The sequence below is a fragment of the Symphalangus syndactylus genome, chromosome 12, assembly GCF_028878055.3.
Source record: "Symphalangus syndactylus isolate Jambi chromosome 12, NHGRI_mSymSyn1-v2.1_pri, whole genome shotgun sequence".
Taxonomy (NCBI): domain Eukaryota; kingdom Metazoa; phylum Chordata; class Mammalia; order Primates; family Hylobatidae; genus Symphalangus; species Symphalangus syndactylus.
Genome location: NC_072441.2, coordinates 75,175,004 through 76,328,436, shown reverse-complemented (window position 1 = coordinate 76,328,436; position 1,153,433 = coordinate 75,175,004). Strand labels below are relative to the sequence as shown.

The window sequence follows — 1,153,433 nt, the reverse complement described above, 5'->3', positions numbered from 1 at the left end:
TAGTAACCACATATAAATAAATGTCTTAAAACTCCTCTGTTAGCTAATTAAGAAATATTATTGTAATAGATATTAGAAAATATTTTAATAAATTGAGTGGATTTCACATGCTAAGGAAATAATCTTACTTGCATTTGATAGTTCAATTACATACATATATACCTATAGGTAGTTTAAAATATTTCTTATAACCTTATATACTTTTAAAAAGCATTGATTTTGTTTGCACTATCTGGTCTATAGAGTACACATACCAAACATGATTATAGCTCTTCTGCTATAAACTTCAAATGTCTAATTAATACAAAAATCTAGCATGAGAAGAGTTCTTTGCAATTTTTTTTTTTTTACCAAATAGAATATAGGAAAGATAGCTGCAAATATAACTGACACACTTATCTGTGAGTATGGTGGTAGACTTTTTATTTTTATTTTTATTTTTTTTGAGAGAGGGTCTCACTTTGTCACCCAAGATGGAGTGCAGTCATGTGATCAGAGCTCACTGAAGCCTTCACATACTGTGCTCAAGCGATTCTCCCACCTCAGCCTCCTTAATAGCAGGGACTGCAGGTGCATGACACCATACTAATTTTTGTAAAGATGAGGTTTCACCATGTTGCCCTGGCTGATCTCCAACTCCTGGACTCAAGAGATCTGGCCACCTTGGCCTCCAAAAGTGTTGGGATTATAGTTTTGAGGCACCACAATCAGCCCAGCCTTAAAAAAGGCTGACTAGAGATCTTTATCTATGTGTATCTATATCTATATATAAAATAAACATATGTGTTTATTATATAAAAATATATATTATTAATATTATATAAAATTATTTTTTCCAGGTAGAAATATATAAAGAAGGTGCATGTAGAGCCTGGGTCATTGTGTAATGAAGCTCAAGGCTTCTGGAGAAACACCCCTTGCATCTTTTTTCTGGGCTAGAATCCGAGAAGGGAAAGCAGCAGATGCACTGGTTCCCAGGTTCTTGGCATCCTACAGAGAGAAACATGTTTGAGCTAGGGTAGCGTTAAACACCCTTGTTCTTACTCTCCTGTTTTGTGTAGTGAGCAGAGACTAGCTTCTTGAGAACAGACTGTGACAGTCAAGGCTGTCTATTATTTTGTGCAGCATTAATTGAGAAATTCTAGCACCGGAAGAACTCTGGGCCATTTGAGGGTAGGTGCAGGGGAGGAAAGGGAAGTTTGCATCCCTCCTGCTGTGGAGAGAATCCGTGGGAAGCACAGACCTTGTCCTAACTGAAGGCAGACCCCCTTGCTAACCAGCTTCTCATCAGCCAACCCTGGATGAGTTTCCATGTCTATTTACTAAATAATCCTTATTGCTTTTCTTCATATGGGCAAAGTATGGTTTACAGGGAATATTGTTCCCTTGAACACCCATCGTGCAAACCCCTTCCTGTTGTGGGAAAACAGGCTTCCATATGTGTCTTATTGGGAAACACATAGGCAATTTCTCTGTTTTTACTGCATCTATTTCATGGATATGGGAACTGAATAGTGCCCACCGAAGGCTCACCTCATGTTGGAAATAGATCTGAGAGCATGGAAGGACAGAATTCTTTCTTTGTTCCTGGGCAGTGGTGGTTGAAGGATCATTTTGTGGCAGCTACAGTGGCAATGATGGAGGCAGAATGGAAGGCTCAGTACCAAGACAAGGAGAGACTTGGCCTCACAATGGCAGCATTGCAGGGGTGCATGCTACAGAGCATTTGTTCACATGGTTTTGGGCATTGTCTCTAACTACATTGCCTCCCCAATAGGTTGACCCATTCTAAATAACTCCTTTTCTCTTTAAAAAAGCAAACTTCGTACATTAATTTTGTACATTAATTTTGTATCCTGAGACTTTGCTGAAGTTGCTAATCAGCTTAAGGAGATTTTGGCCTGAGACAATGGGGTTTTCTAGATATACAATCATGTCATCTGCAAACAGGGACAATTTGACTTCCTCTTTTCCTAATTGAATACCCTTTATTTCCTTCTCCTGCCTGATTGCTCTGGCCAGAAATTCCAGCACTATGTTGAATAGGAGCGGTGAGAGAGGGCATCCCTGTCTTGTGCCAGTTTTCAGAGGGAATGCTTCCAGTATTTGCCCATTCAGTATGATATTGGCTGTGGGTTTGTTGTAGATAGCTCTTATTATTTAGAGATACGTCCCATCAATACCTAATTTATTGAGAGTTTTTAGCATGAAGAGCTGTTGAATTTTCTCAAAGGCCTTTTCTGCATCTATTGAGATAATCATGTGGTTTTTGTCTTTGGTTCTGTTTATATGCTGGATTACATTTATTGATTTGCGTATGTTGAACCAGCCTTGCATCCCAGGGATGAAGCCCACTTGATCATGGTGGATAAGCTTTTTGATGTGCTGCTGGATTCGGTTTGCCAGTATTTTATTGAGGATTTTTGCATCAATGTTCATCAAGGATATTGGTCTGAAATTCTCTTTTTTGGTTATGTCTCTGCCAGGTTTTGGTATCAGGACGATGCTGGCTTCGTAAAATGTGTTAGGGAGGATTCCCTCTTTTTCTATCGATTGGAATAGTTTCAGAAGGAATGGTACAAGCATTCTTGTACACCAATAACAGACAAACAGAGAGCCAAATCATGAGTGAACTCCCATTCACAATTGCTTCAAAGAGAATCAAATACCTAGGAATCCAACTTACAAGGGATGTGAAGGACCTCTTCAAGGAGAACTACAAACCACTGCTCAATGAAATAAAAGAGGATACAAACAAATGGAAGAACATTCCATGCTCATGGGTTGGAAGAATCAATATCGTGAAAATGGCCATACTGCCCAAGGTAATTTATAGATTCAATGCCATCCCCATCAAGCTACCAATGACTTTCTTCACAGAATTGGAAAAAACTACTTTAAAGTTCATATGGAACCAAAAAAGAGCCTGCATCACCAAGTCAATCCTAAGCCAAAAGAACAAAGCTGGAGGCATCACGCTACCTGACTTTAAACTGTACTACAAGGCTACAGTAACCAAAACAGCATGGTACTGGTACCACAACAGAGACATAGATCAATGGAACAGAACAGAGCCCTCAGAAATGATGCCGCATAGCTACAACTATCTGATCTTTGACAAACCTGACAAAAACAAGAAATGGGGAAAGGATTCCCTATTTAATAAATGGTGCTGGGAAAACTGGCTAGCCATATGTAGAAAGCTGAAACTGGATCCCTTCCTTACACCTTATACAAAAATTAATTCAAGATGGATTAAAGACTTATATGTTAGACCTAAAACCATTAAAATCCTACAAGAAAACCTAGGCAATACCATTCAGGACATAGGCGTGGGCAAGGACTTCATGTCTAAAACACCAAAAGCAATGGCAACAAAAGCCAAAATCGAGAAATGGGATCTCATTAAACTAAAGAGCTTCTGCACAGCAAAAGAAACTATCATCAGAGTGAACAGGCAACCTACACAATGGGAGAAAATTTTTGCAACCTACTCATCTGACAAAGGGCTAATATCCAGAATCTACAATGAACTCAAACAAATTTACAAGAAAAAAACAAACAACCCCATCAAAAAGTGGGCAGAGGACATGAACAGACACTTCTCAAAAGAAGACATTTATGCAGCCAAAAAACACATGAAGAAATGCTCCTCATCACTGGCCATCAGAGAAATGCAAATCAAAACCACAGTGAGATACCATCTCACACCAGTTAGAATGGCCATCATTAAAAAATCAGGAAACAACAGGTGCTGGAGAGGATGTGGAGAAATAGGAACACTTTTACACTGTTGGTGGGACTGTAAACTAGTTCAACCATTGTGGAAGTCAGTGTGGCGATTCCTCAGGGATCTAGAACTAGAAATACCATTTGACCCAGCCATCCCATTACTGGGTATATACCCAAAGGACTATAAATCATGCTGCTATAAAGACACATGCACACGTATGTTTATTGCGGCACTATTCACAATAGCAAAGAGTTGGAACCAACCCAAATGTCCAACAACGATAGACTGGATTAAGAAAATGTGGCAGATATACACCATGGAATACTATGCAGCCATAAAAAATGATGAGTTCGTGTCCTTTGTAGGGACATGGATGAAACTGGAAAACATCATTCTCAGTAAACTATCGCAAGGACAAGAAACCAAACACTGCATGTTCTCACTCATAGGTGGGAATTGAACAATGAGAACTCATGGACACAGGAAGGGGAACATCACGCTCCGGGGACTGTTGTGGGGTGGGGGGAGGGGGGAGGGACAGCATTAGGAGATACACCTAATGCTAAATGACGAGTTAATGGGTGCAGGAAATCAACATGGCACATGGATACATATGTAACAAACCTGCACATTGTGCACATGTACCCTAAAACCCTAAAGTATAATAAAAAAAAAAAAAAGCAAACTTCATTTGTATTAGTTGCAATTGTAAATGACATCAATTGGCCAGTTATCATTCAAATTCTCTGTTACTTAATCCTGCCTTTTCCTAACGTACGCAACTTTCCCCTAAAAAATTGGACACTTTGTTGCTTACTCATTGTCTTTACACATTTTAAAATGTTTCTTTATGCCCCCAATCCCTAACTACATTTTCAATGTTTTGCAAGTGGGGTCCATGTGTTCTTGATTTACATGAAGCTCAAAATAATGGTTATAGTAACTATTACTTCATAATTAAGCAAAAAGCTCTTATTGAAAAATGACAGAGCTATTCATAGAGATGACAACATGGAGAGATATTTCCTGAGATCACAAAGTTATGGTATGGCAGAACTAGAAAGTTGAGTAGAGATTCTGTGTTCCCAATCATCATTTCTACCACCAGCTTTCTATTTTGATGTTAATAATGTTCTTATGTGGGAAACCCTACATATTTGCCAATGTTTTGTTTATAGACAAAGAAATATAAAGAGCTTCAAGAACACTCTAATCTTTGAAAAATAAAATATCTATAATTGGCCATATGAAATAATTGGTACTTGACATATACTGAGATCGTTTTATTTTGTGCTAGACAAATGAAGTCATAAAACAGAATGTGATTTAAATATGAATAGTGCTTGCGTGTCTGTGTGTGTGTGTGTCTATAGATGCATATTAGGCCGCTGAAAAGTTTTATTATTCTTTCCAGGAGAGAGACTGCCAACTTTTGAAACTAATTAGAAAAAGTATATTGCTTCTTCATATTTTTATTAAGGCAAAGAGAGTCTAGTAAAAAATAATTCAACTTATCGTGGAAATGCTATAAATTGCTGTGAAGTGAGTTGCTGCCTATGGCTTGTCAAAGCAAATATATTGTACAAATCTTAGGGGAGAATTAGTGCTTATGCATTAAAGTCAAATCATCTTGCAGCACACTGAGTAAAAGGATAGATTTTTAAAATAATTTCAAAGTCATGAAAAGAGCAAATATGCTCAATAAAGATCCTAGAAACCCTCAATGACCAATTCCCCTTTTATATAGTTTGGTATCTGAATTAGAATCCCAGAATCTACAAATTCCTCTCGGTGTGGGTGCTGCATTTTCAGGATTTTATAACACTGCCACCACCAAGCTCTCTTTTGATATTGACTTTAAGGAGATAATTTACGGGAAACCAGAGAGCTTAAACCAAAGTAGATATCTATATAGACAGATAGATACATCTCCATATCATTGACAGGATACCTTCTGGCCGAGTGTGAGTACAACGTATGGGTGTGCTTGGAAAGAACATTTGTTCCATCTAAATGGCAGATCAAGATTATTCATTCTCATCTGCTGCAATGGCTCAATGTGTTAAGGAGAGGAGCGAGACAGCAAGAACTGCATTCGTTCAGTCATACAGACCAAAAGGAGGAATGACGCCCAGCCCTCTAAACTGACCCAGAACCCAGCTCATGTCTCAACTGCTACCTCTACTACTTAGAAAGAAGTAACTCTGCCAAAGCAAGGTTCTGGGCAAATATATTTTTATTGGTCATATACAAATAGATGAAGATGGACTTGGATGCTAAGAAAAATAATACTATACAAAATCAAGAGTAGACAGTCGCCCCTAGACTTAAATTAAGAGTGTGTACACTAGATAATTTATTCCAATGTGTCAGGCAAAAACTTGAACAAACCTTTTGACCTCTTCCATAAAATTCAGGGAAGCATGTCCTCCACAAAACAGAATCAAAATATAAATAAAAGACTGGCTTAAGATGAAAGGAAATCTTATAAATGAAAAGAAGTCAGATGAGAGGCACTAAACTGAGAATGAAAAGAAACTGAGTGGACAAAATAATTACGAGAAGACGAACCTTCAAATCAGAAAGAGGGAAAAAAGCTTATTTGATAATATGTGAACTCAAAAGAGAATGAACAAATGTGAAAATTCCAAGAGTACAGAAAAGTAGCATAACTAAATTAAGAGCATGAGAAAATGTATACAATTTTGAGTAATAAGAACATAAATCAAAAGTTAGAATTGTATGTTATATTTTAGTAGAGCAACACTGAAGAAGAATGAAAACAAGAAATAATATGACTAAATATGAACATATGGAGAACAGAATAATATTTTTAAAATTTTTAGTTTCTAAGTTTATCTGAAATTTTAATTTTGGTTTCTTATGTAATATCACAATTATTAGGAAGGTATTAGCTAATAACAGTATTTTCAGTGATATTTTAAGTATTTGTCCTAGAAAAATTTCTATTTTTAAAAAATTTATATTTAAAAATACATTAAATGTGCATATACATCAATCATATGTATCGATTTCTTTTTTTTTTAAATTGCAAATGAAATTTGTATTTTTGTGTTCCTGGAATACAATAAACTTGAATGGATTGTAACACATTATTCATGCTATAATTCAATGTATTTGAATACTTTAAGAATGTTACATTTATAGTTAACAGATATTGACCTATTTTCTTTCATATAATCATGCTGTGAGACAATCTAAGAATAATTAAAACTTTAAATTCATGTATTCCTACTTTTTTCTCGTTATCTAACTGTAATATATTTTAATTACAGATGGAGGAAGAGACAGATGTTAGATAAATAGGTATATAATAGATAGATCATCCAAAATTATTATTCTGATGGATTTATGTAGTCAGTATTTACCTCTATTTTTCTACATGTTTATCCTTCCAATTTAGTTCAATACTTCTTGCACCTTTGATGTCATATATATAAATAGGAAATAACACAAGGTGGCCGGGATGTAGAGAGAGCCACAGGACTTGTGAATAAAATCCACAGGCAAGGATGTGGCGATTCCTTTTGCAGTATTGGAGGGAATGCCAAACGCTATGTTTGCTGTGGAAAAGAGTATGGTAGTTCCTCAAAAAATCAAAATGGTATTGCCATATGATTCAGCAGTGCCACGTCTCAGGATAGCAAAAGAATTGAAAGCGGAGTCTTGAAAAAATATTTGCACATCCATGTTTGCAGTAGCATTATTGGTAATAGCTAAAACGTAGAAGCAATTGAAGTGTCCAACAACAGATGAATGGATAAGCAAAATATGATATAAACATACAATGGAATATTATTCAGCCTTAAACATGAAAGAAATATTCTGACATATGTTGCAACTTGGATAAAACTTGAGGATATTATGCTAAGTGAAATAAGTTATTCAGTGAAGGACAAATACAGTATAATTCCATTTGTATAAGGGACTTAAAGTGGACAGAATCATAGAGATAGTACAATGATGGTTGCCAGAAGCTGGGGGGAGGAAGAAATGGGGAAATATTGTTTAATGGGTATAGAGTTTCAGTTTTACAAGATGAAACGAGTTATGGAGATGGATGGTAGGGATGGCTGCACAATTTTATGACTATGTTTAGTACCACTGAACTGTACACTTAAAATGGTTAACAGAGTAAATTTTATGTTATGTGTATTTTACCACAATAAAAAAATAAAATACCTTAGGAACATTTTCATGAAAGCGTCCACATAAAATTCATTTTAATGCATGTGTTTATGCATAGCTTTCTATTTTTCTCTTTTCTATTTATATTCCAAATTAGAATATAATGCTAATCAAACATAGTGGCTGTGTTTCTTGCTTCCTCTAGTCTGCAGGTAGCATTCAAATGTAATAAACTACTTATTAATGTACAGCTATTTATTTTCTGCCTTATACCAAGCTTGTGGGATTCTCTTAAATACAAACTTTTTATACTTGCACCTGTGCAATACCCATTAGCATCGCCTTCCTAAATCAGGGGAAATTGAGCCTCTGTAAGGTGGAGTAACTTACTAAGATACAAAACTCAGCATTAAAGTCTATATACTTCAATATCCTGCCCTCTTTTCATTTGTTTTTACTGCCTTTTATGTATGTGTTAGATGTTCAATAAATTCTCTTTTTTAAACTGAATTTAAGCTGTGGAGCAGTGTTTTGTTGAACAATAAATATGATATAAGACACTCTTCCTACCTTTCATTTATGATCCAGTTCATGAAAAAGAGAAATTCTTTCATTGTGCTAGAAGCTTAAAATAATGAAAATGCCACTTTCTACATTAAACAGAAACTGAAGGGAATCAAAGTGAATTGCATGAGACATAGAAAACAAGTGGGAAAGAAATCTAGTATAATTTGCCCTTTGTGTACCTTTATTATTTAGAGTTTAAGTAAATGTTTCCCCCAAATATCTTCCCATCTTAATTCATGCCTATAAAGTGGACATTTATGTCTCACCTTGTCAAGAAGGGCAAATTCTAACATAAACATTTCCCAAAAATGCTTCCTGCTAAAACGTAAGCTCAGTCTGTCTAGAAATTAAACTCATTTCATAAAGATTAATTGGTAGCTAATATTTGCATGCTGTTCTCTGAACTTGAGTGAAAGCTGTCCATCAGGCATACAGGGAATGACGGAAAAGGTGACAACAGAAGATGAATGCTATGTCACTAACCTTCAAAGATGACCTTCCTTTTCTTTTAAATTCTTGATATCTTAAGACTTAATTAAATCGTCTCTCTTTGCCCTTGATTCAACATTGTGCTATACCAAAACTCATGTAAAACAATGATCTAATGTAATAAAAATGGCATTTTTATTTCATGTAGATGCAAGCTAACTGGCATTTTTACAATCAACATATTTCCTTTGTCAATTTTTCATTCTGTATTGGAAGTAATTGATAGGTATTTCTGAAGGGATGAAGGTGTTTTTGTGTTCATTGTGATCCGAACTTTTTTTAGACCTAGTGGTGTTTTTAAAACAATTTGTGCCAGCTGACCAAGGACCATTGTGGCAGAAAGCAGCAGACTTGCATAAGATGTCACCTCCTTATAAGTTGGCTTTGAAAACTAGGGGCTTACTCTATAGTCTTATGAATCAAAGACATTGATAGATATAGAATAAGATTACAATCATATTTTCCTTTTGACAGTCACATTATAAAGCATGATGTATTGCAATTAATCTCAATTAGCTGATCACAATTAAAATTAATAATGTTTATTATTGCTGATAAACAATCATGGCTCTCCTGTTCTGAAATGTGCAAGTAATTCTTGTAATTTTAATACCAATTTGCATATTATTACTAACTGATTTAATCTCACTGGATTTGGTTCATGGATCCAATTTATTAAAATATTGATAATGGGATAATTATTTGTCTCCCCATTTCATTTACACTGAAAGCCACAATTCTTACAATGGTCAGCAAGCCCATCATTATCTGCTCCATGTTAACAGCCAAAATTCTTTTATATCTTCACCGTTGATCTTATTAGTGGTCCTGGCCACCTCACTGTCCTCTGGACATGCCAACATACTGCTGTCTTATGACCAAGACTCTAGTTAATTTCTTGGCTTGGAAAGATAGCCCTCCGTATATCCATTGACCAGTTCATTCAACTTCCTCAAGTCTTTACTGAAACCTCCCATTCTCAATGAGACCTATTCAGTATTTCAAACTGCATCCCAGCTGCAACATTCCAAAACCCCTTACTCTTCTGTATATTTTTGAAAGGATTTATTGAGATATAATTTACATAGTGTAGAGTGCACACATTAATGTGTACAAGTCAATGGCCTTTAGTATATGCACAGGTAAGTGGAGCCATCATCACAATGAATTTTAGAGCATTTTCATCACTTCAAAAAGAAACCCCACCTTCTTTAGCTGTTAACCTCCTATGCACTCATCCCCTACTCAATCCTAAGCAACTACAAATCTGTTTTCTGTCTCTATAGATTTTCCTATTCTATTTTCATCTAAATAGAATCATACAATAGGTGGCCTTTTGTGCCTGGCTTCTTTCAGTTGGCATAATGCTATCAAGGTTCATGTACGTACTGGTACTTTATTTCTTTTTATAACTGTATAACATTCAATTTCATGGATATAACATTTTGTTTATCCAATAATATTTTTATTGACATTTGAGTTGTGTTCAGCCTTTGGCTATTTTAAATACTGCTGCTAAAAATACTTGTGTACAATTTGGGTTTGTACGCCTCTTTCCAATAATCTGAGTGTATACCTAGGAATAAATTTCTAGGTCATATGACAATTCTATGTTTAATATATTTAGAAGCCATCAAACTATTTTCCAAAGTGGCCAGGTCTAGCCATAGAGTATATACTGTGGTTTTGATTTGTAGTTGCCTGATGAGTGATGCTATTGAGTATCTTTTTATGGGATTATTGACCATTCGTGTATCTTCTTGGGAAACATATCTATTCCTATCATTTATCAGTTTTGAGTTGGGATATTTGTTACTGAGTTAAAACAATTTTTCTACATTCAAGATGCATATATATACAGACATATAGATATGTGTTTTTCAAATATCATCTCACAACTTTTGAGCTGCCTTTTGACTTGCTTGGTTGGCCTTTGAAACAACAATATCTTTAATTTTTAAGAAATTTTAAATATCTAATTTTTATTTTGTTTCTCATGTTTTTGGTGTTACAGCTATTTCTTTGCTAGATCCAAAATCCGGAAGATTTTCCCATATGCTTTATTCTAGCTCTTGCATGTACGTCTTTAATTCCTTTGAGTTAATATTTTTGTATGCTTTGGGGTAAGGGTTCAAATTTATTATTTTGCAACTGGTGATCCACGTGTACGTTGTTGACCCAGTTTGTTCAAAGAATGTCTCTTCCTCATTGAATTGCACATGACACCACTGTAAGAATCCATTGACTATAGATACATAGTTTTATATATGGACTCTCAATTCTCTTCCATCAATCTATGTATTTTTCCTTCATCATTATTGTGTTGTCTTGATTATTGATGCTTTGCAGTAAGGTTTGGAGCACGGGGGTGTGAATTATCCTAATATGTTTTCTTTTTTCAAGGTTATTTTGGCTATTTTGAGTCCCTTATCATTCCATGTTTATTTTAGGATCAGCTTGTCAGTTTCTAGACAGAAGTCTGTTGGGATACTTGCAGGGATTTCATCAAATCTGTAGTTCAAATTGTAAAGTACTACAATATTAAATCTTCCAATTCGTGACTGTAAGATGTTTGCCAATTATTTAAATCTTCTTTAAACAATAATTTTTAATTTTCAGAATATAATATTGTATCACATTTTCCAAATTAATTATTATTTTTTTGATGCTATTGTAAATTGAAGTGTTTTCTTAATTTCATTTTGGGGTTTTCATTGTAGATGTGTGCAATTGATTTTTGTATATTTATCTTGTATGCTGTAATATTGCTGAAATAATTTACTAGTTCTATCGTTCAGTGGATTCCTTAAAATTTTCTATATACAAGAATGTTATTTGCAAATAAAGTTTTATTTCTTCCTGTTCAATATGGGTGACTCTTATTTCTTTACTTGCCGATTTACCCTGCATAAAATCTTTAGTACAATGTTGACTAGAAGAGGTAAAAGTATATATCTTATTCTTATCTCCGACCATAGCAGGAAAGTATCCTTTCTTTCACCATTAAGTTTAATGTTTGCTGTTGGCTTTTCACAGGTGCCATGTATCTGGTGTAGAAAGTTCTCTATTCCTGGTTCATTGAGTTTTTATTTTTATTTTTAATCATTAAAGCATTTGGATTTTGTTAAATGTCTTTTCTGAATCTATCGAGAAGATCATGCAATTCTTGTTTCTTATTCTGTGGATAAGGTATATTACCTTAATGGATTTTGGGCTGTTAAACCAACCTGGGATTACTAGTATAAATTTCACTTTGTCATAGCGTTTAATTCTTTTATATGTTGCTAGATTTGATTTGTTAGTATTTTTTAAGAAATTTTGCTTTTATACTTTTAGTAGTTTTATTTTTCTATGTTATTTGGACTAATTTGTGTATCAAGGTAACACTGGCCCCACAGAATAAATTGGGAAGTGAATATTTCTCTTTTTAAAAAGAGCTAGTCAAGAATTAATATCAATTATTCAATACCAACAAATATTATTAATATTATAAATTATTAATTTTTCTAATTTTTATTTTCTTCCTTCTGCTTGCTTTAGGTTTAGTTTGCTATTTTTTCCAGTGCCTTAATGTGGAAAGTGATCTTATCTCATCCTTTCATTTGTCTTTTCATTTTCTAAAGAGTGTCTTTTTAGCATCAGGTGAGCTCCCCAGGTTGGTAGTACTCCATGTTTATTGCTGTACAACAATGACAGGTAATATGTCCTGAAAACAATGGAAACTTAATATTCAAAATCCTCCTAGATTCCACCTTATATGATATGTCTCTTCCATTGATTGGTCCTAATTTCTACCCTTTCTCTATTATAAACCAATAACATTCAATGAGTTCTGTGAGTCTTTCTAGTAAATTCTTGAAACTGAGGGTGTTCTGGGGAAATCCCTGAACTGGCAGTTGGTGTCAGAAGTGAGAATAGTCTTTTTTTTAAGAAGCTAGAATAGTCTTTATTGGCAAAACTATTATATAGAGATCAGTTTTATTTATGAACACAGGTACAAAAATTCTAAATAAAATATTAACAAATGCAATGCTTCTGAATATTAGAAGAATGTTATACTATGATCAAATGGATTTATTCTGAGAATTAGAGACATTTCAACATAAGAAAGATTATCAACAGAACTCTTCACATTTACTAAAGAGAAAAATACCATATGATAAAATTAAATGTGTATTTTATGAAATTCAGAAGAATTTCCAACAAAATAAGTCCTTCAGCAATATGTAATATAATAATGCTTTTAAGATAATTATGAATGTTATATATACATGTATAATATAGATTAATTTATTATTTATTGTTTTATTTATTCATATTGCAACCAACAAATGTCATACTGAGTAGTGAATGCTAAAGCCATTTCCATTGCAATTAGGAACATGGGAGAGATGTCTGCTGTCATTCTTGTCATTTAGATCGGGGTGTCCAATCTTTTGGCTTCCCTAGGCCACATTGGAAGAAGAGGAATTGTCCTGGGCCACACATAAAATACTTCTGTCTCTTCTTTTGCAGGATTTAAGCTGACTGTTTCATATTCTTGACATTACTTTACTCATTATTCAATAATTATTTATTGAGAATAGTCTTATATGGCCTCTTCCTTTGAACTTTACAGCTGGACCCAAACTCTGCACAATTTGGGCCAGAAGTCTCATGTTGACTTTGCAGCCTAAAGTATCTTGTACTTTGTCTAACACTCAACAAATTTGCTTTCATTAAATACTGTATTTGTTACCCCGAAATTACCATCATGATTTTTTTCTCCAAATAACTAACATTGGGAGAAATAGCCAGCTGAATCTGTAACTCAACAGAAACAAGTGATCCATATACCATATAAATGGCCATTTCATTTTGCCTCCTTCCCCCAAATCTTAGCAACCTCAACCATTGCCATGAGCCACTGTAGGCCTACCGGCTACAAAAAAACAAGTATCTTTTAAAAAACACTTCATACTCCCATTTGATAAATTTCCCAGCAAAGAGATGCATACTTTAACTCTATGTAAGTGGCTCACCTTCACGAATTCTGGAGATATTATCAATGTAGTGTGAGAAAATCATCCCAGCGATGCCAGCACATTCTCCTTCCCATGATCTGCTTAGTTTGCAAACATATTCAGGACATGGGTGAGAGACTTGTATTTCACAGTACAACAATTTTATGGAGGGCACTGAAACTTAGATTGAACATTTTAGTACAGTCACACATTACTGAATGATAGGGATATGCTCTAAGAGATGCATCCATAGGAAATTTCATCATTTTGCAAACATCAGAGAGAATATTACAAACACCTAGATTGTACAGCCTACCACGCCTAGGTTGTATGGTATAGCCTCTCTCTCCTAGGCTACAAATCTATGTACTACATTACTGTACTGAATACTGCAGGCAATAAGAACACAGTGGTAAGAGTTTATGTATCTAAACATACTTAAACATAGAAAAGTATGTAAAAATACATATTATAATCTCATGGGACCACTTTTGTATATGTAATCCATCTTTCACTGAAATGTTATTATGCATGACATGAATCTATGACAAAAATAAAATAATAAATTGTAAAAAATGTACACATGTATCAAACATATTAATATTATAAAAATAAAAATATTTATTCAGTGTAATAATTTATAATGATCACAAAATGTTGACAGCTTATATTTTAGTAGAGTTTCAAATGCCTAGTTTAATTACTATTTATTTCTTTGTGTATTTTAAACATGTATATAATAAATATTTTTCAGGTTCAACAATATATATCAATCCTACTGGCTCTTATATATATTTGTTAAAATCAATTAGTAAATTCATATATATATATATATACACATGTGTATCAGTGAGTGTGTGTGCATGTATGTGTGTGTAAATGTAATTGTACGTGTGAGTAAATGTAATTGGATGCATCCTAATATTTACCCTTACCTAGGAGATTTCCAAGATTCGTTTATGATCTTTAGATGATGTGCATTTAAAGATTTACCAAATAAAACTGTGATCGTGGAAAATATCAAGATGTTATTAAATTCATCTTGTGCACATAATTGTTTCTTTAAATTTATGCTTCTTGCAAAACTTGCAGTAATGCTCATGCACAAAATAATTTTCTAAATAAAAAATAAAAACATTTTCTCAGTCATTAATTCTTAATAATTTCTCCCCAATAATTAATGTGAATTAATTCTTAAATCTTAATTATAGAATAATGTTGCCCTTCAGAGTTCTGAATTTTTTGCATGTTGTATACATTTCACTAACTAGAACAACTTCTGAAATATTGGCATTAATTAATGTCACTCAGCAATTATTGATTTCAAAGAAATTAAATACCTTTCATATTCTGAATCACAAGAGTACTTTGGCATCTAATTTAATCAAGTTCTTTGTATTAACATCTACACTTTAATTACTTAACAAACATTTCTCTGTGTGAGAAAGATTGAGCAGGTTATTGTGCTTCTTTAAGATGCAAATTTGCTTAATCTCGAGATAGGCAATTTTCCCTATAAGGGACAAAGAGAAAAATGAATGAGCAATAGAGATGTGACAGGCATGGAAAAAGACAATACATTTATAAAACAAATAGGGCCACAGATGACAATAATAGGGATCAAATCTTGAGATACTGACTCAGTTTATAACTGCACTGTATAATAGAGCAAATCATTTGTTAATTTTTTTACAAATGGAATTTAATTAAGATGAATACAGTGTTTTAAACAAGGCAGGTCGTCTTAAAATAAAATACTGGAATAAAGTGATAAAACCAATGTAAAAATCATAAACATTTTATAAAGAACTTTTTGTCATGTAATTTAATATTTTTGTTTATTTAAAATCACCCAAATTGAAATAATTATATCTTAATTAACAAATAATCATCAGAAGTTAACTAATTTTTACTTTATAATACTAGGTTTAAAAATTATTAGCTATATTTTTAATCATCTATGCTTATATATAAAATAGACATAGGATATATATTTACATGTTCACAATATTATATTGTAATTGTTCCTATGGATGTGGTTTTTCAATAGAATTAATAGGTACTTTTTTTTTTTTTTTTTTTTTGAGACGGAGTCTCGCTCTGTTGCCCAGGCGGGAGTGCAGTGGCGCAATCTCGGCTCACTGCAAGCTCCGCCTCTGGGGTTCACGCCATTCTCCTGCCTCAGCCTCTCCGAGTAGCTGGGACTACAGGCGCCCGCCACCACGCCCGGCTAATTTTTTTTTTTGTATTTTTAGTAGAGACGGGGTTTCACTGTGGTCTCGATCTCCTGACCTCGTGATCCGCTCGCCTCGGCCTCCCAAAGTGCTGGGATTACAAGCGTGAGCCACCGTGCCCGGCCAATAGGTACTTTTAAATATTTTCAATTTCAATGATACATATGTTTGATTTTTCTTTGACAAAGCATACATATATTGATAGACAATAATAAGAAAATCTTCTAAAGACATTAAAGGAACATGAAAAGGTAATTAAATACTCACTAATTTGTAATGTTTTATGTAACTGGAACACAACGGAAATTGCTTTTATATAATACTCAAACGAGACTAAAAACATATTAACTAGCTGAGTAAGTCTTCAAATTGATAATCTGAACTAGATAAGAGGAGAAAGTTCAGGCACTAAAATATTTGAAATTCTACAAAATATTTATATAAACTATTATTTAACATTTTCTGTTTGTAGAGTGCTATACAGTAATCAATATAAATGGCATCTCAAGTCTTTCTGTAGCTTTGACCACATTTACCTCCTAATTTTAATTATTAATATGTTGGAGCAGTGCATACAACTAGATTCCGATCTTCCTTTTTAATGAGTAAAAATATGTCCTTTGAGACAGCATTATAGAAGAGAACCTTGTATAAATTCAATGCCAAGAGAAAATATTATCTTGATTCTGAAGTCTTGTTCTTTTATACTGCAATGTAATTAATAATAAGAAGAAAAGCAGGACATAGATGTGGAGTCTATTTTTATCAAAAATTGTCTATAGATTTTTATGATAAAATTTAAAAATCTACTATATTTAGTTAGTTACAAAAAAACTTGGTTGTGGGAACATATTTGGTCAATTATACACCCCTACCAAATGATGACAAGAAAAAAAGTTAGGTATCAACTTTCTTCTCTGAAGATGGCCTGAGATGGGTTAATTTGAAAGAACGCTTCCAAACCTGAGTTGACCCCTGAGAACAGCATAATCCACTGCTGTCTCCTACATTCAGTTTCTCAATATGTGCTCTTTTAATTTTGGGGGGAGGGAAGCCAGTCCTTTAAACTGATCTTCAACATGATGGCAGAGCCAAGGAGTGTGGACAGGTGGCATGGTGTCTGACTTTGTTCCAGCAGCTACTTGGGCTTTCTCTGGGTCTTCTGTGCCCTAGGGATAGCACCACTATTGAAAACATGTCTTTGTTACATTATGCCAGGAATTCCCAACAGATTATACTTGAAACTGGTGAAATAAATAAAAATAAACCAAGAGGTGTTTGTTTCTGTTTCCTCCTTTCTGCAGCCCTTCTTGATCATCTAATGTTTTTAAATACATCGTCGATCACCAAAAGGAGTATAAGGGGTAAATTGATTTGTAGCAGACGTATTAATAGCCCAGCCCCTATTCCTTATCTGTAACTGCTGGGAAGAAAACCACTCAGAACCCAGCAGCAGTGTTCTGGAACCATTCAGAACCCAGCAGTAGTGTTCTGAAATTCTATGTGAGCGACAAACATTCAGAACTTTTTAGCAGTATTCTAGAAACCTATGTGGGGGCCAAACACTCAGAACACAGGCACTGTGTTCTGGAATCTGATCTGAGGAACAAACATTCCAACACTCGTAGAATTTTTTTGGAATCCTATGTGAGGGACAAACACTCAGAAACCAACAGCAGTGCTCAGGAATCCTTTGTGAGGGACAAACATACAGAACCCAGCAGCACTGTTTGGGAATCCTATGTGAGGGACAAACACTTAGAACCCAGAAGCAGTGTTCTGGAATTCTATGTGAATGACAAACACTAAGAACCCAGCAGCAGTGTTCTGGAATCCCATGTGAGGGAAAACAATCAGGGCCCAGCAGCAGTTTTCTGGAATCCTATGTGAGTGACAAATACTCAGAATCCAGCAGCAGTGCTCTAGAATCCTTTGTGAGGGACAAACATTGAGACCCTCGAAGCAGTGTTCTGGAATCCTATGTTAGGGACAAACACTGAGAACCCGCCAGCAATGTTCTGGAATGCTATGTGAGGGAAAAACACTCAGAACCCAGCAGCAGTGTTCTGGAATCCTATCTGATGGACAAACATTCAGATACTCATAGCAGTGTTCTTTAATTATATGTGATGGAAAAACACTCAGAACCCAGGAGCAGTGTTCTGGAATCCTATGTGAAGGACAAACCCTTAGAACCCAGCAGCAGTGTTCTAGAATCTTTGTGGGGGACAAACACTCAGAACCCAGCAGGAGTGTTCTATAATCCTTTGTGAGGCACAAATATTCAGACCCTCTCAGCACTGTTCTGGAATCATTTGTGAGGGACAAACCCTCTGAACACAGCAGCAGTGTTTTGGAATCCCATGTGAGAGACAAACACTTGGAACTCAGCAGCAGTGTTCTGGAATCCTCTGTGAGGGACAAAAACTCAGAACCCTGCAGTAGTGCTGTGGAATCCTAAGTGAGGGAAAAACACTCAGAACCCAAGAGCAGTGTTCTGGAATCCTACGTGAGGGACAAACACTCAGAGCCCATCCACTGTGCTCTAGAATCCTATCTGAGGGACAGACATTCAGACACTCATAGAAGTGTTCTGGAATCCTATGTGAGGGACAAACTCTCAGAAACCAGCAGCAGTGCTCTGGAATCCTTTGTGAGGGACAAACAAACAGAAACCAGTAGCAGTGTAGTGGAATCCTTTTGAAGGAAAAACATTCAGACCCTCTTAGGAGTGTTCTAGAATTCTATGTGAGGTACAAACCCTCAGAACCCAGCAGCAGTGTTCTGGAATCCCACGTGAGAGACAAACACTAAGAACCCAGCAGCAGTGTTCTGGAATCCCATGTGAGGGAAAACACTGAGAACACAGCAGCAGTGTTCTGGAATCCTATGTGAGTGACAAATACTCAGAATCCAGCAGCAGTGCTCTAGAATCCTTTGTGAGGGACAAACACTAAGAACCCAGAAGCAGTGTTCTGGAATCCTTTGTGATGGACAAACATTCAGACACTCATAGCAGTGTTTTTTAATCATATTAGAGGGACAAACACTCAGAACCCAGCAATAATGTTCTGGAATCCTATGTGAGAGACAAACACTCAGAACCCGGCAGCAGTGTTCTGGAATGCTATGTGAGGGACAAACCCTCAGAATCCAGCTGCAGTGTTCTAGAAGCTTTGTAGGGGACACTCAGACTCCAGCAAGACTGCTACTGTTGTCTGAGATTTTGTCCCTCACATAGGGTGCAGAACACTTCTACGAGTGTCTGAATATTCGTCCCTCAGATAGGATTCCAGAACACAGTAGCTGGCATCTGAGTGTTTGTCTCTCACATAGGATTCCAGAACATAGCTACTGTATTCTGAGTGTTTGTCCCTCACTTAGGATTCCAGAACACGGCTATGAGGGTCTTAATGTTTGCACATCACAAAGGATTCCAGAACACTGCTGCTGGGTTCTGAGTGTTTGTCCCTCACTTAGGATTGCAGATCACTGCTTCAAGGGTCTCAATGTTTTTCCCTCACAAAGGATTCTAGGAAACTGCTACTGGGTTCTGAGTATTATCACTCACTTAGGATTCCAGAACAGTGCTGCTGGATTCTGAGTATTTGTCCCTCACATGGGATTCCAGAAAACTGCTGCTGGTTTCTCAATGTTTTCCCTGAGATGGGATTCCAAAACACAGCTGCTGGTTTCTGAGTGGGTCACTCACATAGGATCGAAGAACACTGCTATGAGGGTGTTACAGTTTTCCCACCACAAAGGATTCCGGAACACTGCTACTGGGTTCTGAGTGTTTGTCCCTCATATGGGATTCCAGAACACTGCTGATGGATTCTGAGGGTTTGTCCCTCATATGGGATTCCAGAACACTGCTACGAGGTTCTGAATGTTTGTCCCTCAAAAAGGATTCCAGAGCACTGCTGCTGGTTTCTGAGGGTTTGTCTCTCACATAGGATTCCAGAACACTTCTATGAGCATCTGTATGTTTGTCTCTCAGATAGAATTCCAGAACACAGTGGCTGTGTCCTGAGTGTTTGTCCCTCACATAGGATTCCAGAACACTGCTACGAGGGTGTGAATGTTTTTCCCTAACAGAGGATTCTAGAGTACTGCTGCTGGCTTCTGAGGGTTTGTCATTCACATAGGATTCCAGAAAACTACTGATGGGTTCTGAGTGTTTGTCCCTCACATGGGATTCGGGAACACTGCTGCTGGGTTCTGAGAGTTTGTCCCTCACATAGGATTCCAGAACGCTGCTGCTGGGTTCTGAGTTTTTGCCCCTCACATAGGATTCCAGAAGACTTCTACTGTGTTGTGACTTTTTGTCCCTCACTTAGGGTCCAGACCACTTCTAGGAGTGTCTGAATGTTTGTCTCTCAGATAGGATTCCAGAACACAGTGGCTGGGATCTGAGTGTTTGTCCCTCCCACATGACTCCAGAACACTGCTACGAGTGTCTGAATGTTTGTCCATCACAAAAGATCCCAGAACACTGCTGCTGGGTTCTGAGTGTTTGTCCCTCACATTTGATTCCAGAACACTGCTTCGAGGATCTAAATATTTGTCCCTCACAAAGGATTCTAGAGCATTGCTGCAGGCCTCTGAGTGTTTGCCATTCACATAGGATTCTAGAAAACTACTGCTGGGTTCTGAGTGTTTTCCCTGACATGGGATTCCAGTACCCTGCTGCTGGGTTCTGAGTGTGTCACTCACATAGGGTTCCAGAACACTGCTGCTGGGTTCTGAGTGTTTGTCCGTCACATACGATTCCAGAACACTGCTACGAGGTTCTGAATGTTTGTCCCTCACATGGGATTCCAAAACACTGCTGCTGGGCTCTGAATGTTTATCCCTCACAAAGGAGTCCTGAGCACTGCTGCTGGTTTCTGAGTGTCCCTCACATAGGATTCCAGAAATCTTCTACAAGTGTCTAAATGTTTGTCCCTCAGATAGGATTACAGAACAAAGTGGCTGGGTTCTGAGTGTTTGTCCCCCACATAGGATTAAAGAATACTGCTAGAAATTTCTGAATGTTTGTCACTCACATAGAATTTCAGAATACTGCTACTGGGTTCTGATGGTTTCTCCCTCACACAGGAGTCCAGAATACTGTTACGAGGGTCTGAATGTTTTTCCCTCACAAAGGATTCCAGAACACTGCTGCTGGGTTTTATTTGTTTGTCCCTCAAAAAGGTTTCCAGAGCACCGCTGCTGGTTTCTGAGTGTTTGTCCCTCACATAGGATTCCAGAACACTTCTTCGAGTGTCTGAATGTTTCTCCCTCGATAGGATTCCAGTACACAGTGGCTGGGTTCTGAGTGTTTGTCCCTCACATACGGTTCCAGAGCACTGCTGCTGAGTCCTGTTTGTCCCTCACACAGGATTCCAGAACACTGCTGCTAGATTCTCAGGGTTTGTCCCTCACTTAGGATTCCAGAACGTTGCTGCTGGGTTCTGAGTGTTGTCCCACACATAGGACTCCAAACACTGCTGTTGGGTTCTGAGTGCTTGTCCCTCACATAGCATTCCAGAACACTGCTACAGTGGTCTTTGTGCTTGTTCCTCACCTTGCATTCCAGAAAACTTCTATGAGGGTATGAATGTTTGCCTATCACAAAGGATTCTAGAACGCTGCTGCTGGATCCTCAGTGTTTGTCCCTCACATAGGATTGTAGAACACTGCTTCAAGGGTCTGAATGTTTGTCCCTTAGATAGGATTCCAGAAACACAGTGGCTAGGTTCTGAGTGTTTTCCCCCACATAGGATTGCACAGCACTGCTACGAAGTTCTAAATGTTTGTCTCTCACATAGGATTCCAGAAAACTACAACTGGGTTCTGAGTGTTTGTCCCTCACATGGGATTCCAGAACACTGCTGCTGGGTTCTGAGAGTTTGTCCCTCACAAAGGATACAGAACACTGCTGCTAGGTTCTGAATGTTGTCCTTCACATTGGATTCCAGTACACTGCTCCTGGGTTCTGAGAGTTTGTCCCACACACAGGATTCTGGAAGACACTACTGTGTTCTGAGTGTTTGTCCCTCACATAGGATACAGAACACTTCTATGAATGTCTGAATGTTTATCCCTCAGATAGGATTCCAGAACACACTGGTTGGGTTCTGAGTGTTTGTCCCTCACATAAGATTCAAGAACACTACTTCGAGGGTCTGAATGTTTGTCCCTCACAAAGGTTTTGGAACACTGCTTCAGGGTTCTGAATGTTTGTCACTCACATAGTTTTCCAGAACAGTTCTGCTGGATTTTGAGAGTTTGTCCTTCACATGGGACTCCAGAACACTGCCGCTGCGTATTGAGTGTTTGTCCCTCAAATAGGATTCCAGAACACTGCTACGAGTTTCTGAATGGTTGTCCTACACAAACGATTCCAGAACACTGCAGCTGGGATAGGACTGTCTGTCCTTCACATATGATTCCAGAACGCCACTACAAGGTTCCGAATGTTTCTCCCTCACAAAGGATTCTAGAACACTGCTGCTTGATTCTGAGTGTTTGTCCTTCACATAGGATTCCGGAACACTGCTGCTGCATTCTGAGAGTTTCTCACTCACAAGGGTTCCAGAAAACTTTCGCTGGGTTCTGAGGGTTAGTCCCTCACATAGGATTCCAAAACACTGCTGATTGCTATGAGTGTTTGTCCCTCACATAGGATTCCAAAACACTGCTGCTGGGTTCTGCATTTTTGTCCCTCACAAGGGATTCCTGAGCACTGCTGCTGGTTTCTGAGTGTTTGTCCCTCACATGTGATTCCAGAACACTTCTACGAGTTTCTGAAAGTTTGTCCCTCAGACAGGTTTCCAGAACACAGTGGCTGGATTCTGAGTGTTTGTCCTTCACATGGGATTCCAGAATAATGCTGGTGGGTCTGAGTGTTTGTCCCTCACATACGATTCCAGAACACTGCTGCTGGTTACTGAGTGTTGCCCCTCACATACGATTCCAGAATGCTGCTGCAGGGTTCTGAGTGTTTTTCCCTCACATATAATTCCAGGACACTGCTGCTGCATTCTGTGTGATTGCCCCTCACATAGAATTCGAGAACACAGCTACGAAGTTCTGAATGTTTGTTGCTCTCATAGGATTCCAGAACACTTCTGGGTTCTGAGTGTTTGTCCCTCACATAGGATTCCAGAACACTGCTAGGACGGTGTGAATATTTATCCCTCAAAAAGGATTCCAGAACACTGCTGCTGGGTTCTGAGTGTTTGTCCTTCACATAGGATTCCAGAACACTGCTGCTGGGTTCTGAGTGTTTGTCCCTCACATAGGATACCAGAACACAGCTATGACGGTCTTAATGTTTGTCACTCAAGTGATTCCAGAACGCTGCTCCTGCGTTCTGAGTGTTTTTCTCTCACATAGGTTTCCATAACACTCCTGCTGGATTCTGAGTGTTTGTCCCTCACACAGGATTCCAGTACACTGCTGCTGCTTTCTGGATGTTTGTCCGTCAAATAGGATTGTAGAACACTGCTTCGAGTATCTGAATGTTTGTCCCTCACATAGGATTCCAGAACACTGCTTCGAGTGTCTGAATGGTTGTCCCGCAGGATGGATTCTAGAACACTGTTGCTGCGTTCTGTGTGTTTGTCACTCACATAGGATTCCAGCACACTGCTACGATGTTCTGAATGTTATTCCCTCACAAAGGATTCCAGCACATTGCTGCTTGGTTCTGTTTGTTTGTCCCTCTCAAAGGATTCCAGAGCATTGCTGCTGGTTTCTGAGTGTTTTTCCTCACATAGGATTCCAGAATGCTTCTATAGCTGTCTGAATGTTTGTCCCTCAGATAGGATTCCACAACACAGTGGTTCGCTTCTGAGAGTTTGTCCCTCACATTGGATTCTGGAACACTGCTGTTGGGTTCTGAGTGTTTGTCCCTCACTTAGGATTCCAGAACACTGCTGCTGAGTTCTGAGTGTTTGTCCCTCACATAGGATTCCAGAACACGGCTACTACGTTCTGAATGTTTCTCCATCACAAAAGATTAGAGAACACTGCTTCGAGGGACTAAATGTTTGTTTCTCACAACGGATTCTAGAGCACTCCTGCAGGACTCTGAGTGTTTGTCACTCACATAGGATTCCATAAAACTGCGGCTGTGTTCTGAGTGCTTGTCCCTCACATGGGATTCCAAACACTGCTCCTGGGTTCTGAGATTTTGTAACTCACCTAGGATTACAGAACAGTGCTGCTGGGTTCTGAGTGTTTGTCTGTCACATAGGATTCCAGAACACTGCTGCTAGTTTCTGAGTGTTTGTCCCTCACATATGATTCCAGATCACTGTTAGGAGTTTCTGAATGTTTGTCACTCACATAGGATTCCAGAACACTGCTGTTGGGTTCTGTATGTTTGTCCCTCACAAAGGACATGAGAGCAATGCTCCTGGTTTCTGAGTGTTTGTTCCTCACACAGGATTGCAGAACACTTCTAGGAGTGTCTGAATGTTTGTCCCTCAGATAGAATTCCAGAACACAGTGGCTGGCTTCTGTGTGTTTGTCCCCTACATAGGATGCCAGAACACTGCCACGAAGTTCTGAATCTTTGTCGCTTACATAGGATTTCATAACACTGCTGATTAGCTCTGAAGTTTTGTCCGTCACGTAGGATTCAGGAACACTGCTGCTGGTTTCTGAGTGTCTGCCCCTCACATAGGATTCCATAACATTGTTACGAGGGTCTGAATATTTTTCCCTCAAAGGATTCCAAAACAGTGCTGCTGGGTTCTGTTTGTTTGTCTCTCACAAAGGATTCCAGAGCACTGCTGCTGGTTCCTGAGTTTTTGTCCTTCACATAGTATTCCAGAACACTTCTATGAGTTTCTGAATGTTTGTCCCTCAGATAGGGTTGCAGAACACACTGGGTAGGTTCTGAGTGTTTGTCCCTCACATAGTATTCCAGAACACTGTTGCTGGGTTCTGAGTGTTTGTCCCTCACATAGGATTCCAGTACACTAATGATGGGTTCCCAGGGTTTGTACCTCACAGAGGATTCCAGAACACTGCTGCTGGGTTCAGAGTGTTTGTCCTTCACATAGGATTCCAGAACACGGCAATGAGGTTCTGAATGTTTGTCCATCCCAAAGGATTCCAGAACACTTCTACTGGTTTCTGTTTGTCCCTCACGTAGTATTTCAGAACACTTCTGCTGGGTTCTGGGTGTTTGTCCTACATGTAGGATTCCAGAACTCTTCTGCTGGGTTCTGAGTGTTTCTCCCTCACCTAGGATTCCAGAACACTGCTGCTGGGTTCTGAGTGTTGTTCCCACTCCTAGAATTCCAGAACACTGTTGCTGGGTTCCGAGTGTGCGTTCCTCACATAAGATTGCAGAAGAATGCTTCGACTGTTTGAATGTTTGTCCCTCACAAGGATTCTAGAACACTGCTACTGGGTTCTGAATGTTTGTCTCTCACATAGCATTCCGGAACACTGCTGCTGGGAACTGAGTGTTTGTCCCTCACATACGATTCTAGAACAATTCTTTGAGGGTCTGAAGGTTTGTCCTTCACAAAGGATTCCAGAACAATGCTACAAAGTTCTGAATGTTTGTCCCTCACAATGGATTCTTGAACATTGATGCGGGGTTCTGAGTGTTTGTCCCTTACAAAAGATTCTAGAACACTTCTGCAGGGTTCTGAGTGTTTGTCCCTCCCGTACGATTCCTGAACACTGCTGCTAGCTTAAGAGTGTTTGTCCCTCACATGTGATTACAGAACACTGCTACGAGGTTCTGAATGTTTGTCCCTCACAAAGGATTCTAGAACATTGCTGCCAGGTTCTGTATCTTTGTACCTCACATAGGTTTCTAGAACACTGCTGCTGGCTTCTGAGGGCTTTTCCCTCACATAGGATTCCAGAACACTGCTACGGGGGGTTGAATGTTTGTCCCTCAGATAGGATTCCAGAACACAGTGGCTGGGTTCTGAGTGTTGGTCCCTCACATAGGATTTCAGAACACAGCTATGAGGTTCTGAATGTTTGTCACTCACATAGGAATCCAGAACACTGCTGCTGGGTTCTGAGTGTTTGTCCCTCACATAGGATTCCAGAACATTGCTACGAGGGCCTGAATGTTTTTTTCCGTCACAAAAGATTCCAGAACATTGCTCTTGGGTTCTGTTTTTTTGTCCCTCACAAAGGATTCCAGAGCACTGCTGCTGGTTTCTGAGTGTTAGTCCCTCACATACGACTCCAGAACACTGCTGCTATGTTCTGAGGATTTGTCCTTCACATAGAATTCCAGAACATTGCTACGAGTGTCTTAATATTTGTCCCTCACATAGCATTCCAGAACAGTGCTACAAGGTTCTCAATGTTTGTCCGTCACATAGGAATTCAGAAAATTACTGCTGGGTTCAGAGTGTTTGTCCCTCACATCTGATTCTAGAACACTGCAGCTAGGTTCTTAGGGTTTGTCCCTCACGTTGAATTCCAGAACACTGCTGCTGGGTTCTGAGGGTTTGTCCCTCACAAAGGACTCCAGAACACTGCAGCTGGGTTCTGAGTTTTTGTCCCTCATATAGGATTCCAGAGCACTGCTACTGTTTTCTGAGTGTTTGTCCTTCACATAGGATTCCAAAACACTGCTACGAGGGTCTGAATGTTTGTCCCTCACATAGGACATTCACACCCCTGAAGCAGTGTTTTGGAATCCCATGTGAGGGACATACACTCAGAATCCAGCAGCATTGTTCTGGAATCCTATGTGAGGGACAAACAGAGGGACAAACACTCAGAACCCAGCTGCAGTGTTCTGGAATCCTACGTGAGAGACAAAGACTCAGAACCCAGCAGCAGTATTCTAGAATCCATTATGAGGGACAAACATTCAGACCCTTGAAGCAGTGTTCTAGAATCCCATGTGAGGGACAAACACTCAGATCCCAGCTTCACTGTTCTGGAATGCATTGTGATGGACAACCATTCAGACTCTCCTAGCTGTGTTCTGGAATCCTATGTGAGTGACAAGCAGTCAGAAACCTGCAGCAATGTCCTAGAATCCTTTATGAGGGACAAACATCCAGACCCTTGAAGCCCTTTCTGGAATCCTATGTGAGGGACAAACCCTCAGAACTCAGCGGCAGTGTTCTAGAATCCTCTGGGAGGGACAAACTCTCAGAACCCAGCAGCAATTTTCTGAAATCCTATGTGAGAGGCAAACACTCAGAGCCCATTTTCATTGTTCTCGATTCCTGACAAACACTCAGAGTCCTGCAGGAGTGCTCTAGAATCTGTTGTGAGAAACAAACATTTAGTCCCTCGAAGCAGTGTTCTCTAATCTTTTGTGATGGAGAAACATTCAGAACGTAGTAGCCGTGTTCTGGAATCCTATGTGAGGGACAAACACTCAGAACTCAGCAGCAGTGTTCTGGAATCCTAAGTGAGGGACAAACACTCAGAACCCAACAGCAGTGTTCCAGAATCCAATGTGAGGTACAAACTCTCAGAAGCGAACCACTGTTCTGGAATCCTATCTGAGGGACAAACATTCAGACAGCTATGAGAGGGACAAATAGCTGTCCAGGGACACTGCTGCTGGGTTCTGTGTGTTTGTCACTCATGTAGGATTCCAGAACACTGCTACAAGGGACTGAATGTTTGTCCTTCACAAAGGATTCCAGAACACTGAAGTTGAGTTCTGAGTGTTTGTCCCTCACATGGGATTCCAGAACACTGCTCCAAGGGACTGAAAGTTTTTCTCTCACAGACTATACCAGATTACTGCTGCTGTGTTCTGAGGATTTGTCCCCAACATAGGATTCTAGAACACTGCTTCAAGGGTCTGAATGTTTGTCCCTCACTAACAATTCTAGGACATTGCTGCTGGGTTCTGTTTGTCATTCACATAGGATTCCAGAACACAGCTATGAGGGTCTGAATATTTTTCCATCATAAAGGATTCCAGAACACTGCTCCTGTGTTCTCAGTGTTTTTCCCTCACATAGGATTTCAGAACTCTTCTTCGAGTGTCTGAATTTTGTCCCTAACAATGGATTTTAGAACATTGCTACTGGGTTCTGAGTGTTTGTCACTCACACAGGATTACAGAACACTGCTGCTTCATTCTGAGTGTCTGTCCCTCACATGAGATTACAGAACACTGCTGCTGGGTTCTGAGTGTTTCTCCTCACATAGGATTCCAGAACCCTGCTGCTGTGTTCTGCGAGTTTGTCCCTCACAAGTGATTCCAGAACTCTGCTTCGAGTGTCTGAAGGTTTGTCCCTCACAAAGGATTGTAGAACACTTCTGTTGGATTCCGAGTGTTTCTCCCTCACATAGGATTCAAGAACACTGCAACTGGGTTCTAAGTGTTTGTCACTCCCATAGGATTCCAGAACATGGCTTCTGGTTTATGAGTGTTTGTCCCTCACAAGGGATTCGAAAACACTGCGGCTGAGCTCAGAATGTTTGTCTCTCACATACAATTCAAGAACACTGCTACGAGTTTCTGAAGGTTTGTGCCTCAAAAAGGATTCTAGAACACTGCTGCTGGGTTCTAAGTGTTTGTCCTTCACATAGGATTCCAGAACTCTACAGCTGGTTTCTGAGAGTTTGTCTCTCACCTAGGATTCTAGAACACTGCTAAGAGTTCCTGAATTTTACTCCCTCACAAACGGTTCCAGAACACAGCTGCTGGGTTCAGAGTGTTTGTCCCTCACATCGTATTCCAGAATACTGCTACTGTTTTCTGATTGTTTGTCCTTCACAGAGGATTCCAGAACACTGCTACGAGGATCTGAATATTTGTCCCTCACATAGGATTCCAGAACACTGCTGCTGGTTTTTGAGTGATTTTCCCTGACTTTGGATTCCAGAACTCTGATTCTGGGCTCTGAGGGTTTGTCCCTCACATAGGATTCCATAACACTGCTGGTAGGTTCTGAGTGCTTGTCCTTCACATTTAATTGCAGAACACTGCTGCTGGGTTCAGAAGGTTTGATCCTCACTTAGGATTCCAGAACATTGTTAGGAGGGTCTGAATGCTTGACCCTCACAAAGGATTCCAGAACACTGCTGCTGTGTTCTGAGCCTTTTCCATCACATTGGTTTCCAGAACACTGCTACTAGGGATGAAAGTTTGTCTCTCACAAAGGATTGCAGAACTGTGCTGCTGATTTCTGAGGGTTTACCCCTCACATAAGATTCCAGAACACTGCTGCTGGGTTCTGAGTGTTTTTCCCTCACATTGGATTCCGGAACACTCTTGCTCTTGCTGGGTTGTGAGTGTTTGTCCCTCACATAGGATTCCAGAAGACTGCTGCTGGGATCTGAGGGCTTGTCCCTGTCATTGAGTTCCAAAACACTGCTGCTGTGCTCTCAGGGTTTGTCTCCCACATAGAATCCTAGAATTCTGCTGTTGGTTTCTGAGGGTTCCTCCATACCTTCAGATTCTGGAACACTGCTACAGGGGTCTGAATGTTTGTCCCTCACAAAGGATTCCAGAGTGCCGCTTGTGGGTTCTGAAAGTTTGTCTCTCACATAGGATTGCAGAACAAAGCTGCTGTGTTCTGAGTATTTGTCCCAAACATAGGATTCCAGAACTCTGCTCAGAGTGTCTGAATGTATTTTCCTCACCAAGGATTCCAGAACACTGCTGCTGGTTTCTGAATGTTTGTCCCTCAGGTGTGATTCTGGAACACTGCTATGAGGGTCTGAATGTTTGTCCCTCAGAACGATTCCAGAACACAGCTTTTGAGTTCTGAGTGTTTGTCCCACACAGAGGATTAAAGAACACTGCTGCTGGGTTCTGAGTGTTTGTTCCTCATATAGGATTCCAGAACACTGCTACGAGGATCTGAATATTTCTTGCTCAGAAAGCTGTCCATATCACTGCTATTGGTGTCTGAATGCTTGTCCCTCACATAGGATTCCAGAGAACTGCTACTGGGTTCTGAGTGTTTGTCCTACACGTAGGATTACAGAACACTGCTCTGAGAGTCTGAATGTTTGTGCCTCACATAGGATTCCAGAACACTGCTGCTGGTTTTTGAGTATTTGTCTCTCATATAGGATTCCAGAACACTTCTGCTGGGTTCTGAGAGTTAGCCCCTCACATACGATTCCAGAACACTGCTGCTGGGTTCTGAGTGTTTGTCTGTCCCTCACATAGGATTCCAGAGCACTGCTATGAGGGTCTGAATGTTTCTCCCTCACATAGGATTCCAGAACACTGCTGCTGGGTTGTGAGTGTTTGTCACTCACATAAGATTCCAGAACACTTCTGCTGGATTCTGTGTGTTTGTCCACCATGTTGGATACAAGAACACTACTGCTGGGTTTTCAGTGTTTGTCCCTTACATAGAATTCCAAAACACTGCTGCAGGGTCCTGAGTGTTTGTCCCTCACATAGGAAACCAGAACACTGTTGCTGGGTTCTGAGTGTTTGCCTTCAAGTAGGATTCCAGAACACTGCTGCTAGGTTCTGAGCGTTTGTCTCACACGTAGAATTCCAGAACACTGCTGCTGGGTTCTGAGGGTTGTAACTCACTGAATTCCAGAACACTGCTCTGAGATTCTGAATGTTTGTCAGTCACAGAACATTGCAGAAGAGTGCTATGAGGGTCTCAATGTTGTCCATCACATAGGATTCCAGAACACTGCTGCAGGGTTCTGAGTCTTTGTCCCTCACATAGGATTCTGGAAAAATGCTCCAAGGGTCTGAATGTTTGTCCCTCACAAAGGATTCCAGAACACTGGTGCTGGGTTCTGAGTGTTTGTCCCTTACATAGGATTCCAGAACACTACAGCTGGTTTCTGAGTGTTTGTCTCTCACCTAGGATTCCCGAACAGTGCTATGACAGTCTGAATGTTAGTACCTCACAAAGGATTCCAGAACACTCTTGCTGGGTTCAGAGTGTTTGTCCCTCACATAGGATTCCAGAAAACTGCTACTGTTTTCAGAGTATTTGTCATTTACATAAGATTGCAGAACACTGCTATGAGGGTCTGAATATTTGTTCTCACATAGGTTTACACAACACTGCTGTTGCATTCTGAGTGACTGTCCCTCACATAGAATTCCAGAACACTGCTGCTGGGTTCTGAGAATTTGTCCCTTACGTAGGATTCCAGAACACTGCTGGTGGTTACTGAGTGTATGTCCCTCATATAGAAATCCAGAACCCTGCTGCTGGGTTCTGAGTTTTTGTCTCTCACTTAGGTTTCTGGAAAACTGATTTGAGGGTCTGAATCTTTGCCCTCAGATAGGATTCCAGAACACTGCCACTGGGCTGTGTTTTTTTGTTCTTCATATAGGATTATGTAACACTGCTGCTTGGTTCTGAGTTTTTGTCCTTCACATATAAATCCAGAACACTGCTGCTTGGTTCAGAGGGTTTCTCCCTCACCCAGGATTCCAGAGCATTGCTAAGAGGGTCTGAATAAGGATTCCAGAACACTGCTGCTGGGTTCTGAGTGTCCCTCAGATAGTATTCCAGAACACTGCTAAAAGGAATGAAAGTTTGTCTCTCACAGAGGATTGCAGAACACTGATGCTTGGTTCTGAGGGTTTATCAGGCTCATAGTATTCCAGAACACTGCTATGAGGGTCTGAATATTTTTCCCTCACATAGAATTCCAGAACAGTGCTATGAGGTTCTGAATGCTTGTCTGTCACATAGGATTCCAAAACACTGCTGCAGTGTTCTGAGTGTTGGTCCCTCACATAGGATTCGAGAACACTGCTACTGGGTTCTGAGTGTTAGTCCCTCACATTGGATGCCAGAGCACTGCTGCTGATTTCTTAGTGTTTGACTCTTACTTAGGATACAAGAACACTGCTGCTCGGTTCTGAGTGTTTGTCCCTCACAGAGGATTCCAGACTTCTGCTGCTGGGTTCTGAATGTTTGTCCCTCACATAGGACTCCAGAACACTTCTACAAGGGTATGAAAGTTTTTCTCTCACAAAAGATTGCAGAAAAATGCTCCTGGATTGTGAGTGTTTGTCCCTCACATAAGATTCCAGAACACTGCTGCTTGTTTTTGAGTATTTGTCCCTCACATTGTATTCCAGGACATTGCTTCTGGATTCTGAGTGTTTGTCCCTCACTTAGGATTCCAGAAAACTGCTGCTGTGTTCTGAGAGTTTGTCCCTGTCATTGAGTTCCAGAACACTGTGGCTGGGTTCTGAGCGTTTTTCCCTCACATAGGATTGCAGAATACTGCTACTAGGTTCTGATTGTTTGACTCTCATAAAGAATTGTGGAACTCTGCTGCCTGGTTCTGAGGGATTCTCCACAACATGGGATTCCAGAACACTGCTGCAAGGTTCTAAATGTTTGTCCCTCACAAAGGATTCCAGAGCACTGCTTGTCTGTTCTGAGTATTTGTCCCTCACATAGGATTACAGAACACTGCTGCTGGGTTCTGAGTGATTTCCCAAACATAGGATTCCAGAAAACTTCTCAGAGGTTCTGAAAGTTGTTCCTCACCAAGGATTCCAGAACACTGTTACTGGGTTCTGAATGTTTGTCCCTCAAACGGATTCCAGAACACTGTTTTTGAGTTCTGAGTGTTTGTCCCTCACAAAGTATTCCAGAACACTGCTGCTGGGTTCTGAGCGTCTGTCCTTCGCATAGGATTCCAGAACACTGCTACAAAGGTCTGAATGTTTGTCCCTTAGAAAGCACTCCATATCAATGCTATGAGTGTGGGAATGCTTGTCCCTCACATAGGATTCCAGAGCACTGCTGCAGGGTTCTGAGCGTTTTTCCCTCACATAGCATACCAAAACACTGCTCTGAGTGTCTGAAGGTTTGTCCATCACAAAGGATTTCAGAACACTGCTGCTGGGTTCTGAGGGTTTGTCCCTCACAAAGAATTCCCAAACACTACTGGTAGGTTCTTGGTATTTGTCCCTCACATAGGATTCCAGAACACTGCTCCTGGATTCTGAATGTTTTTCCCTCACTTAAGATTCCAGAACACCTCTACAAGGGTCTGAATGTTTGTCCCTCACATTGGATTCCAGAACACTGCTGCTGGGTTGTGAGTGTTTGTCTCTCACTTAGGATTCCAGAACACTTCTGCTGGGTTCTCTGTGTTTGTCAATCATGTAGGATACAAGAACACTGCTGCTGGGTTTTTAGATTTTGTCCCTCACATATGATTCCATAACACTGCTGCTAAGTTCTGAGTGCTTGTCCTTCAGATATAATTCCAGAACACTGCTGCTGTGTTCAGAGGGATTGTCCCTCACATAGTATTCCAGAACACTGCTAGGAGGGTCTCAATGCTTGCCCCTCACAAAGGATTCTGGAACACTGCTGCTGGGTTCTGAGTGTTTGTCCTTCACATAGAATTCCAGAACACTGCTGCTGGGTTCTGAGGGTTTGTACCTCATGTAGGATTCCAGATCACTTCTTCTGGGTACTGAGTGTATGTCCCTCATATAGGATTCCAGAACACTGCTGCTGGGTTCTGTGTGTTTGTCCCTCACCTAGGTTTCCAGAACACTGATTCGAGGGTCTGAATCTTTGCCCTCAGATAGGATTTCAGAACACTGCTGCGGGATTCTGAGGGTTTGTCCCTCACATAGGATTTCATAACACTGCTGCTAGGTTCTGAGTGCTTGTCCTTCAGATATAATTCCAGAACATTGCTGCTGTGTTCAGAGAGATTGTCCCTCACATAGTATTCCAGAACATTGCTAGGAGGGTCTCAATGCTTGCCTCTCACAAAGGATTCTGGAACACTGCTGCTGGGTTCTGAGTGTTTGTCCCTCAGATAGGATTCCAGAACACTGCTACAAGGGATGAAAGTTTGTCTCCCACAAAGGATTGCAGTACACTGCTGCTTGGTTCTGAGTGTTTGTCACACACATAAGATTCCAGAAAAGTGCTATGTGGGTCTGAATATTTTTCCTTAACATAGAATTTCAGAAAAGTTCTATGAGGTTCTGAATGCTTGTACCTCACATAGGATTCCAGAACACTGCTACAGGGTTCTGAGTGTTTATCCCTCACTTAGGATACCAGAAAACTGCTGCTGGGTTATGAGAGTTTTTCCCACACAGAGGATTCCAGACCACTGATGCTGGGTTCTGAGTGTTCATCCCTCGCATAAGATTCCAGAAGACTGCTGCTGGTCTCTGAGTGTTTGTCCCTCATATAGGGTTCCAGAACACTGCCACTAGGTTCTGAGGGTTTGTCCCTCATGTAGAATTCCAGAACACAGCTGCTGCATTCTGAGTGTTTGTCCCTCACATAGGATTCCAGAATACTGCTAGGATCTGAGGGTTTGTCCCTCACATAGAATTTCAGAACACTGCTGCTGGGTTCTGTGTATTTGTCCCTCAGATAGGATTCCAGAACCCTGCTGCTTGGTTCTGAGTGTTTGTCCCTCAGATAGGATTCCAGAACACGGCTATGAGGGCCTGAAACTTTGACCCTCACATAGTATTCCAGATCACAGTGGCTTGGTTCTGGGTATTTGTCCCTCATATAGGATTCAAGAACAGTGCTACGAATTTTTGAATGTTTGTGGCTCGCAGAGGATTCCAGAATACTGCTGCTGGGTTCTGAGTGTTTCTCCCTCACATAGGATTCCAGAACATTGCTAGGAGGGTCTGAATATTTTTCCCTCACAAAGGATTCCTGAGCACTGCTGCTGGGTTGTGTTTGTTTGTCCCTCACAAAGGATTCCAGATCACTGCTGCTGGTTTCTGAGATTTTTTCCCTCACATATGGTCCAGAACACTTCTACAAGGGTCTGAATATTTGTACCTCACAAAGGAGTCTAGAATACTGCTGCAGGGTTCTGAATATTTGTCACTCACATAGGATTCCAGAACACTGCTACAGTTTTCTGAGGGTTTGTTCATCACATAGGATTCCAGAACAAAGCTATGAGTGTCTGAATGTTTGTCCCTCACATGGGACTCCAGAAAACTGTTGCTGGCTTCTGAGTGATTGTCCCTGACATAGGATTTCAGAACATTGCTGCAGGTTTCTGTGTGTTAGTCCCTCACATAGAAATCCAGAACACTGCTGCTGGGTTCTGAATGTTTGTCCCTCACTTGGGATTCCTGAACACTGCTATGAGGGTCTGAATGTTTTCCCTCACAAAGGATTTCAGAACAAAGCTTCTGTATTCCGTTTGTTTGTCCCTCATGAAGGTTTCCAGAGCAATGATGTTGGTTTCTGAGTATTTTTCCCTCGCATATGATGCCAGAACACTTCTACGAGTGTCAGAATGTTTTTCCCTCAGATAGGATCCCAGAACACACTGCCAACGTTCTGAGTGTTTCTCCACCACATAGGATTCCAGAACACTGCTACGAAGCTCTGAAAGTTTGTCCCTCACATAGGATTTCAGAACACACCTGCTGGGTTCTGAGGGTTTGTCACTCACATAGGATTACAGAACACTGCTGCTGGCTTCAGAATATTTGTCACCCACATAGTATCCCAGAACACTGCTGCTGGGTTCTGCTTGTTTTTCCCTCACAAACATTTCCAGAGCTCCGCTGCTGATTTCTGAGTGTTTTTCCGCACGTAGGATTCCAGAACACATCAACAAGAGTCTGAATATTGGTCCTTCAGGTAGGATTCCAGAACACAGTGACTGAGTTCTGAGAGTTTGACGCTCACATAGGATTTCAGAATATTGTAGCTGGGTTCTGAGTGTTTGTACCTCACATAGGTTTCCAGAAAACTGCTGCTTTGTTCTTAGTGTTTCTCCCTCACATAGGATTCCAGAACACTGCTGCTGGGTTCTGAGTGTTTGTTCCTCACATAGGTTTCCAGAAAACTTGTGCTTGGTTCTTAGTGTTTCTCCCTCACATAGGATTTCAGAAAACTGCTGCTGAAGTCTGTTTTTCCCTGACATAGGATTCCAGAACACTGCTACGATGGTCTGAATATTTTGTCCATTACAAGGGATTCCAGAACACTGTTGCTGAGCTCTGAGTGTTTCTCCCTCACATAGGATTCCAGAACACTGTTTCGAGGGTCTCAATGTTTGTCCCTCACAAAGGATTCTAGAGCACTGCTGCTGGGTTCTGAGTGTTCGTCACTCACATAGGTTTCCAGAAAACTGCTGCTTGGTTCTTAGTGTTTCTCCCTCACATAGGATTCCAGAAAACTGCTACTGAGATGTGTTTTTCCCTGACATAGGATTCCAGAACACTGCTATGATGGTCTGAATGTTTGTCCATTACAAGGGACTGAGTGTCCATTACAAGGGTTCTGAGTGTTCATCACTCACATAGGATTCCAGAAAACTGCTACTGTGTTCTGAGTGTTTGTCGCTCACATGGGATTCAGAACACTGCTGCTGGGTTCTGAGTGTGTGTCACTCACATAGGATTCCAGAACTCTGCTGCTGTGTTCTGTTTGTCACTACATAGGATTCCAGAACACTGCTGCTGGGTTCTGAGTGTTTGTCCCTCAGATGCGATTCCAGAACACTGCTAGGAGGTTCTGAATGTTTTTCCCTCACATACAATTCCAAAGCACTGCTGCTGGTTTCTGTATGTTTGTCCATCACAAAGGATTCCTGAGCACTGCTGCCAGTTTCTGAGTGTTTGTCCCACACATAGGGTACCAGGACACTTCTATGAGTGTCTGAATGTTTGTCTCTCAGATCAGATTTCAGAACACAGTGGCTGGGTTCTGAGTGTTTTTCTGTCACATAGGATTCAAGAAGCCTGCCACGAAGTTCTGAATGTTTGTCTCTTACCTAAGATTTCACAACAATGCTGCTGGGTTCTGAGGGTTTGTCCCTCACCTTGGATTACAGAACACTGCTGCTGGCTTCTGAGTGTTTGTCACTCACATTGGATTCCAAAAAACTGCTGCTGGGTTCTGAGGGTTTGTCCTTCACAAGGGATTCCAGAACAGTGCTGCTGGGTTCTGATTGTTTGTCACTCACATTGCATTCCAGAACACTGCTGGGTTCTGAGTGTTTGTCCCTCACATAGGATTCCGGAACACTGCTGCTGGTTTCTGAGTCTTTGTCACTCACATAGGATTCCAGAACAATGCTGCTGGGTTCTGAGTGTTTGTCACTCATATAAGATTCCAGAACACTTCTGCTGGATTCTGTGTGTTTGTCCATCATGTAGAATACAAGAACACTGCTGCTGGGTTTTCAGTGTTTGTCCCTTACATATAATTCCAGAACACTGCTGCAGGGTACTGAGTGTTTATCTCTCACATAGGAAACCAGAACACTGTTGCTGTGTTCTGAGAGTTTGTCACACACATGGGATTCCAGGACACCACTGCTGGTTTCTCAGTGTTTGCTCCTTACATAGGATTCCGGAACACTGCTTCCAGGTTCTCAATGTTTGTCTGTCACAAAGGATTCTAGAGTATTGTTGCTGGCTTCCGAGTATTTGTCACTCACATAGGATTCCTGAATACTTCTGCTTAGTTCTAAGTGTTTGTCCCCCACATGGATTCCAGGACACTGTTGCTCATTTCTGAGTGGGTGTCACTCACATTGGTTTCCAGAACACTGCTGCTGGGTTCTGAATGTTTGTCACTACATAGGATTCCAGAACACTGCTGCTGGGTTCTGAGTGTTTGTCCCTCAGATACAATTCCAGAACACTGCTAGAAGATTTAGAATGTTCATCCCTCACATAGGATTCCAAAGCACTGCTGCTGGGTTCTGTATGTTTGTCCCTACAAAGGATTCATGAGCACTGCTGCTGGTTTCTGAGTGTTTGTCCCTCACATAGAATTCCAGAACATTTCTACGAATATCTGAATATTTGTCTCTCAGATAGGATTCCAGAACACAGTCCCTGGTTTCTGAGTGTTTGTCCGACACAGGATTCCAGAACAATTCTATGAAGTTCTGAACATTTGTCGTTCACATAGGATTTCAGAACGCTGCTGCTGGATTCTGAGGGCTTGTCCCTCACGTACGATTACAGAACACTGCTGCTTGCTTTTGATTGTTTGTCACTCAGATAGGATTCCAGAAAACTGCTGCTGTGTTCTGAGTGTTTGTCTCTCACATGGGATTCCAGAACACTGCTGCTGGGTTCTGAGTGTTTGTCAGTCACATAGGATTGCAGAACACTGCTGCTGGGTTCTTCTTGTATGTCGCTTACATAGGATTCTGGAACACTGCTGCTCGGTTCTGCTTGTTTGTCCCTCACAAAGGTTTTCAGAGCATGGCTGCTGATTTCTGAGTGTTTGTCCCTCACATAGGTTTCCAGAACACTTCTGCAAGTGTCTGGATATTTGTCCCTCAGATAGGATTCCAGAGCACTGCTACAATGATCTGAATATTTGTCCCTCAGATAGGATTGCATAACACAATGGTTGGGTTCTGAGTGTTTGTCCCTCACATAGGAGTCTGGAACACACCTACTGGGTTTTGAGTGTTTGTCCTTCACGTAGGATTACAGGACATTGCTACGATGGTCTGAATGATTTTCTCTGCCAAGGATTCCAGAACACTGCTGCTGGGTTCTCTTTGTTGTCCCTCACAAATGTTTCCAGAGCACTGCTGCTGGTATCTGAGTGTTTGTCCCTCACATAGGGTTACAGAACACTTTTAGGAGTGTCTGAAAGTTTCTCCCTCAGATACGATTCCAGAACACAGTGGCTGGGATCCGTTTGTCCCGCACATAGGATTCCAGTACACTGCTGATTGGTTCTGAATGCCCCTCACACAGGATTCCAGATCTCTGCTTCTGGGTTCTGAGTGTTTGTACCTCACATAGGAATCCAGAACACTGCTGCTGGGTTCTGAGTGTTTGTCCCTCACATAGGATTCCAGAGCAATGCTACAAGGGTCTGTATGTTTTTCCCTCACATAGGATTCCAGAACACTGTTAGCAGCATGTGAATGTTTTTCCCTCTGAAAGGAGTCCAGAACACTGCTGCTGCATTCTGAGTGTTTGTGCCTCATACAGGATTCCAGAACACTGCTATAAGGGACTGAATGTTTTTCCTTCACATAGTAGTCCAGAACACTGCTACAAGGGTCTGAAAGATTTTCCCTCACAAAGGACTGTAGAACACTGCTACTGTGTTCTGTTTGTTTGTCCCTCACAAAGGATTCCAAAGCACTGTTGCAGATTTCTTAGGGTTTGTCACACACATAGGATTCCAGAGCACTTCTATGAGGTTCTGAATGTCTGCCCTCAGATAGTATCCCAGTACATAGTGGCTAGATTCTGAGTGTTTACCCCTAACATAGGATTCCAAAACACTGCTACGAGTTTCTGAATATTTTTCCCTCACAAAGGATTCTATAACACTGCTGCTGGATTTTGAGTGTTTGTCCCACACAAAGGATTCTAGACCTCTGCTGCTGGGTTCTGAGTGTTTGTCCCTCACATAGGATTCCAGAAGACTTCTGCTGGGTTTTGAGTGTTTGTCCCTCACTTAGGACTCCAGATCACTGCTGCTGGGTTCTGAGTGTTTGTCCCTGACATAGAATTCCAGAACACTGATACGAGGGTCTGAATGTGTATCCCTCACACAGGTTTCAAGAACACTGCTACTGGGTTCTGAGTGCTTGTCCCTCATATTGGATTTCAGAACAATGCTACAAGGGTCAGAATGTTTTTCTCTAACTTAGGATTCCAGAACACTGTTACAAGGGTGTGAATGTTTTTCCCTTCCAAAGGATTCCAGAACACTGCTGCTGGATTCTGAGTGTTTGTCCCTCAAATAGGATTCCAGAACACTGTGGCTGGGTTCTAAGTGTTTGTCCTCCACATAAGATTCCAGAAAATTGCTATGAGGGTCTCAATATTTATCCCTCATAAAGAGTTCCACAACACTGCTACTGGGTTCTGAGTGCTTCTCCATCATATTGGATTCCAGAACAGTGCTATGAAGTTCTGAATGTTTGTCCCTCACAAAGGATTCTAGAACAATGCTGCTGCTTCGTGTGTGTTTGTCACTCACATAGGATTCCAGAACACTGCTGCTGGATTCTGAGTGTTTGTCCCACACATTGAATTCCAGAAAGCTGCTACCAGGGTCTCAACGTTTAACCCACACAAACGGTTCCAGAACACTGCTACAGGGTTCTGAGTCTGTTTCTCTCTTATTGGATTCCAGAACAATGCTTCGACCATCTGAATGTTTTTCCCTCACATGGGATTCCAGAACACTGTTGCAAGGGTGTGAATGTTTTTCCCTTCCAAAGGATTCCAGAACACTGCTGCTGGATTCTGAGTGTTTGTCCCTCAAATAGGATTCCAGAATACTGCTGCTGGGTTCTAAGTGTTTGTCCTTCACATAAGATTCCAGAAAATTGCTATGAGGGTCTCAATATTTATCCCTCATAAAGAGTTCCACAACACTGCTACTGGGTTCTGAGTGCTTCTCCATCATATTGGATTCCAGAACAGTGCTATGAAGTTCTGAATGTTTGTCCCTCACAAAGGATTCTAGAACAATGCTGCTGCTTCGTGTGTGTTTGTCACTCACATAGGATTCCAGAACACTGCTGCTGGATTCTGAGTGTTTGTCCCACACATTGAATTCCAGAAAGCTGCTACCAGGGTCTCAACGTTTAACCCACACAAACGGTTCCAGAACACTGCTACAGGGTTCTGAGTCTGTTTCTCTCTTATTGGATTCCAGAACAATGCTTCGACCATCTGAATGTTTTTCCCTCACATGGGATTCCAGAACACTGTTACGAGGGTGTGAATGTTTTTCCTCCCGAAGGATTCCAGAATAGTGCTGCTGGGTTCTGAGTGTTTGTCCCTCATATAGGATTCCAGAACACTGCAACAAGAGTCTGAATGTTTTTCTCTTACATAAGATTCCAGAACACTGCTACGAGGGTCTGAATGTTTATCACTCACAAAGGGTTCAAGAACACAGCTACTGGATTCTGAGTGTTTGTCCCTCATATATGATTCCAGAACATGGCTACGAGGGACTGAATGCTTTTCCCTCACGTAGGACTCCAGAACACTGCTACGAGTGTCTGAATATTTTTCCCTCACAATGGATTGTAGAACACTGCTACTGTGTTCTGCTTGTTTGTCCCTCAAAGAGGATTCCAGAGCACTGCTGCAGATTTCTTAGTGTTTGTCCCTCGAGTAGATTCAATAACACTTCTACAAAGTTCTGAATGTCTGCCCTCAGATAGTATTCCAGTTAACAGGGGCTGGATTCTGAGTGTTTGTCCCTCACATAAGATTCCAGAACACTGCTACGAAGTTCTGAAAGTTTGTCCCTCACAAAGGATTTGAGAACACTGCTCCTGGGTTCTGAGTGTCCCTCACATAGCATTCCAGAACACTGCTACCGGGATGTGAATGTTTATACCTCACAAAGTTCCCAGAACACTGTTAGTGGGTTCTGAGTGTTTGTCCCTCACTTTGGATTCCAGAACAATGCTACGAGTGTCTGAATGTTTTTCCCTCAGATAGGATTCCAGAACACTGTTATGAGTGTGGAAATGTTTTTCCCTCCCAAAGGATTCTGAGTGTTTGTCCCTCATATAGGATTCCAGAACACTGCTACGAGGGACTGAATGTTTTTCCCTCACATACTACTCCAGAACACTGCTAAGAGGGTCTGAATGATTTTTTCTCACAAAGGATTGTAGAACAGTGCTATACTGTGTTCTGATTGTTTGTCCCTCTCAAAGGATTCCTGAGCACTGCTGCAGAATTCTTAGTGTTTGTCCCTCACATAGGATTCCAGAACAATTCTACAAGGTTCTGAATGTCTACCCTCAGATAGTATTCCCGTACATAGTGGCTGGATTCTGAGTGTTTGCCTCTCATATTGGATTCCAAAACACTGCTACGAGATTCTGAATGTTCGTCCCTCACAAAGGATTCTAGAACACTGCTGCTGGGTTCTGAGCGTTTGTCCCACAAAAGGGATTCTAAATCTTTGCTGCTGGGTTCTGAGTGTTTGTCCCTCATTTAGGATTCCAGAACACTTCTGTTGGGTTCTGAGTGTTTGTCCCGCATTTAGGACTCCAGAACACTGCTGCTGGGTTCTGAGTGTTTGTCCCTCACATAGAATTCCAGAACACTGCTACAAGGATCTGAATGTTTATCCCTCACAAAGGGCTCAAGAACACTGCTACTGGGTTCTGAGTGTCTGTCCTTCATATTGGATTCCAGAACAATGCTACGAGGGTCTTAAAGTTTTTAACTCACATAAGATTCCAGAACACTGTTATGAGGGCGTGAATGTTTTTCCTTCCCAAAGGATTCCTGAACACTGCTGCTGGGTTCTGAGTGTTTGTCCCTCAAATAGGATTCCAGAACACTTCTGCTGGGTTCTGATGTTTGTTCCTCACATAAGATTCCAGAACACTGCTATAAGGGTCTCAATATTTATCCCTCATAAAGAGTTCCATAGCACTGCTACTGAGTTCTGAGTGTTTGTCCGTCATATTGGATTCGAGAACACTGCTATGAGGTTCTGAATGTTTGTCCCTCACTAAGGATTCTAGAGCACTGCTGCTGGTTTCTGAGTGTTTGTCTCACACAAAGGATTCTAGAACACTCCTGCTGTCTTGTGAGTGTTTGTTGCTCACATAGGATTCCAGAAGACTGCTGCTGGTTTCTGAGTGTTTGTCCCTCACATAGGGTTCCAGAAAACTGCTAGGAGGGTCTCAATGTTTATCCATCGCAAAGGGTTCCAGAACACTGCTACAGGGTTCTGAGTGTGTTTCCCTCTTATTGGATTACAGAACAATGCAGCGAGGGCCTGAATGTTTTTACCTCACATAGTATTCCAGAACACTGTTACGATGGTGTGAATGTTTTTTTCTTCCAAAGGATTCCAGAACACTTCTGCTGGGTTCTGAGTGTTTGTCCCTCATGTAGGACTCCAAAACATTGCTACGAGGGTCTGGAATGTTTTTATCCCACATAGGATTCGAGAATACTGCTATGAGGGTCTGAACGTTTTTCCCTCACAAAGGAATGTAGAACATTGCTACAGGGTCCTGTTTGTTTGTCCCTCACAAAGGATTCCAGAGCACTGCTACAAGGTTCTGAATGTCCATCACAAAGGATTCTGGAACACTGATGCTGGATTCTGAGTGTTTGTCCCTCATAAAAGAACCTAGTACACTGATGCTCAGTTCTGAGTGTTTGTCCCTCATATAGGATTCCAGAACACTGCTACTAGGGTCTGAATATTTATCCTTCACAAATGTTTCCAGAACACTGCTATTCGTTTCTGAGTGTTTGTCCCTCATATTGGATTCCAGAACAATGCTACGAGGTTGTGAATGTTTTTCCCTCACATAGGATTCCAAAACACTCCTACGAGGGTGTGAATGTTTTTCCCTCACACAGAATTCCAGAGCACTGCCGCTGAATTCTGCATGTTTGTCCCTCATATAGGATTCCAGAACACTGCTACGAGGGTACGAATGATTTTCCCTCACAAAAGATTGTTGAACACTGCTACTGGGTTCTGTTTGTCCCTCAAAAAGTCCCAGAGGACTGCTGCAGATTTCTTAGTGTTTCTCCCTCACATAAGATTTCAGAACACTTCCACAAGGTTCTGTAAATTTGCCTTCAGATAGGATTCCTGTATGCAGTTGCTGGATTCTGAGTGTTTGTCCCTCAAATAGGTTTCCAGAACACTGCTATGAGGTTCTGAATGTTTGCCCCTCACAAAGAATTGTGAAACACTGTGTCTGGGTTCTGAGTGTTTGTCCCTCACAAAGGACTCTAGAACACTGTTGCTGGTTTCTGAGAGTTTGTCCCTCACGTAGAATTCCAGAACACTGCTGCAGGGTTATGAGTGTTTGTCCCTCATCTAGGATTCCAGAACACAGCTGCTGGGTTCCGAGTGATTGTCCCTCACATAGGATTCCAGAACACTGCTGCTGGGTTCTGAGTGTTTGTCCCTCATATAGGATTGCAGAACACTGCTACGAAGGTCTGAATCTCTATCTGTCACAAAGGTTTCCAGAACCCTGCTACTGGGTTCTGAGTGCTTGTCCCTGATATTGAATTCCAGAACAATGCTAAAAGGGTCTGAATGTTTTTCCCTCACATAAGATTCCAGAACAGTTAGGTGGATGTGAATGGTTTTCCCTCCCAAAGGAACCCAGAATACTGCTGCTGGTTTCTGTGTTTTTCTCCCTCATTTAGGATTCCAGAACACTTCTATGAGGGTCTGTATCTTTTTCCCTCACATATGATTCCAAAACACTGCTACAAGGGTATAATGTTTTTCCCTCACAAAGGATTGTAGAACACTGCTACTGGATTCTGGTTTTTTGTCCCTCACAAAGGAATCCAGAACACTGCTGCAGTTCTCTTAGTGTTTATCCCTCACAAAGGATTCCAGAATACTTCTACAATGTTCTGAATGTTTGCCCTCGGATAGGATTCCAGTACACAGTGGCTTGTTTCTGTGTGTTTGTCCCTCACATAGGATTTGAGAACACGGCTATGAGGTTCTGAATGTTTCTCCCTCAGAAAGGATTCTAGAACACTGCTGCTGGGTTCTGAGTATTTCTCCCTCAAAAAGGATTCTAGAACATTGCTCCTGGGTTATGAGTGTTTGTCCCTCACATACGTTTCCAGAACACTGCTGCTGGGTTCTGAGTATTTGTCCCTCACACGGACTTCCAGAACCCTGCAATGAAGTTCGGAACGTTGGTCGCTCACATAGGATTCTAGAACACTGCTGCTGGGTTCTTAGTGTTTGTCCATCACATAGGATTCCAGAATACTGCTATGAGCATCTGAATGTTTATCCCTCACAAAGGGTTCCAGAACGCTGCTACTCAGTTGAGAGTGATTGTCCCTCATATTGGATTCCAGAAAAATGCTAGGAGGGTCTGAATGTTTTCCCTTCACATAGGATTCCAGAGCATTGTTATGAGGGTGTGAATCTTTTTCTGTCCCAAATACTTCCAGAAAACTTCTGCTGTGTTCTAAGTGTTTCTCCCTCAAATAAAATTACAAAACACTGCTACAAGGGGCTGAAATTTTTTCCCTCACAAAGGATTTCGGAGCACTGCTACGATTGTCTGAATGGTTTTCCCTCACAAAGGATTTTAGAACACTGCTACTGGATTCGGTTTCTTTGTACCTCACCAAAGATTCCAGAGCACTGCTGTGGATCTCTTAGGGTATGTCTCTCACATATGATTCCAGAACACTTCTACGAGGTTGTGAATGTTTGCCCTTGGATAGGATTCCAGTACACAGTGGCTGGATTCTGAGTGTTTGTCCCTCACATAGGATTCCAGAACACTGCTACAAGGTTCTGAATGTCTGCCCTCACTAAGAATTGTAGAACACTGTGGCTGGGTTCTCAGTGTTTGTCCCTCACAAAGGATTCTAGAATACTGCTGCTGTGTTCTGGGTGTTTGTCCCTCACATAGGATTCCAGAACAATGCTGCTGGGTTCTGAGTGATTGTCCCTCACATAGGATTGCAGAACACTGCTACAAAGGTCTGAATGTCTATCCCTCACAAAGGTTTCCAGAACCCTGCTACTGGGTTCTGAGTGCTTGTCCCTCATATTGGATTCCAGAACAATGCTACAAGGGTCTGAATGTTTTTCCCCCACATAGGATTCCAGAACACTGTTGCATGGATGTGACTGGTTTTCCTTCCCAAAGGATTCCAGAACATTGCTGCTGGTTTCTGTGTTTTTGTCCCTCTTATAGGATTCCAGAACACTGCTACGAGGGGCTGAAACCTTTTCCCTCATATAGGGTTTCAGAACACTGCTACGAGGTTTTGAATATTTTTCCCTCACAAGGGCTTGTATAATACTGCTACTGGGCTCTGTTTGTCCTTCAAAAAAGATTCCAGAGCAGTGCTGTAGATTTCTTAGTGTTTGTCCCTCACATATGATTCCAGAACACATCTACCAGGTTCTGAATGTTTGCCCTCAGATAGGATTCCAGTACACAGTGGCTGGATTCATATTGCTTGTCCCTCACATAGGTTTTCAGAACACTTCTATGAGTTTCTGAATTTTTTTCCCTCATAAAAGATTGTAGAACACTGCTACTGGGTTCTGAGTCTTTGTCCCTCACATAGGATTCCAGAACACTGCTGCTGGGTTCTGAGTGTTTGTCCCTCACTTAGGATTCCAAAACACTTCTGCTGGGTTCTGAGTGTTTCTCCTTCAGTTAGAATTGCAGAAAACTACAACAAAATTCTGAAAGTTTGTCACTCACATTGGATTCCAGAACACTGCTGCTGGGTTCTGAGTGTTTGTCCCTCATATTGGATTCCAGAACAATGCTACCAGGGTCTGAATGTTCTTCTCTCACATACGATTCCAGAACACTGTTACAAGGGTGTGAAAGTTTCTCCCTCCCAAAGGATTAAAGAACACTCCTGCTGGCTTCTGACTGTTTGTCCCTCATATAGGATTCCAGAACACTGCTACGAGGGTCTGAATGTTTTTCCCTCACAAAAGATTTTAGAACACTGCTACTGGGTTCTGTTTGTCCCTCCCAAAGGATTCCAGAACACTGCTTCTGGGTTCTGAGTGTTTGTCCCTCATATAGGATTCCGGAACACTGCTACGAGGGTCTGAAAGTTTTTCCCTCACATAGTGTGCTGGAACACTCCTATGACGGTTTGAATGTTTATCCCTCACAAAAGATTGTAGAACACTGCAACTGGGTTCTGTTTGTTTGTCCCTCACAAAGGATTCCAGAGCACTGCTGCATATTTCTTAGCGAGTGTCCCACACAGAGGATTCCAGAATACTTCTACGAGATTCTGAATGTTTGCCCTCAGATAAGATTCCAGTACACAGTGCATGGATTCTTAGTGTTTGACCCTCACATAGGATTCAAGAACACTGCTACCAGTTTCTGAATGTTTGTCCCTCACAAAGGATTCTAGAACATTGTTGCTGGGTTCTGACTCTCTGTACCTCACATAAGAGTCCAGAACACTGCTATGAATTTCTGAAAATTTGTGGCTCAAATAGGATTCTAGAACACTGCTACTGGGTTCTGAGTGTTTCTCCCTCACATAGGATTCCAGATCACTGCTGCTGGGTTCAGAGTGTTGGTCCCTCATATAGGATTCCAAAACACTGCTACGAGGTTCTGAATGTTTATCCCTCACAAAGGGTTACAGAACACCTCTACTGGGTTCTGAGTATTTGTCTCTCACAAAGGATTCCATAGCACTGCTGCAGATTTCTTAGTGTTTGTCCCTCACAAAGAATTACACAACAATTCTACGAGGTTCTGAATGTTTGCTCTCAGATAGGATTCCAGAGCACTGCTGCTGGGTTCTCAGTGTTTGTCCCTCAGTTAGGATTCTGGAACACAGCAGCTGGTTTCTGAGTGTTTGTCCCACACATAGAATTCCAGAACACTGTTACGAATTTCTAAAAGTTTGTCACTCACATAAGATTCCATAACACTGCTGCTGTGTTCTGAGTGTTTTTCCCTCAAAAAGGATTCCAGAGCACTGCTATGAGGGCCTGAATGTTTGCCCTCAAATAGGATTTCAGTATACAGTGGCAGGATTCTGAATGTTGGACCCTCACATAGGATTCCAGAACACTGCTATGAAGTTCTGAATGTTTGTCCTTCACACTGGATTCTGGAACACTGCTGCCAGGTTCTGAGTGTTTGTCCCTGACAAAGGAATCTAGAACACTGCTGTTCAGCTCTGAGTGTTTGTCCCTCCTATAGGATTCCATAACACTGCTACGTGGGTACGAATGGTTTTCCTTCACAAAGGATTGTTGAACACTGCTAATGGCTTCTGTTTGTTTGTCCCTCAAAAAGGTCCCAGAGCACTGCTGGAGATTTCTTAGTGTTTGTCCCTCAAATAAGATTCCAGAACACTTCTACAAGGTTCTGAAAATTTGTCTTCAGATAAGATTCCTGTAAGCAGATGGTGGATTCTGAGTGTTTGTCCCTCACATAGGATTCCAGAACACTGCTGCAAGGTTCTGAATGTTTGTTCCTCACAAAGCATTGTAGAACACTGCGGCTGGGTTCTGAGTGTTTGTCCCTCAAAAAGGATTCTAGAACACTGTTGCTGGTTTCTGAGAGTTTGTCCCCCAAATAGGATTCCAGAACACTGCTACTTGGTTGTGAGTGTTTTTCCCTAATCTAGGATTCCAGAACACATCTGCTGGGTTCTGAGTGTTTGTCTCTCATATAGGATTGCAGAACACTGCTACGAAGGTCTGAATGTCTATCCCTTACAAAGGTTTCCAGAACCCTGCTACTGGGTTCTGAGTGCTTGTCCCCCATATTGGATTCCATAACAATGTTACAAGGTTCTGAATGTTTTTCCATCACATAGTATTCCAGAACACTGTTACGTGGATGTGAATGGTTTTCCCTCCCAAAGGATTCCAGAACAATGCTGCTGATTTATGTATTTTTGTCCCTCATTTAGGATTTCAGAACACTGCTATGAAGGGCTATATATTTTTCCCTTACATATGATTCCATAACACTGCTACAAGTGTCTGAATGTTTTTCCCTCACAAAGGATTGTAGAACACTACTACTGGGTTCTGTTTGTTTGTCCCTCACAAAGGAATCCAGAGCACTGCTTTAGATCTTAGTGTTTATCCCTCACAAAGGATTCCAGAATGCTTCTATGAGGTTCTGAATGTTTGCCTTCAGGTAGGATTCCAGTACACAGTGGCTTGTTTCTGAGTGTTTGTCCCTCACCTAGGATTCCAGAACACTGCTACAAGGTTATGAATATTTGTCCCTTGCAAAGGATTCTAGAACACTGCTGCAGGGTTCTGAGTATACGTCCCTCACATAGGATTCCAGAACACGGCTGCTGGGTTCTTAGTTTTTGTCCCTCACATGGACTTCCAGAACACTGCTACGAAGTTCTGAAAGTTGGTCACTCACAAAGGATTCCAGAACACTGCTGCTGGTTTTGGTGGGGTTTTTTTCCCACATACAGGATTCCAGAACACTGTTTACAAGGGGCTGAATATTTTTCTCTCACATAGGGTTCAAGAGAACTGCTATGAGGTTTTGAAAGTTTTTACCTTACAAGGACTTGTAGAACACTGCTACTGGGTTCTGTCTGTCCCTCAAAAAGGATTCCAGAGCACTGCTGCAGATTTCTTAGTGTTTGTCCCTCACATATGATTCCAGAACACATCTACATGGTTCTGAATGTTTGCCCTCAGATAGGATTCCAGTACACAGTGGATGGATTCAGATTGTTTGTCTGTCACATAGGATTTCAGAACACTTCTACGAGTTTCTGAATGTTTGTACCTCACAAAGGATTCTAGAACCCTGCTGCTGGTTTCTGAGATTTTGTCCCTCACATAGGTTTCCAGAACACTGCTGCTGGGTTCTGAGTATCTGTCCCTCACATAGGATTCCAGAACACGGCTGCTGGGTTCTTAGTTTTTGTCCCTCACATGGACTTCCAGGACACTGCTACGAAGTTCTGAAAGTTGGTTGCTTACATAGGATTCTAGAACACTGCTGCTGGGTTCTTAGTGTTTATCCTTCACATAGGATTCCAGACCATTGCTGCTGGGTTCTGACTGTCCGTCACATAAGATTCCAGAATAATGCTACGAGCATCTTAATGTTTATCTCTCACAAAAATTTCCAGAACACTGCTACTGGGTTCAGAGTGATTGTCCCTCATATTGGATTCCAGAACAATGTTATGAGGGTCTGAATGTTTTTCTTCACATAGGATTCCAGAGCACTGTTACGAAGGTGTGAATCTTTTTCCATCCCAAATGATTACAGAACACTTCTGCTGTGTTCTAACTGTTTCTCCCTCATATAAGATTCCAAAACACTGCTACAAGGGGCTGAATGTTTTTGCCTCACATAGGACTTCAGAGCACTGCTACGACTGTCTGAATGTTTTTCCCTCACAAAGGACTTTAGAACACTGCTACTGGATTCGGTTTCTTTGTACCTCACCAAAGATTCCAGAGCACTGCTGCGGTTCTCTTAGTGTATGTCCCTCACTGATGATTCCAGAACACTTCTACTAGGTTCTGAATGTTTGTCCCTCATAAAGGATTCTAAAACACTGCTACTGGGTTCTGAGTGTTCATCCCTCACATAGGATTCCTGAACACTGCTGCTGGGTTCTGAGTGTTTGTCCCTCACTTGGGATTCCAGAACACTTTTGCTGGGCTCTGAGTGTTTCTCCTTCAGATAGGATTCTAGAAAAATACAACGAAATTCTGAAAGTTTGTCACTTACATAGGATTCCAGAACACTGCTGCTGGGTTCTGACTGTTTGTCCTTCATATTGGATTCCAGAACACTGCCACGAGGATATGAAGCATTTTATCTCACATAGGATTCTGGAACACTGTTATGAGGGTGTAAATTTTGTCCCTCTCAAAGGATTGAAGAACACTGCTACTGGGTTCTGAGTGTTTGTCCCTCATAGAAAATTCCAGAACACTACTATGAGGGTCTGAAAGTTTTTCCCTCACATAGTGTGCTGGAACACTCCTACGAAGGTTTGAATGTTTTTCCCTCACAAAAGATTGCAGAACACTGCAAGTGGGTTCTGTTCTTTGTCCCTCACAAAGAATTCCAGAGCACTGCTGCATATTTCTTAGTGATTGTCCAACACAGAGGATTCCAGAACACTTCTACGAGGTTCTGAATGTTTGACCTCAGATAAGATTCCAGTACACAGTGTATGGATTCTTAGTGTTTGACCCTCACATAGGATTCCAAAACACTGCTACAAAGTTCTGAATGTTTTTCCCTCACAAAGGATTCTAGAATGCTGCTGCAGGGTTCTGAGTGTTTGTCCCTCACAAAGGATTCTAGAACATTGCTGCTGGGTTCTGAGTGATTTTCCCTCACATAAGAGTCCTGAACACTGCTATGAAATTCTGAAAGTTTGATGCTCAAATAGGATTCCAGAACACTGCTGCTGGAATCTGAGTGTTTGTCCCTCAGATAGGTTTCCAGAACACTGCTGCTGGGTTCTGAGTGTTGATCACTCATATAGGATTCCAAAACACTGCTACAAGGTTCTGAATGTTTATCCCTCACAAAGGGATACAGAATACTTCTAATGGATTCTGAGTGTTTGTCTCTCAAAAAGGATTCCAGAGCACTGCTGCAGATTTCTTAGTGTTTGTCCCTTACAAAGAATTACATAACAATTCTACGAGATTCTAGATGTTTGCCCTCAGATAGGATTCCAGTACACAGTGGCTGGATTCTGAGCGTTTCTCCCTCACATAGGATTCCAGTAGATGCTACAAGTTTCTGAATGTTTGTCCCTCACAAAGGATTCTAGAACACTACTGCAGGGTTCTTAGTGTTTGTCCCTCACATAGGATTGCAGAACACTGCAGCTGGGTTCTGAGTGTTTGTCCCTCAGGATTCCAGAACACTGCTGCTGGTTTCTGAGTTTTTGTCCCACACATAGAATTCCAGAACACTGTTACGAATTTTTGAAAGTTTGTCCCTCACATAGGATTCCATAACACTGCTGCTGTGTTCTGAGTGTGGGACCCTCACATGTGATTCCAGAACACTGCTACGAGGTTCTGAATGTTTCTCCCTCACAAAGGATTCTAGAACACTGCTGCTGTGTTGTATGTGTTTGTCCCTCACATAGGATTCCTGAACACTGCTGCTGAGTTCCAAGCGTTTGTCCCTCACATAGAAATCCAGAACAATGCTAGGAATTTCTGAAAGTTTGTTGCTCACATATGACTCCAGAACACTGCTTCTTGGTTTTGGGTTTTTGTCCCTCACATAGGATTCTGGAACATTTCTGCTGGTTTCTGAGTGTTGGGCCTAACAAAAGATTCCTGAACGCTGCTCCTGGGTTCTCAGTGTTTGTCCTTCACATAGGATTCCAGAACACTGCTGCTGGGTTCTGAGTATTTGTCCCTCACATAGGATTCCAGAACATTGCTACGAGGGTCTGAAAGTTTATACCCCACAAAGTGTTCCAGAACACTGATACTGGATACTGAGAGTTCGTCCCTCATACTGGATTCCAGAACAATGCTACAAGGGTCTGAATGTGTTTCCCTTACATAGGATTCCAGAACACTTCTACGATGTTCTGAATATTTGACCTCAGAGAGGATTCCTGTACACAGTGGCTGGATTCTGAGTGTTTGTCCCTCACATGGGATTCCAGAACCCTGCTACGATTTTCACAATATTTGTCCCTCACAAACGGTTGTAAAACACTGCTGCTGGGTTCTGAGTGTTTGTCCCTCACATAGGATTCCAGAACACTGCTGGTGGGTTCTGAGTGTTTCTCCCTCACTTAGGATTCCAGAGCAATGCTGCTGGGTTCTGAGTGTTTGTCCCTCACATAGAATTCCAGAACACTGCTGCGAAGTTCTGAACGTTGGTCGCTCACATAGGATTCCAGAACAATGCTGCTGGGTACTGACTGTTTGTCCCTCTGTTAGGATTCCGTAACACTGCTGCTGGTTTCTGAGTATTTTTCTATCACATAGAATTCCAGAACACTGCTACGAAGTTCTGAAAGTTTTTCGCTCACATAGGATTCCAGAACACTGTTACTGGTTTCTGAGTGTTTGTCACAGACATAGAATTACAGAACACCGCTACGTATTTCTGGAAGTTTGTTGCTCACATAGGATTCCATAAAACTGCTGCTGTGTTCTGAGTGTTTGTCCCTGACAAAGGATTCCAGAACATTGCTATGAGGGTCTGAATATTTGCCTTCAAATAGGATTTCAGTACACAGTGGCTGGATTCTTTGTGTTGGACTCTCACATAGCATTCCAGAACATTGCTAGGAGGTTCTGAATGATTGTCCATCACAAAAGATTCTAGAACATTGCTGCTGGGTTCTGAGTGTTTGTCACTCACAAAGGAATCTAGAACACTGCTGCTTGATTCTGAGTGTTTGTCCCTCACATAGGATTCCAGAACACTGCTGTGAGGGTCTGAAGGTTTATCCTTCAAAAAGTTTCCAGAACACTGCTACGGGGTTCTGAGTGTTTGTCACTCAGATTGAATTCCAGAACAATGCTATGAAGGTGTGAATGTTTTTCCCTCACATTGGATTCCAAAACACTGTTACGAGGTTGTGAATTTTTTCCCTCCCAGTGGATTCCAGAACACTGCTGCTGGGTTCTGCCTGTTTGTCCCTCATATAGGATTCCAGATCACTGCTACGAGGTTCTGAATGATTTTTCCCTCACAAAGGATTGTTGAACACTGCTACTGGGTTCTGTTTGTTTGTCCCTAAAAAAGGGTCCCAGAACACTGCTGCAGATTTCTTAGTGTATGTTCCATCACATAAGATTCCAGAACACTTCTACAACGTTCTGAAAGCTTGCCCTCAGATAGGATTCCTGTACACAGTTGCTGGATTCTGAGTGTTTGTCCATCACATAGGATTCCAAAACACTGCTACGAGTTTCTGAACTTTTGTCCATCACAAAGCATTGTAGAACACTGCGGCTGGGTCCTGAGTGTTTGTCCCTCCCAAAGGATTCTAGAACACTGCTGTTTTCTGAGTGTTTGTCCCTCTCATAGGATTCCATAACACTGTTGCTGGGTTACGAGTGTTTGTCCCTCACATGGAATTCCAGAACACTGCTACGAAGTGCTGAAGGTTGGTCGCTCATATAGGATTCTAGAACACTGCTGCTGAGTTCTTAGTGTTTGTCTCTCACATAGGATTCCAGAACATTGCGGCTGCATTCCGTTTGTCAATTACATAGCATTCCAGAATACTGCTATGAGCGTCTGAATGTTTATCCCTCACAAAGGGTTCCAGAACACTGTTACTGTCTTCGGATTGATTGTGCCTCATATTGGATTCCAGAACAGTGCTACGAGGGTCTGAATGTTTTTCCCTCACATAGGATTCCAGAACACTGTTACGAGGGTGTGAATCTTTTTCCCTCCCAAATGACTCCAGAACACTTCTGCTGTGTTATGAGTGTTTCTCCCTCATATAAGATTCCAGAACACTGCTATGAGGGTCTGAATGTTTTTCCCTCACATAGGATTCTGGATCACTGCTACGAGTGTCTGAATGTTTTTCCCTCACAAAGAATTGTAGAACACTGCTACTGGGTTCGGTTTCTTTGTCCCTCACCAAAGATTCCAGAGTACTGCTGCAGATCGCTTAGAGTATGTCACTCACATATGATTCCAGAACACTTCTACAAGGTTCTGAATGTTTGCCCTTGGATAGGATTCCTGTACACAGTGGCTGGATTCTGAATGTCTGTCTCTCACATAGGATTCCAGAACACTGCTGCTGGGTTCTGTGTGTTTGTGCCTCACATAGGATTCCTGAACACTGCCGCAGGGTTCTGAGTGTTTGTCCCTCACACAGAATTCCATAACACCACTAGGAATTTCTGAAAGTTTGTCGCTCACACAGGATTCCAAAACACTGCTTCTGGGTTTGGGATGTTTGTCCGTCACATAGGATTCCAGAACACTTATGCTGGGTTCTGAGTGTTGTGCCTAACATAGGATCCCAGAACACTGCTGCTGGGTTCTGATTGTTTGTTTCTCACATAGGATTCCAGAAAACAGCTCCTGGGTTCTGAGTATTTGTCCCTCACATAGGATTCCAGAACACTGCTACGAGGGTCTGAATGTTTATCCCTCACAAAGCATTCCAGAACAGTGCTACTGGATACTGAGTGTTTGTCCCTCATACAGGACTCCAGAACAGTGCTACAAGGGTCTGAAAGTTTTTCCCTTACATAGGATTCCAGAACACTCTGACGAGGGTTTGAATGTTTTCCCCTTGCAAAGGATTCCAGCACACTGATGCTGGATTATGAGTGTTTGTCCCTCATATAGAATTCCATAACACTGCTACGAGGTTTTGAATGTTTTTTTTTCCCCAGAAAGGATTCCAGAATACTGCTACTCAGTTCTTTTTGTTTGTCCCACACAATGGAATCCAGAACACTGCTACGAGGGTCTGAATGTTTTTCCCTCACAAAGGATTCGGGAACACAACTACTGGGTTCTGACTGTTTGTCCCTCACATAGTATTCCAGAACACTGCCAGGAGTGTCCAAATGTTTTTCCTTCACAAAGGATTCCGAGAGCACTGCTGCTGCATTCTTAGTGTTTGTCTCTCACATAGGATTCCAGAACACTTCTACGAGGTTCTGAACATTTTACCTCAGATAGGATTCCAGTACACAGTAGCTGGATCTGAGTGTTTGTCCCTCACATAGGATTCCAGAACACTGCTTCGATATTCACAATGTTTGTCCCTCACAAATGATTCTAGAAAACTGCTTCTGTTTCCTGAGTGTTTTTCCCTCACAAAGGATTCTAGAACACAGCTGCCGGGTTCTGAGCATTTGTCCCTCACATAGAATTCCAGAACACTGCTACGAAGTTCTGAAAGTTGATCTAGCACTTAGGGTTACAGAACAATGATGCTGAGTTCTGAGTGTTTGTCCCTCACAGTGGATTCCAGAACACTGCTATGAGGGTCTGTATGTTTATCCCTCACAAAGCATTCCACAACACTGCTACTGGGTTCTGAGTGTTTGTCCCTCATATTGGATTGCAGAACAATGCTACAAGGGTCTGAATGTTTTTCCCTCACATACGATTCCAGAATACTGTTGCGAGGGTGTGAAATTTTTTCCCTCAAAAGGATTCCAGAACACTGCTGCTGGGTTCTGAGTGTTTGTCTCTCATATAGGATTCCAGAACACTGCTACGAGGGTCTGAAAGTTTTTCCTTCACATAGGATAGCAGAACACTGCTATGAAGGTCTCAATATATTTCCCTCACAAAGGATTATAGAACACTGCTACTGGCTTCTGTTTGTTTGTGCCTCACAAAGGATTCCACAGCACTGCTGCAGGTTTCTTAGCATTTGTACCTCAAATAGGATTCCAGAACACTTCTACAAGGTTGTGAATGTTTGCCATCAGATAGGACTCCAATACACTGTGGATGTATTCTGAGTGTTTGCCCCTCTTATAAGATTCCAGAACTCTGCTACGAGGTTCTGAAAGTTTGTCCCTCACAAAGGATTCTAGAACACTGCTGCTGGGTTCTTAGTGTTTGTCCCTCACAAAGGATTCTAAAACACTGCTGCTGGGTTCTGTGTGTTTGTCCCTCCCATAAAATTCCAGAACACTGTTATGAAGTTGTGAAAGTTTGTCGCTCACATAGGATTCCGGAACACTGCTTCTGGGTTCTAAGTGTCTGTCCGTCACATAGGATTCCAGAACACTTCTGCAGGGTTCTCAGTGTTTGTCCCTTACGTAGGATTCCAGAACACTACTGCTGAGTTCTGAGTGTTTGTCCCTCACATAGGATTCCAGAACACTGCTGTTGGGTTCTGAATGTTTGTCCCTCACATAGCATCCAGAACACTGCTACGAGGGTCTCAATGTTTATCCCTTACATAGGATTCCAGAACACTGCTGGTCGGTTCTGAGTGTTTGTCCCTCATATTGAATTCCAGAACAATGCTACGAGTGTCTGAGTCTTTTTCCCTAACATAGGATTCCAGAACACTGTTACAAGGGTGTGAATCTTTTTCCCTCCCAAAGGAATCCAGAACACTGCTGCTGGCTTCTGAGGGTTTGTCCCTCATGTAGTATTCCATAACACTGCTATGAGGGTCTGAATGTTTTTCCCTCAGAAAGGATTCTAGAGCACTGCTACTGGGTTATGTTTGTTTGTCCCTCACAAAGGATTTTGGAACACTGCTATGAGGATCCAAATGTTTTTCCCTGACAAGGTATTCAAGAGCACTGCCACTGGGTTCTGTGTGTCTGTCCCTTACATAGGATTTCAGAACACTGCTACAAGGGTCAGAGTGTTTTTCAATCAAAAAGTATTTCAGAACACTAGTGCTGGGTTCTGAGTGTTTGTCCCTTACATAGGATTGTGGAACACTGCAGCAAGGGTCTGAACATTCCTCCCTCACATAGGACTCCAGAACACTGCTTGGGGTTTCTGAATATTTTTCCCTCACAGAGGATTCCAGAGCACTGCTGCTGGTTGTATTTATTTGTCCCTCACAAAGGATTCCAGAACACTTCTACGACGTTCTGAATGTGTGTCCCTCACAAAGGATTCTAGAATACTGCTGCTGGGTGCTGAGTGTTTGTCCCTCACAAAGGGTTACAGAACAATTCTTCTAGTGCCCGAACGTTTGTCTCTAAGAGAGGATTCCAGAACACAGTGGCTGGGTTCTGAGTATTTGTCCCTCACATAAGATTCCAGAGGATTTCTACGAGTCTCTATATGTGTGTCCCTCAGATAGGATTCCAGAACACAGTGGCTGGGCTCTGAATGTGGCTCACAAAGGATTCCAGAACACTGCTGCTGGGTTTTGAGTGTTTGTCCCTCACATAGGATTCCAGAACACTGCCTTTGGGTTCTGAGTGTTTTCGCCTCACATAGGATGCCAGAACAAGACTGCTGTTTCTGAGTGTTTGTCTCACTCAGAGGCTTCCAGAACGCTGCTGCTGGATTCTGAGGGTTTGTCCCTCACATAGTATTTCAGAACACTGCTATGAGGGTCTGAATATTTCTTCATTAAAAAGGATTCCAGAACACGGCTGCTGGGTTCTGAGTGTTTGTTCCTCACATAGGATTCCAGAACACTGCTGCGAGGTTCTGAATATTTGTCCCTCACAAAGGATTCCATAACACTACTGCTGGCTTCTGAGTGCTTGTCCCTCACATAGAATTCCAGAACACTGCTGCTGGATTCTGTTTGTTTGCCCCTCACAAAGGATTCCAGAACACTGCTGCTCGTTTCTGTGTGTTTGTCCCTCACATAGGATTCCAGAACACTTCCTAGAGAGTCTGAATGTTTTTCCCTCCGATAGGATTCTGGAACAAAGTGGCTGGGTCCTGAGTGTTTGTCACTCACAAAGGGTTCCAGAACACTGCTGCAGGGTTTTGAGTGTTTGTCTCTCACAAAGGATTGCAGAACCCTTTTGCTATGTTCTGAATGTTTGTCCCTCACATAGGATTCTAGAACAATGATGCTGGGTTCTTCGTGTTTGTACCTCGCATAGGATACCAGAACACTGCAATGACAGTCTGAAGGTTTGTCCATCATAAAGGATTCTAGAACACTGCTGCTGGGTTCTGAGTGTCTGTCCCACACTAAGGATTCAAGAACACTGCTGCTGGGATCTGAACGTTTGTCCCTCCCATAGGATTCCTGAAACCTGCTGCTGAGTTCTGAGTCTTTGACTCTTACATGGGATGCAGACCACTGCTGCTGGGTTCATAGTGTCTGTCTCTCACATACGATTCCAGAACACTGCTATGAGGTTCTGAATGTTTGTCCCTCACAAAGGATTGCAGAACATTGCTGCTGGTTTCTGGGTGTTTCTCTCTCATAAAGGATTACAGAACACTCCTACTATTGTCTGAATGTTTGTCCCTCAGATAGGATTCTAGAACACAGTGGATGGGTTCTGAGTGTTTGTCCCTCACATAAAAATCCAAAGGACTTCAACTAGTGTCTGAATGTTTGTCCTTCAGATTGGATTCCAGAACACAGTGGCTGGATTCTGAGTGTTTGTCCCTCACATAATGTTCCAAAACACTGCTGTTTTGTTCTGAGTGTTTCTCCCTCACATAGGATTCCAGAACAAGAATGCTAGGTCTGAGTATCTGACCCTCACAGAGGACTCCAGAACACTGCTGCTGGATTCTGAGTGTTTGTCCCTCCCATAGTATTTCAGAACACTGCTATGAGTGTCTGAATGTTTCTCCATTGAAAAGGATACCACAACACGGTTGCTGGGTTCTGAGTGTTAGTCCCTCACCTAGGATTTCAGAACACTGCTATGAGGTTTTGAATGTTTGTCCCTCCCACATTATTACAGAACACTGCGGCTGGGTTCTGAGGGTTTGTCCCTCACATAGGATTCCTGAACACTGCTACGAGTTTCTGAATGATTTTCCCTCAGATAGGATTCCAGAAAAAAGTGGCTGGTTTCTGAGTGTTTGTCACTCACAAAGGGTTCCAGAACACTGCTGCTGGGTTTTGAGTGTTTGTCTCTCACATAGGATTCCGGACCCCTTTGTTGGGTTCTGAGTGTTTGTTCCTCACATAGGATTCTAGAACACTGATGCAGGGTTCTGGGTGTTTGTCCCTCACATGGGATACCAGAACACTGCTACAACGATCCGAATGTATGTCCATCACCAAGGATTCTAGAACACTGCTGCTGGGTTCTCGGTGTTTGTCCCTCACAAAGGATTCTAGAACACTGCTGCTGGATTCTGAGTGTTTGTCCCCCACATAGGATTCCAGAATTCTGCTACTGGGTTCTGAGTATGTGTCCCTCACATAGGTTTCCAGAACAGTGCTGCTAGGTTCTGTGTGTTTGTCCCTCACAGATGATTTGAGAACACTGCTACTGGGATCTGAATGTTTGTCCCTCACATAGGATTCCTGAACACTGCTGATGGGTTCTGAGTGTTTGTCCCTCGCAAGGGATTACAGACCACTTCAGCTGGGTTCACAGTGTTTGTCCCTCACATTGGATTCCAGAACACTGCTACGAAGTTCTGAATGTTTGTCCCTCACAAAGGATTCCAGAACATTGCTGCTGGCTTCTGAGTGATTGTCCCACACAAAGGAATACAGAACACTTCTACGAGTTTCTGAATGTTTGTCACTCAGATAGGATTCCAGAACACAGTGGCTGGGTTCTGCGTGTTTTTCCCTCACATAGGGTTCCAGAAGAATTCAACAAGTGTCTGAATATTTGTCCGTCAGATTGGATTCCAGAACCCAGTGGCTGGGTTCTGAGTGATTGTCCCTCAAATAGGATTCCAGAACACTACTGGTGGGTCTGAGTGGTTGTCCCTCACAGAGGATTCCAGAACACTGCAGCTGGATTCTGAGTGTTTGTACCTCACATAGGATTTCAGAACATTGTTATGAGTGTCTGAATATTTCTCTATTACAAAGGATTCCAGAACACTGCTTCTGGGTTCTGAGTGTTTTTCCCTCACCTAGGATTCCAGAACACTGCTACGAGTTTCTCAAAGTTTGTCCCTCTCAAAGGATTGCAGAACACTGCTGCTGGGTTCTGACTGATTGTCCCACACATAGGATTCCACAACGCTGCTGCTGGGTGATGTTTGTTTGTCCCTCATGAAGGATTTCAGAGCACTGCTGTTGGTTTCTGTGTGTTTGTCCTTCACATAGGTTTGCAGAACACTTCTATGAATGTCTGAAAATTTTTCCCCCAGATAAGATTCCAGAAACAAGTGGCTGGGTTTTGAGTGTCACTCACAAAGGATTCCAGAACACTGCTGCTGGGTTTTGAGTGTTTGTCCCTCACATAGGATTCCAGAACCCTGTTTCTGGGTTCTCAGTGTTTGTCCCTCACAGAGGATTCTAGAACACTGCTGGGTTCTTAGTGTTTGTCCCTCACATAAGATACCAGAACAAATCTACGAGGACAAAGGATTCTAGAACACTGCTACTGGGTTCTGAGTGTTTGTCTCTCACATGGAATTCCAGAAACCTGATGCTGGGTTCTGAGTGTTTGTCCCTCACATAGGATTTCAGAACACTGTTGCTGGGTTCTCAGTGTTTGTCCCACACATAGGATTCCAGAACACTGCTATGAGGATCTGAATGTTTGTCCCTCACAAAGGATTCCAGAACATTACTGCTGGGTTCTGACTGATTTTCTCTCACATAGGATTAAAGAACACTGCTGCTGGGTTCTGAGATTTTGTACTTCACATGGGATTACAAAATACCACTGCTGGGTACAGAGTGTTTGTGCCTCACATACGATTCCAGAACAATGCTATGAGGTTCTTAATGTTTGTCCCTAACAAAAGACTCTAGAACACTGCTGCTGGGTTCTGAGTCTTTGTCCCTCACAAAGGATTCTAGAACACTGCTGCTGGGTTCTGAGTGTTTGTCCCTCACATAGGATTCCAGAACACTGCCACTGGGTTCTGAGTGTTTGTTCCTCACATAGGATTCCAGAACACTACTGCTGGGTTCTGAGTGTTTGTCCATCACAGAGGATTCCAGAATACTGCTGCTGGTTTCTGAGTCTTTGTCCCTCGTATAGGATTCCAGAACAATGCTTCGAGGGTCTGAATGTTTGTCTCTCCCATAGGATTCCAGAACACTGCTCTTGGGTTCTGAATGTTTGTCCCTCACATAGGATTCCAGAACAATGTTGCTGGTTCTGAGGGTTTTTCCTTCACAGAGGATTCCAGAACACTACTGCTGGGTTCTGTGTGTTTGTTCGTCACTTAGGATTCCATAACACTGGTTCGAGGTTATGAATGTTTGTCCCTCACAAAGGTTTCTAGGACACTGCTCCAGGGTTCTGAGTATTTGTCACTCACATAAGATTTCAGAAAACTGCTACAAGGGTCTTAATTTTTGTCCCTCAAAAAGGATTCTAGAACAGTGTTGCTGGGTTGTGATTGTCAGTCTCTCACATAGGATTCCAGGACACTGCTGCTGGGTTCTGAGTGTTTGTCCCAGACATAGGATTACATACCACTGCTGTTGAGTTCATAGTGTTCGTCCCTCACCTAGGATTCCAGAACACTGCTACGAGGTTCTGAAAGTTTGTCCCTAAAAAAGGATTCCAGAACACTACTGCTGGGTTCTGAGTGTTTGTCCCTCAGAAAGGATTTCTGAACACTTCTACGAATGTCTGAATGTTTGTAACTCAGAGACGATTCTGGAACACAGTGATTGGGTTCTGAGTGTTTGTCCCCCACATAGGATTTCAGAAGGCTTCTATGATTGTCTGAATGTTTCTCATTCAGATAGGATTCCATAACACAGTGGCTGGATTCTGAGTGTTTGTCCCTCACATAGGATTCCAGAACACTATTGCTTGGTCTGATTGTTTGTCTCTCACAGAGGATTCCAGAACACTTCTGCTGGATTCTGAGTGTTTGTCCATCACACAGGATTTCAGAACAATTCTATGAGGGTCTGAATGTTTCTTCATTACAACGGATTGCAGAACACTACTTCTGGTTTCTGAGTGTTTGTCCCTCATGAAGGATTCCAGAACACTTCTAGGAGGTTCTGAATGTTTGTCCCACTCAAAGGATCCCAGAACACTGCTGCTGGATCCTGAGTGTTTGTCTCTCCCATAGGATTCAAGAACACTACTACAAGGTTCTGAAAGTTTATACCTCACAAAGGATTCCAGAGCACTGCTGATTGTTTCTGTGTGTTTTCCCCTCAAATAGGATTCTAGAACACTTCTACGAGTGTCTGAATGTTTGTCCTCAGATTGGACTCTATAACAAAGTGGCTGGGTTCTGAGTGTCTGTCATTCACAAAGGATTCCAGAATACCGCTGCTGGGTTTTGAGTGTTTGTCCCTCAGATAGTATTCTAGTACACTGATGCTGGGTTCTTAGTGTTTGTCACTCACATAGGATACCAGAACACTGCTATGACATTGTGAATATTTGTCCATCACAAAGGATTCTAGAACACTGCTGCTGGGTTCTGAGTGTTTGTCCCTCCATAGGATTCCAGAAACCTGCTGCTGGGTTCTGGGATTTTGGCCTTCACATAACATTCCAGAACACTGTTGCTGGATTGAGAGTGTTTGTCCCTCACATACAATTCCACAACACTGCCACGACGTTCTTAATGTTTGTCCCTCACAAAGGATTCTAGAACACTGCTGCTGGGTTCTGAGTGTTTGTCCCTCACGTTGGATTCCAGAACACTGCTCTTGGGTTCTGAGTGTTTTTCCCTCACATAGGATTCTGGTACACTGCTCCTGGGTTCTGAGTGTTTGTCCCTCACAGAAGATTCCAGAACACTGCTGCTGTGTTCTGAGTGTTTGTCACTGACATAGGATTCCAGAACACTGCTATAAGGTTCTGAATGTTTGTCCATCAGATAAGATTTCAGAACACAGTGTCTGGGTTCTGAGTCTTTGTCCCTCAGATGGGAATCCAGAACACTGCTGCTGGATTCTGAGTGTTTGTCTCTCACAGAGGATTCCAGAACACTACTGCTGGGTCTGAGTGTTTGTCCCATACATAGGATTTCAGAACACTGCTATGAGGGTCTGAATGTTTCTCCATTACAAAGGATTCCAGAGCACTGCTGCTGGGTACTGAATGCTTGTCCCTCACACTGGATTCCAGAACACTGTTGCTGAGTTCCGTTTGTTTGTCCCTCACAAAGGATTCCAGAGCAATGCTGCTGGTTTCTGGGTGTTTTCCCCCACATAGGATTCCAGAATACTTCTACGAGTGTCTGCATGTGTGTCCCTCAGATAGGATTCCAGAAAAACGTGGCTGGGTTCTGAGTGTTTGTCACTCAGAAAGGATACTAGAACACTGCTGCTGGATTTTGAGTGTTTGTCCCTCACATAGGATTCCAGAATCCTGTTTTCTGGGTTCTGATTATTCGTGCCTCACATAGGATTCCAGAACATTGTTGATGGATTCCGAGTGTTTGTCTCTCACGTAGGATACCAGCACACTGCTAAGACGGTCTGAATGTTTGCCTTTCACAAAGGATTCTAGAAAAATCTGCTGGTTTCTGAGTGTTTGTCCCTAACATAGGATTCCAGAACACTGCTTCGAGGGTCTGAATGCTTTTCCCTCACTAAGGATTCTAGGACAGTGGTGCTGGGTTCTGTTTGTCACTCAGACAGGATTCCAGAACACTGCTACGAGGTTCTGAATATTTGTCCCTCACAAAGGATTCCAAAACACTGAAGATGGGTTCTGAGTGTTTGTCCGTCACATGGGATTGCAGGACACTGCTTCGAAGGTCTGAATTTTTGTCTCTCACAAAGGATTCTAGAAAAATGCTGCTGGGCTCTGAGTGTTTGTCTCCCACATAGGATTCCAAAACACTGCTGCTGGGTTCTCAGTGTTTGTCCCTCATATAGGACTCCATACCACAGTTGCTGGGTTCATAGTGTTTATCCCTCACCAAGGATTCCAGAACACTGCTATGAATTTCTGAGTGTTTGTCCCTCACAAAGGATTACAGAACACTTTTACGGGTAACTGAATGTTTGTCCCACAGGTAGGATTCCAGAAAAATGTTGCTGGCTTCTGAATGTTTCCCCCTCACAAAGGATTCCAGAACACAGCTGCTGGGTTCTGAGTTATTTTCCCTCACATAGGATACCAGAACACTGCTGTTGTCTTCCGTTTGTTTTCCCTCACAAACGATTCCAGATCACTGCTGCTGGTGCCTGCGTGTTTGTCCCTCACACAGGATTCCAGAACACTTCGAGGATTGTCTGAATGTTTGTCCCTCAGATAAGATTCCAGACAAAGTGGCTGGGTTCTGACTGTTGGTCACTCAGAAAGGAATCCAGAACACTGCTGCAGATTTTTGAGTGTTTGTCCCTCACATAGGATTCCAGAACCGTGTTGCTGGTTTCTGAGTGTTTGTCCCTCACATATGATTCAAGAACACTGCTGCTGGGTTCTTAGTGTCCCTCACATAGGATTCCAGAACACTGCTTTGAAGTTCTTAATGTTTGGCCCTCACAAAGGATTCTAGAATACTGCATCTGGGTTCTGAGTGATTGTTCCTCAAATAGGAATCGAGAACAATGAAAATGGGCTCTGAGTGTTTGCCCCTCACATAGGATTTCAGAAAATTGCTGCTGGGTTCTGAGAGTTTGTCCCTCCCAGAGGATTCTAGAACACTGCCGCTGGGTTCTGAGGGTTTGTCCCTCACGTAGGATTCCAGAAAGGGCTTCAAGGGTCTGGATGTTTGTCCCTCATAAAGGATTCTAGGACATTGCTGCAGGTTTCTGACTGCTTGTCACTCACATAGGATTCCAGAACACAGCTAGGAGAGTCTGAATGGTTGTCCATCACAATGCATTCCAGAACAGTGAAGCTGGGATCTGAGTGTTTGTCCCTCACATGGGATTCCAGAACACTACTTCAAGGGTCTGAATGTTTGTCCCTCATAATGGATTCTAGAATACTGCTGCTGGGTTCTGAGTCTTTGTCTCTCACGTAGGATTCCAGAACACTGCAGCTGGGTTCTGAGTGTTTGTCCCTCTGTTTGTCCCTCACATAGGATTCCAGAACAATGCTGCTGGATTCTGAGTGTATGTCCCTCACATGGGATTCCAAAACACTGCTTCAGGGGTGTGAATGTATGTCCCTCATAAAGGATTCTAGGACACTGCTGCTGGGTTCTGTGTGTTTGTCACTCATGTAGGATTCCAGAACACTGCTACAAGGGACTGAATGTTTGTCCTTCACAAAGGATTCCAGAACACTGAAGTTGAGTTCTGAGTGTTTGTCCCTCACATGGGATTCCAGAACACTGCTCCAAGGGTCTGAAAGTTTTTCTCTCACAGACTATACCAGATTACTGCTGCTGTGTTCTGAGGATTTGTCCCCAACATAGGATTCTAGAACACTGCTTCGAGGGTCTGAATGTTTGTCCCTCACTAACAATTCTAGGACATTGCTGCTGGGTTCTGTTTGTCATTCACATAGGATTCCAGAACACAGCTATGAGGTTCTGAATGTTTGTTCATCACAAAGGATTCCAGAACATTGAAGCTGTGTTCTGAGTGTTTTCCCTCCCATGGGATTCCAGAACACTTCTTCGAAGGTCTGAATTTTTGTCCCTGACAAAGGATTCTAGAACAATGCTGCTCGGCTCTGAGTGTTTGTCTCCCACATAGGATTCCAAAACACTACTGCTGGGTTCATATTTTTTATCCCTCACATAGGATTCCAGAGCAATGCCAGGAGGTTCTGAGTGTTTGTCCCTGTCCCTCACAAAGCATTTCAGATCACTTCTACGGGTGACTGAACGTTTGTCCCTCAGATAGGATTCCAGAAAAATGTTGCTGGATTCTGAATGTTTCTCTTTTATTTATTTATTTTTTATTTTTATTATTATACTTTAAGTTTTAGGGTACACGTGCACAATGTGCAGGATTTTTACATATGTATCCATGCGCATGTTGATTTCCTGCACCCATTAACTCGTCCTTTAGCATTAGGTATATCTTCTAATGCTGTCCCTCCCCCCGCCCCCAACCCCACAACAGTCCCCGGAGTGTGATGTTCCCCTTCCAGTGTCCATGAGTTCTCATTGTTCAATTCCCACCTATGAGTGAGAACATGCGGTGTTTGGTTTTGAGGGTTTGTCCCTCACATAGGATTCCAGAAAGGGCTTCAAGAGTTTGTCCCTCCCAGAGGATTCTAGAACACTGCCACTGGATTCTGAGTGTTTGCCCCTCACATAGGATTTCAGAAAATTGCGGCTGGGTTCTGAGAGTTTGTCCCTCCCGGAGGATTCTAGAACACTGTTGTTTCCTGATTTTTTAATGATGGCCATTCTAACTGGTGTGAGATGGTATCTCACTGTGGTTTTGATTTGCATTTCTCTGATGGCCAGTGATGATGAGCATTTCTTCATGTGTTTTTTGGCTGCATAAACGTCTTCTTTTGAGAAGTGTCTGTTCATGTCCTTTGCCCAATTATTGATAGGGCTGTTTGTTTTTTTCTGGTAAATTTGTTTGAGTTCATTGTAGATTCTGGATATCAGCCCTTTGTCAGATGAGCAGATTGCAAAATTTTCTCCCATTATGTAGGTGGCCTGTTCACTCTCATAGTAGTTTCTTTTGCTGTGCAGAAGCTCTTTAGTTTAATTAGATCCCATTTGTCAATTTTGGCTTTTGTTGCCATTGCTTTTGCTGTTTTAGACAAGAAGTACTTGCCCACGCCTATGTCCTGAATGGTATTGCCTAGGTTTTTTGTAGGATTTTAATGGTTTTAGGTCTAACATTTAAGTCTTTAATCCATCTTGAACAAATTTTTGTATAAGGTGTAAGGGAGGGATCCAGTTTCAGCTTTCTACCTATGGCTAGCCAGTTTTCCCAGCACCATTTATTAAATAGGGAATCATTTCCCCATTTCTTGTTTTTGTCAGGTTTGTCAAAGATCAAATAGTGGTAGACATGCAGAATCATTTCTGAGGGCTCTGTTCTGTTCCATTGATCTATGTCTCTGTTGTGGTACCAGTACCATGCTGTTTTGGTTACTGTAGCCTTGTAGTATAGTTTGAAGTCAGGTAGCGTGATGCCTCCAGCTTTGTTCTTTTGGCTTAGGATTGACTTGGCGATGTGGGCTCTTTTTTGGTTCCATATGAACTTTAAAGTAGTTGTTTCCAACTCTGTGAAGAAAGTCATTGGTAGCTTGATGGGGATGGCATTGAATCCATAAATTACCTTGGGCAGTATGGCCATTTTCACGATATTGATTCTTCCAACCCGTGAGCATGGAATATTCTTCCGTTTGTTTGTATCCTCTTTTATTTCCCTGAGCAGTGGTTTGCAGTTCTCCTTGAAGAGGTCCTTCACATCCCTTGTAAGTTGGATTCCTAGGTATTTTATTCCCTTTTAAGCAATTGTGAATGGGTGTTCACTCATGATTTGTCTCTCTGTTGGTCTGTGATTGGTGTACAAGAATGCTTGTGATTTTTGTACATTGATTTTGTATCCTGAGACTTTGCTGAAGTTGCTAATCAGCTTAAGGAGATTTTGGGCTGAGACAATGGGGTTTTCTAGATATACAATCATGTCATCTGCAAACAGGGACAATTTGACTTCCTCTTTTCCTAATTGAATACCCTTTATTTCCTTCTCCTTCCTGATTGCCCTGGCCAGAACTTCCATCACTATGTTGAATAGGAGTGGTGAGAGAGGGCATCCCTGTCTTGTGCCAGTTTTCAAAGGGAATGCTTCCAGTTTTTGCCCATTCAGTATGATATTACCTGTGGTTTTGTCATAGATAGCTCTTATTATTTTGAGATACGTCCCATCAATAAATAATTTATTGAGAGTTTTTAGCATGAAGCATTGTTGAATTTTGTCAAAGGCCTTTTCTGCATCTATTGAGATAATCATGTGGTTTTTGTCTTTGGTTCTGTTTATGTGCTGAATTACATTTATTGATTTGCGTATGTTGAACCAGCCTTGCATCCCAAAGATGAAGCCCACTTGATCATGGTGGATAAGCTTTTTGATGTGCTGCTGGATTCGGTTTGCCAGTATTTTATTGAGGATTTTTGCATCAATGTTCATCAAGGATATTGGTCTGAAATTCTCTTTTTTGGTTATGTCTCTGCCAGGCTTTGGTATCAGGATGACGCTGGCCTCATAAAATGTGTTAGGGAGGATTCCCTCTTTTTCTATCGATTGGAATAGTTTCAGAAGGAATGGTACCAGTTCCTCGGTGTACCTCTGGTAGAATTCGGCTGTGAATCCATCAGGTCCTGGACTCTCTTTGGTTGGTAAGCTATTGATTATTGCCACAATTTCAGAGCCTGTTATTGGTTTTTTCAGAGATTCAACTTGTTCGTGGTTTAGTCTTGGGAGGGTGTATTTGTCGAGGAATTTATCCATTTCCTCTAGATTTTCTAGTTTATTTGCATAGAGGTGTTTGTAGTATTCTCTGATGGTAGATTGTATTTCTGTGGGATCGGTGGTGATATTCCCTTTTTCATTTTTTATTGCTTCTATTTGATTCTTCTCTCTTTTCTTCTTTATTAGTCTTGCTAGCGGTCTATCAATTTTGTTGATCTTTTCAAAAAACCAGCTCCTGGATTCAATAATTTTTTGAAGGGTTTTTTGTGTCTCTATTTCCTTCAGTTCTGCTCTGATTTTAGTTATTTCTAGCCTTCTGCTAGCTTTTGAATGTGTTTGCTCTTGCTTTTCTAGTTCTTTTAATTGTGATGTTAGGGTGTCAATTTTGGATCTTTCCTGCGTTCTCTTGTGGGCATTTAGTATATAAATTTCCCTCTACACACTGCTTTGAATGTGTCCCAGACATTCTGGTATGTTGTGTCTTTCTTCTCATTGGTTTCAAAGAACATCTTTATTTCTGCCTTCATTTCATTATGTATCCAATAGCCATTCAAGAGCAGATTGTTCAGTTTCCATGTAGTTGAGCAGTTTTGAGTGAGTTTCTTAATCCTGAGTTCTAGTTTGATTGCACTGTGGTCTGAGAGACAGTTTGTTATAATTTCTCTTCTTTTACATTTGCTGAGGAGAGCTTTACTTCCAACTATGTGGTCAATTTTGGAATAGGTGTGGTGTGGTGCTGAAAAACATGTATATTCTGTTGATTTGGGGTGGAGAGTTCTGTAGATGTCTATTAGGTCCACTTTGTGCAGAGCTGAGTTCAATTCCTGGATATCCTTGTTAACTGTCTGCCTCCTCAATCTCTCTAATGTTGACAGTGGGGTGTTAAAATCTCCCATTATTATTGTGTGGGAGTTTAAGTCCCTTTATAGGTCACTCAGGACTTGCTTTAAGTATCTGGGTGCTCCTGTGTTGGGTGCATATATATTTAGGATAGTTAGCTTTTCTTGTTGAATTGATCCCTTTACCATTATGTAATGGCCTTCTTTGTCTCCTTTGATCTTTGTTGGTTTAAAGTCTATTTTATCAGAGACTAGGATTGCAACCCCTGTCTTTTTTTGTTTTCCATTTGCTTGATAGATCTTCCTCCATCCCTTTATTTTGAGTCTATATGTGTCTCTGCACATGAGATGGGTTTCCTGAATACAGCACACTGATGGGTCCTGACTCCTTATCCAGTTTGCCAGTCTGTGTCTTTTAATAGGAGCATTTAGCCCATTTACATTTAACATTAATATTGTTATGTGTGAATCCGATCCTGTCATTATGATGTTAATTGGTTATTTTGCTCATTAGTTGGTTATTTTCCTCGTTAGTTGATACAGTTTCTTCCTAGCCTCGATGGTCTTTACAATTTGACATGTTTTTGCAGTGGCTGGTACCGGTTGTTCCTTTCCATGATTAGTGCTTCCTTCAGGAGCTCTTTTAGGGCAGGCCTGGTGGTGACAAAATCACTCAGTATTTGCTTGTCTGTAAAGCATTTTATTTCTCCTTCACTTATGAAGCTTAGTTTGGCTGGATAGGAAATTCTGGGTTGAAAATTCTTTTCTTTAAGAATGTTGAATATCGGCCCCCACTCTCTTCTGGCTTGTAGAGTTTCTGCTGAGAGATCAGCTGTTAGTCTGATGGGCTTCCCTTTGTGGGTAACCCGATCTTTCTCTCTGGCTGCCCTTAACATTTTTTCCTTCATTTCAACTTTGGTGAATCTGACAATTATGTGTCTTGGAGTTGCTCTTCTTGAAGAGTATCTTTGTGGCATTCTCTGTATTTCCTGAATCTGAATGTTGGCCTGCCTTGCTAGATTGGGGAAGTCCTCCTGGATAATATCTTGCAGAGTGTTTTCCAACTTGGTTCCATTCTCCCCATCATTTTCAGGTACACCAATCAGACGTAGGTTTGGTCTTTTCACATAGTCCCAAATTTCTTGGAGGCTTTGTTCATTTCTTTGTATTCTTTTTTCTCTAAACTTCCCTTCTCGCTTCATTTCATTCGTTTCATCTTCCATCAACGATACCCTTTCTTCCAGTTGATCGCATCTGCTACTGAGGCTTCTGCAATCTTCACGTAGTTCTCGAAACTTGGCTTTCAGCTCCATCAGCTCCTTTAAGCCCTTCTCTCCATTGGTTATTCTAGTTATCCATTCTTCTAACTTTTTTCAAAGTTTTAACTTCTTTGCTATTGTTTTGAATTTCCTCCCGTAGCTCAGAGTAGTTTGATCATCTGCAGCCTTCTTCTCTCAACTCGTCAAAGTCATCCTCCATCCAGCTTTGTTCCATTGCTTGTGAGGAGCTGCATTCCTTTGGAGGAGGAGAGGTGCTCTGCTTTTTAGCGTTTCCAGTTTTTCTGCTTTGTGTTTTCCCCATCTTTGTGGTTTTATCTACTTTTGGTCTTTGATGATGGTGATGTACGGACGGGTTTTTGGTGTGGATGTCCTTTCTGTTTGTTAGTTTTCCTTCTACCAGACAGGACCCTCAGCTGCAGGTCTGTTGGAGTTTACTAGAGGTCCACTCCAGACCCTGTTTGACTGGGTGTCAGCAGCGGTGGCTGCAGAACAGCGGATTTTCATGAGACCACAAATTCAGCTGTCTGATAGTTCCTCTGGAAGTTTTGTCTCAGAGGAGTACCTGGCCAAGTGAGGTGTCAGTCTGTCCCTACTGGGGGGGGATGCCTCCCAGTTAGGCTGCTCAGGGGTGAGGGACCCACTTCAGGAGGCAGTCTGTCCATTCTCAGATCTCCAGCTGTGTGCTGGGAGAACCACTATTCTCTTCAAAGCTGTCAGTCAGACAGGGACATTTAAGTCTGTGGAGGTTCCTGCTGACATTTTGTTTGTCTGTGCCCTGCCCCCAGAGGTGGAGCCTACAGAGGTGGGCAGACCTCCTTGAGTTGTGGTGGGCTCCACCCAGTTCTAGCTTCCTGGCTGCTTTGTTTACCTAAGCAAGCCTGGGCAATGGTGGGTGCCCCTCCCCCAGCCTCACTGCTGCCTTGCAGCTTGATCTCAGACTGCTGTGCTAGCAATCAGCGAGACTCCGTGGGCATAGGGCCCTCCAAGCCAAGTGCGGGACACAATCTCCTAGTGTGCCATTTTCCAGGCCCATTGGAAAAGCACAGTATTAGGGTGGGACTGACACGTTATTCCAGGTGCCGTCTGTTACCCCTTTCTTTGACTAGGAAAGGGAATTCCCTGACCCCTTGCGCTTCCCGAGTGAGGCAATGCCTCACCCTGCTTCGGCTCACACACAGTGCACTTCGCTGACTGTCCTGCACCCACTGTTTGGCACTCCCTAGTGAGATGAAACCGGTACCCAGAAATGCAGAAATCACCCATCTTCTGTGTCACTCAGGCTCGGAGCTGTAGACCGGAGCTGTTCCTATTCGGCCATCTTGGCTCCACCTCGAATGTTTCTCACTCACAAAGGATTCCAGAACACTGTTGCTGGGTTCTGAGTTATTGTCCCTCATATAGGATATCAGAACACTGCTCCTGGATTCTGTTTGTTTGTCCCTCACAAAAGATTCCAGAGCACTGCTGCTGTTTTCTGCATGTTTGTCCCTCACATAGGATCCCAGAACACTTTGAGGATTGTCTGAATGTTTGTCCCTCAGATAGGATTCCAGAACACATTGGCTGCATTCTGAGTGTTCGTCCCTCACATTGGATTCCAGAACTCTGTTTGCTGGGCTCTGATTGTTTGTGCCTGACATAGGATTCTAGAACATTGATGATGGGTTCCAAGTGTTTGTCCCTCTCATAGGATACCAGAACACTGCTACGACTCTCTGAATACTTGTCTTTCACAAAGGATTCTAGTACAATCCTGCTAGTTTCTGAGTGTTTGTGCCTCACATAGGATTCCAGCATCCTGCTGCTATTTTCTGAGTTTTTGTCCTTCACATAGGATTCCAGAACACTGCTGCTGGTTTCTGAGTGTTTGTCCCTCATATGGGATTCCAAAACACTACTGCTGAGTTCAGAGTCTTTGTCCCTCATGTACAATTCCAGAGTATTGCTATGAGGTTCTTAATGTTTGTCCCTCACAAAGTATTCTAGAACACTACTGCTGGGTTCTTAGTGTTTGTCACTCACATGGGATTCCAAAACACTGCGGCTGGGTTCAGAATGTTTGTCCCTCACATACGACACCAGAACACTGCTACAAGTTTCTTAATGTTTGTCCCTCACAAAGAATTCTAGAACACTGCTCCTGGGTTCTGAGTGTATGTCCCTCACAAAGGTTTCTAGACCACTGTTGCTGGGTTCTGAGTGTTTTTCCCTCACATAGGATTCTAGAAAAATGCTCCTGGGTTCTGAGTGTGTGTCCCTCAGTGGGATTCCAGAACACTGCTTTGAGGGTGTGAATGTTTATCCCTCATAAAGGATTCTAGGACACTGCTGCTGGGTTCTGAGTGTTTGTCACTCACATAGGATTCCAGAACACTGCTACGAGGGACTGAATGTTTGTCCATCACAGAGGATTCCAGAACACTGAAGTTGGGTTCTCAGAGTTTGTCCCTCACATGAGAATCCAGAACACTACTCCGAGCATCCAAATGTTTGTCCGTCACAGAGGATTCCAGAATACTGCTGCTGGGGTCTGAGTATTTGTCCCTAATACAGGATTCCAGAACACTGCTTCGAGGGTCTGAATGTTTGTCCCTCACTATGTATTCTAGGACACTGCAGCTGGGTTCTGTTTGTCATTCACATTGGATTCCAGGACACTGCTATGAGGTTCTGAATGTATATCACAAAGCGTTCCAGAACACTGAAGTTGAGTTCTGAGTGCTTGTCCCTCACTTAGGATTCCAGATGACTGCTGCTAGGTTTATAGTGTTTGCACCTCACATAGGATTCCAGAACACTGATACGAAGTTCTGAATATCTGTCCTTCATAAGTAATTCCAGAACACTGCTGCTGGATTCTGAGTGTTTGTCCCTTACACAGGATTTCAGAACACTGCTACGAGGGTCTGAATGTTTCTCCATTACAAAGGACTCCAGAACACGGCTGCTGGGTACTGAGCGTTTGTCCCTCACATAGGATTCCAGAACACTTCTTCGAGGGTCTGAATGTTTGTCCCTTACAAAGGATTCTAGGACACTGCTGCTGGGTTCTGAGTGTTTGTCGTTCAAATAGGATTCCAGAACACTTCTACAGGATTCTGAATGTTTGTCCCTCACTAAGGATTCCAGAACACTGAACCTGAGTTCTCAGTGTTTGTCCCTCATATGGGATTCCAGAACTCTGCTTCGAAGGTCTGAATGTTTGTCTCTCACAAAGGATTCTAGAACAAATGCGGCTGGGCTCTTTGTGTTTCTCTCCCACATAGGATTTCAGAACACTGCTGTTGGGCTCTGAGTGTTTGTCCCTCACATGGGATTCCAGGCCACTGTTGCTGGGTTCATAGTGTTTGTCCCTCACATAGGATTCCAGAACACTGCTATGAGGTTCTGAGTGTTTGTTCCTCACAAAGGATTATAGGACACTTCTACGAGTTTCTGAATGTTTGTCCCTCAGATACGATTCCAGTACACATTGTCCGTGTTCTCAGTTGTTGTCCCTCACATAGGTTTCTAGAAGACTTCTAAGAGTGTCTGAATGTTTTTCCCTCAGATAGTGTTCCAGAACACAGCGGCTGGGTTCTGAGTGTTTGTCCCTCACTTAGTATTCCAGAACACTGCTGTTGGGTTTCCAGTGTTTGTTCCTCACATGGGATTCCTGAACACTACTGCTGGGTCTGAGTGTTTGCCCTGCATGGAGTATTTCAGAACACTACTGCTGGATTTTGAGTGTTTGTCCCTCACATAGCATTTCAGAACACTGCTGTGAGGTGCTGAATGTTTCTCCATTACATAGAATTCCAGAACACTGCTGCTGGGTTCTGAGTGTTTGTCCTTCACTTGGGATTCCAGAACACTGCTACAAGATTCTGAATATTTGTCCCTCTCTAATGATTCCAGAAGACTGCTGCTGGGTTCTGAGTGTTTGTCCCTCACATAGGATTCCAGAACACTGGTCCTGGTTTCTGAGTGTCTGTCCATCACATAGGATTCCAGAACACTTCTATGGGTTTCTGAATGTTTGTCCCTCAGATAGGATTCCAGAAAAAAGTTGCTGGGTTCTGAATGTTTGTCACTCACAAAGGATTCCAGAACACTGCTGCTGGGTTTTGAGTGCTTGTCCCTCACATAGGTTTGCAGAGCCCTGTTGATGGTTTCTCTGTGTTTGCCCCTCACATAGGACACCAGAACACTGCTAGGACGGTCTGAATACTTGTCAGTCACAAAAGATTCTAGAACACTGCTGCTGGCTTCTGAGTTTGTCCCTCACATAGGACTCCAGAACCTTGCTGCTGTATTCTGAGTGTTTGTCCCTCACATAGGATTCCAGAAAACTGCTGCCAGGATCTGAGTGTTTGTCCCTCACATAGGATTCCAGAAAACTGCTGCCAGGATCTGAGTGTTTGTCCATCACATAGGATTCCAGAACACTTCTACGAGTGTCAGAATGTTTGTCCCTCAGATAGGATTTGAGAACAAAGTGGCTGGGCTCTGAATGTTTGTCACTCACAAAGGATTCCAGAGCACTGCAGCTGAGTTTTGAGTTCTTTCCCTCACATAGGATTCCAGAACCCTGTTGATGGTTTCTGAGTGTTTGTCCCTCACATAGGATACCGGAACACTGCTAGGATGGTCTGAATGTTTGTCTATTACAAATGATTCTAGAACACTGTTTCTGGATTCTGAGTGTTTCAAACTCACATAGGATTCCAGAACACTGCTGCGAGGTTCTGAATGTTTGTCCCTCACAAAGAAGTCTAGAGCACTGGTCCTGGTTTCTGAGTGTTTGTCCGTCACATAGGATTCCAGAACACTTCTATGAGTGTCTGAATGTTTGTCCCTCAGATAGGATTCGAGAACAAAGTGGCTGGGTTCTGAATATTTGTCACTCACAGAGGACTCCAGAGCACTGCAGCTGGGTTTTTAGTGCTTGCCCTCACATAGGATTCCAGAACCCTGTTGATGGTTTCTAAGTGGTTGTCCCTCACATAGGATACCAGAACACCACTAGGATGGTCTGAATATTTGTCCATCACAAAGGATTCTAGAACACTGCTGCTGGATTGTGAGTGTTTCAACCTCACATAGGATTCCAGAATTCTGCTGCTGTGTTCTCAGTGTTTGTCCCGCATATAGGATTCCAGAAAACTGCTGCAGGGTACTGAGTGTTTGTCCCTCACATGGGATTCCAAAACGCCGCTACTGGGTTCAGAGTGTGTCCCTCATATGTGATTCCAGAACACTGCTACATTGTTCTTAATGTATGTCCCACACAGAGGAGTCTAGAAAACTTCTATTGGTTGTGAGAGTTTGTTCCTCACAAAAGATTCTAGAACACTGCAGCTGGGATCTGAGGGTTTGTCCCTCATATAGGATTACAGAACACTGTTACTGGGTTCTGAGTGTTTGTCCCTCACACAGCATTCCAGAACTCTGCTGCTGGGTTCTGAGTGTTTGTCCATCACAGAGGATTCCAGAACACTGCTTTTGGGTTCTGAGTGTTTGTCCCTCACAGAGGATTCCAGATCACTGCTGCTAGATTCTTAGTGTTTGACCCTCACATATAATTTCAGAACACTGCTAAAATGTCTGAATGTTTCTCCATTACAAAGGATTCCAGAATACTGCTGCTGGGTTCTGAGTGTTTGTCCCTCACGTACGATTCCAGAACACTGCTACGTGATTCTTAATGTATGTCCCACAGAAAGGATTCTAGAACAGTGCCACAAGATTCTATATGTTTGTCCCTCTCAAATGATTCCAGAACACTGCTGCTAGGATCTGAGAGTATGTCCCTCGCATAGGATTCCAGAACACTGCTGCGAGGTTCTGAATGTTTGTCCCTCACAAAGGATTCCAGAGTACTGGTCCTGGTTTCTGAGTGTCCGTCACATAGGATTCCAGAACACTTCTAGGAGTGTCTGAATGTTTCTCCCTCAGATAGGATTCCAGAAAAAAGTTGCTGCCTTCTGAATGTTTGTCACTCACAAAGGATTCCAGAGCACTGCTGCTGGGTTTTGAGTGCTTGCTCTCACATAGGATTTCAGAACCCTGTTGATGGTTTCTGAGTGTTTGTCCCTCACATACGATACGAGGACACTGCTAGGACGGTCTGAATATTTGTCCATCACAAAGGATTCTAGAACACTCCTGCTGGATTCTGAGTGTTTCAACCTCGCATAGGATTCCAGACCCCTGCTGCTGTGTTCTGAGTGTTTGTCCCTCACATAGGATTCCATAAAACTTCTGCAGGGTACGGAGTGTTTGTCCTTCACATGGGATTCCAAAACACGGCTTCTGAGTTCAGAGTGTGTGTCCCTCATATACAATTTGTGAACACTGCTACGTGGTTCTTAATGTATGTCCCACACAAAGGATTCTAGAAAACTTCTGCTGGGTTCTGAGTGTTTTTTCCTCACAAAGGATCCCAGAACACTGCTACTGGGATCTGAGGATTTGTCCTTCATATAGGATTCCAGAACACTGTTACTGGGTCCTGAGTGTTTGTCCCTCACATAGGATTCCAGAACTCTGCTGCTGCATTCTGAGTGTCCCTCACAGAGGATTCCAGAACACTCCTGTTGGGTTCTGAGTGATTGTCCCTCACATAGGATTCCAGACCACTTCTACGAGTGTCTGAATGTTTGTCCTCAGATAGGATTCCAGAATATTGGCTGGGTTCCGAATTTCTGTCACTCACAAAGGATTCCTGAACACAGCTGCTGTGTTTTGATTGTTTGTTCCTCACATAGGATTCCAGAACCCTGTTGCTGGGTTCGGAGTGTTTGTCCCTCCCATAGGATTACAGAACACTGCTGCTGGGCTCTGTTTGTTTGTCTCTCACAAAGGATTCCAGAGCACTGCTGCCAGTTTCTGAGTGTTTGTCCCTCACCTAGGATTCCAGAACACTGCTGCTGGGTTCTGTTTTTTTGTCCCTCACAAAGAATTCCAGAGCACTGCTGCTGGTTTCTGAGTGTTTGTCCCTCACGTAGGATTCCATAAGACTTCTATGAGTGTCTGAATATTTGTCCCTCAGATAGGATTCGAGAACAAAGTGGCTGGGTTCTGAGTGTTTGTCACTCACACAGGATTCCAGAACACTGCTGCTTTGTTGTGAGTGTTTGTCCCTTAAGTGGGATTCCAAAACACTGCTACTGTTTTCAGAGTGCTTGTCTCTCACATAAGTTTCCAGAACACTGCTATGAGGTTCTTAATATTTGTCCCTCACAAAGGATTCTAGTACACTCCTGCTGTGTTCTGAGTGTTTGTCCCTCACAAAGGATTCTAGAACAGTGCTTCTGGGTTTTGAGTGTTTGTCCCTCACACAGGATTCTAGAACACTGACGCTGGGTTGTGAGTGTTTGTCCCTTACAAGGGATTCTAGAATACTGCTGCTGGGTTCTGAGTGTTTGGACTCAAATAGGATTCCAGAATACTGCTACTGTGTTCTGGGTGTTTGTCCCTCACAGTGGATTCCAAAACATAACTGCTGGTTTCTGAGTGTTTGTCCCTCACAGAGGATTACAGAATACTGCTGCTTCATTCTGAGTATTTGTTCCTCACATAGGATTCCATAACAATGATTCGAGGGTCTGAATGTTTGTCCCTCACAAAGGATTCCAGTACACTGCTGCTGGTTTCTGAGTGTTTCTCACTCACATAGGATTCTAGAACACTGCTGCCAGTTTCTGAGTGTTTGTCCCTCACATGGTATTCAAGAACAACAATGCTGGGTTCATAGTGTTTGTCCTTCACATTGGATTCCAGAACACTTCTACGAGGTTCTGAATGTTTGTCCCTCAAAAAGGATTCCAGAACACTGCTGCTGTGTTCTGAGTGTTTGTCCCTCACAAAGGATTACAGAACACTTCTATGAGTGTCTGAGTGTTCGTCAGATGGGATTGCAGAACACAGTTTCTGGGTTCTGAGAGTTTCTCCCTCACAAAGGATTGCAGAACACATCTACGAGTGTCAAAATGTTTGTCTACATTTAGGATTCCAGAACACGTTGATTCCATTCTGAGTGTTTTTACCTCACATAGGATTCCAGAAGACTTCTAATAGTGTCTGAATGTTTCTCCCTCAGATTGGATTCCAGAACACAGTGGCTGGGTTCTGAGTGTTTGTCCCTCACATAGGCTTCCAGAACACTGCTCTTGGGTTCTCAGTGTTTTTCCCTCACCTAGGATTCCAGAACACTACTGCTGGGTCTGAGTGTTTGTCCCTTACAGAGGATTCCAGAGCACTGCTGCTGGATTCTGAGTGCTAATCCCTTATGTAGGATTTCAGAACCCCGCTACGAGGGTCTGAACATTTCTCCATTACAAAGGATCCAGAACACTGCTGCTGGGTTCTGAGTGTTTGTCCCTCACATAGAATTCCAGAACACTGCTATGAGATTCTAAGGACACTGTTGCTGGGATCTGAATGTTTGTCACTCACCTAGGGTTCCAGGACACTGCTACGAGATTCTGAATGTTTGTCCCACAGAAAGGATTCCAGAGCACTCCTACTGGTTTTGGAGTGTTTGTCCCTCACATAGGATTCCAGAACATTACACGAGTGTCTGAATGTTTGTCCTTCAGATAGGATTACAGAACAAATTTGCTGGGTTCTGAATGTTGGTCAATCACAAAGGATTCCAGAATACTGCTGCTGGGTTTTTAATGTTTGTCCCTCACATAGAATTCCAGAACCCTGTTGCTGGGATCTGAGTGTTTGTCCCTCTCATAGGACTCTAGAAAACTGATTCTGGGATCTGAGTGTTTGTCCCTCACATAGGATTCCAGAACTCTGATGCTGGGTTCTGAGTGTTTGTCCCTCACATAGAATTCCAGAACACTGCTGCAGTTTTCTGAATGTTCGTCACTCACTGAGGATTACAGAACACAGCGGCTGGTTTATGAGTGTTTGTCCCTCACCTAGGGTTCCAGAACACTGCTTCAAGGGTCTGAATGTTTGTCCCTCACATAGGATTCCAGAACACTGCTGCTGTGTTCTGAATGTTGTCCCTCACAAAGGATTCCAGAACACTGCTGCTGGGTTCCGAGTGATTGTCCCACACCTAGGATTCCACAGCACTGCTGCTGGGTTGGGTTTGTTTGTCCCTCACAAAAGATTCCAGAGCACTGCTGCTGGATTATTAGTGTTTGACCCTCACATAGGTTTCCAGAACACTTCTACGAGTTTCTGAATGTTTGTCCCTCAGATAGGATTCCAGAACAATCTGACTGGGATGTGACTGTTTGTCACTCACAAAGGATTCCAGAACAATGCTGTTGGGTTTTGAGTGATTGTCCCTCAGTAAGTTTTTCTGAAACTTGTTGCTGGGTTCTGATTGTCTCTCACATAGGATTCTAGAAAACTGATGCTGGGTTCTAAGTGTTTGTTCCTAACATAGGAAACCAAAACACTGCTATGACGATCTGAATATTTGTCCATCACAAAGGATTCTACAACACTGCTGCTGGGTTCTGAGTGTTTGTCCCTCACATAAGATTCCAGAACACTGTTATCAGCTTCTTAATGTTTATCCCTAACATAAGATTCCAGAACACTGCTGCTTGGCTCTGAGGATTGTCCATCACTTAGGATTACAGAACAATGCTAATGGGTTCTGAGTGTTTGTCCCTCACACAGGATTCCGGAACTCTGCTACGAGGTTCTGAATGCTTGTCCCTAACAAAGAATTCCAGAGCACTGCTGCTGGGTTCTGAGTGTTTGTCCCACACATGGGATTCCATAGCACTGCTGCTGGGTTCTGAGTGTTTGTCCCACACATGGGATTGCAGACCACTGCTACTGGGTCCATAGTGTTTGTCCCTCACATAGGGTTCCAGAGTACTGCTACAAGGTTCTGAATGTTTGTCTCTTACAAAGGATTCCAGAACAATGCTGCTAGGTTCTGAGTGTTTGTCCCTCCCAAATATAGAACACTTCTAGGCGTGTCTGAATGTTTGTCCCTCAGATAGGATGCCAGAACACAGTGGCTGGGTTCTGAGAGTTTGTCCCTCAGATAGGATTCCAGAAGACTTCTACAAGTGTCTGAAATTTTGTCTCTCAGATAAGATTCCAGAATCCAGTGGCTGGGTTCTGAGTGTTTTTCCCTCACGTAGGATTCCAGAAGACTTCTATGAGTTTCTGAATGTTTGTACCTCAGATCGGATTCCAGAACACAGGGGCTGAGTTCTGAGTGTTTGTCTCTCACATAGGATTCCAGAACACTGCTGTTGGGTTCTGAATGTTTGTCCCTCACGTAGGGTTCAGAACACTACTGCTGGGTATAAGTGTTTGTCCCTCACAGAGGATTCCACAACATTGCTGCTTGGTTTTGAGTGTTTGTCCCTCACACAGGATTCCAGAACCTGTTGCTGGGTTCTGAGTGTTTGTCTGCCAAATAGGATACCAGAACACTACTGTTGGGTTCTGAATGTTTGTCCCTCACATAGGATTCCAGAACACGACTGCTGGGTCTGAGTGTTTGTCCCTCAGAGAGGATTCCAGAGCACTGCTGCTGGTTTCTGAGCCTGTTCCTCACATAGGAATTCAGAACACTGCTACAAGGGTCTGAATGTTTCTTCATTAAAAAGTATTCCAGAACGTGGTTCCTGGGTTCTGAGTGTTAGTCCTTCATATAGGATTCCAGAACACTGTTACGATGTTCTGAATGTTTGTCCCTCCCAATGGATTCCAGAACACTGCTGCTGGGTTCTGAGTGTTTGTCCCTCATAAAGGATTGCAGAACACTTCGAGGAGTGTCTGAATGTTTGTCCCTCAGATAGGATTCCAGGAAAAAGTGGCTGGGTTCTGAGTGTTTGCCACTCACACAGGATTCCAGAACATTACTGCTGGGTTTTGAGTGTTTGTACCTCACAGAGGATTCCACAACTCTGTTGCTGGTTTCTGAGTGTTTGTCCCTCACAAAAGATTCTAGAACACTGATACTGGGTTCTGAGTGTTTGTCCCTCACATAGGAAAACAGAACACTGCTATGACGGTCTGAATGTTTGTCCATCACAAAGGATTCTAGAACACTGCTGCTGGGTTCTGAGTCTTTTTGTCCCACATGTGGGATTTCAGAACCCTGCTGCGGATTTCTGAGTGTTTGTCCCTCACATAGGAATCCAGAATATTGCTGATGGGTTCTGAGTGTTTGTGCCTCACATAGGATTCCAGAAACCTTCTACGAGTGTCTGAATGTTTCTCCCTCAGATAGGATTCCAGAACAAAATGGCTGGGTTCTGAATGTTTGTCATTCACAAAGGATTCCGGAACAATGCTGCTGGGTTTTGTGTGTTTGCCTCACATATAGGAATCCAGAACCCTGTTGCTGAGTTCTGAGTGTTTGTCCCTCACATAGTATTCTGGAACAATGATGCTGCATTCTGAGTGTTTGTCCCCTCACGTAGTGTACCAGAACACTGCTATGATGGTCTTAACGTTTGTCCATAACAAAGGTTTCTAGAACACTGCTTCTGGTTTCTGAGAGTTTGTACCTCACAAAGGATTCTAGAACACTGCTGCTGTGTTCTGAGTGTCCCTCACAGAGGATTCCAGAACACTGCTCCTGGGCTCTGAGGGTTAGTCCCTCACAGAGGATTCCAGAACACTGCTGTTGGGTTCTGAGTGTTTGTCCCTCACACGGGATTCCAGACCACTGCTACTAGGTTCATAGTGTTTGTCCCTCACATAGGATTCCAGAACTCTGCTACGAGTTTCTGAATGTTTGTCCTCACAAAGAATTCCAGAACTCTGCTGCTGGGTTCTTAGTGTTAGTCCCTCACACTGGAATCCAGAGCACTTCTACGAGTGTCTGAATGTTTGTCCCTCAGATAGGATTCCAAAACAAAGTGTCTGGGTTCTGAATGTTTGTCACTCACAAAGGATTTCAGAACCCTACTGCGTGGTCTCAGTGTTTGTCCCTCACAGAGGATTCAAGAACACTGCTTTTGGATTCTGAGTGTTTCTCCCTCACATAGGATTTCAGAACACTGCTACGAGTTTCTGAATATTGTTCCTCGCAAAGCCTTCCAGAACACTGCTACTGGGTTCTGAGTGTTTATCCCTCACATAGGATTCCAGAACACTTCTACGAATGTCTGAATGTTTGTCCCTCAGATAGGATTCCAAAACAAAGTGGCTGGGTTCTGAATGTTTGTCACTCACAAAGGATTTTAGAACACTACTGATTGGTCTCAGTGTTTGTCCCTCACAGAGGATTCCAGAACACTACTTTTGGAATCTGAGTGTTTCTCCCTCACACAGGATTTCAGAACACTGCTACGAGTTTCTGAATATTGTTCCTCATAAAGCCTTCCAGAACACTGCTACTGGGTTCTGAGTGTTTCTCCCTCACATAGGATTCCACAACACTGCTATGAGCTTCTTAATGTTTGTCCCTCTGAAAGGATTCCAGAACGCTGCTACTGGGTTCTGAGAGATTATCTGTCACATAGGATTATGGAACACTGCTACTGGATTCTGTTTGTGTGTCATTCAGAAAGGATTGCAGAGCACTGCTGCTGGTTTCTTAGTTTTTGTCCCTCACATAGGATTCCAGAACCCTTCTATGAGAATCTGAATGTTTGTCTCTCAAATAGATTCCAGAACAAAGTGGGTGGTTTCTGAGTGCTTCTCACTCACAAGGGATTCCAGAACACTGCTGCTGGGTTTTGAGTGTTTGTCCCTCACATAGGATTCCAGAATCCTGTGGCTGGGTTGTGAGTGTTTTTCTGTCACATAGGATTCAAGAACACTGATGCTTGGTTCTGAGAGTTTGTCCCTCACACAGGATACCAGAACACTGCTACGACAGTCTGAATGTTTGCCAGTGACAAAGGATACTAGAACACTGCTGCTGGGTTCTCAGTGTTTGTCCCACACTTGGGATTCCAAAACACTGCTGCTGGGTTCAGAGTGTCTGTCCTTCACATAGGATTCCAGAAACCTGCTCCTGGGTTCAGAGTGTCTATCCCTCACCTAGGATTCCAGAAACCTGCTGCTGGGTTCTGAGTGTTTGTCCCTCACCTAGGATTCCAGAACACTGCTGCTGGGTTCTGAGGGTTTGTCCTTCACATGTGACTCCAAAACACTGCTGCTCGGTTCAGCGTGTTTTTCCCCCACATACGATTCCAAACCACCGCTGCTCGGTTCAGCGTGTTTTTCCCCCACATACGATTCCAGAACACTGCTTCAAGGGTCTGAATGTTTTTCCCTCACAAAGGATTCTAGAACAATGCTGCTGGGTTTTGAGTGTTTGTCTCCTCCATAGGATTCCAGAACACTGCTTCTGGGTTCTGAGTGTTTGTACCTCACATGGGATTCCAGACCACTAATGCGGGTTTCAAAGTGTTTGTCCCTCACATAGGATTCCAGAACACTGCTACAAGGTTCTGAATGTTTGTCCCTCACAAAGGATTCCAGAACACAGCTGTTCAGTTCTGAGTGTTTGTCCCTCACAAAGGATTACAGAACACTTCTACGAGTGTCTGAATGTTTGTCCCGCAGATAGGATTCCAGAACACAGTGGCTATGTTCTCAGTGTTTGTCCCTCACAAAGGATTTCAGAAAACTTCTTTGAGTGTCTGAATGTTTGTCCCGCAGATAGGATTCCAGAACACAGTGGTTGAGATCTGAGTGTTTGTCTCTCACATAGGATTCTAGAACACTTCTACTGAGTCTGAGTGTTTGTCCCTCACAGAGGATTCCAGAACACTGATGCTGTATTCTGAGTGTTTGCCTTCACATAGGATTTCAGAACACTACTATGAGGGTGTTCTCCATTAAAAAGGATTCCAGAACACAGCTGCTGGATTCTGAGTGTTTGTCCCTCACATAGGATTCTAGAACACTGCTACGAGGTTCTGAATGTTTGTCCCTCCCAAAGGATTCCATAACACTGCTGCTGGTTTCTGAGTGCTTGTCCCTCACATATTATTAAAGAACACTGTTACGAGATTCTGAATGTTTGACCCTCACAAAGGATTCAATAACACTGCTGCTGCGTTTTGAGTGTTTGTTCCTCACATAGGTTAACAGAACCCTGTTGCTGGGTTCTGTGTGTTGGTCCCACACATAGGATTCCAGTACTCTGATGCTGGGCTCTTAGTGTTTGTCCTTCACATAAGACAGCAGAACACTGTTATGACGTTGCGAAGGTTTGTCTGTCACAAAGGATTCTAGAACACTGCTGCCAGGTTCTGAATGTTTGTCCCTCACATAGGATTCCAGAACCCTGCTGCTGGTTTCTGAGTGTTTGTCCCTCACATGGGATTCTAAAACACTGCTGCTGGGTTCAGAGTGTTTGTCCCTCACATACGATTCCAGAACTCTGCTACGATGTTGTTAATATTTGTCCCTTACAAAGGATTCTAGAACACTGCTGCTGTGTTCTGAGTGTTTGTCCCTCACAAAGGATTCTATTACACTGCTGCCGGGTTCTGAGTGTTTGTCCCTCACATAGGATTCAAGAACACGGCTTGTGTTTCTGTTTTTTAGTCCCTCACAAAGGATTCCAGAGCACTGCTGCTGGTTTCTGAGTGTTTCTCCCTCAGATAGGATTCCAGAACACTGCTATGAGATTCTGAATGTGTGTCCCTCACAAAGGATTTTAGAACAGTGATGCTGGGTTCTGAGTGTTTGCCCCTCACATAGGATACAAGAACACTGCTACAACTGTCTGAATGTTTGTCCATCTCAAAGGATTCTAGAACACTGCTGCTGGGTTTTGAGTGTTTGTCTCTCACAAAGGATTCCTGAACACTGCTGCTGGGTTCTAATTGTTTCTCCCTCACGTAGGATTTCAGAACACTGCTGCTGGGTTCAGAGTGTTTGTCCCTTACATACGATTCGAGAACACTGTTATGAGGTTCTTAAAGTTTGTCCCTCACAAAGGATTCTAGAACACTGATACTTGGTTCTGAGTGTTTGTCCCTCACAAAGGATTCTATAACACTGCTGATGGGTTCTGAGTGTTTGTCCCTCAAATAGGATTACAGAACACTGCTACTGGGCTCTGAGTGTCCCTCACATACGATTCCAGAACTCTTCTGCTGGGTTCTGAGGTTTGTCCCTCACAGAGGATTCGTGAACATTGCTGCAGGTTTCTGAGTGTTTGTCCCTCACATAGGATTCCAGAACATTGCTTCGAGGGTCTGAATGTTTGTCCCTCACAAAGGATTCTAGGACACTGCTGCATGGTTCTGAGTGTTTGTCACTCACATAGGATTCCAGAACAATGCTATGAGTGTCTGAATGTGTTTCCATCACAAAGGATTCTAGAACACTGAAGCTGGGTTCTGAGTTTTTCTCCCTCACATGGGAATCCAGAACACTGCTTCGTGGGTCTGAATGTTTGTCCCTCACAAAGGATTCTAGAACACTGTTGCTGGGTTCTGAGTGTTTGTCTCTCACATAGGATTCCAGAACATTGCTGCTGGGTTCTGAGTGTTTGACCCTCACTTGGGATTCCAGACCAATGCTTCTGGGTTCATAGTGTTTTTTCCTCACGTAGGATTCCAGAACACTGTTAAGAGGTTATGAATGTTTGTTCCTCACAAGGGATTCCAGGACACTAATGCTGGATTCTGTATGTTTCTCCCTCACAAAAGATTACAGAACACTTCTACGACTGTTTGAATGCTTGTCCGTCAGATAGGAATCCAGAACACAGTGGCTGCATTCATAGTCTTTGCACCTCACTTAAGATTTCACAACACTGCTATGAAGTTCATAATGTATGTCCCTCACAAAGGATTCTAGAACACTGCTACAGGTTTCTGAGTGTCTGTCCCTCACAAAGGATTCTAGAACGCAGCTACTGGGTTCTGAATGTTTGTCCCTCACATAGGACTCCAGAACTCTGCTGCTGGGTTTTGAGTGTTTGTTCCTCACATAGGATTGCAGAACTCTGTTGCTAGTTTCTGAGAATTTGTCCTTCACATAGGGTTCTAGAACACTGATGCTGGATTCTGAGTGTTTGTCCCTCACTTACGTTTCCAGACCACTGCTATGAGGTTCTTAATATGGGTCCCAAAAAGGGATTCTGGAACACTGCTGAAGGGTTCTGAGTGTCTGTCCCTTACAAAGGATTCTAGAACACTTCTACTGGGTTCTGAGTGTTTGTCCCTCACATAGGATTCTAGAACACTGCTATGAGGGTCTGAATGTTTGTCCATCACAAAGGATTCCAGAACACTGAAGCTGGGTTCTGAGTGTTTGTCCCTCACATGAGATTCCAGAACAATGCTTGGAGGGGCTAAATGTTTGTCCTTCACAAAGGATTCTAGAACACTGCTGCTGGGTTCTGAGTGTTTGTCTCTCACATAGGATTCCAAAACACTGCTCCTGGCTTCTGAGTGTTTGTCCCTCGCATGGGACTGCAGACCACTGCTGGTGGGTTCATAGTGTTTGCCCCTCACATAGGAATCCATAACACTGCTATGAGGTTCTTAATGTTTTTCCCTTACAAAGGATTCTAGAACAAAGTTGCTGGGTTCTGAGTGTTTGTACCTCACATAAGATTCCAGAACACTGCTGCTGGGTTTTTAGTGTTTGTCCCTCACATAGGATTCCAGAACGCTGTTGCTGAGCTCTGAGTGTTTGTCCCTCATATAATGTTCTAGAACACTGATGCTGGGTTCTGAGTGTTTGTCCCTAACATAGGATACAAGAATACTGCTACGATGGTCTGAATGTTTGTCCATCACAAAGGATACTAGGACACTGCTGCTGGGTTCTGTTTTTCCCTCACGTGGATTCCAGAACCCTGCTGCTGGGTTCTGAGTATTTGTCCCTCTCACAGGATTCCAGAACACTGTTGCTGGGCTCCGTGTGTTTGTCCCTCACATGGTATTCAAAAACTCTGCAGCTGGGTTCTGAGTGTCTGTCCCGCAAATGAGATTCCAGACCACTGCTGCTGGGTTCATAGTATCTCTCACACTGGATTCAGGTACACTGCTGCTGGGTTGTGGGTGTTTGTCCTTCACATGGCATTCCAGACCACTGCTGCTGGGTTCACTGTGTTTGCCTCTCACACAGGATTCCAGAACACTGCTATGAGGTTCTTAATGTTTGTACCAACAAAAGATTCTAGAACACTGCTGCTGGGTTCTGAGTGTCTGTACCTCTCAAAGGATTCTAGAACACTGCTGTTGGATTCTGACTCTTTGTCCCTCACATAGGATTACAAAATACTGTTACAGCATTCTGAGTGTTTGTCCCTCACAAAGGCTTCCAGAATGCTGCTGCTGGGCTCTGAATGCCTGTCCCTCACATAGGATTCCAGAACACTACTGCTGGGTTCTGAGTGTTTGTCACTCAAGTGGGATTCCAGACCAGTGCTGCTGGATTCACAGTGTTTGTCAATCACATAGGACTCCACAACATTGCTACGAGATTCAGAATATTTGACCCTCACAAAGGAATCCTGAACACTGCTGCTGGATACTGAGTGTCCCGCACAAAGGGTTACAAAACACTTCTACATGTGTCTGAATGTTTGTCGCTCAGACAGGATTCCAGAACACAGTGGCTGGGTTCTGATTGTTTTCCCATCATATAGGATTCCAGAAGACTTTTACAATTGTCTGAATGTTTGTCCCTCAGATAGGATTCCAGAACACAGTGGCTGGTTCTGAGGGTTTGTCCTTCACATAGAACTCGAGAAAGCTGCTGTTGGGTTCTGAGTGTTTGTCCCTCATGTAGGATTCCAGAACCCTGCTAAGAGGTTCTGAATATTTGTCCCCAACAAAGGATTCCAGAACACTGCTGCTGGGTTCTGACTGTTTGTCCCTCACATAGGATTCCAGAACATTAATTGTGGTTTTGTTTTTTTGTCCCTCATAATGGTTTCCAGAACACTTCTACGAGTGTCTCAGTGTTTGTCCCTCAGATAGGATTCAAGAACAAAGTGGTTAGGTTCTGAGTGTTTGCCCCTCAGTTAGGATTCAAGAACAAAGTGGTTAGGTTCTGAGTGTTTGCCCCTCAGTTAGGATTCCTGAGCAAAGTGGCTTCGTTCTGCGTGTCACTCAGAAAGGATTCCAGAACACTGCTGCTGGTTTCTGTGCATTTGTCCCTCACATGGGATTCGAGAACACTGCTTCAAGGGTCTGATTGTTCATCCCTCACAAGGATTCTAGGACACTGCTGCTGGGTTCTGAGTGTTTATCACACACATAGGATTCCAGAACACTGCTACGAGGGTCTGAATGTTTGTCTGTCACAAAGGATTCCAGATCACTGAAGCTGGGTTCTGAGTGTCTGTCCCTCACATGGGATTCCAGAACACTGCTTCAATGGTCTGAATGTTTGTTCCTCACCAAGGATTCTAGGACACTGCAGCTGGTTTCTGAGTGTTTGTTACTCACATTGGATTCCAGAACACTGCTATGAGTGTCTGAATGTTTGTCCATCAGAAAGGATTCCAGAACACTGAAGCTGGGCTGTGAATGTTTGTCCCTCACATGGGATTCCATACTACTGCTGCTGGGTTCATTGTGTTTGACCTCACATAGGATTCCAGAACACTGCTATGAAGTTCTGAATGTTTGTCCCACACAAGGGATTGCAGAATACTACTGCTGGGTTCTGAGTGTTTGTCCATCACATATGATCACAGAACACTTCAAAGAATGTCTGAATGTTTGATCCACAGGATTTCAGAACAAAGTGGCTGGGTTCTGAGTGTTTGTCACTCACAAAGGATTCCAGAACACTGCTGCTGGGTTTTGAGTGTTTGTCCCTCACATAGGGTTCTAGAACAGTGATGCTGGGTTCAGAGTGTTTGTCCTTTACACAGGATACCAGAACACTGCTACGATGGTCTGAATGTTTGTTCATCAGAAGGGATTCTAAAACACTGCTGCTGGGTTCTGAGTGTTTGCCGCAAACATAGGTTTCCAGAAACATGCTGCTGGCTTCTGAGTGTTTGTCCCCCACATAGGATTCCAGAACATTGCTGCTGGGTTCTGAGTGTTTGTCACTCACATGGGATTCCAAAACAATGCTGCTGGATTCAGAGTGTTTGTCCCTCACATAAGATTCCAGAGCACTGTTACGAGGTTTTTAATGTTTGTCTCTCACAGAGGATTATAGGGAAGTGGAGCCAAGATGGCCAAATAGGAAGAGCTCCAGTCTACAGCACCCAGCATGAGCAATGCAGAAAACGGGTGATTTCTGCATTTCCATCTGAGGTACCGGATTCATCTCACTAAGGATTGCCAAACACTTGGTGCAGGACAGGCGGTGCAAAGCACCATGAGTGAGCTGCAGCAGGGTGAGGCATTGCCTCACTCGGGAAGCACAAGGCATCAGGGAGTTCCCTTTCCTAGACAAAGAAAGGGGTAACAGACGGAACCTGGAAAATTGGGTCACTCCCACCCTAATATTGTGCTTTTCCGACGGGCTTGGAAAAGGGCACACCAGGAGATTGTGTCCTGCACCTGGATCAGCGTGTCCTACGCCCACAGAGTCTCACCTATTGCTAGCATAGCAGTCTGAGATCAAACTGCAAGGCGGCAGCAAGGCTGGGAGAGGGGCGCCTGCCATTGCCCAGGCTTGCTTAAATAAAGCAGCCAGGAAGCTCGAACTGGGTGGAGCCCACCACAGCTCAAGGAGGCCTGCCTGCCTCTGTAGGCTCCATCTCTGAGGGCAGGGCACAGACAAACAAAAAGACAGCAGGAACGTCTGCAGACTTAAATGTCCCTGTCTGACAGCTTTGAAGAGAGTAGTGGTTCTCCCAGCATGCAGCTGGAGATCTGAGAATGGGCAGACTGCCTCTTAAAGTGGGTCCCTGACCCCTGAGCAGCCTAAATGGGAGGCACCCCCCAGTAGGGACAGATTGACACCTAACTTGGCTGGGTAATCCTCTGAGACAAAATTTCCAGAGGAATGATCAGACAGCTGAATTTGTGGTCTCACAATAATCTGCTGTTCTGCAGCCACCACTACCGACACCCAGCCAAACAGGGTCTCGAGTGGACCTCTAGCAAACTCCAACTGTCCTGCAGCTGAGGGTCCTGTCTGGTAGAAGGAAAACTAACAAATAGAAAGGACACACGACCAAAAACCCATCTGTACATCACCATCATCAAGGAACAAAAGTAGAAAAACCTACAAAGATGGGGAGAAAACAGAGCAAAAAAAAACTGGAAACTCTAAAAAGAAGAGCACCTCTCCTCCTCCAAAGGAACGCAGTTCCTCACCAGCAGTGGAACAAAGCTGGATGGAGAATGACTTTGACAAGTTGAGAGAAGAAGGCTTCAGACAATCAAACTACCCTGAGCTACGGGAGGAAATTCAAACCAATGGCAAAGAAGTTAAAAACTTTGAAAAAAAACAGATGAATGTATAACTAAAATAACCAATGCAGAGAAGGGCTTAAAGGAGCTGATGGAGCTGAAAGCCAAGTTTCAAGAACTATGTGAAGATTGCAGAAGCCTCAGTAGCCAATGCGATCAACTGGAAGAAAGTGTATCAGTGATGGAAAATGAAATGAATCAAATGAAGTGAGAAGGGAAGTTTAGAGAAAAAAGAATAAAAAGAAACAAACAAAGCCTCCAAGAAATATGGGACTATGTGAAAAGAAAAAACCTACTTCTGATTGGTGTACCTGAAAGTGACGGGGAGAAGGGAACCAGGTTGGAAAACACTCTGCAAAATATTATACGGGAGAACTTCCCCAATCTAGCAAGGCAGGCCAACATTCAGATACAGGAAATACAGAGAACGCCACAAAGATACTCCTTGAGAAGAGCAACTCCAAGACACGTAATTGTCAGATTCACCAAAGTTGAAATGAAGGAAAAAAAGTTAAGGGTGGCCAGAGAGATAGGTCGGGTTACCCACAAAGGGAAGCCCATCAGACTAACAGCTGATCTCTTGGCAGAAACTCTACAAGCCAGAAGAGAGTGGGGGCCGATATTCAACATTCTTTTTTTTTTTTTTTTTTTTTTTTTTTTATACTTTAGGGTTTTAGGATACATGTGCACAATGTGCAGGTTTGTTACATATGTATCCATGTGCCATGTTGATTTCCTGCACCCATTAACTCGTCATTTAGCATTAGGTGTATCTCCTTATGCTGCCCTCCCCCGTCCCCCCACCCCAAAACAGTCCCCGGAGCGTGATGTTCCCCTTCCTGTGTCCATGAGTCCTCATTGTTCAATTCCCACCTATGAGTGAGAACATGCGGTGTTTGGTTTTTTGTCCTTGCGACAGTTTACTGAGAATGATGTTTTCCAGTTTCATCCATGTCCCTACAAAGGACACGAACTCATCATTTTTTATGGCTGCATAGTATTCCATGGTGTATATGTGCCACATTTTCTTAATCCAGTCTATCGTTGTTGGACATTTGGGTTGGTACCAACTCTTTGCTATTGTGAATAGTGCCGCAATAAACATACGTGTCCATGTGTCTTTAGAGCAGCATGATTTATAGTCCTTTGGGTATATACCCAGTAATGGGATGGCTGGGTCAAATGGTATTTCTAGTTCTAGATCCCTGAGGAATTGCCACACTGACTTCCACAATGGTTGAACTAGTTTACAGTCCCACCAACAGTGTAAAAGTGTTCCTATTTCTCCACATCCTCTCCAGCACCTGTTGTTTCCTGATTTTTTAATGATGGCCATTCTAACTGGTGTGAGATGGTATCTCACTGTGGTTTTGATTTGCATTTCTCTGATGGCCAGTGATGAGGAGCATTTCTTCATGTGTTTTTTGGCTGCATAAATGTCTTCTTTTGAGAAGTGTCTGTTCATGTCCTCTGCCCACTTTTTGATGGGGTTGTTTGTTTTTTTCTTGTAAATTTGTTTGAGTTCATTGTAGATTCTGGATATTAGCCCTTTGTCAGATGAGTAGGTTGCAAAAATTTTCTCCCATTGTGTAGGTTGCCTGTTCACTCTGATGATAGTTTCTTTTGCTGTGCAGAAGCTCTTTAGTTTAATGAGATCCCATTTGTCGATTTTGGCTTTTGTTGCCATTGCTTTTGGTGTTTTAGACATGAAGTCCTTGCCCACGCCTATGTCCTGAATGGTATTGCCTAGGTTTTCTTGTAGGATTTTAATGGTTTTAGGTCTAACATATAAGTCTTTAATCCATCTTGAATTAATTTTTGTATAAGGTGTAAGGAAGGGATCCAGTTGCAGCTTTCTACCTATGGCTAGCCAGTGTTCCCAGCACCATTTATTAAATAGGGAAGCCTTTCCCCATTTCTTGTTTTTGTCAGGTTTGTCAAAGATCAGATAGTTGTAGATATGCGGCATCATTTCTGAGGGCTCTGTTCTGTTCCATTGATCTATGTCTCTGTTGTGGTACCAGTACCATGCTGTTTTGGTTACTGTAGCCTTGTAGTATAGTTTAAAGTCAAGTAGCATGATGCCTCCAGCTTTGTTCTTTTGGCTTAGGATTGACTTGGTGATGCGGGCTCTTTTTTGGTTCCATATGAACTTTAAAGTAGTTTTTTCCAATTCTGTGAAGAAAGTCTTTGGTAGCTTGGTGGGGATGGCATTGAATCTATAAATTACCTTGGGCAGTATGGCCATTTTCACGATATTGATTCTTCCAACCCATGAGCATGGAATGTTCTTCCATTTGTTTGTATCCTCTTTTATTTCATTGAGCAGTGGTTTGTAGTTCTCCTTGAAGAGGTCCTTCACATCCCTTGTAAGTTGGATTCCTAGGTATTTGATTCTCTTTGAAGCAATTGTGAATGGGAGTTCACTCATGATTTGGCTCTCTGTTTGTCTGTTATTGGTGTACAAGAATGCTTGTGATTTTTGTACATTGATTTTGTATCCTGAGATTTTGCTGAAGTTGCTAATCAGCTTAAGGAGATTTTGGGCTGAGACAATGGGGTTTTCTAGATACACAATCATGTCATCTGCAAACAGGGACAATTTGACTTCCTCTTTTCCTAATTGAATACCCTTTATTTCCTTCTCCTGCCTGATTGCTCTGGCCAGAACTTCCAGCACTATGTTGAATAGGAGCGGTGACAGAGGGCATCCCTGTCTTGTGCCAGTTTTCAAAGGGAATGCTTCCAGTTTTTGCCCATTCAGTATGATATTGGCTGTGGGTTTGTTGTAGATAGCTCTTATTATTTTGAGATACATCCCATCAATACCTAATTTATTGAGAGTTTTTAGCATGAAGGTTGTTGAATTTTGTCAAAGGCCTTTTCTGCATCTATTGAGATAATCATGTGGTTTTTGTCTTTGGTTCTGTTTACATGCTGGATTACATTTATTGATTTGCATATGTTGAACCAGCCTTGCATCCCAGGGATGAAGCCCACTTGATCATGGTGGATAAGCTTTTTGATGTGCTGCTGGATTCGGTTTGCCAGTATTTTATTGAGGATTTTTGCATCAAAGTTCATCAAGGATATTGGTCTGAAATTCTCTTTTTTGGTTATGTCTCTGCCAGATTTTGGTATCAGGACGATGCTGGCTTCATAAAATGTGTTAGGGAGCATTCCCTCTTTTTCTATCGATTGGAATAGTTTCAGAAGGAATGGTACCAGTTCCTCCTTGTACCTCTGGTAGAATTCAGCTGTGAATCCATCAGGTCCTGGACTCTTTTTGGTTGGTAAGCTATTGATTATTGCCACAATTTCAGAACCTGTTATTGGTCTATTCAGAGATTCAACTTCTTCCTGGTTTAGTCTTGGGAGGGTGTATTTGTCGAGGAATTTATCCATTTCTTCTAGATGTTCTAGTTTATTTGCAAAGAGGTGTTTGTAGTATTCTTTGATGGTAGATTGTATTTCTGTGGGATCGGTGGTGATATCCCCTTTTTCGTTTTTTATTGCATCTATTTGATTCTTCTCTCTTTTCTTCTTTATTAGTCTTGCTAGCGGTCCATCAATTTTGTTGATCTTTTCAAAAAACCAGCTCCTGGATTCATTAATTTTTTGAAGGGTTTTTTGTGTCTCTATTTCCTTCAGTTCTGCTCTGATTTTAGTTATTTCTAGCCTTCTGCTAGCTTCTGAATGTGTTTGCTCTTGCTTTTCTAGTTCTTTTAATTGTGATGTTAGGGTGTCAATTTTGGATCTTTCCTGCTTTCTCTTGTGGGCATTTAGTGCTATAAATTTCCCTCTACACACTGCTTTGAACGTGTCCCAGAGATTCTGGTATGTTGTGTCTTTGTTCTCATTGGTTTCAAAGAACATCTTTATTTCTGCCTTCATTTCATTATGTACCCAATAGTCATTCAGGAGCAGGTTGTTCAGTTTCCATGTAGTTGAGCGGTTTTGACTGAGTTTCTTAATCCTGAGTTCTAGTTTGATTGCACTGTGGTCTGAGAGACAGTTTGTTATAATTTCTGTTCTTTTACATTTGCTGAGAAGAGCTTTACTTCCAACTATGTGGTCAATTTTGGAATAGGTGTGGTGTGGTGCTGAAAAAAATGTATATTCTGTTGATTTGGGGTGGAGAGTTCTGTAGATGTCTATTAGGTCCACTTTATGTAGAGCTGAGTTCTATTCCTGGATATCCTTGTTAACTTTCTGTCTCGTTGATCTGTCTAATGTTGACAGTGGGGTGTTAAAATCTCCCATTATTATTGTGTGGGAGTTTAAGTCCCTTTGTAGGTCACTGAGGACTTGCTTTATGAATCTGGGTGCTCCTGTGTTGGGTGCATATGTATTTAGGATAGTTAGCTCTTCTTGTTGAATTGATCCCTTTTCCATAATGTAATGGCCTTCTTTGTGTCTTTTGATCTTTGTTGGTTTAAAGTCTATTTTATCAGAGACTAGGATTGCAACCCCTGCCTTTTTTTGTTTTCCAGTTGCTTGATAGATCTTCCTCCATCCCTTTATTTTGAGTCTATGTGTGTCTCTGCACGTGAGATGGGTTTCCTGAATACAGCACACTGATGGGTCCTGACTCCTTATCCAGTTTGCCAGTCTGTGTCTTTTGATTGGAGCATTTAGCCCATTTACATTTAACGTGAATATTGTTATGTGTGAATCTGATCCTGTCATTATGATGTTAGTTGGTTATTTTGCTCGTTAGTTGCTATAGTTTCTTCCTAGCCTCGATGGTCTTTACAATTTGGCATGTTTTTGCAGGGGCTGGTACCGGTTGTTCCTTTCCATGTTTAGTGCTTCCTTCAGGAGCTCTTTTAGGGCAGGCCTGGTGGTGACAAAATCACTCAGCGTTTGCTTGTCTGTAAAGTATTTTATTTCTCCTTCACTTATGAAGCTTAGTTTGGCTGGATAGTAAATTCTGGGTTGAAAATTCTTTTCTTTAAGAATATTGAATATCGGCCCCCACTCCCTTCTGGCTTCTAGAGTTTCTGCTGAGAGATCAGCTGTTAGTCTGATGGGCTTCCCTTTGTGGGTAACCCGACCTTTCTCTCTGGCTGCCCTTAACATTTTTTCCTTCATTTCAACTTTGGTGAATCTGACAATTATGTGTCTTGGAGGTGCTCTTCTCGAGGAGTATCTTTGTGGCGTTCTCTGTATTTCCTGAATCTGAATGCTGGCCTGCCTTGCTAGATTGGGGAAGTTCTCCTGGATAATATCTTGCAGAGTGTTTTCCAACTTGGTTCCATTCTCCCCATCATTTTCAGGTACACCAATCAGACGTAGGTTTGGTCTTTTCAGATAGTCCCAAATTTCTTGGAGGCTTTGTTCATTTCTTTTTATTCTTTTTTCTCTAAACTTCCCTTCTCTCTTCATTTCATTCATTTCATCTTCTATCAGCAATACCCTTTCTTCCAGTTGATCGCATCTGCTACTGAGGCTTCTGCATTCTTCGCGTAGTTCTCGAAACTTGGCTTTCAGCTCCATCATCTCCTTTAAGCACTTCTCTCCATTGGTTATTCTAGTTATCCATTCTTCTAATTTTTTTTCAAAGTTTTTAACTTCTTTGCTATTGTTTTGAATTTCCTCTCGTAGCTCAGAGTAGTTTGATCGTCTGAAGCCTTCTTCTCTCAACTCATCAAAGTCATCCTCCATCCAGCTTTGTTCCATTGCTGGTGAGGAACTGCGTTCCTTAGGAGGAGGAGAGGTGCTCTGTTTTTTAGAATTTCCAGTTTTTTGGTCTGTTTTTTCCCCATCTTTGTGGCTTTGTCTACTTTTTGTCTTCGATGATGATGATGTACAGATTGGTTTTTGGTGTGGATGTCCTTTCTGTTTGTTAATTTTCCTTCTACCAGACAAGACCTTCAGCTGCAGGTCTGTTGGAGTTTACTAGAGGTCCACTCCAGACCCTGTTTGGCTGGGTGTCAGCACTGGTGGCTGCAGAACAGCGGATTTTCGTGAGACCACAAATTCAGCTGTCTGATAGTTCCTCTGAAAGTTTTGTCTCAGAGGAGTACCCGGTTGAATGAGGTGTCAGTCTGTCCCTACTGGGGGGGTGCCTCCCAGTTAGGCTGCTCAGGGGTGAGGGACCCACATTAGGAGGCAGTCTGTCCGTTCTCAGATCTCCAGCTGCGTGCTGGGAGAACCACTACTCTCTTCAAAGCTGTCAGTCAGACAGGGACATTTAAGGCTGTGGAGGTTCTCGCTGAGTTTTTGGTTGTCTGTGCCCTGCCCCCAGAGGTGGAGCCTACAGAGGCAGGCAGGCCTCCTTGAGCTGTGGTGGGCTCCACCCAGTTCGAGCTTCCTGGCTGCTTTGTTTACCTAAGCAAGCCTGGTCAATGGCGGGCGCCCCTCCCCCAGCCTCGTTGCCGCCTTGCAGCGTGATCTCAGACTGCTGTGCTAGCAATCAGCAAGACTCTGTGGGCATAGGGCCCTCCGAGCCAGGTGTGGGACACAATCTCCCAGTGTGCCGTTTTCCAGGCCCATTGGAAAAGCGCAGTATTAGGACGGGACTGACCCGATATTCCAGGTGCCGTCTGTTTCCCCTTTCTTTGACTAGGAAAGGGAACTCCCTGACCCCTTGCGCTTCCCGAGTGAGGCAATGCCTCGCCCTGCTTCGGCTCGCGCACAGTGCGCTTCACCGACTGTCCTGAACCCACTGTTAGGCACTCCCTAGTGAGATGAAACCGGTACCTCAAGCAGAAATGCAGAAATCACCCGTCTTCTCTGTCGCTGGGGCTGGGAGCTGGAGCTCAACATTCTTAAAGAAAAGAATTCTCAACCGAGAATTTCATATCCAACCAAACTAAGCTTCATAACTGAAGGAGAAATAAAATATTTTACAGACAAGCAAATGCTGCATGGTTTTGTCACCACCAGGCCTACCCTAAAAGAGCTCCTGAAGGAAGCACTAAGCATGGAAAGGATCAACTGGTACCAGCCACTGCAAAAACATGCCAAATTGTAAAGACCATCAAGGCGAGGAAGAAACTGCATCAACTAATGAGCAAAATAACCAATTAACATCATAATGACAGGATCAGATTCACAGATAACAATAATAACTTTAAATGTAAATGGGATAAATGCTCCAATAAAAAGACACAGACTGACAAATTGGATAAGGAGTCAAGACCCATCAGTGTGCTGTATCCAGGAATCCCATCTCATTTGCAGAGACACACATAGACTCAAAATAAAGGGATGGAGAAAGATTTACCAAGCAAATGGAAAACAAAAAAAGGCAAGGGTTGCAATCCTAGTCTCTGATAAAATAGACTTTAAACCAACAAAGATCAAAAGAGACCAAGAAGGCCATTACATGATGGTAAAGGGATCAATTCTAAAGAAAGAGCTAACAATCCTAAATATATATGCACCCAACACAGGAGCACCCAGATTCTTAAAGCAAGTCCTGAGTGACCTACAAAGAGACTTATACTCCCACACAATAAAAATGGGAGATTTTAACACCCCACTGCCAACATTAGACAGATCAAGGAGGCAGACAGTCAACAAGGATACTCAGGAATTGAACTCAGCTCTGCACCAAGCAGACCTAATAGACATCCACAGAACTCTCCATCCCAAATTAAGAGAATATACATTTTTTTCAGCACCACACCTCACCTATTCCAAAATTGACCACATAGTTGGAAGTAAAGCTCTCCTCAGCAAATGTAAAAGAACAGAAATTATAACAAACTGTCTCTCAGAACACAGTGCAATCAAACTAGAACTCAGGATTAAAACACTCACTCAAAACCGCTCAACTACATGGAAACTGAACAACCTGCTCCTGAATGACTACTGGGTACATAACGAAATGAAGGCAGAAATAAAGATGTTCTTTGAAACCAACAAGAACAAAGACACAACATACCAGAATGTCTGGGACACATTCAAAGCAGTGTGTAGTGGGAAATTTATAGCACTAAATGCCCACAAGAGAAAGCAGGAAAGATCCAAAATTGACACACTAACATCACAATTAAAGGAATTAGAAAAGCAAGGGCAAACACATTCAAAAGCTAGCAGAAGGCTAGAAATAACTAAAATCAGAGCAGAACTGAAGGAAATAGAGACACAAAAAACCCTTCAAAAAGTTAATGAATCCAGGAACTGGTTTTCTTAAAAGATCAACAAAATTGATAGACCACTAGGAAGACTAATAAAGAAAAAAGAGAGAAGAATCAAATAGATGCAATAAGAAATGGTAAAGGGGATATCACCACCGATCCCACAGAAATACAATCTACCATCAGAGAATACTACAAACACCTCTATGCAAATAAACTAGAAAATATAGAAGAAATGGATAAATTCCTCGACAAATACACCCTCCCAAGACTAAACCAGGAAGAAGTTGATTCTCTGAATAGATCAATAACAGGTTCTGAAATTGTGGCAATAATCAATAGCTTACCAACCAAAAGAGTCCAGGACCTGATGGATTCACAGCCAAATTCTACCAGAAGTACAAAGAGGAACTGGTACCATTCCTTCTGAAAATATTCCAATTGATAGAAAAAGAGGGAATCCTCCCTAACACATTTCATGAGGCCAGCATCATCCTGATACAAAAGCCTGGCAAAGACACAAACAAAAAAGAGAATTTCAGACCAATATCCTTGATGAACATTGATGCAAATATCCTCAAGAAAATACTGGCAAACCGAATCCAGTAGCACATCAAAAAGCTTATCCACCATGATCAAGTGGGCTTCATCCCTGGGATGTAATTCTGGTTCAACATACGCAAATCAATAAATATAATCCAGCATATAAACAGAATGAAAGACAAAAACCACATGATTATCTCAATAGATGCAGAAAAGGCCTTTGATAAAATTCAACAATGCTTCATGCTAAAAACTCTTAAAAAATTAGGTATTGATGGGACATATCTCACAATAATAAGAGCTATCTCTGACAAACCCACAGCCAATACCATATTGAATGGGCAAAACCTGGAAGCATTCCCTTTGAAAACTGGCACAAGACAGGGATGTCCTCTCTCACCACTCCTATTCAACATAGTCCTGGAAGTTCTGGCCAGGGCAATCAGGCAGGAGAAGGAAATAAAGGGTATTGAATTAGGAAAAGAGAAAGTCAAATTGTCCCTGTTTGCAGATGATATGATTGTATATCTAGAAAACCTCATTGTCTCAGCCCAAAATCTCCTTAACCTGATTAGCAACTTCAGCAAAGTCTCAAGATACAAAATCAATGTACAAATATCACAAGCATACTTGTACACCAATCACAGACAGAGAGCCAAATCATGAGTGAACTCCCATTCACAATTGCTTCAAAGAGAATAAAATACCTAGGAATCCAACTGACAAGGGATGTGAAGGACCTCTTCAAGGAGAACTACAAACCACTGCTCAATGAAATAAAAGAGGATACAAACAAATGGAAGAACATTCCATGCTCAGGTGTTCCAATAATCAATATCGTGAAAATGGCCATACTGCCCAAGGTAATTTATAGATTCAATGCCGTCCCCGTCGAGCTACCAATGGCTTTCTTCACATAATTGGGAAAAACTACTCTAAAGTTCACATGGAACCAAAAAAGAGCCCTTATCGCCCAGTCAATTCTAAGCCAAAAGAACAAAGCTAGAGGCATCATGCTACCTGACTTCAAGCTATACTACAAGGCTACAGTAGCCAAAACAACATGGTACTGGTACCACAACAGAGACATAGATCAATGGAACAGAACAGGGCCCTCAGAAATAACGCTGCATGTCTACAACTATCTGATATGTGGCAAACCTCACAAAAACAGGAAATGGGATAAGGATTCCCTATTTAATAAATGGTGCTGGGAAAACAGGCTAGCCATATATAGAAAGCTGAAACTGGATCCCTTCCTTACACCTTATACAAAAATTAATTCAAGATGGATTAAGTACTTACATGTTAGCTGTAAAATCATAAAAACCCTAGAAAAAAACCTAGGCAATACCATTCAGGACATAGACATGGGCAAGGACTTTATGTCTAAAACACAAAAAGCAAGGGCAACAAAAGCCAAAATTGACAAATGGGATCTAACTGAACTAAGGAGCTTCTGCACAGCAAAAGAAACTACCATCAGAGTGAAGAGACAACCTACAGAATGGGAGAACATTTTTGGAACCTACTCATCTGACAAAGGGCTAATATCCAGAATCTACAATGAACTCAAACAAATTTACAAGAAAAAAGCAAACAACCCCATCAAAAAGTGGGCGAAGGACATGAACAGGCACCTCTCAAAAGAAGACATTTATGGAGCCAAAAAACACATGAAAAAAACGCTCATCATCACTGGCCATCAGAGAAATGTAAATCAAAACCACAATGAGATACCATCTCATGCCAGTTAGAATGACCATCATTAAAAAGTCAGGAAACAACAGGTGCTGGAGAGAACAGATGTGGAGAAATAGGAACACTTTTACACTGTTGGTGGGACTGTAAACTAGTTGAATCATTGTGGAAGTCAGTGTGGCGATTCCTCAGGGATCTCGAACTAGAAATACCATTTGACCCAGCCATCCTATTACTGGGTATATACCCAAAGGACTATAAATCATGCTGCTATAAAGACACATGCACACGTATGTTTATTGTGGCACTATTCACAATAGCAAAGAGTTGGAACCAACCCAAATGTCCAAAAAAGATAGACTTGATTAAGAAAATGTGGCTCATATACACCATGGTACACTATGCAGCCATAAAAAATGATGAGTTCATGTCCTTTGTAGGGACATGGATGAAACTGGAAATCATCATTCTCAGTAAACTAACGCAAGGACAAAAAACCAAACACCGCATGTTCTCACTCATAGGTGGGAATTGAACAATGAGAACACATGGACACAGGAAGCGGAACATCACACTCCGGGGATGACTGTAGGTTGGGCGGAGGGGGGAGGGACAGCATTAGGAGATATACCTAATGCTAAATGACGAGTTAATGGGTGCAGCGAAACAACATGGCACATGGATACATATGTAACAAACCTGCACTTTGTGCACATGTACCCTAGAACTTAAAGTATAATAATAAAAAATAATAATAATTTGACACACACACACAAAAAAGACAAGCAAAAAGAAAGGCCAAAGTCATACATTGGAAAAGGAGGACATAAATATGTCCTTTTTGACAGATAGCATGATGTCTTTGTAGAAAAAGTTAAAGAATTTACTCATGTACATATATTACACACATGTACACACAAGAATACCTAGATCTTGGAAGGCTATGAAAATATTATGCTGAGTTAAAGAAACCAAAGAATGCAAACTATGTTCTTCCATTAACATGACATTATAGAAAAGAAACAAACAACAGATTGGTGTTTGCCAAGAATTAGGATTAGGGGAAATGTGTACCTACAAAGAGGTAACACAAAGGATTTTTGAGGTATTATGGCATCCGGTATCTAGATTTTGATAATGGTATTCATTACATGACTCTATACATGAGCCACAACTCATAATACTGTGCACTAAAATTTTACTGTATCTAATGAATAATAATTTTTAATTGAAGAGGTAATGAATGAAAAAAATGATGTGAGAGTCATTAATGCTAAGCACAGGAAAGAAGATTAAATAGACACATAATAGAAATCACTGACTAAAAAAGTAAGGAAACAAAATAAAAACGAAAAGCAGTAATTTAAGAAAATGTTGCACAAACATATGTGTATATATTGACATAAATATATATATATTTTTAAATTATATATTGAGAAAGCAACATGGTATAATACAATTTCTGGGAAAATAAACCTCAGCTTACTAGAAAAACCACCAAAACATAGTCTAGTAAAATGACTAAATTTTCAGTAAAAATTAATATAAAAAACCATTTGGATACCTAGAAAATGAAAGCATGTAATTTATAACAAAAATAAAATTAGAATACTATTAGTATTTGTTTACAATATTATGTAATTAAAAAATGAATGGCATATTAACTCATGATAAAACAAAGTGAGTCAGTGATACTGTATCCAATAAAACTCTCAAGTATAAAGGGTACTATATGCTATCAACATTAAGAAACAAGGAGAATATTGTTCCAGTGGGCATGTTTTAAGGAAATCTCCAGAAGAATGATCTATGGACAACGAAAATACCTAGAGAGAAATTGACATAAGATTGGGTTGTGAGCAAAAAATATATAGTTATCTGTAGAATTAAGAGTAATTATAGGCTAAGGGGGAGACCATAATTCTAATGACCATATGTTCTGAAAATATAGAAAAAGTGAAAACATTAGAAGAAAATGAAGAGAGAATTAAAAGTGCATACACAAAACTAGTTTTAGTGTGTTTTGTAATAATATTGGTGGTAGTATTAATATTATTTTTGAGTCTATGTGTTCATAATATGCCCTAAATCAAATGAATAATTCCAGCATTGTTTAATTATATCATCTCTCTGTTTTTGAAAATCATGATGTTTTTCAAGGAAGAATTCTTCTTGTGTGGAATAATAGAGACATGAATATAATTTAAAATTTTAAAATAAAAGTTCTGTAGTCTGAAATGTAAAAAAAAAGGATTGTAGAACACTGCTGCTGGGTTCTTAGTGTTTTTCCCTCACAAAGGATTCTAGAGCACTGCTACTGGGTTCTGGGTGTTTGTCCCTCACAAAGGATTCCAGAACACTGCTGCTGGGGTCTGAGTGTTTGTCTATGACAGAGGATTCCAGAACATTGCTGCTGGGTTCTGATTTTTTGTCCCTCACATAAGATTCCAGAACACTGCTTCGATGGTCTGAACGTTTGTCCGTCACAAAGGATTCGAGGACACTGCTGCTGGGTCCTGGGGGTTTGTCACTCATATAGTATTCAAGAACACTGCTACGAGGGTCTGAATATTTGTCCAACACATAGGATTCCAGAACACTGAAGATGCGTTCTGAGTGTTTTTCCCTGACATGGGATTCCAGAATACATCTTGCATGTTCTGAATGTTTGTCCCTCACCAAGTATTCTAGAAAACTGCTATTGGGTTCTGGGTGTTTGTCTCTCACAGAGGATTCCAGAACACTGCTGCTGGATTCTGAGTGTTTCTCTCTCACATGGGATTCGAGAACACTGCTTCGAAGGTCTGAATCTTTGTCCCACACAAAGGATTCTAGGACCCTGTGCTGGGTTCTGAGTGTTTGTCACTCGCATAGGATTCCAGAACACTGCTACAAGGGTCTGAATGTTTGTCTGTCACAAAAGACTACAGAACACTGAAGCTGGGTTCTGAGTGTCTGTCCCTCACATGGGATTCGAGAACACTGAAGCTGGGTTCTGAGTGTCTGTCCGTCACATGGGATTCCAGAACACTGCTTCAAAGGTCTGAATGTTTGCTCCTCACAAAGGATTCTAGGACACTGCTGCTGGTTTCTGAGTGTTTGTCACTCACATAGGATTCCAGAACACTGCTACGAGTGTCTGAATGTTTGTCCATCAGATAGCATTCCAGAATACTGAAGAATTGTTGAGAGTGTTTGTTCCTCACATGAGATTCCAGACCACTGCTACTGGGTTTATTGTGTTTGTCCGTCACATAGGATTCTAGAACACTGCTACGAGGTTCTGAATGTTTGTCCCTCAAAAAGGATTCCAGAACACTGCTGCTGGGTTCTGAGTGTGCCCCTCACAAAGGATTACAGAACACTTCAAAGAGTGTCTGAATGTTTTCCTCTCAGATAGGATTCCAGAATGCAGTCGCTGGGTTCTGAGTGTTTGTACCTCACATAGGATTCCAGAACACATCTCCTGGGTCTGAGTGTTTGTCCCTCACATAGGATTCCAGAACACTGCTGCTGGTTTCTGAGTGTTTGTTTCTCCCATAGGATCACAGAACACTTCGATGAGTGTCTGAATGTTTGTCCCTCATAAAGGATTCCAGAACACTGCTGCTGGGTTCTAATTTTTTGCCCCTCACATAGGATTCCAGAACACTGCTTCGAAGGTCTGAATATTTGTTCCTCACAAAGGATTCTAGGACACTGCTGCTGGTTTCTGAGTGTTTGTCACTCACATAGGATTCCAGAACACTGCTACGAGTGTCTGAATGTTTGTCCATCAGATAGCATTCCAGAATACTGAAGATTTGTTGTGAGTGTTTGTTCCTCACATGAGATTCCAGACCACTGCTGCTGGGTTTATTGTGTTTGTCTGTCACATAGGATTCTAGAACACTGCTTCAATGGTCTGAATGTTTATCCCTCACAAAGGATTCTAGGACACTGTTGCTGGGTTCTGAGTGTTTGTCACTCACATAGGATTCCAGAACACTGCTTCCAGGGTCTAAATATTTGTCCATCACAAAGGATTCCAGAACACTGAAGCTGCATTCTCAGTGTTTCTCCCTGACATGGGATTCCAGAACACATCTTGGAGGTTCTGAATGTATGTCCCACAGAAAGGATTATGAAACACTACTGCTGGGTCCTGGGTGTTTGTCTCTCACATTGGATTACAGAACTCTGCTCCTGGGTTCTGAGTGTTTGTCCCTCACAAAGGATTCCAGAGTACTGCTGCTGGTTTCTGAGTGTTTGTTCCTCAGATAAGATTCCAGAACACTTCTACAAGTGTCCGAATTTTTCTCCTCAGATAGGATTCCAGAACAAAGTTCTGAGTGTTTTTCACTCAGACAGGATTACAGAACACTTCTACGAGTCTTTGAATGTCTGTCCCTCAGATAGAATACCAGAACACAGTGGCTGGGTTCTCAGTGTTTCTCTCTCACATAAGATTCCAAAACACTGCTGTTGGGTTCTGAGTGTTTGTCCCTCACATAGGATTCCAAAACACTGCTATGAGGTACTGAATGTTTGTCCATCTCAGAGGATTCCCGTACCCTGCTGCTGGGTTCTGAGTGTTTGACCCTCACAAAGGATGGCAGAACACTGTTGCTGGGTTCTGGTTGTTTGTCCCTCACATGAGATTCCAAAACACTGCTGCTGGCTTCAGAGTGTTTGCCCCTCACATAGGATTCCAGAACACTGCTAAGAGGTTCTTAATGTTTGTCCCTCACAAAAGATTCTAGAACACTGCTGCTGGGTTATGAGTGATTGTCCCTCACAAACGATTCTCAAACACTGCTGCTGGGTTCTGAGCGTTTGTCCCTCACATAGAATTGCAGAACACTGCTTTGAGGGTGTGAATGCTTATCCCTCACAAAGTAGTGGATATTTGGAGTGCTTTGAGGCCTATTGTGGAAAAAAATATCTTCACATAAACACTAGAAAGAAGCATTCTCAGAAACTACTGTGTGATGTCTGCATTCATCTCACAGAGTTGAACCTTTGTTTTGATTAAGCAGCATTGAAACACTCTTTTTGTAGAATCTGCAAGTGGATATTTCTAGCACTTTGAGGTCAATTATGCAAAAGGAAATACCTACACATAAAAACTAGACAGAAGCATTCTGAGAAACTTCTTTGTGATGTGTGCATTTATCTCACAGATTTGAAACTTGGTTTTGATGGAGCAGTTTTGAAACACTCTTTTTGTAGAATCTGCAAGTGGATATATGGAGCGCTTCACTGCCTATACTGGACAATGAAATATCTTCACATAAAAACCAGACAGAAGCATTCTGAGAAACCTCTTTTTGATGTGTGCATTCATCTTACAGAGTTGAACCTTTCCTTTGATGGAGCAGTTTTGAAACACCCTTTTTGTAGAATCTGCAACTGGATATTTTGAATGCTTTGAGGCCTATTGTGGAAAAGGAAATATCTTCACATAAAAACTAGACAGAAGCATTCTGAGAAACGTCTTTGTGATTTGTGCATTCATCTAACAGAGATGAACATTCCTTTTTATGGAGCAGTTTTGAAACACTCTTTTGTAATATCTGCAAGTTGACATCTGGAGTGCTTTGAGGCATTTTGTGGAAAAGAAAATATCTTCACATAAAAACTAGACAGAAGCATTCTGAGAAACAACTTTGTGATGTGCGCATTCATCTCACAGAAGTGAACCTTTCTTTTGTTGGAGCAGTTTTGAAATACTCTTTTTGTCATATCTCCAAGTGGGTAATTGGAGTGCTTTGAGGCCTATTGTGGACAGGGAAATATCTTCACATAAAAGCAAGACAGAAACATTCTGGGGAATTTCTCTCTGATATGTGCATTCATCTCATGGAGTTGAACCTTTCTTTTGATGGAGCAGTTTTGAAACTATCTTTTTGTAGAATCTGCAAGTGGATATTTGGAATGCTTTATGGCCAGTAGTGGAAAAGGGAATATCTTCATTTAAAAACTAGACAGAAGAATTCTTGGAAACTTCTCTGTGATGTGTGCATTCATCTCACAGAGTTGAACTTTTCTTTTGATGGAGCAGTTTTGAAACACTCTTTTTGTAGAATCAGCAAGTGGATATTTGGAGTGCTTTGAGGCCTACTGTGGAACAGGTAATATCAGCAAGTGGATAATTGGAGTGCGTTACTGTCTATAGTGGAAAAGGGAATATCTTCACATAAAAACTAAACAGAAGCATTCTGAGAAACTGGTTTGTGATGTGTGCATTCAACTTGTAGAGGTGAACCTTTCTTTTGATGGAGCAGTTTTGAAATACTCTTTCTGTAGTATGTGCAAGTGAGTATTTGGAGCACTTTGAGGCCTATTGAGTAAAGGGAAATATCTTCACATAAACCTAGACAGAAGAATTCTGAGAAACTTCTTTGTGATGTGTGCATTTATCTCGGGGATTTGAAACTTTCTTTTGATTGACCGCTTTTGGAACACTTTTTGTAGACTCTGCAATTGGATATTTGGAGTGCTTTCCTGCCTTTAGTGGAAAAGGAGATATCTTCACATAAAAAATAGGCACAAGCATTCTGAGAAACATCTTTGTGATGTGTGCATTCATCTCACAGAGTTGAACCATTCTTTTGATTCAACAGTTTTCAAACACGCTTTTTGTAGAATCTGCAAGTGGATATTTGGAGCACTTTGAGATCTATTGTGGAAAAAGAAATATCTTCACATAAAAATTAGACAGAAGCATTCTGATAAACTTTTTTATGATGGGTGTATTCACATCACAGATTTGAAACATTCTTAGGATTGGGCAGTTTTGAAACAGTCTTTTTCTAGAATCTGCAAGAGGATATTTGGAGTGCTTTACTGCCTATCATGGAAAAGGCAATTTCCTCATTTAAAAACTAGACAGAAGCATTCTCAGAAATTTCTTGTGATGTGTTCATTCATCTCACAGTGTTGAAACTTTCTTTTGATGGAGAGGTTTTGAAACACTCTTGTTGTAGAATCTGCAAGTGGATATTGCAGCAATTTACAGCCTATAATGGAATATTAAATAACTTCATTTAAAAGCTAGATGGAAGCATTCTGAAAAACTTCTTTGTGATGTGTGCATTCATCTCACAGTGTTGAACCTTTCTTTTGATGGAGAAGTTTTGAAACACTCTTTTTGTAGAATCTGCAAGTGGATATTTGGAGTGCTTTGAGGACTATTGTGGAAAAAGAAAATCTTCACATAAAAACAAGACAGAAGGATTCTGAGAAACTTCCTTGTGATGTGTGCATTCGTCTCACAGAATTGAACCTTTCTTTTGATTGAGCGGTTTTGAAACACTCTTTTTGTAGAATCTGCAACTGGAAATTTGGAGTGCTTTGAGGCCTACTGTGGAAAAGGAAATAACTTCACATAAAAACTAGACAGAAGCATTCTGAGAAACTACTTTTTAATGTGTGCATTCACCACACAGAGTTGAAGCTTTCTTTTTATTGAGCAGTTTTGACACACTCTTTTTGTAGAATCTGCAATTGGATATTTGGAGCGCTTTACTACCTATAGTGGAAAAGGAAATATCTTAACATAAAAACCAGATAGAAGCATTCAGAGAAACTTCTTTGTGATGAGTGCATACACCTCACTGTGTTGAACCTTTCTTTTGATGGAGTAGTTTCAAAATATTCTTTTTTTAGAATCTACACATGGATACTTGGAGCGTTTTGAGGCCTATTGTGGAAAAGGAAATCTCTTCACATAAAAACTAGACAGAAGCATGCTGAGAAACTTCTTTGTGGTGTTTGCATTCAGCTTTCCGAGTTGAACCTTTCTTTTGATTGAGCAGTTTTGAAACACTCTTTTTGAAGTGTCCGCAAGTGGATATTTGCAGCGCTTTGAGGACTATTGTGGAAAAGGATATATCTTCATATTAAAACTACACAGAAGCATTCTTAGAAATTTGTTTGTTATGCATGCATTCATCTCACAGAGTTGAACATTTCTTTGGAAGGAGCAATTTTGAAAAGCTTTCTTTGTAGTATCTGCAAATGGATATTTGGAGTGCTTTGATGCCTATTGTGGAAAAGGAAATATCTTCACATAAAAACTGGACCGAAGCATTCTGAGAAACTACTTTGTGATGTTTGCATTCATCTCACAGAGTTGAACCTTTCTTTTGATTGAGTAGTTTTGAAACATTCTTTTTGTAGAATCTACAGTTGGATATTTGGAGTGCTTTGAGCCCTATTGGGGAAATGGAAATATCTTCACATAAAACCAGACAGAAGAATTCTGAGAAACTTCTTTGTGATCTGTGCATTCATCTCAAAGAGTTGAACATTTCTTTTTATTGAGCAGTTTTGAAACACTCTTGTTGTAGAATCTGCAATTGGATATTTGGAATGCTTTACTGCCTATAGTGGAAAAGGAAATATCTTCACATAAAAACTAGACAGAAACATTTTGAGACACTTCTTTTTGATTTGTGCATTCATCTTACAGAGTTGAACCTTTCTTTTGATTAAGCAGTTTTGAAGCACTCTTTTTGTAGAATCTGCCACGGGATATTTGGTGTGCTTTGAAGCCTATTGTGGAAAAGGTAATATCTTCACATAAAAACTAGACAGAAGCATTCTGTGAAAGTTCTTTGTGATGTGTGCACTCATCTCACAGAGTTGAAGCTTTGCTTTGATTGAGGAGCTTTGAATCACTCTTTTTGTAAAATCTGCAGTTGGATATTTGGAGCGCTTTGAGTACTATTGTTGATAAGGAAATATCTACACATAGAAACTAGACAGAAGAATTTTGAGAAACTTCTTTGGGATCTGTGCATTCATCTTCACAGAGTTAAACCTCTCTTTGGATTGAGTAATTTGGAAATACTCTTTTTGTTGAATCTGCAAGTGGATATTTGGAGCCCTTTGAGGCCTATTGTGGAAAAGGAAATATCTTCACATGAAACCTAGACAGAAGCAATCTGAGAAGCTTCTTTGTGATGTGTGCATTCATCTCACAGAATTGAACTTACTTTGAGCAGTTTTGAAACCCTCTGTTTGTAGATTCTGCAAGTGGATATTTGGAGCACTTTATTGTGTATAGTGGAAAAGGAATTATCTTCACATAAAAACGAGACTGAAGCATTCTGAGAAACTTCCTTCTGATGTGTGCATTCATCTCACAGAGTCGAAGCATTCTTTTGATTGAGCAGTTTTGAAACTCTCCTTTTGTATAATCTGCAGGTGTATATTTGGAGCGCTTTGAAGCCTGTTGTTGAAAAGGAAATATCTTTACATAAAAACTAGGCAGAAGCATACTGAGAAACTACTTTGTGATGTGTGCATTCATCTCACAGAGTTGAACTTTTCTTTTGATTGAGCAGTTTTGAAACCCTCTTTTTGTAGAATATGAAAGTGGATATTTGGAGCACTGTGAGACCTATTGTGGAAAAAGAAATATCTTCATTTAAAAACAAGACCAAAGCATTGTGAGAAACTTCTTTGTCAGGTGTGCATTCATCTAACAGAGTTGAACCTTTTGATTGAACAGTTTTGAAAGAGTCTTTTTGTAGAATCTGCATTTGGAAATTTGGAGCAATTACTGCCTATGGTGGAAAGGGAAATATCTTCACAAAAAGACTAGACAGAAGCATTCTGAGAAATTTCATTGTGATGTGTGCATTCATCTCACTGAGTTGAGCTTTTTTTTGGTTGAGCAGTTTTTAAGCACTTTTTTTGTAGAATCTGCAATTAGATATTTGAAGTGCTTTGAGGCCTATTGTGTAAAAAGAAATATCTTCACATAAAAACTAGACAGAAGCATTCTGAGAAACTTCTTTGTGACATGGGCATTCATCTCACAGAGTTGAAACTTTCTTTTGATTGACCAGTTTTGAAACATCTTTTTTGAAGAATCTGCAATTAGATATTTGGAGCACTTTACTGCATATATTGGAAAAGGAAATATCTTCACATAAAAACCAGACAGAAGAATTCTGAGAAATTTCTTTTTGATGTGTGCATTCATCTTACAGTGTTTAACCTCTCTTTGCATTTAGCAGTTTGGAAACACTCTTTTTATGGGATCTGCAAGTGGACATTTGGAGTGCATTGAGGCCTATTGTGGAAAAGGAAATATCCTCACATAAAAACTACACAGAAGCAAACTGGGAAAATTCTTTGTGATGCGTGCATTCATCTCACAATCCTGAATCTTTCTTTTAATTGAGCAGTTTTGAAACACTCTTTTTGTAGAATCTGCAAGTGGATATTTGGAGCATTTTAATGCCTATTTTGCAAAAGGAAACATTTTCACATAAAAACTAGACAGAAGCATTCTGAGAAACTTCATTCTGATGTGTGCATTCATCTCACAGAGTCGAAGCTTTCTTCTGATTGAGCCGTTTTGAAACACTCTTTTTGTAGAATCTGCAAGTGGATATTTGGAGCACGTTGAGGCCAGTTGTGGAAAAGAAAATATCTTCATTTTAAAACTACACAGAAGCATTCTGAGAAACTACTTTGTGATGTGTGCTTTCATCTCATAGACTTGAACCTTTCTTTTGATTGAGCAGTTTTGAAACCCCCTTTTTGTAGAATCTGCAATTGGATATTTGGAGCACTTTGAGGCCTATTGTGGCAAAAGAAATATCTTCACATAAAAACTAGACTGAAGCATTCTGAGAAACTTCTTTGTGATGTGTGCATTCACCTCACAGAGTTGAATCTTTCTTTTGATTGAGAAGTTTTGAAACACTCCTTTTGAAGCATCTGTAACTGCATATTTTGAGTACTTTATTACCTCTAGTGGAAAACCTAATATCTTCACATAAAAACTAGACAGAAGCATTCTGAGAAACATTTTTGTGACGTGTGCGTTCATCTCACATGGTTGAACATTTCTTTTTATTGAGCAGTTTTGAAACACTCCTTTTGAAGAATCTGCAATATTTGGAGCACTTTACTGCCTATAGTGGGAAAGGAAATATCTTCAGAAAACAAATAGTCAGAAGCATTCTGAGAAAGTTCTTTGTGGTGTATGCATTCATCTCCCTGACTTAAAATTTCCTCTTATTGAGCAGGTTTGAAATACTATTTTTGTAGAATATGCAAGTGTATTTTTGGAGTGCTTTGAGGCCTCTTGTGGAAAAGGAAATATCTTCACATAAAAATTAGGTGGAAGCATTCTGAGAAACTTCTTTGTGATGTGTGCATTCATCTCATATTGTTGAACCTTTGTTTGGATTTGGCAGTTTTGAAACACTCTTTTTGTCTAATCTGCAATTGAATATTTGGAGCGTTTTACTGCCTGTAGTGGAAAAGGAAATATCTTCACGTAAAAACTGGATTGAAGCATTCTGATAAACTTCTTTTTGATGTGTGCATTCATATCACAGTGTTGAACCTTTCTTTTGTTTGAGGAGGTTTGAATCACTCTTTTTCTAGAATATGCAAGTTGATATTTGGAGCACTTTCAGGCCTGTTGTGGAAAAGGAAATATCTTCCCTTAAAAACTAGACAGAAGCATTCTGAGAAACTCTTTGTGTTGTGTGCATTCATCTCGCACAGTTGAATCTTTTCTATGATTGAGCAGTTTAGAGACACACTTTTTGTAGGATCTGCAATTGGATATTTGGAGCGCTTGACTGCCTATAGTGGAAAAGGAAATAAATTCACATAAAAACAAGAAAAAAGCATTCTGACAAACTTCTTTATGATGAGTGCATTTATCTCACAGAGTTGAAGCTTTCTTTTGATTGAGCAGTTTTGAAACACTCTTTTTGTAGAATCTGCAAGTTGATATTTGGAGAAATTTGAGGCCTATTGTGGAAAAGGAAATATCTTCACATTAAAACAAGACAGAAGCATTCTGAGAAACTTCTCTGTGATGTGTGCATTCATCACAGAGAGTTGAACCTTTCTTTAGATTGAACAGTTTTGAAACACTCTTTTTGTATAATCTGCAATTGGATATTTGGAGTGCTTTATTGCGTATAGTGGAAAAGGAAATATCTTCACATAAAAACTGGACAAAAGCATTCTGAGAAACTTCTTTGTGATATGTGCATTCATCTCACAGTGTTGAATGATTCCTTTGATTGAGCAGTTTTGAAACCTTCTTTTGATAGAATCTACAAGTGGATATTTGCAGCACTTTGCTGGCTATAGTGTGAAAGGGGATATCGTCACATAAAAAGTAGACAGAAACATTCTGAGAAACCACTTTGTGATGTGTGAATTTGTCTCACAGAGTTGAAGCTTTCTTTTGATTGAGCAGTTTTGAAACACTCTTTTTGTAGAATCTGCAACTGGAAATTTGGAGCGCTTTGGTGCCTATTGTGGAAAAGAAAATATCTTCACATAAAAACTAGACAGAAGCATTCTGAGAAACTTCTTTGTGATGTGTGCATTCATCTCATGGATTTGAAACTTTCTTTTGATTGAGCAGTTTTGACACACTCTATTTGTAGAATCTGCAAGTGGATATTTGGAGCGGTTTGGGGAATATATTGGAAAAGGGAATATCTTCTAATAAAAAGTTGACAGAAGCATTCAGAGAAACTTCTTTGTGATGTGTGCATTCAAATTACAGACATGAAGCTTTCTTTTGATCCAGGAGTTTGGAAACAGTCGTTTTGTAGTATCTACAAATGGATATTTGGAGTGCTTTGAGGCCTATGGTGGAAAAGGAAATATCTTCACATGAAACTAGGCAGAAGCATTCTGAGAAAGTTCTTTGAGATGTGTGCATCCTCTCACAGAGTTGATACCTTCTTTTGATTGAGCAGTTTTGAAACATTATTTTTGTAGAATCTGCAAGTGGGCATTTCAAGTGCTTTGAGGCCTATCATGGAAAAGGAAATATCTTCACATAAAAACAAGACAAAAGCATTCTGAGAAATCTCTTTGTGATGTGTGCATTCATTTCACAGATTTGAAGCTTTCTTTTGATTGAGCACCTTTGAAACACTCTTTTTGTAGAAATTGCAAGTGGATATTTGCAGTGCTCTGAGGCCTATAGCGGAAAAGGAAATATCTTCACAAAATAATACAAGCATTCTGAGAAACTTCTTCTTATTTTTATTATTATTATTATACTTTAAGTATTAGGGTACATGTGCACAATGAGCAGGTTTTTACATATGTATCCATGTGCCATGTTGGTGTGCTGCACCCACTAACTTGTCATTAACATTAGGTATATCTCCAAATGCTCTCCCTCCCCCCTGCTCCCACCTCACAACAGTTCCCGGAGTGTGATGTTCCCCTTCCTATGTCCATGTGTTCTCATTTTTCAATTCCCAACTATAAGTGAGAACATGCAGTGTTTCATTTTTTGTCCTTGTGATAGTTTACTCAGAATGATGGTTTCCAGTTTCATCCATGTCCCTACAAAGACATGAACTCATCATTTTTTATGGCTGCATAGTATTCCATGGTGTATATGTGCCACATTTTCTAAATCCAGTCTATCTTTGTTGGACATTTGGGTTGGTTACAAGTCTTTGTTATTGTGAACAGTGCCACAATAAACATATGTGTGCATGTGTCTTTATAGCAGCATGATTTATAGTCCTTTGGGTACATACCCAGTAACGGGATGGCTGGGTCAAATGGTACTTATTGTTCTAGATCCCTGAGGAATCACCAAACTGATTTCCACAATAGTTGAACTAGTTTACAGTCCAACCAACAGTGTAAAAGTGTTCCTATTTCTCCACATCCTCTCCAGCACCTGTTGTTTCCTGACTTTTTAATGATCACTATTCTAACTGGTGTGTGATAGTATCTCATAGTGGCTTTGATTTGCATTTCTCTGATTGCCAGTGATGATAAGCCTTTCTTCATGTGTTTTTTGGCTGCATAAATGTCTTTTGAGAACTATCTGTTCATGTCCCTCACCCACTTTTGGATGGGATTGTTAGTTTTTTTCTTGTTAATGTGTTTGTGTTCATTGTAGAATCTGGATATTAGCCCTTTGTCAGATGAGTAGGTTGAGAAAATTTTCTCGTATTTTCTAGGTTGCCTGTTCACTCTGATGGTAATTTCTTTTGCTGTGCAGAAGCTCTTTAGTTTAATTAGGTCTCATTTGTCAATTTTGGCTTTTGTTGCCATTGCTTTTGGTGTTTCAGATATGAAGTCCTTGCCCATGCCTATGTCCTAAATGGTATTGCCTAGGTTTTCTTCTAGGGTTTTTATGGTTTTCGGTATAACATGTAAGTCTTTAATCCATCTTGAATTAATTTTTGTATAAGGTATAAAGAAGGGATCCAGTTTCAGAATTCTATGTATGGCTAGCCAGTTTTCCCAGCACCGTTTATTAAATAGGGAATCTTTTTCCCATTGCTTGTTTTTGTCAGGTTTGTCAACGATCAGATAGTTGTAGATATGCAGCATTATTTCTGAGGGCTCTGTTCTGTTCCATTGATCTGTGTCTCTGTTGTGGTACCAGTACCATGCTGTTTTTGTTACTGTAGCCTTGTAGTATAATTTGAAGTCAGGTAGTGCGATGCCTCCAGCTTTGTTCTTTTGGCTTAGGATTGACTTGGCGATGCAGGCTCTTTTTTGGTTCCATATGAACTTTAAAGTAGTTTTTTTCCAATTCTGTGAAGAAAGTCATTGGTAGCTTGACGGGGATGGCATTGAATCTATAAATTACCTTGGGCAGTATGGCCATTTTCACGATATTGATTCTTCCAACCCATGAGCATGGAATGTTCTTCCGTTTGTTTGTATCCTCTTTTATTTCATTGAGCAGTGGTTTGCAGTTCTCCTTGAAGAGGTTCTTCACGTCCCGTGTAAGTTGGATTCCTAGGTATATTATTCTCTTTGAGGTAATTGTGAATGGGAGTTCACTCATGATTTGGCTCTCTGTTTGTCTGTGATTGGTGTACAAGAATGCTTGTGATTTTTGTTCATTGATTTTGTATGCTGAGACTTTGCTGAAGTTGCTTATCAGCTTAAGGAGATTTTGGGCTGAGACAATGGAGTTTTCTTGATATACAATCATGTCATCTGCAAACAGGGACAATTTGACTTCCTCTTTTCCTAACTGAATACCCTTTATTTCCTTCTCCTGCCTGATTTCCCTGGCCAGAACTTCCAGCACTATGTTGAATAGGAGTGGTGAGAGAGGGTATCCCTGTCTTGTGCCAGTTTTCAAAGGGAATGCTTCCAGTTTTTGCCCATTCAGTATGATATTGGTTGTGGGTTTGTCATAGATAGCTCTTATTATTTTGAGATACATCACATCAATATCCAATTTATTGAGAGTTTTTAGCATGAAGGTTGTTGAATTTTGTCAAAGGCCTTTTCTGCATCTATTGAGATAATCATCTAGTGATTGTCTTTGGTTCTGTTTATATGCTGGATTACATTTACTGATTTTCATATGTTGAAACAGCCTTTCATCCCAGGGATGAAGCCCACTTGATCATGGTGGATAAGCTTTTTTATGTGCTGCTGTATTCCGTTTGCCAGTATTATGTTGAGGATTTTTGCATCAATGTTCATCAAGGATATTGTTCTGAAATTCTTTTTTGGTTGTGTCTCTGCCAGGCTTTGTTATCAGGATGATGCTGGCTTCATAAAATGTTAGGGAGGATTCCCTCTTTTTCTGTTGATTGGAATAGTTTCAGAAGGAATGATACCAGTTCCTCCTTTTACCTCTGGTAGAATTCAGCTGTGATTCCACCAGGTCCTGGACTCTTTTTGATTGGTAAGCTATTGATTATTGCAACAATTTCAGAGCCTGTTATTGGTCTATTCAGAGATTCAACTTCTTCCTGGTTTAGTCTTGGGAAAGTGCACTTGTCGTGGAATTTATCCATTTCTTCTAGATTTTCTTGTTTATTTGCATAGAGGTGTTTGTAGTATTCTCTGATGGTAGATTGTATTTCTGTGGGATTGGTGGTGACATCTCCTTTATCATTTTTTATTGCATCTATTTGATTCTTCTCTCTTTTCTTCTTTATTAGTCTTTCTAGTGGTCTATCAATTTTGTTGATCTTTTCTAAAAACCAGCTCCTAGATTCATTAATTTTTTGAAGAATTTTTTGTGTCTCTATTTTCTTCAGTTCTGTTCTGATGTTAGTTATTTCTTGCCTTCTGCTAGCTTTCGAATGTGTTTGTTCTTGCTTTTCTAGTTCTTTTAATTGTGATGTTAGGGTGTCAATTTTTTATCTTTCCTGCTTTCTCTTGTGGGCATTTAGTGGTATAAATTTCCCTCTACACACTGCTTTGAATGTGTCCCAGAGATTCTTGTATGTTGTGTCTTTGTTCTCACTGGTCTCAAAGAACATCTTTATTTCTGCCTTCATTTCCTTATGTACCGAGTAGTCATTCAGGTGCAGGTTGTTCAGTTTCCATGTAGTTGAGCAGTTTTGAATGAGTTTCTTAATCCTGAGTTCTAGTTTGATTGCACTGTTATCTGAGAGACAGTTTGTTATAATTTCTGTTCTTTTACATTTGCTGAGGAAAGTTTTACTTCCAACTATATGGTCAATTTTGGAATAGGTGTGGTGTGGTTCTGAAAAAAAATGTAAAGACCATCGAGGCTAGGAAGAAACTGCATCAACTAATGCACAAAAAAACCAGCTAACCTCATAATGACTGGATCAAATTCACACATAACTATATTACCTTTAAATGTAAATGGGCTAAATGCTCAAATTAAAAGACACAGATGGGAAAATTGGATAAGGAGTCAAGACCCATAAGTGTGCTGTATTCAAGAAACCCATCTCACGTGCAGAAACACACAAAGACTCAAAATAAAGGGATGGAGGTATATTTACCAAGAAAATGTAAAACAAAAAAAAGCAGAAGTTGCAATCCTAGTCCCTGATAAAATAGACTTTAAACAAACAATGATCAAAAGGGACAAAGAAGGCCATTACATAATGGTAAAGGGATCAATTCAACAAGAAGAGCTAACTAACCTAAATATATATGCTCCCAATACAGGAGCACCCAGATTCATAAAGCAAGCCCTGAGTGACCTACTAAGAGACTTAGACTCCTACACATTAATAATGGGAGATTTTAACACCCCACTCTCAATATTAGACACATCAACGAGACAGAAAGTTAACAAGGATACACAGAAATTGAACTCAACTTCGCACCAAGTGGACCCAATAGACATCTACAGAACTCTCCACCCCAAATCAACAGAAACTTCTATTTAATGTGAGCATTCAACTCACAGACATTACTCTATTCATTGAGCAGTTTGGAAACTGTCTATCTTGGTGTTGGCAAATGGATATTTGGAACACTTTGAGGCCGATAGTGGAAAAGGAAATATCGTCACATAAAAACTACACAGAAGCATTTTGAGAAACTGCTTTGTGATGTGTGCATTCATTGCACAGAGTTGAAGCTTTCTTTTCATTGAGCACTTTTGAAAAACTCTTTTTGTAGAATCTCAAGATGGATATTTAGAGCATTTTCTGGCCTATAACTGAAAAGGATGTATCTTCACATAAAAATTAGACAGAAGCATTCTGAGAAACTTCTTTGTGATGTGTGCATTCAACTCACAGAATCGAAAATTTGTATTTATTGAGCAGTTTGGAAACAGTCTTTTTGTAGTGTTTGCAAATTTATATTTGGAGCAATTTGAGGGCAATAGTGGAAAAGGAAATATCCTCATATAAAAACTAGACAGAAGCATTTTGTAAAACTTCTTTGTGATGTGTGCATTCATCTCACAAAGTTGAAGACTTCTTTTGATTGAACACTTTTGAAACACTCTTTTCATAGAATCTGCAAGTGGATAATTGGAGCACTTTGTGGCCAATAGTGGAAAAGGATATATCTTCACATAAAAACTGGACAGAAGCATTCTGAAAAACTTTTTTTGTGATGTGTACATTCATCTCACGGAGTTGAACCTTTCTTTTGACTGACCAGTTTTGACACACTCTTTATGTAGAAATTGCAAGGGGATGTTTGGAGCACTTTGGGGACTATACTGGAAAAGAAAATAACTTCACATAAAAGCTAGACAGCAGGATTCTGTGAAACTTCTACCTGATGTGTGCATTCAACTCACAGACATGAAGTTTTGTTTTGATTGAGCAGTTTAGAAACAGTCTTTTTGTAGTATCTGCAAATGGATGTTTGGTTCACTTTGAGGATGTTAGTGCAAAAGAGAATATCCTCACATAACAACTAGACAGAAGCATTCTGAGAAACTTCTTTGTGATATGAGCATTCATCTCATGGAGTTAAAACTTTGCTTTGACTGAGCAGTTTTGAAACACTCTTTTTGTAGAATCTGCAAGTGGATATTTGGAGTGCTTTGTGGCCTATACTGGAAAAGGAAATATCTTCACATAAAAAGTAGACAGAAGGACTCTGAGAACTTCTTTGGGATGTGTGCATTCATCTCACCGAGTTTAACATTTCTTTTGATTCAGCAGTTTTGAAACACTCTTTTGTAGGATCTGCAACTGGATAGTTGGAGCACTTTGAAGCCTATGGTGGAAAACGAAATATCTTCACATAAAATCTAGACAGAATCACTCTGAGAAACTACTTTGTGATTGTGATGTGTGCATTCATCTCACAGTGTTGAAGCTTTGTTTTGATTGAGAAGTTTTGAAAAACTCTTTTTGTAGAATCTGCCAGTGGATATTTGGAGGTCTTTGTGGCCTATACTGGAAAAGGAAACACCTTCACATAAAACCTAGACAGAAGCATTCTGAGAAACTTCTTTGTGATGTGTGCATTCATCTCCCAGAGTTGTGCCTTTCTTTTGATTGAGCAGTTTTCAAACAATCTTTTGGTAGAATCTGCAAGTGGATATTTGGAGCGCTTTGAGGCCTATGGTGGAAAAGGTAATATCTACACATAAAAACTAGAGGGAAGCATTCAGAGAAACTTCTTTGTGATATGTGCGTTCATCTCAAAGAGCTGAAGTTTTCTTTTGTTTAAGCAGTTTTGAAACATTCTTTTTGTAGAATATGCAAGTGATAAAGTGGACATTTGGAGCGCTTTGAGTCCTATAGAAGAAAAGGAAATGTTTTCACATAAAAACTAGACAGAAGCATTCTGAGAAACATTTCTGTGATATGTACATTCATCTCACACAGTTGAATCTTTCTTTTGATTGAGCATTTTTGAAACACACTTTTTGTAGAAATTGCAAGTGGATATTTGGAGTGCTTTGAGGCCTACAGTGGAAAAGGAAATATCTTCACATAAAAACTAGCCAGTAGCATTCTGAGAAACTTCTTTTTGATGTATGCATTCAACTCAAAGACCTGAACCTTTCTATTGATTTAGCAGTTTGAAAGCAGTCTTTTTGTAGTATCTGCAAATAGATATCTGGAGCGCTTTGAGGCCTATAGTGGAAAAGGAAATATCTTCAAATAAAAACAAGACAGAAACATTCTGAGAAAGTTCTTTGTGATGTGTGCATTCATCTTACAGAGTTGAAGCTTTCTTTTGTTTGTGCAGTTTGAAACACTCTTTTTGTAGAATATGAAAGTGGATATTTGGAGTGCTTTGCGGCCTATACTGGAAAAGGAAACACTTTCACATAAAACTATACAGAAGCATTCTGTGAGACTTCCTTGTGATGTGTGCATTCAACTCACAGACATGATTCTTTCTTTTAATTTAGCAGTTTGGAATTAGTCTTTTTGTAGTATCTGCAAATGTGTATTTAGAGCTCTTTGTGGCCTATGGTTGAGAAGGACATATCCTGACATATAAACTAGACAGAATCATTCTAAGAAACTTCTTTGTGATGTATGCATTCATCTCACAGAGTTGAACATTGTTGTGATAGTACTGTTTTGAAACACTCTTTTTGTATAATCCACAAGTGGATATTTGGAGCTCTTTGCAGCCTAACATGGAAAACGAAATATCTTTATATAAAAACAAGACAGAAACATTCTGAGAAACTTCTTTGTGATGTGTACTTTCATCTCACACAGTTTAACCTTTCTTTTGACTCAACAGTTTTGAAACACCCCTTTTGAAGAATCTGCAATTGGATATTTGGAACGCTTTGTGGCCTATAGTGGAAAAGGATATGTCTTCACATAAAAACTAGACAGAAGCATTCTGAGAAACTTCTTTGTGATGTTTACATTCATCTCAGAGAGTTGAACCTTTCTTTTGATAGAGCAGTTTTGAAACACTCCTCTTGTAGAAATTGCAAGGGGATTTTTAGGGTGCTTTGAGGCCTGTAGTGGAAAAGGAAATAACTTCACATAATAGCTAGACAGAAGAACTCTGTGAAACTTCTTTGTGATGAGTGCATTCAACTCACCGACATAAAGCTTTGTTTTGATTGAGCAGTTTGGAAACAGTCTTTTTGTAGTTTCTGCAAATGGATATTTGGAGCGATTGGAGGCCTATAGTGGAACAGAAAATATCCTCACACAAAAACTAGACAGAAGCATTATGAGAAACTTCTTTGTGGTAGGTGCATTCATCACACGGTGTTAAAACTTTGTTTTGATTGAGCAGTTTTGAAACACCCTTTTTGTATAATCTGCAGGTGGATATTTGGAGCACTTTGCAGCCTATACTGGAAAAGGAAATGTTTTCACATAAAAACTAGACAGAAGCATTCTGAGAACTTCTTTGTGATTTGTGCATTCATCTCAGAGAGTTCAAAATTTCTTTTGATTGAACAATATTGAAACACTCTTTTTGTGGTATCTGCAGGTAGATATTTGGAGTGCTTTGAGGCCTATGGTGGAAAATGAAATATCTTCACATAAAATCTAGACAAAAGCATTCTGAGAAACTTCTTTATGATGTGTGCATTCATCTCACAGAGTTGAAACTTTGTTTTTATTGAGAGGTTTTGAAACCCTCTTTTTGTAGAATCTGCCAGTGAATATTTGGAGGTCTTAGTGGCCTATACTGGAGAAGGAAGTACCTTCACATAAAAACTAGACAGAAGCATTCTGAGAAACTCCTTTGTGATGTGGGCATTCAACTCACAGAGTTCAAACTTTCTTTTGATTGAGCAGTTTTGAAACAAGTAGAATCTGCAAGTGGATATTTGGAGTGCTTTTAGGCCTATGGTAGAAAAGGTAATATCCTCACATAGAAACTAGACAGAAGCATTCAGAGAAACTTCTTTGTGATGTGTGCATTCATCTCAAAGAGTTGAAGCTTTTTTTGTTTGAGGAGTTTTGAATCATTCTCTTTTTAGAATATGCAACAGGATAAAGTGGATATTTGGAGTGCTTTGGGTACTATAGAGAAAAGGAAATATTTTCACATACAAACTAGACAGAAGCATTCTGAGAAACTTTTCTGTGATATGTGCATTCATCTCACAGAGTTGAAGTTTTCTTTTGATTGAGCAGTTTTGAAGCATACTTTTTGTAGATGTTGCAAGTGCATTCTTGGAGCGCTTTGAGGCCTATAATGGAAAAGGAAGTATCTTCACATAAAAACTAGGCAGAAGCATTCTGAGAAAGTTCTTTTTGATGTATGCATTCAACTCACAGACACGAACCTTTCTATTGATTGAGTAGTTTGGATCAGTCTTTTTGTAGTGTTTGCAAATGGATATTTGGAGTGCTTTGAGGCCAATAGTGGAAAAGGAAATATCCTCACATAAAAACAAGACAGAAGCAGTTTGAGAAAGTTCTTTATAATGTGGAATTCATCTGACAGAGTTGAAGCTTTCTTTTGTTTGAGAACTTTGAAACAGTCTTTTTGTAGAATATGAAAGTGGATATTTGGAGCGCTTTGTGGCCTACAGTGGAAAAGGAAATATCCTCACATAAAAAATGACAGAAGCATTCTGAGAAACATCTTTCTGAAGTGTGCATTAATCTCATGGAATTTATATTTGTTTTGATTGAGGAGTTTTGAAACACCCTTTTTGTTGAATCTGAAAGTGGATATTTGGAGTGCTTTACAGCCTATACTGGGAAACACATTATCATAAAAACTAGACAGAACCATTCTAAGAAACTTCTTTGTGATTTGTGCATTCAACTCATAGATATGAACCTTTCTTTTGACTGAGCAGTTCGGAAACAGTCTTTTTGTAGTATCTGCAAATGGATATTTGGAGCGCTTTGTGGCCTATAATGGAAAAGGAAATATCCTCACATAAAAATTGACAGAAGCATTTTGAGAAACTTCTTTGTGAAGTGTGCATTCATCTCACAGAGTTTAAACTTTGTTTTGATTGAGCAGTTTTGAAACACTCTTTTTGTAGAATCTGCAAGTGGATATTTGGAGCGCTTTCAGCCTATACTGGAAAAGGAAACACCTTCACATAAAAATTAGACAGAAGCATTTTGAGAAACTTCTTTGTGATGTGTGCATTCAACTCACAGATATGATCCTTTATTTTGATTCAGCAGTTTGGAAATAGTCTTTTTGTAGTATCTGCAAATGGATATTTGGAGCGCTTTGAGGCCTGTGGTGGAAAAGGACATATTCTCACATAAAAACTAGAAAGAGGCATTCTGAGAAACTTCTTTGTGATGTGTGCATTCACCTCACAGAGTTGAACATTGTTGGGATAGAACAGTTTTGAAACATTCTTTTTGTATAATATGGAAGTGGATATTTGGAGCTCTTTGCAGCCTAACCTGGAAAAGGAAATATATTCATATAAAAACAAGGCAGAAGCATTCTGAAAACTTCTTTGTTATGTGTGCATTCATCTCACAGAGTTGAAACTTTGTTTTGATTGAGCAGTTTTGAAACACTCTTTTTGTTGAATCTGCAAGAGGATATTTGGAACTTTTGCGGCCTATAGTGGAAAAGAAAACATCCTCACATAAAAACTAGACAGAATCACTCTGAGAAACTTCTTTGTTTTGTGTGAATTCAAGTCACAGACATCAAACTTTCTTTTGATTGAGCAGTTTGGAAACAGTCTGTTTGTCATATCTGCAAGTGGATACTTGGAGTGAATTGAGGTCTATTGTGGAAAAGGAAATATCTTCACATAAAAACTAGACAGTGGCATTCTGAGAAACTTTTTTGTGAGTTTTGCATTCAACTCACAGACATGAATATGTCCTTCAATTGAGCAGTTTTGGAAAAGTCATTTTGTAGTATGTGCAAATGGATATTTAGAGTGTTTTGAGGCCTATAGTGGAAAAGAAAATATCCTCACATAAAAACTGGACAGAGGCATTCTGAGGAACTTCTTTGTGATGTGGGCATTCACCTCACAGAGTTGAACCTTTCTTTTGTTTGAGCAGTGTTGAAACACTCTTTTTGTGGAATCTGCAAGTGGATATTTGGAGCCCTTTGTGGCCTATAGTGGAAAAGGAAATATCATCGCATAAAAACTAGTCAGAAACATTCTGAGAAACTTCTTTGTGATGTGTAAATACATCTCACAGACTTGAACCTTTCTTTTGATTGAGCAGTTTTGCAAGACTCTTTTTGTAGAATCTGTAAGTGGATATTTATAGTGCTTTGAGACGTATGGTGCAAAAGAAAATATCTTCACACAAAATCTTGACAAGCATTCTGAGAAACTTCTTTGTGATGTGTGCATTCATCTCATAGAGTTGAAACTTTCTTTTGATGGAGCAGTTTTGAAACACTCTTTTTTTAGGATCTGCAGGTGGATTTTTGGAGTGCTTTGAGGCCCACAGTGCAAAAGGAAATATTTTCAAAGGAAAACCATACAGAACCATTCTGAGAAAATTTTTAATATGTGCATTCAACTCACATACGTGAAACTTTCTTTTGATTTAGCAGTTTAGAAATAGTCTTTTTGCAGTATCTGCAAATGCGTATTTGGAGTGCGGTCAGTTCTATAGTGGCAAAGGAAATATTCTCACATAAAAACTAGACAGAAGCATTCTGAGAAACATCTTTGTGATGTGTGCATTCATCTCAAAGAGTTCAACTTTTCTTTTGAGCAGTTTTGAAACACACTTTTTGTAGAATCTGCAAGAGGATATTTGGAGTGCTCTGTGCTGTATTGTGGAAAAGGAAATATCCTCACATAAAAACTAGACAGAAGCATTCTAAGAAACTTCTTTGTGATGTGTGCATTCATCTCACAGAGTTGAAACTTTCTTTTCATTGAGCAGTTTTGAAACAGTCTTTTAGTAGAATCTGCAAGTGGATATTTGGAGTGCTTTGAGGCTATGGTGGAAAAGGAAATATCTTCACATAAATAACAGATAGAAGCATTCTGAAAAACTTCTCTGTGATGTGTGCATTCAACTCACATACATGAAGCTTTCTTTTGATTGAGCAGTCTGGTAACCACCTTTTGTAGTATCTGCAAATGGATATTTGGAGGGCTTCGGGTTGTATCATGGGAAAACAAATATCTTCACATAAATAATAGACAGAAGCATTCTGAGACAGTGCTTTGTGATGTGTTCATCCTCTCACAGTGTTGAACATTTGTATTGACTGAGCAGTTTTGACACACTCTTTTTGTAGAATCTGCATGTGGATATTTGGAGCACTTTGCAGCCCTAGAAGACAAGGCAATATCTTCACATAAAAACTAGACAGAAGGATTCTGAGAAACTTCTTTGTGTTGTGTGCATTCATCTCACAGAGTTGGAGCTTTCTTCTGATTGAGCACCTTTGAAACACTCTTTTTGTAGAAATTGCAAGTGGATATTTGGAGTGCTTTGAGGCCTATAGTGGAAAAGGAAATATCTTCACAAAATAATAGACAGAAGCATTCTGAGGAACTTCTTTTTGATGTGTGCATTCCACTCGCAAACATGACTCTTTCTATTCACTGAGCAGTTTGGAAACTGTCTTTTTTTGGTGTCAGTAAATGATATTTGGAACACTTTTAAGTCGATAGTGGAAAAGGAAATATCCTCACATAAAAACTAGACAGGAACATACTGAGAAACTTCTTTGTGATGTGTGCATTCATCTCACAGAGTTGAAGCTTTGTTTTCATTGAGCACTTTTGAAAAACTCTTTTTGTAGAATCTGCAAGTGGATATTTGGAGCGCTTTTTGGCCTATAATGGAAAAGGATATATCGTCACATAAAAACTAGACAGAAGGATTCTGAAAAACTTCTTTGTGATGCGTGCATTCAACTCACAGACATGAAACTTTGTATTTATTGAACAGTTTGGGAAGAGTCTTTTTGTAGTGTCTCCAAATGGATATTTGGGGCAATTTGATGCTGATAGTGGAAAAGGAAATCCCCTCATATAAAAACTAGACAGAAGCATTCTGAGAAACTTCTTTGTGATGTGTGCATTCATCTCACAGAGTTGAAGCCTTCTTTTGTTGGAACAGTTTTGAAGCACTCTTTGTAGAATCTGCAAGTGGATAATTGGAGCACTTTCCAGCCTATAGTGGAAAAGGATATATCTGCACAAAAAAACTATACACAGAAGCATTCTGAGAAACTTCTTTGTGATGTGCATATTCATCTCACAGAGTTGAACCTTTCTTCTGATGCAGCAGTTTTGAAACACTCTCTTTGTAGAAATTTCAAGGGGATGTTTGGAGCATTTTGAGGCCTATGGTGAAAAAGGAAGTAACTTCACATAAAAGCTAGACAGAAGCATTCTGTGAAACTTCTACCTGATGTGTGCATTCATCACACAGACATGAAGTTTTGTTTTGATTGAGCAGTTTAGAAACAGTCTTTTTGTAGTATCTGCAAATGGATGTTTGGATCACTTTGAGGACGTTGGTGCAAAAGGAAATATCCTCACACAACAACCAGACAGAAGCATTCTGAGAAACTTCTTTGTGATGTGTACATTCATCTCACAGTATTAAAACTTTGCTTTGATTGAGCAGTTTTGAAACACTCTTTCTGTATAATCTACAAGTGGATATTTGAAGCGCGTTGTGGCCTATACTGGAAAAGGAAATAACATAAAAACTAGACAGAAGCATTCTGAGAACGTCTTTGGGATGTGTTCATTGATCAGACAGAGATGAACATTTCTTTTGATTGAGCAGTTTGGAAACACTCCTTTTGTGGGATCTGCAACTGGATATTTGGAGTGCTTTGAGGTCTATGGTGGAAAAGGAAATATCTTCACATAAAATCTAAACAGAAGCATTCTGAGAAACTTCTTTGTGATGTGTGCATTCATCTCACAGAGTTGAAACTTTGTTTTGATTGAGAAATTTTGAAACACTATTTTTGTGGAATCTGCCAGTGGATATTTGGAGGTCTTTGCAGCCTATACTGGAAAAGGAAATACCTTCACATAAAAACTAGACAGAAGCATTGTGAGAAACTTCTTTGTGATGTTTGCATTCATGTCACAGATTTGAACCTTTCTTTTGATTGAGCAGTTTTGAAACTCTTTTGGTAGAATCTGCAAGCGGATATTTGGAGCGCTTTGAGCCCTATGGTGGAAAAGGTAATATCCTCATATAAAAACTAGAGAGAAGCATTCAAAGAAACTTTTTTGTGATGTGTGTATTCATCTCAAAGAGTTGAAGCTTTCTTTTGTTTAAGCAGTTTTAAAACATTCTTATTGTAGAATATGCAACTGAATAAAATGAATATTTGGAGCGCTTTGTTCTTATAGAGGAAAAGGAAATATTTTCACATAAAAACTAGACAGAAGCATTCTGAGAAACTTTTCTGTGATGTGTGCATTCATATCACAGAGTTGAAGCTTTCTTTTGATTGGGCTGTATTGAAACACTTTTTGTAGAAATTGCAAGTAGATATTTGGAGTGCTTTGAGGCCTATAGTGGAAAAGGAAACATCTTCACATTAAAACTAGATAGAAACATTCAGAGAAACTTCTTTTTGATGTGTGCATTCAACTCACAGACCTGAACCTTTCTATTGATTTAGCAGTTTGGAAACAGTCTATTTGTAGTGTTTGCAAATGAATATTTGGAGCACTTTGTTGCCGAGAGTGGAAAAGGAAATATCCTCACATAAAAACCAGATGGAAGAAATCTGAGAAAGTCCTTTGTGATGTGTGCATTCATGTGACAGAGTTGAAGCTTTCTTTTGTTTGAGCACTTTGAAACACTCTTTTTGTAGAATATGAAAGTGGATAATTGGAGCGCTTTGTGGCCTATCCTAGAAAAGGAAACACCTTCACATAAAAACTAGACAGGAACATTCTAAGAAACTTCTTTGTGATGTTTGCATTCAACTCACAGACATGATCCTTTCTTTTGATTTAGCAGTTTGGAAATAGTCTTTTTGTAATATCTGCAAATGTATATTTGGAGTCCTTTGTGGTCTATGGTTGAAAAGGACATATCCTCACATAAAAACTATAGAGAAGAATTCTGAGAAACTTTTTGTGATGTATGCATTCATCTCAGAGAGTTGAACATTGTTGTGATAGAGCAGTTTTGAAACACTCTTTTTGTATAATCTGCAAGTGGATATTTGGAGCTCTTTGCAGCCTAACCTGGAAAAGGAAATATCTTTATATAAAGACAAGACAGAAACATTCTGAGAAACTACTTTGTGATGTGTGCCTTCATCTCACAGAGTTTAACCTTTTTTTTGAATCAACAGTTTTGAAACACTCTGTTTGAATAATCTGCAATTGGATATTTGGAACACTTTGTGGGCTATAGTGGAAAAGGATATATCTTCACAAAAAATTAGACAGAAGCATTCTGAGAAACTTTTTTGTGATGTGTACATTCATCTCACAGAGTTGAATCTTTCTTTTGATTGAGCAGTTTTGAAACACTCTTCTTGTGTAAATTGCAAGGGGATGTTTGGAGCGCTTTGAGGCCTATAGTGGAAAAGAAAATAACTTCACATAAAAGCTAGACAAAAGCATTCTGTGAAACTTCTTTGTGATGAGTGCATTCACACTCACAGATATGAAGCTTTGTTTTGATTGAGCAGTTTGGAAACAGTCTTATTGTAGTATCGGCAAATGGATATTTGGAGGGCTTTGAGTCTTACAGTGGAAAAGGAAATATCCTCACAACTTCTTTGTGATGTGTGCATTCATTGCACAGTGTTAGAACTTTGTTTTGATTGAGCAGTTTTGAAACACTCTTTTTGTTGAATCTGCAAGTGGATATTTGCAGCACTTTGTGGCCTATAATGGAAAAGGAAATATCTTCACATAAAAACTAGACAGAAGCATTCTGAGAACTTCTTTGTGATGTGTGCATTCATCTCAGAGGGGTGAACATTTCTTTTGATTGAACAATTTTGAAACACTCTTTTTGTAGTATCTGCAACTAGATATTTGGTGTGCTTTGTGGCCTATGGTAGAAAATGAAATATCTTCACATAAAATCTAGACAGAAGCATTCTGAGAAACTTCTTTGTGATGTGTGCATTCGTCTCACAGAGTTGAAACTTGTTTTGATTGAGAAGTTTTGAAACACTGTTTTTGAATAATCTGCCAGTGGATATTTGGAGGTCTTTGTGGCCTATACTGGAAAAGGAAGTACCTTCGCATGAAAACTAGACAGAAGGATTCTGAGAAACTCCTTTGTGATGTGTGCATTCATTTCACAGAGTTGAATCTTTCTTTTGATTGAGCAGTTTTGAAACACTGTTTTGGTAGAATCTGCAAGTGGATATTTGGAGTGCTTTGAGGCCTATGGTGGAAAAGGTATTATATTCACATAGAAACAAGAGAGAAGCATTCAGAGAAACTTCTTTGTGATGTGTGTATTCATCTCAAAGAGTTGAAGCTTTTTGAGTTTGAGCAGTTTTGAATCATTCCTTTTGTAGAATATGCAAGTGGATAAAGTGGATATTTGCAGCGCTTTGAATCCTATAGAGAAAAGGAAATGTTTTCACATAAAAACTATACAGAAGCATTCTGAGAAACTTTTCTGTGATCTGTACATTCATCTCATGGAGTTGAAGTTTTTTTTGATTGAGCAGTTATGAAATATTCTTTTTGTAGATGTTGCAAGTGGATACTTGGAGCACATTGAGGCCTATAGTGGAAAAGGAAATATCTTCACATAAAAACCGGACAGATGCATTCTGAGAAAGTCCTTTTTGATGTATGTATTCAACTCACAGACAAGAACCTTTCTTTTGATTGAGCAGTTTGGAAACAGTCTTTTTGTAGTATCTTCAAATGGATATTTGGAGCACTTTGAGGCCTATAATGGAAAAGGAAATATCCTCACATAGAAATTGACATAAGTATTTTGAGAAACGTCTTTGTGAAGTGTGCATTCATCTCAAAGAATTTACACTTTGTTTTGATTGAGCAGTTTTGAAACACTCTTTTTTTAGAATCTGCAAGTAGATATTCAGAGCACTTAGCGGCCTACACTGGAAAAGGAAACACTTTCACATAAAAACTAGAAAGAAGCATTTTGAAAAACTTCTTTGTGATGTGTGCATTCAACTCGCAGATATGATCCATTCTTTTGATTTAGCAGTTTGGATATAGTCTTTTTGTAGTATCTGCAAATGGATATTTGGAGTGCTTTGAGGCCTATAGTGGGAAAGGACATATCTTCACATAAAAATTAGACAGAAGCATTCTGAGAAACTTCTTTGTGATGTATGCATTCATCTCACAGAGTTGAACATTGTTGTGATAGAGCAGTTTCGAAACACACTTTTTGTATAATCTGGAAGTGGCTATTTGGAGCTCTTTGCAGCCTAACCTGGAAAAGGAAATATCTTCATATAAAAACAAGATAGAAGCATTTGAGAAACTTCTTTGTCATGTGTGCATTCATCTCACAGAGTTGAAACGTTATTTGGATTGAGCAGTTTTGAAACACTCTTTTTGTTGAATATGCAAGAAGATGTTTTGAGCTTTTGTGGCCTATAATGGAAAATAAAACATCCTCACATAAAAACTTGACGGAATCACTCTGAGAAACTTCTTTGTTTTGTGTGAATTCAAGTCACACACATGAATCTTTCTTTTCATTGAGCAGTTTGGAAGCAGTCTTTTTGTAGTATCTGCAAATGGATACTTGGAGTGAATTGAGGCCTATTGTGGAAAAGGAAATATCTTCACATAAAAACTAGACAGAAGCATTCTGAGAAACTTCTTTGTGATTTGTGCATTCAACTCACAGACATGAACAATTCTTTTGATTGAGCAGTTTTGGAAAAGTCATTTTGTAGTATGTGCAAATCAATATTTGGAGCACTTTGAGGCCTACAGTGGAAAAGAATATATCCTCACATAAAAAGTAGACAGAGGCATTCCGGGGAACTTCTTTGTGATGTGTGCATTCACCTCACAGAGTTGAACCTTTCTTTTGTTTCAGCAGTTTTGAAATACCCTTTTGGAAGAATCTGCAAGTGGATATTTGGAGTGCTTTGTGGCCTATGGTGGAAAAGGTATTATATTCACATAGAAACTAGAGAGAAGCATTCAGAAAAACTTCTTTGTGATGTGGAATTCATCTCAAAAAGTTGAAGTTTTTTTTGTTTGAGCAGTTCTGAATCATTCTTTTTTTTTTATATATACTTTAGGTTTTAGGGTACATGTGCACAATGTGCAGGTTTGTTACATATCTATCCATGTGCCATGTTGATTTCCTGCACCCATTAACTCGTCATTTAGCATTAGGTATATCTCCTAATGCTGTCCCTCCCCCCTCCCCCCACCACACAACAGTCCCTGGAATGTGATGTTCCCCTTCCTGTGTCCATGAGTTCTCATTGTTCAATTCCCACCTATGAGTGAGAACATGCGGTGTTCGGTTTTTTGTCCTTGCGATAGTTTACTGAGAATGATGTTTTCCAGTTTCATCCATGTCCCTAAAAAGGACACGAACTCATCATTTTTTATGGCTGCATAGTATTCCATGGTGTATATGTGCCACATTTTCTTAATCCAGTCTAACGTTGTTGGACATTTGGGTTGGTTCCAACTCTTTGCTATTGTGAATAGTGCCGCAATAAACATACGTGTCCATGTGTCTTTATAGCAGCATGATTTATAGACCTTTGGGTATGTACCCAGTAATGGGATGGCTGGGTCAAATGGTATTTCTAGTTCTAGATCCCTGAGGAATCGCCACAGTGACTTCCACAATGGTTGAACTAGTTTACAGTCCCACCAACAGTGTAAAAATGTTCCTATTTCTCCACATCCTCTCCAGCACCTGTTGTTTTCCTGTTTTTTTAATGATGGCCATTCCAACTGGTGTCAGATGGTATCTCACTGTGGTTTTGATTTGCGCTTCTCTGATGGCCAGTGATCATGAGCATTTCTTCATGAGTTTTTTGGCTGCATAAATGTCTTCTTTTGAGAAGTGTCTTTTCCTGTCCTTTGCCCACTTTTTGATGGGGTTGTTTGTTTTTTTCTTGTAAATTTGTTTGAGTTCATTGTAGATTCTGGATATTAGCCCTTTGTCAGATGAGTAGGTTGCAAAAATTTTCTCCCATTCTGTAGGTTGCCTGATCACTCTGATGGTAGTTTCTTTTGCTGTGCAGAAGCTCTTTAGTTTAATGAGATCCCATTTGTCAAGTTTGGCTTTTGTTGCCATTGCTTTTGGTATTTTAGACATGAAGTCCTTGCCCATGCCTATGGCCTGAATGGTATTGCCTAGGTTTTCTTCTATGATTTTAATGGTTTTAGGTCTAACATTTAAGTCTTTAATCCATCTTGAATTAATTTTTGTATAAGGTGTAAGGAAGGGATCCAGTTTCAGCTTTCTACATAGGGCTAGCCATTTTTCCCAGCACCATTTATTAAATCGGGAATCCTTTCCCCATTTCTTGTTTTTGTCAGGTTTGTCAAAGATCAGATACTTGTAGATATGCGGCATCATTTCTGAGGGCTCTGTTCTGTTCCATTGATCTATATCTCTGTTGTGGTACCAGTACCATGCTGTTTTGGTTACTGTAGCATTGTAGTATAGTTTGATGTTAGGTAGCGTGATGCCTCCAGCTTTGTTCTTTTGGCTTAGGATTGACTTGGCAATGCGGGCTCTTTTTCAGTTCCATATGAACTTTAAAGTAGTTTTTCCAATTCTGTGAAGAAAGTCTTTGGTAGCTTGATGGGAATGGCATTGAATCTATAAATTACCTTGGGCAGTATGGCCATTTTCACGATATTGATTCTTCCAACCCATGAGCATGGAATGTTCTTCCATTTGTTTGTATCCTCTTTTATTTCATTGAGCAGTGGTTTGTAGTTCTCCTTGAAGAGGTCCTTCACATCCCTTGTAAGTTGGATTCCTAGGTATTTTATTCTCTTTGAAGCAATTGTGAATGGGAGTTCACTCATAATTTGGCTCTCTGTTGGTCTGTGATTGGTGTACAAGAATGCTTGTGATTTTTGTACATTGATTTTGTATCCTGAGACTTTGCTGAAGTTGCTAATCAGCATAAGGAGATTTTGGGCTGAGACAATGGGATTTTCTAGATATACAATCATGTCATCTGCAAACAGGGACAATTTGACTTCCTCTTTTCCTAATTGAATACCCTTTATTTCCTTCTCCTGCCTGATTGCTCTGGCCAGAACTTCCAGCACTATGTTGAATAGGAGTGGTGAGAGAGGGCATACCTGTCTTGTGCCAGTTTTCAGAGGGAATGCTTCCAGTTTTTGCCCATTCAGTATGATATTGGCTGTGGGTTTGTCATAGATAGCTCTTATTATTTTGAGATACGTCCCATCAATACCTAATTTATTGAGAGTTTTTAGCATGAAGGGTGGTTGAATTTTGTCAAAGGCCTTTTCTGCATCTATTGAAATAATCATGTGGTTTTTGTCTTTTGTTGTGTTTATGTGCTGGATTACATTTATTGATTTGCATATGTTGAACCAGCCTTGCATCCCAGGGATGAAGCCCACTTGATCATGGTGTATAAGCTTTTTGATGTGCTGCTTGATTCAGTTTGCCAGTATTTTATTGAGGATTTTTGCATCAATGTTCATCAAGGATATTGGTCTCAAATTCTCTTTTTTGGTTGGGTCTCTGCCTGGCTTTGGTATCAGGACGATGCTGGCTTCATAAAATGTGTTAGGGAGGATTCCCTCTTTTTCTATCGATTGGAATAGTTTCAGAAGGAATGGTACCAGTTCCTCCTTGTACCTCTGGTAGAATTCAGCTGTGAATCCATCAGGTCCTGGACTCGTTTTGGTTGGTAAGCTATTGATTATTGCCACAATTTCAGAACCTGTTATTGGTCTATTCAGAGATTCTACTTCTTCCTGATTTAGTCTTGGGAGTGTGTATTTGGCGAGGAATTTAGCCATTTCTTCTAGGTTTTCTAGTTTATTTGCATAGAGGTGTTTGTAGTATTCTCTGATGGTAGATTGTATTTCTGTGGGATCAGTGGTGATATCCCCTTTTTCATTTTTTATTGCATCTATTTGATTCTTCTCTCTTTTCTTCTTTATTAGACTTGCTAGCGGTCTATCAATTTTGTTGATCTTCTAAAAAAACCAGCTCATGGATTCATTAATTTTTTGAAGGGTTTTTTGTGTCTCCATTTCCTTCAGTTCTGCTCTGATTTTAGTTATTTCTAGCCTTCTGCTAGCTTTTGAATGTGTTTGCTCTTGCTTTTCTAGTTCTTTTAATTGTGATGTTAGTGTGTCAATTTCGGATCTTTCCTGCTTTCTCTTGTGGGCATTTAGTGCTATAAATTTCCCTCTACACACTGCTTTGAATGTGTCCCAGAGATTCTGGTATGTTGTGTCTTTGTTCTCTTTGGTTTCAAAGAACATCTTTATTTCTGCCTTCATTTCATTATGTACCCAATAGTCATTCAGGAGCAGGTTGTTCAGTTTCCATGTAGTTGATCAGTTTTGATTGAGTTTCTTAATCCTGAATTCTAGTTTGATTGCACTGTGGTCTGAGAGACAGTTTGTTATAATTTCTGTTCTTTTACATTTGCTGAGGAGAGCTTTACTTCCAACTATGTGGTCAATTTTGGAATAGGTGTGGTGTGGTGCTGAAAAGAATGTATATTCTGTTGATTTGAGGTGGAGAGTTCTGTAGATGTCTATTAGGTCCACTTTGTTTAGAGCTGAGTTCAATTCCTGGATATCCTTGTTAACTTTCTGTCTCGATGATCTGTCTAATGTTGACAGTGGGGTGTTAAAATCTCCCATTATTATTGTGTGGGAGTTTAAGTCCCTTTGTAGGTCACTGAGGACTTGCTTTATGAATCTTGGTGCTCCTGTGTTGGGTGCATATATATATAGGATAGTTAGCTCTTCTTGTTGAATTGATCCCTTTACCATTATGTAATGGCCTTCTTTGTCTCTTTTGATCTTTGTTGGTTTAACGTCTATTTTATCAGAGACTAAGATTGCAACCCCTGCCTTTTTTTGTTTTCCAGTTGCTTGATAGATCTTCCTCCATCCCTTTATTTTGAGTCTATGTGTGTCTCTGCACGTGAGATGGGTTTCCTGAATACAGCACACTGATGGGTCCTGACTCCTTATCCAGTTTGCCAGTCTGTGTCTTTTAATAGGAGCATTTAGCCCATTTACATTTAACGTGAATATTGTTATGTGTGAATCTGATCCTGTCATTATGATGTTAGTTGGTTATTTTGCTCATTAGTTGATGCAGTTTCTTCCTAGCCTTGATGGTCTTTACAATTTGGCATGTTTTTGCAGGGGCTGGTACCGGTTGTTCCTTTCCATGTTTAGTGCTTCCTTCAGGAGCTCTTTTAGGGCAAGCCTGGTGGTGACAAAATCACTCAGCATTTGCTTGTCTGTAAAGTATTTTATTTCTCCTTCACTTATGAAGCTTAGTTTGGCTGGATAGGAAACTCTGGGTTGAAAATTCTTTTCTTTAAGAATGTTGAATATCGGCCCCCATTCTCTTCTGGCTTCTAGAGTTTCTGCTGAGAGATCAGCTGTTAGTCTGATGGGCTTCCCTTTGTGGGTAACCCGACCTTTCTCTCTGGCTGCCCTCAACATTTTTTCCTTCATTTCAACTTTGGTGAATCTGACAATTATGTGTCTTGAAGTTGCTCTTCTCGAGGAGTATCTTTGTGGCGTTCTCTGTATTTCCTGAATCTGAATGTTGGCCTGCCTTGCTAGATTGGGGAAGTTCTCCTGGATAATATCTTGCAGAGTGTTTTCCAACTTGGTTCCATTCTCCCCGTCATTTTCAGGTACACCAATCAGACGTAGGTTTGGTCGTTTCACGTAGTCCCAAATTTCTTGGAGGCTTTGTTCATTTCTTTTTATTCTTTTTTCTCTAGACTTCCCTTCTTGCTTCATTTCATTCATTTCATCTTCCATCAGTGATACCCTTTATTCCAGTTGATCGCATCTGCTACTGAGGCTTCTGCAATCTTCATGTAGTTCTCAAAACTTGGCTTTCAGCTCCATCGTCTCCTTTAAGCCCTTCTCTCCATTGGTTATTCTAGTTAGCCATTCTTCTAATTTTTTTTCAAAGTTTTTAACTTCTTTGCTATTGTTTTGAATTTCCTCCCATAGCTCAGAGTAGTTTGATCGTCTGAAGCCTTCTTCTCTCAACTCGTCAAAGTCATCCTCCATCCAGCTTTGTTCCGTTGCTGGTGAGGAACTGCGTTCCTTTGGAGGAGGAGAGGTGCTCTGCTTTTTAGAGTTTCCACTTTTTCTGCTCTGTTTTTTCCCCATCTTTGTGGTTTTATCTACTTTTTGTCTTTGATGATGGTGATGTACAGATGGGTTTTTGGTGTGGTTGTCCTTTCTGTTTGTTAGTTTTCCTTCTACCAGACAGGACCCTTAGCTGCAGGTCTGTTGGAGTTTACTAGAGGTCCACTCCAGACCCTCTTTGGCTGGGTTTCAGCCGTGGTGGCTGCAGAACAGCGGATTTTCGTGAGACCACAAATTCAGCTGTCTGATAGTTCCTCTGGAAGTTTTGTCTCAGAGAAGTACCCACCCCAGTGAGGTGTCAGTCTTTCCCTACTTGGGGGGTGCCTCCCAGTTAGGCCGCTCAGGGGTGAGGGACCCCCCACTTGAGGAGGCAGTCTGTCCATTCTCAGATCTCCAGCTGCGTGCTGGGAGAACCACTACTCTCTTCAAAGCTGTCAGACAGGGACACTGAAGTCTGCAGAGGTTCCTGCTGACTTTTTGTTTGTCTGTGCCCTGCCCCAAGAGGTGGAGCCTACAGAGGCAGACAGGCCTCCTTGAGCTGTGGTGGTCTCCACCCAGTTCAAGCTTCCTGGCTGCTTTGTTTACCTAAGCAAGCCTGGGTAATGGCAGGCGCCCCTCCCCCAGCCTCGCTGCCGCCTTGCAGCTTTATCTCAGACTGCTCTGCTAGCAATCAGCGAGACTCCGTGGGCATAGGACCCTCCGAGCCATTTGCAGGACACAATCTCCTAGTGTGCCGTTTTCCAGGCCCGTTGGGAAAGCGCAGTATGAGGGTGGGACTGACCCGATTTTCCAGGTGCCGTCTGTTTCCCCTTTCTTTGACTAGGAAAGGGAACTCCCTGACCCCTTGCGCTTCCCGAGTGAGGCAGTGCCTCGCCCTGCTTTGGCTTGCGCACAGTGCGCTTCACCGACTGTCCTGCATCCACTGTTTGGCACTCCCTAGTGAGATGAAACAGGTACCTCAAGCAGAAATGCAGAAATCACCAGTCTTCTGTGTCACTTGGGCTGGGAGCTGGAGACTGGAGCTGTTCCTATTCGGCCATCTTGGCTCCCCTGAATCATTCTTTTTGTAGAATATGCAAGTGGATAAAGTGGATATTTGGAGCGCTTTGAGTCCTATAGAGAAGAGGAAATATTTTCACATACAAACTAGACAGAAGCATTCTGAGAAACTTTTCTGTGATCTGTGCATTCATCTCACAGAGTTGAAGTTCTCTTTTGATTGAGCAGTTCTGAAACACTCTTTTTGTAGATATTGCAAGTGGATACTTGGAGGGCTTTGAAGCCTATAGTGGAAAACGAAATATCTTCACATAAAAACTAGACAGAAGCATTCTGAGAAAGTTCTTTTTGATGTATGCATTCAACTCACAGACATGAATTTTATATTGATTGAGCAGTTTGGATCAGTCTTTTTGGAATGTTTGCCAATGAATATTTGGTGCGCTTTGAGGCTGAGAGTGGAAAAGGACATATCCTCACATAAAAACAAGACAGAAGAATTTTGAGAAAGTTCTTTGTGTCGTGTGCATTCATCTGACACAGTTGAAGCTTTCTTTTGTTTGAGCACTTTGAAACAATCTTTTCATAGAATATGAAAGTGGATATGTGGAGCGCTTTGTGGCCTAGAGTGGAAAAAGAAATATCCTCACTTAAAAAATGACAGAAGCATTCTGAGAAACATCTTTGTGAAGTGTGCATTCATCTCACAGGGTTTATATTTGTTTTGTTTGAGGAGTTTTGAAACACCCTTTTTGTTGAATCTGAAAGTGGATATTTGGAGCACTTTGTGACCTATACTAGGAAAAGAAACACATTCCCATAAAAACTAGACAGAAGCATTCTGAGCAACTTCTTTGTGATGTGTGCATTCAATTCACAGACATGAACCTTTCTTTTGATTGAGCAGTTTGGAAACAGTCTTTTTGTAATATCTTCAAATGGATATTTGGAGTGCTTTGAGGCCTATAGTGGAAAAGAAAACATTCTCACATAAAAACCAGACAAAGGTATTCTGAGGAACTACTTTTTGATATGTGCATTCATCTCACAGAGTTGAACTTTTGTTTCAGCAGTTCTGAAACACTCTTTTTGTGGAATCTGCAACTCGATATTTGGAGCCCTTTGAGGACTACAGTGGAAAAGGAAATATCTTCACATAAAAACTAGGCAGAAGCATTCTGAGAAACTTCTTTGGGATGTGTGAATTCATCTCACAGATTTGAACCTTTCTTTTGAGTGAGAAGTTTTGCAAGACTCTTTTTGTAGAATCTTCAAGTGGATATTTATATTGCTTTGAGGTGTATGGTGCAAAAGGAAATATCTTCACATAAAAACTAGACAGAAGCATTCTGAGAAACTTCTTTGGGATGTGTGCATTGATCTCACAGAGTTGAATCTTTCTTTTGATTGAGCAGTTTTGAGACACTCTTTTTTTAGTAACTGCAAGAGGGTATTTGGAGTGCTTTGAGTCCCATTGTGCAAAAGGAAATATCTTCAAAGAAAAGCCATACAGAAGCATTCTGAGAAAATTTGTGATGCATGCATTCAACTCATATACATGAACTTTGTTTTGATTGAACAGTTTAGAGGTAGTGTTTTTGTAGTATCTGCAAATGGTATTTGCAGTGCTTTGAGTCCTATAGTGGAAAAGGAAATATCCTCACACAAAAACTAGACAGAAGATCGAATTAAACTAAAGAGCTTCTGCACAACAAAAGAAACTACCATCAGAGTGAACAAGCAACCTACAGAATGGGAGAAAATTTTTGCAACCTACTCATCTGACAAAGGGTTAATATCCAGAATCTACAATGAACTCAAACAAATTTCCAAGAAAAAAACAAACAACCCCATCAAAAAGTGGGCAAAGGACATGAACAGACACTTCTCAAAAGAAGACATTTATGCAGCCAAAAAACACATGAAGAAATGCTCATCATCACTGGCCATCAGAGAAATGCAAATCAAAACCACAGTGAGATACCATCTCACACCAGTTAGAATGGCCATCATTAAAAAATCAGGAAACAACAGGTGCTGGAGAGGATGTGGAGAAATAGGAACACTTTTACACTGTTGGTGGGACTGTAAACTATTTCAACCATTGTGGAAGTCAGTGTGGTGATTCCTCAGGGATCTAGAACTAGAAATACCATTTGACCCAGCCATACCATTACTGGGTATATACCCAAAGGACTATAAATCATGCTGCTATAAAGACACATGCACACATATGTTTATTGCGGCATGATTCACAATAGCAAAGAGTTGGAACCAACACAAATGTCCAACAAGGATAGACTGGATTAAGAAAATGTGGCTCATATACACCATGGAATACTATGCAGCCATAAAAAATGATGAGTTCATGTCCTTTGTAGGGACATAGATAAAACTGGAAACCATAATTCTCAGTAAACTATCACAAAGACAAAAAAACAAACATTGCATGTTCTCACTCATAGGTGGGAATTGAACGATGAGAACTCATGGATACAGGAAGGGGAACATCACACTCCGGGGACTGTTGTGGGGTGTAGGGAGTGGGGAGGGACAGCATTAGGAAATATACCTAATGCTAAATGACGAGTTAATAGGTGCGGCAAACAACATGGCACATGGATACATATGTAACAAACCTGCACACTGTGCACATGTACCATAAAACCTAAAGTATAACAATAAAAAAAAAAAACTAGACAGAAGAATTCTGAGAAACTTCTTTGCAATGTGTGCATTCATCTCACAGAGTTGAACCTTTCTTTTTAATGAGCAGTGTTGAAACAATCTTTTTGTAGAAATTGCAAGTGGATATTTTGGGTGCTTTGAAGCCTATAGTGGAAAACGAAATATCTTCACATAAAAAATGGACAGAAGATTTCTTTGAAACTTCTTTGTGATGAGTGCATTCAACTCACAGACATGAACCTTTCTTTTGATTGAGCAGCTTGGAAAAAGTCATTTTGTAGTATCTGCAAACGGATATTTGGAGTGCTTTGAGGCTTATAGTGGAAAAGGAAATATCCTCACATGAAAACTAGACAGAAGCATTCTGAGAAACTTCCTTGTGATCTTTGCATTCATCTCACAGAGTTAAGTCTTTCCTTTGTTTGAGCAGTTTTGAAACACTTTTTTGTAGAATCTGCAAGTGGATATTTGGAGCACTTTGAGGCCTATAGTGGAAAAGAAAATATCTTCACATAAAAACTAGACAGAAACATCATGAGAAACTTCACTCTGATGTGTGCATTCATCTCACAGATTTGAAACTTTGTTTTGATTGTGCAAGTTTGAAACTCTTTTTGTAGAATCTGCAAGTGGATATTTGGAGCGCTTTCAGGCCTACTGTGGATAAGGAAATATCTTCATATAAAAACTAAACAGAAGACTTCTGAGAAAGTTCTTTGTGATGTGTGCATTCACCTTAGAGACATGAACATTTATTTTGTTAGAGCAGTTTGAAAACAGTCATTTTGTAGTATCTGCAAATGTATATTTCTGGTGCTTTGAAGCCTGTAGTGGGAAAGAGAACATCTGCAAAGAAAAACTACCAAGAAGCATTCTGAGAAACTTCTTTGTGATGTATGCATTTATCTCACAGAGTTGAACATTTCTTTTTATTGAGCAGTTTTGAGACATTCTTTTTGTGGAATCTCTAAGTGGATATTTGGTGTGCTTTGAGAGCTATGGTGGAAAAGGAAATACCTTCACATAAAAACCAGACAGAAGCATTCTGAGAAACTTCATTGTGATGTGTGCATTCATCTGATGAAGTTTAACCATTGTTTTGATTGAGCGCTTTTGAAACACTCTTCTAGTGGAATCTGCAAGTGGATATTTTGATCCCTTTGAGGGTTATGGTGGAAAAGGAAATATCTCCCCATAGAAACTAGACAGAAGCATTCTGAGAAACTTCATTGTGATGTGTGCATTCATCTGCAAAGTTTTACCTTTGTTTTGATTGAGCAGTTTTGAAAAACTCTTTTTGTTGAATCTGCAAGTGGATATTTGAAGTGCTTTGTGGCCTAGGCTAGAAAAGGAAATATCTTCACATAATAACTAGATAGAAGCATTTTGAGAAACTTCTTTGTGATGTGTGCATTCATCTCACACAGTTGAAACTTTCTTTTGATTGAGAAGTTTTGAAACACTCTTTTTGTAGAATCTGCAATTGGATATTTGGAACACTTTACTGCATATAGTGGAAAAGGATATATCTTCATATAAAAACTAGACTGAAGCATTCTGAGAAACTTGTTTGTGATGTGTGCATTCAACTAACAGACTTGAACCTTTCTTTTGATTGAGCAGTTTGGAAACAGTCTTTTTGTAGAATCTGCAAGTCGATATTTTTAGTGCTTTGAGACCTATGGTGCAAAAGGAAATATCTTCACATAAGAACTAGATAGAAACATTCTGGGAAACTTCTTTGTGATGTGTGCATTCATCTCACAGAAGTGAAACTTATTTTTGATTGAGCAGCTTTGAAACAATTTTTTTGTAGGATCTGCAAGTGGATATTTGCAGCACTTTGAGGCCAATATTGCAAAAGGAAGTATCTTCACAAAAAACTAGAAAGAAGCATTCTGAAAAAATTTGTGATGTGTGCATTCAACTCACAGACATGGACCTTTTTTTTGTTAAGCAGTTTGGAAATAGTCTTTTTGTAGTATCTGCAAATGGATATTTGGAGCTCTATGAGTCCTTTAGTGGAAAAGGAAATATCCTCATATAAAAACTAGACAAAAGCATTCTGAGAAACTTCTTTGTGATACGTGCATTCATCTCACAGAGTTGAAGCTTTCTTTCGATTGAGCAGTTTTGAATCACTCTTTTTGTAGAAACTGTAAGTGTATATTTTGAGTGCTTTGAAGCCTATAGTGGAAAAGGAAATATCTTCATAAAAACTAGACAGAAGAATTCTGAGAAACTTCTTTGTGATGAGTGCCTTCAAATCACAGACATGAACCTTTCTTTTGATTGAGCAGTTTGGAAAGAGTCACTTTGTAGTATCTGCCAATGGATATTAGGAGCGCTTGGAGGCCTACAGTGGAAAGGAAAATATCCTCACATAAAAACTAGACAGAAGCATTCTGAAAAACTTCCTTGAGATCTTTGAATTCATCTTACAGAGTTGTACCTTTCTTTTGATTGTGCAGTTTTGAAACACTCCTTTTGTAGAATCTGCAAGTGGACATTCGGAGCACTTTGAGGCCTATGGTGGAAAAGGAAATATCTTCACATAAAAACCAGACAGAAGCATTCTGAGAAACTTCCTTGTGATCTCTGAATTCATCTCTCAGAGTTGAAACTTTCTTCTGATTGAGCAGTTTGGAAACTGTCTTTTTATAGTATCTGCAAATGGATACTTGGAGGGCTTTATGGCCTATAGTGGAAGAGGAAATATCCTCACATAAAAACTAGATGGAAGCATTCAGAGAAACTCCTTTGTGATATATGCATTCACCTCACAGAGTTAAAGGTTTGTTTTCATAGGGTAGTTTTGAAACACTCATTTTGTAGAATCTGCAAATGGATATTTGGGGGTCTTTGCAGCCTATACTGTGAAAGGAAATATCATCACATAAAAACTAGACAGAAGCATTCTGAGAAACTTCTTTGTGATGTGTGCATTCACCTCACAGAGTTGAAACTTTCATTTGATTGAACACTTTTGAAACACTATTTTTGCAGTATCTGCAAGTGCATATTTGGAGTGCTTTGAGGCCTACAGTGGAAAAGGAAATATCTTCACATAAAAACTAGACAGAAGCATTCTGAGAAACTTCTTTCTGATGTGTACATTGAACTCACAGAAATAAACCTTTATTTTGACTGAACAGTGTGGAAACTGTCTTTTTGCAGTATCTGCAAATGGATATTTGGAGCGCTTTGAGGCCTATAGTGGAAGAGGAAATATTCTCACATAAAAACTAGACAGAAGCATTCTGAGAAACTTCTTTGTGATGTGTGCATACATCTCATGGAGTTGAACATTTGTTTTGATTGAGCAGTTTTGAAACACTATCTTTGTGGAATCTGCAAGTGGCTATTTGGAGCTCTTTGTGGCCTCTACTAGAAAAAGAAATATCTTCACATAAAAACTAGAGAGAAGCATTCTGAGAAACTACTTTGTGATCTGTATATTCAGCTCACAGACATAAACATTTCTTTTGATTGAGCACTTTTGAAACAGTCATTTTGTAGTGTCTGCAAATGGATATTTGGAGAGCTTTGAGGCCTATAGAGGAAAAGGAAATCTCCTAGAATGAAAACTAGATAGAAGCTTTCTGAGAAACTTCTTTGTGATGTGTGCATTCATTTCACAGAGTTGAAACTTTGTTTTCATTGAGCAATTTTGAAACACTCTTTTTGTAGAATCTGCAAGTGGATATTTTGTGTGCTTTGAGGTCTATGGTGGAAAGGTAAATATCTTTCCATAAAAAGTAGACAGAAGCATTCTGAAAAACTTCTTTGTTATCTTTGCATTCATCTCACAGAGTTAAACCTTTCTTTTGATTGAGCATTTTTGAAGCATTCATTTTGTAGTATCAGCAAGTGGATATTTGGAGCACTCTGAGGCCTATAGTGGAAAAGGAAGTATCTTCACATAAAAACTAGACAGAAAAATTCTGAGAAACTTCTTTGTGATGTAGGCATTAACCTCAGAGACATGAACCTTTCTTTTGATTGAGCGCTTTGAAACATTTTTTTTGTAGTACCTGCAAATGGATATTTGGCACGCTTTGAGGCCTATAGTAGAAGAGGAACTATCCTCACGTTAAAACTAGACAGAAGCATTCTGAGAAACTTCTTTGTGATGTGTGCATTCATCTCACAGAGTAGAACGTTTGTTTTCATAGGGTAGTTTTGAAACACTCATCTTGTAGAATCTGCAAGTGGATATTTCAAGATCTTTGCAGCCTATACTGGAGAAGGAAATATCATCACATAAAAACTAGACAGAAGCATTTTGAGAAACTTCTTTGTGATGTGTGCATGCATCTCAGAGGGTAAAACCTTTATTTGATTGAACAGTTTTGAAACTCTGTTTTTGTATAATATGCAAGTGGGTATTTAGAGTACTATGAGGCCTATAGGGCAAAAGAATATATCTTCACATAAAAACTAGATGGAAGCATTCTGAGAAACTTCTTTGTGATGTGGGCATTCATCTCATAGAGTTGAAACTTTCTTTTGGTTGAGCAGTTTTGAAACACTATTTTTGTAGTATCTGCAAGTGGATATTTGGTATGCTTTGAGTCCTATAGTGGAAAAGGAAATATCTTCACATAAAAACTAGACAGAAGCATTCTTAGAAACTTCTCTGTGATGTGTGATTGAACACACAGAAATAAACCTTTCTTTTGACTGAGTAGTTTGGAAACTGTCTTTTTGTAGTATCTGCAAATGGATATTTGGAGTGCTTTGAGGCCTATAGTGGAAGGGGAAATATCCTCACATAAAAAGTAGACAGAAGTATTCTGAGAAACTTCTTTGTGATGTGTGCATTCATCTCACTGAATTGAACCTTAGTTTTGATAGAGTAGTTTTGAAACACTATTTTTGTGGAATCTGCTAGTGGATATTTGGAGCTCTTTGTGGCCTATCCTAGAAAAAGTAATATCTTCACATAAAAACTAGACAGAAGGATTCTGAGAAACTTCTTTGTGATGTGTACATTCAGCTCACAGATATGAACATTCCTTTTGATTGAGCACTTTGGAAACCATCATTTTGTAGTATCTACAAATGGATACTTAGAGCTCTTTGAGGCCTATAGCAGAAAAGGAAATCTCCTAGCATGAAAACTAGATAGAAGCATTCTGAGAAACTTCTTTGTGATGTGTGAATTCATTTCACAGAATTGAACCTTTGTTTTCATTGAGCACTTTTCAAATACTCTTTCTGTAGAATCTGCAAGTGGATATTTGGAGCCCTTTGAGGTCTATGGTGGAAAAGGAAATATCCTCACATAAAAACTACACAGAAGCACTCTGAGAAACTTCTTTGTGATGTGTGCATTCATCTCTCAGAGTTAAAGCTTTCTTTTGATTTAGCAGTTTTGAGGCATTCTTTTTGGAGAATCTGCAAGTGGATATTTTGAGCACTTTGAGGCCTATAGTGGAGAACGAAATAACTTCATATAGAAACTAGACAGAAGCATTCTGAGAATCTTCTTTGTGATGTGTTCATTCAACTCAGAGACATGAACCTTTCTTTTGATTGAGCAGTTGGAAACAGTCTTTTTGTAGTATCTGCAAAGGGATATTTGGAGTGATAAGTGGCCTATAGTAGAAAAGGAATTATCCTTACATAAAAACTAGAGAGAAGGATTCTGAGAAACTAATTTGTGGTGTGTGATTTCAACTCACATACATGAACATTTCTTTTGATTGCGCAGTCTGGAAACAGTCATTTTGTATTATCTGCAAATGGATATTTGGAGTGCTTTGAGGCCTATAGTGGAAAAGTAAATATCCTCACATAAAAACTAGACAGAAGCATTCTGAGAAACTTCTTTGTAATGTGTGAATTCTTCTCACAGAGTTGAACTTTTGTTTTGATTGAGCAATTTTGAAACACTCTTTTTGTTGAATCTCCAAGTGGATATTTGAAGCACTTTGCAGCCTATGCCAGAAAAGGAAATATCTTCACATGAAAACTAGACAGCAGCATTCTGAGAAACTTCGTTGTGTTGTGTGCAGTTATCTCATAGATATGAACCCTTCTTTTGATTGAGCAGTTTGGAAACAGTCTTTTTGGAGTATCTGCAAACGGATATCTGGAGCGCTTTGAGGCCTATAGTGGAAAAGGAAATCTTCACACATAAAAACAAGATAGAAGCATTCTGAGAAACTTCTTTGTGATTTCTGCATTTATCTCACTGGGTTGAACATTTCCTTTGATTGGCCGGTTTTGCAACACTCTTTTTGTAGAATATGCAAGTGGATATTAGAAGCACTTTGTGGCCTGTAGTGGAAAAGGGAATATCTAAACATAAAAACTAGACAGAAGCATTCTGAGAAATGTCATTGTGATGTACGCATTCATCTCACAGGGTTGAAACTTTCTTTTGAGCAGTTTTGAAACACTATTTTTGTATTATCTTCAGGTGGATATTTGGAGAGCATTGAGGCCTATAGTGGAAAAGGAAATATCTTCAGATAAAAACTAGACAGAAGCTTTCTGAGAAACTACTTTGTGATGTGTGTATTCATTTCACAGAGTTGAACCTTTCTTTTGATTGAGCAGTTTTGAAACACTCTTTTTGTAGAATCTGCAAGTGGACATTTCAAGCGCTTTGAGGCCTGTGGTGCAAAAGGAAATATCTCCACATAAAAACCAGACAGAAGCATTCTGAGAAATGTCATTGTGATGTGTGCATTCATCTCACAGAGTTGAAACTTTCTTTTGGTTGAGCAGTTTTGAAACACTATTTTCGTATTATCTTCAAGGGGATATTTGGAGAGCATTGAGGCTTATAGTGGAAAAGGAAATATCTTCACATAAAAACTAGATAGAAGCATTCTGAGAAACTTCTTTTTGATGTGTGCATTGAACTCACAGAAATAAAATTTTCTTTTGACTGAGCAGTTTGGAAACAGTCTTCTTGTAGTATCTGCAAATGGATATTTGGAGTGCATTGAGGCCTATAGTGGAAAAGGAAATATCTTCACATAAAAACTAGACAGAAGTATTCTGAGAAACTTCTTTTTGATGTGTGCATTGAACTCACAGAAATAAACCTTGCTTTTGACTGAGCAGTTTGGAAACAGTCTTTTTGTAGTATCTGCAAATGGGTATTTGGAGCTCTTTGAGGCCTATAGTGAAGGAGGAAATATCCTCACATAAAAACTAGACAGAAGCATTCTGAGAAACTTCTTTGTGATGTGTGCATTCGTCTCACAGAGTTGAACGTTTGTTTTCATAAAGTAGTTTTGAAACACTCATTTTGTAGAATCTGCAAGTGGATATTTGGAGGTCTTTGCGGCCTATACTGGGAAAGGAAATATCATCACATAAAAACTAGACAGAAGCATTCTGAGAAACTACTTTGTGATGTGTGCATTCATCTCAGAGGGTAGAACCTTTCTTTTGATTAACTGGTTTTGAAACACTCTTTTCGTATTATCTTCAAGGGGATATTTGGAGAGCATTGAGGCCTATAGTGGAAAAGGAAATATCTTCACATAAAAACTAGACAGAAGCATTCTGAGAAACTTCTTTGTGATGTGTGCATTCACCTCACAGAGTTGAAAGTTTCTTTTGACTGAGCAGTTTTGAAACTGTCTTTTTGTAGTATCTGCAAATGGATATTTGGAGCATTTTGAGTCCTATAGTGGAAGTGGAAATATCCTCACATAAAAACTAGACAGAAGCTTTCTGAGAAACTTCTTTTTGATGTGTGCATTCATCTCACAGAGTTGAAACTTTGTTTAGATACACTAGTTTTGAAACACTATTTTTGTGGAATCTGCAAGGGGATATTTGGAACTCTTTGGGCCCTATACTGGAAAAAGTAATATCTTCACATAAAAACTACACAGAAGCATTCTGAGAAACTTCTTTGTGATGTGTGCATTCATCTCACAGAGATGAACCTTTCTTTTGATTAAGCAGTTTTGAAACACACTTTTTGTAGGATCTGCAACTGGATATTTGGTGTACTTTGAGGCCTACTGTGGAAAAGGAAATACCTTCACATTAAAACTAGACAGAAACATTCTGAGAAACTTCTTTTTTTGTTGTTTATATGATCTCTAAATATCTCCCTACAGGATACTTATTAATTACAAGCAGAAAACTAGTAATTTTACAGGGGAGAAACCCAGCAGAAACTAGCAAATTTATCAGTGCTTCTAAAGTGACTGATTGATAGCATGTGCTTCCTGATATGATTCATTGAGAACTTGGCCACACTGCTGTGGTATTCCTGCCAAAGTACATAATCAGATCTAATCATGAGGGAACACTGAGCAAACTCAAAGAGGGACATTCTTGAAAGTAACTGGCCTATATTATTCAAATACTGTTCCAGGTTAAAGGGATTAAAGGAGTCTAAAAAGATAGATCTTGTTTATATATATATATATATATATATATATATTTTGAGACAGGGTCTCACTTTGTCACCCAGGCTGGAGTGCAGTGGCATGATCTCTGCTCACTGCAACCTCCACCTCCAGAGTTCAAATGATTCTCTTGCCTCAGCCTCCCAAATAGGTGGTATTACAGGAGCATGCCACCATGCCTGACTAATTTTTTGCATTTTTGTTAGAGACAGTGTTTTGGCATGTTGGCCAGGCTGGTCTCAAACTCCTGGCCTCAAGTGATTTGGCCACCCCATCCTCCCAAAGTGCTGGGATTACAGGTGTGAGCCACTGTGCCCAGTTTGTTTTTATTTTTGTTATAAAGGATATTACACTTTTTGTAGAATCTGCAATTGGATACTTGGAACACTTTGAGGCCCATTTTGGAAAAGGAAATATCTTCACAGAAAAAATAGACAGAAGAATTCTGAGAAACTTCTTTGTGATATGTGCCGTCATCTCACAGAGTTGAACGTTTCTTTTCATTGAGCAATCTGAAAACAGTATATATTTTAATATCTGCAAAGGAACATATTAAGTGCTTTGAGGCTTACAGTGGAAAAGGAAATACCTTCACATACAAATTAGACAGAAGCACTTAGAAACTACTTTGAGAAGTGTGCATTCATCTCACAGTGTTGGACCTTTCTTTTTATTGAGCAGTTTTGAAACACTCTTCTTGTAGAATCTGCAAGTGGATATTTGGAGCACATTCAGGCCTATGGTGGAAATGGAAATAACTTCTCATAAAAACTAGACAGAAGCATTCTGTGAAATACCTTTGTGATGTGTGCATTCATCTCAAAGAGTAGAAACTTTCTTTAGATTGAGCAGTTTGGCAACAATCTTTTTGTAGAATCTGCAAATAGATATTTGGAGCGCTTTGAGGCCTATAGTGGAAAATGAAATATCTTCACTTAAAAACCAGACAGAAGCATTCTGAGAAACTTCTTTGTGTTGTGTGCATTCAGCTCACACAATTGAACATTTCTTTTGATACAGCAGTTTTGAAACACTCTTTTTCTACAGTCTGCAAGTGGATATTTGCAGCACTTTGAGGGCTACAGTGAAATGGAAATATCTTCCCATAAAAACTAGACAGTAGCATTGTGAGAAACTTCTTTGTGATATGTGTATTCATCTCACAGAGTTGAAACTTTCTTTTGATTCTGCAGTTTTGAGACACTCTTTTCATAGAATCTGCAAGTTGATATTTGGAGCGTTTTGAGGTCCATTGTGGAAAAGGAAATAACTTCAAATAAAAACCAGACAGAAGCATTCTGAGAAACTTCTTTGTGATATGTGCATTCATCTCACAGAGTTGAAACTTTCTTTTGATTGAAATGTTTTGAGACACTCTTTTTGTAGAATCTGTAAGTGGATATTTGGAGCACATTGAGGACTATGGTGGAAAAGAAAACATGTCATAAAAACCAGACAGAAGCATTCTCAGAAACTTTTTGTGATGTGTGCACTCATCTTGCAGAGTTGAGCCTTGCCTTCCTTTTTGTTAAGCAGTTTCAAAACTGTCTTTTTGTATTATCTGCAAATGGACATATGCAGTGCCATGAGGCCTATAATGGAAAAGGAAATATCATCACATAAAAACTAGATAGAAGCATTCTTAGAAACTTCTTTATGATGTCTGTATTCAATTCACAGATTTGAACCATTCTTTTGATTGAGCAGTTTTGAAATACTCCTTTTGCAGAATCTGCAAGTGGGCATTTGGAGTCCTTTGAGGCCTATGGTGGAAAAGGAAATATCTTCATATAAAAACTAGACAGAAACATTCAGAAAAACTTCTTTGTGATGTGTGCATTCATCTCACAAGGTTGAACCTTTCTTTTGATTGAGCAGTGTGGAAATACTCATTTGTAGAATCTGCAAGTGGATAAACGAACTGGTTTGAGGCCTACGGCGGTAAAGGAAATATCTTCACATAAAAACTAGACAGAAGCATTCTGAGAAACTTCTTTGTGATGCGTGCATTCATCTCACAGATTTGAAACTTTCTTTTCATTGAGCAGTTTGGAAACAGTCTTTTTGTACTGTCTCAAAATGAACATATTCAGCCCTTTAGGCCTATAGTGGAAAAAGAAATATCTTCACATAAAAACTAGACAGAAGCATTCTGAGAAACTTCTTTGTGATGTGTGCATTCATCTCACAGGATTGAACCTTTGTTTTGATTGAGCAGTTTTGAAACAATCTCTTTGCAGAATCTGAAGTGGACAATTGGAGTGCTTTGAGGCCTATGGTGGAAAAGGAAATATCTTCACATGAAAACTCGACAGAAGCATTCAGAGAAAATTGTTTGTGACATGTGCATTCATCTCACAGGGTGGAATATTTCTTTTCATTGAGCAATTTGGAAGTACTCTTTTTGAAGAATCTGCAATAGGATATACGGAGTGGCTTGAGGCCTATGTTGGAAAAGGAAATAATTTCACATAAGAACTAGGCAGAAGCATTCTGAAAAACTTCCTTGTGATGTGTGCATTCATCTCATGGAGTTGAAAATTTCTTTTGATTGAGCAGTTTTTAAAAGTTCTTTTTGTAGAATCTGCAAGTGGATATTTGGAGTGCTCTGTGGCCCATGGTGGAAGATAAAATATCTTCACATAAAAACTAGAGAGAAGAATTTTGAGAAACTTCTTTGGGATGCATGCATTCATGTCAAAGACTTGCACCTTTCTTTTGATTGAGCAGTTTTGAAACACTGTTTTTGTAGAATCTGCAAGTGGATATTTAGAGAGATTTCAGACCTATTTTGGAAAAGGAAATATTCTCACATACAAACTGGACAGAAGCATTCTGAAAAACTTTTTTGCGATGTGTGCATTCATCTCATGGAGTTTAACCTTTCTTTTTATTGAGTAGTTTTGAAACTCTCTTTTTGTAGAATCTGCAAGTGGATATTTGGAGCACTTTCAGCCCGATGTTGGAAAAGGAAATATCTTCACATAAAAACTAGACAGAAGCATTCTGAGAAACTTCTTTGTGAAGTGTGCATTCATCTCACAGAGTTGAACTTTTCATTGAGCAGTTTGGAAACGGTCTTTTGTACTGTCTGAAAACGAACATATTCAGCCCTTTAGGCCTATAGTGGAAAAGGAAATATCTTCACATAAAAACTAGACAGAAGCATTCTGAGAAACTTCTTTCTGATGTGTGCATTCATCTCACAGGATTGAACCTCTGCTTTGAACAGTTTTGAAAGACTCTTTTTGCAGAATCTGAAGTGGACAATTGGAGCTCTTTGAGCCCTATGGTGGAAAAGGAAATATCCTCACATAAAAACTAGACAGAAGCAATCTGAGAAATTTCTTTGTGATGTGTGCATTCATCTCACAGATTACAAGCTTTCCAGTGATTGAGCACTTTGGAAACAGTCTTTTTGTAGTATTTGTAAGTGGGTATTTGAAGTGCCTTGAGGCCTATCTTGGAGAAGGAAATATCTTCATATAAATACTACACAGAAGCAATCTGAGAAGTTTCTTTGTGATGTGTGCATTCGTCTCACAGAGATGAAATTTTCGTTTGATTGAGCAGTTTTGAAACACTCTTTTCATAGAATATGCAAATTGATATTTGAAGCACTTTGAGATCCATTGTGGAAAAGGAAATAACTTCAAATAAAAACTAGACAGAAGCATTCTGAGAAACTTCTTTGTGATGTGTGCACTGATCTCACACAGTTGAATCTTTTTTTTGATTGAGCAATTTTGAAACACTCTTTTTGCAGTATCTGAAAGGGGATATTTGCAGTGCTTTGTGGCCTATGGTGGAGAAGGAAATATCTTCACAAAAAAACTAGATAGAAGCATTCTGAAAAACTACTTTCTGAAGTGTGCATTCATCTCAGTGTTGAACCTTTCTTTTGATTCAGTAGTTTTGAAAAACTCTTTTTGTAGAATCTGTATGTGGATATTTGTAGCACTTTGAGGCCTATGGTGGAAAAGGAAATAACTTCTCATAAAAACTAGACATAAGCATTCTGAGAAATTTCTTTGTGACTTGTGCATTCACCTCAAAGAGTTGAACATTTCTTTTGAGTGAGCAGTTTAGCAACACTATTTTTGTAGAATCTGCAAAGGGATAACTGAGGTGCTTTGAGGCCTGTACTGGAAAAAGAAGTATCTTCACATAAAAACTAGACAGATGCATTCTGAGAAACATCTTTGTGATGTGTGCATTCATCTCACAGAGCTGAACCTTTCTTTAGATTGAGCAGTTTTGAAAAACCCTTTTTGCGGAATCTACAAGTAGACATGTGGAGCAATTTGGGGCCTATGGTGGAAAAGGAAATATCTTCACATAAAAACTAGACAGAACCATTCTGAGAAGCTTCTTTCTGATGTGTGCATTCATCTCACAGAGTTGAACCATTGTTTTGGTTGAGTAGTTTGGAAAAACTCTTTTTGTAGAATCTGCAAGTGGATATATGGAACAGTTTGAGGCCTATGGTGGAAAAGGATATAACTTCACGTAAAAACTAGACAGAAGCATTCTGAGAAACTTCTTTTTGATGTGAGCATACTTCTCCCAGAGGCAAACCTTTCCTGTGATAGAGCACTTGGGAAGCAGTCTTTTTGTAGTTTCTGCAAGTGGATATTTGGAGGACTTTGAGGCCTATTTTGGAGAAAGGAATATCTTCAAATAAAAACTAGATAGAAACATTCTGAGAAACTTCTTTGTGATGTGTGCATTCATCTAACAGCATTGAACGTTTCTTTTGATTGGGCAGTTTTGAAACACTCTTTTTGTAGGATCGGCAAGTGGATATTTGCAGCAGTTTGACACCTATGGTAGAAAAAGAAATATCTTCACACAAAAACTAGACAGAAGCATTCTCAGAAACTTCCTTGTGATGTGTGCATTCATCTCACAAATTTGAACCTTTCTTTTCATTGAGCAGTTTGGAAAGAGTCTTTTTGTACTGTCTGCAAATGGATATATGGAGGGCTTTGGGTCCTATAGTGGAAAAGGAAATATCTTCAAATAAAAACTAGACTGAAGCATTCTGAGAAAGTTCTTTGTGATGTTTGCATTCATCTCACAGAGTTGAACCTTTCTTTTGATAGAGCAGTTTTGAAACACCCTTTTGGTACAATCTGCCAGTGGATATTTGGAGCGGTTTAAGGCCTATGGTGGAAAAGGAAATATCTTCACACAAAAACTAGACAGAAGCATTCTGAGAAACTTCTTCATGTTTGATGCATTCACCTCACAGAGTTGAGCCTTTCTTTTGATTGAGCAGTTTTGAAAGACTCTTTTTGTAGAATCTACAATTGGATATTTGGAGAGCTTTTAGGCTTATGGTGGAAAAGGAAATATCTTCACATAAAAACTAGACAACAGCATTCTGAGAAACTTCTTTGTGATGTTTGCATTCATCTCACTGAATAGAACCTTTCCAGTTATAGAGCAGTTTGTAAACAGTCTTTTTATAGTATCTGCAAGTGGGTATTTGGAGTGCTTTGAGGCCTTTTTTGGAGAAGGAAATATCTTCACATAAAAACTACACAGAAGCAATCTGAGAAGCTTCTTTGTGATGGGTGCATTCGTGTCACAGAGTTGAAACTCCCTTTTCATTGAGCAGTTTTGAAACACTCTTCATAGAATCTGCAAGTTGAAATTTGGAGTGCTTTGAGGCCCATAGTGGAAAAGCAAATAACTTCAAACATAAACTAGAAAGAAGCATTCTGAGAAACTTCTTTGTGATATGTGCATTTATCTCACAGAGCTGAAACTTCCTTTTGATTAATCAGTTTTGAAACACTCTTTTTGTAGAATCTGTAAGTGGATATTTGCAGTGCTTTGAGGACTATGGTGGAAAAGAAAACATCTTCACATAAAAACTAGACAGAAGCATTCTCAGAAACTTTTTCTGATGTGTGCTCACATCTTGAAGAGTTAAGCCTTTCTTTTTGTTCAGCAGTTTCAAAACATTCTTTTTGAACTATCTGCAAATGGATATATGCAGCGCTTTGAAGCCTATATTGGTAAAGGAAATATCTTCACATAAAAACTAGACAGAAGCATTCTGAGACACTTCTTTGTCATGTGTGCATTCTTCTTGAACAGTTGAATCTTTCTTTTGTTTGAGAAGTTTTGAAACAATCTTTTTGCAGAATCTGCAAGGGGATATTTGGAGCACTTTGAGGCCTATGGTGGAAAAGGAATATTTTCACCTAAATCTAGACAGAAGCACTCTGAGAAACTACTTTGTGAAGTGTGCATTCTTCTCACAGTGTTCAACCTTTCTTTTGATTTAGTAGTTTTAAAATAATCTTTTTGTAGAATCTGCATGTGGATAATTGTAGCGTTTTGAGGCCTATGGTAAAAAGGAAATAACTTTTCATAAAAACTAGACAGAATCACCCTGAGAAACTTATCTGTGAAGTGTGCATTCACCTCAAAGAGTTGAATATTTTTTGGATTGAGCAGTTTGGCAACACTACTTTTATAGAATCTGCAAATGGATATTTTGAGAGCTTTGAGGCCTTTAGTGGAAAAAGAAACATCTTCACATAAAAACTAGACAGAAGGATTCTGAGAAACATCTTTGTGATGTGTGCATTCAACTCACACAGTTGAACATTTCTTTTGATGGAGCAGTTTTGAAAAAATCTTTTTCTAGATTCTGCAAGTGGGTATTTGGAGCACTTAGAGGGCTATGGTGAAATGGAAATAACTTCCCATAAAAACTAGACAGCAGTATTGTGAGAAACTTCTTTGTGATGTGTGCATTCATCTCACAGAGTTGAACATTTCTTTTCATTGAGTAGCTTGGATACAGTCTTTTTGTACTACCTGCAAATGAACATATTCAGTGCTTTGAGGCCTATAGTGGAAAAAGAAATATCTTCACATAAAAACTAGACAGAAGCATTCTGAGAAACTTCTTTGTGATGTGTACATTCATCTCACAGAGATGAATCTCTTTATTGAGCGGTTTTGAAAAATGCTTTTTGCAGAATCTGCAAGTAGATATATGGAGCGATTTGAGGCCTACGGTGGAAAAGGATATAACTTCACATAAAAACTAGATAGAAGCATTCTGAGAAAATTTTTGTGATGTGAGCATTCTTCTCCCAGAGACTAATCTTTTCTGTGATATAGCTCTTGGAAAACAGTCTTTTTGTAGTTTCTGCAAGTGGATATTTGGAGAACTTTGAGGCCTATTTTGGAGAAGGAAATATCTTCACATAAAATCTAGACAGAAAGATTCTGAGAAACTTCTTTGTGATGTGTGCATTCAGCTAACAGCATTGAACTTTTCTTTTGATTGACCATATATGAAACACTCTTTTTGTAGGATCTGCAAGTGGATATTTGGAGTGCTTTGATGTCTATGGTAGAAAAGGAAATATCTTCACACAAAAACTAGACAGAAGCATTCTGAGAAACTTCTTTCTGATGTGTGCATTCATTGCACAGCGTTGAACCTTTCATTTTATTGAGCAGTTTGGAAACAGTTTATTTGTACTATCTGCAAAAGGATATATGCAGCACTTTGACACCTATAGTGGAAAAGGAAATATCTTCATATAAAAACTAGACAGAAGCATTCAGAGAAACCACTTTGTGACATGTGCGTTCATCTCAAAGAGGTAAACGTTCCTTTTGTTTGAGCAGTTTTGAAATACTCTTTTTGTAGAATCTCCAAGTGGATCTTTGGAACACATGGAAGCCAATTTTGGAAGAGGAAATACCTTCACATAAAAACTAGATTGAAGCATTCTGAGTAACTTCTTTGTGATGTGTGCATTCATCTCACAGAGTCGAACCTTTCTTTTGATTGAGCGTTTTGAAACACTCCTTTTGTAGAATTTCCAAGTGAATATTTGGAGCACTTTGAGGCCTAGGTTGGAAAATGAAGTATCTTCACATAAAAACTAGACTGAAGCATTGTCAGAAACTACCTTGTGGTGTGTGCATTCATTTCACATATTTGAACCTTTCTTTTCATTGAGCAGTTTGGAAACAGTCTTTTTATACTGTCTGAAATTGAACATATTCAGCCCTTTAGGCCTACAGTGGAAAAGGAAATATCTTCACATAAAAACTAGACTGAAGCATTCTGAGAAACTTCTTTGTGATGTGTGCATTCATCTCACAGGATTGAACCTTTCTTTTGATTGAGCAGTTTTGAAACACTCATTTTGCAGAATCTGAAGTGGACAATTAGAGCACTTTGAGGCCTATGGTGGAAAAGGAAATATCTTCACATGAAAACTCGACAGAAGCACTCAGAGAAAATTGTTTGTGATGTGTGCATTTATCTCACAGAGTTGAACATTTCTTTTCATTGAGCAATTTGAAAACACTCTTTTTGTAGAATCCGCAATTGGAAATATGGAGCGATTTGGGACCTATGATGGAAATGGAAATAACTTCACATAAAAACTAGGCAGAATCATTCTGAAAAACTTCTTTGTGATGTGTGTATTCATTTCACAGAGTTGAAACTTCCTTTTGATTGAGAAGTTTTTAAAAGTTCTTTTTGTAGAATCTGCAAGTGGATATTTGGAGTGCCTTGTGGCCCATGGTGGAAGATGAAATATCTTCACATAAAAACTAGAGAGAAGCATTCTGAGAAACTTCTTTGTGTTGCCTGCACTCATGTCAAAGAGCTACACCTTTCTTTTGATTGAGCAGTTTTCACAAACTCTTTTTGTAGAATATGCAAGTGGATATTTTGAGAGCTTTTAGGGCTGTTGTGGAAAAGGAAATATCTTCACATAAAACCTACACAGAAGCATTCTGAGAAACTTTTTTCTGATGTGTGCATGCATCTCACAGAGTTTAAACTTTCTTTGATTGAGCAGTATTGAAACATTCTTTTTGTAGAATCTGCAACTAGACATTTGGAGTGCTTTGGGCCCAATGTTGGAAAAGGAAATATCTTCACATAAAAACTAGACAGAAGCATTCTGAGAAACTTCTTTGTGATGTGTGCATTCATCTTACAGCGTTGAATCATTCTTTTGATTTGACCAGTTTGGAAACAGTCTTTTTGTACTATCTGCTAATGGATATATGGAGCGCTTTGGGGCATATAGTGGAAAAGAAAATATCTTCAAATAAAAACTAGACAGAAGCATTCTGAGAAAATACTTTGTGATGTGTACATTCAACTCACAGAGTTGAAACTTTCCTTTGATTGAGAAGTTTTGAAACACTCTTTTTGTAGAATCTGCCAGTGGATATTTGGAGCACTTGAAGTCCTATGGTGGAAAAGGAAATATCTTCACATAAAAACTAGACAGAAGTATTCTGAGAAACTTCTTTGTGATGTGTGCATTCATCTCACAGAGTTGAATCTTTCTTTTGATTAAGCAGTGTGGAAAGACTCTTTTTGCAGAATCTGCAAGGGGATATTTGGAGCATTTTGAAGCCTATGGTGGACAAGGAAATATCTTCACATAAAAAGTAGACTGAAGCATTCTGAGAAACTACTTTGTGAAGTGTGCTTTCATCTCACAGTCTTGAATCTTTCTTTTGATTCAACAGTTTTGAAACACTCTTTTTGTAAAAGCTGCAAGTGGATATTTGGAGCACTTTGAGGCCTATGGTGGAAATGGAAATAACTTCTCATAAAAACTAGACAGAAGCATTCTGTGAAATATCTTTGTGACATATGCATTCACCTCAAGGAGTTGAATCTTTCTTTTGATTGAGCAGTTTGGCAACACTCTTTTTCAAGAATCTGCAAATGGATATTTGGAGCGCTTGGAGGCCTATAGTGGAAAATTAAATATCTTCACATAAAAACTAAACAGAAGCATTCTGAGAAACTTCTTTGTGTTGTGTGCATTCAGGTCACACAGTTGAACATTTCATTTGATAGAGCAGTTTTGAAACATTCTTTTTCTAGGGTCTCCAAGTGGATATTTGGAGCACTTTGAGGGCTATGGTGAAATGGAAATATCTTCCCATAAAAACTGGACAGCAGCATTGTGAGAAACCTCTTTGTGATGTGTGTATTCATCTGACAGAGTTGAGCCATTCTTTTCATTGAGCAGTTTGGAAACAGTCTTTTGGTACTATCTGCAAATGAACATATTCAGTGTTCTGAGGCCTACAGTGGAAAAGGAAATATCTTCACATAAAAACTAGACAAAAGCATTCTGAGAAACTTCTTTGTGATGTGTGCATTCATCTCACAGAGCTGAAACTTTCTTTTGATTGAGCAGTTTTCAAAATCCCATTTTGCAGAATCTGCAAGTGAACATTTGGAGCTATTTGATGCCTAAGGTGGAAAAGGAAATATTTTCACATAAAAACTAGGCAGAAGCATTCTGAGAAACTACTTTGTGATGTGTGCATTCATCTCACATGGTTGAACCTTTCTTTTGATTGAGCAGTTTGGAAATACTCTTTTTGTATAATCTGCAAGTGGATACATGGAGCGGTTTGAGGTCTATGGTGGAAAGGGAAATAACTTCACATAAAAACTAGACAGAAGCATTCTGAGAAACTCCTTTGTGATGTGTGCATTCATCTCACACATTAGAACCTTTCCAGTGATAGAGCAATTTGGAAACAGTCTTTTTGTAGTATTTGTAAGTGGGTATTTGAAGCGCTTTGAGGTCTATTTTGGAGAAGGGAATATCTTCACATAAAAACTACACAGAAGCGATCTGAGAAGCTTCTTGGTGATGTGTGAATTTGTCTCACAGAGTTGAAACTTTCTTTTGATTTAGCAGTTTTGAAACACTCTTCATAGAATCTGCAAGTTGATATTTGGAGTGCTTTGAGGCCCATTGTGGAAAAGGAAATAACTTCAAATAAAAAAACAGACAGAAGCATGCTGAGAAACTTCTTTGTGATATGTGCATTCATCTCACAGAGTTGAAAATTTCTTTTGATTGACCAGTTTTGAAACACTCTTTTTGTAGAATCTGTAAGTGGATATTTGGAGTGCTTTGAGGACTATGGTGGAAAAGGAAACATCTTCACATAAAAAGTAGACAGAAGCATTCTCAGAAACATTTTGTGATGTGTGCATTCATCTCACTGAGTTGAGCCTTTCTTTTCATTGAGCAGTTTCAAAACAGTCTTTTTGTACTATCTGCAATTGGACATATGCAGCGCTTTCAAGCCTATACTGGAAAAGGAAATAGCTTCACATAAAAACTAGACAGAAGCATTCTTAGAAACTTCTTTGTGATGTGTGCATTCATCTCACACAGTTGAATCTTTCTTTTGATTGAGGAGTTTTGAAACACTCTTTTTGCAATATCTGCAAGGGGATATTTTGAGAGCTTTGAGGCCTATGGTGGACAATGAAATATCTTCACATAAAAACTGGATAGAAGCATTCTGAGAAACTACTTTTTGAAGTGCGCATTCATCTCACAGTGTTGAACCTTTCTTTTGATTCAGCAGTTTTGAAACACTCTGTAGAATCTGCATGTGGATATTTGTAGCACTTTGAGGCCTATGCTGAAAAGGAAATAACTTCTCATAAAAAATAGACAGAAGCATTCTGAGAATCTTCTTTGTGACGTCTGCATTCAGCTCACATAGTTGAAAGGTTTTTTTGTTAGAACAGTCTTGAAACACTCTTTTTCTAGAATCTGCAAGTGGATATTTGGAGTGCTTTAAGGCCTATTGTGGAAAGAGAAATATCTTCACACAAAAACTAGATGGAAGCATTTTAAGAAACTCCTTTGTGATGTGTGCATTCACCTCACAGAACTGAGCCTTTCTTTTGATTGAGCAGTTTTGAAACACTCTTTGTAGAGTCTACAATTGGATATTTGGAGCACTTTTAGGCCTATGGTGGAAAAGGAAATATCTTCAAATAAAAACTAGACAGAAGTATTCTGAGAAACTTCTTTGTGATGTGTGCATTCATCTCACAGAACTGAATCTTTCTTTTGATTCAGCAGTTTTGAAAGACTCTTTTTGCAGAATCTGCAAGGGAATATTTGGAGCACTTTGAGGCCTATGGTGGATAAGGAAATATCTTCACATAAAAAATAGACTGAAGCATTCTGAGAAACTACTTTGTGAAATGTGCTTTCATCTCACTGTGTTGAACCTTTCTTTGGATTCAGCAGTCTTGAAACACTCTTTTTGTAAAATCTGCAAGTGGATACTTGGAGCACTTTCAGGCCTATGGTGGAAATGGAAATAACTTCTCATAAAAACTAGACAGAAGCATTCTGTGAAATATCTTTGTGATGTTTGCATTCACCTCAAAAGGTTGAAACTTTCTTTTGATTGAGCAGTTTGGCAACATTTTTTTTGTAGAATTTGCAAATGGATATTTGGAGTGCTTTGAGACCTATAGTGGAAAATGAAATATCTTCACATAAAAACTAGAAAAGCATTCTGAGAAACATCTTTGTGTTGTGTGCATTCATCTTACAAAGTTGAACATTTTTTTTGATAGAGCAGTTTTGAAACACTATTTTTCTAGAATCTGCAAGTGGATATTTGGAGCACTTTGAGGGCTACAGTGAAATGGAAATATCTTCCCATAAAAACTAGACAGCAGCATTGTGAGAAACTTCTTTATAATGTGTGTATTCATCTCACAGAGTTGAATCTTTCTTTTCATTGAGCAGTTTGGAAACAGTCTTTTTGTACTCTCTGCAAATGAACATATTTGGCTCTCTGAGGCCTATAGTGGAAAAGGAAATATCTTCACATAAAAACTAGACAGAGGCATTCTGAGAAACTTCTTTGTGATGTGTGGATTCATCTCACAGAGCTGATCCTTTCTTTTGATTGAGCAGTTTTCAAAAACCATTTTTGCAAAATCTGCAAGTGGACAGGTGGAGAGATTTGAGGCCTATGGTGGAAAAGGAAATATCTTCACATAAAAACTAGACAGAAGCATTCTGAGAAACTCCTTTGTGATGCATGCATTCGTCTCACAGAGTTGAACCATTCTTTTGATTGAGCAGCTTGGAAAAACTCTTTTTGTAGAATCTGCAAGTGGACATATAGAGTGGTCTGAGGACTATGGTGGAAAAGGTTATAACTTAACATAAAAACTAGACAGAAGCATTCTGAGAAACTTCTTTGTAATGAGAGCATTCTCCTAGATACGAATCTTTCCTGTGTTAGAGCACTTGGGAACAGTCTTTTTGTAGTCTGCAAGTGGATATTTGGAGTACTTTGAGGCTTATTTTGGAGAAGGAAATATCTTCACGTAAAAACTAGACAGAAACATTCTGAGAAACTTCTTTTTGATGTGTGCATTCATCTAACAGCATTGAAACTTTCTTTTGATAGACCAGATTTGAAACACTATTCTTGTAGGATCTGCAAGTGGATATTTGGAGCACTTTGACACCTATGGTAGAAAAGGAAATATCTTCAAACAAAAAGTAGACAGAAGGATTCTGAGAAACTTCTTTGTGATGTGTGCATTCATCGCACAGTGTTGAACCTTTCATTTCATTGAGCAGTTTGGAAACAGTCTTTTTGTACTATTGGCAAAAGGATATATGCAGCACTTTGATGCCTATAGTGGAAAAGGAAATATCTTCACATAAAAACTAGATATAAGCATTCTGAGAATCTTCTTTGTGACATGAGCTTTCATCTCAAAGAATAAACTTTCCTTTTGTTTGAGCAGTTTTGAAATTCTTTTTATAGAATATGCAAGTGGATATTTGGAGTGCTTGGAAGCCTATTTTGGAAAAGGAAATACCTTCACATAAAAACTAGACAGAAGGATTCTGAGTAACTTCTTTGTGACACGTGCATTCATCTCACACAGTAGGACCTTTCTTTTTATTGAGCAGTTTTGAAACATTCTTTTTGTAGAATCTCCAAGTGGATATTTGGAGCACTTTGAGGCCTATATTGGAGAAGGAAATATCTTCACATAAAAACTAGAGAGAAGCATTCTCAGAAACTTCTTTGTGATGTTGCATTCATCTCACAGATTTGAACCTTTCTTTTCATTGAGCAGTTTGGAAACAGTCTTTTTGTACTGTCTGAAAATGAACATATTCAGCCCTTTAGACCTACAGTGGAAAAGGAAATACCTACACATAAAAACTAGTCAGAAGAATTCTGAGAAACTTCTTTGTGATGTGTGCATTCATCTCACAGGATTGAACCTTTCTTTTGATTGTGCAGTTTTGAAAGTCTCTCATGGCAGAATCTGAAGTGGACCATTGGAGCACTTTGAGGCCTATAGTGGAAAAGGAAATATCTTCACATGAAAACTCCACAGAAGCATTCAGGGAAAATTTTTTGTGATGTTTGCATTTATCTCACAGAGTTTAACATTTCTTTTCATTGAGCAATTTGGAAACACTCTTTTTGTAGAATCTGCAATTGGATATATGGAGCGGTTTGAGGCCTATGGTGGAAAAGGAAAAAGCTTCACATAAAAACTAGGCAGAAGCATTCTGAAAAACTTCTTTGTGATGTGTGCATTCATCTCACAGAGTTGAATCTTTCTTTTGATTAAGCAGTGTGGAAAGACTCTTTTTGCAGAATCTGCAAGGGGATATTTGGAGCATTTTGAAGCCTATGGTGGACAAGGAAATATCTTCACATAAAAAGTAGACTGAAGCATTCTGAGAAACTACTTTGTGAAGTGTGCTTTCATCTCACAGTCTTGAATCTTTCTTTTGATTCAACAGTTTTGAAACACTCTTTTTGTAAAAGCTGCAAGTGGATATTTGGAGCACTTTGAGGCCTATGGTGGAAATGGAAATAACTTCTCATAAAAACTAGACAGAAGCATTCTGTGAAATATCTTTGTGACATATGCATTCACCTCAAGGAGTTGAATCTTTCTTTTGATTGAGCAGTTTGGCAACACTCTTTTTCAAGAATCTGCAAATGGATATTTGGAGCGCTTGGAGGCCTATAGTGGAAAATTAAATATCTTCACATAAAAACTAAACAGAAGCATTCTGAGAAACTTCTTTGTGTTGTGTGCATTCAGGTCACACAGTTGAACATTTCATTTGATAGAGCAGTTTTGAAACATTCTTTTTCTAGGGTCTCCAAGTGGATATTTGGAGCACTTTGAGGGCTATGGTGAAATGGAAATATCTTCCCATAAAAACTGGACAGCAGCATTGTGAGAAACCTCTTTGTGATGTGTGTATTCATCTGACAGAGTTGAGCCATTCTTTTCATTGAGCAGTTTGGAAACAGTCTTTTGGTACTATCTGCAAATGAACATATTCAGTGTTCTGAGGCCTACAGTGGAAAAGGAAATATCTTCACATAAAAACTAGACAAAAGCATTCTGAGAAACTTCTTTGTGATGTGTGCATTCATCTCACAGAGCTGAAACTTTCTTTTGATTGAGCAGTTTTCAAAATCCCATTTTGCAGAATCTGCAAGTGAACATTTGGAGCTATTTGATGCCTAAGGTGGAAAAGGAAATATTTTCACATAAAAACTAGGCAGAAGCATTCTGAGAAACTACTTTGTGATGTGTGCATTCATCTCACATGGTTGAACCTTTCTTTTGATTGAGCAGTTTGGAAATACTCTTTTTGTATAATCTGCAAGTGGATACATGGAGCGGTTTGAGGTCTATGGTGGAAAGGGAAATAACTTCACATAAAAACTAGACAGAAGCATTCTGAGAAACTCCTTTGTGATGTGTGCATTCATCTCACACATTAGAACCTTTCCAGTGATAGAGCAATTTGGAAACAGTCTTTTTGTAGTATTTGTAAGTGGGTATTTGAAGCGCTTTGAGGTCTATTTTGGAGAAGGGAATATCTTCACATAAAAACTACACAGAAGCGATCTGAGAAGCTTCTTGGTGATGTGTGAATTTGTCTCACAGAGTTGAAACTTTCTTTTGATTTAGCAGTTTTGAAACACTCTTCATAGAATCTGCAAGTTGATATTTGGAGTGCTTTGAGGCCCATTGTGGAAAAGGAAATAACTTCAAATAAAAAAACAGACAGAAGCATGCTGAGAAACTTCTTTGTGATATGTGCATTCATCTCACAGAGTTGAAAATTTCTTTTGATTGACCAGTTTTGAAACACTCTTTTTGTAGAATCTGTAAGTGGATATTTGGAGTGCTTTGAGGACTATGGTGGAAAAGGAAACATCTTCACATAAAAAGTAGACAGAAGCATTCTCAGAAACATTTTGTGATGTGTGCATTCATCTCACTGAGTTGAGCCTTTCTTTTCATTGAGCAGTTTCAAAACAGTCTTTTTGTACTATCTGCAATTGGACATATGCAGCGCTTTCAAGCCTATACTGGAAAAGGAAATAGCTTCACATAAAAACTAGACAGAAGCATTCTTAGAAACTTCTTTGTGATGTGTGCATTCATCTCACACAGTTGAATCTTTCTTTTGATTGAGGAGTTTTGAAACACTCTTTTTGCAATATCTGCAAGGGGATATTTTGAGAGCTTTGAGGCCTATGGTGGACAATGAAATATCTTCACATAAAAACTGGATAGAAGCATTCTGAGAAACTACTTTTTGAAGTGCGCATTCATCTCACAGTGTTGAACCTTTCTTTTGATTCAGCAGTTTTGAAACACTCTGTAGAATCTGCATGTGGATATTTGTAGCACTTTGAGGCCTATGCTGAAAAGGAAATAACTTCTCATAAAAAATAGACAGAAGCATTCTGAGAATCTTCTTTGTGACGTCTGCATTCAGCTCACATAGTTGAAAGGTTTTTTTGTTAGAACAGTCTTGAAACACTCTTTTTCTAGAATCTGCAAGTGGATATTTGGAGTGCTTTAAGGCCTATTGTGGAAAGAGAAATATCTTCACACAAAAACTAGATGGAAGCATTTTAAGAAACTCCTTTGTGATGTGTGCATTCACCTCACAGAACTGAGCCTTTCTTTTGATTGAGCAGTTTTGAAACACTCTTTGTAGAGTCTACAATTGGATATTTGGAGCACTTTTAGGCCTATGGTGGAAAAGGAAATATCTTCAAATAAAAACTAGACAGAAGTATTCTGAGAAACTTCTTTGTGATGTGTGCATTCATCTCACAGAACTGAATCTTTCTTTTGATTCAGCAGTTTTGAAAGACTCTTTTTGCAGAATCTGCAAGGGAATATTTGGAGCACTTTGAGGCCTATGGTGGATAAGGAAATATCTTCACATAAAAAATAGACTGAAGCATTCTGAGAAACTACTTTGTGAAATGTGCTTTCATCTCACTGTGTTGAACCTTTCTTTGGATTCAGCAGTCTTGAAACACTCTTTTTGTAAAATCTGCAAGTGGATACTTGGAGCACTTTCAGGCCTATGGTGGAAATGGAAATAACTTCTCATAAAAACTAGACAGAAGCATTCTGTGAAATATCTTTGTGATGTTTGCATTCACCTCAAAAGGTTGAAACTTTCTTTTGATTGAGCAGTTTGGCAACATTTTTTTTGTAGAATTTGCAAATGGATATTTGGAGTGCTTTGAGACCTATAGTGGAAAATGAAATATCTTCACATAAAAACTAGAAAAGCATTCTGAGAAACATCTTTGTGTTGTGTGCATTCATCTTACAAAGTTGAACATTTTTTTTGATAGAGCAGTTTTGAAACACTATTTTTCTAGAATCTGCAAGTGGATATTTGGAGCACTTTGAGGGCTACAGTGAAATGGAAATATCTTCCCATAAAAACTAGACAGCAGCATTGTGAGAAACTTCTTTATAATGTGTGTATTCATCTCACAGAGTTGAATCTTTCTTTTCATTGAGCAGTTTGGAAACAGTCTTTTTGTACTCTCTGCAAATGAACATATTTGGCTCTCTGAGGCCTATAGTGGAAAAGGAAATATCTTCACATAAAAACTAGACAGAGGCATTCTGAGAAACTTCTTTGTGATGTGTGGATTCATCTCACAGAGCTGATCCTTTCTTTTGATTGAGCAGTTTTCAAAAACCATTTTTGCAAAATCTGCAAGTGGACAGGTGGAGAGATTTGAGGCCTATGGTGGAAAAGGAAATATCTTCACATAAAAACTAGACAGAAGCATTCTGAGAAACTCCTTTGTGATGCATGCATTCGTCTCACAGAGTTGAACCATTCTTTTGATTGAGCAGCTTGGAAAAACTCTTTTTGTAGAATCTGCAAGTGGACATATAGAGTGGTCTGAGGACTATGGTGGAAAAGGTTATAACTTAACATAAAAACTAGACAGAAGCATTCTGAGAAACTTCTTTGTAATGAGAGCATTCTCCTAGATACGAATCTTTCCTGTGTTAGAGCACTTGGGAACAGTCTTTTTGTAGTCTGCAAGTGGATATTTGGAGTACTTTGAGGCTTATTTTGGAGAAGGAAATATCTTCACGTAAAAACTAGACAGAAACATTCTGAGAAACTTCTTTTTGATGTGTGCATTCATCTAACAGCATTGAAACTTTCTTTTGATAGACCAGATTTGAAACACTATTCTTGTAGGATCTGCAAGTGGATATTTGGAGCACTTTGACACCTATGGTAGAAAAGGAAATATCTTCAAACAAAAAGTAGACAGAAGGATTCTGAGAAACTTCTTTGTGATGTGTGCATTCATCGCACAGTGTTGAACCTTTCATTTCATTGAGCAGTTTGGAAACAGTCTTTTTGTACTATTGGCAAAAGGATATATGCAGCACTTTGATGCCTATAGTGGAAAAGGAAATATCTTCACATAAAAACTAGATATAAGCATTCTGAGAATCTTCTTTGTGACATGAGCTTTCATCTCAAAGAATAAACTTTCCTTTTGTTTGAGCAGTTTTGAAATTCTTTTTATAGAATATGCAAGTGGATATTTGGAGTGCTTGGAAGCCTATTTTGGAAAAGGAAATACCTTCACATAAAAACTAGACAGAAGGATTCTGAGTAACTTCTTTGTGACACGTGCATTCATCTCACACAGTAGGACCTTTCTTTTTATTGAGCAGTTTTGAAACATTCTTTTTGTAGAATCTCCAAGTGGATATTTGGAGCACTTTGAGGCCTATATTGGAGAAGGAAATATCTTCACATAAAAACTAGAGAGAAGCATTCTCAGAAACTTCTTTGTGATGTTGCATTCATCTCACAGATTTGAACCTTTCTTTTCATTGAGCAGTTTGGAAACAGTCTTTTTGTACTGTCTGAAAATGAACATATTCAGCCCTTTAGACCTACAGTGGAAAAGGAAATACCTACACATAAAAACTAGTCAGAAGAATTCTGAGAAACTTCTTTGTGATGTGTGCATTCATCTCACAGGATTGAACCTTTCTTTTGATTGTGCAGTTTTGAAAGTCTCTCATGGCAGAATCTGAAGTGGACCATTGGAGCACTTTGAGGCCTATAGTGGAAAAGGAAATATCTTCACATGAAAACTCCACAGAAGCATTCAGGGAAAATTTTTTGTGATGTTTGCATTTATCTCACAGAGTTTAACATTTCTTTTCATTGAGCAATTTGGAAACACTCTTTTTGTAGAATCTGCAATTGGATATATGGAGCGGTTTGAGGCCTATGGTGGAAAAGGAAAAAGCTTCACATAAAAACTAGGCAGAAGCATTCTGAAAAACTTCTTTGTGATGTGTGCATTCATCTCATGGAGTTGAAATTTTCTTTTGATTGAGTAGTTTTTAAAAATTCTTTTCGTAGAATCTGCAAGTGGATATTTGGAGCACTTTGTGGCCCATGGTGGAAGATGAAATATCTTCACATAAAAACTAGAGAGAAGCACTCTGAGAAACTTCTTTGGTATGCATGTATTCATGTCAAAGAGTTGCACCTTTCTTTTCATTGAACAGCTTTCAAGCACTGTTTTTGTAGAAACTGCAAGTAGATATTTTGAGAGCTTTCAGGCCTACTTTGGAAAAGGAAATATCTTCACATAAAATCTAGACAGAAGCATTCTGAGAAACTTTTCTCTGATGTGTGCGTTCATCTCACAGAGTTTAAGCTTTCCTTTGATTGTGCAGTTTTGAAATACTCTTTTCATAGAATCTGCAAGTGGATATTTTGAGCACTTTGAGGCCTATGGTGGATAAGGAAATAACTTCACATAAAAATTAGACAGAAGTATTCTGAGAAACTTCCTTGTGATGTGTGCCTTCATCTCACACAGTTGAACATTTCTTTTGATGGAGCAGTTTTGAAACACTCTTTTTCTAGAATCTGCAAGTTGATATTTGGAGCGTTTTGAGGCCTATGGTGAAATGGATATATCTTCCCATAAAAACTAGACGGCAGCATTGTGAGAAACTTCTTTGTTATGTGTGAATTCATCTCACATATTTGAATATTTCTTTTGATAGAGCAGTTTTTAAACACTCTTTTTCTAGAATCTGTAAGTGGATATTTGGAGAGCTTTGTAGGCTCTGGTGAAATGGAAATATCTTCCCATAAAAACTAGACAGCAGTATTGTGAGAAATTTCTTTATGATGTGTGCATGCATCTCACAGAGTTGAACCATTCTTTTCATTGAGCAGTTTGGAAACAGTCTTTTTGTACTATCTGCAAATGAACATATTCACTGCTTTGAGGCCTACAGTGCAAAAGGAAATATCTTCACTTAAAAACTAGACAGAAGCATTCTGAGAAACTTCTTGGTGATGTGTGCATTAATCTCACAGAGTTGAATCTTTCTTTTGATTGAGCAGTTTGGAAACACTCTTTTTGAGAAATCTACAAGTGGATATGTGGTGTAGTTTGAGGTCGATGGTGGAAAATGAAATAACTTCACATAAAAACTAGACAGAAGCAATCTGAGAAACTTCTTTGTGATGTGTGCATTCATCTCACACAGTTGAACAATTCTTTTGATTGAGCAGTTTTGAAACACTCTTTTTGAAGAATCTGCAAGTGGATATTTGGAGTGCTTTGAATCCTATGCTTTAAAAGGAAATAACTTCACATAAAATCTAGGCAGAAGCATTCTGAGGAACTTCTTTCTGATGTGTGCATTCATCTCACAGAGTTGAATCTTTCTTTTGATTCAGCAGTTCTGAAATACTCCTTTTGTAGAATCTGCAAGTGGATATTTGGAGAGCTTTGAAGCCTATGGTGAAAAGGAAATATCTTCACATAAAAACTAGACAAAAGCATTCTGAGAAAATTCTTTTTAATGGGTGCATTCATCCCACATATTTGAACTTTCCTTTGAGAGAGCACTTTGGAAACAGTCTTTTTGTAGTATCTGCAAGTGGATATTTGAAGCGCTTTGAAGCCTAATTTGGAGAATGAAATATCTTCACATAAAAACAAGACAGAAGCATTCTGAGAAACTTCTTTGTGACGTGTGCATTTGTCTCAAAGTGTTGAACATTTCTTTTGATTGAGTAGTTTTGAAACACTCTTTTTGTAGTATCTGCAAGTGGATATTTGGAGTGCTTTGAATCCTATGGTGGAAAAGGAAATATCTTCACATAAAAACTAGACAGAAGCTTTCTCTGAAACGTTTTGTGATGTATGCATTTATCTCACAGAGTTGAACTTTCCTTTTCATTGAGCAGTTTGGAAACAATATTTTTTTACTATCTGCAAGTGAAAATATTCAGCACTTTGAGGCCTATAGTGGAAAAGGAAATATCTTCACATGAAAACTAGACAGAAGCATTCTGAGAAACTTCATTGTGATATGTGCATTCATCTCACAGAGTTGAAACTGTCTTTGGATTGAGCAGTTTTGGAACACTCTTTTTCCAGAATCTGCAAGTGGACTTTTGGCACAATTTGAGGCCTACTGTGGAAAAGGAAATATCTTTACTTAAAAACTAGACAGAAGCATTCAGAGAAACTTCTTTCTGCTGTGTGCATTCATCTCACAGAGTAGCACCTTTGTTTTCATTGAGCATTTGGCAAACAGTCTTTTTGTAGGATCTGCAAGTGGATATATGCAGTGGTTTGCAGCCTATGGTGGAAAAGGAAATAAGTACATGTATAAAGTAGACAGAAGCATTCTGTGAAACTTTTTTGTGATGTGTGCATTCATCTTACAGAGTTGAAACTTTCTTTTGATTGAGCAGTTTTGAAACTCACTTTTTATAGAAACTGCAGGAGGATATTTAGAGTGCTTTGAGGCCAATAGTGGAAAAGGAAACAACTTCAAATAGAAACAAGAAATAAGCATTCCAGGCCAGGCGCGGTGGTTCACACTTGTAATCCCAGCACTTTGGGAGGCCAAGGCAGGTAGATCACAAGGTCAGGAGATCGAGACCACAGTGAAACCCCGTCTCTACTAAAAATATAAAAAATTAGCCAGGCGTGGTGGCGGGCGCCTGTAGTCCCAGCTACTCGGAGAGGCTGAGGCAGGAGAATGGCGTGAACCCAGGAGGCGGAGCTTGCAGTGAGCCGAGATTGCACCACTGATCTCCAGCCTGGGTGACAGAGCAAGACTCTGTCTCAAAAAAAAAAAAAAAAGAAAAAAGAAATAAGCATTCTGAGAAACTTCTTTGTGATGTGTGCATTCATCTCAAAGAGTTGAACCTTTCATTCGATTGAGCAGGTTGGAAATGCTCTTTGTAGAATTCGCAGATGGACATTTTCATCGATTAGAGGCCTATAGTGGAAAAGGATATATCTTCACATAAAAACTAAACAGAAATATTCTGAGAAACTTCTTTGTGATGTGTGCATTCATCTAACCCAGTTGAGCATTTCTTTTGATTGAGCAGTTTGGAAACAATCTTTTTGTAGAATCTGCAGATGGATATTCTGATTGTTTTGAAGCCTATAGTGCAAAAGGATATATCTCCACACCAAAACTAGACAGAAGCATTCTGTGAAACTTCTTTCTGATGTGTGCATTCATCTCACCCAGTTGAACATTTCTTTTAATTGAGCAATGTGGAAACCCTCTTTTTCTAGATCTGCAAGAGAATATTTGGAGCACTTTGAGGCTAGGTTGAAATGGAAATATCTTCCCGTAAGAACTAGACAAAAGCATTGAGAGAAACTTGTCATGTGTGCATTCATCTCACAGAGTTGAACCTTTCTTTTCATTGAGCAGTTGTGAAACACTGTTTTTGTAGAATCTGCAAGTGGATATTTGGTGTGCTTTGAGTCCAATGGTGGAAAATGAAATATGTTCAGATAATAACCAGACAGAAGCATTCTGAGAAACTGCTTTGTGATGTGTGCATTCATCTCAAGAGTTGAAACTTTCTTTTGTTTGAGCAGCTTGGAAACACTCTTTTTGTAGAATCTGCAAATGGATATTTAGAGTGCTTTGAGGCCCACAGTGGAAAAGGAAATATCTTTACATATACACTAGACAGAAGCATACTGAGAAACTTCTTTTTGATGTGTGTGTTCATCTCCCAGATTGGAATCTTTGTTTTGATTGACCAGTTTTGAAACACTTTTTTTGTAGAATCTGCATGTGTATATTTGGAGCGATTTGCGTCCTATTTTGGAAAAGGGTATATCTTCACATAAAAACTAGACAGAAAAATTCTGAGAAACTTCTCTGTGATCTGTGCATTCATCTATTTCAGCCATTCATTTGTTGTTTTTTTTTAGTGAAATGTTTTTATTTTTTATTACTTTTTTTTTTATTTTATTATTATACTTCAGGTTTTAGGGTACATGTGCACAATGTGCAGGTTTGTTACTTATGTATCCATGTGCCATGTTGGTTTGCTGCACCCATTAACTCGTCATTTAGCATTAGGTATATATCTTAATGCTGTCCCTCCCCCCTCCCCCCACCCCACAACAGTCCCTGGAGTGTTTTGTTCCCCTTCCTGTGTCCATGAGTTCTCATTGTTCAATTCTCACCTATGAATGAGAAAATGCAGTGTTTGGTTTTTGTCCTTGTGATAGTTTACTGAGAATGATGGTTTCCAGTTTCATCTATGTCCCTACAAAGGACATGAACTCATCATTTTTTATGGCTGCATAGTATTACATGGTGTATATGTGCCACATTTTCTTTTTTTATTATTATTACACTTTAGGTTTTAGGGTACATGTGCACAATGTGCAGGTTTGTTACATATGTATCCATGTGCCATCTTGTTTTGCTGCACCCATTAACTCGTCATTTAGCATTAGGTATATCTCCTAATGCTGTCCCTCCCCCCTCCCCTCACCCCACAACAGTCCCCTGAGTGTGATGTTCCCCTTCCTGTGTCCATGAGTTCTCATTATTCAATTCCCACCTATGAGTGAGAACATGTGGTGTTTGGTTTTTTGTCCTTGTGACAGTTTACTGAGAATGATGTTTTCCAGTTTCATCCATGTCCCTATAAAGGACATGAACTCATCATTTTTTATGGCTGCATAGTATTCCATGGTGTATATGTGCCACATTTTCTTAATCCAGTCTATCATTGTTGGACATTTGGGTTGGTTCCAAGTCTTTGTTATTGTGAATAGTGCCACAATAAACATATGTGTGCATGTCTTTATAGCAGCAGGATTTATAGTCCTTTGGGTATATACCCAGTAATGGTATGGCTGGGTCAAATGGTATTTCTAGTTCTAGATCCCTGAGGAATCGCCACACTGACTTCCACAATGGTTAAACTAGTTTACAATCCTACCAACAGTGTAAAAGTGTTCCTATTTCTTCACATCCTCTCCAGACCAAAATCTCAACCTTTGCTGTCAATCAAAAGAAAGGTTGACAGCCCACAATCTCAACCTTTCTTTTGATTGACAGGTTTTGAAACACTCTTTCTGTAGAATCAGCAAGGGGATATTTGAGCACTTTGAGGCCTATGATGGAAAAGGAAATATCTACACACAAAAACTAGTCAGAAGCATTCTGAGAAACTTCTTTGTGTTGTGTGCATTCATCTCAGAGATTTGAAACTTTCTTTTCATTGACCAGGTTTTAAACAATCTTTTTGTATTATCTGCAAAGGGATATATGCCACTCTTTGAGGCCTATAGCAGAAAAGGGAATATCTTCACATGAAACAAGACAGATGCACTCTGAGAAACTACTTTATGATGTGTGCATTCATCTCACTGAGTTGAATATTTCATTTGATTTAGCAGTCTTGAAACACTTTTTTTTGTAGATTCTCCAAGTGGATATTTGGAGTGCTTTGAGGCCTATTGTGGAAAAGGAAATAACTTCTAACAAAAACAAGACCAAAACATTCTGAGAAACTTCTATGTGATTTGTGCATTCATCTCACACAGTTGAACACTTCTTTTGATTTAGCAGTTTTGAAACATTCTTTTTGAGAATCTACAAGTGAATATTTGGAGAGCTTAGAGGCCTGAGGTGGAAAAGGAAATATCTTCACATAAAAACGATATGAAAGCTTTCTGACATACTTCTTTGTGATGCGTGCATTCATCTCACAGAGTTAAATCTTTTTCTTGATTTAGCAGTTTTCAACCACTCTTTTGTAGAATCTGCAAGTGGATATTTGGAGCACTTTGAGGCCTATGGTGGAAAAGGAAATATCTTCACATAGAAACTAGACAGAAGCATTCTGAGAAACTTCTTTGTGATATGTGCATTCATCTCACGGAGTTCAAACTTTCTATTGATTGAGCAGTTTGGAAACACTTTTTTACAGAATCTGCAAGTGGATATTTGGAGCACTTTGAGGCCTATGGTGGAAACGGAAATATCTTCATTTAAAAACTAGACAGAAGCGTTCTGAGAAACTCATTTGTGTTGTGTGTATTCACCACTCGGACTTGAACATTTCTTTTGATTGAGCAGCTGTGAAACTCTCTTTTTGAAGTATCTGCAAGGGGATATTTGGAGCTCTTTGAGGCCTATGTTGGAAAAGAAAATAAGTTCATATAAAAACTTGACAGAAGCATTCTGTGAAACCTCTTTGTGATGTGTACGCTCATCTCACAGAGGTGAATCCATGTTTTGATTGAGCAGGTTAGGAAAACTCATTTGTAGAATCTGCAAGTGGATATTTGGAGTGCTTTGAGGCCTATGGCGTAAAAGCAAATAACTTCACATAAAAACTAGACAGAAGCATTCTGAGAAACTTCTTTGGGATGTGTGCTTTCATCTCACAGAGTTGAACCTTTCTTTTGATTGAGCAGTTTTGAAACACACTTTTTGTAGAATCTGCAAGTGGATATTTGGAGCACTTTGAGGCCTATTGAGGAAAAGGAAATATCTTCATATAAAAACTAGACAGAAGCATTCTGTGAAACTTCTTTGTGGTGTGTGCATTCATCTCACACAGTTGAACCTTTCTTTTGATTGAGCAGTTTTGAAACACTCTTTTTGAAGAATCTGCAAGTGGATATTTGGAGCACTTTGAGGCCTATTGAGGAAAAGGAAATATCTTCATGTAAAAACTAGACAGAAGCATTCTGTGAAACTTCTTTGTGGTGTGTGCATTCATCTCACACAGTTGAACCTTTCTTTTGATTGAGCAGTTTTGAAACACTCTTTTTGAAGAATCTGCAAGTGGATATTTGGAGCGCCTTGAGGCTTATGGTGAAAAAGGAAATATCTTCACATAAAGACTAGATAGAACCCTTTCAAGAAACTTCTGTGTAATGTGTGCATTCATCTCACAGAGTTGAAACTTCCTTTTGATTGAGCAGTTTTGGAAACTGTCTTTTTGTACTATCTGCAAATGCATAAATGGAGCACTTTGAGGCCTATAGTGGAAAAGGAAATATCTTCACATAAAAACTAGACAGAAGCATTCTGAGCAATTTCTTTGTGATGTGTGCATTCATCTCACAGAATTGAACCCTTCTTTTGATTGAGCCATTTCAAAACAGTCTTTTTATAGAATCTGCACATGGATATTTGGAGCGCTTTGAGGCCTATGGTGGAAAAGGAAATATCTTCACATAAAAACTGGACACAAGCAATCTGAGAAACTTCTTTGTGATGTGTGCATTCATCTCACAGAGTTGCAAATTTCTTTGATTGAGGAGCTTAGAAACACCCTTTTTGTAGATTCTGGAATTGGATATTTGGAATGACTTGAGGCCTATTTTGGAAAAGGAAATATTTTCACATAAAAACTAGACAGAAACACTCTGAGAAATTTCTTTATGATGAGTGCATTGATCTCACAGTGTTCAACCTTTCTTTTGATTGACCAGTATGGAAAAACTCTTTCTGTAGAAGCTGCAAGTGTATATTTGGAGCGCCTTGACTCCTATGGTGGAAAGGGAAATATCTTCACGTTAAAAATTAGAAAGAGGCATTCCGAGAAACCTCTTTGTGCTGTGTGCATTCATCTCAAAGAGTTGAAACTTTCTTTTGCTTGACAGTTTGGAAACAGTTTTTTTGTACTCTCCACAAATGCATATATGGAGCACTTTGAGGCTTATAGTGGAAAAGGAAATATCTTCAAATAAAAACTAGACAGAAGCATTCTGAGAAACTTCTTTCTGATATGTTCATTCATCTCACAGAGTTGAAACTTTCTTTTGATTAAGCAGTTTTGAAACACTCTTTTGTAGAATCTGCAAGTGGATACCTGGAGCGCTTTGAGGCCAAGAGTGGAGAAGGAATATAAAACATAAAAACTAGACAGAAGCATTCTTAGAAATTCTTTGTGATGTGTATATTCATCTCAGAGAGTTGAAACTTTCTTTTGATTCAACAGTTTTGAAACATTCTTTTTGTAGAATCTGAAAGTAGGTATTTGGAGTGCTTACAGGCCTGTGATGGAAAAGGAAATATCTACACATGGAAACTAGACAGAAGCATTCTGAGAAACTTCTTTGTGATCTGTGCATTCATCTCACAGAGTTAAACCATTCTTTTCATTGAGCACTTTTTGATACAGTCTTTTTGTACTATCTGCACATGGATATATGGAGTGCTTTGAGGCCTATAGTGGAAAAGGAAGTATTGTCACATAAAAACTAGACAGAAACATTTGGAGAAACTCGTTTATGATGTGTGTATACACTTCACAGAGTTGAGCCTTTCTTTTCATTGAGCATTTTTGAAGCAGTCTTTTTGTATTATCTGCAAGTGTATATTTGGAGCACTTTGAGGCCAATGGTGAAATAGGAATTACTTCCACATAAAAAGAAGACAGAAGCATTATGAAAAACTTATTTCTGATGTGTGCATTTATCTCATAGAGTTGAATTTTTCTTTTGATTCCACAGTTTTTGAACACCCTTTTTGTAGAATCTGGAAGTGGATATTTGTAGCACTTTGAGTCCTGTGGTGGAAAAGGCAATAACTTCACATAAAATCTAGACGGAATCATTATGCGCAACTTCTTTGTGATGTGTGCATTCATCTCACAGAGTTGAAGATTTCTTTTGATTGAACAGTTTGGAAACATGCTTTTTGTAGAATCTGCAAATGGATATTTGGAGGGCTTTGAGGTCTATGGTGGAAAAGGAAGTATCGTCACATAAAAACTAGACAGAAACATTTGGAGAAACTCGTTTATGATGTGTGTATACACTTCACAGAGTTGAGCCTTTCTTTTCATTGAGCATTTTTGAAGCAGTCTTTTTGTATTATCTGCAAGTGTATATTTGGAGCACTTTGAGGCCAATGGTGAAATAGGAATTACTTCCACATAAAAAGAAGACAGAAGCATTATGAAAAACTTATTTCTGATGTGTGCATTTATCTCATAGAGTTGAATTTTTCTTTTGATTCCACAGTTTTTGAACACCCTTTTTGTAGAATCTGGAAGTGGATATTTGTAGCACTTTGAGTCCTGTGGTGGAAAAGGCAATAACTTCACATAAAAACTAGACAGAATCATTATGCGCAACTTCTTTGTGATGTGTGCATTCATCTCACAGAGTTGAAGATTTCTTTTGATTGAACAGTTTGGAAACATGCTTTTTGTAGAATGTGCAAATGGATATTTGGAGGGCTTTGTGGTCTATGGTGGAAAAGGAAATGTCTTCACATAAAAACTAGACAGAAGCATTCTGAGAAACTTCTTTGTGACATGTGCATTCATCTCAGAGAGTTGAAACATTCTTTGATTGAGCATCTTGGAAGCACACTTTTTGTAGAGTCTGGAAGTGGATATGTGGAGTGCCTTGAGGTCTATTTTGGAAAAGGAAATATCTTCACATAAAAACTAGACAGGAGCACTCTGATAAACTACTTTGTTATGTGTGCATTCATCTCACAGAGTTGAAACTTTTTTTGCTTGACCAGTTTGGAAACACTCTTTTCGTAAAATCTGCAAGTGGATAGTTGGAGCTCTTTGAGGCCTATGGTGGAAAAGGAAATAACTTCACATAAAAATTAGACAGAAGCATTCTGAGAAACTTCTTCATGCTGTGTGCATTCATCTCACAGAGTTTAAAATTTCTGATTGATTGACAGTTTGGAAACAGTCTTTTCGTACTCTCTGCAAATGCATAAATGGAGCACTTTGAGGTATATAGTGGAAAAGGAAATATCTTCACATAAAAACTAGACAGAAGCATTCTGAGAAACTTCTTTGTGATGTGTGCATTCTTCTCACAGAGTTGAAGCTTTCTTTTGATTAAGCAGTTTTGAAAAACTCTTTTTCTAGAATCTGCAAGTGGATATTTAGAGCACTTTGAGGTCTATGGTGGAAAAGGAAATAACTTCACATAAAAACTAGACCAAAGCATTCTGAGAAACTTCTTTGTGATATCTGCATTCAACTCACTGAGTTGAAAGTTTCTTTTGATTGCAAAGATTGGAAACACTGTTTTTGTAGAATCTGCAAATGGATATTTGGAGCGCTCTGGGACCTGTGGTGGAAAAGGAAATTTCTTCACATAAAAAGCAGACAGAAGCATCCTGAGAAACTTCTTTGTGATGTGTGCATTGACCTCACGGAGATGAACGTTCTTTTGATTTATCAGTTTGTAAACACACTGTTTGTAGTGTCTGCAAGTGGATATTTGGAGTGCTTTGAGGTCTATGGTGGGAAAGGAAATAACTTCACATTAAAACTAGACAGAAGCGTTCTGAGAAAGCACTTTATGATGTGTGCATTAATCTCCCAGAGGTGAACCTTTCTTTTGATTGAGCAGTTTTTAAAAACTCTTTTTGTAGAATCTGTAAGTGAATATTTGGGGGGCTTTGAGGCCTACAGTAGAAAAGAAAATATCTTCACATAAAAACTAGACAGAAGCATTCTGAGAAACTTCTTCAAGATGTGTACATTCATTTCACAGAGTTGAACTTTTGTTTTAATAGAGCAGTTTTGAAACACTCTTTTTATAGAATCTGCAAGTGGATATTTGGAGCACTTTGAGGCCTATCGTTAAAAAGGAAATATCTTCAAATAAAAACTAGACAGATTCATTTTGAGAAACTACTTTGTGATGTTTGCATTCATCTCACAGAGTTGAACCTTTCTTTTTATTGAGCAATTTGCAAACACTGTTTTTGTATAATCTGCAAGTGGGTATTTTGAGTGCTTTGAAGCCTATGGTGGAAAAGGAAATATCTTCACACAAAAACTAGACAGAAGCATTCTGTGAAACTTCTTCATGACGTGTGCATGCATCTCACAGATTTGAGCCTTTCTTTTGATTGAGCAGTTTTGAAACACTCCTTTTGTAGAATATGCAATTCCATATTTGGAGCGCTTTGTGGCCTATTGTGGAAAAAGAAATATCTTCACATAAAAAGTAGACAGACGCATTCTGAGAAACTTCTTTGTGATGTGTGCATTTATCTCACAGAGCTGAACCTTTCTTCTGATTGAGCAGTTTGGAAACAGCCTTTTTGTGGAATCTGAAAATGGATGTTTGGAGCACTTTGAAGCCTATGGTTAAAAAGGAAATATCTTCACATAAAAACTAGACAGAAGCATTCTGAGAAACTTCTTTGTGGTGTGTGCATTCATCTCAAAGACTTGAATCTTCTTTTGATTCAGCAACCTTGAAACCCTCTTTCTGTACAATCTGCAAGTGGATATTTGGAGCACTTTGAGGCCTATGGTGAAATAGGCAATATCTTCAACCTAAAAACTAGATGGAAGCATTCTGAGAAACTTATTTGTGATGTGTGCATTCATCTCAGAGAGTTGAATCTCTTTTGATTGAGCAGTTTGGAAACAGTCATTTTGTAGAATCTTCAGAGGGATATTTTAAAGTCAATTGATGCCTATGTGGAAATAGGGACTATCTTCACATAAAAACTATACAGAAACTTTTTGAGAAACTTCTTTGTGATATGTTCTTTCATATCACAGAGTTGAAAATTAATTTTGATTGAGCAGTTTAGAACCAGTCTTTTTGTAGAATCTGCAAATGGACATTTGGAGTGCTTTGAGGCCTACAGTGAAAAAGTAAATATCTTCACAGAAAATCTAGACAGAATCATTCTGAGAAACTTATTTGAGTTGTCAGCATTCACCTCAGAGAGTTGAACCTTTCTTTTGATTCAGCAGTTTGGAAATGGTCTTCTTTTAGAATCTGCAAGTGGATAATTGGAGCTCTTTGAGGCCTATGGTGAAAAAGGAAATATCTTCACATAAAAACTAGACAGAAGCATGCTGAGAAACTTCTCTGTGATGTTTGCATTCATCTCACAGCGTTGAAGATTTATTTTGATTGAGCAGTTTGGAAACAGTCGTTTTGTGATATCTACAAATGTATATTTGGAGCACTTTGAGGACTATGGTGAAAAAGGAAATATCTTCACATGAAAACTAGACAGAAGCATTCTGAGAAACTTCCTTGTGTTCTGTGCATTCACCTCTCAAACTTGAACCTTTCCTTTGATTGAGAAGTTTGGAAACATTCTTTATGTAGAGTCTGAAAATGGATATTTGGAGTGCTTTGAATGCCTATGGTGAAAAACAAATATCTTCTCATAAAAATCACACAGAAGCATTCTGAGAAACTTCTTTTTGATGTGTCCATTCACATCTCAGGGTTGAACTTTTCTTTTGATTGAGCAGTTTTGAAACAGTGTTTTCGTTGAAACTGCAAGTGGATATTTGGATGCTTACAGGTCTATGGTGAGAAAGGAAACATCTTCACATAATAACTAGACAGAATCTTTGTGAGAAAGTTATTTGTGATGTCTGCATTCATCTCTCAGGATTGAATACTTCTTTTGATTGAGCAGTTTGGAAACAGTCTTTTTGTAGAATCTGCAAAGGGATATTTGTGAGTGGTTTGAGGCCTGTAGTGAAAAAGGAAATATCTTCATATAAAAGCTAGACAGAAAGTTTTTGAGAAATATTTTTGTGATGTTTCCATTCATCTCACAGTGTTGAACCTTTCTTGTGATTGAGAAGTTTGGAAACAGTCTTTTTATAGCACCTGGAGATGGATTTTTGAGCGCTTTGAGGCCTGTGGTGAATAAGTAAATATCTTCATATAAAAACTAGACAGAAGCATTCTCAGAAAGTTACTTGTGATATGTGCATTCACCCTGCAGAGTTCAGCTTTTATTTTCATTGAGCAGTTTAGGAACAGTATTTTTGTAGAATCTGCAGAGGGATATTTTTGAGCCATTTGAGCTCTATGGTGGAAAAGAAATATCTACACATAAAAGCTAGACCAAAGGATTCTGAGAAACTTCTTTGTGATGTTTGCATTCATCCCACAGAGTTGAAGCTTTCCTTTGGTTGAGCAGTTTGGAAACTGTCTTTTTGTGGAATCAGCAGAGGGATATTTGTGAGCCATTTGAGGCCTATGGTGGAAAAGAAATATCTTCACATAAAAACTAGACAGAAGCATTCTGAGAAACTTTTTTGTGATTATTGCATTCATCTCACAGTGTTGAACCTTTCTTTTCATTGAGCAGTTTGGAAACAGTTTTTTGTAGAGTCTGCAAGGGGCTATTTCTGAGCAGTTTGAGGTCTATGGTGAAAATGAAATATATTCACATAAAAACTAGACCGATGCATTCTGAGAAACTCTTTTGTGATGTGTGCATTCATCTCACAGAGTTGAACATTTCTTTTGATTGAGCAGTTTTGAAACAGTCTTTTTGTTGAATCTACCAAGGGATATTTGTGAGATCTTTAGCCTTATGGTGAAATAGGAAATATCTTCACATAAAAACTAGACAGAAAGTTTCTGAGAAACTTCTTTTCATGTGTGCTTTCAACTCCTAGAGTTGAATCTTTCTTTTGATTGAGCAGTTTGGAAACTGTCTTCTTGTACAATCTGCAAATGTATATTTGTGTAGGGACCAGCCCCACAGGGTCGGTGTGTCTCTCCCCGTGTGCGACGATGAGAGAGTGTAGAAATAAAGACACAAGAGAAGAGGTAAAAGAAAAGGCAGCTGGGCCCAGGGGAACACTATCACCAATGTACAGAGACTGGTAGTGGCCCCGAATGTCTGACTGTGCTGTTATTTATTGGATACAAAGCAAAAGGGGCAGGGTAAAGAGTGTGAGTCGTCTCCCTTGATAGGTAAGGTCATGTGGGTCACATGTCCACTGGACAGGGGGCCCTTCCCTGCCTGGCAGCTGAGGCAGACAGAGATAGGAGAAAAAGAGAAAGAAAGCTTATGCCATTATTTCTACATATCAGAGACTATTAGTACTCTCACTAATTTACTACTGCTATCTAGAAGGCAGAGCCAGGTGTACAGGACGGAACATGAAGGTAGACTAGGAGCATGACCACTGAAGCACATCATCACAGGGAGATGGTTAGACCTCCAAATAACTGTGGGCAAGCCTGACTGATGTCAGGCCCTCCACAAGAGGTGGAGGAGCAGAGTCTTCTCTAAACTCCCCCAGGGAAAAGGAGACTCCCTTTCCCAGTCTGCTAAGTAGCAGGTGTTGTTCCTTGACAGTTTTTGCTACTGCTAGACCATGGTCCACCTGGCAGTGGGCGTCTTCCGAGACGCTGGCATCACCACTAGACCAAGGAGCCCTCTGGTGGCCCTGTCCAGGCATAACAGAAGGCTCACACTCTTGTCTTCTGGTCACAACTCACTAAGTCCCCTCAGCTCCTATCTCTGTATGGCCTAGTTTTTCATAGATTATGATTACAGAGCGGAGATTATTATAAAATTGGAATAAAGAGTAATTGCTACAAACTAATGATTAATGATATCCATATATAATCGTATCTAAGATCTATATCTGGTATAACTATTCTTGTTTTATATTTTATTATACTGGAACAGCTCCTGCCCTTGGTCTCTTGCCTCAGCGCCTGGGTGGCTTGCTGCCCACATATTTGGAACACTTCCAGGCCTATGGTGAAAAAGGAAATATCTTCAAATAAAAACTAGACAAAAACATTCTGAGAAACTTCTCTGTGATGTGTGAATTCATCTCCCAGAGTTGAAACATTCTTTTCATTGAGCAGTTTGGTAACAGTCTTTTTGTAGAATCTGGGAAGGAATATTTGTGAGCCCATTGAGACTTATAGTGAAATAGGAAATATCTTCACATAATAACTAGACAGAAGCTTTGTAAGAAAGTTTTTTGTGATGTGTGCATTTATCTCATGGAGTTGAATATTTCTTTTGATTTAGCATTTTGGAAACAGTCATTTCTTAGAATCTACAAAGGGATATTTGTGAGCAGTTTGAGGTCTATGGTGAAAAAGGAAGTATCTTCAAATAAAAACTAGACAAATGCTTGTGAGAAACTTCTTTGTGATGTTTGCATTCATCTCACAGAGTTGAACCTTTCTTTTCATTGAGCAGTTTGGAAACAGTCTTTTTGTGCAATCTGCAAGGGGATATTTCTGAGCAGTTTGAGAACTATGGTGAAAAAGAAATATCTTCATATAAAAACAAGACAGAACCATTCTGAGAAACTCCTTTGTGATGTGTGTATTCATCTCAGTGTTGAACCTTCCTTTTGAATGAGCAGTTCAGAAAAAGTCTTTTTGTAGAATCTGCACAGGGATATTTGTAAGCAGTTTGAGGCCTACAGTGAAAGAGGAAATATCTCCACATGAAAAGTACATGGAAGCTTTCTGAGAAGCTTCCTTGTGATGTGTGTTTTCACTTCACAGATTTGAAACTTTCTTTTGTTTGAGCAGTTTGGAAACAGTCTTTTTGTAGGATCTGCAAATGGATATTTAGGGCACTTTGTGTCATATGGTGAAAAAGGGAATATCTTCACATAAAAACTAGACAGAAGCATTCTGAGAAACTTCTTTGTGATGTGTGCATTCATTTCACAGAGTTGAAATTTTTTGTGATTGAGCAGTTTGCAAACAGTCTTTTTGTAGAATCTGCAAGGGGATATTTCTGAGCAGTTTGAGGCCTATGGTGAAAAAGGAAATATCTTCAAATACAAACTAGACAGAGAATTTTGAGAAACTTCTTTTTGGTGTGTGCATTCATGTCACAGACTTGAAAGTTTGTTTTGATTGAGCAGTTTGGAAAACAGTCTTTTTGTAGTATCTGCAAGGGATATTTGATAGCAGTTTGAGGCCTGTGGTGAGATAGGAAATAACTTCACGTAAAAACTAGAAAGAAGCTTTCTGAGAAACTTCTTTGTAATTTGTGCTTTCATCTCACAGAGTTGAACCTTTCTTTTGATTGAGCAGTTTGGAAACAGTCTTTTTGTAGAACCTGCAAATGGATATTTGGAATGTTTTGAGGCCTACGGTGAGAAAGGAATTATTTTCACATAATAAATAGATAGAAGCTTTGTGAGAAAGTTTTTTGTGATGTGTGCATTCATCTCACAGAGTTGAACTTTTCTTTTGATTGAGCAGTTTGGAAACAGTGTTTTTGTAGAATCTGCAGAGGGATATTTGTGGCCCTTTGAGTCCTATGGTGAAAAAGGAAATATCTTCAGATAAAAACTAAACAGAAGCCTTCTGAGGAGCTTCTTTGTGATGTTTGCTTTCATGTCACATAGTTGAACATTTCTTTTGATTGAGCAGTTTGAAAACAGTCTTTCTGTAGAATCTGCAAGTGGATATTTGGAGTGCTTTTAGACCTATGGTAGAAAGGGAAATATCTGCAAATAAAAACTAGACAGAAGATTGCTGAGAAAATTGTTTGTGATGTGGGCTTTCATCTCACAAAGTTTAGCCTTTCTTTTCATTGAGCAGTTTGGAAATACTGTTTTTGTAGAATCTACAAGCATATACTTCTGAGGGGTTTGAGTCCTATTGAAAAAGAAATATCTTCACATAAAAACCAGACAGAGGCATTCTGACAAACTACTTATTGATGTGTGCATTCATCTCACATCATTTAACAATTCTTTTGATTGAGCAGTTTGGAAACAGTCTTTTTGTAGAATTTGCCAAGGGATATTAATGAGCCCTTTTGGCTTATGGTGAAATAGGAAATACCTTCACATAAAAACTAGACAGAAGATTTCTGAGAAACTTCTTTGTAATGTGTGCTTTCATCTCACAGAATTGAAACGTCCTTTTGACTGAGCAGTTTGGAAACAGTATTTTTGTAGAATCTGCAAATGGGTAATTTGAGCGCTTTGAGGCCTATGGTGAAAAAGAAAATATCTTCAAATAAAAACTAGTCAGAAACTTTCTGAGAAACTGCTTTGTGATGTGTGCATTCATGTCACAGGGTTGAACTTTTCTTTTTATTCAGCAGTTTGGAAACAGTATTTTTGTAGAATCTGCAGAGGGATATTTCTGAGCAGTTTGAGGCCTATGGTGAAAAAGGAAATATCTTCCCAAAAAAACTAGATAGAAGCATTCTGAGAAACTTCTTTATAATGTGTGCCTTCATCTCACAGTGTTGAACATCTCTTTTCATTGAGCAGTTTGGAAACAGTCGTTTTGTAGAATCTGCAAAGGGATATTTTTCAGCGGTTTAAGCCCATGGTGAAATAGGAAATATCTTCACATAAAAACTAGACAGAAGCTTTCTAAGAACCTTCTTTGTTATGTGTTCTTTCGTCTCACAGAATTGAACTTTTCTTTTAATTGAGTAGTTCGGAAACTGTCTTTTTTTTTTTTTTATGAGACAGAGTCTTGCTCTGTCACCCAGGCTGGAGTGCAGTGGCGTGATCTCGGCTCACTGAAAGCTCTGCCTCCCGGGTACACGCCATTCTCCTGCCTCAGCCTCTCCAAGTAGCTGGGACTACAGGCGCCCGCCACCACGCCCGGCTAATTTTTTGTATTTTTTTTTTAGTAGAGACGGGGTTTCACCGTGATCTCGATCTCCTGACCTCGTGATCCGCCTGCCTCGGCCTCCCAAAGTGCTGGGATTACAAGCGTGAGCCACCGCACCCGGCCTGGAAACTGTCTTTTTGTAGAATCTGCAAATGGATATTTGGAACGCTTTGTGGCCTATGGTGAAAAACTGAATATCTTCACATAAAAACTAGACAGAAGCATTGTGAGAAACTTCTTTGTTGTGTGTGCATTCCTCTCACAGAGTTGAAAATTTCTTTTGATTGATCAGATTGGAGACAGTCTTTTTCTAGTATCTGTAGTGTGATATTTTTGAGCAGTTTGAGGCATAAGGTGAAAGGGAAATATCTTCACATAAAAGCTACAACAAAGCATTCTCAGAAACTTCTTTGTGATGTGAGCATTCACCTCACCTAGTTAAAACTTCCTTTTGATTGAGGAGTTTGTAATCCATCTTTTTGTAGATTCTGCAGAGGGATATTTGTGAGCAGTTTGAGGACTATGGTGGAAGAGGAAATATCTTCACATAAAAACTAGACAGAAGCATTCTGAGAAACTTTGTGATATGTGCATTCATCTCACAGAGTTGAAACTTTCTATTCATTAGCAGTTTGGAAACAGTCTTTTTGTAGAATCTGCTAAGGGATATTTGTGAGCCCATTGATTCCTATGGTGAAATACAAGTAACTTCACATAAAAAGTAGACGGAAGCTTTCTGAGAAACTTCTTTGTAATGTTTGCTTTCATCTCACCAAGTTGAAATTTTCTTTTGATTGAGCAGTTTGCAAACAGTCTTTTCATAGAATTTTCAAGTGGATATTTGGAGCACATTGAGGCTTATGGTGAAAAAGGAAATATCTTCATATAAAAACTAGATAGAAGCATTCTGAGAAACTTCTTGTGATGTGTGCATTCATCTCACAGATTTGAGTGTTGCTTTTGATTGAGCATTTTTGAAAGAGTTTGTTTTTGTAGAATCGCCAAAGAGATATTTGTGAGCCCTTTGAGGCCTATGGTGAAATAGGAAATATCTTCACATAAAAACTAGACAGGAGATTTCAGAGAAACTTCTTTGTGATGTGAGCATTTGTCATATGGAGATGAACTTTTCTTTTGATTGAGCAGATTTGAAACAGCCTTTTGGAGAATCTGCAAATGGACATTTGGAGCACTTTGAGGCCTATGGTGAGAAATGAAATATCTTCACATAATAACTAGACAGTAGCTTTGTGAGAAAACTTTTTGCAATATCTGCATTCATCTCACAGAGTTGAACATGACTTTTGATTGGGCAGTTTGGAAACAGTCTTTTTGTAGAATCTGCAGAGGGATATTTATGAGCAGTTTTAGGCCTATGGTGAAAAAGGAAATATCTTCACATAAAAACTAGACAGAAACTTTTTGAGAAACTTCTTTTTGATGGGTGCATTCAAATCCCAGAGTTAAACCTTCCTTTGATTGAGCTATGTAAAAGAACAGAAATTATAACAAACTGTCTCTCAGACCACAGTGCAATCAAACTAGAACTCAGGATTAAGAAACTCACTCAAAAATGCTGAACTACATGGAAACTTAACAACCTACTCCTGAATGACTACTGGGTACATAATGAAAGGAAGGCAGAAATAAAGATGTTCTTTGAAACCAATGAGAACAAAGACACAACATACCAGAATCTCTGGGACACATTCAAAGCAGTGTGTAGAGGGAAATTTACAGCACTAAATGCCCACAAGAGAAAGCAGGAAAGATCTAAAATTGACACCCTAACATCACAATTAAAAGAACTAGAGAAGCAAGAGCAAACACATTCAAAAGCTAGCAGAAGGCTAGAAATAACTAAGATCAGAGCAGAACTGAAGGAAATAGAGACACAAAAATCCCTTCAAAAAATTAATGAATCCAGGACCGGGTTTTTTGAAAAGATCAACAAAACTGATAGACTCCTAGCAAGACTAATAAAGAAGAAAAAAGAAAAGAATCAAATACATGCAATAAAAAATGATAAAGGGGATATCACCACTGATCCCACAGAAATACCCACTACCATCAGAGAATACTATAAACATCTCTATGCAAAGAAACTAGAAAATGTAGAAGAAATGGATAAATTCCTTGACACATACACCCTCCCAAGACTAAACCAGGAAGAAGTTGAATCTCTGAATAGGCCAATAACAGGCTCTGAAATTGAGGCAATAATTAATAGCTTACCAACCAAAAAAAGTCCAGGACAAGATGGATTCACAGCCGAATTCTACCAGAGCTACAAGGAGGAGCTGGTACCATTCCTTCTGAAACTATTCCAATCAACAGAAAAAGAGGGAATCCTCCCTAACTCATTTTATGAGGCCAGCATCATCCTGATACCAAAGCCTGGCAGAGACAAAACAAAAAAAGAGAATTTTAGACCAATATCCCTGATGAACATCGATGCAAAAATCCTCAATAAAATACTGGCAAACCAAATCCAGCAGCACATCAAAAAGCTTATACACCATGATCAAGTGGGCTTCATCCCTGGGATGCAAGGCTGGTTCAACATATGAAAATCAATAAATGTAATCCAGCATATAAACAGAACTAAAGACAAAAATCACATGATTATCTCAATAGATGCAGAAAAGGCCTTTGAAAAAATTCAACAACTCTTCATGCTTAAAACTCTCAATAAATTAGGTATTGTTAGGTATTGATGGGACATATCTCAAAATAATAAGAGCTATCTATGACAAACCCATAGCCAATATCATACTGAATGGGCAAAAACTGGAAGCATTCCCTTTGAAAATTGGCACAAGACAGGGATGCCCTCTCTCACCACTCCTATTCAACATAGTGTTGGAAGTTCTGGCCAGGGCAGTCAGGCAGGAGAAGGAAATAAAGGGTATTCAATTAGGAAAAGAGGAACTCAAATTGTCCCTGTTTGCAGATGACATGATTGTATATTTAGAAAACCCCATCATCTCAGCCCAAAATCTCCTTAAGCTGATAAGCAACTTCAGCAAAATCTCAGGATACAAAATCAATGTGCAAAAATCACAAGCATCCTTATACACTAATAACAGACAAACGGAGAGCCAAATCAGGAGTGAATTCCCATTCAAAATTGCTTCAAAGACAAGACAATACATAGGAATCCAACTTACAAGGGACGTGAAGCACCTCTTCAAGGAGAACTACAAACCACTGCTCAATGAAATAAAAGAGGATACAAACAAACGGAAGAACATTCTATGCTCATGGGTAGGAAGAATCAATATCGTGAAAATGGCCCTCCTGCCCATGATAATTTATAGATTAAATGCCATCCCATCAAGCTACCAATGACTTTCTTCACAGAATTGGAAAAAACTAGTTTAAAGTTCATATTTAACCAAAAAAGAGCCCGCATTGCCAAGTCAATCCTAAGCCAAAAGAGCAAAGCTGGAGGCATCACACTACCTGACTTCAAGCTATACTACAAGGCTACAATAACCAAAACAGCATGGTACTGGTACCAAAACAGACAGATAGATCAATGGAACAGAACAGAGCTCTCAGAAATAATGCCGCATACATACAACCATCTGATCTTTGACAAATCTGACAAAAACAAGAAATGGGGAAAAGATTCCCTATTTTATACATGGTGCTGGGAAAACTGGCTAGCCATATGTAGAAAGCTGAAATTGGATCCCGTCCTTACACCTTATACAAAAATTAATTCGAGATGGATGAAAGACTTACATGTTAGACCTAAAACCATAAAAACCCTAGAAGAAAACCTAGGCAATACCATTCAGGACATAGGCATGGGCAAGGTCTTCATGTCTATAACACCAAAAGCAATGGCAACAAAAGCTAAAATTGTCAAATGGGATCTAATTAACTAAAGAGATTATGCACAGCGAAAGAAACTACCATCAGAGTCAACAGGCAACCTACAGAATGGGAGAAAATTTTTGCAATCTACTCATCTGACAAAGGGCTAACATCCGGAATCTACAAAGAACTCAAACAAATTTACAAGAAAAAAACAACCCCATCAAAAAGTGGGTGGAGGATATTAACAGACACTTCTCAAAAGAAGACATTTATGCAGCCAACAGACACATGAAAAATGCTCATCATCACTGGCCATCACAGAAATGCAAATCAAAACCACAATGAGATACCATCTCACACCAGTTAGAATGGCCATCATTAAAAAGTCAGGAAACAACAGGTGCTGGAGAGGATGTGGAGAAATAGGAACACTTTTACACTGTTGGTGGGACTGCAAACTAGTTCAACCATTGTGGAAGTCAGTGTGGCAATTCCTCAGGGATCTAGAACTAGAAATACCATTTGACCCAGCCATCCCATTACTGGGTATATACCCAAAGGATTATAAATCATGCTGCTATAAAGACACATGCACATGTATGTTTATTGCAGCACTATTCACAATAGCAAAAGACTTGGAACCAACCCAAATGTCCAACAACGATAGACTGGATTAAGAAAATGTGGCACATATACACCATGGAATACTATGCAGCCATAAAAAATGATGAGTTCATGTCCTTTGTAGGGACATGGATGAAGCTGGAAACCATCATTCTCAGCAAACTATCACAAGGACAGAAAACCAAACACTGCATGTTCTCACTCATCAGTGGGAATTGAACAATGAGAACACATGGGCACAGGAAGGGGAACATCACACACCGGGGCCTGTTGTGAGTTGGGGGGAGGGGGGAGGGATAGCATTAGGAGATATACGTATATTTAAACAATGAGTTAATGGGTGCAGCACACCAACGTGGCACATGTATACATATGCAACTAACGTGCACGTTGTGCACATGTAACCTAAAACTTAAAGTATAATAAATAATGGAAAAATATTTTCATTTAAATGATAAGAAAATATAATATATTAAAATTTATAGGATTCCACTAAAACATTCCTTAGAGGGAAATTTATGACATTAAATGAATATGTGTTCTTGATGAGTATTGATGCAAAAATCCTCCACAAAATGTTGGTGAACCAAATCCAGCAGCACATAATAAAGCTCATATACCACAACCAACTCAGCTTTATCCCTAGGATGCAAGGTTGGTTCAACATACCCAAATCAATAAATGTGATTCATCACATAGAGATAACTAAAGACAGAAACCACATTTTAATCCCAATAGATGCAGAAAAGGCTTTCCATAAAATTCAACACCTCTTCAAAAAAAAAGAAAGAAAGAATTAGTGAACTCAAAGATAAGAAAACAACAGACTTGAACAATGCTACAGGCCAAATTTACCTCACAGATCTGTAATAAACATTTCTCTCACTAGTGGCAGAATATGCATTCTTCTCAAGTAAACAGGGAATATTCTTCAGGATATGTCGCATATTAGGTCACAAAACAAGTTTTAATAAAACGGTTGAAATTAAACCAAGTATCTTTTCTGAGCACCATGAAATTAAACTACATACTATAAACGGTAATAAAATAAATGAGACACACACAAAAAATGAAGTTATCCAACGCTCATGAGTTGGAAGAATTAATAGTGTTAACTTGTCTATACTACCCAAAGTGTTCAACAAATTCAATGTAATCCCCATCAAAATTCCAGCTGAATTAATTATATTTATTTACTGAAGTTAAAACAGAAATATAGATCAATGGAACAGAATAAACAGCCCAGAAATAAAATCATGCATATACAACCAACCAATCTTCAAAAAAGGTGCCAAGAGTACACAATGGGGTAAAACAGTCTCTTCCACAAATAGTGTTAGGAAAACAAGATACTCACCTGCAGAAGAATAAATTGGACTCTCATCTCACACCATATATAAAAATCACTTCAAAATAAAGACTTAAATGTAAGACCCCAGACTGTAAAACTCTTAGTACACATAGGGGGAAAAATTCTGGATGTTTGTCTTGACAATGATTTCCTGTATATGAAAAAAGTCCAGGCAATAACAATAAAAATGAACAAGTGAAACTCCTTTAGACTAAATAGCTTCTGTATAGCAAAAGAACCAATCAACAGAGTGAAAAGGCAGCCTATAGAATGGGTTAAAATATTTGAAAACCACATATCCAATAATGGGTTAATCTCCAAATATATAAGGAACTTCTACAACTCATTATCAAAAAATAATTTTTAATGGGCAAAGGATTTGAATAGACATTTCTCCAAAGATGACATACAAAGGGCCAAAAAATATATTTAAAAAGCATTCAAACTAGGCTCAGTGGCTCACACCTATAATCCAACACTTGGGAAAGCTGAGGTGAGAGGATCACTTGAGCCCACGAGTTCAAGACCAGTCTGGGCAACATAGTGAGACCCTATCTCCACAAAATACTTAAAAATTAGCCAAGCATGGTGGTACATGCCTGTAGTCCCAGTTACCCAGGAGGCTGAGGCAGCAGGATCACTCGAGTCCAGGAGATTGAGGCTGCAGCAAGCTGTGTTTGCACCACTATACTCCAGCTGGCTGGCACAGTGAGACCCTGTCTCAAAAAAAAAAATTCAACATCACTAGTCATCAGGGAAATGTCAATCACCTCACACCTTTAGGATGACTCTTAATAAACAAGTGCTGTTGAGGATGTGGAAAAGTTTGAACTCTTATACACTGTTGATGGGAATAGTTGATGCAGCCACTGTGGAAAGCAATATGGAGGTTCCTCACAAAAGTAAAAATAGAACAACTATATGATCCAGCAATCCCACTTCTGAGTGTATCCAATAGAATTGAAATCAGGAACTCAAAGGAATTTCTGCATTCTTATGTTCACTGCAGCATTATTAGCAACACCCAAGATTTCAAAACAATCTAAATGTCCCTCGATAGATGAATGGATAAAGAAAATGTGATATATACATACAATGAAATACTATTTAGCTCTTTAAAAAATTCTACCATTTGTAAGAACATGGATAAACCTGAATGATATTGTGCTAAGTGAGTTAGCCAGAACAAATGCTGTATGATGCCATTTATCTGAGCTATCTAACGTTAAGTCAGTCTCACAGAATGTAAAATGGTGGTCACTAGGAGCTGGGGGAAGGGTAAATGGGAGGTTGTTGATCAAAGGGTATAAAGTTTCACTTCTGTAGACAAATAAGGTGAGACTGTCTCTACAAAATATTGTAAAAATTAGCCAGATGTGGTGGCATGCACCTGTGGTCCAAACTACTCAGGAGGCTGAAGTGGGAGAATTGCTTGAGCCCGGGAGATTGAGCCTGCAGTGAGTTGTGTTCACTCCACTGCACTCCAGCCTGGGCAATAGAGCAAGACCCTGTCTCAAAAAAAAAAAAAGAGAGATCTGTTGTACAACATTGTGCTTATACATTTGTTAAGAAGGTAAATCTCAAGTTCAGCATTTCTGCCACAATAAAAAAATAACTAAAAATTAAAAACTAACTTTGGTTTCTCTTTAGATAAACATACTTATGTTTATGTTTTAAATTACCATATTTTATATTTAGGCTAAAGGTTTTTGTTTGCGCCAATTCAGGAGACTTCAGAACATAAAGCAGAATTAGAGTATCATTTGATGATTGTTTTCAGAATCTCAAAAGTTTTAGAAGCATAACATTTTTTCACTGCACAGAATGTTAATGCTTTCAGCACTACATGCCTCAGCAAAGCACACAGGCTGGCTCATGGTACTATCAGACAGGTGTCTCTCTCACTCAGAAACATGTGCTGCTGAATGTTATCTTTAGGCACAAACTGTCTCCTGCCACTGCAAATCATTGTGAACCTTGATTAAACACTCTTATCTCCTGCACCACATTTTAGCTACTATAATGGCTCCAGAAAATCTATTCACAGAAAGAAATATATGAGTAAATGTATTTATTATAGGGAGGTGACATGAATATGAATATTTACTCTGGTGTTCTGTGTGTACAGATATTTTTTAGTAAGTGTGAAAGGTTTTGATTCAGACTTGAAAATGTACTTATTTCCAAAATAAAATAACCTTTTTTTTCCCACTATAAAGCGGCTATTGTAGCTATGGCTAGATACAATGAGAGATTTAATATATATAATTTCTTTCTCTTATGTAGCTACAGCAACACAAAACAAAGATTCTTCTCAAATGATCTTTATCAAGTTTATACATAAATATTGTCAATCATTCAATAATGAAAGGACATTTTGAAACCTGTATTGTCATTTAAATAGAAATAAGAAAGACTTTTTTTTTTTCCTTGCAAGGACTATCTGGTAAGACATCTGAGCACATGGGCTTGTAACTGACTCTGTACTTTGCTTTTATGCCTGCCAATAGTTTGAGCTGATAGTTTAGGTTGATTTTCTACCTAAACCAAAAGTAAAAAGTCCATATTCTTTTCTAATACTAATCATTGAATGCTTAGACTAATGAATTGATTCAAACATTTTAAAATATTTTGTTCTGAAAAAATTACAGATTAATAGAAAGTTGCAAAGATATTACAGAGAGGTCTCATTTTCACCTAATTCAGTTTCTCCCCATGCTTATATCTTAAGTAATTATAGTACAATATCAAAAGAAGGAAATTGACATTGGTTATAATGTATATGTATTAGTTCTATGTCTTTTATCACATTTGCAGATTCACACAACCACCAAGATACAAAACTAACCCACTCCCACAAAGATCTCCCTATTATTACCTCTTTATAGTTACATCTACTCCCACTTTCCTGCCCCACCCCCCAGCATTCCTAACCCATGGTAACCACTAATTTGTTTTCCATCTCAGTAATTTTGTCCTTTCAAGGACATCATATCAATGGACTCAGATCTTTTGACATGGGCTTCTTTTTCACTTAGGATAAAGTCCTTGAAATCCATCCAAATTGTTGCATGTATCAACAATTCATTCCTCTTTATTATGGAGCAATATTCCACGATATGGATGTACCACAGTTTGTTTAAATATCCTCCTACTTTAAGATATTTTGTTTACTTATAGCTTTAAGCTTTTATAACTAAAGCCGTTATGAACAATCATGTACAATTCTTTGTATGGACCTAAGTTTTCACTCCTCTGAGATAAATGCCCAGTAATGAGATTTATTGGCCATATAAGTATATGTGTATTCCTTTAAGAAACTGCTGCAGCTGGGCGCAGTGGCTTATGCCTGTAATCTCAGTACTTTGGGAGGCCAAGGCGGGTGGATCACCTGAGAGCAGGAGTTCGAGACCAGCCTGGCCAACATGGTGAACTCCATCTCTACTAAAAATACAAAAATTAGTTGGGCATGGTGGCGGGTGCCTGTAATCCCCGCTACTACGGAGGCTGAGGTAGCAGAATCTCTTGAACCAGGGAAGCGGAGGTTGCAATGAGCCGAGATCACGCCACTGTACTTCAGCCTGGGTGAAAAAGCAAGACTCCGCCTCAAAAATAAATTAAGAAAAAAAAAGAAAAAGAAAAAGAAACTGCTGCACTACTTTTCAGATTGTCTGTACATTTCCTCAAACAATGTATGAGAGAGATAATTTCTGTGTATGCTTACCAACATTTGGTATTGTCAGTAGTTTTAAGCTATTCTTATATGTATGCAGTGATATTGATTGTGGTCTTCATTTGCAGTTTTTAATCGCTAGTGATGAACATCTTTGCATGTGCTTATTTGCCATCTATATATCCTCTTTGGCCTGTTCATGTCTCTTGCTCATTTTCTAGCTAGAATTTTTGTTTTGTTGTTATTGTTGAGTTTTGAGAGTTCTTTAAATATTCTAAATGAATCATCTGTAAGATATACGGTTCCCAAAAATTTTCTCCCAGTGTGTAGATTGTCTTTTCATCCTCTTAACAAGGTCCTTCAGAGTAGAAGTTTTAAATTTTGATGAAGTGTAATTTACCAATTTTATTTTTATGGCTTTTTTGATGTCAAGCATTCTTTATCAAGCCCTAGATCTTAAAGATTTTATTTTTCTTCTGAAAGCTTTATAGGATTTTTTATCCTACCACTTTTTAAATTATATTTTTAAAAACGATAAAACTTGCCATGGTTAAGATGAACTATTTTTAAGTGTACTGTTTAGTAATGTTAAGTATATTTGCATTGTTGTGAAACAGATCTCCAGAACATTTTCTTGCAGAACTTAAACTCTATACCCATTAACCAATTACTCTTCTTCCCTCCCCCATCCCCTAGTAACCATTATTCTACTTTATAGTTCTATAATTTTGATGACTTTAGATACCTCATATAAGTGGAACCATACAGATTTTTTTGTGACTGGCTTATTTCACCAAGCATAGTGTCCTTCAGGTTCATCTATGTTGTAGCATGTGACAGGATTCCCTCCACTTTAAAGACTGAATAATGTTCCGTTGTATGAATATACCACATTTTGCTTATCCACTCATCTGTCAATGATATTTGGACATTTGCATTGCTTCCACCTCTTGGCTTTGTGAGAAGTGCTTCTATAAACATGGGTGAAACAGGTTTATAGTTTGCTTTATTATTAAATCTATAATCCAGTGTGAGATGATTTTTGGCTCATGTGTGAGATTTAAGGTGAGGGTCATCTTTCTGGATATACAATTTTTCCAGCAACATTTGTTGAAAAGACTCTTTGGCAATGCTTGCGTGGAAATATTTCTGGTTTCTTTTTCTATTTCATTGATCTGTTTTTCTATCCTTCAGCTAGTACCACACAGTCTTGATTAAGGTAGTTACATAATAACTCTTAAAATAAGATGAAGTGATTTCTCCAACTTCATTTCTATTTTTCAAAAATTGTTTCAGCTCTTCTATTTCCTTTTCCTTTCCTAATAAATTTTAAAATAACTTTAGTTTTGTCTTTAAAAATTCTTGCTAAGATTTTTATAATAATTGTATAAAATATGTGTATTACCTTGGGAAGAAATGACATTTTTACTCTGTTGAGTGTTCCAATCCATGAACACTGGATGTCTGTTTATTTAAACCTTCTTTCTTTCATCACTGTTTTGTAATTTATATCACAGTAGTCCTGTACATATTTTGTTAGATTTCTACCTAAGTACTTCAGTTTTTTAAAAAGATTATACGTAGTATTGTATTCTTAATTTTAGTTTCCACAGGGCCATTGCTTTCATGTAGGAATACAATTAATTTTATATGTTTTACTTGGAACTTTTGGCATCACTGAACTCATCAGTTCTAGAAGTATTTTTAGAGGTCCCCTATTTTTTATGTAGACCATTGTGGCATCTGCAAGTAGGAACAGCTTTATATTTTCCTTTCTAATTGATGTCTTTTATTTCCTTTTCTTACCTTATTGAGCTTCCTAGAACTTCCTGTAATATGTTGACTAGCAGTGGGACTGGGAAACACCACTGCATTGTTCTCATCTTAAGAGGAAAGCATTCTACTTTCACCACTAAGTAAGATGTTACTATAAGAATTTTTGTAAATTTTCTTCATCAAGTTGAGGGTGTTTCTTTTCCTTATTTTCTGGGCTTTTATCATAAATGAGTGTCAAATTTTGTCAAATGCTTATTTTGCCTCAATTGATATGACAGTGTGATTTATCTCCTTTACATTGGTAATATGGTGAATTACAATAATTGTTTTGAAATATTGGACCAATTTTACATCTCTAGGATGAACTCCAAATGGGCATTATGTATAGCTCTGTTTATATATTGCTGAATGCTATTTTCTAATAATTCATAAAGGATTTTTGCTCTATATTCATGAGAGATATTAGTTTATATTTTCTTCATTTTGTACTTTTATTTGGGTATAAAAGTATATTGGTTTTATAAAATGATTTGGAAAATGTTCCCCCCTCTTTCATTTTCTGGAAGAAATTGTGCAGATCTTGTGTTATTTCTTTTTTAAATATTTAAGGGTATTCTCCTGTGAACCGATCTGGACTCAGATATTTCTTTTTTATTAGTTTTTAAATGATGAATTTAATTTCCTTAATAGTTGTAGAGTTATGCAATTATCTTTTGCATACTGAATAATCCTTGGTAGTTTATGTGGTAGTTGTATAGCCCATTTCATCTAAATTGTCAAATTTATGTGTGTAGAGTTGTTCATACTATTTCTTTATTATCCTTTTGATATCTATACGGTCTATAATTATATTGCCTGATTCATTTCTGGTATTGGTAATTTGTCTCTCTTTCTCTGTCTCTCTTTTTTTGCTCTGTCAGTTTTGTTGGAGCTTTGCCAATTTTGTCGTTATTTCCAAAGAACCATCTTTTTGTTTCATTGATTTTCCCTGCTGTTTGTGTATTTAATTTCATTGACTTCTGCTCTTATGTTCATAATTCTCTTCCTTTAGCTTGCTTTGGATTTTTGTTCTTCATTTTCTAGTTTCTTGATGTGGGAGCTTAGGTGGATTTGAGACTCTTTCTCTTTTTTAACATAAGAATTTAACACTATAAATGTCAGCATTGCTTTAGCTGCATGCTCAAATTTTTGATGTGTTAAATTTTCATTTTCTTTCTGTCCCATTTACTTTTAAAATTTCCCCTAAGACTTCCTCCTTGACTCAAGAGTTATTTACAGGTGTGTCTTTTAACATCCAAGTGTGGATATATTTCTGCTATCTCTATTACTAATGTATAGTTTGATTCCATTTTTATCAGAAAACATACTCTATGATTTCAATCCTTTTATATTTTCTGGTGTTAAAGTCCAGGATATAGTCTATCTTGTGTGTATTCTATATGAATGTGTGTATTCTGCTGTTTTCAGTATTCTAAACATATAAATCAGATGATGTTCATTGATGGTGTTGTTTTATATACTTGCTCTGTTCCTGTCTAGTTGTTCTAACAGTTGTTGAAAGAGGCTTGTTGATGTCTCCAAACATAATTGTAAATGTGTCTATTTATTATTTCAGTTTCTATCAGTTTTTGCTGATGGTCTACCACATATTTTGCAACTCTATTATTTAGTCTATATTTTCTTGGTGGGTTCTTTTATTATTATGTAATGTCCCTTTTTGTTCCTGGTAATTTTCTTTGCTCTGACATCCATTTTATCAGATATCAATATAGTCACTCTTGCTTGCTTTTGATTAATGCTTATATGGCAAATACATTTCCATCCTTTTACATTCAACCTACCTATATTGTTCCATTTGAATTGACTTTCTCGTAGGCAGCATATAGTGGGGTTTTTTTTTTATCCACTCTACCAATCTCTGTTTTATTGGTATAAGAAGCCTATTTAGATTTAGGGTAATTATTAATTTATTAGAACCTAAGTCCACCATTACTTTTATTTTCCATTTCTTGTGTTTTTCCTTACTGTTTTCCCTTCATTCCTGTGAGTTACTAGAACTTTTTTTAGAATTCCATTTTGATTTATCCATAGTAATTTCATTATATTTCTTTTATAGCTTTCTTAGTGGTTGTTCTAGGTATTATATAACTGATTATGTAACTTTAAATATAATTTGTTACAATTTATTGATATTAAAATTTTACCAATTTGAGTGAAGTTTAAAAATCTTACCTACCTTTATGTCCCCTTATCTTGCTCCTTTATAAGTATCTTCAATATGTCCTTTACATTTACATTACATTGAGAACCAGATCAGTGTTGTAACTTTTAATAGTTAAAAATTATAGAGAAAAATCAAGAAGGGAAGAATGTCTATTATATTTGATGCTTCTACTCCCTTAAGAAAGTGTTATTTCTCCCTTCCTGATGTTCTCCAAATCCTTCTTTTATGATTCCCTGCCTCTTTGAAGAAACTTCTTTAACCATTCTCTTTTTTTTTTTTATTTTTTTTTTTATTTTTTTTTTTTATTTTTTTTTTATTATACTTTAGGGTTTTAGGGTACATGTGCACAATGTGCAGGTTTGTTACATATGTATCCATGTGCCATGTTGATTTCCTGCACCCATTAACTCGTCATTTAGCATTAGGTGTATCTCCATTCTCTTAAGGTAGGTCTGCCAGTTTCTTAGTTGTTTTCATTAAGGATATCCTGATTTCTATTTCGTTATTCAGAGATTCTTTCATCAGATATAGAACTTTGGACTGCCTACTCTACTTTTCTAGGAGCATTTGGAAAATGTGTTATTTCTTTTGTCTTCCATAGTTTCTGATGTGAAATCCACTGTCATTCATTTGCTTTTCCCCAGTAGGTGAGGTATTGTTTCTCTATCTCTGCTTTTAAGGTTCTCCGTCTTTAGTTTTCATAATTTTGATTATGATGTGTTTTGACCTGGATTTCATTCAGTTTATTCTGTTTGGGGTTTGCTCAGTTTCTTCAATGTGTAGGTTAATGGCACTTGTTAAAGTTGGGGAACTTTTCAATCGTTATTACTTTGAATATCTTTTCAGCCCAACATTTATCCTCTCCTTCTGCAATACCAATAATACAAATGGTATATCATTTGTTACAAATCTCACAGGGCCAGAGGCTCTGTGCATTTTGCATTTTTTTCCAGTCTATATTACCTCTGTTATTCAGAATGGATAATCTTTATTTTATTTATTTCTTACATCATCTATTTATTTTCTGTCGCTTTCTATTTGCTGAGGTTATTTTTCATTTTTTCCTAGCTGCTCATGATGCATTTTGGTGATGGCTGCTTTAAATAATTGTTAGATAATTCTAACATTTGATTCATTTTGGTTTTGGCATCTATTGTTTTTTTTCTTAATCAAGTTGAGAATTTCATGACTCTTGGTATGTTTTTTATTGAAACCTAATATTTTAGATATTATGAGATTCTAGATCTTATCTAAATCTGTTTAGTAGACCTCCTCTGACACCACATTACTGGGGAAAGAGATACTCACTTCACCTTATTACTGTCAGGTAGAGCTAGAAATCTAAATTCCTCATTCTGCCTCCGTTAAAAATCCAGGGTAAGAGGGGTACCTTGTTCCTCCACATCCAGAGTGGGAGTTCAGGCTTCTTAATAGGAATGAAGGGAGTTCCTTATCACCAGTTCAGGTGACAGTCTTGGCTCCCAGCTCCCTACTTGGGGAGGCTTTGCTGCTGGAGGTGGAGGTGGGGCCACAGTAGCTGTGTAAGTCAGAATCCTTTACTATTTGTTTTATAAGACCTAATGTTGTTAGCTGTACTTACCAGGAGGAGTGGGGGAAAGCATATCTACTCGATCTTTCCAGAAGTTGATCTCCCAATAATTGTTTTCTAATGCAGTCACCAAAAAAACGCAATTACTCACTTCCTTTAAACTGGCCTCACATGCTTTAGAACACAAACACTTATTTATCGGTCATTAATCATTTTGGCATATAATTATTTCAAATAATAGTCAAATAAAATACACAGTGAAATATTGTACATTCCCCCTAATATTTTTTCCCCTTAACTGTTAGAAACATTAAAATGCCCTACTTGGAATATTGATTCTCTTTTGTAGTAGTAGACATTTTCATAGAATATAAATTTTGAAATATTTTGCAGGCATTTGTGCTGAATCAACCTAAACTAACATGGCAAAATTAAAAAAAGAAAAATTTTACCCAGAACAGCGGGAGTCTGGCAATATGGCCAAATAGGAAGAGCTTTGGTCTGCAGCTCCCAATGAGATCTATGCAGAAGGTGGGTGATTTCTGCATTTCCAACTGAGTTACATGGTTCATCTCATTGGGACTGGTTGGACTGTGGGTGTAGCCCAAGGAGGGTGAGGTGAAGCAGGGTGGGGCATCACCTCACCTGGGAAGTGCAAGGTGTCGGGGAACCCCCTCTCCTAGCCAAGAGAAGCCATTAAGGACTGTACCGAGCACTCTGGCCCAGATACTGCGCAATTCCCACAGTCTTCACAACACGCATACCAGGAGATTCCCTCTAGTGCCTACACCACCAGGGCCCCGGGTTTCCAGCACAAAACTGGGTGGCCCTTTGGGCAGACACCGAGCTAGCCACAGGAGTTTATTTCTCATACCCCAGTGGCACCTGGAAAGTCAGCAAGACAGAATCATTCACTCTGCTGGCAAGGGGGCTGAAGCCAGGGAGCCAAGTGCTCTGGCTGGGTGAGTCCCACCTCCACGGAGCCCAGCAAGCTAAGATCCACTGGCTTGAAAGTCTCGCAGCCAGCACAACACAAGAGTCTGAGCTCGACCTGGGACACTCGAGCTTGGTGGGGAGAGGGGCATCCACCACTGCTGAGGCTTCAGTAGGCAGTTTTCCCTCACAGTGTAAACAAAGCCACCAGGAAAACTAGGTGGAGCCCACCGCATCTCATCAAGGCCTCTGAGGCCAGACTGCATCCTCTACATTCTCTCTCTGAAAAAAGGCAGCAGTCCCAGTCAGCGACTTATAGATAGAACCCCCACCTCCCTGGGAAGAGCAACTCTGGGAAGGGGCGGTTGTAGGCACAGCTTCAGCTGACTTAAATGTCCCTGTCTGGTAGCTCTGAAGAGAGCAGCAGATCTACCAACAAAGTGTTCAACCTCTGATAAGGGACAGACTGCTTCCTGATTGGGAGACACTTCCCAGTAGGGGCCGACAGACACCTCATACAGGAGAGCTCTGGCTGGCATCTAGTGGGTGCCCCTCTGGGACAAAGCTTCCAGAGGAAGGAACAGTTAGCAATCTTTGCTTTCCTGCAGCCTCCACCAGTGATACCCAGGCAAACAGGGTCTGGAGTGGACCTTGAGCAAACTCCAGCAGAACTGCCGCAGAGGGGCCTGACTGTTAGAAGGAAAACTAACAAACAGAAAGGAATAGTATTAACATCAACAAAAAGGACATCCACTCAGAGATACCATCCGAAGGTCACTGACTTCAAAGACCAAAGGTAGATAAATCTGGAAAGGACAAAAAGGCTGAGTATTACAAAAATCTGAACGCCTCTTCTCCTTCAAACGATAACAACTCCTCACCAGCAAAGGAACAAAACTGGATGAAGAATGAGTTTGACGAATTAATAGAAGTAGGCTTCAGAAGGTGAGTAATAACAAACTCCTCCGAGCTAAAGGAGAATGTTCTAACCCAATGCAAGGAAGCTAAGAACCTTGAAAAAAGGTTAGATGAATTGTTAACTAAAATAAACAGTTTAGAGAAGAACATAAATGACCTGACAGAGATGAAAAACACAGCATGAGAACTTTGTGGAGCATACACAAGTATCAATAGCCAAATCAATCAAGTGAAAGAAAGGATAACAGAAATTGAAGATCAATTCAATGAAATAAAGTGAGAAGACAAGATTAAACACACTGAAACGAACAAAGCCTCCAAGAAATATGGGACTATGTGAAAAGACCAAATCTACATTTGATTGTTGTACCTGAAAGTGATGGGGAGAATGGAACCAAGTTAGAAAATACTCTTCAGGATATTATCCAGGAGAACGTCCCCAACCTAGCAAGACAGGTCAACATTAAAATTCAGGAAATACAGAGAACACCACAAAGATAATCCTCGAGAAGAGCAGCCCCAAGACACATAATTGTCAGATTTACCAAGGTTGAAATGAAGGAAAAAATATTAAGGCCAGCAGAGACAAAGGTTGGGTTACCCCCAAAGGGAAGCCCATCACACTAACAGTGGATCTCTCAGCAAAAACCCTACAAGCGAGAAGAGAGTGGGGGCCAATATTCAACATTCTTAAAGGAAAGAATTTTCAACCCAGAATTTCATATCCAGCCAAACTAAGCTTCATAAGCGAAGGAGAAATAAAATCCTTTACAGACAAGCAAATCCTGAGAGATTTTGTGACCACCAGGCCTGCCTTACAAGACCTCCTGAAGGAAGCACCAAACATGGAAAGGAACAACTGATACCAGCCACTGGAAAAACATACCAAATTGCAAAAACCACCAATGCTATGAAGAAACTGCATCAACTGACAGGCAAAATAACCAGCTAGCATCATAATGGCAGGATCAAATTCACACATAAAAATATTAATCTTAAATGTAAATGGGTTAAATGCCCCAATTAAAAGACACAGACTGACAAACCGGATAAAGAGTCAAAACCCATTGGTGTGCTGTATTCAGGAGAGACATCTCACATGCAGAGACACACACAGGCTCAAAATCAAGGGATGGAGGAATATTTACAAGCAAATGGAAAGCAAAAAAAAAAAAAAAGCAGGGGTTGCAATCCTAGTCTTGATAAAACAGAGTTTAAACCAACAAAGATCAAAAGAGACAAAGAAGGACACTACATAATGGTAAAGGGATCAATGCAACAAGAAAAGCTAACTATCCTAAATATATATGCACCCTATACAGGGAAACTCGGATTCATAAAGCAAGTTCTTAGAGACCTACGAAGAGACTTACACTCCCACACAATAATAGTGGGAGACTTTAACACCCCACTGTCAATATTAGATCAATGAGACAGAAAATTAACAAGGATATCCAGGACTTGAACCAAGCTCTGGACCAAGCTGACCTAATAGATATCTACAAAGCTCTCCACCCAAATCAACAGAATATGCATTCTTCTCAGCACTACATCGCAAGTATTCTAAAACTGACCACATAATTGGAAGTTAAACAATCCTCAGCAAATGCAAAAGAACGGAAATCATAACAAACAGTCTCTCAGACCACAGTGCAACCAAACTAGAACTCAGGATGAAGAAACTCACTCAAAAGTCCACAATTAATGGAAACTGTACAACCTACTCCTGAAAGACTACTGGGTAAATAACAAAATGAAGACAGAAATAAATACGTTCTTTGAAACCACTGAGAACAAAGACACAACGTACCAGAATCTCTGGGACACATTTAAAGCAGTGTGGAGAGGGAAATTTATAGCACTAAATGCCCACTAGAGAAAGCAGGAAAGATCTGAAATTGACACCCTAACATCACAATGAAAAGAACTAGAGAACCAAGAGCAAACAAATTCAAAAGCTAGCAGAAGACAAGAAATAACCAAGATCAGATTAGAACTCAAGGAGAGACACGAAAAACCCTTCAAAAAAATCAATGAATCCAGGAGTTGGTTTTTTGAAAAGATCAACAAAATTGATAGACCACTAGCAAGACTAATAAAGAAGAAAAGAGAGAAGAAACAAATAGATGCAATAGAAAATGATAAAGGGGATACCACCACCAATCCCAAAGAAATACAAGCTACCATCAGAGCATACTATACACACCTCTATGCAAATAAAGCAGAAAATCTAGAAGAAATGGATAAATTCTTGGACACATACATGCCCTCCCAAGTCTAAACCAGGAAGAAGTTGAATCCCCGAATAGACCAATGACAAGTTCTGAAATTGAGGCAACAATTAATAACCTACCAACCAAAAAAGCCCAGGACCAGACAGATTCAAAGCCAAATTCTACCAGAGGTACAAAGAGGAACTGGTACCATTCCTTCTGAAACTATTCCAAACAATAGAAAAGAAGGAATCCTCCCTAACTCATTTTATGAGGCCAGCATAATCCTGATACCAAAACCTGGCAGAGACAAAACAAAAAAGAAAGTTTCAGGCCAATATCCCCGATGAACATCTATGAGAAAATGCTTGATAAAATACTGACAAACCAAATACAGCAGCACATCAAAAAGCTTATCCACCACCATCAAGTCAGCTTCATCCCTGGGATGCAAGGCTGGTTCAACATACACAAATCAATAAACATAATCCATCACATAAACAGAATCAATGACAAAAACCACATGATTATCTCAATAGATGCAGAAAAGGTCTTCAAAAAAATTCAACACCTCTTCATGCTAAAAACTCTCAATAAACTAGGTATTGATGGAACATATCTCCAAATAATAAGAGCTTTCTATGACAAACCCACAGCCAATATCATACTGAATGGGCAAAAACTGGAAGCATTCCCTTTGAAAACTGGCACAAGAAAAGAATGCCCTCTCTCACCACTCCTATTCAACACAGTATTGGAAGATCTGGCCAGGGCAATCAGGCAAGAGAAAGAAAAAAAGGGTATTCAATTAGGAAAAGAGGAAGTCAAATTGACTCTGTTTGCAGATTACATGATTGTATACTTAGAAAGCCCCATTGTCTCAGCCCAAAATCTCCTTAAGCTGATAAGCAACTTCAGCTAAGGCTGAGGATACAAAATCAATGTGCAAAAATCACAAGCATTCTTGTACACCAATCACAGACAAACCGAGAGCCAAATCATGAGTGAACTCCCATTCACAACTGCTACAAAGGGAATGAAATACCTAGGAATCCAACTTACAAGGGATATGAAGGACCTCTTCAAGGAGAACTACAAACCACTGCTCAAGGAAATAAGAGAGGACACAAACAAATGGAAAAACATTCCATGTTCATGGATAGGAAGAATCAATATCATGAAAATGGCCATACTGCCCAAAGTAATTTATAGATTAAATGCTGTCCCCATCAAGCTACCATTGACTTTCTCACAGAATTGGAATAAACTACTTTAAATTTCATATGGAATCAAAAAAGAGCCCACATAGCCAAGCCAATCCTAAGCAAAAACAACAAAGCTGGAGGCATCATGCTACTTGACTTCAAACTATACTACAAGGCTACAGTAACCAAAACAGCATGGTACTGGTACCAAAACAGAGAGATAGACCAATAGAACAAAACAGAGGCCTCAGAAATAATGCGACGTATCTACAATCATCTGATCTTTGACAAACCTGACAAAAACAAGAAATGGGGAAAGGATTCCCTATTTTATAACTGGTGTTGGGAAAACTGTCTAGCCATATGCAGAAAGCTGAAACTGGATCCCTTCCTTACACCTTACACAAAAATTAATTCAAGCTGGATTAAAGACTTATATGTTAGACCTAAAATCATAAAAGCCATAGAAGAAAACCTAGGCAATACCATTCAGGACATAGGCATAGGCAAAGATTTCATGACTAAAACACCAAAAGCAATGGGAACAAAAGCCAAAATTGACAAATGGGATCTAATTAAACTAAAGAGCTTCTGCACAGCAAAAGAAACTATCATCAGAGTGAACAGGCAACTTACAGAACGGGAGAAAATTTTTGCAATCTATCTATCTGGCAAAGGGCTAATATCCAGAATCCACAAAGAATTTCAACAAGTTTACAAGAAAAAAAACAACCCCATCAAAAAGTGGGCAAAGGATATGAACAGACACTTCTGAAAAGAAGACATTTGTGCAGCCAACAGACACATGAAAAAATTCTCATCATCACTGGCCATCAGAGAAATGCAAATAAAAACCACAATGAGATACCACCTCACGCCAGTTAGAATGGTGATCATTCAAAAGTCAGGGAACAACAGATTCTGGAGAGGATGTGGAGAAATAGGAATGCTTTTACACTGTTGGGGGAGTGTAAATTAGTTGTAGAAGACAGTGTGGTGATTCCTCAAGGATCTAGAACTAGAAATACCATTTGACCCAGCAGTCCCATTACTGGTATATACCCAAAGGATTATAAATCATTCTACTATAAAGACACATGCACACGGATGTTTATTGTGACACTGTTCAAAATAACAAAGACTTAGAACCAACCCAAATGCCCAATGATAGACTGGATAAAGAAAATGTGGCATATATACACCATAGAATACTATACAGCCATGAAAATGGATGAGTTTATATCCTTTGCAGGGGCATGGATGACACTGGAAACCATCATTCTCAGCAAACTATCACAAGAACAGAAAACCAAACACCGGCATGTTTTCACCCATAAGTGGGAACTGAACAATGAGAACATACAGACACAGGGAGGGGAATATCACACACCAGGGCCTGTTGTGGGGTGGGAGCTAGGGGATGGATAGCATTAGGAGAAATACCCAACGTATATGATAGGTTGATGGGTGCAGCAAACCACCATGGCATGTATACACCTATGCAACAAACCTGCACGTTCTGCACATGTACCCCAGAACTTAAAATATAGTGAAAAAAATTTAACCAGAACAACAAGAAAATTTGTTCTCTGCATCATTTTGACTTAAAATATGTATTTTTATAAAGTTCATTACTGTCTTTTAAATTGTTCAAATATATTTTGGGACACTTTGAAAATTCCTTTCTGAAAGACTTCTGGTTTGATGTGTTAAACTAGAGTCCCAGCTCTAGGTGCACTTTTTCACTGGGCTTGAGAGGGACATATTGTTCAACATGATTTAAATTGCTTGTGAGTATACACAAAGAAAAAAATAGTGTTTTCTGTTTAGTGCCTTTATATTCTCTTTTAAACCACTATTAAAAATAAAAAGCATGACAATGTTTTCCAATACTTAAATTTTTAATTCACAAAGTACTATTTTATTCAATTTAATTGCCTATTAGATGTATCTTTTGAGTTACATGCAACAGAAAATGTTTTTTAAACATTCCTATATAGACATTTTCTGTGCTATTTACACAGTACAGAAAGCCCTCAATGAGAATTTAGGCACATATGCTTACAAAGGAAAACATTATAATTATTAGAAAGTATGTCAAAATCAATCCATGGTCCTTGATTTAAATAAAACTAAAGATTATGATCATATTTCTTTCTTTAAAAGTACAAAGACAGTTAATAAAATGCTATAGTTATAAACACATGCTATGATTTTGCAGCATTATAGTATTAAGTTACATATGTAATAAATCTAACATTGTGCTACATTATTTTCTAAAGTAAATTAAAAACTAAATAGCAAAATCAGTTTTTATAAACAAAGTTTTTGAACATAATAAGCCAACACATAAAAATAATATACATAGTTGTTGCAGGTTAATCATGTGATTAAAAGTAATTTTGACAATGTTATTCATGAATTATTTTTACTGACTTCATAAGCAAATTTGATTGTAAAAGCACAATCATGCATTCATGATTCACTGAGAATCACACAGACATTATTATTATGACACATGAATCAGAAGATATGCAAGTCCAAAGAATTATCCAGTGCATTCCATAGGCCAGCAAAAACATGACTTTCTTTGCCAGCTTCTCTTACAATCTGTGAATCATACTTTGGAATGCCAATAAATCTCAACCTATTAGATGCTTTTGGAAATTAATAAAAATTTAAGCTTTCTAAACTGTCTCATTATAGGCAGTTTATAGTGAGACTCACCTGACATTTACTTAAAATGGCTATTTCCCTATGTTTACTAAAAATGGATATTTCTCTGAAAGTTGATTTTTGTTTATCATTTACTTGTTGCAGATGCTACTGCTGTGTCTATGGCAGACTGTCCATAATGTACTTAAATTCTCTCTGCAGGCTAAATGTACGACCAGAGAGTATTTTCTGCCTGTTGTCCTGGGGAAATCATAAATAGCACATTCTTTCACTTTCAGTGGTTGGATGATAAATTTTATGGCCACCCTCCCAATTTATAAGTAAAATTACAAAAAAAAAAAAAAGAAAGAAAGAGTGCTAAGGCAAATAAATGTGTCTTGGTTCCCCAGTACCACTATATGGATACAAGAGTGGCAAAGCGTGGGTTCCATAAAAATTCTATGGAATTTATGATATAACTGTCCAGGTGTAAGGAATAAAATTGATATTAAAAAGTACAGATTATAGATAATAGCCTCATTTTCTAAGAAGCATGTAATTTGCAGGCCAAAGCTGTTCAACATAGTGGTTAATCCTAGGTTCTTCAGGAGAACTCTGTGAATGTGAATCTCAGCTCTAAATACTTACAGGCAGGTTGACTTTAGGCAGCTTACCTAATCTCTGTAAGCTGGAGTTTCCTCATCTATAAAAAAGTAGATATTAACTGTTTTTATAGCATAGGACCATTGCATGGATTAAATGAACAAAACATGTCAAAGCATTTTGCACAGTGCCAATCATATGCCGTGCACTCCATGTCAGTTATTATTACCCTTAGTGAAGCAGAATTCAATTGGTAAACAGGGCATGTAACTGACCTTCTGGATACAGTGCAGATACATTCCTAAGTATCATTTGAAAGAAGGGGCCATAGTTCCATTTTCTTTTTCGCAATACTAGAATAGGATAAATTCATGGTTAATTAATAAAAATCAAAAGAGACATTACATAAATCTGTATAACTTAAGACTCTAAAATAATTGAGTCATCCTTCTATTTTTCATTCATTCAGTATTTATTCAGAATATAGTACAAGTAGGTCACTTTGCCTTTAATTAATACTGCAACCCATACTTGAACTTATTTCCACCTATAGATGAACAATACTAATGAGGAATAAGTCCCCAATCTTTGCATAAATTTGTTCGATTAGACAAAATGAAAGAAATGCTTTCAGTGATCAAAATGAAACTATGAAACTGTGAAAATAATTATACCTTTTAAGACTAAATTTTGAATTGGATCTGAGATATTCTGAAGTATATTGGCAGGGGAAAGTGGAATGAAGTTAGTGGAGTGAACACAAACATCAACTCTCTACAGTACAGTATGATGTAAAGGAATACAATTGCTAAATTTCGGAGGGAACAGATACAGGGTCTTCCTCTGTCTCCCAGGCTGAAGTGCAGTGGCAATCATAGCTCAGTGAAGCATCAAACTCCTGGGCTCAAGTAATCCCCCCACCTCAGCCACCCAAGTAGCTGGAGCTACAGGCAAGTAACATGCCTGGCTAATTTCTTTTTTATTTTTTGTAGAGACAGGGTCTTACTATGTTGCCCAGGCTGGTCTCAGGTTCCTATCCTCATGTGATCCATCCTCCTGGGCCTCCCAAAGTTCTGAAATTATAGGTGTGAGCCACCATGCCTGGCCTAAAATTCTTTACATTTAAAAATCAATTCATTATCTTATTAGAATAAAGGATAAAAATAAGGTTTGCATTTGTACTGTCCATGAAACATGAAGAACAAGGGAAATTTAAATAAGTTGAAAGCAACATAATCTGTGTAATAGTTTAGTAATAGTTTAGGAATTAGAATTCGTTTTGCTCACAAGACACTAATTCATTATTACAGAAAATATGACTGGACCTTTATACTATTCTATGTGTTCTTCAAAGTAAAAGAAGCAAATACTGAAGTTATAAAAGCTTGTTTTTCTTTATTAGAACACTTTTTCAATTCTGATTTGTCACAATTTAGATTGTTGTTCTAAGAATAAGTAGAAATTTACAAAATTTAGTTTTTATTTATACATTCATCCATTCAATACACATTTCAAGACATCTGTATTGCACCCTTTCAGTGGTAGTTACAGGACAAAGAAAGAAAATAATCCAAGAAAGAAACCAACAAATGTATAGTTATAACACAGAGTAATATACACAAATAAATGTGGAGTTACTTAAGTGTGTAAGATGGTACATGCTCTACTAGGTATGGGGGCTTCTCTAAGACACAAGATCAGATTAAAGTCTTGAAAGATAATCTGGGGTTAGTCAAGCAGGTGGAAGTGTGAAGAGCACTTTCTGAGCGGAATCTCCATGTGCCAAGTCTAGTTCAAGAGACTGGATAGAGATTAGCAATTTGGAGAATGCAATATTAAGAAATGGCAAAGGTGAGCTTACAGAGATTCCAAAGTTGCATAGTGAGGTTTGTGGTTGAGAAAGTGGACTCAGGCAGCCAGGCAAAAGAGGGATTAATAGAAAAGGAGACTGAGGTAGGAAAATCAAGTCATTAGCTGTTGCAGCTGGTGTGGGCAGAGTTGGGGAGGCAATGGGGTGGATTCATGACCTATTAAAAAGATCAAAGGAGCAGGGATTCATGACCCATAAGTATTAATTAATACAGAAGAAGAAAATATCAGAATGAGTTCTAGATCAGGGCCTGAGGAGCTAGATGTTGGGATAATAACAAAAAGACTGCAAAAGGAGAAGATTTACACTTTGGCAAAAAATGTATATGAAAGTATCTGGGAATTTTATGCCATCATTAAATCTACTTATTATGCTGAAAATCTTTGTTAGCTGGAAAGACTAAGAGAATTCCCCAAGGTGCCTAATATATAAACTTGGAGTAGTTTCCTACTTCAGCTTTCATGTGGCTTATTATTTGCAGTTAATTTATAGTTGGTCAGTATTAGTTAATCCATTTATCATCTCTATAAGATTGGTTAATGGAAGCAGATTAAAATCCAACAGTGGTAATTTTCTAGAAGTCCTCTAGACAGACTACAAAAAGCCAAAACTCAACTTTAATTTTTGAGTACTTTTCCTATTTAAGGTTACTGAAATAAATTGTCTTTGCTAGAAAAAAATAAACAGTATGGCCAATTAAAAATTCAATTTACTATAGAAATATTTCTGATTAGTTTACCTTTGGGAAGCAATGCTTCTTGCTTGAAAATTATATCAGCCTCAATGGTTAGTGGTGGTAAAATGGAAGAATGCATACTACAGATGGGCTACACATTTGTTTCCTTGTGTTCTATATTCCCAGTCACAAATATACTGCTTGGAATTGTATTTAGTCAAACAGCAGATTTGGCTAACATTTCCCTGAACTCAAATAGTTTAGATTAATTAAGCTAACTGATTGGTTATCTACCATTATATTGATATCACCCAAGTAATGTTGTCAAAATAATAATTAATTAAACTAAAATAAATGCATGGCCCTGAGACCAGAATAAAATGAAAACCAAGAATAAAACAAAGTTTGCAATTACTGGGATGTATTCAAGTTCAGTAAACTTATATGTGTAGTTAAGATGCTTTACAACAAAATATTGCATTTTATTATAGCAACAAAGTATTGAGCAGCTTCCAAGTCACTACCTTATGTGTATTATTCATACTAATAATACTGGTAAACATTGGCGATATAATTTTCACTACCAAAATTTTATTATATTTTTCTTAGCCAATACATGGAGCAAATTTTTATGAAGTATTTCTTTTCAAATCATTGAATTCCTCCTCCCCAACCTTTAAATCCTCTAGTCGCCAAGAATCTTGGGTTCCACACCACCACTCTTTCCTTCTGTTCTTAAAGTTGTTGCCCTGTGAGCAGTGGGACACTGCACCCACCAGCTCCAAGGACACATCATGGTCATTTACGTTATCTAGTATCCTGTGGCATGATTTTAGTATTTCATTCAAGCACTGACAACTTTTCATGTTGATTCAGATTTTATAAGATTTGATTACAGTGAGTTTATAAAATATTTCAGTTATATATGCAATAGAAACAAAGTGTCCTATTTTTGAAGGTAAGTCTAAGGCATTCACAGCAATAAAAAAGAAGTACTTTAGTACTTCTGGACTTCAGTCAAGGGAATTATTATTGTAAAGCACTAATAATGCAGGTTTAGATATTTAACCAGCCATAGATACCAGGAAGCCAGGTGTTAAATCAAAGACACCAGGAAACCATGAGCCACAAAAGCATCAGTGTAGCAGTGTTTTAAGTATTACAACTATACGGACCTGCACCCTAAAACATAAACAATGGTGTACCTTATGAAGTTCAAAACCCTACTTAAAGACTAAGAAGCACTTTAGCCTGGTGGGGAAAGCAGTTGTTATGAGTGGAATAAAGACTGGAAAATTTGCTTTTGTAGTGCAGAGCTTTAGAGCAAGCACAGTTTTATTTATTTGCCTTAAACCAATATTTCTGGATAAAAGGTATGTTTCTCCTGTGGAGATTGTAGAATAACTATCATTAGCAATGGCAGAAAGTATTCATTTCAGCTTAGTAAAGACATATTTTTTCACTGTCACAGAAAGATGACCTTCACATAAAAATTGTTCCATATACTTCCATAGATACTAATAGTAAGCATGATTTTTTTTAAAAAATAGCTTTCTAAGACAAATGACAAAGGCTTTCTTTTTCATGAATTCTTTGGTTATAAATAGGTTTTGAGTGATTTTTGTTCTATGAAGTATTAAGTGATTCTGCTGACATCTGTTCTATGTGTCCTTTGAAGACCAGAATATAATTAATTTTATTCTGGTCTAACGTATTTATTCTGATTTACATTGCTTTTATATAACATAATTACAGAATGAAAATATACCTTTAGATCTGAGATAGCATATATCATTGATGAAGTTCCTGCTGAGCATGTTGCATAAGCTTTTCATCCTTTTAAAACTAAAAACTCAGAGGCTTTTAATAGTAAGGATAAACAAAGCTGAAATACGAACTCTGTATATCTTCCAATGATTCTCGACGTGATGTTTTGTATTCACTGGCCCAGAGACTCCTGAGTTAAATAAAGCATAATCAAATATAATTAGTATGTTCTGGTTATTTTATAGTTACTATCACTTTAGCAAAGCAAAAAATACTGGGAAGTGAGGGATCCAATCTACTGCCAAAACAAAGAGCTCCGACTCTAATGTTGATGAACTAAAAATTTTGAATCTAATCAGCAAAGAAAGTTAGCTTATATGCATAAGTTTACACCCCCAAATATATGGGAATATATGAAACTAAAATAACAGAAAATCCAGAAAATTTGAGAGGAAAACAAATAAAGCTACATGAAAAATTGTAAAAGAAACTAGTCTGTGGTGATAAAATAAAATATGTAGCCAGTGCAAAAGATTTACTTCTAGATTGGTTGCTATGTGTTCTCTGGTGAAAAAGGAAAGTATTTATTTTTGTATAACTATACTGTATATTTTCCCCTATAATAGTGTAAACAAGCATAATTGAGCACATCATAAATGACCAGATCTTTTATGGAACTAAAAAAAAGTAACTGATTAATAGATAGCCTATGTATATTGAATTTTATCTTTTATTTGGAATACCATTCAGAAGTAACTTACATTTTTTCTATGCCTGGGGACATTATTTTCTATACCATTACTATCATCTGATTTCCTGTACAGAAAACAATAAAGAAAATTATTAAATGCTTATATTATATGAATTTAAGTCAGTACATCACTGATATGGCTATCAGGTTAAAATGTAAAATGTCAATACAGATAGAATGCTTTCTTCCTAAAAATGTTTTACTTACAATGTTGAATTTATTTTTATGGCATTGCTTCAAGAGGAGCTGTTACCACAAATGATAGTGACAAAGCCTTGTTGATTTTATGCACAGGGAGAATTGCTTCTCCCCAAGCACGAGTGAGGACTTGGGCGTAAAGACCATAACTTATGTGTGGTTTCGGAAACATGCAAGCTAATAGCCAATTAGGAGGTCAGCCAACATGTGTGATATTGGTGCTATACATTTGTATGCATATTACACTGAAATAGAGTTTAAAAGTGGTTCTTTTTCCACCTAAAGTTTATCAGAGCAGGACTACAAATGTGGGCCTCAGATTCTAAAGACTGATGAAAACTAAATAAGCAGTATGCATAATGAATACCTTGCTCTTCAAGGTCTTGGGGGCAGGCTTCAATTATCACATCATAATGCATATCATAAGACAGTGTTTCTTATAATTAACTGATAATATTTTCTGAAAAAAAGAAATCCCACCTGAGTGCTTCTTTTTCTTTTGTGTGTACTCTTCAAAAGCAGAATAATGACCACTAAGAAAACACCTCAGCAACTATTGCAACAAGTAGTTTGAGGGGCACCAAAAAGCTCATTGTTCTGAATGAGTTCAAGTGCCCTTGATATTTGTATACAATCTAAAGACAGTGAAATAACCTAAAGAAAAACTAAACACCTTCAGTGATCCTTATGGTGCTGTACAAGATGAGCAAAATGATGTACATTAACCCAATTTTCAGAAAAATAATTCATCTTTTACACTATAGATTGAATCCATTTTACATTGTTCAGAAGTGATGGTCCATTCCACACTTTTCTGGCACCATCCTTTCAGAGTGTGTTTTAAATCAGAAAGCAACTTCCAAATGTGAGCTCAGAGGAATGGTTAGAGACAGTGGGAGGCAGAGCTCGGAGAATAGAGGAATCTGAGCAAGGTTCTGTTTTCAAATATGTCAATGACTGTCACGTTTGTTATATGATGCTAAGAACAAGAAAAAAGCCAATACATGGAAATATAGGAAAGATTAAAAGTTCAAATCAACATAAATAAGATGTCTACGTTCTCCAGAAAGAGAAGGGATTCCCTTGGGAGAGATACAATTCCCTTCCAACTATGGGAGTCTATGATTCTAAGACAACACTGCTTTTCTCTATCTGCTGTTATAGGATTTCTGATGTAGTTATTTTGTGCCCTTAACTTGGAAGCTCATATCATATTGGTTTATTTTACCAGCCTATGTGAACGGAGTGAACATGATTATTTGAATAATGTCTACAAACATCTAAATGACAACTGTCTGCTCCACTCCTGCTCTCCGTGCCTATAACACTCACTCTATAGAGCTCCTGTTGGCTGATAAACTCCAAGTGCCATTTTGTGTTAGTTATACTTGTTCAGGCCTTCCACTTCTCAGGTTTCTTGCAGCAACTTTAATCTAGCCTCATTTTCCTGGCCCCCAGCCCTTGGCTCTATTGCTCAGGCTTTAATCCCAGTCTTAGACACCTCTGTCACTAGCCTGCATACTCAGTTCTCTGGCTTGGAGGAATTTGGAACTCGCATCTTTGCCAAACTAAATTACATCCCTGGTGATTTTATTTCCAGACCTCCTCATGCTTAACTCTAAACAAAGGCTGTGTAAGAGAACTTGTGGCACAATTTGTGTTCTCTGAATAATAATAACTAATAGAATTCTAGGCCAGTGATTTTCAACAGACAGAGGATCAAAACCATTTGTAGATGTTTTCAAGAAATACAGATGCCACAGCCCCAACCCAAGAAGTTCTGATCGAGGAGATTCAGCAAGGTCTGAGCAACTGTATTTTTAAAGAGACTCTTAAGTGATCAAAAATTTCCAGGCTTGAGAATTATTGCTTTAAAAAAAAATATTAAATACTTCCTGATGGTTACTGCACACCTTCTGTGCACCATAACCTATGCTATGCATTTACACATATATAATATTCATTCCATCCAACAACCTCATATGGTGAGTACTATTATTAAATCCATTTTGTAGAGAAGAAAGCTGAAGTACAGAGAAGTGCAGGTAGTAAGTGATGAAGAAGAACTCTCACGCAGGCAGGCAGACTTGGAATGCCACTTTCCACCACCACGTGGACATATACAGAAAATACTCCTGTGCCTTTTTTCCCCCAACTGCAAACATTTCATTCAATTTTATATTTCCCTGTATTTTACTCAAGTGAAAATTAATCTGTAAAAAATAATACTTACAGCTGTTCAATGTGCTCAAATTCTTTCCCCTCATCTGGGTAACAAAAGAAGAATTTGACTATGAAGTTGGTTTGTCATTTTTATGGAACATATATGCTCAATTAAACCTCCTTCCTAAGTAAGAAACTACTATGCTGTTTCTCCTGTTTAGAATGAAGGAGAGACATGCTACCTTAAACACCTACACCTCCTTTATCTGCACTACAGCCCTTATCTGCATTTCTGATCAAACATAGTTTAGTGGCCTGATATTTTCAAAAACATGACTGCTTAGTTTGTCATTATTTAAATCATTAAAAATTTAGTATAAAATCAGGAAAGAATACAGGATGTAAGGTCAATTTTCTCGAGGATTACTACCTTATCAACCTGTAACCCATCAGGCACAGGCTGCAAAAATAGGAAATAACAGGATGGTCTCTCTTTAATGGGAACTCTGGAATGGTTAATAAACTATTTTTTAAAATGATAATCTAAGTGAAAGAAAAATAGTTTCTTTGAGACTTTTTATATTAAGCTACCATAGATTTTCCTAATATTCCAGTGCCAGAATACATATCACCTAATTGGTACTTAGGTACCAGTAGCACCAAAAAAAAGGGGGAGGGGGGCAGGGAAGAGAAAGAAAAAAGGCATTTTTAATACTAAGTTTTTTCAGGAATTAAAACAGGAAGACCATTGATATGTTTCCAGCTCACTGTCACCATTGTTGTAAACCTAAATACTGCTCCAAATAAGGAAATGAAGATTCTCCCCCAAAATCCTAAAGTCATTGCAATGTATCAAATCATAATCCATATCATAAGTAAATGATACTCATGATTAACTGATAATACGTTCTAAAAAAGAAAAAAAAAGAAATCCCACCTGAGAGCTTCTTTTTCTTTTGTGTGTACTTTTCACAAAGCAGAATGGTGGCCACTAAAAGAACCACCTCAGCCACTATTGCAAGAAATGGTTTGAGGGGCACCAAATAGCTCAGCACCACAAGCTCAATGTGTTCTTCACTCTCGCCTAATTGGAATAGTGCATGGCACCAGTAAGATCCCCCATCTTCCTCCAAAAGTTGTGTTATCTTCAGCTTTGTTTCATTAGCATATCTTCCATTGATCACATATTTATTCATTTGAACACCAACAGGAACCTAATATGAGGAGACATTAAAATCCATTCCTATCATAGTACATAAAAGATACATGATATAGTTTTTCAGTGAAAGCTATAAGATAATGCCAACAACATTGCTTACTAGAGAAAGGCATATTAAAATTTGTGAGAGGTTATCTATAACAGACTTAAGTCTTATCAGAGTTTGATCTCCCAGGGAGCAAACAAAGAAAAAATGTATACATTGCTATAAGGATTTAGCACTGAATGTTTAAAACTGCAAAGAAGGAAATAGGTCATCATGGCTAAATATTATAGAAGAATTAAAAAACAGAAAAATCTCAGTCATCTGAGTCTCACATTCCTGTCCTTGCCTAGTGCTTTAGTCAAAGTACTTTTTCCTTCACAAGCACAGGCACATATTCAAACAACTACCACCCTGGAAGCTACTATTTCTGATCATTTCTATAAAGGAAAATCGCTCACTCAGACAATGTGATTTCCCCAGGCTAGAAATGAAGATGAAACTTTCAGGCCTTTGGAGCTGATGTAGATAGAATGGAGGGGACCCTCTGTGAGCCTAGGATCCGAAGTGAACTGCACACCTTCTGTCTTTTCATATCTGAATTTCTTTCTCTCTCAGATAAGCTGGCTTCTAATGCTGGGTTTTCCACAGCCTCACAAGGTGCCACACTAAGCTATTTGGGGCTGTTTTATTTAATCTATTTAAATTAAATTTTATTCCCAAGCCATTTGATGCTCTCCCTGCTTGATCACTCAACTGCACTGTGCAATAAATGCTAATCTGCATACAAATATTCTCAGAGCTTATCCAAGGAAGAACTATCTGTGAGTATATTATTTGTGCAAAAAAAAAAAAATTACAGCAACCTGGCACCATGTGCACAACACTGCCTGGAATGTTTGGTACCAATCGGTCAGAGCTAATCAATCAAAGTACCATATTTTTAATAAGTACCCAGCTGATTCTGATGCACATGGCTGGTCTACATTTTGAAAAGGCATTTGTGCTCAAGTTTTGACCTGTGCCTGTTCCCCAAACTTTTCTCACACCCTAATACGACTCATACTTAGAGTCAAATTAAGAGGATAATGACTAGTATAGCAAAGGACAAAAGCACCAGTATGCCTAAAATGACATTTTCAACATCTGATATAATTAGATGAAGCCTAATGTTTTTCACATATTGTTGTACCACATACACATCAATAAATAAAGCAGTGTATTTCACATACCACAGTTGACATTTGTTTTTACAAAATTATACTTTTTAAAAAAAATTACATATACACAATGATTGCCTTTCCTCATCATCCATCAGAAGACAAGCAAGAGTAGGAATGGCTTCAGTCTGCAACTATGGGATTTGGTTGGAACTGTTTCATTGAAAAACTAAACCTGTTAGCACAGAATAAGTCACACTCCCTTTTGAGTTATCTGTCATCCTTCACTAGTCTATAATACCACTAATTTTGTCTAAGAAGGAATTTAATATTTCATTGTAACATCTACACTGTCTCACATGTTCCTTCTACAATTATAACTTGCCTTTAACGGGACTTTAATTGTAATGCTTATTAGTGCCAGGGCAAAGGAAGTGTGTCTCCTAAAGGACAATGTCCTAAATTTTCCTGCCATTAGAGGCTATTTGGGGAGAAGAAAGGAAACCAGGAATTCTTCATAAAATACTCATGTTTTTCTTAATATCAGCTCTTTGAATAGTGATTTCTCTTTGTAAAGAAGCAATTAAAAGTATTTGGCTTCTCTCCGGTAGTTTGAAAAGGCCAATGACACTTACTGATAGAAACTAAGATGTAAGATTAAGTTACAAAATTTTCATTATTTTCTCAAATAGTGCCATTATTTTGCATTCTATCACAGATGTTTCAGGAGACAGAAGCCCAAAAAGCATTTTTTCTAGTTACTTTCATGGAATGATTTTTAAAAAGAATATTTTATTTTTTTATTTTTTAATTTTTTTAATTTTTATTATTATACTTAAGTTTTAGGGTACATGTGCACAATGTGCAGGTTTGTTACATATGTATCCATGTGCCATGTTGGTGTGCTGCACCCATTAACTCATCATTTAGCATTAGGTATATCTCCTAATGCTGTCCCTCCCCACTCCCCACACCCCACAACAGTCCCTGGAGTGTGATGTTCCCCTTCCTGTGTCCATGAGTTCTCATTGTTCAATTCCCACCTATGAGTGAGAACATGCAGTGTTTGGTTTTTTGACCTTGCAATAGTTTACTGAGAATGATGGTTTCCAGTTTCATCCATGTCCCTACAAAGGACATGAACTCATCATTTTTTATGGCTGCATAGTATCCCATGGTGTATATGTGCCACATTTTCTTAATCCAGTCTATCGTTGTTGGACATTTGGGTTGGTTCCAAGTCTTTGCTATTGTGAATAGTGCTGCAATAAACATACGTGTGCATGTGTCTTTATAGCAGCATGATTTATAGTCCTTTGGGTATATACCCAGTAATGGGATGGCTGGGTCAAATGGTATTTCTAGTTCTAGATCCCTGAGGAATCGCCACACTGACTTCCACAATGGTTGAACTAGTTTACAGTCCAACCAACAGGGTAAAAGTATTCCTATTTCTCCACATCCTCTCCAGCACCTGTTGTTTCCTGACTTTTTAATGATGGCCATTCTAACTGGTGTGAGATGCTATCTCATTGTGGTTTTGATTTGCATTTCTCTGAAGGCCAGTGATGAGCATTTTTTCATGTGTTTTTTGGCTGCATAAATGTCTTCTTTTGAGAAGTGTATGTTCATGTCCTTCACCCACTTTTTGATGGGGTTGTTTTTTACTTGTAAAGTTGTTTGAGTTCATTGCAGATTCTGGATATTAGCCCTTTGTCAGATAAGTAGGTTGCGAAAATTTTCTCCCATTTTGTAGGTTGCCTGTTCACTCTGATGGTAGTTTTTCTTTTGCTGTGCAGAAGCACTTTAGTTTAATTAGATACCATTTGTCAATTTTGGCTTTTGTTGCCATTGCTTTTGGTGTTTTAGACATGAAGTCCTTGCCCATGCCTATGTCCTGAATGGTATTGCCTAGGTTTTCTTCTAGTGTTTTTATGGTTTTAGGTCTATCATGTAAGTCTTTAATCCATCTTGAAGTAATTTTTGTATAAGGTTTAAGGAAGGGATGCAGTTTCAGCTTTCTACATATGGCTAGCCAGTTTTCCCAGCACCATTATTAAATAGGGAATCCTTTCCCCATTTCTTGTTTTTGTCAGGTTTGTCAAAGATCAGATAGTTGTAGATGTGTGGCATTATTTCTGAGGGCTCTGTTCTGTTCCACTGGTCTATCTCTGTTGTGGTACAAGTACCACGCTGTTTTGGTTACTGTAGCCTTGTAGTATAGTTTGAAGTCAGGTAGTGTGAAGCCTCCAGCTTTGTTCTTTTGGCTTAGGATTGACTTGGAGATGCGGGCTCTTTTTTGGTTCCGTATGAACTTTACAGTAGTTTTTTCCAATTCTGTGAAGAAAGTCATTGGTAGCTTGATGGAGATTGCATTGAATCTATAAATTACCTTAGGCATTATGGTCATTTTCACAATATTGATTCTTCCTACCCATGAGCATGGAAGGTTCTTCCACTTGTTTGTATCCTCTTTTATTTCATTGAGCAGTGGTTTGTAGTTCTCCTTGAAGAGGTCCTTCGCATCCCTTGTAAGTTGGATTCCTAGGTATTTTATTCTCTTGGAAGATATTGTGAATGGGAGTTCACTCATGATTTGGCTCTCTGGTTGTCTATGGTTGGTGTACAAGAATGCTTGTGATTTCTGTACATTGATTTGGTATCTTGAGACTTTGCTGAAGTTGCTTATCAGCTTAAGGAGATTTTGGGCTGAGACGATGGGGTTTTCTAGATATACAATCATGTCATCTGCAAACAGGGACAATTTGACTTCCTCTTTTCCTAATTGAATACCCTTTATTTCCTTCTCCTGCCTGATTGCCCTGGCCAGAACTTCCAGCACTATGTTGAACAGGAGTGGTGAGAGAGTGCATCCCTGTCTTGTGCCAGTTTTCAAAGGGAATGCTTCCAGTTTTTGCCCATTCAGTATGATATTCGCTGTGTGTTTGTCATAGATAGGTCTTATTATTTCGAGATATCTCCCATCAATACCTAATTTATTCAGAGTTTTTAGCATGAAGGGTTGTTGAATTTTGTCAAAGGCCTTTTCTGCATCTATTGAGATAATCATGTGGTTTTTGTCTTTGGTTCTGTTTATATGCTGGATTACATTTATTGATTTGCGTATGTTGAACCAGACTTGGTTGATCAGGGATGAAGCCCACTTGATCATGCTGGATAAGCTTTTTGATGTGCTGCTGGATTCGGTTTGCCAGTATTTTATTGAGGATTTTTGCATCAATGCTCATCAAGGATATTGGTCTGAAATTCTCTTTTTTGGTTGTGTCTCTGCCAGGCTTTGGTATCAGGATGATGCTGGCCTCATAAAATGTGTTAGGGAGGATTTCCTCTTTTTCTATCAATTGAAATAATTTCAGAAGGTATGGTACCAGTTCCTCCTTGTACCTCTGGTAGAATTCGGCTGTGAATCCATCAGGTCCTGGACTCTTTTTGGTTGGTAAACTATTGATTTTTGCCACAATTTCAGAGCCTGTTATTGGTCTATTCAGAGATTCAACTTCGTCCTGGTTTAGTCTTGGGAGGGTGTATGTGTCAAGGAATTTATCCATTTCTTCTGGATTTTCTAATTTATTTGCATAGAGGTGTTTGTAGTATTCTCTGATGGTAGATTGTATTTCTGTGGGATTGGTGGTGATATCCCCTTTATCATTTTTTATTGCATCTATTTGATTCTTCTCTCTTTTCTTCTTTATTAGTCTTGCTAGCAGTCTATCAATTTTGTTGACCTTTTCAAAAAACCAGTTCCTGGATTCGTTAATTTTTTGAAGAGTTTTTTATGTCTCTATTTCCTTCAGTTCTTCTCTGATTTTAGTTATTTCTTGCCTTCTGCTAGCTTTTGAATGTGTTTGCTCTTGCTTTTCTAGTTCTTTTAATTGTGATGTTAGGGTGTCAATTTTGGAGCTTTCCTACTTTCTCTTGTGGGCATTTAGTGCTATAAATTTCCCTCTACACACTGCTTTGAATGTGTCCCAGAGATTCTGGTATGTTGTGTCTTTGTTCTCATTGGTTTCAAAGAACATCTTTGTTTCTGCCTTCATTTCGTTATGTACCCAGTAGTCATGCAGGAGCAGGTTGTTCAATTTCCATGTAGTTGAGCGGTTTTGAGTGAGTTTCTTGATCCTAAGTTCTAGTTTGACTGCACTGTGGTCTGAGAGATAGTTTGTTATAATTTCTGTTCTTTTACATTTGCTGAGGAGAGCTTTACTTTCAACTATGTGGTCAATTTTGGAATAGGTGTGGTGTGGTGCTGAAAAAAATGTATATTCTGTTTATTTGGGGTAGAGAGTTCTGTAGATGTCTATTAGGTCCGCTTGGTGCAGAGCTGAGTTCAATTCCTGTGTATCCTTGTTAATTTTCTGTCTCGTTGATCTGTCTAATGTTGACAGTGGGGTGTTAAACCCTCTTATTATTATTGTGTGGGAGTTTAAGTCTCTTTGTAGGTCACTCAGGACTTGCTTTATGTATCTGGGTGCTCCTGTGTTGGGTGCATATATATTTAGGATAGTTAGCTCTTCCTGTTGAATTGATCCCTTTACCATTATGTAATGGCCTTCTTTGCCTCTTTTGATCTTTGTTGGTTTAAAGTCTATTTTATCAGAGACTAGGATTGCAACCCCTGCATTTTTTTATTTTCCATTTGCTTGGTAGATCTTCCTCCATCCCTTTATTTTGAGTCTATGTGTGTCTCTGCACATGAGATGGGTTTCCTGAATACAGCACACTGATGGGTCTTGACTCCTTATCCAGTTTGCCAGTCTGTGTCTTTTAATTGGAGCATTTAGCCCATTTACATTTAAAGTTAATATTGTTATGTGTGAATCTGATCCTGTCATTATGTTAGTTGGTTATTTTGCTCGTTAGTTGATGCAGTTTCTTCCTAGCCTTGATGGTCTTTACAATTTGGCATGGTTTTGCAGGGGCTGGTACCGGTTGTTCCTTTCCATGTTTAGTGCTTCCTTCAGGAGCTCTTTTAGGGCAGGCCTGGTGGTGACAACATCACTCAGCATTTGCTTGTCTGTAAAGTATTTTATTTCTCCTTCACTTATGAAGCTTAGTTTGGCTGGATATGAGATTCTGGGTTGAAAATTCTTTTAAGAATGTTGAATATCGGCCCCCACTCTCTTCTGGCTTGTAGAGTTTCTGCCGAGAGATCAGCTGTTAGTCTGATGGGCTTCCCTTTGTGGGTAACCCGACCTTTCTCTCTGGCTGCCCTTAAAATTTTTTCCTTCATTTCAACTTTGGTGAATCTGACAATTATGTGTCTTGGAGTTGCTCTTCTCAAGGAGTATCTTTGTGGCATTCTCTGTATTTCTTGAATCTGAATGTTGGCCTCCCTTGCTAGATTGGGGAAGTTCTCCTGGATAATATCTTTTTTTTTTTTTTTTTTTTTAGACGGAGTCTCGCTCTGTCGCCCAGGCTGGATGCAGTGGCACGATCTCGGCTCACTGCAAGCCCCGCCTCCCGGGTTCACGCCATTCTCCTGCCTCAGCCTCTCCGAGTAGCTGGGACTACAGGCGCCCGCCACCACGCCCGGCTAATTTTTTCTATTTTTAGTAGAGACAGGGTTTCACCGTGGTCTCGATCTCCTGACCTCATGATTCGCCCACCTCGGCCTCCCAAAGTGCTGGGATTACAAGCGTGAGCCACTGCACCCGGCCCCTGGATAATATCTTGCAGAGTGTTTTCCAACTTGGTTCCATTCTCCCCGTCACTTTCAGGTACACCATTCAGACGTAGGTTTGGTCTTTTCACATAGTCCTATATTTCTTGGAGGCTTTGTTCATTTCTTTTTATTCTTTTTTCTCTAAACTTCCCTTCTCTCTTCATTTCATTCATTTCATCTTCCATCGCTGATACCCTTTCTTCCAGTTGATCGCATTGGCTACTGAGGCTTCTGCAATCTTCATGTAGTTCTCAAAACTTGGCTTTCAGCTCCATCAGCTCCTTTAAGCCCTTCTTTGCATTGGTTATCTTAGTTATACATTCATCTATTTTTTTTCAAAGTTTTTAACTTCTTTGCCATTGGTTTGAATTTCCTCCCGTAGCTCGGAATAGCTTGATCGTCTGAAGCCTTCTTCTCTCAACTCGTCAAAGTCATTGTCTGTCCAGCTTTGTTCCATTCCTGGTGAGGAACTGGGTTCCTTTGGAGGAGGAGAGGTGCTCTGCTTTTTAGAATTTCCAGTTTTTCTGCTCTGTTTTTTTCCCCATCTTTGTGGTTTTATCTACTTTTGGTCTTTGATGATGGTGATGTACAGATGTGTTTTTGGTGTGGGTGTCCTTTCTGATTGTTATTTTTCCTTCTACCAGACAGGACCCTCAGCTGCAGGTCTGTTGGAGTTTGCTAGAGGTCCACTCCAGACCCTGTTTTGCTGGGTGTCCGCAGCGGTGGCTGCAGAACAGCGGATTTTCGTGGACTGCAAATTCAGCTGTCTGATTGTTCCTCTGGACATTTTGTCTCAGAGGAGTACCTGGCTGAGTGAGGTGTCAGTCTGTCCCTACTGGGGGATGCCTCCCAGTTAGGCTGCTTGGGGGTCAGGGACCCACTTTAGGAGGCAGTCTGCCCGTTCTCAGATATCCAGCTGCGTGCTGGGAGAACCACTACTCTCTTCAAGGCTGTGAGATAGGGACATTTAAGACTGCAGAGGTTACTGCTGACTTTTTGTTTGTCTGTGCCCTTCCCCCAGAGGTGGAGCCTACAGAGGCAGGCAGGCCTCCTTGAGCTGTGGTGGGCTCCACCCAGTTCAAGCTTCCTGGCTGCTTTGTTTACCTAAGCAAGCCTGGGCAATGGCGGGTGCCCCTCCCCCAGCCTCACTGCTGCCTTGAAGTTTGATCTGAGACTGCTGTGCTAGCAATCAGTGAGACTCCGTGGGCATAGGACCCTCCGAGCCAGGTGCAGGACACAATCTCCTGGTGTGCCGTTTTCCAAGCCCGTTGGAAAAGCGCAGTATTAGCGTGGGAGTGACCCAATTTTCCAGGTGCCGTCTGTTACCCCTTTCTTTGACTAGGGAAGGGAACTCCCTGACCCCTTGCGCTTCCCTAGTGAGGCAATGCCTCACCCTGCTTCTGCTTGCGCACGGTGCGCTGCACCGACTGTCCTGCACCCACTGTTTGGCACTCCCTTGTGAGATGAACCCGGTACCTCAGATGGAAATGCAGAAATCAGCTGTCTTCTGTGTCACTCACGCTAGGAGCTGTATACTGGAGCTGTTCCTATTCGGCCATCTTGGCTCCACTCCCTCAAGAATATTTTCTAATGGGGTTATTTCTAAACTAGGCAACTATACACAAAATGTAATTTCTTTTCAAAGAATGTAATTAAATTTATACCTAAAAAACAAAGTACCAGCTAATGAAACATTAAGAGTATCTTCATATGTATAATGTAAACATGCCAAAAACCATCAAATAACAACTCCGTTTGTCACTGCTCTTTCTTTATGAACATAAGCTAAACAACAAGATAACAAAAGTATAAATCATCTTAGGAATGCTGAGTCTGTTACAATCTTGTTTTTTAGTAAATAAATGTTGTTTTGTTGTTGTTTTCTTCAGATCAAGGAACAATCTTACCTTTACACTCCCATTACTACTGTACTAGGTCCAATTTAAAGGAAAACAATTTTGAGATTTACATTTCAAAACAGTAGAATCCCCTATGTAAGAGATCAATGGCTTGTTTTTCCCATGAAGTTCAGGGACTGAGAATAAAATAGAGAAATGTATGTTACCGAAAGAGTTTAGGTAAAGGAGATGTATTAAATGTGCAGATATTGTCCCCTTTTATTTTTTCATTACATTATTTTACATATTTTCAGTTATATATAAATGAAACTAATTTATAGTAGTTAGGGTGTAGTTAGTAGTAATAATAATAGTAGATAGATTCAATATAATTGTCTCCAATGTATAGAAATGGAAGGTCTTCTATTATTGAGCCTAACAACAAAAGTATTGTTCCTTTTTGGATAAGTTACATGTTTTGGGTAAGAAAGAGGCTTCATGTTTTCAAACCCCTGTTCTTTCTTCCCACCTACTAAGCTACCTTAGAGTAATTATTTTCTTCAAAGCTTTAACCTCAGGTAGCATTTGAGTGAGAAGATAAAATTTCCAGGATAGGAAATCTTTAGTTGATACTAATTTATGAAAAGTCAGCAAAGAGTTAGAGAAAGTGGGAACAAGGAACAAGGGAAAATTAGCAGAAAGAGAATAGCATAAGAAAGAAAATAAGATTTAAAAATGCTTTCATGTGGTTTTGTAAAAAATATATATATATACTAATATCCATTATGATAAATTTCCTAGTCAAGGAAGTTTGAAGTAGATTCCGTTAGAAACAGAATACAAATGAGCACTGAATTTAGAAAAAAAAATAAGTTTTAAGGATGTAAATAACTTGGTAAAGAATATTAAAAGATAAGAGCATAAACAGTACAATGAAAAGCCTACATGGTACAATCAGTTCCTTCTGATTGACCTTGAAGGATGTATTATAGAAGGTACACTTACACTGAAGATGTAGACTCATCAACTCAGATTATTTTGTTAATTTTTTTCTTTTATTTTTTTGAATTTTAGCAGGTTTTTTGCTTCATTTGGTTTTGTGTGTCTGTGTGTGCGCACATGCGTGTGTTTGTGTGTTTACTTTTTTCATTTATATGTTTAGTTTGCCAGTAGGGAAAGAATGGATGAAATCATGTCAACTAAAGACCTGCAGATAAGCAGAGATTGGAGCTTGGCTAAAATAGGGAATCTTTGCTGAAGCCACAAGGTTTCCTACAACCTGAGAGGAAGAGCAGCCACACTTCCTGAGTTCCATCTGAAGAGGCACAAGATGCATTAGTGCATTACTAGGGCAATGACCTCTACAGCCCTGTTAGGCTCACCTTAAAACAAACGCAGCTTTGGAGTGCAGGCTTTGCATTAGACACTAAGTAGTTAAGGACACAGTTTCTGCTTTCCCAGGTTGTTTATCTCCCAGATATCCTATTTCTCAATCTCTACATGTTTCTTTCTGGCAATTGAGTCATGCTTTAGCAGGAAAATATGTGTTGAAATAGGTTCAAAATACCAAAATTTACCCACAGGCTAAGAATAAAATGTGGAAGAAAGGTAATTCTTGGGGAAAAACTTGGCAGAATATACACTGCTTTTCAGTATTCTTCGAAGAGCCACCTGCTTGGGAAGCATACTGGAAGCTGCAAGGGGCTTTTCAAGAAAGTTGAGTATTCTACGAGATTTGACGAGGAACACATGACTATGTTATTAAACCATCCCAACTAAATATTAAGATCAGGCTGTAAATTGCAGGTAGCTGACAATGACTGAGTGACAACATGGAAAAGCTGAAACCAAAATTCTGTTTTCTTGCCATCTCTTCAGTTTTCTTGATTATCCCCTAGACTAATGACTAAAACACCATAAACCATGCTTTTGTTCTGCTATATATGGCTAATAACAGCAGTGTGGATTTAAATTATAAAATGCACTATGTTCAGGGAACATGATATTTGTTTGAACTATTCTGGGGTTCGAGGCCACAGCTTATATTTGGAAATATTTATTAATATAAGGACAGTGAGACAGTATTCTAATGTGCCCTGTTGACCTTTTAAGACTTTGCATAAAGTAGGATGCATAAGAGTGCTAGGGTTGGAATAAACCAGGTTTGAAGGTGGTGAAATTGCTGATTCAGGCTAGTTTCTAGGAAGATGGGGTTTGGATATACCCAGTGAAAGTAACAGCTCTCTGGAGTTGTAAAATTGGAGACTATATTTGTATATTCATGAACTAGAACAAATTGGCCTAAATGTCATACTGGTTCAAAGACTTTTAGGTATCACCAAATTAGGAAAAAAGATTACTCCATGTAGTAAAAGAATGCTAACTATACTTCAACACTGGGATCCAGGGCTGAAGTCCCAGCTGATTCTATTATGCTACCTTTCCATACTTTGAATTTTTAGATACTTCCAGGGGAAGACAGATAGTTGAGCTATGACAAGCTTCACTATATTTGCTAGTATCAAAATCTCATCATGACTTCCAAAAAGTTCTTGTTCTTTACCAATTAAATTTCTTCATACTTTCTACTAAGAGATTTTAACATTGATAAATATTATGGAAGCTTTCAGCAACCACTCAGAATATTTGATCCACTACTGAGAAACACTATAGACCATCACTCGTCTTTCTCTTTCTCGGGTGGCAAGAGAAAGAGAAATACATAATCGGCTATATATATATATATATATATACATATATATAATCGGCTATATATTAGCAGTCACAAACTTCCAGTGTACATTTCTGCTGTCTCCTCTGTCCTGGCATCAACAGTGAAACACATAAAGTCAGCAGGTTTTTGTGCATTGAACTAATCAGTAATCTTGAGGGCTTTTTACAACCTTGTAGTAGTAAATCAACCAGCACCCATAAAGACAGCAGCAGGGACTTTGCTGATGAATTGTTCTGAAGACTCAGGCTCATGCACTACAGGTGGCTCCTGTAGTCAATGGCAGAAAAATTTATCTTTGGCTCAATTTAAAATAGAGAATAAAACAGGCTTTTCATCTACATGCAGTTGTAAGTATTCTAAGAAAAGATAATTATTCTTCTTAGGAAAAACCATTAAGTAAACCATACGGAGAAATAATATAATAGGACATTTATAAAAATATAGACCATTTTATAAGCCTTTCAGACCTATTAAATAACTATAATATGAATAATGTACAGAGGTCTTTAAATACTACTCAAGTAAAATTATTTCTCTAAGCAATATTCAATTTAGATGAATTATAGAGAATTTTTATTTTACCAAGGAAGATTTGAAAGGACCCAACTTATTAATTTTATAAATATCTTCAAGATATAATACATACTTAAAAGTTACGTTAATGTTAAATGGGCATTAAAAACAAATTAGCTAACCTAAACTGCTTCAAGACAACTAGAAAAGAAAAAAAAGGAAATATTCAGTGATTCTTTGCTTTCCTTAAAGCCTTGATTTAAATCCTAGGCCTTGGGTCAATGCTGCTGACACCAGCCAAAATCAGCTTAGTTATCTCAAAACACCTGGAGAATCAAGAGGCCTCCCGTGTGAATACTTGCAATTCAGTGTATTGGTATGTTGAAAAGTAAAACGTTTGTTAATCTTCACATTAGACACAAGAATGATCACTTCCACATAATAATTTAAGTAATTATCAAAACTAATGAGAAAAATGTGTTATCCTCAATATTGAAAGCAGGTATTACTAGTACATATTTCCAGAGCACAATGTCTTAGAAAAAAAAATGAAAACAGTGTTTAAAGTTGAATATCTTGGGAGCACTTTAAGTCACAAGATTCTGTGAGCATTTCCTCAGAATTTGTGGACCTTCTTTACATATTTTTTTAAAAACTCAATAAAACATGTTCACTGAAATTTTGTGTGTTTAATATTTTTTGCTCATTGGGAAGAAAAAGAAAGAAAGGGAGGAAAAAAGGAAGGAAGGAGGAAGAAAGGGAAGGAAGGAAACGAATTCAAAAGGTGGGAGGGAAGAAAGGACAGAAAAAAGGAAAGGAAAAGAGAGATTAAGGAAAGAGGAGGGGAAGGGCAGATGGGGCAGGGGAGAGAAAAGTGAAATGCAGAAGGAAAAGGAAAAGGAAAGGAAATGTATATGGTGTTATCTAGTCCTTCACTAAGTTAAAGGCAAACGGAGGGGAAAAAGTTAAGAAAGAATATACATGACAAAAATAATCAAAGAATGATACTGTTTCTGCTTTTGGAGAGACCAAGATATATAAATACAAGAATTTATTATATTCACCACATTGGAACAATTACAAAGCCATAAAAATAAAATGACTGTGAGTGCAGAAGGGATGCAATGAGGGACACAGGAGTGAACCATTAGATCATGGCAATGGTGAAGCAAGCCATTCTGCTATTGATGGAGCCTTGAGAATAGCATCCACATTCTGTCACAGCAGACAGTCAGGCTTTATGAGTTTTATGAAAAGTTACAACAATTTTCATGTTTCCTGGGAAATTAGTGCAAAGCAGAGTCCAACGTATTGCATTTCCCAAATACCAGAATGATATTATGGTTCACTAATCACCACAAAATACTGGGTTTTTCCTGATAATTATCTAACTCAAACAACTAGTCTTTAATATGAGATTGAGACCTCCTTGAGTTTTGGTTTAATGATGGTAACAGTAAAATATTTTAATTTGTTTCCAAGGAAAAGAAATGTGGACGATATTCTGGGGCTTGTATATATCTTTAAACTTCCTTACTTGGTGAAATAAAAAGTAGGCAACCCTTTGTGCATCTCCATATTATTTTTAAGTTTTATGGATCCTAAAATCCCATGTCCTGGAGCTATGGATGTAGAACATCAACCCACACTCTCAGAGGCTGGGACCACAAAAACTTAGAAATGTGGAGGACTATTATAAAAGCTATGAATTTAGAGAGATAAATAAAGAAATTCAGGCGACTGATATAATTCACTAATAATGTGGTAGGCTGGCCTTTTGAACTAAAACCTGTGCTTTAAATTGAGGAATAGAAGCAGGAAGGAAGTGGACTTGGGGGCTAAAGACCATTTTCAAGGCTGCCTCTTGTGGCTCTGGAAAGCATATGACTTTTTTTTTTTTTTTTTTTTTTTTTTGAGACGGAGTCTCGCTCTGTCGCCCAGGCTGGAGTGCAGTGGCGCGATCTCGGCTCACTGCAAGCTCTGCCTCCCGGGTTCATGCCATTCTCCTGCCTCAGCCTCTCCAAGTAGCTGGGACTACAGGTGCCCGCCACCACACCCGGCTAATTTTTTTTTTTTGTATTTTTAGTAGAGACGGGGTTTCACCGTGGTCTCGATCTCCTGACCTCGTGATCCGCCCGCCTCGGCCTCCCAAAGTGCTAGGATTACAAGCGTGAGCCACCACGCCCGGCCAAGCATATGACTTTCTTTCAGCTACATTATGTTTATTATTGTAAAAATAATTTAAAAATTACAAGATTGAGAAATCTAAGAACATAATGCTGAAGTTATTTAACTATTCCTCAAGTTATTAATATTGACCTTTGAAATTAAGTGTTCCCTTTCGTTCTTTTCCCTCTTGAAAGAAACAAGAATAACTTCCCATTTGTTTGCTATTAATGATGGTGAACATAAAGATAATTCAAGTTATTAATATAGGCTTAGTTCTCAAAACCTTCTTAATGAAAATGAAAAGACTTAGCCATTAATCAAAATTTAAAAAGAGAAATAATTCTGTAAATATGCAAATTAGAATATTAGCATAACATTCAAGTGGCTGCAGAGGAAAGAATGCTCAGTCAGCAAAAGTATTTAGAATTAAGCTACTTTTGGTGAGCAAGGTAGGTTAAAATTTGTATACTCACCTGTACTGGGTATACAAGGTGCTTCTTGTTGCACTGACAAGATAATTATTCTCAAGTTGTTCACTATCTTTTTTTCAAGTCATATTTACTGCATTCAAATCCCCAGATGTTGTGAACTGGCATGTGAGATTTAATTAGAAGGTCTTACTAAAGTGATATTTTCTTCTACTGGCATACTAGAATGTTCTATTAGCACAAAAGAGGACAAAATGTGAAAGTTATATTCAGAGGAATCTAATATATAAAACCTTTTAAATTATTAACAGTAGTGTTTTATTGACAATTTCTCAATGTAACATTCATTTGAAGAATTATTCCTCTATCAACATAGTTGGTTCCCTTTCTCATTCCCTTTTATGTGCACACCTAAAGAAAAGTTTTGATCCAACATTAACACAATTAAAAAAAAACCTAAAGCTGTGCTAATTATCTCCTTAAGCTCTGTACTGAGCAGAATATAGGGTAGAGAGTACCCTATAACATGTGCCATATGCTCTGACAGTGTAAAAACAGCACAACTGTAAATACAAACACATACTCATGGGTGAGAATGGAATACCTGTTTCAGTAATTTTGAGTAATCATGTTGTTGGTAGTTATTATGAGAATGTTTTGTGTGTAACATGGATTTGAGTGATGTGTTATATTCTAACCATTCCTAGTCTTCTTCAGGACCTGTAGGGACTGGATATAGACATAGGTACAGGACAGATCATTTAAATAAGCATCCAGTAGTTCTGAATTTTAACTGAATTTCAGTATCAGTATGAATTCATGAGGTGTTTATCTTTTTTTGACTTTCAAAATAGATATTTATTTTAGATTGATTGATTGATTATCATAAGAACACTTAACATTAGACCTTCCCTCTTAGCAAATTTTTTAAACTTGTACCTAAAAAGTAGTCTGAAGGGTTCTCAATTTCTCTTCCCATCTACAGGTGGGAAGAGAAGGAGCTAACCCTTAGAGAAGCTTTAGGGAAGTTGAGGTGTTTATCTTGAAAACAATACACACACACACCACACACACACAGAGACACACACACACACTGAAGGGGTCCAGAATATGCCAGGATAGCACACAAATTCTTTTGAGTAGAAGGCATTTGAGTTCCTAAAATAGCTACTCTGACTAAAAGCAGAGCCTTTCAAAGGAACTCCAAAAAACCTCCATTGTCATAAATCCCCTCCCTGGGTGCAATAGGGAGAATGGATTCTTATCACTGAAGATGAGAAATCTTCACACCACACCTAAACAGACACTGTCACAAAACTATCATATCTTCCACCTGTTTTCTAAAGGGCTCATTTATCTTTCCTAAAACTCATTTCGTTTTTCCATGAGCGGCCTTTCTCTTCCTCTCCTTACCCTACTAAGATAGCATATAAGCCCCCACTTTTAACTGCCCCTTTGAGCTACATGTTTTTCTAACTTTTGTCCATATGTGATTAAATGCGCTTTTTGTTTTGCTAATCTGTCTTTTGTCAGTTTAATTCATTGAGCCTGAAATTGTCAAGAATTGTAGAGAAAAGGTTCCTCCCTGACAGTTTGGCAAGGAATATGGAATGGTTAGGACTCCCCACTCTTCCACTCCAACCCCACTTCCAAAGCCTGAGATTTCAGTACCTCTGACCCAGCAGGTAAGTACAAGCTTTTTTTGCTTGCAGTCTGAAAAGTTTTGCCTATTTTATTTCATTAATTTCTTGGTATTTTATGGCATAATTAACATGTGAGTATTATTTTTGAAAACCATGTATCTTTTTATCTCTGTTCTTTTTTAAAAAAAACAGATTTTCTTTCCTGGACTTTCATTCTTCCACATGAACTTCTTTTTTTTTTATTATACTTTAAATTTTAGGGTACATGTGCACAACGTGCAGGTTTGTGCAAGGGTGCACTAGAGCAAGAGCAGTAAGAGCCTCTACTTGTCTTTTCTTTCTTCAGTTTAACTCTGAGGTTCCCAACCACTAACTCTCCAACAATACACACACACACACACACACACACACTTAGGGAAAACACAGAAAAGTTAACTTTAATTTTGAACAGTGGCAAATAAAGAAAAAATATTAAGCACGTACCTTGTTTGTCCTACACTAACTGTATCACTGGCTAACCAAACAGTAGAGAAAGTAAACGTTCTCTTTATAGAAAAATTCCAGCAAATGAATAAAAAAGAAATCATACAAATATACCATAATGATGCTGCAACCCCTAGTGAATCATGGATCTAGGCATTTTGCATCAACTGCTGCAATAATTTCAAAAACAAAATTATGTCTCTCTTGAGGAAGAATACCCCACTACCTAGGATATAGTCTTGTCAAAAAAAGGTGCTGGAGGAGGTTCTTGAAACTGGTTAAGTCTCTGGATCCAATTCCCAGTTTACAGGAATCCATATGGATTATGGAAGAACACATTAACCTACATTTCATGAAAGTAATCGACAAAATCCAGATTCTGGGAAAATTCTACAAAATAAATGATCTGGTTTTTTCTTTTTCTTTCTTTCTTTTTTTTTTTTTTTTTTTTTTTTTTGAGATGAAGTTTCATTCTTGTTGCCCAGGCTGGAGTGCAATGGTGCTGTCACAGCTCACTGCAACCTCCTCCTCCCGGATTGAAGAGATTCTCCTGCCTCAGCCTCCCAAGTAGCTGGGATTACAGGCACCTGCCACCATGCCTGGCTAATTTTTTTGTATTTTAGCAGAGATGGGGTTTCACCATGTTGGCCAGGCTAGTCTCAAACTCCTGACCTCAGGTGATCTGCCTGCCTCGGCCTCCCAAAGTGCTGAGATTACAGGCATGAGCCACTGCACCTGGCCTGGTTTTTTCAACAGATAAATTTTAAAAGGGAGAGAGATGTCTTTGTATTGGATGTCAGGTGCTATGTTTGGGGCACCTGAAGATTATAAGATACTCAAAATATATCATTAAAAGAAAAGCAAAACTGAACTGTAATATTTAGGGATGCCTACCTGGGTAATAAAACAATATAGAAAAGCAAGAAAGTGACTGCATAAAAATCAGAATAGTGGTAATTACTCTTAAGGGGAAGAGAAGGAGTTGTGTTTGGAAGATGGTAGTGCATCATATAAACAAATTTCTCAAGCTCTTCTCATTCTCAATAATGGTATAGTATGATTAAATGTAGAATGCAGAGCCAAAATATAGAAAGAAAAATAATACAACTCAAATAAAATGGTCAGGTGCAGTGGTTCATGCCTGTAATCCCAGTAATTTGGGAGGCTGAGGTGTGTGGGATCGCTTGAGCACAGGCGTTCTAGACCAGCCTGGGCAACATGATGAGACCTCATCTCTACAAAAAAAAAAAATGAAAAAATTAGCCAGGCTTGGTAGTGCATGCCTGTGGTCCCGTCTAGTCGTAGGCAGAGGGCGGAGGATCTCTTGAGCCCGAGAGTTGAGGCTGCAGTGAGCTAAGGTGGCACCACTGCACTCCAGGCAGGGTGATAAAGCAGGGCCCTATCTCAGGAAAAAAAAAAAAAATTCTATCACTTTCAATTACATTTGAAACTTTAAGAAATGCTTCCATAAGCAAGGACCAGATGCAAGGTTTGCCAATAGTGAAGTACAGCTCGTGCAAAGTGCTTTGTGAGCACATGCTTGAAATAACTGCTTGTATAATTGCAAAATTGCTGAATTGAATTTAATGCTGAAAAAGAAAAATAACATTTGATGTCTCTAGAGTACATATATTGCCAGAGACTACCTTATTCCTTGCAGTTCCCTTTACTGTGCTCTATTTCACTATCCTAGCATATTTTAAACATTTTGCTAGCCACACCAAATTATTCCAACTACCTTTTAAATGTTGGTGCCCATCAGGATTTTACTCTCTGGTCTCTTTACTTCTCAATGTGGCACACCTTTGTTGGATTCAGCTATTAACTCTAATGCTCTTTACTTGCAAAATTAGAAACTCCACTGAATTCTTTTTTTTATTTTACAGCTCCAGGTGTCTACGGACCATCTAAATCTGGATATCCCATGGGAACTTAAAACTCAAAATATCCAAGAGAGATCCATTAATATTCCCTTGCGCTGACCTGTAACACTGAATCACATGCAGTAGTGTTTAGTTGATTCTACCGCTAAAATGTCAAAAAAATTTGCCCAGTTTTATCCAACCCTCCTATTATTGGCCTTCATTATCTTTCACCAAGACCAGGCAAATTACCTAATTTCTCTTGGCCAGCTTCTCTTGCTCCAACCAAAGCAAAACTCTAATTGTTTAACTGCCTTGATTCTATACCTTGCATTTGCAAATCAAAGTATCTTTGTATTAGACATCAGTTTCCTTATTTGTAAGGTGGGACAATAATATTTCATGAGATTGTAAAAAGTTCTATCATAAGAAATGCCAACAGTAATATAATATAGCAATTAATAAATTCCTACTTACTTCTCACCATTATCTCACTGGGGAATATTATAAAAACTATCATATATGGTGCTAAGGGTTATATGTTGATTGAATCATTTAATCTTCACAACAGCTTTATGAAGTAAGTATCAGTGTTACAATTCCAACTTTAGAGATGAGGCAAAGAGAGGCTGACTATCTTGTCTAAGATCACACATCAAGACAAAGGCAACACTGAATCTCAGATTTAGGTATGCCTGAATCCAGATTGTGATAACCAAGAGAATATACCAACTCTCAAACATATTAAATTCTCATTACAATGGAATTAACTTCATCACCTTCAAACGGTTGAACCAAGATTTTAAATAAAAGAAAATATTAATAGAAGATTAAAGAAATGTACGGTGTAGCTATATACCAATGTGAGTGTGACGATAAATGAACAGTGCAATCAAAATATTTTAAAAATACACACTTTCAACTAAACATAGTTTTACATAACTTAAAATGCAACACAGTTTTTCTTAATGGTAGGCCATCCTCCAAGCCCTAATCATTGTCTCACTGTTTCCTATAATACTTTGCAGGTGTTTCTGCAGTTTGCTGTGCTTCTGCAGTTTGCTTTCCTTCCTGTCAAGAAATCACAGCATCAAAAACATGCAAAAAGCTCTACCTTTTTACATATTTTGTGGTTAGCCAACAAACTAATGTGAGCTCAGTCAACAATGTTTCAACTTCCTTAATACTGCACAACTGCAATGCATTTTTGCTGCTTTAGAGTGCTGCAAAAACATATATGACATCTGTATTTCTAAAGTGATAACAATTTGTTGTTTCTGAAACATATATTTAAGACTGTTCTTAAAACCATATAGTAATTTATACCTGTCTAAATAATTTCTTATTTTCATAGATAACATTTTTAAAGTATATGGGCCTTTCAGCAATTTGCAGTCTTCAGAGAAATGACATTTAGATTTTCTTGGGTCTATTCAGGACCCAATCTTGTAAACATTTCGCCAGAAATAAAAGTCTGCTTTGTTCTTTATTAAGAAAAAGAAAATATGGAAGAAGCCAATTAAAATTTATTGGATAGGATAGTGTTTCCAAACATGCTTTAAAGACAGAAACGCTTACTAAAAACAGTTAAGTGAACTGTGACATATATGACGGATTAAGTGGGACAACTCTGATACAAGCCAAGAAAGAAAATACAGAGCCCTATTAGCCTGACTTTCCATTATTCATAATGAGGTAGGAGGTGGAATGTGACTCTGGACCAGATTGAAGACTGACAGAAACAAGGAAGAGGTAACGAAAGCTCCCCTCCATAAGACACACCAACCAGCAACATGACAGTTTACCATTGCCATGGCTACACCCAGAAGTTACCATCCCTTTCCATGGCAATGATCCAGAAGTTACCTTCTGTTTTCTAGAAATTTCTGAATAGCCTGCCCCTTAATTTGCACATAATTAAAAGTAGTATAAACATGGCTGCAGAACTGCCCCTGAGCTGCTACTCTTGACACCCTGTGCAGGGGGTACCCCTGCTCTGAAGGAGAAGTCACAGAGCTGTAACACCCCTGCCTCAATAAAGCTGATTTTTCTACCACCAGCTCGCTCTTGAATTCTTTCCTGAGCCAACCTTCTCTGGCTAAACCCCACTGTTGGGATTCACCTGCCCTGTAACAATTTCACCATAAAAGTCAGTGAAGCTTCATGATGCAACCCAAAATGTCTATTAAACATCCAGAATCCTTACAGAAACAGAAGGCCATACTAACATGAGGCCAACACCCCTATATAAAAATGATACAATGGATCTTATTTTTATCATTAATGTTGTGTGTCTTAAACATATGGGGTTAACTTATGAATAAGAATTCTCAAAGTTTACATCCAAAATTTATAAAACATAATACTATTCCCTTGACTCTTGTAATTTCACTTCTCTCTCAAATAAGTCTTATATTGATTGAATAATCATGATAGTTTATTAAGTGATCCCATCACCAAGTTATTACATGCCATCTGATTAGTGCCACACCAATGTGATACAGCCTAAAACACATGTGCTTCCTGAATCCCATAAACTTAAAATGTGATATCACCAATGTGCACAGAGAAACCTGAAATTATATAAACCCAACTTGAGTAAAATGTAGTACATATACACTTTGATACACTTTTTTATATGTATATAAAATTTCCAAGTAATCCCTGGAGACTCCCTTAAGACCTATGAACTATGTGGCTGGTGTTATATAAGCCGAGCCTATTTTCAAACTTTTAGAATTTTTTTTACACAGACATCCTCAAAAGAAAGAGAAATACCAGAAAACATGAATGGCTTCTACACAAATGAAGCCAGGTTTTCCAAAATAATTCATCAAAGATTTGGCAATATTTCGGAAAATGTGTTAAAATTATTTAAGTGGAGATGCTAGTTGAATTTCACTAAACAAAGCTTCTATCAGTCACTGTTTTCCTCCACTTCAATTAGCAACAAATTAAGGCATGTAATGGTTATTTCTCTACTTTCTAAACTGATCTAACATCATTTCAAAGAAAAACAAAAACAATTCTATTTGAATTCCAGAATTGCATGTCTCTTGTTTCAACAATGTAGTATTTGAGACAATAACATTGGGTAATAATCTAATAATGAAATATATTTTTCTACAACATAGAGAACAACACTGCAACTATTGTTTATATCAGTTACAGGAAAACTATAGTAAATGGTTACATTGTTTTAGTAACCAAATACATTTGTTTCCACTGTTTCCAAATAATTAACATGAAGTTAATCCAACACTATAGTGGGGAACACTGATCATATTTTTGGACAACCAGAATCCGAACACCCTTCCCACCCGTGTAAGGTTTGGTGATAGGCAAAGTATTCACTCACTGTGAAAACCTAAGAACAGATATTTCTTCTCTCTGCCCAGCTGAGCACCAGGGTTTGGCCACGTTAATTATAACCTTCTACTCATGGCTTTAAAGTTAGAGGGAGGGAGTTAGGGACCTAGGCAGAACTGAAAATTAATCACAATAGCAATGGCAAGTGTCTAGCAGTGATTGTGCCTCATTATTCTTTCACTCACTCATTTAACACTTATTTACTGGACACCTACCACATGCTTTTCATTTATCCACTCGTTCAACAATTTTACTAAAAATACATTACGTGCCTTTATTCTAGACCCTAGTATCAAGAGTCCAGTGCCCGCAGAAATATCTTAAGCAGACTCTTCCAGTAATCCTTGCTTTCTCTCATCCTGAGGTCCTTGGCATTGCCAGAACTTGATTTCCAGTTTTCTCATCAATTCTGCTAGCCAAAATCTTTTATTCCTCAAATTATTTCCTGCTTAACTGGCTATAGATTGTTTCTGGGCTTGAGATCATTAACCTAATCCATATACACCTATCAAGATTTACACTAGATACTTCATCTATGCACTCCTTCCATTTGATTAAAATTACATAGCACTGATGTCACTTGGCAGCTCACAAATATCTAGAACATATGATAATATTTGGTCCCCAGAATAAATTCTGCAAAGTGGTAATCATAGTACCAGTTCAGTACATCTGAAAGACAATACCTGAGGTTACACAGGGGACAAGATCCAGGCTGAGGTAGCAGTCCAGGACTCAGATCAGCCAGTCCCTGGCCCTGTATGCTCCCCTCCATGGCAAGTCCTGCCCTTTTGTTCTTGTAGCTATAACTCACACTTTAGTATTTTTTCCATCTCTTCTACATTTACAAATGAAAATCATCTCAAGCCATAACAACTTGCCTCCGATCTTTATATCTAATGTCTGCCTTCTCTACCCCGATAAAAAGCTTTCATTTATTTTGAACCATTTTGCACATATCCACTTCAATATAATGGAAGAAAGGAACAGCAAATGGCAATGTCATATCATTTGATTCCCCAGTACACGAACCATTTAAATTTTGAAATGGATTATTCTAATGGATTTCAAAATTATTTTAGTACCAGAATTGTTTCAGAAATAAATCAGAGGAAAACTTAAATAGAACCCCCACCTACACCACCTACACACACACACACACACACACACACACAGATAACTGTATAAAACTGATAAAACATGTTGCTACAATTAGTGAAGACTGGAGAGGGCGTGGAAAGCATTCAAGATTGGCCTCTTCATCCCTTCATCTTCTTTCCCCATCATGGTTACGTCGCATGGAACAAAGGATTTAAAAGTGACACATGCACACGTATGTTCACTGCAGCACTATTCACAACAGGAAAGACATAGAATTAACCCAAATGCCCATCAATGATAGACTGGATAAAGAAAATGTGGTGCATATACACCATGGAATTCTATGCAGCCACAAAAAGGAACAAGATCAAGTTCTTTGCAAGGACATGGACAAAGCTGGAAGCCTTTTTCCTCAGCAAACTAACACAGGAACAGAAAACCAAATACCGCATGTACCCACGTATAAGTGGGAGGTGAACAATAAGAACACATGGACACAGGGAGGGGAGCAACAGACATTGGGGCCTGTCGAGGGAGGGCAGGGGGTGCAGAGCATTAGGGAAAAGAGCTAATGCATGCTGGGCTTACTGCCTAGGTGATGGATTGATAGGTACAGCAAACCACCATGGCACACGTTTACCTATGTAACAAACCTGCACATCCTGCACATGTACCCCAGAATTTAAAAAATAAAATACAATAAAAGTAATTGGATTTCATCAAAGGAGAGGTAAACACAAACCTCAGTACACACCAGATCAAGATAAGGGCTCATAACTACCTAATGTAAACTGAAAAGCATGGCCTGCTACCTTGGTAATGAATTTCTCCAAACTGCAGGTGTTTACACCCTGATGCCAGTCCTTGATATTGAGTCTTAACAATGGTTTATGTCTCATGGTATCAACTTCTAAGGTGCTAGCCATGCAGACACTCAGGGAGGCAGTACATACATTTTGTACACACCCCACGTGACTGACGGTCTCAGGTCACATGCCTCCTTTGCAGAAAGGGCTCCTCTAACCTTACAACACTGCTAACAACCGACTATCTCTATCACACTTCCTTTATATACTTCCTAGCATTTGGCACTGTCTGGTTTTGCCTTTCATATTAATTTGTTTATTTACTTATTCATTGCCTTTCCCACTGAAACATATACTGTATGACATGGGGGAAGGAGGGCAGAAAGGGAAGTCTGCCACATTCACCACTGTAAACCAGGCTTTCAATAAATTTTTGTTGAAATGGTTGTAGCTCCTGGAATATAGTACTTAAAACATGAATCACTTCTTTAGACAGATAAGGCACCTTGTCTTAGACTGAGAGTTCAAGCATATTAAAATTCTGCCTCATGATTTACATGAGGAATTCTAGGTGGAAAGTACTTTACGGGATATGCAAGAAATGCATAAGTTCTTGTCTCACACAGTTGACTCATCGATTGGCCAAAACAAATTTGTTTAGTACTTTTATATGCTATATGTGATACAGAAGGGATTTAAAAATTACTAATCTAGCAGGGAACATATAACTCAAACATACAGAACTACAATTAAGTTTAACTACAAGAGATACTCTAAATCAAATGAGATCTAAATCACAGATGGCAATACAATAGTATAAAAACATTAACTTTCCCCAAAATAAATCTACAAAGTCAGTGAAATTCCAAAAGTACTATAATACTTTCCCCAAAATAAATCTACCAAGTCAGAATCAGTCAAATTCCAAAAGTACTTTTTACAGAACCCAATTTTAAGAAGTGCAACCATCAAAAAGTGGGCAAAGGATATGAACAGACACTTCTCAAAAGAAGACATTTATGCAGCCAAATGACACATGAAAAAATGCTCATCATCACTGGCCATCAGAGAAATGTAAATCAAAACCACAACGAGATACCATCTCACATCAGTTAGAATGGCGATAATTAAAAAGTCAGGAAACAACAGGTGCTGGAGAAGATGTGGAGAAATAGGAACACTTTTACACTGTTGGTGGGACTGTAAACTAGTTCAACCATTGTGGATGTCAGTGTGGCAATTCCTCAGGGATCTAGAACTAGAAATACCATTTGATCCAGCCATCCCATTACTGGGTATATACCCAAAGGATTATAAATCATGCTGCTGTAAAGACACATGCACACGTATGTTTACTGCGGCACTATTCACAATAGCAAAGACTTGGAACCAACTCAAATGTCCAACAATGATACACTGGATTAAGAAAATGTGGCACATATACACCATGGGATACTATGCAGCCATAAAAAAGGATGAGTTCATGTCCTTTGTAGGGACATGGATGAAGCTGGAAACCATCATTCTCAGCAAACTATTTCAAGGACAAAAAACCAAACACCACATGTTCTCACTCATAGGTGGGAATTGAACAATGAGAACACATGGACACAGGAAGGGGAACATCACACACCCAGGCCTGTTGTGGGGTGGGGGGAGGGGGGAGGGACAGCATTAGGAGATATACCTAATGTTAAATGACGAGTTAATAGGTGCAGCACACCAACATGGCACATGTATACATATGTAACAAACCTGCACGTTGTGCACATGTACCCTAAAACTTAAAGTATAATAAAAAAAAGTGCATGTGAAAGAATGAAAGTCCAAGAAAGAAAATGTTTTTCTAAAAAGAACAGAGATAAAAAGATATGTTTTTAAAAATAATACTAACATGTTAATTATGCCATAAAATACCAAGAAATTAATGAAATAAAATAGGCAGAACTTTTCAGACTGCAAGCAAAAATCTATTAGTGGATCAGGAAATCAATTTAATAGTTATCACCAGATTTGTTTTTTTAATAGAATGGAGTAAAAGAGAAATTATCAGAGTATAACAAGCCTATTAGGTGTAGGTGTAGGTGTTATTCGATGAATATTTTGTTTCATATGTGTGTGAACATGCAGTTGGTGCATCAGGTTACAAAGTAAAATGTACTTCTTACTTTGGGAAGTAGTTTAATAACTTCGTAAAACAATGCAACAATAGAGAAACAGAACAGAGTTTGGGAACTGAAAATATGATTAGAGGGCTATTTCAAAGCTATCAGGAAAAGGAGAACGATTCAGTTAAGAGCATTGAGACGCTGGCTAACTGTTGTACAAAATCATAACCATAAAATTAGTTCCTTCTCACATACAAAACATAAAACTATATCAAAAATGGGTTAAAAAGTGAAAGGTGGAAAAGTACGCGAATAATACGAGGAAACATATAATGAAATTTCTTCACAATTAAAAAACACCACATAAAAGTTTAAAGTGGGAAAAAATATTAGCAACTTCTATAAAAAATAAAAATTCAGTATCCAAAATTTCTGCCTACCTCATTTAAATTAATTCAAAAAATAAAATATAAGCCTAGTATGTGGGTCAGGGGAAGGGGCCAACTGTCAAGATGTTTTGAAGGCCAATCTGGAAGTATATATTAAAATAAAGATGTGCATAATTTCTAACTGAGCAATTCTACTTTGTAGTATTTATCATAGAGAAACACTCACAATTATGCCCAGAGAGATATATGTAGGGTGTCCCTTGCTACATGGTTTATAACAAAAAATATATTAGCCAACTAGGGTCCATTAGGAAAAAAATGTCTAAGTAAGCTGGTGTATTTATACCGTTCATACAAGTTAAAAAAAAAAAAACAAGCTAGATTCATATGCAATATGACTAGATCTCCAAAAGCTAATGTTGAATGACAAAAATCAATTTTCAGAACAATATGTATGGACTAATACCACTAAAACTAAAGAATACAAACAATACTACATAGTTTTTATGGATGCACACATACGTACATACACACACACACACACACACAGCATGGGAAAAACCACATTGAACAGAGTATACCACTGGAAAAGAGGAGAGAGAAGAGAGAGAGAAATGGTGGGTAATTTGGGGTGGAGCCAAGATGGCCGAATAGGAACAGCTCCGGTCTCCAGCTCCCAGCCCCAGCGACATAGAAGACGGGTGATTTCTGCATTTCTGCTTGAGGTACCGGTTTCATCTCACTAGGGAGTGCCTAACAGTGGGTTCAGGACAGTTGGTGAAGCGCACTGTGCGCGAGCCGAAGCAGGGCGAGGCATTGCCTCACTCGGGAAGCGCAAGGGGTCAGGGAGTTCCCTTTCCTAGTCAAAGAAAGGGGAAACAGACGGCACCTGGAATATGGGGTCAGTCCCGTCCTAATACTGCGCTTTTCCAACGGGCCTGGAAAACGGCACACTAGGAGATTGTGTCCCGCACCTGGCTCGGAGGGTCCTATGCCCACAGAGTCTTGCTGATTGCTAGCACAGCAGTCTGAGATCACGCTGCAAGGCGGCAACGAGGCTGGGGGAGGGGCGCCCACCATTGCCCAGGCTTGCTTAGGTAAACAAAGCAACCAGGAAGCTCGAACTGGGTGGAGCCCACCACAGCTCAAGGAGGCCTGCCTGCCTCTGTAGGCTCCACCTCTGGGGGCAGGGCACAGACAACCAAAAACTCAGCGAGAACCTCCACAGCCTTAAATGTCCCTGTCTGACTGACAGCTTTGAAGAGAGTAGTGGTTCTCCCAGCACGCAGCTGGAGATCTGAGAATGGACAGACTGCCTCCTAAAGTGGGTCCCTCACCCCTGAGCAGCCTAACTGGGAGGCACCCCCCCAGTAGGGACAGACTGACACCTCATTCAACCGGGTACTCCTCTGAGACAAAACTTTCAGAGGAACTATCAGACAGCTGAATTTGTGGTCTCATGAAAATCCGCTGTTCTGCAGCCACCGGTGCTGACACCCAGCCAAACAGGGACTGGAGTGGACCTCTAGTAAACTCCAACAGACCTGCAGCTGAGGGTCTTGTCTGGTAGAAGGAAAATTAACAAACAGAAAGGACATCCACACCAAAAACCCATCTGTACATCACCATCATCGAAGACAAAAAGTAGACAAAACCACAAAGATGGGGAAAAAACAGACCAAAAAAACTGGAAACTCTAAAAAACAGAGCACCTCTCCTCCTCCAAAGGAACGCAGTTCCTCACCAGCAACAGAACAAAGCTGGATGCAGGATGACTTTGATGAGATGAGAGAAGAAGGCTTCAGACGATCAAACTACTCTGAGCTACGAGAGGAAATTCAAAACAATAGCAAAGAAGTTAAAAACTTTGAAAAAAAATTAGAAGAATGGATAACTAGAATAACCAATGGAGAGAAGGGCTTAAAGGAGATGATGGAGCTGAAAGCCAAGTTTCGAGAACTACGCGAAGATTGCAGAAGCCTCAGTAGCAGATGCGATCAACTGGAAGAAAGGGTATCGCTGATAGAAGATGAAATGAATGAAATGAAGAGAGAAGGGAAGTTTAGAGAAAAAAGAATAAAAAGAAATGAACAAAGCCTCCAAGAAATTTGGGACTATGTGAAAAGACCAAACCTACGTCTGATTGGTGTACCTGAAAATGATGGGGAGAATGGAACCAAGTTGGAAAACACTCTGCAAGATATTATCCAGGAGAACTTCCCCAATCTAGCAAGGCAGGACAGCATTCAGATTCAGGAAATACAGAGAACGCCACAAAGATACTCCTCGAGAAGGGCAACTCCAAGACACATAATTGTCAGATTCACCAAAGTTGAAATGAAGGAAAAAATGTTAAGGGCAGCCAGAGAGAAAGGTCGGGTTACCCACAAAGGGAAGCCCATCAGACTAACAGCTGATCTCTCAGCAGAAACTCTACAAGCCAGAAGAGAGTGGGGGCCGATATTCAACATTCTTAAAGAAAAGAATTTTCAACCCAGAATTTCCTATCCCGCCAAACTAAGCTTCATAAGTGAAGGAGAAATACTTTACAGACAAGCAAACGCTGAGTGATTTTGTCACCACCAGGCCTGCCCTAAAAGAGCTCCTGAAGGAAGCACTAAACATGGAAAGGAACAACCGGTACCAGCCCCTGCAAAAACATGCCAAATTGTAAAGACCATCGAGGCTAGGAAGAAACTGCATCAACTAACGAGCAAAATAACCAACTAACATCATAATGACAGGATCAGATTCACACATAACAATATTCACGTTAAATGTAAATGGGCTAAATGCTCCAACCAAAAGACACAGACTGGCAAACTGGATAAGGAGTAAGGACCCATCAGTGTGCTGTATTCAGGAAACCCAACTCACGTGCAGAGACACACATAGACTCAAAATAAAGGGATGGAGGAAGATCTATCAAGCAACTGGAAAACAAAAAAAGGCAGGGGTTGCAATCCTAGTCTCTGATAAAATAGACTTTAAACCAACAAAGATCAAAAGAGACAAAGAAGGCCATTACATAATGGTAAAGGGATCAATTCAACAAGAAGAGCTAACTATCCTAAATATATATGCACCCAACACAGGAGCACCCAGATTCATAAAGCAAGTCCTCAGTGACCTACAAAGGGACTTAAACTCCCACACAATAATAATGGGAGATTTTAACACCCCACTGTCAGCATTAGACAGATCAACGAGACAGAAAGTTAACAAGGATATCCAGGAATTGAACTCAGCTCTACATAAAGTGGACCTAATAGACATCTACAGAACTCTCCACCCCAAATCAACAGAATATACATTTTTTTCAGCACCACACCACACCTTTTCCAAAATTGACCACATAGTTGGAAGTAAAGCTCTTCTCAGCAAATGTAAAAGAACAGACATTATAACAAACTGTCTCTCAGACCACAGTGCAATCAAACTAGAACTCAGGATTAAGAAACTCAGTCAAAACCGCTCAACTACATGGAAACTGAACAACCTGCTCCTGAATGACTATTGGGTACATAATGAAATGAAGGCAGAAATAAAGATGTTCTTTGAAACCAACGAGAACAAAGACAAAACATACCAGAATCTCTGGGACACGTTCAAAGCAGTGTGTAGAGGGAAATTTATAGCACTAAATGCCCACAAGAGAAAGCAGGAAAGATCCGAAATTGACACCCTAACATCACAATTAAAAGAACTAGAAAAGCAAGAGCAAACACATTCAAAAACTAGCAGAAGGCTAGAAATAACTAAAATCAGAGCAGAACTGAAGGAAATAGAGACACAAAAAACCCTTCAAAAAATTAATGAATCCAGGAGCTGGTTTTTTGAAACGATCAACAAAATTGATGGACCGCTAGCAAGACTAATAAAGAAGAAAAGAGAGAAGAATCAAATAGATGCAATAAAAAACGAAAAAGGGGATATCACCACCGATCCCACAGAAATACAATCTACCATCAGAGAATACTACAAACACCTCTATGCAACTAAACTAGAAAATCTAGAAGAAATGGATAAATTCCTCGACAAATACACCCTCCCAAGACTAAACCAGGAAGAAGATGAATCTCTGAATAGACCAATAACAGGTTCTGAAATTGTGGCAATAATCAATAGCTTACCAACCAAAAAGAGTCCAGGACCTGATGGATTCACAGCTGAATTCTACCAGAGGTACAAGAAGGAACTGGTACCATTCCTTCTGAAACTATTCCAATCGATAGAAAAAGAGGGAATCCTCCCTAACACATTTTACGAAGCCAGCATCGTCCTGATACCAAAACCTGGCAGAGACATAACCAAAAAAGAGAATTTCAGACCAATATCCTTGATGAACATTGATGCAAAAATCCTCAATAAAATACTGGCAAACCGAATCCAGCAGCACATCAAAAAGCTTACCCACCATGATCAAGTGGGCTTCATCCCTGGGATGCAAGGCTGGTTCAACATATGCAAATCAATAAATGTAATCCAGCATATAAACAGAACCAAAGACAAAAACCACATGATTATTTCAATAGATGCAGAAAAGGCGTTTGACAAAATTCAACAACCCTTCATGCTAAAAACTCTCAATAAATTAGGTATTGATGGGACGTATCTCAAAATAATAAGAGCTATCTACACCAAACCCACAGCCAATATCATACTGAATGGGCAAAAACTGGAAGCATTCCCTCTGAAAACTGGCACAAGACAGGAATGCCCTCTCTCACCGCTCCTATTCAACATAGTGCTGGAAGTTCTGGCCAGAGCAATCAGGCAGGAGAAGGAAATAAAGGGTATTCAATTAGGAAAAGAGGAAGTCAAATTGTCCCTGTTTGCAGATGACATGATTGTATATCTAGAAAACCCCATTGTCTCAGCCCAAAATCTCCTTAAGCTGATTAGCAACTTCAGCAAAGTCTCAGGATACAAAATTAATGTACAAAAATCACAAGCATTCTTGTACACCAATAACAAACAAACAGAGAGCCAAATCATGAGTGAACTCCCATTCACAATTGCTTCAAAGAGAATAAAATACCTAGGAATCCAACTTACAAGGGATGTGAAGGACCTCTGCAAGGAGAACTACAAACCACTGCTCAATGAAATAAAAGAGGATACAAACAAATGGAAGAACATTCCATGCTCATGGGTTGGAAGAATCAATATCGTGAAAATGGCCATACTGCCCAAGGTAATTTATAGATTCAATGCCATCCCCATCAAGCTACCAATGACTTTCTTCACAGAATTGGAAAAAACTACTTTAAAGTTCATATGGAAACAAAAAAGAGCCCCCATCGCCAAGTCAACCCTAAGCCAAAAGAACAAAGCTGGAGGCATCACGCTACCTGACTTTAAACTATACTACAAGGCTACAGTAACCAAAACAGCATGGTACTGGTACCACAACAGAGACATAGATCAATGGAACAGAACAGAGCCCTCAGAAATGATGCCGCATATCTACAACTATCTGATCTTTGACAAACCTGACAAAAACAAGAAATGGGGAAAGGATTCCCTATTTAATAAATGGTGCTGGGAAAACTGGCTAGCCATATGTAGAAAGCTGCAACTGGATCCCTTCCTTACACCTTATACAAAAATTAATTCAAGATGGATTAAAGACTTATAAGTTAGACCTAAAACCATTAAAATCCTACAAGAAAACCTAGGCAATACCATTCAGGACATAGGCGTGGGCAAGGACTTCATGTCTAAAACACCAAAAGCAATGGCAACAAAAGCCAAAATCGACAAGTGGGATCTCATTAAACTAAAGAGCTTCTGCACAGCAAAAGAAACTACCATCAGAGTGAACAGGCAACCTACACAATGGGAGAAAATTTTTGCAACCTACTCATCTGACAAAGGGCTAATATCCAGAATCTACAATGAACTCAAACAAATTTACAAGAAAAAAACAAACAACCCCATCAAAAAGTGGGCAGAGGACATGAACAGACACTTCTCAAAAGAAGACATTTATGCAGCCAAAAAACACATGAAGAAATGCTCCTCATCACTGGCCATCAGAGAAATGCAAATCAAAACCACAGTGAGATACCATCTCACACCAGTTAGAATGGCCATCATTAAAAAATCAGGAAACAACAGGTGCTGGAGAGGATGTGGAGAAATAGGAACACTTTTACACTGTTGGTGGGACTGTAAACTAGTTCAACCATTGTGGAAGTCAGTGTGGCTACTCCTCAGGGATCTAGAACTAGAAATACCATTTGACCCAGCCATCCCATTACTGGGTATATACCCAAAGGACTATAAATCATGCTGCTATAAAGACACATGCACACGTATGTTTATTGCGGCACTATTCACAATAGCAAAGACTTGGAACCAACCCAAATGTCCAACAACGATAGACTGGATTAAGAAAATGTGGCAGATATACACCATGGAATACTATGCAGCCATAAAAAATGATGAGTTCATGTCCTTTGTAGGGACATGGATGAAACTGGAAAACATCATTCTCAGTAAACTATCTCAAGGACAAAAAACCAAACACCGCATGTTCTCACTCATAGGTGGGAATTGAACAATGAGAACTCATGGACACAGGAAGGGGAACATCACGCTCCGGGGACTGTTGTGGGGTGGGGGGAGGGGGGAGGGACAGCATTAGGAGATACATCTAATGCTAAATGATGAGTTAATGGGTGCAGGAAATCAACATGGCACATGGATACATATGTAACAAACCTGCACATTGTGCACATGTACCCTAAAACCCTTAAGTATAATAAAAAAAATAATAATAAAATTAAAAAAAAAAAAAAAAGAAAGAAATGGTGGGTAATTCAATGAGACTTGAACCTCATCAGTCAAGTTTTTTATTTCACCTCCTGAAGTTCTATTTGGATATTTTTCAATCCTGCTTTGTCTTTTTAAAAAACAGTATAATATTCATTCTCATGTTTTTAATATTTGTTTTATTTCTCTACCTAGTATTTCTATAATCTGAAGCTCTGGAATGTCTAATCCTACTGCTCCTTAGCTCTGTTAGGGACTGTGTGTTTGTTTTTCATATTTTTGTTTTGTGACATGTTGAGACATGTAACAGCAGGGATTATGTCACCAGAATGGACAATGCATTCTTCCACAGAGGGTTTTTCATTGCTTTCCTGTGGAAGTACTACCTGCCAGGGTCATTTTTGTGTTATTTCTCAGCTCGGAGGATCCTGTACAGTATAATGCAGGTAATGTAAATTTGCAATTTAAACTTTGTTGAGGGCAGGTCCACATCTTTAAATAATAAGAGAAATCTTTGGGGGTTTGGAGGTTTTCTTTAAAAAATTATTTTTATTCATATTATTTTTAATTGGCAGGTAACACTGGGAATCTTTTGGTTTAAATGCCTAACAAAACTGTAAAAGAAAGAAGCCAACTTGTCATCTTGTGCTGTCAGCTGATTTTCTTCCCTAAATCAACTGTTTCCCTACATTTACAGCCCAGGAAGGATAGTTTTCTGCAGGTTTTCAGTTCCAACTCTCCTCCTTGCATGAACTCAAGGCCTTCTTTCTTATATTTTTGTAGCTGTTAAAACTCAAATATCTTGGCAACAAACACAGGAAACCTAACACAATATCAGTTAATGGGTTTCATGCCCTGATCACCAATTTTGATCAGTAGAAACTTCTTTACTTTTGTGTACATAGCTATATATTTAAAAGAATGTTTACTGTATTTTAGATATTCGTAGGTGTGGCAGGAGGGTTTTCAGATTTTCTAATTTACTCTAATGCTGAAACTAATGTTTTAATATTTTCAAAACGGAACTTATTTTTACTTACAGAATTAAAAATTAACAAAAAGACAGTAAATACATATCAGAGAAGCAGGAACATATGTGCTTCTCCGATACGTGCTTTATTGAAGATGGGATCTTGGCTCCATTCTTAAAGAGAGGAAGGATCTAAACACCAGTAGGAGGGAGGGAAGAGACAGGTCCCACTTACAGAGTATGAGGTCCTGTGCCTGTGATTCAGCACCATCATCTAACTTTATGGTGAAATTCTTTACTAAACGTTAATCACAAGATTATTAAATCATGTGTATTCCCACGATAAGGGGATGGGAAACATGTGCAGGACTCTCATTTTTAATGTATAGAACAGTGGGGATAATTTTCAAATGGGGAAAATTTTGTCCCCCAAGGAATGTTTGACAATATCTAGAGACATATCCAGCTGTCATAACTTAGCAGGTGTTACTCACATCTAGTGGATAATGGCTAGGAATGCTGTTAAACAACCTACAATTCTGCAAACAACCTCCTACAACCAAGAATCATCCAGCCCCAAACATGAATACCTTTGTTAATAAACACAAAAACAAAAACAAAAAAAACCTGATATACAACAAAAGTTGATCACAGCCACTACCACTTGTGGTGCTATGGGTAGATCTCTCTTCCATCTTCGCTTTCTCTGACTCTCTATGAATGTTAGGTCTCAATTTTTTTCTCTGTACATCAACAGTCTACATACCAAGTTTCATGAGTGCCTCTGAAAAATGTCATAACATTTGCAGCATTGGAGTCATGCTAGAATCTCTTCTGCAATAAAGTATTTTCACTTCTTTTCTTCTTCTCAATCTTCTCAATCACCTGCCCCTAGAATCTCAGTGGTCCTAACCTAGACCTCTTGCTGGCTGAGATTTAGACAATGTGGTTGTTTTTCCTTATCTTGACTAATCTTCCCGAATCTTACATTGTGCCTTAATTTGCACATCTGCACCTCTAATGTCTGCTTATATTATCTCCTTGGTTCACAAGGACCTTGTGGGACAGCTGCTCACATCTCAACTTGTAAATAAGATGTGCCATTGGGTCAACACAGGAGAGCTGATTCCAATATTAACAAGTTGGTCAAGGAAACTGTCAGCTGTTTATTTTTATTTCAGTCTCTTCTGTTAAACTATAACACACTGATTGAGAAACCAAACACTAATATGCAGAGAGGAGAAAAAAATAAAAATATATTGTGGTAATACAAACAATACAATGAATTCCAAATACTATGGACATTGGAAAATTAAGTACAGGGATATAAAAATAGTCCATTATCAAAAGATCTGTTTTAAAACCCCTGACAGCAGAAAAAATACTTTTAGTTTCAGTCAAGTCAATTACTTTCACAAATTTACGATTAAGCAAGTGCGATTTCTTTTTTTCTGTGGGGCAGGTGAGATGGACTCTTGACCTGTCACCCAGGCTGGAGTGCAGTGGCACAATCTCGGCTCACTGCAACCTCCAACTCCCAGGTTCAAGCGATTCTCCTGCCTCAGCCTCCCAGGTAGAAGGGAATGCAGGTGCCCACCACCACACTTGGTTAATTTTTGTATTTTTGGTAGAGATGGGGTTTCACTATGTTGGCCAGGCTGGTCTCAAACTCCTGGTCTCAGGTGATCCGCCTGCTTCGGCCTCCCAAAGTGCTGGGATTGCAGGCAGCAAATGCAATTTCTAAAACAATAGCTTTATTGCTAAATAAACCTAGAAATAGCAATAAACCTAGAAAACAGCTTTATTTTCCTAGTTTACTACATCATTTCAAAACTAATGTCATTCTTCTTAAAATAAATATAATTGATTTAGTAATGCTGTTAAAAGAAACAAGTAACTGGGCATTATGCCCAGAAAGAAAGGCTGCAAAGCATAATGGTTAATAGCACAGACTGGGCACCAAGCTGCCTGCATTTAAAACCATAAGCTCCAACTCAGGAACTGTGATCCTGGTCAGTTCACTTCGTCTCTTTGTGCCTCTCTTTCCTCACCTGCAAATTACAAATAGTAACAGTACCCACCTCATTGAGCTGTTATAAGAATTAAGTAATTTAGAAATACAAACGTGGTACATAGTCAACATCATGAGTTTGTTAAGTAAATAATTAGCAATGTTTTAAAAATATTAAATAAATAAGCTTTTATGAATCAAAGGCCATGTTTTCATTCTCCCAATCCATATGTTTTCTAGTCTCAAGAATCTTTGGAGAAATATGATGTCAAGAGCCAGACCAAAATCTTTCTGGTCCAAAATTTACAATCAACATATTGTATTTGAATCTCTCTACAAGACACATTTTATCCTAATAGACAGATTAACTTCAACAATGGCCAGAGGGACAGAGAAAATAATAAGTAACAACATAGAAATGTTATAAGTATTGTTTATATACAACAGTGAATAATGATAAAATCAATATTGATACATATCAATGTTATGAAAATATGAAAATGCTCCATTTACAAATAGCAGGTTAAAAATATTAACAGCAGTAAGAAGAAAGTCTATGGTTCACAAGGTAAAAATTGATAATCAGGAATTGGAGTTATCCTGTCATATTCAACTAAATTAGAGTCCAGAGACACAGTAAAAAAGAAAAAAAAAAAAAAAACACTTGGGACACAAAGCACCTGCCCGGGGCTAATACTGCAAGCCAGCTGCTGAAATGACCTGGTATAACTTTAAGATCAGTTTTACCTAGCAGCTTCTGAAACAAACCTCCATGACTCTAAGACTAATTCACCCACCACCATCACTCACTAGTCAGAGCTTGTCAGCTCCCAAAAACTTTACTAGTGCTAATGAGTTTTCTTCCAAAACAATATATAACATTTTTCTCTAATAAAACCTCTAAGCTTCTCCTTGTTTTTCAGTCATACTGAAGACCATTCCACTCTCTGTGTATGCCCTGAACTCTAATTCTGTTCTACCAAATAAAACATTTTGTTTAGAGATTCATCTCGATATTTTTATTTTACATTGACACTAAAAATTATAAATATATCTTCAAATTTAAATTCTGTAGTTCAGTAAAGGTAGTTTCTAAGACCAAACTTTTCGATGGGAAGGAACTAGAGCAACAACATACATGGAAATGTAACCATTCAATGCCCAACTCTGAGATCTAATGTTTCTAAATTAATGTCAAATCTTTTCTTTTGTCAAAAACAAATCCAAAGTTAAATGAAGACATTACTATTATCATTATTATTTGACAGAGTCTCACTCTGTCCCCCAGGCTGGAGTGCAGTGGCTCACTTGAAACTCCTGGGTTCAAGCGATTCTCCCGCCTCAGCCTCCCAAGTAGCTGGGACTACAGGTGTCCACCACCATGCCCAGCTAATTTTTGTATTTGTAGTAGAGACAGAGTTTTGCCATGTTGGCCAGGCTGGTCTTGAACTCCTGACCTCAAGTGATCCACCCACCTTGGCCTCTCAAAGTGCTGGGATTACAGTGGTGAGCCACCCTGCCCAGACTGAAGATATTATTTTTAAAAAGACTACTGCAATAGAGAAAAAGCTCCAAACTTAAGATCTGCAAGGATCCCAAAAGTAAACACAAAACGCTATTTTTTAATATGGAGAGGGATAAGCAGTAAAGCAGGAACTTTCTTAGGGAAACTGGGCAAATGAAAGAGTGTACACAGACAGCATGATCGGGCTGCAGTCAGCCAATTCTCAAGATGTTCTTCATTTTAATGCTTGCTCAGACTTAGGGCAAGCCACGTTTCAGGGGTCTGTAAGGAAGAAAAAAGACAGACTAAAGTTTAATCAAGCCAAGGCAGAGGTAAGTAATGGATAATGGCAAACAATTAGTCTCTTTATAACAGTGGGAATACAGCTTTAAATAGCACTATTTAGAATAAAAGAATAGGAGTTAAACCCTCCAAACAGGTTAAGTAAATAACCAGCCTGATAACAATTAAAAAGTCCATTTTTTGCCCCTGCCCTGAGCATTGACTGTTTCGTTTCCAGGCCCCAGCTGTACTGGTTGAGTAAGTGGTGCCCTGCTGCCAACATTGCCAGGCTGGTTAAAGAATGTGCAAATTGCTTTCTCACAAGAGTCTCTTAAAGAAATATTTCATCTTAACAGAGGCAACCAACAACTAGAACTTGCAAAAAGTAAAAGAACATAAGAAAGTTATAATAATTATTTTTTACAAGAATGAACTCCATACATTGGAATGGGGACATTTGGGAACAAACAAAAGCTGCACAAAGTCACAAAAATGCTCCCCCAAAAAGCTCAATGCAAACTTTCCATTGTTATCAGATTGGGAAACACACAGCTGCACACACACACACACACACACACTTTCTATTCATATTAAACAGAAATAGAGAAACAGTTCATAAGACTAGAGGACAGTTAAACACTAGATGTGTATTTGGAAAAACCTAACTATTGATTTAATAATAGGTTTGTGATGTTTTAAATTCTAATTATAAAATTTTAATATTGTTCCTAAAACAGATTAATGACTCTTAGGAATTTAAAAGACTAAGATTACTTTGGAAACATGGAATCCAAAACTGTGAAAGAAAAAGCAGAGAAAGCAGGGCTGGGTTTAATTTTGGAGTTCCTTGCTTGCTTCTCCTTAGCACAGTGACTCATTTGATATCACCTTTAATTTCTCTGGCTAAAGGTTTTCCAACAGATATACAAATTCTCTTCTTGACCTAGAGTTATGTAATGGATGTACCACCAGGAATTAATGAAAACATAAGAGTACCTGCAAATCAAAATTGATTCTCCCTTTTCTCAGGTATCCATTTTCTGGGGAGCCATTCTTAGCCTTAGCAAGTCTGGAATATTTTCCTCCTTTGTGCCCCCCTAGTGAAACGTCCTCACCACATTAGATTCCAAGCACACTAGTGGTATGTTTTCCCACCGGGCCAGGATCAGGAATTACCACTTCACAAAGCAAAAAGCAGTAGCTTTGTTTAAGAAAAATTGCTTAAACCATTTTTTTGGAATTGCATTATTTGAAACATGATACATTTACCAGTCAGTGATACGTTATGACTCTCCAAGGAAAAGTTATTTGCCATCATTTCTTCTTTGAGAGGTGGACTTGTAAGAGGCGAATCTATAAGAGAAAGAACACGTGATTACACACTCTTACTAAGAGTAAATGACTATCTAAAAACTACTTTGAAACAGCTAAAAAACTGTTGTGAACTATTAATGAAAAACTGCTTTCAGGAAGCTCAAAGTCTTATATACTTCAAAGACATTTAGAGATATATTAGGCTATTAAATGTGAAAAATATTCTGATTTTTTCTTCTTTTTTAACCTAAAAATCCCTACTGACTTACATCAGATGGCTTTTTTTAAATAACACCTTCCATTTTTATTCTACTACTATAGTTTCTTTACAAAACATACATAAACTGAATATGCCAAGGAATTAGATGAGAGAGCCAGAAAACGGAAAGACATGAAGAGGCAGAGAGAGAAGATCAAAGAAGAGCGACAGGCAGACCTTAATAAAGGGAATTAAAAAAACAAAATAGATAGCACTGGGCACCAGGGAACAGAGAAGATAAAATGGCTGACGGGAAACTTTGGGTTGCTATTTGTTTTCTAGCTGCGGTTACCAAGAGGCATGCCCTCTATCACCTGACCTTCAATTTCCTCTGCCTCTGTCACTTCTCTCTCCTTTTGAAAACTTTCATTAAAGAAACAAGGTTTCTATTTCCACCTCTCTCACTCTCCTCCAAGTTATTTTATTTATTTATTTATTTATTTATTTATTTTTTTCAGACCGAGTCTCCCTCTGTTGCCCAGGCTGGAGTGCAGTAGCATGGTCTCGGATCTCTGCAACCTCCGCCTCCCCGGTTCAAGTGATTCTCCTGCCTCAGCCTCCTGAGTAGCTGGGATTACAGGCTCCAGCCACCACGCCCAGCTAATTTTTGTATTTTTAGTAGAGATGGGGTTTCACCATGTCGGCCAGGATGGTGTCAATCTCTTAACCTCGTGATCTGCCCGCCTCGGCCTCCCAAAGTACTGGGATTACAGGCGTAAGCCACTGTGCCCGGCCAACGACAAGGCCTACTGTTCTTTTTATTTTAGAGTACCAAATCTTACCTTCCAGGAAACTACTCAAATATATCAAAAAAGTCAGAGAAGGGGGAAAAAAGGCTTATTATTGGAAATTTGGCTGCATTATTAAATTAAATCCCATTCAACTTAAATGAAACCTGAGCCATTTTTACTACACTTCTTAAAAATAATCTGCTCAAGAGAATTTCAGACCAATATATTTGATGAACATTGATGCAAAAATCCTCAGTAAAATACTGGCAAACCAAATCCAGCAGCACATCAAAAAGCTTATACACCATGATCAAGTGGGCTTCATCTCTGGGATGCAAGGCTGGTTCAACATACGCAAATCAATAAATGTAATCCAGCATATAAACAGAACCAAAGACAAAAACCACATGATTACCTCAATAGATGCAGAAAAGGTCTTTGATAAAATTCAACAACCTTCATACTAAAAATTCTCAATAAATTAGGTATTGATGGGACGTATCTCAAAATAATAAGAGCTATCTATGACAAACCCACAGCCAATATCATACTGAATGGGCAAAAACTGGAAGAATTCCTTTTGAAAACTGGCACAAGACAGGGATGCCCTCTTTCACCACTCCTATTCAACATAGTGCTGGAAGTTCTGGCCAGGGCAATCAGGAAGGAGAAGGAAATAAAGGGTATTCAATTAGGAAAAGAGGAAGTCAAATTGTCCCTGTTTGCAGATGACATGATTGTATATCTAGAAAACCCCATTGTCTCAGCCCAAAATCTCCTCAAGCTGATTAGCAACTTCAGCAAAGTCTCAGGATACAAAATCAATGTACAAAAATCACAAGCATTCTTGTACACCAATCACAGACAAACAGAGAGCCAAATCATGAGGGAACTCCCATTCACAATTGCTTCAAAGAGAATAAAATACCTAGGAATCCAACTTACAAGGGATGTGAAGGACCTCTTCAAGGAGAACTACAAACCACTGCTCAATGAAATAAAAGAGGATACAAACAAATGGAAGAACATTCCATGCTCATGGGTTGGAAGAATCAATATCGTGAAAATGGCCATACTGCCCAAGGTAATTTATAGATTCAATGCCATCCCCATCAAGCTACCAATGACTTTCTTCACAGAATTGGAAAAAACTACTTTAAAGTTCATATGGAACCAAAAAAGAGCCCGCCTCGCCAAGTCAATCCTAAGCCAAAAGAACAAAGCTGGAGGCATCACGCTACCTGACTTCAAACTATACTACAAGGCTACAGTAACCAAAACAGCATGGAACTGGTACCACAACAGAGACATAGATCAATGGAACAGAACAGAGCCCTCAGAAATAATGCCGCATATCTACAACTATCTGATCTTTGACAAACCTGACAAAAACAAGAAATGGGGAAAGGATTCCCTATTTAATAATGGTGCTGGGAAAACTGGCTAGCCATATGTAGAAAGCTGAAACTGGATCCCTTCCTTACACCTTATACAAAAATTAATTCAAGATGGATTAAAGACTTACCTGTTAGACCTAAAACCATAAAAACCCTAGAAGAAAATCTAGGCGATACCATTCAGGACATAGGCATGGGCAAGGACTTCATGTCTAAAACACCAAAAGCAATGGCAACAAAAGCCAAAATTGACAAATGGGATCTAATTAAACTAAAGTGCTTCTGCACAGCAAAAGAAACTACCATCAGAGTGCACAGGCAATCTACAAAATGGGAGAAAATTTTTGCAACCTACTCATCTGACAAAGGGCTAATAACAGAATCTACAATGAATTCAAACAAATTTACAAGAAAAAACAAACAACCCCATCAAAAAGTGGGAGAAAGACATGAACAGATACTTCTCAAAAGAAGACATTTATGCAGCCAAAAAACATATGAAAAAATGCTCATCATCACTGGCCATCAGAGAAATGCAAATCAAAACCACAATGAGATAGCATCTCACACCAGTTAGAATGGCCATCATTAAAAAGTCAGGAAACAACAGGTGCTGGAGAGGATGTGGAGAAATAGGAACACTTTTACACTGTTGGTGGGACTGTAAACTAGTTCAACCATTGTGGAAGTCAGTGTGGCAATTCCTCAGGGATCTAGAACTAGAAATACCATTTGACCCAGCCATCTCATTACTGGGTATATACTCAAAGGACTATAAATCATGCTGCTATAAAGACACATGCACGCGTATGTTTACTGCGGCACTATTCACAATAGCAAAGACTTGGAACCAACCCAAATGTCCAACAATGATAGACTGGTTTAAGAAAATGTGGCACATATACACCATGGAATACTATGCAGCCATAAAAAATGATGAGTTCATGTCCTTTGTGGGGACATGGATGAAACTGGAAACCATCATTCTCAGTAAACTTGCAAGGACAATAAACCAAACACTGCATGTTCTCACTCATAGGTGGGAATTGAACAATGAGAACTCTTGGACACAGGAAGGGGAACATCACACTCCGGGGACTGTTGCGGGGTGGGGGGAGTGGGGAGGGACAGCATTAGGAGATATACCTAATGCTAAATGATGAGTTAATGGGTGCAGCAAACCAACATGGCACATGGATACATATGTAAGAAACCTGCACATTGTGCACATGTACCCTAAAACCTAAAGTATAATAATAAAAAAAGAAAAAAATAGAATACACAAAATATGTTATTTAGTAATTAACATTCATCATTCAAGTAGAAACTAGCATTCTGCAGTTTTGTTCAGCTATAACTGGAAAGTGCTGAAATTTCAAGTATAATTATAACCATCAGTGGTATAGATACAGCAAAATGTATTTTTAGTCAAAAGAATACAAAAGCGATGATAAACATAACCAAAAAATGCTTTAAAAAAATAATAATAATAATCTGCTCAGAAAGTTATTTCTAGTACAAGATTAGATTTCCAGTTCTTTCATTTTCTTATATGTGTGAAAAATGTTATCAAAGTTAGTGATCTCTTTTGTTACTTTAGCTTTAGAACATTGCTTTTACAATATTGCCTAATAAAATAATGTACCTAGCAGAACCTAACTCTCCAATAGGCTGTGTTCCAAAGGTTTAACCACTTCTAAAACAGCTTTGGAAGTTTAATGCACTTTCTAAACCTCCAGGGCACATGTATACCTATGTAACAAACCTGCACATTCTGCACATGTATCTCAGAACTTATAATTTTTTAAAAAAGAAAAAAAGTGGCTGAGCATGGTGGCTCACACCTGTAATCCTAGCACTTTGGGAGGCCAAGGCAGGTGGGTCATGAGGTCAGGAGATGGAGACCACGGTGAAACCCTGTCTCTACTAAAAATACAAAAAAATTAGTTGGGCGGGGTGGCAGGGGCCTGTAGTCCCAGCTACTCAGGAGGCCGAGGCAGTAGAATGGTGTGAAGCTGGGAGGCAGAGCTTGCAGTGAGCCAAGATCACGCCACTGCACTCCAGCCTGGACCATAGAGCAAGACTCCATCTCAAAAAAAAAAAAAACTCCTTAAATAACATATTAAATCAGACTACCCTCTCACAATGATTATATAGGAAAATATGTCCTGAGTTTCTCACTGGGCTATCAAGTATACAAAACCTTTCCTCCAGTCACATCTAGTATTCATTCATTCATTCATTCACTCATTCATTCATATTCATACCCATATTCTCCCATTCTCCCTCTTCTCCCATCACCTTCCTTCTCTGTCTTTTCCCCCTTTTCTCTCTTCCTCTTCCCTCCCACCCTCCCCAATCTTCTCTTTCTTTCTCTCTCTCTCTCACACACACACATACACACACAAACACACATATACACACTGCTTAAATGAAAGGCTCCCATAAATGTTATTTTCCTAATGAAAATTCCTTGTTTCTATTCTTGTGGCTAGCATACTTAGAGGTTAAAGACAAAATATTTCAGAAAGATCAAGGCAGATGCTATTCACTTATGGACAGGAAGCCAGGCAGGGGTAGATGAGAAGGAAACAGCTATTCTACTATATCATCTTTTCTGTGAAGCCTGCAAAATGTAAGCTTTGATATCTTTGCTTTCCTCCCCAGGGATACCCCACTGTACAGCAGAATACAATCTTAAGGGTTTTTATTACACTCTTTATTCCTGAAACAAGCCCATAACCTTTTTGAGATTTCCAGCATCATTTATTATTATGGTTCACAGTATCAGTAACAATAAGAGTGGCATAAAATAAAGAAAAAATGCTTTCTGTCATTCTTATTCCTATTCCACTTAAGTAAGTGAATATACACAGTATCTGATGCACACTTTGTACTGATGGGGAATATGAAGCTGGGCAAACTTGGTCCTTAAGGGGTTATATGGATCATAATAGTAGGGGTTTGGGCCCACAATTTGAAACTGAGAGTCATTAAAATTTCGAGCAGCCCCCATTAATGCATAGTATTGACTATAACTAGCCAGTATATTTTATGCAAATTGGCACATGAGCTAGAGTGTGAAGCCTGAGCCTGGAGGTGGAAGGAGGGTGAAGATAATTCCAGGAAGATGAGCTCCAATGCTGGGGCTATTCTCCCTTACCGATCACTAGGACTTGTCATGGATGGGCTCAACAGCGACCTGTGTCAGAACAAGGAGAGAAAATGAGTCTAAGTTTGGCTTTGGCAGAATCTAAGCTGATGACAGTTGAAGGATAGGAAAGGAAGGAAACACCAAGTTTCCAGAGGTAGGGAAGTCTGGGTATTTCCAGAATATACTAGTTGTTGAGGCCATTTCCAATTGCTGGCTCACATATTAAAAATACAATCAGACATCCATAAACCAAACACCACCAGTACCTTAACTTCATATTCCCTTTAAGGCATTAATCTTGATCAAGCTTCAGGTTCCACTGAAAAAGCCCAAAGTGCAAAAGAACACGTATAACTGCTGTGTGGCTTTTGCCTTCGGAAAAGTCCCTTAAAGAGGCAATATACAGAAATGCCTTAAGTGGAAAAGCAGGACAGCCTACAGAAGGTATTAGGACAGTAAAAGAAGTTCTTTGTTTAAGCAAGTTATTTTTTAACCAAAAAAAAGTGAGAATGTAAACCTTATTGCTTTTAGTTGAAGGACAGCTGGCAGGAGGCTGATTCAGCTAACATTGGGGTTTAAAGGAAATTGGCAGGAGAATCAGGCAGATGTGGTTTGAATGCTTCCCTAAAAGGATTAGGCTGAGTCACAAAAAGAAGTATAAAATGGAGAGGAAGGAATTTGGGGTCTTAATCCAAATTCTGTCACTGACTGTTACTTAGGGTTTCCAAACACCATACGCCCAGCTCAGTGCTTTGAAAATATGTCTTCACTGTAAACCTCATCTGATAGGGAAAAAAATGAGGACCAGAAAAGTTGTATAAATATAAGTGATGATGCCAAGATCACAACATGCATTTCTCAAGTTATCAAACTCACCCTTTCTTAATCATTGCTGGAAAATTTCCATATAGCATTCTTTTACAGGTAGAGACAAAAATATCAACATGAAAGAGTAACATCAAATAGTTGCTCAAGAGATTAAAAGACTTTTTTCTCTCTTTGCAGGGCAGATGAGGCATGAGACTACTGCAACAAAGAATTGAGTAACATCTTAATTTTCACCTGTTATAATTTTCTGTGAAATAGAAAAATGACCTTTACTTAAATGTTTTTCACATATTATATTTTAAAATATGTGTTGCTAGAAGGGCTTATAATTTATTCTATTAACACTTTCAAGGGAAATAAACATGCTATAATTCTACTTAAAGGTATTAAGGTAACCTTTTCACATATTTCATTATGAGTGCTTCATTTAATTGAAGTAAGTTGGGAAGAAAAATAAGTAACACTAGAAAACTGCATTGGGTCTTAAGATTTGTTTTTTTTAAATCAGGAAATAAATGCAACTACATCTCTGATTAAGAATAAACATTCTCAGGCTGGGCACGGTGCCTCATGCTTGTAATCCCAGCACTTTGGGAGGCCGAGGCGGGCGGATCACGAGGTCAGGAGATCGAGACCATGGTGAAACCCCGTCTCTACTAAAAATACAAAAAAAAATTAGCCGGGCGTGGTGGCGGGCGCCTGTAGTCCCAGCTACTCGGAGAGGCTGAGGCAGGAGAATGGCGTGAACCCGGGAGGCGGAGCTTGCAGTGAGCCGAGATTGTGCCACTGCACTCCAGCCTGGGCGACAGAGCAAGACTCCGTCTCAAAAAAAAAAAAAGAATAAACATTCTCTCCAAAGCCCCCAAAATCCCTTTATTATATGTTAAAATCTTGGAAGGGTCTGAACTTCATTAAGAAAAAAGTGTAAGAAGCAACTACTATTAAAATAAATATTATTCTTTATATTTCTCATCTCTATACTGATTGATATCAACATGCAGTACTTAATAAATCTTAATTTTAACATTCTGATATACAGCATTATAAATGTGCAACCTAATTACAGAAACACTGATAGGAATGAATATTATATATTATTCATAAAATAGAGATTTGGAAATAAGAACATATTTCTTCATAGAAGCAATGTTATATATAACCATGTGATCCCATGCCAAATTGTAAAGGCCACTTAAGCCATGATATGGTTAAACTTTATCTTTACTAAGTAAAATACTGATTATACACAACACATGGAGAATTATGGGTTTTAGGAACAGAGTAGCCTTATCCCCTGTCCATAATGCAGCAGAAAGAGGAAAAAGGAAATAAGTCATCTCTGAGTCCTGGAAATTATACTCCAGAGAGATTCATCCAATAAAGAAGAAAAACAAGGGAAAAAAAAAAGCTTGTCAAAAAATTATAGTTATCGGGGCCAGGTGCAGTGGCTCACGCTTCTAATGTCAGCACTTTGGGAGGCTGAGGCGGGCAGATCATGAGGTCAGGAGTTCGAGACCAGCCTGGCCAGCATGGTGAAACCCCGTCTCTACTAAAAATACAAAAAATTAGCCAGGCATGGTGGCATGCGCCTGTGGCCCCAGCTACTTGGGAGGCTGAGACAGGAGAATTGCTTGAACTCAGCAGTCGGAGGTTGCAGTGAGCTGAGATCGCATCACTGCACTCCAGCCTGGATGACAGAGTGAGACTCCATCTCCAAAAAAAAAAAAAAAAAAAAAAAATTATAGTAATCCTGATGGGGACATTTATAAGTCAGACTTTCTAAGTCAGGGACAGATAATACTCCACATAGACAACTCTTGAGCTCTTGATATTTTCTGCATAGTATGAAAGCTATTGGACAAGAAGCCTTTACAGGCAAGGTTTTCTTTTTAAGGCTTACTGAGAAGTACAATGTACACTTTTACCAGTCTTGTAAAACTATTTTAAAAACCAGATGGTATAGGAATGGAAATAAATTGATCTTTTTAAAAATATATAATTTTGGCAATAATATACATTTCAAAGGGCAACATAAAAATTCTGTTTCAAATGACCTCTACATGGGTCACTAAGATACTTTAACAGTAACTTATGCCAAATAAAAACTTACTAAAAAATAAAACCCCAAAAGTTAATAACTAAGATTTCTATTCTTTCTAAACACTATAGATTTGTTAAATGTTTCCATTGTTAGTCTATTCGATAAGAGTTGGGATTTTATTCAGTGGCTCTCAACTGAGGGTAGTTTTGCCCCACAGGAGACATTTGGCAATGTCTGAAAGCATTTTGCTTGTCACAGTTGGGGGATGATCACATTTATTTAGTAGGTTATATAAGTTTCCATAACAAATTACCACAAATTAGGTGTCATAATAAAAGACTACAAATTTGGTGGCAAAAATAGCAGAAGTGTATTCTTTCACAGTTCTGGAGGCCAGGAGTCTGAAATCAAGGTGTTGGCAGGGCCTTCCTCCTCTGAACTCTCGGGTGAAGAATCCTTCCTTGCCTCTGCCTAGCATCTGGCAGTTGCTGGCAACCTTGGCATTCCTTGGCTGGTGGTAGCTGCATTAGTCCAACACCTGCCTCTGTCTTCACATGATCATCTTCCCTCTGTATATGTCTCTGTCCCTATGTTCAAATCTCCCTCCCTTTTTTCTTTTATAAAGACCACAGTCATTAGGTTTAGGGCTTACTCTAATTTAGTATGACCTTATTTTAGTTCATTACATCTGCAAAGACCCTACTCCCAAGTAAAGTCACTTTCACAGGTACCAAAGATTAGGCATTAAACATATCTTTTTGGGGGGTACAATTCACCCACCACATATGTAGAGGCCAGGGATACTGCTAAACATTTTAGGATAACAGCTTGCCATGAAAAAGAATTATCCAGCGGAAAATGCCAATAGTACCAAAGTTGAAAACCTTGATTTTGAACAGATACATCGGCAACCCTGATTCTTCAATGTGATGATTCTTAATAATCTTCCAATGGCCCTGTGGCCCTGAATTCCTGTTCTGCCTAGTTTAGGTGCAGACATTTTTAAAGTGTGAACATTTTTTGCCACCCTTCCCTCCCAAGAACACCCTCCTGCCAGGGGCCTATTTTGAGGACTTTTTATGAAGAAAAACCACATGCTGGATGGATGCTGAAATGCAAACCAGGAAAACAGTTATAGCTATTAGCTATCTCATTGCTTTTGGCTAAGTTACAAAAGCACTTTGGGCTTCAAGATCAATCACACAAGGTATCTAAATTCCCTTTCAAGTTCTCAGAAGTATATAATTGTAAGGCTATTAAAAGCTTGTGGTTTGGGATTAGGGACACATTAGTACAATAACCTCAATAACTTCAAAAATACCAGGAAAATGCTATTTTCAAAGAATAACAACTCTATAAAGGTAACATTCATTATTTCTATTCTAACATTATTTGAGATATTCTATGTTTAAATAGCAGCAATTTTTATTAGGAGTAGAGTTTATTTTTAGCAAAGTGTTGTGAGGTTTGTTCTCCTACATCAGCATGTATGTGATAAGTGGTTAATTTGTAACGTTCACCTTATATTGTACAATATGTGAGACCAGCTGTACAAAGTTAATGTCAAAAGATTACACTTTAGAACAAATAGCTTCAACACATGTGATTTGTTTCTGTTGGAGGGCATATACACCTTTGGAAAATGATACATAAGAACCTTAACAGATTTCTCAACTTTTGTTTTAGTTTAATGCCTATGTAAACTGACGCTTTCTCAGGTAAACTAATTCTTTTTGTTTCTTTTCAAACAATCTCAAAGTAGCAGAAATATTTCAAGAACAGAACATTTTCTCCTCTGAACCATGTGAGAATAAGTTCCTGACCTGATGCTTCATGCCCCACTAAAACATTACCATCTATTTCCTACAAAGGACATTCCCCATACCATCCCAATACAGCCATTAAAATCAAGAAATGAATGTATACGAAGCACCATCTCATCCCCATACCCCATCTAAGTTTCAAAAAAAAAGTCCCTATAATGCACTTGGCAGCAAAACGTTCCAGCTCAGAATCACCCATTGCCATTGGCTGTCACTTCTCTCTAACGTGGCTTCACTCTGGAACTGCGACAGTCTCTTCTGACCTTTCCATAACCCTGACACTTTTTAAAATTCCAAGACAGTTCTACTGTAATATGATTATATTTGAGGTAGGCACCTTTGGCAGGAACATCATAGAATTGATGCTGTGCTCTTCTCACCAGATCGTCTCAGATGACACACCATTTTTTTGGTCTTTGATCATTTGATCAAAGTGCTGTCTGCCAAGCTTCTCCACTATAAAGTTACTCTTTTTCCCTTGATATTAATAAGCATATTCTGAAGAGTTACTTTGAATCTTTAGTACTTTGTACCCCATCAAAGTTTTCATTGATTCATTTTTTAATTTGCATCAGTTGGTACTCATGAATCCCCATATTATTAAATGGGTTACAATCCACTAATATTATTTATTTTGAAGCTCAATTTTGTCCCGGATTTTTCCAGTGGGAACCCCTTCATGTTGGCTCTTGTATCTTTTAGACATGACTCATTATCCTTTGAGCACTCCATTGCTTTCTGGCACAAGATGTTCTAGGCTTATCTGCTACTTTCCCACACTAGCCCTGAAATCAGCCATTTCTCCAAGAAGGCTTGGTTACTATTAGTAAAGAATGGTATTTAGAATCCAAGATCTGGGTGCTAAGTATATTCATCACTATTGGAAATCACTGCTAAGAATACAGGTGCACACATTCGTATACACATACAACTTATAATGTATATCATATACATTTATGTATATGATATGCATGATATGTATTCATCATAATATATTTACACATATTACTTGTTTAAATCTATATACCTATATAGACATAGGTAAAGAGATAGGGATTTAATGTCATGGATTCCCATGGATACTACCAACTGCAATCCAACACCACAGGATTCATTCTACTTTTTCTCTGTCTTTATTTCATTCTTCTCTAGTGAAAAACCTAGATCCTATTATCTTTCCTAGATTTAATTATTTGATCAGCCACCCTGTATATTGCTAAACTCTCATTGCCACTGCCACACCTGTCCCCACAGAGTTGTCTCCTTACCCACTCAGGCTCCAACCTCCAACGCTGGTCTGACCCTCCTACATGCTTTCCTCCACATCTTGCTTGGGATCAAACATCACCCATCTGCTGCTCCTGCACAAAAGCCTTGTTAACTTTCTCAACTCTGGGACCCTGTGTCAAACTGCCCACTGCAGGAGCACTCATTCACTGTGCTCAGGCCCTAACACTCCACACCAGGCTGCTCTCTTGCCTGGATGCCATCCATCCTTACCAGGGTCAGCCTCAGATATCCTGATCTGGGCCCCTTGGGCTCCAACCACTTAGTGAGGATGTCTCCTTGCTCTTCCCCAACAAATAACAACAGGATCTATCGAGGGAAAGATGAGAGGGAGGAGGGAAGGGAATGAGGGTGACAGAAGATGAGGAAGAGTCAGTTGCCCTAATTCTTAACAAATGTTTTAAACATATAATTTTTGTGATGATAAATTTAGGGTAAAAATGTTCATGCATCACAAACATCATTATTAAAGGTAGGCTTAGGCTGGGCACAGTAGCTCTCGCCTATAATCCCAACACTTTAGGAGGCCAAGGCAGGAAGATCGCTTGAGCCTAGGAGTTCAAGGCCAGCCTAGGCAACGTAGTGAAACCCCATCTCTACAAAAAATACAAAAATTAGCCGGGTGTGGTTGCATAGGCCTGTAGTCCCAGCCATGTGGGAGGCTGAAGTGGGAGGATCCCTTGAGTCCAGAAGGTCAAGGCTGTAGTGAGCCATGAGTGTGCCTCAGTACTCCAGCCTGAATGACAGAGTGAGACCCTGTCTCAAAAATTAAATGAATGAATGAATGAATGAATGAATGAATAAATAAATAAATAAATAAATAAATGAAGGTAGGCTTATGGTTAATCTGTTCCCTTTGAACAGATTTTGGTCTTTGATCATTTGATCAAAGTGCTGTCTGCCAAGCTTCTCCACCATAAAGTTACTCTTTTTCCCTTGATATTAATAAGCACATTCTGAAGGGTTACTTTGAATCTTTAATACTTTGTATCCCATAAAACTTTTCATTGACTCCTTTTTTAATTTACATCAGTTGGTACTCATGAATTCCCATATTATTAAATGAGTTGCAGTCCACTAATATTATTAATTATTTGATGCTCAATTTGTCCCAGATTTGTCCAGTGGGAACCCCTTTAAATATCCTTAAAGGTAAAAAGTGCTAGCATGTTCTACTGAGATATAGGCTAACAATGTCAGACATATGTGGGTGCTTGAATAATATTTGCTTCAAAATATTTATTACTAGAAAGCTGCTGTGTTTGGGGTGAGGGGTTAGTAGGGAATGGGGTTCATAAAGGGAATGCAAAAGCCACGTCCTCTGGAAGTTAAAAGGATCATTTAAAATGATTCTACTGCAAACATTTTTCAAAAGATAAACATGACCCATTTCTCTAATTTGTGCCATGTAATACTAATAATAACGATATTTAAATATTCCCACTGATGTATCCTTTACAAAGATATATTACACGTCTTATTTAATCAAAAAACCTTAGAAGAGTTCCTGTACCTAATTTTATTCCAGGACTCAAACTGTGTCAGCATGTCATTCAGTGCAAATCAGACATTAGGTGTGTAGGCTATGCTGTCAGTAGTTCTGAACTTTCACAGACATTTCCAATTAGCTCAGAGAGACAACTGGATATTGTGTTTAAGCACTGTATTTAAGAAAACAGGCACTGGATGGACCAATGCCAAATTTCCTGCTCTGCCGCTTAACTATGTGTACTTGGGCAATTACTTAACCTAAGCCCCAATTTCTTCATCTTGAGCCCAGAAGGTCAAGGCTGCAGTGAGCCGTGAATGTGCCTCTGCCCTCCAGCCTGAGCGAAAGAGTGAGAATCCCCCAGGAATGCAGAGGTTCTCAGAACTGCAATACTCTGAGATGAATTTTGAAAGGTGAATCAGGGATAGAAGAATTGGGGATATTCAGAAGGGAGAAAAATGTCCTGGAAAACTCTATTTTTTTTCAGCTGGAACTAAAATAATGCTAACTCATAGGGCTATACATTTATAACTATTCTTATTATTAAAATTTGACTCAAAGACTCAGGTTAACAGAAAACCTATGTCCAAGTGTGTAGGTCTATACATCTAGGTAAAAAATATCCAGTAAACCTCACAATATCCTTTGGCAAACAGAAAACTGAATTTTGCAGAGATCAATATCGAATCTAGAAAACAAGCTGAGAGTGCCTGACAATTTTTAATTCTGGCTGAAATTTGATGCTAACTTCATAACTTTTGTCTTGTACATTGTTCCACAATTTTAGCTTAAGTGGAGCTAAAAGGACAGAACTTATACCATATACATAGAGGGACATCCCCTCCCCCATTCATCTTATTGATTTACACCTTCATTTATTCCACTTTCATTTGATTCCTACCTTTTTTTTTTCTCTTTTAGAGATCTTCTCTGCATATCAACTTAACCCTGATGCCTGCGGAATAAGTATTTACCTAACAGTGCACTCTCTAGGCCATATCATTTTAAAGCTGTGGTTTTCAAACAGCTCAAAATCACATTTAAAGCTACATAGGCAGCTGATAAAACTTCTTAATGCCCACACTGAATCCCAAGCCAAATGAACCAGAGTTTTGTAGGGAAAGATCCAGGTATCAGGATTTTTCTTTTTTTTATTGCTCTTTATTTTATTTTTTTTATTATACTTTAGGTTTTAGGGTACATGTGCACAATGTGCAGGTTTGTTACATATATATCCATGTGCCATGTTGTTTTGCTGCACCCATTAACTTGTCATTTAGCATTAGGCATATCTTCTAATGCTGTCCCTCCCGCCTCCCCCCATCCCACAACAGTCCCTGGAGTGTGATGTTCCCCTTCCTGTGTCCATGAGTTCTCATTGTTCAATTCCAACCTATGAGTGAGAACATGCAGTGTTTGGTTTTTTGTCCTTGCGATTGTTTACTGAGAATGATGATTTCCAGTTTCATCCATGTCCCTACAAAGGACATGAACTCACTGGTTTTTAGGGCTGCATAGTATTCCACGGTGTATATGTGCCACATTTTCTTAATCTAGTCTATCGTTGTTGGACATTTGGGTTGGTTCCAACTCTTCGCTATTGTGAATAGTGCCACAATAAACATACGCGTGCATGTGTCTTTATAGCAGCATGATTTATAGTCCTTTGGGTATATATCCAGTAATGGGATGGCTGGGTCAAATGGTATTTCTAGTTCTAGATCCCTGAGGAATCGCCACACTGACTTCCACAATGGTTGAACTAGTTTACAGTCCCACCAACAGTGTAAAAGTGTTCCTATTTCTCCACATCCTCTCCAGCACCTGTTGTTTCCTGACTTTTTAATGATGGCCATTCTAACTGGTGTGAGATGCTATCTCATTGTGGTTTTGATTTACATTTCTCTGATGACCAGTGATGATGAGCATTTTTTCATGTGTTTTTTGGCTGCATAAATGTCTTCTTTTGAGAAGTGTCTGTTCATATCCTTTGCCCACTTTTTGATGGGGTTGTTTGTTTTTTCTTGTAAATTAGTTTGAATTCATTGTAGATTCTGGATATTAGCCCTTTGTCAGATAAGTAGGTTGCGAAAATTTTCTCCCATTTTGTAGGTTGCCTGTTCACTCTGATGGTAGCTTCTTTTGCTGTGCAGAAGCACTTTAGTTTAATTAGATCCCATTTGTCAATTTTGGCTTTTGTTGCCATTGCTTTTGGTGTTTTAGACATGAAGTCCTTGTCCATGCCTATGTCCTGAATGGTAATGCTTAGGTTTTCTTCTAGGGTTTTTATGGTTTTAGGTCTAACATGCAAGTCTTCAATCCATCTTGAATTAATTTTTATATAAGGTGTAAGGAAGGGATCCAGTTTCAGCTTTCTACATATGGCTAGCCAGCTTTCCCAGCACCATTTATTAAATAGGGAATCCTTTCCCCATTGCTTTTGTCAGGTTTGTCAAAGATCAGATAGTTGTAGATATGCAGCATTATTTCTGAGGGCTCTCTTCTGTTCCATTGATCTATATCTCTGTTGTGGTACAAGTACCACGCTGTTTTGGTTACTCTAGCCTTGTAGGATAGTTTGAAGTCAGGTAGCGTGATGCATCCGGCTTTGTTCTTTTGGCTTAAGATTGACTTGGCAATGCAGGCTCTTTTTTGGTTCCATATGAACTTTAAAGTAGTTTTTTCCAATTCTGTGAAGAAAGTCATTGGTAAGCTTGATGGTGATGGCATTGAATCTATAAATTACCTTAGGCAGTATGGCCATTTTCACAATATTGATTCTTCCTACCCATGAGCATCGAATGTTCTTCCATTTGTTTGTATCCTCTTTTATTTCATTGAGCAGTGGTTTGTAGTTCTCCTTGAAGAGGTCCTTCACATCCCTTGTAAGTTGGATTCCTAGGTATTTTATTCTCTTTGAAGCAATTGTGAATAGGAGTTCAGACATGATTTGGCTCTCTGTTTGTCTGTGATTGGTGTATAAGAATGCTTGTGATTTTTGTACATTGATTTTGTATCCTGAGACGTTTCTGAAGTTGCTTATCAGCTTAAGGCGATTCTGGGCTGAGACAATGGGGTTTCCCAGATCATGTCATCTGCAAACAGGCAGAATTTGACTTCTTCTTTTCCTAATTGAATTCCCTGTATTTCCTTCTCCTACCTCATTGCCCTGACCAGAACTTCCAACACTATGTTGAATACGAGTGGTGAGGGAGGGAATCCATGTCTTGTGCCAGTTTTCAAAGGGAATGCTTCCAGTTTCTGCCCATTCAGTATATTGGCTGTGGGTTTGTCATAGATAGCTCTTATTATTTTGAGATACGCCCCATCAATACCTAATTTATTGAGAGTTTCTAGCATGAAATGTTGTTGAATTTTGTCAAAGGTCTTTTCTGCATCTATTGAGATAATCATGTGGTTTTTTCCTTTGGTTCTGTTTATATGCTAGATTACATTTATTGATTTGCGTATGTTGAACCAGCCTTGCATCCCAGGGATGAAGCCCACTTGATCATGGTGGATAAGCTTTTTGATGTGCTGCTGGATTTGGTTTGCCAGTATTTTATTGAGGATTGTTGCATCAATGTTCATCAAAGATATTGGTCTAAAATTCTCTTTTTTGGTTGTGTCTCTGCCTGGCTTTTGTATCAGGATGATGCTGACCTCATAAAATGAGTTAGGGAGGATTCCCTCTTTTTCTATTGATTGGAATAGTTTCAGAAGCAATGGTACCAGTTCCTCCCTGTACCTCTGGTAGAATTTGGCTGTGAATCCATCTGGTCCTGGACTCTTTTTGGTTGCTAAGCTATTGATTATTGCCACAACTTCAGAGCCTGTTATTGGTCTATTCAGAGATTCAACTTCTTCCTGGTTTAGTCTTGGGAGAGTGCATGTGTCAAGGAATTTATCCATTTCTTCTCGATTTTCTAGTTTATTTGCATAGAGGTGTTTGTAGGATTCTCTGATGGTAGTTTGTATTTCTGTGGGATCGGTGGTGATATCCCCTTTATCATTTTTTATTGCATCTATTTGATTCTTCTCTCTTTTCTTCTTTATTAGTCTTGCTAGTGGTATATCAATTTTATTGATCCTTTCAAAAAAATCAGCTCCTGGATTCATTAATTTTTTGAAGCATTTTTTTGTGTCTCTATTTCCTTCAAGTCTGCTCTGATTTTAGTTTTTGTAGCCTTCTGCTAGCTTTTGAATGTGTTTGCTCTTGCTTTTCTAGTTCTTTTAATTGTGATGTTAGGGTGTCAATTTTGGATCTTTCCTGCTTTCTCTTGTGGGCATTTAGTGCTATAAATTTCCCTCTACACACTGCTTTGAATGTGTCCCAGAGATTCTGGTATGTTGTGTCTTTGTTCTCATTGGTTTCAAAGAACATCTTTATTTCTGCCTTCATTTCATTATGTACCCAGTAGTCATACAGGAGCAGGTTGTTCAGTTTCCATGTAGTTGAGTGGTTTTGAGTGAGTTTCTTAATCCTGAGTTCTAGTTTGATTGCACTGTGGTCTGAGAGACAGTTTGTTATAATTTCTGTTCTTTTACATTTGCTGAGGTGTGCTTTACTTCCAACTATGTGGTCAATTTTGGAATAGGTGTGGTTTGGTGCTGAAAAAAATGTATATTCTGTTGATTTGGGGTGGAGAGTTCTGTAGATGTCTATTAGGTCCACTTGGTGCAGAGCTGAGTTCAATTCCTGGGTATCCTTGTTAACTTTCTGTCTCGTTGATCTGTCTAATACTGACAGTGGGGTGTTAAAGTCTCCCATTATTAGTGTGGGAGTCTAAGTCTCTTTGTATGTCACTCAGGACTTGCTTTATGAATCTGGGTGCTCCTGTATTGGGTGCATATATATTTAGGATGGTTAGCTCTTCTTGTTGAATTATCCCTTTGCCATTATGTAATGGCCTTCTTTGTCTCTTTTGATCTTTGATGGTTTAAGGTCTGTTTTATCAGAAACTAGGATTGTAACCCCTGCCTATTTTTGTTTTCCATTTGTTTGGTAGATCTTCCTCCATCCTTTTATTTTGAGCCTGTGTGTGTCTCTGCACGTGAGATGGGTTTCCTGAATACAACACAGTGATGGGTCTTGACTCTTTATCCAATTTGCCAGTCTGTGTCTTTTAAATGGAGCATTTAGCCCATTTACATTTAACGTTAATATTGTTATGTGTGAATCTGATCCTGTCATTATGATGTTAGTTGGTTATTTTGCTCGTTAATTGATGCAGTTTCTTCCTAGCTTTGATGGTCTTTACAATTTGGCATGATTTTGCAGGGGCTGGTAACAGTTGTTCCTTTCCATGTTTAGTGCTTCCTTCAGGAGCTCTTTTAGGGCAGGTCTGGTGGTGGCAAAATCTCTCAACATTTGCTTGTCTGTAAAGTATTTTATTTCTCCTTCACTTATGAAGCTTAGTTTGGCTCAATATGAAATTCTGGGTTGAAAATTCTTTTCTTTAAGAATGTTGAATATTGGCCCCCACTCTCTTCTGGGTTGTATAGTTTCTGCCGAGAGATCTGCTGTTAGTCTGATGGCCTTCCCTTTGTGGGTAACCCGACCTTTCTCTCTGGCCGCCCTTAACATTTTTTCCTTCATTTCAACTTTGGTGAATCTGACAATTATGTGTCTTGGATTTGCTCTTCTCAAGGAGTATCTTTGTGGAGTTCTCTGTGTTTCTTGAATCTGAATGTTGGCCTTCCTTGCTAGATTGGGGAAGTTCTCCTGGATAATATCCTGCAGAGTGTTATCCAACTTGGTTCCATTCTCCCCGTCACTTTCAGGTACACCAATCAGATGTAGATTTGGTCTTTTCACATAGTCCCATATTTCTTGGAGGCTTTGTTTGTTTCTTTTTATTCTTTTTTCTCTAAACTTCCCTTCTCACTTCATTTCATTCATTTCATCTTCCATCACTGATACCCTTTCTTCCAGTTGATCGCATTGGCTCCTGAGGCTTCTGCATTCTTCATGTAGTTCTCCAGCCTTGGCTTTCTGCTCCATCAGCTCCTTTAAGCACTTCTCTGTATTGGTTATTCTAGTTATACATTCGTCTAAATTTTTTTCAAAGGTTTTAACTTCTTTGCCTTTGGTTTGAATTTCCTCCTGTAGCTCGGTATACTTTGATCGACTGAAGCCTTCTTCTCTCAACTCGTCAAAGTCATTCTCTGTCCAGCTTTGTTTTGTTGCTGGTGAGGAACTGCGTTCCTTTGGAGGAGGAGAGGCACTCTGATTTTTAGAGTTTCCAGTTTTTCTGCTCTGTTTTTTCCCCATCTTTGTGATTTTATCTACTTTTGGTCTTTGATGATGGTGATGTACAGATGGGTTTTTGATGTAGATGTCCTTTCTGTTTGTTAGTTTTCCTTCTAACATACAAGACCCTCAGCTGCAGGTCTGTTGGAGTTTGCTAGAGGTCCACCCCAGACCCTCTTTGCCTGGGTATCAGCAGCAGTGGCTGCAGAACAGCGGATTTTTGTGAACCGGGAATGCTGCTGTTTGATCGTTCCTCTGGTAGTTTTGTCTCAGAGGAGTACCCGGCCGTGTGAGTTGTCAGTCTTCCCCTATGGGGGGTGCCTCCCAGTTAAGCTGCTCGGGGGTCAGGGGTCAGGGACCCACTTGCGGCAGTCTGTCCATTCTCAGATCTCCAGCTGCGTGCTAGGAGAACCGCTGCTCTCTTCAAAGCTGTCAGACAGGGACATTTAAGTCTGCAGAGGTTACTGCTGTCTTTTTGTTTATCTGTGCCCTGCCCCCAGAGGTGGAGCCTACAGAGGCAGACAGGCCTCCTTGAGCTGTGGTGGGCTCCACCCAGTTCGAGCTTCCTGGCTGCTTTCTTTACCTAAGCAAGCCTGGGCAATGGTGGGCGCCCCTCCACCAGACTCACTGCCACCTTGCAGTTCGATCTCAGACTGCTGTGCTAGCAATCAGCGAGACTCTGTGGGCATAGAACCCTCCGAGCCAGGTGCGGGGTATAATCTCCTGGTGTGCTGTTTTTTAAGCCCATCAGAAAAGCGCAGTATTAGGGTGGGAGTGACCCAATTTTCCAGGTGCCATCTATCACCCCTTTGTTTGACTAGGAAAGGGAACTCCCTGACCCCTTGCGCCTCCCGAGTGAGGCAATGCCTCGCCCTGCTTCGGCTCACGTACAGTGCACTGCACCCACTGTCCTGTGCCCACTGTCTGGCACTCCCTAGTGAGCTGAACCCAGTACCTCAGATGGAAATGCAGAAATCACCCATCTTCTGCATCACTCATGCTGGGAGCTGTAGACCGGAGCTGTTCCTATTCGGCTATCTTGGCTCCACCTCTCGTATCAGGATTTTTCAAGCTCTCTGGTGATTCTGACATACAGTCAAGTAGAGAATCAAAGTTCTACAATGAATCCAGAATGCACTGGTTCTCAGAACTGCAATACTCTGAGGTGAACCAGGGATAGAAGAATTGGAGATACCCAGAAGGGGGAAAAATGAACTGGGCAATTCTGTTTCTTTTTCTTTTCTTTTTTTTTTTTTTTGAGACAGTTTTGTGCTGTCACCCAGGCTAGATCTTACTGGTACCATCACCATCATAGCTCACTGCAGCCTCAAACTTTGGGCTGAAGCAATCTTTCTGCCTTGGCATCCCAAGCACCTGGGACTACAGGTGTACATCACCACAAGCGCACTTTTAAATTTTTTTTTTTAATAAAGAAGGGACCTTGCTATGTTGCCAGGGTGGTCTTGAACTCCTGGATTCCAGCCATCCTCCCACCTCAGCACACCAAAGTGCTGGGATTACAGGCCTGGACAATTCTTTATAAGTAGTATTACAGAAAAGAGATGTGGCACAAGGAAATTTAGAACTGAAGCAACCCAAGATGTTCTATCCAAGTTGTTAACAACTAGACCTTTTAAAAGGCATTTATAAAAATTAATAGTCTTACCTTTTGATTATCCTTCTTTCTCTATGGTGTGTTACAAAAATTCCACATATTACAAGCCCATGAAAATAAATTCCCATGAGAATTTGAAAACTTTTTGCAGAACAATGTCCCAATTTTAGTTACTGGTGGCCAACATTTACCAGCTTGAGAGGTGGTGTTTTATTACCCTTACTGGCTGCTAACATTTATGACACAGAAACTTGCAATAGGTTGGATGGAATCCTTTCAGTATGAAAAGTAATTATAAACAGGTGAAGGTAAAATGGCAACTTTCATGTTGGCTTTGGTAATGTTTTGCACATAATCCCTCTGTCAAAGTGTCTTAATAAAACAACAAGCAAAAATCACACACACACACACACACACACACACACATATTTTGTTTTCAAAGACCACGGTATAAAATGAAGATACACACACGTTATCCTTTAAGTTGTGGATCTTTGGTTGGCTAGTTGGTTATGATGTTTTTTCCCCCACTCAGCTCTAAAAAAATATCCTCGGCAAGGTGAGGTGGCTCACGCCCGTAATCCTAGCACTTTGCAAGGCTGAAGCAGGCGGATCACCTGAGGTTTGGAGTTGGAGACCAGACTGACCAATGTGGAGAAACCCGGTCTCTACTAAAAATATAAAATTAGCCAGGCGTGGTGGCGCATGCCTGTAATCCCAGCTATTCTGGAGGCTGAGAGAAGAATCGCTTGAACCCGGGAAGAGGAGGTTCTGGTGAGCCAAGATCACGCCATTGCACTCCAGCCTGGGCAACAAGAGCAAAACTCTGTCTCAAAAAGAAAAAATAAAAAAAAATCCTCAAAGCCATCCCACCTGCCAAGAGGAGGGAAAGAGCTGATACTCCAGCCTTACTCTCGAATCAAGAAAAGGGGGTAGGCCTTGGGGAAATGTGGCTTTCAAAATTCATGCCACATTTGCACAAGCCAAATCGCTATCTGGTCCCTGCATCCACCCACACACCCCACTGCCGTCTTCCTAGGAAAAACCAGACTCTGCCCTGTTACCTACTCGCCCAACTCTCGGGGCGCTGTTTGTTCAAGACTCGCCTCAAAGAGCGCAGGAGCACCAGCCACACCAGTTCCAGGATTCAGCTTAGGTGACACAAATGTAGCCAATGGGAGGCCGCCGACGACTCTCGCCACCCGCCCTCACCAGCATCCCCGCGCCTCTCCCAGCCACCCCTGCCCGGCGCGCCGGCGATGCCCTCCGCCCGCGGGGACCCGAGCCTCGAGCGCCCTCCGCCCTCCTTACCCTGGCCCCTGTACCCATCACACCTGGGGCACTGCCGTCCGCAGAGCTTGGGCGCGCGGCGGCGAGAAGGCACTGGAGGAGGAAGAGCAGCCGGGGCGTAGGCGCCCTCTCCCCCAGCAGGCCAGGGAGGGCGCGCAGGGCGCCAGAGGGTCCGCCTCGGTCCTCGTGGAGACTGCTCCCTCAGCTCGCCGCCGCGGGTGTCCGCGGTCCCTGCGCACACTCGCAGGTGGCCCGGCGCCCGCAGCCAGTGCCGCGGGCAGGACGCTGAAGAAAAGGAGGCATGGGAGGGGCCTGGCCGCCTTGCCCTACTCCCCCGAGACGCTGTTATCGCGCTCGGCCTCCCATCAGTTATGCAGCCCTCAGCCGGCTGCCGGCGTTCCCGGATGTGCGGTGCTACTCCCGGCTGCAGCCTCTCCGGCCTCCGCCCTCTCGGCTCTAGCAGGTCGGGAGAGAGCTTGGGCAGGTGATGTCTAGCCCATCTCGTGGGGAGAGGTTGAAACTCTCCCTGCAAGACTGGCCTTCGCACTTCATCTGAGGCAGGTTTCACTAATTTGTGTTGATGGGACAGATGAGAGACACTTTTCTCCTCCCCGACCCGGGACATCTTTGGGTTTTATTATGAGGGAGACTTATTTTTGCGCAGGTGTAAGGTTTTATCCAGCTGCCAACTTGTACTAATCTTTCTTTGCTTTGCCTACCAATCACACACACTCTCTCTTCTAGCCTCTGAAGGCTTAACTGATTTTCTAAGGATGAAGGTTTCTGAGTCCCAAGGCTTCATACCATATCTGATTTTACTTTATTTTTGTTTGTTAAGCCTAACAGCTTCTGAGGAGCCACGTAGAGCTCAAGAAGCAAAAGCTACTGAGAGTAGATGCTATGTAAACTGCACAAGACGTTGACCTTTGTTAAATCTGAACACTAAGATAATGCTCTTACCCACAAGGCTGTAGCTTGGAATATTCAGTGCTCTGAACCAAATTAAATAAATTAGTGCTTTATCCGGGAGGGGAGGAGAAATCTATGTTGTAACATTGAAACACATTGATCTGATTTCTCTCCAGTATGTTATAACGCATTAAAAGATATTTTAAATATTTTTCAAGAGCTTTGTTTCCTCTCCCTTTATTTTTTGAAGTTCAACTTTCACATTCGTAAATTCAAAATATATCAGCGTTAAAAAGAAAAGGATTGGAAATAACATGAGACAAATTTTGAAAATTGAACTATTTAACAAAACCTATGCTTATTCCAGGCAGGAATGGTTAATTTGTAATTGGCACGTATTACTAAAACATGTCCGTTTTTGTTTTAGTATTATATGTGCAAAACTTTGGAAACAATGTAGATTCTTCAAATTGGCAGTGAGAGAATATGAATAATACAATTCATTCAACAATATTATCTACCAGGTGCCAGTCATTGTGTTCAAAAGAGGCTAGATAGGCACACATGCACAAATGCACGCATGCACACATGTACACACACACACACACACACAAATTAGACAACTGTTTATCTGTGAATAACAAATCTCATAAAAGCCTCTTCTCAGAAAATTATGGTCACAATGATTAAAATCTTTTGAATGAAACTTTAAAAGACGCCTTCAAGGACTAAATTTTATACACTGTTGACCCTCTGAGGGCATTGACTGGGCATGCTAAACCCAAATTGCCTAATCAATGGCTGCTACATCACGCCTCTTTCTTTCTACTCTGCATCTGGTCTCAGGACTAACTGCACACATTTCCCTATAATTAGGTAGAGTGTCAACAATAAGCACTTCTCACCTCAAACTAAACTCTGACTGACTTTTCCCAGTTAGTCTCACAAAATCCTTAGACACAAATTCACCCTTCTTCAAATGAGCTGAACTTACTTAAACATTTTTTCAGTTGAATTAGCCTATTTATGACCAGAGAAACTTACTTGCCCAAGTTGATGCTGATCCCCACTGTTGCTTTCGCTGTTAGAACAAAAAAGTTGAGAAAGAAATATAATTCTCATTTTGCTAAGCATTTTGAAAGTCTTTTCATCATTGTTCCTGTTCTATATTTGAATATTTGATATTTCCAGCCTTATGCACATTCCACTTTTTCAAATGCTCCATATCCTTTAAAACCAGCTTATCACCTGCCTTCCCTATATAACTTTTTCTGACCTTTCTGGTCCAAATTGACCTTTTCTTCCTTGGTGAAATAAATATTGCAACAAGCAGTTTGATACTCTCATCATCATGAAGTGTATAAAGGGGCAATAAGGGTCCTTTGTTTTCTCCCCTTGAGTTGGGTGAGCTCTGTGACTCCCCTAACCTACTGAATATTGCTGAAGAGATATTGTGTGGGCTGGCCAGGTGTGGTGGCTCGCGCCTGTAATTCCAGCACTTTGGGAAGCTGAGTCAGGCAGATGACAAGGTCAGGAGCTCGAGACCAGCCTGGCCAATATGGTGAAACCCCATCTGTACTAAAAATGCAAAAAAAAACCTAACTGGGCATGGTGGCACATGCCTGTAATCCCAGCTACATGGGAAGCTAAGACGGGAGAATTGCTTGAACCCAGGAGGCAGAGCTTGTGGTAAGCCAAGATCACGCCACTGCACTCCAGCCAGGGCAACAGAGCAAGACTCTGTCTCAAAAAAAAAAAAAAAGAGAGAGAGAGAGAGAGAGATTGTGTGGGCTTACTGTTCCAGACCACAAGAGCTTCCACTTCCTTTCTCCTGGAGACCTTGCTCATAGAAGACAGCTGCCTGGTGAAAAGTACTACGATATTATCCTGAGACTGCCACACTGTGAGAAACCCAAACACCATGGAAGACCCCATAAAAATAAAGTCAGGTCAAGTAAAAAAGGAATATGCAGGTTATCATACATACAAAAGAAGAGTTCACAAACCGAGAGACTTCAAATCAAAAGTAATAAGAAACTTGACATGAGAGTTACAGTGCAGCATATAAAGCATCAGTGAGGAAGTGCGTTGACCTCTATTGTGACTGGCTATTAAAAACTTATATTCCTTTTTGGGCAAGTAGAGCTGTATAAGCTTATTTGTCTGTAACAAATTGGTTCAATTTCGTCATACTAACAAGAAAGGAAAGCTGAACTTTTGTTAATGGTTAGAAATTGCATTTCAGGGAAATCAGGATAGCTTAAATTTTGGTTATGTGGCTATGAGTGGTTAACCTAAGGCTATACTGTGGCCTCCATTTTGATTATACTTTAACAAATCCCCCATACAGAACCTTAAATCATTGTTGATTGTTTCCTTTGCTGTGCAGAGGCTTTTTAGCCTGATTCAATCCCATTTGTCTATTCTTTCTCGGTTGCCTGTGTTTTAGAGTCTTACACAAAATATCATTGCCCAGACTAATGTCCTGGAACACTTCCCCAAAGTTTTCATCTAATTGTTTCATAGTCATAGTTCCAGGTCTTAGATTTAAACCTTTAATCCATTTTAATTTTATTTTTGTGTATGGTGAAATATAGGTGTCTAGTTTCATCCTTCTACATGTAATTACCCAGTTTTTCCAGCATCATTTATTACACAGACTCTCCTTTTCCCATTGTATGCTCTTGGTGCTGTTGTTGAAGAGGAGTTGGCTGTCAATGCATCAGTTTATATCTGGGTTCTCTATTCTGTTTCATTGGTCTATGTGTCTGTTTTCTTGCCAGTTCTAGGGTAATTTGGTTACTATAGCTTTTTTTTTTTATTGTTTAATTTTTGTTTTAAGTTCCAGGGTACGTGTGCAGAATATGCAGGTTTCTTACGTAGGTAAATGTGTGCCATGGTGGTTTGCTTCACAGATCATCCCATTACCTAGGTATTAAGCCCAGCATGCATTAGCTATTCTTCCTGATTCTCTCCCTCCTGCAACACCCCACCCCCAACAGGCCTAGTATGTGTCCATGTGGTCCCGTCATTCAGCTCATTCAGGTGAGAATATGTGGTGTTTGGTTTTCTGTCCCTGCGTTGGTTTGCTGAGGATAACAGCTTCCAGCTCCATCTATGTCCCTACAAAGGATATGGCCTTGTTCCTTTTTATGGCTGCATAGTATTCCATGGTGTATATGTGCAACATTTTTTTTATCCAGTCTACCATTGATGGGCATTTGGATAGATTCCATGTCTTTACTATTGTGAACAGTTGGTTATTATATCTTCGCAGTAAATTTTGAAGTCAGGTAATGTGATGCCTCCAGCTTTTTATTTTCTTTTTTTGGTCAGAATTACTTTGGGCCCTCAGGGTCTTTGTGATTTCATATAAATTTTAACATTTGCCCTATTTCTGTGAAGAATGGCATTGGTCTTTTAATAAGGATTGCATTAAATCTGTAAATTGCTTTGGATAGTATTGTTATTTTAGCAGTATTAATTCTTCTAATCCATGACATGGAATATCCTTATTTAAATGTTTTATTAAATTACTTTAATCAGTTTTTTATACTTATATTTGTATAGACCTATCAGTGTTGGTGCATAGATGTATATAATGGTTATATTTTCTTGCTGAATTGACCACTTAATCATTATGTAGTAACCTTCTTTATCCCTTTTTACAATCTTTGATTTGTAGTCTATTTCCGCTAATATAAGTATAGTTACTCCCACTCTTTTTTAGTTTCCAGTTGCATGCAATAACTTTTTTCACCCCTTCACTTTCAGTCTATCTATATGTTTAGAGGCAAAGTGGGTTTCTTATAAGCAGCATGTAGTTAGGTATTGTTTCTTTATCCAATCAGCCACCTTATGCCTTTTAGTTGGAGAATTGAGTCCATGTAAATCCAGTGTTGTTATTGATAAGTAGGGAATTGCTACTGCCATTATGTTGCTTGTTTTCTGGTATTTTGAAACTTCTCTCTTCCTTTCTTCTTTTCTGACTCTCTTCTTTTGTGGTTATTTTCTTATTTATTTATTTATTTATTTATTGTGACGGAGTCTCGCTCTGTCGCCCAGGCAGGAGTGCAGTGGTGCAATCTCGGCTCACTGCAAGCTCCGCCTCCGAGGTTCACACCATTCTCCTGCCTCAGCCTCCTGAGTAGCTGGGACTACAGGTGCCCACCATCACACCTGGCTAATATTTATTTATTTTTTTTAGTAGATACAGAGTTTCACTGTGTTAGCCAGGATGGTCTCGATCTCCTGACCTCGTGATCCACCTGCCTCGGCCTCCCAAAGTGCTGGGATTACAGGTGTGAGCCACCACGCCCAGCCGGTTAAGTGATTTTCTATGGTAGTATGTTTTAATTTGCTGCTTTTTAATTTTTGTGAATCTATTACAGGTTTTTGCATTATGGTTACTATGAGGTTTACAAAAAACATCTTGTAGATATAACAAGTTATTTTAAAGAGACGACAATTTATCTTAGATCACAAAGAATAGAAACAAACACAGAAAAAACAAAACTTCCACATTTTAACTTTATTTCTCTCTCATTTTGAATTTTAATTGATTTTACATACTTTTATATTACCGATCTCTTAACAGGCTTCTGTAGCTGTAGGCTTTTGTCCATGTTTACAGAATGCTGATTGGTGCATTTACAATCCTCTAGCTAGACAGAAAAGTTCTCCAAGTTCCCACCTGACCCAGAAGCCCAGCTGGCTTCACCTCTCAAATTTATTCATGAACATAATTTTATTATTATTATACTTTAAGTTTTAGGGTACATGTGCACAATGTGCAGGTTTGTTACATGTGTATCCATGTGCCATGTTGGCGTGCTGCACCCATTAACTCGTCATTTAGCATTAGGTATATCTCCTAATGCTGTCCCTCCCCCCTCCCCCCACCCCACAACAGTCCCCAGAGTGTGATGTTCCCCTTCCCGTGTCCATGTGTTCTCATTGTTCAATTCCCACCTATGAGTGAGAACATTCAGTGTTTGGTTTTTAATTTTACCAATATATTTTATACCTTAATTTTTTGGCACATTAATGGTTTTTTCTTTAAGAATGAAGAACTCCCTTTAGCATTTCTTGTAAGATTAGTCAGGTAGTAGTGAATTCTCTGAGGTATCCTTTGCTGGGAAAACATTTTATATCATCTTCACAATAAGTTTGCTAGATACGCTATTCTTGAATGACAATTTTGTTTTTTAACTTTTATTTTAGATTTGAGGATACATGTGAAATTCTTGTCATGGGAGTTTGTTGTACAGATTATTTCATCACTCAGGTATGAAGCCTAGTACCCAGTAGTTATTTTTTCTGCTCCTTTCCCTCCTCCCACCCTCCACACTCCAATAGTCCCCAGTGTCTGTTGTTATCTTCTTTGTGTTCATGAGTTCTCATCATTTAGCTCCAACTTATAAGTGAGAATATGCAGTATTTTGTTTTCTGTTCCTGTGTTAGTTTACCAGGAATAATAGCTTCCAGCTCCATCCATGTTCCCACAAAAGACATGATCTCATTGTTTTTTATGGCTGCATAGTATCCCATGGTATATATGTAGCACAATTTCTTTATTCAGTCTGTCACTGATGGGCATTTAGGTTGATTTCATGTCTTTGCTATCACGAATAATGTTGCAGTGAACATTTGTGTACATATATCTTTATGGCAGAACTATTTATATTCCCCCGGGTATGTACCCAGTAATGTGATTGGTAGGTCTAATTGTAGTTCTGCTTTAGCTCTTTAAGGAATCACCATACTGCTTTTCACAATGGTTGAACTAATTTATGCTCCCACAACAGTATATAAGTGTTCCCTTTGCTCTTCAACCTCACCAGCATCTGTTATTGACTTTTTAGTAATAGCCATTCTGACTGGTGTAAGATGGTATCTCATTGTGATTTTGATTTGCATTTTTCTAATGATCAGTGATATTGAGCTTTTTTTCATATGCTTCTTGGCCACATGTATGCCTTCTTTTGAGAAGTGTTTTTTCATGCTCTTGGCCCACTTTTGAATGGGATTGTTTTTCTCTTGTAAGCTTGTTTAAGTTTGCTATAGATGCTGGATATTAGACCTTTGTCAGATATACAGTTTGCAAAATTTTTCTCCCATTCTGTAGGTTGTCTGTTTACTCTGTTGATAGTTTCTTCGGCTATGCAGAAGCTCTTTAGTTGAATTTGATCCCATTTGTCAATTTTTGGTGTTGTTGCAATTGCTTTCAGTGTCTTCATCATGAAATCTTTACCCATTCCTATGTCCAGGATGATGTGGTCTAAGTTATCTTCCAGGATATTTACAGTTTTGGGTTTTACATTTGTCTTTAATCCATCTTGAGTTGATATTTGTATGTGGTATAAGGAAGGGATCTTCTCATATGACTAGTGAGTTATCCCAGCATCATTTATTGAATAGGGAGTCTTTTTCCCATTTTTTTATTATTTTGAACTTTATTGGTTTTATACATGTCTTATGGAATGAATTGTTAGACTCACATAACATTGTGTTTTTTTTTTCCTCTGTGCATATTGCATTTTTCTAAACTTTATTTTAAGTTCAAGGGTACATGTGCAGGATATGCAGGTTTGTTACATAGGTAAACCTGTCATGGGGGTTTATTACACAGATTATTTGATCACCTTAGGTATTAAGTCTAGTATCCACTAGTTATTTTCCCTGATCCTCTTTCTCCTGCCACCTTCTACCCTCCAATAGGCCCCAGTGTGTGTTTTTCTCCTCTGTGTATCATGTGTTCTCATCATTTAGTTACACTTATAAGTGAGACCATGCTGTATTTGGTTTTCCGTTCCTGCTTTAGTTTGATAAGGATAATGGCCTCCAGCTCCATCCATGTTCCCACAAAAGGCATGATCTTATCCCTTTTTATGGATGCACAGTATTCCATGGTGTGTATGTACCACATTTTACTTATCCAGTCTGTAGTTGATGGTCTTTGCTACTACGAATGTCTTTGCTATTGTGAATAGTGCTGCAATGAACATACACATGCATGTGTCTTTATAATAGAATGATTTCTATTTCTATGAGTATATACCCAGTAATGGGATTGTGTGGTCAAATGGTATTTCTTTTTTTTTTTTTTTTTTTTTTTTTTTTGAGACCAAGTCTCGCTGTCGCCCAGGCTGGAGTGCAGTGGCGCAATCTCGGCTCACTGCAAGCTCCGCCTCCCGGGTTCCCGCCATTCTCCTGCCTCAGCCTCTCCGAGTAGCTGGGACCACAGGCGCCCGCCACCACGCCTGGCTAATTTTTTGTATTTTTAGTAGAGACGGGGTTTCACCGTGGTCTTGATCTCCTGACCTCGTGATCCGCCCGCCTCGGCCTCCCAAAGTGCTGGGATTACAAGCGTGAGCCACCACGCCCGGCCGGTCAAATGGTATTTCTATCTTTAGGTCTTTAAGGAATTGCCACACTGTCTTCCACAATGGTTAAACTAATTTACACTCTCACCAAAAGTGTAAAAGTGTTCCTTTTTCTCCATAACCTCACCAGCATCTGTTATTTTTTTGACTTGTTAATAATGGCCATTTTAACTGGTGTGAGATGATATCTCACTGTGATTTTGATTTGCATTTCTCTAATAATCAGTGATGTTGAGCTTTTTTTCATATGTTTGTTCTCCACATAAATGTCTTCTTTTGAAGTGTCTGTTCATGTCCTTTGCTCACTTTTTAATGAGGTTTTTCTTTTTCTTGTAAACTTGTTTAAGTTTCTTATAGATGCTGGATATTAGACCTTTGTCAGATGCATAATTTACAAAAATTTTCTCCCATTCTGTAGGTTTTCTGTTTATTCTGTTGATAGTTTATTTTGCTATGCAGGAGATATTTAGTTTAATTAGGTCTTATTTGTCAATTTTTGTTTTTGTTGCAATTGCCTTTTGTGCCTTCTTCATGAAATTTTTGCCTGCGCCTATGTCCTGAATGTTATTGCCTAGGTTGTTTTCCGAGGTTTTTATAGATTTGGTTTTTACATTTAAGTATTTACTCCGTCTTGAGTTAATTTTTGTATATGGTGTAAAGAAGGGGCCCAGTTTTAATTTTCTGCATATGGCTAGCCAGTTATTGAATAGGGAATCTTTCCCCATTGCTTGCTTTCATCAGGTTTGTCAAAGATCAGATAGTTGTAGGTGTGCAGCTTTATTTCTGAGTTCACTGTTCTGTTCCACTAGTCTGTGTGCCTGTTCTTATACCAGTACCATGCTATTTTGGTTACTGTGTCCCTGTAGTATAAAGTCAGGTAGTGTGATGCCTCCTGCTTTGTTTTTGTTTGTTTGTTTATTTGTTTTTTGTTTTTCTTACAATTGTCTTGGCTATTCAGGTTCTTTTTTGGTTCCATACGAATTTTAAAATAGTTTTCTCTAATTCTGTGAAGAATGTCAATGGTAGTTTAATGGGAATAGTAGATTCTTCATGATATTGATTCTTCGTATCCATGAACATGGAATGTTTTTCCATTTGTTCATGTCATCTCAGATTTATATGAGCAGTGGTTTGTGATTCTCCTTGTAGAAATCTTTCACCTGCCTTATTAGCTGTATTCCTAGGTATTTTATTCTTTTTGTGGCAATTGTGAATGGAATTTCATTCATGATTTGGCTCTTGCCTTGACTGTTTTTGGTGTATAGTAATGCTAGTGATTTTTGCACATTGATTTTGGATCCTGTGATTTTACTGATGTTGTTTTTCACCTTCAGAAGCCTTTGGGCTGAGATAATGGAGTTTTCAAGATATAGGATCATGTCATCCACAGTGAGAGATAGTTTGACTTCCCCTCTTCCTATTTGAATGCCATTTATTTCTTTCTCTTGCCTAATTGCCCTGACCAGGAATTCCAATGCTATGTTGAATAGGAGTGGTGAGAGAGGACATCTTTGTTTTGTGCCAGTTTTCAAGGGGAATGCTTCCAGCTTTTTCCAATTCAGCATGATGCCTGCTGTAGATTTGTCATAGATGGCTCTCATCATTTTGAGGTATGTTCCTTCAATACCTAGTTTATTGGGGGTTCTTTACATGAAGGAATGTTGAATTTTATCAAGTCTTTTCTGCATCTATTGTGACAATCATGTGGTTGTTTGTCTTTAGTTTTGTTTATGTGATTAATCACACTTATTGATTTGCATATGTTGAAACAACCTAGCATCCCAGGGCCTGCTTGATTGTGGTGGGTAAGCTTTTTGATGTGCTGCTGCTGGATTTGGTTTTCAAGTATTTTGCTGAGGATTTTTGCATCAATGTATATCAAGAATATTGGCCTGAAGTTTTCTTTTTTGTTGTATCTCTGCCAGATTTTGATATCAGGATCATTCTGGCCTCATAGAATGAGTTAAGGAGGAGTCCCTTCATTTCAAATTTTTGGAATAGTTTCAGGAGGCCCATTGCTTGTTTTTGTCAGCTTTTTCAAAGGTCAGATAGTCATAGGTTTGCTGCCTTTTTTCTGGGCTCTATATTCTGTTCCATTGGTCTATGTGACTGTTTTTATACCAGTACCATGGTGAAGGAGTTTTCTGTCTGAGACTATGGGGTTTCCTAGATTTCGAATCATGTCATCTACAAACAGAGATATTTAGACTTTCTCTCTTTCCATTTGGATGCCCTTTATTTCTTTCTCTTGCCTGACTGATCTGGCCAGGACTTCCAATGATATGTTGAATAGGAGTGGTAAGAGAGAGTATTCTTTTCCTGTGCCAATATTCAAAAGGAATTCTTCCAGGTTTTGACCATTCAGTATGATGTTGGCTGTGGATTTGTCATAAATGGCTCTTATTATTTTGAAGTATGTTCCTTGCACACTTAGTTTATTGAGTTTTTACACGAAGGGGTGTTGAATTTTATTGAAAGCCTCTTCCACCTCTATTGAGATGAGCATGTGGCTTTTGTCTTTAGTTTTGTTTATGTGATTAATCACATTTATTGATTTGCGTACATTGAACCAACCTTGCATCCCAGGTATGAAGCCTATTTGAACATGATGAAATAGCTTTTTGATGTGCTGCTGGATTTGGTTTGCAAGAGTTTTTGTTTTTTGTTTTTTTGGGATTTTTGTATAGAGACTCATCAAGGATATTATTGGCCTGAGGTTTTCTTTTTTTGTTGTGTCTGTGCCTGGTTTGGGTGTCAGGATGATGCTTCATAGGATGAGTTGGGGAGGACTCCCTCCTCCTTAATTTTTGGAGTAGTTTCAGTAGAAATGGTACCAGTTCTTTGTTCATCTGGAAAAATTCAGCTGTGAATTCATCTGGTGCTGGGCTTTTTTGGTTGGCAGGCTATTTATTACTGATCCAATTTTGGATCTTGTTATTGGTCTGTTCAGGAATATTGTCTATTCCTGGTTCTACCTTGGGAGGGTGTATGTGTCCAGGAATTTATTCTTTTCTAGGTTTTCTAGTTTGTGTACATAGTGTTTTTCGTAGTTTCTGATATCTATTTTTATTTCTGTGGGGTCAGTGGTAACATCCCCATCATCATTTCTAATTTTGTTTATTTGGATCTTCTCTCTTTTCTTCTTTATCAATCTAGCTAGTGGCCAGTCTGTCATAACTTTTTCAAAAAACCAACTCCTGGATTCATTGATCTTTTGAATGGTCTTTCATGTCTCTATTTCCTTCAATTCAGCTCTGATTTTGGTTATTTCTTGCTTTCTGCTGAATTTGGGGTTGATTTGTTTTTGTTTCTTTGGTTCTTTCAGTTGTGATGTTAGATTATTAATTTAAGATTTTTCCGCCTTTTAGATGTGGACACCTGGTGCTATGAAATTCCCTTTTAACACTGCCTTAGCTGTGTCCCAGGGATACTGGTATGTTGTATCTTTGTTCTCACTTGTTTAGAAGGACTTCTTGTTTTTGCTTTAATTTAATTATTTACCCAAAAGTGATTTAATTATTTATCCAAAATTAATTTCCATGTAATTGCATGGTTTTGAGCAATTTTCTTAGTCTTAACTTCTATTTTTATTGCACTGTTGTCCAAGAGTGTGTTTGGGATGGTTTTGGTTCTTTTTCATTTGTGAAAGATTGCTTCATGTCCAATTATGTGGTCAGTTTTAGAGTATAAGCCATCTGGTGATGAAATGAATGTATATTCTGTTGTTTTGGGGTAGAAAGTTCTGTAGAGATCTATCAGGTCCATTTGGTCCAATGTTGAGTTCAGGTCCTCAATATCTTTGTTAATTTTCTGCCTCAGTGATCTATCTAATGCTCTCAGTGGAGTGGTGAAGTCTCCCACTATTATTATGTGGGAATCTACACCTTTTTTTAGGTCTCTGAGAACTTGCCTAATGAATCTGGTTGCTCCTGTGTTGGGTGCATATATATTTAGGGTATTTAACTCTTCTTGTTGAATTGAATTATTTACTATTATGTAATGCCCTTCTTTGTCTTTTTTTTTTAGTTATTTACATTTTTAATGTAATTTTAAAGTCCTGGATCCCAAAAAGTCTTGGCTTGAATTTGCTTTTCTTTATAAAAAACAATTTTATTTCCCATCTTAAATTCTATATTTTCTTCATCTAAATTGATACCACAATCTATTCCAGTTTTGACAATTGAAATGTCATCTTTATGGTGTTTCAGTGAGGTTAATGATCCCCTCCAAATTACATGTCCATTACGGGCTAATTTAAATTTTTGTTTCTAACTGTCCCTTTTGGACTCTGCAGCAATCCACAGGAATTTTTTCTTCCCTTCTGTTATAAAGAAGGTAGCTAGTATAGACGCTTCAAATACTGGGTGCTCTTCCACAGCACAGGGTAATCTGCTGCTCACTTCCTCTTGCAAATCTCCAACAAGACGGTAAATTATTTTGTGAAGTTTAAGTTTTACTCCTTTTCTGCAGTTGACTGTTGGATAACATTGCCTGTAGTCACGTTAAAGCCACATATAACACCATCAAATCTTTCGGCAAGGTTAACATCATTTGCACTTATATCACCCACTCCAAAATGTACTAATTCTAGTTCACACTCATGTGATGCATCATAGGTATCTATAATGTTCAAAATGGCCTCAACAGATCATCAATATCACTTTTAATAATCACTGGGAAGTACATTTGAATCTCTTTCCATTTTCTCTTTTGGCTTTAAGGACGTTTGTTCTTTTATTTCTAAATACTTTAGAAATGATATCTCCTTCCACTGCACATTGCCATACTTCTCATGGGCTTTCTAATGTGCTTCTTGGTGTTCCTTTGACTTTTCTTCTATTATTTTCAGATCCTCTTGACTTTTCTCCTGTTCTTGTTCATACTCCCTCCAGCTAAGTGCCCTTAGCTCAGATTCTACTTCAAGAATTTCATCTCCTGCAGAAGGAAGGTCTCTCCAGCCTATAACTCCCTCTGCCATGCTGGGATAGGGCTTACCGATTGTTTTTCCATTTTCATTAAACATTAAGTGTACTTTTGCCCAACTTTTTCCAGCAACCAGAACAGAATCTTCTCTTAAACTTCCTCTTTGAATTATAGCTGTAGTAACAGGACCTCTTCCTTTGTGACTCTACTACTGTTCCTTACACTGGAACAGTGGGGCTCTGCTTTCAATTCTAACATTTTTTGCAGTTGTTCTTCTGTCAAAGCCATCAGATTATCGCCTGCAAGTGCAGAGACAGGCAGTGTTTGAACATCACCTCCATAATCTTCACACACCACATCATAAGCCAGTAGCTCTGTTTTCACTTCCTCAGGATCAGCCTCAGCTTTGTCACATTTATTTACGGCAAGGACAATAGGAACTTGAGCATCCTTGGCATACTGAATAGATTCTACACCCCATTATCTGCAGCTACAACCAAGATGACAATGTCAGTGACTTGAGCCCCTCTGCTCTCATTGCTGAGAAAGTAGCATGTCCTGGAGTATCAAGAAAAGTTATCTTTTCCCCAAAGGCAGAGACACAAGAAAGGCACCAATGTTCTGAGTGGTGCCTCCAGCTTCCATTGCTGCCACTTGAGTTTTTCTTTTTTCTTTTTGTTTCTTTTTATTATACTTTAAGTTCTAGGGTACATGTACACAATGTGCAGGTTTGTTACATATGTATACATGTGCCATGTTGGTTTGCTGCACCCATTAACTCGTCATTTATGTTAGGTATTTCTCCTAATGCTATCCTTCCCCTATCCCTCCACCCGACAACAGGCCCCAGTGTGTGATATTCCCTGCCCTGTGTCCAAGTGTTCTCATTGTTCAATTCCCACCTATGAGTGAGAATATGCGGTTTTGGTTTTCTGTCCTTACAATGGTTTGCTCAGAATTATGGTTTCCAGCTTCATCCATGACCCTACAAAGGACATGAACTCATCCTTTTTTGTGGCTGCATAGTACTCCATGGTGTATATGTGCCACATTTTCTCAATCCGGTCTATTATTGATGGACATTTGGGTTGGTTCCAAGTCTTTGCTATTGTCAATAGTGCTGCAATAAACATACGTGTGCATGTGTCTTTATAGTCGCATGATTTATAATCTTTTGGGTACATACCCAGTAATGGGATGGCTAGGTCAAATGATATTTCTAGTTGTAGATCCTTGAGGAATCACCACACTGTCTTCCACAATGGTTGAACTAGTTTACACTGCCACTGACAGTGTAAAAGTGTTCCTATTTCTCCACATCCTCTCCAGCACCTGTTGTTTCCTAACTTTTTAATGATCACCATTCTAAATGGTGTGAAAGGTGTCTCATTGTGATTTTGATTTGCATTTCTCTATGACCAGTTATGATGAGCATTTTTTCAGGTGCCTGTTGGCTGCATAAATGTCTTCTTTTGAAAAGTGTATGTTCATATCTTTTGCCCACTTTTTGATGGGGTTGTTTGTTTTTTTCTTGTAAATTTGTTTAAGTTCTTTGTAGATTCTGGATGTTAGCCCTTTGTCAGATGAGTAGATTGCAAAAATTTTCTCCTATTCTGTAGGTTGCCTGTTCACTCTGATGGTAGTTTCTTTTGTTGTGCAGAAGCTCTTTAGTTTAATGAGATCCCATTTGTCAATTTTGGCTTTTATTGCCATTGCTTTTGGTGTTTTAGACATGAAGTCTTTGCCCATGCCTATTTCCTGAATGGTAATGCTTAGGTTTTCTTCTAGGGTTTTTATGGTTTTAGGTCTAACATGTAAGTCTTTAATCCATCTTGAATTAATTTTTATATAAGGTGTAAGGAAGGTATCCAGTTTCAGCTTTCTACATATGGCTAGCCAGTTTTCCCAGCACCATTTATTAAATAGGGAATCCTTTCCCCATTGCTTGTTTTCATCAGGTTTGTCAAAGATCAGATGGTTGTAGATGTGTGGTGTTATTTCTGAGGCCTCTGTTCTGTTCCATTGGTCTATATCTCTGTTTCAATACAGTACCATGCTGTTTTGGTTGCTGTAGCCTTGTAGGATGGTTTGAAGTCAGGTAGCGTGATGCCTCCAGCTTTGTTCTTTTGGCTTAGGATTGACTTCACAATGTGGCTCTTTTTTGGTTTCATATGAACTTTAAAGTTTTTTTCAGTTCTGTGAAGAAAGTCATTGGTAGCTTGATGGGGATGGCATTGAATCTACAAATTACCTTTGGCAGTATGGCCATTTTCACGATATTGATTCTTCCAACCCATGAGCAAGGAATGTTCTTCCATTTGTTTGTATCCTCTTTTATTTCATTGAGCAGTGGTTTGTAGTTCTCCTTGAAGAGGTCCTTCACATCCCTCGTAAGTTGGATTCCTAGGTATTTCATTCTCTTTGTAGCAATTGTGAATGGGACTTCACTCATGATTTGGCTCTCTGTTTGTCTGTTATTGGTGTATAAGAATGCTTGTGATTTTTGTACATTGATTTTGTATCCTGAGACTTTGCTGAATTTGCTTATCAGCTTAAGGAGATTTTGGGCTGAGATGACTGGGTTTTCTAAATATACAATCATGTCATCTGCAAACAGGGACAATTTGACTTCCTCTTTTCCTAATTGAACGCCCTTTATTTCTTTCTCTTGCTTGATTGCCCTGGCCAGAACTCCCAACACTATGTTGAATAGGAGTGGTGAGAGAGGGTATCCCTGTCTTGTGCCAGTTTTCAAAGGGAATGCTTCCAGTTTTTGCCCATTCAGTATGATATTGGCTGTGAGTTTGTCACAAATAGCTCTTTTTATTTTGACAGATACTTCCCACCAATACCTAGTTTACTGAGAGTTTTTAGTATGAAGGACTGTTGAATTTTGTTGAAGGCCTTTTCTGCATCCATTGAGCTAATCACGTGGTTTTTGTCTTTGGTTCTATGTGTGTGATGGATTACATTTATTGATTTGTGCATGTTGAACTAGACTTGCATCTCAGGGATGAAGCCAACTTGATCTTGGTGGATAAGCTTTTTGATGTGTTGCTGGATTTGGTTTGCCAGTATTTCATTGAGGATTTTTGCATCGACGTTCATCAAGGATATTGATCTAAAATTCTCTTTTTTGTTTGTGTCTCTGCCAGGCTTGGGTATGAGGATAATGCTGGCCTCATAAAATGAGTTAGGGAGGATTCCCTCTTTTTCTATTGATTGGAAGTTACTGGTTCCTTGTTTTGTTCATTTGAGGAGAACATGGTTTCCTGTTTGCTATTGCTTTTTGTGGATGTATGTCTGTGTCTTTGCACTGAAGGATTGGTTATGTATTCCAGTCTTCCTTGTCTGACTTGTTTAGGATTTTACTGGATATATTTGCTTAGAGGTTCTTTATTGCCAGGTCATTGCCTCCTTTTCAGTTCTAGATGGCACCTTAATCCCAGGTTCACCTCAGCTCTAATAAACAGTCAGAGTGCTGCCCTTTGCTAATGAGAGAGGTCCAAAAGGGGATGTACCAGCAATGTAGGAAGGCTAGTTAGGGGATCATGCCCAGGGGACATGTGGGACAAATTTCTGACAGTGCTGTGCTGCTGAATAACCAATCTGATTTGGCATTTTCTTTGGCTGAGTGACACAGCAGAGTTTCCAGGACTGGGGATGGTAAACATTGCTAAGCTCCTTTTGAAAAGTCTGCCCGCCAATATTTCACCAGGGCTTGAATCATTTTATCAACTCCATGGTAAGTAAAAGAATGAAAAGCTCAGAAGAATGGGAACTTTGGGGATCCAGAAAGTACTAAACGGCTATCTGGGTGCCCCCAGAACCTCTCAAGGATTTCACATCCTGTATTAATCCAATCTTTTTTCTGTTTCTAAGACATATTTTTACCATTCTTGTAAGTTCTGAATTTTTTTATGTCCTTTGGATGGATTTCACTCAAGGTGCATAGTTTATTAGTTGAGACAGTTTTGAAGTTTTTTTTGTTTTATGTTTGTTTGTTTTTTTGGTGGCAGCTTTAGCATGAAAATCAGCCACAGAATTTCTCTGATATTCAGGGTCTCTTTTATAAGTAGGAGTTTTAATTTTTATGATAGCTACTTATGATGGCATCAATAATGCAGAGATTAGCAACCTAAGACCCATTTTTACAGGCATATCATTTGACGTTAAGGATCCTCTCTGGTTCTACAACATACTAAAATCACGGACTACTGCAAAAGCATACCTGACATCAGTCTAGATATTTACAATCTTACCTTTTGCTCTTTTACAATCTCAAGTGGGGGCAAATAATTCTGCAGATTAGGCTGAATTAAATTGCAGATCTCCTTTTTATCATAGTTCATGTTGAATATTAACAGCATGCCCAGCTTAGTATTTTCCTTCAAAATTTTTGGCATAGGAACCATCAGCATAGAGCAACAGTTCTGGATTGGTGAATAGAATTTCTTGTAAATCCAATCTTGGAATCAAATTTTGAGAAATCAGTTTAACACAATTACACGTCTCACTTTTGTTGGGTAAAGGTAAGATGGTAGCAGAGTTTAAAGAAAGAATTGCAGCAAAGAATATGCAGATTTGAAGGTGATAGGAGGAGAATCACATAAAATGTTATCCCGCTGGCTGAGAAATGCTGGGTACATTCAGGATTTAGCAAGGTTTCTACAGCATGAGAAAGGTGTAGGTATGTTATTGCTTTGAACAAGTTCTGAGAAAGATTGTATAATTTGGCACCTGCAACTACTGCCTTTAAACAATTTGGATATGCTGTAGCAACCAGACATAACTGTACACCATGCTAGTCTATGGGCCTATTTTTTCCTACAAGTTTTTGAGTGAGGGTCCCTAAAGTCTGATTGTTTCATTCATGAATAAACAATGTGAATGGTTTAGAATAATTGGAGAGTCATAACACAGGAGGATTTTGCAAAACCTGTTTTAGTTCAGTAAGGGCCTCCTACTATTTTGCTTTCCAAAGAAAAGGGTCCTGATTGCTATTTTTAGTTAGTTCATGGAGTGGAGAAGCCAGTGTTGTGACCTGGTCTATCACGAAAGTCTGAGGAATCCTCTGAGTTGCCTTTTAGTCACAGGTCTAGAATAATTTTGAATAATATTTATTTTTTCTGGAGACACAAAGATTACTTTTGCAGAGAAGTCATGACCTAGATAATGTGCCACTTCTTGTGAGAATTGAAGCTTATCTCAAGAGGCCTTATGGCCCTTATAAGCTGGTTGTTATGATATATATATTTGGTCAATTTGTACATCCTCTTTATATGAAGAACAAAGAAGCAAATTACCTACATATTGAATCAATGTAGAATGTCTGGGAAACTGCAGTGTTCAAATCTTGATAGAAAATTTGTGAGAAATATGAAGGAGCCTTTAATCTTTAAGGTGTTACTGTCAAAGTACGTTGTTGATTTTTCCAAGTGAAAACAAACAAATACTAACACTCTTTTTGTCTAATGGAATGCTAAAATATATATACAAATTGTAAGTCTACTACTGTGAACCACTCAGATTCAGTTGATTCCTTTGACAACAAAGTGTTTGGATTTGGTATCCCTGGGAATCTTTTTTTTTTTTTTTTTGAAACAGTCTCACTCCGTCACCCAGGCTGGAGTGCAGTGGCACCATCTCGGCTCAATGCAAGCTCCGCCTCCTGGGTTCATCCCATTCTCCTGCCTCAGCCTCCCGAGTAGCTGGGGACTACAGGTGCCCACCACCATGCCCAGCTAATTTTCTTTTTGTATTTTTAGTAGAGACGGGGTTTCACTGTGTTAGCCAGGATGGTCTCGATCTCCTGACCTCGTGATCCACCTGCCTTGGCTTCCCAAAGTGCTGGGATTACAGGCGTGAGCCATAGCACCTGGCCGGGAATCTTGATATATAATTTTATTTGTAGCTCTAAGGCCCTGTACAAATCTCCATCCCTGTCTGTGGGATTTCTTGACAGGTAAGATAAGAAGGTCACAAGGACTAGTACATGAAATAATTACTCCTTGTTTTATTAGGTCCTCTACTCTTAAAGTGAGTCCCTGCATTGCTTCCGGTTTCAGAGGGTATTGGGGTAACTTACAAAGCAGTTTAGGCCAGCCGCGATGGCTCACGCCTCTAATCCCAGCACTTTGGGAGGCCAAGGTGGGAAGATCACCTGAGGTCAGGAGTTTGAGACCAGCCTGGCCAATATGGTGAAACCCCATCTCTACTAAAAGTACAAAAATTAGCTGGGCATGGTGGTGTATACCTGTAATCCCAGCTACCCAGAAGGCTGAGGCAGGAAAATCACTTGAACTCGGGAGGCGGAGGTTGCAGTGAGCTGAGATCACACCACTGCATTCCAGCCTGGGCAACAGAGTGAGACTTCGTCTCAAAAAAGAAAAAAAGAAAAAGAAAAGAAAGCAATTTAAAAGGGTCAATCACAATTTTAACGGATCCGATGTATTTGATCTTTCCCACATCTGTAGAGTAGAAGCCCATAGAGTATCAGGAATTTCAGAAAGATGTATGTCTATACATTTATGGAACTTAATAGTTTCTATGGATAGTCAATTTGGGCCTGGAGAACCCACAATGTTTTATTGTCTGATAAATCTTAGATTCCTAGGGTCATTTCTCCAGAGGATAATTTTATTGAGCCTCCTATTTAGGAAAACAGATCTTTATCTAGGAGATTCAGAGGAGCAATATCACATAAAAGGAAGGCATGATTCTCAGAAAAGGGGCCAAGGGTGACAGTTGAGAATTCTGTTAAAGGAACCCTTTGAACTTGATTTGAAACTCCTGCCATTGAGATAACTTTTATTATCTTGAGAAAGTTCTTGATATATCATGGTGGACTCTAAAGCAGAAAGAGTTGTTCTGGTGTCACAGTACAAATTTCTTCATTTAAGTTTGGTTTCTCCTCATTGATTTAAAGGAATTATTGGAAGTAGCTTACTGAGCAATTCCTTGGAACCCTATCAACATTAAGAGTAGTTAAAAGGATGTGGAGGTTGTTCCAATTTCCCCTTATTTAGCAACGGGCAATCTCTTTGCCAATGCCCCTTGTGCTTCCAGTAACCCTAAGCATGTTTATCAATGGAGGCAAAATTGGGAATAAGATTTTTTAAAGATAGGCCAAATTCCCTGCAACTGTACTAATTCTAGAGTCAGTGGTTTGTTTACCTGATGGATTCTTTTTTTTATCTAATACCCCTTCAACATGCCCTACTAGATGTTGCAGTTCTGTGAGAATTACCTCTCATTTTAGTTTAGATTTCTTCAGTAAGTCACTTATTTCTGTATGCAATCCAGGAACGAAATGGGCTGGTATAGCCATTTTATCGTCCTGGCCTTTAAAGCCAGTATTATGTGAAAACTGTCTACAGATGGGCATGATAGTCTGCAGCAGATATATTTTTTTATAAGGTTAGATTATGATCCAGCCTATTCTCATTGGAAGTGCTTCAGGAATAGCGTCTAACTGTTGTTGGCCCACTTTTCTGTCCATCCGCATTTCTTATTTAAAAGCATGCTCATTCCCTTTGAAAACTGGCACAAGACAGGGATGCCCTCTCTCACCACTCTTATTCAACATAGTGATGTAAGTTCTGGCCAGAGCAATCAGGTAGGAGAAGGAAATAAAGGGTATTCAATTAGGAAAAGAGAAAGTCAAATTGTCCCTGTTTGCAGATGACATGATTTTATATCTAGAAAACCCCATCGTCTCAGCCCAAAATCTCCTTAAGCTGATTAGCAACTTCAGCAAAGTCTCAGGATACAAAATCAACGGACAAAATTCACAAGCATTCATGTACACCAATCATAGACAAACAGAGAGCCAAATCATGAGTGAACTCCCATTCACAATTGCTTCAAAGAGAATAAAAAACCTAGGAATCCAACTTACAAGGGATGTGAAGGACCTCTTGAAGGAGAACTACACACCACTGCTCAATGAAATAAAAGAGGATACAAACAAATGGAAGAACATTCCATGCGCATGGGTTGGAAGAATCAATATCATGAAAATGGCCATACTGCCCAAGGAAATTTATAGATTCAATGCCATCCCCATCAAGCTACCAATGACTTTCTTCACAGAATTGGAAAAACTACTTTAAAGTTCATATGGAACCAAAAAAGAGCCCGCATCGCCAAGTCAATCCTAAGCCAAAAGAACAAAGCTGGAGGCATCACGCTACCTGACTTCAAACTATCCTACAAGGCTACAGTAACCAAAACAGCATGGTACTGGTACCACAACAGAGACATAGATCAATGGAACAGAACAGAGCCCTCAGAATTGATGCCGCATATCTACAACTATCTGATCTTTGACAAACCTGACAAAAACAAGAATTGGGGAAAGGATTCCCTATTTAATAAATGGTGCTGGGAAAACTGGCTAGCCATATGTAGAAAGCTGAAACTGGATCCCTTCCTTACACCTTATACAAAAATTAATTCAAGATGGATTAAAGACTTAAATGTTAGACCTAAAACCATTAAAATCCTACAAGAAAACCTAGGCAATACCATTCAGGACATAGGCGGGGGCAAGGACTTCATGTCTAAAACACCAAAAGCAATGGCAACAAAAGCCAAAATTGACAAATGGGATCTCATTAAACTAAAGAGCTTCTGCACAGCAAAAGAAACTACCATCAGAGTGAACAGGCAACCTACAGAATGGGAGAAAATTTTTGCAACCTACTCATCTGACAAAGGGCTAATATCCAGAATCTACAATGAACTCTATCAAATTTGCAAGAAAAAAACAAACAACCCCATCAAAAAGTGGGCAAAGGACATGAACAGACACTTCTCAAAAGAAGACATTTCTGCAGCCAAAAAACACATGAAGAAATGCTCCTCATCACTGGCCATCAGAGAAATGCAAATCAAAACCACAGTGAGATACCATCTCACACCAGTTAGAATGGCCATCATTAAAAAATCAGGAAACAACAGGTGCTGGAGAGGATGTGGAGAAATAGGAACACTTTTACACTGTTGGTGGGACTGTAAACTAGTTCAACCATTGTGGAAGTCAGTGTGGCGATTCCTCAGGGATCTAGAACTAGAAATACCATTTGACCCAGCCATCCCATTACTGGGTATATACCCAAAGGACTATAAATCATGCTGCTATAAAGACACATGCACACGTATGTTTATTGCGGCACTATTCACAATAGCAAAGAGTTGGAACCAACCCAAATGTCCAACAATGATAGACTGGATTAAGAAAATGTGGCACATATACACCATGGAATGCTATGCAGCCATAAAAAATGATGAGTTCATGTCCTTTGTAGGGACATGGATGAAACTGGAAACCATCATTCTGAGTAAACTATCGCAAGGACAAAAAACCAAACACCGCATGTTCTCACTCATAGGTGGGAATTGAACAATGAGAACTCATGGACACAGGAAGGGGAACATCACACTCCGGGGACTGTTGTGGGGTGGAGGGAGGGGGGAGGGACAGCATTAGGAGATATACCTAATGCTAAATGACGAGTTAATGAGTGCAGGAAATCAACATGGCACATGGATACATATGTAACAAACCTGCACATTGTGCACATGTACCCTAAAACCTAAAGTATAATAATAAAAAAATAAAAAAATCCTGACAGTAAAAGATTGCATTGCAACTATGAAAAGAACTGTGACGAGGACATGCAGGGGAAAAAAAGGAGATCAGATATTAAAACATCATAGGATAAATGAAATAGACATTTCAGAAAATAAAGTTGAGGAAATCTCACCGAAATTAGAACAGAAAGGCAAAGAAATGGCTATGAGAACAGAAAAAAAGCAGTATCAATGGGTTAGTCCAGGAGGCCCAACATCCAAATAACAGAAATTCCAGAAAGATAAAGAAAATGAAGGGACAAAAATCAACAATGAATAACTCAAAAATTCACTAAACTGAAGGCAATTCAAAATGAGGCCTTCTGCAAGGTTCTCAGCAAAATGGATAAAAATTGACCCATGGCAAAGCACATCACTGTGAAATTTCAGAACTCTGTGGAGAAGAAGAAAGTCACACAGGTTTTATAGAAAGGGGAAGGAATATGGAATGGTCAGAAATTGAAATGGCTTCAGTTTCCTTAATGGAAAAGAAACACCTCCAACATTCTGAAAGAAAATGTTTCCAACCTAGGCCCTATTAAAATGTCAGTTAAATATGAGGATAGAATGAAAACATATTAAAATATAAACTGTCTCAAAAAAAATTCCTCTGAATCTTTTTTCTCAGCAAGCTCCTGGGGAATGTATTCCCCAAACCTGAGAGAGTAAATCAAATTAAAGAGAAAGATATGGGAATAGGAATCATCTTATGTTGAAGAGAGATGCCAGGATGATAAATAGGCTTCAGAAAATAGGGCACATTCAGCTCACATTGGAGCCATGTGACTTGCTGAGGGCTCCCCTGTGCATGCCTCTGCCTTTGTCCCTTGAACCTGACCTCATGATTCACTAGGACAAAACAAGGCAAAACATCAGATAAGAGGATGGGGCCAGAAGCAACAGATCCAAGCCAGAAGAGAGGCAGAGGGAATTCAAAGCATAACAGAAAAGGAAAGTCCTAGAATGACAGCTCCATTTCTGGCCTAGAATGCAATGAGTCCAGACCCTCAGAAAGGGGCTTTCCAAGAGACTGTTTCCAAGAAAATAATTGAAATGTCTGTTTAGCTGATGTGATTGACCTTATTGAAAAGTGTACTTAAAGGCTATTGAATGATTGGGGGTGTGCAGAGGAAATAGCAATAGAAGCACACAGTAAGAAAAATCATGAAGATAAATAAAAGGGGGGAACAAAAATATTCATAATACACTAAAATTGTCAGCTGTGAAAAATAGTTCCATAGGCCAAATACTGTAAACATTGAATATTGACTTAACAATGGAGCATAAGGTCAAGTGGAATATATTTTATAATACAAGGAAATAATTCAGCATTAACAAATATATTCATGCAATTTGCTATTTTTATTTTTTTTTTTTTTATTTTTTTTTTTTTTTTTTTGAGACGGAGTCTTGCTCTGTCACCCAGGCTGGAGTGCAGTGGCGCAATCTCGGCTCACTGCAAGCTCCGCCTCCCGGGTTCACGCCATTCTCCTGCCTCAGCCTCTCCGAGTAGCTGGGACTACAGGCGCCCACCACCACGCCCGGCTAATTTTTTTGTGTGTTTTTTAGTAGAGACGGGGTTTCACCGTGGTCTCGATCTCCTGATCTCGTGATCCGCCCGCCTCGGCCTCCCAAAGTGCTGGGATTACAAGCGTGAGCCACCACGCCCGGCCGCAATTTGCTATTTTATATTAATGGAGAAAATGTCTAATTATCTCCATATATGCTGGAAATGTATTTGATAAAAATTTAACATCCACTTTTTATTAAGGTTACAACGAAAACTATTCAGTTAGCTAAAAATAAAAGGAAAGCTCTGTCATATTATTATAGTATCGATCAACAACAAAAACATATTTAAGGGTAAAATACAAGAGAAATTCCAATGAAAGTAAGAAACAAAGTGAATCATACCGTTACTATTCAATATATTTTAAAGGGTATGAAATATTTTTGTTAATTTCTTTTTTCTGCTCAACATGTAAACCTTGATCCTATGATCTGGAAAATTTCCCACAAATAGAAGAACTCTGATCTGTGGAAAAAACACACTTTTCACAATTTCCCTTGCCACTTTGGCATGTGCATATGACCTGGGTTTAGCCAGTCAGATATTCAAACACAACCTTGAATTGGAAATAGTGCAATGGAGCAAGGACAGAAGAGAAGCCACTATGGCTTCCCAAGGAACAAAAAGGCAGTATTGTGGTGCTGGGAATGCCAACTGTTCAATTGCAATAGCAGTAATATGTTCACCAGATGGATTCATTTTGCATTTGGTTCTGACTGCTTAGTGTGCTTGTTTTCCAAATGTGGTTCCATAGTTTTCCTTTGAACTACTTTTCATGTTTTGTCAAAATTAACCAGAGTCTGACTTATACTATTGTTTAAAATCAAGTACTATGATCATTACATGGAAGTCCTGACAAATAAGAACTTAAATAAGATATTAGAGAGAAACAAAAATCTTCATTAATTGCAACTTATGTGATTTCCTACATAGAAAAGCCTGGAATATCAGTAGAAAAACTATTGGAATAAATGAAATAATTTAAGAAAGTGGCCAGTTATAAGATAAATTTACATCTCTTTAACTTACAGAAATAAATGACAAATACTTATTTTAAAATTCCTCTAACAAAGACAAAATAAGGGTATACTTATGAATTTATTTAACTAAAGTTGTGAAGGAAAGGTTAAAATTTTCTAAGATCCAATAAAATGGAAAGATATTACAAGATGGAAAGTATTCAACATTACAAGATGCCAAATATCCCCAAGTAAATCTTTAAATTTAATACAATTTCTATTTAAATTCCAAAAGAATTTTATTATAAAAATTGGTTTTAAAATATCTGTAAAATGTAAATCAAGACAATAACCAGGGAATTTTTGAAGAACACTGAAGGAGAATTTGTCCTACTAGATATCATAATATACTACATAGTTATAATAACTTCAACCATGTGATATAAGTACAGGAAAAGGCAAATAGTCTAATGAAAGAGAATAGAGAGAAAAAGAAGGCACATATACACGTAAGAATTTGGCATATAGCAAATATAATATTTCAAAACAGTTAAAAAGAGTTAGATTATCCATTAAGTGGCTGTTTATTTAAAAATCTATCTAGTTTGATAAATAAATTTAGATGTTTGTCTTATACATTTATCAGACAATAAATTCTAATTCATTAGAGTTCTAAGGATAAAACTACAACATTGTTCAAATGCTATAGAAGAATTTTAAAGTTATGTTTGGGATAGAAAAGCCTTCAGAGGCATAAAATTTAAGAATACAGAGGCCTGGCACAGTGGCTCATGCCTGTAATCCCAGCACTTTGGGAGGCTGAGGCATGTGGATCACCTGAGGTCAGGAGTTCAAGAACAGTCTGGCCAACATGGTGAAACCCTGTCTCTACTAAAAACACAAAAATATATGGGTGTGTTGGTGGGCACCTGCAATCCCAGCTGCTCAGGAGGCTGAGGCAAGAGAGTTGCTTGAACCCAGGAGGCAGAGGTTGCAGCGAGTGGAGATCACACCATTGCACTCTAGCCTGGGTGACAGAGTGAGACTCCGTCTCTAAATAAATAAATACAGAAAAAGACTAAATTTTTCATTACACAAAATTTAAAAGAAAGTTTATACATGATGAAAGATGCCACAAAGTAACAACAAAATGCAGATTAGGAGAAAATATGTGCAATGTATCACTTATAAGGGGTTAATCAGCACAAAATATAAAACACCCACTTGAAAAAAAAAAACGTGGGATGGGGTGCGGTTGGAACAATACATAAATGAATTAAGGTTAGTCTTAAAAATTTGGATAATTAAGTAGTCTATTGCAATTTCATAGCTCTCTTTGCTAGGTTCCAAACACCACAAATCTAATTTTATAACTACCATAATGAGCTCCTGTGTGAACCAGAAATAAAAGGACAAATAGACCCATCAGCAAAATCACTGGCACAAAGACACCCAAAAAGTGACCCGTAAGTTCATTTGGATGATCGGGACCATAGAAGAGCCAGGTGCAGAGCAAATGCTGTGGGACTCAGTATCTTCCAGATCTTTGAGGGGATGAATTATATTTTCCATCTGTTTGTGGCTCGGCAGGACTCCATAGCCAAGAAAAAAGAGTTCTATTGTATTGTCCTGGTGATGCTTTGAAAAGCATTTCGGAAATGCTGAGTCCTTTCCTGGAGAAACAAGTCAACAGCATAAGTTTGGGGTAGGCCGGGGGAATGGTAATGAGGGTGAATGAGTTGGCCTCAAAAGCCCTAAGAGAATCTGGAGAAGTTTGTCACAATGGGGGGGTCAAGAAACACAGTCAAACAAAAACACCTGCAGCAACATCTAGAACATGTCACCGAGCTCTCTACCATTGAGGGATCCTCTCCAGGATATCAATCAACTGGGCTGAGACAGCTCTGTTATCTGCAGGACCTAGTGCAAAATGTAAACGTGGGGCCCCTTATTCAAAAAGCATTAAAAAATTTCCACTAAACTATCAAGCTGTTACCTTTCTCCCATAGTCTCCACGTTGTTTTGTCATGTCTCTTTTATTTGCTATTTAATGTCATTCTAAGTAAAGAAAAAAATTTTGATTATTACAAAGAATTTTATCATTCATCTTTGTATTGTGTAATACAAGATTTAGATGCCAATATAAGAGCATTTAATTTATATGTATAATTACTGAAATTATATAATTTATATTTCATAGTTCATACATGCATGTGTATTTCGCTCTTACCAAATTAAGAAGAAATTTTGCACCAAAGCAGTGGAACAGTTTTTATTTTACTTCTCGATACATGCACATTCTACAAACACTCTCTACCTTTTGCTACAGGCAAGTAAGGAAAGACTGAAAGGAAAAGGAAATATGGGCTGTCCTGTTTTTCCCTTTCCTTCTGTGTCATCATTTTTTATGTAAGTGCTTGGCCAATATAAGAACGTAACTTAAGTAAGAAAGGGTGTGATAGGCTTCTTTGGTTATTCAGATGTCATCAAAGGCCACCGCTTTCTTTCTGCATTTGAAGCAAGGTTGTGTTCAAAGGAATGCACTGGCTCTAAAAACTGTCAGTGTCCTGTTCATCGCCCTCCTCTTATTCAGCCCCATATATAAAATGCTTACCTTTTATTTACTGTAAGTCTTACTGAATTCCAAGCCTACTGGTCCACTGAAATTCTGTGCATATGGCGCATTGCAAAGGCAATCTGCAAGTGGAGTGTCAAGGAAGCACAGTGTACAGTGCCCTGAATGTATCTCCTCTGCTCATGTGCATGTTCCATTATCCCATTAAACTCTGCTTAGAAAGTACAGTTTAAAGAAAAAGCTGTTAAGAATGTTCAGATAATAACAGCAGAGTTAAACCAGACTCAGCAACTTTCTGAACATAGGGCTCTGTGTAACTGCACTGGTCAAATGCTCATCAGGCCCACTCTGATTTGCAGGATGAAGTCTGAAGACTGAAGTTTCTCCACACCCTGCATGTCAAAGTGCCTTGTACCACTTGACATATCAAGGCTGCAGCCCAGGTCCGAGAGGGCATGGCTTCTTTGTCACAGCACCTTTTCCATATCTTAGAAGGCCTGGAGGAGCAGAGTGGTGACCACCTTCTTGATGTCTGAAATCTTTCACCTCCACCCCCCACCAGGCTGGTTCTCAAGCCACACATGAGGATAACATTCATTCCTGCCTTAGTTCTGTCTTTAGAGGGGCTTCTTGTGCCCACCTTGTTCTGTTCTCAGAAATTAGTCCTTCCTTCTATTCCTAAGACTTCCATAAACAATACAACATTTTTAATAGGAAAAACCAAGAAAGGGAAAAGGAAAGGATAAAAACAGTAATCTCCTGGAAGAAAAATTAATATGGTTAATAAATAAAAAATAAATAAATGGATGGATAAATAGTGATGTGTATCACTAGTGATAAGGGATATATAAATTAAACACCATTTGTCACTGATTTGTTAAATGTTAAAAAGATTGACAATAAACCAGTCTTTAAATTAATGCATAATTTATGATATTTGGATTCCTACATTGAAGACATGAATGTTTTTTCCTTTACTATAAAGACATTCACTTTAGAATAACAAACTTTAAACCAAAAGTCCAGGCTTTTTAGAGTCTGGAAATATAATTGACCACATTCCCGTGGTCAAATTAAAATACATCTTATTGCCCAAAAAAAAAAGAATGCAAATTCAACCCCCTGGTATGTTTCCAGACTCCCACACAATGCCATGCTGTTAAAGCATTCACAGCTGATGCTTTGCAAAATTAAAATTGTGTATTTCATGAGTGAAATTCTTTTGTTTTTGTTGCTTTCAATTTTGTTTTGTTTTTGCTCTTAAGCATAAGCATGACTGGAAAGCACCAGTTACCATCTCAAGGAGTTTTCCAGGTACAGAAGTAGCAAAAGGTGATTAACTATTGAAGTCAAGTTGATACTTATTGGCTATAATTTTTTAAAAGACATATCTTACCACATTGAAGGCATGTTTTACTATAGCAAAAGCACTCTCTAAAAAATATATGACAAACTAACAAAAAATAGCAAAAGTCCGAAAGTTTGCTGAGTAGAACCAAGACATCATATGAAAGAATTTTAAAAATTGGGATCTTGGAGAAAATAGCAGACAATACTAATAAACAAAACTCATCTGCTCCATTGAGCATTAGTAGTAATGATTTTTTTAAATAAATAAAATCCTATATATTTGGTTTTTGACAAACCCTTTACAATTTAGATTCATGTAACATGACGAGAACACTTTTTTCCAACTTATTAGAATACCTTTTTTCTGTATTTTTTAAAGGAAACCATTCTGATATAACCTTTAATTTTACTATCCACCAATTTTCAGAGACCTGATTTTAGGAACAAATGTATCTGACATTGGCAATAGTTTAGAGAAAGGAATGCCTTCATATTTCATATTGTTTTTTTTTCAAGTTTTACCATGAGGGTTTCGAATTCCTGACCTCCAGTCATCCACCCACTTCAGCATCCCAAAATGCTGGGATTACAGGCATGAGCCACCACCACACCTGGCCAGGAATGCATTCATATTCTATTAGAGTAAGTTCACATTGTTTTCACTTTTGTTAGAGGGTAAAATGGAAAAAACTATCAAAATATAAAATATGCCAAATCTCTGACCCAGCAATCCATATCTACTGTTTAAAAATTGTTACAGTATATATTCATCCATTTTCATGCTGCTGATAAAGACATACCCGAGACTGGGAAGAACAAGAGGTTTAATGGACTTAACAGTTCTACGTGAGTGGGAAGGTCTCACAATCATGGCAGAAGGCAAGAAAGAGCAAGTCAACATCTTACATGGATGGTGACAGGCAAAGAAAGAGCTTGTGCAGAGAAACTCCTGTTTTTAAAGCCATCAGATCTCATGAGATTCATTCACTATCACGAGAACAGTTCAGGAAAGACCCACCCCCATAATTCAATCACCTACCACCAGGTTCCTCCCATGACACGTGGGAATTGCAGGAGTTACAATTCAAGATGGGATTTGGGTGGGGACACAGCCAAACCATGTCACACTAGTTTACAAAGGTTTATACAATGTTTATTGCAGTATCACATAACAGTTGACATCACAAACTCTGATGCCTGATTATCTTTGCATAATTCCAGTACCAGTTTAATATTTCTGTAATTTAGGACACATTATTTAAACTCTCTGCTTCAATTTCCTCATTGGGAACATATGGGAATAACAACCATTCCTAACTCATGAACGTGTTGAGATTAGATGAGATTAGACTATTAGAGCTGTGCCTGACCCATAGTAAGTTCTTAGTAAATATCATCTGGCTTGTGTTTAGAGAATTAGTTACATGAATGACTGTATTATAACTACAGAATTCTAGGCAGTCTTTAAAAAGATGATTCCATTGCTATGTATGCTATAAAAGAATATCCATTATAACTTGCTGAATAAAGAAAAAATATGACATGCATATGAGTATTTTGCATATAAATTGTGTGTGTGTGTGTGTGTGTGTGTGTCTAGAAAAATTTCTAAGTAGCTAAAACCATATCTGTCAGTGCCACTTCCACAGTTGCACTGGGAATAGAGATAGAGTAGGAAAGGCTGTTGGTTTTATTATAAAGTACTGTATGGTTTGAATTTTTATAAAATTTAAATAAAGCCAATAAAATAAGATAAAAAATCTTTTCCAGCATACCCTGACCAATCCTGTCTGTCTTATCCTATGTAATACTAAAGCCTATCTGATATTCATTTGAAATCTTTTTCATTACCTCTCTTTCTTGACTCATGCTATAGATGCAGGCATCAGCACTTTCAAATAATGTAAAATGGTACATCATATTATTACACAAGTATTGTTCTTGTCCCCACTTCTTGGTCTGAAATATTTCACTTAAATGATACTATGATGTATATGTTACTCTTAGTTTCAGCTGAGTATAAATAAATAAAATGCTATACCTATTCCAGCCCAACCACCATAAACATTTCATAAAAAAACAAACAAACAAAAACTAACCAAATTGTCAGCCAAGAAACATGGATTTAAATCTGGTCCTGTAAATAGAAAAAAGCAATGCTTTCCATCCTGATGTAGCCAAGACACATGACAAACAATGGAGGCCATGGTGAAGAAAAATTACAATTACAGATTTAAGTTTATTCTCACTCTGTCATGACACTTTGCTTATGATTATTGCTACATATTGTAAAAGTGCAAGCACTGGTATAAGAAAATAACAATGACTACCTTTCAAATGTGCGTACTACCTTTCGGATGATTAAAAAAATAAGGTAAAAAACAGATAGCATATCTTCAGATGAAAATATTGACAGATTACATTTATTTATTCAGTCATTTATTCAGCAAGTACTTATTGGGCACCAACGATATTCCAGGTACCATTCTAGGTTCAGGGGACAAAGTAATGCACTGAAGAAAGGTCCTACCCTGATGGAAGGGAGAGAGTGACAACAAATTGAAATATAATGTCTCTCAAACTAATAAAAACCCATACACAACATTTAATCTTCACAAGCTCATAAGTTTGGTGCTCTCATCATTGTCATTTTTCTGATTTTACAAGTGGAAAAAATAAGGAATAGAAAGGTTGTCACTTACTGGAGGGCATATAAGCAGTAATATAAATAGTTTGTGAAAGAAATAATATTCAAACCCCAGAATTTGATGCCAGATCCTGAGGTCTTGATATTCCTGTTCAAAATCACATCACAAAGTTGTTCAGGGGACTAAATGAGATAATTTATGTTGAGCCATTTTTTAAATTGTATTTTAAAGAAATATTGACATCATCATCACCATCAGCTATGGTATTTTTGTCTGGGCAAATTGCAAACTCCAAGGTTGGCACTGGAAAACAGCATCAGCTGTGCTAAATTTTTCTTAGGAATTTAGTGAAAGTCCTTTGGTATAAAACAGCCAAGAAAGCCTGTGTGTGATTCAAAGGTCCAAAAAATTCACTACATCATACAGAGGAGGTACAGAGAGGCATAAGTGTTCAGGGGCTGCAATGAAGCCCAAAAACTTAGCATGAAGATTATTTGAGACCACAGCAAGAATAATTCCACCTGATGCCATACCTTGTAGAAAGCTGCTTTTTAAAATGTTAATATAATAACAGTAAAACTAAATCTCTTCATACTTCTATAAAGATATGACCAAGAGAAATCTCTCTAAAAGAAAGAACTAGAAACTGAACTATAATCTAGCTATAAAATCACACCTCCCACATACAAATTATTTATTTCTCAGATACTGCAGCTTCTCTCACCATTGAGTCAAAGTGTAAATATCAATGAAGAATGGCTTTAACATTCAACATACATGTATTGTGAATCCTGAAGGAGAATTATTATGAAAGATGGTAATTATCAAATTGAGAATGGAAGATGGAAAAGATGCTAAACTGGGCCAACTGCGTTAATAATTAAAAGGTTATTTTTATACAGCAATGATATATTTACCACAGGAAAAACAAACAGTGGATGATAATTGTCTTAGTGAGAGTTTTATGAGAGAAGCAAATCCACTATAAGCGATATAGAGTAAGGGATTTATTTCAAATTTAGAACTTATGCAACTGTGGCAGTGGTCAGACTGTCTATATAAGGCCTTACTTGGCCTGAAATTAGCAGAGTTAGTGGTTGAAAACAACATTTCCTCCAGGAATCTCTTTCTGAGGTCCAGAATGCATTAGGTCTCTATAAAATTAGGACTTATGTTTGTCTGCTGGTAAGAGAAAATGGAAATAAATAATAACGGCTTTAAAAATTCAGGTTACTTCTTTTACATAAAGAGGTTCAGAGGTAGGAAGACCTACTCCCCATTGTCAATAGGATCCAAAACCGTCTTTCTACACCATCCTGGCACATGATTTTCATACTCAGATTTACCTCAGGTCACTATGTGGCTGCTAGAGATCTTGGCATCACGGTCATGCTAGAGGTCACAAAAAAATAGGATAGTTAGAGGAGAAAAATGGTGGTGGTGGTAGTGGGCTGTGATCTCTAATTTGTGTCAGGTCTCATTAATCAGTTTTCATGGATGTCCCACGCATCACATCTTCTTGCATCTCATAGATCAGAATATCATCACCTAGCTGCAAGGGAAGAAGGTAAATTTAGTCCTTATTCCAGGTAGCAATGTGCCTAATAATAATAATAATTTAAGAATCATTATGGATTCAAGTAATAAAGATGAAAATGTGAACATATTAAATATTAAATTAACTACTAAAGACTTACTTTGTATTTTTTAGATAAAAATACATCCAAATGCAAATTCTATTTTTTTTCTTGCACTCTAAACAACATTCTAGAACATGCCCTGAAATACACACAAATCACTTTGGAAGCCACTGATTTAGAGAATGGAAAAACATTATTTGAAAGTGACAGATGATGACTAATAGTTCACATGTGTTGATTCCCAAGAGATGCATTCTTTCATCCAGCATTTATTAATATAGATTATTTGGAACATTAATATTTAAAAGATTATAATGCATATATAATAAACATGCATTGAATTTCTATATTTATTAGATACAATTCAGAAGATTTCAGAGAAAGATATTAAAGTTACTCATGTATAGAGTTAAATACGTCGCTGAACGATTCATGTCATATATTTGAGAGTGAGCACTAAAACACACAGACACTTTGGGTATACACACTGGCACACATACACAAACATATGCATACATACATACATTTACTTATTCAACTTTTTCTCTAAAACTGAAAATGAATGCATTTTGAAAGGCTAATTTAAATTTCTCTCAGGTTGGCAGAACTAAAATTTATCTTTTGCTTATGATTACTATATATGCCATCTATAAATTTTTTACAGAATCTTTATTTTTAGTAAATAAAACATTCTTTAAAGAATGTTTAATGTTTAATTCTTAATGGAAAAAAGGAAAAAAGTGAGTCTTTAACAAGACAATAAAACTTTAGAAACAATAAAACTGTAGAATTAAACAATAAAACTTTAGAAACTGTAAAAAATGTGATACTAAAAGTTAAACATTTTTACTTTAAAATATTACCAGAAATAGCTCCATAAATAAATAGCAAAAAAATTCTTAATTAGAGCTTATCTCATTTTAGAAGTTAAAGTATTTTGCAACTTCTAGAGTAATTTCAAATAACTGATTTTACCCATTGATGGCCTTACACTACTTATGTTTCCTATTTAAACAATCATTTATCTTTGAAGTGGCGTAGTTTGAAATGTGATATTACTCCTTGGGGAAATGCTAGACTTCTGCCTTTCAGTTTCACTTCTCTAAACAACTCAAGTTTATACATGGGAAGATAGGCAACATATTTTATATATAAAGGAAGAGAAAGAGAAAGGCAGAAGAGAAGATAGACTCTTGATAATCTGTTACTAAATAAGCTCTGTAGTTGAATTTGCTTTATTCCATAATTTACACTATTCTATTCACTTTCTACACAATTTCATGAGCATTAGTACCTGACTGGTTTAGCCTCTCTGCACTCACGATTATTGTTTATTTGACAGAAACAGTCACATTTTTCTCTGAAGTTTAAATTTCCCAAGGTTGCAAACACAGCCTGGTTCTTACACTGTGGAGGTGTGTGTGTGTATGTGTGTGTGTGTGTGCTCAAGCATGTGTGTGTCATATATGCAATTACTGATTATTCCCTATTAGGTAGGCTCTGCACTTTATGTATCTACTACTAAATTTAAGGGAAGTAAATACAAAACTATTGTATCAAAATTATAATATTTAACTTTCAATATTACATATATCCATCAAATAGCTATACTGCTACATTCTGCATTGTATATAAATGTATTTGGAATACAAAATGGAATTTTCCCTATATTCCCATCTAATGGGGAATTTCATCAACATTATATTAAAATAATCGCATACTATTGCACATCAGGTTTTAGGATTATTTGTGGTTATCTATTTTCTACCTTTTACTGGACAAAGTATAATTAGTCTCTAAAATGCTTTATTGTACTTTGTCTATTTTCCTCAATCCCATTTTGTCTGCGGAAAAGAATATTCAGAAAATTTCAAAGAACAGAACAGTAATGCCCTCACGGCATGGAAAGCACATGAGATTGCCCTAAAATACACAAATTCATTTCAAGTCATAGACAAATGCACATACATACGTGTGTATGTATATGTTCATATATATAATTTCAAATTCATGTATATGACAAAATTTTCAATTTAATAAATATGTATACACAAAAAATGAAATTAGAAATATTAGAAATATTTGACTAAAAGTCCAGATTCCTCACAAAATAACACAATTCAGTGTGTATCACTCTTTAAAATATGAAACAATGTATACAAATTCAAAATTATCAGAACTTTTCTGCATATGAATCCATTAGTGGTACTAAAATAGCAACATAACCCTTTCAAATAACAGTGGCTATTCCATCTGAACTCTAACCTTCTCAGGCTAAGATCAAAACCTGAGCTTAATTCAACCCCTTTCTTAAATCAAACTATGTGCCCAAACAAGGCAGAGCAAAAATACACAGTAGTTTGAAAACTACATATTAGTGAAGCACCCATATTAGTTGATTTTTAAAGATATTTTACTAGAAAATAATGTTAAACCACTGAAAATAAAGGCATCTCAAAATATAACCACTGGAGCTAGGTATAATTTTAACATTATAACCAACTGTAGTAATTTGGTTTAAAAATCAAGACTCAGAGTATATAATGTTCTTCTTAAACACTTCTACATTGTATTCAAGTCAGTATTGACTTTGAAAATTTTTGTGACTTCAGATTTTGTATACTTGTTTTTCTTAGGCTTTTCCTGTCTTCTACCTTTTGTTATGGAATAATTCAGAGCAATAGTCCAGGTTATTCTTGATGTGAGAAATAGTGACAAATAGCATATAGTCTAAAAGATGACCGTATCTGTGAAGATAAGCAGCCAGCAGCATTTTATCCTGGTGTTGGAACAGAGGAGAGGGTGTGAGAATATGGAAATTAGCTTCCAATTTCGAGCCACCTCTATTGCCTTTGAAGAGATCCTTTTCCTCATTACTACCCCATACCTACCCAGTTTTCACAATTTTCTTTTTTTTAAGAGCAACCCTTGTTGATACATTTCTCTCATGTATACTATTGTATTTATAAGCTTATGATCTGATTAACACAGAAAATAAATGGATCAACAGCAAAATAATTGATAAACTCTTGGTGCCTCCACATTGTTTTAATTGCAGACAAAGATATTAAGAAACTATAAAATTATAACATCAACATCTTTTCAAAAACAGCAGTTTGCTGAACACCCACCAAGTCAGAATATTTACTGGTATTTGATTTACAGGTGAAACAGAGGACAGCAGTAAAATGTGATCCAGACCAGGACAGATGTTTGTTGGTGCAATCCCAACTGTAGGTGTCACTAATATTCAAGTAGTAGATTAGTAGCTTATACTAGACTCACAGATAGTATTTTTTATAGTTTTGGGCATGTTCATTTGACCATCAATTCATTACCATGTCCTCTAGTTGACAGTTCTCCAACTTGTTGCCTATCAAAATAAATTTTTGAGATGTCTTACACGCACAGTTGTAAGTACAGTCTAATTCAGATCTACTTAATCAGAATCTTTGGGAAGAAAATGTAAAATTTTTCCCTCCTTCCTTCCCTTCATCCCTTTTTCCTTCCATCTCCTTTCCCCAGTTTTTCTCCCTCCCTCCAGGCATATTATATGACCAAAAAAATTAATACTAGATGAAAGAGAGAAATAAAGAAATAATGAAAATAAATAAATCAGTATTAAGAATCTTCACTTAATAGAACAAAAGTAAACATTCAAATACTTTTTAAATGAAAAATATGACTTATCCAGCTGATATAAAAGTTGTACCAAACTGTTCAAAACCAGATATAATACCAGAGAAGATAACTCCATGTTTTTGTTTTTGCTTTTTTGAGACAAGGTCTTACTCTGTTGCCCACGCTGGAGTACAGTGGTGTGATCACAACTCATTGCAGCCTCGACCTCCAGGGCTTGAGTGATCCTCCTGCCTCAGCCTCCTAAGTAGCTGGCACTACAGGCACACACCACCATGCCTGCCTATTTTTTTCTATTTTTTGTAGAGACAGAGGTTTGCCGTGTTGCCCACGTTGGTCTCAAACTCCTGGACTCAAGCGATCCTGCCTCACCCTTCCAAATTGCTGAGATTACAGGTGTGAGCCCCCACAACTGGCCAACGATAGCATTTTAGGCCTTTTAAAATAAGTATGTATTTCAAGGGTGAGAAGTTCCCACTATCATATTTCTATGGCATGTTATTGAAACTTCTGAAGGTCCAATATGATTGGTTTAGTTGCCTACCTATATACATCTATAATATGAATTTCTTAAAGGAAATTTAATAGTACTGAGTTTGTCTCTAATTTGGCCCAATTTATCCTTCTCTTTCCTTGATTCCACTGCCTAACACACCTTTTCCCATCTGTATTTGTCAGGGTTCTCCAGAGGAACAGAACCAATAGGATATATGTATATATAAAAGGCAGTTTATTAGGAAGAATTGGCTCACATGATTACAAAGTGAAATCCCACAATAGGCATTCTGCAAGCTGAAGAAGAGAGAAGTTGGTAGTGGTTCAGTCCAAGTCCAAAAGCCTCAAAACCAGGAATCCAACAGTGCAGCCTTCAGTCTGTGGCAGAAAGCCTGAGAGCCCTGGGGAAGCTGCTGGTACAAGTTTCAGAGTCCAAAGACCAAAGAAACTGGAGTATGATGTCCAAGGGCAGGAAGAGCAGAAGCAAGCAACCAGCATGGAAAGAAAAAAGAGAGTTGCCTGCCTTGTCCTAGCTGGCCGGCAGCCAATTAGATGGTGCCCACCCACATTTAGTGTGAGTCTTCCTCTCCCAGTCCACTGACTGAAATGTCAGTCTCTTCTGGAAACACAGACACACAGAGAAACAATACTTTACCAGCCATCTAGGCACCCCTCAATCCAATCAATTTGGCACCTAATATTAACCATCATGCTATCTTACTCATCTCTTAAATTCCTTTTTTCCTTCTAAATTAAGCTTGTACATTCAGTAAATAATTACTGAATGCCTATTTAGTGCCAAAAGTTGTGATTCCATAGAAAATACAAAATGGAATTAAGCTTTGTCTCTTCATCAAGGATATTACTGTCCTGCTGTTGGGAATGATAGGTAAATAAATAATTACAGAAAGGTATAACGAAGATGTGCCTGGAAGCAATCCCCAATGAATATCAAGGGACAACTGTATATCATTACTATTTAGGCTTTAATGTGTCTACTTGGCTGTGTTGAACTACATTTTCCAGCATTCCCTTAATTGTATGTTAGGGTGGACCACAAGGGAGACATTTGACAGATCTGAAGAGCAGATAGGAAGCAACAACTTTTGTTGTTAACACCTGTTGTTGCTGATCTTTGAAATGCAGCTAAAGCAGTATTGGGAGGAAAGTTTACAGTGCTAAAATCCTACATCAAGAAGTTAGAAAGATCTCAAATTAACAATTTAACAGTGTAGTTAGAGGAACTAGAAAGAAAAGAATAAGCCAACCCCAAAGCTAGCAAAAGAAAAAAAATTAACTAAAGTCAGAGCACTGAATGAAATTGAGATGCAAAAACTTATACAAAAGATTAATGAAACCAAAAGTCTGTTCTTTGATAGATGAAACAAGATTGATAGACCACTAGCTAGATTAACAAGAAAGAAGATCCAAATAAGCACAATCAGAAATGACAAAGATGGCATTACAGCTGATCCCACAGAAATACAAAAGATCCTCAGAGACTATCATGAACACCTCTGAGCACACAAATTAGAAAACCTAGAGGAAATGGATAAATTCCTGGACACACATAACCACCCAAGATTGAACCAGGAAGAAAGTGAAAACTTGAACAGACCAATAACCAGTTCCAAAATTGAATCAGTAATTTAAAAAAAACCTACCAAACGAAAAAAAAGACCTGGATCAGATAGACCCACAGATGAATTCTACCAGACATACAAAGAACTGGTACCAATTCTACTGAAACTACTCCAAAAAATCAAGGAGGAGGTACACCTCCCTAACTTATTCTATGAAGCCAGCATCATTCTGATACCAGAATCTGGCAGACACACAACAACAACAAAAAAGAAAACTTCATGCCAATATCACTGATGAACACAGATGCAAAAATCCTCAACAAAGTACTGCAAACCATGTTCAGCAGCACATCAAAAAGTTAATTTATCACAATCAAGTAGGCTTTATCCCTGGGATGCAGGATCGGTTTAACATATGCAAATCAATAAATGTGATTCACTCCATAAACGGAATTAAAATATAAAACCATATGATCATCTCAACAAATGCAAAAAAAAGCTTTTGATAAACTCCAACATCTTTGTATGATTAAAAACCCTCAACAAATTAGGCATCAAAGGAACATACCTCAAAATAATAAGAGCCATCTATGATGAACCCACAGCCAACATCAGACAGAATGGGCAAAAGCTGAACCATTCTCTTTGAGAAATGGAATAAGACAAAGATGTCCACTCTCACCACTCCAATTGAACATAGTACTGGAAGTCCTAGCCAAAGCAATCAGTAAACGGAAATAAAAGAAATACCCTTCTTGATATCAGCGATGGCTAATAATTTATGGCTAAGTCCTCAAAGGCAATTGCAACTAAAACAAAAATTGATTTGTGGAACCTAATTAAGGTAAAACACTTCTGCACAGCAAGAGAAACTGTAAGTAAGTAAACAGACAACCTGCAGAATGAAAGAATATACTTGCAATCTATGCATCCAACAAAAGCGTAATATCCAGAATATATAATAAACTTAAAGAAATCAACAAGTAAAAGACGAATAACCCCATTAAAAATTGGAAAAAGGACATAAACAGATATTTCTCAAAAGACAACATACAAGCAGCCAACAAACATATGAAAAAATGCTAATCAACTCATTATCAGAGAAATACAAGTCAAAACCATAATGAGATACCATCTCACACCTGTCCAAAAGGCTTTCATTGAAAAGTCAAAAAATAACTGATGTTAGTGAGGTTGCAGAGAAAAGGGGACACTCAGACACTGTTGGTGAAGATATAAATTAGTCCAGCCACTATGCATTACAGAGAGTAGTTTGAATACTTCTCAAAGACCTAAGAGTTTAACTATCATTTGATGCAGCAATTTCATTACTAGGTATATACCCAAAGAAAAATAAATTATTCTATCAAAGGACACATTCACCTGTATGTTCTTTGCAGCACTATTTACAATAACAAAAACATGGAATCAACCCAGGTGCCTATCAACAGCAGTTTGGTAAAGAAAATGTGTACATATACACCATGGAATACTATGCAGCCATAAGAAATGAAATCATGTCATTTGCTGCAGCATGGTTGCAACTGGAGGCCATTATTTTAAGCAAACCAATGCAGAAACAGAAAACTAAATACTGCATGTTCTAACTTATAAGCAGGGCTAGACATTGAATAAATGCTGACATAAAGACGGGAAAAACAGATACTGAGGACTACTAGAATGGGGAGGGGGGAGGGAGTAAGAGCTAAAAAACTACCCATTGGATACTCTGTCCATTACCTAGGTGAAGGGTTCAGTCATACCCCAAAACTCAGTGTCATGTAATACACGTTTTTAATAAACTTGTACAGGTATTCCCTGATGCTAATATAAAAGTTGAAAAAGAAAAAACCATTAAAAAAATAGGATGCCATATTTGCATATAACCTACACACATTCTCCCATATACTTTAAATCATCTCTAGATTACTTACAATATCTAATGCATTGCAAATGCTACATAAATAGTTCACTATACTGTTGTATTATTTAGAAAATCATGACAAATGAAAGAAGTCTGTATATGTTCAATACTGATGCAACCACTCATTTTTTAAAAAATACTTTTGATCAATGGTTGATGAAATCCATGGATGCAGAACCCATGGGTAAAAGAACTGACTGTGTTGTTCACCTACCAGGCTACTTTAGAAGAAAGTATACTACCTGTTTTCTCACATTTAATAATGTCACTGTATTTGACAGACAATATCTACATTCAATGCTGGGTATTGCGTTTTAAGAAGGTCTTGGAGGAAATGAAATGTGATCTGAGGGTGCATTCATAATAGTCATATGAGGAAGATTCTGGTGGCCCTTGAGATTTTTGAAAAGTTCACAGGTGGAAGATGTAATAGGCTTATTTGGCTTACTGCAGAGAATCAACAGTTAAAATGCCAATGAAAGGTAATTTTTTTTCTTTCATTTAAAGTCTAAAAACTCATCTTAAATGCAAGCTCTACACAAACAGGGAATAGTGTATTGGTGTGTGTGTGTGTGTGGTGTGTATTTTTAAAATTTCCAATGCTCAGTACATATCCACATATGTTAAAGTTATCAAAAATGCTTGTTGGATTAATCACTTAATTGATGGACAACTGAGACAGTTTCCTTGAAAAAAATAAAATTGAAGTAGTTAACTGTGAAATGGGCTATCCATATATTCCATAACTCCATTTTGTTACAGCATAAGGGTGCCATCTCTTTATAAGCATATATTCTTGCAAAAAGGATGACGAGAAAATTTTAAAACATAAGCAATCTCCATAAAAGATTCAGAATATCTCAGATCTTTGAGAATTTACATTTTAATAAAATCATGAAAATAGCACAATGGATAAAAATATTTTATTATTTCTCAGGCAATCTGAATGTGTCAAATTGTAAAACTAGATGGAGGGTAAAAAATTATTTTAATTTTATTTTGTAGTAATGTTTATTATTCCTGAATGATATAATTGACCAAAATATGATTTCATTTCTCATTTACTTTTATTGGCTTAGTAGTAACTCATTCTACATCAAAGACAAAAACATTGAGGATACAAAATAGTGGCTACTTAGGAATGTTTTTGGTTTCACATTTAGGTACCTAGAATCTTTTGAGCAACCCACTTGTATGCATATATGCAACTAATGTTTGCATCACAGGACACCTGCACCCCTAGCAGCAACATATGAATGCAGTTACAATACCAATCAATTCCCCTAAAACAGAACATCCTGCCTTTTACTCATAATCCAAGGTCCCTTCTGCCCAATACCCCAAATATGAAGTATTTTTATTGCAGTACATGAGATGATTTTCTATTCAAAATACTTCCTCAACAGTAATAGATTTTCAAAATAAATTAGTAGCATTCCATGTATTTGTAAGCATAACAATATGAATTTAATGTTGTATATAAAAACAAAATTATCCTTCTATAACTTTCTGTATCCCTCATTTCAAACTGTTGTATCTTTCTTAGTTTTTTGAAATTTGGTTGCAGAAAATTGAGTTAGTTATACTCTGAAGAGTATCATCAGCACATTCAAGACCCTTTGCTGGTTGATATTAACTTTTCCCTTTCATCCCTGATCCCTGTACCCATCACTTTTCTCACCTCTTAGATTCATTTACAGCAAGTCCTTGAACAACATCATTTAATTCAATGTCACTTTGTAATAACCGTAGTGAGAAAACAAATGGATTCCCACACGAGACCACTGTCCGTGCAGAATTTGCATGTTCTCTCCATGTTTGCATGGATTTTCTCCAGATATTCCAGTTTCCTCCCATGTCCCAAAGATGTGCATGTTCAGTTAATTGGTATGTCGAAATTGTTCCAGGATGAGCTGGTGTGGGTGTGTATGTGAGTGTGCCCTGTGATAGAATAGCATCCTGTCCAGGGTTGGATCCTGCCACGATAGACTCTGGCCACCCATGCCCTGAATTGGAATATGCAAGTTAGAAAACAAATGAACAAATGAATGAATGAATACAAATTATTTTAAAATAAAAATTAGTAAACTATACAATAATCCTACAAATGCTCGACAATAAACAATGAGGTACAAAAGCCCTCATGGAGCCATATTTGTGATTGTTTTTGAGCTGCATAGTGGTAGGACATCCTGATTAAAACTTCACTTTGCAACATTTATTCTTTGATTTAACCCATGACCGCTATGACTGCTGTAACTCACTGATTCACCAAAAATTAAGTAAATAATTACTTTACTTGTTTCTATTCATCTTTCTTATACGTATGTATAGCTCACATTTATTTCAATGTTTAATATAAGAAGTGTTTGGGGCCTTTATTTAGAAATTTGGTGATGCTTTTGTGTCCAGAAATATGCCAGAAATAGCAACTTAACTCCTGTTTAGATCAATTAGCTTATGGTAAAATTGGTTCCAATATTCATCATTTTGCCTAAAGTCACAGTTTCCAAGAAGTTACCGACAACAGTGAAGACTTACTGGATATCCCTGCAAATTATATTGAATTTTGGGAATGTCGGTGTTTTAAACTTTTTCCTTTGCCCTCTTCTTCCCCTCTGGATTTTCTGTCTTTTCCATGTTGATTTTCATGAATTCTTTCCCTAATCTAGATGTCAATCTAGAATATTTATTTATTTTATACATTGTAAATATCTTTTCTGAATTAGTCAACAGCTGTTTAACTTTGTCTCTATTTCTTCATTAAAATAAACCTTTAACTGTAATGTGATCAAATCCATAATTTCTTTTTTTCTCCCTCCTTCCTCCCTCCCTCCCTCCCTCCCTCCCTCTCCCTCCCTCCCTTCCTTCCTTCCTTCCTTCTTTCCTTTATAGTTCATCCTCCTAGGGTCATAATCAACATGATTTTCCACTACCTCCAGGTAACACTTATATTCTCATGATTTTTTCTTTCTTAATAATTCTACTTTTCACTAATTTAATGTGTGGCATATGGCCTTAACTTATATTTTTTCAATATTCCAATGCTATCTACCAATCTGTGTTTCCCCGAATCATTTATAGTTCAACTTTATTATAAGTCAAATTAACACATGTGTTTATAGCTGCATGTTTGTGTCTATTTCTGAGCTCTCTGTTATACCATCTTTCTTTCTATCTGTGGTGAATACCACACTGGTTTCATTATTATTATTATTATCATGACTTTGTACTTATATTATGTCTAGCAAGATGTGTCCCCATTCCTTGCTTTTCTTTCTTTCTTTCTTTCTTTCTTTCTTTCTTTCTTTCTTTCTTTCTTTCTTTCTTTTTTTTTTTTTTTTTTGATAGAGTCTCACTCTGTTACCCAGGGCAGAGTGCAACGGTGTGATCTCGACTCACTGCAACCTCCCCCTCGTAGGTTCAAGCAATTCTCCTGCCTCAGCCTCCCAAGTAGCTGGGATTACAGGTGCGTGCCACTATGCCCAGATAATTTTTGTATTTTTAGTAGAGACGGGGTTTCACCATGTTAGTCAGGCTGGTCTCGAACTCCTGACCTCAGGTGATCTACCCGCCTCAGCCTCCCAAAGTGCTGGGATTACAGGCGTGAGCCACCACGCCTGGCTGCTTTTCTTTAAATAAAAGTAACTAAACTATTCATAGACCTTTATTCTTCCATATATATTTTTGAATACAGTGGCTAATCTCTTAAAAAAAAAAAGTCTGAATTTTGTCTGAAAATAAGATGGCATCTTCTTGAAAATTGTGGCCATGAGTATTTTAGATCTTTATCTGTGTGGTCCATTAATTCTGCTGACTAGGTTTTAGTTTGTTGCCTTTCTTTTATAACACTGGAACAATCTCTGGTCTCCTCAGGGGCAGGAGTTATAATCCAGGCCCTAGCTTGTACACAACTGATGAGGTTACAAATAGAGCAGGATACAGAGGGCCTCTGGTTTAACAATCAAGACTTAACCATTCTGGTTTAATTTTCTCCCTCCTCCCAACACTGCCATGTGGCTGGCTGACAGGCTGGGGTCTCTGCTCTCCCTACACCGAGCGTCTTCCAGTGCCTACCAGAAGTGCTCCTTTCTGATATTAGCTCTTCAGTGTTTGGCTAATGCAGCTACTGTCTCATTCTGAGTTCAGCTTCTTCTTAACATTGTTAATAATGATACCATCACAGGTCCTGTTTATTAGTTCAGATTGTCCATAAAACTTAATAGTGCTGGTAGTTTGCAGCATCAATAAAATACATTTTCAGAATTCTGTTTCCCAAGGTGTGTATATGAGACTGCTTGCAAAATTCCTGGCTTGCCACACAATGCAGTAAAAGCAAGCTAGGAAATTTATCATGCTAGAAGAAACTACTTGCTTCCTCTCACAGGTTAGAGGATGATTGTACACACTTTGTAATAAAATATGACACACAAAAAAGAGATTGTCATCCATGGGAAGAAGTAAGAATTAAGTGTGCAGGCTGGGGATTTACTTACTTCACACCCTTGCACTAATTATTTAACCTCAGTTTCCTCGTCTACAAAATGGAGATACTGATAGTACCTATCTATAGGATGGCTGTAAAATTAAATATGTGAGTGTGTGTGTGTGTGTGTGTATTCATCAATTTAATTAATATTATACACAATACAATTTCTACAACTGTGCTTGGCACATAGTAGGCACCTCATAAATGTTAACTACTGTTATTATTACAGTTGTCTTCAGAGGTTCCAGGGGCTTGAAAATTCAGATTCCTGAAATCCACTATTATTATGTATTCTTTCCTCCTATTTTCTGCCCTCTAGTGGTAATTTCAAATATGATTTCTGTGCTTGATTTTATTTGGAATTCTTGTTAAATAAAGACCCACTTTTTTCCTTTTTACCTATTAAGTGCAAGTTATTTTAAGTTCAGTCTTGTATATGCAGGACTGCCAACAATTTGTAACCGTTTCTCATGGAGTTGGTAAAGGATAGTTTGAATCTCATAAAAGAAACTTTCTTTTAATGCCTATTTGTATTCATTTCTCTAAAACACCTCCATTCTAAAACAATCCCTTTCTCTAGAAACCAGAGCTCTTCTTTCACCTGACCTTACCTATGAGATTCCACCTCATTTTAAGTCCTGTAAAACTAATCAGGTATTTTTACGTTAAAGATATTACTTTCTGAAAAGTAAACATTTATCTCCAAAAATAACAATGTTCCAAAAATGGAATGTTAGCATCCATAGCTATTGAAAACTTTAATCAAATAACAATAACAATCCTTACTTAAGCTATTCATTGCCTCAGAAAATATGCTACGTCCTTCCATTTCTTTAACACAGCCTCTTTCCCAATATACTTATACTTACTCTGAATTTAGAGATAAAGAGGAATATTCTTAACTGCTTTATAGTGAAGACAGATATTGTCAATTAGTGTAAACAGCAACTGCCAACCCCCCTCCCCATTCCCCTTTTCTCCCAGTCTCAGAATATAAATAATAGCAAAGACTTAACTGGCATTCTGAAGAGCAGATTTGTGGTGCTTTTACAACATATATTTTTATACAGAATTTTAAAACATCATCTTGGAAAAAAAATATCATCTTGGGACATATAGCTTTATCAAATAGATATATAATGAATACAGTTTTACTAAACTGTAAGAAATTAACTGAGTTATCAGGACTTGAAGTTTACATTTATACTTCAGGAAATTGAGTCAGAAAGAACTGAAGAAGGACTATACTGAGTAATAAGCTATAAGATTTAGTGAGGGGATCAAGTATTCAAATATGATTTTGAACTACTTAATGTATCTACATATCATTTTATTCTTGATCAGGATAGGATCATAAATATGAGAGGAGGAAAGAACCCCCAAGCTGTGTAAGTCTGTTCGGTTTGACTGATAACATTCATTTCATGCTCCCTAAACCTTTCTCTAAGCAGTCTTCCCTTGAGCTTAGTGTAGAAAGATGCTTATTATAAATAAAATTTTATTACCTTCCCCTTCTGAGTTAGTGAAATGATGAAGACATGTTCTCCCAATGTCAGAAATGTAAGATGTAAGTTGCAATCACTATCTTAGAATCAGAAAGCTAAGAGTGGAATAAAGGGAAAGCCTACCTACACTCTTCAGAAAGGAGATGCTGGAGACACCCTAGGCATACACAACAATGACTTTTCAGGAATATACCTAAACCTGATACATAAGCAGCTATTATTGAGCAACAGCACCGGTATTAGAAATTAATATCTTGGTACCAATTCATATTAACTGTTTTAAATCCAAAATGCTTTATGCATAATCAATATAAGCTAATATAACTGTGCTAAATTTCTATTACTTATTAAGATTTATTTGAGACACTTAATTTCCTTTAATTCCATTGAATGGAAGAGCTAGCAAAAGCAAAAAAAAGAGGAAGAGATTTTGAGATTTTACAAGAATTCAAAGAAGGAAATGGAAGAAACAAAAAAGAAAGGGAAAAAGCAAGTGGCCTAATCTTCTCAAAATAATAAAGCTAAAAGAAAATGTAAAAATTAATGCATTCGAACACATTTTATTGGTACCTTTTATAAGTAAGGTAATGTGCTAAGTCCCAGAGATAAAATAAGCAAAAAGATACTATTGGTAAAAAAAAGGCAGCATGGTAGAGCACCCAATTATAAATTAAATAGTATGTAAGTACTGCATTGGGGTCATAAATAGGATTCTTCAGGGTGGAGCCAAGATGGCCCAATAGGAACAGCTCCGGTCTACAGCTCCCAGCCTGAGTGACACAGAAGACGGGTGATTTCTGCATTTCCGTTTGAGGTACCAGGCTCATCGCACTAGGGAGTGCCAAACAGTGGGTGCAGGACAGTGGGTGTGGCACACTGTGTGCAAGCCAAAGCAGGATGAGGCATTGCCTCACTCGGGAAGCACAAGGGGTCAGGGAGTTCCCTTTCCTAGTCAAAGAAAGGGGTAACAGACGGCACCCGGAAAATCGGGTCAGTCTCACCCTAATACTGCACTTTTCCAACGGGCTTGGAAAACGGCACACCAGGAGATTGTGTCCCGCACCTGGCTTGGAGGGTCCTATGCCAACGGAGTCTGGCTGATTCCTAGCACAGCAGTCTGAGATCAAACCGCAAGGTGGCAGCTAGGCTGGGGGAGGGGTGCCCGCCATTGCCCAGGCTTGCTTAGGTAAACAAAGCAGCCAGGAAGCTTGAACTCGGTGGAGCCCACCACAGCTCAAGGAGGCCTGCCGGCCTCTGTAGGCTCCACCTCTGGGGGCAGGGCACAGACAAACAAAAATTCAGCAGGAACCTCTGCAGACTTCAATGTCCCTGTCTGACTAACAGCTTTGAAGAGAGTAGTGGTTCTCCCAGCACACAGCTGGAGATCTGAGAACGGACAGACTGCCTCTTAAAGTGGGTTCCTGACCCCTGAGCAGCCTAACTGGGAGGCACCCCCCAGTAGGGACAGACAGACACCTCATTCGGCCTGGCACTCCTCTGAGACAAAACTTCCAGAGGAACTATCAGACAGCTGAATTTGTGGTCTCATGAAAATCCATTGTTCTGCAGGCACCGCTGCTGACACTCAGCAAAACAGGGTCTGGAGTGGACCTCTAGTAAACTCCAACAGACCTGCAGCTGAGGGTCCTATCTGGTAGAAGGAAAACTAACAAACAGAAAGGACATCCACACCAAAAACCCATCTGTACACCACCATCATCAAAGACCAAAAGTAGATAAAACCACAAAGATGGGGAAAAAACAGAGCAGAAAAACTGGAAACTCTAAAAAGCAGAGCACCTCTCCTCCTCCAAAGGAACACAGTTCCTCACCAGCAACGGAACAAAGCTGGATGGAGAATGACTTTGACGACTTGAGAGAAGAAGGCTTCAGATGATCAAACTACTCTGAGCTACAGGAGGAAATTCAAAACAATAGCAAAGAAGTTAAAAACTTTGAAAAAAAATTAGACGAATGGATAACTAGAATAACCAATGAAGAGAAGGGCTTAAAGGAGCTGATGGAGCTGAAAGCCAAGTTTCACGAACTACGCGAAGATAGCAAAAGTCTTGGGAGCCGATGCAATCAACTGGAAGAAAGGGTATCAGTGATGGAAGATGAAATGAATGAAATGAAGTGAGAAGGGAAGTGTAGAGAAAAAAGAATAAAAAGAAATGAACAAAGCCTCCAAGAAATTTGGGACTAAGTAAAAAGAACAAATCAACGTCTCATTGGTGTACCTGAAAATGATGGGGAGAATGAAACCAAGCTGGAAAACACTCTGCAAGATATTATCCAAGAGAACTTCCCCAATCTACCAAGGCAGACCAACATTCAGATTCAGGAAATACAGAGAATGGCACAAAGATACTCCTTGAGAAGAGCAAGTCCAAGACACATAATTGTCAGATTCACCAAAGTTCAAATGAAGGAAAAAATGTTAAGAGTGGCCAGAGAGAAAGGTCGGGTTACCCACAAAGGGAAGCCCATCAGACTAATAGCTGATCTCCCGGCAGAAACTCTACAAGCCAGAAGAGAGTGGGGGCCGATATTCAACATTCTTAAAGAAAAGAATTTTCAAACCAGAATTTTATATCCAGCCAAACTAAGCTTCATAAGTGAAGGAGAAATAAAATACTTTACAGACAAGCAAATGCTGATTGATTTTGTCACCACCAGGCCTTCCCTAAAAGAGCTCCTGAATGAAGCACTAAACATGGAAAAGAACAACCGGTACCAGCCACTGCAAAAACATGCCAAATTGTAAAGACCATCGAGGCTAGGAAGAAACTGCATTAACTAACGAGCAAAATAACCAACTAACATCATAATGACAGGATCAAATTCACACATAACAATATTAACTTTAAATGTAAATGGGCTAAATTCTCCAATTAAAAGACACAGACTGGCAAGTTGGATAAGGAGGCAAGACCCATCAGAGTGCTGTATTCGGGAAACCCATCTCATGTGCAGGGACACACAAAGACTTAAAATAAAGGGATGGAGGAATATCTACCCAGCAAATGGAAAACAAAAAAAAGGCAGGGGTTGCAATCCCAGTCTCTGATAAAATAGACTTTAAACCAATAAAGATCAAAAGAGACAAAGAAGGCCATTACATAATGGTAAAGGGATCAATTCAACAAGAAGACCTAACTATCCTAAAGATATATGCACCCAACACAGGAGCACCCAGATTCATAAAGCAAGTCCTGAGTGGCCTACAAAGGGACTTAAACTCCCACACAATAATAATGAGAGATTTTAACACCCCACTGTCAACATTAGACAGATCAACGAGACAGAAAGTTAACAAGGATATCCAGGAATTGAACTCAGCTCTGCACAAAGTGGACCTAATAGACATCTACAGAACTCTCCACCCCAAATCAACAGAATATACATTTTTTTCAGCACCACACCACACCTATTCCAAAACTGACCACATAGTTGGAAGTAAAGCTCTCCTCAGCAAATGTAAAAGAACAGAAATTATAACAAACTGTCTCTCAGACCGCAATGCAATCAAACTAGAACTCAGGATTAAGAAACTCACTCAAGGGGGTGGAGCCAAGATGGCCGAATAGGAACAGCTCCGGTCTCCAGCTCCCAGCCCCAGCGACACAGAAGACGGGTGATTTCTGCACTTCTGCTTGAGGTACCGGTTTCATCTCACTAGGGAGTGCCTAACAGTGGGTTCAGGACAGTCGGTGAAGCGCACTGTGCACGAGCCGAAGCAGGGCGAGGCATTGCCTCACTCGGGAAGCGCAAGGGGTCAGGGAGTTCCCTTTCCTAGTCAAAGAAAGGGGAAACAGACGGCACCTGGAATATCGGGTCAGTCCCGTCCTAATACTGCGCTTTTCCAACGGGCCTGGAAAACGGCTCACTAGGAGATTGTGTCCCGCACCTGGCTCGGAGGGTCCTATGCCCACAGAGTCTTGCTGATTGCTAGCACAGCAGTCTGAGATCACGCAGCAAGGCGGCAACGAGGCTGGGGGAGGGGCGCCCGCCATTGCCCAGGCTTACTTAGGTAAACAAAGCAGCTAGGAAGCTCGAACTGGGTGGAGCCCACCACAGCTCCAGGAGGCCTGCCTGCCTCTGTAGGCTCCACCTCTGGGGGCAGGGCACAGACAACCAAAAACTCAGCGAGAAACTCCACAACCTTAAATGTCCCTGTCTGACTGACAGCTTTGAAGAGAGTAGTGGTTCTCCCAGCACGCAGCTGGAGATCTGAGAACGGACAGACTGCCTCCTAAAGTGGGTCCCTCACACCTGAGCAGCCTAACTGGGAGGCAACTCCCCAGTAGGGACAGACTGACACCTCATTCAACCGGGTACTCCTCTGAGACAAAACTTTCAGAGGAACTATCAGACAGCTGAATTTGTGGTCTCACGAAAATCCGCTGTTCTGCAGCCACCGGTGCTGACACCCAGCCAAACAGCGTCTGGAGTGGACCTCTAGTAAACTCCAACAGACCTGCAGCTGAAGGTCTTGTCTGGTAGAAGGAAAATTAACAAACAGAAAGGACATCCACACCAAAAACCCATCTGTACATCACCATCATCGAAGACAAAAAGTAGACAAAACCACAAAGATGGGGAAAAAACAGAGCAAAAAAACTGGAAACTCTAAAAAACAGAGCACCTCTCCTCCTCCAAAGGAACGCAGTTCCTCACCAGCAACGGAACAAAGCTGGATGGAGGATGACTTTGATGAGTTGAGAGAAGAAGGCTTCAGACGATCAAACTACTCTGAGCTACGAGAGGAAATTCAAAACAATAGCAAAGAAGTTAAAAACTTTGAAAAAAGATTAGAAGAATGGATAACTAGAATAACCAATGGAGAGAAGGGCTTAAAGGAGATGATGGAGCTGAAAGCCAAGTTTCGAGAACTACGTGAAGAATGCAGAAGCCTCAGTAGCAGATGCGATCAACTGGAAGAAAGGGTATCGCTGATGGAAGATGAAATGAATGAAATGAAGAGAGAAGGGAAGTTTAGAGAAAAAAGAATAAAAAGAAATGAACAAAGCCTCCAAGAAATTTGGGACTATGTGAAAAGACCAAACCTACGTCTGATTGGTGTACCTGAAAATGATGGGGAGAATGGAACCAAGTTGGAAAACACTCTGCAAGATATTATCCAGGAGAACTTCCCCAATCTAGCAAGGCAGGCCAGCATTCAGATTCAGGAAATACAGAGAACGCCACAAAGATACTCCTCGAGAAGGGCAACTCCAAGACACATAATTGTCAGATTCACCAAAGTTGAAATGAAGGAAAAAATGTTAAGGGCAGCCAGAGAGAAAGGTCGGGTTACCCACAAAGGGAAGCCCATCAGACTAACAGCTGATCTCTCAGCAGAAACTCTAGAAGCCAGAAAAGAGTGGGGGCCGATATTCAACATTCTTAAAGAAAAGAATTTTCAACCCAGAATTTTCTATGCTGCCAAACTAAGCTTCATAAGTGAAGGAGAAATAAAATACTTTACAGACAAGCAAAGGCTGAGTGATTTTGTCACCACCAGGCCTGCCCTAAAAGAGCTCCTGAAGGAAGCACTAAACATGGAAAGGAATAACCGGTACCAGCCCCTGCAAAAACATGCCAAATTGTAAAGACCATCGAGGCTAGGAAGAAACTATAGCAACTAACGAGCAAAATAACCAACTAACATCATAATGACGGGATCAGATTCACACATAACAATATTCACGTTAAATGTAAATGGGCTAAATGCTCCAATCAAAAGACACAGACTGGCAAACTGGATAAGGAGTCAGGACCCATCAGTGTGCTGTATTCAGGAAACCCATCTCACGTGCAGAGACACACATAGACTCAAAATAAAGGGATGGAGGAAGATCTATCAAGCAACTGGAAAACAAAAAAAGGCAGGGGTTGCAATCCTAGTCTCTGATAAAATAGACTTTAAACCAACAAAGATCAAAAGAGACAAAGAAGGCCATTACATAATGGTAAAGGGATCAATTCATCAAGAAGAGCTAACTATCCTAAATATATATGCACCCAACACAGGAGCACCCAGATTCATAAAGCAAGTCCTCAGTGACCTACAAAGGGACTTAAACTCCCACACAATAATAATGGGAGATTTTAACACCCCACTGTCAGCATTAGACAGATCAACGAGACAGAAAGTTAACAAGGATATCCAGGAATTGAACTCAGCTCTACATAAAGTGGACCTAATAGACATCTACAGAACACTCCACCCCAAATCAACAGAATATACATTTTTTTAGCACCACACCACACCTATTCCAAAATTGACCACATAGTTGGAAGTAAAGCTCTTCTCAGCAAATGTAAAAGAACAGAGATTATAACAAACTGTCTCTCAGACCACAGTGCAATCAAACTAGACCTCAGGATTAAGAAACTCAGTCAAAACCGCTCAACTACATGGAAACTGAACAACCTGCTCCTGAATGACTATTGGGTACATAATGAAATGAAGGCAGAAATAAAGATGTTCTTTGAAACCAACGAGAACAAAGACACAACATACCAGAATCTCTGGGACACGTTCAAAGCAGTGTGTAGAGGGAAATTTATAGCACTAAATGCCCACAAGAGAAAGCAGGAAAGATCCAAAATTGACACCCTAGCATCACAATTAAAAGAACTAGAAAAGCAAGAGCAAACACATTCAAAAGCTAGCAGAAGGCTAGAAATAACTAAAATCAGAGCAGAACTGAAGGAAATAGAGACACAAAAAACCCTTCAAAAAATTAATGAATCCAGGAGCTGGTTTTTTGAAAAGATCAACAAAATTGATGGACCGCTAGCAAGACTAATAAAGAAGAAAAGAGAGAAGAATCAAATAGATGCAATAAAAAACGAAAAAGGGGATATCACCACCGATCCCACAGAAATACAATCTACCATCAGAGAATACTATAAACACCTCTATGCAAATAAACTAGAAAATCTAGAAGAAATGGATAAATTCCTCGACAAATACACCCTCCCAAGACTAAACCAGGAAGAAGTTGAATCTCTGAATAGACCAATAACAGGTTCTGAAATTGTGGCAATAATCAATAGCTTACCAACCAAAAAGAGTCCAGGACCTGATGGATTCACAGCTGAATTCTACCAGAGGTACAAGGAGGAACTGGTACCATTCCTTCTGAAACTATTCCAATCGATAGAAAAAGAGGGAATCCTCCCTAACACATTTTACGAAGCCAGCATCGTCCTGATACCAAAACCTGGCAGAGACATAACCAAAAAAGAGAATTTCAGACCAATATCCTTGATGAACATTGATGCAAAAATCCTCAATAAAATACTGGCAAACCGAATCCAGCAGCACATCAAAAAGCTTATCCACCATGATCAAGTGGGCTTCATCCCTGGGATGCAAGGCTCGTTCAAAATACGCAAATCAATAAATGTAATCCAGCATATAAACAGAACCAAAGACAAAAACCACATGATTATCTCAATAGATGCAGAAAAGGCCTTTGACAAAATTCAACAACCCTTCATGCTAAAAACTCTCAATAAATTAGGTATTGATGGGACGTATCTCAAAATAATAAGAGCTATCTACTACAAACCCACAGCCAATATCATACTGAATCGGCAAAAACTGGAAGCATTCCCTCTGAAAACTGGCACAAGACAGGGATGCCCTCTCTCACCGCTCCTATTCAACATAGTGCTGGAAGTTCTGGCCAGAGCAATCAGGCAGGAGAAGGAAATAAAGGGTATTCAATTAGGAAAAGAGGAAGTCAAATTGTCCCTGTTTGCAGATGACATGATTGTATATCTAGAAAACCCCATTGTCTCAGCCCAAAATCTCCTTAAGCTGATTAGTAACTTCAGCAAAGTCTCAGGATACAAAATTAATGTACAAAAATCACAAGCATTCTTGTACACCAATAACAGACAAACAGATAGCCAAATCTTGAGTGAACTCCCATTCACAATTGCTTCAAAGAGAATAAAACACCTAGGAATCCAACTTACAAGGGATGTGAAGGACCTCTTCAAGGAGAGCTACAAACCACTGCTCAATGAAATAAAAGAGGATACAAACAAATGGAAGAACATTCCATGCTCATGGGTTGGAAGAATCAATATCGTGAAAATGGCCATACTGCCCAAGGTAATTTATAGATTCAATGCCATCCCCATCAAGCTACCAATGACTTTCTTCACAGAATTGGAAAAAACTACTTTAAAGTTCATATGGAACCAAAAAAGAGCCCGCCTCACCAAGTCAATCCTAAGCCAAAAGAACAAAGCTGGAGGCATCACGCTACCTGACTTCAAACTATACTACAAGGCTACAGTAACCAAAACAGCATGGTACTGGTACCACAACAGAGACATAGATCAATGGAACAGAACAGAGCCCTCAGAAATGATGCCGCATATCTACAACTATCTGATCTTTGACAAACCTGACAAAAACAAGAAATGGGGAAAGGCTTCCCTATTTAATAAATCGTGCTGGGAAAACTGGCTAGCCATAGGTAGAAAGCTGCAACTGGATCCCTTCCTTACACCTTATACAAAAATTAATTCAAGATGGATTAAAGACTTATATGTTAGACCTAAAACCATTAAAATCCTACAAGAAAACCTAGGCAATACCATTCAGGACACAGGCGTGGGCAAGGACTTCATGTCTAAAACACCAAAAGCAATGGCAACAAAAGCCAAAATCGACAAATGGGATCTCATTAAACTAAAGAGCTTCTGCACAGCAAAAGAAACTATCATCCGAGTGAACAGGCAACCTACACAATGGGAGAAAATTTTTGCAACCTACTCATCTGACAAAGGGCTAATATCCAGAGTCTACAATGAACTCAAACAAATTTACAAGAAAAAAACAAACAACCCCATCAAAAAGTGGGCAGAGGACATGAACAGACACTTCTCAAAAGAAGAGTTTTATGCAGCCAAAAAACACATGAAGAAATGCTCCTCATCACTGGCCATCAGAGAAATGCAAATCAAAACCACAGTGAGATACCATCTCACACCAGTTAGAATGGCCATCATTAAAAAATCAGGAAACAACAGGTGCTGGAGAGGATGTGGAGAAATAGGAACACTTTTACACTGTTGGTGGGACTGTAAACTAGTTCAACCATTGTGGAAGTCAGTGTGGCGATTCCTCAGGGATCTAGAACTAGAAATACCATTTGACCCAGCCATCCCATTACTGGGTATATACCCAAAGGACTATAAATCATGCTGCTATAAAGACACATGCACACGTATGTTTATTGCGGCACTATTCACAATAGCAAAGAGTTGGAACCAACCCAAATGTCCAACAACGATAGACTGGATTAAGAAAATGTGGCACATATACACCATGGAATACTATGCAGCCATAAAAAATGATGAGTTCGTGTCCTTTGTAGGGACATGGATGAAACTGGAAAACATCATTCTCAGTAAACTATCGCAAGGACAAAAAACCAAACACCGCATGTTCTCACTCATAGGTGGGAATTGAACAATGAGAACTCATGGACACAGGAAGGGGAACATCACGCTCCGGGGACTGTTGTGGGGTGGGGGGAAGGGGGAGGGACAGCATTAGGAGATACACCTAATGCTAAATGACGAGTTAATGGGTGCAGGAAATCAACATGGCACATGGATACATATGTAACAATCCTGCACATTGTGCACATGTACCCTAAAACCCTAAAGTATAATAAAAAAAAAATAAAAAAATAAAGAATCAAAATAGGGCAAAAAAAAAAAAAAATGATAGACTATGCAAAAAAAAAAAAAAAAAAAAAAAGAAAAGAAAAGAAAAGCAACCTCTGGTTTAACCTAATCAGCATCAACGTTGGAACTCCAGACAGTTTCTTTAAGAATATTGCCAGGAGCCAATGAGGGTGGTAGATGGAATTGATTTAGAAAATTAACCATGAGGCTTCTTACTCACACCTCTCACTAGAACTAAGGGTGCAAGGGACTTTTCATATGTGTATGTGTGTGTGTGTATACATATGTGTATATATGGGGCTGTATATGCATAGCTATCTCATAGTTATTTTAAATCTGCATATGAAATAATCTATTATGCATTCAGTAATATAAAAAACAAGCTCTTTAGGTAAAATAGGATGCAATATCATCACAATAAGGTTTTATCCTATGAGAATTTACAGTCTTTTAATGTCAAGTTTTACTAATAAAAATGGGTAAATAATTGTTAAAAAAAAAAATAAAAAAAGAAACTCACTCAAAACCACTCAACTACATGTAAACTGAACAACCTGCTACTGAATGACTACTGGGTACATAACGAAATAAAGGCAGAAATAAAGACGTCCTTTGAAACCAACAAGAAAAAAGACACAACATACAAGAATCTTTGGGACACATTCAAAGCAGTGTGTAGAGGGAAATTTATAGCACTAAATGCTCACAAGAGAAATCAGGAAAGGTCCAAAATTGACACCCTAACATCAGAATGAAAAGAACTAGAAAAGCAAGAGCAAACACATTCAAAAGCTAGCAGAAGTCTAGAAATAACTAAAATCCGAGCAGAAGTGAAGGAAATAGAGACACAAAAACCCTTCAAAAAATCAACGAATCCAGGAGCTGGTTTTTTGAAAAGATCAACAAAATTGATAGAATGCTAGCAAGACTAATAAAGAAGAAAAGAGAGAAGAATCAAATAGATGCAATAAAAAACGAAAAAGGGGATATCACCACCGATCCCACAGAAATACAATCTGCCATCAGAGAATACTACAAACACCTCTATGCAAACAAACTAGAAAATCTAGAAGAAATGGATAAATTCCTTGACAAATACACCCTCCCAAGACTAAACCAGGAAGACGTTGAATCTCTGAATAGACTAATAACAGGCTCTGAAATTGTGGCAATAATCAATAGCTTACCAACCAAAAAGAGTCCAGGGCCTGATGGATTCACAGCTGAATTCTACCAGAGGTACAAGGAGGAATTGGTACCATTCCTTCTGAAACTATTGCAATCAATGGAAAAAGAGGGAATCCTCCCTAACACATTTTATGAGGTCAGCATCATCCTGATACCAAAGCGTGGCAGAGACACAACCAAAATAGAATTTCAGACCAATATCCTTGATGAAAATTGTTGCAAAAATCCTTGATAAAATACTGGCAAACCGAATCCAGCAGCACATTAAAAAGCTTATACACCATAATCAAGTGGGCTTCATCCCTGGGATGCAAGGCTGGTTCAACATATGCAAATCAATAAAAGTAATCCAGCATATAAACAGAAACAAAGGCAAAAACCACATGATTATCTCAATTGATGCAGAAAAGGCCTTTGACACAATTCAACAACCCTTCATGCTAAAAACTCTCAATAAATTAGGTATTGATGGGACATATCTCAAAATAATAAGAGCTATCTATGACAAAACCACAGCCAATATCATACTGAATGGGCAAAAACTGGAAGCATTCCCTTTGAAAACTGGCACAAGACAGGGATGCCCTCTCACCACTTCTTTTCAATATAGTGTTGGAAGTTCTGGCCAGGGCAATCCGGCAGGAGAAGGAAATAAAGGGTATTCAATTAGGAAAAGAGGAAGTCAAATTGTCCCTGTTTGCAGATGACATGATTGTATATCTAGAAAACCCCATCGTCTCAGCCCAAAATCTCCTTAAGCTGATTAGCACCTTCAGCAAAGTTTCAGGATACAAAACCAATGTACAAAAATCACAAGCATTCTTGTACACCAATCACAGACAAACAGAGAGCCAAATCATCAGTGAACTCCCATTCACAATTGCTTCAAAGAGAATAAAATACCTAGGAATCCAACTTACAAGGGATGTGAAGGACCTCTTCAAGGAGAACTACAAACCACTGCTCAATGAAATAAAAGAGGATACAAACAAATGGAAGAACATTCCACGCTCATGGGTTGGAAGAATCAATATCATGAAAATGGTCATACTGCCCAAGGTAATTTATAGATTCAATGCCATCCCCATCAAGCTACCAATGACTTTCTTCACAGAATTGGAAAAAAACTAATGTAAAGTTCATATGGGACCAAAAAAGAGACCCCATCGCCAAGTCAATCCTAAGCCAAAAGAACAAAGCTGGAGGCATCATGCTACCTGACTTCAAACTATACTACAAGCCTACAGTAACCAAAACAGCATGGTACTGGTACCACAACAGAGACATAGATCAATGGAACAGAACAGAGCCCTCAGTTCTGTTTTGACAAACCTGACAAAAACAAGAAATGGGGAAAGGATTCCCTATTTAATAAATGGTGCTGGGAAAACTGGCTAGCCATATGTAGAAAGCTGAAACTGGATCCCTTCCTTACAACTTACACAAAAATTAATTCAAGATGGATTAAAGACTTACATGTTAGACCTAAAACCATAAAAGCCCTAGAAGAAAACCTAGGCAGTACCATTCAGGACATAGGCATGGGCAGGGACTTCATGTCTAAAACACCAAAAGCAATGGCAACAAAAGCCAAAATTGACAAATGGGATCTAATTAAACTAAAGAGCTTCTGCACAGCAAAAGAAACTACCATCAGAGTGAACAGGCAACGTAAAAAATGGTACAAAATTTTCACAACCTACTCATCTGACAAAGGGCTAATATCCAGAATTTACAATGAACTCAAACAAATTTACAAGAAAAAAACAAACAACTCCTTCAAAAAGTGGGCGAAGGACATGAACAGACACTTCTCAAAAGAAGACATTTATGTAGCCAAAAAACACATGAAAAAATGCTCATCATCACTGGCCATCAGAGAAATGCAAATCCAAACCACAATGAGATACCATCTCACACCAGTTAGAATGGCCATCATTAAAAAGTCAGGAAACAGCAGGTGCTGGGGAGGATGTAGAGAAATAGGAACACTTTTACACTGTTGGTGGGACTGTAAACTAGTTCAACCATTGTGGAGGTCAGTGTGGCAATTCCTCAGGGATCTAGAACTAGAAATACCATTTGACCCAGCCATCCCATTACTGGGTATATACCCAAAGGACTATAAATCATGCTGCTATAAAGACACATGTACACGTATGCTTATTGCAGCACTATTCACAATAGCAAAGACTTGGAACCAATCCAAATGTCCAACAACAATAGACTGGATTAAGAAAATGTGGCACATATACACCATGGGATACTATGCAGCCATAAAAAAAAGAAAAAAAAGGATGAGTTCATATCCTTTGTAGGGACATGGATGAAACCGGAAAACATCATTCTCAGTAAACTATCACAAGGACAAAAAACCAAACACCGCATGTTCTCACTCACAGGTGGGAATTGAACAATGAGAACTCATGGACACAGGAAGGGGAACATCACACTCCAGGGACAGTTGTGGGGTGGCGGAAGGGGGGAAGGACAGCATTAGGAGATATACCTAATGCTAAATCATGAGTTAATGGGTGCAGCAAACCAACATGGCACATGGATACATATGTAACAAACCTGCACATTGTGCACCTGTACCCTGAAACCTAAAGTATAATAATTAAAAAAATAAAAATGAATAAATAAAATAAAATTCAGTACCTGTAAACAACAAAACAAAAAGGATTCTTCAAATAACTTGCCTTGTGGAGTCAGTTAAAATTTACCAGTGGTAATAATATCTGAGGTGAGTGCTGGAGAATAAGTGAGAGACAGATAAAGAGTAGTGAAAAGAGTGTTTTAGTTAGAGGGAAATATGTGCAAATGCTGGAAGTAAGAAAAAGAATGCACAAACAAAAGTGAATGAGGAGGTTGAAGCAGCTAAAGGTAATTCAGTGTAGTTGGAGATTAGAGTTGTAGGGGCAGAGAAGAAAGTGATGGAGAAATCCAAGAATAAGGATGAAATTTGGGGGCAGAGAAGAAAGTGATGGAGAAATCCAAGAATAAGGATGAAATCTGGGGGCAGAGAAGAAAGTGATGGAGAAATCCAAGAATAAGGATGAAATCTGGGGCCAGATATTAAAAGATCCTCTAAGGTCTATTGCAGAGTTTCTACCTTATCACACAGAGATGGGATGGGGTAATACACAGGGGGTTTAAATATTAGTTAACATGTCCATGTGTGTGCATGTGCATGTGTGTGTAAAATGGATTGGAATAAACAAGACAGGAGAGAAAAGAAATGAATGTGTTCAAGTTATTTAGGAGAAGGAATATAAACAAATTGGGAATTACTTAGCATAAAGTATAAGGGAAAGAAAGGGAGAAGCTATTCATTTGGGGCATGGGCAGATGAGTGAGTGGTGCATCCCTGCCCCTAAAATACAACACACAAAGAGAAGGACAGCTGGTTCGTTGGGAAAATGGGACAGATGTGTTTGGTGATTAAACATCCACTCCACCTTAACTTACAGATGAGGAAACTGTGGTCTTTTTTTTAATTGAAAAAATTTTAGAAGTACCATGCTAAGATGCTAATACTTACAAGGCTTTGGCCTATTAATTTACAGGAAGTCAGGAGATAAAGTATAAATCCTGTCTTGTAATGCAAATCTGCCTGACAGACCTTGCTAAATTCTTCTTTTTTACACACTACTTTGCCATTTATTCATCCATACACATGTGTTGATCTTTTGTTCTGGGCTGGCAGCATTTTAAGTGCTGGAGATATAGGGGAAGCAAAACCAAAGACAGTCTTGTTTTATGAAGCCCATGTTCAGTCCAATGTCCTAAAGCAAAACTGTAGAATGAAAGTACAAAAGACATGGGGGAGCTGTATAAATCAAAGATTCAGTGCCGTAGAGCTATGAAGCAAAATAATAGTAATAATAATACTGCAATCTGTCTTTTCCCTCAGAAAGTGAGCCTTTGCTTCAGATTTTATAATAACCAAAAGACAAAAATAATGCCCCTGGGAAGGCAACACCTGAGCTCACCACTGGATATATATTAAACTGTACAATGCAGTGTGATAGAAATTTTATATTTTAACATTTCTAGTGAGTGAGTTGCTTTTTTGAAAAATCTCAATTCAAATGTATACACTATGCACACATTTCCAAAGTTATCTTCTGGGAGAGTTGAAGGATATACAGTATATACTCGTAGCTTGATACACTCATCATGACTAAATGTTTGTTTTTCGGCTTTGTGAAGAAGTGCCCTAACGTATTTTTTCCTCTCAACTTTAAATAACATACAATATTGTGATTCATGAATATATCCAATTTTCTGGTAAGTGTTTTAGGGTCTCATATATGTCCTTCTTAGAGTGTAGCTCACTTGTAAGGCTTAAAATCATGAGATTTTTATGTCTTTTTTTTTTTTGCTTTGTTTTTGTTTTTGTCTTTCTTTGTGGGAGATTTAAAAGTGGGTTACATATTTTAAAGACCCTGACAAGAAGTATCCTAAGGGACCCCACTGTATCAAGTATTAGAGTTCTCCAGAGAAACAGAACACATAGCATATGTGTAGTGTGTGTGTGTATACACACACATATATATTATAATATTGTATATTATTATCGTATATTCTATTTTATATATTCTTGTTGTACATATATTTTATATAAGCACATTTATTATAAGGAATTGATTCACACAATTATGGAGACTCACAAGTCCCAAGATCTGCAGGGTGAGCCAGCAAACTGGACACCCCAGAGAGCTAATGGTGTAGTAGTGGTGTGACTCCAAAGGCAAACTGGAGACTGAGGAGAGTCAGTGTTATAGATCAGTCTAAAGTGTGGTAAGGTTGAGACTCAAGAAGGGTCAATATTTCAGTTCAAGTTGAAGTAAAAAAAAAAATGCCAATGTCACAGTTCAAAGAGTTAGGCAGGAGGAATCTTCTGTAATCAGGGGAGAGTCAGTCTTATTCTATTCAAGCCTTCAGCTGATTGAAGGAGGCTCAGACACATTAAGGAGGACAATCTGCTTTACTCAGTCTACCATTTCAAAAGTTAATCTAATCCCCAAAGACACATTCACAGAAACAAGCAGAATAATGTTTCACCAAATATCTGGGAACCCTGTGGCCCAGTCAAGTTGACACATAAACTCAACCATCACCGTGACATCATTTCCTTTGGCTTCTCAAGCTAATAAAAATGCCATAAACATTAAAAGAAAAGAGAAAGAGTTGGCACAAAAACCAACCCACTGACAAATATTTACTGCATATTTTCTGTGTGATCACTGGGACTGCCTTCCAGGGTCTGGTAAACTGGCTATAAATCTACTCCATGCAATAGGACATTAAGGTAGGAGGAGATGTTTCACTGGACAGTTGGGTAGGATTTAAAGAGGAAGAAGTAAGCAGATAAAATAAACAAGAATAAAAGTAAGGATAAACATGACATCTTAGGGAGTTTATTTTACCTGGACAGAGAATGCCCATAGAACAGTGATGAGCAGTAAAGATAGATAGATGTGTGGTAGTCAATTTATAAAAAGGCTTGAAGTAAGTAGTGTACAACTTTATTTATATAATGCTTTGCACTTTAAAAATTGCTTTGACATACATCGCCTTCTTTATCCTTTTAAAAATTTTGTGAGGTAAATAATATCATTATTAATTTTATTTAAAAAAATTTACTATCATTTGTAGAGACAGGGTCTCACTATGTTGCCCAGGCTGCTCTCAAACTCCTGGGCTCAAGTGATGCTCCCACCTTGGCTTCCCAAAGTGCTGGGATTACAGGCATGAGCTACCATTCCCAGTCCATTATTAATTTCATAGTGGAGAAGGCTTAATATTGTGCAGGTGTTGAAACTATCATCTGATTCCTACTTCAGGCCCTTTTCCCATTGAAGTTGTAATGGGGAACTATTACAGTTCTTGAGCAAGGGGTGCCAGTATAAAAATAGTGTTATAGAAGATTTGAACATGGTTTATAAGTTGCATTGAACAATGAGACCTAGGAAGCCAAGAGGGCAGCAGTAATGCCTTGTACTTTTCTGAGCATTAAGCATTACCATGGAATAAAGGAAAAAAAGAAAATTGGCATACGTGAAGTCATGTTTAAAGGAATAAATAATAAGCTTTAAAGTGTGAGATCTATTAAAATGCATGTAGTAAGATACAGAATACAGGCATTGAGACAAGAGGAGATAGATACCCACTTCAAAAACTTTAAAAGATATATTTTATCTATATTTAAGTTTGCATTCAGCTTAGTTTTAAAGCTAACCAAAATGTTCAATTTCATTTTCCTCTTACATAGTCTAACATAGTCTTGTGGAATCCCCCACAGTTCAGGGGAAATAACTCTCAGAAGAGTTTATTCTCGTATATTTATATCATTTCATGGAACAAGCAATAGATTCAAACAATTTCAATAAAAGGAAGGGTATTTGTTTCTATCTTAGTTTGTGCTGCTATAACAAAATGCCTGAAACTGGACAATTTGTAAACAACAGAAATTTGCTTCTCACAGTTCTTAGGTTGGGAAGCTCAAGATCAAGGGGCCAGTAGGATCAGTGTCTGGTAAGTGCTGCTCTCTACTCCCCAGATGACGCCTTCAACACTGTATCCTCTGGAGGGGATGAATATTGTGTCCTCACATGGAGAAAGGGATGGAAAAGGGGAGGCATCTCTTTGAAGGTGTTTGTGGAAGGGTACTAATCTCATTTATGAAGGCAAAGCCCTCAGAACCTACTCACCTCCCAAAGGTCTCATCTTTTCATACCATTACCCTGGCAGTTAAGTTCCAACATATGAATTTTGGAGGGAAACATACATTCAAACCATAGAGCAATTACTATGTCCAAAGCACTCCTCTTTTTCTTCTATACCCCCCTTTTCTTCTTTTATTTTTAATTTTTGTGGGAACATAGGAAGTGTATATATTTTGATACAGGTATGAAATGTAAAATAAGCACATCATGGAGAAGGGAGTACCCACCCCCTCAAGCATGTATCCTTTGGGTTACAAACAATCCAATTACACTCTTTTATTTTAAAAGGTACAATTAAGTTATTATTGACTATAGTCACCCTGTTGTGCTATCAAATAGTAGGTCTTATTCATTCTTTCTATTTTTTTGCACCCATTAATCATCCCCCCACCCCTGAGCCCTCCACTACCATTCCCAGCCTCTGATAACCAGCCTTCTAGTTTATGTGTCCATGCATTCAATTGTTTTAGTTTTTAGATACCACAAATAAGTGAGAACATGTGATGTTTGTCTTTCTGTGCCTGGCTTATTTCACTTAACATAATGATCTCCAGTTCTATCATGTTGTCACAAATGATCAGATTTCATTTTTTATGGCTGAATAGTACTCCACTGTGTATTTGTACCACACTTTCTTTATCCATTCATCTGCTGATGGACACTTAGTTTGGTTCCCCATCTTGGCCGTTGTAAATAGTGCTGCAACAAACAGGAGCACAGATAGCTCTTCGATATAGTGATGGTCTTTCTTTTGGATATAAACCCAGCAGAGGGATTGCTGGATTGTATGGTAGCTCTATTTTTAGTTTTTTGAGAAACTTCCAAAATCTTCTCCATAGTGGTTTAATAATTTACTTTCCCACCAGTTGTGTACGACTGTTCCTTTTTTTCCACATCCTTGTCAGCATTTGTTATTGCCTGTCTTTTCTAAGCCATTTTAAGTGAGGTGAGATGATACTTCATTGTAGTTTTTATTTGAATTTCTCTGATGATTAATGATGTTCAGCACCTCATCATATGCCTATTTACATATAATTGCTTGCTATTTGTATGTCTTCTTTTGAAAAATGTCTAATCAAATCTGTTGCTTTTTTTTCTTCTTCTTTTGAGATGGAGTTTTGCTCTTGTTGCCCAGGCTGGAGTGCAATGGCACAGTCTCGGCTCAGTGCAACCTCCGCCTCCTGGGTTCAATCAATTCTCCTGCCTCAGCCTCCCGAGTAGCTGGGATTACAGGCATGTGCCACAATGCCTGGCTAATTTTGTATTTTTAGTAGAGACAGGATTTCTCTATGTTGGTCAAGCTGGTCTCAAACTCCCAACATCAGGTGATCTGCCCACCTAGGCCTCCGAAAGTGCTGGGATTACAGGCATGAGCCACCATGCCTAGCCATCTGTTGCTTATTTTTTAAGCAGATTATTAAGTCTTTTCTTATAGAGTTGTTAGGGATACTTACATATTCTGGTTATTAATCTCTTATCAGATGGATAGTTTGCCAATATTTTTTCCCATTCTGTGGGTTGTTCTTCAGTTTGCTGATTGTATCCTTTGCTGTGCAGAAGCTTTTCAACTTGATGTGATCTCATTTGTCCATTTTGACTTCGATTGCCTGTGCTGTGGGATATTACTCAAGATATTTTGCCCAAACCAATGTCCTAGAGAGTTTCCCCAAAGTTTTCTCATAGTAGTTCATAGCTTTAGGTCTTCGATTTAAATCTTTAACCCACTTTTATTTGATTTTTGTATGTGGCAAGAGATAGGATCTAGCTTCATTCTTCAGCATACGGATATCTAGTGTTCCCAGTACAATTTACTGAAGAGACTGTCTTTTCCTCAATTTATATTCTTGGCACCTTTGTCAAAAACGAGTTCACTATAGGTGTGTGGATTTGTTTCTGGGTTCTCTATTCTGTTCCATTGGTGTATGTGTCTGTTTTTATGCCAATACCATACTGTTTTGGTTACTATAGCTCTGTAGTATAATTTGAAGTCAGATAATGTAATTCCTTCAGTTTTATTCTTTTTGCTTAGGATAGCTTTAGCTACTCTGGGTCATTTTTGATTCCATATAAATTTTAAAATAGTTTTTTTCTATTTCTGTGAAGAATGTCATTGGTATTGTGACACGGACTGCATTGAATCTGTAGATTGCTTTGGGTAGTATGGCCATTTTAGCAATATTAATTCTTCCAATTCATGAACATAAAATACCTTTCCATTTTTTGATGCCCCCTTTAATTTCTTTCATTAGTGTATTATAGTTTTCATTGCAGAGATCTTTTATTTCTTCGGTTAATTCCTTGGTATTTAATTTTATGTGTGGCTATTATAAATGGGATAACTTTTTAATTTCTTTTGCAGACTGTTCACTGATGGCATATAGAAATGCCACTGATTTTTGTATGTTGACTTTGCACCCTGCAACTTTACTAAATTTATTCATCATATTTAAAAGTTTATTAGTGGAGTCTTTAGGTTTTTCCAGCTATAAGATCATATCATCTGCAAACAAGAATAATTTGACTTCTTCTGTTCCAATTTAGATGCCCATTATTTCTTTCTCTTGCCTGATTGCTCTAGCTAGGACTTCCAGTACTATGTTGAATAAGAGTGGTGAGATTGGGCATCCTTAATGTGTTCCAGATCTTAGAGGAAAGGTTTTCAGTTTTTCTATATTGAATATGATACTAGCTGTGGGTCTGTCACATACGGTTTTTATTATGTTGTGTACATTCCTCTTATGTCCAGTTTTTTGAGGGTTTCTTTTTTTATCACTTCCTCCTCTTCCACCTCTACTACCCTAAGACAGAAAGACCAGCTCCTCCTCCTCCTCCTCTGCCTGCTCAACATGAAGACAACAATGATGAAGACCTTTAGGATGATCCACCTCCACTTAATGAATGGGTCATATATTTTCTCTTCCTTATAATTTTCTTGATTATAATTTCTTTTCTGTAGCTTAGTTTATTGTAAGAATACAGTATATAATACACATAGCATGCAAAATATGTCTTAAATGTAACATATGTTATCAGTAAGCCTGGTCAACAATAGGTTATTAGTAGTTTGAGGGGAGTCAAAAGTTGTATGTGGATTTTTCACTGTGTGGGAGGCCAGCTCCCCTAATCCTACGTTGTTCAAGGGGCAACAATATTCTTTCTCACTGGCACTTTACTTTCCATAAATTTAAATCCCAAAAGTAGAACTGCAAGTTCAAAAGGATTTTTCAAAAAATAATTATTGTCAGATTACAGAAAGTTTCCAATTTACATTCTCACTACCAATGTACAATGTTGACTTCCCTGAATCCTTATCAGCAATGAATTTTTAAATATACTATAAGGGATGAAAAAATATTTTTTAAATTTGAAATTCCCTGATCACTAACGAAGTTAAGCATCAATATTATTCCTTTAATATGCAAATGCTGAAAACACATTTAACTATAATAGATATCAAAAATCTGTAAATCAGGCCAGGTGTGGTAGGCACTCACCTGTAGTCCCAGCCACTGGGAGACTTGAGTCCAGGAGTTCAAACTGTAGTATGCAATGATCAAGCCTGTGAATAGCCACTGCCCTCCAGCGTGGACAACATAGCAAGACCCCATCTCTTAAGAAAAAAAGAGTCTATAAGACAAAGGTCCTCATAAATTAAGAGAAGCCAAGACAGTCACTGTGCCTGCAGACTATTTTAAATTTTTTTTATTATACTTTAAGTTCTAGGGTACATGTGCACAATGTGCAGGTTTGTTACCTATGTATACATGTGCCATGTTGGTGTGCTGCACCCATTAACTCATCATTTACATTAGGTATATCTCCTAATGCTATCCCTCCCCCAGCCCCCCATCCCACAACAGGCCCCACAGTGTGATATTCCCCTTCCTGTGTCCATGTGTTCTCATTGTTCAATTCCCACCGATGAGCGAGAACATGTGGTGTTTGGTTTTTTGTCCTTGTGATAGTTTGCTGAGAATGATGGTTTCCAGTTTCATCCATGTCACTACAAAGGACATGAACTCATCATTTTTTATGGCTGCATAGTATTCCATGTTGTATATGTGCCACATTTTCTTAATCCAGTCTATCATTGATGGACATTTCGGTTGGTTCCAAGTCTTTGCTATTGTGAATAGTGCTGCAATACGCATACGTGTACATGTGTCTTTATAGCAGCATGATTTATAATCCTTTGGTTATATACCCAGTAATGGGATGGCTAGGTCAAATGGTATTTCTAGTTCTAGATCCTTGAGGAATCACCACACTGTCTTCCACAATGGTTGAACCAGTTTACAGTCCCACCAACAGTGTAAAAGTGTTCCTATTTCTCCACATCCTCTCCAGCACCTGTTGTTTCCTGACTTTTTAATGATGGCCAATATAACTGGTGTGAGATGGTATCTCATTGTGGTTTTGATTTGCATTTCTCTGATGGCCAGTGATGATGAGCATTTTTTCATGTGTCTGTTGGCTGAATAAATGTCTTCTTTTGAGAAGTGTCTGTTCATATCCTTCGCCCACTTGTTGATGGGGTTTTTTTTTTCTTGTAAATTTGTTTGAGTTCATTGTAGGTTCTGGATATTAGCCCTTTGTCAGATGAGTAGATTGCAAAAATTTTCTCCCATTCTGTAGGTTGCCTGTTCACTCTGATGGTAGTTTCTTTTGCTGTGTAGAAGCTCTTTAGTTTAATTAGATCCCATTTGTCAATTTTGGCTTTTGTTGCCATTGCTTTTGGTGTTTTAGACATGAAGTCCTTGCCATGTCTGTGTCCTGAACATTATTGCCTAGGCTTTCTTCTAGGGTTTTTATGGTTTTAGGTCTAACATTTAAGTCTTTAATCCATCTTGAATTAATTTTTGTATAAGGTGTAAGAAAGGGATCCAGTTTCAGCTTTCTACATATGGCTAGCCAGTTTTCCCAGCACCATTTATTAAATAGGAAATCCTTTCCCCATTTCTTGTTTTTGTCAGGTTTTTCAAAGATCAGATGGTTGTAGATGTGTGGTGTTATTTCTGAGGGCTCTGTTCTGTTCCATTGGTCTATATCTCTGTTTTGGTACCAGTACCATGCTGTTTTGGTTACTGTACCCTTGTAGTCTAGTTTGAAGTCAGGTAGCATGATGCCTCCAGCTTTGTTCTTTTTGCTTAGGATTGACTTGGTGATGCGGGCTCTTTTTTGTTTCCATATGAACTTCAAAGTAGTTTTTTTCCAATTCTGTAAAGAAAGTCATTGGTAGCTTGATGGGGATGGCATTGAATCTACAAATTACCTTGGGCAGTATGGCCATTTTCACGATACTGATTCTTCCTATCCCTGAGCATGGAATGTTCTTCCATTTGTTTGTGCCCTCTTTTATTTCCTTGAGCAGTGGTTTATAGTTCTCCTTGAAGAGGTCCTAAACGGCCCTTGTAAGTTGGGTTCCTAGGTATTATTTCAAATATTATTGTAAAACAATGAGATATTGAATCGTACATTGGAGCAAACTCTTCTTCCCTCTTAAATCCTTTCAGCACAGAGACAGTCAACTGACTGTCTGGGTGCTACCTGACCATTATTGGAGTCTCTTTCATCTGCCTGAGTCTGTGCAACAATATGAAATTATAATTTTACTATGCACCTAAGCTTTCCTCAATATATTGAATTATTACAGAATTTGATGAGTCAAATTTTGTAAATCCATTTACCTTTTTCCACTACTCTAGGCCTCATATACTACCTGGCCTAAGGGTTAAAGGTCCACCATTGAATAAGCCAAACTTGTTAATTTGGGGGTAAAGCATGTCAAGAAATCTGGCCTTAATGTCCAATGAACTTATGTCATATTAAGTAGCTGGATAGAAACATGCATTCCAAAGTGGATACTATTTATCAGGCTCGGTGCTCTATTCTTGACAGTAAATCTCAGAATAGGGTGGATGCTTTAATTTTGTATTAAATAGTATTAGGTGTAATATCAAAACCACTAAGGGAACACTAATGATGTGAATAGGAACATTAGCTGTGGAGCTGGGAATTTTATATAGAAATCCTATCTCTTTCAATTGCCTGTTTAGTGGGCAAGTGTTTCAGTTCCTATTATATCTAAATTGGAGAAAATCACCCCACCTACTTCTTCAGGTGTTATAATTATGAGAGATAACATCTTTTTAAGTGTTTAACACAATTCCTCACACATAGAAAGCAATAATAAACATTGGCTAGCATTGTAAGGATGAATTATTGTCTTCTAATGTGTTTTCATACATTTTCTCCCTGGGATCTTGAATGAAACATGTGGATCTAGAACAAGAACAAAATGATGTTACCTTAATGATCTCTATGTATTTACACTCAAGGTGTCTTAAAATATTTTACTGGCCAAAAAAAGACACCTCCTGTTCTAATTGGGCATTGTCCTTTTCTTTAAACTACGCAGACAAACAATATTATAAAGTGAGAACATCAGCATAAAAAACATAAACATAAATCTTAATAGTGAGTTCATGAAAATTCTTACTGATGAAATGGCAATGTCACAGACTGAATGTTTATGTCCCCCCAAATTTGTATATTGAAATCCTAACCCCCAAGGTACTCATGTTAGGAGGTAGAGCCTTGGGCAGGTGATTAGGTCATGAGGACAAGATTCTCATGAATCAGATTTGTGCCCTTATAAAAGAGATCCCAGAGAGCTCATTGGCTCCTTCCAAAGTATGGGTATATAGCAGGAAGTTGCCATCTATGAGCCAGAAGGGTGGACCCCACCCCAGATGCTGAATCTGCCTTGATATTGAACTTCCTAGCCTGCACAACTGCAAGAAATTTCTGTTGTTTATAAGTCACTCAGCTTATGGTATTTTGTTACAGCAGCCTACACAGACTAAGATGAGTAGCATTTTGAGGATTGAAATTTCTTCATAAATGAATAGAGTATGCCCTGTTAAACCATATTCTCAGCTAACCCCATTTACTCACTGTTCCTCTTTATTTTAGTTTCACATTTTTGCTATTTATCTCTGTAATTTTATTCATTCTTCACAATTTGCCATTCTTATACTTTGAATCATGTTATCAGTTTATAATACCTCCATCAAATGTTAGTCTGCATTTGTTTATCCTTGGCTGATTCAAAACACTTGGCATAATTTCCTTTAAATCGTCTTCCTCCCACCTCACAACACTGTATTATTTTCAATTAATTTCCAATAAACTCTTAATTGTCCATGCTCTGTCTGAGTTGGCAGAGTTAATCCCTGTTTAAGCTAATAGGTTCAACTTCTTCAACAAACAAATCTTTCATGAACGCTGCTGACAAGCCAGAGTATTAATTAAATCTAGTTTCATTGCTTCTCACTTTCCTTGATCTTTCTCTCTTGTTCTTTGGGAAATAGTCACAGAGATCTGGTGCTAATAAATACTATAAAAACTAGGGAATACAGTCTAAAGAAGCAGAATATTCTCTTTAAAGTTGATGTGGTGATTTTGTGCACCAAGCATTGGCTCAAAAGCCTGAAAATTAGGCAGCAATACTTCCTAAGCTCATCTTCAACCATAAGGCAGAAAAGCCAAACATATCTGAAAATATAATATCACTGGTACCTTATACCAGCACTAACAATAAGAAAACCCTGGAAAGTGGCTCGAGTACAATATTTTTCTACTGGAATTAATTTTTCAAAATGGAAAGGACTTCATTGTTACTTTTATTACAAAATTAGTACATTTGTTATTAAAAATAAGTACAAAAATCTCTAAAAGAAAAAGGGAAAAATTACCAGAAGTTCCACATTCCAGATATCATCACTGTTAGCATTTACATATACAAATATCCAAACACTTTTCTTATCAATACAATTAATTTTTAAATTTGACCATTATGCAATGTACACATGCACTAAAACATCACACTGTACCCCATAAACATGTGCAATTATTATGTCAACTAAAAACAAAATAAAAGCATTTTACAAAAAATCATGTTATTTTTAATAACTTGTTTTTCTAATTATATACATCATAAAATAAATGTCATGTAAGGACATTTATTTTATGATAATAACTAATTTATTCGTTTAAACAGCAAAGTACATTTCATTCTACAGATATATTATATAGTATTTACTCCGATCTCTGGATGAGAATTTATGTTGCCTGTAAATATTGTATCACAAACATTATAAGAATAATCTCTGTAAAGGTTTTTTTCCTGTATTATTATTTGGGTAGAAAAATTACTAGAAATAGAATAACTGGGTCAAAGATTAAAGACAATTTAAATTTCAATATATAGAATCAAATTATTCTCCAAAATATTGTACTCCACAGTATTTGAATTTTGATTTTTTTCTCCATTTTCACTACTGCCAATAACTTTAATCTTCTTTGATCAATGAGACAAAAAAGACAAATAATGCAATATCATACAAGGGAGATTAATAGGTAGAAAAAGAAATGCAAATGGCCAGGAGTAACAGAAGATATTCAACATCAATCCAATCAAATTAATAAGTCTTTAAAATACAATAGCAGTCAATGTTAGTAAGAGTGTAGGTATTAGACATTCTCATAGGAATATAAACTAGGGCCATGTTTTAGGATCATATTAGGTCACAGCAATTAAAAAATGTTAAATTCATATGCTCTATAGCAACTTCTCAGGTTGGAATTTATCACATGGAGAACTTTGTAAAATACATAAACCAAGATACGTTATTAACATTATTGGTAGCCTATTGTTTAAATAAAAAATATATTTACACAATACAGTTGTTAAAAGTAATAATATCTTGAAGGTAAATTATTAAACAAAAATAGAAAGTCTAGGCCAGGTGAGACTTTATCTCATGCTTGTAATCCCAACACTTTTGGAGACTGAGGTGAGAGGATTGCTTGAGCCCAGGAGTTTGAGACCAACCTGGGCAACACAGTAAGACCTCATCTCTAGAAATAAAAAAAATACATAGCCTAGCTCTGAACATCCTTTTGTGTAATACTAAAAGATAAAATTTTATTTTCTAACTTGTTTAAGATCTATATTCTATATGGGGGATGTATATTAAGGCCATTTTTAAAAAGATACTCCAGAAATTGTCAACAGTGATTATCTTAAGGAGAGATTCTAGATGTCTGGGGGTAAGAGACTAGAGGAAGGAGAATTTTATATTTAATTTTTACCTTTATTTAATTTTTTGATTTTCTTACAGGGTGCATGAAATATATTTTTATGTCAGCATGTTTTATCAGATAAATAAAATTATGAGCTATTTCTGTTTTCTCTCATTTGTTTTATGTTTAAATAAAGGAAATGTCTTTTTAAAATTTGATAATCTTGAGTCCATGATTATTATGAAAGCCCTCTGTTATCTTTTTACTTCCTTTCACGATGACTACTTATGGTGTAGAATCATTAATTTCTCAAGACAAATGTCTTAGAAAGTAGATACAAAAAATGGTATACACTTTTTGATTCAAGCTAATTTCATGTTATGAACAAAATTACGTAATGTCATTTCTAAGACCTTCCTGTGATCTATCAATCCACTAGGTTAAATAGCATAAATCATTTTCAAAACAAATCCTTTTGCAGTCAGCAAAATGAAGCTATTATATGAATAAGTTTTTCCACTTGGCCTATTTTTCTGCCCATGGTTATTAATCAGTCTCTGAATACATTTACCACTTTACATCCCCTTTCAGGCACTACTCTAGGTGGCCAAGCATATCACATTATGTAAATAAAATAAAACAAAATCTTTTCCCATTGAGCAAATGGATATACTTCACCTCTAATGCTTCCAGTCTTTCTCAGATCATTCAAAAAGCATGATATGGTTTCCATAAAAGGACATTCATCCCATAAGACTAACTGGAATTTCTTTAAGTAAAATTTTACTCCAGCTAATCTTTACCAAATAGCTGAATTAATTCAAGTTGACACCCTGTTATCATCTACCAGTTCTTCCAGTCCTTTTGCTTGATTGTTTTTTCATTTTGCCTTTTCTTCTCTTCTAAAGTGGGAGTATGGAGATTGACCCTTCTGAAACAGCTGTGTCACATCATGATCCTTGAGGATACCAGCTCTTAACTGGTTGCACATCAAAATCACTGTTTCCTTTTACCAATACTCTAGACACACTCAAGCAGAGATTCTGGATTCTGATTTAATTGACACAGAGTAGGGCCTGTGCATTTTTAAAACTCCCCACATGATTCTATTGTGCCTCATCTATCCTAGCCCTTAAGAAGGACCAAACATTTCTTCTATCTTAATTATTATTCTCTTAAACTTAGTCCAATTCCTTACAACTGATAGATTTCTATATACTCATCTGCCTTGAGTGAGGACAATTGATATGGTTTGGCCCTGTGTCCACACCCAATCTCATCTTGTAGCTCCCATAATTCCCACATGTTGTGGGAGGGGCCCAGTGGGAGATAATAGAATCATGAGGATGGGTCTTTCCTGTGCTGTTCTTGTGTTAGTGAGTAAGTCTCATGAGATCTGATCACTTTTAAAATGGGAGTTTCCCTGAACAAGCTCTCTCTTTGCCTGCTGCCATACATGTAAGATGTGACTTGCTCCTCTTTGTCCTCCACCATGATTGTGAGGCCTCCCCACCCATGTGGAACTGTAAGTCCATTAAATCTCTTTCTTTTGTAAATTGCCCAGCCTCAGGTATGTCTTTATCAGCAGCATGAAAACAGATGAATACAACAATACTGTAACAAATCTACTCACATCTGTACTCTTTATAGGAATTGCAGTGCTACAACATTAGTGGCTCTTAATTCTAAGAGCATTAAAAAATATTAATGCTTGTCTCACCCCTAAAGTCTAGGGTGTGACCTGAGCATTAGGTTATTCAAAACTTTTCTCAGGTAATAGATATGTGCAGCCAAGGTTGAGAACTACTCTATAGGGCCAAGATATGTAAGAAAATTCAAGTCCTTTAGCTGGGCATGGTGGCACGCACCTGTAGCCCCAGGTACTCTGGAAGCTGAGGTGGGAGGATTGCTTGAGCCCAGGAGAGAGAGGCTGCATTAAGCTATGATCACATCACTGTACTCTAGCCTGGGTGACAAAGTGAGATCATGTCAAAAAAAAAAGAAAGGAGAAAGAAAGGAAGAAGAGGAAAGAACGAAGGAAGGAAGGAAAGAAGGAAGGAAGGAAGGAAGGAAGGAAGGAAGGAAGGAAGGAAGGAAGGAAAGGAGGGAGGGAAAGAAAAAGAAAGAAAGAAGGAAATAAAAAGAGAAAGAAAGAAAAAGAAAGAAAGAGAAAGAAAGAAAGAGAAAGAAAAAAAGAAGAGAAAAAGAGAAAGAAGAAGAAAGAAAGAAAAGAAAAAAGGAAGGAAAGGAAGAAAGAAAAAAGAAAGAAAGGAAAAGAAAAAGAAAAAAGAAAGAAAGAACGAAAGAAAGAAGAAAGAAAAAGAAAAAGAAAAAGGAAGAAAGAAAGAAAGAAAGAAAGAAAGAAAGAAAGAAAGAGAAAGAAAGAAAGAAGGAAAGAAGGAAAAGAAAAGAGAAAATTCAAGTCCTGCCTTGTGAAATGCAGTATTGCATTTTCCCAAAGGGATCCCAAGGGAAACTTAACTACAAGATAAAGACAGACAAAAGGACATAAATTACAACTACTCTAGGTGCACATATTATTTTGTTTCTGAAATTGGTTTTAAAATATCTATGTCAGAGTTCATTTCTAGAACTTTATCTCTAGAAAACATTTTCACTTCTCAATACAGGAAAATGGAGATTGGAAAAATGAGGTTGGAAAATGATTTCCATGCTTACCTCTCAGCTTCTTTTTTCAACTTCCCTTTTTTCATCTCCATATCTTCACTGATACCTAGGAATCTCTGTTACATCACAGTCTTCAAGAGCTTTGCTCGCAGCGAATTAGTTAAGACATTAGCTTTCAAAAGTATATGATATTCTCTCACATGCATGTGTCTACTTTTAATAGGGCAAGCTATGTAAAGATTTTAAAACTCATTCCAGAAATTCCACATCTACTCTACCTATTTATGAGAACAGTCATGTCTCTAGACCAAGATAGAAATTCATAGTTAGGAAATAAATCCCTGTAGGGTTTTTCCACAGTCCCAATATGTCCCCTACTGTCCTGATTTTGGCAACAAAAATTTCCCATCCAGAAAAATCCTTCATTCCTGAGTAAGTTGAAAGATGGGTCACCCTATTTCTATCTGTGTCTCTTTCTTTCATAATTGGCTCATAATTATAGCAGTCACAATTTTGAAAAATTTTATTTTACTGAATTACTCATTGCTGTTTTCTCATTTTTTAAATAATAAACACTTATTAAGAAACATTGGAAATATACCGAAAATAGTAAACAATAAAACAGAAACCATTGGCAGAAATAGTCATTATTAAAATCTTAATATACTCCCTTCCAGTGTTGTTTCTGTTAATGCAAATTAAAAAATCAGAGATTCGCCTTTGTGAACCAGATCTCTTTTTACCTTTAGATATTGTTTGACAAATATATAGTTCAATCATCTATCCAAACTTCTCTTTTACAGACTCCATGCCAATTAACCTTCTCCTATGAAACTATTATTTCTTCACTTAGGATAAATATGGTTATTGACACACAAGCTTTCTTAGTTACATTGCAAACCAGTTGTGCGTCCCTAAATTTATACCAGTTGGATTTAGAATGATCATTACTAAAGAGGCTTAGTCTTATCTCTTGCAATTTGCTTCTTCCTTCTTAAATTCAATTCTTGTAATGTAACTATAATTTGGGGGCATCTTTTTGCCTCATATTCAAATTCTTTTTCAAACTGAGGTACATTTCTATATTTCTGTATTTGTATATTGCATATAATAGTATAGAAAACAATAATGAGATTATAGTGTACATAAAAGTTTTGAAGTATAATTAAATATTTAATATATAAATATATTAAATATGTATAAAATATCTGACTAGTAATAAGATAATAATGTATCTACCTCCGAGTTTTAAAACTAGGACTTTGAAATACCAGCAAAGGCCACCTGCTTTGACCAGCATTTCTTTTCTCTGCCTGCTTTAATCATGTCTTGGGTCCTGACAAATTTGCCCCCAGATCTCTCCCAAATCACTCTCCAACTCTGTTCTATGTTTCAGGAAAATAACATTTATTTCCCAGTCTCCTTTGCCCTCCAGTTTCCCAGGAAGCTATCCAGTGAGAGATGCCATAAAAGCCTGCATCTTCTCTGTAGGACTACTTCCCACCAGATAGCCCCTCCATCCATGGACCCAATTCCCATTAGCTCTAGCAACCTGCCTGAAGTCCTGGCCTCTTGGTTCTGATAATAACACCTTCTCCCATTATCCTTCTAGTTCTAGGGGCAGTACTCGTTTCTTGCTGTTGAGCTGCTGACTCACCAACCCTGGTTTGGCATCCATCACTTGTGTAATCAATCACCTGTATTAAATCACCTCTGCTTGAAAGACTAAGAATAGTTTCTGATTTATAAGCAAACACTGAAAGCTCTTCTATTTCTTGTTTGCTAAACAAGGTTTGTCAAAGTTAAATATTTTATTTTATTGAATTCAATTTTGCCTCTCCTACAATGATGATTTGCTTTTCCTCCTTTAACTTGTTTTTTTTTTTTTTTTTTATTATACTTTAGGGTTATAGGGGACATGTGCACAATGTGCAGGTTTGTTACATATGTATCCATGTGCCACGTTGATTTCCTGCACCCATTAACTCGTCATCCAGCATTAGGTAGATCTCCTAATGCTGTCCCTCACCCCTCCCCCAACCCCACAACAGTCCCCAGAGTGTGATGTTCCCCTTCCTGTGTCCATGAGTTCTCATTTTCAATTCCCACCTGTGAGTGAGAACATGTGGTGTTTGGTTTGTTGTCCTTGTGATAGTTTACTGAGAATGATGTTTTCCAGTTTCATCCATGTCCCTACAAAGGATATGAACTCATCCATTTTTTTCTTTTTTTATGGCTGCATAGTATTCCATGGTGTATATGTGCCACATTTTCTTAATCCAGTCTATCGTTGTTGGACATTTGGGTTGGTTCCAACTCTTTGCTATTGTGAATAGTGCCGCAATAAACATACGTGTGCATGTGTCTTTATAGCAGCATGATTTATAGTCCTTTGGGTATATACCCAGTAATGCGATGGCTGGGTCAAATGGTATTTCTAGTTCTAGATCCCTGAGGAATCGCCACACTGACTTCCACAATGGTTGAACTAGTTTACAGTCCCACCAACAGTGTAAAAGTGTTCCTATTTCTCCACATCCTCTCCAGCACCTGTTGTTTCCTGATTTTTTAATGATGGCCATTCTAACTGGTGTGAGATGGTATCTCACTGTGGTTTTGATTTGCATTTCTCTGATGGCCAGTGATGATGAGCATTTCTTCATGTGTTTTTTGGCTGCATAAATGTCTTCTTTTGAGAAGTGTCTGTTCATGTCCTTTGCCCACTTTTTGATGGGGTTGTTTGTTTTTTTCTTGTAAATTTGTTTGAGTTCATTGTGGATTCTGGATATTAGCCCTTTGTCAGATGAGTAGGTTGCAAAAATTTTCTCCCATTCTGTAGGTTGCCTGTTCACTCTGATGGTAGTTTCTTTTGCTGTGCAGAAGCTCTTTAGTTTAATGAGATCCCATTTGTCAATTTTGGCTTTTGTTGCCATTGCTTTTGGTGTTTTAGACATGAAGTCCTTGCCCAAGCCTATGTCCTGAATGGTATTGCCTACGTTTTCTTGTAGGATTTTAATGGTTTTAGGTCTAACATTTAAGTCTTTAATCCATCTTGAATTAATTTTTGTATAAGGTGTAAGGACAGGATCCAGTTTCAGCTTTCTACATATGGCTAGCCAGTTTTCCCAGCACCATTTATTAAACAGGGAATCCTTTCCCCATTTCTTGTTTTTGTCAGGTTTGTCAAAGATCAGATAGTTGTAGATATGCGGCATCATTTCTGAGGGCTCTGTTATGTTCCATTGATCTATGTCTCTGTTGTGGTACCAGTACCATGCTGTTTTGGTTACTGTAGCCTTGTAGTACAGTTTGAAGTCAGGTAGGGTGATGCCTCCAGCTTTGTTCTTTTGGCTTAGGATTGACTTGGTGGTGCGGGCTCTTTTTTGGTTCCATATGAACTTTAAAGTAGTTTTTTCCAATTCTGTGAAGAAAGTCATTGGTAGCTTGATGGGGATGGCATTGAATCTATAAATTACCTTGGGCAGTATGGCCATTTTCACGATATTGATTCTTCCTACCCATGCGCATGGAATGTTCTTCCATTTGTTTGTATCCTCTTTTATTTCATTGAGCAGTGGTTTGTAGTTCTCCTTGAAGAGATCCTTTACATCCCTTGTAAGTTGGATTCCCAGGTATTTTACTCTCTTTGAAGCAATTGTGAATGGGAGTTCACTCATGATTTGGCTCTCTGTTTGTCTGTCATTGGTGTACAGGAATGCTTGTGATTTTTGTACATTGATTTTGTATCCTGAGACTTTGCTGAAGTTGCTAATCAGCTTAAGGAGATTTTGGGCTGAGACAGTGGGGTTTTCTAGATATACAATCCTGTCATTTGCAGACAGGGACAATTTGACTTCCTCTTTTCCTAATTGAATACCCTTTATTTCCTTCTCCTGCTTGATTGCTCTGGCCAGAACTTCCAGCACTATGTTGAATAGGAGCGGTGAGAGAGGGCAGTTTGAAAACTTGTGCCAGTTTTCAGAGGGAATGCTTCCAGTTTTTGCCCATTCAGTATGATATTGGCTGTGGGTTTGTCATAGGTAGCTCTTATTATTTTGAGATACGTCCCATCAATACCTAATTTATTGAGAGTTTTTAGCATGAAGCGTTGTTGAATTTTGTCAAAGGCCTTTTCTGCATCTGTTGAGATAATCACGTGGTTTTTGTCTTTGGTTCTGTTTATATGCTGGATTACATTTATTGATTTGCGTATGTTGAACCAGCCTTGCATCCCAGGGATGAAGCCCACTTGATCATCGTGGATAAGCTTTTTGATATGCTGCTGGATTCGGTTTGCCAGTATTTTATGGAGGATTTTTGCATCAATGTTCATCAAGGATATTGGTCTGAAATTCTCTTTTTTGGTTATGTCTCTGACAGGCTTTGGTATCAGGACGATGCTGGCTTCATAAAATGTGTTAGGGAGGATTCCCTCTTTTTCTATCGATTGGAATAGTTTCAGAAGGAATGGTACCAGTTCCTCCTTGTACCTCTGGTAGAATTCGGCTGTTAATCCATCAGGTCCTGGACTCTTTTTGGTTGGTAATCTATTGATTATTGCCACAATTTCAGAACCTGTTATTGGTCTATTCAGAGATTCAACTTCTTCCTGATTTAGTCTTGGGAGGGTGTATTTGTCGAGGAATTTATCCATTTCTTCTAGATTTTCTAGTTTATTTGCATAGAGTTGTTTGCAGTATTCTCTGATGGTAGATTGTATTTCTGTGGGATCGGTGGTGATATCCCCTCTTTCATTTTTTATTGCATCTATTTGATTCTTCTCTCTTTTCTTCTTTATTAGTCTTGCTAGCGGTCCATCAATTTTGTTGATCGTTTCAAAAAACCAGCTCCTGGATTCATTAATTTTTTGAAGGGTTTTTTGTGTCTCTATTTCCTTCAGTTCTGCTCTGATTTTGGTTTTTTCTTGCCTTCTGCTAGCTTTTGAATGTGTTTGCTCTTGCTTTTCTAGTTCTTTTAATTGTGATGTTAGGGTGTCAATTTTGGATCTTTCCTGCTTTCTCTTGTGGGCATTTAGTGCTATAAATTTCCCTCTACACACTGCTTTGAACGTGTCCCAGAGATTCTGGTATGTTGTGTCTTTGTTCTCGTTGGTTTCAAAGAACATCTTTATTTCTGCCTTCATTTCATTATGTACCCAATAGTCATTCAGGAGCAGGTTGCTCAGTTTCCATGTAGTTGAGCAGTTTTGAGTGAGTTTCTTAATCCTGAGTTCTAGTTTGATTGCACTGTGGTCTGAGAGACAGTTTGTTATAATTTCTGTTCTTTTACATTGGCTGAGGAGAGCTTTACTTCCAACTATGTGGTCAATTTTGGAATAGGTGTGGTGTGGTGCTGAAAAAAATGTATATTCTGTTGATTTGGGGTGGAGAGTTCTGTAGATGTCTATTAGGTCCACTTTGTGTAGAGCTGAGTTCAATTCCTGGATATCCTTGTTAACTTTCTGTCTCGTTGATCTGTCTAGTGTTGACAGTGGGGTGTTAAAATCTCCCATTATTATTGTGTGGGAGTTTAAGTCCCTTTGTAAGTCACTGAGGACTTGCTTTATGAATCTGGGTGCTCCTGTGTTGGGTGCATATACATTTAGGATAGTTATCTCTTCTTGTTGAATTGATCCCTTCACCAATATGTAATGGCCTTCTTTGTCTCTTTTGATCTTTGTTGGTTTAAAGTCTATTTTATCAGAGACTAGGATTGCAACCCCTGCCTTTTTTTGTTTTCCATTTGCTTGATAGATCTTCCTCCATCCCTTTATTTTGAGTCTATGTGTGTCTCTGCACGTGAGATGGGTTTCCTCAATACAGCACACTGATGGTTCCTGAATCCTTATCCAGTTTGCCAGTCTGTGTCTTTTAATTGGAGCATTTAGCCCATTTACATTTAATGTTAATATTGTTATTTGTGAATCTGATCCTGTCATTATGATGTTAGTTGGTTATTTTGCAGTTTCTTCCTAGCCTCGATGGTCTTTACAATTTGGCATGTTTTTGCAGTGGCTGGTACCGGTTGTTCCTTTCCATGTTTAGTGCTTCCTTCAGGAGCTCTTTTAGGGCAGGCCTGGTGGTGACAAAATCACTCAGCGTTTGCTTTTCTGTAACGTATTTTATTTCTCCTTCACTTATGAAGCTTAGTTTGGTGGGATAGGAAATTCTGGGTTGAAAATTCTTTTCTTTAAGAATGTTGAATATCGGCCCCCACTCTCTTCTGGCTTGTAGAGTTTCTGCCGAGAGATCAGCTGTTAGTCTGATGGGCTTCCCTTTGTGGGTAACCCGACCTTTCTCTCTGGCTGCCCTTAACATTATTTCCTTCATTTCAACTTTGGTGAATCTGACAATTATGTGTCTTGGAGTTGCTCTTCTCAAGGAGTATCTTTGTGGCGTTCTCTGTATTTCTTGAATCTGAATGTTGGTCTGCCTTGCTAGATTGGGGAAGTTCTCCTGGATAATATCTTGCAGAGTGTTTTCCAACTTGGTTCCATTCTCCCCATCATTTTCAGGTACACCAATCAGACGTAGGTTTGGTCTTTTCACATAGTCCCAAATTTCTTGGAGGCTTTGTTTATTTCTTTTTTTTCTTTTTTCTCTAGACTTCCCTTCTCGCTTCATTTCATTCATTTCATCTTCCATCAGCGATACCCTTTCTTCCAGTTGATCGCATCTGCTACTGAGGCTTCTGCAATCTTCGCGTAGTTCTCGAAACTTGGCTTTCAGCTCCATCAGCTCCTTTAAGCCCTTCTCTCCATTGGTTATTCTAGTTATCCATTCTCCTAATTTTTTTTCAAAGTTTTTAACTTCTTTGCTGTTGTTTTCAATTTCCTCCCGTTGCTCAGAGTAGTTTGATCGTCTGAAGCCTTCTTCTCTCAGCTCATCAAAGTCATCCTACATCCAGCTTTGTTCCATTGCTGTTGAGGTACTTTGTTCCTTTGGAGGAGGAGAGATGCTCTGCTTTTTAGCGTTTCCAGCTTTTCTGCTCTGCTTTTTCCCCATCTTTGTGGTTTTATCTACTTTTGGTCTTTGATGATGGTGATGTACAGATGGGTTTTTGGTATGGATGTCCTTTCTGTTTGTTAGTTTTCCTTCTACCAGACAGGACCCTCAGCTGCAGGTCTGTTGGAGTTTACTAGAGGTCCACTCCAGACCCTGTTTGCCTGGGTGTCAGCAGCGGTGGCTGCAGAACAGTGGATTTTCGTGAGACCACAATTTCAGCTGTCTGATAGTTCCTCTGGAAGTTTTGTCTCAGAGGAGTACCCAGCCGAGTGAGGTGTCAGTCTGTCCCTACTGGGGGGGTGCCTCCCAGTTAGGCTGCTCGGGGGTGAGGGACCTACTTTAGGAGGCAGTCTGTCCGTTCTCAGATCTCCAGCTGCATGCTGGGAGAACCACTACTCTCTTCAAAGCTGTCAGTCAGACAGGGACATTTAATTCTGAGGAGGTTCCTGCTGACTTTTTGTTTGTCTGTGCCCTGCCCCCAGAGGTGGAGCCTACAGAGGCAGGCAGGCCTCCTTGAGCTGTGGAGGGGTCCACCCAGTTCGAGAGTCCTGGCTGCTTTGTTTACCTAAGCAAGCCTGGGCAATTGTGGGCACCCCTCCCCCAGCCTCGCTGCTGCCTTGCAGCTTGATCTCAGACTGCTGTGCTAGCAATCAGCGAGACTCCATGGGCATAGGACCCTCCGAGCCACGTGTGGGACACAGTCTCCTAGTGTGCCGTTTTCCAGGCCATTTGGAAAAGCACAGTATTGAGCTGGGACTGACCGGATATTCCAGGTGCCGTCTGTTACCCCTTTCTTTGACTAGGAAAGGGAACTTCCTGACCCCTTGTGCTTCCCGAGTGAGGCAATGCCTCGCCCTGCTTCGGCTTGTGCACAGTACACTGCACCGACTGTCCTGCACCCACTGTTTGGCATTCCCTAGTGAGATGAAACCGGTACCTCAAGCAGAAATGCAGAAATCACCCGTCTTCTGTGTCACTCAGCCTGGGAGCTGGAGACAGGAGCTGTTCCTGTTCGGCCATCTTGGCTCCACCCCTCCCTTTAACTTGTTAATGTGATGAATTATACATAGATTTTTTTCTATTGTTAGAAATACTTGCATTCATGGAATAAACACAATTTTCATACTATATCATCTTTTTTATAGAGTTGTGAGCTTAATTTGCTAACTTTTAATTTAAAATGTTTGCCATTAGGTTCATGAGGAAAGTTGGCATCTAATTTTCCTGTCTTACACATTTTTCGTATAACATTGGTATCAAGGTTGTATAGGCCTCATAAAATGAACTAACAAATGGACCTTTTTTTATGCTGGAGTTGTTTTTATAAAATGGAAATAATCCATTTCTTGAAAAATATTTGATAGAATTCACCAGTAAAAATGTCTGGGCCTGATGGTTCTCTTCTTCTAAGAAGAATTTGGAACTTATAATTAAAGCTCCTTTAATGTATTAGAGAACTTTCCAGGTTTCCTTGAACATTAATAAATTCCAGTGATGAAAAGCACTCAGATATCAAATATAACCTTTCCCCAATTCAATTTTTCTTTTGCAGATCTAATTAAGTACTCTAATTTTTCAATCTCTCACATATCCATTTTCCTTTCCTCCTCTGTACTGTCTTCAGCATAATTTTTTTAGTCTAACTTCCAACTCACTTATTTTCTTTTTGGTTCTATCCAATATTGTGTTTAACCTGTCCATTTAGTTTTTAATTTTCGTTATATTTTTTATTTCTAAAAGATCTCTTAAATTCAGTTTCAATCTGTTTAATATAAGATACATACACTGTCTCAATTTATATTCCTGGCACACCTCATTGATTTTTTAAACATATTAAACATAGCTTTTATAGTTATATAATCATTCTAATATCTGAAATCTTTATGGGCATAATTCTGTTTCTGCACATGATGTTTATTTCCTCATGAGTTTTGTAAGAGTCTTACTTTTTTCTCAATTTGGATGAAATTTTACCTGTGGCCATTCTTTGAGACATGGGGTGAATGTGGGTTTCTCCAAAGACATTTTGCCTTGGTCTTGTGTTTGGAGGTAATACCAACATGGGATAACCATAAAATAGATTATCAGTTTGATGTGTGCGGTTCTTTTTAATTATACTTACAGTGAAAATTTAAACTACAGATTCATGTGAAGATGGCCTTGTAATTTTTGTCTAAATAGCACCGAGTTTGAGGCAGGAAAATTTCCTGGTTGTCTCCCACTGAGGAACAGGTTTTTATCTAGTTTATCCTTTCACTGAAATTATAGTCCTTTGTATCTCTGGCTTTCAGCAGTTTTCTCCTGTAAGACTGTTATACTGGGCAGGCACTAGGTTTTGTCTCACACTGTCCCATATCCCAGGTGGTCATAAAAATTGAAGCTCAGGGTAATAGGGCCGGGACTGTCCTTATGGAAGCCTCTGGTTTGGGGGTCTGCATACCTCTCTGGATTTATGTATTCTCCTTATGCTTGGCCTATGTGGTTCACCTTAATTTCTATTCAAGTCAATAATATACTTTTGAAAAATGACATGTACATTTTATCTGGTATTTGTAGATTTTATATAGCAGGATAGTGATTCAGCAAATCTAGTCTACCACAATGCTAGGAATAGACTTCCCCTAATTTTTGAAAACATTATATCAAATCATGTTTATTGCCATTAATAGTCTTATAAATGTGATTTTAAGTAACTGCATTTTGTTATAGCTCGTTGTGTTTGTATATTTAACTAATTCACCCTACCTCATGTTTTTTGGAAGTGAAGGTTGTACTCAACCCACTGTATTAAGTAATACTACAGTAAACATCAATCCATATATGCATTAATAATGATTTCCAAGAAAGTAGTGACACATGGTCATAATCATCTTTGAGGCTGATGGTACGTATTTTCAAATTGCCTCCCAGAAATAATGATACTAATTTGTGCTCTAATCAGCCGAATATGAAAGTGTCATCTTTCTGTTCTCCAATCAGTACAGAACAACTACCACTGTTTTTATACCTACAAATCTGGCAAAGATGTGAGAAGGCATTTTATTGTTTCAATTTGTATTTCTTTGGTGTCCAATGTACTAAATTACTCTTTTCCTATTTATCATCCATTTCAAACAAAATGTAAACCATTTTTAAATGTTTTTATATTAATGCAAATCATAAATCACTACTTTATTCAATTTCCTAAGCAAAATTATATGTTTTCCTATTTATATATTTTATATTACATCATTCTGCCTTACATTTATATCCTAAAAACTGTCAGAATTATATAATAATTATGAACAGTTGATTATAAATAATGTCTTTATTAGGATATTTCTCCATAAATCTAAATTTCATCAATCTTTATTTAAATATCTCTACACAATTTCCTCTTGTATTATATTAATAATTGCAGATACGCTTCTTTTTGCTATTTCTATTAATTCTTTCCTATTCCAATTGTCTGTTAGTCTCCCATTTTCTCCCATAAAATGAATAAAAATTTTACTATCAGATTCTGTGATACATTACTTCTTATTCCCAGCCTTCAACATTTTAAGAATTCAGATTGACCTTTCCTGCCATTCTTATTTCAAGTTATCGGCATTTCAATACTTGGGAAATCTCATCAACTGTTTAACAGTGCATATCTTACTGGCTCATTATTTATTTCAGTTTAATCTTTCTTATTTTCATTCAACTTTTTTCTCAGTAATACAACTTTTTCAAGCTATGCATTTCTCCAAATAGCAGCCATAACCCTTATATGCCCTCTTTCAATGACAACAACAAAAGTGTGCTAGGCTTCTTGGAAGAGAATAATTATACCAATTTAAGAAGGAGAAAATTGATGTACTGATAAACAAATGGGCATCTTAAGATCATGTTTCTCACAAGTAAGGCAGTTCCAGAAATTCCTGGGACCCTAATGGGTTTTATTCTAAATAGGTTAAACATATCACTTAAAAGATTGTTTTCTACAGTTCTCTAATATTGCTTACAATTGTCCACATTTCCGTGTTTATAAACTTGTCCCCTTTTTTTTATGGAGTTTTGCTGTTGTTGCCCAGGCTGGAGCCAGGCTGGAGTACAATTGCGTGATCTTGGCTCACTGCAACCTCCACCTCCCAGGTTCAAGCAATTCTTCTACCTCAGCCTTCTGAGTAGCTGGGATTACAGGTGCGTGCCACTACACCTGGCTAATTTTTTGTATTTTAGTAGAAACAGGGTTTCACCATTTTGGCCAGGCTGGTCTCGAACTCCTGACCTCAGGTGATCCACCAGCCTTGGCCTCCCAAAGTGCTAGGATTACAGGCGTGAGCCACTGCGCCCGGCCTTATACTTGCCCACTTTTTAATTCTAAGACCTTGCTACTCAGTGAGGGATCCTGGGACTAATACCATCAGCTTGACTTGAGGGCCTGTTTGAAAGCAGACTCAGAATCTGCAATTTATCAGGATCCCCAGGTAATTTGTATGTGCAGTCTAGTTTGGTAGATCTGCTCTGGCAGACTGGAAGACTCTTCTATCTGCCTCATGTAAGATGCAAGTGACATTATTAGGTAATCAAGCGAAAGATCACATTTTTTCAATAAGAAAGAGACACTGACGATTATTTTGAGTGGCAAAACAGGTTATTCAGTCCCAGTTTAAAATGGAAATGACAGAGACCAAGATCAACAGTTTTAATTTGAGATGTGCCTGCGATGCAATTACATTTGCTGAATGAAACTGCTTCAGTAATTAGATGCAGGTTTCTTCTCTCTTCTTTCTGAGATGTAGAGAGGACACAGTAGACGCATGGAACTTAAAGAACTAGATGCCAGCTAACAAAACATGCTATCCAGACTCTTTCATTTCACCATATTGCTTTCTTGAAAACATAGGACAGTGCCAGTTTAGCACTGAAAAAAATCAGTTCTCCTAATTCTAAAAAGAGGAGACAGCCAGGCATGGTGGGTCACTAAAAATACAAAAAATTAGCTGGGCATGGTGGTGCATGCCTGTAATCCCAGCTACTTGGGAGGCTGACGCAAAAGAATCACTTAAACCCGGGTGGTGAAGGTTGCAGTGTGCTGAGATAGTGCCATTGCACTCCCGCCTGGGCAACAAGAGTGAAACTCCGTCTCAAGAAAAAAAAAAGAGAGAGAGAGAGAGAGACAAACTGTAATTTTATTTCAGAAGTTTTATAGGGTACTATTTCCAATTCTTTTTTTCTTACTCCATTAAAGTGTAATTAGCAGTATGTGAAAATTTCCACTTTATCCTCAATCAGTAGCCTCTCCTTCCAATTAGCATATTTTTTTCTATTAACTTTGTAAAGTGGAATTCTTGTTTTACACATACCCCTGGAAAGTATACTTAAACTGTGAGACCCTGGGATTTTATATTTCCAAATAGAAGACACCATTCTCTTGTATCACAAAATGTACTTAAGATGGTTTGGATTATATTTAAATATTCTTGAATGAAATAGACTTAGTGACTGAAGCCAATTATTATATTTTTCCACACCAAAATAAATGCAATAGGAAAAGATGACAGTTCTATCTAGTATTCTTGCTTCAATATTGCACAAATTAGAAACATACATATTCTGTTATGTTATGGGGTCTAGGGCTTTGGGAGGACAAGGCTTCAGGCAGCCATAAGTGAGATCTTTTCTCAATAATAATAATAAAAGTAAAAAGAAATATATTTAATCAATATATGCACACACATGGGTTTATCATGACACACATGACATGTGTGTACAGTGAAAAAAAAAGAGTAAATCTAGAAACCTGTATTGCCTCAATAGCTTGCTAAGTACTTCAATATGCATGTTTATTTCAACAATTTTGTGTTAAGCTTCAGTGGTAAATAAGCAGAGTACACTGACCATAATGAATACTTCTTTTGATGAGGGTTATCACTACACAATTAAAATATGATATAGTTGGCTGGGCACATTGGCTCACACCTATAATCCCAGCACTTTGGGAGGCCGAGGCAGGTGGATCACCTGAGGACGGGAGTTCGATACCAGCCTGACCAACATGGAGAAACCCCATCTCTATTAAAAATACAAAATTAACCAGGCGTGGTGGTACATGCCTGTAATCCTAGCTACTCAGGACGCCGAGGCAGGAGAATCACTTGAACCCGGGAGGCAGAGGTTGTGGTGAGCCGAGATAGCACCATTGCACTCCAGCCTGGGCAACAAGAGCAAAACTCCGTCTCAAAAAAACAATAATAATAAATATATATATATTATATATATAAAAAATAACATATATATGATATAGTTTAGAGTTAAATACTGACTGCTCTTGGGAACTTTGAGGTATTCTGAGGGATATAAATAACACGAAGAGAACAGCACATTGGCTTGTGGCAGGTTAGAGTCTGCTACCTGTGTGAATACTTGCTTTTCATGAACTATGAGGATCCCCTTAGCTTTTGAACCACTTCTACTTGTGTTTAAATTTATCCTTTAATTTTGAGGTTTGACAGGCTCTGCCCTTCTGTTATGCTTGAGTCTGGCTTTTCCTACTCTGACTCACTTTGATTCTTGACCTCTGAATCTTATTCCTATTTTACAATAAACACACATGGCACATATGCCAATGAGTAGAGTGGAAGAGGGAAAAATTTCCAAGGAACCATGTTTAATTTTGTTCCTTTCACAAACCAGACACCATAACAGAAATTTTAGGAATATGTGCATGTTCAGTAGCCTTCAATGCAATTACACTGGTTATTACAAAGTGTTGGATAATCAATATTTTTTAAAGATTCACTAGTCCCTTCTCATAATTTTAGAACTTTGGGAAGTAATAATACAAATGTATTTTTAGCTGTGTCCTTTAATCTTTTACTGTTTCCTCTATGTGTGGTGTTTGGTTTGTGTGTGTGTGATAATTATTATAAAGATCAGAGGCTAACAGAGGTGTTTATCACGAACTTTTAAATTTTTTTATTTTTATTTTTTATTTCTTTTAAGAGACAGAGTCTCACGGTGTCACCCAGGCTGGATGCAGTGGCACCAGCTCAGCTCACTGCAACCTCCATCTTCAGGGTTCAAGCAATTCTGCTGCCTCAGCCTCCCAAGTAGCCGGGACTACAGGAGGGCACCACCATGCCCCACTAATTTTTGTATTTTTGGTAGAGATGGGGTTTCACCATATTGACCAGGCTGGTCTTGAACTCCTGACCTCATGATCCGCCCGCCTCAGCTTCCCTAAGTCTGGGATTACAGGCGTGAGCCACCACACCCGGCTGCATGACCTTTTAACTTGTCTCATACACTCAACCTACTCAAGATATACCTTCCAAAGTGAAAAATTATGGCACTTTGCAGCCCTGACCACTAATTGAGAACTTTGATGCTTTGGATTTTGGAGACCTCATTTTATCACCTGGTCCTTTTACTTTATGACTTGTCATCCTGCCACCTTTTGATGGGATTGAGATCAAGATAATAATTCCCAACTGGTCAGGAATATTGTGCCCCTTTGTTTTTATATCCAGATGCAATAGAGCCTCTGACACACCACTACTATTGTTCTTAGGATTTGGAACAAAATGCTTCTTTCTTTGACAAAATAAATGTTTTCTTTAAAGAACTCTTGATTGATCCTGGACCATTGTAGAAACTGAAGCCCTACCGATGCAAAAAAATATGACAATATGAGCTGCTTATCATGAAATAAGTGTTTTCCAATTAACTATCCTGCTTCATCAGCAGGTAGGAATAATAGAATCAATACCTATGTCTTCATGGGAAGTTCTCTATGGCCAGTAGATTAGTGAGGGAAAAATTGAGCCTGATTTACGGAAGTCACTGTACAACATCACAGCAACAGCCAAAAGTAGATTACTTAGGCATTATAACCTACTTGAATGCAATTTTAAAAGAAATTCAGCCTATGTAATTGGTTGTCCATGATGTCTAGAAGGAGAGATATTATTGATTTATACATGGCAGCTAATAATTTGTCTAGATAATTAGGGACTTGGGGCCAGGCTTGGTGGCTCACATCTGTAATCCCAGAACTTTGGGAGGACAAGACAGGTGGGTTGTCTGAGGTCAAGAGTTCAAAACCAGCCTGGCTAACATGGTGAAACTCCATCTTTACTAAAAATACAAAAATTAGCCAGGTGTGGTGGTGTGTGCCTGTAATCCTAGCTACTCAGGAGGCTGAGGCAGGAGAATCTCTTGAATCCAGGAGGCAGAAGTTGCAGTGAGCCAAGATTGCACCACTGCACTCCAGCCTGGGCAACAAAGCGAAACTCCATCTCAAAAAAAAAAAAAAAAAAAAGATAATTAGGGACTTGGAAGGACAAAGAATGAAGGATTGGTGGCAATGAGTTTTGGGGAAAAAATATATAGATGAACCACAGAAAATGAGCCACAGTGTAAGAATACTTGTGCTTAATATGAATGCTCACCAAACTATCATCAGGAAGGTTATCAAATAGATATGAAGGTATGAAGCAACCTCTTTCACCAGGCAATACATTGCTTGCTCAGAAGGCTAATAAACAGCAACATCGGTGGTAGCAGTAGAGAATACACATAGGTTTAGCAACATGTTTTACTTTACCACTCTCCCTTACCAAAGCCTATTTAGCTGTCAAGACTATTAGGTGTCCAACACACAAGCAACAAGGACCAAGGCTAAGCACACAATAACATATCCTGGGAGAATAAACCAGTCACCTTTTGTCAGACTTGTTGATTTTATTGGAGCTCCTCTATGATAAAGGCAACAAGGAATTTTGTAAATGGAATCTACCTTTATCCTTGAATTACATTTGCTTTACCTGACCTCATGTTTCTCTGATCACCACTCTCCATGGGTACATTGAATGCCTTATATATACTGCCATAATATCCTGTTCTACATCCTTCTATTAAAAGAACTTTTTGTATAACAAATGAGTAGATATTCATTGGACTCACCTGTTCCACCGTTTATTCTATCACTAACCAAAATTATTGTTATTATAGAATGGTGAATGTTTTATTAAAGACTCAATCACAGTGCCAGCTGGAGACAATGGCTTATAAGGTTGTACTCATGCTAGAGGATGTGGTGGTGTATCCTCTGAATTAGTAACTAAGTATAAGCTTGTCTGGTGTCTCCCATATAAAAAATACAACAATCTTTGATCTTTGTTATGAATGTTGAAGTGACTCCTTTTGTCATTACATCTAATGATCCACTCCAAATACTGTCTCTTGTCTCTGAGATTCTAGGTTTTTGCAGAATTAGTACCCAAGGGAAGAGTCTTAGCAGTATTCCATTTTACGATCTATTCTTCGTTAGAGGATGAGAGACTTCTATCTGGCCTTTTAGGTTGCCTGAGACCTTTAGACAGTCAAACATTTAAAATGCGGGTACACTGTTGCATGGGGTAGTAAATCTTGACCTTAAAACTGGTATTTGTAAGAAAAACAGAAAGAATTCAAGGATCCCCTTTGATGGCTCCTAATTCTATACAGTCCTGTAAATATTCATGAAGACTAGCCAGGCGTGGTAGTGCACACCTGTAATCCCAGCTACTCCAGAGGCTGAGGAAGAGAGTCACTTGAACCTGGGAGGCAGAGGTTGCAGTAAGCTGAGATCATGCCACTTCACTCCAGCCTGGGTGACAGAGGAAGACTCTGTCTCAAAAAAAAAAAAAAAGAAAAGAAAGAAACAAAAAAATTAACGAAGACTAATTGCCAAATCTTGGAAGCAACAAAGATGTCCTTCAATAGGTGACTACATAAGCAAACTGTGGTATATTCATACAGTGGAATATTATTCAGTGCTAAAAGGAAAAAACTATCAAGCCACAAAAAGATATAGAAAAAACAAATACATTTTGCTAAGTGAAAGAAGCCAGTCTGAAAAGGGTACATACTGTGATTTCAACTATACGACATTCTGGAAAAGGCCAAACTATAAAGACAGTAAAAAGATCCGTGGTTGTCTTTGCAGACGCTGCCATCACTGGGAGCCCTGTACTATCAGCCATGGTCAACTCCATCATGTTTTTTGACATCACCATCGATGGCAAGCCCTTGGGCCACGTCTCCATCAAACTGTTTGCAGACAAGATTCCAAAGACAGCAGAAAAATTTCATGCTCTGAGCACTGGAGAGAAAGGATTTTGTTATAAGGGTTCCTGCTTTCACAGAATTATTCCAGGGTTGATGTGTCAGGGTGGTGACTTCACAAGCCATAATGGCACTGGTGGCAAGTCCATCTATGGGGAGAAATTTGATGATGAGAACCCGATCCTAAAGCATACAGGTTCTGGTATCTTGTCCATGGCAAATGCTGGACCCAACACAAATCGTTCCCAGTTTTTCATCTGCACTGCCAAGACTGAGTGGTTGGATGGCAAGCATGTGGCCTTTGGCAAGGTGAAAGAACGCATGAATATTGTGGAAGCCATGGAGCACTTTGGGTACAGGAATAGCAAGACCAGCAAGAAGATCACCATTGCTGACTGTGGACAATTCTAATGAGTTTGACTTGTGTTTTATTTTAACCACCAGACCCATTCCTTCTGTAGCTCAGGAGAGCACCCCTCCACCACATTTGCTTGCAATATCCTAGAATCTTTGTGCTCTTGCTGCAGTTCCCTTTGGGTTCCATGTTTTCCTTGTTCCCTTCCATGCCTAGCTGGATTGCAGAGTTGAGTTAAGTTTATGATTATGAAATAAAAACTAAGTAACAACAACAACAACAACAACAAATCAATGGTTGCCAGGGGTTTGGGGATGGGTAGGGAGATAAATAGTTCTGAAACAGGTGATTTTTAGGAGATTGAAAATACTTTGGTAATAATGTAATGATGGGTACATGACATTATGCATTTTGCAAAACTCATAGACCTGTACCACACAAAGAGTGAACCCTAATGTAAACTGGGGGTGGGATAAAGGTGAGAGTATGTGAGAACTCTGTACTTTCTGCTCTATCTTTCCATAAAGCTAAAACTGCTCAAAAAATAAAGTCTATTATTTTTTTAAATGAAAGAAATTAACAATGACCATGGCACGCTCACACAAATAGATTATTGAGGACATTTCTCTGTTAGGAATGAATATTTGGTCATCTCACAAGGCAAAACCCTGACTAGCAGAGCTGTTAGCTGAGGGCACATGGCCATAGATGCCAACAGTGACCTGGTGGCCACTTGCAGAAAGGAGAGCCTTGACATCCAAACACATTGTTTCTCTTGTGCTGTCTTGTGCATACTTATGTATCTTAACAAGTTTCCTTTTTTCCTCTCTGTTTATCCCTCTTTTTAAAACAGGGCTTATTGAGGGTGATTAACTTAATTTTTAAATGATATATGGCAGAATGTCAAGAGAGTATAGTGAAGAACTTCGTAGAGGAATGGACATAACCCAGAATTCTTAGACTCAAGAGTACATGCTGTGGTTGAGAAATTTTTATTGTTTCATTGTTCAAGAGATTGTAGGTACCTGTTCAATTATTAGAGAAACAGTTGCACTCTGTTAGAAGGAAGCTTGGGTCTTTTGTATTTACTTTCAAAAGGGAAAGTTTATATTGATATTGAGCAAGTTAAAGAATGAATATTTATTATCTGATGTTTGTTTCTGTGTTTGAGGAATTCCTCAGCCTATCAGTTTTGACGAAAACAAGAAACCACCTCCTGCTTTAGAAGCTAAAATGCCAAATGCTTGCTTTCTCAGCCTCCTTTGCAGCTAGCGTACAAGCATATGACTTAGGTTTTGCCAATCTGTTTGCCAGTGCTGAATTTCGACTTCAGAATTAATAAAAAAAGAAGCAGATTCAATTATGCTTTCTCTTGTTTCTGGTGGAGGCCATGTAGCAGCTGCAACAATATCTGCTGCAAAGCGAACAAGTGGGAGTGGTGCTGGTGGCTTTGCAGTTAGCCTAGGATTGAGCCATTGCTGCAATTGTTGCTTTCTGCAGCTTCAGTGTTACTTCTTACTGGTGGTGACAGTGGTTTCCTCCCTGGATGAGTTCTACAGCATGGTTTGGGGTACATTTCCTGGCTGCCTAGCTTTGATCTGGCTTTCTAGCCTTCTCAACAGTTCTACAAGTTCCCCACTATTTCTGTGATAAACATATTTATTGCTAATGTCAGCCATAATTGGCTTCTGTGGTTTATATTTTTTAAAATTCCAAGATATACAAATGTAACAGATAGCTCAACAAACATATGTCTTTTTAAATTAAGATATATTCTGTGTCACATGAAGTACAATGGACAAAATGCAACAAATTGAATTGAGCTAAAGACCAAAGATATATTAAGCCTGGCTGGTCTTAAAAATGTAACTGGATACAGCCAGGCATGGTGGCTCACGCCTATAATCCCAGCACTTTGGGATCCTGAGGTGGGCAGATCACCTGAAGTCAGGAGTTTGAGACCAGCCTGGCCAGCATGGTGAAACCCCATCTCTACTAAAAATACAAAAATTAGCTGGATGTGGTGGTATGCCCCTGTAATCCCAGCTACTCGGGAGGATGAGGCAGGAGAATCACTTGAACCTGGGAGGTAGAGGTTGCAGTGAGCCGAGATCAGGCCAATGCACTCCAGCCTTGGCAACAGAGCGAGACTTTGTTTCAAAATAAAAAAATAAAAATAAAAAATAAAAATTAACTGGATAAACCTCAGGTTCTTGAATAAGCAGAAAATAATTTAGGTAAAAACCAAATAATAAACTAACATTCTAAAAGGTTTAGGATTTGGAGGCCCAAATGTCTTAGCTGAAAGTGTTCATTCTAACCTCACAGGAAAACTGAAATATGAAAATATATAGAAAAATCTTAGGCAGTATTTTTCAATTTTAAGAAACAACTATTTACAGGTTTTTCAATAGGCATTACATTAAAAATGAAATATTTAGTTAATAAATATGAAAACTGTGGATATAATCAACACATTTATTTTACTTCTTGAAGCGTTAACATGTGCTGTTTCAAATATCAACAGTGTACATGTGAGAAAAAGCATTTTACATAGATTTTCCGCAACAGAAAACAGCATCTCATTAGACATCCCAAGTTTTTTCATTTGGAACACATGCCCATTCCCCAGTATACTAAGGGTAATAATAATTTAAAGAGTTTAATTGCTTTTTACTACTAGAAAACTAACTTTATGTTTGGCACAAATTTCTGAAATGATATTCCACGGCAAAGAATAATACCTATATATGGCCAGAATTACTTTTTTTCTATAACATTAAGATAATACTGGTCAGCCTGAGCACCAAAGTGAGACCTCATCTCTACAAAAAATAAATAAATTAGACAGGTGTGGTGGTGATGAGGGTCTGTAGTCCCAGATACTCAAGAGGCTGAGGTGGGAGGATCCCTTGAGCCTAGGTCGTGGTTGCAGTGAACTACGATCGCACCACTGCACTCCAGCCTGGATAACAGAGCAAGATCCTGTCTCAAAAAAAAAAAAAAAAAAAAAGATAATATTGGTATAATTCAGGGTTTTTGCCTCAATCCCCATGCTTCTTCATTTGACCCTCCCTGACTCCCTGATGAATTTTAGTTTGAATTTTTGCTCTAGTCCAGAAGTTAATGTAAAAGATCTTAATAAAATTTCCACCTGCCTAGATATTACTTATTTGTTACACTTTAGTCCATGGTTTCTATTGTCATTTACATTAACCCAAAAATATGACCTGCTGAATTTCTGCTGTCATGAATTGACTAACATATTTTGGGCCTAAAACCTTTACACTTAGAATCTTTTTGTTTGGTATTTGAAAATAATGTATGTCCTCCATTTATTGGTCAAAAGCACTGCCTATTTATTTCTATGCTTAATTAGAGAGACTTTCTAATAGTTATGTAATATTATTTATGTTCATTCATTTGTTGAATATAGTAAGGTTAATTGCTATGATGTTTTTATGTCATTAATATAATAAAAATATGTCAACTTTTCTCTTCCAATGAGTCTTTGGGTTATTAATTTTTAACCCAGGTATCAAGCTTGTAAAATGTTTAATGGCTTGTAATAATGTCTAACACATAGTATCCACTGAGTTCTGATAACTACAGTTTATCAAATTATCTTTTTTTATACCATTCTCCAAATGCAATGCTATTTGGTTTTATTTTTATTTTTTAAAAATGTGCTGCCTGTTTTGAGTCTCTAAAAGTGTGAAATGCTCAGTATTTTCCAAATGTATTTGAACATGGAGTGTTATATTTACTAAAAAGTTAACAAGCAAGTATTCCCCTAAACACTAGCAAATACTACTAGTACAGACGAATTATGATCTAACATTATAGTACATTTTAATTTATTAGGTTAATTTTGGTCACAAACAACAAAAAGCAAAATTCAAACTGGCTTATATAATAAAGAGATTTTGAACAATAGTATAGGCTCAAGATAGTTTAATGCAGAAGTTTAATAATGACACAAAATAAATGCTTCTTGTACTCCCTGTTTCTTCACTCTACCTTAAGTGGTATAGATTGAACATTTGTATTCCCCCAAAATTTGTATGTTTAAATCTAATCCCTAGTGTGGTGATATTTGGCAGTGACTCTTCGGGGGGTGATTAGGTCATGAAGACAGAGCCCTCATGAATGGGATGAGTGCCCTTATAAAAAAGATCTTAGAGAACTTCCTTGCCCCTTCCACCATGTGAGGACACAGCAAAAAGACAGCTGTCTGTGAACCAGGAAACAAGTCCTCACTAGACCCTGCATCTGTTGACACCTTGATCTTGGACTTCCTGGCCTCTAGAACTGTAAGAAATAAATTTATGTTGTTCATAAACCATCCAGACTGTGATATTCTGGTATAGCAACCTGAAGGGACTAAGACAGTAGGTCTCAGTTTTATTCCATGGCTTAAAATATCATGTCATGAGTAGACAGCTTCCAATCCTAGTACCTCATGCTTCCTCTGCTGCATTTGGAAAGAAGGCATTTCCCCCTTCAATCATGGAATGAAAAAGTTGTACTTCATTCTGATTTGATTAGCAGAAGGCATATGCTCCTTCATGCACCAATTACAATGACCAAGAATTGGGCATGGGACTCATGTCACTTAAACATTGTGAAGCTGAGAAATTCATTATTTGGTTAGGAGTGTGTGAGAGCAGGGAACACTGAATGCTTGAGATACCACTACGATGTCCACTACATGTATTTCCATTTCAGTAAACATTTCCATTAAGATAATGCTAGAACAAAATCAGAGGAGTAGATCTTGGTGTCCCCAACTTTTGTTGATCTAACAAAGTGAAGTTGCTTCAACTGGACACTTCTGAACCACATTTATGCCTGTATGTTCAGTCCAAATTTATTATAACGAATTTTCAGGTCCATATGTTTAGGATATTTCATTTGTTTGGTTATGCATTATATGTACACATGTTTTTAACATACACACACCTCTACATATATTTTGGAGGCCTTTACACAAAAGTGTTTTCCCTAAAAGGAGAAGAGAAAAGTTGTATGCAGAAGTAGAAAAAAAATTCATTTGCATTTATAGTATTTGTATCTAAATATTTTATATTACAGATGTATTAATATTTTCATAATTTTAAACACTACTTTAAAACAGGGAGATGGTTTACCTTCAAAAAATTTGGCTCTCAACTCAAAGTTATCAAAGTATATCGTAGATGTAGTTTGCTTGTCAGGCTTCTACATGAAAATTTAAAAGGCTCCTGCGTTTCAGAATGAGCCTAAAATATGCAATTGCACTCATCCACTATGTCTACATTGCCAACCAAATACTGACAGAGAGAGCTACAGAGTGCCACAGAGAGCTGGCAGCTCCTCTGTTTGCATCAGCTTCTACTTGCTTCTTCATCTTTCCTCTACGTCTGACACATTTCATGTTACTGTTTTTAAATGTTCCCTTAGCTACAGAGCTAATGTGCTTATATCCGTAAGGGGTCTCATGTGAACCTCTAAATAATTAAAGATTCATTAGCTCCCTGGAGGGCCACCGTGATTTCCAAAACAAGTCACAATACCTAAAGATCTAATTGTACAATTTCCCTCAGAAATAGCCTTGAGGAAGAAGTCACATCACTCAACAATGAGTATTATAATTATTCACAGCAGTTTTCATGGTACTATATAACATCCAATTTATAGAATTAAAGGTAATGTAATTCGAAAGAAAAATAGCTGGTTTTAAGGAACGAATGGCCATGTCAACTATTAGAGGCATCTTTGAATTGGAGCCTCTATGTTTGGGTTTCACCAGGTTTATATTTTTAATTAATATCCTATTCAGCTTGCTGTAATTTCCATTGAGGTTTTCTAGAACAACACAAGTCAGAAATTGATCTTTAATTATAAGCTAAGAGCAAACTGCCAAAGAACTGACAGAAATTTTGAAGAAAGAGGTCTATCAGGACTAACCATTTTAAGAGGATAAAGACTAATCAGACACACACACATATGGACAAAAAGAGGGAGAGAGAGAACAAAAATCCTATGAAATACATTTAAAAAAATTAATTTTTTTAAGAAGAAGCATTTGATCTGCCAAAGAGAAGAGTTAGCAGTTTGGAGATCTGACATTGTTAATCTCAGGGCAAGAAAATAACAAAATAAGACACCAAAGAATTACCTAAACTGTGGAAGCTGAAGCTTTCAGAGTTCTCACAGAGAAATGAGATACTAAAGTACCAAGTTTAAGAGGTGTAATATATTAATGTTTAATTTATATCTCAAATACTTAAAAACTATGTTTCATTGTTATACATATTTATTTTATTATAAAGATAATGAATGCAGTAGGGTTAGATTTAAATAACTCATTGGGTTTAAAATGAGAAATGAAAGTCTGGCTTTTTACTACCTACAGTCTTATCGCCAAAGTTAGGTATTGTCAATAATTTCTTGTCCATTCTTGTATGTGTTATGGTTTCTTTCTTAGAAAGAAATATGCTATACTAGTATACATACTATTTATTCATGAACCTTGAATTTATCATGTAATCATATGTCTTAGTGGTCTTTTCATAATAGATGTCTCTCTTTCCCATGCTGTCAGTGGTGACTGCATGAGGCATTGTACAGATGTACCAATAATTACTTACTCTGTGTCACACTGATGGTTATTCAGATTGTTTTCACCTTGCCCTTGCAGACAACACTGCAATGAACATCCTTATGCATATATTATTCCAAATACATCATAGTGATGGCTGTGTGAGAGAAATATACATTGTTGATTTTATTTATTTTTATTTTTTATAATTTCAACTTTTGATTTTAGATACAGTGGGTACATGTGCAGGTTTGTTACATGGGTATGTTGTGTAATGCTGAGGTTTGCTGTGTGATTGATCCGATCACCCAGGTACTAGGCATAGTAGTTGTTTTTCAACCTTTACCCCCTCCCTCCTTCTACCCTCGAGTAGTCCCCAGTTTCTATTGTTCCCATCTTTGTGTCCATGTGTACTCAATGTTTAGCTCCTGCTTATAAGTGAGAATATGTGGTATTTGGTTTTCTATTCCTGTGTTAATTCGCTTAGCATAATGGCATCTAGTTGCATCCATATTGCTGTAAAGGACATGATTTTATTCTTTTTTATGGCTGCAAAGTATTCCATGGCATATATGTACCATATTTTCTTTATCCAATCCACCATTGATGGGCACCTAGGTTGATTAGATGTCTTAGCGATTGTGAATTACACTGCTGATTTCAATAGAAACCACTAATTTTTATGCCAAAAAAATCATCAATGTGCACGTGTTCCAAGGCTGTGTGAGCATAGCCCTTTTTCTTGGGATGTCAACAACACTGGGTTTCATCAAAATATAATTTTTGCCAATTTATTAGTTAAAAAATCCTAACTGAATGCTATTTGGATTTGAACTACCACTGGTGCTGAGCATCTTTTTACATATTCACTGGCAATTTATTTATCTTTCTCTGCTGTTTATCTTTTTCGGTGTAATAATTTTCCCTATCTTCTACCCTTTTAAATATTAAGTTTTCACTGTTTTCTTAATAATTTTTAAGTTTAAAAAGTGACATTTTGGCCGGGCGCAGTGGCTCATGCCTGTAATCCCAACACTTTGGGAGGCCAAGGTGGGCGGATCACAAGGTCAGGGGATCGAGACTATCCTGCCCAACATGGTGAAACCCCGTCTCTACTAAAAATACAAAAATTGGCTGGGGTGGTGGCACGTGCCTGTAATCCCAGCTACTAGGGAGGCTGAGGCAGAAGAATCACTTGAACCAGGGAGTTGGAGGTTGTAATGAGCTGACATCATGCCACTGTGCTCCAGCCTGGCAACAGGGCGAGACTCCATCTCAAAAAAAAAAAAAAAAAAAAGTGACCATTTTATCTGCTGCATATAATTCTAATGATATTTCTCAATTCATTTATCTTTTAACAATTATTATATATAATGCCTTGCTATTTAGAAAGATTTTTAAAAGTATTTTACATAAACAAATTTTTATTCTTTGCCATTAATACTTGTAGGTTTGGAATTTTCAGGACCTCCTCAAAGGCCACCTACAGGAAATGCTCTTCAAAGACATTTCACCTTTTCCCCACTTGATTATGGAGCAAAGACTAACACTGGCAATGCTTTGAAGTACTTGAGTCAAATGGGTCTCTCACGTGGTCATTACTATACTCACTCTCAGGCTCCAGTGCAAGTTGTTTCCTTAGGCCAACTACTCTTGCTTTCCTTTAATAGACCTATTCCTCCTGGGCTGTCTGAAACTAACATTTCATTGTAAATAAAGTCCTGCAAATCCTTGGTATCTCAAAGAACCCTCCTTCCATTTAGTTTTAGGAGAACTCTCCTCCTAAAACTCTATTCTTCTCCCTGGAGTCCAGATCCCCATTCCTTGCAACAAATGAACCCTTGATTTGAGCACTGAAGGGAGATAATTGGAAGTTTGAATTTGTGTTCCAGGTTTTCCCTGCCAATATATGCAGCATCTTTAAAACTAATCGGGCTGAGGCGGGAGAACTGCTTGAACCCAGGAGGAGGTTGCAGTGAGCCAAAATTGCACCATTGAACTCCAGCCTGGGTGACAGAGCAAGGCTCCTTCTCAAAAAAAACAGCAAAAAGAAACTAATTAGGTTCAAGAAGTTCGAATGAATTCAACTTAGACAAGCTCTTAAGCAGACATGTTGGAAGTTCCAAAAAAGACAGTTTGGGAAAATATTTTTATTAAAAAAAAAAAGACTGTCCTCCACTTCCTCACTCTTTCTTCCCACTTATTTTCACTCCACTGCTACAGTTTGGTGTCAACTCTTATCACTCTACTGAAACTGCTGCAGCCGAGGTTACTAGTTATTTAATTAACAAAAGCAATAGATTTTGTTTTTTTACATTGTCATTATACTGCACTATTTTGTGACATTTAAACTATTGACAATGTCTTTCTTGAAAATGTGTCCTTTTTGTTTTTTTCAAAACACAACTTTCTCCTTGATGTCCTCCTATTTCTCTCATTATTTCACCTTTACATTCTCTGCTGACACCTTTCACCTTACCAAACCTTAATTAAATGTGTGTGCTTCCCAGTGTCCCATTCTTGGCTGTCTTCCCTTCCCTCTTTACTGATCATTATTGTATTCTGTGATCTCACCAATTCTCTTGGCTTTAACAATAACCAGATGACTCCAGAAAACTATTCAAAATTCCGGACCTGTGATGACTTTGCACCCAGATATGTACCAACAACTCAACCTCAGTTATCTCTAATATTATCTCATTAAGTGCCCTCTAACTACAGAATGACTCCTCCTTCTGGGTTTCCTCTGCCTGAATGGCACCACCATTCAGTGGCCCACGACAAATTTGGACCTCATTTGGAACTTCTCCCTTTCACTCATGTTTCATTTTCTCTTGGCTAAAGAGTTTAATTAGATTCTTCATTTTTAACTTTTCTCTAGCCTATCTTCAATTTTATAGTGGACAGTTATGTATACCCTATATCCCAGGAGAGAAGGAATATCTTCTTCTATGCCCCTACTATGAACTAGCATATCCTTTGAGTCCTTTCTTTGTATGAAGCACTGGGGAAATTTAATCAACTTCATAATCACTTGTAATCCTCATAGCGATTTTATGAGATAAGTTCTATTTATTATCCCTATCTTAAGGATGAGGAAACTGTGGTTTAAAGAGCTTAAGTAATTTGGGCAAATCATAAAAGAAGTAGTGAAGACAGAATTCAAATCTAGGCAACCTGAAATCTGAGCCTGAGCACTTTGCCTCCCTAATAACTCTGAGAGTTATATTACAAAGTTGACAACATTTAGCAACCCTCATTCCCCTCCCCACCCCCATCTCTTTCCAAGAAATCTGCTGTGAGGTAGAGAATGTGTTGATTTCCTCTGCAGTTTTTAATGCATAGCGTAGGGCTTAGAAAGGAGAAAATGATGAAAAATATTTACTAAAGTAATTGTTTTTCTTTGATAGTTGTTATAACCATCTAATTGTGAGTGCTTAACAATTACTATAAAGGAGAATGGAAATCACAGATCTTTTCACAGAATTCTTTTTTTTTTTTTTTGAGACAGAGTCTAGCTCTGTCACCCAGGCTGGAGTGCAGTTGTGCGATCTCAGCTCACTGCAACCTCCACCTCCTGGGTTTAATCACTTGCCTTGGCCTTCTGAGTAGCTGAGATTACAGGCGTGCACCACCATGCCGGGCTAATTTTTGTATTTTTGGTAGAGATGGGGTTTCACATTGACTAGGCTTGTCTCAAACTCCTGACCTCCAGTGATCCACCCATCTCAGACTCCCAAAGTGCTGGGATTACAGGCTTGAGCCACCGCACTAGGCCTTTCTCAGAGAATTTATAGTTTACTTGGAAATGTAAACTATATATACTTAAACTGAGGGATATTTACAAAAGAGCTTTCTACTTAACCCCCAAGAAGCTGTATTAATAACAAAGCAAATCAAGCTTGTTCACAGGCAACTGAATGGAATGAATGGTTTTGATTGGCCTTGCAAGTTATATTTCTAACAAGAGAAAATTCAATGTAAGCCTCAGATTTGGAAACAAGATATTACAGAGAGGAAAATTTAGGATTAAGGTCAGATTTGGTGCAACTATGCCAGATACAGAAAAGGCAAATTTTCAGCTCAATCCCCAGCTAAGTACAAGTTCAGTGGTGAAGGCATGAGAAAATGAGCCATTATAAGAAGTCTGAAATAAGTTTATGATTCCACCTCAATATGGGCATGCAATATATTCTAACATTTAATCCTTGGAAAAAATGATGACATCACACTGAAATCTTGACTCATAAGAGAACTTTTTTATACTGTTCCCTAAGTTAGTTTACTTCTACTTCATTCTTGTGTTAAGGGTAGGCTCAATTCTTACTCATTCAAAAACGATATCACCTGAATCTTTTCTTTAAGTCTTGTTTTCTCTGCAGTGAGAAAATTAATCAAGGGGTTAAAATGTATATTAAATTATATATGTATTATATATAAAAGTTATATAATATAGATCAGGGAAGAATATATTGCATATGTTATAGGCTTAACTGTGTCCTTTCCCCAAATTAATATGCTGTACCCTGCCCCCTGCCATCCCAGTATATCAGAAGGTGGCTATATTTGGTGATAGAGACTTTTAAGAGGTAACTAATGTAAAATGAGGTCACACGTGTGGGTCCTAATCCAATATCACTCGTGTCCTTATTTGAAGAGGAAATGTAGGTACAGACATACATGTGCACAGAAAAAAGACCACGAGAAGACAAGATGAGAAAATGACTATCTAAAAGCCAAGGAGAGAAATTTCAGAATAAAATTAACACATCTTATGCCCTGACCTCACACTTCTAGCCTCCAGAACTGTGAGAAAATAAATTTCTGTTGTTTAACTCATCCAGTCTGCAGTAATTATTATAACAACCCTAGCAAAGTAATATAGGAAGTGTATATATATATATATATATATATATATATACACACACACATATATATACACATATTTGTGTGTGTGTATATACATATATATATATATATGATAGAGTAGATAGTTAGAGACATATACAGTCATCACTTCAGTATTAGTGGGGTATTGGATTCAGGAGCCCTGCATATACCGAAGTCTGCACATACTCAGGTCCCACAGTCAACCTTGAAGGGCTCGCATATGAAAAGTTGGCCCTCCACATATGTGGGTTTCATGTCCCACAAATACTATATTTTCAATCTGTATTTGGCTGAAAAAATCTACCTACAAGTGGACTCACACTGTTTAAACCTGTGTTATTCAAAGGTCAACTGTTGACATATAGATACATAAATATCTCATACGTATAGAGCAAGCGGGAGAAAAAAATCACAAATCTCTCTTCCTTCCTGCTCTTTTTGGATTGTGAACTCTTCTCTCATAAGTACAAAAAGTAATGTTAACAAAGTAAAAAGAATTGGAAATAGTAGTGTTTTTGACCACTAGTGTTTTCTAATTTTAGAAAAAAAATTACTGAAATGTAACTTTTTATTTATATTGAGATGTTTGACTCATACTCCAATCATACAGAAATAATAGATAAAATATGAAAAAGACTTATTTTTACATACATAGCTGGATTAAAATATTAGAAATAATTTTCTTCCCTCAGAGGATCCCCTATTTAATAAATGGTGCTGGGAAAACTGGCTAGCCCTATGTAGAAATCTGAAACTGGATCCCTTCCTTACACCATATACAAAAATTAACTCAAGATGTATTAAAGACTTAAATGTAAGACCTAACACCATAAAAACCCCAGAAGAAAACCTAGGCAATACCATTCAAGACATAGGCATGGGCAAATACTTCATGACTAGAAAACCAAAAGCAATGGCAACAAAAGCTAAAATAGACAAATGAGATCTAATTAAACTAAGAGCTTCTGCACAGCAAAGGAAACTCTCATCAGAGTGAACAAGCAACCTACAAAACAGGAGAAAATTTTTGCAATATGCCCATCTGACAAAGGGCTAATATCCAGAATCTACAAAGAACTTAAACAAATTTACAAGAAAAAAACAACCCCATCAAAAAGTGTGCAAAGAATATGAACAGACACTTCTCAAAAGAAGACATTTATGGAGCCAACAGACACATAAAAAAATGCTCATCATCACTGGTCATCAGAGAAATGCAAGTCAAAACCACAATGAGATGCCATCGCATGCCAGTTAGAATGATGATCATTAAAAAGCCAGGAAACAACAGATACTGGAGAGGATGTGGAGAAATAGGAATGCTTTTACACTGTTGGTGGAACTGTAAACTAGTTCAACCATTGTGGAAGACAGTGTGGCAATTCCTCAAGGATCTAGAACTAGAAATACCATTTGACCCAGCGATCCCATTACTGGGTATATACCCGAAGGATTATAAATCATGCTACTATAAAGATGTATACGTGCAGACATATGTTCATTGTGGTGCTATTCACAATAGCAAAGACTTGGAACCAACCCAAGTGTCCATCAATAATAGACTGGATTAAAAAAATGGCACATATGAGCCATGGAACACAATGAAGCCATAAAAAAGGATAAGTTCATGTCCTTTGCAGGGACATGGATGAAGCTGGAAACCATCATTCTCAGCAAACTATCACAAGGACAGAAAACCAAACACCACGTGTTCTCACTCACAGGTGGGAGTTGAACAATGAGAATGCATGGACACAGGGTGGGGAATATCACACACTGAGGCCTGTCAGGGCGTGGGGGGCTGGGGGACAGATAGCATTAGGAGAAATGCCTAATGTAAATGACAAGTTGATGGGTACAGCAAACCAACATGGCACATGTATACCTATGTAACAAACCTACACGTGGTGCACATGTACCCTAGAATTTAAGATTAAAAAAAAAAATATTTTCTTCCCTCATGAGGTACAAAGCCAAGCATTACACTGGGGCCATGATAGTCCAGGTTGCTGAAAGATTTAGATCTAAAGACTGAAAATTGGGATATATATTGAAAGAGAGAGAGAGAACAAATGGTAACCTAAATTTAATAAAATAATAATAGACAAATTAGGGTAACAGGCATATGAGTATTTTTGTTCTAACAATTCTTTTATTTTCAAACTTATCTATAATCTTAAATTTATTTCACAATAAAAAGGATTTTAAGTTAAAAAAAGAAGGTTTTCCTGTAGTAACATTTTCACAACTAGGGCCTTTAAGACTGAGGAAATACTCCAAGCTCTGAGCAAACTCAATAAGTATAAATCCATATGTAGACATACCACAGTAAAATGCAAGACACTAAAGACTAATACAATATTTTTGAATGAACCAGAGATGGAAGGCAGATTACCTGCAAAGGAAGGACAATTACTTTATCACTGACTTCTCTTCTGCAACAATGAGAACAGACAATACAGGAATAACATCTCCCAAGCTGTGAGGGAGAATAACAGATGACATGAAATTCTACGACCAAATACAGCATAATTCAATGGGCAGCAGTTAACAGAATTAAGCTGTTTCCGGACATCTATGGAGAGATTTAACTCAAAGATGTCACTGTAAATTTGATTGTTGAGATGTAGTAATGGATACTTGGTAAGGTTACTGAATTAGTTAAACGATCTTCAAAGCTTAGGTCATGTATCTTCATTAAACACACGGTGCTTTGCATTTACTAAAGAAGGGCTTCTGCTTTCTTTCCAAATAAATCATTGCGGCCTTACCACCCCAAGTGTAAAAACCTCCTTTATTTCTATTCTTGGTCTCTAGTCCCTGCTTATGTGTATGCATAAATGCATGACACTGTGCTTCTCTTTTAGTTATTTATTTCTAGAGATCATGTCTTTGAAAATCATTATATTCCCAGCAACTATTTAGAGTGGTACTAACTTAACTTGGTTTATGGTGTCAACTGCATAGCAGTTATTTGATTGGCCCATTCCTTTATAAAATATTTTATGCTTAGATGATGAACTCTACCTAAATTCAGCCAGGAGAATGTTTTCCTTGGCAATCTCTGGGAGATTACAAATGTTACTTTTTTTTTTTTTTTTTTTTTGAGATGGAGTCTCTCTCTGTCCCCTAGGCTGGAGTCCAGTGGCACCATCTCGGCTCACTGTAAGCTCCACCTCCCGGGTTTACACCATTCTCCTGCCTCAGCCTCCCGAGTAGCTGGAACTACAGGCGCCCACCACCATGCCCGGCTGATTTTTGTGTATTTTAGTAGAGACAGGGTTTCACCGTGTTAGCCAGGATGGTCTCGATCTCCTGACCTCATGATCCGCCCGCCTCAGGCTCCCAAAGTGCTGGGATTACAGGCATGAGCCACCACGCCCAGCCTACAAATGTTACTATTAAGTCCTCCTTCTGCTAAGAAATAAACCAAAATAAAATTATTCACAAATATAACTGTTTTGCCCATGCTTTCAGATGATATGTAAGGTAGCCCACAGAAGGTAAATAATATTCAGGGGAAATAAATTATTACTTAAGAGTGGGTGCTGAGAAAAAGAAATGTGTGAAGTGTGAGGAAGGAAGTATGTGAGAAAAGCTAGGGCACAGTTGTGTCTTATATTTTTGTTAAAATATGCCTGTTAAGACTTCCTGATTGGGTAATGGGAATGATACAGTAAAATACTCTTCCTCAGAGTGTCTGACACCATTGTGATAACTTACTACATAAAAGTACAAGTTACATTATATAAAAAGACAGAATGGCCTGGCTCAGTGGCTCACGCCTATAATCCCAGCACTTTGGGAGGCCGAGGCAGGTGGATCATCTGAGATCAGAAGTTCGGGACCAGCCTGGCCAAAACGATGAAACCCTGTCTCTACTAAAAATACAAAAAATTAGCCAGGTGTGGTGGCAGGTGCCTGTAATCCCAGCTACTCAAGAGGCAGAGGCAGGAGAATCACTTGAACCTGGGAGATAGAGGTTGCAGTGAACTGGGATCATGCCACTGCACTCCAGCCTGGGCAACAAAAGTAGAAACTCTGTCTCAAAAAAAAAAAAAAAAAGACAGAATGACTACAAGAAACTGAGGTTTCTAGTTGAGGGTTACACAGTGTGGATCTAAAAGTAGCAGGGAAAGGAAAAGGATTTGGGCCTAGAATGTGGGGAAATTCTAGATGCTGCAGAAAGCCTTCTGGTGTCTTTCTAGAATGGCTGGATTTTGGTTAAGACAAAGAAGAAGTAACTTTTCATGGAGAACAGTAGCATACAGGAGTGTGGATGGTTTGATCATTTAAGGCAGGGTTGTGAGGCTTGATGGAATATGTTGATAACAAAGATTCTTTGCTTGGCCAACTTTATTCAGGCTTCTAAATCTTCAGCTAGGCTAAACTGTGCACTTCCTTGCAAAATCCAGCTTTAGCAAAGAACACTGCCAAGTTTACCAAAGAACCCCTCATTCTCAATATCTGATCAGGTTCTTCATTCTTCACCATTCTGCAGGTGATGTCTGATCACCCTGGCCAGTCTTCAGCAATAATTCTTTTAGGTAGGTTTAACCAGAATCTCCCTTACTCCTGATGTTTCCTCTTAGTGATTTTCCATTCACTGACCCTGGCGTTGCTCCTGGGCTATAAATTCCCACTTGCCCATGCTGTATTCAGAGTTAAGCCCATCTCTCTCCCCAGCTGCAAGACTGTGTTGCAGTGGTTCCTATATCTATGGTGATGGTCCTGAATAAAGTCTTCTTTACTGTGCATTTAAAGTATCACTGAATAACTTTTTCTTTAACAATTATGGTGTCGAAACTCAAATAGGACAGATTCATCACTGGATCCTGGGCCTCTCACTCAGGACCCTAAATGCATGCCTTTGAAGCCTTTGTTGTCATTTCTTTTTTTTTTTTTTTTTTTTTTTTTTTTTTTTTTTTTTTTTGAGACGGAGTCTCGCTCTGTCGCCCAGGCTGGAGTGCAGTGGCGCAATCTCGGCTCACTGCAAGCTCCGCCTCCCGGGTTCACGCCATTCTCCTGCCTCAGCCTCTCCGAGTAGCTGGGACTACAGGCGCCCGCCACCACGCCCGGCTAATTTTTTTGTGTTTTTAGTAGAGACGGGGTTTCACCGTGGTCTTGATCTCCTGACCTCGTGATCCGCCCGCCTCGGCCTCCCAAAGTGCTGGGATTACAAGCGTGAGCCACCGCGCCCGGCCTTTGTTGTCATTTCTGACTGATTAGGGATCCATTGGTGAATCAGATTCCTGAGCCATTGCTCCAGACAAAAGCCCTTTGATGGCTAAGGACAGATTTTGAATCTTAAAGGATGAGTATTCTCTCTGAAGCTGGGGTAGAGTCCCAGGCTTCTTTTGAAAGGAATCCTCTGGGCAGGAAGGTCTTCGTGTGGGCTTCTTTTTCTGAGTGGGCTATTCTCTGAGTCCCTAGACTAGAAGTCTCTTCTTTCTGGCTCTCTTTTTCTGAGTGAGGGGTTATTCCCTGATTCCGTGGGCTACAAATTGTTCTTCCTGCCTCTCTATAAAACCTCTCTGCTCTTTCTCTTCTCTCTATTGGATCCTGCTTCTCCCATGGGAACTCTGTCACCTGAAACCCCTCTTCTCAAGTCTGTGCTGACTATTTCTCTGTCCACTCTTGCCAGACCCATTTCTGCTGAACCTCAGGACCCCTATCCTACCCTCTTTGAGGGGGCTCTCAAGGGACTCAGAGGTCCCTCAAAAACAAGCACCTGGGTCTGATAATAGGAGAAAAAAAGAAACTATTTGGAAATTGGGAAAGTAAAAAAAAAAAAAACTTAAAAAACCTCCTCCACAAATATTGGTAAAAAGCTTTAGCCTTTGTTAGGTAGGTCAACTCAACTTATCCCTTTTTCATCAGAAACACAATTTGGATAACAATACAAAGTGGAGATAAACCATTGAGTTTGTATTTTTGTATTACTCTGTTTTACTGCCTCATGGTTAAAAACTCTTTTTTTTTTTTTTTTTTTTTTTTTTTGAGACAGAGTCTCACTTCGTTGCTCAGGCTGGAGTGCAGCGGGGCAATCTCGGCTCACTGCAACCTCCACCTCCTGGGTTCAAGTGTTTCTTGTGCCTTGGCTGGGCACCACCACGCCCCATGCCCAGCTAATTTTTATATTTTTAGTAGAGACAGGGTTATGCCATGTTGGCCAGGCTGGTCTCGAACTCCTGACCTCCGGTGATCCACCCGCCTCAGCCTCCCAAAGTGTTGGGATTACAGGTATGAGCCACTGCACCTGGACTGGTTAAAATTTTTTAAATGAAAAGTCATAAGATCTGGTTACATCAGTCTATATGTTTGTGTATGTGTACATGTGTGTATCTATGTTATTATGTTATGTATATGTGATATTTTTCTACCTCCAACGTTATTACCAAACTAAAATACCCAAATTGGCTAGAGATAAATGAGCACTCAAACAAATCAGAATGTATAAAATTTTCGGAAAAGTAGAAACTGACCCAATTTTTTTTTAAGTTCACATAATCTGGGATATTCCTAAGCAAATAAAAGCTAGTTTAAAAAATATTGGTAAAATAAAAATAAAAACATTTTCAGAATTGTCAGCATACACTTATTTTACCTGACTTTGCTGATTAGACAAGTTTGTGTTGTTACTGTTAGATGTTTAAGGCCATAAAACCATAAATTCAACCTAAGAACAGACTATATAGTAAGAGTAAATTGCTTAATTGTCTGGTGTATGTCTCTTGCAAAAGTAAATAAGAAAAGATGTCTAGAAGGATTGTGAAAATCTTATCTTGTGAGGGGGTGGAGCCAAGATGGCCGAATAGGAACAGCTCCAGTCTGCAGCTCCCAGCCTGAGCGACATAGAAGACGGGTGATTTCTGCATTTCCGTTTGAGGTACTGGTTTCATCTCACTAGGGAGTGCCAAACAGTGGGTGCAGGATAGTCAGTGAAGCGCACTGTGCATGTGCTGAAGAAGGGCGAGGCATTGCCTCACTTGGGAAGTGCAAGGGGTCAGGGAGTTCCCTTTCCTAGTTGAAGAAAGGGGTAACAGACGGCACCTGGAATATTGGGTCAGTCCCACCCTAATACTGCGCTTTTCCAACGGGCCTGGAAACGGCACACTAGGAGATTGTGTCTCGCACCTGGCTCAGAGGGTCCTATGCCCACGGAGTCTCGCTGATTGCTAGCGCAGCAGTCTGAGATCAAGCTGCAAGGCAGCAGCGAGGCTGGGGGAGGGGTGCCCGCCATTGCCCAGGCTTGCTTAGGTAAACAAAGCAGCCAGGAAGCTGAACTGGGTGGAGCCCACCACAGCTCAAGGAAGCCTGCCTGCCTCTGTAGGCTCCACCTCTGGGGGCAGGGCACAAACAAAAATTCAGCAGGAACCTATGCAGACTTAAATGTCCCTGTCTGACTGACAGCTTTGAAGAGAGTAGTGGTTCCCCCAGCACGCAGCTAGAGATCTGAAAATGGACAGACTGCCTCTTAAAGTGGGTTCCTGAACCCCGAGCAGCCTAACTGAGAGGCACCCCCCAGTAGGGACAGACTGACACCTCACTCAGCCGGGTACTGCTCTGAGACAAAACTTCCAGAGGAACTATCAGACAGCTGAATTTGTGGTCTCATGAAAATCCACTGTTCTGCAGCCACCGCTGCTGACACCCAGCCAAACAGGGTCTGGAGTGCACCTCTAGTAAACTCCAACAGACCTGCAGCTGAGGGTCCTGTCTGGTAGAAGGAAAACTAACAAACAGAAAGGACATCCACACCAAAAACCCACCTGTACATCACCATCATCAAAGACCAAAAGTAGATAAAACCACAAAGATGGGGAAAAAACAGAGCAGAAAGACTGGAAACTCTAAAAAGCAGAGCACCTCTCCTCCTCCAAAGGAACCCAGTTCCTCACCAGCAATGGAACAAAGTTGGATGGAGGATGACTTTGACGAGTTGAGAGAAGAAGGATTCAGACTATCAAACTACTCTGAGCTATGGGAGGAAATTCAAAACAATAGCAAAGAAGTTAAAAACTTTGAAAAAAAAATTAGAAGAATGGATAACTAGAATAACCAATGGAGAGAAGGGCTTAAAGGAGCTGATGGAGCTGAAAGCCAAGTTTTGGGAACTACACGGAGATTGCAGAAGCCTCAGTAGCAGATGCAATCAACTGGAAGAAAGGGTATTACTGATGGAAGATGAAATGAATGAAATGAAGCGAGAAGGGAAGTTTAGAGAAAAAAGAATAAAAAGAAATGAACAAAGCCTCCAAGAAATTTGGGACTACGTGAAAAGACCAAACCTACGTCTGATTGGTGTACCTGAAAATGACGGGGAGAATGGAACCAAGTTGGAAAACACTCTGCAAGATATTATCCAGGAGAACTTCCCCAATCTAGCAAGGCAGGCCAACATTCAGATTCAGGAAATATAGAGAATGCCACAAAGATACTCCTCGGGAAGAGCAACTCCAAGACACATGATTGGCAGATTCACCAAAGTTGAAATGAAGGAAAAAATGTTAAGGGCAGCCAGAGAGAAAGTCGGGTTACCTACAAAGGGAAGCCCATCAGACTAACAGCTGATCTCTCGGCAGAAACTCTACAAGCCAGAAGAGAGTGGGGGCCGATATTCAACATTCTTAAAGAAAAGAATTTTCAACCCAGAAATTCATATGCAGCCAAACGAAGCTTCATAAGTGAAGGAGAAATAAAATACTTTACAAACAAGCAAACGCTGAGGGATTTTGTCACCACCAGGCCTGCCCTAAAAGAGCTCCTGAAGGAAGCACTAAACATGGAAAGGAACAACCGGTACCAGCCACTGCAAAAACATGCCAAATTGTAAAGACCATTGAGGCTAGGATGAAACTGCATCAACTAACCAGCAAAATAACCAATTAAAATCATAATGACAGGATCAGATTCACACATAACAATATTAACGTTAACTGTAAATGGGCTAAATGCTCCAATTAAAAGACTGGCAAACTGGATAAGGAGTCAGGACCCATCAGTGTGCTATACTCAGGAAACCCATCTCACGTACAGAGACACACATAGACTCAAAATAAAGGGATGGAGGAAGATCTATCAAGCAAATGGAAAACAAAAAAAGGCAGGGGTTGCAATCCTAGTCTCTGATAAAACAGACTAAACCAACAAAGATCAAAAGAGACAAAGAAGGCGATTACATAATGGTAAAGAGATCAATTCAACAAGAAGAGCTAACCATCCTAAATATATATGCACCCAACACAGGAGCACCCAGATTCATAAAGCAAGTCCTGAGTGACCTACAAAGGGACTTAAACTCCCACACAATAATAATGGGAGATTTTAACACCCTACTGTCAGCATTAGACAGATCAACGAGACAGAAAGTTAACAAGGATATCCAGGAATTGAACTCAGCTCTGCAGAAAGTGGACCTAATAGACATCTACAGAACTCTCCACCCCAAATCAATAGAATATACATTTTTTTCAGCACCACACCACACCTATTCCAAAACTGACCACATAGTTGGAAGTAAAGCTCTCCTCAGCAAATATAAAAGAAAAGACATTATAACAAACTGTCTCTCAGACCACAGTGCAATCAAACTAGAACTCAGGATTAAGAAACTCACTCAAAACCGCTCAACTACATGGAAACTGAACAAGCTGCTCCTGAATGACTATTGGGTACATAATGAAATGAAGGCAGAAATAAAGATGTTCTTTGAAACCAACAAGAACAAAAACACAACATACCAGAATCTCTGGGACACATTGAAAGCAGTGTGTAGAGGGAAATTTATAGCACTAAATGCCCACAAGAGAAAGCAGGAAAGATCCAAAATTGACATTCTAACATCACAATTAACAAAACTAGAAAAGCAAGAGCAAACACATTCAAAAGCTAGCAGAAGGCTAGAAATAACTAAAATCAGAGCAGAACTGAAGGAAATGGAGACACAAAAAACCCTTCAAAACATTAATGAATCCAGGAGCTGGTTTTTTGAAAAGATCAACAAAATTGATAGACCGCTAGGAAGACTAATAAAGAAGAAAAGAGAGAAGAATCAAATAGATGCAATAAAAAATGAAAAAGGGGATATCACCACCGATCCCACAGAAATACAATCTACCATCAGAGAATACTACAAACACCTCTACTCAAATAAACTAGAAAATCTAGAAGAAATGGATAAATTCCTCGACAAATACACCCTTCCAAGACTAAACCAGGAAGAAGTTGAATCTCTGAATAAACCAATAACAGGTTCTGAAATTGTGGCAATAATCAATAGCTTACCAACCAAAGAGAGTCCAGGACCTGATGGATTCACAGCCGAATTCTACCAGAGGTACAAGAAGGAACTGGTACCATTCCTTCTGAAACTATTCCAATCAATAGAAAAAGAGGGAATCCTCCCTAACACATTTTATGAAGCCAGCATCATCCTGATACCAAAGCCTGGCAGAGACATAACCAAAAAAGAGAATTTCAGACCAATATCCTTGATGAACATTGATGCAAAAATCCTCAATAAAATACTGGCAAACCGAATCCAGCAGCACATCAAAAAGCTTATCCACCATGATCAAGTGGGCTTCATCGCTGGGATGCAAGGCTGGTTCAACATACGCCAATCAATAAACGTAATCCAGCATATAAACAGAACCAATGACAAAAATCACATGATTATCTCAATAGATGCAGAAAAGGCCTTTGACAAAATTCAACAACGCTTCATGCTAAAAACTCTCAATAAATTAGGTAATGATGGGACATATCTCAAAATAATAAGAGCTATCTATGACAAACCCACAGCCAATATCATACTGAATGGGCAAAAACTGGAAGCATTCCCTTTGAAAACTGGCACAAGACAGGGATGCCCTCTCTCACTGCTCCTATTCAACATAGTGCTGGAAGTTCTGGCCAGAGCAATCAGGCAGGAGAAGGAAATAAAGGGTATTCAATTAGGAAAAGAGGAAGTCAAATTGTCCCTGTTTGCAGATGACATGATTGTATATCTAGAAAACCCCATCGTCTCAGCCCAAAATCTCCTTAAGCTGATTAGCAACTTCAGCAAAGTCTCAGGATACAAAATCAATGTACAAAAATCACAAGCATTCTTGTACACCAATCACAGACAAACAGAGAGCCAAATCATGAGTGAACTCCCATTCACAATTGCTTCAAAGAGAATAAAATACCTAGGAATCCAACTTACAAGGGATGTGAAGGACCTCTTCAAGGAGAACTACAAACCACTGCTCAACGAAATAAAAGAGGATACAAACAAATGGAAGAACATTCCATGCTCATGGGTTGGAAGAATCAATATCATGAAAATGGCCATACTGCCCAAGGTAATTTATAGATTCAATGCCATCCCCATCAAGCTACCAATGACTTTCTTCACAGAATTGGAAAAAACTACTGTAAAGTTCATATGGAACCAAAAAAGAGCCCGCACCGCCAAGTCAATCCTAAGCCAAAAGAACAAAGCTGGAGGCATCACGCTACCTGACTTCAAACTATACTACAAGGCTACAGTAACCAAAACAGCATGGTACTGGTACCACAACAGAGACATAGATCAATGGAACAGAACAGAGCCCTGAGAAATGATGCCGCATATCTACAACTATCTGATCTTTGACAAACCTGATAAAAAGAAGAAATGGGGAAAGGATTCCCTGTTTAATAAATGGTGCTGGGAAAACTGGCTAGCCATATGTAGAAAGCTGAAACTGGATCCCTTCCTTACACCTTATACAAAAATTAATTCAAGATGGATAAAAGACTTAAATATTAGACCTACAACCATTAAAATCCTACAAGAAAACCTAGGCAATACCATTCAGGACATAGGCTTGGGCAAGGACTTCATGTCTAAAACACCAAAAGCAATGGCAACAAAAGCCAAAATTGACAAATGGGATCTAATTAAACTAAACAGCTTCTGCACAGCAAAAGAAACTACCATCAGAGTGAACAGGCAACCTACAGAATGGGAGAAAATTTTTGCAACCTACTCATCTGACAAAGGGCTAATATCCAGAATCTACAATGAACTCTAACAAATTTGCAAGAAAAAAACAAACAACCCCATCAAAAAGTGGGCAAAGGATATGAACAGACACTTCTCAAAAGAAGACATTTATGCAGCCAAAAAACACATGAAGAAATGCTCATCATCACTGGCCATCAGAGAAATGCAAATCAAAACCACAGTGAGATACCATCTCACACCAGTTAGAATGGCCATCATTAAAAAATCAGGAAACAACAGGTGCTGGAGAGGATGTGGAGAAATAGGAACACTTTTACACTGTTGGTGGGACTGTAAACTAGTTCAACCATTGTGGCAGTCAGTGTGGCGATTCCTCAGGGATCTTGAACTAGAAATACCATTTGACCCAGCCATCCCATTACTGGGTATATACCCAAAGGACTATAAATCATGCTGCTATAAAGACACATGTACACGTATGCTTATTGCGGCACTATTCACAATAGCAAAGACTTGGAACCAACCCAAATGTCCAACAACGATAGACTGGATTAAGAAAATGTGGCACATATACACCATTCAATACTATGCAGCCGTAAAAAATCATGAGTTCTTGTCCTTTGTAGGGACATGGATGAAACTGGAAAACATCATTCTCAGTAAACTATCGCAAGGACAAAAAAACAAACACTGCTTGTTCTCACTCATAGGTGGGAATTGAACAATGAAAACTCATGGACTCAGGAAGGGGAACATCACACTCTGGGGACTGTTGTGTGGTGGGGGGAGGGGGGAGGGACAGCATTAGGAGATATACCTAATGCTAAATGAGGAGTTAATGGGTGCAGGAAATCAACATGGAACATGGATACATATGTAACAGACCTGCACATTGTGCACATGTACCCTCAAACCTAAAGTATAATAACAAAAAATAAAAAAAATTAAAAAAAGAGGTCTTGAATAACCAAAAAAAAAAAAAGAAAAAGAAAATCTTGTATGGTCTAAGCTGACTGAGATTAGATAGATTTATTTACAAGGTTTTATTAAAACTTAGTTTTAGTAATACATTGATTCAAAAGTAGAATTTGATCTTCTCCATTAAAATGGCAAAGTTTTCTTGGAATGTTGGTCTGAGAATGTAAAGGGTATTTTTTCCCTTTTAAGTAACTGGCCTCAGAAACAGAGACTCTGTTTCATCAAGATAATTTCTTGAGTTTCATGTTGTTTTATTAGGTTTTTGGTTACTTAAGAAAAGTGAGTCTTCTCAATATTAAAGGAGCTAAGTTCTTGTTCACAACTATGTAATCTGAATTTGCCTTTAAAAATCTTTTAATGGAGCTTTTATTAAATAGATAACTATGGTCATATTTAATTGTTTTAAATGTTTTAAACTTTTTGACATTTTTGACAATCTTCCCAAAATCACATTCTAAATTAAGTCTTTTTCACCTCAAATTAACTTAGGATTCTCCATATTGGACCCTCAGAAAGCCACAAAGAATTTTTTTTGTATGAAAGAGAGATTAAACTAATTAGATTTATGTTAAATTATATGTGCAGCATTCAAATAATAAGTGATGCTAAGCCATCTTTAAGTTATATTTATGGATATATTATTGGGATAAGTGTACAAAAATTATATGAGATTCCTAGAAATCTAGTATGTTATCAGTCATAATTTTGGTTATTGTGTTAAAATGCTGTATGCCATGCTAACCAAATTTTCTTATAAACTGCATCGTTGTAATGAACTCTATTAGATTTTTTAACCATGGACATTTTAAGTCCTTGTCATCTGTAGACAGTTATTGTTTTAATTTAATTGTTCTCTAAAAGCATTTGAAATTAGCTACAGTCCAAAATGTCTTCTTCTTCAAGAAGATTTATGGAAAATACTCTTATGAGTTTTCTGGAATACAGGTTTCTGAACAACTTTAGCATCATACCATTAGACTGGTAAGAATTTCCAGAACTCTAATAAAACTGATGGGTTCATGTAACTACTAACCCAAGATCAAGCAAAACAAGATTTAATTACATGGTACTGAATGAACTGATGAGAATAATTTTTAAAATGACTTTTTGTTTGAAACATTGCTAATTCTTTATATGTTTTGTTTTCCAGATTTGAGAAAACTTTTTTTTTAAGCTATCTCTAGCTTACACCAATTCAGTAAAGAATACTTTTGTGCAAACTGGAAACATTTACTTTTTCTCCCTAACTTATCCCTCGAGAGTTTGGAAGCTATTTATGAATATTCTTATTTTTATGGCAATGTATTTATTTGCACAAGTTTAATAAGAATCTGTTGTCTTTGTAACAGGACAAACTGGAAGCACAGGTTATATCACCAAGGCTTTGACTGAAACATCATGTTTTCAGATATGACCAGAAGGCTTTATGGGACTAAGGTGGGCTTTATGGAACCAATAAGGTACCATCTTGGAAAAACTGGCTCTAGGGTTCCCAGACTTACAGGTAAGTAAAGAATGTCACTTCTTGGCAGGTCTGGAAACCCTGGGATATTTTAGGGACCTCAAGAAGAGGGAAATTTATCTAAATCTATAAATGTAACAGGTGCAGACTAATGACAAGTTTTGGGCTTGTATCCCAGCCTCAAGTGGCTTTTAAAAGTTTAATCTGACTGGAGACAGTGACTCACGCCTGTAATCCCAGCACTTTGGGAGGCCAAGCCAGGTGGATGACGAGGTCAGGAGTTCAAGACCAGCCTGACCAATATGGTGAAAACCCCACCTCTACTAAAAATACAAAAAATGACCCAGGCGTAGTGGCAAGTGCCTATAATCCCAGCTACTCGGGAGGCTGAGCAGAAGAATCGCTTGAACCCAGGAGGTGGAGGTTGCAGTGAGCCAAGATCGCACCACTGCGCTCCAGCCTGAGAGATAGAGGGAGACTCCATCGAAAAAAACAAAAACAAATACAAGTTTAATCTGAGATTTCTTATCTGACAAATGCAACCTTTAAAAGAACCTAAATGGTCAATCACTACTCTTACTGCACTTGTGTACATAACCAGTACAAGTTTAATGAAATTAAACTTATTTAGCAAACAAATCAATCTGACTTTGATTATCTTTGACAGAAATGAGAGTGAATATAGAGAGAAAAGTTATGCTTCAGGAGAAAACTGCAGTGCACCCAATATTAGATTCTAGCTCTGTTTGTTTGTTTGTTTTTCTCTGAGGTTTTATTATCTACCTGCAATCTGCAATAGATCTTCAATTTTTCTAGTTTACTATAATATTTAGCTACAACACTCCAAATTAATATTTCATTTTTTTCCTGCTATTCTGGCTTGGAAGCACTAAAATTATAAAGTTTTCTTTTCTTGAAGTCCTTCAAACTGAAACTGGATGACTTGACATAAGCTTCAGAAAAATTACCACAACAGCTTGTGCGTGGCCCATCTTTATGCCATTCAAACTGCAAACTAATCCAATGCCTCTTCTCACTTCAACTGAAGATACTACAAGCCCAGCATCTAGAAATCTTATTGATCAGCTGCCCTCTGGGCTCAGAAACTGTCTTTATAGTTCGTTCCAACTATTAATCTTTTTAAATTTTATTTTTATAGAAACTAAACTTCCCACATTAAAGGCCTGATAGCTCACACTATCCAGGAAATATCCTCTGCTACCGAGTCCCAACAGATGATTCAACTGGTCCTTAATGAATAAAAGGTGATCAAACAAGAAAAGAGACTTATATTGTTTGAAGGAAAGATGAATGTCTCTTCTTTCCTTAAACAAGAAGTAGTACTAACAAAGATTCCTTGCTTGGCCAAACTTCAGTCAGGTGTCTATCTTCCTTGCAAAATTCAACTTTAACAAAGAAGCTTTCTGAGTCAGTTTAGCAAGAACCCCCCATCTCCAATATCTGATCATCCTCCATATCTGATCAGGCTTCTCATCCTTCATCATACCCCAGGTGATGTCTGATGACCCAGGCCTATCTTCAGCAAGAATCCTATTAGGTTGGTTTAGCCAGAATCTCCCTCTTGTTCCTGATTCTCTTGGTAATTTTCTACCCATTGACCCCTACACTGCTCCTTGATTATAAATTCCCACTTGCCCATGCCGTATTTGGAGTTGAGCCCAATATCTCTCTTCAATGCAAGACGCCATTGCCATGGTCCCTATACATATGGCAATGGTCCTGAATAAAGTTTTCTTTAATGTCTTAGTCTGTTATGTGTTGCTATAAAGAAATACATGATGCTGAGTAACTTATAAATAAAAGAGGTTTATTTTGCTTACAGTTCTGCAGGCTGCACAGGAAGCATGGCCCAAGCATCTGCTTCTGGTGAAAGCCTCATGTACTGCTGCACTCATGGTGGAAGGTGAGGGGGAGCTGGAGTGTGCAGAGATCACATGGTGAAAGAGGAATCAAGAAAGAGAAAGAGGGGGAGGGGCCAGGTTCCTTTTAACAACCTGCTATTGTGGGAACTAATAGAGTGAGAACTCACTCTCCATCTCTGTCCAGAGAGCACATAATTCTATTCATGAGGGATCTACCCCCATGACTCAAACATCTCTCATTGGGGCCCACTTCCAACATTAGGGATCAAATTTCAACATGAGGTTTGGAGGGGACGAACATCCAAACTACAGCACTTACCATGCTTTTTTTTTTTTTTGAAACAGTCTTGCTTTGTTGCCCAAGCTGGAGTGGAGTGGCGTAATCTCAGCTCACTGCAACCTCTGTCTCCTGGGTTCAAGCAATTCTCCTGACTCAGCCTCCTGAGTAGCTGAGATTACAAGCACCCACCACCAAGCCCAGCCAATTTTTGCATTTTTAGTAGAGAAGGGGTTTCACCATGTTGGCCAGGCTGGTCTCAAACTCCTGACCTTAGGCAATCTGCCTGCCTTGGCCTCCAAAGTGTTGGGATTACAGGTGTAAGCACCGTGCCCGGCCTGCACTTACCACACTTTAACAAGTATCATTTGATAATAGTTTCTTTAATATTGACTGCACATTCTCTAAAATAGTTAATACCAGTAGTCCCATAGTCTTTAGCCAGGGAAACAGCAGGCTAGCGGATGGAAGGTTATCCTTTCTAGAAGAGGAAAGCTAAATACAGTCTTCTAAAAACTAGTGCAGAAAAGTAATTACGAGGGGATAATATGCCCATTAATTTATTAAACATATATTTCTGTTTACCTCTGTATATTGCTACTAATTTATTTTACTTTTTATTCTCTTTTTCTCATGCAATGCTTTCATGTACTTTCTAGACCACTTTGTGCTCATTGCCTCTGGGGAGGGATGTGACAAGATAAAAGAGAGAAAAAAATGTTTTCTGGCTGTAGTTTCTAAAGTTCTACGTCCTGAGGAAATAAAGAGCATTCTAGATTTATGGTATTTAGAAGCAGAGTAGATTTTCACTTCATCTTCCTATTATAAAAAAAATTAACAAAACAAACCCAAATTCAAAATCCTCTGGGATCAAAATGAAGAAGAGAGAGGGAAGATATTCAAAGTGGAAAGAAATTTAAGACCTAGAAAGAGAGTGCCACTTTTAAAGAGTCACTCTGATAGGAATGAGGAACAGTGCATCAAAGACCCACAGCAAGAGGTATTGCTGGGGGCCCAAGAGAGCTGAGCCTGATCAGCACTCTCACTGTTTTCTTGCATAAGCAGAGTATGTTGCCTAACCCCAGGGGTGGTGCTCACTAAACTTCCCCTCTGTGACCTGTGCAGATTTACCCTGTGCAGAACCACAGGCAGCATTGTGCCTGGGGATCACAAGTGATCCCTGTCTGTGCCCATAGGGGTGGAAAATGACATCCCTAAAATGATACTGGATAAAAGGGTGTGTGTGTGGTGAGCGGGGAGGTGGGGGCAGGTTTTTAAAGAAGAGAAAATCCTGCCCTCGAACCCTGGTAAAACATACCCTATGATTTACAGACTTTTTCTCCAACATCAGATAAATAATATCTAAATATGCCCCTCAAAATAGAATTTTACAGAAGTTTATTTTAAATATATTTTATTTTATTTTATTAAAAATAGAGTAAAAGTAGAATAAATACTGTATTTCTTGAAGTATAACTTTTTTTTTTTTTTTTGAGACAGAGTCTCACTCTGTCACCCAGGCTGGAGTGCAATGGCACGATCTCGGCTCACTGCAACCTCTGCCTCCCGGGTTAAAGCAGTTCTCCCACCTCAGCCTCCCAAGTAGCTGGGACTACAGGCATGCACCATCACGCCTGGCTAATTTTTGTATTTTTAGTAGAGACGGGGTTTCTCCACATTGGCCGGACTGCTCCCGAACTCCTGACCTCAAGTGATCCGCCTGTCTTGGCCTCCCAAAGTGCTGAGATTACAGGCATGAGTCACAGCACCTGGCCAAAGTATAACAATATTAACTCTCTCTTTCTTGGTCATTGTTTTGAGTTTTGAAATTCCCAGCATGAAAAAATAGGTGATAATTTTAAAGTCTATAATTTGGAAATCAGGCTAAATTTGTTCTTTTTAAAATAAACTAAAATGTTAAAAATTATGCCAGTAATCTATGTTATTATTGAAATATTACAAATAAGAAAAAAGGAAATAAAAATATTTCTAATACTATTATCCCAAGATAATCACTCTTAACATTTTGGTATAATTTCTAGACAAACTATACATTCAGATTTCAAGAATTTGACTTTACAAAAGTTTGTTTGCAGATTCCACCTTCAGCTTACAAGGCACGAGCTGAGCATGACAAAAGGCACCACCATGAAAGCTTGAAGGCATCTTCGCAGGTGTAAAGTTGGCGATTTTTGTACAAGGGTCTTCTTTCCCAGAAAAAGTTGTCTAATTATAGCAGCAAGTTTTCAGTGAACTCTTTGCATCATTTTTATTGATTTCTTTTGGTTAGCAATTACCACAATAATGCTGAGTAACAAATCTACTCTAAACTCAGTGACTTAAAATCAACAATCATTTCTTCTCATTCATGTGTCAGTGCCTGATCGAGGCTGGAATAAGATGGACTTGTCTCTAAGTTGCAAGTTGAATCCAGGTCTGCCCTGCATGTCTGTCAGTTTTCTGGAAACAACCAGATTCCTAAATTATGTTTGTTTGTTTGTTTTTTCATAGCAATAGCAGAAGTACAAGAAAGCAAGTCCAATCATATGAGCACACTTCAACCTTTTGCTTGTTTCATACCTGCAAACAGCCTATTTATCAAAACAAGTCAATGAGTAAGCTCAAAGGTAAGGGGCAGCAATGTACACTCCACCCGGCACAAAGTCAAAGATGGTCTCACATCCAACAGCAATAAGAAGTACACCTCTCCTATGCAGATTAGTGGGAAAGAGGACTTTTGAAGAATAATATAATCTATTCTATTTCAATACAAATATTATTGTAAGTTTGTTTTGTTGTTTTGTAAATTCTTTTTTTTTTTTTGAAATGGAGTTTCACTTTGTTGCTTAGGCTGGGGTGCAATGGTGCAATCTCGGCTGACTGCAACGTTTGCCTCCTGGGTTCAAGCGATTCTCTCACCTCAAGCTCCCAAGTAGCTGGGATTACAGGCACATGCCACCATGCCCAGCTAATTTTTGTATTTTTGTAGAGATGGGGTTTCACCATGTTGGCCAGGCTGTTCTTAAATTCCTGACTTCATGTGATCCGCCTGCCTCGGCCTCCCAAACTGCTGGGATTACAGGTGTGGGCCACGGCACCCAGCCTGTTTTGTAAATTCTTTAAGTATTTTTATTTGCACAAATTTGCCCTATGACAATTTCTTTCATGGATCACTCACTTTCAGAAGAAGGGAGAAGAAAAATACATTTTTAATGGGTTTAAATTCACCAGGTTTTCCTGCAAATGTTTTTCCATGGTAGTAACTAGTGATAGAAATATTCATTCTAATTCCTGGTTCCATTACATTTTTTTGTTAGTAACCTATAAGAAGTTTAAACAGATAGAGAAATCATTTTAAACACAGATTCCCCATGTGGGGCAGTCAAAAGGCCAAAGACTCCAAGAGAAGAGAGCCAGATTCAAGGCAACTGAGATTAGCAACTGGGGAAAGAGAAGGCACTTTAACTGCTGTAATGTCAAGTAAGAAGTTTTCAGGAGCTCGTATACTGATATCACTTCAGGCTTTCATAAAAGCAAAACTCTAAATGACTTTGAAAAGAGTGCTCCAATGCAGTTCCTCAATTCATCCAACTTGCATATGCTGCTGTTACCATCTCAACAATCCTGGGAAGAACACTGCTCCTTTTGCGAACAGGAGAGGCACATCCTGCTCAAAAGCATTATAACTTTCTTTCTTTCTTTCTCTTTCTCTCCTTGCTTCTTTTATTTTCTTTTTCCTTTCCTTTCCTTTCTTTTCTTTTTCTTTCTCTTTCTTTCTTTTTTTCTTTTTCTTTCTTGTCTTCTCTCTCTCTCTTTCTCCTTCCTTCTTTCCTTCTTCCCTCCCTCCCTCCCTGGACTGACTTGACTTTCTTTCTTTCTCTCTTTCTTTTCTTTCTTTCTCTTTCATTTTCTTTCTGTCTTTCTCTTTCTTTTCCTTCCTTCTTTCCTTCCTTCCCTCCCTCCCTGGACTTACTTTACTTTCTTTCTCCTTCCCTTCCCTCCCTTCCTTCCTTCCATCCTTCCTTCCTATTTTTCTTTCTTTTCTTTCCTTCCCTCCCTCCCTCCCTTCCTTCCTCCTTTCCTTCCTCCCTTCTCTCTTTCCTGAATAAACTTTTCTCTCTATATATTCATAGATGTGGAAGCAATGTGCAAACCTATTTAGTTCATGCCTCTGGTATTAAGCAGGACCACACCTAAAATAACCTAGACAGAAAAGAAAAAATATGGCTAGTGCTGCCAACCTTTTTGTTGGAAGCTTGCTAATGTCAACATTATGGAGGCTGGTGTGCCAGGTGGTATGAGGAAATAGACTTGTATTATATAAATTATATGAGCTACTGGCACAGATTTAAAGTGGTCCTGCTGTTGTGGCCACACCTGGCCCTGATGGAATCAAGCTTGGATTGGGCCTGGCATAGTTCTAGGGTAAACTGTAGGATAAGATTGATCTGCTAGGACAGGTAATAACTTCCCTAGAACTGCAAGCATTTAATATAAAGTGACTATTTATGCCACCTTCTGCCAAGTTTGCCATGCGAAACTATTGTTGAAGAATGCTAGCCAGCAGATATTGATCAAGTCATGTCATGCCTTCCCTTTCAAAATCTTTCAGTGGCTAAGAAATTCGGATTACTGTGCTTAATTTTTTCTTTTCTTTTGAGACGGAGTCTCGCTCTGTCGCGCAGGCTGGAGTGCAGAGGCGCGATCTCAGTTCACTGCAACTTCTGCCTCCTAGGTTCAAGTGATTCTCCTGCCTCAGGCTCCTGAGTAGCTGGGACTACAGGTGCACCACCATGCCCAGCTAATTTTTGTATTTTAAGTAGAGACGGGTTTTCGCCATGTTAGCCAGGCTTGTCTCTTACTCCTGACCTCAGGTGATCCACCCACCTCGGCCTCCCAAAGTGCTAGGATTATAGGGGTGAGCCACTGCGCCCAACCTGTGCTTAACACCATTCCTTCATGATTTGATTTCCAGGTACCTTTATAGCCTCATCTATAGCAATATTCCTGTCCCCTTCATGCTTTTATATGGTGGCATGGCAAATATTTAATGGCCAGCTCTCTGGCAACAGAAGAGAAGATTTGCTTTGTACTGGTTCCAATTTCTGTGGTGTAAATACTCCCACCGTGGATGATATCCACCTACCAATGTGAAATCCCTGAGTGTGAAGTTGGGAAGAGAAGCGCACAAGTCTTCTTGCAAGTTTATGTGAGCCAGCTCCAGTGCACCACTGTCTCTATGCCTCCCCACTACCTAGAATGTTCTTTACTTTCTCCACACCTACTCTTCCTTCCATACTCAGCAACTCTGATACACCCAAACCTCCATCCCCAATTCAATCTGAGTTCTACACCTCTTGTCTGTGTTCTATTTTGCACCTTGGAAGGTTTTGATCTTTCTTTCTTTTAACAAGTACATATTGGGTGCTCTCTGTGTTTCACACATTAGCTTACGTCTGGGAGAAACACTGTTAAAGTGAGCAGATTACTCAGGCTTCAAGCACATTTGCTTAGCCTCTTACAAAGGCAGACAAACAGTAAATGTGGTAAAAACTATAACTGGGCTAAGAACAGAGGACGGGCACTGACATGGAGCATAGCTTGCAACTATAATTATTGCACTGAGAGAGTAAAATTAGAAGAAATCCAAACTGTGAGGAATAAAATCATCCTTTTTTTTTAAATATGATTCACCCTCAAAAACATGAGTGGCTATGCCAGATCCAGCCTAGGGAAATGCAGTGAATTGGTGTAGCAAAGGACTTTTTATCAGACTAGCAGTAGACCAATGAGAGACATTGCCTTCACCTTTCCCACACGCTGCCACTCAACACAGGAATAGGTACTTGACTTGGGCTCAGCAAATCTTACTACCTCATCCACTTGGCAACAGTGCTTGTCCCAAAGATAGGCCCTTGATGCAAAGTGGGTAGCGAATGGTATCATTTTTATCCTGAGATTAATATTTAGAGTATGGAGAAAAAAAAGTTTACTAAACTGGAATGTCACAGATTTGGGATTACCAAAGGACAATTTTCTCTGTTACTTAAAAGAAACTGCCGGCCAGGCAGGGTGGCTCATGCCTGTAATCCCAGCACTTTGGGAGGCCGAGGCGGGTGGATCACAAGATCAAGAGATTGAGATCATCCTGGCCAACACAGTGAAATCCCGTCTCTACTAACAATACTAAAATTAGCTGGGCATGGTGGCACCTGCCTGTACTCCCAGCTACTCGGGAGGCTGAGGCAGGAGAATCTCTTGAAACCGGGAGGCAGAGGTTCAACCGAGATTGCGCCACTGCACTCCAGCCTGGTGACAGAGCAAGACTCCATCTCAAAAAAAAAAGAAAGAAAAAAGAAAAGAAAAGAAACTGCCAAACAGAAATGGAAAAGAGAAAGTTCTGCTTGAGTTCCCTGTTGAATTCCCTGAGTCCCTGGGTCCTCCAGCTCTTGCTTTGGCTGCTAGGCCATCCAAGCATGCTTTACCAGTCAAGAAACTGTATCTTTGTCTTTGTTGGTTTGAGTTACAGTTCTGTCATGCAACCAAACGTTTTCTGACAAATACAGTGACCCTGGATGAGGCCTCAAGCAGGCAAGACTGGATTGTGACTGCCAATAAGAAAATGTACCTCCTGGGAAGCACTTGTTCTGCCATTCCTTCAAGCTTCTCTCTCTGCCTTAAATCTGTCTGCATTCCCAGATGACACCAAGCCCATGGGGCTTACAAATAGAAATAAGAGGAAGTCCCTATGCAGGGACTTACCATTTACTTGAAACAAATGAATCCAAAAAACGTGATAGAAAACTACCAGCTAAACTGGGGAAACAAAGGAGGAATTAGTTAATTGTATAGAAAGGTGAGGAGAGAATAAAAGTGGCTCCTTAATAATAATTAATTCTTTTTATTTATTTATTTTTTTTTTGAGACGGAGTCTCGCTCTGTCACCCAGGCTGGAGTGCAGTGGTGCAATCTCGGCTCACTGCAAGCTCTGCCTCCAGGGTTCACGCCATTCTCTTGCTTCAGCCTCCCGAATAGCTGGGACTACAGGCGCCGCCACCACACCCGGCTAATTTTTTGTATCTTTAGTAGAGACGGGGTTTCACCGTGTTAGCCAGGATGGTCTCGATCTCCTGACCTTGTGATCTGCCTGCCTTGGCCTCCCAAAGTGCTGGGCTTACAGGCATGAGCCACCACGCCCAGCCAATAATAATTAATTTTTATTAAGCAACTTAGATATTTCTTTTTGCCTGTGTTTACCTCATTTAATTCTCTTCTACAACTATAAAGAGATAGAAGCTTATGTTCTCATTCTTCAGATGAGAAAACAGATTTTATGTAGTAAGAAATTGTGTAACTTGCCCAAGTTCACATATCTAGGAGTTGCAGTCCGTTTTACTCCAGTAAAAGTCGGAAGTTGAGTCTCTTTTACTCCAAATCCCAGTCTCCAGAAGCCTTTCTTGAGATAAGTGTTAAAATTGTTTGACAATTAATATTACAAAGAAAAAAATATGTAAGTTTTATCTGAATTTTAAAAATATATTTTTGAAATTACATGGAATCCTTTTCCTAAGTAAGCACTGCAAAAATCAACCAACCAACTAAACAAACTCAAATGTTTAGTCAATTAAAACTTTGTGGGGCCAGGCACAGAGGCTCACACCTATAATCCCAGCCCTTTGAGAAGCAAAGGCAGGAGGATCACTTGAGCCTAGGAGTTCGAGAACAACCTGGGCAACATAGTTGGACCCTGTCTATACAAAAAAATTTTTAAACTGGGAGTGGTGGCCTGTGCCTGTAGCTCTTTGGGAGGCTGAGGTGGGAAGACCCTGTCTCAAAAAACAAAAACAAAAACGACGTTTTGAAATGTCATAGTAGGCATATTACAGGCTTAAAATTATTAAGAGAGAAATTTATTTAACTTTATTTAATCTATTTTCCTCCAAACTTACTTGGACCTAGATCCGTTTTGGGAGAAAACCTCATTACATAATGAAATTAATATCCTATAAAACACTCTTGGGGAAATGCTTCTCTTTTGTAAAGAAAACATGAAACTTTGAAAGTGAGTGCAAATTAAAATCAATCAATCAGTGCATGTATACTGTGTGCCTCCAACCTACTAAGCGTTGTTCTATGGGCTATTTAGGGGCAGTGAAAACAAAGAAGAAGTAGCAGGCAGAATTCAAGTCTCAAGAAATTTTAAAACCACAGCAATAAAAGACAATAATTAAGACCCCCTCTTGTGCATTACAGACACTCCTCAACTTATGATAGGGTCATGTCCCAGTAAACTCATCATAAGTTGAAAATATCAAAAGGAGAAAATGTATTTAATATACAAATGTACTGAGCATCATTGTTTAGCCTTGCCTACCTTAAATGTGCCCAGAATACTTCCATTTGCCTATAGTTGGGCAAAATCATCTAACACAAAGCCTATTTTATAATTAAGTGTTGAATATATCATGCAATTTTTGAATACTGTACTAAAAATGAAAACAGAATGATTGCATGGGCACTTGAAGTAAGGTTTCCACTGAATGTGTATTGCTTTCACACCACGGTAAAGTTATAAAATCTAAAGTTGAGCTATCATAAGTTGGGGACCATTCGTGTGTTAAGATAGTCTCTATGGTAACCACTTCCATGGTTACAAAGATCAATAAAAACAGTTCCTACATTCAAGGAACTTATAGTCTAGAAATGGGGAGTTCAAGGATGAGGGAAGATTAGTGAGTTGGAAAAATCAAGACAGATTTTTTTGAAGGTAGCATTTGGTCTGGAGTTGTCTTAAAATTTTTTTTCTTTTCATTCTTTTCTTTTCTTTTTCTTCCTTTTTTTTAATTTTTTTTTTGAGACGGAGTCTCCCTCTGTCACCCAGCCTGGAGTGCAATGGCGTGATCTCGGTTCACTGCAAACTCCATCTCCCGGGTTCAAGTGACTCTCCTGCCTCAGCCTTCCAAGTAACTGGGACTACAGGGGCACACCACCACGCCCAGCTAATTTTTGTATTTTCAGTAAAGACAGGGTTTCGTCATGTTGACCAGGCTTGTCTCGAACTCCTGAACTCAGGTGATTTGCCCGCCTTGGCCTCCCAAAGTGTATTTTTTTATCTTCTAACAAATAAAAATTTAAGGCTTTTGTGTAAGTAAAGAGTATCTATAACAGAAAATGAATTGCTATCTAGAATATATAAAAACTTCCTACATATAAATAATACAAACAAAAAAACAATTAAAAAATAGAGGAAATGACAGGCAATCATACAGAGACTATACAAACTGTCAATAAACACTTGAAAAAATGCTCAATATCACTAATAATCAGGGAACTACAGATAAAAACAAGATGAATACTTCACATGTAGCTGGTTAGGAAAAAAATTAAAGATGAGTGGTATATACTGTTGGGAATGTTGCAGGGAATTAGGTATTCTCAAAAACAGTGGAATATAAAATGATAAAGTAAATTTGAGAGCAATTTGCATGTATCTATCAAATTTTTAAGCCAGTTCCCTGTGATCCAGTCAATTCACTTCCCAAAGAAACTGCTGAAACTGTGCATAAAGTTGTGCATTTGTTGTAAATTGTTTTAATCACAAAACATTTTGCAAAACCATCATGACTGCAGAAGTATGGTTAACACTTATTGTAGTGCATTCATTCAATATCATTCTCTGCAGTGGCTAAACAGAATGAGCTAGATCTCTTTCCATGACAAAGAAAGAAAGTTCTTCAAGACAAGCACAAAAATTAAGTTGTGGCCAGGTGCGGTGGCTCATGCCTGTAATCCCAGCACTTTGGGAGGCCAAGTAGGGTGGATCATGACTTCAGGAGGTGGAGATCATCCTGGCAAACATGGTGAAACCCCATCTCTACTAAAATACAAAAAATTAGCTGGGTGTGGTGGTGCACACCTGTAGTACCAGCTACTCAGGAGGCTGAGGCAAGGGAATTGCTTGAACCCGTGAGGTGGAGGTTGCAGTGAGCTGAGATTGTGCCACTGCACTCCAGCCTGGCGACACAGCAAAACGCCATCTCAAAAAAAAAAAAAAAATTAAGTTGTAAAACAATATATGTTATATAGTTCCATTAAATTATTACTATTCTTTGAGACAGAGTCACTGTGTCACCCAGACTGGAATGCAGTGGCCCGATCTTGGCTTCGCCTCCTGGGTTCAAGCAATTCTTATGTCCCAGCCTCCTGAGTAGCTGGGACTACAGGTATATGCCACCACACCCAGCTAATTTTTGTATTTTTAGTAGAAACAAGGTTTCGCCACATTACCCAGGCTGGTCTCACACTCCTGACCTCAAGCAATCCACCCACCTTGGCCTCCCAAAGTGCTGGGATTACAGGCATGAGCTACCATGCCCAGCCTAAATTAAAATTTATATGTATAAATCTGTCAACCTATGTACATCTGTGTGAAGATATGAGAATGCAGTAACGCAAGACATTCCTACACAATTATTCACACTAGTTACCTCTGGGATGAAGAGTGGAATTAGGGGTCAGGATAGGTAAGAATTTTCACATTTTACTTTATGTACTAATATATGTCTTAAATCATTTGCGCTGAGAATATATTCATATAGTATTTACGTACTTTCTAAGAAAAAGAAAAAGAGGTATTCAAAAGAAGGAATTAATATGAGTGAGTACAAGCTAAGAATGAGTTTGCTTGCATGGCACAGTGAGGCATCTCATCTAATTATTGGCTAGAATGCTTCTAGGTAGAAAGAGGAATTAAAATTTTATAGGAAAAATGGATCTATATTAAAGTGAAATTTGGAACTAGAAAGAAGAGTTAAGGTTTCATGCTGTAGCTTTAGTATTACTTAGGTTAGTTAAGATGCTAGAAAGGGCCATAAAACCTCAACATCACCCCTGTGCTGTCACATTTGACCTTAGTAACCTAATGGGGGTATGGTAAGAACCAAAGTGTGACAAATTCCACAATACATCACCTAAAGTTCTCCTTCAGCTTGTCAAGTTTATTCAAAGTTGACTTTGGTTTCTCACAGTAGACCTATCAGAAGAGGTCAGAAAAGTAGGATTAGTTTCCAAAGGCAGCTTTTTTTTTTTTCTTTTTTAAGAAACAGGGCCTCACTCTGTCATCTCAACTAGAGTGCAGTGGTGTAGTTACAGTACACTGCAGCATCAAACTCCTGTGCTCAAGGGATCCTCCCAAGTAGCTAGAGCTACAGGTATTCATCCACACGCCCAGCTAATTTTTATTTTATTTTTTGTAGAGACAGGGGTCTTGCAATATTGCCAAGGCTGGTTTTGAACTACTGACCTCAAGCAACTCTCCCACCTCAACCTCCCAAGGTGCTGGGATTACAGGCATGAGCCGCCACGCCAGCCAAGCAGCTTTATAAGGAAAGAATTGCACAAGTCTATCTACTTAGAAGAAGGTAGTTGGGTCCTTAGCAGGCATTTTAAATTTTATGGATTTCTTTCCATTACAGAACCACCACAAGGAGAAGCTATACCAATCTAACAATTAGAAAGAACTTTTCAGATCATCTTCCTTCCAGTGGCTCTCCATTTTTCTCAGATGGAATCCCACTTTCTCACCCTTGTTTAAGGGCCCTTTGTGGTGTTTTCTCACAGCAATGCCTCGGCCCCTACCTTGTCCCTCCTTCACTGATTCTGCCACAAAAGCAAACTGTCCCAGTGCTGTTTCCACATCCCAGCAAGGATAGTAGGCATTCCCATGGGCATTTACCACTGATGACACTATCATGCATTTGGCAAAGAAGTCTGTTCCCCTCTTTGCTAATCCTGTCTCCTATCCTCTTCTTAATAACCATGGAATAGCAGAGGCCAGGCTTTGACTTTTCTTAAGACTGTACTAATGGCTGGGTCATTTGGGAAAGGAAGTTGAATGCAAGAAAGGGAAATATAATTGCCACTAGCAGAGGCTATTTTGAGAGTCCATAGGCTTCAGCCCTCCTCAAAATCCATCACAGGGCTTCTTGTTGGCTTCACTCCTGGCCTGCAGCCATTGGCGGGGCGGTTTACTTCCTAGTGTGGCTTCTGTACATATTTATTCCTTTAAGTTCAATTCAATTGCTGAAAGGTTTGGAGAGAGAAAAGTTTCTTGTAGTCCATGTCTCACCTTAGATGAATTAACCCCTTTGTGCCTGTTTCCTCTTTTGCAAAATGAGAAAAATAACAGCTAGTATATACAGTTATTGTGAATATTAAATGAGTTACTATATGTAAAGCTTTTAGAACAGTTTCTACCAGTTCTGGATAAATGTTAATGAATTCTGGATAAGTTCTGGATAATTATTAATAATAAGTTCTGGATAAAAGTTATTAATACCCACATCACATTACTGAACTTAATGCCACATGTCCATTACCTTACACTTCTGCAGTTGGGCCTTTTGGCATAGGCAAAACATTTATATTTTTTGCTAATAAAATACATCTGTTGGCTTAGAATCATTATTCTAAACTGGTGGAATTTTTTCAGTAGAGTCTATCATCCAACATGTAGATTATTAGCTTCAATTTAGTTAGGGATACCACCTGAGTTCTCCCTCACTGTAAATATTGGTTTTATTGATTTAACAAATTGCTGAAGGGCCTCTTACGTGCCATGTTCCTGAATGCATGTGTATGTTGTATGCTCATGAGTGTTTAAGGAGGGATAGAACTGTTTCATCTCAAAGGTGCATACAGTTTTTGATAAGGGAAGTATGTTGAGCACACGTAATATAAACATTTAAATATTTGGAGATGGGGCACGGTAAAGAAAGGATCCCGGATGTGGGCTGAGTTACTTTGAGCAAATTGCTCCATAAGGATCTAGCCTGGAAGATCCTTGGAAGGACCTAGGTTGGTATAGTTTTTAATTACAGAAATTTATCTTGCAGAAATACATACTAGATAGAAAGGTTAGTTTTTATTTTTTAATCTTACTCCTTCAAATGTAAAAATATTTATTAAATACATCACACCTTAAAGGCATGAACAGGGTGAGGTTAGCTTTGTTTAACCAAAACAGGGCAGCCTGTGACGCTTAAAAAAAATCAAATACAGGACAAGTCACAAGAAGCCTATTTTAAGGAGTGAGTAGTAAACTAACAGCTGATCCAGACAAAAAAATATTTGGTAGCTTTAAAACTATTTCACATTTATTTGTAGTAAGGGTTCTACTTGGAAGATGCAAGCCTTGTGGCTAGATAACTATAAAATAAATTCTTGTGAGTTAATAGACTTTCAGCCTTTCAGAGAAGTTAGAGCACATAATGGAAGAAGAAATACTCATGATTCTCAGTGGTGATGTGGAAGAGAAGAAAGCATTTCTGGCAGCCAAAGGGCCTACACAAAGCAACATATCCAGGAAGGACTAAGGGCTTGACCCTGTCCTATCCTAAACAGGAAGCATTTCAGGAGAGGACTGAGCAGGAGATATAGCCTGTTGTGACTGTGGCTTTACTACATCAAAGGCTGCAGTGGATCTCGATAATGCAGAAGAATGTTTCCTTTTATAACTCATAGTGAGTATGACTGGACAACGAAACTATTTTGTAATTTCTTTCCTGAAAGATAAAGCAATTAGAACATAGAATCTTTCATTGATTCTACAGAATCTTAAGACTCCTTCAGAGATGGCAGTCATTCCTACCGTGCTGAACATCATGTTGTCACGGTCAGACTCAGAACTAAATTGATTAAGGGTCTGAAACAGTTTGGCAACTCTTGGGCACTTATGCTGATAAGAAAGCTAATGAGACAGGGTAATGAAAAGAGGCTGCAAGAAATGACCATTCATACATTCAGCCAACATTTAGGCCACCCTCCTGTATTCCAGGCACTGTACATGGCACTGAGAATGCAAAGCAAAACGAGTTATGGTCTACTGGCGGAAGCCTTCTCAGTGGAGAAAAGATCAACAAGAAAAGTGCCTGCTGGAGACCTCTCCTAGGGCATAAACCACTATAGAGGTGGCGCAGCTACGTCAGCCTGAGGTGTCCTTAGGCAGAACAGAAAGTGAGAATCAGAGCAGTATCTCATTTCTGAACACCTGGATTGTAACTTTCCCTTGACTGACTGTCAAAGGAAGTGGCTTTAAAAAGCAAGCCAAATAGGTTTCCATCTTTTAGGAAGACCCTGGAACGTGCCAGTTGATTCTGACAATTTCTCATGAACAGAAACACCTAGGAAGGGAGAACTGGTGAGACTTCTCAAGAGGAGGAAGTCCCTCAAAAGGGGCTGTGTTTCGTAAACGGCGCCCCAAAAGAGCTGAACTACTTCGATCTGGAGGAAAAAGACTCAGGCACTGAGGGAAGGGGAGGGTGCACGTCTGGAGTAATTTCAAGGCTTTTTCCGTGTTATCTGATGTGGCAACAAGTAAAGATTTGTTTGTTTTATTATTTTTTTAATTTTTAAAGATTTTCTTTTCCCCCCTTTTCCCCCTCCCAGCCACTCCGGTTTGTGTTTGCCACAAGACTCATAATTCCTTTAGAAAGTGGAGTCGAATTCATAAAAGTGATGGAGGGAGGGGCGCGGAGAGGGAAGGCTGGGAGCCCCAGGGAGTCTTCACTACCTACACTGCCGCCAGCTCCAGGCGCCAGTGGAGGTCGGGGTGGGGAGACGCGACTCCTGCCCGAGATGGCTGATACTCTGCGAGCCCCGGCGGCCCGCGGCCGGGCCAGGTGACTAGGCGGCTGGCGCGGAGGGTCTTCGGTGGGCGGGCGGCGCTGCAGCGGTCTGGGCACGGCTGCCGCCGCCCGCGGGCGCGAGTGTGCGCGGGTGTGGAAGGCCGGAGTGCGGGCCGTGAGGAGTGTGCGCGCGTGAGCCGGAGCGGGGCTCGCCCCTCGCCGGCGCCCGCCGCCCAGCCGGTGATAGCTCTCCCGCCGTCCCCGGCACCCTCGGCCCCCCACGGCCGTTGGTCCGGGCAGGGGAGGGAGAAAGTGAGACTCGATGTCATCACCAATCCATTGTCAGAAGGAGAGGAAATTGGAATCCAGCAGCGGCGAGCAGCAGCTGGGCGGTCACATCTGGAAATGCAAAGCCGACCTCCCCCTCCTCCTCCTCCTCCACCTCCTCTTCTCTCACCCAGGATCACTTCCGAAACCACTTGGCCTTCAGCCCCTGCCTCGGCCAGAGGTTTCATTTTTAACTGAATATTTACGAAAGTTGGAAGCGTCCGAGGGGGGTGGGGTGGGGTGGAAATAGCGGCTACTTCTTTTCCAGGGATTTATTTAATGGGGATGGGTTCAAGGCAAGAACGAATTCAGAAGGATATCGACGTCGTAATCTAGAAGTCCAGAGCTGAGAAGGACTGCCTGTTTGCAGGTGACTTCCTGCTTTTCCAGAACCTCGGACCCAGCGCCCCCTTCCCAGTTTTCTGACCGCGACGTGTGTGGCTGGGGGTGGGGTGGAGGGTTGCACGTCCCCATTCTGGGGTTCATTTGGCAACAGCTGCTGCAACGAACGCGGGAGCCAAAGGGGGGAGGGGGCGCCAGCCTCGCCCCTTCCCCTCCCCCCACCCCCAAGTCTGGGGCAGCCACCAGCTTTGAGGGCAGAACCCGCTTGGCCCGAGCGGAGGTCTAGGCGAAGGGGCAGTGCGTGGTATTTCCAGCCCCGCCTAGTGCCCGAAGCCTCCAAGCACGCCTCCTGGGTTCCAGCAGCGGCGGCAGAGCGGGGTTGGTTGGACCCGCCGGGTTTGCGTAATGGGCTGAGCGGCGGCGGCCGGGAATGGAGCCCGCTGCGCTGAGCTCGTAAGCTGCGCCCGGCGCCGAGGACCCCCGGGGGGCAGCGCTCGGCCCATCTCCGGCCCCTTCGGCTACCTCTAGTCCCCTGCGACTGGCAAAGAGAAGGGATTCCTCCGGTTCCCAAGGCACCCAGCGCCCCTGCCTCGGGGTCGCCTTTCGTCCATTTTGCTCCCCCGGCAGAGAGATCGGATTTTGCTTTCGCTGCCGCGAGCCCAGCAAGGGCTGCTTCCGGCCTCCCCGACCGGGAAATTCCCGCCGTTGCCATGGCACCCGGCACTTGTTGAGGGGGGCGGCCTCCAGCTGCACCCAGACGGGGGCGCGCCGCATCCCCTCGGACTCTGCGCAGAGGGACCTTGCTGCCCTCCAGCCCTCGCCTCCCGTCCGGCCAGGCCTCCCCTGACTCCACCAAATGGAGGGCCCAAGTCCTGATCGGGGTTTAAACAAATCCACTCCAGGGGTAGCTTTTTTTTTTTTTTTTTTTTTTGAGACGGAGTCTCGCTTTTTCACCCAGGCTGGAGTGCAGTGGCTCAATCTCGGCTCACTGCAAGCTCTGCCTCCTGGGTTCACGCCATTCTCCTGCCTCAGCCTCTCCGAGTAGCTGGGACTACAGGCGCCCGCCACCACGCCCGGCTAATTTTTTGTATTTTTAGTAGAGACGGGGTTTCACCGTGGTCTCGATCTCCTGACCTCGTGATCCGCCCGCCTCGGCCTCCCAAAGTGCTGGGATTACAAGCGTGAGCCACCGCGCCCGGCCCAGGGGTAGCTTTTGACAGGACTTTCTGTTTCAGATTTCAGATACTCAGACTCCACCTTTACTTTTACCTACGTTGGCGGCCCCAGAAGGTATTTATGTGTGTAGAGTTGCTTCATTTCCTGTTCACACTCTTGTGTTTCCTTTGTTCTCAGCGTGTTCCGTGTTCGGGTATTTTGGTTGCTTGTTTGATTATTGTGGCTTTTCTTTACCTACAACCCAAGCCTGACGTCCCTCGGTTTTAAATAGCAGGGGGAGGGGAATCAATGTTTTATTCAGGTGTTTCGAAGACCACGCCACAGGCAATGAGCAGAACTCTTCTTGTTGAAACTGTTCTGCTACAGTACTAGATTGCTCTCAGGCGATTTGGGGTTGATACAGGCAAGCCGGTGCAAAACTGGAATACTGGATATGAAGTGAAATGTATAAAAGACATAAAATGTCACAAAATAGTTTGATCACAAGTGTTGATTTTCCTGGTGAGTTGGGGCTGCGTGTTTCCATGTTTTCTGAAGGTTCACGTAAACATGCAGCCTGCCAATTCTCTATACTTTTTTTTTTTCAATGAGTGGTATTTCGGTTTTCACATTTAGTTGTAATAAAGAAATTGGAGACTTACATGTAGCTGGAGTGGATGACTTCTTTCTTTTGGGGTAAGAATGAGAGATGTACGTTTCGTTAGAAAATTGTGAACAACTTGAAACAAATCCAAATCCAATTTTGAATTTAAGAAGTAGAGTTAAAATGAAAGGTAGCCATTCAAATACTATGCCTTGCTGCCTTCACTTATTAAGTTAGGATTTTCTTCCTTTTAGCCCTTTAGGGATACAGTAGTTTAAAAGAGCAGTAGCCACATATGAGAAGTATCAGATTTAGCTTAGAGGGAATTCCTTAGACGAGCCCTGCTGTTAAGACTTGACATTCAATGTTGTTTGATCACATTCCAAAATATATCTTAGCTAATGGCAACATTTATAAACATATAAATTGCAAAAGAAGCTTTCTTGTGTACATACATTTTTAAAAGCTTGAAATTGATGTGAACTTTTAAAAACACGTAGGATCTGTATTACATTCTACATCTCGAAACAAATTTAATTAAAGTGAATATCATTCCAGTATATATGCCTAAGGCCCAGAATTGGCACATTGATTTACTAGTTGAAAATATAACAGTATTCACCAAACTTCAATGTATGCTTTTTGGAGAGAACGAAATTACAGTATTTCTTAATTTACTGTAATGTCATCTTTGTAATTATGAATTAATAATTCAATAAGAGGAGACTTGGTTGATTAATGCTGGTCCTACACATTACATCTAAAGGATCCTCGTATATGACTAATATCCTCTTGGATTATTTTAACAGTGAAAATATACAAAGTGGCCCATTAAAAACAGAGTTGACTTTTCACCATTGCTGTTTTTCTGGTGAGACATGTGGACAGGAAGGACAGGTGGGCTTTTCAACTAACTAGCTTTCTGATTTTTAATAAGATACCTCAGCTCTTTCGGCCTCAGTTTACTTATCTGTACAATCAAAGGGTAAGTCATATGCTTAATCACTAAGATCTGTTAGATACTGCAGTTAAGATTCTTTATCAGCAAATTATTGAACTCTAGTGTTAACAGCTAGAGGTGGAAAAGGGAGCAAGGCCAGGTGTTGGGATAAATAATTAACTAATCGAGGTAACATCAGTTTTCACCATAGGAACAAGTAACATGGTTGCTCTTAAAGTAAGAGATGTTTCCTATTTTATGTAATTTTATTAACGGATAGTGTTTTCTTTTGTCACTGCTTTAAATGTACCTGGATGTTTCTCAGCCATTTGGCTAAGATCGAACACAAGTAATACCTGGGCCTTTTATATCTAATATAATGTAGACCAGCCTGTTAAAAGAGAAAGACAATTGGTTAAACTGTTGATGTGTTGCTTTGTCTTCTCAAAAGCTTGTTCTATAATACAATATGTAAAAAGTTGTTACAGTGTAGTAACTGTAGATAATCCCCTTATGATTTGTACCTAATGGCGAAGACCTTTTATTTTCTGAAAATAACGTATTTGTTTTCATTACCGACATTAGAAACCAATATTTATTAATCTATTTCTCATCCTGACATTTCAGTCAGACTCTTAAAATAATCTTGCTGTGTTTTGATTTAATATGCTTATCAATTTAAAATATTGAATTAATAGTGTCATTTTAGGTGAACTAGACTTCATTGAAGGAGGTGGGAGCCTTATGGAGAGAGAGTATATGATTATCTCTATTTGTATTTAATTACCATTTCATCTAACCATTCAGAACATATTTCAAGAATAATTTTAATTCAAGTTGTAGATAAAACTTACTATAACATTTTCTTTTTGACGCTTTCCAAGAATGAGATACACGGTATTTTAAAGACAAAGACTGGGCCAGGCGCCGTGGCTCATGCTTGTAATCCCAGCACTTTGGGAGGCCGAGGCGGGCGGATCACGAGGTCAGGAGATCGAGACCACGGTGAAACCCCATCTCTACTAAAAATACAAAAAATTAGCCGGGCGTGGTGGCGGGCGCCTGTAGTCCCAGCTACTTGGAGAGGCTGAGGCAGGAGAATGGCGTGAACCTGGGAGGCGGAGCTTGCAGTGAGCCAAGATTGAGCCACTGCACTCCAGCCTGGGCGACAGAGCGAGACTCCGCCTCAAAAAAAAAAAAAAAAAAAAGACAAAGATTGATCTTACATGTTACTATTAAAAAAAAAAAAAATTTTGTTCTACATTTATACTTTTAATTTTTCTGTGGATAATAAGAAATGCCAAGAGGCTATTGTGTCCATGATAGCAAGTGGTCTAATAAATTGTCCTTTTATTTGGTGGTCCTCAGAGTGGCAGTGAACATCTTGCTATTCTGCCTTGTGGACTTGAGGTGGAAAGGTTCATGGAATTATATCTTTGCTTTTGGATGTGCAAACTGAGGCTCAGAGAGTTTAAGACACTAATAACCAAATAATTACACCTTGTTTCTTTAAACTGTAACTCTTAAGTATGTCTCTACATAATTTTTTGATAGTAAAGTGTCTGCATGCTCAAAAAGCTTGAAAACACTAATGGAGAAGAAGGAGGTCTCGGGAGTGTGACGGAACAGGTTTACATGGCAGCTTCATCATTTAATTGGTGAAAGTGACTATTTGGTTATTAGTAGCATTTACATATGCTTGAAAACTTCTGCTATATATACAGTAAAATTAATTTATTCTAACAATGATCTTGATAATACCCCTGATTCCCAGACTCCTTGGAATAGCTCCACAGCTATCAGTGGTTCTGCCACAGGTTCAGAGCCTTCCCAGTACTGCCTTCTTATTTGAGGGGTGTGCTAAGAACTATAAAGCAGAGGCTTCAATTGTACACAATTTGGAAGTTTGGGCAAAAGTCATTTCTTCCCTATACTTTGTCATGCTTATCTCCTGTCTCTTTCTGTTTTACTGATTAGCAATAAACTCCTTAAAACCCAAAGATTTGGGCTTCTGTTCCTTTCACTTGCAGTCAGACATGGAGTTAGTGGTAGAAGAAACAGAAGGGGTAACCTGCATGGTGACAGCTACTGAAGGGATGGATAGGAAAGCAGGCTGAGTCCCTGGGGCCAGTGGTTACCAAAGCCAAGGAGAGAGCAAGGGGAGCCCAGTGGGCCTGGCCATGGACTGCTCTGGAATTCCGAGTGTGAACTTTCAGCCAGGAATGTATTGTGAAAATATTACTGTGAGGTTTCAAAAGTACACAAATAAGAATTGTTTTTTGTAAAAAAAAAAAAAAGTAGGAAAAGAAATATGCCAAAAAGAAGAAAGTAAAAAATACATGACTTCTGTCTTCTGTTAACATATTAAAATTTATTCTTTTAGATTTTTATGGGTCTGTATACATATAAAATATATATGCATCCCCAAATTCTATTATACTCTTTTGAGACCTCACTTTTTTTCACTCAAGAATATAACATTAATTTCTTTCCTTTAGAAAAGATGTGAGACTAAAGAATGTTTATTAAGTTGAGAGTTTCCCAGTCAAGGAGTATGACTCTGTATAATAATAAATCTAATGTTTTATTAGAAATTATAATATTAGAAATTTAATATTTGGCAGGATGTGAGTTGCCTGCATATGTACACCCTTCATTATATGACTAGACACTCTTTTGTGTGGTCATGGATATATTGGCATCTTTTGAAATGTATCCTTTTTGTTTCAGGAGCTTCTGTCTAGATGAATAGCAAGTGTGACACTGATAATAGTAATCGAATATTCCTCAGCACAGGCTCCTTCCTCTTTCTCCTGGGCCTTTGCACATGCTGCCTGGAAAACTCACCCACAACCTACTTTCCATCCTCTCCTTCGGCTCATCCCTGCTTAGCCCTCTTTGTTGAGATATTTGCTAAGCCAGATTCTCTGAGAAGCCTTTCCTGGCATCTTCATCTGTATGATTCCACTAGGTGTTTCTAAAACCATGTTGTTACAGTGTGTTGTAATCGCCCATTTATGTCTGTTTGACTGTGATCCTCTTGGAGATGGGGATTCTCTCCTATGCATTGCGGTTTCCCCAGCCCCTAGCACACTGTCTAGCCCAGTATTCCTTCTCGGTAAGTAGGTGTTGAATGACTTAACAAAATGAATGCTGAAAGACCTGGCAGACAAGAAGGAATTTCTTAGCCTATATGACCAGATGTGGAGAAGATACTCAAACCCTTCAGGGTCCCCAATCTGGTGATGTCACTTGCAGTGGAATTTCATATGAATCCAGTGTGACAGAAGTTGCCTAGTCAAGTTATAAGTCCTCTTCTCTGGGTCACATGTTCAAATACTTTTAGGGGACAGATAATGCAATATTTAAGATACTAGGTAGTGATGAGGACTGTGGCACACTGGAGAGTTTGGACTCCAAGAGTAATTAATTCAGTTGAAAAAGTCAACAGCACTCTTGATCAAGCAAACTTTCTAGGGGCCCTAATCCACCTGGGCCTGCAGTATGTAATTCCATAACTCATGGGATGCCATCAAGAGAGACAATGTACTTGATTGCTAAAGGGCCTTTGTTTTCTCTGAGTTCCCCAGGAAGGAGAAATGTATGTGTGTGCAGGGGTGAGGAGGGGGAGGGTGAAGAAGCAATACTATCCACTTAAAAAGGTTTGTCAATTTTCATTATGAAAGAAGATCAAACGTGCCCACTCCAGAAATCTTGACATATACAGTTATTTTGAAGCCATTCAGTGTTCTTCAAGATGTCACGATGAAAAGAATGATGATTTTTTAAATAAAAAATTAACATGTTTCTCTTGGCAATGGGGCTTTCTCACCATACTTTTATGTTACATCACTTATTGTATCTTCAAAATACTGATTTTTTAAAAGTGTGTTCCTTGGAGCCCTGGGAACCTGCCTCAAGAGCTGGGGTAGCTGTGGGGAGGGAGTATGAAGGGAGCTGAATGAGTTAGTGAGAATCTGGGTCTTCATATCTTTTTTTAAATTGCAGCTGCTTTTTTCTGTTCTGTATAACAACTCTTTTTGAAAACAGTTTCATTGTTGAGTTTTAAAACCACTGACCTAAAATAACCACCAATTTAACATAAGTATAACTTTATTGAGTTTTTTTGTATTAAAAAATTAAACTCCATTTTTTTCATGGATTAAGGTGATCCTACTAGTGATATTTATTAAGCATTTTCTCTGCTGTTCTTTTTGCTTGCCTTGCTTTATCCCGTGTTTCCAAAAAACATAAATAGGTATTTTGTCAGCTATTTTACGTTTTATAGCAGGAAAAACAGAGGCTTGGGTGATTTAAGTAAGTTACAGTTAGTAAGAGCCATAGGATACATTTCAGTGTAAGTCAATGTTTATGTAAGGCTTAAGGGACATTGGTTGAATTGGCATGACTAGAATAGTTGGGAATGTTTGGGAATGGGGAGAGATTGCTGATGGGATGTCTGCCGGGGCAATACTGAAAATCTACTGGTTGGCAAAGGTAGTGCCTGAGCCCAGTGCTAACTGTAATAGTTGGAAAATTATGTACATTGGCTGTGGAATCCTTATGCAAATATTTGGCCAATCCACCTAAATTTCTCTCTACAGCATTTTTAAAAAGACATATAGCTGAGATTTTATCAATCCTAAAAATATTTTGTATTTCTCTGCCCAGATTTGCATTTGGGTAGATTATGCTGTAGAAGATATATCTTGCTTTAAGATAGCTGCCACTGATTAGTTTCTTTTAGTCTATTTTAATCAACTTATTGCCTTGTAATCTTTCCTTTTTCATTCTCTAAATTTCTGAAATTCCATCTTTCATGTTCCCCAGGAAAGACTAGTAAGACATGTTTTTATTAGTAAGACTTATTATCCTCATTTCACTATGACATAATTTGGGCTTTCTGTTCCAAGTTATCCTACTTGAATGCTGGACACTTCCACCTGAATATTTGTCATTTTCACCTCAACCCATCACATCAAAACAATCCCTTATTACCTCTTTAAAAGAAGCTTCTCTCTCCAGCCTTTTGCTAGTCAGTATCACATCTTTTGAGCCAGGTATGGGGATTACAGTTTCAGATTTCACCTCAAGTCTTCCTCTTCTGGTTCCTGAAGCTCCAGCAACCTCTACTCTGAAACATTGTTGGCTTCTTCATCCCATCCCATGTCAACATTTAGCCCATGCCCTGTTGGCTTTGACTTAGATCAATCACCTTAACCCAGTGTCTTAAAATTCTTGATTTTGAGTTTCTTATCCATCCAGTTTATTTACACCTGAACTCTTTAAGCATGAAATTAATCATTCAGCTGTTCAGAAGCCTTCAAATATGACCACAGCCTTTTCCATATAGACCTAAAACTTACATTCTTGGCCTTTGAGAGCTGCCTTCCCTATCCACTGATATATGTTTCTCATGCTTCCTAACACCTACATGCTTCTGTTTGCTTAGTGACCACCCCCCACTCACTCATCAGCAGTTTGTACTAGTTTAGTGTAAAGCTGTGTAAAGTTTATTGATTGATAACGTCTGTGCCGAGATCATGGTTTTTATCATAAAGAGCAGTTCATTGTATTTTTTCCTTGCCCATGAATGGTATCTCTGTTCATTAGAATACATAATATTTTATGCATAGGAGGATAGAGTGAGAATATGAGTAGAACAAAGTAAGAATGAGAGGAGTGGATAGTGAAATTTGAGGATAGGATGAGAATGTAAATAGATTTATGTCCATCCATTACAAGATTAATAACCACAGTGATAAAAGTCTTGAATATTATTTATTTGCATATGAGTGATATTTCAGTTTGTGGCTGATACCCTCTTGGTATTAAATGGAAGATGACAAATCATTCAATATTAATTTTAGAGGGAGACATCTATTGAAACCTTTGTGCAGTCAGGTCAAGTTTCTGTGTACAAAAATTAGCAGAGAGGTTGCTGCTGGTTGACTTCCCCTAGGATGGTGTCTTTCTGAACATTTTGAAATGTAGATTGAAAAGGTGGATTTGTCAACTAACTCTGAAGTGCTGTAGTTATTTGTGTTTCATCATTGTTTTATTGTTTATTTTATTTTTGAGATGGAGTTTTCGCTCTTGTTGCCCAGGCTGGAGTGCAGTGGCGTGATCTTGGCTCATTGCAACCTCTGTCCCCCGGGTTCAAGCGATTCTCCCGTCTCAGTCTCTCAAGTAACTGGGATTACAGGCACACACCACCACGGCCAGCTAATTTTTTTGTATTTTTAGTCGAGACGGGAATTCACCATATTGGCCAGGTTGGTCTCGAACTCACCATATTGGCCTCAGGTGATCCGCCCGCCTTGGCCTCCCAAAGTGTTGGGATTATGGAGAAGAGACTCGTAGATATTGACTGGGAGACCTAAGCTGAATGCTAAAATCTGCTCCATGGATACAAGCTAATGCAGTCATCATTTCTCATTAAAATGCCCCACAGCTAGATATGCAGGAAAAAAAAAAAAAAAGAAAGAAAGTTAGTCCTCCAGCTGAAAAGCGGTCATTACTTTATTATCACCACAGAATTTGAAATGATTTCTGTAGTTAACAATCAGATTTTATTTTTAGTTAACTGAGACAAAGTTTGAATAATTCACTGTGAGCCAAATTCTTTCTTGATTCTTCTTTTTGGAGCAATCCATCTTTATGGGAAAACCAGCCTAGAATGGTGATTTCAGTTTCAGTTAGGTGATTTCAGTGAGAATTGTATTTGACTCAGAAATGATGAGACTGGGGCCAAGAAAAATTTTAAACTTATTTTTTTTGTAATCATATTACTAGTTTGATTTCATATGAACTTCCTTTGTTGACTTTCTGTGCCATTAATTTAAAATTTCCAGTATCCTCAATATTTGATGTCTTATATGTACAGATTCCTTTCCAGCTGTAAGTCATCAGCAAGTAGAAAATTTAGTATGGCAATAGTTTTCATAAGAGATTTTTTAAAACAGAAAAACGTTGACATTGCCAGCCTCTGGGTTGCATTTTGGGATATGCTACATTTCAAAGGTATCTTTTAAATCTGAAGGCAAAGACTTTTTCAACATCTGAATATTCTGATTTATAGAAATTAAAAAAAAATCCCTGTACATTACACAGGCATATACATTTGAATCAGGAAAGTATAAAATTAGCTGATTATTTTTATTCAGTAAAAGTGCCTTGGCACAGAACTAAAATTGATAACTTATGGTTTTAGCATGTAGATAAGTACATGAGAGTAAATCACATTTTTATATGAATAGAAATATCAACTTTGTTCATATATAGATTATAAAACTATACTAAACAAAAAGTAATTTTTTACTATTACAAAAATTATTAAGAACCATTACAAAAATTCTCTGCTTACTAATTTTCAGTCACCATAGAAATACAATATTTAATAATGCTGCTGCACTACTTACATAAAACATATTAAGAATTGGTGTCAGATTGCCGGGTGGAGCCAAGATGGCTGAATAGGAACAGCTCCAGTCTCCAGCTCCCAGCCCCAGCGACACAGAAGACGGATGATTTCTGCATTTCTGCTTGAGGTACCGGTTTCATCTCACTAGGGAGTGCCTAACAGTGGGTACAGGACAGTCGGCGAAGTGCACTGTGCGCCAGCCGAAGCAGGGCGAGGCATTGCCTCACTCGGGAAGCGCAAGGGGTCAGGGAGTTCCCTTTCCTAGTCAAAGAAAGGGGAAACAGATGGCACCTGGAATATGGGGTCAGTCCCATCCTAATACTGCGCTTTTCCAACGGGCCTGGAAAACGGCACACTAGGAGATTGTGTCCCGCATGAGGCTCGGAGGGTCCTATGCCCACGGAGTCTCTCTGATTGCTAGCACAGCAGTCTGAGATCAAGCTGCAAGGCGGCAGCGAGGCTGGGGGAGGGGCGCCCGCCATTGCCCAGGCTTGCTTAGGTAAACAAAGCAGCCAGGAAGCTTGAACTGGGTGGAGCCCACCACAGCTCAAGGAGGCCTGCCTGCCTCTGTAGGCTCCACCTCTGGGGGCAGGGCACAGACAAACAAAAACTCAGCAAGAACATCCACAGACTTAAATGTCCCTGTCTGCCTGACAGCTTTGAAGAGAGTAGCCCAGCACGCAGCTGGAGATCTGAGAACGGACAGACTGCCTCCTAAAGTGGGTCCCCCCCCCGAGCAGCCTAACTGGGAGGCACCCCCCAGTAGGGACAGACTGACACCTCATTCAGCCGGGTACTCCTCTGAGACAAAACTTTCAGAGGAACTATCAGACAGCTGAATTTGTGGTCTCACGAAAATCCGCTGTTCTGCAGCCACCACTGCTGACACCCAGCCAAACAGGGTCTGGAGTGGACCTCTAGTAAACTCCAGCAGACCTGCAGCTGAGGGTCCTGTCTGGTAGAAGGAAAACTAACAAACAGAAAGGACATCCACACCAAAAACCCATCTGTACATCACCATCATCAAAGACAAAAAGTAGATAAAACCACAAAGATGGGGAAAAAACAGAGCACAAAAACTGGAAACTCTAAAAAACAGAGTACCTCTCCTCCTCCAAAGGAACGCAGTTCCTCACCAGCAACGGAACAAAGCTGGATGGAGGATGACTTTGACGAGTTGAGAGAAGAAGGCTTCAGACGATCAAACTACTCTGAGCTACGGGAGGAAATTCAAAACAATAGCAAAGAAGTTAAAAACTTTGAAAAAAAATTAGAAGAATGGATAACTAGAATAACCAATGGAGAGAAGGGCTTAAAGGAGCTGATGGAGCTGAAAGCCAAGTTTCGAGAACTACGTGAAGGTTGCAGAAGCCTCAGTAGCAGATGCGATCAACTGGAAGAAAGGGTATCGCTGATGGAAGATGAAATGAATGAAATGAAGAGAGAAGGGAAGTTTAGAGAAAAAAGAATAAAAAGAAATGAACAAAGCCTCCAAGAAATTTGGGACTATGTGAAAAGACCAAACCTACGTCTGATTGGTGTACCTGAAAATGATGGGGAGAATGGAACCAAGTTGGAAAACACTCTGCAAGATATTATCCAGGAGAACTTCCCCAATCTAGCAAAGCAGGCCAGCATTCAGATTCAGGAAATACAGAGAACGCCACAAAGATACTCCTCGAGAAGAGCAACTCCAAGACACATAATTGTCAGATTCACCAAAGTTGAAATGAAGGAAATAATGTTAAGGGCAGCCAGAGAGAAAGGTCGGGTTACCCACAAAGGGAAGCCCATCAGACTAACAGCTGATCTCTCAGCAGAAACTCTACAAGCCAGAAGAGAGTGGGGGCCGATATTCAACATTCTTAAAGAAAAGAATTTTCAACCCAGAATTTCCTATCCCGCCAAACTAAGCTTCATAAGTGAAGGAGAAATAAAATACTTTACAGACAAGCAAACGCTGAGTGATTTTGTCACCACCAGGCCTACCCTAAAAGAGCTCCTGAAGGAAGCACTAAACATGGAAAGGAACAACCGGTACCAGCCCCTGCAAAAACACGCCAAATTGTAAAGAGCATCGAGGCTAGGAAGAAACTATAGCAACTAATGAGCAAAATAACCAACTAACATCATAATGACAGGATCAGATTCACACATAACAATATTAACGTTTAATGTAAATGGGCTAAATGCTCCAATCAAAAGACACAGACTGGCAAACTGGATAAGGAGTCAGGACCCATCAGTGTGCTGTATTCAGGAAACCCATCTCACGTGCAGAGACACACATAGACTCAAAATAAAGGGATGGAGGAAGATCTATCAAGCAACTGGAAAACAAAAAAAGGCAGGGGTTGCAATCCTAGTCTCTGATAAAATAGACTTTAAACCAACAAAGATCAAAAGAGACAAAGAAGGCCATTACATAATGGTAAAGGGATCAATTCAACAAGAAGAGCTAACTATCCTAAATGTATATGCACCCAACACAGGAGCACCCAGATTCATAAAGCAAGTCCTCAGTGACCTACAAAGGGACTTAAACTCCCACACAATAATAATGGGAGATTTTAACACCCCACTGTCAACATTAGACAGATCAACGAGAAAGAAAGTTAACAAGGATATCCAGGAATTGAACTCAGCTCTACATAAAGTGGACCTAATAGACATCTACGGAACACTCCACCCCAAGTCAACAGAATATACATTTTTTTCAGCACCACACCACACCTATTCCAAAATTGACCACATAGTTGGAAGTAAAGCTCTCCTCAGCAAATGTAAAAGAACAGAAATTATAACAAACTGTCTCTCAGACCACAATGCAATCAAACTAGAACTCAGGATTAAGAAACTCACTCAAAACTGCTCAACTACATGGAAACTGAACAAGCTGCTCCTGAATGACTATTGGGTACATAATGAAATGAAGGCAGAAATAAAGATGTTCTTTGAAACCAACGAGAACAAAGACACAACATACCAGAATCTCTGGGACACGTTCAAAGCAGTGTGTAGAGGGAAATTTATAGCACTAAATGCCCACAAGAGAAAGCAGGAAAGATCCAAAATTGACACCCTAGCATCACAATTAAAAGAACTAGAAAAGCAAGAGCAAACACATTCAAAAGCTAGCAGAAGGCTAGAAATAACTAAAATCAGAGCAGAACTGAAGGAAATAGAGACATAAAAAACCCTTCAAAAAATTAATGAATCCAGGAGCTGGTTTTTTTGAAAAGATCAACAAAATTGATGGACCGCTAGCAAGACTAATAAAGAAGAAAAGAGAGAAGAATCAAATAGATGCAATAAAAAACGAAAAAGGGGATATCACCACCGATCCCACAGAAATACAATCTACCATCAGAGAATACTACAAACACCTCTATGCAAATAAACTAGAAAATCTAGAAGAAATGGATAAATTCCTCGACAAATACACCCTCCCAAGACTAAACCAGGAACAAGTTGAATCTCTGAATAGACCAATAACAGTTTCCGAAATTGTGGCAACAATCAATAGCTTACCAACCAAAAAGAGTCCAGGACCTGATGGATTCACAGCTGAATTCTACCAGAGGTACAAGGAGGAACTGGTACCATTCCTTCTGAAACTATTCCAATCGATAGAAAAAGAGGGAATCCTCCCTAACACATTTTACGAAGCCAGCATCGTCCTGATACCAAAGCCTGGCAGAGACATAACCAAAAAAGAGAATTTCAGACCAATATCCTTGATGAACATTGATGCAAAAATCCTCAATAAAATACTGGCAAACCGAATCCAGCAGCACATCAAAAAGCTTATCCACCATAATCAAGTGGGCTTCATCCCTGGGATGCAAGGCTGGTTCAACATACGCAAATCAATAAATATAATCCAGCATATAAACAGAACCAAAGACAAAAACCACATGATTATCTCAATAGATGCAGAAAAGGCCTTTGACAAAATTCAACAACCCTTCATGCTAAAAACTCTCAATAAATTAGGTATTGATGGGACGTATCTCAAAATAATAAGAGCTATCTATGACAAACCCACAGCCAATATCATACTGAATGGGCAAAAACTGGAAGCATTCCCTCTGAAAACTGGCACAAGACAGGGATGCCCTCTCTCACCGCTCCTATTCAACATAGTGCTGGAAGTTCTGGTCAGAGCAATCAGGCAGGAGAAGGAAATAAGGGGTATTCAATTAGGAAAAGAGGAAGTCAAATTGTCCCTGTTTGCAGATGACATGATTGTATATCTAGAAAAGCCCATTGTCTCAGCCCAAAACCTCCTTAAGCTGATTAGCAACTTCAGCAAAGTCTCAGGATACAAAATTAATGTACAAAAATCACAAGCATTCTTGTACACCAATAACAGACAAACAGAGAGCCAAATCATGAGTGAACTCCCATTCACAATTGCTTCAAAGAGAATAAAATATCTAGGAATCCAACTTACAAGGGATGTGAAGGACCTCTTCAAGGAGAACTACAAACCACTGCTCAATGAAATAAAAGAGGATACAAACAAATGGAAGAACATTCCATGCTCATGGGTTGGAAGAATCAATACCGTGAAAATGGCCATACTGCCCAAGGTAATTTATAGATTCAATGCCATCCCCATCAAGCTACCAATGACTTTCTTCACAGAATTGGAAAAAACTACTTTAAAGTTCATATGGAACCAAAAAAGAGCCCCCATCGCCAAGTCAATCCTAAGCCAAAAGAACAAAGCAGGAGGCATCACGCTACCTGACTTTAAACTATACTACAAGGCTACAGTAACCAAAACAGCATGGTACTGGTACCACAACAGAGACATAGATCAATGGAACAGAACAGAGCCCTCAGAAATGATGCCGCATATCTACAACTATCTGATCTTTGACAAACCTGACAAAAACAAGAAATGGGGAAAGGATTCCCTATTTAATAAATGGTGCTGGGAAAACTGGCTAGCCATATGTAGAAAGCTGAAACTGGATCCCGTCCTTACACCTTATACAAAAATTAATTCAAGATGGATTAAAGACTTATATTTTAGACCTAAAACCATTAAAATCCTACAAGAAAACCTAGGCAATACCATTCCGGACATAGGCGTGGGCAAGGACTTCATGTCTAAAACACCAAAAGCAATGGCAACAAAATCCAAAATTGACAAATGGGATCTCATTAAACTAAAGAGCAGATGACATGATTGTTAAACTAAAGAGCTTCTGCACAGCAAAAGAAACTGCCATCAGAGTGAACAGGCAACCTACAGAATGGGAGAAAATTTTTGCAACCTACTCATCTGACAAAGGGCTAATATCCAGAATCTACAATGAACTCAAACAAATTTACAAGAAAAAAACAAACAACCCCATCAAAAAGTGGGCAAAGGACATGAACAGACACTTCTCAAAAGAAGACATTTATGCAGCCAAAAAACACATGAAGAAATGCTCATCATCACTGGCCATCAGAGAAATGCAAATCAAAACCACAGTGAGATACCATCTCACACCAGTTAGAATGGCCATCATTAAAAAATCAGGAAACAACAGGTGCTGGAGAGGATGTGGAGAAATAGGAACACTTTTACACTGTTGGTGGGACTGTAAACTAGTTCAACCATTGTGGAAGTCAGTGTGGCGATTCCTCAGGGATCTCGAACTAGAAATACCATTTGACCCAGCCATCCCATTACTGGGTATATACCCAAACGACTATAAATCATGCTGCTATAAAGACACATGCACACGTATGTTTATTGCGGCACTATTCACAATAGCAAAGAGTTGGAACCAACCCAAATGTCCAACAACAATAGACTGGATTAAGAAAATGTGGCACATATACACCATGGAATACTATGCAGCCATAAAAAATGATGAGTTCGTATCCTTTGTAGGGACATGGATGAAACTGGAAAACATCATTCTCAGTAAACTCTCACAAGGACAAAAAACCAAACACCGCATGTTCTCACTCATAGGTGGGAATTGAACAATGAGAACTCATGGACACAGGAAGGGGAACATCACACTCCAGGGACTGTTGTGGGGTGAGGGGAGGGGGGAGGGACAGCATTAGGAGATACACTTAATGCTAAATGACGAGTTAATGGGTGCAGGAAATCAACATGGCACATGGATACATATGTAACAAACCTGCACATTGTGCACATGTACCCTAAAACCCTAAAGTATAATAAAAAAATAAAATAAAATAAAATAAAATAAAAAAGAATTGGTGTTATATTTCTGTGTTTGAATATTGAGCTTAAACATAAAACATGTTTGAAATGTGTTTGTGTGTGTCTCTCACACACACACATAACATGTACATACCTGAAACTCATACTATAATTGCAACACATCTTAAGCTTTTCCTTTTAAACATACCAAGATAACATTTTAAAATGAAGAAAATAATATCTATGTCTCTCTTCATACTATCTTTCTATGTATATACAATTGTTATAAACATATCTTCGTATTTGATATATATAGGTACATATATATGGATAGATAAATATAGATAGAGAGAAATGGAGATTAGAGATCTATTTTTGCCATAAATCACACTTGTTAACATAAACCATCTGATTAAACTGATATTTTGTGGCCCAAGACCTGAGACGTGCAAAACTACTCTTACCAAGTAGAATTTTCTAAAAGCTGAGAGCTCATTCTCCAGGAACTGGCCAAGGACCAGTCCTAAAGGCAGACCTTTCTTGGAAATGTACAGAGTCTGAGCAAACAAGGTCTGCTGAGTTAACCCTTTCCTATACATATGCAGACGGTGTTCAGCACAGGGCCTGACAGAAGGCAGTGTTTGTTATTATTATTCATAGCATTAGCCCCAATTCTTGTTGTGAGCAACATGAACAAGGAGACTGAGGGGAAAAAAAATGCCCTTTTGTAGGGTGACCACCCTAACTGATTTGAAAGTCTACAATTTTTTAGTTTAAAATGGTATTTATTTGTAACATGTACTATTATTGAATAACAATTTCTAATAAAAAAAACTACACTAGTTTTCTGCCTATGGAGAAGCCACCTTTTTATTCCTTTACTTTCTTAATAAACTTGCCTTCACTTAAAAAAAAATCTACCCTACATATACACAAAAGTTAAAAAGCAGCAATAGTGTACATTGATCAATATAAATGCATGCAGTTTTTCTTTTCTTCAGTGTACAAAGTCCAAGTCTAATAAACCTTTATAATTTTTAGAGTCTAGCGATTCTCCAGACTCCATACTTTTCGTTATTATCAGATGCCAGCGTTAATTGCTTTTCTTTTCTCCTGTTTTGGGTTCCTGATCTTCACCTGTGTCTTTAAAACAGATTATTTTCTTTAGATTTGAAAGGTTGGGTTTTTGTCTTCATTTCTTATTTGTTTAGCCTTGTATTTCCCTTTCTTTAGTTGAATTGTGTTATTGAAAACTAAATAATTTCTCTGTGAAGTCAAAAATCCTGTTTCAGGGTGAGCTCTAGAGCCTTCCTCTTGGGCCATATCCTTAGAAAGCCTGTGTGTATTCTGATATATTTGGCAATTTCTACTGGCTTTTCTCGTATTGTCTGACCCCTGTTTATTTCAGTGGTGCATCCTGGTTTTACCCAACAGGTAAGTGGTGACTCCAATGCAGGTGATGCAGAGGTGACACTAGAATGAAGTGAAATACTCTGTTGAGGGCTAAGTTCATGTTTTTGCTGACAGTGGCAGATAAATGTCATGGCTTCCCCCTGCATAGTGCTTAGGAAGTTTCTTTTGATATGTGTTTTAGAGAAAACATAAAACTTGTAATCAGGAAAATGCAATAATGGAAGAAATGCTTACTTGAGTAACTAAGGTGAGTTAGGCAAAGAAGATACAAATACTTCCCATTTCCTGCTTCTAAATTACAGTCAAACTGTCCTAAGCAAATCTCTCATTGTCTCCATGTAAAAGATATAAAGAAGCCGTTAGAAAAAGGTGGCTGGAACAACTTTATACATACAGCCTGAATGAACTGCCTCATGATTTATGTGTTTGAGGAAAGTGTCTGTTTGATAATTTAAATTAAGTTTAAACTGTCATAAATGGAAAGCTGTACAGATTCTGTAGGAGAGGATACTGGGGTACCAGATACTCATTGCTAGGCTGTCCACTCTGCGTTCTTCAATACTCTAGATCGGTGCCCTTTATTCGTTTTTTTTTTCACAACCTCCTCCCCTTTGCTCACGTTCTTTACAAGCTTCCAGGATTTTTTTATTTTATTTTATTTCTTTCCACAATGACTCTCATGGCTGTTGCTATAGTTGCTATAAAAGGCAAGGTGGAGAACAGATGGGTGAATGAGCACAGAGGTCATTTGTAAACCGTTTGTGGTTAGTGCTCCTCTGTTTACTGTCTATCTGTCTCTCTCAGTGTCTCTGGGTGTGTGTCTGTTTACAACATAAAATATATGCACACCAATCTCCAATTTTTCTAGAGTAACTATTAACACCATTAAAATCTGGAGGAAATCTATCTTTTAAAGGAAATACCAATTAGCAAATGAAAGAGTTGATTCCCCCCAACTCTCATTCCCCAAAGCTTGCTTAAGTGTATGGTTTGTACACATTCCATAAATAAAAACATTGCTGTCTCATAACTATGCTTCACTTTCATAAGCCTTCCAAATATTAGTAACTTAGCCTTCTCCTTTTTAAGGGTTAGTCTGTAAGTGATACTGGAAGCCATGTGGTAAGAAAGAGGACAGAAGTATAAAATCAGACTCAGAAAGTAAAATCTGGCATATTTGGCATAGATCCATTCAGCTTTGTATACTTTGTTAGGACCCGAGGGCATGCCTGATTTTCATAAAATCGGTGCACTGTTACTAAAACAAACAGGTGAAAATCATTTTTGTTACCCTACTTGACAAGGCATCTGACTACCTTAAGTGTGTTAGAAATTTTGCAAGTGGTTAAAATTTTACGCTTATGAATTCAAAAGATAGATTTTAGTTATCTTAAAAACTAATTTATGTAGATATTTTCCCTAATAATGTAGCACAAATGGGTTTTATTTACAACTAAAAAGAGTATTTATTACCATGGATATAACTAGAAGACTCACACAAATATATGTAATTCCATTAGAAAATATTTTTCTTAAAATTTGAAATGATAAGAACTTAATGAATCTTAAATATCTCTTGTTTTATTTTGAAAAATTGTTTTCATAAGATACAATTGAGCAATTGAGATTTGTTCTCCCAGTATCTGAAGATTTTTTGGTCTTGTTTTATTTTTTGGCCCTAAAATTAGGTGAATTCAACTTTGGGTCTTTTTCATCCATTCGGAAAGGTTCCTTGGGTCACTGATCTGAGGCATTCTTGATGTGGTTAGGACTTCTAAGCATTATTTTTTTTTAGATCCTGTTTATTTAAAATGAAAAGGATTAGCATGAGGGATGGTAACATTCCTTTTTGATATCTGTAGCAGCAAGTTTTCTTATGATTCATTATTATTCTTCTTACAGCTTTAAATCACCTAGGAACTTCATATAAAATTTAATTCCATTTTCAACTAGTTGTGGAGCATTTGATCCAAAATAAAATGAAAGTCCTCTCTGAAGTTGTAGAGGAGACTCAAGAATCGGCCGGGCGCGGTGGCTCACGCTTGTAATCCCAGCACTTTGGGAGGCCGAGGTGGGCGGATCACAAGGTCAGGAGATCAAGACCACGGTGAAACCCCGTCTCTACTAAAAATACAAAAAAATTAGCCGGGCGTGGTGGCGGGCGCCTGTAGTCCCAGCTACTCGGAGAGGCTGAGGCAGGAGAATGGCGTGAACCTGGGAGGCGGAGCTTGCAGTGAGCCGAGATCGCGCCACTGCACTCCAGCCTGGGTGACAGAGCGAGACTCCGTCTCAAAAAAAAAAAAAAAAAAAGAATCAGAACAGGGTTTCTTCCAACCTGAAGTTCTTTAAGCTATGAGTTGAAGGACTAGGTAAAAAAGCAAATATCATTTAGTGTGATCATTAATGCACATGAGTCATTATTCCATGTGGTTGCTGTCGACTGGTCAGGGGAATTTCAAGCCCTAATCTCTACTTTGTCCTGTCTCCCTACACCCCGTTCTACTTTTTCAGCTTGTTGCTTGTAATATGTGAATGGAAATAAAATAATCAAGCTTGTTAGAATTGTGTTCATAATGACACAAAAGACCTGAGAGAATGTAAGAACGTATAGAACACCCAAAATCAGATATATTTTTGGTTGGTTTTAAACCTTTTTGTTTGTTTCGTTTTCTTCTGTGCTTAATGTATAGTTACTATTATTTCCTATCCTTTGACTTACAGGTTTGGCTACAATGCCATGTGAATATTGCACATGGGACCATTTGTCATACTGGCAGATGGCAATACATAGATGGATAGAATTTTGCTGTTTGATCAAAGCTGTGCCATTGGAAACTTGTTTTCCCAAGTATGGGTACATTCTCCACTTTTCCTGAGCGGAGAAACCTAGATCTGAGCAAAAAGCATGAATCAATACACCTTGGGAGGCAGGGTGTCAAATATTTGATGCCATTTCCTTTGCTTGTAAATTGTTCATTTCATTTGAATATAAATTAAAAAGGACTTCTACCAAGAACATGAAACTAACATTTTGCCAAGCTAAATTTTAATGAATTTATTTGGACTTTTTTATAATCACTTAATATTTTCAGTTCATGTGTTAATATTAACTCTACTTATTGGAGAGAAAGAAATGGTATTCAATATGATAACTACCTTGTTACTGCAGAAATGCAGAAGTTTGGCATTTTAAGTATCAAATATTTTAAGTCAAAAAAATATTACCAGTGTCCCACAGCACAGAGAGAGAATATATGCTTGCTTGTGTCCCTTTAATCTTTCCCCTGTAAAATTAAGCCTAGGGGCCTTACACTATTTTAAATTTTCAAAATTAGATCGTGTAAATGTTGTGTCAGATTTCCAATTCATAAGTAGTATCCTTATGAATACTGAATAGTGAAGATAGGGTACATTTATATCGTACTGATTGCTTAGCTGTGGACCAGAGGTGAACAGAGAATGAATGGTATTTTCACAGGTTAGTAAACTGCTTTTCTATGATCTCTTATATACAAGTGTGATTAACGTTTTTTTCCCCCTTCCTGAACTAATATAGGAACATATGGTCTAATAAGTGTGAGTTCATTTGGGGAGGGCAGGATAGAATGCTTGAAATTAGGACTGACCCAAAAAATACATTGGTCTCAGTAGTTGTGGATTAGGAGGAGGAAGGGCTGAAAAGGAACCTTAAAAGCATTAGAATGGTAGAGTACAGATTAGCAGCAACACTCAGGGCTCCATCATGAAGAGAGTGAGTTGAGTTCCCATGGTTAATGCAGCAGGGGCTCTAATTGAAAGCCCTCTACCTAGGAAATGATTTAAATCCTTTTATCCTAGCTGGATTGTGAACGTTTTATTTACTTTGAGGAAGTTGTTTAACCCTTTTTGTAGATTCCATCAATATTTAAAGTAATGTAAATACATTTTCCCTTTGGCTATTTTACAAGGACATTGAAGATTAATTAAATTTAAAAGAAAGTAGTGCAGTTAACTCCCAGGAGACAGAGGGAGATGTTTATCATTTTTCTCATCATTCATTCCTTATTCATTCATTTTACAAATGTTCGTTGAATAGTAATTATAATGAAGACACTATACCAGCTTCCTGAATTGGGAATACAAAGATGAAGGATGAGAGTGACTTCTGCCCTCATTATGTTATGTGTTCATGTTTTCTTTTTAAAATTCTTATTATAATATGAGTAATTGTGCAGGAATTTAATATTGCTGGTCTCAGCAATAGTTGATCTTAACATCTCACTGACACATATTTTCACTGTGTATATTTTTCCTTTCTAAATTTAGAACTCTTTATCTTCTACTGTAAGAGATATACAACATACTTTTGTTTTTTTCTATATTGTAATCAGTGCAGTTTTTTTAACCAAGAATAAACACAAGTTCTAATAGCAAACAGAAATAAACTCCCTACACATTACCTTCTCCATTAAAATATGTTTTATGCCGCATGCAGAATTTTAATATTATACAGTTATTTGTGAAAATATAACTAAGTACAAATTTTAAGAAAGAAAGCCTCTAATATTCATATCTTAGCACTAAAGAAGCATATATTATTCTGCAGATTGAATTAAAATGTTAGTTACCAAGATATGAACTTAGACATTTTCAGTAAGCATTTATAGGCTATTCTGGTAGAAAACTGTACACAATTTCCCATGAGGCTGGTGAAGGTTTCTTAGCTTAAGTGACTTTTTAGCTGGTTCTTGGATTTTATTAAATAATATTTGAATGAACAGTTTTGACTAACAGCCTGAAAATATTAATCTTTCCTTTCAGTCTGAGCAAGTGAAAGTAGATAAATTCATATCATATGTCTGATTCTCTTTGGGTTTGAAAAAGAAATAAAGACTCTACTTCCAAATTAGCATAGAAAAGAGGAGAATTTCTCTTTATTTATTTCTCAGTTTGGGTCTGTGCTTTTGAAAAAGGAAAATAATGGTCCTGAAATCAGTAGGCTTTGTCTTTGCCAAAAAATGTGGACATGTTGATCTTAGGGGGGCTGATTATATAAAACAATAGAAATGTAGTCTTAGATGAAAATCTGTAAAGATGTAAGAATGCTGAACTAACATGAAAATCAGGGGCTGAAAAAATGCTGGATTGAGAATAATGTGATAATGAAGGTTTTATATATATTCATATATATAAAATATATTCATATATTCTCTTCAACATACATAATGTCATAAAAAGGATAAAATGGCTAAGTCTAGTCTTGACAGAGCACCAGCTTAAATCACATGAGCCTATCAGAGAACTTATGACAATATCTAGGGCTAAACTGATGTTACTGGTGAACCAGTATCTGGAATGATTTCCGTAACTCACTTAACTTGCATATTTATACTGTGGACTTTAAAAAATAATTATCAGGATGGCTACTCTGAAGCCAGGAGCTTAGGAAGTGTCACAGATGGTATATATTTGTATTCCTGCCTCATGTCCCTTTCCCTGAAGTGGCGTGTAGGGTATGAGGGATTACAGTGTATTTGTAGGTGGTGTGCCTGAAAGGCTATCAGGGGACTTCTGGTTCTGCTTTAGTTGTGTTTTGTGAAGACAGTCAAGTGATTTAAGGTCTCTTGCTTCAGCCGTCCCACTTAGAAAACAGTTGCTTGAGACTACCTCACTGTAAGCTCCTTTTTTTTTCTTCTAAGAAGTGCAGATTTTATGATATTCCTGATCATTCTCTTTGCACTTAGTTTTAAAATGTTATTTGCGGTTGATTAGAGAGTGGTGGTAAGTAAGCCAGGATTTCTGGAATGCCAGGGCACTGTCCCCATGTGTGGAAAACTGCACAAGAGCTTGTGTGTGTTGACATTCCCACATGTCAGGATGCCTTCATTTGCTAATGACAGAATACCCAACTCAGTCTGGATTAAATAACAGGAGATTTTCTTGCTTATTTAACTCTAGATTCAGTGGTAAATGGGTTTCTGGGTTGATTGGTTTGGGGCCTAACAATGTCTTCAAGGACTTAGTTTCTCTTCAACAGTCAGCTTTTGCCTTCCTGTGAGCTAGCATTGTTTCCCATGGGATTGCAAGGCAACTGTATACAACTCCTGCAGTTCTTCCCTTTCCATATCCAGAGAGGGGACATCCTTTCAGAAGCTGATTATTTTAGGTGTAAATTCCATGTCTCATCCCTAGAGTCAGGGGTAAACTTAGCGATTCCCAAATGAACTATCCTGAGGAAGATACAATATAGTATTGAATAGCAGGAACATTTTTTATTTTATTTTTTTAGAGATAGGGTCTCTTTCTGTAGCCCAAGCTGGGGTACTGTCTTAGTCTGTTTTCACGCTGCTAATAAAGACATACCCATGACTGGACAATTTACAAAAGAAAGAGGTTTGATTGGACTTACAGTTCCATGTGGCTGGGGAAACCTCATAATCATGGCAGAAGGCAAGGAGGAGCAAGTCACGTCTTACATGGATGGCAGCAGGCAAAGAGAGCTTGTGCAGCAAAACTCCCCTCTTGAGACTTACTGTCACAAGAACAGCATAGGAAAGACCTTCCCCATGATTCAATTACTTCCCACTGGGTCCCTGTCACAACACATGAAAATTCAAGATGAGATTTGGGTAGGGACACACCCAAACCATTCTGCCCTGGGCCCCTCCCAAATCTCATGTCCTCACATTTCAAAACCAATCGTATCTTCCCAACAATCCCCCAAAGTCTTAACTCATTTCAGCATTAACTCGAAAGTCCAGTCCAAAGTCTCATCCATGACATGGAAAGTCCCTTCCACCTGTGAGCCTGTAAAATCAAAAGCAAGTTAGTTACTTCCTAGATGCATTGCGGGTACAGACATTGAATAAATACAGTCATTCCAAATGGGAGACATTGGCCAAAACAAAGGGGCTACAGGCCCCCTGCAAGTCCAAAATCCAGCAGGACAGTTAAATCTTAAAGCTCCAAAATGATCTCCTTTGACTTCATGTCTCACATCCAGGTTACACTGATGCAAGAGGTGGGTTCCCATGGTCTTGGGCAGCTCCATCCCTGTGACTTTGCAGGGTGTAGCCCCACTCCTGGCTGCATTCACAGGCTGGTGTTTAGTGTCTGCAGCTTTTCCAGGCACATGGTGCAAGCTGTCAGTGGATCTACCATTCTGAGGTCTGGAGGACAGTGGCCCACTTCTCACAACTCCACTAGGTGGTGCCCCAGTAAGGACTCTGTGTGGGGGCTCTGACCCCACATTTCCCTTCCGCACTGCCCTAGCAGAGGTTCTCCATGAGGGCCCTGCCCCCTACAGCATACTTCTGCCTGGGCATCCAGGTATTTCCATACATCCTCTAAAATCTAGACAGAGGTTTCCAAACCTCAGTTCTTGACTTCTGTGCACCTGCAGGCTCAACACTAGATGGAAGCTGCCAAGGCTTGGAGCTTCCACCCTCTGAAGCAACAGCCTGAGCTATACCTTGGGTCCTTTTAGTCGGGGCTAGAGTGGCTGAGATGCAGGGCATGGAGTCCCTAGGCTGCACACAGCATGGAGACCCTGGGCCTGGACCATGAAACCATTTTTTCCTAGGCTTCTGGGCCTGTGATGGGAGGGGCTGCCATGAAGACCTTTGACATGCCCTGGAGACATTTTCCCCATTATCTTGGGGATTAACATTCGGCTTCTAGTTACTTATGCAAATTTCTGTAGCCAGCTTGAATTTCTCCTCAGAAAATGGGTTTTTCTTTTCTATCACATTGTCAGGCAGCAAATTTTCTGAACTTTTACGCTCTGCTTCCCTTATAAAACTGAATGCCTTTAACAGTACCCAAGTCACATCTTGAATGCTTTGCTTTTTAGAAATTCTTCCACCAGACACCCTAAATCATCTCTCTCAAGTTTAAAGTTCCACAGATTTTTAGGGCAGGGGCAAAATGCTGCCAGTCTCTTTGCTAAAACATAACAAGAGTCACCTTCACTCTAGTCCCCAACAAGTTTCTCATCTCCATCTCAGACCACCTTAGCCTGGACTTTATTGTCCATATTGCTATCAGGTTTTTGGTCAAAGCCATTCAACAAGTCTCTAGGAAGTCCCAAACTTTCCCACATTTTTCTATCTTTTTCTGAGCCTTCCAAACCCTTCCAGCCTCTGCCTGTTAACCACTTTCAAAGTCGCTTCCACATTTTTGGGTATCTTTTCAGCAGCCGCCACTCTACTGGTACCAATTTACTTTAGTAGTCTGTTTTCACACTATTGATAAAGACCATCTCAGACTCAGCAATTTACAAAAGAAAGAGGTTTAATTGAACTTACAGTTTCACGTGGTTAGGGAAGCCTCACAGTCATGGCGGAAGGCAAGGAGGAGCAAGTCATGTCTTAGGTAGATGGCAGTAGGCAAAGAGGCTTGTGCAGGAAAACTCCCCCATATAATAACTATCATATCTCTTGAGAGTTACTCACTGTCACAAAAGCAGCACCAGAAAGAACTGCCCCCATGATTCAGTTACCTCCCACAGGGTCCCTCTCACAGCATGTGGAAATTCAAGATGAGATTTGGATAGGGACACAGCCAAACCATATCAAGTACAATCTTGTCTCATTGTAGCCTCCACCTCCTGGGCTCAAATGATCATCCCACCTCAACCTCCCAGGTAGCTGGGACTATAGGTGTGTGCCACCACACTGGCTGTGTTTTAATTTATGTAGCGGTGATGTCTTGCTGTGTTGCCCAGGCTTGTCTGGAAGTCCTAGGCTCAAGGGATCCTCCTGCCTTGGCTTCCCAAAGCTCTGGATTACAGGTGTGAGCCACTGTACCTGGCTAGCAGGAAAATTTCTCAGAAATAGATATTGATGCAATAACCACAAAGCCCACCAAAGAGAGTTTTTCCATTTCCATTTTATAACTTATTTTTTTCCTTGACCTTGGAAAACTAGGGAACACTTGGACTTAAGTAAGTAAATGTACTTTACTGTATAAGAATACTTCACTCTGACACATGGCATCTGCAACACACAAGTCAGCTCAGACTTCAGTAACTGCTATTAGTATTTCTATCATGAACCTCACAGATCCCTGGTGAGCAGGCATTGCATAAGAAGAAACTTCACAAGAGATAGAGATTCACTGGGAAATATACCAGAATATGTCATAATGAATAACTTCCTTCCAATGCATATGGTGGGGATAATGATATGTAAATATTTTAATTTTTTGGACAATATTCTACAATTCATTTAGAACTTATATGGTATTGATGTAGATTTCAAACTCACATATATGACTTAAAGGATATGCTAATGTGATAGAAATTCAAAGTCAGATAATTCTCATCTTTATATAGGAAGTAATTATGAAAGTTCTCAATTAAAGTTAATATAAGACCTAGAAAGTAAGTCTAGCTTGACTGTTGAAGTATTACAGTATTTAAATTCTTTACTGAAAGAATATCCGCCACTTACCTATGATGAGTGGTTATATATATTTTGTACCTTTTATTATATAGCCTTGTCAGTTTAGAAAATTAAGAACATTATGATGTATTATTGGTTGAGTGGTAGCCCAAACTACTCAGACAAGAAAATGATGGTTTGAGTGCACTTGATCTTGGACAGATAGTATCACTGAGAACTGCATCCTTGTTTGTGCCAGAAAATGGGCTGGCGTTTGAGAAGATGCCCCCTATGAATGATATTTTCATAAGTTATTTAGGGCAATTTTCCTACAAACTTGCCGGTTTAATTCGGAACCGAACAGTGGAATTCCAAAGCACAGATCGAGAGGAACCCAATCTGCTTCTGTTGTGGCACCAGAGGTTTGCTTTGTTGCTGAATCTATAGTTGCTTCCTCAATGACCATTTCAAATGACTTTGTATTCCCATTTACATCTGAGCCAGAAGCTAAATCAGGTTCTCCTCTCTCATCAGAAGCATCACTGAGTTTTCTATTTGCAAGTTGGCCGGAAGCATTCAACATGGTGACATATCCGCAGAGATGCTGTAAGTCCACTCTGTTCCTTAGTATCTGCAATGATTTATGAACACCCATATTGGCACAAGTGAACTCTCCTTGTAGTTCTGTTTCAGCAAATGGAATGGGACATGGACAGTTTCTCCTATCCCATGCAGACCATGCCCCTGAATTAAAACTGCAGAATGTGTTAAAGCATCATTCAACATCGTGAGCACATTTGAGGTAGGAACTACTCCAGGATCATGACCCCAAGATGTTATTAGCAATTGATCATAACTCTGAAATATTTCTGGCAGTTTTCGAGGTCTTATACCTTTGGACAATAAAAGGGATGGTGGTCCTTGTCCAGTGATATGATAAATGTACAGTTTAAACCAGACAGAGCTGACTTGTGGGATAGCTGGTCCAATATGCTGAGGGGTGCAGCTGCTGACAGGCCGGATTTCATTGGTGAGGGGAGCCATGGAAACAAGCAGCGTGTAATTTTTGTTTAGAACTCTGCTGCAAGTTGCAGGGTCCAGACCAAGAAGGCTTTCACAGCATAAGAGATCCAGAGGAAAACCACAATTGGGTTGGTCTGGCTGTGCAGTTTGCGCAACTAGATCTTTGTTATGATGCAGAAACAGTATTGTGTTTCTCAGAGTAAGTGCATGATCAAAATATCTCTGTGCTTCTCCTTCACCAGTGCCCTGAACTGGTGAAAGATATCCCATCATTAAGAAGACAGTAAGAGTGGAGTCAAACAGGAATGCGATGCGTTTCGTGTGTCCCGTAGACAGACTCAGGCTGCTTACACTGGCGGTGTCAGCTGGATCTTCTTGACTATTTGTATCAGTGTCAGTTGCTGATGAAGCTTCTTGTACAGGACTCCTACTTTCCCCTCCATCCCATGACAAGAGCATCTTCTGTGGATCTAAGGTACTCTTTAATCTGTTTATGGATGGAACATTCTTCCATGATGAATGAAGTTGAACCAAATTTATTACTTGTCCCTTCTTATGGGCAAAGCCCAATAGGCAATACATTGAAACAGCATTCTTAACCAGGGATAAGTCAATCTCAAGGACATTTGCAAGCTCTGCCACATTTGTGTGCTCATCTATTGAAACAAATTAGAGTAGAGTTTCAAAATAATCACCTTGCACGCGATTCATTACAAAACCTTCAGAAGGTGGAACTGCTATATGACTATCATCAGATATTGATACATCCAGATAAATAAATCCTTTGTTATACAAACTAAACTATGTACTACATTGTAATCTAGTGATCCAGAGAGTTGAGGGCCTGAATCGATAGATCTTATCAATAGCACATTTCTCAGGCAAAGTGCATATCTTGATGTCATCTTCTGTGATATATCCAGCCTGCACCACCCACCACGCCTCTATGGCAATTTCCACTGGCTTTATTGGTAAAAGATCACGGGCTGTTTTCCTTCTGGAGAATTTTTTTGATGATCTACACTGATTGATAAGATCAATATACTGGTTTCTTCCTATGCCAAGAAGCCTTAGACAGTCAGCAGCAGTAAAATTGGGCAATGAATCATAACTTTTCTCACTGTTCATAATATCCTCCATAATCCCAGTATAATATGAAAATGGTGTTATCCTCAAGCCCTTCACCATAATATCCGATAGATGGTAGGGGTACAGCATGAGATGATCTCGGCTGTACTTTAGCGGTTCCTCATAGTATCTGCGTCCATCTTTCTTGACATGTTTAACTAAGTTATTTCTGTATCCTAACTGATTGCAGATATTGTACAGGACAACCTGCTTTTCATATTGTCTCTGTGAATTTCCAAGACGACTGGGATTTCCCTCCTCCTCTGCCACCCTGAACAGCAAGACCAATACTTCCTGTGTTTCCTCCTCTTCAGCCTACTTGTGAAGACAAGGATGAAGACCTCCATGATGAGCCATCTCCACTTAATGACTGCCTCACGTTGGCTGGCAACTTGTTCCAGGGGTAGTTATGCTGGATGTGGAACTCCACGTCTATGTTCATGATGCCGCGGTCAGGGCCGGCGGCGGGGGCCGCGACCGCGACCCACACTACGCCTCCCGCCTACCCGCCATAGCCCGTCAACAGAGCGCCGCAGGAGGCCTGGAGCCTCACGATGCAGAAGGCCCAGGCTGCCTCTTGGCCTGGGCTCCTGACAGTTGAGTGCGGCCCGGGCCAACCCAGCACTAGAGCAGCAGCGATGGGAGGCTGGGTCGCCTGAGCAGCTCGGAAGGCCCTTTTTAACTTTAGACCTTCTGTTTGATGAAGAGACACATAGGTTATCAACTTAGGCGAGGTTCAAAAGGCCCTTCACTCATATGGAAATGAAACGTAACCTCCTCCCACAAGGAAAAGGATTAACTCCCCCATTGAACTGGGAGACTTAGTCTTACTAAAAACTTAGAAGAATCCCCCAACAATCAATTACAACCAAAATGGAAAGGGCCCCTATCAGGCATTATTAAGCACCACCACTGCTGTTAAACTCCAAAGGTAATTTTTTTTTTTTTTTTTTTTAGACGAAGTCTTACTGTATCGCCCAGGCTGGAGTGCAATGGCTAGATCTCGGCCCACTGCAACCTCCACCTTCTGGGTTCAAGCAATCCTCCTGCCTCAGCCTCCTGAGTAGCTGGGATTACAGACACGTGCCTCCATGCTTGACAAATTTTTTTTTTTTTTTTGTATTTTTAGTAGAGACAAGGTTTCACCACGTTGGCCAGGCTGGTCTCGAACTCCTGACCTCGTGAAATGCCTGCCTCAGTCTCCCAAAGTGCTGGGATTACAGGTATGAGCCACTGCCCAGCCTGAAAGATTTTTCTTTTTTTTTTTTTTTTGAGACGGAGTCTCACTGTGTCCCCAGGCTGGAGTGCAGTGGCACGATCTCAACTCACTGCAAGCTCCGCCTCCCAGGTTCACGCCATTCTCCTGCCTCAGCCTCCTGAGTAGCTGGGACTACAGGCACCCGCCACCATGGCCGGCTAATTTTTTTTGTGTATTTTTAGTAGAGACGGGGTATCACCATGTTAGCCAGGATGGTCTCGATCTCCTGATCTCATGATCCGCCAGCCTCCGCCTCCCAAAGTATTAGGATTACAGGCGTGAGCCACCGCCCCCGGCCCTCGAAGATTATGATTCCTCACAGATGTCAGAGGAAGATGCTGTGACCTATACTTGCAAACTCCCAGAAGACTTAAAGCTATTGTTTTACAAATGCACAGATAACTATTAATAACATGATGCTGTGGGTGAGCATTAAAGTTTTTCTCTTACTCCTAATTATAATGTTTTCTCTGTTACCGCTTTGCCCTGCTGATGGAATTCAATAAAGGAATCTCTACCAGCAGACACTTGGTTTTTACCCTTCCTAGGATCTTTAACAGATATCTTGTTATTACTAATCTTCGCTCCTTGCTTGTTTAACCTCCTTGTAAAGTTTGTGTCTTCTAGATTATAATAATTCCATGTAAAGATGATGCTAGCACAAGGCTTTCAACCCATTCCCTCTTCTGACCCAGAAAATAAGGACATCCTGCCTTTCGGCATTTTAGAACAGGTGTCCAGAGATTTTACTTCTCCAATGCTAGGCAGGGTCTATGCCCATAACATCAGCAGGAATCAGTTACAGAAGATGAACCTCCACCCTTCTGCAAGCCCCTTAAGATTAAGGAGGAGTATATAATCTCTGATGGGGAAATGAGGTAGCAGACCAGAAGGACTTATTTTCCACTCACAAGCCCATTGAACAGAGCAGGATCTGGTCAAAATGGCGCAGTGAAGAAGCCTGCTGAAACCAGCAGATGATGATGAGTGTGACCTCTAGTTGCCCTCACTGCTTATAAGCATAAAGACACTACCACTGGAACCATGGCCAGTTTACAAATGTCATGGCAACACACCTTGGCAATGGCCTGGAAGTTACTTTATATGGTTCTGGAAACTCCCTGCCCCTTTTCCAGAAAGTTCTGAATAACCTATCTCTTAATTTGCATGCAATTAAAAGTGGGTCTAAATACAACTAGCTAGCAGCCCACAGGCACCAACTCTGGGCACACTGCCTATGGGTTAGCCCTGCTCTGCAAGAAGCAGCACCAGTTCAATAAAAGTTACTTTCTCTCACCAGCGGCTTATCCTTGAATTCTTTCCTTGGCAAAGCCAAGGAAACTACACTCTCAGAGAAATTTCCCAGGCTACAAACCAGTTTTGGGGCTTGCCTCCCCTGCATCACTATCATTGTTTTCTTGGATTTCCCAGGAATGTACATGTGTGAGACTGCTGCCCTGCTTATAGATCTGGTTCCCTGCAAGGAAACAGGAGTATCTTGCCTGTGGCTTCCAGAGTTGGAGATACATGTAGTTTCACTACTGAGTGCTAACATTTAATTTTGGAATCAAGTGATGCATTCAGACTGGTTGCTATCATTCTGTGGTATACATGTAGTGAACACATTTGTGACTGAGTTTCCTGCTTTTAGCTGGAGCAAGAAAGTTTTATAATTGTGAGTTGTACAAAAAAATTATAGGCAACTGAATGTGTGTAAAATAAACTTCATTGTCAGAGGTTTCTAAACGCTCATCCTTCAAGGAAAACGGACATATGCTGAAGAGCTGATAAACAGTCTACAGCAGTGTTATTCTAACTTAATCTTCATTCCAAGTCCTTGCCATTTTCCTCTAGCTGCTGTTGACTCGTTATATATAGGTTTGGGGGGAAGGGATTATATATGGATCTAGGCATCACTGTCTCTTGGGCAGTTATCACATTTGCAGGTGGAAGGGATGTGATTTCTACAGTCAAACTATCCATTTGGAATACAAATCTGGAGTGGCTGTAAAATTTGCTTCTCGGAGATGGAGCTTTCAGATTTGGACTTTCAATTGTTCTGTTGTTTTAGTTTTTCTCATCAACTGGGGAACTGTTTGTGACTAAGCTTTGTTAAAAGTAGAGAAGAGCTTTTCATAGTTCCAACATTAGTTGTTACCTGAAACAAACAAACACACACACACACATACAATGAAACAATCATCTTTGGTGAGGTCTTGCTGATACCTGAGGCTGGAGTGAGAGCTAAGTGGTGATACAGGCCAGGTGCAAACTGAGTGCAGCTAAGTGGATAATCTCTGGTAGTGAACTACAGTCTAGAAGAAGATAATAATAGATGGAAAAGAAAATCTCTTGAAATGAGCTAGCAGGCCTGTGGTGTAGGACACAGGACCCCAGCCACCTTATGATTCTAAAAACCTTGCTCAAAGCCACTGCAGATGAGTTTGCTAGTTCTCTACCACCTCCTCAGCATCAATTGACTTTCCATAATACTCCTCTGGAGAGAAATAAAGGTCTTTCACGCCTCCCAGAAAGGGATTTGCTTAGCCTCAAATGTGTACATTCAGAAATAGCTTGTCATAAGAAAGAGAGGATAGTTTGCAGAGAAATAACCCTCCTAAGTCCACATCCTATTCCTTTTAAATAAGAGAGTGGTGCCAAGGGAAGAGCCCTAGAATGTCAAAGCCAACAGGGTGCTCAGATACCACCCAAGTACAGTTCCATCTTTGGCCATAAGGAGACAATGGTGTCAAGAGGCTAAGGCCATATGATCTGTAGGTGAAAAACCTGGGATGAGAATCGAGGCCTCAAACCTTTTCCACTACATCACAGATTTAGGAGCAGTTAGAGGGAAGGCTTCAATCTGGAGAACAGTAACAGGCTCTAGAGATTATTGGGTCATGGTGGCTGGGACAGAAATAAGGATTCATAGAAAGATGTTTATAGTCAATGTTCTTTTACAGTAAATGTTCTTTTGGCATTTTGCTTGATAAAAAGGCTGAGCAGAAGTGAAAAAATTTTTTTCTTTTTTTCTTTCTTTTTCTTTTCCTTTTTTTTTTTTTTTTTTTTTTTGAGACAGTTTCGCTCTTGTTGCCCAGGCTGGAGTGCAATGGTGCAATCTTGGCTCACCACAACCTCCACCCCCAGGGTTCAAGCAATTCTCCTTCCTCAGCCTCCCAAGTAGCTGTGATTACAGGCAGGCAGCACCACACCCAGCCAATTTTTTTTTTTTTTTTTTTGTATTTTTAGTAGAGATGGGGTTCCTCCATGTTGGTCAGGCTGGTCTCAAACTCCCGACCTCAAGTGATCCTCCCAAAGTGCTGGGATTACAGGCTCAAGCCACCAAGTGTGGCCAAAAGTAAAAATTTTCTAATTGCAGTTCTGAACAACTTATGGGTTGTGAAATCAATATAGTGGACTGCTTACTACTACAGGCTTTATTTAGATACTAGGAAGGTTGGATTACACACAGTAAAAGATTTTTTTAAAACTGATCACAAAGAATTGTATATTTCTCACTGCATCTTGTGGTCAGAAAAGTTTGAGAAACTGCTCTACATAGGCAAATTATAGGTTCAATCTATCCATCTACCTCTTTTTCTCTTTTTTCCATGCTACGCAAACAAAACCATGGAGAGAGGAAGGCAAATTCCATCAATGGGTGGTGTTAAGCCTTTTCTATGAGGTAGCTGCACATTTGGGACACTTCTATGCTGGCGACTTGAGATTCTAGTAGATAGATGGTCCTTTTCAGCTCTAGCCACATGTGAAAATTACTTGGGAGCTTTTTAAGACTACTAGTGGCTTCCACCCACCTGGAAGCATTTAAATCAGAATCTCTATGTGTAGAGTCCAGGCACTTGTGTTAGTTAAAACCTCACCAGGCTTTATAATATGACAGAATGGTTTAAAGTTACAACCAATTTCCCACCATTCTCTTTGTTTCTCTTTCACCAGAGGCTTCTTTCCCATGAGAAAGTAAAGATTTTAGTCTCTCTTTTCACAGTCTGAAGTAAATCACTATCTTTCTCAATTGGATTTCCAAGGCAAAGATTTCTTTCCATTTATCTATCTGGAGTTTTACAAAGTTGGCCTCTGGATTCCCTTTTCCCAAAACTAATTCACCACAAAGGCACCCCTCAAGTCAAGGAGCTGGACTTTCATACACTTGCACCTGTCAATCATGGGTAAATACTTTGCAGGCAGGGTTGCTGGGTGCTGTGGGATTGACATAAACTCCCAGGTATTGCCAGCTCTGAGCCTCAGGCAAGCTTGTGACTAAGTGACTCCAGTAGTCTGAGGACAGTCCTTACTCAGAAGGGTCTTTGGAAGCAAAAGCAAACATAGGCATGTGAGGGTAAAAAAAAAAAAAAAAAAAAAAATCCCATGTGATCTTGGCTTATACCTAACAGAACTTCTGCAAGAATGGATATTAAGGTGGGTACTGTACACAGCAGAGCTTAGTAAATACCAAGTCTGGAGTTTAAGGGATAGGCTGAAGAGATTTTGCAGGTTTGTAAACATTTTTGCCAATGTGAACATACTTTTGTTTGCATTTGGTTTTTCTCCTCAGTGGTAAGAGCTACGCACAATAAGGTAGCTAGGATATTATAATTTCAATCAACAAATTTGTATTTTGACAAGGACCAAGATGAACTATGACGATTTCAATTTTTTAGTTCTTTATTTTCATCACCTTGAAAATTAGGACTTTTGCTCCTTTTTTGGCTTATGGCGCCTTTTTGGTTTTCACACTTTCTCAAAGACCAGTAAGTTAGAATCTAAATTATGATTGCATATTCTATCAGTACCCTAGGGGAAAGTTGATTTAATCTTGACAAAATGTATTCAATTAAAATAATTGTTCTCTTAAATCTTTTCTTTCTTTTTTTTTTTTTTTTGAGATAGAGTCTTGCTATGTCACTCAGGCTAGGGTGCAGTGGCGCAATCTCGGGTCACTGCAACCTCCGCCTCCCGGGTTGAAATGATTCTCCTGCCTCAGCCTCCTGAGTAGCTGGGACTACAGGCGCATGCCACCATGCCCAGCTAATTTTTGTGTTTTTAGTAGAGACAGGGTTTCACCATGTTGCTCTCTTAAATCTTTTCACCTTGTAAGTTTGTCCTTTTCTCCAATTTGCAATAGTGGAATGTGGCTTGCACTGAAATACTATATTTCTCAGAGCTACTTATTCCTGGAGGCTGGCAGTCTGGAGTCCTGGAGGCAGTGTGTCTAGAAAGCAGCCCTCTGTAAGTTGAGAATAACCATGAGAATTGTGGGTTATAAGGTTTTGAGCAGCTCTGGCTTCCCCATCCTCTTTTGTTTCTACAGTGGAGTGTGACAAGAGAAGGGACCCATCTGAGAGTGACTTCATATTGTGGCCTTTCACCACTTACCTCTGGAAATTTGATTCCGGTAAGTCGGGGGAGTCTCCGGTATTCTCTGAGAACTCTGTTTTCATTATACAGCTGGACAACAGAATCTATGATGTGCCTGTAAAGATTAGAGGTGCATCCTGTTCCAGGAAATAATTAAAGTTTAGGCAAATTATACAGGTTTGCTTAAGAGAATGCTTTCTGCACATTTCATGTTCTTCCTCTCTATCTTAGCCTAGGGAGAAAACCGTGGGGACTCAGGGCTGGAACTTTAGTGTGATGGAGCAGAAGCTTAATTTTCACATGATTCTCAACAAACTCCAGCACATCACATGTATTATCATGTCCAATGGCTGCAATATGAAGGAGGCTTTTCCAAAATAATTGCTGCTTTGGTATGGGAAGGGACCTGGTTATGGTTCTTCTGGCCCAGCACAATGTTATGAAATGATGGACTCTGTGTGAGAGCAATCTAAGAGGAGGGGGGTTGGAGAGAACCACCTTGGGGTGGTAGAATGAAGAGTAACCAAGACATAAGGGAAGCTGATGAGGATGGCAGCAGAGGAGACTCTCATTCTGCTACATGAGGTGCTCAGAAACCTATGTTCTACTGAATGCCAATCACATAAGAAGCAGAGAGACAGCAGGCAGTGTACAGCAGCAGACAGAAGACAGAAGACAGCCTAGGAATCACAAGAATGATTTTAGAGGTAGATACCTCTAAGATGGAGGCAAATCTTTAAGCCTATTTATTTACCTATAAATAGGAATGATAGTAGCTCCCCTACCTCTCTAGCTGGGATATTTGTAATGAGTAAGTGAAGTAAAGTATATCAAAGTGCCTGAAATCTGTAAAACTCTGCCCCAGTCACATGCCTTTAGAAAAATACGTATTGCCAGAAGCAGACCAACTTGGGCCTCTCCTACCATTTTCTTTGTCAAAGCTGCTGAGATGACATTCCAGCTTTTCTTGCAGGCAGTTGTTGATGAAAAGGGTTTCCTTCAGGTGCTACCGCTGGCTCTGGATCTCATCTTCTGCAGCCATTCCACCAGGACATGGAATGAGATGGGAAATGAAGAACGCCAATCACTAAAGGGGTATTCAGGGGCCTCTCATCAAGATCTCTGCCCTTCACCATTCTTTTCCCAACTTCATCTTCTCATCAGGGAACATAAGGCAACTTTCTTTAAGAGCTTTTAAGATTTCAAACAAAGCATGGCCAAGTGCTAAGCAAACTCCACAGGGATGCCTCCCACATGGAGATATGGGAAGTATAAGGCAGGTTGACAGGAAGTGGAAAAACACTGAAGGTCTCTGAATAGGGCTTTTCTAGCACTAGGAAAGGTATGACCACCTCCTTGAGATGACTTGTAGGTACTAGGGAATATCTTCCTCTCTACAAAATATCTCCCCTGAGCATCTTTTTTTGTTGTTGTTTTTTGAGAGTCTCATTTTATCACTCAAGCTGGAGTGCAGAGGCACCATCTTAGCTCACTGCAACCTTCATCTCCCAGGTTCAAAGGATTCTCATGCCTCAGCCTCCCAAGTGGCTGAGACTACAGGCAGGCACCACTATGCTTGGCTAATTTTTGTATTTTTAGTAGAGACGGGGTTTCAGCATGTTGGCCGGGCTGGTCTCAAACTCCTGACCTCAAGTGATCCACCCACCTAGGCCTCCCAAAGGGCTGGGATTATAGATGTGAGCCACCGTGCCCAGCCCTGAAAATCTTTAACAGATGGTAAAGACCTTCTTCTGCACCTTATTGTGAAATTGGAAAGAGAAATAAGGATGCCTTTGTCAGAAGGTGGTATGAGTAATAAAAGCCACATACTTACACCCATCACTGACAAAATGACAAGCCAATATGGTTTATATGACTATGAAAGCTCAATGAGTGAATTAATATAATCTCTTTCTATTGCATAGAAGAGTATATAAAGCATATAGTCCCCTAACAATCCAAACTTTTGCCCCCAAAGCAAAGTCAAACATTCAAGTAAGGGAGAGGAGATATAGGTCAAGGTTTTAATCTATACACACACCAGTGAGGTTACCAACCCAAAGGGCTCTTATATAACTAAAGAAGCTCCAATGGCTAGCATGGAGTTATTCTGGGAAGAGGGCATGCTGGTGGCATTGCTGTTAGATTCAGCCTTTTCTCCAGCAGATAGCCTCATTGTTTATTTAGATTGAATTACAACACTGAGACTAAACTAACAGACATCTTAAAAATACCTTGGTGCTGCACAAAGATTGAGAACCCTGGCTATTTACCAAAGGGTTGCCAAGATCAAAATCTTGTCTTTACAGAAATCCCCTGATATTCTAGTAGTCAGATGGAACCTTATGGGAAAGCAAGCACCTGAGGGGAGATGGAGACTGGAGTTTGAAACCCAGGAACCAGTATAATTGTACCACCAAACATATGGACAAGCCTGCCAACGTTCTTGGATTGGCTAGAACAGCTTGGGAAAACAGTTCAGGAACTATAATTATCAAGAATATTTCAGGAAGGCTGGGTGTGGTGGCTCACGTCTGTAATCCCAGCACTTTGGGAGGCAGGGGTGAGTGAATTGCTTGAGCTCAGGAGTTTGAGGCCAGCCTGGGCAACAAGGCAAGACCCTGTCTCTACCAAAAAGGCAAAAAAATAGCCGGTAGTAGTGGCATGCACCTGTGGTCTCAGCCACTCAGGAGGCTGAGGTGGGAGGGTCATTTGACCCTGGGTTGTAGGTCGTAGTGAGCCAAGATCATGCCACTGCACTCTAGCCTGGGTGAGTGAACAAGAGACCTTGTCTCAAAAAATATATATTTCAGGAAAGATAAGGTGTCCCATTTTAAAGAAGGAGATCTGTTAAATGGATTTGTACATGTGCAACAGCAGTGGCAGAGAGTCTGCCATAATCTCTTCACTCTCTCCATTCTGGCCTGCTTTGAGTATACAGGCTTGCAGATGCCAGTCGGGGCCAGAGGGACTGAGGTGAGGACAGGAACAGAGCAAATCACCTGACCCTCCAGGGACCTGTACTTGAGACTTGATCCCAGAGCTGTGTTCAGCCTAATCACTTTTTTAAAGTGAATGTTTAGGGCCTGCCTGCAGAGAATAACATCTCTCAGTTTAGACAGTGGTGGTGAGCATGTAGAATGTAGGAGCTACTGAGAGATTGATGGAGCTTTATTTTTCTTATCAAAGGAGCACTTACTGCTATATCCAGAGCAGAGGGGTCTTCCTGTGCATCAAAGATGAAGGCATTGCTGCTGGGAAGCTGGTGGGAGTCATGGCGGCTGGAATGGGTCAAATACTGTTCATCTAGTGAGTCCTCCAGGACTTCATCCATTTCTTCCTCCTGGACGCCCTCCTGAGCCTGGTGGAGTAGGCAAGACAAGGGATTAAACCAAGGCAGCCTGGAACCACAGCTTCATAGCTAGTTCTGATCTGAAGCTGATGGAAGAGGCACCAAAACCAAAGGGACGATCACATCAAAGAGGACATATACAATCCACTTTTGACTGGTAGTAGAGTGTGCCTAGAGTTAGTATAGAAGTGAAAACAGCAAGTGATCAGTGCATTGACCTCATAACACACAGATAAGGCAGCAGACTCAACAACTACTCTAAAATACACTCAGGGCACACAGGACACACAGAGACCCATACTATTGGCTTCAAAATGCTGTGTTCAAATTTTATTTAATATGATGTGGAGTGGTCCATTGAATATTGGCTCTTGAGACAACAGAACCTCCCAGGACTTCTGCAGACTTTAGACCCCTAGCTCTAAATACTTGGTATGGTTTCAATTTAGTTTTCAAGGTAAACTTCTGGGTATAAAATATCTGCCAACATAATTTAGGACAACTGTAAAGAAACCAGATAGGCATCTCACTTTGGTTTGTAACCCTATAGGTTTTAAAAATACAGAAACCAGGGATCCCTGGTAAGTTTACTTTTCGGTAAGACTGACTAGTTAACTAAGTGTGAGAAATTACTAGGAACTAGGAACCAATACAAGAACTGCAAAAAGAACAGAGAACCATTTTTAAATGGACACAATTATGTAATCAGTCAACAGAAAAAGGAACAATCAACAGTTTCTGCTTTTTCTAGATCTGGGACCTTTAAGCTCTTGAGTCCTTGCTTCTGAGATCCTCTCTAGATTTGGTCAGTCCATTATCAGCCTCTTCATCATTTAGAGTTACCTGGGAGCCAGTGGCATTTTCCTGTCTTCATTTTTCTTACCATTGTGATTTTCAACAAACCAAAATTAGAAAGAGCTAGTCAGAAATTAAGCAGGTCCCATTTCACACATTGCACACATGGGGCCTATATGATCAGGGACATAACCCTTTATTTACATGTGTGTTCAGAATGCTCTGTGAGAATTATTGCAGGAGGCCTCAGGTTGTGTCTTTAGAGAAGTGACCTGGCAGGCTTGCCTGAGCCCACTGGACAGGGTGTTCCTGATGTGGTGAATCATCACCATGACATCAGCTGCCTGAAGCAGAGCAAAAAGTTTAAAATGTCTTTTGTTCCCCAGCTCAAAGAATACTTGCCTGGCTGCCCTTTGGACTTCTCCAGTTGTAACTTTCCTTCCTGCCACAGGCTGTTTGCCAGACCATAAGTGTTTGTCCCATAGCTACTCACACACAGAACCTGCTCCAGTCTCTGAGAGGAAAAATAGCCCTGTCCTACCTCTACTCCAAAACCAGAGGACTGCCCAGGTGCCTTCAAGTCTGTGCCTGTTGTGCTTCCTCAGATGTTCTTGGGGGGAATTCTTTTTTTTTCTTCTCAGTTTGTTAGTGAGAATTGGGGGTGATTCTATGAAAAATATTCCAGTATAAATCAACTTTTCTAACACCAGCTTCTACCATATACACAGCCTGAACTAACCCCAAAAGATTTGGACAGTTTATTGGGACCTGAAAATAAATAAATAAATAACCCTGAAAGAGAAATACACTCATGAACATTAAGATACTACTTCAACTGATCTGTACAGCAGCCGTGGAATTATGATTTGACCCACTTTACAAATGAGGAAACAGAAATTCAAGAAGGATCAATGACTTGCACAAAGTTAGTAAATACAGTGCTGAGACTAGAGCCTGGGTAATTCTGATTCTTAGTCCATGGATCTTCCCATTCTAACAAGCTGCCTTCTATCATACTGTTCTTTCTGACCACAAAGATGGAATGGAGACTTCTTCTTCTGGCCAAGTTGGAGTAATAGGGACCAGATTTGTCCTCCACCTTAAACAACTAAGAAACTGGAAAAAGTATTTTAAACTCTAGCTTCAACATTGGATATAGTGCAGTACAGTACAGTGATCCCTGAGAGAGAGAAAATAAAAGAGGTGAGCCCTATGATTGCTCCAGTTTGTTGCCTGAGATTGTCAACTGCAGAACAGGGAGGGAGGACCCAGACAGAGAGTGGTAGTAAGTTTGAAGAAGTCAGGGTGGCTAGACATCACAGGACAGACTAGAGAATAGGTTGCTGCACAGACAGAATGCCTTGGATATCTGTCTTCAATCTTCAGCTAAGTACTGATTAGTACATGTATTTGAGGAAATTATGCAAAGCAGGGCAAAGAACTTCCCAAAAGGAATAATCTCTGTAGCTCACACAGAGCTTTCAACACTTGGTATTTCCATCAGCTAGTGTGAAAATCTGTTTTAATAGAGGGAGCATTGATTAGACCAGGAGTCCCCAATCCCCAGCACTGGTCCATGGCCTGTTAGGAATGGGACCATACAGCAGGAGGTGAGCAGCCAGCGAGAAAGCATTACCGCCTGAGCTCAGCCTTCTGTCAGATCAGCGATGGCATGAGATTAGCATTGGAACACAAACCCTATTGTGAACTGTACATGCCAGGGATCTAGGTTGCACGCTCTTTATGAGACTCTAACTAGTGCCTGATGATCTGAGGTGGAACAGTTTCATACTGAAACCACCCAATTCCCAACCCTTACCACCCCACCCCCACCTTATCTGTGGAAAAATTGTATTTCATGCAACCAGTCCCTGGTGCCGAATCTGTGGGAGATCACTGGCTTAGAATCTTCAAAAGAGTATTGCCCCCGATGTAAACTATGGACTTTGTGTGATAATGACACGTCAATGTAAGTTCATCAACTGTAACAAATATGCCATTCTGGAGAGAGATGTTGATAGTCTAGGAGGCTGTGCATGTGTGGAGGCAGGGGGTATATGGGAACTTTTTGTACTTCTTGCTCAATTTTGCTGTGACTCTGAAATGACTCTGAAAAGTAGGGTCTATTTTCTTAAAAGTCATTTTGCCTCCACAGTGGGAAAAAATATAGCAGTTGACTAATAGCTGCTCTAATCCTGCCTAAAAAAAATTAAAAAGCCAGCTTGGAAAGATGAAAATTGTTTTTAAGTAACTTTATTGTATACCAAAACAAAGCTAAAAGAATTTTAACACAAAATGCAAAAAAACCCAGCACTCAATAAGTTACAATTCACAATGTCTAACCCTAAATCAAATAATGTTAGGAATGCAGAGAGAAAACTATAATCCATGATAAGAAAATCAATCTACTCAAACTGACTTAGAAAGGACACACCAGGTGAGAATTAAAAAACAATAAAAAGGACACAGATGACAGAATCTGTAGACAAGTACATTGAAACAAATATAACTATATTCCTTGTATTAAAGAAGCTAGGCTTGTGTGGTGGCTCATGCTTGTAATCCCAGCACTTTGCAAGGCCAAGGTGGGTGGGTCACCTGAGGTCAGGAGTTTGAGATCAGCCTGGCCAATGTGGTGAAACCACATCTTTCTGAAAAATATGAAAAGTAGCTGGGTGTGGAGGCACGTGCCTGTAATTCCAGCTATTCAGGAGGCTGAGGCACAGGAATCACTTGAATCCAGGAAGTGAAGGTTGCAGTGAGCTGAAATCTCACCACTGCACTTCAGCCTGGGCAACAGAGTGAGACTCTGTCTCAAAAAATAGAATAAAATAAAGAAGCTACAGGAAAATATGAAATGATGAGGAGTTACATAGAAGACATTAAAAAAAGACATAAATTTATATGAAAAATAAAGTCTGAGATGAAAATACACTGGATAGGATTAACAGCAGATTAGATGCTGTTAAAGAAAGATTAGTCAATTCCAAGACATGGAAATAGAAAGAAACAAAGAGAGAAAAAAAGATACAACAACAATGAACAGACCATTAGTCAGCTGTGGTAAAATTTCAAAGCAGCTAATACAAATATAACTGGAGTCTTTGAAGGAGAGGATAGAGAGAAAGAATAGAATATACATTATATATATTTGATATGTATATGCCAAATATATTGTATATGCCATAGATAAGACTATATATGTCATTATTATTCAAATTTGATGAGAACTATAAACATGCAGATGCAAGAAACTAAATAAAGTAGAACTATATGTAAAAGATAAAACTATACAAGGTCTTATCTTAATCAAACTGCTTCAAACCAGTGATAAATAGAAAATCTCAAAAGCGGCCAGAGAAAAAAGACATATTATGTACAGAGGAACAAAAATAAGAATTATGACAGACTTCTTGTTGGAAACAATGTAAGCCAGAAGACAGTGGAATATCACTTTTCAAACACTTTTTTAAAACAAAAACTGTCAACTAGAATCCTACATCCAGTGAAAACATCTTCCAGAAATGAAGGTGAGTTCTTATGCTCATCAAGATGAAGTAATCCACTGTACTCTCTCTTACTGATTGAAACTAAGAACTCTCAGGCCTGGCACAGTGGCTCATATCTGTAATCCCAGCACTTTGGGAGGCCAAAGCAGGTGGATCACTTGAGCTCAGTAGTTCAAGACCAGCCTGGACAACATGGAGAAACCCTGTCTCTACAAAAAATACAAAAATTAACCAGGTGTGATGGCAAACACCTGTAGTCCCAGCTACTTGGGAGGCTGAGGTGGGAGGATTGTTTGAGCCCAGGAGGCACAGATTGCAGTCAGCCAAGATTGTGTCACTGCACTCCAGCTTGGGTAAGAGAGCAAGACTCTGTCTCAAAATAAAAAACAAAACTCAGAACTCTTGAAAGAATATGAAAAGTGATTACCTGAGTGCTCTAAAGAGAAAACAGTAGAATGCAGATTAAGGACTATAGTCAAAACTAAAACAAAATCTACAATGGAGATAACTTTGCATTTTTTTCTCCCCACTTTTGGGCACTTGGGAGGAGCTAAGGGTCTTCAGAGCCTGTAGCCAACTTACCTGTGGCAAGTTCTCTGACAAGGATCTCTGTCAGCTGGCTTCCTTTGCTCACAGAATCTCTGTCTCTGGTAGTAGGCAATGCCAGTGTTCCTGAGAAGGCCCTCAAAAGACTTAATTATGTTCTTCACATGCTGGGTGAAAAGGTAGCAGACATCTCTCCCTTCCTGTATCTTCTGTCATAAGTGGGTCAGTTCTTCAGCCTGAGCCTGAATTCAGGGATCATGTATCCTAACATGGGAAAGAAGAGTAAAATGTGTGAGGGAATGTAGTGAATAATAGGTTATAGAAGTTTAAGAGGAGAGATTTCTTAGAATCCCTGTAAGGAACTCCCAAGTTGAATTCTTTTTTTTCTTTTTTTTGAGACAGGGTCTCACTCTGTCGCCCAAGCTGGCATGCAGTGACGTGATCTCAGCTCACTGCAACCTCCGTGTCCACCTCCGCCTCCCAGGTTCAAGCAATTCTCTTGCCTCAGCCTTCCAAGTAGCTGGGACTACAGGTGCCCACCACTATGCCAGGATAATCTATATATTTTTGTAAAGATAGGATTTTGCCATGTTGGCCATGCTAGTCTTGAACTCCTGACTTCAAATAATTCGTGCACCTTGGTGTCCCAAAGTGCTGGGATTACAGGCATGAGCCACCGCACCTGGCCCGAGATGAATTCTTGTACAAGTTGTGTGACTTGCCTGTGGCAGAAGGAATGAAGAAACAGCCTTGGGTTTGTCTTTTATTTTAATAACTTTGCTTTAAAAATATGCCCCTTTGGTTCCCCACTTTAGCCCAAGTACATTTTCATACAATATACATCAACATTATGTAGTAACTGGCAGGAAAAAAAAAAAAGCCAGGTTTAAAAGTGTTGGGTAGGTATCTCTGGTATTCATTGAAAGTTAAAAAGAAAAATCAGTGAAAAGGTCAAGAAGGGCAGTATTCTTTTTAATGACATGAAGATAGACTATAATCAGTAAGAAGGCAGTTAAAACTAAAGTACTGGATGGGCGCAGTGGCTCACACCTGTAATCCCAGCACTTTGGGAGGCCAAGGCAGGCGGATCACCTTAGATCAGGAGTTTTGAGACCAGCCTGGCCAACATGGCGAAACCCCATCCCTACTAAAAATACAAAAATTGGCTGGCGTGGTGGTGTGCACCTGTACTCTCAGCTCCTTGGTAGGCTGACCTAGGAGGATCACTTGAACCTGGGAGGTGGAGGTTGCAGTGAGCTGAGATCACACCACTGCACTCCAGCCTGGGCAACAGGGTAAGACTCCATCTCAAAAAAAAAAAGTAAAGTTCTGAGTAGTAATTTCATTACTGTATGTGGGATTTCATTGTTTTCTAATTATTGTTTAAATATTTCTCATGGTGGTATGGTTTGGCTCTGTGTCCCTACCCAAACTTCATGTTGAATTGTAATCCCCAATGTTGGGGGAGGGACCTGCAGGAAAGTGACTGGATCACGGGGGCGGATTTCCCCCTTCCTGTTCTCGTGATAGTGAGTGAGTTCTCATGAGGTCTGGTTGTTTGAAAGTGCAGCACCTCCCTCTTTGCTCTCTATCTCTCTCCTGTTCTGGCCATGTGAAGACCATGCCTGCTTCCCCTTCGACTTCTGAAATGATTGTAAGTTTCCTGAGGCCTGCCCAGAAGTAGAAGCCTATACAGATCACAGAACCATGAGCCATTTAAACCTCTTTTCTTTATAAATCACCCACTCTCAGATACATGTTTATAGCAGTGTCAGAATGGACTAATACACGTTGGGTTCCAATGTAGAGTGTGAGCTCTGTGAGTCTAAAGATAGTGCCACCTATTACCCAACTTAGAGCACCCGGTAGTGTGTACACATACAAGTAGTTATTCAGTTAATGTTTAGAACCATGTAATCCCAGAGCTGGACTAAACATTTACCATCATCTACCCCATCTAATGCTTGAATTTTCTCCCTGCTATTCTTCTAAGTAGTTATCTGCAGGTCCTCTTTCAAACTCTATTCCTTGGAGTTACTAGAAAGTGTCAGGGGAAGTAAAGACACATAATGGGGAGAAACAGGGGCTCCAGACCTATCCCCCCCTTCAATCAAATATCTCTGGTTTGGTGAGTTTTATACATTTGAGCTTCTATGATTTCATTTCAACAAACGATTAAAAGAAGTTTTGAATGCTACAGTCTACCTTATGTCTGAAACCCTCTAAGGATAGTCAATGCTGGTCCTGAGTGAGTTAATAATTCATTTTCCACATAATAGCTGCTCAGTCGTCTCTCTACCCAATAGCCCTACCAGTTAATACTCCACCTAGTATAATACTTTTTTTAAAAGTTTGGAGGAGAAACATTCCTATCATGAAAGGCACTTTGGAAAGCTTGAAAATATCTCTTATAGTAAACGTTAATGACAATCACCACATCTATAAATGGGAACAAATATAATAATTACAGAAAATAGTTGTTCAGAGTTTTATATGTGTTAGAGATGGTTCTAATTACTTGCAATTGTGCATTTAATCTTCATAACCCTCTAAGGTAGATACTGTCAGTATTTCCATTTTATAAATGAGGTAGCCTAGGTTAATGCCACACAGAAAAGTGAAGTAAATTTGACCAAGGACACACAAATAGAAGCCACATTGCTAGTATTCCATCGCAGGCAGCTGTCTCTATTTTACTAATATGATATTTAATGGAAAATCCTAGAGACCTAACTAGACCATAGGCTCATTGTGTCGTAGTCTAGTTCTGTGCCTGCCTCATACATTTCTGCCCTTGTCCTTGCACAAGTTTGCTCTTGGTTTTACCAGCCTGGACTGCCCCACTTCAAACAGTATTTATACACTTCCCACAGAGGTACCTCCTTACCGGAGCCTTGCAGCTGGCCTTGGCAATTCGGCCAGCTCCCTCTCCTGCAACTGCACCTCTTCCTCCAGCACAGATTCTGTAAGGTCTTTGCACTCTTCACACTCTAAGAAAAGACAGACATGCCTGCATGATGGAAAGCTGGCTGTGCTGCTGTGGTCACTGCCTGCAGGGCAGGAGGCAGGGTCTATCTCAAGGATAAAAGTATCCCCAGTACCAGGCTTTACACTGGGGTTTCCATATCTTTATTCCTCAGTCTCTCAACTACTTACTCCCTGTTTTAGAGATGAGGAAAGAAAAGCCCACAGGCCAATAAAGTCACTTGACAAGATGATTCAACTGGAATGAGGCAGTCAGAATTCACATCCCCTGGGGTCTGACTCCATATCTTTTTCTTCTTTCTTTTTTTTTTTGAGATGGAATCTCACTTTTTTCCCCAGGCTGGAGGGCAGTGGCACAATCTCGGCTCACTGCACCTCTGACTACTGGGTTATTCTCCCGCTTCAGCCTCCCAAGTAGCTGAGATTACAAGTGTGCCCCACCACACCCTGCTAGTTTTTGTATTTTCAGTAGAGACAGGGCTTCACCATATTGGCCAGGCTGCTCTCGAACTCCTGACCTCAAATGATCCGCCCACCCTGGCTTCCCAAAGTGCTGGCATTACAGTAAGTGAACCACTGTACCAGGCCATGACTTCAAATCTTAAGGCCAATTTCCCAAGCCTTACAGCCTCTTAAGTAAAACATGAACATAAGGGCATGAAATAATGACTTCCTGTGTGTTTAGGAAGATACTAAGAACTGTAGGACTGATGGTTCTCCTGTTTCAAGAGTTTCAATAATCCCAAAATATTTCAAAGATTTAAGCATTTATCTATATACAGCTGTGTAAAACTGTATATAGAGGAGAAAGATCCAAATGATATATGCCCAAAAGCTAATAGGTGGTGTTTTAAAGGGAGAACCAACACATAGTGTTTGTCATGGTACTGTTGCAGTAGGTTTTTAAGAATTATCATCATATGATCATCACCACTATCCAAAGAGGTAGTTACTACTCTATTACCATTACAGATGAGAAAACTGAGGCACAGTGAGGATAAGTTAGATTTGAACCCAGGAAATTTGGCCCTAGGGTATATGCTCTTTAATCACTGCACAATAATACCTTTATACTAAGGTCTTAGGTAATATCTTTCTTATTCTGTGGCTTGAGAAATTTTTTCCGACAATTATAATGAATGAAGTTTTTTTTTTTTAAACTAGTTTTTCCACACACCAAAGCTCATCTTTTCACTTCTTTAATAAGTGGGCTTTTGGCTTTACTTTTCTATGACAGTAAGTTAGACAGCAACTTTTAGCCACCCCCCAACACACACACAATGATTTATTTTAAAATAATTGTAGAAATTGGAAAGCAAACTCAATTTCAGTGTGAACCAGAATCCTCTTCTAATATCCCTGTTCCTCTCATGCCGTTGTTCCCACGATTCCTTGTCATTACAGCTTCCCCCTTCCCCGACTGTTAGTAACAGGTTTGGGATTTTACAGTGGATTTAAAAATGTGAGAGCTAACTGTGGAGAGGAAGGGGCCAGCCACTAACCTGGCCGGGCCTTCTATTGAGAACGGCGGTCTGTTCCACTTGGCCTTGTTCCCATTTTAGCCGTATGTCTCATAGCTCTGATCCTGGATGTCCACCTGCAGTTGCTTGCTGTCCGTAAACTTGATACTCAGAGAGAGACAGAAAGGGTGTTACAAAGTCTCTGATTCTTCTGGAAATACCCTCAATCTAACCAGCACGTGAGGAATGGCTTATCTGAACTTATGTGGAAGAGAATCTTGATCCAGGTATCATAAAGACTTTTTTCCATGTCTGCTCTTGAAGTTTGCATCTCCACATATCTGTTACTCAGTTGAGAATAGCTAGTTTTAAGTTCCTTCAAGGCAGATAGGGTATACTATTACTTCCCTCACCCCTGGTGCTGTTGGCACAGTGCTTTGCAAATGGGTGCTCTTAAAAAAGTTCAAATTGAATCCTGAGATGTTTTAACCAACAGTGATGTTACATGTTTGTAGAATCTGATATTCATTGCTGAGAGGGGAAAGACAGTTTCATGCTTAAACCAAGGTTTTAGTCTCTATTCCTCACTACACTCACCCTGCAAATTTTACACCTTTGTGCCTCAGTTTTTCTGTCCTTGGCAAATTGAGAGTAAAATGCCCACTTCTACCTCTCTGGGAGTGTAGTTAGGATAAAATTAATTTTGATGGAGAATAAAGTCTGCAGTGTTTCATTTCACAGAGGAAAGATGGACAATCATTCATCACTTTGGTGACCATGCCCCTATGGGACCTACTGTATTTCTGCAGGTGATTGGCCAGGGAGTAGGCAGTAGCTTTGGATGTCAGGAATTTCTCTGTGAGGTCTCAGAAATTCTGTTTGCACTTTTCCAGTTCAGAGCACAAGTACTGATTGGTTTCCAGGATGCTCATTTCTGCCCTTGGACCAAAACAAGTGGTGGGAGATACTGCCATGCTGAAGCTTGTGGAGGAAGTAGGATCAGAACCTAGGGAGAATAAACCGAAACAAATAATAAATTAAAAACGAATGAATTATGATAATGGTTGCACTACTTGGGTAAATTACTAAAAATTATTGAACTGTACAATTATAATGGGTAAATTTTATAGTATGTAAATTATACCTCAATAAAGTTTCTTTACATTAAACAAAGGATTTAAACAAGTCAAAAGAAAGCAGATCTGATTAATAACTTACTTTTGGGATAAACTTTGTCAGCATCCCACAACTCTGAGGATCCTTAGCCACAAAAACAAGGCACAGGCTGCCTAAGCTTAGAGTCTAAGGTACTGTCTGTGGTTCAGGCTCTGATAGGAATGCCAGAAGTAAGACCCAGTGCCAGGTAACAGTCTGGAGTCACAATAACAGAATTAGAAGGTGGGGATGTCATGGCATGTTACGATCTCTGCCTTCCAGGTGTCTAGGCCATGTGGAAACACAAGGTCTCTTCTGAAGGTCACCACCAATGGAGACCACTGCCTCAGCAGTCATTCTCAGTATTTGTATACCCTTGTGACAATACCACAGGCCTATCTCTTTCTAAAATTTAACCATATTTTCATTGTTTATTATTGCAAATGCATAGAAAACATCAAGGAATACATATTTCCCCAAGTTCTATCATTGTCTTAAGGACTGTCATGAAGTCATTTTCTTTCTAATGAAAAATTTAACACTTTTAGATAGTCTTGGTGTTCTTTGGTTCTCCAGTTTTCCACATCATTTATATTATAAGAAAAAAATCCTGAATATTCTGCTCAGTGTGTGAATAATTGATTTATATGGATTTAGAGGCCAGGTGCAGTGGTTCACACCTGTAATCCCACAACTTTGGGAGACCAAGGTGGTTGGATCACTTGAGCTCAGGAGTTTGAGACCAACCTGGGCAGCATGGCAAAACCCTGCCTCTACAAAAAATTTTTTAAAATTAGCCGGGCATAAGGCCAGGCACGGTGGCTCATGCCTGTAATCCCAACACTTTGGGAGGCCGAGGCAGGTGGATCATGAGGTCAGGAGATCAAGACCATCCTGGCTAACATGGTGAAACCTCGTCTCTACTAAAAATACAAAAAATTAGCCGGGTGTGGTGGCAGGGGCCTGTAGTCCCAGCTTCTTGGGAGGCTGAGGCAGGAGAATGGCGTGAACTCAGGAGGCGGAGCTTGCAGTGAGCCGTGATCATGCCACTGCATTCCAGCCTTGGCGACAGAGCAAGCCTCCTTCTCAAAAAGAAAAAAAAAAAGAAAGAGGAAAAAAAAAAAAAAGAAAAGAAAGGTTTTGACTACCTGAGGGGCTTTATTTATATAACAAGGCCACCTTTGCTAGCCAAACTAAACTAAAAAAGCAGTGGTTGTCACCTCAAACCCCAGGCTGCAGTTCAATAGCTAAGGTTCTGCTCCCTTTTTTACCATGACAACTTGGGTTCGGTTCCTAAATCAATTTCTTTCCAGTTTGATATTTGTGTTACTTTTGAACATTTTTTTTTCCAGGGAGCTTTCTTAGCAGGATCTTTGTTGGCTTTCACCCCAGCTGTTACAGAACAGCTTGACTGATTTCAAAATCCAGAAGGTCAGAGGGTATCCTGGGAAGATGGTGGAATGAGAAGCACCTGGAATCTAGGCAACAACTGCACGGGCAGGATCTGTCTGAACTCTGGAGCCTACTGAAGGCTTGCAACTTCCGGAGGGAGGCCCAGATGGTAAATTGTAGGTAATTTCAGTCAATTTCAGTCCTTAGCACAACAGCAGCTACCCAACACTACCCCCAAGGCAGTCAGCTTATGTTCCTACAGTAAGCTGCACACATCTTTCAGGATCCAGAATGGGCAAAAAGGATGCTGTCTCCAAATATTGGGGGTCTGGGCCGGGTGCAGTGACTCATGCCTGTAATCCTAGCACTTTGGGAGACCGAGGTGGGTGGATTACTTGAGGTCAGGAGTTCAAGACCCGCCTGGGCAACATGGTAAAACTCTGTCTCTACTAAAATTAGCCAGGTGTGGTGGCAGGCACCTATAATCCCAGCTACTCAGGAGGCTGGGGCACAAGAATCACTTGACCCAGGAGGCAGAGGGTGCAGTGAGCTGAGATCATGCCACTGCACTCCAGCCTAGGCGACAGAGCAAGACTCCATCTCAAAACACACACACACACACACACACAAACACACACACACACACACACACACACACACACACACACACACATTGGGGCTCTATTCTCTAATGGCTGATTGCAGCACAGAGAAAAAGAGGCTGGCAGCTACTGCTGTACCTTCCCCCATTGTAGCAAGCTCCTCACCCTAAGCTGAAGCAACTTTCAGAAAGTTTAAAGGGATGGTACCCTTTTTTCACTCTCCCTCAATTTTTCTCTTTTTCCCCTTTTGGGAGCCAGACATTAAAGGATAAAATATTCAAGAATAACTGCATATATAGGTAAAATTAGGGAGTGACCACACACCCAGGGAAAGGTTCAGGCTCAGAAAACATCTGTGAAGACCACAAGTTTATACCTCAGGCTGATCCTTGGCATAGAGACAACCTACGATAATCAAAAAACAAAACAATAACAGAAAAACAGCAAACCCTGAGGAAGGAGGAGAATCTAATTTCTAGAGTTAACCACACTAGTAGATTCAAATGTCCAGTTTTCAACAACAAAAATAAAAATAAATAAAAATAAAAAATGAACCAACAGAAACTCTTACTGAAAAATGCCTGATAGTCAAGTTAAGATTCGGTCACGGGGGAAAAAAATGAAAAGAAAAATAATAGGCCGGGCGCGGTGGCTCACGCTTGTAATCCCAGCACGTTGGGAGGCCGAGGCGGGCGGATCACGAGGTCAGGAGATCGAGACCACGGTGAAACCCCGTCTCTACTAAAAATACAAAAAAATTAGCCGGGCGTGTTGGCGGGCGCCTGTAGTCCCAGCTACTTGGAGAGGCTGAGGCAGGAGAATGGCGTGAACTCGGGAGGCGGAGCTTGCAGTGAGCCGAGATTGCGCCACTGCACTCCAGCCTGGGCGACAGAGCGAGACTCCGTCTCAAAAAAAAAAAAAAAAAAAAAAAGAAAAATAATAAATAATTAAAGGGAGAGAGAGAAAAAAAACAACCTGCTGGATGTGCTACTTGACAGGTTTGAAACAGCTGTCTTAAAGGTGCCCAAAGAACTAAAGGAAGATGTAGCATAAGACAAGAAAATGATGCATGAACAAAATGAAAATATAAATAAAGGATAGAAAATCAAAAAAGAGAGAAAAAAAGTGCTGGATCAGAAAAGTAAAATAAGTGAAATAAAAAATTAACTAGAGGGATTCAAAGTCAAATTTGAAGACAGCTGAGCAGGCAGAAGAAACAATCAGTGAACCTGAAGATAAGGCAATGGAAATCATCCAGTTTGAGGAACAGAAATAAAAAAAGATTGAAGAAAAGTGAACAGAGCCTAAATGACCATCAAGTGGGCCAACATATGCATCATGGAATTCCTTTTTTGTTGTTGTTATTTTGGGGGTGGGAGGTGGGGGGATGGAGTTTCACTCTTCCTGCCCAGACTGGAATGCAATGGTGTGATCTGGGCTCACCGCAACCTCTGCCTCCTGGGTTCAAGCAATTCTCCCACCTCAGCCTCCCGAGTAGCTGGGATTGCAGGCATGTACCACCATGCCTGGCTAATTTTGTATTTTTAGTAGAGACGGGGTTTCTCCATGTTGGTCAGGCTGGTCTCAAACTCCTGACCTCAGGTGATCCTCCCACCTCTGCCTCCCAAAATGCTGAGATTACAGGAGTGAGCCACTGCACCCAGCCTTGCATTGTGGAATTTCTAAAGAAGAAGGAGAGAAGGGTAAGAGAGAATATTTGAAGAAATAATGGCTGAGAACTTCCCAAATTTGATGAAAGACATGAATACAAACACAGTAGCCAGACAAACTCCAAGTAAGATAAACTTAAAGAGACCTACACCAAAACACATTATAATCAAACTTTCAAAAGTCAAAAACAGAATCTTTAAATTGGTAAGAGAAAAGCAACTGATCAGATGTAAGAAATATTTAATAAGATTATCAACAGATTTCTCATCAGAAACTTTGGAGGCTGGAAGGACAGGAAATCAAAAGCTGCCAATGGCCAGGAGCGGTGGCTCACATCTATAATCCCAACACTTTTGGAGGCCAAGGCGGGCAGATCACTTGAGGTCAGGAGCTCAAGACCAGCCTGGCCAACATGGCAAAACCCTGTCTTTACTAAAAATACAAAAATTAGCCAGGCATAGTGGTGGGTGACTGTAATCCTAGCTACTTCAGAAACTGAGGTGGGAGAATCACTTGAACCTGGGAGGCAGAGGTTGCAGTGAGCCAAGATCACACCACTGCACTCCAGCCTGGGTGATAGACTCTGTCTTAATAAACAAACAAATGAACAAAAAAAGCTGCCCATGAATGGGAAAAGGATCAATAAATGGGTATTCCAAAAAGTCAAAAGTCACACAAATATCAAGCCAAAATAAACTGGTTTCCTGACTGGAAATTGAACCCAGGCTATGGCAGCAAAAGCACAGAACTTTAAGCACTGAACTGCAAGGTAGAGCAGACTTTATTGTGAATCCCAGAAGGGATCTGGAGCAGGCAGTTTGAGCTTATGAAGAATTTTAACTTTGTTTTGGATCAAATTTTGCTCTTTAATTTAGTCAAGAGAAATTTTTTCCCTACACAACACAGATAATATTATCAAGAGAATTTTTAAGGGTAGCTATGACACTAGTATGTGCCTTTCTTTTAATTTGATCTTCGTATCAACTGTTTCAAATAAGAGATCTCTAAATTTTTTTTTAATTCAGGTGTCTAATTTAAGGGATCCATCTTCAGGCCATTGGCAACTAGAATATCCAATGGTGTAATTATTCCAATAGCAATTCAACCAAATAGCCTCTTTGTGGAAAGCCCAGGATGTCATTTTCCAGGTTAACTTCCTGGGAAGGGCACAGAAGAGGCAATCCCAAAGATTCCCCTCCAAGAAAAAAGTTCAATGCAAGGAGTAGGCCACAGATGGTTAAGGATGATGTTTGCCTCCAGTAACCCACAAATTTTGGGGGGCTTCTAGTCACAGACCTGTGAATCTGTGATACGAGGTAGGCCCTCTTGGGATTGAGCTTTTCTAGGACTAATCAGGCAACAAGAGTTGAGATGGCAAAAGCCTCGAAGGGATGGGACTTCTTAAGATAAACCCCAAGAGCCTGACATAGTTAGAACAAAAAGTGTACTCGGGTTCCCAGCCATTTTCAGACAGGCCACATAATATGACCTGAAAATTACCACCTCTTACCCGAGAGCAGAAACCAAGAGAAAGTGCTCCCACTTGGTGACAAGTCAAGCTCTCAAGGACATAAAATAAGTTGAGAAGGAACCTCAGCCAGTACCGCCTTTTATGACAGAATAACACATAGAGACAAAGACCAAGGAACAGACAATTTCTGGGAAGAAAGTGATTAAACAATATGAATTAGTACCACAAAGTACAAAAAAAGCACACCAGAGTCACTACACCCAAGACTAGTCACAGAAATCCTTTTCTCCCTTAATCAAGATTTTGGAGAGGGAAAAGAAACAGTGATTTTTACTGTCCACTTGATCAGATTCCACACAGAGAGGGAGGCTGGGAGCCTGGCTGGTAAAAAAATTCTTACCCTTATGACAGCTGATCAGATCCTGGGTTCTTCACTGCAGCTTCCAGAAGAGCAGAGCTTTGCTATCCTGCTTACAGCTCCATAACTGTAGGGGCCAATGGAAACCCTCCCTCTTAACCCTCTGAAGTTTCACTCAAAAATCAACTCACAAAAGGCAGATTAATTGGAGAAAAGGCATAAAATGTACAAACATGTACATGGGGAGGGCCACAGAGTGATTACCCTACCCTACCCACAATGGGATGCAGAGGCTTATATATGATCTCGAGGTAACAGAATGAATGAGGGCTCAAAGCATGGCCAAAACCAGGTACCATCAGAGTCATAGGTATATCCATTTATTGTGGACAAGACACGTTATGGGAGGGAGAGAAGAGGAGGCTTGGCTAGCAAAGGTGGTCTTAATATGTAAATGAAACCTTACAGGTAGCAGCTCTCAGAGAGAATAAAACCTAAAATTTCTGTCAGACCTTTACAGGTGTCAGACTCTCAGTTAATCTTTCCTAGATCTGGGCAAGGAAAGACTTGGCTGCATCAATGCAGATTCCCTGCAGATGCAAATCTCCCCAACAAAAGACAATTTTGCAGGGCTACTTCTACAGCTGGCTTTCTGAACAGACATCTCAAAATGTGTCAAAGAAATGTATTTTGGGGTGAAATATTTTTAATTCCTTCACATCTACACCCTGATGCACCTGCCGTTTCAACGCACCATTGTTGGTGGCAACTCCATTCTTCCCTACACTCAAGCCAAAAAACAGAATCTCCTTGAGGCTAGTCTTTTTCTCACAGTACACATACAATTTGTCAGAAAAATTACGTTTCCTGTTTGGGTTAATTACAGACTTTAATCTGCCCAATCTGTTTCTTTCTTGGTCTCTGAATTTTGGCAAAGGAGTCTCTGGTCTCCGGATACAGGAGGGATCGATTCTACTGACGCGTCTCAAAACCGTCAGACATTTAAGAGCCTTAATCTCGAGGACGGAGTTTGGGCCGCCCTTGACCCTTTTCTTTGGGCCTAGGCGACAAAATCAGCCTGGCCAAGCCTGTCTTCAAGGCCCAGGGGCAGGGCCAGGTCCTCCCGATGCTTCTTGAAGCTTCTCCCGCGGGTCGGCAGCCACCCTCCCCTTCTCTGTGACCTGCAGAGAAGTTTCAGGGGTCATTTATTCAATTTCCTAGGAGCCCGCGAGGCGCAGGTGCGCGGTGACTCTGTGGTTCCCACCGCACCCGCCCCACCTCCTTGGTCCTCTCGCTGTCTCCGGCGGGCAGTAAAGTGCCCAGTGAACTTGGGCTCCGAAGACACCCAGCCAGGGAGGGACCGTTAGGGAAGGGCACCGGCCCCCTAGGTCCTTCTCAGTAGGGATCCAAAAAAGGTCTTGAAGAAATAGAACGGGAGAGTTGGAAGTAGATCAAAGGGAAAGAAAGAAATCTTAGGAGATTTCCTATCTGAAGGCACCATGAAGAGAAAGTCCGCCTCCTCTGGGTCGGGTCCTGACGTCGCTGGTGAACCGAGTTCCGATCTCCATTGGAGACCAAATCAGTTGACTTTGGCTGGACTCCTAGTGAAGAAGCCATGCTTTGTCCTCCCTTGTTTAGCTCTTGATCCTGAAGCACTTGATTGTCTCTGCCGGGCTTTCCATGGATTCCAGGGATGCAACTGAGAAGTTTGTTTTTAATGCACTTACTTGAAGTAAGAATATTTGAAAGTATTTTTGCAAAAACAAAGGTTTCCTTTTGCACTGAAGACATTCAGATGTGAGGAAAATCACTCAGCTGGGGAAAGCAAGTGCTGTTGAGAATGTCTCACAAACACAAATTACACATCAGCAGGTAGGTTTGACCCTCAGGTTGGGCACATTTTAATGCACTGTTGGTGGAACTTAAGATGAATCTAGGACATTCATGATTAATATTTTTAGTTTTTTAGTAAAATTTAATATTTAAAATTTAAATACACATTCTGAAAATTATTTAACCAGCACAAGAAACTGGCTTTATGCCATTCTTACAAACACAGGAAAGAAAGATGATATTATAATGACAGTGCTTCATAAATGGCAACATTCTTAAAGTACCTAGAGAAAAAAAGTTAACCTAGAATTCTATGCAAAAATAAAATTTCAGAACTGTGAGTGAAATAAGGACATTGAAAAACATGCAAAAGCTAAAAGAATTCACCAACTGATGCTACAAGAAATCTTGAGAGTCCTCCAGGCAGAGGCAAAAGGATACCAGATAAAAATGTGGACCTATACAAAGAAATGAATATTGGAAATGGCATTTAGAAAGCATGTACTACACGTTTTCTTATAATTTAAATCTTTTAAAAAATATTTGACATAATAAATAAAAGTAATAATAATGAATCACAAAGATTATAATGCATAAAGTAAAATTACATAACACTAGGATAAAGGCCAGAAAGGGAGATATAATGACACTTGAAAGCAGACTGTGATAAATTAAGGATGTATCCCAGAAACCCTAAAACAGCCAATGAAACAAGAAAAGCGTTATAGCTAATAAAGCAACAAAGGAAAGAAAAAGGAATGAAATAAAAGCTATGTAAACACTATGCTGGAACAACTGCTCTCCAGGCCTCCACCCTATGTAAATATACCAGTGGCCAATGAGAAGTGTACAAGAATGGTAACTGCAGCATTATTCGTAATCATAAAATAGTAGAACCAACGTAATTTTAAAGATATATGAAAAGAGTTTTATTTAATTAACAAACAGACAATTGAACAAACAATGGAAGCAAGTCGTTTACCAAAAGGAACACAGAGGGTCATGATGATGCTACTCCTCCAAGGATTTCAGGGTTCCCAGACGCCTAGTTTCTGTCTAGTTCTGGAAGATGTTATTCTTAGGGAGCAATAGGTACTCGAGTTTGGGGCTCTTTCAGGTTCTCTCTCCATTTCCCCATTCTGCTACAATAAATAAACAAACAAAAACAATTCTCACTTCCAGAAGATCCCGCCTGTGCGTCTGCACGAGCCTTTCAGGAGGTCTGGATGTCTGGTTCACGACTCCCCGGCTTCTTTCCCTGCTTTTGCATTTCCCTTCCTCCGCTCCCGCCCTACGGCCCCACGAACCGACCCCCGCCCAGCTGAGCCCCCGCAGCTCCATAGCGCAGAAGGTGCACCGGAGGCCCTGCCACTTGCCCGCCCCGGCGGGGTGCCGAGAAATCAACGCTTTGTAAAAAGAAATTCCGCATGGAAAAAAATCTCTTGATTTCCACTCTCAGGGCTCTTTAAAGGACTAAAAGCTCAAGGAGACGAGGGATTCATTCGACAAGTCCTAGTCGTGCGCCCTAGTGAGTGCCAGACCCTGCTCCCCGCGAGGGGACCCGCGAGCGAACCTCACCACCATCCCTCCCCTGATGGAGCCCCCGTGTGGAAGACAGGATCCGAAGATGGCAGCAGAAGCTCAGCAGCAGCCCGAAAGCGACTGCATACACGCAGGGTGGATACAGGCTCCTTCACTGGGTGAAGGCGGCACAAAGAACGGGAAGAATCATCCCGGGAGCCCACCGGGCGTTCAGCTTCCTTTGGGATCCCAGGCGGCTCGGGCTGGGTCGCCGACCGGGGAGTTTCTGGGGACTTCTGAAGCAACACAGGGGCAGGGTGGGCGAAGGCCATTCGGCTCTCCTCTGGCTCCAGAATCTCCTAAGGCGCAGGTGTCCAACGTGACCGGCGCAGCTCACGGCTCTAATCTCTCTGGTTTTCCAAGGTCGTCCTGCCGGGCGGGCGCTGAGAATAGAAGGGACAGAGGAAGTTTAGTGGGTGTGCCCTTCCTATATTGCCTAGTAGAGCCGATAGTGCTTGTCTCTGTGGCGCAATCGGTTAGCGCGTTCGGCTGTTAACCGAAAGGTTGGTGGTTCGAGCCCACCCAGGGACGCTTACTGCAGCTTTTAAAGCATTCGCGCATTGTCAATCACTAGACAAATGGAGAAGATTTTATCTTCCCGGAGTACCAAACCACTAGTTTATGACTGATCCATGTCAAGGGCCAGCCCTAAGCCACTAATTTATGACTGATCCATGTCAATGTCCAGCCCACCTCCCCGATCAGATTCTTAACCGGGTATCTCCTGAAATGGCGGGTTCACACCTGTGTAACTCAGGATCCTGAAACAGAGACCTAACAACCCACTTTTGGTGTGATAAAATTCTAATTCAGTCCGTTATACGCTTAAACGAGTAATTTACATGCCTCAATTTTTTCATATTTTAGTAATAGGAGTCCACTAGTATCACCAGGATGTGCCTGGATTTACTGATTGGTCTATCAATAATTTGACCAGTGGAATCATTCATCATCATAGTGATCCTCTCCATTATTTTTGAAAACAGTATTTTTCCTCACTTTGTGCATGATTTATTTAACCCTTTTCAAAATGTTTTTGTTAGCCAGGCGTGGTGGCATGCACCTGTAATCCCAGCTACTCGGGAGGCTGAGGCAGGAGAATCATTTGAACTTGGGAGGTGGAGGCTGCAGTGAGCTGAGATCGCTACACTCCAGCCTGAGCAACAGAGTGTGACTCCATCTCAAAAAAAAAAAAAACAAAGAAAGAAAAAATGTTTTTGGGATGAAGTTGGTTTCATGGTTTTAGGATTACAAAGAATGCTGAAGTCACGATTCTTGTACACATATATTTGGTCATTGTGGAAATGTCTACACCGCAGATATTTGTATAGTGTAGAGAACTGGGGGCTGGACGTGGTGGCTCAAGCCTGTAATTCCAGCACTTTGGGAGGCTGAGGTGGGTGAATCACCTGAGGTTAGGAGTTCAAGACCAGCCTGACCAACATGGAGAAACCCCGTCCTTACTAAAAATACAAAATTAGCTGGGTGTGGTGGCACATGCCTGTAATCCCAGCTACTCAGGAGGCTGGGGCAGGAGAATCAGTTGAACCCGGGAGGCAGAGGTTGCAGTGAGCTGAAATTGTGCCAACAAGATCAAAACTCTGTCTCAAAAAAAAAAAAAAAAGAACTGGATGCGCCACTGCTACATTATATTGTTTATATAATGCTTCTAATTTGAGTACATTCTACAAATGTGTCTTTCACGGTAGCAGTAACAAATAATATTCCAGTATCAATATTTACAGGAGGAAAAATGTGCAGAAGTGCAATTGAGCTTTGTGCCTCTCCATGGGGCCCATGTTCATAAAATGGTGGCATTAGTACATTCTCTGTAGTCTGGCCAGAATCATTCCTAGGTCGATGATCTCTTATCAGGTGGGAATGCAGCTTGCTTGCTTTGTCAAAACCACAAAAAGGAGGGAAAGTATCAGGCTGTTGCTTGATAACAGTAGTGAAGCAAGTCTACAAAGAGTTGGTTTGTTAACGCTTAGGAAAAAAAATCCTAATTCTTACCAGATGGCAAGAGCCATGCAGTTCCAGGCTCTTGGTGTCCCAGACAAAGAATGAACATGACACACACAAAGCAGCAAAGCAAAGCAAAAGTTTATTAAGCACAGTAACATTCTTGGAGTGGGGAGAGTGGGCTGACCTCTGGGAGATGAGATCAGTATTAGTTTGAAGTACTTTGGGTCTTTTTATGTGTGGTTTTTTTTCTTCTCTTCCCAAGGATGCCTAATCTTTAGCTAGTGTTTGCCTTTAGATTGATAGGTGGGTTGCCTAGTTACTTTAGCCTTTGTGTGCTTGCACGTTGCCTCCATCCCATAATTTTAAGTACATGCATGATATGTAGTCCATATGCATGAGTTTTAATGAGCTGATTATCATATGGAGTCATGTTAAGGATACTTTTTTTCTTGAATGCAGATGTCTATCTCTGAGGAGCTGCCCCTTTACTGCTTTGGATCTTGCCAGCAATGGGGTCCTTGCTTGCATTTTTTTTTTTTTTTTTTTTTGAGACTTAGTCTCTCTGTTGCCCAGTCTGGAGTGTAGTGGTACAATCTCAGCTCACTGCAACCTCCACCTCCTGGGTTAAGCGATGCTCCTGTCTCAGCCTCCTGAGTAGCCTGGAGTACAGGAGTGCACCACCACGCCCAGCTAATTTTTTGTATTTTTAGTAGAGACCAGTTTCGCCATGTTGGCCAGACTGATCTCAGACTCCTGACCTCAGGCGATCCGCCTGCCTTGGCCTCCCAAAATGCTGGGATTACAGGCGTGAGCCACTGTGCCTGGCCTTGCTTGCTTTTTTTAATCTTACTTTTTGTTTTGGCTGCTCAACTTCTGCCTTTTATCTTGCTTCTTGCTCTCCTGCCCCATCACCTTGCTTCTGTTTCTGCCTCTACTCATTCTGCATTTTTTTTTTTTTTTTTTTTTTTTTTTGAGACGGAGTCTTGCTCTGTCACTCAGGCTGGAGTGCAGTGGCACGATCTAGGCTCACTGCAAGCTCTTCCTCCCGGGTTCACGCCATTCTCCTGCCTCAGCCTCCCCAGTAGCTGGGACTACAGGCACCCGCCACCGCGCCAGGCTAATTTTTTGTATTTTTAGTAGAGACGGGGTTTCACCGTGTTAGCCAGGATGGTCTCTATCTCCTGACCTCGTGATCCGCCCGCCTCAGCCTCCCAAAGTGTTGGCGTCAGCCACCGCGTCCGGACACTCATTCAGCCTTTTATCCAACTTCCAATTCCCTCTGCTGTTCTCCTGCCTCATAATGGCAGTTAGTGAGGGAGGGTTTTTAAGGGGGCATGTCCGACCTCCTATCCTGTCACAGCCAGAAACAGCTTTCAAGGTTTCTCTGTGGTCCTGTCAGCCAAGAGGGAGTCCGTTCAGTTGGTTATAGGGCCTAGGGCTTATTTTCATTTCTCGATCCTGACAAGGGAAGGCTGGATTAATGCAGATTCTCTGCAGGTGTAAATTTCCCCTACAAAAGACAGTTTTGCAGAGTTACTTCTGTTTGGTGGCTCTCTGACAGCCATCTTAAAATATGCCAAAGAAATACATTCTGGGGTAAAATATTTTTATTTTCTTCATCTAGCTACAGCTTCACCATGCTGACAGCCTCCAGTCCAAGCATACCTGAAGCCTTTCTTTTCAAAAATCTTTCCCACCCTTCTGACTGCCTTCAAGTCTCTGCCAAAACACAAGTAACAGTGGCTGACTCCCTGCTATAGCAAGCTCAGAATAAATAGCCTTTGCTTTTTTTTCATTTGGTTGGTCTTCGTTTATTTGCAGAAGCTTCAACATAGAGTTGACAAGGACTCCATCTTTGACCAAACCCTAGTCAGTTTCCTCTGAGCCCTTTTCTCTATTAGTTCTTGGCCTGCCAAGTCCAGTTTTAGAAAAGAATACTGTTGAGCCTAGTTTAGCAGGAGTCCTCCCAACCACCTTTGATAGCTAATCAAGTTCCTCTTAGTAATTTTCCATCCACTGACTTTCTTGTCTTGCCGATTGGCTATAAATCTTCAACTCTTCTTGCTGTATTTGGAGTTGAGCTCAGTTCTCTGCTGGTCTCTCTTGCCTACTGTAGTACATACAATAAAACCTGTCTGATATTTTTAACAAGTGTCCTGTGTAGTCCCTCAGAAACTACCTTTGCAAAATTATGACAATCAGAGAAATCTGACATGGCTGACTCCATCTTGGTTCTAGCCTCACAGGCTAGCTGTGTTTGCTCATTCCTGTGCAATTTCTCCCAAGCTATCTTTGGGAAAAATTGAGTTTATAGTTGAAATCAGGGGTCCCCAAACCCCAGGGCCACAAGACAGGTACTGGTCCATGGCCTATTAGGAACCCAGCCAAACAGCAGGTGGTGAGCTGCAGGCTTTGGAGCATTACCACCTGAGCTCCGCCTCTTGTCAGATCAGCATCAGCATTAGATGCTCATAGGAGCTTGGACCCTATTGGGAACTGTGCGTGTGAGGGATCTAGATTGTGCACTCCTTATTAGACTCTAACTAATGCCTGATGACCTGAGGTGGAATGGTTTCATCCAGAAACTATCCACCACCCCCTTCCATGGAAAAATTGTCTTCCATGAAACCAGTCCCTGGTGCCAAAAACACTGGGGACAGCCAAAAAGGTTGGTTAAAATGATAACCTTCCCCAAAACTAAATTACCCCTGTAAAACTAATGAAAGGCCACCAAGTTAGGATGATGAAAGGGGCCTGAATTCTACTAAGATGTATGCCTCGTTAAATAATTACCAGCCATTATTCCAGAGGTCACAAGATTTGCAGCTTCCCCAATTACTTCTGTGAAGAACATCACTATTGTAGAACCTAAGATTGGCCTCTTGAGATGTCTTTTCAGGCTTTTGCATTTCTGATTACTGGATGGCATCATTTGGCCCGAAAATCAACCAGTCCCTTAGCCCCCACCCAGCAGCTGGCTCAGTGCAGGAGGGCCATTTTCCACACCCCTGTGATTTCATCCCCAACAGTCAGCACCGCCCAAGCCCTAGCCCCCTCCCCACCAAACTATCTTTGAAAACCCTTTACCTCCAAGCCTTCAGTGAGATCGATTTGAGTAATAACTCTGTCCCCCACGTGTCGTGGCTGGCCTGTGTCAATTAAACTCTTTACTGCAATGCCATGGTCTCCATGAATTGATTTTGTGTGTACAATGGGTAGGAAGAACCCATCAGGTGGTTACATCTGCAGGATGGTGCCAGTTCTTTCCACAAAGGCTGCTCAGATACCCAGAAAGTATTTCTCCACTACTATCTGAACAATGTGTCTCCCGGTCAGTCTCCAGGGATTGGGGCCTGGATCAAGTATTTCACATTCAGCAGTTATTACTACACTGTCACCTACTCCCTCATCTTCAATATTTTGCCATGTCTTCCAGTGGCCTAACTGGCCACGATGCCACAGAATCTTTACTTTGTGGTCTCCAAAGGAGAACTCTCCATTCAATGTTTTGTGATTGGAGCAATGGAATAGAATCTGATACTGGTGGGCTGGGGAAGGTCCCCGGACACTGGTGGGATCTCAACCCCAGCTGTGGTGTCCAGGCTCTTGACACCATCTCAAGAACCAAGTCAAGAATGAGTGAGCAAATAGTGAAAGAAGAGATGTATTGCAAAGCAAAAAGTACACACTTAAGAAAGGGGAGTTCGGGCATACCCGAGAGAGAACAGTGGGTTCTGGGGTTTCATCTCGACGGGTTTCTTTAACGAAGGAGTGGAATATTCATGAAAATTCCTGGGTAAAGGTGGAGATTTCTCGGAACTGTGGTGCCATCCATTTTTACATCAAATATTGGTCTCAGACCTGTCATGGCACTGGTGAGTGTGTGATTTAGTATGTCAATGATCATATAATGAGGGCCTAGGTAAAACCTGCGTCAAATCCAGCACCACACTGGGTCCAGTCAGTCTTAGCCAGCTTGGTCCACAACCTGGTTTTTCAGCATCTTATCAGCCCATAGCTTCAAGTCATGTAAATCTGCTGCCTAGAATTTGTTATCCTGTGACCACCCTGTATTATTCCTGTCTCAAATCTACTTGTAAATATTCAAATGGTCTTTGACTTGGGAATTCCAACTTTGCTTACTTCACAGTGTTTCCTGCATTATAATCCAATATAAGAAAAGATGATCCAGACATTTGTTAAACATCTCAAATAAGATGTATCCCAGGTATTTGTGTCAAATTTGGATTATTCTGGTTTTGACTTTGCAGAATATAAAAAGCTAACATGAGGTAAGCACTAAGGTCTGGAGATGGCTGTGCAAGAGATGAAAAAGTCCAACACCACATTTGAGAATGTCCAATCATCTCTTCTGGGGCAGCAGATTTTTCTACAATACTGAATTTGGAAAAAAAAAAAAACAACATCAAAAAAAAAAAAAAACTATGAGATTCATTAAACTGGACAACTGTTTTTATAACATTACCAGTGATAAAATCAGTAAGGAAGGCTGGTTTGCAGTCATCTGAGAAGCCTCTTTACTTTCATAAATATGGTTTCTCTCTGACATTGAACGGCTTCCAAGTTCAAGCAGAATGCTACATCACAAGGATAAGCATGTGAAGAAAACCGGTTTCTTTTGTAGTCCTAAACGTTCTAGTCTGCAAATTAAAAGCCATTATTTGAAGAAGAGTGCCCAGGCTCCAGCTGGCCACCAAAAGCTTGCTCAGCAAGGCAAGCTAAGGACCAGCTTCTTTGGGCGAGAACAGATGCCGGGCGGGAGGGGAAAAAGGGAGGGCAGACGTCACTTCCTCTTGCTGGCTCAGGCAGCGGGATGGTCGGCTGAGTGGCAGAAAGGCAGATGGGGACTGGGAAAGGCACTGTCGGTGACATCACCGATAGGGCGAATTCTATGTAGATGAGGCAGCGCAGGGGCTGCTGCTTCCCCACCTGCTGCTTCTCCAGGAAGGAGTTCCCCTGCCGTGGGAGAGGGTTCAGGACAGCTGGTCAGACCTGAGAGTCCCAGCTGTGTGTCAGGGCTAGTAGGGCTCGGGGGTGCGCGGGGCAAGTGACCGTGCGTGTAAAGGGCGAGGCGTGTGAAGCTGTGGCGGGGCGGAGGCGTACAAGCTCATACTTACCTGGCAGGGGAGATACCACGATCACGAGAGTGGTTTTCCCAGGGCGAGGCTTATTCATTGTACTCCGGGTGTGCTGACCCCTGCGATTCTTCAAATGTGGGAAACTTGACTGCATAATTTGTGGTAGTGGGGGACTGCGTTCGCGCTTTTCCCAGACTTTTGTGGTTCAAAAAGTGGGTTATCCCGTAAGGATTTCTTAGTTCTTATTTTGGCTTGTGTTTTAGTCTTAAGTGTTATTCTTACAGTCGAAGGCTGGGGAATAGAAGTAACATGTCTTCTCTGCTCGCGGGAGAGAAACTAAGAAGCGTCAGCCTTTACACAAGCTTAACTAGCGCGAAGGCCTCACAGCTCCTCCATTTCTACCCTGGGCTGCTTTTTGCAGAGATTTGTCCATGGTCTCCAGTCTCTCGGGTTCTCAGGGTCTGTGAAAATCTTCGTGTTTTTCCCCAGCCCCCAGTCACATTTCACACAGCCTCTGCTTCTAACCGCAGCCACTTCAGGAGTTTGTAGGATTTCTGTGCTAGCGGGGAATGTGTTCTCACCTCATAGAGCCAGGTACAAACTACTCAGACGGGCGCTGTTCTTTGGGATGAAAGCAGGGCCTTTGGGGCTTTTAGTGTCCCCGTTGGGTTGTAGACGTTAACACGCTTACTTTGTGTAGCGGAACGGCTTTCCCGGCGCCCAGGTGCCCCAACGCAATTCATCGAGGCCCGCAGATCAGAACTGCAATCTCACCTGTCTTGGCTGAAATTTGCTGCGATCCTCCCTGAAATATAAGGCGGCCGAGGAGCCGGGTCCAGTTTCCCTACTATCTCCTGCCGTTTACATATCTAGTCTTTCTTCAGAGTTTATTTAAATGACAGCTTCTTGTTTGATGTCTCGCTTCCATATCCTACATCCATTGCCAGGCAACTTTCTAGACAGCGCCCCGACCCATCCTTCCCACCCCCAAGCAGCCCTTTCCTATTTCTGGCGCCAGTGTCCTCCCCGGTCCCTCTTTCTTCAGGTCCTCGCTTATCACCTTCATGGACAGAAAATACTTAGCTCTCTCTCAACCTGCAGTTTGCACCTGACATGCGTCAGTACCCTGGCAAATTCCTTAATACCCCTGCTGAAATGGCACTCTCAATTCATCTCTTTTTAACTCCCAGAAGTATCTAATTGGTTTTGTCCCTGCATTGCATGAATACTAGTATTCCACTACAAAAGAAAACCCCAGGCCTAGCGATGGCGGATCTGGGCGTTGTGCCAGCATCTCCCAGGGTATGTTCTCTGACCTCACCTACTTCTGATCAACTGAGGTCAGGAGTTTGAGACCAGCCTGACCAACATGGCGAAACTCCGTCTGTACTAAAAATACAAAAAAAAAAAAAAAAAAAAAAAAAAAAGCAAAAAAGCTGGACGTGGTGGTGTGTGTCTGTAATCCTAACTACTGGGGAGGCTGAAGCAGGAGAATCGCTTGAACCCAGGAGGCGGAGGTTGCAGTGATCCGAGATCATGCCATTGCACCTCAGCCTGGGTGACATAGCGAGACTCTGTCTCAAAACAAAACAACACAACAACAACAACAAAAATCTAGTCCATCTGAGACATATTATTGGAGACAGTAGAATCCTGCATCCAACAGGCACTTGGTGCAGATCTGAACCCACGGAGTTATTGGCTCATGTTCCGTCTGTTTTATTAAGTATTATGAGCAGAAATTGAGCTCTTTGGCTTTTACCCACTAACTATGGCTATAGGACAGGTCTCTCTCTCTCTCTCTCTCTGTCTCTCTCTCTCTCATTATTGCATCATTATTTTTTGCCTTCAGTGTGGGATTTTGGTTTTGATGTTATGAAGTGAATTTCTATGGACAATTTCTGTTGGGTGGTGTTGACAATCCTGTCCCTGTTTAGTAATACATGACAGCTAATCTGCTCTGTGAGTCTTTTTTTATTGTCTATTTATTGTCCTGAGAATAATGGTATTTCCTGATATTTGAGACTGCAGCAATGATAAGTTGTTCATATCTTGTCTTTCCAATGTTTGGTAAAAATTTTATGGGCCCAATAGTTGTCAATATCTTCAAGAGTGGCATCCCTGTTACAAGAGTGATCTTACTACTCAATGTCCCCCCTCCCACCCAACTTTGTTCCATAGGAGCTCTTGGCTTTAATAAATTTACTATACCTAAAAGACATCTTAGTACAGGAAGAAAACTAAATCTGTAGTATGTAAGGAGCAGTTTTCTTTGATTGGTGTATTCAGGTTTCTAACCAGCTGAAAAATTCAAATACATATCCTTTAAGGATTAAGTTTAAACCACACTACAGAAAGGAGAGAAAATGTTTATATGATCACATATAAGCAATGGAATCAGCAATACGAGCACTTTTCACAACTATACAAATCAAATTTAATAATCTCCAGAACATTAAGGAAGTTCAGTCCTTAATGAAAATGAATGAAAAGAAATTATTCACACACTGTTAGATGCCCTGGAAAGAGAATGTCTTGCTGGACTCAAAAGAGTATCACAACATTCCTCAGATTATCAGCAATGAAGGCCCTCTGAGGATCTAATGATGTTAATATTTTCAGTTTATTTCCTTCACTGATAAACATTGTTAATAGATACCATTGCCTCTGTTTTCACCTTAAGTGATGTTACTTAGCAAAATTTGTTTCTTTAGAATGCCCCCTAGTTTGGTGGAAGGAATTTTCCTGCTTTATAAATATAGGATATTTTCTCATGAAACAAATTGGCATACTCTTTTAGTGAAGTGAATAGACAAATTAGGTCTCTAAAATTTTAAAGGAGTCACCGCCCCAATTATCTTAGGAACAATAAGAATCACTTATATAAAATTAAGAAAATTAAGCCAGGTATGGTGGCTAATATCTGCAATCCCAAGACTTTAGGAGGCTGACGAGGGAGGATCAATTGAGGTTAGGAGTTAAAGACCAGCCTGGGCAACACAGTGAAACCCCTGTCTCTACAAATTTTTAAGTATTAGCTAATTTTTTTAAGTTGGCCAGGCATGATAATGCATGACTGTAATCTCAGCTACTAGAGAGACTGAGGCAGGCTGCAATAAACTATGATTGCACCACTGCCCTCCAGCCTGGGTGACAGAGTAAGACTCCCAACACACACAAAAGAAAAAGAAAATTAAGAATTTGTTGAAAATTGTTTTACTACAATGCTAGGCTGCATGTCTTGTGCCTGTACTCCCAGCAACTCAACAGGCTGAGGCGGAAGGATTGCTTTAGGTCAGCAGTTGGAGACCAGCCTGGGCAACAGGGCAAGACCCCATCTCTAAAATAATGCAAGGCAAGCTGAACCAGGAGGATTGCCTGAGCCCAGAGGTTCCAAGTTGGTCTGCTATGATTGCCCCACTGCACTCTAGACTGGATAACAGAGCAAGACACTGTACCTTATTTTTTATTTTATTTTATTTTTTTACTACTTATGCTTATTTGTTTATTTATTTTTGAGACAGAGTCTTGCTCTGTAGCCCAGGCTAGAGTGCAGTGGTGCAATCTCAGCTCACTGCAAGCTCCGCCTCCCAGGTTGAAGCTATTTCCCTGCCTCAGCCTCCAGAGTAGCTGGGATTACAGTCGTATGCCACCATGCCCAGCTAATTTTTATAGTTTTAGTAGAGACAGGGTTTCACCATGTTTACCAGGCTGGTCTCAAACTCCTGACCTCAAGTTGTGCACCTGTCTTGGCCTCCCAAAGTGCTGGGATTACAGGTCTGAGCCACCTTGCCCAGCCTACTTGTGCTTGAAATGTGAGGTTTCATTAGGGAAAAATTTTCTTGTTGAATTTCTAACATGAAAAAACAATAGATTTAGCTGTAGATTAAATTAATGGTCTTGATAGTTTGGTACAATAAAATAAATGAAATGAAGTTGATAGAGAGGAATCTTTGATGCTTTTGAACAATTTAAATAATGTAAATAAGTAATATATAAAGACATGAAAAAGTTAATTACATTATTATTTTTTAAATTTATTTTATTTTATTTTTGAGACTTCCTCACTCTGTTGCCTAGGCTGAAGTGCAGTGGTGCAGTCTCAGCTCACTGCAACCTCTGCCTCCCGGGTTCAAGTGATTCTCCTGCCTCAGCCTCCTGAGTAGCTGGGATTACAGGCACACACCACCATACCTGGCTAATTTTTTATTTTTAGTAGACACGCGGTTTCACCATGTTGGTCAGGCTGGTCTCGAACTCCTGACCTCGTGATCTGCCCGCTACGGCTTCCCAAAGTGCTGGGATTACAGGCGTGAGCCACCGCACCCAGCCGATTCCATTATTTTTTAAAAATCAGTGTGGCTCTTTTGACAAATTAGAATGGTTTAATGATCTTGGTTAGGCTGGGCACAGTGGCTCACGCCTGTAATCCCGGCACTTTGGGAGCACAAGGTCAGGAGTTCGAGACCAGCCTGGCCCACATGGTGAAACCTGTCTCTACTAAAAATACAAAAATTAGCCAGGCATGGTTGTGGGCTCCTGTAATCCCAGCTACTCAGAAGGCTGAGGCAGGAGAATTGCTTGAACCCGGGAGGCAGAAGTTGCAGTGAGCCAAGATTGTGCCACTGCACTCCAGCCTGGGCAACAGAGTGAGACTCTGTCTCAAAAAAAAAAAAAAAAGTATAAAAAATTAAAATAATGTGTTCAAGTAAATAAAATATATAACAATGAAAAGGAGGCCTAGCATGACTAACTGCATTTTGCTCCTAACCCTTCCTACCCTGTGGTGATATCTTTCAGGCTAACTGCTTTTTCTTATTTCTGCATATAGGCCCCTCCCAAGATATCTATGGGAGGGATTTAGCTTACAGTTTAACTTTAAAGCACAGATGATCGTAATCCCTTCCCCAAACTGACTCCTGAGAAGATAAAGAGGTTGTATGCACAAGTAACAGTGTTATGCTGAAGATTTATAAGAGCATTGTGACCTGACAAAGGACAAAGAATTTTCACCATCCCTTTTGGCTGTCACTGCAGCCCATAAGTCTGTCATTGTCAAACCTCTTCACCTCAACCACCTCCTTCTTCCTCCCTTCCCTAATGTACAAGGAACCTGAAAATCGTATTAATTTAAGATGGTTCTTTAGGATATTAGTTCACTGTCTGTTCAGTTTGGTGGCTTTCTGGAATAAAGTCACCTTTCCTGCCCCTACACCTTGTCCCTGGACTTACTGGCTGTCATGCAGCAAGCGGTGAGTTCAGTGAGCCGAGATCACACCACTGCACTCCAGTCTGGGTGACATAGTGAGACCCTGCCTCAAAAAAAAAAGAGAAATTTGGTTTTACATCCAGACAAATTAAATGGGAGACTTACTTCCAATGAGACCTAGAAATTCCTAAATTTCTAAAAGAACTGAGAAAATTGCCTCCAGTGAGGAAGTAAGCTGAAGGAGGTAAACTGACATGTTTTCTGAATTGAGAAATATCGAGGAGGCTTTGTCTCTTTCGCCTCCAACTGCTCCTCCTCCTCCTGCCCCTGCACCTGCATAGTCTCCCTTACCTGAGCCCTCCGGTCCTGCCTTGCCTCTTCTTCCATCACCATCACCTGAGGAAAGTCCCCAGGGCTCTGGTCCCTTCCCTGAAACTTCTGTTCTGACAGCCCCTTTAAAGGTAAAACCCACACCCACAGGAAGAGGGGACCCTACCATTGTGTATACCACTTCACCAAGATATATATATATATTCTTCTTCAGAGCTTCTTCTTCAGAGATATATATATATATATATATATATATTTCTGAAGAAACCCAACATTGGGTGAGTTGCCTCAAAATTTTCACTAGGCATGACCACTGCTCTATTTTAGATAGAGATTCTGTGGGGCAAAACCTGAGAATTATCTGCCTGGCTATCAAGAAGATAGCTCTTTGCATTTTTGTGGGGAGAACACTTTGCTTCAAGGGACTATTTCCTCCCAGGATTACAAATCTTTCTGTAACCTCAGGAAACATTGCTGATGAAAATCAGGCATGGTGGCTCTGGCTTGTAATCCCAGTGACTTGGCGGCTGAGGCAGGAGGATCTCTTAAGCCCAGGAGTTCGAGGCTGCAGTGAGCTGTGATGGCACCACTGCACTCCAGCCTGGGCCACAGAGCCAGACACTGTCTCTGAAAGAAAAAGAAAAAGAAACATTGCTGATGAAACTGCAGCCACTTTTGCAGCTCAATAAAAAGCTATTTATTCACTGACTAAGGTTGTACTAGATAATCACATCACTTTAGATGATATATTTAGCTGAGCAGGAAGATGTATGTGTGGTGGCAAATACCTTTGTTGCATATACATAAATGTTTCCCATGCAGTAGAACCTTCTCTAGCAAAAATCAGAAAAGAAGCCACCTGGCTACAAGAAATCGCTAAAGAAGAAACGGGATTTGATGTTTTCCCTGATGTTTTCAGTTGGCTGCCTAATGGAATAGGTTCCCTTACTGTTCCAGGATACAGATTCTCTTTGTGATTAGCATTCTTGTATGCATTATGTTTCTACTACTCAAATTATTAATGTGATGTATTTCTCATTGTTTTTACTTCTTTTGAGAAACTAAATTCATGGTACTCTGAAGAGAAGACTAGAGATGATTCAACAAGTGACAGCAACTATAGAATTGGCCAAGATCTCTCTCTCTCTCTCTCTCTCCATTCTCTGATGCCACACCAACTCAGCTTTTGGGCGCTGTTAAAAATTCTTCAGTGAGAGGGCTCCTTTCCTCCCCTGCCCCCAGTGTGGGACAGGACTATCTGGGAATGAGCCTTTCTGGCAAGGAGGGACACAACTTTTGATCGAGAATGCTTTCAAGAAAGACTTTTTATCTAAAGGGAGAATGAGGAAAGAAGAGAACTTTTTTTTTTTTTTTTGAGACAGAGTCTCACTCTGTTGCCCAGGCTGGAGTGCAATGGCACAATCTCGGCTCACTGCAACCTCTGCCTCCTGGGTTCAAGCGATTCTCCTGCCTCAGCCTCCCAAGTAGCTGGCATTATAGGTGCCCACCACTACACCCGGCTAATTTTTTTGTATTTTTAGTAGAGATGGGGTTTCACCATGTTAGTCAGGCAGGTCTCTAACTGACCTCAGGTTATCCACCTGCCTCAGCCTCCCAAAGTGCTGGGATTACAGGCGTGAGCCACTGTGCCCAGCAAAGAAGAGAACTTTTATGAGGAGTGTGAGCCTTTTCAAATTCTCAGGCCCAGAGAGGCATTACATTGAGACAGCAACCACATTCCACTTCCTTTTTGTACAATACTGTATTTGAAAAACAAAAAAACCAAACCTACAAGATTCATGAAATTGGACAACTTTCTTTATAACACTACTACTGGTAAAACCAGTAAGGATGGCTGGTTTGCCTCTCTAGTTTCATAGATATGATTTCTCCCTGATACTGAAGGGCTTCCAATTTTAAACAGAATGCTACTTCACAAAGATAACCAGGTTTGAAAGGAACTGGCTTTCTTTGTAATCCTAAATATTCTAGTCTGCGAATTAAAAGCGTTTATTTGACGACAGGCACACAGGCTTCCAGCTGGCCACCAGAAGGGTCCTCCGCAGGGCACAGGTTAAGTAGTCACTTCTTTGGGAGAGACTAGATGCGGGGTCTTGGTGCACCTCCCCAAAGGACAAGGCAGGAGGGAAAGGAGGGACAGGCAGATGTCACTTCCCCTGCCGGCTCTGGCAGCATGTTTGTCGGCTTGAGTGGCGGAGGGTGGGATGGAAGAACAGAAGGGGACTGGGAAAGGCACTGTCGGTGACATCACCTATAGGGTGTTTCTGTGTAGATGAAGCAGTGCAGGGCTGCTGCTTCACCACAGAGGATTTCCTGTGCTGTAGGAGCAAGTCCAGGACTGCTGACTGGATGTGAAAGTCCCAGCTGTGTGTTAGGGCTAGGAGGGCTTGGGGTGGTTGGGGATTGGCAGGGGTGGTTCGCAGGGCAAATGACCGTGCGTGTAAAGGGTGAGGCGTATGGAGCTGTGGTGGGGCAGAGGTATGTGGACTGCCACTTATCTGGCGGGGGAAATCCTATGGTTACCAAAGTGACTCGTCCTAAGGTTGAGGCTCATCCATTGCACTCCAGATGTGCTGTTCTCTTGTTGTTTCCCCTAATGTGTGAAGCTCAGCTGCATAACTGAGCTTCACAGTACTTGACTGACTCCAAGGCCAGCAATAGATAGAGCCCTAGCAGATCCTTGGTAACACTGTCTGAAAAGCCAGAGCCCCAAGGAATGAGTTCCAGAGACTCTCTCTACACAGTCCACCCCTAGCACAGATAAGGATAAGAGGAAAAAACAACAAATGCCTTTACTACCTTCTCTTTCCCCCTTACCATTTCTGGCTTTATAAGTTCCCGATTTCCCTTCAGTGCAGCTGAAAGGTCACCAGCTATGCTTGCATTGCAAGACCTGTCAGTTTGATTAACTGCCTTCTTTTTGCTTCTGTAAGTCCTCTAGCCTGCCCAGCGAGTTTTGCACCAGCAAATTCCCGTGACGCAATTCAAACTAGCCAACCCCCTTTCAGAAGAGTGTATAAAAGTCATACCCTGGCCGGGTGCGGTGGCTTATGCCTGTAATCCCAGCACTTTGGGAGGCCGAGGCGGGCAGATCACGAGGTCAGGAGATCGGGACCATCCTGGCTAACACGGTGAAACCCTGTCTCTACTAAAAATACAAAAAAATTAGCTGGGTGTGGTGGTGGGCAACTGTAGTCCCAGCTACTCTGGAGGCTGAGGCAGGAGAATGGTGTGAACCTGGGAGGTGGAGCATGCACTGAGCCGAGATCGCGCCACTGCACTCCAACCTGGGTGACAGAGCGAGACTTCACCAAAAAAAAAAAAAAAAAAAAAAAAAAAGTCAAGCCCTGTCTTTGTTCCAGGCTCAGACTTTGGATGTTAATCTGCTGGGACTGAGTGGACTCAAAATCTTCCTGTTCCACCCATTGGTCTCTCTGGTCTCCTGATTCCCACAACTGTAGTGGGGGACTGTGTTCTCGCTTTCACTGGTCTTTCATGGTATGAATAATAGCATTTTTTTTCGCCTATAGTCGCAGGCTCGGTCTCAGTGATTGTGTGGTGTGGTCAGCTGTTTTTGTTTTTGTGAGACCTTGTTTTCTTGTTTACTGTCCTGGGACAGATGTCCATAGTCACTTGTTTCCTCGGGAGGCAAATTTCAGTCTCTGTGGTGAGGTCTCTCATGTTAGCTGTGGTGGAACTTGGCAGGAGGAGCTCAGGGATCTAGGCTTCCCTGCTTTGTAGATTGCTCAATGGTTCCCAAGGCCCACTGGCTTTTAACACCACTTGAAAACCTCAGTGTTTTTCTGCTGTCCCCAGAATCACCTCTTATACAGTCTCTTTTTTTCGTTTATTTGTCTTTTTCTCTGAGACGGAGTCTCATTGTATCTGGTGGGATCTTGGTTCAAGCAATCCTCCCACCTCAGCCTCTGGAGTAGCATAGGCATGAGCCACCACAGCCAGCTAATTTCTGTTCTTGTTTTTGTTGTTTTTGTTGTTATTGTTTTGTGTTTTTAAGAGTTGAAGTTTCACCACATTGCCCAGGTTGGTCTCCAACTCCTGGACTCAAGTGACCCTCCCTGCCCCGGCCTTCTAAACTGCTGAGATTATAGGTGTGAACCATCACACCTGGACAGCCCCTACTTTTCACCATAGCATTCATGGGAGTTTGTAGGATTTCTGTGCTGGGGGGAACGTGTACTCAGCTCATAGAGCCAAGTAGAAATTTTACTTGGAACTGGTGCCGTTGGTTTGCAGACGTAACACGCTTGCTCTTTGTATGAGAAGGGCTTTACTGGTGCCTTGGTGCCCCTGCACAGGGCATCCAGGCCTGCAGGTCAGAATGGCAGTCTCACCTCTGTGTTTGTGTAATATGCAGCAATTCTCCCTGGAATATAAGATGAGAGGTCTTGTGAGGTTCCTACAAGTAAGAAGACAAATTTCCCTGCAGTTCATATTGACAAAATTCAAAATTGATAATAACAGCCCAATCTCTTAGATGACAAGTGTCCTTTACATTGACAGACTAGAACTGCCCTGCTTGCCTCAGCTCCCCTGTGCAGGTGCAGCCCTTGCTTCCCTCTGCACAGGTCATTTACTCCCTGCTTTCTCCAAAAAAGGGAGACAGTGGTTCTGCAGGACCACAGTGCTCAAGGCCTTCCAGGGCGAAAAATCTCAGAATGAGTTGCCCTGTCCTTCCTGTACCTCACAACTGACCTAGAAATGTCCTTTGGGGGAAATGGTCGCTGGAGCTGGGGCCTGAGTACTAGACCAGGTTGCCCCACAGGAGAGGAAGCACTCAGGGTTAAAGGGGGCCAAGCACCAAGACCTCAACGTCCTCAATCTCCAAAAGGACTCAGAGAGATACAGAAACTGAGACAGGGTTCCTTTTTTAAGGAAAGAGACTTTCGAGGAAGACCCCAGGGCTCTGAACCAAAATCCAGATTTTTCCTCATCTGCAGCTTAATTCCACCTTAGTTGGTGCAGCTTCATCCTTCCCCTAATGCTCAGGACAAAAAACAGTTCTTCTATAGGCTGGTCATTCTCTGGCCCCATACATCCTATTGGTCAGAAAATTATGTTTTTTCTTTGGTTAACTGCTGACTTTGGTCTGCACAATCTTTTTCTTTCTTGGTCTGAAAACCACCCAATAGTCTCCTATGTAGCTTTTTTGGATAAACGTAGAAATGGACCCTTCTGGTCTTACAGCTTGAAACTTAATATTTGTTTTATCTGAGTTTCTTCCTCAGGAAACAACCTTCAGACCTCTCACAAAAGCTATCAAGGAACTGAAATTCATCCAGACAATGAGATGCTGGGACCCCTCATTCATCATGATTGCTTCCTTGTTCCTCCCTAGTTCCTGTTTTCTTACACATTGTTACATTTCTTCCCTCCCATCTAAACCTCTAGTTTTGATTGGCAGGGAGATGGATTTGAGACTGAGTTCTCATCTCCCCCACTGCAGCACCCTATTAAAGCCCCTTTCTTCGCAATAATCATCTCAGTGATTGGCTTTCTGTGCAGCAAGCAGCAGGAATCCCAGATCTCTGAATGTTGGCAAAGGAGTCTCCTGATAAAGGCAGGATGGATTCTACTGACTGACATCAAAATGATCAGACATTTGAAAGCCTTAATCTCGGGGTCAGTGTTTGGGCCACCCTTGCACTTTTTCTTTGGGCCTACCCATCAAAATCAGCCTAACCAGGCCTGTCTTCAAGGCCCAGGGGTAGGGCCAGATCCTCCTGATGCTTCTTGATGCTTCTCCCACCGAGTCAGCAGCAACTCTTTCCCTGCAACCTGCAGAGAAGCTTCAGGGGGTGTTTATTCAATTTGCTAGGAGCCCACGAGGCACAGGTACACAGTGACTCTGTGGTTCCCATTGCACCTGCTGCCCTCCTTGGTCCTCTTGCTGTCTCCTGCAGGTGGTAACATTCTGTGTGAGCTTGAGCACTGAAGACACCCAGGCAGGGAGGGTAGAGAAGGGCACGAGCCCTTTATGTCCTGCACATTAGGGATCCCAAAAAGGTCTTGAAGAAACAGAAAGGGAGTGTTGGGAGTAGATCAAAGGGAAAGAAAGAAATCCTAGGAGATTTCCCATGTGAAGGCACCGAGTTCCGGTTTCCATTAGAGACCAAAGCAGATAACTTTGCCCTGACTCCTAGTGAGGAAGCCACCCTTTGTCCTCTCCTGTTTAGCGCTATGATCCTGTAGCACTTGATTGTCTCTCCTGGGCTTTCTGTGGATTCCAGGGATGCAACTGAGATGTTTGTTTTTAATGCACTTGTACTTGAAGTAAGAGTATTTTAGGCCAGGCGCGGTGGCTCATGCCTGTAATCCCAACACTTTGGGAGGCCATGGTGGGCAGATTACTTGAGGTCAGGAGTTCGAGACCAGCCTGGCCAACATGGTGAAACTCCGTCTCCACTAAAAATACCAAAATTAGCCGGGTGTGTTGGCACTGGCCTGTAGTCCCAGCTACTCGTGAGGCTGAGGCAGGAGAATCCTGTGAACATGGGAAGTGGAAGTTGCAGTGAGCTGATCTCAAAAAAAAAAAAAAGTATTCTAGAATCTTTTGGCAAAGGAAATGATTTCTGACAGGTTTTGCACTTAAGACATTCAGGTGTGAGGAAAACATGGAAACCACTATGCTAGGGAAAGCAAATGCTGTTGAGAATGTCTCACAAACACAAATTACACATCAGTAAGTAGGTTTGACCCTCAGGTCGGGCACATTTTACTTTAAGTGCACTGTTGGTGGAACTTAAGATGAATCTAGGACATTCACAATGTATGTATGTGTGTGTGTGTGTGTGTGTGTGTGTGTGTGTGTGTATATATGAGAGACAGTATCTTGCTATCTTGCCCACACTGGTCTCCAACTCTGGGCCTCAAGTGATCTTCCTGTGTCCGCCTCCCAATGTGCCGGGACTACAGGCATTAACCACTTCATCCAGCCCATTTTAATGTTTTTAATTTAAATACACATTCCAAAAATTGTATAACAATTACAGGAAGCCCACTTTATGCCAGTTTTACAAAAACAAAGTGGCAATATCCTAAAGTACTGAAAGAAATAAAGTTTTCCTAGAATTCTATGCCAAAATGAAAAATTTTTCCAGAATGTGACTGAAATGAGGACATTTAAAGACATACAAAAAATGAAAGAATTCAGCAACCCACACTACAAGGAATGCAAAAGGAGTCCTCCAGGCCTAAGGATAAGACAGAAATCTGGATCTACGCAAAGAAACGGAGACTACTGGAAATCAGTATGTACATAGTTAAATATATAGGGTCTTATTATATAAATCTTTTAAAATAATTTGACCGATTAAACAAAAGCAATAATAATGGATTGTGGGGTTTATAACATGTCTAAAATCAAATTACATGGCAACACTAGCATAACAGCCAGAAGGGGAGGTAGAATGTCACTAGATGGCACTGATAAAGATGTATTCTGGAAACTCGAAAGCCATCAATGAAAATGCAAAAGCAGGGAAAGAAGCTAGGGAGCCGTGGACCAGACGAAAGAAAGAGTTACAGCTAATAAGCCAAGAAAGGAAAGAAAATGGAATGATATAAAAACCATGTAAACACTATGCTGGAGCAACAGCTCTCCAGGCCTCTACACTGTAGAAATACACCAGTGGCCAATGAGAAGTGTACAAGAATGACGACTGCAGCATTGTTTGTAATAATAAAATAATAGAGCCAATGTACTTTCAAAGATATAAGAAAAGGGTTTTATTTATTTAACAAACGCAATCATACAAACAAAGGAAGTAAGTCCTTTGCCAAAAGGAACACAGAGAGTCATGATGATGCTATTCCTCCAGGGATTTCAGGGCTCCCAGATGCCTAGTTTTCTGTCTAGTTCTTCTGGAAGATGTTATTCTTGGGGAGTTATAGGTCCTCGCTTTTGGAGCTATTCCATGTTCTCTCTCAATTTTCCCCTCAGTTTCTCCACATTCTGCTTCAACAACAACAAAAAACAATTCTCACCTCCAGAAGATCCAGCCTGTGCCTCTGCACGAGCCTTTCAGGAGGTCTGGATGTCTGGTCCACCGCTCCCCGGCTTCTTTCCCTGCTTTTGCTTTTCCCTTCCCCGCTCCTGCCCTTCTGCTTCAGGACCCGACCACAGCCCAGCTGAGCCCCCGCGGTTCCACCGCGGCAGAAGGTGCACTGGAGGCCCTGCCTCTTGCCTGCCCCGGGGGATGCCGAGAAATCAACGTGAATAAACTCTTTGAAAAAAGAACTTCCCCATGGAAAAATCTCATGATTTCTATTCTTGGGGTTCTTCAAGCGACTAAAAGCTAAAGGCGACGATGGCCCCCAGGAGGTCGAGGCTGCAGTGAGCCCTGTTTGCACCACTGCACTCCAGCCTGGGCAACCAAGTGAGACCCTATCTCAAGAAAACAAAATAAAACCTCCCCATGGAAAAATATTTCATGATTTCCATTTTCAGGGCCCTTCAAAGGACTAAAAGCTAAAGGGGCGATGGATTAATTCAACAAGTCCTAGTCGTGTGCCCTGGTGAGTGCCAGACCCTGCTCCCCGCGAGGGGACCCACGAGCGACCCTCACCACGATCCCTGCTCTGGTGGAGCCCCCGTGCGGGATACAGGATCCGAAGATGGCAGCGGAAGTTCCGCAGCGGCCTCGAAAGTGACGGGGCAGAGTGGGTACAGGCTCCCTCACTGGGTGAAGGCTGAGCAAAGAACGGGAAGAGCCATCCCTGGAGCCCACTGGGCGTTCAGCTTCCCTTGGGCCCCCAGGCGGTTCAGGTCCGGGTCGGGGCCGGGGCGTTTCCGGGGGCTTCTAAAGCAGGCTAGGGGCAAGGTCGTCCTGGTTCCAGAATCTCCCAACCTGCGGGTATCCAAGGAGACCAACACGATTCACCGCTGTAATCTCTCCGATTTTCCAAGGCCTTGCACAGTCCTACGCCTGGTGGGCTCTGAGGATGGGAGGGTTGGGGAGTGTTTGGTGAGTGCACCCTTCCTATAGCGCCCAGAAGAAGGTACATTACGTGTCTCTGTGGCACAATCGGTTAGCGCGTTCGGCTGTTAATCTAAAGATTGGTGGCTAGAACCCACTGAGGGACTGAGGGACAGCTGCTACAGCTTTTTTTTTTTTTTTTTTTTTTTTTTTTTTTTTAAGACAAGAGTCTTGCTCTGTCGCTAGGCTGGAGAGCAGTAGCGATCTCGGTTCACTGCAACCTCCACCTCCCGGATTCAGGCGATTCCCCTGCCTCAGCCTCCGGAGTAGCTGGGACTACAGGCGCGCACCACCCTGCCCGGCTAATATTTTGTCTTTTAGTAGAGAGGGAGGTTTCACCTTGTTGGCCAGGATGGTCTCGATCAGCTGACCTCGTGATCCGCCCGCCTTGGCCTCCCAAAGTGCTGGGATTACAGGTGTGAGCCACCGCGCCCAGCCGCCTGCTCCGGCTTTTAAAGCATTCGTGCATTATTGATCACTAGATAAACGGGAGATTATATCTTCCCAGAGTCCTAAGACACTAGAGTTGTGTCTCTGTGGCACAATCAGTTGTTGCATCCGAAAGGCCTAGCTAACTTTTGTATTTTTGTAGAGAACGGGTTTCATTATGTTGCCCAGGCTGGTCCCCAAACTCCTGGGCTCAGGCACCTCCGAGGTCTCCCAAAGTGCTAGGATTATGGGCATGAGCCACTACAGAGGGCCTTATATAATGCTTCTAATTTCAGCACATTTAGCAAACTTATCTTCTTTGGGAAAGGTACCATATCATATTCCAATTTATTTCTCAACTCTAATAATGTCCCTTTCTTCATTTACTTGCTGACACAACAAATTTTCTCCCCCCCTCCCTTTTTTTGAGACTACCTGTCACTCTGTCACCCAGGATGGAATGCAGTGGCCTGATCTCAGCTCACTGCAAACTCACCGCCCCGTCCCTGCCACCCCGGCTCTAGTGATCCTCCAGAATAGCTGGAACTACAGATGTGCACCATCAAATCCTACTTTTTTTTTCTTTTTTTTTTTAGAGATAGGGTCTTACTATGTTGCCCAGGTTGGCCCCAGGAGCCCTAACTTCTGGGCTCAGGAGATTGGCCTGCCTCGGCCTTCCCAGAGTGCTGGGATTTCAGGTGTAAACCACCGCACCTGGCTTAACAAACTTTCTATACATGTGCCCATAATATTCTTTTCTTTCTTTTTTCTTTTTTTTTTTTTTTTTGAGACACAGTCTTGCTCTGTCGCCCAGGCTGCAGTGCATTGGAGTGATCTCAGCTTACAAGCCTGCACCATCACACCCGGCTAATTTTTGTATTTTTAGTAGAGATAAGGTTTCATCATGTTGGCCAGGCTGGTCTCAAACTCCTCACCAGCCTCCCAACATGCTGGTATTACAGTCATGAGCCACCACGCCTGGCCATGTGCCAATGATATTCTAATAAGGGGACAAGTGCCTTCCTGGCTTAAGTAATGGGGAGGTACAACAGGAGGACGTGGTGGACATTACACACAGATATTCAGTTGCATAGGATGGACAGCTAAACTTCTAAGACATTTTATTTTATTTTTTGAGGTAGCGTCTTGTTCTGTTGTCCAGGCTGCAGTGCAGTGGCATGATCATAGTTCACTGTAGCCTCAGCCTCCTGGGCTCAAGTGATCCTCCTGCCTCAGTCTCCCAAAGTGCTGGGATTACCAGCCTGAACCACTGCACCTGGCTGAGATATTTTAAAGCCCTCCAACATCTGTAATTGTTTCTTTTTTATTTTATTATATATGAGATAAAATATATACGTATTTTTATTATAATTATATGAAAATAATACACAATTATATATTACGTATAATATGTATATATTTGATTATATATTTTATTATATAGATTTATTAATATATATATGTATGTAGTTTTTAGAGATGAGGTCTCACTATGTTGCCCAGGCTGGACTCAAACTCCTGAGCTCAAGTGATACTCCCATCTTGGCCTCCCAGAGTACTGGGGTTATATGCATGAGCCACCGTGCCTGGCCCTGTTTCTTTTTCAAATTTAATTTATTTATTTTGAGACAGTCTTACTCTGTCACCCAGGCTGGAGTGCAGTGGTGTAATCGTGGCTCACTGCAGCCTCAACCTCCTCGGGCTCAGGTGATCCTCCCACCTCAGCCTCCTGAGTAGCTGGGACTACTAGTGTGCACCACCATGCCTGGCTAAATTTTGTATTTTTTGTACAGAGTTTCATCATGTTGCCCAGGCTGCCCTCCAACTCATGAGCTCAAGTAATCTGCCTACCTCAGCCTCCCAAAGTGTTGGTTTTATAGGCATGAGCCACTGTGCCCAGGCTGTAATTGTTTCCTGTGGTGACCAAGTCACATTGGTCCAGAGAAGACAGGTCACAGTGACCTCTTTGACAGCCTTCTGCCAAGTCACTTATCCAAAGGGAGCAAAATCACAATGGTCCCAGATAGTTTTTTCTCCTCCTCTTTTCTCTTTTCTTTATGAATCTTGATTTTACTTTTATTTGATGAAAACCATCTAATGCCAGTTTAGCATCTATATTAATGGAGAATGAGCATGCAGATAAGTGTCTCTATATTATTTCTTGACTGATTTTTTTCAGAGGCTATGTCCATAAAAATTAGCCCATCCGAGACCCATCATTGGAGCCAGCAGAATCCTGCAGGCCCCCTGGTGCAGACCTAGAACCTTAGAGCTATTGGCTCTTGTTCCCTCAGTTCTCCTGTGTTCATGAGCAAAAATTGATCTCTTTTGCTTTTATATACTAAGCATGGTAATTGGACAAGTCCTTCCTCTATCTCCCTCTCTCTCTTTGTCTCTCTCTCTCATTTTTGCATCATTGTTTTCTGCCATCAGTGGCATCAGTGTGGGTTTCTGGTTTTGATGTTATGAAGTGAATTTCTGGGGACAATCTCTGTTGGGTGGTGTTTGACAAGGATCCAGTCCCTATTTGATGATACATGACAGCTAATCTAGTCTGTGAGTCTTTCTTGATTGTCTATTCATTGTCCTGAGGATAATGGTATTTCTTGATATTTGAGACGGCAGCAATCAGAAGTTGCTCATATCTTGTCTTTCCAATGTTTGCTAACAATTTTTTGGGCCCAATAGCTGTCAATATCTGCAAGAGTGGCATCTATATTATAAGGATGATCTTACTACTCAATGCCCCCCTCCCACCTAACTTCATTCCATAGGAGCTCTTGGCTTTAGCAAATTACTATACCTAAAAGAAATCTTAGTACATAAAGAAAACTAAGTCTGTGGCAGGTAAGGGGCAGTTTTCTTTGATTCATATACTCAGGTTTCTACTAGCTAAAAAACTCTAACCAGCTGAAATACATGTCCTTTAAGGATTAAGTTTAAATCACACTACAGAAAGGAGAAAAGAGATTTATATGATCAAAAATAAGCAATGGAATCAGCAATATAAGCACTTCTCACAACTATACGAATCAAAACTTTTTTTTGCTTAAGACAGAGTGGCGCTCTGTCACCAAGGCTGGAGTGCAGTGGCACGATCTTGGCTCACTGCAGCTTTGGCCTCCCGGGTTCAAGTAATTCTTGTGCGTCAGCCTCCTGAGTAGCTGGGATTACAGACATGTGACATCACGCTTGGCTAATTTTTGTATTTTTAGTAGAGATGGGGTTTCACCATGTTGGCCAGACTGGTCTCAAACTCCTGAACTCAAGTGCTCTGCGCACCTTGGCCTCCCAAAGTGCTAGGATTACATGGGTAAGCCACTGTGCCTGGTCACAAATCAAATTTAATAATCTCCAGAACATCAAGGAAGTTCAGCTCTTAATGAAAACAGATGAAAAGAAATGATTTACTCACTTTTATATGCTCTGGAAAGAGAATGCCCTGCCAGACTCAAAAGGGTATCTCAGAATCACTCAGATTTTCAGCAGTGAGGGTTTTCCAAGGATCTAATGGTGTTCATTTTTTCAGTTTGTTTCCCACACTGAGAAGCATTGTTAATAGATACCATTGCATCTGTTTTCACCTTAAATGATGTTACATAAGGCAATTATTTGCTTTTGAATGCCCCCTAGTTTGGTGGAAAGAATTTTTTCTGATTTATAAATAAATTTTCTTATGAAACCAATTGGCACACTCTTCCAGTGGAGTGAACAGATAAATTAAGTCTCTAAAACTTTAAAGAGATTACTGCCCCAATTATCTTAAGGACAGTAATAATTACATATAGAAAATTAAAATGTGAATATTAAGCAGGGTGTGGTGCTCACACCTGTAATCTTAGCACTTTAGGCAGCTGAGGAGGGAAGAAGGATTGAAGCCAGGAGTTCGATACCAGCCTGGGCAACATGGTGAGACGCCTGTCTCTACAAGTTTAAAAAAATGAGTTAATTAAAGAAAAACTAGCCAGCACAGTGGCTCACATCTGTAGTCCCAGATGCTTGGGTGGCTAAGGCAGGAGGATCACTTGAGCCCAGGAGATCCAGGCTGCAGTGAACTATCATTGTACCACCGCACTACTGCCTGGGTGACAGAGTAAGACCTCAACTCAAAATAAAATAAAGAATAAGAATAATTTATTGACTTTTTTTTTTTTGCAATGCCAGGCTGGTTGACTCACACCTGTAATCCCAGCAAATCAGGAGGCTGAGGTGGGAGGATTGCTTTAGGTAAGGAGTTGGAGACCAGCCTGGGCAACATGGCAAGATGCCATGTCTAAAATGTTAAAAGTCAGGCTGAGCTGGGAGGACTGCCTGAGCCCAGAAGTTCCAGGTTGGTCAGCTGTGGTTGCACCAGTGCACTCTCGCCTGGATGACAGCAAGACCCTGTCTCTTCCTTTTTTTTTTTTTTTTTTAATACTTATGCTTTAAATGTGATGTTTCATTAGGGAAAAATTTTCTTGCTGAATGTGTAACATGAAAAAATAATAGATTCAGCTGTAGATTAAATTAATGGTTTTGGCTGGGCATGGTGGCTCACACCTGTAATCCCAGCACTTTGGGAGGCTGAGGCCGATGGATCATCTGAGGTCAGGAGTTCAAGACCAGCCTGGCCAACATGGTGAAACCCCGTCTCTACTAAAATACAAAAATTAGCCAGGCAAGGTGGCTGGCGCGATCCCAGCTACTCGGGAAGCTGAGGCATGAGGATCGCTTGATCCCTGGAGGTGGAGGTTGCAGTGAACAGAGATCATGACACTTCACTTTAGCGTGGGTGGCACAGTAAGTGAGAGTGTGTCTCCAAAAAAAAGAAAGAAAGAAAGAAAAGAACGTTTTCATGTGAGGAAATTGGGTGCTTTCAAATTAGCATGCCTAGAGCTAGGCATTAAAATGAGACAGCAACCACATCCTACTTCCCTGCTTTTTAAAATTTTTAAAGTTTTTTTAAAAATAATTTATTGTATTGAGATGGAATCTCACTCTGTTACCCAGGCTGGAGTGCAGTGGCAGGATTTTGGCCCACTGCAACCTCCTCCAGTCAGGTTCAAGTGATTCTCCTGCCACAGCCTCCTGAGTTGCTGGGACTAAAGGCATGAACCACCATGCCTGTCTATTGGTTTTTTTTTTTTTTTTTTTTGTATATTTAGTAGAGACGGGGCTTCATCATGTTGGCCAGGCTGGTCTCAAACTCCTAACCTCAGGTGATCCGCCTACCTCGGCCTCCCACAGTGTTAGAATTACAGGTGTGAGCCACTGCCACTGGCCACTTCCCCACTTTTGAGCTATGTATTCATCCACTGAAACTGCTTGCTATTGCCACAGTTAGCTACAAAGTAACCTAATCATGTGCACTGGACACCATCTCTCACTCCCTGTAGCTGAACAATGTATAGCTAATCCCTAATCAATGTTATTTCTGTAAACCACTGGGAGTTCCTGACAAGCGACTTTCTACCAGCCAACTCCTTGTCTCCCTTTTTGGTCTTTACAAACCTGCTTTTAACAAAGGCCAAACAGAACCCATATCCGAGATTGCTTGGCTCTGAACCTTCCAGGCAACTATCCTGACATTGGCTCAAATAAACTCTTTAAATCATATTTTGTGCTTAAGCCCCTTCCTTCTAGGTCGACGTTTTTGGCCCTGGGAGCAGGATTCAGAGCAACTCATCTCTGACCATCTGATTGTCCTCTCAAAGGCCTCCAAGGTGGCTACATAGTAGTAAGAATTTGATTGGTGAGATCAGTTTGCAGTCCAGGAAGAGACAGTCTCTGGTGTGTGTCTTTGAAGAGGTGCTTTCTCTTCAGAGAGAGAGAGAGAGAGAGAGGGCAGGTTGGTTTTTGTGCCTCACAGGGTGTGTATCACACAATGGAGTTATACATATTCAGCAGGTTTGGGTAAAGTCCATTTCCAAGGGGTATTGAGCTCATGTGCAATGGGTAAACATATATGTAACATGTACCCCATCTTCACATTGGGAAGGGATTTTAGCGTTAAAATAAGGCAGAAATTGGCTTTTTATGTTAAAACGTGAACTACTGGACACGAAGTCGGTTTGTGTGCAGTCCCTGTAACATGGCTGAAACTGGCTTGAGGTCTGCAGTTGCTTATCAGGAGAGAATGGAAGGGCACTCCTCTGTCCCATCAGAGGTCTAGTGATCTGGGTTGTAAATCCAGTTGAGAAGGGCTGGGAAGATTTTGACAATTTGCTTGCTAGCTCCTATTGTTGAGGAGTTTAGCAAGAGTGTGGTTTTTCCTGTAGTCATAGGAATTCAGGAAGTTGCCATGCCAGATGAGCCCTGAACCCTTGACCTGTAGCTAACTTTTGTTTTCTTAACCTTACAGTCTGTCTTAGCCTATAAGGGGGCATGTATTTTCATCTCTCAGATCACACCACATTCCTCCTGGACTGGGTGCCTGGCCAGCTCTGAAGCCCTTGAGTTCTGACTCTGAGAGAAACAGTTGGGCAGTAGTAAGTGGGGAATCCTCCCGAAATCTGGACCTTCTCACTCTTTGGTTGAAGGCCTGGATTTTGCTTGAGTGTCCTTTCCAGCTCTCCCTTTCTAGAATGGAGGTTTTCTGTCTTTGCCCTGTGGGTAAGAGATTTGAGTTTCAGGGGGAAATAATTGCCTTTTCCACCTCTGCGTCAGGACAGAAGGTTTGGGTCACAGTCAGGCAAAGAGCTCCCCAGAGAGCTTCTGCCTTTTCTGCCTCTGTTCCTCAGCAGAAAGATCTGGGTCAAGATATTGGCAGGTAGGCACTGGTGGTTTCGTTTTATGTAGCATGTTGTTTTGAACTTTCGGACTTAGCTTTTCATTTGTGACTAGTTCCTGTTCTTAACTGGAGAGTGCATGCGGAAGTGAATTCCCTTGCCCTGAAGAAAAGAAGTGATCTCCTCTCACTGATCCATTCAGGTGCTCCAAGTGATCGCGGATGTTGCAGAGGTGTCAGGGTCATTACTCACCATGTGAAGGTGGCCCCATAGGTCACTCCCCATCAGAAGAACATCTTTATGAACCCCCTTTCCTGCTCTTCTGGGAGGGTATATGTGGGATGGGTCCCCCATAGCACATGAACTCTGTGGCCACATGGTGGTTAGAAACAGTGGGAACCACTGAGACAGCAATACACAACTCTGGTGTTATCTGTAGGAGTGACTTCATAAGCACCACACTGTGACCCAAAACACATCGCAGGCCTTGGTCATCTGAAAAGCTCCTGAATTATGGGAAATCCATCTTCAAAATTTAGCTCACTGTGAAGAAACAAACGCCTTTAGAAACACCAGCTGGGTTTATGTATAACACTTATGAAGCATCCTCTTGTAAATATCCAAGAAACTGGACCCACCTAACCAGGAAAACTCATAAGCAGAATGAAGAAAATGGAGATCTTTTGAAATGCTTAAAATAATTTATTAGTGTGCACAATTGGAAAAAGTTGGTTTTAGAACCAAATTAAATGGGAGACTTACTTCCAATGATATCTAGATATTTCTAAAAGAACTGAGAAAATTGCCTCCAGTGAGGAAGTAAGCTGAAGGAGGTAAACTGACATGTTTTCTGAATTGAGAAATATCGAGGAGGCTTTGTCTCTTTCGCCTCCAACTGCTCCTCCTCCTCCTGCCCCTGCACCTGCATAGTCTCCCTTACCTGAGCCCTCCGGTCCTGCCTTGCCTCTTCTTCCATCACCATCACCTGAGGAAAGTCCCCAGGGCTCTGGCCCCTTCCCTGAAACTTCTGTTCTGACAGCCCCTTTCAAGGTAAAACCCACAGGAAGAGGGGAGCCTACCATTCTGTATACTGCTTCACCAAAATGTGAATTAAGAATATCATAAAAGACTTCCCTGGGCCGGGCATGGTGGCTCATGCCTGTAATCCCAGCAGTTTGGGAGGACTAGGTGGGTGGATCATGAGGTCAGGAGTTCAAGACTAGCCTGGACAACATGGTGAAACCCCATCTATACTAAAAATACAAACATTAGCCAGGCATGGTGGCACATGAATGTAGTCCCAGCTACTCAGGATGCTGACACAGGAGAATCACTTGAACTTGGGAAGTGGAGATTGCAGTGAGCCGAGATTGCACCATTGCACTCCAGTCTGGGTGACAGAGCAAGACTCTGTATCAAAAAAAAAAGAAGAAGAAAAAAAAAAGACTTCCCTGATTGAAATTTAAATAAATTTTCCCCTTCTAATTCTAAAGCAGCCTCCAGGATCCTATAGTGTTTGGGAGGAAATTTGACTTAATTGTCCAAACTTATGAGCCTGGACATTCTTTTTTTTTTTTTTTTGGCCCTCAATCAAGTTTTATTATTATTATTATTATTATTATTATACTTTAGATTTTAGGGTACATGTGCACAATGTGCAGGTTTGTTACATATGTATCCATGTGCCATGTTGGTTTGCTGCACCCATTAACTCGTCATTTAGAATTAGGTATATCTCCTAATGCTGTCCCTTCCCCCTCCCCCCAACCCACAACAGTCCCTGGAGTGTGATGTTCCCCTTCCTGTGTCCACGAGTTCTCATTGTTCAATTCCCACCTATGAGTGAGAACATGCGGTGTTTGGTTTTTTGTCCTTGCAATAGTTTACTGAGAATGATGCTTTCCAGTTTCATCCATGTCCCTACAAAGGACACGAACTCATCATTTTTTATGGCTGCATAGTATTTCATGGTGTATATGTGCCACGTTTTCTTAATCCAGTCTATCGTTGTTGGACATTTGGGTTGGTTCCAACTCTTTGCTATTGTGAATAGTGCCGCAATAAACATACGTGTGCATGCGTCTTTATAGCAGCATGATTTATAGTCGTTTGGGTATATACCCAGTAATGGGATGGCTGGGTCAAATGGTATTTCTAGTTCTAGATCCCTGAGGAATCACCACACTGACTTCTACAATGGTTGAACTAGTTTACAGTCCCACCAAGAGTGTGAAGGTGTTCCTACTTCTCCACATCCTCTCCAGCACCTGTTTCCTGACTTTTTAATGATGGCCATTCTAATTGGTGTGAGATGGTATCTCATTGTGGTTTTGATTTGCATTTCTCTGATGGCCAGTGATGATGAGCATTTTTGCATGTGTTTTTTGGCTGCATAAATGTCTTCTTTTGAGAAGTGTCTGTTCATGTCCTTTGCCCACTTTTTGATGGGGTTGTTTGTTTTTTTCTTGTAAATTTGTTTGAGTTCATTGTAGATTCTGGATATTAGCCCTTTGTCAGATGAGTAGGTTGTGAACATTTTCTCCCATTCTGTAGGTTGCCTGTTCACTCTGATGATAGTTTCTTTTGCTGTGCAGAAGCTTTTTAGTTTAATTAGATCCCATTTGTCAATTTTGGCTTTTGTTGCCATTGCTTTTGGTGTTTTAGACATGAAGTCCTTGCCCACACCTATGTCCTGAATGGTATCACCTAGGCTTTCTTCTAGGGTTTTTACGGTTTTAGGCCTAACAGGTAAGTCTTTAATCCATCTTGAATTAATTTTTGTATAAGGTATAAGGAAGGGATCCAGTTTCAGCTTTCTACATATGGCTAGCCAGTTTTCCCAGCACCATTTATTAAACAGGGAATCTTTCCCCATTGCTTGTTTTTGTCAGGTTTGTCAAAGATCAGATAGTTGTAGATATGCGGCATTATTTCTGAGGGTTCTGTTCTGTTCCATTGATCTATGTCTCTGCTGTGGTACCAGTACCATGCTGTTTTAGTTACTGTAGCCTTGTAGTATAGTTTGAAGTCAGGTAGCGTGATGTCTCCAGCTTTGTTCTTTTGGCTTACGATTGACTTGGTGATGCGGGCTGTTTTTTGGTTCCATATGAACTTTAAAGTACTTTTTTCCAATTCTGTGAAGAAAGTCATTGGTAGCTTGATGGGGATGGCATTGAATCTATATATTACCTTGGGCAGTATGGCCATTTTCACAATATTGATTCTTCCAACCCATGAGCGTGGAATGTTCTTCCATTTGTTTGTATCCTCTTTTATTTCATTGAGCAGTGGTTTGTAGTTCTCCTTGAAGAGGTCCTTCACATCCCTTGTAAGTTGGATTCCTAGGTATTTTATTCTCTTTGAATCAATCGTGAATGGGAGTTCACTCATGATTTGGCTCTTGGTTTGTCTGTGATTGGTGTACAAGAATGCTTGTGATTTTTGTACATTGATTTTGTATCCTGAGACTTTGCTGAAGTTGCTAATCAGCTTAAGGAGGTTTTGGGCTGAGATGATGGAGTTTTCTAGATATACAATCATGTCATCTGCAAACAGGGACAATTTGACTTCCTCTTTTCCTAATTGAATACCCTTTATTTCCTTCTCCTGCCTGATTGCCCTGGCCAGAACTTCCAGCACTATTCTGAATAGGAGTGGTGAGAGAGGGCATCCCTGTCTTGTGCCAGTTTTCAAAGGGAATGCTTCCAGTTTTTGCCCATTCAGTATGATATTGGCTGTGGGTTTGTCATAGATAGCTCTTATTATTTTGAGATACGTCCCATCAATACCTAATTTATTGAGAGTTTTTAGCATGAAGCGTTGTTGAATTTTGTCAAAGACCTTTTCTGCATCTGTTGAGATAATCATGTGGTTTTTGTCTTTGGTTCTGTTTATATGCTGGATTACATTTATTGATTTGCATATGTTGAACCAGCCTTGCATCCCAGGAATGAAGCCCACTTGATCATGGTGTATAAGCTTTTTGATGTGCTGCTGGATTCGGTTTGCCAGTATTTTATTGAGGATTTTTGAATCAATGTTCATCAAGGATATTGGTCTGAAATTCTCTTTTTTGGTTATGTCTCTGCCAGGCTTTGGTGTCAGGATGATCCTGGCCTCATAAAATGTGTTAGGGAGGATTCCCTCTTTTTCTCTCAATTGGAGTAGTTTCAGAAGGAATGGTACCAGTTCCTCCTTGTACCTCTGGTAGAATTCGGCTGTGAATCCATCAGGTCCTGGACTCTCTTTGGTTGGTAAGCTATTGATTATTGCCACAATTTCAGAGCCTGTTTTTGGTCTATTCAGAGATTCAACTTGTTCCTAGTTTAGTCTTGGGAGGGTGTATTTGTCAAGGAATTTATCCATTTCTTCTAGATTTTCTAGTTTATTTGTGTAGAGGTGTTTGTAGTATTCTCTGATGGTAGATTGTATTTCTGTGGGATCGGTGGTGATATCCCCTTTTTCATTTTTTATTGCATCTATTTGATTCTTCTCTCTTTTCTTCTTTATTAGTCTTGCTAGCGGTCTATCAATTTTGTTGATCTTTTCAAAAAACCAGTTCCTGGACTCATTGATTTTTTGAAGGGTTTTTTCTGTCTCTATTTCCTTCAGTTCTACTCAGATTTTAGTTATTTCTAGCCTTCTGCTAGCTTCTGAATGTTTTTGCTCTTGCTTTTCTAGTTCTTTTAATTGTGATGTTAGGGTGCCAATTTTGGATCTTTCCTGCTTTCTCTTGTGGGCACTTAGTGCTACATATTTCCCTCTACACACTGCTTTGAATGTGTCCCAGAGATTCTGGTATGTTGTGCCTTTGTTCTCGTTGGTTTCAAAGAACATCTTTATTTCTGCCTTCATTTCATTATGTACCCAGTAGTCATTCAGGAACAGGTTGTTGAGTTTCCATGTAGTTGAGCGGTTTTGAGTGAGTTTCTTAATCCTGAGTTCTAGTTTGATTGCACTGTGGTCTGAGAGACAGTTTGTTATAATTTCTGTTCTTTTACATTGGCTAAGGAGAGCTTTACTTCCAACTATGTGGTCAATTTTGGAATAGGTGTGGTGTGGTGCTGAAAAAAATGTATATTCTGTTGATTTGGGGTGGAGAGTTCTGTAGATGTCTATTAGGTCCACTTTTGTGCAGAGCTGAGTTCAATTCCTGGATATCCTTGTTAACTTTCTGTCTCGTTGATCTGTCTAATGTTGACAGTGGGGTGTTAAAATCTCCCATTATTATTGTGTGGGAGTTCAAGTCCCTTTGTAGGTTACTCAGGACTTGCTTTATGAATCTGGGTGCTCCTGTGTTGGGTGCATATATATTTAGGATAGTTAGCTCTTCTTGTTGAATTGATCCCTTTACCATTATGTAATGGCCTTCTTTGTCTCTTTTGATCTTTGTTGGTTTAAAGTCTATTTTATCAGAGACTAGGATTGCAACCCCTGCCTTTTTCTGTTTTCCATTTGCTTGATAGATCTTCCTCCATCCCTTTATCATGAATCTATATGTGTCTCTGCACATGAGATGCGTTTCCTGAATACAGCACACTGATGGGTCTTGAGTCCTTATCCAGTTTGCCAGTCTGTGTCTTTTAATTGGAGCATTTAGCCCATTTACATTTAAAGTTATTATTGTTATGTGTGAATTTGATCCTGTCATTATGATGTTAGTTGGTTATTTTGCTCGTTAGTTGATGCAGTTTTTTCCTAGCCTTGATGGTCTTTACAATTTGTCATGTTTTTGCAGTGGCTGGTACTGGTTGTTCCTTTCCATGTTTAGTGCTTCCTTCAGGAGCTCTTTTAGGGCAGGCCTGGTGGTGACAAAATCACTCAGCATTTGCTTGTCTGTAAAGTATTTTATTTCTCCTTCACTTATGAAGCTTAGTTTGGCTGGATAGGAAATTCTGGGTTGAAAATTCTTTTCTTTAAGAATGTTGAATATCGGCCCCCACTCTCTTCTGGCTTGTAGAGTTTCTGCCGAGAGATCAGCTGTTAGTCTGATGGGCTTCCCTTTGTGGGGGAAACCCGACCTTTCTCTCTGGCTGCCTTTAACATTTTTTCCTTCATTTCAACTTTGGTGAATCTGACAATTATGTGTCTTGGAGTTGCTCTTCTCGAGGAGTATCTTTGTGGCATTCTCTGTATTTCCTGAATCTGAATGCTAGCCTGCCTTGCTAGATTGGGGAAGTTCTCCTGGATAATATCCTGCAGAGTGTTATCCAACTTGGTTCCATTCTCCCCATCATTTTCAGGTACACCAATCAGACGTAGGTTTGGTCTTTTCACATAGTCCCAAATTTCTTGGAGGCTTTGTTTCTTTTTATTCTTTTTTCTCTAAACTTCCCTTCTCACTTCATTTCATTCATTTCATCTTCCATCACTGATACCCTTTCTTCCAGTTGATCGCATCGGCTACCAAGGCTTCTGCAATCTTCACATAGTTCTTGAAACTTGGCTTTCAGCTCCATCAGCTCCTTTAAGCCCTTCTCTACATTCGTTATTCTAGTTATCCATTTGTCTAATTTGTTTTCAAAGTTTTTAACTTCTTTGGTATTGTTTTGAATTTCCTCCCGTAGTAGCTTGGAGTAGTTTGATTGTCTGAAGCCTTCTTCTCTCAACTCATCAATGTCATTCTCCATCCAGCTTTGTTCCATTGCTGGTGAGGAACTGTGTTCCTTTGGAGGAACTGCTTTTTAGAGTTTCCAGTTTTTCTGCTCTGTTTTTTCCCCGTCTTTGTGGTTTTATCTACTTTTGGTCTTTGATGATGGTGATGTACAGATGGGTTTTTGGTGTGAATGTCCTTTCTGTTTGTTAGTTTTCCTTCTACCAGACAGGACCCTCAGCTGCAGGTCTGTTGGAGTTTGCTAGAGGTCCACTCCAGACCCTGTTTGGCCGAGTGTCAGCAGTGGTGGCTGCAGAACAGTGGATTTTCTTGAGACCACAAATTCAGCTGTCTGATAGTTCCTCTGGAAGTTTTGTCTCAGAGGAGTACCTGGCCGAGTGAGGTGTCAGTCTGTCCCTACTGGGGGGTGCCTCCCAGTTAGGCTGCTCGGGGGTCAGGGACCCACTTTAAGAGGCAGTCTGTCCGTTCTCAGATCTCCAGCTGCATGCTGGGAGAACCACTACTCTCTTCAAAGCTGTCAGACAGGGACATTGAAGTCTGCAGAGGTTCCTGCTGAATTTTTGTTTGTCTGTGCCCTGCCCCCAGAGTTGGAGCCTACAGAGGCAGGCAGGCCTCCTTGAGCTGTGGTGGGCTCCACCCAGTTCGAGCTTCCTGGCTGCTTTGTTTACCTAAGCAAGCCTGGGTAATGGCCGGCGCCCCTCCCCCAGCCTCGCTGCCGCTTTGCAGTTTGATCTCAGACCTCTGTGCTAGCAATCAGTGAGATTCCGTGGGCATAGGACCTTCTGAGCCAGGTGTGGGACACAATCTCCTGGTGTGCCATTTTCCAAGCCCATTGGAAAAGCGCAGTATTAGGGTGGGACTGACCCAATTTTCCAGGTGCCGTCTGTTACCCCTTTCTTTGACTCGGAAAGGGAACTCCCTGACCCCTTACACTTCACGAGTGAGGCAATGCCTTGCCCTGCTTCAGCTCGTGCACATTGTGCTGCAGCAACTTTCCTGCACCCACTGTTTGGCACTCCCTAGTGAGATGAACCCGGTACCTCCAATGGAAATGCAGAAATCACCCGTCTTCTGTGCTGCTCACGCTGGGAGCTGTAGACCGGAGCTGTTCCTATTCAGCCATCTTGGCTCCACACCGAGCCTGGACATTCTGGTCTTTATCAATTAATTCACCTGCTGGTGTAAGAAAGCAGGGCCACTAAATGGTTGAAAAGGGCAAATTGGAATAATCCTTTAGAGGATTCTTAAAAACAGACTGAAGCAGAAAATGAAAGGGTCTGCATTTTGGCCAAATCCCTCCATGTTGCCATTACCCAGGTCGTTCCTAAAAATGTAGATTGGAGAATTCAGCAATTCACTTAAAAGGCCAAGCAAATCTGTCATTGATATTTTAAATGGTTGAAATTTGTTTATTGATTTATTGCAACAGGTTCTCACTCTGTCACCCAGGCTAGAGTGCAATGGCTCCATCATGGCCCACCACAACCTCAATCACTCAGCTCTAGCAATCCTCCCACCTCAGCCTCCTGGGTAGCTGAGGTGCATGCCACAATGCCTAGCTAATTCTTTGACTTTTTCTAGAGAGGAGGTCTCGCTGTGTTTTCCAGGCTGGACCTGAATGAACTCCTGGGCTCAATCAATCCTCTCATCTCAGCCTAACATTTACACTGGCAGCAGAGAAGCATTTGGAGTAGGTGATGATTTTGGAATGCTTTAGAAGCAACATAGGTTTCTGATTTCATCAGGTCAAGCCATTAAAAATGACCAATAAGTCTCTGACCTCTTAGAAGCACTTTGAAAACCTGAATCTTTGGCCATCATCAAAATTCCTGGTCATTCAAAATCAGATATTCCGGAGAGCAAGTACAACCATTTTGCTGATGCTGCAGCTAAGAATGCAGCTCTGAAGGTGACATCAGACACAGAGCTTCTTGAAATGACCTTGCTGACTTATGACCCATTGAAGACTTCATAAGAAGTACAAGTGGGCTGAACATGGTGGCTCATGCCTGTAATCCCAGCACTTTGGGAGGCTGAGGTGGGCAGACCACCTGAGGTCATGAGTTTGAGACCAGCCTGGCCAACATGGTGAAAGCCTGTCTCTACTAAAAATACAAAAATTAGCTGGCAGGGTGACACATGCCTATAATCCCTGCTACTTGGAAGGTAGAGGCATGAGAATCACTTGAACCTGGAAGGCAGAGGTAGCAGTGAACAGAGATTGCACCACTGCACTACAGCCTGGGTGACAGAGTGAGACTCTGGCTCAAAAAAAAAAAAAAGAAGAAGAAGCATAAGTGGGAGCTCCCAAGCAGGAGAGGGATCTCTGGAAGGATAAAGGAAGCAGGTTTCTTCCAGAAACAGGCTTACAGTGTGGGCCCAATGATACACTGATCCACCCCTTAGGCTTCAATTACCCTTTTTACATTACTTCATAAGCTGACTCATTGGAATTCAGACAAAATGTTAGCATGGGGAAAGCAATGGTATTGAAAATCATTGCCTATGATTGCAGAAAAGGTTTATTTTTGCTATACCGTCTGTCCCAAACATAACCCTGGAAAACCCCTTCATGGGTCACAGGAATATTTTACCTTTAGACCCTTCAAGACATGGCAGTTAGACTTTATCCAGCTGTCTCAATCTCAGGGTCACAGATACCTTCTGGTGCTAATTTGTATGTGCTCACTGGGGTGAGCATTTCCATGTCGATGAGCCACAGCCCAAGTAGTGGGTAGATTGTGATTAGAAAAGGTAATTCCTCATGGGAAGTGCCATCTGAACTCCATAGCAATCAAGGAACACACTGTTCGGTCAGGTAATTGGATCCACTTGTAATGTTTTTTCTATGTCCCACCATTTCCATTGTGCCTATCATCCCTAATCCTCTGGGCTGATGGAATGCACTAATGATACAATAAAAACCCAATTGGCAAAGCTAACAGAAGTGTTTAGCCTTTCTTGGCCAAGGATCTCCCACTAGTTCTGGAAAATGTCCACACTGTCTCTCTTTAAAATAGTAACAGGAAGACCCATGCAGTGGTTAGATGAAGGCGCTTATGAATCTGTGCTTCTTAAAGGTGACATTCTCCATTACTGCTAAGATCTCACAAAACTTACTAAGAGCTCTACATTAACACAGGATTCCTTTCATAATGAATTCCTGGGAGATGAAAATATCAAAAATCTTGGCCTATAACCTGGAGATGTTGTTGTTTACTAGAAACAACATCAAATAAAATATTCCCCCCAAGACTGTTGGAAGGGATCACATCAGGTATAATTATTATTTTGTACATTTTTTTGAGATGGGATCCCATTCTATTCCCCAAGCCAGAATGCAGTGGCACAATCATGACTCACTGTAGCCTTGAACTCCTGGGCTAAAGCCATCCTTCTGCCTCAACCTTCCAAATAGTTGGGACCACAGGCATGGGCCACTGCACCTGACTCACAACAGGTATTACTGACCAAAAGGTAACTCAATCTTCCTGACAGAGATGGCAGGTAGCTGACATGAGGTGAAAGGATGACTTGAGCTCAGGAGTTCAATCCTGCAGTGAACCCTGATGATGCCACTGCACTCCAGCCTGGGCAACAGAGTAAGACCCTGTCTCCAAAAATAAATATATAAGCTGGATGTGGTGGTATGTGCCTGTAGTCCCAGCTGCTTAGGAGGCTGAGCCATTGAGCCTTGGAGGTCAAGAAGTCAAGGCTGTACTGAGCTGTGATCTTGCCACTGAACTCCAGCCTGGGAGACGGAGTGAGTCCCTGTCTCAAAAAGTAATTATAATACAAATAAAAAGTACAAAACAAACCAAACAAAAAATTGTCACTTCACTCTGAAATGACAGTGGTAAGCACCATCATGCTATTGGAAAGTTAAAAGAAAAACACACCCTCCTGCTATCAGGATCCAACCTACCCTCTTGCTGTAAATTTCTGACCCACGATTTTAATGCCCAAAAGCTAATGTACTCAAATTATAGCGCGCTTACCTGTTCTGCACCTGCGTTTATTTTTGTCTCTTGAAAAGATCACCATCCATGGCACTATAAATGTCTTAGGGCATGGAATGATGAAGTGCAATGTCATTATTGTTATGTATTTCTCATCGTTTTACTTCTGAGAAAACTAATTGCGTGGTATTCTGAAGACTAGAGATGATTCAACAAGTGACAGAAGCTGCAGACTTAACTGAGGCCTCTCTGTCTCTCTCTCTCTCTCTTTTTTTTTTTTTTTTTTTTTGCCACTCTATGATGCCCTTTTTGTTTTCCCTTTTTTTTTTTTTTTCCTGAGACCGAGTCTCACTCTGTCACCCAGGCTGGAGTGCAGTGGTGTGATCTTAGCTCAGTGCAGCCTCGAACTCCCAGGCTCAAGCAATCCTCCCACCTCAGCCTCCTGAGTAGCTGGGACTAAGGTGTGTGTCACTACAACTGGCTAATTTGTGTATTTTTTGTGGAGATGGGGTTTCGCCATATTGCCCAGGCTGGTCTCAAACTCCTCGACTCAAGCAATCCACCCACCTTGGCCTCCTGAAGTTCTGGGATTACAGGTGTGAGTCACCGTGTCTGATCGTAATGCCCTTTAAATTGGACTTTTGGGCATTCTTAAAAATTCCTCAGTGAGGTGGCTCGTTTCTCCCCTGTCCCCTTCCTGGGACAGGACTATCTGGGAACGAGCCTTTCTGGCAAAGAGGGATAAATTGACTGAGCTTTTGATCATCAATGTTTTCAAGAAGAAAGATTTAAAAAAAAATTTTTATCTGAGGAATGTGAGCCCTTTTAAATGATCAGGCCCAGAGAGACGTTAAATTGAGAGAGCAACCCCTTTCTGTTCCTTCATTTTGAGCTATGTATTCATCTGTCAAAACTGCTTGCTATCACCTCAAGTTGCTGTAAATTATCCTAATAATGCCACACCAAACACTATACCCCATACCCTATAACTTAGCAACATATAGCCAATCACCAATCAATGCTATTTCTGAAAACCAATGAGAATTCCTGACAGGCACCTTTCTATCAGCCCACTGTCTGTCCCTGCTTTTGACCTTTAAAAACCTGCTTGTGACAAAGGCCAAAGGGAGCTCAGATCCAAGGTTCCTTGGGTGTGAGTCTTCCAGGCGGCTGTCTTCATGTTGGCTCAAGTAAACTCTATATTATATTTTGTACTTCAGCCTCTTTCTTTTGGGTCAACATGTTCAGTAACAGTCAAATGAATAAACAAGTTAATGTATATTCATACAAAGTAAGACACACAGAAACAAATAACCATATGAATAAGGTGAAAAATTCATAGACATAAGACTGAGTGAAAGAAGTCAAACCTATGCCTCTGCTTCTGAAACTGCCTTTGCAAAAATTGTAACTGGGACAATTATCACAGTGAAAGAGTTCTGATCTGATTCCATCTTGTTTGTAACGTCCAAGCTGTCCTTGTTCATTCCTGGGCTCAGACGGAAACAACATTGGGAGGAACTTAGTTTACGGTTTAGCTGTGAAACAAAGATGATAATATCCCCCTTCCTGCCTGGGGACTAGACTGCCTTTGCAGGACTAACAGATTAGCCACAAGATTAGAAATTATGGTTTAGGAGTCATGTAGCCTCTGGCTGCAAGATTCTAAACCTCCCCAAATTGTTTCTGGAGATCACATCCTTATTGGAAAACCTAAGATCAGGGCTTGAGATATTTTGCCGACCTTGCACTCAATGGATCAGCTGGCACCAGCTAGACTGATAACCTGGCTCATCTGGTCTTGTGGCCCCCAGGCAGGAACTGACCCAGAAGACGACGACAGCTTCAACTCCCTGTGATTTCATCTCCGACCTGACCAATCAGACCTCCCAACTCACTGGCCCCCATCTACCAAATTATCCTTAAAAACTGGTCCCGGAATGCTTGAGGAGACTGATTTGAGTAAAAATAAAAGTCTGGTCTCCCACACAGCCAGCTGTGTTTAAATAACTCTTTATTGCAATTCCCCTGTGTTGAAAAATTGGCTCTGTCTAGGCAGCAGGCAAGGTGAACCTGTTGGGCAGTAACACTTCCCCTGCAAAAACCCACTACACACTGTATGACTCAGTTTATATGAAAGTAAAGAGCAGGAAAAACTTGCCTGACAGATTTGCAGAGACGGAGGTGGAAACCATTAATAAGTCTGCGGAGTATTGTCAGATTTTGGTGTTGTAGTCTACATGTTAAAAGTAATCAGTTAAACACCTGAAATAAAATTTCCCCAAAATATTGTTGCCAAATTTGGATGACTTCTTTTCTGTCTTTGCAGCATATAAAGTGTTAACATGAGGTAAGAGCTAAGGTCTAGAGAAGGCAGTGAAGAGATGACAAAACGACTCCAGCACCGTGCCTGAGTGTCCAGTGTGCTCTACTGTGACAGCACATTTTTGTACATTGCTGTATTTGAAAAAAACCCTGCAAGATTCATGAAACTGGACAACCATCTTTATAACACTCCTAGTGTTAAAACAAGTAAGGATGGCTGGTTTGCAATCATCTGAGCAGCCTCTCTAGTTTCATAGATACGGTTTCTCTCTGATATTGAACGACTTCCAGTGTCAAGCGGAATGCCACATCACAAGGATAACCGTATGTGAAAAGTACCAGTTTTCTTTGTAATCCTAAACTTTCTAGCTTGCGCATTAAAAGCCATTATTTGAAGAAGAGCGCACAGGCTCCAGCTGGCCGCCAAAGGGGTCCTTGGCATCACAGGCTAAGCAACTACTTCTTTGGGAAGGACCAGGGGCGGGGAAGGCAGGGAAAGGAGATAGAGGCAGGCGTCACTTCCTCCGCCGGCTCCCGCAGCGGGTTGGTAGCTGGGTGGCGGAGGTTGGGGCGCAAGAGCAGACGGGGACCGGGAAAGACGCTGTTGGTGACATCACGGATACGGCGATTCCTATGTAGATGAGACAGCTCAGGGGCTGCTGCTTCCCACGAAGGATTTCTCCTGCTTTGGGAACAAGTCCAGGACCGCCGGTTGGACGTGAGAGTCCCAGCTGTGTGTCAGGGCTAGGAGGGCTCGGGGTGGCATGGGCGGCGGCGGGGGGAGGGGTGCGCGGGGCAAGTGACCGTGTCTGTAAAGGTTGAGGCGTATGGACCTGTTGCAGGACGGAGGTGTGTGAACTCATATTTACCTGGCAGGCGAGATACTATGATCGCGAAGGTGGTTTTCCCAGGGCGAGGCTTATCCATCACACTCCGGGTGTGTTGATCCCTGCGATTTCCCCAAATGTGGGAAACTCGACTGCATAATTTGTGGTAGTGGGGGACTGCGTTCGCGCTTTCCCTTGAATTTTGCAGTGCAAAAGCAGGTTGTATTCAAAGGTCTACTTTCCGCTTTTATTGGTGTATAATTTTCGTGGTGTCGTGTTATTCTTACAGCCGGATGGCAGGGAAACAGGAAGTAACTTATTTCTCTGGCAGAGATACGTCGTTCCTGCCGGAGAGATAAGCGTCAGGCGTTACGTTCCTGTTTAACACAAGCTCAGTAGCGCGAAGTCCGCATAGCTCCTTCCTTTCAACATGAGCTTGCTTTTTTCAGAGATTTGTCCATGGTCTCCAGTCTCTTGGGGTCTCACGTTCTGTAAAAATCTTCGTGTTTTTCCCTAGCCCCCAGTCACCTTTCACACAGCCTCTGCTTCTAACCGCAGCCCCCCACAGGAGTTTGCAGGATTTCTGTGATAGCAGGGAATGTGTTCTCACCTCATAGAGCCAGGTACAAACTACGCAGACGGGCGCTGCTCTTTGGGAAGAAAGCAGAGCCTTTGGGGCTCTTAGTGTCCCCGTTGGGTTGTAGACATAACACGCTTACTTTGTGGAGGGGAACGGGTCTTCCGGCGCCCAGGTGCCCTAAGGCAATTCATCCCGAGACCCGCAGGTCAGAACCGCAGTCTCACCTGTCTTGGCGAAAATGCGCTGCAATCCTCCCTGAAATATAAGGCGGGAAATTTTATGAGCAGCCGGGTCCACTATCTCCTGCCGTTTACATATCTAGTCTTTCTTCAGACTTCATTTAATTGACAGCTTCTTGTTTGATGTCTCTCTTCCACATCCTACATCCATTGCCAGACAACTTTCTAAATAGCACCCCGACCCATCCTTCCCACCCCTAAGCCGCCTCTTTCTATCTCTGGGGCCAGTGTCCTCCCTGTCCCTCTTTCTTCAGGCCCCCGCTTATCACCTTCATGGACAGAAAATACTTAGCTCTCTCTCAACCTGCGTTTTGCACCTGACACGCATCAGTACTCTGGCAAATTCGGACGTTTCCTTAATACCCCTTCTCAAATGGCACTGTAAATTCATCTCTTTTTAACTCCCAGAAGTATCTAATTGGTTTTGTCCCTGCACTACATGAGCACGAGAATTCCACTACGGAAGAAAACCTCAGGCCTAGTGATGGCGGTTCTGGGCATTTTGCCAGCTTCTCCCAGGGTGTGTTTTCTGACCCCACCCACTTCTGATCTGTAATGTCTTGGTCAATAGAAACTACCTGGCCCAAACGGAAAAGGCAAGGAGGACCACGGCAGGAAGGCCTATGGCGTCCCCTGGTGGCTACACTTGGGACGGCACTCATAGATCCGCATGTCCCTAGAAGCCTCTGCCATCCCGACCGGGGTGTGGTGCAGAAACCCGCGGCTCCAAAGAAAACCGGCTAGAACGCACAGGACGCCCAACCAGTGTTCAGGACACTGCGAGTGGAAGCCGTACGTCCTACGGACTGAGCTAGCTTGATGAATATGAGCCGTTTACTTCTAACCCCAGCAGCGGACATTGCCTAATATAAAATACATTAACCAAGACCGAAAACAACTTGCATTACGTTACCGATGAGCAAACGGGTTTTTAGAATGTTTAAGAAATGTCCCTTGTTTCGGGACCGTCATCACTAACGTATGCTTGGGATTCCTGATCGAGGAGTTTCTGAGCAAAAGCAGCCCACCAATCCAGTGGCTGAGAACGGCTTGGATATTGGCTTCCAGGCGCATCAGAAATACCGAGGTTCTGACAAAGACTTGAGCTTCTGTCTGCCTTTGGGAAGGCCTTCCTCCAGTCCTGGCGCTGCCACTTGCCTTCTGTTTGACCTTGGGCCAGGTCCTTCAATTTGCTAGGCTTCAAGTTGGAAAGTGTTACGGGAAAATAATAATATGAAGTACTTCTTAGAGTTATTGCACAGATTACAGGAGATAGTCTAATAGTACAGCTAGCATCGTGTGTGGCTTACATTAAGGATTTGCTGACAGGAAACAATATCCCAGATAAAGTTTCTTCCCCTTAATTATGAAATACAATAAAGAAAATTGTGTAGACCTCTGCTTCAGGCCTCAACTTTTTTCAAAAAACATTTGAATGAATTTTGCACTTGTGAAGGTGACATCCTTTTACAAAATAAGTTAATACTAAATAATGACAAATGGAATTTACAAAACACATATTCACAAAAAGAACTTGTTCTTAGCAGCTTTGTTTACAATAGTCCCGAAACTAGAAACGGTTCATATGCATCAAGAGGTGAATGGACCTATTGTGATATATTCATCCAATGGAAGATGGGACAAATTATGGAAGCATGAGATAGCACGGGTGAATCTCAAAAACCTCACGCTGAGTGATGTAAAGAGTGCATCCTGTGTGGTGCCATCAAGCTGAATTTCTAGAACAGGTGAAACTAACCTGTATAGTGACAGAAACTACATCATTGATTGCTGGGTTCAGGGAGTCGAGGTGACTGACTATAAAGGGCACAAAAGGACCTTTTGGAGTAATAGACATGTCATCAAATTTGAAATGGATGCATTGTACCATATTCAACCAATGCCTTAATCAATTTGATTGTGAAAAGTAATAAGAAAACCACTGCAGGCTGCAGGCTGAGCGCGGTGGCTCATGCCTGTAATCCTAGCACTCTGGGAGGCTGAGGCAGGTGGATCACCTGAGGTCAGAAGTTTGAGACCAGCGGGCCAACATGGTGAAACCTCATCTCTACTAAAAATACCAAAAAAAATTTAGCTAGCTGTGGTGGTGGGCACCTGTAATCCCAGCTACGTGGGAGGCTGAGGCAGGAGGATCTCTTGAACCTGGGAGGTGGAGGTTGCAGTGAGCTGAGCTGGCGCCACTACACTCCAGTCTGGGTGACAGAGTGAGTGATGCCACGCTAAAAAAAAAAAAAAAAAAGAAGAAAAGAAAAAGACCGGGCACAGCGGCTCACACCTGTAATCCCAGCACTTTGGGAGGCCGAGGCAGATGGATCACGAGGGCAAGAGATCGAGACCATCCTGGCCAACATAGTGAAACCCCATCTCTACTAATAATATAAAAATTAGCTGGGTGTGGTGGTGCGCACCTGTAGTCCCAGCTACTTGGGAGGCTGAGGCAGGAGAATCGCTTGAACCTGGGAGGCAGAGGTCGCAGTGAGCCAAGATCACCCCACTGCACTCCAGCCTGGGCGACAGAGCAAGACTCCGTCTCAAAAAAAAAAAAAAAAAAAAAAACCACTGCAAATCATAATGCCTTCTACTTAATTTAATGTAAGTTTAGCTTTAGAAGATTCCTTTAGAAAAGTGTCTCTCTAAATGTGATTGAGAGTTCAGGAATTCCTTCATTTGTGTTACTGTCTCTATTTCCAGTTAAATTTATGCGCTATTAAATGGAATATTTGTAAAATAAAAATACAGTCTAACCTCAATTTTACAAAAGCATACATATAGGATATATATATAATATATAACTCCCATATATATATATATATATATATATATATATCTTTCTATATATATATAGAGAGAGAGAGAGCTTTCTTTATTGTTCTATTTTTTCTTTTGTGGATGCGTGGGGCGGGGGGGACAGTCTAGCTAAAATATACATTCTTCTCTCTGTAGATATACCAGAAGAACATGACTCGATGAGTGTTGCCCTAATGTTAACAAAAGTTATTTTGAACTTAAGGTGATCAGAAATTTTATGTATCTGTACTTTTTCAGTATTGGTGGTATGGTCTGTGCTAAGCATGTATAATTTTTTTTTTAAAAATGAGAGTAACTTTAAAATTGTTTGGAAGAAAAATATGTACATATGTGAAGAGTACTTAATTCCAGGTGATGCCAATATGGATGACTAGTTATCTTCTTCTTTCTGTGTCTTTCATATTTTTAAATGGAAAAACTCAACGACCTGGAAGTGAAAGAACAGATTAGATATGGAAGGGGTGTGGGGCAGGTGAGAGGAAAATGTAAAGGGAAGGGCAAACCCAGTTCTGGCAGGACCGTGTTTAAGTTGAAGGTTTCTAGGGAGCAGTTGTTGGGATAAGAAGGAAATGGGGGAGGCAGGAGAATCACAAAAATATTTAGGACAGTGTATTTCCTGTCTTATCATTCCTCCTCCTTTTGTGTTTCTTCAAAAGAAATACACAGACTTACATTTCTTTTCAAGCATGCTTACAATTTGTGTTTCTCTTTTATTAGTGTAACTGCCCACTAGGTTCATCTTGCTGGTTGCCCAGAAAAGCCAATGGAGCTGAGAACAGCAGGCTTTCTACAACAGAGAAAGAATTTAATAAATGCAGAGGCAGCTGAGGGACCAGGACAGGGGTTAATTATTACTCAAACCTGCCTCCCCACAAATTCAGAGACTAGAGTTTTTTTTGTTTTGTTTTGATTTGTTTTGTTTTGTTTTGTTTTGGATAGTTTGACAGGCAGGGGGCTAGGAAATGGGCAAAGCTGATTGGTTGGGTTGGGGATGAAATCAAGTGTCAGAGCTTGTTTACTGCACTGAGCCAGTCCGTGGGTGAGGGCCACAGGACCAGATGAGCCAGTTTACAGGTCTGGGTGTGCCAGCTAGTCCATCCTAAGGCAGGGTCTGAAAAATACCTTGAACACCATGTCAAATCTTAGGTTTGACACTAATACTGTTATATAAAGGCACAGTTGGGGAGCTTAGGAATCACGTGGCTTCTGGCTGCACGGCTCCTGAGCCATAATTTCCAATCTTGTACCTGCTTTGTTAGCTTTGCTAAGGAGGTCTGATCCCCAAGAAAGGAAGGGGTTTGTCTCAGGAATGGGCAATCATCTCTGTTTCAGACTTAGACTTGGAACTAAACTCCTCTCATAGTTAGTCTGGCCTATGCCCAGGAATGGACAAAGGCAGCTCAGAGGTTAGAAGCAAGATGCAGTCAGTTAGGTCAGATTTCTTTCACAGTCATAGTTTTCCTATGTCAGGTTTTTCTCACTGTCATAATTTTTGCAAGGGTCGTTTTGTTAGGAGCAGTAGAAACGCAGTGGTTCTGAGAATGTCTTCTGGAGCCAGGCTGCCTTCACTTCAAATTCCCTCTTTCAGATCCTCCTTTGCTGGCTGAGTGACCCTGGGCAGGTCACTTAACGTCTTTGTGCATCTCAGTTTTCTCATATGGAAGATGAAGTTGATGGTGTGACCTCTGCCTGACGTAAGGACTAAATGAGTAAACATACACACACTCATCAACTGTGCATGACATGTGGCACTTTGTGATTCAGACACAGTTGATGATGTGCATATGTTACTCATGTGCATATTAGCTCTTGTATTTTGCCTGCAACACTGCACAAAGAGCAGATGTGATGAAAACCGGTTGTATGGAAGTTACAGCAGTGATACTTTCCAGTGGCCGTGCACCCTCCCAGGGACACTGCAGTAATCCTCTTACCAGCAGTAACCTCCTGGGCTGGGAGATCCCAGGAAGGCCCCTCAATCTCCAGCAGGTTTGACCCTCAAAGAGCTTCAGGGAATGAGCTAGAGAAGTATTTCTATCTGGGGGGAACAGGGAGTTTATTAGCTCATCTGTTCAGCTCATCCAAAGGGGAATAATGATTCAATTTCTTGCTTCAAATCTGCCTCAATAAAATTTTTATAGTTTTACAGTGGAAGACATTTGTACATGTAGGGGAGGAAATATGACTTATTCTCACCCAGCCTACATTCACTGCTGAGACCCTTACAGCAAAACACAGACTAACAAGAGAAGAGCAGATGTATTTATTTAACGTAAATTTTACATGACAGGAACGCCTTCCAAAGAAAATGAAGGCCCATGGAAACAGCTAAACCTCAGTTTTGTTTGTTTGCTTGTTTGTTTGTTTGTTTGTTAACAGTAGTTTTGTTGAAGAATAGATAGTCATGGAGAAGTATGATAAGACAATAGAAGTATGATCTAACAGTAACAAACTGGGGAAAATGTAGCCAGGCCTCTGTGTTCAGGCTCTTCTCTGTGTCCCTGTGTCTTCACACTCCAGGATGCACCTTTCCTTTGGGTACAGAGAGGGCACCTCTCACTTAAGAGTCTTACAATCGACTTCAGGGAAGAAGGGCAGGGGGAGGGTGACAGTGACCTTCCTGCTTCTGCTGTTCACTCAAATTCCTTTAGCATAAAATATTCAATACCCCCAGATGTTGTATTTTGGAGTAGCATGTCCTGAATCCCATCATGCACATGCAACAAAATCCAGAATCTTTGAAGAGTGATGACTACAAAATATTTAAATTCAAAATACAAATGATGGCCAAGTGGGGTGGCTCATGCCTGTAATCTCAGCAGGGAGGTTCAGGGAGGCCCAGGCAGGCGGATGACTTGAGTTCTGAAGTTCAAGAGCTGCCTGGCCAAAATGGTGAAACCCCGTCTCTACTAAAAATACAAAAATTAGCGCAGCACGTGGTGCACACCTGTTGTTCCAGCTACTTTCAGGGGGTGGGGAATGGGTGGGCTGAGGATCAACTGAAACGATATCATATTTACAAATGATTTTTTTTTCCTATAAGGCTAGTCAAGTGAAGCAGTGGAGGTGGAGAAAGAAGAAAGAAACCTGGTTGTGATCAATTCTTTGTAAACAGGAATGATTTTTTTATGCACTATATTCTGTTATCAAAGTTACATATGCTGCAAAGCTGGTGGTGAACAGCAGTGCCCTGGTCCCTTCCTACACTTATCTGTAGCGATAACAATTTTTAATGAATGCAGCCAACCTCCACATAAATATTGTTACTCTTTGACTGTCCAATTTTCCATCCTAGGCCCTGTAGTCCAGCCTGCAAGGGGAAACGGAGTTTGTGTTTCTTTACCTGCCAGTCCACTCCAAGGAGCCAAGAAGGCGTCCTCTCACCCCCTCTCCCCCAGCTCGTCCTCCAAACTGAGCCCCTCAAAGACTGCGGTGTTTTTCAGTCCTTCGTAACCGCTCTCAACCCCAAAATATGAAAATCAGAGCGATGGTCCCGAGCGCCTGGAGTGACATCTTAGTTCGCTCCCAAGACCCATCAGGAACCTCATCCTGAGTGCTCTGAAGAGCAGGAGAAAACATGTTTAACTCTGGTAGCGTCCTAAGGCGTCTTCTCCTGGGGGCAGGGTCCTGACGGGACAAGGGGGAGCCCCACCTTCAGAGACTCGCCCTTCAGAGCTGCTCAGGCTCCTCTTCCCCGTGGTCCTGCGGGAGCTCGGCCGGGACGGCCCGCGCTCCCAGCCCGCGCGGATCTCTGTTTCCGGCTGAGATCTTGGGAGGAAAGAATGAAATTTCCCGGAGTCAGGTTCCAAAGCTTAGTGAAACAGCTTTTTGGGCCCGCAATAGAGAAGTAGGAGCTAGAAATTCGGCATACAAATCTGAATATGAAGAACAGAATAAATTAACATTCGGGATTGGATGGACCACGTGAATAAAGCAGTGCTACTCCCAAGTTAGGTCCCCAGCCGTCGATCCTAAACTGAGACACAATCTCCAATGACTGAGCTAACCCCATCAGAATTTCTCACGCCACCGTTTACTTACCAAAATGACAATGGGTGCCATTACGAGATTTCCCTGTTGAAAGGAATCTCGGGGTCTAGGATTGCGGGGCGGCAGCCTTTTTAGTGGAGGAGACCTCTCACCCCGAGGCCCAGGGCCGCCCTGAGAGGGGGTGAGGACTTGCTGGGTCGCTGGGTCCCTGGCGGGGGTGTCCGGGCTTCCGATTGCTGGGTGCCAGGAGGCTGGCCCTGAAAGGGAACTCTCCAGGCTCCGTGACCGCGACTGGATGATTCCGCGATTTCCCTGTGGTCCGGGCCACTGCGAGAACCCTGTTTCTGGGACCCCGAACACCGAAGAGGGGACGAGGAGCGCGGGGTACATCGTGAGGCTCAGACAGCGGGAGCAGAAGGGACACGGAGGCCCGCAGCGCAGAGCTTCTGAACGTCTGCGGAATCCCCATTCCAGTTAGGGAGTAAAACACGGAATTGCCGTCCTAATTAAACAGAAAGGTTCCACCGAGACTCGAACTCGGATCGGTGGATTCAGAGTCCAGAGTGCTCACCATTACACCATGGAACCTCACAATGCAAATTTGCTGGAGGCTCTGAATTCCTAATAAGTAGCAATAGTTCCCACCCACCCATGTCAAGGCATTTCTTTTATCCCACAAGCAACACTCGAGGAAGGTGGATCTGCAGGAAGGGGCCATCCTCCTTGCTTTCTCTCTGCCCTCTCCTTTGATCGACTTCTATCATGCCATTTGCACCTCGGAAAATGAGGCAAAAATCCACTGTGAGTTTAGGGCCAGAGAAGAGCCCCTGAAGCCTCGGTCATAGAGTTTCCTGTGCCGCAGTGAAATTTCTTCCTTTCTTCGTTTCTTCCTCTTTTCTTTTCTTCTGTTTTCTTTTCTTTCTTTCTCTTTCTCTCTCTTTCTTTCTTTCTTTCTTTCTTTCTTTCTTTCTCTCTCTCTCTGTCTTCCCTCCCTCCCTCCCTTCCTTCCTCTTTCTCTCTCCGTCCCTTCTTCTTTCTTTCTTTCTTTCTTTCTTTCTTTCTTTCTTTCTTTCTTTCTTCTTTCTTTCTTTCTTCGCATTGAGACAGAGTCTCCTTCTGTTGCTCAGGCTGGAGTGCAGTGCAGTGGCAGTGGGCGATCTCCCCTCACTGCAACCTCAATCTGCTTGGTTCAAGTGATTGTAATACCCACTAGCTGGGATTACAAGTGTGGGCCACCATGCCTGGTTAAATTTTGTATATTTAGTAGAGATGAGGTTTTGCCATGTTGGCTAGGCTGGTCTTGAACTCTTGACCTCAAGTGATTTGCCTGCCTTGGCCTCCCAAAGTGCTGGGATTACAGGTGTGAGCCGCTGCGCCCAGACCAGAGATGAAATTTCTGCAAAATTTCTGTTATTTTCTTTATGCTTTCCCTCTTTTCTGTTTGCCCAAGGAGGCCAGATGATTGTCAAAACAGGACATGGGACTTCCTGGGCACCTTGCCTCTTTCCTCCCTGTAGTCTATAACAGAAGAAAGCAATCAAATGAGATTGGGAAGCAGGGAATCCTTCATTGTCTTGTTCATATAATTCTATGTTTGTTTGGTTCGTTGGTTTTAACAAAATTTTCTCACCAGAAATGGAAAGTTTTTGGATTTAAAATAAATGCAATCAGCCATGTTTTATATTTCTATAAAACACTCAAACCAGGCCATACTCACCTGCTATGACTCAAAATCAACCATATACTGTCGAGGTCAGAAGGCAGGGCCCTGACATTTAAGCACAGTGTGTTTTCTCAGAATTGGTCAAGTTGAGGCCATTCCAATTTCTCAATACCTCATGACCCATTAATTGAGGTCTTTAAAAGTGTACATGTATTGTTACTGAAAGCCCAGGAGTTTGGTCTAGGCCCTGCTGATCAGCTCACAGAAAGCCAATCATTCAGACGTTGAGTATTGCCAAGGAAGAAGGCTTTAATTGGGTGCTGCAGGTGAGGAGATGGGAGATCAGTCTCAAATCAATCTCCCTGATCAACTAAAGTGAGGGGTTTATGTAGCAAGGAAGAAACATAACTGTGGATGGGAAAAGAGGAACTAGGGAGGGGTGAGGAAGCACTCATGATGAGTGAGGGGTCTGACATCTCATTGTCTGGATGCTGTGATCTGCTGAGTTTCAGGTCTATGATGCTTTTTGAGAGGCTGAGAGTCCTTTCCTGAGGAATGAACTCAGATAAAACAAATGTAAGTTTCAAGCTTTAAGACTAGAAGGGTCCATTTCTTCATCTATCCAAAAACACTGTCTGTGGGACTATTGCATCGATTTCAGTTCCCACTTTCTATTTGTCAGTTCCTCAATCACGGGGAATCTGGTCATGCATCTTTCTGGCTTTGTCAGGTGGAGAAGGGGAATCCTGAGCAGCTCCACACCATGGGTGACCACATGGCCACCCAGGAAACAAACGTTCATCTAATACTGTAATTTCTCCTGAAACACAATCTTCCTCTCTCCAGTTCCCCATTTCCACTAAAGACAAAACACAGCAGGACGAACCTACCTGCAAAAGAAGCCTCAGTCTCATATATTTGGCCTGATTACCCAAACAAAGTGCAGCAAGAATCCTTGTTCATATAGGCTCTCCTAAAAGGGCTTTGCTGGAACATTTCACAATGCCATTTCAGGCAAAGCCCTGGAAAATTACCAATTCCTCCACCTGTGTCAGGTCATAAAAGAAAACAGAATGTTACTGAACTTATGCAAACAAACACATTGTCATGAGTTAAGAATATTCAGTTTACAAATTCTGGAGAAATTCAGCAGAGAGAGAAAAACACGCCTCAAATTCTGTTTAGAAGACTGTTCTACTCAATTGTTGCAGGCTATAAATAGCTCAAAAGGAAAAAAGTTCTCCAGACTCTGAAGAATAAACAATGTTTCAAACAAACAAACAAAGGCCATAAAAACTTATTTCAGTCCTCCGTTAGTTTATTCCATGCAATCATCTCCTGCTCTGCTTCATAATGTGCTAGCAATCTCTATGAACACATCAGGCTTTCTATTAGTGCCCTGGAAATTTTCTCTTTAGTTCAATGGCACGATCTCCAAAATCATCGAAACTTGCACCCAAGAGTCCTTTTCATGGACTTCCCCAAAAAACCAAGGCCTGGACTGTAACTGATCGTAAGTCACCTTTTGAGAGGAATCAAAGCAAAACAACAATTGTGGATGACATAAGCCTTAAGACAGCCATAGTTATAGACACAGTTGACAAGGGAATTCTGTTGCTTCTGTGGCACACAACAATTTAACATAATAATCATAATTATTACTGACAGCATAGCAGAACTCTAGGAATCTCATACAATCCTGGAACACACATTAACAACACATCTGTGTCAATAGAAGCCAAAGGAAGTGAAACACCACCTCAGATTTGACAATACTGCATGCATATTCTACATAATAAATAAGCATAAGAAGTCTAATATATCTCTCTTGAACTTCAAGAACCTAATATCCAAAAAGTTAATTTGAGGTCCAAAGGGCTGAATTTAGAAATTTTACTCTTAGAAAGTTTGCCAGATATCAAAGTTTTGAGACACTTGATATCACAAAATAAGATCACAGGTCACCTTAGAATAGTCAATTATTTAGCCAAAAGGTAAACAAAAATATTTTATCTATTATTAATATTACACAAACATTTTGATCAAAAGAGAAAACTAAATTTTAGCTTTGTATGGTGTATTAAAATGTTAAAGATAATTTTAATAAAACCTTATACAGAAATTTAATTATAATCAGTTTGACCATAAGGTAAGAGTTTCAAAAGCCTTTCATGACCTTTTATACTTTTCTATGAAAAAGCAGATGAATGCTCTAGAAAACCCTGTTATTCTGATACACAGGCCCGGTTGCTGGCCTTGCATCAGTGTGCTTCTGAGTGTAATGTCTAATTTCTAGAAAATCTCTGAATTTGAGAGGCCAGGGTGGGTGGATCACTTGAACTTAGGAGTTTGAGACTAGCCTAGGCAATACGGTGAAACATTGTGTCTACCAAAAATGCAAAAAAAAAAAAAGAAAGAAAGAAAGAAAAGAGGAAGGAAGGAAAGAAAAGAAAAGAAAAGAAAAAAAGAGAAAGATAAGAAAGTCTCTGAACTAGACTTATCCCTCAAACTCTGGCCTTACAATTCTTATGTGCCCACCTCTTCTGTCCAGAGGAAGAGGGGGCATGAGGTGGAAAAGGGGGCAGGTGGGATTGTTGGGCTTAGAGGGATTAAATGGTTTCAATTTCTGGTTCCCTTTCTCATGAAAGCAGTTCATTTTGATTGTCATTTTCCCCAGGTTGAAGATGAGGCATTGAATGGTGTCAATATTCAAGATTTAGCAGGAGTAGTTGCCTTCTTCAGACCCAGGAGTCAAAGCCCTGTAAGCTAATGGTACAAGGATTAGTTAATAGGACATTTGTACTGCAGAAAGTTCTATTTCTCTCTAACATGTCACCAATAAAAACACTGTGATTTGGTGTCCAGTAGTTACTGCCTGAAGCACTTCAAACCACTGTATTAAAGTGGTTAGGATATTCCTTGAATGTAACTAGTTGCCAGCATTCTAATGACAGAACTGTGATTGAAAGCATCAAAAATGTGATAGAAACTATGCCAAACTTTTCAAAGTAAGACAATTAAATTTTCTCTCCATCATTTAACAAAATGTTAAGTGCAAATATGAGTTTTGGAAATTCAGTATGAGGATAAATAACCTTCTTTTATTTAAATACTATACAACAAAACAAAAACAAAGTGAGAATAAACACACAGTCATTTGTTTTCAGCTATTTTATTTATTTATTTATTTTGAAACAGAATCTCCCTCTGTCACCCAGCTTAGGGTACAGTTGCAGGATCTCAGCTGACTGCAGCCTCCACCTTGTTCAAGGTCCCGTGTTCAAGGGATTCTCCTGCCTCAGCCTCCTGAGTAACTGGAATTACAGGTGTGCACCACCACGCCAAGCTGATTTTTGTGTTTTTAGTAAAGACAGGGTTTCATCATGTTGGCCAGGCTTCTGGCCTTGAACTCCTGGCCTTCATGATCTGCCCACCTTGGCCTCTCAAAGTGCTGGGATTATAGGAATGAGCCAGAACACTCGGCTTTCTTTTCAGCTATTTTAAAAGAGCATAATCACATATTTCCAACATTGGTTTCTAGATACAGTACTGATTACTGATTAGGTTGCTTTCACCATTAAAATCTTCAAACCAGTGCAACAATTGTACATGTTTTGTTTTCAAGTACACACATGAAGGCCCAACAGTGATACAAGGCTTGGAATCAAAAATCACTAGAAATTCTCACAACCTGTTTTTATTACCACTTCATCCAAGTGAATGTCACTTAATTTTAATAATGGTAAACACAACTAAAGGAGGTTGAGAGAAATCCAATCAATATAATATCCTTAAGGACAAGGCCAATCTTTCCTAAACGTGGAAATTTTGCACCCACATCACAGTTTTTCCTCATTAAACGAAAGGGTCTGCAACCAACTCAAATGATTGATTGATTACTGATTGCATTGAATGTGTACCAAACCTCAGGCCATGGGTGCCTGAGTTCTAGTGTTCCTGTGACATCCCCTGGGGGTGGAACCCTACCTTTCCATGATGGGAAGTCTTGGACAAAAGCAAGTCTCCTCCCCTTGTCCAGTATAGACAGCTTTTGTGTCTAACCCTACCTTAGCAGTTGGCCTATCCCTGGAGCCAAGGGTTGGACAAGTTCCTAGCTCCAACATCAGTGGTAGACGCCTTTTGTTTTATGTGAGAGAAGCAGCCAGGTTTTGTGCCTGTGCTCTGGTGGTGGTCGATCATGCAATCATGACTTTTATGCCTACACCACTGTGGAAAGCTTGAGAAATTATCTTTCCCTGCTAAATGTGTCTTATCAGCACTAAGGATGTGGGAGGAAAGACCCAGCAAATGGGCAAAAACATGCTATGTGTCTGGGACTCTCAGAGATTCTAAGCTGTCACAATAGTTCACACTTGGCCTTTAAGAAATGATGAAAACTTCAGTGATTTTTCTCCAGTGAATATTTATGGCTGCCATCTTTTCCTTCCATTATCTGTTAAAGATGAACTGCTTCATGTGTTTGTCCTTCTATAGGGGGGTTTCTCATGCTTTGGACTTCAGCTGACTCAGGGGCCTTGCAACTTCAGCTCTCTGGTGGGATCAAAACACATATGATTTTGCAGACCATACAGCTTTTTCTTGTCATTAGAGTTGGAACAACTGTCTCTTGCAGCTTTCTACATCTTAAACAACTGTTGAACCACATGTCTGTTTTTTAAAATCCTTATCTTTTCCTCTATTTCTGGACTAATTTCCTTTCAGGATACTACACAAATTCTTTAAGCCGATGACTTCTTTTGAGGCTATGAGGAAGACACGGTGAGCACCTTGACGATCCCTGCAAATGAGCCTATTCATTAGGTGCTCACGGGAAACGTGGGCCCAGACCAGTACTGAAACACACAACTGTCACCCATAGCTCTAGTTGAATTTTTGTCAGGAGGCTCTTTCTTCTCAATCAGCATACTAGTCTTAGAACAAGTTTGAGATTGGGACTATCTTAAAATAGGCTTCCTAAGAAGCTACTAAGATTTACTGGGACTCCAGTTTCTCATCAAATGTGAGCCAGTAAAGACAACATTCTTCAGCCAGAAGAAGACAACAGTAAATGGATACACCACATTTTTCATCAATCTGAGAACAATTATCTCAATGAATATTTAAATTAGTAATTGAAATACTTGTTTCCTCAAGTGAGTGATGCTGAAAATTGGAAAGGTTGCCTTCGTTGTCTAAATGATTGTCAGCTCAGATTGAATTTGAGTGTTCACAAGGTGCAGCCTCCAGCAGAAAAGATTCTAAGAACTGGATGTGGGTAGAGGATGCAATTTTGGAACTTGGTATCTTTCCCACCTTCTTTTCCTTCTTCCCATTTTGACTAGTCTTATAATGCTAGGCCCAGGCATCAATATACATACAACTAAAAACAGCAACATCAGTGCAAAAGATATAATATTTATACAATGAAATTAGATGGTGCCTATTTCTACAGTTACTTTAACTTCACATCATGTAGCCCAATAAGGTGAATGCTATCCACCTACCAAGGGTATTAGTCAGCTCAGGCTGCCATAGAAAGATACCAAAGGTTGGGTGGTTTAACAACAGACTTTTATTTTCTCAATGTTCTGGAGGCCAAAAGTCCAAGATCGATGTGCTTGCAGAGTTGGTTTCTGAGGAGGCCTCTCTTCCTGGCTTGCAGAAGGCCACTTTCTTGCTTTGTGCTCCCATAGCTTTTCCTCTGTGCCTGTGTGGAGAAAGAGAGAGATTCTTTGATGCCCTTCCTCTTCTTATATGGACACCATTCGGACCAGATTAGGACCCCACTTGTATGGCCTAATTAACCTTAATTACCTCCTTAAAGACTCTATCTCTAAATACAGTCAAGTTGGGGGTTAAGCTTTCAACATATGAATTCAGGGGAAAACAATTCATTTTATAAAATCAAGTAATAGTGACGATCCTATGATTCTTTTTTTTTTTTTGAGATGGAGTTTAGTTCTTGTTGCCCAGGCTGGAGTGCAGTGGTGCAATCTAGGCTCACTGCAACCTCTGCCTCCCAGATTCAAGCAATATTCCTGCCTCAGCCTCTCGAGTAGCAGGAATTACAGGCATGCACCACCATGCCTGGCTAATTTTGTATTTTTAGTAGAGACGGGGTTTCTCCATGTTGGTTAGGCTGGTCTCGAACCCCAACCTCAAGTGATCCACCCACCTCAGCCTCCCAAAGACCTGGGATTACAGGCATGAGCCACCACGCTCAGCGATCCTAGGATTCTTTGCCTATTAAATTCTATGACATTTGCCTGGTTGTGGGGCCAGGAAGAAGTTGTTAGCAAGGCTGCTATTATTGCTAATTCTATGATTAGGAAAGCACACCTGAGCTGAAGTGCCTGGCTTATGGGAAAGAATGCAGGTCAAACAGGTATGAAATAAAAATAGGGGGAAATGGTAGCAAACAATAGGAGTGCTCTTACATGAGTCATGTATCCAGGAAGGATTAAAATTGTGCAATTTCATGGAAATCCTATTGTCTTTATCAGGAGAATGACTTTAAAACTTTTATAAACTGAGGGGAAAGGATGGTGTGGATTAAGGAGCACACCTGATGCTCAGCGTAATGTGAATTCTTGACTAAACAGTTATAGGGTGTGAAGAAAACATCAGTAGTCAAAGAAAACTCAAAGATTTTTGGACTGAGCCTATGGAAGGATACAGTTTCCATCCACAGAGGTGAGAAAATAGCAGGTGTGGCAGGGTGTAGGAGGAAAAATAGAGATCAGGTCAGGACCCCAAAACCTTGCTTGAGTTTTCCAATCTCCCTGTCCCCATTTCTACATCCCCTTGAGATTTTTGTGAGGCTGAATGCAGAGTTGCTTGGCCACTTCTCCACCTGGGCACTAGTCCTCTCATCCTCCTGACAGCATCTTCCATGGCCCTGGCTCTGATGACCATCTCCCAACAAGATGTCATCCTGCAAAGGTGATCTGAGCCATAGCTGGAGCAGGGCCATCCACTTCTTGACTTGTGTGCTTTAGTGGGCCCCAGAAGTACTTCACTGTTTCTCAGAGTAGTAGGTCTTTTGTATGGAACTCTTCTGAGGAAAACAGGGAGGAAACAGCCTGAGGGGTGGAAAGGGAGGGCTGTACCAGGGATCCTAGGAAAGCTGAGCCTAGGCTGTCAATGCAAAGAACATTTCCCACCTGAGAAGTTCTACTCAGTTGCTATTGTTCGTTTAGAATCTCATCAATGAAAATGGTATAGAAATTTGTTTTCTTCCTGGTTATATGTGCACCTACATAATATCCTTAATTTGGCCTCTTGGCTCACAAGCCTACAATACTTCCTATCTCCCTGGCCCTTTACAGAAAAAGTGAACTCTACAGACAGCAATGCCCAGGCTTTACAGAAAAAGACACCCAGGAATCTCTTTTACTAATTTTCATTTGTTGGACATTTTTCTGGCCACCAATAGGGTAAATTCCCTTTCTTGGCTTGTAATGATTAGTCTCTGGTTGGTTGTCATTTGCAATGACACAATATATACTGGGACCTCAAAGCAGAAAAACCATAGAAGAAAACCTAGGAAATATCATTCTCAGCATCAGCCGTGGCAAAGAATTTATGGCCAAGTCCACAAAAGCAATTGTACCAAAAACAAAAATTCACAAGTAAGACCTAATTCAATGAAAGAGCTTTTGCACAGCAAAAGAAACCATCAACAGACTCAACAGACCACCTACAGAATGGGAGAAAATATTCACAAACTGTGAATCTGACAAAGGTCTAATGTCCAAAATCTATAAGGAACTTTAAAAAAAATCAACAAGAAAAAAAATCCCATTAAAAAGTGGGCAAAAAGACATGAACAGACACTTCATAAAAGAAGACATCCAAGCAGCCAGCAAACACAGGAATAAATGTTCATCATCACTAATAATCAGAGAAATGCAAATCAAAGCTACAATGAGACACCATCTCACATCACTCAGAATGGCCATTATTAAAAAGTCAAAAACCAACAGATGCTAATAAGGCTGTGGAGAGAAAGCTTATAAACCCTTGGAGTGAATGGAATTAGTTCAGTCACTGTGGAAAGCAGTTTGGAGATTTCTCAAAGAACCTATAACAGAGCTGCTATTCAACCAGGAATCTCATTACTGGGTATATACCCAAAGGAATGTAAATCATTAAAAGAAAAAGACACATGCACTTCTATGATTATCACCAGGCTATTCACAATAGTGAAGACATGGAATCAAACTAGGTGCCCATCAGTGGTGGATTAAATAAAGAAAATGTGGTACATACATAAGATGGAATACTATACACCCATAAAAGGGAATGAAATCATGTCTTTTGCAATAACATATATAGAGGAGGAGGCCATAATCTGGAGGAAACTAATGCAGAATCAGAAAATGAAATACCGAATGTTCTCACTTAGGAGCGGGACCCAAATATTGAGCCCACATGGACATAAACATGGGAACCATAGACACTGTGGACTACCATGAGGTAGGGAGGGAGGGTGGGAGAGTGGGTTGAAAAACTAGCTATTGGGTACTATGCGAACTACCTGGGTCCAATATATCCATGTAACAATCCTACACATGTACACTTGGTACATAAAACTGAAATTTTAACAAGAACAAAATTATATTACACTAAAAGAATTACTGCGCAAAAAGTAATAATGGATTTTTAAAAAAATATATTACAAATAAAGATCTAAAATCAATAATCCAAACTTACACTTTAGGAAACTCAAAGAAAACAAGAGCAAATCAAGTCCAAAGTGAGTGGAAGACAAGAAACAATAAACACTAGAGCAGGAATCAAGGAAATTGAAAACCAGAAATCAATAGAAAAAAGTCAACAAAACCTAAAAAGTGTTCTTTGAAAGGACCAATAAAATTGATAAACCTTTAGCTGGTGAACCAAGGAACAATGAGAAAAGATGCAAATTACTAATATGAAAAAGGAAACAATGGCCCTCACTACAGATCTCGTGGACATTAATAGGATAGTAGAGGACTATTATGCACAAGTCTCTGCTCACAAATTTGATAATTCGATGAATTGGACCAAGGCCTTTAAAGATAAAGTTGACCAAAACTCATACAAGGAGAAATAGACAACCTAGATAGGTCTCTATTTATTAATGAAATTGAAGTAACAATTAATAACCTTCCAGAACAAAGCACCAGGTCTAGATGATTTCACAACCAAACACTTAAGGAAGAAACTATATCAATTCTCTCTAGAAAACAGAAGCCAAGGGAACACATCTTAACTCTGGTCTAGGAGGCAAGCTTCACCCTAGTAGCAAAACCAGACAAGTGATTTTGAACCAGGAGGTTGAACTAGTCTGGAATGCTGACCAGATCCTGAAACTCAACCCTGGAAGAACTGTAGAAGCGGGAAGAAAACATGGCTTACGGGAACTGTAAAAATTGGTAAACCTCCTGCAGAGACCAAGGCAGTTTTGAACTGGTGTGTGTGGAAGGTTGATGTTCACCGATAGCAGAGAGAACAAGACGGAGAAAAGTATTTTCGGTTCTGCTCTTGCGTCTCTCTCCATGGCTCTGGGCCAACTGTGCTTCTTACCCCTTCGTGAAAGAGATTTTCAGCTGCTTTTAATCCGCCAATGCAGCAGCTGTGATGTGACATCGGGGACCCATATAAGCTTCGCTGAGGAAAATAGTAGATGAAAACAGGAGTGAAACCGGATAACTGCTGGGCTTTCCTCGTCAGAGTGTCCTCCCCAGGCCTCCAGAGCTAATGGTTGCCATGTCCTTCCCACCAGGCTGCTTAAAGAGAAGCATTAAAAAGAATCCCATGGACAGAAGATTTGCCTGATGGAGTGTAAAACAAACAGGAGTGATAGAAATGAGTTTTGGGGATATGCTGCTCTCCACTCGGGACCAATCCTTCATTTTGCCGAGACCACTAAAGACTGGGCCTTCCTTGACAGGAAGGTCCGAGGCCCCTCCCGCAGCTCCCCTCATCTGCACGCGGGTTCCTCCTCACACGCCTCCCCTTTCCCTGAATCCCAGTTCCCCATCACTGCATGTGTCCGCCCAACGCCACAGCTTCTCTCATTTCAGGAATGTCATTGCTTGAGCCGCACTCCATCACGAGATGTGTCCCAATGGTCTATCCAAGGTCCAGGCAGAGAATCAGTGACCAAGTGACTCTTTGTACTGCAGGGATCCAACAGCAGAGACGAAAAAAGTAGCGCCGGTTTTAGGGCCAAATATGCAGAAACGCAGAGACCAACCAGACCCACTGGCTGCTTCAAAGACAGTTTCTGCTTAGGTAAATTCCGCTACAGGGCCGGGCTCACGCCTGTAATCCCAGCACTTTGGGAGGCCGAGGCTGATAGATCATGTGAGGTCAGTAGTTCAAGATCAGCCTAGCCAACATGGTGAAACCCCGTCTCTACTGAAAATACAAAAATTAGCAGGAAATGGTGGCATGTGCCTGTAATCCCAGCTACTTGGGAGGCTGAGGCATGAGAATCACTTGAGCCTGGAAGGTGGAGGTTGCAGTGAACCAGGATCGTGCAACTGCACTCCAATCTGGGCGACAGACCGAGACTCTGTCTCAAACAAACAAACAAAAATAAATGAATAAAAGAAAAATAAATTCTGCTACGGAAAGAACCCAAGGACTGTACAGTGGTTCCCCACACCCCCCGCTCCCTTTTTTTTTCTTTATTAGCGTGGCACAGTAAGTAAATTTAAAAACCACAGGGCACAAAGACAGGACGCTGCATTTGCCGGAAAGAGAATCCAGGACTCCCTGGTGGGAGGCGAGAATTCTACCACTGAACCTACAGTGCCTCCTGACCCCGAGCTCTGCAGCCTTGGAAACAGTTAAGACACAAACTTTGGGAAAGGAGTCAAGATTTTCACCGTGTTCTCTTTGGAAGATGTGACGAACAAAAAAGACACCCAGAACAAAGGCTCAAAGTGGAGATTTGCATCAGGCAACACCACAAAGTTATGGCTTCACATTAAAAGAGTTGACTTGAAAAAGCCTTATTCTGAGTAGGCTCTGTGCAACTGCATAACAAACCTCTGTAGGAAAACATCAGAAATTCACCCAGCTTTTTGTCTCTGGTCCTGTATCCAGTGTGAGCCTGTGGAAAGTTCTTGCCTCGCTTGTTGATGTCTTCTCTTTGCCTCCCCATTGCTTGGTGCCTCCCAAACCCTTTCCTCCCAACCTTGACACAAAAATCGGTACTTTCCTCAAAAAAAGGCCGTCAGAACCCAGGAACTCGAGTTTGAAAAGCTGAACTCTTGGGACTGTGCCTTGGATACTCCAGGAGACCATGGTGATAGTTGAACTTCCTCTTCCTACACCTCTTTCGAGTTCCTGGAAAATGCCAGGGATCAGATCCTGCTTTTAACTTCTTATGCTTTACAGAGACCTAAACAAGAGGGAAGAAATGGACATTTCACTCCCAGATTTCTTCCCTTCACCTGCCCTGGTCGGCCACCCAAGGAGGCCACTTCAGGGAAAAACAGTTTCATTTGATTCTAGGTAGATGCTAGGATATTACTCCTCTAGTTAACATAAAGTGTTCTTTTGCTGTTTACTTTTGTCGGATATTCATGTTTTCACTCTCATTTTTTGTTTGGTGGTACAAACAAAAGAGTGATACAAATGAGCATGGTACAGATTTGCACTGCTCTTTTTTTTGTTGTTGCTTGTTTTCTTGACTTTAAAAAGCTTTTTATTTCCAACTTTTACTTTAAGTTCAGGGGTGCACGTGCAGGATGTGCAGGTTTGTCTCATAGGTAAACGTGTGCCATGGTGGTTTGCTGCACAGATCTTCCCATCACCCAGATACTAAGCCCAGCATCCATTAGCTACTCTTCCTGATGCTCTCCCTCCCAACCCCCACCCTCCAACAGGCTCCAGTGTGTGTTGTCCTCACCCTCAACCCCATGTATCCATGCGTTCTCATATTTCAGCTCCCAGTTATAAGTGAGAACACACAGTGTTTGGTTTTCTGTTTCTGCGTTAGCTTGCTAAAGATAATGTGCACTGCTTTTGACCCGGTGCGGTGGTTCACATCTGTAATCTCAGCACTTTGGGAGGTCGAGGCAGGTGGGTCACAAGTTTGAGACCAGCCTGGCCACCTATGAAACCCAGTGTCTACTAAAAATAAAAAAATTAGCTGGGCGTGGTGGCGCTGACCTATAGTCCCAGCTACTCGGGAGCCTGAGGCAGAAGAATCCCTTGAACCCAGGAGGTAGAGGTTGTAGTGAGCCGAGATCAAGCCACTGCACTCCAGCCTGGTAACAGAGTGAGATTCCATCTCAAAATAATAATAATAAAATAATAATAATAATGTGCACTGCTTCGAATATTTAACCCTTTTCTGCCATTAAACAATTAGAGCCAGCATTTCCTTTTCTATCCAATATGAGATACTTAAATCCATTATAATTAGCAGTAATTAGCGTTATGTTGGAGATGATGGGCATAGTTAGTCTCATTCCCGCCACCTCATTTTTTGATTTCTGCGTTTTTGCTTTGTTTATAAAATCTCTTCCTGCCTTTCTTAACTAGACTGTACTGTTTGGGTAAATTTTTTGTTTTCCTGTAGTGTTTTTGAAATTCCATATCCCTGATAAGTCAATATATTCTGTTAGATCTCAGGTGCACAGGAAGAAGGTAATCATGTACCTTAGCTCAGGGCACATTACGGTGGCTGCTCTCAGCAAGGCCCTTTCTGTCTTTCCTTCTTTTCTCTGTTCATCCCACTCCCGTTCCCCTCTCCACTTCCGGACACATGTTCTGAGAAGTTTAGTATATGCTCTTTTGTCCCACACTTTCTCTGCATATTTTAATAAAGGGATGTCTTTGGAGAATATACTTTTTTCTTTGGGGGTTAGGGGTGTTAAAACAACTTTAAAGTGTGAATTGGTTTCTGAAAACCCATTCCATCCTCTTTACTCCATTCTGTGTACTATCTTCTCAACTTTTGTATTCTAATACAAAAGTTTGTGTATAAGCCAGGCATGATGGCTCACACCTGTAATCCCAGCACTTTGGTAGGCTGAAGCAGGCAGATCATGAGGTCAGGAGTTCGAGACCAGCCTGGCCAACATGGTGAAACCCCGTCTTTACTAAAAATACAAAAATTAGCCGAGCATGGTGGTGCACTTCTGTAATCCCAAGTACTCAGGAGGCTGAGGCAGGAGAATTGCTTGAACCAGGGAGGCGGAGGTTGTAGTGAGTGGAAATCCTGCAATTGCACTCCAGCCTGGGTGACAAAGGGAGACTCTGTCCCAAAAAAAAAAAAAAAAAAAAAGAAGACAGAGAGAGAATACAATAGTGCCACCATTCTAAAATACTGTGAGATAGTTTCTAATACACTTAAAAATACACCTACTTCATGACCCAGCCATTCCATTACTAGGTTTATACTCAACAGAAATGAAGGCACAGGTCCATAAAAAGGCCCATAGTAGAATATTTGTAAACACCTTATTCACAATAGCCAAAACTAGAAATATCCCAAGTGTCCATCAACTGTAATATACTCACATGTTGGAATAACACTCATCAATAACACCAAAGAGCTCAGATACACGTCATAAAATGGAAGCATCTCATACCATTGTTGCATAAAAAAAAAAAAACAGGTAAAATCAGTATAGTCCTTTACGTGATTTCTACAAGAAGCAAGAGTAAATCACTCAGCTAGAAATCAGAATGGTGATTGCCTAAATGGAGATGGGGTGAGGATTGACTGGAAAGGGGCTCTAACGACTTCTTGGTCTGTTGGAAATGTACCATAATTTGACCTAGGTGATGGTTTCTTTTGTCAAAATGCACTGGGCTACACACTTAAGATTGGTGCACTTTGGTCTCTGTGGATTATACTTCAGTCATTTACTGATAGCAAAATAAACAAATAAATAAATGAAAACAAAATTAAAAATTGGGGTTGGAGAAAGTCATGAACTTTAGATTTTATTGTATTCTTTAGGTTTTACTTAAAATACCCAGTTGGAGTGCGACCTCTCATCTTCTCTTGTTCATTTCTGATTTGGCCTGAAAAAGGCCCCACGGATTTTTGAAATATCTGAGCCAGAAAAATGGGTACGGCCACATCATGTCAACAGTAAAAGATTCCAATAAGTCTGACTGAGAGGGGGCACCTCACCTTTTGGGTGTTGTACTTGCTCAGAGAGGAGGCAAAAGTCTTTCAAGATAACCAGACCCCTAGGCGTGCAGGGTAGGGGTTCCTTCTATTCTCGACACTACAGAGAGTTCAGAAGTCACAGGAAAGTTGTGACCTCTCTAGCCGCAGGTCAACGGGGCAGCCTAGGCTGAGACTGGAGGCGAAAGGGAAAGAAGAGCACTACACCCTAGAATGGACATTGCCATGTTTCGGATTCGAGCCCAGGCTGCTTCGGCCATAGCCTAGAGTACAAACCACAATACGATCACTGCAAGCCACAAGAGCTGAAGCGCGCCTCGCTCCTTCTTTAAACTAAATGCAGGGCTGCTTCCGTTTTGGAGACCCAAGGGTCCGCGTAGACTTCATTCTTTCTTGGTGTCTCTCCGTTTTTATTCCCTTTCTTCCCCATTCTGCTACAATAAAAAAAAAAAAACACTTCTAATCTCTCCCTGTGCAGTCCTTACCGCTGCACAAAGCTACTCAGAAGTTTCCCTGGTCCACGCCTCTACTGACTTCCTTGCCTTCCTCCTCGCAATTCCCTGTTGGATTCACCCCTTGCCCGGCTCCGGCCTCTTGCCCCGGATACGCACCCAAAAACAACGCAGCTGAGCCCCCACAGCTCCCTGGCTCAGAGTGGCAAGAGAGGCCACGGGAGGCCTCGCCCCTTGCGCGCCCCACAGGATGTGGAGAAATCAATCGGAATAAATGCTTTTTGGCACATACACACCATGGAATACTATGCAGCCATAAAAAATGATGAGTTCATGTCCTTTGTAGCAACATGGATGAAACTGGAAACCATCATTCTCAGCAAACTATCGCAAGGACAAAAAACCAAACACCGCATGTTCTCACTCATAGGTAGGAATTGAACATTGAGAACACATGGACACAGGAAGGGGAACATCACACTCTGGGGACTGTTTGGGGTGGGGGGAGGGGGAGGGACAGCATTAGGAGATATACCTAATGCTAAATGACGAGTTAATGGGTGCAGCACACCAACTTGGCACATGTATACATATGTAACAAACCTGCACATTGTGCACATGTACCCTAAAACTTAAAGTATAATAATAATAAAATTTAAAAAAAATGTCTGAAACCCCTGATCTGGCTTGAAGATATGTGATATATATGAGATATATTTATTTATTAATAACTTTTGCATTCCCATTGTACTATTCACAGTTTCTGGTGTATACTTTGTGTTCGTAAAACATTTGTTGAATAAATGACTAACTTATGCAAAAAAAAAAAAAAAAAAAAAGAACTTACTTCCCCTTCGTGATGAGCCTCGGCAGCATGTCGAAATCCTGTCTCTACAAAAATGCAAAAATTAGCCGGGTGCGCGCCTGTCATCTCAGCTACTTGGGGGCTGAAGCAAGAAGATCACTTGGCCCCGGGAGGTTGAGGCTGCAGTGAGACTTGTTTGCACCACTGCACTACAGCCTGGACGAACAAGTGAGACCCTGTGGCAAAACAAAACAAAACTTCCCCATAGAAAAATAGTTCATGATGGCCAGGCGCGGTGGCTCACGCTTGTAATCCCAGAACTTTGGGAGGCTGAGGCGGGTGGATCACGAGGTCAGGAGATCGAGACCACGGTGAAACTCCGTCTCTACTAAAAATACAAAAAAAAAAAAAATTAGCCGGGCGTGGTGGCGGGCGCCTGTAGTCCCAGCTACTCGGAGAGGCTGAGGCAGGAGAATAGCGTGAACCCGGGAGGCGGAGCTTGCAGTGAGCCGAGATTGCGCCACTGCACTCCAGCCTGGGCGACAGAGCGAGACTCTGTCTCAAAAAAAAAAAAAAGAAAAAAAAAGAAAAATAGTTCATGATTTGATTTTTGTTGTTTCTGTTGATATACAATCAACTCTAGCCTAATCAGGAGACACACATGTCCTCTTCCCCACCTTCTTAGGTCTGAGGCTTGGCAAGGCCCATGGTGCCTTGTACCTGTCAATCTCAGGAATCCCAGAGACCTTAGACAGGAACTCACTTTTAGTGTGATAAAAATGTTCTTTGCTCCCATGGAAGGCTTGGGGGAGTAAAGTGCCTCGAGTTTTTCATGTTTAATGATAGGAAACCTATTACAGTAGTATCCTATCCTCAGGATGTGCCTGGGTTTACTGATTGCTCTATCAATAATATTACCAGTGGAATCAGTCATCATCATGGTGATTCTCACCATTGTTTGTGAAAACAGCATTTCTTCCTGTGTTTGTGCATGATTTAACCCTTTTCAAGATGTTTTTGAAATGAGGTGGGTTTCATGACTTTAGGATTACAAATGATCCTGCAATCTCCACTATTCTTGTACACATATCTTTGGACACTCCTGCAGATATTTCTATACTGTAGAGAACAGGATGTGCCAGTTTTACATTACAGCATTTACTTAATGCTTCGAATTTGAGTACCTTCTGCAAATTTATCTTCCATGGGAGCAGTAGCAAATCATACTCCAATGTGTTTCCCAATTCCATCAATGTCCCTTTTGTCATTTGCTTGCTGGCACAACAAACTTTCTACACATCGATGTATGATATTCCACTGAGAGGAGAGGCATCCTCCTGGCTTAACTGAGGCGATGTACAACCGAAGGACATGGTGGACATTACACACAGATACTCTGTGGCATAGGATGAGCTGCTAAACTTCTAGGATGTTTTAAAGTCCTCCAACATCTGTAATTGTTTTCTGTGGTGACCAAGTCACGTGGGTCTGGAGAAGATGGGCCACAGTGACCTCTTTGACAGCTTTCTGTCAAGTTGCTTATCCAAGGGGAGCAAAATCACAAAGGTCCCAGATGATATTTTTTCCTCTCCCCTTTCCCCTTTTCTTCATAAATCTTGGTTTTGCTTTTATTTGACCAAACCAATCTGATGCCCGTTCTCCCTCCTATACAATGGTAAATTAACATGCAAATAGCTATCCCTTTATTATTCTTTGATAGATTTCTGCAGCGGCTATGTCCATAAAAATTAGCCCATTTGAGATACATCATTGGAGCCAATAGAACCCTGCACCCAAGAGGCACCTTGTGCAGACCTGGACCCTGAGGGCTATTGGCTCATGTTCCTTCTGTTCTTCTATCGAATATCATGAGTAGAAACTGAGCTCTTTGGCTTTTACTCACCACTATGGCTATAGTACATTTTCTGTCTCTCATCTCTCTTATTTTTGTGTCATGATTTTCTGCCATCAGTGGCATCAGTGTGGGTTCCTGGTTTTGATGTTATGCAGTGAACTTCTGGGATCATTTTATGACTATATAACAGTCGGTATTAAATTCTTCTGTTGATGAAGATTTGTGTTGTTCCCAGTTTTTCCTTAGTATAAAAAGGAGGTTAATAAGAACATTTTTGGTAGAAGCCTTGTTGGATGTATTGTTCATTTAATGGGGATAATCAATAAAAGTCACTGTGCTTCCTTTTCAGATAGGCTTAACTCAATGAGAAACTACCAATTATTAGAAAAGCTATTGTGCTAAACTGCAGTCCAGCTAACATCACACAGCAATATCATACATACTCTGTATGAGGAAGCAGGAGAGGCAACAACTTTCAAAATCGGTTTTTCTATGTTTCCTTTCATTTTCTTGTGAACCCTTAATGGCATCTTTGAAGGTGGCTGTGGTCACACCAAATGTCACCACCAGCCTATTGAAATCCCACTGCAGAGCCATGGAGTGATACACCAGGGCAGCCCAGCCAAGTCTCAGGCTCATAAACACCAGGCAGGAATAGATGTCTATGAAATGAGAAGGGTCAGATGATTCCTCCCTCTTCCACCATGTCTGTTCCTCTCTTTGCAGCTGCCATGTCACTAAAAACAATTGCTTGCACTTATTTTGTCAAAGATAAAGTCAGACATTAGTCAAAGCTGTGAAAACAGATGTTATTCAGTAACTACTGACCAAAGTGGAAGGGGCTGAGCTCCACAGCATTTGTGCAGAGGTGATGGCATTCTAATCAGAGAGTGAGGCAGGGGATGGGGCAGGGGGCATGGCACAAGTAAAACATTACAAAAGATTGGTCATTGTAAGCTTCTGCCTCATCAGGACAGCTGTTTCTGCCAGCTGGCAATATTAGACGTTAGGATTCTAACCTCCCACAGAGACCAGAAGACAGTGATCCAGTCCTTCCTGAGGACTACACCTAAAAGGAATGGCTTTCAAATCCTGTGGAAAGACACCCTGGAGTCCCTAGGAAATACACACATATCTCAAAGGGATGGAGGACGGATTCCCTTCTTAGTAAGTGCTATAAAAGCCGGGTGTGGTGGCTCATGCCTGTAGTCCCAGCACTTTGGGAGGCTGAGGCAGGTGGATCACGAGATCAGGAGATCGAGACCATCCTGGCTAACACAGTGAAACCCCGTCTCTACTAAAAATACAAAAAAATTATCCGGGCAAGATGGCGGGCACCTGTAGTCCCAGCTACTCGGGAGGCTGAGGCAGGAGAATGGCGTGAACCCCCGGGGGGCAGAGCCTGCAGTGAGCTGAGATCGCACCACTGCACTCCAGCCTGGGCGACAGCGAGACTGTCTCAAAAAAAAAAAGTAAAAATAAAAATAAAGTAAGTGCTATAAGAAAGAACCTACCATCAGCAGCAGGTATTGGCTAGAACTAAAGTAAGTTCCCCTGGCAGCCTTGAGCTTTCTTAGGCAGGCATTGCCATGGGAGCCTAGGGTCATCCACGGGATATGGTCTTATGCTATTAGAAGCCATGATAGAGTCTGATCATCTCTTAGCACAGAGGTTTAAACTGAATCTGTGTGTGCTGAGTTTGGTGGTTCTCACTTTCCATCCCCCCATTCCATGGTCAGGATTTTACTGGACTCTGATAGATGGGCAAGGCCACAGGCCATTTTCAGTGATGTTCAAGCAGCCTAGGCATATCTATTGAGATCTGAATGAAAATAAAGGAAACCATGAGATTGAGAGTGGGCCCCACACTAGGTATGCATCATCAATATACAGGAGATAAACGAAAATATTTCTAGGCTTTGTCAAAATGGAAAGTGACTTATGGAGCCAGGATGAAATTCAAACTTACATTAGCAAAGTATACAGCTTATTGATATTATGAATAAGAAAGCCATGGCAAAATGACAATCCACAAGTGGCAATGGTAGGTACAGGTAGGGAGAGACTCCATAAGGTCAAAATTATCCTCACAATAAATGAAACTCCTATGTGTTGCTACAGTAAGGGAACGGAAGCCAATGTTATGCTCGATTATATTAATTGTAATGGGATAAACAGGCAGGACCTGATGCTACATTTGTTAGTCACTTCTATTGAGAGTATTTGTGAAGGTTAATTTTTGTGTCAATTTGACTGGGCCAGGGAGTGCTCAGATATTTGGTTAGACATGATTTCTCACTGTGTCTCTGAGGGTGTTTTTGGAAGAGATTGACATTTGAATCAGTAAACTGAGTGAAGTAGATTGCCCTCCTAGGTGTGAGTGGGCCTCATCCAACCGGTGGATGGCTTGAATAGGATGAAAGGTTAAGAAAGAAGTTTTTCTGCTCCACTGTCTTTGAGCTGGGACATCAGTCTTCTGCCTTAAGCCTTGGACCTGGTCTTGAACTATATTTGACTCTCCTAGGTCTACAGCTTACTCAGAGTAGAACTTGGGCTTCTCTGCTTCTGTGTGTGTGTGTGTGTGTGCACACGTGAGTGTATGTGTGTGTGTGTATCCTGCTCATTTTCTTTCTCTGGAGAACTAAGACTAATATAGTATTATATGCCAGTTGACAGTTTTTGTCTTTATTCTTTTGAAAGGTGTAAAATAAATAAGTAAAACAAAACCCTGGAGGGTTCTCAAAGAAGAACAGTAAGGATTACTAGAAGTTTTAAACTTTTAGGAAAAGCCCTAAGAACAGCTTTTATTAAAACTGTCTTCAAGAAAATAAAGGGTGTTGGGAAAAATACTGTTGCCTTGATGTTTTTAAGCAAAGGCATGATCAGTCAAGGAGAAATAGACTTAGATTTTTTTGAGTTAATTTTTACATTTTAATAATTGACATACAAACCTAGGAACTCAGAGAGAAAAAGAGAGGTCCCTTGTACCCTTTACTCAGTTTCCTCCAATGGTAACATCTTGGTAATATTTCCAAAATGGTAATATTTGCAAATATTCCAAATGTATTGCAAATGTCACAGTAGCAGGAGATTGACATTGATACAAGCAAGGTACAGAACATTTCCATCAACACCGGGATTCATTATGTTGCCTTTTTATAGCCATGACCCTGTCTCTTCAGTGCTGCTCTTCCTTCCCTCCTTAACCCCTGGCAACTACTAATCTAATGCCCGTTAGTATAATTTATTCTTTTCAAGAATATTGTGTAAATGGAATCCTACATGTCACCTTGGGGATTACCCTTTGTCCACTCAGCATAATTCTGTGGAGACATCCAGGTTATTGTGGGTATCAAAGTTTGTTGTTTTTTAAAAAAATTATTGAGGACTCTTCAATGCTATGGATATATATCACAGTTTGTTTAACCATTCACCTCATGAAAGTCATCTATACATTTTTTCCCCAGTTTTGGCTATTAAAAACAAGGCTGCTATAACCTTTAAGTACATGGATTTTGTGTGAACATAAGATTCTATTCCTCTGTGATAAATGCAGAGAATGCAATTCCTAGGTGGTATGGTAGTTGCACATATAATTTAAAAAGTAAAAACTATACAGATATTCTCCAGAGGCGGGCTGTAACCTTTTACATTTCCACCAGCAATGTATGAGTGATCCAGCTTTCTCTGAATCCTTGACAGCACTTGATGCGGTCATGCTTTTCTTTTGGCCATTCTGATAGGTATGTAGCAATTTCTTATTGTGATTTTAATCTGTATATTAGTAGTTGCTACTAATATTCTGATTTCAACATATGAATTGGGGGGAGGCTGGGCACAATGCATCTCATAACAATGTGTATTCTGATGTGGTTGGGTGTTCTAAAATTGTCAATTTAAGCCCCGCTGGTTGATCATGTTGTTGGGTTCTTCTATATTCTTGTTGATTTTCTGTCTGGTTGTTGTATAAACTGTTAAGAAAGGGGGACGTTGAAGCATATAGCTATATTTGTGGATTTGTCTAGTTCTCTGTTCAGTATTTTCAGTTGTTGTTGCATAGATATTTATGACTTTTCTCAGGGGAGGAGTTGGTGGATTGGTTGTTTCCTCATTATGTCATGTCCCTCTCTGTCTCTGATTAGTTTCTTTGTTCTGAAATATACTATATCTGGCATTAATATAGCCAATCTTGCTTTCCTTTGTCTAAGGTTTGCATGATATATCTTTTCCCATCCTTTTGATTTCAACTTGCCTGTATGATCATATTTGAAGGTAGTCTCTTTGTAGCCAGGATGTAGTTGGGTCATGTCCATTAACCTACTCTGCCAATCTCTGTCTTGTAATTGGTGTACTTAGGCCATTGATATTTAATGTGATGATTGATATGGTAGGGCTTAAGTCTGCCATTATATTTTTCCTTTTGTGTTTGTTCTCTCTGGTGTCGTTTTCTGGATATGCTTTCTTTTTCTTACCTTCCTGTGGTGACTTGAACATCTTTGAGTATGGTGTTTTGCCTTACCCATAGTGTTTTTGAGTATATCTGTTTGCATAGCCCTCTTGGTTTTCCCAGATATTCATATGTCTGTGCATCTATGTCTTACCACACAGTATACTGGTGTCATTGTTGTACCAGTTTGAGTGAATGATAGACGAGTTACCTCCCTTACAGGTCTCTTTACCCTCCCAGTTTATAATCGTTTCAAACATTTTTTTTATAGAGAGTTAGAATCACATCGAATGATGCTATGATTTTTTTCTGAAGCCATCAATCATAGTTTAGAAAACTCAAGAGAAGAAGGCCTATTTTGCTTACTTTTATTTTTTTAATTTTCTTTCTGATGTCCCAAGCTTCCTTCTTTAATCATTTCCTTTCTGTCTAGAGAACTCTCTTTAGCCTTTCATTTAAGGTAGAACTGCTGGTCAGAGATTCCCGTAGCTTTTCTTAATCTGAAACTGTTTTGATCTTCCCCTTAATACCTGAAAGATGTGTCCACTGGAGAGAGGAGTCTGGGCTGACAACTGTTTTCTTTCATGGTTTGAAAAGCATTGTGCAACTTCTTTCTGCCTCCATGGTTTCTGATGAGAACATCACCAGAATTGTTTTTCGTTTCTAGGTAAGGGGTCACCTTTCTCTGTAGCTTTCAAGATATGTTCTTTGTCTTTCATTTCCTAAATTTTATTTTTTCACGTGTCTTGCCATAGACCTCTTTGGGTATTTTTTTTTTTTTTTTGGAACTTTTTTTTTTTTTTTTATTATACTTTAGGGTTTTAGGGTACATGTGCACAATGTGCAGGTTTGTTACATATGTATCCATGTGCCACGTTGATTTCCCGCACCCATTAATTCGTCATTTAGCATTAGGTGTATCTCCTAATGCTGTCCCTCCCCCTTCCCCCCACCCCACAACAGTCCCCGGAGCGTGATGTTCCCCTTCCTGTGTCCATGAGTTCTCATTGTTCAATTCCCACCTATGAGTGAGAACATGCGGTGTTTGGTTTTTTGTCCTTGCGATAGTTTACTGAGAATGATGTTTTCCAGTTTCATCCATGTCCCTAGAAAGGACACGAACTCATCATTTTTTATGGCCCCATAGTATTCCATGGTGTATATGTGCCACATTTTCTTAATCCAGTCTATCGTTGTTGGACCTTTGGGTTGGTTCCAACTCTTTGCTATTGTGAATAGTGCCGCAATAAACATACGTGTGCATGTGTCTTTATAGCAGCATGATTTATAGTCCTTTGGGTATATACCCAGTAATGGGATGGCTGGGTCAAATGGTATTTCTAGTTCTAGATCCCTGAGGAATCGCCACACTGACTTCCACAATGGTTGAACTAGTTTACAGTCCCACCAACAGTGTAAAAGTGTTCCTATTTCTCCACATCTTCTCCAGCACCTGTTGTTTCCTGATTTTTTAATGATGGCCATTCTAACTGGTGTGAGATGGTATCTCACTGTGGTTTTGATTTGCATTTCTCTGATGGCCAGTGATGAGGAGCATGTCTTCATGTGTTTTTTGGCTGCGTAAATGTCTTCTTTTGAGAAGTGTCTGTTCATGTCCTCTGCCCACTTTTTGATGGGGTTGTTTGTTTTTTTCTTGTAAATTTCTTTGAGTTCATTGTAGATTCTGGATATTAGCCCTTTGTCAGATGAGTAGGTTGCAAAAATTTTCTCCCATTCTGTAGGTTGCCTGTTCACTCTGATGATAGTTTCTTTTGCTGTGCAGAAGCTCTTTAGTTTAATGAGATCCCATTTGTCGATTTTGGCTTTTGTTGCCATTGCTTTTGGTGTTTTAGACATGAAGTCCCTTCCCACGCCTATGTCCTGAATGGTATTGCCTAGGTTTTCTTGTAGGATTTTAATGGTTTTAGGTCTAACATATAAGTCTTTAATCCACCTTCAATTAATTTTTGTATAAGGTGTAAGGAAGGGATCCAGTTGCAGCTTTCTACATATGGCTAGCCAGTTTTCCCAGCACCATTTATTAAATAGGGAATCCTTTCCCCATTTCTTGTTTTTGTCAGGTTTGTCAAAGATCAGATAGTTGTAGATATGCGGCATCATTTCTGAGGGCTCTGTTCTGTTCCATTGATCTATGTCTCTGTTGTGGTACCAGTACCATGCTGTTTTGGTTACTGTAGCCTTGTAGTATAGTTTAAAGTCAGGTAGCGTGATGCCTCCAGCTTTGTTCTTTTGGCTTAGGATTGACTTGGCGATGCGGGCTCTTTTTTGGTTCCATATGAACTTTAAAGTAGTTTTTTCCAATTCTGTGAAGAAAGTCATTGGTAGCTTGATGGGGATGGCATTGAATCTATAAATTACCTTGGGCAGTATGGCCATTTTCACGATATTGATTCTTCCAACCCATGAGCATGGAATGTTCTTCCATTTGTTTGTATCCTCTTTTATTTCATTGAGCAGTGGTTTGTAGTTCTCCTTGAAGAGGTCCTTCACATCCCACGTAAGTTGGATTCCTAGGTATTTTATTCTCTTTGAAGCAATTGTGAATGGGAGTTCACTCATGATTTGGCTCTCTGTTTGTCTGTTATTGGTGTACAAGAATGCTTGTGATTTTTGTACATTAATTTTGTATCCTGAGACTTTGCTGAAGTTGCTAATCAGCTTAAGGAGATTTTGGGCTGAGACAATGGGGTTTTCTAGATATACAATCATGTCATCTGCAAACAAGGACAATTTGACTTCCTCTTTTCCTAATTGAATACCCTTTATTTCCTTCTCCTGCCTGATTGCTCTGGCCAGAACTTCCAGCACTATGTTGAATAGTAGCGGTGAGAGAGGGCATCCCTGTCTTGTGCCAGTTTTCAGAGGGAATGCTTCCAGTTTTTGCCCATTCAGTATGATATTGGCTGTGGGTTTGGTGTAGATAGCTCTTATTATTTTGAGATACGTCCCATCAATACCTAATTTATTGAGAGTTTTTAGCATGAAGGGTTGTTGAATTTTGTCAAAGGTCTTTTCTGCATCTATTGAGATAATCATGTGGTTTTTGTCTTTGGTTCTGTTTATATGCTGGATTACATTTATTGATTTGCGTATGTGGAACCAGCCTAGCATCCCAGGGATGAAGCCCACTTGATCATGGTGGATAAGCTTTTTGATGTGCTGCTGGATTCGGTTTGCCAGTATTTTATTGAGGATTTTTGCATCAATGTTTCAAGGATATTGGTCTGAAATTCTCTTTTTTGGTTATGTCTCTGCCAGGTTTTGGTATCAGGACGATGCTGGCTTCATAAAATGTGTTAGGGAGGATTCCCTCTTTTTCTATTGATTGGAATAGTTTCAGAAGGAATGGTACCAGTTCCTCCTTGTACCTCTGGTAGAATTCAGCTGTGAATCCATCAGGTCCTGGACTCTTTTTGGTTGGTAAGCTATTGATTATTGCCACAATTTCAGAACCTGTTATTGGTCTATTCAGAGATTCAACTTCTTCCTGGTTTAGTCTTGGGAGGGTGTATTTGTCGAGGAATTTATCCATTTCTTCCAGATTTTCTAGTTTATTTGCATAGAGGTGTTTGTAGTATTCTCTGATGGTAGATTGTATTTCTGTGGGATCGGTGGTGATATCCCCTTTTTCGTTTTTTATTGCATCTATTTGATTCTTCTCTCTTTTCTTCTTTATTAGTCTTGCCAGCGGTCCATCAATTTTGTTGATCTTTTCAAAAAACCAGCTCCTGGATTCATTAATTTTTTGAAGGGTTTTTTGTGTCTCTATTTCCTTCAGTTCTGCTCTGATTTTAGTTATTTCTAGCCTTCTGCTAGCTTTTGAATGTGTTTGCTCTTGCTTTTGTAGTTCTTTTAATTGTGATGTTAGGGTGTCAATTTTGGATCTTTCCTGCTTTCTCTTGTGGGCATTTAGTGCTATAAATTTTCCTCTATACACTGCTTTGAACGTGTCCCAGAGACTCTGGTATGTTGTGTCTTTGTTCTCGTTGGTTTCAAAGAACATCTTTATTTCTGCCTTCATTTCATTATGTACCCAATAGTCATTCAGGAGCAGGTTGTTCAGTTTCCATGTAGTTGAGCGGTTTTGACTGAGTTTCTTAATCCTGAGTTCTAGTTTGATTGCACTGTGGTCTGAGAGACAGTTTGTTATAATCTCTGTTCTTTTACATTTGCTGAGAAGAGCTTTACTTCCAACTATGTGGTCAATTTTGGAATAGGTGTGGTGTGGTGCTGAAAAAAATGTATATTCTGTTGATTTGGGGTGGAGAGTTCTGTAGATGTCTATTAGGTCCACTTTATGTAGAGCTGAGTTCAATTCCTGGATATCCTTGTTAACTTTCTGTCTCGTTGATCTGTCTAATGCTGACAGTGGGGTGTTAAAATCTCCCATTATTATTGTGTGGGAGTTTAAGTCCCTTTGTAGGTCACTGAGGACTTGCTTTATGAATCTGGGTGCTCCTGTGTTGGGTGCATATATATTTAGGATAGTTAGCTCTTCTTGTTGAATTGATCCCTTTACCATTATGTAATGGCCTTCTTTGTCTCTTTTGATCTTTGTTGGTTTAAAGTCTATTTTATCAGAGACTAGGATTGCAACCCCTGCCTTTTTTTGTTTTCCAGTTGCTTGATAGATCTTCCTCCATCCCTTTATTTTGAGTCTATGTGTGTCTCTGCACGTGAGATGGGTTTCCTGAATACAGCACACTGATGGGTCCTGACTCCTTATCCAGTTTGCCAGTCTATGTCTTTTGATTGGAGCATTTAGCCCATTTACATTTAACGTGAATATTGTTATGTGTGAATCTGATCCTGTCATTATGATGTTAGTTGGTTATTTTGCTCGTTAGTTGCTCTAGTTTCTTCCTAGCCTCGATGGTCTTTACAATTTGGCATGTTTTTGCAGGGGCTGGTACCGGTTGTTCCTTTCCATGTTTAGTGCTTCCTTCAGGAGCTCTTTTAGGGCAGGCCTGGTGGTGACAAAATCACTCAGCGTTTGCTTGTCTGTAAAGTATTTTATTTCTCCTTCACTTATGAAGCTTAGTTTGGCGGGATAGGAAATTCTGGGTTGAAAATTCTTTCCTTTAAGAATGTTGAATATCGGCCCCCACTCTCTTCTGGCTTGTAGAGTTTCTGCCGAGAGATCAGCTGTTAGTCTGACGGGCTTCCCTTTGTGGGTAACCTGACCTTTCTCTCTGGCTGACCTTAACATTTTTTCCTTCATTTCAACTTTGGTGAATCTGACAATTATGTGTCTTGGAGTTGCCCTTCTCGAGGAGTACCTTTGTGGCGTTCTCTGTATTTCCTGAATCTGAATGCTGGCCTGCCTTGCTAGATTGGGGAAGTTCTCCTGGGTAATATCTTGCAGAGTGTTTTCCAACTTGGTTCCATTCTCCCCATCATTTTCAGGTACACCAATCAGACGTAGGTTTGGTCTTTTCACATAGTCCCAAATTTCTTGGAGGCTTTGTTCATCTCTTTTTATTCTTTTTTCTCTAAACTTCCCTTCTCTCTTCATTTCATTCATTTCATCTTCTATCAGCGATATCCTTTCTTCCAGTTGATCGCATCTGCTACTGAGGCTTCTGCATTCTTCGCGTAGTTCTCGAAACTTGGCTTTCAGCTCCATCATCTCCTTTAAGCCCTTCTCTCCATTGGTTATTCTAGTTATCCATTCTTCTAATTTTTTTTCAAAGTTTTTAACTTCTTTGCTATTGTTTTGAATTTCCTCTCGTAGCTCAGAGTAGTTTGATCGTCTGAAGCCTTCTTCTCTCAACTCATCAAAGTCATCCTCCATCCAGCTTTGTTCCGTTGCTGGTGAGGAACTGCGTTCCTTAGGAGGAGGAGAGGTGCTCTGGTTTTTAGAGTTTCCAGTTTTTTTGGTCTGTTTTTTCCCCATCTTTGTGGTTTTGTCTACTTTTTGTCTTCGATGATGGTGATGTACAGATGGGTTTTTGGTGTGGATGTCCTTTCTGTTTGTTAATTTTCCTTCTACCAGACAAGACCCTCAGCTGCAGGTCTGTTGGAGTTTACTAGAGGTCCACTCCAGACCCTGTTTGGCTGGGTGTCAGCAGCGGTGGCTGCAGAACAGCGGATTTTCGTGAGACCACAAATTCAGCTGTCTGATAGTTCCTCTGAAAGTTTTGTCTCAGAGGAGTACCCGGTTGAATGAGGTGTCAGTCTGTCCCTACTGGGGGGGTGCCTCCCAGTTAGGCTGCTCAGGGGTGAGGGACCCACTTTAGGAGGCAGTCTGTCCGTTCTCAGATCTCCAGCTGCGTGCTGGGAGAACCACTACTCTCTTCAAAGCTGTCAGTCAGACAGGGACATTTAAGGCTGTGGAGGTTCTCGCTGAGTTTTTGGTTGTCTGTGCCCTGCCCCCAGAGGTGGAGCCTACAGAGGCAGGCAGGCCTCCTTGAGCTGTGGTGGGCTCCACCCAGTTCGAGCTTCCTGGCTGCTTTGTTTACCTAAGCAAGCCTGGGCAATGGCGGGCGCCCCTCCCCCAGCCTCGTTGCCGCCTTGCAGCGTGATCTCAGACTGCTGTGCTAGCAATCAGCAAGACTCTGTGGGCATAGGACCCTCCGAGCCAGGTGCGGGACACAATCTCCTAGTGTGCCGTTTTCCAGGCCCGTTGGAAAAGCGCAGTATTAGGACGGGACTGACCCGATATTCCAGGTGCTGTCTGTTTCCCCTTTCTTTGACTAGGAAAGGGAACTCCCTGACCCCTTGCGCTTCCCGAGTGAGGCAATGCCTCGCCCTGCTTCGGCTCGCGCACAGTGCGCTTCACCGACTGTCCTGAACCCACTGTTAGGCACTCCCTAGTGAGATGAAACCGGTACCTCAAGCAGAAATGCAGAAATCACCCGTCTTCTGTGTCGCTGGAGCTGGGAGCTGGAGACCAGAGCTGTTCCTATTCGGCCATCTTGGCTCCACCCCAGAACTTTTTCGACCTCTTTGGGTTTTATCCTATTTGGAGTTCTCACAGCTTCTTGAACCTGTAGGTTTCTGTCTTTTGCCAACTCTGGGAAACTTTTAGCCATTTACTTCTTTATGTTTTCAGCCTTGTCCTCTTCCTCTTCCCCTTCCAGACATAGATAACAACATGAAAGTGAGACCTTTCGAGGCAGTTTCACAGGTCCGTGAGGTTCTGTTCACTTTCTCACCTAGTCTATTTTTTCCTTGTTAAGATTGCGTAACTTCTGTTTTTTCATGTGCAGTGGATGGACTTCTTTGCTCTGCACCATCCATTCGGCTGTCGAGCCTATGTGCTGGACTTTTTATTTTGGTTGTTGTATTTTACCACTTCTAATACTTCCATTTGTTCCTCCTTTAAGTCTTGTATTTATTTGCCAGGGCTTTCTATTTGTCCATTTGTTTCAAATGTGCTCATAATTACTAAATCATTTTCATCAGGCTTGCTAGCTTTAAAATCTTTGTCAGACAATCCCAACACCTCTTTCATCTTATTGCCAGTGTGTATTTGCTGTCTATTTTCATTCAGAATAAGATTTTCCTGGTTCTTGGTGTAATGAATGATTTTCAATTGAAATTTGGACTTTTGGGTATTACGTTATCAGACTCTCGATTTTATTGAAACCTTCTATTTTAACTACCTTTTTTCTGAGTCTGCTTCTGCAGGGGAAGGGGAGTGCTGCCATCTCATTGTAGCCAGGTGTGTGTAAAAATCCAAGTTTCTCACCTGACCTACCTACCTCTGTTGACACCCTGAGTGGAGGGCCTAAAGCAAGGAAAGAGCGCAGGGATGAGGCCCCTTGACTTGAGTGAAGGGCGGGCAGAGAGGGTCCTGCGGCTCCTGGAAGGACCACAAAAGTCGGTACCCTCTAAAAGCCAAGAGCCCTGAAGGCCTGGCGCCAGGGATAAGGCCCCGAGGCGGGGTCCACAGCCCTGGAGGGGCGGGGTCCACACTAATGCGCGCCCGGGACTCCAGCGCTCAATACCCGCCAGGTGCTGCAGCTTCTGGGAGCCGGGGAGTGTCAGTCGGGCGAATCCCGCACAGGGGCGCTTAGTTCTGGAACTGGATACCCCGCGGAAAGAATCGGAATCCCATAGCCCGGTTATGGGTCTCCAGGGTCTTCATTTCCGGAACAGAAGGGGAACGCTCAGCCTGGGCCTATTGCGATCTGCAGTCTTCTTGCCTGAGGGATCGCAGGTGCTTCCTGGGGCCTTTTGCCAGCAATTTGCTGGGGGCTCGGAAGTGTGGAGATGCCGTCGAATATCATCCGTCAGAGGCAGCAATACGCAGTTGCCCAAAGCGGCGCCTAAGATTTTCGTGGATGTGTCCTCAAGGGGCGGTGCTCGGGTCGTTTAGCTAGAGTAGGGTTAGCAGGTTCGCCTCACACACGAAAGGTGGCTTTCATAATGACCTTTTCTTTTTCTTTTTTTTAAGGGAGGGGAGGGGAGCTGAGGGGTGGAATGGGGGAACCTAGATGCATCTTTGATCACAAGAAGCACGGGAGGAGTTCCATTACTACCTGAAACCCGGCTGAGCACTAGGAAGCAGTCCTGGTTTGCCCGCCATAAGTTGGATCGGAGACGAGGGCGCCTGATGAGGTGGACTTCATGTTAGCTTTAGATCCAGAAATTTCCAGTCTTCTCATCTATCGCAGAAATCTTCTTTCTGAAGATTTCAAGCTGACAGCTACAATGTCTCCGAAACCAAGGAGGTCTTTCCTGTGAAGCCCACTTGGCTTCCTCCCGCCCCGAGGACAGTTGCAGAACCGGTGGAACTGCGTGGCAGAACAAAAGAAAACGAACCTAAATCTGCACCTGGAGCTCGAGCCAAAGACCCCTCGATTCAGAGTTTCATGCTCTACTAACTGAGGTAGTTGGGGGCGAAAGGGGACCCCTTCACATATCTTTATTGGTAGAGCCCTTGAGCCAGTTCAGAGATGAGGAACCAGAAGGACTTGGCTCATCACTCACTGAAAGCCAAGTCTGCGCTTTGGTGGCAAGGAAACTGAGGCTCCGAAAGGGAGCTAGTGCCTGGCTCTGCCTCACACCTTGCTTCAGCTAGGCTAAAATGGAACGCCGCTCAGTTTCCTTGTGACCTGTCCTCAATACAGCCCAAAGCAGTGGCCAGGCTGGCAGAAGAGAGTGGTGTTGAGCAGCTGGGCACTAACTTCTTGGAGCCCTGCAGTCCTGCAGCCCGCTTGGGTCACAGAGAGCCACTTTCAGTTGGGCTCTCCTCCTCTTAGAAAGTTAATCTTTACCTTCTCTTTCTTTTTCTGACAAGGAGATCATGGCATCTGCCAGCTTCCCTGGTGGTCTAGTGGCTAGGATTCCCGGCTTTCATCGCTACGGCCTGGGTTCAACTCACTGTCAGGGAACATGTTTTGCAACATCCCCAAATTGTTTGCGAAGATTTGATAGAGAAACACACAGGTGATGATTAAAATACAGACATATGTTCCCAGCAGCAATATTTGTAACAATAAATGTTCATCAGTTGGGATATGTTATATGTTGCAATCCCTCCATACCCTAAAAGGATATGCAAGTATTTCAAAGATGGATGTAGATAATGATAATAGCCGTGATGAGGCCACCGATGATGATAGTAATACTGGCTAATGCTCTTGGAGCATTTACTATGCATCAGGGCGTGGGTTCAATGTTTTACCGCCGTGCCTTATTTAAACTTGGAACAACCCATTCGGAAACGCATTCCTATTGAGTCCATTTTACAACGTGGAAATGGAGGCACAGAAAACCTGAGAGACTTCAGAGTCACACCGCCATGGAATAAGGCTATCTGCTCACGTCTATGGCTTCATGGACAGAAGAGTCCAAGGTTCTCTTGTTCTTCTGCTAGGGATTGTCATCTTCTCAGAGATGTGCAGCCTGAAGAATCAGTGAAGGCAGGTGCGATGAGGAGGGAGGGAGAGAAAGGAGGTATGGATTGGGTTTGCGGTAGGTAGGTTCTGGAGCTCCAGAACTGAGCTTTTGCCTAAAATGCACTTTTTGTGAACAACATTTATTTGTCTAACAAACCCTTAAGCCTTCAGGCAGGATTTTCATCATCTAACTTGAAGCAGATGGGCAACAAAGGCCCCATATATCTCGACATGGAAGAATGAAGGTCAGAAAAGAGTAGTTACAAGGTTAACTACGCCTCTGAGTGGAACAGGATGAGTAGTCTTTAGTTTTTTGCCGATGACTGCCCTGATTGCTCCACAAAGAGGCATGTGGCGCCTGGAAATCTGAGGACATCTGCCTCAGACACCTGTCTATTATTAAATGCCCCCATCCCCAGGCTGCACATCCTCACTTCTTTGTGCTATTGCACAGGTTCTAGATGCCTGAGGGCGTGGTGACACAGAGGCCAGAAGTCATGTTGTTGGGCACATTTCCAAGTTGACACCAGGCTGTGTGAGTGAGGGCAAGATGCAGGAATGCCAGATCCAGGACATTCTCCCCGGCCCACACCGCCCCCTGTGCTTTCCCTATCGGAAGCGGCCCACTGCACATGATCACCGTAGCCTCTTGGTCTGAAGTCACCCACTTCCCCACTCTTCGCTATGCACTATGCGTTATTTGTCATGCTCAACACTTTTGTTCCCTGTGCTCGAATGGGGAAACGCTCATGGGGAGGACACGAGCCGGTTGTGTTCCCACTGCCCAGTCCCTACTTGATGCCTCCAGATGTGGGCTTGGTGGGGCAGGACTTGCTCACCATGCAGCTACTCACCTAGAGCAAGGCTTCACACCTCATAAGCACCCAACATATGCTCGGTGAATGAAGGCATTCCAATGCAGGTTTCTGAGAGACATCAAGAATTCTACTGGACTTCCCACTTTTAGTCCTTTGAATGATTCAGGTAATGGGAAGATAGAAAAAGCTTTTCAAACCTGGGTGTTCTTTGTAAGGTTTATTCCAAGTCTAGAAGGCACCTTCCGGAATGAGCTCCCCTCTCTGTAAAGGGACACCCCCTCAGCCTGTGGAACTCTGTAGACAGAGAGGAAGGTGAACGCTGAACATTGAAGAAGAGGAGAAGAAAGTGGTTAATACTGGGGGCAGCCTAGGGTATGAGAGACAGACAGACACAGGCACACAGACACAGATGGAGAGTTTGGAAAGGCAGGGCTGGGTCAAGGAGGAGTCGGGAAGCAAAAGGACCTATGTGTCCAAGAGCCAGATTTAGGGTGTAAAAGTAGGAGTTCAGTTTTGCTGAAGAAAGTCAACAAAAGAACCAAGGCAAAGGGAGCCAATAACTCCAAGGATCCAGGTCTGCATAAGAAGCATGGTCAGGTGCAGTATCCTATGGCTCCAGAGATTTGTCTCCAGTGAGATGAGTTTTACAGAAAGTCAAAACAAAACAAACACTGTCAAGAAGGAATAACACAGAGGTAGTTATTAGCATGCTAATTCACCCTTGTCTAGGAGGGAGAACAGTCCATAGATCGTTTGCATTCAACAAAAGCAGAATGCAATTCATAAAGAAAAGAGAAGAGGGACAAATTTCTAGAAGGAGCCATTCTTTCCCCTCCTATTTGATAAGCCTCTTGACAGGAAGCAGTTCAGGGTCCCTCCAGCCAGTTTTCTCTGGACTTAAGTGGATCACCAGAGAAAACAATTACAATTATTGGAAGACTTTCTAAACATCTTGGAGGTTTAGTTGTGGAACAGGTGCCAGAGAGTATCTCTGGGCAGTGTCCACCACGTCTTTCTGCTGCGCCTCCTGCTTAGGTAAGTCAGGCAGGGCACCACCCCCTCACTGGTACATCAGACTGATGCATGGAAACTTTGCTGTGCTGGCAAGAGTACGAAGGAAAAGGCTTTCTCACTGAGTTGGAAAAATATATTGGAAGATAAATTGGCACACCTCCTATTGAAGTCAAACTAAGAACACGTAAAGAGACGCCTTTGGCTCCCGGTAAATTTCGAGTAACAGATGCCCGATTTACTCTCCTGCCTGAAATCTGCTCACTGCTCCTCTCCACAAACAAACAGGAGCCTGTAATCCCAGCAGTTTGGGAGGCTGAGGTGGGCTGATCCCTTGAGCTCAGGAGTTTCAGACCAGACTGGGCAACATGACGAAACCTCATCTCTACCAAAAAAATTCAAATAATTAACCAGACATGGTGGTGTGTGCCTGTGGTCCCAGCTACTCAGGAGGTTGCAGTGGGAGGATCGTTTGAGTCTGGGAGGCAGAGATTGCAGTGAGCCAAGATTACACCACCGCCGAAGTCCAGCTTGGGCTACAGGGTGAGGCCCTGTCTCAAAGAAGGAAGGAAGGAAGGAAGGAGGGAACATAGGAAGGAAGGAAGGGAGGGGTCCAGGTGTGGTGGCTCACGACTGTAATCCCAGCACTTTGGGAGTCTGAGTCGGGTGGATCACAAAGTCAGGAGATGAAGACGATCCTGGCTAACATGGTGAAACCCTGTCTCTACTCAAAACACAAAAAACTAGCTGTGTGTCGTGACACATGCCTGTGGTCCCAGCTACTTGGGAGGCTGAGGCAGGAGAATCACTTGAACCTGGGAGGCAGAGGTTGCAGTGAGCCAATATCATGCCAAAACCACAATATCAGAGACGATAAATTTGCTGGATGGGATTAACAGCAGATCAGACATCGCAGAAGAAATAAATGATCAGGGAACATGGAACCATGAATAATTGAAAATATGCAAAATGAAACTCACAAACGAAAGAGGTTTTTTTTTTAAATGAAAAGATTATCAGTGAACTGTAGGGCAGACTTAAGAGGTCTAACTTATGAGTAATGGAAGTCCCTGAGAAGGAGCAGGGAGGAAAGGAAACATTTATTTCTTTCTTTTTTATTTTTATTAGGAATGGGGTCTCAGTATGTTGCCCAGGCTGGTCTTGAATTTCAGGCCTCACTCATCACCTCCCGACTTGGCCTCCGGAAGGTGTAAACCACTGTGCCCAGCCAATTTTTGAAGAAACAATAGCTGAAAAGTCCCCAATCGTAACAAAAATTATAAATCCAGTGACCCAAGGAGCTGAGGATACCAAAGCACAAAAAAACATGAAGAAAACCACTCCTAGATACCTCATAATAACATTGCTCAAATCTGGCCAGAAGAAAAAGACATTGTACATACACAGGAACAAAGATGAGGATTGCATCAGCTTCCTTTCTGCTCTTGCCGGCCTCTACCGGGAGCAGCAATGCATGCGAGCAGAGAGAGAAGCAACATCTTTAAGGTACTGAGGGCAGGGCAAGTTAGCCTAGAATACTATGCCAGAAAAAACAAATTCCCAAAAGCGGAAGTAAAATAAGGACATTTAGAGATGTACAAAAGCTGACCGAATTCACTACCAGCTGACTCACACTACAAGAAACGTCAAAGGAGTCCTCCAGGCAGAAGGAATCCAATACCAGATGAAAATCCAGATCTCCACGAGGAAATGAAGAACACCAGAAATGGGTAACTATCCTAGGTATCTTTTTAATTTTGTAAATTTCTTTTGTAAAAATTTGGCCATTTAAACAAAAGCAATAACAATGGGTTGTGGGGTTTATAACATGTGTAAAAGCAAAGTGCATGTCAGCAATAACATCAAGGCCAGAAGGCAAGGTATAATATCACTTGAAGGTTCACTGTGATAAGTTAAAAAGGTTTGCTATAAGCCCTAACGCAATTACTAAAATAACAAGAGTTATATCTAATAAGCAAACAGAGGAGAGAGAACGGAATGATATAAAAACCATGTGAACACTACGATAGAGTAATTGCCCTTCATATGGTAATTGCACCTCTATCCTATAGAAATACTTACACCAGTGCCTGAAAATGCCCGTACAAGAATGACTAGAGCATTATATGTAATAGTAAAATCACAGAACCAATTTAACCTCAAAAGCATATGGAAAGGGCTAAATGAATGAAAGTTAAAGAGAAAGAGAGAGAGACAGAGAGAGAGAGAGAGAGAGCCAGGAGCGGTAGTTCACGCTGTAATCCCAGCACTTTGGGAGGCTGAGTGGGCGGATCACAAGGTCGAGAGATCCAGACCACCCTGGCCAACATGGTGAAACCCCGTCTTTACTAAAAATACAAAAATTAGCTGGGCATGGTGGCGCGTGCCTAGAAGCCCAGCTACTCCGGAGGCTGAGGCAGGAGAATTGCTTGAACAAGAGAGTCTGAGGTTGCAGTGAGCCGAGATCGCGCCACTGCACTCCAGCCTGGCAACAGAGCGAGAGTCCGTCTCAAAAGACAGAGAGAGAGAGAGAGAGAGACAGAGAGAGAGAGAGAGAGAAAGAGATATCCCAGAATCCTAGCAGACCTTGATTTACGTCCTCATGTCCTACGCGAGACGCTGAGGAGAGGAGGGTAAAGTTGGTCTCTCTCTGCCTTTCCATGAGAACATGTGCTGGATAGAAGAAAGTTGCCAGCGGTTTAAGCATTTTTAAAATGCAAGAGACATTCCGTAGAATGGGCTCGAACCACCCACCTCCAGACTTGGAAGCAAGCACAGCACCTGACTGCGACACAGGAACAGCTGACTCTCGCTCTGCTATCATCACACAGAGCAAGGGCCCATTCAACGTTAGGCGGTGCCACCGCCTTTTGTAGAACAATTGTGCAGGATCCAAAGCCTCGGATCTTACCGACAGGCGCATCTTACCGGCTACGGTTGAAACCAGTGCATTGGGTGATTCTGAAGTTGGAAGGGCAGCGGAATGGCCTTCGCCCCGTCCTGACCCTCGCAGGCGTCAGACCCAGCATCCTAGGAAACGCCCGGGTCCGCGACCCTGGGCCTGAGCCGCGTGGGTCCCAAGGGAAGCAAGCAGAACGCCCCGTGGGCTCTAGTGATGGCTCTTCCAGTTCTTGGCTCCGCCTTCACCTGACTCGCTATGCTGCTTGCGCTCCCCTTGCTCACCTCTGCTTCAGTGGGTCCAGTGGGAGAGAGGAAGGGTGAAAAGCAGAAATACAGAGAGGCCGGAGAGAAGCAGAGGAGGTGAGGACGAGGACAGAGAGACCTACCGAGAGATGGTGGTGCAGGGAGGCCCAGGCTGCAGTGGAGGAGATGAGAATTGTTCTCATCAGGTATGAGGATTGGGAGGAAGGGAGGGAAAAGCAGAGCCGGCATGAAAGAAAGAAAAGGGCGAGTCCTCTGTGGCTGTCTGGGAACAAATCCGCCTAATAATCGAAATCTATTGACGTCAAAATTACTAGAGCAAGCTCAGGTATCGCCGCTTGGCCTGTGGCTCGCCGTGATGGTATAGTGGTTAGTACTCTGTGTTGTGGCCGCAGCAACCTCTGTTCCAAACCGAGTCACGGCAATGTCAGTTCGCCAGGGCCTCCAGTTTTTCGCTTTTGCTCTTCGCAACCGGGCGCCTCAGGGGAAGAAAAAGAGAGCTCACAGCTCACTAACCTGGGGAGGAGTCCAAGGGAAACCCCTGGACATGCACCGTCCTGTCTCTGAGCCTCACAGAGCAAATAACCCAGTCAGCCCTGTTGGTGGTGGCTTACAAGAAGGCAATGGTGTGCTCAGAACCTGTTTTCCAGTCACTGGGACTGTTACACACGAAACGACAACAAGCTTTTAATGACTTTAAATTCCAAACTCTTTGTTGTGTCCTACAATGGCTTGTCTCCGTGACCGTCGCCAAGTTTGTATGCCAACAGCAAAGTGTGGGGAAAGGCAATCTGGTGCCAGGGGTCTTTCCACCTCCACTCTGCCGGGTAGGAATGGACCTTGGGCCTGGAGCACTTCCTTCCCAAGAGATAAGGAGTCCTCACAGCCTGTGCTGGACTCACCTCCTTGTGTGGGAGTATCTTTCCCCGGATCAGACTTAGTGTGTACCCCTTTGTTCCACTTAAATATGTGCATCAACTGGCACCTGGCCAGCTGCTGTATCTGCCCCCCGCTGAGGGGAGGGGGCGGGGGCGGGGCCCTTTCTTCGGCTTCTCAAGCGGCTGTGTGTGCAGGCCAAACGGAGGGACCTGCTGGCCATGGGGGACCAATGCCCACGACTGAAGCGGAGCCCACACCCCGCTCTGTCTCCTCTATCTGTGAATAATGTGTTGTTTTCCTGTCCGGTGCTTGACTGCGTTGTATTTTCCTTGGCGACTCTAATACCAAGAGGCTGGGGCCAGAAGTGTTCAGACTTCTACTCCTGCTGATAAGAAACAGATTCCACTAGCTGGACAAGATGAATGAAGACTCTTCCTATGTGCGTCTTTTTGTGGACACGTGCATTCATTTCCCTTGGGGAATACCAAGTACTGGAATTGTTCAGTCGTAGGGTAGGTGTAATATTAACTTTATTAGAAACGGCCAGATGGTTTCTTCCAGAATGGTTTCTCACCAGCAAGGAGAGTTCCACTGGCTGAACATCCTTGACAGCATATGGTGTTTACTGTCTTTTAAATACACCTGTTCTGGTGGATGTAAAACAGTACCACATCGTGGCTTCAATTTATGTTTCCTTTAATGAGTAATGCTGTTGAGCATATTTACTGATGCCTTTTCACCATTTAGCAATCCTTCTTTGGGAAGAGAGGCTATGAAGCATTTTCCCTAATTCTGTTGGCTTGGCTTTTTATTACCGATTTCTAAAAGGTACTCTCTATATTGAAGATTTAAGTTATGTTTTTTCAGGTAAACACAGTGCAATTATCTTCTCCCAGTCTGTGGCTCACCTTCTCCATTTTCATGGTGATTCTTGATGAGCAGAAGTCGATAACTTTGGTGAAATTCTACTTTGCTTTATTTTTTTCCTGTTACCTCTTAAGGCAGAAATGTGTTCTGCTACATTCTCTTCCAATAACTTTAGGGTTTCTTTTTAATTTCTAAATCTATGGCATATCAAATTCATCTCCTGACACAGCAAGCTTAGCATCTGCTAATGTCCTGATCGCCAGAAAACTTCTCTATACTGTAAATACACTGGCAAGAGGTACTTCTTTGCTCTTCGACAGCTACAGGCCCTGTGCTTCCCTCCATTTCTTCCCTACTCCTCTCTCCCTCCATCTCCACCTCTGTCCTTCTCTCTCTCCTCTGGTGCAGCTGAGAATCCCAGAGATACCTGAAACAGAGAAGTGGACAGGTCCAGTCTAATCTATGTCCAAGAACCCAGGTTCTGTGTTGGAAATCTGTCAGCCCTTGCCTGACTTTGGTTAAGTATCTTAAATTTTATGTGCCTCAACATTTTTCTATGGAAGTTTGAGCCACTTTGCAAACTCTGTCTTACACTGCTGTTGTCAGACGTGCCTGGATTTAGTGACTATTGAGTCAATAACGTAATCATTAGAATTATAAAAATCATTGTCATTGTCCTCTGCCTTATTTGTGAGCAATCACTCTCCAGATTGTTTTCACTTTACCTTTGCTTCTAGAAATTCCCGCAGATGGAATCACGGTGCATCTACTCTGTTCTACATGCTTCTTTCTCTCTGCATAATGTCTCTGGCTCTATCCATTGCTGAGTGTAGCAAAAGTTCATTCCTCTTTCATTGCTGAGTAGTATTTCATTGCAAAGAAACAGCACAGTTTGTTTGCCATTCCCGCCCCACCCCCACCCTGATAATGAGCGTCTGGATATTGGCTATTCTGAATAAACCAGTACTGGGTATTCTGAATAAGCCTGCTTTGAACTTTCTTCCCACAAGAGATTTTGAGGGCATCTGTTCTTGTGTCTCCAGGGGAATACCTAGGTGCAGAATTGCAGATACCAAAGAGTGAGATATGTGCAAGTTCATAAAAACTGACAAAACTTGTCCCAAAGTAGTTGTGACATTTTACATTTCCACCAATGACGTGTGAGAGTTGTGGTTGTTCTTCATCTTCTCCAAGATTGGGTGTTTCCTCTCCTTATAAATTTAGCCATGCTACTGGGAGTTATAGTGGTGTCTCAATGTGGTTTTAATTTCCATTTTCCTGGTGGCTAAACATATTGTATGTGCTTTATTGACCACGTGTGTACCTTTTATTCTTATGTATCTGTTCAAGTCTTTTACCCGTCTAGCATACTTGGGTTGATTGTTTTCTGTTTTTTGTTTTTGTTGTTGTTGTTTTCATTACCAGGTAAGAAGATCTCACCATACATTATAGTTACAGGGTTTGGGGGTCAGATAGGTTTTGTGACTATTTTCTCCCTGTCTGAGGCTGACTCATTTCTTCACTTTCTTTGTGGCGTCTTTTGATGAGAAAATATGGCTAATATTGATGAAGTCTAATTTATCAAGTCTTTCCTTTATACATTTGTTTTTCTGTGCCCTGTTTAGTAAATCTCTGTCTACAAAGTATCCTCGAAATGCTTTATATCCTTGGCTTTTAAGTTTTGGTCTATAATGTGCCTCAAGTTACTTTCAAGTGTAGTGTGAGGGAGAAATAACCTTGCTCATCTCCCCCTTCTTCTTTATGAAAGTCAATTAATTGAAACTATTTCCTTTGCCCCATTGAACTGCTTTTATTGAAAACCTGTGACCGGTCATGGTGGCTCATGCCTGTAATCCCAGCATTGTGAGAGACTGAGGCCAGTGGATCACCTGAGCCCAGGAGTTGGAGACCAGTCTGGACAACATGGCGAAACCTCACATCTACTAAAATGCACCTGTAGTATGAGCTACCTGGGAGGCTGAGGCAGGAGGATCACATTAGCGTGGGAAGCAGAGTTGGCAGTGAGCTGAGATCGGGCCACTGTACTCCAGCCTGGATGACAGAGCAAGACCCCGTCTCAGAAAACAAAAAGAAATTAACAAACAAAAAACCTATGAACCTTATAGCTGTGGGTCAGTTTCAGGTCTCCGAAGTCAGTCTGTTGATGTGTTTGTGTCTCCCAATGCCACTTACACACTGCCTTGTTTATAACAGCTTAGAGTGAGTCTGAAACTCAGGTTGTGCAAGTCCTCTGGTTGTTCTTTTTCACACAGCGTAATAAGCTTTGAAATAGGTCATAACTCATGTAACCATCACATAGATCCAGATATGCTGTCACTTCAACCCTCTCATTTTAGTGTGGGACACAAGTCCTCACTCATCTATGCTGATTGCCCCCTTGGGGCCAAGGATCCTTGTTATGGGAAGCAAGGGACCCCAAACAGAGGGACTGGCTGGAGCTGCAGCAGAGGAACATAAATTGTGAAGATTTCATCTTAATATGGACATTCATCAGTTCTCAAATAATACTTTTATAATTTCTTATGCCTGTCTTTACTTTAATCTCTTAATCCTGTTATCTTCATAAGCTGAGGATGTACGTCACATCAGGACCACTGTGATAATTGTGTTAATTGTACAAATTGATTGTAAAACGTGTGTGTTTGAACAGTATGAAATCAGTGCACCTTGAAAAAGAACAGAATAATAGCAATTTTTATGGAACAAGGGAAGACAACCATAAGGTCTGACTGCCTGTGGGGTCGGGCAAAAAGAGCCATAATTTTCTTCTTGCAGAAGGCCTATAAATGGATGTACAAGTAGGAAACTTATTGCTAAATTATTTTCCTAGCAAGGAATATTAATATTAATACCCTGAGGAAAGAAGGCATCCCTGGGGGGAGGTCTGTGAATGGCCACTCTGGGAATGTCTGTCTTGTGCAATTGAGATAAGGACTGAGATAAGCCCTGGTCTCCTGCAGAACCCTCAGGCTTACTTGGACTGGGAAAACTCAGCCCTGGTAAATTTGTGGTCAGATGGGTTCTCTGCTCTGAAACCCTTTTTTCTATTTTTTAAGATATTTATCAAGACAATACGTGTGCCGCTGAACATAGACCCTTATCAGTGGTTCTGCTTTTGCCCTTTGCCCTGTGATCTTTGTTAGACCCTTATCAGTGGTTCTGCTTTTGCCCCTTGCCCTGTTCCCTCAGAAGCATGTGATCTTTGTTAGACCCTTATCAGTGGTTCTGCTTTTTGCTCTTTGAAGCATGTGATCTTTGTGCCTATTTTCTGTTCTTACACCCCCTCCCCTTTTGAAACCCTTAACAAAAACTTGCTGGTCTGACTCAGGTGGGCATCGTGGTCCTACCAATATGTGATGTCACCCCTGGTGGCCCAGCTGTAAAATTCCTCTCTTTGTACTGTCTCTTTGTATTTCTCAGCCAGCTGACACTTATGGAAAATAGAAAGAACCTACATTTAAATATTGGGGGTGGGTTCTCCCAATAGATCTTCTCTTCTACCCTCTGGAGAGAATAAATTTTCAGTTGTCTGCAGGGAGGATGAACACACAAAAAGTCCACGACACTCAGCACAGAGTCTAGATGTTAGTGATGGGGTTGATTGGCCTCATGTTTCAGGCCTTCCAAAATCTTAGGAAAAGTTTTCTTTATTTCTAACTGTGAAATGTACAAAGTTTTGGGTCACTAATAATTTCTTCTTCTAGAAAGATCACAGGAGACCTAATGTTTGTGTCCCCCCAAAATGCCTTGGTTGAAACCCTAACCTTCTCCCACCCACCCCAGGAAATGTGTTAAAATTATTAGAAGGGGCCTTAGGGAGGTAATTAGATCCAGAGAGTGGAGTCCTCCTGAGTCGAGTTAATGCCCCTATAAAAGGGACACTAGAGAGCTCTTTCCCCCTCTTTCAGCCACCTGAAAATACAGTGGGAAGATGGCAGTCTACGACCAGGAAGAGGTTCCTCACCATAACCCTACCATGCTGGCACCTTGATCTTAGACTTGCAAACTCCAGAACTGTGAGAAATGTCTGTTTTGAATGAGCCATGCAATTTATGGTACATTGTTATAGAAGCTCAAACTAAGACAGAAATGGAGTCCCATGGAGGGTGTCTAATTTTTGATGCTGGTCATTGCATTCTTTGAGTGGGATGTTGCAAATTAGAAACTGAGGGAGAGCTGACCTTTCCTGCATATGGAAGAAGAGTGTGGAGGAGCAGAGATACAGAATGGGGAAGAACAAGCTGGAACCAGAAAACTTATTTCAGAGTCTGGCACTTGAATGTCTGATTTTGGAGAAAGAGAAGACACTGGTAGGTGTATCCAGAGAAGAAGACCTTCAGTGGAAACAGCAGATATTTAAAAGCCATTTGATTACATCTTTCACTTGTTTGTATATAGTCCCTCTTTTCCCATCTTTGTAAGTGTGGCACAGGTGAACTGGATGTGTTTGTTCAATGTGTTTTTGGAATGCACGTGTAAATAAAAATGACTGTGTCATACTTCAAATATTCATCCCAGAAACTCCTAGAGTTCTCTTAGGTTCCGCCAACTGTGCATTGAAAGTACAACCGGCCCATCGTGGGGATTAATTTTCACTGCACATTTCTAGGAAGAGGGAGGAGGAGGAGGGGGAATGTGACAGTCTCAACAACAGTTGCTATACTCTTATGGAAGTGGTTTTCCTATGTGCTTCTCAACAGATCGGCCCTTTCTTCAAATAAGAGCAGTTGGAACAACAAAAGCTGTTTAGTTGTACCCTTGGAATCCACGGAAATCCTGGGTAGGGAGGCTCCAGTACCACCAACTGGAGAGACTGCAGATGCCTAGTAGCTGGTACTGGCCATTGTGTAGGATTTGTCCACTTTGACAAATTGAAGACGGGGACTTGACTCACCTTTGCCAGCCACGGGAGGACCTCCAAACGGGGTTAGGTCGACTTCATGGTAACTTTAGATCTTGAAACCTCACAGGATTTTTCTTCTCTTCCCTTTGATCTCTCTTCCTCTTACTCAACAGAACCGTACTCGCCGCCTTTCTTTCCCGTCAGAAAGGGATCCCTTGCGGACAGGACCGAAGTGAGTAGCTGGTTTCCCCTACGTGTCCTTTCAGCCCTGGGTGTCTCGGGAGCTCAGGCTGACCGGAGACCTAATTACCGGCGAGTAGGACCAGCAGGAGCCTGGAGAGGCGTGCTCACCGAGGTGGAGGTTTGGCGCCGGGGGTCCAGAACAGCGGTCAAACCCTCTTCTTCCCCACGCACCGCCCATCTGCCCCCCCTCCCCATGCCGAAGGAAGTGGCCCCTAAGGCTTCTCTGCAGACCCAACCAAAACAGGCCTGAAGCTCCAGGAGGGCGAGAGGATCCTCTTGGAGCGAAACCAGCCTTCTGCCTCGCTGGCCCTGGTCAACACACTGGGAAGAGGCCGATTTGGTTGACAGAATGGAAGAAAAGACCTAAAGGTAGAATCTCATGATGTCGAGATGTTAAAACCCTCCAATTTTAAGGTCCAACTGTGCAGCGGAGCGAGGGGGTCTCGAGCTGGATCAAACCCTGAGCCTTCATCTGGAGAGTCCTCTGCACAAGCTCAGAGGACAGGACTATGCCCACCAATGGTTCCCAATAGGCGGCAACATCACCCTCATACTACTCCCCCATCCCCGCTGGGACACTAGGCCAGACTAGGGGAAGCCCGGAGGAAGAATGTTAACCCCTGGCATCTATCTAGTCAGGGGAGGCGACGGATGCTGCTAAACACCTTACAATCCACCAGAGGGCCTCTCCCCCACCCCGAAGTGGCCATTCCGCGGAGGTGGAGAAATTCGCGTGTAGATCAATGCCCATGCACTTGGCCGACGGGAAATCACGAATTGGCGACCAATTGGATCTTGGATCTGAGGAAAAAACTCCAGCGTCAGAGGGAACTCTAGGAGTTTTGCCCGGAGCATAAGGAAGGGTAGCGTTGCTGTCGCCTAAGATGGGAAAATGGCAGGTGTCGCAGGTTGCAGGGGAAGGTCAGAGAGCAGCTGAGGGCCCCGGAGCCTCGCTGGAAAGAGTTTTCCATCCAGCCCGTCTCGGTTTCCGCATCCGTGTGAGTCCTTTATAACGTCGGGGATGCCAAGGTCTGAGTCCTTTAAGATATTCGGGGTGCCCTGGTCTCACCCCTGGAGCCTCCTCGCTCCTAACTGCTCCTGGCTACCCCGTGCGCGGCTCTGGCCCCGGCGACCCGCGACTGTTTCTCCACGCGCTGCCGCTTCGCAAAGGCACATCTCTAGGTCAGTGGTCAGGTGCAGCCAGGACGCTGCAACTCACTCCAGGACTCGGGACTCGTGGCCAGGGTGGGCCTCGCCGAGTGCTGGGTGCGTCGCCTGCGGGCTCCTCTTTTGGAGAAAGGAGGGAAGGAAAGGCCTTGTGAGACGACTCGAGTAGCGACCAACAACCCCCACAAGGCCCAAGTCCTCCCTCCCAGCGCACAGGGAAACAGTCACTTATATGGCAAGAAGGTTGAGAAAGACCCTCCCGTGCCCCCGTGCTGGTCTAGTGGCTATAATTCAGCTCTTTCACCACTGCATCCCGGGTTCGATTATCGGTCAGGGAATTGTTTTGCACTGACTGCCCACCCGCAGGAATCTTTCTTTACTCCGCTGTCAGCCGGCCTGCTCCAACGGCCAGAGGCAGAACAGTCTTACTGAGAGGTGCAAACCCTGGTGAAGGAGGGCAAGTCCTGGTGGACGGCCTCTCATGACACACCCTCTTATTTATCTCCGTGTCATCCTCAGAAGGGGCTTCAGAGAGAGACTGAGTGTCTCGCTTAGGTGTTCACCGCCGTGCAGAGATGCCAGCCTTCGTGGAGCTGCACCCAAGAAGCCCACCGTCTTTGCCGTCTCCGCCGTCCCAGAGGCGCCAATTGGGCTGAGCTGCAAATAACTAAGAGAGGCCAAGTCAAGTCGTGGCGTTTGTGCGTGCCACACGTTGCCAGCTGACACAGGCGGTCAGCTGAGCATCCTCACCTCCGTTCGCAGCTAGGGTTCTTCTTAGGCCTTCGGAAGAGGCGACAGGAGGCGATGTCCGCGAGGTTGGGATGGTGGTGAGCGGCGTGTGAGGTCCTCCAGGACCGCCCATTTCTTGACTGGGTGGTACGGGGGGAGATGTTTGCTTATCCATCAAAGACAGCAGGTGGAGTAGACACAAATGGAAAACTGTGGCCGGTGTCCTAAGCAGAAGGCAGGTGTAAAAATCACTAGGACATCAAAGGGATGGTACCACAGTCAAATCCCGCAATGTCTGTCTACACTCTACCAAGGAATTTCGCACACTCCCGCTTTTCCATTCAGTACTCCCAAGAAGGGTTGGGACGAACCCCGTGTCCACTGTAAGCTCAGTGGGGAGCCGGAGCGAGGGAGGTGAAGTGCACAGACTGGGCAGAGGCGGTGGGTAGAAGCGCGCGGGTGAGGGGGCGCGGTGGCTACGGGGCCGGATCCGCTGCTGAAACGACGCGTGGGTTGCCCTGTGGGTGACTGTCGGTGGACTCTTTGGCGGAGAGTGGTTTGGAAGAATGGCAACGGGCGAGCAAAGGGGAAGGTGGTGACCCTGAGTGTGCGGCTACGGGAGAGGATGCTGTGCTGCCCCTTCTCTCCTCTTACCTGGAGGGAGACAGACCGTGGTCAGGAAGGGGGTTCTCCCCGGATGAGGCTAGTCCACCGCACTCCGGCTGCGCTGACCCCTGCGATTTCCCCACATGCAGGGCCCTAGTCTGAGGGGGTGTTCGTGCTACCCGGGGGGCTTCGCGCAAGCTCCTGACATGCCTTGGCTCACCGCCTACGCGGATATCGCCGCCAGAGACCCTTCGCCGCCCTCCTAGGGATCTTGAGGTCCTTCTTTGTTGTTCTCACCGAAGCTCACGAACAGACAGATGTGAGCTCTCTGTGTTTTACACGCTGAATTTGGCTATTGGCAAAAAAAGCCTGACCCAGAGCTTGGGTCTCCTCCGGGCCTGCACACGACTTCCCGACTCCTGCCTGCTAGCGCGGCTGGCGGGCAGGCAGCCTCCACCCAGCGTGGAACCGCGGGAGCCGCTGCCCCCGCAGGCTGGCGGTCAGACACTAGCAGGAAAAGGGACATAAGGCGTCCGTGGTGGGAAAGCATGGGAGACATCGGTTTCCCACCGGGTGAGAAGGTCTCCCTACAGTCTTTGGAGACAAGATGGATGCAGGCACCCCTTCCAAGACCAAGGCGGCTGCTCCTGAGGCCTGGCTCCGCCCGGAGGCTCCTGCGTCCCGAGTGCCCTCTGCCTACCTGCGGTAGCAAGAGCTGCTTTACAAATCTCAGCCGGCTTCCTCTTCCGCCTCTCTCTCCTCTTCCTCCCCAGCCGTCCTTGGGACAGCAAGGCCCCCAGCCCATGGGAAAGACTTAGCCTCCTCTCCAGCACTTGCAGAGGGAGTTGGATGCACTTCTCCTAACCCCAGGAAGACAGAGACCCTAAGGCGGGAGGGGACCCCTTCCCTTGCCAAGGAGAGGGTAAGGAAGGGAGTCAAGGATATAATTTTCTTCAGCAAATAGTATAAGGGGAAATCTGAGGACGCTAAGAGTTTTTAAAACCTTTGCCCCATCACATAAGTAATCTATGATTTTCCGTTACACAAATCAGCACTCCTACTCCTCCCTCCTTCCTCACCCCCAATCCTGATTCCTGTTTACAAAGAATGCTCAAAAACACAGAATTATGTATAACAGTTCCCAGTTTACCCAGGAAATTCTGAGATTACAAAGAGACTTTACAAATAAACAAGTGAAGAGAAGAACCTTGGTGGTTCCAACCTAGTATGGCCATGGCTTTATACTCAAAATATAGAAAGACAATCTCAGAATAAGGAAACTTTTGGAATTGAATAAATCAAGTTTATCATTAGAACGCAGAGAAAAAACCTCTCCAAATGTTGCTCATCTTCTGTTTTAAACTACAGTTAGACTGGGGAGCGGGAGAGCAAGGGAATCCACCGAAGATTTTTGGATGAAAATTAACCACACCTTGTCTACCATAGTCACACCCCGATGCCCCTCAGATCGGAATCCTTTGGAAGGAGGGTCCAAGAGATATAAAGCAAAACCAGAAAAAAAGCAAAACTCGCAAATTCTGTAGTTCGTTTTCTCCCAAGGTTAAGTAACTCGGGTGTTTGGGCATAGCTCTGCGTGAGACTGTCTCCGCTGACGCCCTCATCTCTACGGGGATAACTCCCACAGGCTTCCCTTTTCCTTGGGCCGCTGTAGCCTCTCCGACCAACCACTGAAGAGTCTCCCCGGACCCCACAGCTTCTCTCCTTCCCGGACCTTCTTGATTCTCGCTCCATAGTGACACGTGGCCTAACGTAGCGGAAAGCCCAGCACGCGAATCCGTCTGATGGTCTTTGGGTTACCGAGGGGTTTGCCCGGAGACTAGATGAAAGTAGCAAAGGTTTTAATTCCAAGTATTCAAAACTGCAGCAACCCACCGGAAACACTCCCCACTTTCAAGGACAGGCTTCCAGCACAGAAACTGTAAATTCCGGGATTAGTTCGAGCACACAGAATGCTCCAGAGGTGGCACGCCCCTCAGGTTAGCTTCCAGCCGCCACAACCAAGGTCTATAAATGCAGTACAGCCTGTGTAATATAATAACTTTGTTGGGTAGACACGTAGTAGCCCTTCCTGCCTGAAGGGTAAGAGGCCTGCATGGCCGGGAGTCAGACCCGAGTCTCCCGCGTGGGAGACAAAAATTCTGCTGCTTCACTACCAATCCCCTACCGGGAGCAGTTTCACCAGATCTAATTTTGAAGAGTCTCTGGAAGAACTTTGAAGCGGAGGTTCTAAAAAAGGTTTGCATAGGACATTCATCCAGGCCTTTGTCTCTGGTCCCAGATCTGGAAAAAACTTCTTGAAATTTCACTTCCTCACTGATGATGTAATCTTTTTGCCAACCCCTGCCTTGGTGCTTTCCAAACTCTTTCCTCCCAACCTTGAGACAAACCGGCTTTCAAAGACCCAGGAGCTGGAGATTTAGGGGTGTGTCCAGATTACTCCAGAAGATTTGTGGGATGATCGAGCTTCTCTTCATCTACACCTCTTTTGAGTCATTTGAAAAAGCCAATTATCTTGTTTCTAAACTCATGTTTTTAAGAAACCTACAGAAGTGGGAGTGAGTGAAAGTTCACTGCAATATTTCTTTTTTTAACCACACTCTTTGGCCACTCCAGGAAGCTATGTCGAGTGGCACAGTCATCCCAGGGACCCAGAGCTTTTCTCCTCAGATGCGTCTTTGGAGTCTCCAGTAAAGTCCAATAATCAAAATGACTGTCATCCAAACTTTTGTGTCTTACAGAGATCTACACAAGAGAGAAAGTGAAAATTTCACTCCAAAATTTCTTCCCTTGGCAAACAGTGGAAGGTTTAGGGCAAGCCTTTGCTTCAAGTGCCTGTTGCTTTGTTAGCTCTGTTTTCCAAAAATATCTGTGTAAGCCTATTATAGAACTTTCCCACCTCCATCCTCCCTGCTCCCTCATGCCTGCCCATAGCACTAGAGATTCTCTTTTTAAAAAAAAAACAAAACAAAAACAAACAAACAAACAAAAAACATGAGAGGTTATACCACATGGAGCATTGATGGTTCAGTAATAGAACTGTCAACTCCCAAGCTGGAGACCCTGGTTCAACTCATAGGGTGAATGCATCTCATGTCTGAATCTCCTCTTGCTCCCTTCTTTCTTCCCTCCCTCCCAAGCTTACATATCTTTGTTACCGGCCGGTGTTGCAAAGTCCCAGGTTCTTGGTATCTCGAACAAAGAATTGGACATGACACACAAACACACACGTAGCAAAGCAGCAAAAGACTTATTAAGCAAAGTAACACTCTCAGAGACGGGAGAACGGGCTAACTTCTGCAAAATTAGATCAGCGTCAGTTTGGTGAACTTTAGGCTTTGGGTCTTTTTATATGTTTTTTTTATTTTTTTTTCTCCTCTTCCTGGGGCTGCCTAATCTCTACCCAGCATGTGCCTTCTGATTGATAGGTGGGTTGCTTAGTTATTTGGCCCCTGTGTGCTTCCGGGTCACCTCCATCCCATAATTTTAAGTACACCCATGATATGCAGTCCATATGCATTAGCTTTAATGAGCTGATTATCACACAAGGTCATTTTAAGGCTGCTTTTTCTCTCTCATACCCATGTCTATCTCTGAGGAGCTGCCCCTTACTGGTTTGCTCTGGATCCTGCCAGCCATAAGCTTTTCCTCACTACTCCATCTCACTTTTGTTTTCGCTGCTCAACTTCTGCTTATCTTGCTTCTTGTTCACCCAACTGTTTTTTTTTTTAATACTTTAAGTTATAGGGTACATGTTCACAACGTGCAGGTTTGTTACATATGTATACATGTGCCATGTTTGTGTGCTGCACCCATTAACTCATCATTTACATTAGGTATATCTCCTCATGCTATCCCTCCCCCCTCCCCCCACCCCATGACAGGCCGCGGTGTGTGATGTTCCCCTTCCTGTGTCCAAGTGTTCTCATAGTTCAATTCCCACCTGTGAGTGAGAACATGTGGTGTTTGGTTTTTTGTCCTTGCAATAGTTTGCTGAGAATGATGGTTTCAAGCTTCATTCATGTCCCTACAAAGGACATGAACTCATCCTTTTTTATGGCTGCATAGTATTCCATGGTGTATATGTGCCACATTTTCTTAATCCAGTCTATCACTGATGGACATTTCAGTTGGTTCCAAGTCTTTGATATTGTGAATAGTGCCACAATAAACATACGTGTACATGTGTCTTTATAGCAGCATGATTTATAATCCTTTGGGTATATACCCAGTAATGGGATGGCTGGGTCAAATGGTATTTCTAGTTCTAGATCCTTGAGGAATTGCCACACTGTCTTCCACAATGGTTGAACTAGTTTACAGTCCCACCAACAGTGTAAAAGTGTTCCTATTTCTCCACATCCTCTCCAGCACCTGTTGTTTCCTGACTTTTTAATGATTGCCATTCTAACTGGTGTGAGATGATACCTCGTTGTGGTTTGATTTGCATTTCTCTGATGGCCAGTGATGATGAGCATTTTTTCATGTGTCTGTTGCCTGCATAAATGTCTTCTTTTGAGAAGTGTCTGTTCATATACTTTGCCCACTTTTTAATGGGGTTGTTTGTTTTTTTCTTGTAAGTTTGTTGAGTTCTTTGTAGATTCTGGATATTAGCCCTTTGTCAGATGAGTAGATTGCAAAAATTTTCTCCCAATTTGTAGGTTGCCTGTTCACTGTGATGATAGTTTCTTTTGCTGTGCAGAAGCTCTTTAGTTTAATTAGATCTCATTTGTCAATTTCAGCTTTTGTTGCCATTGCTTTTGGTGTTTTAGACATGAAGTCCTTGTCCATGCCTATGTCCTGAATGGTATTGCCTAGGCTTTCTTCTAGGCTCACCCACCTCTTTATCCTGCTTCTGCTTTCTGCTCCTACTCAGTTCGCCCTTCATCCAACTTCCAGTTCCCTCTGCTGTTCTCCTGCCTTGCCTTGACTCCTCGTTGCTTTGTCTGTTGCACACCGAATTTACTGCAAATAAAACTCTCTCTGAGGAGGATGCTGCTGAGCACTGCACCATGCATCCTCCATCTTCTACTGTACCTGTGGAGTTCCACGGTATGAGCAGTAGAGCAGCCGGAGCTGGAGCAGAGGTGGTGTTGGGTGAAACTCACAGTGAAATTTCACTTATGCAAATGCTGAAGCACTTGTGAGAGGTTAGAATTAGCTCTTTCTTTGGAATGAGCTATTTCAGTGAGATGTTAAAGTGTAAGCTCTTTCACCAAATAAATTGATGTGCTCAGGGTGAGTGAAAGAAAGAGGTAAATCAGGATTAGTGCTGCAGAGTCAGAGCTAATGACATAAGCTTTTCTCCTCAGGCCTATTCATTTGAGATACATCTCAGGCACTTAAGCACAGCAATGCTAAGTTGGTGCCAATTATATACCTACACACATAGAAATATATAGAAAGCATATAATATAAATATTACATATGTAAATATAAATTGTACCAATAAAATCAACACCAAGCTTGTTTTTAATCGTTCACTCAAAATACATTGAACAGCTACTGTGCAGTGTTGGGACTGGTTAGAAACCTAAGACAAAATACTGGGCGTGATAGTGTGTGCCTGTAGTCTCAGCTACTCAAGATGCCTAGGCAGCAGGATGGCTTGAATTCAAGAGTCCAAGTGCAGCCTGGGCAACATAGTGAGATTCAGTCTTTTTTTTTTTTTTTTTCTGAGACGTAGTCTCACTCTGTGGCCCAGGCTGGAGTGCAGTGGCACAATCTTGCCTCACTGCAACCTCCACCTCCTGGGTTCAAGTGATTGTCCTGCCTCGTCCTCCAGACTAACTAGGATTACAGACATGCGCCACCACACTCTGCTGATTTTGTATTTTTAGTAGAGATAGGGTTTCCCCATGTTGGCCAGGCTGGTCTCAAGCTCCTGACCTCAAGTGATCCACCCACCTTGGCCTCCCAAAGTGCTGGGATTACAGGCGTGAGCCACCATGCCCAGCCAAGAACCAGTCTTTAAAATAATGACATAAAATAAACACATAAACCTCAAACAAACAAAAAACAAACTGATTTCAATCATTCTGAAGCTCTTGATCTAGTAGATGAGTTATATATATATATATCTACTAAAAATATGACAATTTTGGAGAAGCACTGTAGGGTCTAATGTTTAATAGCTTCTGGCATTTGATGGTTTTCAAAGCTCTTCCCCCATTTTCCAGGGGTTGTAAATTAAGGCAAGTTATTTAGTATTTACTAAATTTGGGCTTCTTCATATGCAAGGGGGTTATGATAATAATACCTACCTTGTGAGGACAGTATGAGGACTAAACAAAATTGTGTATTTACAGCTTTGGCTTGTACCCATACACACTGAGTGCTCAACTAGGTGTTAGCTACTAAATTTTAAATTTTAAATTTTAAATTATTTTTATAGTTTTTAAGGTAACATTTACATTCATTGAAATGTTAACTGAATTTTTTTTGATAAATGAATACACTTATGTAATTCATACCCCTATCAAGACAGACCATTTTTAGCAGCCAGAAATTTCTCCTGTGTACCTTCCCAGTGAATCTCCTGCTAGAAGGAACTGCTGTTACGATTTTTTCACCACAGATTAATTTTGCCTTTTCTGGAATTTCAAATAAATGGGATGGTATGCACTCTTTTGTGTCATTTATTTATCACCACATACTTTAAAATAAAAAGGTCCAATTGGGGATGTAGTAAAAGCCTCCTTCCCACCAGTAGCCACCAGTCAAGATTCTTTCTCTCTCTCTCTCTTTTTTTTTTTTTTGACAGGATCTTGCTCTGTCATCCAGGCTGGAGTGCAGTGGCATGATCATGGCTCACTGCAGCCTCTCAACCTCCTGGGCTCAAGCAATCCTCCCACCTCAGCCTCCCAAATAGCTGGGACTACAGGTGCCCACCAAGCCCAGCTAATTTTGCTTGCATTTTGTGTAGAGACAGGGACTCACCAAGTTGCCCAGGCTAGTGTCAAACTCCTGAGCTCAAATGATCTGTCAGCCTTGGCCTCCCAAAGTGCTTGGATTATAGGCATGAGCCACTGTGCCTGGCTCAGTCTTCCTCTCTTGAAGCAACCAATGTTATTAGTTTTATGTGGACCATCCCAGGGCTATCACTATTAATTCAGGTGTTTATACAAGGCTCTCTGAGAACTCAGTTTTACAGATTACCCAAAGAATCCCTGCAACAACCCAGCCTAAAATGATATAAAATCAGTTTTAATATAACTGAAGTTTTTAGATTCTGACTCCAAATATCAGATTGTGACATTTTACCTTTCTCTGACTTTATGCCAAATTTACTTCAACTTCTAACATCTATCGTTCTCATTTAGGAACAAATATGTATTTCACAAATGTGGAAATACAACCATGAATCAAACAAAACCAAATCCTGGACTTACGGAGCTGATGGTAAAACATTCCCCAACATAACCACTCGATTACAGTTTTATGCCACGTGATAGGAGTAAGGGACCACCGTAGAAGGTCAGAAGTTGCCTCTCAGAGGTGGAGACTACAGCTGTTGTCAGGATGATGAGGGTTGGAAGAATCTTCAGGCACAGAGCAAAGCATGAGCAAAAGCTCTGTGGAGTCGAGGAAGCTGGGTAAATAGGGAATAAAAGAGGTCAGTTTGGCTGGAGCAGAGAGAAAAGAATGGAATTGGTCTGACCTGTGAGAAGAGATGGAGAGGTGGGCAAGGCGCCTGGCCATTCAGGGCTTGGCTAGTTAGGAGGTTTTGTCTAACAGAGTGGGAAGATGTTTAAGTGGTTTGGGCTGGGAAGTGACAGGGTTCACATTACATTTTGAAGAAACCACTCTGCCTGTTGGTGTGTTGAGATTAGAGACGCGATAAAGGGGACATGGGTAAACCACAAGGAGACTAGGTCAGTAGTCTCTCCACCCCCACTCCTCAGATGAAGGTAGCCTAGACTAGGGTGGTGATGGAGGAGATAAAAGAGGAAAGATTCAAGGAAAATTTGGAAGGTAAAAACCAGTAGGATTTGCTGTTGGATGGAATATAGGAGGGGAAAGGTAGATTATCAGGGATGTATCTTAGTTTTCTTATAGAAGATGGATTCAACTGCAATGAAATTGTTAATTGAAATTGATTTTAAATAATGGCACGAGCTAAAGTTATACAAACATTGGCCTTAGATAAAATTTCAAGTTTTCAAAGTTTTTAGCTGGGTGGACGGCATGGCTTTACTCCCTATGTCTTGGTATTTCCTAATCTTGTTGAAAAAACAAGTTTTTCTTTTTCTCAAAGGCTTATTTAAGTGGAAGCCCATCTGCGAAATGTGTTATAAATTTAAATTAGAAAATACAAGTGCCTTTTTTTCTTGTAAATTTGTTTGAGTTCATTGTAGATTCTGGATATTAGCCCTTTCTCAGATGAGTAGGTTGCAAAAATTTTCTCCCATTGTGTAGGTTGCCTGTTCACTCTGATGATAGTTTCTTTTGCTGTGCAGAAGCTCTTTAAATTTACAAGAAAAAAACAAACAACCCCATCAAAAAGTGGGCAGAGGACATGAACAGACACTTCTCAAAAGAAGACATTTATGCAGCCAAAAAACACATGAAGAAATGCTCATCATCACTGGCCATCAGAGAAATGCAAATCAAAACCACAGTGAGATACCATCTCACACCAGTTAGAATGGCCATCATTAAAAAATCAGGAAACAACAGGTGCTGGAGAGGATGTGGAGAAATAGGAACACTTTTACACTGTTGGTGGGACTGTAAACTAGTTCAACCATTGTGGAAGTCAGTGTGGCGATTCCTCAGGGATCTAGAACTAGAAATACCATTTGACCCAGCCATCCCATTACTGGGTATATACCCAAAGGACTATAAATCATGCTGCTATAAAGACACATGCACACGTATGTTTATTGCGGCACTATTCACAATAGCAAAGAGTTGGAACCAACCCAAATGTCCAACAACGATAGACTGGATTAAGAAAATGTGGCACATATACACCATGGAATACTATGCAGCCATAAAAAATGATGAGTTCGTGTCCTTTCTAGGGACATGGATGAAACTGGAAAACATCATTCTCAGTAAACTATCGCAAGGACAAAAAACCAAACACCGCATGTTCTCATTCATAGGTGGGAATTGAACAATGAGAACTCATGGACACAGGAAGGGGAACATCACACTCCGGGGACTGTTGTGGGGTGGGGGGAGGGGGGAGGGACAGCATTAGGAGATACACCTAATGCTAAATGACGAGTTAATGGGTGCAGGAAATCAACATGGCACATGGATACATATGTAACAAACCTGCACATTGTGCACATGTACCCTAAAACCCTAAAGTATAATAAAAATAAACAAATAAAAAAAAAAAGAAAAAAAAAAAAGAAAATACAAGTGCCATCGACACGTTGGTTACCGTTTTTGCGAGTGACCTAAGGCTACCTCTCAGGGGAGCTGAGGGCTGCCTTCTGAAGCCTGCGAGTCTGCCGCCCGGAAGTCAGACTATGGGGCGGTGCGGAAGCGCGAAGCCTGGAGTCCTAAAGGCCGGGTCGCTCCCGGCTCCCGAGGGGGTGTGTCTCCCGCCTCTTTAACCTGGCAGGGGCGGTTCAAGTGGCCCGGGAAATCAGCAAATTGCAGGATCAAGGGCTGGTGCTTTGAAAAAGAGGCGGAGGGGAGAGAGGAATTTCCCCGTCCCCGCTGCACTCCCTCCTCCATTACTCGTTTTCTCGGCCCCTACGGTCCCTAACCAGCTCCAACCCGTTGTGTGGTAGAGGCGGCTGGGTCCTTTTGAGGTCCCTGCTACGCCTGCGCTGGGAGGCGGTAGAGACGGCCGCGGTGCTGGGGGTGGGTAGGTGAGGGTCGCGAAGCTGCCTGAGCTTCTGAGTGAGCCTGGTGCTTTTGGGAACACCGGACGGGCGACGTGCGGCGCCAGGAGCGAGGCCGAGGCTCGGCGGCCCCGCTGCCGCCTGGATGGGAAGTTAAGGTGTACTGCGAAGTCCACCCAGCCTTCCGAGGTGAGGGCGCCGCGCAAGGCCATGCGGGCGGCGAGTCTGGTGCCCGCGGGCGCACAGCTGAGCTGAGGCGCGGCGTGCGGGGGCCCCCGCAAGTTTTGCCGCGCTAGTGGGGCGGATGCGCCGGGCCCTGTCGCCCCCCGCCCCCCTCCCCGGGGCCTACTTTCCCTACGCTAGATTCCTCGCCTGCAGCTGCGGTCCGCACCCCTCCTCTCGTGAGCGCTGGGGAAGAAACTCGCTGGCAGGTGTTCTGTGGCATCCCAGGGGGTGGAGGGTCGGAGCAGCTTCGGGAGCACGTCCTTGGAAGTCCTGTGGAGCACGCTGACCCCGCACCCCACCTGCGAGGCGGTTCCTTCTGGGAACCTGAGGGGCAAGAGCGCTCGCGCCCCTGACTTGCAAAGTTGGGGTCTTTATTGGCCTTCGGGATTCCGCTCCTGGCGGTGTCTCCAGGCTGGTGATGGGCAAGCCAGGTGTGCCAGGTCCAGCATGCACATGAGGAGCGTTTGTAGCCATCACTGAATCACCTCATGACTAGCGGAGCGAGCCTCAAATTCACCTCAGGATTTCTGGTAGGTTGGACTGTGGTGTTGATGTTTGCAGTCCAAAGAGTTGCTGTGATTTTCCTGTGTCTGCCTTTCTTTCCTTGAGGCTTCTTAGATCATCTTATTTGACGTCCTTTTACCCAAGAGTTAACCAAGACTTTTGGAATGGTTTCCTGGCTTTCCTCCTACCTTTTGCTGGTGGAGCTGCTTTCCAAAAGAATCACTTTAAGAGGCCGACGCGGGCGGATCATGAGGTCAGGAGATTGAGACCATCCTGCATAACACAGTGAAACCCCGTCTCTACTAAAAATACAAAAAATTAGCTGGGCGTGGTGGCGGGCGCCTGTAGTCCCAGCTACTCGGGAGGCTGAGGCAGGAGAATCGCTTGAGCCCGGGAGGCGGAGGTTGCAGTGAATGGAGATATCTTGTCACTGCGCTCCAGCTTCTTGTCACTGCACTCCAGCCTGGGTGACAGAGCGAAACTCCCTCTAAAAAAAAAAAAAAAAAAAAAAAAAAAAAAAAAAAAAAAAAAAAAGGCCTTTTCTTTTCTTGTAGTGGTATCTTTTCTTTGACTTACGGTGTTGTTCATCCTTTCTTTGCCGAAAGAATGAATCCCACTGCTTCACGAAGTTAAAGAAAACTGATGTGCTGGTAGTTTTTAATCTTTGTTCTGAGGTGATATGCATTAATAACTTTCTTTTTGTTTTTAAATTTAATTAATAAAATTTCCCCAATGAACCAAAAGCTCTTTTTTTTCTATTGTAAAATGCTAGCTTTAAGATTTCTGAGAACTTTGTGTCAAAGAAATCTTCGAAAAGTTACTGAAGTATGCAGAGGAAGTTCACAATTTTAAATGTGCGGGTGATCTGGGCGCGGTAGATCACACCTGTAATTCCAGCATTTCGGGAAGCCAAGGTGGGTCGATGACTTGAGCCCAGGAGTTCCAGACCAGCCTGGGCAATGTGGCAAAATGTCATCTCTACTAAATATACAAAAATTCACTGCGTGGTCAACAGAGCCCGGGAGGTTGAGATTGCAGTGAGCGGTGATCATGCCAGTGCACTGTGGCCTGGATGGCAGAGTGCGACCCTGTCTCAAAAAAAAAAAAAGAAAATACAGGTAATGAGTTTTTACTAAATGAACCACCACAGATTAAATAATAGAACATTACTATATTGGGGTATATATGTAGGAGTGGCGTTGTTGGTTTTAGAGCCATATGAATGACAAAACTTTAGTATTACATATTGCCGAACATTTTCCCAAAGTGTTTTTACCAATTAGCAGGGAATATTCCAGTTACCCCACATCCTTGCTGATGCTTGTCAGTTAAAAATTATTTTGTTATTCTAGTAGAGATGCAGCAATGTATCAATGTGGGTTCAACTTCCATTTTCCTGGTATTGAGTTTGAGTATCTTTTATTGCCATTTATATGTCCTCTTTTATGAAGTGACTGTTAAATCTTTTTATTCAGTTTTCATTGATATGATTTTCTGTTGATTTGCAATACTTTATTCTGGATATGCATCCTTTCTAGGATATATATGAATTGCATTTCTCTTTTTTCAATCTGCAGCTTGCGTTTTCACTCTTTTAATGGTGTTTTTTCATGAATGGAGATTCTCTAAATTTTTTTTCTTTTTGAGACAAGATCTCTGTTGCCCAGACTGGAGTGCAGTGGTACAATCACAGCTCAGTGCAACCTCGACCTCCCAAGGCTCAGGTGATCCTCCTGCCTCAGGCCCTAAGTAGCTGGGACCTACAGGAGACCACCACCATGCTTAGCTGTTTTTTTGTATTTTTAGTAGTCATGGGGTTTTGCCATGTTGCATAGGCTGGTCTGGAATTCCTGGGTCAAGTGATACCGCTGGCTCGGCCTCCCAAAGTGTTGAGATTACAGGCATGAGCCACTGCACCTGGCTGGAGTTTCTTAATTTTAATGAAATTATACTTTATCAATCTTTTCCTTTATGGTTACTGCTTTTTGTGTCCTGTTTAAGAAATCAATGCCTAACCTAAGAGTATGAACACATTTTTCTGTGTTAACCTTAATGAAATATACTCATCAATCCTTTCTTTTATGGTTACTGCTTATTGTGTCCTGTTTAAGAAATCAATGCCTGGCCGGGTCACCAGGAAAAGCGTCAGGGTGGGAGCAGACTGCCTGCTACATTGGGCTGAATGGGTTGTCAGTATGTATTACTGATAATATTAAAGGCCTTTTCAAATGATATCATTAGGACAGTTCTTTTGCTTTAAAAAAATGTTATAATTGCTGGGTGTGGTGGCTCACACCTGTAATCCCAGCACTTTGGGAGGCCTAGGCAGGTGGAGCACGAGGTCAGGAGTATGAAACCAGCCTGGCCAACACGGTGAAACCCTATTTCTACTAAAAATACAATAATTAGCTGGGTGTGGTGGTGGGCGCCTGTAATCCCAGCTACTCAAGAGGCTGAGGCAGGAGAATTGCTTGAACCCGGGAGGCAGAGTTTGCAGTGAGCCAAGATTGCACTACTGCACTCTAGCCTGGTTGACAGAGCAAGACTCTGTCTTGTACAAAAAAAAAAAAAAGAAAGAAAAAAGAAATTAATGCCTAGCCTAAGAATATGAACACATATTTCTGTATTAACCTTACAGCAATTTTATTTTAGTTTTTGCATTTTTTTTTCAGACAGGGTCTTACTCTGTTGCCCAGGCTGGAGTGTGTTGGCATAATCTCAGCTCACTGCAACCTCCACCTCCTGGCTAAAGCAATCCGCCCACCTCAGCCTCCTGAGTAGCTGTGACTATAGGCGTGTGCTACCATGCCTGGCTAATTTTTGTATTTTTTGTAGAGATGGGGATTCAACATGTTTCCCAGGTTGGTCTTGAACTCTTGGGCTCCAGTAGTCTGCTTGCTTCAGCCTCCCAGAGTGCTGGGATTACAGGCATGCACCACCATGCCCGGCTAATTTTTTATTTTTTGTAGACATGGTCTTCCTATGGTGCCCAGACTAGATTCAAACTCCTGGGCTCAGTTGATTCTTCCACCCTGGCATCCCAAAGTGTTGGGATTATAGGTGTGAGCCATCACATCTGGCCATTTTAGTTTTAATAATTTTTATATTTTTCTAATTTAAAACAGGTACTAAGATCTCTTACAGCTATTATTTGTAAATATAGTATTCATTGTTGTTATGATTATTTTGTATGTGTTCAATCTCATTTTCAACATAAGCTCCTGGAAATTAGAGATTTTGTGTCTTTTATTCACCACTGTATTCTCAGTACTTGACCTTACCTGGCATGAAACAGATATTGAATAAATATTTGTTAAATGAATGAATGAATAACATACTAATACCATATTCAACAATCTCCAAATATCACAGTTTTCACCATCTAACTAATAAAATAGCTTGTATAGAGCAGAGTCACAGTCAACCTGCCAAAAAAGGAAATGTCAATGAAAAATAAACCTTTGTATGGGTAGCTGCTAAGATTTTGGGGCTTTTGTTACTGTAGCATAACCTAGCGAAAGCTCAGTGAGACAGTGTATAGAATATATGTGTACAGATAGACCAGATAGACCAATAGATGAGATTCCAAACATAGTTCAATAAGCATTAACTAACTACACCCACACTCTGTTAATTCCCTAACAGAAATAATCAAATTCTTGTTCAATAAGATCTGCCTCAAATATTCCTTACTATGTGAAAACTTCTGTGGCTACTCAAGTATTTAGTCAGGACTCTTTATTTTTTCCCCCCAGGCTTGAGTGCAGTGGTGTCATCATAGCTCAATAACCTCTAACTCAAGCCTCAAGGAACCCTCCTGCCTCAGCCTCCCAAGTAGCTGAGACTACAAGTGTGTGCCACCATGCTCCGCTACTTTTTCATTTTTTATTTTCAGAGACAGGGTCTTACTATGTTGCCCATGCTGGTCAGGACTTTGTTTGTTTGTTTGTTGGTTTGTTTTGTTTTTTGAGACGGAGTCTTGCTCTGTTGCCCAGGCTGGAGTGCAGTGGCGCGATCTTGGCTCACTGCAACCTCCACCTCCCGGGTTCATGCCATTCTCCTGCCTCAGCCTCCCAAGTAGCTGGGACTACAGGTGTCTGCCAACACGCCCAGCTAATTTTTTGTATTTTTAGTAGAGATGGGGTTTCACCTTTTTAGGTCTCAATCTCCTGATTTCATGATCTTCCCGTCTTGGCTTCCCAAAGTGCTGGGATTACAGATGGTCAGGACTGTTGATTACATATGACAGAAACCCAACCAACTCTACTTCCCACCACCTTTCAACCTGCTCCTCCCTGGGTCTTCCCAGTCTCTATAAATGGCAGCTCCATCCTTCAAGTTGCCCAAGCCCCAAATCTCAGTGTTAACCTTGATTCCTTTCTTTTATTTCATAGGCATTCTTTTTTTTTTTTATTATACTTTAGGTTTTAGGGTACATGTGCACAATGTGCAGGTTTGTTACATATGTAGTCATGTGCCATGTTGATTTCCTGCACCCATTAACTCATCATTTAGCATTAGGTATATTTCCTAATGCTGTCCCTCCCCCCTCCCCCCACAACAGTCCCCGGAGTGTGATGTTCCCCTTCCTGTGTCCATGAGTTCTCATTGTTCAATTCCCACCTATGAGTGAGAATAAGCAGTGTTTGGTTTTTTGTCTTTGTGATAGTTTACTGAGAATGATGTTTTCCAGTTTCATCCATGTCCCTACAAAGGACACGAACTCATCATTTTTTATGGCTGCATAGTATTCCGTGGTGTATATGTGCCACATTTTCTTAATCCAGTCTATCGTTGTTGGACATTTGGGTTGGTTCCAACTCTTTGCTATTGTGAATAGTGCCGCAATAAACATACATGTGCATGTGTCTTTATAGCAGCATGATTTATAGTCCTTTGGGTATATACCCAGTAATGGGATGGCTGGGTCAAATGGTATTTCTAGTTCTAGATCCCTGAGGATTCGCCACGCTGACTTCCACAATGGTTGAACTAGTTTACAGTCCCACCAACAGTGTAAAAGTGTTCCTATTTCTCCACATCCTCTCCAGCACCTGTTGTTTCCGATTTTTTAATGATGGCCATTCTAACTGGTGTGAGATGGTATCTCACTGTGGTTTTGATTTGCATTTCTCTGATGGCCAGTGATGATGAGCATTTCTTCATGTGTTTTTTGGCTGCATAAATGTCTTCTTTTGAGAAGTGTCTGTTCATGTCCTTTGCCCACTTTTTGATGGGGTTGTTTGTTTTTTTCTTGTAATTTTGTTTGAGTTCATTGTAGATTCTGGATATTAGCCCTTTGTCAGATGAGTAGGTTGCAAAAATTTTCTCCCATTCTGTAGGTTGCCTGTTCACTCTGATGGTAGTTTCTTTTGCTGTGCAGAAGCTCTTTAGTTTAATTAGATCCCATTTGTCAATTTTGGCTTTTGTTGCCATTGCTTTTGGTGTTTTAGACATGAAGTCCTTGCCCACGCCTATGTCCTGAATGGTATTGCCTAGGTTTTCTTGTAGGATTTTAATGGTTTTAGGTCTAACATTTAAGTCTTTAATCCATCTTGAATTAATTTTTGTATAAGGTGTAAGGAAGGGATCCAGTTGCAGCTTTCTACATATGGCTAGCCAGTTTTCCCAGCACCATTTATTAAATAGGGAATCCTTTCCCCATTTCTTGTTTTTGTCAGGTTTGTCAAAGATCAGATAGTTGTAGATATGTGGCATCATTTCTGAGGGCTCTGTTCTGTTCCATTGATCTATGTCTCTGTTGTGGTACCAGTACCATGCTGTTTTGGTTACTGTGGCCTTGTAGTATAATTTGAAGTCAGGTAGCGTGATGCCTCCAGCTTTGTTCTTTTGGCTTAGGGTTGACTTGGTGATGCGGGCTCTTTTTTGGTTCCATATGAACTTTAAAGTAGTTTTTTCCAATTCTGTGAAGAAAGTCATTGGTAGCTTGATGGGGATGGCATTGAATCTATAAATTACCTTGGGTAGTATGGCCATTTTCACAATATTGATTCTTCCAACCCAATATTTCATAGGCATTCTGAAGGAAATCCTATTTAGACCCAGGCAAAGGTTCCTGGTGACCCAGGCTCTCACCAGCCAATTGTCCCTTACTGTCCTCCTGAGGGTATCTGGAGCTTCAGTGCTGTGTGCTCTTAGCCTCCATGCTTGGGGTGCCACCGACTCCCCCTGTCCAGGGCTTCCAGTGGACTCTCCGAGGCACTGATGTAGAAACTTCCCCATTTGGTGCACCAAGAGCAGCCTCACACGATGTGGGCTGACATGAAGAGCTGCCAGATCCAACAGGTCAAAAACCCTGAGGCATTGCCAGCTCGATGGAGTCAGAGAGTCCTTTTTCTATTATGACTCAGATGTGAAGGGAAGATGCCAAAGGCCCTAAACATTGCAGGGCCTTGCCTGGCATGAAACAGATATTAAATAAATATTCGTTAAATGAATGAACAAATATTCACAGCGTGTGCCACCCTCAACCTGCAGTGCTGTGATCAGGTGGAAATGATTTTACTTCAGGATAGGACAGTGTTTTCTCCGGGACTTTTTCTTAGTAGCTAAATCTGCATCCCTCTCCTCTCTGTTCCCCTCTCACCCCCCATTCTCTGCCGCCATTTCTCTGTGTTTCCACCCTGCTGTCCCCTTTCACCTGCTTTCTTCTCTTCAGCTTTTGTGGCTCAGCCCCTCCCTGTCCGCGCATGTCCCCCAGACTAAGGCCTCTGCACTGTCCTGGGTGAGGAGATGTGTGTAGTTTTAGGCAGTGCCCTCTAGATGTGTCCAGGATTGGGAAACATGGCTCAGTTGCCAGTATAATGGGTTAAAAGAGTGGCCACTTTTGAAGGCCTTTCCCATCTCCAATTCCAGAATCCTGTAGGACTTAGAATTTATGGGCCACAGTGGAATTCTTGGTTCCCCAGAACCTTGTGGTGGATGCCTTCTTTCACTGAGCATTCATGGGGTGACTATTAGGTACCAGGCCCTGCTCTAGGCTAGAGGCCCCATAATGAGTAAATCTCAGGTCACTAACCCATGGAACCCACCACTGCAGGCATTGAGAGGGGGAGAAAGAAAGGAGCATGGCCTGTTAGTGTCCTTATGTGGTCTCCCACCAGGTCCTGGGGGAGTGGGAGCCAGTGCAAGGAGAGAAGTCCAGTGAGAATGGCAAATGGATGACCTCAGACCCAGGGGCTGAGGCCCCCATCTGCACCCAGGTAGCTTCTGGAGTAGACAAGGAGCAGCAGGGAAGGTCATGGCCTGGTGTTCTGGGGTCCATTGTCTCATCTCATTCTTGTGGGCACCAGAACTTATCCAAAGATAAGACTCAGTGTCTCTGACAACAGTGGGCCAGAGATAGCATGTGTTTCAGAGGAGGAAGAAGGGGTTGTACCCCATGGAAACAGTATATGGTTTTACAGTAGTGCGCCTCTCTCTAATAACTAGTTAGTGTGTTCGTGTTAATGGAAAACATTGTTGGTGTAGGTTCCCCTGGATGCTCTCATCTTAATGTAAATTTGTTCATTTCCTTCCTTCTGTCCTTCCTTCCTTCCTTCCCTACTTCTCTCCAACTCTGTCTCTCTCTTTATTCTTTCCCTCCCTCCTGCTCACCCGTGCTCTCTCCCTCCCTTCCTTCTTCCTTTCCTCCCTCCCTCCCTTCTTTCCTTTCTTCCTTTCTTCTTTTCTTTTTCTTTCTCTCTTTCTCATGCTCTCTCTTTTTCTTTACTTTTGTTCTACTTTTTTGAATAGACCACACTGTACTGAAACCTACATTATTTACCAAAATCTCTGGAGCTGCTCCTGTCTTGCAGGCAGGGAGCTTGTCCTGTAGCCCTTAGCTCCTCCCAGCCCCCTCCTTTGATTTGTGGGTGCCACTGGGGCAGCTGCTGAGTCTCAGTGGTTCCTAGTCTTCACCAAGTTCTGCCCACTCAGATGGTTTGTACCTGTCCTTACCAGAAGCCTGCACTGTCTAGATTGCTGAGGCTGCTTCTACCTAATTGATCTGCTAGCTGTATTCCAGGGGCACCCCAGGGTTAGAGGTAAATGGCACAGGCATTGAAATCTCCAACTGCTCTGACTCCAGGTTGGTGCACTTCAATGCCAAGTACTAACCACATAATAACAGGATGCCACCAAACCTTGATATGGGGCTGCTGCATCCTATTTAAAAAAATTAATAGACATTATTTTTTAGAACAATTCTAGGCTCACAGAAAAATGGAGTGGATAGTACAGGGAGTTCTCCTAGGCTCCCCTGTCCTCCAGCACACAATTTCCCCTATTAGTATGTTGTATTAGTGTGGTCCATTCATTACAATTGATGAACCACTATTGATACATCATTATCAACTAAAGTCCATAGTTTACATTAGAGTTCATTCTTTGAGTTTCACAGATTATGGGTTCTGGCAATTACATAATGTCCTAAATCCCCAATACAGCATCATGCAAAATAGTGTCGCTCCTGAAAATTCCCTGTGCTTCACCATTTCATGCCTCCTCCTCGCCTCCACCCCTGACAACCACTCATCATTTTACTATTTCTATCTTTTTGACTTTCCAAGAATGTCCTAGAGTTGGAATTGTACAGTATGTAGGTTTCCAGACTGGCTTCTTTCTAGAATTATGTACTTTAAGTTCCTCCATGTCTTTTCATGTCTTGATAGCTTGTTTTTTAAAATCACTGAATCAGATTTCATTGTATGGCTACAACACAGTTTATTCATTCACTTGGTGAAAGACATCTTGGGTTCTTCCAAGTTTTGGCAATTATGAATAAAATTGCTCTAAGTACTTATGTGCAGGATTTTGAGGGAACATAAGTTTTCCAAAGTGACTGTACCCTTTTGGTTTCCACTAGCTATGGAGAGTTCTGGTTGCTCCTCATCTTTGACAGCATTTGATGTGTTCACCTTTTTGCATTTTAGCCATTATAATAGCTTTACAGTGATGTCTCATTGTTGTTGTAATGTGCAATTCCCTCACAGCAAATGATTTTGAGCATCTTTTTCATATGCTTATTTGCCATCTGTATATCTTATTAATGAGGTGTTCAAATCTTTCACCTATTTTTTTTTTTTTTTTTTGCTTTGTGTTTTTTAGTTCTCAGAATCCTTCATATATTTTGGACAGCAGTTTTTCCATCAGATTATTTCGTAAATATTTTCTGCCAGTCTGTGACTTGTTTTTTCCATTCTCTTAATGGTGTCTTTTGCAGAGCAGAAGTTTTTAATTTTAATAAGGCTCAACTTAATTTTTTTTCAATAGTAGATTTTGCTTTTGATTTTGTGTCTAAGAAGCCATCATTGAACCCAAGATCCCTGAGATTTTCTCCTATGTTATCTCCTAGGATTCTTGTGGTTTTGCACTTTACATTTACATGTAAGATTTATTTGATAAAGGGTATAACATGCATACCGGGATTTATTTATATATATATATATATTGCATGTGGTTGTCCAGCTGTTCCAGCACCACTAGTTGGAAAGGCTATCTTTGCAGTTTTAAATTGTCTCTAAACCTTCATGGAAGATCAGTGGACTGTATGTAGGCCTGTCTCTGGGCTCTGTATTCTTTTCCATGGATCTATTTGTGTGTGTGTTCTCTTTTCACACTATTTGGGCTACTGTAGCTTAATGTATGTCCTGAAGTTGGTAGTGCCAAACCTCAGGGAGTTTTTCTGAACTTCATCATGAGAACCTGGTTGAGATCTTTGTAGTAAAACTCGGAAATGTGTGAGATTCCCTCTTAGTCTGGTTTTCAAGGAGTTTTTAATGCTCTAGCCAGGCCACTCTCAGCTTCTAGTAATCTGTCAATACCATTTAAGTGCTCCTCCCACTTGCTGTCCCCAGTAGCTTCTCTTCCCTGTGAGCTGTGACTCCTTGTGTGTTAGCCTGTGTTTCTCATTTTTCAGGTGGCAGTTTTCCCTGTGACCTCAATTCTCTGGTCCACCCTAAAAGGGTTGACTTTCAGTTCGTTCAGCTTTTTTTTCTAGCTGTGAGGACAAGTGGTGACTGCCTAGCTCTTTCCATGTTGAAATAGAAACCCAAAAGTTCATTTAAAGAATTACTTGTTATACAATGAGAACTCATGGACACAGGAAGGGGAACATCACACTCCGGGGACTGTTGTGGGGTGGGGGGAGGGGGGAGGGACCGCATTAGGAGATATACCTAATGCTAAATGATGAGTTAATGGGTGCAGCAAACCAACATGGCACATGGATACATATGTAACAAACCTGCACATTGTGCACATGTACCCTAAAACCTAAAGTATAATAATAAAAAATAAATAAATAAATAAAAGAATTACTTGTTATAAAAGTCACCCATTGTCAATGTACAACTCAATGATGTACGTTGATTTATCGAATTGTGCAGCCATCAGCAGAGTTCTACTTCAGCACATTTTGTCGCTTCCCAAATTCCCTTGAACCTCTTTTTAGTCATTTCCTAACCCCTGGTCCCCATGACTGGGTCTGAATAGAATAAATATTTGGAAAGCAGACTTCATTGTATTTACATTTTCATGTATTTGGGACTTTATATAGTGGACTATTGTGTTCATTTTGTGACAAGTAGAGAAGAAATTGAATTCTAGGGATGGTTTTTGGAGGAACATAATAGTAGTCCTGTTTATGGCTCTCCTTGAATTGGTTCATCTGTGCTTGTGACTGGTATTTCCTACCAAACCTTGTCTGGTGAGCACAAGAAAAGGAATTTTTTAAAATCTGCCATTAAAATCGAGATGATACATTTTCACATAATAATGTGTGGAGTTAAGTAATGAACCATCTTTATTTTTTATTTATTCATTTATTTATTTTGAGATGGAGTTTTTGTTCTGTTCCTTGGGATGGAATGCAATGGTGCAATCTCAGCTCACTGCAACCTCCACCTAATAGGTTCAAGTGATTCTCGTGCCTCAGCCTCCTGAGTAGCTGGGATTACAGGCACCTGCCACCATGCCTGGGTAACTTTTGTATTTTTAGTAGAGACAAGGTCTCTCCAATTGGCCAGGTTGGTCTCTAACTCTAGACCTCAAGTAATTCACTTGCCTTGGCCTCCCAAAGTGCTAGGATTACAGACATGAGCCATGGCCCGAACTGAACCATTTTTATACTTTCAGAAATGTGATTGATAACAGTAAAGCTACACTCTTCATGTGCCTGAAATACCCCTCATTTTCTTCTTCAGGTGGCAAGGGCTCTGGAACAGCCACATAAAGGTGAGGGCAATATTTCTACTGTAGTTCTTTCATTAATTGATTGATTGGTTGATTTTTTCTCTTAGAGGGGTTAGCATCCATGTGTCTGAAATTGAAATTCAAGAGGAGAGACAGGCACCTGTACTAGTTTTCTCTTGCTGCCTATTATCACATTACCATAAACCAGTGGTTTGAAACCACAGAAGTCTGGAATGAAGTGGCCGGGTTCTCTGATCACAGTCATGTGAGGCTGAAATCCAGGAATGGGCTGGCTGTGTTTTTTCCTAGAGCTCAAGCTATTTTTCCAAGTTCACTTCAGAAACTGAAAGACTTCCTATTCTTGTTTCTGGGGGACTGAGGGACCTTTGTCTTTGCTGACTGTCAGCCGGGAGACACTCTGACTCCAGAGGCCACCTGCTTTCCTCCTTACCTGTCTTTTCCATCATCAACCAATAACAATTCATGGAGCCCTTCTCAAGCTCCTACCTTCTCTGACTTCATCTTCTCCAACCAGCCACACAAAGCTCTGTCATTTATGGAGTGATGTGATTAGATCCAGTTCTTGCAGGTAACCTCACCATCTTAAAGTCATATAACTGGCATATAACAACATAACCACAGGAATGGTATCTCATCACCTTAACAGGCTTTAGAGACAAGGGTGTGGCATGTTTGGGGACCATTTCAGAAATTCCATCTACCACAGTCAGACACATTGCCCCATCTGCAAAATGCATTCACCCTCTCCCCTAAGGTTTCCAAATTTCATATCATTAAAGCATTAGTTCAACATGAAAAATGTCATGTAGACCACATCAGATCAAAAGTTTAAAATCCCATCTAAAACATCTGCACCAGGTGTGGATGAGGCTTCTGAGGGTGTCCATTAAGTACAGATCCTTGACATAATTCCCTTACCTCTGACAACCTGTGAAACTGAACAAACAGCTTATCTGCCCCGATATGAAATGACGGGACAGACATAGAATAACAACTACAGTGATGCTAGTTCAAAGTGAGGGAACATGGAGGGGATAAAGAAGTCACTGACCCAAAATAGTTTGGAAATGGAGCTGGGCAAAATCCAGCAGGAGTTTCTTAATTAGGATCCACAGCCTGGGACCGACCTGCCGTCCTGTGAGTCTTTGCCTCTGGGCTCTCTGCTCTACATTTCTTGAAACCATTATTATTTATCATTTTTCTCGCAGTCTTTTGTGTATGGCTCCTACTACACTCAAAATGTTTTTGAGATTCATCCATGTTGTTTTGTGCGTCAACAGTTTGTTCCTTTAGCCATTCCATGGAATGAATGTGTCACAGTTTATTGATCCATTCTTGTATTGACAGATACTTGAATGTTTCCAGTTTTTCCTATTATGAATAAAACTGTTATGAACATTCTTGTATAAATCATTTTCTGGACATATGTTTTAATTTCTCCTGGATAAATGCTTAAGAATTACTGAGTCATAGAATAGGTAGTGGTTTAGTTCTGTAAGAATATGCCAGACATTTTTTCCCAAAGTGTTTATACTATTGTACATTCCAACCATTAATGTATGAAGGTGAGAAAGCTTTTACTACTTCCAAAGAGGCCTCCCTATATACATGTAATTTTTTCTAACTAGAGACAGGCTGATGACTTTAGGGACATGAGCATGGGATACAGGACACCTGTCATCACCACCACCATGAAGTTGGGATTTGGGAAGGAGGATAATTATATAAGAAATCCTGTGACCAGCATGAGCTTCTGTCAGGCCACACAGGGCACTCAAGTGAACAAGGCATAGGGGGCCCTGGGGTCATGGTAAGAAAGTGTCTCATTGGTAAAACCTTTTTCCTTGGGGAGGTAAATAAATTCTTTGCTCCTTTTTGGTAGCCGTTGAAGATAAGGATGGTCAAAAAAATATCATATCTGCAGAAACTCAGATCTTGGAAAGATTTACTAGTTGGGAATCCAATGTCAATGCCAACAAGCAGCCACCAGTTGGGATCAAATGTGAACCTATGGATCAAGGTGCATACACAAACACAGAGAGCTTTTTGAAAGATGCTACCAGTAGTTTTTCCAGGGCAGAGATGGGTCCTTTATTTTTCTCTCTAATCTAGCCCATATGCTTAGCTAAGAAGTTTACTTCGTATCACTTTAAATGATGATGTCCCTTGTTCAACAATTTTCTAAACATTCTTTAGATAAGAATTTTATGGGCATTCTTTATTGCATTAGGCTTAAATTTAATGCATCTTAAGGTTTTATTGCAAAGTGTTGCCTTGTTTCCTTTTTAAGATGATACAATTTATAACGTGCAAGTTTGCTGTCTGTCCCCTCCCTTTATGTAAACACAAAATGAGCAAACATGTGGCCAAGAAACAGATGGTCATAGAATTGGTTCAGTGGTTGTGAGTACAGCAACCCAAGAGTGTCTTGTCTGAAATACCACCAGGAATGCCTGGACACAGTAGACAAAGGTTGTTTAACTGGACTCCTTAGGATACATGCTTCCAAAAACAAAGTTGCTGAAAAGAAACCAGAATCACAGAATATCAGAGCCAGAGGAACACTTGGAGGAAATTCAGTACCTCCTCCTTTCCAACCTACAGGGGAGATAGTGGAACAGAAGCAGGGATGGGCCTGCCTGCTGTGCCCACAACTCATTGGAGATTGTTGTGGTGAAGAATTTCATTTATGATGAAGGAGAAATAAACCCCCATCAGCTTAAATTCAGGCAGGTTTATTGAAAAGGTGAAGAAGCATCTTGCAGAAGCAAAGTATGGCCGAGGCTTGTGGGCTCTGGCTGGAAAAATGAGCAGCCGACGGTGGCTGATGCTGCCCCTGACTCTAGGGCTGTGTGGTCTCTTGTTCCCTGAGAGCATCTCCTGTATTCTCTTGCATCTTCCCTCAGCCTGGCAGTCTCTGTATACTCTTCAACACACAGTTGAGTGTGGCTGTACCAGCCCCAATGCCACCTGGCACTTTAGGTCAAATTAGAAAGGCAAGAAATAAACGGGCCCTTTATAATACAGCTGTTGGAACAACAGTTGAAAATATAATATCTTGACTCCTGGTTGAGTGCTTTATGCTGAACTTTCTTTTCTGAATATGAGCATAGACTTTGGGATATTAGTGTCACCTAGCATTATTAGCTAGTATTCTCCTTTTGTTTCCCCATAACATCCCCTCGTCCTTCCCACAGATCCACTTTCCACTCATTTCCATCCTGTCTTATGCCACTCAGGGCTTGTCCTTTCTAAAATGCATCCCTGGCTCCCCTGCATGCACACTTCTAGTTAGGTTTAGCAATGGGGGGCACCTGATGGAGCCTGGAAGTGAGGGGAAGGTGAGGTCCGTATTTCTTTCCTCTCCCTCCCTGCTCTGGCACTGAGTATCTGGCAATAGCTGCATCTGTCTATTACTTCAGTGACCACTCTTCCACAGCCCCAATTCTCAGTGGGTCCCATAGCATTATTTACCTTTGTTCCTTTAGCTCTCATCAAGGAAGATCCAGAGACACTCTCCTCACCAAGACCTTAAGAAATGCACAGGTGAGGGGAACAGCGGTGTGTGTGTAAAGGTCCTGTGGCACCTTTCCTCTGCAGGCTGGAGGTCATGGCGGGAGATGCTGCATGGATTTGCCCTCCCTGCTGTCAGTGAGAACAGTAGGGTTCTGGAAGACTAGAGGACAGGCCGTGGGACTCGGCAGTCTAGAAACAAGGTGGGAGGGATTTCCTTGAGAGGCAGGGACATGGTGGTTACTAATCATCGTGAGGTGTCTAGGAATGTAATGGATGGGAAATCTACTAAGAAATCAACTTATGTAATAATTAGAAAAGCTCTAGTTCTGAGGACAGAGATCTGATGGAGTCACCATAGTGGGAATTTATGACCTGGCATCCAGTTCAGATACCTTGAGCTTCTTGACTGAGGGGAGATTGGATCCCTTGAGGAACAGTGAAGCCTTCAATGCTGCCACAAGTGTATGCTGTAAATCTTCCTCCAGGCCTTCCCCAGAAGGACCTGAAGCCACTTGTGTAAGTGACCAATGAAAGGGAAATACTCAGAGCTTCTGTGGCTTGTAGGATTTTGGCTCTGAAGAATGCTAGCCTAAGGGCACCTGTGGTGGCCATGAAGATGCACTACTTGCATCTCCAGCTGCAGGAAACCTAATGAATCAACAGCCCCAGCTGCTACACTCTGAATCGAGGGCTTGATGACATTTCCCCCAGATCAGTACTAGCCCATGAGGAGGAAAGCCTCATATCAAGTCCTCCCAACGGAACACCCATGATGACTCATGAGGATGTCGAAGCTGTTTTCCTGTGGCAACTGTGACTTTCTTCAAAGTCTGCTTTGTTCATGCATATTAGCTGATTTATATAAAATAAGAGAATAAATGCCTACACTCCCATGAGTCTTTTACTGATAAACTCTATTTCTGAGGACAGAAGCTTGATGGAGTCAGTATAGTGGGAATTTATAACCTTGCATCCAGTTCAGAGACTTGGGGCTTCTTGACTGAGGGGAGATTGGGTCCCTTTGGGGAAGAAAGAAGCCTGCAATGTTATCACAAGTGTATCCTGTAAATCTTCCTCTGGCCTTCCCAGAGGGACCTGATATATGACTCACGATATGGTGACCCCAAATTCACAATGTTCTCTTCTACTCTCAAGAATGCAATATCTTATTCCTCTGGATTCACATAGTTCCAATATTTGTGTATAGCTGTGCACCTTAATAGAACATAACTAATTAAATGAAGAATGGTAGACCCAATTCAACCATACAGGCATCAACCATATCAGCATACAGGCATCCCTCTCCCACCATTTCATTCTTGTCCCCACTCCAAAGTCTTCTCCATTTTACTTGTATTAATTTTCTATTGCTGCATACTAAATTACTGCAAGCTTTAGAGGCTTAAAATAACAATGATTTACTTTCTTGCATTGTCCGCAGATCAGGAGTTCAGGCCTGGATTAGTTGGGTCTTCTTCTCCGGGCCTCAAAGGCTGTAATTAGGCTAGGCTTCTTTCTGAAGGTTCTGGGGAAGAACTTCCTCTCAAGTTTCCTCAGGTTGTCAGCTGAGTTCAGTTCCTTGTGACTGTAGGACTGAGATCTCTGTTTTCTTCCTGGCTGTCAGCCAGGGGCCTCTCACTGCTCCTAGAGACCTCCCATGTTCCCAGTGCATGCTTCCTCCAGCAAGCAGAGAGAATTGCCCTGCATGGAAACCCTCCTGCATTTCACATCTGTCCAGGAAGACCTCAATCCCTCCAAAGAACTCACCTTCATTAGGTCAAGCTCATAAGATAATCTGTATCTTAGATTTGACTGATTTGGGATCTCGATTACATCTGCTGACTTGTTTTTGCCATAAATTGTAACACAATCACAGGAGTGATATCACTGACTTTGTCTACACTCAAGAAGAAGTGATTATATAAAAGCAAAGATCACTGGGGGTCATCTTAGGATTCTGTCTACCATAATATTCTAAAGCCACAGTAATTAAAAGAGTATAACAGATTTCTGCTTGTGTCTGTTAGAATAAATCATATCAGACTAATCCTGCCTCCATAAACAACCATAAAATTGTTTTCAGACGGTGGACAACTGACAGTACAACAGGAGACTTAAGGGGGAAACCCCATGATTTCCTAGTTCTTTGGGGAGAATTTCTCAGCAGCTGCACAGTGGGCTAGAGTCCTCTCAGGGCAGGGCAGCCCCACTGAGCTGAGAAGGCAGAGATCAGAGTTCAAGGCCACTGAAGAAATTGCAATCTGCAGGGCAGGGCACCAATAGGAGACAGCTGTTCAGAGGGGCAGCTCTCGAAGTCCATGTGGGGTTCCATGTGCATACTTATCAAGGACTAGTCTGTACCTGCACAAGGAAAAGACTAACAGGTTTAACATAGGAGTGGCTGCTATAAAATTGGGTTTGGACCAGAGGTACTTGTGGTGGAGGAGGGTTGGGTAATGGATGATGGAGCTCCTGCCATCTAGGGTGGGAAGAACTCATGCACACCTCATTAGCACCCAGGTATCCAACTGAGACACTAGAAAGGTTGTGCTTTAGGAATAAGTGTCATACTTTACAATAAGGCCTATTCTAGACCAGCCCTAGTAAAGCCTAAAACCAAACCCTGTCAAAATCCACAAAGCAGTGGATTGGTGACTGAGTCCTGCCAAATTAGAGGGTCTTGGGAAATGCTGTCGGCTTTCCGTGAATCCACTGTAATAAAACATAAACCAAGTCCACGTAAGTCCAACGTGATCAGACAGTAATTTTACTGCCCACTAGAACAAAATTAATTCACACAATCAGTGACAGAAGTTAGCCAAGTCGACATTTAAGCAAAATACACCTAAGAACAGCTAACAAATAACTCTTCTCAAACTCACATAGAACATTCACCAAGATAGACCACATATGGTGAGCCATACTTAGTATTTTCTGTCCTTTCTCTTTGACTCGTGTATACTGTGCTCAAACTCTTAAAATTACACTTTAATTATATACTTTAATGATTATACACTTTATTTCATCTCAATTGCATGTAAGTTATATTTCAATATATTTGTTAAAAGTTTATAATTAAAAAAACTCTCCTAGCTTGACTCAAGAAATCTTTTTTATATTTAAAAAATATAATTTTATATATTATCAGGGCAAAAGAGAAAAACTGTATGATTACCTTGTCATACACAGTAAAAGCATTTGGCAAAATTGAAAGCTTTTTCCATGATTTATAAAAACAAACCCTAGAAAACTCTCTGCATGATAAGAACAGAAGGCAACACTTCCAACCCCATTAAGGGCAGATTTGAAAAACCCACAGGTAACATTATATTAAATGGCATAAGATTGAATGCTTTTCTATTAAATCAGAGAAAAAAGTAGAATATCTGTTGTTACTCTTTCAATTCAGCATTATACTAGAGATCTAAATCAATGCAATAAAGTAAGAAAGATAAATAAAAGTATTGAAAAGATTGAAAAGAAAGAATTGAAGCGGTCTTTATTCACAGATAATGTCTGTGTATGTTAACAATCCTAGAAATCTACAAAAATCTACCAAAACTAATTAGTGAGTTTGGTAGTGTCGCAGGATATAAGCTCAATGTAAGTAGTCTTTTGTATTTTTGTATATTAGCAATGAGCATTTGGAAAATGAAATAAAAATACAATTTCATTTAAAGTAACATCTCAACACATGTTGTGCTTATAAATAAATTCAACAGGCTGGGTGCGGTGGCTCACACCTGTATTCTCAGCACTTTGGGAGGCCAAGATGGGCAGATCATGAGGTCAGGAGATTGAGACCATCATGCCTTACACAGTGAAACCCCGTCTCTACTAAAAATACAAAAAATTAGCTGGGCATGTTGGCATGTGCCTGTAGTCCCAGCTACTTGGGAGGCTGAGGCAGGAGGATCACTTGAACCTGGGAGGCAGAGGTTACAGTGAGCCAAGATCGCATCACTGCACCCCAGCCTGGGTAACAGAGTGAGATTCTGTCTCAAAAAAAAAAAAAAGTCAACAAAGTTTATGTAAGGCCAGTACACCAAAAACTACAAAAAATTGCTTTGAGAAACTATGAAAGAACTAAATTAGTGGTGAGATAAACCTTGTCATGGATCAGAAGAGTTGTTATGTTTAAAAAGTCAGTTCTTCATAAATTGATCTCCAGATCCAATGCAATTCTAGTAAAAATTCCAACCGGCATTTTGGTAGAAATTTACAAGCTGATTCTACCGTTTATATGGTAATGTCAATGATCAAGAATAATCAAAGAGCAATATTATAAAAGAATAATGGTGAACGAATTCACTACCTATTTCCAGAATTACCCTACAGCTATGAAAATCAAGATGATGTGTTTTGTTGAAAAGAAAAATAGAATATATATCAGTGGAAGAGAAGACAGTATCCAGAAATAGATACTCACATATATGTCTAATTAATGGTTCCTAGGACAGATATATATGTATATACACACACACCCACCCGCACACACTCACACATATATATATATATTCACCTTTTTGAAGATTATCTGTCATTCTCCAAATAGGGAACATTAAGAGAACATAAAAAGAAGCCACAATATAGGAGATATCATATTTATCTCCAACAAAGGGTTTTTTAGAGTGTGTATATATATATATATACTATATGTATATTACACATATATACTATATATATACTACACATATATACTATATATACTATACATATATGCTATATATATATTGCAGTCCGATAAGATAAACAGCACGATGAAACAATTTCTCAAAAGACTTGAATAGATACATGAATGGTCAATTAGCATAGGAAAAGATGCTCTACTGTTTAGTCGTCAGGGAGATCAACCAATACAACAATGAGATACCAGTACATATCCATGAGAATAGCTAAAATTATAAGGGCTAAAAATAGCACATGTTGGTGAGGATATAAAGCACTTGGAAGTCTTGTACTTGTAGGAATGAAAAATGGTACAACTCTGAAAATCTAACAGTTTCTTAAAGGTTAAACATATACCAATCAGATGGACAGTCATTCCATTCCTGGGAATTTACACACTGTGTCTGCACAATGATCTGTATGTGTGTTTCCAGACCAAACTCAGGGGCGGGCTGCTATCAGCAGCATCTCGTTACTGTCCCAGTAACGAGATGCTGATGAACTGGGGAGAAAGAGAGTTTTTACTTCTGCAACCGGTTACAGAGAAAAGGCCTGGAAATTATCACCAGAGCAACTCAAAATTACAAAGTTTTCCTGATCGTATGTACCTTCTAAGCTGTATGTGTATGTGGAAGTGTGCATTCATTTAACACATAAGTGATTAATTTCTTTTAATCTATAACTAAGGTCTGAGTCCTGAAGACCTTCCTCTGGAGCCTCAGTAAATTCACTTAATCTAAATGGGTCTAGGTGCTGGGGACCCTAATCTTGTCTCCTGCTAAATCACAGAGGGTTGGGGAGTTCCTTCAGACCTCCAATAAACTTGTTTCTGGAGGTCTGGGGAGTTTCTTCAGGCCCCCAATAAAACTTATTTAATAAATACTAAATGACTCCTGTTAAGAATGCCTTCATTATTTTGTCATGCTTTAAGGTCCAGGAAAAGCCTAAGCAAAACTCTTGGTGGGCTTTTGTTACAATCAGCCTTTTTTTTTTTTTTTTTTTTAGCAATTCTTTTTTTTATTTTTATTTTTTTATTTATTTTTATTTTTTTATTATACTTTAGGGTTTTAGGGTACATGTGCACAATGTGCAGGTTTGTTACATATGTATCCATGTGCCATGTTGATTTCCTGCACCCATTAACTAGACATTTAGCATTAGGTGTATCTCCTAATGCTGTCCCTCCCCCCTCCCCCCACCCCACAACAGTCCCCGGAGTGTGATGTTCCCCTTCCTGTGTCCATGAGTTCTCATTGTTCAATTCCCACCTATGAGTGAGAACATGCGGTGTTTGGTTTTTTGTCCTTGCAATAGTTTACTGAGAATGATGTTTTCCAGTTTCATCCATGTCCCTAGAAAGGACACGAACTCATCATTTTTTATGGCCCCATAGTATTCCATGGTGTATATGTGCCACATTTTCTTAATCCAGTCTATCGTTGTTGGACCTTTGGGTTGGTTCCAACTCTTTGCTATTGTGAATAGTGCTGCAATAAACATACGTGTGCATGTGTCTTTATAGCAGCATGATTTATAGTCCTTTGGGTATATACCCAGTAATGGGATGGCTGGGTCAAATGGTATTTCTAGTTCTAGATCCCTGAGGAATCGCCACACTGACTTCCACAATGGTTGAACTAGTTTACAGTCCCACCAACAGTGTAAAAGTGTTCCTATTTCTCCACATCCTCTCCAGCACCTGTTGTTTCCTGACTTTTTAATGATGGCCATTCTAACTGGTGTGAGATGGTATCTCACTGTGGTTTTGATTTGCATTTCTCTGATGGCCAGTGATGACGAGCATTTCTTCATGTGTTTTTTGGCTGCATAAATGTCTTCTTCTGAGAACTGTCTGTTCATGTCCTCTGCCCACTTTTTGATGGGGTTGTTTGTTTTTTTCTTGTAAATTTGTTTGAGTTCATTGTAGATTCTGGATATTAGCCCTTTGTCAGATGAGTAAGTTGCAAAAATTTTCTCCCATTCTGTAGGTTGCCTGTTCACTCGGATGATAGTTTCTTTTGCTGTGCAGAAGCTCTTTAGTTTAATGAGATCCCATTTGTCGATTTTGGCTTTTGTTGCCATTGCTTTTGGTGTTTTAGATATGAAGTACTTGCCCATGCCTATGTCCTGAATGGTATTGCCTAGGTTTTCTTGTAGGATTTTAATGGTTTTAGGTCTAACATATAAGTCTTTAATCCATCTTGAATTAATTTTTGTATAAGGTGTAAGGAAGGGATCCAGTTGCAGCTTTCTACATATGGCTAGCCAGTTTTCCCAGCACCATTTATTAAATAGGGAATCCTTTCCCCATTTCTTGTTTTTGTCAGGTTTGTCAAAGATCAGATAGTTGTAGCTATGCGGCATCATTTCTGAGGGCTCTGTTCTGTTCCATTGATCTATGTCTCTGTTGTGGTACCAGTACCATGCTGTTTTGGCTACTGTAGCCTTGTAGTATAGTTTAAAGTCAGGTAGCGTGATGCCTCCAGCTTTGTTCTTTTGGCTTAGGATTGACTTGGCGATGCAGGCTCTTTTTTGGTTCCATATGAACTTTAAAGTAGTTGTTTCCAATTCTGTGAAGAAAGTCATTGGTAGCTTGATGGGGATGGCATTGAATCTATAAATTACCTTGGGCAGTATGGCCATTTTCACGATATTGATTCTTCCAACCCATGAGCATGGAATGTTCTTCCATTTGTTTGTATCCTCTTTTATTTCATTGAGCAGTGGTTTGTAGTTCTCCTTGAAGAGGTCCTTCACATCCCTTGTAAGTTGGATTCCTAGGTATTTTATTCTCTTTGAAGCAATTGTGAATGGGAGTTCACTCATGATTTGGCTCTCGGTTTGTCTGTGATTGGTGTACAAGAATGCTTGTGATTTTTGTACATTAATTTTGTATCCTGAGACTTTGCTGAAGTTGCTAATCAGCTTAAGGAGATTTTGGGCTGAGACAATGGGGTTTTCTAGATATACAATCATATCATCTGCAAACAGGGACAATTTGACTTCCTCTTTTCCTAATTGAATACCCTTTATTTCCTTCTCCTGCCTGATTGCTCTGGCCAGAAATTCCAGCACTATGTTGAATAGGAGCGGTGAGAGAGGGCATCCCTGCCTTGTGCCAGTTTTCAGAGGAAATGCTTCTAGTTTTTGCCCATTCAGTATGATATTGGCTGTGGGTTTGTCGTAGATAGCTCTTATTATTTTGAGATATGTCCCATCAATACCTAATTTATTGAGAGTTTTTAGCATGAAGGGTTGTTGAATTTTGTCAAAGGCCTTTTCTGCATCTATTGAGATAATCATGTGGTTTTTGTCTTTGGTTCTGTTTATATGCTGGATTACATTTATTGATTTGCGTATGTTGAACCAGCCTTGCATCCCAGGGGTGAAGCCCACTTGATCATGGTGGATAAGCTTTTTGATGTGCTGCTGGATTCGGTTTGCCAGTATTTTATTGAGGATTTTTGCATCAATGTTCATCAAGGATATTGGTCTGAAATTCTCTTTTTTGGTTATGTCTCTGCCAGGTTTTGGTATCAGGACGATGCTGGCTTCGTAAAATGTGTTAGGGAGGATTCCCTCTTTTTCTATCGATTGGAATAGTTTCAGAAGGAATGGTACCAGTTCCTCCTTGTACCTCCGGTAGAATTCAGCTGTGAATCCATCAGGTCCTGGACTCTTTTTGGTTGGTAAGCTATTGATAATTGCCGCAATTTCAGAACCTGTTATTGGTCTATTCAGAGATTCAACTTCTTCCTGGTTTAGTCTTGGGAGGGTGTATTTGTCGAGGAATTTATCCATTTCTTCTAGATTTTCTAGTTTATTTGCATAGAGGTGTTTGTAGTTTTCTCTGATGGTAGATTGTATTTCTGTGGGATCGGTGGTGATATCCCCTTTTTCGTTTTTCATTGCGTCTATTTGATCCTTCTCTCTTTTCTTCTTTATTAGTCTTGCTAGCGGTCCATCAATTTTGTTGATCTTTTCAAAAAACCAGCTCCTGGATTCATTAATTTTTTGAAGGGTTTTTTGTGTCTCTATTTCCTTCAGTTCTGCTCTGATTTTTGTTATTTCTAGCCTTCTGCTAGCTTCTGAATGTGTTTGCTCTTGCTTTTCTAGTTCTTTTAATTGTGATGTTAGGGTGTCAATTTTGGATCTTTCCTGCTTTCTCTTGTGGGCATTTAGTGCTATAAATTTCCCTCTACACACTGCTTTGAACGTGTCCCACAGATTCTGGTATGTTGTGTCTTTGTTCTCTTTGGTTTCAAAGAACATCTTTATTTCTGCCTTCATTTCATTATGTACCCAATAGTCATTCAGGAGCAGGTTGTTCAGTTTCCATGTAGTTGAGCGGTTTTGAGTGAGTTTCTTAATCCTGAGTTCTAGTTTGATTGCACTGTGATCTGAGAGACAGTTTGTTATAATTTCTGTTCTTTTACATTTGCTGAGGAGAGCTTTACTTCCAACTATGTGGTCAATTTTGGAATAGGTGTGGTGTGGTGCTGAAAAAAATGTATATTCTGTTGACTTGGGGTGGAGAGTTCTGTAGATGTCTATTAGGTCCACTTTATGTAGAGCTGAGTTCAATTCCTGGATATCCTTGTTAACTTTCTGTCTCGTTGATCTGTCTAATGCTGACAGTGGGGTGTTAAAATCTCCCATTATTATTGTATGGGAGTTTAAGTCCCTTTGTAGGTCACTGAGGACTTGCTTTATGAATCTGGGTGCTCCTGTGTTGCGTGCATATATATTTAGGATAGTTAGCTCTTCTTGTTGAATTGATCCCTTTACCATTATGTAGTGGCCTTCTTTGTCTCTTTTGATCTTTGTTGGTTTAAAGTCTATTTTATCAGAGACTAGGATTGCAACCCCTGCCTTTTTTTGTTTTCCAGTTGCTTGATAGATCTTCCTCCATCCCTTTATTTTGAGTCTATGTGTGTCTCTGCACGTGAGATGGGTTTCCTGAATACAGCACACTGATGGGTCCTGACTCCTTATCCAGTTTGCCAGTCTGTGTCTTTTGATGGGAGCATTTATCCCATTTACATTTAACGTTAATATTGTTATATGTGAATCTGATCCTGTCACTATGATGTTAGTTGGTTATTTTGCTCATTAGATGCTATGGTTTCTTCCTAGCCTTGATGGTCTTTACAGTTTGGCGTGTTTTTGCAGTGGCTGGTACCGGTTGTTCCTTTCCATGTTTAGTGCTTCCTTCAGGAGCTCTTTTAGGGCAGGCCTGGCAGTGACAAAATTACTCAGCGTTTGCTTGTCTGTAAAGTATTTTATTTCTCCTTCACTTATGAAGCTTAGTTTGGTGGGATAGGAAATTCTGGGTTGAAAATTCTTTTCTTTAAGAATGTTGAATATCGGCCCCCACTCTCTTCTGGCTTGTAGAGTTTCTGCTGAGAGATCAGCTGTTAGTCTGATGGGCTTCCCTTTGTGGGTAACCCGACCTTTCTCTCTGGCTGCCCTTAACATTTTTTCCTTCATTTCAACTTTGGTGAATCTGACAATTATGTGTCTTGGAGTTGCCTTTCTCGAGGAGTATCTTTGTGGCGTTCTCTGTATTTCCTGAATCTGAATGCTGGCCTGCCTTGCTAGATTGGGGAAGTTCTCCTGGATAATATCTTGCAGAGTGTTTTCCAACTTGGTTCTGTTCTCCCCATCATTTTCAGGTACACCAATCAGACGTAGGTTTGGTCTTTTCACATAGTCCCAAATTTCTTGGAGGCTTTGTTCATTTCTTTTTATTCTTTTTTCTCTAAACTTCCCTTCTCACTTCATTTCATTCATTTCATCTTCCATCAGCGATACCCTTTCTTCCAGTTGATCGCATCTGCTACTGAAGCTTCTGCAATCTTGGCGTAGTTCTCGAAACTTGGCTTTCAGCTCCATCAGCTCCTTGAAGCCCTTCTCTCCATTGGTTATTCTAGTTATCCATTCTTCTAATTTTTTTTCAAAGTTTTTAACTTCTTTGCTATTGTTTTGAATTTCCTCTTGTAGCTCAGAGTAGTTTGATCGTCTGAAGCCTTCTTCTCTCAACTCACCAAAGTCATCCTCCATCCAGCTTTGTTCCGTTGCTGGTGAGGAACTGCGTTCCTTTGGAGGAGGAGAGGTGCTCTGTTTTTTAGAGTTTCCAGTTTTTTTGGTCTGTTTTTTCCCCATCTTTGTGGTTTTATCTACTTCTTGTCTTTGGTGATGGTGATGTAGAAATGGATTTTCGGTGTGGATGTCCTTTCTGTTTGTTAGTTTTCCTTCTACCAGACAGGACCCTCAGCTGCAGGTCTGTTGGCGTTTACTAGAGGTCCACTCCAGACCCTGTTTGGCTGGGTGTCAGCAGCGGTGGCTGCAGAACAGTGGATTTTCGTGAGACCACAAATTCAGCTGTCTGATAGTTCCTCTGAAAGTTTTGTCTCAGAGGAGTACCCAGTTGAATGAGGTGTCAGTCTGTCCCTACTGGGGGGGTGCCTCCCAGTTAGGCTGCTTAGGGGTGAGGGACCCACTTTAGGAGCCAGTCCAGTCTGTCCGTTCTCAGATCTCCAGCTGCGTGCTGGGAGAACCACTACTCTCTTCAAAGCTGTCAGTCAGACAGGGACATTTAAGTCTGTGGAGGTTCTTGCTGGGTTTTTGTTTGTCTGTGTCCTGCCCCCAGAGGTGGAGCCTACAGAGGCAGGCAGGCCTCCTTGAGCTGTGGTGGGCTCCACCCAGTTCGAGCTTCCTGGCTGCTTTGTTTACCTAAGCAAGCCTGGGCAATGGCGGGTGCCCCTCCCCCAGCGTCGCTGCCGCCTTGCAGCTTGATCTCAGACTGCTGTGCTAGCAATCAGCGAGACTCCGTGGGCTTAGGACCCTCCGAGCCAGGTGCGGGACACAATCTCCTAGTGTGCTGTTTTCCAGGCCCGTTGGAAAAGCGCAGTGTTAGGATGGGAGTGACCCGATATTCCAGGTGCCGTCTGTTTCCCCTTTCTTTGACTAGGAAAGGGAACTCCCTGACCCCTTGCGCTTCCCGAGTGAGGCAATGCCTCGCCCTGCTTCGGCTCGCGCACAGTGCGCTTCACCGACTGTCCTGCACCCACTGTTAGGCACTCCCTAGTGAGATGAAACCGGTACCTCAAGCAGAAATGCAGAAATCACCAGTCTTCTGTGTCGCTGGGGCTGGGAGCTGGAGACCGGAACTGTTCCTATTCCGCCATCTTGGCTCCACCCCCACAATCAGCCTTTATATAAGGGCACTGGCTTTTTTTTTTTTCCTCTTAATATTTAACTGAACCAGTCAGTTGGTACTGAAACAGCTGTTAGGAAGGCCTGTGTTAGTGAGACCTGGCCTGCCACATATGGATGCTCATGATAGTTTCTTCATGATAGCCCAAACATGGAATGATAGAAATGTCCAATAACAAGCGAAAGTACAAACAAACATGGTATAGCCACACAAAGGAATACTACTCAGCAATTACAAAGCATTAACTGTTGATGCAAATACTCATATGGATGGATTTTAAAGTTACATTGATGCATGAAAGAAGGCAGACACAAAAGAACACAGGTATAATTTCATTTATAGAAAATGGTTAAAAATGCAAATGGACCTGAAGTGACAATGGCTCCTTGGGGCGGAGGGTTGAAAGACTGATGAACTGCAAAGGGGTACAAGAGACTTTGGAGCATAGAGAAATTCCTCTATCTTGGTTGTGGCAGTAGTTCCATTAGTGTATACATTTTTAAACGTGCATTGAATTACACATTTTAAAATGGTGCAATCTGTTGTACCTAAATTAAACCTTTATAAAGTTGATTTCATCATCTTAATTTCTCCATACTAGCAATTAGCAGCTAGAAAATGAAATTCAATACAACATAATAGAGATTAATTGCCAGAATCATTACATGCTTAAGAACACATGCAATGAAGCAGGTACAAGGCCCCTAAAAGCAATTGATGAGAAAAATTAAAGAAGACTAAATAGAGAAACAGAGATCATATTCATTCATTGGAAGACTCAATTTTGTTAGCATATTACATCAACACAATTCTGATTAATATTTCTAGTAGGAGATTTTAGAGAAATTTAAAAGCTAATTACAAAATTTATTTGAAAATCAAAGAACCTAGAATAGTCGTCAGTCTTGAAGAAGCAATAAGTTGGAGGACTTACTCTGCTAGATTTCAAACCTGATTTTAAAGCTACAGTAATTTTTAAATGGTAGTACTGGTGTAAGTATTCATAAATATACCAAAGTAAAAGATTACAGATTCAAAGAATATGCCCACATATTTAGAGTTATTTTTTTTCGTAGAATATTTTCTATTCATAAAAAAAAGTTTTCCAACCACACACAGGAGGGGTATAGGTAGGGGAAAGTGTCTGTCCATCTATCCCTGGCCCCCAGCCCATGTTGTTTTAGCAGCAATAAAGTGTGTGGGGTAATGGCCCTCGAAATTAAAATGGTGTGTGTATGAGAAGGAAAGGGGGGCAAAGCTGTGGGGATTGGTGGAGGGGAAGGAACCAAGGAGTTCAGTACTGGGAACGCTGAAGGTGGGAGGCCATTTCATAACATTGCTTGTTGATGAAACTGTCGTGGACACCTTCTTTGCCCATCAGCAGGCCTAGCGTCTTGGCAGTCACGGTGACAGTGACATTGAAGGTGGGGGCTCCACCGATGCTCTACGTATGAAGATCCACGGTCAATTCCCCATCCTGCAGCAGTGAGTCTGAGACCACAGTGTATTTCTGGCCCCCCAGCGTCAGCCCATTCGTGAAAAAGCTTGACCAATCTTTGCCAACCAGGACACCAACAGCAGCTGGGGTGATGTTGATGAAGGTTTTCCCTGGGCGGATGGCCCAGTTGGAGGGCGACTCCTTTTTGCCCATGATGGCCACGTCCTAACAGGTCCTGTCCGCCACGAGGCAGTAGATGGAGACATCCACCTGGCTGTTGCGCTGCTGTGTGGGCTCCTCTGGTCGCTGCTGCTGGGGCTGCCTGGGCTGGCAGGCGGGGGAGGCGGAGAGCTCGGAGCAGGCGCTGCCCTCCTCACCACCACTCTGCTAGCTATGCAGCAGCCCTCGCACTGCCATTTTAAAATATATATATATATATATATATATATATATATATATATATATATATTCATTTATTTATTATACTTTAAGTTCTAGGGTACATGTGCACAACGTGCAGGTTTGTTACATAGGTATACATTTGCCATGTTAGTTTGCTGCACCCATTAATTCATCATTTACATTATGCATTTCTCCTAATGCTATCCGTCCCCCAGCCCCCCATCCCACGACAGGCCCTGGTATGTGATGTTCCCCGCTGTGTCCCAGTGTTCTCATTTTTCAGTTCCCACCCATGAGTGAGAACATGCTCACACCACCACTTCTAAGTGTTTTAAAAACAAAGGCACCAATGCCCATCATTGGGGAAATGAAAGACTTTTAAGTAAAATGATTTTGAGTGAAATAATATTTGTTGTTTTAAAAAGTTAATATTAACAACTACGCTCCATCATACATTGAAATTAACTTAAGATGTGAAAGTTAAAATTAGAAGCCTTGTAAAGGAAAAATAGGAAATAGTTTCATGAACTTGACATAGGAAAATATTTCTAAGACTACATGCTGTAACATTCACCACAATAAGAAATCAAGCAAATTGCACTTCATTTTTAAAAAGCTTCTGCTTATTACGTTGTTGATTAACAACTTAAAAGCTATCTGTAGACCAGGAATAGTTATTTGCAATATAATATGGCAAAAATATGTGTATATAAATGGACTTATTGAAAATATATAAAGAACTCCTACAGATTACAAAGAAAATGACAAACACCCCAGTATATCAATGAACATAAACATTTGAGAAGATATTTTACATAAGAAGATATCTAAATGAACATTAGGCATGAGAAAACCAAAATAAGGTATCACTACACACTTGTAGAACGGCTATATTTAAAAGACTGAAAATATTAAGTGTGGGGGAATGTAGAGCAACTGGAAATGGCCTACATCTTTCATAGAAATGTAAAATAATACAATTACTTTGCAAAACTCTGTGTCCATTTTCTACCCATTCACCAAGCATTCTATCCCTAGCTATAGATACCCTGGAAAATAAGTATGTATCTTCACAGAAATAATTGTATGAGAATATTCATTGTTACTTATGCACAGTAGCCAACAAGTAAACCTGTCTCCCATCAGAAAAATGGGTATCAAATTGTGTGATAATCATACAATCAATAGGATATTACTTGGCCAAAACAAAATGAAACAAGAGAAAAACACAATCAAACAAATTAGTGGCATATATACCCACCTGAGTAAAGAGAAGTCAAAACCAGAGAACATACTAAATGATTCCATTTTTTTATTTTTTTGAGATGGACTCTCACTCTGTCCCCCAGGCTGGAGTGCAGTGGCACGATCTCAGCTCCGCCTCCCGCGTTCAAGACATTTTTCCTGCCTCAGCCTCCCAAGTAGCTGGGATTAAGGCACCTGCCACCATGCCTGGCTAATTTTTGTATTTTCAGTAGAGACAGGGTTTGCCAAGTTGGCCGGGCTGGTCTTGAACTCCTGACCTCAGGTGATCTGCCCGCCTCAGCCTCACAGTCTTGGGATTACAGGTGTGAGCCACCAGGCCCAGCCAAAATAATTCCATTTTTATGAAGCACGTGAATAAGCAAAATTAATCTATTGTGGCTGCTATAGTTTAAATAGTGGTCCCCTCCAAATCACATGTTTAAATGTGGTCCCCAGTGTTGGAGGTGGGGGTTAATGGGAGGTGTTTGGGTCATGGGAGTGGATCCCTCATGAACAGATTAATCCCCACCCTGGGAGAAGGTAGTGAGTGAATTCTCACTCTCTTAATTCCTGTAGGAGCTGGTTATTAAACAGTGCCTCTCTCCTTTACTCACTCTCTCTTGCTTCCTCTCTCACCATATGATCTCTGCGCACACTGGTTCCTTTTCACCTGTGCAAGTGGAAGCAGCCTCAGGCCCTCATTAGGAGCAGATGCGGGTGCCATGCTTCTTGTGCAGCCTGTAGAACTATGAGCAAAATGCACCTCTTTTCTTTATAAATTACCCAGCCTCTGGTATTCCTTTCCAGCAACACAAAGGGACTAAGGCAGTGGCAACATTCAGAATATTCTCTTCATTTGGTGGATGAGTACTGACTGGCAAGGACCACATCGGAAATTTGTGGCATGGGGGAAAATGTCCTCTGTCTTTAACTGGGTGTTATTATACAATGTATAGTTATATTAAAATGTATTAAGCTGTACCTCTAGGTTTTTTGCAGTATACTCTATGCAAATTATACCTCAGTGAAGAACTGTTAGCATACAACAAAGAGAGAGAAAACAAACACTCAAAAATGTGAAAATTGACAGAAAATAGGTAAGAAATATTTAGCATATAAATAAGAAGGATCCTTTAGAAGAAATCAAAAGAAATGGAATAGAACAAAGACAAAAAAGTATAATAAAAAAGAGTTTAAATTTCAAAGTTTGAAATGATATTAAAGTGGCACACAGTTTTCTTGGGAAAATCAAGCGAGAACCACAAACTCTGAGACTAATTCCAGCAAAAGTATGTAAATCAGTTTGATCTAATGGTGCACAGTTAGCTTTGAAGGCCAAAAGGAACTGGTTTCTAATTCTTACTCCTCTCTTCACTAGTTTTGTTACCTAGGGAAATTTTGCAATCTTTCTGAGTTTGTTTTCTCATCAGGAGCAGGATAATACCTAAGTAACAGGAGAGTTCATAGATTTAAATATGATCGCATGGTAGTGGACATGAACCATAATTAGTTTTTAAGAATATATCTACACTGAGCTCTCCTTTATCCACGTTAAAATTGTAGACAAACAACAATTGATGAAGAATAGACAAAATATTCTAACATAAATATTCTTCCTTTGTTTCTAGAAAGAAGTCACACATACAGTAAAAATAGAGAGGACTTAGTTCATATTGAACAATCTTCCCCAAAACCTGAAACAGCTCTACTTTCTAACACCAGAGATGTCTTGAATGAGTCCAACCCCTGCAGTCCCCTCTGTCTGGAATAGATGGAGGAAGTTTGCTCCAACCTTAGAACAGCATGGGCTGGCAAGCTTTCTCAGAGAGCCTCTCGAGTTTAACTCTAAAGACCCTGAGGAATATGTGCAACTGGGTCGGGTTAAGGCTAAGCTGAATGACATGGCCAGGGCTCTCACCAGCGCCAAAATCAGTGGAAGGATATCAGCCTCCAGAGCTCTGTTACAGGCCATGGGATGCTCCATGGTGGGGTGGTGAGCATATGAATAACAATCAGCAGAAATATCGGTAATGGACAGGAGGCATAAATAAACAATGTCCACCCTCCACTAAAACCCAGGAAAGTTCTCATTTAAAAAACGATGTCTTGAAGAAAACATAGGTACAAATCTTTGTGACTTTGGATTAGACATTTTTTAAGCAGGCACAAACAACCCAAAAATAGATAAATGGGCTTCATTAAAATAAAAAACTTACATGCTTCAAAGGACGCTGTCAAGGAAGTGAAAAGATAATCCACATAATGGGAGAACTATTTCCAAATTATGTATTTGACAAAGGTCTAGTACCTAGAGTATATAAGAAATTCATATAACTGAGCAATACATGACAAAAACCAAATTTAACAATGGGAAAAAAGCTGTGAGTAGAGGTTTCCCTAAAGCAAACACACAAATGGCCAAGAAGCACACGCAAAGATGTTCAATGTTTTTTATTAGGAAAATGTAATTTTAAACCAAAATGAGATACCACTTCACACGCACTAGTATGACTTAAGATAAAAATAAGGATAACACATGTTTGGAAAGTTATGGAGAATATGGAATTCTTATATATTACTATTGGAAATGTGAAATGGCATAGCTACTGAAGTTGGTAAACAGTGTGTGAGTTCCTCAAAAAGTTAAACATATAAAAAAAAGTTAAACATAAAGTGACATGATGCAGCAGTTGCACTCCTAGGTTAATAACAAAGAAAAGAAAAACAGGTATTCACTCAAAAACATGAACAAAGGTGTTCATAGCAGCATTATTCATGATACTCAAAAAGTGGAAACATCTTAAACCACTATCAGTTGATGAATAAACAAAATGTGGTATAATCATACGGTGGAATATTATTTGGCCATAAAAAAGTTGAAGTACTGATGCAGGTTAAAAAGGATGAAACTTGAGAACAATATGCTGAGAAGCAGGTGCAAAATGCCACACTTTGTTATTCCATATAGAGGAAGTGCCCAGAACAATTACATGTATATATACAGAAAGTAGATTAGTGGTTGTCAGAGAGCGCAAGAAGGGGGGTATTGGAGAGTGACTGCCCATAAATACAGGCATGCTTTTTCGCATTACGAAAATATTCTGGAATTAGGTAGTGGTGATGGTTGTGAAACTTTTGGAATATGGTAAATATGGTACGCTTAAAAATGGTGAATTTTGGGATATATGAATTATACTGTAGAAATAATAACAACAGTAATAAAGCAATGTGTCTTTCCACATCTTCATGTCTTGTATTTTCATTAAAAAAAGTATTTCAGGGCCAGGCTCAGTGGCTCACTCCTGGATTCCCAGCACTTTTGGAGGCCTAGGTGGGAGGATCACTTGAGGCCAGAAGTTCAAAACCAGCCTGAGCAACATAGCAAGACCTTGTCTCCATGAAAAATAAAAAATTAGCCAGAAATGATGATATGTGCCTAGAGTTCCAACTACTTGGAAAGCTGAGGCAGGGGGATTGCTTGAGCCCAGGAGTTCAAGGTTGCAGTGATCTATAATCACCACTGCACTCCAGCCTGGGTGACAGAACAAGACCCTGTCTCAAAAAAAAAAGCATCTCACTTTAATAGTAAGTGGCCAGAATATGATGCTGGCAGCATGTTGTGAGGAAACGTATTAGATGAAAGAAGTTAAATTCCAGTTTTCCTTTTTTCAGGAATGAGATATAGGGGAGAGAAACATGTACTTGGAAAGAATTGACCCAGCTGAATTGGAAAATGTGGGAAGGGGATGGGGTAGAGGCTGCTCCACCTGAGATCTGGCTCCAGGACTTACAACAAGGGGAACTTGGGCAAGTTACAGACTCTCTGAGCCACAGTTTCTTCATCAGCAAAACAGAAAGAATCATCCCATAAACTGTAAGGTCAATGCTAGCAGTGGGTCCCCAAATTGACTACACACCTGAGTCATGTTAACAAACACATTCCAGGCCCCACCTGAGCCCTCTGAATCAGAATCCCTGCAAGAAGGACAATGAACTTGTATTTACACTGACTTTTCCAGCTGTTTCTTACCTGATCAACTTGGGGGTAGGACCCGTTGAGCTGCATCACATCATTCCAAAGCAAAAACAAAACAGCAGAACAAGAATTTTTTAATACAGTCTCTAAAGCAGCGGAGAAACTGTTGTGGGAACCTAGAAGTAAAGGAGATCTGGCTTGCTGGGCTCCATTTAAACTTTGAGTACAGCAGAGACACAAGCTCTTCGGGACACATGACTGAGGCAGTGACAGTCCAACTTTGGAAGAGTGGAAGCCCTAGTTTCACATTCAAGCATGCTCTGAGTAGAAATTAAGTTTACCTCTTTTTGCACAGCAATATGGCCAATCTTTCCTAAGCTGCTCAGCTTACAAGAAAAGGAATCATACTGCTAAGAATTCAAAGTTCAGCAGTCATGGGTAAGTAAGGAAGTCTTATAAATCTTATAAATCTAGCCACCTAACAAATAACCCGAAACTTAGCAAGTTCTTTCACTTTCAGGACAGTTGTGTTCACTAGATCAGAGGCATTGAGACGTGAAGAACAGACCCCTAAAAAGGGAAAGTGTTCCTTTCAGTTTGAGGACATCACTGGAACATTAGGGAAGTGAGAACACAGCTGCCCGCTCTACGGTATGGGTTGCCTTTGTGTCTGGAATGTGTCTGACGTCCTGATCCCTATGCCCATTTCAGGGAGCCTTGGGAGGAGCCCGAATTACTGATGGAATTGGACAGTGCATGGAGATGTCTCAGCAGGACGAGGGTAAGTACAGAGGCAAGTCCAGGTCATACTAAGAGAAAAAGAGTGGCGCTGATGGGGACAGACAAAGATAAAACCAAAAGTTTGTGCTTCATTTTCAAAAACTCAAACTAATAACAAACTTGGCCTTAGGATAAATAATAAGTATTTTTCTATTTACATGATAATTTAATCTCAAAACAGAAATCGGAAAAATATTAAGTCCAAGGCATGAAACCTAAACCATTGCTCATATTTATTCTTTCTAAATAGAGCAAAGTATAAAATCTTCTCCACAAAATATACATTGTGGTTATAAAAAGGCAAAAGTTTTAGTGAGAATCATTGATATTCTATAGAGGAGTGAATTAAACACAGCTAAGGGAAGACCTACGTCTCATACTTCTCTTGTATATTCCAAAGTTCCAGGGAAATTCCAGGTGATAGAGGTTATTTCCCATACTGTTAAACCAAGGTTGCAGACACTTCTGAATTTTTGTCCCAGTACTCTAGGAGGGCACACCTCTGTCCTGGAAAATAATATAGGAATGAATACTCTTTCCTTTACTCATTCTGGTCATTCTTCCAGCATGACAAAAACCAAAAAATGGAAATATGGCCAAATACATGATTTGCTATCCCTCTTGTTCAGGTTTCTTACCTGTTACTTATGTATTACCTTAAGGATTACCTTAAGGATTATGATGAAGATACAATGTCCAAATATGAGCACAGTTTTGAGCAAAATGCCTTGCATGAATTGGTCAGTGAATAATTACTAAATAATTATGTGAATATTTAATGGATTATATGGATCCTATGAAGAATTACTGAATAATTATTGTGGTTGCTTTTATTGGCAGTGCTGAAAACTCATCCCTGTGTGACCTCATGTAAGCCATGTAACTTTGTGAACCTGCAGTTTTATCATTTGTAAGATGAAGAAACTTGACAGATTTTCATTCTGACACAGAATGTCAGGTCTCCTAGACCCCAGAAAATATATTGACTTAAAGTCTTTGATACATCTCAAAGCGGTGTCCTTACCGTGTCATTGGAGGATGGTGTGGGCTGCAGAGAGGGATGCTTTCAAGTGGGATTGACCAGTCCTCCTTCCTTCATTTCCACATAGAATTCTGGGCAGGGATGAAAGCTGAGACAGTGAGGAGGTGGTTCAGAGGATCACTCTTTCCTACTCATTCCTCTCACCTCAAACTCACCTTCTAATGCACAGCAAAACTGAGGATCACCAACCAACCCTGACCATAACCTTGATCTTGCCATGTTCTGTTAGTGGAGTAAAACCAAAAATCAATGGTGTTAGTCCAACTCAACAAAATATATATCAAACCATATTCCATAAGAACTGCTCGTGGCCCTGTTCTTTTCAGTACATGGGAAAACAAAATGGGAACAACCAAATGGCATCAGGTTTACAAAAATTCCCAAGATAGATGGTCACACCTGTTTTCAGGAGATCCCTATATAAATGATTTTGATCACTTGATACCTTGAAAAGAGCTCTTGTGGCACTAGAGTGACATCTATAAGTGACAAGTATAAAATGCAGTGCTCAGTGACATTAAAAAACAAATCAACCCACATAGAGGAAGAGCTTTGGACGTAGGGATGTCAAACTGGTCTAGAATGTAATGAAAAGCCAAGATGGTGCCCCAGTAAGAAAAAAAGAAGTCAACATAACCATGGGATGCAGCAAGAAGAATACTGAGACAGGAAAGAAAACATTTTTAAAAAATGAATTATTCTTTCACTTTCTAGTGGATACAGAAAAAAACTACAGAAGACCCAGAGGACACCAGGACAGGCTGAATGTTTGACACCTTAGACTTGTGGAAAAGCCTTAAGATCTGTTTTAACTTAGAGCAGTTGGGGTGACTTCATGACTACCATTAAGAAAATCTAACCTGCTGGGAAACTGTTTCTCCCTTGATGATTTTGTACAGACAAGAGATAAACAGTGAGGAATATGCTTAGATGTATTGGGAAAGAGAGGGGTCTGTGGCATTGTCACAAGGGTACATGAATACTGAGAGTGAATGCTGAAGGAATGATCCCCATTGGTGGTGACCCTCAGGTGAGACCAGGGTGCCTGAGTTTCAGCAAAGCCTGGGCAACTGCAATGCAGGGCTCCTAAGATTCCATGACACCACCACCTTCTAATTCTGTTATTGCAACCGCAGACCGTTACCTGGCATGCTGGCCACAATGTACCTCACTCTTGTCAGAGTCTGAGCTACTGGCAGTGCCTTCAGCTCTGAGCTCAGGCACCTTGAACCTTGTTTTTGTGGTGAAGAGTCCTAAAGTGCTGTGGGGAGTGATCACGTTTTTCTCAACAGTGAGTTAAGAATTTCAGTTATTGACGTCCCTCAGTCCTGATTGATTTCACCACTTTTTAACCCACAATGTGTTTGGGTTTCTTCTCCCCAGTCCCTGGCTCTGCCTCTTCTGCCACAAATGTCAGCATGGTGGTATCTGCTGGCCCTTGGTCCAGTGAGAAGGCAGAAATGAACATTCTAGAAATCAATGAGAAATTGCGCCTCCAGCTGGCAGAGAACAAGCAGCAGTTCAGAAACATCAAAGAGAAATTTCTTGTAACTCAAGTGGCCTACTCCCTGGCCAACGGCAGAACAAATACCGTAAGTTCTATAGGCTCACCATCACAAAAGTGATGAATGATGTCCTGTCTTCTCTTTGAGAAACTAAATGCTCTCTCCATCAAAAATAATTTCACCCTTCCTGTACTTCTAAGAAAACAGAAATGGGTATTTTAACATTTTGTTAAAGTTGGAAGACAGAAGTACCAAAGTATTTAGCAACTTTCCATGTTTGCAGTCAGGTAGGGGTGGGACTAGAGTTAAAATCCCAGTTATTGATTTCTGACACAGGCACAGAATGACCTGTTTTCTCCAAGAGGCTCAATCATATTTTCAAGAATCATCTCTGTACCATATCAGATCCTGCAGACAAATAACATCTAGTATGCTGTTCTAAATGTCTGGGACTAATGAACTATTATTCAGTTCAAGCTTCTGTTGAGGCCCAATAGACAAAGCTCTGTTCTAGTGACCCTGAGGGAAACTTGGTGATAGTACCCAGTACCCACTCTGAGGGGCTTCAAGAGGAGTCTGCTCCTAATAGAACCTGTGGTATCTATAAATGACAGCATCAAGAGCGGGGAGTAGGGGCCATGCATGGTGGCTGACTCCTGTAATCCCAGCACTTTGGGAGGCTGACTTGGGCAGATCATGAGGTCAGGAGTTTGAGAACAGCCTGGGCAAGATGTAGAAACCCTGTCTCTACTACGAATTCAAAAATTAGCTGGGTGTGGTGGCAGGCGCCTATAATCCCAGCTACTTGGGAGGCTGAGGCAGGAGAATCCTTTGAACCCAGGAGGCAGAGGTTGCAGTGAGCCAAGATTGCTCCATTGCACTCCAGCCTGGGCGACAGGGCAAGACTCATAAAAATAAAATAAAAAAATTTTAAACATTTAAAAATAAAAAAAAAAAGCAGAGAGTACCCTGGTGAGAGTGAACAGGATCTTGTTCCTGAAGAGGAAGAAAGATCGCACCCAAGATTGTGTGGAAGTAGAAGTGCAGTGTGCAGAGCAGGGACCCTGGGCCTGTCTCCTGTGCTCCTTCCAAGTTGCTTCTCTTGCCTGTCCCTCAGTCTGTCCCTCAGTTTTCTCATCTGTTCACAGGATATGACAATAATACCTACCTCTGTGAATTGCTGCAATGAATTGCATGAGCTATTTCTTGTCAATCTCCTAGAACATTTATTGGCACAGAGTAAACACTATCTATTAGTTCTTCATTCTACTGTTTCTAAATTAACACAAACTTTATTACCATTTGGGCATATTTCCTTCATGGCCTTATAGTCTTATGCCTCATACTTTATGCTTCAGATATGAATCTTAAAATCATATCTGAAGATATTATTTAAAAATCAAAGATTTTAAAAATCTTTGACATATTTGTCCTTGAAATTCCCAGTAAAAGGGAAACCATCAGTCCCATAGCCCTGGGGACCTTCCTGACTGTACAAGAAATCACTAGTTCATGCTCCAGTGCAGTGTTTTAGAAGAGAGGCTGCAAGGCTTGGGAAAGCGGCCCCACATTCAGAGTCACACCTCTCGGGCTGTGAGTTCTGACTCCACTTCATTGTGATTGAATCATCTTGTCAACTTCCTTGATGTGCCCTTGAGTTTCTCTTTCTTCATCTCTAAATTTTGGAGGATGAGATGCCATAAAGTTGGGAGACTGAAGAGTAAAGATGTGGAACTCCCTGTTATAGCCTGGTACCGGGGACAGTTTTGTCCTGAGACGGACCTGGCTCCTGCCCTGTAGGCAGTGACCACAGCAGCATGTGCAGCCTTCCACTGAGGCAGGCATATCTGTCTTTTCTCAGAGTATGAAGAGTGCAAAGACCTCATAAAATCTATGCTGAGGGATGAGCTGCAGTTCCAGGAGGAGAAGCTCGCAGAGCAGCTCAAGCAAGCTGAGGAGCTCAGGTGAGGGGAACACGTGGGGGCAGGCAGGGGGGCAGGTGTGTAAATCTCTGAAGGGCAGCAGCTCGGTGGGGAGATGTAAGAGCTAAGCTGGGCCAGGGGAAGGGCAGGAATTGCCATGGCAGACTCGCGACACACAAATATTTATCAAACAGAGAGCAAGGATAATAATAAGTTATGGGTTGCAGTTGCTTCTCAGAGCCTTGTTTTCTCTCTTTCAAACAAGTAATTGTTGAGGTGAAATTTGCATAACACAAAATTAACCAAAGGAGTGGGAACAACCCAGCAGCATTCAGTATACTCAAAAGGGTGTGCCATCACCACCCCACTTACCCTTAGTCAGAATCGCCTTCTGACTGACTGCGGCTTCTCATTCTTTCACTCAATCAATGTTGCCTTCTTGACCCTGTCATTGTTTTCTTCTTTCATTTTTTTCAAATCACCCCATCTGCACCTGGCCTCATTTCTGTACATGGCTTTGTATCTAGTCACTGCAAGGTACACTATGTGTATTTTCACATGGAGATGTCCATGTCCAGAGTGAGGAACTGAAAGGATGCCTTTTTGAAATGGAATTAGGAAGACACCTGCTTTTCTTTGCAGAAGAGAAAGATGAATGGGACATCATGGAGGATCTTACAGGAGCCGTCTCTGATATACAGGAAGCCTGTAAACCATTTTCTATTCTTTCTCTTGGCCACAGACATTTCTTTAAACATGTGCTTACCTTCTGCTTCGAGGTCTCCTTGAGGACATTGTCTCAGAAATCTCTGTCACAATATTAGAACTGATCACTCATCCCTTTCCACTGTTAAATTTTCTCTACTAACTCACCTTAGGTGATATAAAGTCCCGGTCCACTCTCAGGAACAAGAGCTGAGCCAGTTAAGGGAGAAGTTACAGGAAGGGAGAGATGCCTCCCACTCATTGAATCAGCATCTCCAGGCCCTCCTCACTCCGGATGAGCCGGACAAGTCCCGGGGGCAGGACCCCGAAGAACAGCTGGCTGAGGGGTATAGGCTGGCACAGCACCTTGTCCAAAAGCTCAGCCAAGGTAAGGTGGCCATAGGCCCTGATGACCAAAAACCCCAGGCTTATGAGAGACTCCAGACCTCCATACTTTCACAATGACAGTTGTATCAGTGGTTTTTTTTCCACTAAACATATGTGGCCATGACATGACCAAGACTTCTTGGGTAAGAACAGAGAGGCAAACCCATGGGGTTGGAGGTCACAGTATTGCAAGTGTCCCTCCTTCCTTGATGGAAGGTGGTCCTTGGAGCAAGTGGCAGCATCTATCTAGTTTTAAAGACAGGAAGGAGGCTGTGACAGGAGGGCGCTTGTTAGAGTGAAAAGAACTCTGGACTAAGAATGAAAGTTCCCAGGCTGTCTCTTTGGCAATATTCTTTTTTTTTTTTTTTTGGATGTAACATAGTTTATTTATACATTTACCTACTGAAGGCCATCTTGGTTGCTTCCAAGCTTTGACTGTTAAGAATAAATAATGCTGTGACAAACATCTATGAGAAAACACCTTTTGTGTGGACATAAGTGTTCAAATTTTTGAGTAAATACCAAAGAATATGATTTCTAGATTGTATGATTAGGGTATGCTTAGTTTTGTAAGAAACTGCCAAAGCATATTCCAGAATGGCTGTACCATTTTGCATTCCCACCAGCAATGAATACAGTTCCTGTTGTTCCACATCTTTTAGCACTTGGTATTGTCAGTGTTTTGAGTTTTGGCAATTTTAATGGTATTAATTTTTTTTTTCCTTTTTTTATTTTATTTTTATTTTTATTATACTTTAGGTTTTAGGGTACATGTGCACAATGTGCAGGTTTGTTACGTATGTATCCATGTGCCATGTTGATTTCCTGCACCCATTAACTCGTCATTTAGCATTAGGTATATCTCCTAATGCTGTCCCTTCCCCCTCCCCCAACGCCACAGCAGTCCCCAGAGTGTGATGTTCCCCTTCCTGTGTCCATGAGTTCTCATTGTTCAATTCCCACCTATGAGTGAGAACATGCAGTGTTTGGTTTTTTGTCCTTGGGATAGTTTACTGAGAATGGTGTTTTCCAATTTCATCCATGTACCTACAAAGGACACGAACTCATCATTTTTTATGGCTGCATAGTATTCCATGGTGTATATGTGCCACATTTTCTTAATCCAGTCTATCGTTGTTGGACATTTGGGTTGTTTACAACTCTTTGCTATTGTGAATAGTGCTGCAATAAACATACATGTGCATGTGTCTTTATAGCAGCATGATTTATAATCCTTTGGGTATATACCCAGTAATGGGATGGCTGGGTCAAATGGTATTTCTAGTTCTAGATCCCTGAGGAATCGCCACACTGACTTCCACAATGGTTGAACTAGTTTACAGTCCCACCAACAGTGTAAAAGTGTTCCTATTTCTCCACATCCTCTCCAGCACCTGTTGTTTCCTGATTTTTTAATGATGGCCATTCTAACTGGTGTGAGATGGTATCTCACTGTGGTTTTGATTTGCATTTCTCTGATGGCCAGTGATGATGAGCATTTCTTCATGTGTTTTTTGGCTGCATAAATGTCTTCTTTTGAGAAGTGTCTGTTCATGTCCTTTGCCCACTTTTTGATGGGGTTGTTTGTTTTTTTCTTGTAAATTTGTTTGAATTCATTGTAGATTCTAGATGTTAGCCCTTTGTCAGATGAGTAGGTTGCAAAAATTTTCTCCCATTCTGTAGGTTGCCTGTTCACTCTGATGGTAGTTTCTTTTGCTGTGCAGAATCTCTTTAGTTTAATTAGATCCCATTTGTCAATTTTGGCTTTTGTTGCCATTGCTTTTGGTGTTTTAGACATGAAGTCCCTTCCCACGCCTATGTCCTGAATGGTATTGCCTAGGTGTTCTTCTAGGATTTTAATGGTTTTAGGTCTAACATTTAAGTCTTTAATCCACCTTCAATTAATTTTTGTATAAGGTGTAAGGAAGGGATCCGGTTTCAGCTTTCTACATAGGGCTAGCCAGTTTTCCCAGCACCATTTATTAAATAGGGAATCCTTTCCCCATTTCTTGTTTTTGTCAGGTTTGTCAACGATCAGATAGTTGTAGATATGCGGCATCATTTCTGAGGGCTCTGTTCTGTTCCATTGATCTATGTCTCTGTTGTGGTACCATTACCATGCTATTTTGGTTACTGTAGCCTTGTCGTATAGTTTGAAGTCAGGTAGTGTGATGCCTCCAGCTTTGTTCTTTTGGCTTAGGATTGACTTGGCGATGGGGGCTCTTTTTTGGTTCCATATGAACTTTAAAGTAGTTTTTTCCAATTCTGTGAAGAAAGTCATTGGTAGCTTACTGGGGATGGCACTGAATTTATAAATTACCTTGGGCGGTATGGCCATTTTCACGATATTGATTCTTCCAACCCATGAGCATGGAATGTTCTTCCATTTGTTTGTATCCTCTTTTATTTCATTGAGAAGTGGTTTGTAGTTCTCCTTGAAGAGGTCCTTCACATCCCTTGTAAGTTGGATTCCTAGGTATTTTATTCTCTTTGAAGCAATTGTGAATGGGAGTTCACTCATGATTTGGCTCTCTGTTTGTCTGTGATTGGTGTACAAGAATGCTTCTGATTTTTGTTCATTGATTTTGTATCCTGAGACTTTGCTGAAGTTGCTAATCAGCTTAAGGAGATTTTGGGCTGAGACAATGGGGTTTTCTATATATACAATCATGTCATCTGCAAACAGGGACAATTTGACTTCCTCTTTTCCTAATTGAATACCCTTTATTTCCTTCTCCTGCCTGATTGCTCTGGCCAGAACTTCCAGCACTATGTTGAATAGGAGCAGTGAGAGAGGGCATCCCTGTCTTGTGCCAGTTTTCAGAGGGAATGCTTCCAGTTTTTGCCCATTCGGCATGATATTGGCTGTGGGTTTGTCATAGATAGCTCTTATTATTTTGAGATACGTCCCATCAATACCTAATTTATTGAGAGTTTTTAGCATGAAGGGTTGTTGAATTTTGTCAAAGGCCTTTTCTGCATCTATTGAGATAATCATGTGGTTTTTGTCTTTGGTTCTGTTTATATGCTGGATTACATTTATTGATTTGCATATGTTGAACCAGCCTTGCATCCCAGGGATGAAGCCCACTTGATTATCATGGATAAGCTTTTTGATGTGCTGCTGGATTCGGTTTGCCAGTATTTTATTGAGGATTTTTGCATCAATGTTCATCAAGGATATTGGTCTGAAATTCTCTTTTTTGTTTATGTCTCTGCCAGGCTTTGGTATCAGGACGATGCTGGCTTCATAAAATGTGTTAGGGAGGGTTTCTTCTTTTTCTATCAATTGGAATAGTTTCAAAAGGAATGGTACCAGTTCCTCCTTGTACCTCTGGTAGAATTAGGCTGTGAATCCATCAGGTCCTGGACTTTTTTTGGTTGGTAAGCTATTGATTATTGCCACAATTTCAGAACCTGTTATTGGTCTATTCAGAGATTCAACTTCTTCCTGGTTTAGTCTTGGGAGGGTGTATTTGTCGAGGAATTTAACCATTTCTTCTAGATTTTCTAGTTTATTTGTGTAGAGGTGTTTGTAGTATTCTCTGATGGTAGATTGTATTTCTGTGGGATTGGTGGTGATATCCCCTTTATCATTTTTTATTGCATCTATTTCATTCTTCTCTCTTTTCTTCTTTATTAGTCCTGCTAGTGGTGTGTCGATTTTGTTGATCTTTACAAAAAACCACCTCCTGGATTCATTAATTTTTTGAAGAGTTTTTTGTGTCTCTATTTCCTTCAGTTCTGCTCTGATTTTAGTTATTTCTAGCCTTCTGCTAGCTTTTGAATGTGTTTGCTCTTGCTTTTCTAGTTATTTTAATTGTGATGTTAGGGTGTCAGTTTTGGATCTTTTCTGCTTTCTCTTGTGGGCATTTAGTGCTATAAATTTCCCTCTACACACTGCTTTGAACGTGTCCCAGAGATTCTGGTATGTTGTGTCTTTGTTCTCGTTGGTTTCAAAGAACATCCTTATTTCTGCCTTCATTTCATTATGTACCCAATAGTCATTCATGAGCAGGTTGTTCAGTTTCCATGTAGTTGAGCAGTTTTGCGTGAGTTTCTTAATCCTGAGTTCTAGTTTGATTGCACTGTGTTCTGAGAGACTGTTTGTTATAATTTCTGTTCTTTTACATTTGCTGAGGAGAGCTTTACTTCCAACTATGTGGTCAATTTTGGAATAGGTGTGGTGTGGTGCTGAAAAAAATGTATATTCTGTTGATTTGGGATGGAGCGTTCTGTAGATGTCTATTAGGTCCATTTTGTGCAGAGCTGAGTTCAATTCCTGGATATCCTTGTTAACTTTCTGTCTTGTTGATCTGTCTAATGTTGACAGTGGGGTGTTAAAATCTCCCATTATTATTGCGTGGGAGTTTAAGTCCCTTTGTAGGTCACTCAGGACTTGCTTAATGAATCTGGGTGCTCCTGTGTTGGGTGCATATATACTTAGGATAGTTAGCTCTTCTTGTTGAATTGATCCCTTTACCATTATGTAATGGCCTTCTTTGTCTCTTTTGATCTTTGTTGGTTTAAAGTCTATTTTATCCACCACTAGGATTGCAACCCCTGCCTTTTTTTGTTTTCCATTTACTTGATAGATCTTCCTCCATCCCTTTATTTTGAGTCTATGTGTGTCTCTGCACGTGAGATGGGTTTCCTGAATACAGCACACTGATGGGTCCTGACTCCTTATCCAGTTTGCCAGTCTGTGTCTTTTAATTGGAGCACTTAGCCCATTTACACTTAGCATTAATATTGTTATGTGTGAATCTGATCCTGTCATTGTGATGTTAGTTGGTTATTTTGCTCGTTAGTTGATGCGGTTTCTTCCTAGCCTCGATGGTCTTTACAATTTGGCATGTTTTTGCAGTGGCTGCTACTGGTTGTTCCTTTTCATGTTTAGTGCTTCCTTCAGGAGCTCTTTTAGGGCTGGCCTGGTGGTGACAAAATCACTCAGCGTTTGCTTGTCTGTAAAGTATTTTATTTCTCTTTCACTTATGAAGCTTAGTTTGGCTGGATATGAAATTCTGGTTTGAAAATTCTTTTCTTTAAGAATGTTGAATATGGGCCCCCACTCTTTTCTGGCTTGTAGAGTTTCTGCCGAGGGATCTGCTGTTAGTCTGATGGGCTTCCCTTTGTGAGTAACCCGACCTTTCTCTCTGGCTGCCCTTAACATTTTTTCCTTCATTTCAACTTTGGTGAATCTGACAATTATGTGTCTTGGAGTTGCTCTTCTCAAGGAGTATCTTTGTGGTGTTCTGTGTATTTGCTGAATCTGAATGTTGGCCTGCCTTGTTAGATTGGTGAATATCTTGCAGAGTGTTTTCCAACTTGGTTCCATTCTCCCCGTCATTTTCAGGTACACCAATCAGACGTAAGTTTGGTCTTTTCACATAGTCCCAAATTTCTTGGAGGCTTTGTTCATTTCTTTTTATTCTTTTTTCTCTAAATTTCCCTTCTCAATTCATTTCATTCATTTCATCTTCCGTCAGCGATACCCTTTCTTCTGGTTGATCGCATCTGCTACTGAGGCTTCTGCAATCTTCATGTAGTTCTTGAAACTTGGCTTTCAGCTCCATCAGCTCCTTTAAGCCCTTCTCTCCATTGGTTATTCTAGTTATCCATTCTCCTAATTTTTTTTCAAAGTTTTTAACTTCTTTGCTATTGTTTTGAATTTATTCCCGTAGCTCAGAGTAGTTTGATCGTCTGAAGCCTTCTTCTCTCAACTCGTCAAAGTCATCCTCCATCCAGCTTTGTTCCATTGCTGGTGAGGAACTGCTTTCCTTTGGAGGAGGAGAGGTGCTCTGCTTTTTAGAGTTTCCAGTTTTTCTGCTCTGTTTTTTCCCCATCTTTGTGGTTTTATCTACTTTTTGTCTTTGATGATGGTGATGTACAGATGGGTTTTTGGTGTGGATGTCCTTTCTGTTTGTTAGTTTTCCTTCTACCAGACAGGACGCTCAGTTGCAGGTATGTTGGAGTTTACTAGAGTTCCACTCCAGACCCTGTTTGGCTGGGTGTCAGCAGCGGTGGCTGCAGAACAGCGGATTTTCATGAGACCACAAATTCAGCTGTCTGATAGTTCCTCTGGAAGTTTTGTCTCAGAGGAGTACCTGGCCGAGTGAGGTGTCAGTCTGTCCCTACTGGGGGGGTGCCTCCCAGTTAGGCTGCTCAGTGGTGAGGGACCCACTTTAGGAGACAGTCTGTCCATTCTCAGATCTCCAGCTGCATAATGGGAGAACAATTACTCTCTTCAAAGCTCAAACAGAAGTGCATAAATCACCTGTCTTCTGTGTCGCTCAGGCTGGGAGCTTTAGACCAGAGCTGTTCCTATTCGGCCATCTTGGCTCCACCCCAATGGTATTAATTTAATATCATTAAATGGTACTTAGTGGGTATTCGCATCTTATTGTTTCCTAGTTGCATTTGACTTTCTGTCCTCTAATTGGAAAGTGTCTGTTATCTTTGGCAATATTCTTAATAACTGTCAGTGAGTGAGTGATTTATCCTGCCTGAGTTTCTCTCTCTCTCCATCTGCAAAGGCAGGAAAATTGTCTTTTGCAAGGGTCTGAAGCATCCAAATGTGGGAACACTTACGACTGCTTTCCAAAATGAGATGAAGCCCCTTGCCATGTGGTGTTGGAGAAGGCACTTGATGTGGGGGCTTTTGGTGATAGGAAGTGCTTCAGACTGGAGCACTCCCCATGGAAAGAATGTCCCTGATAACACAGCAGAAGCCACATGGAGGGCCTGTGAAGTCTCCTGATGAATCTCTATTCATCAGGAGTTTGTGAATGAATCTCTATTCATCGGGACTGTGGGATAAGTTTGTCCTCTCCTAAGAGAAAGAATTAGGTTCGTAATGCGAACTGTGACAGGACACCAAGCCTCTGCCTGGGACTCACATCTGTGGTCGGATGTGGGAGACAGTTGCCAAAGTCCAGAGAGAGGCTGCACAAGCCTCCAGTGATATGGGGAGCAAAAGGTCTTTTCAATATTTGGCCATATCTTGATGGTGGCTCCCCAGATCAGAAATGCATTGCCTGATGGATCAGGAAACCATGCCAGGGCATTTTATTAAAGACAAAACATGAGCGCTTTCAGTTGAATAGTGACCCATGCCTAGATGTTCATGTCTCTGTGTACATTGGGCTGACTGTCCTTGCAGAGTGTGAAGTGGGAAATATCTGAACGAACACTTCTGTATTTACAGAAAATGACGAAGATGAGGATGAAGATGTTAAAGTTGAGGAGGCTGAGAAAGTACAAGAATTATGTGCCCCCAGGTAACACTGAATAATCAGGAGCCAGTAATTTGTGGTAACATGAAAATATCTAGGAGGCACACCATCTCTGGCATCTACAGTGGGAAAAAAGCCTGCATTCCCTTGGCCACAGTATGTGAAATTCAACCCAGCTTAGACACAGGATGTGGCAGCTGTCATGATTCTCTATGTGTGATGAGTGTCATGTCTGTGCTTTACAGGCATAGCTGAGTCTTCATCCTCCTCAGCTCCTATCTGGTCAGTGCAATGAGCACCAGTTGCTTTCTTCCTCTCTGGCTCCCATGGCAGCCATGCTCTGTTGCAGAGAGAAGAGGATTGCATGTTCCCTCTTAAAGGGAACCTCCTGTTTGCTTTCTGGGACCACTCTCTTAATGCCTCCTGTAAAAACCAGCTAGAATCCCCTGGGGTCCAATCCCTCTGTGTTTAATCTTCTGTCATCTCTATCCCACCTGGCTCATCAGGGAGGTGCAGAAGGCTGAAGAAAGGGAAGTCCCTGAGGACTCACTGGAGGAATGTGTCATCACTTGTTCAAATAGCCACAGCCCTTGTGACTCCAACCAACCTCATAGGAACACCAAAATCACTTTTGAGGAAGATAAAGTCGACCCAACTCTCATTGACTCATACTGTCATGATGAATGGGACGATGCTATACACATTCTCCCAGGTAGCCTCTATTTTCCTTGTGTCTCATACCTCTGTCTAGGCTGAGGAAGATAAACTCTGAAGACAGGCTCTATACACACAAATTGGTTTGAATAAAAAACTATGATTGGATTCTAAACACAGATATCAGGGAGATTTGTGTCCTTCTCAGCTCATGTCATGCCTTTGTCTGCCAGTCCCCAGTATCAAGTTACTGGACCCCAAGCAAGTGTGACAATCTCATAGTCACCTGAGTGCAGGAGGTGCAGGAAGTATCTCTCAGGCCTCCTAGCTTTGATTGAGTATCTCTTGTCACCTGTGATTAAGTCATCTGTCCCTAAACAATGTCCATGGAGTTTCTATGCCTTTTTAAGGAAGCTGGAAGCTTTTCCTGTGTATTTGGAAATGTTGTTCCCCAGGCTTCACTGCTCTCAGCTTTAATCTTGATCTCCTTTAAGTCAGCTTACTTAGCTACTTAGCTGCACAGTTCCCTTGAAATCAGGATGGAAACTTTCTTCTTTACTTTGCTGATATATTTCCAAAAAGCAAGGCTGGACCCTTGTTCTCCACCCCATCAATGCGATGGCTGATCCAATGTTTATTTGTAGCGTCATAGATTCCGTTTTTTTTTTTTTTTCAATGGAGTCTTGCTCTGTCACCCAGGCTGGAGTGCAGTGGCACCATCTTGGCTTGGTGCAACCTCTGCCTCCCAGACTCAAGTGATTCTCCTGCCTCAGCCTCTGAGTAGATGGGACCACAGGTGCACAACACCACATCTGGCTAATTTTTGTATTTTTAGTAGAGATGGGTTTTCCCCATATTGGCCAGGCTGATCTTGAACTCCTGACCTCAAATGATTCACCTGCCTTGGCCTCCCAAATCACAGATTCTTTTTAAAACAAGAGCTATTAGAATTTTCGTGTCAGTCGAGTTTCATGTATAGATGCCTCTAAACATTTAATGTCCATGTTACCTGGGGATATAAGTCAGTATTGCGGCAACACTCCTAGAAAATTGCTTGACCAATTTTTGGAGATTTTCTGGGGAAAAATTTTGTTTAACTTTGCATAGACTCAGGCAGGGAATGTGGATTATGGTCTATCCATAGAGGGAGATTTTGGCCTGTGGGTCTGGAAAGCAGGGTCATCTACTTCTCATCAGACTTAATCTAGGGCACCCTAGAATATTCCTGTCAGAACTCATTTTCTTGCACTGAGAATAGTTATGTCCTTGTGTTATGACTAGACACTGATTTGGTCATATGTGAAGTGTGAATTGCTTAATGTGACCTGCTTTTCTGAATTTATTTACAGAAAATGAAAGCAATGATGAAGAAGAGAAGGAAAAAGGCCATTGTCTCCCAGGTAATGCTGTGGAATTGTGGGCTGTTAATTCAATAGTGACAACAGGAGATTGTAGATTTAGGGAAGAATGGGAATTGATGAATAGAACTATTTCTTCTGTTCACACAGCTACAAATTGTCCTTATTAACAATGTAGTGCGTTATTTGTGGCACTTGGGTTGGTTTTAATGTCGTTGTCCTGTCAAGATAGGAACTTGCAATCAGATGAGCCAGGTGAACTAGCCAAACAGCGATTTCTTGTTGATCTTTTCACAAAACCAGCTCCTGGATTCATTGATATTTTTGAAGGGGTTTTTGTGTCTCTGTCTCCTGCAGTTCTGCTCTGATCTTAGTTATTTCTTGTCTTCTGCTAGCTTTTGAATTTGTTTGCTCTTGTTTCTCTAGTTCTTTTAATTGTGATGTTAGTGTGTCAATTTTAGATCTTTCCTGCTTTCTTTTGTGGGTATTTAGTGTGATAAATTTCTCTCTACACACTGCTTTAAATGTGTCCCAGAGATTCTGGTACATTGTGTCTTTCTTCTTATTGGTTTCAAAGAACATCTTTCTTTCTGCCTTCATTTCGTTATTTACCCAGTAGTCATTCAGGAGCAGGTTGTTCAGTTTCCATGTAGTTGTGTGGTTTTGAGTGAGTTTCTTAATCCTGAGTTCTAATTTGATTGCACTGTGGTCTGAGAGATAGTTTGTTTCTGTCTTTTATATTTGCTAAGGAGTGCTTTACTTCCAACTATGTGGTCAATTTTGGAATAAGTGTGATGTGGTGCTGAGAAGGATGTATATTCTATTGATTTGGGGTGGAGAGTTCTGTAGGTGTCTATTAGATCTGCTTGGTGCAGAGCTGAGTTCAAGTCCTGGATATCCTTGTTAAGCTTCTGTCTCATTGATCTGTCTAATATTGACAGTGGGGTGTTAAAGTAGCCCATTATGATTGTGTGGGGGTCTAAGTCTCTTTTTAGGTCACTAAGAACTTGCTTTATTAATCTAGGTGCTCCAGTATTGGGTGCATATATATTTAGGATAGTTAGCTCTTCTTGTTGACTTGATCTCTTTACGATTATATAATGGCCTTCTTTGTCTCTCTTGATCTTTGTTGGTTTAAAGTCTGTTTTATCAGAGACTAGGATTGCAATCCCTGCTTTTTTTTTTTTTTTTTTTTTTCTCTCTATTTGCCTGGTAGATCTTCCTCCATCCCTTTATTTTGAACCTTTGTGTGTCCTTGTACGTGATATGGGTCTCCTGAATACAGCACACTGCTCGGTCTTGACCTTTATCCAATTTGCCAGTCTGTGTGTTTTTAATTGGGGCATTTAGCCTATTTACATTTCAGATTAATATTGTTATGTGTGAATTTGATCCTGTTATTATGATGTTAGCTGGTTATTTCGCCTGTTAGTTGATGCACTTTCTTCCTAGCATTGATGGTCTTTACAATTTGGCATGTTTTTTCAGTGGCTGTTAACAGTTGTTCCTTTCCATGTGTAGTGCTCCCTTCAGGAGCTCTTTAAGGCAGGCCTGGTGGTGACAAAATCTCTCAGCATTTGCTTGTCTGTAAAGGATTTTATTTCTCCTTCACTTATGAAGCTTCGTTTGGCTGGATATGAAATTCTGGGTTGAAAATTCTTTTCTTTAAGAATGTTGAATATTGGCCCCCACTCTCTTCTGGCTTGTAGGGTTTCTGCTGAGAGATCTGCCATTAGTCTGATGGGCTTTCCTTGTGGATAACCTGACCTCTCTCTCTGGCTGCCCTTAACATTTTTTCCTTTGTTTCAACTTTGGTGAATCTGACAATCATGTGTCTTGGAGTTGCTTTTCTCGAGGAGTATCTTTGTGGTGTTCTCTGTATTTCCTGAATTTGAATGTTGATCTGCCTTGCTAGGTTTGGGAAGTTCTCCTGGATAATATCCTGAAGAGTGTTTTCCAGGTTGATTCCATTCTCCCTGTCACTCTCAGGTACAACAATCAAACGTAGATTTGGCCTTTTCACATAGTCCCATATTTCTTGGAGGCTTTGTTCATTTTTTTTACTCTTTTTTCTCTAAACTTCTCTTCTCACTTCATTAGATTAACTTGATTTTCAATCAGTGATGCCCTTTCTTCCACTTCATCGAATTGGCTACTGAAGCTTGTGCATGTGTCACGTTTTTCTCATGCCATGGTTTTCAGCTCCATCAGGTCATTTAAGGTCTTCTCTCACTGTTTATTCTAGTTAGCCATTCATCTCATCTTTTTTCAAGGTTTTTAGCTTCCTTGCGATGGGTTCACACATCCTCCTTTAGCTCAGAGAAGTTTGTTATTACTGACTTTCTGAAGCCTACTTCTGTCAACTCGCCAAATTCATTCTCCATCCTACTTTATTCCATTGCTGGCAAGGAGCTGCGATCCTTTGGAGGAGAAGGGGTGCTCTGGTTTTTAGAATTTTCAGATTTTCTCCTCTGGTTTCTCCCCATCTTTGTCATTTTATCTACCTTTGGTCTTTGACGATGGTGACCTGCAGATGGGGTTTTGGTGTGGATGTTCTTTTTGTTGATGTTGATACTATTCCTTTCTGTTTGTTAGTTTTCCTTCTAACAGTCAGGTCCCTCAGCTGCAGGTCTGTTGGAGTTTGCTGGAAGTTCACTCCAGACCTTCAAACAGGGATTTCTTGGTGTTGCCTGTTCTCTCCCATGTGTTTCAATCCAGGGAGAGATGTATATATGCTTTCTGACCATTTTTTGTTTGTATGTTTGCTAGTATCTGTGCAAGAAAAGAAATGGAAAAAATAAACATAATATATAAAAATATTGGAAAAATGGGACCCTTAATACAAAAGATCTGTGTCTGCACTGCTTCAAGAACTCTATTCACTTGAATGCTGCATGTAAAATTCAACCCAATTTATGCAACGTAGTTGAAGCCCCGTGTTAGTTCTCTGTGCTGCAAGTCATGATGGTAGTTTACAGGGACAGTCTGAGTGCCCTGCCTTGGCTCATCTGTGGCAAATGTACTGAGCACATGCTGCCCATTTTTGCCCTCTCCCCAGAGCAGTCACCCTCCACCCTGCATTTAGAAGGATAGTTTTATTTCTCTTGAAGGAAAAATGCCTTTGGTTTCTGTGGACACTCCATTCTCTCTCCCATCAGAACATCTGGGATGTTTTGTTGTCTAATCTCTGTTGGTTAAAACTTCTGTCATCCCTGTCCTGCCTGGCTCATCAGGAATCTGCAGGAGTCTGAAGAGGAGGAAGACCCTCAGGAGTCCTGGGATGAAGGTTATTCAACTGTCTCAATTCCTCCTGACATGTTGGCCTCGTACCAGTCTTAGAGGAGCACCTTTCACTCATTAGAGGAACAGCAAGTTGGCTTGGCTCTTGACATCGGCAGTAAGTACTCCATTGTGAAGGTACAGTAAGTACTCCAGTTCATGTCCCAGGTAGACCCCATAATCTTTGGGCCTTGCACCCCTGGTTGGGCTGAGAGTTGCCATCACTGTGGGCTGAACCTATATATCAATGTAAATTTCAATCACTCTGGAGTCGAGTCTGAAGCACAGGCATGGGGTGGGTCAGTGAGCTTTGCTCTCTTCCTAGTTGCAGGCCATGCCTGTGCCAACCTGAACCAACTGTCAGGACATTGAACTCAAGGCAGGTGTGGCAAACTCACACCAAGCTCTGCAGCACATGCCTAGGAGTTGTCTGTCAGATCAGCTCATCTGAATTACATGTCTCTTGCCAGCTACAAAGTTCCTTAGGAGTTTTGTTCCTAAAACATGTCTGTGTGGCTCTTTACCTGCCCAAGGCCAATGTCACCCTTGTCTACCTGTCAGTGGAAGATGTGACCCACGTTTCACTGAATTTATCCCCATTTTCTGTGTCTTCTAAGTTGGCTTGATTTAGCTCATCTGTCCATCATCTTGCTAGTATGTTTTCTAGGTAAGTGGCTAACTTTACACCCACAAAAGCCATAATAGCTGATGCTTCTGTGTAGAACCAAGTCTCATTTTGACTCAAGAGCTGGTACATTGCACCCCTCCATCAAATCTCAGTGTCCTCAATCTCATAAACTATCAAATCCTGGGTATTTGATGACAGAAGACTGAATATTGCAGTATCTCTCCTACAAGGTGTTAAAACTACTTGCCTACAATCTATTGGGAAAAACATTGCTCATCTGCGTACACAAACCTAGGACAGAGTACATTGGGAAGATAACATTCCAAAACAGGGGAATTTTGCCCAAGGCTCTTGAAATGAACCAAGTCAGTTCTCTCAAGTCTTGACCTCAGGCCTCCTGGTATACTTCTCTCAAAGTCTTCTGTTCTCACACTGAGAAGACTGATGTCCCTGTGCTAGAATTGGACAGAGGAACGTTTCTGTGTGCAATGAAGAACTGCTTAAGGTAAGAGGCCCCATCTGAATTTATTTTCAGGACATCGATGTGATCAAGTGAAAAAGGAGGACCAAGAGGCATCAGATCCCAGGTGAGTCTGAGAAATTGTGGACAGTTAATTTGATGTTGACACCGGGAGACGCCAAGTCCAAGAAAAACAATACATGCTGAAAATAATGATTTCATCTTGTCAGAGAAATCTGAATTATGCCTACTAACATTGCTTTTGGTTCTCATTACAATAAATGTTTAGCTTTCCATTTCTTCCTACCATTATCATTTACTAACCTAGTGAATGTTGACCATACCTCAAAAGCTGTATTCTCATGGTGACTGCAGGGAAACTTGAGCATATTTTGTGCAAAGTTATTAAGCCCAGTCTTTTCATAATCACTGTTTGCTGTGTGTCCTGAGGGCAAAAACACAGAGTGTCCTTTGATTCCCTCATCAGTGTGTCACCTGGCCAATTCACTGAACTCACTATCTCCCTCTGTGTGTGTGTGTGTGTGTGTGTGTGTGTCTTTCTCTTTTATCCTTTTATACCTGACCCTGGTTGATCCCAATATAAAGGCAATAATTTGTTACCTTATTAATGGATCTGTTCTTTTTCTTTTAAAACACTTCCTTATTTTACCCATGAAATCTAGCTCTGGCTGTGTGGTTTCTGATTTCCACTGGCTTATTCTTTACTTTTTCCTACATTTCCAGGCTCAGCAGGGAGCTGCTGGACAAGAAAGAGCCTGAAGTCTTGCAGGACTCAATGGATAGATATTATTCGACTCCTTCAGTTATCTTGAACTGTCTGACTCATGCCAACCCTATAGAAGTCCCTTTTACTCATTGGAGGAACAGCACCTTGGCTTGGCTCTTGACATGGACAGTGAGTACCATACTATGAAGGTGATAAGACTCTACCTGGTCTTCCAGATAAAGGTGATATTCCTGTTCCAAGTGGCCCTTATTGGCCCAAGAGATGTCATTGCCACAGGCAGGACCTATGGGCACATATAGGTTGTAATGAAACTGTAGTTTCAGTTGGAAGCCCAGACATGAAATGGGTCAGTGAGCATGGCTCTATTCCTAGTCTCCAGCCATGCCTGTGGCAACCTGAGCCCACTGTCAGCACCTTGAACCCAGGCAGATGTAAAAAATCCACAGAACTATGATTTGGACTCAAGGGTTTGTAGATTTTCTCCTTCATTCTAATTTCAGTGCCTTGCAACCATGAACGAGCTGGGCATTTGATGAGACAGGGTTGAATACTGCAGTTTTCCTCCTAGAAATCATCAGGGGCATTTTCTTTGAATTGATGGGAACAATAAGGCATAACTGTTTGCACAAACTTGCGATAAATGATTTTGGGATAACGAACTACCAGATTAGGTGTATTTCACCCTTGGTTCTGAGATGCAAACCAAAGAATCTCTATCATGATGAGCTTTCAGGCCTCCTGAAGTATGTCTCTCCCATTATCCTGTTCTCATGCAGAGGAGCCTGAGGTCCCTGTGTGGGGATTAGACAGTGGACAGTTATGGGTGTAGGAGAATTGGCTTATTTTTTCTGTCCCTGTCTAATTTTTTAATTTTATTATTATTATACTTTAAGTTTTAGGGTACATGTGCACAATATGCAGGTTTGTTACATATGTATACATGTGCCATGTTGGTGTGCTGCACCCATTAACTCGTCATTTAGCATTAGGTGTATCTCCTAATGCTATCCCTCCCCCCTCCCCCCAACCCACAACAGTCCCCGGTGTGTGATGTTCCTCTTCCTGTGTCCACATGTTCTCATTGTTCAATTCCCACCTATGAATGAGAACATGCAGTGTTTGGTTTTTCATCCTTGCGATAGTTTGCTGAGAATGATGGTTTCCAGATTCATCCATGTCCCTACAAAGGACATTAGCTCATCCTTTTTTATGGCTGCATAGTATTCCATGGTGTATATGTGCCACATTTTCTTAATCCAGTCTACCGTTGTTGGACATTTAGGTTGGTTCCAAGTCTTTGCCATTGTGAATAGTGCCACTATAAACATATGTGTGCATGTGTCTTTATAGCAGCATGATTTACAATCATTTGGGTGTATACTCAGCAATGGGATGGCTGGGTCAAATGGTATTTCTAGTTCTAGATCCCTGAGGATTCGCCACACTGACTTCCACAATGGTTGAACTAGTTTACAGTCCCACCAACAGTGTAAAAGTGTTCCTATTTCTCTACATCCTCTCCAGAACCTGTTGTTTCCTGACTTTTCAATGATGGCCATTCTAACTGGTGTGAGATGGTATCTCATTGTGGTTATGATTTGCATTTCTCTGATGGCCAGTGATGATGAGCATTTTTTCATGTGTTTTTTGGCTGCATAAATGTCTTCTTTTGAGAAGTGTCTGTTCATATCCTTTGCCCACTTCTTGATGGGGTTGTTTGTTTTTTTCTTGTAAATTTGTTTGAGTTCATTGTAGATTCTAGATATTAGCCGTTTGTCAGATAAGTAGATTGCAAAATTTTTCTCACATTCTGTAGGTTGCCTGTTCACTCTGATGGTAGTTTCTTTTCCTGTGCAGAAGATCTTGAGTTTAATTAGATCCCATTTGTCTATTTTGGCTTTTGCTGCCATTGCTTTTTGTGTTTTAGACATGAAGTCCTTGCCCATGCCTATGCCCTGAATGGTATTGCTTAGGTTTTCTTCTAAGGTTTTTATGGTTTTAGGTCTAACATGTAAGTCTTTAATCCATCTTGAATTAATTTTTGTATAGGGTGTAAGGAAGGGGTCAAGTTTCAGCTTTCTACTTATGGCTAGCCAGTTTTCCCAGCACCATTTATTAAATAGGGAATCTTTTCCCCATTGCTTGTTTTTGTAAGGTTTGTCAAAGATCAGATGGTTGTAGATATGTGGCATTATTTCTGAGGGCTCTGTTCTGTTCCATTGGTCTATATCTCTGTTTTGGTACCAGTATCATGCTGTTTTGGTTACTGTAGCCTTGTAGGATAGTTTGAAGTCAGGTAGTGTGATGCCTCCAGCTTTGTTCTTTTGGCTTAGGATTGACATTGCGATGCGGGCTCTTTTTTGGTTCCATATGAACTTTAAAGTAGTTTTTTCCAATTCTGTGAAGAAAGTCATTGGTAGCTTGATGGGGTTGGCATTGAATCTATAAATTACCTTGGGCAGTATGGCCATTTTCACGATATTGATTCTTCCAACCCATGAGCATCGGATGTTCTTCCATTTGTTTGTATCCTCTTTTATTTCATTGAGAAGTGGTTTGTAGTTCTCCTTGAAGAGGTCCTTCACATCCCTTGTAAGTTGGATTCCTAGGTATTTTATTCTCTTTGAAGCAATTGTGAATGGGAGTTCACTCATGATTTGGCTCTCTGTTTGTCTGTTATTGGTATATAAGAATGCTTGTGATTTTTGTACGTTGATTTTGTATCCTGAGACTTTGCTGAAGTTGCTTATCAGCTTGAGGAGATTTTGGGCTGAGACGATGGGGTTTTCTAGATATACAATCATGTCATCTGCACACAGGGACAATTTGACTTCCTCTTTTCCTAATCGAATACCCTTTATTTCCTTATCCTGCGTCATTGCCCTGGCCAGAACTTCCAACACTATGTTGAATAGGAGTGGTGAGACAGGGCATCCATGTCTTGTGCCAATTTTCAAAGGGAATGCTTCCAGTTTTTGCCCATTCAGTATGATACTGGCTGTTGGTTTGTCATAGATAGCTCTTATTATTTTGAGATATGTCCCATCGATACCTAATTTATTGAGAGTTTTCAGCATGAAGCATTGTTGAATTTTGCCAAAGGCCTTTTCTGCATCTACTGAGATAATCATGTGGTTTTTGTCTTTGATTCTGTTCATATGCTGGATTACATTTATTGATCTGCATATGTTGAACCAGCCTTGCATCCCAGGGATGAAGCCCACTTGATGGATAAGCTTTTTGATGTGCTGCTGGATTCGGTTTGCCAGTATTTTATTGAGGATATTTGCATCGATGTTCCTCAAGGATATTGGTCTAAAATTCTCTTTTTTGTTTATTTCTCTGCCCGGCTTTGTTATCAGGATGATGCTGGCCTCATAAAATGAGTTAGGGAGGATTCCCTCTTTTTCTATTGATTGGAATAGTTTCAGAAGGAATGGTACCAGCTCCTCTTTGTATCTCTGGTAGAATTCGGCTGTGAATCCATCTGGTGCTGGACTTTTTTTGGTTGGTAAGCTATTTATTATTGCCTCAATTTCAGAGCCTGTTATTGGTCTATTCAAAGATTCAACTTCTTCCTGGTTTAGTCCTGTTAGGATGTATGTGTCGAGGAATTTATCCATTTCTTCTAGATTTTCTAGTTTATTTGTGTAGAGGTGTTTACAGTATTCTCTGATGGTAGTTTGTATTTCTGTGGGATCAGTGGTCATATCTCCTTTATCATTTTTTATTATGTCTATTTGATTCTTCTCTCTTTTTTTCTTTATTAGTCTTGCTAGCAGTCTATCAATTTTGTTGACCTTTTCAAAAAACCGGCTCCTGGATTCATTAATTTTTTGAAGGGTTTTCTGTGTCTCTATTTCCTTCAGTTCTGCTCTGATCTTAGTTATTTCTTGCCTTCTGCTAGCTTTTGAATGTGTTTGCCCTTGCTTTTCTAGCTCTTTTAATTGTGATGTTAGGGTGTCAATTTTAGATCTTTCCTGCTTTCTCTTGTGGGCATTTAGTGCTGTAAATTTCCCTCTACACACTGCTCTGAATGTGTCCCAGAGATTCTGGTATATTGTGTCTTTGTTCTCATTGGTTTCAAAGAACATCTTTATTTCTGCCTTCATTTCATTATGTACCCAGTAGTCATTCAGGAGCAGGTTGTTCAGTTTCCATGTAGTTGAGCGGTTTTGAGTGAGTTTCTTAATCCTGAGTCCTAGTTTGATTGCACTGTGGTCTGAGAGACAGTTTGTTATAATTTCTGTTCTTTTACATTTGCTGAGGAGTGCTTTACTTCCAACTATGTGGTCAATTTTGGAATAGGTGTGGTGTGATTCTGAGAAGAATGTATATTCTGTTAACTTGGGGTGGAGAGTTCTGTAGATGTCTATTAGGTCTGCTTGGTGCAGAGCTGAATTCAATTCCTGGGTATCCTTCTTAGCTTTCTGACTCGTTGATCTGTCTAATGTTGACAGTAGGGTGTTAAGGTCTCCCATTATTATTGTGTGGGCATCTAAGTCTCTTTGTAAGTCACTAAGGACTTGCTTTATATATCTGGGTGCTCCTGTATTGGGTGCATATATATTTAGGATGGTTAGCTCTTCTTGTTGAATTGATCTCTTTACCATTATGTAATGGCCTTCTTTGTCTCTTTTGATCTTTGTTGGTTTAAAGTCTATTTTATCAGAGACGAGGATTGCAACCCCTGCCTTTTTTTGTTTTCTATTTGCTTGGTAGATCTTCCTCCATCCCTTTATTTTGAGCCTATGTGTGTCTCTGCATGTGAGATGGGTTTCCTGAATACAGCACACTGATAGGTCTTGAATCCTTATCCAATTTGCCAGTCTGTGTCTTTTAATTGGAGCATTTAGCCCATTTACATTTAAAGTTAATATTGTTATGTGTGAATTTGATCCTGTCATTATGATGTTAGTTGGTTATTTTGCTCGTTAGTTGATGCAGTTTCTTCCTAGCCTCGAAGGTCTTTACCATTTGGCATGTTTTTGAAGTGGTTGGTACCAGTTGTTCCTTTCCATGTTTAGTGCTTCCTTCAGGAGCTCTTTTAGGGCTGGCCTGGTGGTGACAAAATCTCTCAGCATTTGCTTGTCTGTAAAGTATTTTATTTCTCCTTCACTTATGAAGCTTAGTTTGGCTGGATATGAAATTCTGGGTTGAAAATTCTTTTCTTTAAGAATGTTGAATATTGGTCCCCACTCTCTTCTGGCTCGTAGAGTTTCTGCTGAGAGATCAGCTGTTAGTCTGATGGGCTTCCCTTTGTGGTTAACCTGACATTTCTCTCTGGCTGCCCTTAACATTTTTTCCTTCATTTCAACTTTGGTGAACCTGACAATTATGTGTCTTGGAGTTGCTCTTCTTGAGGAGTATCTTTGTGGCGTTCTCTGTATTTCCTGAATCTGAATGTTGGCCTGCCTTGCTAGGTTTGCGAAGTTCTCCTGGATAATATCCTGCAGAGAATTTTCCAATTTGGTTCCATTCTCCCCATCACTTTCAGGTACACCAATCAGATGTAGATTTGGTCTTTTCACTAAGTCCCATATTTCTTGGAGGTTTGTTCATTTGTTTTTATTCTTTTTTCTCTAAACTTCTCTTCTCACTTCATTTCATTCGTTTCATCTTCCATTGCTGACACCCTTTCTTCCAGTTGATTGCATTGGCTACTGAGGCTTCTGCATTCGTCACGTAGCTCTTGTGCCTTGGTTTTCAGCTCCATCAGATCCTTTAAGGACTTCTCTGCATTGGTTATTCTAGGTATCCATTCGTCTAATTTTTTTTCAAAGCTTTTAACTTCTTTGCCATTGGTTTGAATTTCCTCCTGTAGCTCAGAGAAGTTTGATTGTCTGAAACCTTCTTCTCTCAACTCGTCAAGGTCATTCTCCATCCAGCTTTGTTCTGTTGCTGGTGAGGAGCTGCATTCCTTTGGAGGAGGAGAGGCACTCTGATTTTTAGAGTTTCCAGTTTTTCTGCTCTGTTTTTTTCCCATCTTTGTGGTTTTATCTACCTTTGGTCTTTGATGATGGTGACGTACAGATGGGTTTTTGGTGTGAATGTTCTTTCTGTTTGTTAGTTTTTCTTCTAACAGACAGGACCCTAAGCTCCAGGTCTGTTGGAGTTTGCTAGATTTCCACTCCAGACCCTGTTTGCCTGGGTATCAGCAGTGATGGCTGCAGAACAGTGGATTTTGGTGAACCACAAATGCTGCTGCCTGATCGTTCCTCTGGAAGGTTTGTCTCAGAGGAGTACCTGGCCATGTGAAGTGTCAGTCCGTCCCTACTGGGGGATGCCTCCCTGTTAGGCTTCTTGGGGGTCAGGGACCCACTTGAGGAGGCAGTCTGCCCATTCTCAGATCTCAAGCTGCATGCTGGGAGAATGTCTACTCTCTTCAAAACTGTCAGAAAGGGACATTTAAGTCTGCAGAGGTTACTGATGTATTTTTGTTTCTCTGTGCCCTGCCCCCAGAGGTGGAGCCTACAGAGGCAAGCAGGCTTCCTTGAGCTGTGGTGGGCTCCACCCAGTTCAAGCTTCCGGGCCACTTTGTTTACATAATCAAACAACTAACTCAGCAATGGCGGGTGCCCCTCCCCCAGGCTTGCTGCTGCCTTGCAGTTTGATCTCAGACTGCTGTGCTAGCAATGAGTGAGACTCTGTGGGCATAGGACCCTCTGAGCCAGGTGCAGGATATAATCTCCTGGTGCGCCATTTTTTAAGCCAGTTGGAAAAGCGCAGTATTAGGATGGGAGTGACCCGATTTTCCAGGTGCTGTCTGTCACCCCTTTCTTTGACTAGGAAAGGGAATTCCCTGACCCCTTGTGCTTCCCAGGTGAGGTGATGCCTCGCCCATCTTCTGCTCATGCATGGTGCGCTGCACCCACTCTCCTGCAGCTGCTGTCTGGCACTTCCCAGTGAGATGAACCCGGTAACTCAGTTGGAAATGCAGAAATCATCCGTCTTCTTCATTGCTCATGCTGGGAGCTGTAGACTAGAGCTGTTCCTATTTGGCTATCTTGGCTCCTCCCAGCGTCCTTGTCTCAATTTATTGCAGGAATTAAAAAGGACCAAGAAGAGGAAGAAGAGGAAGAAGACCAAGGCCCACCATGCCCTAGGTAACTTTGAGCAATTGTGAACAGCTACTTCTGTGTTGACACCTGGAGACTGTTGGTTCAGGGAAAGCAGAGTGGGCCAGCAATATAGTTTACATATTTCAACCAAGCCTGAATTATTCCTACTAACATTGCTGTTTGTTTTCATTGCAGTAGATATTTAGATTTCCATTTCTTCCTCCCCTTATCATTTACTAACCTTCTGTAGGTAGACCAGGCTTCAGAAGTTGTATTCTCATGGTGACTGCATGGAATCTTGAGCACATTTTATGGAAAATTATTGAGCACAGTCTTTTCATGATCACTGTATGCTGTGTGTCCTGACGGCACTAACTCAGAGTGTCCTGTTACTCCCTCATCAGTGTGTCACCTGGACAATTCACTGAGCTCTCTCTCTCTCTGTCTCTCTGTCTGTCTTTCTCCTTCATTCTTTTCCATTTGGCCCTGTTCTGCCCCAATATGAAGGCAATAATTTCTTACCTCATTAATGGATCTATCCTTTTCTTTTTTAACCACTTCCTTATGCTACTCATGAAATATAGTTGGGGCTCTGTTGTGTCTGATTTCCCCTGGTTTATTCTTTACTTTTTCTACTTTTCCAGGCTCAGCAGGGAGCTGCTGGAGGTAGTAGAGCCTGAAGTCTTGCAGGACTCACTGAATAGATGTTATTCAACTCCTTCCAGTTATCTTGAACTGCCTGACTCATGCCAGCCCTATGGAAGTTCCCTTTACTCATTGGAGGAACAACACTTTGGCTTTTCTCTTGACATGGATGGTGAGTATCTTTCTATGAAGGTGATAAGGATCCACTGAGTCTTCCTTGTAGAGATCATATTCCTGCTCCAAGTGGCCATTACTGAGCTGAGAGATGTCATTGCTGCAGTGAGGACCTATAGGCACATAGGTTGAATGAAACCCTGGTTCTACCTGGAAGCCCAGACATGGGATGGGTCAGTGAGCATGGCTCTCTTCCTAGTCTCAGGCCATGCCTGTGGCACTCTGATTCTACTCTCAAGACATTGGACCTGGGCAGATGTGACAAATTCAGAGAACTATGATTTTGACTCAAGGATTTGTAGATTTCCTTTTTCACTCTAATTTCAGTGTCTAAAATCCTCACAACCATGAACAACCTGGGTATTTGATGAGACAGGGCTGAATATTGCAGTTTTTCTCCTAGAAATCATTTGAGGGCATTTGCTTTAAATTGGTTGGAAAAATATGGCATAATCGTTTGCACAAACTGGGGACAAATGATATTGGGATAGTCATCCACCAGAATAGCGACATTTTACCCTTAGTATTTGGGACAAAAACCAAGGAATCTCTATCATGAGCAGCCTTCAGGCCTCCTGAAATATATCTCTCACAGTGTCCTATTCTTATGTTGAAGAGCCTGAGGTCCCTGTGTGAGGAATAGACAGTGGATTGTTATGTGTGTAGGGGAATCAGCTTAATGTGTCTGTCCATGTATGAATTTAACTCAGAAATTGGAAAGTACCAAGAAGAGGAAGAAGATCAAAACCCACCGTGCCCCAGGTAACTTTCAGCAATTGTGGACGCTTAATTTTGTGTTAACACCTGGAGACGACAGATCCAGGGAAAACAGAGTGTGTTCGATTTCATGTTTTCAACGAAGGCTGAATTACTCCCACTGCCATTGCTGTTGGTTTTCATTGTAGTAGACATTTAGGTTTCCATTTTTTCCTCCCCTTATCATTTGCCAATGTACCATAGGTTGACCATACCTCAAAAGCTGTACTCTCATGGTGACTGCATCGAATTTTGAGCGCGTTTTATGGAAAACTAAAGAGCTCACTCTTTTGCTGTGTGTCATGAGGGCACTAACTCAGAGTGTCCTTTTACTCCCTTATCAGTGTGTCACCTGGCCAATTCACTAGCTCACTTTCTCTCTCTCTCTCTCTGTCTCTCTCTCTCTCTCTGTCTTTCTCTTTCATTGTTTTCTACCTGGCACTGTTCTATCCCAACATAGAGGCAATAATTTTTTACCTCATTAATGGATCTATACTTTTTCTTTTTTAACCACTTCTTTATATTACCCCTGAAATCTAGTTGGGGCTCTGTGGTGTCTGATTTTCCCTGGCTGCTTCTTTAGTTTTTGTCTCCCTTTCCAGGCTCAATGGCGTGCTGATGGATGTGGAAGAGCCTGAAGTCTTGCAGGGCTCACTGGATAGATGTTATTCGACTCCTCCAACTTACTTTGAACTACCTGACTCATTCCAGCACTACAGAAATGCCTTTTACTCATTTAAGGAACAGCACGTCAGCTTGGCCCTTGACGTGGACAATAGGTTTTTTACTTTGACGGTGATAAGGCTCCACCTAGTCTTCCAGATGGGAGTCATATTCCCACACTAGGCAGTCCTTACTAAACTGATTGATATCATTGCTGCAGGCAGGACCTATATGCACATGTAGGTTTGAATGAAACTGTAGTTCCATTTGGAAGCGCAGGCATAGGATGGGTCAGTGGGCATGGCTCTATTCCTATTCTTAGACCATGCCAGTGGCAACTTGTGCTCAGTCTGAAGACATTGGACCCAAGTTAGGTGTGACACCTTCACATAACTATGCGGCACATGCCCAAAGTGATCTGTCAGACATTCTAATTTGAACCACATATCTCTGGGTAGCTACAAAGTTCCTCAGGGATTTCATTTTGCAGGCATGTCTCTGACCTTCAATACCTGCTCAAGGTCAGTGTCATCTTTGTGTTTAGCTCATCCGAAGGTGTTACCCTAGTTTCAGTGAACCTAACCCCATTCTTTGTATCTTCAGTATTGGTTTGTTTTAGCTGATCCCTCTGTAACACAGGAGGGATCCTTGGCTGAGGATTGTATTTCAGAGCCACTGACTACTCTTGACAATTTTTAATCCACTAGGCTCCTTTGGTGAGGGAAGCTACAGTTCTTCAGCCTCCCATTGATATCAGTACTTAGGAAGACCACAGCTAGATGGACAAACAACATTGAGAGGCCTTAGCCCTGCTCCTCTCAATTCCATCCTGTAGAGAACAGGAGTCCGGAGCCGCTGGCAGGAGACAGCATGTCACCTGGGACTCTGCCCTTGCAGAATATGAACAATGCCATGTTCTTGCAGAAAATGCTTAGCCTGAGTTTCATAGGACGTAATCACTAGACAACCACAGAATGTAGAACACTGAGCAGGACAACTGACCTCTCTCCTTCACACAGCCCATGCCACCACGAATCACACAACAATAAGGAGAAGAGATATTTTGGGTTCAAAAAAAGTAAAAAGATAATGTAACTACATTTCTTTAGTCATTTTGAACCCCAAATATTTCCTCATCTTTTTGTTGTTGTCATTGATCGTGGTGACATGGACTTGTTTGTAGAGGACGGGTCAGCTGTCTGGCTCAATGATCTACATTCTGAAGTTGTCTGAAAATGTCTTCTTGATTAAATTCAGCCTAAATGTTTTGCCGGGAACACTGCAGAGTCAATGATGTGAGTTTCCAACCTCAGCCCAGCTGCAGGCAGAGAAGGTCTAGTTTGTCCATCACCATTATCATGACATCAGGACTGGTTACTTGGTTAAGGAGGGGTCTAGGAGATCTGTCCCTTTTAGAGACATCTTACTTATAATGAAGTATTTGGGAAAGTGGTTTTTAAAAGTATAAACGTCCTGTATTCTAATGATCATCCTCTAAACATTGTATCATTTATTAATCATCCTTCCCTGTGTCTATTATTATATTCCTATCTCTACACTGGAAATTTTCTGTCTCAATTTTTACTATTCCTTTGTTGTTGCTAGTGTCTGTTTGTTGAAAAAAAAAATTCTCTGCCTGAGTTTTAACTTTTGTCCAAAGTTAACTTTAATTTATACAATTAAAAACTGTTGCCTATCACTCTGGGCTGTTGGGTTGTTTTTTACATTCAGTGTTATAATCTTTGATTATGCTGATTGTTTTTCATGGGTACTGATGCGAATTAATTAAAACATTTTCATTTCCCTGTTTATTTTCTGATCTCTTCCACATTTTAGGCTATGTTTACCATATGTAGCAGAATGTTTTTGCTACATTTCTTGGTTCTACTTATTTGTATTCTTCGTGAGTGTGAGTGTGTGTGTGTCTGTGTGTGTGTTTGTCTGTGTGTGACTTTGGCATTTAGGAAGGGTTGTAAAGCTCACGTTTAATATTGCACTAAAAATGTTTCTGTTAGTTTTCCTCCCTTTGAACTAGACACACTTCAAATATTTGGTTTATACATTTTAAATTATAACTTTCAGCATCAAATATTTCCATACGACAATTACGTCATGTGTTTTCTTTTTCCTACCACTTCTCATAATAGTATTTGAACCTAAACATACACCAGTGACATTCTATGATTGTCATCTTGCCCCCACCATGGTTTTTGGTTTAGATCCACAATGAAGTATATTAATACTCATGAGCTATTCAAAAGTGAATGTCACAGTCATCACTTGCTGAGTGGTACTCATCCTTAACAGACTTCTCATGAGGGAATCAGGTCTCGCTGAGTTTAGCATGTTTAATAATCTTTTCTCAAGGTCTTGATACATGGATGGCATTACTGGATATAAGGTCCTTGCCCAAAATGATTTTTCTTGAGTTTTTAGGAGATATTGTCTTCCTTGGGGGACATACATGGTGCATGTTCTCATTGTGGGATTCTATTTCGTTCTACCAGGACCTCTAATTTCTGCCAGTTACTTCATTCATTTGTTTTCTTCCCCACGAGTCTCCAGAGGATGCTTCCATGGTCCACGCCTCCCCATCTCCAAGCAATTCTGTGTTTCCACGATTGGCACCTCTGGTCCTCTGCACGGTGAAGCCCCTTCCTTTCAATTCCCCAGTAGCCAGTGCTCTAATCCACCAGGTCTCAGGCATGATCTGTGTTTCTCCACACTCGCTTTCTGAGGAGAGTTTTACCTGTGTTCTATCATGAACAGGCCCTCCCTGCTGTCCCGGCCTCTATTTGCATAGCGTTTCCTGCTCCCTCTGCTGTCGTGTGGCTCCCAGACCCGGCTAACTAAAATCACATGAGGGCCACAGTGTTCCCTAGCCCTGGTGTGTAGGGGCAGGATTATGGGTGGGATTTTTGACTCTCTAAGTTAACCCCTAGGGCTTTGAAGTGTATGTTGAGAAATTCAGCTGTTATCATCCTAGGTGGACTTGTTCTCTCCTATCCTCCTACTTCAAATGCAGAACTTCAATCATGTACAAAAGAAGACTGAATCATGTAATAGAACACACCCTTATTCATTGGCTGGTTTCACCAATCGTCTCATGGCTGAACTTTTAAAAATACAATCTTAGCCACATACCTATGAAATGTATGTGTGTGTGTGTGTGTGTGTATGAATTTGCTTCTGAGAGTATGGAGGCTGAAATTCCAAAGATGGAAGGAAAGCTGGATACCCAGGAAAGAATTTGTTTTCCATTAGGCCTCTTAATTCTCTCCTGGCCTTTGATTGTGTGAGTCGCATCCCCATTAAGGAGGGCAATCTGCTTCACTTACTCTGCCCATCCCAATGTTAATTGTATCCGAAACACTCTCTGGAACACAACCAGAATCATGTTTGGCCAAATGTCCTGGCACCGTGGTGCTCGGTCCCAGTGACAAGTACAAGTAACTATCACACATGCCCTTTGTCGTATTTGTGATTTCCACTGTTTTTCTCCCAATCTGCAGCTTATATTTGTTCTCTTCATAGTGTCTTGTGTTGCACAAAACTTTTAATTTTTATAAAGTTGAAGTTATCAATGTTTTCTTTAATGGTTTGTGTTTATTGATAACAAAGAACACTTTGCCTAACTCTATGTTCTGAAGATTTTGTCTTATATTTTCTGCTATACTTTTTCTAGTTTTATAGTTTATATTTAGTTTCATAATCCATTTTGACTTAGTTTTTGAGTTAGTATTGAGGTTCAGGTGAATTTTTTTCCTTTGGGGATATGCATGTCTGGTTGCTTCTACACAATTTGTTGACAAGAGAATGCCTTCTCCACTGAATCATATTTGGACGTTTGTCAATCCATTAGGTGGTTGAGACTGGTGAGAGGACTGTCCTGGTGTTTGGACAGAGAGACAGAGCATGAAGTAAAGTGGTTCTTATGGGAAAAATTAAGGAAGACACATTTTTCTATGAAGCATAGGAAAGTCCCAAGCACAATTGAGGTGCCCTCTACCAGCATGTTGTAGCACACTCATCTCTGCTCTCTCTACCTGTCCTGTTGCAAAAGCTTCGGTGTGCATACACACTGAGGTCGAGTGGTGTCTTTGGGCACTTTTGAGCATTGACACCAAAGCTCCAGCATCAAATCTTAGAATATCAAGCAGCCAGGTGAATCACCTGAGGTCAGGAGTTCACAACAAGCCTGTCTAGCATGGTGAAACCCCATCTTTACTAAATGCAAAAAAAATAGCCAGGCACGGTGGCTAATGCCTGTAATCTGAGCTACTTGGGAGGCTGAAACAGGAGAATCACTTGTGTACCTGGGAGGCAGAGTTTGCAGTGAGCTGAGATCACACCATTGCACTCCAGCCTGGGCAACGAGAGTGAAACTCCACCTTCCCCCTCCAAAAAAAATAAATAAAAGTAAAAGAATATCAAGGAGCCAAAGAAGCAGGAAAACATAACACATAATGAAGAATCTAATAATCTAGTTGAAATTGACACACATGTTGGAAATAGAAGAAAAGGACATTACAGCAGTTAGTATAACCGTATTTTAATTAAATGGAGAGGTTGAAGATTTTTAAAATATCAAATTCTGTAGATAAAAACTATGATTCACAGTCTGAAATGGAAGAAGGCACTGGATTAAACATTGCAGAAGAGAAGATTATTGAGCTAGAAGGAATAGAAGTTGAAACTAACATAAATGAAACACACAGTAACAAATGACTTGAAAACATAAAAAGATCATCAGCATAAAAACATTAAACATCCTAGTATAAGGCTAAATGGAATCCTTGAAGGGTGTGTAGTGGAGAAGAGAAACAAAGATATTTAAAACATACTGGATGAAAGATTTAGAAGCTCCATGGAAACCATAAACTTCAAATATTACAGAAATATGATTATTCTAAGAAAAAGAAACATGAAGAAAACTTCACCAAGGAACACCTTAATCAAATCCATCAAAACCAGTGATGAAAAGGAAATCCTAAAAGGAATAAAAGGGGAAAGAACACGTTACATACACAGCACTAAATATAAGGATGGCATAAGATTTCTCATTGGAAACTTGACAAACAAGAAGTTTGCAATAAAGTACTTAAAAAAAGAAAAACTGTAGTCTACAATTCTACACTTGGCCAAATTATCTTTCAAAAATAAACATAAAATATTTTTGAACAGAAAATTAAATGATCTCAATTTGCAGATGGTGTGATCCTACATATAGAAAATCCCAAATAACCCATACAAAGGCAAACACAAACACACACACACACACACACTACTAGAGATAAGTGAATTCAGCAAACTTTCAGCAAAAAATCAGTTGTTTTAGCAATGAACAATTTGAGAAGAAAATTGACACAATTATTTCATTTATAATAGCACTTGTAAGAATAATATGCCTGGGAATAAATTTTTTCAAGGAGGTGCAGTATTTGTACACAGACAACTATAGAACATTGCTCATGGAGATAAAGGAAGACCTAAATAAATGGAGAGGCATCTTGAGTCCATGGGTTGGAAGTTGTAACATGGTTAAAATAAAAATACAACTTGAAGCAATCCACAGATTCAATACAATCCTTTCAAAAAGTGGCCTTTTTTACAGCAATGCCTAAGAAGAACTTCATATTCATAAAAAATAGCAAGTGTCCCCCCAAAACAGAAGCAATCTGAAATGTAAGAAGGAACATTCTCTATTCCAAAGGTCTTTAACTGCTCTCAGCAATACTTGGTAGTCTTCAATATATAGACTTTCACATCTTTTTTTTTTTCTTCTTTTGTTTCTAGATGCAATCTCACTCACTGAGGCTGGAGTACAGTGGCACGAACACAGCTCACTGTAGCATGGAATTCTCAGGCCTATGACATCCTAGGGCCTCATCCACTGAGTTCCTGGGACTACAGGCTCACACCACCACACTGGGATAATTTTTCTGATTTTCAATAGAGATGAGTTCTCACTATGTTGCCTAGGCTAGTTTCAAGATTTTGAGCTCAAGTGACCGTCCTGCCACAGCCTTCCAAAGTGCTGGGATTTGAAGCTGAGCTTGGCTGGCTTTCAACATCTTTTCTATGTAGCTTATATTTCTTGATGCTATTGTGAGCCTGGCTGGCTTTCACATCTTTGCTATGTAGTTTATAGTTCTTGATGCTATTGTAAATGTTTATTAAAGGAATCGTTTAAAAATTTTGTATTAAAATTATATATTTAAGGAATTACATATATATATTTAAGGAACACAACCTGAGGACTACATATACATAAACATATACATATACATATACATATACATATACATATACATATACATATACATATACATATACATATACATATACATAATGAACTAATGCCTACTAGGTGAGGGGCTGCCTTGTGAGCAAACCCAAGTTCCCTGACTCACGGATCCTTTGTGTAGAAGGATGGAGGGATAAGCAAGGTGGGCACACAGCAGGTTCTGTCTTTGGTGTGGGCACTTGCCCACTTGGGTCTCTGGCAATCCTGACCAGGCTTCACGATGGGTGAGGTGAGCTAGGAATGGGAAAGTGGATGACATCAGATCCAGAGACTGCAGTTGTCACCTGGGGACCTGGCGTGTGTATGGAGGAGTCTCCCACTGATTTGGCCCTGGGTCAATGCCCAAACATACACAAGGACAGGACTCTCAGCCTCAATGTTTTAGCAGCCCCCAGTCTTCTAAAGAGGGTTTGTGGTGGGGAAGAATGTTCAACAAAACAGAAGAGTTATGGATACTCTAGCTTGGCAACAGAGAATACTTCCTTGTGTTACTAAATGGCAATATTTGACAATTATGGATGACACAATTGAGCAACAGCTTTCACTGTTTAACAAGCAGTGTCTCTGGAACACTAGGTTAGTGCTGTTGGATGTTGACTGAAAAGTCAATGGTTTGAGCCCATCCAGTCACATTAATGTTTCTAGCTGACGTGACCTTCCATCTGAAGAGTCTCTTCCTTGGACCAAATATATCTTAAAGTTTCTCTTCTTTTTGTCTCTTGTCTATTTTCCAAGGTGCCTCTTTGTTGCTTGGGGCAAAAAAAGTCCATTTTTAATCCACACCCAACAAACATCTACCCTTATTTATCCTGGTTTTTAGGGTTTTGAGTTTGTTTGTTTGTTTGTTTTCTCAGCTTCTCATATTTGGAATACTGGAAATTCCTAAAGTGGAAAATGACAGAACCTGAATCACAACTATGGTGAAGCCACAGGCTTTGGGTGAAAAACCTAATCTGCCAGCGTTTGAAGTTAAACACATTAATTTTCTGTGCCTCCATTTCTATTTGTCCAATAGGCTAAATCAGAACACTTATGTTGTCCAGAGTTTAAATGAACAGTGCGGGAAAAGAGTGGAGACAATGCCTGTCATGTAGTAATTGGTCAACGTGCATGAGCTCCTATCAGCGTCATGGCCACCAGCATTTCCATCAGGCTTTTATCTTTGAAATGTCCTTCTTGATATGAATGGATCATTCTTCAAAAATTCTCTAACCAATGGCCATGAAATTGCTCCAATATGTATTATTACAAATACAATTGCAGGGACCATACTGACACATGTATCTGTCATGCATCGCTTGTCTATTTCTCCGTAGATACCTGGAGATGGAACTGTCAAACCGAAGTATTTATACATTTCTGATTTTGCTAATTTCTGTCTAAATTACTGTGAAAAGAAGATATAACAAGTCATACTTTTAACATTTTATGAGAATTCTTTTTTTCTCCATCTTCTGGCCAAAACTGGGAAGTATTTGTCTACCATTTCCTCTGAACTTACTTTTGCCAACATTTCTGTAGTCATACAGTGAGATCACATTGTATGCATGACATCAAACTCAAATCCTTAAATGAAAAGAGGGATTAACATGACCGTATAAAAATTTATATTCAAAATACAAAGAATGCAAATATATATGTGTATATAAATACATATATACACACATACCTATATGAGAAATAAATTTTTTTATTTGGATACTTTATCAAAGTTATATATACTTAAAAATTTGTTTAGTAAAACAGCAGTCCCCTTGTGTACTCCCAGAATTTCATCACATAGAAGCAATTATTTAGTTATTTATCTCCTTATGTCTAAATAGATACTGTTACTTTTTGATTTTCAAGTTTAGGCACTACCTCTCCTTCACATACTTGCTCATCACCACCCCCAAACATCCCTCTCACCACCTTACCCTCTAACATGTTTGTGTCCTAGTTTGCTGGGTCAATTAATACATTGTTATGATTTGTATATTTTATTCAGAGTTCAGTCACATTGGATATACATAGTATACATAGCAGGAATCAAAGGCCAGTATCTTCAGGGACTCTCTCTCAAGTGGATAAGCTTCAGAGATTCTTGTAATCTTTGGCCACCCTCCTCATCTTTTTCCTATTCCAGGTAAGTACTGGATCTGATGGGCCCCGCTCAAGTCAGGCACTCTCTTCTTGAGCAAGGGAGAGCGGAACATCTTCATGTGTAGTACCAGGAAGACACTGTCCAAAGAGGGACAGGTAGCTCTAAGACAGAAAAGTCAATCTGGGATATGGGTAGGCAAAAAGAGGACAGGAAAAAAAAAAAAAAACGTGTCTGTTCTGTGAGGGCAGCATGCAGTAGAGGGTGGATTCAGAGTGGGAGGGGAGAGTTTTGAGAGATATGGGCCATGGATATCCCTCTGTGGTCTGGAGCCATACAAAACTGTTGGGGTCTCTCAGGGGCAGGGAGCTGAGGAGAATCCGCCCTCCCCAACCTGGAAGTCTGGTGAGGGGACTGTCCTGCTCACCAGACAGAAATGGGGTCTGGGCCAGTGCAGTTCTGGTGGGAAAGAAAGAACAGGACATCTCCTTAAGGTAAGGTCCTGAGTCGGGTCTTGGTAGGGAGGGAGGTTACCTTGCCCACTAGCAGCTGAAGATGGTTGGCCAGATGAAGGCACTGAAATCTATGTCCTATAAACTTGTAGTTCTAGTAAAAGAATGACTGCAGTAAAGGGTCTTTAGGAAAAGGAGGTGGAAGACCTGATTTTGGTTGGGGGCTCCAAGAAGAACGTCTGCCTTGCTGTGCAGAAGCCTGCCGCACAACCTCCCTGGTCCCCTTGCTCAGTCTCCTGGCCAGATCCCCAGAGTCCCTGCCCTGTGAACCCTGGAAGTGCACAGTCAGCTCGGCCAAGGCATCTCCAGCCAGGACTCATCCCTGGGCATTTCTGTGGCCTTGGGTTCCCTGGCCTCCTCCAGGCCCTGTCTTGCAGGCAATCATCCTGCAAGGGAAGGGGGAAAGGAGGCTACTTGACAGTTAACTCTGAGCGGCTTCGCAAGGTCCTGACTTAACTCCTAGTCAATTGCAAACATACATACCCCCATCTCATCCCCCAAACAATGAAAAGAAACTTTGCCAGGACTCATGCCAGACAAATAGAGTGGGACCATTCCGTAGAGCCAAGTTCTTAAGACATCAATAAGAGATGGAAACCACCTGCTGGAAGGTGTCACAGTGGGAATCTTGGGGACAGGGTGCAGTCACTGAACTGTCAGGGTGAATCCTGGCTCCTGGCCCTCACACACCGTTTCTCCCCCTCTCATTCTCTCCTCCCTTCTGTCTGCTTTTTCCCCTCCCTCCCCTGCATCCCTCAGGTACCTTCTGTAGGCCCTCTCCCCTCTTCAGAAGCTCCAAAGTGAGCTATCAAAACACATGGTAACCTTGGACATTTCCAAAACTGGAGAGATTTGGCCACATCATTTTTACGAGCTGGGAAGGTCCTCTAGAGCTCTTGCCTAAATTTTTCTGTTGATGAGAAAAGAACAAAAGAGTTTCCACTTGATCAGGTCCTAAGGCAACTTCTCCTTGGAGCAGAGTATGGACAGGAAGAAGGGGGTTGCCCAGGGCCCTGGACTTGCCCTTTCCAGCTGCTCGCCTCCTCTCCCCTTCACAGTGGGAGAGCTGGCCAGGAATCAGGAACCTCTGTTCTCCACAGATGCTGGGATTCCAGGCTCAAATCTAAATATTGTCTGATTTAGGAGGCTAAGGGAGGCAATTCCCTAGAGAGAGGTGTCAGGAGTTCAGACAAGAGCAGCATCTAATTGCCATCCACAGAGACCCCAAGGACAGGAATCCACTGGTAGCTGGTTGGAGGGGATCCCATGAGAACAAAATGAAACGTGTGCATTAGTACTGGACCCAAGATCAGGAGATTAAAAACTGCACCATCCTATGGGATGAAAGAATTAGGGAATCCTGAAAGTAAAGTCTTTCATGTAGATAATTTATTCCAAAGAGACACAGGGCAATGGCCCAATGACATGAGTAAAAGAAAACTCGGGGTCTAGGATTGAGGGGAGGCAGCCTTTTTAGTGGAGGAGACCTCTAACATGGAGCCCAGAATCACCCTGGGAGGGGAGGGGTCTTGCTGGGTCACTGGGTCCAAGACTCCAGTTGCATATAGCCAGTGGCCTTGAGGGTCCATGACCATGATTAGGGCAATTTCCCCCATTCTGCTTAAGGAGCAATAGAGAGGAACATCACTGGAATTATACAGAAAGGTCCCACTGAGACTTGAACTCTGATCACTGTATTCAGAGTCCAAAGCCCTCACCATTACACCATGGAACCTCATAATAGCTCATAACTGGAGGTAACTAAGTTCATACTTAGCAGCCATAGTTCCCACACACCTGTGTTAAGGCATTTCTTCTGCTCCCTCAAGCAACACCAAGGAAGGTGGACCTGCGAGAGAGGAGTCGTCCTCTTTCTTTATCTCTGCCTTCTCTTTGATCAACTTTTATCATTTCATTTGCACCTCAGAAAATGAGGCAAAATCCAGTTTGGGCTTAGGGCCAGAGAAGAGCCCTTGAGGCCTCCCTCATGGAAAACATACTCTCTCAGTTTACCAGAGTTTCCTGTACCAAGGGGAAATTTCTGCAAACAGTAGTGTTATATTCTTTTTGCCTTCCCTCTTTTCCCTTTGCCCAGGGAGGCCAGATGTTTGTGAGAACAGGACTTGGGACTTTCTGGGTGCCTTTCCCCCTTCCTCCATGTAATAAATAATGGCTGACACCAAGCAAGTGGGATTGGGAGGCAGGGAATCTTTCATTTTCTTCTTCATATATTCTATGCCTTTATTTAGTTGGTTTTGGCAAGGTTTTCTCACCAGAAATGGAGAATTGTTGGATTTAAAATAAAAAGTAATCAGCCATGTTTAACATTTCTATAAAACACTCAAACCAGGCCATACTCCCCTGCGGTGCCTCAAAGTCAACCATATACTGTCAAGGTCAGGAAGCAGGGCCCTGACACTTAAGCACAGTGTGTTTTCTCAGAATTGGCCGAGTTTGATGCCATTCCAATTTCTCAATATACCACAACCCATTAATTGCGGTTTTTAAAAGGGTACATGTATTTTTACTAAAACCCCAGGGGTTCAGTGTAGGTCCTGTTGCTCAGCACACAGAAAGCCAATCATTGAGACATTGAGTATTGCTGAGGAAGAAGGCTTTAATCAGGTGCTGCAGCTGAGGAGATAGGAGATTAGTCTCAAATCTATCTCCTTGACCCCTAAAGTGAAGGGTTTATACAGCAGGGAAGAAACATAACTGTGTGTGGGAAAAGAGGAACTAGGGAGTGGTGAGGAAGCACTCATGATGAGCAAGGGGTCTGGCATATCATTGCCTAGAGGCTGTGATAGGCTGAGTTTCAGGTCTATGATGCTTTCTGAGAGGCCTGAGAGTCCTTCCCTGAGGAAGGAACTCAGATAAAACAAATATAAGTTTGTTTTAATGAATGTCTTGAACTCAGGAGTTTGAAACCAGCCTGGGCAATATGGTGAAAGCCTGTCTCTACCAAAAATACAAAAAAAAAAAAAAAAAAAAAAAAAAAGAGGGTTGTTTCCAAGATGGCCAAATAGGAAGAGCTCCAGTCTACAGCTTCCAGTGAGAGTGATGCAGAAGACGGGTGATTTCTGCATTTCCAACTGAGGTATCTAGTTCATCTCATCAGGACTGTTTGGACCATGGGTGCAGCCCATGGAGGACAAGCCAAAGCAGAGTGGGGTGTTGCCTCACCTGGGAAGCGCAAGGGGTTGGGGGATTTCTTTTTCCTAGCCAAAGGAAACCATGAGTGACTGTACCCAGAGAAGCAGTACATTCCTTCCCAAATACTGCTCTTTTTCCACTGTCTTCACAACTGACAGACCAGGAGATTCCTTCCCATGCCTGGCTCAGTGGGTCCCACTCCCATGGAGCCTTGCCTACTGCTTGCACAGCAGTCTGAGATCAACCTGATACACTGGAGCATGGCAGGCAGAGGGGGTTCTGCCACTTCTGAGGCTTGAGTAGGTGGTTCTATGGTCACAGTGTAAACAAAGTGGTAGGCAAGCTCGAACTGGGTGGAGCCCACCACAGTTCAACAAGGCCTACTGCCTCTCAAGATTCCACCTCTGGGGGCAAATCATATCTGAATAAAAGGCAGCAGACAGCTTCTACAGACTTAAATGTCCCTGCCTGACAGCTCTGAAGACAGCAGTGGTTATCCCAGCATGGCATTCAAGCTCTGATAACAGACAGACAGCTTCCTCAAGGGGGTCCCTGAGCACCAGATAGCCTGACTGGGAGACACCTCCCAGTAGGGGCCAACAGACACCTCACACAGGCGGGTGCCCCTCTGGGATGAAGCTTCCAGAGGAAGGATCAGGCAGCAACATTTGCAATTCTGCAGCCTCTGCTGGTGATGCCCGGGCAAACAGGGTCTGGAGTGGACCTCCAGCAAACTCCAAAAGACCTGCTGCTGAGGGGCCTGCCTGTTAGGAGGAAAATTAACCAATAGAAAGGAATAGCATCAACGTCAACAAAAAGGACATCCACAACAAAACCCCATCCATATGTCACCAACATCAAAGACCAAAGTAGTAGATAAAACCACAAAGATGGGGAGAAACCAGAACAGAAAGGCTGAAAATTCTAAAAACCAGAATGCCTCTTCTCCTCCAAAGGAACACAAATCCTCACCAGCAAGGGAACAAAACTGGATGGAGAATGAGTTTGACAAGGTGACAGAAGTAGGCTTCAGAAGGTTGGTAATAACAAACATTTCTGGGCTAAAGGAGCACATTCTAACCTATTACAAGGAAGCTGAAAACCTTGAAAAAAGGTTAGATGACTGGCTAACTGGAATAAACAGTGTAGAGAAGAGCTTAAATGACTTGAAGGAGCTGAAAACCACAGTACAAGAACCTCATGAAGCATACACAAGTTTCAATAGCCAATTCAATCAAGCAGAATAAAGGATATCAGTGATTGAAGATCAAATTAATGAAATAAAGCAAGAAGACAAGATTTGAGAAAAAAGAGTACAAAGAAATGAACAAAGCCTCCAAGAAATATGGGACTATGTGAAAAGACCAAATCTACATTTGATTGGTGTATCTGAAAGTGATGGGGAGAATGGAACCAAGTTAGAAAACACTCTTCAGGATATTATTCGGGAGAACTTCCCCAACCCAGCAAGGCAGGCCAACATTCAAATTCAGGAAATACAGAGAACACCACAAAGATACTCCTCAAGAAGAGCAACCCCAAGACACATAATTGTCAGATCCACCAAGGTTGAAATGCAAAAAAAATGTTAAGGGCAGCCAGAGAGAAAGGTCAGGTTACCCACAAAGGGAAGCCCATCAGACTAACAGCAGATCTCTCAGCAGAAACCTTACAAGCCAGAAGAGAGTGGGGGCCAATATTCAACACTCTTAAAGAAAAGAATTTTCAACCCAGAATTTCATATCCAGCCAAATGAAGCTTCATAAGTGAAGGAGAAATAAAATCCTTTACAGACAAGCAAATGCTGAGACATTTTGTCACCACCAGGCCTGCCTTACAAGAGCTCCTGAAGGAAGCACTAAACATGGAAAGGAACAACAGGTAGAAGCCACTGCAAAAATATGCCAAATTGTAAAGACCATCTATGCTATGAAGAAATTGCATCAGCTAATGGGCGAAATAACCAGCTAGCATCATAATGACAGGATCAAATTCACACATAACAATATTAACCTGAAATGTAAATGGGCTAAGTGCTCCAATTAAAAGACACAGACCGGCAAATTGGATAGAGTCAAGACCCATCAGTGTGCTGTATTCGGGAAACCCATCTCATGTGCAAAGACACACATAGGCTCAAAATAAAGGGATGGAGGAAGATCTACCAAGCAAATAGAGAGCAAAAAAAAAAAGCAGGGGTTGCAATCCTGGTATCTGATAAAATAGACTTTAAAAAACAAAAATCAAAAGAGACAAAGAAGGCCATTACATAATGGTAAAGGGATCAATTCAACAAGTAGAGCTAACTATCCTAAATATACATGCATCCAATACATGAGCACCCAGACTCATAAAGCAAGTTCCCTACTGTCAATGTTAGACAGATCAATGAGACAGAAGCTTCACAAGGATATCCAGGACTTGAACTCAGCTTTGGACCAAGTGGACCTAATAGACATCTACAGAACTCTCCACCCCAAATCAACAGAATATATATTCTTCTCAGCACCACATCACACTTATTCTAAAATTTACCAAATAATTGGAAGTAAAATACTCCTCAGTGAATGTAAAAGAATAGAAATCACAACAGTCTGTCTCTCAGACCACAGTGCAATCAAATTAGAACTCAGGATTAAGAAACTCACTCAAAACCGCTCAACTACATGGAAACTGAACAACCTGCTCCTGAATGACTACTGGGTAAATAGCGAAATGAAGGGAGAAATAAAGATGTACTTTGGAACCAATGAGAACAAAGACACAACATACCAGAATATCTGGGACACATTTGAAGCAGTGTGTGGAGGGAAATTTATAGCACTAAACACCCTCAAGAGAAAGCAGGAAATATCTGAAATCAGCACACTAACATCACAATTAAAAGAACTAGAGAAGCAAGACCAAACACATTTAAAGCTAGCAGAAAACAAGAAATATCTAAGATCAGAGAAGAACTGAAGGAGAGAGAGACACAAAAAAACCTTCAAAAATTCAATGAATCCAGGAGCTGGTTTTTTGAAAAGATCAACAAAATAGACCGCTAGCAAGATTCATAAAGAAGAAAAAGAGAGAAGAATCAAACAGACACAATAAAAAATGAAAAAGGAGATATCACAACTGATGCCACAGAAATACAAACTACCATCAGAGAATACTATAAACACCTCTACACAAATAAACTAGAAAACCTAGGAGAAATTGAAAAATTCCTGGACTCATACACCCTCTCAAGACTAAACCAGGAAGAACTCGAATCCTGGAATAGACCAATAACAGGTCCTGAAATTGAGGCAATAATTAATAGCCTAACAAGCAAAAACATTCCAGGACCAGACAGATTCACAGCCAAATTCTACGAGAGGTACAAAGAGGAGCTGGAACCATTCCTTCTGAAACTATTCCAATCAATTGAAAAGGAGGGAATCCTCCCTAACTCATTTTGTAAGGCCAGCATCATCCTGATACCAAAGCCTGGCAGAGACAAAACAAAAAAAGATAATTTTAGGCCAATATCCCTAATGAACGTCAATGTGAAAATCCTTAATAAAATACTGGCAAACTGAATCCAGCAGCACATCAAAAAGTTTATCCACCATGATCAAGTGGGCTTCATCCCTGGGATGCAAAGCTGGTTCAACATACAGAAATCAATAAATGTAATCCATCACATAAACAGAACCAATGACAAAAACCACGATTATCTCAAATGATGCAGAAAAGGCCTTCGACAAAATTCAACAGCCTTTCATGCTAAAAACTCTCAATAAACTAGGTATTGATTGAATATATCTCAAAATAATAAGAGCTATTTATAACAAATCCACAGCCAATATCATACTGAATGGTCAAAAACTGGATGCATTCCCTTTGAAAACCAGCACAAGACAATGATGCCCTCTCTCCCTACTCCTATTCGACATAGTCTTGGAAGTTCTGGCCAGGCCAATCAAGCAAGAGAAAGAAATAAAGGGTATTCAGTTAGGAAATGAGGAAGTCAAAGTGTCTCTGTTTGCAGATGACATGATCGCATATTTAGAAAACCCCATCATCTCAGCCCAAAATCTCCTTAAGCTGATAAGCAAATTCAGCAAAATCTCAGGATACAAAATCAATGTGCAAAAATTACAAGCATTCCTATACACCAAGAACAGACAAACAGAGAGCCAAATCATGAGTGAACTCCCATTCACAATTACTACAAAGAGAATAAAATATCTAGGAATCCAACCTACAAAGGATGTGAAGGACTTCTTCAAGGAGAACTACAAACCACTGCTCAATGAAATAAAAGAGGATACAAACAAATGGAAGAACATTCCATGCTCATGGATAGGAAGAATCAATATCATGAAAATGGCCATACTGCACAAGGTAATTTATAGATTCAATGTTATCCCCATCAAGCTACCACTGACTTTCTTTACAGAATTGGAAAAAAACTTTACAGTTCATATGGAGCCAAAAAAGAGCCCACATAGCCAAGACAATCTAAGCAAAAAGAACAAAGCTGGCAGCATCATGCTACCTGACTTCAAACTATACTACAAGCCTACCATAACCAAAACAGCATGGTACTGGTACCAAAACAGAGATATAGACCAATGGAACAGAACAGAGGCCTCGGAAATAATACCACACATCTACAACCATCTGATCTTTGACAAACTTGACAAAAACAAGCAATGAGAAACCATTCCCTATTTAATGAATGGTGCTGGAGAAACTGGCTAGCCATCTGTAGAAAGCTGAAACTGGATACCTTCTTTACACCTTACCCAAAAATTAACTGAAGATGGATTAAAGACTTAAATGTAAGATGTAACACCATAAAAACCCTAGAAGAAAACCTAGGCAATACCATTCAGGACATAGGCATGGGCAAAGACTTCATGATTAAAACACCAAAAGCAATGGCAACAAAAGCCAAAAGAGACAAATGGGATCCAATTAAACTAAAGAGCTTCTGCACAGCAAAAGAAACTATCATCAGAGTGGACAGGCCACCTACAGAATGGGCGAAAATTTTTGCAATCTACTCATCTGACAAAGGGCTAATATCCAGAATCTACAAAGAACTTACACAAATTTACAAGAAGAAAACAACCCCATCAAAAAGTAGGCAAAGGATATGAACAGACACTTCTCAAAGGAAGACATTTATGCACCCAATGACATATGAAGAAATGCTCATCATCACTGGTCATCAGAGAAATGCAAATCAAAACCACAATGAGATGCCACTCATGCCAGTTAGAATGATGATCATTAAAAAGTCAGGAAACAACACGTGCTGGAGAGGATGTGGAGAAATAGGAATGCTTTTACACTGTTGGTGGGAGTATAAATTAGTTCAACCATTGTGGAAGACAGTGTGGTGATTCCTCAGGGGCCTAGAACTAGAAATACCATTTGACCCAGCAATCCCATTACTGGGTATATACCCAAAAGATTATAAATCATGCTACTATAAAGACACATGCACACGTATGTTCATTGTGGCACTATTCACAATAGCAAAGACTTGGAACCAACCCAAATGTCCATCAATAATAGACTAGATAAAGAAAATGTGGCACATATACACCAAGGAATACTATGCAGCCATAAAAAAGGATGAGTTCATGTCCTTTGCAGTGACATGGATGAAGCTGGAAACCATCATTCTCAGCAAAATATCACAAGAACAGAAAACCAAACTCCACATGTTCTCACTGTTGAGTGTGAGTTGACCAATGAGGACACATGGACACAGGGAGGGGAACATCACACACTGGGGCCTGTTGTCAGGTGGGGGGCTGGGGAAGGGATAGCATTAGCAGAAATACCTAATGTAAATGATGAGTTGATGCATGCAGCAAACCAACATGGCACATGTATACCTATATATCAAACCTGCACATTGTGCACATGTACCCTAGAACTTAAAGTATTAAAAAAAAAGATTATTTCTTTGAATAAGGGTTCTACTCTTTGCTCCTTCTCAACCCTCTGTTTAAGGCCAATGAACCTTTGATTTTCTCTTTTGAGGCCCTCTTCTAGATCTCTTAAGCATTCTGTGTTCCTTCTCATTCGTCTTTTCTTTTTTCTCCTCTGACTGTATTTTCAAATAGCTTCTTTGCATGCTCACTAATTCTTTCTTCTGCTTGATCAATTCTACTGAGACCCACCAATGCATTTTCCAGCTCCAGGATTTGTTTGATTTTTTTCTATTACTTCAGTAGCCTCGTTAAATTTCTGATATATTTCTGAATTGTTTCTCTGTGTTTTCTTGACGTTCATTGAGCTTTCTCAAAATAGCTATTCTGAATTCCCTAAGAGGTTACACATCTCCATATCTCCAGGGTTGGTCACTGGATGCCTTACTTTGTCCATTTGTTGAGGTCATATTGACTTAAATGTTATTGATACTGTCAATGTTTGTCAATATCTGGGCATTGAAGAATACGGTATTTATTCTGACCTTTGCAGTCAGGTCTTGTTTGTACCTATCACTCAGAGGACCTTCCAGGAATTCAAAGTGGGCTGACAAATTCCTTAAGCCAGTAATTACTGCAGCCATTTTTGTACTACAGGGCACCCTTGGCCCAGGTACACTGCAATTCTAATAGATTCCTAGGTCCCTAGCCCCGTGGACTTGGGGAAGATCACGGATTGTTCTCTGCATTCCCAGGTAAAGCCCCTAGCTTACTTCCCTTTCTTTCCCCCAACCAAAAGGAATCTCTCTTCAGGCAGCACTGCCTGGAGTGTGGGGAGGGGTGATACAGGCATTCCCCATAGCTGCTGCAGCTGCTTCCATCATACTGGCTCACACCTCAAGTCCAGGGCCTTCCAGACCTATGCAGCATCAGGGCTTGCCCAAGGACTGCGGTCACTGCAGCCTGCCTGCCACTGAAATTTATTTGAAGCCCGAGAAATTTCCAGTGATAAAGCCAGGCAGAACTTTGGTGGGTTCTTCCTGCTGGGGCATCTGATTCCCTTGTGGCCCAGGGTGGGTCTAAATGCTTCTTCTGTGGGCACCAGCCTGGAATCAAGTGCTGTGGGGTTCTGTCCAGTGCTGTGTGTCACTATGGCAAGACTGGTACTAAGTTTCAATATAAAGTCCCACACTTTCCTCTTTGTCCCCAAGCCATTAGATTCTCTTTCGGAGATGCATTTCCTGTGGTTGGGGCAGAGGTGTCATAGGCAATGCAAGACTGTCCTTCCTCCCTTCTTCAATGCACCTTTTCTTGTTATCATGTTAAAAGCAGGTGCTATGATCTTTCACCTGGTTAGCCCTCGTGAAAGTGTTTTCTTGCATAGATAGTTGTTCAATTTGATGTTCCTTCAGGGAGACCATTGCTGGAGAATTTTTTTTTTTTTTTTAAGGGTTAGCAAAATATTACATTTAATGGTGATATAAAATTTTTACTTTTCTATTACCAGCACAGTATTACCCTTGTTAACTCTTTCTAAATGCCAAACTTCACAAAAATACTTCCCTCTATCATGGCTTCTTGCAGAAGACAATTATTGTGACTTGGGACACCTTAGAAGTAGTGGGATATTCCAAAGAGTTTGAATATGTTCAAATGGTGAGTCAATGACAACATTCTTTCAGCCAGAAATAACTATTGGGTGAATATCCAAAACATTACCAAGCATTCTCCTTTGTAAAAAAGTCAATAGTCATATCTACCTTGCCTACCTCAAGTGCACAGAATAGATAGGAAGAAACAAAGTAATAATGAATTAAATGTGCTTTGAAAGGTTAAAAGTGCTATATGAGTAAAGGGGTGATAATAATAATGGTGATGATTACTATTACTATTTTTACTATTATTACAGTACACAAAAGTGAGGGGGAACCTACTTCACTGGATTCCTGTAACTTCAGGCAAAGCCACAGGAACATATCGCTCTGCGAATTCCTCATCTTGAAAATGGAGACAATGTATATATAAACAATTCTGCAATAGACTATGACTTGTATTTCCTGGACAACAGTGTTGTTCTGACTGAAAAATAAAAAACATTTATAGGCACTGTGAGTGGATAATACTCAGACAAAAGAGGGATCCTCCATTACCATTTCACATAGTGTATGCTGACCTCATATCCTGCTCCCAACATCATCCCTTATCCCCAATATCCAATAGGATGTCATATCTGCTAACAAGGTAACACTTATAGGACTGGCCCTGGCTATTTTGTAAAGGGATTTCACAAGTCACCATTATCTCCAGAATTATTGCCAATCCTACTACCTCCAAAGAAGTTGTCCCTCCTTTGACATCCCTGTTTCAACTTCTCCCAAGGTTCATTTTCCTCAACATGTACAGTTGAGGTAGAAGTAATGCCATAAAATTTCAAAACTTTAAAGCATTGTTTAAAAATTGAGTTTAATTCCGTCTTTTCTAAATGAGGAAATTGAAGTGAAAGCAGGTTAGGGTCATAGAACTCAGTCCCATGCTCACACTCATTGTTTCACAATCATCCCTCAGCCTGGCCTAGGATTGTCATTACCTATATATGTAAAAACCTGCAAAATCTGACTCACTTATAAGGCCAAAGAAGAATCATGGATCAGACTAATGCCCACTAGTAAGTGCTGAGTTTAGCTCCAGTATGGCTGGTTTATTTCATGTTGGACAGCTAAGATTGTACATATAAACTTCAGATCATTTTTAACTTCTTATTCTAAAATAATTTTGGACTTACAGAAAAGGTGCAAAAACAGTCCAGAAAGTTCACATATACTCTTTACCTAGCTTCCACCACAGTACTCTATCATAATTAAACTAGGCAAGATAACAACACAGACTCATGATTAACATATTAATAAACTTCACATCATATGTCCTGACAAGTTTCTCATTACTCATGATGCATCACAAAGTGATTCTCCAGAGGCAACTGAAGAATAGCAAGTATAATTTTGGCAAATGAGTGATGATAAATTTCATTTCGTTCATCTAGGGAATGGTCATAAGTGAAAAACAAACCCAGGCACTACTTCAGTAGAGGTGAAACTGATGAAAATGCAAAGTGAGAGCTCCACTTTATTGAACCATGAGATTTGGACTTCTCTATAATGATCTAAAATAATTGAGAAAGATTCAACAAAATAACTGACTAATATCAAGAATGTCCAGGCAATGAAAGACAAAGACTAAAGTACCATCATGGACTGGAAGAGACCAAAGAGATACAACAACTATTACAAAAGGGGACTTGGATTAGAACAGATCAGGGACATTCGTGCAAGAAACCTGATGAAATTCCAATAAGGTCTGCAGTTCAGTTAATAGTATTAAGCCAATGTAATTTTCTGGTTTTGATAGTTTTATGAAGGTTATACAAGCTGGAGAATTCTATTCCACCATATTACTCCACCTTCTATCTGTTTATTTTTTAAATGTTTCTAGTAAATAACTGTGAAGTGATAGCTTTATTTTAATCTTGGGGATCAAAAGCATGTAGCTAAGGACTTTTCCCAAGGAATATTTTAAAGCTTTTATATCATTGTTTATGGAATGACATACTTTTTGATTCCAGGTTCTTGAATATAGTTTTAGTTTTGATTCAATGTTCTAGAACACTGTTTTTTTAAACTGTGATCTGCAGCCCACATGTAATGGAATCACATGGGATGCTTATATTTAAAAAATGCAGATTCTAGGGCTCACACCAACTAAATCTCCTGGGATTGGAGACCAGGAGGTAGTTCCTATAATCTCCACAGCTGCTTCTCAGGCACACCAAGTTTAAGAACCATTCTTTCATATTTTCAGACTGGGGATTCTTACAAAATGACAAAGAAAGAAAACCTTAATCTTCTAAAGTTAGAGTTCAAGCATTAGACTATGCGCTTCTTAAATACAGTTTGCCTTTCCCATTTTCTCTTTCCAGTTCTTTATACTGTCAAGGGATTGTTGCAGAAATGGGAAACAAAGCAGTGAAAGAAAAACTATTTATTTCTTTATACACATTTTACTTTAATAATCACCAAAAAGACTCCTTTTCTCTCACCCGCCCTGTACACCAGTTATGCTGGACTTCAATATATGGTGATAGCAACATATATAAATCTATATCATACATTTATACACACAAACACATTCTATCAGCACTGTGAAGACACAGACTAGGCTTTATTATGGCTAGGGGCCTCTCCCGTGCCACTTAGAAATGAGCACAGGTTTGCTCTATGCAACAATGTCAACAGAATTGGTCTGGCCATCAGTCCCCAATTTCCCCAAGGTAAGACAGTATGACAAAATGGGATAGCATATTTGAAGTGAGGTCAGTCCAATTTGGATATCATAGAAGAAAAGAAATAGGATGTGCTAGGTTAAGCCTGAGATGGTATCTGGGAAGTCACCACATTCATGATGTGAACTCGAAGAACACAGGTGCTACAGTGCAGACCAAAGCCCAGCCTGACTTGACCCAACAGGGTCACAGATGGGGATCTGTGAGTAGTGCTCACTGAGCCCCCACCAGAAGTGTCTGGCAGGGCACCGCTGCTCAGCAGTGTGCTTTTAGAACCTGCCAGAGTAGCTCCAGCATTGGGACCACGTGCCCCATTCATTGGAATCAGGGTCCTATATCCACTGAGTTTTCCATCTCAGGACAGCTGATGAGGCAAGAAATGTGCTGTTGCTAGTTCCCAAGCTACTGGGGCTGTTGAGAAGCAATATCACAAAACCTTCTATGCAAACTACGCATCTTTTGCTTAGTGCTGGGCCAAGTGGACCTTGGCTAACGGTATTCCATAGCTGTCAGAAAGGCTTTCTGCCTTTCTCCCAGCTCCACCAGGATACATCTCTGACTCCCTCTTCTGGACCCTCCAGTGGACTTGGAGGAATGAGGCCCACATGTTCCTCAGCAGCTAGGTAGCTGCACAAAAGGTGGACAGGCCCAGGTTTCCTGCTGTTTTAAGGACTTCTGGCGGCTGCGCTTCTTGCATGGTTCCTGGAAGGCAAGGGTCACAAGGCTGGAGCACACAGCAGAGCCCTTAGGGATTTCACCTGCAGACAAAAACAAAACAAACCAAATCAGTGTATATTGCCAGGCCCTACTGATGGCTACCTGAAGCTGGAGTGAGAGCTACAGCCAAAGCCAGGAGCATAGTGAGACCCAGTTAAGACGATGAGCTAAGAACACGCACTGCAGTCTGGAGAAGCAATAGGTGCCTGAGGTTAGGGGGAGCCTCCACACCTCCCTGTGTGCTGAGATCCCTGCTCCAATTCACTACACACTGGGTGGCTGGATCCTACCACTCCCTCTTCAGGGGCCAGGTGACTCTCCAAATCACTTTTTCTCAGCAGAAAGAGGCCTTTGTCATCTCTACCCAAGAAAGAAGTGCTTAGCATGAAACATGAACACATAGAAACAGCCTGTTGTAGGAAGAAGAGGACATTCTGCAGGGAAGTCCTCTGTTAAGTTTATGTCCAGTCGCCATAATGAGGGTGTGGAGGGGCCAAGTCCACAGGCACCTCAGAGCTCAACTAAGTCCAGTTCCATGTTTGACAGATGAGGGTGCAGCAGTCTCACAGAGACTAAGGGACAAGCCAAAGCCACACAGCAGTTAGTGATAAGCCAGGGATTAGAATCAAGGCCTCAAGTCCTTTCCAGTGATCTCTGGGAGGTGGAGGGGAAAGCGTCCATGCTGGAGAAAGCCAGTGGATACTAAAGACTTTTGGGTTACCTTTTAGTGGATACTAGAGACTTTTTGGATTACCTTTTCTGGAACAGGAATAAGGCGTTACAGAGGCAGTCCTGTAAGTGCTGCTCTAAGGAGGCCCAGGAAAGAGAAGAATTATCAGAGAAAAACAAAAGAGAGTTAGTGAAGGGAAAAAAAAAAAAAAAGAGCAAGTTAAACTGGCCCAAGTTATTTTTACACTATGGAGATCAACATTCTCTCAGGTTATGGTTTAGAAACATTTCTATGAATACGCTCAATTGCTTATGGCAAAGCTTTGAAGTCCACATTAAAAGGTTTAGTTTCTGATTTTTAAACCAATTCATATACCTCAAGTTTTTCTTCAAAGTACTTCCTAGAGAATGACTAACACTTAGTGTTTTAAGTAAATGTAGATAATGTCTGGTACACATAAAACATTTTTCCCCTGAAGATTCAGTTGTTATTTATTAACAAATTCTCTTTTAGACCAATGAGACCCAACAGATCTATTTTGTCATGTTACTTAAAGATATAGCAAAATCAAATTGCTGTTCTTAACCCAGGAGCATGCAGTGAAATCAGTTTATCAGGTTGCAAATTGCTTTTACTTTTTCATGAAGAGTAGAACACACAACTGGCCTCAAGATCCCTCTACCAAAAGCTCATTCAGAGGCAGACTCCCGAATGTCTAATGACTTCAAGAGTCAGCTGAATTGCATTTCTCCAGTCTCCTGACTTGGCATCAAAGAAGAAAAATTGGACTAAAAGGAGAGATGATGACAATGTGAGAGTGAACCAAGATACAGGGGCAGGAGCTGATGGGGTCATCAGAAACTAGCAGGACACTCACTGAGGACCTGTGATCTTGAAAGTGGACCTGAAATCTCCTGGAAGGCCAAAGCAGGCCAAGGGTTGCCTATGAGATCTGCTAACAGATGGTGCTGGGTTGGGGACAGGCTTGGTGCCTCTGACTGGTGCAGTAGTTTCCTTACCTCTAAGTTATCCTTGCCTTCTTTAAAACTTCATGTGTTCTGGTTACTGAAACAACAAAGAGCACCACAGAGTAGAAATCACCAGCAGAAATTAACCCTGCTTCCTTAGCGTGAGAATTCTAAAGCAATTATTTCTTTCTGGCCATTCAGCTTGGAGTCTCCTGCTATCCAATCCCTGTCCTCCCCTCCCTCTGCATCCACAATTGCTCATGGCACAGGAGGTTTGGGGACATCAAATCAGTCTCCACTCCCAACATCTCCAAGCCCCCCCAGTCACTGCTCATCTGCAGCACAAGTGGGACTTCCGGAAGACTGCCCGTTTCTTCCCCCATTCCCTCTCAGGGAACCTACGCTGGCTGACGATGAACTGCTCCATGCTCTCCTTCTGCTGGTTGGCCGTCTTCAGACGCTCAGTTGTGCTCTGAAGGAGCTGCTCCTGTTTGGATACTTTGGTTCTCAGTTCCAGAAGTTCCCTTTCTGTCGATTCTCCCTGGATACGAGGAACAGACTCTTACTGACCAGGCAGAAGGCCTAAAACACCCTGTGCTTTGTGGCTCTTTCCAATTCAAAGAGGATTCTACAATCTTCTCTACCCTCCTGAACTGGATTTCCTCCTTCACAGCCTTGGATACCTCCAGCCGAGGACAGTTTAGGATGAGGCCATTAGGTAGGAATATTGAGACTCTGGAATTCCCCATGCAGACTAGCACAGGCCTACACACCTGTAGCTTAAGAGAACCTCGCTTCAGGCTGGTATAAAACTCCCAACTCTGAAGACGACCTTGCTTTAGTCCTGATATCAGTTCTGTCACTCTTCCTTCACAGGTAAGATTGAGAGTTCAGAAATGTTATGCTGGGGAGAGAGATCTGGACTCAGGCAAGTTTGCAAGTTTGTAAATATTTGTGCCAACATGAAGATGGCAAAACACCCTCTCCCTGGAATTAGCATACTTGGATCCAAAAGGTATTGGTGACATTGACCTGGAGCTAGAATCCCTGGGGAGGGTATCCTGAAACTGGCCGACACAGGGGTCTGCCAATCAGAGTTAGCCTGAGCTCTGAGCAGATCCTGAGGGGTGGCTGACTTTCCCCAGGCCTGGTCCAGAGATGCCAGCTTAAGTGATATGCTGGGATTCTAGGCAATGGCTAAAAACGCTCAGTCTCATGGGAGCATTCTGTGATCATTTGGCCATGGGACCTGAGGGGTGGGAGATGGGTGCTGAAGCTTTAACTGAATTTCAGCTCAGCCAAACTTCAGAGGTAAAGAAACTGAACATTTATGGATTGCCAGTGTTATGATGCCTCCGCCTTCTCCACACCCCTTCCTTTTCTTCTTTGATGTCTTATCAAGGGGCCAGGGGGCTGGCAGGGAATGGGATATATTTAGAACTGCAATGAAAGCAGCCACCATGGGTCAGAGATGTCCCTCCAGGGACACTCCTCTAAGTTCCTGTCTATCCCAGGTCACTATGTGGCTCCTGATTTTCTGGAAAAGCTGTGACACTGAAGAGACAGAATAGTATTGGAGGACAGGAGAACTGGGTTTGAACCAAGAAAGGACACTGGCATCTTACCACTTTGCCAGGCAGCACAGGGATGTGGGTGCTTGGCAGGGCCGCTCTCCAGAACGTGGTGAGGAGGGAAGCCGACTCCTCTAGGGCATGGTGCAGGGCACTGGTGCTGCTCTGAAGCTCATGAATGCCTTTGCTGCCTAGCACCTGGGGAAAGGTAACACCACAGGAGCGGAGAGATTACTTTCTTCCCCCTGCGTGGGTTCAAGCTTCCTTTGTGAGTGAGGCACAGAACATGTGCCTGCTTGAACTTGTGAAGCCCTCGCACAACCATTTGCAGCTCTCAGAACTAAGGGGCTGCTCCCTTTACCAGGAATGCCTTCCTCCACCTGCAGAACCCACAAGGCTTTCAAAACTCACCCCCCTTGCTATGTCCTCTATGAACCTGTTACTTTCCTTGCCTGAGATAAATGACCACATTTGCATTGGCGCTCTCACAGCACAGAGGATGACTTCTCATACTGTGCCTGTAGCCCCTTACTGGGCTTACCTACTAGGGTGTGTGTCTTGCCCCCTATTGTGGGGGCTCCGTGGAGGCAGGGCTGTCCCTACGCATCCATGGGTCTCCAGCAGCTCAGACAGCACAGCCACAGGTTCCTGGTCTCTCTCACTGGCAAGGTGCTCTGAGAAGCTTTGCTGACTGCCTTCCCTCCCCCTATGCAGTCTGCACTAGGAAATGCCATGGCTGCCAGACTTCTCGCCCCTTCCACATGTGGGGGCCATACACCTGCAAATCCTTCAGTTTCTGTCCATCCCATTGAGTCGACTCTGCCCACAGATGGTTCATGTGCCTGCATGACTATGGTAGATAATAAGCTACAAAAGGCTGCTAGGCAATGCCACGTGTTTCTGTGGGGCTGAGGGGAAATATCCAGTCAGCTACATCTGGAACAGAGCAGAACTCACAGCGAAAATAGGAGATAGAGAAGAAAGGGCCTGGCTGCTACACATGGAAGAGGAAGCCTCAGCTGTGGAGAGATGCAAAGCATGAAAAAAAAAAATGGTAGGAGAAGGAGTTAACATCAAAGGAAGAAACGGCACAAGGAGAGTGCACCTGAAGCTACAGGTGTGGTTACCTCTGTGCCTTGGGCTTCAAGGCCAGGGAAGCTGTACGCTGATCTCACAAGAGACGCTATCTTTTTGACCAGCAGCTTGCCCTCTGCAATCTGCTGTCTTAGGGCACTGTAGTCATCAATGTGGCCAATGACATGGCAGCCATGCTTATTGGCAAAGGAGCCATCAGTAGCATCACCCTCCAGCATGGGAGGGGTCTTCATTACTGGAGAAGTATCGAAACCAAGCTTGAAAAAGAAAATGACAACACAACAGAATCTTCTGTTGTTCATAATGATATCCTCAGTTTGCTCCAACTCAAAAGAGATAGGGAACGAGAAAAGGAAGAGGCTGGGAACACGAAAGGAAGACTTGGAATGTACAAGGGTGGGGCAAGTCCATAGAGATCTTCTGGCTTCTATATTTTTGTAATCTTTCTTACATTATCTCTTAATGATAAATTTGCCAGGAGACAATTTTTTCCTTATTGGCAAATGAAATAGGACGAATCATAATAAATAATAAGTTTCTGGGTAGAGAAGACAGAGACAAGGCAATCAAGCTGGATACAGACAGCATTTTCAAGAATAGTGAGATTATGGCACAATGAAGCAAAAACAGCAGTAGGAAAACTACAGGAGGATGAACAATGGCAAGAAAGGCAGCCACAGAAGGTGCAGTGAGTAGGGCTAAAGGCCTTGGAGCATGCAGAGAAAACTCTCTAAATACAGATAATATGTTTAGAGACAACAAAAGGTTGTTTGCATTAATCTCTTTCCATCATCAGTCCCTGGGCCCTTTAGTTGCCATATTTACCATCTGTTCTGTTTATTATGGCCGTTTCTGAGCCAGGAGTAGAGGAAGCAGAGCTGGGGAGGACCAGAGCTGGGGAATTCATACCAACATCCCGGACTGGAGGGGACACAGCTGAATCTAGGGGGCAAAGGCAACCACAGTTTTCAGGAGCCCTGGAACACACTGCACGTGAAGCACATGCACACCTAGCCATCCCCACTGAGACCTACGGTGGCAGGACTCTCCTCTTACAGAATTATCCATACCCCACAAGCCAAAGCAAAAGCCCATGAGTCACTGAGTTCAGAATGTGTCCATTCTTCCAAACAAAAAGATATTCCTTTAATTGAGTGTTCCATGAGAAAGTAACCTCTAGTTTGAAAAATTATTAGGTGTATTTTTATAAACTCAGTCTTGAGTATAATTTGTGTGTGGTATCTAATACGATGCCCTGTAACTAAATGTAATATATATAACTATACATAGTACATGTTAAAATCCAGAATCAAGGAATCAAGGAATGAATGGATTCATGGGGGACTAAACTCAACATTCTAGTCATCATTCTGATGAAGTAATACTGAAAAAAACTGACTTGTATGAGAAGAATGGAGACACAAGGTTTGGTGGGTTAACGTTGTCTTGCTGGAGACCAAAAAGCAACCCTATGGTGGAGGAATTTGAAAATATCACAAAGAAGTTAGAAAAGGTCCTGCTCAGGCAAGTGTTACTCAGTGCCTGCTTTCTGGCTCAGGCCTCAGGGGTGCTAGAGAAAGAGGGGCAGGGACTGCGCCAGTGGGAATGAGTCTTGGCTGCTCTATGGGAAGCCACTGAGAGGGGAAAGCCCGGTTAGAAGGAAGAGTTGGAGACATAACTGAACACCACAACCATCAGGGCAGCCCAGAGGAGGGCAAGGTGTCCACCTAATGTAAGCTGAGAAGTTCCTGGCGGCCAGGTGGTTTGCTTGGTGACCCACGTGTGTTTTTTTACTGAATTGCCAAAACAACATAATCATGTTATTGTCGCCTTCATTTGACAAATAAGGTTACTGTCAGATAAATGAGCATCTACAAGAACCACAGAAAAATAAAGGTTAACATGACCCAGAAATAGCTGGCAGGAGAGTTTGAAAGCTCAGCTTTAGAGAAACTGAACAGAAGTGGTTCCTGATTTGAATAAAATTGAAGGTATGGCCATGGAGGTGAGTGGAGATGGTGTACTAAATGGTGTATCAAAAGAAGAGAAGGACAGAGGAAGTAGAAATTGAATGATTTAAGAGACTAGGGGGACACCATTGACATTTCAATTAAAACTTGGAGAAGTGAGATTGATGGGGGATATTGAGAAGAGAAGGGGGACCTGATCAAACATGCCTATCTGAAAAGGCAGGCAAGAGGTGGGATAGAGAAAGTGAATGATGGCCACCCGAAATAAGTCACCCACCATCCAGGACTTCCCCAGAGCCCTGTTTCCTTAGGGGCAGGAACATTTTGCCACACATTGAGTTCCCCACCTGTGAGGGAAAGGGGGACTAGAGAATCTGGGAAGGTCGGCAATACTGAGACAGGGCACAATGAGCTGGAAGGAACACAGACTGAAAATCACAACATCTGATTCTGATCCTGGCTTTGTCTATAACTTCTCTAAACCCTTTCTTGTCTATTAATATCTCAAAACCTAAGTTTTCTTATGTGAAATACATCGAAATATCAATTAAAGACAGCAAAACCTGCTTTACTTCAGATGAAATTATATACATGAAAACACTTGGCTAATACTAAAGCACTAAGCAAATCCAAGAAAAAGATATGAACGTATACAGCTGCTAATTATTGAGCAATTCTTAGTGTGCCAAGCACTTGTAAATGATTTCATTTAATGCTCAAAATCATATAAGGTATATATTGTTATTATCCTCATCTTAAATATGAGGAAACTAAGGCTTAAACTTCTGAGACTTTAAACACCTTGCCCAAATCAAACAACCTGTAAGCGGTAAACTGAGAATCTGGAGCCCGGTCTGACCTAAATCCCATGCTTTCTCTCAGGCTGCTAGACTAGAGCATCTCTGATTTCAACCTGACCCTAAGGAGCATGGACCAGGCTGATTGCACCTTCTGCTGCAGACATCCTGGTGATCTCCCCACTGACCAAGGGCTTTCTAAGTCCCTTTTCCTTCCTACCTTGGAGGAGCAGCTGCTTGTTTCCAGGGTCAGCGCTGGCTGGAAAGTTCTGGTTAATGGAGGAGAGACTGAGGCTGGCTTTGCCAGCACCGCTATCCAGCTGCTCTTGCAGCTGCAGTCGCAGACAATTGTTCCCCTGAATGCTCTGCTCCAGCTGCCCCCTCAGAGCTCATACCTCTGCCACCAGGTGGCTCAGGTCACTGCTCAAAGGGATTTGGTGACAGGCATCCAGGCTGTAAGCTAAGAGAGAAGAGGAGTCTGGTAACATTGACCCAAGTATTTCCAAGCACTTCTCAGAACCCTCTGTGACATTCTTTTCCGCCAAGGACCCCACTTTCATCTGAGTCTCATGCAACCCATCTATGGTAGAGATGTCACCATTTCTGTGTGTGGCCTGGGGATGGCACTGAGCTGGCACACATCCGGTCTGAAACTTCTCTGCGGCTTAAGTTACACATATGCACCTACAGAACATTTGATTGGCAGATGAGGATAAGTCCATATTTCATCTCCATAGTAACCTTAGTCCTGTAGGCTAAAGTATAAGATCCTCCAAGGTAGAAGGTCAGCACTGAGCTAGAGAAGGGTAGGGGATGAGGGAGAAAGAGATTTCACAGTCCTCATTCTCAAAAATGAAACAGGAGAAGGAGGAGGCCTTTTGGTAGCATGTGAGAATATGAATTGGGCACCTTAGACCGGGGATTATAACTAAGTGAGTTTTTCAACTTCTCTCTCTCTCTCTCTCTCTATATATATATATATATGTGTGTGTGTGTGTACATATATATACACCTATATATAGTGTGTATATATATGTTGTGTGTATATACATACTATATATAGGTGTATATATGTATATATACATGTACATATATATGTACACACGTATATACACACACACATATATATGTATATATATTTACCTCCATTCACCACATATAGTTTATTTCTTTGTACTGGGGATGAAGAGATCTAAGAAATATTCTACAAGGCCACAATCCCTTATCTGAAAACCTTAAGGCCAAACGTATTTCAAAAGGTAAAGTTTGTTTTAGTTTTTAGCAAGGCAACAGGGTGCATATATCATATATAACATGTACCCAGTTGCATGTGAGCCACAATTCTTAATCAAACATATAACTATTTCTGCAATGAGCTATGTGAATATTCTAAGTAGATAAATAAAGACTTATGAATATCCTCTTGTCAGATCATTTAGATTTTGTCACTAAATGAGTATTTGAAAAATTTAATTTGGAGATCTTACTGGATTTTGAAATTACAGGTAAGAGATTATGGAGCTTTAGTGGTTGTAGCTTTGAAATGAGTCCTGAAAGGCAGGGAGGAAATTATGAAAGGAAAGGTAGCTCAGAAGGAAGTAGTTTTAGAGACTTTGGTAAATAATCTACTCTTGAATTTTGCCCAAAGTTTTATGATGTTCCTCTCTGCCTTTCCCATTCCAAGTTCTCATTAAATTTTGCTTATTTTTAAAAAATGTTTTTAAATCTATCTATATGTTTTCATCTTCCCAATAGCACCTTATATTAGACTGTCATCTCTTAATGTGCTAGAATATCACTAGACCCATCCAATAGGTTTCCCAGATTCTAATGTCTCCCAACTCCAGGACATCCCCTGAGACTTAGCATCCTAAAGTTCTGTTTTCATCATATGCTTATCTTCTTTGAAAAAGAACAGACTTAGTTTCATTATCTACTATACAGAATGTCAACTTTCACCCCTGTCCTGGGGGCTTTCAAGATTTGGTGACTCTGCTCCACCATCCTGACTTCTCACTTCCCCAATCCCAAGCTTCTCCTGTGGGCAGGCTGGTCCCACTGACCCAACACTCACCATGACTGTGTACTTAAGCTATTCTCCCAGCCTGGTGAGCCCCCTGTATTTCTTCAAGTTCCAGTTCCCCTTCTCTTTAGAAAATCAGGAAATTAAATCAGGATTTATGATAATTCCAATCTAAATTCCACTGCCTTTCACTCTTTGTTTAGCCCTCTGGAGGGACATAAAATACATGAGTTATTTTTCACCTGACAGTTCTTCAAATATCTGAAGCCAGTTCTCAGGTCCTCAAGATATTTTGAAAGCCTACATTTCTTTAGTTTCTTTGACGAGTTCAAGATTTCTGGTCCACACCATTGTGCGCTCTGTCTTCGTTATGTTCCCTAGTGTGTCAATGCCCTTTTCAAAGATGGTGCCTCTTAATCTAACAATATTTTAGACATGGTCTCCACAGGCGAACATCACACTTACACTACTGTAGTGTCATTTGGAGCTGGTATTTCTAGCAATCTTTGGCCTATGCTGTACTTGTGTGAACATGTTTCCACCAAACCCCAAACCCTCAAGTCCATGAATGGCTGCCTGTCCTATATTTCTACGCTCATCCTATATTTCTACCACTGATATTTTTAATCGACCTCAGGATTTTGCTTTTTAACTCTGCTAAATTTCTTTTTTTTTTTATGTGTTCTTTTGTAATTTCCTTTTTTTTAATTTAAATTTTTTTTTTTTTATACTTTAGGGTTTTAGGGTACATGTGCACAATGTGCAGGTTTGTTACATATGTATCCATGTGCCATGTTGTTTTGCTGCACCCATTAACTCATCATTTAGCATTAGGTATATCTCCTAATGCTGTTCCTCCCCCCTCCCCCCACCCCACAACAGTCCCCAGAGTGTGATGTTCCACTTCCTGTGTCCATGAGTTCTCATTGTTCAATTCCCACCTGTGAGTGAGAACATGCGGTGTTTGGTTTTTTGTCCTTGCGATACTTTACTGAGAATGATGTTTTCCAGTTTCATCCATGTCCCTACATAGGACATGAACTCATCATTTTTTATGGCTGCATAGTATTCCATGGTGTATATGTGCCACATTTTCGTAATCCAGTCTATCGTTGTTGGACATTTAGGTTGGTTCCAACTCTTTGCTATTGTGAATAGTGCCACAATAAACATACTTGTGCATGTGTCTTTATAGCAGCATGATTTATAGTCCTTTGGGTATATACCCAGTAATGGGATGGCTGGGTCAAATGGTATTTCTAGTTCTAGATCCCTGAGGAATCGCCACACTGACTTCCACAATGGTTGAACTAGTTTACGGTCCCACCAACAGTGTAAAAGTGTTCCTATTTCTCCACATCCTCTCCAGCACCTGTTGTTTCCTGACTTTTTAATGATGGCCATTCTAACTGGTGTGAGATGGTATCTCACTGTGGTTTTGATTTGCATTTCTCTGATGGCCAGTGATGATGAGCATTTTTTCATGTGTTTTTTGGCTGCATAGATGTCTTCTTTTGAGAAGTGTCTGTTCATGTCCTTCACCCACTTTTTGATGGGGTTGTTTTTTCTTGTAATTTTGTTTGAGTTCATTGTAGATTCTGGATATTAGCCCTTTGTCAGATGAGTAGATTGCAAAAATTTTCTCCCATTCTGTAGGTTGCCTGTTCACTGTGATGATAGTTTCTTTTGCTGTGCAGAAGCTCTTTAGTTTAATTAGATCCCATTTGTCAATTTTGGCTTTTGTTGCCATTGCTTTTGGTGTTTTAGACATGAAGTCCTTGCCCATGCCTATGTCCTGAATGGTATTGCCTAGGTTTTCTTGTAAGATTTTAATGGTTTTAGGTCTAACATTTAAGTTTTTAATCCATCTTGAATTAATTTTTGTATGAGCTGTAAAGAAGGGATCCAGCTTCAGCTTTCTACATATGGCTAGCCAGTTTTCCCAGCACCATTTATTAAATAGGGAATCCTTTCCCCATTTCTTGTTTTTGTCAGGTTTGTCAAAGATCAGATAGTTGTAGATATGTGGCATCATTTCTGAGGGCTCTGTTCTGTTCCATTGATCTATGTCTCTGTTGTGGTACCAGTACCATGCTGTTTTGGTTACTGTAGCCTTGTAGTATAGTTTGAAGTCAGGTAGCGTGATGCCTCCGGCTTTGTTCTTTTGGCTTAAGATTGACTTGGCAATGCGGGCTCTTTTTTGGTTCCATATGAACTTTAAAGTAGTTTTTTCCAATTTTGTGAAGAAAGTCATTGGTAGCTTGATGGGGATGGCATTGAATCTATAAATTACCTTGGGCAGTATGGCCATTTTCACGATATTGATTCTTCCAACCCATGAGCATGGAATGTTCTTCCATTTGTTTGTATCCTCTTTTATTTCATTGAGCAGTGGTTTGTAGTTCTCCTTGAAGAGGTCCTTCACATCCCTTGTAAGTTGGATTCCTAGGTATTTTATTCTCTTTGAAGCAATTGTGAATGGGAGTTCACTCATGATTTGGCTCTCGGTTTGTCTGTGATTGGTGTACAAGAATGCTTGTGATTTTTGTACATTGATTTTGTATCCTGAGACTTTGCTGAAGTTGCTTATCAGCTTAAGGAGATTTTGGGCTGAGACGATGGGGTTTTCTAGATATACAATCATGTCATCTGCAAACAGGGACAATTTGACTTCCTCTTTTCCTAATTGAATACCCTTTATTTCCTTCTCCTGCCTGATTGCTCTGGCCAGAACTTCCATCACTATGTTGAATAGGAGTGATGAGAGAGGGCATCCCTGTCTTGTGCCAGTTTTCAAAGGGAATATTTCCAGTTTTTTCCCATTCAGTATGATATTGGCTGTGGGTTTGTCCTAGATAGCTCTTATTATTTTGAGATACATCCCATCAATACCTAATTTATTGAGAGTTTTTAGCATGAAGCGTTATTGAATTTTGTCAAAGGCCTTTTCTGCATCTATTGAGATAACCATGTGGTTTTTGTCTTTGGTTCTGTTTATAGTTTTTGTGTCTTTTAATTTTCTCCTGTGGGCAGGCTGGTCCCCATTGACTCAACACTCACCATGACTTTGTACTTAAGCTATTTGCCCAGCCTGGTAAGCCCCTGCATTTCTTCAAATTCCAGTTCACTTTCTCTTTAGAAAATCAGGAAATTAAATCAGGATTTATTAAAATTAAATGAAAGGGCAATAAGCTGAGAGCCAGATGTCACCAGGGAAAGGGTCAGGGTGGGAGCAGACTGCCTGCTACATTGGGCTGAATGGGTTGTCAGTATGTATTACTGATAATATCAAAGGCCTTTTCAAATGATATCATTAGGACAGTTCTTTTGCTTTAAAAAATGTTATAATTGCCGGGTGTGGTGGCTCACACCTGTAATCCCAGCACTTTGGGAGGCTGAGTTGGGCGGATCATGACTTCAGGAGATTGAGACCATCCTGGCTACCACGGTGAAACCCCATCTCTACTAAAAATACAAAAAAATTAGCTGGGCGTGGTGGTGGATGCCTGTAGTCCCAGCTACTCAGGAGGCTGAGGCAGGAGAATGGCCAGAACCTGGGAGGCAGAGCTTGCAGTGAGCCGAGATCGCATCACTGCACTCCAGCCTGGGTGACAGAGCCAGACTCCATCTCAAAACAAAAAACAAAAATGTTATAATCTAGACATTGATAGGAATGTCTAGAATAGGAATGTCTAGATTTTCTTAAAGTAATTAGGAATGATCAGGCTGGATCTTGCTCGTGCCACCAACCTGTTACCTTGGGCTTTGTGTATGAGAGTTCCTACTGGGAACCCCAGGCTTGGGTGGGGGTTTCTGAGACAGAACTCTGTAGCTTCTCATGATCTCCACAACTCCCAAAGGAAAGAGCTCACTAGCATCCTATGCAAGGGCAAAATGCTCATGGGGTGAGAGGAGAACACATACCTTTCAGACCCTTCTTGGAATTGCCATAAAGTGCCTTGTAGATTTGTAGCTCTGACTGGAGGGACTCAAAGAGCTGCTGTTTCTCTTCACACTGTTGCTGCAGGAGAACCAGCTTGTGCTGCAGTCTGACCAGGGAGAGGCAAGGCCCACTGAGATGGCAGAGCCACTCAGCCACACCAGAGCAATAAGCTGAGAGCCAGATGTCAACTCAGGGGGTCATAAAGGGTTATGGTTAGGGTTACATCTGAGCCCCAGATGTCAACTCAGGGGGTCATGAAGACCATCACTTTTATTTTGCAGATGTGGAAATGGTGGCTGAGGGAGGTCAAGTAACTTTGCTTGAAAACACCATCACCTACATTAGTTCAGAGCAGAACAGATACACCAGCACAGTCTCCTTACTGCTCCTACAGTGTTCTTTGCATTCCGACAAGCAGTTACAGGGATTATGCTGGGACTAAGCATCACAGCCAGTATAGAAGCTTCCTAGGTGATGGTGAGACTAATGCCCTATATCTATTTGGAAGCATGGGAACCCTTCTTTTTCATGTCTCTGATATGCTGAAGACTTCTATAACAGAGTTTTACTCTCTCAACTTGGGAGTGACAAGGCATTCCCAGAGAAGTCCTTTCTTCTGCTCAAAGTGCCCCCCTCCCCCAACAACCGATACACAAAAATCAGGAATAGCGGAGGGAACACTGAGGTTTCCAAAAGAGGACACCTATTGTCTTGCCAATATCCCTTCTTGTAATGTAAGAATGAATGTAAGAATGAGGAATGCTGCCTTCTCTGTCAGTGGGTCTCCTCTTACCTGGAGTCGTTTTCCTGGAGGGAAAGACATTCTTCCCTGAATGCAACTTCTTGCCGCTTCTCCCTCAAGTCTTCCAAAAGCTGCTGCCTTTCCACCTTCTGGTGCTCCAGCTCCTCTTCCAGCTCTTGAAGGTGGGATCGAGAGGACAGCAGAGCCTCCCTCTGGCTTTCTGCTTCCTGGGAATGCTCTGGTGAGATGAAAACAAGAGGACTGGTTTATTAAGATGGGGCCAGAGCTCAGCAGGAAGATGACCCCAAGCACATCCGCCCTGACAAACGGAGCTAAGGAGTAGGGAAGGAAGGCCCTATGTTGGTGGGAAGAGCATGCTGACTCAACATCCCCCACAGCCTGGAGAATGGTACATCTCTGTCTTTGCAAAACCTTTCATTCCACTTAATCTGTCCTATCTTGCTCTTAGAGAAATTCTGCTTTCTAATGCTCACCACTTTCCAAGTGCTCACATACCATCTGCTCAATAATCCACTCTTGAATTTTGACAAAGATCAACATCAAGATTTCTTTTTGGAATATATCATTTTCATTATTTTGAAAATGGGGATATTCTTTTTTGAACTTGCAGCACTTCTCTGATCTTCACAAGTTGTCAAAGATTATTGAAGAGACTCTAAAAATACAGCTGCAGGCTCAGTAAGTCCTCTGGGGAAAGAGTCACCTGAGACTGGCAAATTGTACTCATTTAAATCTCTTACTGTCTTCCCACCTGTGAGATCTGTTCTATTATCTCCAAGCATGCAACAGTAGCTTAGTAGTTCTGCCTTCTTTCTTATCTGTTAACTTTTGTTATCGTTCCCCAGCAGTGACCTTTCCTCTCAAATCTTCTTGCTAATATAGAAATCAATTAATTTAATTAATTAATTAATTTGGTTGGCTAATTTAGAAATATCTCTTGGTGGCTTTTTCCTTTTCCACAAGCATTCCTTCATTCTGGGCTTAATCCTTTTGGATACTACTCTCAGTCTTTTTATGGTTGTTCAATAAATATTTGTGAATAAAAATACTTTCTTATCGATAATACATTGATATGATCAAGTAGACTAACACCAAGGTCAGCTGACTCCCAGCCACATGAGAAATAATGCCCACCTGTGAGTGCCCCCTGGCTAGGGCTGGGAAAGTGCTGGGGGCATTTGCTAGTGTCACTCGGCATGGAGTCATAGTACTGACCAGAGAGGAGCCCTGAGTGTATGAGTGAGGGATGTGGTGAGGAGGCAGAGGGATAGCAGAGCAGGGCCAGGAGCAACACATGCTGCTGTAGTAAAGTCTGGAGAAGCTTGAGAGGGAAGATAGGCATTCGCACTTCCTCCTTTATTGGTTCCAAATCAGTCGTGAGTGAAGGGAGGTAGAAGAGATACCAGACTGGTATCCAGATTGATAGCTCGTGACTCTGGATATATGCAGGTGGGCTTGTACAGAAATGATGGATCTCCTAGAGCACTTCGCTCCCGAGTCTGAGGGGCCCATAGTTGGAACATCTTAGAAAGCAGCCTTCTCTAGACTGGGAATAGCTGTAAATTTGGGTTGGTGGATATGAGTAGCTCTGTTATCTGTACCTTCTTCTGTTTGCTTCTCCAGTTGGTGATTAGTGTGGCCAGGGAAGGAAGAAACTTGAGTGACCACAGTTTGTGAGTTTTGACCATGTACCTCTGGAAACATGACTCAGTTGAGCCTGAAGTCTTTGATTTTCTTCCCTGAGGACTCTGTTCTCATTGCAGAGCTGAGATATGGACTCCAGGCCCTGACTGTAGAAGTTAGAGGTGGATCCTGTCCCAGAATGTACACATTTGGGTAACAGATGCTTCCAAAAGTTTCCCATTCTTTATCTCTCAAAGATACTGCCCAAACCCAGCAGAAAACCCCAAGGACTCAAGGCCTGGCCCTGAATGAAGCATGGGGGCTGGGTACATGTTTTCTGTGTGCCTCTTCTCAGTGGATTCTTTGCGTGCATCATCACATGCCATAACTGCAATGGCACAGGAGGCTCGATCTCCCTAAACGGCTGCTGCTGCGGTATAGGCAGGACAACAACATATGGAAAGACTGGCCTCCATGTGACAGTAGCTCAGAAGGAGAGTGTAAGGAGAAAGGCCACCTTGGTAAAGCAGCTAGGGGTGGAGATGGGAGGACCCTTACAGACCTGGCTCTACTACTTATCAATCACACAACAAAGGCACAGACATCAGCAGGCAGTATATAAGCAGATTAAGTATGGGGTAAGAAGTCAGGTGACTCTGGGGACCAGACGTAGTTCTGCCTTAAAGAGAGTTACTCTCTAAACTTAGATATATTCAGAAAGTAGGGATGACAGTACTTGCCCACCTCCCTTGCTGGAATGTTCATAAGCAGCAAGTGAAGTAAATAATATCTGTGAAGCTCTGCCTAAAGGTCTCTAAATAGAGCCAGAAAGAGGAAGGTCTGGGCTTCTTCTACTGCTTCCATGAGCAGTAGAGCTTAGCCAGTGTTCTACTTGCTCCTGTAGGTGGTCATTGATGCAGATGGACTCCAGGTGCTGGCACAGGTTCCGGATTTCACCAAGATGCTCTTCCAGCAAGTCAGCCCTTGAGGCAACCACCAGGACATGGAGAGAGGTGGGAGATGGAGAATCCTGGTTACTGATGGGGGTGGGGCTCAGCCAGGGGCACTGCAGCAAGACCTGTAAATATCACTAGCCTTCTGCTAACTATGTCCTCTCACACGGACACCCAAAGGAATGGTAGTTTTGTTTAAACAGCAAAAGTGCTTTCAAACACCTAACAGTCATTTGCTAAAAAATCTCCATGGGCCTCCTCCCACACAGGAGTCTTGTGAGAGTTCCACATGTTTTAGAAAAATAACTGAGGGCTCTGGACAAGGCCTGCCTAGAATCCAGAAAGGTATGGCCACCTCCTGGGTGTGACTATGAGGATGATAGGTGAGATCTCACTCTACCTTTCTTCTTACTGACACATGAGTGAGCATTCTTTAGCAAGGGACAAAGCCCTTCCTCCCACCCTTAGAAAGAAGGCCTAGCCAGGTGCAGTGGCTCACGCTTGTAATCCCAGCACTTTGGGAAGCCGAGGCAGGTGGATCACGAGGTCAGGAGATCGAGACCACGGTGAAACCCCATCTCTACTAAAAATACAAAAAATTAACTGGGCGTGGTGGCGGGCACCTGTAGTCCCAGCTACTCAGAGAGGCTGAGGCAGGAGAATGGCGTGAACCCGGGAGGCGGAGCTTGCAGTGAGCCAAGATCGCGCCACTGCACTCCAGCCTGGGTGACAGAGCGAGACTCCGTCTCAAAAAAAAAAAAAAAGAAGGCCTAAAGTAAAAGTATGTGATCTTACACTCACCCTATGTGGTTAATGACTGATGTTGAATGCTTCCCTGAAATCACTTTTAATATGGAATACGAAGGAATAGCCTGGAAGGATCTAGAGATCTGAAGGCAGATTAGAGAGGGGATGACACCACCCCCTGCCCCCCACCAAACAAAGAAAAAAGATGCAGAAAAGTCAGAGGGATGCTTACACCGGATATTAACTGCACCATTTTGCTTTGGGCTCAGTCTTTTCCTGAAAATTACGATTGTCTTACTGTTGGAACTGAGTGGCATCCCAGCATTTATGAGCTTAGCTATATCTCTCCACTTGCTGTGACTGAGTTTTGTGCACAGGATATATGTGCAGAGTTGGGGAGCTGCAACCTTGCACCCTTTCCTGTGACAACTCCTGACTGATGGAATAAAGTCCCATCTATGCCTGGCATTCTGGAGGGGTCTAAGAGAGTGGGCTGCAAAGAGACCAGGCTGCAGAGAGATGGAAGGACATGAGTGTGAGAGCACAAGAGGTGGGTCCCTGACTTTCCCATATCCCTACAGAGCACTGAGGCCCTGGGCAGGAGAATGAAGAAATGTACTTGGAATGGATTAAGCCCTGATACAGCTGTTGCATTTTATAACCCCCACTCTGTAAGCCAGGGATGGAGGAGGAATGAAACAGTCCTGCCTGGGTAGGAAAAGAGTAGACTCTGAATGAAACTTCTTTTCAAAGGCTGCCATCTCCGCTTTGTGCTTTACCTGTGGGTTTGGAGTTAAGCTGGTACACAGAGGAGCTTGAGGATAGGTCCCCAGATACGCTCCCTTTCTGAGGCCTCATCGTGTCCCACTGGCCACTGCTGCCCAGGTACCCAGGCTCCAGGATTCCTCCCAGTTCTTTGGTGCCTCTTGGAGGAGAGTGAGGCTGGGCAGAGTTGAGGTAGTGGGAAGAGCCGGCTTCCAAGTCGTTGCTCAGCAATGTAGCTGTGAAAGCAGGAGGAATAGCGCTGGCACCTGGGCAGAAAGAAACATGAGTAAGAAGCAAATGGGGTGTCAGAAGGGAAGGATTTGCAAGGAAGTGTGTGATTGCTAGGAATAGAGACTAAAAGGAGACCTGTGGAATGTCAGAGATCCCAGTTCACTGTGGTATATATACCAATTACACCAAGGCTCATAACCTAGAGGTTGTAACTCTCACCCTTTGTATTTCCTAGCAGGATACACAAGAGGTAGAGAATAAAGTATCTTAAAGTCATCAGTATACACAATGGAAAAGTCATTGGCCCCGCTGCTGGCTCCTACTATAATCCTTCATGACAGACACCAAGTAAAGTTCTAAAAGTAGGATTCACTCCCACAGTTACAAGTTGCTGAGTGCAATGGCATACAGGATTGAGCTTACCTGTGAACATGACCATCTGTTTGTCTACATGTACTTGCCTTCCCCTGAAACTAACCAGTCAATGTGTCAGTTCCACCTCGGAGTTTTTCAGAAGAGAAAGGAGACATGAAGTCGAGCTGGATATGGTGGCCCTGGTTCCCCCAGACTGAAGAACTCTTTGCTGAGGCTGGGGAAGGGCCTATGTAAGGCAAGTATTTATTTGGATCCCATCCAACATGACTCAAGGAGCTGCAAAATGTCATCACTCCTGTCTAAAGAATCATTGAATACTATTCCGCAGAGGCAGGTAGGACCTTTCATTTCATAGGCTGATACTTTCATAGACGCTTTGAAATCATAGGCCTTTCCCTTGAGCCCTGTCATTTCCAGTTCTCTGTAAAAAGAAGCCCAGCATGGGGGAGATGAGGAAGGAGGTGAGCAGAGACGCAGTTTAGGAGAAAATTCAGAAGCCTGCTTTCTTTCAGGGATTATGAACATGGGCAGCAGAATAGACAGGTAGCTCCTCCTAAGCAACAGGAATGAGGTCATTGTTTCTTCCAACCAAGCCAAACTCCTTGGAGGGGTTAGTGTAATTGCTACTTGCCAGTTTTTAGCCCGATTTGTAGCTGGTTCTCAAATTTGGGTACATATTGGAATCATCTGAGAAGTATGGAAACATACTGATTCCTGGATTCCAGAGATTTTGCCTTAATCAATATGGGATACATCTTGAACAATGGATGTTTTACGTTCATTCTAGGTGATTCTAATAGGCAGAAGTTTGAGAAGTCTTGTCATGAGTCTCTCCTCCAATTTTCAAAATAGCAGATGTTCATCAGGATCACTTAGTTAAGGAAGAAGATTAAAAATTTAATCACCTACATTTTAGAAGGTATGCAACAAATACATGATTTCCTACCTGTTTCAAACTGCTTTCAACCCCATCCAAACACAAGGCAAAGGGGGAAATCAGTGGTTGTAGATAGTCAGCTTACTTTTTAATCAAGGCCATGTGAGGCTTTAAGTCTATCAGTAATAATGATCAGTATTCTCATGTTCCAGTCCCTTGGCCACACAATACACAGTACATGCTCTAAACCATGCATAGATACCATACAGATTCTTGCACAAGATTTTAACCCAGGGACCTGGCAGGCCACCACGCACCACTGTCCACATGGAAACTTGGCTCAAAGCAAACAATGAGGTTGGATAAGCAATGGTCCCTTGGAGAGGACCTTGACTTCAGGTGGAGAAAGAAAGGGCTACAGTCTTCCTCATCTAGGCTGGGACCATTCGAACTCCAGTCAATGGCCTCAGACTTGATGTAATTCCAATTTAACCCAAAACAACAGACCCTTTTTCATGGACAGTGCTCTCCTTCCATCCTTCCGTTTGGGCAAAGACAAATGGACAAATGTGGAAAGATAAAGGAAAAGGAGGCAAGAGAAAGAAATGGAAGCTAGAAAATACTCTTGCCATTTGTCATGGGGCACATTTGTTGCCCATTCATTGTTGGTGCCAGAACTGCTAAAATAACAAGTTTTAGGTCAGAAACAGCAGCACCTCCTACTAGTCTCTAAAGAGAGGGAAAAAATTGTTGCAAGGAGTCCCCAGAGTTTGATCAGCTGAGCTCAGCTCCATACTCCAAGCAGAATGGTGACAAAGCCATCCTAAGTAGAAAAGGTATAACAGAAACATGAAACCTGGAGCAGAAGACCAGATTCAACCCCATCTCTCCCACTTGCTAATGACCTTGAACAAGTAGTTTCACTTCCCTGAGCTTTAGAGTTCCCTGCACTAGACAAAATATCCATTTACTGGGTTGACAAAATAAATAGGCTAGGCCGGGTGCAGTGGCTCATGCCTGTAATCCCAGCACTTTTGGAAACCGAGGGGGGCCGATCACTTGAGCTCAGGAGCTCTAGACCAGTCCTGGCAACATGGAGAAACCCCATCTCTACAAAAAGTACAAAAATTAGCCAGGCGTGATGACACACACCTGTAATCCCAGCTACTTGGGGGCTGAGGTGGGAGAGTCGCTTGAGCCCAGGAGGTCAAAGTTGCAGTGAGCCGAGATCATGCCACTGCACTTCAGTTTGGGTGACAAGTGAGACCTTGTCTCAAAAAATAAAAAAAAAAAAAAAAAGAGGAAGAAGGAAAGAAATAGGCTGCTCTGCATGACATTTGGGGCTACAGGGAGGAGGATGCAAATTCTTGGCTGTTGTCTTGCTTCACTGGAAACTGCTGGCATAGTGATGCTATCAGTCTCAGACTCACCTAAGCTTCTTTACAGGCACAGAAAGTGCCTGACAAATTAATTTAAGTTCATTCAAACTGCTTTCTAACTGTCGTGCTTAAGGTGCTATGAGAGAGCAAATTCATGTGAAGGTTTGTCATTTCTTTCTAAGCTATCAGTGACCACCGGCACCCTAAATTTATGATGAGCATCCAGCCTACAAATACATCAAAGCGTTTTCTAAAAGGTGACTGTCCACAGTCTACATAACTACATGATGTCAATTATCTTTGGGAGTCAGAAGATAGGATTCACAGTCAGATGCCATAGCTGGTGCTTTGGTTCTAAGCTGCCTACGTGTCACCTGTCCCAGGGCAGGGATGAACCCTGTGCAGTAGGAAAAGGGGCTCATCATTTCCTCTTCTGAATCCCTCTATCATTACCCTTTTTGTTCCAACCTAATGATGTCAGGAACTAAACTTGATTAACAGCATTTCACAGCAGAAAAATCTAATGGCCACACAAAGGAGCCCACCGATTGTGCCATCTTTTTCTTAGCCACTTCATCCTGCATAGGCAAAACATAACATCTCTCTCCCACCCCCTACCAATGAGCAGTCCACCAGTCTGTCAGGGATTCAGCATACTTGGTGGTATCCAACACTGTCTACAGTGTGAGAGCACCAGGTCTAGAGCCTTGTGAACATATCTACCTGTTAACTGACGAGACACACACACCAGAGAAATAACAGGAAATACATTTCCAAAAAATAAGCAAGCAGAGCTTTCCCTCACTCTTCCATTTGTAATGTGTACCCGTGTTGTTTTTTTAAACTCTGCCATCCAGCCCGAGCCATGCAGAGCAACACAGTGTGGGGCTGCCATTCACAAGCACACAAATGCAGAAGGGCTCAATTTCTCCCAACTGCTTCTGCAGCATCTGTAGCTCCTGCTGAGCCTCAGCCAAGGAGACCACCAGTGTCTCACAGCAGCCAAGGAGGGGAGGGCCAGTGGGGCTGAAAGGCACGAAGCTGGATGGAGCTGAGGGCAATGGTGCCTGAGGAAGGATAGTCAGCTTGGGTATGGAGTGAAAATGCCTAGAAACAGAAAGTCAGGGAGAAAAGACACACATCATCAATAGAAAATGAGAGAAAAGCATGGGTAAAAGATTGAGAACCAGAAATCACCCTGCGGAGTGGCTATCACCTAGTGTGGTACAGGATGAGACAGCCAAGAGTGACCATTGCTACCAGAGAGGCTGGCCTGGCTGACCTTCCCTCTTCTCCCCTGCCAGGGCTATCCTGCATACATCCTCTGTGTTCATCTTGAAAGCAACTGGCTAAAGGAGGTAAGGTGGCATTATTGAGCCCCACCCCAGCAATCCTGGGCATGGACAAGTCAGAGAGCCTGAATGCTCTCAAGGGCCCCTGGGGCTCTGCTCCCAGCATGTATCAGTCCTTGGCCCTGGGACAAGACTCTTTCTCCACCTAGAACTCCTCTCTGATGGCATCAGGTCTCACCCTGAGTAGGAGAGACATGAACAAAGGCTGTGGGGGAAATTTTCATTACTAGTGCATGCAGTCTCAGGACTCTGATGGAAACAAACTTCAGAATTCCAAATCAACATGTTCATTCACCAAATTAAAAATAGATGCCTTGGTAGAGTGGCTTAGACAAAATGGCTTGGAAACCCTTCTGGGCATTTAAATCACATAGCAAAGGCTCTTAATATACGTAGATTCTTTAGGCCTTCTTGATTCTGTCTAGTCCTTAATGTAGACTTACAGAATTATAAATTCTTGGAACAGGAAATTTGTATTAAAAAAAAAAGTCTTCCCTGGTGATCTTTAGGCAGCCCATCTGCAGACAGGTTTTTAGAAACTCTGTAGGGCCAAGTGCCATGCACAAGCACCAGTGGATCAGGATCTTTGCTCTGCTGCTAACTCTACAAATTACCACTGTCACCCTGGCCTCCATGGGCATGTACACACTGTTGGGCACAAGGTGAGCCATTGTAGGGAGAGTGAGAAGATCACGGCAGACTCTTCTTCTTCGGTGACTCTGTCGGATAGATCGTTAGAAACCCTGTCAAGTTTCAATGTTTAAAATTGTTTCCTCTTCCCTAAAAGCAATTAAAGGGCAGGTAGCCAATGGAGATGGAGCAGAAACCAAGGCTGACCCGTAGAGAATGTCTAACGTAGAAGACAATGATTACATCCTAAAACACATCCCAATGGTGCTGGCACCATTTCAGATCAATACTGCAAATACATTCAAATCGCCAGGTAACACAGCCCAGGCATTCTTTGAGGAGGCATTCTGATTTTTAAGTCCTCTGTTCTTTATCTTCTGCTCTGTTTGAACCCACAACATTTAAGCAGATGTCTACAAGTCTGGAAGCACAGCTTTTCCTCATGATTCTGGTCCAGCTGCTGCCCGCTCTGGCCTAGAAACTTTGAAACCAGGCTCAGGAGGCATTGGAACACTTCCTCTTCCTTAAGATTTTGGTTGAATTGCCTTCAGGGAAATGAGGGCAGCAGAAGAAAGCACTGTGCTTTCTGGGAGCACCTCTATTCAAGTCAAACCTCACAACAAACCACACTGAAGACAGCCAGCCAGCATGGTGGGAGGTAGGAGGTGACGACAAAGTTTTCCTTTTCCTTGCCATCCCTGGCACAGGGCTGTGAATGAGCAGTGTACCCTTCGGCAACTAAGCTGGACTCATAAATGAAATGCAACCCTTTAACTGCCCCCAATATATGCACTATGTACATATCAAGGACTGCCAATCCATTCATACATCCATTAATGGTAACATACTATGAACAGAACCTTGTCTGAGGCTGTTCTCAGCATCCTTGGCTATGAAATAAGTAGGACTACTTCTTGCAGAGAATCTCCATGCAGATTTAATGGCTAATGCATACAGTGGATCAGTAGATGTGAATTTCTTTTCATCCTATGGCTGTTGGAATCCTGGGAGAAACATTTTGCATCTTTGCTCCCAGGATAAAATGAGAGAAAACAAATAAAAATGTTTCTTTTTAAATGGTTAGCCAACTACTGGTCAAAACTGGTATGCAGATCAAAACCTGATGTGGATTACTTATTTTCTAAAATATTTTCTTAAATCAGACACAATTGGCGAAATGAGGATGGTTTCTTGATTCTGTCTAGGTTTTGATGCATTTAGGCCCCTAGCAGTCCAAACCTCTGTCCTTGAAGAAAAGTCAAACAGGCAGCAGAGAAAGAGGAGATGAAGCTTCTGCCCCATTGGCTGTTGCATACCTGAATGGGCCCGGTTGGCCTCCTTGGGGGGATTCTGGGGAGTTGGCAGGCTGTTGATGTTGCTGCTGGATTTGGCCTTAACCCCCTGAGATGCACTCGTTGATGATTGTTTAGAAGACAATACAGCAGAATGACTCAAATGATGGACGGAATCTATAAAACCCATGAATGAAAGGAAACGTTTGATGTTCTACAGAGAACTGGAATCCTGGCCTTATATTTAGCCAGGGGTACCAGGGCTAGAGTCTTGCTTTCAGGGAAAGAACCAAGCACAAGCACTGTTAGCAGTGTTCATTTTCTTGCTTGCAGACAGCTCCTATAGTGAGGCAAACCACCTTAGGGATGATAGTGGTACTCTGAGCTCTGAAACATGAAAATGGCAACTCCAAAAATATAAGGCAAGACTAGCAGCATCTGTGGACACCCACATATACTTAGGGAACACTGCTCAGAAATAAGTAGCAAGATCATTGTAGGAGAGATGAATGAGGTTTTCCATCTTAAAGAAGATCTATCTGACAGAGTCACCGAGGAAGAAGAGTCTGCCGTGATCTTCTCACTCTCCCCACAATGGCTGACCTTGTGCCCAACAGCATGTACATGCCCATGGAGGCCAGGGTGACAGAGGTAACTTGTAAAGTCAGGAGCAGAGCAAAGACCCTGATCCACTGGTGCCTGTGCATGGCACTTGGCCCCACAGCCATGTTCAGCCTGATACACACCATGGTGGAGCCATAAGTCCTGTTTCCTGAGGTCTCCATTCAGTCTAGACAAAGACAGTACCACCCAGAAAGTGGAGGCTACCTGAGTGACTGGGAGAAGCTTTCTTCTCTTCATAGTGTGTGTACTCACTGGCTATGTCCATGTCAGAGCAGGCTTCCAGCTCATCAGACAGGAAAGAGGTGCTGCTGGGAGAGCGGTGGGAGTCAGACAAGGCATGGCTGCTAGAGGGTGTGAGGGACTGAGCACCCACCTTGGCCAACAGGACTTCAATCACTTTCTCCTTCTCCTGCAGCTCCCTGCTGAGCCTGGTGGGGAGAAGGGGGACAACAGGTAAAACCAGGGTCCCCAAACCAACCTGTCCTGACTATGGCTCATAGGAAAAGCCAAGTAAGCCAAGGGGACCATGCCTGCAGAGAATTATGGAAATAACCCACCTCTGCTTAGGGATGGAGCATAGGTGGGGTGTAGATGGAGAGAGAATAGCTACCCAGTGCTCTGGCCACATAATATGCTGAGGACAAGCAAAGACATAGCTAGCCCTCCTTTTAAGGCACTGCTGCTTAATGTATGATCCCTGGAACAGTTGCAGCCTGTGAACTGTTTGTTACTGTCTCCAACAAGACAAGTATAAAAGTTGAAAGCAAGCATTGAGAAACGCAGAGCAAACCATTGTTCCAACATCCAAGGGCATGATAAGTGGAATCATGTAGTTAACTGAATTCAGACCATGTATGTTTCTATGATGGATTAGAAATAAAAACAACACAAAACAAAAAACAACACTGTGTCCTTCACTACAAATATTTTCAGAAGCATTTATGTAGTCTGAGACACAAGCATGACACAAAGAACCCCAACTAGTGGCTACGAAGGACTCTGAGCCCGTATTTCATTGATCATTATATGAAGCAACTCACTGAGAACTGGGTCCTGAGGCACTGCAGCCTCCTGGTGATCGACACCATCTAGGCCTCTTTCACCAGGTCCTGTTATATGATTCCTTTTTTCCCCCAGGGCAATTGAGTGACTATTAAACTAGCTGTCAACCCAACTTGGGGCAGGCCAACTTTGAAAAAGATCATCCTACTTATTAAACACACAGCAGGAAAGCAGGACCCTTAGTGGGGCAGAAGACTTGAAATCTAGTTAGTTCACTTTCAGCTGAGACTGTTTCTAGGTTACTAAGCCTGGAGAATTAATGTGCCAATGTCATTAAACCAAAAGGGAAGAAAGAATTTAGTTAAAAACAACAGTGAGGTGTTCAATGAATGCATGAATTCAATACATTGAGCACTTTCCTTTATTACCCTTGATTTGTGGAGTTGCCGCCACCTTTGACCCTTTGGGCCTCAGTCCCAATCTCTAGCGGTCCGGCCGCAGGGGTTATTCAGGGATGCACCGAGAAGTAGTGAGAAGAATGATGAAAGAAAGACACAGAGAAGTGGTATTAGGAGGGACGGTTCCCTGATAGGGAAGCGCCGACCCAAGCTCTGGTTTATTCAGTGCTTTTATACATGCCAGGGGTTAACAGTCCACACAATAATTATTTTTGTCTTCCTTTGATGCGGCCTCTGCAGTCTGTCCTGTGCTAACCATTAACTATGAAAAGCCATTCACAGCGCTTCACTGATCTGGTAAGAACAGGAAGCTACCCATAACAGGATCTTCAGTGGTCAGGTCTTTGCCATGCCACCTACTTCCCTGTCTGCAGGCTTTGCCAATGCGTGGGAATGTGAATTTGGCTCCCCACAGTTCCCCCTTTTCTTTCTAAAAGAAGCCGTTGATGATTTATCCGGAGCTGGGTGATGGCAGAGAAGGCTCCTCGGAGGCAGACTGGGAAAACACAAAGAATTAATAAAACAATACCTGCAAGGGTGGCTAGACTGATAATTATAGCAGACACATGAGATGTAGGGGATAACTTATGGAGAATAGACAAAATGCTATCAGCAACATCCTTTGGATTTACGATATCTAAATGTGCTTGTTGCATCTTTTGTATTTCATTATGTAGCGAGGCAACATCTAAAGAGAAGTTGTTAGCTGACCACACTCCATGAAGGTGTGCCTGCGCTTCTTCCCAGCTCCATTGAGATTGATTATACTCATGAGCTGTTATACAGATCCATTCATAGTCAGCATGACATTTTAGGAGGAGTCTAGTAGATAAGGCCTCTACTCTCATGCCTAGAAATTTAACAGCTTCTTTTAATGCATTCAATTTTGCATTGATTTTTAAATCAATTCGTTCTTGAGTTCCTAAAGCAGTACTAGTATTTTTTGCAAGATTGTTTACAAAGTGAGCAGTTTGAATAGATTTTGTGATAGCCACAGCTGCTGTTGCTGCAGTAGCTACAGCAGTAACAAGTGCTACTATTCCTGCAATGAAAAGTCCTAAAAATCGTTTTGTTCGGGTAAGAGACTCAACAACTATTTGTAATGCAGCAAAACCAGGATCAGTATACCAGGTCTCATTAAGATGAGCAGGCAGCATCACAAAAGGAGGCTGCTGTAAAATAGACAAAGTTAAGTTGAAATTGTCTCTAGTAACACAGTTGGTAAGGTTACAATGAATAATGTATTCTTTTTCACCTTGATGGGGAATGCTATGAGCTAAATGTGGGGACACCAACTTGTCCATGTGAACTTGTACAGTAATATTAAAAGGTCCAGAAAGGAACACATAGGGGGCACGCACACAGGCACGCAACCCAGTTCGAACTCGCTTGTGAGTGGTCTGTTCTGGATAGAGGAATTCTACCACTCCTAAAGCAGCGGCGGCTCGCCAAATGTGTTCTTGTACTCGTCCCTTCTGAGTGGTAATAATAGGCATCGTCCAATCTCCAGTAGTGACATTACGCGTCCCAGAAATGGGAGGAAGGTAAGCATATGGGCGAGACCAGTCAATAAGATTAATGTCATAATGAGGAATTTGATGTTGAGTTCCAGGTAGATAGGCACAACTTTGCCATACAGGATATTTGGAGATAACATGTTGTCCAGGCCTGACAACAGGACATGGGGGAAGGACATGAGGCGGATGTTGGCTGTTTGGGGCGACCGCTTTAGTGGAAAATCCCCAGAATGAAAGCTGCCACTGCACAATAGTATGTAACGCCGTAGGCAGATATCCTGCCACACGTCGAATTTCATGCCCAAGAGTAAGGCAGCCAGCCATTCGAGTAAAGGAAAGGCAAATAGGCAGTGTAGCAGTGGATCCTGTATAATTATATATGGTAGAAACAGGGATAATGAAGTCTCCATCTAAGCCCCCAAATAAGTCTGTGTTATTGGTATATACAGGCACATTAGCGTCATTCCACGTAACAGGACGCAAAAGAGGGGGTTCAGGCACATAAGCCCAGTAAATTTTCCCTTCAGTGGGTGATACCTGGAAGCTCAGGAGAGCCAGCATGGCCAGGAACAAATTTTCAGGAGTGAAGGGCTTGCCTTCAGTAGTAAGCATAACTTGTGCGGTAACGGTAAGACGCTTTATTTGACCCCAAGTTGGAAAGGGAGAGTTACGTGTTTCCAAGGCAAGACGGCGAGGGCGCTGACGATGGCGAGGAGCTCCGTGACGAACTCCCGGAGGGCTGCTCGGGGGAGTGTGCAGACTGAGGTTTCTCATCCGGCTCACCAGAAATCCGTTCCGCATGCCGGACGAGCCTTTCCGGAATCCACCGAGGTCCGCCATCAGACCCTTCAGGAAAAACACAAACACTCCCTCATCCCCATATTAGCACAGGGTCAGGTCCATGCCATTGTCCAGTCAGCGGGTCCCTCCACCTCACAAGAGCTTTTGTAGATGCCTCCGGATGCCAAAACCGCTCAGCAGCAGAGCATCCTGCGGCATCCAGGCGCAAAAATTTCAACACATATAGAGCATGATGCAAATAATTCGCAGGTGTGCGGGGGTAAAGTTCCCCCTTTTTAATTTTTTCAAGCTGATGTTTAATCGTGGAGTGTGCACGTTCAACAATACCCTGACCCTGTGGGTTATAAGGAATGCCAGTGCAATGTGAAATATTAAATTGTGCAAGGAAAGAGTGAAAGGCTTTAGCAACATAAGCTGGTGCATTATCTGTCTTGAGTTGCCGGGGAATTCCCAAAGTTTGAAAACAATAGAGTAAGTGAGCTTTAACATCTTTGAAAGCCTCCCCAGAGCGTGCGGAGGCTAAAAGGAAACCTGAAAAAGTATCTACACAAACATGGATGTAACTAGATTTACCAAAAGGAGGGTAGTGAGTAACATCCATCTGCCACAAATGTAGGGGCTGCAAGCCTCGAAGATTAACTCCATAATGGGGAACAGGTTGCAGTTGAGGGCAGGTGGAGCAATGCTTTACAATAGCACGAGCAGCCTCACGAGTGATTTTGAACTGCAATCGTAAACTGTGAGCATTTTGATGATGTATGGCATGGGAATTAGCTGCTCGCTGGACAGCATTTTCCGTGAGGAAACAAAGTTTATCAGCAGCTGCATTTCCGGCAGACAACGGTCCAGGAAACAGAGAATGACTCCGGATATGTCCTACAAAATAGGCAGTGGTACGCTGTCGACAACATGATTGTAGAAGTGAAAGTAACTGGTAAAGTTCATCATCAAGCAAGGAAGAAATAGTAGCAGATTCGATATGAGTGCTACTGCGAAAAACCCACTCACTGTCAGTATAGATGTTAGTGGGCTCAGAGGGGAACATTTGTAAGGCTTGGCACACGGCAAAATGTTCAACTCGCTGCGGAGAAGAATAAGTAGTGGTTGGTTGAAAAGGACGGTTGTCAGCGATGACGGCTGCGACACCTGTTTTTGAACCATCAGTGAACAAAAGGTGAGCATGGGCTAATGGTTGATGACAATGATGAAGAGGAAGAACAAATGAAGTATGCTGAAAAAAGGTTAACAATTTATGTTTAGGGTAATGAATTGACAATTGTCCAGTAAAATTGCTAAGTGCTATTTGCCAAGGAAGGTTGAATTGATAAAGAGAAACGATTTGCTGTTGAGTAAAGGGAACAGTGAGGATATCAGGGTCTTTTCCATATATCTGATGAGATCTCTTGCAGCTGGCCATGATAAGTTGACTCACTAATTCTGCATAAGGCTGGATAGTCTTGTGACGGGTGGAGGGCAGATGTAACCACTCTAAAGGGGAGTGTTGCCAAAACGCCGCTGTGGGATATAAGTGAGGGGTAAGAATTAACAGAAGCAGAGGTTGTGTGTAATCTATGCAAGAAACATGAGCTTGCTGAATTGCTGACTCTACAAGTTGTAAGGCTAGTTTTGCTTCTGGAGTAAGAGTTCGGGGAGAAGTGGGATCACTGCTTCCTCTTAGAATATTGAACAAGGGTAATAAGTCAGCAGTAGTAAGAGACAGAAAAGGTCAAACCCAGTTTATGTCTCCAAGCAATTTTTGAAAATCATTGAGTGTTTGCAATTTGGAGAGGTTAAATTGTACCTTTTGAGGAGAAACAGTGGTTTCTGCAATTTTTTGACCAAGATAAATAAGAGGAAAGATTTGTTGGATTTTTTCGTCTGCTATTTGCAGACCAAAGGTAGGCAAATGCTGTTGTAAAAATAATAAGGCTTGTCACAATTCTGCGAAAACCTCTCCTGCAATTAAAATGTCATCCATGTAATGTAAGCAATAGATGTGAGGAAACTGAGCCCTAAAAGATTGTAAAGCCATGGCCACATATTTTTGACATAAAGTAGGGCTATTAGCCATGCCTTGAGGCAAGACCTTCCACTGATACCTAGCCATTGGCTGTTGAAAATTAATAGAGGGTAGGCTAAAAGCAAATCGGACTTTATCACTTGAATGGAGAGGAATTGTAAAGAAGCAGTCCTTAAGATCTATGACAAAAGCTGGCCAATTTTTTGGTATAGATGTAGCAGACGGAAGGCCAGGTTGCAATGCCCCCATGGGTAACATAGTGGCATTTACGGCCCGCAAATCCTGTAGTAACCTCCATTTTCCGGATTTCTTTTTAATAACAAATATTGGTGTATTCCAAGGGCTAGTAGATGGTTCAATATGACCAGCAAGGAGCTGCTCCTGAATTAATTGAGTGGCTGCCAATAATTTTTCCTGAGTCAAAGGACAGGTTTATTAGATTTTGACTGAATAGCATCTGCAGTTAAGGGGGCAGCTAGGATCAGTGGCCTTGGGGAAAGAAATTTCCTCAGCTTTTTCCAAAAATTCAGTTTTCCACAACAAGTAGTCACCCCCGTCTAGGCAGGCTTTTGCTATGCCCTTCCAATCATTAGGAGGTAAATCATCCTCTGCCAAGGTCTCCACCATGGCTAAAGTAAAGGGTGCTGTAGTCCCATACTGAACCACAGCAGCCTTAAGGTCCTTTAAAGTCTTAAAAGGCAGAGGCTCGTGATATTGCTGATTTGTCTGTGGGTCAAGCCTGACAGGGAAGGCATGAAAACCCTCAAGAGTCTCCCCCGACATACGAGCTTGATGAAGAGCCCCTTCAACGGGAGACATAACAGTTGCAGGCAAGGTGCTCAATTTTAAGGGAGGCAAGCAAGCATTAGGAGCCCCAGGGGGCCTTTTAATAAAGGTAGCTGCAAAAGCACGTACCAGGGCCTCTTCATCTTCCCCTGGTGAAAGCAGAGGTGAAGCAGGAGAAGTAGGCAATGGTAATTTTTCAGTCTCCTCACAAGACAATTTCTCATCTCTTGGAGACGGTTGATGACCAACAACCAACTTTTCCTCAGACATGATAGAGGCAGAAAGTTCCCCACTGGATGTTGTCCCAAGGGGCTTGTAAGCCTCAGGGCAAGGCACAAGGCACTCCTGGACCAGGTTAAAAAGCCCAAAGGTGTCTACAGGAGTTCTATCAGGGCCATGCAGAGTATAATGCTTCTGCAGGCCTTCCCCTACTTTTGACCAGGTATCCATGTTAATAGTGCCTTCCTCAGGGAACCAAGGACATGCCTCTTGTACTGTCTCCAAGAATTTTTCTAACTGCTTAGTTTTTATAGAAGCCCCACGGGCGTGCATCATAGATTGCAACACTTGAATGTAAAGAGCTCGTTCCTTAGAACCAGAATGTCCCATTTTTACTCCTAATGTATGACTATGCACCCACAACTGTTTATACTCACAACTTCTGCAGAACTTACCAGAACTGGGCGTTCTTCTCACAGTATTTCTCGGGTCCCTGTAAGGGCGCCACCTCTAGCGGTCTGGCCGCAGGGGTTATTCAGGGATGCACCGAGAAGTAGTGAGAAGAATGATGAAAGAAAGACACAGAGAAGCAGGATTAGGAGGGACGGTTCCCTGATAGGGAAGTGCTGACCCAAGCTCTGGTTTATTCAGTGCTTTTATACATGCCAGGGGTTAACAGTCCACACAATAATTATTTTTGTCTTCCTTTGATGCGGCCTCTGCAGTCTGTCCTGTGCTAACCATTAACTATGAAAAGCCATTCACAGCACTTCACTGATCTGGTAAGAACAGGAAGCTACCCATAACAGGATCTTCAGTGGCCAGGTCTTTGCCATGCCACCTACTTCCCTGTCTGCAGGCTTTGCCAATGCGTGGGAATGTGAATTTGGCTCCCCACACCAATCTCTTTCCCAGATTCTCCTCTGAATTACCTGAGGGCCAATGGCTCAAGTCCAGCTTGATCTTTCTCACTTTTATGATCCTCTGCAAACCAAATTTAGAAAGAAACAATAAGAAATTAGGCTGGTCCCACTTCCCGCATTACAAACACAGGAGCATATCTGGAGACAGAGTAGTGAGCATTTCACGTGTGCCTCCAGAACAGTTATTCTGGGAGGCCTCAGCTGTGTCTCTAGAGAAGTGACCCCACTGTCCCTGACCTGCGTCACCATCATGACTTCCTCTGCCCTAAATCAGGGTAAAACATTTAAAATGTCTTTTGTTCCATTAATCATGAGGCCCTTGCCCAGCTGCCCTGTGGGACACTCCAGCCTCCATGTCCTGCTGCAGACTAGCTCCCCAGTGCATATGTCCCACCACAGCTTTCATGCAGAACCTGCACTGGTCTCTGAGGAGATGACAAGAAGCCCTGCCCCACCTCTGCATCTGCCACCAGGAGGTGGGCTGGGTGGCTCCCAAGTCTGATCCTACTTTACTCCCTTGGATATTCTCTGGAAATTCCGAGTAGAGGACCCCAATAATAACCAATGTAGCCCTTGAACTACTGCAGCCAGTGCCTAAACCATGTATAAAAGAGCATGGCGCTTTATCCATATGTGGAGTACCTGCACGTACATTACCATGCCGTAAATGGAGACACCACAAGGATAAGGTATTTAGCGAGTTGGTGGCGGCATCCAGGCTAGAGCTTGGGTCTTCAAATTCTTAGTTCAGGGCTCTTCCTCCTATAAAAGGCCCTTCCATCTCATGTCCCCTACTCCCTCTTAGCATCAGATAGATGCTGCCCCTGCCCCACAGGTCACATTCCATGAGTGGTGAAGTTTCTATAGTTGTAACCATGGCATCTCCAGCCCTGTGTGTTCCTCTCCATGCTCCCCACTGAGCAGTCTTGATCCTCTATTAGCCCCAGGAAATGAAATAGAAACAGGATCCTAGGTTAAAAAGTTGCAGTGGAGATGTGGCCACCAGGGGCTGGAACTGTGGGGGTGACTGAGAGTATTCCAAAGCCCTGTGGCCGACTTACTGGTGCTGAGTTTGCTGGTGAGCCTCTCTGTCAGCTGGCTTCCCTGGACGAGTTGCTCCTGGAAGCTCTGTCCCAGGTAGTAGTCAATGTCATTGCTCCTTAGGAGATCCTCAAAAGATTTTACTGTATCTTTTGCATGCTGGGTGATAAGATAACAAATACCTCTCCCTTCTCGTGTTTTTTGCTGTAGGTAAGACAGTTCCTGGGCCTGATCCTGAATCAGGGATTCATATTTCCTGATGCAGGACAGAAGAGGAAAGAGTAAGTATGGAAAGAGTGGATGCTAAGTTATGGAGTTATGGGGGCTTCTGTGGAGATTTCTATGAGAACATCTCTAAGGAACTCCCCCAAGCTGAATTCTGGCACATAAGCCATAGGAGGTATTTAAGAGTAAATTCTACCCTGATAAAGTACTGCATTAAAAAAATTTAGTATGGGCCATGTGTGGTGGCTCACGCCTGTAATCAAAGCACTTTGAGAGGCTGAGGCAGGCAGATCTCAAGGTCAGGAGTTCAAGACCACCCTGGCCAATATGGTGAAACCCCCTCCTCTACTAAAAACACACAAAAAATTAGCTGGGCATGGTGTCGCATGCCTGTAATCCCAGCTACTTGGGAGGCTGAGGCAGGAGAATTGCTTGAACCTGGGACATAGAACTAGTAGTTAGCTGCGATGGCACCACTGCACTCCAGCCTGGGTGACAGAGTGAGACTCTATCAAAACAAAACAAAACAACAACAAAAAATTTACCATGCCACTGTTCTTCAACTGTTTATATATATGTTAATTATATGTCCCTAGATAAATCATAAAATTTGTGAGAATAAAGATAGTTCTTCATTTTACATCCCTTACAGCACCAGTGTCACATAGATTCACAGCAGTTACTCAATGAATAATTAGAATCATTTCATCCTAAGTCTAGAGAGAACCCTTCATGTCTTCTGTTTTAACCACCACCTGATGCCTGAATTTCTTCTATGTTGTGATACTGTGGCTGACTGTATTTTGCAATGATGACCATCACATAAACTCTCATACCATCAAGTGATGGGACCCAAAACAAGAGACTCTAAGTGAGAACCACCCAGCTGAGGCCAGTCCAAACATAGAACCATGAAGCATAATAAAGTGTTGTTTGAAGTCACTAAGATTTAGAGTGGTTATTACTTAGCAATAGATAACCAGGACACACCAAGATGAATGTCTGTGTTTTCAACACAAAGTATCAATAACACTTATAACTATGGCAAATAGCATTGAGGGCTTAATATATGCTAGGCACTATTCTAAGCACTTGTATTAATTCTCTTTTTGGGGGGGGTGGGGGGGGACAGAGTCTTGCTCTGTCATCTAGGCTGAAATGCAGTGGTGCCATCTTAACTCACTGCAACCTTCACCTCCCAGGTTCAAGTGATTCTCCTGCCAAACCCTCCCGAGTAGCTGGGATTACAGGCATGCACAACCATGCCCAGCTAATTTTTGTATTTTTAGTAGAGACAGTGTTTCACCATGTTGGATATGCTGGTCTCAAACTCCTGACCTCAGGTGTTCTGCCGGCCTCAGCCTCCCAAAGTGCTGAGATTACAGGCCGGAGCCACCACGCCTGGCCAGCACTTCTATTAATTCATTTAAACCTAATATCCACACTTTGAAATGGATTCTCTTATCATCCTCATTTAATAGGTAAGGACAAAGACTCAGAAAGGTTAAGAAGGTTGCCTGGGTAGTAAGCATCAGAGCTAGGCAGACTGATTCCTGTATTACTACTATACTATACCATATATACTATTACTTTACTAATATATCCTTAAGAGGAAATCCCTGAGACCTGGTATCTCCCAGGTACTGGAACATCATCCTATGCCCTCCTGGTTGCCTACCTGTCTTTTCCGCAGACCTATTCTACCATTTAAATCAGTGTCCCTGTGAATACCCAGACATGTTCTTTCTTCCATCTGCCTGAGCTACCCTACACCAAGCACAAACTTACACATTTTCAATCCAGAAAGTGCCCAAACAGTGCCATCCTTACCCAGGCCACAAGGCTGATCTCAGCTCCTCAGCCAGCTTCCCTTCTAGTCCATTTTCTGGAGCTGGGCCTCCAGCTGGGATACTCTCTGGATGAGATTCTCCAGGTCCTTCTTGGCCTGAAGCTCTGGCGAGTAGAAAGCCCCAGTGCCATCAGACAGCCATACCTCATCCTCATCAAGGACACTATGAGGTAAAGACCCCTCCAGAGTGCCAACAGCTCTCAGCTTCTGAGGTCTTTCCAGACTAGACGAATAATCACTTGTAACTGAGAGGGACTGGACCCAGCCCTTGAGGTTTTGAATGACCTTGTTGGCATTCTGCAGCTGGGCCTTCAAATCTTTGATGTCCTTTCATAGGACCAAGATGTTTTCTGACTTTCCATATACCCAGAACTCTTCCTGCTTCCCTAGCTGGTTCTCCAAGGGCTTCCTCTCAGAGGAACTAGCCAGCTTTGAGCCCCGGTGCCCCTGCTCAGAGCACAGCCCCTCCATCAGGACCATTTCCTTGAGGCTGTTGTGCTCCTCACACTACGAAAGAAGACAAAGATGTCTTCCTAAATAAAAGTTAGATGTGCTGTTGTGGCCACTGCCTTTGAGAGGAGGCAGATTTTGTCATGAGGACAATAATCACCAGGGAAAAATTGAAGTAGTACTTTATTCAACCCCGACACTGTACTAGGCATTCAAACACAAATTTTCTTATCCTTCTTATATCTACAAGTTAGATTTCATCACTTTCTATTTTACTGACTGAGGAAATCAAAACTTAAAGAGAGGTAGTAAACTAGCTTGTTCTAGATCACTCAAACTAGCACATGGCAGAACAAGAATTCAAATCCTCCAATGTCCTGTGTTCGTTCCACACACACTAAGGTTTTTTAAGACATTCACATGGCCTTATCTATTTAGGACGGCCACAAGAATGTAGGACAAGCTATTCCTGCATGCTGAAAGTTAAATGCTCTCTAAATTTTACTATAATTTAAAAGGTTATTGTGTTACAACTGTGTGAAAAATAGGCATAGGAAAATAAGACTTTGAATACATATATCAGCATGTTAACTTCAGTGTATTAGGGCAGTGGTAGTCAGAATGAGAACTAATCCATACCATTTCGCCAGATGCCAGGCACTGTTCTAAAGCATTTTATAAGAATTTACTCATTTAATTGACATTAGTACCTGATGGGGTAGGTAGTTCCTTTATTACTATTTTAACATATGAAGAAACTGGGGCATAGGAAAGTTTTCAAACTAGGATTTGAACCAACCAGTCTGGCCCCAGGATCTTTTCTCTTAACTGCCACACTACATTGCCTCAAGAATGAGAGAGATTATGTTTTTCTTCTCTTCTGGTGTTCAGTGTGGTGGGTGGCCCTATAGTTGTAGTCTTTTTATAATGCAAAACAAAATTATTTTTAACTTAGGGTTTGCATGTTTCCAAAACCTCATCTGGTCTCTAAGTAGGCCTTAGTATTTCTATAATAATCATTTGGCCGGCCTGCCTGCCTGCCTTCCTTCCTTCCTACCTTCTTTCCTTCCCTCCCTCCTTCCTTCCTTCCTTCCTTCCCTCCCTCCCTCCCTCCTTCCTTCCTTTCTTTTTTTGTTGAGACGGTCTCCCTCTGTTGCCCAGGCTGGAGTGCAGCGGCATAATCTCGGCTCGCTGCAACCTCCCTGCCTCGGGCTCCCGTGATTCTCCTGCCTCGGCGTGCCGATTACCTGGGATTGCAGACGCACACCACCGCGCATGGCTGGTTTTTGTATTTTTGGTGGATAGGGGGTTTCGCTGTGTTGGCCAGGCTGGTCTCCAACTCCTGACTTCGAGTGGTCTGCCCGCCTCGGCCTCCTGAAGTGCTGGGATTGCAGACGGAGTCTCGCTCACTCAATGCTCAATGTTGCCCAGGCTGGAGTGCAGTGGCGTGATCTCGGCTCGCTGCAACCTCCGCCTCCCAGCCGCCTGCCTTGGCCTCCCAAAGTGCTAGGATTACAGCCTCTGCCCGGCCGCCACCCCGTCTAGGATGTGAGGAGCGCCTCTACCCGGCAGCCCCGTCTGGGAAGTGAGGAGCGCCTCTGCCTGGCCACCCCGTCTGGGAACTGAGGAGCGTCTCTGCCCTGCCACCCCGTCTGGGAAGTGAGGAGCGCCTCTGCCGGCTGCCCCAACTGGGATGTGGTGAGTGATTCTGCCCGGCCGCCCATCGTCTGGGATGTGAGGAGCGCCTCTGCCTGGCAGCCCAATCTGGGAAGTGAGGAGCGCCTCTGCCCTGCCGCCCATTGTCTGGGATGTGAGGAGCGCCTCTGCCCGGCCACCCATCATCTGGGAAGTGAGGAGCGCCTTTGCCTGGCCGCCCCGTCTGGGAACTGAGGAGCGTCTCTGCCCCATCGCCCCGTCTGGGAAGTGAGGAGCGCTACTGCCTGGCCGCTGTGCAACCTTCCAAGTGTGAAGTGACAGCCTTCGTTGTAGAATGAATGAAGACACTGGCACTGATTATATAACACCTTGGCAGCTATCTCAAGTCATTGATGGTGGAGGTACTGGAATTATAGAAGAAAGCAAACACACAAATTTGACTAAAGGCGATTTTGTGACTTCTTTCTATCGGCCCTGGCAAACCAAGGTTATTCTGGATGGAAATAGCCTTGAAAAGGTGATATATATATGAACGTATCTGATTTTTTTCCCCGTATAATTCTTACTTTGTGCATTTGATATTCAGTTTTGTTTGTAATCATGGAAAAATAAAACCATATAAAAAATATTCATTTGGATAGAACTTTATATTATTATTATTATTATTATTGTTATTAGCAGTATGCCAAAAGCTAATTGTAGAAATTCAAACTTATACTCGGCCTCATTTTGGGTAAGAGTTCTCCTATTAACTTCCTGTCCTCCTCTCCCCCAATACTTGTCAGGTGTGGAATTGGCCAGCAGCACCCAAATGTGACTGCTGACTCCAGGGAGGGGTGAGCCCCACACCCTGTGCTCTTACCGGGACTGGTGGTTTCCTCCCGTTCAGCCTCATTCTCGCTTCTGCCACAAGTCTCATAGCCCAGGTCCTGGAGGTCCACCTGGACCTGCTTGCTGTCCTGCTTCAACAAGGATTCACCTGCTTGGGAAGAGACAGCAGGTGTTACAGAATGTCTGAATTTCCCACATACGCCTTCAGCCTCAATGGCACATACCCTAACCTTTTGGGGCAGGGAGGGCAGATCCACAGTGGGAGAGAAGCTTCTCTGAACTGGTGGGAGAAGAGACCACCAGCTCCAGGAAGCAGAATTTCTTTCCACAGGAAGAGCCTCCATTTGCCATTGATAATCTCTGCTTCAGATAACCCAGGCTTTAGTTGGGACCAGATATCTGTAAGTCAGGGATTGTACACTATCATTTCTAGCAGCCCCACTGAAGCTGGCAAGTGCTTTATCTGCAGGGGTTCAATAAATGTTGAATGGAGCTGGACTAATTTAGAGTCCCAAGACGCTAGACCTGTACTGTCCAATAAGGTAGTTAGTAGCCACATATGGCCACTTTATACTAAATTAACTAAAATTAAATAAAACCAAATGTCCAAGTTGCCCTAGCCACACTTCATGTGCTCAATAACCATGTTATGTCGGTATAGAACATACAAAACTTATAAGACACACAGGCTAGTTCTTTACTAGTAAGTCATAGTTACTTACTAAGTATAGCTCTTTATTCCTCCAGCTCGTTAGCCTGAGCAAAGGCAGTGGCTTCTGGTAGCAGCAGCTTCTCCTGGAGATCTTGATAGCGTTGTTTGCATTGTGACAGCTGGGAGTGCAGGTGCTGGGTGGACCCTGGTAGGCTAAACGCTGACTGAGGCCCAGGGTCACGCGGCTGGGACTGGTTATCCAACTGTGAAAGGGACCAATACAGGGATCAGAACAGTCTGAGGTCACCCCCATGCAGTGATGACCACCACCCCTTCTGAATCCTGTGTACTTTACTCAAGTCTGTGACAACATTTCTCATGCCATTTGGCAGTGACTTCCTTTCCCAATGGAGCCCCTGGAGCGCTGGGATAATGTTTTCTTCATATCTGTATCCACAGCACACAGCACAGCGCCAATCATGAGTACAGAAGAGCTCTCAGGAAATGTTTTCTCAGTGGTCAAAAAGAGAAGGGGTGGAACCCTCCACTCATCTCCCCTCACATTCTGTCCCATTGATTCTCTCAGAATCCCTGTATTGTCCATTTTACTGAATCTTCAGCATGGCTCCTTCCCTAAAGATGATCCCAATAATCCATCTGAGGCCCAGGAACAGACACTTGTGATGAGCTGTGACAAAAAAATGGCAGTGATAAGGAAGGGATGTCATTACATACCACTCGTTTGGGCTGCCTCATAACCTGATGCATCCCTATGTTACAGCAGTTACCACATCCTGTTAAAATTACCTGTTTGTGAGCCATCTTTCCTGACCACATTAAGTATCTCAAGGGCAGCCACTGGTTTTATTGCCCCATGCAAATGCCTAGTGTGTTATCTGAAAAATTAAGTACTCAAGAAATATTTATATTGTAAAAGCCTTTATAAAGGCTGAATGTAGGCAGAATATTATTACTATTGTTTGTGGTACAAAGAGACCCTTCTCTTGGTACCTCCTGATTCATATGGGAGAACGTTTTATGGTAAACACTGTCATCTTGAGCCCTTCTCCAATTGTTTTTCACTCCATCTAAGCCCACACTTACTTGGTGGGCATCCACTGTGAAGGTAGCCCCAAGGTCAAGGCTCTGGGGTCAGGGGCAAGGCCTCACAGTCACATTCCCCTCCTCTAGGTGTTGGTGCTTCCCAGGAGAACCAACCAGTTCTGTGTTTATTCTGTCGTTGGTGCTGGTCAGATGCACAAGGAGCTCTGGAGTAAGTTTACTATTCCCTTCCTTGTTACTCAGCACAAGTTGTTCTTTGAGGAGGTTGATGATATTGTGGGGATTCTTCAGTTTTCCCTGGAACTTTCTGAACTCAGCCTGAAGGCTACTCTCATTCAGACCCTCTTTGGCTACCACAGGCTCAACCATCACCTCACCTTTCTCCTTGTCTTCCTCGATCTCCCATCCATCATATATTGCTTCTCTCATCTGCTCTTTCAGCTCTGCATTCTCAAGGCAAAGGCTCAGCATGGTGTTTCTGTGGGAAACACATAATTGAGGGCTAGGTCTGGTCTTGACAACAGTTCCTAATAGTACCACTTACCCACATCTCAGCCCATGATAAACTCAGACATACCCCAGAGTATGAAGCAACTTGAGACCTACCACAGCCCCCTAATTTTATATACAAGAAAGCCAAGGCTCAGGAAAAGTAAGAGACTTGTCCAAACTTCCACAGCTTCTTGGTGGCAGCACCATCACTAGAAACCTTGGATTCAAGACATGCAGGCCTGTTTTCTTTACTTGTGCCACACAGCCTCATATGTTCTAATTTCTAGTAGCCTCTGGAATAAGAGTACTTACACTGTTAAAAAATAAGACCTTTTCTGTAACAAATTTATTATTATAAATTTTACAGTTCTATTATGTATCATCAGTCAGTTTCAAACCTTTGGGACTTAGTAAGACAGAATAAATAAATAACACTAATCAGAACTATTAATACAATCAAAATGTACTTAGATAATTGTTTGCTTTATGTCTGGCTCACGTGATAGAGATAACCTTCTTGAGAGCAGGACTGTGTCCGTCCTATTCACCCCATATCCCCAGTGCCTACACAAGTGCCTGCCACATAAATCATTCATATTCGTTGAAGAAATAAAATTGACCTAGCAGCTAATTTTCACCAAGACATTCCAGATAAATTCTTTCCACAACCACAACAACAAACTCATACCAGTGTTGAGTGGAAGCAAACATGGCTGTAACAAGTCTATTCACTTAACTTCTTTGAGCCTCAGTTTCCTTTTATATAAAATAAGGATGATAACACTTACCTGGTGGAGTTAGCAGATGCTTAAATGAAATCGCATATATGGTAAGGTTAGCTCAGGGTCTAACAGGGAAGTCATTCAATCCCTGCTATAATAGCTGCAGAGCTGAGAAATACCAATAGCAGAATCCCATAAGGTGCTTGTTTAAAAAGCTGTAGAGCTAAGGCCTATGAGTCCACATTTTACTTAAGTTCCACAGGTGATTATCTTTTTTTTTTTTTTTTTTTTTTGTAGTTTTAGTAGAGACAGGGTTTCACCGTGTTAGTCAGGATGGTCTCAATCTCCTGACCTCGTGATCCACCCGCCTGGGCCTCCCAAAGTGCCGGGATTACATGCGTGAGCCACCGCACCCGGCCGGGAGTCCAGTTTTTTGTCTGTTTATGTTAGTGGACACTAGAGCTGATAGATGGAAAAGTGTAGTAATAAACTGGCAGTAAGCTTGTGGAGTATCCAATAAACTTAAACACTATTTTTTGAAATGAACTGAAATTGTTGTGCTGTGAAAATGAGACAGTTTATCCAAAGAAAGATCTGGCTTGGCAAATAGGATGGATAGTGGTCCTCACCAGTTAGATGAGGTCATGACCATGGGATCTCCATGATGAGATCAGTGTCATTATAAGAAATGGAAGAAAGACCAAAGTGCTCTCTCTCTCTCTCTCCACCATGCAAGGACAGAAGGAGAAGGTAGCTGTCTGCAAGCCTAAGTGTGCTAGGCAGGGCTAGAAACAGGTTTCAGTGATGGTTGAAACACCCAGGACAGTGCACTACTCTTTGGGAGATGCTGTGCTTGGGTCTGATCATTGGGTTTTGAGGTAGAGGGTGGTACATGTTGCTGACAGAGAACTCACTGGTATGTTGAGTTTTAGCATCTGTGACTGAGATGCATGTGAGGCCTTTGTAAATTTAGAAGTTGAGAGTAGAAAGTACAGGTTTGTATTTTAGAAGGAGATTTGGGAATAAATGTAGCTCTTGTTGATACAGATAATACGTTAAGGTTTGTTGGCCAGAGCTAGTGTGTGTCTTGGGTGTTGGGCAAAGAACAGAGAACAGCCAAAACTCTGAGAGGTCAATGCGAAGGGTGATTTCCTTGTTGGGCTCAAGTTTATGACACAGCCTGGACCTAGCTTTGCTTCTCAGCTAGAGAAGAAGCATGATTCCATGTCACACACAGCTCCTGTCTTTGAAAAAGTCATAATGACTCCCAGTCCCAACACGTGGGGCAAACTCTGCATTTTTCTCTTCAGTTTAGTCTCTCCAGGAAACTAAGGAAAGAAATCTCTCTACTACTTGAACTTCATCAAAAGACTAATATGTTAATATTTTGACCATCAATATTTCCTTAAACTAGTCTACTTCTTACATAGTTAATACATCAAAGCATATTCTTAGGAAATTGGATTCTCCCTAACAATGAAATATTGACTGCAAGCATTATTAATCTTTTTGTATCACATTTCCTTCAAATGCTTTATACATCTTCAAGCAGACAAATAATAGTATTACAATGATTACAAGACCGGTCATTACTCTTTTGCAGAAAAAAAACCAGCAACAAAAGACTAACTCAGTGGAAAAACCTTTGTTTCTTCAATATCTCTACCTTGATTCTGTCCTTTTATTTCCTCTTTCTTCTAATTCTGCTTCTGCTTATTTCCTCCCTGGATTTGAAGTTTCCTTACCTAAACTACCAGTTAGGTTACCTTCTCAGAACCACTAAGGCAGCAGTTTGAGGTTGACAATTGAAGATTTAGGATTCAAAAAAAGAAAGACTAATAAATTTCTGATGTTTTATTATAGGGGTTTGTAATGCAGGTAGAAAGACTTTTTTCAGAGTTAAGAGTTTGATCTGACAAATGAGCTATTTTGATATTTATAACTTTGTTTAGTAAAAGTTTCCTATAAAAACATTTGGTTTGGATGTCTTTGTTAGCTTTTAGTTGGCACCTGAAAAGGCCGCTTCGAAGTTTCTGTCTTTCTGGATACCCTTTTCAGTAACCCTCTAGCCAATCAGTAGAGAGAGGCATTGGTGGTTCAGTGGTAGAATTCTCGCCTCCCACGCGGGAGACCCGGGTTCGATTCCCGGCCAATGCAGCGGGGTTTTTTTTTTCACTTCGCTATGGCTCTTTACCCGTCTTCTCTGCAAAATTGTACTGCATAATCTAATAGTGCATTTAGGAGCTTGGCCACCACAAGGGTAAAATGATGACAACACTCACCAAAGTAGCAGCAAAAGACATTCAGGAGACTAACCCAGGACCCATGCGGTTGCTGGACTCAACAAACCGCTTGGCAAAGTGGCAAGCACGAAGTGTTTCTGGTAAGTCACTGCAGTTTTGGTATTGGTACCTGTTATTTTCTTTTTTTTTTTTTTTCTTTTTTTTTGAGACGGAGTCTCGCTCTATCCCCCAGGCTGGAGTGCAGTGGCGCGATCTTGGCTCACTGCAAGCTCCGCCTTCCGGGTTCACGCCATTCTCCTGCCTCAGCCTCCCGAGTAGTTGGGACTACAGGCACCCGCCAACACGCCCGGCTAATTTTTTGTATTTTTGGTACTGACAGGGTTTCACCGTGTTAGCCAGGATGGTCTCGATCTCCTGACCTCGTGATCCGCCCGTCTCAGCCTCCCAAAGTGCTGGGATTACAGGCGTGAGCCACCGCGCCCGGCTGGTACCTGTTATTTTCATCTATTCTATGGGCGGATCCCTGCAAACCCAAAGAACCATCAGGTTTCTGATTCGCGTGCTGGACCTTGGGCTTACGGATGAGCCACTATGTAGAGGATCAAGAAATGAAGCTCCCGGAAGGAAAGAAGCTGCCAGCGGGACAGTCACCTCAGAGGTCCAAGAGGCGTCAGCGGCCCAAAGAAAAGGGAGGTGTGTGGGGAAGAATCTGCGTGGAGATGGGGGAGCGGCGGAGACTGGTCCTTGCGCAGAGGTGGCCAGTGGACCCTTGGGGCTGTACCCCAGACACCGTGAACCGAATTTGCTAACATCGTCAGCCACCGCAGCCTCCGTGTGTTTTGTGGGCCCATTGGTGTTCTGCGAGGGATTCCGTGTGTCTGGCAATGTGTGTCAACAGGTGTTGGCCCAAAATTTGGCCGGGCACGATGGCTCACGCCTGTAATCCCAGCACTTTGTGAGGCCGAGGCGGATGGATCGCTTGAGGTCAAGAGTTCAAGACCAGCCTGGCTAACATGGAGAAATCCCGTCTCTACTAAAAATACAAAAATTAGCCGAATGTGGTGGCATGCACCTGCTATTCCAGCTACTTGGAAGGCTGAGGCAGGAGAATCGCTTAAACCGGGGAGGCGGAGGTTGCAGTGAGCCAAGATCGCGCTACTGTTCTCCAGCCTGGGCGACAGAGCGATACTCCATCAAAAAAAAAAAAAAAAAAAAAAAAAGGAGCGAAAGAAGGCAGTGTTGATGGGACAACAAGACCTCCCAGGAGGCTTATTGTAGAGGCAGTGGCCGGATCCTGAGAGATGAGATTTTTTTAAATTATGAAGCAGAATGGGGAGAGAGAAACGGAGAAGCACATGAAAGAGAGAAAAGCACGAAAATCTGCAGACATCCAAGAATAAAGCAGAGAAAATAGTGTGAGTGTTTTTACATTAAAAAAAAATAATAAGAAGTAGAATGGTTGTCAGCAGGCTTTGTGGTCATGTAGTGGTCAATACTTGTAGTTGTGGTTGCCACAACCTGGGTTCTAATCTGAGTCACAGTAGTGTTTTGTATCCTGCGATTGTAGCTAGAAGACCTGTCGTTTGCTTTGCCTGTAATCCTGGCAGCCTCCAGAGAGCGGAGTCCACCGCTGGCCCGGAGGGGCGCCAGCTTCTGGAGTTCAGCCCACAGTGAATAAACGAGGGGGCGGCCTGGCCAAAAGGAAAACTTGGACATGCTCTTTGTCTCACAATGAAGCAGAAAAAATTCCCATAGGTGAAGATGCCGCCTCTCAAAGGCCCTTTGTCTGTAGCTTCCACTGTTAAAATAATGCAGTTATAGTCTTTTCTGGTAGAGAAAACGACTGTATCAGTTGGATTTTTTAAAAACATAAAACGAGAACGAGCTTTTAATGAGTTTACAATAAAATCTAAACTAGTTGTCATGGTCTACACCGGCTTGCCTCCATTCCTCATCCACTAATTTTTATGAGAACAGTAAATTATTACTATTATTATTGTTTTTGAGATATCGTCTTGTTCTGTCACCCAGGCTGGAGTGCCACGGCTCAATCTTGACTCACTGCAACCTCCGTCTCCTGGGTTCAAGCAATCAGAACAGTAAATAAACTACAGTTCACATAAAGTGCACAAATCTTTAGTGCAATTTGTTTAAGTTTGATAAATGTAATCACCACCCAGCTCAAGTTACAGAAAATTGCCATCATGTGAGAAAGGCCTGTTAGAGCCCCTTTCCAGGCAATTCCCACCCTGTGTGCTCTTAGTTAATCACTATTCTGATGTCTATTCCCATAGGTTACAATTGCCTGCTCTTGTAAGTTCACAAGAGTGAATGGACATATCTTTTGGATCTGGCCTTTTTTCTGCAGTTATGTTCATTATACTCATGAGATATATCCACGTAGTTTCATAGATCGCTTCTCAATTTCGGTGTTATTGAGTTCTTGTGATGAATATTCTTATAGCAGTCTTTTTGTGCACTTGAGATTCATGGAAGTTCTTCAATTGCTGGGTCATGACCTAAGTATAAGTTTAACATTAGTATAAATTGCCAGTCTTCTAGAATGTTTTTTCACCAGCGATGACTGTTGAAGTGGCACTAAATTCTTGTTAGCATGTGGTGTACTAACTTTGTTAAATGTAGCTATGCTCTCAGACCAGTCTGGCCAGCATAGCAAAACCCCGTCTCTACTAAAAATACAAAAATTAGCCAGGCATGGTGGCATGGACCTGTAGTCCCAGCTACTCAGGAGGGGGAGGTTGCAGTGACTCAAGATCGCACCATTGCACTCCAGCTTGGGTGACAGAGTGAGACCCTGTCTCAAAAAAAAAAAAAAAAAAAAAAAACCTAGCCATACACTGGTGAGTGGTTAGTGGTATCTCAGTGTGGAATTAATTTGTACTTGTCTAATGAGCAATATTCTGAAGCATATTTTCTTATGGCTTCCAGCATATAAGAAATTCTCCTTTGCAAAGGCCTATTCTAATATTTTGCCCGATTTTATTTGGCTTAGCTCTATATTACTGATTTATGAAAGTTCTCTTATATATTCAGGAAATTGAGTCATTTTTTACATAAATATATTGCAAATGACTTTTCCCAGTCAGTGACTTGACTGACAACTGAAAGCTGTCAACTGAAAAATCACACAATTTATAAATTTAGAAAGGAGATTTTATTTTTTATAAAGGGTTACAGCCTGCAAGGCGGCCATTCTGACAGACAGGGAGGCATACCTTCCTGCTGAAACCCAAAAAGTATGTTTCCAGGGAGGGGGGCGCGGAACAGGGATTTGTGTTGATCTGATTGGCCACATATGCATATTCAACAGGGAATAGGAGGAGCTCTGAATATTCATGAAGGGATCCTGCTGCATGCATGCTGAGCAAACATGCCTGTTACATGCAACCCATGTTCACTTCGGGGTGGAGAAAACATTTAAATACATTATAATTAGGCCCTATGCTTCAAAAGGTGAAGCAGGGACACAAAGGCAATCAAGTGCATAGCCTCTGTAAACTGTCCAAAACCAGTCCACAGCCAGTGGTCTCTTATCAAGAGAAAGTTACTGAAATCAGTCTTTTGTCCAATCAAAGAGGTAGTTATGGCTTGTGTAGGGAGGGCTCAGTCGGTTTATGGTAATGGGTGAGCTGCAAGTGCTTCATCATTGCTTATCACAAGCCCAGTGCTTGTTTAGCTAGAGAGAAAAAGGAAGAAGAAAAAAAAAACTGTGGCAATTAGAACATAGTTTATTTTATACGTTGAGGGGTGCATGACTTAACCTTGCCTGGCATGGCCTTAGGTCTTGTTTATAATATAGTATCTTACTACGGTAAGGAATCTGTTCTCGCCGCCTTTCTTTCCCGTCAGAAAGGGATACCTTCCGGACAGGACCGGAGTGAGCAGCTGCTAAACACCTTACAATCCACCGCGGGAGGGCCCCTCCCCCACTCCGAAGTAGCCATTCCGCGGAGGTGGAGAAACTCGCGTGTAGATCAATGCCCACGCACTTGGCCGATGGGAAATCACAAATTGGTGCCCAATTGGATCTTGGATCTCAGGAAAAAACTCCAGCATCAGAGGAAACTCTCAAAGATTTGCCCGGAGGAAACGGAAGGGTGGCGTTGCCATAGCCTAAGATGGGAAAATGGCAGGTGTCACAGGTTGCAGGGCAAGGTCGGAGACCAGTTGAGGGGCCCGGAGCCTTCCTGGAAAGAGTTTCCCATCCAGCCCTTCTCGGTTTCCGCATCCGTCTGACTCCTTATGATGTTGAGGATGCCAGGGTCTGGGACCTTTATGATGCAGAGGGTGCCCCCATTTCACCCCGGGCGCCTCCCGGCTCCCGCCTCCTTCTGGCAACCTGGTGCGCGGCTCTGGACCTGGCGACCCGCGACCGTGTTGTCAGTTGCTGCCGCCTCGCATAGGCTCATCTCTAGGCCAGTGGTGAGCTGTGGCCGGGTCGCTGCAACTCACTCCAGGACTCGGGACTCGTGGCCTTGGTGTCCCTCACGGAGCCCTCGGTGTGTCGCCTGCAGGCTCTTGTTTTGAAGAAAGCAGGGAGGGAACGGCCTTGTGAGACGACTCCAGGAGCAAAGAGCGACCCTCACAGGGCCCAAGTCCTCCCAGAGCACAGGGAAACTGTCGCTTCAGACCGTAGAACGGAGAGAAAGTGTTCTGCCTTATCTCCCTGGTGGTCTAGTGGCTAGGATTCGGCGCTTTCAATGCTGCTTCCCGGGTTCGATTCCCGGTTAGGAGATGTTTTGCACTGGCCGAACAGTCTCCACAGAGAGGGGCAAACCCCAGCGAAGGAGGGCAAGTCCTAGTGGACCACCTCCCACGACACACCCGCTCCTGTTTATCTCCGTCTCCGTTGTCCACAGAAGCGGCTTTGGAGAGCGACTGAGCGTCTCGTTCAGGTGTACACAGCCGTGCAGAGATGCCAGCCCCCGGGGAGCTGCACCTAATAAGCCCACCCTCGGCCGTCGCCGCCCCAAGGCCCCTATCGGGCTGAGCTGCGAATAACTAAGAGAGAGGCCAAGCCAAGTCGTGGCGTTTGTGCGTGCCCTGGACACGGGCACCGGCCAGTCAGCGGAGCCTCACCTTCCTTCGCAGCTAAGGTGATCCGTAGGCCTTCAGAAGAGGCGACCGGAAGCGATGCCTGCGAAGTTGGGAGGAGGGTGGGCGGCGGGTGAGGTCCTCGAGGGCGGTGCAGTTTGCTGATTGAGCGGTAGAGGGAGGCGATGTTCGCTGACCCAACAAAGACAGCAGGTGGAGTAGGCACAAATGGAGAACTGTGGCCCGTGCCCTAAGCAGAAAAGGAAGATGTAAAAATCAGCACTAGGACGTCGAAGCGATGGTACCACGGTCAAATCCCACAATGTCTACACTCTACCAAGCACTTGCGCACGCTCCCCCTTTTCCATTCAGCGGTTGGTGCAGACACAACGCAGAGTACTAACCACTATAGAATCCCAACGCGCCCCACACCTGCTACTGCCGTTGTTTTGCTTCCCCACCCCTGTTTTATTTATTTGTATATTTTTTTGAGAGACAGAATTTCGCTCTGTTGCCCAGGGTGGAGGGCAGTGGCATCATCTCGGCTCACTGCTACCTCCGCCTCTCAGGTTCAAGCGATTCTCCTGCCTCAGCCTCCCGAGTAGCTGGGACTACAAGCGTGCGCCTCCACGCCCAGCTAATTTTTGTATTTTTAGTAGAGACGGCTTTCACCATGTTGGCCCAGTTGGTCTCGAACTTCTGACTTCAGGTGAGTGATCCACCCACCTCGGCCTCCGAAAGTTCTGGGATTACAGGGGTGAGCCACCGCGCCCGATTCTCTGATTATTATTATTTTTTTAATGTAAAAACACTTATGCGATTTTTACTTCTTTATTCTTGGACAGCTACAGGTTCTTGTGATTTTCTCTCATGTCTTCTTCCCGTTTCCCCTCTCCATTCTGATACATATCCCATCTTCTCTGCATCCAGCCGGTGCCCTTTGCACGGGCATCCTGGGCTGTCCCATTGTCTCGTCCTGGTCTCCCCTGCTTCTCCCTCCTCCTTTTCACGTTTTCCCTTTTCACTCCCCTGCCTCTTTCTCGCTCCCGCCCCGCCAACCCCATCTACTGAAGCTAAGTTGAGTGAGGGGAGAGCAAGTGGAGCAGATGATTGTCTGAAGGCGGCGCAAAAAAAAAAAAAACAGAAAGCGCTACCATGAGAGCCGTCGGGGCGTTCAGCTTCCCTTGGGCCCTACTAGGCTCGGGCTAGGGTCGCAGATCCAGGCATTTCCAGAGGCACTGGCTTCTGAAGCAGGCAAGGGTCAACGCAGGGTGAAGGCCATTCGGCTGCCCTTCTGGTTTCAGAGTCAGGCAATGCACGCGTTTCTAACGTGCAACAACACGATTAGTCGACTCAGCCTCTCTGGTTTTCCGAAGCTTTGTAGTCTGCACACTTGTCCTGCAGAAAGCGAACGGCAACCCCTAGAGTTTAGTGATTGCTTAATCTAAGTTGAGATGAAAGGGACAAACTGAGATTGTCTCTGTGGCGCAATCGGTTAGAGTGTTTAGCTGTTTAACCGGAAAGTTGGTGGTTCGAACCCACCCAGGGACGTGATTTTAAATGTTGGTAGTTGTGGCCAGGCGCGGTGGCTCAAGCCTGATATTAATCCCAACACTTTGAGAGGCCGACGTAGGGGAAGCCTCGCCTGAGCTCAGAAGTTCAAGACCAGTGAGAATCCCATCTCATTAAAAAAAAAATGCAGTTGTTTCTCCTCAGGCCTATTACTATATTTAAAAGTGAAAGGCTCTTCCTTTATCCTTGTGTCTTGTGCATCCCACGAGGAACAAAGCAGAAGGTCCCCCTCCAAGCCTCCTAGAAAATAAGATCCCTCCAGAACGAGCCAGGTTGTTTGTATGGGAACCTGAAAGTATATGAAGAAAGAAACTTCAAAAATTCTGCCTTGCATGCCACAAAAATTAACCGATCACAGTCTGCCTTCAAGTGGTATCATAACTGTTCACATTACTCCTCTCCCTGCCTTTATGCTATTGTCATGCATTTTACTTTACACGTGTTATAAACCTTACAATCCATCTTTATTACTATTGTTTAAGGAGTCAGATGTGTTTTTGTTTGTTTGTTTTTTGTTGTTGTTTTTAAGATGAGTCTCGCTCTGACAGGCTGGAGTGCAGTGGCACAATCTTAGCTCACTGCAACCTCTGTTTCCTGGGTTCAAGCGATTCTCCTGACTCAGACTCCTGAGTAGCAGGGATTACAAGCGTGGGCCACCACACCGGACTAATTTTTGTATTAGAGGGGCAGCGGGGGGGTGGGTCACCATATTGGCCAGGCTAGTCTCAAACTCCTGACTTCAAGTGATCTGCCCGCCTCGGCCTCCCAAAGTGCTAGGATTACAGGTGTGAGCCACCACGCCCTGCTAAACAGTCAGATGTTAAAATTATATATTTGCCTATGTAGATGTCATTTCTAGTGTTCCTTTTTTTTTTTTTTTTTTTTGAACATCCAGATTTCCATCCAGTGTCAGTTTCCTTCTGACTGGAGGACTCCTTTAACTTGTCTATTAGATGTCTTCAACTTGTGCTATCATTCACTGATGCTCTGTTCATTAAAAAAAAAAAAAAAATTGTTACCGTGAGTTGTATTTTAGATATTTCAATCATTTGTGTCTTTGTGTTTCTTAATCTTTTTTTTCTGCAGTGTCTAATCTGATGTTAATTGCATCCAGTGAATTTATTATCTCAGATGTTTTAGTTTTTAATCTCTAAAGTTTGATTCTGACCATTTTTATATGTTTGATACCTCTGCTTATTTCTTTGGACCCATAGAATATTGTCACAATAACTGTTTTAAAGTCCTCTGTGTTCGTTTTGGTTTTTTTTTCTTTTTTTTTTTTTTTTTTTTTTTGAGACAGAGTCTCACTCTTGTTGCCCAGGCTGGAGTGCAATGGCGTGATCTCAGCTCACCACAACATCTGCCTCCCGGGTTCAAGCAATTCTCCTGCCTCTGCCTCCCGAGTAGCTGGGATTACAGGCATGCACCACCACAACTAGCTAATTTTTGTATTTTTACTGGAGATGGGGTTTCTTCATGTTGACCAGGCTGGTCTCGAACTCCTGACCTCGGGTGATCTGCCTGCCTCGGCCTTTCAAAGTGCTGGGATTACAGGTGTGAACCACCGCGCGTGGCTGTCCTCTCTGTTAATTCTAACATTATGTTAGGTCTGGTTCAATTTTGATTAACTGATTATTTCCCCTCTTTATGGGTCATCATTTCCTGGCTCTTTGCATACTTGGTATTTTTTAATTGGATACTGGACATTGTGAAGTTTACCTTCTTGCATACTAGCTATTTTCAAATTCCTTTTTTTCCCTTGCCAGCAGGAAGTTATATTTTATAATTCCTATAAATCATCTTGAATTTTTTCTGGGGTGTGCTTAAGTGACCTGTAAACAGTTGGATCCTTTTGGATCTTGCTTTCATGAACTTTTATGTGGTTCAGGAGTAGTGCTCAGTCCAAGGCTGATTATATCCCATTATGAAAGCATTATGAATTATGCATAATTCCAGTCTGGCTGGTGCAAACAGTGTTTTCTGCACTATGTGAGTACCAGATGCAATTCCATGATTTTCTTGGATGTTTCTTTCCCTGGCAGTAGTGAGCTACTCTTTTCACAATCATGCACTGACTAGTGCTCTGCTGAACACTGATGGCAGAAACTGTACATATGCCCAGATTCTCTCTCTGCTCAGCTCTTTTCTCGCTGGATCTTTGTACTATGAACTCTGTCTTGTTCTCCCCAGACACTTAGCTTCACTTCCTCAATTCAGGGAGTCTGCCACCAATCCTTTTCTTTGTGCCTAGCCTGGAAACAATTCTGCACCAGGCTGGCATTCCCTTCCATCCCAGATGGAACTCCAGAAAAATGAGGGGGTTCAGTGTAACTGAAAACAGTTGGGCCATTGCATTCAGTTTGAACCAGTTGATTTGCATGTCTGTAAAGGAGTCTGGAAAATGAACCCTAGGCCTAATGTGAATGGTGAACAAAATCAGATCTAGAAGTATTGAATGTATCATAAGCAAAGCAGAATTTTTTAAACTAACAGCATTAGTGATTCAGGTGGAATTTCTTTCTCTTCCCTATGTTCAGTTTCTGGCCAAAACATGTAGTTTGTTTTGTTTTCTTTTCTTTTCTTACTGTCAACATAACCTCATTTGTTGCATCTGTTGGAGTCTCTATTACTCACCTGGTGAGTCTGGTCTACATAGAGATTGAGCAGCCAGGAGCAGGGCCACTGTGAGCTGAGGAAATGTGGGAAAGAAAAATCCCACTGGCCTTTTTTTTTTTCTTTTTTTTTTAGAGGAGTCTCACTCTACCACTCAGGCTGGAGTGCAACCTCGGCTCACTGCAATCCCCAACTCCCAGGTTCAAGCGATTCTTCTGCCTCAGCCTCCCCAGTAGCTGGGATTATAGGTACCCACCACCACACCCAGCTAATTTTTGTATTTTTAGTAGAGACAGGATTTCACCATGTTGACCAGGCTGGTCTCAAACTCCTGACCTCAGGGGATCCACCCGCCTCCACCTCCCAAAGTGCTGGGATTACAGGCGTGAGCCACCGCACCCAGCCCTATTGGTGTTTTTGGAATAAAAGATGGTAATACATTGTCTCCTCATCAATGTGTCTGTCTTGGGGGTGGGGTTGTGATACTGGAGGAATTGGTGCTTGGCCTGAAGTGCAGCAACAACCCATCCAGCCCACCCCACTCACCTTCCAGAGTGGGAGGTAAATTCTGGTGTGTTTCTATGGGTTTATAACCTTTAGAACTAGTAACCTTTTCACATTCGTCTATACTCCTGGTGGATCCATGAAGTCCTGGCAAAAAATCATAAAGTCACGGTTGATCCATGACATTTGTGCTGGGCCTTGGGCAGAAACTGAACCTCCGGCAAGATGTGTATATCTGGAGTGGGCTGGCAGAAAGCTGTGAGGATAGTCCTTGGACCTTTAATCTGGGTAAAGGGCAGATCCCTGAGGATTCGGATGCCTTGGCCTGCAGCTACACCAGTGCGGGCCACTCAGTGGTTCCAAGCAGCAGTCTGGCACCCAAGTGCCTAAGCGCTCCCTCCAGAGAAGAGAAGGCAAAGCAAGCCCTGGGTGCAGAGACCCCAAACCTATCAAGGAGAATAGAAGGCAAAAGCAGGAGACAAGGGTGGGAAAGTGGGTGAGAGCCTTCCAGGACCTGTACACCACACATCGGGAATTGTGTCTATTAAAATTGTTGGTTCCTGAAGCCTCTGGAGGTTGGTTTGGGCAATTACAGTTTTCTGAGAAAGGTTATTTGGGGGTAGGGAAATGTAAGCATTGTTAATATAAAAATATTTGAGACAGGGTCTTGCTGTGTCGCCCAGGCTAGAGTGCAGTGGCGTGATCTCAGCTCACTGCAACCTCTCCCTCCTGGGTTCAAGCAATTCTCCTGCCTCCGCCTCTGGAGTAGCTGGGATTACAGGCACATGGCACCATGCCTGGCTAAGTTTTGTATTTTTAGTAAAGACAGTGTTTCACCGTGTTGGCCAGGCTGCTCTCAAACTCTTGACCTCAGATGATCCACCCACCTCCATCTCCCAAAATGGAATTACAGGCATAAGCTGCAGAGCCCAGCCTAATAATATTACTTTTGTGGGGCACAGTGGCTCACGCTTGCAATCCCGCTGCTTTGTAAGGCTGAAGTGGGTGGATCACCTGAGGTACAGAGTTCGAGACCAGCCAGATCAACATGGTGAAACCCCCATATCTTCCAAAACTACAAAAATTAGCCAAGCGTGTTGGTGCGCACCTGTAATCCCAGCTACTTGGGAGGCTGAGGCAGGAGAATCACTTGAACCTAGGAGGCAGAGGTTGCAGTGAGCCGAGATGGCACCATTGCACTTCATCCTGGGCAACAACGAGATTCCATCTCAAAAAACAAAAACAATAACAAAAACACATCTATCTATCTATCTATCTATCTATCTATCTATCTATTCTTAATTGGTGTGAATATGGAATATTGACTCCATATCCTTGGCTTGAGGTCCAGATGTGGCTTCAGATTGGTTTTCTCAGGCAAATCAACCTGTTCCACAACTGTGCTCCTAGATGGAGGGGAGCCAAGCAGGACCCACAGGAAATAACTCCTGAGATTTCAAAGATGTAATCACATTGTCAGCCCATGAAGAAATTCCGGGAATTAGAAGAGAATGAAGAGAATTTTGTGAGATTTCCTGAGCTAAAACTTAACACTGTTGTGTTGCCCTCAACCTCCCTTGCTGAAATGATTGCCTGGTGACAAATGTGCCCTTCCCTCCTCACCACTCTGACTAGCAGGACAAGGAATGAGGTGTGGTTTGCTGTGAGCAGATTTGTTGATTAGTAATGGCATTCCTTTCATGTTTCTTTAGAATCACCTACGGATTTCCAACCTTCAGAATAGCAACGGTGTTCCCACTCGATTTCAAACCGGGGGCCTTTCACATGTGAAGCGAACATGTAATCACCACACCACAGAAACCCCTCACAGTTCCTGGCACAAGACATATTCCTGAAAATGTTACCGTCTGCTGTTTTTAACTACTAGAGTTTCCAGTATAAGAAATTCGACTGCTTTTCAAAATTTCAGTGAAAAAACGCCAGGAAACACAATCCCTCAGGCAGACAGGCTGAACACTTATTTATGGTTCCATGCCTAGACCCGAAGGCAAGACCCTAGGGACTCCCAATCTGGCTTTGGGATCCCGCATCTTATGCAGGGTTTCCAGGAACTGAGTGCCCCTGTGTGAGATTCTCCCAGCTGACTCTCTCCGGCTCCCAGAAGTTTCAGGAGCTGGTGGGTTTTGAGCGTCGGAGCCCTGAGTGCCCTGTGCGGAAGAGGAGTGTGGACGCCGCCCCTGTAGGGCTGCTGACTGCGCCTCCGGGGCCTTTTCCCCCGGCGCTGGCCATCAGGTCTCTTGGCTCTTGACAGGTGATCACGCTTCGGGTCCTCCCAGGAACCACAGGACCCTCCTTGCCCGCCCTTCCCCCAGGCCAAGAGGCCTGATCCACAAGCTCTTTCCTTGCCAGCCTTTTGGCCTCAGCACCTCGAAATCTTCCCAAGGGCATCCTTCACTGTCACTCTTGCTTAGTCTGTTCAACTCAATTTAAGCTATACTTATTCACACATTCAAGTTTTAGCAGGTACTGTAGCAAATGCTGTGTCTCAAGGCATTTGACTGTTTGAAAATATAGAACATCCAACCCAGGCTAAACTGTGCTTCTTGGCCTGCATTGAATTCATCTGAAGACCAGGCCACTAGGTTTATAAAACACAAGGGTTTCAGAGCCATCACCACTGAAGGACACAGGAGCAGCCTATTCAGATTTCATGATCACAGGATCTCCACCTCCATCTTGAGATTTTTGTTTTAAGGGCAAATTTATTGCATTCTTTCATAATACTTGAAACTTTTTATTTGCCTTTTTAATGTTCCTACTCAACAGGTCTTGAAGTGAATTAAAACAAAGAGGTAAGGGCAGTTTTCAGAGAAAGGCAGTGTCTGTGAAGTTCTCAAGTTTGTCTCACAGCAAAAGGTCAACAGGCAGAATTTCATTTTGCTGAAAGATGTTAATGTTGTTTCTAAGGTGTTCTTTAGACGTGAGTGTAAAAACAAATTTGGGGAAGAAAGTGCCATTTTCTCCAGCAGTTACTTTTCTTACTGCAGTGGTTGCCATGTTTCCTTCACATCCAAAGTTCAAATGCTCCCACCCTGGGGAAAGTGACAAAATGTTCGCTGGATGCCAGGCTGCAGTGTCCAGCTTTGTTCTGCTTTGGCTCAGACTGGAGACTGGGACTGGACTGGACTATGTCTCCCTCACTAGAGATTGGGAGCCTAGATCCACATGAGGCAGGCATCATGGTAACTTTTGATTAGGCAATTTTGTGACATATTTTTCTGCTTTCTTCCCTCTGCAATCTCTCTCTCTCCCTCCACACTGACCCAGAGGAGAGGATTCACTGTCTTTCTGACTCAGAACATTTTGGGATCCTTCCTGGACAGAAAAAAAAAAGGCAATTGCCCTTTACCTTACAGGAGCAGAAAGGGCTGCAGGTATCTGGAGACCCACAAACTCACTTTGTGGGCCACTGCACATCTGTGCCTTGCGGGATCCTAGCATACCCAAATATGTGCGCTTGAATCTTCTCTGCCCGCTGAACAGGAAGTATGGTGTTCCTGACTCTTCAAGAGGAGCCACACGGAGAGGTCTTAAGCATTTCTCTGGACCTTGAACACAGGCCAGAAAGAGGCTTGAAGGTGAGGGCGGAGCCAAGAAAGGGTGGAAAGACAGGCCAACCCACTCTCCCAAGGGTACCTTCTTCAGGACAGTGATTTACTCTAATTTAGTGATCAGGAAAGGAGAGGATTGTGTAGAGCAACGTCCCTACTTGAAAACATGAATTCCTACCTAGATGTGGAGTCTGAGTAAAATATCGGCATCAAAAAGAACTCTGGTTGGCTGGGCAAGGTGTCTCATGCCTGTAGTCCCAGCACTTTGGGAAGCCCAGGCAGGCTGATCCCTTAAGCTCAGGAGTTTGAGACCATTCTGGGCAAAATGGCAAAACCCTGTCTCTGTGGTGGCGCACCTGTGGTCCCAGCTACCCCAGAGGCTGATATGGGAGAATCACTTGAGCCCGGGTGTTTGAGGCTGCAGTGAGCCACGATCACGCCACTGCACTCCAGCCTGAGTGACAGAGCAAGACCCTATCTTAAAACAATCAAAAACCTGTGATTTTTTTTTTCTCTCCGTATTGCAAGGATGAGAACAAACAGTTCCAACTGAGATGGAAACAGTGCAGATGCGAAAGGTTTTAGGGGGAAACCTCTGGTGTTCTGTCAGGGACCACAGGCCTTGCTTGAAAGAAATTTCATCCAGGCTGTCTGGTTTCCTGCATGTGTCTCAGGCCTGCTGTTGGTGGTCCCAAGGACTGAGTGCTTAGCCCCTTCTCAGCTTGGGTGCCTCCCCTTTTGCCTTCTCCCAGCAACTTGGTCCACTGCCATGGCTCCTGTGGCCATCTCTCCAGAGCCATGCTGTCACCTCGAAAAGGGGCATCTCTAGATCAGCTTTTTTCATTAAATTGGAATATGAATATATTTATTAGGATGCTCACAAAATAAATGAGACATTAATTAGCACCCTCCTCATATAATAAAGAATACATATGACCCACATTGTGGCAGGAAACAGGGATAAGGGCTATCAGAGCTAGGACTAAGTGTCCACTGAAGAAATCTCAATTCACCAAAGAGAAGTTGTTTCCTTGGATTCCATCATCTCTGCTCTAGCTACCAGCCAGGTCTCCACAACCTTCCCAGAATCCTTCATTCCAGCACCAGTTCATGTTCTTTGCCCTGGCCACTCCTGACTCTTTCAAGACCTGAGTCCACTTTCCCTTGTCTCACTCACCCACCTCTGAAATCTTGCAGCACATCTCTTTGGTATGCTGCTGCCCTGCCGCCATCAAGGGCACAATTGTCAGGTGGAGGAAGAACATACATACCGAAAGCAAACAGCAGGGATACATTAGTAAATGACACTTGGACATAAACCAAACAACCTCACAGAAGACATGCTTCCTCCCAAAATGATATATAATCCCCTAGAAGCAAAGGAAACCCCTCAATCACTTTAACACGTATGAATGATTCTGTATGCCTGGCACAGGGGATATATAGTGGGTGGTGTTTACTTCCATTGTACCCTGCACACAGTAGAAAATTAGTGACTGGAAGCTAGAACCAGGTCTGTATCCCCGCTCCCATCAGGTTCTCCTGGCCCTTCCTGCCTTTGATGGTGCCACGGCTCTACTTCTTCTGTTCTGAACATTTGTTCATTTTTCAATAGAGAGGATAAGAGGATGAAAGATGGCAGAGAAAGGGTGGGCAGGGGGAAGAGGGAAAACAACCCTGTAAAACAGAACAAAAACTATACAAAACTCCAGAGACCGGATGTAGTACTATGATATTTTATAACAATAGAAAGTAGCTGAAAATAACCTCAGGGGGAGGAGTCAGCAGAGATTGTGCAGCAGAGGCCACAGGTTTAGACTCCACTTAGACTATGAGCCTTTCCATGGACTGCTGAATGGACTGGATCAGCTGTGAGCCTTCTTTGATGGTGACAGAACAGGTGATGACAGAACTGGAGACCCCACAGGCCCGCCCCAGGGCCTGCCTGGAGTGCACAAACATTCCAGGCAGGCCCAGCACATTCTTGTCTTCACACAGTAGTGGGAGTGCAGAATGCTGTCTTGCAGCATGGTGTCTGCAGCCACCACAATGAACTCACAGATGCCTCTGTTGAGGGTTTTGATGGCCTCATTGGCTCCTGTCTGAAGCTGCTAGCGCGGTTCCAGTGGCTCCGCACTTCTCAGGGAGCACAGCGGACTTCAGAGACTCTAGATCATCAGTTTTGACTTGTGCATCTGGCAGGCTTCGTGGGCATTGCAGGTAGGTTCACCTTTTGGAGAAACCTTTGAAAGGTAAGAGGAATGAAAAGTAGTTGCTGGTGTTTCCCTGGTGGTCTAGTGGCTAGGATTCAGCGCTTTCACCACCACAGCCCTGTTTCGATTCCCGGTAAGGTATAGAAAAGGGAAAAAGCAGGTGATCTTCCCCCTTGCTACTGGAACTTGCGATATGCCCCAAGGCCCAGTTGCAGGAGAGTTTGTGTAGTCTTGGGTGCCAGAAAACTCTGGTGAAGAAGGAGAGTTAATGGCAACCCTCTGCCTGTTTCTCATGCTCCCTAGTGAAAACCTTGTTACCTACTCTTTTCTCCCTTGGGCACCCTAGCACTCCTGTTCTTTTCATATCTCCATTTCTCATACAGCTATACTGACTTCAGAGGTCTACTAAGCAGCTTGCTCAAGGTTATACAGCCATGCATTGATCCACACCTGGGTGGGGCTGCTGCCCTATTTACTGGGCTGCCATTACTGACAGAATGAGTTCTGCATCTGGTAATGGCTGCTTGCTGCTTTCAGAGTAACTCTCTCACAGATAACGAATATAAACTAGAAAAATTTATTTCCTATATATATAAAATATAATTTGAAGGTGCTGGAAGACTGAACAAAAGCAGGCAGACATGTGGAAGAATGGCATGTAGTGAGTTTCCCATTTTGCAAACTTTCAGCAGAGAGCTGTTAACTGAAAAACCATACAATTTGTGAGGTTACAGAGGAGAATTTATTTCTTATAAAGGGTTACAGCATGTAAGGTGGTCATCCTGACAGGCTGGAAAACACAGGAAGCCCAGAAGCAGGCACTTTGAGGGAGGGAGGGAGGGGCAAGACAGGAATTTAGGTTGAACAGGTTGGCCTAACGTACATATTCAACAAGTTATAGGAGGATTCATGAATATTTATGAAGGAGTTCCTGATGCATGCTTATTGAACAAACATTCACTTAATATACGACTTTGTTCACCTTCTTATGGATACTTAGCATTTAAATGCATTACAATTAGGCCCTATACACAAAGGTCTTTTCAGGACACTCAAATGCACAGATACTGTAAAACTGACAGAACCAGTGCATGGTCGCTGGTCTTCTCATCAGAAGAAAGTTATTGAAATCAGTCTCTTGTCAGTCAAGGCTGTAGTTCTGGCTTGTGGAACAGCAGGATTCAGTATCTGGTGAGGGGTAAGCAGCAAGTGCTTCAGCACTCCCTATTTTCAAGGCCAGTGCTTATTTAGCTGCTAGAGAAAAAACCTTGTGGCAGTTAGAACACAGTTTATTCTTTGCTTGTACCAGGTGTGTGAGTTAATCCTTGCCTGGCATGGTCCTAAGTCCTATTTATAATTTGGTGTCTTATTGCCATAAAGAGTCCATTCAGTCTTATGATCTCTGTGATAACATTAATGTTGGTCAGTTTTGTCTAAACTGCAAAAGGGTGGGAATATAATGAGGCTTGTCTGGCCTCCTGTTCCTTCTTGGCCTGGGACTCGGTTTTTAAGGTTTGCCTAGGGTCATATTGGCTAACAGGGGGTCCATTTAGTCAGTAGGGGGACTTAGGATTTTATTTTTAGTTTATAGAACAAACTTTGCTGCACCTTACTTTGGATTAGCTAAATTACAATACAAAACCAAACTGTCTTCCTAGATTAAAGGAAGAGAGGACAAAGTTTTAGACAACCAAGCAGTTGGAACGTCAAGGGTTTAGGTGGAATCTCAGAAAAGAAACAGCACTGTAGGGTGACTACAGCTACCAGGAGTATATTGTACATTTCAAAGGCGCTAAGAAGAGAGAATTTGAAATGTTCCCAACACAAAGAAATGATAAAATGTTTGAGATGATGGATATCCTAAACATCCTGATTTGATCATTACACATTGTAGGCATGTATCAAAATATCATATGTACTCCCATAAGCATGTATAATTATTTTGTATCAATTAGAATATAAAACTTAAAAGAATAATAATAGTAAGCAAAGAGGGCAGGAGAGAACTTTTGGAGGTAGTAGTTTTTTTTTATTTTTTTGAGATGGAGTCTCCCTTTGCTGCCCAGGTTGGAGTGCAGTGGTGTGATCTCAGCTCACTTCAACCTCTGTCTCCCAGGTTCAAGTGATTCTCATGTCTCAGCCTCCTGAGTAGTTGAAATTACAGGTGTGCGCCACTATGCTGACCAATTTTTGTATTTTTGATAGTGATGGGTTTCACCATGTTGGGCAGGCTGGTATCAAACTCCTGACCTCAAGTGATCCACCAGCCTGGGCCTCCCAAAGTGCTGGGATTATAGGTGTGAGCCACCATGCCCAGCTGTATAGTTTTATTGTATACGTTGTGGTGATAATTTTTTTTTTTTTTTTGAGATGAAGTCTCCCTCTGTTGCCCAGGCTGGAGTGCAGTGGCATGATCTTTGCTCACTGCAAGCTCTGCCTCCCAGGTTCATGCCATCCTCCTGCCTCAGCCTCCTGAGTAGCTGGGACTACAGGCGCCCACCACCATGCCCAGCTAATTTTTTTTTTTGTATGTTTTTAGTAGAGACGGGGTTTCACTGTTTTATCCAGGATGGTCTCGATCTCCTGATCTCATGATCCACCCACCTTGGCCTCCCAAAGTGCTGGGATTACAGGCGTGAGCCACCACGCCTGGCCTGTGGTGATGATTTGATGTGTCTATACTTATTTCCAAACTCAGCAAGTTGTGTTCATTACATATGTACAGCTTTTAGTATACCAAGTATACATCAATAAATTGTTTTAAGAAAAAAATAAAGAAAATAAGAAAACATAGTTACTATAATTGTCCTGTGATGAATAGATGCCAAATAGAGACAAATACAAAATCTAAGAAACCACACAATATTTGTTGATAAATAGATTTGTACAAGAATATTCATGCACAGCAGCCTTCTTCATAATAGTCCAAACTAGCAATAACCGAATTGTCCATCAACTGTGGCGTATTCACATATTGGAATAACACTCACCAGTAACACCCAAATAAACTAGATACATATAATAATATGGATACATTTCAAAGACATGAAAAAAACACATAACACAAAAAGTGAATTTATGTGAATTTCAAGATGAGAGCAACATAATCTATGGTGATAAACATCAGAATAGTGATTAACTAAGGGAAGAAGGGTGGGATTGCCTGGAAAGGGACACTATGGACCTTTTTAATTTTTTTTTATTTTTTTAATTTGAAAAAAAATTTTTATAGAGATGGGAGTCTTGCCATGTTGCCCAGGCTGGTTTCAAATTGCTGGACTCAGTCAATCTTTCCACTTCAGCCTCCCAAGTGCTGGGATTACAAGCATGAGCTACTGTACCTGGCATCTACAGACATTTTTGGGATGATGGAAATTTTCTATAACTTGATCTGGGTGATTATTTCATTTGTCAATATTTAATAACCTGTCCTAGTTAATATATTTGAATTTTACACTGTGTGAATTACATTTCAATAGTCTGCTCTTTAGCATAAACACGGGGGGTGGGGGATGGAAGATGGAGACAAGCCAGTGTAGACCATGGCAAGGAGTTTGGATTTTATTTTAAACTCAGTAAAGGCTCATTTTCATTCCCCCACCCCCCACAAAATCCCTCCTAATATCTCAACCAGAAGAACAGCTATTAGTGCAAACTGCAGACAAGTCTCCTTGAGAAGAGGCATTTCACCTTGTGGGGTGGTTCAATGCATGCCCAGATGTGAGGCACCTCCAAAGTTCCCAATGACCTAGTGCAGATGTGTTTTCAATGACCTTGGCTGTATCATGCTGGCAAGTCAGTGGTAAGCCTTGTTCTCTAGTCACAAATAAGGGCTGCAGCCATTGTGAGGAACAGTAAAAACCAGTTATGACCACACCACTGCATTAGTGGAAGCTACCAACGTGGCAGATTGAAAGGTGGCATTTTACCCTTTGGGATATTTTCTGCTCAATGGTGAGACATAGGGCATGTCCCGGGCCCTAGGTGTGTGCAATGTGGGGTCTCCTTTTTACCTGACTGCATTGCATTGCAGGAGTCAGTGGTAAACCCTGCTAAAGGACTCAGTCAGTGCATGGATTGAAAGCAAACAAAAAGACAGCTCAGTTTCTCCCCAAAAAGATGCCAGACACTGCCATTTTGGATTGGAATCGAGGTTCTGCATTCACAACACAAAGTGCCAATCACTAGACCACCATGACACATCATAAATTTGCTGGCAGATGCTGAGTTTTCTTTAATACTTTTGATGTAAAAATATTCACAATATTTTGTTCTTGCATCACTTGCTTTCTGACAGGTAGAGGGGAAAGAAGCACAAATTACTATATTCTGTTCTTTCCAAAAATGTTTAGTCTGATCAGAATGCAAGATATTGAACAAGATAACAAGCCTATCCACTTCAAAAACTTAGCAACTTGAACAAAGAAATGGAGGGACAGTTCTAGGTAAGTAAAGTGCAGTTGAGGAACTTTATTTGGAACCTAGGGAAGCAACATAAGTACCACAAGTCACTTCTCTCTGTCTCTCTTAAATAAATATTATATATACACATGCATATATATATATATATAAAACATGTGTATATAATATATATAATACACACACACACAGAGAGAGTTTAATTAAGCAAAGAAGAATTCCTGAATCAGAAAGCTCCAGAACTGGAATAGGTTCAGAGAGGCTCAAGTGCTACCATGTGGTAGAAGAAGATTTATGGATGGAAAAGGGAAAGTGACTTACAGAAAACAGAAGTGAGGTACAAAAATAATTGGATTAGCTAAAGCTCTGAGTTTGTCTTATTTGAACCCAGTTTGAACAGTTGGCCACCTTTGACTGGCTAAAACTCAGTCATTGGCACAAGAGTAGGTTACAGGTTGTTTATACATCCAGTTAGGTTACAGTTCACTACATATGGTGAAAACTTTAAAATATGGATAGAGGCAGCTTCCAGCTAACAATATGTATATATCTTTAAGATATTGATGCATATAAATATCATTAAATTAAGACATTTATGCATATGTAATGTGTGCATGTGTGTATATATACACACATGCACACACTACATATGCATAAATGTCTATATACATGCACATATGTGTGTATTAATGTGGCATTTTCTAAACAATTAGAAAATTTTTATCTGGACTATATATTAGATAATATTATTGAATAAATGTTAATATCCTTAGGTTTGATAATTGAATTGTATTATAATTATGTAAGATAACATCCTTAATCTCATGAAATACATGCTGAACTATTTAGGGATGAAGTGGAGTTTTTTTGGTCTGCATTTACTATGAAATATGAATGCGTGTGTAAGTGTGTGTAGACAGACAAAAAAGGTAAAGGAATGTTAATTGTTGAACTTGAGTGAATGGTGTAGAGGTGTTCTTTTTTTTTTCAACTTTTCTGTAGGTTCTGAAATCTTTCAAAGTAAATAATCATGGAGGAAAATGTAAAACATGGCAGACTGTGAAGAGCTGCCTGAGTTCTAGGCTAAAATTTGGCTCTCTCTGGGTCTCGGCCTTGCAGGAGGGGGTGACGGATCTCAGTACCTCTCACTGCTAGAAGAAAGTGTAGGTTACCCGTCTGGTGTACAAACCTATCTAAAGGATCCCCTCCTGTTACCAAGGATATGGGTGAAGTGTCTTCTTAGTCTTTCTTACATGAATCAGCCTTCTAGCCTGGAAGTCTGGTAGGTAAGTTTGAGGCTAATTTGTATGTTTCAAAGCTTCTGAAGAAGATGTCCCACTTTTACATTGGATTGCAAAAGACAAGTCAGTGTGTATGAAGAATTTATTTTCAGAAACAGAAATCCAAAGGAGAGTAAGTTATTTGAAACCTAACAGTCCCATTGGGGTATATTGTTTTTACCTGTTGGTCCTTCAGAAATCTCAAGGGTGGGAATTTGGCCTATACAGGAAGATTTTTCCAGATCATGAGTAAACAGCAAACTTTCAAGATCATTTTTTGGCAGAGATTCTACTGAGGTAGAAAAGTGGCAGGACTTATTTTGCGGTTGTGGCCCGGTTGATCAGAGCAGGATCTGGTCCAAACAGGGTGCAGTAAAGAAGCTGACTAAAACCAGCAGATGGAGACAAAAGCTACCTCTAGTTGCCATCACTGCTCATTAGCATAAAGACACTCCCACCAGTGCCATGACAGTTTATAAATGCCATGTCAACATGCCATGGCAATGGCTAGGAAGTTACCTTATATGGTTCTGGAAACTCCTCATCCCTTTTCCAGAAAGTTTTGAAAAACCCACCTCCTAATTAGCATCTAATTAAAAGTGGGTATAAATACAGCTAGCTAGCAACCCACACACTGCCCATGGGCTAGCCCTGCTCCACAAGAAGCAGTACCAGTTTAAAAAAAGTTGCTTTCTTTCACCGCTGGGTTGCCCTTGAATTCTTAACTGGGCAAAGCCAAGAACTCTCCTGGGCTAAGCCTCAGTTTTGGGGTTGTCCTTCCTTGCATCATCTGGTGACCACAAAGACAAGACCAGATGGGATGGGACATGACATGACACAGAACAGGAGAGGACAGAGTCAAGAACTGTTTAAGGCAGGACACTTGGTTGTGAAAAGTCTCTTACTGTGTTGACCCTGAGATGCCAAAGTCACATTGTTTGGTGGCCCCCAACTTGGCCTTTGGGGTTCACAATTGGCTACCCCCTGCAGTTTCAGCATTTGGTGTGGGGACCCTCACTGGGTGATACTTGGATACTCTGGGTTTTTGGCATTTTGTTGTGGGTGAGAGTTCCACTGTCACTGTTGGCCTCCCCCTGGATGCTCTGGTGTTTTCAGCATTGACATTCCCTATAGATTGTGGATTAGAGCGCCTCCCCTGGGGGAGTGTTGATGTCATCTTTTCTGCCCTTAAATTAAAAGATTACAATTTTCCATAACAGCCAGTTGTGGGGCCCCTCCTATGTGACCTTGCTCAAGCCCATATTGAACTCTTGGTCACAGGGACCAGGCGTTCCTGGACCTCTGACCCAAGTGACAACTACCCATAGTGGCAGACAAGAAGCAGCCACCCAAACATTTTGCCCAAATATTTTTCTTCAGTCTCTGTGGCTGCTGGATAGATTTACTGGCACCTCAGCGAACAATACTGTTCATGCCTTCCCTTCCTCCCTTCTATGATCACCTTGTTTCTTTTAACCCCTCTTTGCCCAAACTAAAATGCTTTCTTCACTCTCTGTGGAATTCAGACCCATCATTTTACTTTGCACTCATATTTCATAATCTACTTTCATAACGCTTTGCTAACTGTACTTACATCTTCTCTGCATGAGGTGGGAATTTGAAAGGGAAAGTAACTGAGCTTTTGCTAAACTTACAAAAACTTCTGGGTGTAGTAGAGATCCTTGTTAGATGTGGGGACAATGGCGAGCATCCCAAAGGAATTCCCACTAGGGTGTCTTTAAGGCAATTGGAGCCAATTCAAATGAGATGGCTCAAAGAAAAAGAAACACATTTTCTTGGGAGAACAAGAAATTTGGCCTGAAACTAGCTCTTTACATTATAATACTATTTTACAATTGGACTTATTCAGTAAAAAGGAAGGAAAGTGGAGAGAAGTTCCTCATGTACTGGCTTCTATGGCCCCCTACCAGGATTCTAACTTAAGAGTCAACTGCAGGATGTGTCTGGCTCATGTCACTTCTAGGCACCAAGAAACTGCATGGGATATCCTCGATCCTCCCTTCCTAGCGGCACCCCCTGGAAGGCCCATGCCCTCCCCAGGGTCTTCTCAGTCCCCCAGTTCTGAGAGGGGCCCTGCCAGTTCTCCAGTGCGGGATTCCACCCCAATGTCATCAGGAACCCCTCCCTTTTATTTAACTAGCTCCAGCCTATATCCCCCACTGCCCAAGGAAATAAGCCCAACCAGAACCACCAGGAGTGGAGCTCTATATCAGTCCCTGAAATTGAATCTATGTCCATTGGGGGAGGTAGCTAGCAGAGATAAGGGAACAATCAGAGTATATGTGCCATTTCCTATGTCCAAATTGGCTTTGTTCAAAGAGAAATTTGGCTGGTTTTTGAAGGATCCAGGGAAGTTTATAGAAGAGTTTGTTAGGTTGATCATATCCTTTGATTTAACTTGGCACAACTTGCAAATGTTATTGTCCACTTGCTGTGCTTTAGAGGAGAACTGAGGGATTCTGTGTACTGGCATTGGTGGTTCAGTGGTAGAATTCTCGCCTCCCATGCGGGAGACCCGGATTCAATTCCCGGCCAATGCAAGGGGTCTTGTTTTGCTCTTCACTATGGCTCTTTACCCTTCTGCCCTGCAGAATCACACTGCATAACCTAATAGTGCATTTAAGGGCTTGGCCAGCACAAGGTAAACTGACAACAACGCTGACCAAAGCAGCAGCAAAAGACATTCAGGAAACTAACCCGGGACCCACGCAGTTGTTGGACTCAACAAACTGCTAAGCAAAGTGGCAAGCATGTAGTGTTTCTGGTGAGTCACTGCGGTTTTGATATTGGTACCTGTTACTTTCATCTATTCTCTGGGCGGATCCCTGCAAACCTAAGAACCATCAGGTTCCTAATTCGTGTGCTGGACCTTAGGCTTACCGCTGAGCCACTATGGAGAGGATCAAGAAATGAAGCTCCTGGAAGGAGAGAAGCTGCGGGCGGGGCAGTCACCTCGGAGGTCCAAGAGGCCTCAGCGGCCCAAAGAAAGGGGAGGTGTGTGCGGAAGAATCTGCATGGAGATGAGGGGAGCAGGAGAAATGGGTCCTTGCGCAGAGTGGTCCTTGTGCAGAGGTGGCCAGTGGACCCTCGGGGCTGTACCCCAGACACCGTGAACCGAATTTGCTAACATCTTCAGCCACCATGGCCTCCGCGTGTTTTGTGGGCCCATCAGTGTTCCGCGAGGGATTTCGTGTGTCTGGCAATGTGTGTCAACAGGTGTTGGCCTGAAATTTGGCCGGGCACGGTGGCTCACGCCTGTAATCCCAGCACTTTGTGAGGCCGAGGCAGATGGATCGCTTGAGGTCAAGAGTTCAAGACCAGCCTGGCTAACATGGAGAAATCCCGTCTCTACTAAAAATACAAAAATTAGCCGAATGTGGTGGCGTGCACCTGCTATTCCAGCTACTTGAGAGGCTGAGGCAGGAGAATCGCTTGAACCCGGGAGGCGGAGGCTGCAGTGAGCCAAGATCACGCTACTGCACTCCGACCTGGGCGACAGAGCAACTCCGTCAAAAAAAAAAAAAGGAGCTAAAGAAGGGAGAGGTGTCCATGGGACAACGAGACTTCCCAGGAGGCTTGTTGTAGAGGCAGTGGCGGGGTCCTGAGAGATGAGATGTTTTTTAAATTATGTAGCGGAATGGGGAGAGAGTAACGGAGAAGCGCATGAAAGAGAGAAAAGCACGAAAATCTGCAGACGTTCAAGAATAAAGCATAGAAAATAGTATGAGTGTTTTTACATAAAAAAATAAGAAGTACAATAGTTGTCATCAGGCTTTTTGGTCGTGTAGTGGTCAATACTTGTAGTTGTGTTTGCTGCAACCTCGGTTCTAATCTGAGTCACAGTAGTGTTTTCTACCCTGCTATTGTAGTAGCCACAAGACCTGTCGTTTGCTTTGCCTTTAATCCTAGCAGCCTCCAGAGAGCGGAGTAAACCGCTGGCCCAGAAGGGCGCCAGCTTCTGGAGTTCAGCCCACAGTGCAAAAACTAGGGGGCGGCCTGGCCAGAAGGAAAACTTGGACGTGCTCTTTGTCTCACAATTGAGCAGAAAAAATTCCTGTAGGTGAAGATGCCGCCTCTCAAGGGCCCTTTGTCTGTAGTTTTCACTGATTAAATAATATGGTTATAGTCTCATCTGGTAGAGAAAATGGCTGTATCAGTGGGATTTTTTTAAAACACAAAATGAGAACAAGCTTTTAATGAGTTTACAATAAAATCTAAACTAGTTGTCGTGGTCTACACAGGCTTGCCTCCATTCCCCATCCGCTCATTTTTATGAGAACAGTAAATTATTACTATTATTATTATTTTTGAGATATAGTCTTGTTCTGTCACCCAGGCTGAAGTACTATGGCTCAATCGCGGCTCACTGCAACCTCCGTCTCCCGGGTTCAAGCAATCAGAACAGTAAATAAACTACAATTCACACAAAGTGCACAAATATTTAGTGCAGTTCGTTTATTTTTGATAAATGTAATCACCACCCAGCTCAAGTTATAGAAAATTGCCATCATCTGAGAAAGGCCTGTTAGAGCCCCTTTCCAGGCAATTCCCACCCTGTGTCCTCTTAGTTAATCACTATTCTGATATCTATTCCCATAGGTTACAATTGCCTGTTCTTAAGGTTCACATGAGTAAATGGACATATCTTTTGTATCTGGCCTTTTTTCTGCAGTTATGTTCATTATACTCATGAGATATATCCACGTAGTTTCATAGGTCACTTCTCAATTTTGGTGTTATTGAATTCTTGTGATGAATATTCTTCTACAAGTCTTTTTGTGCCCTTGAGATTCATGGAAGTACTTCAATTGCTGGGTCATGATCTGAGTATAAGTTTAACATTAGTATAAATTGCCAGTCTTCTAGAATGTTTTTTCACCAGCAATGATAGTTGAAGTGGCACTAAGTTCTTGTCAGCATTTGGTGTACTAACTTTTTAAAATGTAGCTATGCTCTCAGACCAAGCTGGCCAACATGGCGAAACCCCGTCTCTACTAAAAATACAAAAATTAGCCAGGTATGGTGGCATGCATCTGTAGTCCCAGCTACTCAGGAGGGGGAGGTTGCAGTGACTCAAGATCACACCAATCGCACCATTGCACTCCAGCTTGGGTGACAGAGAGAGACCCTGTCTCGGAAAAAAAAAAAAAAAACAAAAACGAAAAAGTAGCCGCACACTGGTGATTGATTAATGGTATCTCAGTGTGGAATTAATTTGTACTTGCCTAATGAGCAATACTATGAAGCATATTTTCTTATGGCTTCCAGCATATAAGAAATTCTCGGCCGGGCGCGGTGGCTCAAGCCTGTAATCCCAGCACTTTGGGAGGCCGAGGCGGGCGGATCACGAGGTCAGGAGATCGAGACCATCCTGGCTAACACAGTGAAACCCCGTCTCTACTAAAAATACAACAAATTAGCCGGGCGTGTTGGCGGGTGCCTGTAGTCCCAGCTACTCGGGAGGCTGAGGCAGGAGAATGGCGTGAACCCGGGAGGTGGAGCTTGCAGTGAGCCGAGATCGCGCCACTGCACTCCAGCCTGGGTGACACAGCAAGACTCCGTCTCAAAAAAAAAAAAAAAAAAAAAAAAGAAATTCTCCTTTGCAAAGGCCTATTCTAATATTTTGCCCGATTTTATTTGGCTTAGCTCTATATTACTGATTTATGAAAGTTCTCTTATATATTCAGGAATTGAGTCATTTTTCAAATAAATATATTGCAAATGACTTTTCCCAGTCAGGGACTTGACTGACAACTGAAAGCTGTCAACTGAAAAATCTCACAATTTATAAATTTAGAAAGGAGCTTCCTTCCTTCCTCCCTCCCTCCCTCCCTTCCTTCCTTCCTTCCTTCCTTCCTTTTCTCCTTCTGTGGCCCAGGCTGCAATCTACTCCGCTCGCTGCTGCCCCGCACCGCGGGCTGCCTGGGACTGCCGGCGCGCGCCACCGCTGCCTGCTTTTTCTCCTTTGCCTGCAGGCGCGGTTTCGCCATGTTGGCCACGCTGGTCTCCAGTTCCTGACCCCGAGTGCTCTGCCCGCCTCGGCCTCCTGAGGTGCTGGGACTGCAGACGGAGTCTCGCTCACCCGGTGCTCGGTGTTGCCCGGGCTGGAGTGCGGTGGCATGGTCTTGGCTCGCGGCAGCCTCCGCCTCCCAGCCGCCTGCCTTCGCTTACCAGGGTGCTGGGATTGCAGCCCCTGCCCGGCCGCCGCCCTGTCTGGGAGGTGGGGAGCGTCTCTGCCCGGCCGCCCCTCTGCCCGGCCTCCCGATCTGGGAAGTGAGGAGCGCCTCTGCCTGGCCACCCCGTCTGGGAAGAAGTGAGGAGCGCCTCTGCCCGGCCGCCCCGCCTGGGAAGTGAGGAGCGCCTCTGCCCGGCCACCCATCATCTGGGAAGTGAGGAGCGCCTCTGCCCGGCCACCCATCATCTGGGAAGTGAGGAGCGCCTCTGCCCGGCCACCCATCGTCTGGGAAGTGAGGAGCGCCTCTGCCCGGCCGCCCCGTCTGGGAGGAAGTGAGGAGCGCCTCTGCCCGGCCGCCCCGTCTGGGAAGTGAGGAGAGCCTCTGCCCGGCCACCCATCGTCTGGGAAGTGAGGAGCGCCTCTGCCTGGCCACCCATCGTCTGGGAAGTGAGGAGGGCCTCGGCCTGGCCGCCCCGTCTAGGAAGAAGTGAGGAGCGCCCCTGCCCGGCTGCCTCGTCTGGGAAGTGAGGAGCGCCTCTGCCCGGCCGCCCCGTCCGGGAAGAAGTGAGGAGCGCCTCTGCCCGGCCACCCATCGTCTGGGAAGTGAGGAGCGCCTCTGCCCGGCCACCCATCGTCTGGGAAGTGAGGAGCGCCTCTGCCCGGCCACCCATCGTCTGGGAAGTGAGGAGCGCCTCTGCCGGGCCACCCATCGTCTGAGAAGTGAGGAGCGCCTCTGCCCGGCCACCCATCGTCTGGGAAGTGAGGAGCGCCTCTGCCCGGCTGCCCCGTCTGGGAAGTGAGGAGCGTCTCTGCCTGGCCGCCCCGTCTGGGATGTCTACCACGGAGGCCAGAAGCAATGTGGGGGCTGGACGTGGTGGCTCACGCCTGTGGTTCCGGCACTCTGGGGGGCGGGGCGGGTTGATCACTTCGGGCTAGGAGTTCGAGACCAGTCTGACCAACATGGTGAAACATGAAAAATACAACAGACAAACCAACCAATCAACTCAGTGACAACAAAACAGGTCTACCCTGGAGTCATACTCTAATTTTTTCTATTTTCCTCCCTTTCTGATCCTTTATCCCACTTTCTTTTTCTTCCTCTTCCTTCTCCTTCTTCTTTGTCAAATAGAGGATTGAGTTATTATCACCGATCCATATAAAGTCCCTCTCTCATTTATTTTAATTCCCACCCCCCATTTCTATTCCCCGACTTCCCATGTGCAACCTTCCTAATATGTTTGATACGCATCTTTTTGTTTGTATGTATTTTTAGAAAATGTTTATTGTTTTTGTGTGCAAAAAAAATTAATAAAAAAACAAAAAAAAACAGGCTTTATGTAAAGTAGTTGTAACCCCTTTACTTAAATGTCTTATGAAAATAAGTATTTTCATAAGACATTTAGTTATATATCTATAACTAAATCTAACTGGGGGATGTTTCACCTATCTAGTACTATAAAACTGAAGACATGTACATCTGCTCTTTGAGAACTGTTGCTTGGACTCACTAAATGAAAACTAGTAAGGTTCCCTGAGCCCGCAAAATATAGGCTAAAGGGTGGAGTGCTAGTTGAGACAAATCCTCCACTTTATAGCCCTTTATGAAGTATTTATTGGGGCTTAATGCAAAAAGGCTGTACTTTCCAATGACAAACACTGGACTAGAGAATTTCCACTCGAGGAACATTTACTGCCTTGCTATGAAATGTTAACTGAAGCTACCCCTATGCTGAAGGAAAATAATGGTGCCCCAAAGAGTAAAATAAAAAATGGTTTACATAGAATCTTGCTACCTGGGGATACAAGGAGGAGACACTTATAAGCAGAGAGCTTCTTTTTTCCCTAGGACTAATTCTCACTATGTGAGGATCTGCTAGATTCTATACTGCCTGATAGACAGCTCCCATGAGTTATTTGGCTTGCGAATGGCATTTCCAAGGTGAACAAACATCTTGTTTGAAAGCTGCTGCTCTGGTTAAAGAAAGATAAAAAAAAAAACAAAAAACTTTTTCTTTTGAGTTTTTTGGGTGAAGTATGTTTTTGTAAGCAAATTTACCTTTCTCTGTATCTGAGTTCTCCAGAATTCGGGTTGTGATTTCATGACAATATAGTTATTTGCATAAATTTAGTAATAGTCTTTTAAAACAAAACAATTGGAGACACTGGTTATTTTACTAAGACTTTAACTAAAATAGCATATTTTAGGTAAAGTTCCAGCAAAGCCAACTTAAAAGGAGCTTTTATGGCCAATCAATTCTTGTTACATTTTATGCAAATGATCAGGCCAAGTATAATAAGCCTAAAACTTATTTTGCACACAAATTGGTCTTACTATAATTTCTCTTTAATAGAAAAGGAGGGCTAGAGTAAAAGAAATTGTTTCCAAGGAAAAGCATAATACTTGATACTAGATTTCAGCCCTAACTTTTCTTTTTTTAAGTGCAGATTGAATCATGAATTATTTCTTGGCTACAATAATCCTCTACAGAGTACTAGATTATAATTTTTCTTCATATCTTTAGTTGGTGCCCTAATGGAACAGGTTCCTTTTTCTATTCAAACACACAAAAATTCTTTGATTGTCAAAACATTAATGTTATTATCTCTCCTTGTTTTACTTCCAAGGAAACCCAAATCATGGTATTCTGAAGACCAGAGATGCAAATCTCCCTCATTTGGCATCCCACTGGGTCTGATCTGTTTTTCACTGCAAATGCCCTGCTGCTAAAACTATGCAAGCACCATCCCCCCAGGCCCAGGGATTGTCACAGAAGAGGTGGGTGTGAGAGATAGTAAGCGCTGATTTTGAGGAATAAAATTAGGTCAAGGTCAGACCCTCCAAAACAAGGATAGATTCAAAGATGACTAAAGAGCTGGTAAAACAAGGGACTTTGTCTTCTAAGCTATTATGTTTCACTTTTGCATCCGCCCCAACCATAAAGCATTTTTTGCTCCCTGTAGAATTAAAAGAAAATATTTGTGACAGAAGAAAGATACCTTGTGATAAAGCTTCCTGGATATAATACTCCCAGTTATGAGTTGAGAAGATAAATACATTAAAACGATTTTTTTTCAGAGCAATGCTTATGATTTGTATAGCTAATTGCTATAAATCTATAACTAAATCCAAACTTATAGTAGGTCAACGCATAAAAGTTACAGTCAGTTTTGTAACCTTGCCTTTGGTTTTTGTTTGTTGGCTTTTTACCTAAAATAATAATAATTTTAAGAGATAATACATACCTGTCCATGTTCCAAAAAAAAAAAAAAAAGAAAGGAGATTTTATTTTTTTATAAAGGGTTACAGCCTACAAGCTGGCCATTCTGACAGACAGGGAGGCATACCTTCCTGCTGAAACCCGAAAAGTAGGTTTCCAGGGAGGGGAGGGGGAAACAGGGATTTATGTTGATCTGGTTGGCCACATATACATATTCAACAGGGAATAGGGGGAGCTCTGAATATTTGTGAAGGGATCCTGCTGCATGCATGCTGAGTAAACATGCCTGTTACATGCAACCCATGTTCACTTTGGGGTGGAGACAACATTTAAATACATTATAATTATGCCCTATGCTTCAAAATGTGAAGCAGGGACACAAAGGCGATCAAGTGCATAGCCTCTGTAAACTGTCCAGAAGCAGTCCAGAGCCAGCGGTCTCTTATCAAGAGAAAGTTACTGAAATCAGTCTCTTGTCCAATCAAAGCGGTAGTTATGGCTTGTGTAGGGAGGGCTCAGTCAGTTTATGGTAATGGATGAGCTGCAAGTGCTTCAGCATTGCTTATCTCAAGGCCAGTGCTTGTTTAGCTAGAGAGAAAAAGGAAGAAGAAAAAAAACTGGCAATTAGAACATAGTGCCTACTGCCACACACATAACGCCAAATCCTGCACTCCAAGCTTCTCCTTCTGCACCCTGGACTCCCAACCTCCAGTTAGACAATCCAGATCTTCTGACACCTGCTTCAGGCCCCATCAGGCCACTGTGCCTCCCGTAGCAACCAGGCCAGGGGGAATCTTGATTCCTATTACACTTCTGAGGAAGGTGGTTAGGAGGTGTGGAGCATGTGGGTGGGAGGGGGTGAGGTTGAGGGCGGAAGTACACTGTGGTCTTCTGTCTTCTACCTCATTGGCCCAGGTGCTGCTCTCCCTCCGGTTGTCTGCTTTCAGCCCTGCGTGGGAAATCAGGTCTGCGCCCTGATCTTCCTGACTCTCATTTTGTGAGGAACCTGAACGGATGAGCCATCGCTCTTGTCCCACACATTCTGTCCAAAAGGTGCCCTCCTCTCTACTTGCTTGGGGGCCTGCCCACTGAGCTCTGGCACTCAGGCTGGGATGCCGCCCAGTACAGAGGCTCTGCAGCCCTGCAGGGGTCTGACTGTTCCACACCAGCAGGATACAGGCCACAGGGCATGCTGTGGTGGAAAAGCATTCAGAGGTGTGGGCTGAAGGCCTCTCTTTCCACAGTCCCTTTGAAGACCCCATGGAAGTAGGCACCCCTTTGAGGAACAAGGTGGCCCAAGGCCTGGCATCACATGCAGGCTCTTGGGTCCCAGTGGGTCCTCTCTGTGCCTGGTATAGCCGACTGCTTCACACATCTTACCCAGTTTCCTCTCCTCCACCACCCAAGCTCCTCCTCGACCCCCTTGCTCAGCTGTCCTTAGGACAGCAAGATCCCCAGCCCTTGGAAAAGCCCTATCTCCAGTGCTTGGGGAGGCAGTTGGGTTCAGGTCTTCTAACCACAGAAGAACAGAGAACCTGAGGCAGGAGGGAATCCCTTCCCTTGCTGGGTCTCTTGGCACAGCCCATCCAGGGGTCTGGGTCAGGGTCCAGGTATCCTCTACCCTCCTTGAGGACCTGAGTTTTCAGGTCCCCGGGGTTGGTCAATATAGAGTCTTTCCCACTGTTCATCTGGGAACTGTAGGAATATCCCATGGGGCCCTCTCTTACTCATTAGAGACACCCAGAAAATACTCCTGTAGAAACTGGGTACAATGTACCAGACCACAATAATTCTAATTACAGGGTGTGGAGGTCAGATACGTTTTGTGACTATTTTCTCTCTGTCTGTGCCTTGCTTGCCTTTTCACTTTCTTAGTGGTATCTTTTGATGAGAAGGTATGGCTAATGTTGATGAAGTCTAATTTATCATGTCTTTCTTTTATATATATTTTTTCAGTGTCCTACTTGTTGGTAGGCTAATCTTTGCCTACCAACAAGTCACAGAGTATCCTTGAAATGCTTTATATCTTTAACTTTTAAGTTTTGGTGTATAATGCACCTCAAATTACTTTTGTATGTAGTGTGAGGGAGAATAACTTTGTTGGTCTCCCCCACCTCCATATGAAAGTCCACTAATTGAAATGATTTATTTTCTTCTATTGAACTGCTTTCATTGAAAACTCATTTATTGACTGTATAGCTGTGGATCAGTTTCAGGTCTCTTAACGCAGTCTGTTTACCTATTTGTCCCTCCTGATGCCTTGTCTATAACAGCTTATAGTAAGCCTTAAAGTCAGATAGTACAACTCCTTGTTCTTTTTCAAACGTTGCAATAAATTTTGAAATAGGTAATAACTCCTAAAATCATCACACACATCAGGATATGCTGTCACTTCATCCCCTTCTGATATGGTTTGGCTGTGCCCTCACCCAAATCTCAACTTGAATTGTATCTCCCAGAATTCCCATGTGTTGTGGGAGGGACCTAGGAGGAGGTAATTGAATCATGGGGGTGGGTCTTTCCTGTGCTGTTCTCCTGAGAGTGAGTAAGTCTCACTATCTGATGGGTTTATCAGGAGTTTCTGCTTTTGCTTCTTCCTCATTTTCTCTTGCCCCTGCCATGTAAGAAGTGCCTTTTGCCTCCCGCCATTATTCTGAGGCCTCCCTAGCCATGTGGAAATGTAAGTCCAATTAAACCTCTTTTTCTTCCCAGACTCTGGTATGTTTTTGTCAGCAGCGTGAAAACGGACAAATACACTGTCATTTCAGAGTGGGACACATGCTCTCACTCACTATGCTTGTTGCTGACTTGTGACCGAAGATTCTCTATTGTACCCTCTGGGGACAATATATCTCCAGTTGTCTGCTGGGAGGATGAACATGCAAAAAATCCACAACACTCAGCACAGAGTCTGAATTTAGTCCCATTAGTCTGAATGGACTAATGCCCCTATAAAAAGGACCCCAGGGAGCTCTCTCGCCTTCTTTCTGCCCCCTGAGGATACAATGAGAAGGTGGCAGTCTACAACCAGAAAAAAGTCCCTCATCATAACCCTACCATGTTGGCACCTTGATCTTGGACTTCCAACCTCCAGAACTGTGAGAAATAAATTTCTGTTGTGAATTAGCCACCCAGTTTATGGTACATAGTTATAGAAGCCCGAACTAAGACAGAGATGGAATCCCACGGAGGGTCGCTAATTTGCTGAGCTGGTCATCAGGTGGGATGTTGCAAGTTAGAAACAGGAAGGCTGACATTTTGTGCATATGAAAGAAGATAGTGGACAGGCCCATTGTCGTCGGCTTTGTCCGCCTTTGCAAACTGGAGACGGAAGCTAGATTCACCTTCGCCAGCCACGGGAGGACCGGGAGGACCGGGAGGACCTCCAGAGGAGGTTAGGTCGACTTCATGGTAACTTTAGATCCTGAAACCTCACAGGACTTTTCTTGTCTTCCCTTTGATCTCTCTTCTGCCTACTCAACAGGACAGGACTCGCAGCTTTTCTTTCCCGTCAGAAAGGGATCCCTTCCGGACAGGACCGAAGTGAGCAGATGGTTTCCCCTAAGTGTCCTTCCTGGCCTGGGCGTCTCGGGAGCTCAGGCTGACCTGAGACCTAACTCCTGGCGAGTGGGACCTGGAAGAGCGCGCGAACCGGGGTGGAGGTTGGGCGCCGGGGGTCCAGAACCGCAGTCAAATCCTCTTCTTCCCCGCGCACCGCGCACCTGCCCACGGGGATGCCGAAGGAAGTGGCCCATAAAGCTTCTCTGCAACCGAAAGAAGCCTGAAGCTCCCGGAGGGGCGAGAGGAGCCTCGTTGAGCGAGCCCAGCCCTCTGCCCGGCTGGCCCTGGTCAACAGGCTCGGAAGAGGCCGATTTGGAGGACAGAACGGAAGAAAAGACCTAAAGGTTTCGAATCTCATGATGTGGAGGTGTTAAAGCCTAAATCCTAAGGTCCCACTGGGAGGGGGAGCGAGGGTGTCTCGAGCTGGATCCACCCTTGAGCCTTCATCTGGAGAGTCCTCTGCACAAGTTCAGAGAGCAGGACTACACGCAGCAATGGTTCTCAACAGGGGGCAACTTCGCCCTCACATGCCTCTCCCAACGCCGCTGGGACACTAGGCCGCGGCTGGGGGAAGGGAGGGAGAATGTTAATCCCCTGGCATGTTTCTAGTCAGCCGAGGCGACGGATGCTGCTAAACACCTTGCAATCCACCGCGGGAGGGCCCCTACCCCACCCCGAAGTAGCCATTACGCGGAAGTGGAGAAACTCGCGTGTAGATCAATGCCCACGCACTTGGCCGATGGGAAATCACGAATTGGTGACCAATTGGATCTTGAATCTGAGGAAAAAACTCCAGCGTCAGAGGGAACTCTCGAAGTTTTGCCCAGAGCAAACGGAAGGGTGGCGTTGCCATCGCCTAAAATGGGAAAATGGCAGGTGTCACAGATTGCAGGGGAAGGTCAGAGACCAGTTGAGTGCCCAGGAGCCTTCCTGGAAAGAGTTTCCCATCCAGCCCTTCTCGGTTTCCGCATCCGTCTGATTCCTTATGATGTTGAGGATGCCAGGGTCTGGGTCCTTTATGATTCAGTGGGTGCCCCCGTCTCACCCCGGGCGCCTCCCCGCTCCCGCCTCCTCCTGGCAACCTGGTGCGCGGCTCCGGACCTGGCGACCCGCGACCATCTTGTCAGTTGCTGCCGCCTCGCAAAGGCGCATCTCTAGGCCAGTGGTGGGCTGCGGCCGGGTCGCTGCAACTTGCTCCAGGACTCAGGACTCGTGGCCTTGGTGTCCCTCGCGAAGCCCTCGGTGTGTCTCCTGCAGGCTCTTTTTTTGAAGAAAGCAGGGAGGAAACGGCCTTGTGAGACGACTCCAGGAGCAAAGAGCGACCCTCACAAGGCCCAAGTCCTCCCAGAGCACAGGAAACTGTCGCTACAGACCGAAGAAGGGAGAGAAAGCATTCTGCCGTATCTTCCTAGTGGTCTAGTGGCTGGGATTCGGCGCTTAAGCGCCGCGGCCCGGGTTCGATTCCCGACCACGGAACTGTTTTGCACTGGCCGCCCTCCCGCAGAAATCTTCCTTTACTACGCTGTCTGCCGGCCCGCTCCAAGGGCCAGATGTAGAATAGCCTCCACAGCGAGGGGCAAACCCGAGCGAAGGAGGGCAAGTCGTGGTGGGCCACCTCTCACGTTTATCTCCGTGTCTGTCAACCGCAGAAACGGCTTTAGAGAGCGACTGAGCGTCTCGCTCAGGTGTACACAGCCGTGCAGAGAGGCCAGTCCCCGTGGAGCAGCACCTAATAAGCCCACCCTCTTTGCCGTCGGCGCCCCGGAGGCGCCTATCGGGCTGAGCTGCGAATAACTAAGAGAGAGGCCAAGCCAAGTCATGGCGTTTGTGCGTGCCCTGGACATGGGCACCGGTCAGTCAGCGGAGCCTCCTCACCTCCGTTCGCAGCTAAAGTGCTGATTAGGCCTTGGGAAGAGGCCACCGGAGGCTATGCCCGCGAAGTTGGGAAGGGGGTGAGCGGCGGGTGAGGTCCGCAAGGGCTGTCCCGTTTGCTGATTGAGCGGTAGAGGGAGGCGATGTTCGCTGACCCAACAAACACAGCAGGTGGAGTAGGTACAAATGGAAAACTGTTGCCGGTGCCCTAAGCAGAATGCAGGTGTAAAAATCAGAACTAGGACGCCGAAGCGATGGTACAATGTCAAATCCCACAATGTCTACACTCTACCAAGCACTTGCGCACGCTCCCCCTTTTCCATTCAGTATTCCCAAGAGGGGTTCGGAAGAATCCCGCGTCCACTGTAAGCTCAAGGGAGAGCGGGAGCCAGGGAGGTGAAGTGCACAGACTGGGCAGAGACGGCGGGCAGAACCGCGGGGGTGAGAGACCGCGGTGGTTGCGGGGCGGGAGCCGCTGCTGAAAGGCGGCCTGGGTTGTGGTGTGGGGTGACTGTCGGTGGAATCTTTGGCAGAGAGTGGTTTGGAAGAATGGCGAGGGGGGGCAGTGGGTAGGGTGGTGACCCTGAGCTTCCGGCCAGGGCGAGGACGCTGTGCTGTCCTGCAGGGCATGCGCTTATTCCCACTTACCTGGCAGGAAAGAGACCCTGGTCACGAAGGGGGTTCTCCCAGAGTGAAGCTTCTTCATCGCACTCTAGGGCTACTGATCTCTGTGATTTCTTCAATGTGGGAAACGGTGTTTGTGCTAGAAGAGGGCTGTGCTCTTTACCTAACATAACGGGGTTCAAAACTGACATCGCCTCACGCCTACCCGAAAACGTTTACATGGCTTCTTTGTCTCTTTTTTTTTTTTTGTCCCAAAGTCGCCTCATCCTCACACCCCGTCATTTTTTTCTTCCACACTCGAGAGTGTCTCTCCGTCTCATTAAAAGCTCCACCAAATATTTGAAATATCTCAACCAGAGAGACTGCAATGAATACATTATTTCATTCGTGGAAGCTACAGACCAGCTAGGTTGAGAGTTGCTTGATATTTTTTGCTAAACGGTGAGGCATAGAGCACTTCGAAGGTTTCTCTTTGGGCCGTTGTTTGTGTACTGTTGGGTTTCCTGGTAAACCCTGCTTTCTGGCTTTCTGGCTGCAGATAAAGGCCGCAGCTGGTGCAGGAATTAAAAGCAAACCAAAAGACACTTGGGCTCGCCCCAGTGGGTCCAAGACAGAGTCTGACTGTACCAGGATTCGGATTAGAACAGAGGTTGCTGCAGGCACAAGGCAGGATACTAACCACTATAGAATCCCAATGCGCCCCACACCTACTGCCCGTCGTTTTGCTTCCCCACCCCTACCCAGGGATGTGCTTTTAAATGTTGGTAGTTGTGGTCAGGCGGTTCGAGCCTACCGAGGGATGTGCTTTTAAATGTTGGTAGTTGTGGTCAGGCGCGGTGGCTCACGCCTATTAATCCTAACACTTTGAGAGGCCGACGTAGGGGAAGCCTTGCCTGAGCTCAGTTCAAGACCAGTGAGAATCCCATCTCATTAAAAAAATACCAAAAAACAAGTTGCAGTTGTTTCTCCTCAGGCCTATCACTGTATTTAAAAAGTGAGAGATTGCTCCCTTGTGTCTTGTGCATCCTATGAGGACACAAAGCAAAAGGTCCCCCTCCGAGCCTCCTATAAAATAAGATCCCTCCAGAACAAACCAGGTTGTATTTATGGGAACCCAAAAGTATATGAAGAAAGAAACTTCAAAAATTCTGCCTTGCTTTCCACAAAAATTAACCCATCACAGTCTGCCTTCAAGTGGTATCATACTTCTTCACATTACTCCTCTCCCTGCCTTTATGCTACTGTCATGCATTTTACTTTACACGTGTTATAAACCTTACAATCTATCTTTATTACTTTTGTTTAAAGAGTCAGATGTGTTTTTGTTTGTTTGTTTTGTTGTTGTTTTTAAGATGAGTCTTGCTCTATCAGATAAGCTGGAGTGCAGTGGCACAATCTTGGCTCACTGTAACGTCTGCTTCCCGGGTTCAAGCAATTCTCCTGACTCAGACTCCTGAGTAGCAGAGATTACAGGCGTGGGCCACCACACCGGACTAATTTTTGTATTTTTAGTAGAAAGAGGGGTTCACCATATTGGCCAAGCTGGTCTCAAACACCTGACCTCAAGTGATCTGCCTGCCTCAGCTTCCCAAAGTGCTGGGATTACAGGCATGAGCCAGCATGCCCAGCTAAACAGTTAGATGTTAAAATTATATATTTGCCTATGTAGATGTCATTTCTAGTGTTTTTTTTTTTTTTTTTTGTACAACCAAACTTTCAGCCGATGTCAGTTTCATTCTGCCTGGAGGACTCCTTTAACTTTTTTTTTTTTTGTAGTGATGGCTGGTGGTAGTGAATTTTCAGCTTTTGTAGAATTTCACATTGACTTTTCCCCTCAGTGCGGTTTTTTTTTTTTTTTTAGGTGGAGTCTTGCTCTGTCGCCCAGGCTGGAGTGCAGTGGCCCGATCTTGGCTCACTGCAAGTTCCGCCTCCCATGTTGACGCCATTCTCCTGCCTCAGGCTCCCGACTAGCTGGGACTACAGGTGCCCACCAGTACGCCCAGCTAATTTATATATATTTTTTTTTTTTAGTAAAGATGGGGTCTCACTGTTTTAGCCAGGATGGTCTCGATCTCCTGACCTCGTGATCCACCCGCCTAGGCCTCCCAAAGTGCTGGGATTACAGGCGTGAGCCACCGCGCCTGGCCTCCCGTCAGTGCTTTTATGATGTTGCTCCACTGCCTTCTTACTTGAATGGCTTCCAATGATATAATCTTTTTGTTTTTTGTATATACGATGATTTTTTTCTTCTGATTTTGAGAGTTTTCAATAAGTTTGAGCAATTCATTTATGAAGTGCCTACTAGATATGGTTTTCTTCAGGTTTCTTGTGCTTGGGGTTTATTCAGCTCTTTGGCTCAGTAGGTTAACAATTTTCACTATGATTGAAAAATGTCATTGTTTCTTAAATATATTTTTCTTCTTCCCCAGTCTTTTTGGGGACTACAATTACTTGTCTATTAGGTGTCTTAAACTTGCACTATCATTCACCGATGCTCTGTTCATTAAAAAAAAAAAAAATTGTTACCATGGGTTGTATTTTAGATATTTCAATCATTCGAGGCTTTGTGTTTCTTTTTCTTTTTTTTTTTTTGAGACAGAGTCTCGCTCTGTCACCCAGGCTGGAGTGCAGTGGCACGATCTGGGCTCACTGCAAGCTCCGCCTCCTGAGTTCATGCCATTCTCCTGTCTCAGCTTCCGGAGTAGCTGGGACTACAAGAGCCCGCCACGACGCCCAGCTAATTTTTTCTATTTTTTAGTACAGACAGGGTTTCACCGTGTTAGCCAAGATGGTCTCGATCTCCTGACTTCGTGATCCACCCGCCTCGGCCTCCCAAAGTGCTGGGATTACAGGCCTGAGCCACCGTGCCCGGCGGCTTTGTGTTTCATAATCTTTTTTTTCTGCAGTGTCTAATCTGCTGTTAATTGCATCCAGTGAATTTATTATCTCAGATGTTGTAGTTTTTAATCTCCAAAGTTTGATTCCGACCATTTTTATATGTTTGATACCTCTGCTTAATTCTTTGGACCCATAGAATATTGTCATAATAACGGTTTTAAAGTCCTCTCTTTTCCTTTCTTTTTTTTTTTTTAGACGGAGTCTCACTCTTGTTGCCTAGGCTGGAGTGCAATGGCACGATCTCAGCTCACCGCAACATCTACCTCTTGGGTTTAAGCAATTCTCCTGCCTCAGCCTCCCGAGGAGCTGGGATTACAGGCATGCACCACCACGCCTGGCTAATTTTTGTATTTTTACTGGAGACGGGGTTTCATCATGTTGATGATGAAAGGTCCCAAACCTGGGAGCTTTCACATGTGAAGCGAACATGTAATCACTACACTACAGAAACCCCTCACAGTTCCTGGCACAAGACATATTCCTGAAATGTTACCATCTGCTGTTTTTAACTACTAGAGTTTCCAATATAAGAAATTCGACATCTTTTCAAAATTTGAGTGAAAAATATGCCAGGGAACACAATCCCTCAGGCAGACAGGGTGAACCCTCATTTATGGTTCCACGCCTAGCCCCGAGGCCAAGACCCTAGGGACCCCCAATCTGACTTCGGGATCCTGCATCTCATGCAGGGTTTCCAGGAACTGAGTGCCCGTGTGTGGGATTCTCCCTGCTGACTCTCTGGCTCCCAGAAGCTTCAGGAGTTGGTGGAGCCATGAGTGTGCCGTGCCACACAGGAGTGTGGACGCTGCCCCTGCAGGGCTGCTGACTGCCCTTCAGGGGCCTTTTTCCCCGGCGCTGGCTGTTAGGGCTCTTGGCTCTTGACAGGTGATCACGCTTCGGGTCCTCCCAGGAACCACAGGACCCTCCCTGCCTGCCCTTCCCCCAGGCTGAAGGGCCTGATCCACAAGCTCTTTCCTTGCTAGCCCTTTGGCCTCAGCACCTCGAATCTTCCAAAGGGCATCCTTCACTGCCACTCTCGCTTAGTCTATTCGACTCAATTTAAGCTATATTTATCCACACGTTGAAGTTTTAGCAAGTACTATAGCAAAGGCTGTGTCTCAAGGCATTTCACTGTTTGAAAATATACAACATCCAACCCAGGCCAAACTGTGCTTCTTGGCCTGCATTGAATTCGTTTGAAAACCGGGGCATGAAGTTTATAAAACACAAGGGTTTCAGAGCCATCACCACTGAAGGACACAGGAGCAGCCTATTCAGATTTCATGATCACAGGATCTCCACCTCCATCTTGAGATTTTTTTTTAAGGGCAATTTTATTGCATTCTTTCATAATACTTGAAACTTTTTATTTGCCTTTTTAATGTTCCTACTCAACAGGTCGTGAAGTGAATTAAAACAAAGAGGTAAGGGCAGTTTTCAGAGAAAGGCAGTGTCTGTGAAGTTCTCAAATTTGTCTCACAGCAAAAGGTCAACAGGCAGAATTTCCTTTTGCTGAAAGATGTTAATGTTGTTTCTAAGGTGTTCTTTAGACGTGAGTGTAAAAACAAATTTGGGGAAGAAAGTGCCATTTTCTCCAGCAGTTGCTTTTCTTACTGCAGTGGTTGCCATGTTTCCTTCACATCCAAAGTTCAAATGCTCCCACCCTGGGGAAAGTGACAAAATGTTCGCTGGATGCCAGGCTGCAGTGTCCAGCTTTGTTCTGCTTTGGCTCAGACTGGAGACTGGGACTGGACTGGACTATGTCTCCCTCACTAGAGATTGGGAGCCCAGATCCACATGAGGCAGGCATCATGGTAACTATTGATTAGGCAATTTTGTGACATCTTTTTCTGCTTTCTTCCCCCTGAAATCTCTCTCACTCCCTCCCCACTGACCCAGAGTAGAGGATTCACTGTCTTTCTGACTCAGAACATTTTGGGGTCCTTCCTGGACAGAAAAAAAAAGGCAATTGCCCTTTTACCGTACAGGAGCAGAAAGGGCTGCAGGTATCTGGAGACCCACAAACTCACTTTGTGGGCCACTGCACATCTGTGCCTTGCAGGATCCTAGCATACCCAAAACTGTGCGGCTTGAAGCTTCTCTGCCCACTGAACAGGAAGTATGGGGTTCCTAACTCTTCAAGATGAGCCACACAGAGAGGTCTTAAGCGTGTCTCTGGACCTTGAACACAGGCCAGAAAGAGGCTTGAAGGTGAGGGCGGAGCCAAGAAAGGGTGGAAAGACAGGCCAACCCACTCTCCCAAGGGTACCTTCTTCAGGACAGTGATTTACTCTAATTTAGTGATCAGGAAAGGAGAGGATTGCGTAGAACAACGTCCGTACTTGAAAACATGAATTCCTACCTAGATGTGGAGTCCGAGTAAAATATCGGCATCAAAAAGAACTCTGGTTGGCTGGGCAAGGTGTCTCATGCCTGTAGTCCCAGCACTTTGGGAAGCCTAGGCAGGCTGATCCCTTGATCTCAGGAGTTTGAGACCATTTTGGGCAAAATGGCAAAACCCTCTCTCTGTGGTGGCACACCTGTGGTCCCAGCTACCCCAGAGGCTGATGTGGGAGAATCACTTGAGCCCGGGTGTTTGAGGCTGCAGTGAGCCACGATCACGCCACTGCACTCCAGCCTGAGTGACAGAGCAAGACCCTATCTTAAAACAATCAAAAACCTGTGATTGTTTTTCTCTGCATATTGCAAGGATGAGAACAAACAGTTCCAACTAAGATGGAAACAGTGCAGATGCGAAAGGTTTTAGCGGGAAACCTCTGGTGTTCTGTCACGGACCACGGGCCTTTCTTGAAAGAAATTTCATCCAGGGTGTCTGGTTTCCTGCATGTGTCTCAGGCCTGCTGTTGGTGGTCCCAGGGGCCGAGTGCTTAGCCCCTTCTCAGCTTGGGTGCCTCCCCTTTTGCCTTCTCCCAGCAACCTGGTCCACTGCCATGGCTCCTGTGGCCATCTCTCCAGAGCCATGCTGTCACCTCGAAAAGGGGCATCTCTAGATCAGCTTTTTTCATTAAATTAGAATATGAATATATTTACTAGGATGCTCACAAAATAAATGAGACATTAATTAGCACCCTCCTCATATAATAAAGAATACATAAGTGGCAAGAAACAGGGATAAGGGCTATCAGAGCTGGGACTAAGTGGCCACTGAAGAAATCTCGATTCACCAGAGAGAAGTTGTTTCCTTGGATTCCATCATCTCTGCTCTAGCTACCAGCCAGGTCTCCACAACCTTCCCAGAATCCTTCATTCCAGCACCAGTTCATGTTCTTTGCCCTGGCCACTCCTGACTCTTTCAAGACCTGAGTCCACTTTCCCTTGTCTCACTCACCTACCTCTGAAATCTTGCAGCACATCTCTTTGGTATGCTGCTGCCCTGCCGCCATCAGGGGCACAATTGTCAGGTGGAGGAAGAACATACATACCGAAAGCAAACAGCAGGGATACATTAGTAAATGACACTTGGACATAAACCAAAGAACCTCACAGAAAACATGCTTCCTCCCAAAATGATACATAATCCCCTAGAAGTAAAGGAAACCCCTCGATCATTTTAACATGTATGAATGATTCTGTATGCCAGGCACAGGGGATATATAGTGGATGGTGTTTACTTCCATTGTACCCTGCACACAGTAGAAAATTAATGACTGGAAGACTGGAAGCTAGTACCAGGTCTGTATCCCCACTCCCATCAGGTTCTCCTGGCCCTTCCTGCCTTTGATGATGCCACCACTCTACTTCCTCTGTTTTTAACATTTGTTCATTTTTCATTAGGGAGGTTAAGAGGATGAAGGATGGCAGAGAAAGAGTGGGCAGGGAGAAGGGGGAAAACAACCCTGCAAAACAGAACAGAAACTATACAAAACCCCAGAAACCAGATTTAGTACTATAATATTTTATAGCAATAGAAAGTAGCTGAAAAGGCCGGGCCCGGTGCCTCAAGCCTGTAATCCCAGCACTTTGGGAGGCCAAGGCGGGCGGATCATGAGGTCAGGAGATCGAGACCATCCTGGCTAACACGGTGAAACCCCGTCTCTACTAAAAATACAAAAAAATTAGCTGGGCATGTTGGCGGGCGCCTGTAGTCCCAGCTACTCGGGTGGCTGAGGCAGGAGAATGGCGTGAACCCGGGAGGCGGAGCTTGCAGTGAGCCGAGATGCGCCACTGCACTCCAGCCTGGGGGACAGAGCAAGACTCCGTCTCAAAAAAAAAAAAAAAAAAGAAAGAAAGTAGCTGAAAATAACCTCAGGGGGAGGAATCAGCAGAGATTGTGCAGCAGAGGCCACAGGTTTAGACGCCACAGGTTTAGACTAGGAGCCTTTCAATGGACTGCTGAATGGACTGGATCAGCTGTGAGCCTTCTTTGATGGTGTAGGAACAGGTGATGACAGGACTGGAGACCCCACAGGTCCCCCCCAGGGCCTGCCTGGAGGGCGCAAACCTTCCAGGCAGGCCCAGCACATTCTTGTCTTCACACAGTAGTGGGAGTGCAGAATGCTCTCTTGCAGCGTGGTGTCTGCAGCCACCACAATGAACTCACAGATGCCTCTGTTGAGGGTTTTGATGGCCTCATTGGCTCCTGTCTGAAGCTGCTGGTGGTTCCAGTGGCTCCGCACTTCTCAGGGAGCACAGCGGACTTCAGAGCCTCTAGATCGGTTTTCACTTGCGCATCTGGCAGGCTTCGTGGGCATTGCAGGCAAGTTCACCTTTTGGAGAAACATTTGGAAGGTAAGAGGAATAAAAAGCACTCGCTCGTGTTTCCCTGGTGGTCTAGTGGTTAGGATTCGGCGCTTTCACCGCCGCGGCCCGGGTTCAATTCCCATTCAGGGAATATGTTTTGTAAGGTCTCCAAAAGCAGGCTATCTTCCCCCTTGTAACTGGAACTTGCGATGTGCCCCAATGCCCCCTGCAGGAGAGTTTCTGTAGTCTTGGGTGCCAGGAAGCTCTGGTGAAGAAGGGGAGATAATGGCGACCCTCTGCCTGTTTCTCGTGCTCCTGACCGAAAACCTTGTTGCCTACTCTTTTCTCCCTTGGGCACCCTAGCACTCCTGTTCTTTTCATATCTCCATTTCTCATACAGCAGTACTGACTTCAGAGGTCGACTAAGCAGCTTGCTCAAGGTTATACAGCCATGCATTGATCCACACCTGGGTGGGGCTCCTGCCCTATTTGCTGGGTTGTCATTACTGACAGAATGAGTTCTGCATCTGGTAATGGCTGCTTGCTGCTTTCAGAGAAACTCTCCCACAGATAACGAATATAAACTAGAAAAATTTATTTCCTTTATATATATATATATGTAAATATAATTTGAAGGTGCTGGAAGACTGAACAAAAGCAGGCAGACATGTGGAAGAATGGCATGTAGTGAGTTTCCCATTTTGCAAACTTTCAGCAGAGCGCTGTTAACTGAAAAACCGTACAATTTGTGAGGTTACAGAGGAAAATTTATTCTTATAAAGGGTTACAGCATGTAAGGTGGTCATCTGACAGGCCTGGAAATGCAGGAAGCCCAGAAGCAGGCACTTTGAGGGAGGGAGGGGCAAGACAGGAATTTAAGTTGAATGGGTTGGCTTAACATACATATTCAACAAGTTATAGGAGGATTCATGAATATTTATGAAGGGGGTCCTGATGCATGCTTATTGAACAAACATTCAAGTAATATACAACCTTGTTCACCTTCTTATGGATACTTAGCATTTAAATGCATTACAATTAGGCCCTATACACAAAGGTCTTTTCAGGACACAAAGGCACTCAAATGCACAGATACTGTAAAACTGACAGAACCAGTCCATGGTCGCTGGTCTTCTCATCAGAAGAAAGTTACTGAAATCAATCTCTTGTCAGTCAAGGCTGTAGTTCTGGCTTGTGGAACAGCGGGGTTCAGTATCTGGTGAGAGGTGAGCAGCAGGTGCTTCAACACTCCCTCTTCCCAAGGCCAGTGCTTGTTTAACTGCTAGAGAAAAAACCTTATGGCAGTTAGAACATCGTTTATTCTTTGCGTGTACCGGGTGTGTGAGTTAATCCTTGCCTGGCGTGGTCCTAAGTCCTATTTATAATTTGGTGTCTTATTGCCGTAAAGAGTCCATTCCGTCAGTCTTATGATCTCTGTGATAACATTAATGTTGGTCAGTTTTGTCTAAACTGCAAAAGGGTGGGAATATAATGAGGCTTGTCTGGCCTCCTATTCCTTCTTGGCCTGGGACTCAGTTTATAAGGTTTGCGTAGGGTCCTGTTGGCCAACGGGGGGTCCATTTAGTCAGATGGGGGACTTAGGATTTTATTTTTAGTTTATAGAACAAACTTTGCTCCCCCTTACTTGGATTAGCTAAATTACAATACAAAACCAAACTGTCTTCCTAGATTAAAGGAACAGAGGACAAAGTTTTAGACAACCAAGCAGTTGGAACATCAAGGGGTTAGGTGGAATCTCAGAAAAGAAACAGCACAGTAGGGTGACTACAGCTACCAGCAGTATATTGTACATTTCAAAGGAGCTAAGAAGAGAGAATTTGAAATGTTCCCAACACAAAGAAATGGTAAAATGTTTGAGATGATGGATATCCTAAACATCCTGATTTGATCATTATACATTGTAGGCATGTATCAAAATATCATACGTACTCCCATAAACATGTACAATTATTTTGTATCAATTAGAATATAAAACTTAAAAGAATAATAATAGTAAGCAAAGAGGGCAGGAGAGAACTTTTGGAGGTGGTAAATAGTTGTTTTTTTTTTTTTTTTTTGAGATGGAATCTCCCTTTGCTGCCCAGGTTGGAGTGCAGTGGCGCGATCTCAGCTCACTGCAACCTCTATCTCCCAGGTTCAAGTGATTCTCGTCTCAGCCTCCCGAGTAGTTTAAATTACAGGTGTGCACCACTATGCTAACCAATTTTTGTATTTTTGGTAGAGATGGTGTTTCACCATGTTGGGCAGGCTGGTATCAAACTCCTGACCTCAAGTGATCCACCAGCCTGGGCCTCCCAAAGTGCTGGGATTATAGGTGTGAGCCACTGTGCCCAGCTGAATAGCTTTATTGTATACATTGTGGTGATGATTTTTTTTTTTCTCACTCTGTCACCCAGGCTGGAGTGCAGTAGTGCTATCTCCGCTCACTGCAAGCTCTGCCTCCTGGGTTCACACCATTATCCTGCCTCGGCCTCCAAAGTAGCTGGGACTACAGGCGACCACCACCACGCCTGGTTAATTTTTTTTTTGCATGTTTTTAGTAGAGACGGGGTTTCACCGTGTTAGCCAGGATGGTCTCAATCTCCTGATCTCGTGATCCACCCACCTCGACCTCCCAAAGTGCTGGGATTACAGGCGTAAGCCACTGTGCCTGGCTTGTGGTGATAATTTAATGTGTCTATACTTATTTCCAAACTCAGCAAGTTGTGTTCATTACATATGTACAGCTTTTAGTATACCAGGCATACATCAATAAATTGTTTTAAGAAAAAAATAAATAAAATAAGAAAATATAGTTATTGTAATTGTCTTGCAGTGAATAGATGCCAAATAGAGACAAATACAAAATCTAAGAAAACACAGAATATTTGTTGATAAATAGATTTGTACAATAATATTCATGCACAGCAGCCTTCTTCATAATAGTCCAAACTAGAAATAACCAAATTATCCATCAACTGTGGTGTATTCACATATTGGAATAACAATCACCTGTAACACCCAAATAAGCTAAATACATATAAAAATATGGACACATTTCAAAGATGTGAAAAAAATGCATAACACAAAAAATTAATTTATGTGAATTTCAAGAAGAGAGCAACATAATCTATGGTGATAAACATCAGAATAGTGATTAACTAAGGGGAGAAGGGTGGGATTGCCTGGAAAGGGACTCTTGGACCTTTTAAAATTTTTTTAGTTTTTAAATTTGAAAAAAAATTTTATAGAGATGGGGGTCTTGCCATGTTGCCCAGGCTGGTCTCAAATTGCTGGGCTCAGTCAATCTTTCCATGTCAGCCTCCCAAGTGCCGGGATTACAAGCATGAGCTACCGTGTCTGACATCTACAGACCTTTTTGGGATGATGGAAATTTTCTATAACTTGATCTGGGTGATGATTTCATTTGTCAATATTTAATAACCTGTCCTAGTTAATATATTTGAATTTTACACTGTGTGAATTACATTTCAATAGTCTGCTCTTTAGCATAAACATGGGGGGTGGGGGATGGAAGTTGGAGACAAGTCAGTGTAGACCATGGCAAGGAGTTTGGATTTTATTTTAAACTCAGTAAAGGCTCATTTTCATTCCCCCACCCCCCACAAAATCCCTCCTAATATCTCAACCAGAAGAACAGCTATGACTACACAATTTCACTAGTGGAAAGTGCAGACAAGTCTCTTTGAGAAGAGGCATTTTTCACCTTGTGGGGTGGTTCAACGCAAGCCCAGACGTGAGGCACCTCCAGAGTTCCCAATGACCTAGTGCAGGTGTGTTTTTGATGGCCCTTGCTGTATCACGCTGGCAAGTCAGTGGTAAGCCTTGTTCTCTAGTCACAAATAAGGGTTGCAGCCATTGTGAGAAACAGTAAAAACCAGTTACGACCACACCACTGCATTAGTGGAAGCTACAACATGGCAGATTGAAAGGTGGCATTTTACCCTTTGGGATAGTTTCTGCTCAATGGTGAGACATAGGGCATGTCCCGGGCCCTAAGTGTGTGCAGTGTGGGGTCTTCTTTTTGTCTGACTGCACTGCATTGCAGGAGTCAGTGGTAAACCCTGCTAAAGGACTCGGTCAGTGCACGGATTGAAAGCAAACCAAAAGACAGCTCAGTTTCTCCCCAAAAAGATGCCAGACACTGCCATTTTGGATTGGAATCGAGGTTCTGCATTCACAACACAAAGTGCCAATCACTATACCACTGTGGCACACCACAAACTTGCTGGCAGATGCTGAGTTTTCTTTAATACTTTAGATGTAAAAATATTCACAATATTTTGTTCTTGTATCACTTGCTTTCTGACAGGTTGAGTGGTAAGAAGCACAAATTCCTATATTCTGTTCTTTCCAAAAATGTTTAGTTTGATCAGAATGCAGGATATTGAACAAGATAACTAGCCTATCCACTTCAAAAACTTAGCAACAAGAACAAAGAAATGGAAGGACAGTTCTAGGTAAGTAAAGTGCAATTGAGGAACTTTACTTGGAACCTGGGGAAGCAACATCAGTACCACAAGTCACTTCTCTCTCTCTCTCTTAAATAAATATTATATATACACTTACATATATATATTACATGTGTATACAATATATATATAATACACACACACATACACACACACACACACACACACAGAGTTTAAGCAAAGGATAATTCCTGAATCAGAAAGCTCCAGAACCAGAATAGGTTCAGAGAGCCTCCAGTGCTACTATGTGGTAGAAGAAGATTTATGGATGGAAAAGGGAAAGTGAGGTACAAAAATAATCGGATTGGCTGCAGCTCTGAGTTTGTGTTATTTGAACCCAGTTTGAACAGTTGGCCACCTTTGATTGGCTAAAACTCAGTCATTGGCACAAGAGTGAGTTACAGGTTGTTTATACATCCAATTAGGTTACAGTTCACTACATATGGAGAAATCTTTAAAATATTGATAGAGGCAGCTTCCAGCTAATGATATGTATATATCTTTAAGATATTGATGCATACAAATATTATTAAATTAAAACATTTATGCATATGTAATGTGCATGTGTGTTATATATACACATACATACACACATGCACACACTTTGTATGCATAAATATCTATATACATGCATATATATGTGTATAGATGTGACATGTTCTAAATAGAAAATTTTTATCTGGACTATATATTAGATAATATTATTGAATAAATGTTAGTATCCTTAGGTTTGATAATTGAATTATATTATAATTATATAAGATAACGTCCTTAATCTCATGAAATACATGCTGAACAATTTAGGGATGAAGTGGAGTTTTTTTGGTCTGCATTTACTATGAAATATGAATGTGTGTGTAGGTGTGTGTAGACAGAAAAAAAAGGTAAAGGAATGTTAACCGTTGAACTTGGGTGAACGGTGTAGAGGTGTTCTCTTTTTTTTTCAACTTTTCTGTAGGTTTGAAATCTTTCAAAGTAAATGATTGTGGAGGAAAATGTAAAACATGGGAGACTGTGAAGAGCTGGCTGAGTTCTAGGCTAAAATTTGGCTCTCTCTGGATCTCGGCCTTGCAGGAGGGGGTGACGGATCTCAGTACCTCTCACTGCTAGAAGAAAGTGTAGGTTACCAGTCTGGTGTACAAACCTATCTAAAGGATCCCCTCCTGTTACCTAGGATATGGGTGAAGTGTCTTCTTAGTCCTTCTTACATGAATCAGCCTTCTAGCCTGGAAGTCTGGTAGGTAAGTTTGAGACTAATTTGTATGTTTCAAAGCTTCTGAAGCAGATGTCCCACTTTTACATTGGATTGCAAAAGACAAGTCAATATGAAGAATTTATTTTCAGAAACAGAAATCCAAAGGAGAGTAAGTTATTTGAAACCTAACAGTCCCATTGGGGTATATTGTTTTTACTTGTTGGCCCTTCAGAAATCTCAAGGGTGGGAATTTGGCCTATACAGGAAGATTTTTGCAGATCAGGAGTAAACAGCAAACTTTCAAGATCATTTTTTGGCAGAGATTCTACTGAGGTAGGAAAGTGGCAGGACTTATTTTGCGGTTGTGGCCCGGTTGATCAGAGCAGGATCTGGTCCAAACAGGGTGCAGTAAAGAAGCTGACTAAAACCAGCAGATGGAGACAAAAGCTACCTCTAGTTGCCATCACTGCTCATTAGCATAAAGACACTCCCACCAGTGCCATGACAGTTTATAAATGCGATGTTAACATGCCATGGCAATGGCCAGGAAGTTACCTTATATGGTTCTGGAAACTCCTCATCCCTTTTCCAGAAAGTTCTGAATAACCCACCTCCTAATTAGCATCTAATTAAAAGTGGGTATAAATACAGCTAGCTAGCAACCCACACACTGCCCATGGGTTAGCCCTGCTCCACAAGAAGCAGTACTAGTTTAACAAAAGTTGCTTTCTTTCACTGCCGAGTTGCCCTTGAATTCTTACCTGGGCAAAGCCAAGAACTCTCCTGGGCTAAGCCTCAGTTTTGGGGTTGTCCTTCCTTGCATCATCTGGTGACCACAAAGAGAAGACAAGATGGGACGGGACATGACATGACACAGAACAGGACAGGACAGAGTCAAGAACTGTTTAAGGCAGGACACTTGGTTGTGAAAAGTCCCTTACTGTGTTGACCCTGAGATGCCAAAGTCACATTGTTCAGTGGCCCCTAACTTGGCCTTTGGGGTTCACTATTGGCTACCCCCTGGAGTTTCAGCATTTGGTGTGGGGACCCTCACTGGCTGATACTTGAGTACTCTGGGTTTTTGGCATTTTGTTGTGGTAAGCGTTCCACTGTCACTGTTGGCCTCCCCCGGATGCTCTGGGGTTTTCAGCATTGACATTCCCTATAGACTGTGGATTAGAGCGCCTCCCCTGGAGGAGTGTTGATGTCATCTTCTCTGCCCTTAAATGAAAAGATTACAACTTGCCATAACAGCCAGTTGCGGGCCCCCTCCTAAGTGACTTTGCTCAAGCCCATATTGAACTCTTGGTCACAGGGACCAGGGGTTCCTGGACCCCTGGCCCAAGTGACAACTACCCATAGTGGCAGACAAGCAGCAGCCACCCAAACATTTTGCCCAAATATTTTTCTTCAGTCTCTGTGGCTGCTAGGTAGATTTACTGGCACCTCAGTGGACAACGCTGTTCGTGCCTTCCCTTCCTCCCTTCCATGATCACCTTGTTTCTTTTAACCCCTTTGCCCAAACTAAAATGCTTTTTTTACTCTGTGGAATTCAGACCCATCATTTTACTTCGCATTCATATTTCATAATCTACTTTCATAACACTTTGCTAACTGTACTTACATCTTCTCTGCAGGAGGTGGAAATTTGAAAGGGAAAGTAACAGAGATTTTGCTAGACTTAGAAAAACTTCTGGGTGTAGTAGAGATCCTTGTTAGACATGGGGACAACAGCAAGCATCTCAAAGGACTCACCACTAGGGTGTCTTTAAGGCAATTGGAGCAAATTCAAATGAGATGGCTCAAAGAAAAAGAAACACATTTTCTTGGGAGAACAAGAAATTTGGCCTGAAACTGGGTCTTTACATTATCATACTATTTTACAATTGGACTTATTCAGTAAAAAGGAAGGAAAATGGGGAGAAATTCCTTATGTGCAGGCTTCTATGGCCCCCTACCAGATTCTGACTTAAGAGTCAACTGCAGGATGTGTCTGGCCCATGTTACTTCCAGGCACCAAGAAACTGCGTGGGATATCCTCGATGCTCCATTCCTAGCGGCACCCCCTGGAAGGCCGATGCCCTCCCCAGGGTCTTCTCACTCCCCCAGTTCTGCGAGGGGTCCTGCCAGTTCACCAGTGCAGGATTCCACCTCAATGTCATCAGAAAACCCTCCCTTTTATTTAGCTAGCTCCAGCCTATATCCCCCACTGCCCAAGGAGGTAAGCCCAACCAGTACCACCAGGAGTGGAGCTCTATATCAGTCCCTGAAATTGGATCTGTGTCCATTGCGGGAGGTAGCTAGCAGAGATAGGGGAACAATCAGAGTATATGTGCCATTTCCTATGTCCAAATTGGCTTTCTTCAAGGAGAAATTTAGCTGGTTTTTGAAGGATCCAGGGAAGTTTATAGAGGAGTTTGTTAGGTTGATCGTGTCCTTTGATTTAACTTGGCACAACTTGCAAATATTGTCCACTTGCTGTATTATAGAGGAGAAGAGAGGGATTCTGGGTACTGGCCTGTGAATATGCAGATAGGGTAGCTGCTCATATCCAAGGCCATGCCATTTATGTAGGGGGAGATGCAGTTCCACATAGAGACCCTCAATGGGATTACCAGAACGGTTCCCAGGAACTTGAACACAGAAATCACACGCTAACTTGTTTAATAGAAAGTATGAAAAAGTGTGTGATTAAGCCAGTTAATTATGACAAGGATAGAGAAGTAACTCAGTGGAAGGATGAAAATCCCATTCTGTTTTAGGGCGTCTTGGTTGAGGCACTCAGGAAATATATTAATGTAGATCCAGACACCCCAGAAGGGTGGTCTCTTCTGAGCATGCATTTTATTACTCAATCTACCCTTGACATTAGGAGAAAGTTACAAAGTGCAGGAATAGGACCGCAAAATCCATGAGCCAACTCTTAAACATGACCTTTGGAGTTTACAGCAATAGGGACAGGGCAGAGGAAGAGGAGAAAACCAAAAGAAATTGCCAAAAAGTGCAACTGTTTGCAGCTGCTTTCAGCCTCCTACTGCTTTTGAGCTGCCCATCCTGAGAAAGTGTTACAAGAGTGGCTTTGGGATGCCCAGACAAAAGCCAGCTCATTATCCCCTGGGCTGGAATCAGTGTGCCTTCTGTAAGCAAGAGGGCCACTGGAGGAAAGACTACCTCAGTCTCCAAAGGGAGTCTGAGCTTCCCAGACCCCTAATGGCTAAGAGAACAGAGGACTGACAAGGCCCAAGGTTCCCTACAGCTTCCACCAGACACCTTATCATCTCTACAGAAGAGCCTCAGGTAATTCTTGACATGGCGAGTAAAAATATTGAGTTACTGGATATGGGAGCCGCCTTCTCAGTTCTGATCTTGTCCTTGGGGCCATTGTCTTCCCACTCCTATACTGTTATGAGGATTGATGACCAGCTAAAACCTAGGAGATTCACCCATTCCTTTAGTTGCACTGTGGGGAACCATATGTTTCCCACAGATTTTTGCTTATTCTTGAGTGCCTTATCCCTTTACTGGGAAGATATTTTCCCAATAACAGGCTGCATTTCAATTTGGAGCACCTCAAGAGAAGGCCACAGGCTGCAAAGGGACGCCTCTCCTAGTTCATGTCTTAACACAGATAAAGAAAAGATGTTCCTTCCACCACATATTACTTCTCAAGTAGACCCGTCTGCTTGTGACATGGAAGTTCCTGGAAGAACTGTAAATGTTCTCCCAGTCCAGGTTATTTTGAAACCCATTGTTAATTATCTATGGGAAAAACAATATCCTTTTAGCTGTGGTGGCTCATGCCTGTAATCTCAGCACTTTCGGAGGCCAAGGCAGGCATATCACTTAAAGCCAGGAGTTTGAGACCAGCCTGGCCAACAAGGCAAAATCCCACCTCTACTAAAAACACAAAAATTAGCTAGGTATGGTGGTGCACATCTGTAATCCCAACTACTCAGAAGGCTGTGGCAGGAGAATTGCTCAAACCCAGAAGGCAGAGGTTGCAGTGAGCCTCGCGCCGCTGCACTCCAGCCTGAATGACAGAGCAAAGACTCTGTCTCAAAAAAAAAAAAAACAAAGGCCGGGCGCGGTGGCTCACGCTTGTAATCCCAGCACTTTGGGAGGCCGAGGCGGGCGGATCACAAGGTCAGGAGATCGAGACCACGGTGAAACCCCGTCTCTACTAAAAAATACAAAAAATTAGCCCGGCGTGGTGGCGGGCGCCTGTAGTCCCAGCTACTCGGAGAGGCTGAGGCAGGAGAATGGCGTGAACCCGGGACGCGGAGCTTGCAGTGAGCCGAGATTGCCCCACTGCACTCCAGCCTGGGCGAAAGAGCAAGACTCCGTCTCAAAAAAAAAAAACAAAAACAAAAACAAAAACAAAAACAAAAATATCCGGTATCCTTTTAGACCTTAGGCTCCAAGGGGCCTCTATCCCCTGATAATGAAGTATGGATTATTACAATCCTGTCAGTCCCAATGTAACACCCCCATTTTTCCTGTTAATAAGCCAAATGGGGAATATAGATTTGTTCAGGATCTTAGGGCAGTTAATGAGGCAGTAGTTCCAGTCACCCAATAGTTTCTAATCTTTATACAATAATAACTCAAGTCCCTGAAGATGCTCATTGGTTCATAGTATTCAATTTAAAAGATACTTTCTTTTACATACCTTTACACCTAGACACCCAATACATTTTTGCATTTGAATGGACTTATCCAGACACTCATGCTGCATCTCAGCTTACCTGGACTGTCCTGTCCCCAAGGTTTTAGGACAGTCCCCATCGGTTTGGCAATTCATTGGCCAAAGAGGTAAGGGAACTACAGTTAATTAATGGATCCCTCTTACCATATGTGTATCACCTATTAATTTCCAGCCCTACTAGGGGAAGACTCTGAGAAACATACAGTTCAAGTCCTTAATTCTGAAACAAAACAAAGGTATCAGGTATCCCCCCAAAGGCCCAAATTTCTGTCCAAAGGGTCACATATATGGGACACATGCTCACTCCTGGGACCAGGATCTTGACCCAGGGATGAAAAGAGACCATCCTAGCATTCCAGGTCCCTCAAATTAAGAAGTCTTTTTGAGAATAGCTGGATTCTGCTGGGTTTGGATTCCCAGGATTGGGCTCATAGCAAAACCACTCTATGAACCTCCAAAAGGGACTGGTCACAAGCCTTTGAATTGGAATGGAACCTGTCAAAAGGCATTCTTAGCCTTAAAAGAAAAGCCAGGGACAGCCCCTGCTTCAGGACTCTTGAACTTAGAAAAACCTTTCACCTTCTATGTGGATGAATAACAAGGGACAGCTTTGGATGTTCTAACTCGAAGGCTCTGGAATTACCTTAGACCAGTGGCTTATTTCTCTAAACAGCTAGACCAGGTGGCAGCTGGGTGACCAGGAAGCTTGAGATCTGTGGCTACCATCACTCTATTGGTAGAAGAAGCCAGTAAGTTTACCTTGGGACAACAAGTAGATGCCATACCACTCCCGCCCCCTGCCACCCCATGAAGTACAGTACAGAGAGTCCTAGAGACAAAAGTACACCAATGGCTAACAGGAGGCCAGTTACTTAAATATCAGGCTCTTCTGCTTGACACCCCAGATGTTACCCTTAAAGTATGCTGATTTTTAAACCCTGCTACTCTGTTGCTGGACCTCACGTCCCAAGAAACAGATCCCCAACTCATTGACTCCTGGGTGGAAACCATGGAAGAGATCTACTTTGGAAGGCCCAACTTTGAAGACAAGCCCTTGTCTAATCCCAGTGTTGAGTGGTTTAGAGATGGAAATGGCCTTATTCATCAGGGAGTGAGAAAAGAAGATTAGCTAACAAGAAGTCATTGAGCCAAGGGTTTACCTTCTCAGACTTCTGCTCAAAAAGCAGAATTAGCTGCTCTAATCAGGGCCTTCCAACTATGAAAAGACTTAAGGCTGGGCGCGGTGGCTCATGCCTGTAATTACAGCACTTTGGCAGGCCGAGGTGGGTGGATCACCTGAGGTTGGGAGTTCGAGACCAGCCTGGCCAATATGGCGAAACCCCGTCTCTACTAAAAATACAAAAATTATCCGCGTATGGTGGTGGGCGCCTGTAATCCCAGCTACACGGGAGGCTGGGGCATGAGAATCACTTGAACCTGAGAGGCAGAGTTTGCAGTGAGCCGAGATCATGCCACTGCACTCCAGCCTGGGTGACAGAGCAAGACTGCTTCAAAAAAAGAAAAAAGAAAAAACAAAAAACAAAAAAATACTCGTCAAGAGTCAATGTGTTTACTGACTCTAAATATGGGTTCCTGGTGCTTCATGCTCACGCAGCCATAGGGAAGGAAAGGGGAATATCATGAGCCAAGTGATCCCCATACAACTTTACTCAGATCTTGGAACTTTTAGATGCTGTCCAACTCCCAAAGAAATAACAAGTATTCACTGCATGGGACACCAGAAGGGAGACACTTTTCTTATTAGAGAAAATTCCCTGGTGGAAAGAACAGCTAAGGCCACAGCTAAGGAAACCCTGGTATTTCAGGCTGCTGCGCTACTACCAGGTATTCCATCCATGTCAGTGGCACCATACTATACCCCGAAGGAAATTAAAGGGACTGAGTAAAAGGCTTCCAGTAAGACCCCTCTGGATGGTTGCCAGAAAAGAACAAACTCTATTCCTGAGGCTGACAAATGGAAAATACTTAAATATTTTCATGATTCCTCACATTTGGGACAGGATTTTCCATTCAAATTCATTTCCTGAATATTCTTGGGGAAAGGACTCTTCCAAACTATAAAAAGGGTTACCATTCAGGAAGCCACCCCATACCCTGATCCCTGCTTAAACCTGTACAACACCAAAGAACATAACATGGTGAAGACTGGCAGACAGATTTAACCCAGATGTCACCTTACAGGGGACTACAATATTTGCTAGTATTTATAGACACTTTCACCAGGTGGATAGAAGCTTTCCCCACAAGGACAGGAAAAGTACTGGAAGTGTCTAAATTCTTACTTAAAGAAATCATCCCAAGATTTGGATTACCAAAAGGTTTGCAAGGTGATAACTGACCTCCCTTCCCAGCTAAGGTGACCCAGTGAGGTAATTCCTCAGCCTTAGGCATTACCTATCTTCACTCCGCATGGAGATCTCAATCTTCAGATAACATATAAAGCCAGTCGTGACATTAGCAAAACTCTTTCAGGGGACCTCAGAGGCCTGAGTTTTTCTCCTATTCATAGCCCTTTTGCATGTGAATATGGCTCCAGAGGGAACTTTAAAGCTTAGTCCATTTGAAATGACTTAAGGAAGGCCCCCCCCTTTTTTTAACTTGATCAACACCACAGTTTATTTGTAAACATGTTATATGTGTCAATAATCAAACTGACAACACCTTATAGATTTCATTGTATAATATTAACATCCTAACAGAAAATGATCCACTGTACTCATTTAAAGTTTGGTATTTTAAAATCCTTAAATACAAACTGTATTTGAAACAGTGAACACAAAAAAGAAACATGAATGGCAGAGAAAACTGAAAACATCAAGTAAAAGAAACCAGTATTCTGCCCCCCCCCAAAAAATATAAAATCATCTGATTACATAATTTAAAAAAGAAATAAAGGAAATCAGATGATCATATTTTTTAATGATATAAAGTTGCATTTCTTCTAACCCATTTTAGATGTGAAATTGTACCATATTAAATTCTTTTTTTTTTTTTTTTTTTTTTTTTGATACAGAGTCTTGCTCTGTCACCCAGGCTGGAGTGCAGTGGTGCAATCTCGGCTCACTGCAAGCTCCATCTCTGAGGTTCACGCCATTCTCCTGCCTCAGCCTCCCGAGTAGCTGGGACTACAGGCGCCTGCCACCAAGCCCAGCTAATTTTTTGTATTTTTGTAGAGACGGGGTTTCACCATGTTAGCCAGGTTGGTCTTGATCTCCTGACCTCGTGATCTGCCCACCTCGGCCTCCCAAAGTGCCGGGATTACAGGCATGAGCCACAGTGCCTGTCCATGTACCATATTAAATTCTATCTTTTTTGATATTTGTTCTTTTTTTCCTCTTGGTTTCTAAAGAATGTTTAAATTACATTAAGGAAGTGGGGAAAGAAAGAAAGGAACGCGGTAAAAAGCCAAATGAAATTAACTATTTGGAAAATAATTGGATATAAATTTTTCATGAGTCTTTTTTTGGCAAATAACAAACCCTGCATTTTAAATTTACCTGTTTGTTGAAATGGATCAATACTTGTAAGATTTAAGAGACTACATGAGTTAATGTATAAGTAAAATGAAGCCAAATTCACAAAGCAAAGCACAAACATCAGCTTTTCACATTTTCCTAAAAGCTCTAAAAATGCACTCTCCCTCCTTAAGGGTATGAGAGGTCTTCAGCTCGGAATCAGATGATTACTCTTGCCTCATTCAACACAAGAAACCAGAGGGAACCCCACGGTTTTTCAGTACTTTCGCTAAAATTCATGATCACTATTAGGTTCTATTTCCTCCTCCTTTATCTCGCAAAAGAAATATAGCAGCAAATCACTCCCATATTTTAAGCTTTGAATTCACCAACAACTGGGCTCACTGCCAAAAACTACAAATGTTCAATTCTTTGGGTTTTTTTGTTTGTTGGTTTTTTTTGAGACGGAGTCTCGCTTTGTCGCCCAGGCTGGAGTGCAATGGCGTGATCTCGACTCACTGCAAGCTCCGCCCCCCGGGTTCACGCCATTCTCCTGCCTCAGCCTCCCGAGTATCTGGGACTGCAGGCGCCCGCCATAACGCCCGGCTAATTTTTTGTATATTTAGTAGAGACGGGGTTTCACCATGTTAGCCAGGATGGTCTCGATCTCCTGACCTCGTGATCCACCTGCCTCGGCCTCCCAAAGTGCTGGGATTACAGGCTTGAGCCACCGTGCCAGGCCCAAATGTTCAATTCTTTATTAATGTACATGTCATTACAATTGGTTTAGATAGTTAATATAGGAATAAATAAAATAACTACAGTTCTTTCAAACAAAGGAAATTAAAATGAGATTAAAGAGCCCTGATTTTAAAAAAGTACAACTTTCAGCTGAAAAGCTAAAAGTTACATACATACATACCTAATGGCACTAGGAATGTACAATATCTATTATTGGAAAAATAAGTGAGTGACTCACAGTCATAAGAAATTATTTAATATTAGTATTTTTTCTTCTATAGACAAACATAACATACACATGGTTTCTACCTTCTATAAGACAAAGTAGAAAACTAACAGTTACTACATTTACCTCAAACACAGCACTGACTGTGCCACAGATAACATGGTCCAAAATATTCATCTCTATAGATAGGCCATGGTAGTGGATGTATGGTTAAGTTTTAGGAAATGCATACATTTCCAGAAGTAAGTATGTTAAATACACAAATATCTATAAATAACAAAAAGTTATCAGCAAAAACGCTTAGGTTATAACATTCCCAAACTTTCTAACATTTTAAGTGTTTTAGATATATGTTGTCTGACCAGTTTGTTTGGTTACAGTTTTAAACTAGCAAACCATTACCGTATAAGAGGAGCTAAACTAAACTGTAACACTACACAAACTTCCCAAGGAAGGTAATTTGAAAAGTCTAAAAAGTGATTCCAATTATTCTAATTAACATTTGTGATGCTAAAATAATCAATGACTCAAGAAACGCTTTGAAGTAATTCCATTTTTCTTTATCATTTTCTAAAAAAAATTCACATAAATTTAAGATCCAGATTGCTTAAGAGTATGTCTTCAAAATAGGTTTACACTAAAGCATTCTGATCCAAAGACATAGTCTTAATGCTTCTAATATGTAATTCTAACTGAAAATCACAATCCTTGGTTTGAAAACATCAAAGCTAAGAAACAAAAAAATAAATCAGCATGAAAATGTGCAGCAGCTATAGCTACAAGAGTGGAAAATAAATTCTATCTTTTCCATAAAGACTCTATGAAAATATAAAGCCCAAAGTCAGTGACAACAGAAGTCCACATATAAATGGTGTTTAACAATAGAAAGTTTTCTAAAGCTTCTCATGAGATGTCAATGAATAATCATAATCTGAGTTAAGACCTTATAAATCAAGGTTAAGTTATACATAACTATGCTGATTTACATACCTTCTACAATGTCCAACTGACATACATAATTTAGACACCCATAGGAATTCATAATGCCCTATCATATCATCTCTCAATACTGGATGTTTATTGCTTTATAGTTTTACTACTTTAAGTACCAAGACACATTTTCAGAGGAAGAGTTCCATATCTTCCCTTGATCCCCAAAAATATAGGTAAGAAAATATAAAATTAAACAAGATTTATGTTTGATAAACTAACATATAAAATTACCATTGAAATTTTCATAGTAATTGCTTATAAACATGACAGTCATCATAAAACCTATAAAGTATATACTTAGTTTTATTAAAGAAATGTAGATTGTCTCAAGGTAAAAAATACAGTGCTGGCTGCTAAAAGGCATGTTGTTGCAATAAGATGTGCAATAATGAGCAAAACTTCAGAAAACAAGAATATATTCCCCAAACTTTTAATATTAGTTAAGCAAGAATTGCTCCGCAGCAGCAGGATGCTTTTTAGTGGCTGACACTATAAAGCTAACGTTAAGAAAGAAAAAAGGCAGAAAGTGTGAGCAACAAATGGTGTAACCAAATTATTGCAAATGGAGATTAGCAATAAGAAGTGAGGAAGGTGACCATCTACTCCCTTCTCATAAGACACCATTATTAAATATTAAGTTTTTTGCAGGAAGTGGAACACCCATGTCAGCATACGATGACTGTGACAGCAAACTTGAAAAACTGGGCTCTGTGTGAATATCCAATGTTGAAGCACCTTCCTGGAATGAGTGAACAAATTAAGGACTTGCAGAGAGGGTTTTCTACTGGAATGTAAGAGGTTTTGAAGGCTCTCTTTTCTGCAAAGGCCATGTATAGCAATTTTCCTACAAACTTTCCAGTTTAATTCAGAACTGAAAAGTGGAATTCCAAAGCACAGCTCAAGAGGAACCCAATCTGCTTCTGTTGTGGCACCAGAGGTTTGCTTTGTTGCTGAATCTATAGTTGCTTCCTCAATGACCATTTCAAATGACTCTGTATTCCCATTTACATCTGAGCCAGAAGCCAAATCAGGTTCTCCTCTCTCATCAGAAGCATCACTGAGTTTTCTATTTGCAAGTTGGCTGGAAGCATTCAACATGGTGACATATCCACAGAGATGCTGTAAGTCCACTCTGTTCCTTAGTATCTGCAATGCTTTATGAACACCCATATTGACACGAGTGAACTCTCCTTGTAGTTCTGTTTCATCAAATGGAAATGGGATATGGACAGTTTCTCCTACCCCATGCAGACCATGCCCCTGAATTAAAACTGCAGAATGTGTTAAAGCATCATTCAACATCGTGAGCGCATTTGAGGTAGGAACTACTCGAGGATCATGACCCCAAGATGTTATTAGCAATCAATCATAACTCTGAAATATTTCTAGCAGTTTTCGAGGTCTTATACCTTTGGACAATAAAAGGGATGGTGGTCCTTGTCCAGTGATATGATAAATGTACAGTTTAAACCAGACAGAACTGACTTCTGGGATAGCTGGTCCAATATGCTGAGGGGTGCAGCTGCTGACAGGCCGGATTTCATTGGTGAGGGGAGCCATGGAAACAAGCAGCGTGTAATTTTTGTTTAGAACTCTGCTGCAAGTTGCAGGGTCCAGACCAAGAAGGCTTTCACAGTATAAGAGATCCAGAGGAAAACCACAATTGGGTTGGTCTGGCTGTGCAGTTTGCACAACTAGATCTTTGTTATGATGCAGAAACAGTATTGTGTTTCTCAGAGTAAGTGCATGATCAAAATATCCCTGTGCTTCTCCTTCACCAGTGCTCTGAACTGGTGAAAGATATCCCATCATTAAGAAGACAGTAAGAGTGGAGTCAAACAGGAATGCGATGCGTTTCGTGTGTCCTGTAGACAGACTCAGGCTGCTTACACTGGCTGTGTCAGCTGGATCTTCTTGACTGTTTGTATTAGTATCAGTTGTCAATGAAACTTCTTGTACAGGACCCCTACTTTCCCCTCCATCCCATGACAAGAGCATCTTCTGTGGATCTAAGGTATTCTTTAATCTGTTTACGGATGGAGCATTCTTCCATGATGAATGAAGTTGATCCAAATTTATTACTTGTCCCTTCTTATGGGCAAAGCCTGATCAGCAATACATTGAAACAGCATTCTTAACCAGGGATAAGTCAATCTCAAGGACATTTGCAAGCTCTGCCACATTTGTGTGCTCATCTATTGAAACAAATATCTTACAGAGTAGAGTTTCAAAATAATCACCTTGCACTCGATTCATTGCAAAACCTTCAAGAGGTGGAACTGCTATACAACTGTCATCAGATATTGGTACATCCAGATAAATAAATCCTTTGTTATACAAACTATGTACTTCATTGTAATCTAGTGACCCAGAGAGTTGAGGGCCTGAATCGATGATCTTATCAATAGCATATTTCTCAGGCAAAGTGCATATCTTGATGTCATCTTCGGCGATATATCCAGCCTGCACCACCCACCACGCCTCTATGGCAATTTCCACTGGCTTTATTGGTAGAAGATCACGGGCTGTTTTCCTTCCGAAGAATTTTTTTGATGATCTACACTGATTCATAAGATCAATATACTGGTTTCTTCCTATGCCAAGAAGCCTTAGACAGTCAGCAGCAGTAAAATTGGGCAATGAATCATAACTTTTCTCACTGTTCATAATATTCTCCATAATCCCAGTATAATATGAAAATGGTGTTATCCTCAAGCCCTTCACCATAATATCTGATAGATGGTAGGGGTACAGCATGAGATGATCTTGGCTGTACTTTAGCAGTTCCTCATAGTGTCTGCATTCATCTTTCTTGACATGTTTAACTAAGTTATTTCTGTATCATAACTGATTGCAGATACTGTACAGGACAACCTGCTTTGCATAGTCTCTCTGTGAATTTCCAAGACGACTGAGATTTCCTTCCTCCTCTGCCACCCTGAACAGCAAGACCAATACTTCCTGTGTTTCCTCCTCTTCAGCCTACTTGTGAAGACAAGGATGAAGACCTCCATGATGAGCCATCTCCACTTAATGACTGCCTCACGTTGGCCGGCAACTTGTTTCAGGAGTAGTTGTGCTGGATGTGGAACTCCACGTCTATGTTCATGATGTCGCGGCCAGGGCCGGTGGCTGGGGCTGTGACCACGACCCACACTACGCCTCTCGCCTGCCCGCCCGCAGCCCGGCACCTCACACTGCCCCACGGCCTGGGCTCCCGACAGTTCAGCGCGGCCCAGGGCCAACATAGCACTAGAGCATCAGCGATGGAAGGCTGGGTCGCCTGAGCAGCTCGGAAGGCCCTTTTTAACTTTAGACCTTCTGTTTGATGACAGACACATAGATTATCAATTTAGGCCAGGTTCAAAAGGCCCTTCAATCCTATGGAAATGAAACCTAACCTCCTCCCACAAGGAAAAGGATTAACTCCCCCATTCAACCAGGAGATTTAATCTTACTAAAAACTTAGAAAGAAGGATCCCCCCCAAGAATCAATTACAACCAAAATGGAAAGGGCCCCTATCAGGCATTATTAAGCATCACCACTGCTGTTAAACTTCAAAGTTAATTTTTTTTTTTTTAGATGAAGTCTTGCTCTGTCACCCAGGCTGGAGTGCAATGGCTCAATCTTGGCTCACTGCAACCTCCACCTTCTGGGTTCAAGCAATCCTCCTGCCTCAGCCTCCTGAGTAGCTGGGATTACAGGCACGTGCCACCATGCACGGCTAATTTATTTTTTATTTTTTTATTAATTTGTTTTTTCTATTTTTAGTAAAGACAAGATTTTACCATGTTGGCCAGGCTGGTCTCGAACTCCTGACATTGTGAGATGCCCTCCTCAGCCTCCCAAAGTGCTGGGATTACAGGCATGAGCCTCTGTGCTCAGCCTCAGAGATTCTTATGAGTCCTCACAGATGCCAGAGGAAGATGCCACGACCTACGCTTGCAAACTCCCAGAAGACTTAAAGCTATTGTTTTGCAAATGCACAGGTAAGTATTAATACCATGATGCTGTGGATGAGCATGAAAGTTTTTCTCTTACTCCTAATTATAATGTTTTCTCTCTTACCGCTTTGCCCTGCTGATGGAATTCAGTAAAGGAATCTCTACCAGCAGACCCTTGGTTTTTACCCTTCCTAGGACCTTTAACAGATATCTTGTTATTACTAATCTTTGCTCCTTGCTTGTTTAACCTCCTTATAAAGTTTATGTCTTCTAGATTACAATAATTCCTTGTAAAGATGATGCTGGCATGTGCTCACTCATAGGTGGGAATTGAACAATGAGAACACATGGACACAGGAAGCGGAACATCACACACCGGGGACTGTTGTGGGGTGGGGAGAGAGGGGAGGGATAGCATTAGGAGATATATCTAATGCTAAATGATGAGTTAATGGGTGCAGTACACCAACAGGGCACAGGTATACATATGTAACAAACCTGCACATTGTGCACATGTATCCTAAAACTTAAAGTATAATAATAATAAAATTAAAAATAAATAAATAAAAAGCAAAAGGGAAAAAAAAATGTGATGCTGGCACAAAGCTTTCAACACATCCCCTCTTCTGACCCAGAAAATAAAGACATCCTGCCTTTGGGCCTTTTAGAACAGGTATCCAGAGATTTTACTTCTCTGTTGCTAGGCAGGGTTTATGCCCATAACATCAGCAGGAAGCAGTTACAGAAGATGAACCTCCACCCTTCTGCAAGCCCCTTAAGATTAAGGAGGCGTATATAATCTCTGATGGGGAAATGAGGTAGGAGACCAGAAGGACTTATTTTCCAGTTACAACCCCATTGAACAGAGCAGAATCTGGTCAAAACAGGGTGCAGTGGAGAAGCCTGCTGAAACCAGCAGATGATGATGAAAGTGACCTCTAGTTGCCCTCACTGCTTATGAGCATAAAGACTCTACCACTGGGACCATGGCCAGTTTACAAATGTCATGGCAACACACCTTGGCAATGGCCTGGAAGTTACTTTATATGGTTCTGGAAACTCCCTGCCCCTTTTCCAGAGAGTTCTGAATAACCTACCTCTTAATTTGCATGCAATTAAAAGTGGGTCTAAATACAACTAGCTAGCAGCCCACAGGCACCAACTCTGGGCACACTGCCTATGGGTTAGCCCTGCTCTACAAAAAGCAGCACCAGTTCAATAAAAGTTGCCTTCTCTCACCAGCGGCTTATCCTTGAATCTTTCCTTGGCAAACCCAAGGAGACTACAGTCTGGGAGAAATTTCCCAGGCTACAAACCAGTTTTGGGGCTTGCCTCCCCTGCATCACTATCATTGTTTCCTTGGGTTTCCCAGGAATGTACATGTGTGAGACTGCTGCCCTGCTTATAGATCTGTTTCCCTGCAAGGAAACAGGAATACCTTGCCTGCGGCTTCCAGAGTTGGAGATACATGTAGTAGTTCACTGCTGAGTGCTAACATTTAATTTTGGAATCAAGTGATGCATTCAGACTGGTTGCTATCATTCTGTGGTATACATGTAGTGAACACATTTGTGATCGAGTTTCCTGCTTTTAGCTGGAGCAAGAAAGTTTTATAATTGTGATTTGTACAAAAAATTAAAGGCAAGAGAATGTGTGTAAAATAAACTGTATTGTCAGAGGTGTCTAAATGCTCATCCTTCAAGGAAAACGGACATATGCTGAAGAGCTGATAAACAGTCTACAGCAGTGTTATTCTAACTTAATCTTCATTCCAAGTCCTTGCCATTTTCCTCTAGCTGCTGCTGACTCCAGTTATATATAGGTTGGGAGGAAGGGATTATATATGGATCTAGGCATCACTGTCTCTTGGGCAGTTATCACATTTGCAGGTGGAAGGGATGTGATTTCTACAGTCAAACTATCCATTTGGAATATAAATCTGGAGTGGCTGTAAAATTTGCTTCTCAGAGATGGAGCTTTCAGATTTGGACTTTCAATTGTTCTGTTGTTTTAGTTTTTCTCATCAACTGGGGAACTGTTTGTGACTAAGCTTTGTTAAAAGTAGCGAAGAGCTTTTCATAGTTCCAACATTAGTTGTTACCTGAAACAAACAAAAACACACACACACATACAATGAAACAATCATCTTTGGTGAGGTCTTGCTGATACCTAACTGAGGCTGGAGTGAGAGCTACGTGGTGATACAGGCCAGGTGCAAACTGAGTGCAGCTAAGTGGATAATCTCTGGTAGTGAACTACAGTCTAGAAGAAGATAGTAATAATAGATGGAAAAGAAAGTCTCCTGAAATGAACTAGCTGGCCTGTGGTGAAGGACACAGGACCCCAGCCACCTTATGATTCTAAAAGCCTTGCTCAAAGCCGCTGCAGATGAGTTAGCTAATTCTCTACCACCTTCTCAGCATCAACTGACTCTCTGTAATACTCTTCTGGAGAGAGATAAAGATCTTTCACACCTCCCAGGAAGGGATTTGCTTAGCCTCAAATGTGCACATTCAGAAATAGCTTGTCATAAGAAAGAGAGGATAGTTTGCAGAGAAATAACCCTCCTAAGTCCACTTCCTATTCCTTTTAAGTAAGAGAGTGGTGCCAAGGGAAGAGCCCTAGAATGTCAAAGCCAACAGGGTGCTCAGATACCACCCAAGTACAGTTCCATCTTTGGCCATAAGGGGACAATGGTGTCAAAAGGCTAAGGCCATATGATGTGTAGGCGAAAAACCTGGGATGAGAATCAAGGCCTCAAACTTTTTCCACTACATCGCAGAGTTTAGGAGCAGTTAGAGGGAAGGCTTCAATCTGGAGAACAGTAACAGGCTCTAGAGATTATTGGGTCATGGTGGCTGGGACAGAAATAAGGATTCATAGAAAGATGTTTATAGTCAATATTCTTTTACAGTTAATGTTCTTTTGGGATTTTGCTTGATAAAAAGGCTGAGCATAAGTGAAAAATTTTTTTTTTCTTTTTTTCTTTCTTTCTTTCTTTTTTTGAGACAGTTTCACTCTTCTTGCCCAGGCTGGAGTGCAATGGTGCAATCTCAGCTCACCACAACCTCCACCCCCAGGGTTCAAGCAATTCTCCTTCCTCAGCCACCCAAGTACCTGTCATTACAGGCATGCACCACCACGCCCAGCTAATTTTTTTTTTTTTTTTTTTTTTTAGTAGAGATGGGGTTCCTCCATGTTGGTCAGGCTGGTCTCAAACTCCCGACTTCAGGTGAACCTCCCAAAATGCTGGGATTACAGGCTCAAGCCACCACACCTGGCCAAAAGTAAAAATTTTCTAATTGCAATTCTGAACAACTTATGGGTTGTGAAATCAACATAGTGGACTGCTTACTACTACAGGCTTTATTTAAATACTGGTAAGATGGATTACACATAGTAAAAGATTTTTTTAAAACTGATCACAAAGAATTGTATATTTCTCACTGCGTCTTGTGGTCATAAAAGTTTAAGAAACTGCTCTACATAGGCAAATTATAGGTTCAATCTATCCATCTACCTCTTTTTCTCTTCTCTTTTTTCCATGCTATGCAAACAAAATCATGGAGAGAGGAAAGCAAATTCCATCAATGGGTGATGTTAAGCCTTTTCTATGAGGTAGCTGCACATTTGGGACACTTCTATGCTGGCGACTTGACATTCTGGTAGATAGATGGTCCTTTTCATCTCTAGCCACATGTGAAAATTACTTGGGAGCTTTTTTAGACTACTAGTGGCTTCCACCCACCTGGAAGCATTTAAATCAGAATCTCTATGTGTAGAGTCCAGGCACTTGTGTTAGTTAAAACCTCACCAGGCTTTATAATATGACAGAATGGTTTAAAGTTACAACCAATTTCCCACCATTCTCTTTGTTTCTCTTTCACCGTAGGCTTCTTTCCCATGAGAAAATAAAGATTTTAGTCTCTCTTTTCACAGTCTGAAGTAAATCACTATCTTTCTCCATTGGACTTCCAAGGCAAAGATTTCTTTCCATTTATCTATCTGGAGTTTTACAAAGTTGGCCTCTGGATTCCCTTTTCCCAAAGCTAATTCACCACAAAGGCACCCCGCAAGTAGAGGAGCTGGACTTTCATACGCCTGCACCTGTCAATCATGGGTAAATACTTTGCAGGCAGGGTTGCTGGGTGCTGTGGGATTAACATAAACTCCAAGGTATTGCCAGCTCTGAGCCTCAGGCAAGCTTGTGACTAAGTGACTCCAGTAGTCTGAGGACAGTCCTTACTCAGAAGGGTTTTTGGAAGCAAAAGCAAACATAGGCATGAAAGGGTAAAAAAAAAAAAAAAATCCCATATGATCTTGGCTTATACCTAACAGAACTTGTGCAAGAATGGATATTAAGGTGGGTAATGTGCACAGCAGAGCTTAGTAAATACCAAGTCTGGAGTTTAAGGGATAGACTGAAGAGATTTTGCAGGTTTGTAAACATTTTTGCCAATGTGAACATACTTTTGTTTGCGTTTGGTTTTTTTCCTCAGTGGTAAAAGCTAGGCACAATAAAGTAGCTAGGATATTATAGTTTCAGTCAATAAACTTGTATTTTGCCAAGCACCAAGATGAACTATGACGATTTCAATTTTTTAGTACTTTATTTTCATCGGTATGAAAATTAGGACTTTTGCTCCTTTTTTGGCTTATGGCACCTTTTTGGTTTTCACATTTTCTCAAGGACCAGTAACTTAGAATCTAAATTATGATTGCTTATTCTGTCAGCACTGTAGGGGAAAGTTGATTTAATCTTGACAAAATGTATTCAATTAAAATAATTGTTTTCTTTCTTCCTTCTTTCTTTTTTTTTTTTTTTTTTCTCGAGATGAAGTCTTGCTCTGTCACCCAGGCTAGAGTGCAGTGGCGCAGTCTTGGGTCACTGCGACCTCCGCCTCTGGGGTTGAAATGATTCTCCTGCCTCAGCCTCCCGAGTAGCTGGGAATACAGGTGCATGCCACCACACCCAGCTAATTTTTATATTTTTAATAGAGACGGGGGTTTCATCATGTTGCTCTCTTATATCTTTTCACCTTTTAAATTTGTCCTTCTCTTCTCCAATTTGCAATAGTGGAGTGTGGCTTGCACCAAAATACTATATTTCTCAGAGGTACTTATTCCCAGACCTTGGCAGTCTCAGGGCCTGGAGGGGGTGCGTCTAGAAAGCAGCCCTCTCAAAGTTGAGAATAACAATGAGAATTGTGGGTTATGAGGTTTTGAGCAGTTCTGGCTTCCCCATCCTCTTTTGTTTCTACAGTGGAGTGTGACAAGACAAGGGACCCGTCTGAGAGTGACTTCATATTGTGCCCTTTCACCACTTACCTCTGGAAATTTGATTCAGGCAAGTCGGGGGAGTCTCTGGTATTCTCTGAGAACTCTGTTTTCATTATACAGCTGGACAATGGAATCTATGATGTGCCTGTAGAGGTTAGAGGTGCATCCTGTTCCAGGAAATAGTTAAAATTTAGGCAAATTATACATGTTTGCTTAAGAGAATGCTTTCTGCACATTTCATGTTCTTCCTCTCTATCTTAACCTAGGGAGAAAACCATGGGTACTCAGGGCAGGAACTTTAGTGTGATGGGGCAGAAGCTTAATTTTCACATAATTCTCAACAAATGCCAGCACATCACATGTATTATCATGTCCAATGGCTGCAATATGAAGGAGGCTTTTCTGAGATAGTTGCTGCTTTGGTATGGGAAGGGACTTGGTTACGGTTCTTCTGGCCCAGCAAAATGTTATGAAATGATGGCCTCTGTGTAGAGCAATCTAAGAGGACAGGGGTTGGAGAGAACCACCTTGGGTGGTAGAATGAAGAGTAACCAAGACATAAGGGAAGCTGATGAGGATGGCAGCAGAGGAGACTCTCATTCTGCTACATGAGGTGCTCAGAAACCTGGGTTCTACTGAATGCCAATCACCTAAGAAGCAGAGAGACAGCAGGCAGTGTACAGCAGCAGACAGAAGACAGAAGACAGCCTAGGAATCACAAGAATGATTTTAGAGGTAGATACCACTAAGATGGAGGCAAATCTCTAAGCCTATTTATTTACCTATAAATTGGAATGATAGTAGCTGCCCTACCTCCCTAGCTGGGATATTTGTAATGAGTAAGTGAAGTAAAGTATGTCAAAGTGCTTGAGATCTATAGAACTGCCCCAGTCACATGCCTTTAGAAAAATACATATTGCCAGAAGCATGCCGACTTGGGCCTCTCCTACCATTTTCTTCGTCAAAGCTGCTGAGATGACGTTCCAGCTTTTCTTGTAGGCAGTTGTTGATGAAAACGGTTTCCTTCAGGTGCTACTGCTGGCTCTGGATCTCATCTTCTGCAACCATTCCACCAGGACATGGAATGAGATGGGAAATGAAGAATGCCGATCACTAAAGGGGTATTCAGGGGCCTCTCATCAAGATCCCTGCATTTCACCATTCTTTTGCCAACTTCATCTTCTCATCAGGGAACATAAGGCAACTTTCTTTAAGAGCTTTTAAAGTTTCAAACAAAGCATGGCCAAGTGCTAAGCAAACTCCACAGGGATGCCTCCCACATGGAGATATGGGAAGTATAAGGCAGGTTGACAGGAGGTGGGAAAACACTGAAGGTCTCTGAGTAGGGCTTTTCTAGCACTAGGAAAGGTATGACCACCCCTTGAGATGACTTATAGGTACTAGGGAATATCTTCCTCTCTACAAAATATCTCTCCTGAGCATCTTTTGTTGTTGTTGTTGTTGTTGTTGTTTGACAGAGTCTCATTTTGTCACCCAAGTTGGAGTGCAGAGGCACCATCTTGGCTCACTGCAACCTCCGCCTCCCAGGTTCAAAGGATTCTTATGCCTCAGTCTCCTGAGTGGCTGAGACTACAGGTGTGCACCACTATGCTTTGCTAATTTTTGCATTTTTAGTAGAGATGGGGTTTCAGCATGTTGGCCGGGCTGGTCTCAAAATCCTGACCTCAAGTGATCCACCCACCTAGGCCTCCCAAAGGGCTGGAATCATAGGTGTGAGCCACCATGCCTGGCCCTGAACATAAAGACCTTCTTCTGCACCTTATTGTGAAATTGGAAAGAGAAATAAGGATGCCTTTGTCAGAGGATGGTATGAGTAATAAAAGCCACATACTTACACCCATCACTGACAAAATGGCAAGCCAATATGGTTTATATGACTATGAAAACTCAATGAGTGAATTAATATAATCTCTCTATTGCATAGAAGAGTATATAAAGCATATAGTTTCCAAACAATCCAAACATTTGCCCCCAAAGTAAAGTCAAACATTCAAGTAAGGGAGAGGAGATATAGGTCAAGGTTTTAATCTATACTCACACCAGTGAGGCTACCAACACATAGGGCTCTTATATATACTAATGAAGCTACAATAGCTAGCATGGAGTTATTCTGGGAAGAGGGCATGCTGGCGGCATTGCTGTTAGATTCAGACTTTTCTCCAGCAGATAGCCTTGTTGTTTATTTAGATTGAATTACAACATTGAGACTAAACTAACAGAGATCTTAAAAATACCTTGGTGCTGCACAAAGATTGAGAACCCTGGCTATTTACTAACGGGTTGCCAAGATCAAAGTCTTGTCTTTATGGAAATCCCAATATTCTAGTAGTCAGATGGAACCCTGTGGGAAAGCAAGCACCTGAGGGGAGATGGAGACTGGAACTTGAAACCCAGGAACCATTATAATTGCACCTCCAAACATATGGACAAGCCTGCCAACATTTTTGGGATGGCTAGAACAGCTTGGGAAAACAGTTCAGGAGCTATAATTATCAAGAATATTTCGGGGGGGTGGAGCCAAGATGGCTGAATAGGAACAGCTCCGGTCTACAGCTCCCAGCGTGAGCGGCACAGAAGACGGGTGATTTCTGCATTTCCGTTTGAGGTACCTGGTTCATCTCACTAGGGAGTGCCAAACAGTGGGTGCAGGACAGTCGGTGCAGTGCACTGTGCGTGAGCCGAAGCAGCGCAAGGCATTGCCTCACTCGGGAAGCACAAGGGGTCAGGGAGTTCCCTTTCCTAGTCAAAGAAAGGGGTAAGAGATGGCACCTGGAAAATTGGGTCAGTCTCACCCTAATACTGCACTTTTCCAACGGGCTTGGAAAACGTCACACCAGGAGATTGTGTCCCGCACCTCGCTTGGAGGGTCCTGTGCCCACGGAATCTCGCTCATTGCTAGCACAGCAGTCTGAGATCAAACTGCAAGGCAGCAGCAAGGCTGGGGGAGGGGTGCCCGCCATTGCCCAGGCTTGCTTAGGTAAACAAAGCAGCCAGGAAGCTCAAAATGGGTGGAACCCCCCACAGCTCAAGGAGGCCTGCCAGCCTCTGTAGGCTCCACCTCTGGGGGAAGGGCACAGACAAACAAAAATTCAGCAGGAACCTCTGCAGACTTCAATGTCCCTGTCTGACAGCTTTGAAGAGAGTAGTGGTTCTCTGAGCACGCAGCTGGAGATCTGAGAACGGACAGACTGCCTCCTAAAGTGGGTCCCTGACCCCCGAGCAGCCTAACTGGGAGGCACCCCCCAGAAGGGACAGACTGACACCTCACTCGGCCAGGTACTCCTCTGAGACAAAACTTCCAGAGGAACTATCAGACAGCTGAATTTGTGGTCTCACGAAAATCCACTGTTCTGCAGCCACCGCTGCTGACACTCAGCCAAACAGGGTCTGGAGTGGACCTCTAGCAAACAACAGACCTGCAGCTGAGGGTCCTGTCTGGTAGAAGGAAAACTAACAAACAGAAAGGACATCCACACCAAAAACCCATCTGTACATCACGATCATCAAAGACTAAAAGTAGATAAAATCACAAAGATGGGGAAAAAACAGAGCAGAAAACCTGGAAACTCTAAAAAGCAGAGTACCTCTCCTCCTCCCAAGGAACGCAGTTCCTCACCAGCAACGGAACAAAGCTGGATAGAGAATGACTTTGACCAGTTGAGACAAGAAGGCTTCAGACGATCAAACTACTCCGAGCTATGGGAGGAAATTCAAAACAATAGCAAAGGAGTTAAAAACTTTGAAAAAAAAATTAGATGAATGGATAACTAGAATAACCAATGGAGAGAAGGGCTTAAAGGAGCTGATGGAGCTGAAAGCCAAGTTTCGAGAACTACGCGAAGATTGCAGAAGCCTCAGGAGCCGATGCGATCAACTGGAAGAAAGAGTATCAGTGATGGAAGATGAAATGAATGAAATGAAGTGAGAAGGGAAGTTTAGAGAAAAAAGAATAAAAAGAAATGAACAAAGCCTCCAGGAAATTTGGGACTATGTGAAAAGACCAAACCTACGTCTGATTGGTGTACCTGAAAATGACGGGGAGAATGGAACCAAGTTGGAAAACACTCTGCAGGATATTATCTAGGAGAACTTCCCCAATCTAGCAAGGCAGGCCAACATTCAGATTCAGGAAATACAGAGAACGCCACAAAGATACTCCTCGAGAAGAGCAACTCCAAGACACATAATTGTCAGATTCACCAAAGTTGAAATGAAGGAAAAAATGTTAAGGGCAGCCAGAGAGAAAGGTCGGGTTACCCAAAAAGGGAAGCTCATCAGACTAAAAGCTGATCTCTCAGCAGAAACTCTACAAGCCAGAAGAGAGTGGGGGCTGATATTCAACATTCTTAAAGAAAAGAATTTTCAAACCAGAATTTCATATCCAGCCAAACTAAGCTTCATAAGTGAAGGAGAAATAAAATACTTTACAGACAAGCAAATGCTGAGTGATTTTGTCACCACCAGGCCTGCCCTAAAAGAGCTCCTGAAGGAAGCACTAAACATGGAAAGGAACAACCGGTACCAGCCACTGCAAAAACATGACAAATTGTAAAGACCATCAAGGCTAGGAAGAAACTGCATCAACTAACGAGCAAAATAACCAACTAACATCATAATGATAGGATCAAATTCACACATAACAATATTAACTTTAAATGTAAATGGGCTAAATGCTCCAATTAAAAGACACAGACTGGCAAACTGGATAAGGAGTCAAGACCCATCAGTGTGCTGTATTCAGGAAACCCATCTCACGTGCAGAGACACACATAGACTCAAAATAAAGGGCTGGAGGAAGATCTATCAAGTAAATGGAAAACAAAAAAAGGCAGGGGTTGCAATCCTAGTCTCTGATAAAATAGACTTTAAACCAACAAAGATCAAAGAGACAAAGAAGGCCATTACATAATGGTAAAGGGATCAATTCAACAAGAAGCGTTAACGATCCTAAATATATATGCACCCAACACAGGAGCACCCAGATTCATAAAGCAAGTCATGAGTGACCTACAAAGGGACTTAAACTCCCACACAATAATAATGGGAGATTTTAACACCACACTGTCAACATTAGACAGATCAACGAGACAGAAAGTTAACAAGGATACCCAGGAATTGAACTCAGCTCTGCACAAAGTGGACCTAATAGACATCTACAGAACTCTCCACCCCAAATCAAAAGAATATACATTTTTTTCAGCACCACACCACACCTATTCCAAAATTGACCACATAGTTGGAATTAAAGCTCTCCTCAGCAAATGTAAAAGAAAGAAATTACAACAAACTCTCTCTCACACCACAGTGCAATCAAACTAGAACTCAGGATTAAGAAACTGACTCAAAACCACTCACCTACATGGAAACTGAACAACCTGCTCCTGAATGACTACTGGGTACATAATGAAATGAAGGCAGAAATAAAGATGTTCTTTGAAACCAACGAGAACAAAGACACAACATACCAGAATCTCTGGGACACATTCAAAGCAGTGTGTAGAGGGAAATGTATAGCACTTAATGCCCACAAGAGAAAGCAGGAAAGATCCAAAACTGACACCTAACATCACAATTAAAAGAACTAGAAAAGCAAGAGCAAACACATTCAAAAGCTAGCAGAAGGCTACAAAAACTAAAATCAGAGCAGAACTGAAGGAAATAGACACAAAAAAAACCCTTCAAAACATTAATGAATCCAGGATCTGGTTTTTTGAAAAGATCAACAACATTGATAGACCGCTAGCAAGACTAATAAAGAAGAAAAGAGAGAAGAATCAAATAGATGCAATAAAAAATGAAAAAGGGGATATCACAACCAATCCCACAGAAATACAGTCTACCATCAGAGAATACTACAAACACCTCTACGCAAATAAACTAGAAAATCTAGAAGAAATGGATAAATTCCTCCACAAATACACCCTCCCAAGACTAAACCAGGAAGAAGTTGAATCTCTGAGTAGACCAATAACAGGCTCTGAACTTGTGGCAATAATCAATAGCTTACCAACCAAAAAGAGTCCAGGACCTGATGGATTCACAGCCAAATTCTACCAGAGGTACAAGGAGGAACTGGTACCATTCCTTCTGAAACTACTCCAATCGATAGAAAAAGAGGAAATCCTCCCTAACACATTTTATGAGGCCAGCATCGTCCTGATACCAAAGCCTGGCAGAGACATAACCAAAAAAGAGAATTTCAGACCAATATCCTTGATGACCATTGATGCAAAAATCCTCAATAAAATACTGGCAAACCGAATCCAGCAGCACATCAAAAAGCTTATACACCATGATCAAGTGGGCTTCATCCCTGGGATGCAAGGCTGGTTCAACATATGTGAATCAATAAATGTAATCCAGCATATAAACAGAACCAAAGACAAAAACCACATGATTATCTCAATAGATGCAGAAAAGGCCTTTGACAAAATTCAACAACCCTTCATGCTAAAAACTCTCAATAAATTAGGTATTGATGGGACGTATCTCAAAATAATAAGAGCTATCTATGACAAACCCACAGCCAATATCATACTGAATGAGCAAAAACTGGAAACATTCCCTTTGAAAAATGGCACAGGACAGGGATGCCCTCTCTCACCACTCCTATTCAACGTAGTGTTGGAAGTTCTGGCCAGGGCAATCAGGAAGGAGAAGGAAATAAAGGGTATTCAATTAGGAAAAGAGGAAGTCAAATTGTCCCTGTTTGCAGATGACATGATTGTATATCTAGAAAACCCCATTGTCTCAGCCCAAAATCTCCTTAAGCTGATTAGCAACTTCAGCAAAGTCTCAGGATACAAAATCAATGTACAAAAATCACACGCATTCTTGTACACCAATCACAGACAAACAGAGAGCCAAATCATGAGTGAACGCCCATTCACAATTGCTTCAAAGAGAATAAAATACCTAGGAATCCAACTTACAAGGGATGTGAAGGACTTCTTCAAGGAGAACTACAAACCACCGCTCAATGAAATAAAAGAGGATACAAACAAATGAAAGAACATTCCATGCTCATAGGTTGGAAGAATCAATATCGTGAAAATGACCAAACCGCCCAAGGTAATTTATAGGTTCAATGCCATCCCCATCAAGCTACTAATGACTTTCTTCACAGAATTGGAAAAAACTACTTTAAAGTTCATATGGAACCAAAAAATAGCCTGCATCACCAAGTCAACCCTAAGCCAAAAGAACAAAGCTGGAGGCATCACGCTACCTGACTTCAAACTATACTACAAGGCTACAGTAACCAAAACAGCATGGTACTGGTACCACAACAGAGACATAGATCAATGGAACAGAACAGAGCCCTCAGAAATAATGCCACATATCTACAACTATCTGATCTTTGACAAACCTGACAAAAACAAGAAATGGGGAAAGGATTCTCTCTTTAATAAATGGTGCTGGGAAAACTGGCTAGCCATATGTAGAAAGCTGAAACTGGATCCCTTCCTTACACCTTATACAAAAATTAATTCAAGATGGATTAAAGACTTACATGTTAGACCTAAAACCATAAAAACCCTAGAAGAAATCCTAGGCAATACCATTCAGGAAATAGGCATGGGCAAGGACTTCATGTCTAAAACAACAAAAGCAATGGCAACAAAAGCCAAAATTAACAAATGGGATCTAATTAAACTAAAGAGCTTCTGCACAGCAAAAGAAACTACCATCAGAGTGAACAGGCAACCTACAGAATGGGAGAAAATTGTTGCAATCTACTCATCTGACAAAGGGCTAATATCCAGAATCTACAATGAACTAAAACAAATTTACAAGAAAAAAACAAACAACCCCATCAAAAAGTGGGCAAAGGACATGAACAGTCACTTCTCCAAAGAAGACATTTATGCAGCCAAAAAACACATGAAAAAATGCTCATCATCACTGGCTATCAGAGAAATGCAAATCAAAACCACAATGAGATACCATCTCACACCAGTTAGAATGGCCATCATTGAAAAGTCAGGACACAACAGATGCTGGAGAGGATGTGGAGAAATAGGAACACTTTTACACTGTTGGTGGGACTGTAAACTAGTTCAACCATTGTGGAAGTCAGTGTGGTGATTCCTCAGGGATCTAGAACTAGAAATACCATTTGACCCAGCCATCCCATTACTGGGTATATACCCAAAGGACTATAAATCATGCTGCTATAAAGACACATGCACACGTATGTTTATTGTGGCACTGTTCACAATAGCAAAGACTTGGAACCAACCCAAATGTCCAACAACAATAGACTGGATTAAGAAAATGTGGCACATATACACCATGGAATACTATGCAGCCATAAAAAATGATGAGTTCATGTCCCTTGTAGGGACATGGATGAAACTGGAAACCATCATTCTCAGTAAACTATCACAAGGACGAAAAACCAAACACCTCATGTTCTCACTCATAGGTTGGAATTGAACAATGAGAACTCATGGACACAGGAAGGGGAACATCACACTCCGGGGACTGTTGTGGGATGGGGGGAGGGGGGAGGGACCACATTAGGAGATATACCTAATGCTAAATGACGAGTTAATGGGTGCAGCAAACCAACACAACACATGGATACATATGTAACAAATCTGCATATTGTGCACATGTACCCTAAAACCTAAAGTATAATATTAAAAAAAAAAAAAGAATATTTCAGGAAGGCTCACGTCTGTAATCCCAGCACTCTGGGAGGCAGGGGTGGGTTAATTGCTTGAGCTCAGGAGTTTGAGGCCAGCCTGGGCAGCAAGGCAAGACCCTGTCTCTACCAAAAAGGCAAAAATATAGCCAGGAGTAGTGGCATGCATCTGCAGTCTCAGCTACTCAGGAGGCTGAGATGGGAGGGTCATTTGACCCCGGGTTGTAGGTCATGGTGAGCCGAGATCACGCCACTGCACTCCAGCCTGGCTGACAGAACAAGAGATGCTGTCTCTCTCTATGTGTATATATTTCAGGAAAGATAAGACGTCCCATTTTAAAGAAGGAGATCTGTTAAACGGATTAGTACATGTGTGGCAGTAGTGGCAGAAAGTCTGCCATAATCTCTTCACTCTCTCCATTTTGGCCTGCTTTGAGTATACCAGCTTGCAGATGCCAGTTGGGGCCAGAGGGACTGAGGTGAGGACAGGAATAGAGCAAACTACCTGACCCACCAGGGACCTGTACTTAAGACTTGATACCAGAGCTGTGTTCATCGTAATCACTTTTTTAAAGTTAATGTTTAGGGCCTGCCTGCAGAGAATAACATCTCTCAGTTTAGACAGAGGTGGTGAGCATGTAGAATGTAGGAGCTACTGAGAGATTGATGGATCTTTATTTTTCTTATCAAAGGAGCACTCACTGGCTATATCCAGAGCAGAGGGGTCTTCCTGTGCATCAAAGATGAAGGCATTTCTGCTGGGAAGCAGGTGGGAGACATGGCGGCTGGAATGAGTCAAATACTGTTCATCTAGTGAGTCCTCCAGGACTTCATCCATTTCTTCCTCCTGGACCTCCCTCCTGAGCCTGGTGGAGTAGGCAAGACAAGGGATTAAACCAAGGCAGCCTGGAACCACAGCTTCATAGCTAGTTCTGATCTGAAGCTGATGGAAGAGGCACCAAAACCAAAGGGACCATCATATCAAAGAGGACGTATACAATCCACTTTTGACTGGGAGTAGAGTGTGCCGAGAGTTAGTATAGAAGTGAAAACAGCAAGTGATCAGTGCATTGACCTCATAACACACAGATAAGGCAGCAGACTCAACAACTACTCTAAAATAAACTCAGGGCACACAGGACACACAGAGACCCATACTATTGGCTTCAAAATGCTGTGTTCAAATTTTATTTAATATGATGTGGAGTGGTCCATTGAATACTGGCTCTTGAGACAACAGAACCTCCCAGGACTTTTGCAGACTTTAGACCCCTAGCTCTAAATACTTGATATGGTTTCAATTTAGTTTTCAAGGTAAACTTCTGGGTATAAAATATCTGCCAACATAATTTAGGACAACTGTAAAGAAACCAGATAGGCATCTCACTTTGGTTTGTAACCCTATAGGTTTTAAAAATACAGAAACCAGGGATCCCTGGTTAGTTTACTTTTCGGTAAGACTGACTAGTTAACTAAGTGTGAGAAATTACTAGGAACTAGGAACCAATACAAGAACTGCAAAGAGAACAGAGAACCATTTTTAAACCGACACAATTATGTAATCAGTCAACAGAAAAAGGAACAATCAACAGTTTCTGCTTTTTCTAGATCTGGGACATTTAAGCTCTTGAGTCCTTGCTTCTGAGATCCTCTCTAGATTTGGTCAGTCCATTATCAGCCTCTTCATCATTTAGAGTTACCTGGGAGCCAGTGGCTTTTTCCTGTCTTCATTTTTCTTACCATTGTGATTTTCTACAAACCAAAATTAGAAAGAGCTAGTCAGAAATTAAGCAGGTCCCATTTCACACATTGCACACATGGGGCCTATATGATCAGCGACATAACCCTTTATTTACATGTGTGTTCAGAATGCTCTGTGAGAATTATTGCAGGAGGCCTCAGGTTGTGTCTTTAGAGAAGTGACCTGGCAGGCTTGCCTGAGCCCACTGGACAGGGTGTTCCTGATGTGGTGAATCATCAGGAGCAAAAAGTTTAAAATGTCTTTTGTTCCCCAGCTCAAAGAATACTTGCCTGGCTGCCCTTTGGACTTCTCCAGTTGTAACTTTCCTTCCTGCCACAGGCTGTTTGTCAGACCATAAGTGTTTGTCCCATAGCTACTCACACACAGAACCTGCTCCAGTCTCTGAGATGACAAATAGCCCTGTCCTACCTCTACTCCAAAACCAGAGGACTGCCCAGGTGCCTTCAAGTCTGTGCCTGTTGTGCTTCCTCAGATGTTCTTGGGGGGAACTCTTTTTTTTTCTTCTCAGTTTGTTAGTGAGAATTAGGGGTGATTCTATGAAAAATATTCCAGTATAAATCAACTTTTCTAACACCAGCTTCTACTATACACAGAGCCTGAACTAACCCCAAAAGATTTGGACAGTTTATTGGGACCTGAAAATAAATAAATAAATAACCCTGAAAGAGAAATACACTCATGAACATTAAGATACTACTTCAACTGATCTGTACAGCAGCCGTGGAATTATTATTTGACCCACTTTACAAATGAGGAAACAGAAATTCAAGAAGGATCAATGACTTGCACAAATACAGTGCTGAGACTAGAGCCTGGGTAATTCTGATTCTTAGTCCATGGATCTTCCCATTCTAACAGGCTGCCTTCTATCATACTGTTCTTTCTGACCACAAAGATGGAATGGAGACTTCTTCTTCTGGCCAAGTTGGAGTAATAGGGACCAGATTTGTCCTCCACCTTAAACAACTAAGAAACTGGAAAAAGTATTTTAAACTCTAGCTTCAACACTGGATATAGTGCAGTACAGTACAGTGATCCCTGAGAGAGAGAAAATAAAAGAGGTGAGCCCTATGATTGCTCCAGTTTGTTGCCTGAGATTGTCAACTGCAGAGCAGGGAGGGAGGACCCAGACAGAGAGTGGTAGTAAGTTTGAAGAAGTCAGGGTGGCTAGACATCACAGGACAGACTAGAGAATAGGTTGCTGCACAGACAGAATGCCTTGGATATCTGTCTTCAATCTTCAGCTAAGTACTGATTAGTACATGTATTTGAGGAAATTATGCAAAGCAGGGCAAAGAACTTCCCAAAAGGAATAATCTCTGTAGCTCACACAGAGCTTGCAACACTTGGTGTTTCCATCAGCTAGAGGGAAAATCCCTTTTAAGAGAGGGAGCATTGGTTAGAACAGGAGTCCCCAACCCCCAGCACTGGTCCATGGCCTGTTAGGAATGGGACCACACAGCAGGAAGTGAGCAGCCAGCGAGAAATCACTACCGCCTGAGCTCAGCCTCCTGTCAGATCAGCGATGGCATTAGATTAGCATTGGAGCATAAACCCTGTTGTGAACTGTACATGCCAGGGATCTAGGTTGCACGCTCTTTATGAGACTCTAACTAGTGCCTGATGATCTGAGGTGGAACAGTTTCATACTGAAAACACCCAACTCCCAACCCCTACCACCCCACTCCCACCTTGTCTGTGGAAAAATTGTCTTTCATGCAACCAGTCCCTGGTGCCAGATCTGTGGGAGATCACTGGCTTAGAATCTTCAAAACAGTACTGCCCCCGATGTAAACTATGGACTTTGTGTGATAATGACATGTCAATGTAAGTTCAACAACTGTAACAAATGTGCCATTCTGGAGAGAGATGTTGATAGTCTAGGAGGCTATGCATGTGTGGAGGCAGGGGGTATATGGGAAATTTTGTACTTCCTGCTCAATTTTGCTGTGAATCTGAAACTACTCTAAAACATAAGGTCTATTTTCTTAAAAGTCATATTGCCTCCATTGTGGGAAAAAAATAGCAGTTGACTAATAGCTGCTCTTATCCTGCCTCAAAAAATTAAAAAGCCAGCTTGAAAAGATGAAAATTGTTTTTAAGTAACTTTATTGTATACCAAAAGAAAGCTAAAAGAATTTTAACACAAAATGCAAAAAAGTCCAGCACTCAATAAGTTACAATTTGCAATGTCTAACACCAAATCAAATAATGTTAGGAATGCAGAGAGACAGAAAACTATAATCCATGATAAGAAGGGGAAAAAAAATCAATCTACTTAGACTAACTTAGAAAGGACACACCAGGTGAGAATTAAAAAACAATAGAAAGGACACAGATGACAGAATCTGTAGGCAAGGACATTGGAACAAATATAACTCTATTCCTTGTATTAAAGAAGCTAGGCTGGTGTGGTGGCTCATGCTTGTAATCCCAGCACTTCGCAAGGCCAAGGCAGGTGGGTCACATGAGGTCAGGAGTTTGAGATCAGCCTGGCCCATGTGGTGAAACCCCGTATCTCTGAAAAATATGAAAATTAGCTGCGGGTGGAAGCACGTGCCTGTAATTCCAGCTACTCAGGAGGCTGAGGCACGGGGATCACTTGAACCCAGGAGGTGAAGCTTGCAGTGAGCCAAAATCTCACCACTGCACTTCAGCCTGGACAACAGAGCAAGACTCTGTCTCAAAAAATAGAATAAAATAAAATAAATAAACTAGAGGAAAATATGAAATGATGAAGAGTTACATAGAAGACCTTAAAAAAAGACATAAATTAAATTTAGATGAAAAATAAAGTTTGAGATGAAAATACACTGGATAGGAGTAACAGCAGATTAGATGCTGCTAAAGAAAGACTAATCAATTCCAAGACATGGAAAGAGAAAGAAACAAAAAGAGAAAAAAAAGATACAACAAAAATGAACAGACCATTAGTCAGCTGTGGTAAAATTTCAAAGCAGCTAATATAAATATAACTGGAGTCTTTGAAGGAGAGGATAGAGAGAAAGAATAGAATATACATTATATATATTTGATATATCTATGCCAAATATTATATTGTATATGCCCTAGATAAGACATATATATCATTATTATTCAAATTTTATGAGAACTATAGACATACAGAAACTAAATAAAGTATAAACTATAAGCATGCAAGAAACTAAAGTAAAACAATATGTAAAAGATAAAACTATACAAGGTCTTATCTTAATCAAACTGCTTCAAACCAGGGATAAACAGAAAATCTCAAAGGCAGCCAGAGAAAAAAGATATATTATGTACAGAGAAACAAAAATAAGAATTATGGCAGACTTCTTGTTGGAAACAATGTAAGCCAGAAGGCAGTGGAATATCACTTTCCAAACACTTTTTTAAAACAAAAACTGTCAACTAGAATCCTACATCCAGTGAAAATATCTTCCAGAAATGAAAGTGAGTTCTTATGCTTATCAAGATGAAGTAATCCACTATGCTCTATCTCTCTTACTGATTGAAACTAAGAACTCTCAGGCCTGGCACAGTGGCTCATATCTGTAATCCCAGCACTTTGGGAGGCCAAAGCAGGTGGATCACTTGAGCTCAGAAGTTCAAGACCAGCCTGAGCAACATGGAGAAACCCTGTCTTTACAAAAAATATAAAAATTAACCAGGTGTAGTGGCACACACCTGTAGTTCCAGCTACTTGGGAGGCTGAGGTGGGAGGATTGCTTGAGCCCAGCAGGCACAGATTGCAGTCAGCCAAGATTGTGTCACTGCACTCCAGCTTGGGTAAGAGAGCAACACTCAGTCTCAAAATAAAAAACAAAACTCAGAACTCTTGAAAGAATATGAAAAGTGATTACCTGAGTGCTCTAAAGAGAAAACAATAGAATGCAGGTTAAGGACCACAGTCAAAACTAAAATAAAATCTACAATGGAGATAACTTTGCATTTTTTCTCTCCACTTTGGGGCACTTGGGAGGAGCTAAGGGTCTTCAGAGCCTGTAGCCAACTTACCTGTGGCAAGTTTTCTGACAAGGATCTCTGTCAGCTGGCTTCCTTATACCATTTGCTCACAGAATCTCTGTCTCTGGTAGTAGGCAAAGCCAGTGCCCCTGAGAAGGCCCTCAAAAGCTTAACTGTGTTCTTCACATGCTGGGTGAAAAGGTAGCAGACACCTCTCCCTTCCTGTATCTTCTGTCGTAAGTGGGTCCGTTCTTCAGCCTGAGCCTGAATTAAGGAATCATGTATCCTAAGGTGGGAAAGAAGAGTAAAATGTATGAGGGAATGTAGTGAATAATAGGTTATAGAAGTTTCAGAGGAGAGATCTCTTAGAAACCCTGTAAGGAACTCCCAAGTTGAATTCCTTTTTTTCTTTTTTTTTTTTGTGAGACAGAGTCTCACTCTGTCGCCCAGGCTGGAGTGCAGTGACATGATCTCGGTTCACTGCAACCTCCACCTCTGCTTTCACCTCCCAGGTTCAAGCAATTCTCTTGCCTCAGCCTTCCAAGTAGCTGGGACTACAGATGCCCACCACCATACCAGGATAATTTATATATTTTTTGTAGAGATGGGGTTTTGCCATGCTGGCCAGGCTAGTCTCGAACTCCTGACCAGGAATGATTCGTGCACCTCGGTGTCCCAAACTGCTGGGATTACACGCATGAGCCGCCGCACCTGGCCCAAGATGAATTCTTGTACAAGTTGTGTGACTTGCCTGTGGCAGAAGGAAAGAAGAGGCAGCCTTGGGTTTGTCTGTTATTTTACTAACTTTCCTTTAAAAAGATGCCCCTTTGGTTCCCCACTTTAGCCCAAGTACATTTTCATATGCAGTAACTGGCAGAAAAAAAAAAAAAAAAGCCAGGTTCAAAAGTGTTGGGCAGGTATTGCTGGTATTAATTGAAAGTTAAAAAGAAAAATCAGTGAAAAGGTCAAGAGGGGCAGTATTCTTTTGAATGACATGAAGATAGACTATAATCAGTAAGAAGGCAGTTAAAACTAAAGTTCTGGCTGGGCACAGTGGCTCACGCCTATAATCCCAGCACTTTGGGAGGCCAACGCAGGCAGATCACCTTAGGTCAGGAGTTTTGAGACCAGCCTGGCCAACATGGCGAAATCCCATCTCTACGAAAAATACAAAAATTAGCTGGTGTGGTGGTGTGCACCTATACTCTCAACAGCTTGGGAGGCTGACCTAGGAGGATCCCTTGAACCTGGGAGGTGGAGGTTGCAGTGAGCTGAGATCGCACCACTGCACTCCAGCCTGGGCAACAGGGTAAGACTCCATCTCAAAAAAATAAAAATAAAAAGTAAAGCTCTGAGTAGTAATTTCATTACTCTATGGGGATTTCTTTTTTCCTAATTATTGTTTAAATATTTCTCATGGTGATATGGTTTGGCTCGGTGTCCCCACTCAAATCTCATGTTGGATTTTAATCCAACCAGGGACCTGCTGGATAGTGACTGGATCACAGTGGTGGATTCCCCCTTGCTGTTCCTTTGATAGTGAGTGAGTTCTCATGAGGCCTGGTTGTTTGAAAGTGTAGCACCTCTCTCTTTGCTCTCTCTCTCTCTCTCCTGTTCTGGCCATGTGAAGACCATGCCTCCTTCCCCTTTGACTTCTGCAATGATTGTAAGTTTCCTGAGGCCTGCCCAGAAGCAGAAGCATGTACAGACCACAGAACCGTGAGCCGACTAAACCTCTTTTCGTTATAAATCACCAGTCTCAGATACATGTTTATAGCAGTGTCAGAATGGACTAATACACATGGGTTCCAATGTAGAGTGTGAGCTCTATGAGTCTAAAGATAGTGCCACCTATTACCCAACTTACAGCACCCGGTAGTGTGTACACATACAAGTAGTTATTCAGTTAATGTTTAGAACCATGTAATCCCAGAGCTGGACTAAACATTTACAGTCATCTACCCCATCTAATGCTTGAATTTTCTCCCTGCTATTTTTCTAAGTATTTATCTGCAGGTCCTCTTTCAAACTCTATTCCACAGAGTTACTAGAAAGTGTCAGGGAAGTAAAGACACATAATGGGGAGAAACAGGGGCTCCAGACCTATCCCACCTTCAATCAAGTATCTCTGCTTTGGTGAGTTTTACACATTTGAGCTTCTATGATTTCATTTCAACAAAGGATTAAAAGAAGTTTCAAATGCTACAATCTACCTTATGTCTGAAACCCTTTGAGGATAGTCAATGCTGGTCCCGAGCAAATTAATAATTCATTTTCCACACTACAGCTGCTCAATCATCTCTCTACCCAATAGCCCTACCAGTTAATACTCCACTTAGTATAATACCTTTTTTAAAAGTTTGGAGGAGAAATATTCTTATCATGAAAGGCACTTTGGAAAGTTTGAAAATATCTCTTATAGTAAATGTTAATGACAATCACCACATCTATAAATGGGAACAAATATAATAATTACAGAAAATAGTTGTTCAGAGTTTTATATGTGTTAGAGATGGTTCTAACTACTTGCAATTGTGCATTTAATCTTCATAACCCTCTAAGGTAGATACTGTCAGTATTTCCATCTTATAAATGAGGTAGCCTAGGTTAATGACACCAGAAAAGTGAAGTAAATTTGACCAAGGACACACAAATAGAAGCCACGTTGCTAGTATTCCAACGCAGGCAGCTGAATCCATTTTACTAATATGCTATTTAATGGAAAACCCTAGAAACCTAACTAGACCATAGATTCATTGTGTCTTAGTCTAGTTCTGTGCCTGTGTCACACATTTCTGCCCTTGTCCTTGCACAAATTTGCTCTTTGTTCTACCAGCCTGAGCTGCCCTACTTCAAACAGTAACCTCCTTACCGGAGCCTTGCAGCTGGCCTTGGCAATTCGGCCAGCTCCCTCTCCTGAAACTGCACCTCTTCCTCCAGCACAGATTCTGTACGGTCTTTGCACTCTTCACACTCTGAGAAAAGACAGACATGCCTGCATCATGGAAAGCTGGCCGTGCTGCTGTGGTCACTGCCTGCAGGGCAGGAGGCGGGGTCTATCTCAAGGATAAAAGTATCCCCAGTACCAGGCTTTACACTGGGATTTCCATATCTTTATTCCTCATTCTCTACTACTTACTCCCTGTTTTAGAGATGAGGAAAGAAAAGCCCACAGGCCAATAAAGTCACTTGACAAGATGATTCAACTAGAATGAGGCAGTCAGAATTCACATCCCCTGGGGTCTGACTCCACATCTTTTTCTTTTCTTTTCTTTTTCTTTTTTTTTTTTGAGATGGAATCTCACTTTTTTGCCCAGGCTGGAGGGCAGTGGCACAATCTCGTCTCACTGCACCTCTGACTTCCGGGTTATTCTCCCGCCTCAGCCTCCCAAGTAGCTGAGATTACAAGTATGCCCCACCACACCCTGCTAGTTTTTGTATTTTCAGTAGAGACAGGGCTTCACCATATTGGCCAGGCTGCTCTTGAACTCCTGACCTCAAATGATCCACCCATCTTGGCTTCCCAAAGTGCTGGCATTACAGTAAGTGAACCACTGCACCCGGCCATGACTTCAAATCTTAAGGCCAATTTCCCAAGCCTTACAGCCTCTTAAGTAAAACATGAACATAAGGGCATGAAATAATGACTTCCTGTGTGTTTAGGAAGATACTAAGAACTGTAGGACTGATGGCTCTCCGGTTTCAAGAGTTTCAATAATCCCAAAATATTTCAAAGATTTAAATATTTATCTGTATACAGCTGAGTAAAACTGTATATAGAGGAGAAAGTTCCAAATGATATATGCCCAAAAGCTAATAGGTGGTGTTTTAAAGGGAGAACCAACACATAGTGTTTGTCATGGTACCGTTGCAGTAGGTTTTTAATAATTATCATCATATGATCATCACCACTATCCAAAGAGGTAGTTACTACTCTATTACCATTACAGATGAGAAAACTGAGGCACAGTGAGGATAAGTTAGATTTGAACCCAGGAAATTTGGCCCTAGGGTATATGCTCTTTAATCACTGCACAATAATACCTTTATACTAAGGTCTTAGGTAGTATCTTTCTTCTTCTGTGGCTTGAGAAATTTTATTCCTGCAATTATAATGAATGAAGGTATTTTTTTTTTAAGACTAGTTTTTCCAAACACCAAAGCTCATCTTTTCACTTTAATAAGTGAGTTTTGGCTTTACTTTTCTATGACAGTAAGTGAGACAGCAACTTTTAGCCATCCCCACACAATGATTTATTTTAAAATAATTGTAGAAATTGGAAAGCAAACTCAATTTCAATGTTAACCAGAATCCTCTTCTAATATCCCTGTTCCTCTCATGCCCTTGTTCCCATGTTTCCTTATCATTACAGCTTCCCTTCCCTGACTTTTAGTAACAGGTTTGGGATTTTACAGTGGGTTTAAAAATGTGAGAGCTAACTGTGGAGAGGAAGGGGCCAGCCACTAACCTGGCCGGGCCTTCCATTGAGAACGGCGGTCTGTTCCACTTGGCCTTGTTCCCATTTTAGCCGTATGTCTCATAGCTCTGATCCTGGATGTCCACCTGCAGTTGCTTGCTGTCTGTAAAGTTGATACTCAGAGAGAGACAGAAAGGGTGTTACAAAGTCTCTGATTCTTCTGGAAATACCCTCAATCTAACCAGCACATGAGGAATGGCTTATCTGAACTTATGTGGAAGAGAATCTTGATCCAGGTATCATAAAGACAGTTTTCCATGTCTGCTATTGAAGTTCACATCTCCGCATATCTGTGACTCAATTGAGAATAGCTAGTTTTAAGTTCCTTCAAGGCAGATAGCGTATACTATTACTTCCCTCACCCCTGGTGCTGTTGGCACAGTGCTTTGCAAATGGGTGCTCTTAAAAAAGTTTAAATTGAATCCTGAGATGTTTTAACCAACAGTGATGTTACATGTTTGTAGAATCTGATATTCATTGCTGAGAGGGGAAAGATAGTTTCATGCCTAAACCAAGGTTTTAGTCTCTATTCCTCACTACACTCGCCCTGCAAACTTTACACCTTTGTGCCCCAGTTTTTCTGTCCCTGGCAAATTGAGAGTAAAATGCCCACTTCTACCTTTCTGGGAGTGTAGTTAGGATAAAATTAATTTTGATGGAGAATAAAGTCTACAGTGTTTCATTTCACAGAGGAAAGATGGACAATCATTTATCACTTGGTGACCATGCCCCTATGGGACCTACTATATTTCTCCAGGTGATTGGCCAGAGAATAGGCAGTAGCTTTGGATGTCAGGAATTTCTCTGTGAGGTCTCAGAAATTCTGTTTGCACTTTTCCAGTTCAGAGAGCAAGTACTGATTGGTTTTCAGGATGCTCATTTCTACCCTTGGACCAAAACAAGCAGTGGGAGATACTGCCATGCTGAAGCTTGTAGAGGAAGTAGAATCAGAACCCAGACAAATAATAAATTAAAAACAAATGCATGGATTATGGTAATGGTTGCACTACTTGGGTAAATTACTAAAAATTATTGAACTGTACAATTATAATGGGTAAATTTTAAGTATGTAAATTATACCTCAATAAAGTTTCTTTACATTAAACAAAGTATTTAAACAAGTCAAAAGAAAGCAGATCTGATTCATAACTTACTTTTGGGAAACTTGTCAGCATCCCACAATTCTGAGAATCCTTAGCCACAAAAACAAGGCACAAGGTGCCTAAGCTTAGACTCTAAGGTACTGTCTGTGGTTCAGGCTCTGATAGGAATGCCAGAGGTAAGACCCAGTGCCAGGTAATGGTCTGGAGTCACAGTCAGAATTAGAAGGTGGAGATGTCATGGAATGTTAGGATCTCTGCCTTCCAGGTGTCTAGGCCATGTGGAAACACAAGGTCTCTTCTGAAGGTCACCACCAATGGAGACCACTGCCTCGGCAGTCATTCTCAGTATTTGTATACCCTTGTGACAATACCACAGGCCTATCTCTTTCTAAAATTCAACCATATTTTCATTGTTTGCAAATGCATAGAAAACATCAAGGAATACATATTTCCCCAAGTTATATTGCTGTCTTAAGGACTATCATGAAGTCATTTTCTTCCTAATGAAAAATTTAACACTTTTAGATAGTCTTGGCGTTCTTCTTTGGTTCTCCAGTTTTCCACATCGTTTATATTATAAGAAAAAAATCCTGAATATTCTGCTCAGTGTGTGAATAATTGATTTATATGGATTTAGAGGCCAGGTGCAGTGGTTCACACCTGTAATCCCACCACTTTGGGAGATCAAGGTGGTTGGATCACTTGAGCTCAGGAGTTTGAGACAAACCTGGGCAGCATGGTGAAACTCTGCCTCTACAAAAAAATTTAAAAAATTAGCCAGGCATAGAGCCAGGCACGGTGGCACAAGCCTGTAATCCCAGCACTTTGGGAGGCCGAGGCTAGCGGATCATGAGATCAGCAGATCGAGACCATCCTGGCTAACACAGTGAAACCTCGTCTTTACTAAAAGTACAAAAAAATTAGCTGGGCGTGGTGGTGGGTGCCTGTAGTCCCAGCTACTTGGGAGGCTGAGGCAGGATAATGGCATGAACCCAGGAGGCGGAGCTTGCAGTGAGCCATGATCGCTCACTGCAAGCTTGGGTCCAGGTGTTTTTTGCTGTAGTGAACCAAGATCATGCCATGGCACACCATTCTGGATGACAAAGTGAGACCCTGTCTCAAAACCTACAAGCAAAAGAAACAATAAAAGGATTTTGGTCAATGTCTTAATATACTTCTTGCTGCAAACCAATGTTATACTGGCATCTTTTCCCCCACTGGGGAAGCATGTTAGTTTTTTGGTTTTTTGCTTTTTTTTAATAGAAAGGGTCTAGCTCTGCTGCTCAACCTGGAGTGCAATGGCATGTTCACAGCTCACTGCAGCCTCAAACTCCCAGGCTCAAGGGATCCTCCTGCCTCAGCCTCCTGAATAGCTGGGACTACAGGCACATGTCATCACACTCAGCTATTTTGTGTGTGTGTGTGTGTGTGTGTGTGTAGATGGGGTCTCACTATGTTGCCCAGGCTGGTCTCAAACTCCTAGGCCCAAGTTGTTCTCACATCTTGGCCTCCCAAAGTATTGGAATTACAGGCATAAGCCACCACACGTGGCCCATGCTGGCTTTTCACTTAACTTGAGGACAAGCTTGATATTCATAACTCCTAACCCCACTCTCCTCTTCTATGTATGGGTTGCTTTGTGTTATAATCTCTATATAGATATTCTGTGCTTGTCACTTATGATTTTCATTCTAACTCTGCATGCTTTCTTTCCAATTTGTCACAATTGCTGAAATAATTTATGTATATCTCTTGAAATACATGTAGTTGCCACCTAATTTGGAATGACTTATAAACTGTTACTATTTTATATGTTTGAAGCAGTTTTTATGGAACACTAATGATTTGCATTGGTCTGAGGATATATTCTCAGACAGAGCATGGTAAAAATCAAGTTAACGAGTCTGTGGTGGTTGGTGGTGATCAACAGTATTCCTGTGCAATGGGGTTTAGTGGGATAGAAACTGAGGTTTTAAAGACAGGCATTGATAGGCAGAAGAGAAGTCATCCCCTGATGTACCTCTTCACTTCCTATGTATCAATTCCTCCCTGGTTTTTTGAGACTGAGATAGGGAGACTCTTATGGAATATCTGTCCTTTCCCTTCAGCTGCCTGACTTTCCTGGGCTACTGGCCTACACATATGTAATCATGGTCACCTCCACATTCATGACAAACAGAAGGAAGCAGGACCAACAAACTGCATACCCTACATGCTAACCTGAAACTATAGTGTGTAATAGTATTATTTTATGAGATATATCAGAAGCTATATGACTTTAGTCCTCTTAAATTTATTAAGATTTATTTTAAGGGCTAGCATATGGTCTATTCTATAGAACATCCCATGTGTACTTGAGAGGAAGTGTATTCTGTTTTTGTTGAGTGGAGTATTCTATAGATGTCTGGTAGGTTATGTTGTTTAAATCTCTTATTTCTTTATTGATCTTCTGCCTAGTTGTTCTATCCATTATTGAAAGTTGTGGTATTAAAGTCTCCATCTACTATTGTTAAATTGTCTACTTCTCCCTTCAATTCTGTCAGTTTTTGATTCCTGTGTTTTGAGGCTATGTTAGATGCATGTGTATTTATAATTGTACTCTCTTCTTGATGGATTAACACTTTTATCATTACAAAATAGCCCTCATTCTCTTTAGTAACTTTTTTTGTGTTAAAGTCTCTTGTTTATTTTGTCTGGTATTAGGATAGTTGTTACTGAAATACCAGAGGTTTGATTTAAGACTTGCTGTTCACTGCACAGAAAGCCAATCACTGAGCCAACTAGCATTGCCAGGGAAGAAGTCTTTCATCAGGTACTGCAACTTAGGAGATGGAAGATCAGTCTCAAATCCATCTTCCTGACCAATGAAAATTCAGGGTTTAGATAGCAGGGAAGAAATGGAACTACATGCAGGAAAAACAGGAATTAGGGAGAGGTAAGAAAGAGGAATTGGTCAACAGGAAGCAAGTGGTCACTTAGGCAATTATGATAGGATAAGGGGTCTGACATTTCATTGTCCAGATGTGGTACTCTGGTAAATTTCAGTTCTTTGATGCTATCTGGAAGTCCCAATGGTTGGTTTCCTGAGAAAGGAACTCAGATAATACAAATGTAACTTTCTCAAATTTCAAGACTGAAAGGGTCAATTTCCATGTTTATTCAAAAGAAACTGTAAACATCAGTTCTATGGGACAATTGGGTTGGTTTAAAAGTCACTTCAGCTTTCTTATGGTTGCTAATTACATAATTATGTTACATTGTATGGCAAAGGGATTTTGCAGATACAGTTAAATTAACCTTAAAATGGGGAGATTATAAAGGTTGACTAATCTAATAACATGGGCCTTTAACGTCTGGGTCTAGAGGTCAGAGGTCAGCAAACTAGGAAGTCAGAGAGATCCAAAACATGTTAGTCCAAAACATGTTAGTGATTCAATGAGGAAGAAATTCTTCATTGCTGACTTTGAAGATGGTGAGAGTCACAAATAAATAAAGTACTCAGTCCAACAACTTCATAATTAGTGCTACCTGCAAATATGGGCTAACAATATTTTTAAATGCATTTACAATATGTGGTGAACAGATTCACATTGTCTCTGCCTACTCTTCTCTTTTGCTTTGTCCCTGCATGCTACTATGTCTGTCTAGATGGGGGGACACAAACACCAGGCCTCTGTGTAGCCTTCTCTCCTTTCCTGGAATGCTATGGCTCTCTAGAGCCAGATAGCACTGCTGAAGGTGGCTGAGTACAGGCAAGTGATGGTGTTAGAAGCCACAGGCCCTTGATTAATCCAGGCTCTAATCTTCACCCACCACTCAAAGTCCTAAGAGTCCTCCTTATAGCTTCCTATCAGATTTACACAGATTATTACCCACAAACCTTGCTCTTCCTTGGACCCCTAAGGCCAGGGCTTATAATATCTTCATCATTTTTGAGGTATCAAGTAACTCTTCTTTCTGGAGTTTCAGTTACTTCATCCCCACTGCCGAGTGAAAAGTTACCAGACGACCAGCACAAAGCCTCATATGCAAATCAGGGCTAAACAGCGACTGGTTGATATTTTGTCTAGATCAGCCATGGTATTGTCAAATGTGACAAGAATATTATTTCTAAAAGTTCCACACTACAGAAACACACTAGAACTTACTTCCCACATTAAGAGACAAACTGGAGGAGTGGCTATTACATCTCAGGCCAAGCATTAATCTTTCCAGGATTACAACTTGGCTCCCAAAGTTGCCAAGCTATTGCTTAGGCAAATTATTTAATCTCTGTTATACCAAAATTATTGCCAGGCCCCCACAATTTGCACCTGGCTGCTATACCTCTATGAAGACTAAAATTACCTATGAATAAGAGTCCAAAATAAGCTTTCTAAATCAATTCAGGCCTGTCTCACATACTTTTTGGTTTACAATTGATAACCATGAAGGAATTCTGAGTGGAGGTGCCCTGACCTTTGACAAATCTCCTATCTGTACTTGGTACCAGCTTGAGCTAACTTTATTGCTCAAACCAATAGGACAATTTGCTGAGGCCTCAGAGATCCACCCCCTCCAGAGAATCCCTGATTTCCCAAAATTTGGTTGAGATCTAAGGTTTATTTTGCTGTAGAACTCATTTTCTAGAGTTGTACTTGCTTCCAACAATGAAGGCAAGTTTTCCTGCTTCCATGACGATGGAGAGCAGGCAATTCCTTTCTGGGGTTTCAGTTCACTTCTAACAGGGAAGGACGGAAGGAGAGTTTGAGTTTTTTCCTGCTTCTAGGATGGTACAGAGCAGTCTTCAGCCTGGGCCCCATTCCTAGGTAAGTAACTGAATCTGTGTTTTGTCTTGGAAATTCTCCTAAATGACTAAAGTTAAGATTAACAACCAGGCTGAGGCAGGAGAATGGCGTGAACCTGGGAGGCGGAGCTTGCAGTGAGCCGAGATCGCGCCACTGCACTCCAGCCTGGGCGAAACAGCAAGACTCCGTCTCAAAAAAAAAAAAAAATTAACAACCAACTGATCATAATTTCTTCTTACCATCAGAGTGCTAGGCAATCATATAAATTGTGTGTTCATTAATTTTCTGAACTGTTTTTTGTTTTTTGTTTGTGTTTTTATTGTTGCTTCCTTCTTTTCCCCATTGGGTTTGACCAGTTCTATCTGACTTGATCAAATCCAAAGGAAAGTTCCAAACTACGGGGACAAGGCCTCTGAATTGGATAAATCCCTGCAGAAAAATAAATAAATAAATAATAAAAATTTAAAAAGAGAGAGAGCATGCAAAGAAAAATAAATAAATAAATAAATAAGCAGCCATCATGAAAATAAAGGTTTTCACTGGGCGCAGTGGCTTACGCCTGTAATCCCAGCACTTTGGGAGGCCGAGGCAGGCAGATCACGATATCATGAAATTGAGACCATCCTGGCTAACATGGTAAAACTCTACTAAAAATACATCTCTACTAAAAATACAAAAAAATTAGCTGGGAATGGTGGCTAGCACCTGTAGTCCCATCTACTCAGGAGGCTGAGGCAGGAGAATGATGTGAACCCAGGAGGTGGAGCTTGCAGTGAGCCCTGATCACACCACTGCATTCCAGCCTGAGCAACAGAGCAAGACTCCTTCTCAAAAAAAAAAAAAAAAAAAGAGAGAGAGAAAAGAAAATAAAAGTTTTGACTACCTGAGGGGCTTTATTTATATAACAAGGCCAGTTTTGCTAGCCAAACCAAACTAAAAAAGCAATGATTGTAACCTCATACCCCAGGCTGCAGTTCAGTAGCTAAGGTTCTGCCCCTTTTTTCACCATGACAACCTGGGTTTGGTTCCTAAATCAATTTCTTTCCAGTTTGATATTTGTGTTACTTTTGAACATTTTTTTTCCAGGGAGCTTTCTTAGCAGGATCTTTGTTGGCTTTCACCCCAGCTGTTACAGAACAGCTTGACTGAATTCAAAATCCAGAAGGTCAGAGTGTATCCTGGGAAGATGGTGGAATGAGAAGCACCTGGAATCTAGACAACAACTGCACAGGCAGGATCTGTCTGATGTAAATATTTCAGAACTCTGGAGCCTACTGAAGGCTTGCAACTTCTGGAGGAAGGCCCAGTTGGTAAGTTGTAGGTAATTTCAGTCAATTTCAGCCCTTAGCACAATAGCAGCTACCCAACACTACCACCAAGGCAGTCAGCTTGTGTTCCTACAGTAAGTTACAAGCTGCTAGCTCATTTCTTAGAACCTCTCATTTCCTTTCCATCGTGGAAATCTATCCTCAAGGAAACACTTCTCAGCATTCCATCTGCTATTCTACTACCCCTCAGGGATTGCTCGGGCCCCCTCCCTTTCCTACACACCAAGCTCGGGGATTTGCCCCTGCCCAGGACTGGCAAATTGACTTTACTCAGATGCCTCGAGTCAGGAAACTAAAATACCTCTTGGTCTGGGTAGACACTTTCACTGGATGGGTAGAGGCTTTTCCCACAGGGTCTGAGAAGGCCACCACTGTCATTTCTTCCCTTTTGTCAGACATAATTCGTCAGTTTGGCCTTCCCACCTCTATACAGTCTAATAGCGGACCCGCCTTTATTAGTCAAATCACCCAAGCAGTTTCTCGGGCTCTTGGTATTCAGTGAAACCTTCATACCCCTTATGGTCTTCAATCTTTAGGAAAGGTAAAACGGACTAATGGTCTTTTAAAAACACACCTTACCAAGCTCAGCCACTAACTAAAAAAGGACCGGATAATATTTTTACCACTTGCCTTCTCAGAATTCGGGCCTGTCCTCGGAATGCTACAGGGTACAGCCCATTTGAGCTCCTGTGTAGACGTTCCTTTTCATTAGGCCCCAGTCTCATTCCAGACACCAGACCAACTTCGACTGTGCCCCAAAAAACTTGTCATCCCTACTATCTTCTGTCTAGTCACACTCCTATTCACCATTCTCAACTACTCATAAATGCCCTGCTCTTGTTTACACTGACGGTTTACACTGTTTCTCGAAGCCATCACAGCTTATATCTCCTGGTGCTAGCCCCAAATTTGCCACTCTTAACTCCCCCTTAAAGTAAATAAATAATCTTTGATGGCAGGACTATGCTGAACCCCCTTGGGCACTCTCTAATTGGATGTCCTGTGTCCTCCCAATTCTTAGTCCTTTAATACCTGTTTTTCTCCTTGTCTTATTCCGTTCTTTTTTCAATTCATACAAAACTGTATCCAGGCCATCACCAGTAATTCTATAAGACAAATGCTCCTTCTAATAACCCCACAATATCACCCCTTACCACAAAATCTGCCTTCAGCTTAACCTCTCCCACTCTAGGTTCCCACGCCGCCCCTAATCCCGCTCAAAGCAGCCCTGAGAAACATCACCCATTATCAGTCCATACCTCCCCCCAAAATTTTCATCACTCCAACACTTCAACACTATTTTGTTTTATTTTTCTTATTAATATAAGAAGACAGGAATGTCAGGCCTCTGAGACCAAGCTAAGCCATCATATCCCCTGTGACCTGCAAGTAGACATCAAGATGGCCTGAAATAACCAAAGAATCACAAAAGAAGTGAAATTTAAATGGCCTGTTCTGATGACATTCCACAATAAAAGAAGTGAAAATGGCCGGTCCTTGCCTTAACTAATGACATCGCCTTGTGAAATTCCTTCTCCCGGCTCATCCTGGCTCAGAAACTCCCCCACTGAGCACCTTGTGAACCCATCCCTGACCGCCAGAGAACAACCCCCTTTGACTGTAATTTTCCTTTACCTACCTAAATCCTGTAAAACGGCCCCACCCCTATTTCCCTTCCCTGACTCTTTTCAGACTCAGCCCGCCTGCACCCAGGTGAAATAAACAGCCTTGTTGCTCAGACAAAGCCTGTTTGGTGGTCTCTTCACAAGGACGCGAGTGAAACCCACAATGGGATGCAGAGGCTTATATACCATCTCGAGTTAACAGAATGAATAAAGGCTCAAAGCATGGCCAAAACCAGGTACCATTACAGTCAGGGGTATATCCATTTATTGTGGGCAAGACAGGTTGTGGGAGGGAGAGAAGAGGAGGCTTGGCTAGCAAAGGTTGTCTTAATGTGTAAATGAAAACTTACAGGTAGCAGCTCTCAGAGAGAATAAACCCTAAAAGTTTCTTTCAGACCTTTACAGCTGTCAGACTCTCAGTTAATCTTTCTTAGATCTGGGCAAGGAAAGACTTGGCTGCATCAATGCAGATTCCCTACAGATGCAAATCTCCCCAACAAAAGACAACTTTGCAGGGCTACTTCTGCAGCTGGCTTTCTGAACAGGTATCTCAAAATATGTCAAAGAAATGTATTTTGAGGTAAAATATTTTTAATTCCTTCACATCTACAGCCTGATGCACCTGCTGTTTCAACGCACCATTGTTGGTGGCAATTCCATTCTTTCCTACACTTAAGCCAAAAAAACAGATTCTCCTTGAGGCTAGTCTTTTTCTCGCAGCACACATTAAATTTGTCAGAAAAATTCTGTCTCCTGTTTGGTTAATTACAGACTTTAATCTGCTCAATCTTTCTCTTTCTTGGTCTCTGAATTTTGGCAAAGAAGTCTCCTGATACAGGCGGGATCGATTCTACTGACGAGTCTCAAAACTGTCAGACATTTAAGAGCCTTAATCTCGGGGTCGAGGTTTGGGCCACCCTTGAACCTTTTATTTGAGCCTACCGGACAAAATCAGCCTGGCCAAGCCTGTCTTCAAGGCCCAGGGGCAGGGCCAGGTCCTCCCAACACTTCTTGAAGCTTCTCCCGCGTGTCAACAGCCACCCTCCTCTTCCCTGTGACCTGCAGAGAAGCTCCACGGGGCATTTATTCAATTTGCTAGGAGCCCTCGAGGCGCAGGTGCGCGGTGACGCTGTGGTTCCCACCGCACGGCCGCGCTCCTTGGTCCTCTCGCTGTCTCTGGTGGGCAGTAATGTTCCAGGTGAGCTTGGGCTCCTAAGACACCAGGCAGGGAGGGACCAGTGGGGAAGGGCACCGGCCCCTTAGGTCCTGTGCAGTAGGGATCCGAAAAAGATCTTGAAGAAATAGAAAGGGGGCGTTGGGAGTAGATCAAAGGGAAAGAAAGAAATCCTAGGAGATTTCCTACCTGAAGGCACCATGAAGAGATACTGCCTCTTCTGGGCCGGGTCCTCAGGTCGCTGGTGAACCGAGTTCCGATCTACATTGGAGACCAAATCAGTTGACTTTGGCTTGACTCCTAGTGAAGAAGCCACGCTTTGTCCTCCCCTGTTTAGCTCTTGATCCTGAAGCACTTGATTCGGGCTTTCGATGGATTCCAGGGATGCAACTGAGAAGTTTGTTTTTAATGCACTTACTTGAAGTAAGAATATTCGAAAGTATTTTTGCGAAGAAAAACGTTTCCTTTTGCACTGAAGATATTCAGAAGTGAGGAAAATCACTAGTCTGGGGAAAGCAAATGCTGTTGAGAATGTCTCACAAACAAATTACACGTCAGCAGGTAGGTTTGACCCTCAGGTTGGGCACATTTTAAGTGCACTGTTGGTGGAACTTAAGATGAATCTAGGACATTCATGATTAATATCTTTAGTTTTTTAGTAAAATTTAATATTTAAAATTTAAATACACATTCTGAAAATTGTATAACCAGCACAAGAAACCGGCTTTATTCCATTTTTACAAGCACAGGAAAGAAAGATGATATTTTAAATGGCAATGCTTCATAAATGGCAACATTTTTAAAGTACTAGAGAAAAAAATTAACTAGAATTCTATGTAAAAATAAAATTTCAAAACTGTGAGTGAAATAAGGACATTGAAAAACATACAAAAACTAAAGAATTCACCAACCCACGCTACAAGAAATCTTAAGAGTCCTCCAGGCAGAAGCAAAAGGATCCCAGATAAAAATGTGGACCTATACAAAAACGAATATTGGAAATGGCATTTAGAAAGCATGTACTACATATTTTCTTATAATTTAAATATTTTAAAAAATATTTAACATAATAAATGAAAGTAATGATAATCACAAAACTTATAATGCATAAAGTAAAAATACATAACACTAGGATAAAGGCCAGAAAGGGAGGTATAATTACACTTGAAAGCAGAATGTGATAAATTAAAGATGTATCCTAGAAGCCCTAAAGCAGCCACTGAAATAAGAAAAGGGCTATAGCTAATAAAGCAACAAAGGAAAGAAAACGGAATGAAATAAAAGCTATGTAAACACTATGCTGGAACAACTGCTCTCCAGGCCTCCACCCTATGGAAATACACCAGTGGCCAATGAGAAGTGTACAAGAATGATGACTGCAGCATCATTTGTAATCATACAATAATAGAACCAATGTAATTTTTAAGATACATGAAAAGGGTCTTATTTATTTAACAAACGGACAATTGAACAAACAAACAATGGAAGCAAGTCGTTTGCCAAAAGGAACACAGAGGGTCATGATGATGCTACTCCTCCAAGGATTTCAGGGTTCCCAGACGCCTAGTTTTCTGTCTAGTTCTGGAAGATGTTATTCTTGGGGAGCAATAGGTCCTCGAGTTTGGGGCTCTTTCAGGTTCTCTCTCCATTTCCCCGTTCTGCTACAATAGATAAGCAAACAAAAACAATTCTCACTTCCAGAAGATCCCGCCTGTGCGTCTGCACGAGCCTTTCAGGAGGTCTGGATGTCTGGTTCACGACTCCCCGGCTTCTTTTCCAGCTTTTGCTTTTCCCTTCCCCCGCTCCCGCCGTACAGCCCCACGACCCGACCACCGCCCAGCTGAGCCCCAGCGGCTCCACAGCGCAGAAGGTGCACCGGAGACCCTGTCTGTTGCCCGCCCCGCGGGGTGCCGAGAAATCGACGCTTGTAAAAAGAACTTCCCCGTGGAAAAAAAATATCTTAATTTCCACTCTCACCGCTCTTCAAAGGACTAGAAGCTAAAGGCGACCAGAGATTCATTCGACAAGTCCTGGTCGTGCGCCCTGGTGAGTGCCAGACCCTGCTCCCTGCGAGGGGACCCACGAGCGACCCTCACCACGATCCCTGCTCTGGTGGAGCCCCCGTGCGGAACACAGGATCCGAAGATGGCAGCGGAAGCTCCGCAGCGGCCTCGGAAGCTACTGGGCAGGGTAGGCACAGGCTCCCTCACTGGGTGAAGGCAGCGCAAAGAACGGGAATAACCATCCCGGGAGCCCACCGGGCGTTCAGCTTCCCTTCGGACCCCAGGCGGTTCGGGCTGGGTGGCCAACCGTGGAGTTTCTGGGGACTTCTGAAGCAGGAGAGGGGCAGGGCGGGCGAAGGCCATTCAGCTATCCTGGCTCCAGAATCTCCTAACGCTCAGGTGTGCAACGTGACCAGCGCGATTCACCGCTTTAATCTCTCTGGTTTTCCAAGGACTTGCTCAGTCGTCCTGCCAGGCGGGCCCTGAGAATAGAAGGGACGGAGGAAGTTTAGTGAGTGCGCCCTTCCTATATCGCCCAGGGGAGTCAGCAGTGTTGGTCTCTGTGGCCCAATCTGTTAGCGCGTTTGGCTATTAACCGAAAGGTTGGTGGTTCGAGCCCACCCAGGGATGCCTATTGGAACTTTTAAAGCATGCACGCATTGTCAATCACTACATAAACTGGAAAGAATTAGCCACTGACTTATGACTGATCCATGTCAAGGACCAGCCCCAAGCCACTAATTTATGACTGATCCATCTCAAGGGCCAGCCCAGCTCCCCAACCAGATTCTTAACCGGGCATTTCCTGAAATGGCAGGTTTACACCTGTGTAACTCAGGAATCCTGAAACAGAGACCTAGGAACCCACTTCTGGTGTGATAAAATTCTAATTCAGTCGGTTAAACGCTTAAATGAGTAATTTACATGCCTCCATTTTTTCATATTTTAGTAATAGGAGTCCAGTAGTATCTCCAGGATGTGCCTGGATTTACTGATTGGTCTATCAATAATGTGACCAGTGGAATCAATCATCATCATAGTGATCCTCTCCATCATTTTTGAAAACAGTATTTTTCCTCAGTCTGTGAATTATTTAACCCTTTTCAAAATATTTTTGTTAGCCAGGTGTGGTGGCATGCACCTGTAATCCCAGCTACTCCGGAGGCTGAGGCAGGAGAATCATTTGAACTTGGGAGGTGGAGGCTGCAGTGAGCTGAGATTGCTACACTCCAGCCTGAGCAACAGAGTGTGACTCCATCTCAAAAAAAAAAAAAAAAGTCTTTGATATGAGGTTGGTTTCATGGTTTTAGGATTACAAAGGATGCTGCAGTCACCATTCTTGTACACATATCTTTGGTCATTGTGGAAATGTCTACGCCACAGGTATTTCTATAGTGTAGAGAACTGGATGCGCCATTGCTACATTATAGTGTTTATGTAATGCTTCTAATTTGAGTACATTCTGCAAATGTGTCTTTCATGGGAGCAATACCAAGTAATATTCCAATATCAATATTTATAAGAGGAAAAATGTGCAGAAGTGCCATTGAGCTTCGTGCGTCTGCATGGGCCACATGTTCATAAAATGGTGGCATTAGCAATCATCTGAGAGTGGAGTTTGTGGCTCTCTGACATCAAAAGCTGAAGCAGAGGACATGAAAACCCTCACTGTACATCCTCTCTAGTCTGGCCAGAATCATTCCTAGGTCAGTGGTCTCTTATCAGGAGGGAATGCTGCTTGCTTCTTTTGTCAAAACCACAAAAGGGAGGGAAAGTATCAGGCCGTTGGTTGATAACAGTGGTGAAGCAAGTCTTTCCAAAGGGCTGGTTTGTTAACTCTTAGGAAAAAAATCCTAATTCTTACCAGATCGTTCCGTGCAGTTCCAGGCTCTTGGTGTCTCAAAGAACTGTACATGACACACATAAAGCAGCAAAGCAAAGCAAAGCAAAAGTTTATTAAGCACAGTAACACTCTCAGAGTGGGGAGAGTGGGCTGACCTCTGGGAGATGAGATCAGTATTAGTTTGGTGTACTTTGGGTGTTTTTACGTGTGTTTTTTTTTTTCTTCTCTTCACAGGGATGCCTAATCTTTAGCCAGTGTTTGCCTTTTGATTGACAGGTGGGTTGCTTAGTTACCTTGACCCTTGCGTGCTTGCACATTGCCTCCATCCCATAATTTTAAGTACATGCATGATATGTAGTCCATATGCATGAGTTTTAATGAGATGATTATCATATGGAGTCATGTTAAGGCTACTTTTTCTCTCTAATGCACATGCCTTTCTCTGAGGAGCTTCTCCTTTACTGGTTTGGATATTGCAGGCCATGAAGTCCTTGCTTGCTGTTTTTGTTTGTTTGTTTCTTTTGTTTTGTTTTGTTTTGTTTTGTTTTGTTTTGTTTTGTTTTGTTTTGTTTTGTGACAGAGTCTCTCTCTGTTGCCCAGTCTGGAGTGCAGTGGCACAATCTCGGCTCCCTACAACCTTCTCCCGGGTTCAAGTGATTCTCCCACTTCAGTCTCCCAAGTAGTTGGGACCACATGCGCACACCACCAACCCTGGCTAATTTTTTTGTATTTTTAGTAGAGATGGGGTTTTACCATATTGGCCAGGCTGGTCTCAAACTCCTGACCTCAGGTGATCCACCCACTTTGGCCTCCCAAAGTCCTGGGATTATAGGTGTGAGCCACCAAGCCTGACCAAAAAAAGATTTTTTAAAATTATTCTTTTAGGCCGGGCGCGGTGGCTCACGCCTGTAATCCCAGCACTTTGGGAGGCCCAGGAGGGCGGATCACGAGGTCAAGAGATCAAGACCATCCGGGACAACTTGGTGAAACCCCTTCTCTACTAAAAATACAAAAATTAGCGGGGCATGGTGGCGGGCGCCTGTAATCCCAGCTACTCAGCAGGCTGAGGCAGGAGAATCGCTGGAATCCGGGAGGCAGAGGTTGCAGTGAGCCGAGATCACGCCACTGTACTCCAGCCTGGCAAAAGAGCGAGACTCGTCTGAAACAAACAAACAAAAATATTCTTTTAAACTTGTGTCGTCACCGGGAGCAGTGGCTCACGCCTGTAATCCCAGCACTTTGGGAGGCCGAGGTGGGCAGATCATGAGGTCAGGAGATCGAGATCATCCTGGCTAACATGGTGAAACCCCGTCTCTACTAAAAATACAAAAAATTAGCCGGGCGTGGTGGCGGGTGCCTGTAGTCCCAGCTACTAGAGAGGCTGAGGCAGGAGAATGGCTAAACCCGGGAGGCAGAGCTTGCAGTGAGCCGAGATGGCGCCAGTGCACTCCAGCCTGGGCGACAGTGCGAGACTCCATCTCAGAAAGAAAAAAAAAAAAAGAAAGAAAGAAAAACGAGGAAGCTACTGATAGTCCAGTATGGTAATGCTGTGATAGACTGAAAAAAACAGTGGTTCTATTTTGCAGCTTCTCTCATCAGGAGAGTCTATTTCTCCTCTCTTTGAATCTGAGATTGGCTATGTGACTTGCTTTGGGCAAATGTTGGTGCCTTCGCAAACCTGGCAGAAGAGAGGCTTGCACACGTGGGGGATTATCTGCTTTTTGCTTCACTTGAAATCCTGAGGCCGTGATCTGAAGCTCCCCTCAAGCTAGCCTGCTGGAGAGATCACATGAAGAAAAAGATCCATGCATCCCACTTTTTCCAACCAATCCAGCTATGCCCCAGATGTGTGAGGCCATCCTAGACCATCCAGCCCCAAATGAATCAGCTTGGGACTAGAAGAATTTCCAAGCCAACTCACAGAATCACTAAAAATAATAAATTAGCCGGGCGCGGTGGCTCACGCTTGTAATCCCAGCACTTTGGGAGGCCGAGGCGGGCGGATCACGAGGTCAGGAGATCGAGACCACAGTGAAACCCCGTCTCTACTAAAAATACAAAAAATTAGCCGGGCGTGGTGGCGGGCGCCTGTAGTCCCAGCTACTCGGAGAGGCTGAGGCAGGAGAATGGCGTGAACCCGGGAGGCGGAGCTTGCAGTGAGCCGAGATTGCGCCACTGCACTCCAGCCTGGGCGACAGAGCGAGACTCCGTCTCAAAAAAAAAAAATAAAAAAATAAAAAAATAAAAAAATAAAAAAATAAAAAAATAAAAATAATAAATTATTGTCATTCTTTTTTTATTTTTTAAGACACAAAGTCTCTCTCTGTAGCCCAGGCTGGAGTGCAGTGGCGTGATCTCAGCTCACTGCAAGCTCCGCCTCCTGGGTTCATGCCATTCTCCTGCCTCAGCCTCCCCAGTAGCTGGGACTACAGGCACTCGCCACCACGCCTGGCTAATTTTTGTATTTTTAGTAGAGACGGGGTTTCACCGTGTTAGCCATGATGGTCTCGATCTCCTGACCTCGTGATCTGCCCGCCTCGGCCTCCTAAAGTGCTGGGATCACAGGCGTGAGCCACTACGCCTGGCCAATTATTGTTATTCTAAGTCAATAAGCTTGGAATGGTTTATTTTACAGCAAAAGTGCATCAAAAGGGTGATGGTAGTTGCAGGAAATAAATACATACCTTTAATTGTATATGTATAAACATATTTAGAATGATACCTCCAAAATATAAATTCCTATATTGAAAGAGCACACTGAGTACTCAGCATGGTGGATGAAAATAGATCATGAAGTTTCAAAATAATAGGAACAGGTAGAAGATTCTATAGGCTTTTGGGAGGGGAGATGGGAGAACAGTTTAAGGCAAATAACAAAGAATCAGAACGGCATCCATCTTCTCTATGGTGTTGAGGCGCTCCAGTCTATAACCATCAGGAACAAACCTATAGTCACACCTGAGTATATTGGATCATTGCAACAGAGGAGACAGCAAACACTGTCGGGAAATTGTGGGACAATTCTTCCTTTGGGAATCTCGATATTTTTATCTAGAAAGTGGGAGGAATGGTTGCAGGACTAAACACATAATTGGTAAAGAATCAACAGTCAATACAAAAGTTAGCCGAGCATGGTTGGGCACGCCTGTAATCCCAGCTACTTGGGAGGCTGAGGGAGGAGAATCGCTTGAACCCAAGAGGTGGAGGTTGCAGTGAGCTGAGATGACGCCCCTGCACTCCAGCCTAGGCAATAGAAACTGTCTCAAAAAAAAAAAAAAAAAAAAAGGCCTGGTGCAGTGGCTCATGCCTATAATCCCAACACTTTAACACTTTGGGAGGCTGGGGGGGGGGTGGATCACAAGGTCAAGAGTTTGAGACCAGCCTGGCCAATATGGTGAAACCCAGTCACTACTAAAAATACAAAAATTAGCTGGGTGTGGTGGCAGGCGCCTGTAATCCCAGCTACTCAGAAGGTTGAGGCAGGAGAATCACTCGAATTCAGGAGGCAGAGGTTGCAGTGAGCTGAGAGATTGCACCACTGCACTCCAGCCTGCTGACAGAGCAAGACTCCATCTCAAAAAAATAAAAAGTAAAATAATTAACAGTCACTATTAGTAGCTGGGATGTTTGATCATATTATGGTTTGAACAGTGTTCTGTTTGTGCTCAAATATGATTGTGAAATAATATTTCTTTCAGCTTAGTTAGAGGGTAACTTTGTCTGATATTGGTGTTGTGAAATTTTTAAAAAATTTTAAATTTTAAATTTTTAAAAAGTTTTAACCATAGAATATCATGGCCTAGGTGTTTGTCAGACCAGCTCTAGCTGAGAGCAGAAAAGGGTTACTTTTTTCTTTCTCAGAAAAGACTATGAAAGACAGTAAACAACAAGGGCCGGGCGTGGTGGTTCAGGCCTGTAATCCCAGCACTTTGCAAAGCCGAGGGAGGCGGATCACTTGAGGTCAGGAGTTTGAAACTGCAGAAGGAGTCGTAGACAAAATCCCTCAGACACCTGATTGTGGAAGGTAAGAGCTTTTTTCAGCTGGGAGCATCGGTAGACTCAGGTCCTAGAAACCGAGCTCCCTGAATAAGTAATTCTTGTCCCTTTTAAGGGCTCACAACTCTAAAGGGACTGTGTGAGGAGGGGTCATGATCAATTGAGCAAGCGAAGGGTATGAGACTGGGGGCTGCATGTACTGGTAATCAGAAGGAAACAGGACAGAAAAGGGAGTTACATATGCTTTTTTATATAATGTCTGGAATTTATAAACAGCGCAAGTGGTGAGGTCAGGGGTTGAATTTTGACAACCAGGCCCGAAATGTGGCACCCAGTTGTCTGACTGTGATTTTCACTTCTGCCCATTCTTTCAACCTCCACTTTTTCAGCAAACAAGAAATTAAGTATAAGACAATATGAGGAGTGGTCTCCTCTCTCAAAACCAGCTTGGCCAACATGGCGAAACCCCATCTCTACTAAAAATAAAAAAATTAGCCGGACATGGTGGCGGGTGCCTGTAATCCCAGCTACCGGGGAGGCTGAGGCAGGAGAATCACTTGAACCTAGGAGGTGGAGGTTGCAGTGAGCCAAGATCCCACTGCCACACTCCAGCCTGGGTGACAGAGCGAGGCGAGACTCTGTCACAAAAAAAAAAAAAAAAAAAAAGCAGTGCCTTTAAAAATCTGAGAGAGAAATTATTTCAATCTATCTTTTTGTATCTCTATCTAGTAAAATATCAATTAAGTTTATAGGTATAAAAGACGTTTTCAGACATGCAGTGTCTCAAAAAGTTTATTTCTAAGGTAACCACTTTATAGGAGGTTTTGGAGGATATGCATCATCAAAAGGAAGAAGTGAGTGAGGAATGAACCCCCTTGAGATCCAGGAAGCAGGGGATCTAACAAAAGAGAGAGGCAATGGAAATGCCAAGATGGTGCAGCAAAGACAGACATGGTAACAGCTGTGGGATACGCCTGAAGAGCAAGTCATCCAGAATGGAGCAGGTAGGAATGTGCCAGGAAAAATTTCTTTCTTTCTTTTTTATTTTTTATTTATTTTTATTTTTTGAGAAGGAGTCTCGCTCTTTTGCCCAGGCTGGAGTGCAATGGCATGATCTCAGCTCACTGCAACCTCTTTCTCCTGGGCTCAAGTGATTCTCCTGCCTCAGCTTCCCGAGTAGCTGTGATTACAGGGGCCTGCCAGCCTCAGCTTCCCTAGTAGGTGGGAGTACAGGCGCCCACCACCATGCCCGACTAATTTTTATATTTTTATTAAAAACGGGATTTCACCACGCTGGCCAGGCTGGTCTCGAACTCCTGACCTCAGGTGATCTACCTGCCTGGGCCTCCCAAGGTGCTGGGATTACAGGCGTGAGCCACCATGCCCGGCTGCTCTTTTTTATAGATGAAGAAATTGAGGTACAGAAAATTCAGTAAAGTTTTAAAAGTCACATCATGAATGAACCAAGATTTCGACCCAGAAATTGAGGTTTCACCACAAGTGTAGACTGGGGTTTTCTTGTTTTCAATTATTGGGAGTTTTGGATTTCCAGGAATGTGCAATTGTAAAAACCCAGCTTCAGGAGGTGATGAAATAGGTGTAGTGGCTATGGCATAAGCTCTGAAGCCCCAGGCTCAGGCTCTATTGAAAAATTACTTTTGCTGAAATATTCCTGTTTTTAGGAACTTCCGTGGAACTTGAGCCTTCGCACAGCATATTTTGGCATCTGATTTAAAGCTAGTAGAGATCCAGAAGATTCCCAGGATTAAAGTCTTTAAACAGAAAGTGTGAATCTTGCCTAAGTAAAAGGTGCCATCCCTGGGTGGGCTTGAACCACCAACCTTTCAGTTAACAGTCGAACGCGCTAACTGATTGCACCCCAAAGACTCTAACGGCTTGTGTCTTAAACTCATTTGCTGATACCAGAAATGGCATTTTAACCTTTGGCCGCAGATAATCTCATATGTTTGTGGCCTGTCCAATCCCGCGCACTCCAGAAACCCAGAACACCGGAGACAATGAAGCCAAGAGTCTTTGGACACTTTGGACATTCTACCCGGGCAGAGTCAGCTGGGGGACTCCAACGGCAAAACGGCCACCTGCTCTTCACCATCTGCTCTTCACTGCTTCCCCTGCCTGCTCTTCACCGTCTCAAAAGCCGCCGGCCCCTCTACAGGCGACAACTGCGGCTTCTCCGGCGGCAGTCATTCGCTTTCCCATTCTTAGCCCCGCTCACACCTTGCGCCCACAGTCATTTCCGCCGCGCCTGGGCCAGCGGACGCGCGCGTGGGAAGGACCAGAACCCGTGGTGTCCTCACCGCGTCGCCCTCGGGCCCTCAGAGGTGGGATCCACCGGACAGGGACCTGGAGTTTGCACAGGCTGCAGCCCTTCGCCCAGAGCCAGCCTAGCACCTAGTAGGCGCCCAATAAATGCTCGGTGAAGGAAGGCATTCCACCACAGGGTTTTAGGAGAACCATGAATTCCCGTGTGAATGTTAAGCGTTTAGCCCTACTAGGAAGTCTGGAATATGGAGACCTGAACTGTTTCTCAAAGGCAGCTGTTCTTGTATCCCCAGAGCCAGTTTAGAATTCGGCAAAGGTCCCTGCCTGGTGGATCCCACCTCTGGAGACCCGAGGATGGTGCGGTGGGGGGCACCACGGGTTCTGGTCTTTCCCACGCTCACGTCCACAAGCCCAGGCCCAAAGGAAATGTCTGTGAGCGCAAGATGTGAAGATAGTTACAAATACCAGCTAGGGCCAGTTACAGCTGCGGGAATGAGGACTTGTAATAGTTATGAGTATTTCTTCATTATTTTGAGATGAATGCATTTGGGTGTATATTAACCAATACTTTTCTTGAGAATTCTCCTTTTCCATCACCCTAGCTAGCGCATTCATTAATAATTAACTTTTAGAAATCTCAATATTTAGGTTACAGGATAGCAAATATGGAATGTGATCTAGCTAAAAAAGGAGTGAACATCATTCAAAGACAAAAGACTTTATCCTGTTGAGGAAAGGGTTGGCATATTTTCACTGAATGAGAAAAAGTATGATTTTCCTATTGTCTTTATTTGAACCTTAAATATGGTTTTACAAGGAGGAAAAAGGAGGAGGAAGAAGAGAAAGAAGAGGAAGAGGAGGAAAAGAGAAGGAGGAGGAGGAAGATATACATTGATGCCACATTGAGAAGAAGTGGACTGTGGTGGATTTGTAATGTGTCAATTTTGCTAAGCTGAATGCACATTTCCCAGATTTGCCATCTTTAGATAGCTCTGGGTTAGCCTGGGCCACAGGAGACACTTGGAAGATAGAATTCAAGTGGCTGTTACACGATTTTGTGTACTGGGAAGGGCGTTGTTACAGCTCAGGCATGATCTTCAGCTTCCCTGACCCTTGGACTGGTGGGTGTTTTGCTTCTTGATCTAACATTGTTAGAAGTTGCAGGATTCCAGCTGGGTTTTGTTACATCCAATCCGGTTTAAGTTCCCATATTATTAGGAAAGCTTTAGGGTGCTTCAGGAAAACGCTTTTTAAAAAATCAAATTTGGAAAATATCAAATGGAATTATAGGCAATAAGCATAACCCAGTGGAACCATGAATCAAACCTTCTAGAGCAGGGTTGTCTAAATTTTGGCTTCCTTGGGCCACACTGGAAAAAAGAAAAAAAAAGACACTTGTCTTGGGCCAAACATAATATACACTAACTGCAACTGAACCGTTCCTGTAAAGCTTGTAAACAAACTCTGTCTGTAAAGTCTGTAACAGGCCAGGGCCGGTGACTCAGGCCTGTAATCTCAACATTTTGGGAGGCCGAGGCGGGCGGATAACTTGAGGTCAGGAGTTCAAGACCAGCCTGGCCAACATGGTGAAACCCTGTCTCTACTAAAAATTCAAAAAATTAGCAGGGCCTAATTTTTTGGTGGCCTGCGCTTGTAATCTCAGTTACTTAGGAGACTGAGTATTCTCTGGCTGAGGCAGGAGAATAGCTTGAAGGCAGGAGGCAGAGGTTGCAGTAAGCCGAGATCCTGCCATGCCTTCCAGTGGACTGTTTGCTGTTAATAAATGTTTACAATGGGCTCCCACAGGGAAAAGAAAAGCTTAGTTTTATTTCTATAGAACAAAAAAAAAGTTAAGAGATTACTTAGTAGAGACAAGTCCACCGTATTTGACCACACTGACACCAAATTCTAGAGCTCGAGCGGTATTAACATAGTTATCAATGTATCTCACAGACTGCTGAGATTACAAGCGTGAGAACCAACCACTACCTGACAAAATCTTTACTTTGAGCGTAAGTCACAGACGAAAACAAAGACTTGTTTATTAGTTCACACTAAAACCTGGCATACGCTCTTGCAGCAAAAAAAGCTCACTTTTAAAAGAACAATCCAGGAGAAAGTACAAATGCACTCCCCTGCCGTCACAAATTTTGTAGCTGAGACTTTCACACCTGGGGAAATCGCAGATATCAGCACATCCAAAGTAAGATTGGTAAGCCTCACTCAGAAAAAACTAGCTCTGTCATCCCATTACTTTTTCTACCAGAGAAGCCTGAGTTCACACCCCCTCCGCCCCGCCACAGCCTCATATGCCTCATCCTTTGCACGCACGGTCACTTACCTCACGCGCATCCCAGAGCCATCCTAGCCCTGACACACAGCTGCGATTCTCGGGTCCGACCAGCGGTCCCAGACTTGCTCCCACGGCACGGGAACTCTTTCGTGGCGAAGCAGCCGGTGGCGAAGCAGCAGCCCCTGCGCTGCCTCATCTACATAGAAATCGCCCTCTCCGTGCTGTCACCGACAACGCCTTCCCGATCACCGTCTGTTCTTCCGCCTCACCCAACGCCACTTAGCGGACCAACCCGCTGCCGGAGCCGGCGGGGGAAGTGACTTATGCCTCTCCCTTCTTTCCCTCCTGTTCCCGCCCCTCGTCTCCTACAATGAAGCGGGTACTTAATCTGTGTCCTGTGGAGGTCCCCTTTGGCGGCCAGCTGGAAGCCCGTGCACCCTTCTTCAAATAATGGCTTTCAATGAGCAGACTAGAACGTTTAGGATTACAAAGGAAACCGATTCCTTTCAAACTTGATTATCTTTGTGATGTGGCACTGTGTGCATATCTTCGTTAAAACGCATTAAAGGCCACTGCACTCCACCCTGGACGACAAGAGGTGACTGTGTCTCAAAAAAACCAAAAACACTCCCCCTCCCCCCAAAGCATTAGACGTCAAGGCTGGCAGGGATGTCTGTTCTCTTGAAAGTTCAATATCAAAATACTTGGAAATTAAACTAAAACAGTAGAAGCAAGAACAAAAATTAAGTTGAAGATAATGTCAAGAATATTTCCCACAAACCAAAATAAGAATGTAAAAACAGGAGAGAAAATTTCAGGAAGGTAGATGTCCAAGGTCCAAACGCGATTAGCATGCATTTCAGAAAGAGGATAGAAAAAAAACAGTACAATAATTCAAAACACTTTCCATACTAATGGATTGAAACTACAGTGAATTTAAAGTATTGAATTGATATTGAACTTTCAAGAGAACAGACATCCCTGCCAGCCTTGACGTCTAATGCTTTGTGATGAAGAGGGAGTGTTTTTGGTTTTTTTTAGACAGTCACCTCTTGTCGCCCAGGGTGGAGTGCAGTGGACTTTAAAGCGTTTGAATGAAGATACGCACACAGTGCCACATCATAAAGATAATCAGATTTGAAAGGAATCGGTTTCCTTTGTAATCCTAAACGTTCTAGTCTGCTCATTGAAAGCCATTATTTGAAGAAGGGTGCACGGTCTTCCAGCTAGCCGCCAAACGGGACCTCCACAGGGCACAGATTAAGTACCCGCTTCATTGCGGGAGACGAGGGGTGGGGACAGGAGGGAAAGAAGGAAGAGGCATAAGTCACTTCCCCGCCGGCTCTGGCAGCGGTTTGGTCCGCTGAGTGCTCCTTTCTTGTAAGCAGTTCTTCTTTCATATTTTCACTATCTCTGGCACTATTAAGTGTACGATTTTTTTTCTTCTGTACACAAAAAAAAGTTTGTTTCAATAGTGAAGTATGAGTCAGGATGGTGGCCCATGCCGGTAATCCCAGCACTTTGGGAGGCCAAGGCGGGCGGATCACCTGAGGTCAGGAGTTCAAGATCAGCCTGGCCAACATGGTGAAACCCTGTCTCTACTAAAAATACAAAAATTAGCCAGGCCTGGTGGTGGGCACCTATAATCCCAGCTATTCGAGAGGCTGAGGCAGGAGAATTGCTTGAACGTAGGAGGCGGTGGTTGCAGTGAGCCGAGATTGCACCACTGCACTCCAGCCTGGGCAACAGAGCGAGACTCCATCTCAAAAAAAAAAAAAAAATGAAGTATGTATCTTCTACAGAATACTCTTCTAACTTTTCAGATTCTGTCATTGACATAGGATGTTGCATCATTACTTGTGTAAGGGGTTTAACACTACTACTATATATAACATATGTAATATATATTATATATATATATATAACACTAAGGTTTATTAAAACAACTCTCAGTAAACAGATGCCCCTGAAGTTCTAACAAAATAACCTACTGTTATTAGAAGCCAAATAAACTCCTCCTCCTATAAGGAAGAAAGTAAACAACTTCTGGCTTGGCGCGGTGGCTCATGCCTGTAATCCCAGCACTTTGGGAGGCTGAAGCGAGTGATCACGATCACCTGAGTTTAGGAGTTCAAGACCAGCCTGGCCAACATGGTGAAACCCCGTCTCTACTAAAAATACAAAAATTACAGCGCGCCTGTAATCCCAGCTACTTAGGAGGCTGAGGCAGGAGAATTGCTTGAACCTGGAGGGTGGAGGTTGCAGTGAGCTGAGATCACCCCACTGCACTGCAGCCTGGGCAACAGAGCGAAACTCCGTCTAAAAAAAAAAAAAGTAAACAATTCTAGAACAGTTTGAAAAAGCAATTTAAGTGAAAATGAAACCAAAAGGGGTAAAAAGAAAAAGGAGGGAATTGTAGGAAATAACCTATATGTGATGATCTATTTTCAATTCTAGGTGGCTTGGTATAGGTTTAGGCAGCCTACCTGGAAATAAAGATATAAAGAAGCAAAATGTACTGAGCCACCCCCTCCACCTTCCTTCTTTCCCTTTCACCCAGTGGCCAGGCATCTATCGGCGGGGGCCCCCTCATCTACCCCTTCCCCACTCCACCAAGAAATTTAGTTTAAGCTAGCTTGCAACATAGATAATTGTACCCTTTCTTATCAGCTAAGTGCAGCCACTAGAGCCATAAGTCAAATGTTTGAAAAATCCTGAAAGTCATAATGCATTGTGGGCTGCAATAAAATGCAGCAGAAAGACCCTAAAGAATATACTTGAAGAACAATCAATAGGTGATGTCTAGGAAGATTGTGAAAGGCCAGTACTCAGCCTATGAGGAACTGGGGGAGGGACCTGTGCACTAGGGCATAAATTGCTTGTTGAAACTGTGCTGGGTGTGCCTGCATGCCAGACACCCGATCTTGCAAGACTGTCATTAAAAGTCTCACTTTCACTGTTCTCGGGGACTCTGAGTTCATTGTTTGGGTTTATATGGGTGAATTTGTTTCTCACAAACTTGATTGGATTGAAGGATGAAAGTATTGATTCTGGGCGTGTCTGTGAGGGTGTTGCCAAAGGAGATTAACATTTGAGTCAATGGGCTGGGGAAGGCAGACCCACCCTAAATCTCGTGGGCACAATATGATCCACTGCCAATGAATATAAAGCAGGCAGAAAAACATGAAAAGGCAAGACTGGCCTATCCTGCCAGCCTACATCTTTCTCCTGTGCTGGAGCCTTCCTGCCCTGGAACATCAGACTCCAAGTTCTTCAATTTTGAGACTTGAACTGACTCTCCTGCTCCTTAAGCTTGCAGACAGCCTGTTGTGGGACCTTGTGATGGTGTAAGTTAATACTTAATAAACTCCTGGCCGGTCGCGGTGGCTCACGCCTGCAATCCCAGCTCTCAGGGAGGCAGAGGCGGGAGGATAGCTTGAGCCCAGGAGTTCGAGACCGCCTGGGCAATATAGCGAGACCCCGTTCTCCACAAAAAAGTAAGGAAAGAAAAGACAAAAACAAATAAGTGTAATACTTAATAAACTCCTTTGTATATCTATCCTATTAGTTCTGTCTCTCTAGAGAACCCTGACTAATACAGAGTCACATAAAAATATGAGCCTCAGGCCAGGCACAGTGGGTCATGCCTGTAATCCCAGCACTTTGGGAGGCCGAAGTGGGTGGATCACGATCACCTGAGGTTAGGAGTTAGAGACCAGCCTAACCAACATGGAGAAACCCCGTCTCTACTAAAAATACACAATTAACCAGGTGTCGTGGCACATGCCTGTAATCCCAGCTACTCGGGAGGCTGAGGCAGGAGAAGCACTTGAACCTGGGAGGCAGAGGTTGTGGTGAGCTGAGATCACGCCATTGCACTCCAGCCTGGGCAACAAAAGCAAAACTCTGTCTCAAAAAAAAAAAAAAAAGCCTCAAAAAAGGCCATATGGTTGAAGTTTATATGCAGCACCTAAAGGACTAACTAGGCTTGGAGTTCTCAGGGGGTGGTGGCCACAGGTTATCGGAGGTTGAGGGGAGGAAAGATATGGTGAGCAAAAGCTGTGTTGTGATGCAGATGAAGTCTCTCAAGAAGCAGCCCTCCACCAGATGTAGTGGCTCATGCCTGTAATCCCAGCACTTTGGGAGGCTGAGGTGGGCATATTATTTGAGGTCAGGAGTTCAAGACCAGCCTGGCCAACATGGCAAACCCCATCTCTACTAAAAATATAGACCAGGTGTGGTGGCTCATGCCTGTAATCCCAGCACTTTGGGAGGCCAAGGCGGGTGGATCACGAGGTCAAGAGATCGAGACCTTCCTGGCTAACACAGTGAAACTCCATCTCTACTAAAAATACAAAAAAATCAGCCAGGCGTGGTGATGGGCACCTGTAGTCCCAGCTACTAGAGAGGCTGAGGCAGGAGAATGGCATGAACCCGGGAGGCAGAGCTTGCAGTGAGCCGAGATCACGCCACTGCACTACAGCCTGGGCGAAAGAGCAAGATTCTGTCTCAAAAAATAAATAAATAAATAAATAAGCCTGGTGTGGTGGTGGGCACCTGTAATCCCAGCTACTTGGGAGGCTGAGGGATGAGAATGGCTTGAACCTGGGAGGCAGAGGTTGCAGTGAGCCAAAATTAAATAAATAAATAAATAAATAAATAAATAAATAAATAAATTAGCCTGGTGTGGTGGTGGGCACCTGTAATCCCAGCTACTTGGGAGGCTGAGGCATGAGAATGGCTTGAACCTGGGAGGCAGAGGTTGCAAGTGAGCCAAAATTGCACCACTGCACATTCCAGCCTGGGTGACAGAGTAAGACCCCGTTCAAAAACAAAAAAATGTTTCTCTATCAGGCCTTTAAAAGTATGAGACCTTTTGTTTCCTTTTCCTGTGAGTTAATCTTACCTGAATCTGGATAAAGCAGATAAGAAGATCTCAGAGAAAGCCTATTTGCAGTTGATGTTTACTTCCTCTACACATGCTAATCTCCCTGACAAAAGGATAGCTTTTCATAGGTATTTCTGTGACTGTGTTACCTATTGCACTGCCTACATGACTTACCTGGACCCCTACCCAGATGTCGTTGCCCATTGCAGTGCCTATGTGACATGGCTGAATTCCTACTCACCTTTAACTCTGCTTATTTTTAAGAAACAGGATGTATGTGGTCAGAAGTTTCTTCTTGGGACTAAACCAGCTGAAGCTGGTGAAATCCATGATGGCAGCTTACGCAACCTCTGAAAAACATCTAGCTTTACTATAATCCAATTTCCAGGCTAAATAGCACTCCCATCAGTGCATTACCATTGACAATCACTGTGACAATGAACAGAAGAGACCAAGAAAGGACAGAAATGAGGTGACTCCTTGATTCTAGGAAAATCTCCATCCCTTCCTAAGAAACGCATGAATATTCCTCACCTTGCTCATTCCCTTCATTAAAGATCCTCTATATTTGTAACTTCCTGGTTCTCAGTAGCTCAGAAGGTGATTTGCAAGCTATACTACTTCTCCAATTCCATGCCATGCTCCTACTTCTCCAATGCCATTGAATAGAGCCTGCGCTGCTCACTCTTGGTTTCATACATTGGCTTTGCAATAATAAACAGGAAAGAGTCCTTTTTTGGGGTGAGACCCCTCAGTAACATCTGCAGCCCCTCTAAATAGCCATCTCAAAATATACCAAAGGAGTGTATTTTGGGGTGGCATATTTTGGGTTTCCCACATAGCTAAGCCAACATATAGGATTCTTGCTGAATGCAGGGTGATCAGACATCACCTAGCAGATGGTGAAGGATGAGGAGCCCTACTAGATATTATGAGTAATCAGCTATTGAAGATGGGGAATTCTGGCTAAATTGACTGAGAAGGATTCTTGCTGAGATTGAACAATGCAGAGGAACACAGAAGCTCAATAGTTGAGGCCTAGTGAGAAGAGGACTCAGAAGAGCCTGATTAGAGTTTGACCAAGGAGATGTCAACCTGAAATAATTGAAAGTTTCAGAATTCAGTGTTAAAAAGTTTATTCATTCTGCTTGTGGGAACTAATGGTAAAAATTTTAAAAGAGTTTATTCAAACGAAAATCTGGGAATAGCCAATCAGGGCACACAGACTCCAGAGAAATGGGGTCAGTGCTGCAAAGTCAAAAGTCAAGTTCTTGCTTACATAGAAAGAAAAAAAAAATTTAATAGAATCACAACATTTTCTATACAAGGCTGCTTTAAGAGTTACAACAAATTAATTATTTGCAGAATTTGTTTTGTTTCGTTTTGTTTTTTGTTCTGAGATGGAGTCTCACTCTGTTGCTAAGGCTGGAGTTCAGTGGCATGATCTTGGCTCACTGCAACCTCTGCCTCCTGGTTTCAAGTGATTCTCCTGTCTCAGCCTCCTGAATAGCTGGGATTACAGGTGTCCACCACCATGCCCAGTTAATTTTTTGTATTTTTAGTAGAGATGGGATTTCACCATGTGAGCCAGGCTGGTCTCAAACTCCTGACCTCAAGTGATCCACCCTCCTCAGCCTCCCAAAGTGCTGGGATTACAGGCATGAGCCCCGCTGTGCCCGACCTTTTTCTCTTTCCATACTACTTGTTTTCTTTCTTTATAGCTGGCTCACATTTCCTTTCCAATTTAAAAGAGTGTATTTAACATTGCATCTTAAGACAATGCAATAGCCATGAAGTCTTTATGAGAGCAAGGTAAGAAGGAAGTTAATCTATAATGAAAATCAGCAGTGAAGAGGGAAGCAATCTTCCCTGGCACCCTTCAGTAATTTATATAACATGTTAGAAAACAATGCATGTGGCCAGGTGCGGCGGCTCACGCCTGTAATCCTAGCACTTTGGGAGGCTGAGGCAGGTGGATCACAAGGTCAGGAGATCGAGACCATCATGGCTAACATGGTGAATCCCTGTCTCTACTAAAAATACAAAAAATTACCTGGGTGTGGTGGTTCGTACCTATAGTCCCAGCTACTCAGGAGGCTGAGGCAGGAGAATGGTGTGAACCCGGGAGGCTGAGGTTGCAGTGAGCCGAGATTATGCCACTGCACTCCAGCCTGGGCCACAGAGCAAGACTCCATCTCAGAAAAAAAGAAAAAAAAAAAAAAAGAAAGCAATGCATGTAAGGAAGAAGGCCAATCTACAATCAGAGAAACAAAGGTTACAACTGCCTAGTTTACAGGTGCCTCTCATGTGACTTAGGCTCCATACTCACATTTTTTTTTTTTTTTTTTTTTTTTTTTTGAGACAGTTTCGCTCTTGTTGCCCAGGCTGGAGTGCAATGGTGCGATCTCAGCTCACTGCAACCTCTGCCTCCCAGGTTCAAGCAATTCTCCTGCCTCAGCCTCCCAAGTAGCTGGGGTTACAGGCATGTACCACCACACCCAGCTAATTTTGTATTTTTAGTAGAGATGAGCTTTCTCTGAAGGGGTGGCCTGCCCCTCCACACCTGTGGGTGCTTCTCGTTAGGTGGGACGAAAGACTTGAGAAAAGGAATAAGACACAGAGACAAAATGTAGAGAAGGAAAGGCGGGGCCCAGGGGACCGGTGCTGTGCTTACAGAGGACCCACACCGGCCCCGGCCTCTGAGTTCCCTTAGTATTTATTGATAATTATCTTTACCATCAAAAAGATAAGGGAGTGACTGGACAATAGGATCATTGTAGGGAGGAAATCAGCAGTAAGACATATGAACAAAAAATCCTTGTAACATCAATAAGTTTAAAAGAAAATGCTGTGCCTTGAGATGCATATGCGAACATCTCCATAAACCTTTTAGCAGTATTGCTCCAGCAAGCCCCACCTTATTCCTAAAGGCGGTTTTCTCCTTACTCAGTAAACAAAACACACAAAGGGTTTTACCTGGAGATGTTCCATCGCCCAGGGACGAGCAGGAGACAAATGTTTTTCTTTTTCTCTAGATTTAAGAGAATGGTGATGACCTTTAACCATAAGCAGCCTTTAGGCACTTGTTTAACAAAGCACATTCTGCACCGCCCAAAATCCTTTTAACCTTAAGTCACCACAGCACATGTCTCTTGCAAGGACAAGGTTGGGGGTAGGGTCACAGATTAACAGCATCTCAAATCTTCCTTCTTCTTTTTTTTTTTTTTTTTTTTTGAGACGGAGTCTCGCTCTGTCGCCCAGGCTGGAGTGCAGTGGCGCAATCTCGGCTCACTGCAAGCTCCGCCTCCCGGGTTCACGCCATTCTCCTGCCTCAGCCTCTCCGAGTAGCTGGGACTACAGGCGCCCGCCACCACGCCCGGCTAATTTTTTGTATTTTTAGTAGAGACAGGGTTTCACCGTGGTCTCGATCTCCTGACCTCGTGATCCGCCCGCCTCGGCCTCCCAAAGTGCTGGGATTACAAGCGTGAGCCACCGCGCCCGGCCTACTTCCTTCTATATAGACACAGTAACAGGCTGATCTCTCTTTCTTTTCCCCACATTTCTCCATGTTAGTCAGGCTGGTTTCGAACTCCTGATCTCTGGTGATCTGCCTGCCTTGGCCTCCCAAAGCACTGGGATTACAGGTGTGAGCCATGGTGCCTAGCCCATACTCACATTTTTTTAAGGCTCAAAATAATTTGGAGTTCCAACAACTTACATTTTAAATTACTTATTTTCACAGAAAGAATCTTTGTCAGTTATCACTCACTGATTTCTCCAAATACCGTAGTCCTGTCCAGTGATCCTCCCCAAGACAATAGGTCTCTCTAGTAACTATAGTTTTCCTTTCTCATTTCAATTTCCACTCCAACTGACTGAATTGTGAACACCAACTCCCACACTTAAATGTTGAAGCCCTAACCCACAGCGTGATGGTTTATGCAGCTGGGGCCTTTCAGAGGTAATCAGGTTTAAAAGAGGTTATGAGAGTGGGGTCCTCATGCTGAGATTAATGCCACTATAAGAAGAGACACTAGAAAGCTTGCTCATCCGCCTTCCCCACGGTGCACAAAGAAATGGTCACATGGGCACACAGTGAAACTACAGCCACTTAAAGGCCATAGGAAGAGACCTTAGAAAGAAATCCGCTTTGCTAGTCCCTTTATTTTGGGCTTTCCAACTTTTAGAAGTGTGAGAAATACATTTCTATAGTTTAAATACTTGGTGTATGGTATTTTGTTATGGCAACCTGAACAGACTTATACAACAATTCAGTCCTAGAGGCAATACAACTTTTCTGCTGATTCCAGATTCTGAGCGCCTCTCAGTCCTTTGTTGGGTTATTTTGATCCTGTCCATATATTTATAAATATTCTCTTTATAAAACTCTCTGTAGGCCGGGTGCAGTGGCTCACGCCTGTAATCCCAGCACTTTGGGAGGCCGAGGTGGGCAGATCACGAGGTCAAGAGATCGAGACCATCCTGGCCAGGCGCGGTGGCTCACGCTTGTAATCCCAGCACTTTGGGAGGCCGAGGCGGGTGGATCACGAGGTCAGGAGATCGAGACCATGGTGAAACCCCGTCTCTACTAAAAATACAAAAAATTAGCCGGGCGTGGTGGCAGGCGCCTGTAGTCCCAGCTACTCAGAGACCATCCTGGCCAACACGGTGAAACCCCATCTCTACTAAAAATACCAAAAATTAGCCAGGCCTGGTGGCGGGTGCCTGTAGTCCCAGCTACTCCAGAAGCTGAGGCAGGAGAATGGCGTGAACCTGGGAGGCGGAGCTTGCAGTGAGCCGAGATCACGCCACTGCACTCCAGCCTGGGGGACAGAGCGAGACTCCGTTTCAAAAAAAAAAAAAAAAAAACTCTTTTTAATTCACACATCTGAGTATGCCCTTTGTTTCCCATCAAAGCCAAGACTGATTTGAGATGATTTCTTAAGGTCAGGTTAATGTCTTAATCTAGTTGCTATAACAAAATACCACAGAGTGAGTAACTTATAAACAACAAAAATTTATTGCTCACAGTTATGGAGGATGGTCAGTCTAAGATCAAGTTGCCAGCAGGTTCAGTGTCTAGTGAAGGCCCATTCCTCTGTCACCCAGGCTAAAGTGCAATGTTGCAAGCTTGGGTCACTGCAACCTTCACCTCCCAGGCTCAAGTAATCCTCCCACCTCAGCCTCCAGAGTAGCTGGGACCACAGGTGCTCACCACCATGCCTGGCTAATTTTTTTTTTTTTTTTTTTTTTTTTGTAGAGATGGGGTTTCACCATGTTTCCCAGGCTGGTCTCAAACTCTTGGACTCAGGCAATCTGCCAGCCTCCTGATGGAGTGCTGGGATTACAGGCATGAGCCACTGTGCCCACCCCCCAAATTCTACTAAAATATATGCATAATTAAATAGTTACCAGCCATTATTTTCTGATACTTTGGCAATTGGTTGAAAGAGTTTATCTAAAGACCTGGAATCCATAGAAGGGAGTCTCTGTGTTAAGGGATTGTTCTTATTATGCAGATGAAGCCTCCAGGTAGCTGGCTTCAGAGAGAATTGATTGTAAATGTTTCTTATCAGACTTAAAAAGGTGCCTAGATTAGGGAAAAGACCTGGAAAGGGATTCCCTACAGCATGTAGACTTTCCCCACAAGAGATAACTTTGTAGGGACATTTCAAAATATGATAAAAAATATATTTTAGGGTAAAATATTTTTATTTCTTTCAGGGCCTGCTATCTGTCATGTAATGCTACACTAGAGTCAGGCTGGAATTTGGTGTCTTATTGCTACAAAAAATCTTAAGATCTCTGTTGTAATACCAGTTGGTCCTGGTCAGATGTGCTGGTCAGTTGTGCCTGAATTCTGAAGGAAGGAGAGTATAATGAGGCATATCTGACCCCTACTTCCCATTATGGTCTGAACTAGTTTTTCAGGTTAACTTTGGAATGACCCTGGCTGAGAGGAGGGGTGCATTCAAATAGTTGAGGGGCTTGGAATTTTATTTGTGGTTTACACTATAGAAATTATCTTTCCAATATTACCTGGACAATGTGTCTCCCTGTCAGTATGCAGGGAATGGCACCTGGATCCAGCATCTAATATTCAGTTGCTACACTCTCACCTAATCCCTCATTTTCAACATTTTACCATGTTTTCCAGTAACCCAACTGGCCACCATGTCGCAGACTTTATGGTCTCCAAAGGAGATCTCTCCATTTCATGTTTTGTGATTTGAGCAACAGACTAGAATCTACTTGAAATTTTCAAATGGTCTTTGACTTGGGCTTTCCAATTTTGCTCTACTTCACAGTGTTTTCTGGGTTATATACAAGGGAGATGGTCCAGTCATTTGTTAAGTGCCTCAAATAAGACATACCCTAGATGTTTTGTTTGTTTGTTTGTTTTGTCAAATTGGGATTATTTTGTGTCTTTGGAGAATATAAAATACTAATATGAGGTAAGCACTAAGGTTCTGAGATGGCTGTGAAAGAGATGACAAAGTCCATCACCATGCCTGAGAATGTCCAATCATCTCTGCGGGGGCCACATATTTTTGTATGACACTGTATTTGAAATAACAACAACAAAAAACCCTTCAAGATTCATAAAATTGGACAACTGTCTTTGTAACACTCCTAGTGGTAAAACCAGTAAGGATGGCTCATTTGCAACCCATCTGAGCAGCCTTTCTGGTTTCACAGATATGTTTTCTCTCTGACATTGAAGGGCTTTCAACTTTAAGTGGAATGCTACATCACAAAGATAAACAGGTTTGAAAGCAACCGTTTTTCTTTGTAATCCTGAACAGTCAAGTCCGCGCATTAAAAGACATTATCTAAAGAAGGATACACAAGCTTCCTGTTGGCCGCCCCAAGGGCTCTCTGGAGGACACAGATCAGGTGCCACACTCTTTGGGGGAAGACCAGATGTAAGGTCTCTGCGCACCTCTCCAAGGAACAATGGAAGAAAAAAAGGAAAAAAAACTCAGATATTACTTCCTCCACCAGCACTGGCAGCGGGTTGATCAGCTCAGTTGGCGAAGAGTAGAACGAAATAATAGAAGGGGACTGGGAAAGGCGCTGTTGGTGACATCTCGGATAGGGCGATTTCTATGTAGACGAGGCAGCGCAGGGGCTGCTGCTTCGCCACATGCTGCTTCGCCACTAAGGAGTTCCCGTGCTGTCGGAGCGGGTTCAGGACCGCTGCTCGGAATTGAGAGTCCCAGCTGTGTGTCAGGGGTAGGAGGGCTCGGGGGTGCGCGCGAGGCGCGATCTCGGCTCTCTGCAAGCTCCGCCTCCCCAGTTCAGGCCTTTCTCCTGCCTCAGGCTCCTGAGTAGCTGGGACTACAGGCGACCACCACCACGCCCGGCTAATTTTTTGTATTTTTAGTAGAGATGGGGTTTCCTCGGCCTCGCAAAGTGCTGGGATTACAGGCGTGAGCCTGTACAGGTGCCCGGCCGAAAAAGCCTAATTCTTACCAGATGGTACCGTACAGTTCCAGGCTGTTGGTGTCCCAAACAAAGCACTGTACATGACACACACAAAGCAGCAAAGCAAAGCAAAAGTTTATTAAGCACAGTAACACTCTCGGAGTAGGGAGAGTGGGCTGACCTCTGGGAGATGAGATCAGTATTAGTTTGATGTACTTTGGGTCTTTTGATGTGTGGTTTTTTTTTCTTCTCTTCACAAGGATACCTAATCTTTTTTTTTTTTTTTTTTTTTTTGAGACAGAGTCTTGCTCTATCACCCAGGCTGGAGTGCAGTGGAACAATCCTGGCTCACCGCAAGCTCTGCCTCCCGGGTTCACACCATTCTCCTGCCTCAGACTCCCCAGCAGCTGGGACTACAGGCACCCGCCACCACACCCGGCTAATTTTTTTGTATTTTTACTAGAGACGGGGTTTCACGGAGTTAGCCAGGGTGGTCTCGATCTCCTGACCTCATGATCCGCCCGCCTTGGCCTTGCAAAGTGCTGGGATTACAGGCATGAGCCACTGTGCCTGGCCAAGGATGCCTAATCTTTAGCCAGGGTTTGCCATTTGATTGATAGGTGGGTTGCTTAGTTACTTTGGCCCTTGTGTGCTTGAATGTTGCCTCCATCCCATAATTTTAAGTACATGCATGATATGCAGTCCATATGCATGCGCTTTAATGAGCTGATTATCATATGAAGTCATGTTAAGAATACTTTTTCTCTCTAATGCACATGCCTGTCTCTGAAGAGTTGCCCCTTTATTAGTTTGGATCTTGCTGGCCATGGGGTCCTTGCTTGCTTGTTTTTTTTTGCTTTTTTTGTTTGTTTATCTGTTTTTTTAAGACAGGGTCTTGCTCTGTTGCCCAGTCTTGAGTGCAGTGGCACAATCTTGGCTCACTGCAACCTCTGCCTCCTGGGTTCAAGCAGTTCTCTTGTCTCAGCCTCCTGAGTAGCTGGAAGTACAGGAGTGCACCACCATGTCCAGCTATTTTTTTTTTTTTTTTTTGTATTTTTAGTAGAGAAGGGGGTTTCACTATGTTGGTCAGGCTGGTCTCGAACTCCTGACCTCAGGCGATCTGCCTGCCTTGGCCTCACAAACTGCTGGCATTACAGATGTGAGCAGCTGTGCCCGGCCTTGCTTGCTTTTTTTAATCTTACTTTTTGTTTCGGCTGCTCAACTTCTGCCTTTTATCTTGCTTCTTGCTCTCCCGCCCCATCACCTTACTTCTGTTTCTGCTTTTACTCATTCTGCCTTTTATCCAACTTCCAACTCCCTCTGCTGTTCTCCTGCCTCATAAAGGCGGTTAGTGAGGGAGGGGTTTTAAGGGTGCATGTCCAGCCTCCTATCCTGTCACAGCCAGAAACAGCTTTCAAGGTTTTTCTGCGGCCCTGTCAGCCAAGAGGGAGTCTGTTCAGTTGGTTGTAGGGCCTAGGGCTTATTTTTATTTCCCAATCCTGACAAGGGAAGGCTGGATTAATGCAGATTCTCTGCAGGTGTAAATTTCCCCTATAAAAGACAGTTTTGCAGAGTTACTTCTGTTTGCTGGCTCTCTGACAGCCATCTTAAAATATGCCAAAGAAATATATTCTGGGGTAAAATATTTTTATTTTCTTCATCTATCTGCAGCTTCATCATGCTGACAGCCTCCAGTTGAAGCATACCTGAAGCCTTTCTTTTTAAAAAGCTTTCCCACCCTTCTGACTGCCTTCAAGTGTCCGCCAAAACACAAGTAACAGTGGCTGCCTCCCTGCTATAGCAAGCTCAGAATAAATAGCCTTTGCTTTTTTTCATTTGGTTGGTTCTTCGTTTATTTGCAGAAGCTTCAACGTAGAGTTGACAAGGACTCCATTTTTGACCAAACCTTAGTCAGTTTCCTCTGAGCCCTTTTCTTTATTAGTTCTTGGCCTGCCAAGTCCAGTTTTAGAAAAGAATACTGTTCAGCCTAGTTTAGCAGGAGTCCTCCCAACCACATTTGATAGCTAATCAAGTTCCACTTAGTAATGTTCCATCCACTGACTTTCTTATCTTGTCAATTGGCTATAAATCTTCAACTCTTCTTGCTGTATTTGGAGTTGAGCTCAGTTCTCTGCTGGTCTCTCTTGCCTGCTGTAGTACATACAATAAAATCCGTCTCATGCTTTTAACAAGTGTCCTGTGTAGTCCCTCTGAAACTACTTTTGCAAAATTATGACAATAAGAGAAATCTGACATGGCTGACTCCATTTTGGTTCTAGCCTCACAGGCTAGCTGTCTTTGCTCATTCCTGTGTAATTTCTCCCAAGCTATTTTTGGGAAAAATTGAGTTTATAGTTTAAATCAGGGGTCCCCAACCCCCAGGGCCACAAGACAGGTACTGGTCCATGGCCTGTTAGGAACCCAGCCAAACAGCAGGAGGTGAGCTGCAGGCTTTCCAGGATTACTACCTGAGCTCTGCCTCTTGTCAGACCAGCATCAGCATTAGATGCTCATAGGAGCTTGGACCCTATTGGGAACTGTGCGTGTGAGGGATCCAGATTGCGCACTCCTTATTAGACTCTAACTAATGCCTGATGACCTGAGGTGGAACGGTTTCATCCAGAAACTATCCACCACCCCCTTCCATGGAAAAATTGTCTTCCATGAAACCAGTCCCTGGTGCCAAAAACACTGGGGACAGCCAAAAAAGGTTGGTTAAAATGATAACCTTCCCCAAAACTAAATTACCCCTGTAAAACTAATGAAAGGCCACCAAGTTAGGATGATGAAAGGGACCTGAATTCTACTAAGATGTATGCCTCGTTAAATAATTACCAGCCATTATTCCAGAGGTCACAAAATTTGCAGCTTCCCTAGTTACTGCTGTGAAGAACATCACTATTGTAGAACCTAAGACTGGCCTCTTGAGATGTCTTTTCAGGCTTTTGCATTTCTGACTACTGGAAGGCACCATTGGGCCCAAAAATCAACCAGTCCCTTAGCCCCCACGCAGAAGCTGGCTCAGTGCAGGAGGGCCATTTTCCACACCCCTGTGATTTCATCCCCAACAGTCAGCACCGCCCAAGCCCTAGCCCCCTCCCCACCAAACTGTCTTTGAAAAACCCCTTACCCCCAAGCCTTTAGTGAGATCGATTTCAGTAATAACTCTGTCCCCCATGTGTCGTGGCTGGCCTGTGTCAATTAAACTCTTTACTGCAATGCCATGGTCTCCATGAATTGATTTTGTGTGTACAATGGGTAGGAAGAACCCATCAGGTGGTTACATCTGCAGGATGGTGCCAGTTCTTTCCACAAAGGCTGGTCAGATACCCAGAAAGTATTTCTCCACTGCTACCTGAACAAGGTGTCTCCCGGTCAGTCTCCAGGGAATGAGGCCTGGATCAAGTATTTCACATTCAGCAGTTACTACTACACTGTCACGTAATCCCTCATCTTCAATATTTTGTCATGTCTTCCAGTGGCCTAACTGGCCACGATGCCACAGAATCTTTACTTTGTGGTCTCCAAAGGAGAACTCTCCATTCGATGTTTTGTGATTTGAGCAATGAAATAGAATCTGATACTGGTGGGCTGGGGGAGGTCCCCGGACACTGGTGGGATCTCGACCCCAGCTGTGGTGTCCAGGCTCTTGACACCATTTCGAGAACCAAGTCAAGAATGAGTGAGCAAATAGTGAAAGAAGAGATGTATTGCAAAGCAAAAAGTACACACTCAAGAAAGGGGAGTTCGGGCATACCCGAGAGAGAACAGTGGGTTCTGGGGTTTCATCTCGATGGGTTTCTTTAACCAAGGAGTGGAATATTCATGAAAATTCCTGGGTAAATGTGGAGATTTCTCGGAACTGTGGTGCCATCCATTTTTATATCAAATATTGGTCTCAGAACTGTCATGACACTGGTGGGTGTGTGATTTAGTATGTTAATGAGCATATAATGAGGGCCTAGGTAAAACCTACGTCAAATCCAGCACCACACTGGGTCCAGTCAGTCTTAGCCAGCTTGGTCCACACCCTGGTTTTTCAGCATCTTATCAGCCCATAGCTTCAAGTCATGTAAATCTGCTGCCTACAATTTGTTATCCTGTGACCACCCTGTATTATTCCTGTCTCAAATCTACTTGTAAATATTCAAATGGTCTTTGACTTGGGAATTCCAACTTTGCTTACTTCACAGTGTTTCCTGCGTTATAATCCAATAGAAGAAAAGATGATCCAGACATTTGTTAAACATCTCAAATAAGATGTATCCCAGGTATTTGTGTCAAATTTGCATTATTCTGGTTTTGACTTTGCAGAATATAAAAAGCTAACATGAGGTAAGCAATAAGATCTGGAGATGGCTGTGCAAGAGATGAAAAAGTCCAACACCACATTTGAGAATGTCCAATCATCTCTTCTGGGGCAGCATATTTTTCTACAATACTGAATTTGGAAAAAAAAAAAAAAACCTACAAGATTCATTAAACTGGACAACTGTTTTTATAACATTACCAGTGATAAAATCGGTAAGGAAGGCTGGTTTGCAGTCATCTGAGAAGCCTCTTTACTTTCATAAATATGGTTTTTCTCTGACATTGAACGGCTTCCAAGTTCAAGCAGAATGCTACATCACAAGGATAAGCATATGAGGAAAACCGGTTTCTTTTGTAATTCTAAACGTTCTAGTCTGCAAATTAAAAGCCATTATTTGAAAAAGAGTGCCCAGGCTCCATCCAGCCACCGAAAGCTTGATCAGCAAGGCAAGCTAAGGACCAGCTTCTTTGGGCGAGAACGGATGCCAGGGCGGGAGGAAAAAACGGAGGGGAGACGTCACTCCCTCTTGCTGGCTCCGGCAGCGGGTTGGTCGGCTGAGTAGCAAAAAGGCAGACGGGGACTGGGAAAGGCACTGTCGGTGACATCACGGATAGGGCGAATTCTATGTAGATGAGGCAGCGCAGGGGCTGCTGCTTCCCCACCTGCTGCTTCTCCAGGAAGGAGTTCCCCTGCCGTGGGAGCGGGTTCAGGACCGCTGGTCGGACCTGAGAGTCCCAGCTGTGTGTCAGGGCTAGGAGGGCTCGGGGGTGCGCGGGGCAAGTGACCGTGCGTGTAAAGGGTGAGGCGTGTGAGGCTGTGGCGGGGCGGAGGCTCAAAAACTTATACTTACCTGGTAGGAGAAATATTATGGTCCCGAACGTGGTTTTCCCCGGGGGAGGCTTATACATTGTACTCGGCATATGCTGATCTTTGGGATTTCCCCTGGCGTGGGAAATTCGACTACATAATTTGTGATAGTTGGGGACTGCGTTCGCGCTTTCTCCTGATATTTTTTTGTGGTTTGAAAAGTAGGCTGTCTCGTTAAGATTACTTGTTTTCCATGTTGGTTTGTGTTTTAGTGTTAAACCTATTTTTACAGTCGAAGGCTGGAGAATACAAGTAATATGTTTTCTCTCCACCCAAGAGAGAAAGAAGAAGCGTCAGCCTTTACACAAGCTAACTAGCGCGAAGATCGCACAGCTTTTCTCTTTCTACGCGGGGCTGCTTTTTGCAGAGATTTGTCAATGGTCTCACCACTCTCTTGGGTTCTTACAGTCTGTGAAAATCTTCGTGTTTTTTTCCTAGCTCCCAGTCACATTTGACACAGCCTCTGCTTCTAACCGCAGCCACCTCAGGAGTTTGTAGGATTTCTGTGCTAGCGGGGAATGTGTTCTCACCTCATAGAGCCAGGTACGAACTACGCAGACGGGCGCTGTTCTTTGGGATGAAAGCAGGGCTTTTGGGGCTTTTAGTGTCCCCTTTGGGTTGTAGACATAACACGCTTAGTTTGTGTATCGGAACGGCTTTCCCGGCGCCCAGGTGCCCTAACGCAATTCATCGAGGCCCGCAGGTCAGAACCGCAGTCTCACCTGTCTTGGCTGAAATGCGCTGCGATCCTCCCTGAAATATAAGGCGGCCGAGGAGCCGGGTCCAGTTTCCCTACTATCTCTTGCCGTTTACATATCTAGTCTTTCTTCAGAGTTTAAATGACAGCTTCTTGTTTGATGTCTCGCTTCCATATCCTACATCCATTGCCAGGAAACTTTCTAGACAGCGCCCCGACCCATCCTTCCCACTCCCAAGCAGCCCTTTCCTATTTCTGGCGCCAGTGTCCTCCCCGGTCCCTCTTTCTTCAGGTCCTCGCTTATCACCTTCATGGACAGAAAATACTTAGCTCTCTCTCAACCTGCAGTTTGCACCTGACACGCGTCAGTACCCTGGCAAATTCCTTAATAGCCCTGCTCAAATGGCACTGTCAATTCATCTCCTTTTAACTCCCAGAAGTATCTAATTGGTTTTGTCCCTGCACTAGATGAATAGTAGTATTTCAGTACAGAAGAAAACCCCAGGCCTAGCGATGGCGGTTCTGGGCGTTGTGCCAGCATCTCCCAGGGTATGTTCTCTGACCTCACCTACTTCTGATCAACTGAGGTCAGGAGTTTGAGATCAGCCTGACCAACATGGCAAAACTCCGTCTCTACTAAAAATCCAAAAAAAAAAAAAGCAAAAAAAGCTGGACGTGGTGGTGTGTGTCTGTAATCCTAATACTGGGGAGGCTGAAGCAGGAGAATTGCTTGAACCCAGGAGGCGGAGGTTGCAGTGAGCCGAGATCATGCCATTGCACCTCAGCCTGGGTGCCATAGTGAGACTCTGTCTCAAAACAAAACAAAACAACAACAACAACAAAAATCTAGTCCATCTGAGACATATTATTGGAGACAGCAGAATCCTGCATCCAACAGGCACTTGGTGCAGATCTGAACCCACGGAGTTAGTGGCTCATGTTCTGTCTGTTTTCTTAAGTATCATGAGCAGAAATTGAGCTCTTTGGCTTTTACCCACTAAGTATGGCTATAGGACAGGTCTCTCTCTCTTTCTCTCTCTCTCTCATTATTGCATCATTATTTTTTGCCTTCAGTGTGGGATTTTGGTTTTGATGTTATGAAGTGAATTTCGATGGACAATTTCTGTTGGGTGGTATTGACAAGGATCCAGTCCCTGTTTAGTGATACATGACAGCTAATCTGCTCTGTGAGTCTTTTTTTATTGTCTATTTATTGTCCTGAGAATAATGGTATTTCCTGATATTTGAGACTGCAGCAATGATAAGTTGTTCATATCTTGTCTTTCCAATGTTTGGTAAAAATTTTATGGGCCCAATAGTTGTCCATATCTGCAAGAGCGGCATCTCTATTACAAGAGTGATCTTACTACTCAATGTCCCCCCTCCCACCCAACTTCATTCCATAGGAGCTCTTGGCTTTAACAAATTTACTATACCTAAAAGACATCTTAGGCCGGGCGCGGTGGCTCACGCCTGTAATCCCAGCACTTTGGGAGGCCGAGGTGGGCAGATCACGAGGTCAGGAGATCGAGACCATTGTGAAACCCCGTCTCTACTAAAAAAAAAATACAAAAAATTAGCCGGGCGTAGTGGCGGGCGCCTGTAGTCCCAGCTACTCGGGAGGCTGAGGCAGGAGAATGGCGTGAACCTGGGAGGCGGAGCTTGCAGTGAGCCGAGATTGCGCCACTGCGCTCCAGCCTGGGCGAGAGTGAGACTCCGTCTCAAAAAAAAAAAAAAAAAAGACATCTTAGTACAGGAAGAAAATTAAATCTGTAGTATGTAAGGAGCAGTTTTCTTTGATTGGTATATTCAGGTTTCTAACCAGCTGAAAAATTCAAATACATGTCCTTTAAGGATTAAGTTTAAACCACACTACAGAAAGGAGAGAAAAGATTTATATGATCACATACAAGCAATTGAATCAGCAATATGAGCTCTTTTCACAACTATACAAATCTAATTTAATAATCTCCAGAACATTAAGAAAGGCACTGTCAGTGACATCACCGATAGGGCATTTCTATGTAGATGAGGCAGTGCAGTGCTGCTGCTTCACCATGAAAGATTTCCCGTGCTGTAGGAGCAAGTCCAGGACTGCTGGCTGGACATGAGAGTCCCAGCTCTGTGTTAGGCCTAGGAGGGCTCGGGGTGGTTGGGGATTGGCGGGGGTGGTTCTCAGGGCAAGTGACCGTGCGTGTAAAGGGTGAGGCATATGGAGCTGTGGTGGGGCAGAGGTATGTGGACTGCCACTTACCTGGCAGGGGAAATCCTATGGTCACCAATAGTGGTTCATCCTAAGGTTGATGCTCATCTGTTGCATTCCAGATGTGCTGTTCTCTGTTATCTCCCCTAATGTGTGAAGCTCAGCTGCATAACTGAGCTTCACAGTACTTGACTGACTCCAAGGCCAGCAATAGAGAGAGCCCTAGCAGATCCTTGATAACACTGTCTGAAAAGCCAGAGCCCTGAAGAATGGGTTCCAGAGACTCTCTCAACACAGTCTGCCCCTAGCAAGGATAAGAGAAAAAAACAACAAATCCCTTTATTACCTTCTCTTTCCCCCTTACCATTTCTCATTATTCAAGTTTTGTTAAGTTCCTGATTTCCCTTCAGTGCAGCTGCAAGGTCACCAGCTATGCTTGCATTGCAAGACCTGTCACAGTTTGATTAGCTGCCTTTGTTCTGCTTCTGTAAGCCCTCTTGCCTGCCCCATGAGTTTTGCACCTTCAAATTCCCACTGCGCCATTCAAACTAGCCAACCGCCTTTCAGAAGTGTGTATAAAAGCCAAGCCTTGTCTTTGTTTGGTTTGGATTTTAATCTGCTGGGCCTGAGTGCACTCAATAAAATCCTCCTGTTCCACCCATTGGTCTCTCTGTTCTCTTGATTCCTGCAACAGTAGTAGGGGACTCTGTTCACACTTTCCCCTGGTCCTTCCTGGTATGAATAATAGACAGCCTTTTTTTCTCACGTATAGTCACAGGCTCGGTCTCAGTGATTGTATGGTGTGGTCAGCTGTTTTTTTTTTTCTGTGAGACCTTATTTTCTTGTTTACTGTCATGGGACAGATGTCTGTAGTCACTTGTTTCCTTGGGAGGCAAATTTCAGTCTCTGTTGGGGAGGTCTCTCATGTTAGCTGCGGTGGTACTTGGCAGGCAGAGCTCAGGGATCTAAGCTTCCCTGCTTTGTAGATTGCTCAATGGTCCCCAAGGCCCACTGGCTTTTAACACCACTTGAAAACCTTAGTGTTTTTCCGTTGTCCCCAGAGTCATCTCTTACACAGCCTCTTTTTTTTGTTTGTTTGTCTTTTTCCCTGAGACAGGGTCTCACTGTATCTGGTGGCATCTTGGTTCAAGCAATCCTCCCACCTCAGCCTCTGGAGTAGCACAGGCACAAGCCACCACAGCTGGCTAATTTCTGTTCTTGTTTTGTTGTTGTTGTTGTTGTTGTTGTTGTTTAAGAGTTGAAGTTTTGCCATGTTGCCCAGGTTGGTCTCCAACTCCTGGACTCAAGTGATCCGCCCTGCCTCAGCCTTCTAAACTGCTGGGATTATAGGTGTGATCCATCACACCTCACCAGCCCCTACTTTTCACTATAGCATTCATGGGAGTTTGTAGGATTTCTGTGCTGGGGGGAACGTGTACTCAGCCCATAGAGCCAAGTAGAAATTGTACTTGGAACTGGTGCTGATGGGTTGTAGACATAACACGCTTGCTCTTTGTATGGGAAGGGCTTCGCCAGTGCCCTGGTGCCCCTGCGCCAGGGCATCAAGTCCTGCAGGTCAGAACGGCAGTCTCACCTATGTGTTCATGTAATATGCAGCAATTCTCCCTGGAATATAAGATGAGAGGTCTTGTAAGGTTCTTACAAGTAACAAGACAAATTTCCCTGCAGCTTGTTTTGACAAAATTTAAAATTAATAACAGCCCAACCTCTTGGATGACAAATGTCCTTTACATTTACAGACTGGAACTGCCCTGCTTGCCTCAGGTCCTCCATGCGGGTGCAGCCCTCAATTCCCTCTACACAGGTCATTTCCTCCCTACTTTCTCCAAAAGAGGGAGACAGTGGTTCTGCAGGACCACAGTGCTCAAGGCCTTCCAGGGCAAAAAATCTCAAAACGAGTTGCCCTGTCCTGCCTGTACCTCACCACTGACCTAGAAATATCCTTTGCTAGGAGCAAAGTAGGGGGAAATGGTCACTGGAGCTGGGGCCTGGGTACTGGGCCAGGTTGCCCTGCAGGAGGGGAAGTACTCAGGGTTAGAGGGGGCCAAGCACCAAGACCTCAGCATCCTCAACCTCAAAAAGGACTCAGAGAGATGCAGAAACCGAGACTGGGTTCCCTTTTCAAGGAAGGAGACTTTCAAGGAAGACCCCAGGGCTCTGAACCAAAATTCAGATTTTTGCCCATCTGCAGCTTAATTCCACCTTAGTTGGTGCAACTTCATCCTTCCCCTATGCTCAGGACAAAAAACAGTTCTTCTATAGGCTGGTCATTCTCTGATCCCATACATCCTATTGGTCAGAAAATTGTTTTTTCTTTGGTTAACTGTAGACTTTGGTCTGCACAATCTTTTTCTTTCTTAATCTGAAAACCACCCAACAGTCCCATATGTAGCTTTTTTGGATAAACCTAGAAATGGACCCTTCTTGTCTTGAAGCTTGAAACTTAATATTTGTTTTATCTGAGTTCCTTCCTCAGGAAATGACCTTCAGGCCTGTCAAAAAAGCTATCAAAGAACTGAAATTCATCCAGACAGTGAGATGCTGGGACCCCTCATTCATCATGATTGCTTCCTTGCTCCTCCCTAGTTTCTGTTTTCTTACTCATTGTTACATTTCTTCCCTGCCATCTAAACCTCTGGTTTTGGTTGGTCAGGGAGATGGATTTGAGACTTGAGTTCTCATCTCCCCCACTGCAACACCCTATTAAAGTGCCTTCCTTGGCAATAATCATCTAGGTGACTGGCTTTCTGTGCGGCAACCAGCAGGAATCCCAGATCTCAGAATTTTGGCAAAGGAGTCTCCTGATAAAGGTGGGATGGATTCTACTGACCAACATCAAAACAATCAGACATTTGAAAGCAGTAATTTCAGGGTCGGGGTTTGGGTTGCCCTTGAGACTTTTCCTTCGGCCTACCCATTAAAATCAGCCTAGCCAGGCCTGTCTTCAAGGTCCAGGGGTACGGTGAGGTCCTCTGACATTTCTTGACACTTCTCTTGCCAGGTCAGCAGCCACCCTCCCCTTCCCTGTGACCTGCAGAAAAGCTTCAGGGGGCATTTATTCAATTTGCTTGGAGCCCACGAGGCACAGGTACACGGTGATGCTGTGGTTCCACTGCACCCGCCGCCCTCCTTGGTCTTCTCACTGTCTCTGGCAGGCAGTAACATTCTGGGTGAGCTTGGATGCTGAAGACACCCAGGCAGGGAGGGTAGGGAAGGGCACCAGCCCCTTAGGTCCTGCGCAGTAGGGATCCAAAAAAGGTCTTGAAGAAACAGAAAGGGAGCTTTGGGAGTAGATCAAAGGGAAAGAAAGAAATCCTAGGAGATTTCCTATCTGAAGGCACCATGAAGAGAAAGTCCACCTCCTCTGGGCCGCCTCCTCCTGTCGCAGGTGAACCGAGTTCCAGTCTCCATTGGAAACCAAGGCAGTTAACTTTGCCCTGACTCCTAGTGAGGAAGCCACGCTTTGTCGTCCCCTGTTTAGCCCTTGATCCTGTATTACTTGATTGTCTCTCCCGGGCTTTTTATGGATTCCAGAGATGCAACTGAGAAGTTTGTTTTTAATGCACTTTTACTTGAAGTAAGAATATTTTAGGCCAGGTGTGGTGGCTCACACCTGTAATCCCAACACTTTGGGAGGCTGAGGTGGGCAGATTACTTGAGGTCAGGAGTTTGAGACCAGCCTGGCCAACATGGTGAAACTCCGTCTCTACTAAAAATACAAAAATTAGCTGGGTGTGTTGGTGCAGGCCTGTAGTCCCAGCTACTCATGAGGCTGAGGCAGGAGAATCCTGTGAATGTGGGAAGTGGAAGTTGCAGTGAGCTGATCTCAAAAAAAAAAAAAAATTTTAGAATCTTTTGGCAAAGGAAATGATTTCTGACAGGTTTTGCACTTAAGACATTCAGGTATGAGGAAAACACGAAAACCACTATGCTAGGGAAAGCAAATGCTGTTGAGAATGTCTCACAAACACAAATTGCAAGTCAGCAGTAGATTTGACCTTCAGGTTGGGCACATTTTACTTTAAGTGCACTGTTGGTGAAACTTAATATGAATCTAGGGCATTCACGATTTGTGTGTGTGTGTGTGTGTGTGTGTGTGTGTATGTGACACAGAGAACAGGGTCTTGCTATCTTGCCCACACTGGTCTCCAACTCTGAGCCTCAAGCGATCTTCCTGCCTCCCCCTCCCAAAGTACTGGGACTACAGGAGTGCACCACCTCCTCCAGTCCTTTTTTTTTTTTTTTTGAGACAGAGTCTTGCTCTGTTGCCCAGGCTGGAGTGCAGTGGTGCAATCTCTGCTCACTGCAAGCTCCGCCTCCTGGGTTCACGCCATTCTCCTGCCTCAGCCTCTGGAGTAGCTGGGACTACAGGTGCCCGCCACCATGCCTGGCTAAGTTTTTTGTATTTTAAGTAGAGACAGGGTTTCACTGTGTTAGCCAGGATGGTCTCAATCTTCTGACCTCGTGATCCTCCCACCTCGGCCTCCCAAAGTGCTGGGATTATAGGCGTGATCCACTGCCCCCAGCAGTCCAGCCCATTTTAATGTTATTAATTTAAATACACATTCCAAAAATTATATAACAAGTACAGGAAGCCCACTATTTGCCAGTTTTACAAAAACAAAGTGACAACATCCTAAGGTATTGAAAGAAAGAAAGTTTTCCTACAATTCTATGCCAAAATGAAAAATCTTTCAAGAATGTGACTGAAATGAGGACATTTAAAGACATAGAAAAAAAAATGAAAGAATTCAAGCCGGGCACGGTGGCTCATGCCTGTAATCCCAGCACTTTGGGAGGCTGAGGCAGGTAGATCATGAGGTCAGGAGTTCAAGACCAGCCTGGCCAACCCAGCCTGGCCAACATGGTGAAACCCCGTCTCTACTAAAGATACAAAAAATTAGCCAGGCGTGGTGGGGTGTGTCTGTAATCCCAGCTACTCAGGAGGCTGAGGCAGGAGAATCACTTGAACTCTGGAGGTAGAGGTTGCAGTGAGCCGAGATCCCACCATTGCACTCCAATCTGGGTGACAGGGTGAGACTCCATCTCAAAAAAAAAAAAGAATTCAGCAACCCACACTACAAGAAATGCAAAAGGAGTCCTCCAGGCCTAAGGATAAAGATACCAGACAGAAATCTGGATCTACACAAAGAAATGGAGACTACTGGAAATTGGTATGTACATAGTTAAATATATATGTTCTTATTATTTAAATCTTTTAAAATAATTTGACCGATTAAACAAAAGAAATAACAATGGATTGCGGGGTTTATAACATGTCTAAAATCAAATCACATGACAACACTAGCATAACAGCCAGAAGGGGAGGTAGAATGTCATTAGATGGCACTGATAAAGATGTATTCTGGAAACCCTAAAGCCATCACTGAAAAAGCAAAAGCAGGAAAAGAAGTCGGGGAGCAGTGGACAAGAAGAAAGAAAGAGTTATAGCTAATAAGCCAAAAAAGGAAAGAAAATGGAATGATATAAAAAATATGTAAACACTATGCTGGAGCAACTGCTCTCCAGGCCTCCACCCTATAGAAACACACCAGTGGCCAATGAGAAGTTTACAAGAATGATGACTGCAGCATTGTTTGTAATCATAAAATAATAGAGCCCATGTACTTTCAAAGATATATGAAAAGGGTTTTATTTATTTAACAAACACAAACAATTGTACAAACAAGGGAAGGAAGTCCTTTTGCCAAAAGGAACACAGAGGGTCATGATGATGCTATTCCTCCAGGGATTTCAGGGTTCCCAGATGCCTAGTTTTCTGTCTAGTGTTCCTGGAAGATGTTATTCTTGGGGAGTTATAGGTCCTGGCGTTTGGAGCTCTTCCATGTTGTCTCTGAATTTTTCCCTCAGTTCCTCCCCATTGTGCTTCAACAACAACAGCAACAAAAAAAACAATTCTCACCTCCAGAAGATCTAGCCTGTGCCTCTGCACGGGAGCCTTTCAGGAGGTCTAGATGTCTGTTCCACCGCTCCCCGGCCGCTTTCCCTGTTTTTGCTTTTCCCTTCCCCGGCTCCTGCCCTCCCACCCCACGACCCTACCACTGCCCAGCTGAGCCCCCCCCCCCCCCCCCCCCCCGGCTCCACCGCGCAGAAGGTGCACTGGAGGCCCTGCCCATTGCCCTCCCTGGGGGATGCCTAGAAATCAAAGTGAATAAACGCTTTGAAAAAAGAACTTCCCCATGGAAAAATCTCATAATTTCTATTCTTGGGATTCTTCAAGGGACTAAAAGCTAAAGGCGACGATGACCCCCGGGAGGTCGAGGCTGCAGTGAGCCGTGTTGGCACCACTGCACTCCAGCCTGGGCGACCAAGCGAGACCCTGTCTCAAAAACAAACAAAACAAACAAACAACAACAAAAAACAAATCAAAACTTCCCCATGGTAAGATATTTCATGATTTCCATTTTCAGGGCTCTTCAAAGGACTAAAAGCTAAAGGTGAGGATGGATTAATTCAACAAGTCCTAGTCGTGCGCCCTGGTGAGTGCCAGACCCTGCTCCCCGCGAGGGGACCCATGAGTGACCCTCACCACGATCCCTGCCCTGGTGGAGCCCCTGTGCGGGACACAGGATCCGAAGATGGCAGCGGAAGTTCCTCAGCGGCCTCAAAAGTGACTGGGCAGAGTGGGCACAGGCTCCCTCACTGGGTGAAGGAGGCGCAAAGAACGGGAAGAGCCATTCCGGGAGCCCACCGGGTGTTCAGCTTCCCTTGGGCCCCCAGGCGGCTCAGGTCCGGGTCGGGGCCGGGGCGTTTCCGGGGGCTTCTGATGCAGGCTAGGGGCAAGGTCGTCCTGGTTCCAGAATCTCCCAACCTGCGGGTCTCCAATGAGACCAACACGATTCACCGCTCTAATCTCTCCAGTTTTTCAAAGCCTTGCACACTTGTACTGTCCGGTGGGCTCTGAGGATGGGAGGGTTGGGGAGTGTTTGGTGAGTGCACCCTTCCTATAGCTCCCAGAAGAAGGTACACTACCTGTCTCTGTGGTACAATCGGTTAGCGCGTTCGGCTGTTAATCTAAAGGTTGGTGGTTAGAGCCCACTGAGGGACGCCTGCTCCAGATTTTTTTTTTTTTTTTTTTTTTTTCTGAGACAGAGTCTTGCTCTGTCGCCAGGCTGGAGTGCAGTGGCGCGATCTCGGCTCACTGCAACCTCGGCCTCCCGGGTTCAAGCGATTGCCCTGCCTCAGCCTCCCGAATAGCTGAGAATACAGGCGCGCGCCACCGCGCCCGGCTATTGTTTTGTATTTTAGTAGAGACAGAGGTTTCACCTTATTGGCTAGGATGATCTCGATCAGCTGACCTCGTGATCCGCCCGCCTTGGCCTCCGAAAGTGCTGGGATTACAGGTGTGAGCCACTGCGCCTGGCCCGGCCGCCTGCTCCAGCTTTTAAAGCGTTCGTGCATTATCAATCACTAGATAAACGGCGGAGATTATATCTTCCCAGAGTCCTAAGCCACTAGGGTTGTGTCTCTGTGGCACAATCAGTTGTCGCATCCGAAAGTCCTAGCTAACTTCTATTTTTTGTAGAGAAAGGGTTTCATTATGTTGCCCATGCTGGTCCCCAAACTCCTGGGCTCAGGAACCTCCGAGGTCTCCCAAAGTGCTAGCATTACAGGCATGAGCCACTGCACCGGGCCTTATATAATGCTTCTAATTTCAGCACATTTAGCAAACTTATCTTCTGTGGGAAAGGTACCAAATCACATTCCAATTTATTTCTCAACTCTAATAATGTCCCTTTCTTCATTTACTTGCTGACACAACAAATTTTCTCCCCTCCCCTACTTTTTGTTTTGAGACTAGGTGTCACTCTGTCACCCAAGATGGAGTGCAGTGGCACGATCTCATCTCACTGCAAACTCACCGCCCGTCCCTGCCACCCTGGCACTAGTGATCCTCCAGAATAGCTGGAACTACAGGTGTGCACCATCAAATCCAACTTTTGTTGTTGTTGTTGTTGTTTTTGTTTTGTTTTGTTTTGTTTTTTTAGAGATAGGGTCTTGCTATATTACCCAGGTTGGCCCCAGGAACTCCAGCTTCTGGGCTGAAGAGATTCGCCTGCCTCGTCCTCCCAAAGTGCTGGGATTTCAGGTGTGAACCACTGCACCCGGCCTAACGAACTTTCTATACATGTGCCCATGATATTCTTTTCTTTCCATTTTTTTTTTTGGAGACACAGTCTTGCTCTGTCACCCAGGCTGGAGTGCAGCGGAGTGATCTCAGCTTACAAGCCTGCACCACCATGCCTGGCTAATTTTTGCATTTTTAGTAGAGACAAGATTTCATCACGTTGGCCAGGCTGATCTCAAACTCCTGACCAGCCTCCCAACATGCTGGTATTACAGTCATGAGCTCATGAGCCACCACCCCTGGCCATGTACCAATGATATTCTAATAAAAGGACAAATGCCTTTCTGGCTTAAGTAAGGGGGAGGTAAAACAGAAGGACATGATGGACATTACACACAGATATTCAGTTGCATAGGATGGACAGCTAAACTTCTAAGACACGTCATTTTATTTTTTGAGATAGGGTCTTGTTCTGTTGTCCAGGTTGCAGTGCAGTGGCACGATCATAGTTCACTGTAGCCTCAGCCTCCTGGGCTCAAGTGATTCTCCTGGCTCAGTCTCCCAAGGTGCTGGGATTACCAGCCTGAAACACTGCACCTGACTGAGATATTTTAAAGTCCTCCAATATCTGTAATTGTTTCTTATTTTATTTTATACGTATAATAAATATATACATATTACTATAAGATAATAAATACATACAATTATATATTATGTATAATAAAATATAGCATATATAGTATATATATACTATATATAGTGTATATACACTATATATATACTATATATAGTATATATACACTATATATATACTATATATAGTATATATATACTATATATAGTGTATATATACTATATATATACTATATATAGTGTATATATACTATATATATACTATATAGTGTATATATACTATATATATACTATATATAGTATATATACTATATATATACTATATATATACTATATATAGTATATATACTATATATATACTATAGTAAATATAGTAAATAATATAGTAAATATAGTATATAAATATAGTATATATACTATATAAAGTAAATATAGTATATATAGTATATATACTATATAAAGTAAATATAGTATATATAGTATATATACTATATAAAGTAAATATAGTATATATAGTATATATACTATATATAGTAAATATAGTATATATAGTATATACACTATATATAGTAAATATAGTATATATATAGTATATACACTATATATAGTAAATATAGTATATATATAGTATATACACTATATATAGTAAATATAGTATATATATAGTATATACACTATATATAGTAAATATAGTATATATATAGTATATACACTATATATAGTAAATATAGTATATATATAGTATATACACTATATATAGTAAATATAGTATATATAGTATATACACTATATATAGTAAATATAGTATATATATAGTATATATACTATATATAGTAAATATAGTATATATAGTATATATACTATATATAGTAAATATAGTATATATATAGTATATATACTATATATAGTAAATATAGTATATATATAGTATATATACTATATATAGTAAATATAGTATATATATAGTATATATACTATATATAGTAAATATAGTATATATATAGTATATATACTATATATAGTAAATATAGTATATATATAGTATATATACTATATATAGTATATATACTATATATATACTATATTTACTATATATAGTAAATATAGTATATATATAGTATATATACTATATATAGTAAATATAGTATATATATAGTATATATACTATATATAGTAAATATAGTATATACATATTTTATTATATATATTTATTTAAAAATATGCATTTTTTAGAGATGAGGTCTCACTATGTTGCCTAGGCTGGTATTGAACTCCTGAGCTCAAGTGATACTCTCATCTTGGCCTCCCAGAGTGCTGGGATTATATGTGTGAGCCACCATGTGTGGCCCTGTTTCTTTTTCAAATTTAATTTATTTATTTAGAGACATGGTCTTACTCTGTCACCCAGGCTGGAGTGCAGTGGTGTAAACGTGGCTCACTGCAGCCTCAACCTCCCTGGGCTCAGGTGATCCTCCCACCTCAGCCTCCTGAGTAGCTGGGACTACTAGCATACACCACTATGCCTAGCGAAATTTTGTATTTTTTGTACAGACAGAGGTTCCTCATGTTGCCCAGGCTGCTCTCTAACTTGTGAGCTCAAGAGATCTGCCCACCTCAGCCTCCCAAAGTGTTGATATTACAGGCATGAGCCACTGTGCCCAGCCTGTAATTGTTTCCTGTGATCACCAAGGCACATTGGTCCAGAGAAGACAGGTCATAGTGACCTCTTTGATAGCTTTCTGCCAAGTTGCTTATCCAAAGGGAGCAAAATCACAATGGTCCCAGTCATTTTTTTTTCTCCTCCCCTTTCCTCTTTTCTTTATAAATCTTGATTTTACTTTTATTTGATGAAAACAATCTAATGCCAGTTTCCTTCTATATTAATGGAGAATGAGCATGCAGACAAGTGTCTCTGTATTATTCCTCGACTGATTTCTTTCAGAGGCTATGTCCATAAAAATTAATCCATCTGACACCCATCATTGGAGCCAACAGAATCCTGCACCTAACAGGAACCTGTGGCAGACCTGGATCCTTAGAGATATTGGCTCTTTTTCCCTTGGTTCTTGTTTTCATGAGCAGAAATTGAGCTCTTTTGCTTTTATATACTAAGTATGGTCATTGAGCAAGTCCTTCCTTTCTCTATCTCCCTCTCTCTCTTTCTCGCATCATTGTCTTCCGCCATCAGTGACATCAGTGTGGGTTTCTGGTTTTGATGTTATGAATTGAATTTCTGGGGACAATCTCTGTTGGGTGGTGTTTGACAAGGATCCAGTCCCTGTTTGGTGATACATGACAGCTGATCTGGTCTGTGACTCTCTTCTGATTGTCTATTTATTGTTCTGAGGATAATGGTATTTCCTGATATTTGAGACTGCAGCAATGAGAAGTTGCTCATATCTTGTCTTTCCAATGTTTGGTAACAATTTTTTGGGCCCGATAGTTGTCAATATTTGCAAGAGTGGCATCTCTATTATAAAGATGATCTTACTACTCAATGCCCCCCCGCCACCCCGCCACCAAACTTCATTCCATAGGAGCTCTTGGCTTTAAGAAATTACTATACATAAAAGGAATCTTAGTACAGAAATAAAACTAAGTCTGTGGCACGTAAGGAGCAGTTTTCTTTGATTCGTACACTCAGGTTTCTACCAGCTAAAAAACTCTAACCAACTGAAATACATGTCCTTTAAAGATTAAGTTTAAATCACACTACAGAAAGGAGAAAAGAGGTTTATATGATCACAAAAAAGCAATGCAGTCAGCAACATAAGCACTTCTCACAACTATACAAATCAAAATTTTTTTGCTTAAGACAGAGTCGTGCTCTGTCACCAAGGCTGGAGTGCAGTGACATGATCTTGGCTCACTGCAGCCTTGGCCTCCTGGGCTCAAGCGATTCTTGTGCGTCAGCTTCCTGAGTAGCTGGGATTATAGGGATGCAACACCATGCCTGGCTAATTGTTGTATTTTTAGTAGAGATAGGGTTTCGCCATTTTGGCCAGGCTGGCCTCGAACTCCTGAACTCAAGCGATCTGCCCACCTTGGCCTCCCAAAGTGCTAGGATTACAGGCGTAAGCCACTGCTCCTGGCCACAAATCAAATTTAATATTCTCCAGAAAATTAAGGAAGTTCAGCTCTTAATGAAAATGGATAAAAAGAAATGATTTACTCACTTTTATATGCTCCGGAAAGAGAATGCCCTGCCAGACTCAAAAGGGTATCCCAGAATCACTCAGATTTTCAGCAGTGAGGGTTTTCCAAGGATCTAATGATGTTCATTTTCTCAGTTTGTTTCCCTTACTGATAAGCATTGTTAATAGATACCATTGCATCTGTTTTCACCTTAAATGATGTTACTTAACGCAATTATTTGCTTTTGAATGCCCCCTAGATTGGTGGAAAGAAATTTTCTAATTTATAAATATATTTTCTTATGAAACCAATTGGTATACTCTTCCAGTGGAGTGAATAAACAAATTAAGTCTCTAAAGCTTTAAAGAGATTACTGCCCCAATTATCTTAAGGACAGTAATAATTACACATATAAAATTAAAATATGAAAATTAAGCAGGGCATGGTGCTCACACCTGTAATCTTAGCACTTTAGGCAGCTGAGGAGAGAAGAAGTGTTGAAGCCAGTAGTTCGATACCAGCCTGGGAAACATGGGGAGACCCCTGTCTCTACAAATTTTAAAAAATGAGCTAATTTTAAAAAACTAGCCAGCACAGTGGCTCACGTCTGTAGTCCCAGCTGCTTGGGAGGCTGAGGCAGGAGAGTGGCTTGAGCCCAGGAGATCCAAGCTGCAGTGAACTGTGATTGTACCACCGCACTCCAGCCTGGGTGACAGAGTAAGACCTCAACTCAAAATAATAAAATAAAATAAAATAAAGAATAATTTATAGATTTTTTTTTTTTCCTGCAATGCCAGGCTGGTTGACTCACACCTGTAATCCCAGAAAATCAGGAGGCTGATGTGGGAGGATTGCTTTAGGCAAGGAGTTGGTGAACAGCCTGGGCAACAGGGCAAGATGCCATCTCTAAAAAATTAAAAGGCAGGCTGAGCTGGGAGGATTGCCTGAGCCCAGAGTTCCAGGCTGGTCAGCTGTGGTTGCACCAGTGCACTCTCACCTGGATGACAGAGCAAGACACTGTCTATTACATTTTTTTTCTACTTATGCTTTAAAAGTGAGGTTTCATTAGGGAAAATTTTTATTGTTGAATTTGTAACATGAAAAACTAATAGATTTAGCTGTAGATTAAATTAATGATCTTGGCTGGGCATGGTGGCTCACACCTGTAATCCCAGCACTTTGGGAGGCTGAGGCAGGTGGATCATCTGAGATCAGGAGTTAGAGACCAGCCTGGCCAACATGGTGAAACCCCATCTGTACTAAAATTCAAAAATTAGCCAGGCATGGTGCCTAGTGCCTGTAATCCCAGCTACTCAGGAGGCTGAGGCATGAGAATTGCTTGATCCCTGGAGGTGGAGGTTGCAGTGAGCAGAGATCATGCCACTTCACTTTAGCATGGGTGGCACAGTGAGAGTGTGTCTCCAAAAAAAAAAAAAGAAAATAAAAGAACTTCTCATGTGAGGAAAATGAGTGCTTTCAACTTAGCATGCCCAGAGTTAGGCATTAAAATGAGACAGCAAACACATCCTACTTCCTGCTTTCTAAATTTTTTTAAGTTTAAAAAAAATTTTTTTATTGTATTGAGATGGAGTCTCACTCTGTTGCCCAGGCTGGAGTGCAGTGGCAGGATCTTGGCCCACTGCAACCTCCTCCATCCGGGTTCAAGCGATTCTCCTGCCACAGCCTCCCAAGTTGCTGGGACTAACGTCGCAAACCACCACGCCCGCCTTTTTTTTTTTTTTTTTTTTTTGTATTTTTAGTAGAGATGGGGTTTCATCATGTTGGCCAGGCTGGTCTCAAACTCCTAGCCTCAGGTGATCCACCCACCTCGGCCTCTCAAAATGTTGGAATTACAGGCGTGAGCCACCGCCACCGGCCACTTCCCCACTTTTGAGCTATGTATTCATCCACTGAAACTGCTTGCTATTGCCACAGTTAGCTATAAAGTAACCTAATCATGTGCACTGGACACCATCTCTCACTCCCTGTAGCTGAACAATGTATAGCTAATCCCTAATCAATGTTATTTCTGTAAACCACTGGGAGTTCCTGACAAGCAACTTTCTACCAGCCAACTCCCTGTCTCCCTTTTTGGTCTTTACAAACCTGCTTTTAACAAAGGCCAAACAGAACCCATATCCAAGATTGCTTGGCTCTGAACCTTCCGGGCAACTATCCTCACACTGGCTCAAACGAACTCTTTAAATTGTATTTTGTGCTTAAGCCCCTTCCTTCTATGTCAACGTTTTTGGCCCTGGGAGCATGATTCAGAGTGACTCATCTCTGACCATCTCAAAGGCCTCCAGGGTGGCTACATAGTAATAAGAATTTTATTGGTGATATAAGTTTGCATTCCAGGAGAAACAGTCTCTGGTGTGTGTCTTTGAAGAGGTGCTTTCTCTTCAGAGAGAGAGAGAGAGAGAGAGGGCAGGTTGGTTTTTGTGTCTCACAGGGTGTGCATCACACAATGGAGTTATACATATTCAGCAGGTTTGGGGAAACACCATTTCTGAGGGGTATTGAGCTCATGTGCAACGGGTAAACATATATGTAACATGCACCCCATCGTCACATTGGGAAGGGATTTTAGCATTCAAATAAGGCGGAAATTGGCTGTTTATGTCAAAAGTTGAACTACTGGACATGAAGTCGGTTTGTGTGCAGTCCCTGTAACATGGCTGAAACTGGCTTGAGGTCTGCAGTTGCTTATCAGGAGAGAATGGAAGGGCACTCCTCTGTCCCATCAGAGGTCTAGTGATCTGGGTTGTAAATCCAGTTGAGAAGGGCTGGGAAGATTTTGACAATTTGCTTGCTAGCTCCTGTTGTTGAGGAGTTTAGCAAGAGTGTGGTTTTTCCTGTAGTCACAGGAATTCAGGAAGTTGTCATGCCAGATGAGCCCTGAACCCTTGACCTGTAGCTAACTTTTGTTTCCTTAACCTTAGAGTCTGTCTTAGTCTATAAGGGGGGCATGTATTTTCATCTCTCAGATCACACCACATTCCTCCTGGACTGGGTGCCTGGCCAGCTCTGAAGCCCTTGCGTTCTGACTCTTGAGAGAAACACTCATCGGTTGAAGGCCTGGAGTTTGCTTGAGTGTCCTTTCCAGCTCTCCCTTTCTAGAACAGAGGTTTTCTGTCTTTACCCTGTGGGTAAGAGATTTGAGATTCAGGGGGAAATAACTGCCTTTTCCACCTCTGCATCAGAACAGAAGGTTTGGGTCACAGTCAGGCAAAGAGCTCCCCAGAGAGCTTCTGCCTTTCCTGCCCGTGTTCCTCGGCAGGAAGATCTGGGTCAAGGTATTGGCAGGTAGGCATTGGTGGTTTCATTTTATGTAGCATGTTGTTTTGAACATTCGGACTTAGCTTTTCATTTGTGACTAATTCCTGTTAATTCTTAACAGGAAAGTGCATGGAGGTGCGTTCCCGTGCCCGGAAGAAAAGAAGTGATCTGCTCCCGCTGACCCATTCAGGTTCTCCAAGTGACCGAGGACATTGCAGAGGTGTCAGGGTCATTACTCACCATGTGAAGGTGGCCTTGTAGGACACTCACCATCAGAAGAACACTTTTATCAACCCCCTTTCCTGCTCTTCTGGGAGGGTATATGTGGGACGAGTCTCCCATAGCACATGCACTCTGTGGCCATCTGGTGGTTAGAAACAGTGGGAACCACTGAGACGGCGATACACAACTCCGGTGTTATCTGTAGGAGTGACTTCATAAGCACCGCCCTGTGACCCAAAACACATCACAGGCTTTGGTCATCTGAAAAGCTCCTGAATGATGGGAAATCAAGCTTCAAAATTCAGCTCACTGTGAAGAAACAACCACCTTTAGAAACACCAGCTGGGTTTCTGTATAACACTTATGAAGCATCCTCTTGTAAATATCCAAGAAACTGGACCCACCTAACCAGGAAAACTCATAAGCAGAATGAAGAAAATGGGGATCTTTTGAAATGCTTAAAATAATTTATTAGTGTGCACAATTGGAAAAACTTGGTTTTCGGTTTTTTTTGTTTTTTTGTTTTTTCTTTTTTTTGATGGAGTCTTGCTCTGCCGCCCAGGCTGGAGTGCAGTGGTGCAGTCTCGGCTCACTGCAACCTCCGCCTTCCAGGTTCAAGCGATTCTCCTGCTTCAGCCTCCCAAATAGCTGGGACTACAGGCATGTGCCAGCATGCCCAGCTAATTTTTGTATTTTTAGTAGAGACAGGGTTTCACCATGTTGGCCAAGAGGGTCTCGATCTCATGACCTTGTGATCCGCCCACTTCAGCCTCCCAAAGTGCTGGAATTACAGGCGTGAGCCACCACGCCCGGACAAAAAAATTCGGTTTTAGAACCAAATTAAATGGGAGACTTACTTCCAATGATACCTAGAAATTTCTAAAAGAACTGAGAAAATTGCCTCCAGTGAGGAAGTAAGCTGGAGGAGGTAAACTGACACGTTTTCTGAACTGAGAAATATTGAGGAGGCTTTGTCTCTTTCGCCTCCAACTGCTCCTTCTCCTCCTGCCCCTGCACCTGCATAGTCTTTCTTACCTGAGCATTCCTGTCCTGCCTTGCCTCTTCTTCCATCACCATCACCTGAGGAAAGTCCCCAGGGCTCTGGCCTTTTCCCTGAAACTTCTGTTCTGACAGCCCCTTTCAAGGTAAAACCCACAGGAAAAGGGGAGCCTATCATTCTGTATACTGCTTCACCAAAATGTCAATTAAGAATATTATAAAAAGACTTCCCTGGGCTGGGTGCAGTGGCTCGTGTGTGTAATCCCAGCAAGTTGGGAGGACTAGGCAGGCAGATCACGAGGTCAGGAGTTCGAGACCAGCCTGGACAAAACGGTGAAACCCCATCTATACTAAAAATACAAAAATTAGCCAGTCACGGTGGCACACGACTGCAATCCCAGCTACTCGGGAGGCTGAGGCAAGAGAATCTCTTGAACTCGGGAAGTGGAGGTTGCCGTGAGCCGAGACTGTGCCATTGCACTCCAGCCTGGGTGACAGAGCAAGACTCTGTATCAAAAAAAAAAAAAAAAAAGACTTCCCTAATCAAAATTTACTGAATTTTCCCTTTCTTTCTTTTTTTTTTTTCTTGGCTCACTGCAACCTCCGCCTCCCAGGTTCAAGCAATTCTCTACCTCAACCTCCCAAGTGGCTGGGATTACAGGTGCCCACCACCACGCCTGGCTAATTTTTTTGTATTTTTAGTAGAGACGGGGTTTCACCATCTTGGCCAGGCTGGTCTTGAACTCCTGACCTTGTGATCCACCCGCCTCAGCCTCTCAAAGTGCTGGGATTACAGGCGTGAGCCACCACACCCGGCTGAATTTTCCCTTTCTAATTCAAAAGCAGCCTCCAAGATCCTATAGGGCTTGGGAGAAAATCTGACTTAATTGTCCAAACTTTTGAGCCTGGATATTCTGATCTTTATCAATTAATTCACATGTTGGTGTAAGAAGGTAGGGCCACTAAATGGTTGGAAAGGGTGAATTGGAATAATCCTTTAGAGGATTTTTAAAAACAGACTGAAGCAGACAAAGAAAGGGTCTGCATTTTTGCCAAATACCTCCATGTTGCCATTACCCAGGTCGTTCCCTATATGTAGATTGGAGAATTCAGCAATGCACTTAAAAGGCCAAGCAAATCTGTCATTGATATTTTAAATGGTTGAGATTTATTTATTGATTGATTGCGACAGGGTCTCACTCTCTCACCCAGGCTGGAGTGCAGTGGCTCCATCATGGCCCACCACATCCTCAACCTCTCAGCTCTAGTAATCCTCCCACCTCAGCCTCCCGAGTAGCTGGGACCACAGCTGCATGCAACAACACCCAGCTAATTCTTTGATTTTATTTTTGTAGAGAGGACATCTCGCTGTGTTTTCCAGGCTGGACCTGAATGAACTGGGTTCAATCAATCCTTCCACCTCAGCCTAACATTTACACTGGCAGCATAGATGCATTTGGAGTAGGTGATGATTTTGGAATGCTTTAGAAGCAACATAGATATCTGATTTCATCAGGTCAAGCCATCAAAAATGACCAATAAATCTCTGACCTCTTAGAAGCAATTTGAAAACCCAAATCTTTGGCCATCATCAAAATTCCTGGTCATTCAAAACTAGGTATTCTGGAGAGCAAGGACAATCATTTTGCTGATGCTGCAGCGAAGAATGCAGCTCTGAAGGTGGCATCAGACACAGAACTTCTTGAAATGACCTTGCTGACTTATGACCCATTGAACACTTCATTAGAAGTACAAGTGGGCTGGACATCGTGGCTCGTGCCTGTAATCCCAGCATTTTGGGTGGCCGAGGCTGGCAGATCACTTGAGGTCAGGAGTTTGAGACCAGCCTGGCCAACATGGTGAAACCCTGTCTCTACCAAAAATAGAAAAATTAGCTGGTGTGGTGACACATGCCTACAATTCCTGCTACTTGAGAGGCAGAGGCACGAGAATCACTTGAACCTGGGAGGCGGAGGTTGCAGTGAGCCGAGATTGTGCCACTGCACTCCAGCCTGGGTAACAGAGTGAGACTCTAGCAAAAAAAAAAAGTGTAAGTGGGAGCTCCGAAGCTCCGAAGCAGGAGAGGGATCTCTGGAAGGATAAAGGGAACAAGTTCCTTCCAGAAACAGGCTTATGGTATGGGCCCAATTATACACTGATCCACCCCTCAGGCTTCAGTTACCCTTTTTACAGTAGTTCATAAGCTGACTCATTGGAAATCAGATAAAATGTTAGCATGGGGAAAGCAATGGTATTGAAAATCATTGCCTATGATTACAGAAAAGGTTTATTCTTACGGTACTGTTTGTTCTAAACATCACCCTGGAAAGCCCTTTCATGGGTCACAGGGACATTTTAACTTCAGGACCCTTCGAGACATGGCAATTAGACTTTATCCAGCTGTCTCCATCTCAGGGTCACAGATACTTTCTGGTGCTAATTTGTATGTGCTCACTGGGATGAGCATTTCCATCCAATGAGCCACAGCCCAAGTAGTAGGTAGATTGTGATTAGAAAAGGTAATTCCTGGCTGGGCGTGGTGGCTCACCCCTGTAATCCCAGCACTTTGGGAGGCCAAGGTGGGCAGATCATGAGATCAAGAGATCGAGACCATCCTGTCCAACCAACATGGTGAAACCCCGTCTCTACTAAAAACACAAAAATTAGCCGGGCGTGGTGGTGCGCACCTGTAGTCCCAGCTACTGAGGAGGCTGAGGCAGAAGAATTGCTTGAATCTGGGAGGCGGAAGTTGCAGTGAGCTGAGATCATGCCACTGCACTCCAGCCTTCCAATAGAGCTAGTCTCCATCTTGAAAAATAAGAAAAGAAAAGGTAATTCCTCATGGGGAGTGCCATTTGAACGCCATAGCAACTGAGGAACACACTTCATTGGTCAGGTAATTGGATCCATTTGTAACGTTTTGCCTATGTCCCAACATTTCCATTGTGCCTATCACCCATAATCTTCTGGGCCTATGGAATGTACTAATGATACAATAAAAACTCAATTGGCAAAGCTAACAGAAGTTTTTAACGTCTCTTGGCCAAGGATCTCCCACTGGTTCTGGAAAATGTCCACACTCTCTCTCTTTGAAATAATAACAGGAAGACCCATGCAGTGGTTAGATGAAGGCGCTTATGAATCTGCACTTCTTAAAGGTGACATTCTCCATTACTGCTAAGATCTCTCAAAACTTACTAAGAACTCCACATTAATAAAGGATTCCTTTCATAATGAACTCCCGGGAGATGAAAATACTAAAAATCACGGCCTATAACCTGGAGATGTTGTTTACTAGAAACAACATCAAATAAAATATTCCCCCCAAGACTGTTGGAAGGGACCACATCAGGTATTATTATTATTTTATACATTTTTTTGAGATGGGATCCCATTCTATTCCCCAAGCCAGAATGCAGTGGCACAATCATGACTCATTGTAGCCTTGAACTCCTGGGCTCAAGCCATCCTTCTGCCTCAACCTTCCAAATAGTTGGGACCACAGGCATGGGCCACTGCACCCGACTCACAACAGGTATTACTGACCAATTGGTGCCAGTAAACTTAAGGGCGTTGACACACAGATCCACGTTTCTCTTGTAAAAGGCAACCCTGCCAGAGTGGACATCTGTCAGTGGAGATTTTCACTTAAAGGTAACTCAATCTTCCTGACAGAGATGGCAGGTAACTGACATCTGTGGTAGTCCGCTTTCACCCAAGATACCAGCCTGTATAATCAGTTACAATTCCAGTGCTCACTGCACCTGAAAGAGTTAGTCTCTTTTTCTGTTGACTGGAATACTTACACAATTAGGGCTCCTTTAAGTTGTAGGGGTCCTCTCTTGGTGGTTTTGGTAAAATCACCCTGTATGCATATTATCTTTTTTTTTTTTTTTGAGACGGAGTCTCACTCTGTGGCCCAGGCTGGAGTGCAGTGGCGCAATCTCGGCTCACTGCAAGCTCCGCCTCCCGGGTTCACGCCGTTCTCCCGCCTCAGCCTCCCGAGTAGCTGGGACTACAGCCACCCGCCACCATGCCTGGCTAATTTTTTGTATTTTTAGTAGAGACAGGTTTCACCGTTTTAGCCAGGATGGTCTCGATCTCCTGACCTCGTGATCTGCCCACCTCGGCCTCCCAAAGTGCTGGGATTACAGGCGTAAGCCACTGCGCCCGGCGCATATTATCTTAAGATATGACACACTAGTCCTATTGCGTGTATGTGTATATACATATACATACATACATAGCAAAATACCTATGATCAGATTTCTGTTTTACTGTCCCTAATTAATTTGATTACAGCAGGGAGGGATAATTCTCTGATCAGAATCTCACAAACCACTATTGCTGTGAGAAATTTGACAAGGTTCCAGGTTTGCCACTCAGAACCACAAACCACTTTTGACCATAATGACCCATTGGTACATCCTGTGCTAAATTTCACCTGTATTCCTCCTGACTGCACTCACAATGCAACTCAGGGTCATATCAAGCAAAACCTGTTTATCTATTCTGTCTGACTCACCCTAACCTTCCTGCCTCACATCTCAGTTTAACCATCATAATCGTATTGTCAAAATAACTGCCTGTAATCCCAGCACTTTGGGAGGCCAGAGCAGGAGGATTATTTGAGCCCAGGAGTTTGAGACTAGCCTGGGCAAAATGGTGAAACACTGACTCTGTAAAATTTATACAAATTAGCTGGGTGTGGTGGGGCCCACCTGTAGTCCAGCTACTCAGGAGCATGAGGTGATAGGATGAGTTGAGCTCAGGAGTTCGAGCCTGCAGTGAACCCTGATGACGCCACTGCACTCCAGCCTGGACAACAGAGTGAGACCCTGTCTCAAAAAATAAATAAGCTGGGTGTGGTGGTGTGTGCCTGTAGTCCCAGCTGCTTGGGAGGCTGAGCCATTGAGCCTTGGAGGTCTAGAGGTCAAGGCTGCACTGAGCTGTGATCTTGCCACTGCACTCCAGCCTGGGAGACAGAGTCCTTGTCTTAAAAAGTAATTATAATAAAAATAAAAAGTACAAAACCAACAAAACAAAACACTGTCACTTCACTCTGAAATAACAGTGGTAAACACCATGATGCTACTGGAAAGTTAAAAGAAAAACAGTCAGCCAGTCTGATCATAGGTATTTTGCTATGTATGTATGTATATGTATATACACATACACGCAATAGGACTAGTGTGTCATATCTTAAGATAATATGCGCCGGGAGCAGTGGCTCACGCCTGCAATCCCAGCACTTTGGGAGGCAGAGGCGGGTGGATCACGAGGTCAGGAGATCGCGACCATCCTGGCTAACACGGTCTCTACTAAACCCTGTCTCTACTAAAAATACAAAAAATTAGCCGGGCATGGTGGCAGGCGCCTGTAGTCCCAGCTACTCGGGAGGCTGAAGCAGGAGAATGGCGTCAACCTTGGAGGCGGAGCTTGCAGTGAGCCAAGACTGTGCCACTGCACTCCAGCGTGGGCGACAGAGTGAGACTCCGTCTCAAAAAAAAAAAAACGAAAAACACACCCTCCTGCTATCAGGATCCAACCTGCCCTCTTGCTCTAAATTTCTGACCCACGATTTTAATGCCCAAAAGCTGATGTACTCAAATTATAGCTCACTTACCTGTTCTGCACCAGCGTTTATTTTTGTCTCTTGAAAAGATCACCATCCATGGCCCTATAAATGTCTTAGGGCATGGAATGATGAAGGGCAATGTCATTATTGTTATGTATTTCTCATTGTTTTACTTCTGAGAAAACTAATTTCATGGTATTCTGAAGACTAGAGATGATTCAACAAGTGACAGAAGCTGCAGACTTAACTGAGGCCTCTCTGTCTGGTTTTTTTTGTTGTTGTTGTTTTTTGCCACTCTATGATGCCCTTTTTGTTTTCCTTTTTTTTTTTTTTTTTTTTTTTTTTGAGACCGAGTCTCACTCTGTCACCCAGGCTGGAATGCAGTGGTGTGAACTTAGCTCAGTGAAGCCTCGAACTCCCAGGCTCAAGAAATCCTCCTACCTCAGCCTCCTGAGTAGCTGGGACTAAGGTGTGTGCCACTACACCTGGCTACTTTTTGTGTTTTTTGTAGAGGTGGGGTTTTGACATGTTGCCCAGGCTGGTCTCGGACTGCTGGACTCAAGCAATCCACCCATCTTGGCCTCCTGAAGTGCTGGGATTACAGGTGTGAGCCACCGTGCCTAGTTGTAATGCCGTTTCAATTGGACTTTTGGGCATTCTTAACAATTCCTCAGTGAGGTGGCTTCTTTCCTCCCCTGTCCCCTGCCTGGGACAGGACTATCCGGGAATAAGCCTTTCTGGCAAAGAGGGACATCTTGACTGAGCTTTTGATCATCAATGCTTTCAAGAAGAAAGTTTTTAAAAAATGTTTTATCTGAGGAATGTGAGCCCTTTCAAATGATCAGGCCCAGAGAGAGGTTAAATTGAGACAGCAACCACTTTCCACTCCTTCCTTTTGAGCTGCGCTGAGCTATGTATTCATCTGTTGAAACTGTTTGCTATCACTTCAAGTAGCTGTCAATTAACCTAGTAATGCCACACCAATCACTATACCCCCATACCTTATAACTTAACAACATATAGCCAATCACCAAGCAATGTTATTTCTGTAAACCAATGAGAATTCCTGACAGGCACCTTTCTATCAGCCCACTGTCTGTCCCTGCTTTTGACCTTTAAATACCTGCTTGTGACAAAGGCCAAAGGGAGCTCAGATCCAAGGTTCCTTGGTGTGAGTCTTCCAGGCAGCTGTCTTCATGTTGGCTCAAGTAAACTCTATATTATATTTTGTGCTTCAGCGTCTTTCTTTTAGGTCAACATGTTCAGCAACAGTAGAATAAATAGATAAGTTGGCCTATATTCATACAAGGGAATACACACAGAAACAAATAACCACATGAATAACATGAAAAATTCATAGATGATGAGAAAACGGGTTTTTAGAATGTTTAAGAAATGTCCCTTGTTTCGGGACCGTCATCACTAACGTATGCTTGGGATTCTTTATCGAGGAGTTTCTGAGCAAAAGCAGCCCACCAATCCAGTGGCTGAGAACAGCTTGGATATTGGCTTCCAGGCGCATCAGAAATACCGAGGTTCTGACAAAGACGTGAGCTTCTGTCTGCCTTTGGGAAGGCCTTCTTCCAGTCCTGGCGCTGCCACTTGCCTTCTGTTTGACCTTGGGCCAGGTCCGTCAATTTGCTAGGCTTCAAGTTGGAAGGTGTTACGGGAAAATAATAATACGAAGTGCTTCTTAGAGTTATTGCACAGATTACAGAAGATAGTCTAATAGTACAGCTAGCATCGTGTGTGGCTTACATTAAGGATTTGCTGATAGGAAACAATATCCCAGGTGAAGTTTTTTCCCCTTAATTATGAAATATAACAAAGGAAATTGTGTAGACTTCTGCTTCAGGCCTCTGTAACATTTGAATGAATTTTGCACTTACGAAGGTTACGTCCTTTTACAAAATAAGTTAATACTAAAGAATGACAAACGGAATTGACAAAACACATATTCACAAAAAGAACTTGTTCTTAGCAGCTTTGTTTACAATAGTCCCCAAACTGGAAATGGTTCATATGTATCATGAGGTAAATGGACCTATTGTGATATATTCATCCAATGGAATACCACCCTTAGTAAGATGGGACAAATTATAGAAACATGAGATAACATGGGTGAGTCTCAAAAGAGTGCATTCTGTGTGGTGCCATCAAGGTGAATTTCTAGAACAGGTGAAACTAACCTGTATAGTGACAGAAAATACATCATTAATTGCTGGAGTCAGGGAGTAGAGGGGACTGACTGCAAAGGGCACAAGAGGACCTTCTGGAGTAGTAGACATGTCATGAAACTTGAAATGGATGCATTGTACCATATTCAACCAATGCCTTAATCAATTTGATTGTAAAAAATAGTAAGAAAACCACTGCAGGCCAGACCTGGTGGCTCACGCCTGTAATCCTAGCACTTTGGGAGGCTGAGGCAAGTGGATCACCTGAGGTCAGGAGTTTGAAACCAGCCGGGCCAACATGGGGAAACCCCATCTCTACTAAAAATACAAAAAACGTTAGCTGGGTGTGGTGCAGACGCCTGTAATCCCAGCTACTCAGGAGGCTGAGGCAGGAGAATCTCTTGAACTTGGGAGTGGAGGTTGCAGTATGTGGAGATCACGCCACTACACTCCAACCTGGGTGACAGAGCAAGTGATGCTGCTCTAAAAAAAAAAAAAAAGAAAGAAAAGAAAAGAAAAGAAAGAAAGAAAAGAAAAGAAAAAGTAAAAGGCTGGGCGCAGTGCTTCATGCCTGTAATCCCAGCACTTTGGGAGGCCGAGGCAGGCAGATCACAAGGTCAAAGAGATCAAGTCCATCCTGGCCAACATATGAAACCCCATCTCTACTAAAAATACAAAAATTAGCTGGGCATGGTGGCACACGCCTGTAGTCCCAGCTACTTGGGAGGCTGAGGCAGGAGAATTGCTTAAACCTGGGAGGCGGAGGTTGCAGTGAGCTGAGATTGAGCCACTGCACTCCAGCCTGGGCAACAGAGAAAAACAAAACAAAACAAAATAAGAACTCCATCTCAAAAACAAACAAACAAACAAACAAAAAAACACTGCAAATCATAATGCATTCTACTTAATTTAACGTGTGTTTAGCTTTAGAGGATTCCTTTAGAAAAGCATCTCTCTAAATGTGATTGAGAGTTCAGAAATTCCTTCATTTCTGTTTCTGTCTCTTTGTCTTCAGTTAAATTCATGCACTGTTAAATGGAATATTTGTTTTTTTGGTTTTTTTTTGTTTTGTTTTGTTTTTTTGAGATGGAGTCTCGCTCTGTTGCCCAGGCTGGAGTGCAGTGGCGCCATCTCGGCTCACTGCAAGCTCCGCTTCCCGGGTTCATGCCATTCTCTCGCCTCAGCCTTCCGAGTAGCTGGAACAACAGGCCCCTGCCACTGCGCCCGGCTAATTTTTTGTATTTTTAGTAGAGATGGGGTTTCACCATGTTAGCCAGGAAGGTCTCCATCTCCTGACCTTGTGATCCATCCGCCTCGGCTTCCCAAAGTGCTGGGATTACAGGCGTGAGCCACCGCGCCCGGCCCAAATGGAATATTTGTAAAATAAAAATAGAGTCTAAGCTCAATATTACAAAAACATATATATATATGTATATATATAATATACAGCTCATATATATATATCTTTATTTATTGTTCTGTTTTTTCTTTTGCAGGGGCGTGGGGGGACAGTCTAGCTAAAATATACATTCTTCTCTCTGTAGATATACCAGAAGAACATGACACAATCAGTGTTGCCCTAATGTTAACAAAAGTTATTTTGAACTTAAGATGATCAGAAATTTTACATATCTGTACTTTTTCTGTATTGGTGTTATGGTCTATGCTAAGCATGTATAATTTTTTAAAAAAGAGAGTAACTTTAAAATGATCTGGAAGAAAAAATATGTACATATGTGAACAGTACTTAATTCCAGGTGGTGGGAATATGGATGACTGGTTATCTTCTTCTTTCTGTATCTTTCATATTTTTAAATGGAAAAACTCAATGACCTGGAAGTGAAAGAACAGATTTGGAAGGGGTGTGGGGCAGGTGAGAGGAAAATGTAAGGGAAGGACAAACCTAGTCCTGGCAGGATTGTGTTTAAGTTGAAGGTTTCTGGGGAGCAGTTGTTGGGATAAGAAGGAAATGGGGGAGGCAGGAGAATCATGAAAATATTTAGGACAGTGTATTGCCTGTCTTATCATTCCTCCTCCTTTCCTGTTTCTTCAAAAGAAATATACAGACTTACATTTCTTTTCAAGCATATGTACCATTTGTGTTTCTCTTTTATTAATGTAACTGGTGAGTTTATCTTGCTGGTTGCCCAGAAAAGCCAATGGAGCTGAGAACAGCAGGCTTCCTGCAATAGAGAAAGAATCTAACAAATGCAGAGACAGCTAAGTGACCAGGACAGAGGTTTATTATTACTCAAATCTGTCTCCCCACAAATTCAGAGGACACTTTTTTTTTTTTTTTTAGGATAGTTTGGCGGGCAGGGGGCTAGGGAATGCGGAAAGCTGATTGGTTGGGTTGGGGATGGAATCACAGGGAGTCAGAGCTTGTCTTCCTGCACTGAGTCAGTCCCTGAGTGGGGGCCACAGGACCAGATGAGCCAGTTTACCAGTCTGGGTATGCCAGCTAGTCCATCATAAGGCAGGGTCTGAAAAATATCTTGAACACCAATCTTAGGTTCGACACTAATGATGTTATCTATAGGCACAATTGGGGAGCTTAGGAATCTTGTGGCTTCTGGCTTCACGGCACCTGAGCCATAATTTCCAATCTCATGCCTAATTTGTTAACTTTGCTAAGGAGGTCTGATCCCCAAGAAAGGAAGAAGTTTGTCTCGGGAAAGGGCTATCATCTTTGTTTCACACTTAGACTTGGAACTAAACTCCTCTCATATTTAGCCTGGCTTATATCCAGGAATGGACAAGGGAAGCTTGGAGGTTGGAAGCAAGATGCAGTGCTCAGGGTCACTTAGCCAGGGAAGGAGGATGTGAAAGCAGGAATTTGAAGTGAAGGCAGCCTGGCTCCAGAAGACATTCTCAGAACCACTGTGTTTATATTGCTCCTAACGAAAGTGCCCTTGCAAAAATTATGACAGTGAGAAAAACTTGACATAGAAAAAGTATGACAGTGAAAGAAATCTGATCAGAGTGACCCTGGGCAGGTAACTTAATGTCTCTGCTTCTCAGTTGTCTCATATGGAAGATGAAGATGATGGTGTGACCTTGGCCTGTGGTAAAGACTAAATAAGTAATTATGCACACTCATTGACTGTGCCTGACATGTGGCACTTGGCATGTCAGGCACAGTTGATGAGTGTTCATATGTTACTTATTTGCATGTTAGCTCTTGTATTATGCCTGCAACACTGCACAAACAGCAGATGTGGCCAGGTGCAAGGGCTCATGCCTATAATCCCAGAACTTTGGGAGGTCGAGTGGGCAGAGCACCTGAGGATAGGAGTTCGAGACTAGCCTGGCCATCATGGAGAAACTCCGTCTCTACTAAAAATACAAAAATTAGCCAGGCATGGCAGTGCACCTGTAATCCCAGTTACTTGGGAGGCTGAGGCAGAAGAATCACTTGAACCCAGGAGGCAGAGGTTGCAGTGAGCTGCGATTGTGCCACTGCACTCTAGCCCAGGTGATAGAGCGAGACTCCATCTCCAAAAAAACAAATAAACAGAAAGAGCAGATGTGATGAAAATTTGTTGTACTGAAGTTACAGCAGTGATACTTTCCAGCAGCTGTGCACCCTCCCAGGGAGACTGCAGCAATCCTCTCACCAGCAGTAATCTCCTGGGCTGGGAGGTCCTAGGAAGGCCCCTCAATCTCCAGCAGGTTTGACCCTCAAGGAGCTTCAGGGAATGAGCTAGAGAAGTATTTCTATCTGGGAGGAACTGGGGGTTTGTTAGCTCATCTGTTTAGTTCATCCAAAGGGGAATAATGATTCAATTTCTTGCTTCAAACCTGCCTTAATAAAATTTTTATAGTTTCACAGTGGAAGACATTTTGTACATGTAAGGGAGGAAATATGACTTTTCCTCACCCAGCCTAGGTTCACTGCTGAGAACCTTATAGCAAAAGACAGACTAACAAGAGAAGAACATATCTAGTTATTTAATGTAAGTTTTACATGACATAAGAAGAGCCTTCCTAAAGAAATGAAGGCCTGAAGAAACAGCTAAACTTCAAGATTTTTTTTTTTAATGGTAGGTTTGATGACTAGCGGATAGTCATAGAGAAGTGAGATATGATGAAAGGAGTATGATCTAATGGTAATAAACTGGGGGAAATGTGGCCGGGCCTGTATGCTCAGACTCTGTATCGCTGTGTCTTCAGACACAACAATGCAGCTTTCCTCTGGGTACAGAGAGAGCACCTCTCACATGAGAGCCTTATGATCTGCTTTGGGGAAGAAGGGCAGGGGGAGGGTGACAGTGACCTTCCTGCTTCTGTTGTTTTCTCAAATTCCTTTAGCATAAAATATTCAATACCCCAAGGTGTTATATTTTGGAGTAGTGTGTCCTGTGTCCTGAACCCCACCATATACATGCTACAAAACTCAGAATCTTTGAAGAGTGATACTTATGACTATAAAATATTTAAATTCAAAATACAAATGATGGCTGGGCATGGAGGCCAGCACGTAATCCCAGCAATTTGGGAGGCCCAGGCAGGCAGATCACTTGAGTCCAGGAGTTCGAGACCAGCCTGGCCAACATGGCAAAACCCCTGTCTTTACAAAATTAGCTAGACACCGTGTTGTACACCTGTGGTCCCAGCTACTTGAAGAGGGTGGGCTGAGGATCAATTTAAAGAATATCATATGTAAAAACAATTTTTTTTCCTTTAAGTTTAGTCAAGTGAAGCAGTGGGAATGGAAAAGGAACAAAGAAATCTGTAGCTAGTTGTGATAATTGGTTGTAAACAGGAAGGATTTTTGATGCACTGTACACTGTTATCAGTTACATATGCTCTAAAGCTGGTGGTGAACAGCAACAATGGCAGTGTTCTGGTCCCCCCTACACTTCTCTCTAGGGATAACAATTTTGTTTTCTTCCTTCCTTCCTTCCTTCCCTTCTTTCTTTCTTTTCTTTTCTTTTCTTTTTTTTTTTTTTTTTTTTTTTTTTTTTTTGCGACGGAGTCTTGCGCTGTCGCCAGGCTGGAGTGCAGTGGCGCGATCTCAGCTTCAGCTCACTGCAACCTCCACCTCCCAGGTTCAAGCGATTGCTCTGTCTCAGCCTCCCGAGTAGCTGGGATTACAGGCATGCGCCAAGACGCCCGGCTAATTTTTGTATTTTAGTAGAGATGGGGTTTCACCATGTTGGCCAAGACGATCTCCATCTCCCGACCTGGTGATCTGCCCGCTTCGGCCTCCCAAAATGCTGGTATTACAGGCGTGAGGGATAACAATTTTCAATGCATGCAGCCGACCTCTACATATTGTTGCTCTTTGACTGCCCAGTTTTCCATCCTAGGCCCTGCAGTCCAGCCTGCAAGGGGAAATGGAATTTGCGTGTTTTCCTTCCTATTAGTCCACTCCAAGGAGCCAACAAGGCACCTCTTTCCCGTCCCCCACCCCCACACCTCCGCAAGCCCTCCAAACTGAACGCCTCAAAGACTGCGGTGTTTTTCAGTCCTTCGTAACCGCTGAAAAATTTCATATTTGCAAAATATGAAAATCAGCGGTGGTCCTGAGCGTCTGGAGGGACATCTTAGCTTGCTCTCAAGACCCACCATGAGCCGCATCCAAAGTGTTCTGCCAAGCAGAAGAAAAGATTTTTCATCTGTCGCGTCCTAAGGCATCTTCTCCTTGGGGCAAGGTACTGGCAGGACAAGGGGGAGCCCCCACCGTCCCGCACTCATCCCTCGGAGCTGCTCAGGCTCCTCTTACCCGTAGTCCTGCGGGAGCCCGGCCCGACGAGACGACAGAGGATCAGAATCCGCGCTCCCAGCCCGAGCGCTTGAAGAGGCCGCCGCGCGGACTTCTCTTTCCGGCTGAAATTTTGGGACGAAAGAATGAGATTTCCCGGAGTCGGGTTCCAAAGCTTAGTGAAACAGAGACTTTTAGGGCCCGCAATAGAGACGTAGGAGCTAGAAATTCGGCATGGAAATCTGAATATGAAGAACAGAGTAAATTAACATTCGGAAGAGGATGGGCCATCTGAATAAAACAGTATTACTCCTAAGTTAGGTCTCAAACCATCGACCCTAAACTGAGACATAATCACCAATGACTGAGCTAACCCCATCAAAATTTCTCACTCCACCGTTTACTTACCAAAAAGACAACGGATGCGATTACGAGATTTCCCGAGTGAAAGGAATCTCGGGGTCTAGCACTGAGGGGCGGCAGCCCTTTTAGTGTAGGAAACCTCTCACTCCGAGGCCCAGGGTCACCCTGAGAGGGGATGGGGACTTGTTCGGTTGCTGGGGCGCTGGCTACGGGGTTCAGGCCTCCGATTGCAGGGGGCCAGGAGGCTCGCCCAGGACTGGGACCAGGATTGGTGACTCCGATGGGATGTTTGGGCAATTTCCCTGTGGACCAGGCCACTGCGAGAAGCCGGTTTCTGGGACCCGGACCCCCGAGGAGGGAAAGGGAGAGGGGGAGGGACATCGCAGGGGACGCATTGCGAGGCCGGAGCAGGAGGGACTAGGGGATTTGCAGCAGCAGAGCTTCCTTCCCCGGGACCCAAACCTTCCTTTCTCTTCTCTAACCCAGGACTTGGTACGAAGGGCAAATGTAAACCACATCCCTTTCAGTTTGTCTTTGAGGGGGGAGTTTGCTTCCCAGAGTGGCTTCTGGCTGCAGAGTAAAAGGCCAGCAGACAACAAGGTACCACCGAGATTTGAACTCCAATCGCTTGATTCGGAGTCCAGAGTGCTCACCATTAACCCATGGAACCAGCTGTTGAGAATATTCTGTTATGGGCATTTGACAACTGAACTCTCAGCCTCCATAGTCACCAGAATTTCCTTTTCAGGTATTTTTTTCTCTTTGTCACACAGGACTTGAGTACCTTTAATCTACAATAGGAGGAGTCGCCCCAGACTTACCTCTCTCTGCCCTTCTCTTTAGGTTTCTATCTCAGAGAATGAGATTAAGCACCTTTCAGGATTAGGGACAGAGAAGAGCTATATTTAGGCCTCCACTAAAGCCAATAGTTCTGCCTGGGTTGCCAGAGTTTCCTGCCCTGAAATAAACGTTCTTGCCGAGACCCCCTACCCGCTGGGGTTTTTTTCTTTTTCTTTGCAACTCTCCTTTTCCCTTTATCCATGGAGTACTGATGAACATTTCCGGAACAAGATTTGGGATATGCTGGAATTTCTGCTCTTCTTATTCTGCCTTCTTCTCCTCTTTCTCCTCCTCCTCTCCTTCTGTTTCCAATCCCCTCTCTCTCCTGCTCCCTGTCTTCCTCACACTACCCCCACACCCATTTTCCCCAGCTCCCTCCAGCTTTCCATACTTCCTGCCTCCTCCTCCTTCTTTGCTCCTTTTTGGCTACCGTTCCTCTTCCTTCTCTAGGCTCCCACCCTACCCACCACCAGCCTCCCACATGCAGCCTACACTAACAGAAGAATGGCTACCACGAGCTGAGAGGAAGTTGAGGAATATGTTTCTAGTCAGGACACTTTGGGGGATCTTTGCTGGGGAGTGTGAGTGTGGTGACACCAACCGAGATGATGAACATCAGCCAGTCCTTGAGGCCTGGGGAGGACTGGCAGATCCAAGGCCACCCCATACCTGGGGTGACCCAAAAGAGTCATGTTCACATTCCAAAAGGCTAAATCTGATTGCCAAAGTCCAAGGAAATTGAAAGCAGCAGGAGCCATCGTCTTTGCAAGTCCAGTTCCAAGTGGAAGGATCATGGTGCTTCCTTCCAGTCACCACAAGGTCAGCACAGAGGCATTTGCATTGCCTAGGACTCAGCCGGTACCCTGGATCCCTGGCTAGGGCCTGTCCAGAGAAAAGCTAGGCGTGGGGCCCATTTCCACCTAGGCAGAAGTTCCTGGGAAAGTAGGCGCTCACCAAGAGATTGCCCCTTACCATCCTCCTGAGGTTGTGTGGAGCCTCAGTGCTGCTACCTCTTGGACTCCACCCTCCGGATGCCACCAGCTCCCACTGTCCAGGGCTTCCAGTGAAGTCTCCAAGGCTCTGATTTTTGAATCATCCTTATTTGGTGTGTCAAGAGCTGCCTCCCACAAAGTGAGCTGCCAGATCTAAAAGGTAAAATCGCAAGACATTGCCAGCTAGATAGGGACAGAGTCCCCTCTCTATTTGATGATTTGGATTCAAAGGGTAGATGTCGTGGCCCCTAAACATCACAGCATGACCAGGGCATGCCACCCACGACCTGCAGTGCCCTTGCACCTGGTTAGGTGTAAGTTATTTTACTTAAGCAGACAAGTGTTCTCTTCTGGAGTTTTTCCTTCCTTAGTGGCTAGATCTCTCTCTCTCTCTCTCTCTCTCTCTCCCCCTGAGTCCCTCCATTCTCTACCCACCTTTATTTTCTCTCTCTATTTCCACCCTGTTGCCCTACTTCCACCTGCTTTCTCCTGTTCAGCTTTCATGGTTCACCCCTTCCTTGCCCACTGGCATCCCCCAAATTAATGCTGCTGCACTGTCCTGGGTGGGGAGGTGGGTATGGCTGTAAATGGTGGCCTCCAGACATGTCCAGGATGGTGAAACATGGTGCAGCTGCCAGCATAATGGTTTAAAAGAATGGCCACTTTCTTTTTTTTTTTCTTTTTTTTATTAATTTTTTTTGCACACAAAACAATAAACATGTTCTAAAAATACATACAAACAAAAAGATGCATACCAAACATATTAGGAAGGTTGCACATGGGAAGACGGGGAATAGAAATGGGGAGTGGGAATTAAAGAAAATGAATGAGAGAGGGTCTTTGTATGGATCAATGATAATAACTCAATCCTTTATTTGACAAAGAAGAAGGAGAAGGAAGAAGAAAAAGAAAGTGGGATAAAGGATCAGAAAGGGAGGAAAATAGAAAAAATTAGAGTATGACTCCAGGGTAGACCTGTTTTGTTGTCGCTGGGTTGGTTGGTTGGTTTGTCTGTTGTATTTTTCATATGTTTTGCCATTTTGGCCAGGCTGGTCTCGAACTCCTAGCCTGAAGTAATCAACCCGCCTCGGCCTCCCAGAGCGCCGGGACTACAGGCGTGAGCCACCACGTCCAGCCCCCACATTGCTTCTGGCCTCCATGGTAGACCTCCCAGACGGGGCGATCAGGCAGAGGTGCTCCCCACATCCCAGACGGGGCAGCAGGGCAGAGGCGCTCCTCACTTCTTCCCAGATGGGGCGGCCGGGCAGAGGCGCTCCTCACTTCCCAGATGGGGCGGCCGGGCAGAGGCGCTCTTCACTTCCCAGACGATGGGTGGCCGGGCAGAGGCGCTCCTCACTTCCCAGACGGGACGGCCGGGCAGAGGCGCTCCTCACTTCCCAGACGATGGGTGGCCGGGCAGAGGCGCTCCTCACTTCCCAGACGATGGGTGGCCGGGCAGAGGCGCTACTCACTTCCCAGACGAGGGGCGGCAGGGCAGAGGTGCTACTCACTTCTTCCCAGGCGGGGCGGCCGGGCAGAGGCGCTTCTCACTTCTTCCCAGATGGGGCGGCCGGGCAGAGGCGCTCCTCACTTCTTCCCAGATGGGGCGGCCAGGCAGAGGTGCTTCTCACTTCTTCCCAGATGGGGCGGCCAGGCAGAGGTGCTTCTCACTTCCCAAACGGGGCGGCAGTGCAGATGCACTCCTCACTTCCCAGACGATGGGTGGCCGGGCAGAGGCGCTCCTCACTTCTTCCCAGACGGGGCGGCCGGGCAGAGGCACTCCTCACTTCTTCCGAGATGGGGCAGCCGGGCAGAGGCGCTCCTCACTTCCCAGAAGGGGCGGCCGGGCAGAGGTGCTCCTCACCTCCCAGATGGGGCGGAAGAATGGCCACGTTCAAAATCCTTTCACATCTCCTAATCCGGGGTCTTTTGGGACTAAAACTTTATGGAGCATAGTGGAATTCTTCATCCTCCAGGACCTTGTGGTGGATGCCTTCTTTCACTGAGCTTTCATGGTGTGGCTATTAAGTGCCAGTCCCTGCTCTTGGACAGGGACATCATTGTGAGCAAGTCTTAAGTCACTACTCATGGAGTGGGTCTGGAGCTCACCTCTGCAGGCATCAAGAGGTATCAGAGAGAAAGGGGCATGGCCAGTTTGTGTCTTTCCCATGTGGCCACTCACTGGGTCCTCGGGAGCGGACGTCAGTGCAAGGAAAGAAGCCCAGTGAGAAAGCAAATGGACAACATCAGACCTGGGGCTGAGGCCCCCACCTGCAGCAGGGCAGCCTCTGAAGCAGGCAAGGGGCAGCAGGGAAGGTCGTGGCCTGGTGTAATCTGGTGTCGGGTGCCCCAGCTCATTCATGTGGATGCCCAAACTTACCCAAAGGCAAGATTCAATACCTCTGTTCTTCAGAAGAAAATGTGTCTTCAGAGGAGAATGGAGAGGTTGGGGAACACTTTCTCACCCCCATGCTAACTGTATTTGATGTTACAGTATGGTATCTCTGTGCTATAATTAGTTAGCATGTGGTCATTAATGGAAACGATTGATGGTTTAAGCCCATTCCCAGATATTCTAGTCTTCATCTAAGTTCCCTCTCTTCCTTCCTTCCTCCCTCCCTCCGTCCCTCTTTCCCTCCTTTCCTTCCTTCCTTCTCTTTCTTTTTAAACAGACCACTTTGCACTGAAATCTAAGTTCTTTTTCTGACTTTTAATTCTCTCACAAAATTTGCCAAAATCTCTGAAGCTGCCTTTATCTTTCAGTCAGGGAGCTCATTCTGTAGCCTGCAGTTCCTCCCTGTCTCCTTCTCCTTTGATCTGTGGTTCCAAGTATTTAGCAAGTTCTGCCCTCCAAGGTGATTTCACCCTGTCCTTACTGGAACCTACACTGTCTGGAGTGCTGATGCCACTATGACTTAACTGATCTGCCATCTGGATTCTAGGGGCATCCCCAGGCACAGAGGGTGAAGGCACAGACATTGAAATCTTCAACTGCTCTGACTCCAGTTTGGTGCATCTCAATGCCAAATATTAAAGACAGGATATCAGGATGCCACCAAAAATTGAATTTGGAGCTTTCACATTCTAAGTTAGAAAAATTAATAGATATTACTTTATAGAACAGTTCTAGGCTTACAGATAAATTGAGCAGCTACTATAGAGAGTTCCCATGTGCCTCCCTGTCCTTCAATACACAATTTCCTCCATTAGTATCTTGCAGTATTGTGGTACATTTTTACACCGGATGAACCAATATTGATAATTATCATCAACTGAATTCTATAGTTCACATTAAGTGTTTTGTCTTTTATCTTATTTTTTTAAAACAATTCTTTGGGTTTTGAAAATTACAGTGTCATGACTCCCAAATACACTATCATGTAATAGTTTCACTGCTGAAAACTCCCTGTGCCTCACTAATTCATCCCTCCTTTCCCTCCTTCACCCTTGGCAACCACTGATCATTTTACTATCTCTATCTTTTTGACTTTCTCAGAATGTCCTACAGCTGGAATGATACAGTATGTAGGTTTTCAGACTGGCTTCTTTCAGGTGTTATGAATTGAATGTTCCTTTATGTCTTTTCATAGCTTGATAGCTCATTTCTTTTCATCGCTGACGAATATTCCATTGTATGGATACACTACAATTTGTTTATCCATTCACTTGTTGAGAAGGACATCTTGGTTGCTTCCAGTTTTTGACAATAATAAATAAAACTGCTGTAAATACTTGTGTGCGGGTTTTTGGGTGAACATAAGCTTTCCTCTCATTTGGCTAAATAAGTCAAACTGCCATTGCAAGATTATAGGGTAAGATTATGTTTAGCTTTGTAAAAGAAAAAAAAAACTCCCAAATTATTTTCCAAAGTGATTGTACCATTTTGCATTTCCATCAACAATGAATGAGAGTTCCTGTAGCTCTGTTTGACAGCTTTTGGGATTATCACTTTTTACAGATTTTAGCCACTCTAATAGGTGTGTTCTGTTATCTCATTGTTTTCATATGCAATTTTCTAATGACAAATGACTTTGAGTATCTCTTTCATATACTTATTTGCTATCTGTATATCTTTTCAATGAGGTGTTCAGATCTTTTGCCTAGTTTTAAACTGGGTTGTTCACTTTCTTATTATTGAGTTTGAAGAGTTCATTTATTTTGGACACCAGCCCTTCATCAGATCTGTATTTTGCAAATATTTTCTCTCAGTCTGTGACTTGTTTTTTCATTCTCTTAACAGTGTCTTTCACAGAGCAGAAGGTTTTAATTGTAATGAAGTTCAACTTTTCAATTTTGTTTCTTTCATGGATTGTGCTTTTAATGCTGTTTCTAAGAAATCATCACCAAACCTAAGGTCACCTAGCTTTTCTCCCACGTTATCTACTAGGAGTCCTGTGGTTTTGAACCTTACAGGTAGTTATAAGATCCATTTGTGAAAGTTATAAGATCTGTGTGTACATTTATTTATTTTTTCATGTGGGTGCCCAGGTGTTCTAGCACCATTTGTTGAAAAGGCCATCCTTGCTCTGTTAAATTGCCTTTGCACTTTTATCAAAGATCAGTTTATTATATTTATGTAAGTCTATTTCTGGGCTCTGTTTTCTTTTCCATTGATCTATGAGTCTGTTTTACCTTTTTTCACCAACTCCATACTGTTTTGGTTACTGTAGCTTTACAATATGTCCTGAAGTTGGCAGTGCCAATCCTCGGGGATTTTTTCTGATCTTCACCATGAGAACCTTGTTGGGTTTCTAGTGGTCAGAATTAGGAAAGTGTGAGATCCCCCCATGACTGGTTCTCAGAGAGTTTTTAATGCTCAAGCCAGGCCACCCTCAGCTTCTAGTAATCTGTCAGTACTATTTAAGTGCTCCTCCCAGGTGCTGGCTCCAGCAGCTTCTGTTCCTGGTAAGCTGTGACTCCCTGTGTTTGCCTGTCTTTCTAGTTTTCAGGGTGGCAGTGACCTCAATTCTCTGGCCATCTAAGAAGAATTGTTGGTTTTCAGTTTGTTCAACTTATTCTTGTGAGGACAAATGATGACTTCCCACCTCTTTATATGGCAGAATTGAAACCGGAAATTTCATATAAAAAGTTACTTGTGGCTAGGCGCGGTGGCTCACACCTGCAATCCCAGCACTTTGGGAGGCTGAGGTGGGTGGATCACAGCGTCAGGAGTTTGAGACCAGCCTGACCAACATGGTGAAACCCCGTCTGTACTAAAAATACAAAAATTATCCAGGCATGGTAGCATGTGCCTGTAATCCCAGATACTCAGGAGGCTGAGGCAGGAGAATCACTTGAACCCAGGAGGTGGAGGTTGCAGTGAGCCAAGATCACGCCATTGCACTCCAGCCTGGGCAACAGAGTGACACTCTATCTCAAAACAACAACAACAACAACAACAACAACAAAAAACAAAAAAAGGTTACTTATAATAAAACCAATTGTGCTGCCATCAGCAGTGTCACATTTTAGAATATTTTTGTCTTTCCCCAAATTCCCTCAAGCATCTGCACAGGCATTTCCTAATCTCTGGTGCCCATGACTGGGCCCCAACAAAATAAAAATTTGGAAAACCGACATCATTAAATTTCAACCTTTCTTAGATTAGGATTTTTAATAGTGAATCATTGTCTTACTTTTGTGACATTTAGAGGAAATATTGCATTTTAGGGACTTTTTTGAGGAACTTAATAATAATAGTCCTGTTCATTGCTCTTTATGAGTTGTTTCATTTTTACTGATAACTGATAGTTGCTACCAAACCTCATCTGGCAAGCCTAAATGAATGAGCTAAAAAAGAAAAAAAAAATCTGCTATAAGAAATAGAGATAGAAGATGAATTTGCACATAAGATTATGTGGAGTTAGTATTGTACCATCTTTATTCTTTCAGAAATTTGGTTGGCAACATTAGAGATACACCTCACGTGCTTGGAATGCCTCTCATTATCTTCTTCAGGTTGCAAGGGCTCCAGAATAGTGACATAAAGGTGAGTGCAAGATTTCTGCTGCAGTTCTTTACTTTTTTTTTTTTTTCCTCTCAGAGGGATTAGCATCCATGTATCTGAAATAATAAATCAAGAGTAGAGATAGGCATCTGTACTAGTTTTCTATTGCTGCCTATTAACACATGCAACAAACTAGTGGACTGAAACCACAGAAGTCTGGAACAGAGGCTGAGTTCTCTGATAAGGGTTTTAGGAAGCTCAATTCAGGTGTGTCTGGCTATGTAATTATGTGGAGCTCAGGCTACTCCAAGTTCACTTCAGGTGTAGGAGGAATTCATTTTTGGGGGGTTGGAAGACTGGGTTTTCTTTTTCTGTGCTGGCTGTCGGGCAGGAGACACTCTGACTCCAGAGGCCACCTGCATTCCTTCTCGCCTGGCCTTTTCCATTTTCCAACCAATAACAGCTCATGGAGTCCTTCTCAAGCTCCCGTTCTTTCTGATGTTACCTTCTTCTGACAGCTAGAGAAACCACTGGCATGTATGCAGTGATGTGATTAGATCCAGTTTACACAGGTAACCTCACCATCTTAAAGTCATATAACTGGCATATGACAACATAATCACAAGAATGATGTCTCATCACCTTAACAGGCTTTAGAGACAAGGGTGTGGCATGTTTGGGGGCCATTTCAGAAATTTTGTCTACCACAGTTGGACACTCACATTCCCCCATCTGCAAAATACATTCACCCTCTCCCCTAAGTTTTCCAAATTTCATGTCGTTAAAGCATTAGTTTAAAGTGAAAAATGTTATGTAGACCACACCAGATCAAAAGTTTAAAATCTTATCTTAGTCATCTACACCAAGTGTGAATGAAGCTTCTGAGGGCGTCCATTAAGTCCAGATCCTTGATATAATTCCCTTCCCTCTGTCAATCTGTGAAACTGAACAAACAGCTTACCTGCCCTCATTGTGCAATGGTGGGATAGACATAGAAAAACGATTCTAGTGATTCTTATTCACAAAGAGGGAACGTGGAAGTAACAAAGAAGTCACTGATCCAAAACCTTTTTGAAATTCGGCTGAGCAAAGTCCAGCAGGAATTTCGTGGTTAGGATCCACAACCTGGAACTAACCCTCTGTGACATGGGGCTTGCCTCTGGGCTCTGCCTTTCTTTCTGTCTTTATAGAAATCATTTTATTTTCCTCCTTCTCCTACTCCCTTGGTTCTTCCCCTTTCTCCTTATGGCAGCATCCTCTCCTTAATAGTTGGCACATCATCCCCAGCAGAATTGGTCAAATGTTGCCCATGTCACGGTCCTGACCATCTCCATGAGAGGCTGTCCTTGTGACCCCCTGCTCCCCTGGGACCCTCTTCACTGACCTGACCTCTCTGTCATGACTGCTTTCAGCTGACCTGGCTGGTTTAGGAGAAAACCTAGAATTGTGGAGACCCAGAACCAATCTCTGCCCTCTCTTATCTCCAAGAGAGGAAGAAAATAACAGGTATCACCATGGAGAAATGACCCATATGAGGGCTGAGACTCTCCAGCAGTTTCAGCAGAGGAAACTCCCTGAAGAAGGGAGGAGCTGAGATCCCAGGCTGGGAAAGCAGGCTTGTGTTAAGCATTATTTAATCTTTATGTGCTCCCTGCCCCAATCTACCAGCCAGCGAATGACAACTGAGTATACATACTAGGACTACAGAACTGTGATAAAAGGTGTGTCCAAGGAAACGCCCTTTTACTATTGTTTTCACAGTGTAAATCGCTATTTTTGATCCAAAGTTTTCTGAAACGCAGCAGTGAGTTCCTGGAGGATGAGTTAGGTGCTTTGGACCTGGAGGCTGAGCCCAAGGCTTGTGTGGTCGATCTGCTGCCACCATGTGGTGAGGGAGCCTGGGAGAGTCTCAGTCTTTTTTGGCTTCACTTTCCTCGTCAGTAAGGTAGGGGCTTATTGTTCCTCTCTGAGGTCCCTTCCCGCTGTGTTTTCTCTGAGTCTGAGGAACTGAGATGGTTTCTAATGCCACCCGGGACCTGCAGCTGAGACCTGACTCTGTGTGTCTCCTGCAGGAGCCTGAGCTGAGTCCACACACTGGAAGCCCAGAACTGAGGGAACAGATCGAAGAAAGCAAGTCAGCAGGTTTAGGGGATGAGAACAACCCACAGAGGACAAGCCATTGGTAAATGAAAACCAAAGAAGGGGGGAATAAGGACAAATTGGGACAGAAGCCTCAGGAGAAATGGGCAACGCCTGTCACCATCCAAACCCTCAAGGAGCAGCACGAGCTGAGCAGTGGGGACTGAGAGAGAAATTTACTCCACAGGAGTCTCCTGCCCCTGGCCAGGGGGAGCCACAGGGTGGATCAGATCTGGTTGATAGTGAGGGGCAGCAGCAACTCCAAGAGGGGGAAGGTGTGACCATGAGCCCCGCCCCAGACCCAGGAGCCTCGACCTTGGGGCTGCCATAACAGTGGATGCTCTTCAGGTCAGTGTGGGTTAGAGGGAATAACCATGCTGGGAGAAGGACTGGAGACATCCATTCTTACATAAAAAGCTCTGCCCTAGGTCAGGTGCCAGAGTAAGTGTCCCTTGCTAGTATACAAAGCAGTGATACTTATAATATTCTTCTGTACTTACAGTTGAAGGAGGTTTCCAAATGATATCTCATAAATATTTATTGGATGTTTATTTTCTTTACAGTGTTAAACACTTGGGATTCAGATATTAATGTCTCCCCAAAGGAACTCAAGCCCATGAGAGAAAGAATAGAAACATAGCATTTTAAGAAAATATGGAAGTTCCCCCACATTGGGGTGCTGTGGTAACCCAGAGAGTGGGAGTTTAGGTGAAGACATTGCTCCTAATGACAGGGGGAACCATAAGAGGACTCATTTTCCTCCAATGTCCCACAGAGAGGGATCCTGGGGCATGAATGGTGTAAGGCAAGGGCCGGTCTAAGGAAAGGGATTTGCTGCATCCTGGGAGAAATCTCAGCACCCCCGACAGGACATTTGGGACAGGAATGCAGGTGAGAGGAGGTTTGCAATTGCTTTTATTCAATAATTGATGAACACTCTCCTGAGAACTCCCTCAGTGCTAGACCCTAAGCTGGGAACCATGAACACAGAGATCAGTAAGATATAATCTCAGCTTTCACAGAACTCTCAGTCTAGTGACCAGCGATTCATGAGAAGTATAGTGATGGTGGGTTCATTGGAACCAGTGGTCCATGCTGCATGGAGATGACCTCAGTGGATGGCCTGGTCTCTCTTCTGTTTTTTTCAAATAGCTGAATTATATATATATATATATATATATATATATATATATTTGTATATAATATATATATTATATGTATATTTATATATTTGAATATATATATTATATATATATTTATATATTTGAATATATATATATTTGTGATGGAGTTTCACTCCTTTTGTCCAGGCTAGAGTGCAATGGCATGATCTCAGCTCACTGCAACCTCTGCCTCCGGGTTCAAGTGATTCTTCTGCCTCAACCTCCTGAGTGGCTGGGATTACAAGCATATGCCACCATGCCCGGCTAATTTCCTATATTTTTAGTAGAGATGGGCTTTCACCATGTTGGCCAGGCTGGTTTCAAACTCTTGACCTCAGGTGATCCACCCACCTCAGCCTCCCAAAGGGCTGGGATTACAGGTATGAGCCACTGAGCCCGGCCTCTGTTTAGTAATTGAAATGCTTTGCAGACTTCAAGATTCACCTGTGTCCAAAATAAATTCTATATCAGTCATAGTACTAGCATTTAGAAATTGTGTATTTTATCCTCTAATTTTAGATTAAATACCTAAGGTGGAAAGGAGTAAAGCAGCTTCCATGAATGTAGTGAGAATGTAGGGGGGCCAGGGACTAAAGTCCTGCCTTAGGATTCCCCAGCAGTTGCCAGTCACAGTTTTTGTACTCTTAGAAACAACAACAACAACAACAAGAACAAAATGACAACCTGGTTTGTTCCTCCGCTTACCCTGTCCAATTCTCCACACCATAACATCTCTGCTTATCGAGACAACTTGGATTCTCAATTTGTTGAGCTCAACAAATGCATCTCCTGAGCCCCTGTGAGTAAAGCATTATGCTAGTTACGGCTGGTGATACAGCGGAAGCACAGAAGGGTCCTTAGTGACAAGAGCTTCAGATTTCTGCTCCCAGCTCAGCCTGAGTTGCCTGGAGGTGAGAAAATCAGTAGCCGACACCCACAGGTGCATTCTGGTGAAAGGGTCGATGATAATGAATAGTGGTTCTGACAGGGCTGGGCTCTTAACCTCCCAAAGATGCTGGTCAAACAGGATCTGGAGGATCTCTGCACATAGTGTCTGACTGCCGACTGTCGTAAGTGAATGTCACCAAGTCTTGGCCTGGATCCCCTTCCTTTGTTTCATTTCACAGATTACATGCTGACAGCAGGAAGATCAACAGAAAGACCATGAGGCTAGACTCCAAAAGACTTAGTCATGCTGCTGGGTGGGCCATGAATTTTTAAAAACACATGAAGGGCCTTCTCAGAAGTGAAGTTTTAGGAAATATAAAGTGCATAGCTGGGATACATTATAGTGTACTCATAGAAAAAATATTGTATATAGCAGCATCTGATAACTTCTGGAGGAAAAAATATTTTTCACGTTACTCCAATTATGGCCTTATACGTCAAAAAAAAAAAAAAAACAAACAGCAACAACAACAACTAAGAGAACCACTAACATCCATTGGTTTTGCAGAAACAGGACACCCTCAGTGCACCTACAGTTGGAAAAATGGCTCTACCTTTAGGGCCATGCAATGAAACAGACTGTGTGGTAGTTGACACAGGAAGAGCAGAGTGGAGTTTATAACAATGGCCACAAGACAGTGAAGAAAATGCTTTGGGGTTTTTAAGCAGCAACCGAGGTGACTCAGAGGAATGTTAGACAATCGCAGAAAAGCAACTTTAGCAACATTTTCGATTCAGTGGGCACTGCATACTTAGTCCATGCTCTGCATCCGTTCTTTCACAGTCTGTCCCTTCATCGACTTGGGCCTACAATGACTTTTCTGGGAGAGGAGAGGGATCAACACAACAGCATGCACACACCTGAAATAAAGAATGAATTTCTAATTTTCAGATTTTAGTCTCTGACTTAACCAAATAAGTGACCACCATAGATGTTAACTATTAATAACATAAATGATGCTCACAAATATGCAGATCTTATAATAACGAGGTAAAACAGCTTAAAAAATAGATGGTAGAACTGTAGTCCAGGGACGCTAATAGAAGTGACCCATAACATTACATCATCTCCACTTCCAACAAAAATCAGGTAAAAGAAGGAAGGAGACTGGCAACCCAATGTACAGAACTATATATAACAGGCATACTATTTATTGGTTGGTTATAAATCAGTGGGAATAAATCTTTTTATATACTGACTCTTGGTTTATCTCACAGAGGCACAGCATGGAACAATAGAAACCAGACTGTAAGATAAATTCATTTGAGTAACTGGACTTTTGTAAACCATTAGACAGACATTTGAGAAACCAAATTTAAAGCTGTTTGTGAGCCATGTTAGCCTATCAAGGTTGAAATTCAGGAGAGATACATAATGACAAATAAATGCTTTTTTTTTGTGACACAGTGATCTGATGCATTGGGAATGTGATCTTGTGAATCACTCCGGTGAGCAAGCCTGACATGAGTGGGCATAAAGGTCAGTAAGTGAAGAGGTACCAAAATGTGCTACATGTGTCAGTTGTGACCTAAAGAACTGAAGGCATTCACCCTCCCTTGAAATAATGAAGCTGACACAGCAGGGGGCTGCAAATTCCACTGCAGATCAGGGTCTTGAAGCTGACACACTGAAGAGTGGACTCCCACTTGAGATACAGAGTGGGAACTACTGTTTCCTATGGCTACTGAATATCCCACAAACTAACCTCCTCAGCATGCCATTATTAATTATTTTAAAGCTCTTAAAGTTCTCATTTTATAATAGATCACATTAGAAATAAGACTAATAAGGATCAGGCACAAACTCATATTTGCTGGACATATCATTGCACATCATCGCAAAGTTTCTGGCACTACATAATGCTGGAGTAAATTCTTGAATATTAAATTTTAAACTAAGGGAGAACATTGGCTTCTAAATTTTACAACTATAATATTGCAGCTAAACACAAGTGCAAATGGGCAGCCTTATCAACTGCATGAGTAATCTTAATGAAAACTTATTGGCAAACATACAGAACATTTCACATGCATTTATCTACAAAGTACAACTCTTCCCAACCTCAGAACTTGATATGCGTTAGGACTTTGCTCTCCCTTGGGCTGGTGATAAAGCTCCAATTGAAATGAGAAAGATTCTTCATGCCTGGTAAATATGCAAGTTTCCAAAGATATTGCCACTGGCCGATCAAACCTGAATCCAAAAAGCATTTGTTTCTAGTAGGATATAAGATCAATACGCAAAAATAAATTGTATTTATGCAATTGCATGGCAGAATTTAAATGTAAAAGGAATACCATTTACAATAATGTCAAGTGTATAAAATCCATAAATATGAATATGACTGAAAATTAGAGCATATTTCACGGAGAACATAGTGCAGGCCTAATAACTGGAAAGATATTGTTTGTTGATGTGTAAGAATATTGTTGAGATGTTCATTTCCCCTAATTTGATCTACGAATTCAATGCAATCCAACTCAAAATTTCGGCATGCATCGTTGGTAGAAAATGGTCAGCTGATTCTAAAATTAACGTGAACTAGCATAACCAAAATGCCTGTATAACAAAGAACAAAATTGGAGGGCTAACTCCACCTGATTTAAAGAACAATCATGGAGTTGTAATGGCCACAACAGAGCTTTGGTATGTGATCAATTAAGTGGATCAAAAGAAAATAGAGTCCAAATATAAACCAATACATATACTGAGAACAGATTTTTGACAACCTTGAAAAAGCAATGTATTTAAAAATACATAATATTTCAACAAATGATTGAAGATTTTCTTTTTAAGCAATTGATGTGACATATTTGTAAACATATAAAAAAACAAGTAGAAAAAATTGAATTCGTGTGTCATATCACATATAAAAATTAGTGGTTACAAGAGGCTGAGGAGATAGGGGATAGGCTGAGGAGGAGATAGGGGATAGGCTGAGAAGGAGATAGGGGAGAAGGAAGAAAAGATATTGGTTAATGCATATAAAATATAGTTTAAAATATAGTTAAATAGAAGGAATAAGTTCTAGTATTTGATAGTATATACAAAAATAACTTCTTGTATATTTTTAAATAACTAGAAGAGAGGAATTTGATATTCCTAACATAAAGAAAAGATAAAGTTTTGAGGTGACAGATATACTACTTACACTGATTTGATCATTACAAATTGTATATGTTTATCAAAATATCATGTGTATCCCCAAAATGTGCACAACTATTATACATTAATTAAAATAATGAAAAGTACATCTTTGACAAATTAACAAAGATTCCAATCCGATCAATTATCTTTTCTGACCACAATGGTATGAAACTAAAAATATAAGGAAAACTGGAAAATTCAAAAATACATGGAAATTAAACAACATATCTCTGAACAACTGATTGATCAAAGAACAAATCAAAAGGAAAATTTGATTGAGGCAAACAAAAGTGAAAACAAACAACAAAATCTTTGGAAACAGCAAAAACAGCTCTAAGAGTCAAGTTTATAACCATAAATGCATACATTAAAAAAGAAGAAAGACTTCAAATAAACATTACACCTCAAGAAACCAGGAAAAAAACAACAAAATAAATCCAAAGTTCACTGAAGAAAGGAAACAAAAATCAATGCAGAAGTCAATCAACTGAAGAATAGAAATACTACAGAAAAATAAAACTGAGTTGTTGGTTTTTTTTGTTTTTTTTTTTCTTTTCCTTTTCTTTCTCTTTCTCTTTTTAGGAGAGACAACGTCTTACTATTCTTCCCAGGCTGATTGGGAACTACTGGCCTCCAGTGGTGATGCAACATAGGCCTCTCACACCCAAGTTGTTTTTCTGGAAAAAGTAAAATTAACAAACACTTGGCTAAACTAACTAAGAAAAAAATAGAGAAGACAAATAAATAACATCCGAAATGAAAGTGGAGGCATTACAACAGAAGCCTCAAAAGTAAAAAGGATCATAAGAAACTATTATTAACAGCTCTATACCAACAAATTGGATAACCTAGAGTAAATGGATAAATTCTTAGAAACACACAACCGACCAGGATTGAATCAAGAAGAAACGGAAAGCCTGAATGACCAATAACAAATAAAAGGACTGAAGAACCTCCCAACAAAGAGAAGCCCAGGACCAAATGGCCTCACAGCTGAACTCTTCCAAACATTCAAAAAAGAACCAGGCGCGGTGGCTCACGCTTGTAATCCCAGCACTTCGGGAGGCCAAGGAGGGCAGATTACCTGAGGTCAGGAGTTCAAGAACACCCTGGCCAACATGGTGAAACCCCGTCTCTACTAAAAAAATGCAAAAATTAACCAGCGGTGGTGGTGAGTCCATGTAATCCCAGCTACTTGGGAGGCTGAGGTGGGAGGATTGCACGAGCAAGGGATGTTGAGGCTGCAGTGAGCTGAGACTGCACCACTGCAATCTAGCCTGGGCAACATAGAGAGACCATGTCTTAAAAAAAAAGAAAGAAAAGAAAAGGAAAAAAGAAAGAAAGAGAAAAAAGAGAGAGAGAGAAAGAAATGAAAGAAAAAGAAAGAAAGAAAGAAAAAGAGAAAGAAAGAAAGAAAGAAAGAAAGAAAGAAAGAAAGAAAGAAAAAAAAAAGAAAGAGAAAGAAAGAAAGAAGTATTGCTGATGAAACTGTAGCCTCTTTCACAGCTCAACAAAAAGCTATTCATCCACTGGCTAAGGTTGTACTAGATAATCGCATCACTTTAGATGATATATATTTTCAAAGACACTATTAACCTTATTTAAAAATGGGTAGAACCTGGGCTCGGTGGCTCATGCCTATAATCCCAGCATTTTGGGCAGCTGAGGTGGGTGGATCACCTGAGGTCAGGCATTTGAGACCAGCCTGGCCAACATGGTGAAACCCCAACTATACTAAAAATACAAAAATTAGCTGGGCACAGTGGCATGTGCCTGTAGTCCTAGCAACTTGAGAGACTGTGGCAGGAGAATCGCTTGAACCCAGGAGGCAGAGGCTGTAGTAAGCCGAGATCGTGCCACTGCACTCCAGCCTGGGAGACAGAGAGTCTGTCTCAAAAAAATAAAAACAAAACAAAAACAATACAGCAGCACATACAAGAGTTCATAAAAGGAATTGTACATTGTTAACTGATAGTGTGGAGAGAGCAGCCCCTGCCCACCTGGTTGTGATCTCTGCACAATGCTTGCCCACAACCACCTTCTCCACTTAGTACAACGCAGCCCAGAACACCAAGGGGAGAGCCCCAGCAACAGCAGCCTCTGCAGCCCACTTTAGATGACAGATTTAGCTGAGCAGGGAGGTAGATGTGTGGTGTTTACAACCTCTTGTTGCGTATACATAAATAAATACTCCCATGATGTAGAACCTCATCTAGAAAAAATTAGAAGTCATTTGGCTACAAGAAATCATGAAAGAAGAACTGGTATGTGTTGTCTTCCCTGATGTTTTTAGTTGGCTCCCTAATGGAATAGGTTCCCTTACTGTTCTGGCATACAGATTTTCTTTGTGATTCTCATTGTTGTGTGGATTACATGTGTACTATTCAAATTATTAATGTTATATATTTCTTGTTTTACTTCTGAGAAAACTGATTTTATGGTATCTGAAGACTAGAGATGATTCAACAAGTGATAGCTTTAGACTTAACTGAGGTCTCTTTCTCCTTTCCTCCCCTGCCCTCAGTGTTGGAAAGACTATCTGGGAATGAGCCTTCCTGGCAAACAGGGACACCTTGGCTGAGCTTTCGATCATCAATGCTTTCAAGAAGAAAGATTTTTAAAAGAATTTTTATCTGAGGAATGTGAGCCACTTCACATGATCAGAGAGACATTAAATCAAGACAGCAACCACTTTCTGCTTCCTTCCTTTTGAGCTATGTATTCATCTGTTGAAACTGCTTGCTATCACCCCAGGTAGCTGTAAATTAATCTAATAATGCCACACCAAACACTGTATCCCACACCCTATAACAATGGACAGCCAAGCTCTCATCAATGCTATTTCTGAAAACCAATGAGAATTCCTGACAGGCACCTTTCTATCAGCCCATTGTGCATCCCCACTTTTGACCTTTAAAAACCTGCTTGTGACAAAGGCCAAAGGTAGCTCAGATCCAAGGTTCTTTGGGGGTGAGTCTTCCAGGCAGCTGTCTTCGTTGGCTCAAGTAAACTCTAGATTCTATTTTGTGCTTCAGCCTCTTACTTTTATGTCAACATGTTCAGCAACAGTAGAATAAATAGATAAGTTGGCCTATATTCATACAAAGGAATATGCACAGAAACAAATAACCACATGAATAACATGAAAAATTCATAGATGTACGACTGAGTGAAAGAAATCAAACCTATGCCTCTGCTCCTGAGACCGACTTTGAAAAAATTATAACTGGGACAATTATCACAGCAAAAGAGATCTGAGCTAACTGCTTCCATCTTGCTTCTAACATCCAAGCTGTCCTTGTTCATTCCTGGGCACAGGCCAAAATAACTTTGAGAGGAACTTAGTTTATGGTTTAGCTGTGAAATAAAGATGATAACAGCTCTTTCCCAAAACAAACCACCTTCCTGCCTGGGGACTAGACTGCCTTTGCAGGACTAACAAATTAGCCACGAGATTAGAAATGATGGTTTAGGATCATGCAGCCTCTAGCTTACGAGATTCTAAACCTCCCCAAGTTGTTCATGGGGATCACATCACTATTGTAAAACCTAAGATTGGTGTGTAAGATATTTTGTAGCCCTGCACTCGATGCATCAGCTGGCACCACCCAGATGGATAAACCAGCTCATCTGATCTTGTGGCCCCCAACCAGGAACTGATCCAGCTCAAGAGCATGCTTTAGCTCCCTATGAGTTCATCTCTGAACTGTCCAATCAGAACTCCCAACTCACTGGCCCCCACCCACCAAATTATCCCTAAAAACTCTGGTCCCAGAATGCTCAGGAAGACTGATTTGAGTAATAATAAAACTCTGGTCTCCCACACAGACAGCTCTGGGTAAATAACTTTCTTTATTGCAATTCCTCTGTCTTGATAAATTGGTTCTGTCTAAGCAGCAGGCAACGGGAACCCACTGTGCAGTTATACTCCCCCAAAACCCACTACACACTTTATGATTTGATTTATATGAAAGCAAAGGACAGGAAAAACTCGCCTGATAGATTTGGAGTCTGTGGAGTATTATCAGAGTTTGGGATTGTATTCTACAAATTAACAGTAATCAGTTAAGCACCTCAAATAAAATTTCCCCCCAATATTTTTTTCTCCAAATTTGGACCACCTTGCTTCTCTCTTTGCAGAATATAAAGTACCAACATGAGGTAAGTGCTAACGTCTAGAGAAGGCCAGGGAAGAGATGACAAACTCCAGCACCAATGCCTGAGTGTCCAGTGTGCTCTGCTGGGGCAACATATTTGTACATTGCTGTATTTGAAAAAAACCCTACAAGATTCATGAAATTGGACCACCGTCTTTATAGCACTACTAATGGTAAAACAAGTAAGGATGGCTGGTTTGCAGTCATCTGAGCAGCATCTCTAGTTTCATAGATATGGTTTCTCTCTGATATTGAACGGCTTCCGATTTCAAGTAGAATGCTACATCACAAGGATAACGATGGGAAGAGAACCAGTTTCTTGTTTAATCCTACATGTTTTAGTCTGCGAATTACAAGCCATTCTTTGAAGAAGGGTGGACAGGCTCCAGCTGTCTGCCAAAGAGGTCCTCAGCAACACAGGCTAAGAACCGGCTTCTGGGCGGGCGTGATGGCTCTGCCTGTAATCCCAGCACTTTAGGAGGCCAAGGCCGGCGGATCACCTGAGGTCAGGAGTTCGAGATCAGCCTGGCCAACATGGTGAAACCCCGTCTCTACTAAAAATACAAAAATTAGCAGGGATTGGTGGTGTGCTCCTGTAATCCCAGCTATGCAGAAGCCTGAGGCAGGAGAATCGCTTCAACCCTGGAGGCCGAGGTTGCAGGAATCAGAGATCATGCGACTGCACTCCAGCCTGGGCAACAGAGCAAGACTCCGGCGAAAAACAAAAAACTACAACAGAAACACCTGCTTCTTTGTTAAGATCGGGGCGGGGAAGAGAGGAAAAAGAAGGAGAAGCAGACGTCACTGTCATCGCAGGCTCTGGTAGCCTGTTGTTCATCCGAGTAGCGGAAAACGGAAGGGAAAAGCAGAGCCGGACGGGAAAGGCGCTGTCGGTGACATCACGGATAGGGCGACTTCTATGTAGATGAGGCAGCGCAGGGGCTGCTGCTTCGTCACTGGCTGCTTCGCTACGAAGGAGTTCCCGTGCTGAGGGAGCGAGTCCAGGACTGCTGTTCGGACATGAAAGTCCCAGCTGTGTGTCAAGGCTAGGAGGGATCCGGGGTGCGCTGGGCAACTGACCGTGTGTGCTAAAAGGGTGAGGCATGTGGAACAGTAGCAGGGCGGAGACGAGTAAACTTATAACCAACTGAAGGCCCAGATGACTTTTGGGAGGTGGTTTCACGTGGTCGGGGCCGGGGGTGGGCGGTTTTTTTGTTTTTTTTTTTTTTTTTTTTGTTTCTGTCTGCTCGTTTTTCTTCTTCGTCACACTCCGGCTGTGGTGGCCCTGTGGTTAATCCGAACGTGGGAGATGTGGTTGTATAATAGCAAGGGAGCACTGCATTAGTGCTTTTCGCTGAAATCTTGTATTGCAGAAAGTGGGTTCTACATAACTTTCTATGGGTTTGTTGCTTTGTCGTCATGGTAAGTGTTGTTCTTACAGTTGCAAGCATAAGGAAGAGAAAGCATTGTGTTACCGTCCTTTCCGCCGCTGTCGTGAGCTTGCTTAACACAAGATAAGTGGCCCCAGTCTTTTCCCTTTCTACGTGGGGCTGCTTTTTCAAGATCGCTTCATTGTCTCCAGAGTCTTGGGTTCTCACCCTCTGTGAAAACCTTCGTGTTTTTTCGTAGCCCCCAGAGTCACCTTTCACACAGCCTGTGCTTCTAACCGCAGTCCCCACAGAAGTTTGTAGGGTTTCTGTGCTAGCGGGGAGTGTGTTCTCACCTCCTAGAGCCAGGTAGAAACTCTAGGCAGATGGGTGCTGTTCTTTGGGATGAAAGCAGGGCCTTTGGTGCTGTTCTTTGGGATGAAAACAGTGTCCCCGTTCGGTTGTAGACGCAACACGCTTGCTTTCTGTAGGGGAACGGCTCTCCCCGCGCCCAGGTGCCGTTGCTCATGTTCACCGAGGCCCTCAGGTCAGAACCGCAGTCTCACTTGTCGGCAGAATGTGGGGCGATCTACCCGAACTACCCAGCAATAAAATGGGACACATTACAGAAACATGAGATGGCATGGATTATCTCAAAAACATCATGCCAAGTGATGAAAAGAGTGCATCCTGTGTGGCGCCATCAAGGTGAATTTCTAGAACAGGTAAAACTAACCTGTATAGTGACAGAAAATACATCATTGATTGCTGGGGTAGGGGGAGCGCGGGACTGACTTGCAAAGGGCACAAGAGGACCTTTTAGAGTACTAGACACGTCATCAAACTTGAAAAGGATGCATTGTACCATAGTCAACTCACACCTTAATCAACTTGGTTGTAAAAAGGAATAAGAAAACCACTCCAAATCTTAATGTCTTCTACTTAATTCAATGTATGTTTACCCTTAGAGGAGTCGTTTAGAAAAATGTCTTTCTAACTGTGCTAGGGAGTTCAGGAATTCCTTCATTTCTGTTTCTGTCTCTTTGTCTGCAGTTAAGTTCATGCACTATTAAATGGAATATTTGTAAAATAAAAATAGAGTCTAAGCTCAATTTTATAAAAGCATACATATATATGTTTTTATATATTTTTATATTTTAAATATAGAATTGTATATAATGTATAATTTTTATATATTATTAAATATATATTTTATATATTTTTTATTCTTTTATAATTTTTTCAGGTATATATATCCTTCTTTATTATTTTTTCTTCTTTTTTCTTTTGTGGGGCCTCGGGGGAACAGTCTAGCTAAAATATACATTCTTCTCTCTGTAGATATAACAACACCATGACTCCAGTATTGCCCGAATGTTATGAGAAGTTACTTTTGAACTTAAGGTGATGAAAAATTTTACATATGTTTACATTTTCTCTACTGTTAATACGGTCTATACTTAGCACGTATAATTTTTTTTAAAAAAAGACAATAGCTTAAAAATGATTCGGAAGAAAAATATGTAGATATGTTAACAGTAGCTAATTCCAGGAGGTGTGAATATGGATGACCAGTTATCTTCCTCTTTATGAATCTTTTATATTTTTAAATGAAAAATCCTCAATGACCTGGAAGTGAAAGAACAGATTAGATTTGGAAGGGGTGTGGGGCAGGTGAGAGGAAAATGTAAAGGGAAGGACAAACCCAGTTCTGGCAGGACCGTGTTTAAGTTGAAGGTTTCTGGGGAGAAGTTGTTGGGATAAGAAGGATATGAAGGAGACAGGAGAATCATGAAAATATTTAGGACAGTGTATTACCTGTCTTATCATTCCTCCTCCTTTTGTGTTTCTTCAAAAGAAATACACAGACTTACATTTCCTTTCAAGCATGCTTACAATTTGTGTTTCTCTCTTATTAGTGTAACTGCCCGGTAGGTTTATTTTGCCCATTGCCCAGATAAGCCAATGGAGCTGAGAACAGCAGATTTTCTATAATAGAGAAATAATTTAATAAATGCAGAGGCAGCTGATGGACCAGAACAGGGGTTTATTATTACTCAAATCTGCCTCCCTCAAAATTCAGAGACTAGGGTTTTTGGTTTTTTTTGTTTTTTGTTTTTGTTTCTGCTTTTTGTTTTTTAAGGATAGTTTGGCAGGCAGGGGGCTAGGGAATGTGCAAAGCTGATTGGTTAGAAATCACAGGGTATAAGAGTTTGTTTACTTGCACTGAGTCAGTCCCTGGATGGGGGCCACAGGACCAGATGAGCCAGTTTACCAGTCTGAGTGGCACCAGCTAGTCCATCACAAGGCAGGGTCTGAAAAATATCTTAAACACCAATATTAGGTTTGACACGAATAATATTATATATAGGCACAATTGGGGATCTTAGGAATCATGTGGCTTCTGGCTGCACGGCTCCTGAGCCATAATTTCCAATCTCGTGCATAATTTGTTAGCTTTGCTAAGGAGGTGTGATCCCCAAGAAAGGAAGGGGTTTGTCTCAGGAATGGGCAATCATCTTTGTTTCAGACTTAGGCTAAACTAAACTCCTCTCATAGTTAGCCTGGCCTATGCCCAGGAATGGACAAGGGCAGCTCAGAGATTAGAAGCAAGATACATTCAGGTCAGATTTCTTTCACAGTCATAGTTTTCCTACGTCAGGTTTTTCTCACTGTCATAATTTTTGCAAGGGTGGTTTCGTTAGGAGCAGCAGAAACACAGTGGTTCTGAGAATGTCTTCTGGAGCCAGGCTGCCTTCACTTCAAATTCCTGCTTTCAAATTCTTCTTTGCTGTCTGACTTTTCCTCAGCCAGCCTAGGTTCACTGATGAGACCCTTACAGCAAAAGACAGACTAACAAGAGAAGAGCAGATGTATATATTTAATGTAAGTTTTACATGACAGGAAGGCCTTCCAAAGGAAATGAAGGCCCATGGAAACAGCTAAACCTCAGTTTTTTGTTTGTTTGTTTGTTTTTAAAGGGTAGTTTTATTGAAGAATGCATAGTCATGGAGAAGTATGATAAGACAATAGAAGTATGATCTAACAGTAACAAACTGGGGAAAACGTAGCCAGGCCTCTGTGTTCAGGCTCTTCTCTGTGTCCCTGTGTCTTCACACTCCAGGATGCACCTTTCCTCTGGATACAGAGAGGGCACCTCTCACATAAGGGTCTTATAATCGACTTCAGGGAAGAAGGGCAGGGGAAGGGTGATAGTGACCTTCCTGCTTCTGTTGTTTATTCAAATTCCCTTAACATAAAATATTCAATACCCCAAGATGTTATATTTTGGAGTAGCATGTCCTGAATCCCATCATGCACATGCAACAAAACCCAGAATCTTTGAAGAGTGATGACTACAAAACCTTTAAATTCAAAATACAATTGACGGCCAAGTGGGGTGGCTCATGCCTGTAATCCCAGCAGGGAGGTGTAGGGAGGCCCAGGCAGGTGGATCACTTGAGTCCAGGCATTCGAGAGCTGCCTGGACAACATGGCAAAAGCCCCTCTCTACTAAAAATACAAAAATGAGCCCAGCACGTGGTGCACACCTGTTGTTCCAGCTACTTTCAGCGTGTGGGGAATGGGTGGGCTGAAGATCAACTGAAACAATATCATATTTACAAATAACTTTTTTTCCTATAAGGCTAGTCAAGTGAAGCAGTGGAAGTGGAGAAGGAACAAAGAAATCCGTAACTGGTTGTGATCAATTATTTGTAAACTGCAATGAATTTTTTATGCACTATACACTGTTTTCAAAGTTACATATGCTGCAAAGCTGGTGGTGAATAGCAGTGCCCTGGTCCCTTCCTACACTTATCTGTAGGGATAACAATTTTTAATGAATGCAGCCAACCTCTACATAAATACTGTTACTCTTTGACTGTCCAGTTTTCCATCCCAGGCCCTGCAGTCCAGCCTGCAAGGGGAAACGGAGTTTGTGTTTCTTTACCTGCCAATCCACTCCAAGGAGTCAAGAAGGCGTCCTCTCCCACACCCTCATCCTCCAAGCTTAGCGCCTCAAATACTGCAGTGTTTTTCAGTCCTTCCTAAACGCTCTCAGCCCGAAAATATGAAAATCAGAGGGATGGTCCTGAGCGCCTGGAGGGACATGTTAGTTTGCTCCCAAGACCCATCAGGAGCCTTATCCCAAGTGCTCTGAAGAGCAAGAGAAAACATTTTTTAACTCTGGTAGCGTCCTAAGGCATCTTCTCCTTGGGGCAGGGTCCTGGCAGGAGGAGGGGGAGCCCCACCGTCAGAGACTCGACCCTCAGAGCTGCTCAGGTTCCTCTTCCCCGTGGCCCTGAGGGAGGTCGGCCTGGGCGACCGAGGATCAGGACGGGGCCTCCCAGCCCGCGAGCTAGAAGAGGCCGCCGCACGGATTTCTCTTTCTGGCTGAGATCTTGGGACGAACGAATAGATTTCTCGGAGTCGGGTTCCAAAGCTTAGTGAAACAGCGACTTTTAGAACCGGCAATTGAGACGTAGGAGCTAGAAATTCGGCATACAAATCTGAATATGAGGAACAGAATAAATTAACATTCGGAATAGGATGGGCCATCTGAATAAAACAGTGCTACTCCCAAGTTAGGTCTCGAACCATCGACCCTAAACTGAGACACAATCTCCAATGACTGAGCTAACCCCATCAAAATTTCTCACGCCACCATTTACTTACCAAAATGATAATGGGTGCCATTACGAGATTTCCCGAGTGAAAGGAATCTCGGGGTCTAGGATTGAGGGGCGGCAGCCTTTTTAGTGTAAGAGACCTCTCACCCCGAGGCCCAGGTCGCCCTTAGAGGGGGTGGGGACTTGTTGGGTCGCTGGGTCCCCGGCGGGGATGTCCGGGCCTCCGATAGCACGGGCCAGGAGGCTCGCCCAGGAAAGGGACTCTGCAGACTCGGTGATCCCAACTGGATGATTCGGCGGCAATTTCCCTGTGGTCCGGGCCACTGTGATAACCCAGTTTCTGGGACCCGGAACACCCAAGAGGGAGACGAAGAGAGGAAGAACAGCGCGGGGGACATCGCGAGGCTCAGACAGCGGGAGCAAAAGGGACACGGAGGCCCGCAGCGCAGAGCTTCTGAACGTCAGCGGAATCCCCATTCCATTTAGGGAGTAAAGTACGGCCTTATCGTCCCAATTAAACAGAAAGGTTCCACCGAGACTCGAACTCGGATCGGTGGATTCAGAGTCCAGAGTGCTCACCATTACACCATGGAACCTCATAACAGGTTTGTTGGAGGTGTGTGGATTCCTAATAAGTAGCAATAGTTCCCACCCACCCATGGCAAGGCATTTCTTTTGATCTCACAAGCAATACTTGAGGAAGGTGGACCTGCAGGAAGGAGCCATCCCTCTTGCTTTCTCTCTGCCCTCTCTTTTGATCGACTTCTATCATTTCATGTGCACCTCGGAAAATGAGGCAAAATCCACTGTGGATTTAGGGCCAGAGAAGAGCCCTTGAAGCCTCGGTCATAGAGGCTTCAGGACCGGCACAGCCTCGGTCCTGTTTTGAGGTGAAATTAATTCCTTCCTTCCTTCCTTCCTTTCCCTCCCTCCCTCTTTCTTTCTTTCTCTTTCTTTCTTTCTCTCTTTCTTTCTTTCTTTTCTTTCTTTCCTCAAAGCCTCGGTGGCAGTTTCCTGTGCCGAGACGAAATTTCTCTCTTTCTTTCTTTCCTTCCTTCCTTCTTTCCTTCCTTCCTTCCTTCCTTCCTTTCTTTCTTTCTTTCTTTCTTTCTTTCTTTCTTTCTTTCTTTCTTTCTTTCTTTCCTTCCTTCCTTCCTTCCTTCTTTCTTTCTTTTTTTCTTTCTTTTCATTGAGACAGAGTCTCCATCTGTTGTTCAGGCTGGAGTGCAGTGCAGTGGCAGTGGGCGATCTCCCCTCGCTGCAACCTCCATCTGTCGGGTTCAAGTGATTGTAATCCCCAGTGGCTGGGATTACAAGTGTGGGCCACCATGTCCAGCTAATTTTTGCATATTTAGTAGAGATGAGGTTTCACCATGTTGGCCAGGCTGGTCTTGAACTCTTGAACTCAAGTGATTTGCCCACCTTGGCCTCCCGAAGTGCTCTGATAACAGGCGTGAGCCACCGCGCCCAGCCCGAAGATGAAATATCTGCAAAATTTCTGTTATTTTCTTGATGCTTTCCCTCTTTTCCGTTTGCCCAAGGAGGCCAGATGATTGTCAAAACAGGACATGGGACTTCCTGGGCACCTTGCCCCCTTCCTCCCTGTAGTATATAACAGAAGACAGCAATCGAGTGAGATTGCGAAGCAGGAAATCCTTTACTTTTTTATTCATATTCTTCTATGTTTGTTTGGTGGTTGGTTTTAACAAAATTTTCTCACCAGAAATGGAGATTTGTTGGATTTAAAATAAAAGCAATCAGCCATGTTTACATTTCTATAAAGCACTCAAACCAGGCCATACTCTCTTACTATGACTCAACATCAGCCATATACTGTCGAGGTCAGGAGGCAGGGCCCTGACATTGAAGCACAGTGTATTTTCTCAGTATTGGCCAAGTTGATACCATTACAATTTGTCAATATATCATGACCCATTAATTACAGTCTTTAAAAGTGTACATGTATTGTTACTGAAAGCCCAGGAGGTCGGTCTAGGCCCTGCTGCTCAGCTCTCAGAAAGCCAATCACTGAGACATTGAGTATTGCTGAGGAAGAAGGCTTTAATTGGGTGCTGCAGCTGAGGAGATGGGAGATCAGTCTCAAATCAATCTCCCTGATCAACTAAAGTGAGGGGTTTATGTAGCAAGGAAGAAATGTAATTGTGGGTGGGAAAAGAGGAACTATGGAAGGGTGAGGAAGCACTCATGATGAGTGAGGGGACTGGCATCTCATTGTCTGGAGGCTGTGATCTGCTGAGTTTCAGGTCTATGATGCTTTTTGAGAGGCCTGAGAGGCCTTTGCTGAGGAAGGAACTCAGATAAAACAAATGTAAGTTTCAAGCTTTAAGACCAGAAGGGTCCATTTCTATGTCTATCCAAAAACACTGTCTATGGGACTCTTGGGTCGATTTCAGTCCCCATTTTCTATTTGTCAGTTCCTCAATCATGGGGAATCTGGTCATCCATCTTTCTGGCTGCGTCATGTGGAGAAGGGGCATCCTGAGCAGCTTCACACCATGGGTGACTGCATGGCCACCCAGGAATCAAACATTCATCTAATACTGTAGTTTGTCCTGAAACACCATCTTCCTCTCTCCAGTCCCCCACTTCCACTAAAGAGAAAACACAGCAGGACCAACCTACCTGCAAAAGAAGCTTCAGTCCCATATACTTGGCCTGATTACCCACACAAAGTGCAGCAAGAATCCTTATTCATATAGGCTCTCCTAAATAGGCTTTGCTGGAATATTTCACAATGCCATTTCAGGCAAAGCCCTGGGAAAATTACCAATTCCTCCACTTGTGTCCCATTATAAAAGAAAACAGAATCTTATTGAACTTATGCAAACAAACACATTGTCATGAGTTAAGAATATTCAGTTGACAAATTCGGGAGAAATTTGGCAGAGAGAGAAAAATAAGCCTCAAATTCTATTTAGAAGACTATTCTACTCAATTGTTGCAGGCTATAAATAGCTCAAAAGGAAGCAAGTTCTCCAGACTCTGAAGAATCAACAATATTTGAAACAAACAAAGGCCATAAAAACTTATTTCAGTCCTCTATTAGTTCAATCCATGCAATCAACTCCTGCTCTGCGTCACGCTGGGCTAGCAATCTCCATGAACACATCAGTCTTTCTATTAATGACCTGGAAAATTTCTCTTTACTTCAATGGCACGAGCTCCAAAGTCATCAGAAGAGTCCTGCATCCAAGAGTCCTTTTCATGGACTTCCCCAAAGAAGCAAGGCCTGGACTGTAACTGATCGTAAGTCACTTTTTGAGAAGAATCAAAGCAAAACAACAATTGTGGATGACAAAAGCCTTAAGACAACCATAGTTATAGATACAGTTGACAAGGGAATTCGGTTGTTTCTGTGGCACACAACAATGTAACATAATAATCATAATTATTACTGACAGCATAGCAGAACTCCAGGAATCTCATGCAATCCTGGAACACACATTAACAACACATCTGTGTCAACAGAACCCAAAGGAAGTGAAACACCACCTCAGATTTGACAATGCTTCGTGCATAATTCTATATAACAAATAAGCCTAAGAAGCCTAATATAGCTCTCTTGGACCTCAAGAACCTAGTATCCAAAAAGTTAATTTGAGGCCCAAAGGGCTGAATTTAGAAACTTTACTCTTAGAAAGTTTGCCAGATATCAAAGTTTTGAGACACTTGACATCACAAAATAGGATCACAGGTCACCTTAGAATAGTCAATCATTTAGCCAAAATGATAAAACAAAAATGTTCACCCTTTGCTAGAAAAGAGGCTGAGTTTTCTAAACAGTAAGAGCTAACAAAGACAACACGAGGCCATGTGTATCTGTCTCTCCCTTCTTTTGCCCTGCAGTTTACTTTGAAAGTAAACAAAAATATTTTATCTATTATTAATACTACACAAACATTTTGATCAAAAGAGAAAACCAAATTTTACCTTTGTGTGGTGTATTAAAATGTTAAAGCTAATTTTAATAAAACCGTATACACACGTTTAATTATAATCAGTTTGACCGGAGCTCGGATTTTAAGGCAGTAGTTTGCCAATGCTCCCAGCTGAATAAAGCCCTTCCTTCTGCAACTCGGTGTCTGAGAAGTTTTGTTTGCGACTCGTCCTGCTACATTTCTTGGTTCCCTTACCTGGAAGCGAGGTGACTGACAGAGGCAGCCCCTTAGGTGACTGACAGAGGGCCCAGGCAGCCCCTTAGGCGGCTTAAGCCTGCACTGTGCAGCGTCTCTGCAGGAGACTCCGGCCAGCCTGAGTGACGTGATCCAAAGAGCGCTCCAGCGTAGGCAATTGCCCTGGTGGAAAGCCTCGCCAGAGCAATGGATAGCAGGCCGCCGCGGAGGATTAACATAGTGGCTGAACACAGGGAAGGAACTGGCACTTGGAGTCCAGACATCTGAAACTTGGTAAGACTAGTCTTTGGAACTTGCCCACTCCATTTGAGTGGAAGTGTGGCCTAATCACCCACGGTGTGCCTTTATTGGCACTTTGGTTTTGGTTTTGACTTGGTTTGAATTGCTTGACAGGACCGGCCTTGGGAACTTGCCCACTCCATTTGAGTGGAAGTGTGGCCTGATCACCCACGGCATGCCTTTATCAGCACTTTGGATTTGGTTTTGACTTGGTTTAAATTGCTTGACAGGACTGGTCTTGGGAACTTGCCCACTTCATTTGAGTGGAAGCGTGGCCTGATCGCCCACGGTGTGCCTGTACCGGCACTTCGGTTTCTGTTTTTGACTTGACTTAGATTGTGTGATACTTTGGTTTTGGTTTTGACCTGGCTTGGATTTCTGGATACTTTGATTTTGGTTTTGATTTTGGTTTGGTGTAAACTGCAGAAGTGTGTGTGTGCCCTTTTTACCTGTTTTTTGTTTTGTGGTGTGTGGCGTGTGGTGTGAGCGTGGTGTTTTGTCTTGAAGAAACATGGGTCAGGCACAAATAAGCCCACCCCACTAGGAACTATGTCAAAAAATTTCAAGAAAGGATTCAATGGAGACTATGGAGTCACTGTGACTCCAGGAAAACTTAGAACTTCATGTGAAATCGACTGGCCGGCATTAGATGTGGGTTGGCCATCAGAAGGAAGCCTGGACCGGTCCCTTGTTTCAAAGGTATGGCACAAGGTAACCTCTAAGCCAAGGCACCGAGACCAGTTTCTGTAGGTAGACAGTTACAGCTGGTTTTAGACCCCCTTTCCCCGCCCACAGTAGTTAAGAGAACAGCAGCATAAGCAGCTGGCAGAGGCAAGGAAAGACCAGCAGAGAGAAAAAGAGGCCATCTATACCAATTCTAAGTTAATTTAGACTAAACAAGGTCTTATTAATAGCAAAGGATAATTGAAATCCCAAACTTACAAAGTTTTCAACAAAAGTGAAGTTTGCTAAAAGTTAACAGTGTAACATGTATTATGGTAACTTCTAATCTTGTGGCCTTAGACAGTCTAGTCCAAAGACATAAAGAAAGTTCGCTTTAATAAAGGAAAAAAAAGGGGGAGGCAGAATTTATACAAAAAAAAATGTTATATGGTAAATTCTTGTCCTGAAATAAATTAACTGGTTGTTTAAAGAAAAAAGTGTTTGTAATAAGTCAGAAAATTGAGACATGTTGAAAAATTGTCTGCGGAAGTCGTGAAAGAAAAAAGTTATAAAACATTTTATGCAAAAAAAGGTTGTATAATTTAAAAGTAATAAGGCCTCCTGAGTACTATTAAAGAAACAGTTTATGTGCAAGGTGTATAAGAAAAGTAAAATATACCTTTGGTAAACAGATTATAAGGAGGTATAAAAAAAAAGTCAGTTTGACCATGAGGTAAGAGTTCCAAAAACCTTTCATAACCTTTTATACTTTTGTATTAAGGAGTAGATAAATGCTCTAGAAAACCCTGATATTGCAATACACGGGCCCAGATGCTGGCCTTGCATCAGTGTGCTCCTGAGCGTAAAGTCTAATTTATAGAAAATCTCTGAATTTGAGAGGCCAGAGTGCGTGGATCACTTGAACTTAGGAGTTTGAGTCTAGCCTGGGCAATATGGCGAAACATTGTGTCTACCAAAACACACACACACACAAAAAAAGAAAGGAAAGAAACAAAGAAAAAAGAAAAGAAAAGAAAGAAAGGGAAAGAAAAGACAGTCTCTGAACTAAACTTATCCCTCAAACTCCAGCCTTACGATTCTCACGTGCCCACCTCTTCTGTCTAGAGGAAGAGGGGGCATGAGGTGGAAAATGGGACATGTGGGATTGTTGGACCTAAAGGGATTGAATGGTTTCAACTTCTGGTTCTGTGTCTCATGAAAGTAGTTCATTTTGTTTGTCATCCTCCCCAGGGTCTGAAGACAAGGCATTAATTGGTGTCAATATTCAAGATTTAGCAGGAGAAGGGGCCTTTTTCAGACCCAGGAGTCAAAGCCCTGTAAGCTAATAGCATAAGGATTAGTTAATAGGACATTTGTACTGCAGAAAGTTCTATTTCTCTCTAACGTGTCACCAATAAAAACACTATGATCTGCTGTCCGGTAGTTACTGCCTGCAGCACTTCAAACCATTGTATTAAAGTGGTTAGGATACTCCTTGCATGTAACTAATTGTCAGCATTCTAATGACAGAACTGTGATCGAAAGCATCAAAAATGTGACAGAACCCATGCCAAACTTTTCAAAGTAAGACAATTAAATTTTCTCTCCATCATTTAACAAAATACTAAATGCAAATATCAGTTTTGGAAATTCAGTATGAGGATAAATAATCTCCTTTCATTTAAATACTATACAACAAAACAAGAACAAAGTGAGAATAAACACACAGTCATTTTTTTTCGGCTATTTTATTTATTTATTTTGAGACAGAATCTCCCTGTGTCACCCAGGTTGGGGTACAGTGGCAGGATCTCAGCTCACTGCAACCTCTGCCTTCGAGTCCCGGGTACAAGGGATTCTCCTGCCTCAGCCTCCTGAGTAACTGGAATTACAGGTATGCACCACCATGCCCAGCTGATTTTTGTATTTTTAGTAAAGACAGGGTTTCACCATGTTGGCCAGGCTTCTGGCCTTGAACTCCTGGCCTTCAGTGATCTGCCCGGCTCGGCCTCCCAAAGTGCTGAAATTATAGGAATAAGCCACCACACCCGGCCTTCTTTTCAGCTATTTTAAAAGAGCATAATCACATATTTCCGAGATTGGTTTCTCGATATGGTACTGATTACTGATTAGGTTGCTTTCACCATTAAAATCTTCAAACCAGTGCAACAATTGTACATGTTTTGTTTTCAAGTACACACATGAAGGCCCAACAGTGATACAAGGCTTGGGATCAAAAATCACTAGAAATTCTCACAGCTTGTTTTCATTACCACTTCATCCAAGTGAATGTCACTTAATTTTAATAATGCTAAACACAACTAAAGGAGGTTGAGAGAAATCCAATCAATATAATATCCTTAAGGACAAGGCCAATCTTTCTGGATGTTGGAACTTTGTACCCACATCACAGTTTTTCCTCATTAAAGGAAAGGCTCTGCAACCAACTCAAATGATTGATTGAAACCAACTCAGATTACTGATTGCATTGAATGTGTACCAAACCTCAGGCCATGGGTCCCTGAATCCTAGTGTTCCTGTGACATCCCCTTGGGGTAGTGGAACACTTCCTTTCAATGATGGGAAGTCTTGGGCAAGAGCGAGTCTCCTTCCCTTGTCCATTATAGACAGCTTTTGTGTCTAACTCTACCTCAGCAGCTGGCTCTACCTGGGGCCAAGGGTTGGAAGGGTTCCTTGCTCCAACATCAGTGGTAGATGCCTTTTGTTTCATGTGAGAGAAGTGACCAGGTATTGTGCCTGTACTCTGGTGGTGGCCAATCATGACCTATATGCCTCCACCACTGTGGCAAGCTCAAGAAATTCTCTTTCCCTGCCACATGTGTCTTTTCAGCACTTAGGACGTGAGAGGAAAGACCCAGCGAATGGGCAAAAAACATGCTGTGTATCTGGAACTCTCAGACTAAGCTGTCACAATAGTTCACACTTGGCCTTTAAGAAACGATAAAAACTTCAGTGTTTGGTTTCCTGTTTCTGAGTTAGCTTGCTAAAGATAATGTGCACTGCTTTGGACCTGGCGCAGTCGTTCACATCTGTAATCTCAGCACTTTGGGAGGCTGAGGTGGTGGATCACGAGGTCAAGAGTTCGAGACCAGCCTGGCCAATATAGTGAAACCCTGTCTCTACTAAAAATACAAAAATTAGCTGGGCATGGTGGCGCATGACTGTAGTCCCAGCAACTTGGGAGGCTGAGGCAGAAGAATCGCTTGAATCTAGGAGTTGGAGGTTGCAGTGAGCTGAAATTGTGCCACTGCACTCCAGCCTGGTGACAGAGCTGGACTGCGTCTCAAAAAAAAAAAAAAAAAAAAATTATATATATATAAAATAATGTGCACTTCTTTGAATATTTAACCCTTTTCTGCCCATTAAACCATTAGAGCTGGCATTTCCTTTTCTATCCCATCTGAGAGACTTAAATGCATTGTAATTTGCAGTAATTAGTATTATACTGGAGATGACAGCATAGTTAGTCTCATTCCCACCACCTCATTGTATGATTTCTGCATTTTTGCTTTGTTTATAAAATCTCTTCCTGCCTTTCTTAACTAGACTGGTCTGTCCGGGTGAATTTTCTGTTTTCCTGTAGTGTTTTTGAAATTCCATGTCCCTGATTAGTTAATATATTTTCTTAGATCTCAGGTGCACAGGGAGAAGGTAATCACGTACCTTAGCTCAGGGCACATTATGGTGGCTGCTCTCAGCAAGGCCCTTACTGTCTTTCCTTCTTTTCTCTGTTTATCCCACTCCCATTTCCCTGTCCACTTCCAGAAACACTTTCTGAAGAGTTTAGTATATGCTCTTTTATCTCACACTTTCTCTGCATAACAATAAGGGTATGTCTTTGGAAAACATACATTGATCTTTAGGGATGGAGGATGTTAAAACAACTTTAAAGTGTGAATTGGTTTCCAAAAACCCATTCCATCCTCTTTACTCCATTCTGTGTACTATCTTCTCAACTTTTCTATTCAAATAGAAAAGTTTGTGTATAAATGTGGGGAGGAAGAAAAGAGTCAAGCCAATGTAAAATGGGCAAAACACTTGAACAGTGTTTGTTTACCAACGAGAATTTCTTAATGGCCAAATGGCATAAGAAAGAATTCTTGGCATCATTACCCATTCAGGAAACACAAATTTAAAATGCCATGATATACCATTATACACCCATCCGAATGGGTAACATTTAAGAGACAGGGGAAACCACTAGCTTATAAAAACGCAGAGCAACTGTAACTCTTGTTGCTGGCAAGAGAATACAATAGTATGGGTGGGAGTGGTGACTCATGCCTGTAATCCCAGCACTTTGGGAGGCCGAGCTAGGTGGATCACTTGAGGTCAGGAGTTTGAGATCAGCCTGGCCAATGTGGTGCAACCCCATCTCTACTAAAAAATACAAAAATTAGCTGGGCGTGGTGATGGGCACCTGTAATCCCAGTTACTTGGGAGGTTGAGGTTGAAGTAGGAGAATTGCTTGAACCCGGGAGGCAGAGGTTGTAGTGAGCAGAGATCGTACAATTGCACTCCAGCCTGGGTGACAAAGTGAGACTGTCTCAAAAATAAAATAAAATAAAATAAAATAAAGCAAAATAAAATAAAAGAGGATACAATAGTGCCATCATTCTAAAATACTGTCTGATAGTTTCTAATACAGTTAAAAATACACCTACTTCATGACCCAGCCATTCCATTGCTCAGTTCATGCTCAACAGAATTGAAGGCACAGTACCATAAAAAGACCCATAGTAGAATATTTGTAAACACCTTATTCACAATAGCCCAAACTAGAAATATCGCAGTTGTCCATCAACTGTAGTATACTCACATGTTGGAATAACACTCATTAATAACAGCAAAGAGCTGAGATACATGCCATAAAATGGAGGCATCTCATAACAATTGTTGTATTTAAAAAAAGAAAAACACAGGCAAAATCAGTGTAGTCCTTTACGTGATTTCTACAAGAAGCAAAAGCATACCACAGAGATAGAAATCAAATAGTGATTGCCTAAGTGGGGATGGGGTGAAGATTGACTGAAAAGGGGCTCTCACGACTTTTTGGTCTGTGGAAAATGTCCTGTAACTTGATCTAGGAGATGGTTTCTTTTGTCAAAATGTACTGGGCCATGCACTTAAGATTGGTGCACTTTGGTCTCTGTGGATTATTATTCAGTCATTTATTGGTAGCAAAAAATAAATAAATAAAAACAAAATTAAAAATTGGGGTTGGAGAATGTCATTAACTTTAGATTTTATTGTATTCGTTAGGTTTTACTTAAAATACCCAGTTGGAGTGCAAACTCTCATCTTCTCTTGTTCATTTCTGATTTGGCCTGAAAAGGCCCCACGGATTCTTGAAATATCAGAGTCAGAAAAGCGGGTACAGCCACATCATGTCAACAGTAAAAGATTCCAATAAGGCTGACTGAGAGGGAGCACCTCACCTTTTGGGTGTTGTACTTGCTCAGAGAGGAGGCAAAAGTCTTTCAAGATAACCGGACCCCTAGGCGTGCAGGGTAGGGGTTCCTTCTATTCTCAACACTACCGGGAGTTCCTAAGCCACGGGAACGTTGTGACCTCTCTAGCCGCAGGTCAGCGGCGCAGCCTAGGCTGAGATTGGAGGCAAAAGGGAAAGAAAAGCACTACACCCTAGAATGGATGTGGTCTTGACTCGGATTCGAGCCAAGGCTGCTGTGGCCACAGCGCAGAGTACTAACAGCAATACGATCACCGCAAGCCACAGGAGCTGAAGCGCGCCTTCGGGGCTCTTTTCTTTAAACTTAGTGCAGGCCTGCTTCCATTTTGGAGACCTAAGGGTGCGCGTAGATTTCATTCGTTCTTGGTGTCTCTCCGTTTTTCCTCCCTTTCTTCCCCATTCTGCTACAATAAAAAAACACTTCTCATCTCTCCCGTGTGTACTCCTTACCGCTGCACAAAGCTACTGGAAAGTTTCATCTCCCTGGTCCACGCCTCTACAGACTTCCTTGCCCTCCTCCTCCCAATTCCCTGTTGGATTCACCCCTTGCCCGGCTCCGGCCTCCTGCGCAAGACAGGCACCCAAAAACAGCGCAGCTGAGTCCCCACAGCTCCCTGCCTAAGAGTGGCAAGAGAGGTCACTGGAGGCCTCGTCACTTGCACGCCCCACAGATGCCCGATAAAGCAATCGGAATAAATGCTTTTTAAAAAGAACCTACTTCCCCTTCGTGACGAGCCTCGGCAACATGTCGAAATCCTGTCTCTACAAAAAATACAAAAATTAGCCGGGCGTGGTGGCGCGCGCCTGTCTTCTCAGCTACTTGGGGCTGAGGCAAGAAGATCACTTGGCCCCGGGAGGTCGAGGCTGCAGTGAGCCTTGTTTGCACCACTGCACTCCAGCCTGGGCGACCAAGTGAGACCCTGTCGCAAAACAAAACAAAACTTCCCCACAGAAAAATAGTTCATGATTTACATTCTCAGGACTCTTCGAAGGACTAAAAGTTAAAGGCGACAATGGATTCACTCGACGAGTCTTAGTCCTGCGCCCTGGTGAGTGGCAGACCCAGCTCCCCGCGAGGGGACCACGAGGAACTCTCACCACGATCCTTGCCCTGGTGGATCCCCCCTGCGGGCACAGGATCCGAAGATGGCAGCGGAAGCTCTGCAGAGGCCCCTAAAGCGACTGGGCAGGGTGGGCACAGGCTCCCTCACGGGGTGAAGGCGGCGCAAAGAACGGGAAGAGCCATCCTGGGAGCCCACCGGGCATTCAGCTTCCCATGGGCCCCCAGGCGGCTCGGGCCCGGGTCGCAGACTGGGGAGTTTCCGGGGGTTTCTGAAGCAGGCGAGGGGCCAGGGCGGGTGAAGGCCATTCGACCATCCTTCTGGCTCCAGAATCTCCCAACGGGCGGGTGTGCAACGTGATCAGCGTGACTCACCGCTCTAATCTCTCTGGTTTTCCCTCCTGAGGGGCAGGCCCTCAGGACAAAAGGGATGGGGAGAGTTTGGTGAGTGTGCCCTGCATGTAGCGGTAGTGGTCTCCGTGGCGCAATCAGTTAGTGCGTTTGGCTGTTAACAGAAAGGCTGGTGGTCCGAACCCAACCAGGGACGACGCCTCGCTTTGTTGTTTTAACCGGTTTCTGTTGATATACAATGAACTCCAGCCTAATCAGGAGACACGCATATCCTCTTCCCCATCTTCTTAGGTCTGAGGCTTGGCAAGGGCCATGGTGCCTTGTACCTGTCAAACTCAAGAATCCCAGAGACCTTAGACAGGAACTCACTTCTGGTGTGATAAAAATGTTCTTTGCTCCCATGGAAGGCTTGCGGGAGTAAAGTGCCTCGAGCTTTCCGTGTTTAATAATAGGAGACCTGTTACAGTAGTATTCTGTCCCCGGATGTGCCTGGGTTTAGAAATTCCTCTATCAATAATGTGACCAGTGGACTCAGTCATCCTCATGGTGATCCTCGCCATTGTTTGTGAAAACAGCGTTTCTTCCTCTGTTTGTGCGTGATTTAACCCTTTTCAAGATGTTTTTGAAATGAGATGGGTTTCATGGCTTTAGGATTACAAATGATGCTGCAATCTCCACTATTCTTGTACACATATCTTTGGACACTCGTGCAGATATTTCTATAGTGTAGAGAAGAGGATGTGCCATTTTTACATTACAGCATTTATTGAATGCTTCTAATTTAGTACATTCCGCAAATTTATCTTCCGTGGGAGCAGTAGCAAATCATACTCCAATTTGTTTCCCAATTCCATCAATGTCCCTTTTGTCATTTACTTGCTGGCACAACAAACTTTCTACACATCGATGTATGATATTCCACTGAGAGGAGAGGTGTCCTCCTGTAACTGAGGGGGTGTACAACCGAAGGAAATGGTGGACATTACGCACAGATATTCTGTGGCATGGGATGAGCTGCTAAACTTCTAGGATGTTTTAAAGTCCTCCAACGTCTGTAATTGTTTTCTGTGGTGACCAAGTCACGTGGGTCCGGAGAAGATGGGCCACAGTGACCTCTTTGTCAGCTTTCTGTCAAGTCGCTTATACAAGGGGAGCAAAATCACAAAGGTCCCGGATAATTTTTTCTTCTCCCCTTTCCTCTTTTCTTCATAAACCTTGGTTTTGCTTTTGTTTGACCAAACCGATGTAATGCCCGTTCTCCCTCCTATACAATGGTAAATTAACATGCAAATAGCTATCCCTTTATTATTCTTTGATGGATTTCTGCAGTGGCTATGTCCATAAAAATTAGCCCATTTGCGATACATCACTGGAACCACAGAACCCTGCACTCAACAGGCACCTTGTGCAGACCTGGACCCTTAGAGGTATTGGCTCATGTTCCTTCGGTTCTTCTACTGAATTTCATGAGTAGAAACTGAGCTCTTTGGCTTTTACCCACTACTATGGCTATAGTACATTTTTTCTCTCTCGTCCCTCTCGTTTTTGTATCATGATTTTCTGCCGTCGGTGGCATCAGTGTGGATTTCTGGTTTTGATGTTATCGAGTGAACTTCTGGGATTGTTTTATGACTATATAACCGTCAGTATTAAATCCTTCTGTTGATGAAGATTTGTGTTATTCCCAGTTTTTCCTTAGCGTAAAAATGAGGTTAATAAGAACATTTTTGGTAGAATCCTTGTTGGATGTATTGTTCATTTAATGGGGGTAATCAATAAAAGTAAGTGTGCTTCCTTTTCAGGTAGGCTTAACTAGATGAAAAACTGCCAATTATTAGAAAAGCTGTTGTGCTAAATTGCAGTCCAACTAACATCACACAGCAATATCATACACACTCTGTATGAGGAAGCAGGAGAGGCAACAACTTTCAAAATCAATTTTTCTGTTTCCTTTCATTTTATAGTGAACCCTTAATGGCATCTTTGAAGGTGGCTGTGGTCACACCAAGTGTCACCACCAGCCTATTCAAGTCCTGCCGCAGAGCCATGGAGTGATACACCAGGGCAGCCCAGCCAAGTCTCAGGCTCATAAACACCAGGCAGGAATAGATGCCTATGAAAGGAGAAGGGTCAGATGATTCCTCCCTCTCCCACCATGTCTGTGCCTCTCTTTGCAGCTGCTGTGCCGCTAAAAAAAATTGCTCACACTTATTTTGTCAAAGATAAAGTCAGACATTAGTCAAAGCTGTGAAAGCAGATTTTATTCAGTAACTACTGATCGTGGAGGAAGGGGCTGAGCTCCATCGCATTTGTGCAGAGGTGATGGCATTCTAATCAGAGAGTGAGGCAGGGGAGAGGGCACAGCACAAGTGGAACATTACAAAAGATTGGTCATTGTAAGCTTCTGCCTCATCAAGACAGCTGTGTCTGCCAGCTGGCAATATTAGACGTTAGGATTCTAACCTCCCACAGAGACCGGAAGACAGAGACTCAGTCCTTCCCGAGGACTACACCTCAAAGGAATGGCTTTCAGATCCTGGGGAAAGACACACTGGAGTCCCTAGGAGATACACACATATCTCAAAGAGATGGAGGAAGGATTCCCTTCTTAGTAAGTGCTATAAGAAAGAACCTACCATCAGCAGCAGGTATTGGCTAGAACTAAAGTAAGTTCCCCTGGCAGCCTTGAGCTTTCTTAGGCAGGCATTGCCATGGGAGCCTAGGGTCATCCACGGGATATGGTCTTATGCTATTAGAAGTCATGATAGAGTCTGATCATCTCTTAGCACAGAGGTTTAAACTGAGTCTTTGTGTGCTGAGTTTGGTGGTTCTCATTTTCCACTCCCCTATTCCATGGTCAAGATTTTACTGGACTCTGATAGATGGACAAGGCCACGGGCCATTTTCAGTGACATTCCAGCAGCCTAGGCATATCTATTGAGATCTAAATGAAAACAGAGAAAACCATGAGATTGAGAGTGGGCCCCACAATAGGTATGCATTACCAATATTCGGGAGATAAAAATGTATCTAGGCTTTGTCAAAATGGAAAGTGACTTATGCAGCCAGGATGAAATTCAAACTTACATTGTCAAAGTATACAGCCTATTGATATTTTGTATAAGAAAGCCATGGCAAAATGACAATCCACAAGTGGCAATGGTATGTATGGGTAGGGAGAGACTTCACAAGGTTAAAATTATCCTCACTTTAAATGAAACTCCTATGTGTTGCCGCAGTAAGGGAACAGAAGCCAATGTTATGCAGGAATATATTAATTGTCATGGGATAAACAGGCAGGATATGATGCTACATTTATTAGTCACTTCTGTTGGGAGTTTTTGTGAAGGTTAATTTTTGTGGCAATTTTACTGGGCCAGAGGGTGCCCAGATATTTGGTTAGACACGATTTCTCACTGTGTCTCTGAGGGTGTTTCTGGAAGAGATTGACATTTGAATCAGTAAACTGAGTGAAGCAGATTGCCCTCCTGGGTGCGAGTGGGCCTCATCCAACCCATGGATGGCTTGAATAGGATGAAGGGTTAAGAAAGAAGTTTTTCTGCTCCACTGTCTTTGAGCTGGGACATCAGTCTTCTTCCTTAAGCCTTGGACCTGGTCTTGAACTGTATTTGACTCTCCGAGGTCTAGAGCTTACTCAGAGTAGGACTTGGGCTTCTCTGCTTCTGTGTGCGTGTGTGTGTGTGTGTGTGCGTGTGCGTGTGCGTGTGTGTGTGTGTGTGTGTGTGTGTGTGTATCATGCTCATTTCTTTCTTTGGAGAACTAAGACTAATACAGTATTATATGCCAGTTGCCAGTTTTTGTCTTTATTCTTTTGAAAGGTGTAAAATAAATAAATAAAACAAAATCCTGGAGGGTTCTCAAAGAAGAACAGTAAGGATTACTAGAAGTTTTAAACTTCTAGGAAAAGCCCTAAGAACAGCTTTTGTTAGAACTGTCTTCAAGAAAATAAAGGGTGTTGGGAAAAATACTGTTGCCTTGATGTTTTTAAGCAAAGGCATGAACAGTTAAGGAGAAATATACTTAGGTTTTTTTAAGTTAATTTTTATGTTTTAATCACATACAATCTTAAGAACTCAGAGAGAAAAAGAGAGGTCCCTTGTACCCTTTACTCGGTTTCCTCCAATGGTAACATCTTGGTAATATTTCCAAAATGGTAATTTTTGGAAATACTGCAAATGTATTGCAAATGCCACAGTACCAGGAGATTGACATTGATACAAGCAAGGTACAGAACATTTCCATCAACACCGGGATTCATCATGTTGCCTTTTGATAGCCTTTTTATGAACCTGTCTCTTCAGTGCTGCTCCTCCTTCCCTCCTTAACCCCTGGCAACTACTAATCTATTCCCCATTCATATAATTTATTCATTTCAAGAATGTTACGTAAGTGGAATCCTACATGTCACCTTTGGGATTACCCTTTGTCCGCTCAGCATAATTCTGTGGAGATTCATCCAGGTTATTGTGGGTATCAATAGTTTGTTGTTTTTTAAAATAATTATTGAGGACTATTCAATGCTATGGATATATAACACAATTTGTTTAATCATTCAACTCATGAAAGTCGTCTATACATTTTTTCCCCAATTTTGGCTATTAAAAACAAGGCTGCTATAAACTTTAAGTACACGGATTTTGTGTGAACATAAGATTCTATTCCTCTGTGATAAATGCAGGGAATACAATTCTTAGGTGGTATGGTAGTTGCACATATAGTTTTAAAAGTAAAAACTATACAGATATTCTCCAGAGGCGGGCTGTAACCTTTTACATTTCCACCAGCAATGTATGAGTGATCCGGCTTTCTCTGAATCCTTGACAGCACTTGATGTGGTTACGCTTTTCTTTTGGCCATTCTGATAGGTATGTAGCAATTTCTCATTGTGATTTTAATTAGTATATCACTAGTTGCTACTAATATTCTGATTTTAACATATGAACTTGGCGGGGCTGGGCACAATGCATCCCATAACAATGTGTATTCTGGTGTGGTTGGGTGTTCTAAAATTGTCAATTTAAGCCCCGCTGGTTGATCATGCTCTTGGGTTCTTCTATATTCTTATTGATTTTCTGTCTGGTCGTTGTATAAATTGTTGAGAAAGGGGGACATTGAAGCATATAGCTATATTTGTGGACTTGTCTAGTTCACTTTTCAGTACTTTCAGTTGTTGCATAGACATTTATGACTTTTGTCAGGGTAGGAGTTGGTGGATTGGTTGTTTCCTCATTATATATTGTCCCTCTCTGTCTCTGATTAGTTTCTTTATTCTGAAATATACTATATCTGACATTAATATAACCAGTCTTGCTTTCCTTTGTCTAAGGTTTGCATGATACATCTTTTCCCATCCTTTTGATTTCAACTTGCCTGTATCATCATATTTGAAGGTCGTCTGTTTGTAGCCAGGATGTAGTTGTGTCATGTCCATTAACCTACTCTGCCAATCTGTGTCTTGTAATTGGTGTATTTAGGCCATTGATATTTAATATGATGATTGATATGGTAGGGCTTAAGTCTGCCATTATATTTTTCCTTTTGTGTTTTTTCTCTCTGGTGTTGTTTTCTGGATATGCTTTATTTTTCTTACCTTCCTGTGGTGACTTGAGCATCTTTGAGAATGGTGTTTTGCCTTACCCATAGTGTTTTTGAGTATATCTGTTTGCATAGCCCTCTTGGTTTTTCCAGACATTCATATGTCTGTGCATCTCTATCTTACCACACAGTATACTGGTGTCATTGTTGTAACAGTTTGATGAATGACAGACGAATTACCTCCCTTATAGGTCTCTTTACCCTCCCGGTTTATGATTGTTTCAAAGATTTTTTTTTTTTGCAGAGAGTTAGAACCACATCGAATGATGGTAAGATTTTTTTCTGAAGCCGTGAATCATAGTTTAGAAAACTCAAGAGAAGAAGGAAGGCCTATTTTGCTTACTGGTTTTTTTTTTTTTTTTTTTTTTTTTTTAATTTTCTTTCTGACATCCCAAGGTTCCTTCTTTAATCATTTCCTTTCTGTCTAGAGAAGTCCCTTTAGCCTTTCTTTTAAGGTAGAACTGCTGGTCAGAGATTCCCTTAGCTTTTCTTAATCTGAAACTGTTTTGATCTTCCCCGTAATCCCTGAAAGATGTTTCTGCTGGACAGAGGAGTCTGGGCTGACAATTGTTTTCTTTCACGGCTTGAAAAGTACCTGGCAACATCGTTCTGCCTCCATGGTTTCTCATGAGAAATCGATCATCCCCAGAATTGTTTTTCCTTTCTAGATAAGGTGTCACCTTTCTCTGTTGCTTTCAAGATATTTTCTTTGTCTTTCATTTCTAACATTTTATTTTTTCATGTGTCTTGCCATAGACCTCTTTGGGTTTTATCCTATTTGGGGTTCTCACAGCTTCTTGAACCTGTAGGTTTATGTCTCTTGCCAACTCGGGGAAGCTTTTAGCCATTTACTTCTTTATGTTTTCAGCCCTGTCCTCTTCCCCTTCCCCTTCCCCTTCCAGACATAAATAACAACATGAAAGTGAGACCTTTTGAGGTAGTTTCGTAGGCCCCTGAGGTTCTGCTTGCTTTCTCACCCAGTCTATTTTTTCCTTGTTAAGATTGTGTAATTTCTATTTTTTCATCTATAGTGGATGGATTTCTTTGCTCTGCACCATCCATTCTGCTGTCGAGCCTATGTGCTGGACTTTTTATTTTGGTGGTTGTATTTTTCCACTTCTAATACTTCCATTTGGTTCTCCTTTAAGTCTTGTATTTATTTGCTAAGGCTTTCTATTTGCCCATTTGTTTCAAATGTGCTCATAATTACTAAACCATTTTCATCAGGCTTGCTTGCTTTAAAATCTTTGTCAGACAATCCCAACACCTCTCTCATCTTATTGCCAGTGTGTATCGGCTATTTTCATTCAGCATAAGATTTTCCTGGTTCTTGGTATGATGCAAGATTTTCAGTTGAAACTTGGACTTTTGAGTATTACGTTATCAGACTCTCGATTTTATTGAAACCTTCTGTTTTAACTACCTTTTTCTAAGTCTGCTTCTGCAGGGGAAGGGGAGTGGCGCCATCTCATTGTAGCCAGGTGTGTGTAGAAATCCAGGTTTCTCACCTGACCTACCTCTGTTGACACCCTGAGTGGAGCGCCCTCGAGGAAAGAGCGCGCGGATGAGGCCCCTTGGCTTGGGGCCTCTTGGCTTGGCAGCCCTGGAGGGGCGGCGTCCACATTCCTGCGCACCCGGGACTCGGAAGCTCAAAACCCGCCGGCTGCTGCAGCTTCTGGGAGCCGGAGAGTGTCAGCCAGGCGAATCCTGCACACGGGCGCTTAGTTCTGGAACTGGATACCACGCGGAAAGAATCGGGATCCTGTAGCCCGGTTATGGGTCTCCAGGGTCTTCATTTCGGGAGCAAGCGGGGAACCCTCAGCCCGGGCCTATTGCGATCCGCAGTCTTCTTACCTGAGGGATCGCAGGTGCTTCCCGGGGCCTTTTGCTAGCACTTTCCTGGGGCCGCGGGAATGTCGAGATGCAGTCGAATTTTATCTGTCATAGGCAGCAATACGCGGTTGCCCAAGGCGGCGCCTAAGATTTTCGTGGGTATGTCCTCAAGGGGCGGTGCTCGGGTCGTTTAGCTAGAGTAGGGTCAGCAGGTTCGCCTCGCACAGGAAAGGCGGCTTTCATAATGACCTTTTCTTTTTCTTTTTTTTTAAGGGAGGGGAGGGGAGCTGAGGGGTGGGATGGGGGAACCTAGCTGCATCTTTGATCACAAGAAGCACGGGAGGAGTTCCATTACTACCTGAAACTCTTCGCTGAGCACTGGGAACCAGGCCTGGTTTGCCCGCCCTGAGTTGGATCTGAGACGAGGGCGCCGGATGACGTGGACTTCATGTTGGTTTTAGATCCAGAAATTTCCAGTCTTCCCATCTATCGCCGAAATCTTTCTGAAGATTTCAAGCTGTCAGCTACAATGTCTCTGAAACCAAAGGGGTCCTTCCTGTGAAGGCCGCTTGGCTTCCTCGCGCCCCGAGCTCAGTTGCGGAACCGGTCGAATTGTGTGGCGGAACAAAAGAAAATGAACCTAAATCTGCACCTGGAGCTCGAGCCAAAGACCCATCCATTCAGAGTTTCATGCTCTACTAATTGAGCTAGTTGGGGGGCGAAACGGGACCCCTACACATGTCTTTATCGGTAGAGCCCCTTGAGCCAGTTCAGAGATCAGGAACCAGAAGGACTCGGCTCATCACCCTCTGAGTCACGTCTGCACTTTGGTGGCAAGGAAATTGAGGCTCGGAAAGAGAGCAAGTGCCTGGCTCTGCCTCACACCTTGCTACAGCTAGGCTAGAATGGAACACCTCTCAATTTCCTTGTGGCCTGTCCCCAGTACAGCCCAAAGCAGCGGCCAGGCTGGCAGAAGTGAGAGGTGTTGAGCAGCTGGGCAGTGACGGCTTGGAGCCCTGCAGTCCCGCAGCCCGCTTGGGTCACAGAGAGCCGCTTTCAGTGGGGCTCTCCTCCTCTTAGAAAGTTAATCTTTACCTTCTCTTTTTTCCTCTGACAAGGAGATGGCTGCGTCTGTCGGCTTCCCTGGTGGTCTAGTGGCTGGGATTCCGCGCTTTCACCGCTGCGGCCCAGGTCAGGGAATGCGTTTTGCAACATCCCCAAATTGTGTGCGAAGATTTGATAGTGAAACACACAGGTGATGATTAAAATGCAGAAAGATGTTCCCAGCAGCAATATTTGTAATAATAAATGTTCATCAGTTAGGAAATGTTATATGTTGCGATCCTTCCAGACCCTAAAAGGATATGCAATGATTTCAAAGATGGATGTAGATAATGATAATAAGCCGCGATGAGGCCACCGATGATAATGATAGCAATAATGGCTAATGCTCTTGGAGCATTTACTATGCATCAGGGCGTGGGTTCAATGTTTTACCGCCGTGTCTTATTTAAACTTGGAACAACCCATTCGGAAACGCATTCCTATTGGGCCCATTTTACAATACGGAAATGGAGGCACAGAAAACCTGAGTGACTTCGGAGTCACACCGCCACGGAATGAGGCTATTTGCTCACGTCTACAGCTTCATGGATAGAAGAGTCCAAGGTTCTCTTGTTCTTCTGCTAGGGATTGTCATCTTCTCAGAGATGTGCAGCCTGAAGAATCAGCGAAGGCAGGTGCGGCGAGGAGGGAGAGAGAGAAAGGAGGTGTGTATTGGGTTTGGGGTAGGTAGGTTCTGGAGCTCCAGAACTGAGCTTTTGCCTAAAATGCGCCTTTTGCGAACATCATTTATTTTTCTAACAAACCCTTAAGCCTTCAGGCAGGATTTTCATCATCTAACTTGAAGCAGATGGGCAACAAAGATCCCATATATCTGGACGTGGAAGAATGAAGGCCAGAAAAGAATAGTTACAAGGTTAACTACGCCTCTGCGTGGAACAGGATGAGTAGTCTTTAGTTATTTGCCGATGATTGCCCTGATTGCTCCACAAAGAGGCAAGTGGCTCCTGGAAGTCTGATGACATCTGCCTCAGACACCTGTCTGTTATTAAATGTCCCCATCCCCAGGCTGCGCATCCTCACTTCTTTGTGCCATTGCACAGGTTCTAGACGCCTGAGGGCGTGGTGACACCGAGGCCAGAAGTCGTCTGGTTGGCACGTTTCCGAGTTGACACCAGGCCGTGTGAGTGGGGGCAAGATGCAGGAATGCCAGATCCACGACATTCTCCCCAGCCCACACTCCCACCTGAGCTTCCCCTATCGGAAGCGGCCCCACTGCACATGACCACAGTAGCCTCTTGGTCTGAAGCCACCCACTTCCCCATCCTTCACTGTGTTTCATTTGTCATGCTCACTGCTCGTGTTCCCTGTGCCCGAACGGGGAAACGCTCGTGGGGAGAACACAAGCCGGTTGTGTTCCCACTGCCCAGTCTCTTCTTGAGGGCTCTAGATGTGGGCTCCCTAGGGCAGGATTTGCTCACCATGCAGCTACTCACCTAGAGCAAGGCTTCACACCTAGTGAGCACCCAATATGTGCTCGATGAATGCATTCCAATGCAGGTTTCTGAGAGACATCAAGAATTCTACTGGACTTCCCACTTTTAGTCCTTTGAATAATTCGGGTAATGGGAAGATAGAAAAAGCTTTTCAAACCTGGGTGTTCTTTGTAAGGTTTATTCCAAGTCTAGAGGGCACCTTCTGGAATGAGCTCCCCTCTCTGTAAGGGGACACCCCCTCAGCCTGGGGACTCTGCAGGCAGAGAGGAAGGTGAACCCTGAACATTGAAGAGGAGGAGAAGAAAGTGGTCAATACTGGGGGCAGCCCGGAGTATGAGAGACAGACAGACAGACACAGGCACACACACACAGATCGAGAGGTTGGAAAGGCAGGGCTGGGTCAAGGAGGAGTCAGGAAGCAAAAGGACCTATATGTCCAAGAGCCAGATTTAGGGTTTAAAAGTCGGAGTTCAGTTTTGCTGAAGAGAGTCCACAAAAGAACCAAGGCAAAGGGAGCCAATAACTCCAAGGATCTAGGTCTGCATAAGAAGCATGGTCAGGTGCAGGATCCTATGGCTCCAGAGATTTGTCTCCAGTGAGATAAGTTTTACAGAAAATCAAAACAAAACAAACACTATCAAGGAAGGAATAACACAGAGGCAGTTATTAGCATGCTAATTCACCCTTGTCTAGGAGGGAGAACAGCCCATAGATCGTTTGCATTCAACAAAAGCAGAATGCAATTCATAAAGAAATGAGAAGAAGAACAAATTCCTAGAATGGGCCAGTCTTTCCCCTCCTATTTGATAAGCCTCTTGACAGGAAGCAGCTCAGGGTCCCTCCAGCCAGTTTTCTCTGGACTTAGGTAGATCACCAGAGAAAGCAATTACAATTATTGGAAGACTTTCTAAACATCTTGGAGGTTTAGCTGTGGAACACGTACCAGAGTATCTCTGGGCAGTGTCCATCATGTCTTTCTGCTGCGCCTCCTGCTTGGGTAGGTCAGTCAGGGCACCACCCCCCCTCTGGTGCATCAGACTGGTGTGTGGAAACTTTGCTGAGCTGCCAAGAGCACGAAGGAAAAGGCTTTCTCAATGAGTTGGAAAAATATATTGGAAGATAAATTGGCACACCTCCTGTTGAAGTCAAACTAAGAACACGTAAACAGATGCCTTCAGCTCCCTGCAAAGTTCGAGTAACAGATGCCCTATTTACTCTCCTGCCTGAAATCTGCCCACTGCTCCTCTCTGTAAACAAACAGGCGCCTGTAATCCCAGCAGTTTGGGAGGCCAGGGTGGGCTGATCCCTTGAGCTCAGGAATTTCAGACCAGACTGGGCAACATGATGAAACCTCATCTCTACCAAAAAAAATTCAAATAATTAGCCAGGAATGGTGGTGTGTGCCTGTAGTCCCAGTTACTCAGGAGGTTGCAGTGGGACGATCGTTTCACCCTGACAGGCAGAGGTTGCAGTGAACCAAGATTACACCACTGAAGTCCAGCTTGGGTTACAGGGTGAGACCCTGTCTCATGGAAGGAAGGAAGGAAGGAAGGAAGGAAGGAAGGAAGGAAGGAAGGAAGGAAAGGAGAGAGGGAGGGAGGGTGGGTCTGGGTGTGGTGATTTACCACTGTAATCCCAGCATTTTGGGAGTCTGAGTCCGGTGGATCACAAAGTCAGGAGATGAAGATGATCCTGGCTAACACGGTGAAACTCCTGTCTCTACTCAAAATACAAAAAATTAGCCGGGTGTCGTGGCACATGCCTGTAGTGCCAGCTACTTGGGAGGCTGAAGCAGGAGACTCATTTTAAACCAGGAGGCAGAGGTTGCAGTGAGCCGATATCATGCCAAAACCACACTATCAGAGATGGTAAAGTCGCTGGATGGGATTAACAGCAGATTAGATGTTGCAGAAGAAATGATCAGGGAACATGGAACCATGAATAACTGAAAATATGCAAAATGAAACTCACAGAAAAAAGAGATTTTTTTAAATGAAAAGATTATCAGTGAACTGTAGGGCAGACTTAAGAGGTCTAATTTATGAGTAGTGGGAGTCCCTGAAAAGGAGCAGGGAGGAAAGGAAATATTTATTTTCTTTCTTTGTTATTTTTATTAGGAATGGGGTCTCAGTATGTTGCCCAGGCTGGTCTTGAATTTCAGGCCTCACTCAACACCTCCCGACTTGGCCTCCGGAAGGTGTGAGCCACTGTGCCCAGCCAATTTCTGAAGAAACAGTAGCTGAAAAGTTCCCAGTCATAACAAAAATTATAAATCCAGTGACCCAAGGAGCTGAGGAAACAAAAGCACAAGAAACATGAAGAAAACCACTGCTAGGTACCTCATAATAACATTGCTCAAATCCAGACAGAAGAAAAAGACATTGTACATACACAGGAACAAAGATGAGGATTGCATCAGCTTCCTTTCTGCTCTTGCCGGCCTCTACCGGGAGCAGCAATGCACGCGAGCAGACAGAGAAGCAACATCTGTAAGGTACTGAGGGCAGGGCAAGTTAGCCGAGAATACTAGGCCAGAAAAAATAAATTCCCAAAAGCGGAAGTGAAATAAGGACATTTAGAGATGTACAAAAGCTGACCGAATTAACTACCCGCCAACCTACACTACAAGAAACATCAAATGAGTCCTCCAGGCAGAAGGAATCCAATACCAGATGAAAATCCAGATCTCCACCAGGAAATGAAGAACACCAGAAATGGGTAACTATACTAGGTATTTTTTTATTTTGTAAATTTCTTTTGTAAAAATTTGACCATTTAAACAAAAGCAATAACAATGGGTTGTGGGGTTTATAACATGCGTAAGAGCAAAGTGCATGTCAGCTACAGCATCAAGGCCAGAAAGCAAGGTATAATATCACTTGAAGGTTCACTGTGATAAGTTAAAAAGGTTTGCTATAAGCCCTAAGGCAGTTACTAAAATAACAAAAGAAAGAGTTATAGCTAATAAGCCAACAGAGGAGATAGATAGAATGATATAAAAACTGTATGAACAGTATGATAGAGTAATTGTTCTTCCTATAGTAATCGCACCTCTATCCTATAGAAATATTTAGACCAGTGGCTGAAAATGTCCCTACAAGAATGACTAGAGCATTATTTGTAATTGAAAAAAATCACAGAACCAATTTAGCCTCAAAAGCGTATGGAAAAGGCTAAATGAATGACAGTTAAAAAGAGAGAGGGAGAGAGAAAGAGAGAGAGAGAGAGAGAGAGCGCGCGAGCGAGCCAGGAGCGGTGGCTCACTCCTGTAATCCCAGCACTTTGGGAGGCTGAGGCGGGCGGGTCACGAGGTCAGGAGATTGAGACCACCCTGGCCAACATGGTGAAACCCCGTCTCTACTAAAAATACAAAAATTAGCTGGGCATGGTGGCGCATGCCAGCTACTCGGGAGTCTGAGGCAGGAGAATTGCTTGAACCAGAGAGTCGGAGGTTGCAGTGAGGCGAGATATCTTGCCACTGCACTCCAGCCTGGCCACAGAGGGAGAGTCCGTCTCAAAAAAAAAAAAAAAAAAAAAAAAAAAACAGAGAGAGAGAGAGAGAGAGTGAGAGAGAGCTCCCAGAATCCTAGCGGACCTTGATTTACGTCCTCATGTCGTACGCGACACACGGAGGAGAGGAGGGTAAAGTTAGTTTCCCTCTGCCTTTCCATGATACCATGTGCTGGATAGAAGAAAGTTGCCAACGGTTTAAGCATTTTTAAAATGCAAGAAATGCTCCACAGAACAGGCTCGAACCACCCACCTCCAGGCTTGGAAACAAGCACACCACCCGACTGAGACACACGGACAGACGACTCTCGCTCTGGTATCACCATGCAGAGCAAGCGCCCATCCGTCGTTAGGCGGAGCCACCGCCTTTTTTAGAACAGCTGTGCAGGCTCCAAAGCCTCGGAAAACCTGAGAGGCCCATCTTGCCGGCTACGGTTGAAACCCGTGCATTGGGTGATTCTGAAGCTGGAAGGGCAGCGGAAAGGCCTTCGCCCCGTCCTGACCCTCGCAGGCGTCAGACCCAGCATCCCAGGAAACGCCCGGGTTCGCGACTCCCTGGGCCTGAGCCGTGTGGGTCCCAAGGAAAGCAAGCAGAACGCCCCGTGGGCTCTAGTGATGGCTCTTCCCGTTCTTGGCTCCGCCTTCACCCGACTCTCTACTGCTGCTTGCGCTCCCTTCGCTCACCTCGGCCTCGGTCGGTGGGGCGGGAGAGAGGAAGGGTGAAAAGCAGAAATAGGGAGAGGCCCGAGAGAAGCAGAGGAGGTGCGGACCACGACAGAGACACCTCCCGAGAGAGGCTGGTGCAGGGAGACCCAGGCTGGAGTGGAGGAGATGAGAATTGTTCTCATCACGTATGAAGATTGGGAGGACGCGAGGGAAAAGCAGAGCGGGCATGAAAGAAAGAAAAGCGCGAGTCCCCTGTGGCTGTCTGGGAACAAATCCGCCTAATAATCGAAATCTATTGACGTCAAAATGGCTAGAGCAAGCTCAGCCATCGCGGTTTGACCTGTGGCTCGCCGTGATCGTATAGTGGTTAGTACTCTGCGTTGTGGCCGCAGCAACCTCGGTTCGAATCCGAGTCACGGCAATGTCGTTAGTCTAGGCTGTCAGCTGTTCCCTTTTGCTCCCCGCAACCAGGCGCGTCAGGGGAAGGAAAAGAGATCTCACAGCTCACTAACCTGGCGAGGAATCCAAGGGAAACCCTGGACGTGCTCCATCCTGTTTCTGAGCCTCACGCAGCAAATAACCCACTCAGCCCTGTTGGTGGCTTACACGAAGGCAATGGTGTGCTCAGAACCGTTTTTCCGGTCACCGGGGGCACGTCGGCGTAAGGAAAAGAGACCTCACAGCTCACTAACCTGGGGAGGAGTCCAAGGGAAACTCTGGACGTGCACCGTCCTGTCTCTGAGGCTCACGGAGCAAATAACCCAGTCAGCCCTGTTGGTGGTGGCTTACACGAAGGCAACGGTGTGCTCGGAACCTGTTTTCCAGTCACTGGGGCTGTTACACACGAAACGACAACAAGCTTTTAATGACTTTAAATTCCAAACTCTTTGTTCTGGCCTACAATGGCTTGTCTCCGTGCCCGTCGCCAAGTTTGTATGCCAACAGCAAAGTGTGGGGAAAGGCAATCTGGTGCCAGGGGTCTTTCCACCTCCACTCTGCCGGGTAGGTACGGACCTTGGGCCTGGAGCACTTCCTTCCCAAGAGATAAGGAGTCCTCACAGCCTGTGCTGGACTCACCTCCTCGTGTGGGAGCATCTTTCCCCAGAATAAGACTTAGTGTGTACCCCTTTGTTCCACTTAAGCATGTGCATCAACTGGCACCTGGCCAGCTGCTGTATCTGCCCCCCGCTGAGGGGAGGGGCGGGGGCGGGGGCGGGGCCCTTTCTTCTGCTTCTCAAGAGGCTGTGTGTGCAGGCCAAATGGAGGGACCTGCTGGCCACGGGGGAGCAACGCCCACGACTGAAGGGGAGCCCACACCCTGCTCTGTCTCCTCTTTGTGTGAATAATGTGTTGTTCTTCCGTCCAGTGCTTGACTGCGTTGTATTTCCTTGGAGACTCTGATACCAAGAGGCTGGGGCCAGAAGTGTTCAGACTCCTGCTGATAGGAAACAGATGCCACTTGTGCACAAGATGAATGAAGATTCTTCTTGTGTAGGTCTTTTTGTGGACACGTGCGTTCACTTCCCTTGAGGAATACCAAGTACTGGAATTGTTGGGTCATAGGGTAGATGTAATATTAACTTTATTAGAAACGGCCAAATGGTTTCTTCCAGAATGGTTTCTCACCAGCAAGGAGAGTTCCACTGGCTGAACATCCTTGACAGCATGTGGTGTTTACTGTCTTTTAAATACAGCTGTTCTGGTGGATGTAAAACAGTACCACATGGTGGCTTCAATTTGGGTTTCCTTTAATGAATAATGCTGTTGAGCGTATTTTCTAATGCCTTTTCACCATTTAGCAATCCTTCTTTACGAAGACAGGCTATCGAAGAATTTTCCCTAATTCAATTGGCTTGGCTTTTTATTACTGATTTCTAAAAAGTACTCTGTATATTCAAAATTTGAGCCATTTTTTTTCATGTAAACACAGTGCAATTATCTTCTCCCAGTCTGTGGCTCACCTTCTCACTTTTTCATGGTGATTCTTGATGAGCAGAAGTTGATAACTTTGGTGAAATTCTACTTTGCTTTATTTTTTCCTGTTATCTCTTAAGGCAGAAATGTATTCTGCTACATTCTCTTCCAATAACTTTAGGGTTTTGTTTTAATTTCTAAATCTATGGCATATCGAATTCATCTCCTGACCACAGCAAACTTAGCATCTGCTAATGTCCTGATTGCCAGAAAACTTCTCTATACTGTAAATACACTGGCAAGAGTTACTTCTCTGCTGATCGACAGCTACGGGCCCTGTGCCTCCCTCCATTTCTTCCCTACTCCTCTCTCCCACCATCTCCATCTCTGTGCTTCTGTCTCTCTGGTGCAGCTGAGAATCCCAGAGACACCTGAAACAGAGAAGTGGACAGGTCCAGTCTATTCTATGTCCAAGAACCCAAGTTCTGTGTCGGAAATCTATGTCAGCCCTTGCCTGACCTTGGTTAAGTATCTTAAATTTTATGTGCCTTAACATTTTTCTGTGGAAGGTTGGGCCGCTTTGGGAACTCTGCCTTACACTGCTATTGTCAGACGTGCCTGGATTTAGTGACTACTCAATCAATAACGTAATCACTAGAATTATAAAAATCATTGTCATTGTCCTGGGCTCCCCTTCAGTCGTGGGCGTTGCTCCCCCGTGGCCAGCAGGTCCCTCCATTTGGCCTGCACACACAGCCTCTTGAGAAGCAGAAGAAAGGGCCCCGCCCCCGCCCCCGCCCCTCCCCTCAGCGGGGGGCAGATACAGCAGCTGGCCAGGTGCCAGTTGATGCACATGCTTAAGTGGAACAAAGGGGTACACACTAAGTCTTATTCTGGGGAAAGATGCTCCCACACGAGGAGGTGAGTCCAGCACAGGCTGTGAGGACTCCTTATCTCTTGGGAAGGAAGTGCTCCAGGCCCAAGGTCCGTACCTACCCGGCAGAGTGGAGGTGGAAAGACCCCTGGCACCAGATTGCCTTTCCCCACACTTTGCTGTTGGCATACAAACTTGGCGACGGGCACGGAGACAAGCCATTGTAGGCCAGAACAAAGAGTTTGGAATTTAAAGTCATTAAAAGCTTGTTGTCGTTTCGTGTGTAACAGCCCCAGTGACTGGAAAACAGGTTCCGAGCACACCGTTGCCTTCGTGTAAGCCACCACCAACAGGGCTGACTGGGTTATTTGCTCCGTGAGCCTCAGAGACAGGACGGTGCACGTCCAGAGTTTCCCTTGGACTCCTCCCCAGGTTAGTGAGCTGTGAGGTCTCTTTTCCTTACGCCGACGTGCCCCCGGTGACCGGAAAAACGGTTCTGAGCACACCATTGCCTTCGTGTAAGCCACCAACAGGGCTGAGTGGGTTATTTGCTGCGTGAGGCTCAGAAACAGGATGGAGCACGTCCAGGGTTTCCCTTGGATTCCTCGCCAGGTTAGTGAGCTGTGAGATCTCTTTTCCTTCCCCTGACGCGCCTGGTTGCGGGGAGCAAAAGGGAACAGCTGACAGCCTAGACTAACGACATTGCCGTGACTCGGATTCGAACCGAGGTTGCTGCGGCCACAACGCAGAGTACTAACCACTATACGATCACGGCGAGCCACAGGTCAAACCGCGATGGCTGAGCTTGCTCTAGCCATTTTGACGTCAATAGATTTCGATTATTAGGCGGATTTGTTCCCAGACAGCCACAGGGGACTCGCGCTTTTCTTTCTTTCATGCCCGCTCTGCTTTTCCCTCGCGTCCTCCCAATCTTCATACGTGATGAGAACAATTCTCATCTCCTCCACTCCAGCCTGGGTCTCCCTGCACCAGCCTCTCTCGGGAGGTGTCTCTGTCGTGGTCCGCACCTCCTCTGCTTCTCTCGGGCCTCTCCCTATTTCTGCTTTTCACCCTTCCTCTCTCCCGCCCCACCGACCGAGGCCGAGGTGAGCGAAGGGAGCGCAAGCAGCAGTAGAGAGTCGGGTGAAGGCGGAGCCAAGAACGGGAAGAGCCATCACTAGAGCCCACGGGGCGTTCTGCTTGCTTTCCTTGGGACCCACACGGCTCAGGCCCAGGGAGTCGCGAACCCGGGCGTTTCCTGGGATGCTGGGTCTGACGCCTGCGAGGGTCAGGACGGGGCGAAGGCCTTTCCGCTGCCCTTCCAGCTTCAGAATCACCCAATGCACGGGTTTCAACCGTAGCCGGCAAGATGGGCCTCTCAGGTTTTCCGAGGCTTTGGAGCCTGCACAGCTGTTCTAAAAAAGGCGGTGGCTCCGCCTAACGACGGATGGGCGCTTGCTCTGCATGGTGATACCAGAGCGAGAGTCGTCTGTCCGTGTGTCTCAGTCGGGTGGTGTGCTTGTTTCCAAGCCTGGAGGTGGGTGGTTCGAGCCTGTTCTGTGGAGCATTTCTTGCATTTTAAAAATGCTTAAACCGTTGGCAACTTTCTTCTATCCAGCACATGGTATCATGGAAAGGCAGAGGGAAACTAACTTTACCCTCCTCTCCTCCGTGTGTCGCGTACGACATGAGGACGTAAATCAAGGTCCGCTAGGATTCTGGGAGCTCTCTCTCACTCTCTCTCTCTCTCTCTCTGTTTTTTTTTTTTTTTTTTTTTTTTTTTTTGAGACGGACTCTCCCTCTGTGGCCAGGCTGGAGTGCAGTGGCAAGATATCTCGCCTCACTGCAACCTCCGACTCTCTGGTTCAAGCAATTCTCCTGCCTCAGACTCCCGAGTAGCTGGCATGCGCCACCATGCCCAGCTAATTTTTGTATTTTTAGTAGAGACGGGGTTTCACCATGTTGGCCAGGGTGGTCTCAATCTCCTGACCTCGTGACCCGCCCGCCTCAGCCTCCCAAAGTGCTGGGATTACAGGAGTGAGCCACCGCTCCTGGCTCGCTCGCGCGCTCTCTCTCTCTCTCTCTCTCTTTCTCTCTCCCTCTCTCTTTTTAACTGTCATTCATTTAGCCTTTTCCATACGCTTTTGAGGCTAAATTGGTTCTGTGATTTTTTTCAATTACAAATAATGCTCTAGTCATTCTTGTAGGGACATTTTCAGCCACTGGTCTAAATATTTCTATAGGATAGAGGTGCGATTACTATAGGAAGAACAATTACTCTATCATACTGTTCATACAGTTTTTATATCATTCTATCTATCTCCTCTGTTGGCTTATTAGCTATAACTCTTTCTTTTGTTATTTTAGTAACTGCCTTAGGGCTTATAGCAAACCTTTTTAACTTATCACAGTGAACCTTCAAGTGATATTATACCTTGCTTTCTGGCCTTGATGCTGTAGCTGACATGCACTTTGCTCTTACGCATGTTATAAACCCCACAACCCATTGTTATTGCTTTTGTTTAAATGGTCAAATTTTTACAAAAGAAATTTACAAAATAAAAAAATACCTAGTATAGTTACCCATTTCTGGTGTTCTTCATTTCCTGGTGGAGATCTGGATTTTCATCTGGTATTGGATTCCTTCTGCCTGGAGGACTCATTTGATGTTTCTTGTAGTGTAGGTTGGCGGGTAGTTAATTCGGTCAGCTTTTGTACATCTCTAAATGTCCTTATTTCACTTCCGCTTTTGGGAATTTATTTTTTCTGGCCTAGTATTCTCGGCTAACTTGCCCTGCCCTCAGTACCTTACAGATGTTGCTTCTCTGTCTGCTCGCGTGCATTGCTGCTCCCGGTAGAGGCCGGCAAGAGCAGAAAGGAAGCTGATGCAATCCTCATCTTTGTTCCTGTGTATGTACAATGTCTTTTTCTTCTGTCTGGATTTGAGCAATGTTATTATGAGGTACCTAGCAGTGGTTTTCTTCATGTTTCTTGTGCTTTTGTTTCCTCAGCTCCTTGGGTCACTGGATTTATAATTTTTGTTATGACTGGGAACTTTTCAGCTACTGTTTCTTCAGAAATTGGCTGGGCACAGTGGCTCACACCTTCCGGAGGCCAAGTCGGGAGGTGTTGAGTGAGGCCTGAAATTCAAGACCAGCCTGGGCAACATACTGAGACCCCATTCCTAATAAAAATAACAAAGAAAGAAAATAAATATTTCCTTTCCTCCCTGCTCCTTTTCAGGGACTCCCACTACTCATAAATTAGACCTCTTAAGTCTGCCCTACAGTTCACTGATAATCTTTTCATTTAAAAAAATCTCTTTTTTCTGTGAGTTTCATTTTGCATATTTTCAGTTATTCATGGTTCCATGTTCCCTGATCATTTCTTCTGCAACATCTAATCTGCTGTTAATCCCATCCAGCGACTTTACCATCTCTGATAGTGTGGTTTTGGCATGATATCGGCTCACTGCAACCTCTGCCTCCTGGTTTAAAATGAGTCTCCTGCTTCAGCCTCCCAAGTAGCTGGCACTACAGGCATGTGCCACGACACCCGGCTAATTTTTTGTATTTTGAGTAGAGACAGGAGTTTCACCGTGTTAGCCAGGATCATCTTCATCTCCTGACTTTGTGATCCACCGGACTCAGACTCCCAAAATGCTGGGATTACAGTGGTAAATCACCACACCCAGACCCACCCTCCCTCCCTCTCTCCTTTCCTTCCTTCCTTCCTTCCTTCCTTCCTTCCTTCCTTCCTTCCTTCCATGAGACAGGGTCTCACCCTGTAACCCAAGCTGGACTTCAGTGGTGTAATCTTGGTTCACTGCAACCTCTGCCTGTCAGGGTGAAACGATCGTCCCACTGCAACCTCCTGAGTAACTGGGACTACAGGCACACACCACCATTCCTGGCTAATTATTTGAATTTTTTTTGGTAGAGATGAGGTTTCATCATGTTGCCCAGTCTGGTCTGAAATTCCTGAGCTCAAGGGATCAGCCCACCCTGGCCTCCCAAACTGCTGGGATTACAGGCGCCTGTTTGTTTACAGAGAGGAGCAGTGGGCAGATTTCAGGCAGGAGAGTAAATAGGGCATCTGTTACTCGAACTTTGCAGGGAGCTGAAGGCATCTGTTTACGTGTTCTTAGTTTGACTTCAACAGGAGGTGTGCCAATTTATCTTCCAATATATTTTTCCAACTCATTGAGAAAGCCTTTTCCTTCGTGCTCTTGGCAGCTCAGCAAAGTTTCCACACACCAGTCTGATGCACCAGAGGGGGGGTGGTGCCCTGACTGACCTACCCAAGCAGGAGGCGCAGCAGAAAGACATGATGGACACTGCCCAGAGATACTCTGGTACGTGTTCCACAGCTAAACCTCCAAGATGTTTAGAAAGTCTTCCAATAATTGTAATTGCTTTCTCTGGTGATCTACCTAAGTCCAGAGAAAACTGGCTGGAGGGACCCTGAGCTGCTTCCTGTCAAGAGGCTTATCAAATAGGAGGGGAAAGACTGGCCCATTCTAGGAATTTGTTCTTCTTCTCATTTCTTTATGAATTGCATTCTGCTTTTGTTGAATGCAAACGATCTATGGGCTGTTCTCCCTCCTAGACAAGGGTGAATTAGCATGCTAATAACTGCCTCTGTGTTATTCCTTCCTTGATAGTGTTTGTTTTGTTTTGATTTTCTGTAAAACTTATCTCACTGGAGACAAATCTCTGGAGCCATAGGATCCTGCACCTGACCATGCTTCTTATGCAGACCTAGATCCTTGGAGTTATTGGCTCCCTTTGCCTTGGTTCTTTTGTGGACTCTCTTCAGCAAAACTGAACTCCGACTTTTAAACCCTAAATCTGGCTCTTGGACATATAGGTCCTTTTGCTTCCTGACTCCTCCTTGACCCAGCCCTGCCTTTCCAACCTCTCGATCTGTGTGTGTGTGCCTGTGTCTGTCTGTCTGTCTCTCATACTCCGGGCTGCCCCCAGTATTGACCACTTTCTTCTCCTCCTCTTCAATGTTCAGGGTTCACCTTCCTCTCTGCCTGCAGAGTCCCCAGGCTGAGGGGGTGTCCCCTTACAGAGAGGGGAGCTCATTCCAGAAGGTGCCCTCTAGACTTGGAATAAACCTTACAAAGAACACCCAGGTTTGAAAAGCTTTTTCTATCTTCCCATTACCCGAATTATTCAAAGGACTAAAAGTGGGAAGTCCAGTAGAATTCTTGATGTCTCTCAGAAACCTGCATTGGAATGCATTCATCGAGCACATATTGGGTGCTCACTAGGTGTGAAGCCTTGCTCTAGGTGAGTAGCTGCATGGTGAGCAAATCCTGCCCTAGGGAGCCCACATCTAGAGCCCTCAAGAAGAGACTGGGCAGTGGGAACACAACCGGCTTGTGTTCTCCCCACGAGCGTTTCCCCGTTCGGGCACAGGGAACACGAGCAGTGAGCATGACAAATGAAACACAGTGAAGGATGGGGAAGTGGGTGGCTTCAGACCAAGAGGCTACTGTGGTCATGTGCAGTGGGGCCGCTTCCGATAGGGGAAGCTCAGGTGGGAGTGTGGGCTGGGGAGAATGTCGTGGATCTGGCATTCCTGCATCTTGCCCCCACTCACACGGCCTGGTGTCAACTCGGAAACGTGCCAACCAGACGACTTCTGGCCTCGGTGTCACCACGCCCTCAGGCGTCTAGAACCTGTGCAATGGCACAAAGAAGTGAGGATGCGCAGCCTGGGGATGGGGACATTTAATAACAGACAGGTGTCTGAGGCAGATGTCATCAGACTTCCAGGAGCCACTTGCCTCTTTGTGGAGCAATCAGGGCAATCATCGGCAAATAACTAAAGACTACTCATCCTGTTCCACGCAGAGGCGTAGTTAACCTTGTAACTATTCTTTTCTGGCCTTCATTCTTCCACGTCCAGATATATGGGATCTTTGTTGCCCATCTGCTTCAAGTTAGATGATGAAAATCCTGCCTGAAGGCTTAAGGGTTTGTTAGAAAAATAAATGATGTTCGCAAAAGGCGCATTTTAGGCAAAAGCTCAGTTCTGGAGCTCCAGAACCTACCTACCCCAAACCCAATACACACCTCCTTTCTCTCTCTCCCTCCTCGCCGCACCTGCCTTCGCTGATTCTTCAGGCTGCACATCTCTGAGAAGATGACAATCCCTAGCAGAAGAACAAGAGAACCTTGGACTCTTCTATCCATGAAGCTGTAGACGTGAGCAAATAGCCTCATTCCGTGGCGGTGTGACTCCGAAGTCACTCAGGTTTTCTGTGCCTCCATTTCCGTATTGTAAAATGGGCCCAATAGGAATGCGTTTCCGAATGGGTTGTTCCAAGTTTAAATAAGACACGGCGGTAAAACATTGAACCCACGCCCTGATGCATAGTAAATGCTCCAAGAGCATTAGCCATTATTGCTATCATTATCATCGGTGGCCTCATCGCGGCTTATTATCATTATCTACATCCATCTTTGAAATCATTGCATATCCTTTTAGGGTCTGGAAGGATCGCAACATATAACATTTCCTAACTGATGAACATTTATTATTACAAATATTGCTGCTGGGAACATCTTTCTGCATTTTAATCATCACCTGTGTGTTTCACTATCAAATCTTCGCACACAATTTGGGGATGTTGCAAAACGCATTCCCTGACCTGGGCCGCAGCGGTGAAAGCGCGGAATCCCAGCCACTAGACCACCAGGGAAGCCGACAGACGCAGCCATCTCCTTGTCAGAGGAAAAAAGAGAAGGTAAAGATTAACTTTCTAAGAGGAGGAGAGCCCCACTGAAAGCGGCTCTCTGTGACCCAAGCGGGCTGCGGGACTGCAGGGCTCCAAGCCGTCACTGCCCAGCTGCTCAACACCTCTCACTTCTGCCAGCCTGGCCGCTGCTTTGGGCTGTACTGGGGACAGGCCACAAGGAAATTGAGAGGTGTTCCATTCTAGCCTAGCTGTAGCAAGGTGTGAGGCAGAGCCAGGCACTTGCTCTCTTTCCGAGCCTCAATTTCCTTGCCACCAAAGTGCAGACGTGACTCAGAGGGTGATGAGCCGAGTCCTTCTGGTTCCTGATCTCTGAACTGGCTCAAGGGGCTCTACCGATAAAGACATGTGTAGGGGTCCCGTTTCGCCCCCCAACTAGCTCAATTAGTAGAGCATGAAACTCTGAATGGATGGGTCTTTGGCTCGAGCTCCAGGTGCAGATTTAGGTTCATTTTCTTTTGTTCCGCCACACAATTCGACCGGTTCCGCAACTGAGCTCGGGGCGCGAGGAAGCCAAGCGGCCTTCACAGGAAGGACCCCTTTGGTTTCAGAGACATTGTAGCTGACAGCTTGAAATCTTCAGAAAGATTTCGGCGATAGATGGGAAGACTGGAAATTTCTGGATCTAAAACCAACATGAAGTCCACGTCATCCGGCGCCCTCGTCTCAGATCCAACTCAGGGCGGGCAAACCAGGCCTGGTTCCCAGTGCTCAGCGAAGAGTTTCAGGTAGTAATGGAACTCCTCCCGTGCTTCTTGTGATCAAAGATGCAGCTAGGTTCCCCCATCCCACCCCTCAGCTCCCCTCCCCTCCCTTAAAAAAAAAGAAAAAGAAAAGGTCATTATGAAAGCCGCCTTTCCTGTGCGAGGCGAACCTGCTGACCCTACTCTAGCTAAACGACCCGAGCACCGCCCCTTGAGGACATACCCACGAAAATCTTAGGCGCCGCCTTGGGCAACCGCGTATTGCTGCCTATGACAGATAAAATTCGACTGCATCTCGACATTCCCGCGGCCCCAGGAAAGTGCTAGCAAAAGGCCCCGGGAAGCACCTGCGATCCCTCAGGTAAGAAGACTGCGGATCGCAATAGGCCCGGGCTGAGGGTTCCCCGCTTGCTCCCGAAATGAAGACCCTGGAGACCCATAACCGGGCTACAGGATCCCGATTCTTTCCGCGTGGTATCCAGTTCCAGAACTAAGCGCCCGTGTGCAGGATTCGCCTGGCTGACACTCTCCGGCTCCCAGAAGCTGCAGCAGCCGGCGGGTTTTGAGCTTCCGAGTCCCGGGTGCGCAGGAATGTGGACGCCGCCCCTCCAGGGCTGCCAAGCCAAGAGGCCCCAAGCCAAGGGGCCTCATCCGCGCGCTCTTTCCTCGAGGGCGCTCCACTCAGGGTGTCAACAGAGGTAGGTCAGGTGAGAAACCTGGATTTCTACACACACCTGGCTACAATGAGATGGCGCCACTCCCCTTCCCCTGCAGAAGCAGACTTAGAAAAAGGTAGTTAAAACAGAAGGTTTCAATAAAATCGAGAGTCTGATAACGTAATACTCAAAAGTCCAAGTTTCAACTGAAAATCTTGCATCATACCAAGAACCAGGAAAATCTTATGCTGAATGAAAATAGCCGATACACACTGGCAATAAGATGAGAGAGGTGTTGGGATTGTCTGACAAAGATTTTAAAGCAAGCAAGCCTGATGAAAATGGTTTAGTAATTATGAGCACATTTGAAACAAATGGGCAAATAGAAAGCCTTAGCAAATAAATACAAGACTTAAAGGAGAACCAAATGGAAGTATTAGAAGTGGAAAAATACAACCACCAAAATAAAAAGTCCAGCACATAGGCTCGACAGCAGAATGGATGGTGCAGAGCAAAGAAATCCATCCACTATAGATGAAAAAATAGAAATTACACAATCTTAACAAGGAAAAAATAGACTGGGTGAGAAAGCAAGCAGAACCTCAGGGGCCTACGAAACTACCTCAAAAGGTCTCACTTTCATGTTGTTATTTATGTCTGGAAGGGGAAGGGGAAGGGGAAGAGGACAGGGCTGAAAACATAAAGAAGTAAATGGCTAAAAGCTTCCCCGAGTTGGCAAGAGACATAAACCTACAGGTTCAAGAAGCTGTGAGAACCCCAAATAGGATAAAACCCAAAGAGGTCTATGGCAAGACACATGAAAAAATAAAATGTTAGAAATGAAAGACAAAGAAAATATCTTGAAAGCAACAGAGAAAGGTGACACCTTATCTAGAAAGGAAAAACAATTCTGGGGATGATCGATTTCTCATGAGAAACCATGGAGGCAGAACGATGTTGCCAGGTACTTTTCAAGCCGTGAAAGAAAACAATTGTCAGCCCAGACTCCTCTGTCCAGCAGAAACATCTTTCAGGGATTACGGGGAAGATCAAAACAGTTTCAGATTAAGAAAAGCTAAGGGAATCTCTGACCAGCAGTTCTACCTTAAAAGAAAGGCTAAAGGGACTTCTCTAGACAGAAAGGAAATGATTAAAGAAGGAACCTTGGGATGTCAGAAAGAAAATTAAAAAAAAAAAAAAAAAAAAAAAAAAACCAGTAAGCAAAATAGGCCTTCCTTCTTCTCTTGAGTTTTCTAAACTATGATTCACGGCTTCAGAAAAAAATCTTACCATCATTCGATGTGGTTCTAACTCTCTGCAAAAAAAAAAAATCTTTGAAACAATCATAAACCGGGAGGGTAAAGAGACCTATAAGGGAGGTAATTCGTCTGTCATTCATCAAACTGTTACAACAATGACACCAGTATACTGTGTGGTAAGATAGAGATGCACAGACATATGAATGTCTGGAAAAACCAAGAGGGCTATGCAAACAGATATACTCAAAAACACTATGGGTAAGGCAAAACACCATTCTCAAAGATGCTCAAGTCACCACAGGAAGGTAAGAAAAATAAAGCATATCCAGAAAACAACACCAGAGAGAAAAAACACAAAAGGAAAAATATAATGGCAGACTTAAGCCCTACCATATCAATCATCATATTAAATATCAATGGCCTAAATACACCAATTACAAGACACAGATTGGCAGAGTAGGTTAATGGACATGACACAACTACATCCTGGCTACAAACAGACGACCTTCAAATATGATGATACAGGCAAGTTGAAATCAAAAGGATGGGAAAAGATGTATCATGCAAACCTTAGACAAAGGAAAGCAAGACTGGTTATATTAATGTCAGATATAGTATATTTCAGAATAAAGAAACTAATCAGAGACAGAGAGGGACAATATATAATGAGGAAACAACCAATCCACCAACTCCTACCCTGACAAAAGTCATAAATGTCTATGCAACAACTGAAAGTACTGAAAAGTGAACTAGACAAGTCCACAAATATAGCTATATGCTTCAATGTCCCCCTTTCTCAACAATTTATACAACGACCAGACAGAAAATCAATAAGAATATAGAAGAACCCAAGAGCATGATCAACCAGCGGGGCTTAAATTGACAATTTTAGAACACCCAACCACACCAGAATACACATTGTTATGGGATGCATTGTGCCCAGCCCCGCCAAGTTCATATGTTAAAATCAGAATATTAGTAGCAACTAGTGATATACTAATTAAAATCACAATGAGAAATTGCTACATACCTATCAGAATGGCCAAAAGAAAAGCGTAACCACATCAAGTGCTGTCAAGGATTCAGAGAAAGCCGGATCACTCATACATTGCTGGTGGAAATGTAAAAGGTTACAGCCCGCCTCTGGAGAATATCTGTATAGTTTTTACTTTTAAAACTATATGTGCAACTACCATACCACCTAAGAATTGTATTCCCTGCATTTATCACAGAGGAATAGAATCTTATGTTCACACAAAATCCGTGTACTTAAAGTTTATAGCAGCCTTGTTTTTAATAGCCAAAATTGGGGAAAAAATGTATAGACGACTTTCATGAGTTGAATGATTAAACAAATTGTGTTATATATCCATAGCATTGAATAGTCCTCAATAATTATTTTAAAAAACAACAAACTATTGATACCCACAATAACCTGGATGAATCTCCACAGAATTATGCTGAGCGGACAAAGGGTAATCCCAAAGGTGACATGTAGGATTCCACTTACGTAACATTCTTGAAATGAATAAATTATATGAATGGGGAATAGATTAGTAGTTGCCAGGGGTTAAGGAGGGAAGGAGGAGCAGCACTGAAGAGACAGGTTCATAAAAAGGCTATCAAAAGGCAACATGATGAATCCCGGTGTTGATGGAAATGTTCTGTACCTTGCTTGTATCAATGTCAATCTCCTGGTACTGTGGCATTTGCAATACATTTGCAGTATTTCCAAAAATTACCATTTTGGAAATATTACCAAGATGTTACCATTGGAGGAAACCGAGTAAAGGGTACAAGGGACCTCTCTTTTTCTCTCTGAGTTCTTAAGATTGTATGTGATTAAAACATAAAAATTAACTTAAAAAAACCTAAGTATATTTCTCCTTAACTGTTCATGCCTTTGCTTAAAAACATCAAGGCAACAGTATTTTTCCCAACACCCTTTATTTTCTTGAAGACAGTTCTAACAAAAGCTGTTCTTAGGGCTTTTCCTAGAAGTTTAAAACTTCTAGTAATCCTTACTGTTCTTCTTTGAGAACCCTCCAGGATTTTGTTTTATTTATTTATTTTACACCTTTCAAAAGAATAAAGACAAAAACTGGCAACTGGCATATAATACTGTATTAGTCTTAGTTCTCCAAAGAAAGAAATGAGCATGATACACACACACACACACACACACACACACACGCACACGCACACACACACACACACACGCACACAGAAGCAGAGAAGCCCAAGTCCTACTCTGAGTAAGCTCTAGACCTCGGAGAGTCAAATACAGTTCAAGACCAGGTCCAAGGCTTAAGGAAGAAGACTGATGTCCCAGCTCAAAGACAGTGGAGCAGAAAAACTTCTTTCTTAACCCTTCATCCTATTCAAGCCATCCATGGGTTGGATGAGGCCCACTCGCACCCAGGAGGGCAATCTGCTTCACTCAGTTTACTGATTCAAATGTCAATCTCTTCCAGAAACACCCTCAGAGACACAGTGAGAAATCGTGTCTAACCAAATATCTGGGCACCCTCTGGCCCAGTAAAATTGCCACAAAAATTAACCTTCACAAAAACTCCCAACAGAAGTGACTAATAAATGTAGCATCATATCCTGCCTGTTTATCCCATGACAATTAATATATTCCTGCATAACATTGGCTTCTGTTCCCTTACTGCGGCAACACATAGGAGTTTCATTTAAAGTGAGGATAATTTTAACCTTGTGAAGTCTCTCCCTACCCATACATACCATTGCCACTTGTGGATTGTCATTTTGCCATGGCTTTCTTATACAAAATATCAATAGGCTGTATACTTTGACAATGTAAGTTTGAATTTCATCCTGGCTGCATAAGTCACTTTCCATTTTGACAAAGCCTAGATACATTTTTATCTCCCGAATATTGGTAATGCATACCTATTGTGGGGCCCACTCTCAATCTCATGGTTTTCTCTGTTTTCATTTAGATCTCAATAGATATGCCTAGGCTGCTGGAATGTCACTGAAAATGGCCCGTGGCCTTGTCCATCTATCAGAGTCCAGTAAAATCTTGACCATGGAATAGGGGAGTGGAAAATGAGAACCACCAAACTCAGCACACAAAGACTCAGTTTAAACCTCTGTGCTAAGAGATGATCAGACTCTATCATGACTTCTAATAGCATAAGACCATATCCCGTGGATGACCCTAGGCTCCCATGGCAATGCCTGCCTAAGAAAGCTCAAGGCTGCCAGGGGAACTTACTTTAGTTCTAGCCAATACCTGCTGCTGATGGTAGGTTCTTTCTTATAGCACTTACTAAGAAGGGAATCCTTCCTCCATCTCTTTGAGATATGTGTGTATCTCCTAGGGACTCCAGTGTGTCTTTCCCCAGGATCTGAAAGCCATTCCTTTGAGGTGTAGTCCTCGGGAAGGACTGAGTCTCTGTCTTCCGGTCTCTGTGGGAGGTTAGAATCCTAACGTCTAATATTGCCAGCTGGCAGACACAGCTGTCTTGATGAGGCAGAAGCTTACAATGACCAATCTTTTGTAATGTTCCACTTGTGCTGTGCCCTCTCCCCTGCCTCACTCTCTGATTAGAATGCCATCACCTCTGCACAAATGCGATGGAGCTCAGCCCCTTCCTCCACGATCAGTAGTTACTGAATAAAATCTGCTTTCACAGCTTTGACTAATGTCTGACTTTATCTTTGACAAAATAAGTGTGAGCAATTTTTTTTAGCGGCACAGCAGCTGCAAAGAGAGGCACAGACATGGTGGGAGAGGGAGGAATCATCTGACCCTTCTCCTTTCATAGGCATCTATTCCTGCCTGGTGTTTATGAGCCTGAGACTTGGCTGGGCTGCCCTGGTGTATCACTCCATGGCTCTGCGGCAGGACTTGAATAGGCTGGTGGTGACACTTGGTGTGACCACAGCCACCTTCAAAGATGCCATTAAGGGTTCACTATAAAATGAAAGGAAACAGAAAAATTGATTTTGAAAGTTGTTGCCTCTCCTGCTTCCTCATACAGAGTGTGTATGATATTGCTGTGTGATGTTAGTTGGACTGCAATTTAGCACAACAGCTTTTCTAATAATTGGCAGTTTTTCATCTAGTTAAGCCTACCTGAAAAGGAAGCACACTTACTTTTATTGATTACCCCCATTAAATGAACAATACATCCAACAAGGATTCTACCAAAAATGTTCTTATTAACCTCATTTTTACGCTAAGGAAAAACTGGGAATAACACAAATCTTCATCAACAGAAGGATTTAATACTGACGGTTATATAGTCATAAAACAATCCCAGAAGTTCACTCGATAACATCAAAACCAGAAATCCACACTGATGCCACCGACGGCAGAAAATCATGATACAAAAACGAGAGGGACGAGAGAGAAAAAATGTACTATAGCCATAGTAGTGGGTAAAAGCCAAAGAGCTCAGTTTCTACTCATGAAATTCAGTAGAAGAACCGAAGGAACATGAGCCAATACCTCTAAGGGTCCAGGTCTGCACAAGGTGCCTGTTGAGTGCAGGGTTCTGTGGTTCCAGTGATGTATCGCAAATGGGCTAATTTTTATGGACATAGCCACTGCAGAAATCCATCAAAGAATAATAAAGGGATAGCTATTTGCATGTTAATTTACCATTGTATAGGAGGGAGAACGGGCATTACATCGGTTTGGTCAAACAAAAGCAAAACCAAGGTTTATGAAGAAAAGAGGAAAGGGGAGAAGAAAAAATTATCCGGGACCTTTGTGATTTTGCTCCCCTTGTATAAGCGACTTGACAGAAAGCTGACAAAGAGGTCACTGTGGCCCATCTTCTCCGGACCCACGTGACTTGGTCACCACAGAAAACAATTACAGACGTTGGAGGACTTTAAAACATCCTAGAAGTTTAGCAGCTCATCCCATGCCACAGAATATCTGTGCGTAATGTCCACCATTTCCTTCGGTTGTACACCCCCTCAGTTACAGGAGGACACCTCTCCTCTCAGTGGAATATCATACATCGATGTGTAGAAAGTTTGTTGTGCCAGCAAGTAAATGACAAAAGGGACATTGATGGAATTGGGAAACAAATTGGAGTATGATTTGCTACTGCTCCCACGGAAGATAAATTTGCGGAATGTACTAAATTAGAAGCATTCAATAAATGCTGTAATGTAAAAATGGCACATCCTCTTCTCTACACTATAGAAATATCTGCACGAGTGTCCAAAGATATGTGTACAAGAATAGTGGAGATTGCAGCATCATTTGTAATCCTAAAGCCATGAAACCCATCTCATTTCAAAAACATCTTGAAAAGGGTTAAATCACGCACAAACAGAGGAAGAAACGCTGTTTTCACAAACAATGGCGAGGATCACCATGAGGATGACTGAGTCCACTGGTCACATTATTGATAGAGGAATTTCTAAACCCAGGCACATCCGGGGACAGAATACTACTGTAACAGGTCTCCTATTATTAAACACGGAAAGCTCGAGGCACTTTACTCCCGCAAGCCTTCCATGGGAGCAAAGAACATTTTTATCACACCAGAAGTGAGTTCCTGTCTAAGGTCTCTGGGATTCTTGAGTTTGACAGGTACAAGGCACCATGGCCCTTGCCAAGCCTCAGACCTAAGAAGATGGGGAAGAGGATATGCGTGTCTCCTGATTAGGCTGGAGTTCATTGTATATCAACAGAAACCGGTTAAAACAACAAAGCGAGGCGTCGTCCCTGGTTGGGTTCGGACCACCAGCCTTTCTGTTAACAGCCAAACGCACTAACTGATTGCGCCACGGAGACCACTACCGCTACATGCAGGGCACACTCACCAAACTCTCCCCATCCCTTTTGTCCTGAGGGCCTGCCCCTCAGGAGGGAAAACCAGAGAGATTAGAGCGGTGAGTCACGCTGATCACGTTGCACACCCGCCCGTTGGGAGATTCTGGAGCCAGAAGGATGGTCGAATGGCCTTCACCCGCCCTGGCCCCTCGCCTGCTTCAGAAACCCCCGGAAACTCCCCAGTCTGCGACCCGGGCCCGAGCCGCCTGGGGGCCCATGGGAAGCTGAATGCCCGGTGGGCTCCCAGGATGGCTCTTCCCGTTCTTTGCGCCGCCTTCACCCCGTGAGGGAGCCTGTGCCCACCCTGCCCAGTCGCTTTAGGGGCCTCTGCAGAGCTTCCGCTGCCATCTTCGGATCCTGTGCCCGCAGGGGGGATCCACCAGGGCAAGGATCGTGGTGAGAGTTCCTCGTGGTCCCCTCGCGGGGAGCTGGGTCTGCCACTCACCAGGGCGCAGGACTAAGACTCGTCGAGTGAATCCATTGTCGCCTTTAACTTTTAGTCCTTCGAAGAGTCCTGAGAATGTAAATCATGAACTATTTTTCTGTGGGGAAGTTTTGTTTTGTTTTGCGACAGGGTCTCACTTGGTCGCCCAGGCTGGAGTGCAGTGGTGCAAACAAGGCTCACTGCAGCCTCGACCTCCCGGGGCCAAGTGATCTTCTTGCCTCAGCCCCAAGTAGCTGAGAAGACAGGCGCGCGCCACCACGCCCGGCTAATTTTTGTATTTTTTGTAGAGACAGGATTTCGACATGTTGCCGAGGCTCGTCACGAAGGGGAAGTAGGTTCTTTTTAAAAAGCATTTATTCCGATTGCTTTATCGGGCATCTGTGGGGCGTGCAAGTGACGAGGCCTCCAGTGACCTCTCTTGCCACTCTTAGGCAGGGAGCTGTGGGGACTCAGCTGCGCTGTTTTTGGGTGCCTGTCTTGCGCAGGAGGCCGGAGCCGGGCAAGGGGTGAATCCAACAGGGAATTGGGAGGAGGAGGGCAAGGAAGTCTGTAGAGGCGTGGACCAGGGAGATGAAACTTTCCAGTAGCTTTGTGCAGCGGTAAGGAGTACACACGGGAGAGATGAGAAGTGTTTTTTTATTGTAGCAGAATGGGGAAGAAAGGGAGGAAAAACGGAGAGACACCAAGAACGAATGAAATCTACGCGCACCCTTAGGTCTCCAAAATGGAAGCAGGCCTGCACTAAGTTTAAAGAAAAGAGCCCCGAAGGCGCGCTTCAGCTCCTGTGGCTTGCGGTGATCGTATTGCTGTTAGTACTCTGCGCTGTGGCCACAGCAGCCTTGGCTCGAATCCGAGTCAAGACCACATCCATTCTAGGGTGTAGTGCTTTTCTTTCCCTTTTGCCTCCAATCTCAGCCTAGGCTGCGCCGCTGACCTGCGGCTAGAGAGGTCACAACGTTCCCGTGGCTTAGGAACTCCCGGTAGTGTTGAGAATAGAAGGAACCCCTACCCTGCACGCCTAGGGGTCCGGTTATCTTGAAAGACTTTTGCCTCCTCTCTGAGCAAGTACAACACCCAAAAGGTGAGGTGCTCCCTCTCAGTCAGCCTTATTGGAATCTTTTACTGTTGACATGATGTGGCTGTACCCGCTTTTCTGACTCTGATATTTCAAGAATCCGTGGGGCCTTTTCAGGCCAAATCAGAAATGAACAAGAGAAGATGAGAGTTTGCACTCCAACTGGGTATTTTAAGTAAAACCTAACGAATACAATAAAATCTAAAGTTAATGACATTCTCCAACCCCAATTTTTAATTTTGTTTTTATTTATTTATTTTTTGCTACCAATAAATGACTGAATAATAATCCACAGAGACCAAAGTGCACCAATCTTAAGTGCATGGCCCAGTACATTTTGACAAAAGAAACCATCTCCTAGATCAAGTTACAGGACATTTTCCACAGACCAAAAAGTCGTGAGAGCCCCTTTTCAGTCAATCTTCACCCCATCCCCACTTAGGCAATCACTATTTGATTTCTATCTCTGTGGTATGCTTTTGCTTCTTGTAGAAATCACGTAAAGGACTACACTGATTTTGCCTGTGTTTTTCTTTTTTTAAATACAACAATTGTTATGAGATGCCTCCATTTTATGGCATGTATCTCAGCTCTTTGCTGTTATTAATGAGTGTTATTCCAACATGTGAGTATACTACAGTTGATGGACAACTGCGATATTTCTAGTTTGGGCTATTGTGAATAAGGTGTTTACAAATATTCTACTATGGGTCTTTTTATGGTACTGTGCCTTCAATTCTGTTGAGCATGAACTGAGCAATGGAATGGCTGGGTCATGAAGTAGGTGTATTTTTAACTGTATTAGAAACTATCAGACAGTATTTTAGAATGATGGCACTATTGTATCCTCTTTTATTTTATTTTGCTTTATTTTATTTTATTTTATTTTATTTTTGAGACAGTCTCACTTTGTCACCCAGGCTGGAGTGCAATTGTACGATCTCTGCTCACTACAACCTCTGCCTCCCGGGTTCAAGCAATTCTCCTACTTCAACCTCAACCTCCCAAGTAACTGGGATTACAGGTGCCCATCACCACGCCCAGCTAATTTTTGTATTTTTTAGTAGAGATGGGGTTGCACCACATTGGCCAGGCTGATCTCAAACTCCTGACCTCAAGTGATCCACCTAGCTCGGCCTCCCAAAGTGCTGGGATTACAGGCATGAGTCACCACTCCCACCCATACTATTGTATTCTCTTGCCAGCAACAAGAGTTACAGTTGCTCTGCGTTTTTATAAGCTAGTGGTTTCCCCTGTCTCTTAAATGTTACCCATTCGGATGGGTGTATAATGGTATATCATGGCATTTTAAATTTGTGTTTCCTGAATGGGTAATGATGCCAAGAATTCTTTCTTATGCCATTTGGCCATTAAGAAATTCTCGTTGGTAAACAAACACTGTTCAAGTGTTTTGCCCATTTTACATTGGCTTGACTCTTTTCTTCCTCCCCACATTTATACACAAACTTTTCTATTTGAATAGAAAAGTTGAGAAGATAGTACACAGAATGGAGTAAAGAGGATGGAATGGGTTTTTGGAAACCAATTCACACTTTAAAGTTGTTTTAACATCCTCCATCCCTAAAGATCAATGTATGTTTTCCAAAGACATACCCTTATTGTTATGCAGAGAAAGTGTGAGATAAAAGAGCATATACTAAACTCTTCAGAAAGTGTTTCTGGAAGTGGACAGGGAAATGGGAGTGGGATAAACAGAGAAAAGAAGGAAAGACAGTAAGGGCCTTGCTGAGAGCAGCCACCATAATGTGCCCTGAGCTAAGGTACGTGATTACCTTCTCCCTGTGCACCTGAGATCTAAGAAAATATATTAACTAATCAGGGACATGGAATTTCAAAAACACTACAGGAAAACAGAAAATTCACCCGGACAGACCAGTCTAGTTAAGAAAGGCAGGAAGAGATTTTATAAACAAAGCAAAAATGCAGAAATCATACAATGAGGTGGTGGGAATGAGACTAACTATGCTGTCATCTCCAGTATAATACTAATTACTGCAAATTACAATGCATTTAAGTCTCTCAGATGGGATAGAAAAGGAAATGCCAGCTCTAATGGTTTAATGGGCAGAAAAGGGTTAAATATTCAAAGAAGTGCACATTATTTTATATATATATAATTTTTTTTTTTTTTTTTTTTGAGACGCAGTCCAGCTCTGTCACCAGGCTGGAGTGCAGTGGCACAATTTCAGCTCACTGCAACCTCCAACTCCTAGATTCAAGCGATTCTTCTGCCTCAGCCTCCCAAGTTGCTGGGACTACAGTCATGCGCCACCATGCCCAGCTAATTTTTGTATTTTTAGTAGAGACAGGGTTTCACTATATTGGCCAGGCTGGTCTCGAACTCTTGACCTCGTGATCCACCACCTCAGCCTCCCAAAGTGCTGAGATTACAGATGTGAACGACTGCGCCAGGTCCAAAGCAGTGCACATTATCTTTAGCAAGCTAACTCAGAAACAGGAAACCAAACACTGAAGTTTTTATCGTTTCTTAAAGGCCAAGTGTGAACTATTGTGACAGCTTAGTCTGAGAGTTCCAGATACACAGCATGTTTTTTGCCCATTCGCTGGGTCTTTCCTCTCACGTCCTAAGTGCTGAAAAGACACATGTGGCAGGGAAAGAGAATTTCTTGAGCTTGCCACAGTGGTGGAGGCATATAGGTCATGATTGGCCACCACCAGAGTACAGGCACAATACCTGGTCACTTCTCTCACATGAAACAAAAGGCATCTACCACTGATGTTGGAGCAAGGAACCCTTCCAACCCTTGGCCCCAGGTAGAGCCAGCTGCTGAGGTAGAGTTAGACACAAAAGCTGTCTATAATGGACAAGGGAAGGAGACTCGCTCTTGCCCAAGACTTCCCATCATTGAAAGGAAGTGTTCCACTACCCCAAGGGGATGTCACAGGAACACTAGGATTCAGGGACCCATGGCCTGAGGTTTGGTACACATTCAATGCAATCAGTAATCTGAGTTGGTTTCAATCAATCATTTGAGTTGGTTGCAGAGCCTTTCCTTTAATGAGGAAAAACTGTGATGTGGGTACAAAGTTCCAACATCCAGAAAGATTGGCCTTGTCCTTAAGGATATTATATTGATTGGATTTCTCTCAACCTCCTTTAGTTGTGTTTAGCATTATTAAAATTAAGTGACATTCACTTGGATGAAGTGGTAATGAAAACAAGCTGTGAGAATTTCTAGTGATTTTTGATCCCAAGCCTTGTATCACTGTTGGGCCTTCATGTGTGTACTTGAAAACAAAACATGTACAATTGTTGCACTGGTTTGAAGATTTTAATGGTGAAAGCAACCTAATCAGTAATCAGTACCATATCGAGAAACCAATCTCGGAAATATGTGATTATGCTCTTTTAAAATAGCTGAAAAGAAGGCCGGGTGTGGTGGCTTATTCCTATAATTTCAGCACTTTGGGAGGCCGAGCCGGGCAGATCACTGAAGGCCAGGAGTTCAAGGCCAGAAGCCTGGCCAACATGGTGAAACCCTGTCTTTACTAAAAATACAAAAATCAGCTGGGCATGGTGGTGCATACCTGTAATTCCAGTTACTCAGGAGGCTGAGGCAGGAGAATCCCTTGTACCCGGGACTCGAAGGCAGAGGTTGCAGTGAGCTGAGATCCTGCCACTGTACCCCAACCTGGGTGACACAGGGAGATTCTGTCTCAAAATAAATAAATAAAATAGCCGAAAAAAAATGACTGTGTGTTTATTCTCACTTTGTTCTTGTTTTGTTGTATAGTATTTAAATGAAAGGAGATTATTTATCCTCATACTGAATTTCCAAAACTGATATTTGCATTTAGTATTTTGTTAAATGATGGAGAGAAAATTTAATTGTCTTACTTTGAAAAGTTTGGCATGGGTTCTGTCACATTTTTGATGCTTTCGATCACAGTTCTGTCATTAGAATGCTGACAATTAGTTACATGCAAGGAGTATCCTAACCACTTTAATACAATGGTTTGAAGTGCTGCAGGCAGTAACTACCGGACAGCAGATCATAGTGTTTTTATTGGTGACACGTTAGAGAGAAATAGAACTTTCTGCAGTACAAATGTCCTATTAACTAATCCTTATGCTATTAGCTTACAGGGCTTTGACTCCTGGGTCTGAAAAAGGCCCCTTCTCCTGCTAAATCTTGAATATTGACACCAATTAATGCCTTGTCTTCAGACCCTGGGGAGGATGACAAACAAAATGAACTACTTTCATGAGACACAGAACCAGAAGTTGAAACCATTCAATCCCTTTAGGTCCAACAATCCCACATGTCCCATTTTCCACCTCATGCCCCCTCTTCCTCTAGACAGAAGAGGTGGGCACGTGAGAATCGTAAGGCTGGAGTTTGAGGGATAAGTTTAGTTCAGAGACTGTCTTTTCTTTCCCTTTCTTTCTTTTCTTTTCTTTTTTCTTTGTTTCTTTCCTTTCTTTTTTTGTGTGTGTGTGTGTTTTGGTAGACACAATGTTTCGCCATATTGCCCAGGCTAGACTCAAACTCCTAAGTTCAAGTGATCCACGCACTCTGGCCTCTCAAATTCAGAGATTTTCTATAAATTAGACTTTACGCTCAGGAGCACACTGATGCAAGGCCAGCATCTGGGCCCGTGTATTGCAATATCAGGGTTTTCTAGAGCATTTATCTACTCCTTAATACAAAAGTATAAAAGGTTATGAAAGGTTTTTGGAACTCTTACCTCATGGTCAAACTGACTTTTTTTTTATACCTCCTTATAATCTGTTTACCAAAGGTATATTTTACTTTTCTTATACACCTTGCACATAAACTGTTTCTTTAATAGTACTCAGGAGGCCTTATTACTTTTAAATTATACAACCTTTTTTTGCATAAAATGTTTTATAACTTTTTTCTTTCACGACTTCCGCAGACAATTTTTCAACATGTCTCAATTTTCTGACTTATTACAAACACTTTTTTCTTTAAACAACCAGTTAATTTATTTCAGGACAAGAATTTACCATATAACATTTTTTTTTGTATAAATTCTGCCTCCCCCTTTTTTTTCCTTTATTAAAGCGAACTTTCTTTATGTCTTTGGACTAGACTGTCTAAGGCCACAAGATTAGAAGTTACCATAATACATGTTACACTGTTAACTTTTAGCAAACTTCACTTTTGTTGAAAACTTTGTAAGTTTGGGATTTCAATTATCCTTTGCTATTAATAAGACCTTGTTTAGTCTAAATTAACTTAGAATTGGTATAGATGGCCTCTTTTTCTCTCTGCTGGTCTTTCCTTGCCTCTGCCAGCTGCTTATGCTGCTGTTCTCTTAACTACTGTGGGCGGGGAAAGGGGGTCTAAAACCAGCTGTAACTGTCTACCTACAGAAACTGGTCTCGGTGCCTTGGCTTAGAGGTTACCTTGTGCCATACCTTTGAAACAAGGGACCGGTCCAGGCTTCCTTCTGATGGCCAACCCACATCTAATGCCGGCCAGTCGATTTCACATGAAGTTCTAAGTTTTCCTGGAGTCACAGTGACTCCATAGTCTCCATTGAATCCTTTCTTGAAATTTTTTGACATAGTTCCTAGTGGGGTGGGCTTATTTGTGCCTGACCCATGTTTCTTCAAGACAAAACACCACGCTCACACCACACGCCACACACCACAAAACAAAAAACAGGTAAAAAGGGCACACACACACTTCTGCAGTTTACACCAAACCAAAATCAAAACCAAAATCAAAGTATCCAGAAATCCAAGCCAGGTCAAAACCAAAACCAAAGTATCACACAATCTAAGTCAAGTCAAAAACAGAAACCGAAGTGCCGGTACAGGCACACCGTGGGCGATCAGGCCACGCTTCCACTCAAATGAAGTGGGCAAGTTCCCAAGACCAGTCCTGTCAAGCAATTTAAACCAAGTCAAAACCAAATCCAAAGTGCTGATAAAGGCATGCCGTGGGTGATCAGGCCACACTTCCACTCAAATGGAGTGGGCAAGTTCCCAAGGCCGGTCCTGTCAAGCAATTCAAACCAAGTCAAAACCAAAACCAAAGTGCCAATAAAGGCACACCGTGGGTGATTAGGCCACACTTCCACTCAAATGGAGTGGGCAAGTTCCAAAGACTAGTCTTACCAAGTTTCAGATGTCTGGACTCCAAGTGCCAGTTCCTTCCCTGTGTTCAGCCACTATGTTAATCCTCCGCGGCGGCCTGCTATCCATTGCTCTGGCGAGGCTTTCCACCAGGGCAATTGCCTACGCTGGAGCGCTCTTTGGATCACGTCACTCAGGCTGGCCGGAGTCTCCTGCAGAGACGCTGCACAGTGCAGGCTTAAGCCGCCTAAGGGGCTGCCTGGGCCCTCTGTCAGTCACCTAAGGGGCTGCCTCTGTCAGTCACCTCGCTTCCAGGTAAGGGAACCAAGAAATGTAGCAGGACGAGTCGCAAACAAAACTTCTCAGACACCGAGTTGCAGAAGGAAGGGCTTTATTCAGCTGGGAGCATTGGCAAACTACTGCCTTAAAATCCGAGCTCCGGTCAAACTGATTATAATTAAACGTGTGTATACGGTTTTATTAAAATTAGCTTTAACATTTTAATACACCACACAAAGGTAAAATTTGGTTTTCTCTTTTGATCAAAATGTTTGTGTAGTATTAATAATAGATAAAATATTTTTGTTTACTTTCAAAGTAAACTGCAGGGCAAAAGAAGGGAGAGACAGATACACATGGCCTCGTGTTGTCTTTGTTAGCTCTTACTGTTTAGAAAACTCAGCCTCTTTTCTAGCAAAGGGTGAACATTTTTGTTTTATCATTTTGGCTAAATGATTGACTATTCTAAGGTGACCTGTGATCCTATTTTGTGATGTCAAGTGTCTCAAAACTTTGATATCTGGCAAACTTTCTAAGAGTAAAGTTTCTAAATTCAGCCCTTTGGGCCTCAAATTAACTTTTTGGATACTAGGTTCTTGAGGTCCAAGAGAGCTATATTAGGCTTCTTAGGCTTATTTGTTATATAGAATTATGCACGAAGCATTGTCAAATCTGAGGTGGTGTTTCACTTCCTTTGGGTTCTGTTGACACAGATGTGTTGTTAATGTGTGTTCCAGGATTGCATGAGATTCCTGGAGTTCTGCTATGCTGTCAGTAATAATTATGATTATTATGTTACATTGTTGTGTGCCACAGAAACAACCGAATTCCCTTGTCAACTGTATCTATAACTATGGTTGTCTTAAGGCTTTTGTCATCCACAATTGTTGTTTTGCTTTGATTCTTCTCAAAAAGTGACTTACGATCAGTTACAGTCCAGGCCTTGCTTCTTTGGGGAAGTCCATGAAAAGGACTCTTGGATGCAGGACTCTTCTGATGACTTTGGAGCTCGTGCCATTGAAGTAAAGAGAAATTTTCCAGGTCATTAATAGAAAGACTGATGTGTTCATGGAGATTGCTAGCCCAGCGTGACGCAGAGCAGGAGTTGATTGCATGGATTGAACTAATAGAGGACTGAAATAAGTTTTTATGGCCTTTGTTTGTTTCAAATATTGTTGATTCTTCAGAGTCTGGAGAACTTGCTTCCTTTTGAGCTATTTATAGCCTGCAACAATTGAGTAGAATAGTCTTCTAAATAGAATTTGAGGCTTATTTTTCTCTCTCTGCCAAATTTCTCCCGAATTTGTCAACTGAATATTCTTAACTCATGACAATGTGTTTGTTTGCATAAGTTCAATAAGATTCTGTTTTCTTTTATAATGGGACACAAGTGGAGGAATTGGTAATTTTCCCAGGGCTTTGCCTGAAATGGCATTGTGAAATATTCCAGCAAAGCCTATTTAGGAGAGCCTATATGAATAAGGATTCTTGCTGCACTTTGTGTGGGTAATCAGGCCAAGTATATGGGACTGAAGCTTCTTTTGCAGGTAGGTTGGTCCTGCTGTGTTTTCTCTTTAGTGGAAGTGGGGGACTGGAGAGAGGAAGATGGTGTTTCAGGACAAACTACAGTATTAGATGAATGTTTGATTCCTGGGTGGCCATGCAGTCACCCATGGTGTGAAGCTGCTCAGGATGCCCCTTCTCCACATGACGCAGCCAGAAAGATGGATGACCAGATTCCCCATGATTGAGGAACTGACAAATAGAAAATGGGGACTGAAATCGACCCAAGAGTCCCATAGACAGTGTTTTTGGATAGACATAGAAATGGACCCTTCTGGTCTTAAAGCTTGAAACTTACATTTGTTTTATCTGAGTTCCTTCCTCAGCAAAGGCCTCTCAGGCCTCTCAAAAAGCATCATAGACCTGAAACTCAGCAGATCACAGCCTCCAGACAATGAGATGCCAGTCCCCTCACTCATCATGAGTGCTTCCTCACCCTTCCATAGTTCCTCTTTTCCCACCCACAATTACATTTCTTCCTTGCTACATAAACCCCTCACTTTAGTTGATCAGGGAGATTGATTTGAGACTGATCTCCCATCTCCTCAGCTGCAGCACCCAATTAAAGCCTTCTTCCTCAGCAATACTCAATGTCTCAGTGATTGGCTTTCTGAGAGCTGAGCAGCAGGGCCTAGACCGACCTCCTGGGCTTTCAGTAACAATACATGTACACTTTTAAAGACTGTAATTAATGGGTCATGATATATTGACAAATTGTAATGGTATCAACTTGGCCAATACTGAGAAAATACACTGTGCTTCAATGTCAGGGCCCTGCCTCCTGACCTCGACAGTATATGGCTGATGTTGAGTCATAGTAAGAGAGTATGGCCTGGTTTGAGTGCTTTATAGAAATGTAAACATGGCTGATTGCTTTTATTTTAAATCCAACAAATCTCCATTTCTGGTGAGAAAATTTTGTTAAAACCAACCACCAAACAAACATAGAAGAATATGAATAAAAAAGTAAAGGATTTCCTGCTTCGCAATCTCACTCGATTGCTGTCTTCTGTTATATACTACAGGGAGGAAGGGGGCAAGGTGCCCAGGAAGTCCCATGTCCTGTTTTGACAATCATCTGGCCTCCTTGGGCAAACGGAAAAGAGGGAAAGCATCAAGAAAATAACAGAAATTTTGCAGATATTTCATCTTCGGGCTGGGCGCGGTGGCTCACGCCTGTTATCAGAGCACTTCGGGAGGCCAAGGTGGGCAAATCACTTGAATTCAAGAGTTCAAGACCAGCCTGGCCAACATGGCGAAACCTCATCTCTACTAAATATGCAAAAATTAGCTGGACATGGTGGCCCACACTTGTAATCCCAGCCACTGGGGATTACAATCACTTGAACCCGACAGATGGAGGTTGCAGCGAGGGGAGATCGCCCACTGCCACTGCACTGCACTCCAGCCTGAACAACAGAAGGAGACTCTGTCTCAATGAAAAGAAAGAAAAAAAGAAAGAAAGAAAGAAAGAAAGAAAGAAGGAAGGAAGGAAGGAAGGAAGGAAGGAAGGAAAGAAAAGAAAGAAAGAAAGAAAAGAAAGAAAGGAAGGAAGGAAGGAAGGAAGGAAGGAAGGAAGGAAGGAAAGAAGGAAGGAAGGAAAGAAAGAAAGAGAAATTTCGTCTCGGCACAGGAAACTGCCACCGAGGCTTTGAGGAAAGAAAGAAAAGAAAGAAAGAGAGAGAGAAAGAAAGAAAGAAAGAAAGAAAGAAAGAAAGAAAGAAAGAGAGAGAGAGAAAGAAAGAAAGAGGGAGGGAGGGAAAGGAAGGAAGGAAGGAAGGAAGGAAGGAAGGAAGGAAGGAAGGAAGGAAGGAAGGAAGGAATTAATTTCACCTCAAAACAGGATCGAGGCTGTGCGGGTCCTGAAGCCTCTGTGACCAAGGCTTCAAGGGCTCTTCTCTGGCCCTAAATCCACAGTGGATTTTGCCTCATTTTCCGAGGTGCACATGAAATGATAGAAGTCGATCAAAGGAGAGGGCAGAGAGAAAGCAAGAGGGATGGCTCCTTCCTGCAGGTCCACCTTCCTCAAGTATTGCTTGTGAGATCAAAAGAAATGCCTTGCCATGGGTGGGTGGGAACTATTGCTACTTATTAGGAATCCACACACCTCCAGCAAACTTGCGTTATGAGGTTCCATGGTGTAATGGTGAGCACTCTGGACTCTGAATCCACCGATCCGAGTTCGAGTCTCGGTGGAACCTTTCTGTTTAATTGGGACGATAATGCCGTATTTTACTCCCTAAATGGAATGGGGATTCCGCTGACGTTCAGAAGCTCTGCGCTGCGGGCCTCCGTGTCCCTTCTGTTCCCGCTGTCTGAGCCTCGCGATGTCCCCCGCGCTGTTCTTCCCCTCTTCGTCTCCCTCTTGGGTGTTCCGGGTCCCAGAAACTGGGTTATCACAGTGGCCCGGACCACAGGGAAATTGCCGCCGAATCATCCAGTTGGGATCACCGAGTCTGCAGAGTCCCCTTCCTGGGCGAGCCTCCTGGCCTCGTGCTCTGGGAGGCCCGGACACCCCCGCCAGGGACCCAGCGACCCAACAAGTCCCCACCCCCTCTAAGGGCGACCTGGGCCTCGGGGTGAGAGGTCTCCTACAATAAAAAGGCTGCCGCCCCTCAATCCTAGACCCCGAGATTCCTTTCACTCGGGAAATCTCGTAATGGCACCCATTATCATTTTGGTAAGTAAATGGTGGCGTGAGAAATTTTGATGGGGTTAGCTCAGTCATTGGAGATTGTGTCTCAGTTTAGGGTCGATGGTTCGAGACCTAACTTGGGAGTAGCACTGTTTTATTCAGATGGCCCATCCTATTCCGAATGTTAATTTATTCTGTTCCTCATATTCAGATTTGTATGCCGAATTTCTAGCTCCTACGTCTCAATTGCCGGTTCTAAAAGTCGCTGTTTCACTAAGCTTTGGAACCCGACTCCGAGAAATCTATTCGTTCGTCCCAAGATCTCAGCCAGAAAGAGAAATCCGTGCGGCGGCCTCTTCTAGCTCGCGGGCTGGGAGGCCCCGTCCTGATCCTCGGTCGCCCAGGCCGACCTCCCTCAGGGCCACGGGGAAGAGGAACCTGAGCAGCTCTGAGGGTCGAGTCTCTGACGGTGGGGCTCCCCCTCCTCCTGCCAGGACCCTGCCCCAAGGAGAAGACGCCTTAGGACGCTACCAGAGTTAAAAAATGTTTTCTCCTGCTCTTCAGAGCACTTGGGATAAGGCTCCTGATGGGTCTTGGGAGCAAACTAACATGTCCCTCCAGGCGCTCAGGACCATCCCTCTGGTTTTCATATTTTCGGGCTGAGAGCGTTTAGGAAGGACTGAAAAACACTGCAGTATTTGAGGCGCTAAGCTTGGAGGATGAGGGTGTGGGAGAGGACGCCTTCTTGGCTCCTTGGAGTGGACTGGCAGGTAAGGAAACACAAACTCCGTTTCCCCTTGCAGGTTGGACTGCAGGGCCTGGGATGGAAAACTGGACAGTCAAAGAGTAACAGTATTTATGTAGATGTTGGCTGCATTCATTAAAAATTGTTATCCCTACAGATAAGTGTAGGAAGGGACCAGGGCACTGCTATTCACCACCAGCTTTGCAGCATATGTAACTTTGAAAACAGTGTATAGTGCATAAAAAAATTCATTGCTGTTTACAAATAATTGATCACAACCAGTTACGGATTTCTTTGTTCCTTCTCCACTTCCACTGCTTCACTTGACTAGCCTTATAGGAAAAAAAGTTATTTGTAAATATGATATTGTTTCAGTTGATCTTCAGCCCACCCATTCCCCACCCGCTGAAAGTAGCTGGAACAACAGGTGTGCACCACGTGCTGGGCTCATTTTTGTATTTTTAGTAGAGAGGGGCTTTTGCCATGTTGTCCAGGCAGCTCTCGAATGCCTGGACTCAAGTGATCCACCTGCCTGGGCCTCCCTACACCTCCCTGCTGGGATTACAGGCATGAGTCACCCCACTTGGCCGTCAATTGTATTTTGAATTTAAAGGTTTTGTAGTCATCACTCTTCAAAGATTCTGGGTTTTGTTGCATGTGCATGATGGGATTTAGGACATGCTACTCCAAAATATAACATCTTGGGGTATTGAATATTTTATGTTAAGGGAATTTGAATAAACAACAGAAGCAGGAAGTCACTATCACCCTTCCCCTGCCCTTCTTTCCTGAAGTCGATTGTAAGACCCTTATGTGAGAGGTGCCCTCTCTGTACCCAGAGGAAAGGTGCATCCTGGAGTGTGAAGACACAGGGACACAGAGAAGAGCCTGAACACAGAGGCCTGGCTACGTTTTCCCCAGTTTGTTACTGTTAGATCATACTTCTATTGTCTTATCATACTTCTCCATCACTATGCATTCTTCAATAAAACTACTCTTTAAAAACACACAAACAAACAAAAAACTGAGGTTTAGCTGTTTCCACGGGCCTTCATTTTCTTTGGAAGGCCTTCCTGTCACGTAAAACTTACATTAAATATATACATCTGCTCTTCTCTTGTTAGTCTGTCTTTTGCTGTAAGGGTCTCATCAGTGAACCTAGGCTGGCTGAGGAAAAGTCATATTTCCTCTCTTACTTGTACAAATGTCTTCGACTGTAAAACTATAAAAATTTTATTGGGGCAGATTTGAAGCAAGAAACTGCATCATTATTCACCTTTGGATGAGCTGAACAGATGAGCTAATAAACTCCCAGTTCCCCCCACATAGAAATACTTCTCTGGCTCATTCTCTGTAGCTCCTAGAGGGTCAAACCTGCTGGAGACTGAGGGGCCTTCCTGGGATCTCCCAGCCCAGGAGGTTACTGCTGGTGAGAGGATTGCTGCAGTGTCCCTGGGAGGGTGCACGGCCATTGGAAAGTATCACTGCTGTAACTTAAATACAACCGGTTTTCATCACATCTGCTCTTTGTGCATGCAGTCTTGCAGGCAAAATACAAGAGCTAACATGCACATGAGTAACATATGCACATCATCAACTGTGCCTGCAACACAAAGTGCCACATGTCATGCACAGTTGATGAGTGTGTGTATGTTTACTCATTTAGTCCTTACCTCAGGCCGAGGTCACACCATCACCTTCATCTTCCATATGAGAAAACTGAGATGCACAAAGACGTTAAGTGACCTGTCCAGGGTCACTCAGCCAGCAAAGAAGAATTTGAAAGCAGGAATTTGAAGTGAAGGCAGCCTGGCTCCAGAAGACATTCTCAGAACCACTGTGTTTCTACTGCTCCTAATGAAACCACCCTTGCAAAAATTATGACAGTGAGAAAAACTTGACATAGGAAAACTATGACTGTGAAAGAAATCTGACCTGAATGCATCTTGCTTCTAATCTCTGAGCTGCCCTTGTCCATTCCTGGGCATAGGCCAGGCTAACTATGAGAGGAGTTTGGTTTAGTCTAAGTCTGAAACAAAGATGATTGCCGCTTCCTGAGACACCTCCTTAGCAAAGCTAACAAATTAGGCACGAGATTGGAAATTATGGCTCAGGAGCCGTGCAGCCAGAAGCCACATGATTCCTAAGATCCCCAATTGTGCCTATATATAATATTATTCGTGTCAAACCTAATATTGGTGTTTAAGATATTTTTCAGACCCTGCCTTGTGATGGACTAGCTGGTGCCACTCAGACTGGTAAACTGGCTCATCTGGTCCTGTGGCCCCCATCCAGGGACTGACTCAGTGCAAGTAAACAAACTCTTATACCCTGTGATTTCTAACCAATCAGCTTTGCACATTCCTTAGCCCCCTGCCTGCCAAACTATCCTTAAAAAACAAAAAGCAGAAACAAAAACAAAAAACAAAAAAAACCAAAAACCCTAGTCTCTGAATTTTGAGGGAGGCAGATTTGAGTAATAATAAACCCCTGTTCTGGTCCATCAGCTGCCTCTGCATTTATTAAATTATTTCTCTATTATAGAAAACCTGCTGTTCTCAGCTCCATTGGCTTATCTGGGCAATGGGCAAAATAAACCTACCGGGCAGTTACACTAATAAGAGAGAAACACAAATTGTAAGCATGCTTGAAAGGAAATGTAAGTCTGTGTATTTCTTTTGAAGAAACACAAAAGGAGGAGGAATGATAAGACAGGTAATACACTGTCCTCTGTCCTAAATATTTTCGTGATTCTCCTGCCTCCTTCATTTCCTTCTTATCCCAACAACTTCTCCCCAGAAACCTTCAACTTAAACACGGTCCTGCCAGAACTGGGTTTGTCCTTCCCTTTACATTTTCCTCTCACCTGCCCACACCCCTTCCAAATCTAATCTGTTCTTTCACTTCCAGGTCATTGAGGATTTTCCATTTAAAAATATAAAAAATTCATAAAGAGGAAGATAACTGGTCATCCATATTCACACCTCCTGGAATTAGCTACTGTTAACATATCTACATATTTTTCTTCCGAATCATTTTTAAGCTATTGTCTTTTTTAAAAAAAATTTATACATGCTAAGTATAGACCGTATTAACAGTAGAGAAAATGTAAACATATGTAAAATTTTTCATCACCTTAAGTTCAAAAGTAACTTCTCATAACATTCGGGCAACACTGGAGTCATGGTGTTGTTATATCTACAGAGAGAAGAATGTATATTTTAGCTAGACTGTTCCCCCCAGGCCCCACAAAAGAAAAAAGAAGAAAAAATAATAAAGAAGGATATATATACCTGAAAAAATTATAAAATAATAAAAAATATATAAAATATATATTTAATAATATATAAAAATTATACATTATATACAATTCTATATTTAAAATATAAAAATATATAAAAACATATATATGTATGCTTTTATAAAATTGAGCTTAGACTCTATTTTTACTTTACAAATATTCCATTTAATAGTGCATGAACTTAACTGCAGACAAAGAGACAGAAACAGAAATGAAGGAATTCCTGAACTCCCTAGCACAGTTAGAAAGACATTTTTCTAAACGACTCCTCTAAGGGTAAACATACATTGAATTAAGTAGAAGACATTAAGATTTGGAGTGGTTTTCTTATTCCTTTTTACAACCAAGTTGATTAAGGTGTGAGTTGACTATGGTACAATGCATCCTTTTCAAGTTTGATGACGTGTCTAGTACTCTAAAAGGTCCTCTTGTGCCCTTTGCAAGTCAGTCCCACGCTCCCCCTACCCCAGCAATCAATGATGTATTTTCTGTCACTATACAGGTTAGTTTTACCTGTTCTAGAAATTCACCTTGATGGCGCCACACAGGATGCACTCTTTTCATCACTTGGCATGATGTTTTTGAGATAATCCATGCCATCTCATGTTTCTGTAATGTGTCCCATTTTATTGCTGGGTAGTTCGGGTAGATCGCCCCACATTCTGCCGACAAGTGAGACTGCGGTTCTGACCTGAGGGCCTCGGTGAACATGAGCAACGGCACCTGGGCGCGGGGAGAGCCGTTCCCCTACAGAAAGCAAGCGTGTTGCGTCTACAACCGAACGGGGACACTGCTTTCATCCCAAAGAACAGCACCAAAGGCCCTGCTTTCATCCCAAAGAACAGCACCCATCTGCCTAGAGTTTCTACCTGGCTCTAGGAGGTGAGAACACACTCCCCGCTAGCACAGAAACCCTACAAACTTCTGTGGGGGCTGCGGTTAGAAGCACAGGCTGTGTGAAAGGTGACCCTGGGGGCTACGAAAAAACACGAAGGTTTTCGCAGAGGGTGAGAACCCAAGACACTGGAGACAATGAAGCGATCTTGAAAAAGCAGCCCCACGTAGAAAGGGAAAAGACTGGGGCCACTTAGCTTGTGTTAGGCAAGCTCACGACAGCGGCGGAGACGACAGTAACACAATACATTCTCTTCCTTATGCTTGCGACTGTAAGAACAACACTTACCATGACGACAAAGCAACAAACCCATAGAAAGTTATGTAGAATCCACTTTTTGCACTACAAGACTTCACCGGGAAACACTAATGCAGTGCTTCTTTGCTATTACGCAACCAAATTTCCCACATTTCGATTAATTACAGGGTCACCACAACCGGAGTGTAGTGGGAAAAAAAAAAAAACACAGTAGCCACGAAAAACCACCTTCACACAGTCATCTCCACTCTCAGATGATTATAAGTTCACAAGCCTCCGCCCTGCTACTGTTCCACATGCCTCACCCTTTTAGCACACACGGTCAGTTGCCCAGCGCACCCCGGAGCCCTCCTAGCCTTGACGCACAGCTGGGACTTTCATGTGCGAACAGCAGTCCTGGACTCGCTCCCTCAGCACGGGAACTCCTTCGTAGCGAAGCAGCCAGTGACGAAGCAGCAGCCCCTGCGCTGCCTCATCTACATAGAATTCGCCCTATCCGTGATGTCACCGACAGCGCCTTTCCCGTCTGGCTCTGCTTTTATGTCCCGTCTTCTGCCACTCAGCTGAACAGCAGGCTAGCAGAGCCTGCGAGGACAGTGAGGTTTGCTTCTCCTTTCTTTCCCTCCTTTCCCCGCCCCGGTCTTAACAAAGAAGCAGCTGTTTCTGTTGTAGTTTTTTGTTTTTAGCCGGAGTCTTGCTGTGTTGCCCAGGCTGGAGTGCAGTCGCATGATCTCTGATTTCTGCAACTTCGGCCTCCAGGGTTGAAGCGATTCTCCTGCTTCAGGCTTCTGCATAGCTGGGATTACAGGAGCACACCGCCAATGCCTGCTAATTTTTCTATTTTTAGTAGAGACGGGGTTTCACCATGTTGGCCAGGCTGATCTCGAACTCCTGACCTCAGGTGATCCGCCGGCCTTGGCCTCCCAAAGTGCTGGGATTACAGGCTGAGCCATCACGCCCGCCCAGAAGCCGGTTCTTAGCCTGTGTTGCCGAGGACCTCTTTGGCAGACAGCTGGAGCCTGTCCACCCTTCTTCAAAGAATGGCTTGTAATGCGCAGACTAAAACATGTAGGATTACACAAGAAACTGGTTCTCTTCCCATCGTTATCCTTGTGATGTAGCATTCTACTTGCAATCGGAAGCCGTTCAATATCAGAGAGAAACCATATCTATGAAACTAGAGATGCTGCTCAGATGACTGCAAACCAGCCATCCTTACTTGTTTTACCGTTAGTAGTGCTATAAAGACGGTGGTCCAATTTCATGAATCTTGTAGGGTTTTTTTCAAATACAGCAATGTACAAATATGTTGCCCCAGCAGAGCACACTGGACACTCAGGCATTGGTGCTGGAGTTTGTCATCTCTTCCCTGGCCTTCTCTAGACGTTAGCACTTACCTCATGTTAGTACTTTATATTCTGCAAAGAGAGAAACAAGGTGGCCCAAATTTGGAGAAAAAAAAATTGGGGGGAAATTTTATTTGAGGTCCTTAACTGATTACTGTTAATTTGTAGAATACAATCCCAAACTCTGATAATACTCCACAGACTCCAAATCTATCAGGCGAGTTTCTCCTGTCCTTTGCTTTCATATAAATCAAATCATAAAGTGTGTAGTGGGTTTTGAGGGAATATAACTGCCCAATGGGTTCCCATTGCCTGCCGCCTAGACAGAACCAATTTATCAAGACAGGGTAATTGCAATAAAGAAAGTTATTTACCCAGAGCCGGCTGTGTGGGAGACCAGAGTTTTATTATTACTCAAATCAGTCTTCCTGAGCATTTTGGGACCAGAGTTTTTAAGGATAATTTGGTGGGTGGGGGACAGTGAGTTGGGAGTTCTGATTGGTCAGGTGAGAGATGAACTCATAGAGAGCTAAAGCATCCTCTTGAGCTGGGTCAGTTCCTGGGTGGGGGCCACAAGATCAGATGAGCTGGTTTACCCATCTGGGTGGTGCCAGCTGATGCATCAAGTTCAGGGCTACAAAATACCTCATGCACCGATCTTAGGTTTTACAATAGTGATGTGATCCCCAGGAACTATTTGGGGAGGTTTAGAATCTTGTAAGCAGGAGGCTGCATGATCCTAAACCATCATTTCTAATCTCGTGTCTAATTTGTTAGTCCTGCAAAGGAAGTCTAGTCCCCAGGCAGGAAGGGGGTTTCTTTTGGGAAAGGGCTGTTATCATCTTTGTTTCACAGCTAAACCATAAACTAAGTTCCTCTCAAAGTTATTTTGGCCTGTGCCCAGGAATGAACAAGGACAGCTTGGACATTGGAAAAAAGATGGAATCAGTTAGGTCAAATCTCTTTCGCTGTGGTAATTCTCCCAGTTATAATTTTTGCAAAGTCGGTCTCAGGAGCAGAGGCATAGGTTTGACTTCTTTCACTCAGTCGTACATCTATGAATTTTTCATGTTATTCATGTGGTTATTTGTTTCTGTATGTATTCCTCCTTTGTATGAATATAGGCCAACTTATTTATTCTACCGTTGCTGAACATGTTGACCTAAAAGAAAGAGACTGAAGCACAAACTCTAAAAAAATGTGAGTTTACTTGAGCCAAAGTGAAGGCAGCTGCCTGGAAGACTCACACCCCAAGAACCTTGGATCTGAGCTACCTTTGGCCTTTGTCACAAGCAGGTTTTTAAAGGTCAAAAAGGGGGACACACAATGCGCTGATGGAAAGGTGGCTGTCAGGAATTCTCATTGGTTTTCAGAAATAGTGTTGATGAGAGCTTGGCTATCCGTTGTTAAACGGTGTGGGATACAGTGTTTGGTGTGGCATTATTAGATTAATTTACAGCTACCTGGGGTGATAGCAAACAGTTTCAACAGTTGAATACATAGCTCAAAAGGAAGGAAGCAGAAAGTGGTTGCTGTCTTGATTTAATGTCTCTCTGATCATGTGAAGTGGTTCACATTCCTCAGATAAAAATTCTTTAAAAAATCTTTCTTCTTGAAAGCATTGATGATCGAAAGCTCAGCCAAGGTGTCCCTGTTTGCTAGGAAGGCTCATTCCCAGATAGTCTTTCCCACACTGACGGCAGGGGAGGAAAGGAGAAAGAGACCTCAGTTAAGTCTAAAGCTATCACTTGTTGAATCATCTCTAGTGTTCAGATACCATAAAATCAGTTTTCTCAGAAGTAAAACAGGAAATATATAACACTAATAATTTGAATAGTACACATATAATGCACACAACAATGAGAATCACAAAGAGAATCTGTATGTCAGAACAGTAAGGGAACCTATTCCATTAGGGAGCCAACTAAAAACATCAGGGAAAACATCACATACCAGTTCTTCTTTCATGATTTCTTGTAGCCAAATGACTTCTAATTTTTTCTAGATGAGGTTCTACATCATGAGAGTATTTATTTTTGTATACGCAACAAGAGGTTGTAAACACCACACATCCACCTCCCTGCTCAGCTAAATCTATCATCTAAAGTGGGCTGCAGAGGCTGCTGTTCCTGGGGCTCTCTCCTTGGTGTTCTGGGCTGCGTTGTACTAAGTGGAGAAGGTGATTGTGGGCAAGCGTTGTGCAGAGATCACAACCAGGTGGGCAGGGGCTGCTCTCTCCACACTATCAGTTGACAATGTACAATTCCTTTTATGAACTCTTGTATGTGCTGCTGTATTGTTTTTGTTTTGTTTTTATTTTTTTGAGACAGACTCTCTGTCTCCCAGGCTGGAGTGCAGTGGCACGATCTCGGCTTACTACAGCCTCTGCCTCCTGGGTTCAAGCGATTCTCCTGCCACAGTCTCTCAAGTTGCTAGGACTACAGGCACACGCCACTGTGCCCAGCTAATTTTTGTATTTTTAGTAGAGATGGGGTTTCACCATGTTGGCCAGGATGGTCTCAAACTCCTGACCTCTAAAGAAGGATTTCTAACCATGGGAAGCAACATCCCATCAAAGCAAAAGCATGTTCCCCCGAAAATGTTTGGAGTTACTTTCTTAATGGACAGGCAGATAATTAGCAAATTTTCCCCCAACAGGATCTCCATCTATTACTAAAACAGAGTGGTGGGCATGCCTAATGAAAAGCTTGAGGACACTCATCCAATTTTTGTTTGTTTGGTTGGTTGGTTGTATTTTTTTTTAGATGGAGTCGCACTCTGTCTCCTAGGCTGAAGTGCAGTGGTGTGATCTTGGCTCACTGCAACATCTGCCTCCTGGGTTCAAGTGATTCTCCTACCTCAGCCTCCTGAGTAGCTGGGAGTACATGTGAACACCACTATACCCAGATAATTTTTGTATTTTCAGTAGAGACGAGGTTTCACAATGTTGGCCAGGCTGATCTCGAACCCCTGACCACAGGTGATCCACCTGCCTTGGCCTCCTCACTCATCCAGTATTGGATTTCTTCAGAGCCATATATATATATAGGGGTGACCAAATATCCTAAAAGATATTGCACTTCATCATTCCATGCCTTCAGACATTTAAGGGTCATGGATGGTGATCTCCTCCAGAGACAAAGTAAATGCTGGTGCATAACAGGTAAGTGTAGTATAATTTGCGTACATCAGCTTTCGGCATTTAAACCATGGGTCACACATGTTAGAGCAAGAGGGCAGGTTGGATCCTGATAGCAGGAGGGAGTGTTTTTCTCTTAACTTTCCAATAGCATCATGGTATTTACCACTGTCATTTCAGAGTGAGGCAACAATTTTTTGTTTGGTTGGTTTTGTTTAGGATTTTTGTTTCTTTTCAGCCAGGGTCTCACTGTTGCCCACACTGGAGTGCTGTGGCAAGATCACAGGCCAGTACAGTCTTGACCTCTTGACCTTCAGGGCTCAATGAATCATCCTACCTCAGTTTCCCAAGTGCTGGAGTTACAGGGACACACCACCACCATGCCCAGCTTATTTATTTACTTTCTGAGACAGGGTCTCACTATTTTGCCCAGTCCGGAGTGCAGTGGTGTCATCAGAATTCACTGCAGGCTGGAACTCCTGGGCTCCAGTCATCCTATCACCTCATACTCCTGAGTAGCTGGGACTAAAGGTGGGCACCGCCATGCCCAGCTAATTTTTGTATATTTTGTAGAGACAGGGTTTCACCACTTTGCCCAGGCTAGTCTCAAACTCCTGGGCTCAAGTGATCCTCCTGCCTCGGCCTCCCAAAATGCTGGGATTACAGGCAGTTATTTTGACAGTACATTTGTGATGGGTTAAACTGAAACATGGGGCAGGAAGGTAAGGATGAGTCAGATAAATTTGATAAACAGATTTTGCTTGACGTGACCCTCGTTTGCATTGTCAGTGCAATCAGGAGGAATTTACAATTTAAAGGAGCCCTAACAGTGTACATATTCCAGTCAACAGAAAAAGAGACCAACTCTTTCAGTTGCAGTAAGCACTGGAATCGTGAATAACTGCTTATACAGGCCGGTATGTTGGGCGAAAGTGGACCGTAACAGATGTCAGCTACTCGCCATCTTGGTTAGGAAGATTGCAGGTCACCTTTAAGTGAAAACCTCCACTGACAGATGTCCACTCTGGTAGGTTGCCTTTTAGATATGAGAAACATGAATCTGTGTGTCAATGCCCTTATGTTTACTGCCACAGAGATTGGGAAATAATACCTGATGTGAGCCAGGTGCAGTGGCCCACACCTCTGGTCCCAGCTACTTGGGAGTTGGTAGGACTACGTTTGCCTGTAGTCCTAGCAACAGGCACTCCCAGCTACTTGGGAGACTGAGGCAGGAAGATGGCTTGATCCCAGGAGGTAAAGGCTACAGTGAGTTATAATCGCACCACTGCATTCTGGCCTGGGCAACACAGTGAGACCCCATCTCAAAAAAACAAAAATTAATATTAATAATACCTACGTGGGGCCCTCCAGTGGACTTGGAGGGAATATTTTATTTGATGTTATTTCCAGTATTTGATGTTGTCTCCAGTTTATAGGCATAATTTTTGATATTTTCATTTCCCAGCAGCTCATTATGAAAGGAATATTTTATTCATTTGGAGCTCTTGGTAAGAAGTTTTATGAGAACTTAGGAATAATGGAGAATGTTTCCTTTAAGAAGTGCAGGTTCATAAGCCCCTTCATCTAACCACTGCATGGGTCTTCCTGTTATAATTTCAACAGGAGGGAGTGGAAGTTTTCCAGAAACTGTGGGGGATCTTTGACCAGGGAAGGTTAGAAACTTCTGTTAGCTTTGTCAATTGAGTTTTTATTGTATCATTATTGAGTTGCACTAGTCCAGAGGATTAGGGGTGATAGGCAAAATGGAAATGTTGGGACATAGGCCAAACGTTACAAATGGATTCAACTACCTGCCTGATAAAGTGTGTTCCTTGGTTGTTGTGGAGATCAGATGGCACTCCCCATGAGGAATGATTTTTTTTGAATCACAATCTACCTGCTACTTGGGCTGTGGCTCATCAGTATGGAAATGCTTCACCCCAGTGAGAGTACATATAAATTAGCACCAGAAAGTGTGACCCTGAGATGGAGACAGCTGGATAAAGTCTAACTGCCATGTCTCAAAGGGTCCTAAAGGCAAAATGTCCCTGTGACTCATGAAGGGGTTTTCCGGGATTATGTTTGGGACAGAACAGATAGTACTACAAGAATAAACCTTTTGTGCAATTGTAGGAGATAGTTTTCAATAGCACCGCTTTCCCCATGCTATCATTTAGTCTGAATTCCAATGAGTCAGCTTATGAACTACTTTAAAAAGGGTAATTGAAGCCTAAGGGGTGGATCAGCGTATCATTGGGCCCATACCATACGCCTGTTTCTGAAGAAAAACTTGTTCCCTTTATCTTGCCAGAGATCTATCTCCTGCTTGGGAGATCCCACCTGTGCTTCTTCTAAAAACGTTTTCAATGGGTCATAAGTCAGCAAGGTCATTTGGAGAAGTTCTGTGTCTCTTGTCATCTTCAGAGCTGCATTCTTAGCTGCAGCATCAGCAAAATGGTTATTCTTGCTCTCCAGAGTATCTAATTTTTTTTTTTTTTTTGAGACGGAGTCTCGCTCTGTCGCCCAGGCTGGAGTGCAGTGGCGCAATCTTGGCTCACTGCAAGCTCCGCGTCCCGGGGTCACGCCATTCTCCTGCCTCAGCCTCTCTGAGTAGCAGAGTACCAAATTTTGAATGACAAGGAATTTTGATGATGGCCAAAGATTTGGGTTTTCAAATTGCTCCTAAGAGGTCAGAGACTTATTGGTCATTTTTGATGAGTTGACCTGGTGAAATAAGAAACCTAGGTTGCTTCTAAAGCATTCCAAAATCATCACCTTCTCCAAATGCACCTCCGTGGTCAGTGTAAATATTAGGCTGATGCGGGAGGATTGACTGAGCCCAGGAGTTCAAGACCAGCCTGGAAACCACTGTGAGACCTCCTCTCTATAAAAAGTCGAAGAATTAGCCAGGCATGGTGGCATGCACCTCTGGCCTCATCTACTCGGAGGCTGAGGTGGGAGGATTGCTAGAGCCCAGAAGTTTGAGGCTGTGGTGGGCCATAATGGAGCCACTGCACTCCAGCATGGGTGACAGAGTGAGACCGTGTTTCAATAAATAAATAAATAAATAAATAAATAAATAAATAAATAAATTGTTTTTAACCATTTAAAATATCAATGACAGATTTGTTTGGCCTTTTAAGTGCATTGCTGAATTCTCCTCCAATCTACATCTAAATCTAAACCAGAGCCTGCTTTAGAAAGAGAAGAGGAAAATGCATTTCAATTTAGAAAAGGGAAGTCTTTCACAATATTCTTAATTCACATTATGGTGAAGCAGTATACACAATGGTAGGCTACCCTCTTCCTGTGGGTTTTACCTTGAAAAGAACAGAAGTTTCAGGGAAGGGGCCAGAGCCCTGGGGACTTTCCTCAGGTGATGGTGATGGAAGAAGAGGCAAGGCAGGACCGGAGGGCTCAGGTAAGGGAGACTATGCAGGTGCAGGGGCAGGAGGAGGAGGAACAGTTGGAGGCGAAAGAGACAAAGCCTCCTCGATATTTCTCAATTCAGAAAAAGCATCAGATATCCCCAGTTTAAATCCTCAATGGAGGCAATTTTCTCAGTAGTTCTATTAGAAATTTCTAGGTATCATTGGAAGTAAGTCTCCCATTTAATTTGTCTGATTCTAAAACCAAATTTTTCAAATTGTGTGCCTTAATAAATTATTTTAGACATTTCAAAAGATGCCCATTTTCTCCATTCTACTTATGAGTTTTCCTGGTTAGGTGAGTCAGGTTTCTTGGATATTTACAAGAGGATCCTTCATAACTGTTATACAGAAACCCAGCTGGTGGTTCTAAACGCTGCTGTTTCTTCAAAGTATGCTCAGATTTTGAAGCTTGATTTCCCATAATTCAGGACCTTTGCAAAGATGACCAAAGTCTGGGATGTGTTTTGGGTCACAGTGTCCTGCTTATGTAGTCACTCCTACAGATATCACCAGAGTTGTGTATCACTGTCTTAGTGGCTCCCACTGTTTCTAACCACCAAGTGGCCACAGAGTGCATCTGCTCTGGGGGACCCATCACACATATACCTTCCCAGAAGAGCAGGAAAGGGGATTCATAAAGACGTTCTTCTGATGGGGAATGCTCTATGAGGCTGCCTTCACATGGTGAGTAGTGACCGTGACACCTCTGCAGCGTCCCTGGTCACTTGGAGCCCCTGAATGGGTCAGCGGGAGCAGATCACTTCTTTTCTTCAGGGCTGGAGAAAGCACCTCTGTGCATTTTCCAGGTAAGAACTAACAGAGGCCGGGCACATTGGCTTACACCTGTAATCTCAGCCCTTTGGGAGGCCGAGGTGGGCAGATCACCTGAGGTCAGGAGTTTGAGACCAACCTGAACAACATGGAGAAACCCTGTATCTAGTAAAAACACAAAATTAGTTGGATGTGGTGGCACGTTTGTAAAACCAGCTACTCGGGAGGCTGAGGCAGGAGAATCACTTGAACCTGGGAGGCAGAGGTTGTGATGAGCCGATATCCCACCATTGCACTCCATCCTGGGCAACAAGAGCAAAACTCCGTCTCAAAAGAAAAAAAAAAAAAAGAACAAGAATTAGTCACAAGCGAAAACCTAAGTTCAAACTTTCATAAAAACATGCTACAGAAAACAAAACCACCAGTGCCTACCCGCCAATATCTTGACCCAGACCTTTCTGATGAGGGACAGAGGCAGAAAAGGCAGAAGTTTTCCACACAGCCCTTTGCCTGACTGTGACCCAAACCTTCTGTCCTGAGGCAGAGGTGGAAAGAGCAGTTTTTTCCCCCTGAAACTCAAGTCTCTTAACCACAGGGTAAAGACAGAAAACCTCCATTGTAGAAAGGGACGGCTGGAAAGGACAACTCAAGCAAACTCCAGGCCTTCAACCAAAGAGTGGGAAGGTCCAGATTTCAGGAGGATTCACCACTTACTGCCCATCTGTTTCTCTGAGTCAGAATGTGAGGATTTCAAAGCTGGCCAGGCACCTAGTCCAGGAGGAATGTGGTCTGAGAGATGAAAATAGATGTCCCCTTGTAGACTAAGACAGACTCTTAGGTTAAGGAAACTAAAGTTACCTATCGGTCAAGGATTCAGGGCTGGACTGGCATAGCAACTTCCTAAATTTCTATGGCTACAAGAAAAACCACACTCTTGCTAAACTCCTCAACAACAGGAGCTAGCAGGCAAATTGTCAAAATCTTCCCAGCAATTCTCAACTGGATTTACAACCCAGATCACTAGACCTCTGATGGGACAGAGGAGTGCCCTTCCATTCTTTCCTGATAAGCAACTGCAGACCTCAAGCCAGTTTCAGCCATGTTACAGGGACTGCACACAAACCGACTTCATGTCCTGTAGTTCACCTTTTGACATAAAGAGCCGATTTCCCCCTAATTTTAATGCTAAAATCTCTTCCCAATGTGAAGATGGGGTGCACCTTACATATATGTTTACCCATTTCACATGAGCTCAACACCCCTCAGAAATGGTGCTTTCCCAAATGTACTGAATATGTATAACTCCATTGTGTGACACACACCCTGTGAGGCACAAAAACCAACCCCCCCCCCCGAAGACAAAGCACCCTTCAAAGACACACACCGGAGACTGTCTCTTCCTGGACTGCAAGCTGATCTCACCAATAAAATTCTTACTACTATGTAGCCACCCTGGAGGCCTTTGAGAGAACAGTCGGATGGTCAGAGATGAGTTGCTCTGCATCCTGCTCACTGGGCCAAAAACGTCGACCTAGAAGGAAGGGGCTTAAGCACAAACACGATTTAAAGAGTTTGTTTGAGCCAATGTGAGGACACTTGCCCAGAAGACTCAGACCCAAGCAATCTTGGATATGGGCTCCATTTGCCCTTTGTTACAAGTGGGTTTCCGAAGACCAAAAAGGGGGACGGGAAGTTGGCTGGTACAAAATTGCTTGTCAGGAACTCCCTGAAGTTTACAGAAATAACACTGATTAATGATTAGCTATACATTGTTCAGCTACAGGGAGTGAGAGATGGTGTCCAGTGCAGCATATTTAGGTTGGTTTATAGCCACTTGTGATGATAGCAAGCAGTTTCAACAGATGAATACACGGCTTCAAAACAGGGAAGGAGGACGTTGTTGCTGTCTCATTTTAATGCCTAACTCTGGGCTTGTTAATTTGAAAGCACTCACTTTCCTCACATAAAATTTCTTTTCTTTCCTCAGACATTTGAATTCTTTATAGTTTAGGAATATTTTGAATAAATATGAATTTGTTTTACATGTCTTTGGTAAACCATATTCACATGTTTCTCTAGAAATAGAAATTCCAACAGAACTATAATGCCAGGCATATATGTACTTTTAAATGTATTAGTAGACATGTTTTAAAAAGTAAAAAGAGGCCGGGCACGGTGGCTCACGCTTGTAATCCCAGCACTTTGGGAGGCCGAGGAGGGCGAATCACGAGGTCAGGAGATCGAGACCACGGTGAAACCCCGTCTCTACTAAAAAATATAAAAAATTAGCCGGGCGTGGTGGCGAGCGCCTGTAGTCCCAGCTACTCGGAGAGGCTGAGGCAGGAGAATGGCGTGAACCCAGGAGGCGGAGCTTGCAGTGAGCCGAGATTGTGCCACTGCACTCCAGCCTGGGTGACAGAGCGAGACTCTGTCTCAAAAAAAAAAAAAAAAAAAAAAGTAAAAAGAAAGAGGTGAAATTATTTTTTATAATATATATTCAACTAAGTATATTTAAGATATTATCATTACCCCATGTGACACTAGCAAGATTTCAAGTGTTCAATAGCTACCTGTGGTTTGTGGCTATCATATTGGAAAGCACAAGTCTACGGGGTAGAAAAGTTGAATTTCTGGGTCACAGCATATATGTATGTGTGTCTTACCATTAGAATATACTGCCAAACAATTTTCCAAAGTTTTTGAACTTATTTATACTCTTGCCAGAAATGAATAGAAGATTATAATGCTTCCGTTATGCCAAAATCTGGGAATGTCTTTTTTTTTTAAGTCAAGTTTACCGAGGTATAATTAAAACTCACCAGCATTACATGTTGTACACGGTTCTCAGTGATATATTCTCTTTGCAAAGCTGGCTTTTGGTTTGATTTAAAAGCTAATGCCACGTAAAAAAATTCAATACGTAGGGCTAGGCAAGGTGGCTCATGCCTGTAATTCCAGCACTTTGGAAGGATGAGGTGGACGGATCACTTGAGGTCAGGAGTTTGAGATCAGCCTGGCCAAAATGGTGAAACCCCATTTCTACTAAAAATGCAAAAATTAGCCAGGTGTGGTGGGGGGAACCTATAGTCTCAGCTACTTGGGAGGCTGAGGCAGGAGAATCATCTGAGCTCTGGAGGCTGAAGTTTCAGTGAGCTATCATTGCACCACTGCAGTCCAGCCTTGGTGACAGAGTGAGACTGTGTCTCAAAAACAGAAAAAAAATGTGTGTGTGTGTGTGTGTGTGTGTGTGTGTGTATATATATATATATATACTGTATGTGTATATATATATATACTGTATGTGTATATATATATACTGTATGTGTATATATATGTGTGTGTGTATATATATGTGTGTGTGTGTGTATATATATATACTGTATGTGTATATATATATACTGTATGTGTATATATATACTGTATGTGTATATATATATACTGTATGTGTATATATATACTGTATGTGTATATATATACTGTATGTGTATATATATATATACTGTATGTGTATATATATATACTGTATGTGTATATATATGTGTGTGTGTATATATATATATACTGTGTGTATATATATGTGTGTGTGTATATATATATATACTGTGTGTATATATATGTGTGTGTATATATATATATACTGTGTGTATATATATGTGTGTGTGTGTATATATATACACACACACACACACACATATATATGTTGTGAACTCAACAAGCAACACTATTCTCCAAGTAAAGTAATAGAGAATCTTAAGGCAATCAAAATTATTTATTATTTATTAACTATTTAATTTTAAGGCAATCAAAATTAATTATTATTATTTATTAACTCTATTATTATCAAAATTATTTATTAACTCCATTATTAACTCCATATAATCATTAATATTAGTCATGGATTTTAAAATTAACTATATATATTGAGCTGACATTTAATAGAGGATGATGGCATCATGTATTAGATGACATCTAAATATATTTAGGAAGAAATTGTAAGTGGAATAATTCAGTCTCCTAGTTTCTAGAATTATCTCCTTTTAAAGATATTATGTACTGAATTAGTAAGTAACTGAGTCCAAATCTCACCCTACTTGCTGCATGACAGCCAAGAAGTCAGGAGACACAAGGTGTTGGGGCAGGGAAGGTGACTTTATTTCAGAGAGCTAGCAAACCAAGAAGATGGTGAACTAATGTCCTAACGAAGCATCTCAAGGTAATAAAAATTTCTGGCTTCTTGTATGTTAGGGAAAGGGGAAAGAAGCAGGGGATTGAGGTCAAGAGGTGGCTGACACTCCCAGACATCTGGGCAGCAGTGAGGGCCCAAGGGGGCTTTGAAACTTCTTTTTCTTTGGTCAGGTCACCAGAATAAACACGGTTACTTGTGTGCATACATCCCTTAGCTCCTCAGGGGTTAATTTTGGGAAGGGACTATTACATTCTTGCATTATTATTATTATTATTACTATTATTATTGAGCCTGAGCTTCATTTTTGTTGCCCAGGCTAGAGTTCAATGATGCGATTTTGGCTCACTGCAACCTCTGCCTCCCAGGTTCAAGCGATTTTCCTGTCTCAGCCTCCCAAGTAGCTGAGATTAACAGGCATGCGCCACCAGACCCAGCTAATTTTGTATTTTTAGTAGAGATGGGATTTCGCTATGTTGGCCAGGCTGGTTTTGAATCCCTGACCTCAGGTGATCCACCCACCTTGGCATCCCAAAGTGCTGGGATTACAGGCGTGAGCCACTGCGCCTGGCTTAATTAGCTAATTTTTTAAAATTTGTAGAGACAGGAGTCTCACTATGTTGCTCAGGCTGGTATGGAACTCCTGGCCTCAATCGATCTTCCCTCCTCAGCTGCCTGAAGTGCTGAGATTACAGGTGTGAGCCACCACACCCTGCCTAATTTTCTTATTTTAATTTTATGTATGTGATTATTACTGTACTTAAGATAATCAGGCAGTAATTTCTTTAAAGTTTTAGAGACTTTATCTATTCACTCCACTGAAAGAGTATGCCAATTGGTTTCATAAGAAAATATATTTATACATTAGAAAAATTCCTTCCACCAAACTAGGGGGCATTCGAAAGCAAATAATTGGATTACATAGCATCATTTAAGGTGAAAACAGAGGCAATGGTGTCTATTAACAATGCTTATCAGTGAGGGAAACAAACTGAAAAACTAACATCATTAGATCCTTGGAAAACCCTCACTGCTGAAAATCTGAGTAATTCTTTGATCCCCTTGTGAGTCTGGCAGGACATTCTCCTTCCAGGCATGTAAAAGTGAATGAATAATTTCTTTTCATCCATTTTCATTAAGGGCTGAACTTCCTTACTGTTCTAGGGATTGTTAAATTTGATTTGTGTAGTTCTGAGAAGTGCTCAAATTGCTGATTCCATTGCTTACTTGTGATCATATCACTCTTTTTTTCTCCTTTCTGTAGTGTGATTTAAACTTAATCCTTAAAGGGCATATATTTGGATTTTTCAGCTGGTTAGAAACCGGAATATATGAATCAAAGAAAACTGTTCCTTACATGCTGCAGATTCAGTTTCCTTCCTGTGCTAGGATCTCCTTTAGGCCTATTAATTTGTTACAGCCAAGAGCTCCTACGGAATGAAATTCGGTTGGGGGTGGGAGGCATTGAGTAGTAAGATCATCTTTATAATAGAGATGCCACTCTTGCAGATAATGACAGCTACTGGGCCCATAAAATTTTTACCAACATTGGAAAGCTGAGACATGAGCAACTTCCCATTTGCTGCAGTCTCAAGTATCAGGAAATACAATTATTCCCAGGACAATGAATAAACAGTCAAAAAAGACTCACAGACTAGATTAGCTGTCAGGTATCGCCAAACGGACTGGATTCTTGCCAAACACCACCCAACAGAGATTGTCCCGAGAAATTCACTCCATAACATTTACCAGAAATCTACACTGATGCCACTGATGGCAGAAAACAATGATGCAAACATGAGAGAGAGAGAGAGAGAGAGAGAGAGAGAGAGAGAAGGAAAGGACTTGTCCAATGACCATACTTAGTATTTTAAAGGCAAAAGAGCTCAGTTTCTGCTCATGAAAACAGAAGAACTGAGGGAAAAAGAGCCAATAGCTCTAAGGATCCAGGTCTGCACCAGGGGCCTGTTAGGTGCAGGATTCTGTTGGCTCTAATGATGGGTCTCAGATGGACTAATTTTTATAGACATAGCCTCTGAAAGAAATCTGTCAAGGAATCATATAGAGACACTTATCTGCATCCTCATTCTCCATTAATACAGAAGGGAGAACTGGCATTAGATTGTTTGCAGCAAATAGAAGTAAAATCAAGATTTATAAAGAAAAGAGGAAAGGGGAGGAGAAAAAAAAATGTCTGGGACCATTGTGATTTTGCTTTCTTTGGATAAGCGACTTGGCAGAAAGCTATCAAAGAAGTCACTGTGATCTGTCTTCTCTGGACCCATATGACTTGATCACCACAGGAAACAATGACAAGCCAGGCACAGTGACTCATGACTGTAATACCAGCACTTTAGGAGGCTGAGGCAGGTGCATTGCTTGAGCTCAGTTGGAGAGCAGCCTGGTCAACGTGATGAAACTCCATCTCTACAAAAAAAATACAAAAATTAGCCAGGCATGTTGGTGTATGCTGCTAGTCCCAGCTACTCAGGAGGCTGAGGTGGGAGGATCACCTGAGCCCAGGGAGGTTGAGGCTGCAGTGAGCCGTCATCATGCCACTACACTCCAGCCTGGGTAACAGAGTGAGGCCCTGTCCCAAAATAAATAAATTTTAAAAAGAAACAGGGCTGACCATGGTGGCTCATGCCAGTAATCTCAGCACAAAACTTTGGGAGGCTGAGGTAGGAGGATCACTTGAGCTCAGGAGTTGGAGACCAGCCTGGGCAACATAGTGAGATCACATCTCTACAGAATTATTATTATTTTTTAATAGCCAGCTATGATGGTGCGTACCCATAGTCGCAGCTACTTGGAAGGCTGAGGCAGGAGGATCACTTGAGCCCAGGATTTTGAGGCTACAGTGAACTATAATCATGCCACTGCACTGCAGCCTGGACAACAGAGGAAGACCTTATCTCAAAAAATAAAATAAAATACACATAAAATGTCTTAGAAGTTTAGCTGTCCATCCTATGCAACAGAATATCTGTGAGTAATGTCCACCATGTCCTTCTGTTGTATTGTCCCCTTAGTTAAGCCAGGAGGGAACCTGTTCCCTTATTAGAATATCATGGGCACTTGGCCAACACGGTGGCTCATGCCTGAAATCCCAGCACTTTGGGAGGCCGAGGCAGATGGATCTCCTGAGCCCAGGGGTTGGAGACCAACCTCGGCAACATAGCAAGACCCTATCTCTGAAAAAAAAAAAAAAAAAAAAAAGGTGAATGTGGTGGTGCATGCCTGTAGATCCAGTTACTCTGGAGGCTGAGGTGGGAGGATCACTAGAGCCCAGGGGATGGAGGTTGTAGTGAGCTGAGATCAAGCCACTGCACTCCATCCTGGGTGACAGAGTGAGATCTAGTCTAAAATAAAGTGGAGTGCGGGAGGGTGGCAGACAAAGTTTGTTGTGCCAGCAAGTAAATGAAGAAAGGGGCAGTATTAGAGTTGAGAAATAAATTGGAATATGATTTGGTATCGCTCCCGCAGAGGATAAATTTGCTAAATGTGCTGAAGTTAGAGGCATTATGTAAGGTCCATTGCAGTGGCTCATGCCTGTAAATCTTGGCACTTTGGGAGGCCTCGGAGCTGCTTGAGCCCAGGAGTTTGGAGACCAGCCTGCACAACATGGTGAAACCTCTTCTCTACAGAACATACAAAATTTAGCAGGGCATCATGGCCCACACCTCTAGTCCCAGCTACTGGGAAGGCTGAGAGACGGGAGGATCGCTTGAGCCTGGGAAGACGAGGCTGCTGTGAGACATGGTTGGGCCACTGTGCTCCTGCCTGAGAGACAGAATGAGACCCTGTCATAAAAACTAAAAATAAAAATTAAAAAGCCTGTAATACAGCAGTGGCACATCTGGTTCTCTACACTATAGAAAAGTCAGTGGTCAAAGATATATGTAGAAGAATGATGGTTTCACGATTCTCTGTAATCCTAAAATCATGAAGCCAATCTCTTCAAACACATTTTGAAAAGGGTTAAGTAAATCATGCACAAACTGAGGGGGGAAATGCTGTTTTCAAAAATGATGGAGAGGATTATTATGATGATCAATGATTCCACTGGTCACATTATTGATAGAGCAATCACTAAATCCAGGCCCATCATGGGGATAGGACACTTCTCTAGGCCTCCTGTTAAAAATGAAAAAATGGAGTCTGGTCTATAACCCATCCAAGCCTATAAGGGACAGCATGAGGATTTTGTCGCACCAGAAGTGACTTGTTTGGTCTCTGACTCTTACACTCAGGCACAAGACAACCTGACATTTCAAGAGATACTCTGTCCGAACTGGATCTCTGAGTGGGGTGGCTCTTGATAGGGATCCCTGTTAACTGTGACTAGAATCCTGAGAAGAGAAAAACCTTCCTGAAATGGGCATATCCCTGGCTGGCCTGGAACCAACCTTTCGGACTTAGGACTATGGGAAGAATAGGGGTAGATTCTCTAGTGATGATAATACACGAACGCTTTAAAAGCTAGAACAGGCGTCCCTGGGTGGGCTTGAACTACCCACCGTCCGGTTAATAGCCGAACGATTGCGCCACAGAGACAGGTACTAGTGATTCCACTGGGCGCTATAGGCAGGGCGCACTCACCAAACTCCTCCATCCCTTCCAGCCTCAGGGCCCGCCTGGCAGGACTACTGAGCAAGGCCTTGGAAAACCGGAGCGATTAGAGCGGTGAGTCGCGCTGGTCACATTGGACACCTGCGGGTTGGGAGATTCTGAAGCCAGAAGGAGAGCCGAATGGCCTTCGCCCGCCCTGCCCCTCGTCCGCTTCAGAAACTCCTGGAAACGCCCTGGTCCGCGACCTGGGCCCAAGCAGCCAGGGGGCCCAAGGGAAGCTGAACGCCGGGTGAGCTACCGGGATGGCTCTTCCGGTTCTTTGTGCCGCCTTCACCCAGTGAGGGAGCCTGTGCCCCCCTGCCCAGTAGCTTTCGGGGCGCTGCGGAGCTTCCGCTGCCATCTTCGGATCCTGTGTCCCGCACGGAGGCTCCACCAGGGCAGGGATAGTGGTGAGGGTCGCTCGTGGATCCCCTCGCGGGGAGCAGGGTCTGGCACTCACCAGGACGCAGGATTAGGACTTGCTGAATGAATCCATCGTGACCTTTTCTTTTAGTCCTCTGAAGAGCGTTGGGAATGGAAATCATAAGATATTTTTCCATTAGAAAGTTCTTTTTAAAAGGCGTTTATTCAGGTTGATTTCTCGGCACCCCGCGGGGCGGGCAACAGGCAGGGCCTCCGGTGCACCTTCCGCGCAGTGGAGCCGCGGGGGCTCAGCTGGGCGGTGGTCCGGTCGTGGGGCGGGAGGGCGGGAGCGGAGGAAGGGAAAAGCAAAAGTGGGGAAAGAAGCCGGTGAGCGGTGGACCAGACATCCAGACCTCCTGAAAGGCTCGTGCGGAGGCAGAGGCGGGATCTTCCGGAGGTGAGAATTGTTTTTTTATTGTAGCAGAATGGGGAGGAATTGAGGGGAAAATGGAGATAGCACCTGAAAGAGCCCCAAACGCGAGAACGTGTAGCTCCCCAAGAATAAGATCTTCCAGAAGATCTAGACCGAAAACTAGGAGTCTGGGAACCCTGAAATCCTTGGAGGAGTGGCATCATCATGACCCTCTGTGTTCTCACTTATAAGTGGGAGCTGAATGAAGAGAATACATGGACAGATAGGGTGGTGGTGGCGACAACACACACTCGAGCCTGCCAGAGGGTAGAGCTGGGAGGAGGGAGAGCATCAGAAAGAGGAGCTAATGGATGCTGGGATTAGTACCTGGGTGGTGGGATGATCTGTGCAGCAAACCACCATGGCACAGGTTTACCTGTGGAACAAACCTGCACATCCTGCACATGTACCCCTGAACTTAAAGTAAAAATTGGAAATAAAACATTTAAAAAGAAAAGAAAATAACAACAAAAAAGAGTGGTGCAAATCTGTACCAGGCTTATTGTAAACAAAAGAATGAGAATGAAAACATGGATATCAGACAAAGGGAAATGGCAAAAGAACGCTTTACATTAGCTAGAGGAGTAATATCCCAGCATCCAACTAGAATAGAAGGGAATCGAATGGAATTGTTTTTCTCTGAACTGGCCTCCTTGGGTGGCCGACGAGGGCGAGGTGAAGGGAAGACATCTTGGAGTGAAATGTCTGTTTCTTCGCTCTTCTTTTGGTCTCTGTAAGGCATAAGAAGTTAAAAGCAAGATCTGATCCCTGGCATTTTCTAGGAATTTGAAATAGGTATGTGAGGAGAGAAGCTCAATTATTACCTAGGTCTCCGAGACTATCCCAGGCACAATCCCAAGAGTCCAGCTTTCCAAACCAGCGTCCCTGGGTTCTGAAGGCCTTTTTGAGGAAAGTACTGATGTTTGTGTCAAGGTTGGGAGGAAAGGGTTTGGAAGACCCCAGGCGATGGAAAGGCAAAGAGAAGGTATCAAGAAGCGAGGCAAGAACTTTCCACAGGTTCACGTTGGATACAGCACCGGAGACAAGAAACTGAGTGAATTTCTGGTGTTTTCTTACAGAGGTTTGTTATCCAGTTGTACAGAGTCTATTTCAGAATAAGGCCTTTTCAAGTCAGCTCTTTTAATGAGAAGCCATAACTTTCTGGTGTTGCCTGATGCAAATCCCTAATGTGAGCCTTTGCCCAGGGTGTCCTTTTTGTTAGTTACATGTTCCAAAGAGAACACGGTAAAAATCTTGACTCCTCTTCCCATGTCCCGATCTTACCTTTTTCCATGTAAAGGCCGCGGATTTTGCTGACAGGAGGCGTCAGTAGTTTAGCGGTAGAATTCCTGTTTCCCGTGCTGGAGATCCGCGTTCGACTCCTGCTTGGTGAAGCGCGGAGCTTTTGCACAATGTGGCTTTTACATTTATTTACCATAACTGTGTATACTCAGGTAGGTCACAGCCGCAATAATAAACAGAAAGAAAAGGGAACTACTGTATAGCTTTCCGGTTCCTTCTGGAGTGGAATTTCCTAAGCAAGGACTTTGCAGAGACTGTCTTTGAAGCAGCTAGTGTGTCTGGTTGGTCTCTGTGTTTTTGCATATTTGCCCCTAAAACCGGCGGGACGTTTATTGTCTCTTCTGGCGGATCCCTGAAATACACAGTCACCTGGACACCGGTTTCACTGACTGGACCTTGGCCAGACCACGTATCGCGGTGGAGTGCGGCTCAAGAAATGACATTCTCGAAAGGAGAGAAGCTATAAGGTTGGACAGACATACGCAGTGGGGAAGGGGGAGTGGGGACGGGCGCCCAGGGACAGGGGAGGCGTGTGGGAAGGAACCGCATGCAGATGAGGGGAGCGGCGGAGAGGTGCCTCGGATCTTCATGTCGAGGAAGGCCCAGTCTTTAGTGGTATCGGCAAAATAAAGGATGGGCCCCAAGTGGAGGGCAGCACGTCCCCAAAACTCATTTTGATCTCCCCTGTTTTATACTCCACCAGGCAAATCTTCTGTCTAGGGGATTCTTTGTAATGCGTCTCTTTAAGCATCGTGCTGGAGAGGCCATGACAATCACTACCTCTGGAGGTTTGCGGAGGAAAGCTGGAAAAGGAAAGCCCCAGGATCATCTGGTTTGTCCTCTCCTGTTTTCATCTACTCTTTTTCTCAGGGAAGCTTATATGTGTCCAGGAGTCGCATCGCAGCTGCCGCACTGGTGGATTAAGAGCCGCCGATGGCGGGGCGCGGTGGATCACTCCTGTAATCCCAGCACTTTGGGAGGCCGAGGCGGGCGGATCGCAAGGTCAGGAGATCCAGACCATCCTGGCCAACATGGTGAAACCCTATCTCTACTAAAAATACAAAAAAAATTAGCTGGGCGTGGTGGTGCCCGCCTGTAGTCCCAGCTACTAGGGAGGCTGAGGAAGGAGAATCGCTGGAACCCGGGAGGCGGAGGTTGCAGTGAGCCGAGATGACGCCACTGCACTCCAGCCTGGCCACAGAGCGAGACTCTGTCTCAAAAAATAAACAGCTGCTGACAAATCTCTTTCGTGAAGGGGTAAGAGCCGCAGTTGGCCCATAGCAAGGGAGTCAGAAGCAAGAGCAGAACCGAAAATACTTTTCTCTATGTCGTTCTCTCCCTGCTACCTGTGAACATCAACCTTCCACATACACAGGTTCAAAACCGCCTTGGTCTCTAAGGGAGAGTTATCATTTTTCACAGGTCCGGTAAGCCATGTTTCCTTCTTGCTTCTACAGTTCTTCCAGGGCTAAGTTTCAGGCGCTGGTCAGCAGTGCAGGCTAGTTCAATATCCTGGTTCAAAACCGTTTGTCTGGTTTTGCTAGTAGAGTAAAGTGCCCCCTAGACCAGAGAGGTGTTCCTTTGGCTTCCATTTTCTAGAGATAATTGGTATCATTTCTTCATTAAATGTTTGGTAGTAAAACCATCTAGATCTGGTGCTTTGTTCTGGAAGGTTGTTAATCATTGCTTCAATTTCATTAATAGATAGAGCTCTATTTAGGTTATATATTTTTCCTTGTGTGACTTTTGGTAGACTGTGTCTTTCAAGGACTTGGTCCAGTTCATCAAATTATCAAATTTCTGAGCAGAGAATTTGTTGATAATCTTCATCTGTTGTCCTTTTAATATCCATGAGATCAGTAGTGAGGACCTTCTTTTCATTTTGTTATTTGTAATTTGTATCTTCTCTCATTGTTTCTTGGTTCACCAGCTGGATGTTTATCAATTTTATTGATTATTTTGAAGAACTATGTTTTGGTTTTGTTGATTTTGCTCTATTGATTTCTGGTTTTCAATTTCCTTGATTTCTCCTCTAATTTTTATTGTTTCTTGCTTTCCACTTACTTTGGATTTAATTTTTTCTTGTTTTTTGAGTTTCCTAAAGTGTAAATTCAGATTATTGATTGTAGATCTTTTTTCTTTGCTACCATAGGCATTGAATATTATGAATTTCTTTCTAAGCACCAATTTTCCTGCACCCAGAAATTTTTTATAAGTTGTATGTTTATTTTCATTTAGCTCAAAATATGTAATTTGCCCTGAGACTTTTTCTTGACCCATATGTTATTAGAAGTGTGTTGTCTGATCTCCAGTTTTGGGGTTTTCCAGCTGTCTGTTGTTGATTTCTACTTCAGTTCCATAATTTGAATGGAGGGCATATTTGGTATGATTTCTATCCCATTAAATATGTTGAAGTGTGTTTTATGGGCCAGAATGTGGTGGATCTTGGTGAACACTCCATGTGACCCTAAAAAGAATATGTATACTGCTCTTGTTGGGTGAAGCAATCTAAAAAGTTGGTTGGATCCAGGTGACTGATGGTGGTGTCCAGTTTCACTACATCTTTGTTGATTTCCTGCCTGCTGGATCTGTCAATTACTGATGCTGAAGTCTCCCACTGTAATAGTGAATCTGTCTATTTTTCCTTGAAGTTCTATCAGCTTTTGCCCCTGATATTTAGATGCTCTGTTGTCAGGTGCATATCATTTAAGGATTGTCATATCTTGTTGGAGAAGTGACCTCTTTATCATTATGTAAAGACTCTCTTTATCCCCATGATTTTCCTCCCTCTGAAGTCTGCTCTGTCTCAAATTAATGTAGCTACTGTAGTTTTTTTGTTTGTTTGCTTTTCTTTTAGTTTGTTTTTTGTTTTGACAGAGTTTCGCTCTTGTTGCCCAGGCTGGAGTACAATGGGGAAATCCGTCTCCCAGGTTCAAGCGATTCTCCTGCCTCAGCCTCCCAAGTAGCTGGCATTAAAGGCATGCGCCACCACGGCCGGCTAATTTTGTATTTTTAGTAGAGATGGAGTTTCACCATGTTGGCCAGGCTGGTCTTGAATTTCTGACCTCAAGTGATCCACCTGCCTCGGCCTCCCAAAGTGCTGGGATTACAAGTGTGAGCCACAGTGCTCAGCTGCTACTCCAATTTTCTTTTGATTACGATGGGTATGATATATCTTTCTCCACCTCTTCACTTCTAATATCTCTGTGTCTTCTTATTTAAAGTAGGTTCGTTGTAGACGACATATAGTTGGACTTCATTTTCCATTCTGCCAGTCTCTGTCTTTTAATTGGTGTACTTGGACCATTCACATTTAAAGTGACTATTGATATCATTGGATTAATATGTACCATATGTGTAACTGTTTCTATTTTTTGACTTTCTTCGTTGTTTCCTTTTGTGTCTTTTAGTCTTTTTCTACCTTCTCTGGCTATAATTGAACATGTCATATGATCCCATTTTTTTCTTCTCTCTTACAATACAAATTCCATTTCTTAAAAGAAAAATGGTGTTTTTGTTTTCACCCTATTGCTTGCCATATATACTTACAAATAATCTAAGTCAACTTAAAGTAATGTTATGATGCTTCATGGGTCATGCAGGTACCTTAAAAACAAAATTCCTAATTCCTTTCTTACCACTTTTTAAAACATTGCTCTCATTCATTTGATGTATTCATAACGTATAATCATCCAATCTATTATTGCTGTTTTTCTTATTTTGACAGATAGTTATCTGAATTAAGAATAAACATAATAAAATATTTTATTTTATCTTCATTTATTCCTTCTGTAACTTGCTTCCTTCGTGTAGATATGTCTTAAACCTTTGTTGTTTTTTCTTCTTTCAGAAGAACTTCTTTTAACCTTTCATGGAAGACAAAATTACTGGTGACAAATTCCCTCAATTTTTGTTCGTCAAGAAAGTCTTTTATTTCTCCTTCATATTTGAAGGGTAATTCTACAGAATTCTAGGTTAACAGGGTTCTTTTTCCTCCAATACTAAATATGTCAGCTGCATGCTGTTCTTGCTTGCATGGTTTATGAGGAGAAGAGAAGTCTAATGTAGTACTTATCCTTGTTCTTCTAAGGTAAGGTGTTTTCTTTCTCCAGTTTCTCTCAAGATGTTCTTTTGTCTTTGATTTTCTACACTTTCAATATTATATGTTGGATGCTTAATTGCATGTGTAAATTTGGCTGGGCCATGGTGCCCAGATATTTGGTCAAATATTATTCTGATGTTTCTGTGAAGGTGTTTTTTGATGAAATGAGACATCGAAATCAGCCGACTTTGAGTAAAGAAGATGACCCTCCATAGTGTGAGTTGGCCTCATCTAGTCAGGTGAAGGCCTTAATGGTATAAAACCTGACCTCCCCCTAACAAGGAGGAATTCTGCCAGCAGATTCCCTTTAGACTTGAACTGCAACTCTCTCCCCTGAGTCTCCAGCCTACTCACCTACCTCATCAGATTTGGTCTTACCAAGCATCCACAATTATATGAGCCAATTCCTTAAAATCAGTCTCAGTCTCTCTCTCTCTCTCTCTCTCTGTCTCTCTTCTCTGTCTTCTCTCTCTCTCTCTCTCCTCTCCATCTTCATCTCTATCTTCTATTATGAGAAGTGGCAGGTAAAGAAGATAGGGAAAAGAAAACAAATCATGTAGTTGTCATATGGAAATATTTGATGTTGAAAATTATATTTAGGCCAGGCGCGGTGGCTCACGCCCGTAATCCAGCACTTTGGGAGGCCGAGGCAGGCGGATCACGAGGTCAGGAGATCGAGACCATGGTGAAACCCCGTATCTACTAAAAATACAAAAAATTAGCCAGGCGCGTTGGCTGGCGCCTGTAGTCACAGCTACTCCGGAGGCTGAGGCAGAATGGCGTGAACCTGGGAGGCGGAGCTTGCAGTGAGCCGAGATCGCACCACTGCACTCCAGCCTGGGCGACAGAGCAAGACTCCGTCTCAAAAAAACAACAAAAAAGAAAATTATAATTTAAAACGTATAAACCAAATATTAAAAGTGTGTCTAGTTCAAAGGGGGAAAAACTATCAAAAACATTTTAGTGCAATATTAAACATGACCTATACAACCCTTCCTAAATGCCAAAGGCACACACAGACAAACACACACACTATCAGAGAATACAAATAACTAGAACAAAGAAATGTAGTAAACACAATCTGCTACATATGGTAAACATAGCCTACAATGTGGAAGGGTTTAGAAAATAAACACAGAAATAAAAATGTTTTTATTAATTCGCATCATTACCTACCAAAACCAATCAACATAATAAAAGATTATAACAATGAATGTAAAAAAACAATTCACCAGTCCAAAGTGATAGACAAAAAGTTTTAGTTGTATAGATTAAAGTTAGCTGTGGACAAAAATCAAAACCCAGGCAGGAAATTTTTTTTTCAACCACAGAAACTAGCAAAAACAAGGATATAGTAAAAACTGAAATAGAAAATTTCCATTGTAGAGATATGAGTATAATAATTGACACAGGCAGGGATGATTAGTGAATGATAAAATATTTAGAGGATGATCATTAGAATACAGGACATTTGTACTTTTCTTTTTTTTTTTTTTTTTTTGAGACGGAGTCTTGCTCTGTCGCCCAGGCTGGAGTGCAGTGGCGTGATCTTGGCTCACTGCAAGCTCCGCCTCCCGGGTTCAAGCCATTCTCCTGCCTTAGCCTCTCCGAGTAGCTGGGACTACAGGCGCCCGCCACCACGCCTGGCTAATTTTTTTGTGTTTTTAGTAGAGACGGGGTTTCACCGTGGTCTCGATCTCCTGACCTCGTGATCCGCCCGCCTCGGCCTCTCAAAGTGCTGGGATTACAAGCGTGAGCCACCGCGCCCGGCCAGGACATTTATACTTTTAAAAACCACTTTCCCAATTACTTCACTAAAAATAAGGTGTCCCTTAAAGGGACAGGTCTTCTAGATTCCTCCTTAACCAAGTGACAGTCCTAGTATCACGATAATGGTGATGGACAAACTGGACCTTCTCTGCCTGCAGATGGGCTGAGGTAGGAAATTCTCAGTAGTGACTCTGCAGTGTTCCTGGCAAAACGTTTAGCCTGAATTTAATCATGAGGACATTTTTGGACAACTTCAGAATGTAGACCATTGAGCCAGACAGCTGACCTGTCCTCTACAAACAAGTCCATGTCACCACCATCAATGACAACAACAAAAAGATGAGGAGATACTTTCGGTTCAAAATAACTAAAGAAATGTAGCTACATTATCTTTTTACTTTTTTTGAAGCCAAATGTCTCTTCTCCTTTTTGTTGTGTGATTCGTGGTGACATGGACTGTCTGAAGGAGACAGGTCAGTTGTCTTGCTCAGTGCTCTACATTATGCAGTTGTCTGGTGATTACCTCCTATGAAATTCAAGCTAAGCATTTTTAGCAAGAACATGGCATTGTTCATATTCTGCACCAGCAAAGTCCCTGTTCTCTATAGGATGGAAGTGAGAGGAGCAGGGCTAAAGCCTCTCAATGCTGTTTGTCCATCTGGCTTTGGTCTTCCTAAGTATTGATATCAAGTGGAGGCTAAAGGACTGTGGCTTCTCTAACCAAAGGAGCCTAGTGGGTTAACAATTGTCAAGAGCAGTCAGTGGTTCTGAAATACAATCCTCAGCCATGGATCCCTCCTGTGTTGTGTTGAGCTTTCAATTGCTTTGCTCTTTTAGTTTTTTTCATTAAATGAAAATGCTTTTTGTGACATCCGTTCTTTCTTTTCATTGTTCCAGCAGCATTCAGTATCTGTAGGAGACAGAGAAGGAAAGATCAAATGGGCATCTTTGTCAGGTCCTGCTGATGGCTGAGTCTAGAGCGACTGCTAAGTGGTGATAGCCCAGGGGCAAACTGAGCTCCTGCTAGGATGAGCTGAAGGGTGAGCCTCAGGCTGGGTGAAGAGGCAAGTGCTATCCACAAGTGAAAAGTAAATGCCCTTGAACTTCCAGTCAGTTTGAGGTGAAGGATATAGGGACTCCAGCTCTGCCCAACCAGCAGCCGGTGACATCAGCCCCTTTCCTCCTGATTCCTTCTGTCTGGAGCAGAGTGATGGCTTTTCACACCTCTCGGTGAGGATGTTCTCAGCATCAACCATGAAAGCTCAGAAACAGAGGGCTGCAGAAGGAAAGGACCTTTTGCAGAGAAACCCACCCCCTTACCACTCCATGTCCCCATCTCTTAGGGAAGGGTGGGCAGGGCCATGGGAAGAACCCTGGAGGTGAGATACAGGAAGGACCTCAGACCACAAGCACATCCAGTTCTGCCTTTTACAACAGAGGAGCAGTGATGCCACAGGGCTGACTTAACTAAAGCCACATGACTTGCTATTGACAACCCTGAAACTAGAACCCATGCACGAAGTCCCTTTCAATAAGCTGGAGAGAAGGGAGAGTCAATTCTCCAATCTGGAGTTCTCGACAGTCACTAGAGGTTGCTGGGTCACCTTGGCTAGGATAGGAATGAGTTTTCACAAAGAAATATGATGTCACTGCTGCTTGTTTTGTTGGTTAAAATAAAAAATGAGAAAAAGACAAAAGAAATATCATGTGTTCTTCCAAAAAGGATCAGAAAAAAAGGAAAAGGAAAGAGTCAAATGGAATTACAAAGGAACGGTGGTGATTGTAACCATGGCCCATCTTATTATCCCTAATTCCCTGAAGTTGATTCCACACCTGGTTACACCCTAAGGCATTTCTAGGAATATTCTCAATACCTGATCAACAAAACTCTGAAGTAGAAAGTGAAAAGGATTAGTTTGTGTTTTATTACGTTCTCCTCTCCCTGTTATATTTTTCCCAAAGTGGTTTGTTGGGAAAGATTTTTTTTTAATATTTTATGCCAGCGTCAAGGGTAGCATAAAAAAGTATTCATATATCATCTCTTCCTGAGTTTCAGTTTTATTATTATCATTATTATTATTTCTTTTTTTTTAGATAGAGTCTCGCTCTATCACCCAGGCTGGAGTGTAGTGGTGTGATCTCAGCTCACTGCAACCTCTGCCTTCCAGGCTTAAGCGATTCTCCTGCCTCAGCCTCCCAAGTAACTGAGATTACAGGCACGTGCCATCGCGTCTGGCTAATTTTTGTATTTTTAGTAGAGACAGGGTTTCGCCATGTTGGTCAGGTTGGTCTCGAACTCCTGACCTCAGATGATCCACCCTCCTTGGCCTCCCAAAGTGTTGGAATTAGAAGCATGAGCCACCACGCCCGGCCAAGTTTCAGTTTTTACTTATTATTATGTTCTCTCTAGTTGAGTGAGAACTACGAGTTCTCTTTGAGGATTTGGCTGAATGACAAGAATTGAGCAAAGTGGAATTTTTACATTGCAGTGCTGAACCCATTCATGGGCTCTGGAATCAGTGTGTGGAAATGTAAACTGCAAAATTTATTTTAAAATTGAAAAGAAGGCTGGGCATGATGGCTCATGCCTAAATTCCAGGGAGGCCGAGGTGGATGGATCACTTGAGGCCAGGAGTCCGAGACTAGCCTTCCCAACATGGTGAAACCGTGCCTCTACTAAAAAAATACAAAAATCAGCCAAGTGTGGTGGCATATACCTGTAATCCCAGCTACTCAGGAGGCTGAGGCATGAGAATTGTTGAAGCTGTGAGACAGAGGTTGCAGTGAGCTGAGACTGCACCACTGCACTTCAGCCTGGGTGACAGAGCGAGATTCTGTCTTAAAAATAAAATAAAATAAAATAAAATATAAAATACAATAAAATAAAATTGAAAAGAAAATACTAAATTTGAATATGTGTAATATTCAATATGTATACTGGGTTTCAATATAATGACTATTTCTTATTTTACTTGTATTTAAAATTAAGCAAGTGTGCTTTAAGTAGAGAGACTATAGGTCTAATCCACCTATTTTCTTGTTTTTCTTTTTGATTTTTTTCTACGTTCTACAAACACGACTATTGAGAGGTGAATACAGATCCCATCAATGTCTGATGGATGCTCAACCTTTTGTGTGGAGTAGCCACACATGTGGTCATCTCCGTGTTGAAAACCCGAGGTCAGAGTAGACCAGTGGTCCTTGTCATCTTCGGTTGTATATTAGAATATCATGGAAGCTTTTTAAAGGTACTGATGCTCAAATCACACCCCAGACCATTTAAGTGAGAATCTCAAGATGTCAGTTCAAGGCATTCACCTTTATTGAAATCTCACCAGATGCTTATTACATGGTAGCAGGATTTAGAGACTATGAATGAACCAACCTGATTTCCCATCATTTTCTTTCCTATCCTCATTTCTCTCATGATTGCCTTCATTCTCTGTGGCTCTATGGATTTTAGTCTTTCTTCTGACAATTTCAGTTAAATCTCTCGCTTGGGCTGGTCTGAGGCAAAGTCTGTCCTGTAGGTAGATAGGTTCTTGTCTATCATCTTATGTAGACATAAAGCTGGCCCCTGGACTCACTTTTCTCAAAGTTAATTCATTAAATGCTCTCGTATTTCTCTGTCCTCAAGATTCACCCGAGTTGTGTTTTAGACTCTAACTGAGCTTGTAGAAGTAGATATGCGAATATAAAGGAGAGAGGTGAGAATGTACCTCGTGGTCTATGCAGGTTCAAAGTCCTGCCCTGCCCTCTGCATCTACCTTTGGCTGAGGTCCCTTTGGAATGTCATAAATGTTCTCCAGTTAATGTCAGCTAAGTGACTCCATGGGGAGCAGACACAGTCCCCGGAAACTTCATCCACATTGGCATAAGGTTGCCCATCTAGAGCTGAAGACATACCTGACTCCAGGCTAGTAGGGAACTCTCGTCTGTGACCCAGGTTCTAATTTAGTTTTTGATTTGGGGTTCTTAGTGCTCATTTTTAACACTTCTCATTCCCATGTACAAGGTGAGGGTTAAAGTTTGACTTAGTTGGGTTGCTCAAAAGCTGTCCCAAGAGAAAAATCTGTGTATAAATGATGTATTAAAGCAATGCTCCCAGCAGAAAGGGGCAATGGAGTTTGGGATGCAGGAAGGAAAGGCAAATTACTCAAGCTGTGCGATTCCAGGCAAAGAACCCTGTGTTTAGCAGCTCACACCATGCACTTGGAGGGGGACAAGGAGTCTGGGCTCTCCTGCGGCCGTGAGAGGGACTCTCAGGACAGCAGCAGTGGGAACAGAGCAGAGTTCAGAGAGCGAACAGGCGATGAGGACCAGAAGTGCCTGGCAGGGTGGCAGCCCGTGGGACACAGAGGTAAGACCAGACAGAGGTGACAGCAGCTGCTGGAGAGAACAAATAGGGAAGAGAAAAGCCGTGGGAGAAGGAGCTGTCATCATAGACAGAGAGAAATAAGGAGAGAGTGCAGCTAAGAGCCATAGATGTGATTACCTTCGTACCCTAAGCTTGCAGGCCAGGGAATCTGCATGCCAGTCTCCACTTGCTGAACGGCAGTTTTCTTTTGATCATCTTCGGTTTTAGGACACTTGAGGCATGAATGTGGCCAATGACTTGATGCCCATGTGTGTTGTCAGCTGAGCCTTCAAGAGCATCACCTTCCAGCTAGGGAGGGTTCTTCATTCCAAGGGAAGGCTCTAAACCCAGCTCTGAAAATGAAACCACACCCAACAGCGTTAACTGTCATCCATGATCTTACTGTGACTTTCTCTTCCACCCAAGAGGAACATCAGAGAAGGAAAGCGGCCTTGAACAAGAAAATCCAAGGGGTAAAGGGAAGCCAAGGAAGACATTTTGATACTTTCTGTATTGTTGATTTCTCATGCATCACCCGGTAATGACAAGATTGCCAGGAGGAAAAGGTGATCCCAACTGACAAACATATTCAAAAAATTTAGGACTAATAAACCCAAATAGCTTCCAGGTAGATAAGGCAAACGCAAGGAAATCACACTGGATACAGGCTGTGTTTTGGGAGGGAGGAGATTCTAAAAATCAAGCAAAATCAACGTTAAATGAACATATGAGAGAAAAGAATTGGGAAGACTAGGCATGGGATATTGATGAAATGATCATACAGGTAGGTATATTGCATATATCTACATTTTATTAAAAATACATGCCAAATATGCATAATGTATATAACAAATGACATAAATGCATATATTTATATATAAAAATCTATTGGAAGAAATTATTACATAGGGATGTGGAAGATGTTGAATTAACATTATAATCACTAACATTATAATCTAGTCCATTGAAATTGGAAAAAAATTTGGAAAAATAAGACGAATGAGAGAGAGAAGACATGGTGAGAAACAAATGCCCTAGTAGACAGCGGGGAGAAGTCACTAGAGAATGAAACAAAAGGAATTCATTCTGTCTTCTTGCCTGGAGCCTGGTTAGTGCTCTGGACTCCTGGAAAAGCCAGCAGGTGAGAGTGTTGGAGCCAAGTGGGTGAGTCCTGACTGGGGGTGTGGGAATCCATGGAGAAGCAAAAAGTCATCAGTGGGAAGAAATCAGTTTAACTACTCGAAGTTATCGGGGCACGTGTCAGGGACTACGCATCCCCCGACACTCACTGAGCGTCTTCCATGTGTCCTCTCCAAGGACCCAGATGGTGCTCGTTACCTCAAGTGACCCTCCTTCCTCCTGAGAACATGGGTCCCTTATTCCTCAGCTGGGGGCATCGCCTGACAGATAAGCACCTGGCAGCCCCAGGGGCTCCAGGAGGAGATATTGAGTGGGACAGAGAGTAAGAATGAATATGACCCAGTAGAGATGGGGTTTCACCATGTTGGCCAGGTTGGTCTTGAACACCTGACCTCAAGTGATCTGCCTGCCTTGGCCTCCCACTGTGCCCAGCCGCAGCTAATTTTTTGTATTTTTAGCAGAGACAGGGTTTCCCTGTGTTGGCCAGGATGGTCTTGAACTCCTGGCCTCAAGTGATCTGCTCACCTGGGCCTCCCAAAGTGCTGGGATTACAGGCGTGAGCCACCGCACCCAGCCAAAAAACAACCATCTTATTTTGTGCTTTTAGTTTGGTCCACCAGATCTATGTTTCTTTTTCTCACCTTTCTTTTGAACTGATTATTTTTTCTTACCATCTATTTTTTTTCCTTTTCTGTTGATATGAAACTAATGTTTCATATCTATTTTTCTATTCTTTGAGCAGTGGCTCTCTGGCTCTAGAAATCACACAATATTCACCCTTTCCTTAGCAAAGTCTTTTTTTTTTTTTTTTTTTTTTTAAATTTAAAGACAGGGTCTCACTTTGTGGCCCAGACTGGAGTGCAGTGATGCAATCACAGATCACTACATCCTCAACTTCCCCAGCTTAAACGATCCTCCCACCTCAGCCTCCCCAGTAGCTGGGACTACAGACACACACCACCACACCTGGCTCATTTTGTTTATTTTTTGTAGCAACGAGGCCTCGCTATATTGCCCAGGCTGGTCTCAGACTTCTAGGCTCAAGCAATCCTCCCACCCTGGCCTCCCAAAGTGCTGGGTTTACAGGCGTGAGCTACCATGCCTGGCCTAAAGTCTAATGTTAATCAGTACCTTTACTGTCTTTCTGGAATGAGTATAATAAGGACCTTAGAATAATTTTTTTTTTTGAGATGGAGATTTGCTCTTGTCCCCCAGGCTGGAGTGCAATGGTGCCATCTCGGCTCATGGCAACCTCCACCTACTAGGTTCAAGTGATTCTCCTGCCTCAGCTTCCCGAGTAGCTGGGATTACAGGTGTGCACCACCACACCCAGCTAATCTTTGTATTTTTTAGTAGAGATGGGGTGAGGTGTGTGGATTACCTGAAGTCAAGAGTTCAGGACCTTAGAATAATTTAACAAAACTTCCCTTTCTCCCTAGTTTCTAGCTGGCAACATGTAGTTGCTATAAATTTTAATTCTGTATATTTTAACACTCTGTAAGATGCATATTACAGCTTTTAAGGTCAATATTTATGTTTACCCATATATTTACCATTTTTAAAGTTCTTAATCCTTTCTGTGTCTGACCCTTTAGCCTAAGTCAGTTGTTTGTGAATTCTCTCAATTCTTGTTTGTCTGAAAATGTCTGTATTTTACTTTCATGCTTGAAGAATATTTTGCTGGCTATGAAGTTCTATAATAGTTTTTATTTTCTATAAGAACATGGAGAATATATTCCCATTTTTCCTTTGGTTTTTATTTTTGTGCTTTAGAAGTTTAAATTAAAACTTTTTTTCTAGATGCTATAAAGATTTTTTCACTTTTTCTTTTGTTTTCTGCAATATCTCTGGGTGAATCTTGGTGTAGATTTCTTTTTCCTTTATTCTGCATGGGATTCTTAAGCTCTGTGAGTCAGTCCTCCAAAATTCTCAGCCATTTTAGCCATAAAAATTTAAATACTGCCTTTGCTCCATTTCTCTGTCTTTTAAAACTGTAATTAAATATATGTTAGACTTTTTCAGGATGTTCTCCCTCTCTCTTATCCTCTCTGCTATATTTTCTATGTTTTTGTCTCTTTGTGCTATAATATGGAAAGTTTATTCTGACTTATTTTTCTGTTCAATAACTCTTTCTTCAGTTATGTCTAATATGCCCTTAAACTCACTCAATTAATTCATAATTTGTTATTATATTTCCCCTTTTCAAAATTATGTCACTTTTCCCCCTCAGTGTCTTTCTGAAATTTTGAAGCTTTTCTTTTCTTTCTTTCTTTTCCTTCTTTTTTTCTTTTTTAAGGCTTGGTAGGCATAGTTGTTTTATAGTTGGTATCTAATAATCCCAATATATGAAGTCTTTGTTGGTCTGTTTCTACTATCTTCTTGTTTTAACTGGTTCTTGCTCATGGTATCTTGTTTCCTATGCATTTTGTTTTCTTTGTGTGCTATTCAATGTATTTTAGGAATACTTTGAGACATAAGATGATAGTGCCTCTTACGAGAGAGTATTTTAATTTGTTTCTGCCAGGATTCTAGAGATGCTACTAATGCAGGACTATCTTAATCTAAGTTCAAGGCTTCAGGTTCCCTAAAAGAGCCAAATGATGAGAAGCTAGGCTGCAAGTCTTTTGAAGAACTGGTTTAATTCTGGTTTACCCTTACCCTTAAGTGATAACCTTGCTAGGTTCTACCTTACAGTGGCAGGTGATTTACCTGTGTCTTAAGCTTCGGTGGACCCTGAGCTTTAAGTCTTGTTTCCTCTGCCCTGAAAGACCCCCACCTGCCCTAAGCAAATGCAGTTTTGCAGTTATTTCTTTGGGATAAGCAAATCTCATTAGGGCCAAACAGATTTTAATATAGGGGCTTCATTTTTTCTAGATTTTGACTGGGCAATTTCTTATTTGATTAACTATTTGGTGCTTTTGGAAGGTGTGGGTTTTTAAAAAACATATTTCCCAATTTCATTTTACTTTTTCTCAGCAGAGGGGTTACTCTGAGATAACTAGTCTACCTCTATAGGAAATAATATATATCTATTTTTATATTTCAGTCTTTGGCACAGTTCTGGTCATTCAATATTTGTTAAAGAATGATGATATGTATGGCCATGGGCATTGGAATCAAGTTGTAGAAGCTATGGTTTCTTTCTTCAAGGAACTCATCATTTAATAAGTGAAGAAAAAATCACAAATAAAACTTAAATAATGACTATACTTTCTTTGTAGGAGTGTAAATTAATATACTTTTTTGGAGAAAAATTTGGCAATGCTTATCAAAATTAAATATACTCTTTGGCTAAATTCCACATCTAAGAATTTATCAGATGTATACTCCACACATACTTGGACAGGTGCTTAAAAATGTGTATATGAGTACTTTTTATTGATAATAGCATGTTTGTAATACAAAAGACAAAAAGGTTTAAATATCTATTGAAATGGGACTGATGAAATAAATTGTGATATATTATAATGTAATGAAATAATGTGCAGCCATTAAAAATAATGAGAGAAGATTAACATGTATTGATAAGGAATAATTTGCATGATATATTTAAGTGAAAACAAAGAAATAAACAAGAAGCTTGATAGGACAGTTGACCCTTGAACAATTGGTCGTTAGGGGCACCTACCCCCTCAAAACAGTTGCAAATTTGCATATGACTTTTTACTCCCCCAGAACTTAAAAATCAATAGCCTACTATGGATCAGAAGCCTTACTGATAACATACACAGTCAATTAACACATACATATTTTGTGTGTTATATGTGTTATATACAATATTCTTAAAGTAAGTTAAAATGTTATTAAGAAACCATAAGGAAGAGAAAATACATTTACTATTTATTAAGTGGAAGTGGATCATCATAAAGGTTTTCAACCTCATCATCTTTACATTGAATAGGCTGAGGAGGAGGAGGAAGAGGAGGGGTTGGTCTTGTTGTCTTGGGGGTGGCAGAGGTGGAAAAGAATCCATGTATAGGTGGACCCATACAGTTCAAGCCCATGTTGTTCAAGGGTCAACTGTATATATAATATGCTGCACACATGCATGCACACATATATACAGTTGCTTAGAAGTTCATAGAGTATCTCTGAAAGACTATCAGAGGAACTGCTGACAGTAGTTAAGGCTGGGCACAGTGGCTCACAGGTGTAATCCCAGAACTTCGGGAGGCCGAAGTGAGTAGATCACTTGAGCCCAGGAGTTCAAGACCAGCCTGGGCAACATGGTGAAATCCTGTCTCTACAAAAATATACAAAAAATTAGCTGGGCATGGTGGTGCACACGTATACTCCCAACTATGCAGGAGGCTGACCTGGGAGGATCACTTGAGTCCAGGAAGTTGAGGCTGCAGTGAGCCACGATCACACCACTGCACTCCAGCCTGGGCAACAGAGTGAGACTTGTCTCAAAAACCAAAACCAAACCAAAACAAAAAACACAGTGGTCATATCTGAGGAGCACAGTGGTCATATCTGAGGGGAGGAACTGGGACTTGGAGTACAAGAATAGGAAGTGAACTCTTCTCTGGAAGCTTTTGTTTTCTATATTATAGTTTATATTTATTTTTCCCATGTGCATTTTAAAACCATTACATTAAAATACAAAAAGTGTGAGGACAGTAGTGTATTAGAAGGCATACTATACTGATGGTCAGTTGACCTGAGCTGTAATTTGGTTTTGTTACAAAGTCCCATGATCTTTCCAGAACTCAGTGTCCTCTTCTGTGAAATGTGGACACTGACCTAGCTGGTCTCAAAGGCCTCTTTCAATTTTAACATTCCCCCATTCCATTGACTAACACAGAGATACTTTTACTGCAGAAGTGCTTCGGTCAGGCAGTATCTTCGAAAATAATTTGGTCAATGAAAGCCCTGGTATTGGATGAAAGTGCTAGCTGCTGGGAATGTTACCCCTCCTTTTGGTTCTTCTTCAGGTCCTTCAAGTATTACACTGTGCTTTCCCTGAGACGATAAACTGAAACAACTGATTTGTTTAGCTTCACAGTTTGAAACTGTGGTTTTTAATATAACCTCACATTTGAAATATTTTAGGCCTGTTTTTCTTTAGGATCGGGTAGGTTTAAATCGCTGACAGATTGACCAAATCTCATTACCCCCTATTATACTATACAACGAAAGCTTGTTTCCTAAGTGTTTCCACATTTTATGCTCACATTCACATAGATCTAAGTGGCCAAAACATTTAACTAAATGGACTATTCATACAATCTTATTTCCTGGCTGGTCATCTATGTCAATGATAACAGTAGCATTCATCCCATGGCTATGAATCTGAATCTTAAAAAAAAAAAAAGAGAGAAAGAATAATTATTTAAATCTAAACTATGCTCAGACTAGTGATTTAAAAACTTTTTTAATTATAAAATAATTTAAGTTCATTTTCAAAGGTTCAAACAATACAGAAGTGTATAAAGTAAGAATTGAAAGTCTCTTCGCTGCTCTAATCTCACTCCTCAGAGGTGATCACTGGTAAGTATGGTATATATCTTTTCAGGTACACATATGCACACACACACACACACACACACAGAAACTTCACTTTTATAATAACGAGATTCTACTGAACGTGCTGTTTAACAATTTGTTTTTGTACTCAGCAATATGTTGTTCTTGGGGTACACATAGCTCTACCTCACTCTTTTTTTTTTTTTTTGAGACAGAGTCTCACTTTGTCACCCAGGCTGGAGTGCAGTGGCACAATCTTGGCTCAATGCAAGCTCCGCCTCCCAGGTTCACACCATTCTCCTGCCACACCTCAGCCTCACAAGTAGCTTGGGACTACAGGCGCCCTCCACCATACCCAGCTAATTTTTTCTATTTTTTAGTAGAGATGGGGTTTCACCGTGTTAGCCAGGATGGTCTCGATCTCCTGACCTCGTGATCCGCCCTCCTCAGCCTCGCAAAGCGTTGGGATTACAGGCGTGAGCCACTGTGCCCAGCCTATCTTACTCTTTAAAGGGCTATAAACTATTCAATTACACTGATGTATTATCATTTATTTACATATTTTCTCAGTGTTGGACATCTAGAGTTAGTTTCCATTTATATGTTGTGAGAAGCCATGTTGTATTGAACCTAGGCATTTGGCTAGAAGTTTTATAGAATGTTTTCCTTGAATTAGGGTTCTGGGCACTTCCTACATGCCAGGCACCAGTGTAAACACTTTACCAATATCAACTTTTAAAATTCCCATGACAACCCCATGAGTTATAGATACTATTAGATACTATTATTATCTCAGTTTTGCAGATGATAAACTTAGGCTCAGAGAGGTTAAGTAACTTGTTTGAGATCTCATGGTTCTAAATGGTAGAGCCAGGATTGGAATCCAGGATCTCTGAATCCAGAGTCTGTCCTTAACTCATATGCATTCTGCTGCCTCATAGGATAGGTATATTTGGAATCTTGATAGATACTACCAAGTTGTCCCTGAAAAAGGTTCTATCAATTTATATTTCCACAAACTGTATTTGAGTGTTCACCCATTTTCCTATTTCATTACCAAACCCTATGTTCTCACTTTTAAATTTTTTTGCCAATTTGTGGTCGGAAAAATAGTATCAAATTATTGTTTTAACTTACAATTAATGCACTATTAACATTTGTAATACTTAACTTTTATTAGACCTGTACTACAATAAAATACATAAAAGAATTCTTCGTCATTTCCAGATTATCATCCCAGAGCCCTCCCTGAAACCCATACACAGCTTCTTCAGGAAATGCTGACAACATGGTATACACATGGCTTCCATGTTTGTCGTGGTTCCAAAGTTTGCTTTTGAGTTTCTTTCTTTCTTTCTTTCCTTCTTTCTTTCTTTCTTTCTTCTTTCTTTCTTTCTTTCTTTCTTTCTTTCTTTCTTTCTTTCTTTCTTTCTTCTTCTTTTTTCTTTCTTTCTTCTTTCTTCTTTCTTTCTTCTTTCTTTCTTTCTTTCTTTCTTTCTTTCTTCTTCTTTTTTCTTTCTTTCTTCTTTCTTCTTTCTTTCTTCTTTCTTTCTTTCTTTCTTTCTTTCTTTCTTTCTTTCTTTCTTTCTTTCTTTCCTTCTTTCCTCTCTTTCCTTTATTGGCTAAACTTCCCCCACAGGACCTCAGTGAGCAGAAGGCTTTTCAGAATTACAGCCTAAACTATTTCTTGAGCAATTTGGGAACTCATTTCTAAAGCAGTCTTCAGATTCACACAACATAGTCTGTGATGGGTTATGTCCAGAGCTGGTAGGAAAGGCAAAACAGCATTTTGACACTGAGGGATTTAGCAGAAAGATCTGAATCAACAAGTAAAAACCCTTTTAAAGGTTCAGTCAAATTTATTCCCATCACATTCCTCTGGAATGCCCAACAGGCACATGTTTTGTCAATGAAAATTGTTTTCAATCTCATTGATGTTTTATTTGGCAAGAACCATTTCTTTCAACAATTTCTTATTAATCATCTATAATTTTTCACTTCTGACAGTGTTATCACCAGTGCTTTCAGTAACTGCATATTTATACAATAGCCAAACTTCAACCTGTGTTCAGTTTTTATCTGTTTCTTGGGAATGTAATTTGGAAAAAAAGTTACCAACGTATTTACAACCAAATTTCAGACCTTCAACATTACAGAGGGTAAGAAATGTGAACACAATGGAATTCTTCTGTCATCCTTATTTTGTGAGATCTAATTACTGTATACTCACCTTCCCAGTAATGTCATGTTAGCTTTCTCCCTGTCTTTGTGGCTTGTAGATTTCTGTCTCCAGGGGCATGATTTCCATTGTGGTGATCCAGATATGGATAAGGCAACATCTTAATAGGGTCCTGCCTTCCAAACAAATAATTCACTGTGGCTCTAAGATTCTGTCTTTCTGCGTATGCCAACTTAAGCTGTTTTAGCCAAACCACCTTCTACATAAGCCTGGTAAAAATACCTTCAGGGCTAGATGAAGGTGTTTGGCATGTATTTTTTTCCATGGTGGGGGCAACATTGGGCAGTGCTGCCTGCCTGGCTGTGAGCAGCTTGTGGGTCCCCAGGGACCATTTCACTGGACTTCAGCTTAAACATTGTTTATACATGGCCATCAGTTTCCTTCACCAAGAGCTGCCAATCCAATGGCATTAGCCACACCTGCCATGCACTTCCACCCCTCCTCAACCAGGTGGTAAGCACAGGAGACGAACTGGTGTTAGGAGAAAAAGCCATACCAATGGTCTAGTGCAGTGGGATAGCCAGGGAACTTTTTAGAAATTCAATTCCCTGGCCCCATCCTACATCTCTGGGTGATTTGGATATAGGCCGTAACATTTGAGGACTGCTGCTCTAGCTTAATGCATCAGAATCTTCCACTTTATTATTTTATTTCCATATTTGTATATCCCTCTCTTCCCCTTTGACATTTTCTGTCATGGTTTTGCTTTCTAAATGTCTTTAAGCTGTCTTGTTGATGGGGGCGCACCCTGACTAATGGCGTGCTGGCAAAGGTTTAACAACAGGCTCCGGAACAGGGCAGACTTGAAGTGAAGCCTTCAGGGGGCAGTGTGAGGGGAGCTGATTTCAAGCAACTCATCTGATATTACTGAACATGAAGTTGCGAAGAGATGTGCATAATTGAAGTGGGTGAGAGCCAGTCCAGCACCCTGTGGAGAGGTACCAATAATTCTGTAGGTACTTCCTCAAATTTAACTCAATGGGGGTTTAGACTGGGTTTAGATTGAGTCGTTAGTTGCAGGTCATTTGTTGAATCATTGAATACTTTTGTTTGTTAAGGTGACTGAGATACTCAATTGATGTCCTTTAAGATCACTGAAAATATTTAAAATCACCTTACATATGGCATTTTGGAAATGCCACATACGTAATAGATTAAAACCCACAACTATATTTGCTGCCTTTCCTATGCATGTCCTGTCAAAATTATTTTTTGGTGGACTGTAAGCCCTAAAACAACATGGACCTTGTTTTCCTCTCCATTCTATTCTCATTACTTATACTCAGCATTGTTTAAAAAAAAGTTTGTTGATGTAATAAATATGCAGTTGATATAATAATGTAATAGCTGTGTACTGCCATAACAAACTACTACAGACTAGGTGGCTTAAACAACATTTATTTCCTCACAACTTTGGAGGCTAGAAGTCCAAGATCAAGGTGTCTGCAGGTTTGGTTTCCTCTGGGGCCTTTCCCCTTGGCTTGTGGATGGCCATCTTCCACCTGGGTCTTCACAGTCTTCCCTTTGTACATGTCTGTGTCCAAATTTCCTCTTCTTATGAGGACATCAGTTGTATTAGTCTGTTCTCACACTGCTAATAAGAACATACCCAAGACTGGGTAATTTATAAAGGAAAGAGGTTTAATGGACTTATGGTTCCACATGGCTGGGGAGGCCTCAAATCATGGCAGAGGGCAAGGAGGAGCAAAGTCATGTCTTACATGGATGGCAGCAGGCAAGAGAAGAAAATGAGAGCCAAGCAAAAAGGGTTTCCCCTTATAAAACTATAAAATCCTGTGAGACTTATTCACTACCACAAGAACAGTATGAGGGCTGGGCGTGGTGGTTCACGCCTGTAATCCCAACATTTTGGGAGGTAGAGAAGTGTGGATCACTTGAGGTCATGAGTTCAAGACCAGCCTGGCCAACATAGTGGAACTCCATCTCTACAAAAACACAAAAATTACCTGGGTGTGGTGGCATGTGCATGTAATCCCTGCTACTCGGGAGGCTGAGGCAGGAGAATTGCTTAAAACCAGGAGGTGGAGGTTGCAGCCAGCTAAGATTGCACCACTGCAATCCAGCCTGGGTGGCAGAGTGAGACTCCATCTCAAAAAAAAAAAAAAAAACGGTATGAGGTAAACCACCTCCATGATTCAATTATCTCTCACCAGGTCCCTCCTACAACATGTGGGAATTATGGGAGCTACAATTCAAGATGAGATTTGGGTGGATATACAGCCAAAGCACATCACCAGTCATATTGGAATAGGGCCCACCTGAATAACCTCCTCTAACGTATTACTTCTTTAAAGACTTTATCTCCTCATACAGTTATATTCTCAGGCACTGGGGGTTAGGACTTCAACATATGAATCTAGGGTAGAGGGGAGACATAATTCAGCCCATTACAGTAATGATCAAAACTTCTATATTTTAAGGCTCTAATAGCATAAGGAAAAAATAAAACATCAATTGTGAATTAGAAGTATATTACACATGTACATTTATGTTTACCTTGATATGATAACTTGTATTGATACAACCTTATCTAAGAAGTGACAAACTAATATTTTATAAATTGCAAAAGTGTCTCTCCCACCTCTCCCCTCATCTCATACTGCCTTATTTTTGATGCATGAGGTTTTTTTCCTGCCAAATAAGTTAGAAGAGTGGAAGAGATGGAAATGTAGTTCGCATATACAGAAAAATTAGGTATTGAAACGTATGTACACATACTATATATATAACATATACATATCTTGTGCTGTAAGAATAAAGTGTGGGAACTTTATCCTAGCACATACTTTCACTGCAAGGAAAATACCATTGGGGAGGTTCAACTGCAAAAGTCTGATCTCACATTTCTGAGATTATTTTTTGATCTGATGACTATGAGAACAACGCAGAAGTTCAAAGTGTGGAAAGTTTATAGAGCCTTTGGGGTGTCATTTTCTTGGGAAGGAGTAGGCTCCAAAGAAGCTAGAACTTTCTGGGTTGAGACATAACTCCTCTGTAGTCTTCACTCTGCCCAACTATGAAGAGGGCATCACGACACCTGACTTCTGGCCAGCTGCTTGTTTTTTCCTTATTAACACTGTCATCTTAAATCCTGTGGTGACGTAAGTGAATCATTACACAACACTTTGACTTTGATTTTACACTATAGGTTTTGTTTTTTGTTTTTGTTTTTTTTTAGGGTAGGTGTAACTTTTTGTCTCTTGTTGGGATTACTATCAGATTTTTAAAAATTATTTATTTTATAGCTTTTTAAGTTGGGGTTCTCTTTTGATCAGTCAGCTTTCCTTTAGAGATCCCCAGAATAATTTCAACATGCCTTGAGGGCATATGTTCTTATAATATAATAGCATGACTAGGTGGTTATTGGCCACCAGCCTAGCATAGTGAGGCATGCTGTTATTACACAATTACACACATCCTGGTGTGTGTCTTATTATGTAATTGTAATTCAAAGATGCTGCTGAAAGCAATTACATAAGTCCTGTTCATTTCACAGAGAATTGAAAGGGCAGAAGTAAAGCAGAGTCAAGCTCCTAGGCATTGAGGGCAGTCATTCTTTCTTTCTTTATTTTTGAGATAGGGTCTCACTCTGTCACCCAGGCTAAAGTGCAATGGTGCAATCTCAGGTCACTGCAACCTCCACCCCTGGGGCTCAGGCAATCCTCCCACCTCAGCCTCCCAAGTAGCTGGGACCACAGGCACACACAACCATGCCTAGCTTTTTTTTTTTTTTTTTGAATTTTTGGTAGAGATGGGGTTTTACCATGTTGCCCAGTCTGGTCTTGAACTCCTGAGTTCAAGGAATTTGCCTGCCTCAGCCTTCCAAAGTCCTGGGATTACAGGTGTGACCTGGGTAGCCGTTCTTTAGATGGTATGTCACATCTCTTGATAAAGGTTAGGTGACCATTCTCAGGGGATTGAATTGGCACATTTTGACCATCTTATCCAACATTTCTTTTTTTCCCAGACAGCAAGCAACAGTAGCCGCACTGTAATTTGTCGTTTTATATTTACTTTTAAGGTTTTCAATAAAGTAAAATGGAGTGATACAGTGATGATATTCTCTGCCTCTCTAGGAGGACTTTGAATTTTTATTCTGTGTGTCCAGGGGTGTGACATATCTTGAGCAAATAAAATAAAGCTTACCTACTCCAAGTATAATAGAAACCTAGAGGACAGGGCAAGGAGAGTTGCTTCTATTACTCAGTGTAGCTCTCGGAGTCAGATAGCAAGGACCACTGGTTATACACATTGGGATTCCCTAGTGTCAGACTATCCCTTAAGGTTCTCTTCTGATGAAGTTTTTTGCATAGGTGTGCACTTCTGTAGAGGGGCTGGAAACTCCGCCAGGTAGTGTAGGAATTTTTAAACCTGCTCTATTGTTGTCCAGTTGAAGGTGCATTTGTGTGGCTTCTAAAACTTATCAAGGAGCCATATAACAGGAGCCAATACTCATTTTTTTTTTTTTTAATGAATGACTTGACAAAGCAAGCTGCTTCCTCTTTTCTCTTTTTCCAATTTGTCCTCAAATCCCAAGGGAGCTTTGAATATCACTGAGTTACTTGGCAGGTTGTGTCAGGTGAATTTACAAGAATTTGGTTTGGAAAGAGCAGGCTGTCTTCCTATGTGATAAGGAGTCCCTAGATAGCAGTGCCTTCTCTTGAGAATGCAGCTAAGCACACTCACAATTGTGCCTCTGTGCAGGGGATATCTCAAGTCGCCGAAAAGAGAAAGCAAAGCATGGAACCAGCTATTGAGTCTGTAATTTTATTGTGAAAACTTGGTACCAGTGTGACGGTAGATCATAAGTTTCTTGAGGACAAGGAGAGTGTCATTAATTTTGTGTCTCCAAGGCCAAGCCCAGGATTTGATGTACAGGAGATCTTTAAAATATGGTCCCTGCAATGGTTAATTTTGTGTGCGACTTGGCTAGGCCCTGGTACCCAGATATTTGGTCAAAGATGTCTGGATATTGCTGCAAAGGTATTTTTTAGAAGAGATTAACATTTAAATCATAGACTGAGTAAAGCAGCTCAGCCTCTGTGATGGTTAATATTATGTGCCATAATGTGAATGGACCTCATCCAATCAGTTGAAGGTCATAAGGAAAAGGCTGACCTCCACTAAGGAAGAGGAAATTCTGCCAGCAGACTGCCTTTGGACTCAAACTGCAACATCAGCTCTTCTCTGAGCCTCCAGCCTGCCCACCTACCCTGCAGATTTTGGACTTAGCAGCCTCCATGATTGCATGAGCCAATTCTTTATGAACGAATGAATAAATGAATGTCTTCAACATCTTTGCTTTACTCTGATGCTCTCCCCTACCCCCACAATTCCAATGAAGTGAGGAAAACTATTTTGCCAAGCCAAAACTTTGGATCTTTGCCTTAAAATCCCAGAGTCTTCCCTTTAAATAGAGAGTGAAGCCCTGATACTGACAAGGATAAGACAGGGGAAAGATAATTTGGGGGGTGGTGTTGAGGGAGGAGAATAATTCCCCAACTCCCCTCGAAATCTCTGATTTCACGTTTACTGTTAATATCCAACGTAAAAACAGTTGGCTTGGTTTAAATGTCTTTGCTGGTTTCCCAAACCCCATCACCACCACCACCACCAGCTCACCCTGCCAAGGCCTGAGAGGCTGAAGACCACTTTTCAGCCTGATGTGATTTCTAACAGCTGAGATATTAAAACACCGAAAAACGGGGTTTATAATGGAAATGCTGACAGACTGTTAACTATAGCAGCACTGCTCTAATAAGTGGAATGGCCTGTCTTAATCTCTAGTTCCTAAATATGCAAATACAAGACTGGAGATTTGCTCCAAGGGATGTCTCTAAAATTTTAACTGACTTTACTGATACCAAATGAGCCTGTTGCTTCTGTTTTTGTACATTGGATATAAAATACAGGAAATCCAGACGCCTGTCAGCCTAAAGTATATAAAGTTTAAACTGCCAGCTACTAAACTCTGGGCTCAGATTCCATTTCTCTTCATATTCACAGTCTTTATTGACATTTTCATTTTTTTTTTCCCCAGGGGGTGTAAGCCGAGTCAGGGGGGATACAAACCTTGTTCATCCCCCTTCCCCCCGACATTACTTCCACATTCGCAGCACCTGCCCAGCCAAAATTCATGGATTGCCTCAAGGACAAACAGGCCATCTACACTGATTTATAAATTTGAGTTTTATCCAGTTTTCTGCTTTTGGACCAAATGGGCAGCAAATCCAGTGACTTCATATTTAATAACCTAGATGTCATTTGTAGTGTGTCTTTCGGCACAGAGTAAAGAATTGGATGGCTAGCAGTTTTGCAGATTTTTCCCCCTAATTATTTCAAGCTCTTCAGCCTGGTATTCGAACTATCGATGCAGAGCCAAATTGCCAGCAGGGGAGAGATCTGTCCAACCCAGGAGCTAAATGAGTCACTGAGAGTCAATCTGTTTTTCCCTTGCTGCTGAGGTTTCCTCTGGCCCTGGCCTCTCTCTCTCTCTGCTCCAGTCACACACAGAGCTGCGGGCTGAGCCCTTATTGGCTCCTATCGCCTCCCATTCACCTACTCAGCCCTGCTTGCTGCAGCTGTTGATGGGGTCTGACCGGCTGGCTGCGGAGATTCAGGGCCTCAATGACACCATAGTTGAGGCCTTGCTTTGACAGATAATGGAGACATCTTTGCCTTGTTGCATTTGCTTCTCCAGTAATACATCAGGTATCTGGAGAGTAAGGCCCACAAGCAGAGTGTGTTGTTGGCGTGCAATGCCAGTTCATCACTTCCTGCTGTCCAGTTTTCAGAGTGCTCTTCTACTTTTCCTAAGGAGTCCTTGGAGCCAGAATCCTGCATGTGGTCATAAAATAATAAAAATAAAGGTCTGTGGATATGCTGGAGGTAGTGGCAGGGCAGAATGCCACCAACATAAGCCAGGCTTGCTGCAGTGGTCGCTCTTCAAGCATTGGAGAAAAATTCACAGTGCTTCTAATAACGTATTTTTTTTTCCAGTAGAAACATTTTATTTCTAACAACATTTACTTAAAAACAAAATTCTTGTATTCTTCATGTAGGGTCAGTATTCAATTGCGCAAAAATATGCAGCCAACTTAAGAACTATATATAATATTAGGACACCTGGTATTTCATGGTAAATGATTAAATTAACTAACACAGTTATATCCTGAACTTTGCCATTAGAAATGACAATTTTGTTTGATGTGCATTGAGGATTGTGGGTAATCTAAACTGGTATGAGCTTTTTCTCTTTGAAACTCAAACAGAATTAAGGAACAGTGTTCTCTGCAAATGGAATATGGAGTTTGAGAACAGCCACAAAAAAATTCTCTTGTAGTAAGCTGAACTCCCCTAGGAGTACTCAGGAATTAGAGATCTCAGGAATTACAGAATTAGAGAACTGGAGAAATGAGGGGGCGTGGATAGGAGGGAGAGAAAAATTGATTAATTGATTTACTATATTTTTCAAATAGAAGTATCTGGGAAAATAAGACAAAACAAGCAGTGTTGTTTCTTTTTCACAGTGAAGCCCCAGAGGGGTAAAAGCTTTGTTCTCCCTGGGTAGCAAGCTCCATTTCCATATTTCCGACTGCATATTCCATATTTATGCTGATTTTTGGTCTCTCTGTTCCTGGCTTGCTAGGTGGCAAGGGCAGTTAGAGAAAAAAGGCAGATTTATGAAACACAGAAAAATTTCTCACTGAAATCAGGCTTGGATTTGTGAATCACTTTTTTTCCCCCTGTGGTCACTCCTGTGATGAGGTCAACTGCTTCAATCCTTTAGGTTTTGTAGACGGGTTTCCGGATTCCAGGAGTCCCAGAAGGTCCAGGGAGCGCTCCTCACATTTTAGCCAGAAGTAATTAACTAAAACATAAAGGCCCCACTTTCTCTTTTCACACTTTGAGCCACGGATCATCTAATTCCTACCTTGAGACATCAGATTTCTGATCATTAGTGCAAAGCATCTTCCACAGGAGGCAATAAAATGTCACTTTATATAACTCAGCTACAGTTACACTGCCTTCAGAAAGCAGGAATCTCCCTGAAAAGAAATTTACGTGAAAACAGTCCCATTGTTTGAGAATTTATGCAAATGTTGCACAAAAGGGTTTGATAGTGATTTTTAAAACTTAAGTCTTTATCACTGCCTCAAAGATATCCTGAGAAACTTGGTTACCTCTAAAGAATTCCACTGCACTTATTTTTAAAAATGCCTATAATATAGAGTTGTTTTAAAAATTTTCCCTAAACCCTAAACTTCTTCCTCAGCTTCAAAGCCATCTATAATGAATATCCTACAGAGATCCTAGTGCATATTGGTTTAACACTTACTAGGATCACTCATTACTAGTTAAGAAAACTGAAGATAACAACCATAGCGCCAAGTATTTTGAACAACATAAAGTGTTTCTCCCGTGGGTGTAGCTCTTAGGGACCGCATGGGGATACATATCCCTCAGTGCTCAATCAGCACAAGATGAAGCTGTTAAGTGTCTCAATCCCTGTTGATTGCCTCTGAACTCCCCAGTGTTAGGAATCTGAATGTGTCCATTACTGCGTGTTCAAACAATGAACCGCCTGCACCAGGAATCTGACTTCTGTAGAAAGACATTAAGGGGCTTGGTGAGGAATAGGGTGTCAACCAAATGTTGTGATATTTTCCTTTGATTTTCACTTTCTTTAAATTCTTTTCCATTTACTACCTAGCGACTGTCTGGCATTGGTACCCTCAGTTTCTTTTCTTCTGCTTTTCCTCCTATTTCAGTGTGGAAGATGATCAAACTATGACATTTCTTCTACCCCAGAGGTTGGCATTTCTGCAGGCACAAATGAGCTTGGTTTTCAAGCACCAGTCTTTGAACACGAGGAATTCCTTTAATGATCACGCCGGACTATATAGACTTCGGAATCAGACTCTTTGAATTCCAGCTCTGCCATTTACCAACTTTGACACTTTGGGTAAGTCCCTTTAACCTCTTTAAGCCTCAGTTTCCTTTTCTGTAAACAGGAATAATGATAACTAACAATAATAATAATAATCCTTTCTCATCAATTAAAAATAAACTGAGCTGAAACTGCTATTTGTATGCTGTCAACATATATGTGTGTGCAAGTATATATTTATTTTATATAGGTACCGATATACTATATACAGTATGATGTAAATAATAAAATGCAAAAAATGTAAATTAAATAATAAGGTTACAAAATAAAAACAAATAATTTAATATTTTCTTTTTATCCTGCACAAATACTGGGAGCACTACTTCCACTTTTGAGAACCTTAATGCATGTAGTGTGTTTAGCAGGCTGCATAGCACAAAGTAGTACTCAGGATGTGTTAGGTTATTACTTATGTTCATGCCTGAGGAAAAGTTTAATTGACGAAACTTCAGTCATTCTTGCAATGGAGAACATTCTGTTTCCTTTTGGCTTCTTTTTTGACATGACTTTGCTCTTATATAAGTAGCAGAGAATGGCTGAGTTGTAAGTCAAACTCTTCCAACATGGAAGAAACTTATTGCACAGTTCCAGTCAGCATTTTTTTTCTGCTCAGGTGTGCTCTGCATTCACAATAATTTGCCACAAGGTTTCCTGTTCGAAGGAGGATTGGTGACTTCCCTTCCTTCAGACAAGCAATGATAACACACTTGTGTTCCCTTGTGTGAGTCTGGGGTGACGTTGGCTCCTTGAGAAATGAAAACTTTATCATAAGAATCTGTGAAAATGGGGAAAATGGGAAAAGGAGGACAGATTCAAAATTGGAAGAAAATAGAAAAATCTCTCTTCATTTTTTCTAATTGTTCTTTTAATAAAATCAGTACTGCCCTTTGGCATTAATGATCATATGCAAAAGGTAAGACACATTGATTTTGGATTTTATTGTTGTAGCATGGAGTATAAGTCTAGATATTTGTATAACTATTCTTGGTAGCGATGCTTCTAATTTCACACTCATTTATTTGTTATTCCTAAGCATTGGTATATATGCTTAGCATTTACATCTGTGTCAGGCACTGTGCTACTTTGAGTGTGAATTTATCTTCTGAACAAAGAGAAGCAAACCAAGGGAAATCAGGAAGCAAATCTAGCAAATCTTGCAAACCAGGAACCCAAGATTTGCTAGAAAATTTAATGTGAACCAAGTAGTGATCGACCTCACATTTAAAAATTAGTATCAACCTTTCTTCTTGGAAGATCATTTCTTTTTTCTTTTCTTTTTTTTTTTTGGACAGGGTCTTGCTCTATTGCCCAAGCTGGGGTGCAGTGGTGTCATCATAGCTCACTGCAGCCTCAACCACCTGGGCTCAAGTGACCTTCTCACCTCAGCCTCCTGAGTAGCTGGGACTACAGGCACATGCCACTATGCCCTCCTAATTTTTAAATTTTATTATCTTCTGTAGAGATGGGATCTCACTATGTTTCCCAAGCTGGCCTTGAACTCTTGGGCTCAAGTGGTCCTCTCATCTTGGCCTCCCAAAGTGTTGGGATTACAGGCATGAACCACCATACCAGGCCTTGGAAATTCTTTTATAACCTAAAATGTAAAAGCTTGGCAAATATCTTAAAATATTTTTAAAAATCAAGGAATTAAAGGCAGAATAGAAATTTGCATTAATCTTGAGAAAAGTACTCAGTAAGTACTCAGTAAGTATTTTAATTCTGTTTTGGTTATTCTGGATCCACCGGGTGTCCAGGCTTAGAGATTTCCTTTATGTTCAGCTTTTTCTGTTGGCTTCACTCTTCTTGAAGCATAAAATCTTAATGTAGGCAACGGTGATGTGCATGTGTTTGCATACTTTTTTTTGTTCTTCTCTTATTTCTGCACACAGAAAAGACCACATTTCCTGGTACTTAGGGGACTTGTGACTTGCACTAGCTAATGGGCTATAAACTGAAGTGGGATGATGTTCATTCTGGGCCTAGGCATAGAAGAATGCTATGAGGTCCTCTTTGTCTTCTACAGTAGGGACATAACCAGATGGTGTAATCACCTTCAACCTGGGTCCCTGAGGAACTACCTGGAGTTGCTCCTGGTGCCTGAGTAGCCCTAGGAGCAGAGCATCTCACTAACTTGTGATGAGCATGTAGTGAAACAAAATATAAACCTTTATTTTGACGATCCACTGGGATTTTAGGGTTAATTTGTTACCTCAGCATAATCCAGTCTATCCTGAGAGTTGCAGGGTTTTTAGTTTTTATGTTTTTGTTTTTCCTAGAAAAAGCAGAGATGTCTAGATCTTTCTCTAAAAATGTTCTACTCTGAGAAATTGTGAGCACAGTAGCAAGATTTAAAGCCATCAGGGGACTGAAGTGAGAGCAACTTATGAAAAGATCAAGCAAAAGGACTCAAATCTTTGAAATAAACATACATGTCCTGCTGGTCAAGTGTGCACATTGGAGAGTCAGCACTGTGTGGTGATTCTTTAAGGGATTCATCTAGGGAATTTGAATTGTGACAAGACTTTAACTTCACGAAAAATGAGGAAGAGTGCCCATTCAGGCTTTTAAAAGTGAGAAATAAAGGGGAACTTTTCAGTATGAGGTTTTCAGAACTTGAAAATAAAGAATTTGTACCACAAATATCTCTAGGAATGATGATTACTTAGGTCTCTGAGAAAAAGATCCAGAAGAGTGAACCACAATTGGAAGCAAACAGAACTTATCAACACAGGAAAGTCCAGAGGGAAAATAACATTTTGGGTAAGAGCTCTCAAGTGTGTATGGAAGAGCTCCTAGTGTAACATTTTTCGTCATTGAGCTAATCTGGCATTATACGGGAGGAAATCATTTTCTTAAATTGCCAACTACAAGATGTCATGGAATAAAGCCCCTATGAGTAGAGTGGATATAATCAATATTCTAAGTTTGAAAGATAGTGACATTTCTGATTCCCCTAGCGGCCTGGAAGTGGTGGTTGCATGGCAGGCTTTAAGGCTGACTTGTTGATCTGTGAGGCTCTTCAAAATGTACTTTTAAGGCTGCTTTCTCCCTAATCTTAAACACTTGACCTTTGAGTCTGATATTCTTCAGTATTATTAGATTAGATGATTAGTTATTAAATATACTGTCTCCAGTAAATAGGTAATTGTGTAATGCAATGGCCGTCAGCCTTTCCAGGCCATGTTCCCAAGACATTTAGAGTTAGAACACTGAGTCCTTTTGTAGTAGGAATCTTTAACCCTTTCTGTGGGTCGAAGAATGTACAGGGGTTTCCCTAGGTCTCAAAATCAGCTGACTGACGAAGGGCAATAAAAAATGTAGAGTGTCACATGTTTTTGAGAGCCATAAAATTCAAAGATCACAGAACTTTTATCACATTTATGACCACATAATAAGATTGAGTAATACATACACCAAGATTTTCCCTGTGACAAGCTGGGTGTGATGAACAAACCTAGGTCCTTCCTAGGCTTTATTCTGTTTTGCAACCAAAAGCACACAGGTGTTAAAGTTTTAAACGTCTCTATTGCTTCTTGCCAAATTTTGCCTGGCATGAAGGGGTGGGGATGGAGAAGGGACGAAGAATAGAGGGAGGGACAGGATCTAGCATGTTTTGCTTCCTTAATATATGCAAAGCACAGTGCTAGGCATTTTACATATACAGATTCATTTAATCGTCCCCTAAATAGAAATAAAGTTTGTGTTGTTAGTCCTCATTTTGCATTTAAGGAACCTGAGGCTCAGAAAAGATAAAGTTGCCTAAGTCCAAACAGCCAGGGTAATTGAATTAGAATTTGAACTTGAGTTCGAAGTCCTTATTCTTTCCAATGTCTCACAATGTCTTTATTTTATTAAGTGCCTACTACGTATAGATAAGGTGTTACTCATGTTGGCAGAAAAGGTAAGATGGTCAGGAAAATCTAGGAATGAATTATCCGTGTGCTGTTTTCTAATTCAGTGTTTTTGGTAGCACACTGTAAGGAACACAAAAGTACTGAGACACAATGATCTCTCCTTAAATTAGAAGCTGTAATCTATTTGAGAAGGCAAAGCATCATGTATCAAACAATTCCTAAATTGGATGCTATGAATAAGTCTAAACGTTCCCAGAGGTAGAGGTAAGCATGGCATGGAGATGACTACTGAAACCTGAGAGACTGTGATCTTGTAAAATAGCCAAGATTTGGATAGAAAGGGTATTTCAGGTACGTGGCATGGGAAGCCATGAACTGAGGCATGATGGTTTTGCAGAAAGACCAGCCTGGCTGGGGAGGAGGAGCTGACTGCTCTGATTACCTTCCCCTGTCCTGGTCTAGACTGGTCCTCTGTGCTCCTCTCTCATTGCCTTTATCACACCCAGATAATTAACCACATGTGATGCATGTGCATCCATCTTCCCCTGTGAACTCCTTGGGAATAGGGGCTGCCACCTATTCACCTTCTTATTCTCAGTGCTTAAAGCAGTCCATAGAGCCCATTAGGTGCTCCATAAATAATTGTGAAGTAGATGGATGGAAAGATGGATTTAGATGAAAGGATGAATAGTGGATGATACATTTAGAAAAAAAAAAGGGAGCCAAATTGACACAGAGGCAGGAAAAATGTTGAGCCAGATATGACAGTAAAAAGTTCTTGATTGAGTGTATAAACAAATACAAATAGTATTTATGAGTGGGTTAGAATGATGAAAGACTAGGAGAACTGAGGTGATTAGAGCATGCATCAGTGAAAGCGAGAATGAGGAAGAATGAGGAATTGAAGTCAGATAGTAGGGAGCAACCATGGACTTTGGTTAGAGCTCTGATGGAAGGGAGAGGAGAGAATGGGCATCCTCTAGGAAGCAATGTGGGGTGCAGGGAAAAGGATATAGTTTTAGGAAATAATGAGGACACTTCTAGACACATTGAAAAATTGTAAAATGAGCTTAAATGATGATACTGAGCATTAAGTGCTAAGAGGGGCATTCAGGGTGACTTTAAGTATTTTGGAAAATATATGGAAAGAGGCTGGGAGTAGAGATGTGGATGGCTGGACAGAGTCAAGATTCTACCTGTTGCAGTTAGCGTCCAGATGTGTCTAGGGGTGAACGATTGCCTCACCAACTCCTGGAGATTATGGATTCTCCTGGAAGCCACAGGAAGTTTGAGGTATGAAATGATCCACGTGACTTAATTCACCATGAGATTTCCTAAGGCCTTGGTGTGGGATTTCAATCTCCCATTAATCAAATTAAATTAATTTTTGAAGCCTCTTGACTGATGGCCAGCGAATCCCAGACAAAGGCATCCCAGTGGGCTACCAGTGCCTCAGATTTCTACCCTGCTTCACCTGACCGCGTGTGCATGCACACACACACACACACACACACAATTTAGGTTACGGTTGGGACAAAGAGAAAGCACACACAACACAGACAGACATTTCTAGCCATTCTGAATTTCTAGCAGTTCTAGATGGTCTTACGTCAGCAAAGGATTCTTGTACTCAACATTCAGCCAAAACAACGCTAGTGTTCTTATCATAGCACACCACACCAGCATAGAGACAAGAAACATTAACCAAAGGACGTTCAACTTTCCTAAAGCCACGAGCCAAGCCCAAATCATGACTCAGAACTCCAGACCTCAGTCATTTCTCCTGCTCATGAAGGCATTCCTTTTTTGAACTGGAAACAAACTCATAAATAAACATCTCCTTCCTCAGTGCCCCCAAACAACTTGATGGACAAAGAACTCTGTATTTTATAGGAAATGTTTGCAGATTTTTATGGTAAGTTTCCAAAAATAAAAGCACAAACATTTCTCCTCACATATATTTGTTATGATAGTTACTGGTCCACGTAGGAATACATATCATCCTGAAGGTAGAGAATGCACCAGGATCAGACCTTACCCATTTTCATAAACACCATGGAGCACAGTTAGCTCAGAATCCTACAGAGTCCACTTGGCTCAGACCCACCCTGGTGCTTCAGGATAGTTTAAGGTTTGGGGAACAGGTTCCCTTACTGACACATTGCATAATTAGGCATAATATCTTAAGCGAACATATTAGCTCGGGCTTTTAACAGTGTGCAAGCCTCAGCTTCCGCAATAACAACCTAATCTTGTGTGGGAGCCATCTCAGGCTTCACTTGAACACAGGCACTGTTGTCCCCCCACAGATAAAGCTTGGAATGGTTTTATTTATATCGTCCTTGTTAGTCATGCAATCTGTGTGCAAACAAAACAACATTATTCTTATCTCCTTGGAAAGTTTAATTCATTAGCAATTAAAAACTGTTGCAGAAGAATGGCCAGGCACCTGGAAAAGGCTCTTCCTAGCACAGCACACCCCAAAAGAGCAGTTTGTGGGAGCAACTTTCACCAATGACAACACAGTGATATTTGCTGAATTGTTGCACAGCCTTGTTTTTAATAAGTAGTTTAGCCATGTAAGGATTATGCTACTGTAATTAAATAAGATAATGTAGCCAATAATCTCTTCAAAAGTACCATGTTGAAACTTGCTGTTCTCAGGCCCTCGCCAGAGCCTATTCCTGCTGTCTGCTCCCTGCCCCCTCCCTTGTCTGGCTTGTTTTTAGGGGAGGTTGCATCTGGGTCAGGTTCCTGTTGTTGTGACAAAGGCTTCTTAGTAGGAGGAATGGCTTGGCCTTAGAAGCTGGTTAAGGTCTACAGATTGAGTGAGTCCTATTTGGAACAGGGATGGGCCTTACAATATTCTTTGCCGTCTTAAGGTCAGGGAACTTAAGAATAGCAAACCTGGACTACTCTGTCAAAAAGTCATGCTCAGTTGGGCCTGACGGGGTGCTCCTGTAGTCCCAGCTACTCTGTAGGCTGTGGTGGGTGGATCAGTCGAGCCCAGGAGTTCAAGTCCAGGTTGTGCAACATAGCAAGACCTTGTCTCAAAAAAAAAAGAGTCATGTTCAATGCAAGATGTTAATAATAGAGGAAACTGTGGGAGTGGCAGTAGGGTAGGAAGAGGGTATATGGGAACTCTTCGTACTTTCTGCCTAACTTTCCTGTAAACCTAAAACAACTCTAAAAGTTAGTCTATTATTAAAAACAAAAGCAAGTCAGGCTCACCCATGGCTCTGAGATGTGAGGGGCCAAGATTTATTTTTAAAAGACTTTTCTTCTTCTCCATAAGAAGTTCAACACAAGCAAGCACTGATATTTGTAGGGCTACACCCAGGACAGGGAATTAGAAACAAAACAGTCCCCTGGCTGCCTTCATTGGTGGCAATCCATTCATGGGGAAAGTGAGACTTGACCAAACTGAGGCGACCTCTAGGTTTAGCACCACTTGAGCTTTGTCTGACCCTAGAATAAACAATACATCTACTCTTTAGTTTGGCATTGCATGGGTCAACTTTTTACTTAAATATTTTACTTTCAGCTGCTTAACTTTATATAGGTCAGCCTCAGTGTTGTTAAAAAAATGTTGCTAAAAATAATAAACAGTTTTGGAAATAGAGTACATCTAAAACAAATAAAGTTAATGTAGAATAATACATCTTAGGGCTAGTAGGGACTTCAGTTATCATTTGGTGCAAATTTTGCCTGCTCTGAAATAGGCATGAAAGAGTTAAATAATGCAGCCCCAGCAAGGCAAGAAGTAGCAGTTTTTTAATCCCAGCTGCTGCCCCCGGGGGTAAGAGGAAGAGATATTTGATAGTCCAAAGCAGAAAGTAAATATAGAATAAATTACTTCCACGTAATTGGGGAGATTATTTCAAGTAGATTGCAACTTGGAAATGGATGGCTTCTTTTCAAAACCTAGGGTGACCTGCAAATTTCCCATCCTGGTTTCAAGGTGGCACCAAGGGAAGGAGTAAGTCCTGGCTTTCAAGGGCAGCTATAGCTGATATATTTTATAAAGTCAAAGCTAACATCTTTAATATTTGCATTACTCAGATCCGTGCAGTAGTTAATAGGAACAGAAATAGAAAGAGGCATAGAAATGTGGCCAACAGAAAGACACTACCTTAAAAGTCTGAGCTGTAACCTTTGGTAGATGGAAAACAGAAAACTCTTTGCCATTAATATAATTGCCCTTGTTCAAGGAAATAGTCAATTTGATTTGAAATGGGGTGGAAAAGCCTGGGAAGGTATCTGTGTGAGACACCTAAAAGAATTACTGTACATTTTTCCACATAATGGGCCAATTTTCCCATTCTTTGGTTTTAGTGCTCCCTTTTATAGTCAGTATGACTATGCACCAATCCTATTTCCAAGTGGTAGTCTTTCTAATATTTGTCTTCTCCTCTTTTTTTTTTCAGACAGGGTCTCGTTCTGTCACCCAGGCTGGAGTGAAGTGGCACAATTATAGCTCACTGCAGCCTCAAACGCCTGGGCTCAAGCAATCCTCCTACCTCTGCCTCCTGAGTACAAGTGTGTGCCACCATGCCCAGCTAACTTTTAATTTTTAATTTTTTTGTAGAGATGGGGGTCTTGCTATGTCACCCAGGCTCGTCTTGAACACCTGGCCTCAAGTGATCCTCCGGCCTCGGTCTCTCAAAGCTCTGGGATTACAGACATGAGCCACTGCACCCGGCTCTGTCTCCCCTTCCTATGTGTGTTAGCTCTAGAGCAAGAGAAGCCTTGTTGAGATTCATGGCTGCCCACCCCCCATCACCTCTCTGACTTTGGGCAAGTTGCCTGGTCTCTCTCAGCCTTTATTTTCTTTTTGTGAAATGGAGATAATAATAGTACTTGCCTCATAGGCACAATGTTGTGAGAACTAAACGAGAAAATGCATGTAAAGCACTTGGCACTTAGTTCTTTTTATGATTATAATGATAATCAGACAATAAATTATTTCTCACATCACATGCTGTTTAGCCTATTCACTGTTCTATTTTTCCTGAAGTCAGTTCAGTGTGTAGCATCCAGAATTGAACAAAACACTCCTAATGTGACCTGATAGTGCAAAGTAAACTATCATCTCCTTCATTCTAGGTTTTGTGCTTCTATTAATGCAGTCTAAAGGTAGGATATGAGTTGTTTTGTTTATGTATCTTTTTTTTTTTTTTTTGCAGGGATGGGGAATGACTATCTCCAATTAAACTGCTCAGTAAAATCTCTCCTCTTGTGTGTTGTGCTTTAGTATTTAGTTTTGGATACTAGTGCAGGATCTTAAATTTATCCCATTACATGTGATTTCTTTAGTGTTAGTTCCTTTTCAAACCTGTGTAAGCCATTCATTCATTCATTCATTTTAGAAAGTCAAACATGTATTTATCATGAGCCAGCACAGTGCCAGTTATTTGCCATGTTCTGAGATTTTAAATATTCATTGGCATTTTAATTGTGCATGATTTCTATACCTTCATCTGAATTGTTGTGTAACATGTTTGGATAATACAGAGCTAAGGGCACAGGCAAAGAAATATCTTTAGAAACTTTCCTCTAGGCTCACCAGCACCCTTAGGGCACTGTCATTTAAATATTATGAATTAATCTTGTGTGGTATCATTTGGTACAAATTATTTTCCCGCTTGGCCAGCAAGAAATCTTGAGACTTTTTCAGAATTCTTGTTCAAGTCAAGATTCACCATATCTTTCTAGTCACCTAACTCAATATTCGTATCAAAATAAGATGAATCTGATGAGTTTTTTTAAAAAGTGAAGTTAGGCTGGCTTGTTTCCTAATGGGCTGAGAGGACATATTCCCATTCCAGAATTTTGAAGAATTTAAGTGCACACAACACAGTGCCTAAAGCATGTCAGCTGTCTGTTTTGGATGCTTGTCCTATCATGTGTAGCATGGAGAAGACAGGAGTCAGAGGTTGGGAAGTTTAGCTAGGTGAAAAAGTCTGCCCTAGGGCATGCCCTTCCCACTACTGGAGAGCAGTTGCTTTACATTTTATTTTACCTAGCTTTTTGTAAATATTTCTCCCTTCCTGGGTTACTTGCGATCAAGGGTCATGGACTTACTCATCTCTTATAATTCCAATCAGTGCATGACACATCATAGCTGATCCTCAATTACGTTTTAAGTTAATGTACTCAAGGTTTACTTGTCAATTGAATGCCTAACCTATTACAATTAAGGAGAGAGAATACTATCCCCTTTCAGTCCAGGTGTATGGCAAATGGAGATGTCTATAGGTATTAGGACATCCCTAGAAACTTTCAGAAAGGCATTGGAGGAATGCCTCCTTAAACTGTATGAAACTCCAGTGATTAGCAATGGAGTCTAATGAATGAGAAGCAGTATAATGGCTTTCTGAAAATATTGGGAAATTCATGATCTTTTTCTCTTCTTTATCATTCCTAGGGTTTTGGAAATCTGGATTGTAGCGGGGCATTGTATGTTAAAAAATCATCTTCCCATTCTGATCTTTGCAAAGATATTTCTGTTCCTTAAATTTGTTGAGGGTAAGAGATTGCAGATTGCTTCTGTGGACTTCTTGAAGGTAAGTATTATCTCTTGATATTTGTATCTCCAGTGTCTGGCACAATGCTTGGGGGTGAGGAAGAACTCAGTAAATGTTTGTTGGATGAATAAGTAATATTTGTGAAAGTGTTTTGTAGACTATGAAACTGCACAAATGAAAGATCACAATGATGATTGCTTATGAAGTCCAGAAATTGAAGTGGAACTCCTTTCTTAATGTAACACACACATACACATTACACACATTTTTTCCTTGAATAGTGGTTGCATTTTTTTTAATGGAACAGTGGGCTACTTTTAAACATTGAAATCAAAATGTACCTGCTCACTTTTCATTAGCAGTTGCTCCATTTGCTCTTCCAGCTTTGGCTGGAAAACATCTATTTGTATACTTAGTATCTCTGTCCTTGGTTACCCCCATCCTTGCCTTCTCACCCATCTTTAGTCTGCCATATGGTCTTGACATAGATTTTCAACTGTTAGACTGTCAGGCTTTCAAGGATGCATTTTAAATCAGTTTCTTTGAAAGCACTTCAACCAAAAGTCAAATGGCATGATGTAAACCAATAGTTTTTCAATGAAGAAATGAAAACCCTCAATAATTACAAATAAGGAATCTAACCTATTGACACCAATTTGGTTACACTGTATTGATTTCTACAAAAATATTATGAGAGAGCAGGCTGCTTATACTCTACTGATCAGATTACAAGTATACTTAGTAAAGACAGAAATAGTATAGCCATAAAAGATTTTACCTTAAAATGTCACCTGATGTTAGTTGTCCCTCACTGATTCAAGTAATTTCCTTTATTCAGGTGGATCTGCCTGTTGGTGGAGAACCCTAGACTGCATGCAGCCCTGCGCATGATCTGGAGACACAGCAGGTGAGTCCAGCATGTCAAGAGCAGATGACAATGAATGGAAAACGCTGGTCTTGCTACTTTCTCAGTAACAGTGACTAGCTGTGTGTATGAAGAGATCAAAATTCTAAAGGTTCCCACAAATTTCTCAGTTTCCTGTTTAGGGCTTCAGGTCTTTGGAGATATCTTCCAGATATGGTATTTGTCTGTTTTCCTCATTCTTCTGTGAACTGGTATAAATGAAGGTGGGTTGGGTGGGGTTGGGGTGGCTTTGAGGCCTTCCATTTCATCTGAGCTCGATGTGCCAGGAGGAGGCCCCTGAGAAGCTAAGGCAGTTCCACATATGCCAGCTCCCGCACAGCTCAGCAGGACTTGAGAATGATTGCACTGTGAGGCTTTCATCCTTCGGGGAATTGGCAAATCCAAAATTTCTAGGTAGAGGGGTTTAGGGTGGCACCCTGGAGAGGAGGAAGGATCAAGGGCATTGTCTTGAAGTGGCTTTGTCTAACAAGCACCAATTTTTTACTTAGCTTGAATGCTTATTTTGACATATCTTGGAGTTAAGTAGATGGAAATTTTGGAGAGGAACCTTAAGGAAACTCCAAGTCACCCCTGGATATTGCCAATATAACCCAAGTGTAGTAAACACTTCAAAGCCTCCATAGTGTTGTATGAAGCATGGAATCCCTCTTCTGAGGGTTTGAATTCACCCACCAGGGAAATGTTTTTCAAAGTATTTTCCTATTGAATTATGCAATCAAGAGTAGTGATGAGGAGGGCTTCTAGTGAAGGAGAGCCTTCATCTGTAATAAGCCTCTTGGACAGAACTAATGCACAGTGCAGTCTAAAACCACTATCGGCTGAAAGAACCTCAAGAGCTCTTGTCCTTCTGATGTATAGAATTTCTTAATTTTTTATTCCTTTGTATCTCCCAGTGGTATTTTGGAATATGAACACCTCCACTGGATTACTTTCCCCATTGTGACTAGGAAGTCTGTATCTTTTTGAGCGAATCAAATTATCAAAGGGCATACCTCAGAACCTTTCACGCTGCATCTAATGAGGAGCTCACTTACATTTATAGCCCACAGTATTGACAATCACATTGGGCAAAATAAAAACACAACAATAATATTAATACCACATATTTAAATAATAGTCTACAATTCACAGTTACATAAATTAAATTGCATAGTTAAATTCATAGCACATTCATAGTTAAATCATATCTCATCAATTTTTACAATGTGCTGTCAGGGTAAGGCCATATTATTTCTATTTTACAGATGAGGAGTTTGAGACTCAGAGAAGGCAATGACACATCTTAGGTCAGCTGACTAGTGTACACAGAGAAATTAGCTCTCAAGCCAGATCTTCCAACCCTAGTCCACTGATGCTAACTCATGCCATCAGATGACCTTCTAAGTGGCTTTCAGGAAGATTTGTTGATGTCAAATCACCTGAGTTCTGACATTTGTAGTCCCTTTGGGAAAATCTCCACTTAGATTTGGACATCCACTTGATGAGTGACGGTTTTCTCCAGGGAAAGATGCTTCTTAGTTGGTCTTGCTGCACCTCACTTTTATCTGTCAGCTTTACCCTAGGCCTCAATATTCTTGATAAAGAGCACATCCTCTCCTACCTTGCTTGCCATTATATTGCTCATATCAGGGAGGGTGTGACTCTAAGATTTCAGAAAAATCCTTTTTCTCATATCTGATTATGCCATGTTTATAGACACACTGTAGATGTGTTATCATATTTTCTACTTCTTTGTTTTAATCATCTTGATTTAATCCCTGTGAGCTCATATTCCTTCATTAATGTCATCAAATTAAAAGAGGAAAAGGGATTTTGGAGGCTTATGCTGGATTTCCCCAAAGACAGGCACAATAGTGGTCCACTCAGCCTCTGCTGTGCCCTTTCTCTGGCAGGGACATGCTATCAGGGAATGCAGCCTGTAATAACTAGACCCCCCTCATTATCACACAGGTCTTCCTTTTGTTCAGCTGAAAATTTCAGCTTTTACCTTCTACACATTGGTCCTTGTCTTGTCCCTTTTTCATGTGAAAGTTTTTCAAACATGTGAGCCAGTCATCACGTAGCATTAAAGTTATATAACTGGAAGTTGTTATGTTCTGAACCATGTCTCTCCAGATTCATATGTTGAATTCCCAACCCCCAGTGCCTCAGAATGTGACTGTATTTGGAAACAGGGTCTGCATTGGTTTGTTTTCACACTACTATAAGGACATACCTGAGACTGGATAATTTATGAAGAAAAGAGGTTTAATTGATTCACAGTTCTGCAGGCTGTACAGGAAACATGGCTGGGGAGGCTTTAGAAAACTTACAATCATGGTGGAAGGTGAAGAAGGAGACACATCTTCACATGGCTGGCAGGAAAGAGAGAGAGCAAAGGGGGAGGTGCTACACACTTTCTAACAACCAGACCTTGCGAGAACTCTATCATGAGAACAGCAAGGGGAAAGTCAACCCCCATGATTCAGTCACCTCCCACCAGGCCCCTCCCCCAACTCTAGGAATTACAGTTAGATGTGAGATTTGGGTGGGGACACACGGTGAAACCATTTTATTCTGCCCCTGGCCCCTCCCAAATCTCATGTCCTTCTTACATTTCAAAACACAATCATGCATTCCCTGCAGTCCCCCAAAGTCTTAATTCATTCCAGCATTAACTCAAAAGTCCATGTCGAAATTTTCTTCTGAGACAAGGTTAAGTCCCTTCCAAATATGAGCCTGTAAAATAAAAAACAAGTTAGTTACTTCCCAGATACAATAGGGGGTACAGACATTGGGTAAATGCTCCCATTCCAAAAGGGAGAAATCAGCCAAAATATAGAGGATGCAGACCCTATGCAAGTCGGAAACCCAGCAAGGCAGACATTAAGTCTTAAAGCTCCAAAATAATGGAGCTTAAAGTTGTTGGTGGATTTACCATTCTGAGTCTGGAGGATAGTGGCCCTCTCCTCAAAGCTCCATCAGGCAATTCCCTAGTGGGAACTTTGTGTGGAGGTTCCAAGACCATATTTCCCCTCCATACTTCACCAGTAGAGGTTCTCCCTGAAGGCTCTGCCCCTACAGCAGTCTTCTGCCTGGACATTCAGGCATTTCCATACATCTTCTGAAATCTAGGTGGAGGCTCCCAAGCCTCAACTCTTGCCCTCTGTGTACCCACAGGCGTAACACTACATGGAAGTCATGAGGCTTGCAACTTTCACCCTCTGGAGCAGCAGCCTAAGACATATCTGGGGCCCTTTGAACCATGGCTGGAGCTGGAGCAGCCGGGATGCAGGAAACCATGTCCTGAGGCTGCACAGAGTAGCAGGGCCCTGGGCTTGACCCATGAAACCATATAACCCTCCTATGCTTGCAGACCTGTGATGGGAGGGGCGGCTGCAAAAGTCTCGGAAATGCCTCGGAGGCATTTCCCCATTGTCTTGGCTATTAGCATTTGGCTCCTCTTTACTTATGCGAATTTCTGCAGCTGGCTTGAATTTCTCCCCAGAAAATGGGTTTTTCTTTTCTACCACATGGCCAGGGTGTAAATTTTCCAAACTTTTATGCTCTGCTTCCCTTTTAAATGTAATTTCCAGTATCAAATTATCTCTTTGTTCATGCATATTAGTGTATGCTGTTAGATGCAGCCAGTCCACATCATGAATGCTTTGCTGCTTAGAAATTTCTTTTGCCAGATACCGTAAATAATCTCTTTCAAGTTCAAAGTTCCACAGATCTCTAGCACAGGGGCACAATGCCACTAGTCTCTTTACTAAAGCATAGCAAGAGTGACCAGTCTTAAAGCTCCAAAATAATGGAGCTTAAAGTTGTTGGTGGATTTACCATTCTGAGTCTGGAGGATGGTGGCCCTCTCCTCAAAGTTCCATTAGGCAATTCCCTAGTGGGAACTTTGTGTGGAGGTTCCAAGACCATATTTCCCCTCCATACTTCACCAGTAGAGGTTCTCCCTGAAGGCTTTGCCCCTACAGCAGAGAATTCAGTTCCCAGTAAGTTCCTCATCTCCATCTGAGACCAGCTTGGCTATCTCTGTCCATATTACTATCAGCACTTTTGTTAAAACCATTCAACAAGTCTCTAGGAAGTTCCAAACCTTCCCTCATCTTCCTGTCTTCTTCTGAACCCTCCAAACTGCTCCAACCTTTGTCCATTACTCAGTTCCAAAGCTGCTTCCACATTTTCGGGTTTCATTATAGCAATGCCTCACTATTTGGTACAAATTTTCTGTCTTAGTCCCTTCTCACACTGCTATCAAGACATACCTGAGACTGGGTAATTTATGAAGAAAAGATGTTTAATTGACTCACCATTTGCAGGTTGTACCAGAAGCATGGCTGAGGAGGCCTTAGGAAACTTAAAATCATGGCGGAAGGCAAAGGGGAAACAGGTACATTTTCTCATGGCCAGCAGAACAGAGCGAGAGCAAAGGGGAAGGTGCTACACACTTTCAAACAACCAGATCTGGTGAGAACTCTATCATGAGAACGGGAAGGTGGAAGTCCGCCCCCCTGGTTCAATCACCTCCCACCAGGCCCCTCCTTCAACACTGGGAATTACAATTTAACATGAGATTTGGATGGGGAAACAGAGCCAAACTGTATTAGGGTCTTTAAGAGGTAACAAGTTAAAATGGAGTTATTAGGGTGGCCCATAATTCTACAGAACTGACGTCCTTATAAGAAGGGGAAGAGACACCAGAAGAGCCAGCACAGAGGAAAGGTCCTGTAAGGACACGGGCTAAAGACAGCCATCTACGAGCCAGAGAGAGAGGCCTCAGAAGAAACCAAAGCCACAAATACCTTCTCTTGGACTTTCAGCCTCCAAAGCTGTGAGAAAATACATTTCTGTTGTTTAAGCCACCCAAGTCAGTCTGTGGTACTTTGTTATGGCTGCCCTAGCAAATGAATTCAGAAGTCATATGTATATGGCTTTGAAGCCACAGAGGAAGGTGAGACTATCTGTCCAGAGATCCAAGGTGAAAGGGGTGGAGAGCTATGGGGTAAATCACTTCACAGAGTGGGTATAGGAAGAAGGGCCTGTGAATAACACAGAGAAGAATCAAGATAGAGTTAAAGATGACAAGGGAAGACAGAGTTCTTTGCTTCTTTTATTTTGGGTTCACATCTCTTAATTTTGTGTTCACTTTTGTCCAGGTCATCCTCAGCATTTATACTCTCTCTCCTTTTGTGCCCCCATGGACCAAGTTAAGAAGGTGTAGGCTTCAAATCTGAAGATTGGTCACCACAAAATTCAAAGGTAAGTGAAAGGGTTTATATTAGTGTCACCGAATCAAGGGCCAATCTCAAAATTTACTTGGAGAATTTTTCAAAGTGCACATTTATTTGACATACACTATGAAATTTTATTTTAGTATAGATTTGTGGTGGGATACTACCATATATTTTGAAAACAAACAAACAAGCAAAGAAAAAAATGTTTCCCAAACCCACAGAATCCCTAGGTACTTTTGATGTACACACGGATGGAGACAAACTAATCTAGATGAAAAGACAAATGAATTTTTTTCTACATGCCTGGAAAAAATGCCAGATGATTATAGATTTCAAACTTCATAGAAAATGGAAATTTCTCATTTTTGTAGGGGGACTGTTTTGTTAATCTAGCATATACAGCCTATGTTTTCTATTCTTATTACTTTTAATATTAATTTTTTTCTTTCCTTTTTTTTCAGAGACAAGGTCTTTGTCTGTTGCTCAGAATAGAATGTAGTGGTGCCGTAGCTCACTATAATCTTGAATTTCTGGGCTACTGGCATACACCACCATGCTTGGCTAATTGTTTCTTATTTTTTATAGTGACAGGGTCTTACTATGTTACCCAGGCTGGTCTCAAACTCCTGACCTCAAGTGATCCTCCCACATTAGCCTCCCAAAATGCTAGGATTATAGGCATGAGCCACCATGCCCAGCCTACTTTTTTTTTTTTTTTTTTGAGATAGAGTCTTGCTCTGCAGCCCAGGCTGGAGCACAGTGGCTTCGTCTCGGTTTACTGCAGCCTCCCGGGTTCAAGCGATTCTCCTGCCTCAACCCCCAGTTAACTGGGTCTACAGGCACCTACCACCACACTTAGCTAATTATTGTGGGGTTTTTTGGTTTTTTTTGTTTGTTTGTTTTTTGTTTTTTGTTTTGAGACGGAGTCTCACTCTGTCGCCCAGGCTGGAGTGCAATGGCACAATCTTGGCTCACTGCTACCTCTGCTTCCCGGGCTCAAGCAATTCTCCTGCCTCAGCCTCCTGCGTAGCTGGGACCACAGGCGCCAGCCACCACATCTGGCTAACTTCTGTATTTTGAGTGGAGAGGGGGTTTCACCATGTTGGCCAGGTTGGTCTCTAACTCCTGACCTTATGATACGACCGCCTCGGCTTCCCAAAGTGCTGGGATTACTGGCATGAGCCACATGCCCAGCCCACCAGCCTACTTTTAATGGTAATTTTGAAAATGACAGTTGACCTGGTAGCCTTTGGGGATGTTTGTTTTCCTCCTCCCAGCAAATTGCCTTCCGTGGGCAACAGGCACTGCTCCTCTCTCATGTGTCAGAAAATCAGTCTGAAACTAGCTATCAAAGCGTACAATAGTCTGTCACATTGACCGTCACATTATTTGTTGTGACTTGGGAGAACTCCCCTGTTTTCTCAAATCTCTGTCTGCTGAGAATTAGGAACCATTTCTATATAATAAAAAACTATTGCTCACCAGAAAATATATTCTACTTTCCTGTGGAAGAAAACTTATGACATTGAACTTGATAAAAAGCCATTTTCACAAGCTCAAATAAAACCAGTCTTCTCCATCTCCCCTCCCGCCTCTATTGGCTCAAGTATGAGCAACTGAAGGATACCATGCTGCAAAGGAGATGTTGGGCTTTAGGCTGAAGCAAATCCAGGCTAACTAGAGTTAATCAAATTCTTTATTTAAAAAAAATGAATTGTGCCACTCTAACTTAGATGTTTTGGAGAAACACTAACACATTTTTTTTTTTTTACTGATTTCTTGAATTAAAAAAAAAAACACTACTACTCCTTTCCTTTTGGGTAAGTGAGGAGGCCATAGGGTCTTGAGAATCACCAGGACAGCCAGACTCTGTTAGTTTACTTTCAGGTGAATACATTAGGTTCTGAGTAGATAGGCAGAGCTACTATACACTATGCCTAAAACATCACAGTGGAAAGGTGTGTGTGTGTTTGTGGGGGGTGGAGGTGCCTGGTCCTGAGATTTATCAAGCCTACTTTATGGGTACTAACTTGACTGGTTCATCTACTTTAGGGACCATGAGAATATACTCCCCTGCCCCAAATTATATTTTATCCAGGTGCCCTGGTGTCTGACATTCCATCTGTAATCTTTCTTTCCTGCTTTTAAAATGAACATTCTCTTGGTTTGTGTAAAACACTAAACTACTTTATGAAGGCAGATACACTAATGTAGGAAACTATTTTGTTTTCCATTGGTTGAAAAGGACTAGTGGACTGCAGGAAGCTTGGAAGTTCATCAGTGGGAATGGAGGGAGGTGACCAAGAAGGTGAGGGGAAGGGGAAGGGCCACAGACAGATTTTGTCTACTTGGGGATTTTGAATGGGATTGACCCTGTCCACTCAGTAATAGTTAAAAATGAAACAAAACAAAAAACAAGGTTTTTGAGTGTTGTTTGAATCCAAGTGCACTATTTCAGTAATGGAACTGGGCAAGACTTATAAAGTTGGCATAGGGAAGGGTGATTAGGATTGCAACCATAAGCATGAGGTGTAAATCATGACATTTATTTGGGCACAGAAGCCAGATCATTAATATTTGAGGAGCACCTTTCAAAACTCAAATTTAGAGGGCAGAAAACAGGGTTGGCTTTTTACACTATTTCTCTCTTTTTGAGGTAAGTCAGAGAGTTGAGTTATGAAGCATTAAAAGATCATTTTATTCCCATATTCAATTTTCTTCTTTTCACTTGGAGAAAACCTCTTAGGCCAAAGACCATTGGAAGTGGCCTCCATGTTTAACTCACTGGCCCCTAATTTCTGCTGGACCTTCATTTCAATTGACTGTGTTTCAGGAGGGAAGTGATGCTGGTGACCTCACTGTAGGGAGACAGGAGCCTCTGGCAAGTTACCAAACTGCTGGCCTATTCTACATGAGCGGAGCTCTTTGCTTTGGCAGAGGAAAGCAATGCTGTTGTAGGTCAACAGTCAGATGTGTCCAGGAAGTTGTTAAGTGTGTGGAGCATTCTAACCACTGCTGCTGGTGGAGAGACCTGGCTGTTGCCTGCATCTCACCTTCAGAATACGGCCCTGATTAAGCTCTGCAGGTAGAGTCCTGGTTTCTGAGAAGTGTACAAGGCCTGAGAACATGCTGGTATTTCTTCCTCACGCTGCTGCTGAGGACACAGAGAAGGGTGTTCTGGCCAAATTAGCCAGTTATTGGTTCCCCAGATAACTTTGGTTTTAGACATCTGACTTGACTCTGTGAGTGAGTGGGAGGCTGTTTTCTCTGACTGTTTTTGCATCTTGGCTTTCATGTCACTACATGAACATTCAGTCCATAAATTTCTGTTATCTAATCAGGTGCATCAGTCCATGGTGGAGATGAGAGGGGAGGAACATCCCTCTGACTCAGATTTTGCACAAACAAAATTCAGTCTTGTTAGCAATGGCAGGAAGAGCACCCACAGCTGCTCAGATCAGATCTTTCCCTGACAATCTGCAAGGCAGTGAAAGTGGGTGAGGAGTTTTTACGGCAAGATAAGCAATGCAAGGGCCCCAATTTGGTTACTAAATAAAATAAAATGTCAATATTTACACACGGCCTTCAAGGCTCTTACACTCTTGCTTTCTTAATATTCAGTACAGACTGCATTTTCTTTAGTCCATTACCAACAGCTTGGAAATTCAGTTAGAGGACATAACCCAAATGTTCTCCAAATGTTGCTTCCAAATGGTCATCTTGAAAAGTGCCATTTTAAGGCATGCAATCTTTCTGCACTGAGAGAGGGCTGTTGCTCTGCCTGCCCAACTGCAGGGGAATTATCCAAAGATTAAAACCACTGATGATAAAGATAGTGCCACACAGCATATTTTAATTTGTTGATAATGAAAGCACAAGAGGCCTTTTTACAGGCTTCTTGAAGCCTTACTATTGTGTATTGCACATACAACCCTGGCTTGTGCGCTGACACAAACAAATAAACATGATCGTAACGGTTGAAATATAGTTAGAAACACAATTGAGGACATCTGTATTGTAAGCAGAAATAAATTAGAAATACTAAAGTGTTTTGTAGCTGTGAAAATGAAGGAATAAAAAAAAAACCCACAGTGCTTGGGTTAAGCGATTGTAAATAATGTATAAAGCAAAAATCTCATTACCCCCTATGTAAACTCCCCCAAATGAAATATATTTTATGAATGTAGTAACACTGTAACAACCAAAGCATTTGTTTTTCCTCACAAACTTTCCATTTCATAACTGTGAGATTGTTTGGATTTACAGGTTCGGGCCGCAACACCCGTGAGTTTACCGGTTTTGGTCTCTTCCTTGTGACCTTCGGCTCCAGGATGCTGCGCAGCTCCTCTCTGCACTATCAGAATGTTGCTCTGTGTGCTTGAAAGTTTCCCCAAACAGAGGTACATAAAAGCAAACAGAGGCGAAACACAAATCCCCTCAGCCCCAGAGGAAAAGGCCTTGAAGCTCTTCCAGTGCAGAGGCCACGCAGAGGACATGCTCCTACCTGTGCACATCAGCCATGCCCGGGGTGCCTCCTGGAGTCCAGGCTGCTGGCAATGGAATCCATCATGTTGCTGATGTCACTGTAAGTCGCAGCTGCCAGCTGAGCAGTTTGAGGGGCCAGAAGTTTTCTCCTGGATGCCATCTTCAGCATACCCAGGAACCAGAGAAAATGCAATTCTTTGCATGCCCATCTCACTCCTGCAGCCTGGGGTCCCTCTTCAGTTTCTTTCTTTTTTTTTTAAATCATAAGCACATAGGCTCTGGGACCCAGCAGCATGCCGAAAGGTGAAGCACAAGTCTAAAGTCTTGTTAGTTGTGAAATCCAGCTCTCCTGGATTAGGCAAGGGGAAAACCACATATTTAAGATGTACTAGGGCAAGAAGAAAAGCGGAGAGAGCTGTCTCAATGAAATTTTGTGTATAATAGGAGCCATCCTATGTCTAATTGTCTCCTATCTCAGAGACCTCATGATTATTTCTGAGCTTTAACCAATGAATTAATGTAGGTTCTATCTGGCTCTTCTAACGTCTTTGGAATGGTTCCTCAGTGAACCACAGCTATCCACAGAGATAACAACCTGAATCCAAGCCCAGTGCCCAACCAGGTGCTACTCTTACTTGCATGACTTGGTTCTATTCTTTCCCAGTCCCATTGGGATAGCAGTGGTAGCTAAGCAGCTAAGCCGAGTGACCTCATTAGATTCTCTTCTAGTATAAAATCACATGTTAACTCAATTTTGGACTCATAGTCAGAAACTTGTAATTATTCCTCATTTTGGTATGCAGCTATTGCACAGTGGGGGAAATATGACTGGATAATGAGTCAAAAAGACTTGCTCTTACATTCCATCTTCCCCTTCATTGCCTGGGTGTCTTTGGATCAGTCAATCTTTGAGCCTCAGTTATCTAGAAAATGGGGACACTACTACTTTATATTTTTTCTTTTAGTGGGACCTAGATAAGGTAATGTAAGTAAAGGGGTTTTATTTATATATTGAATGGTATGATGTTATGATTACTAAAAGGAAATAGCTATTCTACTTACATTACAATGTGGTTTGAGAATCAAATTCAGTGAAATATGTGAAGAGGACTTTGAAAAGTAGAAAGAGCTGAGCAATGCAAAATACATCACTGCCCTTGAATGTAATAGCTGGTGTCATGTCAGCTGGATTAACTGTGGTCACCAGTTCTCATATATCCATTTGCTAGAGTAGCTCAGTCCTCCGGACTATGAAAAAGGGCACAGAAGCTACAGACACGAGATCTGGTACTATCTTTACCACTACCTTTTTATTGTGAGCACCTCAATCATTTTGAGATATTTGTCTCATTTCTTTTACTTTGAATATGCAAAAACAACAGTCACCTCCTAATATGGCTATTGGGAAAACATAACTGAAATGGATTCAGAAAATAGCCTTTAAGGACAAAGTTATGTGAAGGACATAAATTGGGCATGAACTCTTTCAGCAATGAATAGGCACATCTCCACATACCCCAGGATCTTAAGCTGATAATGTAACAACAAGAACCTATTGAATCAGGACAAGGTGATGGTTCTGCTCCTGTGGCAATCTAGGTCTCAGAATCTGGTGTGCAGGCAGGGTGTAAAGAGCAGATTGCATTTTCAGGAGAAAGGTTAAGCTTGAATGTTTTGGACAGGAGGTGATTAGATGCATTTTTAAAAAGTCCTTGAATTTACCTGATGTTTTTTGTGTCCTTGCGATGGTTGTAGCCCACTCTAGGATACAAATAAATTTAGCAACACAAAGAAGGTCATTTAAAAATCTTTCCCTCAGATGCTCCACTTCCTCTTCCTTCTAGCTTTCTCCTCTTCACTAATTTGGAAATCTGCGAGGCTGCCCTTTTGATCACTGGCAGTTTAAGAATAGTGACAAGTGGTTTTTGAAATGTTTTGAAACTTTTATAGGAGAGTGGTGGAAAGATGGAGGTTTCTAGAAAACCCTTAATAGAAGAGACCCATTTTATTTATTTATTTTTGGTTTTAAAACATTATTTTATTTTGAATGAATTTTAGACTTTAAGAAATTGCAAAAATACTAGAAAGTGTTCCTTTAATCCCTCACCCTGCTTCCACTTATGTTGAATCTCTCTCATCAATTTTAATTATTAAGAATAGGAAATTGACAGTGGTACAATATTATTAACTAAGCTACAGACTTCATCTGATATTTACCAGTTTTCCTGCAAATATCATTTTTCTCCCATCCAAGTACTAACCAGGCCTAACCCTGCTTGGCTTCTAAGATCAGACAAGATTGGGTGCGTTCAGGGTGGTATGGCCATAGATCCAAATATCATTTTTCTGTCTCAGGAGCCTATCCAGGACCCCGCATTGTATTGAGTTGTATTTCTCCCTAGTTGACTCCAATCTGTGACAGTTCCCTAGTCTTTCCATAACTTTGGCACTCTTTGAAGGATACTGATTGTTACCAGTGGAAGGTATCCGAGTTACTGGTGGCAAATCCATACAGGTCTGCAGCAACCTCAGTTCTTGCCCCCTCAGAAGAAAGAATTTGACTGAGGGGCATAAGGCAGAAAAAGAGATCAAGGCAGCTTTCAGAGTAGGAGTGGGAGTTTATTTAAAAAGGCTTTAGAACAGGAAAGAAAGGAAAGTATGCTTGGAAGAGACCCAAGTGGGCATGTGAAGGTCAAGCGTAGTGTTTAACCTTGATCCTAAGAGTTTATAGGCTGGCCTCTTTCCCATGATTCTTCCCTTAAAGTGGGCTGCCCTCATGCACAGAGCCCTCCTTAACCTTGGGAGATGAGCATGTGCACTGTGTTTAGGAAGTTGTATGCATGCCCGTTGGAGGCTTTCTTCCCTTTTCTCATGGCGTGCCCCTGGAAGGTCATACTCTGCCATTTTATCTCCTAATGCACATGTCTGGGAAGTTGTGTTTCCCTGGCACCTACATTCAGTTCACACTTTAGTGCAACAGGTGTGGACCATCAGGAAATGGCCTCTCTCTGGTGCTGGCTGCCAATTTATCACTTTTAGAGAGGCAATGGGATAACTGCCAAACCATCACCTGACATTTTTAGTGGGTGGGGGAAAAGCCCACTCCTGCCCTGCTTATGCCTGTCTACCTATAAATATGCTGATTAGTAATTTGGTAGAATGTTCTTCACTTTAGGTTTGTCTAATGTTTTGTCATGATTAGAGTGAAGTTATGCCATTTTGGCAAGAATATCACAGAAATGATATTATATGCCTTTTCAGCACATCATGCCAAGGGATTCATGATGCCGATATATGCCTTATTAATGGTGTTATTTACTTTGAGCACTCCATTAGGTTAGTGTCTGCTGTTTTCTCCATTATGAAACCACCTTTGCAAAAACTATAACAGTGAGAAAATTATGACACTGAAAGGGATCTGATCTAACCAATCCCCATCTTGCTTTTAACCTCCAAAATCCCTGACTCATTTCTGGGCTTATGCCAAGTTAACTTTGGGAGAAATTTAGTTTATAGTTTAAAAGATTGTATCCCTTCCTCAAAACTAAACCACCTTTGTGTAAAGCTGATGAAAAACCACCAGGTGAGGAGGATGAGAGCAACCTGAATTCTGTTAACATGTAGATATAAATAATTACCAACCATTACTCCAGAGGTCACAAGATTTGTGACTTCCCGATTATTCCTGCAGATAACATCACTATTGTAGAAGCTAAGATTGGCCTTTTGAGATGTCTTTTCAGATTTTTGCGTTTCTGAAAATGGATGGCTCCACCCAGACCCACAAACTGGTCCTGTGGCTCCACCCAGAAGTGGACTTAGCAGCTCATGAAGACCATTTTCCACACCCCTATGATTGCACCCCCAACCAATCAGCAGCACCCATTCCCTAGCCACCCCCCCCTCCTAAACTATCTTTAAAAAACTATAATCTCCAAATTTTCAGGGTGGTTGATTTGCATAATAGTAAAACTCTTAGTCTCCTGTTTAGCCAGTTCTGTACTTGTAAAACTTTCTCTATTGCAATTCCCCTGTCTTGATAAATTGGCTCTCTCTGGGGAGCAGGCAGGAAGAACCCATTGGGTGGTTACAACTATACAGTTATTGTATTTCTTTTTGTAGCTGGTAAGTGTTTTGAGGTAGATACTTTGAGTTTGTTCAAATCCTTTTATTGTTCTTGATTTTTTTTTTCCATAAAGGATCAGATACCTGTGTGTTTTCTTATATCTGATTTCTTACACAAGGAATCACATAACTCAAAATCACATCTTTTGGGTTTGGGTTTTGTTGTTGTTTTTTTTCCCTTACTTAATATGTCATGGAAAGCACCCCATATCCACTCTAGAGACTTTCCTCACTCTTTTATACATTTGTATAGTACCGCATGTTATTGTTCCAGCTTATTCAAGCACTCTTCCATGTACGGGCATTTAAGTTGTTTCCAGTGTTTTGCAATTATAACAATTTTTAAGGTTTTTTAATGTATAAGGAATACTAGCCCTTTTTCTCAAGTGTATGTTACAAATATTTTCTCTCAATATGTTAGTTGTTCTTTGATTTTGTTTATGGTGGTTTTTGTCACACAAAAAAAGCAGTCAAATTTATTAATCTTTTAAAAAATTGCCCCTGGATTTTAAATCATAGTTAGAAAGACTTTTCCTTACCAAGGCTAAATAATAATGTAGCCATTTATTTTCTATACTATGTGGTTTTAGTTTTTATATTTACATTGCTAATCCACTTGGAGTTTATTCTGCTCTATGGTATGTTTTACCCTAGTGATTTGAGATGCCACTTTTTTCATATACTAAATTTCGATATGTATTTTGGTCTAATTCTGGACTATTCTCTTCCACTGGCTTCTCTATTTCTCTATTTATGCTCCAGTACCACACTGTTTTAATTATCCAGGCTTTATCGAATGTTTTAATTTCTGGTAAGCCTAATCACCACAGCTTTTCTTTTTCAGTGTTTTTCTACTTCATTCTTACCCATCTTTTTTTATATGAACTTTAGTATCAAAATCTCTAACTCCAGAAAATAGCCTGTTCATATTTTGATGGAATTGTATTGCATTTATAAATTAACTCAGGGAGAAGCAGTATTTTCATAATGCTATAATTCTATCCAAGAACCTGGGAATGTCTTTCCTTTTATTCAAGTTTTTATTACTGTCTGTTAGGAGTGTTTTGACATTTTCCATGTATAGGTTTTCATATCTCAAGTTAAATTCATTCATAAATACTTACTATATTTTGATGCTATTTAAATGGTGTTTTCTCTACCATTATGTCCCCTGTTTGTTTATATGAAGGCTATTGATTTTTATGTTAATTTTACATCTGTCTTCTTCAGTAAATTATTTTATTGTTTGAGTTAGTTTTATTATTGATTCTCTGGGATTTTCCACATATATTATTATATCATCTGCAAATATAGTTTTACCACTCATTTAGTCACTCTTACACCTTTCATTGATTTGATTTCTCTTATCTAATTGCACTGGCTAGTATCTGTAACAGTAGCAGAGATAGTAGATATTTATGTCTTGCTTCTGATGTTAGTAGAAACATCCCTATTGCTTCTCCATTAAATAAGATAATGACTTTAGGACAATGAACCTCCAAAATTTGAGACAAGTCTCAGTTAATTTAGAAAGTTTATTTTGCCAAGATTGAGGATGTGCACCTGTGACACAGCCTCAGGAAGTCCTGATGACATGTACCCAAGGTGGTTGGGGCACAGCTTGGTTTTACACATTCTAGGGAGACATGTGACATCAATCAATATATGTAAGAAGTACATTGGTTCTGTCCAGTGAAGGGGTGGCCTGCCCCTCCACACCTGTGGATGTTTCTTGTCAGGTGGGATGAGAGACTGAGAAAAGAAAGAGATACAGAGACAAAATATAGAGAAAGAAAAGTGGGCCCAGGGGACCTGCGCTCAGCTTATGGAGGCACTCAGCTTACAGCTTATGGAGGACCGGCAGGCACTGGTCTCTGAGTTCCCTCAGTATTTATTGATCATTATCTCTACCATCTCGGAGAGGGGGATGTGGCAGGACAATAGGGCAATAGTGGGGAGAGGGTCAGCAGGAAACATGTGAACAAAGATCTTTGTGTCATAAATAAGTTTAAGGAAAAGTGCTGTGCCTTGATGTGCATGTATACGAACACCTTGGTGCATTAAAGAGCAATATTGCTGCTAGCACGTCTCACCTCCAGCCCTGAGGTGGTTTTCTCCTATCTCAGTAAACAGAGCATACAATTGGGTTTTACACTGAGGCATTCCATTGCCCAGGGACGAGCAGGAGACAGATGCCTTCCTCTTATCTCAACTGCAAAGAGGCCTTCCTCTTTCACTAATCCTCCTCAGCACAGACCCTTTACGGGTGTCCGGCTGGGGGATGGTCAGGTCTTTCCCTTCCCAGGTCTTTCCCTTCCCACGAGGCCATATCTCAGGCTATCCCATGGAGAGAAACCTTGGACAATACCTGGCTTTCCTAGGCAGAGGTCCCTGCAGCCTTCTGCAGTGTATTGTGTCCCTGGGTACTTGAGATTAGAGAATGGTGATGACTTTTAACAAACATACTGCCTTGAAGCACTTTTTTAACAAAGCACGTCCTGCATAGCCCTAAATCCATTAAACCTTGAGTCAACACAGCACATGTCTCTGCGAGCACAGGGTTGGGGGTAGGGTTACAGATTAACAGCATCTCAAGGCAGAAGAATTTTTCTTAGTACAGAACAAAATGGGGTCTCTTATGTCTAGTTCTTTCTACATAGACAAAGTAACAGTCTGAGCTCTCTTTCTTTTCCCCACACAGGGCTCACTGTAGGCCTGAGAGAGAGACAGAGAAAAGGATAATTAAAGACAGTCTCATGAGATCTGCTGGAGGTTCAGGGAGGTCCCAGACCACCCTGGGTTTTCCCTGTAGGCCAATCCTTCATGTTCCAGTTATTGAATGCCCATTCTACTGTAGGAACAGATCATAGTTATTAGAGTTCAGAAAATAAAGTTTCCTTGTTATTTATTCTGGAATTTGTCTTATCCTTTTAATATTCTACAAGTCTCCCACCAGTCTACTAAAGAATATCAGTTCCCTAAGGAACAGAATGGTCTGCTTCTGTTTGACCATCTTACCAAAGTAAGATGTTTGTTTTTGAAGCAACATAGATTCAAATAGGGATAACAACTCTTTGTGGAAAATCAAAGCATCTTTATATTTACTCAAGTAAACAGAAAAAATATCTCAATTGAAATGATTTCCCGCCTGCCAAACAAAACAGTTTTCTTTTGTAAGTCCTATTCCATATATGAGGGCGGTCAAAGCACAAGGCTTCACAAAGGGAAGAGTGATGAATTCAGCTAGTGTGAGCCACTGTGCCTGCCGACAGCTCACTTGCTCCATCCTGCAACCTGGACTGACAGGCTCAGCTGCGAACTCAGTGTCAGTTCTCTTCTCAAAGAGCCATGTTTTTCCTGGGAGTTAATTTGTGGTTGTTTCATGTTGGTTGAATTGGGCCTAAAGTCAAAGCAAAACTTTGGAGAAGCTGTGACGCATCCCAGGTTAAACCAGAACTATTTATTGCAGCTTTCCTTTTTGGCCACGTAGTTCTTGTCCTACAGAGTGGCTGGGATTTTCCACTTAAAGTGTCTGCTTATATCTTGGGAGGTGGGTCGTGAGGACCTCTAGCCTTCTTTTTTTTCCTGTGGCTCTCTTTGGAGGTCTGGCCAAGCTGACCCACCAATGCTCCGCAGGACCAGCCACAGGCAGAACGCTGCAGGACAAGAAGTTTGCCTTTTACAGCCCCATACCTGTACTATTTTCACCTTTCTCAATCCCTAGGACTTCCCAGACCTACCCAGGGGCTTCTGGCTGTGGTGCCTGGCTCCTTCGCTATGACACTAAACCTAGGCCTGCCTTGATTTTAAAAAATATAGCAACAATCACCACCACAATTACCATTTATTGGCCCTTCCTTATGTGCCTGGCATTATGTTGCACATTATATTCATATTTTTCTGCATCACTGTGTGAGCTCAACAGCTATAAGAAGTAGCTATACGTGCAGTGAATACCTTTGGTGCCCTCTCAGTCTCCTTGCCTACTCCACGAGGTCTCATGCAGGCCAGTTGGCATGACAGCTGTGTCCCTTTGCCTGAGGGGGTGCCCTCGCCTCCTGAGAAGATGGTAAATTGAGGGCTAAGCTAGAGGTGCTCAGTCCAGGAGTGATCCTCAACCTTTGAGGGGTAGGAATTTCTGGGAAAATTTCTTGACTTCCCATTCCCCATGGTGGGACAATTCTGGGGTAGGTTCCCGGGTCTCCCAGAGGGTCTTCAAAAAGATTGACAGCAGTGGCCTAGTGGTAACCTCATGGCAGCCACTTTATTGGTTTGTCTCCTGTCCCTGCTGTCTCACTTACCATTCCCTCTCATTGCTGTCTGGGATTTCTGCCCAAACTTGTTCTCAATCCTTGTGTCATGATTTGTCCTTGAAGGAATCTCCACCAAGATACTGCACGATTGTCCTCCCAGAACAGGAGAGAAAGAGAGCTTTGGGAGGCTGACATGCATGAGGACATGCAGCTGGTGAGTGGCCAGCAGGACTTGAATCAGCACCATCACTTATGTTTCCATCAGAATCAGTCTGGGCATATTTTTCTAGTTAGTTAATCAAATTAATTAATGTGTAGCTTTTTTGAAAATGATTTAAGCCTTTAGAACATATCCTAATACTTCCGTCTTGTATTAGATCTATTTGTCCTGTGTCTCATTCCATTGAGACTCAGGATTTAACCAGCAATATAATTAGATACAAATATAACAAATTAATCAATATTGCAATGCTATAGCTGAAAGTGACGAAAGGTAGTATGCCTCTAGAGGTATTCATACTTTACACTAGACTTTTCCAATTGCAGTGCCTTAATGCAAAGGAAGAACTCTGTTAGTAGAATTTCAGGCATCTAAGTAGTCAAGCAAACCCCCTCTCCATGCTGTCCAATGGACTTTTCCTGAGCCCCTTACACATCTTTCCATTTGCTAACTCTACCTGCTGACACTGATGCTTTATCTAATCATCAATGGGATTCCTCTTGAATTGTAAGGCAAAGTTCAACCCTGAATGTGTGCTGGCCTGGCTCCTTTGCAGTGACAAAAACATGCAACTGTCTCTTCTTTACCTCTCTGGCTCATCAGGGAACATGGAGGAACTGTTTATGTGCCTTGGTTTCCCAGCCTGTGAAAGTAAGATAACACTTGCTCCAACATGCTTTTCAGTGGATGATGTGAAGATAAATGTGATAATGTCTACAAAGTCCTCCAAATTCTCGGGATGAAATATGCTATATAAATGGTACACAGGCCTGTTATGATTAAAGTTTAATGCAGCAGCTCTCAGGCCTATGCAGGGAATGCAGTCTGGCTGGAAGATAGGATTGCTGAGTTGAACCCTCTAATCATTGCCCCCATGGATTCACCATCCAGCAGCCTCACCTTAGAAATGCCCATCCTTTCCATTCATTCAATTTGGTTTTTATTTTCAAGAGACCAGTTACACAGTTACGTTTTTCCCTTTATATTCTTCAGCTGTGGGGGTCAGGTTTTAGAAAACACATATGTACAAACATACATTGCCACCTAATTGATGACCCAACTCCTGGAGGGCCTAAGGACTAGATCAGCAAGTAGACATTTAGATATAAATTCTGAGCTGAAAACAATATTCATGATCCTCTGCATGTTTGTGTGTGGCCTGACACGATCATGCATTGGCCATTTTCTTTTCTTTTTTCTTTCTTTTTTTTTGAGACAGATTCTCTCACTGTTGCCCAGGTTGGAGTGCAATGTCACAATCTTGGCTCACTGCAACCTCTGCCTCCAGGGTTCAGGCGATTCTCCTGCCTCAGCCTCCCGAGTAGCTGGGATTACAGGCACCCGCCACCACGCCTGGATAATTTATTGTCTTTTTAGTGGAGACAGGGTTTCACTATGTTTGGCCAGGCTGGTCTCGAGCTCTTGACCTCGTGATCAGCCTGCCTCGGCCTCCCAAAGTGCTAGGATTACAGGCGTGAGCCACTGCATCTGTCCCAAGCACATCACCTATTTTCTTTTCTTTCTTTTTTTTTTTTTTTTTTTTTTTTGTGTGTGTGAGACGGAGTCTCGCTCTGTGGCCCAGGCTGGAGTGCAGTGGCTCAATCTTGACCCACTGTGAGCTCCGCCTCCTGGGTTCACGCCATTCTCCTGCCTCAGCCTCCTGAGTAGCTGGGACTACGGGCGCCCGCCACCACGCCTGGCTAATTTTTTGTATTTTTAGTGGAGACGGGGTTTCACCATGTTAGCCAGGATGGTCTCCATCTCCTGACCTCGTGATCTGCCCGCCTCGGCCTCCCAAAGTACTGGGATTACAGGGGTGAGCCACCGCACCTGGCCGCATCACCCATTTTCAAAACAACGAGCTGTACAATTTTCCTTTTTGTGACAGAATTGGAACTACTGGATTTCTCAGTAAAAGTAAAACAAAACAACCATAGAAAAATACCACCGTCTCCTTCTCAAATTAGTTCTTTCAGTTTATGCTCCTAACTCCATAAAAATGTGGCTTAGCTTTCGAGGTTTTTATTAATATTTATAATGCTCTTTTGGTGCCCTTGAATCACACAGAAATAGAGCCCTGGTATAAATACCTGTCTTCTAGGTGGATTGTGTTATACCTAAACTCAGCCATAAACTTTGAAGTTTTTATGTGTATGTATATTTGACTTTGCTTTGTTTCTCTTATTTCTTGATACAAAAGTTTATATTTTAAATACTTTTTAAAATGCAAATTTTAATAGCTTATATTTTATTTTCAAAAGTAATGCATGCTTATAAAAATATACTGACATGGATATAGAAACAAAGGGGGAAAAAAACCTCTTCTTCCAGACACATTTCTAAAATCCTGTTGGCAAGAAGTAAATCATGCACTTTAAGTCCTTTTAAATTAATGCCTTGTTAGTTTGAGGGATTGAAGTTGTCTTAGGAAGCTACTAACTCGTCATATTTCTTTATTTCTAAATATCGAAGTAACAAAAACTGAAAGATTTCAAAAATACAGAAAACTATACGAAATTATAATCACCCATAAGTCTACTGCCAAAAGATAATCAAGTTTTAACATTTTAGTGTACTTCTTTCAAAATTTTTCTCTGCCAATATGGTAGAGATGGTACAATGGTCCCTTCAATCGCTCCATATTATATTGTGACAGTTGTCTAATGCTAAGAGACATTTTGTCATTGGACGCAATGGTTCATGCCTGTAATCCCAGCATTTTGGGAGGCCAAGGCAGGAGGATCACTTGAGGTGAGGTGTTTGAGACCAACCTGGCAAACATGGCGAAACCTCGTATCTACTAAAAATACAAAAATTAGTTGCACGTCATGGCACACACCTGTAATCCCACCTTCTTGGGAGCCTGAGGCAAAAAATAAACATTCTTTCAAAAAAACATAATTTTGAATGGCTGTAAAATATTCCTTTACAAATGCTTCGTATTAAACATGTTCCAGATAATGAGAGGGAATATTCAGCCCTCTCACCTCATGTTTTCCTTGTGAGGGAGGGGCTCTTGTTCAATGACCAGGAAGGAGACATGTAAATGGAACCCTCGTTGGTCACCTCTCTCAATCCCCTCCCTCCTTCTTTCCAAAGGCAGAGTGACTACTCTGGCTGCTGAGATGGAAGAGGTGTCAGTTCAGTCACTCTCCACAGCAATTCTGCGATGCCCTGAGGCTTGTGTTTCATCTCCTTGGAATGGCTGGTTGGGCCCCACCATGTGGTCAGCTTCTCTGTCTGACAAGACTCACTTATTCTGGCATGTTCTTGCTCCTGCAGAGGGCAGGCATGCAGTTGGGGATGGAAGTGTTTAATCCTGAAGGAAAAGTGGTAGGCTTGTAGCCACAGGTTGAGCTACTTCTCTAATGCAGTTTAGTCAACCTTTAGGATTATAGACAGATGTTCATCAGCTGGATTCCTGTATTTGTCTCTCAACTTGCTCCTAATTTAGATGAGGGGAGATAGTGAGTCAAGAGAAAAAAATGCAATGATTATTAGTTATAGCCCTATACCTCAACTAATGTTACTATTGCTAACATTTATTTAGTATTTATTCTGGGTCAAGCTGCATTTTCTCATATAATTCCCCCAACAACCCTGTGAGGTCATGGTATTATTGTTATCATTTTACAGATGATGGAACTGAGGCATGATGAAAGCCCCTCGCAAGTAAGGGAGCTGGGATTTGCTCCCGTGCTCCTAGCCACTTCAGTCTATCGCCCTTCATCTATTCTATATCATAAATAACACATGAACTTTTTTGCACATCAATTGTAGCTTGACTTGTAAACTCTACCCGATGCTGTTTCCTATAGTTGAATATGTCTGTTATTTTTTAAATAATATTTTATTGTAGTTATTGAATATCATTTATAATGACTTTTGGGATATACAGATTTTTATTTTTATGCAGTTAAATCTATTCTTATTTTCCTTCATGACTTATTCCATCTGATTTTGTGTTTAGGAAGTCTTTCCAACCCAATAAACAGATTTTCACCTATATTTTCCTTTAGATTCTATGGTTTTATTTTAAAGTATAACTTTTGCCATCCAGAAATTATTTGATATAAGGGAACCATTCTAAGTTTTTTGTTTTGTTTCGAAGAAAACAAAACAAACAGTTGACTCAACACCATCCTTTCTCCACTGGTTTCCAAACCTGTTTCTGGTTTCTGTTTTTCTCCATTGCACTATCTACTAATTTTTCTGTAATTTCACTCTGTTTTTTATTTGTTTGTTGAAGTTTTTACTGTAGCTTTATGTCATATTTTAATATTTAGAAGGGTGAATCCCACCTTGGTACTCTATTTTTAGAAACTTGTTATCATCATGTGATATTCTTCCACACACATTTAAAAATTATTTTATCAAGTCTCTGTCCTAAAATCTTAGTGGGAATATAGTTAGAATCTAGTTTCATCTGCAACTCAGTTTGGAAGTATTTAATATCTTTACAGAATTCCTTTTTTCCATCTAGGAACCTGTTATTTATTTCTTCTTAAATATTTTCTCTTGCATGTCTCAGGTACTGAATTTGTCCTCATGAATGTGCCATTCTTTCTTGTTCAGATTATTTCTATTGTTTTATATATTTGGTGGCTATTGGGAATAGATTCTTATATAAATAGTTATTATGATTTCACACTGTTTAAAACAACTGATTATTGTTGGCATATGGACTATGTGGACAATTTTTAAAAAGTATTTTTGTTTAGTTTGTAGTTTCTTTATTGATCTCATTAAATTTAAAGTTTTTCCTTTGATCCTCTTGAGTTGTCTGTGCATAAATATATCATTTAAAATAATGATTTTCATTGCTTACAATTTTTACATATGTTTCATTTTTATTTTATTGACTGGAACTCCCAGAATAATGTTAAATAACAATTATAATGGACATCCTTATTTTGTTTAAATTTTAATGGAAATGCCTACAGGGTTTCACTGTAAAACATGACAGTTCTTGTTGCTTTAGAATAGATATTTAAATAAATAATATTTCTATTTGTAAAAAATATTTTCTCTTTAACAACCAGCACTAGATGTTGAATTTTATTATATTATTTTTCTTTGTCTTATTATATTTTCAAACATTAAACCATCCTTGCATTTTAAGAATAATATTTAATGATGTGTTGGGAGACAATTCTCCATGGGTCTTTCACATTTCTGTACTCCTTGTGAGCACAGGCACTGACTGCTCTTTGTTTGGGAGTATGTTTTCAAGGATAGAGGCTTTTCCTCCATAACAAAGGGTAGGTTTGCTTACAGACTTAAAAATATAGTGTCTCTCCCTGGTGCAACAAACAAACATTCTTACTGATCCAGTGTCATAAAGTCTCCCTCTGGAGCAACGGGCAGCAGGCACATGTTTATTGCCCATTTTAAAAGATCTGAGTTTCCTGAACTCAGGCTTCCTCTCCTGTAATGCAATCCACTGAATGTGCAGTGTCCACCTGGGCCCATATCACATGGCCCGCCTGAGAACAGGTGGGCAAGGGATCAGGGGCAGTGATGAACAGACTGATGCTCATGCTGTTTCCTATGTATGCCAAGAGCAACAAAATCCTTTGTCTCTGACCCTAAAGTCTCATTTCTTCTGCCACATGAAACTGGCAGGCTAACTTGTTAGCTTGCAAGTAGGGTAAGATGTCAGACCCTTTACAGTTGTTTGTTTGTTTTTTAGAACAAGGTCTCATTCTGTTGCCCAGACTGGAGTGCAGTGGCATGGTCATGGCTTACTGCAGTCTCAAACTCCTGGGCTTAAGTGATCCTCCTGCCTCAGCCTCCAGAGTAGCTTGGACTACAGGCATGCACCACCATGCCTGGCTAATTAAAAAACAAATTATTTTTGTAGAGATAGGGTCTTGCTATGTTGACCAGGTTGGTTTCGAACTCCTGGCCTCAAGTGATCCTCCTACTTCTGCCTGCCAAAATGCTGGGATTATGGGCATGAACCACCACATCCAGCCAGTTCTTACTGTTTAAGTAACACATTCAGTTTTCTAGAAATTTACTTATGAATTTACATCTACCTTCATAAGTAGTATTGGTTTGTAATTTTTTTCTTCCACACTGTCTTCATTAGGTTATTATGGTTATGCTAATGCTACAAGGAATTTGTAAGTTCTCCATCTCTTCCTGTACTGAAACAGTATATATGATGTGCAAACTATTCCTTTAAAATTTACAAAGACTTAGACTGAGAGTGGTGGCTCACACTTGTAATCCCAGCACTTTGGGAGGTGGAGGTGGGAGGATCACTTGAGGGCTGATGGCTTGAGTTCAGGAGTTCAAGACTAGCCTGGGCTACACGATGAAACCCTGTGTCTACTAAAAATACAAAAATTAGCTGAGTATGCTGGTGTGTGCCTGTAATCCCAGCTACCCAGGATACCGACGCAGGAGAATCACTTGAACCCAGGAGGCAGAGGTTGCAGTGAGCCGAGATCATGCCACTGCACTCCAGCCTGCATAACAAATTGAGACTCTGTTTAAAAAAAAAAAAAAAAAAAAAAAAACATTGCAAAGTCTAGTAAAATGGTTTTCACTTAAAAACTTTATTGGAATTAATTATTTTTCAACTTTTTTTCTATTGACCAAAACCTATCCAGATTTACTACTTACCAAGTTAATCTTAGCTATTTATATTTTCTCAGAACATAAGTGAATTAAAAAAATTTAACTGCATATAAAATTGTCTTATCATTTTAAGAGTCTCTCATATCTATAGTTATAACTCATTTCTCATTTATTTGTTGTGAACTCTCTCTCTTTCTGTCTCTCTCTCTCTCTCTCTCTTTTTGATGGACTTTCCAGAATTTGCCAGAACACTATAATTTTTAGTGTTTGCTTTCATTAATCTTTGCTTTTATTTTTGCTGGGTTTTTTTTGCCTTCAAAAGCTAACTTCATCTTTTAACTTCTTAAATTTAATTCAGCTTAATTATTTTATGTTACTCATGCTCTAATAAAGCAAGTACATAAATCTGCTTTTCCTACTGAATAGTTTTAGTTCTATCTTGTAAGATTTGATATGTAATCTTCTAATCATTATTATTTTTTTAATAATCTGTAATCATAATTGTTTTTTTCTTTAGTCCAATAGTTATTTATGTGTATGTTTTCTAATTTACAAATAAACACTTTCCTATTTTAAATTCTTGTTACTATTTTCTAGTTTATTTTAGAATAAACATTTAGAATGTGGGCTGTGTACTTTTCCTTTATGGGATTTTATAAAAATTATAATTTTGTTCTATTACACCATTAACTTCCAAAAATATTCCAGAGATGTTTGAAAAGTATATGTACTTATGTAAGTGTAAAAATTAAATTACAACAATTAGACTAACTAAAAATCATTAGCTAAATCCGTTTTATTTTAGGCCTACTTGATTTATCAAGGAATGAAAACACTGTTTGAAGATTCCAATTGTGTATATACCTATTTCTGCCAGTACATTGAAGAGCTGTGTACTTTAATACTAGTTTCTAAGTACATAATGGTTTCTACCTCTTATACTTTTATTGTGAAGTCTAACTTTTTTGGCATTCTAAATTTACATTATTTGGTTTATCTAGTGAATTTTGCCTACACTTTGCCTTTTTATTTACCTAAGCCTTTTTATTATGTTTTTATTTACATAAACCTGGTAGATCTTTGCTAATCTTTTTACTTTTAATTTATACATATATTTTTTTTTTTACCTGTGTCAAAAGATTTTATTAAACTAATTCAATTTGTTAGGGAAATGGTAAGACGTTACAACTGGTTAAGAGGAGCATTAAAAGTGCAGACATATATTCAGGCCATCAAGAATGAGGAAATGAATTTGCTAAATTGATGCAACATCAATCAATCGCCAGGGCCTGTCATTCACGGACAATCACTCCACCACACGCACACATGCATTCCTACGGTTTGTCCACAACTTCCAGAGCTGAAGAGTAGCTCAAGGACATCAAAGGGCAGAGGCCACTAGGAAGGGCTGAGCCACAACGGAGCAGTGCTCCTTCACTCTCGATTTCCATGGCTACCACCGTTTGTCTCTGGCAAATCATAGACGAATTTTAAAGACTGAGTAAATCTATAAAAGCGATTAATCACAGAAGTTCAATGTCTGATAAATTATTCCAAAAGTGTTCCTGGCACTCAGACTCACCAAGCATACATTCTTCAACCAAATTCTATTTCTATCCAAAAAGCATAGCCCATCAGTGTTCTTAAAGGAGGCGAATGGTTGTTCTGAGGTAGAAAACATTCTCCAATGTAGGTAAGGATGTAGATACCAGGTAAATGTTACAGTTGTGTTCATACTAACAATAAACTATGGATGATGTGGCTTAGTCAGTCAATGAGGAAAGAGCCAGAGACATTCTGAGGTCACAAAAAGAATTTAAATGTTAGCTAACAAGGAGTGCTCACCAAAAACAGGACTTTCCCACTCAGACTGCAAACCAGGCAGAACTACCATCTCGCTTTATCAGTCGTCACTGCATGTTGACATCAACACTGCGGAGAGTGATGCAGATGATAGATATAAACCTATCTACATACATATGCATACATAAAGCATATACTTATATGCATACACAGTTTACATTTCCCAGCAAATGTTCAGAAAAACTAGAATAAGAGAGAAGTGATGTGCCATTTTGTCTTGGAAAAGTATATATTTTACATATACATGCATGCATATATCTACATACATATGCATGTAATGCCTACCTGCATATTACCAAACTGATACACACGTGTGTATATGGAGGTGCGTGTGTGTATACGTGTACATTCACTTTATCACATACTCCATCAGCTTGATTTCCGAGATGGTAATTCATGTTTCATCTTTGTTCTGGGCTTCGTTTCTGTCTCTACTGTATTTTTTGTCTCAACCGTCAAGTCACATTTTACCAACACGTTAGACTGGGACAAACCAACATGGGATGGAAACTCCTATCTCAGGAGGCTAAAATCATGACGCAGGTTGGGATTGAAGAGCTGCTGATTTCCTTTCCCTTTCCCCCAGCAGTGTGGACCATGAGAGTGGGCTGGGGGCGGAAGACTGAGGCCCTCCCTCTCACTCACAGAGGGGCAAACCAAACAGCTCGGGCTGGAAGTCCTGCAGGGAATTCAGCACCAGGGTGGCTTTTGTCGTCAGGTCTCGGCTCAAGTTTCCGTCAGGAACCATGACCACCTGCATCCCAGCTGCCAGGGCCGCCTCCACCCCGTTGGGAGCATCTTCAAAGACAAAGCACTTCTCCATAGCAGGAGGAGGAGAGAACCTTTTGGCACAAGCTAGGAAGATGTCGGGGTCTGGCTTGCCACGCGGCACTTCGGGGTCATCTCCCAGCACAATGTGGGAACACAAGCCGAAGAACTCCTTGTGGCGGCTCGTCTTCATCTCGAACGACGCGGACCCCGAGCTGGTGGCCAGCGCAAAGGGGATGCCATATTTCCGCAGGTGGATGATGAGTTTCTCAGCCCCTGGCATGAGCGCAGCGGTGGGGAACACTTCCTTTAACTTCGTTTGGCTTTCTTCTACCAGCTCCTCTTTGGACATCGGGAGCTGCAAGCCGTCTATTATAATCTGTGCCGCCTCTAATGCCTTCTTACCCAGAACCAGGGACTTTACATCCCAGCTGTATTTCTTGTCATGGCGATCACATATTTCTTGAAATACCACTGAATACAGCCGTTCAGTATCCAGAAGAAGTCCGTCCATGTCAAAGATGAGGTGGATGACGGGCTGCGGCGGGGGCACCAGCGGGGGCGCCGCCATGGTGCCACCTTCTGTGTCTGGGTTATACATATATTTTTTAATCCAGCATGTAGCTGGAGTTTTTTCTAACCCAGTTTAAGAACCTTGATCTTTTAATAAATAACTTTATTTATATTTATTTTCATAAGTAATATTTTTGCTTTTATTTTTTAAGCTTGAAAGAGTTTTTTTAATTATTAAAACAAATTTTTGTGGGTACATAGTAGGTATATATATTTATGGGGTACATGAGGTGTTTTGATACAGGCATGCAATGTGAAATATGCACATCAAGGGGAATGGGGTATCCATCCCCTCTGGCACTGATCCTTTGAGTTTCAAGCAATCCAATTACATTCTTTAAGTTATTAAAAAATATACAACTAAATTATTATTGACTACAGTTACCCTATTGTGTTATCAAATAATAGGTCATATTTATTCTTTCTATATTTTTTGTACGCATTACACATCTCCACCAGCCTCCCAACCCCCAACTATATTTCCCAACCTCTAGTAAGCATTCTTCTACTTTCTATGTCCCTGAGTTCAACTGATTTGATTTTTAGATCCCACAAATAAGTGAGAACATGCACTGTTTGTCTTTCTGTGCCTGGCTTATTTCACTTAGCATAATGACTTCAAGTTCTATCCATGTTGTTGGAAATGACTGGATCTCATTCTTTTTTATGGCTGAATAGTACTCCATTTTGTATAAGTACCACATTTTCTTCACCCGTTCATCTGCTGATGGACACTTAGGTGGCTTCCAAATTCTAGCTATTGTAAACAGTGCTATAACAAACAGGAATGCAGATATCTCTTCAATGTACTGATTTCCTTTCTTTTGGCTGTATAACCAACAGTGGAATTGCTGGATCGTATGATAGCTCAATTTTTAGTTTTTTGAGGAACCTCCAAGCTGTTCTACATAGTGGTTGTAGTAATTTACATTCCCACCAACAGTGTATGAGGGTTCCCTTTTCTCCACATCATTGCCAGCATTTGTTATTGCCTGTCTTTTGGATATAAGCCATTTTAACTGAGGTGGGATGATATCTCATTGTAGTTTTGATTTGCACTTCTCTGATCTTCAATGATGTTGAGCACCTTTATATGCCTGTTTGCCATTTATTTGTATGTCTTCTTTTGAGAAATGTCTATTAAAATCTCTTGCCCATTTTTGATTGGATTATCGGATTTTTTCCTATAGAGTTGTTTGAGATCCTTATATATTCTGATGATTAATCCCTTGTTAGAGGAGGTAGTTTGCAAATATTTACTCCCATTCTATGAGTTGTCTCTTCACTGTGTTGATTGTATCCTTTGCTGTGCAGAAGCTTTTTAACTTACATCATCCTTTTTAATCTTTTTCTGTGCTTTCTCTGTCTCTCTGTCTCTGTGTCTTTGTGGCTGCCTTTTTTCTTTCTTTTGATATATGAACTAGGTTTTCTTTGTTCTTTTTCCTCTTATGATGATTGGAGTGTTTGTATTTATGTAAAATTTTAATTAACATATATAATCCCACATTTCTTGAATCATGCCAAGAATTAAACAATCTCTTGGCTTCTTACTTTGTTAAATAATAAAATTAGCATATATCAGCTTTTTAAAAAATTATCTGTGCTCATAAAAAATAACTTCATTTTCAGGTATTTGCCATAGGACAACTCTGAGATCTTTGCTTAATTTCAGGAGCTAGCCAATATTGCTACAATTATAGAAAATGTAGCTAGAAAATTTTAGATCCTCAGTATCAACTCTTCCAAATGCATTATTACAGTAATAAAGCCACTGAAGCCTTGAATAGTTTAAGACTTGTTGTAGGTCCCAAAACTAGCAAGTGGCAGGATTAGACCTAGAACTCAGATCTCCTGCCCAAACAGTACTTTTTCTACTGTATTATATATTTTATGAGCGGCAATTGAGACAGTGAACAAGCTTAAGTTTATCTGGGGTTAGGGAGGATGGGGATAGACAAAGAGCACTCTGAACATTAGAGAAAGGAATGATGGAGGAAGTCAGGAGTATTTGATTTTGAAAAGGAGATGATATATGGCTTATGACTTCACAGGAAATAAATATAAAACAACACAAGCTTTTCTTGCCTCCCTCTGTCACCTCAGAAGGGGTTTGGAGTTGGTGAAGAGATACTGTAATGTGATAATGAGACTAAGAAGAGGTAAAAAGAGGACTTAGGTTGAGTCTATTTGGGTTATTTGGCTGGTTCTGTGCTCTGGATTTTCCTTCTGTTCACTTTTATTGAGTTTTACTAAGAAGCCATCTGGTAAAATATTTTAGACTTAGGTTGCTATTTAACATATAGAGCAGGCTGGTTTAAGTGAATACCCAGCCAACAAATAATAAGAAAATAACCCAAACAGCATCATATTTTAATGTTTCCTGATTGAAATCAAGATGCTGATTATCTTTTAGTCTAAAAATGTAATTTTGGAGGAACATCAGCTCAGAAAAGCTCTGGCATAAGGAAATAGGTCAGCTTCTCTTCCAACATCAAGGATTTCCAAATTCAGCCCAGAAGACTTAATAAAATGTACCTAAGGGAACTAGAAGACAGTGAAACTAGAGTTCAGCTTCCATGAACATGGATACACCCTTTGATCCCTATGTTTCCTATGACCCTCTGGGCAGAGCAATCAGGCAGCTAGTCATCTATGTAGGATTCAGTTTGTCATTAAGCTTTTTTCTTAACAGTACATAATAAACACCTGATGAAGTTTTGAGATTAGATCTCGAAGAATGTCTGCTCCTTGTGATTTCTAAAGCTTATATGGGAGGGTGTCCAGGTGTTTTTAAGGATTATATTGCTCTCATTCATTTCACCCCTTTCCTCACATGTCTTTTTCTGCCAAGGAGTTGAGTGTGGTTGTAGATTATAATTTAATACTTGTCAGACATTCTGTAGACAGCGTTGTTAGCTCCATTTTGAAAATAACACTTGAAAAATAATTACTGAGTTAACACACAGAATTTCTCTCTAAATTGGCAAATGATTTCTGTGCATTTACTTTCTGGCTTGCATAATCCTTAAGTTTTAGAAATGTTCACACTGGACTGTGGCTACATAACCTTCAGCCCTTTACACATGGTATCATTGGTCCTTTGATACATATATGTTTACTATGATGGTCTGGGTAATATTCATGCTTTAATGCTTTAAAATATGACCCATTCCTTTCTGACTGGTGGCATCCCTCCTACACTGACTTCAGGTGGGTTTGACAGTGGTAAATAGCTATAACTCATTTCTACATATAGATATATTACTGTTTTTGTCTTTGGACCCTCTTCAATACATTTTGCCCCTCATGTTCAATTGTATTACCTGTTTAGGTATCATGTCATGATCCCAGCTCAGTAAATCTATCTACTAGAATACAAGTTTGGTGTTCATGTACTGATCATGTATTTGGGTCTTATTGATCATGCTTTTTCTCGACTTTGGGTGATTCTCAAGTTGAATGTGATTATCCATACTAGAGATGCCACTAATAAGTAGGTTAATTCTACTGCTTTCTAGACTTTTACTCCAGTTTTAAAATTGATGCCATGACGACAGCATTCCCTTTTCTTTTCTTTCCTTCTTTTTTTTTTTGGGGGGGGGGGGATGGAGTCTTGCTCTGTCGCCCAGACTGGAGTGCAGTGGCGTGATCTCCGCTCACTGCAAGCTCTGCCTCCCGGGTTCATGCCATTCTCCTGCCTCAGCCTCCCAAGTAGCTGGGACTACAGGCACCTGCCACCACGCCCGGCTAATTTTTTGTATTTTTAGTAGAGACGGGGTTTCACCGTGTTAGCCAAGATGGTCTAGATCTCTTGACCTCGTGATCTGCCCGCCTCAGCCTGCCAAAGTGCTGGGATTACAGGCTCGAGCCACCGCGCCTGGCAGCATTCCCTTTTCTACAGGAAAATAATCTGTAATCTTTTTTTTCCACCTACACACCATGTAATAATATATGGCCAAGAAATGCAAACTTGGTGCGTTACAGCTCTGCCTTATCAATGAACTTACTCCATGGAACAGAAGTCGTGAGGCAGGCTTCGGTCATCCTCGTGGTTTCAGGGCATGGTTATTTTGCCAACCCTGCAAAGTGGTCTGAAGCAGTGATTCCCAAGCCTAACTTCTCTCCTGAAGAAGCTGGGAAGTGTTAACAAAATATAGATCCTCCAGCTTCAACCTGATTAACCAAGTCAGATTCTCAAGGTTCCCAAAATCTGAGCTTTGAAACAGCTCTTTAAGCAATAACAATGTTGTTGGATAGTGAGAAAAACTACTGCTCTAGAGGCTCTTGAATTCTGCGTGTGTATATGTGCATATGTGTCAGAGGCACTAAATAGTAACAACTTAGAATCAGAAGATACTCTTCAAGCTCATGTCTCACTTCATGGAAACGAAATAGAGGTATTTGTAGGTTAAGGGACATGTCTAAACGCACATAGCTAGTCAGTGGAGAATTGTGAACAGCAAAGGAAAACAAAAGCCAAGTGTCCTGATTCTTAGTCCAGGCTCATTTTCTCTAAATTAAGCTATCTTTGATATTTTCTTAAAATGCTACCATTTATAAATTCAATAATTTTCCCAAGAGAGATAAGTTACATATAACGTAAATGTCTTTTTCTCCTGAGCATTAGAGCATAAAATAGAATCTGAAAAGCAATGGGTTAACTCAACAATACAGCCTCACCACATTAGTAGCTGACACATGTTAACTGATTATTGAAAAAGTCATTTGTGGCACAGGTTGACATAAGCTGGTGTATTGAGAGAGGCCAAAGAACGGTGTGTAACTAACACAGATTTTGGAATCATAGGCCTGGGATCAAATCCTGACTTAACTATGTGATTCTAGGCAATCCTAGGCCTCAGTTTATGCATCTGTAAAATAGGTATAATATTTTCCTTTTATAGTTATTGTTAGGTTAAATGAAACATGAATACATGTATGGTGCCTGGCACATAGTAACTACTAATAATTAATCTCTTGTGCTTATTAAATGCCAGCTGCTTGACAGATTATTAAAACTCACACCAACCCCACAAGTGAGTGTTGTAATTATTCCTATCTTAAAATGAAAACTTGACACTCAGCTATGTTCAGTAACCTGTCTGGGGGTCATGGAGGTATTTGGAAATTGAGACTGGAGCTCTGCCCATCTTAAATTTCTCAGATTCTCCTCTCTTATGCTGTCTTTCAATAAATGACAGCTGTCATTATTGCCCTCATCCTCACCCAGAAGCCAGTATAATTCAGTGGCCAGGCCGCCCCGTCTGGGAAGTGAGGTGCGCCTCTGCCCGGCCGCCTCTTCTGGGAAGTGAGGAGCGCCTCTGCCAGGCCGCCCCGTCCGGGAAGAAGTGAGGAGCGCCTCTGCCTGGCCACCCATCATCTGGGAAGTGAGGAGCGCCTCTGCCCGGCCACCCATCGTCTGGGAAGTGAGGAGCGCCTCTGCCCAGCCACCCATCGTCTGGGAAGTGAGGAGCGCCTCTGCCCGGCCGCCCCGTCTGGGAAGAAGTGAGGAGTGTCTCTGCCCGGCCGCCCCGTCTGGGAAGAACTGAGCAACGAGTCTATCCGGTTGCCCCATCTGGGAAGTGAGGAGCGCCTCTGCCCGTCCGCCCCGTCTGGGAAGAAATCAGGAGCACCTCTGCCCGGCTGCCCCGTCTGGGAAGAAGTGAGGAGCACCTCTGCCCGGCCGCCCCATCTGGGAAGAAGTGGGTAGCGTCTCTGCCTGGCCGCCCCATCTGGGAAGTGAGGAGCGCCTCTGCCCGGCCGCCCCGTCTGGGATGTGGGGAGCACCTCTGCCCGACCGCCCTGTCTGGGAGGTCTACCACAGAGGCCAGAAGCAATGTGGGGGCTGGACGTGGTGGCTCACGCCTGTGGTCCCGGCACTCTGGCGGGCCGAGGCGGGTTGATCACTTCAGGCTGGGAGTTCGAGACCAGTCTGGCCAACATGGCGAAACATATGAAAAATACAACAGACAAACCAACCAACCAACCCAGTGACAACAAAACAGGCCTACCCTGGAGTCATACTCTAATTTTTTCTATTTTCCTCCCTTTCTGATCCTTTATCCCACCTTCTTTTTCTTCCTCTTCCTTCTCCTCCTTCTTTGTCAAATGGAGGATTGAGCTGTTATCACTGATCCATATAAAGTCCCTCTCTCATTTATTTTGGTTCCCACCCCCCATTTCTATTCCCCGACTTCCCATGTGCAACCTTCCTAATTTGTTTGATACGCATCTTTTTGTTTGTATGTATTTTTAGAAAATGTTTATTGTTTTGTGTGCAAAAAAAATTAATAAAAAAAAAAGAAAATGGTTCATGATCCAAAGCAAAAAAAAAAAAAAAAAAAAAAAAATTCAGTGGCCAGGCTCATGGCTCAGGCTTGAAGTCCAAAGAGCTGGATGTTTCTTTCCTTTCAATAAATGACAGCCATGTGACCTTGAGTGGGCTCCTCAATTTCCTATTCCTTGGTTTCCTCATTTGTAGGATGAGGATGATAATCTAGTTTATAGGGTTGTTGTGAGGATATCTGGTAAGCTCTCAATACTTCTGCTACTTTTTACTTACTAGTCAGTCTAACATGCTAAATGAGAATGAATTCTGGGTCTTGTCTTGCCCATGTTTTCCAAGCCTCTACTAAAGGTTTTTGTTTTTTAGCACTTTCCCTGAATGTCAGGTGTGAGTGCATTAAAGGTGTTGGCTGAAGGGGGATGGAAACAAACATTAGTTACACTTTCAAAATTTCTCCAATCAGAGTTTGGTCCTTCCTCTGGTAGGTGGTGGTAAACTCTCTTCAGTTATATGGCCCTGAAAATCCTTGAAGCTCCATATATTGAAGGGATAATGGGCCAATACGTGAACAGCATCTCACCACCCATCTTCTGATGTGCTTGGCAAACATGCTCACAGAGACAGGGGCTCAGGATTTTCGGAATTCTATCTGCTCTGCAGAATGGAGCCCAACTCCAAAGAGGCATTGATAGGCGGAGCTGATGCAGAGGTGACTGCATGACATGATAGCCGAGATCCTGGACAATTCACTATGTACTGTCCATTCAAATGAAAGGTTAGAGTTAAGAGCAGACACTGCTAGTGCTACCAAGGGATAATTTTTTGTATGCACGTGTGCTCATGTGTTTATATGCTTTTAGCTATCTTTTTGATAGTAAATATAGGAAAAGACATTTCAAAGACTATACATGCTAGATTTCTGAGAGGGAAGAACTATCATTAAAAGCATAAAACATCACATTATATTTGAGTTCAGTAACCTGAAGTTCAGCAAGTTTTCCACAGTCTCAGCTTTCCTAACAAGAAACAATGCACGTGTCTACTTCTGTACTTTCATAACACTTTATTCTGTGCTACAGAATAAAGTATTTTAACACCCCTTTATCTCTCTTTTAGGCACAGTGTGTTTCTCATCATGAACCAAGATGAGGCAGAACGACAGCACGAGGTAGTTTCCATTTCAAGCTAGCTGTTTTCTGCATCCTCCCACCTCCTTCAAGAGTTGCGTGCTTGATTGAATTAACTAATACCAGTTGTGCTTTACATATTTGAGTTAAAATATATGTGTTACATGTCAACATTGTGCTAAAATGTGTTATTGAAATTTTATTAACAAGCATTGCTTTAATTTAGTACTGAAGAAAGTCTGTTTATTGGACAGCAATTTTATACCTGTGTATGAATACCTGAGTATGTAGAAGAATCAGATATGTGATTAGCTAAACTTCCAAAGTTGATAGAAACTAGGTGATTATTTAAATTGCACAAAACCCTGTATTTTACTTAAATTTCTATAAAAGTAATAACATCTTACATTTGCTTAGTGAGAAATGCTTTGCAGATGCCTTTGACATATATTATCTCATTTGTTCCTCTCAAAATTCTTTTTTTTTTTTTGAGACGGAGTCTTGCTCTATCCCCCAGGCTGGAGTGAGTGCAGTGGCGCGATCTCGGCTTACTGCAAGCTCCGCCTCCCGGGTTCACGCCATTCTCCTGCCTCAGCCTCCCAAGTAGCTGGGACTACAGGCGCCCGCCAACACATCTGGCTAATTTTTTGTGTTTTTAGTAGAGACAGGGTTTCACCATGTTAGCCAGGATGGTCTCGATCTCCTGACCTGGTGATCCGCCGGCCTCGGCCTCCCAAAGTGCTGGGATTACAGGCTTGAGCCACCGCGCCCGGCCTCAAAATTCTTATGAACTAAGGAGAGAGTGACTATTGTCTGCATGTTTTATGGATAAGAAAAAGAGAAAGCATCCTTAGCACATTTGAAATGTATTACCTTTACAAAAAGGTAACTCATCATCACCTCTTTAGAAAGCACAATTCAATGTGGAAAGTATGCCTACCTCTGTTTACTCTATGCATGTATAATTAGCGTCCTGGTTATCTCCTGCTGTGTAACAGATTATCCTAAAACTTACTGGCTTAAAACATCATTTTATTATGTCTCATTATTTTTTTGGTCAATAGTTTGAACAGGGCTCAGCTGGGTGATTCCTGTGTTCCATGTGGAGTCAGCAGAGATAACTTGGTAATACCCAGCTGCCAAATGAGCTGGTCTGGAGATTCCAAGATGGCTTCATTTACAAATTTAGTGATGGGGATGGCTGAAAAGCTGGTCTTGGCTGGGACTGGCAACTAGAGCGCCTACATGTAGCCTTTCCAACATGATATTAGGGTAGTCAGGGACTCAGTGTTCCAAGAGAACTTAAGTGGAAGTTGTTGGTTCTTAAGGCCTGGATCCAACAACTGGCCCAGCATCACTGCTGCCATTTTCTGTTGATCAAAGCAAATCATGGAGCCCACCCAGATTTGAGGGGAGGGAATATCTGCCCTACCTCTTAATGGAAGGGTATCAGAGAATTTGTAGCAACCTTTAATCTGTCACAGTGCACATTTTGGCCATTGATTATGTTCCTTGCCTACGCGAAAATACATTCACCCTTTCTAAAACCCCTAGACTCTCAACTCATGATGGCATCAGAACCCAGGCAGCATCAAGATCAGGCTCAAGATGCAGGATCTTGTCATCCAAATCAGGTCCACGTATGGATGAGACTCTTCAGGTATGTTTCTTCAAGTATGGTTCCTCTTGACCTGTGAACTAAAGAAACACATTATTTGCTCCTCCGTCCCCAATACACAATGTTGAGATGAAGGTAAGAAAAATGCAGTTGGCATTCTCATTCAAAAATAGAATGAAAAGCAAAAAGCAGTCCCTAGTCTGTAGTATTTCTGAAATCACTGGTCACATGTCCACATTCTTTTTTTACATCTCAGTCGTCCTGCTTCCTAGGAATTATATAGTAATATGACAAAATAATATAACTAATTATTTAACTACAATAAACATTTCACTTCTAAGCTCACCTTTTTCTATACAATACTATACATGCATAAAACAAATCATTTGGCACTTCTCGCATTCCTATCAGAGATCCAAACCCAGCCAAATCCATCAGTTCATTAGGTATATATTCTATTGTCTAGATCACAACAGGCAACAGTATTGTCAAAATTTCTGCCACTTCATAACCAGGGTCACTTTTTTCCAGCCTCCAATAGTAATTCCTGTACTATCTTCCTCTAAGTATTCACTAGAAGTCTCCTTCAGGTTTTTCTGTTCTCATTAACAGTGTCCTCAAGATCTTTGCAACATTTGCTCATTGTCTGGTTCCAAAACCATGGCCACATGTTTTAGATAGTTATGGCAGCACTCCACTTCCAGGTATCAAATTCTGTTCTTATTATCTACTGCAGCATAGCAAATTACTCCAAAACTTAGTGGCTAAAAATAACAATCATTTTATTATATCAGGACGTTGTTGCTTGGGCATTTGGGCATGCCTCAGCTGGGTGATTCTTCCACTCTATTTCAAATTGACTGAGGACACTCAATGGTTTTCAGCTGGGGGGTGGGCTTGTCAGGAGGGTCAGGCTGGCTTTCCTCACATGACTGCCACTGGCTAGAAGGTGGGGCTCAGCTGGGCTTGTTGACTGGAGTGTCTACACATGGCCTCTCTAGTAGGGTGGCTTTAGGGTAGTAGAACTTCTTACACAGCGATTAAGGGTTTCCAGAGAGAGTGTTCCAAGAGACAGAAAGTGAAAGCTACCAGTTTCATAAGGCGTAGACTTGGAATCTGGGCTGGCTTCACTTTTGCTATGGCTTTACTGGCCAAACAGTCACAGAGACCACCCAGATTCAAGGCCATGGGATATAGACTCTATTTCTCTGTGGGAACAGAGTCAAAAATTTTTAGTATGAAATAAAAATAATGTTTAGGTTTTCATCTTGAATTCCTTACCAGTGCTTACAAGGCTGACTGACTCAATGAACTAATTCAGGTTTAGGAATTACACATTCGAGCTTTTGGTTCCATATCTCCCATTGGAGATGGAACATGATTAACATGTTAATAATGGCACCTAACTCTCCAAAAAGTGTGGCAAAGATTCAGTGAGAAAACATACATTGCCTGGCATACATGAAAGACAGAGACGGGCTGGGAGCCAGGGCATCTGGCCCTGCTGAGCCATTAGCTAGGAGCTAGGTGTGTCTTTAACAAAGAATTGGAAGTGACACACACACCCGTAGCAAAGCAGCAAGAGACTTATTAAGCACAGTAACACTCTCAGAGAGGGGAGAACGGGCTGACTTCTGCAAAATGAGATCAGCGTCAGTTTGGTGAACTTTGGGCTTTGGCTCTTTTTATATGTTTTTTTTTTTTCTTTTTTCTCCTCTTCCTGGTGCTGCCTAATCTCTACCCAGCACATGCCTTCTGATTGATAGGTGGGTTGCTTAGTTACTTGTCCCCTGTGTGCTTCCGTGTCAACCTCCACCCCATAATTTTAAGTACACCCATGATATGCAGTCCATATGCATTAGCTTTAATGAGCTGATTATCATACGGGGTCATTTTAAGGCTACTTTTTCTCTCTCATATGCATGCCTTTTACTGGTTTGCTCTGGATCCTGCCAGCCATAAGCTTTTACTCACTACTCCATCTCACTTTTGTTTTCGCTGCTCAACTTCTGCTTATCTTGCTTCTTGCTCACCCACCTCTTTATCCTGCTTCTGCTCCTACTCAGTTTTCCCTTATCCAACTTCCAATTCCCTCTGCTGTTCTCCTGCCTCACCTTGACTCCTCGTTGCTTTGCCCGTTGCACACCGAATTTACTGCAAATAAAACTCTCTCTGATGATCTTCTACTCCACCTGTGGAGTTCCACAGTATGAGCAGTAGAGTAGCAGGAGCTGGAGCAGAGGTGGTATTGGGTGAAACTCACACAGTGAAATTTCACTTATGCAAATGCTTAAACACTTGTGAGAGTCCAAGTGCAGCCTGGGCATCTTGATCTAGTAGATGAGTTATATATATATATATATATATATATATATATACCAAAAATATTACAATTTCAGAGGAGTGCTATAGGGTCTAATGTTTAATAACTTCTGGCATTTGACTGATGGTATTCAAAGCTCTTTCTTTGGAATGAGCTATTTCAGTGAGATGTTAAAGTGTAAGCTCTTTCACCAAATAAATTGATGTGCTCAGGGTGAGTGAAAGAAAGGGGTAAGCCAGGATTAGTGCTGCAGGGTCACAGATAATGACATAAGCTTCTCTCCTCAGGTCTATTCATTTCAGATACATCTCAGGCACTTAAGCACAGCAATGCTAAGTTGGTGCCAATTATATACCTACACACATATAAATATATAAAAAGCATATAATATAAATATTACATATGTAAATATAAATTGTACCAATAAAATCAACACCAAGCTTGTTTTTAATCATTCACTCAAAATACATTGAACAGCTACGGTGCAGTGTTGGGACTCCTTAGAAACTTAAGACAAAAATATTGGGCATGATAGTGTGTGCCTGTAGTCCCAGCTACTGAAGAAGCCTAGGCAGGAAGATGGCTTGATTTCAACAGTCCAAGCGCAGCCTGGGCAACACAGTGAGACTCGGTCTTTTTTTTTTTTTTTTTTCTGAAATGGAGTCTCACTCTGTGGCCCAGGCTGGAGTTCAGTGGCACAATCTTGCCTCACTGCAACCTCCACCTCCCGGGTTCAAGTGATTCTCCTGCCTCAGCCTCCCGAGTAACTGGGATTACAGGCATGCGCCACCACACTCAGCTAATTTTGCATTTTTAGTAGAGATGGTGTTTCTCTCTAATAGGCTGGTCTCGAACTCCTGACCTCAAGTGATCCACCCACTTTGGCCTCCCAAAGTGCTGGGATTACAGGCGTCAGCCACTGTCCCCAGTCAAGACCCAATCTTTAAAATAATGACATAAAATAAACACATAAACCTCAAATACACAAAAAGCAAACTATTATTTCAATCATTGTGAAGCTCTTGATCTAGTAGATGAGTTATATATATATATATATATATACCAAAAATATTACAATTTCAGAGGAGTTCTATAGGGTCTTATGTTTAATAGCTTCTGGCATTTGACTGATGGTTTTCAAAGCTCTTCCCCCATTTTCCAGGGGGTGTAAATTAAGGAAAGTTATTTAGTATTTACTAAATTTGGGCTTCTTCATATGCAAGGGGGTTATGATAATAATACCTACCTCGTGAGGACAGTATGAGGACTAAACAAAACTGTGTACGTATAGCTTTGGCCAATACCCATACACATTGAGTGCTCAATTAGGTGTTAGCTACTAGATTTTAAATTTTAAATTATTTTTAAAGTTTTCAAGATAAAATTTACATTCATTGAAATGTTAACTGAATTTTTTGATAAATGAATACACTTATGTAATTCATACCCCTATCAAGACAGACCATTTTTAGCACCCAGAAATTTCTCTTGTGTACCTTCCCAGTGAATCCCCTGCTAGAAGGAACTGCTGTTATGATTTTTTCACCACAGATTAATTTTGCCTTTTCTAGAATTTCAAATAAATGGGATGGTATACACTCTTTTGTGTCATTTATTTATCTTCACATACTTTAAAATAAAAAGGTCCAATTGGGGATGTAGTAAAAACCTCCTTCCCACCAGTAGCCACCAGTCAAGAGTCTTTCTCTCCCTCTCCTTTTTTTTTTTTTTGACAGGATCTTGCTCTGTCATCCAGGCTGGAGTGCAGTGGCATGATCATGGCTCACTGCAGCCTCTCAACCTTCTGGGCTCAAGCAATCCTCCCACCTCAGCCTCCCAAATAGCTGGGACTACAGGTGCCCACCACCATGCCCAGCTAATTTTGCTTGCATTTTGTGTAGAGACAGGGTCTCACCAAGTTGCCCAGGCTAGTCTCAAACTCCGGAGCTCAAATGATCTGTCAGCCTTGGCCTCCCAAAGTGCTTGGATTATAGGCATGAGCCACTGTGCCTGGCTCAGTCTTCCTCTCTTGAAGCAACCAATGTTATTAGTTTTATGTGGACCATCCCAGGGCTATCATTATTAATTCAGGTGTTTATACAAGGCTCTCTGAGAACTCAGTTTTAAAGATTACCCAAAGAATCCCTGCGACAACTCAGCCTAAAATGATATAAAACCAGGTTTAATATAACTGAAGTTTTTAGATTCTGACTCCAAATATCAGATTGTGACATTTTACCTTTCTCTGACTTTATGCCGAATTTACTTCAACTTCTAACATCTATCATTCTCATTTAGGAACAAATATGTATTTCACAAATGTGGAAATACAACCATGAACTAAGCAAAACCAAATCCTGGACTTACGGAGCTGATGGCAAAACATTCCCCAACGTAACCACTCGATTACAGTTTTATGCCACGTGATAGGAGTAACGGACCACCGTAGAAGGTCAGAAGTTGCCTCTCAGAGGTGGAGACTACAGCTGTTGTCAGAAGGATGAGGGTTGGAAGAATCTTCAGGCACAGAGCAAAGCATGAGCAAAAGCTCTGTAGAGTCGAGGAAGCTGGGTAAATAGGGAATAAAAGAGGCCAGTTTGACTGGAGCAGAGAGAAAAGAATGGAATTGGTCTGACCTGTGAGAAGAGATGGAGAGGTGGGCAAGGCGCCTGGCCATTCAGGGCTTGGCTAGTTAGGAGGTTTTGTCTAAGAGAATGGGAAGGTGTTTAAGTGGTTTGGGCTGGGAAGTGACAGGGTCACATTACATTTTGAAAAAGCCACTCTGCCTGTTGTGTTGAGATTAGAGAGGCGATAAAGGGGACATGGGTAAACCACAAGGAGACTAGGTCAGTAGTCTCTCCACCCCCACTCCCCAGGTGAAGGTAGCCTAGACTAGGCTGGTGATGGAGGAGATAGAAGAGGACAGATTCAAGGAAAATTTGGAAGGTAAAAACCAGTAGGATTTGCTGATGGATGGACTATAGGAGGGGAAAGGTAGATTATCAGGGATGTATCTTAGTTTTCTTATAGAAGATGTATTTAGTTGCAATGAAATTGTTAATTGAAATTGAGTTTAAATAATGGCACGACCTAAAATTATGCAAACATTTGCCTTAGATAAAATTTCAAGTTTTCAAAGTTTTTAGCTGGGTAGATGGCATGGCTTTACTTACTATTTCTTGGTATTTCCTAATCCTGTTAAAAAAAAGTTTTTCTTTTTCTCAAAGGCTTATTTCAGTGGAAGCCCATCTGCGAAATCTGTTATAAATTTAAATTAGAAAATCAATACAAGTGCCATTGACACGTTGGTTGTTTTTGCGAGTGACCTAAGGCCATGTCTCGGGGAAGCTGGGGGCTGCCTTCCGACGCCTGTGCGTCTGCCCCGCGGGCCGAGCCTGGAAGTCAGACTATGGGGCGCTACGGCAGCGCGAGGCCTGCAGTCCTAAACGCGGGGTCGCTTCCGAGGGGGTGTGTCTCCCGCCTCTTTAACTTGGCAGGGGCGGTTCAAGTGGCCGGGGAAATCAGCGAATTTCAGGGTCAAGGGCTGGTGCTTTGAAAGAGAGGCGGAGGGGAGAGAGGGATTTCCCCGTCCCCGCTGCACTCCGTCCTCCATTACTCCTTTTCTCGGCCCGCGCGGCCCCTAACCTGCTCGAACCCGTTGTGCTGTAGAGGCGGCCGGGTCCCTTTAAGGCCCCGCTGCGCCTGCGCCTTAGGATCTCCTGACGCGGCCGAGCGGGACCCTGAGGAGCCAGCGGGCCGCAGGCAAGGTGCTGGGCGGCGGTTGAGACAGCGGCGGTGCTGGGAGGGGTAGGTGAGGATCGCGAGGTTGCCTGAGCTCTGAGTGAGCCTGGTGATTTTGGGAACGCGGGAGGGGCGACCTGCGGCGCCAGGAGCGGGACCGAGGCACGGCGGCACGGCTGCCGCCTGGATGGGAAGTTAAAGTTTACTGCGAAGTCCACCTAGCGTTGCAGAGGTGAGGACACCGCGCCAGGCCGGGCAGGAGGTGAGTCCGGTCCCCACGGGTGCACAGCTAGGCTGAGGCGCGGCGCGCGGGCCGCGCAAGTTTTGCTACGCGAGCGGGGCGGATGCGCCTGGCCCTGTCGGGCACCGCAGGGCTCTGCGAAGGCTTAAATTCCCTGCGCAGGCTTAAGTTCCCTGCGCAGGCTTAAGTTCCCTGCGCTTGATTCCTCGCCTGCCGCTGCAGCCCGCAGCCCTCCTCTCCTGGGCGCTGGGGAAGAAACTCGCTGGCGGGTGTTCTGTGGCATCCCAGGGGTTGGAGGGACGGAGCAGCTTGGGGGGCACGTCCTCGGAAGTCCGGTGGAGCACACTGACCCCGCACCCACCCTCGAGGCGGTTCTTTCTGGGAACTTGAGAGGCAGGAGTGCTCCCGCCCGACTTGCAAAGTTGGGGTCTTTATTGGCCTCCGGGATTCCGCTCCTGGCGGTGTCTCCAGGCTGGTGATGGGCAAGCCAGGTGTGCCAGGTCCAGGATGCACTTGAGGAGCGTTTGTAGCCATCACTGAATCACCTCATGACTAGCGGGGCGAGCCTCAAATTAACCACTGGATTTCTGGTAGGTTGGACTGTGGTGTTGGTGTTTGCAGTCCAAAGAGTTGCTGTGATTTTCCTCTGCCTGTCTGTCTGTCTTTCCTTGAGGCTTCTTAGATCATCTCATTTGGCGTCCTTTCACCCAAGAGTTAACCAAGCGAGGAGTGGTTTCCTCGCTTTCCTCCTACCTTTTGCTGGTGGAGCTGCTTTCGAAAAGAATCACTTTAAGAGGCCGACGCGGGCGGATCACGAGGTCAGGAGATTGAGACCATCCTGGCTAACACAGTGAAACCCCGTCTCTACTGAAAATACAAAAAGTTAGCAGGGCGTGGTGGCGGGCGCCTGTAGTCCAGGCTACTTGGGAGGCTGAGGCAGGAGACTCGCTTGAACCTGGAGAGCGGAGGTTGCAGTGAGCGGAGATATCTTGTCACTGCACTCCAGCCTGGGTGGCAGAGCGAGACTCCCTCTGAAAAAAAAAAAAAAGGCCTTTTCGTGCAGTGGTATCTTTTCTTTGAGTCACAGTGTTGTTCATCCTTTCTTTGCCGAGAGAATGAATCCCACTGCTTCACGAAGTTAAGGAAAACTGATGTGCTGGTAGTTTTTAATCTTTGTTCTGAGCTGATACGTGTTAATAGCTTTCTTTTTGTTTTTAAATTTGATTAGTAAAATTTCACCAGTGAACCAAAAGCTCTTTTTTTTTCTATTCTAAAATGCTAGCTTTAAGAGTTCTGAGAACTTTGTGTCAAAGAAATCTTCGAAAAGTTACTAAAGTATACAGAAGAAGTTCACAATTTTAAACGTGCAGGTGATCTGGGTGTGGTAGATCACACCTGTAATTCCAGCATTTCGGGAGGCCAAGGTGGGCACATCGCTTGACCCCGGAGGTTGAGATTGCAGTGAGCGGTGATCGTGCCAGTGCACTCTGGCCTGGATGGCAGAGTGCAACCCTGTCTGGAAAAAAAAAAAAAAGTACAGGCTATGAGTTTTTATTAAATGAACCACCACAGATTAAGAAATAGAACATTACTATATTGGGGTATATATGCAGAAGTGGCATTGTTGGTTTTAAAGCTATATGAATGATAAAACTTTAGTATTACATATGGCTGAACATTTTCCCAAAGTGGTTTTATCCGTTAGCAGGGAATATTACAGTTACCCCACATCCTTGCTGATGCTGGTCACTTAAAAATCATTTTGTTATTCTAATAGAGGTGCAGTAATATATCAATGTGGTTTCAACTTCCATTTTCCTGGTATTGAGGTTGAGTATCTTTTATTGCCATTTATATGTCCTCTTTTATGAAATGCCTGTTAAATCTTTTTATCCAGTTTTCATTGATATGATTTTCTGTTGATTTGTAATACTTTATTCTGGATATGCATCCTTTCTAGGATATATATGGATTGCATTTCTCTTTTTTCAATCTGCAGCTTGCGTTTTCACTCTTTTAATGATGTTTTTCATGAATGGAGATTCTCTATTTTTTTTTTCTTTTTGAGACAAGATCTCACTCTGTTGCCCAGGCTGGAGTGCAATGGTACAATCACAGCTTAGTGCAACCTCGACCTCCCAAGGCTTAGGTGATGCTCGTGCCTCAGCCCCCAAGTAGCTGGGACCTACAAGAGACCACTACCATGCTCAGCTGTTTTTTGTATTTTTAGTAGACATGGGGTTTTGCCATGTTGCATAGCCTGATATGGAATTCCTGGGTCAAGTGATACCCCTGGCGCGGCCTCCCAAAGTGTTGGGATTACAGGCATGAGCTACCGCACCCGGCCAGATTATCTTAATTTTAATGAAATATACTTTATCCATCTTTTCCTTTATGGTTACTGCTTATTGTGTCCTGTTTAAGAAATCAATGCCTGGCCAGGTGCAGTGGCCCACGCCTGTAATCCCAGCACTTTGGGAGGCCTAGGCAGGTGGATCACGAGGTCAGGAGTATGAAACCAGCCTGGCCAACATGGTGAAACCCTGTCTCTACTAAAAATACAAAAATTAGCCGGGTGTGGTGGCAGGCACCTGTAATCCCAGCTACTCAGGAGGCTGAGGCAGGAGAATTGCTTGAACCCAGGAGGTGGAGGTTGCAGTGAGCCGAGATTTCACTACTGTACTCCAGCCAGGTTGACAGAGCAAGACTCTGTCTTGTACAAAAAAAAAAAAAAAGAAAGAAAAAAGAAATCAATGCCTAGCCTAAGAATATGAACACATTTTTCTATATTAACCTTATAGCTATTTTATTTTAGTTTTTGCATTTTTTTTTCAGACAGGGTCTTACTCTGTTGCCCAGGCTGGAGTGTATTGGCATAATCTCAGCTCACTGCAACCTCCACCTTCTGGCTAAAGCAATCCTCCTGCCCCAGCCTCCTGAGTAGCTGTGACTATAGGTGTGTGTCACCATGCCTGGCTAATTTTTGTATTTTCTGTAGAGATGGGGATTCAACATGTTTCCCAGGTTGCTCTCAAACCCTTGGGCTCAAGTAGTCTGCTTGCTTCAGCCTCCCAGAGTGCTGGGATTACAGGCATGCACCACCATGCCCAGCTAATTTTTTATTTTTTGTAGACAGGGTCTTCCTGTGGTGTCCAGACCGGTTTCAAACTCCTGGGCTCAGTTGATTGTCCCACCTTGGCATCCCAAAGTGTTGGGATTACAGGTGTGAGCCATCACATCTGGCCATTTTAGTTTTAATAATTTTTATATTTTTCTAATTTAAAACAGGTACTAAAATCTCTTACAGCTATTATTTGTAAATATAGTATTCATTATTGTTATTATGATTATTTTTTATGTGTTCAATCTCATTTTCAATATAAGCTCCTGGAAATTTGAGATTTTGTCTCTTTTATTCACCACTGTATTCTCAGTACTTGACCTTGCCTGGCATGAAACAGATATTGAATAAATATTTGTTAAATGAATGAATGAATGAACATACTGATACCATATTCAACAATCTCCAAATGTCACGGTTTTCACCATCTAACAAATAAAATAGCTTGTATAGAGCAGAGTCACAGTCAACCTGCCATAAAAGGAAATGTCAATGAAAAATAAACCTTTGTGTAGCTGCTAAGATTTTGGGGCTTTTGTTACTGTAGCATAACCTAGCGAAAGCTCAGTGAGACAGCCTATAGAATATACGTGTACAGATAGACTAGATAGACCAGTAGATGAGATTCCAAAGATAGTTCAATAAGCATTAACTAACTACACCCACACACTCTTAATTCCCTAATGGAAAGAATCGAATTCTTGTTCACTAAGATCTGCCTCAAATATTCCTTACTTTGTGAAGACTTCCCTGGCTACTCAAATATTTAGTCAGGACTCTTTATTTTTTTTCCCATCAAGCTGGAGTGCAGTGGTGCCATCATAGCTCACTAACCTCTAACTCAAGGCTCAAGGAATCCTCCTGCCTCAGCCCCCCGAGTAGCTGAGAGTACAAGTGTGCACCACCATGCTCGGCTAATTTTTCATTTTTTATTTTCAGAGATGGGGTCTTACTATGTTGCCGAGGCTGGTGAGGACTGTTGATTACATATGACAGGAACCCAACCAATTCTAGTTCCCCACCACCTTTCAACCTGCTCCTGCCTGCGTCTTCCCAGTCTCCGTAAATGGCAGCTCCATCCTTCAAGTTGCCCAAGCCCCAAATCTCAATGTTAACCTTGATTTCTCTTTTATCTCATAGGCAATCTGAAGGCAAATCCTGTTTAGACCCAGGCAAATGTTCCTGGTGACCCAGGCTCTCACGAGCAGATTGTCCCTTACCGTCCTCCTGAGGGTGTCTGGAGCTTCAGTGCTGTGTGCTCTTGGCTTCCACACTGGGGGTGCCACCAACTCCCACTGTCCAGGGCTTCCAGTGGACTCTCCGAGGCACTGATGTAGAAACTTCCTCATTCGGTGCACCAAGAGCAGCCTCACATGGTGTGGGCTGAATGAAGAGCTGCCAGATCCCACAGGTAAAAACCCTGAGGCATTGCCAGCTCGATGCAGTCAGAGAGTCCTTTTTCTATTATGACTCAGATGTGAAGGGAAGATGCCAAGGGCCCTAAACATCGCAGGGCCTTGCCTGGCATGAAACAGATATTGAATTAATATTTGTTAAATGAATGAACAAATATTCACAGCGTGTGCCACCCTCAACCTGCAGTGCCGTGGTCGGGTGAAAGTGATTTTACTTAAGGAGAGGACAGTGTTCTCTTCAGGACTTTTCCTTAGTAGCTAGATCTGCATCTCTCTCCTCTCTCTTCCCATCTCACCCCCCATTCTCTGCCCCCATTTCTCTCTCTGTTTCTACCCTGCTGTCCCCTTTCACCTGCTTTCTCCTCTTCAGCTTTCATGGCTCACCCCCTCCCTGTCCACCCGCATCCCCCAGGCTAAGTCCCCTGCACTGTCCTGAGTGGGGAGATGTGTGTGGTTTTAGGCAGTGCCCTCTAGATGTGTCCAGGATGGGGAAACATGGCTCAGTTGCCAGTATAATGGGTTAAAAGAGTGGCCACTTTTGAAGGCCGTTCCCATCTCCCATTACGGAATCCTGTAGGACTTAGAATTTATGGGCCACAGTGGAATTCTTGGTTCCCCAGGACCTTGTGGTGGACACCTTCTTTCACTGAGCATTCATGGGGTGACTATTAGGTACCAGGCCCTGCTCTGGGCTAGAGGCCCCATAATGAGTAAATCTCAGTTTACTACCCCACCACTGCAGGCATTGAGAGGGGGAGAAAGAAAGGGGCATGGCCTCTTTGTGTCCTTCTCACGTGGCCGCCTACCAGATCCTGGGGGAGTGGGAGCCAGTGCAAGGAGAGAAGTCTAGTGAGAATGGCAAATGGATGACCTCAGACCCAGGGGCTGAGGCCCCCACCTGCAGCCGGCCAGCTTCTGGAGTGGACAAGGAGCAGCAGGGAAGGTCTTGGCCTGGTGTTCTGGGGTCCACTGTCTCATCTCATTCTTGTGGGCACCAGAACTTATCTAAAGACAAGACTCAGTGTCTCTGGCAACAGTGGACCAGAGACAGAATGTGTTTCAGAGGAGGAAGAAGGGGTTGTACCCCATGGAAACAGTATATAGTTTTACAGTAGTGCGTCTCTCTCTAAGAACTAGTTAGCGTGTTCTTGTTAATGGAAAATACTGGTGGTGTAAGTTCCCCTGGATGTTCTCATCTTCATGTAAATTTGTTCATTTCCTTCCTTCCTTCCTTCCTTCCTTCCTTCCTTCCTTCCTTCCTTCCTTCCCACTCTCGTTCTCTCTCTCTTTATTCTTTCCCTCCCTCCCTCCCTTCCTCCTTCCCTCCCTCCCTTCTTTTATCCTTTTCTCCCTTCCTTCTTTCCTTTCTTCCTTCTTTTTCTTTCTCTCCCTCTCATGCTCTCTTTTTCTTTCCTTTTCGTTCTCTCTACTTTTTTGAATAGACCACACTGTACTGAAACCTACATTATTTACCAAAATCTCTGGAGCTGCTTCTGTCTTGCAGGCAGGGAGCTCATCCTGCAGCCCTTAGCTCCTCCCAGCCTCCTCCTCCTTTGATTTGTGGGTGCCCTGGGGCAGTTGCTGAGTCTCAGTGGTTCCTAGTCTTCACCAAGTTCTGCCCACCCAAATAGTTTGTCCCTGTCTTTACCAGAAGCCTGCACGGTCTAGATCACTGAGGCTGCTTCTACCTAACTGATCTGTTATCTGTGTTCTGGGGGCACCCCAGGGTTAGAGGTAAATGGCACAGGCATTGAAATCTCCAACTGCTCTGACTCCAGGTTGGTGCACTTCAATGCCAAGTACTAACCAAACGATAACAGGATGCCACCAAAACCTTGATATGGGGCTGATGCATCCTAATTTAAAAAAATTAATAGATACTTTGTTTTAGAACAGTTCTAGGTTTACAGAAAAATGGAGTGGATAGTACAGAGAGTTCTCCTAGACTCCCCTGTCCTCCAGCACACAATTTCCCCTATTAGTATGTTGTATTAGTGTGGTCCATTTGTTACAATTGATGAACCACTGTTGATACGTCATTATCAACTAAAGCCCATAGTTTACATTAGAGTTCATTCTTTGAGTTTTACAGATTATGGGTTTTGGCAATTACGTAATGTCCTAAATCCCCAATACAGCATCATGCAAAATAGTTTCACTGCTGAAAATTCCCTGTGCTTCACCGTTTCATGCCTCCTCCTCTCCTCCACCGCTGACAACCACTCATCGTTTTACTACTATCTTTTTGACTTTCCAAGAATGTCCTAGAGTTGGAATTGTATAGTATGTAGGTTTCCAGACTGGCTTCTTTCTAGCATTATGTACTTTAAGTTCCTCCATGTCTTTTCATGGCTTGATAGCTTGTTTTGTAAAATCACTGAATCAGATTTCATTGTATGGCTACAACACAGTTTGTTTATTCATTCACTTGGTGAAAGACATCTTGGGTACTTCCAAGTTTTGACAATTATGATAAAATTGCTGTAAGTACTTATGTGCAGGATTTTGAGTGAACTTAATTTTTCCAAAGTGACTGTACCCTTTTGATTTCTACTAGCTGTAGAGAGTTCTGGTTGCTCCTCATCTTTGACAGCATTTGATGTGTTCACCTTTTTGCATTTTAGCCATTCTAATAGGTTTACAGTGATATCTCATTGTTGTTTTAATGTGCAATTCCCTCACGACAAATGATTTTGAGCATCTTTTTCGTATGCTTACTTGCCATCTGTATATCTTATTAATGAGGTGTTCAGATCTTTCACCTTTTTTTTGTTTTGTTTTTTGCTTTGTGTTCTTTAATTCTCAGAATTCTTCATATATTTTGGACAGCAGTTTTTCCATCAGATTATTTTGTAAATATTTTCTGCCAGTCTGTGACTTGCTTTTTGCATTCCCTTAACAGTGTCTTTCACAGAGCAGAAGTTTTTAATTTTAATGAGGCTCAACTTAATTTTTTTTCATTAGTAGATTGTGCTTTTGGTTTTGTATCTAAGAAGCCATCATCGAACCCAGGATCCCCGAGATTTTCTTCTGTGTTATCTCCTAGATTCTTATGGTTTTGCACCTTACATTTACATGTAAGATTTATTTTATAAAGGGTGTAACATGCATACCTGGATTTATTTATTTTTTTGCATGTGGTTGTCCAGCTGTTCTAGCACCACTAGTTGGAAAGGCTATCTTTGCTGTTTTAAATTGTCTCTAAACCTCCATGGAAGATCAGTGGACTGTATGTAGGCCTGCTTCTGGGCTCTATATTCTTTTCCATGCATCTATTTGTGTGTGTTTTCTCTTTTCACCAACTTCACACTACTCGGGTTACTGTAGCTTAATGTAAGTCCTGAAGTTGGCAGTGCCAAACCTCAGGGAGTTTGTCTGAACTTCATCATGAGAACCTGGTTGAGACCATTGTAGTAAAACTTGGAAATGTGTGAGATTCCCCCTTAGTCTGGTCTTCAAGGAGTTTTTAATGCTCTAGCCAGGCTACCCTCAGCTTCTAGTAATCTGTCAATACCATTTAAGTGCTCCTCCCACTTGTGTCTCCCGTAGCTTCTCTTCCCTGTGAGCTGTGACTCCTTGTGTGTTAGCCTGTGTTTCTCATTTTTAGGGTGGCAGTTTTCCCTGTGACCTCAATTCTCTGGTCCACCCTAAAAGGGTTGACTTTCAGTTCGTTCAGCTTTTTTCTAGCTGTGAGGACAAGTGATCCATGTTGAAATAGAAACCCAAAAGTTCGTTTAAAGAATTACTTGTTATAAAAGTCACCCATTGTCAATGCACAACTCAATGATTTAAGTTGATTTATCAAATTGTGCAGCCATCAGCAGAGTTCTACTTCAGCACATTTTGTCACTTCCCCAAATTCCCTTGAACCTCTTTGTAGTCATTTCCTAATCCCTGGTCCCCGTGACTGGGTCTGAATAGAATAAATATTTGGAAAGCAGACTTCATTATATTTACATTTTCCTGTGTTTGGGACTTTATGTAGTGGACTATTGTGTTCGTTTTGTGACAAGTAGAGAAGAGATTGCATTCTAGGGATGGTTTTTGGGGGAACATAATAGTAGTCCTGTTTATGGCTCTCCTTGAATTGGTTCATCTGTGCTGGTGACTGGTATTTGTTACCAAACCTTGTCTGGTGAGCACAAGAAAAGGAATTTTTTAAAATCTGCTATTAAAATCGAGTGATACATTTTCACATAATAATATGTGGAGTTAAGTAGTGAACCATCTTTATTTTATTTTATCTTATTTTTTTGAGATGGAGTTATGGCTCTGTTCCTTGGGCTCGAATGCAATGGCACGATCTCAGCTCACTGCAGCCTCCACCTCCTGGGTTCAAGTGATTCTCCTCCCTCGGCCTTCTGAATAGCTGGGATTACAGGTACCTGCCACCACGCCTGGCTAATTTTTGTATTTTTAGTAGAGACAGGGTTTCTCTGTGTTGGCCACGTTGGTCTCTTAACTCTTGACCTCAAGTGATCCACCTGCCTTGGCCTCCCAAAGTGCTAGGATTACAGACATGAGCCACTGCCTGACCTGAACCATTTTTATTCTTTCAGAAATGTGATTGATAACAGTAAAGCCACACTCCTCACGTGCCTGAAATACCTCTCATTGTCTTCTTCAGGTGACAAGAGCTCTGGAACAGCCACATAAAGATGAGGGCAATATTTTTACTATAGTTCTTTCATTGATTGATTGATTGATTTTTTTCTCTTAGAGGGGTTAGCATCCGTGTATCTGAAATTGAAATTCAAAAGGAGAGACAGGCACCTGTACTAGTTTTCTCTTGCTGCCTATTATCACATTACCACAAACCAGTGGTTTGAAACCACAGAAGTCTGGAATGAAGTGGCTGGTTCTCTGATCAGAGTCATGTGAGGCTAAAATCCAGGAATGGGCTGGCTGTGTTTTTTTCCTAGAGCTCAAGCTATTTTTCCAAGTTCACTACAGACATTGAAAGACTTCCTATTCTTGTTTGTGGGGGACTGAGGGCCCTTTTTCTGTGCTGGCTGTCAGCGGGGAGACACTGACTTCAGAGGCCACCTGCTTTCCTCCTTACCTGTCTGTTCCATCTTTCAACCAATAACAACTCATGGAGTCCTTCTCAAGCTCCCGCCTTCTCTGACTTCATCTTCTCCAACCAGCCACACAAAGCTCTGTCATGTATGGAGTGATGTGATTAGATCCAGTTCATGCGGTCACCTCACCATCTTAAAGTCATATAACTGGCATATAACATAATAACAGGAATGGTGTCTCATCACCTTAACAGGCTTTAGAGACAAGGGTGTGGCATGTTTGGGGACCATTTCAGAAATTCCGTCTACCACAGTAGGACACTCACATTCTCCCATCTACAAAATGCATTCACCCTCTCCCCTAAGGTTTCCAAATTTCATGTCATTAAAGCATTAGTTCAACATGAAAAATGTCATGTAGACCACATCAGATCAAAAATTTAAAATCCCATCTAAAACATCCACACCAGGTGTGAATGAGGCTTCTGAGGGTGTCCATTAAGTACAGATCCTTGATGTAATTCCCTTACCTCCGTTGACCTGTGAAACTGATGAAACGGCTTATCTGCCCCGATGTGAAATGACGGGACAGACATAGAATAACAACTACAGTGATTCCAGTTCAAAATGGGGGAACATGGAGGGGATAAAGAAGCCACTGACCCAAAATAGTTTGGAAATGGAGCTGGGCAAAATCCAGCAGGAGTTTCTTAGGAACCACAGCCTGGGACTGACCCTGTGTCCTGTGGGTCTTTGCCTCTGGGCTCTCTGCTCTGCATTTCTTGAAACCATTATTATTTATCATTTTTCTCACACTCTTTTGTGTATGGCTCCTACTGCACTCAAAATGTTTTTGAGATTCATCCATGTTGTTTTGTGTGTCAACAGTTTGTTCCTTTAGCCATTCCATGGAATGAATGTATCAAAGTTTATTGATCCATTCTTGTATTGACAGATACTTGAATATTTCCAGTTTTTCCTATTATGAATAAAACTGCTATGAACATTCTTGTATAAATCATTTTCTGGACATATGTTTTAATTTCTCTTGGATAAATGCTTAGGAATTACTGAGTCATAGAATAGATAGTTGTTCAGTTCTGTAAGAATATGCCAGACATTTTTTCCCAAAGTGTTTATACTATTGTACGTTCCAACCATTAATGTATGAAGGTGAGAAAGCTTTTGCTACTTCCAAAGAGGCCTCTCTGTATACATGTAATTTTTTCTAACTGGAGATAGGCTGATGACTTCAGGGACATGAGCATGGGATACAGGACACCTGTCATCACCACCACCATGAAGTTGGGATTCAGGAAGGAGGTTAATCATATAAAGAACCCTGTGACCAGTATGAGCTTCTGTCAGGCCACACGGCACTCAAGTGAACAGGGCATAGGGGGCCCTGGGGTCATGGTGAGAAAGTGTCTAATTGGTAAAACCTTTTCCTTTGGGGAGGTAAATAAATTATTTGTTCCTTCTTGGTAGCCCTTGAGGATAAATATGGTCAAACAAAATAATATCGTACCTGGAGAAACTCAGATCTTGCTAAGATTTACTGCTTGGGAATCCAATGTTAATGCCAAGAAGCAGCCACCAGTTGGGATCAAATGTGAGCCTGTGGATCAAGGTGCGTACTCGAACACAGAGAGCTTTTTGAAAGATGCTACCAGTAGTTTTTCCAGAGCAGAGATGGGTCCTTTATTTTTCTCTCTAATCTAGCCCATATGCTTAGCTGAGAAGGTTTCTTCATATCACTTTGAATGATGATTTCCCTTGTTCAACAATTTTCTAAACATTCTTTAGATAAGAATTTTATGGGCATTCTTTATTGCATTAGGCTTAAATTTAATGCATCTTAAGGTTTTATTGCAAAGTGTTGCCTTGTTTCCTTTTTAAGATGTTACAATTTATAACATGCAAGTTTGCTGTCTGTCCCCTCCCTTTATGTGCATAGAAAATGAGCAAACATGTGGCCATGAAATGGATGGTCATAGAATTGGTTCAGTGGTTGTGAGTGCAGCAACCCCAGAGAGTCTTGTCTGAAATACCACCAGGAATGCCTGGACACAGTAGACAAAGGTTTTTCAACTGGACGCCTTAGGATACATGCTTCCAAAAACAAAGTAGCCGAAAAGAAACCAGAATCACAGAATATCAGGGCCAGAGGAACATTTGGAGGTAAGTCAGTACCTCCTCCTTTTCAACCTACAGGGGAGATAGTGGAACAGAAGCAGGGATGGGCCTGCCTGCTGTGCCCACAATTCACTGGAGATTGTTGTGGTGAAGAATTTCATTTATGATGAAGGAGAAATAAACCCCCATCAGCTTAAATTCAGGCAGGTTTATTGAAAAGGTGAAGAAGCATCTTGCAGAAGCAAAGCATGGCTGAGGCTTGTGGGCTCTGGGAAAATGAGCAGCCGACAGTGGCTGATGCTGCCCTCGCCTCTGGGGCTGTGTGGTCTGTTGTTCCCTGTGAGCATCTCTTATATTCTCTTGCATCTTCCCTCAGCCTGACAGTCTCTGTATACTCTTCAACACATAATTGAGCGAGGCTGTACCAGCCCCAATGCCACATAGCACTTTAGGTCAAATTAGAAAGGCGTGAAATAAACTGGCCCGTTATAATACAGCTGTTGGAACAACAGTGGAAAATAACAATATCTTGACTCCTGGTTGAATGCTTTATGCTGAGCTTTCTTTTCTGAATACGAGCACAGACATTGGGATATTAGTGTCACCTAGTGTTATTAGCTAGTATTCTCCTTTTGTTTCCCCATAACATCCCCTCCTCCTTCCCACAGATCCACTCTCCACTCATTTCCATCCTGTCTTATGCCACTCAGGGCTTGTCCCTTCTAAAATGCATCCCTGGCTCCCCTGCATGCACACTTCTAGTTAGGTTTAGCAATGGGGGCACCTGAAGGAGCCTGGAAGTGAGAGGAAGGTGAGATCCGTATTTCTTCCCTCTCCTTCCCTGCTCTGGCACTGAGTATCTGGCAATAGCTGCATCTGTCTATTACTTCAGTGGCCACTCTTCCACAGCCCCAATTCTCAGTGGATCCCATAGCATTATTTACCTTTGTTCCTTTAGCTCCCATCAAGGAAGATCCAGAGACATTCTCCTCACCAAGGCGTTAAGAAATGCACAGGTGAGGGGAACAGTGGCACACGTGTAAAGGTCCTGTGGCACCTCTTCTCTGCAGACTGGAGGTCATGGCGGGAGATGCTGCATGGATTTGCCCTCCCTGCTGTCAGTGAGAACAATAGGGTTCTGGAAGAGTAGAGGACAGGCCATGGGACTCGGCAGTCTAGAAACAAGGTGGGAGGGATTTCCTTGAGAGGCAGGGACATGTGGTGGTTACTAATCATTGTGAGGTGTCTGGGAATGTAATGGATGGGAAATCTACTAAGAAATCAACTTATGTAATAATTAGAAAAGCTCTAGTTCTGAGGAAGGAGACCTGATGGAGTCACCATAGTGGGAATTTATGACCTGGCATCCAGTTCAGATACCTGGAGCTTCTTGACTGAGGGGAGATTGGATCCCTTGAGGAAGAGTGAAGCCTTCAATGCTGCCACAAGTGTATGCTGTAAATCTTCCTCCAGGCCTTCCCCAGAAGGACCTGAAACCATTTATGTGGGTGAACGAGGAATGGGAAATAATCAGAGCTTCTGTGGCTTTTTGGATTCTGGCTCTGAAGAATGCTAACCTAAGGGCACCTGTGGTGGCCATGAAAATGCACTGCTTGCATCTCCAGCTGCAGGAGGCCTATCGAATCAACAGCCCCAGCTGCTACACTCTGAATCGAGGGCTTGATGACATTTCCCCCAGATCAGTACTAGCCCATGAGGAGGAAAGCTTCATATCAAGTCCTACCAACGGAACATCATGAGGATGTCGAAGCTGTTTTCCTGTGGCAACTGTGACTTTCTTTCTACAAAGTCTGTTTTGTTCATGCACATTAGCTGTGATTTATATAAAATAAGAGAATAAATGCCTACACTCCCATGAGTCTATCTTTTACTGATAAACTCTAGTTCTGAGGACAGAAGCTTGATGGAGTCAGTATAGTGGGAATTTATAACGTTGCATCCAGTTCAGAGACTTGGAGCTTCTTGACTGAGGGGAGATTGGGTCCCTTTGGGGAAGAAAGAAGCCTGCAATGTTGTCACAAGTGTATCCTGTAAATCTTCCTCTGGTCTTCCCAGAGGGACCTGATATATGTATTACGATACGGTGACCCCAAATACAGGATGTTCTCGTCTACTCTCAAGAATGCAATATCTTATTCCTCTGGATTCACATAGTACCAATATTAGTGTATAGCTATGCACCTTAATAGAACATAGCTAATTAGATGAAGAATGGTAGACCCAATTCAACCGTACAGGCATCAACCATATCAGCATACAGGCATCCTTCTCCCACCGTTTCATTTTTGTCCCCACTCCAAAGTCTTCTCCATTTTACTTGTATTAATTTTCTATTGCTGCATACTAAATTACTGCAAGCTTTAGAGGCTTAAAATAACAATGATTTACTTTCTTGCAGTGTCCACAGATCAGAAGTTCAGGCCTGGATTAGCTGAGTCTTCTTCTCCGGGCCTCAAAGGCTGAAATTAGGCTAGGTTTCTTTCTGGAGGTTCTGGGGAAGAACTTCCTCTCAAGTTTCCTCAGGTTGTCAGCTGAGTTCAGTTCCTTGTGACTGTAGGACTGAGATCTCTGTTTTCTTGCTGGCTGTCAGCCAGGGGCCTCTCACTGCTCCTAGAGACCTCCCATGTTCCTAGTGCATGATTCCTTCAGCCAGCAGTGAAAATTGCCCTGCATGGAAACCCTCCTGCATTTCACATCTCTCCAGGAAGGCCTCAGTCCCTCCAAGGAACTCACCTTCATTAGGTCAAGCTCATAAGATAATCTCTATCTTAGATTTGACTGATTTGGGATCTCGATTACATCTGCTGACTTGTTTTTGCCATAAATTGTAACACAATCACAGGAGTGATATCTCATCACTGGCTTTGTCTACACTCAGGAAGAAGTGATTATATAAGAGCAAAGATCACTGGGGGTCATCTTAGGATTCTGTCTACCATAATATTCTAAAGCCACAGTAATTAAAAGAGTATAACAGATTTCTGCTTGTGTCTATTAGAATAAATCATATCAGACTAATCCTGCCTCCATAAACAACCATAAAATTGTTTTCAGACAGTGAACAACTGACAATACAACAGACTTAAGGGGGAAACCCCATGATTTCCTAGTTCTTTGGGGAGAATTTCTCAGCAGCTGTACAGTGGGCTAGAGTCCTCTCAGAGCAGGGCAGCCCCACTGAGCTGAGAAGGCAGAGATCAGAGTTCAAGGCCACTGAAGAAATTGCAATCTGCAGGGCAGGGCACCAATAGGAGACAGCTGTTCAGAGGGGCAGCTCTCGAAGTCCATGTGGGGTTCCATGTGCATACTTATCAAGGACTGGTCTGTACCTGCACAAGGAAAAGACTAACAGGTTTAACATAGGAGTGGCTGCTATAAAATCGAGTTTGGATCAGAGGTACTTGTGGTGGAGGAGGGTTGGGGAATGGATGATGGAGCTCCTGCCATCCAGGGTGGGATGAACTCATGCACACCTCATTAGCACCCAGGTATCCAACTGAGACACTAGAAAGGTTGTGCTTTAGGAATAAGTGTCATGCTTTACAGGCCTATTCTAGACCAGCCCTAGTAAAGCCTAAAACCAAACCCTGTCAAAATCCACAAAGCGGGGGATTGGTGATTGAGTCCTGCCAAATTAGAGGGTCTTGGGAAATGCTGTGGCCTTTCCATGAATCCACTGTAATAAAACATAAAGCAAGTCCACATAAGTCCAATGTGATCAGACAGTAATTTTACTGCCCACTAGAACAAAATTAATTCACACAATCAGTGACAGAAGTTAGCCAAGTCAACATTTAAGCAAAATACGTCTAAGAACAGCTAACAAATAACTCTTCTCAAACTCACATAGAACATTCACCAAGATAGACCACATATGGTGAGCCATACTTAGTATTTTCTGTCCTTTCTCTTTGACTCGTGTATACTGTGCTCAAACTCTTAAAATTACACTTTAATTATATACTTTAATGATTATACACTTTATTGCATCTCAATTGCATGTAAGTTATATTTCAGTATATTTGTTAAAAGTTTATAATTAAAAAAACTGTTCTAGCTTGACTCAAGAAATCTTTTTTATATTTAAAAAATATAATTTTATATATTATCAGGGCAAAAAAGAAAAACTGTATGATTACCTTCTCATACACAGTAAAAGCATTTGGCAAAATTGAAACTTTTTTCATGATTTATAAAAACAAATCCCAGAAAACTCTCAGCATGATAGGAACAGAAGGCAACACTTCCAACCCCATTAAGGGCAGATTTGAAAAACCCACAGGTAACATTATATTAAATGGCATAAGATTGAATGCTTTTCTATTAAATCAGAGAAAAATGTAGAATATCTGTTGTTACTCTTTCAATTCAGCATTATACTAGAGATCTAAATCAATGCAATAAAGTAAGAAAAATAAAAGTATTGAAAAGAAAGAATTGAAGCTGTCTTTATTCACAGATAATGTCTGTGTATGTTAACAATCCTAGAAATCTACAAAAATCTACCAAAACTAATTAGTGAGTTTGGTAGTGTTGCAGGATATAAGCTCAATGTAAGTAGTCTTTTGTATTTTTGTATATTAGCAATGAGCATTTTGAAAATGAAATAAAAATACAATTTCATTTAAAGTAACATCTCAACACATGTTGTGCTTATAAATAAATTCAACAGGCTGGGTGCAGTGGCTCACACCTGTATTCTCAGCACTTTGGGAGGCCAAGATGGGCAGATCATGAGGTTAGGAGATTGAGACCATCATGCCTTACACAGTGAAACCCCATCTCTACTAAAAATACAAAAAATTAGCTGGGCATGTTGGCATGTGCCTGTAGTCCCAGCTGCTTGGGAGGCTGAGGCAGGAGGATCACTTGAACCTGGGAGGCAGAGGTTACAGTGAGCCAAGATCGCATCACTGCACTCCAGCCTGGGTAACAGAGTGAGATTCTGTCTCAAAAAAAAAAAAAAAAAGTCAACAAAGTTTATGTAAGGCCAGTACACCGAAAACTACAAAAAATTGCTTTGAGAAATTATGAAAGAACTAAATTAGTGGTGAGATAAACCTTGTCATGGATCAGAAGAGTTGTTATGTTTAAAAAGTCAGTTCTTCATAAATTGATCTCCAGATCCAATGCAATTCTAGTAAAAATTCCAAGCAGCATTTTGGTAGAAATTTACAAGCTGATTCTACCGTTTATATGGTAATGTCAATGATCAAGAATAATAAAAGAGCAATATTATAAAAGAATAATGATGAATGAATTCACTACCTATTTACAGAATTACTCTACAGCTACGAAAATCAAGATCATGTGTTTTGTTGAAAAAAAATAGAATATATATCAGTGGAAGAGAAGAGAGAATCCAGAAATAGATACTCACATATATGTCTAATTAATGATTCCTAGGACATATATATATGTATACACACCCACCCACCCTCACACACTCACACATGTATGTGTGTATATATATATTCACCTTTTTGAAGATTATCTATCATTATCCAAATAGGGAACATTAAGAGAACATAAAAAGAACCCACAATATAGGAGATATCATATTTATCTCCAACAAAGGATTTTTTTAGAGTGTGTATATATATAATACATATATACTATATATATACTATACATATATACTATATATATTATACATATGTACTATATATATGTTGCAGTCTGATAAGATAAACAGCACAGTGAAATAATTTCTCAAAAGACTTGAATAGATACTTCAGAAAAGAAGCTACGTGAATGGTCAATTAGCATAGGAAAATATGCTCCACTGTTTAGTCATCAGGGAGACCAGTGCAACAATGAGATACCAGTACATATCCATGAGAATGGCTAAAATTAAAAAGGCTAAAAATAGCACATGTTGGTGAGGATATAAAGCACTCGGAAGTCTTATACTTGTAGCAATGAAAAATGGTACAACTCTGAAAATCTAACAGTTTCTTAAAGGTTAAACATATACCAATCAGATGGACAGTCATTCCATTCCTGGAAATTTACACACTGTCTGCACAGTGATCTGTATGTGTGTTTCCAGACCAAACTGAGGGGCAGGCTGCTATCAGCAGCATCTCGTTACTGTCCCAGTAACGAGATGCTGATGAACTGGGGAGGAAGAGAGTTTTTACTTCTGCAACTGGTTACAGGGAAAAGGCCTGGAAATTATCACCAGAGCAACTCAAAATTACAAAGTTTTCCTGAGCTTATGTACCTTCTAAGCTATATGTGTATGTGGAAGTGTGCATTCATTTAATACATAAGTGATTAACTTCTTTTAATCTATAACTAAGGTCTGAGTCCTGAAGACCTTCTGGAGCCTCAGTAAATTCACTTAATCTAAATGGGTCTAGGTGGACTGGGGACCCTTATCTTGTCTCCGGCTAAATCACAGAGATTTGGGGAGTTCTTCAGACCTCCAATAAACTTGTTTCTGGAGGCCTGGGGAGTTTCTTCAGACCCCCAATAAAACTTATTTAATACTAAATAACTCCTGTTAAGAATGCCTTCGTTATTTCATCATGCTTTAAGGTCCAGGAAAAGCCTAGACAAAACTCTTGGTGGGCTTTTGTTACAATCCAGCCTTTGTGTAAGGGCACTGGTTTTTTTTTTTTTTCCTCTTAATATTTAACTGAACCACTCAGTCAGTACTGAAATAGTTGTTAGGGAGGCCTGGGTTAGTGAGACCTGGCCTGCCACATATGGATGCTCATGATAGTTTCTTCATAATAGCCCAAACGTGGAATGATAGAAACGTCCAATAACAAGTGAAAGTACAAACAAACATGGTATAGCCACGCGAAGGAATACTACTCAGCAATTACAAGGCATTAACTGTTGATGCAAATACTCATATGGATGGATTTTAAAATTACGTTGATGCATGAAAGAAGGCAGACACAAAAGAACACAGGCATCATTTCATTTATAGAAAATGGTTAAAAATGCAAACGGACCTGAAGTGACAGTGGCTCCTTGGGGCCAAGGGTTGAAAGACTGGTGAACTGCAAAGGGGTACAAGAAACTATGGGGCATAGGGAAATTCCTCTATCTTGGTTGTGGCAGTAGTTCAATTAGTGCATACATTTGTAAACATGCATTGAATTACACATTTTAAAGTGGTGCAGTCTGTTGTACCTAAATTATACCTTTATAAAGTTGATTTCGTCATCTTAATTTCTCCATACTAGCAGTTAGCAGCTAGAAAATGAAATTCAGTAAAACATAATAAAGATTAATAGCCAGAATCATTACATGCTTAAGAATACATGCAATGAAGCAGGTACAAGGCCCCTAAAAGCAATTGGTGAGAAAAATTAAGACCAAACAAATATATATTGTGTTCATTGATTGGAAGACTCAATTTTCTTACCATATTACATCAACACAATTCTGATTAATATTTCTAGTAGGAGATTTTAGAGAAATTTAAAAGCTAATTTCAAAATATATTTGAAAATCCAAGAACCTAGAATAAGCAAGTCGGTCTTGAAGAAGCAATAAGTTGGAGGACTTACTCTGCTAGATTTCAAACCTGATTTTAAAGCTACAGTAATTTAAAAACGGTAGTAATGGTGTAAGTATTCATAAATATATCAAAGTAAAAGAATACAGATTCAAACAAATTGCCCAGTTATTTAATTTTTTTAGTAGAATCTTTTTCATAAAAAATCCCTCAAAAAAGTTTTCCAACCATATACAGGAGGGGTATGGGTCGGGGAAAATGTCTGTCCATCTATCCCTGGCCCCCAGCCCATGTGGTTTTGGCAGCAATAAGGTGTGTGGGGTAATGGCCCCCGAAATTAAAATGGTGTGTGTATGAGAAGGAAAGGGGGGCAAAGCTGTGGGGAGCGGTGGAGGGGAAGGAACAAAGGAGGCCAGTACTGGGAACGCTGAAGGTGGGAGGCCATTTCATAACATTGCTTGTTGATGAAACTGCCGTGGACACCTTCTTTGCCCATCAGCAGGCCTAGCGTCTTGGCAGTCATGGTGACAATGACATTGAAGGTGGGTGCTCCACCGATGCACTTCGTATGAAGATCCACGGTCAATTCCCCATCCTGCAGCAATGAGTCCGGGACCACAGTACATTTCTGCCCCCCCAGTGTCAGCCCATTCACAAAAAAGCTTGACCAGTCTTTGCCAACCAGGACACCAACCTCAGCTGGCGTGATGTTGATGAATGTTTTCCCTGCAACGGCGGCCCAGATGGAGGGTGGGTCCTTGTTGCCCACAATGGCCGCGTCCTAACAGGTCCCATCTGCCACGAGGCTGTAGATGGAGGCGTCCACCTGGCCGTTGCGTTGTTGCAGGGGCTCCTCTGGTCGCTGCTGCTGGGGCCGCCTGGGCTGGCGGATGGGGGAGGGGGAGAGCTCGATGCAGGCGCTGTCCTCCTCGCCCCGGCTCTGCTAGCTGTGCCGCAGCCCTCGCACTGCCACTTAAAATATATATATATATATATATATATATTATACATTATACTTTAAGTTCTAGGGCACATGTGCACAACGTGCAGGTTTGTTACATAGGTGTACATTTGCCATGTTGGTTTGCTGCACCCATTAACTCGTCATTTACATTAGGTATTTCTCCTAATGCTATCCCTCCCTCAGCCCTCACCCCACGACAGGCCCCGGTGTGTGATGTTCCCCGCCCTGTGTCCAAGTGTTCTCATTGTTCAGTTCCCACCCATGAGTGAGAACATACTCGCACCACCACTTCTAAATGATTTTTTTATTATTATTATTATACTTTAAGTTTTAGGGTACATATGCACAACGTGCAGGTTTGTTACATATGTATACATGTGCCATGTTGGTGTGCTGCACCCATTAACTCGTCATTTAGCATTAGGTGTATCTCCTAATGCTATCCCTCCCCCCTCCCACCACCCCACAACAGTCTCCAGAGTGTGATGCTCCCCTTCCTGTGTCCATGTGTTCTCATTGTTCAGTTCCCACCTATGAGCGACAACATGCGGTGTTTGGTTTTTTGTCCTTGCGATAGTTTACTGAGAATGATGGTTTCCAGTTTCATCCATGTCCCTACAAAGGACATGAACTCTTCATTTTTTATGGCTGCATAGTATTCCATGGTGTATATGTGCCACATTTTCTTCATCCAGTCTATTGTTGTTGGACATTTAGGTTGGTTCCAAGTCTTTGCTATTGTGAATAGTGCCGCAATAAACATACGTGTGCATGTGTCTTTATAGCAGCATGATTTATAATCCTTTGGGTATATACCCAGTAATGGGATGGCTGGGTCAAATGGTATTTCTAGTTCTAGATCCCTGAGGAATCGCCACACTGACTTCCACAATGGTTGAACTAGTTTACAGTCCCACCAACAGTGTAAAAGTGTTCCTATTTCTCCACATCCTCTCCAGCACCTGTTGTTTCCTGACTTTTTAATGATGGCCATTCTAACTGGTGTGAGATGATATCTCATTTTGGTTTTGATTTGCATTTCTCTGATGGCCAATGATGATGAGCATTTTTTCATGTGTTTTTTGGCTGCATAAATGTCTTCTTTTGAGAAGTGTCTGTTCATATCCTTCACCCACTTTTTGATAGGGTTGTTTGTTTTTTCTTGTAAATTTGTTTGAGTTCATTGTAGATTCTGGATATTAGCCCTTTGTCAGATGAGTAGGTTGCAAAAATTTTCTCCCATTCTGTAGGTTGCCTGTTCACTCTGATGGTAGTTTCTTTTGCTGTGCAGAAGCACTTTAGTTTAATTAGATCCCATCTGTCAATTTTGGCTTTTGTTGCCATGGCTTTTGGTGCTTTAGACATGAAGTCCTTGCCCATGCCTATGTCCTGAATGGTATTGCATAGGTTTTCTTCTAGGGTTTTTATGGTTTTAGGTCTAACATGTAAGTCTTTAATCCATCTTGAATTAATTTTTGTATAAGGTGAAAGGAAGGGATCCAGTTTCAGCTTTCTACATATGTCTAGCCAGTTTTCCCAGCACCATTTATTAAATAGCGAATCCTTTCCCCATTGCTTGTTTTTGTCAGGTTAAAAACAAAGACACCAATGCCCTTCACTGGGGAAATTAAAGACTTTTAAGTAAAACGATTTTGAGTGAAATAATATTTGTTGTTTTAAAAAGTTAATATTAACCACTCTTCATCACATATTGAAATTAACTTAAGATGTGAAAACTAAAATTAGAAACTCTGTAAAGGAAAAAGAGGAAATAGTTTCGTGAACTTGACATAGGAAAATATTTCTTAGACTAAATACTGTAGCACTCACCACAATAAGAAATCAAGCGAATTGCACTTCATTTTTAAAAAGCTTCTGCTTATTATGTTGTTGTTTAACAACTTAAACGCTATCTGTAGACCAGGAATAATTATTTGCTATATAATATAGCAAAAAAATATGTATATATAAATGGACTCATTCAAAATATATAAAGAACTCTTATAAATTACAAAGAAAATGACAAACACCCCAGTATATCAATGAACATAAAAATTGGAGAATATATTTTCCATAAGAAGATATCTAAATGAACATTAGGCATGAGAAAACCAAAACAGGATATCACTACACGCCTGGTATAGTTTAAAAGACTGAAACTATTAAGTATGTGGGAATGTAGAGCAACTGGAAATGGCCTACATCTTTCATAGAAATGTAAAATAATACAACTACTTTGCAAAACTCTGTCCGTTTTCTACCCACTCACCAAGCAACTCCATCCCTAGCTATAGATACCCAGGAAAATAAGTATGTATCTTCACAGAAATAATTGTATGAGAATATTCATAGTTACTTATGCACAGTAGCCAACAAGTAAACCTGTCTCCCATCAGAAAAATGGGTATCAAATTGTGTGATAATCATACAATCAATAGGATATTGCTTGGCCAAAACAAAATGAAACAAGAGAAAAACACAATCAAACAAATTAGTGGCATATATAACCACCTGAGTAAAGAGAAGTCAAAACCAGAGAACATACTAAATGATTCCATTTTTTTATTTTTTTGAGACGGAGTCTCACTCTGTCCCCCAGGCTGGAGTGCAGTGGCATGATCTTGGCTCCACCTCACGGGTTCAAGAAATTTTCCCTGCCTCAGCCTCCAGGTAGCTGGGATTACAGGCACCTGCCACCACACCTGACTAATTTTTGTATTTTCAGTAGAGACAGGGTTTTGCCATGTTGGCCAGGCTGGTCTTGAACTCCTGACCTCAGGTGATCTGCCCGCCTCAAACTTGCAAAGTCTTGGGATTACAGGTGTGAGCCACCAGGCCTGGCCAAAATGATTCCATTTTTATGAAGCACATGAATAAGGGAAATTAATCTATGGTGGCTGCTATAGTTTAAATATTGGTCCCCTCCAAATCACATTTTTAAATGTGGTCCCCAATGTTGGAGGTGGGGATTAATGGGAGGTGTTTGGGTCGTGGGAGTGGATCCCTCATGAATAGATTAATCCCCACCCTGGGAGAAGGTAGTGAGTGAATTCTCACTCCATTACTTCCTGTATGAGCTAGTTATTAAAAAGTGCCTCTCATCTTTACTCTCTTTTGCTTCCTCTCTCACCATATGATCTCTGGGCACGCTGGTTCCTTTTCACCTTCTGCTGCAAGTGGAAGCAGCCTCAGGCCCTCATTAGGAGCAGATGCGGGTGCCATGCTTCTTGTGCAGCCTGCAGAACTCTGAGCAAAATGCACCTCTTTTCTTTGTAAATTGTCCAGTCTCTGGTATTCCCTTCCAGCAACACAAAGGGACCAAGGCAGTGACAACATTCAGAATATTCTCTTCATTTGGTGGATGAATATTGACCGGCAAGGACCACATCAGAACTTTGTGGCATGGGGAAAATGTCCTCTGTCTTTAACTGGATGTTATTATACAATGTATAGTTATATTAAAATTTCTTAAGCTGTACCTTTAGGTTTTTTGCAGCATACTCTGTGCAAATTATGCCTCAGTGAAGAACTGTTAGCATACAACAAAGAGAGAGAAAACAAACACTCAAAAATGTGAAAATTGACAGAAAATAGATAGCAAATATTTAGCATATAAATAAGAGGGATCCGTTGAGAAGAAACCAAAAGCAATGGAATAGAACAAAGACAAAAAAAGTATAATAAAAAACTTTTAAATTTCAAAGTTTGAAATGATATTAAAGGGGCACACAGTTTCCTTGGGAAAATCAAGTGAGAACCACAAACTCTGAGACTAATTCCAGCAAAAGTATGTAGATCAGTTTGATCTAATGGTACACAGTTAGCTTTGAAGGCCAAAAGGATCTGGTTTCTAATTCTTATTCCTCTCCTCACTAGTTTTGTGACTTAGGGAAATTTTGCAATCTTTCTGAGTTTGTTTTCTCATCAGGAGCAGGATAATACCTAAGTAACAGGATAGTTCATAGATTTTTTTTTTTTTTTGAGACAGAGTCTCGCTCTGTCTCCCAGGCTGGAGTGCAGTGGCTCAATCTCGGCTCACTGCAAGCTCCACCTCCTGGGTTCACGCCATTCTCCTTCCTCAGCCTCCTGAGTAGCTGGGACTATAGGCGCCCGCCACCACACCCAGCTAAGTTTTTGTATTTTTAGTAGAGATGGGGTTTCACCGTGTTAGCCAGGATGATCTCGATCTCCTGACCTCATGACCCTCCTGCCTTGGCCTCCCAAAGTGCTGGGATTACAGGCATGAGCCACTTTGTCTGGCCAGTTCATAGATTTAAATATGATCCCATGGCAATTGACATGAACCATAATTGTTAAGAATATATTTACACTGAGCTCTCCTTTATCCACGTTAAAATTGTAGACAAACAACAATTGACAAAGAATAGACAAAGTGTTCTAACATAAATATTCTTCCTTTGTTTCTAGAAAGAAGTCACACATACAGTATAACTAGACCCTAGTTCATTTGGAACAATCTTCCCCAAACCCTGAAACAGGTCTACTTTCTAACACCAAAGATGTCTTGAATGAGTCCAACTCCTGCAGTCCCCTCTGTCTGGAATAGACGGAGGATGTTTGCTCCAGCCTTAGAACAGCGTGGGCTGGCAAGCGTTCTCAGAGAGCCTCTGAGTTTAACTCTACAGGCCCTGAGGAATATGTGCAACTGGGTCAGGTTAAGGCCAAGCTGAACCACATGACCAGGGCTCTCACCAGCACCAAATCAGTGGAAGGATATCAGTCCCCAGAGCTCTGTTACAGGCCATGGGATGCTCCATGGAGGGGTGGTGAGCATATGAATAACAATCAGGGGAAACATCGGTAATGGACAGGAGGCATAAATAAACAATGTCCACCCTCCACTAAAACCCAGGAAAGTTCTCATTCAAAAAACGATGTCTTGAAGAAAACATAGGTACAAATCTTTGTGACTTTGGATTAGACATTTTCTAAGTAGGCACACACAACCCAAAAATAGATAAATGGACTTCACTGAAATAAAAATCGTATATGCTTCAAAGGACACTGTCAAGGAAGTGAAAAGATAATCCACATAATGGGAGAACTATTTCCAAATTATGTATTTGACATGGGTCTAGTACCTAGAGTGTATAAGGAATTCATATACCTGAGCAATAAACGACAAACAACCAAATTTAACAACGGGAAAAAATCTGTGAGTAGAGGTTTCTCTAAAGCAAACACACAAATGGCCAAGAAGTACATGCAAAGATGTTCAATGTTTTTCATCATTAGGAAAATGTAAATTTAAACCAAAATGAGATATCACTTCACACCCACTAGTATGACTTAAGAAAAGAATAAAACAAGTTTGGAAAGTTATGGAGAATATGGAATTCTCATATATTACTAGTGGGAATGTAAAATGGCATAGCCACTGAAGTTGGTAAACAGTGTGTGAGTTCCTCAAAAAGTTAAACATAAAAGAAAGTTAAACATAAAAGAAATTAAACATAAAGTGACATTTGATGCAGCAATTGCACTCCTAGGTTTATAACCAAGAAAATGAAAAACAGATGTTCACTCAAAAACATGTACAAAGCTGTTCATAGCAGCATTATTCATAATAGTTAAAAAGTGGAAACATCTTAAACCACCATCAGTTGATAAATAAAATGTGGTATAACCATATAGCGGAATATTATTTGGCCATAAAAAAGTTGAAGTGCTGATGCAAGCTGAAAAAGATGAAACTTGAGAACAATATGCTGAGAAGCAGATGCAAAATGCCACACTTTGTTATTCCATATAGAGGAAGTGCCCAGAACAAGTACATCTATATGTAGAGAAAGTAGATTATTGGGTGTCAGAGACCGCAAGAAGGGGGAAATTGGAGAGTGACTGCCCATAGGTACAGGCATGCTTTTTGGCATAATGAAAATATTCTGGAATTAGGTAGTGGTGATGGTTGCAAAACTTTTGGAATATGGTAAAAGACACTGAAATGTATGCTTGAAAATGGTGAATTTTGTGATATATGAATTATACTGTAGAAATAATAATAATAACAACAGCAATAAAGCAAGGTGTCTTTCCACATCTCCATGTCTTGTATTTTCATTTAAAAAAAAAAAAAGCATTTCAGACCCAGGCTCAGTGGCTCACTCCTATAATCCCAGCACTTTTGGAGGCCTAGGTGGGAGGATCGCTTGAGGCCAGAAGTTCAAAACCAGCCTGAGCAACATAGCAAGACCTTGTCTCTATGAAAAATAAAAAGTTAGTCAGAAATGATGATGTGTGCCTAGAGTTCCAACTACTTGGAAAGCTGAGGCAGGAGGATCGCTTGAGCCCAGGAGTTCGAGGTTGCAGTGATCTATAATCACCACTGCACTCCAGCCTGGGTGGCAGAACAAGACTCTGTCTCAGGAAAAAAAAAGCATCTCACTTTAATAGTAAGTGGCCAGAATATGATGCTGGCAGCATGTTATGAGGAAATGTATTAGATGAAAGAAGTTAAATTCCAGTTTTCCTTTTTTCAGAAATGAGGTATAGGGAAGAGAAACACGTACTTGGAAAGAACTGACCCAGCTGAATTGGAAAATGTGGGAAGGGGATGGGGAAGAGGCTGCTCCACCTGAGATCTGGCTCCAGGACTTACAGCAAGGGGAACTTGGGGAAGTTATAGACTCTCTGTGCCTCAGTTTCTTCATCAGCAAAACAGAAAGAATAATCCCATAAACTATAAGGTTGATGGCATCAGCGTGTCCCCAAATTGACTGCACATCTGAGTCATATTAACAAACACATTCCAGGCCCTACCTGAGTCCTCTGAATCCGAATCCCTGCAAGGACAATGAACTTGTATTTGCACTGACTTTCCCAGCTGTTTCTTACTCTGATCAACTTGGGGGTAGGACCCATTGAGCTGCATCACATCATTCCAAAGCAAAAACAAAACAGCAGAACAAGAATATTTTCAATGCAGTCTCTAAAGCAGAGTAGAAACTGTTGAGGGAACCTAGAAGTAAAGGAGACCTGGCTTGCTTGGCTCCATTTAAACTTTATTTTGAGTACAGCAGAGACACGAGCCCTTTGGGACACATGCCTGAGGCAGTGACAGTCCAACTCTGGAAGAGTAGAAATCCTAGTTTCACATTCAAGCATGCTCTGAGTAGAAATGAAGTTTACCTCTTTTTGCACAGCAACATGGCCAATCTTTCCTAAGCTGCTCAGCTTACAAGAAAAGGAATCATACTGCTAAGAATTCAAACTTCAGCAGTCATGGGTAAGTAAGGAAGTCTTACAAATCTTATAAATCTAGCCACCTAACAAGAAACCCAAAATTTAGCAAGTTCTTTCACTTTCAGGACAGTTGTGTTCACTAGATCAGAGGCATTGAGACATGAAGAACAGACCCTTAAAAAGGGAAAGTGTTCCTTTCAGTTTTAGGACATCACTGGAACATTAGGGAAGTGGGAACACAGCTGCTCACTCTACAGTATGGGTTGCCTTTGTGTCTGGAATGTGTCTGACGTCCTGATCCGTTTGCTGATTACAGGGAGCCTTGGGAGGAGCCCGAATCACTGATGGAATTGGACAGTGCATGGAGATGGCTCAGCAGGACGAGGGTAGATGCAGGGGCAAGTCCAGGTCATACTGAGAGACAATGAGTGGTGCTGATGGGGACAAAGATAAAATCAAAAGTTTGTGCTTCATCTTCAAAAACTCAAACTGATAACAAACTTGGCCTTATGAGAAATCATAAGTATTTTTCTATTTACGTGAGAATTTAATCTCAAAACAGAAATCAGAAAAATAGTCCAGGGCATAAAACCTAAACCATTGCTCGTATTTATTCTTTCTAAATAGAGCAAAGTGTAAAATCTTCTCCATAAAACATACATTGTGGTTATAAAAAGGCAAAAGTCTTAGTGAGAATCATTGGTATTCCATAGAAGAGTGAATTAAACACAGCCAAGGGAAGACCCAGGTCTCATACTTCTCTTGTATATTCCAAAGTTCCAGGGAAATTCCAGGTGATAGAGGTTATTTCCCATACTGTTAAAGCAAGGTTGCAGACACTTCTGAATTTTTGTCCCAGTACTCTAGGAGGGCACATCTCTATCCTGGAAAATAATTCAGGAATGAATAACCTTCCTGTGACTCATTCTGGTCATTCTTCCAGCATCACAAAAACCAAAAACTTGAAATATGGCCGAATACATGATTAGCTATCCCTCATCTTCAGGTTTCTTACCTGTTACTTATGGATAATAGCATTACCTTAAGGATTATGATGATACAATGTCCAAATATGAGCACAGTTTTGAGCAAAATGCCTTGTATGAATTGGTCAATGAATAATTACTAAATAATTATGTGAATATTTACTGGATTATATGGATCCTATGAATAATTACTCAATAATTATTGTGATTGCTTCTATTGGCAGTGCTGAAAACTCATCCCTGTGTGGCCTCATGTAAGCCATGTAACTTTGTGAACCTGCAGTTTTATCATTTAGAAACTTGACATTTTCATTCTGACACAGAATGTCAGGTCTCCTAGACCCCAGAAAGTACATTGACTTAAAGCCTTTGATACATCTCAAAGCAGTATCCTTACAGTGTCATTGGAGAATGGTGCGGGCTGCAGAGAGGGATGCTTTCAAATGGGATTGACCAGTCCTCCTTCCTTCACTTCCACATGAATGCTGGGCGGCCTAGAGTCAACCCACTGCACCCTCAACTCAGGCAAGTACAGCAGCCAATCTTAGGAGACCTGGACTACAGAACAGTCTCCCAAGTTCCAAGCTCACCAAACCTAGGTGGGGATGAAAGCTGAGAAAGTGAGGAGGTGGTTCAGGGGATCACTCTTTCCTACTCGTTCCTCTCACCTCAAACTCACATTCTACTGCACAGCAGCACTGAGGATCACCAACCAACCCTGACCATAACCTTGATCTTGCCATGTTCTGTTAGTGGAATGCAACCAAAAATCAATGGTGTTAGGTCATCTCAACAAAATATATATCAAACCATATTCCATAAGAACTGCCCGTGGCCCTGTTCTTTTCAGTATATGGGAAAACAAAATGGAAACAACAAAATATTATCAGGTTTAGAAAGCTTCCCAAGGTCACACATGTTTTCAGGAGACCTCTATATAAATGATTTTCATCACTTGATATCTTGAAAAGAGGTCTTGTGGCACTAGAATGACATCTATAAGTGACAAGTATAAAATGCAGTGCTCAGTGACATTAAAAAACAAATCAACCCACATAGAGGAAGACCTTTGGACTTAGGGATGTCAAACTGGTCTAGAGTATAATGAAAACCCATAAGATAAAAGAAGTCAACATAACCATGGGATGAAGCAAGAAGAATACTGAGACAGGAAAGAAAACATTTTTTAAAAATGAATTATTCATTCACTTTCTAGTGGATACAGAAAAAACTGCAAAGACCCAGAGGATATCAGGGCAGGCTAAAAGTTTGATATCTTACACCTGTGGAAAAGCCTTAAGATCTGTTTTAACTTAGAGCAGGTGGGATGAATTCATGACTACCATTAAGAAAATATAACCTGTTGGGAAACTGTTTCTGACTTGATGATGATGTACAGACAAGATAAAGAGTGAGGAATATCCTTAGATGTATTGAGAAAGAGATGGGTCTGTGGCATTGTCACAAGGTTACATGAATACTGAGAGTAAATGCTGAAGGAATGATTCCCCATTGGTGGTGACCCTCAAGTGAGACAAGGGTGCCTGTGTTTCAGCAAAGCCTGGGCAATTGGAATGCAGGGCTCCTAAGATTCCATGACACCACCACCTTCTAATTCTGTTACTGCAAATGCAGATGGTTACCTGGCATGCTGGCCACAATCTACCTCACTCTTGTCAGAGTCTGAGCTACTGGTAGTGCCTTCAGCTGTGAGTTCAGGCATCTCGAACATTGTTTTTGTGGTTAAGGATCCTAAAGTGCTGTGGGGAGTGATCACGTCTTTCTCAACAGTAAGTTAAGAATTTCAGTTACTGACATCCCTCAGTCCTGATTAAATCTATTTGATTTCACCAGTTTTTAACCCATCATATGTTTGGGTTTCTTCTCCCCAGTCCCTGGCTCCACCTCTTCTGCCACAAACGTCAGCATGGTGTTATCTGCCAGCCCTTGGTCCATTGAGAAGGCAGAGATGAACATTCTAGAAATCAACTATAAATTGCGCCTCCAGCTGGCAGAGAACAAACAGCAGCTCAGAAACATCAAAGAGAAATTTCTTGTAACTCAAGTGGCCTGCTTCCTGGCCAACCGGCAGGACAAATACAGTAAGATCTATAGGCTCACCATCATGAAAGTGATTAATGATGTCTTGTCTTCTCTCTGAGAAACTAAATGCTCTCTCCATCAAAAATAATTTCATCCTTCCCGTACTTCTAGGAAAATAGAAATGGGTATTTTAACATTTTGTTAAAGTTGGAAGACAGAGGTACCAAAGTATTTAGCAACTTTCCATGTTTGCAGTCAGGTGGGGGTGGGACTAGAGTTAAACTCCCAGTTATTGATTTCTGACACAGGCACAGAATGACCTGTTTTCTCCAAAAGGCTCAATCATGTTTTCAAGAATCCTCTCTGTACCATATAAAATCCTGCAGACAAATAACATCTAGTCTGTTGTTCTAAATGTCTGGGACTACTGAACTTTTATTCAGTTCAAGCTTCTGTTGAGGCCCAATAGGCAAAGCTCTGTTCTAGTGACCCTGAGGGAAACTTGGTGATAGGACCCAGTACCCGCTCTGAGGGGCTTCAAGAGGAGTCTGCTCCTAATAGAACCTGTAGTATCTATAAGTGACAGCATCAAGAGCACGGGGTAGGGTCCATGCACGGTGGCTGACTCCTGTAATCCCAGCACTTTGGAAGGCTGAGGTGGGCAGATCACGAGGTCAGGAGTTTGAGACCAGCATGGGCAACATGGAGAAAATCCATCTGTAATAAAAATACACAAATTAGCTGGGCATGGTGGCAGGTGCCTGTAATACCCACTACTCGGGAGGCTGAGGCAGTAGAATCTTTTGAACCCAGGAGGCAGAGGTTGCAGTGAGCGAAGATCGCGCCATTGCACTCCAGCCTGGGCGACAGGACAAGACTCGTCAAAAAAAAAATAATAATAATAATAAATAAAAATAAAAAGCAGAGAGTACCCTGTTGAGAAGGAAGTCCTGCTTCCTGGGGCACAGACTCTTGTTCCTAAAGAGGAAGAACGCACCCGAGAATGCGTGGAAGCAGCAGTGCAGCGTGCAGAGCAGGGACCCTGGGCCTGTCTCCTGGGCTCCATCCATGTTGCTTGTCTTGTCTGTCCCTCAGTTTCCTCATCTGTTAGAGGTTACTACAATAATATCTACCTCTGTAAATTGCTGCAATGAATTAAATGAGCTATTTCCTGTCAATCTCCTAGAACATTTATTGTCACAGAGTAAACACTATCTATTAGTTCTTCATTCTACTGTTTCTAAATTAACTCAAACTTTATTAGTATTTGGGCATATTTCCTTCATGGCCTTATGGTCTTAAGTCTCATACTTTATGCTTCAGATGTGACTCTTAAAATCACATCTGAAGATATGATTTAAAAATCAAAGATTTTTAAAATCTTTGATGTATTTGTCCTTCAAATTCCCAGTAGAAGGGAAACCATCAGTCCCATAGTCCTAGGGGCCTCCCCGACTGTACAAGAAATCACTACTTCATGCCCCAGTGCAGTGTTGTAGAGGAGAGGTTGTGAGGCTTGGGAAAGCGGCCCCGCATTCGGAGTCAGACCTCAGGGGCTGTGAATTCTGACTCCACTTCATTGCGGTTGAATCATCTTGTCAACTTCCTTGATGTGCCCTTGAGTTTCTCTTTCTTCCTCTCTAAATTTTGGAGGATCAGATGCCAGAAAGTCGGGAGACTGAAGAGTAAGGATGTGGAAATCCCTGCCTAGAGCCTGTTACTGGGGACAGTTTTGTCCTTGGGATAGACCTGGCTCCTGCCCTGTAGGCAATGACCACAGCAGCATGTCCAGCCTTCCACTGAGGCAGGCGTGTCTGTCTTTTCTCAGAGTATGAAGAGTGCAAAGAGCTCCTAAAATCTATGCTGAGGAATGAGCTACAGTTCAAGGAGGAGAAGCTCGCAGAGCAGCTCAAGCAAGCTGAGGAGCTCAGGTGAGGGGAACACGTGGGGGCAGGCAGGGGGGCAGGTGTGTAAATCTCTGAAGTGCAGCAGCTCGGTGGGGAGACGTAAGAGCTAAGCTGGGCCAGGGGAAGGGCAGGAATTGCCATGGCAGGCTCACGACACAAATATTTATCAAACAGAGAACAAGAATAATAATAAGTTATGGGTTGCAGTTGCTTCTCAGAGCCTTGTTTTCTCTTTTTCAAATAAGTAATTGTTGAGGTGAAATTTGCATAACACAAAATTAACCAAAGGAGTGGGAACCATCTAGCATTCCGTATACTCAAAATGATGTCCATCACCACCCCACTTACCCTTAGTGAGAATCACCTCCTGACTGACTGCAGTTTCTCATTCTTTCACTCAATCAATGTTGCCTTCTCGACCCTGTCATTCTTTTCTTCTTTTGACTTTTCAATTCACCCCATCTGCACCTGGCCTCATTTCTCTACATGGCTTTGTATCTAGTCACCGCAAGATGCACTATGTGTATTTTCACATGGAAATGTCCATGGCCAGAGTGAGGAACTGAAAGGATGTCTTTTTGAAATGAAATTAGGAAGACACCTACTTTTGTTTACAGAAGAGAAAGATGAATGGAACATCATCGAGGATCTTACAGGAGCCCTCTCTGATACAGAGGAAGCCTGTAAACCATTTTCTATTCTTTCTCTTGGCCACAGACATTCCTTTTAACATGTGCTGACCTTCTGCCTGGAGGTCTCCTTGAGGACATTGTCTCAGAAATCTCTGTTGCAATATTAGAACAGATCACTCATCCCTTTCCACTGTTAAATTTTCTCTACTATCTTACCTTAGGCAATATAAAGTCCTGGTTCACTCTCAGGAACGAGAGCTGACCCAGTTAAGGTAGAAGTTACGGGAAGGGAGAGATGCCTCCCACTCATTGAATCAGCATCTCCAGGCCCTCCTCACTCCGGATGAGCCGGACAAGTCCCAGGGGCAGGACCTCCAAGAACAGCTGGCTGAGGGGTGTAGACTGGCAAAGCACCTTTTCCAAAAGCTCAGCCCAGGTAAGGTGGCCATAGGCCCTGATGACCCAAAACCCCAGGCTTATGAGAGACTCCAGACCTCTATACTTTCACAATGACAGTTGTATCAGTTTGGCTTTTTCCACTAAGCATATGTTGCCATGACATGACCAGGACTTCCTGGGTAAGAACAGAGATGGGAAACCCATGGGGTTGGAGGTCACAGTATTGCAAGTGTCCCTCCTTCCTTGATGAAAGGTGGTCTTTGGAGCAAGAGGCAGCATCTCTCTGGTTTTAAAGGACAGGAAGGAGGCTGTGACAGGAGGGTGCTTGTTAGAGTGAAAAGAGCTCTGGACTAAGAATGAAGGTTCCCAGGCTGTCTTTTCGGCAATGTTCTTAGTAACTGTCGGTGAGTGAGTGATTTGTCCTTCCTGAGTTTCTCTCTCTCCATCTGCAAAAGCAGACAAATTGTCTCTTGCAAGGGTCTGAAGCATCCAAATATGGGAACACTTACGACTGCTTTCCAAAATGAGATGAAGCCCCTCGCCGTGTGGTGTTGAAGAGGGCACTTGATGTGGGGGCTTTTGGTGGTAGGAAGTGCTTCAGACTGGAGCACTCCCCAGGGAGAGAATGTCCCTGAATAACACAGCAGAAGCCACATGGAGGGCCTGTGAAGTCTCCTGATGGATAGAGGGCTGTGGAACAAGTTTGTCATCTCCTAAGAGAAAAAATTAGGTTCAAAATGCCAACTGTGACAGGACACCGAGTCTGTGCCTGGGAATCAGATCTGTGGTAGGATGGGGGAGACAGCTGCCAAAGTTCGGAGAGAGGCTGCACAAGCCTCCAGTGATATGAGGAGCATAAGGTCTTTTCAATATTTGGCCACATCTTGATGGTGGCCCTCCAGATCAGAAATGCATTGCCTGATGGATCAGGAAACCATGCGAAGGCATTTTCTTAAAGATAAAACATGTGAGTTTTCAGTTGAACGGTGACCCATGCCTAGATGTTCATGTCTCTGTGCACATTGGGCTGACTGTGCTTGCAGAGTGTGAAGTGGGAAATATCTGAATGAACACTTCTGTATTTACAGAAAATGATGAAGATGAGGATGGAGATGTTCAAGTTGAGGAGGCTGAGAAAGTACAGGAATCATGTACCCCCAGGTAACACTGAATACTCAGGAGCAAGTAATGGGTGGTAACATATGAAAAAGGTCTAGGAGGCACACCCTCTCTGACATCTATGATGGTCCAAATGCCTGCATTCCCTTAGCCACAGTATGTGAAATTCAACCCAGCTTAGATGCAGGGTGTGGCAGCTGTTGTGTTTCTCTGTGTGTGCCGAGTGTCATGTCTGTACCGTACAGGGATAGCTGAGTCTTCATCCTCCTCAGCTCCTACCTGTCCAGTGCAATGAACACCAGCTGCTCTCTTCCTCTCTGGCTCCCATGGCAGCCATGCTCTGTTGCAGAGAGAAGAGGATTGCATGTTCCCTCTTAAAGGGAACCTCCTGTTTTCTTTCTGGGACCACTATCTTAATGCCGCCTGTCAAAACCAGCTAGGACTCCCTGGGGTCCAATCCCTCTGTGTTTAATCTTCTGTCATCTCTATTCCACCTGGCTGATCAGGGAGGTGCAGAAGGCTGAAGAAAAGGAAGTCCCTCAGGACTCACTGGAGGAATGTGCTGTCACTTGTTCAAATAGCCACGGCTCTTGTGAGTCCAGTCAGCCCTACAGGAAAACCAAAATCACTTTTGAGGAAGATAAAGTCAACTCAACTCTCATTGACTCATCCTCTCATGTTGAATGGGAGGATGCTGTACACATTATCTCAGGTAGCCTCTATTTTCCTTGTGTCTCATACCTCTGTCTAGGCTGAGGAAGATAAACTCTGAAGACAGGCTCTATACACAGAAATTGGTTTGAATAAAAAACTACGATGGGATTCTAAACACAGATATCAGGGAGTTTTTGTGTTCTTCTCAGCTCGTGTCATGCCTTTGTCTGCCAGTCCCCAGTATCAAGTTACTGGAACCCCATGCAAGTGTGACAATCTCATAGTCACCTGAGTGCAGGAGGTGCACAGGAAGTATCTGTCAGGCCTCCTAGCTTCGATTGAGTATCTCTTGTCACCTGTGATTAAGTCATCTGTCCCTGAGCAATGTCAAAGGAGTTTGTATGCCTTTTTTAGGAATCTGGCAGCCTTGCCTTTGTATTTGGAAATATTGTTCCCCAGGCTTCACTGCTCTCAGCTTTAATCTGGATCTCCTTTAAGTCAGCTTGCTTAGCTGCACAGTCACCTTAAAAAAGAATGGAAACTTTTCTTCTTTACTTTGCTGATATATTTCCATAAAGCAAAGCTGGACCCTGGTTCTCCACCCTGTCAATGCAATGGCTGATCTGATCCAATGTTTCTTTGTAGCATCATAGATTTTTTTTTTTTTTGATTGAGTCTTGCTCTGTCACCCAGGCTGTAGTGCAGTGGCACCATGTTGGCTTGGTGCAACCTCTGCCTCCCAGATTCAAATGATTCTCCTGCCTCAGCCTCCTGAGTAGCTGGGACCACAGGTGCACAACACCACATCTGGCTAATTTTTGTATTTTTAGTAGAGACGGGGTTTCCCCATATTGGCCAGGCTGATCTTGAACTCATGACCTCAAATCATTCACCTGCCTTGGCCTCCCAAATCACAGATTCTTTTAAAACAAGAGTTGTCAGAATTTATGTGTCAGTCAAGTTTCACGTATAGATGCCTCTAAACATTTATTGTCCATGTTACCTGGTGATATAAGTCAGTATTGCCGCAACGCTCCTAGAAAATTGTTTGATCAGTTTTTGGAGATTTTCTGGGGAAAAGTTTTGTTTAACTTTGCATAGACTCAGGCAGGGAATGTGGATTATGGTCTATCCATAGAGGGAGATTTTGGCTTGTGGGTCTGGAAAGCAGGGTCATCTACTTCTCACCAGACTTAATCTAGGGCACCCTAGAATATTCCTGTCAGAACTCATATTCTTGCACTGAGAATAGTTATGTCCTTGTGCTATGACTGGACACCGATTTGGTCATATGTAAAGTTTGAATTGCTCAATTCGACCTGCTTCTCTGAATTTATTTACAGAAAATGAAAGTGATGATGAAGAGGAAGAAGAAAAGGGACCAGTGTCTCCCAGGTAATGCTGTGGAATTGTGAGCTATTAATTCAATAGGGACACCTGGTGATTGTAGCTTCAGGGAAAACAAGGAAGTGATGAATAGAACTATTTCTTCCATTCACCCAACTATAAATTGTCCTTATTAACAATGTTGTGCATTATTTGTGGCACTTGTATGGGTTTTAATTTCGTAGTCCTCTCAGTATGGGAACTTGCAATCAGATGAGCCAGGTGAACTAGCCAAACAGGGATTTCTTGTTGGTCTTTTCAAAAAACCAGCTCCTGGATTCACTGATTTTTTGAAGGGCTTTTTGTGTCTCTATCTCCTGCAGTTCTGCTCTGATCTTAGTTATTTCTTGTCTTCTGCTAGCTTTTGAATGTGCTTGCTCTTGTTTCTCTAGTTCTTTTAATTGTGATGTTAGGGTGTCAATTTTAGATCTTTCCTGCTTTCTTTTGTAGGTATTTAGTGTGATAAATTTCCCTCTACACACTGCTTTAAATGTGTCCCAGAGATTCTGGTACATTGTGTCTTTGTTCTTATTGGTTTCAAAGAACATCTTTGTTTCTGCCTTCATTTCGTTATTTTCCCAGTAGTCATTCAGGAGCAGGTTGTTCAGTTTCCATGTAGTTGTGTGGTTTTGAGTGAGTTTCTTAATCCTGAGTTCTAATTTGATTGCACTGTGGTCTGAGAGATAGTTTGTTGTGATTTCTGTCCTTTTACATTTGCTAAGGAGTGCTTTACTTCCAACTATGTGGTCAATTTTGGAATAAGTGTGATGTGGTGCTGAGAAGGATGTATATTCTATTGATTTGGGGTGGAGAGTTCTGTAGGTGTGTCTATTAGATCTGCTTGGTGCAGAGCTGAGTTCAAGTCCTGGATATCTTTGTTAAGCTTCTGTCTCATTGATCTGTCTAATATTGACAGTGGAGTGTTAAATTCTCTCATTATGATTGTGTGGGAATCAAAGTCTCTTTGTAGGTCTCTCAGGACTTGCTTTATGAATCTGGCTGCTCCTGTATTGGATGCATATATATTTACGATAGTTAGTTCTTGTTGAATTGATCCCTTTACCATTATGTAATGGCCTTCTTTGTCTCTTTTGATCTTTGTTGGTTTAAAGTCTATTTTATCAGAGACCAGGATTGCAACCCCTGCTTTTTTTTGCTTTCCATTTGCTTGGTAGATCTTCCTCCATCCCTCTATTTTGAGCCTATGTGTGTCTTTGCACATGAGATGGGTCTCCTGAATACAGCACACTGATGGGTCTTGACTCTTTATCCAATTTGCCAGTCTGTGTCTTTTTATTGGGGCATTTAGCCCATTTACATTTCAGGTTAATATTGTTATGTGTGAATTTGATCCTGTCATTATGATGTTAACTGGTTTTTTGCCCGTTAGTTGATGCACTTTCTTCCTAGCATTGATGCTGTTTACAATTTGGCATGTTTTTGCAGTGGCTGGTACTGTTTGTTGCTTTCCATGTTCAGTGCTTCCTTCAGGTAAGGCAGGACTGGTGGTGACAAAATCTCTCAGACTTTGCTTGTCTGTAAAGGATTTTCTTTCTCCTTCACGTATGAAGCTTCGTTTGGCTGGAAATGAAATTCTAGACTGAAAATTCTTTTCTTTAAGAATGTTGAATATTGGTCCCCACTCTCTTCTGGCTTATAGGGTTTCTGCCAAGAGATCCACTGTTAGTCTGGTGGGCTTCCCTTTGTGGATAACCCGACCTTTCTCTCTGGCTGCCCTTAGCATTTTTTCCTTCATTTCAACCTTGGTGAATCTGACAGCTATGTGTCTTGGGGTTGCTCTTCTCGAGGAGTATCTTTGTGGTGTTCTCTGTATTTCCTGAATTTGAATGTTGGCCTGCCTTGCTAGGTTGGGGAAGTTCTCCTGGATAATATCCTGAAGAGTGTTTTCCAACTTGGTTCCATTCTCCCCATCACTTTCAGGTATACGAATCAAATGTAGATTTGGTCTTTTCACATAGTCCCAAATTTCTTGGAGGCTTTGTTCATTTCTTTTTACTCTTTTTTCTCTAAACTTCTCGCTTCATTTCATTAATTTGATCTTCAATCACTGATACCCTTTCTTCCACTTGATCAAATTGGCTACTGTAGCTTGTGGATGTGTCATGTAGTTCTCGTGCCATGGTTTTCAGCTCCATCAGGTCATTTAAGGTCTTCTCTACACTGTTTATTCTAGTTAGCCATTTGTCTAATATTTTTTCAAGGTTTTTAGCTTCCTTGCGATGGGTTCACACATCCTCACTTAGCTCAGAGACGTTTGTTATTACCGACTTTCTGAAGCCTACTTCTGTCAGCTCGTCAAAGTCATTCTGCATCCGCTTTGTTCCATTGCTGGCGAGGAGCTGCGATCCTTTGTAGGAGAAGGGGCGCTCTGGTTTTTGGAATTTTCAGCTTTTGTGCTCTGGTTTCTCCCCATCTTTGTGGTTCTATCTAACTTTGGTCTTTGATGATGGTGACCTACAGATGGGGTTTTGGTGTGGATGTCCTTTTTGTTGATGTTGATGCTATTCCTTTCAGTTTGTTAGTTTTCCTTCTAACAGTCAGGTCCCTCAGCTGCAGGTCTGTTGGAGTTTGCTGGCAGTCCACTCCAGACCCTCAGACAGGGATTTCTTGGTGTCACCTGTTCTCTCTGATGTCTTTAAATCCAGGGAGAGATGTATATATGCTTTCTGCCCATTTTTTATTACTATGTTTGCTAGTATTTGTGCAAGAAAAGAAATTGAAAAAATAAACGTATTATATCAAAATATTGGAAAAATGGGGCCCTTAATACACAAGATCTGTGTGTGCACTACCTCAAGAGCTCTGTTCACTTGAATGCTGCATGTAAAATTCAACCGAATGTATGCAAAGTAGTTCATGCCCTGTATTAGTTTTCTGTGCTGCAAGTCATGATGGTCGTTTACAGGGAGAGTCTGGGTGCCCTGCATTGGCTCATCTGTCGCAAATGTACTGAGCACATGCTGCCCATTTTTGCCCTGTCCTCAGAGCAGTCACCCTCCACCCTGCATTTAGAAGGATAGTTTTATTTCTCTTCAAGGAAAAATGCCTTTGGTTTCTGTGACCACTCCATTCTGTCTCCCATCAGATCATCTGGGAGGTTTTGTTGTCTAATCTCCATTGGTTAAATCTTCTGTCATCCCTGTCCTGCCTGGCTTATCAGGAATCTGCAGGAGTCTGAAAAGGAGGAAGCCCTTCAGGAGTCCTGGGATGAAGGTTATTTGGCTCTCTCAATTCTTCATGACAAGTCAGCCTCGTACCGGTCTTACAGGAGCACCTTTCACTCATTAGAGGAACAGCAAGTCGGCTTGGCTCTTGTCATAGGCAGTGAGTACTCTATTGTGAAGGTGATAAAGCTCCAGTTCATGTCCCAGGTAGACCCCATAATCTTTGGGCCTTGCGCCCCTGGTTGGGCTGAGGGTTGCCATCACTGTGGGCTGAACTTATATATCAATGTAGATTTCAATCACTCTGGAGCCGAGTCTGAAGCACAGGCATGGGGTGGGTCAGTGAGCTTGGCTGTCTTCCTAGTCTCAGGCCATGCCCATGCCACCCTGGATTGACTCTCAGGACATTGAACTCAAGGCAGGTGTGGCAAACTCACACCAAGCTATGCAGCACATGCTCAGGGGTTGTCTGTCAGATCAGCTCATCTGAATTAAATGTCTCTTCCCAGCTACGAAGTTCCTTATGAGTTTTGTTACCAAAGCATATCTGTGTGGTTCTTTACCTGCCTAAGGCCAGTGTCACCCTTGTCTACCTCTCAGTGGAAGATGTGACCCAGGTTTCACTGAATTTATCTTCATTTTCTGTGTCTTCTAAGTTGGCTTGTTTTATCTCATCTGGCCATCGTCTTGCTGGTATGTTTTCTAGATAAATGGCTGACTTTTCACCCACAAAAGCCATAATAGCTGATGCTTCTGTGGAGAACCAAGTCTCATTTTGACTCAAGAGCTGGTACATTGCACCCCTTCATCAAATCTCAGTATCCACAATCTCATAAACTATCAAATCCTGGCTATTTGATGAGAGCAGCCTGAATATTGCAGTATCTCTCCTATGAGGTCTTAAAACGATTTGCCTAAAATTTATTGGGAAAAACATTTCTCATTTGTGTACACAAACCTAGGACAGAGCACACTGGGAAGATAACGTTCCAAAACAGGGGAATTTTGCCCAAGACTCATGAAAGGAACCAAGTCAGTTCTCTCAAGACTTGACCTCAGGCCTACTGGAATATTTCTCTCAAAGTCTCTTGTTCTTACACTGACAAGACTGATGTCCCTCTGTTGGGATTGGACAGAGGAAGGTTTCTGTGTGCAAGGAAGAACTGCTTAATGTAAGAGGCCCAATCTGAATTTATTTGCAGAACATCGGTGGGATCAAGTTTAAAAGGAGGACCAAGAGGCAACAGGGCCCAGGTGAGTCTGAGAAACTGTGGACAGTTAATTTGATGTTGACACCTGGAGATGCCAAGTCCAGGGAAAACAGTACATGCTGAAAATAATGATTTCATCTTGTCAGAGAAGTCTGATTTATGCCTACTAACATTGCTTTTGGTTCTCATTGCAGTAAATGTTTAGATTTCCATTTCTTCCTACCCTTATCATTTACTAACCTAGTGAAGGTTGACCATACCTCAAAAGCTGTATTCTCATGGTGACTGCAGGGAAACTTGAGCACATTGTATGCAAAATTATTGAGCTCACTCTTTTCATGATCACTGTTCACTGTGTGTCATGAGGGCACAAATACAGTGTCCTTTGACTCCCTCATCACTATGTCACCTGGCCAATTCACTGAGCTCACTCTCTCTCTCTCTCTCTGTGTGTGTGTGTGTGTGTGTGTGTGTGTGTCTTTCTCTTTCATCCTTTTATACCTGACCCTGGTCTATCCCAACAAAAAGGCAATAATTTGCTACCTCATTAATGGACCTGTCCTTTTTCTTTTCAAACACTTCCTTATGTTAGCCATGAAATCTAGCTGGGTCTGTGTGGTTTCTGATTCCCCCTGGCTTATTCTTTACTTTTTCCTACTTTTCCAGGCTCAGCAGGGAGCTACTGGATGAGAAAGAGCCTGAAGTCTTGCAGGACTCACTGGGTAGATGTTATTCGACTCTTTCAGGTTATCTTGAACTGCCTGACTTATGCCAACCCTACAGAAGTGCCTTTTACTCATTGGAGGAATGGCACCTTGGCTTGGCTCTTGACATGGACAGTGAGTACCTTACTATGAAGGTGATAAGTCTCCACCTGGTCTTCTGGATAGAGGTGATATTCCTGTTCCAAGTGGCCCTTACTGACCTGAGAGATGTCATTGCCACAGGCAGGACCTATGGGCACATATAGGTTGTAATGAAACTGTAGTTTCAGTTGGAAGCCCAGACATGAAATGGGTCAGTGAGCATGGCTCTATTCCTAGTCTCCAGCCATGCCTGTGACAACCTGAGCCCACTCTCAGCACATTGGACCCAGGCAGATATAAAAAATTCACAGAACAGTGATTTGGACTCAAGGGTTTGTAGATTTCCTCCTTCATTCTAATTTCAGTGTCTAAAATTCTTGCATCCATGAAGGAGCTGCGCATTTGATGAGACAGGGCTGAATACTGCAGTTTTCCTCCTAGAAATCATCTGGGGCATTTTCTTTGAATTGATGGGAACAATAAGGCATAACTGTTTGCACAAACTTGGGATAAATGATTTTGGGATAACGATCTACCAGAATAGGGATAGTTCACCCTTGGTTCTGAGATGCAAACCAAAGAATCTCTGTCATGACCAGCTTTCAGGCCTCCTGAAGTATATCTCTCACATTGTCCTGTTCTCATGCTGAGGAGCCTGAGTTCCCTATGTGGGAATTAGACAGTGGACTGTTATGGGTAGGTGAATTGGCTTATTTTGTCTGTCCCTGTCTGAATTTATTGCAGGAATTAAAAAGGACCAAGAAGAGGAAGAAGACCAAGGCCCCCCATGCCCCAGGTAACTTTGAGCAATTGTGAACAGCTACTTCTGTGTTGACACCTGGAGACTCCTGGTTCAGGGAAAACAGAGCGGGCTGACATTATTGATTACATCTTTTCAACCAAGCCTGAATTATTCCTACTAATATTGCTGTTGGTTTTCATTGCAGTAGATATTTAGGTTTCCATTTCTTCCTCCCCTTATCACTTACTAACCTACTGTAGGTGGACCAGACTTCAAAAGCTGTATTCTCATGGCGACTGCATGGAATCTTGAGCACATTTTATAGAAAATTATTCAGCACAGTCTTTTCATGATCACTGTACACTGTATGACCTGAGGGCACTAACTCACAGTGTCCTGTTACTCCCTCATCAGTGTGTCACCTGGACAATTCACTGAGCTCATTCTCTCTCTCTCTCTCACTCTGTGTTTTTGTGTGTGTCTGTCTCTCTGTCTTTCTCTTTCATTCTTTTCCATTTGGTCCTGTTCTGTCCCAACGTGAAGGCAATAATTTGTTACCTCATTAATGGATCTATCCTTTTACTTTTTTAACCACTTCCTTATGCTACCCATGAAATCTAGTTGGGGCTGTGTTGTGTCTGATTTCCCGTGGCTTATTCTTTACTTTTTCTACTTTTCCAGGCTCAGCAGGGAGCTGCTGGAGGTAGTAGAGCCTGAAGTCTTGCAGGACTCACTGGATAAATGTTATTCAACTCCCTCCAGTTGTCTTGAACTGCCTGACTCATGCCAGCCCTATGGAAATTCCTTTTACTCATTGGAGGAACAACACGTTGGCTTTTCTCTTGATGTGGACGGTGAGTCCCTTTCTATGAAGGTGATAAGGATCCACTGAGTCTTCCATATAGAGATCATATTCCTGCTCCAAGTGGCCGTTACTGAGCTGAGATGTCATTGCTGCAGTGAGGACCTATAGGCACATGTAGGTTGAATGAAACTCTAGTTCTACGTGGAAGCTCAGACATGGGATGGGTCAGTGAGCATGGCTCTCTTCCTAGTCTCAGGCCATGCCTGTGGCACTCTGATTCTACTCTCACGACATTGGACCTGGGCAGATGTGACAAATTCAGAGAACCATGATTTTGACTCAAGGGTTTGTAGATTTCCTTTTTAACTCTAATTTCAGTGTCTAGAATCCTCACAACAATGAATAACCTGAGTATTTGATGAGACAGGGCTGAATATTGCAGTTTTTCTCCTAGAAATCATTTGAGGGCATTTGCTTTAAATTGGTTGGAAAAATATGGCATAACCGTTTGCACAAACTTGGGACAAATGATATTGGGATAATAATCTACCAGAATAGGGACACTTTACCCACAGTTTCTGAGACAAAAACCAAGGAATTTCTATCATGACCAGCCTTCAGACCTCCTGAAATATATCTCTCACAGTCTCCTATTCTTATGCTGAGGAGCCTGAGGTCCCTGTGTGAGGATTAGACAGTGGATTGTTATGTGTGTAGGGGAATCAGCTTAATGTTTCTGTCCATGTCTGAATTTATTGCAGAAATTGAAAAGTACCAAGACGGGGAAGATCAAAACCCACCATGACCCAGGTAACTTTCAGCAATTGTGGATGCTTAATTTTGTGTCAACACCTGGAGACAACAGATCCAGGGAAAACAGAGTGTGTTGATTTCATGTTTTCAACGAAGGCTGAATCACTCCTACAGACATTGCTGTTGGTTTTCATTGCAGTAGATGTTTAGGTTTCCATTTCTTCCTCCCCTTATCATTTACTAATGTACCATAGGTTGACTATACCTCAAAAGCTGTACTCTCATGGTGACTGCATCGAATTTTGAGCACATTTTATGGAAAACTATTGAGCTCACTCTTTTCATGATCATTGTTTGCTGTGTGTCATGAGGGCACTAACTCAGAGTGTCCTTTTACTTCCTTATCAGTGTGTCACCCGGCCAATTCACTAGCTCACTTTCTCTCTCTCTCTGTCTCTGTCTCTCTCTCTGTCTCTCTCTGTCTTTCTCTGTCATTATTTTCTACCTGGCCCTGTTCTATCCCAACATAAAGGCAATAATTTTTTACGTCATTAATGGATCTATCCTTTTTTTTTTTTTAACCACTTCCTTATGTTACCCCTGAAATCTAGTTGGGGCTCTGTGGCGTCTGATTTTCCCTGGCTGTTTCTTTAGTTTTGTCTCCTTTTCCAGGCTCAACAGCATGTTGATGGAAGTGGAAGAGCCTGAAGTCTTGCAGGACTCACTGGATAGATGTTATTTGACTCCTTCAACTTACTTTGAACTACCTGATTCATTCCAGCATTACAGAAGTGTGTTTTACTCATTTGAGGAACAGCATGTCAGCTTGGCCCTTGACGTGGACAATAGGTTTTTTACTTTGACGGTGATAAGGCTCCACCTGGTCTTCCAGATGGAGTCATATTTCCATACTAAGCAGCCCTTACTAAGCTGAGAGATGTCATTGCTGCAGGCAGGACCTCTAGGCACGTGTAGGTTTGAATGAAACTGTAGTTCCATTTGGAAGCCCAGGCATAGGATGGGAAAGTGGGCATGGCTCTATTCCTATTCTCAGACCATGCCAGTGGCAACCTGTGCTCAGTCTGAAGACACTGGACGCAAGTTAGGTGTGACACGTTCACATAACTATGCAGCACATGCCAGGAGTGATCTCTCAGACATTCTAATTTGAACCACGTATCTCTAGGTAGCTACAAAATTCCTCAGGGATTTCATTTGGCAGGCATGTCTCTGACCTTCTATACCTGTGTCAGGTCAGTGTCATCTTTGTGTTGAGCTCATCCAAAGGTGTTACCCTGACTTCAATGAACCTAACCCCATTCTATATATCTTCAGTGTTGGCTTCTTTTAGCTGATCCATCTGTAACACAGGAGGGATCCTTGGCTGAGGATTGTATTTCAGAACCACCGACTGCTCTTGACAATTGTTAACCCACTAGGCTCCTTTGGTTAGACAAGCCACAGTCCTTCAGCCTCCAATTGATATCAATACTTAGGAAGACCACAGCTAGATGGACAAACAGCATTGAGAGGCCTTAGCCCTGCTCCTCTCAATTCCATCCTGTAGAGAACAGGAGTCAGGAGTTGCTGGCAGGAGACAGCATGTCACCCGGGACTCTGCCAGTGCAGAATATGAACAATGCCATGTTCTTGCAGAAAACGCTTAGCCTGAGTTTCATAGGAGGTAATCACCAGACAACCGCAGAATGTAGAACACTGAGCAGGACAACTGACCTGTCTCCTTCACACAGTCCATGTCACCACGAATCACACAACAAAAAGAAGAGATATTTTGGGTTCAAAAAAAGTAAAAAGATAATGTAGCTGATTTCTTTAGTTATTTTGAACCCCAAATATTTCCTCATCTTTTTGTTGTTGTCATTGATGGTGGTGACATGGACTTGTTTGTAGAGGACAGGTCAGCTGTCTGGCTCAATGATCTACATTCTGAAGTTGTCTGAAAATGTCTTCATGATTAAATTCAGCCTAAACGTTTTGCCAGGAACATTGCAGAGTCAATGCTGTGAGTTTCCAACCTCAGCCCATCTGCTGTCAGAGAAGGTCTAGTTTGTCCATCACCATTATGATACCAGGACTGGTTACTTGATTAAGGAGGGGTCTAGGAGATCTGTCCCTTTTAGAGACACCTTACTTATTTTTTTTTAATTATACTTTAGGTTTTAGGGTACATGTGTGCAATGTGCATGTTTGTTACATATGTATCCATGTGCCATGTTGTTTTGCTGCACCCATTAGCTTGTCATTTAGCATTAGGTATATCTCCTAATGCTGCCCCTCCCCCCTCCCATCCCCCCTCCCCCCACCCCACAACAGTCCCCAGAGTGTGATGTTCCCCTTCCTGTGTCCATGAGTTCTCATTGTTCAATTCCCACCTATGCGGTGTTTGGTTTTTTGTCCTTGTGATACTTTACTGAGAATGATGTTTTCCAGTTTCATCCATGTCCCTACAAAGGACATGAACTCATCATTTTTTATGGCTGCATAGTATTCCATGGTGTATATGTGCCACACTTTCTTAATCCAGTCTATCATTGTTGGACATTTGGGTTGGTTCCAACTCTTTGCTCTTGTGAATAGTGCCGCAGTAAACATACGTGTGCATGTGTCTTTATAGCAGCATGATTTATAGTCCTTTGGGTATATACCCAGTAATGGGATGGCTGGGTCAAATGGCATTTCTAGTTCTAGATCCCTGAGGAATTGCCACACTGACTTCCACAATGGTTGAACTAGTTTACAGTCCCACCAACAGTGTAAAAGTGTTCCTATTTCTCCACATCCTCTCCAGCACCTGTTGTTTCCTGACTTTTTAATGATGGCCATTCTAACTGGTCTGAGATGGTATCTCACTGTGGTTTTGATTTGCATTTCTCTGATGGCCAGTGATGATGAGCATTTCTTCATGTGTTTTTTGGCTGCATAAATGTCTTCTTTTGAGAAGTGTCTGTTCATGTCCTTTGCCCACTTTTTGATGGGGTTGTTTGTTTTTTTCTTGTAAATTTGTTTGAGTTCATTGTAGATTCTGGATATTAGCCCTTTGTCAGATGAGTAGGTTGCAAAAATTTTCTCCCATTCTGTAGGTTGCCTGTTCACTCTGATGGTAGTTTCTTTTGCTGTGCAGAAGCTCTTTAATTAGATCCCATTTGTCAATTTTGGCTTTTGTTGCCATTGCTTTTGGTGTTTTAGACATGAAGTCCTTGCCCACGCCTATGTCCTGAATGGTATTGCCTAGGTTTTCTTGTAGGATTTTAATGGTTTTAGGTCTAACATGTAAGTCTTTAATCCATCTTGAATTAATTTTTGTATAAGGTGTAAGGAAGGGATCCAGTTGCAGCTTTCTACATATGGCTAGCCAGTTTTCCCAGCACCATTTATTAAATAGGGAATCCTTTCCCCATTGCTTGTTTTTGTCAGGTTTGTCAAAGATCAGATAGTTGTAGATATGCGGCATCATTTCTGAGAACTCTGTTCTGTTCCATTGATCTATGTCTCTGTTGTGGTACCAGTACCATGCTGTTTTGGTTACTGTAGCCTTGTAGTATAGTTTGAAGTCAGGTAGTATGATGCCTCCAGCTTTGTTCTTTTGGCTTAGGATTGACTTGGCGATGCAGGCTCTTTTTTGGTTCCATATGAACTTTAAAGTAGTTTTTTCCAATTCTGTGAAGAAAGTCATTGGTAGCTTGATGGGGATGGCATTGAATCTATAAATTACCTTGGGCAGTATGGTCATTTTCACAATATTGATTCTTCCAACCCATGAGCATGGAATGTTCTTCCATTTGTTTGAATTTGTTTCATTGAGCAGTGGTTTGTAGTTCTCCTTGAAGAGGTCCTTCACGTCCCTTGTAAGTTGGATTCCTAGGTATTTTATTCTGTTTGAAGCAATTGTGAATGGGAGTTCACTCAGGATTTGGCTCTCTGTTTGTCTGTTATTGGTGTATAAGAATGCTTGTGATTTTTTCACATTGATTTTATATCCTGAGACTTTGCTGAAGTTGCTTATCAGCTTAAGGAGATTTGGGGCTGAGACAGTGGGGTTTTCTGGATATAGAATCATGTCATCTGCAAACAGGGACAATTTGGCTTCCTCTTTTCCTAATTGAATACCCTTTATTTCCTTCTCCTGCCTGATTGCTCTGGCCAGAACTTCCAATATTATGTTGAATAGGAGTGGTGAGAGAGGGCATCCCTGTCTTGTGCCAGTTTTCAAAGGGAATGCTTCCAGTTTTTGTCCATTCAGTATGATATTGGCTGTGGGTTTGTCATAGATAGCTCTTGTTATTTCGAGATACGTCCCATCAATACCTAATTTATTGAGAGTTTTTAGCATGAAGCGTTGTTGAATTTTGTCAAAGGCCTTTTCTGCATCTATTGAGATAATCATGTGGTTTTTGTCTAACTTTATAGGCCTGAGTTTCCTCAGCTATGAAACAAGGACATGAGGCTAGATGCCTAGGCCATTTTTAAAGTGCTAACATTATTCAGGGAAGTTTAAGTGGTATGTAATATGCAGGGAAACAACAGGGCATGATTTAGAAGTTGTACAGTGTACTTTAAACAGGCAGTGATGATTATAGTCCTGGGAGTGAATGAATAAATGGATCAGCCCTACAGTATCAGCATGTTCTCCAAGTATCTTTTGACAAAAAGCCATCAAAGACAGAGTGGCCAATCTAACCAATGAATGAGCGATCTGTGATTTCTGTAAAATTACTAAAGCAGCAGAGATGATTAAAATTGATATTCTATGATTCAAGGACTTATGAGTGAGAGCTGAGAGGAGAGGGAGGGGCCTCTACAGAAACCCTGCCAAGCAGCCAACTCTGCAGCTACTGGAAGGTGGAGGTGAAGCCACCCTGCCAAGCAGCCAACCTCACTTTTTGGTTATTATCCTTGTGCTGATGCTGCCAGACAAACTCTGTCTACAAATCTCAGCATGTGGAAGAAATAGAGGCAGGAACAATTGCCCAGCACCTTTCTATTTCTCGAAGACACCCTTGAAGTTATTCATCAATGTTTTAATTAAAGCAGATCTTATGGCTTTTCCTCAAAAGGGAATTTGTTAACTTTTAGACATTGTTATTGTTCATTTTGGGCCTCTGTGCAAATCTGATATCCTGTTTGAATGACATTGTTTTGTTTTTACCCTATTGCTTCATATCTGTCACAATGTTAAGTCAGTTTTCAACATTAAGGCATTAAAAATTAGCCTTTCTCAAATGCTCAGCATCACTAATCATTAGGGAAATGCAAATTAAAACCATAATAAATATCATCTCACACCTGTTAGAGTGGCATTTATCAAAAAGGTGAATGACGTGTTAGAGATAATGCAGAGAAAAGGGAACACACACATTGTGAATAGGTATGTAAATTAGTACAGCTGGTGTGGAAAACAGTATGGAGTTTCCTCAAAAAACTGAAAATAGAATCTACCCTATGATCCAGTAATTCCATTTCTGGATATATATCCAAGGGAACTGAAATGAATATGTTAAAGGTGTATCTGCACTCTCGTGTTCATTACAGCATTATTCATAATAGTCAAGATGTAGAACAAACCTAGGTCCATCAGTAGATAAATGGGTAAAGAAAATGTTGCAGATAATACACAATGGAATATTATTTAACCTTAAAATGTTGGGGGATAGGTCCTGTCATTTGTGACAACATGAATGAATCTGAAGGTCATTATGCTTAGTGAAAAAAGCCAGGCACAGAGAGACACATACCACATAATCTCACCTATATGTGGAATCTAATAAAGTTGAACTCACAGAAGCAGAGAGTAGAATGGTGGTTACTAGAGGCTGGTGGAGTGGGGAGGGAGAGAAGGGGGAATTGTTGATCAAAGGTATCAACAAAAAGAATAGGTCTTAAGGTATATTCATAGCAGGGTGACTATAGCCAATAATAATATATATTTCAAAATAAGAGTAAATTTCCAATGTCTCACCATCAAAAATGATAGGTAGGCAAGTTGATGAATATGTAATTAGCTTGGTTTAATCATTCCATATTGTTTGTGTGTATATATATGTGTGTGTGTATATATATACAATCATATCATACCCCATAAATGTATATAATTATGATTTTCAATCAAAAATAACTAATTTTTTAAATAGCTTTTTTCAAGTTTATCACATTTTGTCTACTAACATCTGTTCCTCATATTTGCATCTTGATTTTTTTTCTTCAAGAGGTGGGGGTCTCATTATGTTGCCCAGGCTGACCCTGAACTCCTGGGCTCAAGAGATTCTCTTGCCTCAGCCTCCTGAGTAGCTGCAACTATAGATGCACACTACCTGGGCTTGAATCTTTATTCTTGATTAACTTTTTCTCCATTACAAAACTTCACATAAAAAATGCAATGGTTGATTAGTTTCTTTCACAGCAATTTCATAGGTATTTATTATAGCTCTTACATCTGCTTGAGAATAGAATTTTGTGGGAGATAATCTAGGGAAAATTACTATCATGGCCAGACTTGAGGCTTCCTGAGGTGGCTGAGTCCAAAAAATAAGGAGGAAGCAACTTGCATTGGCCAAAAGGTGATTCTCACCTTGGAAGAAAGACAAGGTTGGATGTGTCTGTTAGGGAAAGTGTATTTATGCTTCGAGTAGGAAGGGAGCTTGGTGTCAAGCAAAAGTTTACCTTCCAAGGACATAACAAGGAGAAACTCAAAATCTAACTTAAGAGACCACTTCCCTGAAAACAAGCAAACAAATTTTGAGAATCTGGACACAAAACAGTTATGATAAAGTAAGCTTTATTTAATTGGTAGCAGGAGAGTCACAATCTGAAACTCCAGAAAAGATGAAGTAAATTTGCAATGATTTCATACCCCAAGATTCCTCCTACCCAAAGCTGAAGAAGTATTTTCAAGGAAAGGCGATAGAAAGAAAAATGGTGCTTACCCAAGAGATTCTTCCATCCAGCAGGCATATACTTTGTCTATCATGAGTCAAGCCCTGATCCAAAGGCTTGTTAACTCATAATTACACTAAGCATCTCTCCTATGCCAAGTAATATGGCAAGAATTGTGATGGAAATACAAATGCCCTAATGTAAAAGGTACAGTACAGGGTGGGCTGACCTCCTCAAAACGGAGTCTGGTCAGATTCTCCATGCTAGGCTACAGGAAAGAAGGCTGAAGAAGAAGCAACTTTACAAATCAGTTTGCCTACAGTTGAGAATTAGAGCAAATGACTTGCAGTACCAGGAGTACTTCAGACCATATCAATCAGAATCTGACTGTTTTCATATCTGTGTCTCCTGTTCATTTATTCTGAAGTTAATCCTGTCCCACAGTCATTATAACCATCAGTGACCAGCCAACCTCCCAATCTAGCTGTCTTAGAGTAGACACTTTTTCATCCTGCAGGTCCCTCTTTCTCACTCAAGATCCTCAATGAAGTCAGAGAGTGAGGACAGAGGGATCTGTTTGGAGGGACAGAGATATATATAATTAAAGTCACAACCATCGGTAAGGAGGACTCAGGAGAAGCTGTTCAAGCAGAAGGAAAAGTGGAGCTCATGCAAGCACTCAAGGGAGCAGGGAAGGTCGGGTACAGCTAAAGCAACAAGAAGGTGATCTTACTATAAGAAGGTGATCCTACTACTATAAAGAAACGGTTGAGAATATGACGTATCCCAGACAACTACTCATGTCCCCAAGTGCCAAATCCCAAAAGATTTGAGGACGCTCACTTGGGCTCTTCTTATTGGTTGATTCAATGTCTCTTCTTTTTCTTATGCAGAAGACATACAGGCAGACCCAGAAAGCCTCATTTCTTGTTTAGTTTTCCTAATAGCCCCAAGAAAGCTATCACTGGAAAGTCCAGCTGGTTGTGTGGGATATCTACCAATGATTCACTTTCTCCTTAAGAATCATAGGCACAGTCTATCTAGGAGATGAGATTGCTAAATGGCATGGACAAAGTGGAGACATTATAGGAGTTCCAGTGAGTGCCTGTGGGATCACTATTGGTGACTTAATCTCTGAAGTCCAGATTATTCCCTCTTGTAATATGCTAGTTACATCTTCACTGATGGGGGGTGGAAACAATGTTTCAGCTCAAGTTCTGAGGTTTGACAGGGGATTGCTGTTGAAGTACCATCTGCTGATCACTGAGTCACCATGACCTCAATGGTTTGTCAGGTTGCATAAGGTTCTCTTTGTATAATGAGATTTCACTGAGAAAGAGTCTTGCTTTGGAAGCATTTCAATCTTCTTGGAGTTTCTTCCCAAGTAGGCCCTCTGCCCTGCCACCTCCCCGAGCAGCCCTTCGATGACTCCCTGTCTTCTGTGGTGCGTTTCAGTTACAAAAAGCCCAAGGGGAATGTGTCCATTGTCTTGCAAGTAAAAATTCTTCTGAAGCTATAGCTACAGAGAATAAATAGGGGCAAAGCTGGGTAGGAGGGGGCAGGAAGCAGAAGAAAGAGACACAATACAAACCAAAGTGTGGATTGGAGAGAAAAATGGAGTGAAGATGTGGGTTGGAAAGGCAGCTGGGAAGTTCAAGTAGAACAGGAAGATGACTGAGAAGTGGTTTATATAAAAAGATATCTTCTCACTAAGTCCACAAGGGCTGCAGGAGACCATCAGACCTCAGAAGGGCTGTGTGCCATCCACCCTGGAAGCCTCAGACCCTGACACTGACTTATTTGCTGGTGACTATGGTGTGCGGCCTCCTCCTCAATACTGTCAGTGAACTCAGTGCTTGCATCTTCGGTGTCATCCCCTGCAGCTGCACCTGGAAACAAGTCCAGCAAAGAAAAGTGATTCCCTTCACAGATGGCTTCCAGACAGCAGTTAAATTATACTCTTTTTGCCAGCTGCCTCTCATTTCTTCGTTTCTCCATATACATGGAGAAGAAACTCTCCCTAGCCAGCAGGGCTGGCAAGAAAAATAGAACTTTTTGTATCACAGACACTTTCTTACTCATACTCAAGCCTGAGCCTCACAACATAAGCTGACTTTGCCTGCACAGACCCATTTCTAAGGAGCTGACTGTCAGACGCACTGGTTACCCCACTTGAATATCAAGAAAGCCTGAATTATTCCCCACTGCCAGGCTACATGAAAACTTTCTCTTCCATAGCATGCGTCCAACATGCCTAACTCTTTCCCCACCACTGAGTGCCTGGAAATTAGAGCTGTCCTGAATCTCTTAGAGGTATCTATTGTTGGGATCAGTTGCATAGGGTGACAATCTCTCTGAGGACTTCCCTCTGGGGGTCCTGTGTCCTAGTAACGTTCAGGTCTAGTCAAGATTCAAGACACCCAACGATTCAGTTGTTCCCTAATTTCTTCCTCTAACCTCCCTTCCTCCTCACCTCTCTCAAACTCTTATTCTATGCAGACACCCTTTGTCTGAAGGGTTTCTTGCACTGCTTTATCCACATGTGATTTAACTCATCCTTTCATTCTCCAGAGATGGACACAGCCACTCTAGGTCCCAAACATCTACACCTTGCTCTAAGGTACAAGTAGCTGCAGTTTGTGGTATGGGCAAAGGTCTGAGGGAGCACTGACCAAGAGGACTTTCTGCAATGACAGCAATGTTCTGTGCCAGTGTTGCCCAGTACAGTGGACACAGTCATATATGGCTATTGAGCTTTGAAATGCGGGTAGTATGGCCCATGTTTCAAAGCATTGAATTTTTAATTTTATTTTAGTTAAATTAACATATTTAAATGACTACATGTGGCTAGTGGCTACCCTATTGGACAGCACAAATCTAGGGTGTTTCTTCCTCCTTATATTGATTAAAATTAAGACTGTTCTTACATTTTAAGACCAAGAGCTATGTTTTTACATTAATGTATTTTTTGGGAAGTGTAGAAATTTATTATGGTTAATCTATTAAAGAAAATCTACTGTGACACTCACTGTGTCTTATAGAACCTCCCCAAATTAAAGAATCTTGAAATCTTGTTCTGATCCTAGCCTCAGCAACCAACCAGTTACAACTCCACTTCTGACCACTGATTAACCTGGACCTCAAAGAGATTAGGTGGTGTGTCCAAGGTTACACAACTAGCCCTCACAAGAGCTGCACCAATAAGTCAAGACTCTGGACTCTTAGAAGCCACTCACTTTTTCTTCTGGTGATAAATCAGATCTTTATCTTTGCTTCTTCCTCCAAGACCAAAGAACGTCTGTTGAGTTCAGACATCCAGGCATGAAAGGCTCTGCTTGAATCATGAGCATTCACTACCTAATGCAGATAAGGTAAGCAGGGGCAATTCACATCTACATATTTGCTATGGCCCAGGCTGATCTCACGGAAGTGATAAGAGGTAGTAAGTATGCTGTGATAACAGCTTAGGTTTCCTCATCTACATCATGAACTTTGTGTTAACTTTGGATCAAGGAAGGGTCCTGTTCAGTGAAGCCTCTACCACCTCTACCACTCAGCATCTTTAGAGGTCTGTGGCAGACAGTGTACAAGAGGAATTTCCAATACTTACTCATTCAAACCAACCCCAGAAACCATCTCATTCAGGATGCTAGCTGAGTAGAGGCGTATGGACACATTCCCTAATCTTTGGCTGCTTTAAAAACTTACTGAACCCAAGATACTAATTTACCTAGGACACCCATATCATGTTATGCTTACTTAGGAAAATCTTTCCCTGTACAACAGTAGGGATTACAATCTTTTGTGTTTTTCCAGCAAAGGAAATGAATTGTCTCACTCAGTGACAGAAAACAGACTGTTCACATTGTTTCTCTTTTGAACATGGGGCTAGAGAAGGATCCTGTAGTTGAAGAAAGCTCAGCTCTGTGAGGTCAGGATCCTCATCCCCTACCATTGTTGCTGGGTTGTGGAGTCAGGCTGGGCCCACATCCCAGGACCATTCCTGCCAGGTTCCAGAAGCGAGAATTGGAAAGGGTGACTGTCACTGGTCTTGAAGGTTTTTATCTGACACTTTCTGCCCTCCACTTATCTTTGGCAGCCTTTCTGGTGCCATGTCTGCATTCTTGGATAATGCTCCATCTTACTTCACTTAAGAGCAGGATGCTATGGTTCTGGCTTCATAAGGAATTCGATGGAGACAAATTAATGCTCATCTCATCTCGACACTCTGCCACACAGGGGTTTTGTTTCTTCCCCTTCTTTCTCTCTTTTTTAAACTAGCTCACAGTCTTCTTCCATTATGGCAGCTTTAAGGGTTGCTCAGCCTTTTACCAATTTGAATTAAAATGCTGCAACTTTTTCTCCCATGTTTGAGGGGTAAAGCTAAAAATTTATAGAAAATATGGAAATAAAAGAGTAAGTTATCTCATACAATGTCTTGTATATAAGTCAACATTAGACATCTTTTACTATTTTCCATTTTTTAAATAAATGAGAGAACTTCTGTTTTGTGAGTGATACCTTTTTCTAAACTTTTACAGCACAATGAAACACTGTCTTCAGAACTAACTCGGAATACTTTGAATTTCTAATTTAAAGGTACCTATGCTTTTATATTGATGACTCTTCTGCTTATTTTTTGATAAAATATAAAATAGTCTGCCACCTTTAGATTCTCTGAAAGCTAAGAATCTGTTCATTTAACTTGCTTCTTCAAGATTAAGTTTTACATGTTAGACTGCCAATTTTATCAAAAACTTTTATTTGAGGCTTCAATAAATGTTCTCAACTTGTGGTTCTTGGAAGTTTCTGGGCTCTGAACAATATAAAATGGTGATACCAAGATGTCCCCTATTTAGATTTAGAAGATTATTTTCTATCAGCTATCTAATTCTACAAAGTACACAAAACTAAGCCTCTGAAACATAAGACCATAAAATCCTTGGGTGAAAATGCAAGCATTATGCAAATACAAGGTATTCTTATCACTGAGGCAACAATTCATACTTTTGTAGAATTTTTTAAATTGAGTATGGCATAATAATTAAGAATATGAACTATGGAGATAGACTGTCTAGATTTGAATTGTGCTTTTTTTGTTAGTTATGTCACTTTAGGCAAGTCATAACCTTTCCATAACTAAGTTTCTTCATTTAATAACTAGGTTTAAGAGCATTATCCACTCCATACTGTTGTGAACTTTAAAGGGTTTGCTGATTTTGAAGTAATTAGAACAGTGCTTAGTACACAGTGTGTACTCAATAAATACCATCCTTAAACAGTATTATTATTATTGTTATTGTAAGTAAACTGAAGTAGTCCATGGGCTTATAAGTTGAAGGCTGAGAAAGTTGAAGGCAATGGAACCTAAATATCATCAGCAGAAGGAAGTTTTATACTTGATGTTACTATCTGAATGATCTTGACTGATTCTACCTGCACTTCTTCATTTCTGAATACTTGTTTCCCCAGCAGGAGGCTTGAAATGACACTCTTTGCTCTCTGCCTCACAGGACATTGAAAAAGTAAGGAGTTGTCAGTAAAGTAGGTTGAACTCTTTGGAATAGGTGCCTTACAAAAAGGATTAATCATCATTAAATGATAACTGTCTTAAAACTCCAACATGCATAAATAAGCCTTAGGGGAAACTTCATGACCTCTTTTTTTGTTTTGTTTTATTTTGCTTTAGAGATGAGGTCTGATTATGTTGCCCAGGCTGGTCTTGAACTGCTGGGCTCAAGGGATCCTCCCACCTCAGCCTCCAAGTAACTGTGACTATAGGTGCATGCCACCACACCTGGCTCATGACATGTTCTTTGTAATGAGTCCAAACTGGGTGGAGTCAAGACCATTTCCCCCAAATTCTACTCTGTAGCCATTATTATCTTCCTTTAAGCCATTAATATGGGGTCAACAGAAGAGGAGTGAGGTTTTTCCATATAGTTACTTAGAACATAGCAAGAGATCATATTTTATTAATTTTAAAAGGTGATCTGAAGAACTAAAACTTTAAGCATGAATAAGTTGGCAGTGCCAAGTGTTCTTTCCTTCAGTACTGGGCCCTTGTGTCTAATACTCCCAGCCCCATCTCACTCTGACTCCCAGGTACTCTGTCATGCGTTCATTACAAGAACGCTCACATTTTCATGTCATGAACCAACTATTGCTGACTTTAATGTTATGGTGCTGTATGAGAGAATCAAGGAAAAGAGGCCTCCTATCAAACTACAAATTCACCTGCACACATTCCCTTCAGGATCATAAGAAAACTATTAAGATTCTATATAGTCCTCCATAATTTCTGCTAAGAAATAAAATTCTCTATCTAGACAGATTCTGATCATGGAACACAAGTGGTAGAAAACTGCTGTCTGCAGTCAAACTCCTTTATGGTGTTATCTTTGTCTTTAAATTCCAATATCTCTTAAGTAGCCTTAGGGCTTTCCAGCTCACATGTTTCAGAAAGTAGCTGTTTTAAGTGACTTGAAACGGCCAAATCATAATCTAAAACACTTTTGCGGGTATGAAATCCCACTAAAATTCTGGAAAGAGTTTCTACTTCTCCAAAAGGGTAATTATTCGATATAACTACAGTCTTCTATCCTTAGGCTAACCAAGGCACATGTAAATTAGGACTCCTGGGCAGACCAGGAGATATGACCACTGCACCTATTTTGTGATGCCATAGTTCTGTAATGTCAATAAATTCTTCCTGCTCATGGTCTCTTTTTTTCTTCAGAGAACACAAGAAACAGGCTTTTCTAGGAATGTTTAGAGACAGCACTACCCACTGCAGTTGGCTCCTCAAACGTCTGTCATGCCTTCTGCTATTCTCCTACAGCAAAGAAAGCAAGGAAGGGTTTTTAAGGTAAAGTAGCCTATGTCACATTTCTGGGGAAAGTGTAACACTGTTTCTTTAGTCTCACTTCTTTGAGAGGAGAAAAATTCGAGTTTCTTCTTCCTTCCTTTAGTTAAATAAATACTCATTCTACAAGCCTTGCTTTGACTTGGAATTTAGTAAATAATCAATAGACTGATTCTCCTATAAGGAAAAAAAGATACAAGCTTTCTCTACTTCTTTTTTTAATAAATATTTTAAAAATAAAACCAAATAGTTTCTGTTGGCCTTTGATAATTTTATTGGATCAATAACAATTTTTTGTGTCTCAACTAAGATAGTTAAAATTCTAACACTTATGTATAAAAATTACACTCCATTTTAGCACAAACGTTAACACAAATTAACAGCACAGTACCATGAAGAAATGAAAAATATACAGCTTATTTTGGTGGGGAAATGGTCCTGGAAATAATGTAATGCCAAGTTTCTGATCATTTAACATATCACTCACCTCCTTCATCTGATGTTATGAACCACTTTATTTATTTATTTATTTATTTATTTATTTAAGATGGAGTTTCACTCTTGTTGCCAAGGCTGCAGTGCAATGGCATGATCTTGGCTCACTGCAACCTCCACCTTCCAGGTTCAAGCGTCAAGTTATGAATCACTTTAATTCTTCTCAACAACCCACAAAATTTTAAGTGAAAACTAATTAGACTTCATGGACACAGATAGAAATTCATAATTTATAAAATGTGCTGATATATGCACATGCCGCCAAAGGTTATAGATTGAGAGAGAGGTCACTATCTTGGAGCTATGACTTTAATTATTGTAAAAAGAAGCACTACATATTCATGTCATATACTAAAAGTAAACCTGCAAGGAAGCCAATTTGGTTTATGTACTTAAAACCCCTATTCTTCACATTATTTTAAATACAACATGTTCTGATGTTGCTGAACTTTCTATTTTACCCTTCCAGTTTAAGTAAGAGCAAAACAGTATGATAAAGATTTTTACTTCTGGAATTTGATTTTAAACAAAAAGGGAGAGTAACACAAACATAATCAGTATGTCACTTTATAAGTTTAATTATTCTTGTTTGAAACCTGGTAGAATTAGTATTGTCAGGACCACAGTTTTGTGTTTCTTTCCATTTCCCATTCTTTGTTGGAGGCAAATTATGATGCTATTTTTTATTTAGAAAATTCATCTTGGCCCAGGTGAGAACACGGAGAAGTTGAAGACTTACCTTCTGTTAACACTTAGATTACTTAAAAGCAACAGGCTTGTTATTTGATCATAATAAAATGTTTTAACAAAGCTACTGGTGCAAAGGGTGAGAAGGTGGCTTAAATCCACATTCTAAAACACATTATAACTGAAATCATTACCCTACAGAAATCACTCCAATATATTATCCTACTGACTCATTCCTTCTGTTTATTACTGTATTGCCACATTGGAGTTCTGTATTTCCAGCTAGTCTTTCTACAGTACAAATGGTTCCACACTGCCAAAGAGAAAAGAAAAGCTCACTGAGCTTTAACCCTGAGAGAACTGAGAGAAAATACTCTGTGCTGGTATCTCACAGGATACACCTGGAAAAGAAAACTCATTTCATTTGTTCCATCTCTAGTACAATCTCTACAAGGTAAAATGGAAAACTCACTTTAAGTGTGTGGGTTACTAATATTTCTTCCTAACCTCACAGGAAGTTTGTTACCTTTCCTTGAAGGATACTGACTGTAAACCTGCAGAATACTACATAATATTCTATTTGAAAAGGCCACTTGAGCTTTGCAGGGATGCCAAATGTCAATATTTTGTGACTGTTTTATATGAAAAGATCATGAAATGAGAAAACAAGTTTATCCTATCAATGGGAACTAGAGTTTTCTAATACTACCTCAAGAAAAGCAAAGGTATTATTCTTCTCTCTAAGGCTTACAGTCCAAAGGAAAGTGACTTTAGGTAGCTCAGTCAACCTTTATTTCTCAATGAAAAGGACAATTTTCAGTATAATGTGATCTGCTCCTCCTTTCCACAATCAGAAGACTCCAGATCCAACTGGAAGTTCAACATAGAGAGAACTGAAATCAGTTTTCTTGAACTGTTTTTGAAGCTATGAGCCAAACATCTCATGACCCAGACACTGAATTAGGAGGATGAATGAGCATAAAAGTGATAGGTTTTTTATGTATATCTGCCACAGAGTTTACTTATGTATAAACTGTGTAAATAGAATATACTAAAGAACCCTCAAGGAAACTAATTCTTATGATTAGGAACTCATATCCTCTACAGGTTAAGATTTTCTGGATCCTTAATAGATCTCTTGCTATATATAATGTAATAGAAACATCTTTTAAAAATATAAATAAGGAAAAATGTATTTCCTCTAAGAAGCAAAGGTACTGAAAATATTACTGCTGTCCACAGCTGAATGAAGAGAAGAGGGTGTGGAGAAGGTTGGGTGACAGATAAGAGTACACACTATAAAGGAAAAGACTGACCTACTAACATAGTCCTATAATGTCTTTTCAAAAAAGTTATAACTTGGCTATCTAAAAAGACAACATCAGATGAATGTTGATTTATACTAGGTACTAATAATCATCAAATTTTCAATACTATAAATTTCAATAGAAAAGAGTTTAGGGACAATATCTATCTAAGGACATTTATTTCACTCATTAAATAAGTCCTCTTGGAGGTTCTTTTCAACTCTATACTTCTAAAACCTACAGACTTCATCTACCCTGAACTCTTACAACCATTACTCTGCATTATTTGCTATTATTCAAAAGGGAAGCATGAGAAAAACAAATTCTATCATATGGATTTTTTCTCAATTTAAGTTCTATGCTTCCAATTAAGCATGGCCTAAGTAAAAATTTACTTCATTATTTTTATTTGAAGATTATTTTTACTCAAGCACAAGGTTCTATAAGCACATGATGCTTTATCTAAAATTACTGTCATGTTGAAAAATGACTGTCAAAGGTAGAATAATCCAGTATGAGAAAGAACCTGTGCTCCTGAAGAGAAAATGGAATATTATATCATGCTAAATATTATTAAATGATGTGTCCAACACACAAAGTTGTTAGACCAGCAAGCTCTCTCCAGATAACACTGTTTGCAAGCCTCATTCCAGCTATCTAGACTAGAAAAAGTTAGTACCATATTTTAGTCACATTTATGACATTAAAATCAGACTTTTAATTTATCCTTCTATCAATCTACTCTTGCTGGAAGTTGACAGAAGTAGGAGTGATTATTAACATAAACTGTAATCACTATGAGCCATTCGAAATCAAGAATCACCCAGAGCTGAATCTTAATAGCAGACTCAGAAGGCTTCTTTGGTCTATTAGTAAAATTAAAGAAAGATGTTCCCTAAATGCCTTGTCGTAATGACATGACAAACTAGTCTTTGATGGGTTGACATTTCTACAGCTCCATTACCTTCCTCTTTGCTTCTGGAAAGTTACAAAAAATTTTGTGCAAGAAAGGGTCTCTTAAAATTGGGAGACTGAGAAAAGTGGACGGATCGGCCTACACTTCCTATCTCCTTCCTTAAATGACTCCTTTTTCCTCAAAAGCCATTGACACTGAAATGGCAGATCCATTAAGAGTAAGGCTTATGGCTATCAATCTTTGGCAAATTACTTAATCAGAAGATTCCAGAGTGCTTCCCCAGTAGAACATTTTCTCCCTGTCTGCTCTAGTTTGACTGATGCTCTATCCGTTATAGACACAGCTAAAGTTACAAAACCAGATGAAATTTAGAATGTAATACAAGCCATGTCAACATGTGAAAGAAATAAAGTGTCATGTAAAAAAAATGGAAGGAAAAAAATCATTGTGCCCCACTTAGTTTAGAAAGGGTATTCGGTCACATTTATTGTGCTAGAAAGCCTCAATCCCTGTTCCCAAATTCCGTGTTTAAAGTAACTGAAACCTCAGCTTCTAACCTAGGAAACTTACAACCAGAGGAAATAAAAACAAATTCATGATGTTGAACTCACAAAGCTGCAAAGCAATCTTGGTTACTTTTCACACTCCTGACATTTAAGACATCAGAAATACAATCTCCAGTGCCCCTCTCCTTATACCTGTCATGTTGCCACAAGAAAGCATTGAGACAATGATTAAAACTATAAATATACATCTGTAACATTTCTTTTTAAACTATTCAAACACTTCAAAGCCTGAAGCCTATTACTTATTTTTGTATGGAGAAATGTATGCATACTAAATAGTGAAAAACATAGGACCCTATCTAGTGCCACAAATGGAAGAAGCAATACCCTCATCTGGCTATAATGAGTTATTTGGTGAAACACTGAATGTAAACAGGGATACTACATTTGAAATTATCTTTGTAAACAGAGAATTCTGACTCTGGAAGACCATTCTAGAAGTCATGTTCTGACTAGATAGCATCACCTTAGTTTAAAGAAACCTAAAGGAATCAGTAAAGAACAAATTTTAAGTAGAACTTAATCTGTACCTAATCTAATTTCACTTGTGTACAACAGTCAACTCTGAGACAGTATTGGAGGTAAAAGTTGACTATGATCACTTTCATAGTTTTTGCCTCTGTTTTTTAACTTGGCCTTCTCAATACCTGCAGTCTACTATTACAAGACTACTCTCCTGGTTTTGATTACCTTCTGATAAGGATTGTATCACTTTTGCAAAGTCATTCTTACAGACTCTCAATCTCTTTCCCACTCTCTCATCTTAAAACTTGTATGCTTTTGATTTAAAAAATGCTCTCACTCAAAGAGGAGTTGACTGAATGGCAAAAATAATACACACACATGCATTTATGATATGATATGGAACATATGAAATGCATTGTGAAAGTGGGGGAAGAATAAACTTTATTGGCCCACAGAAGGGATGAGGGAAAGAGAAGGGGCTAGGGATAAGAATGAATAAAAATGGAAAAACTAAAACAGAATGATTTAAAATGTGCAAATTCACTTTGCAACCTCCACCATTCAATTTAGGGATTGATACGTATGTACAGTGAGATCCATGTAGGCTAAAGTGAGTTTCACTTTGTAGTTGATGCTACTTGTACCAGTTCTATCATTAGTAAGTCACCGTTTAATTCTGCCAAAATCAGACAAGGATCTTTCTGGTTAGTGCAAACAAGGTTTTCCATCCTGGGCTGCAGTCTGACCCGCCAGTGCTCAGTAGGCATGCTTGTGATGAATTCGCACACTTTCCGGTTCCCCACCTCCAATGGCGGCCAGGGTCTCCGGCCTGTTTAAGCGCTCCAGGCTTCTTCCAAGAACTTCTTCTAGCCGACTGCGTAACACCTGAGCCCCTTCCAGTTCCACCTGCAGAGTTCGGTCTCTCTCAGAGCTGATTAAACATGCCACACGGAAGGAAAATGGATTAGCCATCAACTGTAGTGAGTCCACATTTGTTTCCAAAGAACCATCAATACCACTTTGAGCCACACGACTTTGTAAAGTAATTGTTCTCCAGGACACAATAAATGAATGTAGTCTTTGTGTGGCATTTGTGTTCACTGTTGATAGATTAGTAAGGACTGTTCCTTTTTTTAAAAGCTTGCCCCTTATGCTGGATTCTGGGCCAATTTCACATAAAATTATAGCTCCTAAGACTTACCTCACACCCCTATAGCCCAAACAAGAGAAATTTCATTATTTGGCTAAAAGCTTTTGTTTCTGAAAAACTAAAACCCAGGACAAACTAAGTATAAACTGGAGCAAGACTGAGCCAAGTAGAACCATTACTGAAGATACTTGTTTTCTCATTTGTTACCAAACTTGACGGTGGGATGGTGTGCTGAAAAGGAATCTGGTTCATAAAAACTAAAACTCCAGAGGTTCTTTAAAAAGTAACACAATCAAGTGGTCCTATCATACCTTTCCTCTGCCTTCATTTTCCTGGTAGAAAGAAAACATTTTTAAAGCCCAAAAATAAATTACAAGAAACTGAAGAGCAAATAATAACAATAATAATTGAAAAAGAGGAAAAAAGGCTAGTAGGGAAGGCAAAATGAGAAAAAAAAATGAAGAGAATAGAAAATGATCCAGACAGGTACCATATATGTGACCAAAAATCAAGAGGTGGAAGAAAATATATTCATCATGATAGTTATCGGTGGTCCCAGGATGATATTAGCTATCCCAATTAATATATTTTCTTTGATGATATTAAATGAGCATCAGTGCCCATTATAGCCTTACTTTTTTTTTTTTTTTTTCCAACAGAGTCTTCCTCTGTCGCCCAGGATGGAGTGCAGTGGTGTGATCTCGGCTCACTGCAACCTCTGCCTCCCAGGTTCAAGTGATTGTCCTGCCTCAGCTTCCCAAGTAGCTGGGACTACAGGCACGCGCTACCTCACCCAGGTAATTTTTGTATTTTTAGTAGAGACAGGGTATAGCCTTATGTTTATAATAGAACAGCCTTTAACAAGACATGGATCACAGAAAAGAAATGAACATATTTTGAGTGCTTACTGTATTCAAGGCATTGTTTTAAACACCAAAGCTGTCTTCTTATTTAATCTCTGCAATAGCTGTGTGAAACAGGTGCTATTCCTGACTTAGGATTTTGACACTGAGGCTCAGAGCAATCCATAAAACAAATGACAAAGTGGGTAGCCCCAGTAATTGTCCATGTTTTTTCTCCCCTTTCAGTATCATAAGCATCTGCACTTAATGAAGAATAAAAGGCATAAAAAGAATAGTAAAAGAAATAAAAATTTCAATGAAGAATAAAAGAAAAACCAGCCACTCTCTTACCTCTCTGGATGGGCATGGAACTTCACCAGGCTGCTATAGAGCTGTCTCTCTGCTTGTAAGGCCTCATTGATCTGACTCTGTTCATCTACTAGTCCTTCTAGCATCAGCAGCAACTGAGAAGAGAAGACAGAAGAAGCAATACGCAAATGGCACAGTGAGACATGAAGCCACAGTTAATCCCGAGAAACAAGAAAATGCATTAGCATGTACCATGACTTAAAAAGCCCACTGTCTTAGTTCTTAAGCTTTTGATACTCTTTTATAGTTTTCAAATCAGTGTCATATTATCTTTTTTTTATCTTTAAAACCTGTAAGGTAGAATTCAAACATACGAGCAAAAAGAAGAAAAAGGAGAGAGAAGCTAGAAGCACATGAAAGCAGCTAAGAGAAAGGAGTAAGAGGGAAACCGGACAGGCAAGAGGGAAATGTATATAACAGGACTTACTAGTAGTCTTCATTCATTCAATTAATATTTACTGAGCACCTTCTATGGGACAGACTCTGTTCTAGGTTCTAGGGGAAAGCTTACTATCTAGTGGAGGAAAAAGACATTCATAAATCATAGATGTGTGTCATTGTGAGTGTAATAAGTGCTATAAAGATAATGAGCTATGATAATGTATAACCTACAGAGTTGTTTAACGTAGAGTTAAAAGCCAGAATGCAGTGGGGTGAGTAGTTAGTGAGACAGATGATAATGGAGACAGGGAGTACAGACAAGTAAGTCTTTTGGAAAAGTCTGGCATTGAAGAAAGGTTAAATGGGGCTGTAGCTACGAAGAAATTTGGGGCAATGCAGGGGTTTCTTTCTCTTTCTTTTTTTTTTTTTAACTGGAAGAGATTTGAACATGGTTAAATGCAGATAAAAGAGAAAGATTCAGTTGTGAGGGAGGTGACTTATGTATGAGTGTGAGGGATAACTATTGGTATGTGTCCAAAAGAACTGCTACTCTTTTCCAAACTACAAATATCAAAAAGGGGCATCTATAGCTGCTACCGACCAAAGTAGGAAACTTTAGAGCACAGTTTCTCTGTGAAATACCATCAACTAACCCTCCAGAAATAGCTGAGATTGACAGCTTTACCATGGTTAATTTCACAGTAGAAAAATAAAGTTTGAGCCAGGTGTGGTGGTGTGCACCTGCAGCTCCAGCTACTGAGGAGGCTGAGGCAGGAAGATTCCTTGAGCCCCAGAGTTTGGGGCTGCAGTGAGCCATGATCGTACCACTGCACTCTAGCCTGAGTGACACAGTGAGACCCTGTCTCAATGTGGTGACTCATGCCTGTATGTAATTCCAGCACTTTGAGGAGCTGAGGATGATAGATTACTTGCAGTCAGGAGTTCAAGACTAGCCTGACCAACATGGTGAAACTCCATCTTTACTAAAAAAAAAAAAGAATACAAAAAAATGTAAATAAATAAATAAATAAGGTTTATATTCCAATAACTTACCTGTTGTCTTCGGTTTTCTGAAATTTCTTGACCCTGGGATTCTACTGAAGCAACTTTTTCCCGAAGAAGTAAGACTTCCTGGGTCAGGCATTCCATAGCTGGTATGTCTTCAGGATCAACCAGTTGCATTTGCAGGTCCTAGAAGTCAGAAAATAAGTGTGGATGTGAAAATAGTAATAAAAGGATTATTCAGCAGAGGAGCACGGGAACAAATGTTCTTGAAATATTCTGCCTATACTTTCAAATGGGATATGGATAATCACTGGCCAAGGAATTTGATGTGTGCAAATATTGTCTGAAGAGGCCCTACAGGTATTCTGAGCTGTGAACATTTCCAGTGGTCTTTAAAAAGTTTTGAAAGACCTTTATGAGATCTTCTTTAATCTGTATGTTCCTGGACAGAGACTCCATATCAGCAGCCTGCACCTGCAGCTCTTCTTCTTGCACAGCCATCATGGACTGTAGAGCAGAAAGTTCCATCTGTGAAAAGAGGAAACAGTATCTGCCATGTTTACATTTTAACACTGAGGCAAATGCTTTTGCATATCATATCACTATCAGCCAGTAATGGAAAAGAAAACAAGAACATGAATAGGGCTCTACAGCATCAAATCAATAATCCATGCAGTATGGTAACAAAGGATGTTTTATGGGAAGGTGTCACAGTTGTTCTTAATGATGTCTTCCACTTTAGCTGGCACTATGAAACACATCAAATTTGTTTAACAAGCTTATTATGATACTGAAAAAGAATGGTCACTATTAGCAGAAGCAAGAAGAGATGAAGTTTTTGTGTATTTCACCTAACAGATGAAAAAAATGATAGCATTAGGATATCTCCATTTTGCAACCCTTAATGAATTAATGGATAAGGCATCAAACAGCAACAGCTGCTAACATCACGAGAGATCACCAAACATTACATGCCTCCTGATGGAAGAACACGCCACCACCTATGAAGAAATATTGCCAAAAGCTGGCACTACATGCCCTAAACTTTCAGTGTTCTCACCAGAAAATGACATGTACTTGGTTATGACAAAGTTCATTAAAAAATCATGATAATAGGCTGGGCACGGTGGCTCATGCCTGTAATGCCAGCACTTTGGGAGACTGAGGTGGGCGGATCACGAGGTCAGGAGTTCGAGACCAGCCTGACCAACATAGTGAAACCCATCTGTACTAAAAATACAAAAATTAGCCAAGTGTGGTGGTGTGTGCCTGTAATCCTAGCTACTCAGGAGGCTGAGGCAGGAGAATCACTTGAACCAGGGAGGCAGAGGTTGCAGTGAGCCGAGATCACGCCATTGCACTCCAGCCTGGCAACAGAGCGAGACTCCATCTCAAAAAAAAAAAAAAAAAAATCTTGATAATAACCATAGCTGCTAACACTTACTATGCCCCGGGGGCTCTAATAAATGCTTTGTATATATTTAATCCTTTTAACAAACCGAGTGATCTGGCTCCTGCCTACTTTGCCTACTTTTCCTACTTTAATATCTGCCGGTTTACTGCCCATTCATGATTCCGTAGGCACACTAGACTTTTTCTCTTCTAGGAACACCAGACTTTCTCTTGACTCGGCCTTTACAACTACTACTCCTTTTGCCTGTAATATCTTTCCCAGGGCTGCCTCCTTTTCATCCTTAGGTCGAGGTTACGTGTCACCTGCTCAGAGAAGACTTCTTTGGCCACCCTATTTAAGATGGTCTCCATCCATGTTGCTTTCTATCATTTCCCTCATATCACTTACTATACTCTATAATTATAATGTTTATTTATTTATTGTCTGTATCTCCCCAGTAGAAATTAACTACATAGAGCCCGAGACCTTACTGATTTCATTCACTACCTCATCCCCAGCACTAGCCCAAGCTTAGAGAAGGTCCCCATATAGCTAATGAAAGATTGAGTGAATCCTCACAACAATCCTATGAGATAACTACACTTTTATTTGTACATAAGGTGACTTCTTCTACTCTTCAACTTACAGACAAAGTGATTGAGTCTGAGAGAAATTAAGGAACTTGTTCAAAAATCCCAGGGCTTGGGGTGGGGGGAGGGGGGAGGGACAGCATTAGGGGATACACCTAATGCTAAATGATGAGTTAATGTGTGCAGCACACCAACATGGCACATGGATACATATGTAACAAACCTGCACATTGTGCACATGTACCCTAAAACTTAAAGTATAATAATAAAAAAAAAGAATTAAAAAAAAATCACAGAGCTGGCTAGTAAGTGGTAAATCCAGAACGTGAACTCAGGGAAGCTGACTCAGAGCCACTAGGCTATAATGTCTTTCCTGTAGATACCAAATATCCATACAATCTTTATGGTAAGGACAAGTTATTTTAAATAAACTCTTCAAAGGAATTTAGCAATAGCTAAATATCACTGACTCAAAATATCTATTCATAGGCATTACAATTTCATGATCCTGAAAACAGGACAGAATCAAAAAGTAACATTACTCTGGATTTGATAAATGTGAGAAAAACAGGAAGAGGATGTGGAAACTAAAATATCTGATATGAATACTCAGATAATGGCTGAGGTAGAACCACAAAAAGGAAGGGAGGCTAGGGGATTTTTAAACTGTTATTTCTTAAATGCCACACATTCTCATATCCTGAAAACTAACTGAGTCATAAAACATGAGTCTGTTTGGAAGCAGAAATATGGTAATGAAATCAAAAGATAAAATATGATAATTCCATCACAAATACAAACACAGGTTTTATATTATAGATCTAGCTATGGCAAAAGGTAAAAAAAAATAAGAGCTATTTGGACTAGCTAGCTAAACTGAATTTAGGAAGCCATGACATTGACTGATCTTCTAAAAGAGATGCCAACATAGTAACAAACAAGCTTTTAGTTTGTCTGTAACTCTGCGCTGTGGTCCTAGTATTTCTTCAACATCATAGTTGAATACGCGACTAGCTGTGGAGGAAAGGCAGGGGGAAGAGAATCTCTAAGGCTGAAAGGCCTCTTCTAAAAAAATTGATGAGAACTCTAGGCTAGAGAGAGTTAAAGCATAAGGTGGGAAAAATGTGCTCTGGGAAATGCATCTTCTTAGGAAGTATGTGAAGTCACAAAAGGCTTGAGTTTGAATCATAGCTCTAGCATTTATTAGTTGCATGACTATTCTCCACTCCCATTTTAAAAGAGAAATCAGTGTTTCAGCTTCTTCATCTGTAATAATTGGGCCGACACCACTTACTTTGTGTAGAGTTGTGAGCAGTAGTGCTAATTTAAATACCTAGCACAGTACATTGCACATGAATACTTGATAAACACTGATTATACTCAAATTTCTCGTTTAATGTTTCTAAAACTAATTTCACGGGTCTAATGTCATAACTCTAAGCAGCAATCACACAACGCTTCCCTTTTTCACCAGTGCTTTACAATTATTATTACTATTATTATTATTGTTGTTGTTATTGTTATTATCTTCGAGGCGGAGTTTTGCTCTTGTTGCCCAGGCTGGAGTGTGATGGCACGATCTCATCTCGCTGCAACCTCTGCCTCCCGGGTTCAAGCGATTCTCCTGCCTGAGATTCCCGAGTAGCTGGGATTACAGGCGCCCGCCACTACACCCAGCTAATTTTTGTATTTTTAGTAGAGATGGGGTTTCGTCATATTGGCCAGGCTGGTCTTGAACTCCTGACCTCAAGTGATCCGCCCACCTCGGCCTCCCAAAGTGCTAGGATTACAGGCATGAGCCACTGCACCCGGCCTTTACAATTATTTTATTCCAGTTAGCAATGGGGAGAGAGGGTTACATTTTTCCAGCACTTAATAAGTTTTAATGGTCCCAATCTTAAAACAGGAGCATTTTTTTGAGATAATGTATATATAAAATAACATCTCCATAAAGAAAAAAGTCATACCTGGCATTTGGACTCAGATATTACACTTGGAGAATTATATGCTTTTAAATATAAACTGTTTTGAAAGAAAAAAATAATAGGGATTTAGAAATTAAGACTTGACTAGAAAACTCACCTGACTTTCTCTTTCTTTGTTAGCCGTGAGTTCAAGTTCTGCTTTGGCATTACTCAGTTCTTTTTCCAGCCCTGCTACTGTGTCCAAGTCTCCTAAAATGAAAATATAGCACTAGTTTTAATTGCTATTAACATAATGTGATATCTGCTGCCTCCTTTGAGTAATTTACAGAGGACACATTCCAATAATAAGAAAAAAGAAAAGATACACAGATTGTTCTTTGTAGCATTATTTATCGTAGCAAAATACTGCAATCATCCTAGATGCTATAAAGAAAAGATTGAATAAACTATAGTATATTCACAGATGGCACTATATACTGCTGTAAAAAAAGAATAAGGATGATCTTTATGAACTTTTATGGACTGATTTTGAGATTCTAAGAATATGTTAAGTAAAACAAGCTATGTGCTTAAGAATACATCCAAGGTAGTAGGTTTTATATTAGGAAAAAGGGGAAATAAGAATGTACATATATACATCACATATACACAGATGATTCATTTGCTTATTTTTGCAAAAAGATATACGGGAAGAATAACCCAGAAATGAAACTGATTACCTGCAGGAAATGAGTGGAAACAGGAGAGAATGTATAGGGAAATATGGGACATCTGAGTATATTGTTTTATATACTGGAGTTTTGAACTGTGTAAATATTTAATTTTTAAGTGTAAGTCAGCTTTACAATTAATGAGAGAGAAAATGTCTAAAATTGAATACTAATATAAATAAAGCTATATAGCAAGTAGATAATAAAACTACCCAGAAGATAATAAAAAAATTAATCCAAATAATTTTTGAACTCACTATTCTAAGTGAACACTGTCAGTGCAAAATATCCTAAGGATAAAAAAATTACAAAAAAATCTTAAACATTACTTAATACATTTATTATTGATGGTGGTATTTATGTAGCAATTCTGAAACTACTTTTGCATATTATAGTATTCTGCAAATGTGTAAATATTTTGAAACATATTGATGCTATAAGTAACCAGGGCTCTCGAGGAGATACAAATATGAAATGAGGGAAAAAAGAACCTATATTGGAATTACAGAAATCAGTATCAAATCTTCATTATGTATACAAATACGCACATACATACTTAAAAATATTCATTGCTAGCTCTGTTCTCTTGAAAGGGCCTAGAAGCAAAAGGCATTCATGTAGCAATGAACATATCTTGTGTCTGGATCATAGTTTCTGAATGCCATTACCCACCAAAAGGAACCGGGGAGCTCTTTAGGATAATGGCTGACTCTGGGACTGAGGCAAGTAAAGCAAAATTTAATCATAGAACATCTTATTGTGCCAGAAACTATGAAACTATGCTAAAAAAAAAATGATGGGGATATGGCAAAGGCTCAGAGAAACAGCTTGATGAGGATCCCACTGACCAATATGGGTTAATTTGGGCATTAAAGGAAATAATGACCAAAATCAATAATATAATGATTTTTTAAACTCCATATTAATAAAAACAAATGAAGTATAGAAATAAGTAAAGGACAGCTCTTCTTTATAAATAATACCCACAAATAAATAAAGAAGAAATTTTACAAACAGAAAATCATAATTTTTTTTTTTTTGAGACTGAGTCTTACTGTCTTCCAGGCTGGAGTGCAGTGGGGCAATCTCTCCACTTTCCAGGTTCAAGCGATTCTTCTGCCTCAGCTTCCTGAGTAGCTGGGATTATAGGCATGCACCATCAAGCCCGACTAATTTTTGTATTTTATAGTAAAGACAGGGTTTCACCATGTTGGCCAGGCTGGTCTCAAACTCCTGAGCTCAAGTGATCTGCCTGCCTCAGCCTCCCAAAGTGCTGGGATATAGGCATGAGCCACCGCGTCCAACCCTGAAAATCACTATTTTTAAACTACCAACGTAGTTTAAATTCAGCCAGCAGATCGTTTATATACTAAAGGGGAATAAACCTTTTATAATAGAGAGATTTGGCAGCTACAACCTTAACCAAATGACTACATTTAATATCACTAAGGATGACACAAACTGATTATCATGCAATGATGTGATGCACTAAAAAAGATGTCACCCAGGCCATGCGCGGTGGCTCACGCTTGTAATCCCAGCACTTTAGGAGGCTGAGGTAGGTGGATCACTTGAGGCTAGGAGTTCTAGACCAGCCTGGCCAACATGGCAAAACCCTGTCTCTAAGAAAAAATACAAAAAAACTAGCCAGGCATGGTAGCACATGCCTGTAGTCCCAGCTACTTGGGAGGCTGAGGTGGGAAAATCGCTTGAAACCGGGAGGCAGGCAGGCAGGCAGGCAGACAGGATGGACGGGAGGGAGGGAGGGAGGGAGGGAGGGAGGAAGTCATCCATATGGTACTCCTGCCAAAAATGTTTAACTGGAATCTAACCATTAGGAAACAATCACAGCTCAATTGAGGAATATTATCTGGCCTGGATTCTTCAAAATGCCAATCTCTGCCTCTGCCCCCGGGCTGGCCGGGGGGCTATGGTGGGGGGAGCCAGGCTGAGGGTGGGGGTGGGTGGCCGGTGGGCGGAGGGCGAGGAGGGGTGGCGGAGGAGGAGGAGAGACAAGGGCAGCGAAGGAGAGAAGGGCAGCGGAGGAGGCGAGGAGCGCCGGGTACCAGGCCGGGGGAGCCGCGGGCTCTCGGGGAAGAGACGGATGATGAACAATCTTTACATGGGGAAACTGAGCCCCACCGTTACCGCCGACGACCTCTGGCAGCTCTTTGGGGACAGGAAGCTACCCCCCGCGGGACAAGTCCTGCTCAAGTCCGGCTACGCCTTCGTGGACTACCCTGACAAGAACTGGGCCTTCCGCGCCATCGAGACCCTCTCGGGTAAAGTGGAATTGCATGGGAAAATCATGGAAGTTGATTACTCAGTCTCCAAAAAGCTAAGGAGCAGGAAAATTCAGATTCGAAACATCCCTCCTCACCTCCAGTGGGAGGTGTTGGATGGACTTTTGGCTCAATATGGAACAGTGGAGAATGTGGAACAAGTCAACACAGACACAGAAACCATTGTTGTCAACGTCACATATGCAATAAGAGAAGAAAATAGACATGGAGAGGCTAAGCGGCTATCAGTTTGAGAACTAGGCCTTCAAGATTTCCTGCATCCCGGATGAAGAGGTGAGCTCCCCTTCGCCCCCTCAGCGAGCCCAGCGTGGGGACCACTCTACCCGGGGAGCAAGGCCACGCCCCTGGGGGCGCTTCTCAGGCCAGACAGATTGATTTCCTGCTGCGGATCCTGGTCCCCACCCAGTTTGTTGGTGCCATCATTGGAAAGGAGGGCTTGACCATAAAGAACATCACTAAGCAGACCCAGTCCAGGATAGATATCCATAGAAAAGAGAACTCTGGAGCTGCAGAGAAGCCTGTCACATCTATGCCACTCCAGGGGGGACTTCTGAAGAATGCCACATGATTCTTAAAATCATGCAGAAAGAGGCAGATGAGAACAAACTAGCCGAAGAGATTCCTCTGAAAATCTTGGCCCACAATGGCTTGGTTGGAAAAGAAGGCAGACATTTGAAGAAAATTGAACATGAAACAGGGACCAAGATAGCAATCTCCTCTTTGCAGGATTTGAGCATATACAACCAGGAAAGAACCATCACTGTGAAGGGCATAGTTTGAGGCCTGTGCCAGTGCTGAGATAGAGATTATGAAGAAGCTGCGTGAGACCTTTGAAAATTATATGTTGGCTGTTAATACGCACTCCGGATACTTCTCCAGCCTGTACCCCCATCACCAGTTTGGCCTGTTCCCTCATCATCACTCTTATTCCCAGAAGGAGGTTGTGAATCTCTTCATCCCAACCCAGGCTGTGGGCGCCATCATCAGGAAGAAGGGAGCACACATCAAACAGCTGGAGAGATTCACCGCAGCCTCCATCAAGATCGCCCCTGCGGAAGGCCCAGACGTCAGCGAAAGGATGGTCATCATCACCCGGCCACCGGAAGCCCAGTTCAAGGCCTAGGGATGGTTCTTTGGGAAACTGAAAGAAGAAAACTTCTTTAACCCCAAAGAAGAAGTGAAGCTGGAAGCCCATATCAGAGTGCCCTCTTCCACAGCTGGCCGGGTGATTGGCAAAGGTGGCAAGACCGTGAATGAACTGCAGAACTTAACCAGTGAAGAAGTCATCGTGCCTCATGACCAAATGCCAGATGAAAATGAGGAAGTGGTCATCAGAATTATCGGACACTTCTTTGCTTGCCAGACTGCACAGTGCAGGATCAGGGAAATTCCACAACAGGTGAAGCAGCAGGAGCAGAAATACCCTCAGGGAGTCGCCTCACAGCGCAGCAAGTGAGCCTCCCACAGGCACCAGCAAAACAACGGATGAATGGAGCCCTTCCAACACCTGACAGAATGAGACCAAACACAGCCAGCCAGATCGGGAGCAAACCAAAGACCATCTGAGGAATGAGAAGTCTGCGGAGGCAGCCAGGGACTCTGCAGAGGCCCTGAGAATTCCAGGGGCCGAGGAGGGATGGGGAAGCTCAGCCAGGTTTGCCAGAACCACTGGGCCCGCCCCTCAGCCCCCCAGGGCTTCTGCAGGCTTCAGCCATCCACTTCACCATCTACTCGGATCTCTCCTTAACTCCCACGATGCTATCCCTTTTAGTTGAACTAACATAGGTGAATGTGTTCAAAGCCAAGCAAAATGCACATCCTTTTTTTGTAATAAGTCGTCTCTGTTCGTGTGTGTACATATTAGAAGGGGAAGATGTTAAGATATGTGGCCTGTGGGTTACACAGGGTGCCTGCAGCAGTAATGTATTTTAGAAATAATATATCAAATAACTCATCTACAATTTTTAATCAATCGTTAATTTTTTTTCTTTTTAAAGAGAAAGCAGGCTTTTCTAGACTTTGAAGAATAAAGTCTTTCTTTGGGAGGTCTCACGGTATAGAAAGGAGCTTTGAGGCCACCCACACAAAATTCACCCAGGGGGAAATCTCAAAGGAAGGACACTCACAGCAGTTCTGGATCACCTGTGTATGTCAACAGAAGGGATACCATCTCCTTGAAGAGGAAACTCTGTCACTCCTCATGCCTGTCTAGTTCCTACACCCATTTCTCTTTGCTTCACAGGTTTTACACTGGATTTTTGCATACTGCTATATAATTCTCCGTCTCTCTCTGTTTATCTCTCCCCTCCCTCCCCTACCCTTCTTCTTCATCTCCATTCTTTTGAATTCCCTCATCCCTCCATCTCAATCCCGTATCTACGCACCTCATTCCCTCTCAGGCAAAGCAGTGCTCTGAGTATCACATCACAGGAAAGGAACAAAAGCAAAACACACAAACCAGCCTCAATTTACACTTGGTTACTCAAAAGAACAAGAGGCAATGGTACTTGTCCTAGCATTTTGGAAGAGGAAAACAGGAACCCATCAAACCAACCAATCAACTAAACAAAGAAAAAATTCCACAATGAAAGAATGTATTTTGTCTTTTTGCATTTTGGTGTATAAGCCATCAATATTCAGCAAAATGATTTCTTTTTTTAAAAAAAATGTGGAGGAAAGTAGAAATTTACCAAGGTTGTTGGCCCAGAGCATTAAATTTACAGATTTTTTAAATGGGAAAAACACACAGAAAAAGCTACCTCAGGTGTTTTTTACCTCAGCACCTTGCTCTTCTGTTTCCCTTAGAGATTTTATAAAAATGATAGTTGGAGCATTTTTAAATTTTTTTTAAATAAAAATTAGTTGGAAAAAAAATAAGGTATCAACTGCCAGCCTGGAGAAGATGATAGTCCAAGTGTGCAACAGCTGTTCTGGAATTGTCTTCTGCTAGCCAAGAACCCATAGGGCCTTCTTTTGGACAAACCTTGAAAATGTTTATTTTTTAAAAAAAAAAAGATGACAAAGAAAAACAGAGAGAGATAATATTGGAAATGTCCTGAATTTTAATAGGGTACATGCCATTAGGACTTTTTGCGCTAAAGGATGAACATGTACTGTTTTACGTGAATAAGCCATTATACCACCAGACGGCAATGCCAGTTTCCTCTACTGCAAAGAGTGTTCTGTGACAAAAAAGAAAAAGAAAAGAAATATATCCAGCTAACAAGAAAAAAAAATGCGAATCTCACTAAAGAAAAAAAAGCTAGACAATTGTTCTAGATTAGAGACTAAGAGACACGACAACTAAGCACAATGCATAACCCCTGGGTTGGGAGAAACCAAAGTAGCCATACAGAACATTATGGGGACAACAGGAACTCTGAATGTGGACTGTATATTAGATACTAAGCCTATATCAAGGTTAAATTTTCTGAGTGTGATAATTATATTGTAGCTATGTAGGAGAATGCCCTTGTTCTTAGGCAATATTCATTGAAGTATTCAGGAATAAAGTGTCATGATTTCTGTAAGAAATTCCCCAATGGTTCAGAAAATACATTACAACTACATATGTGTGTGTAATAGAAAGAAAAAAGGCAAATGTGACAGATTGTTAATAACTGGTAAGTCTGAATAAAAATGTCTATGAGTATTCACTATACTATTTTTGCCACTTTCCTGTAGGTTTGAAATTTCCAAAATAAAAAACTTTAGGGAAAAGTACACTTTTTTAAAAAGGCAAATAAAGAATAAATAAAACAAATCCAACATTCTTTTACTCTTTGATTAGTGTAAAGCTTTCCTACTAGAGAATGACTACTTGTAAGACTTTTCTAAACCATCCCCTGAATGGGGCTAGGCTTGGCAAATAACTCAATGTACACTGCCTACCCTTCCTAACAGTTTCATGTAGGTGATATCAAGTTACAGTGAGTGGCCTCAGACTTGAAAGATACCCAGAAAAAGGTGTCAGCTCATGGCCCTGCTGTGCAGGATTGGAACCACTACCTCCTGCATTTCTGAATCCCTGCAAAGCTATCTGAAAAGGAGAATAATGATAGAGTTTCTCTGGGCCAAATTGTGAACCGAGAGCAATGACCTCAACTCAACATAAGGTAAGGACAATTCTTCAGCCTTTCAGAGGAATTCCTAACTTATTTGTTCCATTAAGGTAGGAAGAGAAAAGATTCTTGGCCAAACCTATAGATACGGAGATTACTAGAAGGAAAACCAAGAGAAAAACAAAGTCCCTTAATGAAATGAAATTTGATACTTACCTAATGTGGATCTGGGTATGCTGACATCCTCTTTGGCAGTCAATGAAGTGCTATCATCTCTGGAAGGTATCTGCATTGAACCCTAAAAAATTGGAAAAGTCGGGGGAGTTAGGAAGATGCAGGAACTATGACCACAATGACAGTACTGAGAATATTGTCAGAATTTAATATTAAAATTATCAAACTTACACCTCAAATGTAAAAAGGAAATGGAATCAGCATGAATTATCTAAGTCTATAGTTCTTACTTGATCAGTCTGTTCTCCAAGAGGGGGGGCCAATGGACGTAACTTCAGCTTGCTGGTTAGAGATGGGTCCTTGGGACATCAGGGAGTCTCTCCCTCCTAAATATTGGTGCAGGGCCTGTAATTCTGAATTTCTTTCCATTAAGGCTTGCACCATCTTCTCTCTTCTTGAAAAAATAAAGAATTTACTTCTTAAATTTGTGAAATTAATATACCCCATACTATTATGAGATTGTTTATTCTCACCATGACCTCTGAAAAATGCAATCTTTTTTCCTTCTTAAGATAACTCAGATTTTACAAAAACTAAGAAAAAACATGTTGAGTGTAAGTTTTCCCATACCTTGACTGGAAATGCAAAATATCACTCAAGTCTTAATAATTTAGAATCAAAATCAAAACACTCACAACCCCTACTCCTTTCTCTCAAAATGATCAGATTATTAAGGAAAACAAAATGTATGTAGTGAAGTTAATGGATACACGTATTGTTTAGGCACCCTTCCAAATACAAGGTTTTCAAGAAATGTTTCATACTTTGATGATTAATGTAAAACTGTGGTCTAAGGCCAGGTGCAACAGCTCACACCTATAATCCCAGCATTTGGGGAAGCCAAGGCAGGATGATTGCTTGAGCCCAGGAGTTTGAGACCAGCCTGCGCAACACAGCGAGACCCCCACCTCTAAATAAGTAAATAAATAAATAAAACTGTGGTCTAGGTAATAAATAGAAGGAAAGAAACTAACAGAGTTGACTGTAAAATATATAAATATACACACATCTATAGTCTGCAAATGTTTCCTAGTTGCAGACTATAAATGCACTACGTGATACTTTTCTGATCTGTGCATTAATCCTTACTTGGCTTTCCTGCTCCCTGGTGCTCATAGACTGAAGCAGGCCTTGAATCTCCATTTCATGTTCTTGTTTGTTTCGATCACTTAGAAGGTCCTGCAGCATCCTTTCCTTTCGCTGTAGACGCTGGCACAGCTCTTCTGCTATCTCACTGTGCCCTGGTCCAAGTTTGCAGAGCAATGTTGCACTAAGATCCTAATGCAGAAGGGACACTGTAAGTTTCTGGAGGAAAGAACTGCCTCTACTAAATATCAAAGGGCTTGTAAGAATGTATCATAGAAGAAGGAGTGTGAGATTCTTGAGAATAAGTATCATATTTTACTCATTTTTGTTTTACCAGATCTAGCATAAGCCTGGAACAGAGAAGTCTCTAAATACATGTCCCAGGAATGAATACAAACCATACAGAAAACTATCTCTAGTGGCCACTTGCATACATATTGTCTTCTGAAATAAGTCTTTTTCCTATTTGTTCAGGGCATGTAACAATTAATGTTAGATGAGGATAAATGGACACTCAGTTCATTTATTTGTTTTCTCCCCAGTGTAACTTTATAGGGGGAAGCATAAAACAATAAGCTGAAAGGCATACTAAACACTATATTTGCTATCATAGCGATGGTTTCTATTTCTGTACTAACCAACGGCACACAGTGGAGGAAACAGAGGAGCTATACTGCCTAGGTTGATACTGGATCTGCTACTTATTAGCTATGTTAGCTTGGACAAGTTACTTAGCTTCAGAAGTCTGTTTCCTCCTCTATAAAACAGGGATAATAGAATGTGCCTCATGGACTTATGAGGATTCGATTAGTTAATATCCATTAAGATTTTAAAACAGTACCTGACCTAGCATGAACACTATAACTAATAAAGGTTAGCTATCATTTTAAAGATGCAATTTTTAGGTCTCATTAATTTTCATACAACTTCTTTGAGAAAATTAATTGCCAACTTAAGCTTCTAGATGTGGGGAAAAAAAATCCCAGTGAAAGTCAATGACTTGCCCAGGCACAGAATCACTTGTACCTGGAAAATCGCTTGTACCTGGGAGGCAGAGGTTGCAGTGAGCTGAGATCACACCAGTGCACTCCAGCCTGGGCAACGAGAGCGAAACTCCATCCCAAAAAATAAAATGAAATAAAAGAATATCAAGCAGCCAAAGAAGCAAGGAAACATGACACGTAATGAAGAATCTAATAATCTAGTTGAAATTGACACACATGTTGGAAACAGCAGAAAAGGACATTAGAGCAGTTATAATTGTATTTTAATTAAATGGAGAGGTTGAAGATTTTTTAAATATCAAATTCTGTAGATAAAAACTATGATTTACAGTCCGAAATGGAAGAAGGCACTGGATTAAACATTGCAGAAGAGAAGATTATTGAGCTAGAAGGAATAGAAGTTGAAACTAACATAAATGAAACAAACAGTAACAAATTACTTGAAAACATGAAAGGACCATCAGCATAAAAACTTTAAACACCCTAGTATAGGGCTAAATGGAATCCCTGAAGGGCATGTAGTGGAGAAGAGAGACAAAAATATTTAAAACATACTGGATGAAAGATTAAGGAGCTTCATGGCAACCATAAACTTCAAATATTACAGAAATATGATTATCCTAAGAACAAGAAACATGAAGAAACTTAACTAAGGAACATCTTAATCAAATCCATCAAAACCATTGATAAAGAGGAAGTTCTAAAAGTAATAAAAGGGGAAAGAACATGTTAAATATAGAGGACTAAATATAAGGATAGCATAAGATTTCTCACAGGAAACTTGACAAACAAGAAGTTTGCAATAGTTTTAAGGTAATTAAAAAAAGAAAAACTATTGCCTTCAATTCTACACCTGGCCAAATTATCTTTCAAAAATAAACATGAGAAAAATATTTTTGAAAAGAAAACAAAATTATCTCAATTTGCAGATGATGTGATCCAATATATAGAAAATCCCAAATAATACAAATGCAAACATACATACATGCACACAGACACCAGACACACACACACACACACACACTACTAGAGTTAGTCAGCTAATTCAGCAAACTTTCAGCAAACAATCACTTGTGTTAGCAATGAACAATCTGGGAAGAAAATTGACACGATGATTTCATTTATAATAGCACCTGTAAGAATAATATGCCTGGGAATAAATTTGTTTGAGAAGATGCAGTACTTGTACACAGACAACTACAGAACATTGCTTATGGAGATTAAGAAAGACCTAAATAAATGGAAAGACATATTTTGTCCATGGGTTGGAAGTTGTAACATGGTTAAGATAAAAATATAACTCAAAGCAATCCACAGATTCAACACAATCCTATCAAAAAGTGGCCTTTTTTACAAGAATGGCTAAGGAGAACTTCATATTCCTAAAAAATAGCGTGTCCCCCGAAAACAAAAGCAATCTTGAAATGCAACGAGGAACATTCTCTATTCCAAAGGTCTTTAACGGCTCTCAGCAATACTTGGTAGTCTTCAATATACAGGCTATCGCATTTTTTTTTGTTTTGTTTCTAGACAGGATCTCACTCTTTCACCCAGGCTAGAGTACAGTGGCATGATCACAACTCACTGCAGCATGGAATTCTCAGGACTATGACATCCTAGGGCCTCATCCACTGAGTTCCTGGGACTACAGACTCACACCACCATACCCAGATAATTTTTCTGATTTTCAGTAGAGATAAGTCTCACTATGTTGCCTAGGCTAGTTTCAAGCATCTGAGCTCAAGCGACTCTCCTGCCACAGCCTTCCAAAGTGTTGGGATTTGAAGCTGAGCCTGGCTCGCTTTCACATGTTTTCTATGTAGTTGATATTTCTTGATGCTATTGTGAGCCTGGCTGGCTTTTACATCTTTGCTATGTAGTGAAACCCTGTCTCTACCAAAAAGACTAAAAGAAAGAGAGATGAGAAAGAAAGAGAGATGAGAAAGAAAGAAGGAAAGAAAGAAAGAAAGAAAGAAAGAAAGAAAGAAAGAAAGAAAGAAAAGAAAGAAAAAAGAAAGAGAAAGAAAGAAGAGAAAGAAGAAAAAAAAGAAAGAAAGAAAGAAAGAAAAGAAAGAAAAAAGAAAGAGAAAGAAAGAAGAGAAAGAAGAAAAAAAAGAAAGAAAGAAAGAAAGAAAGAAAGAAAGAAAGAAAGAAAGAAAGAAAGCAAAGAAAATTAAAGAAGAGAAAATCTCTGAACTAAACTTATTCCTCAAACTCCGACCTTACAAATCTCATGTGCCCACCTCTTCTGCCTAGAGGAAGAGGGGGTGCATGAGGCAGAAGAGAGGTGCATGTGGGATTGTTGGGCCTAGATGGATTGAATGGTTTCAATTTCTGCTTTTGTGTCTCATGAAAGCAGTTCATTTTGGTTGTCATCTTCTCCAGGGTCTGAAGACGAGGCATTGATTGGCATGAATGTTCAAGATTTAGCAAGAGTAGGTGCCTTTTTTCAGACCCAGGAGTCAAAGCCCTGTAAGCTAAAAGCACGGGATTAGTTAATAGGACATTGGTACTGCAGGAAGTCCTATTTCTCTCTAACACGTCACAAATGAAAACACTGTGATTTGGTATCCAGTAGTTACTGCCTGAAGCACTTCAAACCCTTGTATTAAAGCGGTTAGGATACTCCTTGCATGTACCTAATTGCTTGCATTCTAATCACAGAACCATGACCAAAAGCATCAAAAATGTGACAGGGCCTATGCCAAACTTATCAAAGTAAGACAATTAACATTTCTCTCCATCATTTAACAAAACGGTAAATACAAAGAACAGTTTTGGAAATTTAGTATAGGGATAAATAATCTCCTTTTCTTTAAACACCATACAACAAAACAAGGACAAAGTGAGAACAAACACACTGTAATTTTTTCAGCTATGTTATTTATTTATTTAGAGACAAAAGTCTCCCTCTGTTGTCCAGGTTGGAGTGCAGTAGCAGGATCTTGGCTCACTGCAAGCTCTACCCCCACCTACCAGGTTCAAGTGATTCTCATGCTTCAGCGTCCCAAGTAGCTGGGATTACAGGCATGCACCACCACCCGCAACTAATTTTTGTATTTTTAGTGGAGACGGCGTTTGGCGGTGTTGGCCAGGCTGGTCTCAAACTCCTGGCCTTAGGTGATCTACCCACCTTGGCCTCCCAAAATGCTGGGATTACAGGCATGAGCCACCACACCGGGCCCTCTTTTCAGCTATTTTAAAAGAGCATAATCACATATTTCCAAGATTTTTTTTTTTTTTTGAGACAGAGTCTCGCTCTCTCACCCAGGCTGGAGTGCAGTGGCGCAATCTCCGCTCACTGCAAGCTCCACCTCCCGGGTTCACGCCATTCTCCTGCCTCAGCCTCTCCGAGTAGCTGGGACTACAGGCGCCCGCCACCACGCCCGGCTAATTTTTTGTATTTTTAGTAGAGACGGGGTTTCACCGTGGTCTCGATCTCCTGACCTCGTGATCCGCCCACCTCGGCCTCCCAAAGTGCTGGGATTACAAGCGTGAGCCACTGCGCCCGGCCGATTGGTTTCTACTGATTACGGATTAGGTCACTTTCACCACTAAAATCTTCAAACCAGGGCAATATTTGTACATATATTGTTTTCAAGTACACACATGAAGGCCCAACAGTGATACAAGGCTTGGGTTCAAAAATCACTAGAAAGTCTCACATCTTTTTTTATTACCACTTAATCCAAGTGAATGTTGCTTAATTTTAATAATGGTAAACACAACTAGGTTGAGAGAAATCCCAATTCATATAATTTCCTAAAGGACAAGGCCAATCTGTCCCGAACATGGAAACTTTGCACCCATATCAGAGTTTTTCTTCATTAAAGGAAAGGATCTGCAACCAATTCAAATGATTGGTTGAAACCAACTGAAGTTACTGACTGCATTGAATGTGTACCAAACCTCAGGCCATGGGTGCCTGAGTCCTAGTGTTCCTGTGATATCCCCTTGGGGTGGTGGAACTCTACCTTTCAATGATGGGAAGTCTCGGGAAAGAGTAACTCTCCTCTCCTTGTCTAGTATAGGTAGCTTTTGTGTCTAACTCTACTCAGCAGGTGACCTATACCTGGGACCAAGGGTAGGAAGGGTTCCTTCCTCCAACATCAGTGGAAGATGCCTTTTGTTTCATGTGAGAGAAGGGACCAGGTTTTGTGCCTGTACTCTGGTGGTGGCCAATCATGACCTATATGCCTATACCACTGAGGGAAGCTCAAGAAATTCTCTTTCCCTGCCACATGTTTCTTGTCAGCACTCAGGAAATGTGGGAGGAAAAGACTTGGCAAATGAGCAAAAACATGCTATGTATCTGGGACTCGCATAGATTCTAAGCTGTCACAATAGTTCACACTTGGCCTTTAAGAAATGATGAAAACTTCAGTGACTTTCTCCAACCAACATTTATGGCTGCCATCTTTTTCTTCCATTATCTGGAAGGAAACCGGTTTATGTGTTGTCCTTCTTTGGTGGCGGTTCTCATGCTTTGGACTTCAGTTGATCTAGTGGCCTTCAAACTTCAGCTCTCTGGTGGGATCAAAACAAATATGATTTTGCAGACCATACAGCTTTCTCTTGTCATTAGAATGGAACAACTGTCTCTTGCAGCTTTCTACATCTTAAACAACTGTAGAATCTATTTTATAAATTCTTTATCTTCTCTATTTCTAGACAAATTTCTTTTCAGGATAGTACACAAATTCTGTTAGCTGATCACTTTTTTTGAGGCTATGAGATAGAAATAATGAGCACCTTGAAGAACCCTGCAAAGGAGCATATTCATTTGGTGCTCAAGGGAAACCTGGGCCCAGACCTGTACTGAAACTCACAACTGTCACCTGCAGCTCTAGTTAAATTTTTTTTTTTTTTTTTTTTTTGAGACAGAGTCTCACTCTGTCGCCCAGGCTGGAGTACAGCGGTGTGATCTAGGCTCACTGCAAGCTCCACCTCCCGGGTCCACGCCAGCTCTAGTTAAATTTTTATAATGAGGCTCCTTCTTCTCAATCAGCATACTAGTCTTAAAACAAGTTTGAGATAGGGACTATCTTAAAATAGGCTTCCCAAGGGGCTAAGATTTGTTGGGACTCCAGTTTGTGGTCAAATGCGAACCAGCAGAGTACAGACGGCATTGTTGACCCAGGAGAAGGCAACAATACAGCGAGATGCCACATTTTTTATCAACCTCCGAACAGTTATCTCAATGAATATTCAAATTGGTGACTGAAGTACCTGTTTCTCCAAGCAGGTGATAGGCAAAATTGGAGAAGTTGCCTTGCTTGTATAAATAATTGTGTGCTCAGATTGAATTTGAGGGTACACAGGTGCAGCCTCCAGTGGAAAAGATTCTAAGAACAGGATGTGGGTAGAGGATGCAATTATGGAACTTGGTATCTTCACCACCTTTCTCTTCTTTCTTCCTATTTTGACTAGTCTTGTAATCCTAGCCCCATGCATCAATATACATACAACTAAGACAGGCAATATCAATGCAAAAGACACAATATCTATACATCGAAATTAGATGGTGCCTATTGCTAAAGGTACTTTAACTTCACATCATGTAGCCCAATTAGGTGAATGCCGCCCACCTACCAAGGGTATTAGTCAGCTCAGGCTGTCACAGAAAGATAACAAAGATTGGGTGCTTAACAATAGACATTTTCTCAAAGTTCTGGAGGCCAGAAGTTCTCCTTGAGTCCTTTGTGAGGTTGGATGTGCTAGCAGGGTTGGTTTCTTGGGAGGCCTCTGTTCCTGCCTTGCAGAAAGCCACTTTCTTGCTGTGTCCTCCCATAGTCTTTCCTCTGTGCCTGCGTGGAGAAAGAGAGAGATTCTTTGATGCCCTTCCTCTTCCTATATGGACACCATTCCTACCAGATTAGGGCCCCACTTGTATGATCTCATTAACATTAATCATCACATTAAAAACCCTATCTCAAAATACAGTCAACTTGGGGTTTAAGCTTTCAACATACGAATTCACAGGGAAACACTTCAGTCTATAACATCAAGCAATACAGATGATCCTAAGATCCTCTACCTATTAAATCCTGTGACATTTGCCTGGTGGTGTGGCCAGAAATAAGTTGTTACCAAGGCTGCTATTATTGTTAATTCTATGATTAGGAGAGCACACCTGAGCTGGTTTGCCTGCCATATAGGAAAGAGTGCAGATCAAATAGGTATGAAATAAAAATAGGGGAAAATGGTAGCAAACAGAACAGTGCTCTTAAGTGAGTCATGAATCTAGGAAGGACTGAAATCATGCAATTTCAAGGAAATCCTATTGTCTTTATCAGGAGAAATGACTTGCCAAGTTTCCTAAACTAGGGAGAAAAGGGTGGTGTGGATTAAGGTCCACGCCTGACAGTTCAAGATAACTTGAGTTCTTGGCTAATCAGCTATATGGTGTGAGAGACAGATCAGCAGTCAAAGAAAACTCTAAGATTTCTGGATTGAGCGTATGTAAGGATGGAGTTTCCATCACTGAGCTGAGAAAACTGCAGGTGCGGTAGGTTGCAGGAGGAAGAATAGAGATCAGTACCAGGCCTCAAAGCCTTGCTTGAAAGAGGTTTCCATTCCCCCATCTCCATTTCTGCATCCCCTTTAGTCTTTTGTGAGGTTAAATGCAGAGGTGTTGGTGCTTGGCCACTTCTCCCTCTGGACATCTCTCCTCTCACCTCCTTTAACAGCCACATCTATGGCCTTGTCCTGATGACATCTCCCAGCACGATGTCGTTTTGCAAAGGTGATCTCAAAATCAGCTCTGAGCTGAAGCCTGGGTGAGGTCACCCACTCCTTGATTTGTGTGGCCTTTCTGGGTCCCAGGAGCACTTCACTGCTTCTCAGGGGAGTAGGTCTTTTGTATGGAACTCTTCATCTGAGGGAAGCAGGGAGGAAATGGCCTGTGGGGAGGGAAGGGAGGGCTGTACCAGGGAGCCTAGGTGGGCAGATCCAGGCTTTCAATGCAAAGAACATTTAACACCTGAGAGGTTCTACCCAGTTACTATTGTTAATTTAGGATCTCATCAACGAGAATCGTACAGAAATTTGTTTTCTCATTGCTTACATGTGCACCTACATAATACCATGGGTTTTGCCTCTTGGCTTAAAAGCCTACAATATTTAATATCTCTTTAGCCCTTTTCAGAAAAATATTTACTGAACTCTGCAGAGAGCAATGCCACATGCTTTACAGAAAGGGGCACTCAGGAATCTCCTTTGCTAATTTTTTTGTGTTGGATGTTTTTCCTGGCAAACAATAAATTCCCTTTCTTGACTTGTAATGATTAGTCTCTGGTTGGTTGTCACCTGCAATGAAACAATACATAAGGAAACCTCAAAGTAGAAAAATCCTAGAGGAAAACCTAAGAAATACCATTCTTACTTTTTTTTTTTTTTTTTTTTGGAGACGGAGTCTCGCTCTGTCGCCCAGGCTGGAGTGCAGTGGCACAATCTCGGCTCACTGCAAGCTCCGCCTCCCGAGTTCACGCCATTCTCCTGCCTCAGCCTCCTGAGTAGCTGGGACTACAGGCGTCCGCCACCACCTCCGGCTAATTTTTTGTATTTTTAGTAGAGACAGGGTTTCACCATGTTAGCCAGGATGGTCTCGATCTCCAGACCTCGAGATCCACCCCCCTCGGCCTCCCAAAGTGCTGGGATTACAGGCGTGAGCCACCGCGCCCGGCTCTCTCTCGCTCTCTCTCTCTCTCGACCATCCTGGCCAACATGAGGAAACCCCGTCTCTACCAAAAATACAAAAATTAGCTGGGGGTGGTGGCATCTGCCTGTAATTCCAGCTACTCGAGAGGCTGAGGTAGGAGAATCGCTTGAACTAGAGAGTCCGGAGGTCGCAGTGAGCCGAGATCGCGCCACTGCACTCCAGCCTGGCGACAGAACGAGATTCCGTCGAGAGAGAGAGAGAGAGATAGAGAGAGAGAGAGAGATAGAGATAGAGAGAGAGAGAGAGAGAGATCCCAGAATCCTGGAGGACCTTGATTTAAGTCCTCCTGTCGTATAGGAAAGAGACACCGAAGAGAGGAGGGTAAAGTTTGTCTCACTCTGCCTTTCCATGAGAGCACGTGCTGGATAGACGAAAGTTGCCAGCGGTTTAAGCATTTTTAAAATGCAAGAAACGCTCCATAGGATGGGTTCGAACTACTCACCTCCAAACTTGGAAGCAAGCACACCACCCGACTGCGACACACGGATGGACAGTCAACTGTCGCTCCCGCCTCACCATGCAGAGCACGCGCCCATCCAACGCTAGGCGGAGCCACCGCCTTTTGTAGAACAATTGTGCAGGTTCCAAAGCCTCAGAAAACCGGAGAGGCGCATCTTGCTGGCTACGGTTGAAACCCGTGCATTGGGTGATTCCGAAGCTGGAAGGGCAGCGGAATGGCCTTCGCCCCGTCCTGCCCTTCGCAGGCGTCAGAGCCAACGTCCCGGGAAACGCCCGGGTCCGCGACTTCCCACAGGAAGCGGAACGCCCCGTGGGCTCTAGTGATGGCTCTTCCCGTTCTTGGCTCCGCTTTCACCCGACTTTCTATGCCGCTTGGGCTCCCCTAGCTCAACTCGTCTTCGGTCGGTGGGGCGGGAGAGAGAAAGGGTGAAAAGCAGACATACAGAGAGGCAGGAGAGAAGCAGAGGAGGTGCGGACCAGGACAGAGAGACCTCCCGAGAACGGCTGGTGCAGGGAGGCCGAGGCTGGTGCAGAGAGGCCCAGGCTGGAGTGGAGGAGATGAGAATTATTCTCGACCCCTATTAGGATTGGGAGGGAGGGAGGGGAAAGCAGAGCGGGCATGAAAGGGAGAAAAACGTGAACCCCCTGTGGCTGTCTGGGAACAAAGCCGCCTAATAATGGAAATCTATTGACATCAAAACTGCTAGAGCAAGGTCAAGCATCGCTGCTTGGCCTGTGGCCCGCCGTGATCGTATAGTGGTTAGTACTCTGCGTTGTGGCCGCAGCAACCTCGGTTCGAATCCGAGTCACGGCAAAGTTGCTCGTCTGGGTAGTCAGCTGATCCGTTTTGCTCCTCGCAACCAGGCGCGTCAGGGTAAGACAGAAATGTATTCTGCTACAATCTCTTCCAATAACTTTAGGGTTCCGTTTCAATTTCTAAATCTATGGCATATCAAATTCGTCTCCTGACCAGAGCAAGCTTAGCATCTGCTAATGTCCTGATCCCCAGAAAACTTCTCTATAGTGTAAACACACTGGCAAGAGTTACTTCTCTGCTCTTCGACAGCTACGGGCCCTGTGCCTCCCTCCATTTCTTCCCTACTCCTCTCTCCCTCGGTCTCTTTCTCTGTTCTTCTGTCTCTCCTCTGGTGCAGCTGAGAATCCCAGAGACACCTGAAACAGAGAAGTGGGCAGGTCCAGTCTAATCTATGTCCAAGAACCTAGGTTCTGTGTTGGTAATCTACGTCGGCCCTTGCCTGACCTTGGTTAAGTATCTTAAATTTTATGTGCCTCAACATTTTTCCATGGAAGGTTGGGCCACTTTGAGAACTCTGCCTTACACTGCTGTTGTCAGACATGCCTGGATTTAGTGACTGTTCAATCAATAACGTAATCACTAGAATTATAAAAATCATTGTCATTGTCTTCTGCCTTATTTGTGAACAATCACTCTCCTGATTGTTTTCACTTTACCTTTGCTTCTTCTAGAACTTCACGTAGATGGAATGACAGTGCATTTACTCTGTTCTACATGCTTCTTTCACTCTGCATAATGTCTCTGGCTCTATCCATTGCTGAGCATAGCACATGTTCATTCCTCTTTCATTGCTGAGTAGTATTCCATTACAGGGAAATAGCACAGTTTGTTTGTCATTCCCACCTCATCCCTACCCTGAAAATGAGTGTTTGGGTATTGGCTACTCTGAATAAACCGGTATTGGCTATTCTGAATAAGCCTGCTTTGAACATTCTTCCCACAAGAGATTTTGAGGGCATCTGTTTTTGTGTCCCTTGGGGAAAACCTAGGTGCCGAATTGCAGGTACCAAAGAGTGGGATATGTGCAAGTTCATAAAAACTGCAAAAACTTGTCCCAAAGTAGTTGTGCCATTTTACATTTCCACCAATGACGTGTGACAGTTGTGGTTGTTCTTCATCTTCTCCAAGATGTTGTTTCCTCTCCTTATAAATTTAG

The 1,153,433-nt window shown here is 41.4% G+C and overlaps 5 protein-coding genes, 2 long non-coding RNA genes, 13 other non-coding genes and 10 pseudogenes across 22 annotated transcripts; 15 read left to right on the top strand and 15 right to left on the bottom strand.

The window, feature by feature from the left end:
* Positions 1-213,455: 213,455 nt before the first annotated feature.
* LOC134734857 (embigin-like) lies at positions 213,456-279,700 on the bottom strand (annotated as a pseudogene).
* Positions 279,701-291,418: 11,718 nt separating this feature from the next.
* On the bottom strand, positions 291,419-299,799 carry LOC134734856 (translation initiation factor IF-2, mitochondrial-like; annotated as a pseudogene).
* Positions 299,800-372,612: 72,813 nt separating this feature from the next.
* On the top strand, positions 372,613-373,372 carry LOC129467874 (peptidyl-prolyl cis-trans isomerase A-like 4C). Its single transcript, XM_055252731.2, has one exon. The coding sequence runs from the start codon at positions 372,663-372,665 to the stop codon at positions 373,155-373,157; it is 495 nt and encodes a 164-aa protein (XP_055108706.2). The 5' UTR covers positions 372,613-372,662; the 3' UTR covers positions 373,158-373,372.
* A 43,008-nt stretch (positions 373,373-416,380) lies between these two features.
* LOC134734238 (uncharacterized) lies at positions 416,381-417,239 on the bottom strand (annotated as a pseudogene).
* A 26,397-nt stretch (positions 417,240-443,636) lies between these two features.
* On the bottom strand, positions 443,637-446,196 carry LOC134734236 (protein FAM91A1-like). The gene is given in 5 exon segments (XM_063625998.1): positions 443,637-444,245; positions 444,248-445,367; positions 445,370-445,420; positions 445,422-445,938; positions 446,066-446,196. Coding segments are annotated over 5 exon segments (2,157 nt in total). The 5' UTR covers positions 446,137-446,196; the 3' UTR covers positions 443,637-443,847.
* A 5,731-nt stretch (positions 446,197-451,927) lies between these two features.
* On the bottom strand, positions 451,928-473,975 carry LOC134734239 (neuroblastoma breakpoint family member 6-like protein; annotated as a pseudogene).
* Positions 473,976-475,495: 1,520 nt separating this feature from the next.
* On the top strand, positions 475,496-475,569 carry TRNAN-GUU (transfer RNA asparagine (anticodon GUU)). Its single transcript has one exon. It is a non-coding gene; the product is annotated as a tRNA-Asn (tRNA).
* Positions 475,570-482,133: 6,564 nt separating this feature from the next.
* LOC134734919 (U1 spliceosomal RNA) lies at positions 482,134-482,296 on the top strand. The gene has a single exon (XR_010117800.1). It is a non-coding gene; the product is annotated as a U1 spliceosomal RNA (small nuclear RNA).
* Positions 482,297-517,552: 35,256 nt separating this feature from the next.
* LOC134734921 (U1 spliceosomal RNA) lies at positions 517,553-517,716 on the top strand. The gene has a single exon (XR_010117802.1). It is a non-coding gene; the product is annotated as a U1 spliceosomal RNA (small nuclear RNA).
* Positions 517,717-525,672: 7,956 nt separating this feature from the next.
* Positions 525,673-525,744, bottom strand: TRNAQ-CUG (transfer RNA glutamine (anticodon CUG)). The gene has a single exon. It is a non-coding gene; the product is annotated as a tRNA-Gln (tRNA).
* Positions 525,745-594,509: 68,765 nt separating this feature from the next.
* On the top strand, positions 594,510-1,108,908 carry LOC134734237 (neuroblastoma breakpoint family member 11-like; annotated as a pseudogene).
* LOC134734033 (profilin-1-like) lies at positions 611,204-617,060 on the bottom strand (annotated as a pseudogene).
* Positions 686,327-695,031, bottom strand: LOC134734240 (myomegalin-like; annotated as a pseudogene).
* On the top strand, positions 713,436-713,506 carry TRNAG-CCC (transfer RNA glycine (anticodon CCC)). The gene has a single exon. It is a non-coding gene; the product is annotated as a tRNA-Gly (tRNA).
* Positions 737,311-737,381, top strand: TRNAG-CCC (transfer RNA glycine (anticodon CCC)). The gene has a single exon. It is a non-coding gene; the product is annotated as a tRNA-Gly (tRNA).
* LOC129469184 (protein FAM231D) lies at positions 744,987-745,496 on the bottom strand. The gene has a single exon (XM_063625999.1). It carries the CDS (start codon positions 745,494-745,496, stop codon positions 744,987-744,989), a length of 510 nt encoding a protein of 169 aa, XP_063482069.1.
* On the top strand, positions 757,970-758,041 carry TRNAE-UUC (transfer RNA glutamic acid (anticodon UUC)). Its single transcript has one exon. It is a non-coding gene; the product is annotated as a tRNA-Glu (tRNA).
* LOC134734235 (protein FAM91A1-like) lies at positions 774,184-776,622 on the bottom strand (annotated as a pseudogene).
* LOC134734926 (U1 spliceosomal RNA) lies at positions 841,709-841,872 on the top strand. The gene has a single exon (XR_010117807.1). It is a non-coding gene; the product is annotated as a U1 spliceosomal RNA (small nuclear RNA).
* On the bottom strand, positions 900,693-900,764 carry TRNAQ-CUG (transfer RNA glutamine (anticodon CUG)). The gene has a single exon. It is a non-coding gene; the product is annotated as a tRNA-Gln (tRNA).
* TRNAH-GUG (transfer RNA histidin (anticodon GUG)) lies at positions 926,699-926,770 on the top strand. Its single transcript has one exon. It is a non-coding gene; the product is annotated as a tRNA-His (tRNA).
* TRNAH-GUG (transfer RNA histidin (anticodon GUG)) lies at positions 929,841-929,912 on the bottom strand. The gene has a single exon. It is a non-coding gene; the product is annotated as a tRNA-His (tRNA).
* On the top strand, positions 955,935-956,006 carry TRNAQ-CUG (transfer RNA glutamine (anticodon CUG)). The gene has a single exon. It is a non-coding gene; the product is annotated as a tRNA-Gln (tRNA).
* LOC134734242 (uncharacterized) lies at positions 957,120-1,018,136 on the top strand. Its single transcript, XR_010117549.1, has 6 exons — positions 957,120-957,210; positions 979,134-979,195; positions 998,038-998,119; positions 999,735-999,862; positions 1,009,127-1,009,320; positions 1,017,587-1,018,136. It is a non-coding gene; the product is annotated as an uncharacterized lncRNA (long non-coding RNA).
* LOC134731291 (pseudouridine-5'-phosphatase-like) lies at positions 1,047,088-1,048,691 on the bottom strand. The gene has a single exon (XM_063626000.1). It carries the CDS (start codon positions 1,048,653-1,048,655, stop codon positions 1,048,011-1,048,013), a length of 645 nt encoding a protein of 214 aa, XP_063482070.1. The 5' UTR covers positions 1,048,656-1,048,691; the 3' UTR covers positions 1,047,088-1,048,010.
* On the top strand, positions 1,063,654-1,077,617 carry LOC134734241 (uncharacterized). Of its 3 annotated transcripts, none has more exons than XR_010117547.1 (5): positions 1,063,654-1,064,071; positions 1,068,312-1,068,582; positions 1,072,845-1,072,967; positions 1,075,096-1,075,237; positions 1,075,565-1,077,617. It is a non-coding gene; the product is annotated as an uncharacterized lncRNA (long non-coding RNA). The 3 variants fall into 3 exon arrangements; XR_010117548.1 differs by having other exon boundaries at positions 1,075,096-1,075,788; positions 1,076,702-1,077,617; XR_010117546.1 differs by having other exon boundaries at positions 1,075,096-1,077,617.
* On the bottom strand, positions 1,079,027-1,091,087 carry LOC134734032 (profilin-1-like; annotated as a pseudogene).
* A 7,756-nt stretch (positions 1,108,909-1,116,664) lies between the features above and the next one.
* On the bottom strand, positions 1,116,665-1,143,130 carry LOC134734855 (myomegalin-like). The gene is given in 11 exon segments (XM_063628221.1): positions 1,116,665-1,116,816; positions 1,127,032-1,127,159; positions 1,128,572-1,128,684; positions 1,130,024-1,130,161; positions 1,130,387-1,130,503; positions 1,134,041-1,134,132; positions 1,141,174-1,141,255; positions 1,141,422-1,141,451; positions 1,141,453-1,141,591; positions 1,142,282-1,142,469; positions 1,143,119-1,143,130. Coding segments are annotated over 11 exon segments (1,191 nt in total).
* On the top strand, positions 1,136,645-1,138,618 carry LOC134731284 (insulin-like growth factor 2 mRNA-binding protein 2; annotated as a pseudogene).
* Positions 1,143,131-1,152,202: 9,072 nt separating the features above from the next.
* On the top strand, positions 1,152,203-1,152,274 carry TRNAH-GUG (transfer RNA histidin (anticodon GUG)). Its single transcript has one exon. It is a non-coding gene; the product is annotated as a tRNA-His (tRNA).
* Positions 1,152,275-1,153,433: the final 1,159 nt, after the last annotated feature.

Coding starts and splice junctions, on each gene's coding strand:
- LOC129467874 (XM_055252731.2), top strand. CDS start 372,663: ATGGTCAACTCCATCATGTTTTTTGACATCACCATCGATGGCAAGCCC.
- LOC129469184 (XM_063625999.1), bottom strand. CDS start 745,496: ATGGGGTCTTCAAAGGGACTGTGGAAAGAGAGGCCTTCAGCCCACACC.
- LOC134731291 (XM_063626000.1), bottom strand. CDS start 1,048,655: ATGGACGGACTTCTTCTGGATACTGAACGGCTGTATTCAGTGGTATTT.